General features: G+C 41.8%; 2 protein-coding genes and 1 pseudogene across 7 annotated transcripts; 2 read left to right on the forward strand and 1 right to left on the reverse strand.

Annotated features, from left to right (window-relative positions):
- Window positions 1-180,454: 180,454 nt before the first annotated feature.
- LOC311182429 (small ribosomal subunit protein eS25-like) lies at window positions 180,455-189,456 on the reverse strand (annotated as a pseudogene). Its single transcript has 3 exons — window positions 189,333-189,456; window positions 182,866-182,992; window positions 180,455-180,878 (listed from the first exon to the last, which is right to left on the reverse strand). The product of its transcript is annotated as a small ribosomal subunit protein eS25-like (transcript).
- A 102,306-nt stretch (window positions 189,457-291,762) lies between these two features.
- On the forward strand, window positions 291,763-811,335 carry CNTN5 (contactin 5; the record flags this gene model as incomplete). Of its 3 annotated transcripts, XM_084251216.1 has the most annotated exons (23): window positions 291,763-291,817; window positions 449,588-449,809; window positions 460,722-460,845; window positions 460,971-461,146; window positions 521,090-521,185; window positions 551,859-552,062; window positions 581,965-582,067; window positions 606,709-606,890; window positions 613,441-613,577; window positions 615,682-615,811; window positions 620,519-620,669; window positions 697,139-697,266; window positions 699,799-699,974; window positions 729,265-729,385; window positions 755,038-755,196; window positions 761,211-761,360; window positions 771,934-772,004; window positions 773,434-773,668; window positions 782,944-783,053; window positions 800,648-800,834; window positions 801,248-801,360; window positions 806,232-806,400; window positions 811,232-811,335. In XM_084251216.1, the coding sequence occupies 23 exons, from the start codon at window positions 291,763-291,765 to the stop codon at window positions 811,333-811,335; spliced, it is 3,303 nt and encodes a 1,100-aa protein (XP_084107342.1). The 3 variants fall into 3 exon arrangements, with proteins under 3 accessions (XP_084107342.1, XP_084107343.1, XP_084107344.1); XM_084251217.1 differs by lacking the exon at window positions 449,588-449,809; XM_084251218.1 differs by lacking the exons at window positions 449,588-449,809; window positions 460,722-460,845; window positions 460,971-461,146; window positions 521,090-521,185.
- Window positions 811,336-928,843: 117,508 nt separating this feature from the next.
- On the forward strand, window positions 928,844-1,071,631 carry ARHGAP42 (Rho GTPase activating protein 42; the record flags this gene model as incomplete). 3 transcript variants are annotated; one of them, XM_084251457.1, is made up of 24 exons in its annotated part: window positions 928,844-929,132; window positions 964,577-964,672; window positions 989,868-989,929; window positions 1,023,685-1,023,756; window positions 1,038,748-1,038,849; window positions 1,041,775-1,041,885; window positions 1,044,221-1,044,325; window positions 1,046,418-1,046,547; window positions 1,051,034-1,051,134; window positions 1,052,576-1,052,685; window positions 1,053,574-1,053,652; window positions 1,054,777-1,054,816; window positions 1,057,638-1,057,700; window positions 1,058,135-1,058,209; window positions 1,058,759-1,058,843; window positions 1,059,333-1,059,391; window positions 1,060,388-1,060,493; window positions 1,061,528-1,061,687; window positions 1,062,951-1,063,095; window positions 1,063,810-1,064,190; window positions 1,064,564-1,064,720; window positions 1,066,324-1,066,386; window positions 1,071,184-1,071,263; window positions 1,071,543-1,071,631. In XM_084251457.1, the coding sequence occupies exons 1-24, from the start codon at window positions 928,979-928,981 to the stop codon at window positions 1,071,629-1,071,631; spliced, it is 2,625 nt and encodes an 874-aa protein (XP_084107583.1). In that variant the 5' UTR covers window positions 928,844-928,978. The 3 variants fall into 3 exon arrangements, with proteins under 3 accessions (XP_084107583.1, XP_084107584.1, XP_084107585.1); XM_084251458.1 differs by lacking the exon at window positions 1,066,324-1,066,386; XM_084251459.1 differs by lacking the exon at window positions 1,038,748-1,038,849.
- Between the last annotated feature and the right edge of the window lie 30,755 nt (window positions 1,071,632-1,102,386).

Below are 1,102,386 nucleotides of genomic sequence, written 5' to 3' on the forward strand. Positions count from 1 at the left end.
CCCCTATGTTTATAGCAGCACTGTTTACAATAGCTAAGCTTTGGAAACAACCCAAATGCCCAAAAATAGATGACTGGATCAAGAAGATGTGGTACATATATACCATGGAATATTACTCAGCATTCAAAAAAGATAAACACATGCAATTTGCTGCAACATGGATGGCGCTGGAAGGGATCATGCTCAGCGAAATAAGCCAAAAAGAAAAAGAAAAATACCGGATGGTCTCACTCATAGCAGGAATCTAGAAAACTTAAATAAGGGACCAGGAAAATGAATAACTATAAGAAAGTGAAAATCAAAATCAACAAAAAACTATGAACCAGAGACACTTTTAGGGGGGCGGGGGCGGGAGGGGAGGGATTGGGGTCAGAATGGGGGGCTGCAATTGTATGGGGAATATAACAATAAAATTTATAAAAAAAAATAAATAAATAAATAAAAAGAAAAAAAAGAAAATATAAATGCAAAGTAAGTCTTGACATAAAAGAGTAGGAAACATACAAGTTAATGGGAAATCTTTAAATTCACAGTGATCATGTGCAAGTCGGCCTATATTAGATGCGGGCAATTTTCTTTATGTATATGTGAGGCAAAAAGACAAGAAGGCAGATTTTCAATGGAAAATCACTCTGGTAGTTATCTTTAAAAGAACAGAGAAAGCAGCTCTCTGCCTGCCTATGATTATGCAGGTGCTTCTCTTTTTCTTTCTCCTTTTCCTAATAAACATGTCCTTTTAACATGTAATAAAATAAAATAAGATAGAGAGACAATACCCCCAAATATAGAATGATGGTGCTCCCCAATATAGAAAGGACCTGTCTTAGAATCAGGGAACAATAATCTGTAAACAACAGTGAGACTTAACAAGTGTGGCAGAGGTAAATTTTAAAACATGACTACATCTCTAGCTACCTCGTTCCTGTTTTAAAAAAAAAAAAGATTTATTTTATTTATCCATGCATACAAGAACTGGGGCACAGGCCAGAGGTGTGGGTGTGAGAGGATTCACCAGAGACAGAGTGGGGAGCAGAACAGGCAGACTGATGAAATACACTGCTAAGGGGAGCAGCAGGTGAGACAGGAGAAGTCTGCTGTGCCATGTGGGTCAGCTCCCTGGCTGGGGATTGAACTCATGCCACAGTGCCTAGTGATAGCTTGATAGCACTGAGACTTTAACCCCTGTGCTAGCAGGGAGACCTGGAAACTCACTAAAAATTTTAAAGTGATCTTGATTGTATTCTTGAAATCTAATCTAGCTTTTCACTCTGCTCATTAATAGTTGTCCATATTTTATAAGTTACTGTAAGGAAAGTGATAAAAAGCTATATAGATATTGTTATTAAAAATATATATAGGACCTCCCTGTGATGCAGCAGGTTGAGCATAGCGCTGTGGAACTGTCCACAGCCTCTGCAGCGCAGGTTCGATCCACAGCTAGCCAGGGAGAAACCCACACTGCGCAGCAGACCTCTCCTTCCTTGCCTTCTGCTCACTCCCCTCAGCAGTGTTCTCTGTCCATCTGCCTGTTCTGCTCCCCACTGTCGTTGGTGATTTATCTCACCCTCCCGAGCCTCTGGCCTGTACCCCAGTTCTTGTATAAATAAATATATCTTTAAAAAAATAAATATGTATACCTACAATATATATAACTTGCTAATACATAATTTAATTGTCATTGTTGCTGATATTAAGTATCTTCAGTTAGTGAGGTTTATGACTAAACAGATAACACGATTTTTTCCATTGAATACATATGAAAATTGTCTACTCCTTTTAACTGCAACTGTTTTTAAGACCTATCTTCAATAGGTAAGGTAAATGCCAAATATAGATAAGAGACACTAATTAGTGTTGCATCAAGAAAATTTCCCAGTGACTTAAATATTGCCAAGTAAAACATGCTGTGACAGCCATGAACATTTACTTCTCAGATCTCACAGAGTGTAGGAGACCACTGGCTTCAGTTTGTACTCTCTGAAGACCATCGTTGCATTTAAGCTAGTGGCTCAGCTCCCACACCGGTCACTGAGCAGCAGATCTGTCGTAGGGAAGCGTGAGGCTCTTCTGATGGTGGCTACGAGTTAGAGCTTCCCTCTTGACTTTGTTAAACTTTCTTCCCCTACATACAGTCTAAGATGTTTCATTCAGACTCACTTATTTCCCTCCCTTCTTTCCAAAGATCAACCCTTATTGCATTCTTCCAGTTCCTTCCCACCTTCTTTTGATTTTCCATCATAAGCATTTTTTTTCCAATAAATAAATCACTTGCACATCTTCGCCTTTGCTTTCCCAAAGATCTTAACAAACATTTTAGTATCTTCGGAATTTCACAAAGGAAAACTCCTTAGAGACTCTAGGGATTTTTATTTTAACACTAAAAAGCATCCTTTTAGTTTTTGAAATACTAATGGCATGCCTAGTCAGAAAATGTATGAGCTGTATTTATGATGATGACCAGATTCTAATGCAGGTATGGGAAAACCCATATTTTTATTTTCCTTATCTTCAAAGAGCTGTTGTTCTCCTAGAATAAATATTGGCGGTTCTGCCAATGGAGAGATGAGCAGAGGAAGCAGGCAATCGATGTTGACTAAACAAAACCTGAAATCTTCCTTAAAACACTGAGAATAGGGAGATCGACTTAACTGTCATCTCTGAGATTGAAATACAAGAATATATATGAGGCATGGAAAAGAGCATCGAGAAGTGCTACCTATAGGAACAAAGAAGCATTGTAGTATAGAAGGGGGAGATTTATAATCAGAAGAGTAAAAGTAAAATAAAAAGAAATGTGAAGGTTTGGCGTGAAAGGCAAACCATATTAGTTAACTCTTGAAAACCATATTTAAAGCTTCAGATTCTACCTCTGTAAAATAATCAAATATCATACTATCTCTAATGTCTAACTATAAAGGGGAACTACAATAATGTTCTATGAATCTTTCATTTAGTTATTTACACAATGTACACTGTATGTCTATTATATGCTGGACACTAAGCTATAGATTACTTACAAGAAATATAGACAGGTAACCAACAATTGCAGTGTATTTTGATAAATATTGTAAAACGTTCTGTCTGGGATGTAGTAACATATAGGATAGAGGTGTTCAATTAAATCTCACCTGAGAGACTGCACAGGAAGTAATAAGACATGAGTTGTTTTTAGACGATCTAGAACAGAAAATTTGCATTCAGACAGTAACTTGTTTAAAAATATTAGAGCATCAAGTGATGCTACCTATTAGGGACACCAGAATAATACACCTGCAAAAAAAGGTGATGGAGCAAAGTGGGTAAAGCAAGAATAGGCAAGCCGATTCTCAAAGGTCTTGGGAAAACAGGGTTTACAACCTGACAGCAATGAAGAACAATGGAAGAGTTTTTATTGAAAGAAGTTACAAGGCACATACTCAGTGTGGGATTTGAGAGATACTACTTTGAATGTAGTAAATTAGAATGAAGACAAGGGATGGAAATCTGTTAAATTTTCTATAAAATAAGGTGGCACATAAGTTAAATATATTCTGGTTGGATAAATGGAAAATTAATGCCAAAAAAAAAAAAAAAAGAAGAAACAGGACTTTAGAGTTCTAGAAGTTGAATAGAATTTTTTTAAAAAAAATCAGTTTTCCCTAAGAAAAAGTATCCCTTAGTAATTAGAAAAAGAAATCTTGCTTGACTCTTTCCCTGGATTCATATACTGTGCTAACCATTGTTTCAACAGAGTACCCTCCTCAGCAGGCATCATCCATGGTAACTAGTAGTGATTCACTTTTATTCTAATATGAAAGCAGCAATAGGAAACTGACATGGTTGAGGGTTACTGCCAGATATAGTGGTAAATCATCAGTGAGGAATCATTTGATAGAAAATTGAGCTTTCCAGTTGATCCTCTAGAAAATGAGGGTTTTCTCCCCCCAAATTGGCTCTTGGATTATAAATGTGCCTCTCCAGGTAATTCCTTAATATATATTCATGTGAAATATTGCTAGAATTATTTATCACTTATATAAAACCTGGGCTTAGGATAATGGAACAGGTGACCCTTAAATGACCTTTAAGTTGGGGTTAAGAAAGAAAAAAACAGTGGGTTAAGGCTGCATTAAATAGAATGTCTGAATGTCAAGATCAAATATACCTTCCTTCATTTTTGTATTCAAAACAGGCAAGTGAATGGTCAGATTGGTGGTACCTTGACACCACATATGTGATTACTTCCCTCCCATGCTTTGCTGTAAATGTCTGTTATGGTGCTTGCCCTGTACTGTGATTATTAGTTTACAATTCAGTTTCTAAAGACCATACATTTAAAAAGAACAGGTACTGGGTGTTTTCTGTACCCATTCCCAGCAGTATGAATAAGTATTTGGCTTATATTACATCAGATAATTAGTAAATATTTGTTTTCAGGGAATATAATTTGATTAGTTATTTTCAAGAATAATTTAGATACCTTGAAATGACCTTATTTATAAGCTTTTTTTTTTTTTAATGTCCTTTGCTGTACTTGGCTTTCAGGAGTTATTCTGCTAAAATTGTAAACCTCACCTTATCCTTTACTTTCTGCAGTGGATTTTAAGATCATTGCTCTTGAAGCATTACTGCTTACTGTTGTGCAATGGGGGTTAAAGCCTCGCCCTCAGGCTTGCTTCCTGGTGTCAGCAGGGAAGGATTTAATTAGGCACTTAACTTCCTCAGGTAGAGGGGACAGATCTCCCTCTTTGGCTAATGAGGTCTGAGCTGCCAGCCAGCCACACTGGTTTCTCTCTTCAGGTTGAATCTCTCCCACACAGCTAGCAAGCTGGCTTCCTGATGACCACTTAGTCCCCACTGGCATGAAAATGTCTCTGTCAAAAGCTGTCCTGGCTATACTCTAGGTATTATCTTACCCCTGCTAACTTCAGACTGTTTTTTAACTCCAAAATCTATTTCCTGTGGCTGATTATTCTACTTTACTGAATGGTGAATCTTAATCTTTCTCCTCTTTTAGTTCAAGGAGATTTGCACGCAACCCGAGTTTTGGTTTGGCTTTTTGGAGGTGTTTTTTTTTTTTTTTTTAATTGTATGTGTGCTCAAGAATAATAATAAAAAATATTTATTATTTATTGTTGTTTTATTATTGGTGAGAGGATTCACCAGAGACAGAGTAGGTTGCTGAACAGGCAAATCTACTGAAATCCACTGCTGAGCGGAGCAACGGGGAGACAGGAGTGGTCTGCTGCACCATGTAGTTCAGCTCCCTGGCTGGGGATCGAACTCAGGTCATGGTGGTGATAATGTTGATACTTAACCCTTATGCCACCAAGAAGGCCCCAAGACAAATATTCTTTGACAATAAATATGATCTCTATATGTTTGCTTCTAATTAAGTGAAAGTTCATTTTATTTATCTTATTTTCTATATTAGACACCTTTTAAAACAGGGTGGCCAGGTTTTAATCCTTAAATGCATTTTTAAAATATAAGTCAAATGTTTTCAATAGTGTTTGAAAATGCTATTTTCAAAATCATCCTAGTGATATAGAAGGAACATACTTCAAAATAATGATGGCCATTTATGACAAATACAGTCATTATCAATAACAACACACTGAAAACTTTAAAATGAGGAACAATACAAATTTGGACATGCATTACTGTTGTTCAGTATAGTGTTGGATGGAATTCCATGCAAAAACTATTGGGCAAGAAATGGATATCCAAATTGAAAAAGAAATAAAACTACTGTTTGCAGATGATGTGATAATAATTATATATATATATACAGACTATATAAGACTCCAGTGACGATATATTATAAATAATGAATATAGTAAAGTGGCAGGCTACAAATATAAATATACACAAATATGTTGTGTTACTATACAAATATGGTGAATAGTAGAAAGTGAAATCAGGGAAAAAATCACATTTACTTCACTTCAAAAATAATTGAATGTGTTGGAATAAATTTAATCAGAGAATTACACACTAAATCTATGAGACATTGTTTAAAGAGACACAAAGATACAGAAGGGAATCCCATGCTCACTGATTATATGGCCGTATTACCTAAAGAAATGTACAAACTCAGTTCAATATTTTCAAATTCTCTATGGTTTTTTTTGCAGGTATAGAACAAAAAATCATGACATTTCTCTGGAACCATAGGGGACCCTGAATAGCATAAACAACTCCTGAGAATAAACAAAAGTAGAAGCATCATATTCTCTCACTTCAAACTATGTTATAAAACTATAATAATTAAAATATATCAATACTGAGAAACAAACACATCAATACAGAGTTGAAAACCCAGAGAAAAGATCAGGCAGACGCCATTAATTTATGACAAAGGAAAGCAGCCTAGAGTTTAAAATGGAGCATGGAAGTCTCTACAATAAATGCTGTTGAGAAAAATGGACATCCATTTGTAAAAGGACAAAACTAGACTACTATCTAATACAAATTCAAAATGGGTGCTTTGGTAGTGGGCAATGCTGTGGCAACATACAGATTTAAGGTGTGACCCTGCACCTTTAAATCTTTTATAATGTTATGAACACATGTGACCTCAATAAATAATAATGAAATATAAATGGATTAAAGATTTGGATCTAATATGTGAAACTATAAAATTCATAGAAGAAAATGGTCAAATAATTGATCTTGTTTATATACCCAGATTTCATATTGAAGAACTTTTCATTATATCTAAAACAAACTGACTTTAAGGGTTGAATTTGGAGTCATTGCAACATAGAGAAAATGGAAACTTCCTTGAAAAACACAAATAATTGGCACAAGAAAAATGATATCTGAATATCCCTGAATCTATGAAACATGTTACATTTGCTATTAAAAAAAAAACAACAAAATATATTTTTAATTTTTTTTTTATAGAGGCATGTTTATTTCTTTATTTATTTGTTTTTTTTTTTGTTTGTTTGTTTTTTGTTCTGTTTACACATGCACTGGGTACAGTCAGAAGCGCGGGAGGGTGAGAGAATTCACCAGAGCCAGAGCGGGGAGCAGAACAGCCAGAAGGACCGAAGTACACTGCTGAGGGGAGCAGCGGGCGGCAGGAGAGGTCTGCGCGCCATGTGGGACCCTCCTCAGGTGGCCGGGGAGCAGCCGGGGATCGAACCGGCGCCGCAGAGGCCGCGGGTAGCTTCGCAACCCAGCGCTCAACCGCTGCGCCACCGGGGAGGCCCCAACAAAATATATTTTTACAAAGAAAACTTTGGGTTAAGTTGTTTTCACTAAGTTGTTTCAAATTTTGAAACAAAACCACAATTACACAAACTCTATCTGAATGTATTTGACAAATGAGCAAAGGAAGCCAGCATATATACAATATACTCCTGCTCACATAAAATTGAAAAAAAAACTGGCTAATCCAATCAGTGATGATAGGAATCAGAGCAATTAGGAAATAGGTCCAACGATGGCCTGCGAGTGTCTTGGAATTAATGTGAAGGAGCCGTGAGGGAACTCTTGAAAAGGAGTATATCCATTTTCTGGAATCCAAGAAATTGTGCATTTCTTTAAAGGGAATTTAATTTCTTTTAAGAAAAAAGGGAGAGAAAGTATTTAAAAGTGTCTCTGGTTCTCAAACCAGTCCTTATGCTTAGTTAATTAATAAATGACCCTGTGTTTTGTGAACATATGCTGTCCCTGAGTGTATTCAATCTAATATTATCGAAACAGGAGTTAAAAATATTTTGAATGTGGAAATTGCTATTAGCATTAGGTAGTTTTTTAAAAGGATCACTTTTTGAAAGAGAATGCATTTGATTGTAAATGTGCCCTTACATACTTAATAGGTGTGTTATTCTGTAATTGTGGCTCATGCTGTATTTTTCATTATTCTGTAGTTTTACCATTACTAGGAATTTGTCTTCTTCGCCCAAATGTTAATTGTTCCAGTGTGGAGTTAACTTTTTCATATTGCATGCTTATTAAGTTTTTAAAATTAAAACTAGATATTACTGAAGTTTTATGTCTGCTTTCCATAATGTACTTTTAATAAAGAACCTAGTCTAATCCTCAGAGGCTGGTGTACTTAAAAAACAACACAGCAATTTTTCAAGTGTGTTTTCTAGTTCCTTTCTTCCAGTAAGCATATCTTTAGTGTCTACTGTGTCCCAGGAAACGCTCAGTGGATTCAAAGGGAAAAAAAAAAATCAAGAAAACAAGACACATGCCTCAAGGCATAATATCCTTAAATTAGAATGTACACCAGCCATTATATGATGTTTCTATGAACTAAGATAATCGGGATGGTCTGAAACACATGTCATTGAAAAACACACAAAGACAATGCAATCCCTTTGCTATGTAACATGATGTTACATAAAAATGAAGAACCAGACCCTCTCATTTATGTTCAAGCCAGATATCCAGATGAAAACCAGAACAAAATTTATAATTGGTTATAGATTCTCCACTTTCATGAATTATTCATTGTTTTTACATCTCTGGTAACACATCAATATACTATAAGTACTTGTTTTAAGTTTCTCCAACAACCTCGAAAATATATTTTGTTTTTGTAACCAAATAAATCATAATATTTTAAATTAGTATATGAAGTGTTCAAAAATGGTTTGCATATTTTTCTGATATGTCAGCTGAAGGAAAAGTAGCACTATTTTTAATAACAGTAAGCAGGGATTTCTGATGGAATAGATGGAACTATTAGAAAGATTGATTGGCTCTAAATACATACTCAATAACTGACTAAAATACGAATTGTGTGGACATTCCTTTTATTTTAGATCTGTTTTAAGTAAAATAATTATGTTTGAGTTTGGCTGGTTACCATCAAAACTTGGACATAAATGTTGATAAAACAAATAAAAAGAAAGGGAAGATTCTACACAACTGTTTAAGCCAGAGGGTAGTGCAGTCATGAACATATAAAAGGAAAAAAATGCAATAATCTTCCTTCTTCCATTACCCAGGGGATCTTTCTTGTTTTTTTTCCTATATATAATATTTATTTATTATAAATAAATATTATTTATAATAGGGGGTGAGAGGATCCACCAAAGACAGAGTGGAGAACAGAACAGGCGGACATACTGAAATCCACTGCTGAGGGGAGTAGCGGGGAGACAGGAGAGTTCTGCTGTACCATGTGGGTTTCTCCCTGGCCAGCCAGGGATCAAACTCGTGCTGGTTCTCAAACCAGTCCTTATGCTTAGTTAATTAATAAATGATCCTGTGTTTTGTGAACATATGCTGCTTGGATTGCTTGGATTGCTTCAAAGTGCAGTGCTTAACCCCTTGCGCCACCAGGGAGGCCCTTATTTAATGTCTTTATTGCCCTTTTTTTTTTTTTTTTTTCCACTTAATGCCTACTGACAACTGTTCAGAGAACTTTCATTAAATACTGTATGATCAGATCACTGAATTTTGGTTCAGGAATGGAAGTGAGTTATGGTGGCATCCCTGTGCTAGCCATTCTTCACAAGTTAATCATTAATGCTATGTACATGTAATTGTTGCTAAAAGTCTTCGGCATTCCCTTCAATAAGTAAAATAGATACAATTGTTAAGAATTTTGTCTCAACAAAAACACAAACTTACTACTAATATAAGGTAGCACTTAAAGTTATCTAAGATGTCATTTGGTGAAATATTACCACCATGCACTTTACTTTTGTAATTTGGCATATTGTATTTTTTTTTTTCCAATTAGAAATGCTGTTTTTTAGGAGTTTTCCATTGATAAAGAGAGCTTACTTACTAACATTCCCAAATGCAGATAGATAATTGCAAGTGCACATGTCTAAAGGACTCTGAATGTGCTAAGAAGTGAAATATGAGAATTCCAGATAATGATCTCAGTTTACCCCAATTCTCAGGCATTTAATAGAACACAATACAAACCATTGAGTTTTTATTGAAATAGATGAATTGGTAACTACCCCAATTCTTATCATACTGCAGGTACATTGTAAAGTAAATTGGAATTCTTTGTCTGCTTTAGTATGATGTGACTTGGAAAAGTATTCTGATATTTTCCTTAGAAAGTGCAGCATCTCTTTTCCTTTGGTATTTGGAAATTGAATCTTATCTAGATGAAGTTTTTCACAGGGCACGTAGGATATTAAAGGAAAGAGTCTGATGGAAAAGCATCAGGGGAAATAGTCCTGTGTTTTCCAGTGAAAGAAAATTGTAACTCGTTGTGTACTTTCGTTTCTTTGCATTGCCTATAATTTTGCCTCCTCTCAAAGGATTGCTTATTTTATTATTCTCTGCTTCCAACTGATCAAATCATGCATTGTTTTTTACCCATTATCTATAAGAATTGAGTAGCACTATGGTTTTTGAAGTCCCATGTGCAGTTCGTTTTCTTTGGTACTCAGGAGACAGGGTAAACTCTGATAGTATATTGCATTTTATGAAACTAAGTGATGGTCTGGACTTTATGGGACCTTCTGTGGCATATGTAGACTTCAAATTCATATAGTTAGAAGGAGAAGGAGTTTGGATATTTTGATATTCTTAACACTGTTACAGAATACAAGGTTTAATAAATGATCAAAATTTAAGATAAATGTTAGTGATATATTGTTCCAGGGGTAGAAAAATTGCAAACCCAATGCTGCTGCTATTTATGTAGTAATAGGGATGATGATCATATTTGATAGAATCACTGCAAACAAATAATTACATATGGTGATAATCACTAAAGGTTCAACACAACTTATGTATTATATATACAGATTGTGTATTATCTATCTCAGTGGTAATATATGTTTAAATGTCTGAATTTATTTTGGAGACACAAAATAACTGAATTCTTATTTTTTTAATTGCCGGCATTATTATGATGACTCTTTCTTCCATATCACCATCACTTATAGTTCCTTTACCCTTTCTTTATCTCCCCTCCCCCTTAACCTTAGAAACCTCATTTTGTTAACTGGTACCTATTAGTTTTATGAATGTTTTGTGGTTGAATAATCCACTATGTCTGTGGTCCAATAATTGCCTTTGTCTTTCTGTCTTGCTTTACTACACTTAATTCCTTTGAATTCTTTCCATTGTGCTGTATATGGAAGCATTTTGTCTTCCTTTATGTCTGAATTATATTCTGTTGTGTGTATATACCGCATCCTATTGATCCAGTCCCCCATCATATGTTTTTTTTGAGTTGATGGTTTTGCATTCTTTGGATACATGCCCAATAGCAGGATTGCTCAGGCATATGGTGCTTCCATTTTTAGTTTTTTTGAATACTAAATTTCTATTATATTTGTGCTAATCTTTATTATTTAATTAATATACGATCTCCTTCTGAACTATATAAGAAACGTAGAAAAAATTTGCTCTCGTAAACTCATTTTTATTATTACCAGTTTATTTTTCTAATTTAAACTTTCTGGTGTTCATGGAATATTACTCAGCATTCAAAAAAAGATAAACACATGCAATTTGCAGCAACATGGATGGCGTGGGAAGGGATCATGCTCAGCGAAATAAGCCAAAAAGAAAAAGAAAAATACCGGATGGTCTCTCTCATAGCAGGAATCTAGAAAATTTAAATAAGGGACCAGGAAAATGAATATAAGAAAGTGAAAATCAAAATCAACAAAAAACTATGAACCAGAGACACTTTTTGGGGGGTGGGTTGCGGGAGGGGGTGATTGGGGTCAGAATGAGGCATTTGCAATTGTATGGGGGAATATAAAAATAAAATTTATTATTTAAATTTTAAAAAAATAAACTTTCTGTTGTTTTCTGTTTGTTTTTAATTTATTTTTCTCTGCCATCATCCTTTTTATAGTCTACTTCTTTCCCTACCTACCTCCCTCTAAACCTAGGACCTGCATTAATTTTACTAATATCCACTAGTTTTTGTAAATATTTAACTTTGTCAAATTGTCCCTTTTGTCAATGTCCTCTTTTTTTTTTTTTTGTTATTCTGAGTTGCTTTGCTGCACATATTTCCCTCAAATTCTCATCTATTTTGCTGTAAATGGCTGCATTTCATCTTTCATTATGACAGAACAGTATTCTACAGTGCGGATATGCTACATCTTGATTCTGTCATCTACTGATGAGCATTTAGGCTGTGTCCATGTTCAGTCTATTGCAAATAGTGCTGCAATAAACATATTAGTACAGATAGTTTTCTGCATTGATGTCTTTATGTTCTCTGAATAGATGCCCAAGAGTAGAATTGCTGGATCTGACAGTATTTCTAATTTTAGTTTTTTAAGATAGCTTAAAATTGATTTCCATATGGCTGGCCCAGTTTACAGTTCCATCAACAGTGTAATTGGGTTCCACTTTTTCTCCAGCATCCTCTCCAGCACCTGTTTGTGTTCTTTTTAATAAGTGCTATTATCATAGCTGTGAGATGGCATCTCATTGTAGTTTTATCCTACAACTTTCACGTTGAAAGGAAGATGATTTTTTCATATGTTTATTGGTCTTCAGATATCCTTCTTGTTTAATTGTTCATATCTGCTGCCCCTTTGTTAATGTTTATTTTTTAATTGTTTAAGCTTTTTATATCTTGTATATTAACTGCTTAAGGATTAAAAAACTATGGAATTTTTTGTATGTTGATTTTATAACCTTCCAGCCGGTTGGATTCATTTGTTGTTTCCAATAAGTTTTTGGTGGAGTCTTTTGGGTTTTCTATGTATATTTTCTGCAATAATGCGAGTTTCCCGCTTGAATCCTCTTTATTCCCTATTGTCTGATTGCTCTAACTGAAACCTGTAATGTTAAACTAAACAGAAGTGATAACAGTGGACATCTTTTTCTTATTCCTTATCTAAATGAGAAAACTTTGAGTTTTTTCACTATCAAGTATTATATTAGCTATTGGTTTGTAATATTAGATTATTATATAGAGGTAGCTCCCTTCTATTTCCATCTTGATTAGGGATTTTCATCAGAAAGGGGTACTGAATCTAGCCAAATTCTGTCTTTTCATATTTTTTATTTTACATGATTTTTTCTGTTTAACTGATATGTCATATTACGTGATGTATAGCAAACTATTCTTGTTTTTCTGAGATAAATCCCACCTGATCATGAGAAAATGACTGAATGCTTAACTTTGATTTTACTGATACGTAATCCCGGTTACACTTTGGTAACAAAGTATTAACAGAATTAACTCAATATTGTATTCCTATATTCTTATTAGTAATTTGACATAAAGTATTTCTGCAGACACATACTTTTTCTTCTTTACTGCAAAAGGTAATTTTTCTAAGTAACTAAATGTAAATCTTGAATTTCATCTGATTCTGTATATACTATTTCAGGAATAAAATGTTAAATAGATATGTATGGTTGATTAATAATAATCTATATTTCTGCAAACGTAGATAAAAAAGACTCAATTGAAGGAGAACTTTTGGTGGCTCTGTTGGGGAATTTTATGGTACATATCCAGGTATAACAAAACAGTTTTTATGAGGCAGATGTACAAGATAGAATCCCAAAAGTTAATCTGACAAAATAAAATTAAATCACAAGTAAAGAGGAAATTCTGTATTAAGACTTTCCTGAAAGATTTTTTTTCAGTTCTGTCCATATAACCAACATGAGAAATCCATAAAGAAGTAGAATGCTTGCAATATCTACTGCAGTTTTTAGGTGCTATTCTTAAAAAAGTGAAGTAGCATATAATGCCTTGCTATCCATCCCAAGAATCAATATGCACTGTCAGACAAGTTCAAGTAAATCTATTGGCCAAAGATGCAGGAAGTTTGAAATCAATATTTTCTTGCAAATTCTAGAATATGTGCAGCAAAAACATAAGTGACCTCACAATTTAACTGGAGAACAAATATGGAATACAAATATTATATGATATATTCATTGCCTACATTTCCAGGTTAATTTATGAGCCCTTTCATCCTTGCAGTTTATTCTCAAACCAAAACAAATTAACTTCATGTCCTTGAAGGTGTCATACTGTTTCACACTTCTTGCCTTTGTGCATCCTATCTTTTCTCACTATAAAGCCTTTAATCACCCATGTCAACCTGGTGAACTCTAACTCATCCTTTAAGACATAGATCAGAGTGCTGACTGCCCCCAGGTAGATCAGATTATTATCTCTTTTCTGTCACTACTGTACCTTGAACATACCTGTATTCCAGTCATTGCAGGGACAGACTTTTCATATTTATATTTAGTTTTTCTTCTAGCCTTACACTTGAATATAGGAACAGAGTAGTATTATACTTTTATTGCAAATGTGTAACACTATTCTGCCACATTATACATGCTCAATAAATGCAGATTGCTTAATATCATAAAACAAATACTAAACACTAAAATATTCTTTTGTGCTAAATTTTGTATCACTAACCTTAAGTGCTATGCAGATTTATAGGAATAAGAGAAGAATGAGGACAATTGCATCAAGCATAATTTTATAGAGGAGGTGGTTGTTATGCTATTTCTTGATTTTATTTAGAATATGAATAGGCTTGTATGAATAGGCTTGCAGGAATATGTAGGACAAAGAAAACCAAGTGATAATGGTAGAAATGACAGAGAATCTTTATCAAATCAGTATAAATATAAAGGCAATTATTACTTTATTTAACAATCACTCTCCTAGCTATCATGAAGTGGTGTTGAGTGGAAGAGGGTTTGAAAGCCCTGGTCTATATTTGGCATCAGGTTGAAAGGTACATTCTTTTTGAATTTCCACGCTTAAGAGGTGAACTTGGTCCTCAGCTTGAGTAGATGGCAAGATTTCTGCCATAGTTTGGGGCCACATATTTAGATATGACTTTCGGCCAAAAACAGGAGTGTATTTCCCAATGACCTTGTTTTCGGTGTGAGGAATCATGTTGTCAAATTCTCCTCAGTATACTGCCCCTAATTATCAGAACTAAGTCACAGCCTTCATTGAAATTAGGAATATGATTACCATAACTGACTATTATGTGTGATTTAATTGAATGTCATAATGGGAGGGGGCATACTATTCTGAAAAAGTAAATAAGAAAGATGACTATTGGATAAATAGCAAGACATTTATAAACAGTTTTGGAAAAAAACATTTGGAGGAAATATAAAATGTTTGTAAAAATGATGAGAACAATTTTGGGAGGAATATTGGCTTCATGTAATGGAAAATAAGAATCCACTGAAAGTTTTACATAATGTGCATAACTTCTAGTGAGGCAGAAGATTTTTTAGGAGATAACTGCATTAACTCTTTCTAAAATGTCTTGCAAATGTTTGTACCTCTTGAGAAAAATATCTTCTTTTCTGAAGAACATATATACTGTTGCCAGGAAGCTATGAGGGGACGGTAAAAATGGAAAGTTTTACTTTCTAAATGCTTTGTAGTCTCCTGAAATATAAATGTAAATACATGTAATAGTTTTAAAAATTTTGCTAGCAATACATTTTACTGCATTTTATTTTACAATTACCCTATTATATGTTCTTTTTCATTTCCCAATAGACTGGAAAGACTGACTTCAAAAAAAAATTTCCCCATCTTGCAGTCTCTTCAGCATGTTTGGTCCCTTGTATTGAGTGAAACTCTTCAGAATTAAATGTGAGGTGCAAACTCATTGATTTATAAAGAATAGGTAGGTAAATGGAAAACATTTCTAAAATTTCATTATTTGAAACACAATCTATAATGATATATTTTACATTTGTGCAGAGAAATTTCTCTAGTTAATTTTCAGTATATGAACCTTAAAAAAAATAATCACAGATGCATTTCTCAGAAGTTTTAGTCATCATACCTAAACAATCATCTTAGGATGATATCATGTCTATTTATTGATCCTTATAACACCCACAAATTGAAATAAACCACTGTTAGCTACTGCACTGATTATCTTACTCTGCACCACTTGGCTTAAAATGATCACATTTTAATAAATCAAGATTCCTTAAAAATTTATACTTATGACTTAATGAAGTCAATAAGCATGGACTAGTTTAAATGCATATGACATAGCACTTAGTGTAAAAATATGTACACTGAGTCATTTGTTAAGTTAGCAGGCAGATAGAGATTGTATCAATTATTAATTAGAAGGTTTAGAATATAAGAAAATTAGACTAATAGTTATTGCTTATCAGATCCAGTGTCACCTTTCATATCAAATAATTGTAATATCTACTTTATTATCCTAAAATGAAATTCACAGGTAATATAACCTATTTATTCACACCAATTAAAATCAATAAAATGAATTAACTGTGACATAAAGGATAAATAAAATGAGTGCAATCCTAAACTAACATTCATTTCCGCATACAGCATGCATGAATCATGTTCAGCAGGAATCTGTGAAAAGTCCTGTTAGGGGAGGTGATGCTTGTTCCTACAATGGGGCTACAGGTGTTAGTGCCAGTGGTGCCTAATCATTGTTGCCTCCAATGTCCCCCCAAATCAGATACTCAAAAATGCAACATCCAAGAGAAACACTACCTTATATTGAGATTCTTGTTTCTAGGAATGATGATATAATATGGAAAAAAATAAGTATCTAGAAAGAAAAAGTTCCTATAATTTACACACTGAATTCTTTAGCCTATGGAATTAGGTTTGCTGATCTTTTTTATTTACAATGGAAAATTAAAAAAAATACACACACACACACACATATATATACACATATATATATATACACACACACACACATATATATATACCTCTGAGTATTTTTTTTTCAGAAAAACTAAAAAGGAAATATATTTTAGGGCCTCCCTGGTGGTACGAGGGGTTATGACACAACCTATGACGCTATCCACAGCCTCTGCAGCGTTTTTTCAGAAAAACTAAAAAGGAAATATATTTTAGGGCCTCCCTGGTGGTGCGAGGGGTTATGACACAACCTATGACGCTATCCACAGCCTCTGCAGCATGAGTTCGATCTCTTGGCCAGCCAGGGAGAAACCCACATGGCGCAGCAGACCTCTTCTGTTTCGCCAGCTGCTCCCCTCAGTAGTGTACTTAGGTCAATCTGCCTGTTCTGTTCCCCAATCTGTCTCTGGTGAATCCTCTCACCCCCCACACCTCTGGCCTGTGCCCCAGCTCTTGTATGCATAAAATAAATCTTAAATATATATATATATATATATGTATTAGTGTAGATTATGAAAAAATGCAAATAATTGCCTATTAATAATTTATTATGGAACTAGAGTGGATATTATGTACACATTAAATGTTTTAGAATAGTTTTCATTGAAATAAGTTTATAAAATAACAAAAATCTGAAATTTGACATTAAATATTATGGTATGATTTCATGTCGAGCAAAATTACATTTAAATGCCATGTAGGGAATTATGCCCAAATCTTAATAGATTAATTCTGGGTTTTAGGATTTGGACTGATTATCTGTCTATATTTTCCTGCTATTTTTTTTTATGCTTTCACAAATATCACAACAACAGTTAAAAAATAAAACATTGGATAAAACAAGAGGATGGACATGAGTTTTAGTCCATCAAATTTTTACTTTTTTATGCTTTCAGCCTCCTTAACCTCATCATCTCCTTTTCCTATATAAATGAGTGTGCTCTTACTACTGGGCTTCTTCCCTCTCTCATCTATTATATTTAGATATTTCCCAGTATTCTTTCAATGACTTGCTTCTTCTTTATTCCCCACATTGGCATTATCTCTTCCTGTATCTTCTCTTATCTCTAGAAACCACCATGTCCTTCATGTCTAGTTATTGATTTCTACCTGCTACTTCCCCTTAGTTTATTCATTTTTCTGTATAACACATATGAGTGAAATCATACAGTATTTGTCTTGCCTTGTCTGATTTGTTTTACAAAGCATAATATTCTCAAGGTCCATCTATGTTATTGTAAATGGCAAGATTTCACATTTAAAAAAAAAACAACTTTGTAGTATGCCATTGTGTATATATATAGCACACCTTTATCCATTCAACTGTGATGTGCACTTTGGTTTATTCCCTGTACTGCCTATTTAAATAATGCCTCAATTAAAATATGTGTGTTTACATATACCTTTTTTAATTTGCATTTTTTATATTCTTCAGATAAATAGCCAGAAAGGATAATTGGATCATATGCTTTTTCTGTTCTTAGGTTTTTGAGGAATCTCTGTAATTCTTTCCATAAGGGCTATTTGTTGAAATGGCTATACCAATTCACATTTCCAACAACAGTGAACAAGATTTCCTTTTCTTCAGGAGAGCTTGATTCTCATCTTCATAATAAAAGGTGATGCCCATATTTTCATGTGACTCTTTCATTTTAATTGGGTTTCATTTATTGTTGAATTTACATATTCTTTGAATATTTCGAATAATAACCCCAGCTCCAATTAAAGGCAACAAAGGCAAAAACAAATGTCACTACCTCAAACTAAAAAGCTTCTTCACAGTGAATAAACTTGTTTTGAAAAATTCTACTCATTATGAAAAGAATCTCAAATTTATATGATTCTTCTCTGGACCACTTACTAATAAATTAAAAGTTTGAAATTTTCTTGTCCACAAGATTTGATGTGAGGCCTTGTGATTAATCTAACAAGCAGCACTTGAGGTCTCCAGGGTTACTGATAAGCCCACAAGCAGTTGCAGTGTGCCAGGAGCAACTGAAGGGTCACCTAATATTCATGACTCTGTTGTAGCATTCTCCACAGTCTAATGTTTATTTCAGGTGGTTGTATATGATTTTCTCCATGTACTCTTTGATCTCCATTAGGGCGAGGTGTGTACCTTTTTCTTTTCCAATAATAAATGATTGTGAATTCCTAAACAAAGAAACTGCCCTATAAATATTAGTGGAAGTGAATGCAATTCCGTGAGAGCTCTAAATTTTAAAGACATTAGAGTTTTGTCTGTTATCAATGACTACAGAATAACTAGGTACATTGCAGAGTTAAGAAAATAGAATAGAGGAATTTTTTATTTCCCCCTTGTAGTCCACTGTTCCTCTGACCAGAGTTATCTTCAAGGGCTGTGCAATCTATGCTGTCACATAGGCCTCCATGCTCTAAAAAACTCTAGGCTTGTTTAATGCTGCTCTGCCACCAGCTTGAAACCCTTAATTTTTTACTAGTTGTCCTGCATTTATATTTGACGCTGAGCCTGGAGACTAGGCACTGTCTAGTTCTGCTCCTGATAATTCTTTGCTATCTAAACCATGTGGTTGATAAGAAAACCTTTTTGGAGGGAAGTTGCTGATTACTGATAAAGAAATAGTGAATCCTGGGCTCAAGTGTAACTTCACATGTTAAGAAATTGTTCTTGTGACCTCGAGATCAAAGTTGTGATCTTTAAGAACAATTGAAAGCATGAGACACCCCCCCCCCAAAAAAAAAATAGTGAATCAAGAAGTAATGCTGATTTTGTCAGGTGGTTTCAGCTTGTGATAAATACTCACCAAAGGGTAATGATATGCAGAAGGTGGAAGAGATGCAATAGCAGCAACAGTCGCAGAACTGATGATTAAGAATGACCTTTGATAAAAGAGAAGTAAATGTATAGTGTAAGTAATAATTGTACATTGAGGCAGCTCAGAAGAGTCAGGGGATGTAGGTGCCGAATGATGAGGACTAATGGGAATTCAAGAAAGCACTCTTTTAGTACAAAGAAGACTGAGGAAGAACAGTAGCTTGCCCCTAAATTTAGTCACATTTTTCTATGTAAAATATCTATTATAAATTTAATTGGTCTCTTAGGTAACTCAGATCAGTGTTTATTAATTGTATAGTCTTTCAGTTTCAGAATGTAATACACGAAAGACATATATGACACGGTTATTAGTGTCTATGAAAATAAATCAAGACAAAAACAAAAACTTCGTTTATTCTTTGAGGGAATGATGTTATTCCTAGCTTAACTGATTGTAAACATTGAATTAACATTTTAACCTTAAAACTGATAACATTTGTGAATAATGTCAGCCTACTGATAAGTCGTATAAATCTCATAATAGTAGTAAATTAATGAGATAAATTGGAAATTATATTGAACATAATCATGAGCTCTTTGTTTTAAATCTATAGTTTCATTGAGGGCAACATAAAACTAAGTTATTTCTGCATCTAGTTTTCAAACATTACATAAACATGTCTGTATTACAGTAGATAACCTACCAACTTTCTTTAGTCATTGTAAAAATTATAAATACTACTTGTTTGGTATTTATTATGACCTGGCCAGCACCTTATATATAGTAAATCACCTTATAAAAATATAGGCACTATATGTATCCAGTTATTAACTCTTAGTTAAGTGCTATCATTATGCTCATTGTTTAGTTGAGAAAACAAGTTATAAAGTTCTTCAGGAGTACCTGAGATTTCATTATACCTACACAGAGCCAATATTTAGCCCCAGTCAGCAGAGATCCACATGCTATGCTTTTGTGTTCCTGTGTTTCTAGAGGAAGATTTTTTAGCATCATACAAATGAAGTGGACTATGAATTAGCAACTTGTGTCATCATTAGAAATGTACTTACAATTTTATTTTTTATTTTTATTTTTTAAAGATTTATTGATTGATTGATTTATACAAGCACTGGGTACAGTCAGAAGCGCGGGAGGGTGAGAGAATTCACCAGAGCCAGAGCGGGGAGCAGAGCAGGCAGAAGGACCGAAGTACACTGCTGAGGGGAGCAGCGGGCGGCAGGAGAGGTCTGCGCGCCATGTGGGACCCTCTTTAGGTGGCCGGGGAGCAGCCAGGGATCGAACCGGCGCTGCAGAGGCTGCCGGCAGCCTCGCAACCTGGCGCTCAACCGCTGCGCCACCTGGGAGGCCCTGCACTTGCAATTTTAGAGTAAAGAATTTAAGTGGATCTTTTAACTACAAGACAAAGATAAGCTGAAAACAACACAAATGCGAATAAGTGTACTAAAACATTTGACATGTAACTTTACTTTTTATATTAAATGAATATTTAAAATTTAAATTTGAGATTCTGCCTATGAGCAGAAACTCTCTTAAAGTCATGAAGTGATCTGAATCAGCCTTGTTGTTTGATACAATATGTGTTTGTTTACATGTTATTCTTCCCAGGTGCTTGTTGATAGCAATGATTAAATGCCAGTTTTTCAATGAAGTTCCCCTGTATCCATTCTCTAAGTGGATGGAAATTTACTGTTAAAAATAGAAGATGCTATTTATTAAGTCACTGGAATCTAATTCCTTGGGATACAGTAGGTACTCAATAAATTAACATTTTTGACTATGATAATTATACTCATTAAATTAAACATCAGAACATAAAATATTTTTTCATATTGCAAATTTTCAGTGTTATAGAAAAAATGGGAATAGGGATATTCTTTACATTAAAAACTATTTTTCTTTAAATTCCCAATATAATTTTCTGTTTATATGGATGGCTGTTTATACAGTAACACTAGGCCAGCAATCCCAGGCATCATTGTGTATCTTTTGAGGCTTGTAGAATAGAAAGGTGGGAAGAGACACAGGAAAAGTAGAAAAAGTAGAAGGAAAATATTTATTAGATACTATAATTTTGTCATCACTAACCCTTCAATATTTTCAAGTGTCATATGCAACTTACAAATTATTAATTAATGTCAGCTGAGTGAAATAACTTATGAAACCTCAACAATTTTTATGCATCAGGCAGAGCAGGTTATGAATATAGCCTGTTGGGAGTTCCCTGTATATTAAAGGGTTTAGTTATGGGGGAGAGGGAAAGGTTATAGCATGAAAAGTTCACAAAAGGGCAGACAAATTCCTTGCTACTTAAGGAAGGTTTTTGCTAACTTATTCTGCTGACCAGATAAAAGCTCCAGAATTTTCCTGATTTTATAAGAAACATAGGAAATGAAATAGAGAAAAACTAAAGTAATCTGAAGTGACATTTGTGTGTTCTGTATGAATCTTCTGTTCTTTGTTGAAGAATTTATAGACTGAACAAATACTCCATCCCACTGTGGTCGTGCTGGTATTACTTTGGTCACTCCCATCGTGCGTCTGTGGTTAGCAGTTACATAGGAATCCCTCATGAGAAACTGGAATGACTGTTCGCATTGGGTTCATACAGACCTGGACTTGATTACTTGCTCCATAATTGGATCCAGTTAGGAAAACAGAATCTGTTGTAAAATAGTTGTGTAGTGCTGATTTAATACTGGAAACTAATGATGCAGCTGTTGGAAAACCTGCAAGGAAAAAGGAATTCAGGCAATCCAGACATTCCCGGAGTAGGGAGATGTTACCATCCAAAGGTTGGAGAGTCAGTGAAATGAGGGTTGTGGATGTGCCAAGAGTAAAAATTACTTGGCTTCTCCTTTTTGCTACCCTCCAGTCTCCTGCCTGGCATCTATTTGATTGAAGTCTTGTTGGATATTGACCTTGAATGAGGGGGTTTGCAGGGTCAGCCCTGTGTTGATACACAACAGAGCAGGGAAAGCAGACAGTTAATATGAGATGAAAAAGTCAAATGGCTGACACACCCAACTTGATGATATTGGTCAAGCAGTTTAAACACCTAAGTCTTCATTTCTTCTCTTGGCTGGGCCCATGTTGTCCAAATCACAGCACGTTTATTAACATAACACAAAGTAACATTCATCAAGTATAATATGCCTGAGACAGACTGAATGGTGTATTGATAATAATTTTTCTTTTCCAATTTCATTAACACAAACTGAAACAAATGTATAGTAAAGAAAACGACTTTCAGTTTGTTTTTTTTTTAATTAAGGTAATATTGCTTTGCGATACAGTGTATGCTTCAGAGGTGTAGGAACACACCTCTACCTCACACACTGCCAAGGGACCTGTAGTCCTATACCGTAGTCTACATTGTTTTCCAATTTAAAATTATAAAATTATTTATAGACACAGAATCAAAATGAGATTTAATTCTCCTGAGATGTGGTCATTTTTTAAACTTAGCTTTAATAGATAGTAAAATAAAGAAGTGAGATTTTAATGTTAAGCAGGATATTTCCCTGTGATATCTGTTATAAAGTAGACTGTCAGTGGTCTGGAGGTGTGAGGGAAAAAGTTTCTCATTTTTACTGTAAAGTACATGAGAAGATAAAAATATGTTACTATTCCTTCCCCCCTTGTTTACATTTTTATTTTTTTGTTTTTGTAATTAATATGTGACTTTGTTAAATTTGTAACTGATTGTTATATTTTTCTTTTTAAATGTGATTTATTAGGAAACACTAAATGCCAGCTGAATTTATAGTGCTGAGGTCAGAAAAAGCCCCACACCATGAAAATGACAAATGTAAAAAGATAGATAATGTGAAATGAATCTTTTGTGAAATTAATTGCGATAAAGTAGCAACAATTTATATTAACTACCCCTGATTTTATGGTAATGTGCATTTTATTCAGTATAATATGATATTATATTTTTCTTTTATATCGCCAGGTGAGACAAGTTAGGAAAATGCAGGTCAGGGCAAGCACAATTATCTTTATGAGAAACCCAATGCTCAGATTTAATAACTTATCTAAATCTTTGATTTTGAAATCAGTGTCTTTTTTATTGTGCCTTATGATTTTCATGCTAGAGGGCCACAGTTGATCACTTCATATGAGTATTTATTTAATACACTTGAAGTAATTTAGAAATAACATATTGATAAAAATTAGAGAGCAGATTTCTGACATTCATGGTTGTGCCCAATTAGAAACTGTCAATGCATCTATTTATCTTTTAAAAGTATAGCTTCAAATGAACCCTCCCCCCATTATGAATTTGCATCTATTGTCATAATCTATTGAATACCCTACATGGATAAGTGATTTTGTTGATTATTTTCTCCAACTATTATAAGAGTAATAATAACAATCACAACATTTTGTTGTCATCTTACTGCAATATTGATTAATCTCGTTAATGACATTACTGATAGTAGTACTGTCCATATAAAACTTAAATGAATATGTATCTAAACCATTGATCCAGTCTTAGGGAACTTGGAATTTAAAGCAATCATAAAACCTTAACATCCAGATCCTAGTCTTTCGAGAGAATTCCAGAAAGACTGTGCTATCAATAAACGAATACAATACAACAATCTTTCTTTTTATCAAGAAACTTTTTCTGATCAACTGTCCATTTTAAAATATAAATAAAATACTCTTGATAAAAATGCTGCTCTGTTGAGAAAGATAGAAAGATAGTATTTTTAAAAGACAGTATTTTTTAAGGCAGTTTAAGCAAATGGCACACATGGCAGAAAACAGCCATGACCAAAAAAATTGCAAAAAACACAATATTGATAGCATTATTAATAGCAAAGGGATAGCAATTTGAAGAATGTCATGGTTAGGTGAAAAAATAAGGAGAGATTGTACTAATCCCTCCTTCCAGGAGTTAAAGAAAACATCCCCTTGTTATTATATTGCAGTTGTACGTAATACAGCCATCTTCAGAAAAAGGGGAGTCATAATAAGTAAAAATACTTAGAGTACATTCCATCTTGTGTCGTACATAGTGTCTACAACCAAGCACATCATTAACCTAAGTGTACTCTAGAAGTGTCCTACCTAATTATGATAGTTATTTAGGGTTCTTGTCTTCTACTTCCCTGCTCCCTCAGACAACTTGTGTTGGTCCTTTATTTTTGACTCTATAAAGGGAGTTTGTCTACACCATTGTCAAGTATATAAAAAGGGTATCCAACCAGCAATAATGTAGTTAGATTAAACTTCATTATAATTATTTGTTTATGTGGATGTTATCAATTTTACCAGGGGAATCTTGTAATCCCAGCATGTGTCATGGACCTTGAATAACAATGGATTGTCAATCAAGAAAGTATAAGAGCAAGAAACTCTCGAGAAGATAGACATGGGACATGAGCCATGAAGTGCATTAACATCAGAGGTGTCCAGTAGGCATCTGTGTGGTGGTGGAATCTGGATGCATAGTGTGTTAGTTGTGTAAGAGTGGAGGGGCAGGGATTGACAAGTGAACATGGAACTGTAGTTTGTAGAACAATTTGGATGACAGGATTTTAGACTCTTAAACGTTTAGGAGCCATGAACTCTGTACAGAAGAGTGACTAGAATATGATAACTTTTATTGAAAGCATAACACTTTTACAAAAATATTAAGTATTCATAGTCTTTCAACATAGAAACAGATCTCATTTCCTTTTCATCTATTCTGCTTAAATGCAGTGGTTTTAAATTTAATATAATGATATTCATTCAATTTTATTCAAATAGCATCGATATTTAAATTGTCTTTAATTTACATGAACAGTTAAACAGGGATGTTTTAGTTGAATTAACAACTTGTAATCTTTGGTGGAAATGCTTTTGTTACTTTGAAAAATATCTACTGGTTAAATGAATGTATCCAACTGTAAAAATAATGAGATAAAAATATCTTAATATATGTTAAAGTTCATTGGCTTTGAAAAATAGTTGCTTTTAGATAAAAAGCTATTAGAATTAGTAAAAATGCCTAATTTAGAATAAAATTTGTTCATTCCTATGCAATTACTTTTGCTTAGAATGTACTGGTAATGAAAACAAAAATATTATTTTAGTGACAATAAAGCCTATGTTTTAGGAAAAATAGAATGGTTAAGATTCATAAATTTGATGGATCAGTAATTTAAAAGTATCTAAGATGGGATATATATTTATATAAGTGTTTCCATCAAAAAATGCAATATAACACCATCATATTGTTTAGTATTCTATGGATTTCAAAGTGTTTTTATTGATCTTCAGAGTAATCTTTCAAGGTACAAAAGCAAGAAGTGAAATGTCTTACTACTTTGATGGCTTGCTCTAGATTTCAGGCTTGGAATTAGAATACCATTGTATATTTCTTTTTCACAACTTCTTTACTAGGGTTAGGTTATTAGTAGACTTTTTTTTGACCAAATATATTTCACTTTTAATAAGTTTTTTTTTTTTTTAGTAAGACATTTAAAACTAATTCAGTGAATAAATGTGGATGGATTAACAGGTATTTCTCACTGTCTTAATGCTTGAATAAGCTGTGTGTTTATTTAGTCCTAAATTTATAATGTGGCAAACTTCAGTTTCTTTGATGATACACCTTATAGATTATGATTTCTAAGACTATCTCAAAAGCATTGCTATTTTCAAGCTAAAATTAATTAGAGGGATACTTTGTGGATATTATAAAATTATGAAGTCACAGTTATATGTGTTGTGTATGTGTATGCACTGGTACATTTCATTACATAGCACTGCTTATTTGCATAGCACTGCTTATTTGCTTATTTGCAAGTAGAGTGTCTACAATTAAAACCTTCGCACAGTCTGTAGTAACTTTGATTTTCCATTAATCCACAGAAGTGATTCAAAGAAATGTATAGAGGAAACCATTGGAATATCCTTTCATCTAAATGTCACTTACTGAGCTTTAGTCAAGTATCCCTGGCACATGTACTATAATAATTCTTTAGTCTTAGCCATGAAAATGTGTTGAGCACATTTTCATTTGAATGGTAAGAAATTGAGATGTACTTGGAAATTATATATGTTCCACCAGAAAAGAAACACAAAAGGAGACAAACAAAAAATCACTGTAATTAAATACTTGAGAATAATCTAAGGCTATAATTTCATCTACACTATTACATTTATTTAAATGGTGGCTAAAATCATAAAGAATTTCCATTCTAAGATATTTGTATAGTTTTGAAATCAAATTAGCAACAGAGTTCTAAAGGCAGTGCCATTTTATAATATCTGTCTATTTATATATAGAAAGCACCTTTCTTAATATTTGAGTATCTAAACAGTCCTTCACACTGAGTGAATTCATATGAGAATACCTAGCCTAAACCTTTGTATTCCTCTATTTTTTAAAACTTAAGTCAGTGCCAATACAACTATTATGAGACATGATGCTTAAAACGAACAGTGTTTACTTAGTTTTAGTAATAAGTATCGCCCTACTGTAGAAGCTAATATCTTTCCTACATAAGAAAATCAATACATAATTTAATTGGGGTTTGAAATCTATATAAGCTGAAGATAAAAGATCATTTTACCTATTAAGGAGGTCAGGGAAACAAGGACATTAGATTTAAAAATCAAGGTAACATTAAACTTAAGGGCAACAATTTCTAAGGAATTACACTCATTAGATATTTTCTGAGTGAGAAAGATCTGTCTTTTATGATACAGTAAATTTGATATACATGGATTTTATTAAAAATGAACAATTCTGTGTACCACTTTTACCCTTTTACATACTTATGAGGGAAATAAAGTGGTCCTTTTCTAAGTAAATAATTAAAAAGCATCTGCAGTCTCAATCTATCACATTCATCATTTATGGCTTCAGTGATATCAAGGGAGATAGATTTTTTGATCATAAGAAATATTTACTGGCTTATTTATTGATGAGTGTTTAAACCTGCAATCTGGATTGGAACAGATGAATTTCCATCATGCATATGGTATCATCCCTGCAGAAGCAGGTATTAACCTTGGAGAGTGACATACTTGACAAAGTAGGCCGTGTGAAATAGTATAATCAGAGCAGCACAGGTTGGAAGTCTGCTTTATTTCCTTGAGGTAACCAAAACTAATTTCCCACTTACGTAGACCAGAACACTAGAAGCCTGAAGAGCTGAGACTTTAAGATGGGCTCAGCTACACCACAGGGGACAGCCAGGTGAAAAGGGAAAAACTCAGCTCTGTGCTGTGACATTTTCTAGTCTTTGTGGCAAAATAATTGCTAATAACTACTGTTGTTCTCTGAGGGAAGATTGTTTAATAGAATCCTGGATTTAATAGTCCTGGGTCGTTTAATTGAAAACACTCTTTGACTGGTTCTTGAGTTCAGTCTGTACAACAATGGGTCACTTCTCATCTTGTATGCATATTTTCTTTCAATTATTTCATCCTTATATTCATAGCATACTTAAATTCCCCATAAGTATTTAATAGAAAGTGTTTTATAGGAGCTAAAAGGTTTCCACAACAGATACTAATGGTTTCACACTAGTCACCAACTTGATTTTTTTTCTGCTTATCAGCTGTCTTTAGTTTCACAGTCCAGAGACCATCTGGCTAGACAGGTGTTATCTCACTGGTATCTAAAAGTAGAAACTGAACATCATTATTTTTGAAATCTATTTAGAAACTGCAACTCTAGTTATAACACAGTACTGGTCTGAATTGTGCACTGTTACAATTCTTTTCCTTAGAACAGATGGACTGCAAAATGACTTATTTTGCATGGACCAGCTGTGAACTTTTATGTATAGGAATTGTGGGTACCCATTATATTGCACAAAAAATCAATAAATTTAAATATATATCAAAAGGTATTTGCAGTAATTCAGACATTTATCTATTAGGATTAAAAAAGTGCACTGTCTATAATATAGGGGAAAACAAGTAGAGAAATTATTTGTTCTAAGGCTATGACTATAAAAGTATATTCTGCTAAAAAGTCTTTCAAGACACACAAATTTATAGCCTTATATATCCCATAACTCTGGATCTGAAAGTCATGCTTTTCTTTATTCCAAATTCCAAGTGCCTGGATACTAATTGACACATAAGTCTTTTCCATTGTGTAATACTAACGAACTGACTCATAATTTAAAGGTACTGTTACAAAAGAAAATTTAATTCCATCATAGAGTCACATATCTTCCTAGCAGGGTCCGGTCCTTATAACTAACACATGTGCGTGCACAAACACAGACAACACACACACACACACACACACACACACACTCCCCCTTACAATATCATGCCATTTATATTCCACCACTTCCTAGCTAAGCTATCTTGGGCAAGTTATTAACATCTTGGTGTCTCAATATTTGTTGTTTTCCTATATAAAATAGGGATAAATATATGAAAATCATAAGGTGTGAAGATAAATGACAGTATACATATAAACCAGTAGAAACAATCTGACATTTAATAAACTGACAGTGATCATTAGCAGTTACTGATGTTACTATTTCTGTGTTCTAAGTAGGTTGAGGCATTTTGCAATGTATTACCTGAGCTCCAAATATATATTTCTTGACAGAAAAATAGATGTCAAGTTTCGACAGGTTAGGTGAAGTTGGATTATATTATTTCATTGCTAAGTGTCAAGTTTTTTGCTATCTTGGGAAATTAAATCACCGTTTAAGACTTTTTTTTAATATGAAAGTGTATATTTGAGTTAAAATAATCAAATTTAGTGAATCATTTGCTAACAAAAGTTTATGTCAGTGACAGAAGAGATGAATCAATTTTCTGGTCCATGTATGACCTGCAAACAGGATCTTTAGAGAGGTGACATGGCTTCCTAAGTAAATATATATCTATCTATATCTATATCTATATCTATATCTATATCTATATCTATCTATATATTACTTTGCCTTTCCTCCTTCTCATTCACCTTACTCTCTCCTTTCCCTTTCTTCCTCTTTTTTCTGTTTTCATGCCAGTCTTGCTTCCTAGGAAAACTATGGTTAAGAAGTAGTGTAAATTGAGTCCCTAAGGCTCAGGGAGTTTGAGATATGAAAGAAATGGATTATGTAAGGGTAATGTCCAGAACTTCGTGATCTAACATAAAGATTAAATAAATGACAGCTTATTTTGAAACAGGGGTTTATGCAAACTTTATATACTAAATTTCTTTGGGTTTTGGCTTTCCTTTATTCTCCGTTCTGTGTCTGTTTTCTCTGAGGAAATTGTTTTGTTTAATTAAAAATAATGAAATTAGAGATGTCATAATTGGATATATTTTAGTATGACATATAGTGTATATTGTTAAATTTTACCATGATCTTTGAAGCTGAAGCAAATGGAGAAAAAAGATAAAATCCATCTCTTGGGGTCAAAACTAAATTACATAAGGGAAAAATAAAAAATATGTTGCATAAAGATTTCTTCACAATATATTGTTTATCAACAGTAAAAATTGTTCATGCTAAGTTTAAGCCAAGGGGAAATATGAACCAAAACCTTGCTCATACATATATTTGACAAATATATAAAATATAAACTAAATAACATGCAAAGTAAAATAAACTGTGCTTAGATATTCCAAAATGGAAAACTAATTCTAATCTAAACTGAGTCTAGAATTCTAGAGTGCACTGAAAACCTTATGACTTTTACAAAGGTAATGAAAGTTACTGATACATTTCTATCACTGCCATCAAAGAACAGACTAGTTTATTAACTTAACTGTTGGAATTAGTGGCATTATATATATTCAGAAGAGTGCAGCACACAACTGGTGTTGACCATGCTGTTTCTAACCCCGTGGCATGCTTTTATTGCCTGTCATTTTAATCTTTATAATCTTTTGGATCAGGTTAGAATATTTTAGCTATTTTAATCCTGCAAGAAGTTTCTTACCATCACTCTTATATATACTTGGGATGTTGTTTTTAGATGATTTATAGCATTTCTTTCAATATCACAAGTTAGAATCAATTCCAGATTTTGGGCTCATAGAAAGATGAAGGAATTTTTGCACTCATGAATCTCCTGTTGTAGCAGGCTAAATTGTGTCCCCCAAAGATATGTTCAAGTCTTAGCCCTTAGACCTAGGCTTGTGACTTTATTTGGAAAAAGAGTCTTTATAGTTGTAATTAGGGAAAGATCTCAGATGAAATCATCCTGGGTTAACTGAGTGGGCCCTAAATCCAATGATAAGTATTGTAAAAAGAGAGGACAGAGAAGGAAAAGCAGTCACGCTTGAGGAGAGCTGAGGCAGAGAGGAATTTTCTCTAGGACATTTAGAAAGACTGCTTCTGCTGACACTTTGATTTTGATCTTCAGGCCTGCATAATTATAAGAAAATATAACTATGGTATTTTAATTCCCGATGTTTGTGGCAATTTGGTTTCATAGTTCTAAGAAACAAATACATGCGGTTTGATCTCTAAATGCATAGAAAGAAACATTCAAAATGCACATCACAGCATACTGGAGAGAAGAAGAAAGGACATATAAATTCTTCTATTTGGTAAAATGGAAATAGATATTTTCTTAAATATCATAAGGTCTGATTATTGAATCACCCAAATCAATGATTTTCAAAACCATTTGTAATTAACCAAGTTCATAATAATTATAGATTTCTCAGCAGAGTCCTAGGACCCCAGGGAGACCCTAACCTGAAGTGAATTAATGTATGGTAAGATTAAATAGTGACTTCAAGCCTGTAATTTTTCCAGTTTTAAACAATTGGATTTTATTTTTTATTTTTAAACATTGATTTATTTATGCATACAAGAACCAGGGTACAGTCCAGAGGTCTGGGGGTGAGAAGATTCACCAGAGACAGAGTGGGGAGTGCAACAGGTGGATCTACTGAAATACATTGCTGAGGGGAGCAGCGGGCAAGTCAGGAGAGGTCTGTTGTGCCATGTGGGTCACCTCCCTAGCCTGGGATCGAACTCATGCTGCAGTGACTGAGGATAGCTTCATAGGTTGTGTCTTAACCCCTTGTGCACCAGGGAGGCCCGACAATTGAATTTTAATGCCTGCTATTGTTGAATGCATTGAATATCAGTATTACTGGAGATGTTGCTGCATTTGCATTTTCCCTTTATAGTTGAAAGCAAAGAATATGATAGCACTGAAATCATATCATGACCTTTCTCCTAAAGAACACTGCAATTATCCACTATAATGTGTCAGGTATATACAGACTTTTCAATGACAAAACTTTATCATATGCATATCTTTTGACATCAGCAATGCCGTATTTGTCCTACAAGCTCAAAACAAAACCTCATAAAACTCAGCTAGAGAACAAAAATGTCACCTTAGACAATATCTATCCAAACTGCTATCTGTTATCAAATAAGTGGCGGCTATAAATGTTTCCCATTTTTATTATCCATGTCTTTCTTCTAACTCATAAAACTATATGGATTTTTCATTATATTTGCTAGGAATGCTGGAAAATGATGTCCCTAGCTTATTGAAGAATAATAAAAAAGAAATATGTTATGACCTTGTTTAATAAAACTGACATTGGTGCAAAAATTGATGAAATGTATATACAAACTTAATTGACTCAATTAAAGTGTATCTATAATATGAAAAATATAAGCTAAATTAATATTAATATTACTTTTTAATTTTTACTTAGAACTGGGTGTAAGCCAAAGGTGTGGAGGTGAGAGGATTCACCAAAGATAAAGTGGGGAGAAAACCAGACATATTTAATGAAATACACAGATAAGGGGAGCAGCAGGGAGACAGGAGATGTCTGCTGTGCCATATATGGGTCAGCTCCCTGGCTGGGCATTGAACTCAGCCCATAGCAGTGATAGCACTGAGACTTAACCCCTAGGCCACCAAGGAGGCCCCTTACTTTTTTCTTTCTTTATTTTTTTAAAGACATTTTGCTTATTCACTGCAAATTGCATGTGAATGCTATAGGTTCTTGGCTTTTACAATTTTCTATCCATTTTTTGTTTTAGTTTAGACTTTATGTAGTTAAATGATTATGCTTAGCGATTTTCCATATCTAACAGGCTTTAAGAAAATTAATTTTTGAGTTCCCACAGAATATTATATAAGTAAGAACAGCAGGTATGATCAGCACATTATGGGTCTTGAAGAAGTCACTGTCATGATTAAAAAATAATAATGACATTGGTTTATAACACTGTACATAATTTGGAGATATAGGTTTATGCCCTTCAGGTTTTTATGCAAAAGATATGTGATTGGAGTTTGCATTGCGTGATCACTATATTCCTTCTAATAAGTTTAGTTTCCTTATAATTTTGAATTATAAATGTAGTTCTTCAGTTGTGATTAGCAGTAGATTGCCTGGCAGGAAAGGTAGCAGCAAAAGAGATTAAAATGGACTACATTTCTATAGGATAAAGTTGTTAATGAGATTTTACCTCTCACTTAAAAGCCAACTGACTCTACAATACTATAATGCTACAAGCACAATTTAAAGTTCTGAGCTGGTTAAGATCTGATTCAAAACCTAAAAATACTGACCTTCAGATAAAATAACAGGCTGGCATGACAACAATATGGCTGCTCCTCTTCCTGGTTACTTTTTCAGACACAGCCGCAGAAAGGTGTACAGTTGGTGTGGCCTCAGGCAGCTAGGAGGGAATATAAATTTTCCTAAAATTTAACCTTTTTCTCTGTAATATGTATGAAAGATCATGGAACAGTTCTGGAAATATAGCAACTACTACCTCCCTTAGTTTTATTATTTATTTATTATTTGTTTTTGTTTTTAAAAGATTTTATTTATTTATTTAATTTATTTATTTTGACAAGCCCTGGGTACAGTCAGAAGCATGAGAGGGTAAGAGGATTCATCAGAGCCAGAGCGGGGAACAGAACAGGAAGACTGAGGAAGTACACTGCTGAGGGGAGCAGCGGGCACAGCAGGAGAGGTCTGCGCGCCATGTGGGACCCTCGGTGGCAGCTGGGGATCGAACTGGCGCTGCAGAGGCTGTGGGCAGCTTCGCAGCCCTGTGCTTGACCACTGCGCCACCAGGGGAGGCCCACCTTAGTTTTAAACTATATACCCCATGGCATGCCTGCTTCTTAGCAAACAAATACCTCATAGTTGTATAAACACAATTCCCAAATGTAATATTATAAATAATACAACAATGCCAATTCTTCACATTCACATTATTTTTTATGAAATTAAAAAATGATTTAAGTGAAAATTTTGATTGAATCTTTGAGTTTATGCTTGTTTAAATCATTGATAACCTTTATATAGAAAAGGAAAAAAATAATGTAGATTTTGTGCTGATCTGATTGGAAATGCAGGTTTTCATAAGAAAATTAAATCTGTGTTGCTATTGTATACTTCAATATATTAATACAGTTTTGATGGCAATAGAAATATTTAAGCTTGATAATAGGTAAATAGAACAAGAGTAAGTTTATTACTTAATCATTATCCAAAATAGTTATTAAATATCTAACTACAAAGAACTGACATATATATGTATGTATATTCACATACTATTTGTACTTTTTTTCAGTAAATGCTCTTTCACAGTGTGTGTATATATATGCATATATACACACATAAACACAAATGCATGTATATAAGATATATATGTGTGTATATTTTCCCTCATATATGAACCCAATATTATAAATTTTATACTCCTGGAAATATAGAACTGTTTTTTCCCCAGTGAATAATGCAAGATTGGTAGGCTGTATTTTAGGAAATTTATTTTTAATTGTTTCTCATTTGTATAAAACTCTTGCAGTTTATACACGATGCCCATGCTTAATTTTCTGTGCAGTGCTCATAATATCTCTGTGGTATAGAGATCATTATACTTAGTTTACAGAAAAGGAAACTAAACATGAAGATACATAAGGGACTTTCCAAGGTCACAACAAAGAAAATTTCAAAACTTGCAGTTGTCTTTCTGGACCAGATATGCCACTATACTCATGCATCCCATTCCATCACTCTCGTTTTTAAAATAAGCAAAATCTGTGTGAAAAATTCCAAGTGATTATAGAAAGTTGTAGATCACGTTAGAAGCAGAGGTAATAGAACCATCAACGTTTGAATTATCAGTTTACTTCCAAGCTGCTGCTGGATATTGCTTCCCTAGGCATAATGGCTTCCAGTAAAACATTGTGTGCATTGCATATATGTAATGGACATAAAAATGGTCATAAGCAATTCTTTTTTTCTTTGTAGTTATAGTATAATCCCCCTATAAGTGTGAACACACAGGATTAAATCAGATAATGAATATTATTCTCAGTTATAAATGATTTATTCTATTAAAATTGAGGATCTTTCATAAGCTTATCCATTTAATTAAATAAAAATAATATTCACTGTAATAAATGCTAGATATTTAATGATACAATCAATCTGACACTTGTCTTACACAGTTCATATCCTATTGAACATAAGCATGTAAGCAAATGCTTGTCGACATCAAAAAACACCTGCTATGGTTCGAATAGCTTTCTATAGGATAGCAGCCTGGAGCAGAGGCTCCTTACTGAAAGAAATAACCTTTTAATTGGAACCTGAAAGAATGCAGTATCCAATCCATGAGCAGGGAATGTCTTTCCATTTCTTTGTGTCTTCTTCTGTTTCTTTTAACAGTGTTTTATAGTTTTCTTTGTATAGGCCCTTTACCTCTTTTGTTAGGTTTATTCCCAAGTATTTGATTTTTGTGGTACATATACACAATGGAATATTACTCAGCAATCAAAAAAAATAAATTCATGCAATTTACAGCAACATGGATGAAACTGGAAAGGATCATGCTCAGCAAAATAAGCCAGAAAGAAAAAGAAAAATATCAGATGGTCTCACTCATAGCAAGAATTTAGAAAACCTAAATAAGGGACTAGGAAAAACACTAATTATAATAAAATAAAAATCAAAATCAATAAGCAACTATAAGCGAGAGACACACTACTGGGGGGGTGGGTTAAAACAAGGGTGGTGGGAATTTTATGGGGACTATAACCAAGATGAAAATGCATACATTGTGCAGAAATGATAATGCAAAATATATAAAATTAAAAAAAAAAAAGAATGTGGTATCCACACAAGATGAATGGGTGTGTCAAGAGAAAGGAAAGGGACATACAAGTAGTAAGACAGGAAATAGAATGTGGAAGGCAAAAAGGGCCATAATTCTGAGATAAAAACAGTGTTTAGTGGCTGGATTATTAGCTGAGGAATCATGAAGAGCAGTAAATGAGAAGTCAGGTTAATGACTGATTTAGTGTGGAATATACAACTTTACCAAAGGTTACTGTGTGATATTGACTAATATTCCTATTGGAGATATTGCAAATTATGTTTGCATGTACTTGGGCTGTAATGATTTACAAATAGTCTGTAAGTTAGCATTTTAGACCATCTTCAACAGTAAAGGTTATAAGAGAATATCCCCTCGTTCTTTATTCACTTGTTAGCAAAAATCTGGAATAAAAACTTAGATAAGAGGAAGCTGGTGTTTCTCATTATTGAAAAAGCTAGCCTCCTACCGGCAAGGTGTTCTGATCACTATAACTCTTAATTTCTCTGCTTTCCAAATCCTGTTTACAATTACTTTGAAATGTTTAGAAACAGAAATCAGGAATAATAGGATGATGGGAAACAGAGTCCTCAGGTGACCTGTGAAGGACATGAGTATGACCAAGAAAGCAATTTTTGTTTTTACTATTTTTCTAGGACTGACATTTTATTTTATACCTACTGCTGCATAATGTAGCTCCTTAGCAACATGGATGTTTTCAAATAGCAAAGTCTAATTTGTCTAGATTTTCGTAAGTTTATTAATAAGTTTCATAAGTTTTTATTAATAAAACGAGAGAGAATGAGAGTGAGTGAGAGAGAGATTTTTAAGGACCTCCTACAGAAGTTTCAAGGTCCAGTTCAAAATGAAAAAATGAGGGGCTCCGTGGTAGTGCAAGGGGTTAAGTGTCAGCACTATGAAGCTATCACCTATTGCAGCCTGAGTTTGATCCCAGGCCAGGGAGCTACCCACATGGCACAGCAGACCTCTCCTGACTCCCCACTGTTCCACTCAGTAGTGTATTTCAGTCAATACTCCTGTCAGAGTCAGTCTCCACTCTCTCTGGTGAATCCTCTCACCCCCTGCATCTCTGACTGTACCCCAGTTCTTGTGTGCATAAATAAATCTTTGAAAGAAACCAAAATGAAAAAATGAGAATAGCCTTATTAAAATACTATTGAACACTTCCAGTTGGTGACAGCAGTGTATTAAAATAAGCATGAGTTCTTAACATGTGGCCCTATACAGGCTGCACACCCATCCTGTGTCTATGAGAAGCTGAGTCTTTTTGTATAAGAGGTGTGGGTGAAAATGCCTGTGTACTCACACACACACACACACACGTCATTATGTATGGGGTTATGAATCTAGGGATTGGTTAGCCAAGAAAGAAGTATAATTTCTCTTCTAATTTTGCTTTCTTTTATGAAAAGGAATATTTTAAGGATGTTCTCCCATTTTCTCCCATTTTCCCCATATAGGTGGTGATGATATCTGCTAAACTTTTTTTTTTCTTTTGAGGTGATATTGGTGTTTTGGTGTTAAGTAGTAAGTCACTCGGGGCACCTAACAGCAAGATGAAATTCAGTAATGCAGTCAGGAGTTCTTGTCTTGCATGAGATATACATATTGGATTTTGACTTCTTTTTACACATCAAGTTATAATCATTTTATGTGCTTTGAAAAATTTACTTTGGTGTTTGTAAAGTCCATGTGAAAATCTCTCTCTCCTATCTATCTATCTATCTATCTATCTATCTATCTATCTATCTATCTATCATATATCATTTTTACATAAAATAGGTAAGTGTGCATTAGCCTGCAATACTCATGAATATTCTGTATAGGTTTAATATATTTTATGAAAATCATTTGAATTTCTTAATTTGTACTGTCAATAAGACTTCTGTTCTTGTTGCAGAAACACTTTAATCTAGACCTGCACTTAATAATTATATTAAAAAATTATCAACAAAATTTATTCAGTTACTTCCCTGAGCATATTGCATGCTACTTATCCTTCTTACTAGGAAATTTGTTAATTCTACTTTCTCACACAAGGAAGTAATGAAAATAATTTTAATAATATATTAATATTCCACCTAAATTTTCATTGAATAAAATGTAAAATATTTTCATAGAATCTGTACTATGCATAGCCTACAACTAATGTTGAACAAAATAGAAAAGACATATGTTAACAATAAAGATTTCATTATCATACTGAATTTTATGCTATTCCTTTGAGTTATTGATTCTGTAAATTAGCTTTTCTGCCACATAGAGGTTTTCTCAAGAATTTTGTTTTAATTTGAAATGCTCTTTATAGGAAATGAACAAATTTCCATCAATACAAGTAGTAGAATATTAATCTCACAAGCCATAATTCTGACTAAAAGCAGTATGACCTGAATCTATATCAAAATGAAAATATTTATCAAAATAGAAATAATTTAAATAAGAATGTGTGTGTTGTAGAAAGAATTATCAAGGAAGGCAAGATTCTGGGTGTACGGTCTTCTTTTTTTTTTTTTAAGATTTATTTATGTATTTATACAAGCACCAGGTACAGTCAGAAGCGCGGGAGGGTGAGAGAATTCACCAGAGCCAGAGGAGGGAGCAGAACAGGCAGAAGGACCCAAGTACACTGCTGAGGGGAGCAGCGGGCAGCAGGAGAGGTCTGTGCACCATGTGGGATCCTTGCCGGTGTCTGGGGATCAAACTGGCACTGCAGAGGCTGTGGACAGCTTCCCATCCCATCGCTCAACCGCTGAGCCTCCAGGGGAGGCCCTACAGTCTTCTTTTGTTAGCATAATTATTGACTAAGATCTTTATAGAGATCATGCATTTCCACTTGCCTGAAAGCCTAAAATCTGTGAATGATATTAAGTTTTAAGGGAAATAGTTAACTAAAGTTTTTTAAGTGCCCTTCAGGGATTTAAACCGAGAACTAATCTCAGTATTGTAAAAGAAGAATTAAAGCTACAAACTGGATTGTGCTAGTTTATTTTACTCTGATGCTAAATAAAAAGTCCCTTACCAATGTGCAGCAGATGGGCATCACTGAAAGTTTGTCTAACTAACACTGACTTCCAAGTCAAGTATGGAAACTTGTGCTGACTCTGCATTCTCTTTACTATCCATTTTCCATTGTCTCCCTTTGTAATTTGAAGTGAATTGCACTAGACTTGTACAGTGATATGAGATTTTCAAATGACATTCATAGATCTCTTGTAAATGTCAATGTTAAAGAGTAATCTCAAGTTTGCCTCAAAGTGATATGACAGGCAGCCATATTAATGGATATTTTCACATTCTGGGGGAAAAAAAGTCTATAATAACTGAAACGTAATTGAAATGACTTTTTTTATATTACCCATCACATGTAGAAGCATTGTGTCATCAAACTAACAAATGTGTGTCCTTTTTAGGTCATGATTATGCCTTGTATGTGGTCATACTTGGGATCTATCACATGGTATTCAGTTTTTATGGAGAATATAGGAGTTAGCATCACAATTCATTTATAATCATTTTATTATTTAATTTTTTCTTGAATTTATTTTTAATTCTACACCATCTATCTCTGTTTCATTTGCCTTGGAAACAGGGCTTGAGGAAACATCATGATTAAGACACAGAACACTGCCAGCATCTGAGTGATTCCCTGTGTGTTCCCCTTCTGCACACTACAACTAGGGATACCACTATCCTGACTGATACTGTACTCCTAATACCATAATTTCTATGTCCTGTTTTAGAAGTTTATATAGCTGCAGTTATACTCTGTGTCTATTTTTGAGTCTAGGTGTGTGTGTTTTTTTTTTTTTTTGGTCTAGTATTACACTCATGAGATTTGTCTGATGTTGCCTGTAGCTATAGTTTGTTCATTATAATTTCTGAATATTTTTACCATTATTTGACATTATAATTTAAAAACTTTCTACTACTTTATGTATTGCACTATTAAGAACTTATTTACATTGTTTTTTTTAGGAAATACACACACACAAATATCTGTTAATATATTCATAGGATTGGAAATGGTGGATCATAAAGTGGATGAATATTGAACTTTATTACATTTAGAAACAATATTTTGAACCTAGTTGTACCAATGTATGTGCACATGTCAGTATATGAGTATGACTTGTTTCAAATCATGTGTTATGCACCTCTCTCAATGCTGCTTCCTTAAATTTAGTAGCTCTATTCATTAGTTTACAATGGATGGAGTTTGAGATCACCATATATCACCATGTCACATACCCATTGGGTTTTGGGGGGTTTTTCTTTCTTTGGTCTATCAATTGTGTTTTAAGGGTTCTCCTGAAATTGTGTGTACAGATTCAGCATATATCGGATGATATGTGGAAAACATATAGAATAGCATTTTCTTTTTTTTCAATATTTCTTTCTTTATGCCTAGAAGAATTGGGGTGTAGGCCAGAGGTGTGGGGGGCAGGTGGTGAGATGATTCACCAGAGACAAGTGGGGAACAGAATGGGCAGATCTACTGAAATACACTGCTGAGGGGAGTAGCGGGTGAGTCAGGAGAGGTCTGCTGTGCCATGTGGGTCAGCTCCCTGGCCAGGGATCAAACTCAGGCCACGAAGGTGATAGCATGATGGTGCTGAGACTTAACCCCTTTGCCATCAGGGAGCCTCTAGAATATCATTTTATTAAAAGAACAAAGTTGCAGAAAAATTCACCAAGTGAAAACCTCAGTAAAAGCTCCATAATTGAATCTTACAAAATTATATATTCCTAAAACAGTTATGACATGGAAGTAAATTAAATTGAAAAGCAAATTTGAATAGCAAAGCCCCTCAAATATTCTTTAAATTTTGAATCACCAGAATTTAACCTGATTTCCCAACAGTGTGGAAAAATAGGCATAGCACCACTTAGCTCTTTCTTATAAATGTTATAAAATTATGTTGGATGAATGAATTTACAAATTATTCATTTATATATTAATAGAAACATTTTAAAATAAACATATTAAGGTGTTACAATGAATAATTCATGTTTTAATTTCATTAACTCCACCTGTAACAATCATATTACTAACTAAATAGTCTCTGTGTTGTCAATGTGGTGATAATTAAATTCATCATATGTCCAGACACTGAGAAAGACTGCAAAGCAGAGGCTTACAAATGAGGGGCTTCTGTATCACTACTCCATGTTGGAAAGTTATTTCCGTAACTATTAAATACTTGGATCATTTTTATATATCATTGTTTTGATATAAACTAATACCAAAATTAAAACATATTCTCACTAAATATTTATGTCCTGTTGTCTCTGATAGAACTCCATAGTATAAGCCTTTAATCCAGTAATTATATAAGGCTTAGTAAACTACAATCTGCAATAGTCAGAGTAGTTTATTAGACATTTATTTTTATCACAAAATTTGAGTCAGAGATAGAGACACATAAAATATGGTCAGGCAATTTTCTCAAGGTTTTGAAGGACAGTTTTTGCTTTATTAACAATTTACCAGAAACACATTTTGTGTAATTAATCAGCACTACAAATATATACCCTGAAATGTATCATCTTAATTAGAAATGAAATATTTCAGTCAAAAAATACTTTCCTAACCAGTAAAAGTACACAGTGAAACATTATTATGTTATGTATTGAATAAGCAGTGTGCCTACCTGTGAAAAACACTACTGACTTAATGCTGATGTTTAAGAGTGACCATAATTGTGTAGTATAATCATTATACAAAGCTATCTATACATGGCAAGCAAATTGGCTTGCCATGTGTATTTACTTATTAAGGTTTATAGGAATGGTCCCTAGCAAGACTGTGTACCTATTGTATATTGAAATTCTGTCCATCCTCAATGCTTGATGATACACTAATCATTAATACCTTCTTAGTTGAGAATTCTGACATTTAAATTGAAGCAATGGAAAAGAAGGTAGGTTTTTAAATACTTTTTTTTTTTGTCAAAACAACATTGGTTCACAGCACTGTATGTGAATTACAGGATTATGTTATTATACCACATTCTCTACCGTAGTCCATATTGTCCCCTGCCTAACCTGTTCTACCCCTAGCCCCCTCCTTTGGTAACCTCAATCCTGCAGTCAGATTTCTTGCATCTTCTAAACCAAGATGAACCTCATATACCTCTGTAAATACAAAAAGTCTTCACCTCCATTACAACTATTCCAGCCTATCAAATTTATACTGGTGACATACTTCATAATTCTTTATTACCTCTCTCTCATTGGATACAGTAGTTTACAGACCACTAAAGTAAGAAAATATGGAGAGAATAGTTTTAATTAAGCAGAAGTTAAAAAAAAACATGACAAATCAACAGAAATATTGTAAAATATCATCACATTTCATTAAGTTGATTTCACTTTATTTATTCCTAATCTATTTTTTAAAAAAATAAGAATTGAGCTTATTGCTTATAAGAAAATACATTGTGCCACTAGTTTTCAGTCATCATTTCCATAAGTAGTTTCACCTTAAAATACCCTTACTTGACATTTAAAAATTTGAAGCACTCCAGAGTCTGCCAGATCTAGAACACTAATTTTGTCTGCATTCCCTTTTTAATCCGTAAAAACTTTATGATTATACATAAATCTGCCAGACATGAAGCCTATCAGAGAGAAAAAAAAAAAGGAAGTTCCTTTCCCTCTCTTTTCCTTAAAACTGAGACTGAGTTGTGGACATTCTCTTGGCCTTCAAAGAGAATGAGAGTATTTCACTTGCGCCATTTTTCTTTCTGTATTATAAAACCAGCATTGTGTCTTGCCTTCATTATAAAGCACTTCTTCATATAATCCATTAGTGTAAAAATTATTTCACACTTGTGCTGGCGAAAGTTTTGAAGAGTAACTTATTTATGTCAGGTCGTTTCATTTTATATTGTATTCATGAAAGTGAATCCTTTCTCATTTTATTATCTCAATATATTTCCCAGAAATATTTTAATCAATATGTACACATATGCCACAATTCAACATGATAGGTATTAGATGTTTCCATTTATTATTAGCATTTTTTTCTTTTACACTATTTTTTTTTTTCTTATTGCCTATTCTCTTCTGAATATAAATCTTTTCAAGCCCATCAGGGAGATGGATGACATGTTAAACAGAGGCAAAACACAAAAAGTCCCTATTTGGCAACTTGATGGCATGCACTTACAGTTGTGTTAAATGCAAATGAGTGATCTTTAAAAAAATGTGTATATATAATAACGGGGAAGTAGAAAGCAAATCGGGGAGCGGTACCATGGACTGTAGTGGCGGATTACAGTACATTGAGCTATGATGTGGTAACATACATGTGGAATATGAACTGTCTCTGAATCATAGACAGTATTGTGAATCAATGTTATCTCAACAAAAAATAATACTATGAAAAGTTAAAACCATGTGCAAATCTGCTCTCTCTAATGGCACTTGACTGACAGAGGCTCACATGGTCTTGTCTGACCTCTACTTCCCATGTGGAGGTGATAAGAGGTCCATTTTGAGTGTATTTAGGAACACCTAGCTGGCCCTTTTGGAATGACTGACCCCACACCTTATGAACACAAATCAGAGTTCAAAGGAAAACATTTATTTGATGAACACAGGACACTGATTTTTAAATTTTATCAAATAAGTCATCTCTAATGGTAATTCCAGAAGGTGTCTCTGGTTCAATATTTTATCAAAAGCATTCAAACCTGGGTTTAAGAACGGAGTGAGCAAGATGGTTCATTTTTAGCCATCCATGTAGTTTGGATATTTTGTGAGAACATTTTGTGTTTTTTTTTTGCAGAATTGACTATTGATAAGTGAAAGAAAAATAAAGGGGAGACAAAGCAAAACATTATTTTTAATTAAAATATAGAATATTTCATGATCATTGCCATATTTACTGAGGCCAAATTATATAATGTAAATAGTTTCAGTATATCTGTGACATAAAAAATTGAAATTTTCTTCTTTCTTTACAGAGAAGTAGTAATGATTTTAAAAAGTGAAAATACTGATTTCGAAGAAACAAGGACAACTTAGTTTTAATATGCAGTTGGTTCTAATTTTATTATTTTTAAGTAAGTACATTTATTTTTCTACTTAGTTGCAGATAAATACAATAATAATAAGGCTGCAACTGTGTCATTTTTTTAAATTTTGTTTCTAGTATTTTAAAAATATTTTTTTATTTATAGATTATTTGTGTAGGGACAGAGAGGAAATTTCCCTCACCCCTCTGAGTCTTTCTTGGGCTGATGGAGCAATCCAATGAACATCTAAAAGATTACTTGGAGAAGAGACTAAATTTAATTATGTATTTATGGAGAATCTCCATGACTGTAAATTTTGGAGTAAAGAGGAGAAACCAAGGGTTTTCATCCTGAGCTAAGGGATGGCATGGGGCCCTGGACTTTGAGCAGAGAAATGGATCACTCACGCCAGAAGCCAGATGCCCTGTGACTAGATGTTTGTCTTGCAATATCAATAGGTTTCTCCAACAGAAATGTCATTTCTGGATATTCCCCTAAACTTGGGCAATACCCCTGATCTTCATTCTTTTAGATAGTTAAGATTATGGTAATATTCTATCTCTCCCTCTCCTTCCCCATCCCCATTCCCCTCTTCTTGAGGTAATATTGGGTTAGAACACTACATCACTTAGAGGAATAGGTTCACATCTTGTCAGATGAATGTCACCACATGACATCCATCATCCAAGCACCCTTAGTCCTTTATCATAGACCATTGTTCTTTTGAAGCCTGCAGGACCCTGATTGTCTTTAAAGCAAAATAATTCACATGCCAGTTTGACACTTCTTGGAAGACCTGTGTTGACTATCTTGGTTAGGCCTATCTGTTTATATCATATAAAATGAAGATGAGGGACCTTCTGAAATACCTTTACTGTACATGTACTTTTGTTTTTACAGCCTTTTATATGGTGTTTTAAATATAAAGTTGGTGCCGCTTTTTATGTTTTAAAATCTAACAGTCTTTTTTTTTTTTCCCAATAATGGTATTTTCCTTAGCTTTTATAATTAGGTTTCCCAACTCAGAATTTGATACTTGTTTATTTCTATTAACTTTATATTTAGCACTGTATTCCATTTGGAATCTACTTTGACATATAGTATGAGATATGAGTGCATTCTGGTTTTTGTCCCTAGGCAACAAAACATTTACTAAATAATTCATTCCATGAGTGAGTTTGTGTTATTTACTTCTGCATTTTCAATACCTTTAATATGGCTGACATATAATAAATGCTTTCAAATATTTGCTGAATAAATATTTAATATTTAGGGGAATAAAGAAAAGTCTTTAGTAAGGAAAATCCTGTTTTTCTAAATCCTGCTTTTTATAGTCATCAGAGATTTTCGATGTTTGTACTGTTGCTTCTTGCTGATATAATTCCCATCTAAATATGGGATCATGAAAGAAAGACAGATTTGACTACATATGATAAAACACTTCTTTATTATAAAATATAAGTGACAGACTGAAAACATTCACTGCAAGAAAAGAGATGGCATTAATGATAAAAAAAAAAAAAAACAACTCTACTACAATATGGTAAGAAAAAAGCTTCTAAAACCTTCAAAAACCAATTAAAATAGGCAAGGGACATAAATAAGAAATATATAAGAGAATAAATACAGATGGCTAATTTATATTTGAATAGACTTTAAAACTCAGGTGTGAATCAGAAAATACTAATTAAAACAGCTCAGATTTTTTCACCATTTAGCAAAAAATAAAAGATAAATAACAGCTCATTTTAAGGTATATGCACTGGTACTGGCATTCTTATAGTCTATTGAGCATATCAGTTAATAGTCTTTTTAGAGCATATTATAACTATCAAAATTTTGAAACTACACATATTTACCTAGCAATTCAATCTTTAGGACTTTTTCTGTACAGCTATCTCCATATGTATCCTGAATGAAAGAATAATAAAAATGCTTCAAATAAAATAAATGACACCAAATGCAAAAATACTGAATAATACTGTCTAGTGAGCTCTAAAGAGGAGTTGGGAGGACCCCTTCCAGCTCCATCCATGTTGCTGCTAATTGCATGAGTTTATCTTTTTTTGATTGCTGAATAATATTCCATTGTGTATATGTCCCACATCTTGATCCAGTCATCTATAAAGTAAAAATCAAAATCAACAAGCAACTATAAACCAGAGACACACTACGGCAAGGGTTGGGAGTGGGTAGGAGGGATTAAGATTAAAATAAGGGGGGTGGGAATTGTATGGGGACTATAACCAAGATGAAAACACATACATAGTGCAAAAATGAAAAATGATGTAAAAAGTATATAAAATAAAAAAAAAGTTCTTTAAGATTCACAGAAGTTTTTGAAAAGAAGCCAAAAATGAATGAATGAATGAATGAATGAATGAATGAATGAATAAACAAACAAACAAACAAGGATGTAAAATAGCAATACATCATTATTAAAACAAAAAGAGGGCCTCCCCTGTTGGCACAGTGGTTGAGCACTGGGCTACGAAGCTGCCCGCAGCCTCTTCAGTGCTGGTTCAATCCCTGGCTTCCAGCAAGGGTCCCACATGGCACAAAGACCTCTCCTGCCGCCTGCTGCTCCCCTCAGCAGTGTACTTCGTCAGTCTGCCTGTTCTGTTCCCTGCTCTGTTTCTGGTGAATTCTCTCACCCTCCCGTGCTTCTGACTGTACCCAGTGCTTGATTAAATAAATAAATAAATAAATAAATAAATAAATAAATAAATAAATAAATAAATCTTAAAAAAAAAAAAAGAAAAAAGTTATGTTTTTATATAGAAATTTTAGAAATAAATGGCCAGTGAATCTTATCAGTGGATATAGATAATTTATTTAATCCCAATTCTGCAAGAAATAGCCATGTGATCCTTTGTCAATCTAAATAGCTAGGTTTTACCCTTTATTGTTAGAAACAGAGTGAAGTTGATCAGTTTGTAGATTTCTTTTCATTTTTAAGAGTTCTTATTTTGATACATGAATTCTGCTTTTAGCTTCTCTCTTCACACCAAAAGTTGTCGTTTCAGAAGAAATTCTGTAAATAGGAGAATGAAAATAGGATTTGTTGCATCTGACACATCATTTTATTAACTTCACAGATGTTTCAACAGTCTTTATCACAGTGACTCAGGTAATTTGCAAAATGCAAATTCAGAAATAACAGACATACTCTAATTGAAATGTTTCGTGATTTTGTTTTACTTTTATTGGAATATAACTTTGCAGAAGCACAATAGATTTAGATTATTTTCTAGGATACACTTCATTTGACTTATTTAAAACATAAAACAAAAAAGGTTTTTGGGCTCTTACTCAACCCATCTGCTCTTTTGATTAAATTGAGTTTTAATAAGGAGATTGGTATCGTAGTTTCACTGGAATAAAATTCTTTGAGCATGTGTGGTAATTTGCTCCAATTATTTTGATAATTTTACATTTTCCAGATATCTATCACTTCAATTCAATGAAATGAATTATCATTATCTTTAGACTCTGGATTTTAATAGATTTTTGAGCAATAGCATGGTTTACGTTGTATACTCTCTAATACATTTTATTTTTAATGCTTTCACAAATAGATTTATTTATCCTGGGCTTTTAGGAGAGGTTTGTACTAATTAATCTTTGTTAGATGGAGAGTTATTTTCAGTTTTTTAATTATTTTTATTGAGGTAATAATGATTTGCATCTTTGTGTATTAAAAATATGGGATCTCCATTTCAGGTGCTGTTAGCACACTGCAGCCCCTACCAAGATACCATAGTCCTCCATCATGTTTTTATTTATTTATTTATTTATTTATTTATCTATTTATTTATTTATTTATTTATTTATTTATTTATTTATTTTTATGTAGGCTTTCTTTATATATTTTCCATTTGGATAACACTGAATCCTGTTTTTTCAGGAATGCTATAAAGCTAGCCATAATATGTAGATAGTAATGGAAATTTCAGATTTCAATAGTCTCTAGGAATATACATTTGATATATCTTAAAAATTATTTTCTGATTTGAAGGCAGCATTTGATTTCTGCCTACTTTTTGTTTCCTGCAGAGACTTTCTTGATTGTACCACTTCTTTTTTTGTGTAAGTAATCGATTGTTAGTGCAGCTCTTGTTTGGAAGTGGAATCTGAAACTAGTTGCAAATTGGGCCTTAGCTTGTTGCAAGTTTGTTGTATTCTTGTGTGATATATTAACTTGATTTTACAAATTTTACCTTCTCCAATTAATATCGATAATGAAATCATATTAAGAAAAGTGTTGCACATGATAAAATCAGTTCAAATCTTATTTGCAAACTTCTTTAATAATAATTTTATGTAATAAATCAAGTAGCACAAATAATAAATAAATTAAATCAAGTAGTACAAAGAATAAATTAAGGATTTATAATATATATAAACTTTCAGTTAGTTATTTAATGATTAGAACTTCTCCACTCATTTGTTTATGTAGTATAATTCTGGTCTGCTGAGTAACATTTACTCTTAGTACACTTAAATTAATTGGAAAATTAATTTGAAAAACAAAATCTAGTGTAATTACTAACATATACAAATATGCAAAGTGTCTATTAAACTAAGTAAATATTAGTCTGATAATTTAAAATGAAAACATAAAGTAATAAATACAAATTAGATGATCACTGTTAATTTCAAACATTTAATCTTTTATTATGAAACACAAATTGAATGGGGTTGACATATTTCTGTGTTGGTTTATGTGTGTATATGAAAAAATGCATAATTTTATGCCTGGTATGCATTGCATATATATGTATATATGTAAATTTAAATAAGAATGAAAAATAATTTTCTACATGGGATATGTGTATCTGTATATATCAATGTACATACTTGGAAAAACATGTGGCTTCTCTTTCTTTTTAAAAATTATATAGGCAACATATGAAAAATCATAGGTAATGTTTTTCTTTTTTAGATGTTGTAGAGTAACACATACACATTCTTAAAAGGATTTATCATATCAGTGGTTCAGTGAATTTGTTTTTGCTAGTAGAGTGAAATTTATTGCAGCAAACATATTAACATATATTTACCAACCAGAAGTTAATGCGGTTGTAAATCTAATAGTTGTTGTGATTGTTTCACATCTTGTTAAACCATTAATAAGTATTCAGAAAACATAGTTGGAAGTTAAGCTTTTTTGTTTATAGAGGCTGTCATTCTGAAAACAATCAAGAGTATGTTTATTAAATGCACTAAATAATCAATTTTTCAGAAACAAATTAGTAAATTATAATTATTAGGTAGAATCCAGTAATATTACCATTCAAGAAAATCTAATCTATCATTTCATGCATTTGGTAGCATATTAATTGTCATAGTTAGAATTGGTTATTAATTAGTTTTATTTTAGAAGTCTACAAATGTGCTACTGTATTTCTCAGAGTAGAACGGCAGGACATTGATCTCAAAATGAATATTTATTTTGGCACCAGTCAGGATAATTTTGGTATAAATAGAAAAAAAAATCAAAGTAAAAGTTAATCCCCTTGCATAAAACCACTCCACAGCGAAGAGAGATTTGCTTGACTCCATGTCTCAATGATGTTACACACACCTTTCATTTTTCCACTTTGATTCTGCATTCCCATCTTTGATGTTAGCTTCATTCTCATGTCAGTGAAGAGATCACCTCTAGGAGTGATTCCTCTCTTCTCCGTGAGGAAACTTTCCTTAGGATCTTTCTAATGTATGACCTTCATATCATATTGGACAGATTTGGCTCTGTCTCTCCCTGTAAATATCATTGGATATGGAAATGGAATAGCTGAGGTAGACTCAGATCCATCGTCCGGAGTGAAATGATCATTGAGGATTCAACATTACTATTCAGCATAGTTCACCTTTAAATCTTTCGATATGGATAAAATATGTTGGCTCTCAATCCATTCATGTTGGCATTTTAAAATTGTTATTCTGTGCAGACGGGAAAATAAGAAATAATAAATGGCCAAACCATGATTTCTGGTCTCTTAAAATAAACATAGTGTACAAATGAGGATTTTTTTTTCTGAAGATTCCAAACCAAAAGAAGGGGTTCAGAGCCTACAGTTTGAGCCAAAATAATGAGCATTTTACACTATGGAGAATATAGATAACCTGAATGACATGGTAGTGTATGTAAGACATTTCTAGACTTTCTTTTATTTTCTATCATATATTGATTTTGAAAAAAATAAAATAATTCACAAGCTATGGCAAAGTAGAAAGTGATCTAATCTTACACAACTGACATAACTTTTAATATGTGTGTTATATTTACAGTGGTCACAATTTAGGGTTTTTTTTCTTTGAATTTTTGCCCAGGGTGATCTGCAAATACCTGGATCCATTTAAAAACATATTTCATTGAGTTACATCTTTGTTTAATTCCATAAGTTTTCACTGAAAAATTCTACAATAATCTTAGGTAATTCATTCTTAAATATTTTTGAAAACACTATCTTCCTCATTTTTTTTAATTTTTTTTAAGATTTATTTATTTATACAAGAACTGGGGTACAGGTCAGATGTGTGGGAGGGTGAGAGCATTCACCAGAGACAGAGTGGGGAACAGAACAGGCAGGCTGACGAAATACACTGCTGAGGGGAGCAGCGGGCAAGACAGGAGAGGTCTGCCGCACCATGTGGATATCTCCGCAGCCAGTGGGGATCGGACCCATGCTGCAGAGCCCACGGACAGCTTCACAGCACAGCATTCAACCGCCTGCGCCACCAGGGGAGGCCCTATCTTCCTCATTCTTGCTAACCCGAATTGCTTTAAATGCTTTTCTACCTCTGAAGGAAAATATGTTTTTCTTTTGTATTAGCTAAGAATCATGTGGTAGGTATATGAATCTTTGGATTTTGTTTGTCAGAGATTTAAGGTGGAATCATAACTCTTAGAAAGAAAATTTAATCTTGTGAAATGTGGTTAATACAGTGTTTGTCTCAATCTTATCATTCTCTGTGTTTCAGTTATTTTAGAAGTGTCATTTGATAAATTTTCTTCATAGTGGTTTACATCTTAGTATTAAAAGGTAAGAGACCGAGGTAAATTAACAGGTATGGATAAGAAGGTATCTAATTTATTTTGGGAATTATGTAGATAATTTGATTACTTCTGGGTGGTATGCAAAAAAAGTTGTAGCTACACCAATCTTTACTATTATTATCTGTGGCTAACTCTTCCAGAACTTATGCTGGTCTAACCTGTAACTTTTTATTTGAATTATAATCACAAAACTTACAATTTTATTTAAATTAAATTTTAGTTGATAGTGTACTTGAAATTTAATTACTTCTAGAGTCAGAAACATAAAACTTCACGTTAGTTAAAACCAAAAATTACAATTTCTGTTTCTCAGTGGTGATTCATTATATAATATGTAAATTTATGGATGGGGTTTTATAAGTGACACTGGATATAAAAGAACTTGTCAATTTATTCATTTTATAATTAATACAAAGTAAGTGAATACCTCTAAAGAATATCTACATCAAATCCATTTTTACTGTAATTCTTGACTAAGATTCATCATAAACCTTCTCCATCTCAATAATATTTTGATATAATTATGAGGTGAGCCCTGAACATTAACAGCAATATCTAATGTCAACAGCGTAAGGTTTATTTTATTCACATTTTTTTCTTGTCAAGAATGTGTTTTCCACAGAACTAAATCTGTTTGTGGTGGATAGTGATTCTGACTAAATCATAAACATTTTTGATAAGAAAAGGAGATACAAATGATGCATAGTCTTTTTGAAATATCACAGACAACAAAGATAGTATGAAGAAATAATGATGTAAATAACCAGCAAATCAAAAACATACATGAATTAAAAACAATTAAAATATTTCAGTGATTATTGCTTAAGAAAAAAGCAGTTAGTGGAAGACAAAGAGATAGGTGAAATCTTTAGTAGAATGTCGGAAAGATTTCTAGGCATTATGTGAAGTCTTAGTGGTCCACATTCTTGTGAACGTTGCACTGAATTTTAATTAGCTAATTGAGTTTCAATTTGATTGTGTGCACTCAAGACCGGTGGGCTTTTGTGGAAGTAACCGAAGCTCCCTGAACTTCATACTCACATCTGTAACATCATGTAATCCTCATACAGTTGTTGTAAAGATAAAATATTAAAGAGCTCTGTGAACCAAAACTTTATACTCAGAGTTTTGTTCATTAGCACTAGTGCTAAGGAATCCAATCAAGACAGACAGTAGTCTATCACTTCTACAAACAGCAAACAACACAATCGAAGTGTGGCTGTTGATATCTGAAAACAGCATATCTGTACTTTGCTCTTGTTTTAGAAACTTTCTGTTTTGTACAAATTATATATGATAATATTTATTAGGTCTCCAGAATAATATGTTAATGTGCGCGTGGTGGTAGTTATTAAAAAATTAGGGCTCCTTGAATTTCTGTCCTAATTAGTATTCTTGGCTGCCTATTTTGTATTTGTAGGTGTAAATAAGTAAATGTATAAAAAATGTATGTAATTAGTATATTTTTGCACACACAAAAAATCCCTTCTTGAGATAACTCATAAGAAATGTAAAGAAGAAACAAATGAGGAGCAAGAGCAATAGTATGTCAGTGCCATCTATCTACCATTAATAAGGAAAATAATAAATGTTACATGTATTTAATCCACTAAGGGAAGGAAGGAATAGCAGTCTAGATATCATTATGTCCTGAACTAGCCTCCTACAAGGCAGTGAGGACCTAAATAATACAGTAATAAAGAGTGAGGAAGAGCAAGATAGAGTGTGTGAGAGATTTATTTTGTATATAAATTAGTACATTTATAGTTTTATATATATTGAAGTTTTGTTCTCTTTTACAATGTAAAAAATCATCTCTATATGCTGGGTTTTGTTATATACTATCCTTACCCCAAAGACAACGTAATATATAAAAATATGATGGTATAATGTGCAATGGTAGGAATATAACTTGTCCAAGTATTTAAATAGTTGAAGAAATATCATGTAAATATTTAGGTTAAGTAATTGAATAATCTTTAAATATGATAAACTGTGTTAAGCATAATACCAATTAATAGTAAATGTGATTTTTTTCATAATGTGGTAAAGAATAAAATATTTGTTTCCCCCCAAAATGATCATAATTAACATTATATAGCATTTAATATATGCTAAGCATTGTCCTAAATATTATAGAATATTAACTCAATTAATTATTTCAATAATCAAATAAAGGAAATTCTAATACTGCACTATAACCTTGTATAAGTTTCAGGTGCAGACTTTGTATATACTACATTGAGTTCATCCCTAAAAGACCAGTTCTACTTTCACCATACCATAAGGTGTGTAACCAAGAACAAATTACTTCAGCTCCCAGGGGTTTTACTTCTTGATTTCAAATATGTAACTTAGATGATCTGTAAGAATGCTTCTAGTTCTAAGTTGTCTTGCTATGCCTTAGAATTAATAGATCCCCAATTGTACCAACTTATGCTATTTTTGGAGTTTAAAATTATATACTAAAAATATAATAAATATCTGTATAGAGAAAAGATGAGAGGCACCTCCCCGGTGGTGCAGCGGTTGAGCGCTGGGTTGCGAAGCTGCCCCCGGCCTCTGCGGCGCCAGTTCGATCCCCGGCTGCTCCCCGGCCACCAGAGGAGGGTCCCACATGGTGCACAGACCTCTCCTGCCACCAGCTGCTCCCCTCAGCAGTATACTTCGGTCCTTCTGCCTGCTCTGCTCCCCGCTCTGGCTCTGGTGAATTCTCTCACCCTCCCGCACTTCTGACTGTACCCAGTGCTTGTATAAAGAACTAAATAAATAAATATTAAAAGAAAGTCTAGATTGCAAAATAAAAACAGAACCTTTTTTTTTTTTGCTTTCTATTAAAAGTTATTTATAAGCCATTTAAGTAATACTGAGGAGATGCCATTCGATTTTATTTTATTCCCAAATCCAAAGGAGGCTGCCAGTTGTTGGCAACTGCTGTGTTAGCATTTTGCAGGCACTAATATATGCTTGAACTTCTTTTAAAATCCTGTTTTCTCGGTGCTAAATAGTCAGTGATCATGTAGTCATGGTGTTACCACCAAGCTAAAGTAATAAAGTCATGTCAGTTTACAACCTTTAGAAATATATTTTTAAATTAAATGGAAAAATATGCTAATGCAATATTAAGGCTGCAACTTTAAAAATAGAAAAGTCAAGACCTACAGAAGTTATTGTTTTCATTATCATTATTAACATGACTGCATCCCATATTCCTGTTTATAATAGTTTTTTCCACCTGATTTGTAATCCAAACTATTGCATGAATACAACTTCATTTAGTTTCATTACAGAAATTTTAGCTTGGAGTTCATGAATTTTGCATTTTACATTTGCATCCTTACTTTTACTTAAAATGTATTTCATAAATATCTGTGACATCACTAGTTAATATACCTATAATAAACATGCAACATAATATACTAGTTCATTTGTAACATTTAGATAGAAATTTGTCAAAATTTATATGTATAGGGCCTCCCCGGTGGGGTGGCACAGCGGTTGAGCACTGGGTTGCGAAGCTGCCTGCAGCCTCTGCAGCGCCAGTTCTATCCCCGGGAACTGTGTGAGGGTCCCACATGGCGCACAGACCTCTCCTGCCACCTGCTGCTCCCCTCAGCCGTGTATTTCGTAAGTCTGCCTGCTCTGCTCTCCGCTCTGGCTCTGGTGAATTCTCTCACCCTTCCGCTCTTCTGACTGTACCCAGTGCTTGTATAAATAAATAAATCTTAAATATATATATATATGTACATAAGGAAACATATTTCCATAGTAAAAAAGGTATCAGCTGTCTGATTCAGTTTTGTTAATCTTTATATTCATTTCTTATATCTGTTCTGTCTTCAACACTCTTTCATCTGATCGTTTAGCTCCTCCTCTTTCTTCACTGTTTCCTCGGCCAGTTCCCATTTGTTACTAAGCCCCATATCCATGAGTTTTTACTTAAAAAAATCACCTTTCTCATCAAAACTAACCTGCTCTAAGTCCCCGTTCTTCGTGATTTGTTAGAGGATGAATTCTTCTGTCTGTTGAAGTAGCATTCGATCAGCAAAGTCACTTGAGATGTTTAAAAGAGTAAACATCCAGACGCTCTGCAGACCTATGGTATATCCAAAACTTCAGATACAATTTCCAGTTCTGCTGCAATATCTGTGTGAGTGATACTGGTTGAATCATTGAGAATCGCTATGATTCAATTTCCTTACATACCAAAATATTATCTCTGAGTAACTGCTAAGAAGTTTAGAGACTATTTGAAAATGTTTGCTAAACCTAACACAAGTGGTTTATGCAAATGTTCTTGTCTGTTGGGATACATTTGACTGTACAGAGTCATAGATATAAAATTTTCCTTTTTGCTTAATAAGTTCAATTAACTGAATGAGTCTTTTCTGTATCATCCAAAAATAATATATATATTGTACCTTTCAATATAAGAAGAGGGTGCTTGAGATATTGTATTCAGTCATGGACAAATGAAATAAACTGTGACCCTTGGTCAGAAAACTTTCATTTCTGAGAAGAGAATTTAAGCTGGGCTGTGTGGTATAGTGACTTGCATCTGACGGGGTATGGTTCTATACCTCAGCGTCACATAAAATGTTGTAAACGAGTGTTATTTAATAAAAAAAGTTTATTTTCAATATTTCTCAACTTACCACTGTAATACTTAAAATAGGTCAATTTTGTGAATTTACCAAGTAGAGAAAAAAAAAATTAATCTGTCTCTCGAATGAATATAGCTACAGCAAGCAAGACTTTTGAAGACAATAAGTTGACTACTAAAAGGACATTTAACAGAGATATTTGGCTTTGTTGGAGAATATGGAAGTGCCACTTGAGCCAAAACCTGAAAAATTACGCACTGGTGCACTGTTGTTCAGTGCAGTGGTTTTTTGAATGTAGTATGTTATTTAAACTCCTGGTATGTTTGTCACCGTTAATATCTGTTCCTGTCTCCTTATTTCTTTGTTGGTTTTTGTGGTGTTCATTTCCCTGATTTGCCTCTTATGACCGAATAACCCTGTCTGTCTTCCTTGCTAAATTTTCTTCTTAAGTGCTTTAAGATAGCGGTGTTCTCTAAAGTTCACTCTTTTGTTCTCTTCCCATGATATACTGTTACCTAATGTAACACCATAGACCCTTCATTCCGGGTTTTTTTTCTGTATTTACTGAAGTAACATTATATGTTTTAAGTATACATCTTTAAAACTCAGCCTATTTACAGATGACATTAAATTTGACACTGACAAATTCTAACCCTCACCAAAAAAATTGATTCATTTTGCCCACTGTATGTACCTCTCTACTCCCTTCTATTCTGCTAACTACAAATTGGTCTTGCACTCTTTCTTTTATTTTTTTTTCCTGTAGATATCTACTAGGAGTATCCTTTTATTTATTTTAAGAAGCACAGATCTTACATATAACATGTTACACCCATTATTGTAGTGGATGGAACTGGAGGTGATTATGCTAAGGGAAATAAGTCAGAAAGAGAAATAGAAGTATCAGATGATTTCATTTACATGTGGACTATAGAAACAAAATAAAGGAACTGACATAACTAAAATTAAAAAAAAATGGTCTTGTACTCTTATGTTTTGTTTGATTTATTTTTGTTTGATTTAGTTTATCCATTTGTTATATTTTTTAAACCACATTTGAGTGACATCATAGTGTTTTTCTCCATCTGACTTATTTTACTAAGCATAATACACTCTAGGTCCCTTCAAGTTGATGCAAATGGCACCACCAATATATGGATTACTCTAAAACCGGCTATTCCAACCCAGTTACATAAACTCCAACCCATATAGCTTATTTTTTACTGGCTATTTTTGATTTTGCATAAAATTCCTTGTCTGAAATTGAACCCAATAAATTCAGTTTGAAACTCATTTATTAAATAACTTAACAACTCACACTCTTGCTCAAATCACTTAAAAAATATGTCATTCTTATTCTTACATTTCTGGTAGATGAAGGAAACTTATTAATTTTTCTCCTTTACTATGTATTGAATCTGTCCACTTTATACTCATTCATTGTCTCTGTCATGTCTTTATGGCTTGGTTAGCTTTTAAAGATATCCATTGTTTTCCTAATCTCTGTTGTTTAAAACTTCTAATTTATTATCTTCCCCTTTCCTGTGTTACTACATACCTTCTGAAAGGTAAAACTCATTCCCTAACTAGAATTCAAATTTATCTATTCAAATTTAGAATGACTAAATTTGTCATTCCCTGACTAGAAATCAAGGTAAGTTTCAAATTTTTTCATTTTGGACTTAGGATGGGTCCTTATGTGGTTTGTGCGTTCTCTGTAAGTTCTGCACATGTACTTTAAACATAATACTATGGCTATACTGAACTACTGGCCGAACTTGAACTGAACCTGAAATTTCAGTTTAAACTCCAAAAATTTATAACTTGCTGCCCCTTCTGCTTGAAAAACTTCCTGCTCCCACATTTAACATTATGCACTTCCAATTCTTGAAAATGAACTCAAATTTAACCTCCATTGGAAATATTCTCTAATTTTGCCAACCCTCTTCATTCAGGTAGCTATCTTTCATCACCATTATAGAATCTTATCTTTTTTTTAAAGTTAGAAAATATATTTTATCTTTGAGCTCATTTTTGATAAGTTATTCAGTTAATTTTGTGGAATCTTAACTACTAAGATTTATTTATACTAAGTAACTTTATGATTATCTAAAACTACAAAGTAAATTATTACAAAAAAATATCCTGCCATAAAAATTCAAGTATATTGCTTTACTTGAAAACAAAACAAAAAACAAAAAAAACAAAACATTAGCTACTTAGTGAGTGTAGAATAAGTTACCTGTTTTGAGAAGACATTCTAGTCCTACTAGAGCTATAAAAAACACTAAAATAGAAGTGACTCGATGAAATAACATTTAACACTTTAAATTAAAAGTTACACTTTTTGTAGCACAGAAATAAAAAGACTAGTAATTGGTTTTGGAATTCTATTTGACAGTGTATGTTTAAGTAATTAAACCCAGATTCAGTTAAAATCAATTCCAGGTGATAGAGAAATCTTCTTAAAGGAAGTTAGGAGGAAATTAGTTTAAGTATATCTAAGAAAATACATAAGAAGAAAAGGGAGAAAATGTGAACCCAGAAATCAAATTGCTTCAATCTTGTCTTTGGGAGAATACAAGGAAAAAGTGATCAAAAAATAATAATAAAAGTAAGATATAAATAAATCCAGAAAAGAAAGCACATCTTATTTATGTGGTATTATAAGATACATACATGAATTGACTGATTAGGGTGAATTAATAATTTAAGATCCTTTGATGCCTTCATTCAAATACTTGAAGCACTATGGTAAAAGTGGGTGATAGAAAAATCTAAAACCAAATATGAGCATGGTGAGTTCAAAAGTAATCTTGATAGGGTGTATGGATGATAGTTAAGAAAATGATCACTGAAATGGACAATTTCTTTAAAATAAAATGACTTAATCTCTTGAACTCAAAAGTAATGGCCACTTCTTTCTGAGATGATTGCCTTCAGCCACACAATTTACAGTGAAAATTCCGAAAATAATCTTTTCCTGTGACCTTAATTATGATCATTGTGAAACTCATTGAACTTTTTCCTCACCCTTTGTCTATTAGAATGTGCTCTTAAAGTTGTAAGTGCATTAAATCTGAACTGAAAAACTTCAGTGACTAAACAATATGAGCTAATTATTCAAACTCCGTTCTTCATAGGAGTTAAATACGTGTGCGTTTGTGTGTGTGTGTATATATATCCATTTATATATATATAAATCAATTTATATATGTTTTATAAATATATATATTTACAGATATATAACCCATATATATAATTTATATATATATGGATTATATATATAAATCCATATATGTATTATCCATTTATCCTTGGTAAAGAAATGGGGGAGAAAATATCAAGAGAAATTTATGACTCCAAAACAATCTTTCAAAGCAGATTTATAAATATATCAGAAGATAGGTCGATTCACAAACATAAAGTGATGCATGTCACATAAAACAGAGACAAGGAGAAATTTTAGAAATGTTCTTTAGAGATCATTATTCAAAATTAAAACCTACTTTTCACTTTAAGTACTTATTAATGTAGTAAAATGTACTTATTTTACCATAAACCACAGAAGGAGGAAGTATTTAATCACTCATGGCTCCTAAAAATACAATAAAAATACACTTTTTGCTTTTAATCCACTTTTACATAATTTTTATTAGTCTTAAAGTTTTTATCTGAACAATACTTTCATTGGAATGATAACTCAACATATATGGGCTGAGATATCATTCTTTAAGAGTGAGATTAAACAAATTAAATGTTTGCTGACACTTAGCGATTATTTGTAACATGAGTTTCATGTTTCTCCTATACCTCATTATATCATTATATGAAATGACCACAATCCGTTTAATAATTAGACTGTTTAATTGTGAGGTAATTAGCCAAACATTTAAGCTATGTTTTTCTTTATTTTTTTTCTGTTTTCTTGAGATTTTCTTTTTAATTTAAGTTAAACTTCAAAGCATTGCAAAATAAGGGAAATATAAAAAATAGCATCAATAGATATACCAGCATGTAAATGTTTAATAACATATCTTTATATTATATGGCATAATGTAAATTAAATTATCATTGTGTTATATTACTTTTTAAAAATTGCAAATAAATTGAAACTCAGACTTGAAGTATTATTATGTATATCATGGACTTCTTATATTGAACAGCCTACAAAATATCTAGTTTATGAAGCTCAGCTAAAATATGCTTATTTAAATCTACCACATGGAAATATTATATGTAAAAAGAACATCCTTCATTTGTATAAATACTAAAGATAGAATGGCAGATTTTTTTACTTACCGTTATATTTATTTTCTGGGACTTTAGTTAAAAGTAATTATTAACTTGCATCTGCTATAGACAGATGCACATATAGCAGCACCAAAATGCTAACTCCAACATAAATGACCATCTCCATATGTTCTTGGCATTTATATCTTTTGGCACTTGTATATTGTACATAATTATAAGCTATGTGTAACACTTGAAGAAAGCAGACTGATAATCTGGTCATGAAGAATCAAAGACCTGTTCAATTCCAAGCAGAATTTGTTTTTACATTTTAAAAATGTATCTTATTAGGATATAATCATAAAAATACTTACTATAGGTTTCTATAGACTGAGATTTCCCCTGTGGTTGTAGATGTCTTTCTTTGTCTCTCTGTCCTCACCTTAATATGGAATTAAAGGTTTCTTGTCATCCCACTGTCCCTTGTGTATTATTTGTTCTGCACTTAAAATCATTTGTTTAAGTTTCTGTGTTCCTTCTAATGGTGAAATCAGAAAATATAAGCTTTGTAGTTAACTAAGGAGAGATACAGAATTGTAAGAAAGAATTGTGCCAGGTAAGGACCTTTCACAGAAAGGGTAATAAACGTGTACACTTAAACAATTAAGAAATTCTGAATACATGAGATGAATTTGGCCTTCTCATCATGATAAAAAAAAAAGAAAAAAAGATGTTATAGAATGGTTGTTGTGTTATAACCTTAAGAGAACAACAAATCAAGGGCACGATTACAGGCAAACTAAATGATAAATGAGGCAAAATTCCACATGCGATCTAAATTGTATAACTAAAACTTTCACATAACTTCTAGTTATCATGGTTTTAGAGTCTCTAAACATGCTTACTGGTAATTTAAGGGAAAACTAATCAAACATTGAAAAAGGCATGACTGACAAATATAAAAATCCTGTGCATCTAGACTATATAACATAAGATTTATAATGGTTTGATAATTTTAATTGAATGCGTTGTGTGTCAGAAAATATTTCAGTTTCCCCTAAAAGCTGAAAAAAGAGTCATTTTTTTTTTTTTGTAACTAATATTACCCTGAAAGGAATTTACACTTTCTTGTTCAGCAGAAAGGTTGTTTATTTCTTTTATTTTAATTTTTCTTTGTTGGAACTGTCTTTGTCAGATTTCATCGCAATATGATGCAGTTTTAAAAAAGAAAAAAAATATATTGTTTTAGCTTAAGAATAATCTTGAATATTTAATTTCTATCTCCAGTGCCATCTATGATGCTAATGCATAATACATACTTCATAAATACCTCTGAAAAGTCTGAAATCATATGAAAAAGAGGAATAAGAGAAGGAATAAATGTTATTGAAGGTGATGCCTTTAATGTTTATGAAGAGAGATAAGCTACAGAAAATAGGACCTAAGAGACAAGTTTGCTAATGATGAGAATCTATACCTAGAATGTTGATTTAGAGATTGAGCAGATCAATTTGTTGAATTTCTACTGGTAAATAAATGAAAGGGAAAAGTCAAATTTAGCTACCAGTTTTCAGGTATTAGGGCTATGGTCATGTTTATAGCAGTGATGAAACAAATACACTGATGAGTAAGGTAAAACATGGAGGAGATCTCAAATCTTATAGTCATTTAGCTTCACTAAAACTGAAATGATCATAAAAAGTTTGTGAGAGATAACTTACCTGCCAGCCATTGCTATAACAATGCTGTGTGACAAAACATGAGAAATTGAAACTCCTTAAAAAAATGCTCATGGAATCGTGGGTCATCTGTAGCTGAATTGAGGTCGGCTAATCTCACCTGGAGGTGGCTCAGGGCCATGGATCTTGGTCAGACCTATATTATATCTCTTGTTCCTTTGGGGCCTACAGACCAGCTCAGGCAATTTTTTTTTTTTCCCCATGAAAATAACAAATACAAAAATGCATGTGGAAATACAGTGTCTTTCAAGGCCCCGTCTTATCACTCATCTAATGTCTCTTTCTCCCATTAATAACTTTGCAAGTAAGTTGTTTAACCTAGATAGCATAATACATCGGGTGGAAGAAACTCCATTCAGAGGAACCAACAAAGTCTTTTGAGAAAAAATGTGAATATTGGGAATGATGAAGATTAACAATTTGCCCCAACCTATATTTAGCTTTAAACAAACAACTGGATTTTTAAGGAAAAACCCCAATGCATGCTCTTGAAATAAATATAAAATGTAGGGGATAAAATCAACCATACAAAGTAGTCTCTAATGCAAAGGGTAATAAAGCCAGTATATGACCATTATCATCATCAACAGCAGGTGATACAGGTCTTCTCTTTCATGTTAGCCTATTTGCTTCAGCATTACTAACCCTGCCCTACAGATACCTGGGTTTGCTCAGTCTACTTTGGTTATACTGTCAAACTCCTTTGAGGCCTGAACAATCTTCCTTGTAACTCCAGCTAGCATGGCATTTGCCCAAGTCCCTGCCCTGAACTGACCCCTTACCAGAATCATATTATCATTAACAGTTTGACTTTGAATTATTACAGCTGCCAAACAATAGTCCCCAAAATGGATTTTATTTTCTGTGAATAACAATATTATGATGGATTTTGTCAACAGGGGCATAAATGCCTTCTTAGATATTACTATTATTCATCTCCTGTCCATATACTCCTTTTTTGATAATAGCCAAGTGATGTATTTCAATATCCAAAGTACAGTTTAGACTTACAAACTTTGATTGCACTACCCCAATATATCTTGCTTGATAAGCCTCTCTATGAGTGTACCTAACATCTACTATGCACGACTGAGAAACACAGCTTCCTTCTTATTGCTGTGGCCACATACCTATGTAACCTGTCAGCAACTGGCTGAAGTTGCACAATGTATCTGTAGCTTTTTGGCCCAGTGCTTCTCCTCTGGAATGGAACGGATTTTTGAAAGGAACTGGCTTGCCATTAGCCATTATCATGCAGGGACAGCCATGTGAATGTTAACTGGCTAGCACTGTCAGGAATAGCAGCTGGTGCATAAACTCTACTCTTTTCCATGCCTTGGACAGGCACTTCTGGTGTGCATCTCCCATGGTCTCTTCAAGGATCTCAAGCAAAACTGAGGCCCAGTTGCACATAGTGGTGACCAACTCATTAACACACTCTTGGATTGGTTTTATTTCCTGATCTGCCTCATCTTTTCCGGTCCTCAAATTGTGTTCTTTGGAGTCAGATCTCCCAAAAATTATACAAATGCAAGCCCTTGGTTCAGGCTATGCCTTTTTTTAAATGTTAGGTATTTAATGTAGTTAGGCAGAGTATTGGCTGCCCATCCTAATTCTCAGAATCTACAAATAGTAGATTCTTCCATGTATCATTATGTAATGCCTGTGACTGGTGCAGAATGGAAGATGTTTAAGAGCCAGAACTGAGTGTGTAACTGAAATGTTTCTCTATGATGTCAGATGCTCTGCTCAGGTTCCTAAAGTAAATGACCTGCAGCCGGTCTGGAGAAACCTCTGCAGCAATAGGAATGTAGCTGCATGAAAGCTGTCACGGGGATATTCAGTTATGAACCGACTTTGTTTCAAAATATTCAGCCTTTGGTTGTTTGCAGCTTTATTTCTGAGGCATTTTTGGTTCATTGTGCTGAACAGTTGTACTTTCTCAGCTTGATTAACATTCTGGAAAATATTGACCCAACAGTTGTGAACTTACTTTCTATTAAATAAGTGTTTATCACAAGACATTAGGGTCACTGTGTCCACATTTCAAAGGATTGCATTTTCCTCACTAACTCTTTTTATCTTAAAAGAAAACTTATAATTTAAATCAGAATTCCAAGAGCGATCTGAAGATTTTGCTGTAGAAGTAAGAACTGGACAAACGCAAATGAACAGACTAACAGCTCCCTCCCACCAACTAACCACTCTGGAATGTGTGTATTGTCCTAATTAGTGAAAAGTTCTCGAATTCCCTGAAAAAGAGGGTTCAAATGAATCATGTTTTCTTCTCTGGAAGAGACAGATAGTTACTGTGCAAGTCAGCCCATTCCCTGGTTCTCTCTCTGGAGCCATCTTTATTGCACTAGAGAAGCTATTTCCTCTCAAGGTCCAGGGCTTTGCTGCTGCTTACCTGAGACTTGTCTTAACTCCCAGGATAGCACCTGCTGGTTCAGCAATCCCTTCTTACTCCTTCTTTGTTTTCTGTCTTGCCAGATCAGTTTCAAATTACTGCCAATGAAAAGGTTTATTGAAGAATTAAAGACTTTCTAAATCCTTGCATTTCTAAAATGTTTTATTTTTTATATATTACCATTTGAGTCTTAGTTTATCTGGTTAAAGAATTTTGCACTCAAATCATCTTTGAACCTCAGTTCTGAGTTACTCAGTGCTTTATGAGGGCAAAGCGATTTCTGTCTTGTTTATGTGAGATTAAAAATCAGTGCCCTTATCTATATTGCAAGACGAAACCTTATAAAACTTATGAAATTATTTATTTTATTTGGAACATATAAAAACTTATTTAAAACATATTAAATTACATAGGTAAACACAGATGTACAGTTTAAATGATACGGTAGTTAAAGATACTTTAGTCTCACTACTCAGAGAAAGCATCACTGGTTTGGGCTATTTCTGTTTTTTAGCTCAGATTTTCTTTAAGTTGATTGTTCTATCAATTCCTATATGCATAGGATTAAAATCTTGAAATGAAACACTTTATCTGTTTTTCGTTTTTGTCTTGGATAAAACACTTCACTTTTTTTCTTTGGTTTCTTAATGGGAACTTACAGTATTGTTTTCTAACAAATTTTTGAATGGTAGCGAATCAGGCCTGGGGCTTTTCTTTTTTTATTTAAAGATTTATTTTTATTTTTTCATGCATACAAGAACTGGGGTGTAGGCCAGAGGTGTGGGGGTTGAGAGGACTCACCAAAGACAGAGTGGGGAGCAGAACAGACCAATCTACTGAAATCCATTGCTAAGGGGAGCAGCGGGGAGGCAGGAGAGGTCTGCCATTCCATGCGGGTAGCTCCCTGGCCAGGGATCAAACTCATGTCACAGTGGCTGCAATAGCTTGATAATGCTGTGACTTTAACCCCTGAGCCACCACGGAGGACCCCCAAGTTGGCTCTTCGTGAACCTGTCACAGCAAGGGAAGAATTCAACATTGAGGCCAGAATTAGGTAGAAAAGCAAGAAGTTTATTGTCAGATAAAAAAGGACAGCAAAACTCTATGAGAAGAGAGGGGTCCCAAGTGGTTGATCACTAAGGCCAAGGAATATAAATTTAAATATTTTATTTCAGATAAATTGGCGTATTGTTCTGCCCCTGGGGATTACTACTCTGTGATGTGTCATCTTGGACAGGTTCTCATCTAGTCGATTTTGGTCATCCATGGGGTCCAGGAACCAGGGTCTTCTTAGCCAGAGGCTATCTGTCTTCTGGAAACTGCAGGCAGCTTGGCTTTGACCCACATGTGTTCTTTATGTGCACGGCAGCTCATGGAATGTGTGCTGTTCAGCATGTTTCAGAGTGCTGTCTCAAGGCCAGAGCCTGTGACTCTGACTAACCAGTAGTGCATCTTGCTTACTTCCTCAGTAGTCTAAAACCCCATGGCGATGCATCTAGGTTTTGCTATTTTAATTAATTTTACTCACTTAAGTTTAGAGAACTTTAGTGCTGGTAATGTTCCCTTCCTATTTCTCTTTTAATTATTTGCCTAGTTTTTTTTTTTTTTTTTTTTTTTTTCCACCTTTGCTCATTGGATTCATCTTTTAGGGATTTTTCTTTTATATATGTACTTTTTTCTGTATTATGTATTTTCCATTTTATTATCTAGAGATAGCCTATCATATTGCCTTTATATTTTAGCATTCATTTTATTTTTAGTAGCCTTTTTTGCTGATTCATTTAGTTTTTCAGAATTATGTTTTATTGGTGAAAACACCTTTTAGAATCTGAATATAAATGTCCCTATGATTTTAGTTCTCTTCAAAACCCTGAATTATTTGTTTCCTTTAGGCTCAGTTTATTTTTTATAATCTGCCAGATTATTTTAATATTTCTCTTTGATGTGTCTGCTTTCATTATATGTTTACTGACCTTTTGTTGTCTGTTCATTGATACTAAATTCACCTACTATGGGTTTCCTCTGATATTGCATAATATTTCAGAAAGGTTTCTTTGCAAATGGAAAGTCTTTCTGCCTAGGAACTTTATGCAATTGAGAGGGGTCTATGAGAGGGTTCAATCTATGATGCATGATGAGTCTTCTGTGAGGTAAACCCCAGCTGTAGCTCTAGGGCAGTTTTTCCCAGAGACAAGCTTTTCACTTTCCTCCATGGTTTATTTATTTATTTTTTCAATCAAAATCACTTATTTTGTGTTTTTATTTTTTTTCCTTTGGTTTTGAGTCTGAGGTTAAACACTGAGTAAAGTGTACTCTGTAAGCCAAGATGGGAGGTCCCATTCAACTGTAAATTTCCCTTCCTCTGTCCTACTGTTTATAAAAGATTTTGAAGGAAGGTTTACCTCCTTTTTGTCTTTGTTTGATCTAAGCCTAGTTTCAATCAATAGTTTATTCTAACTTTCAGAGCTTTGGCCTTAACATTCTACCTGGTTTGTGTGGTTTCTGTGACTTTTGAATCTCATTAAAATACCTTTAACAGAGATATACAGACTTTGGATAATACTTTTAAATGCAAAGAATTTAATTCAATATTTTTTTCCAAAAAATTACCTCCATATGTGGCCATATGTGAAGTTATTATCTTTTTCTATGAACCGAGGTCAACTTACAATTGTCAATATGTAAAAACTTAAGAATCGATAAAAAATATATATTGGCAGTTAATCTTATTCAAAGCAATATTATTTGCACCCCTATTATATTTTAAATGCTTTTATGTGCTCACTCTGAAAGTGTTTAAGTGGAGTTTAAATGTCATGACTCATCAAAATCTGAAATGGGGGGTATGTGAAATATTTTCAATTAGTAAATTTGAAATGAATTGGATAAGTTTGACATGAATAAACAATTTGCAATATTGCACGGGAAGAATCTGTAGGTCACACAACATGCAATAATTATTGTAGCAGCTCTCAAAGGATTAAAGCACTAGAAACTGTACTGCACCAGTCTGCAATCAGGTAAATTAATACTCAGAGGATTCATGTACCAGTCTCCAGTAATCAGTAATAATTGTATCATATTGCTGAAGCACACTCCAAGAAAAACAATTTTCCTATCTGCTGAATCTACAATGACTGAAGTTTATTAAGCTGTGACAGAAATTCAGGCCCAGGATCAATAGAAAATCATGAGATCCCAGTTCATAGGTAACATTTCTATTGCTTTCCCTTTTTTTTTCTTATTGTTTTAGGTTAATCTTTTTAATTAGATACATTTTGCTAATAATGTATTTTTGTTTACCATAATAAAATAATTTCAAGTTCTTGAAGAATTAAGAATGTTTAAAAATATGGAAATTGAAAATATAAACATTTTTAGAAGGCGCTTTACTTATCATATTTACACTCTTCTTAACTTTAAATGTCTACATTTTCAAGCAGTCTGACATATGGCTTTGTAACTCTCAGCATTTTGCTAAAAGCATATGTAAACTGTATATAAAATTAGAAGTTGTACTGCAGTAACACTAAAAGCCTGGGCTTATGAATTTAACTCTGGTTTAAATTATTTCAAATGTCTTTGTTAATAATAATGTCCTTTTGAAAGCCATTGAATAATGTTAATTAAATCTCTGCTTAGTTTCAGAGTTGACTTTAATTAGCTCAATCATTTTTTGAAATGCACCACACTATAAAAAGAATGATCTATTGACAGAATGTTAAATCACAAATTGTTAGCTGCCAGACTCGATCCCTGAACGATCATTTGGTGTGTAGAAAAGTGAATGGATCAAAATCACAGCATTTATAAACAGGTTTTGTAGTTTAAGCAGTTAGTGCATGCCATTCAGATGGTGTCCTTTCTATATGGGAAGGGAGAAAGAAGATGATTTTAATGGCATATATTATATACTGAAGCTTTTCAACAAAGGCAGAGGTGATGTTTACAATATTCTTCCTATGGTTATCTAAATTATGCTTTTGCCTAGACAAACCGTAATCTTTGGCGATATAAAAGGTGCCATCAGGTAAATATAGACTGTAATCCTGCTTATGGGAAAATTAAATTAATACCCTAAGGATACACCTGCAGAGTGTCATATTTTTTACTAAGCCATTATAATAATATAATCTTTCTTGAACAAATCTATAATAGGCTTACAAACAAGATTTCAATTAAAGTTCGCTTTCTATAACAGAAGAAAGTAAACTAGTTTTATTGCATTGCTTGTAAAAACAGACTTATTTCCAATTTTTTGGCATGCCATCACAATTTTATTTAATCTAAGAAACCCTCAATTTTTGATTTATCAATTAAGAGATCTTCCAGAAGTGTGAGATTTAAACATGAGAACATTATAATGAAATCAGCCTAAACAATTTAGTTGACTTTTAAAATATTTTGACTTTTAAGATTTTGAGAAAACTCAAGTTTCTTCAAGGATGTTATCTGAAAACATGTGGGTTAAATGCTTGATTTTCATGGATTAAGAGTAACAACGGTGTTTGCATTACATAAATCAAAGTATTACATTGAAATCTTTCTATATGTATCTCAATTTGGAAGTCACAATGTACAATGGTTTATTTGAATAATTTTGAAAATATTATTATATCATTATAAGACTCAGAATTTAAACATTTAATATGTAGAAAGGCAGATTTCTTAAGCCTCAAAATGCTTGTCTTACTGTTCTTGTAATACATAAAATCTGAGAGAACTGTCTATGTTTACTCTATAATAAGGACCTAGCTGTATAGTCTGAACTCTAAAGATAACTAGAGACCTTTTTAGGCTTCAGAAAAAAAAAATAATGAAGTCCTTCTGAATGGTTTCAGATTTGTATTTGTGACTCTCTGGATTATTGAGCTATGCATAGCTGACTATTTTGAAATTTGTGTATAGGTAATTTTAAAGGTTGCCACAAAGGAGCTATTCTTGGAGTAATTTCTGCTTAAAAATGAAAGCTTCGTATCAAGTTATATATAGCATAGGCGACTTCTCACCCTTGCCTTCCGTTGTTCTCCTTTGTACTGCTGTGACTTTCCTTCTCAATGTTTGCTGTATTTTTTACTTATAGGACATTATACTCCACTATTTAAAACATTTCTATAATTATGACCTAAAAACTGATTTTACAGATCAGTTTTGGGGGATGGCATTTGGGGGATGGTAAATGCATACCATTTCATGTGTTTGTTTATATATATATATATATATATATATATATAAAGGTCATACATTATAAAAAAGTTAAATATGTAGAATAAAGTATATAAATATGTAGAATAAATAAAGAATAAATATGTAGAATAAGTTCTGTGCAAAGAACTCCCAAGAAATTAAAACAGCAAAAGAGTAAAAATATATTGACTCTTCCATTGTCGAGCAGGACAATACAACAGGCCACTACCAGAGTCTGCGGGGCAACTTCCATACTTTGCTGTGAACCCTCCCCCTTCCGGTCTGGTGGCCTTCATTCTGCAATAACATTTCTAGAGTGGGCTATTGGATTGGTTATGTCTGACTTTATTTTGCTTCACAAAGCTGTGAGAGAAAGCTATTTCTTATGTCTTTCAGTCCTTATGGCTCTAATTTTCATGACCTGATAGAGTACGAGTAAGTGGAAACTATCATGAAGTGTTATTTTAAGAAGTGGAGATAGAGGATTTCCAGTTCCTGTCCCAGTGTGCGTTTTCTTGACACTTAGAAAATGTTATTGATTATTTACCCTTCAAATACTGGAAGGTACAAATCAAGTTATCCGCCCCCCAATTTAGGCTTATCTTCTCAGTGTGAACCAACCGGAATTTCTGTAATTATGCTCCTCTTTAAAGGGTTTTTAAGTCCACCAAAATCTTGGGCTGTTTTTATTTTTTTTTAAATCAATCTTAAAGTATGGAGAAGTGACTATCAGACTTCAAAAGTGAAAATAGCAATGAGGAGGCTGTTGATATCATCCAAAAGGAGATGTTGATTTGGCTGGAGTGGCAGCTGAAAATAATGAAAGAAATAGGCTTTCTGGTAGATTTTGGAAATAGAGTTTGTAGGACTTTCGAATGAATTAAAGTATATTTGGGATGGAATAAATGGAATCAAATTTGATTCCATGATACTTGAAATGAGCAGTAGCTGGGATTGTGGTGCCTTTTGCTGAGATGGGGAAGACTAGTGTGAGAACAGGCTTTATATTCGACTTGCTAGTCTAAAATGATTAAAAGGCATCTGGGAGGATATATTAATTTGGGTATTTACTGAAGGTAACTAACAGGAAACTTATTCTCCCTTCAAATCATGATCACTAACCTCAGTGAAAGAATTTGTCATTTGAATGATCAAATTACATTTCCCAATTGGTTCTTCTGCTCTTAGACTGGTCTTCTCAAAGTCAACATACAGAAAATCAGTTGCAGATTTTGTTGAAATGTATTTTCAAGAAATCTGATGAGATACCTGAAAATCTGCATTTCTAATAAACTCTTGTCTACACTAATGCTCTTAATCCCCAGATGCACTTTAGTAACTAGGTCGTCTGTTGACAACTTTTTGCCACTTCTGTTTAATTTAACATTTCTTGATGCTTCTTGCTTACTCTCAATGGATGATACTGTGCCTTTTTAAAGGAGAAAATAGAGGAAATATTTCACATGATTTCGTCATTAAATCTATCAACCCATTCATTTATTAGGTGCTCCCTCTTTCAATAGCGACTTTATATATAACAGTCTTCTTGCTTATGTGCTAGATGCTTTCCCTCTCACTTTTCACAAAGGCATCTCCCTCATAATTTTTACCTCCTTTTCAAGCATCGCTCTATTTTCACATTGTACTGATTTGTTCTTTTTAGAAGACTGACATGCTAAATATATCCTTAGTTAATTAAAAAAATAATATTCCATTTTGTATCATTTTGCCCCCCTTTAAAGTAAAGCATTCTACTATAGCATATAGTGCTTTCTTACAATTACATTCTTTCCATTTTGTGGTGATTGTTTTAGTATATATTGTTAAAATACTGTCTTGCCTGCTGCTCCCCTCAGCAGTGTATTTCAGTAGATCTACCTATTCTGCTACCCAATCTGGTGAATCCTCTTAACCCCCCCACCACACACCTCTGGCATATATCCCAGTTTTTGTATGCATGAATAAATAAATCTTTTTAAGAAATAAGATGAAAAACTTTTTTTTTATAAATAAAGATAAATTGACATCAATGCTTTTCATTTGCTGATTATATAAATTTTGCTTCACTAAAGAAACACTAGGAAATAAATGTGGGCACAAATTTACATTGCAAGCTTTAAAAAAAATATTGTGGTAACATTGGTTTACGATGCTGTGATTTATAGGTAGAGGCTCATATCTTATCAGATGTGGGTGACCACACCACACCCGCAGCCCAGGCACTCACAGACACAGCAGTGGCACGGGCTCCCTCCACACTTGGCTCTCCATCCTCTCCCTTTGGTTCTGGGGGCCTTAATTCTACATTCAGGTTCCTAAGGTTTATCAATGATTCAGTTTTAACTGACTGTTTTTTCTCTTTATATTCCACCTGTGAGTGAAACCATGTCATATGTGTCTTTCTCCTTCTGGCTTATTTTTGCTTAGCTTTATCTCCTGTTCCACCCATGCTGTTGAAGATGGGTAAAGGTTCATCTTTTTATCTCCGGGTATATGCCAGTGTGTATATGTGCCACATCTTCTAATCCATTCACATGCCCTTGGGCACTCAGTTGTTTCCATAAATTTGGGTATTGTAATTAGTGCTGCAGTGAGCATAGGAGTGCACACACCCCTTTTAATTTGTCACCACCTCTTATTTGCACTGTACTATTTTCCTGGAGTGTGACATAATAAATCACAATAAAATAATTAAAGATTAAAAAATTCACAATTTCCCATAAACTAGAATGCAACCATTTACCAAAGGTGTATTTTAAAGATTTTATTACTTATGTTAACATTTTCCCAGCACATAGTACAGTAGAAAATTTATATTTGAAAAAGGTTTATATCACTTTGCTGTATTTCTTTTTAAGTGGTATAGATCCAAAAACTTGAATAGGGTCAGATAATACCTAAAGACTCTCTATATGTAAAACATTATTGTATGTTCTCTGAAACTATCTGATTCATTAGAGAGACAGAAAAATGTATAAATAAATCTAAGGGTCTGAAATCACTAAGTTCACAAATGAACTACTAGAATGATTTTCTTCAAATATCAATGTCATAGTTATCAACAATTCAGCACATAAACAGACTAGATAATCACTATTGGGGCTCTTCCTTTGTCCTGAAATGTTTGTAATTTACATTGAACCTAAAAGTTTAGCAGGCTGGAATGATTCCATTAGCTTGAAATTCAAGTAAATCAAATCTAGGTGGTTAAAAAAGAAAACAAAAAGAAATAAGCAAATTAAATACTAGGAAAGATCCAATATTAGATTTCATGCCTGTATAATTCTAGAGTGCGAGTTGATATAACATAGACAATTTTTACTCATTAATAGATCACTTTACATCTTCAAATAGTTTTAATCCATTGGAATTTATTGCTAAATGAAGAACTGATTAAATTTTATTATACTATCTCAGACACAAAGATAACAGACCCAAATATTTCTCTTTAAAGTTCATTCCTTTCTTGTAAAGAAATACCTGAGCATTATTATAATATTTACTTTTATTTAATTTAGTGGATGTTCAGTAAAAACTGCAGGCAAGGTGTCAAAAATAGCAAATGTTTTGCTTTTCTTCCTACAATTAGCTGAGAGGACTTCTGAAACATTCTTTGTAGGAGTTAAAACCCAGAGCTAAGTTTCTGTTCTTTACTGGTATTCAAATATTTCAACATTTTTACAATGTTATGCTAATCTTCAGTGTATCCAATGTAATAAATTATTAGATTATCATGCATTTGACCCTTCCGATACTGAGTGCATGCTGTTTTTTTATTATATAACAGCAGAGGTAGATACCAAAGTACTTATCTATGCCCAAATTGTTAGCTTAGACCTTCAGCTACTTCTCTAAATATGACATAACTCCTATGTGAAAGTAATGAAATTAACTTCTCTGTAACAGCACAAAATTATCTGTTGTTCTAGATGGTATTTATAGTGCCTATATGGATCCAATCCCTTTCAGGATGTTACTGGCATTTAGGTCAAAGATACTTAATCTGAAAAAGTGGAAAGTGGGAAGCGACATTGTAGTAATATTAGCATATAATCCAGTTGGCAGCAAAAGGGAGTCACAAATTTCTTGGTAAAGGTCACAAGACTGGAACACATGTGGGCAAAACCTAGTTCAGAGACTTCCTGACAGTCTTCTGTTTGTACAGAGGGGAAGACCACTTCTCTGCCCCCCTCAAACCTATAGATATTTCAGGACTAGGACTGGCATAGAGTTCATAAGCATCTCAAGCTGTTGTCTTATATTTGGTGCCTCTATTTATAACACTTTTCAGAAGCAAAATATTAAAGACCGTGCATTTATATTGTGCGGGCAGGACCTCTCTCCACAGTCAGGTCGTTGTATTTGCCTTTTGCATGCCTGTTTACATATCATCCCTTCCATAAACATTACAGAATCATTACAGAATCATTACAGTACCAACCAAAATTGAATAGATATGACAATGTCAGAAACAGGTCAATAAAGGTCTGAGAAAAGAGAGAGAGAATGGTTACAATGGAAAAGAGAACAGAAACAAGATTTTTTTTTTTTTATATTTCACAAATCACCTGTGCAACAGATCTCATCTTGTAGCAATGAATTTCTTTGGACAGTTTCAGAAGTTTAGACTTTCACTTCCAAAGCATTCAAGAGGTGGGGTTTGCTTAGCCTTCCTGAAATAATACAGGACCTTCACTTTGTTGGGTAGGCTCCACACATTCTAACTCATGCTTCTTTTGATTTATCAAAACTTAAAATCTGTTAGACACCTTAAATTCTCACTCCCTTGCAAAGCAGCAACAGTCAAAGCATGCTAATGTGGGATTCAGATGAAAAATTGAATTGCTTTTTCATTAATGATTTTAAAGCAATTTACTTCATGAGTTTTTCTTTTCCCATTAAATACCAGAATGTGTTGATGAAAGAATAATTATTACTGATATAGACATTTAACATATAATTTTAACAAAACATTTAATTTATTTTACTTTAAAATATGAAAAGCTGATTGGTATGGCAGGTTAATTGCTCTACAGCGAAACATGTAAAATCATAAATTCATAAGAGATATATTTCACTCAGAATAAATAAGGAAATATTAGAAAGACCACTTAGCCTTGGATTTAATAATCATTTTACTAATGTATATAAAATCATTTGAAGCCATTATGCATATAATTATGTCTTACAAACTCTTCAATAAATTTAACAGTTAATGGTATTTTATCTAAAAAAATAATGAGTAGAATTTCATAAGCGTTTTTAATATATGTCCATAATCTAGTAAATATTCTTCTGGGTCTATAATGAATTCCAGCAAATCTAGCAAAGAAGGTCAATCATTAATGTGAAATTTAAAAGTACACTACCAAACTAAAGGAACACTAATGTGTGCATCTGTAGAATTCCTTTATACATACTTCTGACATACACATGCATATTATAGATGTGACACCTAATAACTCTTAATTCGACATTGATTTTTTAGAAAATTTAGGACAATCCTTCTTCTCTGGACACATAACTTTGAGTGATAGTGACTTCCTCCACAAACAACTGGCCGATCACCTTAGACTTCTGTCTTCCAGCCCTGTACCTGTCCTCATGTTTACCTTGTCCTTCCTTGCATCTCTCCATGAAAATAATCTGCTTGCCAACTGTACCTCCTCCATAACAGGACATCTCTATCACAAAGTCTTTTTTTTTTTTTTTTTGAAATGAAAGTAACACTTCACTTATTTAACACATATGTGGTATTTTTGTTATAGAAAATTCACCCTTCAACTAGTGTAAATATACCTTCTTCCCCTCCAAATATTAGCCCTTGATATACAAGCATAATTCATAGATGGTGTTTTCACATTCTTTCTCCATTTTGTGTCTCAAATCATTTTATAATGCTAGTGATGTTCAACATAGTATGTTAATAAATTAAATTAGTGCCAATTAAATGGGTGCAAAACAGAGCTCTGTTCCAATATACCTACTCTTGCTGTGTGACATTAGGTAAATTAGTTACATTTCTGAGCATTAATTTTCTCATCTATCAGATAAAATTGCTAATACCTACTTAGAATTAGAATACCTACTTCAGGCATTTCATAATGTAATAAAGGATGAAATGATTATTGAAATGCCTAACTTAATGGGGGAAAGTCAAATGTTGAAAAGTGGTCTTGCACTTCTCCAGAAAAGGCATATAGATGACCAACAGGCACATGAAAAAATGTTCAGCATCACTTATCAGGGAAAAGAAAATTGAAACAACAGTAAGACTGACACATATTTAAAAAAAAAAAAAAAACAGAAACAACCCAAAAAAGCAAATGTTGCCAAGTTCATGGAGGAAGGGGAACGCTCACTTGCACATGGTGTGTATATAGAGTGGTCCATCCCCTATGGGAAGTAGTATTGCATTTTCTCTAAATGTTATAAATAGGCTTATCATGTGATCCAGCAATTCCAGTCCTAAATATCTACCCAAATAATACATAATAACTAATACATAGAGATACATGCACTCCTATGTTCATTGCAACACTATTTACAATACCCAAATTATGAAAACAACCTAACTACATATTTGACAGAGGAGCTGATAAAGATGTGATATATATGAATGGAGGACTACTATTCAGCTATGCAAAATAACGAACTCTTTTTATTTTTATTTGTCACTCCATGGATGGAACTGGAAGGGATTGTGCTATGTGAAATAAATGACAAGGGGAAAAGTAAAAACTGGATGATTTCACTGATATGTGTAATATAGAGAGGAGAAAAAGGAAATGAAAAAAAAAATGAAAACAAAGCCTAGAAATATGACTTCAGAATTGAAGCTATTATAGGGAAAGGTAGTATGGGGGTAGCAATAAAGTGGGGGAGGCAACCTGGGCACTATGATGTTGGGGTGGTGTATATAATACAACTGAGGAGGTGTGAACCTGCTCTTCTAAATCATATACAGTGTTGTAACCCACGATACCTCAATAAAGGGAAGGGTTATCTTAATTTCCAACTAAAATAAATATATAAATAGCATCTATATTTTTATTTATTTTTATTTTTTTAAAAGATTTATTTATTTATGCATCCAAGAATGGGGCTACAGGCCAGAGGTGTAGGAGGTGAGAGGATTCATCAGAGACAGTGGAGAACAAAAAGGGGGTTCTGCTGAAATCCACTGCTGAGGGGGCAGTGGGGAGACAGGGGAGGACTGCTGCATCATGTGGACAGCTCCCTGGCCAGGGATTGAACTCTTGCTGCAGTGGCTGCAGATAGCTTCATAGGTTAAGTCTTAATCCCTTGCACCACCAGGGAGACCCCCAAGCCTCTACATTTTTTTTTTAATTTAAATATTTTATTTTATATAATTCTTACATATTTTTTCGTCTTTGCACAATGTATGCATTTTTATTTTGATTATATTCCTCATACAATTTCACCCCCCTTATTTTGACTCTAGTCCTTCCTTTACTCCCTGTGTCCCCCCTACCCCATAGGGCGTCTCTGGTTTATAGTTGCTTGTTGATTTTGATTTTTATTTTGTACTGATTAGTCTTTTTCCTGGTCTCTTATTTAGGTTTTCTAGATTCCTGCTATGACTGAGACCATCCGGTATTTTTCTTTTTCTTTTTGGCTTATTTCGCTGAGCATGTTCCCTCCAGTTCCATCCATGTTGCTGCAAATTGCATGTGTTTATCTTTTTTGATGGCTGAGTAATATTTCATGGTGTATATGGACCACGTCTTTTTGATCCAGTCATCTATTTTTGGGCATTTGGGTTGTTTCCATAGCTTAGCTATTGTAAACAGTGCTGCTATAAACATAGGGGTGCAGGTGCCCTTTGGAATTTATGTTTTGTGTCCTTCGGGTAAATACCTAGGAGTGGAACTGCTGGATCCTATGGAAGCTCTATGTTTAGTAAGTCCAGAAATCTCCACACAGCTCTCCATCGTGGTTGGACCAGTTTGCACTCCCACCAGCAGTGCAGGAGAGTTCCTTTTTCTCCACACCCTCACCAACATTTGTTGTCGCTAGTTTTTTTTAGTATGTGCCATTCTCACTAGTGTGAGATGGTATCTCATGGTAGTTTTGATTCGCATTTCCCTGATTACAAGTGATGTTGAACATTTTTTCATATGCCTGTTGGCCATTTGCATTTCCTCTTCAGAGAAGTTTCTTTTTATCACTTCTGCCCATTTTTTGACTGGATTATTTTCTTTGCTGTTGTTGAGTCTCATCAGCTCTTTGCAGATTTTTGTGATCAGTCCTTTATCATTAGTGTTGGGTGCAAAAATGTTCTCCCAGTTGGTGGGGTTTCTCTTTGTTTTTGTTATTGTCTCTTTTGCTGTGCAGAAGCTCTTTAATTTGATATAGTCCCAGCTGTTTATCTTTGCCTTCACTATCACTGCTTTGGGTGATGTGTCTGTAAAGATGTCTTTGATGTGCATGTCATGTAGTTTTTCACCTATATTTTCTTCTATGTATTTTATCAAGCCTCTATATTTTTAAAAAGACCTCTTAATGGGCCTTCCTATTGGTGCAAGGGTTTAAGTCGCAGCACTATAGAGTTATCGGCAGCCCTGAGTTCAAGCCCCAGCCAGGGAGCTACCCACATGGTGCGGCAGACCTCTCCCCACTGCTTCCCTCAGCAGTGGATTTCAGTGGAGCCATCTGTTCTGCTCCCCACTCTGTCTTGGGTGAGTCCTCTCACCCCCTGTACCTCTGGCCTACACCCCAGCTCTTGTATGCATAAATAAATAAATCTTATAAAAAATAAAAAGAGCTCTTAAATTTTTTTGCTAAATAGAAGTACAATATTATTTGTGTCAATAATATTATATTAATTGTCTGAAGGCCCATCTATTTTCACATTAGTAAAAGAGTCTAAAATACACTAGTATGTAGAAGAATTCTAGTGGTCAGAAAGGAATTCCATTTACCTGTAGGGAAGGTAAAGATTTTGACATGCTGCTAACAGAAATTAACACAATTATTTCTGGAAAATTTCCTATACTGTTTCTTTTGAAAAGTCTTTAACTTGCTGAAAAAACTTTGAACATTGTGCTTAAATTATTAATAACAAAAAAGAAGGGCTTGAGATAAAAATGTATCCTTTGAGTACAAAATTCTATTCTTATTTATTTATATTTTAATTTATAATTTATTTTTGTGTAGATGAACTAGAGTATAGGCCAGAGTTGTGGAGGATGAGAGGATTCACCCGAGACAGAGTGGAAAGCAGAACAGGAAGATTTACTGAAATATGCAGCTGAGGGGAGCAGCAGGGAGACAGGAGAGGTCTGCTGTGCCCTGTGGGTCAGCTCCCTGGCCATGTATTGGACTCAGGCCACTCCCACTTGGGTCACAGTGATGATAGCACTGAGACTTAACCCACAGGCCACCAGGGGGGCCCTATATTCTTTTTAAAAAGCATTTTCTTTTGACTATAAAAATTTCTGACTACTTAAAAAATACAGAAGTAGACACAGAAGCAGAAAATCATGTATCTTTCCACTTGGGGAGGTGAAATGTGGATATTTTATGGTTCTTTCTATCTGGTTTATATATAAACATGACTATGCTCATGTGCATGAGCATATATCTGTAGTATTTAATTGCAGTATTCAACTTCTATCTTAAAATAAAATACAGAATTTTCACATCATTAAAAATTTCCATAAAACAACATTCCTACTTAAGATTTTTCCTATTACTCAACTATTGGATATTTTCTCTTTTCTTTTTTTTTTTGAAATTATGAAGAGAATTGCATTATACATCTTGACCCAGTCCGCATTGGCACAGTCTATTTCTTTTTTTTCTTTGATTTCATGAAATTGAGTGATCTAGATGAATATGTGAACTTTAGAGATACTGTTTTTTACACAGATTTTTATACTGTAAATTCCCATTTATAGGAAGGTGACTTAAATAACCCTTATCAGAATATAATATTACTTTATTTTAAATATTCCTCTAACTTATTTGTTTCCTTGAAGTTAGTTTTTTTCTCATAAATTCATGTGACATTTGTATTTATTTTAATATTGCTATTTTTATTTACTCATAAAATCTCAGAAAATATTTTTAATTATATATGCTAACTTATATCTTGGAAATCATGTTTCTACGTTATTCTTTTTAAGTTAATTTGTATTGAACAAAGTAACACTTACATATTTGCAAATATATTAATTTTATTTTTATGGTTGGTTTGCCTTTGTATTTAGTTCTTGTTGGTATGTTTACACATTTGTGTGTAATAATACCATATCAAAATCATTTTTCCAGTTTTTTATGCATATGTCTATGCATCACAGTATTTTTGACATTATTAGGAACATATTGCATGGGCTCAGTTTACAATTTTTCATATATAGTGAACAGTTTATTTTGCTTTTAAATATTAAAATTAGCTCTTTGGTTTTTGGATGCACAATTCAATGTATTATGTGCAAAAATGAATTCACAAAATTTGTTCATAATAATATTTAATGTTTTATACAATAGCTTTTCTTAGTTTTGAATTTCAAATAAAGTGTGTGTACTATTAATAATGTATATTGGTATACAGATATCTATTGAATATATCCTAAGTTAATGAAATATGTCTGTATCATATTTTTGGTCATTGTAATATCTAGTAGTAGGAATAGTTGTTGTTAAATAATGTATACTTTTTTTCACTATTACTTGTTATTTCCATATCTCAGTCATGAAGTTTAAGAAAGTAACTACTATATTTCAAATCATTATTTTTATCCCTTGAGTGATAAAACTAAATCATCATCTTATAAAAAACAGGACACAGCATGAACCTAATAAGGAGAAAAAAGCATAAAGCACATTTTATTTCCAGGAAAAAGCCAATAATTGTTACTCAGAACACATGAGGAGAACATGATTTTAAACATTTAGAGGAAATCATGAAAGCTTGAAGGACCTTCCTCCAGGGGCACCTTGGAGGAATTCATGTTTCTAAAATAGGAAACATTTATCAAGACTTTGAGTACAGGAGCAGTTTCATGCTACAGTGTCATCATAACTGGAGCAAATGAACTTTCTGGCCGTAGTGATCACTATTCTATATCTGTCAAAATTGTTTGCTTTTCTTAAAAATATATATTATATGCATACTATATATGCAATTTGTATAGAAAAATTGACAGCTTTCATATTAATGGAAATAAGAGAAACATTTCCTCTTGCTACAAGAACACAGACTTGTTTTCAGAAAAAACACAAGCTACAAACTGTAATTAACATGCATATAATTGAAATTTCCAAATGCTAATTTTTTGTTATTGTTTTCTAAAGGAATCAAATTCATGTTCAATGACGATGATTATTATTTGTTGCATAGATGAACTGGGGTATAATAGAAGAAATGGGGTATAGGCTAGAGGTGCAGGGGGTGAAGGATTCACTAGAGACAAAGTGGGGAGCAGAACAGGCAGATCTACTGAAATACACTGCTGAGGGGAACAGCGGGGTGAGACAAGAGAGGTCTGCTGTGCCCTGTGGGATCAAACTCAGGCCACGGAGGTGAAAGAGTATATATATATATATATATATATATATATATATATATATATATGTATATGTATATATATTTATATATTTATATATTTATTTATTTATAAATTCTAGCAAGAACATTCATGCTGACTCTCATATAGCAGGATGTGATAGCAAACATACAGTATTTTTGAAAAAAAAAAAAAACTTTAAAGCACTTCATAATAAAATCAGACCTCTCATTTTGGGGGTATAAATTCACTTCATTGTGGAGAAGTTAAATGCATTTAATTTTGACAAAATGTCAAATTGCAGAAAATATATTTTTAATTTTGAGATAAGAAATCCCATGTTATATGTACTTTGCTCGTTTTCATTTTTGCTGCTTATTATTTTAACATTTAATGAAGAAAGTTCAGGAAAAGGAGACCAAAAATTCAATGATGATATATGAAAAATTTTATCATGTCAATTTAGAGCAGATCAATGATTAACTTTTTGACATTAGAAATATCCTCTTTGCCGGTAATCATTTCCCTTTTTATTTTTAATCTTATAACTTAATGTGGAATGCAGTTGCTTTATTATTTCAACTTTGTATTTATTAATTGCCAAAATGCCAGAGTACTAAGCTGGGGTTAATTAGAACCAATGTGTATTTACCACTGTGATCTAATAACTTTGCTTCCCCTCTAAAATTCCTGGATGATATGTTCATTTTCCAATTCATTTCATCAAAGTGAGCTCCTTTGTGTCTATTTTGGATCTAATATATGGAGCATAGAAAATTTTAAAGAGATGGACCAATGGCAATGTGTTTTCTGTCCAAAACAGAATCTTAAGTTCTGTGTGGCAGCACACATAGACTTTTTGTCCATCCAGGGAGGGAGTGGTAAGAAAATAATTCTTGAAGAAAACCATCTTCTACTATTTTTTTTCCTTAAAATAGTGGTTCAAGTCTTCTCTTACGCATCTACTTGACTAAGTTTAATTTCAGATAATATAGACCTTTTTGATAGTGTTTTCTCACAGCTGAATTGAAGTATCCCAGATAACAGGTTTTCAAACCCAGAGAAATGTACCAATCACTCGCAAGGGAAGACGTATTACACTTTCCTTGTAAACTGTTTTATCTGATGACTGTCTTGAGGTCAATGAAAACTGCATAAGAATATTTACCTAACTTCCTATTTGAAACAAAAACCCTCAACAAATCAAATGAAAACTTTCCCAAACACACACTATATGGGGCATTAATTTTAGGTTGAATACTGACTGATATGCAGGTACAACTAACATCATGATACAAAGTTAGAACAGTGTTTCCAATCTTCTCAATTAACAGCATTCATGTTCATGAGTGGTGATAGTCCATGACTGCATTCTACATTAAAAAGAATAGACATTCATATTGAGAGGGTAAATTGGGATAGTGAGGATACACTCATTTAAATTTTATTCATGTGTGTAGAATAGCTTCCTCCCATGGAAAAAAAAATAAATTGTATGTTGTAATAAAGGGTGGGAATGAAGGTAAGGAATTGTCTAAGACACTGAGGGATCAGTATGAAATGTTTAAATGTAGAAGAGAGACAAAAGAATCCTGTGATTCACAGTGCTCTGCTTGTAGAGCTGTCATGCCTGTATGTAGAGATGCTCAGTAAGCAATTGCTGACTATTTGCAGATACTGCAGAGTTTATTTTTGTAAGTTTATTACTTAATTCCATCAGTAACACCATATGTGATCCCTAGTTCTGTACCCATTACATAATTGGAATGATTTGTGGTGTATGTCTTCACCATTACTCATGGATCAGCTCATAATTGATCTTTATTTGCATTGCCTGTAGAATCCTTGTGTCTTATAGACAATCATGTGCTACATGTCTCAACTGACACAAATACAGTAGGTCATTAATAAGTACCATTATCAACAGAAGCAGTTCTGAGATACACTCAGTTTGCCATATCTACTATATGGGCAAACAAAAATGATGTATTTTGGGCCTCCCCGGGTGGCACAGGAGGTTGAGCGCAGTGCTGTGAAGCTGTTCACAGCCTCCGCAGCGCCGGTTCTATTCCAGCTGGCCGGCGAGGGTCCCACATGGCGGGGCAGATCTCTCCTGCCTCACCCACTGCTCCTCTCAGCAGTGTATTTCGTCAGTCTGCCCGATGTGTTCCCCGCTCTGTCTCTGGTGAATCCTCTCACCCTCCTGCGCCTCTGGCCTGTACCCTGGTTCTTGTATAAATAAATAAATAAATCCTAAAAAAAAAGATGTATTTTACATCTCTGATCTAAAGTTATTTTTCAATTCAATTGGGGAGCAAGGATCAAATACCTAATGGTTTTCTGAGTCATGCTTTTTAATAAGGCAGATAAAACATGCTGATGTTATTCTGAGAATAAGCAAACCAAAATTATATTCGCAATTTTACTTAAATTGATCCCATACATATTTATGCATACATGCACGACAGTAACACTTAGCTTTATTGATTTAGGAAATTTCTTAATTTATTAAATCAATTATCTTGTATAATCTTTCAGAAGAAAAAATTAGGGCGCTTAACAGAGGATATAACATATCAAACTAAAGCATATATTAAAAGGAAGGTGAAAGAAAAACAAAAAGAAAAAAATAAGCATTGCAGGTAAAAGTAATCAAATATAAATATAAATATGCATTATTTGTTTTCACAGATACACAGTGTCATCTATTCAAAAATCACATATTTAAACCAAATATCTCTAATTACTGAGAAGTGAAAAAATATTTTCAATTACATAATTTAATATCTCTAATATTAAAAACAAAAGATCATCGAGTTCTTAATAAAATAACCTCTAGTTAGCTATCTTTGAATTATGTTCAAAAGTCCTTGTAATAATAGAGAAATTTTTCCTTGATAACATCCTTAAGATTGGAATAACTTAGTGAAACAGAGTTTTGTTTTAAAGTTTTTTTTTTTTTTTTTGTGTAGAACAACTGGGGTGTAGGCCAGAGATGTGGGGGGGTGAGAGGATTCACCAGAGACAGAGTGGGGAGCAGAACAAGTGGAGCTACTGAAATACACTGCTGAGGGGAGCAGTGGGCAAAACGGGGGGTTGGCTGTGGATTGAATTTAGGCCCTGATGGTGGTGACGCTGAGACTCAACCCCTAGGCCACCAGGGAGGCCCAAACAGATATTTCTTATAGCAGTCATTAATAAAATGATTGACCACACCACTTTATCCAGATTTGGTTAGATCCAAAAATATTTGAAAAGTTGATTGGACTTAATCACTTTGAGTTATATTCACTTAATTGATTTTATCTCTGCTGAATTTTGAATGTATCGTATGATGAATAGTTAACTGAGGAAGGCAAATATCAGGAATTCCAGAATTTCCTTGAATAAATTTTGAAAGTGTATGTTTCAGACCACTGGGATTAGACTTCGTTCATCCGAGTGACAGAAAGTGCAAGGAGTCTGCCCTGTGGAGTGAGGCAAATGGTTCATGTCATAGACATGACATTCTTTAAAAAAAAAAAAAAGTTATCTATTGCAGTGCACAGTTAATGAGCATAAATATACCACAGCTATAAAGTGGTAAACTGCCCTTTTTTATATTAATTTCTTTTTAACCCCAGACAAGCACAATGTGGATATTGGTAAAAAATGTACCCTTTGTAATAGAGCGCACATCAGTGTGTACTAGAATTCTGGTATACCATCCACACTAGTGCTGAATATTCTCAAATCAGCTAGCTGAGTTAACTTAGTTTACTGTTTTAAATATTTGAGAACTCTGGTTGGCTCTTCCTTTTTTTATCACCTTTGTGTGTTTTTCTTTTGCCTCCTGTCTTCCTCTCCTTTACTGTCCCTACATTCTTTTTTCTTTGGAAATAATATTTGGGTATTTTCTACGTGTGTTGTAGTAATAAATCTAGTTTGTTTTCTTTTCAGGCCATCTTATTTAAGATATTAAAAATACAGCATTTGCGGATAGCAAGAAATATAGTTTTTGGCTCTCTATCTCAAGAGGAAGAATAGCAGTATATACTTTCATCATTTTAATCAGTTAATTAAGAAAAACAAAACAGTAAAATTTCACAGGACTTCTAAACTTTCTTTAAAAAATTTAAAAAAATATTTATTTTTACTATAATTTACAAATTTTAGATGCACTCCCAAGACACACACAAATAGCTGAAATCTGACACATTATTTCCAAATCCAACTGGCTATTCCTCATATAGAAGCATATTTCTTTTGTTTACTTGTTTATTCCTTTCTGTGGAATGGCTCCATGGCGAATTAATATGTATCTCACCTTTTTGTATTTTTCCTCATGTTCCTTTTTAATGTAATATTTATCTATGTAAACTTGCTTTATTATTGTGGAGTGGCCTTTAGTCATCAATATAAGACTTGTATGTTTGCAAAAGATAGAACTGTTTGAAAAGTGAGGCCTCTCTTTCTCATTTGGAAATGCAACTCATGTTTTCATCAGAATGAATATACAATTCTAGAGACTTTTTTTTTCAAATTTCATGTGAAAATCATGAGGCTAATCTTTATCAGCAAAAACAATTGTTGGTCATATTTTGATCTGATTCAATTTGTTCATTACTGATTACTGGCAACAGAACAAAAGCCAAGAAAAAAAATCAGTAAAAGCTGTAAATTGCCACATTTTTCTTGGTGTATATTTCCTAAAGTGGTGCCTTATATAAATAACAGAGTTCTATGGTAGAATAATCAGATCAAAGGCTAGAAAGTTTTTCTTATATAATTTGTAAAATGTGTAAGTTGAAATACTATCTTTTAAGGCATTTCGCACAGGGAAATTATATAGTAATCTATCATAGGGAAAATAGAGCACTCCATCTTTGAAACATATTATATATTCATCAGTGTGGCTAGAGAGCTTGCAAAGAGGAACAAGGTGTTTAAAACTTCCCTAGATTGCCTATAATAGCAAATGAATTCTCACATGGAGGGCATCTTTGGCTTAATGTCTTGTAATGGAGTTAGTCAGATGCCTTAAAAAGGTATTACACCTATAAAAATATGAAGAATTTGACCTTTTTAAATCTGGGAGATCTGATTTTATCAAATATAAATTGGAATCTGAGTCTACATCATCTCAATTACTGGATTCATTCTTAAATGTTCCCCAAACATCTACCATTGCTAGGTCTACAAACCATTTCAGAAACTCACTTACAATTGCAACTTAAGAAATCTATTTAATCAACTCAGTTGAGAAAATCAGTATGGCTTTGTTAAGTGAAAATTTTATAACAAGCATCATACGGTTTGCAAGCGTTATGATTTTTGGAACATTGCCTAACTTGGCAAGAGAAACAGTTTATGAATAAGAATTCTAACTTGTTACTTTGCTAAAATATTTTTTGTCAGATTTGTCACTGTTTTCTCATAAAGATTAATGTGTTTCTTGGATATGTTGTAAGTGATTATAAATATATTATATCTAGAAATAAGTGTGTGATATGTAACTCATATGAACTTTATATAATTGTAAAAGGAATGAGCCTTATAATGAGTGAATTAACCTTAAAATATGACAAATAATAAATATGGAAATGTGTTAAAATCATTTTTACTTTATATAATTTTGTGACTGTGAAATGCAAAAAAGTAATGAAGTAAATTAAAACTACCTATAGTGCTAATTCTGAGGAATACATTTTGCCGACTATTATTATTTCATTGTAGATTTGTGCAGTAGTTTATTTTTCCATTCTCCTATACCTTCTCATTTATTTGAATATTTATTCATAATAGTAGTTCAAGGAAATTATTGTACAAAATATTTGATAATGCAAATGATGGATAAATATGGGATTTTAAAAATAAAATACATTTTCCCATTGAAATCTATGGGTATACATAGGTAAGCAGTTAGAATTATAACTTTAGGCGCATAATAAGCTTTAAATATTTGTCAGACGAATCAATCAAGGAATGAAAATTTATGATGACAAGATGTCATTTGTGAGCTCATAGAACTAAATCCATAAATGAGAACTACATGAAGTTTATATATTTAATCGACACATAAAACATATACATTTTTGATTAATAATGGTTAATCACTTTACTTTTTCGTTTTGCCTCACAGACAAAACCAAACAAAATCCTTGACTAGTTTAACTGAGGGAATCACTTCTTTTTGGGTCTAGATTTCTCTCACTATAGTATCTGGCCCTTAAATCCAAACGCACAAACTGTGTTATTGTAAGAGTTTTTAATATTAGTCACTACTGAAAAACTGTAGCATAAAGATAATATGAAATATACAAATAAAAATGGCCTTATGTAATAATTACTCTAAATCTTTTATGTAACACATTGCTGTATAATATACATAATGCCAGGTGTAATAGATGTTTTTTCATCATGTATTAGTTTTTTACAAATAAAAATCTATCAGGAGTTGAGATTTTTTTCACTTTGTTTCAGAACGTTACTTAAGATTATTTTCCATCTATTCTAAGGTATACACATTATTATCTTTGTTTATGTACATTTAGGATTTTATTTCCTTTAATGTGTTCTCCCTCCAAAATATCCTACAAAATCCAAGGCAATATTTACAAATTTGCCAACAAAAAAATGGCATTCTTTTTTCTGAGTACTCCTTCCTTTGCATGTATTTTTTCCTTTCATACCACTATTTCTACTTCTTTAATGGTAGGGACTATATATGCTCTCTTGGGAAAGGAGATTCACTAAATACCTAAGTCCTAATTTGAAAATGACATCTTTGAGCTGAAATGCAGACACAACAAATCACTAAATTTCAACTCAAAGTACAAGGATTTGTTTGATTAAACTTTTCATATCCAATGAAATGTCATTTATGTAATTATCAATAGTTATATGTGTGTGTATGTGAGTATTTGAGTGTGGAAGGACATCTATATATACACGTGCATAAATGGGAAGAGAAATTTGTTTATTATTTTTGCTATTTATAAATTTATTTTTTGAATTTTATAACACTTTTACTATTACACATTTGGTAGTATAGTAATTGAATGATACCCTAAATATTTCACTATATATTGCTTTTTCTTTTCTTTTTTTCTTTTTTTTTTTTTTGAGAGAGGGATTTTTTAAAAACTGTCAGGTCTTTAAAAATTGTTATCCAGGCTAAGTCTCAGCACTATGAAGCTGTCCACAGCCACTGCAGCATGAGTTCGATTCCTGACCAGGGAGGTGAGCCACATGGCACAGCAGACCTCTCCTGTCTCCCCACTGCTCCCCTCAGCAGTAGATTTCAGTAGATCTGCCTGTTCTGCTCCCCAGTCTCTGGTGAATGCTCTCACTCCCTACACACCTCTGGCCTGTACCCCAGTCCTTGTGTGCATAAATATTTGAATTTCATATTCTAGTTTTTCAATGTTTTCCATTGTATTTTTGTTGATTTAATTACTTTTCAAATTTCTTAAAATTAGTTTTCCAGATAGTTGGGGAATAACATGAAAATAGAAGTGCACGCATTGTATTTTCTTATTGCCATTCTAATCAGAGACAGATTGTATTGTTAGATATCAAGGTAGTAACACCTCATTAAACTACACAAAAAGTTTAATTTTGACAGTATGTGCAATTTTTTAAATATTTATTTATTTATACAAGCACTGGGTATAGTCAGAAGTACGGGGGAGCTGAGAAAATTCACTAGAGCCAGAGGGGAGAGCAGAGCAGGCAGACTGATGAAATACACTTCTGAGAGGAGCAGCAGGCGCGGCAGGAGAGGTCTGCGCACCATGTGGGACCCTCGCCCAGTGGCCTGGGATAGAACTGGCGCTGCAGAGGCTGCAGGCAGCTTTGCAACCCAGCGCTCAACCGCTGTGCCACCGGGGAGGCCCCAGTATGTGCAATTTTAACTTAAGGTATAGTGACAGCAAAAATAAAATATATGTAATACTTTTCACAAATGGAAAACAAAACATGACTTAACATTTGCCAAATTATTACTTATAGTTATTGTGTCAGAGGGGCGACAAGGTTTTTTTTTTTTTCATTTTTAAATATTATTTATTTTTATACAAGAATTGGGGTGCAGGCCAGAGCTGTGGGGGGTGAGAGGATTCACCAGAGTCAGAGTGGGTAACAGAACAGGCAAACTGACCAAAGTACACTGCTGAGGGGAACAGCAGGTGAGACAGAGAGGTCTGTCCCGCCATGTGGGTTTCTCCCTGGCCAGCCAGGAATCAAACTCATGCTGCAGTGGCTGCAGATTGCATCTTAACCCCTGTGCCACCAGGGAGGCCTGCGACAAGGTTTTGAAAACAAGGTGTGCCATTGCTTTGAAGGTAAGCCTTGGCCCATTAACAGGGAGAAGGCACGTAGAAAAGGAATGTAGTTCAAATGAAAACAATTCTTGAATGTTATTCAAGAACTAACTTATAAATTACCCTAAATTATACATATGAAGACAGCTATTCATTGTTTCTTCCTTGTGTTAGCAATACTTTGTTTCCTCCAGTTGGAATATTGACTCCATCTGGGTATATTATGTTTCTCTTTATTTTGTAGCTGTATGTGTCTCAACCATACCTTGCAGATAATAGGTGCTTGTGTAACAATGAATCTTTATTACAAAGTAACTATTTATTGTTTACCTCTAAACTTGTTGAACTTTTCTGCATAATCTTTCCTATTATATCATTCCTTTTTCAAATTGTATTCCTTGGGGACTTAAAGCAGTGCCTAGTGAAGTATAGATTTAAGCTGGTATTTCTGAAGTGATGATCTGAAACCATCTGCATAAAATCACCAGAAGAGTTTTAAAAAGCCTACTTTTGGATCCTAGTTCAAATATACTGTATCAGAATCACTGGTGCTCAGGTTCAAGAATATGAAAAAAAATGTACCCTTAAGTGCTTCTTAGACATGTAAAATTCTAAGAACTACACCCTTCTAAGCTAGAACTTTGAGGAATTTCACTCTGTCCTATTCCTAGGCGTATACTGGATTTCTTTGTACTATCTTGAGCTCCAATAGAAAAATGGAAAAAACTTATTTACTGAGATTTATCAACACTCTATTGTTAATAGACATTTTGGGCCAGTTAGTTTTTGTTGGAGAGTGTAGGAAACTACCTCATGAAGTGCAGAATAGTTGGCATCATGCCCAGCCTCTGCCATGAGGTGCCAGTAGTACCCCTCAAATTGTGACAGTCAAAAATGCTTTCATATGTTCTTAATGCCCTACGGAAGACAAACTCACTCCAGTTATGCAATGCTTATCTAAACGGATCTGACTGCATCTGTGTTACTCCCAGGATATCACCTTGAATGACATTGAAAGAAAAAAAAGGGAGCTTATCACTCATAAACCTGCTAAGTTGAGCCCAAATTATTGGGCATTATTGTGGGTTAGTAATTAATTTACTACGTTCCACCTATTAGGAAAGTTGAGCTCTAAGACCACACCTTCATATCTCAAATGTAACTGGAGATATGGTTGTTACCCAATGAACATATTTTGTACTCTTAGCCAATGTGAGTAATACTGTAAGAACTAGAGCTGTTCATCATCATAAATGTTAGAGTGATCTAAATTATACTTTGCACACATTATTTCATCTAATTATATAATAACTGGCACTGGCAGTGAAGAAAATGGCTGTACGCCAGCAGGCCTTTGGAGAACTGGCATACTAACTATACAGTCGAGTTGGCCTCGGTGCCAGAGGTTTAGAGATGAATGGTAGAAGGGCATTTTTTATATTGTTGTAGGGCAGGAGCCATCATTAAGTAGAAGCGCAGTTTAATACCAGTCACAAGTTCTGGTATGCAGCCATGATACAAGAATTGAAGCTCTGATTGTCCCTATAAATGCTTCCCAAAACTATGTGCAGGATGATTATGTTAGTATATTCCTGCAGCTGCCAAATACTAAACTCAAGTGTGAAATCACTGTACTTCGAAAATATCTTGATGAAATGAGGTTTAGCATAGTAATACTCAGAAAGACTAACCACCCCAATCTGATATTTTTATAAAATAAGTAGTTTTTCTCCTGGTATAAACAATTTTCATATTATGAAGTATCAAAGCAACTAAAAGCAGTATTTGATGCAAAAGCAAAGATAATTGCAAATCATAGCCTTGTCTCTTTATGCATATGATACAAAAAAGTTTATAAAGCACTAGCTTAGAATTAGAGCGTAAGTATAAACATACATAAACTGTTAATTACAATCTATTTTTTTGCTGAAAAATGATTGAATGATGCCCTCACCCAGGATTAATCTTCTTAGAAGTTTATATCTTTACTAAAAAATCATAAAGTCCAAATGAAATTCATTAATCATATAATCAGAAATTTACATAGAAATATATATGTGTCTGGCTGTCTTCTATAATAAAGTAAAAACAATTCAGAAAAATTTTGCACTTTTTATTGTGTTATTAACATTTATTATCACGGTGGATGTTAAAATAAGGTAAAAATACAAGTGTAACAACAAAGCAAGAAACTTAGACTTAATGAAATTGAGATATTTTGATCCATCCCTAATATGTATGTGTATGGATCTATATATTTTTTTCTTGCTTCACTTCTTTATTAGTAAAATTTGTTTGTGGACGAGTAAGTAACATGATACATGTACAGAACCCATCCAAAATATCAGGCGTCATAAGCACACAATCTATGCTAATTCCTTCTCTTCCTTCACTTCATTAAGATAATGTAATTCAAGGATGTCCCGCTACATCTTCAAAATCTGAAAATAAATATGGGAAGTACCTGCTGAGAGTTATAGGTGTCTAGTAGTGTATATGATTCAGTGAAAGTGGTCAGTTAATAAATTAACATATTTTGGTAAAAATGATAAAATTTAATAACCAGAAAGTGTGCTAAAAATTCAGTGCATATAGTTTAATAATGTACCTCATTCAGCACAAACTATATGCTGGTAACATTCTAAGTTGTTTAAAAGGATTATAATATTCAAAAGTAAAACTATTATGTGATGTAGGGATTTTTGTCCTCATTTTTATAGATGAGGAAACTGAGACAAAAACTTGTTTAATATTTACATCTAACATATGGGAACCTGAGATTTAAATTGAGGTATGAGAATTCACATTTTTATTTACTACAGTGGATATACTTCCGGTCTACTCAACATTTTTACAAACATATAAATCCTCCTGGTGCTGGTGAAAGAACATTCCAAACATATTCAATATCAATTCATTTTCCATCAACAGCAAGTCACAAATGGGGTGTCCTTTCCTTCATTCTCAACAAATTTGCATCTTTTATAGGAGATAAAACATCCTGAAAAGGCTCATTTCTGAGATTGTCATTTGATAAGGCAGAACATTAATTTCTCCTACTATTGTAGAATTTGGGAATGGACCCCACTGGAACTGAAAGTTTTGTTTTATTCATTTATTTATTCTGTAGAAGAATTGGGGTGTAAGACAGAGGTGCATGGGGTGAGAGGATTCACCAGACCCAGAATGGGGAGCAGAACAGAGGGATTTACTGAAATACAAGGCTAAGAGGAGCAGCAGGCGAGACAGGAGAGGTCTGCTGCGCCATATGTGAGTTAGCTCCCTGGCCAGGGATCGAACTCAGACTGTAGTGGTGATAGTGCCATATAGACCCGCAGGCAGGTTTTCAATGAAGTTGTTACAAACAATGTTTTATAAGTTTATGATAACCAATGCAAATATCAATATTATCTTGGCATAACTATAGTAATTAGTTGATCAAGTTCTAAGTAGTGTTGTCTCCTGTCTTCCAATGATCAATAAACTTACTTCTGCACTGCCCCACTGCCCTCAGCAGAAATTGCTATGGAACAGGGTCCTTAATTGGGAAGGTATAGTCATTACTATACATTAGGAATGCATTGGCTATTGATTAATGTATGATGCCCAATGTGATACCTTGAAAGATATGAAGGATGATAGATCTTAAAATTTCTTTGGAATAGTAAATTCCTAATTCATTAATAATGGGGAAAGAAACAATAAAAGTTTGACAGCAATGTTCATTCCAAAGACAACAATTGTAATAATATCTTAAAAATCTAAAATGAGGGCCTCCCTGGTGGCGCAGCAGTTGAGCACTGGGTTGCGAAGCTGCCGGCGGCCTCTGCCGCGCAGGTTTGATCCCCAGCTGCTCCCCGGCCACTGGAGGAGGGTCCCACATGGCGCGCAGACCTCTCCTGCCGCCCGCTGCTCCCCTCAGCAGTGTACTTCGGTCCTTCTGCCTGCTCTGCTCCCCGCTCTGGCTCTGGTGAATTCTCTCACCCTCCCGTGCTTCTGACTGTACCCAGTGCTTGTATAAACAAACAAACAAACAAACAAATAAATAAAAATTCATGCCTCTTAAAAAAAATCTAAAATGATGCAAGATATCTGTGCTTATAGTTAGGGTCAGAAATTTAAAAATAAAAAAAAAGTATTTATTATGAGAAAAATAGTTTCTTCCTTTTGTTTTTATCCTAGTTAGAAAAATAGAAGCTAGGTTTTGTGATGGAAAAATTTACCTTTGTATACAAAGAAGCTATTGCTTGGGAGGCTGTTATTTCATTTTCTGCTCTTTTTAAAGATGGTAGGAGAAGTAATAAAATGAACTGTACTTGCTGGAGATTTCTTATTACTGAAGTCAAATTGTTAGGTTGTTACCTTGAATAGCTGTTTTTTTCTGTTCTTATTTTAGTAATCTTAGTTTCATGAACATAAAATTTGTCTCAGAGTATCACTTGTTTCAATCTGATAAGGGACAATTTTAAGCAATAGATTTCTATATGTATAGGGGAACTGCCCTAAAAGTGATATAGAAGTTTCTAATTAGCTACAAATTTGTTCAGCTTATTATTATTATTATTACCACCATGATATATTTTTCTATGATGATATATTATCTGAATATTAATACATAGTAAAATGTCATTAATAAAAAGTAAGAAAAAGCAATATATAAGAAGAATGCAGAGTTCCTATTATTCTTGTTAAAGAAAAATAGAGCATTTGATTTGGCTGAAATTTAATTTTCTTTAAATAATGTGCTACAATGAAGAAGCTGATATTTACTTAATGAGAGTTTGCAGTGTTAAATTACAGGAGAAAAAATAAGATACTAAGCCTAGAAGAAAAAATAAGAAAAGAACGAAGAGTTATATTTGTCAAGAAAATGTTTCTGTAACATATAATACCGTTAGAAAAGTTTATATGGAGAGTCATTCATGCATCACTTGAGAAGAATTAAGCATTTAACTTTTGTTAGTTGAATAATGCAGTGAATATTAATGCCAGAATGAGTCGGATGATTTGGTGGGAAGTATTTTTAAAAATGCAGCCAGATAATGAAACAGTTGATGAAGAGTAATTGAGCATATATGATAGTACTGTGAGTGAATAACAAGAAAAAAGAGTTACCATGGATATTTCCTGTTAATGTTTTACAATGGATAAATTGAGGAAAATTTTCACGCAGTAAAATTTGGTTTTAACATTTGAGAATGACTGATAATATATACTCAACAAATACATTATTGATTGATAGTCTCAACAAATACATTACATAAATATACTAGATTTATGTATTGAGATAAAAGTTGATGTGAATTTAAATGAAAAATATTTTTTTAAGATTTATTTATTTATGCATAAAAGACCTGGTGTGTAGGCCAGAGGTGTGGGGGCGGTGAGAGGACTCACCAGAGACAGAGTGGGGAGCAGAGCAGGCAGATCTACTGAAATCCACCGCTGAAGGGAGCAGCAGAGAGACAGGAGAGGACTGCTGTGCCATGTGGGTAGCTCCCTGGCCTGGGATCAAACTTGTGCTGCAGTGGTTGGTGATAGCTTGATAGTGCTGATTTTAACCCCTGTACCACAGGGAGGCCCAAATTAAAAAGCTTTTTACCATATGAATTAAAAACTGCAAAAAGATATTCAGGAAATTATCAGGTCTCAGCAAAAATTTAAATTCCTTTGTTATTCTGTGAATAAAAAAGAACATGCTACTGAATCTAAAGTCTGTGTAATATGCGTTCACCCCAACAGCTGAATATTTTTACAAAATAAAACTGTGTTCAGTCTCATTTTTTGTTCTTGTGTGATTGATATCCTGTTGGTGGTTCTTGTTTCTCTAGTATATTTAAGGAAATCACTGGTCTATCAGCAACAGTTATTACTGAAAGTAAGCAATTTCATGGTAAACACTCAGAAGTTTTAATTCTTAACATATATGGAATTTCTAGAGTAGAAAATAATTGTCACTCGTCTAGAAATTCTTGTATTCATAAATAACAGCAGTATTTTATTGTTTTATTATTCCTTTAAAGAAAATCTGTGACTAGAAAAATTCACGTATTTTTAACATTTTTACTTTTTTTTTTTTTAAGAATGTAATAGAAAACCAGATTCACTGGAATTTTAATCAATATAGACATTGAGGACCAAGTTATCTGTGACTCAGGTGCATTGTATATTTGGGCATCTGGGTGTCTATAGTGTATATAAATCAAACATTCAAGTCTTTATAAGTAAGCACTTTCTCTGCTTTTACTGTACAATTTCTTAGAGTTTGAGTGTTCTTTAGAAATTGAGTGGTCCCTGCAGCTATATTTGATAGAACTGCCAAAAGCCGTCTCTGAAACTATTAAGAGTGAAGAGTTATTGAATTTGAATTCAGCATTGTGGGAAAGCGCGCACACACACACACACACTTGCACATACATATACACTCATGAAACATAACTGCATATTAGTTTTGCTTATTAGGCGTATGCATTGTATTTTAATTTGATCACAGATGCCATTGAACTATAATGTCTTTGGCTATATATAAACAAAATTATGAGGACCTATTTATCATAATTTTATGTAGTGCTATATCTATGAAGTAATTCTCAGATATGTCACCTCATTGCTTTTTGTCAAGCCTTTGGAAGAGGAATCACTATTGCTTTTACATCTGAAAGACGTTCCCATGGCCCCACGGGGACAGAATATAAATAGGCCAAGCTTTAATCATGTTCTTTTGCCTGTAACATAGTGTCTTTCATCTCATACTGAGAAAACTGAAATTTTCATTGAAATTTGAAAACAAAATCATGTGAATGCAGACAATCTTTATTTATGTTCAGAAGACTCAGTATAATTTATTTATTGACCTATTTAAATAACATTTTGAGGCAATGCTTGTTTACAACACTGTATATAACTTAGGGGAATAAGTTCATAGCGTTTCAGCTGGATGTTATCACACCACACCCAACACACCAAGGCACCTGCAACCCTCCACCTTACACCACTGTACCTCCTCTGCCCTTTTATCCCCACCCCACACTACCATTCTCTTAGCCAATTCTATTGTAAGAGTTACAGGGTTTGTTTTGGTTTAGTTTTGTCTTTTCCTTATTTTTGTTTGTTTCTTTAAGTTTACCTATGAAATAAATCATCTGATATTTGTCTTTTTCCTTCTGACAACACAGTTTAAGGTAGCAATTTATTATTGGAGCAAGTAATACTTATTATTTGTAATACCTGTCATGTTAAAAATCCCTTAATTATGCTTCTTTATCCATAACTATATTATGCATATTCTATTTAATTACACAACTAAGGGGTTTTTATTTATTTTTTTCATTCTCTGGACATCTAGAACATAATATTTAATATTCAATCTGAGCAAGAGTAACAATAACAAATACATTAACTGTTAGGATAACAGTGTTAAATAAAATGCCAAGATTTATTCAGGCTTTTTTCTTGTATCTTTTGCTACTTTGAATTTCAGAGATAAGGAAAAGCAATTATCAATTTTATTGCCTAGGTTGTCAGTAGATGAAGCTATTATTTGGAGAGTAGAAAAAAAAACTTAAAAATGAAATAATTTTAATCACTACAAAGCATGCTAGCATGTATATTTCAGATTTCAAAATGAATCATAGCCAGTGCCTATACTAACTCTTTTTTCCCCCTAACTAATTAATGTCTTTTCATGAATTAAAATATTGATGAATAAAAAGCAAATACTAATAAAAGGACTATATAGTATTATCTTCAACTTACAATATAGCAAGCTGTTTTTGAAAATAATTTATTGGGGCCTCCCTGGTGGCCTAGGGGTCAAGTCTCAGTGCTATTGCCCTGTGGCCTGAGTTCAATCCCTGGACAGGGAGCTGACCCACATGGCGCAGACCTCTCCTGTCTCCCCCCCCTGCTCCCCTCAGCAGTGGATTTACCAGTGGATCTACCTGTTCTGCTCCCCACTCTGTCTCTAGTGAATCCTCTCACTTCCCCTCACACCTCTAGCCTATACCCCAGTTCTTCTTTGCAAAAATAAATAAAATAAATAGAAATAATTTAATCATACACGAGTTAGTGTGCATATATCTTCACATATACCTCATATATTTTATGTGTATATATATATGTATGCAGTAGACATGCTTGGAATATTGCATTGTTATGTAAATGCAATATATTATTATATCACATTGTTATGTATATACAGATCATACAGACTTATTTTCATGAATTTAATAACCACATATCCATGATTTTTTGGGCACATGCCTCTTCTTTTCCATATCAGCAATCTAATGTCTCTCCTCTATGCTTTTACTCCTAAAACTCTATGCATTTTTATGTCAGTATATTCGTACATGAATACTACTACTAATGTACATAGGTTGAGTTTTGGCACATTGATGCTATTTGCTTAAAAATGAGAACATAGTAGTTAGACTTTCTTTGTGCTTTGATTACTCAATACTTACCTGAAGTAGTGAGCTTGTATAGTTTTAATTCACTATTACGTAGCCCAGACAAGTCACGTGTCCTTGCTGATGGGCCATGCATGTTATTTTTACATAGTTTCTCCTAAACTACAGTGTTTTTATTTTCATGTTATCGATTCCAAGGGTAAGGACTCTTGAGTCTGCTTTGAAAGGAATACACCTAGCTCTTGTGTTTGTGTGTTATTATGTACATCGTGATATTTAATAGAGGTTTCTAAAATTGCTTTTGAAAGACTAGCATTTCTAGTAATATTGAATGAAAGTACTCGTCACTCTCCATTTCTGAAAATAATACACTTTGTATAGCTTTTGTTTATTTCTTCCAGACTGGTGGTATAAAATTCTTATTATAATTTCCATTTTCTAGGCTTCCTGTGAAGTTGGTCTCTGAGATTCATGTACACATTTCCATCTCTCAGTATTTCCTTTTAAGGAAGTAATTGTTTTATTTGAAAGCATGACTTATGGAGACCTAGCTCCTAGCGAGGAATGCTGCATCTGACAGTTCTTAAATCCGTGGCCTTAGGAAAGTGACGTAATCTCCACTAATATCCAGGCCTTTGCCCCATTTTTAAAATAGAATAAAATAGACTCTACTTGGAGAGATTTAATAACTTATCGATCCTTAATATAACTCTTGGAATAAACTTAAAGTTTTTTTTCTTTTACTACTGTAATCATGATGATAATAATTATATTCTTATCTTTATTTTTGATTTAGAATCTTCTAAGATTACTTCTTCCCATTACTTTTTCCTTTCTACTTATTTATCAAGGCACAGCTTAACATCATCTTTCTCTATAAAACTACTTCTAATTTTGTCATAACTAACTTTATCTTTGGGCCAAAAATACATTTATTGCTTGTAATTCCCTTCTTTCTTTTTCTTTTGTAGTTCTTCTTCATATCTTGTTCATACATATGAATGAGTACCATAAATGAACAAAAACAGAAAATTATACTTTTTTTTTTAAATTGTGCTAACAATTTATTCCATGGTTTATTGTGATGGGTGTTTTTTGACACATTTTAGTTAAGAAATGTTAGCATTGAATTTTATTGCTTGAAACATTTATTTTTGTATCTCTACATACATTTGGTAGTTGAGGATAACAATACTGGTTTATTCTTCTTTTCTTGCTGCTGCAGTACCTAGCATAGGTCTCCTTTATCATTTTTTAACAAACACTTCTTAAAGTTAAATGCATTACATAAATAAGGGCAGATGGATGGTTTAATATATCAAAACTCCTTTTTCTTTCCCAACTGAAAAATGGATTTTATTGGATGTTTTGGTTTTGATTACATAAAATAAATCAGCTATATTATCCCTAGCTATTAGATCCTATCATCTTAAGAAGATTTTTGAACACTTTCCTAATTTGAGTTTCTGAAATTTGGTGAGTGATTTTGGGAATAAGCATCGGTGTAGGATAACTTTTATGAATCATCTGTTTTCTTTCAATGGAAGTTTTTTCTATGTAATATATATGTCACTAATGAGCATAATTGTTGACACTACCTAGCTTCTCATTCTGTCACATTTATCATGGGAACAGAGGAGTATCTTTCGAAAAGGATGAAAGTCGTTTGATGTCTAAGGTTCTGCAATTTTGTGTGCCAGTAGAACTTTACCGTCTGAATATATTTAAATCAAAAGCAAAATTTATAAATTGTACATTACAGTAATATGTCTAATGTTGTATATAATATTGTTGTACATGGTATGCCTCAGTATCTTCTGAAATAATTGATTTTATCAAATCAGATTTTCCAGAAGTTATTTCTAATCATGATATATATATATATATATATATATATATGTGTGTGTGTGCATACATTGTATTATGAATGTAGGAAATATGTAATTTGATAAAGATCATTTAAAGATTTTACTGTAGAAAAAAGGAAAATTGTTATTTCTTTTCTTAAAATGCTACCTTTTAGTCTTATCTGAAGCAACAATTCTGTAAACATTTAAATTTAACAGAATAAAGTCAGTCACCTAATATTTATTTTTCCTTAATTGATATTCTTTATTAGTTGATGTGTTTTGTGGTTAGATTTGTATAGATCCTTCTTGAAAATGCAGGGATTGTAAAGGCAAAAATATTAGTTAAATATTCAAATAAAATATAACCTGCTTATACTCTAGTTTTAAAATAAGATTAATTCTTACTCTATTTCTATATTATGGGCAATAAAATCTAATGATTATTTTGCATTTTATACAGGAAGGCATTATTTAGTTATTCCTGCTTGTCATCCTATGTATGTTATGTTGAAAGTTATAGGCTAAATAATTTATATGAAAGATTTGTTTGAACATAGCTTGACCATTCAAACTTTATACATTTAAATATTCCTCATTTTATTGAAAATAATTAAATATAATGTTAAAACAAAAGTCATCTATACTATATGAATTTAAAAACATAGATTTTTATGACAAACATGGAGTTAGAGAAGTTTGGTCAACCTTGGGTGGATAATTTTGTGAGGTACTATGTTTTGGGGATGAAGATGAGAATCCATTGCACTCGAGAAGAAAGGATAAATATAGTATTGTCCAAGAACAGTTTCTACAATAAGATGTTTTCCATTCCTATCTTTTTCTGAAAAATGCATATTAATTTAACTAACATGGCCATATAGGTAATACTATTAACCTGAAATATAATCAGTTAATTTTATGTTTCTATGACATCTTAGTTTGGTTAATATTCTTAGGCAAATTTTACTGTAATAATTGTTAGTGTCAACTACTAAAGTAAACAAAGGACACAAAATCCCATGAATAGATGTATTTAATGAACTTAAATAAATTAAGGCAAACGCTTAAAACTTAGAGCATTCTCGGTGAATTCAAATGATACATTGATACTGTCCTTTCCAAAGGAATTAAAAACAAAAATAAATATTTGAAGAGTACTTGAAAGAGAAAACTGTTTAGAATTTAGGAGAAAGGTTAATATTAGAAAAAATGTTTTTCTTTCATGCAACTCTATAAAAATAGGAAAAGCAGTGCATATTGTAGAAAAAAGTCCAAATATGAGTTTTACTGATTCATATATTTAATAGGTATTTAGCAAGAAAGAATATAGATTTATCATTGTTATCATGGCTTTTGCCACTGGCAACAAGATGATAATATTGGAAGTTAATTTGGGACTATGGCCCTATTATTTGGCACTCTAATTACTTGGCTTAGTGCATAATGTAGCCTCGGGGCAACATAATTGGGGAAGACAACAGGTCAGAAAATTGGAATGATTGAAGCTCTAGGCAAAATGATCAGAGGTGTTGCAGTTTGCATGAAAAAAAAATGCTGAAATATTTGGTATCTTTCTTGAAGGACTTTTCCTCCCCGATGTTGAAAATGAATTATGCTTGACTTTGTCTTGTAATTTTTAGCAGAATAGGTGCAACTTTGTTATCACAGTCCCACCACACTAGCACTTGAATTAAAATATATCTTACAAAATGAATCAGGAGAGTGGTACTTCCTGATTTTTCCCTCTCTACTATATTTATATTACTGAATGAAGTAAACTTTGAACATATAGTAAAATCTCTTTACTTTGGAAGGCGTTTGAGTGTCCACTCTACACTAAGCTCTCAGTACGGCATAAGTAATAGAAAGATGAATACAAGGCCTGTTGCATATTGTATATTACTCATTCTGACTTAAACTGATGTAATAAGATGCATAAATAGGTCATAACAATATAGTATAATATTTTTTAACTTACCATTCTTATTTTTTTTTTCCAATTCTATTTATTGAGGTAAAGTGCTACATATTTATATCCGTCTTGGGAGTTACAGGTTTAAACCTCTATAGACATATATTTTCATACCATATAAACTCCAGTAATCCTCCTCCATGTTCCACTTGGCCCCTTCCTTCCACGCAAGGAAAATGGAATATTAGTGACTAACTTTGGATAAAGAGAGATGGAAGAGGGAACTATGGGAATAAACTCAGAAAAGATGGTGTTTGTGCTGTTTCTGTTTCTTGATGAAAGAAAACTACTTGGCTGGACAAATGCAATGGGAGTCATTCTTTCAGCAGAGAAACAAATATGGGCACATACAAATAACAAAAAACAAGAGACATAAAGTAATTTCACAGAACTGAAGTTCAGAGAGCAGTAGGGGCCAAAGGCAGATTGAAAGGGAATTCTACTTAAAGCTGAGGAAAGATTAAGGTGCATTCTGTCAATAGTGGAGGATAATAGAAGGCTTTATAAAGGGGGAAAAGTAATGAATAAGACTAAAAACCTAAACCATCTCATTTATTAGCAATATGGAGAACGGGGAAGATGCCACATTGATGACAAGAAGCCAGATAGACAAGGATTGAAATTGTTCTGGGGATGATGGGGCATTTAAGTAAAGCCCTGACTCTTTGCAGTAGAATTCCCAGGGATAAGGTATTCATAGATAAATGAGATTTCCAAAGTTGTAACACTACAGCAAGTATTTTGGATTTATTAGTTACATTTTAAGATAAAATAATTAAATTGTGGAAATAATTTTGGAAATATAATATGTATAATATAGAGTAGAAAACTTTTTTTTTCATTTTGTTCCTTTAATGTAAAATTGACATATGCTTTCTAAGTTATAATCCATGTGCAATTCAAAAGTATAACAAACACCAGAACCTCTCTTATTATGAAAGAAAAAGAATGGAATTTAATTAAACCCCCTCCTCCGTTCAGTGGTAGAAATGTTGTCAGTTTAATTGATACTTCATCAAAGAAGTATTGATCTGATAAAAGCAAATTTATCTCTAACCCCAACAATTAAAACATTTAAGTGGGTTCCATCTTCTTTTTGATGAAAGGACATAAAATCACTATCAGCCACCCATAAAATCAATGGAAAACATTAATAAATGAATTAGTATCCATTTCATTGGCTCCCATTTGTTTAACATTCTAAGGTACGAATATATTAAAGTGTGTGGACTTAGCTATGAATTCCAGATACTCATTTGCATTCCCTCTCTCTCTCTCCCCCACACACACAAACACACACACACCTGGCCTGTACCCTGGTTCTTGTATAAAATAAATAAATAAATCTTTAAAAAAATTCTATTAAAAAATAATTTTTGCATCAATGTTCATCAGGGATATTGGGCTGTAGTTTTTTCGTGTGATATCTTTGTTTTGGTATCAGAGTAATGTTGGCCTCAAAATCTATTTGGAAGCATTCCCTCTTCTTCAGATTTTTGGAAGACTTTGAGAAGAATAGCTATTAGTATCTCTTTGAAGGTTTGGTAAAACTCACCATTGAAACCATCTGGCCTGGGCTTTTGCCTATTTGTTTCTTTGTTTTTTTCTTTTTCTTTTTTTTTTTTTTTTGAGAGAGAGAGACTTTACATACTACTTTAAATATCCTTATTAATAATTCATCCATTCAGGTTCTCCATTTCGTCCTGATTTATTTTCACAAGATTCTATGTGTCTGTGAATGTGTCCATATTTTTTAGATTATTCCATTTATTTTCATATAGATATTTGTAGCAGTCTCATATTTCTCAGTGTCTGAGATATCTTTTTTACCTCCTCTTCTAGCTATTTGATCTTAGGTAAATTATTTAATTTCTTTGACCTTCAATGTTTTGAACTAAGAGTCATTATGTGATTAAGATATAGCTCATATAATATATTTAAGACATGTAGTTAACCTAGAATAAAAGTAGGTATTAGAGTTAAATGAAGATGCTTAGAAGTCAAAATCTTGGGACTGGGAAGTAGAATTAAGCAGTTGGACAATCCAGGAGGACAAAGCTGGGAATAAAACAAATTAAGAGGTACTACATTATTTCTACTATTTTCAAAGATTTCAGTCAGTTTACTGAGTCTGCTTTCAAGCTAACTGAAAGCTATGTTGACTACTGAAAAGATACTGCAATAGTCCCCTGTATTTTTTGGCATGAAAACAAAGACTCTTGAATGTCTTTCTTCTTGTATTTTTTTTGTAAAGAAGAGAGAAGCTGTGGTATTTTTAATGTGGAAATTAAAAATGTATTTTCTTCTCCATAATCACTGAGGAATGTTTAGATTAATATAATCAAATACATTTTGAACACATATATGTTCAATCTTACTCTCCCTTACCAAAAAAAAAAAAAAAAAAAAAAAAAAAACAAGGAAGAGTATATAGATAAAAAAAAAAAAAAATCAAGACTTTTAGAGAGATGGTTAATTCCTTTGGTAGTTCTGGTTTGTTTTTCTAATTCCTTTTAAACCATACACTTAAACAAGCCATGCCATTTGCTTGTACCTATATTTAACCTGGATAGAGTTTAAGAGAAAACTCTGTTGTGAACAGGATGCTAATCTCCAATGACCCTATAATCAGAGTAGTATGTTGTTCTGCAAAATCAATCTCTTGATGTAAGCATTGGCCAGTTTTATGTTGAGGAGCTGGATCACAGCAATTACAGGCTTGTATTTCCTGGCAGAGAGACAAGCAAGGATAGATTTCCTCTGTTTTATGTTTGTGTTAATTTAACCTGTCAAAGTTAATCATCCTGTCAAAGTGCCAAAGCACCACCATTTGAGCACTGGTGAGCTACCTGGTGTTGTAGCCTCATTTTCGACTCTGTTAGACACTTGCTAAGTGTTCTCTATTAAACCCTTTGTCTTTATGATTTTAGATTTTAATAGAATAATTAATATTCATGCCCTATGTTATATTCATGCTGTTTTATCACTTCAGTATTTTAATGATATAAACCTGAAATATTATTTTCTCTTCTAAGTTTTTTTAATTGTGGAGAAGAAAAATAGCAAACTATTAATACAAGTTACTGGAAAAATAGTGTACTTCAACTATTTGATCTGTAATACTTAGAGAACACAGTTTTCTTCTAAACATACATGTTTTCACAGTGTGTGGCAGGAAAATCATTTTTTAAAACCCATTTTTTTCTTCTGTCTTAATATGGAGAGGGTGCCTTCCTACACATCCAGAGACACATTCATATTAACAAAGATATTGACTGAAGATATATAACTTTCCTTTTGATATTGTAACCTACATTATATCCAAAAAGAATACACTTTAAAATTTAAATATTTCTATGATATAAATATTGGTATATCACAGAATTAATGTATTATAAACTAACTCCTATGAGAGGACTTTTTCATAAATATGTGTCTCTTGCAGGAAAATAATCTTTTAAAAATCAAATATGAAATGATCAATTTGGCATGTTTCCATTTCATAAATAACAATATATGATTGCTAACTTGGTTAATGATTATGCTTTCTGAAATATGAAACCCTTTATATCACAAGAAAAGTGTTAACTTGATAAATTAATGCCTGGCTATTGCAGACCAGGATTACCTAAAACTGATGAAGGTCATCTATCTGTCTCTATCTCTTTTTGCAGTTGCCAATCCTTTATATTATCACTATATATTCATGCCTTTCTGTCTCTTCTAGGCCTCCAAATGACCTACCCCATTATTTTATAAAATAGTTTAAGATTCATTTATTTAGAAAAATATGTTTGTAAATAACTTTAACAACACATCAGCATATTTAACCTATTTTATCAATAAAAGTATACATTTAAAAAATTGATCTGTACAATCATTGAAGCAGGAGCCCTTTCCACTTTCTCAAAAATTGCATATAAAATAATGTTTTTAGCACCTTCTTACCACATGAATTTTTATTGGGAACATAACACTGATGCCTTCAATAACACATTGCCCTTGATTTATCCCTTCCTGCTCCCCTTTTCCTGAGCATTCTAAACAGACTGGGGCTGGTGTTTTCTCTGAATATAAATATAAGTTTACACTAGACTTCTCACATTATTTATCAAGATTCATCTTAATTTTAGAAACACATTTTTTTCCTACTAATAGGATTTCATGAATTAAGGTAGAAATGAAATAATTTATAGGCAGGAGTTTCTCCCAGGATCCCTAATGTTAAACCTATAAGCTGTCTTTCATATATTTATGAAGACATATTACTAAATCCATATCCAATATGAAATCTAGTACCATGCAACCATGGTGTCCTCTGCTGTAGCCAATGAATTAATTTTCTCTGTGAGAATGAACTTTGCAAAGTGCTCATTCATACTTAATATAATGGTAGTGTTTTGATAAACTTTCTATGTATCATTAAAATGAAAATCTGAGCTGTTGCCAACACACTCTTCTGGACTGTAAGGTCAGTACCATTTTCAGTGTGTAGAACTACGTTTGAAACATGATAAATAAATATTTGTGCTTGATAAATGGGTGAATGAGTGTTTAAATTGACTACCTATTTTATAGTGTCCATTTCTAAACTAAGTTGCTGTATAAGAAAAAATAAAGTTCATTAGGTATATGATTATTAAGAAGTCAATTTAATCAGATATGCCTCTTATCTGAGAGTAATTAAGTAGTTACTAAAATGATGTAAACCATTAGTAGAATATACCTTTTTAATTTGTTTTAAATATTTGCTTTGATAAAACACATTTAGTAAATAAAATAGTATAATTTAATTGGTATTATATTAATATTTTTCATTCCAACAAATGTTAGTTCTACTTTTCACTTATTATAAAACACCAGAAATATTTACAGAATGGGAAATTAGTATTAACAAAATTTGTTCATTTTTACAATAATATTTTAAATGCAATGTGGAATCTCTAATAATAATAATAATAACTGATAATTGTATTTGTTGCATAATTTGGGGTAAAAATTATCCCGAAACTTAGCAGCCTGAAACATCTGTTTATTATTTTACACTTTCTGAGTGTATATAATGGGTGGAGACTTCATTTAGGTATTTTCGACAAAGGTTTTTTTTTTTAATTGCTTTCTATTTCATTTCTAAAATATGAATATTTTATTCTATTGTAAAACATTATTATATTTTTAAAATATTGTTGATATCTTATTTTTTATATATTTTTATTGAAGCAACATTGCACTACGTCATTATATGAGTTTAAGGTGTACAAAATTATAAATCAATTTTTTATGTACTAGGTTAAGTTCACCACCAAAATTGTTGCTCAAAAAATTGTATTCAAATATTGACTGGAGGTTCAGTGATATAGAGACTTGACTGGAGCTGAAGATTAACTTCCATGATGGTCATTCCCTTGTCAGCAAATGGTCCCAAGTCCTTATAGACTTGCCAGTAGACTCCCAGGGACCTTTCTGTTTTCTTGCTTTAGTGCCCTATTAGTGTAGCAGATACTTTCCCTAGAGTAAGAGACACAAGATAGAAATATAGACGCTCAATGCCTTTGATGATCTACCCTTGGAAATCAAACTCAGTTGTTTCTACCACGTTCTGCTGGTGGATGCAACTCACCGAGAAACAGCTTACGCTCAAGGGGGAGGGACATCTAAGCTCCATTAAATTAAGAGTATCAATAACTACGGTTGTATTTTAAAACTTCCAGAAAACCCATATTATTTTATATGCTCCAGTCCATCTGCCAAGGTTTATTCATGGGAAACATATTTAATTCTCACTCCAACGTTATTATGTAGGTGTTGTTATTAGTCCATTTACACATAATAAATCTGAAGTTCAAAGAACCTCATTCTCAAAATTTCTCACAGTCACAAAATTAAGTGGGTGTCACGTTTCAAACTCAGGTAAACTGGTTTTGGAATGTACACTTTTAACTCTGCCCTACGCTGCCTCTGTGATTGCATTTGGTATAATCAGTGGAGATCTATTTGCACAAACAATAATTTTACTTTTTAAACTGCAAATCATAGTTCACTGAATTGTTAACCTATTTAAAATGTTGCCATTTAGGACTTAGAAAAAGATAACTAATGCAAACTTTTAATTTCAGAAAAATGCTATTTTTACTGAATAATATTTAATTTTAGTTAAAATATCAATAATTTTTATCTTCATTCAGTGACATTCTCCTACATTTCACTTAAGCTATGATAAACTACTCAAAATCTTAGAAATTAATCTCTGCCATGTGATTTAAAGAAAGCATTCACCTTATTGAGATAAAACAAACACTGTGTCATTACAGTGTGATTGCCAAATGAAATCCATTTTTCTCAATACTTATTTTTAACATAAACTAGATAAAATTTATATTACTATCAGCAGAATAATAGCCTAGTGTATCCTTATCAGTGATTATGCCCTTATGTTGACTTAAGAGGAAGAAATTTGCAACAATATTTGAAGAAGATATTTCTTATAAAATTTCCCATTATGAAGCCTCCCTAATGGTGCAGGGTTTGTTAAGTCTCAGCACTATCAAGCCATCACCAGCCACTGAGTCAGGAATTGGATCCCCGGCCAGGATGCTGACCCACATAGTGAGGCAGACCTCTCCTGTCTCCCCACTTTTCCTCTCAGCAGTATATTTCAGTAGATCCACCTGTTCTGCTCCCTACTCTCACTGGTGAAACCTCTCACCCCCCATACCCCTGGCCTGCACCCCAGTTCTTTTATGCATAAATAAATAAAATAAATCTTTAAAATAATCTCAGTAGGATATGTATATTCAGAGAGTAAATGCATGTTATGTTTCTAAAATAGATATTGAAGTCATGTTTAAATAGTTTTTTAATTAATTCAATATAAGATATTATAACTGGCATTCCTTTATAGATAACGTTTGTGATAAGAAACCTGGCTCCAGGTATAAGGGAACCAGTCATCAGAGAGTGAATCCTGGAATACTGAGGAAGGTTGTCCTAGATGGATTGTGTTAGAAAACCTAAAGCAGGGCCTCCCGGTGCGCAGCAGTTGAGCGCTGGGTTGCGAAGCTGCCCGCAGCCTCTGCGGCGCCGGTTCGATCCCCGGCTGCTCCCCGGCCACCGGAGGAGGGTCCCACATGGCGTGCAGACCTCTCCTGCCGCCTGCTGCTCCCCTCAGCAGTGTCCTTCGGTCCTTCTGCCTGCTCTGCTCCCCGCTCTGGCTCTGGTGAATTCTCTCACCCTCCCATGCTTCTGACTGTACCCAGTGCATGTATAAACAAAAACAAACAAACAAAACAAACAAATAAATAAATAAACAAACATGCCTCTATTAAAAAAAATAAAAAAAGAAAACCTAAAGCAGAAGGAGCTTCTATACTAATTCCAGTTTACAATGTTGTTGAACACTAGACCTATTTTTCTAGTGTGTTCCAAATGGAGAAGTCAACTTTATTGTAGAGGATCATTTTTCTCTTGGAAATGAAAAGTATTGATTTATCCTTTTTCCTGGTGTTTGTCTATCTTCTGTTTCATACTGAAGTGAAAGTAGATCTGAATGAGAAATAAATTCTGTCCTTTCCTAGCTAAGATGTCACACTTTTGTGCTATTGAAATAAATTGTTTTCAAACTTATCTTTTCTTGTTTCAGATTTTCTTTTGATATTGTTTGAGGGAATGTAAGATAACTTCTAATTTGAGGTATCATTTGCTTTATTTATTATTTCATTAATGGTGATTTATTATCATGATTCACTATGAAAAAAAGCCACACCTCATTAAACATCTAATTACAATTACGGAAATAAAAATAGTTGTTTTTGTATGATTTCATAATAATGATGTAGCAATCCTCATCTAGAAATTACTTTATATATAAAAACTATAATATGTAATACATTTGAATATATGTGTGTATATGTCTATATGGTGTGAGTGTGTATGTGTTTGAGAGAGAGGATTATTCTAATGACAGTTCACCACTTCATATCTTTAAGTTCTGGACAAAGTTATTTATTTCTCTAAACTCCATTTTTTCATGTTGATGAATGAATGCAATACCGTCTCCCAATTAATATGAGAAATGACTGAAACATTTAGCACAGTGCCAGCAATGTTCAATAAATACTATGTATTATTATCTATTATCAGTGGTAGTATTGTTAACTATTACAGTCACAAATAAATCATGGCATGCCATAATATTATGAACATTTTATAATAAGGGCTTACACATCATGCTGATATCCAGGGCTTTGTATACTTTTTCTTAAGACATGTAGTTGGGCATGGATGTATATCTTTAGATTTATGTGTATGACATAGTTATAAAAATATTTACAAATGTATCATGGATGGAAAAGTTTTCATTAAGACTCCTAGCTACATAAAATACTATTCCTTCTAATTTACTCTATAGAAAAACTATTTTAGTTGATAACCAAGAACTCAACAAACATATCTTTAATTTGCTTGTGTGATAAAACACTATGCATTTTAATTATATTGTATCCTATAATTAAGCTATATATGATTCTATCTAATCATTCAATGTAATGATAAGTACAGTGCTTGCTCATGTCATATGTAATAATCATTTTTGAATAGGTAGACACATTAATGAGGGTAGTATATGAATTAACTATCTCTCAGTAACAAACACCCAAAACTAAATAACTTAAAATAATAACTATGTGATGTTGCTCATGAGTTTATAGGTAGGCTGGATTCCTTATGCCAGTGTGGGCAGCTGTGGATTGGGTGGGTGGATTTCTCCTCTTGAATAGAATGACATACTTGGGCCTTGATTGTGCTAACTAACTTTATTTGTCTTTAGTCATATGTTCTCATCACCTGGTGGGTTAACATGTGCTTCCGCATGGCTGCCTGCCTGTTCTGTTCCCCGCTCTGGCTCTGGTGAATTCTCTCACCCTCCCGCGCTTCTGACTGTACCCAGTGCTTGTATAAATAAATAAATAAATAAATATTTAAAAAAAAAGTATACTACTTGTTCATGCCAAAGTGCTAATACAGGTATAATGTTTATATTGTTTGAAAGTTAAAATATTTATTGCAACTTATTTAAGAAATTAGCATCTAGTCAAAAATTAACATGACACGATTTTAAATGTTGATTTGGAATTCACAAGTCTTGAAATCACAAAGTATACAGCAAAATACATTTATGTATCAAAATAGTCTAATATTTATTGACAAATATTCAGTATTAATACCTAAAATGGGATCTTACAGATTTTCATTTTGTTGAGTACCTCCATTTTTCCAGAAATAGTTTATGATAATTTAATTCAGTAGATTCAAATCTCAGGTCCATTATTTTTTGTGACACCTGTGATAACTATATTTCCTAATTTACCTAATTGTGCCTCACCTTATAGGTTTGCCATGACACTTATATGCAATATAAAATATAAATTGAAATGTCTGAAAACTTTTAGGTGGTTCACAAGTAATATCTGGTAGTATACCAATAGCGATAGTAGTAATTGTATTAGTGGTAATACTCCCTCAAAAAATGTGTGAGTACGTATGCGTGTATATAGAGGTGTGCTTTTCATAAATATTATTTTTAAGAATGTGTTAACTGTATCAAATTGAATGGTGTAAGGTTTAATGATATACAGTAATCCTTCCATTTTGTATTTTTAAAAAAGCCAGAGATCTATAATTGTCAGAACAAAAATGATACTAAATGTCTTGCGCATGTCTTCCTATTGTTTTACACTTTCATTTACTTGTTAAACACGTATGACTAAAGTATAAAAGACCTACAGAAAGGCGACACAATTTGTTGTCATTTGCTGGTCTTGTAGACAGGATAATGCTCCTTGTATTGTGCAAGTCCATGCAGTCCTTGTACTAAGAAGTCTCATTTTAAAAATGATCTTAGTTAAGATATTTTTTTCCATATACTTCCTAGACAGCTGTGTTTTCTCTATTCAGAAATAACTACTTGCACCGTTTGCTTCTTTGTGTACTGCAGAATTGCATTTGAAAAGTAATACTCTTGCTTCATATTATTTCTCACCTTGATGTCAATATTTTATATAGTCATTTCCTGGGCTTTCTACTCTTTGTAATGCATGCACCCGCACCACGATGCAGACTCGCTGTGCTTTGAATGGTCCTTTCAGAAGACTTGTTCACTATATCATTACCACACTACTATGGAACAACAGTGACAGCCTGTTGTTTTATTTCTTGAATTGTGCTGACACCATTGTTTTCTTTCTAGGACATTGTGTTTGTAGTTCATGACAAGAGAAGACATGTTTCCTTTTTTACCTCATTTTATACATACAGCCTTGCTATTTGCAGTACAGAAATGTATTTATAGCTCCTCTAGTCAACAAGGAAGAACTGCTGTATAACTTAAAGGAGGTTTGACTGCTTTGATTCCTATTTTAAATATCAGTTCCTGAAAACCATCATGCATTACAGTGACTTAGTATGATAAAAAATGAAGTAATTTTAGGATCAATGATGGATGCAAAGCTAAGAGTTGCCTTGTTTCTAACTCATTAGTATTTATAATACCGAAAAAAGGGGTTACTAAAAGTGCCTGGATCATTTCTCTAGAATAAAGTGTTAGGTTAATCCACAGATGATTTAGAAGGAAAAGACGTTAAGAGTCAAGGCACGTGTTTCATAGAGACAGGTGTAGGTTTGAGCGTGGGTTAAAATATGTGATATTCCATGTGAGTTGTGTATACACACAGACAGAAGGCAAAGTGTTGTGCTCAGATTCAGGAATCTAGTTTGCTCCATTATTACCTCACAAATTGTTCATATAGTGTCAGTGTTTTCTTTAGTGTATTGAGAATCTATTGATAAAAGGTGCCATTAAACATAGTATTTATTATGTGTGCACTATTTATTGGCATTGGGCACACATTTTAATGTGATTCATTTACAACAATGTGTCCCTGTAAGTGATGCATATTTAACAATATAGTGATCAAAATATCAGTCTCAAAACAATGAGCATGAAAATCACATTTTCCCTATTCCAAAACTCATTTTTTTCTTAATGTATCACATTTCCTTGAAAGTAAAATACTTCATAGAACTTAAGAGATTTTTATATAAAATATCTCAAAAGTCTTTTCCTTGAGAACGAGTTTGTTATAGAATATAAAGATGGCAGTGGTAATTCTGATGGGGGGAGAGAGAGGAGTATGAAATGAGCAGGAGGAAAAGCAGGAGAGCTCCATTGTCATGGACCTGCTATATCATAGGCACATTAATATGTGTTTTAATTTGTGAAAGTGTTTTGTAACAAAATTATTCTTACATACACTTCACATGATGAACACAAGAGCTCACATGCTCTCTCCAAGGTCATCCTACCAAATGAATATCTCAACCAAAATTAAAATGTATGACTTTATAACTCAAGATCATTAGTAATGTGGCTCTGTATTTAAACTGGTTAAATATATTTCACACATGTATTTGAAAATGTATCACATGGCAAAGAGCATACCACATGTCACTTCCACTATTTCTGCAAATTCTTGATATCAGAGAATTCCTGTCATTGATGGATGGCTCCCTTATAACTTAGATTCCATCTCAAACCTTTCAAAGAAAAAAAATCAGGGCTGTAGGTACAATGGTCAGTGAAGATATCATTATAATGTATTCTAGAGTCCTGGGGATTAGCTATCATTCAAAAATTACCCACCTCTTTAATATAACTAATTCCAAATAATACATTCCACTGAAGGCTTAATGTCTCACATAGCTTAAGACAATCACTTTTTTAAAAAGATTTATTTATTTATTTGTTTGTTTGTTTGTTTATTTATTTATTTATTTATGCAAGCACTGGATATATAGTCACAGGCGCAGGAGGGTGAGAGAATTCACCAGAGCCAGAGCGGAGAGCAGAACAGGCAGACTGACGAAGTACACTGCTGAGGGGAGGAGTGGGCAGCAGGAGAGGTCTGCGCGCCATGCGGAACCCTCGCCCGGCGGCCGGGGATCGAACCCGTGCTGCAGAGGCTGCGGGCAGCTTCGCAACCCAGCGCTCAACCGCTGTGCCACTGGGGAGGCCCCCAAGACAATCACTTTTAAACAAGGACATTACATGATGGAATATTACTCAGCCATCAAAAAAAATAAACTCATGCCATTTGCAGCAACAGGGATGGAGGGTATCATGCTCAGTGAAATAAGCCTGAAAGGGAAGAAAACAAAACAAAACAACAACAACAAAAAAAACAAAAACAAAAAAAACGCACCAGATGGTCTCACTCATGGCAGGAATTTAGAAAACCTAAATAAGGGATCAGGAAAAAGACTAATTAAAATAAAGTAAAAATCAAAATCAACAGGCAGCTATAAACCAGAGACACAGTACGTGGGGGAGAAGGGAGTAGAATCAAAATAAGGGGGGGGTGGGAATTTTATGGGGACTATAACCGAGATGAAAAAGCATACATTGTACAAAAATGAAAAATGATGTAAATATATGTATATATAATAAAAATAAATAAATGTGATTTTATTCAGTTTTTGGAGTTTAATTTGAATCTGGTGAATTTAATGCATATACATTTTTATTTATGAAATTCTGGTCTTTTCATACCATTCTTACTGTAATTGGTAGAGATAGAGATAAGGATGGTCAATAGAAAAGTATTTCATCGAGCCCTTACAACTGTTAATTTCAAAGCCATGGTGAACAGCATGTAGCTATGTAAGCCGACCTCAGGAGATTTACTCTTTTATTGGAATCGGGGGACAGGGAGAAAGATGGGAAGGCAACCAATTTTACTCTAAATAATAATGTGAAATACAAAGGACAGTGACAGAAGCAGCTTTGTAAAGAAAAAATAGCTCTCTCTCGCCTGATGAATTAAAGCAGTGATCAATCAGGTGACTTGGATGTCTGTGAGGACCAGGCAGATATCAGGCAGGGACCAAGGGAAACTGGAAAATACATGAGGAATCTAAGTTGACAACTTCTCCTCATCTCTAGCCAGTTGCTGTCATGAGAGAAAGGGGAGCCGGTGTGGTTAGATTTTATTACTTGGTGAATTGTGGTTTCCAATATTTTGTCTATTTTTAAATTGTGTAGCTTATTTTCTTAAGAGTACTGAGCGCTTTTTATATGTACTGGGTATCACTTATCAGATATGTGCTGTACAAATACTTTCTCCATGTCTGTGGCTTGTCTTTTTTTGTTTCTTGACAATGACTTGGAAGAGAAAAAGTTTTTACTTTTGATAAAAACTCCCTTCTCTCAATGTACTGTTTTCTTACCACTCCTGCATTCAGGAACTCAGTATTTTGTTGTTCAATACTACCTTTTAATGTTTTTTTTTTCTTTAATCTTAGTTATATTTAATTTTCTTGCCGAACCTCTTATATTTACTTCCTCCATTGCTTTTTTATCAAGGTCTTTCCGATGTCATTGAAATCTGGAGTGGAAATACATATGTGTGTCTGGGCAGTGAATCTCAGGTTGCTGAATGGTCGAGACATTCTGGTTCTTATTAGAAACCTAGATAGCTGGAAATGTTTCAGTCTTATCCACCAGAGAAAAAACAGTTGGAGCTTGCTATGCTGCACCGAATTCTAAGGCGGACTAATCAATCTAATTCCGTCTAAACCTATTTACCCTGTCCAGGAGATCTGCTAATGAGGAATGCCAGTAGCTCCTAGTACTTGACACTGCTCTCCAAAAGTCAGTTAATGAACCAATTTAAAGGGACATGCTTGACATTTGCAAATTAGTTTAACTTGCTTGTTGGGGCAGTTTTGTATTGCATTGAACTGATATGGTTGTCATTTAACCACTCCTTCATGTGGGATTTTTACACCTCAGTAAACCTTAAAAGATGTCTTAATAATTGAATAGGTTCATGTTACCAACTAGTATTTTGAAAGTTCTTGATGATTTATGAAACTGAAGATTAGAATTCTGGAAATATTTCTCCTTTCGTCTCTACAATAATGTTGTACAGTTTTTTTGTTAATGCCTGTCCTCAATTGAAGGAAGCACAATGTGCACAAAGATGCATATTGCCAGGAAAGCAGTTCACTGTTTTCAGTAGAAGGCACAGAGGGTGGGCTTACATCTTAAATATTTGTCTCACAGGAATGAAAAGGGAAATATACTCTTATGTTACTAAGCAACAACATAGCACATGTCTATTCTTTAAAATCTGCTCAGAGGGCAGAAAACCTTCAAAATACCTAATAAGTCATTTCTAAAAAGTAACATAGTTTTCTGTAAGTGTAAAATAAACATTCAATTGAAAAAAAATGGAAAGCATTTACAACAGTAGTTGTTGATCCATTTACAAAGCATATTTTGTGCTTGATCTATTTTATACCATCAGCTAAGCTATGGGGATATAAATATGGGAGACAACATTATATCTTCCCTCATGGAGTTTAAATTGGAATAGAGAAAATGAAACCTCAAGAAACAAATTAATAAGGAGTAATTTAATGAGTTCCATATAGGTAAGCCTAGAAGGAGCCATTTGCAATTGAGAAATAGGAGGGACTTATTTTATTTAAGTTTAAAAGGTGTTTAATGTTATCAAAAACACTTAATCAGGCTGTTGTAGCAGACAGCTGTGGATGGGTCTGCCTAAAGTAGAGTGTTAGCACTGGACTATACATGGAGTTAGGAAAATTAAAGGGGTGCATTTAGTGGAAGTGTTGACTAAATACATTCAATCGCCAGCAAGTAAACAACTTGGCTTTCTTAACTTGGGGTCTAGGTAGAAAAACATTTAACAAAGCAAAGTCTCTACCTGAAGTTTTGTAATCATAGATTCACTCCACCATCTTCAGTTTCTTGCTACCCACTATAGACTAAGAAATTCCAAGTTCTTAATTTAAAGTGATTTGAGATTAGAGATACTCTCAGGAGGAATATATCCAGGTCCCATAGAGTTTCCACAGATATGAGCCAGTAAAAATCGAGCTATGAATCCACAATCTAAAATTAATAATAACAATAATAAAGCACCAAAATTAACTATTTATGAATTCAGCAGATAGAAACATAAGGACAAATAAAATTTCCATGTAATGAATGATTTTTAGTTAATAATTAATCATATTGATCGCAGTGTTTAAAAATATAATGTGAAGTTTAGAAGATAGACAAAGACAAAGGGATAGGAAGACTGGAGGAAGAAATCAAGTAGAAAATTTCTCATTACTCACTATAAGTTAAAAATCAGTTTGTTGATCTAATATTACATTAACAGCTCAGGGATAAAAGTGAACATAAATTAACATATCAGAATAAGAGCAGATAAAGAAAAAAACCTCAAAGGTGCATTAGGACACTTGAGGAAATAAAATTAAAAGTTCTGATTAGGAGAGAGACTGACACTAAGAGACAGAGAGAGAAACGCTAAGGGCCATCCATCATTTAAAGTGATGGTGGCTAGAAATTATTTAGAATGAGCAAAGGGGTTGTCCGATAGATTTGGGAAGCACGAATCCCAATCAAGACAAATAAGTAATCCTTGCATTAAAAACAATAAAATGCAATTGCAAAATCACTTTAGAAAAGAATATATCCTGAAAGATACTTTGTAAGGCAGAGGCAAGACTTAGCCAATAAGACTCATTGCTCATAATGTAAGTGCTATAACTCAGAGAGTGACGAATACTATATGATAACACTTACATGTGAAATCCCTGAAGACAGACATAAAAACAGGAGTGGAAGGATAGGACTGATGTTTTAGGGTATGCACTTGGGATGAGTAGTAAATAAATCCTACAGATCTACCGTATAGTATAATGAATATGGCCAATAATATGATGTTGTGTTCATCAAACTTGTTAAGGGGCTAGATCTTAACTTTTCTAACCATAAAAAGAAAAGCTGATATGTAACATAAGAGAGGCATGCATTACCATTGCAATGGCAGTCATTATGTAAATGTGCCCAATCAACTGTTACATGTCTAACAACATACTGTTAAGTCAATGGACTTTTATTTGTGAAAATTAATTTTAACTAAGGGCACACTCTCAACCTCATGTAAATGCAAAGTCAGATGAGGGTGTCTTCACATATGTAGAACCATCTAGTATTTGTGTTTCTCCTTCTGACTTACTTCACTTAGTGGTGATCTGCTTCTGACCCATCCCGTCCATATTGTTGCAAATGGGAAGAGTTCATCAGCTGAGTTGTATTCCATTGTATATATACACCATGTCTTCCTAATCCTCCCATCTGTCTTCCTCCACTTATGTTGCTTCCATCATTTAGCTGTTGTAAATAGTGCTGCAGTGAATGTAGGAGTGCTTATATCCCAGCGACTTAGAGTTTTTGCATTTTTGGGTACATGGAATTTCTACATCGTAGGCATATATCTACTTCGAATATTTTGAGGTGCCTCCATACAGTTTTTAAGGGTCTGGACCAGTCTATTTTCTATACACCCTTGCCAACTGTCATTGTTTCTGGGTTTTTTGATATAAGCCATTGTCACAGGAGAGGAGTGGTATCTCATTGTGTATTTTTTTTAAATGTTTGCATAAAAGAACTGGGGAGTAAGCCAGAGGTGCGGGACATGGGGGTGAGAGGATTCACCAGAGACAGAGTGGGGAGCAGGACAGGCAGGTCTACTGAAATGCGTGGCTGAGGGTAACAGCAGGGAGACAGGAGAGGTCTGCTGCACCCTGTGGGTCAGCTCCCTGCTAGGGATTGAATTCATGCCCCAGTGGCTGGTGATAGCTTGATAAAGAGCTGAGATTTTAACCCCTGCATTATCAGGGAGGCTCTTCTTGTGTTTCTTTCAGCAAGGGCTTGAGTCTTCCTTGAATATCTCTTTCTCTTCCTTTGTTAGGTTTGTTTCTAGATATTTAATAACTTTTGATGCTACTGTTAAATGGGAAGATTTTCTTGATTTATTTCTCTTCTAGTTAGTTACTGGCATTTAGGAATGCAGCACGTTTTTGGATATTGATTTTATTGCCTAACTCTTTAGTGCACTGATTTATTCTTTCTAATGGTTTTCAATGGATTTTTTGAGTTTTCTTATGTATATTGTATGTATATCCACTGCAAATAGTGATAGTTTCACTCTTTTTCAAATTTGGATTCCTCTTACATCTTTCTCTTGCCTGATTGTTCTAGTTGTAACTTCCAATATTACATTGAAGAGTAGAGATGAGAGTGGACATCCTTGCAATGTGTCTGATCTAATGGGAAGCTTTTCAGTTTCTACCAGTGAGTATGATGCTGATTGTGGTTTGACATATATGACATTTGCTATGTTGAGGTATACTCCTCGGCATACAGTTTTTATCATATATGGGTACTGAATCTTATCAAGTGCCTTCTCTACAACTAGTGATATTCTCACCATTTTTGTTTTCCCTTTGGTAAATTTCATGGATCCAGTTGCTTATTTTGAAGCATCCTTGTGTCTCTGGCATAAAAACCACTAGGTTGTGATGTATGATCCTTTTAATGAATTTTTGAATTAGGTTGGCTAAGGTTTTGTTGAACATTTCTGAATCTGTGTTCATCAGATATATTGGACTGTAGTTTTTGATTTTTTGACATCCATGGCTTTATGCATTAATTATTTATTTATTTCAACCTTTGCTGATTTCTGTACGTAATCACATCTTTTTGTAGTTGCTGAGAAAGCAGATGAAGGGGAGGGGCTTTTAGGGATTCAGATGTTGGTATGGATGTGTCGGTCAGAAGCCCACTTACATCTGCGCCACCCCTCATATCTCTCCTCTAGTATTTGGAATGAGAGAAGTTTGCAGTCCTCATGTTCTCAGTGCACCTCACAAGGTAAGCGCCAGTCCCAGGGCAAGGAGGGGTGCAGATCAGAGTGCCTGGTCTGCTTTTACCTTTACCAGGTATCCAGTCTATATGGTGCACCCCAGCTTCTCTACAGGTTTCCCTTCTTCCAAAGGCATGTGCACCCACACAACCTCCATGCCCAGCCCTGCCCAGGGTCCCCAGCTGAAGTAACAACCTTGCCCTGGGCATCATCTTCTCTGTACCACATCCCTCTTGATCCCACTCTAGCCATCTCCTGTTTAATGTAGCTGGAATCTCTGGACAGGTCCTCACTGTCCATGAAATAATCTAGTTCCTCTTCTTTCCAAAGAACTGTCTCTGTGACCACTTTCCCTCTGGCTCGCTGCCCCAGGAGCCACAGCTAGTGGCAATTAGGCCCTGCTGTTGCTTCTGTCATGTTCTGCTACATCTGCACCTCTTGAAAGGAGTTCTCTCCACTGTTTGGCAGGGCCTGCCTCCTCAGGGTGCTTGCTGGTCCTGCCTGGAAGCTACCAAGCACCTGTGCCTGGGCAGTTTGCCAGGTGTGGTCCACCACTTAGAGTTCTGCTGTGGCCTGTAGGGTCAGGCCTCCAGCTGGTTCTGCCCCCAGGCTATTGCTGCCTGCCTGGGCCACCCTGCTGCCTGTTCAGTCATCCTGCTGTTACCTCCTTTTCTCAGCATCATTTTTTAAACTAACTTTAGGAAATATTATACTAAGACCTTTAAGCCATATTTTAATTTATGCTAAATATTAGATAGTCTTGCTGGATATTAGTTACTCAAAATAAGTCAATAAAAGAGTGTAAGCCCCTTGTTCAATATTTTTATGACCCAGTGCCAATACTTGAGAAGGGTCATAAGTTTCCACCCTCAGTGTTCCAGTTACAGAAAAGGGAAAAATTACAGTTAAGCTATAAAATAAATAAGAAAATCTTCCTATCTCACAGTAAAACAAATCAGTGCAGGATGAGAATTATATTGCAATTTCTGAAGACTGAGATGAACAAAATATGAGTATGAAAATATATTCATGAAGAGAATACCAAGGTAGAACAATTAGAATAGTACATATATATGCTATATATATGCCATATATACCATATATGCTATGTATAACATATGTATCACATATACTACACGTGTGTCTGTTTATGTGTGCGTGCGTGCGTATACCTTCTAAAGGAAATTGTAGTCTGAAAAATTATAAGGAAAATGAAAATTTGCATGAGGTACCTTCAGAAATAGAATAAATGTCAGTTTATCTGGAGCCTTATATATCTTCAGAAAGTTTCTTCTTAGTTATATCTAATGCCAGGCACTTAGGTGGGTAGATTGGCCTGACATAAACACACAGACATGTGCCTGCACATTCACCCACATAAATCATTTCAGTTGTTTGATGAAGAGTGGGCTGCAGGGTGACAATTACATAAATTATATGAAGAAGTTAAGTAGATGCCATGACAGAAGGTAAGGTAAAGTTAAATGTAAACTTTGTTATAGTCCTAGCCTTGGCAACAAAGCTAAGTTGTTATGTCTAGTTTTTGTGTATATTTGCTGCTTTTAGAATACTATAATAATTGATTGCCAGAATGTGAGTGGACATCACAGGGAAAGTTGAATAAGAAATATTTGGAAATGTAGATTAAATCAGTGATATGAAATAAAATTGAGTGAACCTTCACAAGCATATTTTAAAAAAAAATGGATAAATGCTTCCCACATACTGTAAGTCTTTGCAGTGGATCTTGACATATTCCTTACCTGGCTAAGAGGCATGCTTATCATTTCTGCCTCAGATGTTCTTTCTTGATATAAAAACAAATAATATAATTATTTACTGTTCATCCTTATTTCAGGATCATTAAATTTAGACCTTCATTTCTAATAAGACAAAAAAAATTGCCTACTGACTGAGTCATAGTTCAAATAGACTTCCTCGATATGCAATAAAACTCTACTGAATTTTTGTAGAATATAAATAATATTTAATGCCAACTCTGCCCTTCCATATGGTAGAATAATTGGCTTTTCTATAAAATTCTAAAGCCAATATTCTTTGTAAAAATCTCCCACATTTGTGTCAAAGATCTTTCTTAAATTTTAGATTTTTAAGCCTTTTAAATAAAAATTAATGCATGCAGTTCAGGTTAAAATATTTAGAATTATAATAAGTGCATCCTTGTTCATATAAAGTATACACCTACTATGCAATATCATATACTTATTTTTATTCTGTCATATTGGTAAATATTATGGTTTTATTGAAAGAAATATGTCCTCTATATGTTGCCCAATTTTAATAGTATTTTTACTATTAATCTTAGCTCATTACTATCATTGCTAAATTCACTTGGAGCATCAGTGTTCTGAATACTTGCAGATACTAAGAATCCTAGGTATTATTTATATTCTGCATAATTTGTCATGTAACTGAATCCAGTTTGAGTCTAAGTATTGTCCTCTTATCTCCCAACTAATAATTTTCTTTGTCACCTTATGTTAATAATTATATATAAATATTGCTCCTTCTGAAGCCTTTTCTGGTGAACTCATCCTTATCAAGATAGCTTAGATAATTCCTTTGAGAACTTGATTCCTTGATGTTTCCTTTTTGTCTCATCTACAGATAAAATGGAGTTTTTTTGTGGGTTTTGCTCTTTTGCAAAACATCATAAGATTTTGTTTACTTCTATATTATATTGTGACCACATCAAGGTAGATTTTTTTCTTAAATATTCTTGGACACGTTATGAATGAAATATTTATTGAAATAAATTCATATAGAATATTACTGTAGGGATGGAAATGCATGTGATTAAAATTATATCATATGGCTCATCCTTCTCAAAGAAATTTTCTAAGGAACTATACTTTACCTGGTTTGCCAATATAAATGGAATATGTTTTGTCAGATGTAAAAATATGTTTTTCCTGTTGCAGAAAAATCTGTAAACTCAGAAAAAAAATTGTCCACCAATATTTCACTGATTTTGTAAATGTATGATGTTCTGCTTATTTTAATTAGAATTATTTTAGGAACATGTGTTTCAGTTTATTATTTGATAAGAAGTTCCTTCATTTATTTTGGGTAAATGTTAACTTGCTTTAATAACTTCAACTGTCGAAATTCAGTCACATGCTACCCTCAAGTAAAGGAAGCACCATTACGAAGTTATCTCGCTCTCTGTGGTGTCTTTAGGAATGGTGTTCTATTAGCTACTTAAATAGGAAGCTGTTAGATTACTTTACATGAGGAAAATCCATGTCACTTATCACTTGTCACCTCTCACCTCCAGTAGCAAGTTTTCCCTAATGGTGTCATGATGGCTTCAATCCTGGGAATCACAGCTCCAGTTACACAGGAAGGATATTAATGATTTTATCCAATTGGCCCAAAAACAAACAAACGTGTCCTCACCTTATCACACATACAGTTTATGTCTTTTATGGCCAGGGATATATCACATGGCCAATTTTGATTTAAGATCCCACAGGGAAAGAAAGACAAAAGCGCCCATTGGAAACAGTTATTTGTTTGGTCAACCTAAGGCACCTGCTGGAGCTGTGTCCTCTGAGTCCTCATGAACGGATTGCTGCTTTTAGAAAGAATGATTCTACCCTTGTTTTAAAGGGTTTACATGATGTTTTCACAGCCAAAAATATTGAGTGTTAACGCAGAAATTGTTAGTTAAATAAGCCTCTGAAGGTGTCAAAAGGTTCTGGTATGTTCCTTGTTCTCTCTTTTCTTGCACACACGTGCTTTTGTTTTCCCCATTTTGCTACTTCCCAGGAGGTGCAAGAAAATAATGTGAGTTGTTTTGGAGAGAGAAAAAAGAAGACCTTTGAGACTTTTTCATTTTTTCTTTTTCTTTTCAATCTTACTGATGCATAACTGACACAATTTTATAATTTTAAAGTGCAGTACGTATGTGATGATTTGATATAAATATACATTGTGAAATAAGTGTCACAATCAAGTTAGTTAACAAAACCATCATCTTATATGTTTATATATATTTTTTTGTTTTGTGTAGAATTTTCTAACTCTCAGCAAATTTCTAGTAGTATTCACTAGTCATTTTAAGTACAGTAAGTCAATCCTCAGAAATTATTCATCTTATAACTGAAAATTGGTCCCCTCTGTGTGGTATTTACCAATTTTTCCCATCCCCAGCCCATTCCACTGTTTAACTTTTCTATTAGATTTATTATTTTTTTTTATTTACTTAAAAAATCACACTTGGAGTAATTGCCTTTTTTTTTTTTTAATTGATTTCACTTGATGTAATCTCCTCTAGGCTCATCCATGTTGTTGCAAATGGCAGCATTTTTTTTAAAAGATTTATTTACTTGTTTGTTTGTTTATTTATTTATTTATACAAGCACTGGGTACAGTCAGAAGCGCGGGAGGGTGAGAGAATCCACCGGAGCCAGAGCGGGAAGCAGAGCAGGCAGACTGGCGAAGTACAGGGGAACAGCATGCAGGGAACAGCATGCGGCAGGAGAGGTCTGCGCGCCATGTGGGACCCTCACCCGGCGGCCTGGGATTGAACCGCGCTGCAGAGGCCATGGGCAGCTTCGCAACCTAGCGCTCAACCGCTGTGCCACCGGGGAGGCCCAGCATTTCTTTTTTTTATGGCTGAATTATTTTCATGTCTGTGTCACATCTCATCTTCTCTGCTCATTCATCTGTTGATGGACACTTAATTGTCTGTCTTTGCAAAATGAAGTGCATTGAAAATGGAAATGCAAATATCTCTTCAGGATTCTTATTTTGTTTTCTTCAGCTCTATATCCAGATGTGGGACTGCTAAATTATATTTTCAGCTATTTTACTCCACATTGAATTCATGCTATGCAAGATAGACTAACTCTAGGGATAGATATCAAAGGGAAAAGCATAAGTCATTTTATAATTGAACACGTTGATTGTCTTGATTTTTGTTTTATATTTCTATAAATTCAACAAGTTAAGATTTTACTAAACAATATACTAAATATTTCTTTCTTGCATGTCTGTATTTACACCCATATTTATTTATTTTTAATGTATAAGCATTTTTATAGGAAAAATATAAAAACTTTTTAGAAAATATAAAATACCCAGCTGTAAAGGATAAGTTCAATCTTTTTTTGAATACTAGCATAACTTGTTCTTGCAGCTATCATATCAAGGCAAGAGGTTTGAGGTTTAAAGTTTAAGGGAGGTTTAAGGCAAATAGAAACTGACAGCTAAGTTACTTAATTTCCTTCAAGTTTTAAAATCTCTCCATGAAATAATTATTATTACTGGGGAAATTATTTATCTCCTTTTCATCTCACTTTTTCCATAAGTCAAGAGGTAACTTGGTGTAGTAGAAAACTTTCAAGGTTTAAGGAGAAGGGAACATTACCTCATATTTGTAAAGGTGTCTTGTTTTGATATCTACCAAAAGAGTAAATCATTAATTTCAATGGTGATTCAAAATGAAAGACCAAATTAATATATCTGGAGGATGTAAACAAAAAAATAATGGAGTGAAGGTATATTCAAGGAACATAAAAAAAAAAAAGTGCAAAGAGATGAGGTTGACTTCATATTGTGGTCTTGAAGAGACATAGAATTTAGGAAATGGTAGGGGTCAGTCTGAATCATATACTGTAGTGGGAAATTGACACAGTGGGGTCTCATTGGGGACCTAATATACATATGGAAAACAGTGAAAATAAGACACCACAATTCATATTTTCCCTTTTATCTTAATATGATCATGGCTTCTCCCCACTTTCCATTATTACTGTCTGAGATTTGGCAAAATCTTCCATAGTTATAAAAAAAAGACAAACTTTTTGTTTCACTTTGGTTCTGCTCTTCTGAATGTGTGTAGCACATACAACTTTTTTCTGCACTTTCTCTATGCAAGATCCTTGTTATCCCATATCTAATTCATCTGTTAATATGACTTGCTAAGGGAATAAAACCCACAGAAATAAAAAAAAAAAATTGTGGAATGAGCAAGACCAGCTTCAGCTCTGTTTGAACTTCACAAACTAGTGCAGCTGTTCGAATGAGAGTTGTCTTATATTTTCAAGATAGGTGAAGAGAATCAAAAATTTATACATCTACCTCATGGGTGCTGTAATGGACTTAAGGTTAAAAATGTGAATTAAATGATTCTAGTCCTTTGGGAAATACTTTAAACTTGATAGGCTATCAATGCTGTCAAAGACCCTAATATCTTAGGTCAATAGATATTTTCAAACATAATAGCAAAATACAAGAGATACTTATCAATCTTTGTTATAAGAATGCTGTAGTGGTTCCTAGGACTAACTTAAACAGTCCATAAAAATAAGAGTTATTTCATAGAACATCTTTATTCACATGTTCAAAAATATTACTGTCTATAGAATTCCAAAAGATTAGATTAGATTATCTAAGATGAAAATTTTCTTTAAAATTATTTTAAAAACAAGTCATTATTAAATATTACACATTTTACAAAGTTATATTCTAATAATTGTGGAACATATGCTACTATTGTATTTTTTAAAAAAATAGAATATGTCCAAAACATCTTCAATAAAATTTTTATGTTTTTTTTTTTTTAATATATGTATTTCCTGGAAGGAGATGCTTTGGAAAGTCATGATAATTGTCTTTAAATATTCCAAGAGCTGAGACAGTAAGCTAAGGAGTTCTCTTTTGTTGGAAACTTTTCACCCCCACCTCCCAATATTTCAAGTAGAAGCTAAGTAAAAGTCCAGGCACTGTAACAGAATTCTCAAGGAGGTGAGTGAACATGTAGAAATTTATATTTCTTTCCATATGCACTCAATTAGAGAATGCATTTTCTCAACGATGAGCAAAATATTATTTGTGCTTCTGGACATTGACCAGAAAAGATAGAGATAGCTGAGTGAGAAGGAATATTCTATCTGGGAAAGATGGTGCCTTCTAGATTCAGTTCTACATCCAAGTCTGTCTCCCATCATTGAAATATATTTCCTTCTCATTATCCACGAAAACCAGCATCTCACTGATAAGCTGAGAAATTGCCGTTCTTAGACCTATTGCTTATCTAAATCATACTGTTCAATTAATTCCTTTTCACAAAAAGTGGATCATATGTGACTAAGAGTGCAATATATGAAAGATTTAATATCATATTAAAGATATTAGTGATTGCATCATTATGTTCTCTGTACTTTGAAAATATGCATTCATGAAAAACTATTGAAAACAGTTTTATAGCAATCATTCATATTAGAAAGTCATTATTCTTTTAATAAACACTTTATTTTTTTTTTTAATTTTCTAGAGGCATGTCTTATTTATTGTTTGTTTGTTTGTTTGTTTGTTTGTTTGGTTTATACATGCACTGGGTACAGTCAGAAGCGCGGGAGGGTGAGAGAATTCACCAGAGCCAGAGCGGGGAGCAGAGCAGGCAGAAGGACCGAAGTACACTGCTGAGGGGAACAGCGGGCGGCAGGAGAGGTCTGCGCACCATGTGGGACCCTCCTCGGGTGGCCGGGGAGCAGCCAGGGATCAAACCGGCACCGCAGAGGCCGCGGGCAGCTTCGCAACCCAGCGCTCAACCGCTGCGCCACCGGGGAGGCCCAATAAACACTTTAATACCACCAACTCATAGGTCTTCAAGACCTAAAGTAAAATATAATTATAACAATAATATTAATTATATATGTGGAGAGAGGAAGAGAGGGGGAAGCTGAGACAGAAAGAAGATAAGGAAGTGGAGAAGCAGATGAGAATTATTTTTCATATATTCCCTTCTAATTTAATAAACAGTCTCCAGGTCCTTTATACCCCTCTTTACTTTAGTATGTTCTGTATTTTGTCAGCACAGTGCTGTAGATGTCTATTCTTGCATGGTGAAATGAACAGGAAAAATCTGTTTTCTTTGTATTTTTCCTTGCTGACATCCAACCATAAGCAAAAATGCACGTAAGCAAATGAGCCAAATAATTATGGGTAATTAGCTAGTGGAATATATTCAAGCAAATTGTTTGCTATATATAAGTAGGTTTTTTTTTTTGTGGTAAGATTATATTATCATTAAAGCATCTACAGACAGCCAATTAGGACACTCACTGAAATTTAGCCAATTAGAAGTCAAATATGTGAGCATTTCTACAGTTAGTTTTCTAGAATGTTAAAGTGGTTTTGAAAACGATATATCATCATGATGTTCATCTGTTGGTATTGAAAGAATGGAGTAATTTAATCTCTTTTAAATGATAACCTTTAGATTAGATCCTTATCACACTATTTGGTATCATTTTGAACTCTACAATGAGGTAATTGATCTCATTGTTATTGTATGTCAATTTCAAGATACATAATTTGCTTGACTGTCATTTATCACACTTTATAATTATCATGGATGATGACTACAGCTTTAATGTAGTTCTGTTTTTGATTAGTATAATGTCTTTTCTAGGTTTCATTATCTACAGAAGATGGAAGAGTCTTATTTCTATGCCTGTCAAGTCATAACACTTTACATGAAAACTAAATTCACTTCAAAGAGTCTATTAAAACAAGTTACATTGAAGCACCCCTGCTTTAAATAAAACAAGCTGTTATTTTGAAATATTATACATAGAATAATAACAATCCTTAATTGGTAGTTTAAAAAGCTTATACAGCTAGGTCAGCTTCATTAGTTTATGAATAGAAAATCAAGAAAAACAAGCAATATTATATCATGTATCCTTATCTGTAATCTCCACAGCACAGAAATATATTTGTTGGTACTTGGAGTTATTTGCTCCCAGATCCTCATGGAGACTTGATGAAACAGTGGCATATACATGGTCAGCTCTAGATTGTGCTCCCAGTTTATCACTTACTACCTTTTTTCTTAGAAATCTTCTTCATTTTCTGATTTCCAATTCCTAATCTATATAGTGGAGATGACATCAAGTTCTTAGAGTCCTGTGGGATGATAGTATACATGAAAGCACCTAACATACTGTCTGATGTAGTAGCAATTGATGTTATCTTATTCAATTGTATCAAGCTATTTCTTTGCCATCTTATGTTAATGATGCTGTTAAAATATTCTCAAAATTCCTCTTAATTAGGATTAACTAGGGGCACATTATTTGGAAGAGATTATCTCCCTTTTTCTTTTTACTGTGCCTGGGATACACGTACACCTTGCATACTGTAAAATTCTTAGAAGGATGATTGCATTATTGAGAGATCAGGGGGTTGACCCTGCTAGTTACCTACTTTATATCATTTCACTCTCCCTCTTTGCTGAAAAACATTTAATTATTTAGGTAAGCAGCCATTGCTCAGCTGGAAATATTTGGATTCCCTTACCTCTCTTTGTAACATTTGAAGTAATCTTGTCTTGTTCCATAAATCCAGCCTTCTCCAAATTATGCCCATTCTGCTTCAATTATCTAGAACTTGTTTTCTTTTAATGCTTCCTGTACGTCATCATAACTTTCTTTGATTTAATGAAAAACTCTCCCTTCCTTTCTTTTAATCTGTGAGAACCAATTCTATTTCTTAATATGTATTTCAAATATAAAAGGTTTTCTCAGCAAATGTCAATCATTAGAATACATATTTAAAATTTACATGTTCATGAATGAACTGATAGAAAACTAGATATGTAAATTGAATGACTGTCTTTTCTCATTATTGTTCACAAAACTGTGATTCATTGTTGTGAATGACCTAGCAGTTCATTTACAGTCATCTTGGTTTGGCAACTAGTATTTTCTCATATGCATGATTGCAGTTTCCTTGTGGAGTTACATCATAAGTATATATAATATAAAGATTCATTTCTAATTGCTATATCACTCCTTTCTTTGCTACACGATAGTGACATTCTGCTATAATTAATAAAATTAACTCTGATGTTTTTCAATGTACTCATACTTACTGTCCTTCATATGTAAAACTAGAAACTCTGTTTACTGGGGAACTTTTAAGTATTTGGCATCATGTATAATCCTCATAAAATTCCAGGGAAAATTGCCATAATTATCCTTGCTTTCAAGTTGAAGACACAATTTCATAAATTTGTATCTAAGAGACCTAATTCAAATGTTTGTTCTTATGACTCTAAAGCATACAATCATCATTATCCTACTTTTTGCTAAAATTGGTGTTGAACATATGACCAGAAAGTTGAACTCTCTCATAATCAAGTAAGCATCAGTGCTCTTCAGTATCATTCATGGTTATGAGAAAATTTCCATAGGTAGTCTTGCCAAAAAAATCTGGAGGTAACAAAAAAAAAATAAATGAAGTTAGGATTTATCTTTTTAACTCTACTTTACCTACAGGGAAGTATCATATCACTTGTATGTTGAGATTGAGAGTTAAGTAGAGTGGACAGGACATTCGATCCCTTTTCTTGCTGCTAGAATCCTTTTCTAAGGAGGAGAAAATGAAAATTCACTTCAAATGTTGTCAGGTAGTTTTATAATCAGTAGAATTGATTGCTACATCTCCATCAGGTTTCCTACAGACTCGCTTCTGTATTATACAGATACTTCTTATATTTGGCATTTTATTTCTTTATTTAAAACTTCTTCTTCCAGTAATCACTGATGAAATGCTGCCTTAATGAAAGTTCTCCAAGTTTTGCTAGTTTCATTAAAGTTCATTATGCATTCAGTAACTTTGATAATTTGATATAAATTTTATATGATATTATTATCATAGTATAACCGTTCTGTTCTTGGCATCCTTTGGAGATAGTCTGTGTTGTCTTATGGAACACTCCATTAAGCTCCTGCTTGCTAATTTTATATACAAACGAAACACAGCTCTCTATACAAATGCTTAACTCTATATTGAACATTACAAAAATAATAGGTCTGAAAATGTGTTTCTGTAATGTATTTAACAAATAGACATGAAAACAGAGATTCTTTTGTAAAAACTAGCATGCTTTCAGTAAAAAGTGGATAAGTCTACCTCATTTATTTTATTTATGTATTTGCTTATTTTGATTTATTTGTTTGTTTGCTTATTTATTTATTTGTTTTTTTGTTTATTTATTTATATAAGCACTGGGTATAGTCAGAAGCGCGGGAGGGTGAGAGAATTCACCAGAGCCAGAGTGGGGAGCAGAGCAGGCAGAAGGACCAAAGCACACTGCTGAGGGGAGCAGCGGGCGGCAGGAGAGGTCTGCGCGCCACGTGGGACCCTCCTCTGGTAGTCTGGGAGCAGCCGGGGATTGAAAGGGTGCTGGAGAGGGTGTGGGCAGCTTCGCAACCCAGCACTCAACCGCTTTGCCACCGGGGAGGCCCATACCTCATTTCTTTTTATGATTTTATTCATTTGCTTAGGAGTTTAGAATGGAGGTATTCAGATGATGATTTTGCAATAGTGTGATTTATTCAAACTAAATTTTTCAGGCACTGGAATCATGAGTTCTGTAAATGCACATTGTGTCTTAGTCTCCTCCCGCTATCATAAAAAGATACCCCCTTCACAGTTATGTAGACTTGGAGGTCCAGGTTCACATTCTTCTTGTAATGCCACTATTCCCATTTCTGAGGGACCTAACCTGGCTTTACTTAACTTCCCAAAACACCACTTCCAGCTATCAGCACATTGGTGGTTAGTAATTTAATATATGAATTTTGGGGGCCATAAGCATTCAACCCATATTATTAAATAGTAAATTTTTAACTAACATTTATCTTGCCGTATCTAATATTAACTGCATCTCCTTTGGTCCAGTTTTTATTATATATTAGTTAGAAATTAATTTCTGATTTTCTTTCATAACTTTACTTTCAAATGCATGAATCTTCATACAAACATGAGAATTATAAATAACATGATTCTTTAAGATAAATATGTCATTAAAATATACAATTGTAGTAGTTATAGTTACAATTGTATAATGTATGGTTTCGTACTGTATTGTACAAGCAGCTATTAGAACATTGAATAACATCTCTATTCTTTAATCCATTAAAAAAACAAATTTATCTGCTTTAACAGAAAGTACGTAAAACAGGAAAGAGTTGTTGTGAATTTTATAAATGAGCAGGTGGCTAAGCAATGCATTTTGACTGAGCATAGTGGATTCACACTGAGACTAACAACGCCTTTTATTGATAATCTTCCACCATCTGTTCTGAAGATTTATTCATACAAAGAAAAAGGCAGGTGAGAAGAAAGAATGCAAATAAGTGGCAACACTTAAATTCTGAATCATGCTGTGATTTTGCCAAGTGGATCAATGCTACTGTTGCTTTCAAAACCATTACAGCGTCTAAACGATAAAAGCTGATGGTTAGCTTCCATTGTTGTTACATTTGCTGAAATGGACAGGAAGGTACTTTCAAAAATATCAGATTCATAAAGTCAAAAAGTTGCTGTAAATAATCCTAAAAAAATGTTACATTTGTATGGGGCTGACACTTTCAGTCTAACAAAAAGTAATAATATACATAGTCACGAGCAACTCAATTAATAGACGTGAATAGGCAAAGTCGCACTGTTTAGAAGAGAAAAATATGAAAACTTTACAAGGTTAGATACAGAGTTACCATATCAACAAGTACTTAATTGTACCGAGTCCTTTAAAGATAATAATCTGTGAAAATACCAAACTAAAAGTAAATATGGAAGGATAAAGGAAGAGGACATTCCCAGTGAACTCAAAGAAAAATGAAATTCTTATGTGTAAGGAATTAAAGAAAAAAATTGAAGGTGAGGAAATGTAGAAATTATGATGTGAAAAGAGATCCAGATTTAGGGACAGGGATAGTAAGATGTTGCACGAGGTGCAAATTACACACAAGTCTGACAAAGAAAATCTACCTAGGATGATCGTTGTTAGGAAAGGAGGTCCTGACTTAGAGTGTCAAATCAAAAGTGAGATGTTGACAGTGACTCTGGAATGGAGGAATCTCTGAACTTGTTACCTCATTGAAAGAGTGAAAACAGAAGGGAAGTTCAGTGACTTCAGAATTCTGGTACTTAGCGTTGCAGAACTATCTGAAAATTATAAAAACAAAAACAATAGAACTTCAGTGAGTCAGAGAGTGGTCTTTTGATTTTCGAATTGGGGCTGTTCCCATGCCACCTCCCTCCCCAGTTCCTTGGCACAGAAACCAAAAGCCACCAGCATTGCAGATGAAGGAGGAATCTAATCACATTTACAGGTCTGTGAGAAGCCCCGTTCACAGAGCGTAGTCAATATTTTTCCAAACTTGAATATCGCTGAGAAATCTCAACCGTCAGAGTGGTGATTGTTTGATTTAATTCAGCTCAGCTGCAGTAGCAGAAGCTACTCTAACAGAGGGCACTGCTGGAAAGAAGAAAATTGTTGGACACACCCATGGCTGTGACTGCGGAGACTGACCTCCATGCCCTCCAGCAATGAGGAAGCAGTCCAGGCCAGAGCCCACTGCCCTCAGAAGTCAGCTCATCCATGTTGACTAGCCAAGTGCAACAGCTACTTGAAACCCCAGAGATGCCATGGCAGAGCCCAGAACCCATTCCTTTAGCCCAAGACCCTAGAGAACACCTGCCCCAGTGTGGACTATTTTGGGAACTGACAACTAATTTGGAAGTCCTGCATATCATTATTGACTGGCTTGATTCAGTCTTGTGGGTTTTCCTGGCTGTTGCCCCCAAATCTGTGGAGTTTCCCGCCACTTGCTGGCCAGAGGAGTGGTAAATGCTTCTCTCATTGTAGGAGCAGCCACTCTGATCGCTGGGGCAAATTGTGCAATTCCTAGGATGAAGGTCAGCTCAGGGCTGAACCTGGTCAGCTCCCTGTGTGCTGGCCTCAGGGTCTGCATCTTTGAGGGGGAACTGGCCTCAAGTACGCCCAAGTCCCTGGGAAGAGATATGTGGCATTACTTGTGTTTTTCACTGTCCTATCGCTGGGCACCATTTTCTCATCCACTTTCCTGGGGTTTCATACCACTTTATGCCACACCTGGCTATACCTGAACCCAACCTGAGATGCGCCCATGACTCCAGCAACCTCTCTCAAACGACCACCACAGCTGCAACTCCCAGTCACCTCCAGAGCCAAGGCACCTTCTTTTTTCCTCATAAATCATTTTTAAAAATCTATATTTGACACAAAAGAAGGTAAGAATCAAGGGATAGTGGAACAAAATACATAAAACATACAGGGAACGAATAGTCAGTAGAAGGCTGTAATCCCTAAATTTGAGCAATTCCATTAAATGTAAAGATGTTAAATGCCCCAATCAAAATCCAGAGACTGACAGAACGGATGAACAAGAAACAAGATTCAATCATATGCTATTTACATAAGAGGCACATTTAGATTCAAAGACATCAGTGAGTTAAAAAAAGTGATGAAAATCATACACCATGTAGATGTAATCAAAGAGGTAGAGTGACTAAACTAATATTAGATTAAACAGAATACAAGACAAAAACTTCTACTGGAGACAAGGTGGGCATTTAATAATAAAACTTTGTCAATCCATTGGGACAATATGGTAACTATACACATATTTTCCTCTCACAACAGACCTCCAAAGTACATGACCTAAAATAGTAGACTCAAAGGGAAAAATAGATAATTGAATAGTAATGATTAGGACTTAGATGGTGGGCTATCGCAGTTACAGTACTGAGCCTTAATCCCTAGGCCACCAGGAAGTCCCCAAGAGAAGAGTTTATTTTAAGTTGCATATAAGTATGCTCAATTGTGGTGCTTATTAGAAAGCATGGTGTGACTAAAGAGCAAGTGTTCAATTCGAAGAAGAGATTATTCAGCGACACGGTTACGTGTCATGTTAGATAGGAAAAATGAAATAAAAATCATAACAAATAAAGCAAAGTAACAAAAGTTTTTTAAAAAGAGCATTAAAAATAGCCTAACTTTTAGCTGAAATGAAGATAAAGTAGAGAAGACACTGTTTAATAAAGTCATGAGTGAAAGAAGAGTTACCATTTCTGATCTCACAGGTATAAATGATAATGAGATAATATTATTAGCAATTAATGTGTATCAGTGTATTAAGTAACTTAGAGGACAGAATGGGATTTAATGCTAAAAATGGTTTCCAATGAAACTGAAAATTTTCTAAAATTAGTGTTTGTTGCAGGACTGTAAATATGCTAAAATGACTGAACTCTGCTCTTAAAATGGATGACTATTAGAGTTATAAAGTGTATCTCAGTTAAGATTTAAAAATACAGTTAATAATCCTGTATTTGAGAAGTGTATCAAAATGTCATTGAAAAGGATCTCATTGGTGATTTGAACTTTTCAAAATGGAATGGAGCACCAGAGTGTATTGTGCTTTTCAAACAGGGATGATGTAGCTATGATGTTGAGAATTAATTTTCTTGCAAATGTTGTTATTAGTGATATTACAGACTTTATTTAATATTCACTGGAATTAAGTAAATTATAACATTTATTGATATTATTAAGTATTATAAATTATAATATTTACTGATATTATTAGACTATTTTATATTTACTGTGCTTTATTTATACTTGAGAAATAGATATATAACACTGCATATGTGCATAAGTCTATATACATAAGTACCTAGTATATATACAGTATTCAAAATATACCTTTGAATATATACAGTATTCAAAATATACCTTTGAATATATTACAATATACACATTTAATGTATTATATGTGTATATTGTAATATACACATAACAGTTGTCAGGATGCTTTATAACTCTTAAAAAAGATGAAGCACAAATGTATATGAATAATAATAATATGCTAATTTTTGCACTGACAGGAACACGTTTTGCATTTTGTATAATTTGTATTTAATTTACATGAACCCCATTGACATCATCTTTTTCTCCTTTTCTTTAAAAATGTGGCTACTATAAAATTTATTTTTAATCAAATTTTACTGATTTACCATTCATCGACAAACATATCATTTTGGGAATAGAATTTTACACCTCAGTATGTGTGTAAGCTTCTAGCGCCATTAATGTCCGAGTGCCAACACACTGTTGTGCCTGTGCCCTTTCTCTCTCTATCCTTCTGCAAGCACCATCTTACCCACAGAATCTAAGCCCTTTTTTTAAATGTGCTTTCCCAGTTTATTTGCTCTAGTTTCACGTTGAGTGAAACCATCTGGTAATTGTCTTGCATTTTCTGACTTATTTCACATGGCACAGTCACCTCAGATTCTAGCCATGTTGCCTATGAACATCCTATTGCAGTCTACGTGTGCTGCAGCGCTTGCTGATTTCACAAGACAGTTCATTTTAGATTTTAATTTTTTAAATAAGAAAATGTATTACTATATATGTGTATATATATATATATATATGTTGAAATAGGTTTTTGTGCTCATAATTTTTGTAAGCACTGGACCCTACTTGTCACAATTTGTAGAATGTCCTAAACTGATAATGTTGCAATATAAAATGCTAAACTTAGAATCAGAACACACAGTTTGGACAGTGGATCACTGTACAGTATTAATTAGTGTTACAAATTTGAAGCACATTTATCTTCAAAGCAATTTAATGCAAATTAGATCAAATGATAAGTAGCAGCATAATTATATCTACCTTGTGACCTATCCAAGATAGGAAATGACACATGAGATTAAAACTGGAGGAAAGAAATGGGAAATCCTGACCCAAATGGTCATCTCTGCATCTCACATGCCACTACATGTCATCTATGACCTCCGCTCTCTTTATGTTGGGGAACTTCAGGGAGATGCTCATTTCAGTCATCGGGTGCTCAAGGTGCTTGAGTAGTGCTGACCCCTAGTCCTGGGGGTGACCACACCGGGGTTGGGACACACATGCTTAGTGATTGTATCAGAATTCCTTGAGGTGTTACTAAAATTTGAAAAAGACAATGAGGTGACTACATTTATGTTGAGGACGTAACCGTGTCGCTGAATAATTTCTTCTTTGAACACTTGCTCTTTAGTCACACCATGCTTTCTAATAAGCACCACAATTGAGCATACTTATATGCAACTTAAAATAAACTCTTCTCTTGGGGACTTCCTGGTGGCCTAGGGATTAAGGCTCAGTGCTGTAACCGCAATGGCCCACCATCTAAGTCCTGAGTTAGATCCCCGACCCGGGAGCTGGCCCAATTATAGCGCAGCAGACCTCTCCTGTGTTGCCGCTGCTCCACTTATCTGTGTATTTTGGTAAATCCAATTGCTCTGCTCCCCACTCTGTCTCTGGTGAATCTTCTCACTCCCCTTACCCCCTGTGCCTCTGGTCTACACCCTAGTTCTTCTACACAAAAATTAAAAACTTAAAAAATTAATTTAAAAAAATAAATAATATCTATTTTTCTAAATGCAGCCTTCATGTGCTTGCTGTCCCTGTAAGTTTCCTCCAGGTTCATTCCTATAGTAACACAAAGTCCCCAATCTCCGTCTGCCTTCTGCTTTGGAAATCACATCTAAAGTGAGTTAAAGCTGAATGAGAGTTGTTGTAAAGTGAGGTCAAGGAAGAAAGAGGAATACTAGGGAACACGTGGCACAAATTACATTTGTCTCTGTAGTGCCTGGACTTCTTTCCAGCACCATTGTTCTCACTGCACCTACCCTCATCAGTCTGATGCTTCACTCAGACATGCACATGAACTGCCCTTCCCACGCCTGACTTGAACATGCTCTGGAGATAGCTCTCCTAACTGCAGCACTTTCATTAAAAAAAAAAAAAAATCTTAGTTTACATTGTATAAGGTTGTAATCCCTTTAAAATCATTCACATGTAAATCAGTTTGTTCACTAGCTGAGGGTAGAAACAATTTCACTTTTTTTTCTAAATAATTTAGGACTGTTTCTCGCAAAATATCTTTCTCTCTGCTGAAAATAATGTGAAAGTTATTCTTCCGTATTTTTCTAGTTCATATTTTCCAGGCACTGTTACAACTCTGACTACGCTTGACTCACAATAAAACCAGAAAACCTCAGACTCACTACTTAGGTTTGGAAACAGCTCGATTATCATTGGAGCAGGATGCTTTGAAATGGGTTTCAGTGTTGTGACTTTGGCCAGATACCTTGCTGACCTCTGAGACAGACAGTTGGCCACCAGTCTTCTGTCAAAGAATCAGTAATTTCAACCCTGAGATGTGGCCACTCCCTTTTGCTGTGATCATGTCTCCACTTGACCCTATCTATTACCTGGGAGTGGGAAAGAAAAGGAAATGATCAGCATTGGGTACTATTAGATCCAATAGTCCATAGATGTCATAAGAATACTGTAGATCCACCCAGCTTCCCCGTGCCCACCCAGTTACCCCTGAAGAATAGCAATTTAAAGAATAGCACTAGAAGGGTTGATTCAAGGGAGGGTTCCAATCAAAATAATTTTAATGAAAGAAGCACATGACTCTAGGAGAAAACACTTACCTTGAGACAAAAGTAAGATAAAATGCAGTGGCCACAACACCGCCTTCCAAGGCTTTGTCTCTCTGAATGAATTATGAAGTAGAAATAAATGAATACATAAATAAATCACTCAGTAACACTTAAAGTGTTAGAAAACAGGTGTCCTCAACTCTTTGTATATTTTCTTAACACAGGACATAATCATTAACATCTGTTAGAGTTTCACAAACAGCAAAAGTTGGCAGTTTATAAAAGTTTAACTAAAGGAATCAAAAATAATTTGGGAATTGGTAAAATATCTGGGTTTATTCATACCTGAAATTTATGGAAATCAGAAAAGAAATTATAGGTCAATTTTTCATCCACGTAATATATTAAACATATCCTGTCTTTAGGCTTCTTAGATACAGTCTTTCAGAAAATTGAGACAAATATTTTGTGTAAAATAAATTGAAAATTTTAAAATTCACAAAGATATTAGTAGTAGTCAGCATTGCTATTAGAGCTTTTAAAATAGGAAATGCATTTGAAAATTATATAGGTTCTGTTTGAAAGGTTTTTATCTTTGGTAGATTTCTAAAAAAAAACAACTATGTTTTGGGGTCTCCCCTGGTTGAGTGCAGTGCTGTGAAGCTGTCTGCAGCCTCTGCAGCACCGGTTCGATCCCAGCCAGCCGGTGAGGGTCCCACATGACGCAGCAGACCTCTCCTGTCTCGCCCGCTGCTCCCCTCAGCAGTGTATTCAGTCAGTCTGCCTGTTCTATTCCCCGCTCTGTCTCTGGTGAATCCTCTCACCCTCCCATGAATCTGGCCTGTGCCCCGGGTTCTTGTATAAATAAATAAATACATCTTAAAAACAAAAATTATGTTTTCGAAAAATCTTTTTTTTTTTTAAGACTTTATTTTTGTTTGTATGGAAGAACTAGGATGTAGGATGGAGGTGAGTGTTGGGGAGGTGGTGAGAGGATTCACCACAGACAAAGTCAGGGAGCAGAACAGACAGATCTATTGAGATACACTGCTGAAGGGAGCAGTGGGGAGACAGGAGAAGTCTGTTGCGCCAGATGGGACATCTCCCTGGCTGGGGATTGAACTCAGGCCATCATGGGCCTTTTCAGTGGTAGTGCTGACACTTAACCCCTAAGCTACCAGGGAGGTCTCAGAAATCAAATTTTATATTAAATTTTATATTAAATATAGATTTAATATAATTTTGGATTTAATGTAGAAATTTAATTCAAAACTCTCACATTTGTCTAGGAAATTATATAACAAGTTATAGGGGAAAATTATAAGTCTTGAAGATAAGCAGCATGGTGTTAAGCTTTTGTAATTGAATTTAGGTGTCAAGGAAGTGATTTAATATCCAAACTATGACATTCATTATCTGAGACACTGAGGGATTTACTATATCAAATAAATTTTAGTTTTCTCATATGTATGAGAGGATGAAAGATAAGAATAGCATTTATCTCTTATGTTTGTTGTGCATCCACAGGACAAAATAAAGTAGCAGATATAATAAATGCATGAGACTTATAAATAGAAGGTAAATAAAGAGTATATATGAAATATATAAATCAAGTAAAGGAAATAAAAGGCCCACACTAGGGTCTCATGATGTGTGGCTACTCAGTGAAATGTCTTTATTGGTGTAGTAATTAGGTAGCAAAATAAGTGATTTTAGGAATCTCTGGTCCCAGTTATATTTTAGAGTATGATTTGGTGATGTGTATTTGTGTAACATTTAGTACAAAATAAACTAAAATCTTTCATTTTTTTCCCTATTAAAACCAAAGGTCAAAAAAAAAAAAAAAAAAAAAAAAAAGATGAACCTTGCAAGCAAACCATAGATTTGAGGCATACAGAAGGGGACAGGTCAAAACAGGAAAAGGAAGAGAACCAGGGATTGTGGTGATGATTCACAGGTGATGAGGTGGTAGGAGGTTTATAGGGACTCATTTATTGCCCAAAAATGAATAATAATATAAGAAAAAACTGTTTCCTCTGTTAAAATACAAAGTTTTAAATGCAGTAACATGGAATTTACCACCTTAACTATTTATTTGTTCATTTATTTATTTATTTATTTTTTGTTTATTTATTTATTTTTAACATCAATGTCCATTTTTAAGCAATGTTTGCTTCCCCCACACCTCAGGTGTAGTCCCCAATTTCCTTCACCAATGCACCTGTGCACCATCACCACAGTCCCCTGTGCTCCTCCCTCCCTCCCTCTGATCCCTCTCCCTCCTCCAAATAAGACATCAGGGGAAAAATACAACAATACAAAACACAACAAAACATAAACAAACAGACAATTAACTATTTGAAAGTCTACAATTTGGTAGTTTCAAAGTACAAAATCTTTAAACTTTTGATAGAACAATGCCATCACAGACCCTCATTTCTGATTTTTTGACTATTTGTGTGTAGTAGGGTAAGAAATCCCTGTAGGTGTGATATTTATTCAAAACTTTGTTAGCATTTAAATTAGAAGCCAAAATAAAATAACCGTACAGACATATTTCAATCACTAATAAAATAGAAAAGTGATTAGCATTTCACTGTTATGTGTTTTCCCCTGAGTTTTAGAATAATGTTTAGCTATCTTTCAAGTTCAAGTTATGACAGGGGAAGAAATCAAGACCTACGTTAGTTAAGCAACAGGAAGTTATCTGGCACTAGAATTGAGAAAAATGATTTCTAGTTAAAACATTGATCTCTAATTTCTTTATAAAACCATAGCACATTTTTATTTAAATAAATAAGAAAGATACTGGGCCTCTGTGGTGGCACAAGAGGTAAGGATGCAACCTATGAAGCTGTCCGCAGCCACTGCAGCATGAGTTCAATCCCCCACCAGGGAGCTACCCACATGGCGCAGCAGACCTCTCCTGCCTCGCCCGCTGCTCTCCTCAGCAGTGTGTTTCAGTTAGTCTGCCTGTTCTGCTCCCCACTCTGTCTCTGGTAAATCCTCTCACCCCCCCACTCCTCTGGTCTGTACCCCAGTTCTTGTATGCATAAATAAATATTAAAAATAAATAAATAAATAAGCAAACAAATAAATTTAAAAAAAAAGACATACTCAAGAGAAACTAATGGATTCTTTCTCTTTTCATGGTAATTCTTTTTCTCTTATTTTCTTATAGATTTCCCTTGTAGCCTTTGGTAATGACAAGGTGACTTTTTTTTTTTTTTTTGCTTTGTTTTGTTTATGAAAGAACCAAGGTAATACTTTAGTTATTTGGTCTCTTACTGAAAAATATAAAGAAATGAATTCTAAATATCTGTCTGTCTGCCTGTCTGTCTGTATGTATGTCTATCTTATCTATCAATCTAAATACCCCCCAAATTTCAGCTATGTAACTGCATTGTTTGGATAATTATATTATGTGTGTGTCATTTATCACAGATTTATCTGCCTTTACTGAAATTAATGTATAAAGCTTCTGTTTGTTGGATCTGAGCTCTGCTATCATGATTCAATCTGTGGGCTGCTCCCCATTTGAATCAATAAAAGGCTGAGAGGTCTTGACAAGCTATATTTTTTCTAATATTGATCTTGATGACCAAGCTGGTGCCCTAGAGTCTAACCATTGATTTTAAAGGGGAGGCCTGTCAAGTTGGAGGCCAATTTTGTACTATTAAACAGATCAGGTCTTGTAATTAAAGAAAATGTCAGACTGTCATATTTTACAAGAGGGCCATGGGAGTATTTTCACGCAGTTTTCAAGCAAATTGGAAAGTATGCAGACCTGCTGGAGCCAAACACATACACCAAATCCAGCTTGAGCTTATGCAGAAACTAAATCAATGTTCAAATGGTATGTGATTCATTGGCTTTCTATTTTCCCAAGACTCAAAGTTTTAAGGGATAATTTATGATTCCTGGTTTTAATAATATGCACCGCTGCATCAACTTAAAATGAATCAAACTCTTCTGAAAGAAAGTAACATCCAAATGAAAAGCTAATTTACTGTTCGGATAATGGAAACATCCAACCCAAACTCTGAAGCATTTGCTTCCTTTTGGTTTCCTTCTAGTACCAACTGAAAATAATTTCTTACTCCACCTTATTAAATATTTCCTTTATGCTATGTTATTTAAAATGTTTTACAGAGACCCACAAGTAAATTCTACTGGAAATCTCTCATTGTAGTATAAGAAATAAACCTATAAACAACAAAAGCATAAAATTTATTGTAAAATAGGTATAGTGCCAGTTTCAGAAGATAAAAAGCAGGAAAAGGTGAACTGTACTAATGAGGGTTAGGGATTTTTTTCATAAACCATACTGAGGTGAGTTTGATTCTACTGTACAAAAATTGGTTTTGAAAATTTTATAAAAAGATCTGATAAGGGGCCTCCTGGTGGCACAGGTGATTGAGCACTGCACTGTGAAGCTGTCCGCAGTCTCTGCAGCGTGGGTTCGATCCCTGTAGGCCTCGGAGCTACCCACATGGTGTGGCAGACCTCTCCTGTCTGGTCCGCTGCTCCCCTCAGCACTGTATTTTGTCAGTCTGGCTGGCTGTTCTGTTCCCCACTCTGTCTCAGGTGAATCCTCTCACCCTCCCCCACATCTGGCCTGTACCCGGTTCTTGTATAAATAAATAAATCTTAAAAAAAAAATCGAATAAGAACTTATTTATGATTTTCTATTGATTTCTGAAGCTAGGTGTACTGTAAAATTGATAATAATGAAATATAGAACTTTGACAAATGGAAAGAAAAAATTAAAATACAGAGGAAGGCAGATCAAATACAAAAATAAAGCATTCTCCTAGGAGGGAGTCCCATTCACAATAATGCTCTTCCATTCCTTTTTAAATATTGATTTTTCCCTCAATCATGTAACTTTCCTTCTGGAATTGATATTAAATTTATGTTAGAATGCTGCCTTCGTGACTACATAATCTCTCTTATGCTTTTATTTTTATTATTCCTGCTCAGCTTATTTGCATATTTTCTACCAACCAGTCTTCAACTAACTAATATTATCGTTGACTGTTAAATCCATTCAGTGAGTTACTAATTCTTGATCTTGTATTTTACCACTCTAAGTTACAGATTTTATTTTTTATATATAATAATTCTCTGCTCACCTTTTGTGTTTTCCCTATTTTTAATTGTATTTGATATGTTTGTCATAATTATCTTGAAATTATTTCCCCCTGACTGCAATATCTCTATCCTTTGGGGGTGCATTGTCAACTACTGAATCACTTTTTATCCATCAGGTGTTGTTCTTGTTTATTTAATTATATAGTTTATTTGTTGTTGCTTTGATGTGTTTGGTTTTGTATGCTGGACATTGTAAACAGTACATATTCTTTGTAGTGATTCTGGTTTAACTGCAGCTCCTCAAAAAATATTGCACTTTGTTCTAGTAGGAAACTTTCTGCTAAAGAGTTCTACTTTTTTTTTTTCCCCTTATGATGGGTCTGCACTCATTTTTTCATTAATCTTAAAACATAGCTCTTATTCTTATGCCATAGTTCATACTCCAACTTGTCTCACCTTTGTGGGATTCCAATGGAAAGGACAGGGTATTCACTACAAACACTACATTCTGACTGGACCAGAAAATAGCATCTTCCAGCACAAGGAGACCCCGATTATTTATTTCCTCTCAGTTTCCCAGGAGCTGCTGTCTCTAAGAATGTCCATAATTTTTCTGAACGTTTGCAATCTAGAAATTGGCCAGAGATCCAAGACGTATTTTCATCCAAATAAATGGGATCCTCTGTACATTGCCTTTAATCACTACCTTATCCCTACATCACAGCTGCTCCCGTAGCGATTCCAACCTGTAAGACAGCCATTACTTATCAAGACCACTGCTCTCGTTTGGAGCCTTATCTTCCTATAGTATATCCCGGAAAATATCTCAAGGCATAGGTCAAGGTGCTACCCATTTTGGGCCCTCACCTTTCTAAGGAATCTGGCACTGACTATTGACCAATGCCAGCAACCGGTATTTTCATTTAATGACACTCAGAAAACGATTGCTTTGTATAGTTTTATTAAGAATTTAATGCATAGATTAATCTCAGAATCATTGTGTTGTGTGAGACAGAAAAATTGTCACAGTACATGATTTTATAATATAAAAGCTATAAAACGCAAAGTAATCTATAGTGACGAAAGTGAATCAGCTGTTACTAGTAATGCTATTAGAAGAACAATTAAAAATTTGAATGAGGAAACTTTTAAAGGCTTTGGGAATGTTCACTAACTTTGAGTTGATGGTTTCATAGCTTTGTACATATATAAAACATGAAATGATATACCTTATTATGTACAGTTTAGTGTTTTTCCATTATACATCAAAAGGTGTAAATGCACATGTATCTGGTATTATATGCATGTTATATATGTATTATATGCATGCTATATGCATGTTATATGTATGTTTTACATATATAAGTTTATATCTTAGAGATAAGTATATATCTTAGATTAAGCATGATGTTCATGAAAATATACAGCAGATCATTATTCTATGTAGAAATTTTCTAAAATAATTATTTTTAAAATATTTATTTATTTAATTTATTTATTTATACAAGCACTGGGTACAGTCAGAAGCGCGGGAGGGTGAGAGAATTCACCAGAGCGAGAGCAGGGAGCAGAGCAGGCAGAAGGACCGAAGTACACTGCTGAGGGGAGCAGCGGGTGGCAGGAGAGGTCTGTGCACCATGTGGGACCCTCGCTGGTGGCCGGGGATCGAACCGGTGCTGCTGAGGCTGAGGGCATCTTCGCAACCCAGCGCTCAACCACTGCACCACTGGGGAGGCCCTAAAATAGTTATTTTTTAAGTTCTTAGAAGGTGACTCCCAAATAAATGAATAAACTCTAAACAAATTTTTTTCCTGAATGACATTTATAACATCATTATTTAAAATCTAAAAAAAATTCTTACAAGATAAGAGTCCAGCAACAGGACACTGTCAAGTAATGACACAGCCATAACTAAACTACAGTGTTAATTTTCACACTAGCAAAAATTCATAATACAATTTACTTTTAATTTTTCCTTCACTTACCCTTTTATTTATATCAAGGCACATCACAATGTAGTTAAATGCATCTGTTATAATTATAGATTTTATTTTATTATTTTATATATATATATTTTACATCATTTTTTTTCATTTTTTGCACAATGTATGTATTTTCATCTTGGTTATAGTCCCCACGTGGAGAAAAAGGAACTCTCCTGCACTGCTAGTGGGAGTGCAAACTGGTCCAGCCACTATGGAGAGCTGTGTGGAGATTTCTCAACCTGCTAAAGATGGAGCTTCCATATGACCCAGCAATTCCACTCCTAGGTATTTACCCAAAGGACACAGAAACATTAATTCCAAAGGGCACATGCACCCCTATGTTTATAGCAGCACTATTTACAATAGCTAAGCTATGGAAACAACCCCAAAGCCCAAAAATAGATGACTGGATCACGACAATATAGTTACAGATTTTAAAGGAGTTTTGGAAAGATATTTCTGTTTAACCATAATTTCAAAGGGAAGAATTTTCCCATAACCTCGGAAGCACCTTGGGTTCATGTCATCTAATTCATCCCGTAATGGGTCACTATTTCCTGATTTACATCACACACATGGATTTTCCTCTTCTAAAAATAACAAATTATATAATGGCATATATGTCATTTCATCTACAAATCTTCCTTAAAATACTGTTTTAGATATTTTTTTCATTTTACATATGTTTAATATTTACTTAATTTTAATTAATTTTCTGAAATTTAATTATTTTTCATTTTTGTTCAATTTTGTCAAACATTGTTTTCTGCATCTCTCAAGATGAAATCCATCTAGTATTCTATCTTAGTGTAAGGACATACTGTTTTTTAAACTATATTGCCTGATTTGCCTTGTTATTTTTTTTTTATCAATGAATGTTGTATCCATATTTAGGAAGAGTATTATTTATATTTTTTAGACTATCTTTTTCAGGGTTTATCTCAAGTTTGAATAGACCTCAAGAAATGAGTTGGGGATGAAATACCTTAGCCATCAAAGACGTGGGATAAAATGAATCCAGTCTTCTTAGTCATCCCCACCAGAGTGGTGTTTTTCATCACATTGGGAAAGACCAAGATGTGACTCATGAACCATAGACTCTGGCACTTCTAGAGATTTAGTAGATTTCCTTGAATAAATCTACTAGACAAAATTTTAATGAGTGTGCTTATTCTCTTCATAGATGGAAATAAAGAATGGTTTTAGTAGAAAGAGAGCAGAAGGAAGAGATAAAAGAAGTGGAACATCCAGTACTATTAGAAGTCATACTATACCCAATATTCTATAGACTGCTTAGTGTTTCTCTTTGCTATCGTCACATGGTTTCAAGGTATTTTTCACACTACTGTTATTTTCTCTAGGATAGTAAACTCAATGAATGGGGATCAGAGATAAAGCAAATAAGATTTAATAATCAACATGTAAAATCATCCCAGCAAAATAATTTCATGAATGTAGGGCATGATTTGAATAAAAGCAAATTAACTTGAAATAGGTAAACCATTGTGACCCATTTTAACTTGAATTGTTTGTAGTTTGACACAGATCTTTACTTTTTTATGATAAACGATGGTCCATTACTCCATTTTTACTTGAATCTTTTAATTTCCAAGAGACACTCACCCTTTCTCTAATTTACTCTAGACTCAAGTCTTCTATGAACAGCTAAAACTGCGCTAAGAATGTGTTAACATTGAAACAGCAGGAAAATTCTCACCTATTGAATGAGAAGACAAAATGATTTATTTAAGATTTTATGAGTGGCACGGGGTTAAGACACAACCTATGAAGCTGCTCTGCAGCATGAGTTCAATCCCAGGCCAGGGAGCTACCCACATGGCACAGCAGACCTCTCCTGTCTCCTGCTGCTCCCCTCAGCAGTGTATTTCAGTGGATCTGCCTATTCTGCTCCCTACTCTCTCTCTGGTGAATCTTCTCATTCCCTGCACCTGTGGCCTGCACCCCAGTTCTTATATGCATAAATAAATCTAAAAAAAAAAAAACACATGACATGTGAAAACCCTTGTGTATAATGAATAAATTTCAAGGTTCAGTTAGTCAACAAATATTTAATAAGTTGAATAATGCCAGTTTTGAAGGCATGCACAGCATCTCAATGGTGGAACATATATGAGGTGTCATGCATGTTTTCTGAATAGCATTCATTGTACAACTAATAGTGATTTTTGCTAGTCTAAGTATAGGGAGTTTACTTGTATGTATTATAAAATATTCTCAGCAGCCAAAATGGTTTAGTGATCTACAAAAGTCTTACGAGTACGTAGACTTAGTTTGATAGGAAGATTTTATCTTGTTATTGTTTCATTCATTTCACTGGATTCTCCAAACCACATGTGGTTGGATATACAGCATCTCATCCCAAGTAACTCATTTCACTGATTCAGTAGTGACTGCATTTACTTTATCATCAAAGAGCAAGAAAGATTTTTTTTTTTTTTAATTTCCAGGAAAAGAGAAAGCTCAGCCTTCACTGGAGCAAGATTGGAAGGAAATTTAGGGTGTAAGGAGAAATCTGAGTAATTTATTGGTACAGCAAAAAATATATATACAATAACTGTTTCGACTTCTGTCATAGATTCACGCTGTCAAATTGAGGAGAGAAGGAAAAGGGAGTAAGAGGTAGGTAGAGAGGAAGGAGGGGTGAAAGGCAGAAGAGAGGAGGGAAGCAAGTGTGCACGTGTAGTTAAAATATCCAGAATACTTTAATACTTTAGAATGGACACAAACTCTGCTGAGAATAGAACACAGTGGGATCATTAAAAAAATGACTTTGTGGAACAGGCATTTATTACAAATAATACCATCTCATACCAGTGAGAGTGGCACATATTAAAAAAAAAAATAAAAAAATAAAAACTAACAACAACAAATGTTGGCGAGGATGTGGAGAAAAAGGAACTCTGCTGCACTGCGGGTGGGAGTGCAAACTGGTCTAGCCACTATGGAGAGCTGTGTGGAGATTTCATGACCTAATAAAGATAGAGCTTCCATATGATCCAGCAATTGCACTGCTAGGTATTTACCCAAAGGACACAGAAACATCAATTCCAAAGAGCACCTGCACCCCTATGTTTATAGCAGCACTACTTACAATAGCTAAGCTTTGGAAACAACCCAAATGCCCAAAAATAGATGACTGGATCAAGAAGATGTGGTCCATATACACCATGGAATGTTACTCAGCATTCAAAAAAGATAAACACATGCCATTTGCAGCAACATGGATGGCGCTGGAAGGGATCAGGCTCAGCAAAATAAGCCAGAAAGATAAAGAAAAATACCGGATGGTCTCACTCAGAGCAGGAATCTAGAAAACCTAAATAAGGGACCAGGAAAATGAATAACTATAAGAAAGAAAAAATTGAAATCAACAAACAACTATGAACCAGAGACACACTATGGGGGCGAGGGGCGGCAGGGAAAGGAGGGATTGGGGTCAAAATAATAGGGTTGCAATTGTATGGAGAATATAAAAATAAAATTTAAAAAATAAAAATAAAAATGGTGTTTTTTTAAGATTTATTTATACATATAAGAGCTGGGGGTGTAGGCCAGAGGGGCGGGGGTGAGAGGATTCACCAGAGACACAGTGGGGAGCAGAACAGGCAGACTCACTGAAATACACTACTGAGGAGAGCGGCAGGGAGACAGGAGAGGTCTGCTGTGCCGTGTGGGGTGCTCCCTGGCCTGGGATCTGATCAAACTCCATGCAGTGCTATTGTCAATGCAGATGACTTCCTAGTGCTGAGACTTAATCCTTTGTGCCACAGGGAGGCCCGGTGTTTGTTTATTTATTTATTTATTTATTTATTTATTTATTTATTTATTTATTTTAAATAGAGATTTCTAGGTCACTCAGTCTAAGGTCCACCTGAGAGTCTGCATTTCTAACTCTCTCTCAGGAAATGCTGCTGCTACTGTTCTGTAGACCACAAACCACTGGGGAGTGAATAAATCTGGGGGATGTTGTTGTCTATTCTAGCCAGGGTGACGAGTACTTTTCTGTCAGGGAAGAATGAAATGAAGAGAATGTTAAATGTAGAACGTAGGGGACTATCAGATAATGAAGTTGGGAACAAAATGTGGATCATAAGTAGCCTCTGGTTAAGTTTATGAACGTTATTTTCTGGGAAAGGGAGTCCTACAGCTAACTTAGTTAACAAGCATGGCCCTGCAAGTTTGCTATTCAGGAAGAAAACTTGTTATAATTTAAAGGACTGGACTGATTGAGACAGTGAGAGCAAGAAGGGCAGGAAAAACCATCAAGAAGCCGATGCCATTGTCAGGAGAAAAAAGCACCAGGCAGAAAATTATTGACAAAGGTGGCAAAGAGGCTGCAGATTAGACACCTATTTCGGGGTTATAATCTCGGGATAGAGTAAGTCTCATGGATATAGTTCAAATTAAAAATGGGCAAGCGTTATATTTTATTTTGTTTAGTTATGCTTTTGCTGACAAACTTCCGGGATGAAGAACCCCTAAGAAAAACGAGTAATGGTGAAAAAGTGAAAGTAATGAAGTAATGTGAAAATAATGAGGATCAGAGCCAGCGCTGCTCATGTGGACATACTGATCAGATGCTGAGGAGCTTAGAAGCTAAATCCTTGAAAAAGACCCCTGATGTTCATAATTAGACAGTGGAGGGGGCCGCACTGACAGACAGTATACTGCAAGGACATGTTCTTTTCAAAATTAGTCTTTTCATATTTATTTATTTCACTTAGAAGGTTGCTTGTAACCTTAATAACAGTTTTGGCAGAATGATAAAATAGTAGGGAAATAAATGGATTTGGGTACCTCATGGGAATGTGTACATATGCATAAAGACGTATGAAATAAGAACTTGAAAAAGCAACATCCATATTTTTTTATTTTAATATGATGATAAAGGAAGTGAGTGTCATTGTTATTCTAGAGGGACCTCAATGTTTTCTGATTGTGTGCTCTGGACACAGTGTCTCCAGTCAGTGTCCACAAGTTTGCTCTAAGGCCCAGGGCATATTCTGTAGATGTTGAAAATTGGTTGGTAAACTACCACATGCAAGATTAAAGCCAGTGATAACTGCAAATCATAGAGCAACTGATGATGCCAAGCTGTCTGCCATATTCAAGCGCTGAAGAATGGCATCTCTGTACCACTCCTTAGTTTTTGTGACATTATAGAAAAATGAAATCAGTGTTACACTAAAGACAAGGTATAATAACATTATCTATTTTACAGCAAGTTCTAGAGTTTCTTAAAACTTCAGTGATAATTTCTACCTAAAATGTTATTTTATTTAATTTCATCTCAGACTCATCAAAATCAAAGTATTAGTTTTTACAGTTCTCACCTATTTGAAGACATTTTCAAATGTACTCTCTTTGCAAAGGTAAACTCTGGATTGGGGATTTGGGGAACACATTATAATTGAACTATTTCTTCCCCAGACACACTTGTTTATGAATTACTGAAAGCTGAACCGTAATATTCTAAGCACTTCAGTTAGTCTTCAAGTTTGAAATTATGCTTTTTAACAAAATCAAAAAATACCCTTTCATTCCATTGATGTGAAACAAATCCCCCTGCTTCAATTAAGAGCAATTGGAGGCAACAGTGATAACAGAAGTCCAGCTCCAAGCAGTGTATAACGAGATGATTACAGGCTCTGGCGGCCAGCCAGACTGCCAGACTGTTTTCCATGGGTGTTACTTTACTGACAGTACCTTCCTGACATTTGTACCTTGACACCAGAAGTGCTAACAGCTGCCGTGCTGGTGGTGGAGAGGCAGGAGAGACCTTTTTCAGCTTTAGTTGCTCTCACAGATTCTCAGTCCCCTAAGAGAATAAGGCCTATAAAAATGAATTTCAGCCTACTTATCCTCTGAAGATTGCGGTGTGGGATCTGACAAACAGTTTTGTTTCATGACAACATTGGACTTAGGGGAGAGAAGAGTTTTTTGAGATGGGAGACCCATGTGGTAAATGTGTGACAAATAGCAGTAACAAGTTTGGTGTGGGAGTTCATGGCTTAGTGAAATGAAATATTTCAACAACCAATTCTGCGCTTGGTTATTTGCTACAAGTGGTCTTTTGACCCTTCATTGAGGGAGCCATAAAGCAAAAAGGAGGAAAATTCAAGTTATCCTGAGGTTGAATGGTATCCTTAACTAATAGTGACAGGTGTATCAGGGTGACTTCTGGCGGCTGCTACTAATGGAGGAGCTGCAGGCTGTCAGGATCTGAGAAAGGTCAGAAGACAAATGCACATATGTGGGAAAGGAGTTAAAACGATAAAAGGTGAGATGCGGTTTTAGAGAAGTTTATTTCTGGAACTCTGCCATTCTGTCTTAGTGCGTGCGGGGCGGTTATTCTTGGCACTTCAGAGACTCTGGAGAACCAAGGTCTTCGTAGGTGTATCTGCTGACTTCCTATCTTGTCACTATGCACTGAGAGCCCCTTTTTAGGTATATTAAGCTGAGTTATTATCATTTTAGTGTCACTTTTATTTTCATCTTAGGAATGGAAAAAATCTTCAGCTAAACATATTTAACTTTGCATACCTGGAAGAGCGTTTAGGAGACATTTTACAATAATTAACTAACTATAAGAAAACTTCCCATACATATTTCATCCCTGACAATTTATAGTAATGAGGACTATTTTGTGAAAAGTCTGTATTTTTAATTGTATGATAACTGAATGTCTCTAGACTTCTCCAAAAACCAACATTTGAAAATCTAAAGATAAATCTTTGTCTTTATTGATATTCAAATCCTCCATTTATGCAATGAAAATATTTAAATATTAAAAAAATCCACAAATATGGGAAGATATTTGATCGGTATAGTATTCTTTTTATAACTCTAAGTATTATAAATAAACCCAAAGGGATCAAAAGAAGGAAACAAAATATAATCAGCATAATTTAATCACTGTGACCTTTTGTTTTCTTCATGTGTAATATATCTAAAGTAGTTAAGAGAACTATGCAATATGTAAATGAATTGATTAAATACGATGGTATCACATTATATTAGTAATTTCAAAAACTTCTGAGAATCAAACGCATACCTTTTTTTCCCTACCAACTCTCAGTTGGACAGAGATAGAGAAGCTTGGGGAAAAAAACTATGCATCATCCAAAGGTCCGCTGGGAGGTTTGCACATTTTTTCCATTTCATTGCTAATGAGTCATTTTCACCTGACTTCTGCTCCCATCACTCCCCCTGAAGAACCAGCTGTCAGCTTCCACATATGAGTGAGTTTGGTACCAAACAGGTGGCAGCAGGCTGGGGGAGAAATCGTGTCAGTGTGATGTAGTTAATCTGGAGTTAGGGTGATCCACCTGCTACCATGAAATATTGACTGCATATCATCAGTAGTTCCCTAAAGCATAATCAACACTTAAAAGTTAAGATTTTAAAGGTCCTTGAAAACACAGATAAGAATATTTGATACTAATTGACTAGTTGATCAGTCTTCCACACTGTACTAGATCAGTGTCTACTTAGAAATGACAGCACTTTTATCACATCTATAGCAAAAATAAATTGGATTGTACTATTCTGCATTCTATTTACTCACTAGTTCTCTGAAAAAAAAAAAGTTTTCATCAGAAAAGCAGTGATGATAAAGATAGAAGTGCTTTGTAAACCATCATACTTAATGTATCTATAAGTCTCCAAACCAATGTTATCATTCTTATTTTTCTCATGGAATCAATTTAATTCTCAGAAAGGGCTGGAAAACAAATTTAAGTTCCGGAATGGAGCAAGAAAAGATACCTTAGCCACATGAGTCAACTCATCACCTTGACCACAACTATGGCTATTCAGACCTGATTCAGTTCTATTTTCTTCAGCCTGGAAGCACTTGCTCCTGAACATTCAGTAATGGGCCGGATGCCTTCCCTGTGATTGCATAGTGCTCGGATGGCCTCATTATAACTCTTTCCATTTAGCTCTGAGATTGGCTGTTCACCAGTTTTGCTCCCTTACTGGAAGAGATTAAGGACGGGTCTTTCTCTTATTCTTAAAATTTACAGTAACTAGCTCCGTGTCTAGCACACAATGGGACAGAAAGTGTACATATCACTGAAGATGGTTTCCTGCATTTATTTCAGGTACAGGAACATAGATATGGGAAAAATCATTCATATTCAGTCATTTTTCTCATTGTCAGTTTGAACTGTCATTCTGGCTTCAGTAAAAAGAACACTTTAAAGTGGATCTGCAGGGCCAATTCAGGGAGACCAAAGTTATAGCAAATATAGAAAATATGCTCATTTTAAGCATGCATGATAATGGAAATATGGAAGGCAAACATCTGAAACATGAATAGAGATTGAATAAATATCATTTGGTAAATAACAGAATTAATCAGTGAGGAAGAATGATATGTCAGAAGTGGATTTAAGACCTGTAGGTGTCTTATTCATTTGGGAAGATGGTGGAATCATTTGCTGAGTATGGGGAAACTTTCTGGGGTTCTTGTACTGTTGTTGGGAAGGTGGATGCAGTTCCTGGTTTCAGTTCTAAACATGCTGATTTTCACCTGACTTTGGGAAATCCATGGGATAAATCCAAAGTGTTACAGATTTGTAATTTGTTTGTGTATAGGTGTTGTATTGAAATCATGGATTTGATAGGAAGAGATTACAGAGTGGAAGTTAAAGATGTCTAGTATCAATTTTTGATGAATCCCATACTGAAGAGTCTAAGAGAGGAATATAATCATGCCGAGAGTCCAGAAAGCAAATGGAATATTGTGAATGAAGGTAGCTATCCCTGGGAAAAAGAGTGAATGGGAGCTGTGAAAATAGAGACAGTCAGAATAGAAATCTCATTAGAAGCATATAGTTTCATTGTGTGAGAGTAAAATAGGGCATAAGTTAAAGGATGATGCGGGGTTAAGAAAATGAAGAATGTGGCCTTGGAGATGCTGCCATGTACCATGTCCCACAGCTCAGTGACTTGCACCATGTTCTGCCACATGGGGCATGGCTGTTGATGATGATCCTTTGGGCCTGTCTCCTTCAAATCTCTTGCAGGCAAAATTCCAAAGACAGCAAATAGGGTCATGCTCTGAGCACTGGATCTGGCTATAAAGGTGCCTGCTTTCACAAAATTATTCCAGGGTTTATGTGTAGGGTGGTGACTCCACATATCTTTAGATGGTGGCACATCCATCTATAGGGAGAAGTGTGGTCAGGAGGATTTCAGCCTAAGGCATACAAGTCCCGATTTTTTGTCCACGGCAAATGTTGGAGCCAACACAAATTATTTCCAACTTTTTCATCTGCACTGCCCAGACTGAGTGGTTGCATGGAAAGCATGTGGTCTTTGGCAAGTTAAAGAGGGCATAGAGGGCCTCCTCTGGTGGCACAGCAGTTGAGCGCTGGGCTACAAAGCTGGCCGCAGCCTCTGCAGTGCTGGTTCGATCCCTGGCCACCAGGGAGGGTCCCGCATGGAGCGCAGACCTCGCCTGCCATGCCCCCTGCTCCCCTCAGCAGTGTACTTCGGTCCTTCTGCCTGCTCTGCTCCCTGTTCTGGCTCTGGTGAATTCTCTCACCCTCCCATGCTTCTGAATGTGCCCAGTGCTTGCATAAATAAATAAATAAATAAACAAACAAACAAACAAATAAATAAATCTTAAAAAAAAATCCTTAAAAAAAAATAAAGAGGGCATAGATATTGTGCTGGAAGCCATAGAGGGCTTTGAGCTTGGGAACAGCAAGACCAGAAGTGTCGACTGAGTTTTTCACATGTACATAAGGATATTTCAAGAGTTAAACAGTCTGAAAGACTAGGTTTGTGACAGTAAGAATATCCTGCTATTGTTTATAGTCATCCCAGACCTGTGAGGTTTGAATCTTCATTAATTACTGCTTTTAAAATTCTCACAAGTGTGTTCCTGTGCCACACAGTTAAATTCTATCTTCCTGTGTGTGTATGTGAGAGAGAGTTTGTGTGTATTTTAATGTGTACTTTAAATTGCATTATAAGAATTCTTACTTTAGATGGCTTAAGGATTCCAGGAAGAGGTGAAAAAAACTGATATATTATTTCCTGCCAGCTAGTACTTCTAATGAGAGAGTGTTAATAAGGTTCCAAAGAAATAAAAGCACAAATTCATTAAATCTTTTTGGAGTTGTCTGTAAAACTTATCTCATGTCTCAATGGGAATTTAATATGAAAATGAGATCTTCGTAGGTGGACAGGGATGGGACAGTCAGAACTGCCTTGGAGTTAATATGCTGTTCACAAAGATTAAACATTAGTTTAAGGTTCAATCAGGGTTTTTTGTTTTTTGTTTGTTTGCTTTCCTAGTCATCAGCATGTTAGAAATACAAAATTAAAAGCTAATTACATTGTAGTCATTCTGCAATAAGGCAAAAAATATAGTCCCCAGCCTGACTAACGAGTCGTTTAGAATTTCTTGTTGAAATTTGCTCTATTTTCAAATGAACTGGAAAGAAAAATATAGGATGATAAAGGCCATCGTCTTTCATAAGTGCATCTTGAGATATACAGGAATAACATAAATGGAAGTAAGTTTAGAAAGAACTTCCTCACCTGTTATTTCTTTAGAGTTTTATTATAATCCTTGGATTAGACAGAGGATTTGGCATCATTATTCCCATTTGAAGGCACCTGCTAGACAAGCTAAATGGCTTGCTCAAGAACAAAGTTAATGGCAGAAGCCTGAGGAAATCTGACTTACTGCAGATGGAGTAGTTTCTTCACCACAACATGCTAGCTTAAGTACACACATGAGCTTACTAAGAACATGAAATTCAAAGGCTTTGCTCCAGAGAAACAAACTTGAGGAAATTTGAAAATAAGAACCATACTACTGCTCATTATAATTTCTTCTTTAGATGTATTAATTGATAATTAAAGTGGGAATCATAATAGCTATTGATATCTATTAATGTTCAAAATATGTTAGTCATGTTGATAAAGTTTTCTATGCATTGTTTCATTTAATTTTCAGTGAGTCTGTAAATTTAAAAAAAGAAGTCACACCACACCATTACTAAGTAATAATGATACTACTGGGATATCTCTTTTGATTTCTTACTTGACTTATTGTTTTTTTCAGAAGTATGTCAGTTAACCTCCACTTTCTTGTGAATTTTCTGGTTTTCTTCTTGCAGTTGGTTTGTAGCTTCACACCATTGTAGCTGCACAACATGCTTGATATGATTTTACTTTTCTTAAGTTTATTAAAACTTGTTTTGTGGGCTGATATTTTATCTCATATGGAGAATGCTCTATGTTCTCTTAGAAGGATGTGCATTTTGCTGCTTTTGGATAGTCTGTTCTGCAAATCCCTGTTAAGTACATCTGGTATAACGTAGTTTAGCACAATATTTTTTGTTGGCTTTGTTTGGATGATATGTTAAGTGACATGCTTAGGTGAGTGACATGATTAGTGAGTGACATGCTTAGGTGTTTCTTAATAAATATAAAATGCAATGGGAAAATAATTGTTAAGAAACAAATTAATTAGAAATGCTACAATTATGTTGATATGAGTTAAGCATAGTCATTTCTTTTCAACTAAATAGAAACTTGATAAAAATGCTTAATATGAAAGGTGGACTTCATTCAAACATTTTTTTTTTCTAAAGCTTTATTTATTTATGCCTACAAGAGCTGGGGTATAGGCCAGAGATACAGGAGGGTGAGAGGATTCACCAGAGACAGGGTTGGGAACAGAACAGGCAGACTGACTGAAATAAACCGCTGAGGGGTGGAGCGGGCGAGACAGGAGAGGTCTGCTGTGCCATGTGGGTTGCTCCCTGGCCGGCTGGGGATCCAACTCATGCTGCAGAGGCAGTGGATTGCTTCATAGTGTGGTGCTTAACCCCTTGTGCCACCAGCAAGGCCCAAGAAAGGTAATATGTAATCACTATCTTGTATATCCTTTTCTTAACAGGTCACCTTATAGGATTGCCATTTAGTGCCATTGAAGATCTACTAAGAATCATTTTTGCATGATTACTGCAAGAGGATATCCTGTCTGAAGTCCTTTTTGAAGTTCGTTATTCAGACCCTGTTTGGTGTAAGTAGTTACAACTCGTCTGTTATTAACCTTCCTTTAAAATTGAAAGGAATGTCAATGGAGCAAAAAACATAAAATCTAGTATCGTTTATGAAGCCATTAAAAATAGCTCAATATGATAAAGCTTAATGTTTATATACTCAAGTAAGTGTTTTATATTTAGATTGAAGATTTACATGGAAGATTTGTGTCAGGAAAGATAGTTTACAATATTCTGTAAATAACATTAAAATTAGATAGTCAAATATTTTGCCCATTAAATTTTTATTTTGGTATAAGCATGACAAGTACACACAAATTGTGTTAAATTGCTAAAGGTGTAAGGGAAAAAAATCCTCTGATACAACCTCTTATTTCATGATATCATTCTCAAAAAATATAAAACAACTGAAACCAGTAATATTAATTGCATCTATTTTGAATCATATTGACCATTACATAATTTGGCAATAGTCATTTAATATTGGTATATTACATATTGTTAAATTCATTAGGTGCATGTTTAATATTCATGACTATGCACACCAAGAGATTATCTCATATAGACTGTGCTACTTTACAATATTTATATGTAATTTTGAATAATCAACCAAGGAGATCGATCTATTTTAGATATAGAATTATTTATCCTTGTTGATTGTTTATGAAATATTGACAATATTATGCTCCATGTAAAAGCTGCCAAATATGTATCTACTTATTTGTAATGTTAATTCAAGTTAATTGATCAAAAATATTGGAAACTATTTTCCTCAACCTACTACATGTTTTCAGTTTCTTTAGGCTTGAATATGTAGTTTAAGAAGGAAAATTTATCTAAATTTGAGAGCAGTTCTGTGGGGAATGAAATAGTGGGAACAGTGTCTATAAGTCATATACAACAGTTCAGTAAGTCATATACAAATACTGGGAGTTTGATGCAGAATATTTTTCATTTCAAGTTCCTTTAATTCACTCCATGAAATAATATCAGTTATTTTTGTCGAATACCCTGACTACACCAGGTATCCTTGAATTAACTTTATGAAAAAAAATTAATTTTACATTTTCCCTAAAACTGGACTATATAGGGGGAGATAACATAAGGGAATAGATAAAAGTCTTTGGCAGTGAAATCCTAAATCATGAATAGCAGTAATTTCTCTGTAAATAATTCCTTTGATATTCTGACATTAGGCAGATTTTCAGCCAAATTTTGCCATCATGGTCTATTAGAACAATAATTATTTCACAATAGGTTACATATACAAAATGTAATTGAAATATCAATTTTCATCTGTCTACAAATGATGTATACTTATGTCAGAGGTAGTTTTCCTCTGTGTAATGACTTTTTCTTTAACTTTTAATGACTATAGCACTTTTAACAAACCAAACTCTGTATTAACTTTCTACCTGTGTAATGTCTGTGAATACCAGAGATAAATATATTTAAGCACTTTAATTGAATTTTTCAATGTTAGAAACAGTTTATTTATGGTTTCTCTGACATTTTCAGAGAAAGACAACTGAGTACAGCATAGCAGCTGTAGGTAAAAGGATTTGGGATCTAATGCTCACTTCCAGATGGATGATGGATATACAATTTGAATTTATGGTAGACATACCAGCAGATGGAAATAGAATGGGGTAAATGTCTGTGCCACCTGTGAAATGGTGCATTCTATCAATTACCAGCTGAATTATATTAAATTTATGTCATTCAACAGAACTCTAATTAATTTTTGAGAAGAGACTTTTGTCAACCTTTTAATCAATCCAGGTTTCAAGTTGAAGATGTAGAGTTAATTTAACTGTACTGGGAACCTATAGGAACAGGTTTGGCAGAGCATGGTTCACTCTTGTTATGCCACTCTTGCTATTGCTCTATCCAGCTAATTGAAAAGCATATTGGTAGAATGGGAAGCAATTGAAACAAATGAGATAGAGTGAGCACTCCAAAAAGACGTAAGTGAATTAGAATTGATGACTCTGATGACAGTGGACTCACAGTGTCACTTTAAATAAAGTCCCATTTCATTCATGTACTATACTTGCACCTAATCTGTCACTACAACTACTAAAAGCATCCAGGGGAGACATTGACAGTTTCATCTTGATACAATCAACTAAATTCCTGCCATAATAAAAGGCAACATATATTAAAAGGGGTCCTGAGTTCAGTCTCTGAGAATGAAATGTTTCACTCAATAACTTCCATAACTCTATCTGGCAAGCACTGGCTCAGTTCCATGACAAAGAGTTTCATTCCATTAGAGAAGAGCTGAGTGACTCTAGGTTTATGGATTTTCAGAATTGGCAGAATTCTTATCAGCTAATGAAGAAAAAAAAAAGTTTTTAGTCCTTGGTATCAATGTGTGCAACTATAGAGTATACAGCTGATAAAAATAGAATGAGATGTCCTGCCAATTTAAAAAAATTAATTTTCATCACTAGTGGTCTTGAAAATTGCAGGGATTTGAAATAAAAGACAACATTTTCATGCACAATAGTTGCAGCGTGTATTGTGTATGTTAACAGCCTTGCAGCTTGTTATATTGACAGCGTGGCCCTTAAAATAATGTCCCCACTTAAAATAATGTGGAAGTTACATGGAGACAGCTCTGGCTGAATATTGGAGATCTTGTTCTAAAAATTTAAGTGCCCACTATGGTCCTTCAGGGGCTTGTGTCTAAATTAATGAAAACATACATTTTCGCAATGTCAGGAAGGAAGGAGGGATGGTTCCCTCCAAAATTATTATTAAATAATAAATCCTAGTTCCTTTTCAGTTGTCTGTTGTGAACTTCTTCATTTTACCATTTGTAAAAACTTATTATTTAATGTTACCATTTGCAATTTGCTATTTTAAAATATTTTATAGGCAAATTTGATTTATGTCTTATACAAAAATACCTGCATAGGTGAACTAAAGAGGAATGACTTCAGTGATTTATCAGTTGGCATGGGTTTTTGTGTAATTTGCAGTTGCATGAATTTCTTAGATGGCATTCATCTCTAGCTTCCAGTTTAAAGGATGGGTTGAAGTGGCTACCAGTGATTATTTTTAATATCAGCTTATTAATGAAGACATGTTGGAAATTAATATTTTTCAAGTTGGATTCCCTAAGAATGTGAGATGAAACTGTTTGCCAAGAGCAAGAGTGGGAGAAAGTAATTATATTCAGTGTGATAATGTGCCACTGCCTACGCTTTATTGAGTTTTACTAGCATGTTACAAGATACTCACACATTGCAAATATTCAGGTATTTAGAATAATGTGAATATATGCAAACGCCTCATATATGACACTTGTCCTGCAGATAGCAACTTCTATTAAATATCCCTATTTCGAGAGTCATAGAAACATTTCAGCTGTGTCAGGCTTTCTGATACCTTTAAATGCCAGGGAAGACTGAACATGGAAAACAAAAACCAAAATTACTTTTCTGCAGCAGTTTTCAAACGTAATAAAGTTTCTGTTGCTTGCATGCCAGCAGTAGAAGCCCTCAGCCTGAATGCTCAGTTGCCTGGATACCTCAAGGCTATCTTGCAAAACATATGAGGGACTCTGTTTCTATCAGTAAGTGGGTCTGAAATTCAGTTAGTCTTTCTGTACTAAGTCTAATATACAGGACGAATCCTAGGCAAATGATTAACAAGAAACAGACTTTTCCCTAAAAACTGTCACATTTGCTAAGTCATTTGAGGTGATTTCAACAAAAGGAAAGATTGCAGGCCTTGGAATAAGGCAGTCCCAGTGTCAAATATATATGCATCCTGGGACTGTTGTGGAATGTAAGGTTAACATAGAAAAATGGTCCAATTTTCTAAGTTATGGAGAATGGAATAATAATAAAATACCTCCCATTCATAATTTATGTATTTATTTTTTTGAAAAAACGACTAAAACTGCACTATGGTTTGTGTTGGCCAAAAGCATTGTTTCCTCTTTCTTGTTTCTCTAGTCATTCAAGGGTCTAGGTGCCAAATAACTGCATTTTTTAGCGAACTTGCCAGAAAGATTCAGAATTAGGAGACACTCAACTAGAAACACAAGATAGCAAAAGAGTTGGAAAATCTGACAGCTTATCATCGCCCTCCCAGCTGCAGTGGCCCTAAATGCTTTTCTTAGTTAGTATCTGATATGTCTGTGCTGAGAGCTAAGATTGGCGCTGCCAGTTTGCTCTGGTTTTTACAGTTTCTAACTCTTGAAAGCTGGCTGTTAGTCTAAGATTTAGTGCTGGTCTTTTCTGACATTTGTTCCGTCAGCCCTTCTAACAGTTTATAGGCACCTAATCTCTTTCTGCTTCAAATACCATGTGTTTTATAATAGTTTGGGGGTCTAAATTTGACAGATAAAAGTGTAAAAGATAAGGTAATAGACACACATGGATAACAGACATTTGTAAAAGTCTAAAGAAATGCATAATACAGGTACAGCATGTTCACATGTGAGAAAACTTAATTTCAAAAACATTTTGATTCTCATCAATTAGTTTCCTTTTGGTGTAACTTCACAAATGATTAAGAGAGTGTGCTAATGGGGTGGGCTGAACTCCTGAGGTAGAACTCTGGCATTGAAAACAGATCACAGGGAGTGTTTATATCTGTAAAATGTTGATAAGTAAATGATGTAATAGTGAAGAGCAATGATGAAAGGATGGGGTATCACATGGATTGTTTCAAGAAGAAAAGATTATCCATAGAAGAATAATCAAAATTACATTTCCCAGCATGCCACTCACAAAATAAATAAATAAATATAGTTAGATTTGAAACCTACATTTAAATGCTAGGACGAAAATGTTAGTAATAATCTTATTACCTCCACAACAGAGAATAGTATTTTTAGACATGGGAGGCAGTTTATGAATGAGCAATATGACAGATGTGACTACAAATTTTTTTAAAGAAAGAAAATTAGATTGTGGTGAAACATCTTGGTACCTGCAATTTTAATAGCTCTCTTTTGCATATAAAATAAAAGACAGATTCTGATGTTGGCAATTGATGCTTTTATGGATCTGCTGTGGAATATCTTTCCAAATGTGTGCTTTACAGTGTAATAGATTGCAATATTGTCTTTATTCTCCTGTTCTTTCTGCATTTGTACTGTTTGGCATAGAATTAGTGATTGCCAAGTAATATCATAAAGGACTGAATTATCTTGTCCTTTGGCTTTGGGCTTAGCCATGTGATTTATTTTCATCAATAGAAAGAGGCTAAGAGTTGAGGCTTTAAGATAAAATGCGTATTTCCACTATTGTTCTTTTTTCATCATCATAAGAAAAAGGAGGAAAAGAAATCTGTGGGGTAGAACCACTATAGAGGAACCATCTTACCCAAGTTTAACTTGAATCATTTGAGTCTCAACCACCCATTTTTGGGATAATAAATATATAATAAATCATTTAAATAATAAAATTAAAACTTTTTTTTAAACCCTGAAATTATGGATGGTGTGTTATTCACCAATGACTAAATGTCATAACTTATCCAGTAAGAAATTTGTGGTTCTCTTATTCTTGACAACTCATTACTCCTAAGTATGCATTAGACTGTCCATCTCTAATTCCGTTGTTGCTGTTAACCCTGTCTGGCTTGTCCTTATCATTAATCCTGTCAGGCAAACCCTGTACCTCCCTTCCCCATTTTCCCTTTCTCAAGTTCAAGATCAAGTGTTACAAATTTTCCACATTATGTCTCAGTCTCTTTCTGTATGAAATGAAATGCCACATTTATTATCTGATATTATCAATATTTGTTCATCTGCTTCTGTTTCCTATGTGATATATTTTGAAGATAGACACTTGACTCTTATACCAAACTGCATCCTCCATAGACTTTTTACACATAGTATGTTCTTAATATTTGCAAAAAAATAGGTAATTACTGATAAAACTGATATTCATCATTCCAAAGAAAGGTTTAATTTAGAGAGGCAAATTTCATTTGCAGATCATTCCTCTATATTTAAGTTTTCCTCTTACTATTCTATGTTGACTATGATTAAGGGAGAGGGATCAAATATATGGGGAGTTCACAGTCATACCTTTACAGAGTTTAAGTAATCTTCAATTGATGATCTATCATCCTCTGTGCTAACTTGTCAAAATTAGAAAAAGCCATACAGTTAACATGTGATATATATTAGCAAATTAAAATACTAGCTGTAATTACACTATGCTTGATTTTCAAGTATTTTGGCTTAGTAAACTTTAAAGAGACTGGTTTTCAAAAGTAGAATGTTATTTCCTGTGAAAATAGGTTTAAGATTTCTATTTTCTTTCATTGTAATTTAGAATTTGGTATCTCTATGTGTGTTTTAGTACTTAGCACATATGTGGAAAACATAATAAATTGTCCATAAGAATTTTCTGATAGTTTTTAAATGGCAGACAGTGAAAATGTATCTTTTGCTAGTCTATTCTGTTATTTCAATTGCAAATGTCATTTAAAAAATTACGCCTTTACTTAAATAGTATTGTGGAAAAGTTAATGTTACTTTACAAACATTTTTTTTCTTAGCTAAGTTGCTTATAATATGTTGAAAAAAATTAAGGAAACATTATTTTCAGTAAAAAGTTTTAAATTATGTGTGATTTAAGTCCACCATCCCCTTACCATCACCCCATGCAAAACTTTACTTAGATTTAAGATGGAATAGACAGGTGTCTAGAAAATGAAGAAGCTAATTTGAGGTTGCCCATATTACTTATTTATAATTACTCATTATTTCTTACACCTTTATGTAATGGTGGAAAACCTGCAAGATTACTTTGATAACCACCTCATAGATTTAGTCTACTAAAACATATATTATTATTCTACAATCTTATACAACCCATCTACTTTTCAAATGGGTCAATCCATAAAATAATCACATTTCATCATCACACCCTAACTGTAACTTTTAATAATATTTTAACATTTGATATTAAGCTAATGTGTGAATTGGAAAGTATTAAAGGGCATCAGGTTTATTTGGAATAAAGAAAGTGAAAACATGATCTTTGTGTTTGTATATCACTAGAGCAAATCATATTGTTCTAAGATTTCAGTGATGCGTAGCAGTGGAAATAACAGAGATGAGTACAATAGACTTGTCCATAGAGTGAGTTTTCCAGGTCATTTAATCCTCTCTGGTGTCTTCGGGACACTCCAACAGAGTTAATGAGAACAGATTGCCACATTATAGTCCTCGTGATGACCTGTTTGGGGAGAAGATAAAAACCCTGTACTCTCAAAGCTATGGGTAAAAATGTAGTTATCATCAACTTATCAGTCTCTCTCTCTCTCTCTCTCTCTCTCTCTCTCTCTCTCTCTCTCTCTCTCTTTCTCAAGCATGTGCACACACATGTCATGTGATTTGGTGTAATGTGGCATTTTTTTGGAAAGTATGAATAATCAAGAACAAAATCAAGAGCTAGGAAATAAACACAAGCAAAAAGTCCAGCCTGTACAAGGCTTGAGCGATAAAAAACTTGTGTCTTAGTCTCTCCACTTCACGAACTCCCATTTACCAGCACACAAACATCTAGTTTGATACCATTGGGATCAAACTTCATTGATGCAGTCTCTGTTGTGCCCAGCAGGATAGAATCTGCTGTGGAATGCTTTAAATAATACCCCCTGCTATTATCTATACAGTGAAAGAAAGGCTATTTTCCTTTTTTTTTTAAATAATGTTATTAATGTTTATGAACTAAACAATTATGAAAGAACAAGAATTAAACTGTTCTGATAAACAATGGGTATAGAAACTGACAATGCCTTAGTAAAAGGAAAATTTCTTAAGGGTGCAGTTTTTTATAAGAATTACTAGAAGGTAAAATCATTGTGTTTTATGTGTTTACGATTATACTTTAAAATTTAGTAGGCTTCTAAAGTTACTTCAATTTAGTACTTAAGGAGAGTAATCTTAAACTCAAATGAGGAAATTTACAGAGCAGTTATTAAAACTTTTTGATGGTTTTTCTCTGTAATTTGTTTTAAGAAGGGAATTTATATTAAATATTTTACTAATATGTATTTGCATGAGAAATTCAAACTTTTAAAATGCATATTATATAGACAAAACTTAAATTTCTTTACAAATATTATAGCAAAGCCCAGCAAGTTATACAATATCTGTTTTCTCTCTTAAGGATTTTTGAAAAATAAAACCAAATATGTGTGAGAAATAATTTCAGGAATATTGAATGTATCATGAAAATAATTATTTCTGTGTTCTAAGAAAGTCAAACTAAAAAGAATAAAAGTGATATGTTTTTCTGTTCCTTACTACTTAAATGGCTGTCTTGTAAAAATGGAGTAGCAAAATGCGGTATTTATATTTCAAATATCACTTGTCATTTTATAGGCTTCAGTTTAATTAAATCCATAAAAGTATCTCTGAAAATTGAAGTGATATCATAGAGAAAATTGTTTTTTCTTTGCTTTTTGTGAAAATAGCCCCTTTGACTTTCATATTAGTATGCATGTTAATTTTACAGTTATCACATTTTCAAAACAATAAGACATAGCAACATATCTAATATATAACATATATCTTCAGTGACTTGAAAATGTTTGACCAAAGTATGCTTAAATTTTCCTACATTCATCCTGATCAGGTAGCTCCATCACTGAATGTCATTTTTTTTCTTTCATAAAATCGCTTGTGTTGATTTGCCTTTTGATGCTTATAATTAATTTGTATTGAAGAATCTTATCAGAATCAGCTATACACAAAATTTAAAGTATTGAGTTGACCATATAGACTACCATATCTGACAGTGTTGCAAGGAATGCCTGTTATGAATTATATATGAATGTGACATTAATTATTTTTAACAATCCCCATTCTTTTTAAATCATCTTTTTAATACAGTGAAAAAGTATGAATGAAAGAGCAAAGGAAAAAAATAAAGTATTTTGAAGTGCCGATACTTTTGGAAGAAATAAATCAGAAATAAAGGACAGAGGATATTGGATTTGGCTGTTATTTTGTTTGTTGATTGGCTTTTTCTAGGAGATCACAGAAGGTTTCTCTCTTGAGGATCTATTTATTCTGAAAAGTGAAGGAAGTAATGGTGCCAGCCAAGATTTTTCTGATGGCAGAAGAGTAGCAGATATAAATGTCCTGAGGCAGAAGTATGTTTGATGTGTCTGGAAAAGAATGAGTAAGAGGAAGAACAGAAAAAATAAATTTAGAGAACTGGTAGGAAAAAAAAAATCAAATATATCAATGTGAGGAACTTTGCTTTTATACTATGAGATGGGTAGGTTTTGAAAGGAGGAATATTATGATTTAATCTAATTTTAAGCATTTGTTGATAGATCTGATGTGAAATAAAGTAAATAAAAATTGTAAAGGATGCTATCAATGTTTGGTGCTTAGGTAACAGGATGGTGGCAGCTGCTAGGGCGTCTATGAGAGGGAGTGTTTATGTACTCAGATTGAGACGGGGGCTGAGGAGTTTATTGGCAGACAAGAGTGTTATGCTTCCTTAACACCCAGGTGAAGATGCAAAATAGGCAACAGGACACATGACTTTGGAGTTTAAGAAAGTTTAGGTTGGAGATATAACATGGGGTGTCTATACTGGTGCTCAACTGCTAATAATTTTAAAGTAGACAGGGAAAAAAATTATTGTATGGACTAAAACAAAAGATGCAGTTGAGGGGACTTAGCACAAGAGCTGGAGAGAGATCAACATAGAAACTTAAAGAAAAACTGAAGACTGGTGATTCAAATGCCTTGTGAGGATAATTTTAAAGAATGAGAAAATGAGCATCCATTAAGAAAGTTGATACAGGCTTGATGGAATGAGAACTTAAGTTTGGCTTTCTCTTTATTTTTATTCCGTTGTTACTTTGCAGAGAGCTTTTGAAATGGGGTCATAGTTATAGTGTGGCTCTAAAATAAATTATCGTTCTGCTTCCAAAAATATTAATGTTAAGAAATTTTTTTTTTAAGATTTATTTATTTATTTGTTTATACAAGCACTGGGTACAGTCAGAAGCGCGGGAGAGTGAGAGAATTCACCAGAGCCAGAGCGGGGAGCAGAGCAGGCAGAAGGACCGAAGGACACTGCTGAGGGGAGCAGCGGGCGGCAGGAGAGGTCTGCGCGCCATGTGGGACCCTCCTCCGGTGGCCGGGGAGCAGCTGGGGATCGAACCAGCGCTGTAGAGGCTGCGGGCAGCTTCGCAACCCAGCGCTCAACCGCTGCGCCACTGGGGAGGCCCTAATGTTAAGAAATTTTAAACTGTAACTTTTTCATGTTATTAAAGAAACAGGCAGATTTAGTCTTTGAACTCAATTAGTTATTATACTATGTATTTTAATTTTTAGGGATGTAACAAGTATGTGTATAAAATAAATTAGAACCAAGGAAGTTTAAATGTTTGTTTTCTCTGTGGTATCAGTCAGTTTATTAAGTCTTTATTGAAAACAGGTCCTCTCGGGACCATCTGTTAACAGAGGAAGAGGAAGCTATATATCAAACCAAAGACAAAATCAAAAATAAAATGAAGAGGGGATATTAGATTGCTATAATTCAGTAGTAATGAAACTCAACTACTAAAAATGTTGGTATCCAGAAAGAAAGGTGATTTTGGATCATCACTTTGTTCTGTTCTGGTCAGAATCTATATTCAAGAAAACACTAGACAATTAGAGTAATTAGGTAAAAAGTTATCACTTGGAAAATGAAGAAAGAAATTGGCAATGTGTAGTCTGGAGAAAGGAGACTGAGAAAGAGACAATATGCATGTTCTCAGCTGTTGAAAAGTATCATCCTGTGGAAGCGGATTGGAACAAATATCCCTTATCTTTAAAGAATAGGACTCTGAACCAAGCTAGCAATCCAAGGAAATATTTTTCAGCTTAACATAGGATAAAATATAATATTTGACAATATTATATGATGTCAGTGAGTGTTTCATTGTAAGAAACATACTGCCCTTTGAAATTAATATTATTCTCAAGGTCAATTCCAAACTAAGAATCTTTAATTTTTGTAAATTAAAGCATATTCAAAATCCCTATTCTAAATTTTAGTAAGAAACTTTCCATATCTTTTTTTTTTTTATTTCATGATGCCATATGTCTCTCTTCCTGTGTTATCTCCATCCATCCATCCATCCATCCATCCATCCATCCATCCATCCATCCACCTCATGTTATCAAACCATCCATGACTTAATCTGTGCAAAAACAAAACACTTTAATAGAACATGTTCTGATAATCTTATAGTCTTAAAATGGAAAAAAAATAAGCAACAGTGATTGATCATTTTTTTTTAAATGGTCACATTTTGACCCAGAAAACCAACACATTTTTATTGTTCAGTCAAATACCGTGAGATAAGTAATGTGTTGAATATGGTAATATTATAAGTCATGAAAATGTTCATTTATTAGTGATTATTTTAAGTGCTACAAGAAAAATGTTTAGTGACATTTGGATAATTAACATTCATGTTTATGAAAGTATTACCTCATAAAAACCCAACATTTAAAAGCTAGAAATTTAAAAGGTAAAGTGTGATTATTATAAAGACAACTTTTCCTATAGAGGTAATTAATGATAAATTCATTTGGACAACTTTTTTAAAAATAATTATTTTATGATTAAGTATACCCTGGACACTTGTTACCTTAACTTCAGAATTATGTTGTAAGCTTTCAGTAGAGTCTGTAGAGTCTGTAGCATGAGAAATCTTCCAATTCTCATGTCTTTTAAGTGTTTCTAAGAAACCATTTTTAAAGAAGAAATGAAAGATAAGTTCAAAGTTTCTTTTACAGGCAGCTAACTGCTTGTTTTCTCAAGATCTCAATATGTTTTAAATCACAGCACTTACAAGGTGAGACATTCTGGACCTCTTATTGGATAGATACAAAAGAATTTTTTTTAAATGTATTTTTCTGTACCTTTAGGATTTGTGATACAGGAGAAAATAGCAGTGGAAACAGTCAGGTCCCATAAATGTGGGTCTTTTTAGTGAATGACATATTGTACTTTTAGTGGAATAAACTGGGCCTGACTACTTACTGGGATAGTGTCTTTTCTTGTGTCCTCTCTGAACTACTCTGTTGTCAATTTTACCTCTCTATGTATACTGTGTCAAAGATGACATAAAAATGTCCATAAAAAAGCATCACTCGTGTGGCTGATTAATATATTGTATTCAATTCTTAAATTTCAATGTAACTAAGTAATGGTGTTATTGCTACAACCGTTTTGTAAATAAGGAATTTGGAGCTAAAAGGAGAAATGTGCACAATCACACAAAATGGCAAAAATTCAAGATTTGATCTTATGTCAAAAGGATGTCAAAGTCTATGCCTTTTTTCACATATCCTATATTGACAGTATAATATACTTAGAAAATATATAAAAGCTTGATTCAAGTATAAATTTAATACATTTGCTGCTGCGCATATGTAAAATATAAAATTATTTAGTATCTATAAACTGTTGTTCATTTTGTCTGTTTTATCCTAACTTCTTTTATATATAAATATTAAAATTGTTTTGCATTGTTTACAAAGGCACTATTAACAGTATAAAACCTCAAGCATTTAAATCACAATTTTGAAAAGATTCAGTAGAAATCCATTGCATATACTAATGTATATATCAAAATATTGAAAGAACAAAATAAAGATGAGAATTTAAATTTACACTTGTTCACATGTTGCCACATAATACATTTTAAATTTTGTGTTTTCCTTTAGTTCTCATCTGTGGCCAAAAATAAGTTCACGAAGCTATAATAATGACATAGAAATAATTCTATATTTTGACTTTATCCTTCATATTATTTATTATTCATGTGAATATTGCCTTTAAATATTGACTTTCTACATTAAATATAGCTTATTAGCTTGACATAGAAGTATGAGAGTCAGGGCAATAACTATTTAATTAATCAAACAGAAAGGGAATTGAGTAAGTTTTGAAGGTATAATGCAAAAGATGTGAACAAATTTTTTTTTTAAATGTCTGTGAAACCATACCTCTTTTCATCATGTGACTTCTGCTTAACATATTTAGTTCAAATTAAATATAGTTTTTCCACTCAGTAAATCACTCTGAGTATAGCCAACTTTTAGAAGGAGAGTGAACATTGATAAAATATTTTATTGTACCCCAGACTCCTAGTGTTTAACAGAAAGAATTAATCAGTGACGTATGGCTCCGCTGTGAGATGGTACCGACTAGATTGTGTGAAGGAAATATCTCCCTTTGCTTTTGTTGAAGACAGTGATGGAATTAGCATATTGTTAATTGCACTATGATTGTCATTTGTGTCTGATAAATGCTTTTATATTTAGCATTGAGAAAAATATAGATGAATCTTAATGCTGGTAGTTGTGGAGTAATTCAGATTGACTCTTGATATTTCTACTTCTCTATTTTTCATAACTTTACAAAATATAGATGCTGTGTTAGTTTGAAAACTAAAGTTTGCCATATGCTGAAAATGCGCTATTAAATACATATTTTCCAAGCCAACATTACTGTAAGCATTGGAATAGATAAAGAAAAATATTAATCATCTTTAAATCACTTTTTTGAATTCTGATACAAATTTTATGATTTACTTGCTTTCTACCATATTTTTGTTTCATTCAATGTTGAATTTATTTGTTTTGAACAAACTTGTACTTCAAATTTAGGTTATTTTATCTCTTCTGTTGACTTGACATTTCATTATTGACAAGCCATGCTGAGGTATAGCTACACATAGATTATCTGAGTATGGTTTTCTTATGAAATGTTTTATACATATTCTAAATTTTAAAAATACAAATTTTGAATAGAACCTTTGTAGGTTCTAGAATCATAACATCTCTGAACTTAAGCTTTCAAATACTATCCAAAATATCCACTCACTGGACTATTAAATAGTCTTCACAATATCCCCAAACTTCAGTGTTTCTCTAAATAAATAAAAATATTGTTCTCATTTTTATGTTAGAAAGTGTTCCTTATATTGAGGTAGAAATTTTATTGCTATAACTTCCATCATTAGCTTTTTATTATATACTGTAAGTGTGAATGAATCAATTCAAATTATACTTTTTTGAAATACAGCATATGGTCAGTAAGAGATTGCTATGTAGATGCCATGTTTTGTGTGCATTTTTTAATTATGCATTATCCAGAGGAAAGCAGTTGCCATATTCTAATAAACTTTTTATGCCGGTTCCTGAATTGGTCCCTTAAAAAATAATCAAGTAATACTGTTTAATAATATAATACAGGTTTCAGTTGTAGATCATTATAATCAACATATATATATATATTACATCAAGTTTACCACTATATATCTAACTCTCTCTTACTATATGGCTTTTATATATTAGTTTTAGCTCTGGGAGACTTTTGAGAGTGTGCTTACAGTGGAATTGATTTATTTTCCTCACTGTGACCCACTTTGTGTCTGAATAAGCTTCACACATTCATTCACTTACATATGTGCTCCACAAGTGTACTCTAAGCACCTTGTACCACAGGCTCAGCAGGTCAGCCAAACAAATAAAATATACAACAAGTATTCCTGCCATCACAAAGTTTTTATCATAGTGTGTGGATTTAGGAAATAAGCAGCATTAATAAATTGCATGATTATAGAAGTTATAAGTAATACAGAGGTAAATGAATGGCTATAGAGTCCTAAATTTCACATGTTGGTTGTGAAGGTAAAGCTTAAAGGAAAGGAAGGATTCCTAATGGTATTTCCCATGCATGCCCTGTGGAAACCTACATCTTTCAGGACTCGCCCATAGTACAACTGAAGACATCTTATTTTACTGGGAGTTCGGAAAAATATCTGACAGATAGATTATAGGTTGGCCACTGTTCTTGCTTCCACTCTGAAAGAGACTGCTATTTGGCTTCCTCATCCACATGACAGTTTTTTTTTCCCCTGCTTTTGATCCATTTACCTGTAAATATTCTAAACCAGTCCTTATATTCCCAATGACAATTGCACATGACATGTTTGGGCACATGGTCTTATTTTTAGAATCTTTCAACCTTTATTAATTGCATATACACCATGAAGAATGGATTATTTCAGGATATTGGACACTTGGAATGGCAATGGATAATCTCTGTTTGATACCATCTAGAGATGTCAAGGAAGGGAATGTCTGGTGGAGCAAGCTTCCTTCCAGAGGGAGTTATATAAAATAACTGGACATTTTGTAATAATCTCATGCTTAAGAATATGCTATTGCAGCATTCCAGATAGATGAATGGAAAAGGGTGGATAGATGTGTAGTTATGTCATAAATCAAATATACCCCTTTACTCTGAATCCTGCATTTTTATAGTAATCCATCAGCTTGCTATCCCTTGTCTCTTAGATTGTGGGAAAGTAGCTATTTTAACATGAGCAAAAGCTTTGTTTTTAAAAATTATTTTTGGATGTGGGCATAAGGATCCCAGAGCCTGTCTGTATTCATAATTGGAATGAAAAGTGATTAAACTTTGAAAAAAAAAGCTAAATGTAGAGTAATGTGTGTATGTGTGTGTGTGTGTGTGTGTGTATATATATATATATATATATATTATACTGCTGAGATACATTTAAATATACTTCATATGTTTTGATGGTGTTTATTTTTTATATCATTAAAAACTTTTATAATGTATTTCAGCCTATATGTGATCTCACATTCTTTCTACTTTTCACTTTCAAAAATTCCTTTGTATAAGGATACCCCAGTGTCTAAAACAAATTCACACCCATACAGAAACATTAAATAGAGATATCAAATATCAGCAAAGAATTTTAGCTGGCAGAGCTCTCATTTCTGTTGGTGGAAGTGTAAAGTAGTTTTCCAATTATTTTGGGAAAAAAAAACCTTGAAATTTCTTATAAAATCAAATATAGTCCTACTCTGTGGTCTAGCCAATCTGTAACTAAATATTTACCCAAGACAAATAAAACATGCATTTATAAAATATGCAAATATAAGAATAGCCACAGCAGGTTCATTCATAATAGCCTAAAACTAGAAATCATTCTGTTACTCATTGAACGTTTAATAGATAAACAAGTTGAAATCCATGTAGCTAGATCCCCACCTTGAATGTAGGTTCCCAGGTTCCCCAGTGAAGTGCTATATAAATCAAGTTTGGAAATATAGAGCTCAGTGTTGCTGAGGCTATCATCTGAGGAGAAAACCAAAAAAAAACTGCTACAATCTCTTTTGTTCTTCTGCCAAATAGACGAAGCATTTGCCAAGGAAGCATGCATCTCCAGTGGAACCTAAGTTTAGTTTGGAAATATAGAGTTAAATATTCATTGAAGCTAGAACCTGATTAGAATGTACCAAGGGCTATAATATTTCTTTTTACTCTCCTGCCACATTCTCTTTATTTCTGCCTAGGAATTGGAATTCAAAAGCAGATGGCATTGACAGGACACATGCCATTAATAGAGAGGGATGCGTGCCATGTTCCACACAGATTGAGACATTAAATGCCCAGCCTTCAGTGACACTAGAAAGTTCACAGTTCTTCAGTGTGTCAGATTTGCCCATGATAGTCATGTGCATATCCAGAAATATGATCAGACCTGATACTCTTGAAAGAGCGTGTTGTGTTGCTATAGTCCCTGCCTTTTTAAAAAGCTGTGCAGTGACCTAATAGCATTAAAAGTCAATCTTGAAGTGATTGTTATCTATTCGTGATGCTTATTATAGCTGAAGTATTTCAATCTTTAAATTGACTGTCTCATGTACAGACAGGAGTTTTCAGAGTATCAGTGCAGTTGAAAAGGCTTTGGTTGCTTCTTTTCTTTTCCATGATACATTGCAAATATTGTTGTGAACATCAGTGTGCATAGTATCTAATTTTCTGCTTGCAGTTCTTCAGCTTGTATAACTAGGAGCAGAATTGCTAAATCACACAGTATTTCAACCTTTAATTTCCTGAGGAACCACGAAGCTCTTTTCCACAATGGCTGTCACATTTTATAGCCCCACCAGCAATGTGTAAAGGTAACAGCTTCCCCATATCCTTGAGAAACTTTCCCCCCATTTTTTGGTAATAGCCATCCTACCAGGTAGGCAGTGGTTAAAGGCTATTAGTATTTGCTGACATTGTCCTTTAAGTGATTTCCCTAAAATTCATGAACATCTTTTCATAACCTTGATGGCAATTGGCATATCTTTGATGGAAAATGGTTTGTTCCAATCCTTTGCCCATTTTTGCTTTAAATATCTTGTTTTATTATTATTATTATTATTATTTTAGTTCTCAAAACAATGCTCTTTATTTATTCACATACATTACTGCAATTGGTGTTTGTTCATTCCATACCCATGAACAGACTAAGCAGAGTATTAATTCCTCCACTTTCCAGGTAAGGATCCCAATAAAGCAATAAATATCTTGTTTAAAACCTTAGACATCTGGCGGCGGAATCAAGGCTATAAGACTGGGAAGTTTTTTTTCACCTTCTGGCTGCCAGCTTCTAAGCAACCGCCTGTGGCCTTGCTTTCTTCCCAGGTTTCATTACCCACCTGTGATAACATGTCTCAGAGGATGCTTGGGGGCGTGAGCGTGGGGCATGTGAACCTGCAATTGCAGACAAGGGGCAGAGAAGGGCAGGGACACCAGAGAGCAGGAGTGTGTGCATATGTAAATATGGACACCTGGGTCTAGAAATAAGGCATGAAAGGGGCCCCTCAGCTCTGGCGTTGACAATGTCACAATGTCACAAGGCTGGAGGCTCAGATGCTGCCTCCCTGCCTGGTGGTCAGCCTGTGTCCCATTCCCTGCTTCAGCATTAAATGCATGTTGGAGATAACAAAGGCTCTAAAATTTTAGTCTGTCCGAATCAACAATAAACCAATCTGGCCTGGGATGGTTGCAAAACAATAGTACAGCAAAGGCACACCACTAGCTATTATTTTAACCATTAATTGAGTTTATATCAGAGTATAAAGATTTTGTTTAAATATACCTAAATTACCTGATTTTAAAGGACTGTATTCTGGTGGTGCTAATCTACTCAGTGGAACAATGTTTATTTGTGTCTGATATATATTTAATCAATTTAAATTGAAATACATTAAAACTCGAAATATCTAAAAAGATGTGAACAATTCAATTCAAATTTGAGCAGAACTCTCCATTTTGTGAGAAGATACCTTCACTTGCCAGGGTGATGAAACTGAGCTCTGTTTGAGGAGGTAGTGAGTTTCCCGTCTATAAAGAATGAGGAAGGTGTGCTGAGAGCAGGAGTTAAGTCAGCCAGGCTGGAGGCAGTATTCTTGCTTCAGAGACCTCCTCTTGAAAGACCCATAGACACTACGGAGAGATTTTACATGGCAGTGGAATATAGTTAGATTTATATTTTATAAAGATTTATTTTTATTTATGCATGCAAGAACTGGGGTACAGGCCAGAGGTGACAGGGGTGAGAGGATTCACCAGAGACAGTGGGGTACGAAACAGGCAGACTGACTGAAATACACTGCAGAAGGGAGCAACAGGCGAAGACAGGTAAGGTCTGCACCATGTGTGTTGCTCCCTGGCCTGCCTGGGTCAACCCTGTGCTGCAGAGGCCGCAGACAGCTTCACAGTGCTGTGCTTAACCCCTTGTGCCACCAGGGAGGCCCCCAGACTTATGTTTTAAATAGACACTCCAGTAGCTGAAGAAAGAGCTTTGAGGGGAGAAAAAAGCTGGAGGTGGAGACACTACTTGCCAAACTGTTTAGTTGAAATGGAAATAAGACATCCATGAGGACCTAAATTACACTAGAGGTGGAATGTGGGTTTTGATGTCAGACTGACCTGACTGTGCCCTGCTTCCCGCGCTGCTACTTAATCCTCAATCACCTATCTCACTTGCAAAATGAGTATGATACCAGTATAGTCCTCATGGGAGATTTGTATAAATTGAACGAGTAAGATACATATGCGTTTAGTATTATGACTAAGATATTTTCAATATTTACTAAATGAGGACAAAATTACCTCAATAGGTAAAATGATTTTCTAGTGTATATTTTTTTAAAAATTTATTTTTATTTATGTGCATGAAAGACCTGGGATGCAGGCCAGAGGGGCAGAGGGTGGTGAGAGGACTCACCAGTGACAGAGTAGGGAGCAAAACAAGCGGAGCTACTAAAATACACTGCTGAGGGGAGCAACGGGGAGACAGGCAAGGTCTGCTGCGCCATGTGGGTAGCTCCCTGGCCTGGGATAAAACTCATGCTGTAGTGGGTGCTGATAGCTTCATAGTGCTGAGGCTTTAACCTCTGCACCGTCAGGGAGGCCCTCTAGTATATACTTTAAGAAAGTGGCGTAGTACAAATCTGCCTCTAGGTCTTCTCACTCCTTTTATGGGTTTTCTTCTTTACCATATTACTCCAGAGAATATTTTGAGAGAAAATAAAACAATTTTAGAAGCTTATAGAGTCAGTCCAGTATTGAAACTGAGGACACAATGACTTTGACACAATCACTTTCACTTCATTTAATTTATTCTGATAAGTGTCTCCTAGAATCCAACATTAATTATGATCTGAGCTCTAACTCTGATATGTCTCTAGATAAATAAGACATGTTATGGAACAACTTTAGCTCCTCAAGTGTACAGAGTAATTTTAGCAACCCTAGTGCCTAGTAGAGTGTCTGCCACATTAGAGCACATCCATAAAGGGTTACTGAATGAAATAATGTTGCTCCTTTTGAGTAACAGCTCATCAAATATAGCTTAATTGATTTGAAATTAAGGGAAAAAAAAACAAATCAGTGCAAATAGCAATGAGTGACTGGTCAGGGAGTATAAGTAATTCTTCTCTATTCTTCTATGGTAAGATATTGTGGATGTTTTTCCTTAAAAAAATTTTTCTGTCAGGTCAGCCTGGGGAAAGGCTATTATAGAAGGTTTTAGAAATAGCATCATGAATGTAAGTTGCCAGAGGAAAGCCCTGAGGTCCAGCATCCATCCACCCTCATTATTAGCGGATCCTCCATACAAACCTGGCTTCGATACAAAGTGGAATTACTGGAAGCAGTAATATTGTTGCTGGTTTGCTCACTAATGATTATTTTTCTTCCTCTGTTTCATAATGCCCTGCCTGGAAAATCTGTTGCTAGTGAGTGTCCGGAATTATAATTCTTCTAAGGAAGTGATTTCCACACATAGTTAATGATTTTGCATCTGCTCAGCCCAAGCTTCACACCCCTCCAATCCTGTCTAACTCATTTGGTTATGGATATTAATCATAATCACGGGACAGGAAATGCTTAACTTTAATGTTTAATAAGTTTACAACTCTTCAAATTGATTCTTGCACTGCGAATGTTGATAATCGTTACACTTTTATGCCCGAGGCATATCAGAAAACACTGGGGAAGGAAGGTATCCAGAGACCAAAGATGAAATAGCAACTATTCATGCAAAAAAAAGAGAAAATGTCCTTTCTTTGACTTTAAAGAAGATTAATAGTTATAATTCAACCCCCCCCCCCCATCAATGTGGATCGACACAGACCTGGCCGGGCTCCGTGAATCCCGCTCACAGGCCGAGTCCAGCTTTGCATGTTGGTAAATGCTCAGTGACGTTGTTGCAGGGAGCTGGCTTCTCTCTGCATTTACAGAAATAAGGCAATAATTAGAAGTGAGTGACAAGGTGCTTTTCATCTTTGATAAGGAAAGATTTTTTTGTGTCAAAATATCTCACCAGAGGAGTAATTTTCTCTGTGTGCATTTCTTGTCCTGAATGTGTTTTGCATGATAATAGAAAAGGGGAAATTGTTTCTGAATGTTGCTTAGTGACAAATAGTAGACACGCTGCCTTGGCAGTTAACAAGTGTCTGAATGCTGTCATATTGTGATATCGACAGATAGGACCTGTAGTAAGCTGGGGATATTTATACTGAAAAAGTAATTTGTTTTTGATAGAGTAAAATCAAATACATTAAAATGCTTTTTATGGTATTATGCCTCTAAAGGTTTAAAATTACCTGACAAGATTTAATCATTCAATTCTAAAATACATTTTAAGACTTTAATCAACTGAAAATTTCAACACAATGAGAAAAATTACCCGTATAATACATTTGTTGTTTTACAGAACCTGCCTTGTCAGTCAACATATGACAGCTATCAGCTCAGACCACTTTCAAACAATTCTTAATTATGCTGGGGAATGGTCTGCATTGACAGCGTTAAACTGGAAAATTTAAACAGATCTATTCATGAAGTCTGAAGCATTAAAAAAATGAAACACTAAAAAGAATCTCTATAGCTTTGTCTGGCATTCTATTCTATGAATGTGAAGAGGTTTGATCTAGAACTTGAAACTGATAATGCTAAGAGAAAATAAGGCTTTCTTCCACATTTTCTAGTGTAGAGAGAATATTTTGTAGAATGTAAATTACCACACAGTGAGTAACTGAATGTAGTGGCATGTGGAAAGAAAGACAGTCCTCATCTGGAAATATGAATCTGATATGCACGTTGCTGTTTGTGTAACACAGGTGCACCATTATGTAGTAAGATTGCATTTTCCCAGGGCCTCCCTGGTGGCACAAGGGAGTAAGTCTCACCATATCAAGCTATAGGCAGCCACTACAGCGCAAGTTAGATCCCTGGCCAGTGGCTTACTCACATGGCACAGCAGACCTCTCCTGTCTCCCCACTGCTCCCCTCAGCAGTGGATTTCAGTGGATCTTTCTGTTCTGCTCCCCACTCTGTCTCTGGTGAATCCTCTCACCCTCCTGCGCATCTGGCCTATACCCCAGTTCTTGTATAAATAAATAAATCTTAAAAAAAAAAAAGAACATCAATACCAAACTGAATATCATGGCCTATAACCCATGTTAGGCAATTAGTGGGAATATGAAGATTTCAAAGTGTCTGTTGTCACAATGCTGAGATAAACAGTATTAGGCTCGGCAGTAAGGTGCTATCCTAATTACTGAATTCAGTTTTCTGAATTTTCTATTAAATTAAAGCTGATGACATACTATGACAGCAGTTTGCAATAGACATGCACTTTATATCTCAAGATCCAGTTCTTCAGTGTGTTTTAATGTGATTACAACTCTTGGAAAAACAACAACAACAAGAAAAACTGGGATCATGAACTTAATGTTTACCCAAATCATATGGCAAAAATAAATATACCCTGGTAATTAATTTTGATTTTTTCTCATTTTACTATTCCCGCAATCCCTGTTATCCATTAACTCAGGATAATTGCAAGAACTTAATATTTATTGAACCATTCAGGAGTACCCCGTGTAGGCTACTCAGAGAGATCAAGCTAAAGAAAAAAATTGGTCTCCAGATTAGTTTTCAGTTAAGTGCCCAAAGTTATTTTAATTTCAAAATATTTTGAGAATGTTAATTTTATCTTGAGATCCTAAAATAATCAAATATCTAACTGAAGACCTTACACTGATAATTTATGTTTTCTTTAATTTGTTAATAATTAACAAGTACTTATGTTACACATCCTTTGTATTGAGGATTTTATATAATTCTCTTTGTAGTGCTAGGTGCATACTTTTCCATTATATCAATCAAAGAGCAGAAAAACTCAGTCTAGGCCTTATGGTTATCAAATTTCTTATATGGCATTTGAGTTGTCAAAGCAAATATTGCATTAGACGGTTACACAGGTGGTGGAAGCTTTATTCAAGGCTATTGCAATAAAGGAGAGAGACCAATCTCACATCTACTGAAACAAAAGACAGGGGTTTAAAGTACTAGTTAAGCTAATGCAAAATTACTAAAGGACATTAGGTAGGATGTTGATTGATGAATGGAATGTGTTGAGCATACTGAGTTTTGTTTTGTTTTTTTTTTTTTTCTGAGTGTGCAAAGATTTTGTGTTGATTAATTGTCACCTGTCAAGGTTAGACTCCTACCTTCCCACAGAGAATGGGAATAGGGATGCTATGGTGCATTCTGTGAGTCATAAAAGTGACAAAAAAGGTAGGAAAAGATTTATGTACATTTCAATTGTGCAGAGAAATAATTTACAATTACAAGTTTTCTAAATTAAATGCTCTAATAAAAGTCAGATTAGGGAGGTGGCTCTAATGAGATAGAAATCTGTTTTACAGTTAGTCATACGGAGTCAACATTAAGGTCTTTTCAATCAAACTCAATGCCTGTCAGCTGCCAAAGCAGGAGCTCCAAACATTGCTTTTATACTAAGTCCTGTTTGTGTTGGTTGGTTTTCCAATATCAATATTGTTTATCCTATAACTTTTCCCATAGAATGGTACTTGATTTGTTGATATATCCCATCAAATTATGGTATAATTATGTAACTGTCAGTTGATATTTATACTCTCAGTTGACATGCATTCTGAATATAAGATATCTTGAAAATATTTTAGTAAATATTTGGGTAAATTATCTCAAAACATAGTTGAGATATTTGAGATTTGCCTGCAAAAACACACTTAAGTAATGGTAGAGAAAAGACAAAATTTTAGTTCCCCAAAATCTCATAGACTGTGTTCCTTATCTCCTCTTATCTAAAGTACATTGGAGTTTATTATTTTATTCAATGAATAATTATTGAATATCTGTCAGGCACTATGTATGTTATGGATATATATCTGTGAACAAGAAAATCAAGATCCCTTACTTTTGGAATTTATGATCTAGAAAGAAACAGATGTAAATTATTTGTTATTCTTGTGACATGTACTATAAAAGAAAATTGAAGAATTCTCTAAGCACATATACCACACATGCCAAGTTTAGACAAGCTAGATTTCCCTAAGGCTGTTCTAAGAGCCTGAAACTTCCAGATAGAGAAAGAATCTGGGAGAGCACCTGTGAAGATCTGAAAGTGTTTGCTGAAAGAAGGAAAGGCATTTAATATTGACAGCAAAATAAACCAAAAAAAAAATTAGATTATTTGGAGAAATCATCAAAACATCTAGTAAACTAAGTAAAACCTGGGAGTCAGGAATCCTAGAGTTAGTTCAATGGTGAATCAAGTTCACATACACAACAAATTATCTTCAGATTAATTTTGGGAATGTCACGGTTGCACTAATATACTCTTGGATTGATGGAGAGATAGGTTTTCAGACCACACAGAAAAAAATTAGAGCCTCTCCTCAGTTTTCACTGAACATAGTGTTTATGAAATTATTTACATGTCTTATTTCCCCCCTTATTTACATGCCTTATTTCCCCCTCTGAAGAAGCATTGAGTACTTACAAAATGCAAATCTACCTTTAAAGGATAAAACTTTGTAACTATTGAGAAATTCAAATGTTTGTGCTATACAATACAATAAAAATCCTATAAAAAGTTACAATATATTTGAAATTGTTTATAAATAAAAATCACATAGTTTTTGACTTAATAAAACTTCATTTTTCAAAATGTACGGTTGATGGAAGCTATCCATGCATCTTCACTGGCAGCCGGCGCGTCTCCATCCTTGGTGTTTCTGGTGTAAGTTACTTGTGCTCTGTGTTTTGAGACTAGTTTGTTAAGTCCTTCACTGAGGCGCTCCTGTAGGGCTGCTTTAGCCAGGAAGCACACATCTCCAGTCTCTCCGATACAGAGGCTGAGGTTCCGACCTTAAGTTGGGAACTTCCTTACAGAGTTTGTCATGTGTGGCTCTGTCAAACAAGACTAGGTTATTGAGCTTGTCCCAAACTTTGCCTTTGAGCCAGCTCTTCTTTTTGACCAAACCCCAGATTTGTTGACTGGGTCTTTGTCTTTCTTGGCTGACTCCCTGCCAGCTTTCTTCTTCCTATCATCCTTGGGTACCGTCTTGAAGCTCTGAGAGCAGCAGCTATCACGGTCACCTCACTGAGATTAAAAGTGACATCTATTACTTCACATACCTGACACATTCCTTGGGTCAGTGAGTTGGCATTAAAGTTCAGAAATGGGATAAATGCCCTCTAGACTTGGTCATGGGTGAGGACAGGGGGTGTTGTCACTGGACCACATTGCAATGTACACACACGTTAACAGGTCCAGTTGGTCACGGCTGGTTTGTGCAAGACTCCTGTTGTAAAGATGAAAAGAGTTGCTGAACTTTTGAAAAGATTGGGATGTTATGAAATGTAAATAATCACAAAGAATCATAGAATAATCACAAAGAATCATAAAAGACTAGTGCTGGTGAGTTTGTTTCCCTACCAACTTGGGCAGTGTTTGGGAGAACAGGCCCCAGGGCATCATTGGTGCTTGATTTCCAGCAGCTGTCAGAGAGGCAGGGCACTGCTCCACATCAGGATTAACTTGCTGTGCTCCCAATAATTGGCTCCACAGCTCTCTGCTGAGGGGAAGCAGTCTGACTCATGAGATTTCTATTCTTGCTCATTTGTTTGTTTTTTCGAGAATGAAAATGCATATTTTTTACACTGCATATGTATTCTTATGTAGTGAAGTAATCTTTGTTGACAGAGATAAGAAAAATAATAATTAGTATTGGGAGTTATCTCAGAATATAATGTGCATCACTCTGTATTGAAATTCTAACCATTTTAAGGATATACAGATATTAAACATTGTGACGATTGTATGAATATGTTCATATATAAATGCATACTTGATCTATGTATGCGGTTGTCTGTGAAATGATTGTGTGTGTGTGTATATATATATATGTGCACAGGTGTATACCCATATACATATATAAACACATATATGCACATATTTATATAATATTTATATAATAACCTATGCACACTTATTGCAATGAATGTATGTTGTGTAATTATTCAGAGTAAGTCAGATCAGATCATAGGGCTATGGAAATATATAAAAATATGCTGTTATGGCTCAATTTTCTTACCTGATTCCAGTGATATTAAGGTGAGAAATAGATTAAGTAATTTCTTAGTGAAAAATTAAAATGAGGTTAAGTAGCTGGTGGAACTTTATTTTGCTATTCAAGATTGAAGGAAAAAAAAAAAGAAAACCAAGAGTGAGATTGTTCTGGGTACAGGAATTCGACCTTCTGTCTCAGATTGTTTCCAAATTTTGTCTTAGGCTTGAGTGTTTTTTATGTTCTATTATAAGCTATATTTAGATTTCCTAATAATGCTTTTAGTTACATACATTTAATGTTAAAAAAAAAACTACCTCTCACCAAAAGAAGGATGTAGAGCAACAGGAAGCATAATTTGTGCAGCCTAATTACTTTCATCTTCCCTTCAGGCACCTTAAGTACAAACAGCCTCTTATCCATTTTCCGTGGTGAGTGCTTATATCTTTGTGTGTGCACGTTTATGTGTTTATGTATGCATATTTCACTGTCAAGTACCAAACCAGAAAGAATGAGACCTCACTGAAAGCGTTAATGATAGTCGACAGGAAGCGAGGCAATGGACGATAAAGTTAGGGGAATTACACGTTAACTGTTAATATGGTAAGTGGCTGAAGGAAGCTCTGCTTTACATGCTTACAGGAAACTCATTTCATTTCGGAGCAGTTCACAGCATGCTCACAAATGTATGCTTGCTTAGAGAGAACAATCCCAAAGTTCTGTTTCAGTTTTGATTTTACATCACTTTGTTGTTTATCGCCCATTTAAAATATTCTGGTTGCCTTATTTTAATAGTTCTTAGATCATCATTACATCATCAGAAAGCATATACTTAGAGGACAAATTGTTGTGGTGCTATATATCCCATTGCGCAAAGAAAATGAGACTAATAGTTTATAGTATAGCACTAATCTCTTTGAACAACAACATATAAAGGTGATGACCACCAACATATATAAATCATTAACACATTCTGAAGACAGAAAATAGATATACCACGTACCTGAGACCATGGAGAAACTCTTGGAGAGCGAAGAGCGAGGATTGTTCTTTATTAAATCCAAAGTCCACCAGTGATGCCAGCAGGCTTTCAATTTTAAAATCCATTTGAATAAATGAAAAAATCTTGGCTAGAAATCAAGGATTAATGAAGTCATAGATCAGGTCAAAGTTCAAACACTCTTTTTTTCATCAAGTAACTTGTGATGCTTTGATGTCAAATGTCCAGTTTGTGGTCTCTACACGCGATTGTTAGATTTAACTCCAAAATCTCTGTAAAACACTTTGACACCTAACATCTCCAAGCCTAAGATCACACAAGGTATAGAGTACTTTTTACCAATCACTTGAAATATAACTAAAAAGATTGGCCATCTTCTATATTTTACTGAGTTCTAAAAATATTAAACAGCTTATCTATGACTAGCTGTGTTTGGATAGATATATTTTATCTTGTAAATTCAGGGGCCTTGTGAAAGAAAGGAGCATAAAGTAATAAGTAGCATATATAGTGCAAGATAATGAATTTTTGTTTGTGCAATTATTCAGTTACTCTTCAGTATCCCTCAGTAATTTGTTTATTTTACTATCATAACAGTTACCAGATCATATTACGCTGTATCTGTTTACATTTATTTCTCCCCACTGGATTATGAGTTTTACCATGTCAGAATATTTATATTGTGCTAATTTTTTTATTGCCAGCATCTACCTTACAAGTAGAGAATCATGGTGACCTTTGTGCATTATTTTCAAGATATTCCGGCATATAATTGACAAAAAGAAATTGTATATATTTAAGGAGTACAGTTTAATGTTTTGATTTATACATGTAAATTTATCTGAGCATCTTAACTAGTTCAATTATGGTGGTCATTTTATAACATGTGTGCATGTGTGTATAGATGCCTATCCTTCCCCAGTGGTTACATTTTTTGATATTTTGGGGGGTGAAAATATTTAAGATCTTCTCTCTTAACGAATTTCAAATATACCACACAGTATTGATAACTGTAGTTGCCATATTGTACATTAGATCTCCAGAATTTACTTGTCACAAAAACATGACTGGTTTTCAAAATTCAATTAGTGAAAATATAATCTCGTGAAAGTGGTGTTTGGGGGTGGTTTGTGTTTGTGGTACTGCTGATGCTCTTCTGCCTGGGCTCCTGTCCTTGCAGTCTGTGGACAGTGCCTCTTGCTTCATAAGATCAGCTTCAGTGCTGAGGGGTGGGGGTGGTGGCGCAATTCTGTGTCCTACCCTCTTCACTAGGGAGCTGGTTCTCCTGTGAGGTGCCAGCAACTTTCAGTTAATGGTTTGCCTGGGCACTGCTCAGTTTCCCTCCTCAGCCCACCAGGCAGACAAAGGGAACACAGCTCTGAGACTTGCACGGGAGGCTTCTGCCTCGGTGCTGTCTGCAGGTGCCTCGCCCCTTCACCTTTCGTTATATGGAGTTGAATTTCCTCAGTGCCCCCTTTGGAGCAGTTAGTATTTATTCAATATCCATGAGGTGCAGTAGTTTCACTCCAAGTCACAACCCCAGGCCCTGGGCCTGACTGACAACGTTTAGATTATCTTCCCAGGAGCGAAGTGTGGGACCTCCTCTGACATCTACTTCTTGAACAATGCAGTTATTTTAACATGAAATAGAATGTCTCTCTCAGTCTTCTATTTCCAACTTTACGCTGTGGGTCTGAAGAGCTTGGGCCACAACTCCTGGAGTAGCTAAGGAAAGAGAATAGAAACCCTCCTCTTACAATACGTTAAGTGATTAATTACAGAGCCTTTTTTTCCTAGTCTATATTCTGTTTCCTACTAAACTTCCTCTGTTGTTTTTTTTTTTTTCTGAAGTTATTCCCTATGAGCAGATCAACCTTAACAGCTACTCTTTTGCCAGTTATCCCATTGATTTCATATTCACCAGATGTATTCCTCTAATGATAGTTCAGTTAGAATTTCCCAACTCTGCACTGGGTCATTTTCCAATCAGCATCAGTGGATGTGTTTATTATTGTGTTCACATGTGTCAGTCTTGCTCATGTGAGGAAATGAAGACACTGAAGAATGGATTATACCGTAGGATACCAGATTTTTTTTTTTTTTTTTAGGATACCAGATTTTAACTCCAACTTTGAGATTCTATGATTCAAAGAGCAGCAATAGAAAAAAAACTTGAGTTTATAATGACCTAAAGTATATTGTTTAGCACCCAATCTTAAGGACCTTTGGCTGATTATCATATGCTAAGTAGCATCCACAGAATAGAAGAATAAAATGTAGTGAATGCAGTTTCTGGTGCAATATGCTAACAAATAAGGAATGTACTGGATAGACATTTAGAATAGCATAGGACTAAGAGAATAAAAATTATACTTACAGGTTCCCTATAATTAATCCAGCCAAACAAAAAGTTTATAATATATATAAAAATTATAATATATACTGAGTACATTAGAATTATCAGTATATTTTTGTTAGTTTGAAGATATGTCTTTATTACATAACTATTTTTTTATTTTTAATTGAGGTAATTCTGGTTTATAGCACCGTACATGATTCAGAGATATAAAAATACACCTCATGTATGCTCTCATGTGAAGATTGATAGATAAGGTGATGGGAAAGGGATTGACAAATAAATAATAAATAATATAAATTACTGATAATAAATACTCAAAATAGAGCAAGGCCTTATTAATGACAATAGTTCTATAGAAACTGAAGGATTTTTTAAATTTTTCCTTTGCACATAATATCCAAAAAAAAATTAATAGGATAGTACTTGTTGCTCTCAATTTCCATTGCCTATTTTATTTTCTTCTTAGTATTTGTGGTCTCCTAATAAAAGAGTTTATTAATTCTTGATTGTAAACCTCTGCCCACCTTCTCTGATTAGGTAATTGCCTTAATAAGGCAAATTATTTTCTTACATTCTTTTGTAAATTTTATTTTATTATGTCCCCAATATTAAGAAAATACCTATCTCTATTTCATACTTAAATATTTTGTATGAGTTAATGAACTAAATACATTTCTCTAATTAAGTTGAGATCATTCAGTAACCCCTCATTTTTTCTATTATGTCTATTGAAAATTAAAAAAAAAATAAAGAATCTGCGATGGGTGTTAATGTTGGCAGTGAGAAGACATTTAAGAAGTTATCAGTGAGTCATTGATTTCTGGTTCAATAAATTTCTCAATTGAGATGTCAATTCAAATTAGTGTTTCACTTCAAGTACCAGTTGAGACTGAAAAGAATATAATCAATGTGACATGAAAAGAGATATCAATGACTTAATGTTACATATAACCCAGAAGAAACACTACCAGCTATGTGCATGTTATTAACCTCAAGCGTGATCTACTCTAAATGTTGTTCATAAAATAATAAAAATATCACCTTACCTCAAAAAATATGGTAACATAGAAAAGATACATGTGTTGTCATATGTATATATAGGCACAGTATGTAGAAGTGTAGTTAGACAGTAAATGCTGCTTTTGAAAACCATCAAAGTCCATTCTTATGAACAAAATGATAAGTTGAATAAACATTTTATCATTGTTACAAAGGAGCTAGTGATATTTCTACATTTTTCAAGGAATAAAATATATCTCAGCAGAAAATCAGCATCTTGCTTCATCTATACCTTTATTTAATTTAAATGTTTGATCTGTCCATAATATTCTCAAAGAAATAGAAACGAAAGTGTTTTGTAATCTATAAAACCCATTCATAAAGCACAGTGATCAGATTTTAACCCTTTTGTTATTCATGCAAAAACATTCTTCAAATCTGCTCATTCCGTACTACTTTCTAGTATTTCTTGAGTACTGTGCGTTTTTTAGACACTGGAGTTACAACAACCAGAATCCTGGTTTGCATCTAGCCCAGCGTTTTTCAAACCTCATTAAATCTTACAAATTTCTGAAGTGTTTAAGAAATAGTAAAACTTGTGCCCCATCCCAGAGTAGGAGTAACACTCAGGCATTTGACATTATAGTGCCCGTACTGACAACAGGCAAATAAGAAATTCCAAATTAGCTTGATAAGGGCTATGTTAATATAAGATTTCATGTAACCAATGGGATTAAGAGGATTGTCAAGAAGGGAGATCAGGAAAGATACTTCTAAAATTATTCCCATAGGAATTATTCCCATAATTAATGCTGAGTTTTGAAGAATTAAAAATGCTCGTGGAAGTCAATGGAGATGATTTAAGCAGAAAAAAAAAAAAAAAAACAATTCATAGCTTATGTCTCTTGTTAAGAAATATGGACCCCATTCTAAGAGCCATGGAGAGATCTTAGCAGATTTTAAGTAGAATGCAGAAAATTTTCTTAATTCTCAAGATTCATCAGATATAAGCTTTTGTGTTTCTAATTTTTTATGTTCAAAGTGTGTTTCCCTGTGTAATGTAAAATTATGCTTTTAATATATGAGGTATGTAGTGTTTCTGATTTTCATAGGGACAAATGCACAGCTAAGCTTCTTGAATAGAATCTTCCTGTGACTACATTATATATGAAAGCTGTGATTTTATTTTATTTTTTAAAAGATTATTTATTTATTTATTTATTTATGGAAGAACTTGGGTACAGGCCAAAGGTGTGGGAGGTGAGAGGATTCACCAGAGATAGTGGGGAACAGAACAGGTGGACTGACTGAAATATACTGCTGAGGGGAGCAGTAGGCCAGATGTGAGAGACCTGCTGTGTCATGTGGGTATCTCCCTGGCTGGTAGGGGGTTGAACTCATGCTACAGAGGCTGCAGACAGCTTCACAGTGCTGCGTTCAACCCCTTGTGCCACCAGGGAGGCCTTGAATTTAATGATTTTCTTTGAACTGATTTCCTGAGCTTTAGGTCAGGGGTTGTCAACTTTTTTTTTTTTTTTTCAAATCCAACATATTTGAAATCATGACTTAGTATAGCAGTTGTTTTCAACAGGGGCAGAAGAAGAGACTAAATAATTCACCTAGGTAATGGTGGATCCTTTACCTGGAAAATGACCCAGCCTCATGTGACATGACCCTATGGGCCAGGGGACGAGTCCCAGTTGCCTAGTGCCATGAGTCTTGGTCTATCCATGAAATATAAAGAGAAACTAAATACATTTGAAGTTAGAAAAAAAAAGTTAATTACTGTCTTCAGAAGTACAGAGACACAAGACATACATCTTTGCTTGAGAGTGCAACCATCATCTAAGATTGACTGAAATACTCTCCCCTTGAAGTATGGCTCAATCCAGGAAAGACCTTAGCTTCTCCCAGAACTTGTTGCAAAACCTGGAAGAGAAGCCAGGATGCAGAGGAATCACAGCACAGCCCTTGAAGATGCTGGGTGCTGAACAACCCTCTTGAATTTTAACTTCTATAGAAACTAATTATTACCTAAAAATTGTATCTGTTAGACAGAAATCTCAAAGTTGAGCTCATAAGAGGCACAGACAGATGAAGATACTGAGGGGAAGGGATGACATAACTCTTGTAAAGTAAAAATTGGCAACTGTCACCATGCTGTAAATTTGACTGGCCCCAATTTAAGATGTGACCTGCTGACACAATGGTTCTGTTTCTTTCCTGTATTCCATACCTTTAGCTCACTTGTTCATTCTTTCCTTTTACACATGCTATGTCTTGTATGATAAAAAGAGCCAAGTGGTTTAATGTTAACTCATGAATGTGTGATGCTGAAGACCATCAGAGACAGGTCATCTAGAAATAACAGTGGATTCTTTGCTGTCCTTTACTGTTTTCTTATTTTGGTGGAGTCTTCAAATTCTAACAGGATTCAGTAATATATTTTATTTTCTCACACAAGGCAAAGGAACCAGGCAAAGCATGTCTCACTAGTTAATGGAAATAAATTTTATTCATTAAAGTTATCTTTTCGAAAATGATTTTTTTTTCATTTTTGTCATTAGTCTCATTTGTATATGAATACTTTAATCTCTCCAAACAGGAAATAAAAGACCTAAAGCCATGATGGATAACTAGCATTCATGTTTTTCTAGATCTGGTCCTATATGTGCTGATCAGGAAAAACATTGAAATGCCAAGTATTTTAGAAATTGAATTTTCTTTTGTGAAAATATTAAGACACAGAATATCATATACCTCTAGTGCTGTTGTTGGCTTTGGCCAGATTTAAAGTCTATGTGATTCTATAGAAGAATGATGATATCAGAGATAGCGAACAAGTTATTCAGGGGAATTATTGCTTGGCCACAGTTGGTACTCACTGAATTCTCATGTGCAGGCTGGGTGCTGTATGTTTGTGTGTGAGTGAGTGAGTGTGTGTGTGTGTGTGTTTTATATTGAGTCTACATGTTTCTATACATTATAATTCTATTTTTCTAGGAGTATCTATAATTTACTTAGAATATTTTTAAAATTTTCCATGATCGCTGTAATGTTTAATGTACAGTGTTTGGAAAAGCTTGCCTTAACAAGGCAGAAGCTGCATTACCCTGGGCTTTTCCACACGGATAATCATCTGATGATAATGACACATTTCCAACAGTAGCAGGGAAGCTAGTAGGGACACAGAAGGACGGCACAGATGTCAGGACTGCTGGGTACTGCACTGCCATGGTCGATGCACCCAGACTCCAAAGTCTCTTTAAATTCCTTTCACATAAAAGAGTAAATTTGAAGTTCAGTCTCCAAGTAAGAGTATTAAAAAGACCAGAAGGGTTTCATGTGAGTTCCATGGGTGATAAAACACATCAATCTGAAACAGTACTAGTAGGTTGCTGATTCCCTAGTCAGCCCCCCATTTGCTGTAGCTGAACAATGATAGTGCTGTTCTATCTAGGGAAAATGAAGCCTCCTCCTCTCAGAAAGCTTTTTACAAGGCAAAGCTATAAAGTGGTAGATTTATTAACAATTTCCATTTCAAGAGAGGCACTGTTTGTGTGGCAGTAAAGCAAGGTTTTAATGCAAATGCAGCACTTCAAACCTGTTTTCCTAATGCCTTCACAACCCCTGTAAATAATGCATCCCTGAGTGGCATCCTTCACTTTTAAACAATTTGGGCAAACTGGTTCAAGTTGTAAAAATACAAATGTGCTCCTTGAACATAATAATAGATCTGCAGACATTCTGGCATATGCCAATATATTTTTCTGAATCCAAGTGATGTTTGATTGCCATAATGGGGACCCAAGTACATTTCAACCGCAACCAATAGACTCAGGACAACAGAAAAGTGCACAGTGGACAATGATAAAACTGATTCGTGGTTTTCAGTTTAGAACTATATCCAAATTTTATAATCTGAAATTATCATGGGAAACATTCCAGTTACTAGTGAGAGATTTCTGAGTTTTTCAATGAACTATTTTAATTATCTTAAACAAAAATAACTGATTCAAATTTATCCTAATCTTGATTTGCCCTCTGCCTTTATTTCATGCTTCTGTCTTACAAAGACACTCTAGTAATGTTATTGGTTAAAAAAACAGTTATAATTCTCAATTAAAATGCTTTTAAAGGGCCGCCCTGGTGGTGCAAGGGTTTAAGCAAAGCACTAGGAAGCAATCCACAGCCTCTGCAGCACGGGTTCTATCCTGGGAGCAGCCCCCATGGCACAGCAGACCACTCCTGCCTCACTGCTCCCCTCAGCAGTGGATTTCAGTCAGTCTGCCTATTCTGTTGCCCGCTCTGTCTCTGGTGAATCCTCTAACCCCCCGCACCTCTGGCCTGTACCCCAGCTCATGTATGCATAAATAAATAAATCTTTAAAAAATGCTTTTTAAGTTAGGAAGTATGGCATTTTTCTTGAACACCTGAGGATTATTTTTAAGGTTTTATTTTTATTAAAATAAGAATTTCAAAATTTGGAAAGTCAATTTCTCCAAAAGTAATCCAACCTACTTTGAGTCAAAACATGCTTATACCTGCTAACTTGGAATTGACTGAGAGAAAATGATAGTTGTGTTTTATTCATAAACCAATCATTTTATTGTAGTGTGTTAGCAAAGGAGAAAAATACTTTGTGTGGTTTGGTAAGAAATTGAGTTACGGCAGTTTACACAGAGAAGTAATCTATAGGGCATGGCCTGGTAGAGAACAGTAATTTGGAAGAAAAGATGTCAGAATATTGAACTCCCTTCCTTTCTTTGATTTCTTAAGTATCATTTTGGGCTATTTTTTGTTGTGACAGACAAAATATTCCAAAATGGCTTGTATTATACAGAGGATCATATAACTGGAAGATCCACAATTAAATGGAACTTTAGCTAAAAAATGTCATCCAAATTTTTGCTCTATGTTCTCAGTCAGCTTAATCCTTACACAGGTTATTTACCATATGTCTTCAAAACGACTATGGCAATTTCAAGTGCATATCCACACAAAAGGCAGGAACATCGCTGGTAAAGTTATTTTACAAGATGTTTATACATACGTACATACATATATTAAGATATATTTTATTTATAAATAGAAGACAAAGTGGGGAGCAGAACAGGCAGACTGACTGAAGTACACTGCTGAGGGGAACAGCGGGGAGACAGGAGAGGTCTGCTGCGCCATGTGGGTAGCTCCCTGGCCAGGGATCACACTCATGCTGCAGTGGCTGCTGATAACTTCATAGTGCTGTGTCACCAGAGAGGCCCCTAGTAATAGAATTTAAAAACTATCACTGTTAAAGTGGCAGTAAGAAAATATTGAACGTTAAGAGGGATGACCCACAACAGTGAGCCCTTGTTGGTTGTTTATCCATCATCTGTTTCCTCTTGGCTGGCTCTTAATAAAGACTGAGATGTGTTTAGCTCTCTGTCTTTTCCCACACTTCCTTGTGCTTCAGAGTACTGCTTTTCCCAAATTTGAGAGATGAGCCGTACTTTACTGAAGATTAACACGGGCAATAAGACTCAGCTCTCCATGCGGAGATTTGGTCAGAGCATCACAGGACCTTCGTCAAAGGGGATTGTGCTGAAGATTCTGCATCATGAAGTTCTGTAAAAATATTCACATCTTGTGGGGGCATCCCTGGTGGGGCGGGGTTAAGTTTCACTTCTCCAGCTATTGCCAGCCACTGTGGCGTGAGTTTGATCCCCAGCCAGGGAGCTGACCCACAGGGCTCAGCAGACCTCTCCTGTCTTGCCTGCTGTTCCCCTCAGCAGTGTATTTCAGTGTATCCACTGGTTCTGTTTCCTACTCTGTCTCTGGTGTATCCTTTCACATCCTGCCCTTCACCTCTGGCCTGTACTCCAGTTCTTGTATGCATAAACATTTTTTTAAAAATATATTACCAAATCATCATTATTTCAAAGTCAAGACCTGAAATTTTCTGCATTCTGTTACCAGTACACATGTCATTGTATAACCAAACTGACATTATTCTATTTTTGCATGAAATATATTGTTAACACACTAGAATAATAAAAAAAAAATAGTCTCAAATCATCTGGGCTTTAATAGATGAATCTTTCATAAATATCTTGTCATAATTAGACTCCGTTTCCATTAGCTATACTTTAACTTTTGAGTGTACTTCAAACCATTTATTATGAGCAATAGTATATAATCATCTATAGAAGTGATTATTAAGTGAGTAGAATTGGTTCTTCTGTGAACTTAACCCCTGATAATCATGAAATGTGCATCCCATCAGCAGAAACACCCCTTCCTTCTGCCTCTTTTTCCTTCTTGGCCTCCTGCTGCTCAGCTGCAGAGCTGCGCCCAGGGCCAAGGATCTCTGGCTCCATCTTCCTGTATCTACCTCTCTTCTCCTGGACTCCATGCGGGGGTATTTTTAGGTACTTCAGCATGTCAACTCCGTCCAACCCTTATCCTTTCTAGGCTGTCACAACTACCTAGAACTTTGGCTGTACTTTGAAATTGCTGAGGGAACTTTGAACAAAATTGGCAGAATAGCAGCCAAGACAAATCATAATATGGAGGCTGAGCCTTCTGTATAAGTATTAAAACAAACAATCAGACAAACAAACAAACAAAAACTCCTCAGGCTTTTCCCACCTGCGGTCAAGATTAAGACCCTCTCTTCCGCTACACAACTCTCAGTTCCCCTTTGTAACTCTGCCTAAATTTTACTTTAGAGAAACTTTCCCTCACATTTCAGATGTGATTCAGTCCTCCCAAAGATTTTCTCACAGCTCCTGAAATTCTCTTTCATATCACTTTGCACGTTTGCAAGTTCCTTGAGAATAGCATGTTATTGATTTTGTCCACAAGTGTGTCTTTGGATCCCAGAAGGATAGAGAAGCCAAGAATATGGACTGGTTTGTTCTACTCACTAGGAGAAGCCTTTTGAAACCAGACTATTGTTTGTAATGCTTTCAATATGGAGGCTACCGCCACATTCTTAGTATGTGCTTAAAGCTCTGAGTGAGAGAAAGAAGTAACAGGAAACATTCACAACCACCACTATAACCTACAGCTTTGTTCATAACACTTAGATCTAAGTGTCCAGTTAGAATTACGTATAAACTCACAAAGTTGAAAGTGCTGAGTCCCTTTTTATGACAGGAAAAGGTTTCCCTCTTAGCTATTATTTATCACACACACACACACACACACACACACACACACACACACATACCCCTGAAGTGTTCTGGGTGTATCTTTTAGTGAAAGGTAGAACAAGTTGCCTAAAACTCAGAGAGATGAAAAAAAAATTCTATTCTTAATCCAGTTTAAAATGCCTATCTTGTCAGTCCTTATTTTCTATCCCTTCTCACTGGGATGGATAGCTGAAATAACCACTGATTGAAGAAAAAATCTATCTGGACTTGTACATGATGAAGGTAACATGGTAACTCAATAGTACCCCTCTCAGGATTATGAAAGCAACTGGGTGATTATTTTTTATTTCCATACTGGAATCAGCCTTGTAAGACACTACGTTCATGAAATTATTTACTTACACACTCAAACATACAAGTGGAATTGTTTATAATATTAAGCATAATAACATTTGGAAAATAAGTAGCAGATTGAGTAATGGACTGTGAAATGTCAAAATATAGGCAGATGCAAATCAGAATCTGGAATTTACCCCAAGAAGTAAGAACAAAATACAATTAGAGATTTAAGTTAATTTGGAAAGTTACAGTGCAGGATTTCATTAAGTTATTCCTTAGTGATTTCTTAATTAATGAAAATCATATTAACCAGAATGGACCTTTTCTTTAATCGAACCTGAAAGTTTGATTACTTTTGGAGTCAAGTTAAAATTTGAAATTTAAGCCAGTTATTATAAAAAATCTTAAGACTTAGGCTGGCCAGACCTAGATATCAGATGCTGAATCATACCTTAATTAAGTAATTAGTGCTATCATATAGCACAGTATATCACATATATAGTATACATCTGATCTACATTGTTGACTCATTTAATGTTTCAACAAAATGAAACCCTTGCTTTCAAATGGAAGAAGAAATAGAATCTCTGTTTTTAAGATGTTGCTTGTAGAAGAAAAATAAATCAATTTTAAAGCAATGAGGGGAGAAACATATGCTAACAGCAAATGAATGATAAGGAATTTCAGTGTTTAAGCCGAATGTTATAAGAATCCAGAAGTAAAACGTTACATTTTTTTTGACTGAAGAAAAGCTTTATCATGAAGGAATATCCACATTGCATCAAAAGAAAAATAGGAATTACCCAGTAATAAAAAAAAATGGAAGGAAACCCAGAAATTATTTTTGCAAAGTTGCAAGCTGATGTAAATGGAAATGTGAAGTTTGATATTGCAGAAGTATACACCGGGAGACTTGGAGGAAGGAGAATGTGTGAAGATAAGACAAACACGGATTAGAGTAAAAGTTAAGTTAGTGTTAAGCTAAAGATTAATCCAAGGGTGGTTGACAGTTGAAATCATGTGCCAGTTGAAATCAGCACTCAGTAGTATCCCATGTCGTTTGGTAATATTCATTCCACAGCTATTTTTTTGTTTATATATGTATATTTTTATTTTTCACGTTTTCATTTGGGCATTTAGTATCGGTGTCCTCTGTCAGTGGAGATACTAGGAGTTTCCTCAGCCACGCCAATCTTAGACCCTAGAGTCCTGGGTGTTATTGGGCCAACCAGCCGTGTTCCTGTCATCTTCCGTGGCGCCTGCATAGTTGTGGGACGCCATCACCTGGTTAAGCTCGAAGGCATACTATTAGGGGCAGAACTATTGTGAGTCCCCTAGTGGCTGTAGATGCTTCTTGGCAGAGGCATTCTTGAGAAAGGCTGAGGCCAGGAGGTGTGGACAAAGAGGGTCCCTCACCTCTTTATAGAGAGAGGAATTGAAGATCAGAGAACTCAGTAAGTCAGGCAGGTCACGCAGCTTATAAATCCTACAGCTAGATACGAACTTTCTGAACATGCTTTGTAACTTCAGTCATGTTACATTTCTCTTCTGTCTTGCACTGTCATTTGCCATTAATCTGTTTTTTTTTCCTTTTACTTCTCTGCCTTATCTGTCTCTTAAATAATGAGGTTCTCTAGAATTCCATGTTTATAGAACTTACGTACATTTCTATAGGAAAAATTATGTGACTTATACAAGCATTTTACTGGAAAACAAAACAGTATACCCAAAATTCTGAATTCCTGAAAAAACTATCATGATTTGATCTGTGGGCACACACTAGTGTGGGATAAAACACACACACACATAACAGGTAAATAGCCTATAGGTACCCATCAAACAATTTAATTAGTGAAAGGATAAAATGATTAAAAATTAAAACTACTTAAGCAAGTTCTCAGGCAAATTCTCATTTCTATTTCTTTCTTAACGAGTCTTTAATTAGCTGAAATTACATTAGGGAAGTTTCATGCCTGGTTCTATATCTTTGCCAATATATGAAATACCCTCTTTGTTCACAAACGATGGGTGTAAGTGGATAATGAAACATATTCCTCTGGAGAAAGGGAAATTGTAGTCAATTTAGTATTATTGAATATCAACTTGTGTATATTTTTGGCTGAACAAAATTAAAGTCAACAACAAGCAAGGGAAAATTTGGTTAGAAATATTTTGTGTTATGTTTGTTTTCCATAATTCCTCTGCAAAATGCTTTAAAGGAAGGAGTGTAAGAACTGTTTCATTATAAAGTTTTTATGTTATTGTGTAACATTACAGCAAACAAAGGAATTACCTATGATTCCCATTAAAATTGAAATCCTCCAAACTGTAAAATAAGCAGTTGAATAAAATTATAGAATAATTTTATCTTTCTCCTATACCAGAATCAAAGTAGAGGTAAACTATCATGAGTTATGAGAAACTTTGATACAAGATAATTTTTAAACTGGTGATAATCTTGCATTAAAGATGGGCACAATAAAGCGGATCAAACTATATAGAAAAACATATATGGAGGACATAAAAATTGTGTGATATCCCTAAGGATATTGAAATCCTTACAGTGATCTGTGTTTCTAAATTAGATATAGGAAAATTCTGATTATCTAAAGTCCAGATGATTCTGATTCTGCCATTTTTCAAATTCAGTAAATATTCAGCTAGATCGGTTGCACCTGTGGTTATAAAACTGCAACCCATCTTTCTAAACCTCAATCTGTATCCTCAAAATTAAAATTTAACATTAAAAGATAAAATATTTCCCTTCTGAATTAATAAATACATTAGATATTTGAAGTATGGGAAAATAAGTTACCATTAGTAGCATTAGAAAATTATGTATCTATATGAACCTATAGAGTAAATAACAAAATAAAACTGTGGAAGTTTCTTAATTAGAGAGCCTTTTTTGGAATGTTACTTCTGTCATAAATTCAATACAGATTTAAGGCTTCAATAGAGAGACAGCCCAGCACTAAAACAATAGGGTACCTTTCATATGTTATTTTAATAAGGGAGAAAAATTATAAATAGCAGCTGGCTATCAGATATCTAATGACATCCTTTAGCACTTTAGAATGGATGAACACTCCGGTGCTGTACTGAAGGAGGTGAAAAAAAGAGTAGCAGAATCTATTTAGTACCTCTAAGCTTTTGCTAAGTTTTTCCATAGGGTATTTCATTTGATTTGAAAACTTCGACTAGGTGTTTTCAGTCCAACTTTACCGATGCCAAAATTGAGTAAGTTAGGCACCTTTCCTAAATCTAAATAACTCAGAAGGTACAATGTCAATATTTAAGCCTAGAATTCTGATGACCAAGGCTAACATCCTCTAGGGTATGACAGTTTCTTCATCTTTCCTTCTTCTTGGTGACCTTAACATTCTTAAGAGTGTTTCATCGGGTCTTTTTTCAAATATCTCCCCACTGAGATTTGTTTGATGTTTCTCTCTTCATGGTAATGGAGTTATGGTTTTGGAGGACAATCATAGAGGTTTTTAATATCTATTTAAAATTTCTAACATATTTGCAGACACCTTTAGATTTTCTGAGTAAACATAGCACTTAAAGTATATGTTTAAATGCCTGGAAGATACTTTTGCCTCTTAAATTTGGAACTGTTATGCACTTTCTTTAATCTACAGAAACATATCATTTTCAATTTCTTTTTTACTTGAAGTATTATTGACATACAACGTTGTATTAGTTTCAGATACACAAGTTAGCGATTCAATATCTGTATCCATTGCAAAAGGATCTCCGTAATATGTCTATTTACCACCTCCTCTTTGCAATTTTCAAGTTTGTGATAGAGTATTATTGACGGTAGTTTCCAGGATGTATGTGATATTGCCATAACTTCATTTATTTTATAGCTGGAAGTTTGTGCCTCTTGTGCCTTCACCCATTTCACCATCCCCCCAAACCCCTCCCCTGTGATAACCACCAATCTCTTCTCTGTTCTGTCATTTTCAAATTCACATATACATGAAATCATATATTGATTCTTTTTTCTGTCTGATATATTTCACTTAGTAAAATACACTCAAAGTCCATCCATATTGCCACAAAGGCAGGAATTCTTTTTTGTTTTTATTTCTTAGTAGTATCCCATAGTGTATCTATATCCTCCCAGCGAAATCAATTTCATTGTAATACATTTTTAATGTTGAAGTCTTGTTCTCTTACCAAACATTTAAAGTTCAGCTGTTATAGAGCAACCCCGATATTAAACGGGTTCCTGGCTGTGGGTCCTCACCCGCGCACTTTAAAGGGACTTATGAATACTCTACTACAGACACACGCAAAAGGGTTAATAAAAGGTTTATTTACAAGAGAAAAAGAAATAAGGAAAATGGACAACTCAGGGAGAAAATAGGGAAATAAAGTCTTTAATGCGTCCTACCCGATCCGCCGACCTGGAAACCCAAAGGCACTCTCCGAGCTGACCGGACGCTGTAAGCTGGTGGAGAGCCCAAAAATGGAGAGCCCCCAAAGCCCACGTGTCTGCCTTTTGTATCCACCTGGCTGCTTAACCCCACCCTCAGGTCCCAGCCACCTTCCCTTGGGTGGTGATGGGATGTGGAGTTCCCAGTGTCTTTGGCTTTGACCTGGGGTGGGGGTGGAGTCCACAAAGCCTATATGGAATTTGCTTTGGGACATCCTTTTCCCCCTAACAATCCCCTGCTTTCACTTGTTGCCACCATTTTCATGGTGATGAAGATCGAATATATGGAGGTTGGGATGCAGTCTCAGATGAACATTTTGTCAGGTTCCAGTGTGAAAGAAAACCAGTCTCTCCAGGTAAGGAGTAATGAGGTGATGGAATATCTTAATTAATAAAAGTATAGCCTTGCTCAAGGTCTAGTTCCCAAAACAAAATTTTAAGCAAACAGTAACAAAAAGAGTGATGAAGAGTGATAAATAGCATGATGAGATCACATACATAGTAAAATCACATTGTAATGGGGGATTAAAGGAATATGCATAGTAACCTCAGGTTGTAACATAGAGTTTCTTGGCAGCAAGCGAGACAGCTAAAATTTAAATTCAATTCACAAATGATGTGGTCTTGTTTTATTTTTCTCAATTTTAAGAACATGTATCATGGGAAATTCCTTTAGCATTTGCAGAGGAACTGACATGGTTAAAGCACTAGGTGAAAACAGCTCTAAGAATGAATTTGTAGGTGAAAAATGAATGTACTTGTTATTTTTTTCATGAAAGACAGGCACACTAGCTTCATATTTCTGGAATCATGGAAGAGTCTGTAACTAATGCAGTAGATACCTGATGTGAGTCCTAACTATGGGATAAGAGCCTTCTAAATATATTTCCCCAATTAATATTTTTCTTGGTGTTTAAAGAGAGGACACTGAGAGAGAGAGAGACAGAGAGAAGTGGACAGGGAGGGAGGGAGTGGGCATAGAAGGGACGAAGCAACTGTAAATCCCCCTAGAAAGTCCTACTCAAAGCCTCCTTAATTTTCCCTGGGCAACAATCAGCAAACTTCTCATTAGAAGCAACTTTAAAGGGTTTGCTGATTTGCGAAACATGGCATGAGTGATGTGTACATTACTTGCATAATTGGTTTTGTGCGTACATATGGCACATGCTATTTTGGAGATGTACCCCCTCTGTGTTCATTATAGCTGTTGCTCACTCTGTTCCCTTATAATCATTTATAGTTACTCGTCACAGTTTATTATTAGAAAAGTAGTGAATCAGCAATTTTATACTTTCTCCTCTAACAACCTAATCTAAGAAGTTTCTGAGGCAGATACATGGTAATAAAAAACAAGCAGATTACGCAAATTTGTTTCTAGAAAGTGAGCTGCACATTTTACAAATATTATTTAAATTTAATGAATAAGTCATCCCTTTCATTACTTTTAAAAAAAATATTTACTTATGCATACAAGAACTGGAGAATAGGCTAGAGGTCGGGGTGGGAGGGTGAGAGGCCTCACCAGAGACACAGTGGGGAACAGAACAGGTGGATTGACTGAAATCCACTGCTGAGGGGAGCAGCGGGGAGACAGGAGAGGTCTGCTGCACCATAAGGGTCAGCTCCCTGGCTGGGCATCAAACTTGTGCTGCAGTGGCTGCGGATAAATTCGTAGTGCTGAGTCTTAACCCCTGGAGCCACCAGGGAGGCCCCCCTTTCATCACTTTTAATGAATTCCGTGTACATTAAAAACAGTTTGGTTCATATAATAATACATGTAAAACTTCCAGAAACTTGTTAGTAATATACATCTTGTCTAATTTTTATTTTTTTTTAACCTTTTTTTTTTTTTTTATAGAGGCATGTTTTCTTTCTTTCGTTCGTTCGTTCTTTCTTTTGTTTATACATGCACTGGGTACAGTCAGAAGCGCGGGAGGGTGAGAGAATTCACCAGAGCCAGAGCGGGGAGCAGAGCAGGCAGAAGGACCGAAGTACACTGCTGAGGGGAGCAGCGGGCGGCAGGAGAGGTCTGCGCGCCATGCGGGACCCTCCTCTGGTGGCCGGGGAGCAGCCGGGGATCGAACCGGCGCCGCAGAGGCCGCGGGCAGCTTCGCAACCCAGCGCTCAACTGCTGCGCCACCATGGAGGCCCTTGTCTAATTTTTAAATAGCTGGGTTTCCCCTTAGCTATTGAGATACATGCAATCTTTTGTGATAATTTTCAGTTGTGGAAGACAAAGACGAGTAGGGAAAAAGGGTTGCCCTCAGACTTCTGTGTGGCACGGAGATGAACCCCAGGAGAAATGCCACCAAAGAGACCCCCTTCATTTGAATGACGCTATTTCAAATTACAACGATTTCCGTAACTTAGAGCCCAAGGAATTGGAGTGTCTGCCCTTTCCTTGCCAGCCTCTAGTTTTTTAGACGAGGATTTTAAGCAATAAATATGTATATAACTCACTATGCTAAAAACCACAGTCATTTTGCAAAACTGTGGAAAACGGTTAACAGTTTAATCTCTTAGAATTTATCTGTAAAACAATTTGTAGATTTCATGTGCATCAGGAGAATTAAAACATCAATTCTATTTTGAATGTTGCCGAGACATTTGTCTCCTAAGTATGGACTCTTAGCTCTGACCTCTGGGCCAGACTCCTGTGTCACTGTGTACTTGTATTTGCTGCATTAAGAAGCATGCCACAGTAAAGACAAAGTTTTGGAAATGAGACTTTTACAATTTATAATTTGTCTCATAATTGTATAACATTTTCTCTGTGATTTTTTATATAGAAGAAAGTCACTATCTGGACCTTTGCAAGAAGGGAAATTTCCCCCAAATTTTCAGACTTCTTAGATCATTATAGTTTAGTTGTAAGTACAGGGCAATGCCTTGTTTACAGGGCAATGCCATTGGTTAGGGGGATGGGCAGAAAATGAAGATGGATGGGCAGTTTCTGATCTCAAAAGGCCGTCCATCATTTACTGAGTATGTTCTGTGTATCAATCACACTCACCAGGGCAATTCTAGGAAACATACAGACATACACTGCCTTCAAGTTACCCAAAATATGAAGTTTTCAATAAGCTTTACTCGAATAGCCAATTATAAAAACTGATTTTAAACAATGAAGACTATTTATCACTGTTATGAATGTCACCATTTGGTTATTACTCCCATTCCCATCAGCATCACCATCAGGTTGTGTGCCAGTTGCTGCTCAAAAAACTGTTAATATTTTTATTTAATCCTCACAGTGATTCTGTGAAATAGATAATATTTTCAGCTTAATTTACAAAGGAAGAAACTGAGCCTTAAAAATGTAATAAAATTCCCAGGCTTACCACTCAGGGTTAGCATAAACATAACCCTTGTCTTCAGCGCAACACCATGTCATATTCTCTATCAAACACTCCCCTTTTAGAATATTTAATATTTTGTAACATTTTACCACATATATTAGACAGCATTATTGTCCCTTTTCTATAGGTATATAGGTGTTAAAATTTGAGTTAGAAAATTATCAAAAAGTAATCAGAGTAGGATGACTATAACAAATTTAATTGTTCTTATTACCTAAATTAAATCAGCAAGCAGACCTGAACAACACATTGCACACTTGACTTTTTGAGTTTTACTTTATTATAAACTGCAGTAGCAGATGGATTCCAGACCGATGACATAGCTTATCTACTTGCACCTTGTTAACCTCTTTCACTATTCTTAAAAGTGTGAGCTCAGAAGTCAGAGAAGCATCTGTGTCTGCTTTCTCTCTGCAGGCAAATTAATCTACATCAAGGCATCCTGAAGAAGATATCTTGAGTCAAATATTAATGGGGAAGGTATAACTTTAAATGGAATGAGGAAAAGAAAGATTAATGCACAGCTGAAAACTAACCCCCAAGCCAGAGACATAGTCACAAAATAACCTGATATGACAAAGGGTAAGTGCCAATAAGACAAGTTATTACTATTGTTTTAGGAAGGATAAAATATCAGTAATCCTATTTTGAAGTCCAATTTTTTACCATAAGCCCTTATTTTACTGACAATTAAATCTCTCTATATACATATATTCATAACTCATACTATACAAAGTTGGTAAAACTAACACAATATGAAATTTCTCCATCTTAATTTCAACTATCCATTTTTTTAAAGATTTATTTATTTATTCATACAAGCACTGGGTAGAGTCAGAAGTGTGGGAGGGGAGATAATTCACCAGAGCCAGAGTGTGGAGCAGAACAGGCAGACTGATGCAATACACTGCTGAGGGGAGCAGCGGGCGGCAGGAGAGGTCTGCGCGACATGTGGGATCCTCGCTGGTGGCCGGGGATCGAACTGGCCCTGCAGAGGCTGTGGGCATCTTCACAGCCCAGTGCTCAACTGCTGCACCACCAGGAGAGGCCCTCAACTATCCATTTTAATTTCAGATATTCTGCCAAAACCAATTTTTCTGTCTAAAATAAATTGATTGTCGGTTATGCATAAATTAAAAGCCAACACATCTCTCACAAATCTACTAATGGGCAAATATCCAGGCTATTGGATTAGAAAATAAATTAATACAAATAACTGCATCTTTTGTTTCCTTAACAAAGAGACATAAAGCAAAAGAAACTTTAATGATCTCAAATGCTTTTGTGAAATGTTTAAGAGAAATTCTGCCTTTTACTCCTTTTCACCATGGGCCAGAAAAGTTGTTATATATTATCTTTCTCTTTAGCTATGTCATAAAATTATTTAACTCAATCTAAACAGACACAAAAGTAATAGATTTTAAAATCTTTTTATAGTATGATATCAGAATCTCTGTGTGAATCCATTCAATTTAATTTTTTTATTTACCAGTGGTTATAGTCAGGGTATGAATTTTTTAAGATTTATTTATTTATGCATACAAGAGCTGGGGAATAAGCCAGAGGTGGGGGGTGAGAGGACTCACCAGACAGAGTGGGGAGCAGAACAGGTGGATCTACTGACATACACTGCTGAGGGGAGCAGTGGGCAAGACAGGAGAGGTCTGTTGCATCATGTGGGTTGTTCTCTGGTAGGCAGGGGGAACAAATTAGTGGCTGGTGATAGCTTCATAGCATGTCTTTAACCCCCGCGCCACCAGGGAGACCCAACCAGGGTATAAATTTTAAGTGTAAAGTAATGGCATGAGTTAATGTCTGTTAATCTACACATACCCTAGGAAACACTATGAGCAAGATTCATGCAACAAGTGGGGCTTTAATGTTAGCTTGTTCCCAGAAATGCATAGGGAATACTTCACTGAGGGGGTAAAGTATATTTTATTTGTAAGTGAGTCTTAAAAGTCTTTATTATGCCTACTATTTAGTTGAAGTGCTCACTTGTTCCTATCACTTTTTAGTGTTTTATTATTATCAAGAAGATAAAAGGATGAGTTGAAGACTCTTGTGTATACACAATTACAAATACTTTGAAGGCAGAGATTCTTCATTTCCATTCTTTTGCAAATTAATTGTAGCATAAGGGGAATTTTCATTTATTACTTTTAATCTTCAACAAAAACAAATTATAAATTGCATTCGTTGAATACTAAAACCATAACTAAGTATTGTTAGGATTCATAGAATTTATTATTCTTATTTTAGTGAAAGGAAGCATCAAATGAGTGCAATAAGATAGACTCAATAGTGGTATCATTAGAAAATCTTTGTGTTTAAACAGTATCTCTGAGAAGTCGCTGGTGTGAATGTTAAGTGTTGCTGGCATCGGCGGGGCAACTATATTTTAGATTCATGAAAATGTAACCTTAGTCACAAAAGCAATTTACAGATTAAACTATTCATGGTTTTTAAAGTATGTGATGTCTTGCTCTTGTATTCTCTCTGGTTACAAAACTGCTTGAAAGTATCAGTCTTGCAAAGGCTAATCTGATATTACACTTTCAATTTCTGGATTTCTACATGGTTTAAACAAAAACATTAGGGAAGAATCTTGAAAGAAGCCTGTCAGAATAAACACTCTACTCAAAAGAAATAGTCTTTAGTCTGAATGAAAAGGCAAAATGTTAAACAAGCAATTCAGAAACAGCTTAAAAATGGAATAAAGCTCAGTGTCATCAACTGTAAAAAGCAAAGATTTTACATGATAATGAATACAGAGTATTATGGGGAGAAAAGATAAGTTTTCCTCTACCCTTCTAGTTTATTGTGTGAGACACTCTTATCATAAAACACAGGTTAACGGGAGAAAGGCAAACAGAAGTTTAACAGTGTGTATAATTCTGACATACCTGGGAAATACCCATGGAAACTGAGTAACCCTCCCAAATGGTCCATGCCATCACCTTAAATACTGTCTTCAGCTAAAGGCAAAAGAAAGATGCTGAGGGGATAGGGAAACAGCTCTGATTCGTTAGCAGGGAAAGCTCAGTAAATGAGAGTATGATTTCTGCGGATTTATGTCCTGCTTTTTCCATCAATAAGAGTTTCTAGGGATTTGATTCAATCTCCTTTTCCAGAATTGAGAGGGAGCTGATGCTACCAATGTAAATGTCTCTTTCAAAAGGGTAACTTCTACTCAGTTTTAAGAAATTCTTGTTCTGCTGTATCATAATTAGCCTAAAATAGTGTCTAATGCAAAACGACAGATTTTGAGGCGGCAACTTCTGCTATCATTCAGCATCTACGTAGCATCGTATCTGCCATTAAGTAAATATCAAAGAGAGGGAACAGCAAAATTTGTTTCTACTTACCCATATCCCCTTTTTGGGAAAAACCTCATCAACTATGCAGAGATTCTCCCCAGGCCACCTTCTATTGCAGAACATCTGTCCTACATGCTCTGGGTGTGTTCTATAAACTCTATGCTTGTTGGTTGGTTTGAAAGATAATTAAATGAACTGAATTTCTCACAAGTTGAAGGATTTGTGTTCATTGAAAGATGTATGTTAAATCATTATATTTTTTAATATTTATTTATTTTTTTTAAATTTATACAAGCACTGGGTACAGTCAGAAGCGCGGGAGGGTGAGAGAATTCACCAGAGCCAGGGTGGGGAGCAGAACAGGCAGACTGAAGAAGTACACTGCTGAGGGGAGCAGCAGGCGGCAGGAGAGGTCTGTGCGCCATGTGGGACCCTCGCTGGCAGCCGGGGATCGAACCGGCGCTGCAGAGGCTGTGGGCAGCTTCGCAGCCCAGCGCTCAACCGCTGCGCCACCACCCTAAATATTTTTAAAATTATTATTATACCTTATTTCTGAGTTAAATAGTTACCTCTGCTTTTATCCTCTAACTGAATGAATGTTGAAACCATGCTGTGCCTAGGAGGGCTAATTGGTTGTTTTAGCCTATTAGGACCGGACGTGTTAAATACAGAGCCTGACAGCAATGAAATTAGGGATGATACTAAGCCAGAGTTATATGGACTGTAGCTAATGAATGGTATGTATCATGCCCAATTTTTAAATAGTACCATTACTTACAGTAGATTGGGTTGTGCAGAGGGGTGGAGAGAGGAGAGTCTGCAGGAAATCATGTTAGTTTCTGGGGAAAGTTAAGTTAGTAGTGGATTGGCAAATGGTGTTTCAAGATCTTTCTATTGTGATGTTTCCTTGACCGTTAAGCAGTTGTATAAATTCTTGTGATATTCCAATGAATTACTTCTCTGTACAGCTTATAGACTTTTCAATTCACTTTATTTATTCGGTGAATTCTGAGAAAATATTATGTAGAAAAATTGTGATCTTTACGAGGTGTGTGCTAACGAACAAGATGGAGGCTTACATCTGCCCATAGGATATGAAGTTTCTAATGAAGAAGACAGGTCATTTTTTCAAAAGCAGGATGAGTGTCGTTGTCTGGGAAAATACTACGTGCTGGAGAAAGGTTTCTAGTGCTTGAAGATTGTTAGAAGCCATTTGATGCAACTCCCTATTTAATTACGTAGGCAAAACCATGATTCCATTCACTGTTTGTCTTGGTTTAGTTTAACCCCCACGACCCTTAGTGAATCTTAATCAGTCATCCAGTCTCCTTTGAGAGAAAGAAATTTACTTCAGTGATAAGTATTTGGGGAAAAAAAAGAAGTTTAAAACATATAGAGAAAATGTGAAAAAAAAAAAGAAGAAGTTTAAAACATAGAGAAAATGTCATCCCCAAAGGATATATCAACTGTGTGTCCATTTAGATACAGGGGTGTTTTTCAGAGTGTGAGCAAATGTTGAGATTTTAGAAATTTTAGCTTGAAGGTATTTTGATGTTAATGGTAAAAATTTTAGCAGTTCACATGCATAAGACTATCCTCATAAAAGAGACCCTAGCATCGCAAGAAAAACAAACTGTGTTCTAGAGCTCAAAACCTGGCAGTTCCGTGACTTGAACATAGAGAATCCTCCAGAGTTTCAGAAGCCATACCTGAGAAGCTGCATAATGATTACATAATTAGTTTGTGGAGAGCATTAAATAAGATAATGATGTAAAAGTACCTTATTGAATACCTGATCAATTCAAAGCAGTCAATTAAAGGCAGCTTAAAAAGAAATTACTACTCTTACAACCATCAGGTCATTACATTAGAAAATATAGGCAAGACAGAGCTGTTCTTCAAAATGCAAGCCCAATAGTATTTTTTTATTTCCTATTTGAATTTTTTTATTTCCTATCCTTGTGAGGACAAGGGCTGGGCATTTCTTAGGACTCTTGCCATCCATGTCTGTAGAAAGGCAGCACTGCCCCCAGTTGTATTGTACCAGAATGTAGTTCAGGGAAGTGTGGACAACAGGATTCTGCTGGCAGATGTCTTGTCAATATTACATCACTTTCTCTTGTATTGACTAAAAATGATAATTTATTCTTTTCATCAGAAATATGCCTTCCATCTGATAGAGCATTCAAAAGCAATATAGGAAGCACTTTCTTTATATTAAAGGCATGATCTCAGCTGATGTTATTCATTGAAATTTTTCTCCTAATATTTAAAGAATGCCTGCTTTCTACAATTTGGGGCTAACAGGGTCAACAAAATAACTATAATGTGATCATATTATAGAGCAGAGTTGAAAGAAATAATCAGAACTTAATTTTAATATTAAAAATAATAAAATATTAGTAGTAAAACATTTTTATAATTATTCAATACAGAATCTCCAATTTCACTTGAAAGAAGCTACCAAGAACTGAGAAGAAGGATATAGTCAGTGTATCCTTATTTTCAAAGGGAGTTATAAGAATAGAAATAGAATCCAAGGACAAAAGCATCTTTTCTGTTTTTTTCTGCTGCAAGTAGCTGTTAGAAACTCCCCAAATAAAAAACATCCCATGTCAAAAAATCCAAGTATATTCAAGATTCTAATTAATATGCTTTACATTGCATGGCAATGAATTTATGACAAACTTGAGGTGTGAAAACAATTTGTCATTTTTCACTGCAGATCTTTTGACTGCATGTTTCAGAATTTTATGAGCTTTGCACATACGTACCTATATAATCTATACATATACATACAGAGTATAGATATGCATATATATACATATAAATTTTGTAAGATTTTCGTAGTCCAGAATGTGTTTTCCTTTTTAAGTTTAATTTAGAAAATTAAGTAAATCTTCTGATTTCTCCAAATCCAACTCCCTTATTTATTTTCTCTTTTAAAAATACACATTTTAATGGAAAAATATAGCTGTCCTGTAAATCTTTAAAATACATCAACAGCTTATCATGGATTTTTACATGCATCACAAATTTCCAGAGTCAAATTTTGTGGTAATAATGTCATCCTGAAAAGAACTGCAGCTGTCTATTCAGGTGTGTTCAATCACTACTTGATAGGAATAATTACCTTCCACTCTCACTAGGTAATTGCCTTTTGATTGAGGTCATCAGAGCAATCAAGGCAGTGAGAGGTGGAAATCTGGAGTAGAAAAGAGACAAAGGGAAGAATCATGTATAGAAATTTTAAGGAAGAACAAGAAAGAAGAGGTTTAATGTGTATCTAGTATTTTACTTTGCAGTAATAATTTAAATAGTAGGAGTCATTAAAATCACCATAATGCACAACCTAGGTTAATTGGTTTGGTACTTCTATTTTTTGAGGTGGAAAACTAAATATGTTTAAGCATTTGATTAGAATCATTAACTGACTCATATGTATGACAACTTACTTCCTAATTTAATGTACAGATATTCCTTTCACACAATGATGTAAAGGGTACAGTTCTAGGTAATGGGATAGAAAGAGATAGGACCAAAATAAAGATTGCTTCTGTTCTATCAAAGTTTACATTCTTATGATTGAAAAACACACCAAAAGGGATGTCTGTAGTTATTTAGAAGCAAAGAGATTACTTCATGTCTGTTCTGTTAATAAATAGAACCATAAAGAAAAAATTTTCAGAGAGTTGATGATTCTTAAGTGAGACTCGTTTGGGGGAGGAGTTTACTTTCAGAGAAACAAAGTTTTCATAATGTTTCAGGACCTTAAAAAACAACAGTGTGGCTAAGAGTAGTGTGAAGGCAAGGAATATGATTTAGATTTTTGCAATTTAATGAGTACACCCCCATAACTTCCCAATTAGGTCTTCTGAATGTGAGGAAATATAATTACCAAAAACGGTCATCTTCTAATCCAGAAATCATCTTCACAGAAGTAGTAGAGAAAGAAAACATGTTGATTATTAAGTGAGCATTGAGCTTGAAGAGCTATGTTTCACAAGGACAGCAGAAAGGAATCTATGACTCCTTATATAATCAAGCAAATAAAGCTCATTATGTAAACTATTTTCCCAGATAAAGAAGTAGCTTTGAAAAAAGTCTTAACAGCATATTTTGTCATAGTACATCCTAACTTTCCCCAGTAATGGGAGTGATCTCCTGTGTTAGTTTATTGGTTTTATACATAGAAAAACCAAATTTCTGTCTTTGTGACAGCAAGCAGTTTTGCAACTTGGAAATTAGGTTCCTATTGTCCCACAGAAATTAAGAGATAAGGACATTATATTTCTTGGTATTTATATTTTAAAGAAATGTATCACAGATACTTGAGGAAGATGTTCCTATGTCAGATAGCTGAAACATCTTCTTTAGTGTCAAAATAGATTCATGTGTGTGTCAAAGAGAGAAAGTACTTACATGATTCAGGTTTCTTAGGTAAATGTCCTAGTGAAAAGGAGAAGAGGAAAATATATCCCCTTATTTTCAACAGGGGAGACTAAACCTCTCATTTTTATTAGGTGTCTGTCCTTACGCGAGTAATACCTTCCTCAATTTTAATGTGCATAACCTTGCCTAATGGTCTTTTAAAACCACAGATTCTGTTTAGTGGATATGTTGTATGGCCTAAACGTCCATATTCTGAACAAACCTCCTGGGATGCCAATGGTACTAGTCAGAGGAATGCACTGAATGACTAGGTGAGATGACAGAGTGTAGAAGTAACATGCAGCAATGACTAGGACCAATATGCAGGGTGGATGGTAAGATCAGAGCTTGTAGCCTCTTAGGGACCATTTATAGGACTTTTGTTTTGAATGAGAAGTGTTTGAACCAAAGGAACACATGTCTTGTTCTTGAGTTTGAAAGGATTGCTCTGACTTCAGCATGGCAAAGAGACTTCAGGCAGAGGGGCCTGGTAAAAGGCCAGTGTAGTTATCCAAATGAAAGTGGGTAATGGCTGGGCCTAGGGCTTTGTGGAGGTGGTGAAATGTAGGCTGGGGCTACATATGATGTGAGATGTGAGAGAGTTGGGAGAGGTGGATACTCCTAAGATTTTGGTCTAACTAAAAATTATATTTTCCATGGGAAAAAATGAACCAGAGGGAGAAAATTTAGAGAAAAAATCAAGAGATATAAATTAGGGAGGTAGATATAGGATTTGGGGGATCTCTATAATTTGTCCCTAGATAGCAATCAACTGCTAAGATACAGAAAGAGTGACTATGTAGAGAATGTGTTTACTTTCCACATTTATTTATTTTTCAATTAAATTGTTTTATTGCAGTGACATTGGAGTACAGCACCGTGTGTGTGTTAGTATAGTTTCACATCTCTCCAAAGTTAAGTGCTTACCACCCACACAGCAATAATACTCCACTGGAGGCCTTTGAGCTCCCTCCCTATTACTGCTGTTGTGTTACTTCTGGTGTCTCTCTCTCTCTTTTTTTAAAAAAAAAGATTTATCTATTTATGCATACAAGAACAGTGGTATAGGCCAGAGGTGCGGGGGGTGAGAAGATTCACCAGAGACAGAGTGGGGAGCAGAACAGGCAGATGTACTGAAATACACTGCTGAGGGGAGCAGTGGGTGAGTCAGGAGAGGTCTGTTGCGCCATGTGGGTTGCTCCCTGGCTGGCTGGGGATGGAACTCGTGCTGCAAAGGCTGTGGATTGCTTCATAGTGCTGTGCTTAACCCCTTGTGCCACCAGGGAGGCCCACCTGGTGTCTCTTTTTAATTAATAATAGCTTTAAGAGTTCTTGATGCTCATTGATCTCTTTTCTATATATTGATGAGTGTTATGTCTTCTTGAGCAATGACCCCTTATTCATTGTACGATATACATTCTTTGCTGTCTCTCGTTACCTTCTTTATCTGGAAGTCTGTTTTATCTGATGTAAGTATGGGTGTCCCTGCTTTTTCAAAAACAATTTACTTACAAGATTATTTTCCAGCCTTCTACTTTGAGCCTAGCTCTATCTTTGGAGCTCCAATGAGTCTCCTGGAGACAGCAGAATGGTGTCTTTTATTTTCTGAAACAAAGTAACTCTGTATCTTCATTGGTGAGTCCACACCACATCATTTAGGGACATTATTGATAGACAGATGTATTGCTGTTTTGCTATTTTCTGTGTGTTTTTGCAATTTGTCTATGTTCTTTTGTTCTATCCAGTTTTACTTTGATAGCTACCTTTTCTGTAGTGATTAGATCCTATTTTTGTCTCTGTTTCTTCTAGATATTTTTGTTCTAAGGTGTTGGGATTTTGGAGGATGGGTCCTGAGAAGTTGGCCAGTAGAGTGTTAAGGACATCAGCCTCCCTGGGTGCTGCAGCTTTAACTGAGGGAAGGATGAGCAGTCACCATCTGGTCCAGGTAGACTTCACCAGATGTGCTGTCCCAGAGGCCCTCAACTGCAACTGACCCATTAGCTGCAACCTAATTTTTTGTGGGCAGAGTCTTTTGCCTGAATCTCAGGCTCAGCAGATGACCAGGGATATGTGGTATTGGGCCACAGGCAGGTCCAGGGAAAATTGCAATCTGCAAAATAGTTAGACAGTCCAGAATCTAGCAGGTCTGGTCAGGAGATAGAGCAAGTGCTTCTTGGGACCCACATGCTAGCCTCAAACAGCCCCTGGTTTCATCTGCACACATCAGTTCAGTAGCCTAAGGTCTCTAGAGGTAATGCTTCTTCTCTTAGGGACAGCAGGCCAGCAAGCCTGGGAAGCCCAGCGTCAAGCAGCCCCTGGAGCGTCCATCTTCAACTCCACACCCATCTGACAGCATTTTCCCTGAGAGCTGTGCTCCTGCCAGATCCACGTCTTTGTCTATGGAAGAAGTGATAAGTCCAGTCCACTACCTTGTCCCACCCTCTCGGAGGTAGGGAATCCAACCAGAGTTGGGGCTCTGCTGTAGGGAATAAAGAAGGGAAATAATGAGAATGTGCAAGGGAGTGTTTGGATAAAGATCTGTAATATCTGGGTATCCCTGGTGGTGCAGCATGTGGAGTGCCACCCTGTGGAGCTGTCCACAGCCTCTGCTGCACGGGGTCAATCTCCACCAGCCGGCAAGATTCCCACATGATGCGGCAGCCCTCTCCTGTCTCACCCGCTTTTCCCCTCAGCAGTTTATTTTGTCAGTCTGCCTGTTCTGTTCCCCGCTCTGCCTCTGTTCCCCTCTCACTCTCCTGCACATCTGGCCTGTACCCCGGTTCTTGTATAAAAATATACAAATCTTAAAAAAAAAAAAAAGAAGATCTGTAATATCTCAGCCAGGCGAGGAGAGGGCGGCTGCAGGCGTGGGGATGGGGAGAGTAGAACGTGAGGTGCTAGGGTCTGTAGATTAGAAGTCGTTGCCTGAATTAGAGTTCTGGAATGCAAGAGACAGAAATCGAAGGTGGAGGCTGGAAAGCGAGGTGTATAAAATTGCTCTGACGAAGGGAATGAGGTCCTGGGTAATGGCATAATTTGGTATATGATAAGGAGTGGTTGACTGAATTCGGTAAGTAGCGGGATTATTAAAGAAGGTTTGTAATTGAGAGGCGAGAGTATTGGGGTGATGACTGCTTTGATAGTGATGTCATCAGGGGTGCACAGATTCCCGTGGGCAGGAGGCCGCAGTGGCTAAGTGAGTCTCCAAAGATTTAGCATTGACTCCAGGCATGAATGTCTGACTGTGCAAGTTTTGTGGGAAGTTTTGTGGGCTGTGTAGATTGATGGGCTGACCTTCAAACCTGAGCTTGCTAGAGAGGATGGAAGTCTCGGGTTCTGGAAGCAGCACCGAGGGATAAGGAGGACATTTACCTCACCTGTCAATCCAGTGTGCTGAGGAGTGTTGTAAAGAGAGCAAGTCCTCTGAGGAAAACCCGATTTTGTTTAGGAAAAGGTGAAGTGGAGGATAAGAAAGATAAATGTAATAGTTGAAAATATAATTTTGCTAATGACTAGCTGATCTTTAAGGTGCACAAGAAAGTCAATAATTGTAATTTTCCTTAGAGCTTATTTGTTAAAATGGAAAATGTGTGTTATAATTTGAATTTTATTATTATAATCATGGTATTTAATGTAAATCAGATTGTGTTCTCATCTACAATGATATGCTTAGTGTTCAAGACGTTTTTCTTTTGATTTAATGCTTGAAGAGTGTAGGTATTCAATTAAAATATTGTTGAGGTTATCAAGTATAATATTTGATCTTTAGTATCATTAAGTGGAATTATACAATAATATTCAAGACAATGAACAGAGAACATTTTGCATTTATGTAATTCTTGTATTTATGTAATCATTAAGATTAGAAAATAGTGTGAAGTGAATTTGATCAATACAGAGGAGTTGACAGATGCTGAGGGAAGTGGTGTATGGAATACTGTTTCCTGAAGTAATTTTTAAAAGGAGGAAACTGGAATGAAACTTCCCCTATGCTTGATGGTGCAGAGATGCTGTAGTTTTGCAATTAACCTAAAATGGGTTGTGTGTTATTAACTGTATTTTTAAAATAAGGCTTGAAAAGCCAGAAGCCAGCTTGCTTCAGAAAACAAGGAAGCTGAGCAAAAAGGATTGTTGGGTGATAGTGTTACCATCTTTATTTTTGTTTGTTGTATATTTAACGCTCCAATGTGCTTATCATCATACCTATTCTAAAGAATATATTTGCAGACACAGACATATACAGTGTTCCAAGAAGTAATAAGATAGTTTGATTTGTTTTATCCTTTAATTAGTTCATTGAAGAAGGTAGTGAATGAAGTGGAATTAGGAGTATATGGTGCATTTTACTCCATTCTTGAGCTCCTCTCTAATGTTAGGAGAAATATTGGGAAAAAAAAGTATATTTTGATACAGTATCAATGTCCATTTGTCATCCAACATATTTCTGAAAAATGCAGTAGATGGCATTCCTACTTTTGGAAATACCTTGCCATTTCTAAAATGATGTACAGAAACTGGCTCTATGCATACTTAAGTTAGTGCAGTAAATCTACTTCAGTGAAGTGAGTAGAGATTTGGAGGTTTTTTGTTTTATGAAACATCATACCACATTATATTCAATATTGCAGGTAAAACTAAATCATTTAAATCATTTTCTCTGTTTCTATGAAACAGAAAGTAAGATATATAACTTTTAATTTTATTTGCTCTGCTCATGAGCCCTTTACAATAATTCAGGTTTTTTCCACACTTTCAAAGTCTATGTTAAGAAATAGCTTAAGGGGAACTTATTCCAACATAGGCCACTTCTCCAAACAAAATCATTTTTAATCCCTTCTTTATTCATAAGAACTTGTACTGCTTGCTGCTGGTAACTAGAGACATAAAGTGATTTGTCCTTAACAGCTGTGTTTGTTTTTATTATTCATTTCCAGAAGCATGCTCCTATATAACAGGTGCCCCAGAATTGCTGAGAAAATGTTGTACATATTTTAAAAGTCCTCATTCTATCAGGCATGTTGTTTTGACAACTTATGAAAAAAATTTTAATTAAAATGTATGCCATGCTTCTTAATTTCTCAGCAAATATATTATTTAAAATTTAATTTCATCTTCAATTTCAACATTATATTTGATATATCTCTTAATAAAGAATATGATCCCAAACATGTAATCAAAATTCTTGAAAATGATATGACTTAAGACTTAAGTCATTGAAAATGAATTTATCAATGCAATTTATTGTAAATTGCCTTTCAGCTTCAATACTCTTTGAAAGTTTGAAGTGCTGCTCATAAATAGAAGATTGTAATGTGCTACTAGAAGGATTAATATGTTTTTCCTTCACTTTTGTAAGACAATTTGAAAATTTTATGACAACTCAAAAATTACATTTTTAATTTAAAATATTCATAATTATATCTTAGCACATTCACTTTGCTAGGCTCTTCATGTGCATTATCTCTATTTTTACAATATCCCCAAAGAGATATAATGTTTTGGAGATAAGAAGTATATTTATCAAGGTAGCATATTTATACAATGTTAAAAAGTAATCTCCTAATTTCTAATATTTCATAATAATAAAAGTTTATTACTTGATCAAATAAATTCTGATGCTGTATCTAGCTGACTCACCACCTTATTATTTTGCATATAAAGTGATTCAAGGATTAAGTTTTCTGGGGATTTTATGTTTTTGCTATTTCAACAATAACTCTCAACAGTAGTGAGGAGAGGGGCTAGAACACAGCTTGCATTGAACCCATTATTTCTGTGTTCAACCTATTATTTCTGTGTTTCAGCCTAGAAATTGCAGGAATCTTGTTACCAACACTATCCACACCTAGTCACATGGATTTACAAAATTACAAATAACACTGGAAGTGTAATAGAAAATTGTGGATACTTGGTGAGTGCTGCCTACTCTGTCAAGTAGTGAAAAAGATTAAATTTCAGATACGTCAAATAACTTGTTTCTAGTGGACAATTAATAAAATGCAACACTTGGCATCAGTGCCAGGTCTTTCTGTGAGCAGGCTTACACTATTTCTTGTGTGTAGATCTGTTACCTTTTATTGGGGAGTGATGTACAAGGAGAAGCTGCAAAATTTTTTTATTCTCATGTTACAGCATATACATATGCACCATGAAATTATACATGAGAACATGACTGCAGAAGACACTTACAAATTCAAAATCTGCATCTGTTACAGCAATATTCAGAATTATAGTGTACAGTTTTATAGCTGTTAGGAAGAGATGCAATATGACTTTGAAACAACTCATTACTGTGAAATTTTCATATACATTTCAGGACTGAAGATGTCCTGGAAGGTCATACTATCCCATTAACTCATGACCTCCTTTTCCAACAAAACTGCCAAAGGTGCTACTGTTCTACATGATTATGAACAGATAATTTAGAACCAGTGACACCTGATTTGAATCTTAATTGACTGTTGTGGAGACAGCACTGTCAATTACCACATATTGAGAGCTGTGACACAGGCTGCAAAAAGCACTGCATGAGTATTACTTTAATTATTCCTACAGAGAACACATGATGTATGTGTTATAATCACTCCCATTTCACTGATGAGCAAATGGAGTCTCAGATTACATTACTTGTACTAGATTCACAAAGATATTGGATGGACATCAGGTCTTGCCTGCAGCTATGCTTTATTATCCCAGTCATTACTAGGTTCCTAACATCTCATATAGTGTCAGCATTCTTGTATGTTAATTTTCACAATATTCTTTCAGAATGTGATGCTAAGGTACAGTGTCCCCATCTTGTGTCTATTGTTGCTTAGTGATGTGTATGTTTTCCATGTTTTCATCATTGATAAATACTACATTATTAAATATAGATCCTGTAAGGGCAGGACTGGACACAGTGCAGGTTCTCTGATCCCATGCAGACCGGGTAAAGGAGGAGTCAGAGTCCTCAGTAGTTTTGCAGGTTTTTTATTTGGAGTTCACCAGGCATATGGCAGGCAGGGGTGCTGGCTTTACTCTATCTGGGCTCTCTGCTTCTGCTTCGGCTTCTCCTTCAGGTTCTGCTGCCGCTGGCTGGGGCTGCTGGCGTCCCCGTGACGCCGCCCTTAAAAGCACAGTCTTAGCTCAGCTGAATCCCATCTACCTCTGCCCACACCCTACTCCAGGTGCCCGCCATCAGGCATGCATTCAGGACAAGGATCCATCATCTATCCTGATGGCGGAAGGGCAGAAAAGCCTGACATTTTCTTTACCCTACAGATCCTGTGACCTGTTATCCAAAAACCTTATCATCACCTCCATATCACTTCTGGCAACATGTCTCTACCTTAATTTATAAAGGCAATAAGTATGTTTTGTGTATATCACTTTACATTTACAAAATACTCTAAAATTCAACATTTTATTATCTCCCCGCAGAAATTCTCATTATACTCCCCATGATCCTAACACTTGTTTTCAGTCTACTTCAATAATCATTCATGTTTTAATGAAAATTCTCCTTCAAGTATTCACCTTCCAGATGTTTGCGTACCTGAAGACTTCATCCTGAGCTCCCTTTTCATCTCTATTCATTACCTCTCCAGAATTGTTCTGTACCTGCATGTGTTACTACCACTGATATGCTAAATCTTCCAGATTTGCACCTTTAGCACTGATTTGACACTAGATTTATCTTTCATCTAGTATGATTGGATATCAATCCAGTTTCTACTCACTTTCATCATTTTTGGAGACCTAAAAGGGTATCTCACACTATTTTTTTTTTCCAAAGATGAAGCCCCAGGTTCCATTCTGAAGCTCTCATCATTTAAGTAAATGGAAGGAAATAAAAAAAAAAATTAAAAAGATATGTAGGGCCAGGAATCTAGTACTTTAGTTAGCAAAGAGTATGCTCACAAAGACTGCCAGATAAATGTTTATGATTGTCAGTGATGAAAATATGTAATTTCCTTAAGGCCAACTGCTAACAATGACAGGCATGGAAATTATAGATGAGTTTCATGCTGTGTATGTCTAAGAATCTTCTTGTTTTACATAATCATCTAAAATGTGATTTCATCTATTCACTCTATAATATTTAGTAAATGTATGTCTTAGTTTAAAGTTAGCATTACTAGTGCAATTCACTAATGTGGAATACTTAAAGAAAATTTTCTTTTTTTTAAGATTTATTTATTTATGTATACAAGAACTGTGATACAGGCCAGAGGTGTGGGGGGGTGAGAAGAATCACCAGAGACAGAAAGGGGAACAGAACAGATGGACTGACTGAAATATACTGCTGAGGAGAGCAGCGGGCGAGTTAGCTGTGCTATGTGGGTATCTCCCTGGCTGGCCTGGGATCAAACTCCTGCTGCAGTGGCTGCAGATAGTGTCATAATGCTGCGTCTTAACCCATTGCACCACCAGGGAGGCCCCTAAACAAAATTTTCATTCTATATGTTTTTCATTTTTATGTGACCATAAAATATATCCAAAGAAATGGATTTAAAATATTAAAACTGCTATAGGAAATTATAAAACCTCCTAAACTTCAATGCTGTGAGACAATCAGCATTATAATGCTAACACATTTCCTATTTATTTCTTCCTATTTTTATTATTTATTTTTATGAATTACATCATGTTCAATATACAATAGAACATTCTATCTTTGTTGCTTAAATAAGAGTTTATGTATCAAATGTCACATTTAACTAACAGGTAAAGGTCTGTTCATGGTAAGAAATTAATAATTATAACACAAAAAGTTTTATTCATGGTAAGAGATTAATAATTAAATGACTTTTTTAGGTGTCCTTAAGATGTGCCTCAACTTCACAAATCCTGGTTGATGGAAAAAAAAAAAACATGTAATATAACACAATGAAAATACTAAATAGGGCCTCCCCGGTGGCACAGCGGTTGAGCGCTGGGTTGCGAAGCTGCCCGTCAGCCTCTACAGCGCCGGTTCGATCCCCGGCTGCTCCCCGGCCACCGGAGGAGGGTCCCACATGGCGCGCAGACCTCTCCTGCCGCCCGCTGCTCCCCTCAGCAGTGTACTTCGGTCCTTCTGCCTGCTCTGCCCCTTGCTCTGGCTCTGGTGAATTCTCTCACCCTCCCGCGCTTCTGACTGTACCCAGTGCTTGTATAAATAAATAAATCTTTAAAAAAAAAAAAAGAAAATACTAAATAATATTTCAGCTAAAATGAAGACTATTGAACAATACATGAAGATTTATCTTTATAGGTTTGAGTCTATTATAAGGAAGATTAATATCTCATCTTCATTTTACCTGTGAAGGTACTGAAATCAAAGGAGAATATGTGACACGCTTAGGGTCTCACTGTCAGTAACTGGGAATTGGGTTCTGACACTCCCCCTGACTTCAACTACTTGAGTCAACCACACCATCCTATGTCCCCTAAACAATCCTCAGATATTTTCTCACCACTTCATTGGTTCCTTTATTTTTTGTTTCACGCTGTTCCTTCTCCCAGTCCCCTACAACCTCTCCATTTCATACCCCCTCTCTTGCTCTCTCTCTCTCTCTCTCTCTCTCTCTCTATATATATATATATATATATATGTATATCTACATAAAACTCTTTTAGAGGTCATTTCATATGTTTAGATTATATTATATATTAGTATGCTTTAAAAACAAAATATCTAAAAAATATACTTTCCTTGAAAACTTTAATTCTTTATCCATTGAGGTCGTCCACCAATGTCAGAATTTAGTTTTGGATACAGGTTCATTTTAGATATGATTATTTTTGTATTGGATATCATTACTTCCATTTTAGCCATCATTAATTGTGAATGTTTATCCCAATATTTTTATGTATATAAATGAAAATGTGTGTATGCTGCTAGAATTTGTTTTATGACAAACCAATGTTACACATTGGCTATTTGGCTTCAGGGTATGTTAACCTTGTGCATAATGTCAAAATAGAGTTTGTGAAGACTGTATCAGAACTCCACAGATCTGATACTAGGTAGTGGAAAGAATAAGAAATAAATATGTATCATAAATTAAGTAACTCATGACAAGTTAAATAACATAACTGCAATAAGCCCTATGGAATGAAAGTGCAAGTGGAAAATGGGACAGACGCTGATAAGTGAGCAGATTGTATTTTCAGTAGAATAACCTACATGATGAGAAGGACTTGACATGTAAAGTTGTCCATGAAGAATATCCAAAGGACAGAAAGAAGCTTGCATTAAAAGATCAAAAGCCATAATCAGGGAGCTTTAAGAATTGGACCAACCACTATGGAGAGCTGTGTGGAGATTCCTCAACCTACTAAACATAGAGCTCCCATAGGATCCAGCAATTCCACTCCTAGGTATTTACCCAAAGGATGCAGAATCATTAATTGAAAAGGGCACCTGCACCCCTATGTTTATAGCAGCACTGTTTACAATAGCTAAGCTTTGGAAACAACACAAATGGCCAAAATTAGATGGCTGGATCAAGAAGATGTGGTACATATACACCGTGGAATATTACTCAGCATTCAAAAAAGATAAACTCATGCCATTTGCAGCAACATGGATGGAGCTAGAAGGGATCATGCTCAGTGAAATAAGCTAGAAAGAAAAAGAAAAATACCGGATGGTCTCACTCATAGCAGGAATCTAGAAAACCTAAATAAGGGACCAGGAAAAAGAATAACTATAAGAAAGAAAAAAATCAAAATCAAAAACCAACTATGAACCAGAGACACACTTTGGGGGGCACAGAGAAAGAATGGATTGGGGTCAAAATAAGGGGGTTGCAATTGTATGGGGAATATAAAAATAAAATTAAAAAAAAAAAAACCCTGCAAGACAATGAACTTGTGATGTTTTAAGTCCCCATGTAATTTATGGTAACTAATTATAGCTGTGGTAGGCAATAAATACAATGAGAAATAAAAAAAAAGGAAGGAGACTATGGCTCTTGCAGACAGTTGTGGGAGAAGAGAGGTGAAAACAGGAGGCAGGGATGAGTTCTTTCCCGTAGATGTGTAGGTCCTCAAAATGAGTGAGAATTCTAGGGACTAGAAAGGCACCTGAAATGCAAAGAAATTTGCAGATTAAATTTAGGGACTCCATTTTTAAATAACCTGATTCAAATGTGCCAAGTCCTATTTAGAAACATTACACATTTGTATCTCAAACAAGATAAATGTATGCATATGTGTGTATAAACATGCATGCATACAGGAGTAGATAAGGTACATGCATCTTGAATAGTTCAACAACTAAGATTCTTAAGTCAGTGGATGCAAGGAAAATTCCTAGCATTTGAAATAGAATTTAAAACACACATCTAGATAAATGAAACATCTAGATACATGTAGATGTAGGTGAAATGAAAAATAAAATATATAGAGCAATGTAGATAATTAAAATATATTAAAAAACAGTGAATGTTAAAGCATTAATATGATTGAAGGTAGCAATGAATACATATTTTTTGTAATTATGCTGAGGATTTAATTCACTCCAACATATTTCCTTCAGTTAAAAAAATGTATCCTTCACATTTTTCCATAACTTTCAGTAAATGAGGATAATTACATCTAGAAGTGATTCATCTTGATAAGTGCTCTTATAAATTACAGCAGCTAATTTTTAGTGAATTAGGTTTATTGGGACACTGCTGAGTTAAAAGGGGTATGTTTTTCTGTTGAAATTTCCTTATTAAGTTAATGACTTCTTGTGCAACAAAATGACAACTGAAATTATCACTAACATTAAAATCTAAAGTGTTTTCTTTGAACATGAAACACCGTTTCTTGTTTACTTAGTTAGGACCCCTGTAATTGAGAAATATCTTTATTTATTTAAAAATGTTATTAATGGAACACAAATCTGTGCCTAAATGCTTACACAGCCTATGTGTTCTGATCCCCTATACTTTCTGCAAAGACTTCCAAATTATTTGCTAGATAGCTATTTAAAATTGTGTCTCACTAGTTAGGATAACTTTTGTAAGTCTATCAATATAACATTCTAGTTGTTTTTTTGTTTTGTTTTTTTCCCCCGCATGTGTTATATTTGGCAAAGTGTGTACCTTGAAAATATGAGTGAAAGAGGAAACAGCATGGAGAGTAAGTTTGGATGTAGAAGAGGACCCAGATCTTAAGGCCTAGACATCACGTTCCATTGACTGGAATTGAATCACAGAATCACCACTCCTATGCAAAGGAGGCTGGGAAATATAGCTAGCTGTGTGCTCAGTGAGACGAGAAAAACACATTTATCATGGCCAACCACTTTCGGCCTCTTCTACTTCTAGACAGTATTATGGCAGAGCAACTTAGACAATAATTTGTATTTAATTACACACTGTAGTAAAGTTAGGTGTTTTCTGTCTAGCATCAGTTTATAAAATGTGTCTTACTGACTCTCAAAAGGACAGAAAGATACTGAAATTAATTTCTGGGTACTATAACTCAATCTAATTCCCTATTCTTATGGTCCTCTAAACAATGATAAATAGGCTTCTTTTCTGTATTTTAACCAGAGATTCATACAAAGAATTAAGTGATCTTTTAATTCATAAGCAAAGATTACTTTGCCCTGATTTTTGTGTGGCTCTTTGCTAGAACTTTCTCACCTATGTCAACTATGAAACTCTTCACACTATTATGCAGCAGCTGATATTGTCTCTCAGTCCTTACATGGAGCATTTGAATAATGTTCAGACGTAGCCCACGATTCCCTCAATGTGAGACTGTCAAATCATTGACTCCTGCTGAAGGGGCAACCCTAAAATAATTTTCCTTCCTGATGATTGGATTCAGGTGAGCGACAGTAACTACTAAGTTACTGTAACTACTAAGAACTTGACGCAGAATATGAATTGAGTCATTCAGGTTGTCTTATCAAAAAATTAAACTATAAAATTTGGACTGAATAAGAATTGGGATATGAGCAGAAGGAATCTATTTCATATCAGTAACTCTGAAACACTGCATAATCATACAACTTGGCTCTGAAGTCTGGTTTTTACTTTTTAATATGCATTTCTAGGAAAATACAAATCTTTAAAATCATATTTCAATGCATTTGATATCTGAATCCCCGTAATCATCTATCAACATCCAGCCAAACCAGACAATTGGTTAGGTATTGGAGACCTTCTTCCTCCCTACCTTTCTTTCTGATTGAAGTAGGGAGTGAATTTCAGAAATACACTCCCTTTAAATATTGAGTCAGTTCCTCTCTCCTTTAAGGTTGGCTCCCTGATCATCCTTATTAGAATTGCTTTCCTACATTTTTATGAAATTCTCACATTTTCTCTATATTGTAGTTACTTCTGTTGTCTGCCTTGCTAGACTTGTTCCATGGCAAGTATTGGACTCTTTGAAGGGTTTATATTAACTATACCTGTGTCATTAAATAACCAACTTTTGTGTATATCATGGGCATAGAACTTCATGGACACTTTCGTCAGCCTGTTTTGTTCGATTCTTTTTTTTTAAGATTTATTTATTTTATTTATACAAACACTGGGTACAGTCAGAAGTGCGGGAGGGTGAGAGAATTCACCAGAGCCAGAGCGGGGAGCAGAACAGGCAGATTGACGAAATACACTGTCGAGGGGAGCAGCAGGCACTGCAGGAGAGGTCTGCACACCATGTGGGACCCTCGCCAGCAGGCGGGGATCGAACCGGTGCTGCAGAGGCTGCGGGCAGCTTCGCAGCCCAGTGCTGAACCGCTGCGCCACCTGGGCAGGCCCTTGTTTGATTCTTTATTAGTTCATGTGACTCTGTGTGTGTATGTGTAGCTAGAATTGAAGTCAGAACAGAGACATTCAAAATCAGTGTTTTGAATTTTTAGTGCTGGACCATAATTTTCTGTCCCCTCACTTATCTTACCCATTGAAAAATTAAAGCATAACTGTATTTCAGAATTTTATAGCAAAGGGCAGAGGTTGCAGGAAGAAGATAATACAACAGTAGTAAGTAATGGGAAATCTATGACCCAGTGTGAGAATCAAGTGATACAATATATGACTTGTGAATGGCCAGAGGTTAAGGTGACAGCAAGGGTAATTCCTGGGAAGGGTTGATGCATGTGGATGGCATTGGGGTTGTCCCGTCTTATTCATGCCTTATGCCTGTGCAAGCTGTTAACGCGTCCCCACATCTTATTCCTTTATGGTATCTAGCTATTAGTTTATAGGTTGAGTAAACTGATAATACAATTTACAAAGAAAACTAATGCACAAGTTTGAAATGTTTTGGAAATAGCAAAAATAGACAAAGATAATTGATGGAAGAAAGTCAAGGATGGAAAGCATTGGTGGCTCATAGTATAAAAGAATGTCTGAATCTGCTCATCAAAATGCTTAAATGAAACCATGAAATATTTTCTTTTCTAACACAGTTAGCTGTGAATTACAAATTATTCAAGAAAAGTTATCTGCTGTCCTTCTCCTTTTTATCTTACGATGTAATTGAGGTACATTATTCAGAAAGTAGCTTCACAGTCTCAAGCAAATTGTTTTTAATAGATGTTTGATTATGTAAATACATCAATATTGATATTTTTAATAGTGGGCAACCTGTGTAAATTTTGATGGCATTTTGGCAAAAATTTTGCAATAAGTGTCACAAGTGAGTTTTTGCTGACAACCAGAAATAGAACTCTAAGAAAAATGCAAATAGACGTCACTTCTCATTTGTGAGAGGTTCGAGAATTATGAATTTATAAATATTTAATAGGGATAGGTCAAACAGAAATTTGTTCTTCCCATAGACTTTATGGTGGCTTCTGCATGGAGTATATATGAAGAAGCTTCTCTGAGACAGTGCTACATGGATTAAAGAGCTAAATACAGGGTGTTATTAGGTGATTTTCCAGGCTGTGGGTCATAGTCTGGTGACCTAAATATATTGTACCATTAGAGTACTTATTTATAAATTGTTATTTTTTTTTCTAGCTGAAGCAGGGAGAACTACTAGTTCAAATTTTATCCAATTTGGAACAAAAAAGAAGCTTATTTGGAGCTTTTTCTATTTAGACCTCAGATAACTTCATGGAAGACTTTAGAAAATTTTACTGGGGACATTTTGTGTATTCATCACAAAGCCATTCCTGTAAAATTATATTGCCCGAAGTATTCTATTTGTCAGAAAACAGTGCTGAAGTGAATTAAAGGGTAAAGGTTTGTTTTGAAGGTTTGGTAGAAATCAGGAGTGGAACTATCTGGTCCTGATCTTTTGTTTTTGGGAGGAGGATTTTGATTACCATTTCAATTCCTTTGCTTGTACTTAGTTGGTTTTTCATTTCTTCCTGATCTAGTCTCAGAAGATTGTGTGTTATTTAGAATCTGCCTGTTTTTCGTGGTTATCAATGTTTTTGGAATGAAGATGTTCATAATAGACTCTTACAATCCTCTATTTCTGAGATATTTCTTACAAATTTTCTGCGTTTGTGTCCAATTCTATTTATTCTACTTGTCTCCTCTTTTTTTTTTTTTTTTAATTAGGCAGACTAGTCAGAGAATTGTCTATTTTGTTTAATTTTTCAAGTAACCAGTTTTTGTTTTCATTTTTTTTTGTTTTTTTTTTATTTTTTTAGTTTTCCTTTAGCTAATGAGGGAGGATGTTATAATACTAGTATCAATAAGTTCTATAAGAAAGCCTAGTTTATATTATGTGGCAATTTTTTAATGTGATGAAGGTTTGTGAAATATAGCTTTCTTTAAAGGTCAGTTTCCTTTGTTTCTTCATAAATATATTTGTTCAAATGGTGGCTTAAGTTTCTTCATATCTTTTTTTTTTTTTTAATTTATTTATTTACACAAGCACTGGGTACAGTCAGAAGCGCGGGAGGGTGGGAGGATTCACCAGAGACAAAGCAGGGAACAGAACAGGCAGACTGACGTAACGCACTGCTGAGGGGAGCAGCAGCGGGCACGGCAGGAGAGGTCTGCACGTCATGTGGGACCCTCACCCACGGCCAGGGATCGAACCGGCACCGCAGAAGCTGTGGACAGCTTCGCAGCCCAGCACTCAACTGCTGCGCCACCAGGGGAGGCCCAAGTTTCTTCATTTCTGTCATATCTTTGGTAGTAAGCACTTATGCATTTATTGCTGGCTTTGTATCTATATTTTCTAATGTAAAAAATCATTTTCTTTGATTCTTTTTATGATATATGTCCCCTCTTATTCTTCTTTCAAAAAATTAGGATGTTGCTGCATAAAGCACCCAAGCTATACAAGATATTTACTCAGGAAATTAATTGTCTTCCATCCTTCATCCATTCTATCCTTATTTCCCATTTTCATAGTGAGTAAAATTAATATTTATATTTAGTTTGAGAAAGTTCCCCTGTCTTTTAAAATACTTCATTGGATTTTGGAACTTCATGTTACTGAGTGTTACTGAGTGCTTTGACCACAGAACAGGCAGACTGACGAAATACACTGCTGCGTGGAGCAGTGGACAAGACAGGAGAGGTCTGCCTCGCCATGTGGGATTCTCGCCAGCTGGCCAGGATCAAACCCGTGCTGCAGAGGCTGCAGACAGCTTCAAAGTATGGCGCTCAACCGCCTGCGCCACCAGGGGAGGCCCCTTTAGTGGCATTTTTTTTAACTTAAAAGTTCAGCTTTAGATGATGTGCTGTTAATCACATTATTTAGGTTCCGTCTACATGCCTGCATGGCCAAATATGCTATGCCTAATTTTCTTTGAGAGATGCGCGTGTGTGTGTGTGTGTGTGTGTGTATTTTAGGTGATCTCAGTATCCCTTCAGTTTCAGTAATTTTAATACCACTTATTCCATTATCACTTTCACCCATTCATTGTTTTGTGCTTTTAGCTTCCTTATTTCACTCCCAGATTGCATATAATGAAGGCTAAAAATTAACCTTGAAATAATCTGTGTTTATGTTTTCTCTTTCATTTTTATATTCAGTCAACCTGTTCTACATACTACATTAATGCACCTTGTAAAAGTGCTTTATATTAGTAAGATTTTGCCATGAGGAATATAAATCATTATGTCTGTATCTTTCTTTACATTTCTATTCCGTCATCAGGACTACTGCCTATTAATTCACTGGACTACAGACTTACAGATGACTTCTCTGCTCAAATATAGTCAGTAATACAGTGTAGCCTACTTTGAAAAATTCAAATTGACCTTTATCCTTTTCTACAAAAATTTTCAGTACGTAGCTCTAAGTCCTTGGCCTGTTTTTCAAAATCAGATTTATCAAGGGTTCTCCCCTCATTTTTCTTTTTTCTTTTTTTTTACTCCTTCACTAGTTTTTTTTTTATATTTTCACATCATTTTTAATTTTTGCACAATATATGCGTGTTCATCTTGGTTATAGTCTCCATACAATTCCCACACCCTCATTTTTCTAGAGTGTACCTCCCTCCCGCTTGAATTCATTGAAAACTTCTCTGTGATTTAAGGTCAATGACAGTTCCAGCCCCTCTTCCTCAGGCCCACTTTTACTCTTGTTCTTCTCTTCTTTGTGCTGAAATAAAAGCAGCCCATACTCACATCCACACAGACACAAGCACAACACATCCCTTACTGCACAGCCCTAAGTAAATTGCTTCAACCATGAACTTCAATTTCTTCACTCATTAAAAGGTGATAATTATATCTACCTCAGAGGATCATGGTAGGGATTAATGCCCATGTATGTAAAAAAAAAAAAAAAAAGCTGAACTTAGTTCTAAAAATAATTTGCTATAATTATTCTCTACCACACAACTTAAGAAACTTAATAATTTATTTTACGTACATAAATCTTAATATTTATTAAGTACTTCTCAGCCATTTGTCTTTCTGACCCTTTTTAACTAAAAGTTTATATCTTGCAATTCTCTTATATCCCTGAACATTTAGCACAATTCTGAAAACAAAAGAAAACAATACAACTCAGTTTGCCTGGATTTGGCTTCTAGCTCTACTAGCTATTCCCAACCCATGCTCTGGACTGCTCTGTCATGCCCATCACATCATTGTATGTGAGAGCTGGACAGCAAGGCATGTGATCACCTTATTTAACCTTAGCCTGGAATGTGCTTGTGGCGTGACTCAGATTTATTGTTCTCGATATGTCTGTCAGTGATTAGGAAAGTACCCTGTATTGGTTTTAGGGTTACAAATACATTTCAGTGAACAGGAAAAATCTCAAAGAATCTGCAAATGATGGCTGACTATATCTAGATAGTAAAGGTTAAACTATCATCGATATACTCACCGGAATAGAGGTAGTAAGTATAAAAGAAACAGTGGGAAGTGGTAAACATTTACTCTCTATGTTTTAGCATCATCTCAGAGAATTTTCCCTGTTTTCCCTTCCTAGTCCCTAAAGTAGCGTTAATTTGTCAAAGGAGTTAACTTGTAGGGTAAGAAGAAAGTATGACCTTTTTCATGAGACCTGAGATCATAGCTTAAACTCAAAGGAAAGCCTAAAATTAAGAAGTTGAGTAAGTAACTATCCAAATGAAATTATGTGTAACCATTCTGTATTGAAATAATTGTGTATCGATTATTCTCACCCCAATATTTTCTTAGAATAGAACTTTACCAGAGTGTAGTGTTTACTTGGAATAAAGTAATTAAGAGTCCATGATAAATTAAATACATATGATATAATTCAGATTTACATGCACTAAGAAATTAAAGAGGGCCTGAAAATGGTCAAATTGTCTATCAAAATATTGAAGATGTAAAATTCGTGGACTGTGCAATGAAAAACAGCTCTATTTAGAAATTTGTCTAAATTCTCAAATCACAAAAATTCAAAATAAAATTTACCAAATGGGAAATATGTATCTGCTGCAAATCAGACTTAATCAAATGCCAGAGAATTTCTCTTCTTAATCAAGAACTTTTTACATATAGGAAAGCAGCAAAATGGCAGACATATTTTGTCAGGAGAACTGGGTGAAAGATATAAGCAACACAATTAGACTTGAATTTGATGTATGAATAATATTTTATTCATCTTTTAGACATGGTGCTGAGATTGAAAAAATATACTTGATATATTGTACATACTCAATTTTTAAATTTGAGTTTTGGAGCCATAAAATTCCTGTGTTTTAATTGTCCCATGTAATGCATTTTGCATGACAAATTTACAATAAATTTGGATGATACATCACCATTTTTTAAAGATTTATTTATTTATGCATACAAGAACGGGGGTACAGGCCAGAGGTGTGGGGGTGAGAGGATTCACTAGAGACAGATTGGGGAACAGAACAGGGGGATTGACTGAAATACACTGCTGAGGGGAGCAGTGGTCGAGTCAGGAGCGGTCTGCTGCGCCTTGTGGGTAGCTCCCTGACTGGCAGGGGATTGAACTCATATGCAGTGGCTGCTGAATGCTTCATAGGTTGCATCCCAACCCCCTGGGCCACCAGGGAGGCCCTATACATCACCATTTTAAGTCACTAGACTATTTCCATTTGCACTGAAGTACTAATTCCATAAATGGCAGCTTTCTGTACAAACAGAATCAGTTTCCTTGTAATTATGCAATTTATTTATTTGCATAATGTGGCCAAAAGTAAAAATTGCTGTGTGCTGTAACTTAGCAGTAATGTTCTAATGCATTTATATAATATTAAGTGCCAATTTTTCAAAGGTCTTAGAATCAGAAGTAATTTTAGAGGGTATATATGTCATAATTCTCTGAATTTTAAACGATTAAGCCAAAGATCAGGAACATTTGTTGACATGTAATTGGTGTAGAGTAGATAAGAAAATCAATTATCATTATGGAATACAATTTAAAACTGATATAATTATTCATTTGAACTCACATAAATAGGCAGTGAGTATAAGAACTGACATAAATTTGTCAACTTTCCATCCAAAGACATTAATCCTAAACCAGTTAGACTCTTCTTTGCTAAAAAAAAAAAAAAAAAAAAAAAATTAAGGTTCATATCCAAAGAGAAGATTTTAAATAATCAACAAATTGTAGTGCTTCTTTAAATATTGTGTTATATTGTTGTAGTAATGGACCCAAATAAGTTTTGACAACACAATAACTGAAACAAGGAAGTGATAATTATGGGATGATTGTCAAGAATTGACTATAAGTGGAAATGTTAAATAATTAGATTTAGCATCAGAAAGTGTTGCTTAAAAAATAGGACATTTTATTATGTAATTTACAAATCAACCCAGAGAAGTAATTATAACATCCCTATTTTTTAAGTAAAAAAAAAGAGATATCTCATGAAACTTTGCACGCATCATAAATCTAAGAAATTGCATGGTCCGTATTTGATTATGTAATGGTGTGCTGTCTCTCCTCCATATGGAACTTCTTATATAATATGTTTTCCTCTGTGTTTTTTTTTTTTCACTTATTTGGATTTGGACATATAAAAGTGGCAAAAAGTAAATTGTGAATGATATGAAAAATGAAAGTGTTAAGGAAATGGCAGAAACTGAGGTAAAAATAAAAACAATGTTTGAGAAAATACTTGAAGCAGTTTGTTTAATTCATCACTGAAATCACTTCATGTAAATTTCCATTGTTACTAGCAACTCATTAAGAAATAAATGTTTGGTTTAAAAAATGGAAGATTGTGAATGGCATGAGTTTATCTTTTTGACAGCTGAATAATATTCCATTGTGTATATATGCTGCATCTTCTTGATCCAGTCATCTATTTTTGGACATTTGTGTTTCCAGGTTTTACCTATTATGAAGAGTGCTGCAATAAACATAGGGGTACAGGTGTTTGCAGCAATGTGGATGGAACTAGAAGGAATGATGCTCAGTGAAATAAGCCAGAAGGAAAAAGAAAAAAAATATATATTGGATGGTTTCACTTATAGCAGGGATATAGGGGAACCAAATAAGACATCAGTGTGAATAAATAAAAACATTACAAAACACAACAAAGCAAAAATGGACAATTATAAACCAGAGACATCCTGCAGGGGAGGAGGAGGGAGAGGGATCAGAGGGAGGGAGGGAGGAGCACAGGGGACTGAGGTGATGGTGCCCGGGTGCCTTGGGGAAGGAAACTCTATGGGGACTACACCTGAGGGGGTGGGGGGAAGCAAATATTGTTTAAAAATGGACAATGATGTAAAAAATAAAAAAATATGATTAAAAGTAAAAAAAGAAATGAAAGATTGAATATTACAAATTCCCTTTTACCCAATAGCTAACAAAAACCAAAAGCTAAAATGAAACAAAATATAAACACACATAAAAGCAAAAATCTTTAATTATATGGGCCTCCCTGGTGGCGCAGCAGTTGAGCTCTGGGTTGTGAAGGTGCCTGCAGGCTCTGCAGCGCGAGTTTGATCCCCGGCCACCGGCGAGGGTCCCACATGGCGCGCAGACCTCTCCTGCCACCGGCTGCTCCCCTCAGCAGTGTACTTCATCGGTCTGCCTGTTATGTTCCCCGCTTTCTCTGGTGAATTCTCTCACCCCCCCCCCGCGCTTCTGACTGTACCCAGTGCTTGTATAAATAAATAAATAAATAAATAAATCATTTAAAAAAATCTTTAATAATAGTACCAAATACAATTTTAAAGTAAAATTAGTGTAAGAAATTTCAAAACTTGTAAGCAGGAAAATAGAAAACCCTTAAGCACAATCTTGAATAGTATATATACTGCCCCAAACCTGGAGAGAATTGTAAGCGTATGTCCTTAGGTCTATTCTGTGTAATGAATAGAAACGGCTGTTGCAAAGAAAGACAGAAAGAACACAGTGAATAGCTTACCGGCTGATAGAAGAGAAGAATGAAAGGTTGCCTAAGGAACTGAGTAAGCCTTGTGACTTCCTCTTCAGGAAGGTGTAAACTGTAGTGTAAGCAATGAGGAACTTCTCAGAAGATATGCTACACCTCAATATAATGCATTTCCTTACTTCTCCAGTAGCCCTACCTTCACTTAGACTATAGATAGATGCACAGATAAAATATGAAATACCCAGATCTAAAACTTAGCTGAAAGGGCTAAAATGTACAGACCACACAAAATTTCCCCTCAGCATATCTGTCCAAATTTGATGTCTCAGCAAAGTTTCTGAGACCCGTAGGTTGAGCATTCAAAATACATTAAGTGGGCCTCCCTGGTGGTGCAGGGGTTAAAGTCTCAGCACTATCAAACTATCACCAGCCATTGTAGGGAGCTGACCCACATGGCACAGCAGACCTCTCTGTCTCCCCTCTGCTGCTCCCCTCAACAGTGTATTTCAGTAGATTCACCTTCTCTGCCCCATCCTCTGTCGCTGATGAATCCTCTTAACACTCCCCACATGTCTGACCTACACCCCAGTTCTTGTGTGCATAAATAAATAAAAATAAATCTTTAAAAAAATAGACCAAATAAAGAGATGAAGAGGAAACTAAAAATAGAATATTAAAAACATGAAGATCCCAAGCTAAAAAACAAGAAAACTACAACTATTACCACAGTTGTTTTCTTATATATATAACTACCTACTGAAAAAAATAGTGTGATACATTTAAGAAGAAAACAAGACTTTGGCACCACAATGGACTGAGTGCTGTGAAGTATACTCTGGAATAATTTATATCTTATACAAAACATAATATATTCATGACCTGATTGACAGGTGAGACTCCTTCTCAGTTGCACACTTAAAGCAACAAGAACAACAACAGGGCCTCCCTGGTGGCGCAAGGGGTTAAGCACCGCACTATCATGCAATGCACAGCCTCTGCAGCATGAGTCGGATCCCCGGCTGGCCAGCGAGCAATGAACATGGTGCAGCAGACCTCTCCTGACTCGCCTGCTGCTCCCCTCAGCAGTGTATTTCAGTCCATCTGCCTGTTCTGTTCCTGCTCTGTCTCTGGTCCCTGGTGAATCCTCTCACCCCCTGCATCGCTGGCCTATACCCCATCTCTTGTATGCATAAATAAATAAATCTTTAAAAAAAGAACAACAACAACAAAGGAAATCATTAACACCATAGGGGAAAGTCACAAACATTAAGAAAACACAAAGGCATTTATTTTGATTTTTGTCTGGTTGGTTTTTGAGGGCAAATGCACTACACACAGAATCTAAACCTTAGTAAATAATGGGTGGATTTGCTGAATCTGAGATGCTTCTCAAATGGTCCATGGTTAAAACTGATCTTTGGCTCAATCCGAAAGGAATGCAAATCCTCTCTAGAGAAAAGTTATTCCAGACTTGGTCCGAAAGATTTTCACAATAAAAATCAATGAAATTGGGCCTCCCCGGTGGCGCAGAAGTTGAGCGCTGGGTTGCGAAGCTGCCCGCAGCCTCTGCAGCGCCAGTTCGATCCCCGGCTGCTCCCCAGCCACCAGAGGAGGGTCCCACATGGCGCGCAGACCTCTCCTGCCCCCCGCTGCTCCCCTCAGCAGTGTACTTTGGTCCTTCTGCCTGCTCTGCTCCCCGCTCTGGCTCTGGGAAATTCTCTCACCCTCCTGCGCTTCTGACTGTACCCAGTGCATATATAAACAAACAAACAAACAAATAAATAAATAAAAACATGCCTCTATTAAAAAAAAAAAAAGTTAAAAAAAAAGATCAATGAAATTATGACCTAAAATCTAAAGTGCCACTCTGTCTTTAACAAGACAATAAGCAAAGGCCAAAACAAGATTCACAAGTTTTAGTTCCCAATCCTGAAGACCTTTAGACAATGATTAACTAAAATATCACTTAAATAACCACTTTCCTAGGCAATTAGAAATTAAAGGCAGTATGCTAGGAGATTGCAAGAGTAGTAAATACATTATTTTCCTGGAAAATATCAAGCATTTAAAGAAAAGTAAAAGACAGAGCTCTCCAAGAAGGGATCAAAAAAAAAAAAAAAACAAGTCGAGCTGGGGCAGAAATTGCAGAAAGAAATAGAGTAAAATCTTGCTGAAATCAGGGGAGGAATTTCAAAAGGGAAGGCTTGGCTAATAATTTCTTGCAACAGGAACTCAAGAACACATGCAGAATGACCACTGGATTTAATACTAAAGTTAACTTAACCTTCCTCTCTTGTCCCAGTGACTTTTGCAGAGACTTCTGCATTTGCCAACAAAAGCAGCCACAAAGGAAAGAGTTGGGGGTGGGGGAAGAGGAGGGAAACATTGAATTAGCCTCTTGAAAATTATTGGTAGTAAGAAAACATTAAAAAAAAATAGAGAGGAGACATCATTCAAATGAACACATTAGCCCAAGCCTCTAGAGGACATTTTGATGCTGTTTATTTTCTGCATCATCATATCACTTTTTAAGCATATGGTTTTGCTCTATTTGTCTTACATCCTCTTTTCAGGACCAGCACTTTCTTCATTCCCAAAGGATAGCTGTGGCTCTGCCCATTTCTCAGAGTAGTTGTCATGACAACCAGGAACTCTGTCAACACAGAGGTCGTTTTGTTTCCCTGGTCCATTTAATGCAAAAAGTCAATTCTATATTTTTCTAAAGACGATTTTCATTGAACTTTCCCATTAGTGACTTTTCTTTTTAACCTCTTTTCATTCAGATAGTTTTCGAAATTCTGGATATTATTTAAATCTCTTGAAACAGTTGTGTTAAGGTGGATGCTAACTTTTCTAAAACTAAAGGGCAAGTGAATATGGACAGACGAATCAACAGAAAGTAGTAGGTTTTAAAGGATCATCGAGACATCTGCTTCTGACCAAAATGTGGTAACTGATTGATTTACTCTTCTACTTAACAATTTAAAAATTTTACAAGACTTATAAATCTGTGTTTCTCAGATACTGGATACCAGACAATTTAGAAGAGACTCCTCCAAAGGGACAAACTGGATTCTCGTCTCTGCTAGTGAGACTATAAAGTGATAGAACTTTGTATTATGTTCCGTGAGAAAATGAAGAAGAAACAATAACAGATTAAAAAGTGAAGATTTCCTCTTCCATTTCTTACTTTGTTAGCAAAAAATTCCAGGGAAATATCTTCAGTTCTTTACCTGACACGAAATAAGCATAATATAGATGTGCCCTGGGAGAAACCCTAGCTTTCCAGGTTTTCTGCTGCTGGAGGTCACTTCTTACTAGTTCCGACTAGTGTTGTGATGAGAACATAAATATTTGAGTGTATTTTTTTTTTTTTGAAGAACAAGATCGTGGTCATATCTTTGTTACTCAGTGAAGAAAATACTAGATTGAACATCATCCAAGGGAACTCAGTAAAATTGAATGTGTCCACCCCTTGCTGCTCCCCGGAATATGTGATTGTCATGCACTGCCTGCTGCCTCATTGGTGAATCACTGATTTGGAGATTGAGATTGCAGAAGTATAGACATAAATTTCAAACACAAAATACATTACAGGGCCTCCCTGTTGGTGCAAGGTGTTAAGCACAGCACTGTGAAGATGTCCACAGCCTCTGCAGCACCAGTCTGATCCCTGATCAGGGAGCTACCCACAGGGCACAGCAGACCTCTCCTGACACCCCACTGCTCCCCTCAGCAGTGCATTTCAGTCACTCTGCCTGCTCTGCTCCCCACTGTCTCTGGTGAATCCTCTCTCACACACACCCATATATCTGGCCTGTTCCCCAGTTCTTGTATGCATACATAAATAAATCTTTTAAAAAAATACAAAATTGTGATATCATAGTAAAATTTTAATACTCCATTTTACTGATTTCTTTAACCAGGTTTGTAATTTTCTCCACATTATAGCAGACAGATGCAGCTATTGATAGAAGACTTAGGGGGAATGTGACTTCCCCCTGCAGAAGTGTGCTAAGCACTCCCTGGCCTCTATTCCCAGTTTCTGTATTCAGTGTATACATCTGGGGGTATGGTATTCTGCCTTTGAACATAATCACAAGTTTTTTTAATTGTGTTGACTTTATGAGACTAAACAGCTGTTCCATCCAGGGGAATTGAGGATAAATGAGCACATTTCAGCACTGGAAGTGGTTAATATAGTTCTGGATATTCATTTTTTCTGATGATGTCAGCTTTCATTTTAAATCACAAACCTACCCATAAAACATTTTAATGATGGTATATTTTCCAGGTATTCACTATGAACACATGGATCAAATACATTTTAATATATTCACAAGTCAAAGTGAGAATTCAGAAAGATAAGTTCTCTATATATTGTAGTTATGAGTTCTTGATTCCTTAAACTACAACAGAGATGATGGCTCTTTCTTTGGGTTACAACCAATAAAATCCAATCAAGAGTTTGGCTTTAGTTATTCAGTTTTATTCTTACTAACATTAACAAATGATATGGAAATCGAAACCATATGAATTTCGAGAAACTAGATTGTATATGGAGTGTTTGACCCACTGAATGAACCAAATAGTGACCTGTGGGAATGTGTCATAGTATTTGTTCAAAAATTATTAATTATATGTTTGGTATTAGAGATCGATCACTCATTCATTCACCTCAAAAGGCACGACCCCTGGCTGACAGTGTGGATGCCAGCCATAGTTTACTACCTACCACAGCTGCCCTGGTATATCCAGTTGTGGTAAAATTCGCATTTTGCTTTATATTTTTTTTTATTTAGAATATTTGGCAATAAATGCAGATCCATGATTAAAACTCTCAGAGGTGTTTTGTTAGGAAAATTTAATAAATCAGGAGCTTGAGGAACAGGGAACATGCAGAAAATATATTCTGTGTGAAGAAAATGTAAGTGCTCATATGTAAGACCAGTCAGATCTTTAGTAAGCTACCCCAAGAGTGTCATTGAGAAGTAGTGGACTCCTGGGCCAAGTTGGAATCTGGTAATAGATGCTTTGTTATTCATCTCACAGCAGGTCTGTGCTCTTCAGTTCATTTCAGTCCCCACAGCTTCCTTTTATCTTTCCAGTGCTGTGGTCAACTTTCATTGTCTTTTGATTGTCTTTTTTTAATTTTTTTTTATTTATGAGATAATACATTATGCATCAAGTAATCACTATTCAGTGTATACAATTTAATGTTTACATAATATTTTGCATACTGTTTTGTTTTACTGTATTTAATTTGAGTCCCAAGTAATGCTTTGATCCCTTATTCCTAGAATCCATGCTTCATGAATTGCATTATTCCACAGATTGCACTCTGTTCATTCAATACTGTTTGTCCAGTTTCTTGTTTTTAAAGATTTATTTATTTATGCATACAAGAACTGGGGTACAGGCCAGAGGTGCATGTGGGGAGTGAGAGGATTCACCAGAGACAGTGGGGAACGGAACAGGCAGACTGACTGAAACACACTGCTGAGGGGAGCAGCAGGTGAGAGAGGAGAGGTCTGCCATGCCATGAGGATCAGCAACCTGGATGGGCATCACACTCGTGCTGCAGTGGCTGTGGATAGCTTCATAGGTTGCATCTTAACCCCTTGTGCTACCAGGGAGCTCCCTGTTTGTTCAGTTTCTATAGTAGTTTTTGGCATATAGTAGAAACTCAGTATATATTTATTAAATAAAATAATCATTTTGGGGGTAACACCATTCCTGGAGCTTTCTGGATATAGATTATCCTGGAAGTTTACTTCACCTCTTTCACATGTTTGAAATTCTTCTTTTCAGAATCCTGTATGGTTTTCTTTGTGATGTGGTCATCATGCCTTCATGTCAGTGCAGTGTGGCTTCTTTTATGATATCCTTACAAAGATTTAAGAGGGAGGCACAATTTTCAGACATTATTCTTTACACAAGACTACCTCAAAATACAATTTAAATCCCAAAATCTTAAAGTATTATAATGAAAGCTAATTGTCTCTGCCATAGTAAAAATGTGTGAATAAGGGCTGCAAGACTCTGTTCCAGCCAATAAGAGCCCTTTGCTCCTCGGTCTGTGTCATTGCAGTCATAACCTCCACAACCACATCAACAGGTAAGAGGGGACTTGGCTGATAACCTAAGGACATTGTTACTATTTTTTAATAGAGGGATTTTATAACTCGGTGATGAAGCCATCCACATGACCACTAAACCATTCCCTGGCCCATGCCCAATTACTTGTCTGTACTGCAAAGAGGAATGAAAAATATAGATTTCCTATAAACCTGGATGGAAATGAATGTTTGTGGAATACATAGCATTATCTCTGCCACAACTTACTCATCTGACAAACAAAATCAAAAGGTAAATGAATATTATGGAAACATATTAAAGATTTGCCTAGAGTTGATTCTTCAGGAAAATCTGTGAAATCAAATATATGTAATGCATACTTCAAACATCCTTCTTATATTTATCACCTGTTGTCATATTACCTCAAATTTAGTGGATTAAGACAGCACATCTTTATTATCCTACTTTCTGTGGGTCGGAAGTCCAGGCATGGTGGAGCCGAACCCTCCCCTTCAGATCTTTCACAAGATTGTAATCCAGGTGTCACCCAGGACAGTGGTCTCAGATGAAGACACAACTTGGAAAGACTACATTCCAAGCCCATCACCAGGTTCAGTTCTTCCAGGCTTATTGGATTTAGGACTATTGGCTGTAGGCCACCCTTACTTTCCTGCCATATGGGTCTACCCAAAATAACTTATTTCATCAGAGTCAGCAACAAGAATCTACTAGCAAAATGAGTTACAGTCTCTTGTAATCTAGTCAGGGAAGAAGCAGCCTCTCCTCCTGTTGTGGGAACAACCAGGGCCTCCCCTGGTGGCGCAGCGGTTAGGCGCTGGGTTGCGAAGCTACCCGCAGCCTCTGCAGCACCGGTTTGATCCCCGGCCGCTGGGCGATGGTCCCACATGGTGCGCAGACCTCTCCTGCCGCCCGCTGCTCCCCTCAGCAGTGTCCTTCGGTCCTTCTGCCTGCTCTGCTCCCCGCTCTGGCTCTGGTGAATTCTCTCACCCTCCCGTGCTTCTGACTGTACCCAGTGCTTGTATAAATAAATAAATCTTAAAAAAAAAAAAACAACAACAACAAAAGGCACAACCAAAAAGAAGATACTAGGCAAGTGCATGAATGTAAACAGGATGGGGTTATTGAGGCCATTTACGGCCAGCCTACTACAGTGTATTTCCTTTGCTTCTTTCTCCAAAATAGGCACTTCTAACAGTGTTTTTTTTTTTTTCTATTTTTTTTCTGTAAAGTTTGTTTAGCCAATACCACTTATGAAATGCTTAGTGAAGGTAGTTAAAATATTCTTTAAACCTAAGATCATGATTAATTTGTTTGAAGATAAGCTATATTTTAAGAAATTTGCGTGGCTTGCATCAAAGAGTGGCATCCCTACTTCAAAAGCTAGAATGTGTCTATTTAATAGAAATCTCTTTATTTCATTGAATGCACATACATACATCATTGTATAGCTAAGCTGAAAAGATTTCCTGTCTACTGTTTCAGATTCCTTTTAGAAGGTTTTGAATTGAGCTTGGGATTTCTTTTAGTCCCTAAACACTAAATTTTTTGCGTGAATAAAGAAAGAAAATAGGATCCATTCATCAAAATGAACCCTACTGTTAATGGCATATAAGAGGTACATATGTTGTTTTAAATAAGAAGTAAAAGAATGGCTAAAATTATTATCAAGATGCATATTTCTAGTTTTCTGAGGAAAGTAGAACATGCGATCAGCTAGTTCATATTCTTCAAGTTTCATTAATCACTCTTTTACAAATTATTTAAGAATATAAATATTGAGAGGAGTGGAACAAATTGCCTTTAATCTATGAGGTTAAGAATCCCTATCACACTTTTTTTTTCTTTTTCAAAATTAAATGTTACCTAGAAGATAGTACCACATAATTTAATACTTTAATTTGTATGAAGTTATTTTTTATCTACTTATACCCCATAACTGGGGTGCAGGCCAGAGGTGTAGGGGTTGAGAGGACTCACCAGAGACAGAGTGGGGAGCAGAACAGGCAGATCCACTGAAATACACTGCAAAGGGGAGCAGCGGGCGAGACAGGAGATGTCTGCTGGGCCAGTGGGTCAGCTCCCTGGCTGGGGATTGAACTTAGACCACTTTGCAGATGGAGGGCCATCCTGGTGGCAGCTCTGAAAGTTAACTCCTAGGCCACCAGGGAGGCCTAGTAAATTTTGTTTTCATTTCATTTTGGGTAACATATAAACAGGGCTTAGAACTTTTTAAACCTGTTGAGTGTAGGAAGATAGATGATATCTTAGGAATCAATTTCAAAGGTAGATACAATTGAATAATATAATCAGAAATAAAAAAAATAACCATAATTTTCTTGACTTAAAATTTTACATCTAGAACTATATATTACTCAGCATACCACTTTAAATAAAGATATAAAAATACCAATTCTAATGTACTTTACATTTCTAAGCTCATTCTTAAAAAGTTTAAGTAATCAGAATGTTTCTCAAAATATGTGTAGTAACACCCTGTCTCATTTGCAAACTGAAATTTTATTCCTTAATCTACATTAACAGATGTATGTATTTTGAGACACAGAAAATTCCATCAATATCCATAGACCATTTTAGTTGTTTGCCTTTTAAGTTTTGCAGTCTTTTGCTCTCTCTCTGTTCACTTCATTTTCCCTTACTTACCAGAACTAGATAAAGGCCTGTTAGATCAAGCTCATTCCCAGACACAAAAAGCTATCTATAAGCCTTTTATTAAAAGAATCAAAACTTCCATTTGTTTACAAAGGAGAAAAACAGACTAAGATATAAAAAATAGGTAACAAATAACATTTTAGATTTGGGATGCATTTGACTCTGACCATAAATTGGAGTTGTGATTTTTCTAGCATACATTAATTAGATGTTGAAATATGAATTGTCTTTGAAACTATGACTGCTGATATAAAATATCTTCTACACAAGTCTGAATACTTTCTCTCTTTTGTTTTTATCTTCTACTTGCCTTTGTTAGGACAATTTTCACTACTAGAAATGAGGAGCCCTTTCTTCTTTAGAACAGCCAATAAGTATTAGCCATTTTGCAGGTAAAGAAAATAGCTATTAGAGTCATATAACAATTTTACTCTTTTTGAGTGCAATCTCTGCCTGGTTAATCATCACTTTCCTCATTTGTAAATAGAGATATGAAAAAGTTCCAGATTATATGATTGTTGTAAAAATTAAATGATTTAATATTGTTAACACACATGCAATAATGCTTGGTATGATTATAAGTATCATGTAAGCATGCACTGTTAGTTGTACTTGAGTTCTGGACTTTTGCTTATTAAAATTCACTATGTGTGATTTTTTTCTGTCCTTGTTTTATGAGTTATTTTCCTAACATCTAATATGTTTCTAACCATTTTTACTATCTAAATTTATAATTTCTAATATATAAAGTACTTTCTTTTCTCTACCTATAAACTGATACCTGGTGACTGACTCATGATCAATAGTGTTAGTGCAATGTCAGGATATCTTTCACTCTGTGAGAGTCTCAAAAAATATTCCATGGAAAGTGTTGGTTTAGTAAGAATTAATCAGGAATATAGTCAAACTAAGGCAACAATGAAATCCATTGGCAAGAATCTTTAAACCTATGAGAAGAATGTCCACTCACCTTCACTCTGTTTACTGTAGTCTGTGATCATGAGACTTGGTTGAGAATCACAATTATATCCTATATTCTCTCCCAGCTCCATATATGCTTGTCATTGTTCCCTACAAATATGTCAGTGATGGCTTTATTTTTATTGGCCATATGCATTCAAAGTGTATTACCAACGGGTCTTCAATAATCATATATCATGGTGCCTTTCTTGGAAAACCACTTTATTGAGGTATGACTGACATACAAAAAATATCTATAAATAATTACTTTATACAGCTTGATGCATTTGGAGATAAGTATACCCTCATTAAACCATTACCACCATGTATACGATAAGTATACCCTTCACCTGAAAATGTTTTCTCTTCCCTCTTTATTTTATCATGATATTTAGTGTAAAATTTACTCTGTTAACAGATTTTTAATTATACAATAGGCAGTATTATTAGCTAAGAGAAAATGTTTTCTCTTCCCTCTTTATTTTATCATGATATTTAGTGTAAAATTTACTCTGTTAGGGCCTCCCCGGTGGCGCAGCGGTTGAGCGCTGGGTTGCGAAACTGCGCGCGGCCTCTGCGGCGCCGGTTCGATCCCCGGCTGCTCCCCGGCCACCGGAGGAGGGTCCCACATGGCGCGCAGACCTCTCCTGCCGCCCGCTGCTCCCCTCAGCAGTGTACTTCGGTCCTTCTGCCTGCTCTGCTCCCCGCTCTGGCTCTGGTGAATTCTCTCACCCTCCCTCCCGCACTTCTGACTGTACCCAGTGCATGTATAAACAAAACAAGCAAACAAACCAGCAAACAAATAAAGCATGCCTCTATTAAAAAAAAAAAAAATTTACTCTGTTAACAGATTTTTAATTATACAATAGGCAGTATTATTAGCTATAGACTCTCTGTATAGTAGAGCTATAGAGTATATTAATCTTGTGTATTTGAAACTTTGTACCCTTTGACTAATGCTTCTCTGTGTCCTCATAGCCCCAGCCACATGACAAGCATCATTTTCCTCTCTATTTCTATTTATTTATTATATTTGATTCCTCAAGTAAGTAGTAAGATGTAGTATCAGCCCTGTGCCTGACTTCTATCATTAAATGCCATAGCCTCTGGTTTCAACCTTATTGTCCTAAATGGCAACGTTGTTGAAGGCTAAGTAATATTCCATTTTATATACTACATTTTCTTTATCCATTCATCTGTTAACGGACATTCAGTTGTTTCCACGTCTTGGCTATTGTGAATAATGTTACAAAAAGGGTGGAAGTGTAACTACCTCTCTGAGATCCTAATTTCATTTTTTTTTTCTGTGTTTACTATTAGTGGGATTGCTGGATATTATGGTAGCTCTACTTTTAATTTCTTGAGGAGCTTCCATACTGTATTCCATAATTATTGTTCCAATTACACACTGTCAGAAACAGTGTGAATCAGTTCCTTTTTCTTTATATCCTTTCTACTTATTATTTATTTTCTTCATAAAACCCACCCTAACAGGTATAAGATAATATTGCACTGTGGGTTTGATTTGCATTTTCCTGATGGTTAGTGATGTTGGAAAACTTTTCTTTCATTCATTTTTCTTTCTTAATTTTTCATGTGGATGTTTACTGTAAACTTCTCTCTTAGGGCTGCTTTTGCTACTTCCCATAATTTGGGTAGGTTATGTTTTCATCCCTGTCTCAATATATATTATAATTTCCATTTTGATTTCTTCTTTTACACCATGGTTGTTTCAGAATGTGTAGTTTATTGTTTGTGAATTTGTGAATTTTTTGTTTTTGTTTCTTAGTTTCTCCTAAACAAGATACACAAGTTTAAAGCTACAAAGAACTGCAAAACAAAACCTATGATTAATGAATTCATATTATCTGAGATAGTTTTCTCTCATTTGAATACCTTACAATGATATGTAATATATACATAGTTTGTGATGCTTTATGTTAACATGAGGACCCATCTAATGTAATAATTATAATATTTGTGGAAAAAGAGATATGCATTCTGTAACATGGAATAAAGAAAGAGATGATACAAGCACAGAAGGAAATCAGGAAAATCCTGATGTCATTTTATACTTGTACTTTTTCCAGAAAGTGTAGGAGTGCTAGAAATGAAATCACAAGAGTGAAAGCAAGAGAGAGAGACAGAAAGTGGGACTGAATTTAAAATAGGAAACCTCAAAAAAGGAAGAGAGACAATTTTGTGTGCTATCAGGGGAATGAAACAGATATCTTGCTCTTAAATGTCAACATTTAACCTTTAAATCTTTTATTATACCTGGACATATTCACTCCAAGAATTTGGACATATTACCTCACCTCAGATTTATTACTTGGTAATATGACATAGCACAGAGTGAGAATTACTAAGTTTTTCTTTCAAAAATGTACTAAGGATTACATTTAGTGTATTTATAACTTTTAAGTCAATGTCATTCTGTGATGTTAAATAATCTCAAAATAATATTACAAAAAATGTAGGTACTAAACGTGGCTATCATTCTAAAAATTTTGATTAATGGAAATAGCATAATTTACTTCCCTACTATTTGGACCTTTAGTTATTAAATAAATTGATAAAATTAGAGACATAAAAATCTATTTACATTTCGAATATTGTTCTGAACATAGGAGTTCATACAATAACATTTGGTAGAGACATATGTGCCATTTCTAGTCACAGTTTTTACATGTTTAAAATGTCACTTACTTTAGAAATATTATACAGTTCAAGAAGCAATTTTTATCTTAGTTTTGGTTGCCCAGAAAACATAGACTGAGGCCAAATGTTAATTGCTCTTACTTTATTTGATAGTATAATCCTAGGAAAAATGTGAGGGATAAAAAAGCACAATAAATTAGAAAGGGGGAATCAATATGAGGGTATTTTAGCAAGTGGGCTGCAGCTAACCGATTGTTTAATCCCTAGGAGTCCCCCTTTGAACTAAAAAATACTGCTTCTCAGTTTATTTTTTTAAGATTTTATTTATTTATACAAGAACTGGGGTACAGGTCAGAGACGCGGGAGGGTGAGAGGATTCACCAGTGACAGTGCGGGAAGCAAAACAGGCAGACTGACAAAATACACTGCTGAGGGGAGCAGCGGGCTGCAGGAGAGGTTTGCATGCCATGTGGGACCCTCTTCCAGCGGCCGGGGATCAAACTGGTGCTACAGAGGCTGCGGGCAGCTTCGTAGCCCAGCACTCAACCGATGCGCCACCGGACAGGCCCTACATGCTATGATTTATGTGTAGATACAATGACCATTCTAGACCACTCCCGATTTCCATTCTTCCAGTCTTAATCTTTTCAGGTCTCTAAACTGGTAGCACGTTCTTCAATGTTCAGGAATTGAGTTGAGCAAATATTTTTTTTTTCTTTCATGAGTAATATAACATACTGAACGTGTATGTGACAATAATCCAGAAAAAGGATGCCACTAAGGGAGGCGATTGATATGATAGAGATGTGATAGAATCCAGATTCTAAGCTTTTTGTTCAGTATGAGTTTATTTTTTTTAAATATATGTTTTTTTTATGGACATAGCAGTAATATACAAGTTGAACAGAGAATAATGGGCAACAGTTAGAAAATAAAGTAGTTTTTAAAATATGATAAAATCCAAAGGTATTTGAAGTCACTGATTCAAAATAATAAAGTTATATCAGTGATAATTATAACAATTAATCTTAGTAATCTCTGGAGCACTGAATAGAGTAATTTCAGTTGTATTTGTTTAATGCAGTAGCAATCCAAGTATGTGACATTCATGAGCATTTTCGTTTTATAGAAAATAATATTGAATTTCAATAATTCTTTACCTATTGAGACTATAACCAGTGTTACCGAATGCTAAATCCAAGCCTTTTGAAAATATATTTTCATGAGTTTATACATTTAGCTAACATTAATTAAGACCTTCAGTGTTAGGAATACAGCAATTACTCAAAGTCTTATTACAGCAAGATTCAGAATAAACAAATAAAGGTATAATATAATATCAGTAAAAATAAAGTGTTGAGGAAAAAACATATCAAGGTAAATGGATAGATAATGAAAGAGGAGGAGGATTGGGTTGTTTCGGGAAGTTTCCACTGGGGAAATTAAATTTGAACAGGTGTTTGACCTATAATTTTATAATAATGAGCTAAAGGATTCACTTTTCTTGCATATGATTTGTACCCCATCATTGCAATCATGGAATATAATATAAACTTAAATGTCTGTAATATTTCAATGAGATTCATTAACTATATTAAGTTTCAAAAGCATTTTTTAGACAACTATATTAAATTTTATATTTATCGTGATCAGTAGCTACAGGTTTATGTAAACTTCCTAGTGGTCATCTAATGTAGGAAAAAGAAATGTTGCAGAAGTTATTTTCCTGGGATAAAAATCTATAGATGGAGAGCTGTGTGGAGATTTCTGGACCTACTAAACATAGAGCTTCCATATGATCCAGCAATTCCACTCCTAGGTATTTACCCAAAGGACACAGAAACATCAATTCCAAAGAGCACCTGCACCCCTATGTTTATAGCAGCACTGTTTACAATAGCTAAGCTTTGGAAACAACCCAAATGCCCAAAAATAGATGACTGGATCAAGAAGATGTGGTACATATACACCATGGAATATGACTCAGCATTCAAAAAAGATAAACACATGCAATTCGCAGCAACATGGATGGCACTGGAAGGGATCATGCTCAGCGAAATAAGCCAAAAAGAAAAAGAAAAATACCGGATGGTCTCACTCATAGCAGGAATCTAGAAAACCTAAATAAGGGACCAGGAAAATGAATAACTATAAGAAAGTGAAAATCAAAATCAACAAAAAACTATGAACCAGAGACACTCTATGGGGGGTAGGGGGCGGGAGAGGAGGGATTGGGGTCAAAGTAAGGGGGTTGTAATTGTTTGGGGAATATAAAAATAAAATTTATTATTAAAAAAATAAAAAAATAAAATCTATAGAAGTACCTACACATCATTTTAATTGTGATGCAGCATCATTCTATGACACTGAAGTGGGAACTCTGAAAGCCACCCCTGGAACTGATCAGACTCACTCTATAAGATTTTATTAAATTTAGAAGTAATCAACTGCATGTGGAAAACCAAGGACTAAATGAAATACTTCTTAATCTTTAGAGGGATGTGGGTGCTCAGTGTGTAAGGTTTAACTCCAAAATAATGGAATTGCAGTGCCCATTTGCTTTCCTGCCACGCTCTATCACACTAATAGGGCTTGAATAGACTTAATCTGTAAATACATCTATTTGTCTAGCATATTTAATGGCAGTGCTAAACCCTTTGCACTGTGCACCTTTTATTTTAATTGGAATAAATAATTGCTTCATGATACACTAACATTCTTTACATCTTGAGTTTAAAGGTGAAGAAAATCTTGTTACTTTCTGATAATGGGGTCCACGTAGCTGATGTAACTTTAATAGCTTGAAGAAAAACACTTCAAGGATTCACGGGGGAAAATGTCTACTGTGGAAAATAGATATTTTACACAATTTTTTCCAGTCTGTTAGTCCAAGGTAGTCTATGAGAATTAGGTTCTATAGATAACTGTGGTGAAGCCACATACGTTCTTTATTAGCTGAACAAATGCAACTAATAGAGTTGATGGGCTTATAATATTTCTGTACTTTTTATTTTTCATTTACTCCAAGGATAATCTTTTTGAACTTCGGAAACTAGGCAGTGTAAGTAAAATCCTATTTTTTTAAGTAAAAGCAAATGTCTGATTTTTTTACACATTTGGAAAGATGTCAGGTGCTGGTTCACGTTTTATCTTATAGCTAACTCTAATTAGTATAAGATAAACATTATGCAATTTAAAATCTTAGTGATGTACTGAATAAAACATTTTCACTTCAAAGTTTTTAAGATATAAAAATCTTATAATTAAAATTTTTATAAAAGTGGTACACATCCTTACCAAATTTACTATATATAAATATTATGTCTTTATTTAAGTCTTACCTTCATATACACTACAAATAAACCATTTGTCATGTACCATCTCATGAACTATACTGCTTTCTTATGCTCCATTTACCCAGAAATTCAGACAGAGAGAGTGAGTGACTACAACACTAATGCTAGCAGAGACTAGGTCCATACCTATGAGAGACCTTTCCAATACCCCAGTTGAGAATGAATTGGAGAAGTGATAGAGTTTTAAATCTGGGGAGCATTTAAGAAGATAGTGTATAAATCTAGTAAAGAGTTAGGAAGGTTTGCTCTATACAAGCTAGAAGTCTGGGGGGACATTTGAGAGATAGTACAAAGAAAACTCTGGTGGAACTGGAGACTGGACTAGGGGGATGAGATATGCTTGGATGTCTCGGTGGACTCTAGCTGGTTACCTGGGGGGAATACATAGGGTGCGCAATGTGGGCGGGAATAGAAGGACTTCTCCTTTTTGTTGTGTTCATTGGAGATGTTTCCGGTGTATCCAGTGTAAATTAGCTTGGATATTAGACTGTAAATGGATTGAGAGAGATTGTGTTGCCATGGATCTTGGGCATTTATTAAAGTATAACAGTGGAAACATCCATGCAGCTTTATTTTGAGAGAAAAGAGGACTAACGTCCAACCCTGTGAATTTAACATTTAATGGATGTGTAGCAGAGTAGGATTAAATGAAAATGATATTTAAGAAGTATCTGAAAGTTGGGATTTGATCTCCAATAAATCAGAGAAAGAAAATGTTTCTTTTTATCTTCTCATTGCTAATATTCGGTATAGTATTTGGTATATTAAAAATTGCCCTATATGTCTTATCATACCCCGCCCCGTGTTAACAGTCAGTAATAGCCAATGATGCTTCCCTATGAAAATAGGAAATAGACAAACATTTGCAAAGGCATAGACATAATTCTACATATCAGACCAATGTCTGATTAACAAAATCCTGAGAAAGTAAAAGGCAAGCAATAACAAATTCCATTTCCCTAGACTCGGTTGTAAAGATGCTACTGAATCCTCTCACCTTCCCGCGCCACTGGTCTGTACCACTGCAATTTTATAAGAATATATGAATAAATCAAAAAAAAAAAAAGAATACTGCCTCCCATGGGTGTTCTGGCTGCCAGGAGCAGTGATTGTAGTACAAGGCATGGAAAAAGCTAGTGAGCACAGACAGAAAGTTACCGTTTCTCTAGGCACTTAGGAGTAGCACCACCCAGAAATTATTTAGTCTTACCTGCAAGGAAATGCAACAATACACAAGCCAGGATGTAAAAACAAAGGCATCTAATGAAGACAGTGGGAGCAAACACTTCTTCAGAATATCTTCGAAGACCTGGCACCATGTGCTTATAATCCAATCCAGTATATAACCATGGGATTGGGGATTTGGAAATATACTCAACTTTTTTTTATGTATTTTATTTTATTTATTTTACCTCATTTTTCATTTTTGCACAATGTATGCTTTTTTATCTCAGTGAAATAAGCCAGAAAGAAAAAGAAAAATACCGGATGGTCTCACTCATAGCAGGAATTTAGAAAACCTAAATAAGGGACCAGGAGAAAGACTAATTATAATAAAGTAAAAATCAAAATCAACAAGTATACTCAACTTTTTATTTGCTGTTTGAATTAGGAGATTTCTTCATACATGTCTAAAAAATGGGATTACTTGGCAGGTTATAACTATAATGAAAATATCTGATAAATTATCCTAAAGTTGATTTTGATTAGAGATTGTGTTTTCTGAAATTCTAGCTGCTGTGCATTAAGGTTCATGGTCTTGGTTATTTTATACCTGCTGCCTTATAAATCTCTCTAGTTAACTGATGAGTTCCCATACATCCATTATGGGCATAGTTAATAGATGATTAATCACATTTTCCTTGTTTTATTTTCCCCCCATTTGCATTGCTTTTCTCTAAGCCTTCTTAAAGTTGTGCTCTCTAAACAGGATCAATTTATATAATAAGGTATAATATATAAAAAATTCACTGTTTTTCTATGTAAATCTCCTTAACATCATTATTGCAGGTCAGGGTAGAGTCAGATGTGCCATTTGTTGTTACAATTTTAGCCCCCCATCGAGTATGATATCTCTTCATTATCACAACTAATATCTTGGTCAAAACTGTATTATCTTGTGCCTGAGTTATTGCAATTGTTTCTTACTATTTGTTCTCAATATAATTTCACCATACAGATAATCTTTCTGAAGCAATTCTACATTAATTGTATTAACTTCCTCCACTGCCTTTCTCCCCTTCTCACAGTCTTCTGTAGAGAACCTGCCCTCTGTGTGCAGAAATAGGGTTGGAATAAAGTTGACTTCCTGAAGCCATCTATATTATCCCTCATACCTCAGCCCCAGTGATGGACATAACAACGAATACATACAACATCAGGAAACCATGAGGTGTCAGGTGTTGATGCTTTAGAATTTCTGAGAGAAAATGTTTCTTCTCCCTTTGGAGGAAAGTAAAAGAAAGATGATTTTCTTCCTTGTAGACATTACAGTGAGTGTGTGTGAGGTCTGAAACCATTGCAGCCATTTTGTTATCAGGGGAACTAATTTTAGGATGAAACTGACACGTTAAAGTAAGAAGAGCTAAGAGATGGAGTTTTGATTGATATAGCAAGCTTCCAATGAAGCCATGATTAAAGTGACTTCATCCTCTGATCTTTGCAATCACACAAACCAATAAATTCCCTTGTTGGCTTAAAACAGTATTGACTTTCTGCCTTCCTTCCTTATCAAAAGCATTTTATCAGATGGAAGATATTTTTGGTCAATATTATCGCATCTAAAATTTCTCAGTGCTGCTTAGAATTCTCTTCTACTAATACAGTTAATAGCTGAAATTTGAACTTGGGCTATTACCTGCAATTCATGTTTCTTTTGAATTTTTAACAAAAGTGTTACAACTACTGGTATCCATGGTGTTTTATTAGATCCTTACATGTGTCTCTGGTAAGTTTTCTCTTATAATAACAGTTAATCGATCCTGTTGAAAAGTTAAGTCAGTTCAGTGCAGATGTTTACTGGACATGCTTCTTTTTGTTGTCATATTTTTTTGTTGATAATGAGTTTTTCCAATTTTATGAGATATAATTGACAAATAGCATAGTTTATAGCATACGACTTAGTTGCTTTATATATGCATATATAGCATATCTATAACACATATATAATCATTTTGCAAATATGCATGTTTATGCAAAATGATTGTCCCAAGTTTAGTCAATATCTATCACCTCAATATAGACATCATTTTCGTCTGTTGAAATTTTTAACGTAGACTTTCTAAGAAACTTTTGAATGTATAATGTGGTATCATTAACAATCTTCATGCTATTTAATAGATCCCCAAAACTTATAAATGATTTCTCCTAAAACCTTCACCCAGTATCCTTTACCCAGCCCTTTACTAACCTGTAATATGCTCTATTTCAATGATTTCATGTTTTTTTTGATTCTGCATAGAAAAAGGTTATGATATTTTTTTTTCTTTCTCTGTTTGACTTCCTTTAGAATAATGTCCTGAAGATTTATCTGTTTTGTCACAAATGAGAAAATTTCCTTCTTTTTATATGGTTGAACAACATCCCACTGCATATATACAGTCACAAATCACTTATCAACAGGGATATGCTCTAAGAAATGTGTTGTTAGATGATTTCATCGTTGTGCAAACATTGCTGAGTGTAATCACAAATCTAAATGGGGTATATTATATTATACTCCTAGGCATATGGTGTAGCCTATTGAGACTGCCACCCTGGGATCCCTTGTTGACTGAAATGTCCCTGTGTGACACATGACTGTATACCAGAATATTCTTTTTAAAAAATAGATTCATTTTTATTTATTTATGCATTCAAGAACTGGGGTATAGGCCAGAGTTGGGAGGGGTGAGGATTCCCCTGAGACACATTGGGGAGCAGAACAGGCAGATCTGCTTTAATCCACTGCTGAGAGGAGCAGCGGGGAGACAGGAGAGGTGTGCTGCACCATGTGGGTGAGCTTCCTGGCTGGAGATCAAACTCAGACCACAGTGGCTGTCACTAGCTTGATAGCACTGAGACTTAACCCCTGTGCCACCAGGGAGGCCCTGTACCAGGATATCCTTGATTCATTACAGTATAATGACATTGGGATTGTTCCTATAACTATGCTATTGTGCATAATGTGAAAATGAACATGGGGGTGCATGTATCTTTTTAAGTTAATGTTTTTGTTTTCTGAAAATACCCAAATGTATAATTACTAGATCATGTGGCAGTTCTGTTTTTAGTTTTTCACATGGTGGACTCACCAACTTATGTCACCACCAGCAGTGCATGATGACTCTGTCTTTGCCACATCCTCCCTGTCGATAATCTTTTTGTATTTTTGATAATAGCTGTTCTAATCTATGTTTTGGTTTTGATTTACACTTCTGTGATGATTATTGATGTCATTATTATTTTATTTTTTAAAGATGTATTTACTTATGCATACAAGAATGGGGTAGAGGCCACAGGTGTGGGAGGCGAGAGGACCCATTGGAGACAGAGTGGGGAGCAGGACAGGTGAATCCACTGAAACACACTGCTGAGGGGAGCAGCAGGGAGACAGGACAGGTCTGCCGCTCCATGTGGATAACTCTCTGGCCGGGAATGGAACTCGAGCTGCAGTGACTGCGGACAGCCTCATAAGTTGTGTCTCAACCCCTTGCACCACCAGGGAGATGCTGGTGTCATTATTTTAAGTAATGGTTCATATTTGAATATCCTCTTTAGCTAAATGTCTGTTAGGTTCTGTGATCCTATTCAGGTTCAGGTTCTATGAACTGGATTTTTTTGTTTGTTTGTTTTTTTACTGCTATTGAGCTGATTGATTTCCTTATTTTTTTTTAATTCTAATCTCTTATCATACAAATAGTTTGCAAATATTTTCAAGTTTCATAGTTTATCTTTTTATTTTGTTGATATTTTATTTTGCTGTGCAGAGGTTTTTCAGTTTGATGAAATCCCACTTGTTCATATTTGCTTTTGTTAGTTGTGTTTTAGGTGAGTTGTGTTTTATCACCAAAAAAAAAATCATTGCCAAGACTAATGCCAGTCTCTATTCTCATGTTTTCTTCTAAAAATCTGTAGCATTTCTATATATGAAAATTATATGCAAAATAAATTAAGAAGAAAGTGGCATATACCATATTATTAAAAATTAAAATACTTAGAAATAATTTAAGTAAATAAACTGAGAGAGATTTGTGCATTGAAAACTATGGGACATTGATGAAAGAAATCAGAGATACAAATAAATGGAAAATGATCTCATTTTCATGGATTTGAAAAATTAATATTGTTAAAATAGTCACAATATGTAAAGTCACCTATAGATTCTCTGCAATCCCTGACAAGACCCCAGTGTTCTATATAAATGATATCCAACAAGATAGGCAGAAGTTAAGTGTATGTGTGACTACTATTTCCTTTAATATGCTTAGATTTACTTTGAGTAAAAATAGCAAAACTGGGGCCTCCCTGGTGGTGCAGGCAGTTGAGCACCCCACTGTGAAGCTGTCTGCAGCCTCTACAGCACGGGTTCCATCCCTGCCAGCTGGCCGGCGAGAATCCCACATGGCACAGCAGACCTCTCCTGTCTCGCCGGCTGCTCCCCTCAGCAGTGTATTTTGTCAGTCTGCCTGTTCTGTTCTCCACTCTGTCTCTGGTGAAACCTCTCACCCTCCCCCACATTTGGCCTGGTTCTTGTATAAATAAGTAAATCTTTAAAAAAAATAGCAAAACTGGGCCTCCCTGGTGGTGCAAGGTGTTAAGCACCACACTTTGAAGCAATCCACAGCCTTTGCAGCACGAGTTCGATCCCCAGCCGGCCAGGGAGATACCCACATGGCACGGCAGACCTCTCCTGTCTCCCCACTGCTCCCCTCAGCAGTTTATTTCAGTCAGTCTGACTGTTCTGCTCCCCACTCTGTCTCCAGTGATTCCTCTCACCTGCCGCATCTCTGTCCTATACCCCAGCTCTTGTATGCGTAAATAAATAAATCTTTAAAAAAAAGAATAGCAAAACTGGCTAGTACTGAATATTTTACCATATCGTATTATAAATTTCATATGGGAATTGATTTTTTTTTGTAATGAAAGAAACACAGGCAAAGTAATTTCAAATATTATCAACTATTCCTGAGTCAAGTTGCTTCATACCTTCATTTGGGAATGCTAACACTAACACTGTAAAAATATGGTTGTCAGATTCACCAAATGAAATTACAGGTCTGTCAGTTATGTTTTCATTTCAGACAAGCAACAAATGATGTTTTGGTTTAAGTATATATCATATAGTACAGATGATTTTATATTTTTTATTCTAATCATGACTGAGCACTTATATTCTAATAAATGTCCCCATAACTATTTTATTTTACTGCATAGTTAATTAGTATTTCTTATGTTACCAGAGGGATGTAAGAAATAAAATTATTAATGAAAATTAAAAATCTGGGAATTAGAAATTTCTGTATTTTCTTATAGGGTACTCCAGTAATAATGAGAAGGTCAAAGATTCAGTTTGTTAAACTTACTCATTTAATGCAAGAGACCCAAACTAGATAGGTTTTTATGGAAGCTAAAGATCTTCTAGGTGGCATAAGGATTGGTGAAGGAAAGTTAAAAGCGGACAAAAACAAAATTGACTTTATCCATGGGTGTTTGTATTTACCCAACAGGAAAGAGTTATTGCATTAAACTATGGGTTTTGTTTGTTTTAATTGGAAGGCCATTAAAGCCAAGCTTTTAGTGAAGAGAGAGAAGAAGGAAAAAGTTTATGACATAATGTTCTGACTGAAATGAAAAACAATATCTTTGTATGTGCATGTTCTTTAAAGAAGATTCAAAGAGATAAAAATAGTATCCCTCGCTATTAAATGTTTCCGTAGGTAAAATTGTCTAGGAGGTTCTTGTTTGTGTTTATATCAAAAGCAGAAAGAAGTTACTTCATATGCAGTGATGATAACTAGAAACATATATAGGGATTTATCTCCCTTTTAATACACCTTAATAGTGACAATGTCTCAAAAATAAAATAAAAACACTTTTGTAAAACTAAAGAATGTTCACTGTAATAAAAAATAAACATATAATTGAAAAGACCTGAACGCTTTAAAATGGAAACAGCATGACCCCTTCTAGCTCCATCCACGTTGCTGCAAACTGCATGTGTTTATCTTTTTTTGATTGCTGAGTAATATTCCATTGTGTATATGTACCACATCTTCTTGATCCAGTCATCTGTTTTTGGGCATTTGGATCATGCTCAGAGAAATAAGCCAGAAAGAAAAAGAAAAATACTGGATGGTCTCACTCATAGCAGGGATTTAGAAAACCTAAATAAGGGACCAGGAAAAAGACTAATTAATACAAAGTAAAAAACAAAATCAACAAGCAACTATAAACCAGAAAAACACGGGCGGGAGGAGAGAAAGGATTAGGGTCAAAATAAGGGGGGTGCAATTGTATGGGGAATATAAGCAAAAGGGAAATGCATACGTTGTGCAAAAATGAAAAATGATGTAAGAATTATATAAAATAAAATATTAAAAAGTAAACGAAATGGAAACAGAAAATTATTTCTTTCAAATACTTTCCAGATTGTGTGAATGTTTTGTCTATACATACACAAAAAGAGCAAGAATAAATGTTGTATTTTTTCCCTTCCTTCCTTCTTTCTTTATTTTCATGTTTTGAAAGGTGAAGAGCTCCAGGAGGAGGCTACTTCAAAGAGTGGACCTTATCTGGGCTCCAGTTCGTGATTATAAGTGCAAGGGTCTTGGTTGTCGCCACCTTTTTCTCTGCCTTGTCTCATTAATTTTTATTTTCTTTGATTGGTCAGACCCACTGGTCACTCTAGCCAATGAATTACCCTTCTCTGGGTTTGTGTTCTTGTGAATTTCTGTCATATGCCTGGAATATGCTCAAAATACACATTCCATCGTCTGATGCCTCCAGGGACAGTCATGATACAGACAGTGCAGTGTGTTTTTGCAAAAACATAAGGGGTGAGGAGTGGTCTAGTGGGGACCTATAACTTCCTTGGCCTGCGGTCTCAGCAGGATGTTCTGGCCTGTTCCACTTACCACAGTCATGCATAACTATGATTGTGGCTGGAGGGGAGCTTTATCATTTCTCCCAGTTAAATTGCTGCCCCCCATTTCATCTACATAGTACATACGTACTGTAATTTACTTTTTATTTAAGCATATTTGTGATATTTCCAGAATTGTATTCATACAAACATAATAGCGATAATTATATTCCAATTTATTAGTGTCTTTTACATTCTATGTGTGTGTAGATTACTGAACTGAAATTGACAAAAGTATGTTTATTTAAATGCTTTAGATATTAACAAATTCCCACCAACATGTTGCATAAAATATAGCAAAATCATGTTTTGGTACTTTTTCTCTACATGCAAATATAGTTGTCTTTTGGAAAAGAAGTACTTTAGAGATTCGTGTGCACTATTAAAATGCATTTTATATGGGTTCTATGTAATCTATTCTGTTTATATGTACTCACAGACATGCATACTGTTTTCTTGTGCTGTTCTTAGAATGGAAAATGGAAAGTAGACATTCCCTCTTGAACCGGTTGTTCACTGCGTTGTAGCTGGAGTGCTCAGTGACAAGGTTCTCCTCAACAATTTGCTACACAAGTAATGATTTTTCTCATGCTCCCTCATGAGATAAATGAGGTCCAGGTCAAGTCAATTATGAAGGCAGAGACATTGAAGTTAATGCAAATCATTCCAAATAGGTTTAAATAACCTTAGATATGTTTAGCTAACACTTAATTTAAAGAATGCTTGAAATTCAACTTCCACAATGAGTCCTTTTCCAAGTAAGTAAACCTGAAATGCAGATGCATTCTTCAGGAAACCACTGACACAGCAAGCTTCTCTTCTGGCATCCAGCAAAATGCTGCAGTTGCAAAATAACTGATTTGCATTTTCAACAGCAATAGGACACATTCTTAAAAAAAAAAAAAAGTTCTGCATTTTAAATAAGATATTCTGATTAACAAGGGAATCAGTGATTCAACCAATCATTCAGTCACCTGCTCAGCAAACACTTTTTAGCATGTTATTTTTATGAGAATGCCATCATCCTTCCTCAGAAATAAGGCACAGCTAGTTGGAAACTAATTTTATCTCTGGCTCTTTGACTTTGTTTATATAATCCAGTTTCTCAAATGCATTTATGAAATGCAGACAAAAATCTCCTCGCTTGCAGGACTTTCAGTATTTGACAGGAAAACATATAGAAGGCCTAATGAATAGGCACTTAGTCGTTTTTTCTGTTCTCTTCTATCATTGATCAATGTTGATGATAGTCCTGATAATCTAGTCATGAGCCAGGTGACAAGAAGTACCCAGTGGTATGTGAAAGTAAATAAGGGGACCAAAAAAGGAATGGAGAACTAGAAGGAATTGGGCAGGGGGGAGCATAATGGACTCTAGTGGAGGACTATGGGTGTTTTGGATGTGATGTGCTAACCTGATTGGGATGATCCTATCCTTCAAGACTCCTTTGATGGGGACTACGGCACTTCTGTTATAGCACATGATGGTTGACGTGCTGCTTACCTTCACTAGACTACTAACTACTCAGGGAGAGAAACTGGATCTTTTGTATTGCTGCCCCCAGGCTCTGCTATTATTGTGTCTGTCATACAAAAGTTGATAGACAGATAACTGTTTACAAATACAGCTATCACAGTGTTATTATATACAGCTATACAGGCTAATGGACTTTAATTATAAATGTGTAGTGAGCAAGAGTTGAACAGAGTCTAATGTGACAAACCAATTTATTTTGGGAAAAAATGGTTACAACATAAGTCAATACATTTGTGATAACTCTAGATCTTGTGGGTTTAGACAAATGCTCTTCCTCTATATGGACAAAAATAAATTAAAAGATGGTCATATGATTTGGGCCCTATTAACCATTCAGTAACCTGCTCCAATATTTCTACTCTTTATATTTTACATGGGCTCTATATTTTTAATAGAACTTTGAATTTTTAAACAGCAAGCTACCGTGAGATCAGATGAATTGAAGGCATTATGCAGGCTCCAAATAAAAGAATCTCTGCTTTGTGAACTCTTCCCTTAGACTCGCTCACTCTCGCTGGATACTCCCTTGACATTGACATTGTTGTCTTTGATGCGACTTCTCTTAATCAACTACGATCTCCTTGAGTACAGGGAGCATAGTTTGTTGCTCCCAACAACAAAATGAAGCAAGGCGAGAATGTAAGAAGCAAGGGAGAAGGCGAAAATGGATAATGGAGTCTCTGAATATTTTCCAGTCTTCTAATTAACTGTTATCTCAGTCCCACGTCTGTTACTCTCTTCTGATTGACTCTGTAACTCCTAGAAAGGCATCTTACTCTAACTTGTTTCTGTTCCAATTTTTTATTTTCTTCTGTCCCATGATATTGCCTGTGAGTTTCTTTTCCAATTCATTTTTCTTCTCTCCTATGGTATTGCCTATTTCCTTCATACAGTTCTATAAACTCACCATTTGTAAGGAAGCCTTTGATTTAATTGCTATTATGAATGGAATAACGGTAAGCGGTTTTCATATAATATCCAATTAAGATGTTAGCGTTTTCTTTCTTTTAAAGATTTATTTATTTATTTACACAAGCACTGGTACAGTCAGAAGTGCGGGAGGGTGAGAGAATTCACCAGAGCCAGAGCGGGGAGCAGAACAGGCAGACTGAGAAAGTACATTGCTGAGGGGAGCAGCGGGCGGCAGGAGAGGTCTGCGCGCCATTAGGGACCCTCGCCCAGCGGCCTGGGATTGAACCAGTGCTGCAGAGGTTGCGGGCAGCTTCGCAGCCCAGCAGTCAACAGCTGCGCCACCAGGGGAGGCCCAAGATGTTAGCATTTTAAAGAAATGTGTGTGAACACAAAGCAGTAGATCTCTGTCTTAGTCCTTTCAGGCTGCTACAACAAAATACCATAGACTGAGTGACTCACAAATAACAGAAATGTAATACAGTCCTGGTACATGGAGTCCAAGATTAGGATGACGGCAAGTAGAGTCCTGGTGCCATCCCTCTTTTGGGCTGCAGGTTGAACACTTCTTATGACCCTCATGTGATGTGGAAGGGGCCAGGAGCAAAGTAGAGTATCTTTTTTTTTTTTTTTTTTTAAAGATTTATTTGTTTATTTATTTATACAAGCACTGGGTACAGTCAGAAGCGCGGGACGGTGAGAGAATTCACCAGAGCCAGAGTGGGGAGCAGAGCAGGCAGAAGGACCGAAGTACATTGCTGAGGGGAGCAGCGGGCGGCAGGAGAGGTCTGCGCGCCATGCGGGACCCTCCTCTGGTGGCCGGGGAGCAGCCGGGGATCGAACTGGCGCTGCAGAGGCTGCGGGCAGCTTTGCAACCCAGCGCTCAACCACTGAGCCACCGGGGAGGCCCCTAGAGTATCTTTTGTAAGGACAGTATTTGCAGTCATGACACTAGGTCCTTAGGACTTATTCACCCCCAAAAGCCCCACTTATACTATCACCTTGAGACTTAGATTTCAACATAAGATCTTTGGGAGACACAGACATTCCGAGCATGCTAATATTTAATTGTAGAAATTATCTCTGCAATTTTGGAGTTGAAGAACATTGATTATCAGTACCTGTCGCCGTGCTGCTGTGATTAATATCAGAAGGGAGAAATTATGCTGGCTAATGTTAGAAGCTAGTGTGATATATAGAGAGAGACCGTGTTTGAGAGCGTCAGGGATTTTTTCAACATAACTTTTGAATAATTCACTCTGGTCATTTAGGCAGCAAGCCCAAATACTGAGGTTAGAAAGCTGGCAAAGAGTTTGCTCTGCAAGTTAAATCCAGCCTTTGGGAGATTTTGTGGTGCTCTTAGCTGCCGATCTGTTTCTTAATATATGCAAGGCTCCTAGGCTGGAAGATAAGAAAATTAGTTATTCCCCTCCTCCCTAAGTAGCACAGAATTCCAAGCTTGGATATTTTACTATAAAATGTATCATAAATGTTAGTATAGTATTAATCTGGTTTGTATTACTGTATGATTATATAGTGTGTGTCTATATGTATGCAGATACATACACACACATATTTGCTTTTCTACAAGTCAGTGAGAGCACAGGGCCCATCACACCGCTGAATGATTTTCCTCTTTTCCTCACTTAGAACTTTCTGAACCTAATCAGCAAGGAACCTTTGGCCAGGCTCCTGGCCATTGGTCCATAAATGAATGACACTGTTCAGGCCAAGAGCTAGATAATGGCAAGTCTGAATCCTGTGTGTGTTTACCCCTGTGTGCTTTTTTCACTTTTCAAAGTCATAACAGATCAGGTACAGTGACTTCTGCTTCCATGTCTGAGCTGCTTGACTAAACAGGAAGTAATCCCTCACCTTAGCCAGCTGCATCATGCATTCCAGCATGTCGCTCTGAGCGTTTCTGACAGCTCAAGCATGTGTTACTGGGGGTTGATCTTGGACTTTTTGATCCATGAATCCCTTTGCCATGGCCTGTCCTCCTGCTCATCATTCCTTGGTTAGCGAAGTAGTCTCGGAGCTTTGTTCAGAAACTGGGCGAAAACGGAACTTTCTTCAAACTAAGTATGTCAATGTTTTTGAATAATTGTTTATGTTTTAATATTTATTTATTTATGCATATAAGAACTGGGGTACAGACCAGAGGTGAAATGGGTGAGAGGATTCACAAGAGACAGAGTGGGGAGCAGAACAGGCAGATTGACTGAAACCCACTGCTGAGGGGAACAGGGGGAAGACAGGAAAGTTCTGCTGCACCATGTAGGTAGCTCCCCAGACTGGTATTGAACTCATGATTCAGTGGCTGCAGATAGCTTCATAGGTTGCATCTTAACCCCTTGAGCCACCAGGGAGGCCCTGGAATAATTGTTTATAAAAGGAAAAATGCTCTCTCTGGATGTGATGGTGTAATATAATTATTGATTTTTGTAGCCATCTTGCCCTCCCTTTAAAAATGTGTGTTATGCAGATTTTTATAAATAAAACCTTTATTATCCTTTTTAAATGAAAGCAGCTTCACGTCTCCTGTCTTCCATCTACTTTTTTAGATTCCGATACTTCCAATATATTCTTCAAATCCCATGCTGCTATTTCTTTAGATAGTTAATGAGTGTTTTAGATAACTGTCACTGAAAAATGTAAGCAAATAAAAAATGAACTAGCGGGAATATTTCTGTAGGGAGATTATGTTTTCTCATCTGTATTTTCTGTAATATGTCATATTTCCTTTATAAAAGTTAGAGTTTTCATATAGTGATTACATGAAAATAATTAAATGAACAAGAGTTATAAATGCCATTTTTCCAATTCACTTCATAATAGTGATCCTAGGAATGTGCTTTAATAATATAAGTGGAAAATCTAAGACACTCACTGGATTCTTCATTGTGGTGAAAATGGTGACACCAGAATACCCCCAAATAGCGTGCTGACAGTGCCTCTCCAGGGCCATGGAACTGTGTCTATTAAAAATATCTGAAAGTGGGGGCCTCCCTGGTAATGCAGGGGTTAAGTCTCAGCACTATCAAACTATCACCAGCCCCTGCAGCATAAGTTCCATCCCTGGCCAGGGAGCTACCCTTATGGTGCAGCAGACCTCTCCTGTCTCCCCGCTGCTCCCCTCAGCAGTGGATCGCAGTGGATCCCAGTGGATCTGCCTGTTCTGCTCCCCACTCTGTGTCTGGGGAATCCTCTCACCTCCCACCTCTGGACTACACCCCAGTTCTTGTATGGATAAATAAATAAAAATAAATCTTAAAAAATCTGAAAGTGTTGTATATATATGAAGACAAAATACAATGTCCAACATATAAGCTGATCTAACTCAGTTATTCAGATGCTTTGAGCATCATATGCATAAAATATATAAATCAAAAATGTTTTTCAAGACAGTACTCATCCTACTACACATGCTTACTGACAATTTCTTATTTTAATTTGTTTAAATTTAATATTTCAAAGAATTAATCTTTTGACCCAGTGAAGTGATTTCTTGACCAGTGAATGACTTGTGACATATGGTTAACCTGACTCCTCTGAACCATGCAAATAATTTGTTTTAAAATTATTGTAGTGAGAAATGTAATCTAATTCTGTTTTTTATATCAGAGCATTTGAATTGAGGGTATTTTAATTTTTCCTTATTCTGTTCTGTTTTTTTAATTGCTGATGATAAAATGTTTAAAAATTACAGTCATTTTTAAGTTGACATTTATTTTGTTGTGTCAATATGTTTTACATTTCAAAATATTTTCTTTTACATTTCTGTTTGTGCTAACGTCAAGCTAGATCTTATATCCCATAGTAATTTCTTAAATTTAAGGTAAATAAATATTGCATAATTGAATGAATGGATAAGTATATGAATGGCTTATAAAATTTAACCCAAATATACTTTCATGAAATAATTCTTAGCTTTGCTTTATATTTTATTCACTTTATTACAAAACAACATGAATTCTAACAAAAACGGGATTAACACAGTCAAATTAAAAGACATTTTCATAGTCAAAACAAACTCTCACCCAGAATGTGTTCATTGTTAAGACAGAGTAAAGTTTTAGAGCTAACGCATCAATGTCCACTGTTGCACTAGGAACAGTTGTTGGTGTCAGGACAGACCATAGAGTGGACCTTGGCATCCAGTGACCTTGGCATCCAGTGACCTAGTATGTCACTGGAAGTTCACTGAACTCACTGAACCTGTGCCTCCTCTGTTGTAAACAGAGGGTAGCATTTGCCTCAAATCATTTTGAATACACATGCAAAATACTTAAGTTCATGCCTAACAAATAGGGTAAGTGCATTCTTTACCTCTCTCCCAGCTAGTTGGCCTTTTGAAATATATTTTTTTTTAATCAGCCTCGCAACCCAGCGCTCAACCGCTGTGCCACCAGGGGAGGCCCTAGAAATTAGGTTTTTATGTTGACCCACCACTTGGTTTTAGGCAGGATGAAATTTTAAATATAATCATATGAACTGTAAAATAGTAAATTGACAAAAGCCAGAAAATAAAAACATAGCCTACTAGAAATACAGGAGGAAACTATCTATTTACACATGTTCTACATACACATATATCTATCATTTACTGGAAAAATAAACTGAAAACATTTTATAATGATTTCTTGGAATAAGTGGGACTATGGCAGGTGGCACCAGCTGTGGCTTAATTTATATAAATTGTTGATTTTGTTTTTCATTAAAGAAGCAATGAAGAAAGTATAACACTGGGTCTAAGAGGGGCCTACTCAGAGAAAAAAAATTAACTGTAGTCGAAGTTCCTGTTATTTACATATTTTTGATAAAATATGTGCAAAATTAAAACTGATACTCAAGCCCTGAATATATTTAGTTGAATTCCTATTGGAGAAAAGTAGCCTTGTTTTCTTGAAAACAAGGGAAGTCATGCTCTGGGATCCAGAAGAAAGCAGCATTTTTATGCAGTATAAGATAAATGCTCCCACAACTGGTGAGAACACTGTGTTTTCACCATTTTATCTCACCCTATGTTGATGTTCATAGTGTATTTCTATAGGAAACAATTAACAGATCATAAGATTCAGTTAGAGAAAACTGATGTAATTCATAATGTTCAAAGTGGAAACATATTTTAAGTGTGAATACTTAACCTTAATCTTCCCCTCAAGTACTGTTTCTATTAGAATTCTGATTTATGTGCTGGGGACCGGCGCTCAATCATAAGTATATACATTTTCTAGATACACTGATGTTTTATTAAAATGTCTACAAAATATTGAATTTTAAAATTCCCTGGTTAGTAAATATTCTTTATATTAACCATTATTTTCCTTGCGCATAATGCATAAATGCTAGCTACACTTTAAACGATATTTTCCTAAGCATGTTGTAGAAAGGCATATGATTGAGTCAACAAAAATGCACATCTGTATAATATTTTTGTAAAACAAACAGCAAAATCATAGCTATTTACCTTGCTAAATTGAAAGTTTTCTGGTCAAGTAGGTTTTTCTGGATACTTTCCCCGTAAGAGAAAGTGACTCACCGGTGACCTATAATGTGGTGAACTCTGTATTTACTACAAAGTATGCAATACGGTAAAGAACAAAATAAAAATAAATTACTAATTGTTCACTTAGCAATGTATAAAATAAAAAGACCAGCTTGTCTTTTATTCTTAGTTAAAATGAGATGTGTCAAAAGCAAGAAATAGCAATGAAAAGTCATTTTACCATTTTTATGGTATAGATTCATATCAATGTTCTAAGATTTTGAAATTTGTCAAATTAACAAATTTTACATTGGAGAGCATTTTCTTTTAGAGCCTTGTCCAATTAAAGTTAATATGTGCCTCAAATTATATGCTAAGAAGCCAGCTCCATACAGTCTCAGTGGTATATCTCTGTGGTAAATAATTTGTTGGATTCTTTTCAGGTTTTTTCTTATTGAAAAGTGGGGTGGCCAACAAAATAAAAATTAAGAATGGCTCACACAGACACAAAACACACGCATGTGTGTGCAGGTACGTACACACAGACACCCCCCTGTCATTCAAATGAATAACCTCGGGTCAATGACAGCAATGAGACAATGATTCAAAAATGTGAATTTCTGGGCCTCCCCGGTGGCGCAGCGGTTGAGCGCTGGGTTGCGAAGCTGCCCGCAGCCTCTGCGGCGCTGGTTCGATCCCCGGCTGCTCCCCGGCCACCGGAGGAGGGTCCCGCATGGCGCGCAGACCTCTCCTGCCGCCCGCTGCTCCCCTCAGCAGTGTCCTTCGGTCCTTCTGCCTGCTCTGCTCCCCGCTCTGGCTCTGGTGAATTCTCTCACCCTCCCGCGCTTCTGACTGTACCCAGTGCTTGTGTAAATAAATAAATAAATCTTAAAAAAAAAATAAAAAATGTGAATTTCTTTTTGTTGCTACTGGTGTACTTCATAGGAGCCTTTTAAATAATAAATATGCTTCTTTTTAACATAGAATGAGGAAAATGGTTTTAGTTTCAACTCACTCCTGATTTTTTTAGATTTGTGGTAGATTATTTTACTTTTGAAAGAATTTATCCCCACATGCACAATGTTTGCATTAAAAGATCTAAGAACCTATATACTGTCTTTTTGTTTTTGCATTTGGAGTATACATAAAAATTTAGTCCTTGAGATATTTATCTTACATGGCATTTTTAAAGGGATTTGTTTTAGTCCTAACAAGTGATATAATTAGCAGTTAATAGAATAAAACATGTTTGATGGTAATTGTGATTGGCATTAAGCATATTTCACTGATTGTTTTAAATTTTCTGTTAAGTTGAAGGAAATGGGGAAGGAAGCTAAATGTGTTTTAGTTTCTTCTATATGACATACCCAGGATAGATATTTTGCAGAAACTATTTCTTACAACCCCCTCTAGATAGTTTTTAATCTCATTCTAAAGACAAAATTATCAAATGCAGAGAGCTTAATACAGAGTCAGAAATATGAGAGGTAGTCACACTCCTCTCTTTACCTGCAAATATAATCACTCACCAAGCTCAATCAAATTTTCCTCCTTAGAGTCTTTTATAGCATCTCCTTTTTTTTCTATATTTCTTTTATTATTGCCATTGACCTCCAACACCTCTAGCCTGAATCCCTGCAATAGTCCCCGCAATAGTCCCCAGAAAATGCAGTAGACCTTCCTCAATGCCTCTCTTTTCCTACAGGGTACAACTAATCATGAGAAGCTTTTGCTTAACATTCTTCAGGGTGTCTCCATTTTTCATAGGATGCAGTCTGAAACTCTTGGCATGCTCCGTAAGATTCTTTGCAATCTGCTCCCTGTTCATCACTCAAGGTTTATTTTCACTGCACTCTCATCTATTTCTCTTCCAGACTTCTTAACCATCTCAAGATAATTGCAGTTCCGTATCTATTTTCTGCTGCTTTACATCGAGTATTTTGTCACTTGTCTTTCTTGGCCCCTCCCTAACGTTGTCCCTTCCCAGTCCTGTTTTCTACCTAATAGTTTTCTGTAAGGTAGTTAAAGCATCACTTTCTAAATAAAGCCTTTCATCACCAGTTATCATGACTCCGATCTCTCTTGTGTGAATTGACAACTCCTGTCACATACATATTTCTACTGAGGCCCCCTAACTTTCTTGTCTAAGTATTAAACTTGCATGTCTTTCTCTGACTGTGAAACTCCCTTGAGGACAGGAACCGTGCAATATTCTGCATGCAATTTGGGTAATAGGCACAGTATTTGGGACATCTTAGGCAGTATTATTTTGGTGTGAAAGTGTATTGTTTCGGATGTGAAGACTAGTGCATTCAATCGATGGAAGGGTTCAGTAGTCACCAACAACCTACAAGGGAGTGAATTAGCAGTATGAATTACCATTTGCAGGCATTTGTCAGTTATGCATCCGCTTTACATTTTGTAATCAATCTGGCTCAGCTCTAATTTCTCTCTCTCTCACAACCCCCTCCCCATCTCTCCTTCACTAGCTCCCTGGGTGTCTTACAGAATTCACATTTCCAGCGGACCTAAGCTGGTTTTCCCGAGTGAGCCAAGCAAAATGAAGTGAATCACTAACAGTAACAGGTTCATGTATTTAAGTGACCAAGCCAAGAAAGGAGAATTTTTGAGAATCCAGTCGCCATTGTTTGAGGTGTCTACTGAGAGTCACTCTGTTAATTTTAGCTGACTTAATAATGCTAACTGGGAAAAGGAGAGCAGACATATGTGCAAATTATTTATCACCAAATGAAGTAACTCCAGCAGGAAAAAACCTGTAATGTTTTTAAGATTTTAGCAGCTAAAAGAACTAGAGAAAACACATCAAAAAGGTTCAAAATCTTGTCAAAATGGTCTTACATTATACATAACTGAACAGATTTCAAGTATATAAATTTTTACTTCCAAATGAAAGTACTAATAATAAAGTTATTATTTCTCATTGTAATAATGTTTATTTTTATAAGCTTACAGTCTTCTTTGTTTCTTTATCAAAATGAATTGAACTGTCTTGCATTTTGTTAGTAATCCAGTAATTTTCAAGTCATTTTTAGTGTTTTCTTTACTCTGACCATCTCATATTGTATTTGTCACCCAAAGCTAGTAATTCTAGGTACATAAGGTCTCTAACAGTTTTTCTCTTGACAACCTCTCCTGCAACTCTACTTCAAATTACCTTATTTTTCATCAGTACTAATGAGGTTAGCTAACCTATAGCTAACTAGTCTAAATTTATACTGTGTTCATTTCCACCTTTTCATTTTTTTCTTCATACTACATCTAAAACTGTTGAAAATGCAAATATAAACATGTTCCTGTCCAGTCCCACACCTTCCAAAGGGGTTTCAAAGGTATTAGAAAAAAACTAGTAGACTAGAACTTTGTATTATCAGCAGAGATGATATGCTTTAATTCTCACCCTAACTAGGCTGCAAGTTTCAGTGTCAGAGACCATGAGTTTAATATGTTTTACCCCCAAACAATCTGCAGAATTCCAGACTCTAAGCAGATAGTCAATAAATAATTTACTCTATATTTCTTACCATGTTCATGCTCCCTTAGTTGCTTTAGATTATCTGCCATTTCTGCAGCAGCCTTTTGTGCCAGTTCATTGAACCAGAATATTTAAATGTTTCTGTGTAGCATTTATTTTATGTCCACCCTGGTTTTTACAGCTTATGAGAATTAAGTACAACCAGAAAAACATTTGGTAAATTGAAAATTAAAGCATTTATGTAGGATTCTCTTGCCGAGTATTTGCATTTGTTTGGGTTTATATACTGTGATTGAAATGCTGTAAATGTGAAGTGTGAGAGTTCTATAGACATTTAAGATTTTAGAAAAAAAAAATCTAAACCAATAGATGAAATAATAGCACTAAATGTATTTTATCTCTTCTGCATAAGTATCTTTAGCAATTATTTCCTTTTCATTCCCTTTCCACCCCTCACCCTCCCCTTGCCCTGCCAGTGATACTAAGGTGAAATTATATGCAAAATCCAAATTCTTACATGAAAGAGATAGGGGCCTTTTTACTAGACTGAGGGAGGAAAACCTTGGGAGAAAGGTGTTGCTAAAACTATATTAAAGTGACTTCATGCTCTGAATCTGCCTCCAGCTTTTTGACAGTCATTGAAGGAGTATTGGGGCAGGATGAGATGGTTTCCAGTTCTTTCCAGGCCATTCACAATTTCTGCTGCTGAGAAGACAGTTCTTCAGCAGCATTCTAATTGCTTGAAAAAGAAAGAGGGTTCGCACTGATAAAGAGATATTATGAGGAAGGCGCATGAAAACACGGAGGTGTTTTATTCTTCTCTTTCTCAGTATATATTTTGAAACCCTAGGGGAAAGCAAAAATATTTACTTTGAATCAAAAAACTGAATTTATGAAGAACAACATGGAGATGTGTAAATGGCTTGAGAAGTTCAAGTATGCCCACTATAAACCTTTGCTTATATGCCTAAAACACCAATAAATATTAATTAAAGTAGGATTCATATAGGAGGTAAATAACACCATGTGATCTGAATAAGAACATTCAATTATATAGTAATATACAATTTATATAGCTCTATCAAATTCATTACACCCTTTAATTTTGTTGCAGCCCAAGATTATGTGATTGAAATCTAAGTGGCAGAGCTAAAATCCAGACTTTCTCATCTAATGCCAGTAAACATTCCATTGTGAGATGTAAAACCAGTTCCTTTTCCTTCTGACAACTATATTTTGATCTCAGAGCATGAATGGAACTCAGGAAAAGATGTGTTTGAGAATAGATGAAAATATTCCTTTAAGGTTCAGTCAGCTTCCCAACTTTAGGCGTGACATTTAACTTGTTTGGTGTGTATCTCTGAGTTTTATAATAATGTTTCCTTACGTAAATATATATATATATATATATTTCCATATATATATACATATATATACATATATATGGAAACATCTCTTTTTCTTAACTCACAGATTTTCTTTTGGGTTTGGCAGGAAACAATTTATGGAAAGCACTTTATGAGTTCTAAAAACTACATTAATTTCAAGTTGCCTATTTTAGTTTTGTCATTTTCAAAGAAAATCATTGCAATACTAATACCATTCAGTATCTAAAAATTTCAAATAATGAGTGAAAAAGTCATTGTTTCTTTCTAGAGAAGAAATATTAAGCTAGCACAAAGCTGCACCTTTCATGAATTAAATTTGCTCTAACTGAGCATGCTAGTTCCAAAATAACTCAGGCACCATGTCCAGAATGTATCTCTGTAGTTGGCCGTGGGTGAATAAGTCTTTCTTAACATATGCAAGAAGTACTCCAGTGTCAGCAATTTCCTCCTTGTGTTTGCTTTCTTTTCCTAGTACCTAACCATTGCTTCACAACAAAATTTATTCAACCATATTTGTATGTGAACTAGCTTGGAATTAGTTTCTGTCTTATAAGAAGAATAAGCAACATGTTCAACTTATAGAAATTTTTGTTCTCTTTTTACCCTTACAATAGATTTCCTTCTGTGAGTAGCCTCATGATCTCAGGCTGTGAAGATTTAGAGTTTGGAGGATGAAGACAAACAATTGAATTTAGCCTTTGATGAGATTGTCAAGAATGAGGTCATAGCAGTTCAGGTCACATCATGAGGTATCACCCTTGAGCAGGTGCACAGTAAAGGAGGCTGCTCCTTGTTTTATCTTAAGAATTGGAGGTGACAAGAGAGGATATTAGCATCTACTGCACAGGGAGGGGACTTTGTCTACTTAAACATGAAGAGTAAGTCTTCTCTTTGAAGTAAGCAATTTTAGAAAATGGCTATGTAGGTGGTCATTATTGTCTTATTTTAAATAAAGCCCCTCTAGTGTTTTCAGACTTGAGTCTCTATGAAGGTTGTTGGGACACAGAGGACATTTCCTTCATCCAATCCAGGTTCTTCAAAGACTGGGCAGATGATTAAGTTAATATTATACAGATTAGTGGGAGAACAGGTAAAAATATAATATCGCATATATGGAGAATTTATATTTACATATGGTTATAAATTCTAAAGAATAATGGAGCAACCATGGCTATGTATTCCATCCTTAAGCACAGCACTTGGGTCATCAAGAAGAAAGAGGGAACAATTCACATGACAGAGAAGGAGGGGATTGATCACCTCATCCTAATCTGAGAGTAAAGATGAGCTTCTCGGATAGAGAGGACATGTCCAATGATAAACTGGTAAGACCCCCCCATCCCAAAGTGCATTCTTCTAGGTCCTAGAAAGGGGGAGCAGTGATTGTTTCTCATATTAAAGAGAAAGGGTGAAGGACTCAGGCAAAGAGAAAGCTTCTGAGCCTCCCAATCCCTTAGTGGTCTCAACACAAAGCTGTGTTGTTCCAGCAATGGCCCTCCTGAGGTTCATAAGGCCTCTGTTGCCCTCCAGTTCCCATTTCAAGGTCACAGGAGGCCTACCTCTGGAACACTGAGAAAAGCCTGTCAGACTCTTTTGGGTGGGAGACCAGCCCCATAGGGTGCTCATAGATTTCATGAAATGGTTGCAAACTGTTTAAAATTAAACTAATAGGAAATAGGTTGTATTGAAAACATCATCTCCTGCTAAGTTATACCTATTACAGACAAGGAGTCAGCAGATATCTTAAAGTGGGTTACTTTAATGGATGAATTTTCATCATTAATTGAGATCACCCAGTGTATTTGAGATATTACAAAATAAGTGATTGTTTTGCCTTATTTCATTTATTTTTAATTGAGTTTAGATTGATTTACAACCAATGTGCTTTGGAGGACTAGGATTACACCTCCTCAGATATACAAGCAGTTATTTTAATAACAAGACTGAGAACAAAATATTAAACTTTTTTTTCAAATATGTTAAGGGTTATTCTTCTGTACCTCTGGGACTCTAATGATATTCTAGGAAAGTTATATTCTATTTACATGAAAAGATTTAGAAAAGGAAGAAAAAGATGCTTGTAAGGAAAGGAATTCTCTAGAGAAATTCACTAAGAAAACTGTGTTATTTAAAAAATGTATGTAGATACTTAGCACTTTATAATGTTATTACCTGTCTTTCCCATTGTTTTGGTTGTCATCATTTAATATATTCAAAGTATCATTTAATTAAATTTAATTACTGATATTAATTCAAAAAGAAGTAATCATGAAAATAAGACTTTTGAGAATCATACTTTGCAGTCAAAAATTTTAGGGACACCCATATATTTAAAAATCATATTTCTACAGAAATTCTAGAGAATTTTCATGAGAAAAACAAGAGAAATTAATCTGCTTTAATTACATTAAAGCAAGATATCTTTTAAAGTTTCATTATTGGAAAAGTCATTGAATTCTTTATTTTCAATGTGAGTAACCATCTTCCTTTTAATGAAGACTTAGTAGAATTCACTGGATTTGCAAATAAAACAAAGGCAATTTCAGATTCTTTTCTGTACTTAACTATAAGGCTACATTAGAGCTTGCTGGGGTTTTAGTACTTAGTAGGGTTTCTGGTTCTCTTATGCAGTAACTTGATTTAATGAGAAGAAATAAAAGTATATGGAAAAGAAGAAATGAGGTAAAAGAAAGAAAGAAATGGTGTGGTTTCCGTCCAACGCTGGAGAATAGAGCTCTTCCCACTGCCTTACATTATCTGACTGTGGAGACAGCCCTGCCTGCCTCCGTGTGTGGTCTTCTTTGACACTTAGATCTGCCCAGAATATCTCATTCAGTTCATTAGATGACTTCATCTTAGAAATCATTCTTTTTACTGAAATCTGAAAGCAGAGAAGTCCGGAACTGGTTTTACAAAGAGATGAAATGGTTTTTGCAAGAATAGCTGCAAAGGAATGCAGAGCTTTCTGGATTGCTTGTGGCTCCAGGCCCCGTGGTGCGTGGACAGTCTGGACTTGTATTTGCTTAGGTTAAAATGAATCAATGAATAAGAAACTTCAGCAAATTGTCTCAAGCCATGATCATTGATTCTTTGATATATAATGATACTTTATTAAGTTATATCACTGAACACTTATTGAGTACCTATTATTTCGTATGTGTACTATATATCAAATGTGGTAAAGTATAGATCTGTGTTAATGGTTGTTTCTGCACAAGACACACACATATTCATCATGATGGCATTATTCTGATTCCAAAGTGAACTTGATGCTGCATGAATTCAGATTTTAATATTCAGTCAACACAGAGAAACACAGTGCTGCTGCAATTTCTACTTACAAAATCAAGAAATTGTTCTGACGTTGTAGTCACAGAGAGAAACCTTTACACCAGACCCACAATTGGGTTTGACTAAACAGATTGTGCATTTGTAATTAAGCATATGCATGAAAATCACAAAGTACCCAATTACCTCTGTGCTCATTGTAAGCCTGTTAACATCTCAAATGTCTCCTGAGATCCAGTGCCCTTTTAACTAAGAGTAAAACCACCTGTGTCCTCTGGGAAAGCTGGTATGTCTGAAATAAGTGATTGTTTGTTTTCAGACTAAATGCCTCTCCTGCTCACTGTTTATCCATTGATTGGGCCTTAGCTTATGACAGATTTGCCCTGAGATTTTCCCCAGGGATTATAATCTTTCTGACGTTTATTCAGCAGAACCAGTGCCCCTAACCCTTAGGGTTTGCTGTCTGGAATTCTGGGTGACCTTGGGTCCCTTTCAAGTAACTCCCAAAGTGTATACACAAGGGATGTGAACTTTATAAGTAGTTTAAATACCCTCCTAATCCCATTTTGCATCGGTTGCCTCAAAATCAATGATGTCATGCCTTGTAAATATATTTTATTTAAAATTATAAACACAAATCTCGATCACCTTCACAACTTCTAGCAATACAAAAGAATGTAGAGAAAAAATCACAAAGCTTCTAATTTGAACATGACCGAAGGACATAGCAACTTCCTCTTTATCTACATACCATACAGACAGGGAAAAACCAAACCAAACCAAAAGTTCTCCCTTTTCGCTGAAGTTTGAAGACAGGCGTCGCTCACAGAGAGCCCGCTTAATACAGATGTGACTCATACACCATTTGCAGTGAAGTGCAGCAAGGGCTAGGGCATCAGCAACTTCTCAGGAACTGCAGGTGAAAATACACTGTCATGGGCCTCCCTGGTGGCACAGCTGATTGAGTGCAGTGCTTGGGCTATCTGCAGCCTTTGCAGCACCGGTTTGATTCCCAGCCAGCCAGGGAGATAACCACATGGCGCGGCAGATATCTCTTTTCATACCTGCTGCTCCCCTCAGCAGTGTACTTTGTCATTCTGCCTGTTCTGTTCCCTGCTGTGTCTCTTTTGAATCTTCTCACCCTCCCATGCCTCTGGCCTGTACCCCAGTTCTTGTATAAAAATAAATAAATATTTAAAAAGAAAATGCATTGTCACGAAGGCATAACACAAATTCAGAATTGGAAATTCCATAGCTTACATGAAACAGGAGCTTCAGGGTCTGGAGGGAGTAGGATCCAGCATCAAGCAAAAGTTGGATAGGAAGAAGTTACAACAGAAAATGACCAAACAACCAGGGGTGCGGATTTCAGAAAAGGGCAAAAAAAAAAAAATACTTAAACACTTTCCTTTGAAGGAAAGTTGCACAAATAACTGGCTCATGAAATCCAACTCATTCTTGGATGTGCACTATAGACGTTGAAAAAGAATCAGTATAAAATTAGTAAAGAAAAACTTTACTAGATTGATGATGCCATACAACAAAATTTAGACCAAACAATTTCGCTCAACCTAAAGTAACAAAATAATTGTTTCAATGAGCGAATTCTAAAAAAAAAAGTGAAATGTAAGAATTCAGGGAAGTGATAGTGAAGCAACTATAGTTAAAATGAAATTGAGAGCAGTAATACTGTCAAAATAGCAAAAACTAACAAGGTAGGATGGACAGGGTGCAAAATACAATTACCATGGATTATAAAAGTAGAAAGGAATATGAGAACGAAAAAGGTAAAGTAGCACTGGATATCGTTATATTCATAAGCAAAAAGCAAAGGGATTCTATAATTGCATAAAAGAAGTTTTCTATAAAACATTCAAATATATGTACAATTGTTAGAGGAGTGTCAAATATTTAATAATGGTGTTATGCTATTTTTTTCTGAACATTTTGTTTTGAGTATTTTCCAGTTTTTGTATAATTTGCAATATGTTGTGGCATTTTTCTCTGACTATATACATACATTTATCATATAAAATATTGTGTACCTAATATTTTGTAATTGCATGTTCTTTTTCTACAGTGGAAACCCAACTTCTTGACTCGCTCCTGTATAGTTATACCCTCTTAAAAGAATAGAAATAGAAAAAGCATATTTTTCATCATCCCCAATCATCTTTTTAAATCAGTCTACAATGGAAAAGCTGCAGGCTACTGACAGTCTAATTTCACAGGGTAAAATGATTTTGTCACTTTAGTATAAATTTCTGAAGGAAAGGCCAGATTTTATGGCTCTGATTATGATTTTCTCTCATTGATTCACATAATAACGTTTATTAAAGATCTGCTTTTTGATACAGCTTTAAGCTAAAAAATGAGCAAGAAAACATGAGCCAAACTAGCCATGGCCCTGAACTTCATGTAACTTCCACTCTGGTAGGAAGTTGGAATCAAAGGAATAATTATACAGATCTGGTATTCAACTGATCCACACACCAATAAGGATAAAGTAGTTGATATTTTTTTATTATTTTTTAAGATGTATTTATTTATAAGAACTGGGGTACAGGCCAGATACACGGGAGGGTGAGAGGATTCACCAGAGACAGAGTGGCGAACAGAACAGGCAGACTGACGAAATACACTGCTGAGGGGAGCAGCGGGCGTGACAGGAGAGGTCTCTGCACCATGTGGGACCCTTGCTGGCCGGCCAGGATCGAACCTGCTCTGCAGAGGCTGCAGACAGCTTCACAGTGCAGTGCTCAACTGCCTGCGCCACGGGGGAGGACCCAATTTTTTAAATTTTTATATTTCAAGTGGTAAAATGGAAGAGTAGCTGCTGCCCCAGAAGTTCTGCCTGCTACTTGCCTGCCTCCTACTACCCAACCACTCAACACATTACTCCTGGCACAGAATCGGTGTCTAGTACCCAGTTCCACTTCTATCCACTTCTATGGTTGGCTGATTTATTGGTTAGGAAACTAACCGCCCATTCTCCCCAGAGTCCATCTCCTTGGCTGGCTGACATCTGATCCAGAGAAGTAAAGGAAGAGTGATAGTTCCCTGGAAAGGCCACAGCAGGGGACAGGCTCATGCTGTCAGCCTGAAACTAACACATCTCCACCCATGCATGGCTTTCACCCAGACCAATGACACAACACATGGCAAGGAAGGTAGCCCTGGCTACTGGGACTCCAGTGGCCAAATATGAGGGGACAATCACTGCCAGCCACACCCTCACCGCTCCTATCATCACCAGGAAAATAGTGCCTACTTAGAATATTAGCTTTGAAAGGACCTGGGAGAGCTCAAGAGAGCAGGGGGCAGGTGTTAATGGGAGCAGCGAAGCATCTAGGAAGTGCCTCAGGCTCTGTGCACACCGGAAAGTTCCCTCCAGCTTGATTTAGAGATTAGCGCCAGAGATGCTGAAAAGTCCCCCTTATCACCATCCCTATTAATTTCTACCTTTTATGTTAGTAGTTTGTTAAAATCAATCAAATGCCTGATTTCTTTGTCAATAACTAAATTAATTTGTAAATATAAATAGGAGTTCACTGTCACACTCTTTTAGCTTAAGGTACTTTACCTTGACCTGAGGATTAGGTTAAACTCAGGTAAATAAGATGTTCCAATAATTGACTCTTGCCAATGATTAAAGATATTGAACATATAAAAAATCTCATAAGTCTTATAAGTGCTAAAATAAATTAAGTGTAATTGATGTTAGTTTGGTATTAGATGACGGAATTCAAGTCCATGCATACCATTGTTGAATTAGACATTCTGTATGGATATTGTCACTTAATGACTATAATTTTAGTGGAATCGTCATTCAAAGAGCTTTATATTATGCCTTATGTCGAATTGTTATTTAGTAAAGAGCTTTACTTAACTCATGACAGCTTGTTTAAACAAAAGATCACAAACATGTTTTCTAAAAATCAGCAAATAATTTGAGCATGGCTGGAATAACTTGATGAACAATTTGTGCTGCAAATGATCACTTAGCAAATGATAGTTTATATACAAAAATGCACATATATGGGTATTAGCTTATTTGGAAATGAGGAACATATTTGAATTTCATGCACATGTGTTGCATATTGTTTGTATTACTGTCTTAAGTTGTTAAGTGGATTATCAAAACATATTTGAAAATCACACTGAACAATGCATTACAGGACTAAATAGATCTGTCATTTGGATGTACCAAAACAGGCCTAATGTAAAAAGATATATATCAGGTGGAATCTGGGCCTGGGGGAGAATGCATGTATGTGAGGGACTGAGACAGAGATTGAGATAACATAAATGAACAATTTTATTCATAAGAATTTAACTAGGAAGATTCTCTGTGATGCAGTCTCAGAATCTAAGTACTTAGAAAGTATCATCTCAAAAAAAAAAAATTGAAGGAAGAAGGAGACAAAACTTGCAACAGTACAAAAATAAAGTGGACTTTAATCAAGTAATAATAGCATTTATCAATTTATTCTCTGCAGTTTGGGGCATTATTTGAATAGATACAATAGTCTATCAACCTTCAAATCATAAACAAATCTCACCGGAGTTAGTAACCAGCTTTGATAGCATTAAATATAAATGTGCCCTTCAGTAAATATTTAAATTATAAAATCTGTAAAAATAAATATATGAATATTAATTATCACATAACTAAATATTCAGGTTTTCATCTTGGAGGTAGTAAGAGATATGTCATATTTTATGTTCTCAGTATCATTAAATGTAAAGAAAGACAAATCAGTGCCAATACATACAAACAACAAATTGTTAAATTTATTTAGAGTGTCATGTAACATGGAAAATTTTTGGATAACCTTGTATGTCCTAGTCTAAGGATGTGAGTCAGAAAAATGCAGCAAGCAGGACCTCATAATTTAGGGAAACTTGCTCTCTCTCCAAAGAGAAGAACCATACACTGAGGATGCTAATAGTTGCTGTTTGTAAGGATTGGAGTAAGTGCTTTGGACACATGCTATCATTAATACCTATATGAAATCTTTGGAGGATATATTTTATAAACCCTGTTTTACAGATGAGGAAAATAAGACTAAAGAAGCACTATCCAATAGAAATATAAAATGAGCTATGAGAGCATGTCTTTCCATTTTCTAGTGATCATATTCAATTTTCTAGTGATCACATTTTCTAAAACATTAAATTAGTTATAGTAAAAAGTAATAAAATCCAAAATATGTAATTCAAAATTCAGTCATCACAAAAGATAATATATGTAAAGACAAATTAGTAAAACTTTTTACATCTCTTTACATTATTTTTTTCATACTGCCTTAGAAATCCAATGTGAATTTTACACTTACAGAAAATCTCAAGAGTCACATACGGTAATCAGTGGCTACCACAACTTAGAAATTTTAAAAATGTTGTCTAAGGTTCAGTTATCGGAAAATAGTTTAAATCCAAGTCTGGGTGGTCTAAACCAGAGTATGAGCTCTTAAGTACTGTCCTGTGATGCTTAGGAAGAGATGGGTTAGATTCATAAATCAACTGGAGGTGATCTCATGAATACTGAAGGTTCAAAAGCATTCAAAGAACTATATGCATTCTTATTGCATAAGAAAAGAAATGATCTCAAATAGGTTAAATAAAATCCTGAAAGTTGCACATTTAGTAGCTAATACAGTTATTGAACCCACATCTGTCAAATAGTTCAACCACATCACAACCATAAATTGAATTCACTGAAGAAGGAATTCAGAAGGAGAGCCAGTTCCCCATGGATATGTAGATCACAGTGATAAACAAAGCAGTCTGTTCTTATCACTGAACTCTCCTGTCCAGCCATAAATGTAACCACTGCTACCTCCAGACACAAACAACACAATAATCAGCGCATAGCTTATCGCTTAAAGTGCTCATGTTGTGCTAGGCTTTCTGTTGGGGAGAGCATCCAGAAGTGTGTAACTGAACATCTAAGAGCCATGTCCAGTATTCAGATTATACATGAGCGTCAGCAACACAGGACCCCCGGGAGTGATGCAGCTGGAGGGACACAGCCTTCTGGGAAATAGCAGAGGCAGCCTCAGGCGACAAGAAGAGGGAGGGTATCCTAATGCTTTATCATTAATGGCTGAGAAGATTTCATGTTATGGTGTCCTGGGTTTTAAATTAAATGTCAAATACAATTTGCCACTGAAAATGTGAAGTGTGGAACTGCCCTTAGAGACTCTGAGAACTCTGTCCTCTAATTCGTGGCTGGCTAATACTGAGGAAAAATAGTTAGAGATCATTATTTGATGAATTGTTACACCAGCCTGCAGAAATGTGGGGAATTTTACCTCTTTCACTTTGTAGTAAATTCTTAAGAGTATTTAAAATGTGAGGTGTTTGGTGTATTAAATACAGTGGAACTGATAAACTCTTTCCTTTGGGATCACACCACCATTTATGTCCTGATTTCTCTGACAGTTAGTCTATAAGGTGAGGGAATTTGTGAAAGATACCAAAGCAGCATATATCGCACATATAGTGGCTTATTTATTTGTTTTTTTCCTCTACTGACAGAGTCTGTATTAATAATAGGACTGATAATAGGATTTCCAATCCACTTTAGTGTGTTAGCATTATATCTTTCTGAACTATCTGTATATTAGTGCTAATTATGAGGTATGTTTAAGTCTAAAAATGCAGGCTTAAACACAAAGACATCATTTTTACTGCCTGTTTTAATTAGAAACCTAAAGAAACACGTACAATTAAATATGCCCATAAAAATAATAGATACATTCCTAAAATACTAGTCAATTTGTTGTACAATTAATATCATTCAGTGTGGCAGTTTTAAAAACATTGGAGTAATTCAAGTGGAAAATGGTTAAGAAGAAAATTACTAGCATTTAAACCACCATAACTGTTTTAGAACAGTGAGTGCTACTGCATCGCTGCAAAAGCTGTTTTGCTTTGCAATCACATTGTAAAGTTAACTGCTGACCTAGTTTATTGTACCCCTTGTTTCTAAGAGCAATTCACTTTGTCCTAAAAGTACCCAGAGTTATCATAAAATTAACTTCAGAAACTTATAGTTGCATACATAATTATTTAAAGATTTATTTATTTATGCATATAAAACTGGGGTACATGCTAGAGGTGCAGAGTTTGAGCGGATTCACCAGAGAGAGAGTGGGGAGCAGAATATGCAGATCTACTGAAATCCACTGCTGAGGGGAGCAGCGGGGAGACAAGAGAGGTCTGCTGTCCTGTGAGGGTTGTTCCCTGGCTGGCAGGTGATCGAACTCGTGCTGCAGTGGTTGTGGATAGCTTCACAGTGCTGTATCTTAGCCCCTTGCCCCACTGGGGAGGCCCTGCAAACATAATTTTTATTTTATTTTTTATTGTTTTAAAGATTTATTTATTTTTATTTATTTATACAAGCACTGGGTACAGTCAGAAGTGCAGGAGGGTGAGAGAATTCACCAGAGCCAGAGCGGGGAGCAGAACAGGCAGAGGGACCGAAGGACACTGCTGAGGGGAGCAGCGGGCGGCAGGAGAGGTCTGTGACCCATGTGGGACCCTCGCCGGGGGTTGGGGATCAAACTGGCACTGTAGAGGCTGCGGGCAGCTTCACAACCCAGCGCTCAACCGCTGCGCCACTGGGGAGACCCTGCAAACATAATTTTTAAAGAAAATATTAATATGTTTAAATTTCCCTGATGCGAAGGAAGTGATACTTTACTTTCAAAAATATACTATTTGGCAAATCTTCTCCTCCACAAAGCAGGCAAACCCAGGTTAACCTGAAAGCATCCTTTTGGGCATCCTATGGGGGGACAGGAAGGCCATAAACGCGAAGGCACAGGCTCCAGGCAGCAAACCTGCCTGATAGGATGTCAGGTGAGGTGCGCAACCTCGAACACATTGCCGCCTCCCTTACCTCCAGCCTCTGAATATAATAAAGCCAAGCTCCGGCAAAGCATTGTCTCATAAATCGTTTTACTTAATTTTGCCAACAACCTTGCCACTTTAGAACTAGGAAAAAAAAAAATGTCTTCTGACTTTCCAGCACCACTGTGCCAATAATAAAGGCACATTAAGATAGATGCCATTGATAGTTTTATTCTTTGATACCTGGAACTTCGTAGCATAAATGGTCTAGATCGATCATAAATTATAAACTGATAAGTCTGAAATTAAGTTTTATCACCATGTAATAGCTCATTACAAAATGAAGCTCAATTTTATGTTGCTAGTTAGCATTTAAACTTTGTTATGAAACTATTTATGACATTATTTTACTATTAAACACCCTTTAGTAAAATTCAAAGAATGGTATTCTAAGTCTATACATTTCTATTATCTGAAACATTGCATTTGAAGTAGAGAGCAAGTTTTTATTATCTCCCTCGTGACTCAAATTATAAGTGCATCATACATTGTTTTGAACTTATTGACCTAAATTCCCTCTAAACATTTATAGCTGTTCTTTTATACTTAGATCTTCAGCTGAAAAACACAAGGGTTATTCGGATCAATAAACAATTATCAAATGCCTTTTATATTGCTGACTTCTTTCATTTATCTCATTTGAGTATCATAATTATATATATATATCATTAACAGTTATTTTTTGTTTATATATGAGGAAGTTAAGTGTCAAAGCAGTTATAAAGTTGTCACAATATCATACAAGTAGCTGAGTTTTGAAACTCATGTCGGTTTTTGCAAAGTCTTATATTTTTCCATACTATTCAAAATACTTCCCATGCTAGAGTCACTTCAGCAAAGGTATTAAAAACTTTCTAAAATTTTATAGGTAATTTGCTGAACAGAGTTTCTATCAAGTTAACATCTATCATTCCATTGTTCTAATCATAACTAAAGCTGTTAATTTAGAAGTTCGATCCAATATGCTCATGTTCATAATATATATGATATCTTAGATTCTTTGTCTTTGATAAATGTGTCTAACTAATCACACCATACATTATCCAAGTTGGAGAATTTGCCTTGATTATAGTACTTAGCTCTCCCAATTCAAATGGGAAAAAAAATGAGTCAGTCCCACAAAAAGTCCTCCTCAGCATGCTTTGCCCTTGAGTGAAGTGCGCTATTTTGATGGATGTTAGGAGAAATAAATTAAAGAGATGAGATGTCTGCACAGTGGAAAGCTTCTGTTGGACAAATCTAAAGAAGGGAGCGTGAGCATACACAGAGATTGTCCAAGGACTAATGATGATTAAGTATGTGCTGAGCTTTCAATACCCAACGTGAGGAAGTGCAGTGCATGTTTGACAATTACAATGACATACAATGCTCGTTTGACATTAGGATGTTTGTTATCGCTTGTTTTGTTAGCAAGTGATGATAATATATCAGATATGAACATTTGTTGAGTGTCTACCTGTGCCACATACTTTTTTGTGTAACTTGAAAGCAAGCACAGATAAGCATGGCTTCTACATCCCAGTAGTCACAAGTTTGCATCAGGAAACAAACTCATAGTTGCTGGAGCATTACAATGTGGGTTGGAATGGCAATAGAAACAAAATGTGACAAAAGCACAATAAACTGTTAGATTAACGTGGAAGTCAAGGGAAAATTTTTGTAAGATTAAAATTTGAAATGTAGAAAAGAAATCATAGGTCTAAGGGGATTTCAAGGCAGCTTAGTCATGGATGGAACATGGACAAAAAAGAATTATTTGTAAGTTTGGAAAGGAAGAAAGGACAAATTGTGCTTATTGGCTTTAAGCAAACTTTGTGTCAGGACAGCATTCATCTTGCTCATACTCAATCAACACTGATTAGCACAGAATCTTGCTATATCATTGATACAGTTTGTCAATGAGGAATGACTGGAAATCTAGGTTGTGTTGGGGAGATGTATAATGTAAGTCTGGAAAGACAAATTGTAGCTAATTAAGGGGGATCTTCATAACACATGAAATGTTATGGCTTTTATTCTGTAATTCAAAGGGTTCCAGTAAATCTATTGTGAAATGACACTTTTTGCTTTAAAGCAAAAGCAATGCCAAATTATGAGCACCACTCTATGGGGCTGCTCCTACTTTTACCCACCCCGCCCCACTCGCACACATGAGCTGCCTGGTCTAACATGAAGAATCATGTCAATCCCATGCTTTAAGAATAACTGTCGTTAGGGGGCACTGAAGCTATCACCAGCCACTGCAGCACGAGTTCCATCCCCAGCCAGGGAGCTGACCCACATGGCGCAGTAGACCTCTCCTGTCTCCCCGCTGCTCCCCTCAGCAGTGGATTTCAATTGCTCTGCCTGTTCTGCTCCCCACTCTGTCTCTGGTGAATCTTCTCATCTCCCACACCTCTGGCCTGCACCCCAGTTCTTGTATGCATAAATAAATAAATAGACATAATCCAAATGTTCTTCAATGGTTGGGTGATTAAGTAATCGTATACTAAATGCACACCATAGGTTGCAATTCAGCAATGGAGGAAATGCATATAACACACAGGAGTCTCAAAGAAAGTGTGCTGGCTGGTAAGCCAGTCTCAAATGGCTACCTGCTCATGATTCTGGTTATACAACATTCTTGAAATAATGTAATTATGGAGCTGGAAAAGGGATGAATGATTCCTGGGGATGAGATGGGGGAAGAAGCTAAAGGTAGCATGAGGAAACCTGTGGTAATGGAGCAGTTCTGAATCTTGATTGAGGTTATGGTTACATGAAACTACACTTGTGATAAAATTGTACAAACTGCACACACACACATGCACACATGCACGCACTGATACACAAATAAGTGCATGCAAAGTGATGAAAACTAAGCCTTGTGAAGGGCTCCCACCCCAGGTTTATGATGTTTATATCATCCTATATTATATATGATGCTGTCATTCAGAGTGGAGAGGTAAGCGTTGCATAAGACTTTTTGCAACTACCTGTGAATCCGTAATTATTTCAAAATGAATATTGTATAAAAATTAGCTGTAATACGTGATCTGATACTTACCTTAGGCTATAAAATCAATCTGTTTAATCCCTGATGTCTTGATTTCATTTATATGAAAATTTAATATAAGGACGTCTTCCTCAAACACTAAGGTGGTATCTTATTGCCTCGTTCAATACAAAATACGGAACAGGCAAGTTATTATCAGACTTGAAGGTGAAAAATTTCTGGATGTAATATATTTTAAGGGTTTAGATGAGTCTAGAGTAATTATAAATGTCTTAAATACTAAGCATTCTTCCTTAATGCTATGAAAATTAAGTTACATGACCCCATGTTACACTTTCTAGCTCTCTCAGTTACCAGACTACAATAAGCCGTTTTACTCATTTGATGGAAACTGAAATTATGTGGGTCCTGGGGACCTCTGTGATTAGAGCGCTGTCCAGACGTGCTCTGAATCTCACAGTGCTGGCAAGTTCTAGAAACTTGTATACCTTCACAGCTGAAGTATTTAGTGGTGACACGTAGAATTAATCAATAAAGATCTTGTCTTTCACAACTTGCTTATATTGGCCATTTTGTGAATGGTTTTGAATACTTGATTCTGAAACAATAGACTGAATTTTAGTAATCCGCAACCCATTCATCTAATAAAAAGAAATAACGTAGGAAACGTATAATGTCCGTTCTAAATTTTTAGACTTTTTTTTCCTGTGAAATGTTAAAAGATTAATAAAATTAAGTAACATGACAATGAGAGAGAGGAAAGACAATGACAAAACACGGATTGAAGACACTGAGCAAATAAACAATTTACAGGAACTTCGCTTTACCCAAAATTCAGTTTCTCTGATTTCCTTCCTAGACCACTCCCCCCTGCCTTGCTTGCATTACTTCTCAGGAGTTCCTGTGTTTAAAAAACAAACAAAAAAATCAATAGTAGTCATTTGTTTTAAAGTTTGCGGTACGAAAACATCCACGCAACACAATTCCGTAGTTTCCCTTTTTCTTTCATGGAGATGCCTTTATAACTCTGTTGTCAACGACATAGACCACATTTATAGATTCTTGTCATATCGCTAGTAAAATTCCACCAGGGAGCGGCCTAATATCTTGCAGTACTATGTCATATGCGTTCCCAAGATTTTGTTTGTTTTGTTCAGTTTTTTCTACTTTATGAGCCCTATTTTCCTTGTCTGTAGGGAATATGAATATTTTAGTCAAAAGGTTTAATATAAAAATGAAGAACAAATATGTACACAGTTCCTGAGGGGATTGCTATTAGCTGTTTCCAACATTGTCTTAGAATTATCAGGTATCCCCAGTGTAGCCATGTGCCTATAACAAGGCATTGTTTAAAGGCAATTTGGCCCTTGTGGTATCAACTGCCAGATGAAGATAACGATTCAAATTGCCTATTGTCTAAGGAGATAGCTTAAATTTTAAATAAATCATTAAAAACTGAATTTAACCAAGACTAAGTGAGCACAATTACTCTTATTTTAACTGCCTTGAAAAGATCCTTATTTCCATATTTAAATGAATTAAAAGAAAATTAAATTCCAGGATGAATAAAGGTTCCACCTTTCTTGCCAGAGACCATGACTCTGGAATCTATTTATAGTGAATTATTTTAGAAAAGTGATTTCAAGGACTCAGTATCCTTTGGAATCAAGTTATTTGACATTCCTCTCAGAAAATAAGTTTAATTCATCAGAAAATAAATTTCGATACACATCATAATCTTTACCACCTCCCATTATCTGGTTATGAAGATTAAATACCTGAAATTATACATTAAAATATTTTAGACAGAATTTAACTTACTTGATTTTGTGCAATCTGGACACCTGTTCTTACTGGTTTGATTTCCAGGATGCAATAACCTAAATCTCCTTTTTCTTTATTCATACATTTTGCCCTTAACTAAGACACTTGGTGTCAAGTGCTCCTTGAATGAACAGTGAGGTTATATAACTGTAAACTAATCATAAATTGAAAATATTGTAAGTTCTAAGTTGACCAGTGTAAGTGTGAACATTTCCTGGAGGATACAAAACAAAAGTTAGGTTTGTAAAAGGAATAGAAGATATGACAAGATGTGTAGTTTGGATCAGACTGTGGGAAATTTCTAATGTTAGGCTGAATAATTTAGATTTCTATTTCATAAGATGTGGTAATATGTACATGTAGTAAATTCTGTGTACAGGGCCTCCCCGGAGGCACAGCGTTTTGAGCGCTGTGCTGTGAAGCTACCCACAGGCTATGCTGCATGGGTTCAATCCCAAACCGGCCAGGGAGTTACCCACCTGGTGCGGCAGACCTCTCCCGTCTCGCCTGCTGCTCCCCTCAGCAGTGCTTTCTGTCAGTCTGCCTGTTCTGTACCCTGCTCTGTCTCTGGTGAATCCTCTCAGCCTGCCGCACATCTGGCCTGTACCCTGGTTCTTGTATAAATAAATCAATCTTAAAAAAATCTGTGTACAGTATTCTTAAATATATATTTTATCTCTGTCACCAAAAAAAAAAAAAATGAGGTAAATATTTGAAATCATCATAGGCTTAGTTTCTGATAAATTTCTATTTTTCAGCATTTAAATTAGAAAATTTAACATGGATATTTTATAAAATTTAAAGTAGTGACTTTATCTGCCTTATGAATCTACATGAATTGCTGAACTATTTACTTGAATCATTATGCTCTGTTTTATATGCTACTATTTTCATGATTTTTAATTTATATTTCCCTTACTTTTTCCCTCATTAATTCATGATTATTGTTATTTTATAAAGTCAGTCATTCCTTAAGTTGGCCCTCATACCTTATTTTTGTTTATTATTTTTTTTAAGATTTACTTATTTATTTATACAAGCACTTGATACAGTCAGAAGCGCGAGGGTGAGAGAATTCACCAGAGCCAGAGCAGGGAACAGAACAGGCAGACTGACGAAGTACACTGCTGAGGGGAGCAGCGGGTGGCAGGAGAGGTCTGTGCACCACCTCACCGGCTGGCCAGGATCGAACTGGCGCTGCAGATGCTGCTGGCAGCTTCACAACCCAGCGCTCAACCTCTGCACCACCAGGAAGGCCCTTTGTTTATTAATTTTTCAGGCATTGACATATCAGGCTGTGGGATTTAAATCAGATTATCTAGATTTCAATCCCAAATTTATTCAAACTCTACAACCTTAAAATCTAAATCTCTTGATACCTTTGATTTGTCACCTTTATCTTTCTTTTATGGTATACAACCTCTGTTCCTGCTAAAATCACTTAAAATAGACAGTAAAATCTGAGAAATTATTTATGGTAATTTAATAACCATCATTTACCTCCTTATCTTCTTTCACATTCTTACAAAATGTACCTTTTTAGTTGGATGTGTGCATATGTTTTTAGTTTTTCTCTGCATCCAACTATACTTTAATAAGCTTCCTTATATATGAACTATATTTATTTTCCATTTCTTCTGCGATAAATAGTTCTTTCTCTGCCTTTTTTTTTTATCTTGTTTCTCTGATTTCTCTTTTTTGCCTTTCTTCTTCCCAATATTTGTCTTATGTTTTTGTTATTTTTAAATTGAAGTAACATTGACTTGCAACACTGTATATGATTCAGAGATATAGGTGTAGTCATCACACCACATGCAACGCCAAGGCCCCCAGAGTCTGACACCACAATCTTTTGTGAAGTCTCCCCACTGTAATTCCCACCCACCTCCTCCCCTTTGGGTAACCTCAATTATACAGATAGATTTATAGGATTTGTCTTGGTTTGGTCTTGTCTCTTCTTTCATTTTTTTCCTCTATATTTGTAACGATAATTGGTTTCTCTCCTCGAGGTTCATGTGCTAAATGAGTTCTCATAGATAAAGCACTTAGAACTGTCCCCAACATAGAGTGGAGACGGGGTGAGTTAGCTTTTGTTATGTTCCCTTTATTCATCTCAGAGCCTCTCTCTGCAATTATTTTCTCCCATCTGTCTGATGAATAACATTCATTATTTTTCTCAACAAAGATTCTTTGACAAATTGTTATTTTCCCCAGCTTTATTAAATATAGTTGACTTGTCAGTTTTTGATTGAGTAGGAATAACTTTATTTTACTCTTTTCCTTAAGATTGATTTTTGACTGGATATAGAATATAGATTCATAGTTGTTTCTTACCAGCACATTATTCCAGTCTTTTTGGCTCCCACAATTGCTAACATCAAGTCATTAGAGCTGATTATCTTACTTTTTTGAGTTATTTCTCTTGTTCTCAATGACTATTTTTTGTTTGTTTTTTGTCATTAGTGTCCAGCATTTTCACTAGGTTTTGACTGGGTATTCCTCTTTTCTTGCTATTTTGCTGCTCTTCCTGAAGGTGAAAAGTCTTAAATATGAATTTATCAGTTGTAGAAAATGTTGGCAATTATTTATTCCTTCACATAGTGTTTCACCCATCCTGCTCATCGTTCTGGGCATCCGATTAAACATATGTGACATTCTTACTATATAATTTCCTTTTTGTTTACCTTCCTTTCACATCTTCCATCTATTTGCCTATGTCTGAAATACTGTTTCTTCTTAATCATAAGCTACATGTTGTTACACATCTTCCAGAGAATGTTGATAATCAGAAGGTCTCATTCTATATGATTATGATTAGCCAGAGTATATAGAGTTAAATCATTAATTTGATGACAACATGTAAGGTATGTGTTTATTATATATTTTTTTAAGATTTATTTTATTTATACAAGAGCTGGGGCACAGTCCAGATGCACGGGAGGGTGAGAGGACTCACCAGAGACAGAGCAGGGAACAGAACAGGCAGACTGACTGAAACACATGGCTGAGGGGAGCAGCGGGCGAGACAGGAGAGGTCTGCCGTGCCATGTGGGTTGCTCCATGGCTGGCGGGGATGGAACCGGCGCGACAGCGGCCACGGACAGCTTCACAGCGCTGCGCTCAACCGCCTGTGCCACCAGGGAGGCCCCTGTTTATTATTTTTAAAATGACTTTTTATTAACTCAGCTCCAATCCCAGATGTATCAGAGATATTATGGAGGGATTCATAGAGATTGCTGTGGAGGTGCTTAAGAGGTGTTTAAAGGTTTACATTAAAGGTCAACATTATTTTTACTCCAGTTCTGCCTTTTATTAGCAGTGATCTCGTGTAAGTTGTCTTCATCAATAAGAGATGCCAAGTTAATAGTGTTTGAGTAGGTAAAATGCATGACTCAGTACCTGGCATGTAGATTGTGATAACTGGTAGCTGTTACTAGTGTTAAGGAAATCTACGAAGAAGTGATGATCAATTTTCCTCTTATAAAATCTTTTGTAAAGTAATTTACTTACCAGAGATTCTAGTTTATTGTTTTTTACTTTTTTTTAGGATTTATTTTTATTTATTTATTTATACAAGCACTGGGCACAGTCAAGCACGGGAGGGTGAGAGAATTCACCAGAGCCAGAGCGGGGAGCAGAGCAGGCAGAAGGACCGAAGTACACTGCTGAGGGGAGCAGCGGGCGGCAGGAGAGGTCTGCGCGCTATGTGGGCCCCTCTGCCGGTGGCCGGGAGCAGCCGGGAATCTAACCAGCACTGCAGAGGATGCAGGCAGCTTCGCAACCCAGCGCTCAACCGCTGCGCCAAAGGGGAGGTCCCAGAGATTCTAGTTTAATCAGTAATATTTTTTTTTTTTAAAATCGTAGTTGAATACCTACTAAAATCAGACAGATATGGCTCTAGATGCTAGATCTACAAAGATGAACAAACAAGAGTTCTTGGATATCACATCTTAGTAGAAGGTAGAGAGAGTTATTTAATAAATTAAATTAATAAAGAGCATAACATCAAGCACTGATGTTTAATAAGAAAACATGATGGCAGTACAGTGTCCGGAAAAGCAGTGACAGGGCTGATGGGAAAAGGAGTCCTGCTATTTTATTTTTTTAAATATTTATTTATTTATTTATTTATTTATTTATTTGTTTGTTTTATACAAGAGCAGGCGTACAGGCCAGATGCGCGGGAGGGTGAGAGGATTCACCAGAGACAGAGCGGGGAACAAAACAGGCAAACTGATGAAATCCACTGCTGAGGGGAGCAGCGGGCGAGACAGGAGAGGTCTTCGCGCCATGTGGGTTGCTCTGAGGCCAGTGGGGATTGAACTGGATCCGTGGACAGCTTCACAGTGCTCCGCTCAACCGCCTGTGCCACCAGGGAGGCCCAGGAGTCCTGTTATTTAAATGAGATCTTTAAGGTCCAAGAAGTAGTGTCTTTAATTATTTAAAATTATCTGGTAGGAAAAGAAATGATTGGAGAACAGTCCAGCCAGAGGGAACAATGATACTTCTCAGATTTCAGTAACAAGAAAGCCAACTTGTTAGAAATGTATTCTAGACTGCTAGCAGATGAAATGAAAAAAGATAGGGACTAAATAATATGTGTTGTATTCTAGATTATATATGGGTTTGCATTTAATTTTAAGAATTAAGTACTAAAACAGAAAAATAATCTAGTGAGATTTATGTTTTAAAATATAATTCTGGGCCTGCCTGGTAGCGCAGCTGGTTGAGTGCCGCACTGTGAAGCTGTCCACAGCTTCTGCGGCGGTGGTTCGATCCAGCCCGCCAGTGAGGATCCCACATGGCGCCACAGACCTCTCCTGTCTCGCCCGCTGCTCCCCTCAGAAGTGTGTTTCGTCAGTCTGCCTGTTCTGTTCCCCACTCTGTCTCTGATGAATCCTCTCACTGTCCCGTGCATCTGGCCTGTACCGCATTTCTTGTATAAATAAATAAATCTTTATAAGAAAAATAAAATAAATATAATTCTGATTGTTGTATGTATAGCTATGGGGGGTCAGATTGTAGGAAATCTTTGCTTTACAACTGGATCGAGAATAAGCTGTGCAGTAATATGATGCATTTATGATGCATTTTCTGTTTCAATACAAATGATAATAAACATACATTCTAGGGGCCTCCCTGTTGGCAGAAGGAGTTAAGTCTAAGCACTATGAATCTGTCCACAGCCGCTGCAGCGTGAGTTCAATCCCCAATCAGGGAGCTGACACACATGGCACAGCAGACCTCTTGTGTCTCGCCCACTGCTTCCCCTCAGCAGTGGATGTCAGTGGATCCACCTGTTTTGCTCCCCACTCTGTCTCTGGTGAATTCCCTCATCCCCCCACCTCTGGACAACATCCAAATCTTGTGTGCATAAATAAATCTATCTTTAAAAATAAAATAAACATACTTTCTAAGCAGTGTAATAAGGTCTATTAAAAATGTTAATAGTTAACATTTCAGTTAGTTACTGAACAACAAATTCTTTGTACAAATATCAATTTTTATAAAAATATTTAAATTACATATCCTGATACATTTTAGTAACATTTATTAGCTGATCATAATATAAACTAGTATGTAGTAGGAACTTGAAATATCTAATTGCATTGTTTTATTATTTTGATAGAGATTTTTTTTATTTTTTTTATTTTCTGTTTTTACAGCATTTTTCATTTTTGTACAATTCCACTCCTTGGTATCTACCCAAAGGACACAAAAACATTAATTCAAAAGGAAACCTGCATGCCTATGTTTATTGCAGCACTAGATACAGAGATTTTCTTAGTCATAGAATGATTGCCTTTATCAAGAAAGTCATATAATAAAATTTTACATATCTCAGAATCCTAAGGATTTTTTTTATTTACTTTTTATGTTATGACAGAGAGAAAAGAAAAACACAATAATGTACTTTAGATATCTTTAAAAGAATGGCTTTTGAGAAAACTATTATTTTATTGCATTTAAACCCCAAGGACCAAGCACTGATGTTTGCAAATGAACATGCACACATGTATGCACTTCTTTTATTTGAAGAAATTTTAACCTAAAAATAGATTATTTTATCAACAAAATTCAGTTTACTATTTATATTTGATAACTGAATAACTGCCTGGAATACGCACATATGGAATATTCCATAATGGAGTGTTGAAAACCCACTGCGCCTAGCGGCTGTCTTATCAGGAATATGTGAATCTGGACTGAAATAGCTCTCTGTCCTCTAGTAATTCACTGTCCTTTAGCTTGTGTTTCTTTTCTTTTTTTTTTTTTTAAGATTTATTTATTTACGATTTAAGAACTGGGGTGTAGACTAGAGGTTCGGGAGGTGAGAGGACTCACCAGAGACAGAGTGGGGAGCAGAACAGGCAGAATGACTGAAATCCACTGCTGAGGGGAGCACCGGACAAGACAGGAGAGGTCTCCTGCGCCATGTGGGTAGCTCGCTGGCCGGCTATCGAACTCGTGCTGCAGTGGCTGTGGGCAGCTTCATAGAGCTGAAGTTTAACCCCTGTGCCACCAGGGAGGCCCCTAGCTTGTGTTTATTTCCTCATAGTGTGTATCACTCTGTGACATTATCTTATTTATCCATTTGCTCGTCAGTCTTCCTGCCCCGCCCCACTCAAAAGTAAAGTATTTGCCTCAGATGAAATATGCAGTTTTCATGAAACGTAATTGTGGTTCTACCAACTTTAAGTCTCTTAATTATTATGTGTGATGTGCTGATTTTTTTTTCTGGTACAAAGCAGTATATAAACAATAAAACATGTTTTGAAATGTAAGAAAAAATGAGGTCATTCTTGTGCATGAGGCTTTATTTATTCCTGATATTTATTGGAAGAAATAAAGATGATGGGGAAAATATATTTTTTTTGAAGGGAGTAGCTGTGAGTAACCATTAACTCTTAAATTTCCTCTCCATTACTGATCCATAACCATGTAATTAAAAATATTATCGAAATGTAGATGGTAAAAATATAAAGAAAATGGAATTCACGTTATTCAGGGATTTCTTCTCCAGCAATGAGTGTACTAAATTATGGCTTAAGTGGGGGAGGAAATGCTTGTTTATATTTTTAAGATGCTTCCTAAAAGGTGGAAATAATCTAAACTGCTAAATCTATAGGGATGAACCAGTTGCCAAGAAGCAATTGTTATTTAAACATCATTAATACACTGTATGATTGTTTCTCAATTTAATCACTTTGGTCAAAGGATGAAGCTGGCTAACTGGTAACTGAGAACTCAGAAGTTGCTTGTCTATTATTGGAAATTCTAATACGCATGTTTCAAGTTCTCACAAGTTTTGTGCTCAAATTTAATTTTTTTACGTTTATCATCAGGAAAAATAAAGGATATTAATGGGCTACACTGGTTATTGCTATAAAATGGCATTAGACAAATATGTTAAATATTCATGAAAATCTTTATTTCCCTTAGGTTCCAGCTAGCAAAAGTTGCTGAGAGAAATAAGTCACCAAAGGAGGGAAATATAACACAGTTCAGATAATCACAGGAGTTATAAACAAAGGCAGTTGACATTAATATTTAAATGAGAAAAATTCCCTGTGGAGGTTTAGATGAGCTACAGGCACAATCTGTAAAATCACTTGGCTAACTGATCATTAGTTATGTTCTAGACCAGGGGAGTATATATTAATGTAACTCCATCCTCTACTCTATTTTTCTAGTCCAATAATTTGTCTAATGTAATAAATACAGCTATTACACATTCCCTGTGAGGAAAAATCATCCCCATTAGAACCTGATGTTTTTATTATCTGTAAGGGAGCATTCAATATAAATAAATGTGATAGGAAAGTTTATCACTTCTTCCAAAATTTTGTGTTGTATATTAAATAAATTCTAATGAAAATTTTATTATTATTATCAATAACCAGGAATATATCCATCTGACCTTTTTACAGATATTCATCCATCAATAATTTTATTATGAGATTTTTGAGTTGGAGTTTACTTGCTTTTTTTGCCGGTCTGCTTTCTCTGCTTTTGAACACTGTTCTTTATGTCAACAGGGCATTCTTTAATGAAGAAACGTCAGAGCTGCTAGACACACCTCGACGCGGGAGCCTAGTGACCAAGGATGGCTTCTGCCTGGAAACTAATTCTGTTCCTGTCAGTCACTGGATGTCTTTCAGGTACGTTCTGTCTTATAGATCAAGTAACAAAAATATATAAAGGTCTTTATTTCAGAATATTCTCATGTGTTCACTTAAATTTAGATCAATATTCATACTTCCCTACAAAAGAAATAGAAAACAATGCTTAAATCTCCATTAGCTTTGCAGAAAGTCATATTCAAGTCAATATAATAAAGTATTCAGAACAATACTATATAAATGTTAATAAAATCAATATCCAATCTAACCATTGTCAGCCTTTAAAAGATTTGTTTTTATATATGCATACATTTGCATAAAATGCAACCAATAACAGAATAACAGGTAACTATAAAACATTTATTTTGATGCTAAAATTCACCATTTAAAAACAGAATGATAGAGACATAGAGTCACATTGTCTTTTTTTAAACACACACACACACGGACACACACACACACACTCATCTCAGACATTTTGTAACATAATATAATTTCCTGGTTATCTCAGCTTTTCTGACTTTGTTTTGAGCAATCTTGTCCATGTCTTGGTTTAAAATGATATTTTTTTACTCTAAACTACGCAAAGTAGTTTGGTCTCTGGAATAACACTATCATAAGGCTAAGAATTATGATTTCAGGGCCTTTTTTTGCTTTAATGTAAGAAATTAAATGGTCATGATGATGCACATGCTTGTAAAGGTAACATTTACACACGATCAGATTCAACCCATGACTATTGCGTAGTCACGTGCCTACCAGCAGTGTGCAGTCAGCCATGCATCATATGTGAATCTTATTTATATGAACAAGGTAATCCTCCACCACTTAGATTGGGCTCAAAAACATCATGTGAATTCAAAGGCATACGTTTATAAACAGATATAGAATCACTATGTCAGTCATGATGTGTTCCAATGTGTAACTCTAATGTATTTACAAAAACAGCATGGAGAAGGCATAGAGTAGGTGTTGATCACAATTGCTTGCAGAAAAAATAGGTTGAAAAAGACATGAAAGGTTGGGAAGAGACCTTTATAAAGTGTTCATAGAAATATTTGTGAAAACCCAAGGGGAGCGAATAGTTTTCAGTTAAATGGAAACCATTGGCCCCTCAATATTATGGCTTACTAAGAACGTTTAAGTAGTCTTCATATATTTTTCCTATCTTATCTTCTTCTTGTGCAGTAGTAAATCTTTCCTGCTGCTCTAACTTGTTCTATTTTAACTTCTCATCGTTCACTTGTACTCGTAAACTGACAGCATAGAAGAAGGGTTGCAAGGTAAAATAAAGGAGGCCCACTTAAATTTATATTTCAAGTGGATAGCGAATAATTGGTTTATGTGTATGTATATAATAGTATGTCCCATGCAATATTTTATTTTATTTTACCTAACTGAATATAAATGTTGCCTTTATATTTAGTTTTTAATTGATAATACTAAGTTGAGGGAGAATGATAGTTTGTAATATCACTCTAAAGTTTTATTTTCTTATACTGGTCAACATGATCATGTCAAATAAAGTCATTAGTCATTTTAAAGGAGATAGTACAATGTGGATGTGAAAAGTTAAAAACACGCAGCTTGAACTGCTATTCATATGGTCAAATTCCCAACTCCTAAGGGAATCAGATGGTCATCTTTCCATGGAGTAAAATGACATACTGGAAGACAGAACTAATGAAGCTGAGTTTGGAAATAAATTGCTGTTCAAATATAATATAAGACAAATCAGAAGGAAAAGTTAAAAACAAGACAGTGCTACATTTTTCGTGGAAATTGATTTTTAATTATCTCCATTTATTATGAAGCACGCATGTTGTTTTTATAAAAATATTCTTTTTACATAAATGTTTAAAATGAAATTGATTAGTACTTGAAATATTTGCTATCAGTGGTAATTCAAAAGTTTTTCTCACCTTCAACTCCTTATTCTATCAAATTATTCAGGAGAGATAAACCCTCTTCTGCTGCTGTTACTTGGTAATACATTCAATATTTATTTCATGATTTTTTTATTTTTTTAGTTTGCTTTGCTTATTACCTTTATTTATAGGACATATTTAGTACAGTGGGTTGATTGCTCATACAAATAATGCAAGTACTTAAGCTAGAAGTCATGAGTCTTTTTAATGCTCTTTCTGCATACTGAAGTCCCCAACTCTTACCCATTATCACATGCAATACTCTCGCCTACTTCTGATTAATTTTTTTCTAATTTATCTCTGCGTAGAATTGGGGTATAGGCCAGAGGTTTTGGGGGTTAGAGGATTCACCACAGAGTGGGGGACTGGCAGATTTACTGAAATACACTGCTGAGGGGAACAGCAGGAGAGACAGGAAAGGTCTGCTGCGCCATGTTGGTCAGCTCCCTGGCCGGGGATCAAACTCAGGCCGTAACAGTAATAGTGCTGAGACTTAGCCCCTAGGCCACCAGGGAAGCCCCCTATAACCTCCAACTCCCAATGTGAGAGCATCCCACCTTTCTCCATTCACTGTCTTAACTGCTCAATTCCATATAGAGTAGTTTCAGCATTCTAACATGGGGGAATGCTGTATGAACTCATGTTTAACTTGATAGAGATATAGATACCTATTGCTATATATACATGTCTAGGTGCACAAACATACATGTGCTTGCTCAGGCATCCGAGATGACTTAAAACAAGGTACTGCAATAGAAACCAAAAAGTGCTAAGATCTTGGTTTTTAATACCATTCTCCAATTCAGGGAATCTGCAATAGGACTGGGGCAGGATACCTATCTGAGTAGTCTAGAGTGCCGTGTAGTATTCAGTATGTAAGGAGGTGCTAAAAGAAATTAGCTAATGGTCACAAACAATCCACAAGAACCACTGAAAGTATTCTCAACAGCACAAACTCGAGCCAGCAAATAAGAAGTATTGTTGTAACCCAAAGAATGAAATAGATGTCCATAAGTTCATATGGATATAAATGTTTGAAAAAAAAAAAGTGAATCAAAATAATATACAAATTTCCCTCATATATGAAAAAAAAAAAACAGAGATATTTTGCTCTAAAGGAGCTGGAATGTAACTTCCCTTCCTGAAGTATGTGCTGTGCATCTTGACTTGTTTCCAAAGAGTACAGAAAAGAGGGGTAAAAAGAGTAACTTTATAGTAAAGGTAAATGATAAACACTACTTCAGCCAGGTAATATTCAAGGTCAGCATCAACAGTGATAGCATTTGTCATTGATGTGATGTGATTTGAATGACACCTCTCTGCCATCCTCTTTATAACTTTTCTTTTATAAAAAGCCTATATATAACCCCTGCAGGGTTCCCATATGCAGCAAGGGAATGGATAAATCCCGATTTTTAAGCACAGTTCAGCCCTCTGGGTTATGTTTGCTAATGTCTTTTGGGTCAAAGCAAATTGCATAAGCAAATAACTTATTTGGGGTATAGGGAAACAGATTCTGCTTCTTGAGGACAGTAGCTGCAGAAGCACATTGTAAATGATTTATTATTAACTATGGGCATGATGGTGCAGACTAGCTCTCCAAGACTGATGCATCTGCTGTAACTGAAACTGTGTCCTTTGACTAGTATAACTGGTTTACACAAATATATGCTAACAGGGTAGATCTTATTTTTAGTGAATTTATTACAAAATAATGATAATAGCAATAATAAGAGGGCTGGAAGAAAGTTTTGGAGATGAAGGATATGTTTTTGGGATCAATTGTGGTGATGGCTTCTTGGATGTTTGTTTACTTATCTCCAGGCTTACTAAGTTCTACATGTTAAGTATGTGCAGCTTATTCTATCTCAGTCATACCTCAATAAAATTATTTAAATGAGGTATGCATACAGCAATAAGAAATATCTGTAACGAGTGTTGAGCTTGAGCTCTATGATATATTTCTGCAGTTTTTTACATGCAAATGACTACAATGCTATTTTAGTTTATACTAAGGAAAATGGAATGTATCTCTATGTCCTCATTTCAGGCACCATGATAGTAAAAGCAGTGTGATCTGAATTCATTAGCTGAGCTTAAAAACATCAACAGTACAAGTCAATAATATTTTTATCAATATGAAATTAATTAACTTCAACGGAATCTAAGCTTTTTAAAATAGAATGTGTGAAGCCAACTGGGGAACGAATCACAATTACTTTAGCCTAGTTATCAATATGTATGTGACAAAATGCATCAACTTTTCAACTTCTGCTTGTCAAAATCTATGCCATTGTTTTCTTTAACAATGATTCTCCAAGGATATATTATCCTCCAAATATGTATGAATATAGCAATTGGGAGGAAACAATATGGTTCAGGATCTATCTTCTTTGAAATTATAAACATCTTTGCTGACATTCCTTGACTTTTTCTAAAATTCTTTCATTCAATCCCCATGTTTAAATAAACAATAGCAACATAAATTAAAAGGTTTAAATTTCTCCATATTCTATTCATTTGGATATTTTTTATTCATCATACTCCTTTTGCAATGTGACTAGTAATTATCCTAACCACTTTAAAATAAAAGTCTTATCTTAACATTAAGTATAATCTTAATTAGAGAAATGTGTTGCAATAATATTTATTACAAACTGGCTTCTACTGAGAAATTCAGTGAACAATCTGATAAGATATTGAGACTAATGATGATAGTACTTGTTAAAATTGTCATACACAGTATTAATTATTAGTATTTATTAGAAGAGGCTTTAAATCAGTCACTACTAGACTCATCAACATATGATGAATTGTATGAATTTTTTTGAAGATTTATTTGTATGAATTTTTTTGAAGATTTATTTTTTTATTTACTTATGCATACAAGAACTGGGGTATAGGCCAGAGGTGCGGGAGTTAAGAGGATTCACCAGGGACAGAGTGGGGGAGCAGAACAGGCAGATTTACTGAAATCCACAGGAGTAGCAGGGAAACAGGAGAGGTCTGTTGCACCATGTGGGTCAGCTTCCTGGCCAGGGATCAAACTCATGCCATAGTGGCTAGAGACAGCTTGATAGCACTGAGAATTTAACCCCTGCACCATCAGGGAGGCCCCTGTTTGTATTAATATTGCATCCCCCATCACCAGCATGCATTTTCCAGTGTCACAATTGCTTATCAATTTCCCAAAGTTATAAACTTAAGGATAATATTTAACTGACTTTATTCAAACTAAAAATATCTATATACCTCCTAAACTAAAAAAAAAAAAAATCCTTCAGTTTACCAATCTCAGAATTGAAAATAATTTAGAGATTGTGCAATCCAATGCTCATACTCGGACAAGTGAAATATTGTTTATTCTTAGTCAGGGTGTGAGGTTCAGGTAGGCTCTGTGAAGTACGAAGATGGTATCTGATGGGAGAATAATGAGGAGACTGTCTCCTCTGGCAATGCTTTCAACATACCAAGTAACAGGAAGAGACAAGTGAGGGAATCCCTTTGCTCAGAAATAAACTGACCTCTTTGCATAAGTCCATCTAGTTATTTTCTCCTGAATGACTTTCATATGCTGTGATGTAAGCTATATTGCTTTAAAAACAATTACAAAAAGGCATTTTCCCCTCTACTCTGACCCCACTCTCCTCCATGGGGTTCAGTCTATTTTAGTGGACAGGTGACAGTTTGTTCTTTCTGCCAAGAGGAGGATAGACTACTGAACAGAGAATGTCTGTCATTGATAAGCTTATACAAATACTGCTCTTCTTCTCAGGGGCAGTATGGTAAATAGCGCAGAACTTTGCCACCGCCAGCTCACGCAGCCTTAGAACTTTAAAAGGAAAATGAAAACAGAAGTGTTAAAGAAAACAGGTGCCTGGCAACATTAAATCTGACTGGCCTACTGCAGCTGAGAAAGAGAAATGGATGATGGCTCCTGCATGATCATTTTGAAATTATGTATGTGCACACTGTATTGGTCCCCCAGGAAGTCATGATGAAAACAGAGCCCACCTCAATGCAGGGACCCATGTTGGCTCTTATCAGCTGTGCACTGGTGATATTGGACGTGCAATTAATCAGAAGACAATTTAATTTCTCCTTGTCAGCGGGAGAGGGGAGTCAACTGATTTAGTGAGTTGCGTTTGTTGTTTTTATCTTAAAGGCTAAGAAAATGCTAAAAGATATCTAAAGTTATAAGCAATTCCTGGAGTAATATAAAATTAAACCACTGACTAAAGACAGCTTGATTGAGCATACTAGGGAAAAAAAGAGTAAATAAGTGTTCTCAATGTTTTGAAAATTATAGAGATAATTAACTAATTTATAGATCAGCTAAATGTTATTTCTCTTAAATAAAAAGTGGTAAAATATTTTGCCACTGCTGTATAATCAAGGAGTAGGCAATATATATAAATATATATCAAAGTGAATATATATACAACAGATATCAATAGATATCATGAAATATGGTAAGTACCATGGTCGTTGTGGCTTTTTTAAATGGACCAAATCTTGCTGGTATTATTAATTTCAATAATGATACATCTTTACTAATTAAAGTTAATCATGTACACTGGTTGTCTTTATTACTATTAAGTAAAACTCAAAGAGTTCACAATATACCATGTGTCCACAAGAACTTGTGAGCAAATGTTCATGATATCACATTTATGCAGTGATAAACACCTACCATAGTAATGCTCCTGTGAAATATGTCTACTTATTGTGGAGATTGTTTTATTGCTTAGTAATTGCTTATGGCTTCAGTTTCTGGGGAGCTGGCCCTATGTTGCAATTTGAGTAATTCAGCAGCAAAAAAAAAAGCAACTATTATTCTGTATCTCATGAGTTCAAATAGTCCTATAAAATGGAGAGACAGTTATCTTTAGTGAGCTTCCAGGCAAGCTGGACATAATTGAAATGCAGAAGAAATGTAGGGAAAAAATATTCTTCTCCTCTTGATTATAAATAGATTTATAAGTTTTTCAGGATCCAGATACTGAAAATATAGCATGCGTAAAAGTATATGTATCTCTGTGTGTGTGTGTGTGTATATATATATATTTATATATATATGTATATATAAAGCTAGCTGTGAAAATCAAAAAGGGTTAACTGTTGTATGTTGTTTTCTGTTTATTTTAGCTCTTTGGGAAAATCTTATTTTGCTAACCATCAATCAAGTTAACTACAGATTTCTTGAGACTTTGTCAGCTTCTATGTTTGGTGATATTTATTTGCTATAGGTGTCAACTACAATAATGTTCTATTCTAGCATTTGGAAAAAAATTGTCAGTCTAATTTTCATTGTAGCTCTATCACTGCAATTTGTCAGAGAACTTTCTTTATTCCCAATGATCCGTTTATCACGCTGGGTGGATTTAGAGTTTGGTAGAACCACCCAAATGGTCCAGATGAGGGATAAATATAGTTTTAATTTATGATCTGCATATTTTGCAGTTATACTTTTTTGTATTCTTAAGTTTAAAAAAAAAAAAAAAAAGAATGGTCTGTAAAAGCAGAAACAGTGCCTGTTCTATGTGATGTTCCATACAGGATCTAGCACAGCACCTTCTAAAAAGCCTGGGTACCTATTTTTTAAGTGAATTAAATTAAATAATTGTTTGATTTGTTTCTTCTGTTAAGAGCAACATAAGCTTTTTCTGTTTATAGCAATTTCTGGTGTGACCATCCAAAAAGGATGAAACTTTTGGATTCCTAATATGAAACATTCCGATGTTTTTCAATACCAAAAACTAATCTGAGCTTTCTTTGCAAGTCCTGGAATTCCGGGCTAAGGGGAGGAGCGGACCCAGTGGATTAGGGTGAAGGCTTATGGGTTATTTAGTGTAGGGCATGAGGCGATAGCATATATCTGCAAAGGTATGAGTCAACACCCCTAAATTATAACTAGCACTGTAAACCAATGACACCTCCATAAAATAATAATGAACATATAAAATAATTTTAAAATGCCAGTTTTCTTAGATTAATTTAGGGGACTGTGAAAATAACCAGTAAAAATGAAATAAAAATAAAATAAAAAGGAAGGAGAGAAGAGGAGATGGAGGATGAGAAATAAATTAAAGAAAAAGAAACAAAAGCTAAACTCTTTGAACAGTCAGCATGTGCTAGTTAGTGCTCAGCCTCATACGCTCATTTCCACTCAGCACAGACCCTGGTAGACTCTGGCTTCAGGAGGCCTGCTGCACATGCCTCTCTACTCGCTCCTCTGTGGTAATTCAAAGAGCTCAGCCAGTGGATAATGACATTAATGGCCTCGAGCTATTTTGGTTTAATGCCTGAAATGAAAGAACGATTTCAACCTGGCTCCTGGATCCATATTTGCTCCCACATGAACCTGAAGGAATGGTTTTTAAAAATGGATTCAGTAGAACTAGAGATGCAACATTTGTTTCATTTATGTTTCAGTCTGTCCTCTGAAGCATGTTATAGCTATGGATAAAAGTTCATGCAGGCACAGTTATATATGCATACATGCATATGTGTATATATTAGTTTATATATTGTGTGTATGTATGTGTGTGTGTGTGTGTGTATAATTTGCCAGAGATATTGTGTATTGGGCATAGAGATTATAGAAACAAAAGACATTTTAAAAGATATTTTCATTCCCAGTATCATTATCCTAATAAATTCCAAGTATCTTTTAGTCCAATCCATCTGTTAATTTAAATAAGATTAATTCAGTGTCTACTATATATAATTCTAGTCACTAAAGATACATCAGTGTACAAAATAGATAAAACATACTTGTGCTTGAGGAACTCAAACTGTAGGGGAAAGGTAGATAACTCAGCAAAAAAGAAATAATATGAGATCTGAGAGGGATCATCCCCATTAAATTTAGGAACGGGAAAGGCATAATAAGTGGTGATGGGGCAGCAAGGTGTTAATTACATAGGATGTTCACAAAAGCTCATTCTAAAGAGTTTTCTGAGTAAAGACCTGCCAAATTTGGAAAAACAAGCAATGTGAATGGAGGAGTGTTTTAAGAGTAGACAAAGGCAAGTGTCAACACCCTCAAGTTGTTTACTTTTTTGCAGAAGAGCCAGTATAGAAAAGACGGAAGTACCTATATTGCCAAAGAGTATATGACAAGAAGAGTAACAAGAAATGAAATGGACAAGCAATGACTAGATCGCACTATAAGCACAGGAGAAATGCAAGTTGACATCATGTTAAAAGATCATGCCAGATACCTTATGGAAGTACATTATAGAGCTGGGATAAGAATGTAAGCAAGGGGAATAGGTGAGATGCTATTGCAGTAGTGTGGGAGACAGATGGCTACAAGGATTTGTTTAGCTGAGGTACCACTGCATTATAACATTATGTAAATTCCAGGTGTTTCGTGTAGAGAACCAGCATGTATGTGCAGCTATTCAGTGTCTATTTACTGGCTTCAGTGGGAGTCAGCTGGCAGGTGCTTACCAGCAAAGAGTTAGCATGATCTCCCACTGTGTTAACAACATGTGGAATAAGGAAGAGGTTAGATCTGGCTTGCAGATGTCATGATGGCCAAAACTGTGTTTTCAGTTCCATGTTGATCATATCTTGGTAATGATAATACTCCATAGAGAGAGAGAGCAAGGTAAGGAAAACATGAAACCATTTTGTAATTGAAGTGACAAAAAGCATGAAGGAATGAGAACTAAATTAAAGCCCAGCAATGTTGAAAGACTCTTTTCACCAAAGGTTCATGTGGGACTTATCTCTTCTTGCAAGGTCTTCCCTGAATTAATAGAATGACTTTTGCTAACCAAAGAGTAAAATATTTAGAACTCCAAGGTATGGATGTTTTAGGAGAAACAGGCAAAAAGGTTTTCTGTGATCTGGGTATATATCCTGGGTCATACTTCATAGATTGCCTCTTTTATATCCAGAGTAGCAGTAATTACTTCTTTTTTTTTTTAAAGATTTATTTATTTATTTATACAAGCACTGAGTACAGTCAGAAGCACGGAAGGGTGAGAGAATTCACCAGAGCCAGAGTGGGAGCAGAGCAGGCAGAAGGACCAAAGTACACTGCTGAGGAGAGCAGCGGGTGGCAGGAGAGGTCTGGGCAACATGTGGGACCCTCCTCCGGTGGCCGGGGAGCAGCCGGGGATTGAACTGGCGCTGCAGAGGCTGTGGGCAGCTTCGCAACCCAGCGCTCAACCGCTGCGCCACCGGGGAGGCCCAGTAATTACTTTTAATTGCAGATACTGAGAGCTGAGCTTTGTACATTCTCTAATAACAAGCAACTATAATTTTATGGAATAAAATAAGATACAAAACTTTGAATAAAGTAACTGCTTTTCTTAATGTACCATACATAGATGTAATTTTCTGTTTCCTACACTCTTGTTCAGATGCATCAGCCTGTTTTTCCCATAGCAAGGAAGGAAATGACATGTGGCAAAAAGGATTCTCAGCTCAAAAGACAGATTTCCTGAAGTTTAATATTACATTCAAAGGCTGTCTTTAAATAGCTAAAAGTTTGTCATATATAAGCAGCTTAATCTTCACATAAAAAAATCCAAAGGGACAAAGCAAGTAAAGTATAGAGAAGTGAGCGGAAGAATTAATTTTCTAAAAAGATCATTCTAAGCAGTCGGAGTTGCTCGATGATAAAACTGACTCTCTCAAGAGAGTCTGTCAGTTCTCTAGAAAGAAAGTTCAAGCGTGAACTAAATGATCATTATGTAAGATGATTTTAGCATCAAAGGGCTTACCCAGTCAGATGATAGAAGTGTTTTTCCCCTAATCCTTAGATCTATGATGTTATATGGTGAACTTTAAGAACACAAGGTTTTTTTTTTAATATATATTTTTAGTAAGAGGGAATGTTTAATAATAGGGGATTACTGAATGAGAGAACTGTAAAGCATCAAAGGTAGAAGAACTGAGAGTCGAAAGCATAGGTGGAGGTTAGAAACAATGCATAAATATATCCATGAACTCACTTATTGGATATGAGGATGAAAAAGGAGAGAATAAAAGATTCTCCTGTCTGTTGTTTTGAGCCAGCATGTGGCTGAAGAGTGGAGCCAACAATACCAATACAGGCAAAAAAGGAGAATAGTTTGAAAATAAAGAAGGCAAAATACCATGTAGTATTGAACTTTAGAAGTAAGTAGTAGTGTCAAATAAAATGAAGTGAATTTGGTAGAAAAATTAATGCATTAGAATATGTTTTTCTTTGTGGAGCATGATGTTGCAAAATTTTATTTTGGATTCCAGCCAAGGAAAATTGTTTTTTAAAGTAGTAAAATGGAACTGATTATAGAATAGCCTTTTAATGAACTCAGATGATTCTGTTCTAAGAATCAATTTTGCTTGTTTGAACATTATTTTAAATACAGGTTTCTAATAAGCATCCAGAAATATTTCCTTTCAGAATGCAAAAGAGCAGTTTTTGGGCAAAATGTTCTCGAATCAGGAGGGCTGTGTTCCAATTTCAACTTTGCCACCAATTGTGGTACATTAAGCAAGTCATCATTTCCTTTTTTTTTTAACGTAGTAGTTTAGGCTACATCATTTTAAATCCTCTCCTATATCCTCATATTGTTTTCCAATCATCAAAATATATTTAATGCTCAAAATTGATAACAAAAACATTAATCATTCCGATATTTGAAAGAATGGTGCTAAACACACCCATGTATTATTTACTAAAATTTGTCCAATATGAACCAGACTAAACAATCAGACACTTGAAAATTTAAAGAAAGTAAGAGAAGTCAAACAAACAAACAAACAAAAACAACTATATAAAGTTGATGGAAGTGATCCAAGTTTCCCCTTCCTATCATTAGGGGAAAGAAAGGTATAGTCACACAAGACAAGAGAACTGTCTGTGGTGACTGGAGTGTCCTCAGGATGAAGAGACTTGCTTTTCACTCCCCAGTTTAATGCTTCCTAACCTGTAGAAATTCAGATGTCCAGCACATGGAGCGTGGTGGAGCAGGGCATGCTGGGAAAATCTTAGGAAATTTCAACATGCCTAGATTTTGAGGGCAGGTTTCTAGGTAGTATAAACCCAGGAAACCAGCCCCTTCTTAAAGTCATGAAGTTGCTAAGAGTAATGCTGGGAGACTGAATGAAATTTAAAGGTCACAGAGGATATACTAAATCATAGCACTTGGAAGAGTAAAGGTTAATGAACTTCTGTGGCACAGAAGTCGATCCTAGGGAGGGAGCCAAGCTTGAGCCATTTTGATGGATTCTGGTTAGTGCTACCTGACAGGAGTAGATGACCTTAGACAAAAGAAAAGGAGAGTAGGCTGCTAGGAGTTCTCTGAGTGTAGACTGGAGAGGGCTACCTGCATAAAACATCAGACAGTAAATTACAACTCTGTGATCTGGGCAACCTGATGGATTAGGGCCGGCTGAGGAAGCATCATGTGTAACCCAGGGGCGAATCAGCATGCACATATCTGCCATGCAGACAGCTGTCGTGACCATATCACGCCAGTGTCACTCACATAAGTCAACTGAGATGCTGTGTTTTTAGCTTTACAACAGTAGTTAAACTATCCACTAGGAGAAGGGAGGAAAATAACAATCACTCCTTTCATTCTATAGCTCTCCTGGCCAGAGGGCAAAACTCAACTCGGGGACGAGGAATGTCAGGTTGAAGTTTGGGTCTAGTCAGAGACAGATATTAATATGAGTCGTATCTTTCAAACATACCTTTTCTAATACCTTAAAAGTGATTGGAAAGCTGGGGACCTGCTGAGAATGGCATCCAGGACTTGAGAAGTGAAATCTGGCAGGAGATGCTTAAAATCAATAATTGGAGAGAAATAAAACTTTTTAGTTCCTGCTATAAACTCATTATATACAGTTGTATATTCCCTCCTTATTGACATATAAGCCTCCTGGTAGCCTTTCATTGGTATCATTCTTTATATAAAAAAGTGTTAAATGCCATTCTGAGTCAGGCGATGTCCTGGACACTATGGATTAAATCAGAGAAATAGGGCATTCCACACAGTGCTCATTCACGGAGGCTGCGGACTTCTGGACTGATGATCAAATCATGAGCCACACTGAGGGAGGGAAAGGACCCTGTCTTTATGGAATCTGGCATTCTTTATATCAATCATAGTTTCATTCGAGGTCATTCTTGGACCTTCTCCTGGCACCTTTCATACCAAAAGACTTCAAGAGACAGGTTTTGAATGGTATTGAGGGTATTAGGATGGTGGCAAGATTAGAGTGGTACATTACAGCAGAGAGAAATGTACTCCCATTTTGTGCACAGCTCCCCAGCTCTGCCTACTTGGTGTCTGTTGTCACATTACTAAGTTCTTGCCCAATTCCCCTCAAGCGCTCACATTCCATAACCATATGTTCTGAATGGACTCTTTACACTTAGGAAAATAAATTGAGAGTCTATGACTTGCAGATGTACAAATGATTAATCTTAATGTTTGGAAAAAGCATGAAATCCAGAATAAATAGATGTTTTTATGAGATTAATGTGCAGAGTTATGACATTTATGTTTCTACTAGGCTTATTGCTGTAACTTATGTCAATACAGTAGTTTGTTATAGAATGTTATGATTTTCCTTTAATTAAAAAACATGAGTGGCAGATTTTTTTTTCTCTTTTAAAAGAGAAAATAAAAAATCTATTCTCAGTGTAATAAATAAAATAAGATTAAATAGAATATTCAACATAGCCCATGGGAGTATCACATGATAATAACTGTAGACATATATTCAAAACAAGGTTTGAACAGTCCCTCAGTTGTTGCTTCTAAAATATTTAAAGATGATTTTTGCATTCCTAAAAACTTTTATAGTGATGAATTAATTCCCAAAGGTTTGCATTATGTTCATTCATTTTTGTTATAAAAAATGGCAATAATCATAGAATTAATCTTGTGAAGTAGGTCAAAGAATTCTTTTTTTTTAAATTTTTTTTTTAATAAAGAGGCATGTGTTTTTATTTATTTATTTGTTTTGTTTATACATGCACTGGGTACAGTCAGAAGTGCAGGAGGGTGAGAGAATTCACCAGAGCCAGAGCAGGGAGCAGAGCAGGCAGAAGGACCGAAGTACACCCTGAAGGGAGCAGCGGGCGGCAGGAGAGGTCTGCGCACCATGTGGGACCCTCATCCGGTGGCCGGGGAGCAGCCGGGGATCGAACCGGCGCCTCAGAGGCTGCAGGCAGCTTCGCAACCCAGCGCTCAACCGCTGCGCCACCAGGGAGGCCCAAATTCTTTACTGGTATTGAAGGCAGTGAAAAAGATACGATTCCTATACCAAGTGTTCTGTACTGAGTTACTCCAATTAGTTTTCAACTGTTAATTCTAAAATTCAATATTGAAATTATTCAGTTTTGTTCTCTTTTACAAAAAAAAATACATGGTGTATCTTCAGGTCATTTACTCTACCCTAAAATTGCCTTAATATTCTTCTACTTGAACAATAACTGAACTCCTTTCCTCCTAGCTTGCCGTGTTTTAGTCATACTGACCTTGGCTACTCCTATATTTCTAGTACTTGACTTCTCAAAGTGAGTCATAGAGAACAGAATCGTAGAGATACTTCAGAGAGTCACGACATCAAAACTATTTTATTATTATATAAATATATTGCTGAGTCCTTTCACTGCATTGGTATTTTTGCAGGTGCAGCAGAAGCAATGAGCAGCACAATGGTGAGCCCTGGCTCAGTATAGAGAGAGGCATCGAATAGTGCTAAGTACTATTTAAAATCTAGTTTCATCAAATACTGGATGTTACCACTTATATGTGGAATATATGGAAATCAAACAAAGAGCTAGATCAAGCCAACCCAAGAACTAGCTCTAGAAAGTTGACTATAGAACTGAGGCTACCAGAGTAAGAACAAAGTGCAGAGGGAGCATAATAGGCTATGATGATGGACTGTAGGTATTTTGGTGGTAGGTGCAGTGTGGTTACAACACCTGAAGCAGGTGTTCCTATAATTCTAACACACAAACAATAGCCTAATCCAATGTTACCTCAACAAAATCAATCAATCAGTCAAGTCTCACTCCTAAGGTCCTTGATGGAACCATACAAATATCAATTGTATTAAATAAACCCTGAATGCCCATCTTTTAATCATTAATATGGCAGAATAGGGCATATGCACAAAGAACTGCTGCAATAAGAGGTAGGATACTTACTTCAGGAAAACTGAAGGATGCTTGCTTCAGGAAATCTTGTGTTTTTGTTGGTGATGTGATTGAGTTCTGAGACAAACTTCATTTTGTCATGGATACATGGTAAAAGGAGCGACAGACAAATTGTGGTTCAACTTCATATACTGACAGATAATTTTTAAAAATGTACTAAGTGGTTTGCCATTTCAAGGGATATAGCTGGCACATATCTGTTGTCATAATAATGCATTGAGGGCTTATTACAGTTTTAAACAAATTAATACGTGTTTTTAAATTTCTTAATTTAATTTTACATGAGTCCTAAAAATCAAAAGATTGAGATCAACTTATTTACTAAAGAATGGAGCACACTGTAGACACTCAAACATACCTGTTCATTGGAAGTAGCAGGATACGGACTGGAAAAGTAGTCAAATGTACACTGAAGAAAATCATATCTGTAAACTCGTGTAACCTATGATAGTAGGTTGTGAAGTAGGTCAGAGAATTTATGAAGAATTGATACAGAAATGATAAAAAATTTGGACTCTATCCCATGTCAATTACTGATATAAGTGAGTTATCAGAATTAAAAATTTCCAGAGTGACAATGGCAAAGGTAAAATAATTGTTCATTTTCTTTATTCCCATATTCTTTCCTGTGAACTCGCTTAGTTATCAAGTTAGTTATATTTTTTCTATTATGTATAACACATCATTTATCCTATCCTTTCTGTTTCTATGTATTTAATTAATTCAGTCTTAAACCATTCAATATCTAGTCTGCTAATTTCTCTCTTTTTTTTTTTTTTTGTGCCATCAGCCCTTATTTGGGCTGTCAATCCATTCTAAAGTCTGTGAAGGGAGTAACCCACTCAACACCAGTCTGGTGACATACTATGAACCCTTAAATCCAATCATATATAAGATAACCTTTAGTGTTAAGCAACATTAGGATGATAAACTTCTCAACATAATGGCCAAAGGTCAATAAAATCTACTTTAACCATGAACTTTTCTTATAACATGCTCTCTAACTGAAATAACCACAGGCCTTGCCTCATCAGTGCCATCATCTTTACTCTCATGTACACACACCCACAAATGTGCATGTATATAGCATACATCTAAGTAGATCTCATGTGTAATTTTAATGGGTGGTGGGAGCATATATATTTGCATGCATGTGTGTGTGTATATATATATGCATGTGTGTATGGATCACATTAATTATTTATAGGTCCTCATTAATACGTCTTGTGTAATGTAAACAAAATAAATGAATGTGTGTGTGAATAGGTAGATCTAAGATGAGGGCAAGAGAGTATACAAAAGGGAAAGGAAGATAAACATTAAGATGTAGTCTCCTGCACAGAAGTCTGACTTAGCATTTCCTCTTACCAACTGTGGGAATACAGTGTAGAGACTAGGCCTTGGAATAAATCCAAACCTCAAAGGGTTGACTGAATTACAAATTGATCTAATTCTGGTGGCCAAGGCAGAATTAGTAGCCCGGGAGAGAAACATTAGAAGCATTACTGAACATTAATCAGGCTCATTGGTTGGAATGTCAGCCCTCAGCAGTGTCACACATGTTCACAAAATATATGCAAAATCTGTGTGGTTGATGACAACAATTACACATTTGTTGACTACCTTTCTTTAAAGTTGGGGAAAAGTAACTCATCCAGCAAAATTTGCCCCCAAAGCCATAAGATTTTAACAAATACACATCAGAATAAAATATAATACTCAAAATCAGAGCATCATAAAATGCTACGCATGTAACTGTCTAGTAAAACTGCATATGTGCATCACCTAGGCAGAGAATCATCAATAAATGTCTAGTAATTTGCAAAGTCTCATTCACCAACTATTTCTAAATAAGCAAAATTCAATCACAGTTCAAATTAGCTACTTTTGAAGTTCACATTATATATTAAGAACTATTTAGTATCAACAAACAAGAAGATTACTGTGGCTATCAAGAAAGTGACCCATAAAGGAGAGGTTTGTAAGGGTAATTCTGATTCTATGCTTCTGGCACTAGAGTGGAGGAACTGTTGAAGAAGTTTATTGAATGCCTCAAGGATCTCCCTGTGGAATACATCTCAGAAACACAACTCCACTTGCTGACATAAGGAGGATAAACATTTTTTGTGAGAAAATATACATGCAAAGGATCTGAACATAGATCCTATGTGGCATAGGCTAACACAGAAGGGGAACTAGCTGAAAGAAACAATGTTTCTCATAAAAGAGGCAGAAAGTCAGTAGCAGATTAGCTGGGGTGTAGGGGGTAGTTCCTTGAAAAGAAGACCCACTGATCAGTTAGTAGATAACATTAAGAAAAACATTTTTATGATATTTGACACCAAAGAGGAGCCTCTCTCTCTGTAATTAGTTTTGGTAATCATATGTATAGTTGCATTAGATGGTGTGCAAGTCATCTCTTTTGAAACACTGCCTGGAGAACTTTCAATCTGCATGTAGGAGAGGTCTTACTGTCTCAAGTTGGCAGTCACTTGCAGGTAATATAAGGATTTTGCTTAAGGAAAAACAATAAAGGAAATAAAAAAACAGTGGTCAGTTTTAAAAATGGCAGGGGAACTCTCTTGACATAATGAAATTGATTTGTAGCAAAACACTTCGATAGACTGTTTTGGTTTTTAAGAATATGTCTAATGCTGGCCAAAATGGGACGTTAAGAGACAGAAAGAGGTGAATGTTTCTGCATAATAAAGTGTAGGCATTTTTTTAATTATCATTTTCTTTCAGACAACCTAGAGAAGGAAAAAGCAGAGAAGCACAATAGAACAATAGGACAAGAACCGAAGGGAGATACTTGGCTAGTGAGGAAGTCTTGGGACTACTAACCTTGCCCCATTGCCAACAATTAAAAGCTAAAGATTATATGCACCATATATAATCACTTTATCTAAGTGATATTTTGTAGATGTCAAGGCAAAAGAGCAGTTTCATATGTGTAGCATCATATTATATATAATATATATGTATATATACATGCATATACATGTATGTATATTTAAAATTATACACCATTTAAAATGATTGTTTCATTTCAGAAGAAATTAAAAATAAAGAACATTGTCATGGATAAATTTAGGGATTTGGTGGAACTAGGACTTTGGAACAAGATGTAATACTATGATACTAACCCCCAGTGAGCAAGCAGAAATTTTCAGAGAGCAGGGGGTGGGGTGCAGCTAGGAGAATTTAAACTTTCTGCTCTGCTTAGGGTGGGTCTTCCAGCCATTTAATTTAACATAAAAAGAAAAAGGAAATTTTGTAAGAGAATGTGTCGATATTCAGGAGTTTACATCTGGACTAGTAGTTGACCTCTGTTTAGTTTTAGAAAATTAGGGAAATCTAAGACTATATAAGCCATACAACATGACAATGAAACAGTCCTCCATGAAGAATAACCTGTAGCGGACCCTGCTTGCGTTGGGAGTTAAGTACTTGGAACAAGTTCTGTAATGTGATTAGACTTTCTTAGAATGAGTAATTGTCACAGTTGCTGTTGTGGAAAAGTAATTAATTATATGAAGTAATTATATATTTTTTCCCTCAAGTATAGTTAGGTTTCACTCTTTTTTCCCCTAGAAATTAAAACAGCAGTATTGTTTGTATCTTGATAAATTATATTTTGTTTGGGGCCAGAATTCCAGAGTAGAAAACGGCATTGACAGAATGTGCATTGCATTAGTGATACTTTAAAAAAAAAAAAAAAAGAAAAGAAAAAAAGAAAGAAGGAAAAGAAAAGAAAGATAGGTAGGAATAGTTACTTGGTATCAAGTTCAAAATTATCTCTGTAAGGACATGTTGCTGATTTAGTATGGAAGAAGAAATGCTGATTTCTTGGGCATTTTTTTCCTGGATACATTTTTTCCTGGCTATCCCCGTTAGATTTTTGCCTTTATCTCTGAATTGTTCCTGATTTTTCTAGTTTTCTTTAGCTTTACCCAAAAGACCGTTTTCAGCCACATTTCTATTCTGCTGCACTGAACACTCCAGTTCACGTCCTTGACATGCAGCTTTCCTACTCGGTCCTACCTATTCAGTCTTTTATTTGTTCTTGAAGAACACTGGCCACCGTGCACTGTAAGTCACTGTGAAAAACCCAGCTTTACCCTGAAGGAAATGTGGATCCATTGCAGATCTCATTCAGAGAAAGGACACAATTAAATTTGATTTAAAAGGAACTGTAGGGGTTTAGTGGGGAAGTATAAGGAGGATAATCTAGTGGCCCAGGTAAAAGGTGATGATAAAAAGTATTTAAAATAATGAAAAAAAAATGTGATGGTGACTTGAAGAGAGGCGATGTACTGTAAATTTGCTGCCACGACATATGGTGTGAGAGATAAGACAACACTACACTGCATGAGAGCATGAGAGGTGAAATAAAAAGGAGGAACAAAATCTAGAACATGACAACATACGCATTCAACAAATACATTTTTAAAAAAGAATGAGCAGATTATGTTTTACCAAGAGTTTTACAACTGATTTAGATATTTCTCGGATTCCTGGCATATTTTTTTCATTCCTCATGAGGAGTACTTTCTCCATAACTACAATGCCAGACCTGAATACGGTTTTGGTATTTATGGCTTAAAAACATAAAGATTTTTTTTTTTATTTTCTTGTGCAGTATCCCCTTGATTTCCGGAATGCCCAAAGGATACATAATCAAAAAACAACTTTATGTTATGGGCCAACAAGGCACGCATAAGACATAAAAAATGAATGTAAACTTTGTTGCCAGTATGAAAGGGCCTGTCAGTTGTGTGCTGATTCTTTAAGTGATTCTGCCACACACGGGGGACCCCATCAGTGCTGCTTCAACCTTTAGCTGCCTTTATTAAAAGCACATATCATCGTGCAGTCACAAGCGGTGGTATAACAGAATACTATTTATTTCTCTTAGATCCGCTGTCTACTTTCTTCCTAGGAAATAGTTGTATTGTTGTGAGTGCAGAAGCTAACTAATTCTATATGAAGTGGCTTTAATAATAGAAACGATGTTTTTGATTTAGACAACACCATGTTTTAACATAGGTTCCTTTGTTATCCCCATGACAGAAAAAAAAAAAATCCATCATCTAAAAGCTGTTCATGTACAGTTGTTTTCAACTTCATGTATTCTTCTCCATTATTTATGTTTACAGAGGATTAGCAATGGATATACAGTTTCTGCCAGATCGCTGCGCTTTGGAATATACTGGTTTCTACTTTCGATTACTTTTCAGTATCTCTTATGCTCAGCTTAAGGCCAAGATGAGGTCAATAAATGTATCATATCAGCATATATATATATATATATATATATATATATATATAGAGAGAGAGAGAGAGAGAGAGAGAGAGAGAGAGCCACGTATACACAGAGTGAAGTTCATCCTCTAATTTTTATATGCCAACATTGTGGGTGACTAGGATTATTTCTCTCCAGTGTCAGAGCATGTTGACCAGAACTTCTTGTAGAAGTATAAGACAATCGTAATTATTACAAAGGCTTGATTGTTGATCTAACTAAAAGTCCCTCATTTGTATGTGCTGCGTACAGTACCATAGCATCTTTTTCACTGGACTCAGCGGACCATTTTACTCCATTGTGAAGAAGCATTTTAGTCTCAAATTTACAGGACCTGGCCTTGTCCAGTCCTCTAGCTCTGTGGAAGCCAGTGTTTATTTTATTTGCTGCAAGTCTTAGACAGAGAACAGCTTTCTGGAGTGGAGTGATTTGGTTGGTAGCTTTTTTTCATTAGTGCAGTAGTGTGAAAAGCTCCAGCTAATACAGACAAGTGAGGCTTGAACACTCTGCCTGTCTAGGGGATGCTGCTGATGTCTGGACAAGCTTGCACTGAAAAGGTAGCCTTGGTTGGTTTATTTGTGTTCATATCCTGTGTGAGCTCAATTCATATCATGTAGTTGTTCTTCACCTGTACACTGTTAGGAAGGGCGCTGCACTTTAGGTCGGACAAAGGTTAGCTAGAGCAAATCTCCCACCATATAATGGGCTCTAGTGAGGTTTTGGGCTTCCCCATACGTGTTCTAACAATGTGAGCTCTGAACTTGGAATGCAACTGTGAAAAGAAGTGCTTTAGTTACAACACTATAGGTAGCATCAATTTTGCCCAGCACAAACCTGTAGGTGGTTAATGATGGCTGGCCGCACTGCTGTTAATGATAGCACTTTAGATCAGCACAAACCTGTAAGTGGTAACATTTAAACTCAGTAAAACAATGTAAAAGGTGATATTTTCGTCTCCTTCAAAAAGACTCTGGCATGGTTATCCTCATTTGCCAGTTGATTTTTGATAGCCACATTGGTGATAATATATATATATATATATATATATAAAAACTGTTTTCTTTACCATTGTCAGCAAGTACGTTAAAGTAATATTAGATGAATAAATTTAATTAAGAGTTTCCTCTCAATACCAGTGTTTCCTTACACATATCGCTCATTCTTTTGTTTTAAAATAAGTAAATCCAATGTAAAAGTAATCTATAGCTCTCAAATATATATTTTTAAAACAAATATTATCATAAAATAATAGGTAGAGTACAGTTTTGGAAAAGGAATGTGTAGAAGAGCAAAACTAACTCTACAGCAAAAATAGGCACATATGATAAGCTGTAGAGTAACTAGTAGATGCATGAATTATCAATGTTTTTCTCCAAAATCATTTTCTAAATAAAGGTTAACTAATTCATAATGTTATGAATGCCCGTTTCTAAAGCTTCACTGAATTCCTTCCTTTTCTTCCAAATATGTACTGCATTACACATGTACTATTAGTTGCAGAAGACGTTGTCGTTCGTATCTGTAAAATCACTAAATCCTGAGCTTTGGTGCGCTGCATTGAGTCCCTGTAAAGGGCCTCGGGTCTTTTGAGATGGTGCTGCTCACTATGGGTCCTGGCACAGTGTTATCTGTTTCTCCTGGCAGGGTGTTAGAAAAGCAGAATTTAAGATCCATCTATTGACACATAATCTGCATTTTTAACAAAACCCCCCACCCCTGCCACCCTACTCAGGTATTCCTTAAATATGAGAAACACTGATTAAATGAATACCATAGTTTTAGGGCTGTGCCTCAGTGAAGTTTCTCTCCAGATGAAGGGTAATTTTCTGGAAATTCTGAAGAAAGTGTAGATTTCTCATGGATGCAATGTGAACAAGAGAGCTACCAAGGTCCATTTCTTCTGTGAATCCTTCATTTTATATATATATATATATATATATATATATATATATATATATAACTAATGTTTTTTAACATTTCATAAATACCAACCAAAATCATGAAATTTTGGGAAATTCATGAATTTTAATAGATATAATACTAAAGAATTCAGAAATGGATTAAAGCAAAGAAAGCATTTTTTGGATGACTTTGATTCAGAAGTCAAATTAACATAGCGTGCTTATTAGTATATTTGGTAACCATGGAGATTGTATTAAATAAACATTCAGGGAAAAAGAAAGACTCCTTTCAATTGGATTTTTTTAATATTAGTAACTAATTCTCTATGAAGAATTCTCTTGCTAAAATGCTAGAGGTTAACTGATTATTTCCATGAATTTATAAAACATAAATTGCTTTTGTATATTGAGGAAGACCCATTTCATCAATAATGCTTTGCCAAACTGTAAAAGTAAACATGCCCATCAGACTAAAAATATTCAAAATTTAATAAATGGGTGAATCATAATAATCACAACTAAATACATTTGGTGGAGTTGTGTATATAAACTAATATAATTGAAAAATTATAGGCCTCCCCTGGTGGTGCAGGCGGTTGAGCACCACACTGTGAAGCTGTCCACATCCTCTGCAGCGCGGGTTCGATCCCGGCTGGCCGCTGAGGGTCCCACAGGGTGAGGCAGACCTCTCCTGTCACTCCCACTGCTCCCCTCAGCAGCATATTTCAGTCAATCTGCCTGTTCTGTTCCACGCTCTGTCTCTGTTGAATCCTCTCACCCTCCTGCACATCTGGCCCATGCCCCGTTTCTTGTATGCATGAATAAATAAAATATTAAAAAAAGAAAAATGATATGCAGGCTCTGATCTAATATTGATCATGTTGTATAGAAGATGTTTCTTGAACTAATTGCAAGGAAAAGTGAAGAGGTCTTAGTTGTTTAGAGACATTTTCCATTTTCTTTTTATTTCTCCAGTTTTAGATGCAATACACAGTAAAGTTTTTCTCTTTAAGACTTCAACTGCATGATGCATTAGCGTTAACAAGACTCTCCTGTTGTTACAAAGGATATATTAAAATATACATATAATAGGAATCATGGGATTAGCAGGTAGAATTGTATAAATACTGTCAGGTTCATTTAAATATAAAACTTGGGTCCCATGACCTCTTCCTGGCTCTGAGGCCTGTCTTCCTATATAGCAAATGATTGGTCCTGAACAAATCAATGAAATTGAGTTTGCCCCAGTAATTTTTCGATTTGAATGATCTCATGTATAATGGTCTCATCTATAACAGAGATTTAAAAAATTCAGCTATTTTTATCTCCCCCCTTCCTGGTGCTGACTGCAAGCTTTCAACCAGCTTCACGTTTATCTAAGGAAGGTGATGGGAAGAAATTGGAGGGAGAAGCTTCTCCCTTCATGCCGATGACTCTCTGAGGCCACATACTTAATGTCTGCTCAGTTTTCTACTGATCGTCAGTTGCCAATTCCAGGGTCCTCACCCAGTCTGTTTTCTAGTTGTTACCAGATGCTTGACTTTCTCAGCTCAAACACCATCTTGTACTAACTACTCTTGCTGGACACAACGTTCCTTAAAACCCAACTGGCCATCCCCTCGACAGCCTTCTAAACAGAAATTCTTTGGAGAAATGACCACCTTTCCCCATATTCCCACTGGGTCATGTGCCCCATTGCTTTGTGAGGAATGCCCCCCTTCTGGATGCCATCTGGGCATGTGGCCAAGACTTCAGGAGTAGGAACTTGTCTTCGTGTTGTTCTCCTGGCTGTGGCAATGAGCCACATCTTGTTGGTATGTACCCAGGTCAGAGCCACGAATCTATATTTGGACTTGTGCTGCTTTCAAGAATCCATGCAGGGACCATGATGCCAGACAGCTCTGCATATTGTGGGGAAATATGTTAAGAATCATAATTTTAGATCAGCCAATTATACTGTTTGCTACAAGTCTCTTTGTGCCACTCCTGTTCTATCTTCGGGCCCTTTTCATGGTGTGTAGGGAGTAGGGGACAGAAGTCTTTCTGCCTCTTTAATACCTTCATGGCAGATTAGGAATGTGTGCCCTTTGGAAAGGCACTTCCTTTTCATTTAGAATCTAAAATATAGCTCATTTTTCTCAAGTGTGAACTAAAACTCTAGCACTTGCTGTTTAGCACTCAGATAGGCAGGGATGCTGGATAACCTAGGGGAGCAGGAAAGGACAAGTCTAGGTGATATTTCACATCAACACATTCTATGTGATCATAAAATATTGCTAATATTGCTATAGAACTTTAAGTCTTCCACAGCAGGGAACAATTTATATTTTAATATACATGTAAAACATCATTTTTACTGACAACCAGTGATATGTTTCATTTTTGTCCATGATAAATGTTAGTTAAAGATAATTTTCAAAATGCTATAAAATTCAGAACTATGCCTATGACAAATATGTCTTGAAGAGTGCCCTTTATTAATCAATAGCATTGGGAAAATTGAATATGAGTCAGTTTTGAGGTAACATTTAAGAAAATTAAAAGTATGGGTCATAGTTGCATTTCTTGGAATGTGTCAGAAATGCTGCACATGGATGGTTAATGGTTCTCAAAGCAGCAAGAACATTGTATTCTCACAGTATAGACTGTCTAAAATAAGTATCTTTAAATCTCAATTGGTCACTTTGATTTTTTTTATATATATAAATAAGACATCTACATTCTGGAGGCTTTGAAAGAATTGGATGCTTTTCAGATACCATAGTAACTCTAATCATTTCAGAGTTGATTTTTAAAAAAATGCCTCCACCTTTCATAGACTGCTTATCGACATAAAATTTTAAAACAGTTCCTTGACAGGTTTTTAACATTGATTTACCCATGTAAGAAATGGATTTTGACCTGTTATTGATTAATCTAGTATTTTACATAGACTATCTGAAGATATTTTGACAAAAACTTAACATGCTTTAAAGATGACACTTGGTTACTAACAAACATTTCAATTTGAGATTTTTTGGTGCTGTTTCCTAAAACAGTATTTTGTCTTAAAACACACAGATGTTATCATTTTAGTTTGAATTAAAGAAAAACGTGTTATGCTAATTATAAAGAAAATATTTTAATCTCTTATTGCATTCCCCCTCCTGCCAAATATTAATGTTAATGTCCTTACACCCACACCAAGTCCTAAGTGCACGTTTCTCATAGTCCTTAGGGAGCCATATTTACTGCCTCAATCAGGCAACAAGAATTTATTGAATGTCTCCAACCTACTTAATGGCATGCTATTTGATTTATTAAGGATAGACACTTTGTCAAAGATTTTTAAATCCATATGGGAAAATGACAGATTTATAAAATATTTGAAAATCAATGAAAAGGATAATATTTAATGTATTGTGCCTAAAAACATTAGACATATAATGAAAGCAAGTTCAATAAAGATAATACCAATTTAAAATTAGGGAGGAAAAAAATCTTCCACATAATGGCAGGATTTAAGATTGACTTTTAAGGACTGATAAAAAAAAAATTCTCTAAATATTAGGACTATTAACAAATTATAAGATCAGAGTAGATGGTTCATGTCCCCTCCTGCAATATTGGCATCTGCTCTGAATCACTTTCCTCTCTCAATGTGAATCAACCATTTGTCAATTATCCAAGCAAAGCTGCATATAATATTTACATCCTTGTGTGAGCATTGCATTTCTACACATAAAATTAATTTTATTTAAGAAGCATATCCTATACCATTTTATTGATATCTTTAAAATGCACAGCTGATATCTTTAAAATGCACAGCTTCTTATCCTGTATACTAATAAATATTTTGAGAATGCCATGTATTATAGATATATATGCATCTATAGTCACTCTGTTACAGAAATCCAAATTTATCAAATGAAATACAAGTTCTCTATTAACAGATACAAATCATGTAGATAAATGAAGAAATGTAAACAAGAAAATTACAATGAGACAGAGACAAATTTTTATTGGAATATATTATACAAAATAAATTTGAAAGTCTCATTTTGCATATTAATCTTATTTCTGTTATGATTATTTAGTCAGTGATATTAATCAAAGTAGTAATATGTATATTTTTTGAAAATAGAAATGGATTTTTTTGTAGAAATAGAAATTTGTGGTTTACTGAACTCAAGGGAGATATTTAAGGGGGAAGTATAGTATTTTACATTCTTAAGATTAAGAATGACAGGGGGCCTCCCTGGTGGCTTAGGGTTTACATCTCTACAATGGCCTGAGTTCTATCCTGGCCGGGGAGCTACCCCCATGACACAGCAGACCTGTCCTGTCTCCCTGCTGCTCCCCTCAGCAGTGTGTTTAAGTGGATCTGCCTGTTCTGCTCCCCACTCTGTCTCTAGTGAATCCCTCTCACCCAATTGCACCTCAGGGCTACCCCCCAGTTCTTCTATGCAAAATAATAAAAAAATAAGAAAACAAAGATTAAGAATTAGGACATCCAGGGCCTCCTTGGTGGCTCAAGGGGTTAATCTCAGCACTACCAAGCTATCCGCAGCCACTGCAGCATTAGTTGCATCCACTGGCCAGGGAGCTGACCCACAGGGCACAGCAGACCTCTCCTGTCTCCCCGCTGCTCCCCTCAGCGATGGATTTCAGTAGATCCGCCTGTTCTGCTCCCCACTCTGTCTCTGGTGAATCCTCTTACCTGCCTCCTTGTACCTCTGGCCCGCACCCCATTTCTTGTATGCATAAATAACAAAATAAATCTTAAAAAAAAAAGAATGAGGTCATCCAAGGACACAACAGGACCAGGAGTTCCATGGAGACTGTGCTGACCTGGTATCGTTTCTAGTTATCCCGGTGGAGGGGTATTTGAATGCTTATTTGAATGGCAGCATTTGAATATAGTCAATTTAGGGAAGAGAAGAATGTAAAAGTGACCTTATATGTATACACATCTATAATATATGTCATATTTTTCCAACAGTTATTAGTATATCGGATAAGGAGCTGTGCATTTTATAGATATTAGCTAGTCTTTAGCATGATATAAATAAAAACATATAGGACATGCTTCTAAAATTAAATTAATTTTCAAGTGTGTATGTGTGAAGCTCACATACAAATGTCAATATCATGTCCATATCATTCAAAAGTGGGCATGAATGCAATATCCTATGCATATTTAAATGACATTATAACAACAAAAATTTCACAAAACAAACTACAGCTGCAGAAGGTAGAGCAATATTTGACCTCGGTGCCACCACCCTATGACAAGGTCTGGGGATGTGTCTGTGTGGTGTCAGGCAAAAATGTCAAAAGATCATAGTGTTAGTGAAATCAAACCATCCTCCCCATCACAAATCTCTTGTAATATTCGCTGAATAGCCTTAACCTTAAATAAAATGCTATAATGAATCTATTTTAGGTACTGGAAGTCTTTTGTGTTAACTGGCAATTGCAGTGAATTGTTGCCTTGGTTTTTTGCCCAGAAAATTACTGTAAGCAAAAAAGACCAGATCTAGTGAAACAATTGGATTATAATAGGAAATGAATCTGGGCGGTGCTCTGGGTTGGATTGTGTCAGCCGAGAAAAGATACGTCAGTAGCTGAATCCTCAGTGTCTCAGACTGTGACCTTACCTTTCCAGGTAAGGTAGTGCCTTTGGAGAGGGAATCAAGTTAAAATGAGATCATTAGGATCGATCTTAGTCCCAGTATGACTGATGTCCTCATCTAAAGGGATATGTGGACATAAAATTAGAAATATATACACGGAAGATGATGTGAAAGCCACAAGGTAAACAGCCATCTGCAAACCAAGGAGTGAAGCCTGGAGTAGACAGCTCTCTCTCAGCTCTTAGAGAAACCAACTGGTTTCTAAGATTCCAGAGGTCTGTCCTCTGGGCCTGTGAGACTTATGTTGTTTAAACCACCCAGTTAGTAGCCGTTTGTACAATAGCCTTGGCAAACTTATACAGACAGTAAAATTTACCAACTACGCTTTCCATTTTTTTTAATGCATATATGACACATTATTTTGACAGGGACAGTGAGCTTCTAGGTAGCTTTGAGTCCCCAGGTAGTAGCAATGAATATTCATTAAGCAGGGCCTATAAACTATAGGAGTACTATGATTTTAAAATGGAGTATTATAGTCTTAAAGTGGGAATAAACTTTGTTATAGAATCTGTTAAAATAATTATCAATAATGTTCTCTGCTCTCCCTGATAAAATGTCCCTGATAAAGTGTCCTAAGCTGATTTCAATTATTTGTTCCTAAATGTCTACCTTTCCTCTTGGGATTGACATTGGTGTGACATATGAATCAAATAACTTAGAATGGAATTTTTGGATCAATCGTTATACTCATGTAATAGTCTGATTCTGGTCCTGATATATCCTGCTTCTTGTCACCAGTATTATTTCTTATCCAGGTAGAAGTTTCGGCCTCAGACCAAAATTTAGAACCAATCTTTTTCATAACAGATACTGTCATGAGGAATCATTAGTTATAAACACTGAGTGTATGGAAAAGGATGTGACTCCTAGACCATATCTTATTTTGTCAGACAGTCCTAGAATAAAATACAAGGACTAAAGACACGGTTAAGCACAGTAGGAGCTTGGGTTTAGAAGTAAAACTGGTATATAAGAGGTGGGGCTTGCATCATTTGGGGAAGTAGATCTTTTTTTTTTTTTTTTTCCCACACCAAAACCAAATCATTTATTTATTTTTTTTCATAGAATTTTTTTTTTTTGGGGGGGAAGTAGATCTTTGTAAGAAAGGACAGTGACACTTGTAAATTGTGAGGTGACAGTGTAGTTTCAATGTGGGGGTGAAAAGAACTACAGGGGGGCACGCACCAGTCCCTGACACTAAGCAAGGCAGGGGTTCCAGTGGCCACACATGAGGGGATAATGGAAACAGAGGGTTTGGTGAAAGCTGCTTCATGTAGATGGTTTTCACTAACGTCCCAGGCAATGGGAACAGCTTAGGAGGTTTGCGCAGGGTGAGTGTTTAGGGCCAATGGGGGAAGCAGTGGGTTAAGAAGCAAAGCAAAAATCGTGGTTAATGAAAGCAGTAGGAAGAGAACCAGCTGCTGGAGTGAAGCAAGGGTTGGGCCTGTAAGTTCACATGATTGAAGCTGCTTGTCACTGTGGCTGAACCTGCGTGGTTACTTAATGGATGATTGAGCAATAAGGTTGTGCACTGCTTTTTCTGAAGTGGTGCTAACGATCTCAAATCTTTATTTTTCTAGGTCTGGTAAACACTATGCAGATGGTCCTTTTCCTGTCGTTTTTACTCTACCTCCCTATATCATAAATTCTATTTGAGTATTTACTTCTCATGATCATTGTGGAAAAAAAAAATAACACCTCTTCATATTCACAGTATATCTTATCACAGGAACCCGTAGTAACTATATAAAAAGAACACCAAACTGTGGTAGATTGCCTTCCAGCAGTGTTGTCAGTTCAGCACCAGACACATTTCAAATGCTGTTTAAACTCACCAGTATTTAGAGATCCTAAATGCAGATATAATTCACCTGAGTAAAATATATACAGCTGTAATTTATCAGGTTGAGTCAGGAAGATAAATCTCAGTAAAGACATAAAATTAATCACAGCACTTCTTGTATTTATCTAGCAGCTAAGAAAAGTTAAATATGAAAGTTGGTTCCTATACTCTAAGCTTGCTATTAATAGGGTCTGTGGTTGAGAGTAAGTAAACAGTGGGTAGTGGGCTAGTGTTCAATTTCTTTGTAAGGATATTGTTAAATCAGTAATTGTCTTCAATAGCAATGACTCTGCCAATTTCAATTCTTTCATGATGCATCTAAAATATAATCTACCTAAGCCGTTGAGAAAGGTGGGAGATGTGCATAGCATTCGCTGTACAGAGATAAGCTGCTTCTTTTATCTACCATTTTTCTGACAGCGCTGTTTGAATAGGAAGCAAAATTATAGGTGAGGAACTTGTATTCGCAGGCAATTGTCTAGGTTAACAGTTGTGTACCTTATGATGCTATAACTTTATAACTCAGAAAGAGATCCCAAAGTCTTTATAAGTATGGGATAAAAGGCTTATTTTGTCAGGTAGAGGGCCTGGTTCATTAACTTTTTCTTATTGTTTTTTTTTTTTTTTTTTTTTTACTTTAGACCTCTAAACTAGTTGACTATTATTATGACTGCAAGTAACATTGTTGTTTTTTAATAGATTTATGATAAAAGCACCAAATTAGAATTTAACCTTGAGTTCAAGTAGCCTAACTCATGTCTTTAAGACCATTTAATTAAACATGTTTAACTAAATGGTTCATTTATTAATAGTGATTTTATGAAAGATCATCCTTTATTTTCCTACCTTTATTTTTAGATTGAATAGTAATATTCCTGTTTCTCAATAATATACTCCAACTATTGAGAGTGACTTGCTTTACTTATTTTTTATTTGTTTTTGAACTTTTTATTTTGAAATGATTATAAATTCACAAGAAGTTGTTGAAAATAATTTGGAGACAACTATAGTACCTTTTATCCAGTTCCCCCTAATGATAACGTAAGTATAGTATATATCACGACCTGGAAGGTAACATTGATAAAATCCATAAACCTTATTCAGATTTCACCTGTTCTACATATATCCATGTATGCATGTGTCTGTGTATTTAGCTGTATGCACTTTGATAAATGTTATAACCACCAGGATCAAGATAAACCATCACCTAAAGGATCCCTCTTGCTAACCTTTCATAGCTTTGTCCTATTCTCCAGCTATTGCCCCTAGCACTTACCAATGACTAATATGCCATACACTAGAGATAAAATGGCAAATTAGACAGACCATTAAGAATAATAAATAATAGGCTCTGAAGTCAGCCCACTTGGTTCTACTCTGTGGCTTTATCATCTGATGTTTAGGTGCCTTTGATATTAACCTTCTTAAATCTCAGTTTCTTCGTTTAAAATGTGGATACATCATAACAAGTCTGCATGGTGTTATGATGATTTAGTCTAGTGGATAAAATTATTAATTATAATTGTATTTGTGTGATTTACTATCTAATAGGAAATACATATACTAGGATATAATAAAGCACTTTAATGGCTAGTAGGAGATTACTATAAGAATACCTATAGAAGAATCTAACCTATAATATAATTGGGGAAAAGAATTGTAGGAACAGAGACTTGAAGACAGTGACAAAATATTGAAATTTAAAGGAACGGGTGATGAAGGCTGATGAAGAGGGTGAAGTGCTTTGTAAGAAGGGTAGAGACCAGAATTAAAGCGCACTGCATAACCTTTTGGATGACTGTCGTTTGATAGGACCGTGACTCCAAGTGTTGTAGTCACCATATGTGTTACCAAGTCTAAGTTTCGTAGTGAAAATATTGGAAGGATTAGGAGAGTAACAAGATTAGATCAGGTTTAAGATTCAGGGTGATCATCCTCAATGCAAGTTATTATTTGAGTGAGGAGTTTGCTTTGATAAGCAAACTTATTTTTAAATGGAATATGATTCTATGGAAGATAATGTTCAATCTTCAATGAATATTCAGAGCAGATAGCCTTTATATGACTTTTGATTTGCAAAGCATACATAATTTATCCACTATCTTCCTGAAGATTTTAAACAAGTGTCCACAAACTGAACTATATAAATGGATAGAAAATTGAATATAAATTTCTGCAAAGACTAATGTCAAGTTCTCCTCTGAAAAAACATTCTCTCTTATTGTCATCAGTGAGAAATTTGGAATTGGAGCTGGGATCTGATAGCTCTAGTATGGATTTTCTGTGTATGTTAAGTGATATTAAGATCAACATATCACCCAAACTTTCGTATTAGCCTTTGGGCATTTGAATAAACTTAACATGTGAAGGTAAACCCAAAGGAATCTTGAATAAGTAAATTTTAAAAATGAAGCCTCTGGGCCTGTTCAGTCTGGTGAAATGAATGCCGATAGGAGTACTGAACGGTGTATCAGATCTAACAGTTCTCCCTAGTACCCTCTGCATAGTTTTATTACAGACTTTGTTATCTACCTGTGTTTAACATTGACTTACTTTTTTGTACCATGTAGTAGAGAACAAGTTACTCAACAATTTAAATCATATTTATCGGTAATGCCATTTAATAGGGTATCTCACACAATAACCTAAACTTGGCAGAGGTCAATTTAGAAGAACAATTTATAATTTAATATTGCAGAAGAAATTGTTATATTGTAAAATAATCGAATAGAGAGGCATAATGTAGAGGCAGTGGTTTCATTTCATTATCTTGAACTACTAAGAAGCGATTTCATGTGCCAGTCATTTCACAACATATTGGCCTTTTGATTCCTCACTCACTTCTTTATGTGTCTAATCTTAATCTGCTCTGTAAACTCTGTGAAGCAGATACTATATTTAACAGTTCTTTGGCAGCTCAGAGCAGAGGAAATGGTAGTATCTTTAAAATCTCTTTCTTCAGCACAAAGTTTTACTGAGCGCATATTGTTGTTACTATTTTTCAATCACACTGATTTATTACGGTAAACTATAGTGGCTTAGCCTGTCACCACCTTCTAAAATACGGTCCATAAATAAGATGTCCATATATTATGGTTTGCCTGAGACTATTCTTGTTTGAATCTCTTATACTTGGGTAATTATTAACAACTACTCCTTTCACTCTCAAAATATCTGGGTTTGAATAGTGAATTATTGGGTTAACCCTGTGTAGTGCATGATGTCAGAGTATGAAATAATCAGTCAGACTTATTGTGCATAATGTGCTGTCTTTTATATTTACATTTTTAAGATAGTTTATATCTTTTCATAGTATTTCTTCATTTTATCTTGAATTGTATCTCAAAATACGCATTGTAAAATATACAATAGCTTATAATTAATTAAACATATATCATTTGCTACTATGCAGTGCCTTATTATAATAGTATAAAAATCACATGCCCTTATTTTGAAATTTTGTCCTCTGAGTCAATGAAAAGTTACTGATTTAAGATTTTTTTAAAGGTTTATTTATTTATTTATACAAGAACCGGGGTATAGGCCAGATGCACGTGAGGGTGAGAGGATTCACCAGAGACAGAGCTGGGAACAGATCAGGTAGACTGACGAAGTACACTGCTGAGGGGAGCAGCAGGCATGACAGGAGAGGTCTGTCGTGCCATGTGGGACCCTTGCTGGCGGCTGGGATCGAACTGGTGCTGCAGAGGCTGCAGGCAGCTTCACATTGCTGCGCTCAACCACCTGCACCACCAGGGGAGGCCCTGATTTAAGATTTTTAAGCTCCTTTATTTCCTTTGAATTTTTGTCACATAAACATTAAGTGAATAAATAAAGCTATTCTTAAAATATTTGATAACATGTCTGGTTTTGAAGATTAATGACCCAGATATTATTTCCAGGAGAAATCAATGGAGGGTCTGGAGCCTTTGAAAAGCTGAGCCATAGAGAACTAGACTCTGGGCCCACAGTCTCAAGGTGCTTTTCATTCTGCAGACCGATGCAGAATCTCCCAATAATCAGAAGACAAATTTCTAAGTATATAAATTCTCAAGTTAGAAAGTTCTGAATTCATCAAAGAGAATACCAAGTGAATGTGAACCAATACAAATAGGGAAAAAAAAAAATCTTAAGAACACAAAAAAATGTAAGCATCTAAATACACTTATTTATATTTCTCTAAATTGTTCCTTTAAATTTTCTTCTAGTGAATTAAATCCAATAAATATTTGAATGCTTTGTTGGTATTAAAGGCTGTTAGGCAAAATAGATACAAATGCCAGAAAAGATATAGTCTCTACCTTTAACAAACAGAGTCTGGGGCCTCCCATGGTGGTGCAGTGGTTGAGAGCTGAGCTGCAAAGCTGCCTGCAGCCTCAGCAGCTCTGGTTCGATCACTGGCCGCTGGCGCGGCAGACCTCTCTCCTGCCACCCCTGCTGCTCCCCTCAGCAGTGTATTTCGTCAGTCTGCCTGTTCTGTTCCCTGCTCTAGCTCTGGTGAATTATCTCACCCTCCTGAGCTTCTGACTGTACCCAGCGCTTGTATAAATCAATAACTCTTAAAAAAACAACCAAGCAGAGTCTGGAGGTTGATATGAGACAATTAGAAAGGCAGCCATTGCAGTATATAAATGTGTCAAACCAAAATATTGTGTACCTTAAAATTACACAATGTTATATGTCAACTCTATCTCAATTTTAAAGAAAGCATATATCAGTGTAAAGATATGGTAAAGAGAAAGCAAACTGTTGAATTAGATAAAACAAAAATAAACATTTGGACTATAAGAACAGTTAATGGTAATGAATTGATGGGAAAGAAGGTGGGTAACCCAGAGGAAAAGGAGAGAAGGACCTGATAAATGATATATTTGGATTCCTGGTGGTGACTTTAATGTCATATTTACACATGCTGATTTTCAGCTTTGAAAACCTGGAACTTACAATACAGTGGTTCTTGAGTTAAAAAGAAAAAAAAAAAAAAAAAAGCAGGTACAGGGTTCCCATTCATAGAATTGGAAGCATGGTTCAATCATGGTTAGTATGGAAAGGCTACCCAGAAGAATTGCGTTTAATGTGAGACCTTATCTTCAGGGTAACCTGGCATCGCAGAAAAGTACAGGCCGGGCAGAGGGAGCATTGTGGAAACGAGTCTAGAATCAAAATACGGAATTTGAGGAAACAAAGGGAGCAAACAAAACAAAACCAAATCCCTAGTTTCTGACAACAGAATACAGTCGGTAGCCAGAAGGCAAGGGGAGGTCATGAATGAAGCAGGTGGAAGGGGTCAATTCATTGCTGGTGGATAGCAACTGGATGTTTAGTGGTGTGCAGGGTGTCTGTAGACATGGTGTGAATGCATGTGTAGTTGTTGGAGTGAGAAACGGTACACCTCAAGCATATACAGTGTTATGAACCGATTTTATTAACTCAGCTCAAAGAGATTTTAATTGTAAATTGTAAGCTGAAGAAGTCGCATTGTAAAATGGAGACTAACAAAATGTTAGTGTAGAAAAACATGCCAAATTTATCTAAATGGTTTCAATTAATGAAGACATGTTTTCATTTCAAAGAACAATGAAAAGCATATTTTAATATTGAAGTATTCTGTGGTCAATAAATGTTTATTGATTTAAATTTTCTTTCCATTTTGGGAGTAATGTTTTTATACTGCAGTATATTCTATTTAGAGATCTTTATTTAATCACTGCCCCTCCCAGGGCATTCATTGAATAAACATCAGTCCTTTCTTATGCATTGTATTGGTTTCATGAAAGAACAAAACCATATTTATAATCACAAATGCACAATTTCCCTATCAGGTATACTTACAGTAGGCAAGTTAGAAAACCTGATGAGTAAGACATTTAAAATCACCAGCCCCTCAGTGTTTATCATGCCCACATGTGTCTAGAAGAAGATATTATAGACCATTTATCAGTGAGCACAGTGTTGTCTGGCACAGTTCTATAGCATGGCTTTCTTAAGGTATGGAAATACTGATAACATTTTCTCTGCTATCTATTCAGCATTTGAGTAGATGAACAGCTGACTGATTTCTCTAACATGATGAATAAAAACTGACTTATTTTATCCGGAGCACTTAGGAAGTACACACAGTTGGATGGTTTATGCCTAATTCAGTACAGGCACTTACACAATGAATCTTTAAAGAGTATTCTGTGTACTTTTCTCCCCTACCAAGGCACTCATTGAACAAATCTGATTTCCGTTGCCTCTTTCCTAGATATTTGGAAATCCTGCTTCATTTACATAACATTTCATTGGCATGCGGGATTTAGCAAGTTAATAACTGTATATTTGCGGCAGCAGGAGGCTTTCCCCCCTAATTTTATTGGATCACATATTCCAAACAGTTAAAATAAAATTTACAACACCCTGCTGTCTTAAATGTAAACGAGCTAGCAATCAATTTGGTTTAATGAAATTAAAGCCATACAGTATGACTAGAGAGAAGAAGGCCTTTGGTTCTCTGCTGAATTCATAATAGAAACAACTGTTCTGGTCTAAATAGATCATGAGAAACATGGCTGTTCCAAAACATTAAAAAAAGATTTATTCTGTATTAATCAACAAAGTAGAAAATTCTAATTATCTTATCTGGGGAAGATTTAGAGGTTGCATTTTCATCTGATGTGTTTTTAGGTACTTTGTAGTCCCTCCTATACATTTAATTGAGCTGTAGAATATCAATCACTCAGTGAAAGCATGAATCAAGAATAGATGCTGACCCACCTTCTCTAAGCTTTGTTTTTAGTGGAATGCTAATTAGCAGGGAGATGGTAATCTAAATTTCGTTGTATTCTTAGGTTTGAGAACAGGTGTTAGAGCATTGATTATTCAATGAAAAGGCCAGTTCCTTGGAAAGGTTATGCACAGGACTTTTGCTAACTTGCTAATTGATTTTTCCTCCCTGGTGTTCTGTTTCACCTTTTTATTGAAAGACTCAGAAAACCAAATGTCAGATGAACCCACATGTGTACAACCTTGGTACTCTCTTTCAAAAATTTGAATGTCTCTGCAAGTATAAACTTTCACCATGGTTGAAGTCCTACCCAGCACTTTGTTGTTGTTGTTTCACCCTCCAACATACCACCCATCTGCCTCCCCCCGCCCCTTTTTCCCTGTGGCAACCGTTATATTCTTTTTGCTGTATCATTTAGATCCCTTAGAATTTACTCCCATTAGCCTTTATAGTATCTCTCCCTCATCTAATCAGAACCACTTGCCCTTAAAGAGGGTCATGATTCCACAACCTCTTCCTTCTGGTAGAAATTGGCTCCATTCTATATAGCATTAAAACCTATTCTTTAATATCCAGCTCAAGTGTTACTTGATCAAACCTTGCCCGATAACCTCCCTCTACAAGGAGTTAGAATGAGTCACAATGTTCTTAATATCTAATATAATTGCCAGTTATAATTAAATGTAAATAAAAATATATTGGAGTTGAGTTAAAGAACTCTAACGTGATAAAAAAAAAAAGGTCACAGAGAGATCTGTTTATACAACAAAGAATAAGGGACATATTGATTATTATATGTGAAGGCCATTTAATTATTTTCAAAAATTTATTTATGGATACAAGGAATAGGGTACTGGCCAGAGGCGCAGGAGGGTGAGAGGACTCACCAGAGACAGAGCGGGGAGCAGAACAGGCAGACTGACTGAAATACACTGCTGAGGGGAGCAGCGGGTGAGGCAGGAGAGGTCTGCTGTGCTAAGTGGGTTGCTCTCTGGCTGGCCAGCTGGCCAATCTCATGCTGCTGTTGCTGGTGACAGCTTGATAGTGCTGTCTTTAGCCCCTGCACCACCAGGGAGGCCTCAAGGAAGGCTGTTGATTAACCATGTCTTTCAGTTGGCTTATTTCCTTAAAGTAAGGTAATCAGCATATTGTATTCGATAATGGGAGCTGGGCGAACCTGCTTACTTGTGCCCCTCAGGGCGCTCAGTGTCTAACTCACACAGAGTAGTTGCTTTAATCCCTTTAATGCATAGATAGGTAAAACTTTAAAAACTGAAAACCAGTGTTACAAAAATGAAATAGATTTTTGAATGTACTATCCCCTTAAAAAAAAATTACTGTTTTCTTTCTGGCTTATTTTGCTGAGCATGATCCCTTCCAGCACCATCCATGTTGCTGCAAATGGCATGTGTTTATCTTTTTTGATGGCTGAGTAATATTCCATGGTGTATATGGACCACATCTTCTTGATCCAGTCATCTGTTTTGGGGCATTTGGGTTGTTTCCAAAGCTTAGCTATTGTAAACAGTGCTGCTCTAAACATAGGGGTGCAGGTGCCCTTTGGAATTCATGTTTCTGTGTCCTTTGGGTAAATACCTAGGAGTGGAATTGCTGGATCATAAGGGACCAGGAAAAACAATAACTATAAGAAAGTAAAAATCAAAATCAACAAACAACTGTGAACCAGAGACACTCTATGGAGGGTGGGGGGCGGGGAGGGGAGGGTTTGGGGTCATAATAAGGGGGTCGCAATTGTATGGGGAATATAAAAATAAAAATATATATATGTTAAAAAAAATCACTGTTTTCCTCTGCCTTAGTCTCCTTTACAACATTTGAGCAGTTCCTCTCTGAAGTTATTCTGACCAGCTAAACAGACATTTCCTGTTTACTTACAATCTGCAGATGCATTTGCTATTGAGCTCACTTCAAATAATGTATATTAATTTCTAGGTGAGCATTAATTTGCCTTGCCAGATAATAAATTGTTATTTTTGCTTGATGGTATTCAGTAAGAATTGATTGACAGTTCACATCAGTTTACATATTTTGAACTTCATGTCCCTTTTCTGAAAATATGTTTATTAAATGCAGTGTCTCATTACTGACAAGATCTTCTCAAGGAAAATTAGTAGATGAGGTCGTGAACTGTGCAGGTGAGACTGTGAGATTCACGAGAAAAAGTAGCCTTTGACCACGTTCCCAGAACAGATGTTTAGCTCTAGATAATGCAGCCAAAATGGCATTAAAGAGTTGCATGGAGTAATAATCAATAATAATAAGTTATTTTCTCATTTTCAACAAACTGTTCTTGACATTCCTTATATATAATGGTGAAGTCCATTTCAGGGAATTTCCTTACTTCAGCCAACAGAGTTTCTGGCTGATGTGATGCTCCTTCTGTGTACACAAACTTTATCCTTAGGTAACGATGGCCTATCATTTCTGGAAATAAAGCCCAAGGAAGAAAATATGGAGGTGGTTTAGAAATCCATCACCCCTAAAAGGGAAATGTTGAAAATCAGCTTACATATAAGCCTGCTGGTGCTGAAACCATAGTGTTATTCTTACTGAACAAGCTAACTCTGCTATTTCAGTTATGCAAGAGCTCTGTTTTGCCACATAATTGCCATTTTTATCTCTGAAGCATCTAGTCCGGTGTCTGACATCAGTAGAATAATTAAGTAATTGTTCCAGCATTAATGAATGGATGCTTATCTGTTAAAACCATCTTGAGGGAAAGGAAATGGACTTCCAAGTGCCTTTTTCTTTTACACTCAACTGTTACTGAATTCCCCAGTGAATCTAATGTTTATTCAAAATGTATTTCTTATTTGACTACTTTACCAAATGATTGGGGTTAGCTTAATGGAAAAGAGCAGGTGGATCCCGTGAGTAAATTAAGTGGAACAGTACTTTTCTTCCTCTTATAGGAACTAAGGTTCAAAGTAATTGTTTTGCAGGAAGAGAACATTCTTTGGAGAGTCATGAAACTATATAGAACAGAGCCATCCCCAGATTCTGTCTTTTGCATAAAGGTTATAATTACTCTTCATATTTTATGCCACATTTAAATGACCATTTAATTTATGATTATTCTGTGACATTCATTATAGAGAATCTGTATTGTACAATTGTAAAGATTGCACCAAACTATTTCTCGATTCATGGCCAAAATACAAAAGTATGGGCATATTTTATCTATTTATTGAGAATCATTTTCATACCCTAAGTGACTTAATAGCTATCAATAATAAATTTATATAGTGATACATAATTATTTTTTTAATATTTTTTATAGAGGCATGCTTTATTTATTTATTTGTTTGTTTGTTTTTATACATGCACTGGGTACAGTCAGAAGCGCGGGAGGGTGAGAGAATTCACCAGAGCCAGAGCGGGGAGCAGAGCAGGCAGAAGGACCGAAGTACACTGCTGAGGGGAGCAGCGGGCGGCAGGAGAGGTCTGCGCGCCATGTGGGACCCTCCTCCGGTGGCCGGGGAGCAGCCGGGGATCGAACCGGCGCCGCAGAGGCTGCGGGCAGCTTCGCAACCCAGCGCTCAACCGCTGCGCCACCGGGGAGGCCCGTGATACATAATTAAATCTGATAAAGGCCTCCCTCTCTGCATATATCCTGTTGCTTTCCTTCAGAAACAGTAAACCATTGACTCCTTTTATGATAAAATATATTTACTCAGAACCTGTTGCATACAAAGTACTTTCTTAGAGGTTGCGTGGTGAGGCGGAAGTACAAAGATGAGTAACATAGGATGTTTTCATAGTATTATATGAGATGATTATAGGAATGAAATATAGACATGAACAAATCTAATAAAAGTCACTATTGATAAGCATAGTCAAAACACAAAGTGTGGAAGAATTCTCAAAACAGACGTGGACACAAAGTGAGACTGCAGCTTGCTGTCTTTATATAGATTAATTCATCATGAAGGAAACAAAATTCCTGTTAAGATATTAACTAGAACTGATTAATGAAGTTTGCTTGTGTCTACATCATGCAGTGCCTCAGATATGCTAAGAAGTTTATGCTAAATGTGTTGGGTATATTTGAAACTATTGAATGTTTTTAACATCAGTGAATGATGTGATCACAGGAAGATTATTTTAACAGCAGCATTAAGACTATTGCCAGGCTTTCACCTTGCTTATTTATTTATTTGTTTGTTTGTTTGTTTGTTTGGTTTTTTTGTGGGACCCTCTCCAGCAGCCGGGGAACAAACCTGAGCTGCAGAGGCTACGGGCAGCCTCGCAGCCCAGTGCTCAACCGCAGTGCCACCAGGGGAGGCCCTTGCTCATTTATTTAATGTGGTTGAAGTGCCTCTTCTTTCCTTCTTTGCCTTCAAACCCTGTCTGTCTTTCAAGTCCAGTACAAATACTTCAAGTCCGGTGTTTACACTTCACTTAAACAAGTCTCCCCTCATCCTTCCAGACTAAAGTAATCACTCCAGCAATCACAGTGCTGGTTTTCTACATTTAATTTTGAAGAAAAAAGAAGTATATTATGCTATTTTCTAGTGTAAAATCACCATATTTGTATTAGGGTTTAAAAAAAAGCTGTGTGTCTATCTATCTATCTATCTATCTATCTATCTATCTGTCTGTCTATCCATCGTATATCTGTGCATATAAAACATTTACATCTTAAGAGACACTTGGGAAGTACTGTGCTATATTAAGCTTTCAAATTTAGAAAACACTTTTATTTAGAAAGGCGCAATAATTCCACAATGCACAAAAGGAAGAAAAAATGATCAATAAAGCTCAGCTCTGGGGCCTCCCTGGTGGCGCAACGGTTGAGCGCTGGGTTGCGAAGCTGACCGCAGCCTATGCCGCGCCGGTTCCATCCCTGGCTGCTCTCCGGCCACTGGAGGAGGGTCCCACATGGCGCGCAGACCTCTCCTGCCGCCCGCTGCTCCCCTCAGCAGTGTACTTCGGTCCTTCTGCCTGCTCTGCTCCCCGCTCTGGCTCTGGTGAATTCTCTCACCCTCCCTCGCTTCTGACTGTACCCAGTGCATGTATAAAAAAAACAAACAAACAAATAAATAAATAAAACATGCTTCTATTAAAAAAAAATTAAAAAAAAAAAAAAAGCTCAGCACTGTTCTGCATTGTCTGTCATCTACCCAGTATCATCATGCCCTATTGTCTCCACAGCACTGAAAGGAATAGTAGTGTTTCAAAGTTTTGGTTCTTATGTTTATGCTGTTAATCCATTTTGAGTTAATTTTTTGTTTAAGGTGTGAGATGATGTAGTTTCATTCTATTGCATGTGACCATCCTGGTTTTCTCAACATCATTTGTTGATAAAAGTTTCCTCTCTCCAGTGTTTACTTTTGGTTCCTTTGTTGTAGATTAACTAACTGCCCATAGATGTGCCATTTATTTTTTTTTTTTTCCTGGAGATGGTATAAGTATCTGTTTTTTTGTTCCAGTACCATGCTGTTTTGATTCCTATATCTTTGTAGCATAGTCTGAAGTTTGGAAGTCCAATATCACTACTTTTCTGCTTTTTTATCAGGATTATTTTGGTTATCTATGATCTTTTGTGGTTCCATATAAATTTCAGTATCATTTGTTATATTTCTTTGAAAAATGTCATTTAAGCCTGAATATGGATTGCAGAGAATGTTGCTTTGGGTAAGATTGTTTTGTAAATTATTTCAATGCAATAGAATACTACTCAACTATTAAAGAGATGAGCTTGTGCCATTTGCTGCAGCACAGGTGGAACTGGAAAGGATAATATGAAATGCAACTGGCTTCATTTATATGTACAATATAGAGACAGTAAAGGGTCAGACAAACCAAGCCAATAAGAAACCCTTGAGACCTTACTGCAAAACTTAGGCAAACAGAAGGGAGTTTGGGGGGGTGAGAGTAGGAGAGGGTGAGGGTCCAGGGAAACATGGTGCGAGGTCAGAGGGGCTTTAGAGTGGGCATGTAATGAAAACACACATTTGTGGAGGTTTGAACCTATAACCCCTAAAACAAACCAACTTCAATAAACAGAATTAGAGAAAAAAAAATTAGAAAGAAAGAAAAAAGAATAGTGAAAATATCTTTACTAGAATCTCTTTCCTCTCAGATAATTATAGGCCAAAATTTGCCAAAGAAAACCACTTGTGGAGGGCCTCCCCGGTGGCAGAATGGTTGAGCGCTGGGTTGTGAAGCTGCCTGCAGCCTCTGTGGCGCCTGTTCAATCCCCAACTGCTCCCTGGCCACCAGGGAGGGTCCCACATGGAGCGCAGACCTCGCCTGCCATGCCCCCTGCTCCCCTCAGCAGTGTCCTTCGGTCCTTCTGCCTGCTCTGCTCCCCGCTCTGGCTCTGGTGAATTCTCTCACCCTCCCGCGCTTCTGACTGTACCCAGTGCTTGTATAAATAAATAAATCAATCTTTAAAAAAAAAAAAAAAGAAAGAAAGAAAGAAAAGAAAACCACTTGTGGAAAATTTGGGAGGCAAAAGAGGACGAAAGATCAGTTTTAGGCATTCATAGGTAAAATAGCTTTCCTCCGATGCTCTCTCTCCTGTGTCATAGAGAGCAGAAAATCAAGTGGCATTTGCTTCCCTGGAATTGCTGAGGTGTGGCGCAGCTCGTGACAGTCTCCCAAATCTAGCAACTGGTGATTTGTGCATAAAAAAATACTTAGAACTGAAATATGACATCATTGAGAGGTTTTTATTATTTTAAAAATTAGTTATTTTTAATTTTATTATAAAATTTTCTTTGGTTTTATAGCTCAATTTTTAAACAACTTAATTTCCATAAGCATAATAGAATGCCATATATTATTGTTTATATTTTCATAAATACATATTTTCCTCAATGTTCTGTAATGTACTTATACAATTTTGTATTTCATGTATGTTAAGTGATTGGATTTACCTATTTCTTTTTGTTTTTTTACCAATTTTCTTTAAAAAAAATTTAGGTTACATATCCCTGCTCTTAAATGTTAGTTCTTCAACAACAATACCTTAGTTTGGCTTCTTCTAAAAGAAGACCCCAACAGGAGAATTTCAGTTTAAATGGTTTAGATAGTTTGTTTGAGAGACGATTTCATATTCCCAATAGGACAAAGTAGATTTAGTACGGTAAAGAAAGGAATCTATAAATATTGGGAAGAAATTCTTATCAAGCATGTTACTATTGTGTGTGCATGAGAATGACCCCACTGGGGAATTTTTGAAAGAAGTTCCTCAACGTTAATTGGAGGGCAAGCTGAGATGGCTGCACACCACTTCCTGTCAGGCCCGGAGGTGACCTTGGGAACACTAATTACCAAGCCCTGCTCACAAGGCAGTCCAAGGCCAGCCAGAGCCTTCAGGCACTTGTTGGTCTTTGACATCTGGGCCAGGTAGGCACTGAAATGGTAAAGCCTCAGAGCATATAAATAGGGCAGTGACAAATCTGGTGCAGCCAAGTTGCATGTTACATTTATCTCAGGATCCCGCATATTTTTCAGATTATTCCCGTCCCCCGGTTCGGTGACCTTTCACAGAAATAAAGTTTTGGACCAGGTGGGTTGCCTTGGCATCTGAATTAGAGAAGCACATTCAGCTACATAACGCAGGTATTTCATTCTTACCTGCACTGAATTGGCTTGACTTAAAGCAAATTTGTTCCAGAGAATCTGCCCTAGCTTTGATCAGAAGTCTTTTCTCTTTCAGTGCTTACACTTCTGCAACCTTAAAAGTGGCAAGCAGGGTATTTACACTTCGCTCAAATTGCAAGCACGTTATGGCCTAATTTATTCTTTCATAATTTGTCAACATTGTAATCATTCACAGTGTATCTAAGAAACTTAATATTAACATTTTTAGGGTAAACATTTGATCCATCAAGAAGGGGCATGGCCTCTGCATTGCGTCTTATTTAAGTTTTTGATATACATTTGCTTGGCATGAAAAATAATTCTAGATTAATACACTATATCTTTAATGAAAACATAACCTTGCTATGTCTGGTACTTGGAAAATCGTGCCACAATTGAAAGTAAATGGTTGTTTAATTAAGATTCAATCAGTATCAATGTTTGTAATATTAAATTGTTCTCCACATTGGGCACACTGCAGCATGTACCAAATGTAAATGTTACTAATTTACCCAAAATGGAAACAAAAGATCTGCATAACAATTTGAGTTTTATTTATCTACATACATTTACATGTGCCAAGATGCAAAAGAGCTAAATACTTTGCAGATATAAAGACATATATATGGAGAGCGAGCAGACCATTTCAGCAATTATATATAACTGCTCAGAAATAATTGTTACAGGTAGGAAAATACCTAGAGAAATAACAGAGGGCATGAAGAAAGGTTAAACTATGTTGGCGTCGGTACTTTTGTTTCATTTTTTTTTTCCTGTGTTGTCAGTGAAATGAAATTGCAGCTGAATAATGGCCCACACTTTCCCTTTAGAAGCAGAGATGTTTACAAAAGCTCAAACAAGTAAAAGCTGTGACCAGTTAATTTGTAGACAGTTTACTGTTAAGATAATTGAGATAGTGGCACTTGCTTGTGACAGCATTATTGGAAAAAATCCATGGGCTCAGCACATATTCACAGTACAAATTGAATACTGAAACAAACAAAAAGTCGACTTCTTACTGCTAGTCACTGCTTCTGAAATACGCCTTACTAAATAATCACAGATTGAATAATACATAGGTTACGACTATGCCAGAAAAGTACAGGCCTATTAATGAAAAGAACAGTCTATTACTATTAGGAGAGTAAGTGGTCCAAATAGTAATCACTCTTAAACTTTTATTTTGACCACCGAATTATAGAAAATAGTAACTAAAGAACAGAGCATTAGAGATTGGATTTATGCAGACATTTGGATTGTTACTTTGCTTGGGGGAATGTAAATAATTTAAGCCATGATATTTTACTACCATGTAGAATGAGATTTTTCCTTTGGTCTCTACTTGAACTAGTCCTATGAACTGAAAAGTTTAATAACAGCATTCCTCTAAATTCTCAAAAAGGATCCCCTGTACAAAACAAAATCACTCTTTGGGGGCAGATATTTCCCCAGGACATATTAAATGGTGTCATTACCCCACCATCATCTCCACACCCTGATCCCCAGCCTACATAGTAAAATATTAACATATCAATGAAATTAGCTGTGAGGAGTCATTAGCAGCAGAGGATTTATGGGAAAGTATATTCAAATGAAGTTACAGAGGTTTCACTGAAAGGAACAGTCATGTTTTTTTAGTCATGCCTGCAAAAGCTGAAGATAACATCACATTCCTATTCCCCTTTTTTATCTATAATTTTGCAACTAGTTTGCATATCATCTCTGTAACTTCAGGCAAGTAGGATTTGCAAAGAAATGGAAAACAGTGATTATGCAGAGAGACATGTCTGTGATGAAGCTCCCGCCATCAGGTGAGGTAGGTGGACATTCAGCAGAAGACCACACAGGAGCCACTGGGCAGGAGGGACTCTCTCTGACAGCGGGTTTGCAAGTGGTGAGCTTCCAGGGGTAGGAGATGAAAGGGGAATGTTGGCAGGCGTCAAGGCAAAGTTAGGAACCAGGCGTTGGGGAAGTCCCCACAAATGTCTCTGAAGAAACTGCGGGGGGACCCCCTGAGACACCCAGGAGCTCTGCCTGCTGGTAGGCGTCCTCATAGCTAGAGAGGGCTCTGTCAGCATCCATCACCTGGAAGCCAGTTGTCATGTTCCCTTCCCCTTCGCCCGCTCAGGAGAATTCCACTCTAGGAGAGACAGGCAGAGGAGAAATAAAGGAAAAGACCCCCCCAGGGTTTCAGGGCGCGTCTTCCGTGGCCCTGGCAATTACAAGATGTCTGTCATACTGGGAGTAGAATTCAGATTTAAAACTTCACCAAACTTTTTATGCTTGAAATATCCCGAATCCCCAGGTGGCAAGGGTGCGTGAGAATGATTGCTCAGGCAATAGCAGCAATTAGAGCCAAGGAATGAATAAATAAATGACCAAACACGGTATCCATTTGCACCCCAATAATTTCAGAATTGCCAGCAGACTGATTGTACCTCAAAATCACACTTTTCTATATTAGGCAGCTGCTTGAAATATTTCCTCTATAACATTTTTCAGAATAACAGCGTAAAGATACAACCAACAGCATCCTCTGTCCCTGGCTCAAGAAAGAGAACCCGACCTCTCCACACCCCAGAGGGCCCCCAGAATTATTGTTCAGGCCACCCCTGTGACAGTGACTACCCTCTTGTAAACTGGCGCATGTGCCTCCTGGACAGCTTCTGAAATCAAGTGGATTGTGCTGCTGGAAAGAATGACGTCTTTCTGGTCCAGCGACTTCAAGCATGGCCCTGAAAGAGCTAGAAGATTCCTCTGCTTGTTTCCCTTAGCGATTGTGCCCTGAGACACCTGCCCCGTCAGTCAGCACATGCTCCTGGTGTCCTGGTGCCTGCTCTTGGCTGGGGAGGAAGAGAGACCAAAACAGGGGCAGGAAGAGCACAAGGGACTGTGGTGATGGTGCCCGGGGGACTAGGTGGTGGGAAATCTACGGGGATGACACCTGAGAGGAGACAGCATGCATGCATGCACGCCACAAAAGCCAACAACGATGTGATACATACATGTTCTATAGATTATAGCATTGAATATACATAACATTGACTATCTATAAATGTTACATATATTATAAGAAGGTTATAATATATAACCTTGTTATAATCTATAGAACATTATGTAACTTACAATATATATAACATTGAATATATAAAATATATATTCAACTATATAAATGTTTAAAAGATGGCTGTTCTTATTACAATTGTGTATATGTTTGATACACAGTATCCAATTTAAATTCAGATTGTTACTACAATTTTCCAATATTTTCAAGTGGTATTTAATGGAAATGAATTGATGATATTTCTACACTGTGGGATATTGGAAAGACATTATTCTAACTCATATTTTCCATTCATGCCTGAAAAACATGAGCAACGCAAATGTAAATCAATAGATACACAATTAATACGTTCTATTACAATAAAATGATTTATTGAAAACACAGTAGTTTTATTGTGATAAAATAAGAATGAACAAAATATTTGGTTGTATTAAAAATTTCAGGGGCCCAGGTTTTAGATGTACATAGATATTTATGCCAAGAATATTGGGGCCTCCCTGGGGCACAAGGGTTAAAGGCAGCACTATCAAGCTATCCTCAGACAATGCAGCATGAGTCCAATCCCCGGCTGACCATGGAGGTGACCCACATGGCGCAGCAGACCTCGCCTGTCTCCCTGCTGCTCCCCTCAGCAGTGGATTTCAATAGATCCGCCTGTTCTGCGCCCCACTCTGTCTCTGCTGAGTCCTCTCACCCCCCACCTCTGGCTTACAGCCCAGTTCTTGTATGCATGAATAAATAAATCTTTAAAAAAAAGAATATTGATGAGAAGGTATGTAAGAAATCACCTACTCTTGGGGAAGAAGTAGTAGGTTATCGGGGTGGCAGGGGCATGTGGAAGACTTTCTGCTGTATCACCTTCATTTTGCTATTGTTTGAGTAGCTCTAATCATGTAAACATGATGTGCCTTAATTTTCTGATTTCCATTAGTGACCCCAATGAGTATGTGAACAGTTTTTTTTTTCACTCCTTACACACAGACACACACACACACACACAAATACACATGCACATATACACACCAGTAAGCCTTACTACCCATTGCATATAAAGTTCATGGTAACAGATGATAGAGAACAGGAATTTTCTGAAGACAAGAATCGTCCTATTTCTTAGTTACTATTCAGCTATGCTGTTAATACATAACTATTAATTCCATGTGTTAGAGTTGGCAGGTAAACAATATAACAGAGTAGCAAATCCCCCATACCCAGAGGTATACTTCGGGGCCTCAGAAATTTAGATTAAACAGTAGAAACTTTATATCAAGTCCTTGACCAATCTCTTAATTATTTACCATGTCAAAGATTCTTTAACATTGTTGTTTTTATTTTACCCTTGTGGACCATTTGCTAAAAAGCTATTTGCTATTTTGAAGATAAATTAGCTTTATTACTTCCTTCTTGTGTACATTGAAAAGCACTGTGGGCTGTTATTTTCTCTACCTCATCTCCCATCCTCAGCATCAATACATCTATTAAATCAGAGAGCCTTTATTTTTCACATCATGAAAAGATAGAGTTGGGTTATCTCTCCTGATTAAAAGCACAAAACATGTTCACTAATTTATCCTGCAGAATCACTGGTTTTACCTCCCATAAAATTAATCATTCAAAACCAGTAGGGGAGAAAACACACCGAGTGTTCTTCAGAACATTGAAATAAAAGTTTAGCTTACTTTTTTATGTTTGTGGAAGATAAGAGCTTGGGATACTAAAGTATAGTAAATATCTAGAGAGATATATGATACATATACTTATTAAAATATTTGATTTCAAAGCTAGCATGAAAGCTATAACTATTCCTCTTACTTTAAATAATGCTGATATGCTTTACCAGCTTATAATGAGGGCACTAAACAAATTGCTTGAGTTAATAAAGATAGATTAAAATTACTATAATAACAATTTGTCAATATAGAATTTTTTAATAATTATATAATTACGGTGTGTAAGGGGGAGTCAACCTATCACTTTATTACAGAGAAGAAAAGCTTAGGTTCTGTCCATATTCATTTCCCTTAACTGTTTTATTTGCTTTGTCATAATTAACGATTTGACATTGCTAGGCGGTATTAAGTTTCTGGCCTATCTAAAAATACAAACTAAGATTTGTCTGTTTGCAAAAATCAACTTTTTATGATCTTCATTGTGTATGTAATTTTAGGACTCAGCATTTAAAATAATGACACATAAATCATATATATATAATTTCATGTCACTAAATAAATATATTAAAATGTAATACAATTGTTTTTTTAAAGATTGATTTATGTATGCATACAAGAACTGGGTGTAAGCCAGAGGGGTTTCACCAGAGAGAGTGGGGAGCAATACGGGCAGATCTACTGAAATCCACTGCTGAGGGGAGCAGCGGGGGCACAGGAGAGGTCTGCTGTGCCATGTGGGTTGCTCCTGGCCCTGGCCGGCTGGGGATAGCGGGGGATAGCAATATCTTAATAGCTGTCTTTAACCCCTGGGCCACCAGGGAGGTCCAAAATGTAATGCAATTATATAATTGTATTTGTTGTTATTATAATCATTAAATTTATGATGGTGGAAGTAACTTTTTAACTTTATTCAACTGAACGGCAACTAGAGTTCTGTCATTTCTCCGAGGTTATATCGTCACCTTCCCCGGGTCATAGTCACGGCACAGGAAGTGGAGCGCTCTGTCGACAGGGAAAGGTGGTGCAGAATGACTCCAAAGGCCCAGAATTACGCCGCCAGATACCCATGGGTGGATCTGCTGAAGGCTTCCTCTGTTCTTTCCACCCTTCTAATATTTTAGTGCCCCAACGAACACCCGAACTTTCAGCTTCCCAAAACTTAAAAACATAAAATTTTTAGCAGTTAATTCTGGGGAAAAATACTTAGATTTGCACAGATATTTAGCAGTGTTATTATTCATAGCCGATTGGAAGCCACGGGTTTTAAGTCTCAGGATTTCATAGTTCTTGATGCTCACATTGAATGCAGGCGAAAGTCGCAGCCACACACTCCATCTTGCTCAGCATTAGATAGATTTTCACATTCAAAAGTTATTAGGTCTTCATGCAATTAAATGTTCTTACATTATAAAGATTTTATTTAGACCATAACTAAAATATATAGCATTTAGGGTCTTTCCTAGGTACCTTAAAAATGTTCATCTTCTTTCAGTTCTGAGGCAGAGCATATTGCAATAACCATTTTTATATTCCTTACCTGAATGGCAATGTAACTGATTGCATTCTAAAAAATGTGCACCACCCAAGTAGTTCAGAATTCGGACTGTGAAGAAGTATGGGCAAACATCGGGTGAATGAGAAATCAGCTACAATTTGAAACCTCTAGAAATCATTCTTCTTCAGTAAATGACTGAATATTCTTTAAAAAGCACAGAGAGGAGACACTTCAATTTCTCGGTGACCATTTGTAAGTGTGTAATGAACCTAACAAGAGTAGTCACCTATTCCTAGCATTGTCAATTTGGCACATTCATGAACACCGAGTGTTCTATTTAAAACTGACTCACACAGACTTTGCTCCTGCTTGTGTCTGCATTGCACAGGAAACGCATGCTTAGAAATATTGTAAAATAGAAATATGCCCCTAACTCTAGACCTAAAGAGGAGGTATTTCTTGATGGAAAGTTACAAGCAGATTTGTGCTACATTTTTTAATCAGAAATTGAAATTTACCCACTGTAGGTTAGTGTTGTAATATGTTTATCGAATAACCTCTGTAAACAAGATCTTCTTGTAGGTACCTGCTACTGAGCGGTGAACAGGACAGCCTTTTCCCCACAATACCAAGCAAATACCTCCTGGAAAAGTAAACCTTTTCATAGACATAGGCCCTTGGTGCTAGAAGCCACAGAGAAGAAACCCAGTGATCCCTTCAAGGTTGGAAAAGGCAGTGGTATGAGTGTGTTTTAGCAGTATTTCATTTCAAATAGGAAGTGTAGATCTTTAGATATACTGAGGAAAAATGGACAAAGCAAAGAAGTTGTAAAGTGTCTAGAATGGGCACAGGTCTGGGAAAGCCAGGCCCTATGGGAGGCAGGTACTTGGCATGCCAGAAGCAGAAGGCCGGTGTGCTGGGGAGGCGACTGGTCAGGTCAAAGAGGGAGGCAGTGAGACTTAGAGCAAGGTCAGGTTTTGACATTGCTCAGGGATTGGCATAAATTTTGTTTCAATCCAAACAACAAAGATCTTTAATTCCAAATGAAGTCATCATATCTATACTGTACAAAGTCAATCAGATAGTGACTTACAGGGAATAGTGGTGCTGGGAGGCTGACCTTGGGCAGTTTAAAGACAAAAGTACGGTTCGAAGGTAGTTGCAGTGGTCCACAAAAGAGTCTGAAGGATTGAAGTCAAAACCTGATGAACATGTCTACTGAAAGGATAATTGGAAGATGAATAGCCACAAAACTAAGCAAAAAAAAATGGCCAGGGAAGAAGAAAGAAGGTGAATAAAGTGAGAAAAATGTACAGAGATGGCGTCTTCACGAGTACAAATACCACTAAGAAGTCAAATAAAATAGAATTAGGAAGGTGCCATTGGATTTGGAAGTTCTGAGGTCTAGAGCTGGTACAACAAGGTACTACAGACTGGTGAGGTAAACATCAATGTATGTTCTTACACCCTAGAGGCTAGAAGTCTGACGACCAGTTTCCTTCGGAAGCCTCCCTACTTGGTGTCTCCATGGCCATCTTCTCCCTGTACCCCCACACCCACAGGCCAAGTGCTCTTCCTTCTCTCCTCATCGTCCTAATACTCTCTACTTCTAAGGACATCATTTACATTAGATAAAGGCCTAAGTTGATGGTGTTATTTCTACCCAGTTCACTCTTTAAAGCCCCTGTCTCCAAACATAGTCATGGGATAAGGTATTAGGGGTTAGAACTGCAGCATGTGAATTTAGGGAGAGACTGTGAGTGGCTAAGACTGCGCGTCTGTTCATAGATTGAATTTCTATACTCTCAACTTCACTCCTCAGTCTGCTGCTCCCCTGGTATCAATACACACCAAAGTCTATTTTCCAAATGTTGAGCTCTCTTTCTCTCTTGAGGGCATATCTAGTCACTCACAATGCTTCCTTGATTCTATTACTGCATTTCACAATCTTCACTTTATCTTTGATACTTCTTAGTTGGTCCGTTTGCTTCCTGTCTGACTTTTCTGTTTCCACTGTCCTTTACTCTGTGTAATGCAGATACCGCTTCTCAGATACAGACCTAAAAGCACCCTCCCTCTGTCAAACACCAGTTTTGGTCAGGAACAGTGAAAAACACTTCCCAAGGGAAAGGTTTTTTGGTGTGAAGTCGCATCTGTCATCATCACTAACTTCGAACATGTACCCACCTCACCGACCTTGAAATCTCATCTCTCACCAAGTAATACATGACTTGGCATTGACACTGCTAATAAGAAATAGATGAGTAGAAATCAGAATATACACATGTCTGTGTAGATTTGGAGAAAAATAGGAAGGTATGTCTGCCACACTATAAATAATGGCTCCTGGATGGAAGGACAGAGGGACATGATTTCCGTTACAAAGTCTTTTATTGTTTATTTGTTCCATTTTGTTTTAAGTATGTGGGGGTCAAGGAACATTTTCCTTTTTTATTTTTCAGTATTTTTCCAATGAGGAACTATTCTACATGTGGTTATATATATTGGTGTGTAATGTGAAAATCATATATTTTATGAGAATTGAAAACAATAAACTCAACAGCCATGGAGAGCAGCATCTTTTATTAAATATTAGATTTAGCTATTTGGCCTTGTGCAAATGACAGATTCTTTGAGGCCCAGCTTCTTCTTTACATCAATATAAAACTATCATAATTCTGTAGTTCTTTTAAGATTCCAGATTATGTATTTTCAGACAGCCTGGACAGCCTAGAATGGGAGCTTAGTAAATGGTAGATGATAAAACTAGAAATCAGAGCAGTAGACAGAGTATAAAAATGGAGCTCACTAGCTGTTATTACCATGCTATCCATTCTTCCACCTGCCAGCTTCTGAGGCTAGGGAATGTCTTTGTTTTTTGAGATGTAACCTCTGCAGGGAATCTGAATCCCAATGATGTGGTAACATTTTTATTTTTACAAATTTATTTATCACTTATGTGTATCGCTATAGAGATAAAGCAAAGGGAAGGAAAAGTGCCCCTTAAATGACAGCATCCCTAGGGGAAATGACACGCTCCAGGTTGGTAAATAAATTATGTTTATATATGTGTGTGTTCATGTCAGTTTTACTATTATTTTCAAGCTGGCACTTGGGGTTTCACAGCTTTCATTTTATTACAGTCACTTTATATATAAAAGTATAAAAACCAGGAAAGAAGAGTGTCCCAAGCGGTGTGCTAAAACCGTGTTTTGAAACAAGGAAAAGCTTGTGTCTGTTTTTTTTGACTGCTTTTCAATAGAAATGTAAATTTAAAAAATTAAAAGCTCTTAAAGTAGATAAAATTCAATTTTATTTTTATTCTCTTGAATATATTTTATCCTTACTTAAGAACTACACTACAAAGCTTTATGTTCCATAAATGGCTGATTCAGGAAATCAGAAACACACATGCATGTACCAATAGAACACCTCATACTTTATCTAAGAATGAAAAAAAAATGAAATTCTATTCTTATTCTTAACTATGTGCACATTTTTAGTTTTGTAGCTGTTTGGAGGATGTTGGTGATCCAACTAAATAAGTATCTAATAAAATTGAAAAAGCCCATTCCCTACTATCTATTTAGATATGTTGGCTTATTTTCTCACTAAGAAAGTTGTTAGAGAAGTGTTTTTTGTTTTTTTATCTGTTCTTCCAGTTCCCCCTCCCAACTGTTCCCAATGTTCTCTATTTGCTCTTTGGTTTCTGTGAAGCTGGGTTTTTGGGGGTACTCCAGAGAACTTTCTCTTCCTCTAGTTTCAAGTTGGAGTGACGCTATCAGACCCACAATAGTAAATCTAGAGTATTAACGCCTCGGTTTCCTCCTGTATTCTCCCAAAGGCCACAGCTCCGTCAGAAACCCTCTTCATAAGCTGCACCTTCTAGCACAGTAACCTGGTAGATTTGAAGGTAAATGACTCCCCAGGCTTGCTGCCTACAAAATATTGCACTGTCTGTAAAATATTGCTTTGATGGGTTCCCTAAACTCCACTCTTTGGCAAATTGTAACATTATTTTAAAGTAACAAAAATTCATTCCAATTTAGCTGTTAATGATCCTATATTACTCTGTCCAAACTATGATGCACTTTATAGTAGAAAAATTTTAGAAACAGGCTAAACCACTATCAGTTAGATAGATAAAATATCATGCAACCACATGAATAATAGCCGTGTAGAATACAGTAAAAGGAATAAAATCAGTCTACAAAAATCAACATGGTTGAGGTTTGTGTTGATGTATATTATGCATGAGCATAATATTGAAGAAAAAGGTAGATTATAGAGAATTTCGAGAGCAGAATAAAACTTACACATGTATATTTAACAAACACAAGGAAGCTGATACCACATGGCAGTTGGGCACATTTACATAATGGCTGAACTAGAAGAACACACACATTGTCTTGTTTTTCCCCAACACACCCGGCTGAAGAATGATCTGCTGTTCATTTTGCTGTGATTTCAAGAACTTCTTAAGCACATTTGAGAGGAAGGAAACTGAACGTTTGTTTTCTTTTCTTCTTTTCTTGCTTTTTTTTTTTTTTATTAGCTGCCTCACAGTTAGCAAGGCATTAGTTTCATTCGTATAATACATTTAGACTGCATAGCCTTGAGAGTTAGGATAAGTTGAGGGAAGGATAGAGACAGATCCTGTCCTATATCACTTTGTAAATCATAATTTAGCAAATAATCTCATCTAATAAGTAATGTGGCATAAATAATTGATCCTTTCTACCGATAATAGTTCAAAAGGATAAACTTTGCCATTATTAGAACTGACTTAAAAAACCTCAAACACAGGTTCCTATCAGTACTGTAAAAGATCTTCAGGAATATGTTATAGGGCCTCCCCTGGTGGTGCATAAGTTGAGCGCTGGGTTGTGAGGCTGCTGCAGCCTCTACAGCGCCAGTTCGATCCCCAGCCACCGGCGAGGGTCCCACAAAAAAAAAAAAAAAAAGTTACAAATATTATGTCAAGATCAGCTAAAATTTGGCACTTATAACAGTTTTGCTTGTTTGTCATTTTAGCCTTTTATTACTGCAAACTTCATTAAACATTCACTAATAAAATGAGTAAAGTACACTGTATATTATATTTAATGCATATTGCATATTAATGTTTATTAGAAGCATTAGAACATTTCCCTTGGTAAGTAGGGTTATCGCTCTAATATGTTCATTGCTATATTATTAATGGGTAGAGACTAAATAAAATTATACAACAGATTTCTTTTTAAAGTCATATTCTTTTATCTAACAATAAATGTACAGTCATGCCTCCTCAGGTTCTTAAATGCAAAATTCTGCTTTATAGTTAGGAATATCCCATAAAGTTTGTCTCAGAAACTTTATTACAAGCAAAATTCCAACAATAAAAACAATTTTGCGTTAAAGGGTTTGGATTTCTGAGACCTCTACTACCTGTAGTTTTACATGTGAAATTTGCTGATAAAGGAACTGGGTAAATGCATAAACTATCCCTTGATTGGATTACTATCACAATAAGGGTTAAACAACAGAAGAACAAAAGTTTGCAGAACAAGTGCAAGTCAGTAGTGCAGTTAATTTGTTTTTGCAGAGTCCATTTCTCAGTATTGATTTTTGATCTGGGCAATTCTTTGCCAGGAGCTGGAGTTATTTGCAGCTGAAAGCATCTGCTCTATGTTGTTTACCTCTTTGGGCAGCTCATGTCTATGTACAATAACTGCCTGATAAAAAATTGGAAAGGTTTGTAAAAAGTGAAGGAGCTTGATAGAAAAGTAGATTAGCATCTATTTTCTATCAAGAGGGCTTACATCTACCTCAGCACGTATATGCAATAAGCCTGATGTCTCATTTTAATATCACTGAATGGGGGAAGCTCATTTTATGTAGCGTGACTCTTTGCAAGTACCTTTAACTAGAGAGACAAATGCCTTCAGAGTAGTATCCAGAATATCGTACACAAGAATCAACCAAAAAGCAACATGCAAAAAATTCAAGGCAGTATTTTCCACATCTGTGTCAGAATATGCAGTGGATCTGCTCACACACCTGTCTAGTGGACTCTTCAGTCTGACTGCTATTTAGGACATAAAACTGTACTTATTTACGTCTTTGTCTGCATATCCTACTATTCAGAGAGCTCTGTGAGGAAGAATACTCTGAGACTACTATCTCTCTAATTCTCCATCAGGTGTGTTTTCCATGACAAAATAGATACTGGAAACACATGTGTTGAATGAATGAAGAATCAATGAAAAACACAGAACTAATAAGTAATTGGGAATACCTATTAAAGTCTAAACAAAAGAATACACATATTTTTATATATCATGAAGCCTCTTATTGGAGTCAATTCTTTTTTCTCCCAAATTATGTTTATTGCAGTAAAATAGATTTATATTTTATGTGCTTGGTATTATAGAGTCAAACTTCTTTTTTCCCACAAAGATTTATTTATGCATACAAGAACTGGGGTACAGGCTAGTGGTGGGGGTGGGGGTGGTGAGAAGATTCACCAGAGAGAGATTGGGGAGCAGAATATGCAGATCTACTGAAATCCACTGCTGAGGGGAGCAGTGGGCGAGACAGGAAAGGTCTGTTGCGCCATGTGGGTTGCTCCCTGGTTAGCTGGGGATCGAACTCATGCTGCAGTGGCTGTGGATTACTTCATAGTGCTTCATAGTGCTGTGCTCCCTTGCACCACCAGGGAGACCCTATAGAGTCAAACTTCTACAAGTGTATACTTTCATACCCTGCCTACCATCAGTGTCCCAAACCATACTCCACCATGTTCCATTGGGCTTCTTACCCCCAACAACCTCCCCCTGTGGTTGCCTCAATTTTGTTGTCAAATGTTAAGTGTTTATTAAAGTCAGTTCTCCTATGAAAGAAGAGATTTGCTGATTCAAATAATTTCCATTCTTTTCATAAAATTATTTTCCAAGTACCATCTATTAATTTAATTAAAAAATCTGGATATTTTTATTCTGTCATTTAGTTTACTCTTGCTCATAATCAATGAGTGTCCCACTGGAATTTTGAAACAACGCAAATATAAATAAGGTGGAGTATTTATTTGTAGAAAATTCAGAATACATGAATATAATGACTGAGTATAAAAAACATAAAATATCAATATTTCAATCTCATTTTCCCAAGAATAAACTTCATGTGTTTTACACTTAGGAGTGGACACAGAAGTATATGAATAATGAACAGAGGGAAGTTGCGAGGACCTAAGGGCTGAGTTAAGCAGCCATTTTCTCTGTTTGTAAATAAAACCAGTCATGTTAGTGGGGTCGGGCACGCTTTGCTCGTGCTCTTGGCCAGGCAGGTTTGGTCCCGGCAGGTCATTTGGGATTCCAGGTCGGCGGAACGGGTAGGACTCATTTAAGACTTTATCTCCCTCTTTTCTCCCTAAATTGTACATTTCCTCATTCCCCTTCCCTTGCAAATAAACCTTTTGTTAACCTTTAAAAAAATAAAAATTGTTCAACCCCCCAAAAAAATTAAAAAAAAAAAATAATGAACCGATACTGAAAGAAACCTATTTCTCTGCAAGCTGTAGAACTAACAAAACTGCAATATGTGTTGTAAATTTACTTTGATTTCATATGAATAGCTAGAACATTATAAGATATTTATTACTTAGAACATATGAAAATATCACATGACAAACATTTTACCTCTATCCTGAAATGAATTGAGTTTCTTTAAAAGGGGTCACTCAAAAAGACAACTCTTTATTTTCTTTCAATTGGTATAAGATTGGTTTGCAACCCTGTGTATGATCTAGAGTATCGGTCACACCCTTCAGGTGCATGTTACCACACCTTGTCCACCACCAGGGACTTCCACAAATTCCTGCACCATCTTCTCTCCTCATTCTGCCTCCCATTCCCACTGCCCCCTGGGAGCCTCAATTCTGGTCAGATTGCTAGGGTTTGTTACTGGTTTGGTTTTTCTGATCTAAAAGACAATTCTTAATGAATAATTAAATCTCTCTTCTATAGAGCAAATAAAGAAATTTTGGAGGGAAAAGTCTGGAAATTTGATCCAATTGATTGTGTTTACTGAGTTATCTGAGGTATCGTTACTTCTTTCCATAGGTTATAACTAGTTGATTGCAAGACTGTATTTTCAGTCTTGCAAGACTGTATTCCTTATAGCAGATGCAAACAATTTTTCATTCCTATAGGAGTGATTTCTAGAATGCATGTGTGTATATCAGAATCCTCTTCTTTATCAAGAAGAGTTGTAACCTACCTGTCTTGCATTATTTCCTTGCCTTTGAAACATGCCTAGAATATTTTTAAAAAGTGTTTTTTTTTTACTAATTAGTAAGTTATATGCCTATTTGAAAAATGAGAGTTAATTTCTGTAATCAAGTCTTCAGTAGGGGGCATTTTTAGTCAAATTGAAACTTAGTATGCCAGGGCTACAAGAGGAGGTTGAAACTGTGGTATTGGAGTTAATTAACAATGAGCAAATAACTATCACATAGATTACTTATGTTCAGGGGCAATGTTTCCCTTCCTGGACAGCAAATGAAGTGGGAACTTAAATATTATTCAGTAGGCTATTGGTAGTGTGGTCTAGTTCATTCAGCTGAACCATTGATAATGCCAAGTCATGGCAGAATGCTCGGTCCTCTATTACACTACCATCTGTGCTACATGCAGAAGACTCAGGCCTTAGTGACTACCCATAAATCCCTGTAAGGACATGTAGATTATTCATTTTCATTGCTTTCACTCATCCCTTAATAAACACAGAGCAATATTCCAAGATCATGTTCTTACTTACAAGAAACAATTTAATTGCTCTTCTCAGATTTTATACAATCTGTCCTTATCTGGCTTTAGGTGGCAGTCATTTGGGATGACTCTTCCCACTCACTCCAAATGAGATAATGCCCAGCAGGGGTTGAATATTTTAGCTTTGAAGTGACATTATAAAGGTCTAAAGTTGTAGGACCTTAGCTAAAAGAGGGATAATCAAACAGTACATTTAAGGAGAATACTTCTAGGCCATGAAAAATGTTTAAAAGTGTCATGTGCTTCTTTTTTTTCACAATTTTCACAATGATGTAGATATTTCCCTCATTTAGCAAATCTATATTTGAGAATATGCATGTGCCATTTGAGAAAATAAATAATGGGCAAAAACTTTTTGACATCTGAAATGTATTATTAGAGGGCTTGCTCAATTACCTCATTGTCAGATAGTTTCTTCTAAGATTATACGAAGGGAAGAGAAGCAAATATATTGTATATTTCTCTTCCCCCACCTCTCTAAGCCAGTGCAGGGAGAATAACAGTGGAGGAGGGAGACACATCCACTCTTTAGCTGCTATGTGCAGAGCAGGGCTAATCCTCAGGAAAGCTCTTCCTGGATCACTGGTCATTGCACCATGAGATGTGACCACGTGAAATGTTACACGTTCACTTGGGAGTATCTGTGGTAACGCCATGGCCTTTCAACCCAAGGGCAAGTCTAGTTCTTCTACTCTCTGGAAACTGTCTTCATGATTTTAGCCAATTCAACTTGGACTGTTTTTACACACTACCTCACTCTCAAGATCTATTCCCAAAAAAATGTTAATAGATGAGAAGAATGGACATTTTTTCCTCAAAATATGCTTTGGGGCGGGGCTAAAATGGCCGCTAACTCCTTGGCCTCACAGTTTCCTTGAGGTATGGCCTCCTCTTATCCACTTCTCATATTGAATTACTATCCAATATAGTCATACTTCTCTGCAGAGAATTTACTAAAATCTGCTCAGAGATCTGGCTTGGACTTTGCCTCAGTGAAACTCATTATGTCACATCTTGGTTAGTGTCTGGCCAGCGTGTCCAGGAGAGTTGTCAGTCCTGCTCTCGGCTGGAGGGAGAAACTATGCTAATAAGGCTCACAGCTCAGTTTAAGTAACAATCTCATGGACACTTCCCTACTTCAGGCTATGAAGGAACCAAGATCTGACTTCAGAGATAATATTAAATGGAGAAAATAAGAAGAGCCTTGTCATTTTTCTTTTTTTTTTTCTCCCTAAAAAGTGTGCTTCAACTTAAAGTAAACTTTTAAATAGTTACTTGTTTTGCAAGTACAATCAAGATGGGATCTGCCCTCCTTTAAAAAAAGTAGCTGCTTAACATAAACTTCTAAGATTATATAGATGAATAAATTGAGCATATATATCTTTGCTAGGAGGGCTGAAATTTGAAAGTGAAACAGATGCCATAAACAACTATCACACATTCAGCAAGTTTTATAAGATAGCTTCTCAGATTATCCTGTTAAATATTGATTACTCCTAGTAATTGGATTGTTCAGAAAGAAGAAAGATTGACGAGTTAAAATATGGAGAGTGGAAAGCTAAAGTGATTTTAAAGAGAACAATATCTCCCCTAAAACCAGTTCACCCTGGAAACTCTGATAGAAATTCTGAGCTGCAGGTAGGCAATTTGATCCAAAGCACATTTAAATTTAATATCGTAGAACAAGCTCTTTTCTTGCCCCTAGTAAGAATTGAAGTGACAGGTATAAAGTGTTTTACCTATTAGACTTTCATGAATGATATTCCAAATTGTAAAATATTGCGTTTTTTTAAAATCAGATTAATGTTTCATCTTTGAAAACACACTTGTTTCCAAAACCCTTCTAGTAAAAGTACAATGAAATGTTTTATAAATTAAAACCGTTACTTCTCTAATATGTTCCAAGAGCTTCCTTAAATAAAAAAAAAAATCACTCTGTATTGCATGTAAACTTTCTCCAAAATGAAAATCAACTCGAATATTAACTTTAAAATCCTTATCAGGATGTGTTTTTTCTTCTAATTTTTTTTATAAGACTGGAACCATGACTTAGGAATTATAAATGTGGGTTAGATTATGGGTGAGCATCTGAAAGAAGCTTTGAATGAGAATTGAAAAAAGAATTCACTAATAGTATTCGTTTTCTCCTGCTGCATAACAAATTAGTACCATTTTTACAGCTTAAGAAGATAACACATATTTTATCTCGCAGTTTGTGTGGATCAGCCATCCAGGCACAAGGCAGCTGGCTCTTCTGCACAGTCTCACCAGGATGGGATTACCTTGCCGGTAGAGGCTGGAGTTTCACTTCTCATCTGAAGCTTGCAGTACTCTGCAAGGCTGCTTTGACTGGTGCCACAGTTCAGTTCCCTGCGCTTGTAGGACTGCTTCTCCATCTTCTTGATAGCTGTCACGCAGGGTGGCCCTCGCTCAGCTGTGAGTCCAACCTTGGGCCCCAGCCACGCATGCTCACTTTATGACAGATGACCTCTTCATAATCAGCAGTACAACCACTCTCCAGGCAACTAGGATAGAGCCTTAAGCAACCTAAAATAATCACAGGAGTGACTGCCTAGCCCCACACTCTTTGTCATTTAACATAATCTTTTTTTAAAGATTTATTTTTATTTATTAATGCATAGAAGAACTGGGTGTAGGCCACAGGTCCAAGGTGTGAGAGGATTCACCAGTAAGAGTGGGGAACAGAACAGGCAGATCTACTGAAACACAGTGCTGAGGGGAGCAGTAGGGAGACAGGAGAGGTCTGCTGTGCCCTGTGGGTCAGCTCCTTGGCCAGGACTCATGCTTCAGTGGCTGCCAATAACTTGAGAGAGCTGAGACTTGAACCCCTATGCTACTAGGGAAGCCCTAACATAATCTTGTCAGAAGTGATATCCAATCTTATTAACAGCTCCTGTGACATCAGGGAGGACGTGTACACCATCAGACAGTCACTTATCCTGAATTGCATAAATACTTAAAAATTGAAACTTTCCTAACTCATTCGGTAACAGTGACAAAAATCCATGCAAAAGTGATATGTAATTTACAGAATTTACTCAATCTATTTAGTAATAGCTATGCATGGTTATTTTCAAAACATTAATGTGTCTGAGTATAAAGGACATTTTGTATATACTATTGCATCAACATATACTACTACATGTATTAGGGGACATGCCTTATTTATGAATATGCTAAATATGTGCAGTATTACTGTCTTTCTAAAATCTAAATAATTGCAAATATTGAAACATACTTGCCCTAAGGATTTCTGATAAGGAACTTTTAGATTTTGGCCAAATATATTGTTTCCCTTTACAAAAGGAGTGGGGGGGGGTAGTTCACTGGGGAAGGGATTGTTTCAAGTTCATAAAATTCAGAACATATTCAACATCTGTTGAATGATATGAACTTTATGAGGATGAGGATGAGAAAGCCAAATAAAAAATCAGTATTGTTTGTTTATACTGCAACTCTGAATTTGCTGATTCCAATTTCATTGATTACCTATATGAAAAACAGGGCAGTATCAGCAGATAAAGATATATATTACATACCAGGTGAGGGAAATTTACTACTCTGTTCAAGTTATTCAGTGAATAACCTCATAAGAAGACAGATAGATCTGTAGTACCAAACTGTAGAACAAAGGAGAATCGGCTCTTTTCTTTTTTCAAAATATATGGTATGTTAAGAGCAAAATTTTTTATAAGCTTATTTATCTCATTTCTTACCCTCAGGTAAAATATCTGACTCTCGGGAGTAAACCTGTTTCACTTAAGAGTCCAATTTATCCATCCAGATTTTTGAGTCAACTAATAAAAATTTTATATGCTTATAACTTCTCCCTTCCCCCCAGATTTCCACCTTATTTGCTGAAGAAGTTTTATTTGCTGAAGAAATTACCATATTTTAAAGGAACAAATATATATCTTGGTGACAATAGCTAGGAAAACAAAAGTGTCCAATCTGTTATCTATCAGTGATAAATATAAAACATGAGAAGCAAAAAGAAAAAAGAATGCTTATACCCAAGAAGGAAATGTAAATTGGACTGTCATCAAATTCTCTGTCCTCTGAAATGCCTTATAATTTACATGTAATATATGTGAATTTACAAGCAACGCATAATGTGCACTTGAAAGCAATGCTTGATTTAATTAAATGAGCTCCTAGGAGAGCACAGATCTCATTAGATCTGTGTTGTAGTCAGGTTGGACTTTGAGAATTTAATTCAGGATATTGGATTCCTTATAATTAGCAAAGCGATCTAACAGAAGTATTTTCTTTAATGTCATTTCTGCAATGGATTGTTACGCAGCTTCTAAACTGCTAGTTGAAATGATATATATCTCTCTGCTAAATAGTGCCAAAGCATTCAGTCAATCAAGTCAGTTCAATCAAACTACTGTTATTTCCATTAAGGAAATAAATCCATCAACCTAAATACAAAACAGAAAATAAGCTGTTAATGGATTTTCACTCTTCAATAGTGATATAATACTTCATTGTCATGTCAACATATCAGGTGAAAGTTATCAGAGCAGGGATTGTGCTTTTGAAACAACCTCCCCACCTCACCAAAAACATGCATTCTGAGTCATTGCTGGATGTTTCAGAAAGCACTCAGCCTGGTGGAAGATAAAGCTTCGTAGTTTTTCCAGTTACAATTGCATGTATCCACACATAATATATTTGATTTTATGGTTTATAGGGAAAAATATATGAGAGACCAAATCTTAGCAAGGAAGCAGTTTGCTAAAGAGCTCATCATCTTCTTACAAATAAATTATTGATGTTCTGCAGAGGATAGCAGGGTAAACTTTGATAACGGTGGAATTCCATTTAGGGGTTCTGAAAAAAGCTAAAAGAGACACTATGTAGGCAATTAGGGAAACCAAATGGCTCCTGGTATCATGTTATAAGAGTGGTATTTGAATATTGGCTTTTTCAAGTGCATCTAATTTTCTGATAGTATTTGCTGGTAGTTACTGGCTCGGATGAGTAATAATGAATTCTTGTGTTTCATATATTAAACTTCTTGTTCTGTGAGCCAGTTTCCTACCTAAAGTAATGACTCTTTTTTTTTTTTTTAGATTTATTTATTTATTCATACAAGCACTGGGTACAGTCAGAAGCATGAGAGGGTGAGAGAGTTCACCAGAGCCAGAGCGGGGAGCAGAACAGGCAGACTGACGAAGTACACTGCTGAGGAGAGCAGTGGGCATGGCAGGCAAGGTCTGCGCTCCATGTGGGACCCTCCCTGGTTGCCAGGGGTTGAACCAGCACTGCAGAGGCTGTGGGCAGCTTCACAACCCAGCGATCAACCACTGCACCACCAGGGGGGCCCCTAAATTAATGACTCTTAAGGATGAAAAGTTCTGAATAATAACAGCATTTTCTACAACGCTTACATGTAATAGAAGAAAATTAATTTTATCAAATGAATTTTCAAGACTGGATTGCTTTAAAAACCTAAGCATTTATTTCTAGGTCTTATAAATAGCCAGATTATTTTTTAATAGCCAGATTCTATAGCTAAAAACTTAATATTTAGACTCTTAGGGAGTCCTTCTTTGCTGGGAAAAATGTCTTGCATACTTCCTTACAGTCTAGTTCTCCAACCCCTCAAGGCCTGGGGATCATAGTCGTCTCATAGAGGTGTGCATTTCTTTGGAAGCAACCAGTGGCGATTTCAATCACTCCCTTAACCTGATCAAGGGCCTGCAGGATTAAAGTAACCGAGGATTCCACTGAATGATCAATCACATTTCATTCGTTAATTTAAAAAGTACAGAAGTTTGTTGTAGGACCCATAGGGGCCACATGAAGTTAAAAAAATTTACATTTTGTCTTCCATCCTTTCTCTTTATCCTGTCATAAGCTTTTCATCATTTAAAAGTGGAAAAATGAAGTTTGAAAAGGAGATAGATAAAAATGAGTATGTCTGGTTAAGCTTTGGGGCTATTAATTTGCATTGTTAGACTACCTCCTTCTTCCCAATTCCAACAGCTAGAACTTTTATATTCCCTTTCCTTTGGAAATTCTAAGAACACAAAATAGAAAATGATAAAAGATAAAAAGTCCCTCAAGTCCATAAAGTTAAGATTGAAGAAAAGATGATGTGAAATGTAGAGGTAAATCTGGGTGACCAGATGAAGAAGAAAATGTGGAGATTGGAAAAAGACAAAATTTGGACAAAGTAGGGACAAAGCTAGACAAAATCTAGCAAGTGGCTAGATGCACCGGGACACATACCTTGGTCTACAGACTGCAAGAGGGAGCTGGGAACATTTCAGAGGGTGTGGTTGCCCAGGATGTCAAGGCGAGCTAGACCTTCTGCTCAGAGAGCCAGAGAATTGTGCCTTGACGGGGACACACACACACACACACACAAAAAAAAAAAAACAGGAGGTCAGCAATAGCCACAATGGGCTAGAGAGCAAAGGCTCTTCCTTAGATTTTCAGGTACCTCAATTCTGTAGAGGGTCCCCAAATACTCAGTATAGTCATTTTTGCCATCTCATAAGGTCAGGGAGTTAATATCTAATTTAATTTTATTTGATTGAAAGACCCTTTTTCAAAATAAATGTTTCTTACACAGTTACGTTTGTGCACTAAAAAAAAAAAATTTCCATCAAAAAAGTCAATGATCAATTGAAGAAATATCCCTAAATAAATATTCAATAAATACCATAAACACCCAACTTGATGAAAACCATAAACACCCAATAAACAAAACCTATATAGAGACTTATAACCTACCTTATAAGATTGTAATTTACAAAAATAACACTCACTATGAGAATTACTAAGTTTTTGGACATTGTGAAGATGTGCCTAGAAATATTGGGGGGGAAACCCTGATATGTATCACGAAAAGCATAATAGATATAACGAATAATACAACATACCTGTGAAAATGTATACCTTTATCTACCTCGTGGTTTGTATATTTGGGATTTTCCATATCTAACACACGGATGGCCAAGGGACTGAAGTAAGTACCTGGCTAGGCTTGGTGAAGGTTCCATGGAAACACATTCTGTGGTCCCCAAAGTTGCTTTATGGAAATGGACAAAATTTCCTTCCAAATCACTATCACTTGAAAATAAGCTTCATGCCACTGCTTAACACTACCCAGTATTGACAATTTCTTTTAGAAAAATAGTCCCAACTTTCCCATGTGTTTTATAGTTGTTTTGCTGTTGTTGTTTTTTGTTTTGTTTTGTTTTGTTTTGTTTTGTTTTGTTTTTTTAAGCCATGAGTTCTCTTAAGAAAGAGCGCTGGAATAGTTTGCAGATACTTGACAAGTTGCATGGTTGTGCTGTCAATTATGAAACACTGTAAAGACGGTAATACAAATGAAACATCTGCCCGAGCGTTCACTCACTACATCTGTTCCGTCACACTTGACACACTGAACAGGAGTATATGAAAAATTCAAGGAAAATTTGTAAATGTGAGTGCTAGATCATTGCTTTTGAAGGATGAGATGAGTTAAGATGACTAGACCCTTTCAGAATGTATCATAAAAGCAGCAGCCCCTCAATTTGGCCTTGTTTCAGTAATTAATCAGACTCTCTCCATAATGGATCCTGTCTTCGCAAATGCATTTATGCACTTTAAAAACAATGCCAAGATCAGATCATAATTTATACTTCATTGCTAAAAAGTTATTTTTGATTATTTGACTCATGCCGACCATTTTTTAAGGGCTGGTGTATATCTGAAGAAAACAGCAAAGCCCAAGCTCTTGTGAAGTTTATATTACAAAATATAAGTGAACAAACACAAAACAAAAGAAAATATATGAAATAATAAATGAATACACCAAGCTGTGATAAATAATCTGAATAAGAACAAAGTAAGGAGATGAGGAGGAAGAATAAGCCAATTTATTTAGGGTTATCAAAGAATATGAGCTCTATGTTAGCCCCTGCAAAACTTTTAATGAAATGAAAGTTAAAAATGAAGTCGTCTACTCTTCTATAGAACAATTGTGTGGAGAAGTGAGCACCAACTGTCTGATTCAGATGGAGAAACATTTTGTATGAATCTCTGGATGATTAGATGGAATTAAAAATTTATATTTTGATTTGATTTTAATGTATCAGGCAAACAGAGTTGATGCTTTCAAGAAGCTGTCAAAACTAGAGCCTTTATAATATAGTATTTACTCTCTATTACTTTAGTAATTTAGCCTATTTAGTACTTATGAAAAAAAATACACTGAATGTCATTTGCCTGTCTAGACCCTGTTCATTTAGCATAAGTCTTATCCAACACACCACCAACATACGGTTCCGGTGTGAACAGATATCTTCTATATTACCTCCCTCTCGGTCACAGTTGACCTAATGATTGACACCTGTCCCAGGTTAGAAGAAACGTGTTCTTGGAATTTCCAGAGTCAGGGATAGAAGAGATTTGTTCAGTCATTCTTTGAAATGTAAAAAATAAAGTAAATTCCAGGGACTATCCAGCTGCCATCATCCTAATGGATTACCAGTATCTATTTGGATATTGCAGCAAAGCAGAGAAAGTTAGACTGAGAGAGGATGAGAGAAAAAGGGAGCTGTGAAAGAAAGCTAATGAAAGGAAGAGTCATTAAAAGTGAAAAGAAAGCCCTGGTAGCTTTTGCATCTTTGTCTCCAGCTGTTCTGAGACCAAATGCATTTTCTGTCTTTGGGCACCATGAGACATAGTAGTGAACATAGCCTTTTTTTTTTTTTTTTTTGCCTCAACTAGTTTACTTAGGTTTTGGTATTTGTAAACAACTTCCTGATAAATATAGAGAGGGTATGTATCATTAACATTAGTCAGATCTGTCTACCTTCCTACCTACCTACCTATTTGATGGACACCTGGGGAGAAGCTGAGGCTGTGTCTCGAGTCTGAAGTTCGTCTGGAGGCAGAATTCTCTCTTTTTTGGTAAACTCAGTCTGTTTTCACTTATGTCGTCAGCTGATCAGATGAACCCTACCCATATTATGGGGAGCAATCAGCCTTAGTCAGAGTCTTCTGATTGACATGTTTAGCTCATAAGAAAAAATAAAATAAAATGCCCTCACAACATTATGCCCCAACACAGGCATTATTCAAAAGAAATATATATTGTATTGGGATTTCCAAAATTGAATCTCTCCTTTTTCAGATGTTCTTAAAGGAGTGAAAAATCTTATGACTGGCAGAGATACTAGGAAAGCAACATCTGATAATTGACTGGAGTTCTCTCATGTCAATTGGAAGAAAAGGAATGGCCCAATATTTTAAAAAGGGATGATGAGAAAAAGATTTGAATACACACTTTCAAAAATACAGATATGACAAACACATTAAAAGAGCCTTAACATCATTTGCCAGTAGAGAAAAAGGCAAAATTACAACCACATTGAAGTCCCTCTAAAAATGATTAAAGTTTAGAATGATTAAAGTTTGAAAGACTGACCATATCAAGTATCTGAGAGAATATGGAGGAACCTTTACTTTCACTTTCTGCTCTGTGGAAAAAAAATACAACTACTCTGGAAAAGAGTTTACCATTTTTGAAAAATGTTAAACATACAACTTGCACAATGTCCAGTGTTTCTACTCCCAACACTTACCAAAGAGAAAAGAAACCATATGTCCATATAAGGATGTACACTTAGACAGTTCATAACAGTCTTATTTATATCACACCCAACCAGGTAACTACCCAAGTGTCCATCAACAGGAGAACAAATATCTGTGGCATCTTCACACAGTAAACCACTACTCTGCAATAAAAATGAATGAGTAATTGCCACACATAATAACATTGAATCTCAAAATAAGCATACTAAGTGCAGGAAGTCAAACTCAAAGAGTATGTACGATTTGACTTGTTTGTGTAAGCTCAAGAGGGTGCCAGCTGTAGTGACGGGGAGTCAGGAAATTCCAAATGGGCTTGAGGAAACTTCTAACACGATGGCGAAGTTCGCTCTCTTCGTGGCGATGACAGTTTCACAGGTACGTACATCGATCAGAACTTGCCAAATTGTCCATTTTGAATATGTGCAGCTTTGTTTTATGTCTATTAAACTTCAATAAATTTGTTACCAAGCAGAGAGACTGTTGTCACAGTCTAAATGATAAATGATGATTACCTGAGATGAGTGGTAACAGGAACCATGGAAAGAATTTAATGGAGTAAAGATTTATTTTTATGGTGGAGCAAGCCAGACTCATTGGAGTAAAGGAGATAATGGTATAAAGGCTGACTCCTAGGTTTAAGTATTGAGAACTAGGTAAATAGTTGTTCCGTGTCTTAAATACTTACTGTATTTGTGGGATTCCAGTTTCTGTAGAAAAGGCTCAATAATAGCTACAGTGGAAATGCAAGCTGAGTGAATAGTCTCACTCATAGGTCTCTTTCTCTATACCCTCCCATGTCGTGTCCCGGTTAGGTCATGTTTTCTCTACTAGTATGCCAGCGGAGGTTTTATTTGGAAAATTAATTTCCCTGCTCACAGATGACCTGAAAGACATTTCAGCGGCATCTTGTAAAATATTTCATTCTTCTTCCATTCTTCCTTGGGAAAATGACAATACTATGGAAATATCGGTTTACTGTTTTCTCAGGACAGATTATTGTGTGTTATTGGTGAACTTTCTTCTCAACTATTTTATTAAATTACACGTTATTTTCATAATCCTGTAGTATGGAGAGTGTCAACGATATCGGCTTCTCCTATTTACGACCTTCATCAGCACCAGATCCCAGGCCCTGTCTGTCTGTGAGAAGGGAAGTCGGGCTGACTTTGTGGAAAGTGTGACCCTGTGTATATTGTGGAAGGGCCGGGTCTTCAGCCACTCAAGGGCAAGCCAGGAAATTCTAGAAGAAATCGGTTTATTACCACCATGTTGCTGAAGGGGTTTGAACCAGGAGAATACTATGTTGCATTCATTTTCATTACTGTATGTTTTTTATATTCTCATTCTATCACTTGATTACTTATTACTTACCAGGTAGCAGTGTTAAGGATAAAAACGAAGATCAAAGTAAATTGCCTCAACTCATTTCATACCGCATACCTCATCATCAACTTTAAAAAGTCCTCAGTAGGTGGGGAAGCTGATTTTCTCCCACCAGAACAATCATGATTTTAGAATGTACATTGCCTTTTTTAATGGAATTTGATACATGTATTTATATATTCTTTTTAAAATTGTTTTTACTATTATGTTGTCTAGTTTTACAGAGCATCTTCAGTTCTGCCAACTTCCACTTTCATGGTTTTGTTATTATCATGACATGGTTTTAAAATGCTTCCATAGTCAATAAAAAGAGACGCATGGAGGTATTTACTTATGCTATAATCAAGGAAATTAAGAGTAGGATGATACATAAGTAGGACAAGTATAAGACATTGAGCCCTAGAATGGAGATGAGAAAATTAACACAGTCCTGTCACTGCGACTTAGGTTATCGTAGCCAACTTAAGATTTCACAACCCTGCAATTTCTCATTCCTACCTAAATAGGGATTGGCCTAAGTTTGCTGTCTGTGACATTTTTTATTTTTACTGGCTCTAGCATTTATATGCCAAATCATATCCATAAGCTTGATAGCGTTCCATGGGGTAAGGGAAATTTATAGACATGGAAAAGGGAGAGGGAAAATGATAGAAGGATAACCTTATTTGATTCATATTTTAAAAGAACAAATGACTGACAGTTCATGATAATTTATTGTTACTAAAGAAATACAACTGTCCCACCACACTTTTATGATTTGGCTTCCCTGGATTATCATCCAGGTATAGAATTCTGTGATTCTCATCTGCCTTTTTTTTTTTTTTTCTTTTAAGATTTTTTTATAGAAGAGCTTGGGTACAGGTCAGAGGCACGGGAGGGTGAGAGAATTCACCAGAGACACAGCGGGGAACAGAACAGGCAGATGGACTGAAAGCACTGCTGTGGGGAGCAGCGGGCAAGACAGGAGAGGTCTGCTGCACCATGTGGTATCTCGTTGGCCGGCTGGGAATCGAACCCGCCCTGCAGAGGCTGCAAACAGCTTCACAGCACTGAGCTCAACCCACTGCACCACCAGGCAGGCCTCATCTGCCTTCTTTTTTTTTTTTTTTTTAAGCTTTATTTATTTATTTATCCAAGCACTGGGTACAGTCAGAAGCTTGGGAGGGTGATAGAATTCACCAGAGCCAGAGCGGGGAGCAGAGCAGGCAGAAGGACCGAAGTACACTGCTGAGGGGAGCAGTGGGCAGCAGGAGAGGTCTGCGCGCCATGTGGGATCCTCGCCGGTGGCCGGGGAGCAGCCGGGGATCGAACTGGCGCTGCAGAGGCTGCGGGCAGCTTCGCAACCCAGCGCTCAACCGCTGCGCCACCGGGGAGGCCCTCATTTGCCTTCTTAACAGAAGGTTTGCACCGAAACCATTTCTTTAAACTCCTCGCTAAATCATTGGCCTAGAGAACGCCATATCCCCTTCAATACCCTGTTCATGTATTTAGTGCATCGATAATAAGCAGTGATGACATAGTTATTTAATTCCAATAAGAGTCTTGGGAATTGCACAAATAAAGTCTATCCATTGTTTTGACAATGTAAGGAGACATTCTTAAATATTAATCTTTCAAATTCTTTAAATACCTCTCTGTGAGGATGAATGTCTCTTTCTATGAACCATGTTTGTGAAAATTAAACTTTTATAAGAATATTCTATAAAAGTCTCCAACCCTTACTCTGGGATTCCAGTTGCCATTTTAAAAAATCACCTAAGGCAGGTATTGTTATTTATCTTTTTCCACCTTACTGCTCCCTACTTACACATTAAATTAGTGGGAATTATTATTTTAAGTCCATGGCATCTACCTATAAGAAGATTCAAGTACATCACCTAACTGGGGCTGCTGTGACCATCATGAGCAGATGCAAGTCTAATTGCCGTTATGCTCTTTAAAGAAATCTCTATAGAAAAATGATAAGCACTTATTTGGTCTCCCTGAAAAGCTAGGTGTCATCTGTTTATCTTCATTGCTTGTTGAGGCCACCAGCATTCCTCACCTCGATTACTGAAGAGAACTCTTAATCGGTGTCCCGGCGCCATCCGGACCGCTCCCAGCCTCGGATATATACTCTGCAGCCTGGAGGTTAGACCACAGGCTCATGAACTTGCTCTGCATGGCAGGCTTGGACGACTGCAGAGAAGGCCACCTCACTGCAGCCCGTTCTTCCTCTGGCTCTGCCGCCTCTGCATTCATTGGCTCCCACCACCGCTGTCCCTCCACTTGCTGAGCTGAGAAAGATCCCACATACTCACACTGGCTCAGGGTTTCAGAAACCTGGGGACAGGGCATTGCAGAGTGGTGAAGAGCTCAGTTCTGAATCCTGCCTTAGGTTGAATCTGGGCTGTGCCTCCTCCTAACTGTGCTACTGGGAAAGTTTTGCTCCCTCTGGCTTTAGTTTCCTACTCCCTAAAGTGGTAATTAAAGGGAAGTTACCTGATAGGGCATGCATGTAAAATGCTTAGAATTCTGCCTTGCATAGATGGGCTACTATGTAATTGTGGTTCCTATTATTTTCCTTTTTCTAGAATACTCTTCCACCCTCCACAGCTTCCTTTCACTTTCATTAAATACCATCCTCTCTTTCTCTCTCTCTCTCTCTCTCTCTCTCTCTCTCACACACACACACAAACACACACACACACACACACACACACACACTTACTTTAAAGTGGCAGGCCACCCCATCTGGACTGAGTTGCCCCATTTTTTACCCTGTCTTACCTTTACTTATCAAACCACTGGGAGAATAAATTTTTATTACCTGTCTTTCCCAAGAAATTGTAAATTTGTGAACACTGGAACAGTTTATCTTGCTCACGGTTGTAGTTCCAGTGCCCAGCACAGTGCCTGACCTGTGTGACAGATAAAAGCAGCTGTGACTAAATGAATAGTGACTTTATTAATAGCAGTTGTTGAACTTATTGAAAAATAACGTGCACATCCAGAGAAACACTCACGTAAACGCCTGTGCCTTTAGTGACACATTAATGAATATGTGGGTGTGTCCATCTGCTAGTGGTCTGGAAGCATACCCTAAGGTCACCTGCCATGTGAAGGCAGGAATTAGCAAAGATTTCTAAAGTCATATCCAAACACACAGAACTGAAGAAACTTACTGCGGGAAAGATTTATATACACTCCTGAATTCTCGTTTTATTGAACACATTAAAAAATGCTGTCAGGAAAGTAACTTGCTGAAAATATTGCTTATTACCTAGCTTTGTCACACCTCTGAGGTGGTCCACATAACTCTTTAGAATTACTGCTTATGTTTTTGGGATAAAAATAAAAATCACTCTTGAGAAATTCAGGTGCTCATTGATAATAGTAATATATTGGGGTGAAGAAGAAATTATTAAGTTTAAAGGAATAAAATTGCTTCTCCAAGTTAAAGAAATACTATATGTGTAATTTATACACGAACATAGATGCACCTGGGTGCCTAAAAATTCTATGTTTTTCATGTGTACACGTGAAAAATGTTTATTTCCTGGTAACCATTTGTTGCATCACTAATATCCCTTTCTTCTTGGTCAGCAATACCTTAAATGGAGATGTAATCAGTTTCTCTCGCTTTTCATCACTTTCTTACTCTAACAATTCCCTTCCGATAATAATGGCTCAGTTGTGTTTTGTCTTTTTTATTTTCATCTCATATCAGACTCAAAACTCGATTCTGCCCTCTCTCAAGCAGCACCAACACCAGTCTGTAGTCTGCACGCAAATGTATTTCTTTCTACACCTTTTAAGTGTGCTGCCACTTCTGGTAGGAGGGCAGGTTGACGGAGAAGAGAAAGACAAGGGTCTCCATTATTAACGGTCATCATTTCCCAGTTAGGCTTGACTAGCCGATTCAGTGCATCGCCTTGCCTGTGGGCTCATCACTGGGGTGCTGGCTGCCTTGCGAGGTGGGGTTCTCCTGGACCCTTTTCATGCAAGAGTCCTAAGCACTCCCACAAGAGCTCAGTGCCTCTTCCCTTTGCTATGTACTCCTGGCATAAATCTTCCAAGCAAAATCTTACTCACAGGCTCACCTTCTCTGCACGTGAACAAGTGTGTCCCAGCTCTGTCTTCTGCTGGGAACTGCAGTTTCCAACAGAATATCCTGGAATCTTGGCTCCTGATCCATCCCTCCTTGTCACCTACCCCCAGGTCTTTCTTTCCTTCCCCAGTGGTATCACAGGGAAGAGTCACCAAGTGCTCTGATTAAGCTAAATTCATTAGAAAAAAATGAAATTCTAGTTTCTTTGAGGCCTGTCAAGTCTATTTTTTTAGGTGGGGAGGGCTGTCCTTCAGCTATGGGGAAGATAAAAACAATCCTCAAAACAAAGAGGAAGGATGACTTCTCTTCATAAATCCTTCACTCTACATTATTTTAGTTCCCTCTTCTTTGATACTGAACTGCCAAGCGGTGGAAGGGGTGGACTCAGGAGCTGGTGGCTTGTGGTTGGGCCAATTCGCTCAAGATTGGCTGCCCAGGAAGCCCCCACAGTGATCCCAGCACTCAGTTGGGAATGGTTCCCTGAGCACAGAATGTGAGACACTTAGAGCTTTCCATCCTAGCTGATAGTTGCAGCTGCAGTTCTAGAATATCAGGTCCCACTCATAGCTTGCTGTGTTTCTAGCTATAACTGCAGCTATCTATCTCAGCAAGATGATGAACATTTGGCCAGCCTTTCAGAGACAGCCCCATCAAAAATGAAAAGACTTCATGAGCGGCATATCATGATGGTTGGGATAACAGATTCTAGAGTCAGATGGCCCCAGAACGTGCCAGCAATCCTGTGCTCCCTTGCAAAGAGAGATAATAAATACAGTGCACAGAGTTGCGGCAACAATTAGTGTAAAGTACAAAGAACAAGTATCTGATACTATTTGGGTATTTCTTTGATTTGCTATTATTGTGCTACTGATTACTAGTCTCTCGCCATGTTTTCCTGGCTCCCAGTACACTGTCCCGTCATGCTGACCTCTGGTTCCATGCCGCCTCTGCAGTGTCCTTTGCTCTGGGTGGTTAGCTCTGTTGCCCATCCTACTAATTAATTGCTGGCGTCAAAATGGCTGCATGCCCTAGCATACTCTGAGAGGTTACCGGCTAACAATTGCTTAACGGATGTGATCTTTTAGGAGACTCATTAAATAGAAATAAAACTCTTAACCTCATGTTAGAATTTTCACCTACTATTGCTAGACTATTGAGGATTATTTTTGGTAGATTCTGGAGGATTTTAGTGTCTTCCCACTACAGCAGTCATCTGTATGAGAGGAATAAAACTAGCACCATGTCACCCTAAGGTCATAAATGGACTTCAGGAGAGTTGAAAACAAACAACAACAAATAAAAATAGAAACAGATTAATTCAAGTGTTAAGTCTTTAAAATAAAGCCTTATAAACCAATGGAAGCAAAAGAAAAGAGGTCTATGGCCTGTGGGTACTCTGCCAACGACTGGCTGTAGAACCTTAAGAAAACATTCCAGGGGCCTCCCTGGCGGCACAGGGGTTTAAAAACAGAGCTGTCAAGCTATCGCCAGCCACTGCAGCATGAGTTCGATCCCCAGCTAGGGAGCTGACACACATGCACAGCAGACCCCTCCGTCTCCCCGCTGCTCCCCTCAGCAGTGGATTTCAGTGGATCTGCCTATTTTGTTCTCCCCACTCTCTCTGGTGAGTCCTCTCACCCCCTCCTCTGGTCTACACCCCAGTTCTCGTATGCATAAATAAAGAAATCTTAAAAAAAAAATTTGAGCTCATGGCATGTGGAAATAATTCCATCTGGTTTCTTAACCACACAGGGCTGTGTAAGATAAAGTGACCTAAGAAAAGATACTCTGAAAAATCTAATGCTTCCTCTAGACACAATTGTTAATAATAATTTCCAGCAGATCATCTCAGAGCTCTGTCAGTGTTTGAGATTCCACTCCTCTCTCATTTCTGCCTCCCAGGGAGCTTGTGATTTTGAATGGAATAATAAATATGCAAAACTCTACAAAGTATCCTGTTGTAATAAACGCTAAATGATTACTTGCCATTAGCATTATTGTGATTTATAATTATTTATTTAATGACCTAATTCCCAAGCTAGACCATGAATTCTTATACAACAGCTACTTTATTTTAATCAGTTTTGTACCCTAGTGCCTGGACTATGGTAAAGACTTAATAGATTGCTGTTGTTTTATGTAACCATCATTAATAATCATATTAATATTTAAAGGGAATAAAGCAAGTATCACAGAGGAACGATAGAAAAGGTAAAATTTCACAAACAGCTGGTGCTGAAAAGCTAAAATGATGCAGAAGTATATTACAAGCTTTTGACAAGTCTCAGGATTTTTCCAAGAAATACATTTGTGTCTCCCAGGCCCTCGGCCAGCCTGTGCAGTCAGTGGAGCCTGTGCTGGCACGTGTGGAGAGCCTGCTGCAATAAAATTACAAGGGCTTCTGCCTATAAAATTTTATATACTGCAGACTTTGAATCTGCATTGCTTTGCAGAAGCAATGGATTTTTCTTCATAACTTGGTGCTTTTTTAAAAAAAGAAACTGAGGGGGAAATAGTAAGTTCTTGTTGCCATTGTGAAAAATGAATCTAGAGACCAGCGTCTTAAACACAAATCATTGCAAAGGAAAATTTATCACTTATATAAAAGTGTGATAAATAAAGGAATTCTGCAGTAAATGAATTTTTATGGCCCTGAGATCTTGTTGTATGCTAATCCAGTGTTTAAAGCTCTTAACCAGGATGCTAGAGTGGGACGAGGTCTTTGAAATATGTAGAAGGCAGGTTTAACTCCACTTTTAGAGATTCAGACGCATCCTCAGGCTGAAAATTTGTTTAAATTTCTGTATCTTGGTTAATATTTTCATATTTTAATAAATTGAAATATTAAAAATGCTAGCAGAACAAGTTTTTATGAGATAAAATTATGTCTTACAATGTTGCACAATCAGTTGATACTAAGCCACCTAAAGTATTAGACAAAGATGCATTTATTAAACTCCCAGATCATTGATGTTTTTTCGCTATTGCTCAGACACAATGGTGAGTGCAGTGCACACAGGTTTTTCTGTTGTTGTTGTTCATTGGACATGTTTGTTTATTTATTTATTTATACAAGAACGGGGTACAGGCCAGATGTGTGGGTGAGAGGGTGAGAGGATTCACTAGAGACAGAGCGGGGAACAGAACAGGCAGACTGACTGAAGTTCACTGCTGAGGGGAGCAGCAGGCCAGTCAGGAGAAGTCTGCTTCGCCATGTGGTTTCTCCCTGGCCGGCCGGGGATCGAACTCGTGCTGCAGAGGCTGTGGACAGCTTCATAGTTCGGTGCTTAACCCCTTGTGCTGCCACCAGGGAGGGCTCTTCCCTAATGCATTTAAGCATACATTTTCATGTAGCATCATTTACATATTCTAGCAAATATTTGTGTCAGACTTCATTTTCATTCGATCTAATATATGGTGGGTGGTTGCTTTTTATTTTATTTTATTTTTTTTTTAGTTTCCATTATGATAGCTTTTTTTTGGCCTTGCTTAATTTATATTCAGTTTCTATTCAGTTCTATTTTTTAATTTTACTTATTTTAATTCAAGGCTTAGTTAACTTTGTTTAGATATTTATTTTAACCCCTTCTGACTGAGTATAAGAAAAAAATTGTAAATATTTCATATGCATATAGAATATGCAACATTGTTCTCCAAATTTATTTCATGCTGACACAACATTGTATATAACATGAGCCTCAGGTGTACAGCACTGTGATGTTACAACTGCCGAAACCTCGTCATGATCTCCATCAAAGTCTGGTGTCTACCCGTTCCAGGACATTTGGCCCCTTAACACTTTTCACCCACGCGGAGCCCCCTCACTCTCTGGTAACCACTAACTCTATATCTATCTAAGAGTTTGCTTTTGTTTTGTGTGTTTACTTTGTTTCTTTTTTATTCAAATGAGAGTGAAATCATGGTATTTGTGAAGTCTTCTTAAAAGCAATAAAAATGTTTTGAAGAACTCTTCCGGATAGTTAAGTTGCTTCTTATCCAACTGTAGTATCATAGTTCTGTCTGATGGCACATCTTAAAGGTCAAGACAAGAAAGCACACACTGAATTTTCAAAATGCCCACTTAGCTATATGTTATGGGCTATAGCTCATTCTAATCGCTCAAGTGACATAGTAGTTACTTCATGGTATTCTTCCTGGGGCTTCCTGGAAAAGAATACTAGGTCTTCTTAGGTAACTCAGTGATAATTGACACCATCAGAGACACACATTATAGGGAATGTAAGATTCTGCTGTCTTCACGCACATGTACATTTTTCACAAGATGTATTTAGATGCTTGCAAAAGTCTTAAAAATGTCTTGATATTGCATATTACATTTCAGCAAAAGTCCTGCGGTGTAACAGGAATCAAGTTATATTTCTAGTCTATGTCTGTATTCAATATCCATAAGAATGCCCTTGGTCAGCAGCAGTGTTCTAAAATACAGCTTTAAGTAATATTCTGGCAACTGGAGTTCTTTCAGGATTACCAAGAGTTTATGGATTAAAGTGATATTTTGATTGTTATTAAACTCTATTTGTTTTATAAATCATCAGTGGATTCAGGTTGTAAAATCATCACCATGGTTTTTCTTTCCTGACTTGAAGAACCTATAATTTACATGGGTATGAAAGGAGAAACACAATAGTAAAACAAAATAATAAGAAAACTAATATAAATTTATTTTGAAAATATCCTGAACCTTTTCAATTCAACTGAAGTTTGCAACATTTATCTGAAGATGAATTATTTATAAAGTCCTGAAACAAGGATAAATAAAGGAGAGTAATCCTATTTTCAAGCAATTTAATGTTAAGTAAGAAGTCAGTTATGAAAACGATAGTCATAAAGATAAAAGTCCTGAATAGATGGGCGGTCAATAAAATGTTTCCAAGGTCAGATAAGTTTGGGAAATACGACTGTTTTTGGGAAATACGACTGTTTTTATGACAATTCAGGAGAAAACTTTTGGCTCTTTTGGAAGGGAAAATCTTTTACCTTATTTAACACTGAACTTTATTGACTACGGAATCCTCATCTTGACTTAGTATTTATTCCAAAACACCTACTAATGTCTCTTAAAACTACACTTTTGTGTAACACTTAGTTGGGTAATTATTACATATAGGAAAACTAATTATACTCTAATGAATATTGATGGTGTCAACCACAGGCAACATAACATTCAGTGGTTTTGGACAAGAAAAGAGTAAGAAGGATAGTTTGATAAGTAGTCTATAAATAAGAGCTGCATATAACATGTGAAGAATATAAATGTTTCAAATTTTAATCACATAAGCAAGCATATAAAGAAAAAATCCTAAAATAAGAGATAAGTGTGTGCTTTTAGCTATTTTTAAAAAGTGGTCATCAGAACAAAAAAATATTAGTTATGTACATAATTAAAAACAAATACATTTGAGAATTGCATTTGACATTGAAGAGGAAAGAACAACCTCTAGATAATATTGCTACCTGAAAAATGAAAAATAGCTGAATTATTTTGATTTAAAAATATATGATAAAAGTATAGCAAAGCTAAATTGAGTCATTGATTTATTTATTCAAGATATGTATTGAACATTTAAATGCCAAGTAAATTTTCAGGTTTTAGAGATACCCAAGTGAATCAAAATGAAAATTTAAAAAACTTTAGTTCATCTTTTAAGATTTATTTATTTATGCATACAAAAGCTGGGGTATAAGCCAGAGGTGGGCAGAGTTGAGAGGATTCATCAGAGACAGAGTAGGGAGCAGGACAGGAAGACCTACTGAAATCCACTGCTGAGGGGAGCAGCGGGGAGACAGGAGAGGTCTGCTGCACCCTGTGGGTCAGCTCCCTGGCCAGGAATCTAACTCATGGCTGCCAAAAGCTTCATAGTGCTCAGATTTAACCCTTTGTGCCACCAGGGAGGTCCCCAGTTCAACTTAATCAAATAACTATAGTTATAAATGTAAAAGTGTGATGCATGGTACAATAGATACAACCTATGATATTTGTATTTAAAGAATGGGGTCTTGAGTTGAGATTGAAGATGGGCAGGAGTTAACAAGGGGAAGGTTGTAGAATCAGGGATTCCATGCTCCCGGCAGAGGCCTGCTGGAGGGTGAAACAGGTGCCCTAGAACAGCAGGTAAAGTCCGGTGAGACTGGTGCAGCAGAGCAGGGAGAAAACGAACTCTGCACATACCACATCCCAACTCAGTAGCTGACAAGAAAATAATTGATTGTCAATATATAGTAACATTTTGGCAGATTAGATTGTTATTTTGATTTTAAGAACTGTGACATGATATTTGGTATTTTAATAGATAATATCAGATAATGTGAAAGTTTTGTTTAGATCACAAATATTTACTGATTCAGGTTCTACAGGTAGGAAAATAAATATGATACAGTCCCTCGTGCATAAAGAGAAAGATAGACAGAAATCCTCATGTACCTAAGATTTTAGAAAGGCTTTTTGAGTGAGATCAAACCTAATTTAATGATGAAGAATAAACACACAGGACTGAAATCTGAGACATGAAGGGCTGCCGTGATGGAAGGAACCCCGTGAGCTGTCATGTGAGCCATGGGAAACCAGTGTCCCAGAGAACCGCAGTAGGTTAGCCCTGCTGACTGTTAATGTGAACAGGGAAAAAGCAAAGAGAGGAAGCCATAGGGGCAGCATGCAAAAAGCATGTATATCACATAAAGCTCTAAAAAGCCATTCTAAGTGACTTGGATTTTATAGATCAGGGATTAGCAAGCCAGCCAGGGGGCTAAATCTGGCTTATCGCCATTATTAGGTAAATAAAGTGTTAACGGAACACAACTGCACCCATTTCCGTGGGCTTGTCTCTGACTGTCTTTCCCCTGGAATGATCGTGTTGAGTAGTTTTTGAAAGAAATATCATACCCCGCAAAGGCAAAGATTATTATGTAGTATTTCACAGAAGAAGTTTGCTGACCCCTTCTATAAATAATGTGCTCTATACAGTTTTTCAACCAAAATAGTGTTAATTCTAGATTTCATTTTATCTGAAATGCATGCCTTTTGTGTCTCTAATGTCTTAGGCACCAGGTTAGATGATCTGTGCATACGAATTATGCCTCAAAACTACCATCATAGGTAGATTTTAAAATCTCCAATTTTACTGATGTGAATATTGAGAGTTAGGAAGTAACTTGCTAACACCCAATAATTTTGACATCTTGAGGTCAGATTTAGACACTGGGTCTGACTCTAGACACTGGGTCTGACTGAAGGACGAATCCTCTCCCCAGTTTGGGAGCATGTTGGAAAAAAACAAGGACAAGACTTACATAAAGTCTAGTTCCAAATCCCGTCAGGTTGTAATCTGGATCTGAATGAGGTAGAAGAATGATAAAAATAAATTCAGGGATTTAATATGAAAAGTAAGTTGACCTTTCAGACTGAATTATTGATTATTGATTGATTTGGTGAAGGAAGGGAGAAAAGCATAATACCTTTTCCAGATTTTCTGCTTTGGGTGGCAGGAGGGATGTTGCATTCATTTATAGGTACAGAGAATGCAAGACAGAAAGCAGATCCATAGGTGACATTTGGTGCCTTGTGTATGTTTTCAAGTGCCCAAAATAGGTTTAAGTTAAGTAGGACACCAGGTTGTTGACGATAAAAGGCTGAAACTCAGAAGCGACACAGGGCCTGTGCAAGACATTTATTCAATTTTAGAAAGAAATACATGAGTACAGCAGTCTCCTTTTATATAATTTCATGTTCTACTTATTTTTGAAAGCTCATTATAAAAGACACTGCATTGTAGTGTCTCTGAGCATTCTGGCAGCATATTGTCCAAGCTCAAATCTTGTCTTTCCCAATTCCTAATGCAAGTTACTTTAGTTTTCTGTGCTTCATTTTTATCTTCTGTAAAATGACTGTTAGCAGCAAGGCTTATCAGAATGCTGTGAAGACTAAGTAAGTTAATACATGTAAGGGTTTAAAAATAAAGTTTGCATTTGGTAAGCATCACATTGACTTATTTACTGAACAGTAATTTCCTTAATACAATATATATTCAAATAGGAGCTTTCTACATAACTTAATTTGCTCACTATCCCATGCATTGATGTTTGTTCTAAGTTGAAAAAATGATGAGCAGGTGCTGAAAATGAGGCTGACGTTAAAATCCAGCATTTTCTACCTGTGAGTATATCTCAGCTGTTTGCATCTTGCTCTTTTAAGAAAGCAATCCATGCTTAAAAAAAAAAAAAATCATCTGTTACCTTGGAGCATTGTATAATATCAGGGTGAAGTAGTGCCCCCTCCTGTGAGTTGTGCTCCCCTGGGATTGCTGTCAACACAGTTGAATTCTTTTTTCTTACCCCTTTCTAGTTGACCATGGTTCCTGATGTGTGCTGTGACAGTCGGTCTTCTTTCAGGGTTTATTGACTTTGTTCTGCTGCAATTTAGCTGAGAATTTAGGGAGAGCCCAGCATCTTCACTGTGCTGCCATCTTGTGCAATTCCTTCTAGAAACTTTTGTAAAGCTAACTATACATCAGGTCAGTCAAAGCCAAATAGAAATCTGAAGGAAATTCCCGGTCTACTCCATCAGGCAAACGAAACATTTATTTAAAAATCAGACCTTGACACAAATACTGCAAATGAATTTCATGAGTGGAAATAGTAGAGAGCAAAGGAGAAAAGATGTAACCTTTGCAATCATCTCATAGAGTTGAGCTATGAGATGTTTTAGAGAAAAAATTACAGTTCATTTTTTTTACTGTGTACAGATTGTTGACATAACCATCTGTTTTTCATTAGATAATAAAAATAAGCTGCTTTTGCAGAGAAAGAAGAGCAGAATTAATTAATTCTCTTGGTCTGTCTCAATCCCAAATAGCCAACTCTTTCCAAAGTGCTACACATGGTAGGTACTTTTAACAACACGAAGTACAACCAGTTTTATGTACAAGGAAAAAGGCACCCCGAAATCATACTATAAATTATGTATGTAATCTATGATCCCATTTTGTGTACAAACGATATATTTAAAGTACACATGGGTTACCTACATTAAAAAGAAATGGAAAATGTTTAATATTTATTTAGTTTTTATCTTCATTGTCTAGAACCGTTCTCTGAATATCATCAACAGAGTTTGCTAGACAGAGTAACTGTAAAGATGACTAATGGAATCAGTTGCCTTTGTTTCTTTTTGACTTGGATTTTGCAGTTGCTTTGTTCATATTGCTCTATTTCACTCCTGATTTCTTCATCCAGTTCTCTCTAAATTTACTGTTAAGAATCATTCCGTAGTTACTGGATACCAATTAATTTATGATATAAACACAGAACCTCGACCAAGTTATCATCCCCATTTACTTACAGTATTTTTGTGATTTGGGTTTTTTTCAGTTATAGAGATGTGGCTATTAATAACAGAAAAAATAATGGGCTCCCATTAATTCCTCATCTTATGAAAGTTCACAAAAATGTGATCTTTTAAAAATATTATGCAAATGCAGGTGATAATTCTAATTATCCATTTTTATCTTGCAAAACTTGTTTGCTGTCCCACTGCATTATAAAAGAAGCTACAATCACCCAACTGTATTTTTTAAGATACATATTTCAGATGGGTAGCCAAGACTAGCAACAATTAAAAATTCAGGAATATGAATTACCACTTTCTATTACTATTTTTGCCACCAAAGCACCTAGCCTTGTATCTCAGTTTCCCATTTCTAGCTAATTTGCAATGTGCTATAAGACGTTAAAATGAATGAAAAGTAATAAATTATTCTAATGTAAAATATTCTGTATATTTAAAAAATGACCTGCCCAATAATATCATTACAAAATCATTATGGAATTGCCATATAATTATCAGTTTCAAAATGATTTTGTTATAATGTTTTTGATTGTCATTCTCTAATTCAAAACTAGACTAAAACCAAAATGAAAATGCATACATTATTCAAAAATGAAAAATGATGTAAAAATATATAAAAAAGTAAAATAAAATAAAATTCTGTTCTAAAACATGCCCTATATAAATGTCAATAATAAAGATACTTACAAAAAATTGTAATCATATCAGAAAGATGTTAATATGGCTCATGACAAAATGAAATATGCCATATACAAAAAAGAAAACTAGATATACTCGTTCTCTCGATATTTGTAATCTTTAACAACAATTAGTTGAAAATTCAAGGCAGCAGAATGTAATCATAATTTATCAATATGTTTCAGAATATTTAAGTATTCAAAATCCATCCTGTGTCTTCATATCCAAGTTGTTTGGTTTGTTAACTTTTAGGCTAAGTCGTGGATTCTCAAGAAGATCCAGCTGTTTCCTGTTCAAGTGTTGAAACACTGGCTTGAAAAAGCTGTTTGCTGAGGCTCAGAGTAGGCACCATCTGTGCACTAAGGAAGAGATACTTTTGCTCATTTTTGTTTGTGCAATGACCTTAGGAAATAATATTGAATCAATGAGGTGTAAGGATGAAGTGTGCAGTATCTGTCCTTTCCTTTTTGAATAAGGAAACTTCAGTGCACTTAAGCCATACATAAATGAGTGCAGAGACGGAGGTTCTTTAAAAGGACACTGTACCGAATTTTTCTTCTACACTAAAAGAAAATTTCACTTTTTTAAGGCCTCTGGCTCATTTTTAAATCCTTTCCTTTTGTGTTTTCTAATCTTTATTTGATATTTAAATTTTAATACATTGATGGGTTTCATACAAAACTACATGTCAAAAAGATCAGATTGTATTTTCTGACCAAGATAAGGGCAATTAAATGATTATTTTACAAATTTAGAGGATTAATTTATATATTTATATATGGAGAGGATTTTGTTTAGTACTTTAGTGCTTTCATAAACTAGTGTTATATTTATATATAGCGATTACATAGATGTATTGATTAATATATATCTATAATCTATATACATGTATTATCTAATTTATCATATACTTAGATATAAAAAATCTGCCTTTTTCTATCCATTTACACATATATTTAATTCATTTATTTATTCATTTGTGTAGAAAGTCTTTTTTATTCTATTTTGCTTTTTTTTTAAATTGCGGTAATAGCAGGACTCCCCCATCAGGTATCACCGCCATCGTGCAAACCACCATCAACCCACCCATATTCCACCACCAGGGATCACTGTGCTCCTTCCCTCTTGTTCTTAGATCCCCATCTCCCCCACCCCTCCCACCTTGGCACTTTGGTTCTGTAGTCAGCTATCAAAGGTTAGGTTTTAACTTGTCTTTATCCATATTGCCACAAATGGCATGTGTTCATCTTACTGATTGCCAAGTCATACTCCACTGTGTATTGATGCACGCATCTGTTCTGGGCATTTGGTTATTTCCATTGTTTAGCTACAGTAAATGGCACCGCAATAAATATCGCAGTGTAAGTTTTCTTTTGAATTAGTATTTTTGAATTCTTTCAGGTCGATGCCTAGGAGTAGAATAACTGGGTCCTATGGCAGATCCATGTTTAATGTTTTCAGACACCTCTGTGCTGCTTTCAATAAGGGCTGGACCAGCTTGCATTCCCACCAGCAGTAAGGAGGGTCCTTTTTTTCTGTGGGTTGCTGTAAATGACTTTTATTGTGTTAAAGTAGGTTCCATTTATTACCAATTTTTTAAGGGTTCTCATCATAAATGGATGTTGGATCTTATCAAATGCTTTCTCAGCATCTATTTATAGGATTATATGTTTTTATCTTTTTTTTTTGTTGATGTTGTGAATGACATTGATTGGTTTTCAGATGTTGAACCATCCTTGTGTTCCTGGTATGAATCCCACTTGGTCTTGATGTGATTCTTTTAGTGCATTGTTGAATTCTGTTTGCTGGGATTTTATTAACGATAAATTAGAGTAATAGAAATACCAAACCACAGTAAAGTATTTGGAAAGCTTGGCCAGATTACCTTAGTGTGTCGAGAGAGATGCCATAAAAGCTTTCCCACAGAAGAGGTTTGAGAGAAACATATAAATCACTCATTAAATAATAATTGAGCTCTGCCGAGTATAGGAGTCAAAATAAAGAAAGACATGGAAAGCACACCTGAGTATACAGAACTGTGTATAATGGGAAAAATAAAATTGATAGAAAAGAATAATAGCAATAGAGAATAAGTGAAATAATTACTGTATGTATATGTATGTGTGTGCAATTATGTGTACTATGTAGAATTTTATGATAGACCATATTGGAAGATGTTTTTGTTGTAAGTATTATATTCAATAAAATATGTATCCCTTTCGTATTGCACGTGAAATAGTCTTAACTTGTGCATTTTTGATCATTAAAAATAAATATGTAATTGTAATAATCTAGTAAGAGTTAAAGACTCATAGATAGTGATGAGTAGTTTTTCTTGATATTTTACTTATTATTCAATGTTTGGAAATACCCATTCTTTAGTGGTAAATAAATACCCCTAACCAATTTTGGAAAATAACAGCAACCAAAAATTTATTTTGTCATTAATTAAACTTCTTTATTTAAAATCCGCATTTCCTAAATTTGTGTGTTGATGTGAGAAACTATTTCCTCTCCTAAAATTCTAAGTAATTTATGTAGTGGTGGAGTGAGATTCAAAAATTGTATGAAATTTATTTATTGATCTATGTTATTCATTGATCTATTTTATTTATTGATCTATTTTATTATAAATGTATTTATTGATCTTATTGATCTATATCAATTTATCAGTCAGTCTACTTACCTATTTATCTATCACTATAAATCTTTCTGCCTACAGTTTTTAAAATTATTCCTAACTTTTAAAGTTTTTAGCCCTCCACTTACCTGACCTGTTTTGATGACCCAAGGAAACAAGAATTCTCCTTCTTGTCATAAAGGAATATTGATTTATTTGTTTTTCTTAACTATAAGGGTACAGCATTAACTATGCAAACTTTAGCATAATCAGGGCAGCTTGAAATTCACGCGATGTAGCCATGCACTATATATCTCAATTAATCTTGCAGGCTGTGCCTAATCACATTCCCACCAGGCGGGATCACACAACTCATAGAGCCAGGATTATTAAAATCCATATTTCACGTTAACAGCCATGTGGATGAGATTAGTTCCTAAGTAGTAATGCACCTGCCATAAATTCCCCCTTTCTGTTATCTTCTGAAATACTGTTCTGCCAGAAGATGAAAACTACATGATGTGCATTCAGAGCCAGTTTACAGTCATTTTTTTTCTATTGGTCAAGTGAAATTTATCTTTATCCCTCACTGATTTTAAATGCACTGGAGAACATAAGTGATATTTAAGCCTTCAATGTGAAATGTGATAAAGGCCAAAATGATCAAGTTTTCCTATAAAGCATAAGTGTGTTCACTTTAACATATTGTTAAATGAACCTAAACTAAAATAATAATTAAGGGTTACAACTTCCAAAACCATTGCCCATTTAAGTATCTAAATTAATTTCCCTTTCAATTTTATTAAAAATTAAAGACTCCTGAATAACCTGTACATTTAGTTGTGCATGAATGCTGGATGAAAATGAAACACACTACAGTGAAGATAATGACTTAACTCTATTATTAAGTGAGTAATTTAGAGCTAGTCACATAGGCTCTCTGTTTTTTATAGGACTGGGGTAAAATTTACATTTAGCTTCCTTGTCTTCTTCAATCTTAAAGCTAATCACCTCAATGAAAATGAAGAATAAAGTTCAATTTTTATTAACCTGAGTGTGAAATATGTCTTTGTGAAAGATGCCAAGAAACATTTATTCTCCTTGTTAACACTTAATGTATTTCCTTATGATCCCTCAGCAATCTTGTCTAAAATATTCTGTATGATGATATAATATTCAATGAATATTAAAGAAAGTTCCAGAAATTTCCCCATTTTGACCAAAATGGAAAACTTACTATTTTACCATTGTTAATAAAATAATGGCATAGATAAGTACTTTAAGAGACATAAAAAATTTCCATGAGACCTTTTAAGAGAATCCTTGAAGTGTTTACCCTATATAGGTCTAGAGCTATTATTAATATATTTGGTTTGCCACCAAACCTTTCTGTACCCTTTTTAAAAATGAACTTTAACTGTGGAAGTGAGCAACTTCAGAGAGCAACCTTTAAAAAGCTAGAGAATAAATTATAACCTCCACCAATGTCTTTGATGAATAACTATAGGGTGATGTTCCTTGACTTGGTATAAAATTCACATTTCTTCTACTATATGAAGTATAAGGAAAATATTAGCTATGAAAAAAGAATATTCTGCACAACTTAGATTTTCAGACTTTTTAATAAAATAGATGTTAACCCTTCAGTTGAGTTACTACCGTCTTCACATGCAAATACTTAGAGATACCTTAAATAAATGTATCTGTTTAATAATTTAAATGCTTTAAATTCTTACATTTGACATTTGTATGACATATACAAACACATCCATACCACTTAGTGATATCACAGTCAATCAATCAACATTAAACTAGAAGATTAAAAGATCAAAGTAAATAATAATATAGAAGGTGACAGATACATTAACTTTCCCTTCTGTGTATATTGTTTTTAATAAGGTGCTTTCATGATTTTAATTAGTTATCAGAAAAATATCCAGTCTCATCTTTGTTAGGGCTTAAGCAGTCTGGCATTTTAACATAATGAAACATTGTTTCATTCTTTATTTTTCTCATAAACTTGCTTTTCTTTCCTACTCTTTGTGATTTGAAGCTACACTGTTCTGGATTATTAAAGGGATAATAGATTTGTTCAACAAAGGAGAAGAGAGTGAAAGTCAGGAACTCATAGTTTTGAATAAGTGAAAAATCAATTTAAAGTAAATTTTGCTGGGCTTCCCCTGGTGGCACAGTGGTTGAGCACTGGGCTGTGAAGCTGCCTGCAGCCTCTGCAGTGCCTGTTTTATCCCCGGCCACCCACGAGGGTCCCACATAATGTGCAGACCTCTCCTGCCACGCCCACTACTCCCCTCAGCTGTGTGTTTCGTCAGTCTGCCTGTTCTGTTCCCCACTCTGGCTCTGGTGAATCCTCTCACCCTCCTGTGCTTCTCACTGTACCCAGTGCTTGTATAAATAAACCTTAAAAAATAAATAAATAAAATTTGCTTATATTGATAAATTATTAAAAACATACTTAGAATACTACTAAAAGGTAAGTTTGAATTTAGGTTTGTCTGAAATATATTACACCCAGTTAACTTTGAATTTCTATAAAGGATTTTTTAATTTGTTTCCTGTGTATTGCTTGTGACTTATCTATATGAAGAAGTCCTTTATTTGTTAATACTGAAAATACTAGCTGAATAAACCCTGTCTAACTTCTAAAATTCCTAATAGGGTCTTCGAAAACTGCCTTAATTGTTCTTCCATCTTAAAACAATGTATTTTTTTAAAAAATCAGCTTTCATATAGTTTTATATAAAATTAAATGTAGTATATTGATAGACCAGAAAAACTATATGGAGATAAATACTGATATGATAGATCTCATCTGACCTTTTAAAATTCTTATAGTATATTTGGTTTTTTTTAATTTATATATATATATTAAAGTAATACATTCAAGAGATAGAGATGATTTTGGTGGTTGCCTTGTTATTCCATGCTTCAACCCCACTATAACTCATTATATATTCACATGTTCTAAAATTTCAGCAAGACATACAAGTGAGTTACTGTCATACAAGACATTCTTTAGAAAATGTATATTCTATATTCTCTTATTAATCTTTTCGATATACTTTTTGAATCCATCCTCCATGCCAAAACAGGGCTAGAGTAAACTGCTGAACAAATTGTTGGGGTGGAAATTGCTTTCTCTATCTTTAATGTGTCTGTGTCCACAGATGGAATATGGAACCCAGTGTACTGTTAACTGTTAAGATTTCATCTTTTTCATTCAAGAATATAAACTACACACTTTCACAACTAGTAAGACAATTCAAATACTTGTACTTTTACTGTGAGTTCAGCCAAACCCAGGGAGTTTTATGGTGGAAAGTAAACAATCCACCGCTCCCCTCAGTGTTAGAGGATGCATTAGTGAAAGAAGGTATCACTGTCTATGTACATTGAAAGGGAACAAGGCTAGACAATTGAGTGAACTGCACAGCTGAGCAAAGAATTGCTATTCTCTGCTTGATTATGAGTCAACTCTTAAAAACAGAATGCTGGTATTTTATCAGCAGAATTAGCACCATGCATGACACTGAAATTTCCTAGACACAAAATAGCATGTACTACAACCGACCCAATACACTTTTTACAACATGTTCCCTTTTAATCTTAGAGTTTAAGAATGAGGCACTATCTAGGCAAATAAATCAAAAGAAAGACAAATGCCAGATGTTTTATTTCATATATGGAATATAAAGAACAAAGCACAGGCACAGGCAAAAGTAAACCAAAATAAACCCTAGAAATCATACCACAGTGTCAAAGGCAGAATTTGGAGCCCCCACTCAAGAGAGAGTGCATGGACATGATGCACTCTGTAATTTTGAGGATCGATTTTAACACAGTGTAAAATTAAACCTTTAGGTTAAGAATATCTAATACTGGTGGATTATAATGTTAATATTATTTATATATGTGATATCACAATAAAGAGATAATCACAATCTCTGCATTCTGTCTGATCATGGATTAGTCCCATCCCCCTCAAAATAAAACCACCATCTAATGTGTTGGGAAAGTGTATTTTGTCAAGCAAAGTTAAAATTAAATGACTTGCATTGACTTCCACATTTATGTGTGATTGTTACAAGTGAAGAGAAACAATAAATCATTCACAGGAACATAGAGCTTGATTTCCAGGTAGTCACACCATTATTCTACACATGGCTTTAGTCACCTGATTGCAGAGAGAGATACTGCTTTGAAGATTTTCTTAACAAATTGACCCTGAGAAGATAGGTTAGCATTTATTCTCTTTATCTTAGCATATTGCAATCACTAAAATTTGGTATTTTTGCCTTCGATCTTCCAATTGTGAACTGTCTTGGGTCTGTAAATACTTCGTTAACCTCTTGGAAGTCCCTAACAGTCCTTAGTGAAACAATAGGCCCTTGGAAAGTGAAATGTCCACTGAAGTGATGATTTAAAATCTCTGGAAACTGTAATATTTCGTCTGTTTATATAGTTTGGAGTTGAAAGCAATTAATTGGCTGTTCCCTTCACTCTTCAAGATATTCTATGTAAACATGAATGTATTCAAGCAGAATTTTTTGTAGGACTTTTTAAACTTTGGCTACTTTTCTTTCCGTAACAAGTCAGCATCAGCCAAGCAGAAATTACAAGTAGAATGTGATATTTGAAAAAATATAAAAGTTCGATTCTGGAATATTTTCAATGTACAGAGTTAAGTTTGAACTGTTAATTTTTCATTTTAATTAAAAGTAAATTTTATTTTGTTCTGTTCCCTTTTAGGAATGCTCAATATGGCAATTTGAAATCTTTTGGTTACTTTTCAGAAAGAAAAAAAATAAAACTGAAATGAAACACATACAAAGAAAAGAAATGAAAGATTTTGGTAAATAAAAAATACATTCAATATCATTAGGTGAATGAGATACTATCCAGTTTTCTGCCCTCTTCTTACTGAACCTTACTGTGACATTTTAAATTGATGACTTCTGAAAATTTTCTCCTCTTTGGAAGCCTCCTGTGGCTTCAATGATATTAGGCTCCTTCTTTGCCTCCTGCTGGTTCGCAATTTCTCCTCAGCATCCAGAGTGATACCTTTATCTCCAGTTAGGCCCTTGTCTGGATGCTGGCATCTGTCATCTGTCTTCCAGACTACTCCCGTGCAAGCCGCATAAGCCATTTAATCTCAACATGTCCGGCTGGACTCATCAGCTCCAGCCTCTTCCTTGTTCTTCTTAAACATTCTCCATTTATGCAGCCCTTACAGACTGCGGAAAGCCTCCCACCCACAGCGTTCACAGCATTAATATTGCAACTGACTTGTGTAAAGAGGATAGGGTTGGACTCAATAATTTAGGAAATGTGTTTCAAATGGTTTATGTTTCCTAACTCTAAAGGGAGGGTATATCCCAAGAATGTGTTAGTCTATAATAAAAATTACCTTTTGGATATTCACTCAACAGCCTTTTAAATAGAAATATTGTATGTCCAAGCCATTACTTTAAATGAAATGTATGTTGAAGTGAAATTGAAAATATCTAAGATGTGGCTCCACACGAGCAAAATGCCAGGGGAGCCGCTTAGTGAATCCACTATGCTTTTATTTGTGTGACTTGTTTTTTTATTTAGTAGCATTGGTGAAATTAGAGGTGAGCATTCTTTCTTCCAAGTGTTTCAGTTGTTTTTCCCTTTGCTTATCAACCTATAGAATTTGAACCTACAAATTATATATCTGTATTTGTTATTTTTACGTGGCTTGCCAATTATTTTTCTGCTCTTATGTAATAACACTTGTAGGCCTGAACCATTTGTAGTTTTACTCTGTAAACTTGCTATATCTGTTGAACTTTCTAGAGCAAGAATAAATCCAAGATAGTCACTGGACTCCTGAACATACATATGGGTGTGGAACACATTGATGATAATCACACCCATATTTTTTTGTTTTTAAATATTTAAAATTTCATACTAAAGTTGCAGTAGAGATATAGCTGTGTGTGCGTGTGTGTATTTGCACTACCAATATAGTGCTCTTAGAAATTAAAAAAAAAAAAGAAAAATGACATAGAAAATGTGAGTACATTTTTTCCATTGTGTCCTTTGGATGAGGATGAGAAGTGTGTGTTTGTTTCATGTTTGATTTGTATTTTTTTTTAATTTAACATGTGTTCGAAATCAAACTTTTTAATATACGCTTTTATAGAACATTTATTCAATTAAATGCAAATGAATTAGAAGTAACATATGGATGTGTCTACAATCTGGCTTCAAAAATAATGATAGCAAGATGATGGAATAATGTGTAAGTCCAAAATCTAGGTGTTCTTCAAATGCATACCAAGGAGAAAAACTATCATAATTTACACGGGTGTGAGTACTTTACATATTATTCTGACAGGAACGCTTCTGGAAAATATCAAAATGGTCCTGAAATTTGAACACCTTATTATTCAAAGCAGAATATAGTTGGGGAGATCTGAGTTGTGTGGCTCCAACATGACTTCAAGCCAGGAGAAGTCAACACTCAGAATCATTGAGGATTTCTTTCCCTTCTTCTTCCCTTGTTGTTCCTCATTGTTAACTCACAGCTTTTTGCTTTCTTGTTTGCATTTTATTAATTTCCTCATTGTGAAAAGCCAGATTTTACTGAAGAATATCCTCTGGCTATCTCAATGGACTACTATTTGGTTACGCCAGCAAATCATCTTCAGGCGTCAACATGATTCTGCAGGAATCATGTCTCTTATTTCCTGTTAAACCCTCATTCTTCATGATCATTCTTCTAAGTCTTTAATGTCATCTTATATATTCTATTTAATAATTCTTTTATTTAGCCAATAAATATTTTTTTAAGCACTTGCTATGTACCAGGTTGATGTAGGGCAGTGGACAAAAACAAAAACAAAAAATGTGTACTTTTTTTTAAAGATTTATTTATGCATACAAGAACTGGGGTACACTCCAGAGGTATGGGGGGAGAGGATTCACCAGAGACAGAGTGGGGAGCAGAACAGGCAGATCTACTGAAACACACTGCTGAGGGGAGCAGCGGGGAGACAGGAGAGGTCTGCTGCATCATGTGGGTAGCTCCTTGGATGGGGATCCAAGTCATGCTGCAGTGGCTGCGGACAGCTTCATAGGTTGTGTCTTAACACCTAGCGCCACCAACAAGGCCCCCAAAATGTGCACTTTTTGACAAACTGCTTTGTTCATAACATAGAGCTAGTTTCCAAATCTGCCTTAGCATTAATATAACAGATCTTTTTCTCAAAGATTCTGTGCTGGGAAAGCATCCAGCATATTTAGATTTCCTTAGTGATTTTGTTATACAAAATCCAGTTTGGGAACCAAATGTAGATGAGTAGAATGTGTTTGTAACATGGAAGAGGAATCGGGGAATCATCGGCTTAGCGATGCTTCTTATAGCTGCATGTGTGTAAAGCCGAGAGGGAGAGAAAGTGTGAAGAGAAAATAGGCAAGACTGAAGAATGTAGCTTGTCTGTACTGGTCAGAGGCCAGCGAGGGATGGACTAGGAGGACAGTGACCTGATGCATCAAATGCTGTAGAGTCAGCACAGTGAGCCAAGATGATTTTAATCTCTGAGATGTCACTTAGCCAAATACAGACACGGACATCTTCAACTTTACAACTGTGGGAAACTCAAGTTCAGGTGCATTAAGTAACATGTCCATTGTCCTAGAGTAATAAGATCAGGATTCAGCCCCCTCACTGCCAAAGTGTTAGTTTTTCAGACACTACTCTCCTCATGGACTTCTAGCCACAATAGAGATGAATAGGTTTATACTTGAGAAAAAAAAGAAACAATTGACAGAGTGCAGTTCCAAGAAAGAGAGAAGGGAATTGTAGTGAGATAGAATAGAAAATCATATTTAAGTTACTTTTTCCTGAAGAGTTTGCATGAAGATGTATTGAAAGTGTGTGTGGAAATGTGTTTTTAGAGGTAAAATATATACCGATGTGAAATATGTTTCTTTTTTATGTAACCAAAGTGGGTTGGAGAGAAAATACAAATATGAAGCAAGATTTGGAGGCAAAGGGTCTGAAATGTATTTCTTTTAATTTTTATTATTTTTTATTATAGGGGTCTGAAATTTAAAGAGGTTCGAGTCAGCGCTCATCATTTTAAAGTATGAGGAAGACTGAAGTGCTAACACAAGCAGAATTAGGTTTTGGCCAGAGAATCACAGAATCACAGGCGTTCTTAGTAAGAAAGACCATGTCCTCCACTCTCCCGGTGCTCAGAGCTCTGCACCCCCACACGCCTCCCCATGTCCCTGGAGTCTAGCCGCCTTCCTGATCATGCGGTGCCCTTGCACTCCTGTCCCCATGTAGACTGCGCTGCTTCCCGCCTGTGCACACTCAGGAAGCCCTTTGACCCATGGAGCTCAGAGTGAGCAGCAAAGCCCTAAATCGCCAACCTCTTTCCTAAATATCCCCTTAACCTCCCTGCTCTAGCCGAACGCTTGTCTCCTGAGGACACATTTCCCCCCACAGCCCTGAATTGTTTTAACTACCCTTATCATCATTATAATTATTAATCTTTTGTCTCATTTGCTAACAGAGGCAGCCCCGAACATGATGACATAAAAGTAGAGGGAGTGTCGTCTTCACCTCCATCACGTCTCTTAGCTGCTTCCGTAGCCTTCTCATTCTCATAACAAATAAAGATTTGGGGGTGATGACATCATGCAACACTAGTCATTACTCCTGTTGCAATCAAATTCCAGCTCCCCACGTGGGCCTACCTTAGAGGTCTAAGCCTCTGGTTTCCTACATTTTTCCAGCAACGCCCCTGTCATAATTCTGAGTGAGCTCAGTGTCCACACACTGTTCTTCCCGACTCTTAAGCCTGTTAAGTGTGTGCCCCATGAAGTCAAAACCATTAGTTCTGATGCTCTGAATTCATGATGCTTGTGCCTCAAAATATCTTTCCAGGTTTATATTATTCTAACTTTTTACACATACCCTACTCTTCATTCAACCTAAGTAACTTCTTCTCTTTCAAGGTGTCTTAAACTGCACAGCTCTTCATGTATTCAGGCAGCCCTTTAGCACTTGGAATGTGTTCTTCCTTCTGTTTATTGCATCCTCAGGACCAGTATGTGTTCTCTCTCTCTCTCTCTCTCTCTCTCTCTCTCTCTCTCTCTCTCTCTCTCTCTTTCTCTCTCTCTCTTCCTTCCTCTCTCTCCTCTCTCCCTCCATGTCTGTCTTTCCTCCTAACTCATTCTTTAGTTGGCTTTCTCTTCACTTAACAATGTCAGATTCTACCTTATAATACCTATTTAAAGCACAGAGCAAAGAAAGACATCCATGGTCTCTGGGTCTCAATCTCAAGTTCCTCTGGATTCCCTCACAGATGCAATTTCTTCAAATTCTTAATCATTCTATGTTTTCCCAGAGCAACATCACTGCGTAATTTTCGCCTGACAATTATAACGAACACTTTCAATGGTTACTGCCAAGCACTGCCCCTAAGTCGTTGCACACAATAATCAATGCTGTTATCACAATCCTGCAACAACAGGTACCGATGCCCATTTTCTTTAGTTTTCAAATGAGAAAGGCACAGTGAACTTTTCAGAATCTCATAACCTGTAATTATTTGATTTGCCATTTGAATCTTGGAGCTCTGATTCCCGAGGAGTTGCACTTAAGCATGAAGAGATGCTGTCTCTCAGCTACTAATTGATAACTGCATCATAAATATTAGTTGAATTCAATAGGTCGAATAACAACATCTTTATAAGATCACAAAAAAAACAAAAAAGGAGACAGTGGGATTAGATGTCATTTTGTGGTATCTTATCTGACTATTGGCTGACAAAAGTAGGTCATTGTAATTACAGGCCTTATATATGTCGCCTATTAGTAGAGATCATAAAGGGCTCATTAAAGCTAATTATATTGAATTAAGATGGAATTTGCGTTGTATATCAAGTCATAAAATACTGCCTGCATTAGGCAAGTCTCAATTTTTTTAAAGTATGCATTCAAAATAAAGATATATTTTTTTTTAATAGAGGCATGTTTTTTATTCATTTGTTTGTTTGTTTGTTTATACAAGCACTGGGTAGTCAGAAGTGCGGGAGGGTGAGAGAATTCACCAGAGCCAGAGCAAGGAGCAGAGCAGGCAGAAGGACCGAAGTACACTACTGAGGGGAGCAGCGGGCGGCAGGAGAGGTCTGCGCGCCATGTGGGACCCTCCTCTGGTGGCCGGGGAGCAGCCGGGGATCGAACCGGCGCCGCAGAGGCCGCGGGCAGCTTTGCAACCCAGCGCTCAACCGCTGCGCCACCGGAGAGGCCCCTGCATTCAAAATAAAGCAGAATATGAGATCATGTAGAAATAAGCGGGGGATCTATTGTAGTCTCAAAGTGGACCAGAGGGCGAGAGGGAACTTTGGTTTTCTGAATGCTTTATTGCTGGTGTAAATTCATATGAAACTTGCCTTTTACGATCATTTGGCATCCTCTGCCAGGCACCAGAAAACAGCATGGCCCGGTGCCCTCCGCACCTGACTCCAGAAGCTCTGAGATTTGTTTGTATAAGAGACACTGTTCCAGCTGCAGAGAGTGAAAAGCAAAAATGAAGTAAAGGCATGTGCTGATTTTTGTTTTAAAGGAGAAAGTAGATCATCATTGGAAAACTATGCTCGAGAGTCCTTTCCAAAGAAACTGCGCTAGGGTGTCATTTTCAAAGTATCTCTGTTTAAACATTATTTTCATATTTCACTGAAATGGATTATATTAAACTTAGCTTTTTGAAAAATAAATTTGGATTCTGTATACATGGTTAGTACTGGGATCTAAAACAAGAGTGTTCTGGGCCTCCCTGGTGGCGCAAGGGGTGAAGTCTCAACACTATGAAGCATCGGCAGCCACTACAGCATGAGATTAATCCCCGGCCAGGGAGCTGACCCACACGGCACAGCAGACCTCTCCTGTCTTCCCGCTGCTCCCCTCAGCAGTGGATGTCTGTGGACCCGCCTGTTCTCTCTCTGGTGAATCCTCACCTCTCCACACGTCTGGCCTATGCCCCAGTTCTTAGATGCATAAATAAAATAAATATTTTTTTTAAATAATAAAACAAGAGTGTTCTACACTATCACAGTAAGTCACTACTCACCTTTTTAATCTCATGCTTTAAAAGTTTTCTTCCCTTAATTACTTAGAAAAATAAAGAGGAAAGGAATACATCTATTTAAAACACTATGGCCAAATAAATATTAATTCATTAATTTTTTAAAGATTTATTTATTTATGCATACAAGAACTGGGGTGCAGGCCAGAGGTGCAGGGAGGTGAGAGGATTCCCCAGACAGAGTTGGGAACAGAACAGGCAGATGTACCGAAATACACTGCTGAGGGGAGCAGCGGGCGAGGCAGGAGAGGTCTGCTGTGCCATGTGGGTTTCTCCCTGGCCAGCCTGGGATCGAACTCGTGCTGCAGTGGCTGGTGATAGCTTGATGGCCCCATCTTTAACCCCTGTGCCACCAGGGAGGCCCAATCCATTACTTTTTTAATGCTGAATATTTCTTGTATTTCAGAAACATGCATTGTGTGACATAAGTCCCCTTCATCTATGCATGTGTCCTTCAGGCCCCACTGTTTAACAATTTCCTTGCAGGTCATTAGCTGTGCCCTGCTCTTCTGCTGCTCTGAATGCTCCAGCAGCAAATCTGCACAAGCTTTATTAAACACAACACATGGTGCAAATTTTGATGACCAGATCTTCTGTAATGGTCCAGTCTTTCAGATCTGACGATGGGAGGTTCTGAAACCCTCCTTCTTGGCTATTTTTAAAGATATGGGCTACTTCGAAGAGCCTCATAAATAAATCCAGGGCACACTGTGAGGTGAAGGAATGTGAAGCTTCTTTGAGGTATTATTTCCTCTTGGACGTGATGTCAGTGACACCTCGGGCTTCCCTGCTCATCTCCGGGGCCTCTGCTTCTACTGCCTATTTAATCAATTCTGAGTACAGTATGAGGTAAATTGAAAAGGATTTCACCTCCTCCCCAAGGATTCCTAACACAGTTGAAGGAAATAGAAGCAAGACAGGAAATTACTTTCCTAGGAGCTCTGATGTATAGGCTTGTTTGTGTATGTGCCAGAGTTAACAGACAAAGCAGAATAGTTAAAATATTAATTTTTGTTCTTACCCTCTGTGAACTGTGTTATGTTTACCCCAGGGTTGTTTTTGATTTTATTTAAAATACCACCAGGGGCTATTATTTTAGACATTTAGGAGCATACAAAGCAGAGTGGGCAGAACATGAACCACTGTGAACACTGCCCGCCCCCCTACTCTAAGTATATAGTTTTTCCATTAATCTAAAAATTACTTGTGACAGGATTATGTGAATTGTATAGCATGAAATATAGCATTAAAAGTAAGAGGAGTGCAAATTTGTTTTGGAAACAAATTTGAAGAAAGAATTTACATTAAAAATGGACATTGTTGGGCGTCCCTGGTGGTGCAGGCGGTTGAGCGCCATACTATCAGTTCAGTCATTTTATACATTCACAATCAATGGCATCTGAAGTTAAAACATTTAAGAACTTGATCTCCTATAGATTAGAATCAGTGGGGGGAAAGAGAAATTTTTAGAAAAGAGTACATTTGCAAATACCGTGACAAAATGAAAATATCTTTTTATATATTATAGTAAGAGGCACACAGTGGAGTATGATTATATACTAAAGTGGAGGTGAAGATAAGAGAGAGAGAGAGAGTAAAATTGCCCCACCTCTGACAATGAGACTCAAGCCACTGTGCAGTTGGCCCGATGGTGTTTGTAACTTCTGAAAACTGAATAATTAATGAAAGGCTATACAAAAACCTTAGCTCGGGAAATTTTTGGAGAGCTGATAAACTGTCTGTGGACACAGATGATGACCATGAATAAGAAAAATCAGCAAGTTGGTGTTCTGGTACATTCTGTAAATGTTTCCTAAGTAAAAAATCCTGAATTGATTTAACTCATGAATACAAATATTACATTGTAATGTTTTTAATTCATGCATATGTATGCAAGGTATTATGTACAAACAATGTATGAATTATTTCTCAGGCTTTTGAGGGATTCCAAGCATAAATTTTATCTAAGGTTTTGATTTAGAACCCAAGCCCTAAAAATACTGCCACTCCAAGTGAAATTCAGGTCAATTAACCAAATGTACTGTATTCTGAGAGGATTATAAAATCAGTAGCAAAGACACAAGAAACTTTTGTTTTTAGTAGTAATGAATTATAACATACAAATCTATGTTGCTGTTTCTAAATTTGGGTCAATTTTAGAGAAAACAGGTGTCTTTAAGGAACCCATAGATCACACTCAGCTGCCACAGACACTCCTCGTGGCGCTGCAGAGAAAGCTGTCAGGACAGGAGGCTGCTGGGTGGTGTGAGTTTTTCAGATCATCACCCGAGGAGGGGAAAAGAGACATTCAACCCTTAAAGAGGGTAGCAGTGGGCACGCCACTTCCATCCGAGTAGATGTGAGTTGCATTTGGGTGGAATCCTTGAACAATTGCAGAGGAGAGGGAAAAGTTTGAGGCCCTGTAGTGCTTAATGGAATCCACTGTTGGCAGGTGAGCGTGCAAAGACAAACGTGAGCACACAGAGGCCCAGGAGTGCGCTTGGAGACAGGCTTAGCGACATCCAGCTGGCGTATGTTTAGGAGAAACATAGCTTCATATTTTGGCTCAGGGGTTCTTCAGCCCGAGCACCAGGCTCTTCAGGGAACAGTTTCTCTCTCATCGGAGCACCTCCATGGTGACTAAGGGAGGGAAGTTCATTGTGAGCAAGATGCCCTCCTCACCCACAGACAGCAGCCACTGCATGGGCAGACGCTTTCATAGTTTTGTATAAAACATATATGAAAGGGTAACATGTAAGAATTAAACTTTCATGTGGGTAATACGGAAAGTAAGACCAGTTTTAGGGTAGGGTAGAGCGCATGAGAGGCTTCAGAAAGCATTGGAATTGTACAGGTGAACGGCAACTATGGAAGCTTTGAAAGAGAGAAGCCTGCCTGGCAAGGCCTCAGCGCAGGACCACTGGCAGGGCAGATCAACAAGCAGCTGTGGCTTCTGTGTGGCTCATGGGTGGGTACCCTGGCCTTGGTCCCTGTGGCTTCCTGAATGTTGGCTAATTTGAATAATTTTGGCAGAAGTATAGAAGCTATTTCTAGTTGTAAAGTTCTTGGCCCTGAGGAGTTCAGGGCTGGTGCATAGTGACCTGGAATATAAAACCTGTACAGTCTGGGCTCAGTCAGCTGCTCTCGACAGTGAACTGACTGGCTTGTAGCCAGGACCTGAAACCTGAGTCAAGATAGTATTAAAAATAATAATAAAAAAGGCTATAGTGCGCGAGTGTACCACATGTGCTTGACAGGGCTATGGAAGGTACAGTGTTCTTTCACCCACGGTGTAGCAATGTAGCGGGGGTAAATTTATTGTTCACTTCAAGCTCAAGGAACCACATCAGCTAACCATACATAATTCTTACAGCACAAAAGCAATACAAGAGGAGGGTTACATTGAGAGTGAAATCCATCATTATATATTTTGGTTTTCTTACATACATTGGACATTTGTGTGTGTGTGTGTGTGTGTGTGTGTGTGTGTAGTCTTACTTAATCCTTAAATAATTCTATTGAGTAGATATCTCCATCTTACATACAAGAACGCTGAAGCCGAGATGCTTTGTAACTTACACAAGTCAACGCAGTGAGTGGCATAGTTGAGGCTTCCTGATGTATAGCCCATGTTCTTGGCTACTCTCTGTGAAGATATGGCCTTCATTTATTCCAAAAACATATTGGGTAAACTGTTGTAGCTGATGGGAATTAAGTGGTCAACAAGATAGGCAGATTCCTGTCCTCAAGCATCTTACATTCTAATGAATTCTTTGGAGACAGCAAGGTCAGTAGACAACAGATCTTTGAGAGCTGTTTGATGCCATGTTTTTCCTACCTGTGTCTCATCTGCTAAGTCTCCTAACTCAGTAATCTAAGCCACATGTAATTTTAAATTTCCTAATAACCACATAGAAGATAGAAATAAATGAATTAAATTAATTTAGTAATTTAACCCATTGTATCAAAAATATTATTTCAGCATGTAATCAATGGAAACATTAACAACATGTTTTAATGATTTTTATCTGACCAAATCCTTTAAATCTGATGAAGATTTTACACTTAATATGCATTTCAATTCAGCTTAGTCACATTTCAAGTACTCTGTTGCTGTTATGACTACTGTCTACTGTATTTTACAACACATTTCTGGATGATAATAACTGCTGCTACCAAGCCTTCCAATTCTAGTAGAAATGCAAATAATTACCCAATCTTCTAATTCTTCCAGCACCATCTTCAATAAACAAATGCATCGTCTATGGGGAATTACAAAGTTTGTCATCACTGCTGCCAAATATATAACAAAATCATAGAACTTTGTGAAATGAAGAAATTCTACAATATCTCAAGCAGAGTTATCACAGTAAGCCTCATATTTTGACAAATAATGCCTCCTGTTTTCAAGTTTCAGTATAATCTTCACATTTTGTATTCCTACACTATGTTTTTGTCAAAGAGGAAAAGCTTCTCAACTATCTCCAACACTTCAACACACACACACACACTCATCCATTCACTTACTGTCCTAGACACATATGCTTGCAGACATACACATTCCTCCAATGGAGCCTTCAAAATCTAACTCAAGTTCTGTTCCGACCATGAATTCCTTCATCATCTGCTCAGTCAACTCACTACAAATGACTTACAGTACCATATTTTGAGATCTCCTGGAACTACTGTAGTCATCCTCTATTTGAATGGTAATTATAACTCCAAGTGGAATATATGTTACGGTAGTGATGCGTCAAAAATATATTAGAACCAAGAAGTAAGTCGTCTACTGCTTTACTCCTTAGCAGTGAATTCAAGGAAGGGAGAGCATGAACAACATTTCCAAGTAGCTTAATAAAGTGGCCAGATCTCTACACTCAGAATTGGAACTCTTTATTTCTGGCCTCTGTTCTACTATTTATTAGCTCTGAAATATTGGAAAAGTGTCATAGTCCACTGAGGCTTCTATAACACATAACGGTAGATTATAAAACAGAAATTTATGTCTCACACTCTCGAGGTTGGAAGTCTAAGGTTAAGGTGCTAAAATAGACAGATGAGGACCCTCTCCTGGGTCACAGATTTCTAGCATTTTCCTTTCTGTGGTAGAGGTTAGGGAGCTCTGTGGGCTCCCTTTAGAAGAATACTAATCCCTTTCATGATAACTTCACCCCATTATGTAATCATCTCTCAAAGGCTGTACCTACTGAACCATCAACTTTGGGGTCAGAATTTCAACATATGAATTATAAAGGGAGGGAAAACATACATTTACAGTAATGCAAAATGCAAGCCGAAAAAATAAATTACTGGGTTCTGAATTTTGGATCCTTTTCAATTGTGTAAATTGAATACATATCTTTCATGAAACATGATTTAGATTATCTGAAGTTGATATAATTCCAAATTCCCCAGTTTGTGTGTTATAAATATAATCTTTGCATTCAAAAACCATTTTCCTGATCCCCTAATAGAGATTAGCCACTCAAGTAGGTTTTGAAGATAGAACAATAAATGTAATATTTTATCAGTTTATCCATATTTTTGCATTTAAATAACTGTCATCAAATATCTTATCATCAGTGATGTGCTATGACTAGCAACAGTTGTATCTTTAGGTTAAAATTTCTGAACTTGTGATGCATAGTGAAATACGGTAATGCATATTGTTTGCCTTCTAGTTTAGTTATTAAACAAAGTTCACAGAACTAATAAAAATGTCTGTGTAACCTTATAAAAATATAGGACATGTTATAAGATCAAAAATTCAATTTAGGTGATGTCGAGGACTAAATCATATCCCTTGAAATTTGTATGTTGAAATCCTCACCTTCAGTGTCTTAAATGTGACTGTATTTGGAGATAAGACGTTTAAAGAGGTAATAATTTAAATGAGGGCATTAGGATGACCTTAATCTAGTACAATGATGTCCTTGTAAGAACAGGGAATCTGGACACACAGAGCTACATCAGGGATTGGCCAGGCATGCACACAGAGGAAAGACCATTTAATGAAACGGGAAGTCAGCCATCTGCAAGTCAAGGGGAGCGATCTCAGAAGAAACCCAACTTGCTGACCCTTTTTTCTTGGATTGTCGGCCTCCAGAACTTGAAAAAATGTGATTCTATTATTGAATTGCACCCAGTGCATAGCATTTTGTCATGATAGCCCTAGCTGACTAATGCCAGGGACCCAGGAGAGCTCCTAGACAGGTGATGTCTCACGGGAGACCTGGAGAGTAGACTGGGATGAGCGCAACGTCAATATTGTTGAGATAAGGATTCAAAGCAGGTAGCAGTAATCCCTGTGGGGCAGGCTCTGAGGGAAAATGGTGCATTCACAGCTCAGCAACATCGACACACAGATGCACACTGTAATCTGGGGCACAGAAATTGTGGGGTAGCAAGGAAGAGAAGGAAGTGCTAAGTGAGAAATGAAACCGGAGAGGCAGACAAGTGCTGATGAGAAATGGCCTCAGCAAAGGCATTAAGGTAAAGACATCTGACTCTGTCTCCTGGGCAGTAGAGAAATTCAGGTAATGGAGTTTACACTGTCATAGGCAACAGCACATTTCAGGCATGTAGAAGTAATTTCACTAAGAAGGTATGTGTGGTTTTGTCCAAAACGCATCTGAAGGTGGCCGCCTTCTGTGGCCATGAAGCAAGTTATTAAATTATAGAATCTTCTCTAGTCCACAACATTTGGCACATCAGGGAATAAATAATAAATTTGTGTGTGTGTGTGTGTGTGTGTGTGTGTAAGGAACTGGCTGATTTGCAAGGTTCAGATATAATAAGAACAGATATGTTAAGAGTGCAAACATTTTTAGTCTCCTGGAGTCCACGAAACATCCGTCTTTTGATTTTGCCACCTTCTTCTGTGATGTTCACTCTCATTTAGATGTCACTGTCATTACAGGTCCTTCCCTTCCCTTTTCTTACCGCTCCTCTCACACATTACATAATTGTTATTCCTTCCCTGGCTTTAAAGATTCATTTAAGAGAATACAAATTTGTGAGTGCACATAATTCATCTAAAGTTTAAAGCTACCTCTCTTGGAAATCAGAGACATAGACAGTGTCTTTATCAGTACACTTCACATTATTAATAGTGAAAAAAGGGATGCAACAATTATTAACCACATATGTGCTTAATGACTAAATATCTATTATTTACATATATACACTAATATTTTATGTATGTGATGTACAACATATGTTATAATGAGTATGTATTGTGTTACATATAGTATTTAAATATAGAAAATGTATTTTATAAAAGATATAGCGCTCTCTATATATTAGATAAAATGTATCTACTTTGAAAAAGTACATGTTAGGGGAAGTGTGGGTAGTTACATAAAAGTTCACTTTTTAAAACACTTTTACCTCAATAAACATACTTGGAAGAAATTGTCACTTCAAAACACTATCAGGGAATCTTTCACACCTCAGATTTACATTATCTTAGCAGAGATCAGGAAACTATAGCTTGGAAGACATAAATATTAAAATATTTATAGATTTTGAATGAGAGCCTTCCTGGTGGTGCAGCGGGTTGAGCGCTGCGCTGTGAAGCTGTCCACAGCCTCTGCAGTGCGGGTTCGATTCCCAGCCGGCCAGGGAGCTGCCCACATGGTGCGCCAGACCTCTCCTGTCTCGCCCGCTGCTCCTCTCAGCAGTGTCTTCGGTCTGTCTGCCTGTTCTGCTCCCTGCTCTGTCTCTGGGAATCCTCACCCTCTCGCGCCTCTGGCCTATACCCCAGCTCTTGTATAAATAAATTAATAAATAAAAATCTAGGGGAAAAAAAAACGATTTTGAATGAAAAACAAATAAAGCACGTCTCCCACCAAAGGATGCTGGGGATTCACGCCTGTTCATGCCTGACCTGAACATAGATCTATTGTTGGGAAGGTGGAGAGTGGAAGCAGGGACCCTGCCCTCAGCGCCCTCTGACAGAGAGACCCGCATCTCTGGGAACATCCAGCCTGCACCTGCTCACCAGTCAAGGCTGCATGGCTTTGTCTTCATTGTTGCTTCTGTTCTGGATTTTTGTGGGCATGAATCAGCTCTTCTTTAGAATAAGAGGGAACACATAAGTAAGCATGCAATGTGTAGATTATTACGATGGAAGCATTAAGTCTAAGCAAAAAGCTCTTACAAACTTCAGCAGTCATAAGCAACTGGGTGTGGTAAATAACTGTGATCGTAACTTTGATGTGTTGTCTGAAGGCTAAAATATATTGATCTTTATATTGTTTGCATTTGACAAAGGTAATTCCACTTACTATTTTTCTCACACTTAGTGATTAAAAAAATCTATCCAATCCCCAAATATGTGAAATACTCATAGATTGTTTAAAAATAATATCATTTGATGTTTGATGTCCTTGATAAAGAAAAATTCTAATCATAAAGCAAAAATTAAATAATAGATGCAAAACAAAAGTTTTATTTTTTGTTCTTAACCAGACATGCATATATATATGAAATTCTGTTTTTGAGATTTGTTTATTTATGCATACAAGAACTGGTGTACAGGCCAGAGGTGCAGGGGGTGAGAGGACTCACCAGAGACACAGCGGGGAACAGAACAGGCAGACTAACCGAAACACGCTGCTGAGGGGTGCAGCAGGTGAACCAGGAGATGTCCGCTGCCCCATGTGGGTTGCTCCCTGGCTGGCCGGGGATCAAACTGTGCTGCAGAGGCTACGGACAGCTTCTTAGTGTTGTGCTCAACCCCTGGCGCCACCAGGAAGGCCCTATATGAATTTCACGAACTGAAGAGTTTCCTTTTCTAAAGGGGTATAAGAATAGTGTATAAAGGGAACTGAAAAATCTAGAGAAATTAGTATACTGAGTAGTTACATGGATCGAATTTATTCATGCTATGGTCTGAATGTTTGTGGCCATTGTTTTGCCAAGTTCATATGTCGTTTTCCAATCATTCCAGCTGTCATCTCGCTGACACACATAACAAAATAATCTCGCCCTTTTCCAGGTATCTGAATTGCCACTTTATTTGCCCAACAAGCTTGGTCACAAAGGAGACAAATTTTCCCTAAACCTAAATTACCAGGAGAGTCCAAATTACACTTAATTTGTAGCTTAAAAATAAGCCCTTCTTAAGCTCTTTACTTCTCATTTTACCCAATTTAGAAAATGTTATTAAACGGGAATTTCACAAATTTTACCTACCTGAAGTCAGGTTAAGTATTTTCTTTTTTATGATACTTAAATAGAGTATCCTGCTGACATGTTACTGTCTGCCACTAGGAACTGTTATACAGTCTATTGAATGAATTTTGAAAAACCATGTCTGATAAGACTGAACCATTTCTTCTATTTATGAATTCCCCACGGTAGCTGCCACTGAAGGTGCAGCATTTTACTAACTTGGAGAAGAACAGCTTAATTTCAAGTAAGGGAAGTGAATACTTTCAGTAGCAAACCATAGTATCTATAAAAGGAAAAAAAAAACAAACGTAACTGCTAAATATTATGAGAAACAATGTAAAGATTAATCTTTCATTGCAGCATAACCCCACCATGGGATTCAGCAGGTCCTGAGACAGCTATCAAAGCAGAACAAAGCGTAAAGAAAGGGTGGCGACTTCAATGCGAGCTCTGCCCCTTGTAAATTGTGCAGCTTTGACTAAGTGATTCTAAGGTTATTATATAAAATGTGGGAATAGCATTGTCTGTTTTATAGGATGATTGACAATCATGCATTTTTGTAAGTCCTAGATTATTTTCCAGATATGATGTGCATCATATTGTAATTATTAACATGTATTTTTTAATAGGATACTACAGTAAATATAGAGATGGGATGGAAAGCATAATTTTCTCTATTTTGTTAACTCAGTATTTTTGTTTGACAGCTTTAAATGGAATTCTGAGAGTGGGAAGAAATCTTTTTGGGCTTTTTTCCTAGACCTAGAAGACTAATACTATTACTTAGCTTCATTTTAAATGATGAGACAGAGATTTTTATATTTATTTTATAGATCAATAAAAACAATTTCAAGAAATTATTTGTGACTTGGTCAAGTTTCCATAGCAAATCAGCAAGTGTGTTAAGATAAATTTAGACTGGTGCCCAGAATCTGTCACTCCTGACTAGACCCTTCTACTGAAGTTTTCTGTCTTGGTAATAATGCCGCTAGTTACTGGAATCTAATTGATTATGGTCACAAAAATCGTTATGTGAAATAGTGATATGTTGAGCACACTTCCATTCGATGTTTCAGGCCCTGTCCTGGTATATTGCAACAAGCAGGAACATAAGGTACAGCTTTTGACTTCAGGAGACTCAGTTTCCTGGCAGAAGAACTATCCTTCTGCCATTACTCTGTTGGGTTGTGTAGTGGCATACGGCGTGCTTTGGGCAGTTAGAAATGGGTGGCTGCCTTCGACATCGTCAACAGGAAGGCAAGGTTTGCTCTCTGACCCTATGGTGGGGAAAGAAATACAACATCCTGAGAGAACAACAGGGCATCCCAATTACATAGGAATTTGCATAGTGACTGTTTTAAATACTATGCCTGATTATGTGCATTTATAAGAAGTAGAAATCATTCTCTTTATCCATATTTTCATTTGATCTTGATAACAAACCTGTGGAATAGATTTATTCTAATATAAATGATAATGTTAACGTTCATACATCAGGGCATATAATTTTGCTATTTGTCTTTTTCATTAAATTGTAAATTCTGGGGAAGAACAGATAATAGTGGACACAACTTGGTCCACTGAATTATCCTGAATTATCTGTCCCATGAATGTTGTATGTATCCGAGCAAATTACATAGCCTCTCTAAATCTCAGGGGTATTTTTGCCTATGAAGCCAAATTATACAAAGAGCTTTTAAAAATCGTGGTAGGATATGTAACATTATAGTTAGGTAACGGATGCTTCCTGCGTGTCAGACATGACTGTGTCTAGCAAAGAGCCGTGAATAACCTCTTACTAATTGTGTGTGGCGAGATGCAGACAGTGTTATCCTCATGGGGGCTTAATCTGCAACTGGCTGCTTAGCTCTAGAAATGTGAAGCCCGCTTATTAGCTATTTGTAAAATCATAAATTAAGGTATAAATAACTTACAGAAGATAGAGATATATTTTAATGAGTCAAAGAAAGCTTAAGAGATTCTAACCTAAATCCAGGTAAATGATAAAGTTTTCCACTTCAGCCACTAATTTCTTCTAATTCTTCTACAAACATGTAGAGCATAGTAATACAGAAATGGCTACTGTTGAATAGAATATAAACAAAAGCATGCAAATGACCTTTTTTTTCATCCGACTTTAGTACCTTTGTCAACTTTAGCAGGTAAAGTGAGAACTGTGACCTATAAAAAAGAAAAAGTCCCCATGCTGTAATACAGAGGGGAGTAGACCTCCATATTCATAAAAGTGATTGTCAGGTTAACGCCTGTATACTAGAACGTTCAGTCACTACTGGAACCAGACTGACTAATTGTCATTTTAGCTGTGTGAAGCCAACTAACCCCTTTTTTACAGAGACACAAGCTTTATCCACTCTTCAAAACTACTTTTCAAAGTTACTCTGGTTTATAAAGATGATGAACCTGTAACAAACACAAACAACAGACTAAGAGCAACACATTCCTGTTCAGGCAGCAGACAGTGGCTTGTTTGACAGCATCAGGGGTGTCTCGCTGCTGGGTGAGACAGTAGACAGGGGTGTCTACTGAATTGTAGAGATGCCAGCCCTGCACTCAGACCGAGGCTCTTTAAGCACAAAATCACTAAGGTGAATACTGCCCCTCTGCCTGGGATAGTTCGGATTTGACTTAACTGCCGAGCAAAGGCTAAATTCCAAAACTTTAAAGGAGACCTTATTTTTACCCTTCTATTTCTTCATTCCCCTTACTATTCAATTTCACAATTACAAAGATCAGTGCTTCAAGTAGTTGATTGATTGCCATTATTGATTTTGTACACAGAAGTTGGGAAAAAACACACATAAGTCTTGCTCGGCATTTCAGCAGATTTCCTTCATTAAGTGTTTGCATTGGCAGGCCTAAAATGTATGAGCTTAGCTTGGAAATGCTCCCTTGATGGGCATAGATTGTGCATCATCCCTCTGCTCATCCTTATAAATTTCTTAGTTAGGACAGTGGTGAAATAGAATTGACGAGTCATGCAACTTTCTGAATGCCAGAGGGAGAAACACGGAACTTCATTCATATCCATGTTCACTGCCTCTGAACTTCCGTAACCCTCCTAGAGAGACCAGCAAAAAACACTTTTATCCCAAATTTACTTTTTATTCCTTCCAAAGATCTCAATATTCTGTTTTCTTTTTTTTTAATTTTCTTTTATATACTTTTACATCATTTTTCATTTTTGCACAAGGTATGCTTTTTTCATCTTGGTTATAGTCAATATTGTGTTTTCTACAGAGCTTCTTACCAGGTACATTGGTGTTCTTAGCTTGAATTGAACGCCTTTGGCTAAGGAAGGAAATGCATACCTGCATGCTTAGCAGAGCAGGGTTTTGAGTACTGACCTCTGTGGCTGCCCTGCGAAAGTGCTTTCATTTTATGTCAGCTTCTATTGACAGACAACACCTACCTGTGTGAGAAAAGATTCTCTGGGCTTAGCTAAAAGAAAAAAAACCATGAAAGTTCTTTTATGTCTACTACTGTGAGTACCACAAGAGAACAGCACCACACATTTCAAGTTTTTGCTCTGCTTCCTTGTGCTGACCTCAGCCAACTCTCCTATATGTCATGGAGACACTTCAATTCCACAAACAATTCATTGGGAAAGTTCAGTACTTTATTAGGCTCAGGCAGCACAAAATAAAAAGACCTGAGTTCTGTTTTTAAGGAGCTTAGAATCGATTAAGGAAGGTAGTTATGTAAAAGGAATGCAATCAAGTGTGCTAGGTGAAGGAGTTATAGATGCACGAGAGAAGAAGCGATGGTTGAAGGTGTTTATAGGTGGAAGTGAGAGGTGGCAGGAAAGCATTGTAAGAAAGCAGCACAAGGTGAATTCAGAAAGATTAGAGGACTTGACTTTTTTAAGATCAAAAGAGCTGTCCCATCAAGATTTCCTGGAAATGCTCAAGTTTTAACAACTATTGTGGGCTAATCTTTGGAACTTACCTCTCTTGAAGAGTAATTATGACTCCACTCTGCCCTTTGCCTTGTTAACTCCTTTTACTGCTAGTGGGTAGATTCTCTCTTCAACTTCTCAGCCAGCCCTCCTATATACTATATTCTGTTTGGGTTTTTGTAAAGTCTCCTACACTACACAGGAATCTTTTGTATGATTATCCCATGGTCACATTTTTCTTTTATTAATGTTGCCTCAGAATTAACAGATTTTATTATTATTTATTTCATCAACTTCACTTATTAGATGTTTTATCTGAAACTATCTTCTCCCTCCATCTTGTAATTTCTTAATCTCTCCTTTCTAATCTTATTGCAGCAGTATCTGCCTCAAAGGATTCCTGTGAGGATTAAGGTAGTTACTCTGTAGTTACTTTAAGGAAGTGTATTGTACATACTCAATAAATATTAGCAAGTATAAAATATTCAAAAGCACCTGACACTTCAGTGACCCAAACTTACCATTTAAGCTTCTAGTTTGTGACTTATTCTTTCAAAACTCAGAGAGTAATTTGAAATAACGTAAAAAGTTGTTTGGATCATGTACCGTTCTTCTAAGTTCAACAGAACTTTCTCAAAACTAAGAGTATATGTGCAGTTGTCTTTCTATATGGCATGCTGTTGTTGTGTTGTTTTTTTTTAATCTAAAGTAAGTGTTATTAGTTATTACTATTTTATGATGACCCCCAGTGGCAGTGAATAGGGAGGGTCTTAGAAGCTGTCACCAAACTCAGCCATCCCACTGACAAATGTAGTCCTGTAACTGTGTCTGCCTATGGGGTGTGCATATCGCTGCTGGTTCTTGACCTTAAAAGCACAGGATGTTGACTTCTCTGATCCCTTTCTCCTTCCTACTGGACTGCAGATGGTGAAACCTGGACCAACTGCCATGGATGGATGTACAATCAAAGTCAGAAGTTAAGAATAGCATACCCATGTACTCTCAAAAATCTTGCCCCACTCTTGGTATTGATATATAAATAAAAAATAAGCTTCAGTTCTGACTTCATAATTGTAGTAGTTTAGCCTATTTGTGGTTAAACACAAATCTTTAATTTGTGCAGAAAAAAATTCAATGTCTACAGTAAGTATAAATTTACCTTGAATTAGTATAATTTGAGATAGTTACCTCCCTATATTAATATTCTGAGTTTCTTCAAAATAAACTATAGGGAACTTTTAACATTTTATTTATTATCTGTCCTACTTGTGAATAAGAAATGTTTGAGGAGCCTCCCCAGTGGCGCAGTGGTTGAGCGCTGGGTTGTGAAGCTGCTCGCAGCCTCTGCAGCGCTGGTTCAATCTCCCGCTGCAGCGAGGGTCCCACACAATGCGCAGACTTCTCCTGCCGCCCGCTGCTCCCCTCAGCAGTGTACTTTGGTCCTTCTGCCTGTTCTGCTCTCCGCTCTGGCTCTGGTGAATTATTTCACCCTCCCGCGCTTCTGATTGTACCCAGTGCTTATATAAATAAATAAATCTTAAAAAAAAAAAAAAAGAAATGTTTGAGATTGGATGAAAATAATTTCAGTCAGTAGAGTCTTTACACCTTAAGTATGTTATGCCTTAACTGCTATTTCACTTTACTAACAAAGTACAAACCTAAAAGCAGCCATTTTAACAATATCATAATTATGTAAAATTTCCATAATCTAATATACACAATCTAATACAGGCTCCAGGAATTATGTGACTGAAGTATGAGAGGCTTGAAGGTGTTGATTCTGCCAGGTAGCTGAGACACTGTTATGTTTTCTGTCAGTGAAAAAAGAAATCAACACTGATATTATATGACATTATATTTTCCCCAAAAGAAAGACTACATATTGCTCAAATCAAAGTAAATATACTTTATCACTATTTCTTGAGAGACAAGAAATAGAAATGCACTTTCAATAAGTGAAATTAAGTGTGAATATTTTTGCTAATCACAGAACAATATCGTTCTAGACATAATCTGTGAGAAAATTCCCTCTTAAAGCATCAGAGATAAGGTGCAATTTATATTCACACTTTTTCACCTCATTACAATCTTTTGTGAGCAAGCTTTAGCCTGGAGCATCCGCCTGTGCTTCTGGTGAGGCAGTTAGAAAGCAAAATTGGGCTATTTGTGCTATCAAAGTTTGCTTTAAAGCTGTTCTACACAAACTTCATGTGACCTCTCAATTAGTTAACCAACCTCCCCTCTTACAATATTAAAGAAGTGAGATGTTTGTCTCTTACAGTTATAACTTAAAACTTGCTTAAGACAGGTTCATAATTTTCGTCATCAATTTAATGTACTGTTTCCAAAAGAGAAATGTACATCTAAATGGAAAATATGGGTGTATCCAATTTAATATAATTTCTCTTGGGTTTTTCAATAACTTCTACTTTCACCCAAAGGGGAATTTATCCACCTCTACCTTTGTAAAGCAGGTGGTAAACCATTTCTTGTACAACACCATTTAAAATCCCTGCACCCTGTGCATTTTTACTGCAGCATAATAAGTTATTACTATCTAAACACTTTCCATACTACATAATGATACAGGCTGCATTTCATTTACAGGCAAAAATATTTTCCAGCTTTTCCTATAACAAAATGCAGTTGCCATATGAATAAAACTGCCCCTCTGTGCTCACAGAACTAAATAAAAAATTCCTACTTCATGTAGGCAAAGATGATCCTAATGACAGTCTTTACTGAGGAGTTGCTTCAAGTTCTTTGCCAGGGAATTGTTTAAGGCTGATTCGTTAGAATTATCTTATACTTCTGTGCAGTTACTTAAGACCTACCTAGGCCATCATTGAACTGACCTTTTCTCTCATCCTCACTAGAGAGATTTAAAGTTAAACATCATTAACAATCTAATCTGAATATCTGGATGAATAATTTAATGAGTTAACAGATAAACTGATGAATAGTTCAATAGGCAGCTAAGCATAGTTTAAGTTATAAACACAATGTCAGACTTTCTTGTAATGTCAGGTTCTTGGATTATAACATTCTCTGAATATTAGAGACTAAAATAAATGATCTAACAAGCCATAAATGAGTCAACGCCACAATTTGACTTTTAATTCCTGCCTTGACACTAAACATATTAAATATATTAGTATTATTAACATTATTTTAAATCCATGATTTGGGTTGCTATTTTATTTTCTTATATTATTAAATAACTTTTTCTTAAGGACTTCTTAAACTTCATTTCTTGTAGTGAATTACACCTACAAAAACAAGTCTTATGTTATTGTAAAATATTTGCCATTTCAGAGTTTTTAAATAGCATCATGTTGCAAAATACCTGCTGCATCTGAACAAAATTAAGACTATTGGAATCAAATTTTAGTCATGCCATAAGCCACAAGTAACTGTGGGGTTAATATGAGGAGAGTTTGTAGTTGTCAGGATTAGGGGAAATTGCCTTCACATGCGCTCGCGCTCTCTCTCTCTCTCTCTCTCTCTCTCTCTCTCTCTCTCTTCCCACCCCCACTTTCTCCCTCTCTCCCTCTCCTGTAATCTGGAGGAAACCAGGAGCTGTGCAAAACACCCTGTAATTGCCTTGTCTGCTGTAGAGTCTCAAGAAAAAGAAAGAGCCAATGAATGTGCAGATTCGGAGATCCTCGGAGAGATTTATAACAAAGCGGTATTTCTCTTGATATTTATTTTTTGGTAATAATTCTTTTTTTGCAGACACTGAGAAAGCAAGCATTCACGATATGGACTTTGAATATGCTCAAAATGTCAGCTAACTCTTGTTTCTTAAAATTTCAAAAAGATAAACTTGGAAGTCCAGTTTCCTTGTCCGTAGACAAAAGAAGGGATTGGAGGATGAGGTCCAGGGAAAAGTGGGGAAAGATCTTTCGCGTCTGGACATACGCAGATTCTTTGTTGATGTTGTTGGCATTCCACCTTATGCTCACCCTGCCACAAAGACTCTCTTCTCCTCACCCCTAATTTCTAATGTCGCAGCTATAATTATACTTTATAATATCGAACAGTTTAGCCATCTCTTTCTTTCATGTCTTGATTTTCCTTAACACATGCTTCAGGGTCAAACTTCTCTCAAATAGGTAGGGAGTGTTAATTTCCTACACAGGGATATTTGCCTCCTTTAGAATAATTAGAATATCAGTTATAAGGATCATAATTTCTTTGTTTGTTTAACAGACTTAATATGTTTAGAAGAGCTTTATGATGTCAGAAAATTCATCTAAATAAAAATACAGCGATATTCCATCAACCCCGTACACCTCCCTGTTGCCAGGCTGAGCCTCCACCGTTATCAATATATATAATCTGGATTTTGATAGAAACAATCCATGACTACAAATGTGACAACAAGGCAAAAAGCAGTCTATAATACAAAGGGATAGTGACAGGTATTTGTTGTGTTGCTTTAAGAGGCCGATATTCATATGTACTTAGTGTCAATTTGAAATAATTTTCTGAAATGACCATATAGATAATTTCCTCATAGCACATGGTCTTCAACTACTTTCTTATGCACCTCTAAGAAAAGGACTTCAGATTAGTTGTGATGCTTCAGGAACACAGGGCACAGGAAGGAATTTTGTTTATTTCAAATACACTGTTTCTTTTAACCAATCCTTAAGAAAAGTAAATAAAACTTCTACTGTCACTTCAAATCACCCATTTATTTACAACTAATCCTCTATTTTAGCATTTCTAACTTTTGGAAAAATGGTCTGAGAAAAAAAGGAGACACAATCACATTTTCTACTCTTGGAAAAATGATCTGAAGAACAAAGGAGACAATCAGATTTTCAAGTCTTGGAAAAATGATCTGAAGAAAAAGAAGAGACACAATTACAAGTGCATTTTTTTCTCTCACTACTCCAAGTTCACATTATTAATGTATTCTGATTCATATGCAATATCTAGATACTCCCGGAGATGGTATTTGGATATTTCACTGTCATCTCAAACTCAGGATATCTAAAATTGAATATATAAATTCTCTGGCCTCTGTAAGGCTCACTAAATCAGATTCCCCCAGGAAAGTTCCTATCCCTGCCCCTTACACCCCACCCCTATTCTTTAGTCCTACCTTTCTTGAAATATTTTAATATTTCATGTTCCAATAGCCAGCCAATTTTTTTAAAATGAGATTTTTTTTTCAATGTTTAGACCTTTTTTTCTGGAAAAAAAAATCCCATTTTAGTCCAATTGCCAAGTTTTCTACCCATACCACTTCTGATGTGATCCCAGATTTGGGGTCATCACTTCAATCCTGAGTTGGTCCATAATGACCTCCTTACTAAATGTTAGTGTTCTCTTATCTCAGTCAAACAGAACTGAGCTAAAATCTATATTAATAGCATCACTGCCTGTAACAAATCTTCAGCATTCTCAATTTTCACTCTCTCCAGATCTGTGTCCAGGTTTTTGCATGTACGCGCCATAATATGATGGTAGTTATGTAAACACAGATTAATATCTATTGTTTATTGCATGGAATAACGTACATCAAAGCCCCTTGCATCTACATAAGGTGTGGAATCACTACATTTTCATTTCCTCAGTCCTTTATCTTCACGAAAATCTCTTGGAACTCTGTTGCAGTTTGGTTTATCCACAAAGATAATACAAAATCAAATCTTAATTTATTGAAAATAATTTAAGATCTTGTCCTAACTTTTTTGCTCAAAAGGGCATTGACTGGTTTAATAGTTCCTTCTTTTATTAGTTGTTATCATTACTATTAATATAACTAGTACTGAGGTAATGCTGGTTTACAACGCTGTATATGTTTTAGAAATATACATTCACAGCTCTTCAAATGTGTTTGGCCACACCACACCCACCACCCCAGTGTCATTAATCCTCTCCCCAAGTCCACTGATTCCCCTCCACCCTCTCCTCTCTGTCTCCCTCTGGTAGCCTCAGTGCTGCTCTTAGATTCAAGGGTTTGTTTCGGTTCTTATTGGGTCTGTTCTTTTCATTTGCTTCCTTATATTTCATCTATGAGTGAAATAATTTGGAATTTGTTTTTTCTTTCTGGTTTATTTTACTTAGCATCATCCCCTCTAGTTCCATCCATGTTGGTGCAAATGTCAAAATTTCAGCTTTTAAAACAATAGCTGATCAGTATTCCATTGTGTTCAGACTGGATGATCTTTATCCACTCATAGGTCATTGGAAACTCAGTAGTGCTACAATGCACGTAAGGATACAGGTATCCCTTCAATTAGTGTTTTTGCTTTCTTCATGGGAGTGGAATTACTGGATCATATGGTAGATCAATTTTTAATATTTTGAGAAACCTCTGTATTATTTTCCATAGGGTCTGGATCATTAGACATTCCCACCATCAAGATACACGACTTCCCTTTTCCTCACACCCTTGTCAACTCTTGTTGTTGCTGGACTTTTTGATATGAGCCATCCTTTGGGGTGTGATGTGGCATCTCACTGTTGTTTCGATTTGCATTTCCTTGACAGTAAACCATAATGAACATCTTCTCATGTGTCTCTTGGTCATCCTTATGTCTTTTTTGGAGAATTACCTATTTAACTCTTATGCCCATTTTTGATTGCATTTTTGTGTTTCATATTGTTGAGTTTTATGAGTCTTTGTAGATTTCAGACATCAGCCCCTCCCTTGTCAGATGTATGATGTGCAAATAATCTCTGCCATTCAGTAGTCCTTCTGTTTTAATTATAGATTTGTTCACCATGCAGAAGCTTTTTAATTTGATGTAGTCCTGCTTGTTTATTTTTTTTACATCCTCTTTATTTCTACCAGGTATTTTTTTTGTTCTGAAGATACCGTGCGGTGATATATAGCGTTCTATACTTATATCCTATCTTACATTGACAGCACGTTAATCTTGAGTTCCTTCTATCATTCCACATTTTTTCCTCTTTTCCCCTCCACAATATTTTATGCTTTTGGTGTCTTATTGCTTCCAAGTGAGGGTTCTTTTCCTTTTATAGAAATTCCATTAATTTCTCTTGCAAGGCCATTTTAGAGAAGATTAATTCTTTCAACTGTTATTTGTCTGTAAACCTCTTTATCACTCCTGTAAGTCTGAGAAGAGGGTTCTTAGTTGAAGGTTTTTACCTTTCAGCACTTTGAGTATGTAATGCTATTCCCTGTCTCTCATAAAGTTTCTCGTAGTGTCTTTCAATTCTACCAATCTGATCTGCAGATAACTTCAAAATGCTTGCAATTTTTTTTGCCCCTGTGCATTTTCTCACAAATGCAATTATCTCTTTCTCAAAATTTCTTATCCTGTCTTCTGTTTCTTTCTCTGATGCACTCTACCATTACTCATCCAATAATCAATTCAATGTCATCTCTCAGAAGTATATTTCTAGCAAAGCTGAAGAAAAAAATTGTTATATTTAACATCAAATTACTAATATATCTGCATTTTTATGAAATGTTCCCTATGTTTAGGTAGAGATGTGCATTTCCTTTCTAAATTTCTGCTCTTACAATTAAGTATTTACACTTACAATACACAGTATGTACTGCTGTGATTCTGTGTGCCAATAACCATAAAAATAATTGCAGCTAACATTTTTAGAAACTTCTGTGTATGTGGCATATACTTATTTGACAGTCTACAAATATAATTTCTAAACTTTACAACAACCTGGTGAAGTAGGTATTTACCATCCTTTTTAAATAGAGACTGGGTTATAATAAGAAAGACCAAAATACTTGTTTGAGATCACACAGCTCTTCATAGTGTCAATACTCAATTTTATTGTGGGCCGTGTTGAGTGATATTCCCCCAAGGTTCTTGCCATTGGAATATCAGAATGTGACCTTATTTGGAAATAGGATCTTTGCAAATGTTATCATGTAAAGATGAAATTATGCCCAATTCAGGTGGGACCTAATCCAGTATGATCCATGGCCTTAAAATGAGAGAAAGTAGAGACATAATGCTAAAGTGTTATGGTGGAGGAAGAGATTTCAGTGTTTATCTACAAGCCAAGGAACATCAAAGACCTTGGCAACACCAGAATTAAGAGAAAGACATGGGATCCATTCTGTGGTAAAGACTTCAGGGAGAACATGGCCTGTGACTCCTCGATTGGAGACTTTTTATACAAACCAATGTGTGGTAACTTGTTACTGCCATCCCAGGAAACTAAAACACAGGGTGGGAAGTAATAAAAAAAGAATACAGTTAAGAAAGTTTGATATTAAATGTTGTTTGTAACAGAGGAATCTACCAAAAGGGGAGGTTCCATGTTCCTGCCCCGCCTAATGAGGGGCAGAGCTGAGCAACCAGGTGTGTATATAGAACACTCAGAGAAACACTTGCAGAACGAGACACGTGAAGGAAGGTCACTTGCTTCTGGACTTCGGACTCGTACCAGGGACTTGGGGGCACGGCAGGAAAGACATGGGGAACTGAAACAAGGAAAGACCCTCGGGAGAGCCGTAGGTGAGAAACACATGGGGAGGCTGACTTGGCAGCGTTTGTCTTGACTTGCACTCTTGTTTCCCCCTTCCACACTCACCTGGCCATTCTGCCTCCTCCCACTGGTTCCCTGCCAGAAGGTGCCTTAGACTTGTTGCAAGTTTTCAGACCTCAGAAGCCTCACTTTTGGCTGGGCATTCACCCATAGGGAAATGTGTGCCATTGGCTGCTTTACTGGGAAACTATACTTTAGCCTTTCTCTTCTTCCCTCTCTATACACAACAGTTCCGTTAAAGATCTTCCGCATTCAGAGTAAGCTTTGTCTTTATATGGCAGATGGCAGAATCTCTTCAGCACATCCAAGTTTTGGGTTCCTGGGTTACCCCTCAGTCATCCCACTAACAATTTCAATCATATACAACTTAGGAAAACACTATTGTTTCCCACTTTATTTTTGGCTACATCAATTTAAAAGTATCAGGTGTAAGTCATTCCTTTTGCATAAGCCATTGCATAAATAATGCCAAACACCTCTTTCATCAGTAAAAATAATCATACTTTCACAATTGATGATTTGAGCATTTTCTTTCTTACATAAAGTATATCCTTGAAGGAGTTAATGATACTACTTCTATAAGAGCTGCAAAATTGTAAAGTTTAAATACCTTGAGAGGGGGGACAATGCTGAAATTTACCTAAGCTGCTGTGTAAATGTTCAAAAGTCTTAACCACAGCAAGACTGGTGAACAGAACATTCTTTGTGTGTTTATTTAATGGGACAACTCATCCTAGCAGACAGAAATATCTTCATTTCACTCTTTGTGCTTCAACTTGTGACAAAATGCAAACTGACTTCCCTTACAATTCTTATTCTCTGCTATTTATATTAGCAGGAAAATAATAGAAAATTGCCTGTGAAGAGGGAATGCTAAACTATTCAAATAATACATAATTGAAGTAACTACCCATATAGTGCTTAATCGTATGCTTAGATGGGACAGGTGAAAATATGCAGGTAGATATTTTGCTTAGAAAGAGGAAACTATTGAATATAACCATTATACTAATCTCTCTTTAATAAGTTACTTTTATAAGTTCCACCCTATGGTTCTTAGAAGATTCAGTACTTCCTCACTGAGACAGAAATTAAATAGGACAGTCTGATTTTATCCATAGTATTCTTGTCCTGTACTACTAACCTGAAAAATTAATGAGCTCTCAACCATAGACTTCCTTTAGCCTAGAACATTCTTGCTGGTTAATTTTAGTTTCCTGTAGTTAACTGCATGCTTGTATGTGATTAAATATTACTATATGGGTGAGGGATGTTTGTTTTCATTTTTTTCCCTACCAGATTAAAACAAAATCTCGAAAATCTGAATAGGTTGTTGAAGGTTTACCTATGTCTATGAGTTGCTATCTTTTATTCATATTAGCATATTAACACCTTGTGACAAATTATGATGTCTAAATGTCCTTGGAAATACATGCTTCTTAAGGTGTTAAGAGTAGAAGGCAGTTTAGAAATAATCTAGTAAACTTTTCTTAAGAATTCTAACTTCCATACCAGGTATCTCAATGCAACTGTAACAATATGGGGGGAAATAGAGCCACCCTTATGGCCTACAAGTTAAGTCTCAGCTCTACCACCGCATAGACTGAGTTCGATTCCCAGCCAGGGAGCTGACCCACATGGTGCAGCAAACCTCCCCTGTCTTGCACATTACTCCCCTCAGCAGTGTGTTTCAGTATATCTGCCTGTTCTACTCCCCATTCTGTCTCTAACTCTAATGAATCCTCTCACCCCCCCACACCTCTGGTCTACACCCCAGTTGTACTATGCAAAAATACATAAAATCTTTTTAAAAATATAGAAAATATGACAGACAGTGAAGATAGATGGAGGATAAAACTGAGATAATAAAAAATGTTTTCAAAACAATATCTAATAAATGATTTTTACCCAAAATATGCAAAGAACTTCTAAAAATCAGTAAGAAAATCATTTAATTTGCTAATTAACAAATTAATGAGAGACATGCATAGATACCCCACCAAAGAAGATAAAAAGATGGCAAACTAGAATATGAAAATATGCTCAACATTATAAGTCATCAGTGAGTTACACATTAAAACAATGAGATACACGACATACCTCTTACAATGGTAAAACCCCAAGCAATGAAAATACCAAATGCTGGTTAGAATGTGCAGTAACAAGAACTCTCATCCACTGCTGAGGGGAGTGTAAAATGGCACAGCCACATTAAAAGACAGTTTCGCAATTTCTCAGAAAACTAATATGGGAACTCCCTGCTAGCACAAGGGGTTAAGATGCAGCACTATGAAGCTGTGTGCAGCCACTGCAGCACCAGTTCAATCCCCGGCCGGGGAGGTGACCCACAGGGCACAGCAGACCTTGCCTGTCTCCCTGCTGCTCCCCTCAGCAGTGGATTTCAGTAGATTTGCCTGTTCTGTTCCCCACTCTGTTTCTGGTAAATCCTCTCACCCCCCCCACACCGCACCTCTGGCCTGTACCCCAGTTCTTGTGTGTGCAAATAAAAAAAAAAAGAAAACTACCATACCCCTTCCATATGATCCAGCGGTGGTAATTCTTTGCATGTTCCCAAATGAGTTGAAAACTTACACTCTCTCAACAGTCTGCATATGAGTATTTATTGCAGCTTTAGTAATAATTGTCACAACTTGGAAGCAACCAAAATGCCCTTCAGTAGGTGAATGGATTAAATAAAACTGTGGCACATTTAGACACTCACATATCATTCAGCAATAAAGGCAGTGAGCTAGCAAGGCTGAGAAAAAAGACATAGAATAGGCTCAATTGCATAATATTGAATGAAAAAAGCAAATCTTTAGAGACTACATGTTGTATGATTCCAAATATGTGACTTTCTAGAAAAGGCAAATCTATGGAGATCGTTAAAAGGTCAGTGATTACCAGGAGTTGGGGAGGAGGCGGAATGAAATGCCAGAACACGGGAGATGTTTAGTGCAGGGAAACTTTTATGTACAATGCTGGAATGTTGGCTACGGGGTGTTATGCACGGCTCAAGGCCACAGCTACACAACACCTACACAGCGTCCCGGGGTAAACTATGGACCTTGGGTGTCAGTGGACATTTGTTGATTGTAACAAGCAGTCTGCTCGGGTGTGGGGTGATAGGAGAAGTAATAATGCACTTTGGTTCTGCGTGTTAACCACAACTGAGAACAGGCATCTAGTAAATATCACTATATGTGTTTCTGCCTCGGTTTCAAATCTGATTTCAAAAGAGAAAATAAATGTTTCTGAATGATCTGTTTTTGTTTTATTGTAAAATGTTCACCTATTATTTCAATTAATTCTTGAATTCATGAAGAAGTTATTGTATTATGATCTGATGAAAGACGGAGGAATTACAAACCCATATCCTTAGGGAGGGTTCTTATAGTTCAGGGAAAATGTGTATTTGAAAAGAAATATTAGCTGGGTTAAAGTGGTAGATGTACAAAGAATTCTATAGATAAAAGATTAAAGGTGTTCAGAGCTGAACACACTTTAGGTGTGTGAATCAAGTTAAGTTTAATGCACAGATTTCATGTGCATTAGCAATAAAGGCAAGAGGGAGTGTTCTCCCCCGCCCCCCGCCGTCTCATCCCTTCACTGACTGAATGATATGGGAAGGAAACCATTCTAGAGCCTAGAGCCGGGAGCTCCCGACTGGAGTGTCTGTGCACAATCACTTTCCAAGTGGAAGGAAAGCAGAGCAAGTTTTAAAGGCAATAATTTTCTAGATATTTTAAATCCCTCAGGAGCTTTTTCTTAAAGTTCATCTTCTTGGGGTCACTTCTGATGTGAAAACTTCATGCGTGGTTTTCCTGTGACAGTGTCCCGTGAAACTCCTCACCAAATATAAAATCCATCCAGAGCCTGTTCTTTACTTTACAAAGGTGTGGAGAACCCAACATGCCGAACGAAAGGACAAGACTCTACTGCGTTTGCATTTGTGAGTCACTTAGCTTCCTATCAATTATGTTTTAACAAAATTAAAGAGGGATCAGACTAGTTTTAGATTGTGTATGAATTAATGTATTATAAATTAATATAAATTAACATGAATACTCAATTATTAATGATAATATGAATCATTTTGATTACTGATGACTGCTATTCTAATATAACTTGGATGAAGCTTAAAATATTAAATAACACTGTTAAACAAAAGACTATTTTATTCCCATCCACTTAATATGTAAGCAAGATTTTTATGTATATATTTAAAAAGTGAAATATGAAAGAACCATGTTTATCTCATTCAGAGATATTTTCAATGACATTTTGTTTCATTTAAATATATTTGTTGCATATTTATTTTTGTTTTACCAGCTGTGTATGAATAGTCAGCTTTATGAAAATTGAATCAATAAGAAAAAGATTTTTACACTTAAAGAGTTTTATGATCTGTAAATTTAAAATAGTTTGCTTTGCACACACTTTTTTTTTATCAGACAAATATAATAGGGTAGTCATAGAAGACTGTCAAGCATAGTTACATATCACATTTAAAAAAAAATCTATAGGCTAAGTAAAAGGGAAATACAAGTTCAGTAAGGCACAGGGACAATGTAAAACCCCTGCTTCTACAAAATAACTTTTGTAGAATTATGGAAGACTCAAATATCCATGATATTTACATTCTGTTTTTTCAAAAAAGTAATTAAATAGTGTATTGGAAACTTCGCATTAACAATTATTTAAATCTGCTGAAAATTTTCATATATCAAATTAACAACATATGATAACATAAGTGATTATTATTTTTTCTTTTTGGATTATATGAATTAAATAACTTAAAGACCAATGCTCAGAATAAAGGCCTAATTAAAGAAGGATGGCGATCTGGAAGTTGAATTGTTTGATGAGTGAGACAAAACAAGTGAAACGAAATCTTGAAAAGTTGTGATATTCCTGGAAAGCTCCAGTGAAAACACAAAATGGGTCTCTTGAGTAACTTGATGTTTTCTTATAGTCAACTATATTAAAACAAACAAGCAGATGAAATCAATTTTGATAAAATGCACTTTAATGCAATGTACTAAAAATATACCATGTAATCAATATCAAAATTATGTCTGAATTCGAGTGGGTTTTGTACTCAGTTTAGAGAAGCCATTCTCAGTTTAGAGAAGCCACGTTCTCTGGCCAGTGTTTCCTGAATTTTAGTCATTCATGTACCACGCTTTCATTTTCCATCTCTGTGCCAGAGAAAATCGCATTTCCTTTTTGCCAGTTTTTCATATTAAATGGCCTATATTGATGTTATTTTTTACTGAACCATTGTATTAGTTTTGCTTGAATTTATTCTTACTAGTTTTAAAAGATGCATCAATTTTTCACCTGCCAACATAGCAGGCAACCATAAAAACAAATACAACTTAAAATGGTGTCATATTCAGGTGGATATTTTCACCTAGCCAACCAAACCGAAGCCAGCTTTTGTGCTAAAAAGACGGAGGGGATCATCAGTTGTTTCAAGAATGTATAATGCACTAGGGTCAAAATAAGGGGGGGTGCAATTGTATGGGGAATATAACCAAAATGAAAATGCATACATTGTGCAAAAATGAAAAATGATGTAAGAATTATATAAAATAAAATATTTAAAAAATAAAAAAAAAGAATGTATAATGCAGCAAACTTTTCCGTTGAAGTACTCAGGATTAAAGACGAAACAAGGTGCTCCTGCCAGCATTGCTTCAAAGTGCCAGGGCCAGCTGCAGCCCTAGTGGCTCGGTGGGCAGAGGTCCCTCCCAGGCCAAAACCCTAGGAAAGCTTGGCAGGTGCTGAGCAGGAGTCGTAGGGCACAGTATATTTTATAACTCAGGTGACTGTCATTTAAATTCCAGGATTGCTGCGTAATATTCCATTGTGTTATGTACCTAATCTTCTTGATCCAGTCATCTATTTTTGGGTTGTTTCCATAGCTTAGCTATTGTGAATAGTGCTGCTAGAAACAGGGGTGTGGGTGCCCTTTTGAATTAATGTTTCCATGACTTTGGGGAATTGTATGGGGACTATAACCAAGATGAAAATGTATACATTGTGCAAAAATGAAAAAAAATGATGTAAAAATATATAAAATAAAAAATTTAAAAATAAGAAGCTCAAAAAAAGAAAATGGCCCTTTGACTTCCCCAACTTGAGGGACATTCCTCTGATTTCTCTTACTCTGTGTCTCCCAGATTCCTTTCCTGCTCAGGCCAGTTCTTGATTCTTTATGCTTTTGTCTCTCACTTTTTGCTGGCAACCTCTCCCAAAAGTTAAAAAAAAAAAATAAATCCCAGGATTGGATTTGATGTAGAGGATTTAAAACTCACAACTGTTTCAAGTCTGTGGTATTTCTACGTTTCTCTGTGTTCGTGGGCTTTATCATATTTTATTGGGATCTGTCAGGCTTTTCTAACTTTTTGGTCTCTGATTTCTTAAGATAATGTTACAAAGAGAAGATCTAAGGGATTCTGACTATTTTTATGTCAGTGATGTCTATAGAAGAATCTGTTTTTTTTTTTTTTAAGGAGGTGTATGAGTCATAGAGGAACTTCCAGAAAGATGTGGAATAATAGATTTTGAAATGACTGATCTCCACTTCCCTGTAGGTAATCAGACATCAAGGATCTAGACTTGTGTTTTTTTCTAGTTGCCTTACATGAGCGAAGCACATAACTTAAGGTAAAGTAGGTAAAGTCCATAGTATCTGTCAAATACAACCTCTAGATTCTTATGTTTTCATTACTCTGAACATTTTACTAGCATCTTGGCTATCATCTGTGATTAGAGACATGAATATTTCCCCTAGAAATCAAATGTTATTGCAAAAGATACAGTGCTTCCCTCTGACAGTGTATCATTCTATTATGATTTGCCTGTTTGGCACATATGTTTTTAGAAATTTGTAATCTCACAGCTTGATGTCAGATGATAAATAATTATTTTATTAAAACTAGAGGCAGTTCCCCAAGATAGTTTAGGAAATTGACTTCTCTGTAATGCAAATACATTTTCTCCATTGTCCTTAGAACAGAGAGAACTACCAAAAATGTATTTTGAATGAACAATTCCATTCCCATTAGAAGACCTTTCAAATAAAATGCTTACAATGCCAGATCACAATAATTGTGTGTGTATGATTCCCTAAGTAAAATAAATGCAGGGTTGAATTGTGTAAGACGATAGCAGTAGTGTTGTGAGTATGGAAGGCTTGTGGACAACTCTTTTATTTCCCACTTTCCTGAAATGAAATCATATCATCTTTTATTGAAATATATCAATAATATACAGCTTGAGTTACTTATTTCAAGAGTCTGTGACCATGTTGTTTCCCAAACATCATCTGCTTTGCCATAAGTCATTCTTTAATAGTCCAATCACTATCATGTAACTTCCTTCTTCATGGTTTTTCTGTCAGATTTATTTCTTGTATTGAGCTTCACATACTTTAACTCAGATGTTCTTTATGCCAATTTATGTCTCTTATAACTGAGTTGTTTTTAAAATCTGCATTAATTAATTCTTTCTGTGAATCAGCAATGACTCATTTGTAGTCAAGAACAACTCAGATACCTGAAAAGAACAAACACTAGAGCTTTAAGTCTATCTCAGATTGAACTATTTCTCTTTAAAAAAAAAAAAAACTTTTAGGTATCCTAATTCTTTGGATCTTTGCTTCTCTTATACTGTCCCCATGTGACTCTAGTATTGTTCAGTGACTTGAAATCACCCAAATCCTTTTCCATAGTCCCCCACCATTCTGACAAATGTGGCTGTTCTCTTAGAAGTTATTCAAGGATTTTGTAAATTAGTAATACTGCTTGATTGTAGCTCTACCTCTACTTCTGTGTCTATCTCCATCTATCTGTGCATCCATCTATCATCATTTTGCTAGCATCATCCATGTGTAATCTACCTAATCTGTCTAATTGCACATACATATTTACAGTGGATTTCAGTAGATCTGCATATTCTGCTTTCCATTCTCTCTCTAGTGGATCCTCTCATCCCCACACTTCTGGCCTGTACCCAGTTCTTATATGCATAAATAAATAAATCTTAAAAAAAGACAAGAAAATGAAAAATCACTTGCAAAACTACAACCAAGAAATAGTCACTAAATCAGAGAGACAGTATTGGTTATCCAGCCAGAATTTGTTTTGTGTTATTTTCAATCACACACATTAAGGCAATTTAATTTCAAAGAGTCTATAGGAGAAAGCGGAAGTTGATAAGGGATATATAGTAAAGTGTTAAGTATCACAAGGTTAGTGACTTCACATACAGTCTAATTGATAAAGGTGAGTTTTCTTTTTCTATACATTTGATGAAATTTAGTGTTTAAAATTGTACATATGTTAATATTCAATAATAATATATCTCTGGAAAGATTGTTATTGTCTATTACTGCTAATATTCAGATTTTAAACGAAAAAAATCAGCATCAGGGAATGTGAAAAATATCTTTAGAGGTGTCTGTTCTCCCTGGTAATGGTGTTTTCGGTTTGTTTCCTACTAAAATATTAAAAGAACAAAAAGTGCTTTCCTCGTCCCCATGCTTTCTTTATTTTTACAAGCTATTATCGTGAACTCCTGATTTTTTATGTGCTCATGTGAGATTATACATTAATTGACATTTTTTTGGTAATTAAATTGTACCAAATTAGTTATTGGAAACCTTTTCAGAAGACACTGTTGTCCATTTGTCTTTTTTATTCACTTGTTATTCTTTGAATTCTGAGACAACACAAATATTTTAGGCCTAACATTTTAATTCCTTTGCTCCAAACTTGGTGTCTGCCATTCCTTCAAGTTTTGGTAGGAAGGGAATTTACACCCCAATATCTGGTTTGCCAACTATTACTGGATATTTATAAATACAAACTTAGTTACATAATTGTAGTTATTTTTTATTAATAATAAATTATTACTTCTAAGTTGAACCCAATAGTATATGGTTAATCCTCATTGTCTCCCATTCAAAACTTTCATCTACACTTTCTTAAATTGACTCTCAGAAAGTCAATATTTATTTATTATTTTAAGGTACCTTACTAGACAAATTTTTTTAAAGATTTATTTATTTATTTATACAAGCACTGGATACAGTCAGAAGCATGGGAGGGTGAGAGAATTCACCAGAGCCAGAGCAGGGAACAGAACAGGCAGACTGACAAAATACACTGCTGAGGGGAGCAGCGGGCGGCAGGAGAGTTCTGTCTCACCATGTGGGACCCTCGCCCAGCCGCTGGGGATCGAACCAGCACTACAGAGGCTGTGGGCAGCTTTGCAGTCCAGTGCTCAATTGCTGTGCCACCAGGGAGGGCCAAAATAGACAAATTTTGAATCATTGTATCAGTACCACTTCCAAAACCAAATTATTCAGTAAAGTTCAAAGTTTCTTTTACATCTGTTTTTGTTCATGAAACATGTTGCAGAGTATTGGCAATCTAACAGCCTCACAGCTCTTTCAAAAGCGGCAGGCGTAGCGTGATGCCATACATCTGAGAAGTTGTGAACCTCTTCCCCTACATCATGTACAGTGTTATAAGCCAATGTTTCCTCAATAAAAAAATAAAATAAATAAAAATTTTAAAAGATGAACCAATGAAAAATAAGTTACTTAAAACCATTCGTTACTTTCTCTACACTATACTGTGTGTTGCATTGTATTTTTTGTTGGTATACAATGTTAGGGTTTGTTATATTAATTAAAAAATTAATTTTACCCTTTTTTGTGCTATAAAATGTTTATGTGCTTCAAAAGTCAAAAACAGAAAAATAGGCTCCTAAGGAGTCTCATATCCATTCCTAACATCTTATTCACACATCCTCAGATGTGAAAGTTTTTAATAGTTCATGATGTATTATTCTGCCTTTATGTAAAAATAGCATATTTTAAATGTACTTCATCTTAATTTATCACTTAAAAAGATATCTTGGAAATAACTCCATATTTGCTCATAGAGAATTTTCTTTACTCTTATTTTTTTTTCCAGTTACACAAAACTCAAATGTTTGGATGGACCATAGTCTATTCACCATCATTTCCATAAGTGGGCATTTAGGTCATTTCCAACATTTGCTGTCATAAATAATGGTGCAGCAATTAAAGTAGTAGAATGTATTCTATGTCAGACTTATGGAGTTATAGATTTCAAATAAATTCTTAAAAGAAACTCTACATGATCACCAAAGTATATGTTTTCTTAGGTTTTGTCATATTTCTCTCCATATCATTTATTCATTTGAAATCTGATGTTCCATACATAAGAATGTCCAGTTGTCCACAACTTCACCACTGCATTGTTAAGTTTTTAAATTGTCAATTTAGGTGAGTAGCATTATCTTAGTCTTGTTATAGGTAAACTTCAGCATCTTTTCAAATAGTAAAGAACATTTTATTTATTTATATTTTTTATTTAAGAATAATGTACAGGGCCTCCCCTAGTGGCGCAGCGTTTGAGCACTCGGCTGCGAAAGTGCCTGCAGCCTCTGCAGCGCCAGTTTGATCCCCGGCCACCAGCAAGGGTCCCACATGGTGTGCAGACCACTCCTGCCGCCCGCTGCTCCCCTCAGCAGTGTATTTCGTCAGTCTGCCTGCTCTGTTCCCCGCTCTAGCTCTGGTGAATTCTCTTACCCTTCCGCGCTTCTGACTGTACCCAGTGCTTGTATAAATAAATAAATCTTAAAAAAAAAAGAATACTGTATATATACACATATATGTGTGTAGTAAGGTATACAAATTTCAACTGTACAGCTTTTGGATATTAACAACAGTGCCCAATTCACTAGAAGTACTTTATTTTAGATTCCTTAAGATTTGTTTTTTGCAAACTAGCATAGCATCCATACATAGTGAAAGTTTTACTTCTTATTGACAACTTGTATAGATTTTATCATCTTTCATTTCCCTATGAAAATGAATCAATTCCCATTCAATACTTCAGCATTAAATATGATGTCAACATTTTGTGAGATCTAGCTGTTTTTGTTTCTATGTTTCAATTTAGATTGGTAATCTTTTTCACTTAGTTCATGTGATTAATGAAATGTAACAAATAATTCTGCCATCTGCGTAGCTGTTTTTCCTTTATTCCTACTCTCTTGCATTATTTTTTAGTGAAGCTTTTATAACATTACTCCAATTTCTACTCTACTAGCTTTGAGTTGTATATATATATATATATATATATTTATATATATATTAAACATTCCTTTGAATTTTCCATTTGGTGGTTAATTTATAAATTACAATACACATTTCTATTTCTTTACTGCAGCCTTAAATGATTTATTTCATAACTTCATAAACAATGAAAGAAATGTACAGTATCTTAAATCTGTCTTCTTTGTCCTTTCACTGTGTTTGTAATATGTATTTAGATACATATTTCAACATTTTAGCTTCATAAAACAGCATTACTATAGCTAATGTTATTTTATTTGTGTTCATATTTACTTTTTCTAGTGTTTTCATCCCTTTCTTCAATTCCAGGTTTTCACCAAGGATACTGTACCTTCATCTTGAAAAAATTCTTACTCTGTTTCTTGGACTACTATTTTGCCTGCAATACATTTGCTTGGTTTGTTTGTTTATTGCCTAGAAACATGTTTATTTTGCCTTCATTATTGACAGTTGTTTTGAAGAATATAGAATGCTGTCCCAGCTTTGTTCTTTCAATACTCCACTGAAGCCATTGCTCCTCTCTTATTCTGTGCCTTTTGAAACATTAGCTACCAGTTTCATGTCAACTCTTTGAAGGTCAGGTTGCCTTTGTTTCTGGCTGTTGTTTCAATATTTGCTTGGCTTTTTTAACAGTAGTCTCACTATGATAAGTAACTTATTATTTTTCTCTGTATTTGAGCACTTTAGTTTTATGAGCTACTTGAATCTGCAAGATATCTTTCTTTAGTTTTTGACATTTTTCAGGCATGTTTTCCTCAATGGTTCTTCTCTGCCGTTCACTTTTTTGTCTCTTGAAGACTCCATATTTATCTATCTAAACTCCTTTATTATGATACACATTGATGTTATGCTTCATTTCTTTCTTTTGTTGTCTTATTTTCTTTTTTTTTAAAGATTTATTTATTCATACAAGAACTGGAGTACAGGCCAGAGGTGTGGGAGTGAGAGGATTCACCAGAGACAGAGTGGGGAGCAGAACAGGCAGATTGACCAAAACACACTGCTGAGGGGAGCAGTGGGCAAGTCAGGAGAGGTCTGCCACACCACGTGGGAATCTCCCTGGCCAGCCAGGAATCGAACTGGTGCTGCAGTGGCTGCAAGTAGCTTCATAGGTTGCATCTTAATCCCTTGCACCACCAGGGAGGCCCCGTTGTCATATTTTCAAGTTTAATAACATGTCTGCTGTTGTCCAGTGTGCTGTTGAGTTATCCAACTTGCTTTTAATTTCAGATATCTCATGGAATGTTTTGGTATTGAACAACAATTTGTTTATTTATTATAGATTCTGGTTTTCTATATAGCTTCTCTGATATTCCACCTGTTTGTAAAAGTCTTTGCCTCCATTTAATATAAATATTTTTTAAATTATTTTAAAGTCCTGGGAGATAACTCCAATACCTAGATTTTGGTGGACTTGCTTTTATTTTCTGTTGTATCTCTTGAACAAAGATCACATTTTTTCTTTCACTGAATATTCCTTATAATGTTAAGATTGCAACAGGATGTGTGGTAGTTGATTTTATTTTCCTAGGAATAGTTCTTCCTTTCTTCTGCTAGGCACAGGGAGTAAGAGGATGATCACTTTCAAATCAGTCCTGGGTTTAGCAGTATTTGGGAAGGGGTGCAGTTTTAATGACTCACCTTTACTTCACATCTGTTCCTCACTCATGAACCTACTGAGCTTTTGCTTAAAACTTGAAGTCTCTTGTCTCTTCACCTTTAAAACACTTAAGATATTCAATTATGCCCACTATTTGCTTTCAACTTGCTTCTTTATCTTCCTACCAGCTTTGGTTGATAGTAGCAATTCTAAGAAGTAAATCAGGAACTTTAAAAACAAGCTTTATTAGGAGAATATGGGATTATCATAGAAGCCAAGAAAAACTCTGCATTAGAACCCTGGGAAAATGTGAGCCAGGCAACTGTGACAAAGAGCTGAAGTCTGTTGCTCTTACTTTCCATAAGACAAGAGCACTGTACCAATTTCTAATTTCTATATTTCTTTGTTCAAGTTTGCTGTTCTCAGGAAAAAGAACCTGACTGGTCTAGCTTGGTGTAGACCACACTCTTGAGCCACATTTTCTATCCACAGACATGCCACCAGGGAGCTCTGGAAACAGTATGTTGGGAAATAGCCCCCCAAAAGAAAAGTGATTGTGAAATCACATATCTACAGTATCCTCATATTTTATACATTTGTATTGTGTCCATGAATGCATGGGAAAAAATTCCCTGAAAAAAAATCTTTAATAAAAATTATGGGCTCCCAGGGAGTTTCCTAAGAAAGGACAAAGGGTTTGTGGTAACTGAGTCTTAGAAACTTCTTAGAAATGTTTTTACTAACAAAGAGAATGGTTCTCTTGAACAATCACCTGAACATTTTAAGAAATGTTCTGCTACACTGATCACTTTATTTTTTTTTCCTTCAACAAACACTGGGAATAGGTGATTCTAGGATCATTCACCTTAATCAGCCAAGGTTAATGAATTGTATTCAGCCAGTCACATCAACTATTGCAATGTTGGGTAATATAGGTAAGCTAGATTTAACAAAGCCTATGCCTTGTTTTGTGCTTTTCCTTGTTTTAATTTCTAGAGGAAAGATACCTAATTGTCATGAAAAACTATCTAAATATTTTCTTGTGTTAAAATAAGTTCTTTCGGATTTGCTCCTGACATATTCCTCTCAAATTCTCCATTGAGTTCCAGGGTTGATTCAGCTGATCTGGCTGGAAGGCTATGCATATCCTTCTGTTTTCACTGATCCTGAAGCTACACTTGGCCAAAGCAAACACTGTGCCTATTAATAGGAACTATCCTCCTAACCAAGTCTCAGGGGACTCTTGAAGGTGAACTTGGTTTGCTTATAGGAATGGATTATTTTATTTTTCACTTCAACATACAATAAAACATTTCAAATAATAGATTTTCACTGAAGTTGAACATAGTGTTTTATTCCCTAATCATCAAACCTGTAAAGATTTAATAATTGTTTACTAAGAGAGTGGGATAAAATGGATGCTGATTTATGCCCCATCCCTGATACAAAACACAGACCCAGGGAGACAGGAAGCTGAATGAGAATGATGAGTCTATAATTTGTTCCATTATTTTGATGTGTTGTCAGGATTTGAAATTTTGTATTTATAAATAAGCAGCACTACCAGAACACCTTAAACATATAAAAAAAAAATAAGTGCCCAGATCTTCAGTATAGCTTGGTGAATTGTCACAAATTACAAATTAACATAATCATGGAAGCTGTGAACAGATCAGGGAATGGATTATTTTCAGTATTCAAGAAAGACGTTCTTGTGCCCCTCAGACTCTGGCTCGAATCACTCAGGGAAACCACTATAGTCAATCAATCTGAATTTTAATTTACACTCAAAGAGTGCATAGCTTCCAATATTTATCAAAGATGATATGAATCTTAAAAGTTAAAACACCCCAAAAGTGAGGGAAAATACTAGGCAGCCATGACTGAACATCAATTCAAATCTCCAAAGAAATTATCTCTTTTTTTATAGAGACCCTAACGGTATTGATTAGAACATTTCCAATTAGTGTTTAGTTATATATCACCTACATTTTATAAGCTTAAAGATTTTGCAAATAAAATATTCTCTGTGCTTTTCCTTTTATAAATTTATAGGTGTTATTAGTAATCCTATCCTGAGCATCAGCAATTTTTTTTTTTTACTTTATAAGATCATTTGTACTGTGCAGCTCTGTGTATCTTAATAGCTCTGTGTATTATTCTAAGATATTTTAGAATGGAAATTAATTCTTGAAGGATTAGTATTGAAATGATATTCAAGCTCACTTAACCTTACACATAAGAAAATAAATGATCATTTCCATGTATGACTCTATTGACATTATACAATGAGAGTCTTCTGTTCATATTTTAATTGGGCTGTTTTGTTGTTGCTATTGAGTTGCATGAGTTCACTGTATAATCTATCTGACTTAGTCCCATTTGAGAACATTTGGTTTTGTTTCCTCTGCTGTTGGAGTTGAGGCTCTAAACTCAGCTCTAAGGCTGATGATGTCAAGGAGTGTATCACCTATGTTTTCTCCCATGTACTTTTTGGTTTCAGGGATTACATTGAAGTCTATAATCAATTTTAAATTAATTTTTTTGTGTATGGTGTTAGATAGTTGTCTAGTTTATTTTTTTTTTTAATGTACGTTCAAGTTTTCCCAACAACATGTAGTGAGCAGACTTTTCTTGCTCCAGAGTATGTGGTGGACTCCTTTGTTATGAGTTAATTGCCCATAGATGTGTGGTTATATTTATGGGCACTCATTTCTACTGCATTGATTTAATGTCTGTTTTTGTTATAAGACCATGCCATTTTAATTATTTTCACTTTGTACTTCACTTTGAATCAGGGGCTATGATATCTATGTTTTTGTTCAAAATTTTCCAAGAGTGTTTTTACTATTTGGGGGTATTTCATAGTTCCAAATGAATTTCATATTTTTGTTCTATTTCTGTGAATAATGCCACTGAGATTTTGATGGTGATTGTATTGAATCTTTATATTGATTTATAGGAGATGATCACTTGATTTTTGTCCTTTTGTTGATGTGGTGTATCACATTTATTGATTTGCATATGTTGAACAATCAATTATTGCATCCTGGTGATAAATTCCATTTGATATTGGTGTATGATACCCTTGATATATATAGATTAATTAGGTTTGCTAGTATTTTGTTGAGAATTTTTCATCTATGTTCATCAGAGATACCCTTCCGTATAGCCTATACTTTTCTTTTGTGTATTGTCTTCCCCTGGCTCCAGAATCAAAGTAATAGTAATGTTGACTTCATCAATTGCGTTTGGAAGTTTGTCCTCCATTTCCCAATTGAGTTAACAATGATAACTTCTGAGTCACCCCTACATGATTATGTACTTCTAAGGAACAAGGAGTATTTCTTATTACCTTTGCCTGGTACATTGTTTATCACATATTTGTTTAAGTATGAATAAATCTCCATGGTATTTATCACAATGGCAGGGAAAAAGCAAGACAGCTTGTAATTTTAATTGGTTAGTTTTGAAGAACTTCAGGCTCTTTGGGGTATTAAAACTAAATTTGGTTTGCCCCCATAATTTGATTCTGATTTTTCCCCTTTTGTTTCTTAATGTTTCCATATTTCATGAAATCTTTAGTGTTACTATAAATCTTAGTGATCCAGGACAAAACCTTCATCAGATTGATCACAGAAGTAAGGGAATTTGTTCTTTGTTATATATAGAAATCCTTGGTTCTATATGGAAGTGCTCTTGTATTCCTTACATGGGAAATGTGAAGCCTTAATAGTGTCCCTGATTGTCCCAAAAGAAATTTAGGAGAGGCAGTCCTTGAAATCATCATTTCTGTCCTTTTGTTCCATGCATTTATTTCTTTGCTTTACTTCCCTATACCATGCTTTCTAATAGTGTTGTCTTATATAGGTGAGCAAGATTTCAGTTCCATGAGAAACATGCATCTATTATGACTACCCATGACAAATCTGGTTTCCAGATGTGATCTCTTCTGCATTAAACCCAGTGTAATCAAATATCATCTAAACAAAGTAACTATTTTTTAAAATGTTCAAAATCCAGGTATTTATTGGTAATCTGTCTGCATTTTTAGGGAATTCTATTTCAGAATGTATTTTACAGTCACTTGAAATATCTCTTTAGCTCAGATCATGTCTATAGACTTGAAATAAATTGACCATGCTTTGGCAAGCCATGGGAAGGGAATTTTGGCCGATCCCTTAAATAACTGCAGATGCCCTGTGACTAAATCAATCCAAACTGGTTGTTATTGAGGCAACACTGAGTGGTTTAACTGTGCCACTGGTCTGATAGTTGGCTCCACAAAGCCTTGTCCTTAAGTGTTAATACTGTTGTATTTTTTGCCAGCATCATCTTCCATTTCCAGTGACATTAGGAAATAAAAGATCTCACTTTTTAATATGGTCATTTTCATTTATGATTTTGTTTATTGTCTTTTAACAACAGGAAGTCATTCAGAATTTATATATACATATATATATATATGAAATGCATATTTCCTGGAAATAACTGATTGAGTTGATTAAAAATCTGTTTGTCATACTATTCAGAATGATTCTTCGTGTCATGTGGAAAGGAAGGTTAATATCTAACTAAAAAACAAAATTACCTAGTGATTAATATTTTATCTATCCAAGAATTTTTAGTAAATAATGATAAAAAAAACTTTAAAAGCATAACCAAATCATTTGACAGAAACTGGGAAATAATTATTTTAAAAATTAATTATATTTTATTTTTTTTATATTTTATACACTAATGTGTTTTAAAGTAGTTTTCCTTTGGGATATATATATAATTATGGTATATGATTGATGGATGGATGGATGGACAGATGGATAGATAAAGTTTGGTATATATCATTTCAGATGTGAGTATATATTACATATGTGTGTACTTACAAGAAGAATATTGAATTGCTTCTTTGCATAATGACAGTTAATAAGGCAAAGTATTGACAAATTTTAAATTAAATTTTCACTGTAGAGATGCCCTCGATTGTCTCGTAATTATTTTTTCTTCGTCATTTTCAATTTTTTTTTTAAATCCAGAAAGAAGGAAAGGAAGCGTACCTTTAAAATCCTAAATCAAGAATAATAAATAAAGATTACATAATGCAGTTTGATGGTAAATCATTTACATGTATCTGTTTTGAAGGTAACATGGAAATAATTCAGCAGCTCTCTTAGTCATAGCAACCTAAGAATTTAGATTTTTATTGCTAATTTGAAATTCTAAGTAATAACCTTCTCTGCTCTTGAAATGATTTTCTGTTTCCTTAGTTAGCCATTTGTTCACTTATTTAATACATATTTATTGAAAAACACTCTATGCCAAACCTTGGTAGAACAATGAGACGAGCTCTCACTTCATAAAGTCCATATTAGTAAAGCCCAGGGCCTGTGACTAACTACTTAAAACTAAAATGCACACTCATACAGCATCCTACAGGAGCACAGAAGGAAGAAATTACCTTTCTTACAAGAGGTAAAAATAGCAAAGAAAGATTTACAGTAAATTGAAATATTTAATTTAAATTTTAAAGAATCCAGGGCCTCCCCTGGTGGCGCAGAGGTTGAGGGCTGGGCTGCAAAGCTGCCCATGGCTCTGCAGTGCCTGTTCGGTCCCCGGCTGCTGGTGAGGGTCCCAAATGGCGTGACAGACCTCTCCTGCTGCCCGCTGCTCCCCTCAGCAGTGTGCTTTGTCAGTCTGCCTGTTCTGCTCCCCACTCTGTCTCTGGTGAATTCTTTCACCCTCCCGCGCTTCTGACTGTACCCAGTGCTTGTATAAATAAATAAATAAATAAATCTTAAAAAAATAAATAAATTTTAAAGAATACAGTTTAAAAATTAACACCCAGTTTTTACAAGCTATTTAAAAGGGGGGAAAATTCCTGTAAAATCAATATTCCCTATAGATTTCAAATGTGTTTTAATTCTTCCAGACCATTTGTTGGAATAAGAAATTAACTAGTAATTATTTTTATACAATTTGCACTGAGATTAATGTCTGTTAATATTGTTGTTTAAAAGTAAATTGTTATTATCAACGGAATTCACTTTCCTCTCCATACTAATTCTTCTAGGATTCCAGGGTTTGTTTGTTTTGTTTTTTTTTTTTTAATAATCTAAAAAACACTGTCCTGTTAACTTTTATTTTCATTCAAGTTTTAATGTCCAAGAGGAGCGTGGATAGATATGCAGCAGCGCCCTCTACTGGACAGAAGCCAGTCAGCCCTGCTTCTTTGTATAGGGTAGAAGGGCATGAGAGGTTTATCATATTACAGGAAATTCGGTGGCCAATAAAATATATCAGAAGGGCCTACTAAAAATAATATTCTTTGAACTCTCTGTTTTTACAAGAAAACTCCAGGGCCTCCTAGGAACTGAAAATAGTTTGTGCTCTAACATGAAGTTGGGGCAAAAGAGAGGTCCACTTTCTCCAGCAAGTTGAATTCTTTTGGAAATGTAGCCTTCTTTTTCAACAAAAATATTATGTTGAATATTTTCATTTTCTTTACCTTTAGAATGTTCTTCGATGGAACAACTACCATTCTATTTCCACTAGCCAAATTTTGGTGATTGTCACAATAATTTTAATGTTAAATTAAGCAGACTTTTATCACATTGACTATTTGATTCACTGCAATATTTATAATATTTGACAATTTTATATTCAAGAGAGGCTTACAGTAAGACAAGAATATATTTTGAAGTTCACAATGTTCTTTAAATAGTTCATTTACATGTTGTACCTGTATATTTATTTTTTTTATTCACTGTTAAAACCATCTACATCATTTTTTCGTGGAAATAAAAGCCCAATTCTTACATTCTGGCTTTTTAAAAATCTTTAGGCCTGACAAGTCATACTAAATGAACTAGTCTGACAAAATAAATCATGAATGTATAAATACAAAATCAAGGAAATAAATGATGCCACACCAAGATCTCAATTTCAAAAATGACACGTTTAGAATTTATACATTGCCACTGAACTTTTTCACTATTAAAAACTACTTCTTAGAGATTTGATGGTAATTTTTGTACAAGTTCAGTCAAAAAGTGTTAATTCTCAAAAGAAAAGACAAAAATCCTTGTTCTTGACAGTTTTGTTCTATTACAGTAGTAAATGTGTGGTTGCCGAGGGTATGCTTCTAAATTGAGAATTTCAAATGTCTCTTCTTTGAATGCCGAGGAAACCTCATGTGTAGGAGAATTGATTTTTACTGCCAACACATTTCAAACTGAGTAATAATAGTGCTAATTATACATCTTACATTTACACGGCATTTGAAAGTTCATGGATTGCTTTCCCATACGTGTAAGCATGTATACATGACCACTTCATACACAGCTGTCATACATATTATATGTCATATTGGATGATGTGAAAGCAGTTTGCTGACTGACAGCACCATCACACAAGAAGAAGAGACAGTAGCTGGGATTTCTGTGACATGGGTGAGCGCCCTGGAATGCCCCTTATCTTGGCTCTAGGCCTGCTACCTTAAGTTGTGCAGCCATATACGTGGCTTTATTGTCTAATTCAGCCAGAGTTGCAACTGTTTCTTCCCTGCAAGCCAAATCCATGTCAGTGTTCGATCAATTTGATCCTCTTGTAGAACAATCTCTATGATAAAATTCTTGCTCTTCAAGCTGAGAACCTTCAGCGGTGATGGCCTCCTGGGAGCAGTCTTTGGATGTGTTGGAAAGAATGCACCATGCAAGATTTCAGATTGCTTTAGCTGAATCTTTCAAATACTAAGGAGTTTTCTTTTCTTCAACTTGAGCCTTGATCAGGTGTACATTCACAACTGTTTTATAAAAAAAATGCATTTAATTCAACTATTCTGTGATGTTCTTCATGTTTATTGATGAGTGTCCAATAGACTCGTCTTTGTTTTTTTCCCTTTGTTCTTGTTTTATATTATCCTTTTTTTTTTTTTTGAGGCAATCTTGGTTTACAATGCTGTGTATGATTTAGGGGATCAGGTTCATACCTCTTTAGATGCATGTCACCACACTGCACCCACCATCAGTGCACCCATAGTCCTTCACCGTAGCCCACTGGGCCCCTCACCCTTTGTTTCTTATCGCAAGCCCCCACCCATCTAGGAGCCTCGATTCTGCAGTCATATTTCTAGGGTTGGTTTTGGTTTCATTTTGTCTGCTCCTTTGTTTTGTTTCTCTATATTTCACCTATCAGTGTATTCATTCCGATATTTAACAGCCTCTTCTTAACAAGCACATTGCTTAAAAAAATAATACCCGTTGGATTAGATAGATAAAAGCTTTGTGTCTGCTCTGGGAGTTGCTTGATCTTATCATGCACTGTTAAATTGTGGAGACAAAGAATCATTCTGTTGAGCACTATTTAAATGCATTGAACTCCCCCTCATATTCACAGCTACTGTAATTATGTGCCAGAAAAAGGCAACCAAACACAAGTTCACTATAGGTTAAGGGTCTAATTGGAAAAGCAACTTATTGTTGTATTAGGTAACCTGAGAACTTCCACAAGAGCAGGTATTAAGTTAGAAATTGATTAAATTTATAATTATAGTTATTAGTTTGTGTGGTATTGACTAAGAATGTGTTCAAAAACAACTAAAGTAATAAAAATTTCACTGTTTTAAACTTCATTGAAATTAATATCAATGGTTTTAATTCTCTGATAAATTCAGAAAGGGGTTTGAAAATGAATTTTTATTACTTTGTTTTGGTTAACTATCAAAGCATTCTGGATGGGTAGTTGTGTCATGTTCCTATATATTTAAGTGAACAGGAGAGACTATAAATATGTTTTTTTTAAGATTTATTTATGCACACAAAAACTGGCCGGTAGACCATAGGTGTGGGGGGTGAGAAGACTCACCAGAGACAAAGTGGGGAGCAGAACAGGTGGATCCACTGAAATCCACTGCTGAGGGGAGCAGCGGGGAGACAGGAGAGGTCTGCTGTGCCCTGTGGCTCAGCTCCCTGGCCAAGGATTGAACTTGTGAAGCAGTGGCTGATGATAGCTTCATAGTGCTGAGACTTAACCCCTTTTGCCACCAGCAGCCCCTATAAATGTGTTTTCTAACAGATAAAATAAAGCAAATGAAAACTGATTCCATTGCCTATTACCTTCTAATCACTTAATCCAACTCTTAAAGCATTTCATTAATCTATATTCATTATTGTGTTGTGAATTCTATAAAAAATACATATTTTGAAGAAAAATACAGTTTTGTTTTATAAATACTTCCTGTATTTTTTAATCTGCAAATTATAGGCCACAGAAGAAATAAAATAATTGAGTTTATCACTCTGACTAAGATATTTGTTCAATTCTTCTCTAATTCAGACTGAATTTAGATATGAGAGGCAAAGATTTGGGGTGGATTTCAGTTATAGTAATGACAAATTAAATTGTCTCATGAATATAAACGAGGTCTACAAATTCCCCTTCTTGATGAACCAAATAAAATTGCCATCACTTTTTTGTCACATTTACTTAGAATGTGTGATTCAAACTTTGATTCAGTTTACTTTTCAGTAGCCTAGAAATTTGAAGCTTTTTTTAGAATAATGTTAGCTGAGATTTATTGTCTGTTTTCCATATGCCAAGCGTTATTTCTGGTTTAAATGTTTTACATGTATTATATTTTCATACTCTCACAGCAACTTTTGAAAGAATAGTTATCATCTCTACTGTACAAATCATCAAAATGAGGAATAGAAAGGATAAATAATTTATACTTTAGATTACCTTTATGTTTTAAGGTTTTTTTTTTAGATTTATTTATTTATTTATAAAAGAACTGGGGTACAAGCCAGATGTGTGGGAGGGTGAGAGGATTCACCAGAGACAGAGCAGGGAGCAGAACAGGCAGACTGACGAAATACACTGCTGAGGGGAGAAGCAGGCGAGACAGGAGAGATATGCTGCGCCACATGGGACCTTCGCCGGCTGGCCAGGATCGAACCCACGCTGCAGAGGCTGTGGACAGCTTCACAGTACGGTGCTCAACAGCCTGTGCCACCAGGGGAGGCCCTATGCTTTAAGTTTTAAGTGAAATTTATGTTCCTTGAAGATGTAGGGGTTTTGATTGCTTATTAGTTTTGTTATATAAACACACTCAACCATATTGTAGTAGTTGAGTACAAAAGTACAACTTCAAGAAATATGCCTTAAAGAACACAAAACCTTCCACAACTCTGCCTTCCTTCCCAGATCTCTCTCCATTTCTGAGACTGTCTCTTTCTGTACATTCATTCAATGAATAGTATCCACTCACTAATTTTCTCTGCTTTTATTATTTATTTTATTATTTATTATTATAAATAGAACTGCTTTTTAATAATGTCTGGCTAGTAACTCATAAGACTCAAAAGAGATGTTCAAAGACTGACTATAAAAGCCAGTGAATGCTTGGAAAGAGGACATACTTGGATATATAAATTTTATTAAAACTGTAGTAATATCTCTTTAATTCATTGTAATGCTCATGAGCAAGTTGTCTTTTTTTTATTATTCCCTTTTGTAATGAGAAATTATAAAAAAAATCATTCTTTTAGCTGTTAGATTTCATTCTATTCAATATTTTCTCAGTACTGACCACATGCAAGGCGCAGTGGAGGCCCTGTGGGGGGTTAATTCAACTTTTTACATTATTGCAGCAGAGGAGAACTCTGTTTATGCAGATTCTTCTAAAGACTCCTGCGAGAAAACACATATGATGACTATCACTAGGAAATGTAGTTATTAAAATTTTATTCAACCACCTCTTGACGATATTAAATTTCCCCTCAATAGAAATAGAAAATAGTTCACTTCTGCCATGTTATTTTGTTTTGTTTTGTTTTGTTTTGTCTTTTGTCTTTTAGTTCTGAAAACCCTGCTCCTTTACATGTGGGAAACACTTTTACTTTAGGAGCACAATTTCAGATTCCATCAGCAGATAACTTGTAATAGTATATTTAAGATCAGTCTCTGACTATAAATTCAATTAACCATCCCATAACATCTGGTGGCTTAATATTTTCTTTCAAAGCCTTTTCTTTAGCATTATGTTATAAAATAGCATCTAACCTTCCAAAATGCTAGCTAACACAAGAATCTCTGGGTCCTCAGAAAGCAAAAGTAATTTAAGAATTAGTTAAGCAGCCCTCCCTGGTGGCACAAGCAGTTGAGCACCGCACTGTGAAGCTGTCCACAGCCCGACCGGCGAGAATCCCACATGGTGAAACAGACCTCTCCTGTCTCGCCCGCTGCTCCCCTCAGCAATGTGTTTCTTCAGTCTGCTTGTTCTGTTCCCCGCTCTGTCTCTGGTGAATCCTCTCACCCTCCCGCGCATCTAGCCTGTACCTGGGTTCTTGTATAAAAATAAATAAATCTTTAAAAAAAAAAAAAGAATTAGTCAAGATAAAGCCAAAACTAGCAAGCTCACCATAGATCTGAGGCCTGCAGCACAGGCGGGGAATCAAAACAGAAGAGGGAAGATCACAAAGAAATATGGTGATGGTTTGTGGGTGATATGGTGTTGGGAGAATTATGGGAACTATAGTGATATGAGAAAAAAATAAAAATAATAGTTTCATATTAGTTCAAAGAGTCAGAAGATGTATACCATTTTGATTTCAAGCAACTATAGTACCCATAGGTTTAGTAACAATTACATTTGTAATGCTATTTATAATGATAAATAATGATAATGATACCATGTGTAGACTTCCTATTTTGTACCAGACAATATGCTTAACAATTCATACATGTTATCTCAGTCTTTAGAATAGCCACTATGGTGTAAGTAATATTATCCTGATTTTAGCAGATAATGATGTCAAAGTAGGAATTTGATCTTGAGAAGAGTAGGCTCTAGGAGTTGGAAGCGAAGTCTTTAGAAATGTCTTTATATTCAGCAGTATAGCTTACAAAATACAACAGTAAAATAAGAAAATTGTCGTTAAAATATTATACATTTTACTGTAAAAATAATGGGCATAACCATCATTTAATTTATTTTGTTTCCAAAAAACTGTGTAAGATTTGATGGAAGGTTTTTTTGTTTTTTTTTTTTTTCGTTGTTTGAAATGTTTTAAATCTACTATCCTCCACCCATCAGGTTTACCAGGTAATTCCTCAACTTCAGAGTAACAGTTTCCCTACATTGAGCTAAGAAACTGAGAAAACCCTTTGAAATCCTTTTCCTTCACCCAAGAAAATTTCATGCCAGCACATATCAGGAAAACTTTGAGTAAAAAGTAGCCCAAAACTTCTGCTTGTGTAGAAATACTGAAAAACTGGCAGCCTTTACTAACTAAAAGAATAATTAACAAGATTAAATATAACTAAGAATTTAATTTTGTCTACAATATTGTAAATGCATTCACTTGGGAAAATATATTTGATAAATCTACCAAAGAAAGTTAATTGACTAAATGTGGGCTCTAGTTTGCAATATGTCTAGTGAAAATTTTTATCTTGGCTCTGCTGTTTTACTAAACAATAGCGTGACATTTATAAATAGCACAGCAATCACAAGAAGTTAGGTTGTTAAACCATTTTCCTGTTCTTCAAAAATATATTTTAAACTCTAAAATTTTACCTAATAGGTCAATTTTCCCATCTTTATGTGTTCACTTAAGGCATTAATATTATAAGTTGCAGAAAATTCTGTGAAGCATACACTTTGATATACTGATGTATTTAATTCCATGTTTATAATCGTATAATTCCACACAGATTTTTCAGTAGAATAAAGTCCTTTAGATTGGGCAATTAAATATTTTAAAATAATGTAATAAAAATAAATGTATTTATTAAATATTTTTATTTTAAAATTGCAGTTATGTTTTATAAACTTCAATAATATGCTTTATGAATATTCAGTTCTATAAAAATCACTGATCTGCTATTTATAAGTGGAACATACCAGAAATTACATTTTATCTTTTTATATTTTATAAAATATTCACTGCTTCATAATTAACACATAAAAGCATTAGGGAAATAGCCAAGTGCAAAGGATATGCGGGATCTGATTGATTTGGAAGCTGTAGGTAATTCATTATGGACTGATTAACGTTTGCAAGAAGGACAGAACAAAGAGATATGCTTTGGGGCAAAAAATAAGAAGGACCTTGTCTTTCAGAAAAAAATTTGTTTTGCCTTGCACTTTCAAGGTGTGGTGGCAGTAACTTGGACAGGCAGGTATCATGATCAGATTTCCCTGTGAGAAATATTACTTTTATGGGATTGTGAAGCATTGACTGGGGAGAATTTAGGATAGGGGGAGTTAACTAAAGTGGTGCACATGGGTGTGGAGAAAGTAGTACTTGGAAAGTACGGAGTTCGGATGAAAGTTGTAAGTATCTGTGGGACATCAGAAAGAGATTCCATCCAAGCGCTTAGCTATAAAGATCTGAAGATCAGAGGAGGGATCTAGGCTATTTTTACAGAAAACCAAAACATTTGCGCCCACATCTATAAATCCCTCATTTGTACAGAGAAAAACAAATCAGAGCTATTGTTTGGCATCGTGAAGGAGCACCAACTCGTTAATTGAATGAATTTTCACTTTTCAGCTAGTTGTGTTGGCAGCTTGTAGACACAGCCTTGCAATTAGGGTATTGGAGTTCTAGTGCTCCGGTCTCCGGGGAGGCAGTGTGATTTCATAAACCATGGCAACTGAAGAATGAATACTTACAATATGAAATAATGAAACATTATGGGAAAGAATGGATTAGGGTACTTTGTGACATTTGGCTAAACATGCTAGCTAGCAAAAATACACAAATGAAGGTCACATTTGCAATTATTATAAAAGTGTCTACATTTTAATTAGGTAGCTGATAAATGTCATTGAGCCTGAGCCACTGACCAACTGTCATTTAAAAAAAGAAGAAAAATGTCACCTCAAAACTCAGATTTTTTGCTTTGTCATGAAATTAAAATTCGTAACCACAATAAAGTATGTTCAACGCTAAGATGTTCAGGGTGCTGAGGGATAATGTCAAAAAAATTATAAAGATAATTGACAGCATGTAAGAGGCCACTAGCAATACAGATTTTTGAGGATTCTTCTGTAAAACAGATTGAAACACAGAGCCTCACTTGCTCTTACAGGCCCTTCTAAGAACAGCCCAGCGGGCCGCTCTCTGCCCCTAGAGAGACGCAGTGTCAATATTTTCGAGGAAAGGAAGCACCTCACATAAAGGGGTAGAAAAACAAGACTGTCAGGACTGTCTATTAAAAAAAAAAAAGGGGGGCTTCTCTGGTGGCGCTGCGGTTGAGCGCTGGGTTGTGAAGCTGCTCGAAGCCTCTGCAGCGCCGGTTCGATCCCCGGCTGCTCCCCGGCCACCGGAGGAGGGTCCCACATGGTGCACAGACCTCTCCTGCCGCCCGCTGCTCCCCTCAGCAGTGTACTTCGGTCCTTCTGCCTTCTCTGCTCCCCGCTCTGGCTCTGGTGAATTCGCTCACCCTCCTGCGCTTCTGACTGTACCCAGTGCTTGTATAAATAAATAAATAAATCTTAAAAAAAAAAAAAAAAACAGTTTAAGTAGCATTTTTTAGCATGTGGGTTTGGCTTACATTCATTATTTATAAATTTGAATTAAATGTTCAATGACTTTCTCCTTCCCCTGGCAAATCAATCTTCTTAACCTCAGGTAAATCTGTACCTGTCATGAGAATAAAATAAATTGATACCATTTCTTATATAGTCTAAAAATATTTTAAACTTTACAGCAATATTTCAAAATTGTTTGCCATCTTCCCTGAAAAATAAATAAAACTTGCCTCATTTTAGGTTAATATAAATTTTATTTTAAATTGACATTTAAAGTGACACAGGAAATGGTGTTAGATATCTCACTAATGTTTCTAAATCTAGATGTTGAAAGTGGTTATAAGTAATTTAAAAATAAATTAAAAGGCAAAATAAACAATTGAAGGAAACCATATATAAAATGATTGATAAATTTACCTACACAAAAATGTAAATTTTCTATGGCATATGATCATCAAATTTTAATTGCTATTATATATAATTATATCATAATTAATAAGATCATTAATGGTCATAGTGTACTAAGTACTTTTAAGAATCAAGAAAAATAAATCACAATTCAAAAAAAGTGTTATGTATTATTCAATGAGGAAATATGTACACAGCAGAAAATGAGTCATGTCACTAATAATCGACATGCAAATCCAAGTAATGATGAAATAGCATTTTCACTGTCAGAAGTAAAAGGATAATTAACATTAACAATCATCTGCTTTAAATGGTGTACAAAATATAATGAAATCTTAAAATGTTATTCCTCTCATGATGCCAGCAGAAACATAATTAAGGCAAAATTCCTAGAAGACTTTATCAAGTTGCATTTTCATATGCAGAAATTCTACTTCTGTGATGTTCTTCTAAGGAAATGATTACCCACACAGACAAAATTACATGCATAATGATATCCCTGCTACATTGTACACAACAAATAATCAAAATGACATGATTAAATAAATTATGACAAAACACATCTTCGAATATCCAGTAATCAATAAAGTGTTTTGGAAGAACATTTATAATAGGATTGAATTATCACAATATAATATTAAATAAAAATTAGAGATTACATCTAAACAGTGATCCTAGATTCCTTCAACTAAAGCAAACTAACAAAATATGTCTCTTTTTCTGTTGGTATAGCTGTCTGTAAATCAAATGAAAAATCATCAGAGTTTGTTTTTGTTAAAGGTGCTACTTCTGGATAGCAAGATCAAAGATATCTTTGGTTCTGCAACGAGCATTCATTTGTTTTACCATCAGAAGACACAGAATGAGAAGTCAGGGGCAACTTAAGACATCAGTTGAATCTGAACACCTGGCTTATTTTGTCAGGGGAAGGGTTAAGAGAAGGAAGCCCCTACCCATGAAGGCAGATGTAAAAAGTCCCAGATACCTGTGTCTTTGAAACAATCCAGATGTGAGGCTTTCGATTTGGGAAGTAGTAAGTGGAGTTTGTGACTTCTGTGCACCTGAGAAGTAACAGTTCCACATCTGGAGTTGCTTTGTGGACATAGAATCTGCTAACTATTGAGTAATTGGCACAGATGAAGCAGAAATAGAGGTACTGAAGGTGAAAGTGACATTCTAAATCAGGCTGCAGCATTTTAGCTGCTCGATTTCTTTATGGTCATTTAACTAAGTAACTAGACCCAATGAGCTGTCAGTTTAGGCTCGAATACCGCAGCCACAACATGTGAGAGAATTTGGATGGTTTGGAGGTATTTCTAAAGCTAAATGAGAATTCATGTAACTTAGCTGAAATGTCATGGAGAAATTACCTTCTGATGTCTTCTCTGAAGAAATTGTTAGTTGACAGTTTCCAATTATTCCAGCATATGGCTCACTGGCATATATTTACTAGTGTCAAAACTGTGAGACCACCTTTGAAGAAAGATTGTCTAATCATGAGGTCATTTGGGGACTTTAATAGCAATCCCACGTGAAGGGATTGCTGAGCAACTTCTCAAATGCTAAGTAGCAAAATAAAAGTCAAAATGTTTTTTTTTTTCCATTTGTTTGATATGACAAAACCTCAATTGAAATACATCTCTTGCACCACATCTTTTTCTTTTTTTTTTAAAGATTTTTTTTTTAATTTATGCATACAAGAGCTGGGGTGTAGGCCAGAGGTGTGGTGGGTGAGAGGATTCACCACAGAGTGGAGAGCAGAACCGGCAGATCTACTGAAATACACTGTTGAGGGGAGCAGTGGGCACAACAGGAGAGGTCTGCTGCGCCCTGTGGGTCACCTCCCTGGCTGGGGATCGAACTCATGTCGCAGGGTCTGGCAATAGCTTGATAATGCTGAGTCTTTAACCACTGTGCCACCAGGGAGGCCACCAAATCCTCTTTGTTTGGTTTCAATTAGTCCTTCTAGATGTTCTCAGGCAAGTTAGACTGAAGAGCCATCCTATTATCCAATATTCCCATTCCTTTTTAATATGGCGGTCTGTGGTTTGGTGATCACACTGACATTTTCACCAAGGAAAGAGAGTAACCAGAAGCTAAAGAAAATGAACATGAAATTACTTCAATGGCAAAATATAAAGCTACTGATTTGTTCAGAGCAGGTGCTCAGAGCAGCTGTCCGCACAGCAGCCCAGTGTCAACTCTATTTGATTTATTATCAAATACTATCTGACCTATCTTAAATACAGAGAGACCAGGAAGGCAAAAGGTAATATGATCATTTCAGACATAAAATTTCACTGAAACCTTTAATTATCCAAAACAAGAGGGAATTCTTTAATCACTAAATTAATTTGGTTACAGTTCACAACTAACTTCTGTCCTTACTAATTTCCTCAGTGATTAGCAAACAATATATGGGAATATCAATTTTAAAAAATCCTACATGCTTTTGTTTAGAGAGATAGCACCTAAAGATTTTTTTAAAGTTTTAAAGTGGTGAAAAACATACAATACAGGAGAACAGGAAGCTCTTTTTGCAACAGAAGCATATATAATACCCAGCTTAAGGTGCAATGACTTTCATAATCTCTCTATGCAAACAACTAAGCATTTCTACTTAGCAAAGCAGGCAAAGCTCTCCACATCTTAAATTATGGAGACTTCAGATGTAAACTGTGTGCCTGAAAAGGAGCGATAGAAACAATTTAGATCTGTTTCTTTTTACCCTTTAAATATGTAAGGTTTTCAGTTTTACACGAAGAACACTAGAAATGCAGTGCTGTTATTTTTTTTTTTTTTCGTATATCTTAGAGGCTTTCCAGTTTCTATGCCTGTTTGGGTGCTTTAAAAACAGTGAATTTCATCCTCTGCACATCCTTTCTCACTCCTGTGGCTAAAACACTGTAAAGTCTACCTATAAAATGTTTCTTGAAGAAAATGCTGAGTAGAGGCATAGCCAGCATGCGTCTGATTTGTACTCCTCTGCCATAGATGCAGACAACCCAACTAAAATGATGCACATTATTTATAAATTATTAACTATTTCTAAATATGCTTCACGCGACTGGCTTTGCTGAGGTGTTGCATCCATCCTTGCAAGCTTCATAAAACAGTAGCAGGCTAAAGTTGCACAGTTAACATTAATTTTCATCAAAGAGAAGACAGCCTTAGCAATTACAATTACCCTGCAAAAGGTCAGATATCAAATTTCTTTATGCTGACTTTGATGCCAAATTGAGTCACACTGCAGGCTTGGATATTGTATGACTTCTGCTTTTTCTGTGCACGCGGTCATCAATATGTGGTGGCACTTTCTGCTCCCCTGACTTATGAGTCAGTGATTAAGCATTAATATTCTTCACGGCATCACATATCATTTGGTGCTAGAGCTTATTTATTTTTATATATAAGAGCTTACATAAATATTTTAAATTAATCTAGACCTAAATGGAATGCATTAATTTATTCAAAGATTTGTTGCTTAATGAATTGTTGGTGTTGCTCATCTCCTGGCTGTTAAAGCTAATGTCATTGTATAGGGAATTGACAGAAAAGATTCAAATACAGGATCCAATAGTGTTCTAGTCTCATCAGCAGCATTTTAAGAACTCTAAAGATACTTGTAAACATGAATTTCACATTTAGGGGCAGAGAGAGAATTCTGGGGTTTCCTTGGTATCAGAAAATTCAGGAAATTTTAAATACAGTAATGGATTAAATATTTTAAGATGTATCCTTTACCACATTGACATTTTTATCTTTCTTCATAAATATCGCCATGAAATATCCCAGCTCTTCTAATTCTAATCCATTATTTCATGAATATTATTTATATTCAATGGCAATGGTATATCTATAAAGTGACCTTTTAAGAAATGAAAAAGCAATGCTATTATTTCCAAAACTGCAAGTGGTGGCAATGTCATTCTGACTTAATAGACTACAATTTTATTAAATAATATAAGTTCACTGGTCCCAGGTCATTTGATTAGGAAATATTTAATGAAGGCATTAATATTTACTCCTACCCAACCTCCAGCTGGAATTTCATAGTGTGAGAGCACCAGGTTAATTGAGTTTTATCACAAAATCTCTAGACCACTTTAGAAATAACTGTAATGCATGTTCCCTAAGGTCTGATCTATGAGAAGTAAGAAAATAGAAGAAAAAATGATTAATGTATAACTAGATTTTGCTGACATCTTTAGCACAGATATTCATTTAAAGTTGGAGCAACTGATGATTTTTCTGAAAAGGAATTATGAGTCACTTTTCCTTCTAAATCCTGGATAGGGATATGGAGAAAAGGTGGGTAGGTCTTGCTTTAGCCAAGAATATGTAGGCACCGAGGTTTCTGTAGTGAGTAACTTCTGTGAATGGCCAACATTTCTTCTTAAGAATTTACTTATGGGAATATGTCCATCAGGGAAATAAAAATGTAAATATTCCCTTTCCACTTTCTATACATTTAATTCCTTGGCATAAGTATTCAAATTTGGCACTTATATTTTCATTTTCTAATCCAATCAAATCCTCTGCAGACAAGCCTGGTGTTCAATCGTGTCCACCAGAGAGCTACACAGGGCAGTGGCTACAGTGCAGATAACAATAAAAATCAATATTATTATTTGTGGCATTATATTTATTGCGTTTCTCCTGTGAAATGGACAACCTTCTGCGTGTTTTATGTGTACTTCAATTTATTTGATCTCACAAGACCTATGAGAGGGTACTGTTGTTAATCCCATTCTAAAGGCACAGAAAATAAATCACAGGGCTGTTCATATTTTGGCAAAAATCACAAAGCTGCTCTGAGATAGGCGCCATCCAGGCCACCTGACTTTGAACCTATGTTGTCAACAGATTAACTGATGGAGCTGTTTTCATTCAAAATTCTCAATCAATATAATGAGTAGCCAAGTTGTAAGAGGAAGATGCAGGTACCAGAGGTAAGAGAAGAATTTTTATTTCCAGTAACTGGAAATATTTTTGTATAAGGCTTGAAATGAGATAATAAGGAGACCAAAGTGGATGCTGAAGGGGAAGTAGAGGGGGTTCTCTAGAAAGATGTCATTGAACATCAAGATGAAATGGAATGGGATTCAGTGCATATCAGTAAGGCTTTGCCCTTTGAAAGCTGCACATTGTGTTCGTAACTTATCAGTGAAAACAGCAGAGAACACATGTGCTGGGAGCACGTGAGGGACCCTCTTTTCTGGCTGCTTCCACCTTCTCAATGACAAAGAAAGCAGCAGCATCAAGAAGATCAAGAAGGGGTGGAGCTTGAGGCCAGAGGATCGGGTGTAAACTATCTTTCTGGGTTGGTGAGATAATACACTGGCTGGAGGAATGCAGCAGTACTGCTGGGAGGATTGGCGATCACATTTGTGGTCCATGGCCTGAGGACCTTTGAACATGCTTGTTTACTTCTCCAGCTGCATCCGTGGAGAGGGTACTTAGAAAGACAGTGGATGAGCCTGTGAAAGCAATAGAGGGTAAGGGGAAAATGAGGTTGAAGGTACATAGACGGTTGTGAGTGAAGGACCGAACAACAAACTCTAAACTGGACAGAGATGGAATTGAGGAAATGAGAGGCGTGCAGGTCAGTGCAAGGATATCAGTAAGTCTTTTTTTAAAGATGTATTTATTTGCGCTTAGAAGAACTGGGGTACAGGCCAGAGGTACCGGGGTGAGCGGATTCACCAGAGACAGCATGAGTGGCAGAAGAGATGGATCTATGGAAATCCACTGCTGAGGGGAGCAGCGGGTGAGTCAGGAGAGGTCCGCTGCTCCCTGTGGGTCAGCTCCCTGGCTGGGGATCGAACTCAGGCAATTCCAGTTCTAGTGCTGAAACTTAACCCCCAGCCACCAGGGAGGCCCCTCAGTAAGTCTTAAAGGGGATTGAGACCCTAGAAAGACAGAGGTGAAATAGGAAGAAGAGATGGAAACGTAAATACTTGAATTTAAATTTAGAAAGAGAAGACAGTTAATTTTCACCCTCAGCAGAGTCTTACCTATGTCATCCAGCCTCCCCGATTTGGGGCTAAACAATGTCCTATGATCAAAACACCTTTTCCCCACTGACTTACGCTAATATAGCTAATTTCCAAAGCAAAAGATCCCCAGACCTAGGCCTAAGACCTGGTGTAGGGTAAAGAAAAATGTCAGGCTTTCCTGCCCTCCCGCCATCAGGACAGAGGATGGATCCCTGCGGTCCTGAACGCAGGCCTGATGGCGGCACCTGGAGTAGGGTGTGGGCATAGGTAGATGGGATTCACCTGGGCTGAGACTGGGCTTTTAAGGGCGGCCTCACAGGGATGCCAGCAGAAGCTGAAAGAGAAGCCGAGAGAAGCGGGGCGGGGGGGGGGGGCAGAGTGAAGACTTGCTGGGGCTGGGAGGCCTGCCAGCCTCCCGACCCCCCAGCACCCCTGCCAGCCGTGTACCTGGTCATCCCAATAAAAACCTGCAAAACCACTGAGGACTCTGCCTCCTCCTTTACCTGGTCTGCTGGATCAGGAAACCTGCTCAGTGGCCCATTCCTGACCCTACAGGTGGGGAATGTAGAAAGGTCAGGAAAGGGACCTGGACAGCAAGGAGGCCTCGGTAGATGTGTTAAAAAATCCCAAGAGAAACCGAGCTCAGGGAACTGACAGTAACACTCAGACTAGGAGATGAGGCCACGGGCCGGGCCAGGGTATATTCCTTTAAAGCCATGACCTGGCAGTGGGCTCCTGTGCTTGGAAAGTCATCTTCACCCCCGGGCCTGACTGCACTTCGGTCCTGCGCTGTCTGCGGCTCAGGGGGCGGCTTCCACCCCGCTGGGGGCCCCTCAGGCAGGGCCGGCCTCTGGCCCCAGCTCCACATTGGCCCTGCACAGGGCCCACTGCCCCCTGCCTGCATGCAGAGCCCTCCCTTCAAGTCCAGGAGCGCTCTCTTGCCTGCTCGCCCTCTTGTCAGTCCAGGTCTCGCCACCTCTGCATTTCTCTTCCACACCAGGGTTCCTCCAGCTGCTTCCCGTGGTTACAGATGTCCTGCAAACGCAGCCGTTTCGTCAGTTTAATAACCATCGATTTGATGATCATTTAATAATCTCCCTCACGGGCCTGCTCCCCTTGTGTTACAGGATTTTACAATCAGCATGGACGCCCAGGCGGCGCCTCACGCTCTCCACCTGCAGGAATCCCAGGCCACCAGCCCTCCCGGAGCACGGGAGGTTCCTGTCACCTCATGCGTCCCCCCCGGGTCCCCCGGGCACAGAGCAGCCTCGACTCGCTCCCCGCCCGTGACCCCGCTCTCATCAGCCCCAATCCTGCTGATCTCGTCTCCACTCAGACCACCGCCTTCTCATTCCTCACTCATCTCGGCCTCTAGAAAGCTTCTGACTCTTCTGCCCAGGCGTCTTGTTCTCCTGTGACAGGCTGAGAGGGGTGATCTTTCTACAACGCACCGTGTTTTACTCCCTCAAGCTTACACCGTGTCAGCGTGACCGCCCGGCATCTCGTCTGCGGTCCCTGGCTTGTCTCGCCAGGCTCCCCGCTCCTCTCACCCTCTCTCTCCAGCCTCGCTCCTCATTATTTTCATCTACCCAGGCTGCAGTCCCGCCTTCCCTGCTCAGGCCCTATTACAATGCCTTCCCTTCATCGACAATATCTTCTCTGTCCTACTCAGAGCTTGGCTGAGCGAATCACTAATGGCTTTTCAGGACTCAGTTTAGATAGAATTTCACCTGAAAAGCACTTTCTGATTGTCCCAGACTGAATGAGAGGATCCCCTGGCCCCCTCCCGGCCCCATCTATAGAAGGAGCCCCTAGTCCCTTGAATTTGCTTTTGTATCCCATTGAATTAAAATCACATGTATCTTTTATCGCTTCTCCACTCGAACGTGAGCTCCTTGAAGGCTAGTGCAGCGTCTTCGTTACCTTTGTACCCACAGCCTTTAGCCCATACTAAGTTATCATTACATATTTGTCAGATACATAAATGATGGATAAATTGTCAGTTTTCTAGTCACAGCGTTGGGTTTACTTTAATTAATGAAAAGGGAATCTCCAATGCAACCGATTGCATAACCGACGAAGCCAGTGTGGAGCCCTCAGCTCATCAGCGGTCGGCTCCTGTTTATGCAGAGAGGCATAAACCAGTCTCCACGCTGCTTGGACAGCACATATGTGTGTGTCCATGTATTTGTATATGTAAGATTTGAAACCGTGATGATGCTCCAGGCTTTTTTCAGCCTCAACATGGTCCTTCAGATTTTCCACTAATTTTACTAAACTAGCTTTTCAGACCTAAATACCATCTTCTCACAGCTCATGGTCCTTTCTCCCATGAGTGTGGAGTAGGGTACGTGGATCCATCAGGCTGTTTGTGCCACAGCCTCTGTGGCTATCACCTGCAGCCTTGACTGCGCTAGTACAGGAGGCACTGGGGAGCGTGGGCGCAGGCACGAGTGCCTGATTGTGAACACCTGGAGTGGGGGTGTAGGCATGCATAAGTGGGCACGCCTGTGCCCCGAGGCCGAGGCTATAAGGACAACTATGGCTGCAGGAGGACATGCTGAGGAGACACACAGTTGGCCACAGAAAAGGCGAGACCACAGAGGATGCCAGAGAGAGCCCAGAGAAAAAGTAAAGATTTGCTGAGGGCTGGAGGCTTGGTTGCTGCCGGCCTCCCGGCCCGGGCCCCCCGCCTCTCCTGGCCTGTCTGCTCCACTCCACACGGGGAAGTTCTATTTGTTCTTTTCCTGTCTGAGCAGGTGAGGTGGCTGGAACACCGCAGTGCATCGCCATGAGAAATGAGTAGGTTCAGAGCTCCAGCTACAAACCACCTTAAAGGAAAACTCATTCTCTTTTCATTACTTTACACCTCCAGGTACCAAAACTTGCATTTAATTCCAGGTTTTAAAGGAGATTTTATGTCTACCTATAATCTCTTCTCATATAGTTTGCCCAGGAGAGGTTAGCTATTTTCAGTTAAAATTGATCCACCATCACCAGACCTGTGGTTGAACAGCAAAGACTAAAGTCATGAATCTCTTAACAGCTCCTGATGGGTTTGGACTGCACATATCATGCACATTTTAAATGTGGATAACCTCTAAAAGCATGCTTTTTTCCAGGTTTCAGAGAAATAGTATTTACAGTAAAATGGTGTATGTAATTTGGCATTTAACACCTAATGTATTATCTTGAAATCACAGAAACGCTTCTTGCATTTGAAAGCATCTGTATCAGGCAGCATAATGACTCAAAATAATTATTATGGGAACACTTGCAAATATAAATTATTTTTACCTAAATTTAAGCAGGGGCCTATTAGGGTCCAATATCAGATCTATCGAGCAGAAATGTCTAGTTCTTACAAAGTGTTTCCCAAATGATTGAATTGGCAGATTCAACTGATACTCAACAAAGAAAAAATTACAATTCCTAATTGTCTTCGAATTCACCTTAGTTTGCATTTTTAAGAATTTGACCTATGTGCTAAAGGTATGCTCCACTGTAGACATAAAGGAGAATTCTTACAAGCTATCGCAGGCACCGTGCATATCGTTTTACATGAAAAATATCAAGAATTAAAGTAATTTACTGCATAGACAATAATCAGTAAAATTAGTGATTTCATAATAGTATCCTCACTTGAAAACATCAACTTATATAGATGATATAACAAACACTACAAAACAAAATGTTTCCAAATTTTATGTTCCAGGGTGAATTTCATAACTTTTCAAGAACATGAATCATAACTTACTGCCTTGTCAAAATATATTTCTTGCATTACATGCATTTCCTACCACATGATAAATTGTAGGTGATAAAATCCAATGCCCATTGTAGACAGAGTTGAGTGTATTGTTTTTCTCCTTTTTCTCATTTTTTTTAAAATACAGACGTGATCTAATGTATGAGAGTAGATATTTTAATATTAAGGCAAGTTCAACAAAGTTAACTCTAAATATTCTTGATAAAAAATGGCTTGAATTTTTGTATGTCTTCTTTCCTTTTTCTCTTCCTTTATTCTTCCACCCTAGCTTCCCCCCTTTCTGTTCCTTTATGTCTTTCCTTTTCCTATCCCTTCCCTTTTTCCCTGCTTTTCTTCCTTCATGCTTATTTTTTGTTTCTTGTGGAACCCCAATATCATAACAAATAAAACTACAGAACATATTTAAATTATAAATAAAACATTTCTGTTTCCCTGCTCTCCCTACAGTTTGCATTTGGATGTAGCTTCAAGGAAGATTTCAACAATGTCTTCAGAAGAGACAATTTTTATAGGGAAAATTAAACCAGTCTCCTCAGAATTCAGTTTTTATCATTGTTGTTCTTTTACAGAATATTCTGGAGCTCTTCCAAGTCTGCCTACTTCATATGCTGCTTTGCTAAGGATTAAGAAGAGTTCATCTTCGTCCCTCTTTGGCTCAAAAACGAGATCACGATATAACAACCCCTCGTTAGGAACTCTGAGTGTTTCTTCACCCAGCTGGCGAGGGGCAGCCCAGCAATACTCTTCCCCAGTGAATCTCTATCATTCTTCAGATGCCTTCAAACAAGATGGTAAGTGCCAAGGAAAACTGCATCTGTTGGAGTTGAACAGGCAAAGACTTTATTCCAGGAAGGGTCAAGACTATTGTAATAGGGGAGAGAAATTAATGTCAACTTCTTCAACTAGAAAGTGGGAGAGATTTTATGAACTAGAAAAGTGAGAGTGTTAAGGGAGAAGTTGGTCAATAAGGTTAGGCAGTCTGTGTTTAATACCTGGTGCTGGGAAGAAAAGGTTCTTACTTGTCTTGTAGAGACTGGAAGATAGGCACTCTTTCTTGATGGCTGCTTTTCAAAGGAATGTCTCTCAGGTTGTTGAAGAAAGCATTTTAGGGTTGTAAAATGAGTGGAGACTGGGAGAAGATTTAAATCTAAAGGGACAGAGAAGGAATTAACCACTACAGCTTTTCTAAAGTAAATGTTCTAAGACAAGGGAGAGTAAAGAACTGAAGTCAGGAAGAAACCTATCTAAAGTTTAGCTCAGCAGAAGGAAACATTCAGCCATCTTGTCATAAGTGAGTTTTCTGCCCTATACATCTTCCAAGATGTTTTATCAATACAATTATTATTTAATTTTACCTGATACCCCTAACAGCCATCCTGATTCAGGGTTATGATTAAATCATAAGCTGAAAGAAAAAAAATATTAAATTTTATTGACGAGAAATGTGATAGTGTGAATTTTGAGAGTTTTATATCTATACTCATTCTCATGGTTTGATTTCTAGAAATGTTCTTTGAGTGAGAAAATAGAAAATAGTACACAAAGATACGTTATATATAGCATTATTTAGGAGTAGAAAATAAGAAATAAATGACCAACACTAAGAAATCAGTAATGAGGACTACTGGGCAACTTATAACATTATACTTTAAACAACATTTTCTAGATATCCCATAACTATGTCATTTTGGGATATATAGAAAAAAAAGAAAGGGTTAACTAACTGAGAGACATATTAGCACCTGACTAGTAAAAGATTCTGCATCAGCCTCTTTTATACAGATGATCTCAATAATTCTCCCAACACATATATGAGGTGTGGGAGTTGTCACTGCCCTCCACAGAAATGGAAACTCAGTGGCCAAGTATCTGTCACAAGGTCACACTGCTAGTCAGTACTATGGCCCATTCTCTTAACCTATCTACTGATTAGAAGTACCATACACCTTAGGCTGCATTTCAGTTACAATTGGTAGAGGATTAAATATTCAAAGATGTGTTCTGTAAACGCCAAATTCTGAAAAGATTTTAGAAATATTGAATTAGGTTGAGGTGGCAAGAGCAGGCAAATGCACGCCTCATGATTGTGCCAGTTGTAGCCATGCAGAGCATCATTTCAGTGTTGGCATTTCCATTTTATTTAATCAGAGAGTTAGCTTCCCAAAATGTTTTATTTTTACAAGATACTTATAATTTTTTGTGTATGAATATGCAGTTCTTACTATGTCATTTACTTTTTAAAACATTTTTGTTTACTTTCATATCATTTAATTTCTCCCCTCAGGTGTGACCACCCTGGTCTTCCCACCACCAAAGTGCCTATAGGCCTATAGCCTTTTGCTGCACTCCACCATGCTCCCCTCCCTCCTGCCCCCCGAGTATCTCAGATCCGCGGTCATCTTTCAAGGATCAGTCTTTATCTGATCCTTTGTTTATTTTCTCTAGATTCCACATAAACATAAAATAATCCAGTATTTATCTTATTATAAAGTATAAAAGTCCCAAAGTCCCTTTGGTAGTCAAAGACAAAAATCAAGAAAATTAGATAGCAAGTGAAAGAACAGAACAAAATATTTTCAAAAGACACATCTAATAAAGGATTGTTATCAAATGTGAACAGAGCACTCTTAAACCTCAGCGTAAGAACAATCGACCTGATTAAAAAATGGGCCAAAGACCTTAACATACACTTCACCAAACAAGTTATATAAACAGCAAATGGTGATTTGAAAACATGATTCACATCATATTCCATCAGGGAAATGCAAATTAAAGCAACAATGAGCTACCACTACACACCTATTAGAATGGCCAAAATCGGTTAACACTGGTAGCACCGAATTCTGGAGAGAATGTGGAGTAGCAGGAATTCTCATTTGTTGCTGCTGGGAATGCAACTTTGAAGGACAGTTTGGCAGCTTCTTACAAAGCAAGCTGTACTCTTATGATGTGATCTAATAATTAAATTCCTCAGTATTATCCAAATAAACTGAAAACTTACATCTACATAAGCTCCTGCACATAGGAGCTTTATTCATAACTGCCAAGCCTGGGAAGCCACCAAGATGTCTTTCAGTAGGTGGATGGATAACTAAACTGTGGTACATTAGACAATGGGATGATACTCAGTGCTAAAGGGAAGAGAGCTATCAAGCCGCAAAAGACGTGGAGGAAACTTAAATGCATATGATCAAGTAGAGGAAGCCTATCTGGACAGACTAAACTCTACACGTATGACATTATGGAAAAGGCAGAACTATGGAGACAACAAAAAGATCAGTGGTCACTAGAGATAGTCGGGAGGAGATGAATAGGGAGAACACGGAGCCTTTTAAGGGTATTAAAAATATACTGAATGTTACTATGTCATTATACATTTGTCCAAGTCTATAGAATGTGAAACTCAAGAGAGAACTCTAAGGTAGACTATGGACTCTCAGTGACTGTGGGGTGTCAGGGTAGCTTGACCTGTGGTAAAAAATATACCATTCTGGTTAGTGATTTGATAACAGTGGAGTGTGTGCAAGTATGGGAGCAAGGGGCATATGAGAATTCTCCATCTTATTCTCAATGCTTTTGTAAATATAAAACTGATCAAAAAAGTCTTTTTAAATATTAATAATTCCCATCCGACCAGCTGTAATGCCAAGCTAAATCAGGCAGGGGTCATGGGACTTGTGTTGTTTAAGCATCATTAGTTATGGAATGCATCGAAGTGAATGTTTTGAGTGATCGGAACTATGGGATACTGTTGTATTTTGCATAATTTGGCAGCAACTAGTGTTCTGTGTGTGTTAACTTATCTCACTATGATAGATAACATACAGCTAGAAAATATTGCTTAAAACACATGAAAATGATGAAAAGAATAAATTTGGGGATATCAAATAGAGCCAGACGAGGCTAATCTGAAGTGTCTGCGATAGTTGCTTATATACCTGCTGTAGGTTGGTCCCATCTGGGGTAATTAGCAGTCAAGGAAAGAGAAAATCTGCTTGGTTACATATTTCCCAGTGTTTTGAAGATTAAAATTAATTATTCAGTAGAAACTCAGCTATTCCTGACATCAACAAGAGATGAACTATCTCGGAGGGTCCTAACTATGAGTTCATTGTTTGATGTGATGATCAGAAACCTGAACATTACTCTTGCTGTACAAAGTGCTTATTTATTTATATTTATTTTTCTACCACCACCTCTTCTACACTTATGACCCTTTCTCCCTCCCTCTCAACTTCAGAAACCTTACTTCCTTTGTTAGTGCCCACTGGCTTTCTATTTATTTTGCTTCGTCGAATCATCTGCTCTTTGGTTTTGTAATTTTGACTTGCTTTACTACACGTAATTCCCTTGAACTCCTTCCATTTTGTGGCAAACAGCAACATTTCATATTTCATCAAGAGCGAGTAGTAAGCCAACTCTTCACCTAAAATGTCTCTTCCAGTCTTGTGCCAGCTGAAATGACTAGGCTACAGTTAACACTAGGTCAACACTGTCGTCAAGATAGGGCCACCGACCAGGAGTTGTTCTCTTTGCTATTCAAGTATGGTACCTGCTTCTGTTAAGATGCACATGCTTAAGTCTGGTTAGTTAGAGCATTCAGCTATGGTCTAGGTTTTGGCGCTGGGTGGGGATAAGGCTGGTGTTTTATATACCCCATCCTCAGGCTGCAGATGGTAGCCTCCTCTATGCTGAGACACAGGTGATCACATCGAACTCTCCCATCTAGTTTGGATCCAACTATTGTAGTTTAGGAGCCTTACGCTCAAGTCAGTAGCCCTCACTGTGGACACTTAACACAGTAGCTCTCTGGTGACGCACCCTCTGCCCTGCACTCCAACCAAGTGCAACCCTTCTCCCATGTAGCACCTGGTTTTTAATTTCCTGATGTTAGTGTGTGCCCTTGAGTCAACAATACCAGAGGGGTTCCATACAACAGCTGTCCCTCCTTCTCATAGGTTCTGCTGCCCCTTTATTACTCTAAACATAGCTCAATTACAGTTTTTCCTACCCCCACCCCCTCTAGCCACTAAATTGCTCCCAAAGTACGCCGTTTATCTTTCACCATTATCTTTATCATGTTGGAATTGATAATGAATATACAGAGGAGGTGAGCATCTTAACTCTGTCGCCATCTTGCCAGACTCCTATTGTGTGTTATGTTTTAAAGTGTCAATGGAAAGACAGACGCAATCCAAACATCAAAAAAAAGAGAAGTGATCCTCTAGAATAGTGTTCCCTAGTTGTTACTAAACATTCAAGTCATTTGGGAATCTGTTGAAATAGATCCCTTTTCACAAGGAGTGGCCAGATGATCTGCTTTTGTATGAAGTTTTCAGGCCAAGCTGATGCTGCTGATCTGTGGCAAGGCTCTAGACTGAGAGACAGTTTGATATTCTTTAAGTCCTCTGCTGATCTAGTTTAATCCATATTTAGAGTATCTGGAGGAACAGACAGTCTGGGTGTTTTCCAAGTAATCTTCCATAACTACTGTTTTCTCATATGAACATTTGATAGATCTTGGCTAGATGTGACTTTGAGTTTGTTCTCTCTGACAAGAGCCTGACATATGGTTTTTGTCAGGTAATTCCCTTTAGCCTTAATAGAGAGTAAAGCTGGAGTTGAACATGCTGTTGTGAAAAATGAGAAACCTAACAGAGCTTGAATAGAAAGCCATCCCGCTTCTGCTGAGATTTAAACCCAAAAGTACCCTAGATAGAGCTAAGATTTTTCTGAGAAATATAAAATTTCAGTTTGCAAAACAATTTGGAAAGCAGTTCCACTTCACACACATCCTGGTGAAACTCTCTCCACACACGTCTAAGGAAATACAGAAGTATGTACAGCACAGTATCTGGTTAATAGCAAAAAATTGGAAACAACTCAGTTGTCCATCAGAAGGGGAGTTTATACATAAATTGTAGTTCTTCATTCATGGAAAATTTAAGACTATTAAAGTGAATTAACTATATCTGTGAAACAAAATGGTTACACTTTATGGTATGCTGGTTAGGGAACAAGGAAAATTATATTACATATAACATATCATTTATATAAAGTACTTAAAATACTATATACTATTTTAAAATTACACAATTTTGAAAATATGGATTTGAGACTGCAAATTGACTATAGTATGGCCCTCGGAAGACAAAGGGAGAATGAGGACATGGACAGGGAAGCTCTTTGACCCCACCTGTGTGGTATTTTATTTACTTAAAAAAATCTGAAATTAATGAGGATACAAGTAGTGGGTAGAATCTAAAATGACTCAGAGATTCGTACCTCCTGGTATTTATACTGTAGTATAAATACGATAGTGTGGACTGAGCAAGTGAACTGATTCTGGAGAACAGATCTCGGCAAAAGTAATTGAACATGACGACTTTCATCAAAAGCTCTGACTTCTGTGTGATTTCCAATCCAAATCATAATCAGGTCCTAAATAAAAAAAAAATCTTGGCTAACTGAAGGAACCAACTTCCTAGAAAAGAATGCCAAACATTTGAGTGCCCCAGTTCCTCTTAGGCTGTTGACGAGGGCCCATTCTCATTGGATATCTTCATAGGGTAGCTCACACATTAGCTGACCTCAACCACAGGAGCAATCCAGAGCAAGAGAGCCATGCCTAGTGTCTTCAGGAAGAACGTGACTGTCAGCCACTGACACTTGACTTAAGAAATGGAGACAGTGAATGATAAAACATTTTGAGAAGGATTCATAAAGGGAGAAGAGATGTGGGGGTAATACCAGGAAAGTGAATGTTGCTTATTTGACTATAGCAATGAGAGAAGTCCTCAAAGTGATTTTTCCTTCAACCTGATATTATTATCTTGGTTAATGACTATGATCGTTTCAGATTGTATCAGTGCAAATTCCATGAGCTGAAAGGCATTACTTAATTTTTAAAAATTTGAGATGTTAATAATTACTCTAAAGAAGTCAATTGAAATCAAGGAGTGCCATTTAACAGATTTAAAAAAAAAATTGACTATGGCTTAAATTGTAAATTCACATCATCATATAGGTTAATTGAAAACCCTTTGGAGTCAGCACTTGAGCACCAGTAGAACATATGTACTGTTTTTGGATTTTGCCATGTAGACAAGGCTTATTACTTATTACTACTGCTGACGTTATACCTGTTTTTCCTTTATAAATGAAAAGCCAATGAAGAAGTCTTTGTCTTTGGGCCCCCCTGGTGGTGCAGGAGGTTGAGCACTGCACTGTGAATCTGTCCGCAGCCTCTGCAGCACCAGTTCAATCCCAGCCGGCTGGGGAGAATCCCACATGGCGTGGCAGACCTCTCCTGTCTCGCCCACTGCTCCCCTCAGCAGTGTATTCAGTCAGTCTGCCTGTTCTGTTCCCCGCTTTGTCCCTGGTGAATCCTCTCACCCTCCCACGCATCTGGCCTGTGCCCCGGTTCTTGTATAAATGGATAAATCTTAAAAAAAAAAAAAAAAAAGAAGTCTTTGGCTTCATTTCTTTTTGTTGTGGTGAAATTTTTAGTGGTGTAAGCTTAATTAAATGCAGGGTGCATTGAATTCCTCCATTTGTGTTGAGATGGTAAGAATCATTTATCTTCCTTGCACAGAGATAGTCTGGATTGGGAGTGGTTCTGACTCGAAAATTCAGCCAGATGGCCTGTCCCTGAGATACAGAGACTACAAATGGTCAGGTGGATAAAGGTGGCTCTTAGAGTCAGTTGAAGTAAATTACTTCCAACTAGGTTTAGCGTATGCTTTTGGATCTCTTGAACATCCTCATAAGCACAGTCTTCAACCCTCTGAATCAACTCAGGTTCTGAAGATCCGTCCACTGGCTTATGACACTCGGAAGATTCCTGCAACCTACCAGATTTGTCGCCTCAGATCCTCCTCTTTTTGGCTGAGTTTTGTTGTTGACATGGCTCATTTCCAGCTTTGACTTGGCTTGTGGGCAGTAGCATCATGATTCACAGCCATCTCTGTATTGACAGTTATCTGTTGTTTTCTCAAAATAGTGTTTGCTAGTAAATTGTTTTTTAGGCTGTAGTACAAAATGCAAATGGTCTTTTATGAGACCAACTTTTCTCTCCGAGGTGGGGGGAGGGGAGAAGGGTGTTACATAAGCCAGATCACTCCAGTATCTCTCAGTTTTTCAATAGAAGCCATAGTCTAATAGAAGCCATACAAGATCGTGAGCATTCATAGAAAGCTTGTGATTCTATTCTTTTATTGTATTCTTAAGTTGTAGAGGTAATGTTAATGTTTTACGTTTGTCTACTCTTTGACATAACTATATGTTATAAACCAGTATCTTTAAATACACTCCCCCCACCCCTGCCCTCCCTCAGCCAAGCAGTGCATGCTTACTGGGGCTGAACAAATGCTTTTAACTAAAGAGGCATCTACTCTAAGGCACACCCCTCTGGTTCTTGAAATCTGAATGTAGGTTGACGTTTTAAACCATGATCAAATATTTATTTTTTCACTAGACTTGGTATTTTACGTAATAAGGAGCAATGTCTTCCCTCTGTTGACAAGCTGGCCCTACTGGTTTGGCATCGTATGAGTGTTATATGGGGTTGGCACACTCGGTCATCCTCATAAGTGATAACATCTAGGAGTCATTTCACCTCTCTTTAGAGCTACATTAGAAAAGGATCCCCAAAAATCTATTAAGATCCTCAATTTATATTATATGTACAACATAATTCCACTATCATGAAACATTCATCACAATGCTTTTAATAAATAATGCTCTTCAATTCTTAGGAATCCTTGCAAGTTTTATAATGACAGTTTATACCTGTTTCTTTTACAAAGAAATTACTTCAGGGCCTCCCTAGTGGCTCAAGGGGTTAAAGTGCAACTTATGAAGGTATCTGCAGCCACTGCAACACAAGTTCTATCCCCGGCCAGGGAGCTACCCACATGGTGCAGCAGACCTCTCCTGTCTCCCCACGCCTCCCCTCAGCAGTGGATTTCAGTCATTCCTCCTGTTCTGCTCCCCACTCTGTCTCTGGTGAATCCTCTCACCCCCTGCACCTCTGGCCTGTGCCCCAGTTCTTGGATACATAAATAAATCTTTAAAAAAAACACAAAGAAATGATTTTAATGTTGAAAGGCAACTTAAAGTTAAAAAAAAAGGTTTAGATGTTTTAAAAATTCATCTTAGATGTTCTCATGGTGTGTAGTATTTTTTCTCACATGGTAATTGTGAATGTCATAAAATATAATTTCTCATTAAACAGCTCAAAATTTCTAGGAATTATATAAATTATGCTAATTCTCATTAAAAGATAATTTCTTGAAATTATATTGGACATAATAGGTTGATACTTCCTCTACATTATATGAGTGATAAAGCTAGGTTGCATTAGTGAATAGATTAGATAAGTATATAAATTAGATCTAGCCAGCAAGGTTTAGGGTCCAGAATTAGACCCGATCTTGAGAAAAATGAGTACAGAAGTAAAGAGGTAATTCTTTTGTATTCTTTATTGAATTACTATTGATTTTCATCACTGCTTGCTTTACAGGAGTGTAGGATCCCGGAAGGTGTTCTGCCATAGTGCACCTACCACCATCTTTGCCTCCCCCTCTCCCTGCCCCTTCACTCCAGTCACCCCCACTTCACAGTCAGCATTCAAGGGTTAGTTTATTAGTTTGGCTTTAACTGACCTTTTGTTTCATTTTCCAATATTCTACTCACAAGAAACACTTCAGTATTTGTTTTTCTACTTCTGACTAATTTTCTTTAGCATAATTCCTTCCAGCTCCATCCATGTTGCTCAGAAGAGCAGACATTTATTTTTTTTTTTTTTGATAGCTGAGTAACAGTCCACTGTATAAACACCACATCTTCTTGGTCCACTCATCTGTTTTGGGGAAATTAGGTTGTTTCCCTATCTTGGTGATTGTAAACACGCCATAATGAACATGAAAGGGCAATTTTCCTTTTGAATGGGTGTTTTTGTGTTTTGGGGGAGATACCTAGCATTGGAATTGCAGGAACATGGGACATATTCATCTGTAATCTTTTGAGAAACCTCCATTCAGTTTCCACAAGGGCTGGATGAGTCTACATCCCCAAACACAGTATTATTTCTGGTCTTTTTAATTTGGGCCATTCTCACCAGTGTGAGATGGTATCAACCAACAGAGGTATGAAAAGGATTTCCATCTGGAAAGCAGATCCAAGTACCAATGGAAAATACAATTCACCACCAAGAAGCTAGACTTCATTAGAGAATCTAGCTACAGGAGTCTCCAGAGAGGCGACACTTTGAACATCTTGGCAGGAAGAAAGTTGGTATATGTATTTGGGTATTTTATCAGAAAGTGTCAGCACCTTTGAAACAAGCTAGAGAAAAACAGATACCAGCTTGATCCTAGGATATAATTCTTCAGGGAAAGTCAGTGGTTTTATAAACAAAATAGCACTCCAGTGACTCAATAATCTCACCTGAGAGAAAGAGCCCACAATGATTTCTCAGCAGAGCTTGATATTCCTGGTCAGGTATCAGTCATGGAAGGCTACTGCCAACACCTGGCTAACTCTTGGCAGCCCTTGCTTTTGGTTTATTGCTGGAGTCTAATGATTCTGAGAGCCGTTAGCAGTCAAAGAGCAAAAATGGAACCTGACTCTTGATCGTATGACAGTCTAGTGAAAATCAACCGTTTGAGTTGCCAGATAAGTAGCCCAGCATCCACATAACATAAATGCCAACAAACAGCTCTAGATCTTCTGCAAGGACTAAAAATAATAGAATTTAGGAGTAGAGATGGAGGATGTGATGAAGAAGTGTTGCTCTAGGATTAAAAAGAAAACCAATTATGAAAACTGAAACACTATACAGGTGCCCCCTTTTTTCAGAAGTTCATTTTTCACACTGCTTTTATAAAGGACCTATGTTACTACCTGTTTTTCAGCAACTGAAAGAAATAGGATGAGGATTTTCACTCATACACGAAAGGTTAAAAGAGAAAATAGCATTCAGTACTTGCTTTGGGGCAGTCTTTCTGGAGTCAAGAATAAACTGAAGCAAAGCCTGCAGCAACAGCCCACCCAGGATAAAAAATCAAGCAATCACAGCTTGACACACCCTTCACCCAACTTGCCTATTATTGTACCAATAGGTATTTTTCCAGCATCTAGCCTGGTCTTTGTAGTGGACCTTAGTGTGAAGAATGCAACCTCCTCTTTGTGTCTCCAACCCCGCCTCAGCAGGCAGTGCAGAGACAGCCAAGTGTTTCTTGAGCCCACACCGCTCAGGCTGAAGCAGGAAACCCCAACATGTGCTTTGTTCAGCTCCAGCAGGCTTCCATTCCGTGTCTAACAATTGTGTGTTATCTTTAACATTCTAAGAGTTGTATAAACTTTTTTGGTTTTTAAATAAAGTTCTCATTTAGTATTCTTTTCCTTAACTCTGCTTTAGATGAATACCAAGATCTCTTATTGTACCACACTAATGTTTAAGATGTTTTTCCATTACATATATCCTTTTTAAAGCATCAGTAAATTATAAAAAAAAATTATATTAATGTATCTGCAATGTATGAAAGCAATATGATTTGTTAGCTAAATCTTTCTTTTGGTAATAAATAAATGTTTATTGATTATAAGCAAAGAACAAGAATTCTGAATATGAATTTTATAGAAAAAAATGTCTTGGAATTTCAGGAAAGTTTAAAGTGTTTTCCTCTTTGCTCCTTACAGAAAGTGTGGATTATGGGCCAATATTTGTGCAAGAACCAGATGATATAATTTTCCCAACTGATTCTGATGAAAAGAAAGTAGCACTGACTTGTGAAGTTCGTGGCAACCCGGCTCCCAATTACAGGTAGAAATTCACTAGTAATCATTTTCTTGTCTTAAAAATTCCTTTCATTGAGATTCAGGCACTGCCAGGGAGTATTAAAATGTCTGAAGTAATTCTTACATGTTTGTCTTCTGATTTTTCCTAAGATGGCTTCGCAATGGAACAGTAATAGATTTGGAAAGTGATTATCGATACAGTTTGATAGATGGGAACTTCATTATAAACAATCCGAGTGAAGCAAAGGATTCCGGTCATTACCAATGTTTAGCAGCCAACACTTTTGGAAGTATTCTTAGCAGAGAAGCCATCCTGCAGTTTGCCTGTGAGTAAACTATATGCTTTTTCCCATGTGCATGTGTATAATGTGTGTATGTATAAAATTTGTATTAGGCAACAGCGTAAGGCCTCAAGTTTAAAAATAGTGGTAAAACCTAGGTAAGAGTTAAAACTATGTAAACAATCCATTTGTTCCCAAGAGACTGAAAATTCCCTACAAGCTTGTCCTCTTCAAATAACTGTTCTTGCCTGAGAAGTTGATAATTCTTCATAAAAGCAAATAACGTTTTAGAATCTTAAGTATTTTTGTAATGTGTTTTAAAAAAAGATTTGTAATTATTCATCTGCTTTTAAAACGTATCTACTTGCCTGCTTTTATACTATTCACTCTTACAGTGTTTGCTATAGACTGTTCTGAACATTAGATAATATATTCTAAAAATTCTTCTTATAATCATTAACTAAAGAAACGTCCTTGAAAGTCTATTTCCAATTTTATCACTTTCCTCCTTGATATCTCCATTTTTATTAGAAAAAAAAACCACATGTAATCATGCATATCTACTAGAATATATAAATTTCCTAAAACATCTCGTGTCTAATTAACTAAATATATTGGTTTCTTAAAACTCTTGAAATTATTTCACTGTGAGAGCTCAAACCAAAATCGAGGATAGGTACTAGGTGAAAATCTTGCTATTATCTCTAATAAGCAATAGTACGTGAATTTAAATTCTTGTTTTTTTTTTCATTTTTAAATGTAAATGACTTTTTAATTTTTTTCTTTAAATTTTTGAGGATTACAATCTCTAAAAAACAGATAGAAGGGCCAGGAATCTTTATGTGAATAATTCATATGTAACTATATTGGCTCCATAATTTTTCACAAAATGATTTTTAAGTTAAAATTACACCCTGAAGAATGGGATAATTGATTTTCTCAGTATAACCTTCCTCACATATTATTTCTAATTAACCCAGAATCCAGACTCCCTATTATAGGAGTGTAAAGGAAAAAATAAAGAATAAAGGAATGATAATGGAATCATTTTGGAGAATATTGAGCTAGGTCCTCAAAAATCTAAATATTGTTTTTTAATCAGATTCAGCTAAGAAGTTCAGATAGGTACTCTGCATACCAAGATTGTTATGTGGGTATCGTAGAACTTACACTTTTCTATATTCTCTTAAAAATAACCTAATAAAATAAATAACCCTCCCTAATCACTCCTCTGTCCAATGGAGCAGTCTTTTCAAGACAGATACAGCAAATCCAGAGAACCTGGTATACAAATATTACACCTTTCTCTTCAGACTATACTATATGACAAAAGTACACTAATGGCAAGAGGCTATGTACCCATGATTTCCCAAGTCAGACGTGGAGGAAAAAAAAATGCAAAGTTTTTTGCATGCTTTACAGCAGAAATCTATTTCCTGGAAGACTGCCTTCCTAGAATCCCTGCAGATACCAGTCACAGCTATTAAATACGCAAGCCTTCCTGGTGTGGACACATTGACAGAGCACTGATGGCTCAATGATTAGACTAGGGTATCTGTCTACCTATCTACCTGTCTGTCTGTCTTTCTATTTGTCAGTCAATCTGTCATCTACTGTCTGTCTTACCTATTTAGCATCTAGCTGCCCTGAAGTTAGTTTAGAGAACTATTCGCTTTGTTTTTAACTTAAGCATTACTGGTAGACATGTGTGTGATGCGTTCATTGATAGTGTCTTCTGCTCTGACCCTTCCTCTGCCCCACTCCCCGCGCTCCAAGGCGCGGGGAGTCTATATTGTTATAAAACAATTGTTATAAAACAATTAAGTCCTATTGGTTTAGTTCTATCATTTTGCCCAGGTTATCTTTGGGAAAAAATTACCAGTGTAATTAATATATTTGAAGTTTAGATCAACTTGCTTTCTAGTCTACCTGAGTGGAAGTCTGGGTACTCTCAGATTCTAGAATCAAGATATTTTGGGAATTAGTGGGAGAAAATGAGGTAGCAAGGTGAGGAGAAAAAAGGAGAACTTCTGAAAGAAAATAAAGGGATACAAATATCAAGTGAGATTTAAAAGTTGGTGGGAATTTTCCTTTACATCATGATTTTCTGTGTTCAATTCTAATAGCTACTACAGAATGATCTGATTTATTGTTAATCAAATGTTTACTATCTGAAGGATTTTTGTGGGTAGAGAAATGCTGATTACTCTTTATACATTTTAAGGCTAACATCATGAATCCTTTATATCCATCTGTCACTATTTGAAAATTTTAATATTCATTTCACAACTAATATTTCAAAACTAGTATATTTTGTAAATGCAGATAATTATTAAGACCTGTTTAATCAAATTAAATATTCAAGTCTAGCATTCAAGTCTCTTAAATATTTTATGTCTTAATACTAAATAACGTTACAAATTATTAAAATGATTACAGAACTTTTTAATGATATTTTTAACTAAACTCTGTCTATTCCGGAGGCATACATTTATGCTTTACGTAGTTTACAATATTTTTATATAAATATTTTTCTTGTATACATTAATTTTATCATATAGTTTTCAACCACTTTATCGGATATATTTTGCTACACTGTGTTGTGATCTTTTGAAATTGAATATAAAGGAGGATCATATTACCCATTCCAGGCTTAGTTCCTGCGTAATCAACCAATTGCCTTGTTCTTCCTTTCAAATATGAGACCCATTTTACAGACTTAGTCTCTTATTTTTTAATATCAATGATGTCATTTTTGTTATATCAATGACATGTTGGATCTATAGTTTTTACGTTGGTTTTGCCTTTCACAGTATTAAATCTTTGTTTAAAATGATGAGATTCAAAGATTTATTGGACAGTGCTAAGTAAACATCAAATGGGTCTCCCCTAATTGTATTCACAGAAAAAAAAAGCACTTATGCATATTTTATAAACAGATAAATCTTTAAAGAATCAAGATAGCCATATACTATCAATCTCATATTTATTAGAGATAATGAAATTTAAACATACCCTATTAGATTTAACATCTGTTTGCATGACATTAAATTATACATGTTATTACTTTTAAATATAATTATATTATGTAATGCAATTTTATTATATTTTAATATTATATGATTAATATAATTACATTATATTAAACTGTGAATGTAATATAATTACATTATATTAAGCTTTCTGACTTTGAGTCTCATTAGGCGCATGAGTTTTTTGCAGATCCAACTTATTTTCACGCATATACAAATGTCACCATTTGGCTATGGGGACTTCTTTAGTGCTATATTATTTTTCTCCTTAGTAACTGTAAATATACCTTGAGCCATTTTAGTTTTTCTCTAATAATGTCTTGATCTCCTGCCACACTCTCTAGCCAAGCATATGATTAATGACTTTTCACTGATTATAATACATAATGCTATAGAGACTAAAATCTAGGGCCTAGAGATACAAATATGATTGTCCCAGATAAATTCTGGTGGTGCGAGGATGACACTGTTACTAAACTAGTTCACTGAAAGAGATTTTTTAGAAACAATGTGTTTTATGGCCTCCCCTGGTGGTGCAGCGGTTGAGCGCTGGGTTGTGAAGCTGCCTGCAGCCTCTGCAGCACCAGTTCTATCCCTGCTGGCTGGGCGAGGGTCCTACATGGGAGACCTCTCCTGCCCCGTCCGCTGCTCCCCTCAGCAGTGTATTTCGGTCCTTCTGCCTGCTCTGCTCTCCCCTCTGGCTCTGGTGAATTCTCTCACCCTCCCTCGCTTCTGACTGTGCCCAGTGCATGTATAAATAAATAAAAAACAATTTTAAAAAAATTTAAAAAAAAGATAAATAAGTGAATAACTCTACAACACCTTCGGAGGGGGGAATACATATCTTAAAGTCTGAGAGGTTGTGATATTACAGGGCAGAAAGTCTCACAATTATTGTAGAGACATGAATATGACCTCGGAACCCTAGTGGTTACAGTACTAGGAGAAACACATTTAAGAAACACTGGGTTTTTAAAGAGCAGAATTCCCTTAAAAATTCCCTTAAACATTTCTAATTTGATTTCAGCAACATCGATCCAATAGCAAGTTTAGTTAGCTGGACACAAAACCAAACCAATTCCTTAAGTGTAACTATAATTTAGTCACGGGTTATTCATTTCATTCATTTATAAACCCTTTTTGCATTTTGATTTGATCAGTGGGTGCATTGGGGAGGCCCATCTTTTCCTTCGAACCTGCCCCTCACGTCTCTAGATGTCTGCTCATCAGAGCTTTCATTTTAACTTCTTTCTAAATGAGTATTTATAAGCATGGCTCAGCTTGATGTTAATAATGCACTTTACCATTAATAAACTAGGTACCGCGTGAGGACAGAGTTAGCATTAATGAGGTGGAGGAATCCCATCTCTCAACTGACTTTCCACTTTGGCAAGAAAGACATAAATAATTGGAGTATTATTGGAGTGGTGATTGGAATAATATTGGAGACATAAATAATTGGAGTATTATTGCTAGTGGCGATTGTTACTGGTTATCGATAAGCTTATTTTTGACAAAGTATATTTTATTCCTGTAGCTTATGTTCATGACAAAGACAATTTCCTCACCTCGTATAGTGATTTCTCTTCAGTGACAAGCAAGAATCCACCGCATAAAGCTATCACTCTATTAGCTTATTACCATGCTGATGAGGATTTGGATTGATAATGTGACACTGTACACTTTTCACACATCCTTCAGAAACCCAGCACTCATAGCAATTCCTTTAAAGTTTGGATTCTGAGAAATAACTCATACCAGCAAGTCAAACATAAAATGAATCAAGAATAAAATCTCCTCATGCTTCAAAAATATCTTTATACACCATCCCTGGGAAATTGATAGTTCATATCTAAATTCAAACATACTGCTTTTCAAGGCATTTAGATGATTTAGATGCAGAATGTTCCATTAGTTTTCCTTGAAGCAGTTGATTAAAATAACCTCTTTAACTCTTTAGGAGATTATATGATTTTTTATAGACTTTGCATTTAAGCCCTTTAATTTAACCTTTCATTTCCATATAAAACTAAAAAATTACTTCTCTGAGCTTTTTCATAACTTTTTCTCCTTAAGTAAAATTGACCTTGCTTTAAAACCACACATTAATAACTAATGAAATTATTTAAATAATGGTGTGTCCAAAACTTTATTTCATTGGTTTATGAAACTTTGGCATGATAACTGTATGAAATAATTTCAATTTTATTCTGAATGAGTCACATAAGCATGGGTAATTGGGTAATATTTGTTGTTTATAATTTTTCAGGTTTTATTACAATATAAATTACTATTGGTTCATATTATTGCCTTCTATAAATAAGAACATTTTTTTCTTTGATAAAACCTTTGCTCAAAGAATATGGGTTTAAGGCTTTCTTTAAAACGACAATCATTTTGATCCTCATAGAATAGTAACTATGATCACGTGACCTTTTGATAAGTTACATGATGGATTCTTAAGTTAGTCATATGAAGATTAAACAATAGTGATTTTTTTCTGTGACTGAGGTCACAGAAAAAATATATTTTAATTAAAAATAGATAATTTTAGGGCCTCCCTTGTGGCGCAGGCGGTTGAGCACAGCACTGTGAAGCTGTCCACAGCCTCTGCAGTGCGGGTTTGATCCCGGCCGGTTGACGAGAATCCCACATGGCACGGCAGATCTCTCCTGTCTCGCCTGCTGCTCCTCTCAGCAGCGTATTTCGTCATTCTGCCTGTTCTGTTCCCCACTCTGTCTCTGGGGAATCATCTCACCCTCCTGCGCATCTGGCCTGTACCCCAGTTCTTGTAAAAATAAATAAATCTTTAAAAAATTTAAAAAACACCTAATTTCATCCTTTAAGGGAAAGCAATTGAATAAATCAGATTTGAAGTGTATGGCAGAATGCCCTCATAATCTTATTACAAAACATTATGTAAATTAAATTATACTTTATAATCCCATTATAAACTTGCAACAATTTATACTTTATTTATTAAAATTCATCCAAACACATGCTTTCACTTTTTTTGGAAATCATGAATAATTCTGCATGTGATATGGGGCTAACCCAAAGTGCACTTGATTTCAAGGGTCCTCCTCTTGTTTTTAGAACAAGGGAAGGTAATTCTGCTCTCCTGTGAAACACCCTGGAAAGACCTTGACTGAGAGCATGCAAATGCTCTGGCCATCAGAGCTCAGAACACTTGCCTAGCCATGGACCCTAAGGCCTGTCAAGATGTCTCTAGAAACCTTTCCCCAGCACACTAAGAACTCTAAGACATAAAAGTGCAATGGAATTTTGAGTGTGATTCCTATGCATTACTTGATAAAATGCAGTTTCTTCTCAGGACAGAATTTATAATCCTAGTGAATATAAAGATACTAATGTAAAACAAAAAACAAAGAGACAGATGTAGACTATGAGTACTTTCTAAGAAGGGAATAAGTGTTACCTACCCAGCCTGTGCTTCTTATATTTTGAAGGCATTTTCACAACAATTGGTAAATTTTGCTACTTATTCATGTCTATGGATGGATGGATGGATGGATGGATGGATGGATGGATGGATAAATGATAGAGAGATAGAGATGAAGATATATGTAAATGTGGACATATAGATATGTATATGTGTATATTTATAACATATGTATGCATGAGTATACATGTATGCATGGGAGTTTAATAACAATTAAACAAGAATAATAGTTATAAGACCTTAAAATTCTAGTAGACTATTGAATATATTTATTGTATCCTAACCCCCTTTAATCCTTACATCAACCTTATAAAAGAGGTTATATTGTTTGACCTAATTAGTAAATGAAAAAAAAAAATGAAACTCAAAAGCGACAAGTCATTTTCCCAAGGTCAGATAGTAACTAAATAAAAAAAATATATAACCTAGATCTAACTTCAGACAATGCTTATAATCTGTGTTTTGCTAACCAGACTCTATGATTGCATAGAGTCTAATTTAGCATGTGGGTAGTTTCCTATTCATAGAACATGTGTTCCTCTTTCTTGTAAATTATTCTGGATGTTAGGGGGTCTACAATAAGCACAGAGCTTGAGACTAGCAGAGCTTGAGACTAGCAAAATTAGTACAAATCCCTCTATTGTATATCAGTTTCCTCAGTTTGTAAGTATATTATTTTTCCCCCTGAATTACCAGATGAATAATCTACATGGAAATCCTGTCCTAAATTAACATCTCTCTTCTTTACTCTACCCCAGCCTCACTAAAATACCTCTGTATTGTTTTCTGAAATTACCTATGGAAAATATAATTCTGACCATGTTGTCCCTGTGCAGTTACTCATTGCTGACTTCGCCCTGTAAGTGTGCAGGGGCAGAGTTAATCAGAGGTTCTGCTCTAGGCATGTGGATCCAAAAGAACTCTATATGGAAAGTCAAATTTAGAGGCCATCTAACTAATCTGAGTAAAGAGGACTTGAATTGTTTATTGTATTGGGTATAATAAAAATATAAAATAAAAATAATATTGGGTATTGATAAGTATGGGAGGCTCCAAAATGAATGAAAATGTTCAGATGATGGAATGAATATGTGTGGAAGTGTAAAAAAAAAAAAAAAGAGTGAGGATGATACTGAGCCTTGATCGATTCTGTTGAACAGTCACCAAGATTTTACATAATAGAGTCTAGGCAAAGCGTAGACTACCGAAGCAAGTTTCTGGAACAGTAACATAAGTTTGAGAGAGTTTTATTCTCACTTCAGGAGAAAATTAACCAACCTTTAAAAATATTGCTTAATCCTCAGGGAAGACAAACGGTAGGGATATATCCTGGAGAGATTTTGTGCTGGAAAGGAAAGGACTTCAGACTAGTCTTTAGAAATATGCACATTTCTCTGGTAGAAACACAGGGAGAGGCAGAAAGAAAGGAGTTAAAGGAGACAGAATAGAAAAAAAGAAAAAGAATGTGCTGAAAGGTACAGGAGAGAGCCGAGACAGAGTGAAATACAAATGACATTCAGAGTTTTAAGGTAGAAACTCATTCCAGTCAAATGCTATAAATAACACTCAGGAAAAAGCCATTGGATTTTGAGACCTTTAAAAACCAATTTCACTAAAGATAGAGACAAATCAGAATCCATGGCACTTAAATAAAAGATATTATAGCAGATTTTTTTATTTTGGCCATAAGGGGAAAGGGTGTATAACGGAGTCTTGTTGACAAGACATGACAGTGGGACATGTCGGTATTTGACGGTAGGATGAAGGGAATCAGGGGAGAGGAAGATGCTGAGAATATAAAATAGAAACAGCCTAATTAGTAAAATGAATTCATGCTTTCCAAGGAAGGAATAGGTATCCTCTATATTGTAATCTGCATCTAAGAAAATAATCAACGTTGTAAATATGTTGAACTAGTAAAAATTTAGGGTACAATCTACTACATCTTGACCTACAAACTTTAAGTAAGGGAAAAGTTTGAAACCACCTAGGGAGCTATAAGATCCTTAAATATTTTCCGGATGCGTTCAACAGTAATGTTTACATTCCAAACACACTAAAATCTTGCATTTATCTTGAGAAGTAGAAACCACTTTGCTTCCGCCATACTTTATAACACCCATTGGAAGAATCACATAATGGTGCAGTTAAACTGGTATTTATTTCCCTACCCCACAAAAAAAAATAATAATAATAAAATAAAGAGGGCAGGAATGAAGGAGGAGAACTCTTAACTGAGAACATCTAATCTGTTGTGTGTTACTCAGAAGGATCTCAGCACCTGTGAGTTCACTGTCCTGCTTTCTGTAGGATCTTTCGTTTTCACTTGTATGTTGTTTTTGTTTTGAGCCAAAGAATAACCAAAGCAATATCAAACCCTTGACATCAGACTTCAAAACTGAGCAAACAGAAGGGAAGTGTCATGGGGGGTGGAGAGCCCGGCAGGAAGGCGGCCCCGTGGCGTACGGTGGAGGTTTATGGGGACTCAGGTGGTCTGGAACCATCCATTTGTAGAGGTTTGAGCCTATCACCCCTAAAACAAATAGAATCATGCCAGCCAACTTTATCTCAATTAAAAAGAAATTTCATTCTTTGGATAGATTCTGGATGCACATAGATTTCTCAGTATAGACCACAGAAAGTATATCCGTGTATGTGAAATGGGAACAGTTTTTAAGTAAAGGTCCCTATACTTCAGGGCCACAGAGCCTTGTTTAAACTGCAGATGATGCTGTTATGGAGCTCCACAGGAGGCTCAGATGAAAACCCCCTGATGGCCTTTCACAGCTTGATGGGCATTTTACCTCGTCTGCAGACAGGCTAACATGTCTGCGCTGAGGTCATTTCTGCTCCAAGTTTACAGTAAGGTGGGGCAAGCATGACTCAGCTCTATCGCGGCGATGTATGTCCTATCTTCGGAACTTGAGGGGTAAGCAGGGAGCTCACTGGTGCATGCTGAGCACCCCATGAGCCTTTAAGCCTGTCCCTATAGCCCTGGATGTATTTAGACAAAGAATTATTATTCTCTAGCATTATTTCTCCTCCTGCCCAGGGAACACTAATCTGATCAGTCTGTCTTCCCTCTTAAAACATTAAAAGTCTTCAATCCTTTCCAGACTAAAGGGCAAACTCCCGCAAAAGACCTCAAGGGCATTTATTATTTAAACTCTGCTTGCTTTTCCAGCTTTCGGAGACTCAGACTGTATTGAGCTATATACAGTCTCAAAGCATTTTATTCTTGTTTGGGATATGTCTTTATGTGTGATGCTTTCCCTTACTTTATTTCTGACTTCCATTTGGGTCCCTCTGTTTGTTTCTTGTTAAATGATCGTGCAGTTACTTTGGATAATTACTCTTGGCTCCCAAGAACCATTCCAAGCTTGGGCAATTCATTGAAGGCAGATTGTATGCCTCGTACATTTTTTTTTACTTCATTTATTTAAAAAAAAAAAAAGATTTACTTATGCTACAAGAACTGGGGTGCAGGCCAGGGTGCAGGGGGTTGAGAGAGTTCACCAGAGACAGAACAGACAGATCTACTGAAATCCACTGCTGAGGGGAGCAGCAGGGAGACAAGAGAGGTCTGCTGTGCCATGTGGGTCAACTCCTGGCCGGGGATCAAACTCAGGCCACGGTGGCTGGCAATAGCTTGAAAGTACTGAGACTTTAACCCCTGTGCCTCCAGGGAGGCCCCAATTTTCTTTTTAGTTTAAACCCAGTCTAACATGCAGGGGAACACTCAATGAATATTTGCAAGGTAGATAAAGTGACTGAATCCTCCAGCACCACAGAAGCCACAGCCCTGAAAAAGAATCCCCTTCTGATTGCTATGACAATAGTGGTTCTCTGGGCAGTACATGCACAGTTGTCTCTAGCAGTTATAATGGAAAATTAAAATAAACAAGCAATTTATGCACAGACATTTGATAATTACAAAGCTCCACATAGTTGTTAGAGAAATTATTATTAAATTTACAATGGATATTAATACATGTGATGGAATTAATGTTTATAATTAGCATTAATATCAAAACAGGTGTTTGCAGTTTAAAGCTACTAATAACACCTTTACCTATTATTTCAACACTGCACTTTTATGACACTGTTTAAGACGAAGGGAGGTATCCCCCCAAAATATGGAAAAATTACTTTTTAATTTTAGATCCATACTTGACTGCAGACAGAACTCTCTCTAGCTCTCCCTTTCAAACTTAATTCTAGAATTCTATCAACATTGCTCTATTGACCCCGGTAGCAATGAAAGTTTTCTGTTCATTTTGTTGCCTCCATGGATTGCAAACCTAGAGTCAGGATATAGAATTTGTCAAACTTGGTAACAGACCTTGTTCTTAAGTTCTTTGAGATATTTGTACAAATGTTTTCTGTTTCACATGTGGACACTTAAGTCGTCTATCCAGTGCCGCTGCTATGAGTCATGTCAACAGATGCAGAAATAATAGTCTACTTTGAGTCAGTTATTTTGAAATTTTGTTTTTCAGTCCACCATTAAAAATATATATATTTACTTTCTAACTCTAATAGGTAGGTGAATTTAGAGAATTGTTCTTCCCTAAGTAGTTCACGTTTTTAAAGAATCACTTCTATCACAAGAAAATAACCAAAAATATGTCTACAAATTGTCAGTAAAGAACATCAAATGAGGTCATTAATATCAATTCTGTTTTCATAAACATAGTAAATCATCCACCTAAGAAATCACAACTGTAACAGACTTATTTAAATTATAATTCATGAAATTTCATCAACAGTCATTAAATTCACAAAATAATAAATAATACAATTGCTAGGATGGAACTAGCTTGTTTATTTAACAAAATTCCTGATTCCCTGGGCATCAAAGTGCAAGCACATCTAGAAAGCTTTACTTACAATTATAATTTTTTGAAAATTTCATTGCAAAACAGCTAAAAAAAATATGTCTTGTGCTTTTTAAAGACTCTCTTGTCACATAAATCGTAGTATGTCCTTTCCAGTAAAGAACAATCTATGGCCATGTTTTTAATTAAATTTTGTATTTTGGAGATTTTTTCCGAAGTTATTTCTTAAAACTTTCTCTAAACATGTCTGATCTCAATTGAATCAGTCACTTTTAGTCATTAAAAGAAACACCAGTTTTTAAATAAAATAAATACTATAAAGAAAGTAACTAGATTTACCAATTTGGACAATCAATTTCTTTTAGTGTTAGAAATTTATATTGTATTTATGTTTCATGACATAAACACTGATAATATTTAACTTCAATGCTAATAATACCAGCTAAGGATTAGTATGTGATTGTTATCTTCTAAACCCTGGGGTACACATTTTGTAGTTTAATCATAATTATAAACCCCTTGATTGTAAATTGGGAAACTTGTCTTGGGAGGTAATGCACCTACCCAAGGTGACATGACTGAAGTTCAGATCTTGTTCTGTCTGACTCTAGACAAGATCTCGTAATAAAATAAAGGGAATAGTGTTCTCCAAATGTTTTGGACTTTTCACATGAGGTATCTCATGATATCGCCTGAACACTCCTGAGGTTATGCTGATAGGTTTTGCAACCTCTAATTCTGAGATCAGAAAGTTGAAATAAAATTTACCCACCCACTTCTGCACACACAGTCAGATTAAAGATGTGAGCTCTACCTGTGAGATACACCTGCTACACTTCAGCACTTTCATATCACGCTGGCTTTTACTTTATACTCCAGTGATTCACATGACTGCTCCTTGGTCTGCTATACCTAGGTGTGTTAGACAGAGCCACAGAGTCTGCATGTCAGCTGCTATCCCATTGCTGTTATTTTTTCCAATAATCAGTGATACATAGTCTTGTATTATATTGAGGACTTTACATTGGTTTTCACTAATGTGCAGGTGAGACTCAGAATAGCCCTAATTATAATTATAAAGGAGGTAAAATTATAAAATAGATGAAGTAAATTAAATTCATGCAATTCAACTATTAGTATCATCAGGTCACTCTTGATTCAGGAGATTCGTGGAAACTCTGGAGATCTGGGTCATGCACATTGCCAAGATTTAGCTCCCCAAATAAGCTCAATTTGGCCTATTTTACTGGTTCTCACCTTGCAAGTAGGCCTATCCTTAGAAATTAGGGATGTCCAGATAATCTACTTTATTTCAAACTATTTGATAGCACCTAAAGCTTATAGCTACTGTTACTATTGTAGACCTAAACCAAAATCAGTTGAATAGCTAATAATATCAAGATTTGTTTCTTGATACTATCTGGGGAGTCTTGATATTATTTGGGGAGTCTTGTGTGATACCACCACACCAGCAGCTCACCTTCAACTTAATGTTTTGGAAGCAAGCTTCAAATTTTATGCAGTTCAAACTTTATGGTTTGAGTTTCTGTGTTTTGAAAGTACTAGTAATATAACATTTATGGTATTCACCTAATTGAATATTGTACATATTCCCCTAACATAATCTGGATGCAATCATAAATATGGATAAGGCTAAATAAGTATTTAAGATGAAGCATAAAAATTAGCTGCCAAACTAATCTTGTTTACCTTTGCAACTCCACATCATTTTGAATATGAAGTTTTCTTTGATGTTGCCATAGGCACTTTGGCATAACTGGCTAAGCACCAATAAAATATTTCAGAACATGCATTCTACATGGTCTTTTGAACTAGAAATACTTGTCCTTGCACAGGGTCCGTTGAAAATCCTCTGTCACAAAATGGTATCCTTCATCTTTGTTATAACAGATGTTATTTTTTCCCCCTGGCCTCTGCCATGGAGACAAATGACCATCTCCCTATAAAACTGTAGAGCAGAATTGCTTTACTTTATTCATAGATTATACAGACTTATAAGCCTCTCTTCTTCCCTAAAATTTACAATCTTGTACAGAGGGAAAGAAAAAGAAAAACAACAAAAAACTTACGTACTTGTTTACACAAACCTTTTCTAAAGTTTAACTTACCAAATTATCTCTTCCTTTTAAAATGAAATTAAAATATATTCCATTGTGTAATATTTGAATAATTATTGATCACATTGATTATTTTCAAGTTTTCAAGTCGGGGTTGAGTCACTGATAAATGGTGATGACAGGAAACGCAAGGCAAGAATGACAAGCCCAGTGGTGAGTTTTGGGAGGATCTTGGAGTAAAGCATCCCTGCACATGCCACCCTTCCGTCCATGCAACAGCTTGTTCAAGACTCGTGCCTCCTAATACCTTATGTAATAAGCGAGTAGTTTGTCCTGGGGGCCTCATAAAGGCAAACAACCAGATGATGCACTTTACCTTAATAATAAATTCTGAAGTTTGATGTGAATATGTGAGTGTTTGGTTAAGAAATGGCTGTGCTTATATTAAAAGGACTGCGTATCCATCTACAACTACTGTTATATATTAATTCTGATGAAAATTAGGAATCAACTTCAGAAGATTGAGGGTGAGGTTCGCTAGAGGCCCTTTGCTGTGCTGGAGACAATCTCTTTAGCCCGCGTAGCCCCTCATGTTGCTGGCAGCACTGCCCTGATATCTCTTTCTGTAGGATACTTAAATATTGAATACTTCAGCCCTCGGTCAGCGTTACACCTCTGGGCCTCTGGACATTTCACATGCCTAGGGTCATCCTCCCTAGTGCCCCAGACCCCTTATCTTCGGATCTGTTCTGCCCATTTTCACAATGCGTGTCGCTATTCCCTCCCCTCGCCTCTTCTCCCCACCCATAAATTATCTCATAAACTGTCTCATTCTCTATTTTTCTTACGTAAGAAAAATCCACATGTCCTCAATCATGTCCTTATTTCTATTTTAGACTAGAAAACTTGGAATCATCACTGAATGTTCACCATTATATTTTATTTCTCTCTGTAGCCAGTCAATTTAAAATAATTTTCACACTTGCAACCTTTCCCTCCAAGGCATGGCCACCTCGCTGAAGTCTCTAACGTACCTTCCCATCATTGCACACCCCCTTGTGGTCCTTGGCCTCACCTCTTTTTTATTCCCAGATGATTTCATTTATATGTAGCATCTACAGAAACAAGAGTTCTGACAGAAACAAACGTCTAACAGGCCTTTAAGTCTGTAGAATTAAGGCCGCAACAGAGGGAAGGGGCGGGCGCCTGGTGGGGGGCGGTGGGTGACTGCAGGTGTCTTGGTTGTGGATGTAGGGTGGTGACATGTGTCTGACGGGGTGAGAGCCTGTACCTCTGAATTGTATTTCTTTAAATTTCCTTTAAAAATATTTTCTTTTTTAATGGCATTATTGTTTTTATTTTTTTTAATTTATTACTGACCTCGCTTCTTATCAGGATGCCTCTCTTGTTCCACTGCATATGAATGAAAAGTGAGGGCCAGCACATTCGACACTGTCTCGCCAACACCCTCCCCACTTCCCGCGCGCTGACACCTGCAGCCCACACTGTCCTGCCCGCGTCATGCGGTGATGCCACCTGTGGGCCTTCCTTTCTCTGTGGCTATTGCTGCCACATCACTGTATATTGACATAATACCTCAAGTTTAAGCCTCGGGATGTGCATTCCATAAAGCCTGACCTGTGTTTCCTTGGAAGAGCGCGCCCTCTATAATGTCAAATTCTTTCTCACTGTTGATAGGAGTTGCAGTCCGAAACTGCATTTGAGTACAAGTTCCTAGAGGAATGTTTTGGGCAAGATAAAGATTGTCTTCACATCTGTAAAATAGGGGTAATTCTAGCATTGCTTTCACAACATCAATTTCACACACACACACACACACACACACACACACAAACACACAAATAGAGGGAAACGCTTAGAGGAAAATGTGAGGTTGTTTCTTGATACCCATGACATCAGTGCTTTTGCTTTGGCCCACTCATGTACCCCAAGTGCTTCAAAGTGTGTCTGGCATAGCCTGGTAAATAAGTGATCCGTAAAATAGTATAAACATGTTAAATACACTTGATGTTAATATAATCTTCAGTTTATTGGCGATTTATACTTGTTTTGTTTCCTTTACTAGAGAAATAAATCTGTTTATCTTCCTGCTAGATACTCAGTACCTGCCAGTACCTGCCGTGAAATAGATACTGTTGTGCTCTCTTACTGCTCTCAGCCCGGTGCCTTCTCTTCTGGCCCCTGCGTCTCTGCTATGCTCTCGCATGAGTCAGCTTTTAATATTCCATCCGTAGCCTTCTGCTGACCTAATTCTGTGAAGTCCCCTTGAGTGGCGTTACTGCACTTGGCTCCCACATGGTGCTGTGTTCCAGCCACACTGAGTCTGTCCTGAGCACCACACAGCCATTTGCCTCGAGGCAGTCTTGTCATCTTCGCTGCCTACAACACTCTTTCCTTGGATCTCCCCAACTCTCCCTCTCTCGTCATTGCATATTGTCATTGCATCTCTGATGTCATTCTCCCTAGAGAGAGCTACCCTGAATACCCCGATCGCTTACTTCCTGTTCATATATATCACAATGAAGCTATGTGCCTCAAAGGTTTTAGGGACAAAGAATAATAAAATGCTGTGCTTATAATGATTCACACACAAACATGAAATTGTGCACTTTTGACTGAATCAATTTCATTTACCATAAAATATTGCATGTCTCAACTAAGAGAAAAAAATACATGTTTGTGAACACTTAAGCATGCACACAGTCATTGGCATGATAAAATAGGCATTAAATTAATATCAGTTACAGGGAAAGAATCAGTTGTTTTGCCTTGATCTGTGTGGCAAACAATAACAATTTTGCATCAGGTGTTGTAGTCGGCATAGTCCAGTTCTTCGTCTGTCCAGAGAACTTTCATTTAAGGTTTGCTACAAAGGTCACCTTATTTCCATACCCTCTCTAACTCCTCCTCGACTCCTCTTTATATGTCAGTAACATGCATTCCCATATTGCAAGTTTCCTTTAGTCCCATTATAATATGTCGCCATTATAAGAGTATAAATGCCTTAAAAGTTGAGACAGATTCTTTGAAGCTTTAGGAATGAAGACTAGTCAGTAACTAGATATAATAAGTATATATGTATTAGCAAAGATTGTGAGAAACTAAAAGAGGAACGCAAATAACTTCTCATAATATTTATGTGAAAATTATAGCACCTAATCAGATTATTTCATTTTACCTTGAAAAAAAATCTTTATGGCTTAATATGTGGATATAACATTTACATCTAAAAATGAACATGTGGGGGGCCTCCCCGGTGGCACAGCGGTTGAGCGCTGGGTTGCGAAGCTGCCCGCAGCCTCTGCGGCGCCGGTTCGATCCCCGGCTGCTCCCCGGCCACCGGAGGAGGGTCCCGAATGGCGTGCAGACCTCTCCTGCCGCCCGCTGCTCCCCTCAGCAGTGTACTTCGGTCCCTCTGCCTGCTCTGCTCCCCGCTCTGGCTCTGGTGAATTCTCTCACCCTCCCGCGCTTCTGACTGTACCCAGTGCTTGTATAAATAAATAAATAGATAGATAGATAAATAAATAAATAAATAAAATCTTTAAAAAAAATAAAAATAAAAATGAACATGTGAATATAATTTCATAAAAGGAGCTGAGAAAATACATATTTTAAATAATCTGAATTATCATTTATGGTGAAGCAGGAATGTCAGAATTTTTAAATAATTAGTAGCTAAGATAAATTATCTTTATCTCATAATTACCAAAAACTTTCCTTCTAAAGTATAAAATAAAAATCATTTGCCTAAGCCACCTGGAAGTCTTTTACAGCCCATTAATTAATGGTAATATGTGATTTGTTTAGTTTATTGCATTTTCCACAACTCATTAAATATGGGATTATATGTAGTTGTAGCCTGCTTTGGTTTCACTTGTTTTAATTATTTTTTGATGATTTAAGACTATAGCCATATGGGTTCAAGTTTGTTTTTATTTTCTTTTTCCAGCAACACACCGTAGTGGAGCTATTACTAGTATCTCTGTTCCTATTTATGTATATCTTTAAGGCAATAGTTTTTCTTTAGAATTTGCTACTGGCTTTTTATTTTATGCTGTCATAGTTCAGCAATTTCACACATCAGCACCATCCAGGGATGTGTGAGGGCGGGTACTCTATCTGGCTTCTGGATTGTCTGATGATGGAATTTGTAATAAGAAGCAATGTGATCTTGCAGACTATCTGGGTGGTTTCCAAGTTCCTTGTCGGGACTGGTCTTGCTCAGAAGTGCACCTTTGAGTACAGAAAACCAATAAGCTCTACTTTCTTCAGGCACTCAAAGAATTTAGGGAATGATGTAGCTTAACAATTTCCTTTTTTACCTTTTAGAAGAGCACAGAAAGAGTGGTATCTTCTCCTGGGTTATTAGTATTGACTTTATCTGAAATAAAAGTTGATCTTTTATTAATTACTTACATCGGGCTTGGCACCTTTTTAGGTGCTTTCTATATAATTTTCATTCTCAGCATGACCTTGTAGGAAGGTCATTTTTATTATAGATTCCTGCTGAGAAAACTAAGGCTCAACAATGTCTAGGTTCTTTCTCAGTCTGTTTAAAGTCTTCCAAAACTCAGGGCTCCTGCCTCCCTGGTGGTATAAATTTCTTGACTCCTTGGCACTGACACATGCATCTGCGCCTCTCTGCTACTGGAAGCCAGCAGAGGTGAGGTCCAGCACTAGTGCTAAAGTGAGTCAAGTAATGGGTCAGCCTAGCTGGGACCTGCTGGGCTCACCCCTGGGTACTAAGGTCAAGTTATTTCAGCTGCTGGGGCCCTTCCTCAGCAGACATTGCTTTATGCCACACTGTCCTCTAACATCTGTGTAAAGGAATATGGCTGCTTGGGAGACAGATTAATAGACTGCAGGGAAGCATACGGATATTTGGAGATTTTTACCATTTATGTGGGTAGAAAATAGATAAGGTGAAAAATAAATTTAAGAAGGCTCCAAGCCCAAAGGATCATACAGATATTTAGAAGTAAACCTGGGATTTGAAACCTCAGTGGCGCCATGACTTGTGTCCTTCCAACTGATTCTCTTTTCAAAATAGTTTTCAACAAGCACATTACATCACACTGAGATCAGGATCTCTGTTTCTAGATTAAGAGCTGCAGAGCTGCTCCTCTTGTCTTTATCACCCTCATTACGCCTTTATTTTTATTGAATATTGAATTAGAACATCATCTAACTTTCAGGCGTTCCATGTTGAAAATCAACAGCTGTATATACTACATTAAGTTGATCACTAGAATTCTAGTTCTATCCTCCACCATGCAGTTTTCCTTTTTACCCAACTTACCAACTCTTTTACCCCTGCCCTCTGGTGACCACTAGTTGGTGTGATAGTCAAAGAGTTTATTTTAGTTTTTCAGCTCAACATTTTTTCTATATGAGTGAAATCATATGATATGTCTCTTCTCTGGTTTATTCACTAACTCTCTAGTTTCATCCTGTTTTTGAAAATGGCAGGATTTCATCCTTTTTGTTCTTAATGTTCTAGAGTGTGTATGTGTGTGCGTGTATCATTTGTGTGTTTATCATGCATGTGTGTGTGTATCATGCCTTTATTCATCAGTCAATGGGCACTTCCAATGGTTGTTTTCCAGATTTTGCTATTGTCAACAGTTCTGTAATAAACATGGGGTACATACACCTCTTCGAATTAGTGTTTCTGTATATTCAGGTAAATGCCCAGAAGTGAGAAAACTAGATTTATGGAATTTCTATCTCTCATTTTTGGGGGGCTCTCCATGGTGCTTTCCATAATAAATTTATCAATTTATATTCCTACTAACGGTGTATAAGGGCCTGCTTCTCTCACATGCTCTCCGGTGCCTGTATTTTCTTGTCTTTGAGATAATGGCCATCCTCACAAGGGAGATCTAACTGTTTATTAAGTATGTTGGCATATCGTACCTGTGAACTCAATGAGACCCACATTCCTCCTCAGATTGTAGAGAAGAAACTGAAACTCTGAAATGTCAAAATCCATAGTAATCATCTCACTTCTGACCTTATTGCAGAGACTTCGCCTTTTCTTGCATAGTTCTTGTGTTGTCCATAAATAATAAACAAATAATATTTTAACATATCCTATTGGAAGAGATCCTAAGTATTTTTGTTTGTTTGTTTCTTATGACATTGGTATAATCTTAAATGTGGATTCTTTATGTAAGAATTGCAGCTACGCAAAAAAATGACCTCTTCCACCATCCATTCCCTAAGTCTCCCTTCCATCTGCCATAGCTGCTCTCTCTTTTACTTCCCTAAAACAACATCATTCATTTTAAGTACACAACTGAGCTCTACTCATTTCTTCAAACTGCACACCAGCACACAGGCTCGCCAGCTGCAGCTCCCTGACACACACAATGTCAGATGCTGATAATACATGCCCGGCTGACCTGGATGGAGAGCGAGTCAGGGACACTATAACATGTTGATTTTCTTCGACTTTATCTCTGTTCAGTTGCCTTCTGCATTGAAAGTATTAAATTCAGATCTGTGTGGCAAAGATGATTAGGAAAGGGTAGCAGCTCCCTTAGGGAGCTGTTTTAAAATGTCACAATTAAAATTTTCCAGGAAGTTTCAAGCAATTTTAGCCTCCTGGCTGCTGCAGAGAATCGAGTAGCACTGCTAGCTGAAGGATGCTATCTGGAAAAGTTGCTGCTGATTTCCCTTTGCCTCCTACCATGCCACCTAATTGGAAGACACCACGCTCAGTGGTAGACACACCGATACGTGATTTTGCCAGAGGAACTGGGAATAAATAAATGGCTTTGTGATTGGGGTATATGCTGTGCCTATATTTGGAAGAAGGAAAATGTTTAATTGCTCTCTAAATAAATTTGATTGCACAAATGTAGCAAGAAGAAAAGTGGGATTTTCTTTTCAACTCATAGCAAAATGTGTAATCATTTATCCTCATGCTTCATCACTCAGCTGTGAGAGATAACCTTGTTCAAGGGAAAATAAATAATAACCTGTAAGCCACCACAGTCACTGGCTCCTTACTGCTTAACCCCCTCAACCCTAGCCTTCAATATGAGTTTGACAATAGCAGTGAAAGCAGAATAATAGACAAGAAACTCTTCTGTTACAGGAGGGCGTGTTTGAATGTTATAATTGTTGTTTGTGTTTTAAAGGCTAGACATAATAAAAGATGACTAAATTACAAAGGAATCGTATTTACACATAATGACAAAATCCAATATATTGTTAGTGTCTGCCATTCAAACTAGTAAGTTCAATCACTAGGTTTAGTGAGAAGTAAACACTCTACATTCTACCTTTAAGTATTTAGACATAGCCCTCTGGGTCAGAAATTCAAATTTACATTTCAGTTAGGAATTTTTCCCACCTTTTCTTTGTAAATTCACATAAATTAAAAACTGCATTTGGAGGAGGAAACAAACAAACAAACAAACAAAAAACCTCTTCATTATATCTCCCAGCAAGTGTGAAAGCTGGAATGACTTAAGTGGTGACCTCATGTCCCTTTTGAAGAAATCCAATGCCTTTACTATATTTAACAAGTGTTACCTGATTTTTCAAGCGTAGTATCACAGCAGTAGTGCACACACTGAAGGCAATGTGTTTGCAATGATGACTTAGTTTTTAGACCCAACTCCCTGCTTTCCTTCTTTGGGATCTGACCTAACTATAGTTAGAATAGTCTGGGGTTATTCCTTTAAAACATAGAAACATCAATTGTCATGTCTAATTTCTTTGTAAGTAGCAATTAGCTAATAGGATCAAGGGTCCTATAAATAGGATCCAGGAAATCTTAAAATTCCTAAGTTAAAGAAAGCACCAAAGCAAAATTCAATAGATATGCCTAAACTTATAAATGAGTAAATATTTTAAAAACCTAGGAACATTTAAAGTTATCTTTATAAAATAATTGCAGTTGAAAAAGATGACTATGTACTAAAGAGTATTCCACAAAATTGAAAGTAGAATTGTGAAAATGACCTATGATAAGTGCATTTCTACTGGCGTATTTACCCCATTTATATCGGAACAGCAACAAAAGAAATAGTGGAGCACGTCATAGATTGAAAACTTTTCAATTTTTAGTTTTAGCATTGTGAACTTAATTGTTGCAATAAAAATTTAGTAGGACCAAAAAAATAATAAACTACAAAGAATTTAGCAAATAGATGCCATTAACATTGACCCTTCAAGACCAGAACTAAGGAGAATAATACCTGGAGACCCTAATAACAGGTCAAGAGCTGAAGAAAATTGAGTACAAATAGTAGTTTTCAGTGTTTACAATACTGTTAACCTTCTAAATGTGTAACTAGTAGAGATTTTAAAAACCAGAGCTCTCAAGTTCTTTAATGAGCAATGTAGGTTGATTACAGTACAAAGCCTGATTAATATAATTGTTATTCAGATGATCTTCACATTAGCTAGCTTGGATTGGGGTGGCATAGATTACAAATAATTACTGAACTTAAGTGCCATTAACTTAGGAAAAAGATATTTTTCCTTCAAAATTGATTAGAATTTAGCTCTTGGTGATAACAAACAGTTATCACCTTTATAGTTACAACCATCCAGCATGTGTTCAATGTCAGGGAAACATGTTGAGTATACATTTATGGTCCAAAAAACATCAAGAGGATTTATAGATAAAATTGAAAGGAGAGGCTATAAAGGTTATCGTGGACTCACTGTTTTATCTGGAATAAGGTGGAAAAATTTCCTTATCAACACATTTATGTCTGAATACCTGGTATTTGCTTCTGACTAAACTCAGGGGCTCAATTATTAGTTTGGTTAACTTGCATAGTAGATATATTTCTGTTCCTGCCATACTATTTTTCACATATTTAATACAGATATAATTTTATGAGAGATGATAAACATCACTAAACAAATTATTTAATGTGTACTTTAATTAAAATAGATATAGTACTTAGACACAAAATTGAGACCATGGTTATACCCAATAAAACAAAAGTTTTGAAAGACATTCTACTTTTATGTCCCATTGGTCTGTCATTTTTAGGGTCACAGAAATAGCAATACTTTTGAAATCCATGAAAGAATTTTGTTAGTGCCAAAGTCTCCACCCATCTCTATAGCACTTCATTTTACTATTTGCCAATAAAACAGTACACTATAGAATGAAAAAAATATCTTGGAACTTAGCCTTTGTTTCTTTGCTTTTATGTTTGTTGATTGAATTTACCCATTGAAGTTATTTTTCATTTCCAATAAAACATTGGAAAATCAAACAAATATATGTTTGATTTATAAATTTCTGTCCTGATTGTAAAGGCACATTTAATGAAAATATGAAAACAAGCAGAGCCTTGACCTTAATATTGAAATATTAAACACCTATTTGAAAGGAAGTTTCCTGTTCCCTAGTAGAGTTTGCTAAACAAGTGTAATCAAAATATATCACAATCAAAGTTATCTTACAGAGAAACAAAAAGGCCTGCTGCCCCTCAGTTTTCTGAAGATGGTATCTGTAACCTACCATCAGTAGACTTTATTCTGGAAATAATGCACAGAGCCTGGCCTTTCTGGTGGGATTGTGGTTTTGTTTATAGGTCATCTTCCAGTTATAAGCAGGTTGGGTTTGGGAAAACTCTATGTCCAGGGTGGCATTATACAAAGAACATGTACAGTTTCTCAAAACTTTCAACTTAAAATATGATCTCTGAAAATGCATACATTGTGCAAAAATTAAAAATGATGTATAAAATAAAAAAATTAATTAACAGAAAGGATATGATCTCTGAGAGGGACAGGGTGGTGGCAGAGAGAAGCTCATTTGCAGCTAAATTGCAGCAGAAAAAACCATCACTCCTGAAGGAGAAACAAACGATTACTGCACACATGAGGAGTAAGAGGATGTGGACTCAGGGAGCCATGGAACAGGCCAAGCAGGTAGCCCACTAAGGCAAACAAGGGGAACCCTGGTAGTCTGACAAATCTGCAAAGCAGCAGAGCAGAACTGACAAGCAGCCACAGTAGATTCCGGAAGACCCCAAGGAACCCAGAAAGGACCTGGAAGCAGTTCCACTGGCACTAGCCTGCAGCAGACCTAGCAAATCCTGGGAAGGACTTGGAAACAGACCCAGCACATTGCCCAAGCCTCACCCCACTCCCCAGTGAGCCAGTAGGGGAAATGGAGAGATATTGGTCAAAGAATACAGGTTTCTGGTTATAAGATGAATAAGTTCTTGAGCCTCCCTGATGGTGCAAGGGATTCAGACACAACCTATGAAGCTGTCCGCAGTCACTGCAGCACGAGTTCGATCCCCAGCCAGGGAGCTACCCACATGGTGCAACAGACCTCTTCTGACTTGCCTGCTGCTCCCCTCAGCAGTGTGTTTCAGTAGATCTGCCTGTTCTGCTCCCCACTCTGTCTCTGGTGAATCCTCTCACCCCCCACACACACCCCTCAAGCATGTACCCCAGTTCTTGTATACATAAATAAATAAATCTTAAAAAAAATAAATAAATTCAGACCAAAAACCATTACAAATACAGATAGAATAAAATATAGGCAAAATGCTCCATGACATTGACTACAGTGATGTCTTTGGGGACTTGACTTCACCAGCATGAAAAACAAAAGCAAAATTAAACAAATGGGACTACATCAAACTAAAAAGTTATTCTACAGTGAAAGAAGCTATCATTAAAACAAAAGAATACCCACTGAATAGGGAAAATAATAGCAAATCATACATCTGGAAGAAACTCCTATTATAGATCTTCAAAGCACTCATACAACTCAACAAAACTAAACCATAGAACCCAATCAAGTAAATGGGCAGAAGAGCTAAATAGACACTTCTCCAAAGAAGACATACAGATGGTCACAGGCACATGACAAAATGTTCAACATCAGTGTAATGCAAATCGTAACCACTCTGAGATTCTACCACACACCTGAGAAAGTAGCCCGGGACATAAGAAGCAACAACTGTTGGTGAGGGTAGCGAGAAAAAGGAACCCTTATACACCACTATGAATTTAGACTTGCTCAGCCCATATGGAGAACAGCATGGAGATTCCTTGACATGATAAAAATAGATATACCATCTATCCAAAGAGTACAAAGCCACTAATTCAAAAGGATACCTGCACTCTGTTCATTGCACTATTTTTTTAAATAATTCACTTTTTTTAAGATTTATTTATTTATTTATACAAGCACTGGGTACAGTCAGAAGCGCGGGAGGGTGAGAGGATTCATCAGAGCCAGAGCAGGGAACAGAACAAGCAGACTGACGAAATACACTGCTGAGGGGAGCAGCGGGTGCGGCAGGAGAGGTCTGTCACGCCATGTGGGACCCTCTCCGGGGACCAGGGATCGAACTGGTGCTGCAGAGGCTGCGGGCAGCTTCGCAGCCCAGCGCTCAACTGTTAAGCCACCAGGGGAGGCCCTGTTCATTGCACTATTTACAACAGTGAAGATATGGAAACAACCCAAGTGCCCCATGCTAGAGCAGTGAATGAAGATGTGTGGCGTATGGACATGATGGAATACTCAGCTACAAAAATAGATGAGTTCTTACCATTTGCAATGACATTAATGGAACTGGAGAGGATGATGCTAAGTGAACCTGTCAGGAGGATGAAGACAAATGTTGGTGATTACCCTCATGTGGAATATAGAGAATTTTGAAAAAGGAACTGAAAAGATTAAGTCAAAACAAAGGCTAGATATATGGTTGTGGGACTGAGACAACTAGCAATGGCTCAGTTTACCGTCTGCCAAAATTTACCAAGTTTACAAATTCCTGTCCATTGCCTCACAGATTTGATTCCTTCAATGATGGTAGGCCATTCTCTCTTCAGAAGGTAGACTGTGTTTGACGTCTTTAATTTTGTGATGTTAGTAACTATTGCTGGACAGTGTCTATCTCCTTCAATATACTTGTTTTTCAAAGTGATAACACTCTCAGAAAATCACTTGTCTTTTATTTGCTAGTTGCAATACTTCCTCCTTATCTGCTATTAGTTTCCAAGTGGTAGAATTCAGACTGGGAAAAAAAAATACGATAAATCTTGATTCTTCTTCTTTGGCTACTTTGCAAGTTAGCAAATTGGTTCTCTTTTATTCTTTGAAGATGCACAATTTTTTTTTCAATAATAGAGGAATCCATAGTTTGAAATTTATTGATGAAGTTCAACCATTTGCAATTATTATCTTTTCTGAAGCTCAAATTTCCCTGTTTTGACTATTTTGATTTTACTTCAAGTTGATTCCTTCAAGTTGACCAGAAACTCTGGTTTCTTTTAGTGGTAAATAATATTTGGAGCGCACAGATTATTACAAGTGCTCATTGCTACATTGCTACTAAGAATAAAAGATCTCAGGAGTGGATTATACTGATACAATCCCAATCCAGGATTACCATGTTTTCCATTTAACCATTTCTGAATGTTGGTGTCTCCTTTCTTCCCCATTGGACTTCAGGCGCTCCCTGTGCTGCTACCTGGAATTGCTAGAATAAGAGTTTCTCCTAATTACTCACACAAGAGCCTCAGAATAGCAATACTCCTACTCAAAAGTAATTACCGAGAGTTTTTTTTATCATCTGTTGGTTTGATTTTGACTTAGTCCATAGACTTGTTTAAATCTAGGTTTATTCATATACTGAAAGTTGATTATTTGTGGTTCTACATTTGAAGTGGAGCAAAGTAGCGATCCAATTAACAATTTTCTTCCATTTGATTATTTGTTTCTTTTATATATACAGAGTAATAAAGATGTCATAAATTTTCTCATTTTAATCCCAGTAAAAGATTAAAAACTATAAAACATGATTAAAATGTCTCATGTTTTAAGTTCTACATTATTCATTTATTTTTTGTTTTTTGAGTTTATATATTTTTACATCATTTTTCATTTCTGAACAATGTGTGCATTTTCATCTTGGTTATAGTCCCATACAATTCCCACCACCCTTGTTTTGATCCTACTCCCTCCCCCGTCCCCCCACCCCCCGTAGTGTGTCTCTGGTTTACAGTTGCTTGTTGATTTTGATTTTTACTTTATTATAATTAGTCTTTTTCCTGATCCCTTATTTGGGTCTTCTGAATTCCTGCTATAAGTTGGACCATCTGGTATTTTTCTTTTTCTTTCTGGCTTATTTCACTGAGCCTGATCCTTTCCAGCTCCATCCATGTTGCTGCAAATTGCATGAGTTTATCTTTTTTGATATAAAGACAGTCTCTACTATATATCTACTAGATTCTATGCTTACTATATTTACTCTATGTTTATATTCTATATGCTCTTTCAGCTCAGAAAAATAAATAGTATAGTTGAACATATTTTTATTGTAATTCTGTTTTTATTGTAATTCTTTGCCTGAATGGCCACTGATAACATAATGCTTTCACAAAATTATGAGTAGTCAAAGACTGCATCTCACTCCTCATTTAAAAAAAAAAAAGTAACAAGTTTTCACATCCATCTCTGGTTTTATGGTGCAGAGCCCTATTGTCTGGGTCTTCTTATACCTTGAACTGAGCATAGGTATCTGCTCTTCAGCTATCATCTATTAAAACCTCTTGACCTCTTAAGTGGTTCAGAGCCAACATCTACAGCCCCATCGCTTCAGCTTATTTTCGTTTTGTTGTTGTCATTTTTTAGAGGAATAATTTATTTAATGGGAAATCATTCCATTGGGCTAGAAAAGCCATAAATACTTTCCTAAAATCTTCCTCCATAACTTATTTTTAAGAATATTTTTATTAAATTAATGTTGGTTTACATTGTTTCCATTATGGAGCTTGTTTTATATGCTTTCCTAACCTACTGGTACTGTCGGGTCCTGAACTCTTGCTCTGTTCCTTACAATGTCTTTCTACTTGACCTGATGACTTACTTCATTCTAACCCTACTCCTTGATCCTCCTCGGTGATTGTGAAGCACATAGCAGTTATTTACCAATGCCACAGTGAACCCTGACTACCCTAGGAGTGCATTAACTTGGTGTGCATTAACTCAACCGACTGAGTCTCACTACCGTTCTGGGCATCACATAAGCCCTGTTCAGCTACAGCCTCAGGATCCAACCACACTATTCTTAATACTGGGATCCAGATGCAGTAGGAAATGATGGGAAATGATATAAATGCATTTGCATTTAAATCATGCCATAATAAGCATGAGACATCCAAGTGTCTCTATCCAGGTATCAAAATGTATAACTGACCCTTTTTAAGAAACCAGGATGAGAATTAAGAATAATATATTTTATAAATGAAAAATTAGCAAACCTTATATTTATAATTCCAATGCCCCTGAACCTTGCAGCAACCCTGAACAAGAAAGCTTATTCAGTTTTTCAGAGAATTAATGAGGCTCAGAAACGGTAAGTAATTTCTCAAGATTACACAGAATTTAAGTGAAAGAACATGCTTGAACCCCATCACCTCATTCCTACACAAAGAAATAGATTGCATTCCTTTATCATCAGTTTCATTCTAGTGACCCAACTTCATAACTTCTCTGTGCCTCAGTTTCTTTTATGCTGTTAAATGACTTTCTCTGTCAAAGTGAGTTAACTATGTAAATTACTTTTAACTCCTAGGGAAAAAAAAAAGAGAGCTGTAGGAGTGATAATTAGATGCCATGGTATTATAGATGTTTTTAAATGGAGTTGAAAGGTTCATGGAATAAAATTCTTTCCATATTTTCATTAATATGGATTTTTAATACCCTTTGGAAGTTAACCTGAAAAGTGTTTTCCCTCTTTTATAGTGCGAAAAAAGAACTTTATTCTCATTTCCTCTGAAATTCTAACAGAAAATGTTCATTTCATGAAACCCAAAAGGATAAGCAAGAACTTAAACAGACCACTTTGCCAGTGGACTTGCCTATCTCAAATGGCACCACTCAGCCATACTTCCTCAGGAATAAATAGTCGTTTTCAAGCTATTGGAAATTTTGTTTCTGCATTCCAGTCCATTGGATCAACAATGTGTGCCCCAGTGGAAAGTCATCCTTCTGCTCATGTACTCTGTCTCTAAACGTACCACATACAAGTTTTCTGTTCCCAAATGATAAGCAAATTCCTTTTTGTGGATTTCACAGCATTTAAAAATATCTAAACACAAGGTGAATTCATATTTGTCTTTCAAAATATGAATTATCTTTATGCTGATTTTTAATGATCTTTACTTATTTTTAAATGGGGGCAATGGTAGTTTACCAATGCAAGGACAGGGTACTTTTTGCATCACTGAATCTTGCCTAATTGCTCAAAATGGCATGTTGTAATAGTGCAGGGCTCCGTGCAGCCTTATGCAACACAGATCCTGCATTTGCATTTCAAATTTTCACTCCGCCTATTTATTAGACTTGTCTCGGGTCTATTAAATCTGTTCCTATTGCCTATTGACTTTATAAATAATGTGTACCTTTTCCGTGTCAGTAAAATATGAATTTATTTCACCATCAAGAGTTTCCAGAATATTCACAAAATTCTCATCTTCCGTTTTATTACTTTGAAGGGTAGCATTCTGTGACCCTGCATGGTAATGAACTTCTTATTGAGCAGTCGACTTCAATGCATCTACCTTAATAATTACTTGCTAAGAAGTTTCGCAAGTTCCACATCAGTCATTTCCTGTTAAATAAGTAGCATACATTATAACTGCACCAAAATATGATCCGATTTAGAATCATAGAGTGGAAAGGAACTTTGAGATTATTTCTTCCAACCTCCTATTTCAGAGGTAAACAGCCTTAGAGATAAGAAATTAAGTCTTTTCTAAGATATCAGACCCAACTGTGAAGAATGCTGAGATCAGTGAATTCTCCTGGCCCCTATTCTAGTCTTTTTGCTTTTCTTGACACAGCTTCCCCTGTATATTTTGTTGTAAAAGAGGGATGAGCTGATTATACTTTGATTAAGAGAAAACTGCTCATTTTACCAAAACTGAGGGTGAATCGCATCGCACAACTTAGAATGTTTGAGATTCTAAACAACAATAGCATGACAACTTTATTCACGGTGAGAGGGTGCATCGGGTGCATCGCAAAAGTGCAAGGAACAAGCAGAGCGAAAAACCTCAACACAGTTAAAGAAACATGTTTCTGCCAAAAAACAATATTTTGGTTCTGATTAGTTGAGGAAATACTTCCAAATGGTGGTGCTGATGATGATTTTGATAAAGCAGCAGGAAAAAGTATAACTAAATGGAAAAGTCTTCATAAGCAGAAAGTTAAAAAATATTGTGTGAAGGCTCTTCTGGCCTGTCATTATAAAATTCGATTTCCGTGGTACTGGTGAAACATGTCCCAGGCCAGATAGCACACTCTGGTGGCTGTTAGGGGAGCTACCATATTGGTGGCTCTCAATATGATGTAGGATTTTTTTCCTCGAAAGATACAAGAACAATTGTACTTTTAATAAAGCTAAATACAATTGTGATTCAGTCACTTATCCTATGAAACAACATTCTAAGATAAATCTTGATGCATATATAAGAAAAAATGTAAAATATCTTCCTTAGTTAGCTCTAAGAGCTGCAGACCAGTGCATTACATACCCATGATGGGGCCAGGTTGGTTTTGATGTCAGTTCCTCACTGACCAGTTCTCTCCTTTCTCTTTTCACTGTTTTATTTTTTTTAATATTTATTTTTATTTTTTTATGCATACAAGAGCTGGGGTGTAGGCCAGAGGAGGATTCACCAGAGACAGAGTGGGGAGCAGAACAGGGGCATCCACTGAAATACACTGCTGAGAGGAGCAGTGGGGAGACAGGAGAGGTCTGTTGTGCCATGTGGGTAGCTCCCTGGCTGGGGATCAAAGTCATGCTGAAGAGGCTGCGGACAGCTTGATAGCGCTAAGGCTTAACTCCTGCACCACCAGGGAGGCCCAACTCTCTTCACTGTTTTAAATTAAGGTCCATACCCAGTTGAATAAGTAATTGTACTTTATTATACATGGCATTTCCCCACATGGGTGTGGAATGAGTTTATTCAGCCCCATATATGATTTGTGAAGTCATTGAAAAGGCTTCTATAACAAGGGAAACTATTAAAATATAATAAATGAGGTAAGACTATAGCATGTTTACTGCTGTATTGGCTCTTTTCCTCTCACAAAAAAAAACTTTAGAGATACACAGAGCTACCAGGTGTCTCAGCAATAATGCTCATGTAATGAGAATATTAAATGTAAATCCTGGGGCCTCCTTGGTGCTGCAGGGGTTAAAGACAGCGCTATCAAGCTATCTCCAGCCACTGAAGCAAGAGTTCAATCCCCAGACAGCCAGGAAGCTACCCACATGGCGCAGCAGACCTCTCCTGTCTCCCTGCTGTTCCTCTCAGCAGTGGTTTTCAGTGGATCTGCCTGTTCTGTTCCCCACTCTGTCTCTGGTGAATCTTCTCAACCCCACACCTCTGGCCTGCACCCCAGCTCTTATATGCATGAATAAATAAATCTTTTTTAAAAAAGTAAATACTGAAAAGAATCAGTATGTTCCACTCATTCATATTCTTTTGCACTCATGACAAAGCACAACAAAATCAGACAGACATGACAGATGATCTACCACAATTAGAATAAGGCTCAAGATTCCTCAGTTGATGAAATCCTTATGTCAGAAATGTGTGGAAGAGAATTATCTAAACTGTTTGCTCAATTTCACAAAAGTTCTTGAAATTAAGGCCTTAAAAAAAACCCTGTAGGCAGCAAATGGAAATTGGATTTGAACTTTGTGAAATGTTGTTATTTTACAGATAGTAAAAAACTGCATCTACCACTTCAGCCATCTATTTGTGAGGGAGCACGGGGAGACTCAATGACTTTTTAATATTAAAGAGAACAAATGTCACTCTTTAAAACAAATCTTACAAAGTACTCAAAAATTTCCCCTTCATTAGAAGCTACTCAGTGAGAAAATTAAGGCCAACTATGAAGATATTAATTGAGTTGAAGAGTTGCAAGCTAGTTTTAATTAAAACCTGCAGTAATTATTTAGCACACATCTGTGACTTCTCTGAAATTCTGACAGATTGTACAGCAGCAGGAATATGGCTGTGATCTTGGAATTTGTAGGTATGATGAGTGAGTTTCCTTTGTGCCAAAGGCAGTCCAGAAACCAGAGTGACTAGAAGACCCGGATGTGATCTACACCACACAGATACTGTAAAATAGCAGGTATGAGATATGAAACCGTTTTTCAGCTTCAACAGTTGAAATATAATGATTGCACAGAACAAAATTCCTGCTCCTAACTTTTAAAAATTATGGCCAGGAAGGAGAATGTTTTTTAGGTCCTTATGAAATGATTTGTGTAAGTATTGTTCACAGTTTTTACATGGGGAATACGTGGGGCATTTCCTGGGGAAAGTCACGTTGATTCTACATTAGTTATGCTTTTTAAAAATTCATTGAAATCCGTTGTTATGAATTACAACATCATTGTTCTCATATCAAAAGTGTGCATTATGTCAAAGGGATTTAAGTACTGCAGAAAAAGAAAGGCTTGACTCCTCAGGTAGGGTATAGTGATTACGATGCCTTTATTTTTTAAAGAAAATAAAGGGGAAAGCTTGCCTGGTAAGTGCTGTGTATAAACTAAATCTACCCTGAGGCAATGATATTTTACGGGTACAGAAGCTGCTGGTAGTAGGTTTTCGGTCATTACTGTGATTTGTAGCAAAGGCAGATCCCCCTCCAGCCATGCGTTGCAGAGTTAGCAGTTTGTTCAGCAGACTGTGGTCTAAGAGATGCTCAGTCTTGTCTGGTAACATCCCGCAGCTCCCCAGCAAGTCCACAGTGGACCACAGCCCTAGCTGTCCACTGTGAGCAAACAGAGCACCCAGTTCATCACCTCTCTGACCAGCCAGAATGGGACAAAAAGAACCCTGCCATGTAAACACGTGCAGTACCATTTAGCACAAAACTTTAAACCTCACAAAAAGCCATCAAGACACTTCTAAATGAAAAATTGCTATTAATGTTGAATGCTGAGGTCATTTTAACTGCAGAGGATGTCATTCTCACATCACACGCTTAGTGGTCGTTGTTATTTTAATTAGGAGTTTCATCAGGCCATGTCCTAGACTCTCCTGTGTGCTCTCCCACTAGAAGCCCCTGTTCTCTTATAAAATACCAATATGGTGGACTTGCATGCACTGGGATAACCCACTTCCCCCTCCAAAATAAAAGGAGGAAGGAAAACTGCTAAAAAACAAGAGCTATGAGCAATAAGCACCCAGTGATGGAGATTTGGCTGGAAGGCACATGCTGCACTGGGTGATATGTTCAGGATGCCAACTTTGGCCCAGCAGCAAGACTTTCTGAATAGATCTGGAAATAGCTTTGCTAATGAGCAGCCCGTAATTCACTCATTCCTGCACAAGGAGATCCTAGAGGGAATGACTGGCCTGGTCCCAGCTTCCTTGTAAACAAGCTCCTGGTGTTTACTAGCACAAAAGTAATGGAGGGTCCCTATCAAAAAAAAGAAAGAAAGAAAGAAAGAGAAAAACAAACCCAAAAAATTAAAAAGTCACTATTCTGTCAGGCTACACCTGTGCTTTCTAGGTTACTTATTACAAATCAACCTGGAATGTGTGCCTTTATGAAGTATAGCTGGGTGGGGAATGAAGAAAGTCTATCTGAGTAATTGAATATACTTCCAGAATGAATCAACTTCCAGAATGAATCAACTTCCTTAAAGAACGACATTTCCACACACTTTCCAGATTCACTGTCTGTTATCAGAAAGCGAATACATCTTCTAGCAGGAAAAAAAAAAGGAATTATAGGTAGGAAATTGTGTCTTATACACTCATTCTTTTCAAAAAAGAAGAGCTAATTCTCTGCAGGATATTGCTTGTATCTTTTGAATTATTAGTAGAGGTTGGTATTGGGTGAGATCTATAACTTGAGTGACTCTAATTTAACCCATCGTGTTAAAACAACTTGGAAGGGGACGGAAATGGCCCCAAAACAGGAGTATCTTTTGGCTCTTGACAGAAGCAAAAAAGCTTATTGGAGGTTAGCATCTTTGATAGAGTTCTTCAGATTTGAAAAATTTAACATAAACTATATATGAATTAAAAAACAAGTGTGACCGATCATAGTGGGAAATGTTACAATGAATAAAAAGTCCAATTAGGAAAATATCTGATTTTTTACACTTAATATTTAAAATAATATCATTTACAGAATATAAAACAACTACGGATGAGCTGTTCAAAGAGTATAGTAATATAATAATAAGAACCAAAAACGCTATCTAAATTGTGCAAAAATATTTGAAAAATAAGCAAACAACTTTTCACATGAAATATATTAAGTGCATTGGTTAAAGTGTAAAATAGCTATTATTAAAGCATAACAGAATAGCAATAATAAGAAGAGAACAAATATTTGGAAATACAATGGCTGAGAATTTCCCAAAACTCATTAAAATAAAGATTCCACAATGCCAGAGCTGTTGTCTATAGTCTGAGTGTGAATAAGAAAGAAATCCACCGGTAGGCCTGCTGTCATGGAACAGCAGAACATGCATTACAAAGATCTTAAAAATGGAAAGACGAAGTACTTTATAGAGGATGACAACTAGACTCTTTAACAGTGACAATAGAAACTTGAAAACAGAGGGGTAAAATCCTCAAAGTACTGAACAAAAAATATCTGTCAACTTGGAATTGTGTGCTCAGAAAAATTAGCTGTCAAGAATAGCAGTTGTAAAAGTACTTTGCAACTAAACAAAAACTGTTTACCACCATGGTTTTACACTAAAAGAAGGATTAAAGTGTGTATTTCCAGGTCCCCCTGGTGGTGCAGGTGTTAAGTCTCAGTGCTATCAAGCTGTCTGCAGGCACTGTAGGCTGAGTTCAGTCCTCAGCCAGGGACCTAACCCACATGGCACAGCAGACCTGTCCTGTCTCCCCGCTGCTCCCCTCAGCAGTGGATTTCAGTGGATCCACCTGTTCTGCTCCCCATTCTGTCTCTGGTGAGTCCTTTCACCTCCTGCACTACTGGCCCACACCCCAGTGTGTGTATGCATAAATAAATACAATAATCTTTTCCAAAAAATGAAATTTATATTTCCAAAAAGAGAGTACATAATCGTAGAAGGAAGATCAAAGATGCCAGAAGAGATGGTGCTCAAGATTGCGGCAAACTGACATGTTTTGCATATTTCTCTATGAAATAATCATAACAATTTTCAATTAATAAAGTAGATAAACATCTAGCAAGGCAGGTGAATAAAAAGATGAAACAAAAGCTATGATCTGGAGACACATGAATGAACACGCTACCACCCGTCCATGGGCTGCCCTGATCTGGAGCCCTGAAAATATCGAATACTGTGGCATGTGGTGCCACGGAGCTCTCGCTCCTTGCCGGTGAGAACACAGTCTTGCTGTCACTTTGGAAGACAGTTTGGCAGTTTCTCCCCAAAACAAACATGCTTACCATTTGAGGCAGCAATCATGCTCTTTAGTGTTTAGTCAAAGAAGATGAAAACTTGGGTCCACACAAAAAATCCTGCAGCTTTATGGGGATTATAGCAGCTGTATTCACAATGGCCAATTCTTGAAGCAACCATCATGTACTTCACTAGTTGAATGGTTTGTAAGCTGTGGTGCAATCCGGACAATGGAATACTATTCACTGCTAAAATAGTGACCTTTTGAGACATGGAAGAAGTCTTAAAGGCATATGATTAAGTGAAAGAAAGCGATCTAAAAACACTACACACTACAGGACGGCTACTCTATGACACTCTGGGAAAGGCAAAGCTATGGAGTGTGTGCAGGGTAGTGGGGGGTAAACAGGCTGAGCCGAGAGGACACACAGGCCACTGAAAATATTCTGTGTGATATTATAGTAGTGGATATAGGTTATTATACATTTGTCTAAACCCATATTTAATGCTTAACACCAAGAGTGACTCCTAATGTAAACTATGAACTTAGGTGATTATAATGCATTCATGTATATTCATCCTTACAGGAACAAACAAACAGAAGAGGGCATTCTGGTGAGGGAGTTTGCTAATGGGGAAACCATGTGTGGTAGGGGCCAGGGGATGTTAGGCATTTGTAACGTCCTTGATTTCTTTTTGAAGTTTTATTTATGTATGCATACAAGAACTGAGGTATGGAGCAGATGTGTGTGGGGGGTGTGAGAGAATTCACCAGAGACAGAGTGGGGAGCAGAACAGCCAGATCTACTGAAACCCACTGCTGAGGGGAGCAGCTGGGAGACAGGAGAGGTCTGCTGTGCCATGTGGGTTGCTCCCAAGCCAGGGAATAAACTCATGCCACAGTGGCTGGCAATAGCTTGCTAGCTGTGTCTTTAACCCCTGCACCACCAGGGAGGCCCAACTTCCTTGATTGTATTGCTAAAGTAAAACTGTTCTAAGAAATTGATCATGCTCAGTGAAATAAGCCAGAAAGAAAAATAAAAATACCAGATGGTTTCACTTATAGGGGGAATGTAGCTGATCCAAATAAGGAATCAGGAAAAAAAATAATTATATGTAACCTCAGATTGATTAGTGAACTAAACACTAAAAAGAAGATATGACAAGCAAAGGGGTTACCAAAACTAAAAATTTTGTATAAATTTCTAGACTAGCTGAAGTCTCTAAAACATAATCAGGGAGATATGAAGGCTTAAGAAATGATGGCTTAAGTAGAATTATGAACATTAAAAATCAATCATTAGTTTTCAATGTCCCTACAAAGAAAATATTGGGTGATTTTGATTCTAAATCAGTTCTACCAAACTTGCAAAGAATTGATCACTAGGACAATAAATAGATGAATTAAAAAATGAACATCTTTATGTACAAAAAAACCTGTGATAAATTTAAGAATTCAATGTGAATATCAAAAGTAGAAAACTTTTAGAATCTATGTAGAGAAATAGCTTTATTACCTTTATTACCTGCAAAATGTTACTGACTGTCACTTAAAATGTTGAAATAGACAAATCTTTTCCCTTTGCCAAGCAGGCATGGCAGCTCCCCTGCCTACCTGTGACTATGCAATATCTTCTCTTTTTCCTTTTCCTTTTTCTAATAAACCTGTCCTGTTAAAAAATATAAACATTAAAATAAAATATTGGTATTACCAGTTGATTAATTTTTTCAATTGTTATTCAAAATTCAACCTAAGGGATTTAAGCCAAAACCGGAGCAAATATAACTGAAAAATGATTAGAAATCAGGATATATGTGATATGTAATGTATATAATCTACAAAATACTTGTATGATTAAAGATGTAAATGTTTACACTCCTATAATTTATGACATAGTTAAAATATTAAACATTAGTAGATATTCACTTAAGAGCAATGTGCATAGTAAAATTCAAAGATGCTCAAGCAATAGTAGATTCTAATTAAATCCATATTGCATGGGGCCTCCCCGGTGGCGCAGCGGTTGAGCGCTGGGTTGCGAAACTGCGCGCGGCCTCGGCGGCGCCGGTTCGATCCCCGGCTGCTCCCCGGCCACCAGAGGAGGGTCCCACACGGCACACAGACCTCTCCTGCCGCCCGCTGCTCCCCTCAGCAGTGTACTTCGGTCCTTCTGCCTGCTCTGCTCCCCGCTCTGGCTCTGGTGAATTCTCTCACCCTCCCGCGCTTCTGACTGTACCCAGTGCATGTATAAACAAAACAAACAAACAAACCAGCAAACAAATAAATAAAGCATGCCTCTATAAAAAAAAAAAATCCATATTGCATGTTCTTTGTGCCCAAATAGTCAAAAATTTAGAAGCCCGAGAGCATACAATACTAGAGATGAGTGGTTATTAAGAACTCTTAGGCAATCGTTGGTTATGTCATCGAGGAAAAGAGTTTAGTTTTCTAACTAAATTGCAAACTTAAAATTTGGAGAGCCTGCAGCCCAGCATTTTACTCCTGAAGATGTACTCCAAGTAATATCTAAATCTTACATGTATTCACAGCAGCGCTGGTTGTATTAATAATAAAACAGCAATGACAAAAATGTCCACCAACAGAAAAAAGTAGGGCTTATTCAAAAAATGCGATATTTTACACCACTGAAAATTAATAACCTCAAGTAACAGAAACAGTGAGGATGGCTTTACAGACTGTTGGGCAAGCAAGTGGCAACTGGCTTCCTATCATGTCCTCTAGATTAAAAGTGCAAGAATATATCTTACGATAAGCTTGTGAGGAGATTTCTCATGCACAACATTGAAAATGTTTATTACGGTGGGGCAGGAGAGTTACTACGGAACAGGGAGTGAAAAGAAGAAAATATCCCAGCCATGCTGGTCAAGTGAAGCTTCTTAAAAGAGAGTTGCTGGTTCCTGGGTTCTATGTTCTGCACATATATATGATTTTATTATTATACTTATCGCAAGTTAAGTTGATTAAAACATCAACACTTTGGTTTCTGTAGACATGACTATGAATCAGCAGCGGCTCCACAGTCTCTCCTCCTGTCTTCGTGGAGGCTGTCGATAGATAACACCACTGCCAGCATTTCTACCCTGGGTGTGACCAATGCTGTGGTCTCGGCTAATAGGACCAGAGAGAGAATCATTTATGAAGATTGGCAGAGATGGAAATTCTCCAAATATGAGCTGAGATTTATCAGCCCTTTTAAACCGTTACTCTGCCAGTGAGAGTGTGTGGCTCACTCATTAGCAGTGTGGACAAGGGTCCAATAAATTAGATCGGCATCCCCATTCTGTAACTCAGTGGCAGGGCATCCTAGGGGATGCCATTTACTTTCCTAAGGCTCAGTTTTCTCTTTACGATGAGGCTCCCAGCAGTTCCTCCATGCAGGGCTACTCTTGGGCTAAAGGAGACAGTGTCCACGAGGTGCTGAGAGCAGGGCCGGGCACACAGTCAGGCTCAGTGGCCGCATCAGCATCGCTGTCCCAGGCAGGCACAGGCATCAGCATCGCTGTCCCAGGCAGGCACAGGCATCAGCATCGCTGTCCCAGGCAGGCACAGGCATCAGCATTGCTGTCCCAGGCAGGCATCGGCCATTGCACAAGGGGACAGATGCCTGCTCCTCTTCCTGACTTGCTAAGCGTAAGGAATGCACAGCTGCAGTGTTTTCATTTTTCTTTTCAATTAACACTCCTTGACAAGGTGGCAGTTGTGATGTTTCTGTAACAATATGTTCACTTAGATACCTTGAAAGAGCCCAGAGACAGAGAAGTTAAAAAAGATGGGCAGTCGACTGCCACCGGCCTGGCCACAGAGGGGCAGGACACCTCCAGGAGACACCTGGGGCTCATGGGATTGCTCAGCTGGCTTATTTTTATTTCTAAGATCAAAGGGCTTGAGGCTGAGCACTTTTGTTAGACTTTGATTCATCCTTAGTTGTGAGCTGTCCACCATGGGCAACATCCCAGGAAGGAAAACCTTGGAGAGAACAGTGAGAAGAAAAGGGGCATCAAAGTGTAGATGTGCTCCAGAATGGTCGGGGGAGGGCCGTGGCTGGGTGAGCACACGTGCTCCACAGTCAGGACACCACAGACTGAGTTTGAATCCTGTTTGTACAAGGAGCTGCACGACATAGAAACATGGCTGTTTCCATTTTGTCATTTATTAAATGAGGGAGGGAACTTTCCTGACCAGCTTCTCAACTTCTATGAAACCTCAAACTTCTCTGAAAGTAGAGGTTTCTATAAAATAAACCTTCACTATTTCATATTAATGTAAATTTAATATAAATGCTAAATATATGGGATGGGCATTAAATGCTGCATTCAGAAGGAGAGCAAGATCTTTAGAGCGGGCAGGCTTGCCCAAGGTTATCAGAGGTCGTGAGGATGGCACTCAACGTTGGATGAAAATTAACGACTTCTCAGAGGCTTTTGTTTGGAGAGACAGACTTGGTGGTCGGAAGACTGCCACTCTTTCATGGTGAAATCTACATGAGCAAGAAATACCAAAGTGCTATTTTTCTGCTCTAATGACATATAAAGTCACCTTTATGAAAAGTAGTAGCCCCCCCCCCCTTATTTGGTAATAAGATGAGTGTAAGACTGAAACTCAAAACTTAAATAAATGTGAAGTAAAAACCAGAAAGTGGACAGCAAGTAAAAGTATTTAAAATTTGTTCTCTCTCCTCTGACTGAACCTTAAGAAAATTTAACAACAATATTTACTTTGTTTATTAGTAACATCACATTACTACTTTATTCAACCAGCAATATTACATCCCACTCAGTGCCTGATGGGGTTGGAGACCAGTTTAGAAACCACCACGATAACTAATGAATCAGTTTCTCTCAAGCTAGTGTTCTTCCATGGCCATGAGGGCATTGCAGTAGGACACAGGAAGAGGTAGACAAACACTAGATTATTTTTGGCTCACAAGAGTTTAAATAGGATGATTTGTCTCCACTAAAATAACAGTGTGCCGGTATGCATTCTGAGAATAAAATTAGCACCGTTCTCGCCTGCACATTAAGCGATCTGACATCACATTGTTTTTTTCATATCTCTGTGTGTAAACATATAGATGTACATTTTGTCATTTACTTGGCTAGAGCAGATAATACCTTTTAATTTTTTTGTCTGGCTTTACATAGTTTAAACATGTGGGGCTGGGATCAAAAGAGATAGCACTTCCTTCATTTTCTGGTGTTTGTGCAGCTGTTGCTATTGCTTTGCCAGCATTTGGTATCTTTAATGCCAGCCAGTGGCATTCTGTTATTAAGTGAGATGAAAACAAAATTACCTCTTCCTGCTGCTGTTGCTATGGTGACTGTTGTACCTACCATTTCCACCCACCTCCTACTAGATGGGATGTAGGTTTTCCCAGACTCCAAATTTAGTCCTCAGGGTGACATAGTTCACATTTCACACAAATGCTTCATTTGTCAGTCAATTCTTCAGGGTTGACAAAGAAGGTGCTCTTTCTTTTCTTTCAAAAAAATAAAGTTTTAGACTCAGAACTATCAATCATCAAAATACTCAAGTGTAATTTCAATATCGTTTATCCCCATTCATGCCAGAGGACCTTGAAGTTTCCAGAGATATGATGTGGAGTGGATCGCTCTGGCTACCCCAAACCAAAGAGCCAGCTAGGGAGTTTCAACTGTTAGAGGCCGTTTTCTTTGTGTTTATGAACTGCAAAAATGTAACTAAATCTGGAGAAAATAAAAGAATTCCCAGTGTATTGTGACAGATATTAGCAGGAAGAAAAAGATGAATTCACAGCAGTTGGATCAATAACTCTTGAAAATTGAACATTTATAAACACACCAATGTTGACAAGACTGTTTACTAGCTGTTCTTTTAAAAGCCTTTCCCACCTTCCTGGTAAAATAGCAATGATTTTTTTTAAAGATTTATTTATTTATTTATACAAGCACTGGGTACAGTCAGAAGTGCAGGAGGGTGAGAGAATTCACCAGAGCCAGAGCGGGGAGCAGAACAGGCAGAAGGACCGAAGTACACTGCTGAGGGGAGCAGCGGGCATGGCAGGAGAGGTCTGCACGCCATGTGGGACCCTCGCCGGTGGCCGGGGATCGAACCAGCACTGCAGAGGTTGAGGGCAGCTTCGCAGCCCAGCGCTCAACCGCTGCGCCACTGGAGAGGCCCAAAGTAGTAGTGATTATGCAAAAACAAAACCCACAAGTGCTGGCTGTAAGTCTAATACCTTAATATCTGAAAACCAAGTTTCATTCCCATGAAATACAAGCATCACGGTGCTACTTTGTTTGTTTGTTTGTTTGTTTTTTTTTGAAGATTTATTTATTTTTTGAAGATTTATTTTTTTAATTTTATATATTTTTACATCATTTTTTCATTTTTGCACAATGTATACATTTTCATCTTGGTTATGATCCCCATACAATTCCCACCCCCATTGTTTTGATCCTACTCCCTCCTCCCCTCCAAAAAAAAAGCTCAGTCTTAAAAAAGATTGATCTATTTATGCATACAAGAACTGGGGTACAGCTCAGATGTGTGGGGGGTGAGAGGACTCATCAGCGACAGAGCGGGGAGCAGAAGAGGCAGACTGAATGAAATACTCTGCTAAGGGGAGCAGTGGGAGAGCAGGAGAGGTCTGCTGTGCCGTGTGGGTAGCTCCCTGGCTAGTTAGGGAGGGAACTCATGCTGCAGAGGCTGAGGACAGCTTCACTGGGCTGCGCTTAAACCCCTTGTGCCACCAGGGAGGCCTTTGAAATGCCTGAGACTCACTTCACGGAGTGGTCCTGCTTACTAAAGACAGAACAGGAGAATGTGCTGTACCTTTGCCAAGGGATAATGTTACTGCGTCACTACTGCTGTCCGACATGCCCAGAGTGTTTATTATTGCATGCCCAAGAGTTTGCATTAATTTGTAGACTTCATCTTCTATAAATCTATAAAAAGTATAAAATAGAAGGAGGCCTAGAGGGGGATCACTACATCTAAATTATATAATCCTGTGGAAAAAGAATGTATTGTTGGTGGGACATACAGATGTTAAGAAACTTGACATTATTAAATATGTTTGCTGCTCCCATCAGCTCAATATCAGAATCAGGCAGCTAAGGAAAGAGTGTAGATTTCATCTCCATTCTATGAAGCAACCCTAGACGAAAGTCTGCTAGACCCGAGAATTGGGGAAAGACTTGTAAACATCAGCTTGCCCTATAGGGAGGGCAACCTGAGAGGAAGGCTGATTCTGAACAGCAAGTGGAATGAAAAATTAATGCACTCTATCGGCATGCAAATATCAAGTGTGAAGATAGCTCTTCCAGAAAGAATAGAGAATTGAAATTTTTGACAGTACAGGACTTAATAAGAAACAAACTATCACAAAAAAAGGATAAAATGAATATGAATTTTCTGAAGAGGAAATAAAGAAAATGAGTTTAATTATTCAGTATTTCTCTTTCTCCTTCTGATTTATTTCACTTAGCATCTTCCCCTCTACGTTTTAATAAAATGGCCTGGCAGTCACAATAGAATGCCACAACAGGCCATCTGTGAAAAAGGAGGGAAATCGTGAGGAATGAAGAGGATAATCGAAGGTACAGGCTGAAGAAAACAAGCAAATGAAAATGAAGATTCCGTATATGTTAATGGTTTGAGATGCCATTTGAAATATTAAGCTGCTAAAATAACCACAGTATGTCTGAAAACTAGTATTGATCCTATCTTCTCTCTTCAAGAATACAGAAGAGCTTGTTTTTCAAGTTCTAAATGCAGCCCACTGCGCAGGCTTTATTCATGCAACATTTAAGTACCTAGTGTAGTGCCAGTGAATATTTGGAAAGAAGTTCATCGATTTTTAAAAGCCTGAACTGCTATGTAGTAAACATGGTACTAGATGCTAAATACCAGGGCATGTATGCGCCTCTTCATTAAAATAGCTAACATTTATTGAGGCTTCATTGTAAACTCAGGCCTATTGTTAGATAAATTATAAACATTGTTCCTCTGGTTATAATTTCGAAATATTATCATTCCTGTAACACAGGGAAGGAACTGAGTCTCAAAGAAGCTTGTCCACAGTTACATGAAGCTTGTCCACAGTGACATGAAGCTTGTCCACAATTACTGTCCACAGTGAAAAAGACAGAATCAAATCCATGCCTTTCTGATTTTGGAGGTTCACATTTCCTGTTTTATAAATAATCCTTCTTCTCTAAAATGGCTTGGACAGCTATATTGAAAAGTCACTGACTCTCCAGCAGTGGATATTAGCTATTTAACCATCCAGTTTCCCCTTCCTTCAGTAAACCAGGGGTCAGCAAATTGTGGTCCAAAAACTAAATTACTCTTTGTACAGCCCACAAGCAAAGTATTTATTTTCTCTTTTTTTCTCCCCCACTGAGGTAACATGGGTTTCCTTCATCATTTGTGTTTCGGAGTCTGGGATCTCCATTCAGACATTGTCAGTACGTACCACGCCCACAGCCAAAGCGTCTACTGTCCCTCCTCATGGTCCACTGCACTCCCCCCACTCTGGAGCCTCAGTTTATAGTCAGTTTTCTAAGGTTTGTTGTTATTTTTGCTTTATCTGACCCTTTGGTTGGTTTCTCTGCATACTACATATAGGTGACACCAGCTGGTAGAATTTCACCATTTTAATGGCTGAAAAATTAAAAAGAATAATACTCAGAGACATGAAAATTTTATGGCAAAACCTATACAGTGTCTTCAATTTGGCCTCTTGCCCTGCAAATATTTACTATCTGACCTTTTTCAGAAAATGTCTTCCTCTCCTTGAGCTAAATTATGTTGGATGACATTCAGCAATGTGGGCAATGTGCCACAGCTAACATACAGAAAGATGTGCCACTAGCAAATAGACATATCAGCCCTGTAAAATGTCTGGGGACTGTTGTTGTTTTATTTAGGTGCAAAAGAACTAGAGCAACTACAAAACAAAAAGAAAAAATAATCAAAAAGAAAAATCAAAAGAATACTAGGATATTGAACTGATGCTTATTGTGAAAACCAATTAAATTCTCTGAAGAATTTTGCATCCAATTACTGAAATTTCCACCCTCAAGTAATGTTTTCAGCCAATGACTTCATGTGTATTCAGCCTTTAAAAAAAAAAAAAAACAAAAACTCATCTCTAGTTTCATGGAGATAAATCATGTAGGAAGAGAATAGCTCTCAAGATTTCTATAGTTCAGGGTGTAACAATGACCTTTTTAGATGTGTGCCATTCACTCAACCGGCCAGCCATGGTGTGACATCAGACACTGGACTGGACGAAGCATAGGTGATATGCTGCCGATGACCTACTTTCTGACATGAAGGAAGTTGCTATTGACTTTTTTTCACATCGGCATGCTCTGCAATATGTGAGCTTTTGCCCGTAACAACACACTGAATCCTCCAAAAAAATTGGCTATTGTCCGAAGACCACTTATATATTAGTTCAGCCTAAACTTTCACAAATTAATATTTTCTGAGATAACTGAGCACTTGGAAAAAGAAAAATTGCCAGCAGGGCAGAGGGGAGATATTTACTGTGAAAGTAAGGTTTAAAACTGAGGCCTGAAACAGGTTGAAAATTGATTACTAGTCAGCTGAGTTATGAAATAAAGCAGCTTCCTAAGTTTTTTTTTAATTAAGTAGGGTGTAATTTATTCAGATAGAATTGTTGAGGTTATAGTTGTAAAAAAAAAAAGTGAATCTGTGGTAGTTGATTTAACTGTACAACAGCAAATGAGCTAAGGGAATAAAGAAAGCAAGTAATTTACATCTTAAAGTATTTGATCAGGGAGCTAGGCCTGTTCTGAGTGTTCTGAAATACATAAAGTAGTTGAAAGCAAATTTGGCAGCGCAAAACACTCAAACACACACATTAGCTAATTATGGAAGGTAGTGGTGTCACTAAGATAGAAATCAAGAGACCAGCACAGAATTGCTCATGTTATTTGGAAATGGGTTGGGTTTAGGGGAAAAAGCTTACTGCTTTGATAAAATATACAATGCACAGACGGATAAGTATCATTTTATACTCAAAGCCAAAGAAATTGTTTAAAAAATAGACTCACCAGTTAATAATATATCAACTTATTATGTATGGAAAATAAATAATTGTATTGTCCAGCGGTATTGCTCTAAGTAGGGGTTAGAGGAGCTGAAAATTGCCTTGGAGGAACAGCCAGACGTATAGCACAGGGTAGTTTTCTATAAAAACGTGGCAGTATTCCAGAGGTCCATGTACTAATAGAAATAAATTACATTTCGTAAATCAGATGGAGCCACCTTGGAGTCACATGTAATAGAAAAGCAGACATCTTTTGTGAAGCATGACTTCCGCTATAGTTCTTTAAACTACTAGAACGATCTGGTGGCTTGGAGGTGTTATTGCACTCTAGTCATCTCCACATTTTGCAAATGAGGAGGATATGATCTCCAACTGCTTATTTCCCAAAGTAGAAATGGAATTATCCCTCTGATTCATTTTATTCTTATGTCCTATAATACAAATGTTGGAGTTGGGGGTTTATATGCGTGCACATGTGCAGATAGATAGATAGTCACATGTCACTTAGCAATAGGAATATGTTCTGAGAAAAGCATCGCTGGGTGATTCTGCTGCTCAAATGTCATGCATTGTACTTACACCAACCTAAGTGTATAGCCTATGTAGTCTCTCTATAGGGACTGTGTTAGTATATGCGGTCCATTGTCGTCTAAAACATAACTGTGGGGAGCATGACTGTATGTGTGTGTGTGTTCATTTTACAAAACCAGCACTATGGCACCTGAGCTAAGAAGCCAATATGTTTTCTTTTAAAACACATCTGTTTATTATGTCAGACACTATGTAAAAGATTTTAACATATAATTCATTATGACTTGAATATAAAGTCCTGTCATGTATAATTTAGCAGATCAGTGTGACACATTCTCCATAATTGTGATAAGAGAATATTCATTTCAGCAACTTTTTCCTATGTTCCTTTCCCTTAGATCAATTTTCATAAAACTACAGAAAAATGTAGTCTTATAAGTGTATTATATATATTCTTATCCCGATAAGAATGTTTTCCTATTCAGTTTATCATTAATTATTAAACTATAAATATAAAATGTTTCATTTTCTATTCATTATAGTAATGGGTATTAGGAATATTCTTTTGGGGGTATTTTATTATATATTATATTATATATATATATGTGCAGAATTAAATAGTTTGAGTGATAGGTAATATAAAATTACATATTAAAAATAAGTCCTGAATGATAGTTTGCAGTAAAAAAAAAAATAGGCTGTGAATTTAAAATCATGAAATTGTAATATTTTAGAAATCATCTTGTCCATGTTTGAAATACTATTCTACTTTTGGCTCAATCTGTCTACATAAGTATTTCCACTGGCCTGAATAATATTTATTAAAACAGATGTAAATGCCTTCATGTGAGACACATACTCTCCAATTTACCTTAGTTTCCAACATGACAGTTATCTTATACTTGCAAATCCACAGGCATCTGGATTCGTTTCTCTTCATTGACCAAAATCCCTGATATATAGATGAAAAAGCAAAATCAAAAGGTTAAATTTTGCCACAAATTGTATGGCTAACTAGTAGTAAAGTTATGCTTCAAAATGGCATCTCATGGTTCCCACAGTGTTATTTCATGTTATTAATAACAATAATGATGATGATACTGGCTTGCATTGTGTTGCACTATGTGTTGTACTAACTGTTATATCTCCATTATTGTATTTACATCTTATACTTCCTAGCATAGATACTGTTCTCATGATTTTACAGGTATGGCAGTGGAGATGTAAAAGGTGAAGCAGCCTGCCTAACTTTGCTGCTCGGCTTGTAATGGCCTCACTCAGCTGCCTCTCCCACTGAGTGAGGTTGTCTCAATGAGTGCTGTATATTCTCTTAAATTTGTATAACCTTATAGATGTTCCCCAAGCAAAGTATTTTGAGAAGCTTTCACTCTATATGCTCAAACTATTTCGAAAACAGTTTAAGTTATTGGGGCTTATAAGTAGAAATTGATAGGCCACACCTCTCTGAAATCTTCAGATATATATACTTTATTAAATATATATCATTTATTGTATATAATAAATACATCCCATATTAAATTATATATACTAAATATATCCTTTATTAAATAGAGAAGCTAGAATTTGAACCAAGATCTTTTGCATTCAAAGCCCTTATTTTTCTTAGCAATCTTTGTAAGCACAGTAGAATTTTAAGATTATCTGTTTAATTAGTAACATAAGTAATTTATTATGAGAAACCATAGAAATTCAATATTTATCTTAAAATAATTCAAGCAAATTAATCGAACGTTCTTCAGAACTTATCTCTTTCATCATAACCTGTAGTAAGAACAATTTCCAGAATTTGGTTATATGGACTCCTCCGTGTAAACAAGATTGTTGGGAATATGTTCAGATATCATTTACAGAAATATTATAATCCTGTGTACTTAGAAATATTGTATTTTAGAATTACTATACCCCAAAATATAAATTACCTTTCTAAAAAATTTTCAGCCATCCACCTTCCATTTCAGCAAAAGGTTGAAATGGCACACACCTTGCTCCTTCACTGTTGGAAAGTTTCATCTTGTGTAGAAATTCTCTTAAGGACATAGTATTATAATGCATATATGTTTCAGTTTTATTTGTCAGGCTCACTATTTACCAGAAATTTTGAATCTCAAAGTATTCTCATTTTAGAAGATATAAAGCCATAATATTTGGAAAATTTCTCAATATACAGAAATTTCAAAACTAAAATCCCTCAATTATAAAAAAAATATGAAGATAAATATGTAATTGTTTTATTGCCAGTTATGCATTAGCTCTTTTTTAGGCACCTGTAACTTAATGCACTAGGTATGATCATAAGCAGTGGCAAAACAGAGTATTTTCTAGATTGCATTCTAGTAGGTTGGGGGAGATAGGCACAGAAGCAAGTCATTAAGCATTATTTGTGGAATCGCTTATCCAGAGTATAGACAATTAAGCTAAATGTATAGAACCTCTGCCAGAGTTCATAGACCATGTTCACATTAGTTAAACAAATTTATACAGTTTTTGCACTTGAGATTATTTTGCATTTGAGATTATTCCACCATACATATTATTTGCTGTTGGAGTAACATTTTATAACAGATGTCAAGATTCCAAAAAAAAGATCTAGGATAAAAAACTTTTTTCTCATACTGTTTGGATAATTTATCTTTCTATAAAAGCAATTACAATGTACTGTCCCACTTATAGTTAAAATTGTTTCTTTCAAAGTGAACATGAACTGGTTTGATTTGGTTTCCTCTTAATCGGTGCACACTTTGGGTTAGACAGGTATGATAATATATAAAGTGAAAATGGCAAATGATAGCATAATTTATTATATATAACCAAGGAAGAAATGGTACTGAAAAAAGTTTCATAATAATGAGGCCTTATCCTGTAGATTTTCTTTACCCAACTCTATTTGTATGTTGTTTTAGTTCTTTTCCTCTTATAATAGAGAGTGGGTTTTTTGAGGAACTTCTAATTAGCTCAACTTATAGTCTCTAAAGACTAATTTCATTAAATACCTAACATTTTAAAGGGGGATATGCTCTCCCTCTCACAGATGACATATAACAAATATTTTATTTTTTTTTAATTAATAAATTTTATTTTTATATTCCCCATACAATTGCAATCCCCCCATTCTGAACCCAATCCCGCCCCTCCCTCCCCCCACCCCCCAAAAAGTGTCTCTGGTTCATAGTTTTTGTTGATTTTGATTTTCACTTTCTTATAGTTATTCATTTTCCTGGTCCCTTATTTAAGTTTTCTAGATCCCTGCTATGAGTGAGACCATCCGGTATTTTTCTTTTTCTTTTTGGCTTATTTCACTGAGCATGATCCCTTCCAGCGTCATCCATGTTGCTGCAAATTGCATGTGTTTATCTTTTTTGATGGCTGAGTAATATTCCATGGTGTATATTTACCACATCTTCTTGATCCAGTCATCTATTTTTGGGCATTTGGGTTGTTTCCAAAGCTTAGCTATTGTAAACAGTGCTGCTATAAACATAGGGGTGCAGGTGCTCTTTGGAATTGATGTTTCTGTGTCCTTTGGGTAAATACCTAGGAGTGGAATTGCTGGATCCTGTGGAAGCTCTATGTTTAGTAGGTCCAGAAATCTCCACACAGCTCTCCATAGTGGTTGGACCAGTTTGCACTCCCACCAACAGTGCAGGAGAGTTCCTTTTTCTCCACACCCTCGCCAGCATTTGTTGTTGCTAGTTTTTTTAATATGTGCCATTCTCACTGGTGTAAGATGGTATCTCATGGTAGTTTTGATTTGCATTTCCCTGATTGCAAGTGATGTTGAACATTTTTTCATATGCCTGTTGGCCATTCGCATTTCCTCTTCAGAGAAGTTTCTTTTTAGTTCCTCTGTCCATTTTTTGACTGGATTATTTTCTTTGTTGTTGTTGAGTCTCATCAGCTCTTTGCAGATTTTTGTGATCAGTCCTTTATCATTAGTGTTGTGTGCAAAAATTTTCTCCCAGTTGGTGGGGTTTCTCTTTGTTTTTGTTATTGTCTCTTTTGCTGTGCAGAAGCTCTTTAATTTGATGTAGTCCCAGCTGTTTATCTTTGCCTTCACTATCACTGCTTTGGGTGATGTGTCTGTAAAGATGTCTTTGATGTGCAAATCACGTAGTGTTTCGCCTATATTTCCTTCTATATATTTTATGGTTTCAGGTCTTATGTCTAGTTCTTTAATCCATTTTGAGTTGATTTTTGTATATGGTGTGAGGTAGTGGTCAAGCTTCATTCTTTTGCATGTAGCGACCCAGTTTTCCCAGCACCATTTATTGAACAAACTTTCTTTGCTCCAATGCATAGTCTTTGCTCCTTTGTCAAAGATTAGTTGACCATAAATCTGTGGGTTTATTTCTGGATTTTCTATTCAATTCCATTGGTCTGTATGTCTGTTCTTGTTCCAATACCATGCAGTTTTGATGATTATGGCTTTGTAGTATAGTTTGAAATCTGGGAGTGTGATGCCTCCATTCCCTTCTTTTTTTTTCAGGAGAGCTTTGGCTATTCGGGGTTGTTTGTGATTCCATATGAATTTCATCAATAATTGTTCTATTTCTTTGAAGAATGACATTGAAATTTTGATTGGAATAGCATTGAATCTGTATATTGCTTTTGGTAGGATGGCCATTTTAATAATGTTTATTCTCCCAATCCATGAGCAGGGGATGTCTTTCCATTTCTTTGTGTCTTCTTCTATTTCTTTTAACAGTGTTTTATAGTTTTCTTTGTATAGGTCCTTTACCTCTTTTGTTAGATTTATTCCCAAATATTTGATTTTTTTTGTTTCGATAATAAAAGGGATCTTTTTTTTGATTTCTTCTTCTTCAGATTTATTGTTTGTATATAGGAAGGCTACTGACTTTTGCGTGTTGATTTTGCATCCTGCCACTTTACTGAACTGATTGATGAGTTGAATTAGTTTTTCTGTGGAGTTTTTGGGGTTCTCTATGTATATTATCATATCATCTGCAAAGAGTGATAGTTTGACTTCTTCTTTTCCATTTGGATTCCTTGGATGTCTTTCTCTTGTCTTATTGCTCTGGCTAGGACTTCCAGTATTATATTGAAAAGCAGTGGTGAAAGTGGACATCCTTGTCTTGTTCCAGATCTTAATGGAATTGCTTTCAGCTTTTCACCATTGAGAATGATACTGGCTGTTGGCTTGTCATAGATGGCCTTTATGATGTTGAGGTACGTTCCTTGTATCCCAAGAATTTCAAGGGCTTTTATCATGAATGGGTGTTGCACTTTGTCGAAAGCTTTCTCAGCATCTATTGATATTATCATATGGTTTTTATATTTCTTTTTGTTGATGTGTTGGATAACGTTGATTGATTTTCGGATGTTAAACCATCCTTGTGTCCCTGGAATGAATCCTACTTGGTCGTGGTGAATTACCTTATGGATACACTGTTGGATTCTGATAGCTAAAATTTTATTGAGGATTTTTGCATCAGTGTTCATTAGGGAGATTGGCCTATAGTTTTCTTTTTTTGTGTTGTCCTTGTTCGGTTTTGGTATTAGTGTAATGTTGGCTTCATAGAACGTGTTAGGTATTATACCTTCCTTCTCAATTTTTTGGAAGAGTTTGTGAAGGATAGGTACCAATTCCTCTCTGAATGTTTGGTAGAATTCATTTGTAAATCCATCAGGTCCTGGGCTTTTGTTTTTGGGGAGGTTTTTGATTACCATTTCAATTTCGCTAATTGTAATTGGTCTGTTTAGGTGTTCTATTTCTTCTTTATCTAGCTTTGGGTGATTGTAGAGTTGTAGGAATTTGTCCATCTCCTCTAGATTGTTAAACTTGTTTCCATATAACTGTTCATAGTAGTTATTAATAATTCTTTTGATTTCTGCTGTGTCCCTTGTGATTTCTCCTCTTTCATTTATTATCCTATTTATTTGTGCTTTCTCCCTTTTTGCCCTTGTGAGCCTGGCAAGGGGTTTATCTATTTTATTTATTTTTTCGAAGAACCAGCTCTTGGTTTCATTGATCTTTTGGATTGTTTTTTTAGTTTCGATTTCATTTATTTCTGCTTTGGTTTTTATTATTTCTTTTCTTCTACTGGTTTTGGGGCTTTTTTGTTGTTCTTTTTCTAGATCTTTGAGTTTTGAGATTAGGTTGTTTCTTTGAGTTCTTTCTTGTTTCTTGATGTGAGCATCTATTGCTATATATTTTCCTCTTATTACTGCTTTTGCTGCATCCCATACATTTAGGAAATTGGTGTCCTCCTTGTCATTCAATTCAAAGAATTTTTTAATTTCTTCTTTTATCTCCTCGTTAGTCCAGTGGACTTCCAGTAGTGTGGGTTTCAATCTCCACGAGGTAGGAGAATACCTTGCCTTCTCTTTATGGTTTATTTCTAGTTTGATGCCTTCATGGTCAGAAAAGATGGTTGGTATGATTTCAATCTTGGTGTATCTGTTGATGTTTGTCTTGTGCCCCAGTATATGATCGATCCTAGAGAATGATCCGTGTGCGCTTGAGAAAAATGTATACTCAGATTTTTTTGGGTTTAGTGTTCTATATATGTCTGTTAAGCCTAAGCACTCTCGATCCTTATTTAGAGCTTTAGTGTCTTTACTTATTTTTTGTCTTGTTGATCTATCCATTATTGATAGTGGTGTGTTGAAGTCTCCCACTACGTATGTGTTTTCTCTGATGTCTGTTTTCAGGGATGCCAATAGTTGTCTGATATATTTTGGTGCTCCTTCGTTTGGTGAATATATGTTAATGAGTGTTATTTCTTCTTGAAGTATTATCCCCTTGATCATAATGTAATGACCACTGGGGTCTCTTTTTATCTTTTTAAGTTTGAAATCTGTTTTATCTGATATGAGTATAGCTGTTCCTGCCTTCTTTCTTGGTCCATTTGCTTGTAGAATTGTTTTCCATCCTTTAACTTTGAGTCTATTTTTATCTTTTGCAGCTAAATGTGTTTCCTGGAGACAGCAAAAGGTTGGGTTTTGTTTCTTAATCCAGCCTGCAACTCTGTGTCTTTTTATTGGAGAGTTTAGTCCATTTACATTTAGAATTAGTATTGATATGTTAGCATCTGTATTTGCCATTGTGTTTGTCTTTCCTTTGATTTTATTTATTTATTCTTTTAATAACTTTCTTTGGCCTTCTTTTGTTGTTATTCGTCCCTCTGAGGTTCTGGCTTTAGGACCCCTTGTAGTATTTTTTGGAGTGGGGGTTTAGTTGCAATGAAATTCCGGAGTTTCTGTTTGTCTGGGAAGGTCCATATTCTTTCTTCAAAGAGGAAGGAGAGCTTTGCGGGATAGAGTATTCTTGGTTGGCATCTGTTTTCTTGGAGTCTGTTGACTATGTCCCTCCACTCTCTCCTTGCCCGTAGTGTTTCTTCAGAGAAGTCTGATGTCAGCCTGATTGGTTTCCCTTTGAATGTTATCTGTTTCTTCCCTCTTGTTAGTTTCATTATTTTTTCTTTGTCTTGGATTCTTGGGAGCTTTACTATTATGTGTCTTGCTGTATTTTTCCTTTTGTCATGGAAGTTTGGTGTTCTTCTTGCTTCTTGTATATCAATTTTCAGATTCTTCTTAGCGTTTGGGAAGTTCTCTTCAATTATATCCATGAATATTTTCTCTGTTCCTACATCTCTCTCCTCTCCTTCTGGGATTCCTATAACTCTTATATTTCCTTTCCTCATGGAGTCAGATAGTTCCCGAAGTCTTTCTTCGGTCTTTTTCCTTCGTACTTCTCCTTCCTTTTCTGTTTTAGTTCTTTTTATTTCTGTGTCTTCAAGAGTACTTATTCGTTCTTCCATTTCATCTATTCTGCTTTCACTGCTTTTCCCAGAGTTCTTTAGCGTCTCCATTAATTCTTTGATCTCCTGCATTTCTTTTACTTCCCTCTTTAGGGACTCAATTTCATTCTTCTGGTCATTAATTATTTTCCCCTTATCATTGTTTTCCTTTATGACTTCTGTCAGTTTTTTAATCACAGCAATTTTAAATTCTCTATCTGGAAGGCTCAGAAGTTCTTCCAAGTTACTGTCGTTGCAATCTGGTAGATGGTTTTCTTTTTGTGGTGTGCTATTTTGCTGAGGAGTTGCTGGGTTGCATGTTGTTTTTCTACTCCCTACTGCCTGTTTTCTAATTTGCCGTATTCCTTTTGACACTGTGTTGCTGGTACTGGCCGGCATCTTGGGCGACCTTCCCAGCTCACCACTGGCTCCTCTGGGGAACTTCTGCTGGGTTCACAAGTCTCCAGCAAAGACAGGTCCCTGCTCTGTCTCCTCGGTGAGCCTTCTGCTGGGTTCACACAGTCTCCAGCAAGAAGGGTCCCTGCTGCAAAATGCCAGAGCCGGGGACGCGCTCCCCTGCACGCCCGGTCTGCCCCAGCGGTGGGTGCTGCTCCCCTCTGGGCTGGAACTGCAGGCTAGAAGGTGCCCGGTGTGGGCAAGCCTCCCAGCTTAACCTCTGTCTCCTCGGTGAGCCTTCTGCTGGGTTCACACAGTCTCCAGCAAGAAGGGTCCCTGCTGCAAAATGCCGGTGCCGGCGACGCCCATATAACAAATATTTTAAAGAAGTGTAGCATTACCACATATGATATAATAGGAATATGTTCAAAGAAATCATTAATTGTAACATTTTTAAACTAAGAATAACAAATAAATCTACAATAAAAGCATGTTTATTCCAAAACTAAATTCATAATCTTAAATCTCCATGAATGTATTATCTTGAAGGTTCAAATCCTACTGAGGTTTGTTTTTTTTTTTTTTTTTTAGTTATTTATCTCCTTATTGCAGTAACATTGATTTACAATTTTGTTTGTATTTTAGAGGTACAGGCTCCCCCTCCCGGAGATGTTACCATGGTGGGCACAGTCAGCCCTGGCACGTTTGCTTACAAGTCGATCACATCTCATGAGCTCACGTGTGCCATCAAGAGCTACAAAGTTCACGTCTATGTGACTTTCAGACATGCCCAACAATTACTTTAAAAAAAAAAACTTATTATTTAGGATATTTCTTAGGATATTTCTTGTACAATGTCTCTAGAAGGCTCTATGTGCAAACAACTACAGACTGAAAAATGTTAATTTAATTTTCTTTCAAATTAAATAAGAATTTTTTTTCATTCACACCTCACTCTTTCATCTGTCAAAAATGATTATTAATAAGCAATCTTTATGAATATTATTTCAAAAAAATTTATCTCACTTCCACATAGTGAATTGCTATTGTCCTAAAATCTTTTTAAATAACCACACTGAGTTTAGTTTGCCAGCTCACTACTTGAGTGACCATAGCCAAGTCTTTATTTTTTTTTCCTTGCTTTTCAAACATTTAGTAACCTTTAAAATGGTGGCACTCATTTTTAATTTCCAGAATGCTTGGCATAGAGTAGGTATGACAATAGCTCTGTGATTATCTTCATCCATTTACTTTCATTAACTCTTTTTTTTAATAATTTTTCCTCTTTAGTTTTCAGTCTTTGATTTTTATTTTTATTTTATTTTATTTTTAAGATTGATTTATTTATTTGTACAAGCACTGGGTACAGTCAGAAGCGCGGGAGGGTGAGAGAATTCACCAGAGCCAGAGCGGGGAGCAGAGCAGGCAGAAGGACCGAAGTACACTGCTGAGGGGAGCAGTGGGCGGCAGGAGAGGTCTGCGCGCCATGTGGGACCCTCCGCTGCCAGTGGCCGGGGAGCAGCCGGGGATCGAACCGGCGCTGCAGAGGCTGCGGGCAGCTTTGCAACCCAGCGCTCAACCGCTGTGCCAGCGGGGAGGCCCTATTTTCATTAACTCTTAATTATTGTTGAACATTTCAGAATGTCAAAGATCATTTCTGAATGTGGTCTGAACAATTTGCATTACAGAATATTTGCATGGAACTCAAAAAATATAACAATCGTGTGAATAATTCTGATGTTAATAATAATCATAACAGCAACAGTAACACTCTAGCACGAGTGTTAGAAAACCTGCCAATTGCTTTTTAGAAATCACAGACGTTGGAGACATGAGGTCACTAAGAATGAGCTTCCCGTGTAGCTCCTCATTCTTACAATCTTATGTAGTCATCCGACACCCACATATTAATAATTAACAAAACTTCAGTCTCCGACACTAAATGCTTTTATCTTTTTCAGTGGTTTTGCTTTTTGTAAATACTCAAACCCAATTTTATGAAAAAGTTTAGAATTCTTAACAAATTAAGTCTGTATTCATAGCATTTTTTAAAGTTTCAAGAATTAAGAAAGCCTGGAGCATGGACAGTCTAAAACTTGCTAGCACCATCTGCAGGATAAATGTGTAACCCAGCGCCACTCTAAGCCAGCACCTGGCAAACACAGCTCCCGTACGCAAACATCTCCACTTCGTCAGGGCAGAATTAAGAGTAGGGAATTAAAACCAGGAGACAGATGATCACAGGCTTTCATTCCTAATTCTGCACCATGTATCCTCTGCTCTGGCCAGTTCCCTTTATGTCCCCCAAAATATTATATTGAACATAAATAAAATGAGTATCCGGGACCCCTTAAGCACTTTCCTTCTCACTGGTTTTTTATAATCCTGCCTCTCTCTCCAACACTTCAAAACAAGTCATCTTTCTAGGAAATGGTATTTGATTTTTTGTCGTGTGTGTGTGTGTGTGTGTGTGTGTGTGTGTGTGTGACAGGGAGAGAGAGAGAGAGAGAGAGAGAGAGAGAGAGAGTATGTATGTCTTGGGATTTACACTCCATCCACTAAAATGTCTCAAGGGGTGAAAAATCTTCCTAACTGGTCTGCCAAGTTGCTTAACTCATTCCACCACCCAGTGTGAGCTTTATGAAGTGTTCCAGAAGCAATGGCTTTAGACCACATTATCCAGTAACACTGCGCTCCTCCTGAGGCCCGGAAGGTTTTCATTTCACAATAACCATGAATCCTAACTCTGGGGACAAATCCATCTTCAATTTGGCCCTCTTACATTTTTTTAAAGATTTATTTTATTTGTTTATGCATATAAGAGCTGGGGTGCAGGCCAGAGGTGCGGGGGGTGAGAGGATTCCCCAGAGACAGAGTGGGGAGCAGAACAGGCAGAGCGACTGAAATCCACTGCTGAGGGGAGCAGCAGGGAGACAGGAGAGGGCTGCTGTGCCATGTGGGTCAGCTCCCTGGCCAGGGATTGAACTCATGTTGCTGTGGCCTGCGGATAGCTTGATGGCGCTGAGACTTTAACCCCTGTACAACGAGGGAGGCTCCGGCCCTATATTTTGAGTAAAATTTGTGTCCAACTTCCAGTAATTTACGAAAGTGTATGACATACTTTTAAGTGCTTATCTTGACTTATAGGATTCTTACCATATCCATTTTTACCTTCACCTGGAATTTGTTAGCTGTTTGTTTTACCATTTCATATTATATATGTATGTACACGCACTCACACGCACACACACACTCACATGTAAGCTGCCTCAAATCCTCTGTGAAAAATGCAGGGGGGCGATGATTAAAGTCTCAGCGGTGAAGCAAAGAAGAAAGGAGAGAGAGAGCATGAGGGGGAGAGAGGGAGGGAGGAAGAGAGGAAGGAACTCAGCATGCGTGTAACTCATAGGGCAATAACTTGAAGCCCTACATGGAAATGCATACAGTAAATTCTGGTAGTTAATGAGTGTGGCTGTGACCAGCTGGAGTTATGTTGATTTGGTGGCCCAGACTCCCCTGTGCCAGGTCTATGAAGAGTTGAACCAAGTATGTAGGATGAGTTCATACAACTACATCATTTCTTCACAGCGTTTCTCTGTCCCCAGCACCTGGTGTAGTGTCTGACGTACAGTATGCATGGAAGAAATATTCGCTAAATGAATTAACAATTGACTGTATTCTATTTCACCATTTCTTTAAATCGCATCAGACATGCACATCCCGTTGTGTTAGGCTCTCATCACATTTAGTATGCACCTGCTTCTTCTCATGGTTGATCTGGAATGAATAGGTGTGATGATTTTGTAAGCTGCCATTCTAGTGACAGCTCATTACTAAGTTCTGTACGAGCTTCTTAACACAGAAAAAGGGTCAGAGCAAAGACAAGGCCTGAGTCCTCTGACCAGCTTTACTGGCTGTTCATGGTACTTCTCGTCTGCTCCTTATGGGCCCATGAGCTTTGTAGGACGTGCAGAGAGAGACACTGTAGTTCTCAATTTGAACGTGAATTTTGGAATACTTGTATTAAGATTTTTATTTCTATTTGTTTACTCATTTGTTCCTTCAATGACAAAAGTAGAGCATTTCTAGATAGATAGATTTGCCTTATGTAAGTGGCAATAAAATAATCAAATCCTCATTCATAAAAGTTGCTCTTTTTTATTTCTCTCTTCAATATATAGAACGTGTAATTTTTTGAAATGATGCAGTAAGCATTGAAACTTGGAGTCATGTCCACGGAAAGGTTTCTGAGTTTTCAGATGGGTCCTTCCGAGGAAATTAATGCTTTCTGCGCACAATGAAATATAAATAACTTTCATTCAGACTATTCAGCTAGTTGCCATCCTCAATTCAACCATGAATTTTTTCACATAAAACATACCTCAGACCAGCAAGAGCCTTGTCTGACAATTACCACTTTTACTTTATAAACAATGTGTCCCTTTTTTTCCCTTGAAGGAGGATGTAAATGAGCAAAGTATGCCCTCCATGAGAGTGGGGACTCTCTTTAGAATTTCTCTGTTTGTAGGACAGAAAAGCTATCTATTCACAACTGGGAAGAAATCCATTTATCTTTGTGCTTCTGGTGTTATAGTTCCTTGGAAATAATCCATGGGTACAATTCCATGAGGAAGTGTTGGATTGTACCTGTCTCAACAGTTGACACAAAATAAAACAATTATAGCTAAGTGTTATCTTTTGGGTCATTGTGATTTCAAAACACAATTCAGGTCATAATAATTCTATAATTTTCTTTTTTGTATCTAATTTCTAGGCCATTCTTTCAATTTCTCAGAAACAGGCATTAATTCAGAACATTTCCTATTAAATTATTCTTAAAACTACAATAGGTTGATTCAAAATGTCATAATAAACATAAAATAAGCTTGTAGTACTTATATTATGAGCTACGCATATACTTTTCAGAAAACATTTAAAAATTCAGTAAAAATTATGTCCAAAGGGTTTTCTAGAATTTATAAATTCCATGAGTCATACATATTTGAAAATTATGAAACTTGATTTTTGCTAGAAGTTAATGTTTTTAAACTAAAAAAACTCAAAGTAGAACAATATTTTCTATTTAGTCTTGCTACTTTGCAAAACATTTTCTTTGCAATGACACAGAATTGTGTAAAATCGTAAACATTTTTTCCAATAATGAAGGCTTCTCTATCTCTTTGAAAGTATGCTTTCATCATTTATTTTGAATGCATTTAAGATTTTCTTGTGAATTTAGCAAATAAATAAATTTGTGTTAATCTCTTTAAAAAGGTAAATTTTGGGATCCCTTGTGGGATATAAAAGTTAGTCATTCATCTTCAATCTATTTAAAATACTTCCTTGATGACATCAATTCAATTGTCAGGTCAACAGACGTTACACTGGAGAGTGTCCATTGTATTACTATGCAGCATGGAATTTTACCATGAAATATATATTTTTTTTAATTTTAAGAAACCTCTTTTAGTAAATAATGGAAGGGAAGGCAGAACAATTTCAGGTAGAATTTCTCACCATAAGAACTTGATTTCACAGACTGAAAATTCTGGATTAATGCATATTTATAAAAATATGGAACTGCTACCAGTTAGAAGAGACTAATGTGAAAATCATGCCTTTGATCACCCGGCCCAAGAAAGGGCACAGGGTAGGTGTGCAGGACGGTGTAGATTGGTTAACAATGATAGCTGACTTTTTAAAGCTATGTTGTTTTTAGGGAAGTCTTTTCAATTTGCACAAGTGCAACGTAATTTAAGGGAAGATGACTGGACCCAACCAAGTTTGCCACCCTCCCAAAGTCATAAGCACAGTGATATAATTAACTCACGCAGGCCAGTCCCGGCTCCTATAAAATGAAAGTAACATGACTTTCTCATCCACATTTGTAGAATAAAAACACTTTAAATATTCATTTTTTGTTCAGGCATAAGTCTCTGTAACACAACAAATCCGTGCCTGTTTTTCACCCCCCCAAGCATGACAGATGAGGCAGTAGTCGGACACTAGTACCCCAAACCACCTCTGTTTCTCTTCTCACTGTGCATGAATTGTTTTCATTAATAATAGGAGAATCACCATGCAGAAAATATTGTAAAGAAATTCAAGAACTATTGAATATGTGCTAAATACTGTATTGTGTAATTTATTCCTACACTGGCAACAGTTTGCACTATGAATAGAAACAAAGACTGTGCATATAATCGGAAAAGCATGGCGTTTAAAACTGGATGGTATGAATTTATTTTTAAAAGGCCCTCCTATCACCACTTAACAAACAAAAGAAATTTATAATGTGAGAAAAGTAAGTTAAAGTTATAAAAGTAGTGCTTCTTTCAACTCCATTTGCCTTGCATCTGAATGCTGTGTTGTGTTGACAGATCTGGGAAATTTTAGTGGCCGGACGAGAAGCGCAGTCTCTGTGAGGGAAGGCCAGGGGGTTGTTCTGATGTGCTCGCCTCCGCATCATTCACCAGGTACGGTAGTGTCCATTCTCTATTGCTGCTGCTGTCTTTGACTCTGTGCTCATGCTTTTGGCGGGGGAACATTCCAGGTGAAACATGCATGGATTTCTCGACGTGTGTCAGAGCATGATGGAAGATCACGTATGCTGAATCCTGCTGGACAGGGGCATTAGCGCCTGTGGTGAGATGGCTTGAACGCCATTCTGACTGTGGGCGCTGTGCTTGGATTTCCTCCTGCCACCAGTGAGGAATCTGCTCCCTGCAGCACCAGGGAAAAGACAAGCTAAGACCTGAAAACTTCTCGAAATGATCTGGCTTGTCAGGGTTGAGTTCACTGAATGCCAGTGGGCCACTTGCTTCCTTAGATAAACCGGGAGCTGGGTAGTTTACGGTGCTATTTGTCACGCTGGAGAAAAACTAAGAAATAGTTATTTTTATTTTCCAAGAAAACAGTAATTTATTTATTATTTTTGGCTACTTGAATTGTTGTGTGTGTAAGTGCTGGTAATAGGTAAGTACTTGATGGTGGTTGAAGTAACAGAACAGTAAACTATTCAGATTAATTATATTCCCTTTTGTCAACTCATAGCTAATTACACTAATTTTGTTTGAGTCCTATAATTTGAGATAAGGAGCTCTTTGTACCTCAGTATAGTTTTCCTGTAATACAATCTGGAAAGTAGGTTAGAGAGAGATCTCAAGTAGAGAGAGAAATTAAGAGAGAGAGGTCTGTTTCTATCTGAGAAATAAGGAAGACTTAGAGGTAAAATTGATACAAAATGAGTGTCCTGCGAGCTCATCAATATTTCTACTTTGCTTATTGTGAAACCATATTTGTCTCTAGGCTGTATAGCCAGTATAGTAAGGGACCCACTTGGGTTCTGCCATAGACGATTCTTTCCCTACGTTACAGAAGAACAACAATCAGTTGTCCTAGTTTCTCACCTTTCTCTCACCTTCCTTTGAACTTTTATTTTTTAGTTGAAAGAAAAAGTAAACTAACATTTCAATAGGAATTTTTTAAATATTTATTTATTTTATGGACAAACTAGGGTGTAGTCAGAGGTTTGGGGGGGGTGAGAGGATTCAGCAGAGACAGAGTGGGGAGCAGAATAGGCAGATCCACTGAAATCCACTGCTGAGGGGAGCAGCGGGGAGACAGGAGAGGTCTGCTGTGCCCTGTGGGTCAGACCCCTGGCCAGGGATGGACTTCAGGCCACTCAGGTGGCAGTGGTGATAGCTCTAGGACTTAACCCCTAGGCCACCAGGGAGGCCCAGGAAAATATTTTGGAAAATGCTTAGTTTTGAAATCTGAATGATAATCACTCTTAGGAATAATTTCTGACTGTACGCTCCTAATTTCTATGTATCAATTCAGTCATTCTAGTCCTGTGAGAGACTTGGGACTTCTCAGCAAATATATCTGATCTTACCTGCGTGTGAGTCATGATTTAGATCCCTTCAAATAAATGTGTTTCAACTTTTTTATGGATAACACAAAAATATTTTACTGGGTTTAGGAAAAGGTCATAGCATGTGTATGTGGTTATACAGATTGAATTTGAAGAGCAATATCAGAGGAATATTTGTTAGATATTAAGATAAAAAAGGAGGAAAGCAGCCGGGAGCTCCACAGAAGAGGCATGTTCCTCATCAGATACAGGCATTCACAATGGGACTGGTCCCTCGGGGGGAAAAGCAAGATTTTCTGAGAAACAATCTGTATTGCAGGCTGTCGTTGAGATGTAAATAAAATGAAATGGGAGACATACCATAAAAGATTATACGTAAACAAGTTACTCAGTGGAAAGCTCTCTAAGATTTCTGATAGGTAGAAAATAGTGTAATGAATTGTGCACTTGAAGAGCATGAGATAAGAATATTTATTAATAGTTGATTAATAATGTGATTGCTGAGATCAGTAAGAGCAGAAGTAATTGCTTTTGTATATTTATATGTTATAAGAAATATTAGACCAATGCTATATTTTAGGCCTGTAAGAGAGCGTGTATGTGACAAGATGCTCATTTTGCAGTTTTATGCTAAATTATTCACTCAAACACCAGAGCTAACACCGTAAAGATTTAGGGGACCATGTTTGGCCCCAAATGACAGGAACAGCTCAGTATCCAAGCCAAAGTCTAACGCAAACCAGTTGGGCAGTCATCACTTGATCAGCCAAATCCTCTGCATCTCCAGCATCTTTGAACATTCCTTCTGTATTCCTGCCTCACCGAAACTTGCCTCCCCACTAACGACATGACTTCTTTAGAGTTATGGTTGTTTATTCTCCCAAGTTAGAATAACATTGGAGCACCCAGCCTCCTTTCTCCTCACTGCCCATTGTCTCTTCCTTACCCCCAGTTTTGAATTTCAAGCCAGCAGACACTACTACAGTGTTTGTTTTGTTTTGTTTTGTTCTGTTTTGTTTTGTTTGTTTTCTTTTTCCCCAAGCCATTAGCACACTGCCAGCTCATCGCCCTTCCTCCCTGAAGGTCTGCTCTCCTGGGTCACTGTCAGGTGTGGCCAGCACTAACACCAGTCTCAATATTAGGTGATTTCAGCTGGTCTCAGACAACAGCCTCTCCTCTCCATTCCTTTCAGCTTTGTATTCTGAAGGACCTTGTTTAACAACCAGCCTTGGCCCCTTGATCTGTTATCACCAATAACTGCAGCCTCTCAAGTACCACTCGTAGAATCACCCCATCCCCTCAACAGAATCATTCCATTCTCTGAAAAGCGTTCACTATCTTCTGCTCACACAGGAATTAACTTTGTAACCTCATTGAAACCTATGATCACTGATTCCTTTTTGTAGGAAAGGGCAGAGAGACCTCATTTTGTTTAAAGATTTAAGATTTGGGGCCTCCCCTGGTGGCGCAGTGGTTGAGCGCTGGGCTGCGAAGCTGCCCGCAACCTCTGCAGCACCGGTTCAATCCCCAGCCACCAGCGAGGGTCCCACATGGCGCGCAGACCTCTCCTGCCGCCCGCTGCTCCCCTCAGCAGTGTACTTCGTCAGTCTGCCTGTTCTGTTCCCCGCTCTGGCTCTGGTGAATCCTCTCACCCTCGTGCTTCTGACTGTACCCAGTGCTTGTATAAATAAATAAATCTTAAAAAAGAAGATTTAAGATTGTTTTATTTATTTTTTTCCTCAAATTTTATTAGTCACTCATTTACATATCTATATAACTTGGGAGTCCATTTGCACATCGCCATCTGTGTAGATGCTTCTGTCTTCCAAAATGCCCTTATCAACGCCTTACCTCCTCCCTTCCCTGTCTCCTCATTCCTCCTAGTAAGCAGTGCATTTTTCACAAAGTCTAAGATTTTTTTTGTTTTTGTGCCTTGCCGGTCTGTGCTCGTTGGTTATTTATGGTCCATAAATAAGTGAAACCATCTGTCTTTTACTTTCTGACTTATTTCATTTAGCATCATCACCTTAGGATGCATCAATTTGTCTCAAAATACCCCATTTCATCTTTTTTTTTTTTAATAGCTGAGTAGTAGTCCACTGAGTACATGCATTCCACAGTCCCTCTATCTCATCACCTACTGTTGGGAACTTACGTTGGTTCCATGTCTTGAATCTTTTGGATAATGCTGCTATGAACATAGGAGTGCATCAGTCTTTTCCTATGAGTGTTTCCAGGTTGGTTGGTATTGCTGAATCATATGGTATTTCCTTTTTATTTTTGGGTATCTGCATACCTTTTTCCATAAAAGCTGCACTAAATTATATTCCCACCACCAATGACAGTTGTTCCTTTTTCTCTGCATCCTCACCAACATTTGTTCTTTCCATTCTTATTAGATATGGGCCATTCTCGCAGGCGTGGTGGGTTATCTTATGGTGATTTTGATTTGTGTTTCCCATATAAGAAGGGAGGTCATCTAAATGTCTTCTGTGGAAATGTCTTTTTAGGTCTTTTGCCCATTTGTCTACCGGGTTGTTTGGTTTTTGTTGCTGAGTGCAAATGATTGATGCCTCTACATTGTCACCCTTCTTACTCTCCTTTTATTCTCATGTTTCTCTCCGGTGATGATCATTTTCTTGCATACAGTCTCAATTTATCATCCCTGTTTTCCTTCATTGAATTGTCAGTTGGCAAAATTATTATCTTACTGTAAATCCAACTTCAATCTACTGCTTGCCTGACCCTATTCAGCTTAATGCCATGAGGACAGGATTCTTGTAGTTTTTGTTCAGTGTTGTATTCCATGCCTAAAACAGTGTCTGAGCAGAAGAGTAGCCGAGAAATACTTGTTGAGTGGATCTATGCATAATATGTATTAATAAATAAAACCTGTTTAGCCTATAAATAACAATCAGAGATATTAAGAGAGAAATAATAAACAAGAACAGTTTATGTAGTAAGAGAAGTTTTCTTACCTCTTTCTCAGAATGATGTGAACAAAAATAATAGTAGCCTAGATAAATGAAATATGCTTTTGAACATTAATACATAATAATAAAATGTGGTACTTTTGTATTTTGGTACTTTTATATTTTATATTTATAAAATGTAAATATTTTATATTTTAACCGAATTATCTAAGTCTCAAGGATTGGAATATTAGTTGAAGTCAAAATTGTATTTAGAAGTAGTAATTTAATTCTAGTGCCTTGCTTGACTAATTAAAGGGAGAACTTTAAAAATTCTCAGGAAAGTCAAGTCAAAATTCTTGCTGGAAAGCAAAGATAATTGTAGAAAAATAAGCCAGAGCTGTTTAATGAGAGACCTTGGGTCTTCGATCTTATTCAAGCATCTTCTAGACATGACCTCAACTTAGTTTTGTTGCAATGAGATTTCATATTGTAAAAGGAATTTAAAGAAACCTGATACATGCTAGAAATCTCAGATCCAAATTACTGTCTCATCCAAACAGTCATATAGCTCCCAAAACACACCTATTTTAACTGATTATTGTGTTCTCCACTTTATTTCCTTCTTTCAAGTCATAATTAATTGTTCTGGCTTATTAGGATAATTTTGATTAAAGTATTAGAAATAAATGTTTACTAATATGTTTGTCCCCTCCCCAGGTAGAATTATATCTTCCTCAAGGGCATGAAACTTGTCATATTCCTATTTATTCCTAGTGCTTGGCACAGTATATGACTCTTAGTAGGTATTCATAAAATGCATGCTAAATAGATTTGCTGATTTTAATAGTTGAGATGTACAGAGCTTTAGACAGTTTCTGTCAGCCTCCTGTTATTAGTTACCATAATCCATATTCATGACATATATTTGTGTGACCTGATATCAGCTTCACATATTACTATTTTAAAAGATAGCAGCCACAATGACTCAATAGTAACTGTATGAACTGATGAGCAGGTTAGATACCAGAGAAGATTAAGTCATGTTCAGAAATACCCCAAAGATCCATTTTCTCATTACCTCAAATGGAAGTGTAATGCACATTTTTTCCTAAGAATAAAAGCAAAAGCTCAGATCAACTTATGTACTAACTTTCCCTATTTGCTTCCCAAGAGATCAATATTAATTCCTGTCAGTAGCCAATGTGAATGACAACATCTAGATTGGATACTTAAGTAGTTATCCATCTACGAGGAAATAAATATATATTTTAGCACATTTGGCCAAAATGAATTTAGTTGCCAAAAAGTAATTCAGTAATTTTGAAATTCAGGATTATGCTATAAAGAAAAGTTCTGTGAAAATGTAGAAATTAATCTTTATAAAGCATATAACTATATAGACTTATTTTTGGTTAAGAGGTTAATAAATGTCAGTAATTACTGTTTTGCTTTAAATATATTTCAGTTGGTCCCATTATGTGCAAAAACTTTATCTCAGATGCGTCCATAGAAACGGGACTTAGAATTTTTGTACAAAATGTCAGTCTATGGAGCAATATATAGACAACTTTACAATATGACAATCACATTTTTACATTTACTGTGCCATGTAATACTTTTTTAAAGATTTATTTATGTATGCATACAAGAACTGGGGTATAGGCCAAAGGTGGGGAGTAAGAGGATTCACCAGAGACAGAGTAGGGAACAGAACACACAGACTGACCGAAATACACTGCTGAGGGGAGCAGCTGGCGAGACAGGAGAGGTCTGCTGCGCCATGTGGGTAGCTCCCTGGCTGGCCAGGTGATAAAACTTGTGCTGCAGAGGCTGTGAACAGCTTCACAGGCTGCATCCCAACCCCTGCACCACCATAGGGAGGCCCCTATGCCATGTAATACTTATTAAATATCTAGGTGTGACAAATTATTGTCATCTCTGCTATGTTAATGAGGAATCTAAGCTTCAGAAAGATTAAATGAAATACTTAAGTTCTTAGTAAATGATGAAACCAGGATTCCAATTGACACATTTTATACCATATGATGTACATTTTGGTTAAAGCCATACTGAAATCTTTATATCATGAATACAAACAAGACTTTTGAACAATGGAATTGCCACCTTCTTGACAATAATGCTAAGTTTACTATATCAAGTATTGTACTTCTGTTTTCATTCACCAAGTGGTTGCCTTTAATGAGTTGAATTTAAACTAATGAATTGAGTCTGTATTTATTTCTGTCATTTTGCATACACTAGTTACCTTGCTTTTTCCATGATGCATTTGCATCCTTTTCAGTTTCATTGACATTTTAAAATTATTAGTGGAGGGATTTTAAATGTATTTTCTTGTCATTTCAAATTTTTGTTATTTTAGTTCTAATTTAAAAATGATATATAAGACCTTAAAATGCCTATATAAAATCATTTTGATCATTTTGAATATGGTTGTCCTTGGTAGTTGAATGATCATTTATTAGTCAATCTGAGGGATAAACAGAACTCAAATTTACTGCTCTGTTTCCAATCAAATAAGAAATAAAGTTGATTTGGGACCAAGTAATATTAGTTGAGTTGTGTAGAAACCAAGTGGTAGGTATAACAGAGTGCTGGGTCTGTAAGTCTGAAGTCTGAGAAAGGGGCCTAGTAGGAGGAGAAGACAGTTTTGTAGGAGAAGATAGTAGGAGAAGATAGTTTTGTGCATAATCAGCAGAGTTAATCTGCGGAGTAATTAGAAGATTGGCTGGGATCTCAGGGAGAGTGTTTACAGTGTGAACATCAAATATTTCCTTTTCAATAGCAAGCACTGTGGGGGGAAAAAAGAAATGAGAATTTGTTTCTGTGATACCAACTAGTTTAAATTGCTTCCAATTACTGATAAATATCTGCATTTAGTGGCACAGTTTGAGCAGATCTCATCTCTACGTTAAAATTAATAAAATCCTTAGTTTTCATTTTTTACTTCTAAATGGTTTTAAGGATTAAGATGCAAAAGTGTCTCCGACTCATCAGGGCTGTTCTGCTTTAGTTCTCAAAGGTTCAAGTCCTGGAGTCCTCGAAGTTAAGTGCAGCTTCCAGGAACACCAGGAGTTCTCTGCTTGTCAAGGAGAGGAGCGTCTCTCCTCAGGAGAAGGAGCCAGAATCATTATTTGTCATCTCATTATTTCTGGAGAATTCTAATGGGCCCTGAGTTGTGGTGGAAAAGAGTATAATAGGTGCAAACTATGTCCTAACAACCAGAACATTCAATAGGATAAACTCTGGGGTACTTAAACGCGCCCATCCAGAGAAACGACATACATGTAAGAATTTATTTCCAAAACTTTCATCATTGTCCTTATTCCACTGCCTACACTCCTAGCTTATTCTCAGTTCTGCTGGCCTAATATCGATTTGCCTTTGTGATCTTGTGGCATTATGTGGCATTGAGCCCCAGGCAAAATAAATCCTCAGTCGTTGATATACCTGGTTCCTACAAATTCAAACCACAGATCCAGATCCCTCAAAATTTCTGCGCTCTTCAAGGCAATGAGTCTCTGTACCCGCACTCCATCAACCACAAAACTGTGGTGAGACTCATTTTACTATGGGGAACACTGTTGCTAAATATAAACTGGATCTCAAATTGAAGGCAAATAAAGCCGTAATAATTGCTTTTATAGAAGCACGGAAGAATCTGGAGTCAGGACATTACATGAAGATTTACAAACTAAATTTGTTTTATAGCTCCATATATGTTTTGAGCTATCATAGAATATAGCTGAATTTATGAAATAATGAGCTATAACAAAGCTGATTCCTGAACACAGAGCAAACATATGAGCAATAGACATTTGTTCCTCTGACAGTTTCTCACTAGAAACTATAATACATCATTTATTCCATTTGGAAAAATATTTAAGTGGCTAGAGGACTAACAGCCTGCTCCTGGCCCTGATGCTAAGTGTGAGCATCCAATTCATTCCCCCTGGCCTGAGATGCCTCTTCTGTGAATCACTGGTTGGAATGGAGCTAAGGAGGCCTTTAGTCCTTGTGTCTGAGATGTAATGCTCTGATTGAGATGTTTGCTATTAAAGAAAAAAAATAAAAGAATGTGTTTTCTATAGATTGAGAAATTTTGACCTCAACTTAATTTATTACCTAATTTTAGCAGGTAATAAACAGGTTTGCCAGCCTGAAGCTCATTATGGAACCAAATGCTAGATAAGTATGAATTTCTAGAGGTTGCAAATAGGTGGCCTCTTAAACAGTGCAGTGAGGAGTACGAGCTGATTTTTTTCTATATTCCACTGAATATTTCACTTGGGATTTGAATACAGACTCTGGACACGGAAGTGGACTGGGCTCTGACACTTGCCACTGACTCTAGTAACCTCTGGCATTTATCATCATCTATGTTTGTTAAATTAAACCATATCTCACCTGTAAAGGGGGCATCATAAAAACTACCTCAGGATTATTGCGAGAATTAAGAGATAGATAATGTGAAATAATTAGCTCAAGGCTGGTGAGATAGTAGACATTGAATTCAATTTTGTCTTGAAGCTTTGTCTTCAGGAATCTGCTTTAAAATGCAAATGCTTATGAGAGAGGTGATGCCTTAAATCATTACATCTAGCAGTAATTACCAGTTGGCTGGATTAGTTGACAAGAAAGTGATAGCAAAGTACCTGGAAGGTGAGTGGCATTTGGAAATGTGAATCTGAGGGCTTGAGAGAACGGATCAATGAGCAGAAACATGAGCCTGACGGTGAAGGGACAGACACAGGTGTCTTAGCTATTTTCAGGGCATGGTTTCTCCTACGATAGTTGCTACCAAAAATCATTAGCTTAGAGGAAATCAATATTTTGTTTGTATTTTTCCTAAAAAATGAATTGACATTATAAAATCTAGGTCTCAACTTAAAATTCTGTCATAATTATAAAATAGTAAGACAGCATAGCATGTAAATCAAGGCTTCCTATTTAACTTTCGTACAAGATCACAAAAAGTCATTGTCCCAAAAATATTTGACAGCATAGCTGTTTTCCTAAGTCCTCTGTTATTTGATTTCAGATCACAGGGTATTGAATCAGGTAAGATTCAACGTTCTTGCACTTTCTGGCTACTCAATAGATCTTCGTTTGTTTGTAATTATACTCTAAGGATTGAATCCACTTTCCAAATGTCCCTTTATTAACTTCGTGAATTCCACAACTTTTCTTGCAATACGTGCAATATATGACTGTGCATTCTTATTTGTTAGAGGTAACTGACCCAAAGAGATTGGGAAAGATGTAGATTTTAGCCCTGCAAAAGGAATAGTATTTACATTTTGCAATCAATACTCTGCAAAAGGAAGAGTATTAATTTTGTAATCAATTAATTTACCATAGTTGTCATTATGATTTTTCTTCCTCAAAAATATCTGGTATCAGGGCCTCCCCTGGTGGCAGAGGCGGTTGAGCACAGCGCTGTGAAGCTGTCCACAGCCTCTGCAGCACCAGTTCAATCCCGGCCGGCTGGCGAGGGTCCCACATGGCGCAGCAGACCTCTCCTGCCAAGGCCGCTGCTCCCCTCAGCAGTGTATTTCGTCAGTCTGCCTGTTCTGTTCCCTGCTCTGTCTCTGGTGAGTCCTCTCACCCTCCCAGGCATCTGGCCTATACCCCAGTTCTTGTATAAATGAATAAATAAATCTTAAAAAAAAAGTCTGGTATCAAGGTAAGTTGAGTTACATTATTTGGACCCAAGAACTCTATTGTTAAGTTTTAACTAGGATAAAGAAAAGGGAAGTAAAACAGTATTTTACATTTTCCATGTAGTATCTTATTTCATCTTTATCCCTGCTTTATAAGTTTATTTTGTAAATGGAAATTTTGAAACTCAAAGAGAAACTTGTCTAAAGACCTATATCTAATAAACAAATGACAGACTGAAGACTGTGTAATTCCAACCCCATTATCCTTTGACTATATCATATCATCTTCCCACAACATCATTCGGAAATGTTATTGAAAATTCCTATTTTGTGTATGTGTAGGTCAACATGTTTGTTCTACTTAAGTGAACAAGTAATTTCATTATTTTTATTAACTTGACAAAGGTGTTAACTGAACTGAGCATTCATTGCTGCCAAAACCAAGTATCTAGACAGTATATTAAATAGTGTTTATGAAATTTTCCTTTTTAGCAAGTAGATAAATGAATGCATAGTCATGTTTCTACCTCAATAATTATTAATATATAGAAGCTAGAGCAGATAGGTGAGAATACAAGTACATTGAATATAATGATAGAAGAATAAATGTTATTTTTTATTATGCATGTTTTCCTATGTGACTAAAAGAATACAAGGGTTATACCCTTTAATTACACAGTAAGGCTATTTCAACCTAAATTGTGCTCTCTACTGAAATATTTGTAACATGAACTTGAACTGGCTGTTTGATAGTTTCTAAACTTGTTTGTCAACAAATACATTTTACTTTCTTTTAAAACGTGTGCCTTTATTATTTTCTTGCTTGAGTTGCACTTTGTGAGAGTGTGTTCTCTACGTAGCACTAGAAAGGAGAGCTCAACGTGTTTTGGAGTATTAGGTTTTTAACTGTAGCTGACTAAATTTACACTTGGAAAGCTAATTATCACAAAACAAACACTTCAGCTCCGGGTTGTTTTAGAGTATTTAGACACCGCAGAAGAGAAATGATTTAGAATGTTGCAATAATTTCTCTTTTGCTTCGTATATTTCTTTGAAATTTCTACGTAGAGCAGTTCCAGTGTATTCAATTATGTTTGTCTTTTAGTTGAATATGGCCATTTTTCTCAAACTCCTTTAACATAGTCTATCATCCCCTCTTATGAGTGATCTCCTCTAAACAGAAGGGCATGAGAACTAAAGGCCGGCGAACAAGCTGCTTACACCTCGGTTATCGGTCACATTACTTGCAGTAACTATTGTTTTTATGGTGTGTTGCTGTGAATTCCCATTTTCATGTAGTTTGGGCGAAGCAGTTGGACAACTAGTCAAATTAGTGTGATGAAGTACAGCCAAGTTAGAGTTAATTAATGAGCTTATAAATTAAAAGACCTCGCATTTTCTGAAAGTTGTAATGTTTCTTTCTCCTCATGTGCTATGACATACCAAAGAAACCACACATTCTCCGTGAGTGACCCAATAAGGAAAAGCGATGAAGAGATAGGCTGAGTGGGGTCAGACTGTTGAGTGTGAGCTCTGCTTACACTAATCTGCCGGACTGGAGGTTGGAAGGCGAAGGAGCAAAATTCCCTCTAGTCTTAGCGTCTGCCATGACAAATGGGGCTTCCAAGCACCCTGAACTGATTATAATATTTTGAAGTATTATTTGGTATTATTTTACTCCAAGTTCTAGGTAAATCTGTAGCACAAAGGGTCTTTAAGAAGAACAGACAGCAATCACATTGATTCAAAAAAGAAATTCCAAAACAAGAAAATAGTAGATGCTGGTTTTAAATGAAGATTTATCAGCCCAGAAAATAATAGGCAATAATGCCAGAGTCCAGGTCTCTGCTTTCTTGTGTGAGAGATCTGACTATTGTTTGTTCATCTTGTAACTAACTCATAAACTAAGCACAGTTTCATCAGAATAAATTCTCAATAGTGGTCAAGCAACAAGTCTGTAAATCCAAATACAAAATAGTTTTGGCTCTGTGGGACATGCAGTCTTTGTCAAGCTACTCAACTCTGCCTCTGTCGCATAAAAGCAGCCCCAGTCATTGCAAAGTGAATGAAGGTGCCTGCGTTTCAATGAAGTGTTTGTGGACACTGGCATTTGTATCCCATACACTTTGCATTCATCCTTTGAATTTTTTTCAATTATTTAAAAATATCCATTTCTAGCCCACAGTTTATTAAGAAGCAAGCAAACTTCAGATCTGATCCATGACTAGGGTACGCCAATACCTGACCTAAACAAATTCTATTCCTGGGTCTATTTCTTCTTTATGAGGATCTCTGACAAGGTCATTTTCTCCCTGATTCTTCATGTATCTTCCTTTTTTTTTTTTTTTTACAATATTCATTGTAAAACTGTTGGGATGTGAGTAGAGAAGAAGCATGCATTATTTCACACTCTTTGAAACCCAGAAACCCAACTCAGGATAGTTTACATTTAATCCAACAGGGAATGTATTGCTCTTATGCACTGGGGTCAGGGTGACCTTGGAGAAGGTATGTACCCAGGTCTCACAGTAGTTACTCATTTTTAAAACTCCACACATGTCTATGGTTGTTGAAAGAATACAATGAGATCATATATGTAAAGTGCCTGCTGCACAGTAAATATTTCAAGCATCACGTTATCTTTTTTTAACCTCAACTTCACTTTATCCCTTTCACCTTTTGTTTTGCTTAGTAAGAAAGGATTCATTCTTCCCTACTCAGGAGTCTCTGTTCAGCAGTCCTTCTGCCTTCTCTTATGTAATTCCTGGAATCCATCCCACTACATAGCAGTCATTTCTGACATGCCATTTCCCTTGCTTCATCTCCACAGCTGAGGCAGACCTTGCATCTTTGGATCTCATGGCTTCTGACATAGGATTAAATGCAAAGCTGCTCTTCTCCATAGATTCTGTTAATTAATTATTTTCTCCTACCTACACATAAATTTGGTTCAATAAACCCGAACCATCTTAAATCGCTCATTTCTGTATCTTTCAGAAGATAATATTATCATCCTTTATTATTTTCAAGAAAATAATAGAGCGAAATAGTTATTTAATCATAATGTAAATTTTACTATCGAGATATAGAAATAAATAGGAAATATTACCTTCATTTAGGAATTTTAATTAATACTTTCAACTGGAAAATTAACGTTTGAGTCATTAGTACATGTACCCTTTATTTTATATCACTTATTAAATATGGATTGTTTTTATTAGTTTCATTAAAACATAATGAACATTAGCAATTTTCTGTCTAATTCGATGAACTTTGGGGGGAAAAAAACAGAGCCATGTAACCACAATCATAATCAACGCGTAGAAAATTATTTTCAGAACCACAATATATTCCCCAATGTCTCTGTCCCTCAAATTCCTCCCCAAGAGATCTACTTTCTGTTCTTAAATTTTGTCTTCTTCAGATGTGATTTTAAAGGAAATCATAAAAACGTCATCTCTCGAGACTGGTTTCTTTCAATTAGAATGTTTATGTGACTCACCCATGATACTGAGTCAGTAATTATTATACCACTATTACATTATTTATTATATTATGTTGCATTACATTAGTATCCCATTGTCTTGTGCACTAGGCTTATCATTCACTAGTTGGTGATGGTGGGATGTTCTGTACCTTAGGCTATCGTAAGTAAATCTTCCAAGAGCCCTGGAGTATGAATATTTAAGTGAAGAATATATGTCTGATAGTGCAGGTAGATACATAAGCTTTGTTTTTCCCATGAATGTAACTTGCTTGTACATTTCCATGAAGTTATCTGGAAGTCTTCCTTTTTTTATGTTATCATTCTATGCTTAAAAAATATACACAACTTTAACACTAGTCTCTATAGTTTGTTTACCTCCTAGAATGACATGCACATCCTTCTTTTCTGAAGAGTTTTTTTTAACATACATTTTCTTCATTTCAGAGTTAAGATTTCGTCCATTTCCACTTGAAAACAAAATACAGGATGACTAATACTGATGAAAGATTCATGCAAAAAACACTGGTTATATTTCTTTTCTCTTTTTATTCATTTGAAAAATTTTTTTTCAACCCAGAGAGATAAGCTACGTCTATGTAGTGTCTAGTCAGAATCACTCGAAATTTTTCAAATTTGTTAGATTTGAAAATTTAACAAACTGACATCTTTCAGGTGACAATTGGTGTAAATCTTGATTTGTATGAGAGGATCATGCACATATACTATAAGCCATCATGATATAATTGTTATATTTGTCCATATAATCACTATCAAAATTATTAACACTTTTCCCCTATTCCTCTCAAAGGGGTAGAAGAAATAATTGTTATATATATATATATATATATATATACAATCATTGAAATAGAATTGACATTAATTATGAGGAAATTGAAAAATAAACTATGGCTATATATATCGTTAATGATGAAGAATGCGCTTTTTGTGTGGCTAAAGCAATGATATCAAGAAAAGAGGAACAGAGTCTCCAATCTTATTTGTCTATCCATGCATGCATATATGCATGTAAACACATATGTATGTGCATATGTAAGTATATGCAAGATAAGTAAGTATATACTTGTAATTATCTTATAAGACAGAAGGAGATTAATAAATCAATAAAAGATTGCTAGTCTCCAGATTCATGTAAATGTGATCTGGAAGTAGTATACAGAGCTGACCTTTCTCAACCAAAATTCTACAAGGAAATTAAGCACTATAACGATTTGAGTGGTGATTTTTTTTTTCAGAGCTTCCGAACATAGTGAGAACTGTTCTAAATGAGTAGAGAACAAGTTAATTCCTTGCAGTATATACAATATACGCATTAGGGCAGTAAGGATTAGGTCTTTTATAATAACCAATATATTGAAAATATCATTGCATCTCAAAAATGTTTAATCTCCAATTTTATTTTAAGGACTACATACTATTCTAGAATAACATAATTACCTTAACCCCTACCTGATGTTTGATGTTTAAACTAATAAAATTTCATTGGTATTTTCAATATCCTTGCAATGAACATTAGTAGATAGACGTGTGTGTGTATTCTAAATTATCATCTTTGCACTAACGTTTCCTTAGGAATCAGTCGGAATAGCTTTGATAACTGTTGTTAAAATGCCCTCCAAAAAATGCGTGATCACGTGCGCTAGTCTCATATCATCTGAGCACTCGTCGTGAAGCTGTCTTCTTAGACTAGTTGTGCCCTCTTTGGTGTCAATGGCCCTTTGCCAGACTTCTGAACTTCCAGTCACTGGACTTGCAGCTAATGCTCTGTGGAGAAGGTATAGGTGGATCAGGAAGAGCAGGTATATTCCCTGGTCTGTCTTTCTTCCTCCATGGAGTCTGGTTCTCTTTTAGTTTTTGTAAAGGACATTCACTCTTTCCCTACCTGCGTTGTGGCTGCTCTTCTCAAATGCCGTCTGCCCTTCCATCAGGAATAGCATTCTTAATCCTCCATCTAACCTACCGCAGGAAAGTACGTTGCAAAGTAGAAGGGCTCCAGCTTCCCAGCTCCTGTCTCCTTCAATGTTCGTGAGGCACAGTCATTATTTTTACCTCCTGCTGAAGACATTTGCAGAGGTCGAAAAAAAAATCTTTACCAAACGATGATAAATAGCAGGGTGTGCAGAAATACACATCCACCTGCTCATTGGCTGATTCACTTAAAATGCAATTAACATGTTGCCTAAACAAATATCCAGTTCATTTTCTTTCAGAGGTTTCAACTTAGCAAGTTGTAAGACTACACACCGTTTGCTATTTTTTTTTATTATTATTTTTCTGGGAGTAATAGGAATGAGTCATGCATTATCCAATTAATCCTCCAAATGGTTTCACCTTTTTCGTTTCTTTTTTGCAAAAGGACACTGCCTGCTGTTAAGTGCTTAACTGCAAGAAGCATTTTTGCACTAAGGGAACAATTCAGACTTTCCCATCATTGTGAAAGTGTTACTATGTGAACCTTATTAAAAAGGCAAAGCAGTATCAAATATCACAGCCTTATCTTTCTCTAGTCTGCTGTTGAGTTACTATCCCAGCAAGGCTCAAGACACAGGGGTGGTCACGGTCTCTGAGGCTCAAGCAGCCAGATCTGGCTAATGGTGAAGAAAGCAGAACAGCCACCTCCGCTGCGGGCATTGTCTCACCAGAGAAGTCAGCAAAATGTCCCACTGGAATGGAAGCCCCTTGTCTTAGATGTGGGGTTCTCCTTAAATATCACACAGAGGTGTATGTTATGGACCCTCTTCTTTCAACAACTAATGAACAAGATTCAAGGGAAACAGCATTTACAGAGCTCCATCATGACATGAGCAGAGCTACATTCATGCATGGATTGCTCAAGCTAACACAGTAGACATCCAAGATGCCTTCATGTTATTGTGTTTTTCAGATGAAACCGCCAATGGGAAAGGGAAGATGAGGATTCTGTAGCTAGCTCTGTGCTCTTTCTGATTGCATTTGTGTAGTTAAGATGGCCTTTTCAAATGTGGGTTTTTTTGTTTTTGTTTTTGTTTTTTTTTAACATCTTGTTAGGTAGAAATGTCTGGACACATAATAACGTAATAAGCAAAGAGACTGTGATTAGAATGTGCCCTGTCTGCTGGGGAGAAGACAAGTCAGCTGCTGGGATCTGCAGCCCCTAAGTTGTGCTGCCTGGGCCTGGAGGTCCGCATAGAAATGCTTTCTCTTACGCTCTTCTTACATGTAGCAGAAAAGGTCTGGCGCTAACAAGCATCGAGAATGAGCGCCCTTAGACGTGGCGGATCAGTCACTGGAACTGCTGTGGCCCTGGGGAGAGTGAGTTTGCAGCAGAGAGCTGGCTGACCTCGCCCAATTAACACAGCTCGAGGCAGGCAGGGCTGCGCTCGGGGCTGCGTTCCGGGCTGCGGTCCAGGTTATGTCAACAGCATCGCTCCGGGTCCTCTCAGCGCCTCTGTATTGGACACAAGAGAAAGAGGGGGAAATAAGGGGAAAGTTCGGGCTATTTCTTCTCAGTACTGGAGAACTTGGCTTTTCCCTTCGGGTGTGCACTCTTTCTGAGCCTGTGCACGGCGCCAGGAGCTTGACAAACAGACCGGCAAGATGGGGCAGTGCTGTCATCGCCACACTAGCTTTCCAGGGGAGGCTGATACTCCTAAATGTCACAGCACTCCAGTCTGAAGTGTAGCTAATAGAACGTCTTTAATCTAGGAGTTGAACCAGGCGGCGGCACACTGAGAAAGTTCTGCATGCATTGAAAATATACTCCATTACATTTTATATCTTTCTTTGTGTTTAATAAAAGAAAATGAAAATTTCCCAAAGCCTGCTATTCAGGATGCAGAATTCTGCTGTCTGGCTTTAGGTGGCATTTGTATCTTGTAAATGGGCTCCACAGAGTTTAAACTAAAAACAGCCTTTTTTTTTTTTTCTCAGAATGATATTCAACAAATCAACAAAGAACCCAGGAGATGTTTGTTCTCTGTGATTTGTGATTTGTGCTGGTATAGTCTCTGCAGTGAAAAGCTTCCAAGTCTCCAGTGGCATGGCCAGGTGGCTCCCTGTGCCAGACAACCCTTCACAGCTCAAGGACACACACCCCAGGGTTCTGGGTGATTCTGATGCCCCTTTTGCTGGGTCTTGTGACAGAAAAAGCTGCCCAACCTTAAGAATCTTAGTTTCAGTTCTATAAAACTGGGATAACCACTTATATTATTACAAATAATGGAGAGTATTTAGCAAAATTCTGACACAGAAAATTGCCTAATGTTTGTACAGCTACTAAAACACTATGTGACATGAGGAAATGTCATTCTTTGCAGCCGTCAAGGCATTTCTCTCCTTAGGGAATCAAGGCGTATGATGGAAAGTGAAAGAAGCAAGCAGTAGCCCGGAATTGTTTTAAGCCTTTCCGAATGGGAAGAACAGATTATTAGCTCAATACCGGTTCAGTTATATAACCTTGGAATTTTCATCCCATCTATAGATTCGTTTTACTCTAAAAAAACTTCTTTGGCTAAAAGATAATATAAATTAATATCTTAAATTTATTTGGGGAATGCTTCCAAGGCACCATACATAAAGCTCTGATCTTTAAGTCACTTCTAATCTTTACAAACAACGTGAAGGAAAGTGTATCTTCATTTTCAAAATAGGGCAGCTGAGATTGAGGTGCATTCAGTAACTTCCCCAAGGTTGTAGATAAGAACTGGTGAAGCCAAGGTTTAAAAAATTAAAATGAACTCGAGCTGAAGGAAATTGTATCTGCTTCGTGTCTGAATTAGTGTGTATATGATTCGACTCACCTAAGATTGTGAGTTCTTATAATTTATTACTCTTAATAAACACGGAGTTTTGTGTGGCTTTGGGAGAAACAGTCTATATCTTTTTTTTTTTTTAATTGAGGCAACATTGGTTTATAACTGATTTGGGGGTACCTGTTCACACCTCTTCAAATGAGCATTTGAATACATACCCACAACCCAAGCACCCATTGATCTCCATTGTCCACTGGCCTCATCCTCCCTCTACTTCCCAACCCTGCCCTCTGCCTTCAGATCCTTGGTGCTATCGTCAGATTCCTAAGGTTTGTTTTTGATTTAGTTTTATCAATTCCTTTGTTTTGCATTACTGTCTTCTATGTGCAAGTGAAATTATCCAGTACTTGTCTTTCTTCTTCTAATTTATTTCCCTTAGCGTAAAGCCCTCCAGTTCCATCCATGTTGTTGCAAATAGCAAGGGTTCATCTTCTTTTGTAACTGACTAGCACCCCTTGTGTACATGTTACCACATCTTCTTAATGCGCGCATTTGTCCTTGGGCGGGTAGGTTGCTTCTATAACTTGGCTACTTTAAAGGTGCTGCAATGAACAAAGGAAAGTATAGGTCCCTTTGAACTAGTGTTTTTGCATTCTTCAGGTGGATATCTTGGAATGATACATTTGATTCCTTAGATCAAAAGTAAACAATGTCCCTTTAGCTTTTTTTTATATATATTTGGGCAATAATTATAATTCAATTCAGTGAACTATACTCAGTACCTATTAGTATATATGTATGTTGTAGAAATAAAACCATAAAAGATACATATTATTCTGTCTTAAAAAAGACAAACACTAGCTTTCATCTACCTACCTACCTACCCTGATTATTTATAAAGGAAATATAAAGAAACACACTAATCACCTAATAATTCAAGTAGTTGGTTAACCAGAATATGTTACTTCTAGATTAATCCTCATCACAGGAATATAGGTGAATATTAATATAGGTGAATATAGGTGAATATAGGTGAATTAATATAGGTGAATATAGGTGAATTAATATAGGTGAATATAGGTGAATTAATATAGGTGAATATAGGTGAATATTAATCCTCATCACAGGAATATAGGTGAATATAGGTGACCTTCCCAGGGTACATTTGTCAATGTCTAGAGATATTTATAATTGCCATAACTAGGTGGGGAAGGGGAAAGAAGGAGAAATACCCTAAAGGGTAGATGTCAGGGAAACATCCTACAAAGGATTCTCTCACACCTCAGATGTGAATAGTGCTGAGATTTAGAAACCTTGATCTGGATAAAAGAAAGATAACTGCATTAAGATAATACTTTACATCAGCCATAAGTTCATATAATTTGTACTTTTTAGTTTTTAGATCCTTGAAATATTAATATTACTGGAGAGAACTCACTCCCAGAAATGAAGATCCCGAATAACCTAATGAACTACACTTTGGCAAATGGTAAAATTGGAAAAGAAAGCCATAGGAGATAAGCAAAGAAGAGTATGGTGCTTGGAAGTTATTAAAACTGGAATGGCCCCATATAGGCCAGCACCCTCGTGTTCTCATAAAGACACTCTACACCATCTAATCATAATGTGTTCATTTAGGCCTAGTGTAGCGACAGTGTCAACATTATTAGAATCTCCTTGGTCACCTTTCACGTATGCATTTTCATGTTTTCCCCTGATGCAATAATTGATAGAAATACTGGTGTAGAAGATTACTTGTCCACTTGGAAGGAACAGCTGCCCTGCTGTGTTTTAAAACTGTAGCAGTTGTATCTGAGGAGTTCATTAGATAGTAAATAAAACCAATACTCTGTTGCTGCCTTTGTCCAGCAAAGATCCACCACTGAATGATATGTGCTTTCCCCCCACCAGATAGATTAAAGTGTTTGTTTTGATAGCATTTTTTTGTAACTAAAGTAAAAGTTCAGTAAAAGTAATAATGCAAAAATTACACAAATAGGCAAAACCTCAAAATGATGGTCTGAAAGCAAAGAACTAGTAAAAACAAACAAACAAACAAGGATGACATGGTTTTTATTAACAAGTCTTCATGACTAACTTTGAATCAGTAGTCTCAAATGAAATAAATAAGACGAAAGAAATGTTACTGTGCTTATAGGTTCTTAAGTCATTATTTAATTTTTTGTTTCATTAATTTTCTCACCCACTTTCAACATGTTTGAAAGCAATTAATAATCAATTGTTACTTCATTAAATTCTGTTTATTTGATATCAACTTAATTGACCCTATAAAACCCAGATAACTGGCTGGAATTTGCTCAAGTTGTATGTCCTTCTCACAGCATATCTACTTACATGACACAAAAATGCATTCTCAGGAGTGCTGGGGAAAAAAACCTTCATATAAATCATTTTATTTGTTTTATTTTTATTGCCATGTAAAGGGGAAAACTTTATCTTATATATTATTTCCAAAAAATATGTTATATATATATACATATATATATATCTCATCATGACATTCATTCTCTATTTACTCAACGATTGTGATAGTCTTTTTTCACAATACCAAGAGTATAATGGTGAATGAAATACCATTAGAAGGTTTCCACCATAAGAAAATGCACATTGTTATACAGAAGGAAACCAATAAGAAGATAACCAGATATATATCTCGATAGTGGGAGAGAAAGGCAGAGTATTGACAGGGTTGGCTTAGGGTTGGTTGATCAGAAATGACCTCCCAGAGGGCGTCATTGGAGCAGCAATTTGAAAGAAGTTAAATTAGGGATCCATGCAAGTGTCTGGGGGAAGCATATCTTAGGCTAATACGAAAATGAGCACGTCTTAAATTGAAAAATAGCAGCAAGAAGATCGATGTGGCTGGGTGGATTAGAGAAAGGTAAGACAGCGTTAAAATTGAAGAGCCAGCCAGGGGCAAAATCATGTTGAGCCTTAGAGGATTTATAAAATTCTAGTCTATTACTTACTAAGAGTTGAGGATGTAAGAAAACATTTCATTTCAGTAATGATGAAACAACAAAACACTGCATTTATCATCAGAAAGATTAAACACTCCCTTTACGCTGCAGTGAGTTGGAAATGACAAGACAGTGATGTGCATTTGGCACTTTCATGCAACTTAAGATATCTTCAACTGGCTTCAGTGCTAATATTTCTTTTTAAAGTTTCCTAAAGTTACATTAACTTGATTTTTTTTGTTTTGTTTTTAAGTGGATTCCACACCCGTAATGTAAGCCTAGATTCCAGCCCCTGCTTTCTATGAATATATAATTGGGTAGGGGAGATTATTCATTACATATAGAGCCAAAAACCATGAGAGAACTGAGCGCCTGCAGAAGAGAAGTGAGGGTTGGGTGATGAGTAGGGAATAGGAAGAACAAGGCATTGACTTAAACCGGGACATTTTTGAAAGTGAAAGTAAATAATCAAAAAATGGTATACATTGTCATTGCGCTAAGCAAATTCTGACACAAGTTAATGATATGTCTATAGAATTTCAAAAAAAATAGTTAATTATAAATTGAGGCGACTCTGAAAACTTCTCAGGAAAATGGAAAAATTGCCGTTGGCTTGAGTCTAGGCACGTGACTGGGCAGATGAAGAGAAGGGATGTGTTCTAGCGCTAGACCCAATAACTAATCATAACTAACGTTACAAGAGAAATTACTTTGACCATCATCCTAAGATAGAGCACTGATGACTGAAGAGTGAAGATGATGTTGAACGATTAAGGAAGAGATGGAAGGAGATACAAGAGCAGAGAACACTGTAGAGATTTTAAATCGCATGAAAAAGGGTCTCATGCAAAAGAATTACTTAAGGTCCATCGGAAGGCATATGATATAAATAATGTAAAACTGCTCTCAATTGGAATTTGATAGGAGTTGTAAATACTAAGGAACAATATTCAGTATAAAATGCACCAGTATTTTAATTCTGTGTAATCTGTATGTTGCTCAAACAAGAATATCATACGAGTATACTGCTGACATGGAAGGTCATGGGTAATTGTGTTTTTAAGTAAGAAACAGTGTTTATGTGGTCTTTAGATGATTACTAGATGGATTCTTCAAAGAAGCAAAAGACAAAAATTACATATGTGTGTAATCAAAAATAGGCACACACATATACATACATATGTGAGAATTTTAGATAAAAATGACCTCTTATGAACATTTACTGTAGTCCTGGCATTATGTTAGCACTTCTGAAATTCCCTAAATCTTGAGTTAGGTGTTTTTGTGATTATTTTACAGGTGAGTAATCAGAACTGAAGAAGTTTTACAATTAACTGAATTCTTCATAGCTACGAGGTGATGCTACAAAGATCCAAACACGTGTTTGCCCCAATATAAAACCCATGGATCTTTCCACTGCTGTGTTACTGTGTGCACCTATACCTGTGCCCAGCGCGGTGAACCCATGTGGGTCAGTTCTTGCACAGAGGAGTTAACTGGAACTGGGAGCTAGGATATTACACTCCACTATAATATGATTCATGTCTGTACCAGCAATGTTTTAAGCTTTCCCTTCCACTAAAAGGATAAGTGGTAGCATTAAGACAGTCTCTACCTTCCTGCTCTGCCCATGGTCTGCAATGGTGTGTTTGGATATTTATTGGTATCTATTTAAGCAGCTTGCATGTAGTGAGATTTTCTCCAGATTATCCATGTAAGTCTGACTCTCTCATTTTCACCTGTAACAGTCAGCTCCTCCATCAGTGGTTTCTGAATTAGTACAAACCTAATAACCAGTTTGCATTCTTGAAATTTGTAGCAATCCCCACAGATGTAGTTTCCCTAGTTCTGAAGCTATATTATTATTTAACCCTCTTGGGTTCCGAGACAATTATAGTATTTTTATTTCACCTATAACTGTTTCTAGTAATTGTGTGACTTTGGAAAATATCACAGAGTAATTACCAGAATTATTAATTAAGCCAACAAACTAGGAACAGAAGCTTAAGAGAAAAATATATCATAGAATCCGCACTTGTGAAGCATACATAGAATACATCCAAGTAATCGTACTCAACAAAGAAGTCTGAACAGGTTTGCTTTTAGAAGTAAATCCCTTCGATTATGGTCAGTGAAATAAGTCAGAAGGAAAAAGAAAAAAAAATATTGGATGGTTTCACTTATAGGAAGAATGTAGGGATTAGGAAAAATAAGGGATCAGGAAAAAATAATAATAATAAATAAAGTTAGCAGGCAACCATAAATTGGAGCCATTCAACAGGGGAGGTGGAGGGAGAGGGATCAAAACAGGGTCGGGAAGAGCACAAAGGACTGTGGTGACGGTCACGGGTGACTGGGTGGTGGGAATTCTATGGGGACGATACCTGAGAGGAGAAAGCAAACATTGTACAAAAGTGAACAATGCTGTAATATAATCAATATAAGCCTTACGTGTGTAGACAAAGTGCTTAGGGATTAAAGCAGAAAGGGAACTGATCAAGGAAAAGTCAGCTTAGAAAACTGAGTCTGGAAAACTATTGAGTCAATAAAAATGAAGAGGAAATATTTGGCAAACTAATTGACTTTGAGAGAATCAAGATATTTTCCTTTCAAACATTTTATTTCCATGATAAATGTGTGGCATGTGTATCTGAATAGTATCATTCATATTTATTATGAACATTAGGAGCAGTATAATGGCCATTTTTAATCACTTTAAATTATAAATTTTTAAAGGCACATTTTTTCTTTTCTATATATTCTCTAATTGCTCAAAAGCTCCATATTATTCAGCATTGGACTTTGTCATAAAGTCTAGTTCACAAATATATTTTAATAATTAGAAGTTATTACCTATTTCCAGGCTGTGATACAATTACAAAATTCTAAATCAGTCTGATTTTTGCAGAAAAATTCATCGTATTATTAGAAAATAAATGCTAAGTAGTTCTTGTGTCATTTATATTATTAGTGTAGATCAAGCCAACTTTCCTGTATTTTCAAAGAAATTCACTAACAAAGGTCTAGCCAAAATGTCACTCTATGTGAATTAATATGAATAAGAAGTTGAAGATTTATTACAGTAATTACATATCAACAGAGATAAATATGTATTTTATTATTAGGATTTTTTTTTCTGATGCAGGTGAGCCATAGGGACAAATCCCCAGAGCAGAAAATAAGCCATTTCATTGCCTTTTTTGATAAATAGACAATATCCACTGTTACTATATGGAGCATAGCAATGTGACAAGTAAATTACCTTCATTAAAGATTTGCGTGAAGGATTAATGAGCATTAGTTAAGCCGTAAAAGCACAAAGAACGTTTATGAAAAATTACATGAATATAAGAAGTCGGACGGCAGAGATTCTCGTTATAATAATTTATCTTACCTGAAGATTCTCCACTGCACTTATATGATAAATGTGACCCAAAAGCAACCGAAGTTCCAAATTTAACATATAAAATTCAGACAAATCATAACTCTAGAGTGCTTTGTTCTCTGTGACTCACCTACTTAGAAGGGGGATAATTTATAAAACTCATGTTTGTTTCTATTAATATTTACCCTGCAATAAACCTTCAAATTTACACCATAAAATTTGCATCACATGAAATTCAAAGGAGATACTGGGTCTATCCCCTCCGGTGAGTCCCTGTAGTCCTCGCACCACCCCCCCAGTGATCCATCTCCAGAGTCCCGTGTGCTCTTCCCTGCCCTGTTTTGAATCCTACTGAAACATTAACAAAGATGTAAGAAAATAAGTAATTTAATAAAATAAGATACTTTTTTAAGTTTTCAGTAAATAAAAAATGTTGAGCCTTTTAACGATTTACCGTGTGAATTTTTCTTTGGCTTTCAAAACATAGATCAAGATTAAAATTTAATTATTGCATATAAAAAGTCTACTGGCTAAAGATAACATTTTGCTAAAGAAAACCTAGAAAAATGACAATACTTAAATTTACTAACCAAGGTTTGCTGTGCTGTGGTTAATCTAATGTTCTAATGTGAACGGACAAACTTTTAGGTGACCTTGGTCATGTCCCAGGGCTGGACTGCAGTTTCCCAGCAGGTCTCCCTGCATATCTTGTTTGTAGGTCATGTTCTTCATCACTGTGTCCAGCTCACTGAGGACACATTGCCTGGGAAGATCGTGGGGCACAGAAATGCTGTTGTTGAGAAAGGGCTGGGATCTGTGGGCTTCAACAACGAGCTGTGCGCAGGTTGTAGTGAATGTATCTTAAAGCGAGTTCAAGGCCTAAGTTGAATTTGTCTGCTGACCACCACCCAGGCTGCAGTAAATGCTGTCGCTGCCCTGATGAAGTTTCCGATTCAATAAGTTAATTTTAAAACCCCTGAGCAAAGCAAGAAATTTAGGTTGCATTTTGAAAAGAGTTAGCAGTGACCTTTATATCTAGACACAGGACTCCTGGGAGGGGTGAGTGTGTGTGTGTGTGTGTGTGTGTGCGCGCGCGCGCGCTCGCATGTGTGCGCGTGTTCTGCAGTGGGAAATGTTCCTCAGACAAAATAAAAAGAGCGACCATCACCCAGGTGGTGTAAGCACTTGAACTCTAGACCTTGGATTTCACTTACTTGGAGTATGCGAGTAGTAGATCACGAGCGAATACCAGTTTACTAGTTTCTGTTATAAATATTCTTTATTTTTTTGTCTTGCTAAGGCACTTTGAATTATATGCACATAAAATTTTATTTTGTCTTGGTGACATAATTTTGAAGCAGAACTCTGCTGCTTCTGATGCCAGGTAACAAACAATGAAAATACATCTCTCAAAAGCATAAAAAATAAGAGAATTAGTACTTTGTTTTGTTCTACTAAGATAACTGAAACTTAATGTATAATACAACCTGCCGTGGTCGTCAGGCAATGTCATTTTTAAAACAGAACAGACACTCTCAGCTGCATTCTTCACACCACTTTAAAAATACCTTGATTCTCTCAGCACCAAGTGTCAGTGAGACAGCTTTGTTCTCTTGCTGTTCTCAGGATCCCTGTTTCTGACTATGTTTTACAGGTGAAAATCGTGACACTTGTAGAAATTAAATCCAGTGGTACACGGTTCTAGGTGAATCTGTGTTGTGCCACATCTGGCGTTATCCAAGGTCATTTGTCGTGAGCCTACGGTTAGCCTTGCTGAGAAGCTCCCGTGGGTTGAACAGTCTCCTCTTAAGTGGCAAGTGTGTTCCCAGCACCACTTTTTAATTAGCCCATTTCATGGATACTAAATTTGAGACCTGAAAAAATCGAATATAATACTGAAGCAATGTGATATAATTCCTGATAAACTTAATAGAGAAAGTAGACAAATTTGAATTTTTTTCTGGACATGGATTAGCTATAATTTTGCATCAGTTCCTTCAACTGTTTGAGCCTCAGACCTTTGATGTACAAAATAATTATAATGATTGTAGTTACTACATCTGGTTCTATTCTATGAGCCTTACATTGAATATCTCATGCAACATACAATTTCCTCTATTAACTGCGTTTTATAAAGGACAAAGCCAATGATTTATAAAAGTTAAATAGCTTGCCCAAAGGTACGTGGTCTGTAGATACTTAGTCCTGTGACTCATGGCAAATTCCCATGTTAGTTCCTTTCCCAGAAAACCCTACATCTACATAATACCCTTAAATAGTATTTTGCATGCAATAATTTATCAGTACTCATTGATACTCCCAGTTGTCTTGATCTCTATCCACATCTTAAATCTAGCAGGGAAAATTATCTTTATTTAATAACTTGAGCTGCCAAAATCAGCTCCTGTGAAGTGTCAGTGACCACATTTAAGCAAAAGCAAAATGACTGGCTCGCTCGCGGAGGCTGCTAACCTGAGGAGGAGGTTGGGTCACCTTAAAACTTAATGCCCCTTCGACCTCAGTCTAATTTGCTTAGCAGAATAAATCATGAAGATACTTCATCATAACTTTGTAGATATGACCTTTCTCTTGCACTCATTGGCAGTACAAGAGATTCTTAAAACTGCCTACATTATTTCTCAGTGTCTGTATTTAAGCCATCTTCAAACATCATCTTCGATGATGTGGATCTTAGATATTTTGCAATAAATTTGCAATAAAGTTTAAAAAGTGAGGAAAAAACTCCACTCACATTCTTATAATTTTGAGAGATTTATGAACACATATGCATATTTTATCATAATCATTCATTTATTCATCAAACATTTATTAAGCAACGATATGCCAGCAATCTGTTAGTTGTGTTTTTGTTTTGTTTTGTTTTGTTTTTGTGAGACCCTCGCGGGTGGCCGGGGATTGAACTGGTGCTGCAGAGGCTGCGGGCAGCCTACCAACCCAGCACTCAACCACTGCGCCACCAGGGGAGGCCCAGCAATCTGTTAGTTTTTAAGGATAAGGTGGTGAAGAAAATAGATTTGGCTCTGCCCTGCCAAGAATATCTGATGAGCAATAGTGACATTTTCTATCACACAGGAGATATCAAAACAATAAAGTGAAAAAAAAATCCTACTAATTTCAGGTTGTATCACATTATGCTGTTTTTTTTTATTCTGATGTTCCTAATTTCAAAAAAAAAAACAATATTATAGTATCAGCTAAGACTTTCTGAAAACAGAATGATTGCAGTGTCAATTTTTTTTTAAGATTTATTTATGCATACAAGAACGGGGATACAGGCCAGAGGTGTGGGAGGGTGAGAGGATTCACCAGAGACAGAGTGGGGAGCAGAACAGGTGGATCCACTGAAATCCACTGCTGAGGGGAGCAGCAGAGAGACAGGAGAGGTCTGTGCGCCATGTGGGTATCTCCCTGGCTGGGGATCGAACTCATGCTGCAGAGGCTGCAGATAGCTTCACGGTGCTGTGCTTAACCCCCTGGGAGGCCATGTAGTGTAAATTCTTAAAGTCATTTGGTTTTAACCAAGAGGCTCCTAAAGGAAAGTGGGAGTCACAGTGGGCCAGGATAGAGGACCGGGGTGGCGTGGTGACACACACCTGCAGGGTGTGATTCTGTATCTCGAAATCGTACACAGTGTTGTAAGCCAGTGTGTCCTCAATATAAGTGAATACACATGACTAGTGTTACTAAAGAAATAACTCAGGGGAAGGGGACCTTGGAATCTGCTCTTTCAACTATAACATAATTATTATAATGCTACTGAGATTCGGTGAGATTAGTGAGGGTCAGTGCAGTGGGTCTGCTGCTCCTCTTCTGTGAGCTCAGCTGTGTCTGGTATGAAGTTGCCCTTCAGTGATCTCCCACTGGCCAATCTTCAACAGTAGTTTTCCTTATTTTACCTGGTGCTCTGCCCTATTTGAAGTCACCAGTATTGGAATGCTTAAGCCTTTATGTCTATGACTCTATTTTATTTATTTCACTTGAGTCTCTCCAGTAAGTTTCTTCCTCTCACCCTGTGAATTTTTTATCATCTTTAGATGTTTGTCGTTCTTAGAGCTCTTTATTTCCCTGATTAATATCATATACTTACATGTACTCAATTATTCCAGTAAACTGACAGCTCTCAAATTTAATAGTCCTCAATTTCAGACGCATTTTGTCAAATGTGAAACTCCTGTTGAGTGTGAGGATTCGCCTCACACACCTACAGTGAAACCAAGTAGTCTCTCCTACAATGAAACCAAGTGCTAAACTTTCCTGATATTTGATTCTTCTCAAAATGTGAGAACAATGAGACAATCATCTTTCTCATTAAACCTACTTGATTCCGTGTGCTTCCATCTTGCACATCCTGCACCATCCGCTTCCCAGTCACTCAAGTGAGAGTTTCCTGCTGCTTGTCTCTTACCACCGACATACTTCTTTGACCAAAAACTTCTCCTTATAATCATGGTTCTGACTCAGATTTCTTCAACCCTCCTCTTCAGTATTCAATAGTGTTCTGTGGTTGCCTCCTGCAACCTTGTCCTTATTAAATCTAATCTCTGTTCAGTCTCCAGAGTAACGTACTACTGCACACAGCTCTGTCAACCCCCTGCTGGAAAACAGCCAATGGTGTCCCCCGCATGCTCCTTCATATCACACACACGTGATGGTAATTTAAGGGTAGTCATCTGAATTTGTCTGCAGTCTCTACAGCCGCCTCCTCTCTCACCGCTTCCATCCCTGGATTTTTCTAATTGCACCAAACTGTTGCTGTGCTCCATTCAGACTGTCCAACTCCTTATCTAAAGAGCCTCATCCTTTGCCTTCTCTGACTAGAGGGCCTTCACTACCCATATACTCTACATCTGGTGAATTCCAGCTGTTGTTTTAACACCCCCATGTTTATAACAACACAATGACTCCCCGGGCCACCATATCAGATATACAAAAGCCTTCCCAGTTTCTCCGACTGAATGCCAAAGAGTGTGTCGAATTTAATCTGACAAAACTAAACTCCTGGTTTTATTCAACTCACATCTCAGAAGACCTGTCTTTCCAGAGTTTTCCCATTTCACTGAAGGCAAATATATTCTTCTAGCTTTTTGCTCAGACCCCAAGCATTCACCCTTGATGCCTCTTTTTTTCTTCACATAATCAGCAGTTTCTGTAGACTCTACTATTTTTACCAGAACCTGTCACTTCTCACTATTTCACCACAACTGTCACTACCATTCTAGTGCAAATCGTTTATGTTATTCAGTTCATGGCTATTTTGAAACACCACTGAGGCTAGTGCACATTATTCTATTCCCCCTACGTGCCCTCCCCCTCCCTGCGTTGTCATCTCTACCCAGCAGAAAGAGAGAGCTTTTAAAATAAGAATTCACATTTTCTTCTCATCCCTGTCATCTCTAGCTCTCTTAACATGCTTTAGTTTTCTTCACAGCACTTATCACTGCTTGACACATACTTGTGTGTTCTTGGCTTTTTCCCACTATAATAAAGCTCCTTGAAAGTGCAGACATTTTTTTTTCCACTTAGGACAAGGCCTGGCCAATCGTGATCCTCTGCCAATATTTGGTGACCAAACGAGTAAAAAAATGTAGCTCCGTGTCTCCTCTTATTCATAATTTTCGTGGGTTAACCTGATTGCCAGCATGTCCCTCCCCTATGTTTTCTCGATACAGAGTGCAGCTTTCCATCTCTTCCACATTCCTTCATAAGTTTAGGTAAATCTTTCCCATTAGATTGATTTTCAAGAATGGGAAAAAATATCTTCTCTTTAATTTCTGTGTTAGTAAAGCATCAATCATCTAATGCACATTCTACACCCATTGCAATTAAGTGAAAGCATGAAGGGATAAAACCAAGCATCCCTAAGTTTGTTTCAGATGGTCCGTAGTCATTAGTGATAACAGTCCTTTGAATATAAAATACTAAAATTGTAGAGATATTTGTATCAGATAGGTATGGTCTTGCAATATTGAAATACTTGTTAAAGTCTCTGTTGTTTGACCTTTAACTGTTAGTAAAATAATGTGTCTTTCAACAATTGAATTTTGTGTTTTTTCAGAGATCATCTATAGCTGGGTGTTTAATGAATTCCCATCCTTTGTGGCGGAAGACAGCCGGCGGTTCATTTCCCAGGAGACAGGCAACCTTTATATTTCTAAAGTCCAAACATCAGATGTTGGCAGCTATATTTGTCTGGTGAAAAACACAGTGACGAATGCGCGAGTACTTAGTCCTCCAACACCACTTACGCTGCGTAATGATGGTAAGTGGAATGGTCAGTCGCCTCGAATGTGAAGAATAAACAAGTGTTAGTGTGTTTAGACCTAGTATGGATAAAATACAAAGTCATTTATCATATTTAGAAATGCCACATTTTAAGTCAGATTTTGCATACCTTAGAATAAAAATTTTGACATGGGCAAGTGATATTCTATGAATGAGAAATATTAACCATAAATGGTACTGTAATGTGTAAAAAGAAGGATGAACTGTAATAAAGACTCCACAGTTCTTTTCTTTGATCCTTACTGCCTCCATCTAGCATATGTGTATGAATTGTAAGCATTTTATAGATTCACTTTTCATTACGTTTTTATTTTAGCCAGCTTCAAATTGAATGTTCAGTCTTCAATACTTCATGTTATAATTGTTATTATTACTTTTCCAATGATAGAAGCAGTTAGAGCTCTAACTTTTAAGTGCAATTCAGGCAGAAATGATGATTCTATAATTATAGGTATCACCATCTATCTAAAGTATCTTCAAATTTAAATACCTCATTTGTAGTTATAGACATTTACAGTTAAGCATTGCATTAAAAAAGTCAAGTGCTACAGCACAGTTGATATATGATATGTGTCTTGCTCTGTCATGCAATAAAAAATCTATGAAGACATTATTAAGAAGTGAGCTTGAGACTCTTGATTGATTATATAGCTTAAAAAATGATCTATTTCAACTCTACTCTTTCATATGCTTAGTTTGAGAGTATATGCTACTGGAATGTATAGCCAGAGTTACAGCTTAAGAATTTTGCTGACTATTTTGTTTCTCATGTATTTAGACTTTATAGTGTGTGTGTGTATTACATATGTATGCATGTGTGTGTGTCTGTCAAAGGTCGCACAGCTGGATAATGGAATGGAGCAAGAGGCGGGAAATACAAATGGAAACTGGGAGAACAATTCAGGGGCTATTGAAACTAAATAACAAGCTAATGCAAGACCAATGAAAGCAGCGGTAATAACCTTGGAAGGCATTAATCATGCCTGGGATATTAAGAATACAGAATTATCAAGATATGATGATCAGTTAAATGCAGGACTGTAGAGTGGGAGGAAGAATTGATATAGTTCATGGAAGGGGAAATGTTTCTCTTCAGGAGAAGAGATAACACAGGTGAAGAACTAGATTGAAATGTCAATGAACATGTGGTGTTCAGTTGGGGATATGATGCAATGAAATGTCCAAGAGAAAGCCATATCAGAATATTTCGAGGTATTTAGATAGGTATGCCTCAAATGCAAAGGAGAGGGGTAGATTAAAGAAAGAGATTTAAAGGTCATCACTGTGTATTACATAACTGTAGTTACAGCTATGTGTGTGTATATTTTATGCGAACTTTAACTTTACCTAAGAATGTCCATAGAGTGGAATGCAAAAGTGAAAAGATATATGCATATTTAAGATTACTCTATGCTCATCATTTTTTTTTAATTTTTTGGAGTTTTTTTTTTCAGTTTCTCTTCTCTAAATTTGTTTTCAATCAAAAGAATAACAGCATATTAGGAATGGAATCAGAATACCAATTAATCCCAAACAAGTTCTTCATGTCCATATATCAGAAATATTTTAAATGATTTCCTGATATTAAACTTTTACTCTTTTACTATTAATCACCATGAAGAAGAAAACACATTGATGGTGTTTAGATAGAGACTCTGATAAAACTGTATTAATAACTCTAAACTGATAAATGTTGGTCTCAGAACAAAATCATTTCCCATGTTAATTAATCATCAAAATTGATACCTAGTATGAAATGCCAATAAATGTAAGCAGAGGTGATATCAATTTTGTTACAAAATAAGTTTATAAAATTTAACTGTCAAATTTTACAAGACTTGTATCAGGCTAAAGAACATCGTCCAAAATCATTAAGAGATGTATTTTGGTAAAAGACACAGAAAGTGTCATTTTATTTTTTATTATTATTTTTTAAATAATAAATTTTATTTTTATATTCCCCATACAATTGCAACCCCCTTATTTTGACCCCAATCCCTCCCCTCCCGCCCCCTACCCCCCATAGAGTGTCTCTGGTTCATAGTTTTTTGTTGATTTTGATTTTCAGAAAGTGTCATTTTAAATGTCAGAGTGTGAAGTTATTTATCCTTTCCAAAAATAGTTGCAGTGTTTGGAGAAAAACCATTGCTAACTTTTTTTCTATTTAAGTCAACTATCACTACAAAAGAGACTTCCTCATAAGCTGCTTCTGTTCAGCTGTTTTATATTTATATAATATTTTCTGCTGCTTACCTTTTCAAAGTTGATAATTCATTTAAATCCGTAACCTTCTCTTAATTACTAAAAATAATTCTTGACTTTCTGTTATATAAAATAAAGATACTCTATCCCTACTTTTTCCTCACCTTCCTCACTTTGGTCTAACTCCTTTCCTCAGGATATTCCTCACGATAGTCTCTCCTGCAATGAAACCAAGTGCTAAACTATCCTGTAGACTAACGGGAAAGGCTGAAAATCAACAGATATTCATATTATGTTTATTATTATCACTATATTGTGGTAGACTTTAAAACCATTTTTAGACAGATGTGTTTTTCATTAAGGGAAAGTTAGAAATGAATAGAATAAAGCTAATAACATGAATAACACTCTGATATACTTTAGACATCTTTTTCTTAAAATTTTTATGTAGAAATACAATTAATAGTTTTAATAATAGTGTTTAAATAGAAACATTAGTCATCACAATGAAAATGGTAAATAAAATTGTTAGTGTGGTTAAGAAAGTTCATGAAAAAATTATGAGATAAAGAAAAGTGAGTTTAGGACCAAGCCTTGCATGATCCAAATTGTCTTGCAAGGGTAAAGATGATGAGACGTGAGAAAGATGATGTGAAAAGCAGAGATGGTTAGTGTCGAGGAAGCCAAGTGTGGAAGTGAGGTCCACAAGAAGTGAGCACTCACTCACGATAGGGGCTGCGTGGGTGTATTTGTCACCTGTCTCCCTTCTGAGACCCTCCAAGAAGAAATCCATATCCTTAGTGACTACACAGAAGGAGAGAAGCACATTGCTAACAAATGAGCCATTTTGATACGTTTCTGGAAGAATAAGAAAAGATGTGAGGTAAAGAATTAAGAGGACAGAAAAAACTAAAACCCCAAATCAAGTTTAAGGGATCTAAAGAGGGGGTCAATGACCATGTTCCCAAAGGAAGAAGTTCTGAAATCAGACGAGCTAAGGGGGGGAAACATAGATTAGGGTCAAAATAAGGGGGGTGGGAATTGTACAGGGACTATAACCACGAAGAAAATACATACATTGTGCAAAAATGAAAAATGATGTAAAAAGTATATAAAATAAAATATAAAAATACTACTAAAGAAAAGGAAATTGCAAAGTATATATATAGAGAGAGAGAGAGAAAGAGAGAGAACAACTCTTTCACTTCTTTTTAAGCTTCTGTGACTTAGCATTTATATGCAATTCTAAGTTAACAGTTTCTATTAAAAAAATCACTGAGCTTATATTGAATGCTTATAGAATTCATACCAGGATAATGAGTGAAAAAAACAGGAGCTTTTAATATTATTCCAAGAAAAGAATAGAGTAGAATAACGTTTAATTCAAAAACTTTCATATCACTATTTGATCTCTCTTCAAAAAATGTAATTGGAAAGTGTGTTCATCAGAAGGACATATCCCTGAATGTTTTCTCAAGCAGGTGGCATATATTGAACATTTCATCTGCAAATGAAAATAGAATATGATTGTGGGTGAATCCATCTATTGCACCATAGTCAGCAACAGTTCCTGCTGAGTTTTACAAACCTCTCAATGCAGACACAGGCATTACAATGGATATTTCTGCAAACTTAGCAAGCATCTCTGCAGGGGTTTGAACATAAAAATTACCATTAATCTGCTGTGACCATAGAGTAAGCTATAAAAATCATTTCAAGAGCACTGTGTTTTTATACATTTGGAGGAAAAAATGTACTTCTGGGGAAAAAAATAATAGAGAACATGTACATAAGCAAGATATTTCTTCAAGTAAAAATTAAATTTTACTTAATAAACAATTGTGGAATGTACATTCTGCAGCTCCTAAAGCAACGCTCAAAATAAATTCTGTTTGTGGGTAGATTTCTAGAAATTCATCCACAGAGTGGGGTAGAGGAGTGGGAGGGGCTTGAGGATTGATACCATGGAAAGAGCTTTGCATCACGGAGATCACCACTCCCACAGGCAGCTGGACACGGATTCTGCAGCACCACAGCCTTATGAAAGGCCTCAGAGTCGTGCCCTTGAGGGGGGCAGCAGTGGGCTTCTCCCTCCTGTTCCCAGGGTTTGTCCCCAGGCAGTGAAGCTCTGTGGACTTGCAGGTTGCCCTCAGCTTGCAACTGTGTGAAGCTGGTGGCATGTGCATAGACCTGTTTGCAGTGGCAGTTGTGGGAATAAACATTCCGGCCAGGATCGTTTGAGCCAGCACACAGCAGTGTCTGACGCCTTGGGAACTTTTGCTTACAGATAGGAACTCTATCTAATACTTATATAAATGCAAGTGCCCTAATGTTGAATATTTGTTTTTCTTATAATTCAAGACTGTGCTATTGATTTACTATTTAGCAAATATTTTGCATCCATTGCGAAATATTGTATTAGGTTCTATGACCTATAAACAGATACATATATAGGATTTTTGAAAAGTTTGCAGACTAGTGAGAATGACAGATAATTACAGTGCAGTGCTGTGATAGATATGGAGGCCTGTATTGTTGTGGTTACACCCATAGGAAGATCTACTCTTATAACTCATCAGGGAATGCTTCCTGGAGGAGGTAATATCTGAGCTGCATTTTGAAGATAAACTGGCAGTTTATCAGTTGGCTAGGACTGAAATGTGAGCAATGAGGAGATATGAATGTGGAGAGGAGCAAAGTTTGCATCAGCCAGACCATGTTACCAAGGCACTGGCGAAGCTTTGGAAGATACGGAGTGCTAGAGTGCCATGAGCCGATTTTCCTCTGCTGGCACTGGAAGAACGAGACTCATGTGTTCACAAATGTGTCCTGCAGACCTACGATGCCTCAGATACTTTGTTAGGATACAATGGATGGCAAATCAAGCACTTAAGTAGTTTAAAACCTGATGAAGTATGGATAGAATCTCAATACTGTCTGTGATTGCTCCTTCTAGGGTCTACCTGCCCTGTGTTAGTGCCCCATGAGGGTGTCAGTTATTGCATTGAAAACCAAATGAGCAGGGCCTCCCTGGTGGTGCAAGGAGTTAAGACACAGCACTATGATGCCATTCACAGCCTCTGCAGCACGAGTTTGATCCCTAGCCAGGAAGCTGACACACATGGCCCAGCAGACCTCTCCTGTCCCCCCGCTGCTCCCCTCAGCAAATGGATTTCAGTCTCTCTACCTGTTCTGCTCCCCACTGTGTCTCACCATCACCCCCCACCACATCTCTGGCCTGCACCCCAGCTCTTGTATGCATAAATAAGTAAATCTTTAAAAAATTAAACAAAAAACAAACAAATCTAACCCCAGACATTCGTGAGTAATACACGTCTCCCCGGTGGGCCAGTGGGTAAAGAATGAGGTGTTGGGATTCCACATAACACAGAAAAATTAACACCCCTTCTCGCCCACATCTTTCTCTTGTCAGACTTTCAACTCTACAACAGTCACGTCACACCCTCAGCCCCCCTCTGTCCCCCACAGAGCAGCCTCTTCCCTCCCTTCACAGTCTCACTGTCTCTGTCTTACATTGACAATGTCATATTTTAATTCTCCTCTCGAGTTAGACCAATTCTGAAGAGTTCAATTTTCATTTCATTTTTATGTAGTCAGCATTTACAGGTAATTACTACATGTGAGGCATTATTGTAAAAATTTTACGAGTATTAAAGTGAAAAGATTGAGAACACATACAAGTAAATAGTAATGAAAAAGAACTTGAGGGTTTTTAATTAATATTATACAAGTTATTGGGTGCACTTCTAGGCTAGGTAGAGAGGGTCACCAGGAGAGGGTCAGTGCTTGAAGGAGACAGCAGAGCTCTGCCCATAGTCCTGTGTGCAAAACCAGACTTCTCGCTCCTCCTCCAGGGCAGATGGAGTTTCTCCTACAAGACAGTCTCCTCCCAGGGTATCCTGCCCCCAGCCCCCTCCATGAGGGGGTAATGACGGCTTAGGGGGTAATGAAATAAAGAAAAGAGAGAAATTTGTCCATTGCTGGAGTTGAATAGTGCAGTAGAGAGAAGACTGGAGGAAGCAACTTCAGAAAGTGGGTGGGGCTAGACCCAGAGTGCGTGCATGAAGACCGCCCTTTGATGGAGAACTCATCAGTGGACAGTGCTGGGAGAAGTAAAAGACTCCCAGGGCAGAGAGCCTACTGTTTGGTGGTGGGAAGTCTGATGGCTTTTCAGTGACCTACAGGTAATGTCACCAGTCAGGAATGTATCTACAGACAACACGTTTATTTTTAAGGCAAGAACTGTGTCCACATGGATTTTATGCAGAGAATTACTTCATTACATAATCCACGAATCAACCCCATTAATCTACTACTGAATAATCCAGGCCCTAGAAGCAGTGGAAAATTTTAAATATAGAATGCCTCCGAAGGCTGTAATATACTGAACAATGACCCCCACAATATCCACATCCTGATTTCCGGGATCTTCGAAGTTACCGCATATAGTGTAAAACATAAAGATGTGATTAGGTTAAGAGTTTTAACCTGGCGCACTACCCTGGCTTACCCCGCCTGGCTGAGGAGGGTAAGCATGAAATGTAGTTACACGTGTCTTTACAAGAGAGAGGCAGAAGATCTGACAGGAGAGGAGAAGATGTGAGATGGAAAGAAAAATGAGTGATGTGCTTGGAAGAAGGACGGAGGGACATTGCCTAAAGTCCTCTGCTCTAGAAGCTGAAAACAGTAGGGGCCTGGAGTCTGGTGAGTTGCTCTAGTGGGGCAGAGTCCGCCCTAAAGGGAGGACACCTTGATTTAGGCCAAGTGAAACTGATTTGAACTTCTGCCCTCCAGCACCGTAAGAGAAGGAGTTTGTGTTAAGCTACCTAGTTTGTGGGTTTTTAGGTTGTTTTGTTTGTTTGTTTTTGTTACAGTAACCGCAAAAGTCTGATACAAAGACCAAACAGAAATCTCCAGCAAGGGTTTGGTTTTGTGTGTTAATTGAGGCAACTGTCCGTGATTCCGAGGCATAGGATCGCACTCTTCAGATGATGTCCTCTCACTACACCCACACCCGGACCTGCGGTCTTGCCTTGTGGGGTACTTGTGACTTTTCTTGTACTGTGTTGGAGTAACTTGTTGCTATTTGCAGTTACTGACATGCATCCCCTTCCTTCCTGGTAGCTAGAGCTCAATCCTCATGCAGTTATTCCAGGAAAAGTAGCAAAGGCGGCATATCAGGGCTCCTATGCCCACAACCTCAGAGAGCGGCTGCTGAACAGCATTCCACCGCTAATTCAGCACCTGCCTCGCGGCCATTGAATCAGAAATAACAACAGTTGATGGGATAAACATAAATGTAATGCACCCATCTCCCCTCAGTCCTACTTGCTTCTCCCTGTCAATGCACAGACAGATGGATCCTTTGTTGTGCTCACTCTGATGGCGGAGGTTTGGCTTGGCACTCGGAGAGAGGTGGCGAAGTCAACGCTGTTTCCTGATCAGTCTGTTACAAAGGGATATGACGATTGGGATGGCTCTGGGTGTTCTAAATTTGCTTCTTGAGCATTGAAAGTCCTACCCTAAACCCAGGAGATGTTTTCTTCTTCTAATCTTTGTGCATATTTTCAGCTTATGGATGGTTCTAGAGGCTTGGAAACGTGTAACAATAACACTCCTACTGGGGTGTTATTATTCATCTCTGTTTAAGATGAATAATGTTAAAGCTTTGTGTCCAACTGTACAAGATTACAGAACATTACTTGACTTTTATTAATCTTCTATTTCTTTTGCTGTGTGTCTCTCTGGAAAGCTTGTCATCTTGAAATGATACAACCTAAATAAACACATTCCGAAATCATCAGATCATTTTTGAATACACTGAAAACTCAGTTTGCTTGTTGGCTTTGAAAATCAGTCTTTCCATATAATGCACTTTCTCTTAAGCAGATTTATAGGAACAACTTGAACTCCCATCTGTGGATCTAAGAACTTTTGATCAAGAAAATAATGTGTATCATTTCATTAGCTCTCTTAATAAATATACCTTAGAAACTTTGAAAAAATATTTAATAACAGATACATCTGATATATATGTAATCTAACTGAGATCTTGTCCTGATTTCCTACATGAAAAATTGTGATATTTCAGGAAATAAAATCCTGAAGGATTGTAAATTTTTTTATCATTGGCTTTGTAACATTCTTAAGCATAGAAAGGAAAGTGAATTTTGAGTTGATTTTTGTCAGAGAGCAAAATGTTATGTTCCTGTAAGTTGACTGACTGCCTGTGTTGCTGCCGGACCCCATGTTCTTGCTGCCTGCACTGCTGAGCTCCCTCTCTCTGTTTACTGCCCTGCACCCTGGCATTAGCCCACCCACCCCACTCAAGGCGTTTTCTCAAAAGCACTCAAGTATCTGTTAGTCAAATGCATCAGAGTTTTCTCAGCTTCATCATTCTTGACCTCTTTGCAGTCTGTGCTTAAGCCAGAGTATATTTCTATTTCTTGGCTCACCTGGAGGTAGAATTTCCCCAACAGCTTCATCTGTACCTCTCACTTTTTCTTCTCCATCTACCTCCCAAGTCAGTCACTCTACTTAGCTATCCATCTGCATGTGTCCACTCACCATGTCACTTGTTTGCACTTCACTTTGTTCCAGGAAGGATTTAAGGAGACATGTCCTTCAAATGTAGGTCGTCCAGGATCCTGCTCCTTAGCCCAGCTCTATTTTCTTTCTCTCTTGATTGACGTACTGCTGGTTTACAACACTGTATGTGATTTAGCGGAAGAAGTTCACCCCTCCTCTGATGCATGACACCACACCACACCTCCATCAAAGCACCCATAATCCTTTACCCTACACCATTGTCTGTGCATAAATATTATTCTTCAGTGAGCACTTCTGTTTCTGTTTCCAACTTAGCATCTCCCCACCAATTGACTTCATCAGCTGCTATCTGTGTTGTTAGTGAGATCGCCTTTCTCCCAAACATGTAATATAAACATTTTGGGTGAGTTAGAATCTGCCTGATCTCATACCCCGTAGATGTGACAAGCACTGTGAAATCTATGTCTGCGGTGTCGTGCTCATTTTCATCCACCCCACCCCACCTATTACTGGCACTCTTTACCTTTGGCCCAGATCAGTGGCTTTCAATGGCCTTTTTTCTCAGTTCATAAACAGTTTTCTTACTCAAAACTCACTTTGAAGACCATCGTCACATTCTAGGCTGCGGAAAAGAGAGGTTGCCCATGCAAGGACAGTTAGCTAGCTGAAGTGCTGTCTCTTTGCCATCAGTGAAAGCAAGCAGAAAGCAAGCTCATGAGAAATTTAAACTAAAACCTATTTTGATTGACTTTGTTTGAAGTAAATTTATCAAAAACTTGTGTTTGGTATAGCACCTCCACCTACTTTATCCTTAGCCAGAGGACTTACCCTGTCTGTGTTTCAATGTATTCATCTACACACAGGGATAGTGGCATGAATACTTGTCTCATGGAGCTATTGTGAGGTATAAATACTTTAATACATAGAAAGTGATTGTAACAGTCCTAGTTCTATACAATAATATCCGTTGTGGTTGTTTACTGTATAAATTCAAGCCCCTTTGTCTAGAAATTGAAGTAGAATTGAGGAGGGGTGGGTAATAGCATTGGGAAACCATCACTTGTCTTTGGTCACTCTTTATTGAAGACCTTCTCCAGATATTTCTGACTATTTCTTGTCATTTTTTTCTTTTCTGGAGATACCCTCTAAACAACCAACTTTGACTGCAAGTACTTGAATGACTTGCATAAGATCGTGCAATAACTAGGAATAAAATCTATCACATAATAAAGGCAGTTTGGATGTTATTCCAAAAGCATCCCCTTATGTTTGTCCATATTGAAAATCTTCTGGTACTTTCATAATTCCCACCCACACAGCCTTATGGTACCTTCATGCAAATCATGTCTGCCAGCTTGATATTTCACCACACAGTAGAGCTCAGTATCACCTGAAAGATTGGAGATGTTATTATTCCCATATTAAGATATTTCTCATACTAAGAAACTGCAAAATAACTGCAGCTCAGCCTCAACTCACGCCCGGAGGACTATGTCATTTGCCAACATAAGGTGTTTCACTATCCAACAAGACATGATTCCTCCATAGTCTGACTCAGTTTGGTTTCAAATACATTAATAATAAAATTTCTCAAAAGCTTTTGAAAGTCTGTAAACCACATCTAATAGGTCATCATTTAGTAGTATCATCCTCTAAAACTTGCATCAAAATAATCTATGGTGTTTGCGGATAATATAGATATTGGACCATAGATAAGATCTACCCAGTCAGAATTCTGGAGTGTTCCTGGAAATCAGTTGAACAAATGATCCATAAACACTTGTCTCTAGAGACACAGGAAGTGTCTTTGACTACTCCCTCCCCAGAAGACTTCAATAGCTCTTGCCAACTGAATGTACTAGAAATAATTAAATCCCAGTGATGCCTCTCCCTAAGGTACAAGAGTGCTGCCTATCACAGTGCCCTTGAGAATGTGTGTCTGTCTCAAAAGGCCACATCCTTTAGGGCAATTCCAAAAAAAATGAATAAATAAAGCTAGATCTTCTCTTTCTTTGGGAGGTCTCAGGAGATCCTGGGGCCACCAATAGGTCCACCCTGTTCTGGTGTTCCTTCAGAGAAAGGACTGGAAGAAAGAGGTATTTAAAGTCTTCATCTGTTATCTTCATCTGGAAATTGGCATTTCCACTGACACTTCCCAGATATTTCATATATTCAGTAGAGCTGAGAACCTCTCTGCTAATCAGTACTTGTCAAGTTCCTTTTTAGCATTAACATGCCTCTTCACACCAGACAGGATTTCCAACAAAAGGTAGACAAAATTCATGACAGAATAGTGCTTGGAGAGTTTTGCCAACATTTAAATTCTGTCTCTTCCTCAGATATTCTAATTCAATGGGCCCAAAATGGAGATTAGAGGTATTTATTTGTGACCAGCATCACTAAGAATTTTTATGTTCAGTCAGGTTGGGACTGCCTGGCATTTTATTTATCTCAATAAGTGACTGTGATGTTAGAGAGATTGTCAAGCAGTTACCATATTTCTGTCATTGTCTACTGCCTCTGAAATATTTTAAAGGATATTTAATTTGTAGTTTTATGTAACTTTTTAAGGTAATTATTGAAATTAAGATTAATACTTTTTTGAAGGAGTGTACTTATAATTGAGCTGTCATAGGTATCAGGTCTTTCTACTTTATTTAGACAATCTTCCTGTTATTATTATGATGCCTGTTTTCCTAAGGTTTCCAGTTTTCCTTATCTTCCCTTGCACTGCCATCCTTAATATGATCTACTTGACTTTTATCTTGTGTATCAAATATTTAAATATAAACTTAAGCATTCATATGAAATTTTTAAATGATTTCCTCCCAATTTTTTCTCCTGAACTTATTCTGTATTTTGTCTCAGTTTACTTGTCTAAAATTTAGTAAGCCTATAGTAAGTATTTAAAGGTCCCCTTATCCTAAAAGGGTATTGAATTTATATCCTTACTTAGCTCCATCTTTGTTGAATTACGTTCTTATTTTGTGATCACTCATTATTTAATACTAAGGATCACATTTAGGGCCTCAAGGTCTTTTGGAAACTAATTTACAACATTTGAAAGCATTTCTTTCACAGTTCACCCCAAGATATTTTGAAAATTTATCATAAAATAACAAGAGCGGTTTTTGAAACAAATTTACTAGAAATCCATTGAAATGAGAGCTGCGTTCTTCGAAGTAGACATCCTGGAAGGCAATTTACTCAGAGCAGTATAATCTCGCCATTATCCAAAGTATTTTAGAACACAATGATTCATCTCACTGTTTTCTAACTCTTGTCTCAGCACTGTGGAGGGAGGTAGCAGCTGCGTAAGTGGCTTGATAACAATTCACACTTTTCTTGGGCACCAGGCATGGAGCCGAAAGCATTTTATAATTCATTCTGCCCTCAACAAAATAGCACTAGCTTATCTTTCCTTTATAGATGAAGAGTCTGCTCTTTAGACATGTCCACTTACCTCAGTTTGTCTTACTCGCCAGAGTACAGCCCTAAGTGTTACACGTTATTATTGCTAAGTCACCGGCTAGTTGAGGGACTCACCCAAGGTTATAGTGGGAGATGTGCATCCATAGCTGTCATTCACAGTGTTTCCCCACTTCGTGCTTCCCTTACAGTATCAATGCCCAAAATTGCTATCATATTGATAGATTACCTAAAATCAAATTTCAAGGGTATAGCTAGAGATGACACAGGGTATAAATACATGCCCATCATAGAAGCAATATTTATATCTCCCATTCAGTTTCACTGGAATAGATAAGAAGGATGTTTTTCTCAATCCATCAAGAAAGCTAGACTCCATCAAATTTATGAAATTAGATAGTGTGTATGAAGTAACCCACATAAGTAAAATTGAGGTTATGCTGATCTTTGGGAATGACAGAATTCATCTATAGAGAAAATAAGGCTGCCTGCTGTATAGTGTGTTAATTATCTGTCAAAATATCTGTCAGGAGAATACATAGCCTAATTTTCTTAATAATTAGTAGGATCTACTTAATATTACAGCACACATTTTTCTTTAAATGTCGGGTTTCCTTTTAAATGTCAGAGTGTTAAAAATTTAATTATAAAGAAAGAGAAAAGGAAAGTGTGCCAAACCCAGGATACTAAAAAATATTTCTGTCACTCACAGGTTTAATAAATAAGTGGAAGCCAACATAGGGAAATACTTTGCTGTCGCCCTGACATCGTGATGATCGATGCATTCAATAGCGATCGTACGGGTGGTCAGTTCACCAGTGATTCTTGTACATGACTAGCAGCCCTACCTACGTTGGTCACCACCACCGGTCACCTGCCCCTCACACTTGGCCGTTGTTTCACTGAAAGGCATAGCCTCAAGAAGCTCTTAGAGAATTTTAAATACATAAGTGAAAACAGAAAACTAGATTTCGAGGAGAAAAGGGGCACCTTAGAGTGTCTAACCTGGGAGTGCACTCTAGTACATCTGGCCTGTCGGAGCAAATCCAATGGCTAAAACCATTCCCTCCCCTGCAGCATGATACTTATGCCACTGAGGCAAAAAGTCCACCAGTTGAGCAGTCATTGAATAAATAAGCATTTATATGTATATATATTTATATATTTTTTAAATAAGATGCCAGGGCCTCCCTGGTGGTGCAAGGGGTTAAGCATCAGCACTAGGAAGCTATCTGCAGCTACTGCAGCACAAGTTTGATCCCTAGCCGGGGAGCTACCCACATGGCGCAGCAGACCTCTCCTGTCTCACCCACCTCAGCAGTTTGTTTCAGTAGATCCTCCTGTTCTGCTCCCCACTCTGCCTCTGGTGAATCCTTTCACCCCCCACCTCTGGCCTGTACCCCATTTCTTGTATGCATAAATAAATAAATCTTTAAAATAAAATAAGATGCCACAGAGAGACTTAGAGATCAGTAACTTTTGCTTTGGTGTATATTAGTTAAATTATATCATTTTACTTTTAGCATCTTACTGGGATAACTTTCCAAAGCAAAAGGATACAGGTTATGTGTGTAGTAAGAGAGGTAGAATAGTATTGTGAAGGATAACAGAAAAAAAAATTGGCATCAATTTTTAGATATGTGTATATTTAGTAAAGCAAAAGCATTTGGAGCCGACTTGCTTAGACTGTAATAGCAGTTCTGCCTCATGTTAACTGTGAGCCACCATTTTATTACCTTGGTTTCATGATTCATGCAATGGTGATTATGTTTGCCGTGAGATTGCCGCACCCAGTAGTATATTACACATGGAAAGAATCTGGTTCTTTTACTACTGAGATACAAGAGGAATATCCTGATGTCAAAGAACTAGTAGGAGAGCTAGCAAAGGTGAGAGTCTTAATAAAATAAGCCACATTACAGTGTGCAAAGAGTCAAATAAGAGGGGTCATATGTTGAGGGTACAAAGAAAACAGGGCTAACTCCAAGACACCATCAGGAGCATTTGCACAGGGAAGTTGACAATTGAGGGCAGAGTTGAAAAAGAAAAGGAGCTGCTTTGTTGCCCCAATTCTGGCCTGGCATTATAGACAGAAGGAAAAAAAACATATGAAGAACCTAGAAAAGAAAGATAAATAAAAAGAATTGGAATATGAAAAAAAAAAACCTTTATCTTTCAAGTTTTTATCTGTATCTGTGACGAAAACATGCAGGGAGAAGTGATTTATTTTCTTTTTTCTTCTCAACCAGAAGGACCCTTCCTTCCAGGATCCACAGCCACAAATGTCAGTGATGTAGATAACTTGTTATGATCTAGGTAGTATTTTGTGTTAAATAGCAACCAAATAATTATTTAACAGTTTTCTATGGGCAGATGGCTTTGGCTGCAGAGCAATGATTTATTGCCGCCCACAGGGAATATAATCCATTCATTGTTTAGTGTCATCGAGAAAAGCACAGATGTGGGGGCCAGACTTCCTGAATGAAACCCTAACTCTAGTGTGAGTCTAGACAAGTCTTCAACCTTTCTAAGTCGGTTTCCTCCAAGGGAAATAGGGATAACTGTTAGACCAATTCAAAGGGTTGTGAAGGTTAGAGGTGATAGATCTCATGTTCTTAAATGGGTACCTGGTAGACATGTAACAATGCTTAGTGCATGATCTGAAATTCACACTAGACCTTTCATTGTCATTTTAAACTTTTATTTATCTCCATAATCTTAGAAACCTTTTTTAAGGGTAACCTGAAAACAAGAATGAAGTGGTTTAATACCTACAAGAATCATTCACAAATTGAATTACCAGCAATATAAAAAATATCATCACACAACTAGAAGAAATAAGACTTGACAGACATTTGCATTTTTCATAAGCTCAAATTTGATTTTATTTATACTATTTTTATTTATACTATTTAAGCAAGAAGATATGTGGAACTGGGGTAAGGTGATGTGTAACTTAAAAAGAGAACAGATCTCCAGACTTCCAGTATTAAGAATTTAGCATTCATATAGCCAGTGTATTTGCAGTGAACACTTACTATGGCTACAATCCAGCTTTGGACTTTCTTCTGAAACCATTTACTCACCCCCAAAGAGAACAAAGTTTATAAAGTGATCCCCCCATTGCCATTAGTGTTGCTTTTTAATATGGTTAGATTCAATATTTATTTAATGGTCAAATTCTTTTTTGTCCTTTATTTTGGCTTAATATTAGGTAAATATGTTCAACAAAGAAGGATTATAAGGAAGCATTATTTTAGTCCTTCTGTTATATATAGCCGTAGGAATTTATAGGATGGTTCCATCGTTGTGGGCTACAATGGTTACAGAAGTTATTCCTGAAGAAAATGAATTTAATCAAGTCTTATAATGGAGAACATTTCACTGGACATATAGGTTGATAACCTCATTATAATAAGTGAATAAATGAGCGTCATTTCAGAGGACAGTCTTACATACTAAACAGTTGGCCCACGGGCCTCCCCAGTGGCGCAGCGGGTTGAGCACTGGACTGCGAAGCTGCCCGCAGCCTGTGCAGCTCCTGTTCAATCTCTGGCCGCAGGAGAGGGTCCCACATGGCGCACAGACCTCTCCTGTCTCGCCCGCTGCTCCCCTCAGCAGTGTATTTCGTCAGTCTGCCTGTGCTGTTTCCCATTCTGGCTCTGGTGAATTCTCTCACCCTCCTGCACTTCTGACTGTACCCAGTGCTTGTATGAATAAATAAATAAATCTTTAAAAAAAAAAAAAAAACAGTGGGCCTAGTATACTCGAGTAGAAATAAGCATTGTAAAGTTATTTGGGGGTAATATTTTAGATCTTTATTTATATCCCCAAAATAAGTTTTTGGGTTTCATCAATAAGGCAATGGGAGACTCACTAATTTTTTTTAAGAGTGGCAAATAATTATGCGATTTTACAATCAAATGGAAATGAATGGGGTGAGATGAATTGAATGAAAAAACAACAGAATCAGGGCAAGTATACCAGTGATCAAAATCAAGTACAGACAGTTTGAATTAAAAGTATGTATATAGGGCCTCCCTGGTGGCGCAGGCGGTTGATGGCTGCACTGTGAAGCTGTTTGCAGCCTCTGCAGCGCAGGTTCAATCCCAGCCAGCTGGCGAGGGTCCCACATGACGCAGCAGACCTCTCCTGTCTCGCCCGCTGCTCCACTCAGCAGTGTATTTCATCAGTCTGCCTGTTCTGTTCCCCACTCTGTCTCTGGTGAATCCTCTCACCCTCCCGCACATCTGCCCTGTACCCCAGTTCTTACATAAATAAATAAATAAATCTTTAAAAAAAAACTATCATTTAATAATAAGTATGTCTATAGAAAAAAATAGGAAGAAACGTATAAAAAATAATAGGAAGAATATTATGAACTTTTGGGAGTTGCTCTTGAAACAATCTCAAAATTCAGATGAGATGTAAGAAAAAATATTTATCAGAGCCAATGGAAGTTAGTGTATTAAGAGGAAAATTAAGTCAAATATTTAAAGGGAGAAACATATAGACCATGGAGCCCAGGCTGACCCAAAGAGTTACATGTAGTCAGATACAAGTTAACACAAAAATGTTCAGACACTGCACGTAGGAAGAATAAATTTCATTTCCTCATTGCCAGAAACCACAATGCAATGAGGAATATAAAGAAGTAAATATCATTAAAGTGCTACAAGATATGCACTAAAATAATAGTTTGAGTTGTGTATGATGAAAACAAAGAGTAGAGTGAAATTAACACTTCTCAAGATGAAATGTGAATATAATTTTGATATCTGAATGCTATTTTACTAAATAGACACAAATTTTGAAAGAATTATAGAGAGAAGTAAAATCATGTGATTGTAAAGTGGCAGAGTTCATTTGGGAAGTGAGTGAAAGTATTGTGTGGGTACATGGTGAGATTGTGAGGAAAGTAGTACCTGAATATAAGATTAACCAGAGGACAGTGTCCGAATTGTGAATAGCTTTGAATGTAAGGTTGGGACTTCAGACTTTATTTTAGAAAAAATAAAACATCTTACCTGTGCATGCATCTTTTTATGATGTCTAGCCTCTTATTATAACTGATTACCTGTTCCTAGGGAGGTGTTAATTTCTGCAATTAGTCCTACTCTCCTATGAGCTCCATATGTTTCTTCTGTAATGCTCATCCTCGTCAGTAATCATTCTAGGACATTTGCTGTCTGAAAGGCAATCCTTTCTTGTACCTAACCTTTCTGTTTTCTTGTACCTAAGCTTTCTGTTTTTCACCATTGAGTGTGATTATAGTTGTGGATGTTTCATGTATATCTTTACTATATTGAGGTATGTCCCTTCTATCACCATTTTTTGAGAGTTTTTCTCATGAATAGATATTGAACCTTTTAAAATGCTTTCTTTGCATCTATTTTTATAATGAGCTCCATATGTTTCTTCTGTAATGCTCATCCTCGTCAGTAATCATTCTAGGACATTTGCTGTCTGAAAGGCAATCCTTTCTTGTACCTAACCTTTCTGTTTTCTTGTACCTAAGCTTTCTGTTTTTCACCATTGAGTGTGATTATAGCTGTGGATGTTTCATGTATATCTTTACTATATTGAGGTATGTCCCTTCTATCACCATTTTTTGAGAGTTTTTCTCATGAATAGATATTGAACCTTTTAAAATGCTTTCTTTGCATCTATTTTTATATGGTCATAAGATTTAGTTTCCTTTTGTTGATTTGGTGAACTATATGTGTGGAATTTGAACCATCCTTGCATCCCTGAATCAATCCATTTAGCCATGTGCCCATATTCATACTACTGTTCAATATATTTTGAAAGTCCTAACTAGAGCATTTAGGCGAGAGAAATATACAAAAGGAATCCAAATTTTGACAGAAATAATAAGACATCACTATTTGCAGATGACATGATAATAACCATAGAACTCCATAAAGACTTCCCTAAAAGCTATTAGAAAAAAATAAATCAGTACAATGAAGTGGCATTCTACAAAATAAATGTGCAAAATCTACAAATATTTGGTGTGTTCTTATATGGAAACAACAGTCTAGTAGAGAAAGAAATCAAGAAAACAGTACCGTATTCTGTTTTCTCTGCTCTTCTAATAACAAGACTTCTCCAAAGTTGTCTAAACTATATCTCAATTTCCTCTCCTATTTTTTTTCTTATATCTACTACTAGGAGCCTTTAACGGTTGCCACTCAGCAAAATAAGTCAGAAAGAAAAAGAAAAATACCGGATGGTCTCACTCATAGCAGGAATCTAGAGAACTTAAATAAGGGACCAGGAAAATGAATAACTATAAGAAAGTGAAAATCATAATCAACAAACAACTATGAACCAGAGACACTTTATGAGGGGAGGGGGGCGGGGGGAGGGATTGGTGTCAAAATAAAGGGGTTGCAATTGCTTGGGGAATATAAAAATAAAAAAAATTAAATTAAAAAAGGAAAACATTTGAATATTAAAACAATAAAAAGTATGCATTTCAAAAAAAATAAATAAATTTATAATAACTTGCAAACTGTAAACTATTATTCTTCCAATAATCACTTCCACAAGCACCTGTGACCCTACCCTGTTTTTCCATACAGACTCATTTTTTTCTTCTTTGTATAATTTCACATGGTGCAATAATTTGTAGAAATGTATGTTGTATTTAGCAGAACTGAGAACAAGTAAAATACTTAACCTAAAACAGATGACCTACCTACCTCATATTTGGTAATTGTAATAACTAGATAATAAAATAAGTGCTTTGAAATTTTAGTATTACAATCCTCTGCTAGTACCCTATCTCACTTGAAATGTTTGCCAGTATTTGTAATTGTCATTATTTATGGTAGATATTGTAAAGTGCTTGCCTAGTACTTCTTGTACCCTTCTTAACACTACATCATTTTTCTGTTCGTATAAGGGAATAGAAAATCACCACAAAATTAGCAGTTTGAAAAAAAAAAAAAGAATGTCCACAATGCCAAAGCTAATGGACTATATAAAAGGGAATCCAAAGTAATGACCATCATAATGGAAGGAAAGGAATGGATAACAAAGATTTTATAGGGTTCAAACTGACAGAATTTGATGATTGACTGTGGAGGGGCTTTATCAGTTTATTCACCCACAAACCTTTTCATTGTCACATGACCATATTCCAATAATTTAAAACAAAGTATAGATTTTTATAATTCCAGATGAGATAATTACCTGATTATAATTGTGATTAAGTTTACAAAAAAAAGAAAAAGTACAGTAAACTATATATATACATGAGTGTGCATATAGAAGGACTATGTGCGTACAAACACATATATATATATTTTAGAGAGATTAATAGATTAACCTGTTTGGCAGGGAAGGGTGAGAGCAGAGAGGGGTAGGAGATTAGCAGCAGGAAAGACTTATCTGCAAAGGTAATATTTGAGGTAGAACTTAGTTGTTTACAGAATTGGACATGACTCAATGAATTCTGCTTTGCAGACAAGAAGAACTTTTCCTGGGGAACAACATAGAGTAATGGGGGAAATTGGTTTCATAATTAATGTAGTCCTATGTTTGAACCACTTACCTACCTGTCAGGTGATAGCTCAGTGATGTTGGGTAAATTTTAAGCTCTCTGATACCCCATCCTCTTATTTAAAATAGGGGTATCTACCTTGTTCGATTTAAATGAGTTTAGTCGCACACACCTGACACAGCACCTAGCTTAAAACAGGTGTTGAGCTTGTGTTTACTCTCTCGCTCTCACATGTAGAGTCTTTAACGAGCAGAAAGCCCTGTGGTGAGGCTGTGATAATTGAATTCCCCCTCTGGAAAAATGTATCTTTTGAACCATATCATCCATAGAACATCTGAAATCAGTAAGAGTTCATAAAATAAAATACGTGGTGAAATTGTTTACAGAGCAAATCAGGGCCTGGTAAGTTCAGTATTTTAAATGCGAGTGCTAACAGCAGGAAAGCTGGCATTCTCAGTAACAAGACTGCAGTGAGAAAACAATCTGTGCCGATTAAAGTGCAAAAATAAACTTTTAACAATACTTTAAAACAACTCATTTGTCACGTTTTCTCCCAGAGTTATGCAATCAGACATCTGATCAACTGAGCTGGCAGAACTTATTCCCGCAGGATATTTTAAGTCCCTTGACTTATTGGCGATTATTGTGTGAATAGACAGACAGCTTTGGGTAAGCAACTTTTCTGGAAAGAGCTGTTTCTCTGGTGAATGTTAAAAATTTAGAAATTAAAGGCAAGGCGGATGACTGTTGTAGGTAGTTGCAAGGAACAAAAGCTCACTCAAGTAAGCGGATAAGAGATTAATATTTTCAGGGCATACATGGTGTGATAAAAGAAAGGCGACATCAGAGAAATCCCAGAGTAAGGTCTGTAATTTGGCGTGACTTCATAGGGATGGATACTGGAAGGTCAATGATTCCAAATAGTTCTAAGAATCTTAGCCACAGGAGTGTATGACTTTTCCCTTTACTTCCTCCCCAGTGATGCGAGTCAGCTGTTATCCACAGCTTCTTACTCTCCACTTGGCTGAGTTTTAGCCCCCTGCCTTCCAGATGGTGTATTTGTGGAAATTGCTTCATCATAACTCACGGGTACTTGCCCCTCCTTTATCTTATGTATAGCTCATTGTATCTCTCTGAATGATAATAAAGCATTTAAATAAGTGTTGGGGAACCTGATTGCCCAACTAGGGCTACTTAGAGAGATGGGAACAGAGAAAGCAAAGTGGAGAGAGAAACCAGTAGACTGTGGGGAAAGATTCCTGAGGCTTTGGGGGTGGGCTTTGGGTGGTAACATGTGTTCGTGGGGCTGTGAGCCTAAACCCTGAACCATTGTAAACCAATGTTATCTCAATAAACATAATTTTTTAAAAATGCTAGATTGGGGCCTCCCCAGTGGCCCAGCGGTTGAGTGCTGGGTTACGAAGCTGCGCGCAGCCTCTGCAGCGCCGGTTCGATCCCCGGCTGCTCCCAGGCCACCGGAGGAGGGTCCCACATGGCGCGCAGACCTCTCCTGCCGCCCGCTGCTCCCCTCAGCAGTGTACTTCGGTCCTTCTGCCTGCTCTGCTCCCCGCTCTGGCTCTGGTGAATTCTCTCACCCTCCCACGCTTCTGACTGTACCCAGTGCATGTATAAACAAAACAAACAAACAAATAAAATAAATAAATAAAGCATGCCTCTAATAAAAAAAAAAATTAAAAAAAAAAATGCTAGATTGGTCAAACAAAATCTTGTACTTAAATAACTTACACTGTCAACTCCAAAACATAAATACATGCATCAATAAATGCCTGATTAAGCATTGATATGTTATTCAGAACATATTATTTTACATCTTATATTCAGAACGTATGTTTTTATTCAGTTTTCATGCTGAGTCTATGTGCTTGTTCACCCAGTACCCCTCGGCCCAGTCAAACTAGCTTACAAGAGTCACCCTGGGTTGTATCCATGAGGTCTCCAGTTAATTCTACGGCCGATCTGTCGTTCTGCTCACATGAATCTCAGGGTCATCTCAGAAAAGGTAAAGTTTCAAAATTATTGCAAGTGCCAAAAATGTCTTTTCCTTTCCATGTTGGAAAGGCACACATGGAAACTCACAGGCACGTGCCCTTCACAGAGTCAAAGAAAATGTAAGTTAAAAACTCACCCATGAGAAGGGAGTAGCATCAAAACAGGGCTGGGAAGAGCACAAGGGACTATAGTGATGGGACGCGGGTGAACTGGTGGTGGGAATTTCATGGGGACTATAACTGAGAGCAGAAAGCATACATTGTACAAAAAGATGGAAAATTATGTAAAATATATTAAAATATATTATGTAAAATATATTTAAAAATAAAATAATAAGTTCACCCATAAGAATTTTATGAATTGACGCCTTTGATTGTGGTAACCATGTTTTAGAACAGTGTATGATTTAGGGGACTAGGATCACACCTCTGCAGATGTACCTCAGCAGACCCAGCCACCTCCAAAGCACCCACAGCCCCCCACACAGACACTGGCCCCTCACAGCCTCTCCTCACAGTCTCACTTCAGCTGTCAGATTTCTACGATTTGTTTTCGTTTAGTTTGTCTGTTTCTCTGTTTCGTTTCTTTGTATTCCACATACACGTGAAAAAAAAAATGAACTTACAATAAATCATGTATTTTTTATTATGTGTATCTACTTACAAAGAAGTTTCTATAATTTTATTTGCAAATAGAAATTTATGAAAATAGCAATCATATTTACTTTTCTAAAAAAGGAAAAATTTTCCAAATACTTCTCATCCAAAGTGACTATCCAACCCTTCATTATACATTTTTTCAAATTTGCTTTTTCTGGCCTACTTAATGCTAGAGGGCTGTTGTGCTTGTTTGGAAGAAATACATAAATTTTTTAACTGTACTTTCTGTAAGTTATTTTTCTAAGCCGTTGATGTGCATGGATGGCATGGATGGTGGAAAGAGATGGGTCCCTTTCTTTAAATCATAGTGGCAAGAACAAGAGAAGAAAATAAAAATTCAGTAATCAAAGGAAAGTAATTACATTGTGAAACAACCCCTTGATCTATTTATTCTTGATACTTAGGGACAAGGGAACAACTATTGGTTTCTCAGATTTTCAAGATATATATAATAGTGATGAAAAACAACTCCTAATAATAAAGCTCTCTAGCGCTTCTCAACCTCCCAGGATAAATATTACTCATAGTGGCGCATTTATTTGAAGATAACATAAGTCATTTGTTTCCTCTTGTCAGGATATTCTCTAATCCCTTTATTTATATAACGATGACTCATATCAAGAAAGTACGATTCAGGATAATATACACTTTTTCAGGTGAGAAAGTAGTATATTGTCTCTTTACCCAAGCTCCTGAAGTTGGTTCTTAACAGTAGCTCATAAGGGCATTGAAAAGGAAGAACTTAGACACATTTCTAAGTGTGTAAAATTTCCAGAGATCATAAATCCTCATTTATTCCGATATAGTAAGCAAACAGCGCTTTGCTATAGTGATGCACAATATAGATTCCCTAACAGACCTTGAAATTTCTGAACCCACTATCAATGGCATCAACATTCTCATGATACAAGAGAAAACTGGGGTCCCGGAGGTTCTGTGGTTGCCTCCGTGTTTCAGCAAAGCGAGGGCTGGGGTTGGGATGTGCGTCCCTTCTCTCTGAGTCACAGGTGGGTACTTAGCGTGTCCTGGAAGGACAAGGACACACGTTTCACACAGTCAGGTGCCTCTGATGTGCCAGGCGCCACTCAGTCATCCCGTCTCACCTGCTCTCTTTTTTAACATTAGCATAATGATCATTATCGTCTGTTGTTTGGGCTTTCATTTCCTCATGGCGGGTTTTCTTAGCAAAATAACTACATATTTACGCTTTCTTTAAAAATAGTAACAACATAATTAAAAGTGGACCATCTTCTGCCCATTTTTTGACTGGGTTGTTTACTTTGTTTTTTTTTTGTTGTTGTTGTTATTGAGTCTCGTCAGCTCTTTGTAGATTTTTCTGAGAAGCCCTTCATCATGAGTGTTGTGTGCAAAAGTTTTCTCCCAGTCGGTGGGGTTTCTCTTTGTTTTGGTTACTGTCTCTTTTGCTGCACAGAAGCGCTTTAATTTGTTGTAGTCCCAGCTGTTTATCTTTGCTGTCACTATCACCGCTTTGGGTGATGTGTCTGTAAAGATGTTACTGAGTGTACGTCATGTAGTGTTTCGACATAGCAGGAATTTAGAAAACCTAAATAAGGGACCAGGAAAAAGACTAATTATAATAAAGTAAAAATCAAAATCAACCAGCAACTATAAACCAGAGACACACTATAGGGCGGGAGGAGGGAATAGGATCAAAACAAGGGGGGGGTGGGAATTGTACAGGGGCTATAACCAAGATGAAAATGCATACACTGTGCAACAATGAAAAATGATGTAATATATATAGAATAAAATTAAAATAAAAATTAAATAGAAATAGAAACTGTAAAACAAAAAAAAATAAAAAAGTGGACCATCTATGGATATTCAAGTGCTATAAAATAAAAATAATATTGCAAAAAGACATCACATATATTTTTGGTGGAAATGAAATCATCAAGACATGTCACTAGGAAATTTTAATGCATCTTAAAATTTGCAGCTCAGGTAGCATGCTAACTGTAGTTCAGTTCTTAGGGCCTTTGTTTTGATATTTATCCCAGGTGCACCTTCATTACACATATTGTGTGTTCGGTTTGCCATGTAGTGACTCACCACAATGGGTCTGTGTAATGTTATCTCCAGTTTCTCTAAATAAAATCAGATGCCTATCGGCTGTTGAAATTGTATCTCCAAACGAGCACTCCTACGAAGCTATCAAGCCACTGTTGAAGGTATCTTAATATATAAGTAATGGAATATAATATCCCTAGATATTATTTAGCCTCTCACCCATACTTAGATTTGAAGTTTCTCTCTTAGTATTCCTTTACAGTCAGTGGAGTAAAATTAAATTCCTGATAAAATTCCAGAGAGAAGATCATGTCCATGTTTTTGAACACTCTACTTCCCACCCGAGAGGTGCTTAACTTCCACATTTACATCTTCCAATCCAGTCCCCTCTCACAATCCACTGGAAGCAGTTCCCCCATTTCCTAATCAAAGAATCCTTTCTTTTCCTCAACTCCCATAGTGCTTTATCTGTATTTTTATATTTTCACTATCCTCTTTTTTTAAGATCTATATATCCATAGATTAAAATATATAATGTTTTATATCCTCTTTTAGAATTTACAATGCCTACTAAAATGACAATCTTTAAAATTAGGGCAAATCTTATTTATTGATCTGTGATGGCCCCTATATCACTACTACTGTGTCTTGTCGTTTGCCTTGTACCTTCAATATGCTTGACTTGAAATTCATATGAGTTTTGAGAGCGAAGCTGACACTGGGTCACCACTGGTAAGCTTGAACCCAGTGATCGATCAGTTAGAACTCTTATGATTGCACTGAGAAGCCTCTACTTGAACTATTTACAAGATAGGGTATTTCTTTTATTGAACTGAAGTAGCTTTCAGCTATTCAAGATGAAGCAAGAAGCTAAATCCCAGGTAACACTGACATGTTACCAGCCCTGTCTCTCTCTCTTCTCCACCTATATTGACTAGATTCTAGAAGCTCGCAAAACTCTCTTCAGGGGCAGCTCACCTCTTTACACATAATGGAGACTCCAGCAGCTCCAGGATTGGCAGGATCTTTTTGCTACCATGGATGAGCTAAGACTTAGACTCCCTCATACCTTCTTCAGAAATCCCAAACTCAACTCAAACATTGTATCCAAGACAGTCAGGAAATCTAACTGGCCAACCTTGGGCCAAGTTAGTGACTACAGCCAGGAAAACAGAACTGTGGGGAAATAGTGACCCCTACTCAACTCACGTGGTCAGAGCTGCTGTTATAATTGGAAAAAAAAAAAAAAAAACCCAGATAGTGAATGAAACTTGTCAAAGATGTTAAAAGTAAAAATGTAAATGCCCATTATTTGGATGTAAGAAAATGATCAATCAAGAATCTTTTTAACTTATTAGCTAATACAAAATGTTAAGGTTTATTGGACATGAATTTTTAACCTTATAAATGAGTATTATTACTATGAGTATTTGACAGAAATGTTATTTGAAATATTCAGTGGCTGCCATCACATGAACATTGACCAGTCAGAACTGATGGCCAGGTAATCAGAAAATAATCCCAGCCCTAGCGTGAGCATCAGCACATACAAGTGGAATATCATTTGCCCAAGTGCTAGGACGAGTCACCAGTGAGTGCAATATGATTACGGACCCCCAGATATTTCAGTCGACTTGGTAAAATCAAGAATCAAGACAGGTCCAACCTTCATTTTCTTTAATGTACCTAAAATTTCCTGGAGAATTTTTTAAATTTTAAGCTGTCGCCCCACCTTTAAAGACTACTTATCACCAGGCATTTGACTGGTGAAATTTTAATGACTAGGAAATTTTAATGCATCTTAAATCCTAAATTTTAGTAGTGTATACTGACTTTCCTGGTGCAGAGGATCTCTGTTCTCTTGGAGAAAGGCTGCTCTAAATTTCCTTCCACTTAGGGAAAAGCACCCTAGCTCTCTGTAAGTAATTGGAATAAATAAGAAAATCAACAACGATAAAGACATAGAAGGAGCGTAATGCAGTGTGAGCTTCAAGGTTTCTGTTTATTAGGAATTAGGTAATTTGGGCTCATCCTCTAATGGCATGTATTTCCAAAGTAGGGCAACCAAGGGAACCAGAAGAGACAGGTGTGAGGAAAAAGAGGAAGTCCTTTGAGCAATATTTAATTCAATACTAGGGGCTGTCAAAAAAGAGCTTCCTTGACGGAGGGGATAAACCTATTATTTTGATCTTTAATTGTGTGTTTTATAAGGCAGTTTCCCTTTGCTTTCATCACCAAACCCTAGCCAACAAAAAATGGCAAGCTAAGCTGCATTGACTTGAGGTATTAGAAACAGCAGCTGAAATAAGCCAAGTAACCATGGCAGACAATCAATGATTGATGCAGTACATGCAGTTCACCCGGGCTCTTATACTCTGTGATTGAAATTCCTCAACAGAGAGATGTCAAGAAAACAGCCGTGAGTTTAAGGCCAGGAAATTTGTCCTTTTGGCCAATTTCAACCAACAGCTTTGTATAGAACTTGGGGCCAATGACCTGACCCTTTCGACTAAGTGCTATACACTGACGTGAACTGCAGCTCTAAAATAGCTATCCCACGAGATGTAAAACAATTTTTTTTTTTTTTGCTGAAAGTACTCAATTGTTAGAAAGCAACACGTGTCTAAAGAAAGAGCTTTCTTGTTTGTCAGTGTTCATCACTCTCAGAGTAAATTAAAAAGAACCAGTTATTTCAAATTAGGTAATAAAGCGGTGAAGCTGCCTTATCAGGACTTTCAATCTTATGTTTAAAGTCTAGTTTGGATATTAAATCTCTTGGACCCTCGGGTGAGGCTGAATGACATCTTTGGCCAAATGGGACTCATTTGAGAAGCACCAGAAGGTCTATCTGGACAAAATAACTTCCCAAATACTCCACGAGTGTCCATCCTTCTGGTTATGCTATGGATTGAAGATACAAAATAATGTTTAACCATTAATGTCAGAATGCTTTGTTGTTAGTAAGAGACATACCAAGGTTTTGAAACGTATAATTATGGGGTTGTCTTTGATAAAAAGAAACATAAAAATAAATAAATGAAAAGAACACAAAGGTGTTAGTGTAAAATCCTAAAGGGAATGCTTATTTAGGGTAAGGAAAGAAATCAAAACTTTTAAGATTTCTTTAAACAATTCACTAAAAGAATTTTTGTAAAATAATTTCTAAATTCAGTCTGACTTCCGTGCCTTCTGCAATACTCCACAGAGCTCACCAACGACTGGCTCTCACCAGGAACTATGCAGGTGAGGGCCTCGGGCTTAATAGGGATGCATTCAGTAAGTGCCATGTTCAGTTATATAGTACTAAAGCTTCAGGTAAACAGGCAAGCAAGGAACAAGAACAACACAGGATCAAGTTCACGGGCAGATGGAGAGAGAAGAAACTGACTTTGGGAACAGTTTCAAGTAAGCTGTGAAAACAGCCCCCAAACAGGATGTCTGCAAGCCTGCACGAGAGGGCTCAGAGGAAAGGCATTAACATAAATCCAGCCTCAGTGGAAGCACTACACTGAACTTACAGTGTCATTATAGGCCAGTTCCTGCTGTGGAGGAGAAACGGGAAACAAAGAAGACATAAGGAGAAAATAAAAGAGAGTTTGAAAGTGTGAGGGGAGAGGAAAAATATTAAAAAAGTAGAAGAAAAACTTTATTGAGAAAGAGAAAATATGAGTTCAAACATCTGTGTTTACTGTATAGCAGCACTGAGCTCTCAGTTCTCTTGCTCTCTGTCAGGTTCTTGGTGCTCAAGAGCATAATCCCTTCCAGCTCCATCCATGTTGCTGTGAATGGCATGTTTATCTTTTTCATTGCTGAGTAATATTCCATTGTGTATATAGACCAGATCTTCTTGGTCCAGTCATCTTTTCTTGGGTATTTGGATTGTTTTCATAGCTTACCTATTGTAAATTATTAATTAATGCATTTGGGCAGATTCCTAAATTATTCCTAAATTATTAATTAATGCATTTGGGTAGATTCCTAAGAGTAGAATTGCTGGGTCATTTTTAAACATATACACAAGCTCTTCAAAGAAGCATATGTGCTAAATCATAACTGTGTCCTTCTAAAATTATTTTTGGGAGAAAATTAGCTGCAGGACTACCTAAGGTTATTAGCTGTGAAATTCACCTGACCTGACCTAGTACATTCATTGTATTTTGATGTGTAAAACTCTACCCAAACTGGTGTCTTCAAATGCACCATGTCTTTATTACACTGAGTACTTCTCAAATGAAAATCATCAGCTTTCCCGTTTTAGTTATTTTTTTTTTTCTTCCAGTGACATCAGCTACCCCCAAAGTTGGAAATCTTAGTGTCATTCTTACAAGACCCAATGCCTAATCTCTAGCCACCCCCACCACCCATGTGCGCCAGACTCAGTTCTCTCTCTGGTATTTTTCCATCTAGTGTCTTTTATCTCTTCTTACTACAGCAATTCCTTCCCAGCTCTTTAATACCTTTAACTTGCCTATTGAAACTTTTAACTTGCCTATTGAAATAAAGTCATCAATTTACCAGCTACTGCACACATCTCAACATGGCAGTGCCCTTGTCAAAATCCCAGTGGCTCCAGGTTACTTATAGATTCAAGTTTGAATGTCCTACTTTGATTATCAAGACCATCTTAATCTTTGGACTCCATTTGCACTTCAGAATTTTCTTTATTTCCCTTTACATGCCAGCATGCCAGAAAAACAGATATTCTCATTTCTGGTGACTTCCATCTCTTTTTCTTTGTCCCACATTTTCATTCACTTTCTTCCCTATATTTCCCACGTATCCCTGATAATTGTAATCTACCCATATGCACATAATAGTTTAAAGATTCCTCACTCATGCACTCATCACTTCCTGTCTTGCATCACAGGTATTCTGACATATAACTCCCTTGCTATCCTTGAGTTTGTATTGTTTCTCTCTTTAAGTACAGACCAGGTGAGAGATTGAGAGCATGGTCCATAGCTGGTTTATCTACATTAAATGTTATTTAATATTTTAATATTGAATAATAAAACATTGTTATTCCTACAATGCCTAGCAAAATACCTTGCAAATTACAGATATCCACTAACTATATGTTAATTTAATAGGTAAGTATTTATTTCTTTGGTAAACATAAAGTTCTGATTTCTTAAGAAAATCAACACAATTATTAACTATGGAGAATGTCTATATTTATTTCCTCTGGTGCATCATCAGTGAGTGAAATACCAGTGTTAATTGACACTTTTGATAATTATTATTTTAGATAGTACTGAACATACAGCCAATGCAGTTTTTAAAGAAGGACTAGAATTTTATCGTAATGATTGAGTCTAAGGGTACTTCTTATTTCAATGCATCAAAAATTTAGCAGTCATCAAATAGACATTAACAACCAAGCCGTAGTGGAGCAGTGTAACATCTTCGGTACTGGAAATAAATTGTGTCATTCATTTTATGCTTAAAGACTATTCTTTATTTCCCAGGTGTGATGGGAGAATATGAGCCGAAAATTGAGGTCCATTTTCCATTCACGCTTACAGCTGCTAAGGGAACAACTGTTAAGATGGAGTGCTTTGCACTTGGCAAGTAAGTACATATTCTTTCATAATTAGACACAATTGTTTATTAAAATGTGACATATCTTATTTTTGAATCACTTATTTTGTTAGGTTTCATTTTCCCAGAAGCTCCTTAGTGGCTATTCGTTTTTTAAAAAAAGCAAATGGGAATTGATGAAGTAGCCAATTAGAATTATCTTTCTAGTCATTTCTATGAACAATAAAGCACAAAATTAGGCTATTTTCACAGAGAGAAAACTTCTTCATATAAAAGTGGAGCTTCGTATCTCTTTATCGACTTGCTTAAAATTTCAGGATCACTCATCTATTGCATTCAGCATGATGTAAATAAAAGGACGATAAAAGGAAAAGGTGATGTATGGTCCTCGTGTATAAGGTTTAGATTCTGATAAGATATAACAAAGCAATAAAAATTATAAGACAGGCCTCCCTGGTGGCGCAAGGGGTCAAGCGTCAGCACTATGAAGCAATCCACAGCCACTGCAGCACAAGTTCAATACACGACCAGGGAGCTGACCCACATGGCGCAGCAGACCTCTCCTGTCTCGCCCACTGCTCCGCTCAGCAGTGGATTTCAGTCCATCTGCCTGTTCTGCTCCCCACTTTGTCTCTGGTGAATCCTCCCACCCCCCACACCTCTGGCCTGCACCCCAGCTCTTGTATGCATAAATAAATAAATCTTTAAAAAAATTATAAGACAACTGGTTACAGTGAACCAATTGATTATTCGAATATCTCCTGAAATAGTGACATAATAGCAACACCAGCTGTCAATAAGTACAACCTGTAATCACTCCCAAATCAGAAGGATGATTTACACCACTCTCTAATGCCAGCTATTCAGATTCAATTTCTGAGGGTTTAAATCCCCTGATATATAATCACTTGTCAATGATGTTTATAATATAAGCATTGGGCATACAGGCCAGAGTGGGATTTTGATTATATTTGATTAGTGTATTATGATTCATTTTAAATGGTGTTGTTATTTTGGCTTTTAAGGTGATAAGACATCAGGGTCCTTTCTAGACTCTATAATTATAATTTGCATAAATGCATCTCTATCAGTTACTAATCACTTAGCTTCAGTTGCGGTGATCTAACTCCCACAGCTTCACCACAAAATACTTGAAGATAGAACATGCTATATAAATGTGCTTATTAAAGTAGATTTAGCCTGTGGGTGAGAGAAATGTTAGTAAGTATGAAAAATTCATGGGCGAGTTTCAAGACTGGTTGAAACAGCACATATGAGCAACTCCATTTAAATGTAAGTAGAAGCAGCATTATAAGAGACCAAAATCAAAATAAATTGTTGTGTAGCTCATATTTCAAGCCAAAGATGCTTCAAGTAAAAATATATTTTAAGAACTTCAAATTCAACAAGGAATTATTTGGGCAGCTACCTGAGGAGGCCTTCCAAACCAAAAGTATTAGTTATCTAGATTATCTGGATTACATAATCTCTTAAATGTTTTCTTTTTCACCATTTGCCCATGCCATGTTGTCAAGTATGCCTGAAAATGTCCCTACTAAGAAACTGAATTCTGATAAATACAAAAATAATATATGTGTGTGTGTGTATATGTATATATAGCCTTGATGCCAATGATTTTAGTATATCCTACAGTTAAATAATTCTTAACTGCCAGAGTTTGCACTAACAAAGGGAAGTCGTATTGTAAAACAAATTAGAGAACTAGATTTATAGAGAAAAAAAAAATATGGGATATTTCCCCAGGCAGCCTTATTTAATAAGATAGATGTGTTTGCTTTTGGAAGGCTTGAAATATGCTTAGTAAATTGATCCTTAAAATCCCTTTCATTCTAGGTAGGATCGAATAATCAAATTACATTCTTTTAATACTCTGTTTTCTCCATTTTCTCCACTCCGTCTCTGCGACTCCTTCACCCAACCCATAAAAAAAATAAGATAGAAACACATAAATAAATATAATAAAGAAAAACCACAGCCTCTCAAAAAAGTTTCTGTTGCTCCTTTACTGTCCTTTCTGTGAAGTGTCACAATCATTGGGGACAAACACTTATCATGAAGCATGTGATGAAGACACCTCCCTCTGCCTCTACTAAAGATGGGCCTTCCATCCTGACGGCAGTAAAAAGATCAAAGAGCTAACATCCTCGCTTGAGTCCATGCCTCTCAGCACATTACCCCATGGAGCAGACCAGCACTGAGTCCTGACACCACCACAGCGATTCCGAATGGATACGTGGTACCTGCTCCGTTTCCAGGGCTCGCCTGAGCTGCTCCCATTCTAACAACTGGTGATTCTTGGGTGGGTTTTATCTAGCCAAGCACCCCAGCTCCTGCCCCTAGGCATACACCAGATGTGGCCAATCAAACTGATTTGTCCCCTCATCTCTGCACATGCCGTGTTTTAAGCCAACATTCCTCGTAGAGGGCCCTGGCCAGGTTTCGGCATGGCGCCTGCAAGCATTTTTCTGTCTTGTGACGTTTGCACTTTCTGTTCCCTCTAGTAGGCACGCTCTTCCCTGCACTTCCCATGCTGCCTTGCATTTCTCCCCTGCCCTCAACATAAATGTCACCTCTAAAGCAGCCAACTGGGGCTGCTCTATCCGGCTCACAGCCATTACGTTCTCTCTAAGCCCTGCGTGCTTTACACCGTGACCCTTTCCACAGATCTAGCTGATTTGCACATGCGGGTTCTCACCTGTAGTTTCCCCTGTATCATTTAGGAATTCAGCTGCACATAGGCTGCACCTCGCATGGTTCAAAAGAGTTCAGGAAAGGGACAGTTCAGTGTCACTCTGTGAGGATGAAACGAACCACAGAAAGAAATGGAGGTGCTTGTAGCCTAGTGAGGGTGGGAAGTCACTCCCTCCCTGAAGCCTGGGGGTCAGGAGAAGGAAGTCCTGGCAGCAGCACCGGGGCGCCCGGAGAGACGGGGGCAGCCGGCCGCACACAGGAGCTGCGGTCCTGCTGGGGCAGAGTGGAGCTGGCGGCACAGCTGAGGACAGGGCCAGGCATCCGTGTCCTGCGTCCACTTGCTTTTGCCCTTGGACCTCCGGTGGTTTCCACTGCTGAGGGCAACTAGAAGCCAGAAGGGGGTTTGCAAGTCTAGAGGATGCAGTTGACAGTCGGTGAAGCGAAGCAGAGAATCTGGGGGGCAGGGGAGGGTGGGTGGTGCTGGGGCGGGAGTGAGGAACAGGCAAGGGAGGCCCGTGGAAGAGCCAGGAGTCCCCGTGGCTGTTTGAAGCCCCAGGAAGGCAGCATCAGGACCGCACTCTGCAAATGCACAATCCCAGTGCCTGCCACGCACACCGCCCTCAGGAAATGATTGTTGACAAAACGAATGACTCAGAATATTCTCGTGTCTGCTCAATCCAAGCAGCATTGTATAATTAACAAGTAATGAACAATAGCTTATTTGTGCCTAAAACCTCTTTCTTTCCCAAGATTTATTTATTTATGCATACAAGAGCTGGAGTACAGGCCAGAGGTGTGGGAGTGAGAGGACTCACCAGAGACAGAGGGGGGAGCAGAACAGGTGGATCTACTGAAATCCACTGCTGAGGGGAGCAGCGGGGAGTCAGGAGAGGTCTGCTGCGCCATGTGGGTAGATCCCTGACCGGCCCAGGGATCGAACTTGTGCTGCAGAGGCTGCAGACAGCTTCATTGCATCTTAACCCCTGCGCCACCAGGGAGGCCTATGCCTAAAACCTCTGAACTCGTAATTCCTGTTCTTCCGAACAAATCCACCAATGTCCAGTCCATACCTCTGTCTCTTGCTGTTACCCTTTTCTCTTTATGTCCAATTTTACAATTTGTATAGTTGCCCCCACCTTTTCTTGACTATTCCTTTTTTAAAATTTTATTTATTTATATTTTTTGACATAGAAGAACTGGGTTACAGGCCCGAGGTGTGGGGGGTGAGAGCCAAGCGTGGTCATCACAGCAGCGCCCCCAGGCCAGGTCCTCGCACAAGTGTCTTCTGGAGACATTTACTGCCTTTTTTTTTTTTTGTTCCAACTTTAAAAACTGACAGTAAAGAACAATAATGGCCAATTTTCTTCCCCCTGAATTTTCTCTCACCCGTGGCATGATCTCGTGAACCTTTGATAAGCCAAAATGAGAAAGGCCTTTGATTGTTAAAGACTCATTCTTTCAAAACACACCAGACTATGGCTCCACTGCTCACAAACTCTGTTTTTACTCCTCTTTAAAAGCACATTCTCTCTATAGGACTGTCAGAGAGGTGCTCAGTTTCTTAGAGGAAGTAATTGAATGCGGTTTTGGTTGCACAGATAGATCAAAGACACCTAAGTTGGCACTTTTTCTATAGTCTTAAAGGAAATTGGCAGAAGATAAATAATTTTAGGGTATCGAATTTCACTATCTCGTGATAGTATCCAAGCTCACCCACCTGCCCAGTTTGAAGTTAAGTGAAAATCCAATAGGGAAGCTATACGCTGCAAGCTTCCTTGTAAAGAGACCTCTACCTAGATCTGAATTTAGCAAAAATCAGGTGGTCTCTTCCAGGCTGCCGCAGGCCTGGGACACGGGAGGGGACTGTTTGTACATTGGAAGTCTCCGTGCCCATGGCGTTGGCAAGACTGGGCACAGAGCTGACACATGAAGCAACCTGATGTGCTGCCGGGTGTTGGTCAATTCTCCAAAAGTATCATTTCCCAGAAAAATGAGAGATGCTTGAAGAGGACCCACAGGGGAAACAAGGTGTACAAAGGCTTCAGAAATACAGTAAAGTGCAAAAAGTACGATGGGAATGAATTACTTTGGGAGGAAAATGCTGTTCTAGACATATGGAAGGTGATTGTCGAGAGATTGCTCTCAAGCTGTTCTCCAGTTTCAGCACGATGGGGGGAGTGAGATTCCAGCAGAATGGGATTAAACTAGCAGAATTAGATTGGGTATAATATAGAAGTTCTCGATGAAAAAAGTTGTTACAAGGAAAATGGGTCATCAGCAGAAGCAGGAGCAGCTCTTCCCCGCGCGCTGGAAGGATGTAATAATCCCATTTATCTTCTGATAATTTAGACGTAATATTTCCTGAAAGGAGAAAAATGGTCTGGGTCAGGGTTGGAAATGAAAATTTTAAACATTCTTATTTGGCTGGCTACTCATGCACCCACTCGGACTGAATATTAAAAGTGGGAGACGAAAGGCAGGCTGACTTAATTAGCTGCCTCTCGGCAACTCCATTATTATGTAACATCTTTCTTCAAGCGGAGGGTGGCCTGTGCAGGACGTGGACGTGAGGAGCGTCGCCTGTTCTTGCTCAGCTTTTCCCCGGGAGACCTTGCTCAGGGAAGAAGGGGCGTCTGCTGTTTCCCCGCTCTGCTTTTAGACACTGAACACAATACCCTTGATGGGAAATGAGGCCCAGAGGTGAAAGGACAGTGCAAGGAAGGAATCCCCCAGGGCCCTAATAAAGATCTCGCTCCATTGGTTCTCCCCAGCGTACGTCATTGGAAACGGGTGATGTTTTCAGTTGTTTGTGCTCAGTTTTTAAGTCTAGTTGGTAGAATTTGTTAACTAAGCAAAGCAGAGGAAAGCGAAATCTTGAATGTGTTGAAGTAGTAACTGCAGGAAGCAGCTACTATCTCTAGGCCCGGGATGGGAGGAGATGAGCTGAAATTATTAAAAAATTGGAAGCTCAGAGGAATCCCTTAAGGTTCTGGACCTCTGAAGAGACACCAGCCAGGAGGCTCTGCAGGGCTTCTGAGGCGGGCCACAATGGAGCTGTCCTACTGTGTGCAAGAAACTTTCATGGTTGCTTCGGGAGGAAGCCTTGCTGAGGAGCCGTTCACGGAACAGAAATCTCAAGCGTAACGTGAACAACTGTGCCTTCACCCTTCCGACGCTGAGTAAGGGTGGAGCTGAGAGATGGGAATGTAATACTAGCACAGGCTTCACTTTACATTTTCACACTCATGTCTTCATCAGACACACCCCTCCCTGTACTTCGTCCACGCGTGTTCTGTTCCTGTGGTTCTATAACCTGAAGACCTCAGTCTGAAATATCTAGCCCTTGCAGTCCTAGCCTGCTTTTAAGGCCGCAATCAAAGGGCACATCTCCATAAAATCCTTCTGGCTTGCCTTGCGATTGTCTCTGCCCTTGGGAACTATATGCTCACCCATATTTCTCTTAGGCCTACCCTAGTGAGCCAGCTGTCCCTACTCTCCTTCCCTCACCTTCCCTACCCTACTAAAGTTTTTGATCCCGAGGGTAGTCTTATATGCAGCAAGGTAGTCAATCTACATGGCGTGTTGAATCAGTCTCCTGCACTGAATTCAGGTATCAGTAATGTGGCCAATCCTTTGTCTTGCTTTGGTCAGACAGAAATCTACAGATGCCTTTCACGTGCCTTGGCCCTGAAAATTTTGACCACATTATATAAGTTACAGTTTTCTGGCAGTTTTCATTTCACCATATAACCTTTTGCAGACCCCAGTAAGATCACCAGATATGTCACATAGCCACCAACAACAAAGAAGTAAAATTTAGTCACTGAGGCTAAATGACCCCGTGCACAAGGGCAAACTTGGGGTCATTCTGTAATAAAAAAAGCCATATACTATAAAGCAACATCGGTTTATCTACTATGACAATCCCGCGAGCTAGTAGTGGTGCAGGCAGATTTTTTTCCTTCACTTTACATGTCCCTTATCTTGCTTCTGCAGCCATTAATACACAATCAGATCAGCTGTGTTCAAAAGGCCCTGAACCAGTTACTGTAATAATTATGTGAATGACCTTTCCAGATTCATCTGAAACCTGGTGCTGAGGTGGGAGGGAAGAACACATTCAATTTCCTGCCCTTTTTTGTTCCTGCTTATCTCTCTTTCTGATAGCATTTACAAATCATCCTTTGTTACACTCCATCAAATGCCTATTAGGGTACCAGAACATTAAGTCATTTTTTTTTCTCTTTTTATATGTTTATTGCAAATAAGAAAGTGCCAGTTATCAATTCATAAAGTCATTTTTCCTGTAGTTTATGTTTTCTTTTCCCCAGTCCGTAGCCAAACTGTCTCAGATGGCTGCTCTTATGTCCCATTGTAACTGTGAGAATGACAAATATTCCTCTGAGACTTCCCAGAGTCTGCAACTGCAAATGTTCCTGAAAGAACCTGCTCTTTAGTTACAGATTGATGATTTATTAATACTGTTTATTTGGAACTGCCAGTCACTGAGGGCTGTAGGAATTAAAAATAAATTGGACTTGTGTGGTGTTTGTCTATCAAACCAAAAATCGAATTACTTAATCGTTAGATTGACAGAAGATCTGGGCATAGGAGTCAGTCAGTGGGTTGAGGAATCAATAAGTGTGCAGCTCTCACCGGAAAGTGGTACATTATGGAGTCGAGAAAATTACCCTTGTGAGATATTAGTTGCTTTAATATTGTGGAGATCAAGGATGCATCTTCATTTCAGCTGGCACCCATGGGAGAGAGACACCAAGAGAATTTTAAATAAAGGTCACATAGCCTGATGCTAATTTATAGATGAGAATGAACACTGTGCAGGAAAGAGCTAGACCCAGACTTGGGGCCTGCTGGCCAGGCTGCTCCATCAGTGCTTGTCCTTCTGGTGCTCTTTGTATTTTCGATGTTCTGCTATATGCCCATGATAGAGGGAGCATCTTATTTACTTTGGCACTTGAAAGCATTGTCCGTTTCTAGGGAAACAGGACTAATTTATTATTCACTTGGAGTCACTTCACTCTACCTACATTTCCAACTTTTCCAGGACTGTTTTAGGATTTCTTAATCTACGTCGCTGGAAAAATGACACACTTTCACAGGCCTCACAGTTAGCAGCTATAGAGGCAGAACCAAGGCCCCTGATTTCAAAAATCACCACACTACTTTTCTTTCGCTAATAATAATTTCTGCTCTCAATTTTTTTTTTCTGAATGCCCTTAAGTATTTTGATGATGCAGAATTAGGTATATTATACAGAAAAGAAAGCACCAAGGGCATAAAGCAAGAGATAATCCCAAACTCGCTGATATTTTTGCTAGGATTAGTTTAAACTCATCCAATAGCTTCATTCTGAGTCAATCTCCCTGGAGTTTTCACAGACTAACTGGATGTCGATTGTAGGATCAGGAACTGGTTGTAAAAAATCAGTATTTCTAACACCATCCTATCCCACACCCCATAAAAATCCAGCAGATACATAATCTTAATATCCAAGTGAGACTTCAGGAGAGCAAAAGAAAACATTTTAGCCAAAATGTTGCCAACAATCTCAGAATACTTCCTCCTAGTACTTGATGATTTCTATGTCTCACTTACGTTCTAGCCAATCTCATGTTATTTCTCAATGGGTTAAAACCCAGAGTGAATTTAGGTACATCCTTTATCCTTCTGACTTTAGTCAGAAGGATAAAGGATTTCTATAAGTTGGATTTCTTGGATTTCTATAAGTTGTATGTAATTAATCAGTCTTGGATTTCTATAAGTTGTATGTAATTAATCACCCTCAAGCCTGCTTGGATGTTCTACTAGGAATTTAGATATTATACCCAATGGGAATCTCTTCTAACAGTGATTTGATAGCCATGTTATTGCTTTCAAAGTTTGTATATGTGACAGTAAATATGCCGGGGCCGTCTTTATCTTAAGTCTCATTCTGGCTGATATATTTGATGACAACACTAGTTTTTTATTTTTTTATATATTTTTATTTTATTTAAATTTTAATTTAGTTATTTTCTTACATCATTGATTTTTGTACAGTACTTTATTTTCTCCTTTAGATGTAGTCCTCATAGTTCCACCACCGTAGCACCCATGATCCATCTTAATTTCAAAGCTATCACAGAGAAGAAACTCTTGAAAGGGGCATGTATCCTACTGATTCAGTCTACTGTGAATTAAGCCACTTATCTTATGTCATTCTTACCATACAGCTGGTAATATATATATATATATATATATATATATATATATATATACACCTTGCCAGAAGATTGAAATCATCTCTGTTAGTGTTAAGGAAAAATTGAGTCTATTTTTTTATCATTATTATTAGTCTCTACTTTTCTAATATACTTCATCAATAATAAAAATAATTTATATCAACTTTCATAATACAAAAGTTTTTGGCATATTTAACATCATGATTACATATAATAGTTTCCAAAAACATAGTGTTTTTTATGAATTACATGTTTAAGTTGGTGATTTCCTTTAGGTTTTTAGCAGGCAGGTGCTTTAGCCTCTAGTCACATATTTAGAAACCCTCTCCTAGGCTCTGCTGTAAGAAGCACTGCCTTTGATTCACTGGTGACATGGTGGTGGGAATTTACAGGGAAATCAAACATTGTATTAAAATGAACAATGATTTAATATATATATATGTTTAAGACACATCACTTCTAAATAGCTAATGCCATCAATACTAGTGTAAGTCTGATTCTTCTCAATTCAGAATTTATCCTGGAATACAGACAATGCATTTTATATATGTCCTTAGTCTTTTTTGCCAAATATTTGCTATAGCAACAGACTTTCCCTTACATCTCTGAGGCCTGCCACACACAGCACACAGATGACTACCTGTAAAGTTTACTTCTTCATTCTCATGTGCTCAGGAAATGACTAACCAGAGACGTAGTTTTCATCTTTGATTTCAGAATCTCTCTCTCAGGGCATCATAAAACTTAAAAAGTGCCCTATGAGATGGAGGGAAGGGAGGGCAAAATCACAGGGAAACCTGCTAATTGAATTATATTTTTCAAAAGTATCTGCATGACTCTGTCGTACCAGTAATATTAACTACCTATTACTAATTCCTGCAGTAGTATTTATGGTAAAAACCATAAAAGTTAAAATGTTGTAACTTCATATTCTTCTCTTGTATGTTGTGGATTTTAATGTACCTTTCAATTGTGCAACCAAATGAAATGCCTCTGCATATGCAATGGCAATCAAAATGGCCTTAAATTTTCTTATAATCCATACATTGTTCCCTTTGATAAATCATTTCATGATTTCTCTCTAAGTATTTTTTCAGCATTGCATATGACAGTGAAATAGAGGGCTTCATTCTTTCTTGACTTGGTAGCTTTGCATCCATTGTCCCCACCTGTCTGCTTGTCTTCGATGGTAGAATCCCATGCACAAGCAACGCCACTGCAGTCAGACTTGATGTGTCGCCCATACAAGTTAAAGTGATGTATGTTCCTCTACATGTGAACAAGTGGCTAAATGCACAGAAAGAAAGCTGGATGGAAAATGCTAAGACATAGACTAAACATCTGCCATCCTATTTTTTTCTTTATTATTTTTATTTACAACATAATAAAGCAACACCTACCTTCTGTTCCTGTCACTGTTTTTGCTGATAGCTATATGGCGTAGAATAATTTTCGTGTCAAATCTTTATAATAATGTTTTTTTTGGCCTGTAGAATAATTTTACCTGATAGGAAATAGATACAAAAATGATACTCAATAGGAACCTGTGTTTTGTTGTACAAATGGCAAATGGTAGGCACTTTGGTCCTTTTCTATTCTGTTTTTTTCTTGTGGGAGCAAATCAGTCAGGGTACAACTTTTAGAATGTCTTATTTTCTCTAAGGAAGGTACATTATGAAATCAGGTCACTTGTTTTATACATCCCTACAGAGAAATGTAGCCATGTCAACATTTCTGAAAGAAGAGCACACGCCAGTCCTTCGTCCGCTGACACATAGGGGAAGACCATCTTCCTGTCTCCACCTTCATGTGATCCAGTACATTGAGGTGCAGTCTATAAGAGAAAGCTTAGATAAAATATATCCCAGTGCGCACATTTTTTTGTTTATTTCACATCTGTGAAATCAAGCGTTATGCTATCATTGATCATGTGTCATAGCTTAATTGGTAATGATTTGTTCCTTAGCGATCCTTAAGATGATAGTGTGATAATAGTAGGTCTTACAATAAGAGTTATATATTATGAATTCGAGTAATTAAAGCTAAAGTGGAATATGGTTATTAACCCCCTGTCAGACATTTGATGTGCCAATGTTTTCTCCCACTCAGTAGGATGTAATTTCGTTTTGACAATGGGTCCTTTTACTGTGCAGAAGATTTTTAATGTGATGTAGTCCCATATTTTTATTTTTGTTTGTGTTTCACTTGCCACTGGAGTCGAGTCACCAGACATATCTAAGGCCAGTGTCGTGGAGTCAATTGCCTTTGTTTTCTGTGTTGTGGTCTCAAGTTTTACATCTAAGTCTTTAATCAACTTTTAATTAATTTTGTGTATGGCTTGAGATAATGGTCCAGTTTCGTTCTATTGTTTGTAATTGAACAGTTTTCCCAACACAATTTGTTTCAGATACGTTCTTTTCTTCACTGTATGCTCTTGACTCTTTTATCCTAAGCTCATTGTCTGTAAGTGTGGGTTTATGTCTGCACTCTCAATTGTGTTGCATTGATATATGTCTCTTTTTTATTCTAATGACACCTGTTTTCTTTATTTTATTTATTTTTTACATCATTGTTTATTTTTAAACAATATTTGCTCCCCCCAGGCGTAGTCCCCATAGAACTTCCTTCCCCATTGCACTCATGTGCCATCACTACAGTAGGTTTGAAGTACAGTGACATCGGGGGATGTGATACCTCCATTCTTTTTTGTCAGGATTGCTTTGGCTATTTAGGGTCTTTTGTATGTCTGTAAAAATTTTAGTAATGTTTGTTTCATTTCCTTGTAGAATGCCGTTGGAATTCTGACAGGGATAATATTGAATCTGTATTTTGCTTTGCATAAGCTGCACATTTTAATAACATTAATTCTTCCAATCCATGAGCAGGGACTATCTTTCCATTTCTTTGTGTCTTTGTTCTTTTTTTCTAAAACAATGTCTTAGTAGTCATTGTACATGTATTTCACCTCCTTTGTGAGCTTTATTTCTAGAGGCTTAAAGTTTTGATGCAATAATAAATGGATCATTTTCTTGATTTAATTCTCTTCTAGTTTTTTGTTCATATTTAGAAATACCACAGAGTTTTGTATAGTGATTTTGTAGTCTGAGACTTTTTTTTAAAAGATTTATTTATTTATTTATACAAGAACCAGGGTACAGGCCAGATGCACGGGAGAGTGAGAGGACTCACCAGAGACAGAGCAGGGAACAGAACAGGCAGACTGACGAAATACACTGCTGAGGGGAGCAGTGGGCGAGACAGGAGAGGTCTGCTGCGCCATGTGGGACCCTCACCAGCTGGCAGGGATCGAAGTGGTGCTGGAGAGGCTGCAGACGGCTTCACAGTGTGGCGCTCAATCGCCTGTGCCACCAGGGAAGGCCCTGTAGTCTGAGACTTTACTGTACTGATGTATTGTTTCTAATCGTGTTTTAGTGGAGTTTTTATTTATATATAAACTCCTATGTGTGTCATCCCGTACAAATACTTCTTTTCCAGTTTAGATTACTTCTCTTTCTTTTTCTTTCCTAATTGCTCTGATTAGAATTTCTAATACTTCATTGAATAGTAGTGGTGAGGTTGGACACCAATTGTCTCTTTCCTGATCCTAGAGGAAGACCTTTCAGTTTTTCACCATTGAGTATGATGAAACAAGAGCCAAGAAAGGCATACTTCCCAAACACAATCTTTACAAATTAAGGTCTAGATTGGAATTAAAGAGTCTTTGGTTAATTTTCCAAGCTAGTCTAGATTCCCTGTGTCAGTATCATGTACCAATTATGCTTGTCATGCATAGTATACAGATACAAGCTTTAAATAAAACGCTGCTGTCTGCCAACATCAGTGTCGATGTGTCTTTAACTTATCAATGAAAAGATACACTGGAGAATTTGCTGACAAAATCCATGGGGTCAACCATTAACATAAGAGTTATATACTTAAATATCATCTAATTTCTAATTCATCTAATCATATACTCAAATCAACTTGTAATAATGCATTGAGAACCTGCAGGATGGTTTATTTTGATATATTTGCCCCATGAAATACCTGAGAGGATAGTCTTTCTAAGAAGTCACTGTAATAACATCATTCGATACAGCAAATCAGGTTATCTATATGAGTGTTCTAAACTATTTCTTCTGCTATGGCATTTAGTTATTATGTTGATGTAGTTCTAGTGTTATTATATTAAGGAATTTTATTTTACTATGGACTATTTCAATATTATTATCAACTTCAGTCTTATCCCTTAACACAGCCAAAACAAGAAATGACTCAAGATGACAGGATTATAAATACAGATAAATTGAAATGTTCTAGAGAGAAAGACATTACATTTCTTATACCTTTGTAAATTTAATTAGCAAAGAAAATATATTAAGTAGCTTCAGGTTTCATAGTAAGTAATGCACTGCTTGGAATAACCATTACTAAGAATCTTATCACAAGGATAAGTCTAATCCTATGGATTTATTGTGATTATATATTTATGAAAAATGAAACTTTAAAGAGTGTTAAGAAAGGACTGTCTGCGAATGTTTTGTTATGCCAGCATTGCTGCAGCAAAACAGAATTCTTGCATTAATTTATCATAGAAACTTGCGATGATACTCATTTGCCTCTGAATGTTGTTTTTAAACACTGATTGTGTTTTCTTATTCTTGACCATATTAAGGGGGAAGATGTTTCCAAATAGATTTATTAAACTGCATATTTTTTTTCATTTGACCCATACATATTCCCTGTAAAAGAATAGGTATAATCAGTATAAAAGAATGACATTTCTTTCTCACATTAATCTACAAATATGAATTTTTAATGAGTGAATATTTTTGGTCTGTATTCAGCTTCAACTTTATTATTTTGATAGCAGAATATAGCTCTTAAATTATGTCTAACCTTTTGTTTCAATAAAATGTTTATTGCTTTGCCGTAACTTAAAAGGCTATTGTACTTTAATAAAACCTGGTGCAGATGAAAATAAAATTAAACATTAGTATGGAAAATTAATGATCACAAGCTTTTTTGTACAACAGACCCTTTTTCCACGTAAATTTCAATCAACTTACGCACTTTCTACAAAGCACAAACACAATTTTAAAGCTAATGTATTGTGATGGACCTAGACAAGCAGACTTTGCAATGTTCCAAAGTAGAAACATCAAATTGGGGAAAGATACTGGATAACAAGTCAACTTTTCTAACAGAAACTGGAAAATTATAGTAGAAGATGATAACAAAATAAAGGGTGATATAAACAGAAGGTTTATGACCAAGATATATTTTCATATGTGGAATTACATTGCATCTGAAATATTAAAATCGATAACACTCTCTGACTATGCCTTCCCCTGCTTACAAATATCTGACTACATTATTCGCAACCCCATTCAGTCTTCAGCTGCATCTACTTACCTTATCCGAAATCTCTATATTCTTCCTTTTTATTAGGACCTCTGTGATCTCCTCTTACTTTTATGAATTAGAGCATCTGGTTCACTTCTTTAAGCATTTCCTCTCTGTCTGTAGCTCCTTTGCCTCAGTGTTCTTTCATTATGCACACTTTTCAAATCCTCTCTGCATCTAATCAGCCCGTGTCTGTCTGCCTCTTCTCTGCTCTGCTCCAAAGAAAGCAGAGAAATCGACAGGATGATCCCACCATAGCTGCGTGTCTCTCACCTTCCGCGGGCCCTTGAGACTGCTCACCAAGAGACATAAATTGACATAAGGACACACAGAGACTGAACATGCAGGAACGGGGAAGATATTCCATAAAACTGGGTATGACACCAGGGATGTGTTCTGAGACAGGTGCAGTTCCGGATTTCAGCCATTGTGAGACGCCACAGAGTGTAGTTACACAGACGTGGATGGTGAGGCCTCCCTCACATCAGGCCATGGCTCACAGCCTTTGAGCATGCGCTCTGATATTGACTGAGGGTGAGGCAGCAGCACATGACAGTACTTACCTCCCTCGTGGGCTAGGGGTTGAGTCTCAGGGCTATCACTGTGAAGGCATGAGTTCGATCCCTGGCCAGAGAGCTGACCCACATGCCACAGCAGACCTCTCCTGTCTCCCCGCTGCTCCCCTCAGCAGTGGATTTCAGTAGATCCACCTGTTCTGCTCCCCACTCTCTCTGGTGAATCCTCTTACCCCCCATACCTCTGGCCTGCACCCCAGTTCTTCTATGAAAATATAAATTAAAAAAATCAAAGCCCAAAGCAGTGATAGTGAAGGCAAAGATAAACAGCTGGGACTACATCAAATTAAAGAGCTTCTGCACAGCAAAAGAGACAATAACAAAGACAAAGAGAAACCCCACCAACTGGGAGAACATTTTTGCACCCAACACTAATGATAAAGGACTGATCACAAAAATCTGCAAAGAGCTGATGAGACTCAACAACAACAAAGAAAATAATCCAGTCAAAAAATGGGCAGAAGAGCTAAAAAGAAACTTCTCTGAAGAGGAAATGCAAATGGCCAACAGGCATATGAAAAAATGTTCAACATCACTTGCCATCAGGGAAATGCAAATCAAAACTACCATGAGATACCATCTTACACCAGTGAGAATGGCACATATTAAAAAAACTAGCAACAACAAATGTTGGCGAGGGTGTGGAGAAAAAGGAACTCTCCTGCACTGCTGGTGGGAGTGCAAACTGGTCCAACCACGATGGAGAGCTGTGTGGAGATTTCTGGACCTACTAAACATAGAGCTTCCATAGGATCCAGCAATTGCACTCCTAGGTATTTACCCAAAGGACACAGAAACATCAATTCCAAAGAACACCTGCACCCCTATGTTTATAGCAGCACTGTTTACAATAGCTAAGCTTTGGAAACAACCCAAATGCCCCAAAATAGATGACTGGTCAAGAAGATGTGGTACATATATACCATGGAATATTACTCAGCATTCAAAAAAGATAAACACATGCCATTTGCAGCAACATGGATGGCGCTGGAAGGGATCATGCTCAGCGAAATAAGCCAAAAAGAAAAAGAAAAATACCGGATGGTCTCACTCATAGCAGGAATCTAGAAAACCTAAATAAGGGACCAGGAAAATGAATAACTATAAAAAAGTGAAAATCAAAATCAACAAAAAACTATGAACCAGAGACACTTTTAGGGGGGCGGGGGCAGGAGGGGAGGGATTGGGGTCAGAATGGGGGGGCTGCAATTGTATGGGGAATATAACAATAAAATTTATTATTTAAAAAAAAAAATCAAAGCCAAGGTCATCTGGTCTGTGAGTCTACATTATTTAATACACTCTTGAAAAGAAGTTTGTGGAGTCCTGTCCTAAAATCAAATGTGATCATTCTGTTCCTGCTTAAAATACTTCAAAGGTTTTCAGTATCTAGTAAGAAATATCCATGTACTTTAAAATGACATCTTATCTTTTTTATGGAACTTCATTATACTGCGTTCATATATATGGCACTCACCCCTGCCTGCTGCTTCAGCCTTGTCACTAACCACTGCTAAGCAAGCACCACCATACTTAATTTCTTTTAGTTCCTTAAATATACCATTTTCTGTTTATCCCTATGAGACAATACTTGTTATTAACTCTTCCTTGAAGATTTTTATTTCTGCCTGAGTAACTCTTAGCCATTCTTCGAATGTGAACTTAATGTCCCTTGCTTAAGAAAACAGGCGCTGCCCTATGCCACACCAGGTGGGAGCCATACACTATACTTCCTCTCAATCATGCCTGTTACTCTTTAAGTCATTAACTAATTGTATGAAAGCCCCACGTCTTTCGTCGAGTCAACCATTATAATCCCAAAAGAAGGGTATATCGTGTTAATTGTTTAGTGAATGAGTGAATGTAACATGGTTCCAGAAACTTTCTTCGGCTATCTACAAACTTGGCTTTCTTGGTAAAAATAGTCGGTATGTGACTCTTCTGAGTCCTTTCCTTTGACTAGATTCTGGGGGTCCCTCTGTTTTTAGGATAAGAAACACCTGGACAGAAGTATGTGGAAAAGGAAGGCATCTGGTTGCTTATCTTTAGAACACAGGCTAGACTTAGAATTGCTCTCACTATTCCATTTCTTTAAATAGAACTAAAATTAGTAGATTTTATAAACAGTGTTATAACATAGAAGCCATAAGAGGCTGTAATCTCACAGAGACTACCAAGACTTACTTAAATTTGATTCTTAGCCTAAGATAATCAAAGGTGATGGGACATATTCTCAGCTCTTGACACTTAGGTCCTATGCAGAGATAAAACCATGGGAAGGCTCTGAGTTAATATATCAATCAAGAATCAGAAAGCAGAGAGGCTTGAAATTTATAACTGGTCCTCAAATAATGACATTTCTTTTTTTTTAAAAGATTATTTATTTATGCATACAAGAACTGGGGTGTAAGCAAGAGACGTGGGGGGTGAGAGGATTCACCAGAGAGAGTGGGGAGCAGAACAGGCAGATCTACTGAAATCCACTGCTGAGGGGAGCAGCAGGCAAGGCAGGAGAGGTCTGCTGCACCATGTGGGTTGCTCCCCGGCCAGGCATCGAACTTGTGCTGCAGTGGCTGACGAGAGCTTGATAGCGCTGTCTTTAATTCTCTGCCACCAGGGAAACCCAAATAATGACATTTCACTTAATATTGTTTTGTCAAAACATTGATGAGGAAAAACAATCCCAGCAGACATTGAACGGGTGATATTTGAAGACCAGCTTTCCGTCCATGTTGTTTTACTCAAGACACAGTTTCTCAGACCTGTCAGTGTCATTGAGGATTTTTTTACTCAGGTTATATGCAGCTAATATCTCCTCCCTAATGATGATCAGGCCAATGACTTGGTGGCTTTGACAAGTCTCCTTCCTCAAGCATGAGACCCTCTAAGAAAAGTCCAGGCACACTCACTGCCCTTCAAAGTTTCAAACATTTACCAAAAGAAAAAACTTTTGCCTTGAAATTGTGCTTATTATGTGCCAAGTAGTAATCACCCACATTAGTGGTTGAGTTTTCTTATTTTTATTTTTTTTTTGAGATACAGGATCATAAAAGAAAAAAAGAATACCTTTGGCTCAGTAGTTTTTTTATGATGGATTTTTATGTGCTTTCTTAGAGAAAAGTTATAAAACTTGGTTCTTTCACTTTCTATCAAAGATATACAATGTTTCCTTCCTTTTTTGTGCAAGTCACAAAGGAACCATAACTGTATATATTTTCACATCAGATGTAAAATTCATATCTCACTTGTGACTTATGCAAGAAAAATAGGAAGCTCCATTAGAAAGACCTACAATTTGTCTATGAATGGTGATTTGCGGTTGGGGAGTACTTTCCTTTGAAATCATTAAATCTTTATAGCTAAGTATTCCTTCTGCCTTGACAGATTCTACATATGACTTTATCATTTGTATAAAAATGATCTTAAAAAATACCTTTAATGACTTCAACAATGGCCAAAGTTCATCCAACACTTTCCTCACTTCCTAGAATTACATTTGGAGGTACTTTTTATCCTGTCACTTTGACAGCACCTAACAAAAAGCTTATGTCAGAATTTCAATGTGGCTTCACATAGCCTTTTACTTTTATTAACAGAGATATTTTTTGAGCCAAATGAATAGTGCCATCCTCCATGTAACATTAACCAGGAAAAAAACAACCCTTTATCTTCTTTAGTTGCATTGCTTATTCTACATGGAAATCAAATGTGTAGTTGAACAGATATAATTTCAGCAGACTAAAATAGGGGAAAATACAACTGTGCTGTGCTTTCCTGTCAAAGCTGACATTATTGCTCATCCTTTCAGTATCGCTAAAATCCGTCTTCTTTTTAAGCCACAACCCCATTTTTAGATGGTTATTGAAAAGAAATTCCCCTTGAATAATTACATTAATGAGATTGAAATCTTTCTCTACTCTCAGATATTTTTTAAACCCACATGGCTGCAAAATAGGAATAAAAAAATCCTTGATTACAAATAAGTCATACAAATAAGTGAACAACAAAAATTATTTGATGTCTCCTATTCATGGACAACATAAATGAATATGGTGTATTAAATATGCCTGTAAACAGTTAGTTCAGCCAGTAGGCTGAGGACTTCTGCTATTTAATAATAGCTCGTCTGTCACTGCACACAGCAGTCTCGTTACACAGTCTTCAGTGACTCCATCAGTGCTTTGCAAAATTCCAAACAATGTAAAGGAAAAAAAAAATAGCAAGAAAAAAAAAATGAGAGTAACCAATATTAAAATTTTCATCATTTGAAGATATCTTTGTTATAGAAGGAAAGACACTACTTTCCAGAAACTTGCCAGGGCCTTCCTGTGCAAATCTTGCAGTGACACTCCAAGCTACTGAGAGTTCCACAAGCCATCCATGCTACCCTCTGCTCTTTCATGTTCACATCCATGGATGTCACTGCCAAAGGATATACTTTTGCTGGTGGGTAAATTCCTTCATCCTTCAAGGCTGCTTTATCTGTCAACTCTTCTGGGTGGCGTTCCTGCTCCTCTGGGTCTGTAAATGTATTCCTCACTTCATTCCCCTAACCCACCTCCTTCTGTACTTGAATCATCCGGTTCATTTTTTTGTATTTCTAAGTAAGTCATAAATACCTTAAGGTATTATTCATTTCATAGATGTTCACTTCAAATACAGGTCTGGTGTATAGTGAGGTCACAGGAAAGTTTTCCTTGAGGAGTTAATAAATGTACTTGACACAGCTGATCCTACCACTTCATCATAATCATGCTCACTACTGAAGTGTCCTTGATGTTTTGTTTCTTTGATTTCGTTTCTTCTTATGCCATCAAAGTGCGGTTTTGTCTTCCCTTCAGCAGAAGAGTTCCTCACGCCCCCTGCAACCTCATATCCCCGACCTACTCTTTATACCTCACAGTTTTGCCCTCCGCTTTACACTTTTTTCTCTTCATACTTAGATCCCTTTACATGGAAGATTGAATGATGGGGTACATGGGAATTGACATTTTATTATGACTAAGTAGCTTAAAATGATTCAATCAGGAGTCAGAATGTCAGTGGACATACCACTGAAAATTAAGACATTAAAGAATAGGGGGTGGATGGGCCTCCCCAGTGGCGCAGAGGTTGAGCACTGGGTTGGAGGCTGCCTGCAGCCTCTGCAGCACCGGTTTGATCCCTGGCTGCTCCCCGGCCACCGGAGGAGGGTCCCACATGGCGCGCAGACCTCTCCTGCCGCCCGCTGCTCCCCTCAGCAGTGTACTTCGGTCCTTCTGCCTGCTCTGCTCCTTGCTCTGGCTCTGGTGAATTCTCTCGCCCTCCCGCCCTTCTGATTGTACCCAGTGCTTGTATAAATAAATAAATAAAATCTTTAAAAAAAAAAGAATAGGGGGTGGAGAATAGCCATTTTAACTTTGCTCACGACTATTTGAGGGGTGCGTTGTTAATTAATAATTGAAGGTTAGCAAAAATTACATTTAGTAAGCTCCAACACCCAAAATAACACAAATTATGTGAAGATTAGAGACAGAAGAAAAATATATCATGTAAAATAAGTGTTTGGCTCAATAACTTTGTGTATCTTGTAATTTATTGAAGGGAAAATATAACTATAGATGCCATAAAGTGATGTCACCTAGTGATTATTTTCATGTAAAAAAAGTTTACTGTTCTGTGGGTCTTCTCCACTGCATTAAATATATTTTTGTGTCAATTAAATAACTGGTAGAGTGTAAAGATGAAGAAACTTAATGTAAAGTCAGAAATCATTTGCTCTTAATACCAAATTAAAAACCATGATTTTCATATAGGTCAGTGGGAAATATGGATGACTACCTAAATTCTTTTAAAGATACACCTATCATTTAAAAAGCAAAAATCAGAGGCCTACTGGAGATCACCACCACAAAAACAAGTAGAGATTATAAAACCCCATGTAGAAAAATGAATGTGAAAGAAATTGAAATATTAAAATAAGGTTTGTTTTATTTATAAAATTCACATTTGGTAAAGATGGCCATTAGCTCAATATATGAGTGAGGAATATAGACATTAAACACATTCTGGTCTCTATAATTTTAATGTAATATATGGTTAATTCAGAATAGTTCTTGTGAACCCAGGAATCAACTTAAAAATCAAAACAGTACAATGATAATAATTTTGAAATTACTGCAATCTCCTCCATCCACCTGCTTCCCACCCAAGAGGGATCCAGCAGCCTGAAGTGTGAGCTTATCAGGTGATTTTTTTTTTAAAAACAAAATTATTTCCTGACATGTGGATATATCTTTTTAAATAAACTCTTAATTTTGCTTGATATTTGGACATTACTAAAAAATTACAGTTAATGTACTCATTGTAGCTTTTTTGTTCCTTCAACCTTTGTTTCTTGGAGTTTGTCCATGATGTCAAAGTTGTTCTATTGTAAATAAATAGTAAGCTAATGTATAAATACAAAAAGTACAAAAAGCACATTCTTCTGTTAGGGAGATTAGATTATTACCCATTTTTTTTCCCCTTATTAAAATTAATTTGGACTTCCAATACCATGGAAGAGCATGTGATGCATGTTAAAATAATTGATATCACACTAGACTTTGCCTCTAAAGAATGAAAATCATGAACAAAATTTAAGGGACAATTCTTTACATTTATTTGATAACGGAGCAGAAATGTAGTCCCTCAGAGAATGAAAAGTAACAGGGTAACTTGCTCATCATTCCAGCTTTCTGCCAGGAAACATTTGCCTCCCCTGATCTCTGTGTGAGGAGCCTAAGGACACAATAGTCTCAGTAAGATGAACAAGGCAGAAGGGCTAAGGGAACCCCATGTACGGGGAGGAATAACAGACAGGAGAATAGTAGAGAGAATGACCTCCTGAAACCTGCACTGGGGTCTCCTTGAGCATATGACCACTGAATGGGCTCTGTGTGTGTTGGGTGAGATTTCATACCCTTAGAAGGACTACTAGGGGAAAAAAAATCAGGAGCTAAAAAAATAATAATATTGTATACACAAGGTCAAGAGCAATTCAAACTCCAACCAACCAGAGTGGTAAAACCTTGTTCAATAAATAGGCCATTCAACAAAGACCCTACGAAAGGACAAGGCCTTAGGAGTAGTGTTAATCTAGATTACAGCCAAGCCTCAGAGGGATTGAACTGAACTACAAGTAAATTAGCTGCATATCAGAACAAAATATTAAAAAAAACTAATTGGTAGAAAATAAATCTTTTGGTTTTTTCCTTTCATCACTTCTGTCTAATTTTTAAAGGGCTCTTAGTAAAGTAAGAGACAAAACAGAATAAATTGACTTAGAGATGAACAGGGAAGAAGAAAAACTGTCTCTGCAGATGCCATAGACAGTGCGTGTGAGCTATTTTATGGACTCTACCAAAATTAATCTTATATTTAGGAATAAACTAAACAAAATATGCATAAGACCTATACACCGAAGATCACATAACACTACTGAGAAAATGAGCCAATATCTAAATAAATCAGGATATTCTGCATGAAAATGCAGTGACGTTCATTTGTCTAATCCCCTTGAACTGATGAATGAAGTTAATATAATCCAGTCAAAACTGAAGGAGACTTATTTTTAAAGGAATTAGCAAGTTACTTCTACAATTTACATTAAAATTCAAAGAACATAGATCATAGAATAAACAAAAGGATTTGTACACTTAATTTCAAACTTTTCTCTGAAAATAGCAATAAAAAGGTAAGGAATTGAGATGACAGGCTGAAAGATTAATGGACAGAAGGCAGTTCAGAAATAGACCCACATTTCTAAGGCCAATTAGTTTGTCATAAAAATGGCAAATAAGTCAAAGGGCTAGAGTAATATTTGGAACAAATAGTGCAGTAACATGTCGATATTCATCTTCAGTAAAATTGAAAAGACTGACAATATTTTCAAGGATATATTTTCAAGGATGTAGAACAGCTGGAAATTTCATACATTGTTGGTAGAAATATGAAGTTAGATTATAAATTAGTCTCGCAGTTTCTGCTAGTCAAACATTTTTTTCTTATCATATAACTCAGAGATTCTACTTCAAATTATTTACCTAGGAGAAGTAAAAACTTGTGTCCACAAAATCTTGCACCTGTATATTCAATTATATTCAAAGAAATTTTGGCTATAATAGCTAAAAGCTAAAAGCCTACGTTCAACAATAGGTCAACATATGCTTAGATAAAGACATGGTAGCTTATTTGAGTATCATGCTACTGCTCAACAATTCATGAGCTGTTGCTCCCACACAACATAGATGAGTCTTACAAATCTCATGCTGAGAGAAAGAAGCCAAATTAAAAGAGTATGATTCAATGTATATGACAGTCCATAAAAGGACAGAGTACTCTTAAATCAAAGAAGTCAGATCACCTGGGCATTAGGGAACTCTCTGAGGTTAAAAAAAAAAAAAAAAAGAAAGCATTATCCTAATCAAGATGATGGTTCTGTAGGCATGTATGTTTGTCGAGACTCTTAGAGTATGCACTGAAAGTGGTTTCATTTTACTTTATCTAAGTCATGTCTCCAAGGAGAGTTTATTTTAAAATATTTTTATAAAAATCTTAGTCCCATACATACACAAACCAGTATACTAATAACCTACTATCTGACCTTTGGATGCATACCCTAAAATTTTTAAATTTCAGGAGGCGGGGCCTCTATGGTGTATGGTAGAGAACTCTGGGTGCCTTGGTGGCGGACACGGTCTGATAGCATACGTCTGAAGAGGTGTGAAGTTATTTCCCTAAATCATATACAGTGTTGAAAACAAATATTACTAAAAAGTAAATAATTTCTTTTAAATCACAAGTCCGTTCTGGCACATATTAAAAGAACGATACGAGATGCCAAAGTCAGGGTTCCAAAATGTAAATTTCAGTCTTCCCGATGTTGTTTGGATGTAAACAAACATGCAAAAGGTGCCAACTCTTTGATCCAGCAATTTTCAATTCATTCCAAGGGAACATTCAGAAAATCAAAAGCATACAAGGGTGTTTATCCTGCCGTTGTTTGTAACAGTGAACATCGCTGTCACTCCTATTAGATAATTAGTGGGAAAATAGCCTGCGGTTGCAGTGGTGATGCCTGGTAGATTGTTATAAGCAATGCAAGAAGGACACAGAACACTTTGTCATTTAAAAGAAAAAAAAAATCCTAGCAGACTACACAAATAAGGAAAGACTGCTGAGGAGGAGGCATTTAGGACAGGTCTCGAAGGATTAGCAGGATTTTAGCAGATATGATTGGAAACACGGGGAAATGTGTTTCTGGGTCAGGGGCTATGAAAGGAAGTAGTGAGAAAGCAAATGGAAAAAGTAGATGGGATAGGAGCGTCAAGTGCATTAAATATAGATAATAATGAATAAATCAGTGGAACAGAGCTGATACTCTTGAAACACACTCGAGTATGCAAGCACCAATTATGACAAAGACAGCCTCCCCAATATTGTGGGGAGAGGAGAAAAAATAAAGTATAATGTGTTAAAATGTGTAACAGACCGCCTCTCGATTGCTTTCCTGAAATACGAGAAAGAATCTGTCTTCCCTGGAATCTACTTACCAGGCAATCCTCATGGAAAGGGAGTCTGTCAACCCGTGCCTGGGCCTTAATTGTGATTACTCTTTATTGCACTCAGCCTATTAAGTGCTTAAATTACCACATACCAGAATCGATGTCCCTAATAGTGGAAAGCGTATTAATGATATTTTTGCTCTCCTCTGTAGTCCAGTTCCAACCATCACATGGCTGAAGGTGAACGGCTACATCCCTAGCAAGGCACGTCTGCGGAAGTCTCAGGCGGTGCTGGAAATACCCAACGTGCAGCTGGATGACACAGGCATTTACGAATGCAGAGCAGAAAACACACGTGGAAAAAACTCCTTTCGGGGACTACTGCAAGTGTACAGTAAGTGTCCTCAACCAGCGCTGTGCCCCTGTCCTAAAGATCAAAGAGAAGATGCAAATTAATTTCCACTAAATATCGTTTGTTAAGTGCATAGAAAGCTAACGATAATTCATCATCTTACTTCTTTTGCATGGTAAAGCATCGTGTAAAATTAGCCTATGCACAGAAATGCTTTAAATTAAACATGAATGGGATATCATCAGGCTCTTTGGACAGTGCAGAGAGTTGATAGCCTTAAAAATGAGGTCATTCCCTAGCACCAAAGCCATTCTCTGAAAAGTTAAAAATCTTGTGACTTTATTAACTTCTTACTCCCCTTCGCCTGAATCAGGAATCACAGTGTATTACTCATGAGCCAACTCCCACCCAGCTGTCTTTTTTGGTCAATACAATTTTACTGGCACACCGCCACGCCCATTTGTTTACATATGGTCTTTGTCAGCTTTTTGCATTGCTGGGGCAGAATTAAGTTACCTGAAACAAGAGACCAGCTGACTTGCAAAGCTTAAAATATTTGCTCTGTGCTCTACAGAAAAATTTGCTGACCGCTGGCCTAAATTAATGTATCTGTATGGCAAGTAACCTTTCCAGCCTGCAGGTGTTTATATTGCCTCAAATGCCAAAAGCCCCAGAGGTTGTATGTAAATATTCAGAACGTGGACTACTTCAGAAATAGCTACCATTTCATTGTTGCTTCTGAGGATCCCAGATGTGTCTGCTTTTCATATTTGCTTTTGTCACCTACATTATAAACAATGATAAGTGATAGTTTTCTTATCTCCCAGTACAGTCTTATGTTTCTGGACGCTAGTCATCCAGAGCATGGATGGAAGCAACTGCTGTTGCTTTCCTATGAACCTTTCCAAATCACAGATTCAACGGATCCCACCAAGCCACTATGTGACTGTATCTCCTGCTCGGTTCCGAAGAGCATACGGACCCTTACAGAGTATTTTTGAAATATTACTATCTGAATTCAACCCGTTTTTCTTTCTTTATCTCTAATAACTCCTTTAGGAATTCAGCACTTCAGCCAAATTGACCAAGCCAGGCACATTCGATTCATTCATTTACTGATTCAGTTAATGTGCGATAAGCACCTATTACTGCTCTGCTGGCTGGCAGGAGAGCTTGGCGGGCACTCGTGGTCAGCTGGTGGCCAGGGCCAGCCCCAAGAGCTAAGCTGTGATGCGGGCAGGAGCAGAGGCCTGTGGGAGGCTGAGCTCCGCGTTACAGTGAAAGCTTTACATAGAATGTGCCCGTGACATCTGACGGGGAGCGCATCCTGGAAGGGAGGGGCCAGAGTCACTTGAAAATTTGTAAGATGGAAACACTAGCACCAGTTTGGTGTTTTATAGGCCATGAATATAATATTTGAATCCAATGCCCAAAGCCAACTGCTCAATCTCGTATGCCATGTAGCTCACACTCTTGCCTTAGGAAAAAGTGGTTGTTTTTGTGCCCCTGTGAGTGGGAATTAACACTCAAGCACAAGTACATGGTATCGGGTTATCCTCATGGTCATAATGTGAAGTGTTGGGCCTCCCTGGCAACACAGAAGGTAAGTCTCATTGCTATAAAGCTATCAGCAGCCACTGCAGCCTGAGTTCGATCCCCTGCCAGTGAGCTACACTCATGGAACAGCAGACCTCTCCTGTCTCCCTGCTGCTCCCCTCAGCAGTGTGCTTCAGTCAGTCTGCCTGTTCTGCTCCCCACTCTGTCTCTGGTGAATCCTCTCACCCCCGCACCTCTGGCCTGTACCCCTGCTCTTGTCTGCATAAATTTAGAAAATATATAATAATGTAAAATGTTATATTCTCTCTTTACAGATAAATACCTGATACTGAGAGAGACAATGTTTACAGAACTTGGCTACTAAAACCACACACACACACACACACACACACAAAATGCCAGGAATGCCTGTCACTCTTCAGGCCATTATACAGTCTCTGTGTGGTGAGAATGGCCCACACCTAAGAAAGAGGCAGATTACATGGTCTGAGACAGAAACCCCACAGCACTGACCCACTTGCCACTATCCACACCCAGCGACACAATTCACAGGCAGTAGCAACGTGGTCTGGAAATTAGACAACAGTTGCTTTCACACAGTGTTCCTGGCGCCCTGTGCTGAGAAGGCCTGAAGCACTCTGAGGGCCCCCGTCACGCACAGCTGGGTGTGCGCCCCGGGCAGCTGGGTGAGGACAAACCTGCCCCAAACACCCCTTGCTGTGCATTGAAAATCATCGTGACTGTCGTCCAGAAAGGAAACTGGGCCGGCTTGCTCCTTGGCGCGTGTTTCTTAAAGTCTGGGGAGGTCTTCAGAAGAAAGTGTCCTTTTCATGGTAGCCCTGATTTAGGGTTTTTTCCTGATTTGTCCTGACTAGCCCCAGTTTGAGTCTGGCACACTGAGATGATTATAAACCGTGGCTCCCTTCACTCCCAGAAGTGTGCTGTTTCTTACAAATGCATCCAATTTTTGACACTTAAAACTGTTGTGTTTGACATGAGGTCTTTGCTACCTGCCCTAAAATGTCGAAAGAGTCTCAGCTTCCATTTCTGTCTGACTGGCATAAATACAGGGTAGCGTCATGCATGAATATTCCACTGTATCCAGGGCATGTATTTAGAATCTTCTCTCAGTCGAATGGACTCTGTTGGTCGCTCAGTGACCTGAGCTTCACCTGCTGGAGGAAGTAGAAGCTGACCTTTTTAATCCCAATGGTCAGTGTTTGCAGAGTACTGCAACCCGGGTCTTTCGGTGACTCACCTTCTTCTGGAAACAGTAGTTATGGCAAAGGTGTACATGCTAAGTTAGAGACTCAAAAGGTGACTCTAAGGCAACCTTTCTAGTTTCGTGTTTTTTGTCAAATCATTACAAAATGAGTATTCTTACAAACGTTAGTGGCTTCCAATAACTGCAATTTGATTACAAGCATATTCAAGATAAAGACTTTTTTAATTGTGCTATGCTTCCTATCTTTTTTCCCAAACTGAAGTTTATGCACGGATTTTTAGTCTTTGCCATTTGTTCTAATTTCCTATTTCTTTTCTCAAAATTGTATTTATATTAGGAAAGATTTTAAAGATATTTTAACTATTAAAATACAGTAAAGATTTACTAAAGAATATAATATAAAATTATAGATTCCTAATTTATAATTTTCTACATAGAGAAAAATTTTTCAGTGTTATTTCCTTGGAGAAAATTTCTCAGATTCAGTGGTTAAGAAAATGGTGCCAGATACATAAATATAGGTGTGAGAGAGAGATCATAATTGTTAAATATGACATTCAAGTAATGCATGAGCAATGGATTTAGGGGGGCATAATATTTATTAAGTATAAGTATTAAGTATAATATATAAGTGTTAATATTAAGTATAATATTTATTGTAATTAATCATCCTAGTAGTCTAAAGGAATTAGCATCTAAAACTCACAGATGAGACTCACTATGTAGCTCAGTCCTGAACACTTATTAGACCAAGGGCAAGGTAGCACTGGGATTGAAGTACACACCCCCAGCTTTATGATTTTTCTAATAACCCATGTTCCCTCCCAGTGGTCCACAAATTAGAGTCTTGACATTGAAAATGATCTATGGGGATAAAATATGTTGACTGTTCGATACTTCCCAGTACAGGAGCAATGAAGAAGGCCTATAACAACTCACATTTATCAGTCATTTGCAAAATTTCTAATGATGAGAGATAATAATCAAGTGTTTCTTTAGTACATCTGCTTAATATTTTAACAATATAACCTAGAGATGTAACTCAGAAGCTCAAGTGTCTCCCCTATGTAGTTGGGGATTTATATCTGGTGAGAGCAGAGCTGTTTCTGGGCTTACATGCTAGAAGCCTCTTCAGTTTTCCACACCCTAAAATAGGTGGCCTGACAAAGTTTAGATAATAAAATCTACTAGCTATTTTTTTTTTTTACATATGGGGAGCAATGTAGTAGGCCATTTTTATTTGCAGAATTGTTGTTAAAGGAAATTTGAATATTTCAATATTTCAATTACATATCTGTCACACCCACCAGAGATTAAGCTGACAGCAAACACATTGCAGTATGTTTATCTTTGTATTCTCATTGCTAAGCGGTGACAATTATAGTGCCCAACAAATATTTGAAGAAAGAGCAGCAAGAATAATTCATTTTAATTTCATTGATAACTTGATTCCTATGACAAATTCATTCTGGAACCGAGACTCTAATTAGGTTCTTTTATAGATAACCCAAATTATGTTTGGAGAAACATTACTTCATTTTCCAAATTGTTTTCCAGGTGACACAACCTCTTTTTGTTTTAATAGATCTTTCTTTCCTACCTTTTCATTTTAGTGACTTTTTAAAATTTATTTTCAATTTGTTTTTAACTCCCACAAACTGCACATCCCAGCACTGGCTGTGATACATTAAGAAACATGCAGATAGAACCAGCCAATATTTTCAGATCAACATAACATGCTGTTCATGTTTCACCTAAAGCTAATGTAGCTGTTGTATCAGATTTGCTTCTCTGATCGCCTGTCTAACTGGCGCGTGAAGCCATAGCCAATTAAAAATTTCAGTGGCAGTCTAATTCAGCATCACAGGGAGGAACAAGCTACTGCATGTGTCTTCCAAGTGATTAAGAACTATGTGTCCAGAAAGGTGCAAATGACTCCCCTTTGAGGTTGGATTAATAAACCTTATGTAATTTAGACTATACCTTGACGTACAAGAACTAAGAGGAACAGAGAAGCAGAATATTCCGAATGAGTGAACAATTTGGAGGAGAAGCAATACAGGCTTGGGAGTCAGCAAACCCTCTGGCTTCAATTACAGGGACCTTGAACGGGTTGAGGTGATCTGGCAGTGGAGAGTAGGCAGCGGAAGCCCAATGTGCAAGTCAAGTATCAGATTGCTCTTAAATATCACCAATTCTTATCAGTAGCTTTTGAATATATGAGTTCTAATTAAAAAGACACTGAATTCAGGAGCCAGGCACAACACTCAGGATCAGTGTGTGAAGATCACCATTGTAAGATTTTTGAATGACTACCTAGAGGCGTAGAAGTGAATGGACAGAATGTATGCAAATGTATGCAAATCCCAATTATACCTTGGTCAGGCTGCTTAAAGACCAGACTGCATTGCCTGGAAGACAATGAGTTCCTAAAAACAAAATTCTCATTTAGCAACAGTAGAACATGCAACATCCTAAAAACAAAATTCGCATTTAGCAACAGTAGAACATGCAGCACGCTACGAATAATGCAAATGCGATCAATTTTTTTTTTTTTGATCTGTCTGAGCAGAGTGGGACAGAGCCTCCTTACAGTGAAAGATACCTGGTTTTGAAAGTCATCTCTAGCTCTTAGACTGTGTGACACTGGGTATAGTCCCTGAACCTCTCTGAGGCAATGTTTTCTGATTCATAAAATGAAAAGTGTTTCCTTTGGCTCGATGTTACAAGGATTCATTGATGATTCAGCTTGGTGTCAAAGACAAGCAATTCAGAAATGGGAGTTCTTTCTTGCTTTTTCTCCAGGCTTCTTAACTGGCTTAGCTCTGGGACATCTGTGAACCCAGAGAGTGAGGCTCTGATGTTCATGGGCTATTTTCATGTAGCACATCTTTTCTCTTCTTACCCTTAGTAAGACTTAGACCTCTTCTACCACAGCACAAACTTCTTAGCTATAGGACTTAGGTGTTGCTGTATCCCAGTGAGCAAAGACTAAATAGTATGAAATGAATGAATGAATGATCAAAGTCTTCGTACACGAAGCAGAAGCAAACTGTTTTATAGTTCTGTGCCCAAAATGTTGCCAGAGGGGTACAATCAGTTTAGTTCAGATTTCTTTTAATATTCACTTCAACTGTTTCAAACAGTATTTGTGGACAAAGAGTGACTCGTTTTCAAGTTTTTTATTTTACCAATCAGTCAATGAAAAACAGACACTTTAACCTGCATCTTAATAGATTTTGTGCAATTACAATATAAGGTCTCTCAATAAAGCAATTTTTCTCTTGTAATTTTGAAATATCTTCTAAAGATATATTTGAAAAGTACCGGCTAATATAGAAAAAATTCACACCAAGTAAAATTTGAACATACAAATTATTTTTCCAAAGTCATTCATCTTACATTGGGAGAAAACAGCAAAGCAGTTATTCAATAAGTGGGCATATTGTATTACTTCAACCTGTGCTAACACTGCCCCAATGCTTTGAAAAAGCAATGCCTCTTAAATCTATGAGCTCTTTAACAAGATCTCTTGCCTTGGGGAGAAACTAACCACTTGTGAACAGTGGGTAAAAAAAAAAATAGGGTTTACTTAGTTCACAAAGGTGTTTTCAATTACAAAAATAGTTTTACTGATGAATTTTTTACATAGAAAATAGTGTTTTATGTAACGCAGCCCCACACTGCTTCCAAATCTGACAGTTATGTGAATGATTAAAAAAAAAAAAATACACTGACTGTTTCTGTGTGATGTTGGAACTTGGTAAAGAGAAATTAAATCACCCTTCCTCGATGCTTAACTCCCTCCAGCTTACCCGCACTGGGTGGAGAAGCTGAACGACACTCAGCTGGACAGCGGGAGTCCTCTCCGCTGGGAATGTAAAGCTACGGGGAAACCCAGACCCACCTACCGTTGGCTGAAAAATGGAGGCCCCCTCTTGCCTCAGGTACTGTGGGAATTCTCCACCTGTTCTGTGTCACCACAGAAGAATTCCACGGGGGACAGACACTTCTCTTCCGTCTTACTGAAGCCTTTTCTTACTGATGCCTCATAATGTAATGGAGGGAGAAAGGAAGCAAACATACGATCCAAATTTTCTTTTTATTTAATTCATTACCTTTTCAGTAATATATTGTTTCTTTAAATTATGTTCAATCCTATAAATTCATAGGAAAACATCAGTGATTTTTGCCAGCTCACTGCTATTTCTAGCCGACGTTGGGATATAATCTGGCTTGTGGTGTCACTTCGCGATAACAATGAACCCTCAGAAGTGAAGTGACTGGTCCAAGGTCACGTATGTGTCAAAAGGTGAAGCAGAAATGGAATTCCGACCTCTCCCCTTCTGGGCAGAGTCCTGTGCGTGACAGCCCGCTGGCCATGGACATGAATGTCCTTTCAGCAAATCCACCCCATGTTTCTGAGACAATAGGTGCTGCAGTAGAAAACAAACCAATTCTATTTCGTTTCCAAATAATAGATCATAATTTTAACTAACTACTTGCCTTGTTGTGGTCTTTGCAAAACGGAGGGCAGAGAGGGAACAGCTCACTCTGACCAAAATGTAGGGGAAGTTTATAAGGTTGAGTAGTAGCTGCACAGGTTCCAAGTAGTATCTGCACAGGTTCTGACTCTGCCGCTTGTCCGTCACTTAACCTCTTTGGGTTTCAGTTTGCTCCTTTGTGAAATGCGGAGATTGGAGCCTGTCGCCCCCACAGTTCTACCCAGCCCAGCATCCCCTTATTCTGAGGCAAGTGAGGCTAAGACAAAACACAGTTACTTAGAGAGACAGACACAAAGGAGAACTATTGAGCTGCTGAAGATAACTGAGAGGGAGCGGATGGGGATCCAGAGACATTGATTCATTGGCTCTGCCTCCAGTTCTCCCGCGGATACCAGATAAACCCTGAGCAGGGACGACGCTAGTCCTATTCTCTACTCCCAGCACCCAAGTAAGGTAAATTCCACTGGCAGCTAATACATCTGCTAAGTGAATTTTACTTGGAAAATGATGTCCAATCACTGGGCATCTCTGTTGAAAGATAATTAGAGCACTGCTCACTAACATGAATAGAATCGGGGCCTCCCTGGTGGCGTGAGGGTTAAAGACACAGGGCTATCAAGCCATTGGCAGCCACTATGGCCTGAGTTCACCCCAGGCCAGGGAGCTACCCACATGGCGCAGCAGACCTCTCCTGTCTCCCCACTGCTCCGCTCAGCAGTGGATTTCAGTAGAGCTGCCTGCCCTGCTCCCCACTCTGTCTCTGGTAAATCTTCTCACCCCCTGACCGCTGGCCTACCCCCCAGTTCTTGTATGTGTAAATAAATAAATCTTTAAAAATATAAAAATAAAAGTAAATAAATAAATAAAATTAAGAGAATGATTTGCTTGGCCTGAAGTACACAAGACAACGAGTTGTTTAACGGCTTTTAAACTTTAAATTCCGCTTTGGAAATGTGCTCTGGGTCTCAGTTTACCTCACTTTGCACATCCTCAATTTTCTGTCTTGTACATTACTTTGTCTCCTCATGAAGTTTACATTTTCTGATCAATAATTGTATACGGAATTCACTTACAGACTCGTTTTTGTGTGGGTTTGTTGGAAGAAAGAGAAAAGGCAAACTCGTGACTGATCAATATAGAAAAGGGACTCTTGTTCTGACCCGGGCTATTTTTAACCTTGATTCTGTGCATTTACCCCCTTGGTGCTTTCTACCAGGGGAACACCTGCTTCTCCTTTGTAAAATTTTTGTAAAATTCATATGAAAGCTCTATCTGCTATTGTACTTCAGAGGCGCCGCTAGTCTACACAACAAAAGCTGAGCCTCAAACAAAACTGAAAATAAAACGCAGAACTGCAGAAAAATATTTCATAATTTTTTTCTAAGAAATAGTTATAATTTATAAGATAACTGTTATAATACAATAGTGAACAGTAAATTTGTGTTGCTAAATTGTCAAATCATTTTCAGTTGCATTAATAAGAATTTGTTGTTGTTGTTTTTGATTTGTTCACTTTTTACATCTAATTTTTGAAATTCCATTACAGAGTAGAGTTGAGATGGTTAATGGAGTATTGGTGATCCACAATGTGAATCAATCCGATGCTGGGATGTATCAGTGTGTGGCTGAAAATAAACATGGAGCCATTTATGCAAGTGCTGAGCTGAAGATTCTAGGTAAGCAATTTCTAAGTGAATAAACAGAAAAATAGGGCTGCTTCTTTCCATGCTCTAAGTCTTACTACACTGAAAGTTTTATGATGTGATTGTAAAAACCTATTTTATGTCTTGAAAAGAAGAAATGTCTTGCTGATATACTTTTTTGTAAGCTTTAAGGGACAAGTTTATATTGTGGATAGCTTGTCCCACAACTTTTTTATAAGGTTTTTCTAACTTTAGGTTTAGTCTTAAAAGATGTGCACACTCTGTCTTTTCTCTGACATTTAAAAAATCTGTAGGGAATATATGTGAGCTTTCAAGGTAGAACGTCTTGAGGATAGCAGATAAGAATGTGCATTTCCCAGCCTCTCCTGCTTCCCTACTTCCAGAGCAAAACTTACTATTTCCCCCAAGCAGCCACTACCTACCAGTCACTGCAACTCCTGCCAGACAAGACTCCAGGGTCAAGCACCCTTCCACTGTGGGGGGTCAACCATGATAGTCCTCACACACCAGGGAAAGCCTCTGAGGCCAGTCCAACATGATCCCAGTTTACACTCGATATACCTGCAGCAACCGACCAAGTAATGCAGCAAAGACCCAAGCAGTGGAGTAGACTACCCAGACTAACCATAATCTTGGAACATAAGAATGGATTTTCCATTTTCCTTCTGGAGATTTCCTCAACTTTGGGACTTGGGATACAAAAAAAAAACTTTTAAAAACACGATGCTGTTTGTACTCTCGAGGTCTGGGATCGTCCCTTCAAGAGTTGTAACTACACCACACCCATCACCCAAGCACCCGAGTTCACCCCATAGTCCAAGGTCCTCCCTCCCCCACCCCTTCCAGTAGCCTCAGTTCCACAGTTAGATTTCTAGGGTTTGTGATTAGTTTGGCTTTAGCTGACCCTTTGTTTTGTTTTTCTGTACCCCACATTTAAGTGACCTCATTTGGGGTTTGTCTTTCTCCTTTTTACATATTTCACTTGTGATAATCTCCTCCAGGTAGTCACAAATGACAAGAGTTTGTCTTTTTTGTAGCTGTGTTTGGGCACTGTAAGGAGCCGGAATGGCCACAGTGCAGGTTTTCTGATCCCATGCAGACCGGGTAAAGGAGGAGTCAGAGTCCTCAGTGGTTTTTTGCAGGTCTTTTATTGGGGTTCACCAGGCATATGGAAGGCAGGGGTGCTGGGGGGCCAGGAGGCTGGCAGGCCTCCCAGCCCCCAGCAAGTCTTCACTCTGTCTCTCCGGCCTTCTCTCTGCTTCTCTTTCAGCTTCTACTGCTGCTGGTGTCCCCGTGACACCCCCCGTTAAAAAGCCCAGTCTCAGCCCAGGTGAATCCCATCTACCTAGGCCCACACCCCACTCCAGGTGCCCGCCATCATGCATGCATTCAGGACCGCAAGGATCCATCCTCTATCCTGATGGCGGGAGGGCAGACAAGCCTGACATTTTTCCGTACCCTACAGGCACTTAGCTTGTTTCCATGGGTTGGCTGCTATCAACAGAGCTACGGTGAACACAGGAGTGTATATTCCATTCAAATAGCTGTTTTTATGCCCTTCAGGTATATGCCTCGTAGAATTGCTGGGTCATATGGCGGGTCTATTTGTAGTGTTTTGAGAACCCTCCATACTGTCTAGCATAGATCGTTTACAGTCCCATCAACAGTGTGAGAAGGTTCTTGTTTTTCTCTCTCTTTTTTTCTGTGCATCTTCCCAGCACTTGCGGTTTCTGGTCTTTTGGATGCTGTCCATGGCCACAGGCGCCAGGCGGTAGCTCATTGTCATTTTGATTTGCATTTTGCTCAGGTTTCAGGTGAATCTGGAAAGGTCATTCACATAATTGCTACAGTAACCAGCGCAGGGCCTTCCGAGCACCGCGGATCTGACTGGGTAGTGATGGGCTTGTCGGAGGCGATACACCGGTGTTGCTTTAGACTCTACGGCCTTGCGCACGGGGTCGTCTAGCCCGCGTTGGTGCACAAAGCACGCGGGAATGTGAGCACGGGGCGTGAGCCCGGGGCACACTCCCCCACAGGTGTGGACAGCCGGGCGGAGAACCAGGGGGGCCGAGAGGACGCCTGGGAGCGGAGGGAGAGAGGAGGATCCGGGAGGTGGGGCGGGGCTGGCCGCCCGCCTTCCCCGCGCTCACACCTTCCTCGTGCCCGCCCCGCCCGCCTCTGCCCACCCCGGGCACCCCCGAAGGCGCAGCGGCTCCGAGACTCGGTGTCCTGCGCCCAAAGCGCGTGGACCCGCCGCGCCTCTCATGGCCCCGCGCCGTGGGAGGAGCGCGCGGTCCTTGGCGCCGAGGCCAGGGCCGTGGGCAGAAGCGCTGGGCGGCGGCTGCGCGGGCGCGTGGGCAGCAGCTGGGCGGCCGAAGTGAGCCGGCGGGGTGCGGGAGAGACCCCGAGCTGAGGCCGGGAGAGCCCAGAAAGGTAAATATTTGTGGGGGCCTGCACCCTCCTGGCGCCCGGCCTCCCCGCCCGCCCCGAGGCCGGTTGCGCGCTGCAGGCGGCGCCGAAAGATGGTCCAAAGCCTGGACGAGCCGCGCGGGCGCCAGGACCCTCCTTTACTCGTCGGCCCGAGTGGACGGCGCTGCTGCCCGGCCGCCGGCACCCACCCCGCAGCCCTGGCTGTCCCTGCAGACGCCCCCGGAGGGTGAGGAAGAAGAGTCAGGCTCTCTGCCCTCCCGCCGTTAGGACAGGTGCGGAGCCCTGCAGGCCCGGGTGCAGCCTGAGGGCCCACCTGGAGCGGGCGCACCCGGGCCGGGAGGCTGAGTTTGCAAGGGCGGAGGCGCCGAGTTCATGCGGGACACGCCCTGGCCCTCGCTGCGGCCTGGCTCGCCAAGGCAGGCGTGGGGTGACGGGCACCCCCGACCTTTGCCAGCCCCGGGGCAGGAGGCAGAGGCAAGAGGAGAGGCCACGTCTGTGCGGGAGCCGGCCAGGCCTGAGCCCCTCCGCAGGTCCCGCCTGGAGGTGCCAGGGCCCCTGGTGCCACCCCACGCGCCCTCAGGCCACCACGGGAGCGCGGGAGGGGGCCCTGCAGAGGCCGGGCCCTGAGGGCACCTGAAGAGCAGGCAGCAGGTGCCCGGACACGAGCGGTCCTTCAGGGGAAATGCTGAGAACCGAGAGAGGAGGTGAAAGCCAGAAATTAGCCTCGGGGTTCCGGCAGCTGGACCAGCTGGCAGAAGAAGAGCAAGAGGAGGCCGGGCAGAAACTGAGTGAGCATCAGGGGTCGTTCCCACCGCACAGGGCGCAGAGCGACACCGGGCAGAGGTGCCACGGGGTGTGCAGCTGCTGTGGACAGGCCCGCGGGGCCCCCGGACTCCCCCATCCAGCTGAGGAAGGAGGTTGTGTGCAGGGGGAGGCCAGCACCACAGCGCTGGGCTCCACAGACAGTGACAGAAATTTAAAGAGAACGTTGGACATTCCTCGGGTTCCCAAACAGCGCATCCCAGCCTGCTTGTCTGCCAGGACAGAAGTTAACTCTGGTGAAGACAAAGCAACAGTTGGTGGTCATCCCCTGCGACATCCAGGTGCTCCCGCTGGCCTGGGCTCTGACGGGCTCCAGCGGGTGTTGGCATTTATGGGAAAGGAAGGACAGGTCTGCTTGCGCCGGGACGCAGTGTCGCATGTGAAGAGAAAACAACCAGGGAGAAGCCGCCTCCCATTCACTGGGCCGTGCAAGTGTGTGGCCAACCTGTGGCTGGCGGGTGTGGAAAAGACCCTTTTGCGGGAAGGGAGGAGAGGATCGGCCTGTCCAGCTGCAGAGAGGTGGCTGTCTGGCTGCCACGCGGCTGTTCCACCTTCAGGAGCGGACAGAAGAAGTCCAGAGGGGCCGGCACTTGCCTGTCCTGGGAGCTGGGAGAGATTGCTCTTGCAGCTGGATGCAGCCTCCCCAGCTGGATGTGTTTCCCGAGTCCCGAATCCTGATTTCTGTGTGGGAGAGACTCTGTCCCTCACACAGTCTTTGCAGTCACAGTCTCAAAGGGCAACCTGTGACTTGCTTTGTTTTCTTCCTCAAGTTGTAGACAATGTTGTAGGACTCCCAGTAAATGTAGTGGTTGTTTTTTTGTTTGTTTGTTTGTTTGTTTGTTTGTTTTGGGAAATGCTTATCTGACTTTAACTTATAGATCTTTTCATTTTTTTTTTAGTCCTTTGTTTCAAGTGGAAACTTACAGACGTGGGGATTAAATATACAATATTGCTGGAATTCTAACATTGGAGTAGCTAACATGGTTATTTCACAACTTCATAGACTCAAACATCTACATTAAAAAAGTGAGAAATATCCATGAATTGGTATAAATGAATGTCTCAGAGTAGAATTATAGATGCTGTGCTTTTCAGATTCACGCGTAGGCTGGAGAGTCTTGCTAAAAGTATAATAAAACAATTGGAATGTTAATATATGGTTGGAACTAGTGAGTAACTGCAATCAATGAAATAAAATTTTGATAGAATTTTCATTACAATTGAAGTTGATAATCACAATTGAAGCATTTTTTTTTTTTGAAACAGCCTTTGTCTGTGAACCCACTTTGAAATAATAGCCAGTGGAATATGTTGTTACTAAGATGCTAAGTTTTAAGCTGTAGTGCCTTTGCCATGGATACATACACTATGATTTTATGAAATGTGTCCCAAAAGAAAACATGAAATCGTGATGAATCATCCATTAGACCTTGGTCATTACTTATGTAAAACTTTCTCTTTTAACAGCTTCAGCTCCCACTTTTGCATTAAATCAACTGAAGAAGACAATCATTGTTACCAAAGGCCGAGAAGTCTCCATAGAATGCAAACCCCAAGGTTCTCCAAAACCAACCATTTCTTGGAAGAAAGGAGACAAAGCCATTAGAGAGAACAAAAGGTTAGAAATTTCTTTCATAATTTGATTTGTAAAGCATGTAAGAATCTTGAGAGATATTTCAGGAATTGATTGAAATACAGTTTTGTCTTGATTTCAGAAGAGCCCAAAGTTCTGCTTCAGTATGGTCAGACTTCCTTGCCTCCTCGGTGTTCCAGCACCAGCTGGGAGTTTCAAGGGGTTACAAAGAAAGCAAATACTTCCATTAAGCTAGTTATTTTCGGTTTTCATTTAGGTGTACATATTTGGGCATCGGTCCACAAGTTATCTATGATCGTTTTTAAGAGTTACATTTTCATTTCAACATTAATTTTGTAAATAATATAAACATACCCTGGGGTTTTCTGGTAACCACTTTATCATGAAGTATGTCCAAGTGCTATCCGTGCCTATGTCGCCTTCTTGTTTTTAATCATGTTGATGCAAAATAGTATAGGATTGTTTTTATTGCCACAGGAAAATGAGAAATGTTCAGGGAAATAGTTAATGTGTAAATATTTGTCTTTGGCAAGTAAAGCCAAAAGAATCACAAGTGTAGAAATGATGAAAAGTGATTGAAGAATCCAGTCATAACCAAGTCTTTGTAGGCCAAATTTGAAAAGTCTGTGCTCCACCAATCACTGACCATATTGGTGCTGCAAATAATGATTCTACTTTGACAAAATAACGTCCTCCAGTATGTTAAAATAATGTTGCATATTATTTTTTAGAGGATTTTTTTCCTTGGATCTACATGGATATGGAATTTATACCTTGTCATGTATTTGTCGTGTTATCATAGACATATATTTATCCGTTATGTTACTTATATATAATTAGATAGCTAAAATGATTTAAGAATGATTTAAGTCAGCATCGGGGGTCTGTTTGAACAGTTCTCTGGGTAACTGTGGGATATTATGAAATATTTGAAAATTTTCTTTTGAATATTTTTGTTTCCCAGTCAAGTCTGAGAAACACTGATTTAAATGACTTTTTGCAGATGAAATAATTTGTGGAATAATTGGGTTCATTTCAGGCCAAAGTATATATGCTACCTGGATAAGGTGATCATGTAGAATTACATGGTCATGCTAGACATTTATTTTCAAAGAATTCTCTTTCTTGCCGAGGGTGGGAGCGCAAATCACAAGTGAGATCAGTGTTGCATGTGGTTGAATTGCGATATTTTGAATTACCATTCTTAGAAATATGAAGGAGAAAAGAAAAACCTGTTACAAATCTTATTAAAGTAGAAAAAATTTGTATAGTGAACAACAAAAAAAAGTTATATTGCTTGGTTATTGTTTTCCTAGAATGTATTGAAAAATTTTATATCATCAAAATGCATATCCAGACCAGCACAAGCCATTCCTCTTTTAAGTACATTACACTGCACTGTGCTTATGGGGAGCATGCGAGCCTTGTCCTATTTCTTTCAGCTCAAGAGAGAATGTTCTCCATCAATTATTCATAGTTACCACATTATAAGTTAAAATAAATCGGCGATATCTCTTTTGTCATAGCAAAAGTATTGAGAGAAAGCAAGATTATGAGTCTACTATTACAACAAAGATGAGCGTGATAAACCTTTTGTTTTCTAGAAGTTGAAAAAACAGAGTTTGTGAATTTTCTAGTTTTCTTGTCCCCCTTACTCCTCAGTGCTAATCTCTTTCCAGATGTAAATATTCTGGTCAAAGTGTCAGTCAAGAAAGAGGTTAAAGTGTGAAGTATTTGTATTTTCATTTTATTCAAGCAAAAGCAAACTAGTCCACATTTACTTAGCATTTTGCCTATCCTTATCTCTATGTTTAGGTCTGTAAACTGGTTTATTTGCTAACAAAGTCCAAAAACTTTTTTATTAGAAAAAGTTTTTTTATTAAAAAAATATTAAATTTTTATTATTAAAATGACACACACATTTGCCAAAAAAAAAAAAAAAAACATTATTTGTGGTGTATGATTTGTTGCCATACTGGACAGGCCAGGTTTCACAAAGAGAACAATCTTGTTGAATTAAAAAAAATGAGATTAAGATTTATGTAACAATGAAAAGAATTCCACAAAGCATTATAAGAAGACATAGAAAGCTATTTGGAAACTCTGCATTCTAAAAATATAAATGGAAACTTAAGTTTCCAATAAATCTTTGAAATTCCTTAAAATCGATCTCAATTGCACTTGACAACTAATTTTTTATAGAAATTTTAGATTTACTTTCTGCTGTGAAGCACACCAATCATTGTAAATTCAAATGAAAAGGGAGTTGTCAAAAACCTGGTAAGGCTTTGCAAATTGTTATCATGTATATTGCACAATGGAGCTACAGATTTAAATCATGGTTTATTTTATTGAAATTACATATAATCATATGTTCCCCATTCTCTCAACCTACAACTGGGAAAAAATGTTAAATGAATTAGCCTTCTCTTTTCACAATCTTCACAATTACTTTCAATTCTTTCCAAATTAAAGATTGAAACACTAAGTGACAGCTCCCTATATGGGCAAATAAAGACTAGTATTATATAAAATTGTATCCAGCATAAAATTAGATCCAGAGCAATGGCATAAAATGCAATAGACAATTTTAATTCTAGAATGAGTCTTGTAGTCACCTAAAAACATGCCACAAACTCAGAAAAAAATAAATTTCTATCTAGAATTAACCACAATTTGACACTACAGCACAAAGGCATTGTTATAACTGATGGGTGATAGACAATCAGCTGAAAGCCAAGGAACTCATTGGCTCACACTTTTCAGCCAAAGTTTGACTGAATCATCCAGGTTTGGTTTTGTTTATTTGGGATGAGATCTGTAAACACAGTGTCTTTGGTATTTTTCACGAAGTACATAAATCACTATCCTACAGTTTAAAGTTTGATAAGTAATAACTAGAACATAATAGGACTTTTAATTAAAAAATCTAACAAATGAGTTGACTGCTTATATATTACAAAAGATTACAACCATTTGGCCCAAAATGGTACACCTAAAGCCTGTATGAATATGGATTATACTGGAACTTGGTTTGTGGTCGCTTGTTACTCATCTTACAGGATGAGTTGTTTCTATCAGAGAATGGTCAGCGTGACTGCTGCTCAAACAGTAAACCATGTTATTGTTAATGATCATGGCTGCTTTTATGTCTACAGAATTTATTGTTTACAGAGCACTTAAAAGATTTTGAGTTACATTCTAACCCAGTATATAAAATAGGACCTGACTGCCTGCTTATCCTGTAGACTAAGGGATATGAACAAGTTACTTAATTTGTTTTCTTGTAAAATTGAAATTCAACGGAGCAACCTCCTCAGGTTGTAAGGACTGAATGAAATTCTATATGTAAATCACATTGACTGATGTTGCTACTTAGTGGTGATCAGTGACTATCACCTGGATGACAGTGTAGCTACTGTGGCGGAGTAATATGGTGGCGGATGGTGGTATGATGGTGGCATTATTGCAACCCCTAAGTCTTCGAATACTGGCTTCAATTTCAAAACATTTTTGCCAATCCTCTTTGCCTCTCCAGGAGGCAAAGAGAAAGAAGAGGTGAAAGAGGTTAAAGAGAAAGATACTTAAGATTTAAATTATTATTTGGTATTAAAGCAATCTCTAGGTTTGCTGTGTGATACACTTGTTATTTATTAATCTTTGTCCCTCAATTGACATTGTTTTGGTCCCTCAGAGCCCCAAACGTCCACTTGCCATTTTTCCCTAGCATGTCTGTTCTCTCAGCCTTACCTCCTCCCAGTTCATTATCTTCAGGATCGTTTCTGTACTAGGAAGTTGGATATTTACTTGTTCCATGATCAGCATCATAGATCATGCACAGATTGCTCTCTTATTTTTTTCTTTTAAGAGTCTCTGGATTTTGCCTCATCATTTGTAAAGATCAACAGCATGTTTCCATTTGGTTTCCTTTATCTGTCATGCCCATTTTTGTACTAAAACTAACAAGTTTCAGGAGAACTAAGATGTGAAATGTTCCTTAGGGATTTTCTCCTCTAGTCTGCTTTCTTTCTCAACGTTCTGCTCATCAAATGCATATTGGATTTTCACTTCAGCTCATTATTTCCATTACTTGGCCATTAACTTTTGTTAAAATATAATCACCCAGAAGCACTCCAGCAGTGCACAAATATTAAGCCTTCATTAGTGATGTTCAATTTCCTGCACTTTCTGTGGACAATCTTGGCTAAAATGAAGAATATGTGATTTTCAGCAAAGGCATAGTTTATTTTTTTTTCCTTTCTAGCTGCACATATATAACTGTTATTGAGCCACACAAAATAGCCATGTATGTTTAAAAATTATGCATGATTATTGAAATTTCGAAGTAGTTTAAATACCAGTTTGCATTGCTTGATGGAGGGGGTACCAGTTACAGGGATAATGGACTGTAACTCAAATGGGCGCTGAAGAAACCCTGCATTCAAAAAATAAAAATGATCCTATGGCAGGGCAGTATTATAGCACAATTTTTTCTTTTATGGAACTATAATCTACATTAAGACTTGTCCAAAGTCCCTTCTAATATTCCCTTGCTCACCAAGGAGCTTCACAACAGCGAAGTTTTCAACTTACTCATTTAACACGCACAGAAAATTGCACTTGAAGTACCCATTAGTCGACTTCTAATGGGAATTCATGTTGTGTTTATTAGGCAACAATGATCAGGCTCACACACTGACTCACAGACATATGGAAAAATATATTCTCAGCACAAGCCCTGAAGGACACTATTACTGAAGGGAAAAGTCTTCTTGCTTTTTCTAAGGAAGAGGAATTCATGGGTATAATTAGGGTCTTGTTTCTGTCCCTCTGCTTCCACCTCCATGCTGCGTTAGCTAATGAACAAGCTGTTCTGTTGTTTCCTTTGTGACAATGTCTTTTACATATTAAGAACATAAAACAATGTAAACCCTAGGTATCTTGTTTGCTTTTTTCCCCTGTACTAGGAAATTGTGTAATGAGGGGAAATAAGCATGCATAAATCAGGAATTTATCAGCTGACTTTCTTTGTAAGTTAAAGTCTAAGCTTTCAAAGGAAGTGAAATGATCAAAACGACATTCAGCTAAGGGAAGAGGAGGCTAATCACTAACTTCATACGGTTTAATGCCTATGAACTGCTGACAGGGCGCCATGCGCTAGGGCTTCTGGTGGCCACCTGTGCTCCCAGCCATCCACAGCTCGCAGAGATGAGAGGGAAGCAGCCTTACTCGTTACAGTGGGGTTAGGGTGCAGGCTCCCCTGAAAACTGTGCTCGGCTCTGCCTGACTAGCCACCACCACCTTCCCTTTAAAATGCTGTGCTCAGGGAGACAAATGCAGAGTCACAGACTCATTGGAAATTGATGAAGATAGATGGACAAATTGTCAGCCTCTAGGAGGAAGTGTCCCTTGGGGTAAAAATGGGCTCAACTAAGAAATGATCAGTGGCTTGCTGAAGCCTAGACCTCTGAGACTGTAACAAAGTAAGATAAGAAGCTGGATCTCCCTGGTGGCCTAGGGGTTACATCCCAGCACCGTCACCACTACCAGCTGAGTTTGATCCCCAGCCAGGAAGCTACCCACATGGTGCAGCAGACCTCTCCTCTCTCTCCGCTGCTCCCCTCAGCAGTGGATTTCAGTGGATCCGCCTGTTCTGCTCCCCACTCTGTCTCAGGTGAATCCTCTCACCCCCCACACCTCTGGCCTACACCCCAGTTCTCCTATGCAAAAAAAAAAAATTAAGAAAAATAAGCCAACAGGGGGAATTCCCCACTAACCTCTACTCTATGGTAGACCAACCAAGTTAAAAAATTGGACCTCTTTAAAAAAAGGTGACTGGAATCCCTCTACCACACAGAAGCCACCCTTTAAGGGGGAAGGTGTCACTCTCTGCTCTTCCCCGTCAACACTAATACAAAGTGAGTTTGGAAATTATTAATCCAATAGTTGTGTGAGAAAAGATATAAATCCTAGGATTTGAAACCATTTATAAATAAATATTGCCAATAAAAAGTAACATAGAAGAATAGTAAAATCCACAAATTCTAAAAATTAAATAATTCTGTCTAGTGCTTCCAGCAAAAAAAAGATTAAAGTCTATTTCAAATTTCCCAAGAGCGGCCATCCCGCTATACACCCACAGGGGAGGGTGCAGTTCCACAAATGCTCCTCTCGGTCAGTCCATCTGGGAGCAGCGCATGGGGCGCAGGACATTGGAGTTCAGGCTGTGCCCCTGACTGACCTCTGACTGGCGTGGAGATTGATGTCTGAGCAAGGGAATCTAGGAAATGTAAATGGTTTAGCTGAAACATAAGTATGATAATAATTACATATGCACATATGTGTATGTGTGTATAAATGAGTAAATATTTTGTGGAGCTCCCAAATTAGCCACAGATTATCTCTAAAAGACGGCCGGTGGATAATTTTAATTCTGTGTTTTTTTTTTCAGTTTTACAAACTATAGTTATTATATACTCTTTATAATCAGTAAAAAAAAGTTCAGGTAAACATTAAGTTTGTAGAAGGAATTTTCTTAAGACAAAATCACTTATATTTGTAATATAATTCATTTAATAGAGACTCATCGTGTACATAGACAAGGTGGGACACGCCTCACTGTCTAGGTTACATCTTCAAGGAGAGAAACTACTGGTTTTGAAAACAATTCCAATTGTTTGTCCGAGTCCTTCAGAGATGAATTATAGAAAAAAGTTACTGATCCTAGAGATTCAGTTTTAGTTTACTTGATCTCTCTCTTATTCTACCATCTTTTCAATCAACAGGCCAATTGAACAAACCTTCAAACAACAATTATTTTTTAATTAATTAGAACATATAGTTCATCTTTCTTCCCTGAATTAACTTTACCTTTCTTTTTCTTCTTCCCAGTACCTGAGATTAAGCACTTAAAGTCTCTTGAGGTGCAAACATCCTGAATGGTGCTTTTCAGTCACCTCCATTTGCTCTCCCTGTACACATCATGTCCCCTCCATAGCCAAAGGAATCTTCCCAAAGCTCAACTGTAACTGTGTCATCTCCTTGCCGAAACTACTAATCTGAATTTTCTTTTTTTTAAAAGATTTATTTATTTATACAAGAACCAGGGTACAGGCCAGATGTGCGGGGAGGGGCGGGGGTGAGAGGATTCACCAGAGACAGAGTGAGGAACAGAACAGGCAGGCTGACAAAATACACTGCTGAGGGGAGCAGCAGGCAAGACAGGAGAGGTCTGCTGGCCATGTGGGTTGCTGCACAGCTGGCAGGCATCGCACCAGCACTGCAGAGGCTGTGAACAGCTTCACAGCGCTGCACTTAACCACCTGTGCCACCAGGGAGGACCATGAATTTTCTTCTGAATATGACCATAATCCGTGAGTGTATTTAAAGGTTCCCCTTATTTTTCTCCGCATTTATTAATTCATTCAACAAATATTAAGCTCAATTAAATGAAATTGCCATTTTTGTGTTAAAAATAAGTGAGTCACCTCTAGCTGCTGGTGGTTGTGCTACAGTGGTAATTAATAGCTGATGGGGGTATCCAAATATTACTTCAATTAAAAATTAATTAAAAATAAATGAATAGTATGAATTTTACTTGGGCCTATCTAATATTTGTAAGTGTCTCAGTGCTGCAATGCTTGCTGCCAGGAATGGAGTTGTGAATAAATATACAAGGTACTTAACAGGGGATTAAAGTCCACACCTGCCTGCTTAACTGTTCAGCTATCTTTCTCTCTCCATGTATCTCATTCCCTGAAAGCACGCACATACACACACACACACACACACACATAATCATCCCCCAAAGTATTCTGACTCCAAACTACATTGGACAAACAATTCCCCAAAACCAGTCCTTTGTTTTCTCACCTTGTAACCTTCTTCCAAATTTTGTATCTTCTCTACTTCCCAGGAGCATACTGGTCAACCTCAATAACATAGGAAATTCCTACTCAAATGAAAGACTCTTCTTAAGTTCTCTCAATTATTAAGAAGCTATAGTGGAAGTTAGAGGAATGATATAAATCAACTTCTAACTTTAAATTTAGTTTCTAGCACATGTCAACGCACAACTCTGTATTGTCAACTATACTATAAAAATTTTGAAATTTAGAAGGATTAACAGATTTGTCCAAGGTTATCCATCAGGAAGCCAAGCTTTAAAATCAAGTCTAGCGCCAGTCAATGATTCTGTGATGATCTTAATAGTAAAGTTAGTGGTGCTGTCGAATTTCAGTCTGCATGGAGGATAGTGGTGGAATTCCTTCTGGGTGCCTGTGATATACATGATAAGGATTCACAGTTCTTCAGTCTATATTCAAAAACTGCATGGCCAACTTTATATTCTGTGCACCCCCCCCTCTTTTTCACACACACATATACACTTCACAAATGTTCAGAAAAACCCTTCAACCAAACAACTAAATTCTTGTTTCCCCTCCCAAGGAAGCCTTGGAGCATAACTGAAAACCAAGAGACACAGAAATCATCTTGCCTTTATTCTTCTTTCTCCATCTGTATGATAAGTTGGACCACATTCGTGTTGATTGAAAATCCAACCATAAAAAATATTTACTGTTTTTTTTTTGTTTTCAGCGACATACTGATCAACTGATCAAACATTATAAACAATTGCAAAGATGGCGTCATCATGATGCTTCTGGGCTATGCTATAACTTTGTTCCCTTCATCGAGCCACATTACTTTGAGGGGTAGTCAGTGTTTCCAAACTTGGACAATGAGTAACCCCCAAATAATATGTGCCTGAGTGACAGTGTGCTCACACCATGCCAACTAGTTGCATGGGAGTAGGAAAACAGAGCATTCTCACATTTTAAATGGTTCCGTTTATGATCACAAATCTTCACATTAATGACTTCCAGTTAAACACAAAACACAAAGATCATCAAACTTTTGTTCCTCTCATTTCCACTCTTTGAAAAATTCTTAAATAGAGCAAAACAGGCCTGAACTCCCAGTGGGGAGATAATACCAAGGAAGTCAGTTAATTTAAGCTGTAAATGACAACAAGATAACTCTGGTTCTGTTGTGCTGTGAGCACCTTCAGCTTGTGGCTTTACACTCTAATCACCAGCTTAGCAAACAGTTCATAAATTCTACTTCTAACTATGGTTCATTTACCCCAGTTACTATAAATCGCTGCACGAGTTGCCTGGTTACGTTCTCCGCATAGGCACAACTCGAACAAGTCATTAATTGCTTAAAGGCTTTTCTTTTCCAAAAGCCCCCCAGACTACAACTTTCAGCTTAATTTGTCCTTAATACAAACAACATCTAAAGTACTGGGGAATTCAAGCATCTAAGTACATGCTACTGACTGATCCTGCTACCTCCCCAAGTGACTCTTCAGTGAATATAAAATAGAAGATTCTGAAGATGATTAGAAAAGAAGTATTTTACGACAGTTTTTTAGTTTACTCCGAGAGTTACTTAGTCACTCCTTTTCAGTTTTGTGTGTGTATCGTGATGTAATTTAACTATGGCTGATTTATAATGGCAATCAGTGGACTGGTTACAAACTAGGGCATAGATATTATAACCTTGATGACAGTGAAAAGCAATCTGTAGATTATTTCCATAAAAGCCTAAACAAATTTTATTACTAGCTTACTGATGTATGTTACTCAACTGACAGGGTAATTTAAGAAAAGGTAGACAGGGCATCCCCTGGTGGCGCAGTGGTTGAGCGCTGGGCTATGAAGCTGCCCGCAGCCTTTGCAGCGCCGGTTCGATCCCCGAGGGTCCCTCATGGCACACAGACCTCTCTTGCCGTGCCCGCTGCTCCCCTCAGCAGTGTATTTCGTCAGTCTGCCTGTTCTGGTCCCCACTCTGGCTCTGGTGAATTCTCTCACCCTCTTACCCAGTGCTTGTATAAATAAATAAATAAATCTTAAAAAAAAAAGAAAAGAAAAGGTAGGCAGATAGGTACGTAGATAAATAGATGAAAACATATCTAAGATGGTCCCTATATTTTTGGCTGCATTTGCCTGTTTCAGGGAACCAGTTTCATTTTGTTTCTGTTTGCAAATGGTAGCGCTACTGCTCCTGTCCCTAATGCTATTTCATCTAGAGTGTTCTAGTCTATGCAGTTTATTTCAAGCTAACAAAACTTTATTCAACATATACTGAATGGCAGCCGCTATGCCAGTTGATTCCAGGACCAGTAAGAGAAAACCCCATTCCTCAGGGAAGCACCTACCTCATGGGCAATAAAACTAACCCTGTCTGTAACTAAAACACAGATATTTATGGCAGTCGTTAACACAGGCTGCCTGCTAGATATTCTGGTGTTACAACAGGCTAGTTAAGAAAACAACAAAAATAACTGCCATTATTGCGGATTGGCTTTGTTATATATGTATTACTTTATTCCAGTCCTCAAAATAATGTAAATAGCATAAGCGGATATCATCATCCCTGTTTTAAATATCATCATCCCTGAGTCACCAGGGAGATTGCCTAAGGTCACACACGTAGCATGTTAGATTCAGAATGAGTCCGTTCTCTGGATCCCCAACCAGTGTTTGATCTGTTTCACATACAGACAAACTTTGAGAATTAAGAAAAGACGTAACTAAAATCTAGATGGAAGATGAGGGAAAACTTGTGGGATGAGATGCCTTCTGGCACGATCCTTGGATAGAATTTTCACAAGTGGAGGAAGAATACAGTTTAGAGAGCAACTTCAGAGCTTACAGAAACCCAGTCATGAGTCCAGGACACGTCACTGTAACTTGGGCGTGGTACAGATTAGATATAGGAATGGAAATAAACCTGGAAAGAGTGAAATTGAGAAGAATTTTCAGAGATTTGAGCTTCTGCTTAATTTAGTAGCCAATAGTTATATTTGAAAGACTCAATTCACATCTGTTTAGGCATCTATTTTGTTATATAACCTTAAGAACCATGTTAGAGTAGGCTACGCATGTAATTGAAAAAATTTACACTAAATATTGCACCAATTTCCCCCCCCAAAAAAGATGAAGACTTAAATATAAAATATATAAATAAACATTATTTAATTTTTTTTTTTATTTATCAATGAGCTGGCAAAAATTCAGGAGATGCCACCACTGAGATCTAGCTTACCCTGAAGGTTAAATCAGAAACCACCTCTCATCTCAAGGACATTTCCTAAAGCTATTGACACAGAGGCTCTAGCGTGCACAGGAAGACAAGAAAAAGTTAAGAGAACTGGGGAAAAAAATAAAACTGATTATTGGCAAAAGATTTCATTGTGTATGTAGAAAGTCCAAAATAATCCATTAAAAAAATTTGAATTGTTAGAGAACTTATGTAGGTTTCTAAATACAAAACAGAACTAAAAAAAAAAATTGTATCTCCGCATATTGAAACAAAAATCACGTCAAAATTACTAACAGTGAGGTCGGAAGTTACTTGTGAATGGGATGCCTTGAACTGTTCACTATTTAGGGAGAGATGAGTGCACACTCTGGGATAGTAATGCTCTAATTTTAGAATCCACATTTAGTTAAAATACATAGTTGAGTTCGCCCTCACCTGAGACCCCATGTTCTACAAGGCGCTTGCTCATTCCTCTTCTGAGGCCGGGAGGGCATGTAAGGGTCAGGGTCTCAAAGACTTTTGGAAAGAAACTCCTTATTGGGATTCCATACAAGCGAGTACAGTGACAGGTGACTGCACTGGGGTTTGCCGGTGGGTTGGTAGAAATTCTGCGCTGTCCATCAGCGGCACCTGCAGAGTCCCTGCACTGAGGCAGCCGCTAACAGAGATGGTTCTCCACTGAAAACCAGTGTGCTGGCGGCGTGAGCTCACACACCAGGGGTTATTTCTTCTACTGGCATTGTCTGTGCGCTGTGTGGGGGTGGGTGTGTGAGTGTGAGTGTGCATATAAAAGTGAGTGGAAACTTAGTACAAGAAGACAGTGAGCATGTCAAGGTATAGATCTGATTATGGTATTTGTGCTTTTCTAGAAAAATACGTAAATCTTAATCGCGTATCTATAATTTTGTTCTCTGCACTACCAGTTCCTCTGTTGGAATTAATCATTTCTCGTGTGTATTTCGAAACATAGCTTCTAACATCTTTCCAAAACACCTGTTGACCTATACGCCTTCAAATTCACTAGCACAAAAACTAAGAAAGAATCAAAATGGCGCTTAGGAAACCATTGGCCTCCGCTTTGCTGGTAGTTATTGATAAGTAAATAAATGTGAAAACAACTATGTGTTTATTTGTGAGGTGTTGGTTGGATTCCAGCTTTTTCATTTGTTATTTGTTGGTGTAATTGGTACTGAAAACACAAGACTCAGCGGAAGTAAACATCGACATGTACTGGCTGTGTGATTTGAGCCGCAATGATACGAGGTAGTGCTGGCTGCAGGCGTGGAGCAACGCAGGGCCATCTGGAAACAACGTGCGGGCTCCTCTGAGCCCCAGCGTGACTTGGAAACAGCTGGGGGCTGGAGGATCTGAGAGGTGGCTCTGGTGGGGCCAGGGCTTCCCATCAGGACCCCCCACAGCTCTGTCTGATGCACAGGCTGAAGACGTGCTGCTGTCTCTCTCCCCCTGGAGCTGCCCCACAATCTCTTTGAAACTCGATTTTCTAATGTGAAGGCGAGGTCTGTGATAACCCCAGGAGGACACTAAGATTTTGCATGTTGTCCTAAGCTGTGTGTGTCCTGCGGGGCAGCCTCAGGAGTCAGCAGCCCCCCTGGCTGTCGGCGTGAAGATAACCCCGAGTCAGCCCGCTGCCGGAGGGCACGGCTCCTCCTCTTCACCTTCGAGTCACAGCCTTAAAAACAGGAGAAATCAGCTCCTTTTATTTTGCCCAGATGTTATCATCTACTATTTATTTACACTGTGTGCACAGCCAATCATTAATCATTTTATGCCGCAGAGATTAAAAAATAAAATTTAATTGCTTGAAGTGGTTCTGTCTCCCCAGCTGCCCCCAGAATCCACATTCATTGCCCAGCCTCTGCCTCGTCCCCAGACAGGACTCTCTCTCCGGCAGGCAGAATGTTCACTTCAAACAGGTCAGTTTACTTTTTGAAACTTTCCAGTGGTTTCCTCCTCTATTTAGAATAAAGCAACGCCCCACCCCATGGCAGGTGCAGCCCAGGTGAGCTGACCACCACCTTCTTCCTCCCTGTCTTCTTCATAAAGGCCCAGCACCCCACACCCTCCCGCCCCATTCCCTGCCCATATTCTGCTCCTCCCTGCTCAGAGTGTGGCTGCTGCCCACTCCCCCCAGCCCTATGCCCGCTGCCCCAGCCCTGATCTCATCTCTGTCCATGTGGGATTGATTCCTGACCCTCGGCCTGCACTGGAGACCCACCCCAGCTCCCCCTCACATCTCCCCACCTTGTGCTCCTCACAGCATCCATCCCACGGGAAGGTTCTTCATTTTTCCTTCACTGTTCCATTATTTCCGCCTGGAGCATGGCCTCCACGCACCAGGGCCTCGCTGGCTTGTGGCGTAACCCCAGAGCCGGGCGTGGTGTCCTGCAGGGACTAAAACGCACTTCAGATGCATCTGTTGAAAAAATGGGTGCCCCCAGGCCCTCTGCAGCGCTTACCTTTGTGTTTCCAAGATTCAGACGCCCACATGTGAGTGAGGATGGTAACAGTTCAGGCTAAATTATTCAGGATATTCTGAGGACTGGAGGAGAGCGCGTGAGATGCCCCCGTACATGTCTTTGAAGAAAGATGTTCCCATAAACGCGCTGAAAGCACTACTTCTCGCAGGCTAGGCGTGTAAAGATCAGAGGCTTCCCTCTCACAGGGTACAATTAACATAACTTGGAATTGAGTCGGGAAGTTGCATGGGGAAGGAGGGCGTGGTCCGTTTATGAAGGAAATGGCTCACCGGAGCTGGGTTTCCCAGAGAGCTCCTTGTGTGCTGGCTTGAATCTGATTCTCTGGTCAACCCAGTGTTCAGGACTCGCACTCCATGGAAAGCACCCTGGGAGGTGAGCTTCCCCCTCCCTCCTTCACCCTGTGAAGCATCTGCAAAGCCTCTGGGGGGGGGGGGGCGTTAAATGTGAATATTCCAAAAGGCAGCCATGGATGCAAATGCCCCGCTGTACTTAAGGCTGCATTTTCTTGGTGAATGTGTCTCTCGGGGTGCACCTTTCTGGTGCCCAGACTTTTAAGCACCATCCATATTAGGCGCAAATCAGAACCCTTTTCACAAACCACTTAATGCTGTTTAAAACCCACAAGTAAATCATTTTAACTAAACCCTTTGATGTAGTTTTCCTCTCCAAACTGTCCCTATCTGGTTTTAAATGCTATTATAAAGTTGTTTTAAAAATTTAGAGGGTGGCACACCACATTTGAGAGGCTTTCTCTGTATAAATCATATGTGTGGAATAGGGCTATGTTCTTCCCCCATACTGAGACCAGCACTTAAAATTTTATTATTGTCCTGTGCAGGTCCGTGTGTGTGTGTGTGTGTGTGTGTGTGTGTGTGTGTGTGTGTGAAAGAGAGAGCGAGTGTGCATGTCGGGAAGAAGAGACAGGGGGGCCGGTATGCCTGCATGCACCTGTGTGTCCAATTTTTTTAAAAGATTTATTTATGCATACAAGAGCTGGGGCACAGGCCAGAGGTGTGGGAGGTGAGAGGATTCACCAGAGACAGAGTGGGGAGCAGAACAGGCAGATTGACTGAGATACACTGCTGAGGGGAGCAGCCAGCGAGTCAAGAGAGGTCTTCCTCGCCATGTGGGTAGCTCCCTGGCCAACCGGGGATTGAACTCCTGCTGCAGCCTAGGTTAGGATTGAACTACTAACCCCTTGCACCACCAGGGAGGCCTAGTGTGTGTCCAATTTTAATGCAGTGATTTACAACTTGCTGTCTCTTCAAGTTGCATAGGGGCCCTGAAGCTTATGAAATTGAAACATGATGTGTCATCTAGCCTGTAGGCTTTAAACGACATGATTTCTGGATTTCTCAGGACCTCCACTCGGTTCTTTCATCATGTGGAGTTTTGGGGGGTCCACAGTTATGTTTAACATAAAAGTCTAAATGCACCCTCCTGCCTCACTTATGGGGCATTCTCTGGGAGCCTCTCCAGCAGTGATGGACAGGAGCTGTATCCTGCACCCCTTCCCTGCACGGCAGCCCCAGAGGATCCCAGTGGGGTGCTCCTTCCCCAGGCACCTGGCCTAGCCCCTGGCAGCAGGTCCTGGTCCAGGTGCTCCCCAAGCAGAGCTTTTTGCTCCTTGCTACTGAAAGACATGGGCTTCTGAGTCCACGAAACACTTCATTTGGTGCCTTTTATGACAGGTGAGACAATCAGACAGATCTGGATGTTCTCATGAGTTCTGCAGTCTGTGCAGCCTTTAGCTGAATTTGGGGGGCGACCATGACATCACGGTCATTGTGCAATAATTTTTCTGAAAGTGGTTCGATCATAAGAGCCTTAAATGGATCTTACTAGGAGTGTAGACAGACAGACACTCCCCCTGGAAAGTCTGACGCAGCAGAATGGGGCGGCCCATTATCCAGAATCATGCGAGTGCCCAGGAGGCCTTTCCGAGCGGCGGGGTGTAGGGCACAGCTCTTCAGGATCAGCATGTCCCTCACCAAGGGTGACTGGACAGGGCTTCACTCTCCTGATTTGTATCAATTAACTCCAATGATGCAGTTCGCACATGACTTGTGACAAGCCCTTCCTTTTACACTGGGGGGGGGTGGGGGCTGGTGAGTCTTTCTCGCATAGTGGCGGTTGGCTGCGTGGTTACAGCCAGCCTTGAGCTGCTAAGCAGAGCGAAATCTGTTCCTTTTCTCACTGTCCTTGATTTTTAAAGAATCCGTGTATTTTGAAACACTTTACAACTTAAACTAAGCTTTAAATCACAGCCGTTCTCCCGGTCACCGGGTGGGGTGCGCGGGGCGATCTATCTGGGGGTGCGTGGAGAGCCACGCTGAGCAAGGCTCGTGCTGCGTTCCTCTTTTGCTGTCGCCGAATGGAGACTTTCAGCATTATGAACAAGGACCCTTGTTCAGTGTTTCCTGGGCCTCCCAAATTATGCGTGCAGTTCAGTCCCTAGCCTGTTCACTTGTGTGGGGTCCCGAGCAGGTTATTTCATCTCCGCGAGCTTCATTCCCTGCACAAGGGAGCTGGTCTCTCGCATGCTGGGTGTAGCTCACGCTCAACACCTGCTCGCAGCACAGCGACCGACACCGCCCACGGGGACGGGCTTCTCCTTGGTTGCTCCTGCCCTTGTCTGCCGCGCAGGCCTGTCCTCGCATTGCCCCGAAGCCCGTCTCTGCACAGCCTGGAGCTCTGTGCCTGTGCCACGTCATGCCTTTCGCAGGCTCGACACGGTGGTCCTGGGGGCCGAGTGTCCTGGGCCTCACTGGTCATCACCGTCTGTAAATCCTGACCACTACGCCCTTTTTGGACTCTCTCAGCCATTGACTTCAGTTCCAAGTCCCCTTACTAAGATGTGAGGGGCACAGGACCCCGTGCCAAGGGAACCTACTTAGGAAGTCAGGTCTGTCAGGAGTCGGTCTCCTCTGGAACTTGGCTGGTCTCCCAGAGCAGTAATCCCCACCACTCGACGGGTCCCTCTTCACGGCCACGTGGAGAAAGATGGGAAATGGCCCTTGCAGCCCCAAGCTGGTTTAGGCTAAGTCCCAGCAGATGGGAAAAGCCTCTTTCGTTGCTAAAATGAATACAAGGGAGGGAGGGGGCACAGCGGTGTCCAGATGCTGGGGATTTTCAGCAGGAAAACCCAGCTTTCCCCTAGGTTCTGCTCTCACCTCATTCCTATTTCAACACTGCCGCATCCTTAGGGAAATGAAAGAAAGCAATTTTTTTTTTAAGATTCATTTATTTATGCATCCAAGAACTGGGGTACAGGGCAGAGGTGCGGGGTTGGGGGTGTTGAGAGGATTCACCAGAGACAGAGTGGGGAGCAAAACAGGCAGATCTACTGAGATACACTGCTGAGGGGAGCAGCGGGCGAGGCAGGAGAGGTCTCCTGCGCCATGTGGGCAGCTCCCTGGCCAGATGGGGATCAAACTCATGCTGTAGTGGCTGCGGACAGCATCATAGGTTGCATCTTAACCCCTTGTGCCACCAGGGAGGCCCAAAAGAAAGCATTTTTAACTAAAAAAAAAAATAATAATTAAATGAAGACATGGTAGATTAGAATCCCTCAACCACTAAGATATGGTAGAAGTGCAATTTTTCTTAAACCACTCTGGGGCAGGAAATACCTATGCATTATAAAACGTAACCCCCATCAGTGCCCCCCAAAATATTGATAAAGCCGATTCTCTTCAAGGTGGAAGAAATCTTAGCGATCATTCACGCCAACAGCCTCGGTTTATAGATAATAAAACTGAAGATCAGAGAAATAAAACAGATTGCCCAAATTCATGAGCCTGCCTTTCCTAAATTTCAGCCAAATGTCTTCCCAAAATCTGAATACCCTTGGATAATGAGAATTCGGTTTATGTCCCATGAGGACAAAGGAAGCTGGAGATGAATGAGAAGAGGTTTTCTGGGTTGCATTAGTCAGTTTGCTTTTGGAGAGGTGTGTTTGTGAAAATGGAGAAAGAAAACCACACACAGCATAAAAGAAGCTATTCCCAGCAATTGACTGAAAGAAGAGAAATCATAAAAGGCTTGAATGCCAGGTAAATGAATAATGTGATGAGATAAATTTGGGTACTTCTGAGATCAAAAGGAAGTGTGGGATATAAGGAATGAAAGATGATATTGAGATTCAGCATTCACTTGGAAATCGCTTAGAAAACTTGAGATAAAAAGCTCTCCAGGAATAATAAATGTGGTGTTACTTAAATGTTTAGGGATGGAGACATGCAGGCATTGTCACAAGATGTCATTAAAAAATAGCTATTCATTTTTCATATAATGAGACAAAAAATGCACATTTTATATTGAAGGCAAAATTAAATCCTCAGTTGTTCCTATGCATTTTCTGTCAATGTGAGGTCAGCTGAAATTGTGAGTGAATGCCAAAGGACAGATTTGAGCCTTGCAGAAGAAATTTAATTGGAGAAGATTTGTAAAGGTTTCCATTTGTCCCATTTTCAGAATGACCAATATTCTGTTAGGTGAGCTGGTGGACAGGTTAGCTCTATAAGCTAAAAGTCTTCTTCTAAGAATGCATGTGCATCCTTTCTGCTCTGTGAGCTTTCGTTTTTTCTTTAGAGGGACTACTGCAGGATTTTAAAGCTTCTGTCCAATTATACAGGAGCACCCCAGCATGAATTACAGCTGTTATAAGCTGAGAGGTTATGTGTCATGAGATTATGAAATGAGTGTAATATGATTCATGTTTTAGTACTCGCAGATGACATCAGGAGTTAGTGATTATTTGTATTATAGAGGGATAAATGCGTATCATTAGTCCTGACTTACAGTATATAGGCCAAATATGAGTACCAGTAGGAGCCCAAAGCCATGGTTTTCTCAGATAGAGAAACTTCTTCTGACTAGGATTCCCAAATTCAGCAGAAGTTTTTGTGTTGGGTTTTGTTTGTCGGTTATTTGGTATTTCAGATTTTCTCTTTGTAAGAAACAGTCTCAACCCTCTGTCCCCACGATTTTCCTTGCTGGAATATCACCTACTTGGTAGCACATTAATGTTCATTGGCACCTATTCACCTTGAATTTGGAAGTTCCTTTTAAGACTATCTGTGTGACAAACCACCCTGAAATACGGTCCCATGGCTTTGAATTGGTCATTGTTATTACTCAGTGGTTTTGGGGGTCAGCAGGGCAGCTGTTCTCCAGCCTCCCTCTTTGTCTCCTCTCAGCTGCAGAATGAGTTGGAAGTGACTCTGCTCTTAGCTGGTTTCTTATACATCCCTCATCCCATCTGCGACATCTGTCCTGCAGAGCTGGGCTGCCTTGACTCTGGCCCACATTTTCCATCGTTTTCTAGCAGATGAGCGGGCTTGCCTGTCTGGCCATGGGCAGGGATCCAAAGAATGAGCGGAAATCTAGTAAGGTTTCTCATGTCAGAACCGATTCACTTCTGCTGCTTTCTCTTGGTTAAAACAGGCCATAGAACCAGCCCAGCTTCAAAGAGAGTGGAGTCGAGGAGTGGGAGGGACTGAAAAACAACAGTGCAAAAGGGAATGGAGAAAGAGGGACTGGTCAGCCAGTTTTGAATATAATTTATTACAGATCTGGAAGAGAATTTCCACAGAAAAAAATAATTTTGCAAACAAAAGCCTATGATGCCCAAAGGGGTTGGGTGACTGCAATAGGTTGATGATGCAGTCAAGGTGACCTACCACCTGGTTTTCCCAGCTCAGTGCCAGTTTCAGAATTGAAAATCCTATTCCCAGGCATGCAGGGAGGAACAGACACCCCAGAGAAGGTCGAGGATTCCCTGGCGCCTGGTCCAGCACTCTTTCAGCAACCAACATTGGCCTTGACACTTGATCTGTGTGACTGTCGACTAGCATAAGATCAGCCTACCATCCTATTTGTGTCCACTAGCTTACTTGCATATTTAGTGAGCTGGCTCATTGCTTATGTCATGCAATATTCCAAAAAGTTGAAGACATCTTATAAAATACCAAAGCCTGCATTGCCATTCTTCAAATATCCCATATACTTTAATGTTTTGAAATTGTATTCTTAAATGCATCAAGTCAAAAATACAGTTTCACAGGAAAACATTATCTAAAGAGAATATTTCAAACTTTGTCTTGGCTTGTGTTACTTGCTTAATAACATTTGCATATTCAGAACAGCCTATGTCTGCCCTGGCACGTGGTGGGCACGCGTGCTTACCAAACTTGGCATGTGAACAGAGGAAACATCCAGCTACTGGCTTGCTAATCTCTCTAATTTGCTTACCTAAATAGTGCAACTTAAATTCAGACATCTCCCTGAAGGAGATTGAATCTAAATTACAAGCAGGATGGATTTTCCACTTTGATTAGAGCAACACTGCTAAGACATCAACACATCGTTAAAAAAGATGCCATGGAAGATGTGGCACTTTTGCCCACCCAGGAATGAGAGGTAGGACTTGGTTTTGGCAGAGGAAAAGGAGAAAACACTTCAGATAAGAGGGAGAAATAATCTAATGCGTGAAATGGAAACAATACAAGGTGTTCCTGTAACAGGGATGCTATGCCACAGGGTTTATTGCATCCTCGGACTCCACTGTCTGTGTCCATGTGGCCTCCTCGGATCCGTACGCTTCTCTCCACTGACCATTTGTGATCCACATCCCCCAGCCCATCTCCAGACTGCTTCAAGGGCCATCACAGTGTCTCTCTCACTGTGTTTATAACCAGGACCACAGAAGTGGCTGCAATTCACTCACTGCCTCTGACTAATAAGAGAAATCAGAGTCGTAGAGGAAATTAAATAGATGTGTTCTGCTCTGTTCAAAGAGCACAATCGGAAAGCGTGTTGTTTGGCTAGAGAATGTGACGAGTTTCCCAGGATATTGGGGAGAAGCTGGGAGCAAAAACTGCATCTTGAGATTTCTGGTCAAAAGCCAGAAATCCCAAGCAGAACCTCTGGGTAAGTGCTGACTTTCCCGCCTTGGCCACTGCCAGCCGTCGTCCCAGCATCAGCCCAGACACACCGTGATGCCTTAGGGGACAGGGATTCTATCTCCAACTAGTGGCGTGATTTTTGAACAAAACATAGAACAATCGAATTTTAAGTGTAAAGGTCATTTTACTCTCACCCAGTGTAAGAATTCCCCTAGAACCTCCTGGACAATTAATTTGCTTCTCCTTCCTAGAGGGCATCCCCTTGTGTCTGCAATAATGCACTTGACCTGCCTGCTCTAACTCCTGATGAAATGAGTGAAAAAACGAACTCACAGAGTCAGAGACTCCAGCGCACGTTCGGTGTGCACGCTGCGCTGTTGTAATCCGCATCTTATTTTTAAAGTTAAATATTTGTTAAAGGTTTTTAAATGCAAAGTCAGTAGACAGTAATTAGCATGGGTACTTTCTTATTGCCCTTTTAGACTTTACTTAATACTAATATTTTTATTGACACTTCAATAGTTGCAAATGAGTCCTTGCCAGGCTGCCTCCTGATTCCAGCGTTTTGCCTAATTCTGATTTCACGCCTGGGCGAGCTCTGAACAATCCGCGTCTTGGAGCTCATCGCATACTAATTCTGCTCTGACAACCTTGTAATGGGAATCTGAACACTTATTACGTTTTTCTTGTTAAAACCAGAAAAAAAAAGTGTTCCAAGTGTTTACAGCTCTATAACCTTGGCTCGATGAGGTGAAGTTTGATGTCGCCGTTTTCTTTTACTTTGAAATCTCATTTTTAACTGCACAGTTTTACACTGGGGCGGCGTGTTCCATCTGTGAACTCACTCACCTTTGCGGGGAGCAGCCACCATCCTGCAGCCCCCACTGGGGCGCGGGGCCCTGCCAGTGCAAGCTCTGTTAACTACCTCTGTGCTCCAGGCAGTGCTCGCAGGTGCTTCCAGGGACCAGGTAGCTGTTATGAAAACGCCCTAGTGGCCTAAGGGTTAAGTCTCAGGCTATCACCAGGACAGCCTGAGTTCAATCCCCGCCAGGAAGCTGACCCTCATGGTGCAGCAGACCTCTCCTGTCTCCCCGCTGCTCCCCTCAGCAGCGTATTTCAGTAGATCCTCCTGTTCAGCTCCCCACTCTCACTGGTGAATTCTCTCACCCTCGAACCTCAGGCCTACATCCCCGTTCTTCTGTGCAAAAATAAAAATTAAAAAAGCCTCTTCAGTGTAGGGAAAATTTCTACTGGAAAGGCATTGCACCCTGAGGAGCCCTCGCTCACCCTTTGCAATTCTCTAGGCTGATCATGATTTTCTCCGACATATCTGCAAGATATTACAGAGATCTTTGACTGATAGCAAATGCATATGAAGGTTACGATTGTGAAGAAAATAGACATGTGAAACTTTTTGCAAAGTCACAGAATTTATATTTTATCCTACTTTGTCAGATAGAATTGGAGCTTGTCAAATCATTAGCTTCTCATCCATGATTTTAAAATAAAACACGTGAGAGGTACGTTGGAAAGTGTCATGTTTAAAAAATATAGTTTGCAGGGCTTCTAGCATGGCCACACACAACAAGTCTGCACCACGATCTCTTGAGGGGGAACACGTAGAAAGCCAGGGCGGTGTGGACTAGTCGTGCGTCATCCGCTGTTACGCGACCTCACTGAGGAGTGTGAGGAATGGTTATAACTGTCTTACACATAAGGAAACTGAGATGAAATTAAATAACTGGAACTAATTAGTGAGACTAGTTAATGAGAAAACTCAAAATGCAGTCCCAGTTGCCTCTTTGGAGGACATCACCAGTCCCTGATGAGCAGGAACGCACCAGACACGCCGGGGGAGAAAGTATTTCAGTCAGAAGCTCACACAGAATCTGCAGAGGTCCAGATGCTTGAGGGAGGCAGCAGAATAGGATGTGAGGGGGTGAGTTTGGGGTAAGGAGACCAAGGGCTTCAAAGTCGGAACTTATTTTGACTGCTAGGATAAATCCTGAGAAAATAGTTACCCTAAAGATGTAGAAAGTTTTCACAAATTGAAATCGCTCACACCTTGGAAGAAAAACAAATAAAGCACTCAAAAGAGACGAATTATAAAAATCATGACTAAACCTAAAAACAATTCTCATCCTCGTTATCATTCAGAGACAAAATAAGTACCCCCTTACATCTATGAAATAAGCAAAGCGGTTTGGAAGCGTCAGCGCTTCATTACTGGAGCGAGAACAGGCTGGAGGCAGCTCCCTCTCGCCGTGCTAGTGGGACCCCCTGTCACGAGGGGGACTTCAGGAAGCCAGTGCTCGTGGCAGACACGCGTGACCTTAGACTGTGACGGGCCTTAGTCTCCCCATGTTCCATGTGCAGGCGAGGGCCAGGGCCCGGTGTTGCGGCATGGTGAGTGACCCCCGTCGCTTGTCTGCCCGTCTGCTGGGGCCACTCGCCTCCCACACTGCAGGATCAGTGTCACGTTGTCTTCTGTGTCTCCTCAAATATGTCCACAATACCTGGAGGCCTTCTGTAAACCTTTTCCAAAAAGAAAAGGGTCAAACTACAGGATGTAGTTGTCCTGGGCATTGTCCTGGGAATCGCCTGGCCTTCTGAGTCTGCCCGCGATGAGTCCCCATGAGTCTGTCTCCACCTGGCCCTGCTGTCGCCTTCCTGCCTCCACTGTCCTCATCCACCACACTCAGCCTTTTCAGACTTCTAGGGCTCAGCTGGTTCCAATTCAAGACAAAAGTCCCCTCCGCCGGGCCTCCCTGCCTCCAGGCAGTGCCAGGGAGCCGCACACAAGCAGATCCTGGAGTTTATGACACGTGCCATAGACATGCGCTTCTGCAAAGGGAAACTTCTCTTGCCAAGCAAGCCTTCCTCTCACAGCACTGCCCCTTTAGAGCGGAACTCTGATGCTCCAATATGCTCACAAGGCAGAGCATTTAATGGGACATTTGCTACAACAGAGGCTGGCCCTCACATCACAAGGTTTGCCACAAATGAACATGATTTCGGCTCATATACAATTCAAACCATTGTTGCTGATGAGAACATGGATGTGCCGTAAATGGTGATTCGGGGACTCGGAGCCCTTGCAAGCTGTGCCTGCCATCTTCACGCAAGCTGCACAGCAGAAATGGCTGGGAAGTTTGAATGGGCTACAGCTGTCCTGTCCACCGCAGGTCACTGGCCAGACCTCCCTGCCAGGAAATCAGAGAATAAGGTCTACCAACTGGCACAGCATGGTATAAAATGTATTCAGCATATGCCATCTTACTGGGCGTCCAGGATGAAACGGCGAGAGATTTGCTAAGAATGACAGTGGGATGCAAATTTTGCTTCTCTCTAAAGCCTTACCTTTCTCTCTGAAGCCTTACTCCTTCAATTTGGAGCCTTTACAATGGTGGGGAGGGCTATCTGGAGGTAAAGATGGAGAAGAAAGAAAAAACGAGGAACGAAGAAGACACTTCAATATTGAAATAAATGCTGGAATCGCTTTTGAAAGTAAACTTTCAGTTTAAATTGTGCATTGTGTGGATAAATCCATCCTGTAACACAGAAATAATGGGGGCCATCACTGCCTGGAAAATGTAGAAAGATGATGCATTTGGAACATGCTCAGACCGTCTAGATTTGACAATATGTTATTTGTCTACTTGCCTATGAAATTGCCTTAATTGTCTGTTTCTGGGGACAAGAAGAGGAAATGATAATGGCCCCCTCGCTCTAGTAAAGAATATTACAAAGTGGTATGGCAGTTATAAAATGCTGCCCAACTAGACAACCTAAAATCAAATATCCACTGTTGTCTTCGCCCCCGGAAATAGTCCACATAGCTTCGTACTTTCAAGGGAGTTCTTCAGCCACCTTGAAGGCCAGTCAACTCTGAAAGCAATTGAGTGTTTTGGCAGTTGGAGGACACGCTACCCACCGTCACCCCCATTTATGCCTAAGTCTAAACGTTCAACAACTAAATAAATTCCCTCAGATTTAGTTGACTTTAAAAGTAGATTTAATAGATTTGGATTTACCTCTTTTCTGAACATAGCTTAGATATTAATAAAGTAGACTACTAATAAACATAGACTAATAAAAGTATCCCCAAGACCATGTTTCCCTCACTCCTGCCTTGCCCACACACTTGTCAGTAAATTAGGGTTTAATTTCTTTCACGTCAGGTATCCTGCAGATTTTGAGGAAAATAAAAGCCTCTGGTGTAAAATACAAGAGTTTCTGACAACTAGTAGATAAATTCTTATTTATTAAAAATAATTTCTTTCTTAGCATGAGGTCAATAGACTTAATGAAAAAATTTCATGGTATAAACAATATTAAAATATACTAATTATGACAATCCCAGCAAAATCCCAGAATGCACTGGATTATAGCGGAAAGACTTGTTTTCCAGATGCTTCGACTCTAGTTTCATCCTTTTTTCCTAAACATCTCTCGGTGGTTGCTAAAATCAGTTCAAAGTGCAACAGAATCAGAGGCTTAAGAGCAATATCGACAAATAGTTTTAAGAACCGAATGGAAGGCTAAAAAGTGACATTATCACATTGATAATTTACTTCTTTTCCTCCCTGCTATCAAAAATTAATCAATTAACAAATAAATACTTATGAAAAACCTTAGGTGTAAAACCATAGAGGACATAAAATTGTAAAATAAGGTCTTCATTTTCAAACAACTAGTAATTTAGGGAGATACATGTAGAGAAAGAGGGAGAGAGACAGACAGACAGACAGACATGTAAGCTTATGGATGCATGCGTGTATATGACTGCAGTGTGTATGTGCTTTTAGTATCATTCTTTTAAAAATCAATGCTGCATCATTTATAAGAGGCAAAGTTTGGGGTGAAATCTGGAAGGCTGAGTAGAACTCACCTAAACAGAGAAGACGTTTCCTTGTTAGAAAATATTTTAAGTGAAGTCACAAAAGGACAGTCCGAAAAGGTCGGCTTGACTGTGGTGGAATGAGGGTGTAGAAAGTTTAGAAAAAGAGGGTGAGCCCACAGCGGGGGGGACCCTAAAGACCACGTTCAGCACTGCACTTGCTCTCACTGAGAACAGGAGGATGTCACAGGATTTTCAGCACTGTCTAGCAGGTTTCGTGGAGCTTGGAAAGAAGCCATGAATTAGTGCTGCAGAGGAAAAGATCACATAAAAGCATAAAAGTGTTATAGGACAAGGAGAGGGGCCGCCCAAACCCCGCAAACCTGCCTATTCTAAATGGGTTCTGCCATCCGCCGCATCAACACAAAGCATGAGACTTTTTAATGGGAAGGAACTTTAATACAACTAGGAAACAAAACAGGTAAGGCAAAGAGTCTAGTTTCTAAATGAAGCACCCACAGTCACCCGTCCCCTCGTGGGTAAAAGTCCATCCATATGGGATTGGCCCAGAGCAAGGCCCCAAAGCCTGCCCCAAGTCTAAAGCACCTTCCAGTGGGGACCCACAGAAAAGGGTCAGAAACAACCAGACAAGCCTGGAAGGAAAAGAGCAAAATCAACATCAAGATAAAAGCTGCCATGGTCACCTCCCCACGGGTCTCACCCACATCTGTGTCACCCCGTCCACGACCAAAAGACAAGCGCAGTTTCTTCACGTGTCTCTAGGCTCCACGCGCCTCCTCCAGGTCTCCTGGCTCCATCCTGCTTCCTTCCTCAGTCTCTTCTGCTGCTTCTCCTCTTCCTGCTCAGCTCCACCCTCCCTTGGGTGGGGCAGGGAACCTCCCCCTTTCCTGGGGACCACCCTGTTACAGTCCCCCCTTTTAATTTTTATTCCACCATATCTATGGTGGCACAGATCTCATGGTGTAATATGGATTTCTGAGGCTCTCACCAGTCAGACACGTGCGGGAAACCGACACAGTAACTCGGGGGTGTGGTGGGAAGAGTCGTTGGCAGGGGAAGTAAACGGAGGGTCAGGTGGGCGAGACGCATTTCCCTCACAAAGCTCCAGCGAGCAAGCAACCCATCTTTATTTATCACAGCTCCTTCCACACCTCGTGACCCTCTCAGCTGTGGCCAGCCCCTTGGGGGCAGTGCCCCTTGTGTCCCCACGGTGTGCTCCATGCGCACAGACCCACTCTCCCAGCACCGGGTGCTTCTGGGGATAGCGTAGTATTTTCAGTGCAGCTTAAGGAACTCTATCCAAAAGGATATTTTGAATAAAGTAAGATTACTGTCTTTCCTGCTCAGTACTTAAGATATTTCCTGAAATCTGAAAGAGCAAAATGTCTTCCAGTTCACAATGTAAAGGTGAGTTTAGCTATGGATTTCCTCACAATCTGTTTATAAACCATGGGATGTGCAATGAGATATTTTTAATCTACTTTGCAACCCATAATGGAGACTAATTTTCTATAGACACAGAAAAATGACTTATACTTGTTTATAAATATTACCTTCAAGGACTCTGTATTTAAGTAAACGTCCAAGGTTGGCATGAGGGTTGCCATGATGGCGTCTTCAGCTTCAGAGATGGACAGAGGAACTGGGTCAGGGCAGCGAGTTCCACCCAGAGAGCCGAGTGTGGGGTGGACATCTCTTCAGTCCGGGAGGGTTTATATGAAAATGCTTCACCACTGGCGACATCTCGGCGTCGTCTTAGGATCCCCCGGCCCTTGTGCATTTGCTCCCAGGAGTGAGGCAGCCCCTGGGGTGTTGAATGTCACGGGGGCTGAAGCTCTGACCTTCACCAGAGCGTAGACCTTCCCAGAGCGTCACTGTGATCAACGCAACACCATAGTGTACTGGTCCCCAGATTCCTCCATAAGGGAACCTATCTGTGTCCCCAGGGAGAAGGAGAGAGAAACCTGTGAGATTTAGTGCAAGACCTGTTCCTGCCAGGACCAGTTATAAATACTCCCCAGGGTCAGCCATCTCAGCTCTCAGTGAGCTGAGAAGGAAAACGGTTGGCCCAGTCTTTTCCCAGCTTCCTGACGTCTGCAGGCCTTGCAGATCTGGTCTCAAAACTGGGGCCATTTTTAGTTTCAGTTCAATTATCCAGTTAGCAGTTCACTTCAGAAAGTGACAGAATTGCAAGGACAGGGAGGCTGAATGAAACGGGCCGATAAGGCAACCTCTCAGAGAGACAGGACGGAGCAAGGGAAGGCGTGCAGCAGCCCACCGCGGCGAGGCTCTTGGAGACCCCGAGGCGAGGCGGAGAGACACGTAGCTGTCCCCGAGCCCATCCTTAAAAAGAAAAGTTTGACTCCTAGTTAAAGAGAACTTAGCACCCCCACCTCCTTCTAGGGTTCATTGAACGGGAGATGCGATAACATTTCTGTTCACCTCCTGCAAGTTACTTCATGACCCTCCTTTCTCCCCCAGTGCCTGTCTAGGGGGGAGCTCCTTTCTTCCTCTCACTGTTATGCAAACTTCTGTAAAGCGGTGCAGCCCATCAGTGATGGGTTCCCTGCAGCGGTCGTTCTGGGGGAACCCCTCTCTGCTGGCCTGGCAGGAGGCGGGCCCGGGCCAGCTGGGAGCAGGGCGGGGCAGGGTGCTGTGTTCCTGTCACCACGGGGCCAAGCTGCAGAGAGGCAGCCGCTTTGCCTCGTCCCCTTGGCTGCCAGAGTAGACGGCAGCTGCCTGGCGGCCGGGGCGGGAGGTGAAGGGCACGGAGGGCAGGAGCCTCCAGCTGACCGTCGACGAGCATTTCAGGAGCAGGGAGGGAAAAGCCCGGTGTGGTTCTCGGACGCCGAGGCTCCGAGCTGGCGCCGCAGCCTGGGCGCGTTGGTGACCAGCAGGGCGTGACAGCAGCAGAGGAACCCCAGGCCTCGGCCCACCCTCAGCCGCCCGCGCCCCGGGCCGTCCTGGTGACTTCTGGCGCCGGCCCGCGTGGGCCCTGACCTCGCCGGAGCTGTGCAGGCTGCGTCCCGCATGGAGGGAAATGGGGCGTCACACTCCCTTGGGAGCCAGGGTCTTAGAAGCGCGAGAGGCTGGAGGCCAGGCAGGCTGTGTCCTCCTGTGCCGGACACCACCCAGCTCGCCGTGAGACGGAGTAAATGGCCACGGCAGCCCGAGGGTGGAGTTTGAAATTTATGGCTATGGCGTAACTTTAAGCTGAGTGAAAAATAATATAATTAAGGGGGTAAGAATGCTTGTGTGCACAGGGGATCCCCCAGCACCGCCACTCAGTGACACTTGAGCTGAAAAATTAAAAGCACTTCAGTGCTCAAGTGGTAAATAGATCTTTTTTAAAAAAAGTGTCGGGTGCAGGAGAAAATTCCTCCACCCCTCTGGGTGGTTCTGGGGCTAGACAAACGAACAAAGTAACATCAAACAGAAAAAGGGTCCCAATTTAATAGCATGTATGAAGAATGTGGCTCCAAATGGCTACAAATTCTAAAATGGGGACAACCGAGGCTATCGATCCTGTGCGGGGTGCTGGGGTGTCAGGTAGAAAGGAGGGGAGACGTCACAAGAAGGGGGTGGCTTTGCGTTTTGCTCCAAGGGGAAAAAGATGGTTCCTCAGCTGGAGAGCACGTGTCCACAGGTCAACCTGTACCTGGATCACTCCCCCCTCGGCTACTCTCTCCTGCATCATAAAGAGGAAAGTGGCTGCTGCTCTGCTTCGGGAAGGACAGAGGAGCGGAGACAAGGGCAGAAGCTTCCCCTGCGCCTGCCCTGCCCCTCGGCTCAAACTGATCTTTCCTCAAGTGATGACATAGACTTCGGTCACTCCTCGGGCCCCGACTGACCCTTCAGCTCCCACACCCAGGCAACATGGGGGAGCCCATCTGCGAGTCCCAAGAACAACCTATGACCCTTTGGGGAGACCAGGCCCAGCAGTAAATCTGAAGAGCCCCCTAACAACGTGTGGATCCGCCTCCAAGTTCATCAGCAGAGACGCATCGGAGGGCCTTAGTCTTTATTTAACCTGATTTGAGTTATTTTGTGTTAAAGTCTGGTCCTGTCCCCACAACACACCCTTCTGTGGGCAGCGCCGTGTCCTCGGCCTGCGGCTGCTTGCAAGCACTTGGATGTGGTCAGTGCCGCCGAGAAGCTCAGATGTTCGCTCTACTGAAATTTTAACATGCTTTTGCTTTTAAAACTCAGATGGGGGGGGCTGCAATTGTATGGGGAATATAACAATAAAATTTATTTAAAAAAGAAAAAAAAAAAAAAAAAAAAAAAAACTCAGAAGCCAAGGAATCTGTTCTTAAGTGGTCCACTGTGATTTGCATAGAGAAAAATCTAGTTCTAAATTCCTCTACAGCCTCAAATCGTTCACGTGAAAGTGTCAGGCCAGTGGCCACGAGACATGAGGATGAGACGGTGACGGATGGGTCAGTCCAAAGCCATTACCACTTTAGAGAGAACAATGCCCCCCCTTCTCCAGCACCCTCAGGCAGTGGCCCAGAGCATGCAAGGAGCCCCCCCTGGCTCTGGACCCCAGGCGGGTGGCTCAGGACCAAGAGCAGACACAGCATGAGAGCTTTAGTCCCCTGGAATCCCGGTCAGCAGAGCCCCCATCATGCAGTCACCAACAGCATTTTTGAGTAAAGGAGAAAGCACAGTCTGGATCACCTTGCTGAGAATAAAACTGAAGTTATCGATGAACCAGTTGAACAAAGAGAAGCCATTCACTGTATTCACGAGATGCCATTGCTACCGTGAGACACCCCGTGACGCGTGGGGGAGTCCCCCCTTCTGGTGAAACATTAATGGCTACAGATTGGACGGGGTGGGTGCAAACATCATTTATTCAGGCATCACTGGTCGCTGTCTGGAGCGCCAAAGGGAATTTAAAAAAAAAAAAAAAGAATTGTTAGGAATCGGGTTACCTGAACAAAGACGAGAGTGATTTTGTTTTCCAAGTAGGAAGAAAAAGTATCTTCCGAGAGCCAAGTGGAAAGTATAATTGCTGCTACAACCTTTTTCTCTCTACAGTAGGAAAGGGATATCATGTTATTTTTATTCCTCTCCTATAATTCTTGATGAGTCTCATCCCTGGCAGGCAGGCCCTACATTGTTTTACATGTGGATTTTGCACATTTCTTCCTGCAAGTTTGGCTGGTTGATAGAAACTGGAATAGAAGATTGAAAGTCACTTGAGAGCGCGCACTGGCACACAGCAAAGTGCTGAAATCCTGGGTGAGAGCTTCCCAGGCTCTTTTGGATAATGGAGCAAATTGAATTGCCTGCCTTGAAAGCACATCACGGGTGGCAGGTGAAGAGATTCTCAGCCTCCTTGACTTTTTTCCAGCCCGTAAATGTGTCCATCAAAGTCACAGGGTCCACACTACTCGCTTGGCTGAAGTTGTATTCAGGGGGAAGGCGAAATAAGAGGATTCTGAGATAAGCACCTGCTTGTTTTCTCTTGGCAGAGAGAACTGCCGTCTTACTTCTGGAGAGATTTCAGGCAAGAGCATAGTGTACCTCTCGGAATCACTGTGCACAGCATCTTAGACATTTTGCAGGGGAGGCCGGAATTTTCATAGGTCCTGCTCTGGCCTGAGCACCGGTGTGCTTTGTTGCGGAAAATCACGTCTGGGGCCTTCCCTTACTTGTCCTGCAAAATGAAGGAAATCAATAATGTTCTTCCCACCTGCCACGAGTGATGGGTCCCCTGTCCTATTTATGTGATAGAATTCTGCTGTGAGAAGCAAAACACCAAAACCCTCGCCTGAGCAGCCCCCGAGCGGATGGGATCTGTACCCAGCAGCGTTCCCGAGGGCTGGCGTGGCGTGACAGTTACATGTCAGCACAGAGCGCGTGCTCAGCCAGTGTCAGTCTCTTTGACCCAAGATCACGCCCAGTGTCTTCCTCTAGCAAAATCTCTTCTACCTTCTGAAAATCTCTCTGTGCGAGATGTAGCAGCTCCATTATGATTGCTAGGGTTGAAATTGCAGGATTATGAGTACCCAGAACCTACAAGTATTGTTGAAAAGTGAGGTCACTGACTCTGATGGGACGTTTTAGTGTAAACATGGCTTCTTTTACAGCAGAGTGCTGCATGGCAGGTGTCCTTAGAACAGCATCTACACAGTATGAATAGTGAGCCTTATTCACTTGGCTAAGAGACGAAAAGAGTGGATTGAATAGAGGTCTCTCCTTGCAAGCAATAACATGCAGCATCCCTCAGGCTGCATAATTAGTAAGACTACCTGTGACACCCCACACCTCTCCAACACTGTTCTTGGCTATTAACAAAATCCTATTTGAATTCACTTACCTAAAGTGTTGAGCCTCAGGGGTCTCCCCCTCTGTGTAATGGGCATAATAATACCTAACTTACATGGGTTTGGCAACATCGAAGATAATATCTAATGTGCTGTAAGGCAGGACAGGGTCACTGAGCAGGTTTTCTATGATCCAGCAGACCGGGTAAAGGAGGAGACAGGGTCCTCAGTGGCTTTTGCAGTTTTTTTATTTAGATTTACCGGGCACATGGCAGGCAGGGGTGCTGGGGTGCCAGGAGGCTGGCAGGCCTCCCGGCCCCCAGCAAGTCTTCACTCTATCTGGGTTCTCCGGCCTTCTCTCGTATTCTCCCTGCTTCTCTGTTCTGCTTCCGTTCATTCTTGGCTTCTGCTGGCATCCCCATGATGCCGCCCTTATAAACTCAGTCTCTCAGCCCAGGTGTACCCACTTCAGGTGCCGCCATCAGGCGTGCATTCAGGACCACAGGGTTCCCTCATCAATCCTAATGGCAGGAGGACAGAAAAGCCTGATACTTTTTACCTTACCCTACATGTGCCAAGCTATGGGATGAGATAACATGTAGCCCACCTCTACAATTTGCATTGCTTTTGATGATACCGTGTGCTTTTCAGAATAATCGTTTTGAATTGTGGAATTGCTTATGTAATAACATTTGGGAGAGTCCTTCACTACCATGGAACCAGGCTGACAGTAACACAGAATGAAAGCTACTCACCTCCACTGTGGTTCCAAATTTCTCATGTCAGCACAAAACAGGATGGAACTTGCACCATAATAACTGGCGTAAGGCAGTACTGCTCATTGGACTGTGGTATCTTGTGACCATGCCTATCTGTTATTATTTGGTCATAGTCATTAGGAAATGCCATTGATATAAGATGCAAACGACTCTGAGCCAATAATAAATTACTGGATGCGAACTGTTCAATAACAGGGAATTGATTTGAAAGCAGGCCGCGTTTTAGACTTATCTATTGTCTTCAGCTGTGCTGAGTTAATGAGGATTTGTAATTGCTTTGAATTTTAACTAATACATCTTTTTCATTTGGAAATTTATTTTATATTAGTGTCATATTTTAGAGTTTGCAAAATTACCTACCATACAAACTTTGACAGAATTGACCCTAATCAAAAGCTTTGGAATACAATAGCCACTTTAATGGATAGAATGTGTTTTCTCTCTTCCAGAATATTCATCTTGTCTTTAAATGTTTCTTATGTATAATTGTTAAGCACGTCTGTTTGAAAATTGTAAAAAGGACATGAAAATGGCTTTCAGTAACTAGAAAGCATTCTTCGTGAATGCTATTATATTTTTCAAATTATATTGTTTACCTAGAGAAAAGTTGAAAACCTGTGACTAGCATTTAAAATTTTTATTTCATCAACCACAGACATTTTCTTCATTAAATACATCAGACTGGGTGAGCTTTCCCTCTTGTTTTGAAATAAGTGCTTCCAAAAAGAAAATGATTTCAAACATTCACTGAATTTCACTCCCTAAGGAATACGTGTGCCTACCTGGTGATCTCTTGTGTAAAACAAAAGGCACCGGGACATCCTCTGTAGAAATTATTTTAAACTCCTACTTGGAACTGTCCAGTTACCTAAACACAATATCGCTCTATTCTCTGCTGGAAACAGGTTAAGTTAGGAACACATATTAATCCAGCAAAAGAAAATAGATCGATTTGTCCATGGTTATTCATTTACATTTCTCCCTGGGGGTCCCTAAGAAGCAAATGATATGCAAACAGCTGCAAGATTATTGTTACGCTCTTGTTGCTATTTGGTGATTGCTATTTACATGTAAATTACTACTTAGAAAAGTACAAGTTCTCTTCACCAGTGACCAGACAACAACACAGTTCCGAGTAAGCTCTCCGAGATTGATTACTCAAAAATACTTCCTAAAGGAATCATTCTTTACAGTATTTTTCTGCATTTCCTATGCAAGTAATCTTGGAATGAATAAAATATAAGAGAAAAACTTCCCTTATCACCCTGACTCTGAGACAGTATCTCTATAACAGACAATTTCAGGGGAATTTGTGGAAGGACATGTGGGAGGAGACTTCTTGCTGTGAGAACTGATTGGAAAGAATGCAAAGGCAAAAGGAAAAAAAAAAAAAAAAAACCCAAAAGAAAACAAGAAGCCAGAGAAGATACTTAAAGACAGATGATGAGATCAAAGATTAAGTTGATTTATTTCCAAATTTTATCTCTGGGTCAGACTCTGAAATTGCCTTATGTGCTCCCGCAGGAAGAGTGCCGTGAGAGCAGTGATCACAAAGCTGCCACGACCGTGCATAAAATAAATCAATGTGAACGAGTCAATTAATACTGATGCTGCTTTCTTAGGAAGGTAATTTTTAAAAGATATGAATATTGATATATTTAGTTTTTTGCCTAGCATATCAAGGGCCATTTTCCATAGTATTATTAGAGCTAAATTAAGAATGTATGTTCTTTTTCACTACATAGGCCATTTTAAAGTGGAAATACTTAACAAATACATCTTTACCTCACTTGTTCAGTTACTTCCCTGGAGTCTGAACTCTGCAGGGGACATACACATGTGACCAAGGGTTTTTATGACAAGTTGATCTGCAGGGGATGGATAAACCTACAGCCCAGGATAAGTGTGACACAGTATCCGCTAGTTCACTTGATTCCATTTAAACTGATCAGAGTGTCAATATTCTACCTAAATAATGGCTCTTTTTCTTCTTCCAATGTATGTTCCAAGGGATTTTTATCAACCCAAAAACATTCACGCTGAATTAGTGTAGTCAGGAAAAGGTGGGGAATGTAAGGTACCTGACTCAACGGAAGAGTCAACCTGTTTAATCCAGGAATCTATCTGACTTTTCAATACTGGGCTGCCAAGGATTGTAAACTGTAGATCTGGAGTAAAGGAAATCAAAGTTTATGAACACTTGAAACAACGTAACATCAAAGTTTATTTTCAAATATACTTTCTAGATTTTGTAGATTATATGTGAATAGTTTGGAAGTAATGACTTGGACTTATGTTTACTTTATTCAAGTTAAATACAGCCAATTCTATATTCGCCAGAATAATGAGGAACAAAGAAAGGTATAGATATCCTCAAATTACTATTTTTAAAAAGGCATTAATCAGAGTATAATATAAAATATATTTTTTTATTTTTGTAATGATAGCATTTAGTATTTAGTATTTTTAACTGAGACCCAAGACTAGAGTGTGTCCATGTGTTTCAGAGCCAACAAAGGGGCTGTTCTACTAGGGTATTCTGGGGGAAGGTGGAAGGACTGTGGAGAAGCTCAAGTCCAAGAGGCATGTTAGGAATACATGGAGGGCCTTGTTGTTGAGGTAACAAAATGACTTTGGATTTTTTGCTCATTGTGTTTGAAGGTTGGACATTTTACTCGTATTAAGATATTAAGGGCCTCCCTGGAGGTCTAGGAGTTAAGTCTCACACTATCACCACTGTAGCCTGAGTTTGATCCCTGGTCAGGGAGCTACCCACATGGCAAGGCAGACCTCTCCGGTCTCCCCGCTGCTCCCCTCAGCAGTGTCTCCAGTCAGTTTGCCTGTTGTGTTCCCTGTTCTGTCTCCGGTGAAGCCTCTCAGCCCCGTTCCCTGTACCTCTGCCCTGCACCCCAGTTCTTGTATGTGAAAAAAAAAATAAAAAAGATATTAAGTCACCCTATTTTGTGGAGAAAAATTCTAGGAAATGATGTTAGAAGTAAGCAATCAATTCAGAGGCTTTTGCAATATCCCAGGGGAAATTATATTTATATTTAATATAATGTTGAGTGATTTGCTGTTAGCTTGGATAGGGAGTAGGAGAAAAATAAAGTGCGATGTTCAAATATAAACATTTTCAAGATAATAGTTTAAGGACCAAAACATCGTATGAGTATACTAGATGCACATTCCTTTTACTAATATTTATATATTATATCTTATATATTTATATTCTTACACTCACTTTTTTTTGGCATTTTAACATTTCTGAAATGGACTGTTTCCTCCTACTTGTTCTACCCTACACCTTGTATAAAAAAAAAAATACATATTTGCTTAAAATAGACCACTGTTGGCTTCCATCAGCTCTTCCCCCACCATCCCTAAGCCCAATATTAGGTGAGCCAGGCAGAGATATAGTCATATCTTGCGATTCTTTACTTTTCTTCCCCTTCTCCACCTACTTGCTTGCGCTTCCTGGTGCTGCATGGTCTGTGTCCAGTGGAAGGATCCTTGCACAGAGACAGGGTCCTGATTCACTGAGCAAATCTGATAGTCAAAAAAAGACTGGTACCCCTGCACTGCAGTCCATATGGTGTGGTGCCCAGAGACTTTCAGTAGACGCTTTGCTTGTTTTTCTCTATTTGGTCATTTTTTAAACCTAATATGTTATTTGTTGCTCTACTTAATTCACAAACAAGTTAATGCACTCCCAGGTAGTCAGGGTTCACTGTGGCATTGGTAAATAACCGCTATGAGCTTCACCCCTAAGTCAGCTTTTGGCATAAAGAATGACTGTGTAATCGCCACCTCTTGCCTTGGGTTGTTTTTTCCTGACAACAGTCTTATTTTTGTCTCATATTTTTGAAGTTTGACAGAATTACTTATCCGGCTTTAAAATTTATGAAAGAGGGCCCTCCCTGGTGGCGCGAGGGGTTGAGTCTCAGCACTATGAAACTATCAGCAGCCACTGCAGCACGAGTTCGATCCCTGGCCAGGGAGCTACCCACATGGCGCAGCAGACCTCTCCTGTTTCCCTGCTGCTCCCCTCAGAAGTTTGTTTCAGTCAGCCTGCCTGTTCTGCTCCCCACTCTGCCTCTGGTGAATCCTCTCACCCCCCCACACTTCTGGCCTACACCCCAGCTCTTATATGCATAAATAAATAAAAATCAATCTTAAAAAAATAAAGTTTATGAAATACTTTTTATATATCAGTTCATCACAATTTCTACCCCTTAAACATGAAATATTTTAGTCACTAGGATTTCCTATTACTGTTAGATGAAAATCAGCACTTGCCTTTATTTTATATATATGTATATGTCTTGCCTTGCCTTTAAATAGATATAGATATCCTGTCTCTGCATAAAATATTAAGGTGATATATATATGTATGTATGTATATATGTATATATATTCTTAATATTTCATGCAGAGACAGGAATCAAATTCATAAATAATACATGTTAACCTCCTAGGTGGAATAAATAATATAGTGAGTTGTCATGCTAATCACAAATGTAGTGTAGCTTTAGTATCAAACACTCTTTGATGACATTTAACTGATTAAAGTACCAGTAGTTCATTTAAATATTGAAATTAATCATCATTGCTAGTTTCAAAATTCTTCCCCAAAGTTTGTATTTTTCTATTAGTCAAATTCCTAAGGCAAACAGAGATCATTTCTGCACTCTAATCTAGACAGGATAATCGAAACGAATTATGCAACACAAGATGCTTTAGGGGACAGAAAAAATATTAGGCAGAGAAATGTATTCCTCTTTAAGAGTATTAATACTCAAAGTTAACAACAAGGAGTGATTGAAATGCAATTAAAGAGGTTCAGTAGATTGCAAACTGAACAGATTAGAAAAGTATTTGTGAATAAGCTTTAGTCAGTATTTATTAGCATCCACTAGGTTTAAGGTAGTTGTTGCTGTGATGCCATATGGCAGGAAAAAAATTAAAATCTGCCAATTACTATGTTAGCCCCAATTTAATTTGAATCAGCAGTGAAGTGCTATTAAGTAATAAAGGAGAATGTCTTTAGGAGAAATCAAAGTAAGCTTATAAACTGCTGTAGTCTGAGTGTTTGTATGTCCCCCAAATTCATGCCTTGAATACCTAGTACCCAGAGTGATGATATCGGGTCTTTGGAGCTGGCGCCTTTGGGGGTTGATTAGCTCTAGAGGGCTGAGTCCTTGTGAATAAGATTAGTGCCCTTATGAAAGAAAACCCAGAGAGCCCTCCCCGCTTCATAGTGTGAGGACAGAGTGGGTGCTCTGTAGCCCATAAGAGCGCCCTCACCTGTCCACACGGGAGCCTGATCTCAGCTTCCCACCCCCTTAAAGTGTTTCTTATTTGCCTGTATCACATAATGTGCTAAGTCCTTTACACATAATACCTTCTTTAATACTCTCAGAAACCCTCTGAAGTCTGGACTATTATTGTCCCCATATTAAAGATACAGAAAGTGAGGTCTGGAATTGTTAAATAGGTGATTTAAGGTCCCACATCAAGTGGCAGAATTTAAGCCCAAATATCCTGCTTCTCGATCCCAACTCTTAAAAATTGAGCAGTTAAAAATTGGCAAATGTATGGGCCTCCCTGGTGGCGCAAGGGGTTGAGACAGCGCTGTGAAGCTGTCTGCAGCCTCTGCAGCACGAGTTCCATCCCAGGCCAGGGATCTACACAGTTGGCAGCAGACCTCTCCTGTCTCACCCGCTGCTCCCCTCAGCAGTGTACTTCGGTCTATCTGCCTGTTCTGTTCCCTGTTCTGTCCCTCTTGAATCCTCTCACCCCCCACACCTCTGACCTGCACCCCAGCTCATGTATGCATAAGTATATAAATCTTTTAAAAAATTGGCAAATGTAGAATTGATACCCCTTGTTTCCTTTCACATTCAAAACCCCCGTTATCCATTCTTTTTTGTAGATAAGAATAGCCTTACCTGAATATGAAAAGGAAAGTGTCGTAAATATGTGTCAAGAAAATTGTTATAGAAATTGGCAAAGAAGTCAGAGGAAGGAGACAGGTAACCATTATTAAAGGAAAAAAAAAATCTGAAAGAAAGATGAGAGCAAGGGGAGCACACCAGGGAGAGTCTTACAGGACTAGCTGACAGCTGGTGCTTCAGAAAGCCCCACTCTCAGCCCTGGGAGGAGAAGGAACTCCAGGGAGCACAGGACACAGTACACTGTGTTGTGACTTAGCAGGATGCAGCAACAGTGCTTGTGATGCTACCCAAAAAGGACTTGATATCCTCACTCCTCAAGAGTCCTGAAAGAAATGGTAATTAAGTTGAGAATCTGATAGCAGAGAGTGGGGTCATGTGAAGAAACCCATGTCCAGCAAGAGATGTGTCGGTGAGAAATGACCTTGTGGACTCGCTTGAATATATTTTATAATCCAAGGTCCTTCACATGCTAATAAAGTGAGTTTTAAAATCTAAACCAGCGTTTCTCACACTTTACTGTACCCAGGAATCACCTGGGCACCCCCCACCCCAGAGTTTCACACCCTGTAGGGTTGGTGTGTGCCCAAGAATTGGCTTTTTCAAAAATGCCTAGTTAATCTGGGCAACTACTGCTTCTAAGAGTTTACTGTGCTGCTGAGAATTCAAGGCAAAATGTGACAGAGACCAAAGTGGAAAATGTTCCACCCACCCACCTCCTCTGTGCAGACTTCCTGGTAGATTCCGGAAATGGTGAAGTCCTTCTTGAAAGAAATCAGAGCTTCCTGCTCGGTGACCCCCTGGTGCTCACCATGGTTTTCTATGTTGCCCTGCTTGGAAGATGAAATTGCCCGCCTTACATGAAAGGTTAGTCATGTGGGTGTTTAGCAGAACAGAACCGTGTTCACGCGCAGAAGTCTCACTCCCTGGAATTACTAAGATCAAGATGAGTAACCATTTTTCTGAAGACTTTACCTGAAATCCTACCAGGAGTCAAGCAAGCAGAAAGCTAGATGAATCTTAGTGGCCAGCAAATAGACTTCCTTCAGGTTGGGTAGTGACCACCGCCAGTCCTAGCTCTCCTCTCTCCTACCCGCCCTGCAGGGGACCTCTTTCATCAATTATCATCTATGTCCCTGTCGCTCAAAATGTGTAACTTCAATCTAAACATCTACTCTGACCTCCAGACCCATAGGTCCAAACACCTGCTAACTCCCTCCACTGCACTGGCTGTCTCACTTTACCAAGCCCAAACCTGACTCATAATCTTAGAATCATTCCTTGACTGACTTTGCTTCCATTCTCGTTATGCTAGCGAGTGAAGCCACCATATTTCCTTATGTGTATCCTAAGACATCTTCCATACTTCCCTCTTTATCTTTCACCATATCTAACCAATCGGTCATTGCACTTGAATCTTCTTTCTATAGATGTTTCATGGTTGTGGTAGCCAGGACTTGGTCCTAATCCCTGGAATCGGTGGCCATGTTACCTTACATGGCAAAAACTTGCAGATGGAAATAAGGCTGCAGCCAGTTGACCTTGAATTAGGGAAAATTTTTCTTCGTTTATCCTTGTGGACCCAGTGTTATCACAAGTGTCATTAAAAGTAGGAGAGACTGATCGAATGGGAGAGCTAGGAGAAATGTACAGGAGATAAACTTCACAGCCTTAGGAGAGGGTGGAGGAAACCTGGAGCCATTAAATATGGGTGTAGTCTCTAGAAGCTTAAAAGGAAAGGACACCATGAGGCTGCCATGCCCCTCCTGACTCGAAGAGATGTTGGGTGTGCTGTCCTGTCTTCTGGAGTGCACCTTCTCCACCTCTCCACCCCTCCACCTCTCCACCGCCTTTACCTAGCTGATTCCTCCTGGACTGCCCAGGATCATGGAAAATATTCTTGCCCAGGGAAAATTTCTTTGAATTTGCATCAGGCCAGGTTGGGTCTCGCTCCCCATCATACATGCCAGTGGGGCTCTCCAGTTATCTGTTATGCCATTTGCTCCGTTTTGAGTTGATTAATATTTATGTAACAATTTAAGATTTATGCTTTTCCCAGTAGCCTGTGAGCACCAGGGAAACTGAAGCCAAGAAATATGTTTTTCTTACTTGTTATTGTAATGTGGTAACTTGTATATCTCTGGAATAGCATAGGTTCTATTCGCAGAGAATATCTGTGAGTGATCAAATAATTAAATGTCTGTCCATCTGGGTGGGTGCGTGGGTGGGTGGATGGATGGATGGATGGTGGGTGGATGGATGGGTGGGTGTATGGATGGGTGGGTGGGTGGGTGGATGGATGGATGGATGATGGATGGATGAAGTTAAAAAATAGGCAGGTGGAGAGTCCTTGCCATTTTAATGTGGCTGTACCCTGTTGGATTGTCTCTTTTCTACTCACAGCTAGAAATTTGACAGAAACTTAAAAAATGTTTCTTCAAGTTACATTTGTCTTAATTGTGGCCAATAGATCAGTAAATGCCCAATCCATGAGCCTCATTTGCCATTCTATGGCCATTTTCTGTGCTTCCGTTTTTGCGCTTATGCACAGGCACTCATCAAATCAAAATTCCTTTGAAGACTGATACAGATTGCAATCACAGAGAAAACTGCAGTTGCTCAGAAGTGTTACTAAGGCCCATTTTCATCAGGACTTTCCGAAGAGTGGCATAAAAACGTAGCTCTCTAAACATGAATATTTTCTGATTTTCTTGGGAGCTACAGAGTTATTTTGGTCCCTCTCCAGGCATTTAAATCACCCAATGAAAAAGTCTTCCCCAAAAAATAAGCTGTTAAAGACCACAAAAGTTGCATATCACAGAGGATTATTACATTACTGAAGAAAATACCACAATTCAGATCCGTGCTCTCTTCCCACAATCATGAATGACACCTACAATTAGAATGTAACAGAGAATCCTCCTTCCAGCTCTGCAACTTCCCAAAACAAGAATCTGGAAATTATGAATTGAATATCTATCTAATTTTCCCAGATGCTGCCCCATTGGCTCAGACAGGGCGATGGATATACACAAGTAGAACAAGTGACATTTCTTCAGAGGAAGGAAAGAGGAAGGCAGAAGAGAAAGAAGTACATGCGACATAACACTTTCCCATTGATACTTGCATTTTCCTTAAGGCAGATAATTCAAAATAAAGTTAGTTTGGTGAACTAAGTTGTTTCTGGAGGAGCCATGGAGTTGACCTTCTTGAGTTTATGGCAGAGGCATGTTTCTAGGTATGATTTTAAAGTGTGAGTTGGAGTGCAGAAGAAACCTGGAGAGGCTGGGGAAAAGTTACTGTGTAGGGTTTGGAGAGAGAAAGGGATAACATCCTCTGTAGGAAGGAGTTTTGGTTGAGAAAACTGGACAATGTATGTACTTTTAAAACATTGTTAACAGATTTGGTATGGGCAGTTTGTCTCCCATGTCCCGTATAATATGTAAAAACAATCCCTTTGGAGTTCGAATTGGGTGGTGTTAGCCATTTGCAGTGTGCTGTGGGTATCAAGATAAGAACAGGTCAGAGGGACTGCACTTAAATTCAAATATGGATGTGAAATGACTTTACTTTGATCCCAAGGGCAACAGCAAGAGAAATAAGTATGGAGTCACCTGGTCTTATTTACAATTTAAGCATCGTCATCGCTTCTCGGCCTTTTGGCTAAGATCAAGTGTACAATTTAAGCATCGTGTGAAATGAGTGGGAAAGAAGGTAAAGCCTACACAGAATCACTAACCAAAAGGCTAGCGTAGCAGGTGGTGATGTGAACTGAAGTGCTGCTGGTGGCATAAAAGAAAGAAGGATTTGAGGTCAATGCCAGAGGCAAACACCACAGGGCTGGACGCAGACTTGGCGTGTGAGGAATGGAAGGCCTCGGGGGGATGTGCCCTCCACTGACGTGAGGAGATGCGATGATGATGGACTCCTGGGAGGGCTGGGAAGAAGGCTCAGTAGTGAAGGGCTGGACTTGCTACTGTCGAGACACAGCAAGTTATCCAAATGGCTTGGTAGGGGGCAGCCGTCACGGCTGGCTGATGGGTTTGGCATGTGGACAGTCGTTGAAGCAAAACAGGTGGGAAAGATTGCCCAGTGGAGAGTAGAGATGAGAAGGGAATAAAACTGAAAGACTAAAAAGGAAACAGAACAGGGATTAGCAGACAAAAGGAATTTTCACAAGAAAACCAAAGGATAAGAATGTTTCAAGAAATGAACATGTCATCTATGAGAATGTTCTCCGCAGTGGGGATCTGAAAATCTAAAAATTTAGATCCCTGTCTCATTCCAGACAGAGTGGCTGGATAAAGGGAGAAGGAGCAAATTTCAACACGAGAGTAACACGTCAGTCCATAGACAGTATCCCGGTGACCTTAGAGGGAGCGTTGACTTCGACCTGGAAAGTGGTGCGGCAGAGAAAGGGAGGGTCCCCAGGCAGGGGGACTAGCATGTCCAGGTCCACAGGCACTGAGTGTGGAGGCCAATATCAACAGACTCTTTCCTGAGAGGAGGCCTGGAGACAGTACCCTGATCATCTGAGGGTGCTGAGGAGAGGAAAAGCCAAATCTTTTGGAGTAAATTTGACTTGCCGGCTGAGTTCTGCTTGGCAACATTGGACAAGTTCACCCAATACACTGAGAACCCTTTGAGAGCCAAGAGCAGAGCTTACTCAGCTTTCTGTTGACTCTAGGCACGTGCCTTGTCAACCACTTCACGGACCTCCTTGCTCACCTCTGAAAATAATACCCATTGCTGTGGTCTGGATGTCTGCGTCCCTCCAAAATTCACGTGTTGAAAACCTCATGCCCAGCCTTTTAGTACTAAGAAGGTGCTGCTTTGGGGAGGGGGTTAGATCTTGAGCACAGAGCCCCCTCGAATGGGATTAGTGCCCTTGTAAAAGAGACCCTAACAGCTCCTCACCCTTCTGCCACGTGGGGACACAGTAAGAAGGCAGCCTCTTGTAACTGGAAGGTGACAGGGAGCTGGAACTGACCTCACAGTCAAGGAGGCTTGATTCCATGAAGACAGAACAGCGAGCATGCATTTGTACTATTTCTAGTCACTCCGTTTGCGATATTTTCTTACAAAGAAGGTTAAATGAACCAGGACACCCATTTAATAGAATAACTGTGAGAATTAAATACCAAATATGATATTGGATGTAGCCCACCTCATGCCCACCTGCCTGGCACCTACTGACAGCACAGTGTGTGCCAGGATGGCGTGGTGGGGGAGGGGCCATGTGGGGCAGTGGGAGTGGTAACTGGGTAACTGTGCTCCTAGCTGAGAATATAGAATCAGCTGCTCCTGCCTGTTTCATAATGCTTTCTCTGAAATGCTGGAGTTTTTAAATATGCTTCTCGGCTCTAGTAGTTTATTTTTACATATAGATTTTATGGATTGGTCCATTACGCTCACTCTAAAAATAAACTTGCTAGTGAAGACATTTTAGCAATTTGGATGACTCGTACATCTCTTTTGAGAATACCATGCAATGATCTGCTTAAATTTTGAGTCACTAAGCAATAAAATCCCCAAATATTAAGTGTGCACTCTTTTACATCTGAAACCAAGTGAGGCATTATCGTTAATAATGAGAGATCCTAATGCTGAGGAAAGAGGACCACTTTTCAAAGAAAGTATTTTCCTTGAAAATAATCTGCTTGATAAACCTATTATATAGAGATACACCAAATTTTACTTTCAATGTGGTATAAAACTGGTGTTTATATTTGCAAATACAGAAACAACTCAAATTATCTTATTTCAGCATTTATTTTTCTTTATGGTTATTATGGACATAAATTACATGGTATAAATTATTTAATCACCTTTATAAAATAATATAACAGTGCAGGGGTTAAAGTCTCTGAACTATGAAGCTATTGGTCCCCAATGTAGCCTTAGTTCGATCCTGGGCCAGGAAGCTACCCACATGGCGCAGCAGACCTCACCCATTGTTCCCCTCAGCAGTGTATTTCAGTGGATCTGCTATTCTGTTCCCCACTCTGTCTCTGGTAAATGCTCTCAACCCCTGCACCTTTGGCTTGTACCCCAGCTCTTATATGCATAACTGAATAAAAAATAAATCTTAAAAAAACATAGCAGCATATTTTATAATTAAATTTAACTATATTACAAAATGGATGACATAAATGAAAGATATTTGGAAATCCTTCAGTGATTTCCCAAAGATAACCACACAGATAGGAAGAAATTGTATACACTGAGCTTCATGGGTAGTCACTGGCCGTGACTGAGTGATGAATAGCCATGTGCATGTGCCATAAATGGCCTGTCCAGCCACCGCCACCCTTCTCACAGGCAGTCTGCTTTTACATATTCCCTGCACAAAATGGACTGTCACCAGCAGAAATGGAAAGAATCGCCAACATCAGAGGATTAACTGTTCCATTCAGGAGGTCCAGCTGGCGAATGGGACGTACTGTGATTTGTTGTCCAGATTCAGTCTAGCATGTTTAATCTTTCTTCCCTTGAAAATATAGTTTTTCATAGAGATTCTATTCACATAATGCCAATGAAAACGGTCCAGTGAAAAGTTGACGGACCCATAGTCTGTTTAGCCCTAGTAGCACAGATCGCTACGAAGAAAATAGAGTTCTACTTTGACATAGGAAATGTATTTACAAGGGCATATTGGAGCCCGGATGGATCATGTCACCCTGATACAGTTCACCAATAACCACGCTAAGTCAAAAATCCTGCCACGATGTGTCTCCTCCGTACATTCCCCATGCACACATTTTCTAAGCTATACCTCTTTCTCAACAGCAATGAGCATGACCTCATTGCTCCACCTAACCCAGGAGGAGCAATGGTTTGGCCTTTTCTTACTGATTTTAGTTCCCCTGGGAGTGTGTAATCAGCTGTTTGCTGGTAACTGGAGTTAAAAATTGAACAAGACAATTTTGTATCTAATTTCAAAGATGGCTCGCCCTCACATTCAATTTATAATGTCATTTGATGTCGATTATTTTTTAATGATAGCAAAATTGGATTCACATATGGGAGGACCACCAAAAGCAAAAGCTGGTGAAGTGGGTGAAATGTCAGAAAATAACTAAGGATTTTCTGGATGGAAATCATAGCAGCTAAATAGAAAAAAGGAGATAAAACCTGCAAAAGACAGAAATAATAGATAAGTTTAAGCTCCTACCAGCAGAAGAGATACAGGAGATGTGTCTTCTCATGGTGGGAAGAGAAGAGGGGTCATCTCTGCTTCCAGCTAGCCAATCACATGCAAAAGGAACTTACTGAGCATGACTTTTCCCTTTAAACTCAGTTTGCACCACAATAAATGAAATGTCAACTTGGAAGGGCAGGCTCTCGGCCCTTCATGATCTGCTCAGAATATCTCTTTTTCTGGTGTTCCCAAGTCGTCTCCATATCCTATTGGGTCTTTGTCCTTGAGTAAGTTAACTTTCCCAAGCCTCAGGTAAACAAATTATGAAGATGGTGGTGGGTGTGTAAGTGGCACGGTGAGTAGAGTATCTTTGCCAGCACCTGCATACAGCTAATATTTTGGAAAGGATAAATTGTAGTTTTATCATTAAATACATCTGGTTTAGAGCATCTGGTATTTTTCTTTTTCTTTCTGACTTATTTGAACTGTTATATTATTTTATTACATTATATTATTTGTCATATTATTTTATTATATTATTTCTTTCTGACTTTTTTGAAGGGATCTGAACATGATCCCTTCCAGCTCCATCTATGTTACTGCAAACTGCATGAGTTTATCTTTTTTGATTGCTGTGTAATATTCCATGGTGTATATGTACCGCATCTTCTTGATCCAGTCATCTATTTTTGGGTATTTGGGTTGTTTCCATAGCTTAGTCATTGGAAATAGTGCTGCTATAAACATAGGGGTGCAGGTGCCCTTTTGAATTAATGTTTCTGTGTCCTTTGGGTAAATACCTGGGAGTGGAATTGCTAGATCATATGGAAGTTCCATCTTTAGCAGGTTGAGGTCTCACTCATAGCAGGAATTTAGAAAACCTAAATAAGGGACCAGGAAAAAGACTAATTATAATAAAGTAAAAATCAAAATCAAAAGCAACTATAAACCAGAGATACACTATGGGGGGGGTGGGAGAGGAGGGAGTAGGATCAAAACAAGGGGGGAGGGAATTGTATGGGGACTATAACCCAGATGAAAATGCATACATTGTGCAAAAATTAAAAATGATGTAAAAAAATATAAATTTTAAAAATAAATAAATAAAAATAAATACATGTGTTTTTTTTTTAATATTTATTTATTTATTTATACATGCACTGGGTACAGTCAGAAGCGCGGGAGGGTGAGAGGATTCACCAGAGCCAGAGCGGGGAGCAGAGCAGGCAGAGGGACCAAAGTACACTGCTGACAGGAGCAAAGGGCGGCAGGAGAGGTCTGCGCGCCATGTGGGACCCTCACCCAGTGGCCGGGGATCAAACCAGTGCTGCAGAGGCTGCGGGCAGTTTCGCAATCCAGCACTCAACTGCTGCGCCACCGAGGAGGCCCATAAATACATGTGTTTAGTAGTCAATTGATTTCACTGGACTAGAAAGTTCTGTAAGTCAGGCACCATCTGTCATCCATGGTGCTCCATGCATGGTGGATGTTCAGCGCAATTCTGACCCTTATTAGGCTGGCGTGCCCCTACGAACACCTGCGGATTTGCCTGGCTTTGACTTAACTTTTGAAACACGGCCTACATGACCATTCCTCAGGAAAGGTTTGTCAGCCTCCAGTACACGTGCCCAAAACAAGCAAAGCCAATTGCTTCCGCTATATCTAAATTCTATTTCATCGTCTGCTACACTGTTCCAGGTAGGAGGACATTGTAATTAAGTGTTTGTTTTTCCTTCAATCAATCCATCTCTTTATAGTTAATACTTGTTTATACTGTGTCTGACAAGCAGAGAATTGTCAGTTGGTTTACTTAATTGTTGATTGGTTAATTGATTCATTTTTATCAGAAGTTAATTACTGTATTTTCTCAATAGATACTAAAGACGTAAAGAGACAGCATGGTTCAAGTTGTAATAAGGAATATTTATGTTCTCATGTTGGATGTAAGATCTCTTATCATATTAGGTGTGAGATAACAAGGAATTACATGTAAATCTCCCAGATGAAACAAATGTGCCTTTACCAAAAAATTGTGAGAACTACCTTGATCATTTTTGTAAGTTCCTTCTATCACTAATCTTCTGTATTAAAAAAGTAACATTTACTAAACATCTACTATTTGACCAATCCAGGCAAATATGAGTAAAATTGCCCAAGACTGTTATCCTTTTTACTGGTGTCTAATATTGGTTAAAATTGCACTGGGCTATTTGCTTAATAATAAATATGGCTATGCACTTGCTGTGATTATTTTATAATTTTCATCTCCCATTTGCATTTATGATATCTTGTTTCCATTTGACTTCAATCATCGCTTATCAGCTGGTTCTAAATAGTAGTTCATCAGCCACTTTGTTAGATTATCGCTGCTGTCATCCAGGTTAGGTCTGGATTCATTCCTGTTTGTAATGCATTGAATGCTAGTGACATTATTTGTCACTATTATCTGCTATGTTCAGAGCATATAAAAACAATACTCTGCATCTATAGATCACTCGGTATTGTCTTAACTTTAGTGTTTTGTTACGTTAGGAAAAGACATGTGGCTAAATTATCCACATCTTAATAAAGAAAAGATGAAACCCAGAATTATCCAAGTAAAGGTACAAAACAACCGTCATCAATGATAATACTAGCTTTGGGAATTCGAGACACCTTGCCCTTGAATATAGTATTCAAGATTTGCCATTTCAATTCCTCTATTCCATATAAGTGGAAATAAAATTTCTTCATACATCACTCCTTATGACAGTGTCATTTTCCCATCTTTTTAAAAAATAACATATTCATCTGTATTTGAACTTAGAGCCTGCCAAAAGTCTGATTTATGCCAGTCCTTTTGCTTTTCTCCTAATTCACTTTGAAAATAACAAAATGAACTTTGTCCTACTTCTGTTGAGGTTTATATCTTCAATTCTGGAGGAAAAATAATGAATTTAGATGCATATTCTTCTTTTCATTTTTTCTCAGCTATCTTTACCATCATGAATCAACCTCATAGTAAATCATATCAAAAACACTTTTTTAATACCTGGCTAGTCACAGGTATGTTTTCAGCGCTTTTAGAGTTTTTCCTAAACACAGTTATGAGGGTGGCCACTTGTTTGAACAAGTAAATGTGCGTTCTTTAAACCAGAAGGATTTATACCAGCACCTTACAGTTATAAAGGGCATGAAAAGAAATACAAGCCTAGTTCCCTAATCTCAAAGAGAAAGAGAGCAACATAGGAAACCAAGAAATGGGGGGAAAAGGAGAAAAATTAGATTTTTTTCATGTTTGTGTTCTCTCTTAACTTGCACACCAAGAAGGGCCTATAATGATGCAACTCCATATATATATTATAAATGAATATGGATATTTTGATCAAATTGAGCATTTATTACTGAAGTATATTTATTTAATATATATATGCATGTGCCTATATTATACACTTTAAAATATATTCCAGATGCAATGAAATATATGCATATGGTATGTCACATTAGGGATGGAGGAACTTCATATTTTACAAAGTATCTTCCTTATTCTCCAATTTACTTCCATAGAGGAAAAGTATCTTGACTATGAAACACTATCTCAATCCATATGTGTAGCAGGAAAGTTATGTAAAACAGAATTTAAATCTCCATTTGAGTATCCAAGCTGTTGTTCCTGTATGGGAGGCTTAGAATGTGCAAGTCCTAGAGTGAACCTAAAATGAATCTCTAGAACTCACAGGTCCCAAGTGTGACGTTTATTTAAAACTGGAAACATATTAAAAACCTATTCTCTCATTATTCATTCAGTAGCAACCACAAACCTTGACCCTGGTCACTTACTGGGGACTTTAGCAAGTCATTTTGTCACTCTGAGCTTCAACTCCCTGATGAATTACCAGGCATTATCAGGTTGATGGGAAAATGAAATCGGGAAACAATTAATTGAAATATGCTGTCAAAAGTCATTTAACGAAAGTATGCCAAGGATGATATGGGAGCAAAGAGAGCAAAGAAGTGGCTGTATTTATAATTGCCATTCTGCCAACAGGGTGAAGGATGGATTTGAAATAGTTGGGAGGGAGCCAGGGATCCCACTTGAAAGGGTATTATAAATAACGAGGCAAGAAATAATAGGTCTCTAAGCACTAACCCTGGCTGTGAACTTGCAGAGTAAAAGACTGATGCGAGGGATATTGAAGTGCTGAAATTGACAGAACTGAGGTGATAAACTAGATGCCAGCAAGTGAGATGAGAGTGTGTCGTGCAGGTTCAGCTTGGATCAGGTGCTATTAACTAAGGAGGAAACAGAAAAGAAAATTAGAGACATAAGAAAATGAGAAAACTAGGAAGGGATTTGATTTATGAGTGACACCGGAATATCCACCTGTAAAAATTCGGTAGGCAATTCGTTAGCTCTAGGTGTCTAATTAGGTCTAGATCAGAGAAGAGAGAATGAAACTTATAATAATAAACACTTTGTGGTATTATCCATATATATATCCGACAAATTCTTCTGGAGTTCCTACTCTAGGCAGGCACTTTTCTCAGTTCTGGGAAGTCAGTAGTGAAGAAAACAAAGTCTTGGCCTCAAATACTTTATATTTATTGGGGGAATCCAGACAAAGAAGTTTTTGAAATATGCAATTTGTCAAATTGTGTTAAGTGCAGTAAAGAGAAAATGAAACAGACCAGAAAAAAGCGTGCCAGAAAATAGGGATCAGCATTTCTCATTTATATAAAGTCATGAGAAGAGCTCTCCATGAGAGAAACAGCAGCGAGATCTGTGTGGCTGAGGTGGCGTGAGAATGGAGGCATGAAGGGAGATGTGGCTTCAAGATGTTAAGAGCTCAGAATATGGCGCGTCTGACAGGTTGTTGAAGTATTTTGGTTGTGACTCCGAAGTGAGATTCAAAGCCTTTGGAGACGATGAAAAGAATGATGATTTTTTTAATTGATTGGTCTGGCTCCTGTGTAAAGAATGAACTATAGGTGTGCGGTGGTAGAAGCCGGGAGACCAGTTAAATGCTAGTGTATAAAGCCAAAGAGTGGCGTGGACCAGTGTCTGTGAGACGTGTAGAGGTGGTAAAAAGTGGTGTGAATCTAGACATGCTTTGCTAGTAAAAATGGCAGGATTTTCTGATTGATTTGGAGTTTGAGAGAAAGAAGGAAATACAGGATGACTTTAAGCTGAAAAATTGGAAGAACTGGAAGAACAGAATTGACTTTGCCAAATGGCAAAATGTGCAGCGAAAGTAGGCTTGGGAGCCTCAGGGTTTAAACGAGAGCTCCCCACAAATGAGACTACCTGAGACTGTTCAGTGTGAAAGAGGAACAGGAATGAAGTCTAAGGCTAGAGATTTAGGGTCATCGATATATAAATCGTCATCAAAATCATGAGACTGGATTAGCTCAGCATGGAGTTAGCAGTGCAGGTGGAAAAGAGTTTGTAATAGAAACTCAAAATTTGGAGGTAGAGGGAATTTTAAAAAATCAGACCAAGAAATCAGGCCTAATCACTTAAATATGTGAAAAGTAAAGCAGCAGAAGTCAAGAAAAGAGAAGACATGATCCCCTGTATCAGGGATGCTGGTAAGTCAAGTAAGATGTGGACATGACTTGAACATAAAGTTATTTACATGAAATTCAGTGATGACCTTGACAGGGGCAGTCTTGAGAAAGGATGAGAGGAGAGTTTTTAGAGAAAGCACGTGAAAGGAGGAGGAGGTAAGAGAGGGAGTTACAGGATGAGAAGTAACTAAGAAATGGCCAGGTAATTCCCGCCAGGTGAATGGCCAGGCAAGGACAGTGCTATGGTCTGAATACATGTCCCTGGTAAGCTGCTATGGTGAAATCCCAGTGCCCAGTGTGATGGCATTAGGAGGCGGGGTCTGGGAGCGATGGTTGGCTCATGTGGGCAGAGCCCTCAGAAACCAGGTTGACCCCCTTACAAGAGACCCAAGGGAGCACCCTCACCCCTTGAACCACGTGAATGTGCAAGTGTGTGAACTGGAGGGAGCTCTCACCCAATCCTGGAGAACTTGGCTTCCACACTCCCAAACTGTGAGAAAGACATTTCTGCTGTTTATAAGCTACCCCGGTTTATTGTATCAACAAGAGGAGAACGGGAGGCAGGGAAAAAAGAACCATCACTAAGACACACTGGATTAATAAATGAATCACTGGTCCAGGTGAGATTCCAGTCTTGCTGGAGTTGGGGTGATGAGGAGGGTGAGCAGTCAGCTGGGGGGCCGGAGCTGAGATTCCTGAGCGGGATATCTGCAGTTGAGATTGGGGGGTGCTTGGGTCATTCGTGATGAGCAGGTCCATCCCATGCAGGTCAGTAGCTGAGGGACAAGACGCCAAGCTCAGTGGCACAGAGAAGTGTCCTCAGGGGTTAAATATAAATATAAAAACGCCCGAGTAGCAGTGCTACAAAGCGTGCTGAACCAGGAGCTGACGTGTTCAAGAGATGAGCACGACTGAGCGGAGACGCCACCGTGTGACTGAAACAGGGGTCCCTGGAGATACGAGGTGTTCTGGAGTGCCCTTCCCCAGCCCACCGCCCAGGGGACATGAGTGTGGGTCTGGGGAAACCACCTCCAAGCAGGGGCTGCCAGGGAAGTGGTGTCGAGGCGGAGCCAACTTTCTGTTGGAACGAAACGTCAAGGGAGAAGTGGGGAGATGGGAGATTCAGGCAGGCGCGCGGTGATGGCTGCTCACTTCCATGGGCGCGTGTCAGGGGTTTCGGAATTGCAGAGAGGGGGACTGAGGGGCCGAAAGGGCAGTGTCTGGAGCTATGTGGGGGTGGGGGAGAGACCAAGGGATAAGACCTGGGAACCTTGGGGTTGTAGGGGGCAAAATGAGATGAGCCTCCAGGGGAAGGCAGAAGGAGCCGGGGTGGTGGGCGTGTCGTCCCGTGAAGCACCTGAGAGCAAGCGTGTCTGTTCCTGTTGCCTCCCCAGTGCTTGCCGAAGTGTCTGGCGTAGCTTATCCCCTAAAACAATTTTTATTGCATAAGGGAATAAAGTGCAGCAAACATGCCAGCCTGCCAGGTTATTGGATTATGCAGTTAGATGGTGTATGTGTGATTTCTGGGCACTGGCCATGGCTTGAGGTATGCGCTGCAGTGTTGCCTGCGAGTGATTCCAGCCTAGTTCTCTGCTTTTCCTACGTGTGTTTGAAAATGGAGGCATGTTTCCTTGACAACATCTGTAAGAAAACATCACCCCCCTCCTCTTTCTTATCTGAGTGTTCAACATATTCCAAGAGTATTCTGGTCATTAACGCTGATTAAAACCTGGAAAGGCTAAACTCCAGCCCTAAATAAAAGTCAGGCGCTTCCTCCGAGCCAGTTGTACCACTGGTAGGTAAGAACTAAAAGTAGAAACGAGAACGCACAGGGCAGAAGGCTGGCAAGGCAAGGAAAGGGAGCAGCTGGGTCTCCCCGACAGACGGAGGCCACGCTAGACCCGCCCCTGGAGAAGGGGGGGTCCAGTGTCTGGGAACCCAGACTTCACTGTGTTTCTGCACCGATTGCCAGGGGTCTGGCAGCCATCCTCTGAATGTATTTTGCTTTTGTCCTTTACATATGTTTTTAACATTTGAACCTGTCTCTACTGATGCAAAAAGAATCAGCGAGAGGCATGATTGCCCAGGCGGGAGTCAGAGCTTCCAAGGGAGAGGGATCCGCGAAGTCGGGGCATCATAGGGGAAAGGTCAGGTGTGTGATTCTAGCTTTTGTTCCTCAGCAAGGCTTGATCTCAGTCTACAAATCATCCAAAGACTTTTATTATCTGGCCGATTCTCATCTTCATGTCTGTTTTGTGTATTTCTGGTTTTATCTTATTTAGAAAATTAGCATTTCTTTGTACGTTATTCTCCCTACGGCTTCTCTGTGGGCATTGCCTACTAAATTTTAAGGACAGCATGTTTCTAAATGATGTTCACTTATGACTCTTGCTCAATCATGAATGAGTAAGGGATTTTCTTAAATTCTGTTGTGGCATCTCCCTAGATCTGTGCTCCCTCGGCCCTTTCGCAGAGTGTTGGTATGTGTGCTGGTAAAACAAACTGATTTCATGGTTAAACACATTTAAAACACTGAGTTAAACAGACTTTGACATCAGAACTTCTTGGAACATTTAATAAATGCATTTGCTCTAAAACTCTCAAGAGAAAGATATGGCATGCATTTCTAATATTCACTTAACTAATACTTACCTAGTAATTTATTTAAGCCCAGAATATCCTTTCTTGAAATGCTTGTTAACAATCTGGATGTCATATGTCACATCGATTTGGAAAATGCTCATCTATTGAAGTGGGGACTTACAAGTCACCTTATTCTTGTATTTCATAGCAGAGTCTTCTATTTGGTGATGTTTCAAAACATTGATTATTCTTCAGAACTCAATTTGCTGGTAACATGTCTGTATGCATGCATGTAAATACGTATGTATCGATCCATTTATCTGCCTATTATTTTTCTATTTCTTTTTATTTATCATCTACCTAGCTCTCTAAAATTGATCCTCAGGCACTAAAATTGATCTTCATGCTGTCTTTGTCAAGTTTGGGTGTTAAGGCATTTTTGTTGTCGGCTTCACGTGGTGAATTGGGGGCCGTCCCGCTGTAGCCATCATTTCAAACTCCATTTTATCGCCAACATTGTCAGTCCTTTGATTTATTAACTCGCTGTGTCATCGTGGCCAAGTAATGACCTCATTGTTGTAAAATAAGCATAATAGTTCCTATTTCATAGAAGTCTTATAACAACTAAATGAAATTATGCCCATTAAGCACTTTGCACATAATACGGCATTATTAGTTGTAGTGTTGTTACCACCCTCCCCATTGAATGCCAGTGCTCGGTACCACATCCCTGCTAGTTCCTGTCACCTGTCAGCAATCACATACGTCCTTATTGAAGAAAGTCTTATTTGGGGTGTGCTCTGGGGTGGCATTTTCACACCTCTGCCCCATCTACTCATTGACCACTGGTCTTGGCTCAGCAAATGCTGATGAGTTTCAGCTTCTGAAGAGTCACTCTTAGCCTGAGAGGTGTTGGTGTCACACATAAGCAGCATGCATGAACACGCGACTTGTATGTAGTTGGAAAGTGTGACTTGACAGGACCCTCCAGGGACTCATCACTGCCTAATAGGCATCCTTAATGGCCAGTCAATTAAGAGCTTGTGTTTGCAAAGTGCTTTGCCATCACTGTTTTTCTTTTGGTTCTCTGAGTCATTGCTATCATCTTATTGATGAAATAGAGATACAGGAAGGTTTATTGACTTGCTTTTGACTCCATGGTTTGAAATTCCAGACTCTCTTGAGATTTGCGTCTCAAGGATCCTGTCACTCTAAGCAAACAGGGTAAGGCTCTCTCAGTAGATGCACTTTGGGAATGAGGAGGCTGGCCACAAACCTTGAGGGCCTCAGGGCTCTGGGGCTGTGAATTAGCTCTGTGATGGTCCCCAAATCACTCCATTAATAGCTTTTCTGGAATGATTTGCTCATTAAATTATTCACCTCCACCAGAATCAGGCACCACGGAGAAGATGACTCATTTTAATCCGTGAGATATTCTAGCACAAGCATTATAAGATTGAATCCTTCATAGAGAAAGACATTTTTAGCCTCTCCATAAACACTGTTAATATGGAATCAGAGTGAAGTTAGAAACATGGACATTTTACAGCCTACTAAAGGAATTTTTGCTCCTTGTGAAGGAAACTAAACTTAAAGTTTTTTTTTAATTCTGAACTTAGTTAAGAATGACTCTATGACTATATAATCTATTTCTTCATAAAATTATCTTTTACTAAATACTGGAAGATAGTAGTCTGAAGTATAGACATTGATTGAATCTAGAGGGGAGATTATAGAAACTCTTATTTAATCTATACATTTTAATTTCTGTATATATTATAATGAACATCAATTACTTGCAAATTTTGTAGGGAACACACACACCATTTTTAAATATGCTGTATTTTTTAGCTATTGCTTTTATTTCAAGGAGAGCTGAAACTATAATTATAGAAACCATTTGCTAGCTTCTTTTAGGAAGCATTCTCGCCATTAAACTTTGTTTTAAATCATAAATCTCAGGTTTTTAATGATAGGTGAAACACGATTTTATGTCAGTTTGCAACAAATTTTGCAGTGTCAAATAAACATGTCCCAGACTATGTAATTACTATCCTCAATAAACAGATCGTGTCCATGGTTTAAAATATCAACTGAGTTAGAAAGGCTCATTTTACATACAAGATAAATTCACTTTTTCCTATTATAGTTTTACCCTTAGGCTAATGTAAAGGAATATAGATGATTAGACAAGTTGAGGTTTAAGTGTGTGCACTACATTCAAAAATATTGGAGTAACACATATTGATGGGAAATCTTCAAGTGCCCGCCCTGAACAAGGTGCTGCACTAAACAACATGCAGAGTTATAGATGCTAGATTCTGCGTCCTCACGGTCGGTCACCTGTAACCCAGACCCTCCTCGCCTAGCCTCACCTGGGCCGGTAGCTCTGGTCGGCCCGGCTGCTAGCCAGGAGCTATTGTGAACGTAAATGTGGTCAGATCTCTCAAAATCGCCTCATCTCTCCTGTCCCACAGGATACCATCCAGACACCCCGGCAGGCAACAAGATCCCCTCTGATTCACCCTTTTTTGATTTTCACCTTTGCCAGCCTCTCTGGAGATTTCCTCAGGAGGAAGGCAAAAGGCGAACTGACGGCAACTTGCTCTGACAGGCAGGCCCGCATCTCTGTGCAGCTGGCTTCTCCTGGCTCAGGATGTAATTTAATACCCTTCCCACGCATGAGGGGGAGGGCTGAGCCCCTCTGGTCCCTTTTCTACCCCCTTCAGAAGGTGGTTTTGAGACGAATGCACGCCAGACACGCCCGGGCTTAGTGTGTTAGGGTCGCTGGTCTAAGCGACTTCCCTTGTCTCCCGGTGACTGGCCTCCCCGTTCTGCGCCCTTGATGGAGTGAGCTTTCGGTCAACGTCATGCCCCTGAGTTGAACCTGAGTCAGCGGGACCTCAGCTTAGCCTGTAACTGGGTCATTCTCCTGAGATGCCCTGCTTGGTACTCCTGTCACCCCCCTCCTGCCCAACCCAGTTCTACTAGCAAATTTCACAGTTTCTGTAGAAAAAATATATAGAGAAAGAGCGTGAAGATACGTGTGTGTGTGTGTCGGTGTGTGTAAAATCGTTTCACTCTTTATCTTTGGACCTTTTTACCAAGGTAAGCCTGCTGTGTGAGGCGCACTCCTCCTGAGGGCCTATGTCACCACTGCACAACCCTGCCAGCCCCCACAACTCCTCCACCAGCACCCCCTGGGCCCCTCCCCCCCGCTCCACCCCCACGTCTGCCGCTGGAGCCTCAGTTCCTAAGCCAGATTTCTAGGGTTGGTTTCCATCCAGTGCTGTCTGGTTTTTACCCTCAGTTTCTTTATCTTCCACATATGAGTGAGATCACAGATGACAACCTCACATGTGAAGCTGCTAAATGCATTTGCATCTCAGTCTTTGAGCATCTCTTTCATTTGGATAAACGTCTGTTTTTCTGAATTAATTTTGCTCATTTGCTGTTCCACGTTTTCTTGTGCAAGCATAAAAGTTTAAGCGATAGCTGTGTCCTAGAAATTGAATCAAATATATGAATATGTACCCAGAATTATTATTCTGCTTGTTATCTTTAAATTTCCATAAAGTCATTATTTTTTGAACATCGATATAAGATATATGGTCATAGCCTACGTTTGATGTGTGAAAGAATTTCATTTTGTAAATGGCCTTCAAATAGAATTATTTTATAGGCATACCAATATAAGAAAAAACAATGTGCTAGTTAATCCATCAATGTTTCAAAAGTTCTGTAACTTTCATCATTTTCATGTCTTTCCTCTCTCTCAAAACTGTTGTAATTTAAACTCTAAATTATTTGGTTATCTCCCCACTTGTGGGATACTCAAAATCATGAGCATGAACTCAACCCAAGAATAATTAGCAAATCAACGTAATTCCCTGGTTGCAGCTGACTAAGGCTTTGCGCCTACCCTTGGCAGGTGATGAATAACAGAATTGCATTACCATGCCCTGAACATGTGTGTCTGCTGCCCCCACCCTCCCACCCCCCAGGTAGTATGTTGAAGCTCTGGGAGGGGGGTTCTGGGGAGGGATCCCCCCCTTACCTCCTTGGCTTCCTTCAGCTGGCCCAGTAATAAATTGGCATGAGAAAGATCAGCAAGAGAAAAAATTCATTTAACGTCATGCTCGCAGAGGTCCACAAGCTATGAAACTAGGGAGCGACAGAAACAAGCAGTTTATGGTCTGTACAGCGCCCGCCACGGGACCGGTGTCCTTAGAGGGAGAGAAGAGGCCCTGGAGCTCTGTCTCTTCCTCCCTTGAGAGGACGCAGCGGGGGAGCCTCCTGCGATGCGGGACGTGCCCTCACCCTGCACCAGATCTGCAGGCGCCTGATCCTTCCCAGCCTCCAGAGCGTGAGAGGTTTAGTCTGCCGTGGAAGCCTCCCAGCGTCCGCGCTCTCTTCTAGCAGTCCTGACTGGCCAAGACGTGCAGTTATGCTAAATACGGCTGCTGCGTGTAATTACGTGACTGTGGAAATGCACATTATTCTTATGTGGCCTGTAAATGGATCCACGATGCATGTGTTATGGTAGCGAACCAGAGACGAAAATGCCAACCCTCCCGAGTCTCTCCCTGGCGCCTCCCTCCAGTCTCGTCTGTGAAAGGGCTGAGGGGGGCAGATCATCACCAAAACAAGAGTCAGTAGAGAGCACGTCTAGTACAATGCAAACCATGGAAAACATAAAATAGGGAAGCCTGGGGATGGTGTGTATAGACAGATCGGCAGGGGAAGTTGGGGCTGAGGCGCCAACTGACCAGACTTAAAGGAGAAAAGGAGGGTGTCCTTCTTCTCTCTGGAGGAGAGAGACCCCAGCAGACAGAACAAATACAAAGGCCTTGAGGCAGAATGTGCTGTGCTTGAAGAATACAGAGAACCCGCGGAGCAGGCGTGGAGCTGCTGAGGAGAGAGGAGAAGGCATTGCCCGGTGGCCGGGGGGCCGAGTGGCGTCTGGGCAGGACTTGATCATGCACGTGCGTGAGGCTGCAACCATGGCAGGCCTTGGACGGAAGGGGTGATATTGTCAAATTTCCAGTCCAAGCGGATAAACTGAGGGGACAAGGGCTAAAGCAGAAAGACCCGGGAAGACACTCTTAGAAGCATCTGAAGACTGTGGTGGTTTTAACGGCAGCAGAGGTGAAGAGAAGTAATCAGCTTCCAGATTTGCTTCTAATCTACAATCAGCCGGTAGGATCTGCCCGTGGGTTTCCTACGGAACAACAGAGTAGAGGTTCACACCCACTTGAGCTGAGAAAGTAGGTGGATGGTACTGACATGTCACTGAAATAAACAAGGCAGCAGGAGGCACAGGTGTGACAAGAATCAAGCTCAGTGTTGACAAGTGACAACGGTGAGGTCCGCCGGCCAGGCAAGTGGAGAGGTCCGGCCACCACATGGGCAGACGACACTGGGTTCAGGGGGGAAGGTCCAGTCTGCAGATGCAAATTCAGGGTTTGTGCACGGTTGTCTCTAGACAGTGGCCAAGTTCAGGGTTTGTGCATGGTTGTCCCTAGACAATGCCCTAGACAAACTCGTGCAAGGATGTAGATAGAAAGGAATCAAACACTGAGCCGTGAGGGATTCCAACAGAGTTCAGAGAGATGAGCAGAAACCAGTAGAAGGGACTGAAAGAGTCAGAATCAAACAGGCTTGCAGGCCCTGGCAGCGCAGAGAAGGAACCGTGTCACCGCGCGGGGTAATCACCGTGTCCAACGACAGCACAGCAAGCGGGATGAGGAAGGAGTCTCGCGCTTCAGATTTAATAATGTGGGATTCATTAGTGACCTTGCCGGCAGCATTTTTACTGGTAGACTGGCAGGAAAGACTCATTTTAATGAGTTTCAGAGAAGGGGAGGAAAGAAATAGGAGCCCGGAAAGGACAGGAAACTAATTTGAGGAGTTTTGTTACAAAGAGAGGCAGGAAAATAGAGCAGTAACAGAAGGACCAAGTGGAATTGAGAAGAGATTTTTGGCATTTTTTTTTAATTGGAGAAATAACAATGTTTATAGACTGATAAGAAAGAGCCCATAGAGGGGAGAGAACTAAGGGTGCGAGAGGGAAGGAGGTCAGAGTCCTGTCCTTGGTTTGGGGAAAGGGGTGACTTGAAGGCGCAGGCACAGGGCCCGCCCTTGAGCGAGAGCTGGGACGGTGCAGCCAGGGCCCAGGAAGGAAGGCAGAAGCGGGGAGGGATATGAAATAAGAAGCAAGTTCATCAGATTAGAGTGAGGCTATAAAGTGATGTTTTAGACTATTGCGAACTTTTCAAGTGACCGGTTACTAACCTTACTAAAAGTAAGGACATGGAAACAGTAATTCCAAAGGGCGCCTACACCCCTATGTTTATAGCAGCACTGTTTACAATAGCTAAGCTTTGGAAACAACCCAAATGCCCGAAAATAGATGACTGGATCAAGAAGATGTGGTCCATATACACCATGGAATATGACTCAGCATTCAAAAAAGATAAACACATGCAATTTGCAGCAACATGGATGGCGCTGGAAGGGATCATGCTCAGCGAAATAAGCCAGAAAGAAAAAGAAAAATACCGGATGGTCTCACTCATAGCAGGAATCTAGAAAACCTAAATAAGGGACCGGAAAAAACCTAATTATAATAAAGTAAAAATCAAAATCAACAAGCAACTATAAACCAGACACACATACGGGGGGGAGGAGGGGGTAGGATCAACACAAGGGGGGTGGGAATTGTATGGGGACTATAACCAAGATGATAATGCATACATTGTGCAAAAATGAAAAATGATGTAAAAAAAATGTATATAAAAAAGTAGGGACCAGATAGGGTTTTTTTTTTTTTAAGATTATTTATTTGTTTGTTTGTTTATTTATTTATACAAGAACCACGGTACAGGCCAGATGCGCGGGAGGGTGAGAGGATTCACCAGAGGCAGAGCAGGGAGCAGAACAGGCAGACTGACTGAATACACTGCTGAGGGGAGCAGCGGGCGAGACAGGAGAGGGCTGCCGTGCCTTGTGGGACCCTCGCTGGCCAGCTGGGATAGAACCGGAGCTGCAGAGGCTGCGGACAGCTTCACAGCACTGCACTCAACTGCCTGAGCCACCAGGGGAGGCCTGGGACCAGATGGTTTTAAGGACCCACTTAAAAGAGGGCGTTATGGATTCAAGGTGACATCAGGTGGCAAATGGGTGTGTTTGATGCCAGTTATGCTCAGTTTGGCGGGCAAAGAGTTACTGGATTTAACCAGAAGCTGGATGGGTATATGCAGCATAATAAAATGAGAGGGACTTAGTGGGTTTCTGCAAAACTGATTATAAAAATTGATCATAATATTTGAGTTGGGCGAGAAAGGGCTGTGAAGAAAGAAGTGGCAGAGACAGTGGCAGGTTGGTCGGATGTACGTAGCGTAGAAATCTCTGCGTGCAGTGGAGAGAATAGAGGAATTTAGAGAGATTGAGCTGGAAGGAAAAATGGTGGACGGAGGGCTGTTTGCTTGAAACTGGGGGACCATGGCCCCTAACTGAGTTTTGTAGTGAAGATTTTTAACCCCAAAATGCAAGGCATGTAACGAAAACCCCCTTTCAATAAAGCTTCTGGAAGTAAATTCCCCACCGACTGGGCAAGCTTCCTGCTACAGTGTCTGTAGACTTTTCAATGGTTTTCCTACATTAATTTGCACAGATGTTAGCCACACAGTTTCTTCACTTTTATTTTCACACTAGGCCCTGCAATCCGTTCCAGCCATGCCTTTTGCCCAGATTTTATTAAACAGGCTTGTGCAATTTAGATAAAAATGCTTTTCCTCAACTCAAAGTTACATGAATATATATATATATATATATATATTGCCAGAACAGATTGACTGTTGCTTATATTTTTGTGCACCTAAAGGATTTTGAAATATCTTCAGCCACGTTATAATAGGCTCGGGTGTCTCTTGGCTTCCTGGGCATAGTATGTCTTTATTCCTCTGTGAAAAGCTCTTGGCAGGTGGTGAAAGCCGGTCCTCTGGCCTCAGCGCTGTTTAATAATATCTTTCAGTCAGAATTGTCTCCTGGTCCTGTCTGCTAGTTTTTCGGAAACTCTTAACCCTTCACAATGTGACACTAATCACATCTCCTTTAGCCACAATTTTATCCCTGGAGGAAATGAACAATGTTTTGTCTTGACCCTCTAAGTGAAATCACCCATCAGGCTCCTCCCGCCCTACGGCCTGGCTGTCTCGCTGCCCACCTGAGTGTCATTTCTGTAGCTGTTCATTTGTCTCCCTCTCCTCCTTAACCCCAACGGCGGCTTCTTTTCATCTGGTGCTTGCTTTCAGGAAGGCTCTTCCAACAGGCTCCCAGTATTCTGGGAAGGTGCAGGAAGCATTTTAGCAGCAGCCATGCTGGGGCGTCGTCCGCTTAAAGTGGGTTGACTCACTGCTGGCAGAGGCAGACCTGGCACTCAGCCCCCTGACCCCCTCCCTGCTCCAAGCATTTTCTGCATTATTTACTTCCAAAAATGGAAACATATAACAAATAAAACCCATCAAAAGAACCCGGTAAATTAAAAGCATGTCTCCATAGAAACAAACCAGCAGCCTGAGGCCATACGCACCTGAACTTGTGCAGCCCCGTCGGGCTGATGCGCCAAGAAAGGCGTCGACTGTGCGGTCACTGTGTATTTCCTGATGGACTTTGTGGTTCGCCCCCAGTATAAATGGTAGTTTTTGGTCCCTCCTCCTAAATGCATGTGAAATCGTCAGTTCTTATGAATAACTGGCAGAAAGTTGGTAATGCTATTATAAATCAATATCTACTCATTGTTATTATCGCAATGATTGAGCCGTGATTATTCTGAAGTGACTATGCCGTGTGAGTGAGGAATGTCCTCTGCCATGCAAACCCCTTCAGGGAGGTTATCAGACCCCTATTTTACAAATAAACGCAAGTTCAGAAGCTCAGTGATTTGCTGCACCAGTCACATCCCCCCTACCGTGTGAGGCCTCCTCTTGGCCACATCCTGTCCAGCATGGCTCTGAGAAGCACACCCCTTGTTAGAAGCGATGATGACTATGTTTCCGTGTGTCTGTTGGCCTTCTGTATGTCCCCTTTGAGAACTGTCTGTGCAGATTGGCTGCCCATGTTTTGCATTGGGTTGGCCTGTTACTAATTGTGTTAGTTTTCGTCTGCTTTAGACATTGACCCCTTGTTGGCCGTGTGATGTGTGAACAGCTTCCCCCTTTAATAGCGCGTGTTTTCAGTCTGCTACTACTTTCTCTTGCTGTGTAAAAGGTTTTGAATTTGAGGTACTCCCAAGTGTTTATTTCCCTGTGGTTGGGTCCGCAAGACGTCTCCATCATCGCTGTCGTGAAGCGCACCTGGTGCTTGCTTCTGTGTTTATTGTTCTGGGTCTTCTAGCTAAGGCTTCCATCCACTTTGAACTTATTTTTGTGTCTGGATCACACTGTAAACTACTGAACAAAACTGAACAAAATGGGCAACACTGAACCATGATGCTGAGGAACATAGACTCGATGCCAGGGCTACAAGAACAAGCAGCACGATCCTCACCGACTCCAGAACAGGCGTGCACTGGCGCTCAGGGTGGCAGCTCCCGCCCTGCGTGAGGGTGACAGATGCCTCCACTTCTTCGTGCGTCCCTGAAGTGTATGCATGTGATCACTGCATGATGCGGTGACAAAACAGGACTGGCTTTTACTTATTATTTGAATTATCTACCTGCCATGAGGAGCGCGCTGGCTTTGCGAGCTCGCTCCCCTGTGTGCGGTGTACGATGAGAATGGGTTTCCACCTGCTGCTGCTGTTCAGCTCTTTGATTCCTTTTGAATTTTTGTGTTATTGCAGAAGAAACCAAGGTGACAAAGGTCATTTGGTTTCCTTTCCAGAGAGATAATGGGTTGACAGTAGAGCATAGGCCAGTTACTGCTTTTTCCAGTGAACTTGCTGAAAATATGCAGGATTCTTTGGGTTCAGAAGACTCTAAGCCAATGGCCATGGGCACTGTTACTTTGGGCAGTGTTTTTAATACTGTACATGGACCTGCCTCATCCCATCATGCATATTGCTGCCTTATGGAGAAAGATGGTTGTGCAGGACTTCCAGGAGGAGCATAGTCTCACGAGGACACACACACACACACACACATACTTAGGACAATCACAAACACAACCATCAACTTCAGAAATGACCTCCCTGGTGACACAAGGGGTTAAGTCTCAGCACTTTCGAGTTATCCCAGCCACTGCAGCATGAGTTCGATCCCCAGCCAGTGAGCTGACCCACAGGTCACAGCAGACCTCTCCTGTCTCCCCGCTGCTCCCCTCAGCTGTGTGTTTCAGTAGATCCACCTTTTCTGCTCCCCACTCTGTCTCTTATGAATCCCCTCACCCCCTACCCCACACCTCTGGCTTGCACCCAGCTCTTATATGCGTAAATAAATAAATCTTTTTTTAAAAAAAAAGAGCGGAACATGCTGTGCATTTCTTGTTTGCTAGTGTGCCTCATGCCTTTCACCCTTAATATTAATAGTTATAAGATGTTTGAATATAATGCATGTTACTTAGTAACTATCTTTTTTTCCAGTTGCTAAGTAACATTTCACCTTTCATGGAAGAGAAAGATAGATGGTACTTAATCTGCTTTGCAAGTCAGGGTATCAGATAACTCAGTTCCTTTCTAGAATGCCAGATGAGGTTTTATTCACACTCAAGGCAGCCAAGGGAATGTAAATAAGACACTAGTTCACTATTGCTTTCATGCCTCCTACAGCCTTAGAAATGTGTTAGTGTATTAAGTTTTAAAAAACATTATTTGTAGCTCATGTGGCAAAAATTATCTTTCCAAACATGTGTGCCATTTCATTATTTTGACAGGTTGAAAACAATACAAAAAATAGATTTCTATGTTAAGAGTTTAACTAGACGCATCCTTTGTTAAAATTAACTTGAAGACACTCACATTGCGATATAATAGCTCATAAAAATAAGGAATTGGTATACAATCCACGCTCATTATAAAGATTATTTTGTTAATTTATAGTTGATGATTATTTAAAACCATTTATATTTTTTTATGTTGTGCCACCCAGAGCAGATACTTTTCTTGCATTGTCAGTGGTTTAAATGAATGTTTAATATCACAAAGCAATTTATCTACAGATGTAAACAATCTGGATAGATAAAAGTTTAGAGGCATATGAAAATATTTCTTGCAGTAAAAATTCCCCTAGATGTTGTCGCTACTAATACCTACCAAGCCACCATGCCCTTGAAGTCAACAAATATGGTGTACAACTCCCTGCATTGCTGCTTTAGAATTGACTTTAAAACCAACAGTCCTGGGGCCTCCCTGCTGGTGCAGGTGGTTGAGCACTGCACTGTGAAGCTGTCTGCAGCCTCTGCAGCACGAGCTACCCACATGGCACAGCAGACCTCTCCTTTCTCCCCGCTGCTCCCCTCAGCAGTGTATTTCGTCAGTCTCCCTGTTCTGCTCCCCATTCTGTCTCTGGTGAATCCTCTCACCCTCCTGCACATCTGGCCTGTACCCCGGTTCTTGTATAAATAAATAAATCTTAAAAAAAAAAAAAACAACAGTCCTACAATCAATCTTCCTGACCTACTGCCTACTCCAAACTTTCTATTTCTCCTGGCCTTGTTGCTTAACCCAAGTTAATCTACTCACCCTCTGACTAAGAATCTCCTCCCAGCTCACTGATTGTCCCACTGTCTCTGATTTAGTCTTCCCTGCATGGAATATTTGCCTCTCTAGAACTTCCCATTATCTTGAAGGACTTTTCCCAGTGAAAACAGCCATAATAACAGCTGCTTATTGTTATTCACCAGCCACTGCAAAAAGCATTTCATATGCTTTATTTCATTTATCTCCACTCAATGAAATGAGAGCTTTATTATTATTCTTATTTTACAGATGAAGAGCGAAGGCTCTCTAAAGTTGAATAAGTCACCCAAGGTCACATGTGCCTGACTTAAATCAACACTCTTAAGCACAAGTCTAAGTTTGGAAAATTCTTGAGGGCGAGAACGCGCCTATTTCTGTCAACCTACTCTCATAGGTCGCTGTGCTCATTGCTGTAAATAGTCATTGATCTTAATTTAAATCATGAGTCTGAAAGATTCAGTTCGGATGGTTCTCAACGTTCAGCTCTTGGCATTCATGACAAACAGTCTAAAAACTTATTCTGATAACAAAAGGTGACTATCAGGATACAAGGATAAGACAAAGTCTCTATTATGCATATTGTAGATTATTGCATATCTATTACGAGCTTGGATTGTATACCAAGGACTGTAGTTCTCAGTTCTTTGATACTTATTTAGCCATTAAGTTGCTCTTTGATGCATCTTTGCTTTAAATTAAAATGCAGTCTTGTTAAAAGCGGTAGCTAGGACTTCTTTTTTCTCTTTTCCAAACCTCATACCATACTGGGTAAATATCATGAAAATATCAATTAAATGGGAAAAAATCCATATTTTCTAATAACTAGAGGAAGTTGAGAAACATGCATCAGTTTTGCAGTCAGATGTCACAGGCTTATTTTTGGGTTTTTTTGACTGATCCTTTGTTTTGTTTTTCTATATTCCACATATAGTGGAAACCATTTGGTATTTGTCTTCCTCCTTCTGACTTATTTCTCTCAACTAATCCCCTCCATTCCATCCACATTGTAGCAAATGGCAAGTGTTCATCTTTTTTTCATAGCTGAGTATATAGCTCTGTGTGTGTATATGTGTGTGTGTGTGTGTGTGTCAGTGTAAGATTCTATATATCTCACATTTTTCTGATCCACTTCTCTGCCCCTGGTCACCTAGGCTATTTCCATGACAGGCTATTATAAATAGGGCTGTATCTTATTAGTTTTTAATGTTAAAAAACAAGTGCCACAAACTGCATGAGTGTGTCTTTTTTGATGGCTGAGTAATAGTCCATGGTGTATATGGACCACATCTTCTTGATCCAGTCATTATTTTTGGGCATTTGGGTTGCTTCCATAGCTTAGCTGTTGTAAATAGTGCTGCTATAAACATAGGGGTGCAGGTGCCCTTTGGAATTAATGTTTCAGTAGCAGGAATTTAGAAGATCTAAATAAGGAACCAGGAAAAAGACTAATTATAATAAAGTAAAAATCAAAATCAACAAGCAACTATGAACCAGAGACAGACTACGGGGTGAAGGGTGGAGGGAAAGAGGGATTAGTGTCAAAATAAGGAGGGTGGGAGTTGTACAGGGACTACAACCAAGATGAAAATTCATACATTGTGCAAAATTGATAAATGCTGTAAAAATATATAAAGTAAAAAAAAAATAATTCAGGGGAAAAAATGCCGATTGATGCCTTCTGTTAACAATGGCACGGTGGTAGCCACTTTATACATTTGTAAATCTTACCGCTACCAGATAAATATCATGATGCTTCATTTTACAAATGGATTAGTTAGAGGCTACATTTCTTGCCCAAAACCATGCAGCCCATAAGAAGCAGAGTTTGTCTAAAATAAAAACGACCTGTGTGTGATTTTTTGGCAGCATATACTTCTTCATTACAAGAGCAGGTGAGCAAACAGTGCAGTGAGATGGGGCTGACACCTAAACAATTAAGCTGTTGGGCTAATGTAGTTTTTGATTGACATCCCAACAGTAGCTTTGCTTTTCTCCAGAGCTTTCTATGTGGCACCGCTTTAGTCCTGAAGGCAACTGAAATTTTAAGTTATCCTTGATTTTTTTCCTATGCTCTAGGCAGTCCTGACTGAGAATTCCTCAAATACTTCTTTGCCACCACCCAAATAAATTCTTGAGCCCTGTCCTAGTCAGGCGGTTTTGCCTACGTGCATAGGGGCCAGTGTGGGTCTCGGGATCTCAGGATCTGAGCCTTGCTGCCAACATGTGCCATCCGAGAGGGAGGCCAGTGCCCTGGAGACCGTGTCCAGTGCACATTGGAAGTCACAGATGGGGAATCTGTCTTCTTCTGAGACACATCTTTTTTTTTTTTTTTTTTAGCCTTATGCCTGTGCTCCTTAGTGTGTCTAGTCATTTGCACACATTGTGCACTGCTGCTATTCATACTTTTTTGCATAAGACTATACACAAAATCGTATTATTAGACTTTATGATCAAGTCAAACAAGTCTGTCTGAGACAATCTTGAAGGAAAAATAAGCTCAAGGCAGTTTCCAAAAGTAAAACAAAATGCAGGGAAAAAATTATACACTGAGAGATTGTCTGGAACTTACTGTAAGATAGAAAGGAAATTATGGAATACAAAATAGTAAGAAAAATTTTGGAACTATGGGTAAGTAGGTGAAGAGTGTCTGGGAAATCTAGCTATTACTCTTCATTTGGTGGATGAGGGAGATGAGGTGTAGAATTAAAATCAAGGTTGATTAACAAGAGGCATGAGGGGTGGGGTTTTGCACTTACTGCTGAAGTTAAGTCACCTTACCCTAGAAGGCCATCCAAAATCACTGATGTGGATTGACTCTGTCCAAAAAGTAACTTCAGCTAAACAGTGGAAGATCTGCTCATGAAGCAGAACTAATAAAAAAAAATGAAGTGCATTCTTTTAATATTCAAGAGCTTTGCCGCCGTCAGGCTTTCTAATTAGGTCAGTATAATTTAAAATGGACCACGATCCATCCCAGGTGGGCATATCACAAATTCATAATTTTGCCCTGGATGCTATCTCGGTGACCTTAGAGGTTTCAGAAGAGCAATAATTTATCCCCACCTCCTATGAGGTTTAGATATTTACACAAGCAGATGACTGAAAAGAAAATGCAAAACCTCAGACAAATTCACAAGTAATGAAGATTTCAATTCTTTATAAATATCTGTCCTTTTTCTTTTTAGTCCGAATTAAATACTGACAGATTTTATGCCCAACTTAACATGAAATGACAGATTATTCCATTCAGAACACTGTGAAAAGCTACAGGGTAAGTGATTCAATGCCACCTCATCTGTGCTTTCTATAAAAAAAGGCTTCACTCTGGGGCTGTATCCAATTCCGCAGCATCTTTCAGGTTTAGAAGCAACTCAGTGGAAAAGTTTAAAGTCCAGGGAACAGTCACTCTGAAAGCATTTACCAAGCTTTATTGTGTTTGGTTTTAATTTCTCCCTCTTTGTAAGATCAATTTCTCATTAGTGCTAAGCCAGATGCTTCCAGGGGAAAGCGGAGAATTGCAGTTAGTTGAGACAGCCTTCGCCTAACTATTTGGGAGCCTATGATGAAGAAATGACTTTAATATATAATAGAGAGACAATGTTATAAATGCACGGGTTTTTATCTGGCTAATAAATTGCGTTTTTCAAAGTATGGTTCAAGGGAAGAACAGCCATTACATTTTTAATAGCTTTGTATCACCAGTAAGGAGAAACGGACACATTCGGGCTAATAGACAGACAGTAGCACGTGAAAAGGCCCCAGACCAGGGAGGATGGAAAACATTTTAACAGTGAAAACAAGATCGGAATCGCAATCCTGTCTAGTAGAGTTAACTCCTAGTGCCTTCTGCTGGCTCTCACCTATGGATTTACTCTTTACCTCCACAGCCATTAGGTAGCCAGAGCTCTCATCAGGACTCATGAGAACAGTGTGGCTTGATAAATTAATTTACACTCATGTAGAATTGAGTGCTGTTTAACCACCATTTGCTGACTCGTTATTGTGTTGTGATGCTCCTTTCCTTCCTCAAGGAAATTTCCAGCTCGGGAAAACACAACATCCTAACTATGCTGGAATCTGGGATACTGAGGAATGTTCTAGAAGTAAAAGAGGACAGAGCAGTGATGGTGTTTGGGTGAAAAGATACTAAGTGAGGATCAGAGAACATTGCCCAGTCGTGACCAGAGAAACAAAGGTCAAAAAGTTAGAGAATGATAAGAAATCTCCAGAAACTATGAGACTGGTTAATTTGCTCACTATTGAAGGAAACTGCAGAGACTGAAGATCCTGGGGAAATGGACTCTCCAGAGAGAGACACGGGGCTCATTGTGAATGGGAGGCGCGTCGGGGATAGATGTGAGAAGCAGCTGGGAGCTTGGATGGCATTGGAAAGGCAGAGCAGGACTATGGTGGGGAAGCGCATCATGTGTCCTGTCGGATGCAATGGGGAGACGTCATCCACACGGCGATGTCATCCACACCGCGTTGCCATCCACATGGTGATGTCATCCACATGGTGATGTCATCCACATGGCGATGTCATCCACTGTGGGGAGGTGGGCCCCGTGTGCTAGAATAGGCCATGCCCTGACTGAAAGTCGAGGTAGCAAAATTGCAACAGCCCAGGGGAATTTGGGGAGTGGTAAAGAGCAAGTGGTAACTACATGTTCAGTCTGAGAATGAAGCGGAGAACAAAGCTACATCGTTCTCTGCTCGTAGAGGTCATCTTATTCTTCCATCAAGCATTTGCTTAGGTAGCAGACTTGCTGACTGGACGGCGGCGTTTCCTGGAGAGAGGCGCTGTGACAGGAAGGCGTGGCGGGAAGGAAAGCTGCCCGGAGACAGCAGGCGTGTGGGGCCCGTCGGGGCTGGACAGGCTCAGGCGCAGGTCAGCGGCCTGGGCTCTGGGCTCCTGAGCAGGCTGCGGGGGGCGATGCTGGACGAGGGCTGAGGACGCAGTAGCTGGGAAGAGGTTCATCAGGGCCTCTCAGAGTCTCCCTGATAGTTTCCCTGCCACCCGCGCTCCCAGCCAGGGGGTCTGCAGGGGCTGGGTGGGCACCAGCGGCACCAAGGGGCAGCCAGAGCCCAGAAGAGTCCCCGGGAGTCGGGTAGTAAGAGACACTGGTCTCGCCAGCTCTCTCCGGTGTTCTCTGCCACGCGGAGCGGAAGACCTGGCAAGAGGGAAGAGAAGAGGTGTGAGGAGAGGCCGCTCTCCTGGCAGCTGCCCGCTCCGAGGTGACTTGTCAGCACTGCGCTGAGGGAGGGAGAAGAGGAGGAACTCGGGGATGAAGTTCACCTTGGCAACAGCTGGAACTTCTCTAAAGGCTCCTTCTTGGATGGCCGCGGGAGGGAGGGAAACGAGTTAGAACACGGGTAAGGCAGGGATGAGGAAAAGTGAAGTGGCGTCATGTCATGTTGGCCACACACTGCACTCCGTCTTCTGCGGTGAGGCTCGCCACGGGCCAGACACGCGGTGACTGACGTGGAGATACTTGAAAGGCACGCGGGGCCCAGTGTGGCCAGCCGCTGTGCGGAGAGGTAAATGGGTAAATGACGACTCCCGGGTTACTGGTCTGAGTTATGTCCTGAGCTTTGAAAAAGAAATACTCAAGCCATTCCTCCTCCTCCTCCGGTGCTGTTACCTCATCTGTGAAGCAAAGGACTCTAGGGTGGTTCTTCTTAACCCTTTGTCGCAGACTCCCTGGAGAAGCCGAGGAAAGTTACGAGCTGCCTCCCCACAGAGATAGGGGCACACAGGGAGATGTGCCAATAAACTCATGCAAAACAGGCCCTTGCAGTGAGAGGTGACTCCAGGGGGAAGGGGGGCGTTTGCTGTCCAGCCGCGTGCACCCTGGTGGGGAGGCCCTCAGAAGGGGGCGCTTGTTCTGCTGTGTGGTTTAATCACGTGCATCTTCTGATTCCCTGACGATGCTCAGGGCTGGAGGGGAGGCCCATTCGTTGAGGCAGCCTCTGCACGTGAGCGTTCCCTCTCGCTTTCTCCAGGCTGCAGGCGGGGCTTTCTGGGTCACCTCACTCCTCCAGCTCAGCGCATCTAATGGGACGGGAAGAGCGTGGGGACCGCAGCGCCTCCCGGAGAGCGTGTTGCCCTGGGCTTTTGAAAAATGTTACTGATCAAGTTTAGGAAAATGAACTCTCATTTCCATCATCTGTTGGATGCGTCTTCTCTTCTTACTCTAGATTCCCCCTCTGTCAGCTCCCATGGCTGTCGGGGCTCCCCCACCCCCCCACGCACACACTCTTGGGCTCCCCAAGCTTCTTTCACATTTCCTTTGGGTCTCCTAAAGCAGCTGAAAGCGCAGCCCAAGCCTGGGCTAAAGTCCTGGGAGTTATATCAACTCCGTGCCTCATTTTCCTCTTCTTCGTTTATCAATGTAATAATGTTTCCTGGCGTCTTTGTAAGAATTAAAATAAGGTAATTTATTGAAAGAGTTTTGTGTAGGGCTCGGCAAATAGTAGGGGCTTGCTAAGCGTTAGCAAAACTGTGACTGGAATGACTGGGTCGCCACTTCTGCATCTGTAAAATAAGATGCTTAAAGTATATTCGGTTTAATTCAGCCCCCGTTTGCTGAGGACAAGTTATGGTGGAGTTTACAGGACAGTGCACGACGGAGGTCACAGGTTAGTCAGGAAGATACCGACAGAGAAGCCAGTAGCCAGTCACGGCGCCTGGCGGCAGTTGGGGCTGTGCCGCTTGCTGACTTGCCTGGCATCGAGTGGCAAATGATGATGAACCAGTCTTCTCGTCTGCAAATAAGACTAACAAAATTCAGCTCACAGAGGAACGAGAAGCGTTGCATGAATGAAGTGTGCAAGAAGATTAGTGCAACGCCTGATACATCATACATGATCAAGGCGTGTTTATCATTAGCAGAACCATTGTGAGGCCCTCACACATCCCAGCATCTCTTATTTTTAAAAGATCTCATCCCAGATTTTATCAAGAATCATGAGCTTGGGCCTCCCCGGTGGCACAGCAGTTGAGCGCTGGGCTGCAAAGCTACCCACAGCCTCTGCAGTGCTGGTTCGAACCCTGGCCACCGGCGAGGGTCCCACATGGCGCGCAGACCTCTCCTGCCACCCGCTGCTCCCCTCAGCAGTGTACTTCGTCAGTCTGCCTGTTCTGCTCCCCACTCTGGCTCTGGTGAATTCTCTCACCCTCCCGCGCTTCTGACTGTACCCAGTGCTTGTATAAATAAATAAATAAATCTTTAAAAAAAAAAATCATGAGCTTACCTGTAGCCATATGGAAGATACTTTTGCTATAAACTGTTTTAAAGTAATGTGTATAACAATCACTGAAGTTAATCTAATAGTAAAATGTTTATCCTATTGTTATGATGGTAATTAATGTTCTCCTACAGTGAAGGAAGAGATAACTCGAGCTTGGCTAATTGTTACAATATTACATTGTGTTATTTTCAACATTGGTTATTTTTTGATTGTTGGATCGATAATTTTGCTCAGGCCTTAGATCTTTATGTACTCTCTTGAAAATGATGGAGTTATATGCTCAGTGGATAAAATGCCTGTTCATTGAATGATAAGGAAAAATATGGCGAATACTATGACAGTTTTGAAGAAGCAAAAAATATGAAGATAGAAATAAATCTAACTTCAGAGGATCAACAAGGGGTTCAGGTAGATCTGAGCAATGATAAATAGGTAGGTGGCGATTAGTGGAAGATACATGATTTTATAAGACTAAAGCACTGGCCTCCAAATAGATGTCTGAATAATTCAATCCCACTCAGAGGTGGGAGGAAGAAAAAAATGGTATAATTCATTGACTTTTCCTTCTAATTTGTAGTTATCATCTGTTTAGAATGTACCTGCTATATCAGTATAGATTTCTGTGTGTGATGCCTTTGTAAATTACAAATGAAATAAAATACAGACTGAGAATGCAATATAAGGTTGGAGACCTGCAGAGCCAGTTTCTTAAAATGTTAAACGTAAACATAAACCAGATGATTCAGTCATCACTATCTTAGTATTTACGCAAAAGGTAAACCGTAGTTACTCTCTCACCCCTGGTCCTTGGCCCAAATGTTACTGCCCAGAACAGACTTAGCAAATGCCCTAAATAGCAGAGGTTTGTGTAGGAAGAATATCCTTTGATGCTCTACTTTTTCCTTCTTAAAATTTGTCACAAATTATATTTTAAATAGTTTATATAATTTATGACAGTTTTGCAAAAGTAGAAAAGAGATTTAGTAACTTTGCTTATGATCACACACATTCTGATTAATGGCAGTGACTGGAACTCGGTCCTCTCTGACTTCAAAGCATGTAGCGTGAGTGACTGATGATTCTGTGATGTGATAGTCACCATGGTATGATGCCAGGAATAAATCTCATGTGGAAGTCAGAGCATGATCTCTAATCATGGCAGGAGGAGGAAAGTTGGTACTCCCAGGCAAGGCGTCTGCTTGAAAAGGTCTGAGCTGGTTATGTGGTGTCTCGCAGATAAACCGAACATGAAAACGGGAAGTGAAGGAAATGGCCCTGAAGTTTGTAACTCAGGCTGGGTACCAAGAATTTAGCGATGGGGCCTCCCTGGTGGCATAAGGGTTAAGTCTCAGTGCTGTCAAGCTATCCGCAGCTGCTGCGTTCGATCTCCATCCAGGGACATGACCCACAGGATGCAGCAGACCTCTCCTGTCTCCCTGCTGCTCCCCTCAGCAGTGGATTTCAGTGGATCCGCCTTTTCTGCTCCCCACTCTGTCTCTGGGGATTCCTCTCAACCCCTGCACCTCTGGCCTGCACCCCAGTTCTTGTATGCATAAATAAATAAAAATAAATCTTAAAAAAAAGAATTTAGTGATAAATCCTTCCAAGATAGAGCTAAGCACAGTGTTACTATAGGCAAACTGTGGTACCGGGCAGATTTACAGGGTTGCAGCCCAGTAGTTAGGTCCAAGGTGAGAACTAAGACTTCTCCAGGTCTAGGCGGAGACCCCTAGAAAAGTTGAGGAGCCAGAATAAAGTAGGCATGACTTGGTGCTGACGGCTAGATACTAGTTGATGATTGTAAACTCTCTCCCTAAACTCAACGCAGCTTAACCTCTCCATTCACGAAAGTCATAGCATAATTAACCCCAAAATTTGAGAGTTCACGTGGTAATGGTAAAAGAAAAATAAAGAAACTGGAAACTGCAAGGAAAAATTAATCATTATTCAGTTATTCAAGTAATTATGTGTGCAATAACCAAGCATTATAATGTGTGTCATTCATGATCTAACCTGTTTTTCTTTACTAAATTGAAAAAAAAAAAAGACTCACTTGATCAGGATTTTCAATTTGAATCTGTAGACAGGCTTTTGGTCAAACGACTCCACCACTCAACAGATAAAAACACCACAGTATTCACAGTTCTTCACCCCCAGTGGACGGGTGGCCGAAAGCAAGAGGGCTTTTATAAACTATATTAAAAAGGGAATATAAAATGTGGGTCCCCGTCGGCAAGAACAGACCTATCTTAAAACATGAGCAAAATTACTGTCAGTGTCTAAGAGCTATTTATTCTTTTGAAACAAATTTCTTACCTGCTAGATTTGCCAGTCAGTAAAATTCAAATATTTAACTAAATTTCAATAAGGTTTGTAATCCTCATAAGAGAATGCCTGTTTGTTTATAACAAAGATAATTATTTTCTTTCAAATGTGTCTTTGCAGTGGGTGTGTCTTTGGGATTGAAATGGAACAGATAGTCCGATTCTGTAGAACATGCACACTTCTAAATAACGAGCAAAATTTTTCATTGACCATCTCGCATGGATTTTATATCTTCTGAGGGCTCTGTGTTCTCCAAACATCTTAAGTCAGTGTCTCTTCCTGACATGCATTACAAAATCAAATTATCTATCCCAGTTTGGCTTGTTTCTAAATTCGCCCCCCTCACTCACTGTAAATCAAATTTGATCCATATTGAAAACTCAATGATGTTTTCAAACTGGCATCTTTATTGATGGTGATATGTACATACAGATTCATACACGGCGCTCGGCCGCACAGCAGCTAATCCAGTTGTCACCTGGTCCAGGCCTCTCAATAACCATCAGTCCTGGGCAGCTGGCACAATTGGATCTGCATTCTCAAATCACATGAAGCCTATTGACTAAACAGATTTAACTCTTGTATCTTCAGTGGTTCAATATATTGCCGTGGGATAAAGGTTTATTTTCAGGACTGGGAGAATCCACTGTAAGGTTTTAAGTTCGTGGGGCGACTGCTCCGTCTCACTCCCTCATCCCTAAAAACAGTCAGTCCAAACTCAAGGGGCGGCCACATCACCCCAAGACAGCTGCTCTGTGTGATTCAGGCTGCGCTGGTCAAATAGCAGGTTATATTTCAGAAGCACAGAAGAGAAAAAAGGACCAAAGTATTAATTAAATGTGAAACCCATATACTTCTGGAAAGATGAATACACAGAGAATGTGGTATAATCCCAAATGTCAACCTCATTTGCACTGAACTTCTAAAATTTCTTAATAATGCTTTAATTTTTCTCCTTCATAGAAGACTCAAGGTGCACTTTTTTAAAAGGTCTCGAAAAAGCTCACGTGCAAACTCAGCTACCACAGGCACATGCTGAACAAGTGCAGTGAGAACAGCCCCGCTTCGGGCACCCGGCCTCATTTCTGTACCTTCTGTACTGCGCCCTGGGAAGGAACCTCCATAAATCATCTCATGGCTGTGCACAATTCATCTCGTGCTGCCTCCGTGTCCTCCTCTGCGTGTGTGCTGTTGCTTTTTATATTTGATTGTTGAGGTCACTCTTGGATTGTGGTGCAATACCCAAGCTTTATATTCAAATCGCTCTCGGCGACAGTAGAGTCTAAGTTTTAGTAACCAAATTCAGGGTCACCTTCCACCACAAGTTCGAAAAATAACTGTCAAAAAAGTGTCAAAAGAAAAACAACCTGTAACTCCCTAGCCCTTTTTACATAGAAGAAGATATTAAGTGGGTGTATCGGATAATTTCCTGAAGGGTAAAACATTCCTGCTACCAATGCATATGTTCACAGTGATCCTTCGTCTTATGTATTATTACCTCGGAACTGGTTTCAGAGTTCATGGGTTTCTTACCACTTACTGATTTGCTGTAAAACAGGAAAAAAAAACAACTTTTTAATAATTTTCAGAATAGCTATTCTTCCAGACGGGAGTCTACGGATCCTAAATGCTTCTAAATCAGATGAGGGGAAGTATGTTTGCCAAGGGGAAAATGTCTTTGGTTCTGCAGAAATCATAGCTTCAGTGTCTGTAAAAGGTAAGAAAATGCGGCTAAATGTCGTGTGAGCGTAGTTTCGTGGTCTCATCAGAAAGCGAGTAACTGCCATGTGCATCTATGTGTGTTTGCACGCGTGTGTGCATGCTCCTGCTGGTGACAGCTTTGCAGACAGAGAGCTAACACGGCCTAGCCGACTCTTGCCATTGCTCAGGGGCAAGAAAGAAAGCTCCCCTGGCTGGTAGACATTTAAATATTACATTTGGAACAAAATATGTGAGGAAAAAGGCAACTTTCTCAAGTTTTAGCTGGTGTCTCAAAATTTAAAAGTATGTCCACAGTATTAAGATTTTTTTTTTTCCAATTGGGCCTCCCTGGTGGGGCAGGGGTTAAAGTCTCAGCACTATGAAGCTATCACCAGCCACTGAGACATTAGTTTGATCCCCAGGCAGGGAGCTGACCCACATGGCGTGGCAGACCTCTCCTGTCTTGTCCGCTACTCCCCTCAGCAGTGCATTTCAGTTGATCTGCCTGCTCTGCTCCCCACTCTGTCTCTGGTGAATCCTCTCACCCCCTGCTCCTCTGGCCTGCAACCCAGTTTTTGTATGCAAAATAAATAAATATTTGGGAAAAAAGATTGTTTTTCCCTTTACCAAGATTAATTTTAGCATTAAGTCAGTAATACTTCTTTGCTGTCACCTCAGCTAGGGTTGGGCAGGAAGCAGTCACGAAGGGGGACATGAATGAGTGAGGCTGGAGTGTGCATCGGACAGGCGGAGGCCAGAGCTGCCCTTGATGTTTTCATCAGTGGGTGCCTTATATGCTTTAGTATGAGAATTATCACTGCTTAAATGTTACTGGTAGTTTTCTAGTTCCAAAGTGAACTAGATTTCAAGCCTAGAGCCTTCTTTGGAGATTACATGTCATTGGCTCTTACGAAGAAAATCTCATATGTTCAGTGCCAAAATCTCTTCAGTTGGTAAAGGATTATTTTTTTGCCATGGAGTTATATCCTTAATGATTTGCTTTCCATTTGTGCATGCATTACAGAGTGAATCAAACCTTAGCCATAAAAATATAGAAATGTTCGTTTTCCTTTTCTTTAGAAGTAGAAATGTAACTAAATAATCAGCACTCTGATACCTCTAGAAAAGAAACAAACTTCAGTGGGAGGAACGTAATTTGAAAGACGTCTTCATTTAATAGCATAGATAGCTGAGCTCCAACTCAGTCCTCTAGACTGTGTCTGATCCCTTCTGTGGCTAAATTTTCTATGAAAAACTGAGGAAGGATGTAATGCACAGGCATTTTTTTCAAACACCAACAAAGATGGTGTCTGTCCATGATGAGTTCAGTGGAATATTTAGTTACTCAGCATTGCAATCGGACCAAGCGTAAGGATAGTGAACTGTCACCACTTGTCTGCACTGAGGACACTGGAACTCCGGGGGCCACCGAAAGGCTGACTCTAAATTGTTGCTACTTGCAGTGACATTCCTTTCCTGGCGTTGCCCCTCCTCTCAGGGGGTGCTAAGAAGGAAGGTGCATATTTAAGGGTCTTATTGGGGTTAAGAATGTGCTTCATCAGACTGTTATTACCAACAGCAGAGCTAGAATAAGAACATTAAGCTAATTTTTAATCATTTCTGTCAGTCTTACTGAGGTATCTACGATCAGGAATCTCATTAGGAAAAAAAGATTAACTCAACATGCTATCTCCATCTCCTCCCTACTTGATTCAAAAACACATCGTATTACAGTTGCTTGATTATTGCTCAAATGACCCTTAAATGTGCCACTGGCATTAGCCTTTGTTAGTTTAGAGTTGTCTAAATCCAGTAAAAATGTATAATTTTTTACTTAACTGAATCACTGTCATTAAACATTAACATTTTTTTCAAAAAAAAAAATCCATGCAATATTTTTCTTTTCTTTTTAGATCTCAATTACATCATCCACAATTTATCAAAAGTGCTATTTTATAATTAGCCAGAAGGAGCCTCTTCTACTCCTTTCTACTCATGAGAGGTTCTGTAGAGTATGAAGCAGATACCAGGTTTCGTTTTTTTGTCTCTATTAAGATGGTAATTTGAGGCAGGTGCCTCCCAAGAGCCCTAAAGAAGTAAACTCACCTGAATGCTTCCTCCTTAGATGTGAAGCATATTTTAATTGTAGAAAAAGATCCTTTTATTTATATGTGATGCTTCTTGAAGGTAGACAGGGAGGCTACGACCTCTTCTTTATAACTTTCCCTCTCCAGAATGCCAAATGTTTTCCCAGTTGTACAGGACCTCATCTTTTTAGACCAAGTTAACGCCTTAGTAGGAACAGCAACTTTTAAATCATTGGTCCCCACAAAAAAAGAAAGAAAAAAAAAAATAGTGACATGCCCAGCATCCAAAGAGTTAATATTTCATAGTTTATCTCAACATGTGGAAAATCTAATCCATGTATCTGAAACAATTGTACTGCATGGATCCCTTATTTAATTTCTTCTTTGATTATTTAAGATAATGCAGACTGAAAGGAAATACTTGGTGCTGGTTGTTAATTAACATATTTTAATTTCTACAGAACCTACGAGGATAGAACTTACTCCTAAAAGAACAGAGTTAACAGTAGGAGAAAGTATCGTCCTAAATTGCAAAGCCATTCACGATGCTAGTCTGGATGTCACTTTCTACTGGACACTGAAAGGCCAACCTATCGATTTTGAGAAAGAAGGTGGACATTTTGAAAGCATCAGGGCCGTAAGTTAATACACTTTTACTTTTTAAGTAATAATATAGAATTTATATTCAAGTATAAAAATGTTCTTACCTATAAAATGATAAGAAAAATAGGGAAAATTTTAATTCCAAAAATCACTTTCCCCCATTATTTTATATTATGTCAATGATAGCAATTATGTTTAAAACCCCAGTGAGAAATTGGACAAATCTGATTGCTTTGCAGCTTTTATTTGCTTAATTTTATCAATATTTGCACTTTACATGTCGTTATGTTGCTACATAAAGTGCATATTGTTTTACTTCAAGCATTCTTAACAGTAATTATAATACAATAAATAAATAAGCTGATTTGTCCAACTCAGGAAATACTAATAGTGGGAAATTCTTTAATTATAGTTTTAATTATATTTTCTCAAAAATCTCTAAAGCTTAGACATGTAGCCATGGTTAGAAATACATATCAGCCTTCGATCAACTCCATAGACCTACCCGTTTCATGCCCACCAGATGTTTTCTTTTCAGCATATTCTTTTATGTACATATCTGTATGGGAAATCAGCTGAATGGAGCAGGAAAGCTTTTGAATCAAATCCTATAAATCATCATATTGTCTTAATCAAGAAGTGAAAAAAAAAAAAAAAACCTTCTCCTCTTATTTAAACTGAAAGGTGAAAAGTGTACTGGAATCAAGAGAGGAAAATATGGGCGGAATAAAGGTGGCAGAGAAAAAGGAACAATTGCACTTCATGGATTGGCTGGACGATCCCTCCAGATTGGCTAATGAGACAGATCCAAAATCAATTTATGGCTGCAAATCCAATTTAAGATGCTGCCACACAAGTATCGATATCAGTTTATCCTTTTAAACACGGGAACACCCCAGCTGTAATGAGCCCAACATAATACTCACTTGGGGCCGAATTTCATCTTAAAGGTCATGTGACACAGTAAAAAATGTTCTAGATCCAAAGTCAGAAATGTCCCTGATCAGGTCCCCGCTCAGACCCTAACCAGCTGTGCAACCTAAGGCCAGTCAGCTTGATTTGCTAGGGCGCTAATCTCACAGAGAAGTCAACTGAAAGAGTTAAGATAATTTCTAAGATTCCTTCTCACTTTATCATCTGATAAGTTTACATTACTAGAATAGTAAAAATGAGTTTTCTATATTGCTCTTGCCAATGTAGGCAAAACTTTAATTTCCTCCAAATCATTCCTTTTATCCTGGTTTTCTTTGCAATTAATGGGAGAGACTATATACATATGAAATAATTACCAACTGCCTTATTCTCATCTCATTAAATAAATTTATTTTTCATTATTAATGGTTATGTTATATGCAAAATATTTAGATCACATTAAACTCATTTTCCTCTAATTTGTGACTTTCCTGTTTCCTTTACCTTGACTTGATAATTCCTTCAACACTGTGAGCCAATTTTATGACAGGAATGCCATAAAACACAATTAAATAAACATGATGCACAAGTGTCACATTTGAATACAAACAATATATCCAAAATTATCTTCTTAGGATTAGCTATAAACATTCATTTTGAGTGATCAGCTATGTAAGGTAAAAAAGTGTCTAAAATTAATGTTGGTTTTTCTTCGTATAAGAAAGCCCCTCTTTGTTTTTAATGTACCAATAGAGAAATTAATGGCCCTGGTAAAATTATATGAATTCTTGTTTTTATCTTTTAGACATTGCCACGTTAGGTTGATTTCAATCATTTCTATCAATAAAGACCTATAATCCTTTTCGTAAGCTTGGCAGTTAATGATACCTGCTGTCTCCCTCTTTGCATATAAGCTGCTTTTGCCCTTGAGAAGTACAGCATTGACCCCTTTCTCCATGCAAACCCCTATTTTTCAAGTCATGTAAAATTGGGCTGTGGATTGTAGATGCTGCTAAAAAACCCAGACATAGAAGAATAAAGCCAGTTATTATACTGAGAAGAGAGAAAAATACTTAGCTCTAAGGTAATGTAGGACTTACCAATTTCAGTATGTTTAGAATAATTCACAGAAATGCATCTGACTTTAAAATATTTGGAAGCTTCAAAGCTACAAAGTGTAAAAGAAATTATCTTTTCACCTCTCTCTCAATTACCTCCAACACTGAGCGGGTCCTGGCGGACCTGAAGACATACAGTGATGAGAATCCTTCATGACGGTGAAAAGGTGGAGGGGAGAAAACCTTCTGTTCCCTTCTCTTGTGAAATAGCGTATCTGAGAAAGATGTTTTAGGAATAAATAAATTGTGTAAAGAAGGGAGACTTAGGAGAGCTTCGCTGCTTGTGTGAATGCTTTTTGTTTAAGAGGCCGTGGAAGACCCTGGGAATAGCAGAGGCCGGCTGGGGCTCAGAGTGGAGCCAGTGGTGGTCACCTATGGCCTGCTCTGGGTTTTAAAGCATAGACATGGGAGGCGCTATAAGGGTCTAGGCAGGTCCAGCAGAGTAAGAAACCAAACAGGACTCAGGGACTTAACACAGAATGTGTCTGGGACTGTGTCACGCAGAGGCTGACTGTCCTGGGACCTAACTCACCAGTGGGTGGTTAACAAGGGGGAGTCAGCAGAAGGAGAGCTTGCGCCCCCCCCCCCCCACATGGACACTGCCTTCTGCCAAGCGAGCCACCCAGATCCCTGGGGAAAAAGAAAAGTCACCAATGGTGTTAACATTTAGCATCTTGTAGATTTCAAAATAGCACTTAAAGAAGTTCCCTCCTTTTCAACTAACTTTACAGGTAACTTTTACTCACCACCATTGGTTTATAAATAAAGCTCTAGAAAGCTTTATGTGAAGCTTTTAAAGCATCTATAGACAATGTACATGGTTACATTTTAAATGAAGGAGTGCTTTTGGACTACATCTCAGGGCAGTAAATAGATAAACATATAACCATATCAGGTTAAAAATAACAATAGCTGTGGCTTTGAAATTTACATTAGAACATCAGTAACGATAAAGCTTCTATTTCTCTTGCCCGCTAGACTGAGGCCATGTTTTCCAAACCCATCAATTTGACCAATTTGGATTAAAAAACCATTGTTAAAGGGGTCTAAGCAATCCATTAGCCCATAAACATTTGATCCAGTTCATCCAAATTTATTTTTTTTTAAGCAAGGCTATGAATTAACTGAATGTGCCAAATTGATGTGGCTTTTCTTCAGATATAGTTCAACTCAATTTTATAAGCCAACTGCTACAAGAGCTCCAAATTAGAACACCCCCTTCACCCTTAAGGGGGAGCAGTTTACGGAGGGCTGGTGGTCTGCCCCCGAGAACTCTGCAAAAGGATTGGGGGGGGCTTGGTACTGGAGCTTGAGCTGGGTGGTAGGACCCCAGGTGCTAGGAGCAGAAGCTGCTTTCAGACAGAGCGAACAGGTCAAGCAAAGACAGAAAGGCAGAGAGATGAAAGGAGGTTTCAGGAACAGGGAGGAGGTGCTGGCACTGACAGCACAGTGAAGGCACATAGCAGACAATAAATCAATATTTGTTGAATCAATGTAAAGGAAAACAGCAGAGGCTTCATTGTAAAAGGCACTGATTTCCAAGCCGTGGAATTTGGGCTGATTTCTGATACATCAGGGAGTCGTGTGATTCAGTTTTGCTCTTTAGGAAGATAACTCTGACAGCTGTATAGAACAGGGATTGAATAGCTTGTGGACTTTATATTCACTCTACGCTGATTAAACAGAGGTTACAATGAGGAATCAACCATTATACACTTTGGCTTTAAACAACCATCTGTGATGAAATAAAGCAGTTACAATTGTGTTTTTCCACAACTGCTTGTGTTGGTCAGAGGTCTGCAGGAACCTCTTCAGCCTCTCAGGATGTGTGACCAGCACCTGAGCGGGACCACGTGGCCCCAGAGCCACAGTCCTGATGAATGACCGTGATGATCCCTTGTTTTCCAAACTTGAAACCCCAAATTTGTCACTTCAAGATGTGACCACATATTCATCCTTATAATATATCAAGAACAGCTATACTGATGGCATGGAAGCCTGCAATTTGCTTTGTTTTTTGGCAGAGGAAAAAGAAAAAAAATCAAACATTTGTCCTCAAGATGGTTAACTGAAAAATTGTCTTTTCCACTGTGAACTCACCAAACTTGCTGAAATTCACCTAAATGGGCAGCCCCGTCTGGGCGCTGCGTGGCTGTGCTGTTGGTAGTCACCCTTCCTGCTTCCCTGATTCTCTGGCTTAAAAATGTCCTCAGCAAGGCAGTGTAGGGATATTTGACCCCAGTTTTTTTATGAGGAAACTGAAGCAGAAGACTTTTCCAGGTCACATGATACTAAATCTGGGGATACAGTGAAAGGCGGTGTGAGATTGAAGCTGCCCTATGTCGTTTCTCCCGCTTGGTATTTATTGATCACCTATTATGTGTTCAGCCATTGCCAATCCACTTGGGGGCATCAAAATATAAGGGGATTTAGTGCAGTCTTTAGTAAACATAAGGAAGGCGTACAACACTAAGTAATCCAAGAAAATAGGACCATAAAAAAGTGCTATTTTTTATTATAGTCAAATATTATTGGAGAGCAGAAAAAGATTAATGTAATGGTTAATCATTATGAAGGAAAGCAAGATAAGGACTACAGAGGTATAAATATATATCTATATATTTAGCTGAGTGCTTAGCATATAGCAGGTGCTCAATCCATATATATGTGATAGCTTATCAATTCCTCATAACCGTCATATGAAGTAATATTATTTGGAAAGAAAGGAAGAAAAGAAAAAGGTAGCTTGAGATGGGGCAAGATACTGTATCTTTGCGTTATGAGGGATCTTGGCAATTACCGTGTTTGGTCTAGGTTGATGTATGGATTCTCCTCCCAGAGCATTAGTATCTGCTTTCAGTGATGAGGAACTCACACTCTGAGGTGTCCATCCCATGATCAACTGTATCTGAACGTCAGGAAGCTGGAAAGCAGGAGTCATTATGATAACTCATGGCAAGCATAGGAATCAAGAAAGAATATGTTTATCCTATCCATGGTTTTTGTGCAATGTTAGGAGGAGAAAAGTGGCCAGAATATAAATTCCTCATTGCCTTTGTGTTTTATGTTAGCTGGAAAGTTCTAGCCTATGCCAGTTTCCCTGTCACAACTACAGTTTCTCTTTTTAGGCTTTCGCTTCGATTTCCTAAGGAGTGAAAATCTCAGATAGAAGATAGTAAGTGCTTAATGGGCACCCTTCTCTTTCCTGATGGGCAAATGTTAATGCACTAAAATGCATGAGCTCTTCAGACGCTCGGCCCAGGGGTGCTAAGGCACAGATCTTTCTGGGCTTCATGGGCATCTGTTGCAGCCTCTTCATCTTATAAGCGGGGTCAGCCCTGGGCACACTTCCTGGGCCAGAGGGCAAAGGACCCTTGGCTACACTGAAGTCACGTGTCCTCTTTAGTTCATTCTGCTCACCAGTGTATCCATGCTCTTGAGAAGCATGCACTGTGAGCTCTGAGCCTGCCCTCCCCTGCCTCGCCAAGGGCTCGCCCTCCCACTGACTTGATTTCCTGCCTCCTGGATCTGTGTCTTGCTCTGGATCCTGGCCACCTGATAATGCACCACATTCTCTTCTCTGCTGTGATCTTTGACTGCTGCCTATTTGCTTTATAGCCGTTCTCTCCAGTCCCCCAAGGGACTTAGCAAGAGGAGTCAAGCTTGTGGGCCTACAAAGGAGAGAGGCTGCTCCTGGACACCTTAGAATTTTCTGACCATTCCAGGAAAGTGTCCAGCATCTACTGTTCCTGACTTGGGGTTAGCAAGTGTGCCTGGCCCACTAGCTTCTCCAGTTACTGTAGTTTCCATAACAGAAGTAGAAGTTGCATATTTTCCGGTGTGTTTCACGTAGTCACGTGAATGTGAGCAAAATATGACATTAAATCCACAGTTCACTTCTATAACATTTTGTATATGAATGAGATTAACTAAACCCTGGTTGTCCCTGAAGCGAACTCCCTCCTTTATTCTTTGATTGCTTTGCACTAAGGATGTCCACGGAATAGCCACTCAGTCAGTGTCTGTTGAACACAAAATAAAAACTTGATATAAAGCATTTTTTCAGCTTAGGCAGTGACTGCATTGTTTCAGGGGTTTTAATAGAATTAAAAACTGCACAAATTTCTGTGAAACCTGTTACCGTAACAGAGTTGTTTATTGCCTTGCTCTTTTACTTTTTATATATAGTTGCACTTTCATTTTAGCACAATTTAAAACTGAACGCACGGTGGCTGCATAAGTGCTGTCTAAGACAGACTGAAGCCAGGACTCCCCCCTCCATTCTTGTGAGTCTCTGTGGTCTGGGGCATGTCCGGCGGGAGCTGGGGGGATCATGCTAACTCTTGACCTCCGCTTCTAATCAAATTGGCAAATGGTCCCAAAAAGCAACTCATTTTTTGGACGTTTTCAAATGTAGTAAAATCAGCTAATGCCTGCAGAGTCGTCACGTATCAAACAGGCTTAGCCACTCGAGTCACCAGGCTCACGCTGTTCATTTAAACGCCGTCCACCCAAACAGGCCTCCGGGACAGTGTCGTGGGGAGGCTCACAGCTGCGTGTTCTTTAGTGGCTCCACTTTTGACGGCTCTCTTATTCTTAATGATGCAGTTCCAGAGCAGATGGGTGATATGAAAAGGTACTAGTTTCTCTGCACTGTTTTTGCAGTGCAAACGGCAGGTCTATTTCTAGTTGTTTTTTTTTTTTTGGGGGGGGGCGGGGTTTGGTGTTTTGGGTTTGTTTTTGGTTTTTGTTTTTTTGTTGTTGTTTTTGTTTTTTGTTTTTGTTTTTGTTTTTGTTTTTGTTTTCCTGAGAGAGAAAAGGGAAAAATAAAGCTTCTTTACAGAGAAAGGCATTTTAGTGTAGGCCATGCTGGGAAAAATCTGATCAATAGCCTGTGTTTTGGCATCTCCAAGGGGATGAAAGTCCCACACTGCCAGAGTCTCATCAGAGCCAGCAGGGAGGGTTCACATTATTGGATGGGGAAAAAGTGGGAAATCAGAAGTAGGAAACACATCATACCTTTAAATGGAATTTTCTTTCGCAGATTGTAAACTTGACAAGTTAAATATGCTTTTAGCGAACCAACTCCGAAAATTAAAAATGCTTTTACCACTACGACCCCATGTGTTCCCCTTTCACACATTTTATTTTTCTCCAGAATAATTTTCCCATTTTTTGTCATATATAAACTTACACTGCATTCCTCTAATACTATGTTTTCTTCGGGTTGGTGTTTTTTTTTTTTTTCTTCATGCTCATTTATTAATTATTACACTTTTATTTTTTAACCCCCACTGGATTTTTTATTTATTTATTTTTTAATTTTATATATTTTTACATCATTTTTCACTTTTGCACAATGTATGCATTTTCATCTTGGTTATAGTCCCGCACAATCCCTACCCTCCTTGTTTTGATCCTACTCCCTCCTAAACCCCCCCCCCCCGCCGCCTCCGTAGTGTGTCTCTGGTTTATAGTTGCTTGTTGGGTTGGTGGTTTTTAATGGAACCAAAGATGAGTTTAATCTGGAACGAAGAGCCCGTGTCTGGGAAATGTGGCCTTTGGCGCCCCCGTGAGTGGCTGCAGCGTGGCTGATGCCCTTGACCTGTCACTGCTGTTTTCGGGACAGATTCTGGCCCGATTCTGTCATTTTTTACTTAGACTTATGAATCTTTCTAGTAAGCATAGAAGACTTCGAACATTAACTTCCATGCAAAGTAATATCCCAAATATCCCTGGTCCAGTTCAGAATTTCTGTTATGTCTCTTCGCTGTCCCTAAATTTCTATCCAATATCCTGCAACTGTTCACTGAAGAACCATCAGTGGATACTGATTCTAGAATTACTTCTCTGTCCCAATCTGGCAAAAACTGATTTTTATAAGACAGCAAAACAATTTAGAAATTATATCTGGACTGGAAAGGGTGTAACATGAGTGCGTGTGTAGCAAAATACATGCATAACATCAAACCCACTCTTCAGTTATAAAATTACACTTTTGCACTTATATCAAATGTTCAAGTCATGCTGCTGACATGAGCACCTAAATTATCTTCATAGCCTAATAGTCATCTTCTCACAATACTCCAAATTTGTACGTTACCAGAGTTTGTTTTTATTTCCTTCTTTCAGAGCTGTTATTCAGATTGTACTTTTTTTTTTTTTTAAATACCTCTAGCTCCCTCTTGTTTTCTAGTACTGCTTTCCCCCTCATTATTCATCTTGATTTGTGAGCCTGTTCCAATGAGGTAAATTAGAAGTGAAATCTAATTGCATCAATTTTATCTGAGGCTACAAGGCCACTCGGAGCATTGGCCACTGAGTCCCCCCGGGGAGTGGCCCAAAGCCAAACAAGGACACAGGTTGGGTTGGTTATAGCCAACTCAGGCTGCACCCCAGTCAAGGAGTGATGAATGCCTAAGGGTGATCATAAAGACCGAGGCCCTTAACCCAAAGTCAGACAACTCTGAAGGGCCATCTCAGCTCTGGAGTTCATGGTTGGGACTGGCTAACCCCTCTGTGGCTCCAGCGCAGGTGAACACTTCTTCTTCCTAATTCTCCTTTCTTCGTTGTCCCCACAAATATGGAACCCAAAGGTGGTTCCCAGTAGCCACACCACCGTGGAGTCTGTTTCTCTGAAACCCTGACCTAAATCAGACAGAATGGCAAATCCCACCACTGAGACAGCGCTGGAAAACAGGTGTGAGAAGTAAGAATATCTCCCCTCTGCCGAATGCCTGCTAGATCCCGGGCAATGTGCTGGTCTTTTCAGATACTCTTTCATGTGTTTCCCACAAATACACTCTGATGAAGTTATTGGTATTGTTTTGGGTTTGGATTTTGGTTTTTAAAAAGAGCAAAAGAAATTTAGAAAGAAAAACAACTTTCCCAAATATAGACAGTTGTTGTGAACAGTCATTTGCCCAGGGGGGTCTGAATTCCAGTCCAACACTGCCTCAGAATCCCTTATCAACCCCAGAGTATATCTAGAACTGTTTAAGGATAGCACTTAAGATTTCCTGCATTCTCAATAAGTTTAACATTAAATTATATCATCTTGTGAATAATGTAGATAAGCATCCTTCATCCAAATTTTGAATTTGCGAGCCAATCATTTTTATGACAGGTAAGATTTTCATGTGTTCATATAAAATCACTCATTCCTATAAAGTGTATACTGTGATTATATGGTTATTTACATTCTTCATATATTTCCCCTATTTTTATAAATATATGGTATTTTACTATCATGTAGAAATTCCTGTCCATTTATCGAAAATATATTTTTGGTAAAATATATATATTTTGGTGTGTGTATATATATATATATATATATATATATATATTTAAAGGCAACCCTACAAAGCAGGCTTTTCAAAGTTCAAACATTTCTGAATAAAAATGAAACATTATCTGATTAAGAGCTAAACTAATATGTATAAATAGAATTGTACATAATGAAGAGAACTCCAGCTCTCCCTGTCTCGTCAGTATTGTTCCCTTCGATCCCCACAGTGGCCCAGGCGAGTCAGGCAATTACTTATAAACAGAGCCCCAGGAAGAAAAAGGATTAAGGGCCTCATCTCACAGCTTCTGGGCACCACGGGCTTATTTGTGACAATCACGTCATCACTCACTCTTCCTTGAGCTGAAAACCTCAATACCATGAGTGATACTTCACATCTGGCCAGATGTTTCTAAGTGGAGGTATGGAGAACTAAATTGAAATGTCATTCTTTCCCGTGGCTTTTGAAAACCAAAGACACAGGTTGTGTCTCCACTGCCCAGTGTCATCTCTATAGCTGTACAACTCAGCCCGTGCTCGCCTTGATCACCATGGATGACCTTGATCACTCAGCCCACACTTAACCTTGATCACTATTAACACATTACAATGCTGTGTTCTGTAAGATCAAGTTACCAAATGTTAGAAAATATCCCCCCATAAAACTTTCTGAGCCTGAATCAGAAAACATCTTAAAATACCCTACTACACTTGCCTCTTCAGATGGTCTGTGGGTGTGTTTTCCCATGACTTCAAGCTCATTTCTCTGGCTTATTTCTCCGTAATTGTTTCATTTTCTAGTGTGTGGACCCAGTTTGATCAACTTCCCTTTTTAGTCTTTTGAAGATCCTCTGAATATGGGTATGAGATAAAATATGTTATATTGCTTCTACTGCTGAGGATGAGTCAGAGAAAACGGTTTCCACATTCAAGACATTTAAAGTCCTATCTGTTCTGCCTGCATGAGTACTTAGAGCATCGTTGGTAGCACATGGCTGTTCACCACCAAATCCAGTTTGGAAGTCAGATAACTGCTAGGGCTTCAGATTCTGCTCTGCTCTTCATGCCAGTATCCCCAGAACTCCCACTGAACTCTCCCGTGCCCCCAAAGCGAGAGTCAAAATCTGCTGTCATTGGTGCTTGGCCCTCCCTTTGCCTCTGTGTCTCCTATTAGGATCAGGCTTATTTACTGAGCTCCACCCAGTACCTGGTGCACATTAAAGACTATATAGAAATATAGAGATCTGCTAAAGGGTCAGTAAAATCGAAGTATATGAATTAAAAAACAGTCATTTAGAGCAGGCCCCTTAGAAATAAATGTTGGTTAGAACATCTGAATGTCTTAATGTTTTGTTAACAGGAAAATTTCTAATTTCTGCTGTCATTATAGATCATTTTCTATAATGATCTATAGTTTTATTCATTTTATTTCACATGAAAATTGGAATGTGTTGAAAAATCTGTGCAGAAAATAGTTTTCTCTGGAAATAAGAATCACAGGAGTTCTTAATACAAAAGAAAAATACAATGGATTCTAGTTACCTTATTGAAGCAACACTCATATGTTTCACAGGCTTTTTGTTATTTTAGGAAGAGTGCCCTACATAAATCTATGCATCCAGGGAATATAATTTAACCTACACAGTGATGAAATGCATAGTATAATAAGGTCCTTTATACCAGAATTTTTAACTTGTAAGGATAATATGTAAAAGAGGATTTTTCTTTTTCGTTCTTGAAAGCCTGGATAAATAAAAGGCTGTACTTATTATCCAGCACCACAGAAGATGTAGGATTTGTATAAGCAAACATGGTTCAGTTTTCCATTTTGAACTACTGTTGATATGTAAGTACTGTGTTTTAGACTGACTCATATATTATTTCTCAAAGTGATTTTCAAAGAGTTGACTTTTTGAGAGACTATTATTTTTGAGACATCTTTGAAATTCTGCCTTTATTTCACAATTTCTCTTCATGCATCTGTTTTGTACTCAATTCCAAAGGGTGCCTAAGTGTTATGATGTGTTTGGCTTTTAGCTTTTCAAAATCCTCTAGTTCCTTTCATGCACTATTTTTATTATATTACAACATAAAAGTGAACTTTGAGAGTCTAGAATTAAGAACTCAGTAGGTAGCCTCTCAAAGATGTTTTCTGTCTTAGAAGAGGAGAAAGAGATTTCAGAAATAACTACTAGACTATTATTATTCACTTCCTTCCCTCATCTGATTTTCCTTATACAGGAGCAGAAAAGATCAACATAGAGAAAATGATACTTTTACCTTTATCGAATAATTAATGACGGTACAATACATCAACTCTGAATTTCTCTCAAGTCCCCCAGGATTAGTGGAGCACTTTTACACTAGGCACCAGTTCAGGAACTGGGCATCCTGTAGTAGTTGGTAACAAGCATTCTGAGGGAGGCACAGGAATACAACTGAGGCAGGACGCTGCCCCTTGGAAGCTTAGAGTCTCCCAGAACAGCCAACAAACAGCTGAGAGACAGAGCAGTGAGACATGTGTGGGGTGCTCAGCCCGAGTTCCCCACACCCTGTCCCCCCCCTCAGGAGCTTTGCAGACTCCCTAGCCCACACAATACTGCGCCCGCCCTTAGGAGGAGTTTCCCAGGCAACCCAAGGAGAGCAAACAGAAGGGGAACAGACATTCCAGGTAGAGACTGAGCCAGAGAATAATGTGAAGGATGCTGAGCTGTTGTCTTCCAAATCCCAGTAACAATGATGCTCTTACAGTTCAAGTAAACCTCATTGCCTACATGGCTAGAGTAATTTTATTTTAAAGAAAGCTCATGTCACCTATGAGAGTGAAGTAAGTGGCCATGATTATTCTCGGTTCCCATTATAGCCAGTTACATATTCCTAGCAAAAGCAAAGCTGCCAGATTTTTCTAAATTAAATCCAGGGATAAATTGTGTGTTGTTTAGCATAAGTATATGTGTTTTACATAAATTTACATGTTGCTTGAAGCTTTCTGTGGGGTATATAAAAATGAAATTAAGTATTGCAATGTTAAGATTCAATATTCAGGGTCATTTAGATAATTCCCTGAGAAACATTATGCACTTTTTTTTTTTTCCTTCAGGAGACTGCTTGTTATTCTAGAGACTGTTCGGATAATACAATGCAGTTAAGAAAAACAGAGGCAAAATCAGAGTATCTGCTTCCACAGCCTTCCAAATCTATCCCTTTACAAAATTATCTATTTTTGAGGGCAGAATCATACCTGTCTGTTGACAGCACCAGACATTATGCCCAGCAGTTTATTTTTTAAATTAAGTATCAATTAAAATATCCGTTAAACTAATTATTATATAAACGTACACTTTTATCTTCCTATATATGTCACGTTCTCACCTTCTGGCTCATCTGCTACAATTCCACCCCCCAAAATAGGAATAAGCCAATATCAAGAAAAAAAGTTAAGACATTTAATCACTTCACAAACTTTTTTTTACAATAAGTGTGTGTAGTGTGTGTGGCAATATATTGGGACATAGAATATATGGTTGAGTGAAGCATCATCTCTCTCTTCTAGAATTATTAATCTAGACAGACTTTTGAGCAACTATTGAATGTGATAAGTGTTACAATATTGAGACATTACACTATTCAGAGATATAAGCTCTGGAGGAGAAACTTGAATTATTAATCTCGCCTGTCATTGGCAGAAAGACTTGTTCTCACAATTAATGTTCAACTGAATATAACTAAGTTCATCACTAAATCTTATTCAGTGGCTCCCGTGTTTAGCGTGACCTCAGTTTTACAGATTCGAGCATTTCAATAAAAATGTTTCCATTTGCTTTTAAAATTCATCAGTCAGAAGCAGTTATAAATCATTTTCCCTTAGCTAACTTTCTTAAGGTTTTGCCCACTTTCTGTTTCTAACTACATTTGGTCTCCTACCAAATTCCTACCTGGAATAACCCACTCACTGGTCACTTTCATTTTTGCATTTTAGATGTTGAGATTTAAATATCTTTAGAGAGGAGACAAGTTTAAATATCAATGACTGCCTTTTGCACAGCTCCCTTTACTTCTGATGAAAGCTTAGAGGAAGTAAGGGGCAATTACCCTAAATATGCAGAGGTGGCAATTAAACATTGCAGGAGTTTGTTTTCCCTGCAAAATAAACCACCTGAAAACATTTAATGACTTCAAACCTCCATCTATGTAGTTCGTGCTTCTGTGTGTTAGCAACTCTCTGAGCCCTGCTGGATCATCTGCTGGTCTTAGTGACAACCTGGAGAACCCCCAGTCAGCTGTCAGAGCAGGACAGCAGGACATCTCCCAGGTCAGCGGCTGTTGAGTGGGGCCATGGAGGTCTTGAGTTCTGAGATTCCAGAACAGCAGCAGCAGCAGCAGCAGCAGCAGCAGCACGAGCTCCCAGACCTGGGCTCAGAATTAGCATGTTTTATTGGTTAAAACGCCATCAAGCCACATTATACTCAAAGGGTGGGGAGGAAGCAAAAAGCTGTGGCTGCTTATCTCTCGCCACAGGATTTCTCCAACTAGCAACCAGCCCTTGTCTCAGGATCCACAGAAGTCCAATTTCTGTTTCTGCTAGATTTTGCTGCAAAATTAATGACCTGATTCTTTGAGACAGTATGTTGGTCTGCACTGGGTTTGTTTTTCTGCTGGCCTCAGATGGGCTCATTAAAGCCAATGCCACCTCTGGGGTTCAGTTGCTGTGTGGGTGGGGCAGTTAGACCTGCCCAGAGTGGCCGCCCCTCCAGCAGGCTGGCAAGGCTGGAACAGAGCTGTCAGGGGCTCCACACAGAGGCCCCAGACGCACGCACCTGGCAAGCATTGCTTCTGTGTTTGCTCATGTCTCATTGACCAATGAGTTCGCTGTTTTTATTGAATTGTTCAACCAATGACAGCACTTAGTTTGGCTAGAAAGAGTTATTTTTCCATATATGGTTCGCATTCTTTTTAAAATGTTAAGAAATTTTCCTTGCTTATTAATAGGACATGAGCAGCAGTTAGAAAAAAATTAACAGAGAACTAATTTTTAATTCAAAAATAATGAATTAATTGGTATTTCAGAAAAATTTGAAGACAATTATATTGCTACCACAATTATCCTAAAATAATCCATGTTAATTGTCTCTAACAAAAATTGGCTGTAGTGATTTCTTTGTTTTAGTTATATTGTGATAAGAAAAGTTCTTATCAAATAACTTTTATCAAAGAAAAAACTCATTAATATACTTATTAATGAACAGCTAGAAACAGATTATGGCTATGTCTTAAAGAAAATGAAATACAGTGCAGTTTTCATACCCCAAATGAGTTCCTGGGCTCCTGTCGTCAGCATGGCATGTCCCAGTTGTGAGTGAGTGAATAGTGGTATAATTACTCATGGTACCATTTATTTTGCTGCAGCTTAAACTAATTGAGAGAATAGAAATATTTATAAAGTTGTTCACAAGCTAGAATTAAATTAAAAGTTTATTAGTGAAGCTGTGATGACAGTACACTAATCTAAGAAAAGTAGTAGAGGTGAGAAATTAATCCAAATTTGTATCATTTTCAACTTCTACATTTAATAATTCTGTTTCTAGTATAACATCTCTATGGATTACTGTGCTTGTGACTGTGAATTTAAGTGACAGCAAAGGAATACAGATTGTAGAATGTGGATGTGCTCCTTCAGGAATATTGTGCTTCAGGATTCAAAAGATTTTTGGAGTTTCCAAAAGACATTTGAAGATAAAACAAAGATGTCTTTAGTATATTAAGACATATAAGACTTGACAAGATTATAATGAGTATAGTTCACAAAATTGTAATGAGTATAGTTCACATTAGGCGGTTTCACTGGTGTCCTTGAACTCAGGGGTTAAGCTTCCATGTGTGACCACAATGGCAGAAAATTAATTTTCCATTATGTAGATTTTTAGTTGGCAATACCATGCAATGCCATAAATGTGACCAAAATCCTTCAGGAGACCCTCCCAAGAATATCTTTTCTAGTCATGATTATAACCTCAATTACAAAATTGAAAGAAATTGAAAAATGAACTCAACAGTATGGCTTATACCTAATAGACTGTACACGACCTGGATACCAAGTACAGCCAAGATAAATTTCAAAATACCAAGTACAGCCAAGATAAACTTCAAGGACCATAACTGAGTATTCCTAAGTAGTTGGCATCCAGTACAAAGTGCTTTACTAAATTAAAAATAAAGACTAAGATTATCGGGTTAGAACATTCTAATGAATCAAGAGCTAGTCAAATCAGAGATCTAGAAAGTGATAATAAAATGTCCTCTTCCGTATATCTAGAAGTTCTTGACAAGCCATTGAGGTCTTATCTAGCACCGCAAGCTTTACTTCTACTATGTCATCAATGTCACCCACCAGTCGTTTTTAATTTTAAAAATAAGAGATATGTGTTTGAGGCTTGAAAGGTAGTTGTCAACATTTACAGAATTCTGCTGGATTAGCACGCATGGAGAACAGATAATAGCAAGAGAAAAGATAATAGCAAGAGATAATCGCAGCTCCCCCAAGGTTAACGGAAAGAGAACCTGTGCAAAGAGACTTTGAAAAAATAAAAGCAACAACAACAGTGTATCACATAGAGACTAACAGGTTGCATGTGCAGATTACATAGACAACCACAGTGTTAGCCGAGTCTGACAGTCAGCCAGAGAACATCTGAAGACTCCGTTAGCGTGTGCCTGGAGAAAAACAGAAGTCACAGAGGAAGGACAGGTGTGGATTGTTTTAGCCACAGAAGCTGAATAGTTTATAACTGTACAGTGGACAATAAACACAAAGTTTACTGCTTCTCCATGGTAACCATATCTTTCAGCTCTAAGTCAAAGTCAGCGTTTCCTGGAGTAGCATGAAAGTAGACTGTTTCTAGCTATATAGTAACACAAACCTATGGTGCATCGTTTGAACTATACTAAAACCAGAAAGAGAGACGCTAAGTCACTGGGAATAGCACTACCTTGAGATAATCACCATGAATTTTTCTAATCATGTTTCTATTCCTCTGGCCAAGCGGACACAGATGCATGTTGTGCAGGGAGTTCATATCACCCATGCTGCTTTCTACCAGGGAGCCCAGCTGGGGAGCCTACTTTGATTCTCCCATAACAGCAGGTACCCCGCTCCCAGTCAAGCTTTGTGACATCCCGATACATTTAGGAGAAATATGTTTTTCTCTGCTCTGCTGTGATCCTGGGCACAACAATGGACAGGCATGTTTTTATCACTATTTTAAAAACCTGAAACATGTTTTACATACTTCTTCTGCATCTCATTGTTCTTATTCAGCAATCTTGAAGATTCTTTCATGTCACCTGGTTTAGCTCCAATTCTTTCTTTTCAATGGGTACATAATAGTCCATGGTGTGACTATAATTCAGTTTATTTAGCCATTTCTTTATTAATAAATGTTAACTTTTTTCCTGTTTTGAGAGATTGATGAGCAAAGATACAGAAAATATCTCTAAACATCTGTATCCCTATGCATTAATTAGTTTTTAATGGGATGCATTTCCAGGAAGGGAAGAGACCAAGAATAAAACTATGTTTAACGCCGCCATATTTTTCCCAGAAATATAATTTCAAAGTATGCTACTCAGTGACATCATATATAGTAAAAGGTTACCAGATGCCAGATACCTGGTATCTCCTGGTATCAAGAGTTTAGTGTGCCCAGCACTGTCCCTACTTAGCTGTATGACCTTGAGTGAGTCATATCACTTGAGACCCTATCTTCCAAACCAAGAGGTTAGAATAGATTTAACCTAATTTTTCTGCCTTATTCTTAAATCCTATGATTTTTAAAGATTATATTCAAAGACTAAAACCCAAGGAACTCTCCAGATTTGGCATCCAATAGCCTTAAAATCATTTAAAATATTTTAGTGAACACTAGCTACTTTTAGAAGGGAGCACTATCACCCCAAAGTCACATTTCCCTCTGATTTATACCTCTTTGATTCAGGGAAGATATTTCAAAGTCTCATGATGTCCTTAGAATGAGAAAATTATCAATGGAGTTGTTCTAAACTGGGAAAAATAATCTCAAGTCAGAATTCTTTCCTATGGCAAAGATATCTATACTATCTTAGAAAAGTTAAATAATAAAGACTTCCTTTTAAAGGAAGAATAATTTTATAGAAAGGAACAATGTCCCTTTTTTCTGAGTAAGAATAAAGCATCACTAATTTTGTATAACCAGTGCACACACAAAATTCCACATATAATGAAAAATTGAGAGCCTATCAGTAAGAAATCTAAGAACCAAACATTTGTGCATATATAATCATTGGTTTTGCAGTAAGTTCAAAAATGTGCAGCTTTAAAGATTCCCATAAATTGTAATTGAAATATTGGAAAAGTGAGGAGAGGGGTGGAATATGGCCTCATTGACAGTTTTGTCTCATTCTGAGTGAACTCTGATATTATAAATCTAATCATCAGTAAATTCTCTGTAATAAAAGTGAACGCCCAGGGCCTCCCCGGTGGCGCAGCGGTTGAGCGCTGGGTTGCGAAGCTGCCTGCAGCCTCTGCAGCCGGTTCGATCCCCGGCTGCTCCCCGGCCACCGGAGGAGGGTCCCACATGGCGAGCAGACCTCTCCTGCCACCCGCTGCTCCCCTCAGCAGTGTACTTCGGTCCTTCTGCCTGCTCTGCTCCCCGCTCTGGCTCTGGTGAATTCTCTCACCCTCCCGCGCTTCTGACTGTACCCAGTGCATGTATAAACCAAACAAACAAACAAATAATAAATAAATAAATAAATAAGACATGCCTCTAGAAAAAAAATTAAAAAAAAAAAGTGAACGCCCATTTAAGACTTATTACTAAAAATGGGTTTTCTGTGGAAAGGTGTCTCTACTCACTTGCAAAATATCAGCTAATTTGACTGAGAGTCCTTGACCTTGAACTTTTCATAGTTGACTTATGATTGACTCAGTTGTTCAACTTGACCTTTTCTTGTAACTGAACTATTCTTCCTCCAAGTGAATCTTCACGGATGGTTGCTGTTGCAGTCCAAAAACTAAACAGTGGTTTGAGTGGTTCGTCTTTTCTGACACTGATGTGTTTGAATCCCTAATTCTGACTATTTTGGATATTGATGAAAATCTTCATGACTTCATGATAGTGTTTAATGGAGGCTGTGTCCCAATTTCCTTCTATAGCTTTGAGGTTCTTCTTCATTAGTTCCTACTCATTAATACCAAATCAAATTCGGCTTGACAAGGGAAAACTCAGTATTTGGGCAGGAAGCAGAGAGTTGAAATAATATAAACTACTTGTTAAAATATTTACTAATATTGCAAAAACAACATGAATACCTGAAAAACTTGAATTTTGAAAAAAAAAACTTCAGTCAGATATTTAACTGACAGCTTCATCTTTAGAAATTTTATATAAAATTAATTATTCCATTAGGAATGTTTTGTTCTGGGGAAAAAAAGGTTACGTGTAAAAGTCTTTCCCATTCTTGCTCATCTTTTTCTTCTAAAATGTCTGTCAACACATTTATTCCATAACAAACCAGATTCCTTATAGAGATCAAGAAGCTTCTATGCGCCAGCCTCTGCTAGGCACTGGATAGAGTAGTTAATTGCAGATCCTCTTTCTTTATCATCTTTTTTTATAAGAATGATTCAAATATGGTTGATACATACAAGATTAAAACAGAGTTTAAAACACTTTCAGTGATATTTACCCAGAGAGTATAAAGGTCTTTTCTTTTATTCATTTCTTTTATAACTTAAGAAGACAGAATGTCAAGCAGTCTACTGTTCATCCCAGTAAGTTCTGAGTGGGAAATCCTTCACCTCACCTCCTCCTGGAAGTGAAGGTCCTTTCTGAGCTTGCGTCATCCCTCTCACCGCGAGCACAGACACTGGAAGCAGCCAGTCAGTCGTCAAAACAGTCAGTACTTGGCATCTGCCGCCAACCTCCTTGGTCAGACTCACCTGGGTGCTGGAGCCCTTTCTGTCTTCCTTCCTGCCCCAGGCAGTGTTTGCTGATTCCCAGCAAGTTTACAACTCCCTTTTCTCCAGCCTGCAGCTACAGTCTCCCCACTTTTTCTCCACCCTCTGTTACCAGCTGTTTGCATCTTGGACTGAGAGTCTGGGTCCTGTGGGGGAGTGCCCTTATAAACAAAGGGTCATAGAGCTACTCTGAGCTCTTTACCCGGGGTCACACTTCATTTGTAGCACCCTGGATTTGACCATAAAGCAAAGCACCCACTGCGGGTGACACATTATGAGAGAGCCTCTAAAGGTCAGTGTCAAGTTTAACCACAATCGAGTCTGTGTCTCACCCTTGGCTCTGGACAAATTTCAAATACCTCATAGTGCTATGTTTTGTCACCTTGACAGAAGGGGATGGCATGACTTAGCGGGGAGAATAAACATTAGCTAGGAAAAAGTGAAGAGAATCAGAAGATGTTAAATTTAATTCACATGGACCATTAAAGCTCCGTTCTAGTTATTGGCAGGTATTATACTCCAGAGAGACATTGGGGACCAGAATACAGAGACAGAATCCACGCCCCAGAAGGAGTAATAAGTAAATGGGTCACTAACCAATGACAGAGAAGGAGAGAAATAGAAGCCAGAGAAAAGAACCAGTAGATTTCTTCTAGTCTAGTCTGTTAGACTCAACATTGGCCTCTGTGCCTCATGATGCCAGAGACCCAAGTCACAAACAAATTGCCTGGATCTAAGAGACACAAGGAAGAAAGAGACACACAAACAAATGGCCTCATCCCAGGCTCAGTCTCAGAGCCCTCTGCACAGTCAATGAGGCACTGAGTAATCTACACCCTTCTAAGACTTGGGACTTCACAACCACACCAGACTTTACAACAATACTGACCCTAACTGATACGGAATGTGAGAGCTGCCTATTCCATCCGGCCTGGCTTCTCTGATGTTAGGGAAAAACTAGAAGTTCTATGGCAGGTGTCTGAGCACTCTTCCCATGCTGGGTGGGGTTCCGCAGCTGTGACCATGGCAGAATGAACATGCCATCCTGAGGCGGAGATGATCATGTACTGAGTGCTAACCTTGAATGATCTTTCAAAATGATGGCAAGGATGTGAAAGACAGAGAAGGGAAACACTGGGGTCAGTAAAATATTGGCCCATATAAAGTATTCACTGAGGTTACTAAGTCTGGCTTGTTCACCTCCGTGCCTGAAGCTGTTTTGTTATGAAGTGCATGTGGCTAAATGACCTGTCAGCTGAGGGTCTCGCGTGAGCCTTCTCTTTATCCTGGATAAACAGCCACAGGAAGGTGAAGGATGGCACAAACACAGTAGGTTAATGGGCCACGTGGTTATCAGGACAGTTTAGTCCAGCATTTCAGAGCAAGAGGCGGCATCTCATGCCTCAACCTGGCTGATGAGCCCGAGCTCTCCAAATAACCTTGTGCTCACTTAGATGTCTCATTTCTAATGATATTTTCATGATTTCCTACTGGACAGGGAAACCATTTTATCTTTATACATGTCAAATTTTGCTTTAATAAGTGCTCATGGATCTAATTACCTACAAGTTTAGGCAGGACAAGGTTTGGCGTCTAGAAGATTAGGATGGTAAGAGCTGTTGGCTCCACCGCCAAGGCCTAACTACCTCCTGAACTCGCTCTCAATTGGCCACCTTCCCTCTTGAGTCCTCAGTGTTCTCAACTGCTGCAGGAATTAAGCCAGATGGTTTGTTCTTTCTCTCTCCACATTAAAACAAACATTTTCTGCAGCGATTTTCTGTGCTCTTACCTGTTTTGGCACAACACATTGCATCGTAGCTAGCTGGCCATCTGCACCGCGTGGTGATTTTCTCATGGCATGATTTACCTTCTATCTTGTAGTTAAATGGGTCTGGGAAGACAAATAGATCTCATTTCTTGTGCCAGCTCTGGTCAGCTGGAGCAATGTGTTGAGGACAGTCCATAGGTTGGGTTGAAGCTCAGCCGTGCTTACTGTGAGCAGAGGAGGAAGACACAACTCCCAAAGTGCCAAATATTTGCCAGTTTCTATTTAGACAGTACAGCTACTCTAACAATGACTGGTGATTAATGAGCAATTCTCTACCTGTGCTGCAAGCTCTCCTAAAATAAAATGTATAGCTACTATAAAATATTATTTTTCTGAAGCTTTCTTAGTGGTCATGCCATTACTAGCTGTTTACAAAGCACAAGTTAATGCATGAGTAAACAAAATTTTTCTAACTGGTTTTTTCCTACATCTTTATGTAATGTCAGTGAGAGGTAATTTAAGAAGCATAGACTAAGGGAGAGGGCGTCACACTCCATTATTAGACAGGGGATCATTCGCTCCAAGGGAAAATGCTCATTGTCTGTCACGATTGCTAACATCTTCTTACCTACCGCTGTTACCTCATTGAGCCAACCGATGAGGCAGGTGTTACTCAGGTTATAAAATATTATTAATGAAGACATCCCATCATGAAGTTGATCCATCCTATAAGCTCTAGAGAGGATTGTCTTATAGCATTCATGATGTGAGTTTAAATACAAATTCTCTTACAACTGATCTGCCACTTTACTTTCAAAACTGTGTCCTCTTAAGTGAGGTGAGAGTCCCCTTCTGGTGTGTCGCTGTCAAATTTGGAATGAGTCCCCATCTCTGTTCTGCAGAGTGTGAGATGTTGTCTCCTTGTTCGTCACCAACAAACCAAGTATAAAGTGAACAGATTAAAGCTGACAGGAATGACAGGGAGCTTTGTGTTTACGTTGGTGATGCAAGAAAAAAAAAGACAATGTGGATGGAATTACACATAAATGTACTAATGTCATAATGTTGTATTAATAAAATATACCTAAGGTACTAATGTCTGGGTAGGCCTGTACCAAATCCTCAGTAGAAAACATGAAGTTAAGCCCTGTTCTTTAACACAATCCTGAAAAGAAGCAATCTACTCTGTTTTTATTTTTTTCATGCCAACAGGCATTGAGGAAAAGATTGTAAGTCAGTAAAGACTAAGAGAGAAGGTATTAACTTTAAGGTAGGAAAGGACAGGTAGGCATTGCACAATTTACAGAGACGGATGCCACTTTTGCAGTGTTTATTCCAGAGAGCGTCATCTCCTAAAGGTGCACGTAGGGAGCACACAGCCAGCACCAGTGGTTATAGTCTGGCCAGAACCAGCTTCACCTGCGTTGCCCACAGGCCCCCCACCTTGGTGGAATGTGTGGCCATCTCCATTTTGAAACTCTTAAGTTTTGGGCCAGGGTCCCCACATTTTCATTTTTTGCTGGTGGTCAGCTAAGCCTTTCCAAAAGAGATCAGACTTGAGTGGGCCTTAACATAAAAGATGGGAATTTGGAGACTTTGGCAGATGGTGGGGAAGCACTTGAAGAAAGATGCAAAGCATATGTTTTCTACTTTTTTTTAGAGATAAAGTAGGTTGAGTCTATCCTCAAATGCAAGATTAAGAAGTTGGACTCCTTGTAGGCAATGGATAAAGAGAGCCAGTGAGGGTTTTTGAGGTTGTAACTAGAGTCAGTTTTAAAGAAAGACTGACTTAGCGGCGGCATATCAGATAGGCAAGAGTTGGAGGCAGAGAGGGGATAATATGGAGGATATAAAAATCTTGACTTAAATTAAAAACATACATTTAGAAGTCAGTGCTGATGAAATGATAGCTAAGACTAAATGAGGTGCACTGAAAGAGAAAACATTTTCTCTGGACCTGACGTGAGCACTGTGCTATCAGATGACGTAGTCAGCTCTCTCCTCATCACCTCCAAACCTAGATGCAGCTGTGAGTAAACCTCCACCACACACCCCCACCTGCGTTTCCTCCATGTAGCCTGGATTAGACCGCACCTCCTTCATTGCTGTATATCATCTGCAATCGGACTCTACCAAGAGTTCGCAATTGGCTACTCCACCATACCCAAAGCTTAGCACAGCACGTTGAAATAAATACCTGCTGGATTAGTGAGTTATATATTGAATAAACAACAAAGAGAGGGTGTGTCAAATATTCTCAGGAATCATGTAGGACAAACCTTTTCCAGCTGGTAGGATGGAGCTAAGACAAAGCTCAAGAAAGCGTAAGTTGATAAAATTTGTGTGCCCTTATCTATCCCATACTTTCTTTACTTAGAAATATGAGGTGAATCTAGATACTTGTGTGCCCTTACAGCCTGTCATTCAGGCTGCGGTAGGAGATTACCATGCATTAGGTGGCTTGAAAATAAGCAAGCAAAGAATACCTATTTCTCATGGTTTTAGAGCTGGGACATCCTAGGTCAAGGCCCTGGGAGATTCCGTGTCAGGTGAGAGCCCACTTCCGGTGGAAGGACAGATTTTCTCACTCTCCTGGCTGAGAAGGGGTGAGAGAATGCTGGGGCGTCTCTTCTGTGAGGGCCCCACCCTCATAACCCAATTACCACCCAGTCACTCTGCCTTTACATGTCCTTGTTCTGGATTTAGCTTCCTTATATCAATTTTGAGGGGAGTCAAGTATTCCGTCTAGAGCAGCAGCTTTTTCTCCTGGCCACTGTGTTCATCTGAGCTAAGGGGGTGCCCTCTACTTATCTTTGGAGAAGAGAGAGTCCTCAAGCATGTGATCAAATCAGAGAAACCTTTAAGAATCAGGGCACACACCCCCTAAGGAGAGCACCCACTGAGTGTGTTAAACATCCACCCAGGCCAGTATGTCTACTTGGGAAGGAGAAGCTCTTGGAGCGCTACCGAAATCAGCTCATCGCTACTACCTAGTCTTGCTTTCACGTTTTTGTGATGCCTCATATTCCTTTTTACCAAGCTCGTGAACTCTTCCAGGAACTCAAGAGTCTGTGTCTCCAGTACTAGCTCACCCAGCATGGAGATCTAGTCCTTCTGACTTCATCATCGAGTCATCGCTTATTTTTCCTCTATAATCTCTGCATTTTGTTTCTGTATTTTTCTTAGTACTTAAAAATACATTCCCCAGGAATGGCATATTAGAGTCATTTTTGCCTATTTTGAGTCTTTAGAGCGTTTTTTGATCCATTTAATATTTTTCCATGGTAGACATATTTTGTCAAATAGTATTTTTCTAGTAATTTCTCCACCAATAGCAATTGTTATCTATTACAGATAATATGTGCAATTATTTGAGCATGTAAGTTAACACCAGCTTTTGTCCGTTAAAGTATGTTTGCCACGTCGTCATGAATGCCAATCCCATCATATAAAGGTTTAAGAAGGAACAGTTATACAAGATATACTGTTAGAGTTGTAACAATCTATGTGTATTATTTCCAGAGCATGATAGAGTGTTCTAAGCAAATTTTTCTCTGGGAGAAAGAGATATTGTTATCAGGAAGGCCCTTTAGCTACCCAAGAGTTTATTGCAGCAACATTAATCATGTTTCATAATCTAGCTCATAGCCGATATATAGATTTTCACTATAGGAAAGAGGTTAAAAAAAATGTGTGTTGAGAATTTCTGTGCCATGTGACTTTGCTTTACACAGAGGGGAGGTGGATGGGTCTTTGCCTGTGATGGCCCCGCGTGGGTCCCTGAAGAGGGTAAATCTCAGGGAGCGCAGCTTCCCTTTCTGGGTCATTCACATGAGTCTACTATTGAACGACAACTCTCGATTTAAGTGATCTTGTTTGGATCATTCATTCCTCAAACACTCTGAGTGAGTTCTGTGAGCCCAGAATTCTGCTCAGTCTTGCTGGAGGGAAAAAATGCCATAGCGCACTTTACACTTTTGCAGCGTTTCCTGAAAAGCTCATTCATGTGTGCACCTTGTTTCATTCACTTTCCCTCAGCTCTCATGAGACCGGGCAGCCTCGGTTAGCCCAAAAAGCCACTTTCCCAGAGTCATGGAGTAGGAAGGTGCAGAGCTAAGGTGGAGTCTGATTTTTTTTTTTTTTTTGAGAGGACAGAAGCTCTCTCTAAGCGAGAAGGAGGCAGGGGGTGAATACATATACCTAACATTAAGCTGGGCACTTACAGAAAACTTGCTGCGGCTGTGGAGAATGTTGATATTCAGTTTGTTGAAGGAGTGAATACCAATTAAAGAAATACTCCTGTTGGCTAAGAACGTAATTTCAGTGCCCTTTAACAGATAACATTTATCAAACACTTACTGTGTGCCAGGCACACTGCTATGGGCTTTCCTTGAATTATCACATTGCAGCTCTGAGACAAGCTCTGAGAATGAGAAAGTAATTTTCCCAAGTTCCAAATTTAATAAATGGTAGACCTGGGTTCACGCAATACTGTGTCATTCCAAAACCTGTAAATGTTTTGTAAGTATTAATTTCTACTGTCTTCCTCCTATTCCTATTTCCCTTACTGATTTCTTTGAGAGGGAGGGAAAAAAAAAAAGGGTAAAGAGAGGTATTGGCCGGCTCAAAGAAGGAAGGAGGTGATGCTTACACTCCTTAGCTCACCCAAAGGTCCCCCCAGGGCAGCTCGACTCTGGGACGCCCACAGTGACCTTGTAGGAGCTGCCCAGAAATGCCAAGTGCTCGTTCAGAGACAGGAGCAACGTCCTGTCGATGCCTGAACAGTAATGGAGCTCGTGAGGCTGAGGGAGAGACCCAGGGAAGGAATGTGCTCTCTGTCTAGAAGGATCTTTCCAGGCAAAGAAGGCAGCACGGCTGCTGGAGCTGGCAGGTGGGCAGCAGCATCCCCCTGGCAGGAAGGTGGGTAGGTGATGCTGAGGCTCGGGGCTCAGGCTTAAGAGTGGGATCCAGCTCTCGGGAGCCTTCTGTGTTGAAATAAGAAGATTGGACTTGATCCTGACACACAAAGAGCCAGTGAACATTTTGAACAGCCATGTGCCATGAGCTTCTGCCTTTCAGAAGTCTCCGCGGGCAGTCTCCGTGGGTGAGCAGGCCTTGTCAGAGTGAAAGCAGGTGAAGAACTATGTTCGTGGAAGTTCTGTTTCATTCCAGAGTCATAAATAAAAAAGGGCAATAATCCAGCCACTGCTCTGTGGAGACAGGGTTACCACAAATGTCAATGAAGCAACCATTTTACTACTCTCACCAAGAGTGGACACCAGCCTGCTTCTTAAAGAGCTCGGTGTTTCCATCCATTAGGCAAATGCTTCCCCGCTCCGGGTGCGGGCACCTTCTGAGCTGGGTGGCGGGCATGGCCTCAGCCTGCTGTGCAGAAGTGCATTGGCAGCAACGTGTAGCCCAGTTTATTCATAAAGCCAATGGAAGCAGCAAAGACAAGATAGGACATAAAGCAAGTGTCAAGAAAGGAGAGAGGGACTCCTAAGAGAGAGAACGTGACAATGAGGTTTAAGCCTAAGAAAGCAAGCATCTGCCCTAAGTAACCATTTCATTAAAAGTGCACTAAATTTTGAAGGTTCTCTCTCAGGAACTGCAGACTGTGGGCTGAGATTAAGTATAATGGTCTCCCACGTGAATTCTCCTCATTACTTCTCTTGAAAGATCAGTAAATCTACTGAAGGGGTAATTTAGGTTTAGTGTTCACAATCCATTCATTTTACTTTTAATCTTCTCTGTTTAGAATTGTAAAAATGGAACGCAGATGTAATCCGAGAGAGGAGGACTGGGCTCGGAAGACCTGGTTTCGGTTCCTTGAATAGTCTTGGTGTTGACAGATACGCAGTAGCCGTGGACACTGATTCCTGGTAGCTGGTGGTGGAGCTCCCGCCCATTTGTAGAGCCCTCCACGTTTGCAGAAAGCAAACGAGGGCAGACAGGAGAGCTAAGCTATCCCTCACCCTCCTGAATTCCTGGGACCTCTATGGGATTTTCAGTGAAGTCTTTTTTTAATTGCATTAAGCATTACTTTCACTATAATTCAACAGAGAGGACAAAGATTTTGAGACGTTTGTCTAGGACAGAAAAGTAAATTCATTGAGAAAAAAAGACTGGGAAATGAGACAATTATTTAATGGCTAATGTGATTTAACCATATTTTTTTTAAATGTGCGTCTGAGACAGGTCTGATAGTCATTACTGTGTCTGCTGTTACACGACACCAATCCGTTTGTGATGGTTCAAAAAAGCAACCAAGTTAAAAAGAGGAAAACAAGCAAAAAACACCAGAAATAGTCTTGCAAAAGTGTTATTTCCAGAAATAGCCAAATCTTCTCTGATTTTCTGGGGTCTCTCCTTGTTTTTCCGTAAGCTATAGGCCCCATTTGAGGGCCCACATGTGCGTATTGGTTCCTGATTAATTTAATTGAAAACCCTGTTAAAAGAGCTCCTTATAAATCCACGGGGAAAGGGAGCTTTTCCCATCTAAGACGGGTCCACATAACAAAGCAGTGGATAAGTGGAAGCTCGTTGATATGGTATTAAATGACATTGATTGAAACTGATTATGGCTTTCATGTCTGTCCTTTGCTTTTGTTTCCCCATATTAAATCATGGTTTTAAAGTGTAAAGTTTCCTTTTCAGATTTGAAAGTATTGAGCAGTTCTAAGTAGAGGTGAGAAAGTGAATTTTGCTAGAATTTAAAGAGTAACAATTTCGCCAAGGAAATTAGCAGTTTAGGACATTCTCGAAACACAATTTCACATGCCTTGAAATAATCGTTATGACATTTTAGTGCATTCTCCCTGGGAAGCATTTCCTTGTAAATGTCTAAACCAGACCATGTCTTAACATTTATATCATGAGAGAAAACTCCAATAGCCTTAGAAGTTTCCATCATAAAACTAAGGAAGAAAAAAAAATAGCAGAAAGAAATGGTCTAAAACCTAGTATATAACTGCATAGAGCTGAGTGATTCAAAGCAGCACAGATCGTTGGAGAGCTAGGAAGCTGCCAATGACTTCACACCCTTCTATGAATGCTAAAAAAATAAAATAAAATAAAATAAAATAAGCATCTGAAGGGTTTCTAGAAATTTGTCTTGCTTTAGTGATTTTGTACAACTGATTGGTCTATTTCAAATTAAAGGCAATCAGCTAAACTCTTAGATGATCATTCATTAAGGGCATTCACCCATTCCATTAAAATAAAAGATCTCTAATCTAGTGTGTGTCCCAGGCTTAAATGTCCTTTCGCCTGTTCAAATACTGTTGGAGAGAAGTTTTGAGTTCCTTGAAGATGCTATTTCAAACCGCATGCTTCTGCTGTCATCCCAGCCCATTGTTTCTGATTACAACATGGAAACTGAAGAGGGTATTGGACTGAAAAAAGTTCCTTATGAGTTGTTGTAAATACCATAGTCACAATAAAGGAAATGTCTCTTTCCTCGTAGAGAAAATGAAAGATAAGAGTCTGTGAGAGAGTTTTGCACCAGCCCCCTGAGGGGCAGGATCACCGTGACCCCATGAACTGATCCACCTAAAAGATAGTCTCCCCGGTGCTCATCAGCCCCCTTAGCTACAGTTGTTCTCAAAGATGCTCTAATCACCTTATTCCCAACAAAAATGGGGTGTTTTGAGCCTCTTTTGTGTTGGTAACTGCATTGATTAACTGAGATGAGGCTGCCCCCCTCCCTGGTGGTGTGGGTGTGGAAGGAATACATCTTCGTTTGGGAACAAGACGAGCTTTCGGACCAGCAGACCACACCCAAGCGCGGCTCATTCTGTTGCCCACAGTGTGCTTTACAGAGGAGCCTTTCAACAAAGCCTCGTGAGAGAATCTTTGACGCTTATCATCTCACCATTAATTTCCACAAGTTGCTAGTCCTTTCAATGCAAAATAGGTCTGTCACTGAAGCAAAGTGATCATCTTTGCTCACTGAATAATTTACCTGTGCTTTTAAAGATGTGAATGTTTGTGCATATGTAAAGATTTTTTTTTAATATTTAGCTGCTAAATCATTATATACAATATTAAATGTTCAAACCCTGTATTAACAACTGTTGAAAACATAACTTCCATGTGTTCTTTAAAATAGGGCATGTTTGATTTCTGAATTGTTGTCATAGAAGTTGTAAGGCCAAAAATGGGTCCTTTGAATATGCAAAGTTCCCCTTAAACCACCTTGAACTAGGCAGATTTGCAACATTTTAAACTGGCACTTCATCCCTCTTTCAGCAAGCATCCTCTGCAGATTTAATGATCAGGAACATCCTTCTGATGCATGCTGGGAGATATGGCTGCAGGGTGCAGACCACAGCAGACAGTGTGTCAGATGAGGCAGAACTTCTTGTTAGGGGTGAGTATGCTAATAGTGCAGTCTGAAGACATGATCACCATAAATTATCATACAAAGGAGTTTAAATGCATGGACTTTGAGCACATGGTGCTGTGCATTTTACTTTCAATTTTACAATATATGTCATTTTTGCTTAACCTTTTGCCTTTGGAAAAATAACATGGAAAACCGCTCCTTAGTAACAGACCAAACCTCCTGATCCGACTTCAGAGTCCAAGTCACCTTGAGCACGAAGTGAGTGTTTCACCACCTTAACACCCAACCGACTTCAACAAGTTGAGCCTCAAGGACACTTGCATGACAGTGATAACTTTGTTTGTATGTGTGTGTTTTTCAAATGCAAAGTTAGTGCAATCCCAAGGCAATTGTCTCCCTCTGCTAACTTCTAGATTCCACTTCCCCAAACAAGAAAACTGCAACTGTTAAGTCACAGAGATTTCCTCATGTTTGAAAATGCCAACCCCATGCACGCAGAAATGACAGGAATGTGGTTTCTGGCTATGACCCAGGCCACCAAATGCTGGGACCCTATGAAGCCACCTCTCATTTGAATGAAGTAAATGGTTATAGCACCAGTTTCTTGGGGCGCACTATTCCCCGGGTGGAGGGGAAATGCAGCTCCTGGCATGTTTGCATTCTTCTCTCCCTGCCTCCCTTTCTTTACTTCTTTTATTTCATTCTTTCTCTCTCTTTTTATTTTTTTGACTTTTTATTCAGATACAGTATGTCTACAGACATTTCCACCCATCGTTAGTGTACAGATGTACAACTCAATGAATAATCACAGAGTGAAAACCTCCCCTTTTACCAGGGCCACCCTGTTACAAAACTGCCATTGAAACCAGAACCAGAACATTGGCGGGACCCCTCTCCCCCCAGCCTCTCCCTTTTTGATCTTAAACAACATTGTTTTGAGTGGTGTGAGCACGTGCACTCAGGCCCCCCACCATCTCCATGAGTAGGATGTCCACAGTGCGTGGCACATGCATATTTTAGAATCTCTTACCCTTTATTCAGTGTTTTCCATCCACAATTTTTAGAACTCATTGCTATAAAAGCCTTGATCGGGAAGGCATATAGTAAGGTCAACCAGCGCCTCTTTATTTTCGTTGTATGTGTCGCCAAAAGTTTGTTGTTTGGGGTGGTGCATCCATCACCGGTCCATGAAAAAAAATGGTGTTAAAACAAGGGTGAGTCATAACATGTTCACTTTCTGCGGTTTGTTTTTGTCCCAAGTTATTTGAATTTTCCCAAGCTGATCTCAAGACTGTGTATCTGTGTTGCCCTGTTATAGAACATCAGCTTTTTTTTTTAAGTGCCCATTTTCTCATGATATTCCATTCAGCTAAAAATTTTCCTTTATGCTTTTCAACGTTATTAGGCTTGTGGAACTGCAAACCCCACACTGCAGTCAAATTTATAGAAAATTGCTTTCTTTTCTGGCTACGGTCTGTTTTAGATTATGTGTATTTATTGTGTAGCACTTGCCAGTAATTTAGAGTGATGCTCCTAAAATGGGAGCTTTCCAAATGAATAATACAATTTAGAGGCTGATAACAAGAAACTAGGTATTTTCACAAGCTTGTGAGGGGCAAATTTAAGTGGCGAGCTAACACTCTGCTTTGTAAGTAAAATTAAACTCAACAGGGTTCAGAACACAATCCCAGTTCAGCTTTTTCATGTTCTCTTTTTAGCCTTTGGCTTCATGCCTAGGAAATGATAAAATGCATAAATTTTGGAATTAGACTCAATAGCAATTTCAAACAGGTTGCTATTCCCTGAATATTCATGTAACATTCAGCTCAAGTTTTCACTTCAAGTGAGTTTGATCAAGTCACCAATTTTCTATTCTGGATTTGCATTACTTTTCTAAAATTAGTGAAAATAGCTTACCTCTTCTATCTGGCTGGTCTTAGATCTAAAAGCTGAACTAAGGATTCTGGCTCTTCCTTATGATTATATATTTTTTTTTATATTAGCAGCTCTTGGTGTTTGAGGATACTTGGAAAATTGCTGTTGTTAAGGTTGACTTATGAAGTAAAACTCAAAGCAGCTTTACTCTGCTATCTTCTTGCTCAAATTCTTCCACCTGTTATTGATTTGTAAACTTGGATCATTGAGATTGCCCAGGCCAGGGGGTGACAGCTGAGTGTTCTAAGTGAGGGTCACTTCAGATGGCTGTGACTCCCAGTAGCTGAACCCCCCACAGGCATCTTCAAGTGTGGCTGCAAAGATCCAAACAGCAAAGATGGTGCCACCGTTTGTCTTGTTAACGAATAGTTTCTTAAAAAGATAGCTTTGTGGTTCACTGTGCTTAATGTTGAGCCTAAGGAACATTTTTGGGTAGCGCGGAATATGTTTTCATAATCCCACAATGCAGATTTATGGGGGAAAAGCATATTCTCCTAGAGTGATGGAACCTCCTTTTTTATCATCTCCTTTCCAGGCAGAAAGTCTATAAAATTCTCTTGTGCATCTCACCAAGTGCTGGGCCCACACACAGGCTGAACTGGAGAGCAGTTGTGTGGCTAACACCTCTCCTCTGCCTCTTTAGACTCTGAGGCGACACCACCTGTTTCTCTTCTCTCTGCTGTGGGGCTGTTCCCCCCCAAATGCCTGTTTCCACTGTTGCTTTTTTTTTTTTTTTTTGGCTTGTGGATGCCAGTGCTATTTTTCACCTCTGTTTCACCATCATTATCATCCTCCAAAAATTGAATTTCTCCATAAATAATCATCTGAAGCATAAAATCACTTGGTCGCACGTCTTTAATATTCAGTGAACTAACATTATAGCAGCACTGTGCATAATTTGGAGAAGGATAATAGAAGTAATGAATATGTTAAAAGAAATGATTTTGCAGAAATATAAAAGGAAATCAAAGCCACACCTGGACATCTGTGCACAATTTAAGTCCCTTAGTCAAGTGCAATGTAGCGAGAGTAGAGAGTGAGGCTAGATGATGCTGCCGCCACCTCTCTAAAGACAACAGAACCATGTACGAGATGAAAGGAGAGAGATGGGCCCTGAAAGGATGAACCTCAAGGTTGGAGGGGGTGGAGAGAGAGCAGAGCGGGGCTCAGCTATTTGTAAAGAACTGATCATCCCAAGCAATAGGACAAGTGATCGAACACAATAAAAGGCTCCAGAGAAAGGGATATTCCCCTCTGTTATTTTATTTTACAAAAATAAATGTTAGAAATATGTTCCCCAAAGCAAATATGAGCGTAGGAAGGTGTCATGGTTTAAAGAATAAAATGTACTTAGCCAAAGCAACGAGGAACCAAGGCATGAGTTTTGCCTATTCTGTCCAGAGACAGAGGAAATAATTTAAAAACCCACTTTTTCATAAGCGTTCTTATATGACTTCGCTTCTTCATGAAAACTGGTAGGTCAAAGCATTCTCGGGACAGTCCAAGAGAAATCGATAATCTCTTGGCTCCTGGGGAATGCACGGTCTTGGACAGGTTTAATTTCCAGAATTCCAGTCTACGAGGTAAAGCTGACATGTATCAAACTGAATTGGAGCCGAAGGAATGCAGGTCAGGAGGTGAGAGTGGAGACACTGAGACTCCTCAGCGTCCTCCGCTGCTCCCACCCGCCAGCGCTTCCCGCGCGTGGAGTTCGAGCTGTCTTGCAGCCTCACTGGCTTCAACTTTCAGTTCAATGCCGTTTATTATTTCCGAGAAAGGTTTTCTCCTTGAACATGTTAACTTTAACCTCTCGCAATCCACCAAGTTGCCACTTTTTACTACCAAACTAAAACTGTTAAAAGCTTTGCGTGTTTTGTCAATTAAATAAGTGAACAGGCATCTGTGATGATTCCGCGGATAGCAACGAGTTTACATTCTCACTAGTGGTGAGACATGAACTTATTTGCTTTGTTTTCTTTTCAAATAGTTGCAAATAATTGAAAGATGCCAGTTACTATCTGATGCAAACCACTTTGGAATGTTTAATTAAATGTTCTCCAACCCGCCCACACTCTCGTTTCCAGAGGCCTCTCTGGCACGAAAGGAAAGGTTGAGAATTTTCTGCCTTTTGTCCTTGGAAGGATCAAATACTACGGCTTTCCCAAATACGAGGGGAAGCTCGCGCTCAACAAGAACCTGGAAGATATTGCTACTCGTGTTGATTTGATCGTGAAAGCAGCACTGACCTGCACTGTCTTCACACCTTGCACACCTTCACGAGCCCTACAGAGTCCACATAGGTGTGAACACCTGTCTTAGGCATCTGGTCACTTCTGACTATTTCAAAGTTTTAAAATGCACAAGTGCTCATCACAGTATCTTTTGGAAGACAGAGTTTGCATAGATTTTTCTTTTCCACTCTTGACATACTCTGCAGTTACCATGTCCATGGGGACTGCACCCACCTTCCACCTTCCTGTGGTGGAATACTACGTCCCACTCAAGAGCCCGGGGAGGAAGAGTAAAGAACCTGTTGTCTCAAAGAACACAGCTGGATTTGTCAGTAGGCTGGTATTTAGATGTCAAAGGGCGATGACAAATGTTTTCATTGCATTTTTATTCTTAATTAATTTTAACATTAAACCCATCAACAAGTAATTTGTTGAGAGCAAAAGTCATTCAGTTAATATATATGCTTTTACAATCGATAAAAAATTGGAGACAGGGGCCTCCCCGCTGGCGCAGCGGTTGAGCGCTGGGTTGCGAAGCTGCCCGCGGCCTCTGCGGCGCCAGTTCGATCCCCGGCTGCTCCCCGGCCATCGGAGGAGGGTCCCACGTGGCGCGCAGACCTCTCCTGCCGCCCGCTGCTCCCCTGAGCAGTGTACTTTGGTCCTTCTGCCTGCTCTGGTCCCTGCTCTGGCTCTGGTGAATTCTCTCACCCTCCCGCACTTCTGACTGTACCTAGTGCTTGTATAAATAAATAAATAAATAAAAATTAATCTTAAAAATAAAAAAAAAAAAAATTGGAGACATAAACAACGTCCTCCCTCTGAAGAAAACCTTCCCCCATCTATGCCGTGTCTTATTCTGATATCCTGCCTCATTACAGAAATTTTAAGTCACAACTATCATTGATTCTGGGTGAGATTTTTAAAATAACTATACTAGCCACTTGTTCCCCAACTTAGACATTTTTATATTTACTTTGATTGACACTATAAAATTTCTTTTAGCCTCTAAATAGCAGTTTAAGTTTCTTTTTCTCATACATTTCCTTGCTCATCCATGGAACTCTTTAATGGCAGACTAAAAAGTGACAATCATGTGTTTGATTCCTCCACCAGTGAGTTTGGGTCATTGCGTGAGAGTTGACTGAAACCCCTTGACTGACGAAATGATTAAAGCTGTCGAAATACATACAAAGAAATGAAATACGAACAAGTGAATTGCCATTGTATACAGAAAACCAATTGACTGAGCCTAAATTTCTTATACTTATTCACTCAACAAAGGCTGAGGCCAGATTGACGCCAAGTTCTCTGTTAGGTGCAGGAATGTCAGTCAGTTAACAGACTGTCTCAGGTTTGTCAGGAAGTGGTTTGCTGTTTTAGAACAAGTGCTCTTGCGCCCCGCTTCCACTGTGACAAAAACTCAAATTGACTGGGTTTTATAACATACATATTTTTGAGTAACAAGCTTTAAGAGGATCACCTTTCACTTTGTGTTTGTTCCAAAAGGCACGCCCACCCTACTATGAAAATGGCATTTGCTATCACTTCACGTCTGTGCAGACTTGTTCTTGGTGTATGAAGTTATGTTTTTTTTTATTTTATTTTTATATTGCATACAATTGCAACCCCCTTATTTTGACCCCAACCCCATCTTTCCCCGCCACCCCATAGTGTGTCTCTGGTTCATAGTTGTTTGTTGATTTTGATTTTTTCTTTCTGACAGTTATTCTTTTCCCTGGCCCCTTATTTAGGTTTTCTAAATTCTTGCTATAAGACCATCTGGTATTTTTCTTTTTCTTTCTGGCTTATTTCACTGAGCATGATCCCTTCCAGCTCCATCCATGTTGCTGCAAATGGCATGTGTTTTTCTTTTTTGAATGCTGAGTAATATTCCATGGTGAATATGGACCACATCTTCTTGAATAGCTAAGCTTTGGAAACAACCCAAATGAAGTTATGTTTTAAATGCCGATTTCACTCGCTGTCCAGCGAGCGCCTACTTCACGCCAGGGCAGTTCCGGAGTGCGAGGGGACCCGCGGGGGCACAGGGCGGGTGTGCCACCTAATGCCATGAGGGGGAGATTAACATTTATGCTGAAAGTCAATGATACCCATCAAAGGGCAAAAGCAGGAAAGAGACATGATTATATGCCCTTCAAGGTCATTTGCAAAGTTGAAAATGGTCGTTTAGAGTAAGACCAGTGGCTTGCCAGCTGACCAAATGGAAGACCATAGCAATAATCCTGACAAGACGTACGTGTCTGGACAAAGGTGATGTTGATACGCGTGTTCAGAAACTAGGAAGGAGGCAGACCCAAAGGAAGTTGGTAGCTCAGGGGCTTTGCAGGATGAGAAAGAGGCAGCCAGGACGAGGAGCCGTGGTCATGTTTGCTGAGTGGGAGGGAGACAGCTCTTCTCGTAGCGCCAGAGCAATTCATTACTCATGAGGCCTTTCACTCTCAAACTTGTAGTTTAGATAAGAAATTACAAGGCCACCTTAATGAAGAATGATCGGGCTTTTCATATCCTCTGGAAATCAGGACAGAGGTGGATTGAGGTTTAAGGAGCAGCACTGAGGACGAGGCTCTCCTGAGAGAATAGCCTACGTGCAGGCAAAGCTGTGGCCGTGGAGTTCAGGAGAGGTACACTGGGAGATGTGGCTTTGTGCAGTCATCAGCCTACTAACGCCACGTGGAGAGGAAACCACAGAGACAGCTGTGGAGAGCGAGAGGGGACAGGCTCAGGGTGCGATGTCCAGGAACACTCATGTAGAAAAAGATGCGGGATCTGCAGATACTGGGAAGGAGAAGGTGCCAAATGCACCTGTCACACCATGCGTTGAGCGATCTAAAATTAATAGCCAACCTGAAAGGGGGCAAACTCAATGGAATGCTGGATGAAATAACCAAATCATGGTAGGTGGAGAGTGTGAAAGGTCGAGTAGCATCTTGAGAAAAACAGGGCCTTGGGAATTGGCTCTTGCACGACTGTACATTCTTCGCCATGCCCTGACTTTGGACAAGCTGCTTCACTGTAACCTTGCTCGCCCTTCATCCCTTCCTTCATACTTACTCACCACACGTTTATAGAGCCGCAGATGTGGCCAGCGCTGTGCTGAGCACCAGCTAAGCAGGAACGACTTCTGTCCCCAGTGTGGAGGACACGTCTTTCTAGAAGGGAGTGTAACGCGAGCAGTCCCGTGTATGAGTGGCACCTCCTGCCCTCCTACCATCAGCTCCATTAGTCATGATAAAAACATTTATTAAGTTTCTCTGTGCTAAAGGCTCCCTGTGAATCATTTTAATTTACCCATCAAGCAAATCATAAAAGGATAAGAGAAGAACAATTTTCAGTTCCTATTGCATAAAAGGAAACTAAGGCTCAGAGTTTAGGATGTGCCAGATGTTACCCTAATAAGTGAGACAGAGTCCAGGCTGATGGACTCTAAAGCCAGCATTTAAAATCACTGCCTTCCATGGTCAATTGCCAGAAGGTTTCCATTTTATCCATCGTTGTATCCTCTGGATCTTTTTAGTTCCTGACACATTATTTGTCATGAAAAAATATTAATAAATGTCTGTGGAGGGAAGGAGACAGGACAGGGAGGTAGTTGAGAGGAGGGAAGGGGAATCCTATAAGAAACCAGACAATTGCAGGACAAGCTCTTCCTGTGAGTCAGGGAAGTTGATGAAGGAGTAGGTCTGGGGCTGAATTAAAAGCCATGATGTCATTTGCTAAACCAGAAGGGAACAGAAGCTTCTCTGTGTCCGTTGGCAAACACAGCACCTTTTCACTCCTCTGCTGTCAGCCCTCATGCTTGCTAATCTTCTGAAGCAGCTAATCTGTGACCACATGACCCGGAGATTTACCATTATTAACCACCAATCTCTATATTACATGTACACCTGAAAGACCACTAAGCTTACAAGTCTGAACTGCTTCTGACTTTCCTGTCTTGTCAGTGACATCAGTATCAAAAGCTGACGACTGTTTTCTCAGGACATCTTGTGCAACTTCTTATCCAGACACTGGATAGAAAGGAATCACTTCTGGACAAAATTCCCTGGATGTATTAAGCATCATGCCCTAGTAGGCCTCTTTCTATATGATCTCTTCGCTTATTTTAAACTTTCTTCCGATGGCCCCAATGATGAACCAAGAACAGAACTCTCAGTTGCTTTAAAAAGTATCTGAAATTTCATTGTAATTGCTGCTACTCTGCTTTCAGCCCTTTGCTATTCCTTGTTCCTTACCTGCTTATGGGTGAATTCATGCCAAGTCATACAGGAAAACAACACAAACCAAATCATGGTCTTTGATATTCAGGAGGAGGTTCTTAAACTCTGCAGTATGACCCAGGCAATGTATTAGGAGGGTATTTTATCTGCCTGTTCCTTTGTTTGAATTGTTAAGAAAAAGCATCCTCCATACTCGCTTTTTGCACACTCTGTGTGGATGTTTCGTAGGCCATCCCCCAATCCTTTCTAAAATCTGACCTTTTGTTTCCCTGGATAGTTGTGTTTCCATGCCTGTAACCCAGGCTGCCCGCGCGTGCCTTGAGCGATGGGAAGTAACGGGTGTTCATGTGAAAGCTGGCATAGTCTTGTAGGGCACATGCGCATACAGACCTTTGTGGTGACCCAGATATGACGACCAGGAACCCACTTCCAAGCAGATGTTCCTGCCGAACATCCACCCAATGGCGGGTCCCATCTCCAAGGAAGACAAAGGAAAAATGGTGAGTTCACTTTAGTCCCTGTCTCAAAATCTTGTTTCACTTTACCCAGTGTCCCCAAATGCTCAAGTCTTAATTATTTTCTTAATTTTGTGAGACACTAAACCCCACCGAGCCTGGTTTCTGAATGATTCTTCATTGAACACCACAAAATCCACGCAGATTGAACAGAGAGCCTGGCGCTGATTGAAAGAAACTTCTGCTGACTTCTATTGAAGATTGGATTTTGTCCTCCCAAACACCTGGCAAAGGTAATGTCTCCGTTACACTAAGTACTTCTTAATTTGAAATTACAAAGGCAATTAGCTCTCTAATGAGTTAGAGCAACTGAGGTGAAAGAGTAGGGAAGAAACGAACACCAGATGATGCCTGTTAATGCCAAGAAAAGAAAAGTGACTAACATGACTCATTCTGGGGGAAAAAAAATCTTTCTAGTAGCTGTCCTTCTTTTTTAAATTTCTTTAAAACTAAAGTGTGTGTAGGCCTTATTGCTCAGGAGTGTGAGGAAAATCTCATTTGACTTATCATTGGCAAACGCTGGCAGTCATGGGTACATAGTGCCCCTTGGCATTGATTATCAGTAGATTTTACCTTTGAATTTGTGAACTACCTAAAAATTGAGGGAGAAAGGGAAAACTTAGAACATTAAATAATTCATTAAATAGAAAATAGTTTACTGACAGTTGATAGATGATTAAAACAGAAAGTAACTTCTATAACTTTCAAAGTGAGTGGGCATGGAAAAGATTGGCCATAGGAATGATAGCTGCAGGGATATTTATTGCAGTGAGAAAGCAAAATTGCATAAATTCAAGGAGTGTGAAAACTAGCGTGGAAAAGCTTGCCCTAAACAAGATCTCAGGGCAACCGGAACACTTAATGCTGGATTAGTTTATAGCCAATGCTCAATAAGCATTAGCTGAATCTCAGTAGCCCAATTAAAAAATGACTGGAGCTGTTTCCGCTGCCTGTGATAGTAGCCAGCTTTACCAGCCTGCACGGCATAGCACAAAATGACCCAGACTGGGGTGAGAATTTCCCTCTGACTCTAGCTGGACAACTGTGGCAAGTCATTTTATTACCTCTTTTGGATTTGGTGACTTCACTTGTAAAATGGGATAATAACCTCTAATTTGTAGGCTTACTCAGAACACGAAATGAGATTTGAAATAGTAGAATGCTTTGTAAATGGCAGACATTGTTGCTTATATTCTTAACAAAGGGAAGAATTTCCATTTCCCTGATTTTTAAGATTAAGGCACTCAGTCCTTTATCTGCGTATGCATGGGCAGGAAAATAGTCTGCATTTGTCCAACAGGTGATTCAATCTACTGTCCATTGAAAAATCCAAATTACGCTTGCTTTGTTCGTTTTGTGCAATTACAATTAGATGATACATTCTGAAGGTGATTTGGAACATTCTGACTGTCTCTTCTTCCTCGGGGTCAAATTGGCATGTTGATAGACATCGTATATCGTGTGCTCTGCCAGCTTACTGTCATAAGGCTGAGCCGTGACACACCATCAGGGCACTCACAGTATGTTCAGTTCACTGAGCCAGCAAATCTTCCAGTGCTGTCCTGGAGTGAGTGGCTTATATTAACACACATTCCTAAGCATTGAGGATCCATTGGGCAAAACGCTACAGCTGTCTTAGTGTGCAAAAGAACTTCCCACCTGTGAAATAAACACTGAAGGGCTTCAAAAACATTATGCAGTCATCAAGAGGATAAGACTGAAGAAAGAAAGCACAAATGACAAAAACTGTATTTCATTCACAATAAGCTGTGTGGATGAGTCTGCTACAGAGGTCATCGTTCTAAGGCAACTGCTTTCATATCAGTGACAGTCATCACACTTGCATGTCCAAGAGTTATAAGCTGTATGTCATATAAAATGAACACCAAATATATATATATATTTCAAATGGATGTAAATCTCATATTACATATTTTAAATCTCGTGTGTGTGTGTATGTGTGTTCTACAGTGTAGACCTAGGACTTTGCCATAATTTCAGTGGAGTTGGCAGAGAGCCCTGCACAAATCAAAGAGTAGAAAGTCTTCCTAGACACTGCCGAGGACACTAGAACCATTGGAAGCACTTGTGAAACAAACACTTCAATTTTTAAAAATTGAAACCAAAGAGTGTGAATGGTCTTCAAGTTCCTCTCTAATTGTGCCTTCGATTTTAAAACATCCTAAGTCAAAAGTACAAAGATTTCAAACAAAGGAAACTTTCTGTAGACCATGTAATTGTCTAGACCGAAGTGTTAGTGTCTCACTTGTCAGAGTTCTGATTTGGTTAATTTAAGTGTTCATTAATTCCAGGAAGCTATGGCGTAAAACAAGTCTGTTTGAATTACATGTTTTGGTCAGGAGGTTATTGCTTCACACAATTATTTCATCCATACCAACTCAAGAGATAGAACTGTTATTAGTAAAAATCATTTGAAATACCTAATCATTGTTGCAAAGATGGTTTATCACCTGATCTGTATGTATCAGTAAACCAAAGCTCACATGTCTGTCTCGCAACCTCCGCTCACAGAATGTTAAGTCAAGCTAATAAGCAGCATCGATCATGCCCCACTGAATGAGATAGTCTGCATTACAGACACTCTCTCGGTGAGCCATCCATTATATGGAACATCTGTTACAAATTACCCAACCTCCAGGACTGCTCTAGTTAAGTGCTTCTGCAAGAGCCCACTGTCTCCATTTCTCCAAATGAGTTAGATGGTGGCATCGAGGTTGTACCAAGTTCACTGTCACCATGTGACAGTAGTCATCCTTCAGTCAGTGCTGAGCTCCTGTGGTACACTGCAGAATGGTGAATGTCTCCTTGCAGTTGGATAGCAAAAAATCCTCAGCGTACGAGCCAACAGCCATCAAGCAACCATTAAGACAGTTCTCTCTCCATTATGTCTCAGCCATCGCCCGATAAGTTAAGCACACAGGGAGTAATGCTCATTCTTTAAGTCTGTTGGGGGCTATTGATTTACTCAGTTAGTTAAAATATAAAATTAATGACTCCAGATACAAGTTTGTCAACGTTTGTTCATTTCCATGACCATGAAACACGTCCTTTATCACAGGTATTTATCTTGTAGAATTTGTCGGTATCCAAATAAATCATGAAAGAAAATCTAAATAAGAACAAATGCAGACTTACACTTAAGGGAAAACAAGCATGTTAACATTCCCTACTTACAATTTCATCCACACTGTTGTCAAATATGCACCTGTCTAAACACAATGGCTGTATAAATGTGTTGCCATAATATATCACTGGAAGTAAGAATTCCAAATTCCCCTCATGGTATATTTGAAAGATAAGTCACAGGGATATCTATAAATTATTCATAGTGAATAGTAAGACTGAACAAATTTGAAAGTCCATATCGTCATACATTATTTTCTTGATCTTAATTTGCATTGCAGAGTTGAAGTGAGTCATACACCATAAACCCAATATTGGATTTATAGAAAGCTTCACAGAAACATGGTACCTTGCATATTTTAGCACCCCATATGGTATTTTCCTACAGGATTTCTTTAACTCATCTGTTCTTAGAATTTATGTAATAGTAGCTTAATAAATTAATTTCAGAATAGCATCTGGTTTGCTTGAGGTTTTAAATAAACAAGTCAATTATTTTTAATTATTCTTGCCAGCTCATACAATAGACCCTCAAATCTCTATCTTCCATTTCAGAGATGGATGGACAGTATTCCTTCGATGGATGGACAGTATTCCTTTTATATTGGAATATATACAGTGTGCACAACTTCAACTCATGTAAACTGCATTAAATATGTATGCCTACTTACCTGCCTGGAATTGCTGGTTAATTTCCCTTTCACCTGAAGTTTGTGAAAATTCACCAAGAAATGTTTGTATTTTTCCAAAAAGGGAACACAAGGCTACTTTAAATAAACATTTTATGCAGCGTGAGATGGAGCATCTCAGATTGGTAATTAAAAGCTTCAGCCACAAATGGCACATATCATTTGACTCACAGCTCACTGTGAGTGAACCAGTCACACAGCCCCATCTAACCCAAAGGCGTCAGCATCCCATTGGCAGCCGCCGGTTCACGCAGTATCACTATCATGAAATTACAATATTGTAAGACTGGTGTGGGGAAGAGGCGGTGGTGCTTTTGGATTTGTTGACAGTAAAGTAGATTGCGAGACCAGTAAACAAGGCATCCTTGGAGACTAGGACTATCACAAAAACCCACACCAGCAGCTACTCACCCACAGAACTACATGAAGACAACATTGGGAAAGTGATTTCCTGAGCCATCACAATTTACATTTGCCACAAAAGAAATCTTATTGCGAAAAAAATACTCAAACATTTTTATAATTTCAATGGATTTTCCCCAATATTTCCTAGAGACTCTGAGGACTTACATTGCATCTAGTTCTCAGCAGCTTCTTTACTTTGATCTTCCTTGTGTGTTTTCCAATGGTTGCCCATCACGCTCAGATTGAAATCCAACTTCATTGCTGCCTTCAAATGCTTCTATTTCTGGCTCCAGCCACTTCTGACATTATCATATTCTTTATGTTGCTTCTACCTACCAGAACCTTTCTGTTCCACAAAATATGCAAACCCATCAACACCGAGGGCTTTTTTCATTGATGTTATCTGGAAAACTCTTGCCCATAATATGTACATGTAGCCTGCTCTCTCCTTACTGTTATTCTTACCTCCCTGTTTCCCATTTCTACTCATGATTTTCACCCCATTTTTTTTCTTCATTGTGCTTTTTACTATCTGAAATTATCTCACTCACTTGTTCATTGACTGTCTTCTTCTCCCTAGAACAAAAATCTCTTTATCTTGTCTACTATCTTATTCTCCAGAGTCTGGCATACAGAAGATATTGCCTCGATATTGTTGAGAAAATTATTGAATGTATGAATTAATTAATTAATTAATTAATGGGTGAGTGGATAGATGGAGATATCATTCTTTTCCCAAAAGAGAGGAATTATAATTATTTGTGTGTGTGTGTATGGGACCCTCGCCGGCAGCCGGGGAACGAACCAGCGGTGCAGAGGCTGCGGGCAGCCCCGCAGCCCAGCGCTCAACAGCTGCGCCACCTGGGGAGGCCCAGAAATTATAATTTTAATCAGATAAATGGGAAAGAACATACAGTAACTGAATAAACAATAATCATAGTTTAGTAGTAAATCTCCATGTCACTTAACTTTCAATAAATCAAAGAGCGATGATAAAATAGAAGGGAAAGATATATTTGGGGATAGGATGGTGGGAAAGTTTTCAGAAATTTCCTGTAGCTGGAATCACAAAATAGGTCTTTAAAGCTTGCCACGCCCATCTCTGTATCCCTCAACATTTTTCATTCCTCCATCCGACCCTCCACCCACTCTATTCTTGTGACTGATTTTCATTCTCTCCCATACACACACACATGAGGAATGTTGATCTAAATATTAAAAACTAAATGCTGATAATAAAGAATAATTCATATGCTTAAGTATAACTACAGAGAATGTATGGGAAATAAATTAACTGGGAAAGCTAAAGAAAAAACCTGTATGTACACTAAGATTTTTATCTCCAAGAGGAAAGAATTACAACTCTTAAGAGCTGATATAACAGTTGAGGATCCAAAACCTTATTATCTCCTATTTGCAACTGTAGGAGCCCCAGCGTGTGTCCTGAAGTCTCCGCCATGTTTATTTTGTCCTATAATGTGGGGGTGACGCCTCTGACACAGCTGCTGTCTGTTGCAGTAGGTGCCTCCCCACATTCACGGGGTCTGCCCTGAGTTTCACAGAGATTGCACTTGCTCTCTGGGGTCACCATCTCTACTTAATACATTTCCTACCAAAAGTCTGTGGCTTCCTTGATACCTACTATGCCAACTTTTAAACTCCATTACCTCTGGTTATGTGCAAACACAGGTCACTTCCAAAATCTAAGAAACCATGTGGATACACCCCCTATACAATCAAATTCTTCTCTCCCTGTAAGCTCTCAAAGCCGGTGAGCAGTACCAGTGTTCATCTGTCACTGGTCCCCACCGCATGCCTCACAATGGCTACTCCTGACCTTCTCAACTCTCTCCATGCTCCAAACTAGCACCTCTGTCTCACCTCTACACTTGGGTGTTGTCTTCAGAACTTATTTCTTTTATTTAAAAGATTTATTTATTTATACATACAAGAGCTGGGGTACAGGCCAGAGGTGCAGAGGGTGAGAGGATTCACCAGAGAGGGAGCAGGGAACAGAACAGACAGACTGACTGAAATGCACTGCTGAAGGGAGCAGCAGGGAGACAGGAGAGGTCTGCTGTGCCATGTGGGTATCTCCCTGGTCGGGGATCGAACTTGTGCTGCAGAGGCTGCGGATAGCTTCATAGGTCGTGTCTTAACACCTTGCACCATCAGGGAGGCCCTATCTTCAGAACTTATTTCAATTGGAATTAATTTCATTAAACTTTAAAAGAAAATTTCTGAGCTCCTCCTGCAGATTTGCTGTTCTTTTGCCATCATTCTTCCAATTTATCCATGCATGAAATTATGGAGTAATGTTCGTTCCCACTCGACTCCTTGATGGTATCTGACGTCAGGCTTCCTCCCACTCAAAGGCATTTACTCACAGCTCTCCTCCACCCACATAGCAAAGCTTGAACTTACTACCCTGGCATCAAGGTTTTCCCTCAGCCTCCCTTTCTCCACTGTTATAAATTCCAGCCACTCTTATGAAGTTTAAACCGTTTGCCTTCTCTCTCTTCAATAATGCCTTAAGTTTCCAGTCTATTGGCATGGTTTTTTATCGCCTCTTACCATAAAAAAAAAAAAAAAGTCACCTGTTCCATCTTTAACTAATACACAAGCGCAAGAGTTTTTTCTTGGAATCCTCAGTGAGAAAACCACCCTTCCAGCTTCAGTGTCTAAAGAACTTGCTGTGTCCAAGAGAAAGAAGTGAATTCTAAGTCACCTGACCAGAGAATGGTAAGAGCTACACCCCATCCCAGGCTTCATGGTCTCTGCTCAGTCGTCATCATTCAGAGCTGTCACCTGGAGCTTGTGTGGTCTTGTCCTCACCTGGCACTTCCTTAATCCTTCCAGGCCTCTTTCTTTTCATCATGAACATGACGATGAGAACATCTCGTGTTTAACCATGGGTTTTTCAAAATGGAATTTTCAGTTTTCCTCTAAAATTCTCTGATATCCATTGATTGCAACAGTACATTTTAACTAAATCCCAAATCTCTGTCCAAAAGTGATGATTCCGTTATCTTATCGGTGAATTTTAAATCATTTAAATAATCGTTGTTTTTTGTGTTTATTGATTTGGCTGTTGGCGTCTAGTCAACCTGCCATCTTCTGTCAGATTTCCCATTGACTTGTCATTGTTCGGTTCCAAGGGATTTATTGGATAATTAGATATTGTTAGCGATCCTCTTTGCGAGTTGCTTATGCAAATGTAGCCAGTCTGAGCACAGATAAGGAAGTATTCCAAGTTTAATCCTTCGTAACCAGAGGTGTTCTCTGTTATCCTTTGTATTCTTAGGATGATTCCAGTTGCAGGTAGCATGAAGCCTGACTCAAATTGGCTTCAGCAATCAGGACACTGACTGACTCTCACGACGGGTCCAACACAGGTGTTTCCATTGCTTCATCCAGTGTCTCGAGCTTTTTCGGGGACCAGGTTGATTCTTTCTCTCCACTGGAATAAGATTCTTCTCATTCTACAAATCTCTCCTCTTTCTATCAGTTTGTCTTGAAATATAGATGACATAAAAATTTCCTATGCATCTTACACAAAATACAATTCTGAGACTGTGGTCAGAAATGGAAATTCAGTAGCTTTTGTCACTTCAGCAATCTACATTTTTTTCCCCAACAAACATGCCGGAGTGTGCGTTGCTCACTGACGTTGAAAGACCCCAGTAGCCTGTTGTTCAGTTGTTTAGAAACACACCGTAAGGTGGATCCTTATAGCACTCAAAAAAGATGAGAACGTAACATATTTAGTTCTGTTTTTAATATATGTTGGGTTTGTTCAGAATAGTGCTGTGATTTTGTAAAGGTATATCACTCTTGTATTTGGATTGGTCAGAAGTGAAATGTGTGCAAAACAGTTCAACAGCTATCCTAGTCTATCAAGTTCATCAAAATCATTCATTCATTCATTACAAATCTATGTGCCACACATTGGACTGGGCTTTGTGCCTGTGACAGCGAGCCAAGCCCAGGCTTCCCGAACCTAAAACTCCAGCAGGGAAGCTGCCATCCACCAGGGCCACAAATAAGGAATAAGTTCCAGCTGATTTCAAATATGATTACGAGGCACACGGTGTGCGTAACAGAGCAGTTGTCACCAAGGCTAGGCAGGCTGAGAAGTCCACCTCAAGAAGTGAAAATTGAAGCCTAAATGGATGTTAATTAAATAAATCAAAGGGCAGCGGTTTCCTGCTGAGGAAAAGGTGAGGCAGAAAACAGGTAACCGTTGTCATCACAAATATCATGATGACAGAGATGGAGGACAGGTTGAATTTTACCAAATAATGGAAAATAAAATTGGTTTTGGAAGAACATGATTAGAATTTTTTTTTTCTTATTCCCAATCTTTACTGCCCCCGGTTTAAAAAAAAAAGGTTCTTCTCATGTGACTGAAAACAGTAGGAGAAAGTTACTTTTTTTCCCAATTTTTTTAACTGTATAATTGCGATTGAGGTGACATTGTAGAACACTGTATATGATTTGGGGGTGCAGGTTCATACCTTTTGAGATGCCCATTACCGTACTTCCCCCAGCCCCAGAGCAACTGTCACCCTCCACCGTGGGCCACTGGCCGCACCCCACTTTATGCTCTAATCCCCACACGCCCCCATCAGTAGCCTCAGTACTGCAGTCATAATTCTAGGGTTTGCTTTGCTCTGCTCTCGCTGTAGCTCACGTGTAAATGACGTCATGTGGTGTTTGTCTTTCTCTTTCTGACTTACTTTTCTTAGCACCCTCCCCTCCAGCTGCACCTAAGTTTTCACAAATGGCAAAGCTCATCCTTTTTTTATAGCTGAATAGCCCATTGTGTGCTCACACCACATCTTCTTCATCCGCTCCCTGTCCTGGGCACGCAGGTGGTTTCCATAGCGTGGCTGATACAAACTGCGGTGTCTCAGGACTGCCCGTGTCCCTTTGGACTAGTGACTTTACATTCTTCAGTCCTAGGAGTGGAATTCCTGGATCATGTGGCGGATCTGGTTTTCATATTTTGAGAAACTTCCATGTTGTTTTCCACAGGGGCTGGACCAGTCTCCTTTCGCACCAACAGTGCATGAGGGTTCCTTTTTCTTCACGCCCTCACTAACACACCTTGTTTCTTGGCTTTTTGATGTGGACTATTCTCACAGGGGTGAGGTGATATCTCACTGTGGTTTCAACTTGCATTTCAGGTGTCACTTCATATTAGCTTAGTAAATTGTAAACAAATCGTAGCATGCCTGTTAGACTTCCTGAGGAACTTAATGATGATAAGGAAGTATCTGAGAAGAGGAAAAGACGTAATTCTACATGAGGTTGGTTTCTGCCAGCCTGGTATGTCAGTGGCATGTCAGGGGACACTTTCTTGTATAAAAATAAAGATAATGTCAGTGACACCATGCTTCCTGAATAAGAGTGTACCTTAGGTCTTTGTATTTTATTCAAAAGGTGCAAATCTCAGCAACCAGTTCTCAGTAGGCATCGGTGTGTTGTACTATAAAGAGTCTGTTCACATTGTTGACTATTTTTAATGAAGTCCTTTGTCATTATTTATCTATAGCCTCAAAGAACTTACAAATTGGGTCTCTGCGAATGGTCCTTTCCGCTGGACAGTTCACTGTGAATGATTAAACTACATGCTAAAAGTAAAAAATATCTTTGCAGCCTGGGTTATTAAGTTCATTTCTCTGCATCAATCTGGTCTTCAGACAGCAGCTAATCCCTATCCCCTCAGCCTCAGAAGGGCGTGTGTCAGCTTTTGCTTCCGCAAATGACTGCCAGGCTCTGTTTCCTGTTTCCAATAACATGTTCCTACGTGTATTTAGAAGTAGGAGGTGTTTATTCCCAAGAATACTTACAGGCTTAAAAATAGCACCAACTCAGTGTACTGTAGCATATTTGATATCAATTTTTTCACCTTAGTTTTAAACAATTTGAAGCAAAGACCTGTTTAATGTTTCAAATCCCAACAAGCTTAATTTTTCATTTATAATTCTGTGTGAGAAAAATTGCAAGAAATCCCCCCCAAAAAATAAATAAAGACAAAAAGAAACTAAATAGATGTATGATGTTTTGAAAAATAATATATACCAACAGGGATATTTGTTGAATCAGTAGGTGTCAGAATTAGGCAGAGAATGTTGCTTTAATGTGACCAGATGCAGGGAGGCACTAGGGAGGTCTTTTTAAGACTGACTTGATGTAAAGGGCTGGACAGTCATGCACAGAAATTCTAAAGTCTGGCTCTACTAGGTACCATCTTCCAGAGAATGGGGAATAACCTCACAAGATTGTGATAGACCTTTAACTTCTTGTCTGTACCACATACTTTGCCATAAGGTGCTTTGAACAGGAAATAGCCCCCCACGAGTTAAGACTAAAATCAATTTTGACTTCAACTCTTTTTCTTGTTAAGGCCGGAGGACTCTTTTGGACTCATTTTGTAGGGAGGAGTTTTCCTGTCTCAAGCACTCCTTCCTCATCTGAAAAAGAATAGGGTTGAACTAGGGGACTTCAACTAGTTAAAAAACCGCAGCTCCATGCCTGACTGTTATATGCCATCTTATGTTCTTGTTTCATGTCACCAACATAACAGAACACCTTTTAAGGTTACCAGATATAGTTTACTTGATTTTTGGCTTTAAAAGTAAGTGGCTTCTCAAGAGTCGAGCATTTTCTTCTTCTTTTTTTTTTTTTTTTGTATTTTTTCTTTTCTTTTCTACTGTGGTAATGTCTGTTTATAACACTGCATGTTTTTTTAGGAGTATGGGTTCATATCTCTTCATAGCACCAAAGACCCCATAATCCTCATTTATTCCCTTTTCTTCCCCAACCCCATTCAATCCTTCTTATGGTCTCAATTCTACAGTTGTATTTCTGGGGTCCATTTCGGTTTTGTTTCTCTGTACACATTTGAGTGAAATCGTGGTATTTGTCTTCTCCTTCTTACTTATTTTGGAGAGCATAATCCCCTCTATTTTCATCCAAGTTGTTGTAAATGGCAAGATTTCAGCCTTTTTCATAGCTGAGTAGTATTCCATTATGTATATATGCCACATCTCCATCCATTCATTTGCCATCGGGCACTTAGGTTATTTCCATCAGTTGTCTGTTGTCAGCAGTGCTGCGATGAACAGAGGAGCACAGATATCCAAGAGAAGAAAGTTTCCTAACTGAACATAAAATCGTGACTTGATCTGACAGCCATGCTGGGGAGGTCTTGACTGAAGATAGATTGCATTCATGAGAACATAACTTCTTGGGACTTTTGTAGTTTATCCTTTGCTTAGCTAGCCTCATTATGAAGAAATGAAGAGTCTATCAACATTTTTCCAAATTGCTTATTTTCAAATAAAATATTTATCTTAATGTTTATACATAATAGCACTATATCCCAGAGAGGGGAGAGCATTCCCAATTCCTGCCCATCTGACACTAAGTCGTTATAGCTAAATATAAAATTGATGAGATTTCTGCTAAATGAGTGGCATCTGTATAACACTTAGACACTGGCTACTGTCACACATTTGTCATATCTAAGGCATTTATCTCGTCAATCTATTTCTCAAAGATGTTGTGAATAAATTACCTGTAAAAACCATTGAAAAGAAAAGTTACTCCCTGATTGAAAAAGTCAAAAGATGGCAACAATACAACCATCGTTAGTTAACAGGACTTAAAAGCAACAGAGTGATTCAATTAATAGACTTACTAATTCACTCCTCAATATAAACAGAAAGAAAACTGAAGCCAACACTCAGGGTGTAATGTCTAAAAATATTTTTTCTCCATAGATAAAGCATTGATAAACCAGTAATAATATAATAGCCATAAATCATGCGTTCACTTTTATTGTGGTTGAGGGTTGTATTTAATCTGACTTAAAAAGATAAATCACATCATTAATTTTAGAATATTTTTACAATAGCATTCTCATCATAAATCTTTGACACAGAGACTTAGAAAAATCATCTGTCTGTAGGTTTTAATGCTCTGTTTCTGATAATGAGGAGCTTTGTTATTCAATCACATGAAAGGTTTATTTTCTTCATCATGAAGCTCTTCTGTCATTTCTGTTATCATCCCACTCCAAGCTTAACTGAAAGGCCCTGCTAATTCAAATGTATTTTGATTTAATAAAAAATAAGAGGCTATCATATTGGATCTTGTCGCATATAATGACCTTATTTTGGAACATTGTTTCATTTGTTATATAACGTTCCAGACTCAAAACTTATCTCCTTCCATCCTTCACCCTCCTCCCTGCTGTCTTCAGCCTTCTTCCTTTCACCTTTAAAGTAAATATTTGTTTTAGATAGACAGACAGACAGATAGATAGATAGATAGATGCCAAGCATCATTTTAGGTATTCAGACAAATGGAAATTACAGAAAAGTAATTATACCCAAAGTCACAAGTCTTCTACTGGGATGTAAAATAGACTCCTAAAGCCCTTGAGCATCACATGATCAGGGACTGGCATTTGTTTGTGTGAAAGCTCTGTCTGTGCCACAATGGGGACTGGAACCCAGCCTTGTCCTAGAACTCACCCCCCGCCCCATCTCCCACCACTCAGACCAGTGCTTTGTGCACACTAGGCATCCGGGAAATGTTTAGTTAAACAGAATAGACTTAGAAGAGTATATACCTGTCACAGTATGGACACTCTCTTTACAATATGGCATTTAAAAATAATTGTAGAAGAAATAGTTATGATACAAAACATCCATACTTCTAAGCAGTAACCACCATGGATACATGAATGCATTTCTTTCCAGCCTTGTCTTTGCATATTTGGCAAATTATTACTTGTATATTTATCTTTATATAATTTTGCATTCCTCTTCTTTCATCTGTTGTAGAAACATTCATTTATTAGTGTTAAATATTAAGCTGTTTAGTGTCTGCCTAATAGTTTATCATGAGATTTTATGCTTTAAACATTACATGATTATTGGACAATTAGTTATTTACAGTGGTTTGTAATTATAAATAATTGCAGAGTAACAATCAGAATCCCGGGTACATAATTTTTTTTTTCTGTCACTGATTATTTTGCTAATGACTAAATCTGAGAAAATAGTTACATATAGGGGGAAATACTTGGGGTTTTGTTCATTGTATTGTTTTCCATTTTTGGCTCCAGATGAAGTCTTGGTTAAAAAAAAATCTAGAAAAATCATTACCTATTATTAAAAGAAATATACCTCTCTTTATAATTTAAGCATTTCCATAGAAAAATACACAGAAAGGCAAATAGTTTTGGTTGAATGAATAGTTGCTTTCCTCAGTGTCTCCCATAAGGCCTCACACTAGAGGCTTTTGAAGAGATAAATGAGCAGATTGGATTACGTGGAACAGTGTAAAGAGCTTCATCAATGACTGTCTTGACAGGTATCCCCTTCGGGCACAGTGGCTGAATTTCCTCTGTATCTTCACAGCATCTTGTAGGGCCCCCGACATAGTCCCTGTCTGTGGCAAGCCCAAGCTATTCTGAGTTTCTCCCTTTACCCACGGCTGCCCCCAAAACTCAGCGGCTTTCAACATCCGTCTGCTGTTTGTTCCCACAGTTTTGGCCCAGCCTGGTCCTGTCCTGGCTGCTCCCCCACACCTGAGCCCCCCGAGGCCTGAAGGGGAGTCATTTGAAGGCTTTATCACTCACCTGTCAGGGGCTGCACTGGGTTGACTGGAGTGTTGAGGGGGGGTTGTGTGGGATCCCCCATCTCCAAAGGGCTTGGAGAAAAGCAGCCTCAGCCTCCTCAGACTTCTGGCTGGGAGCTGGCTCTTCCTGTGTGCCCCTTCGGAGACCTGGGATGAGCCTTCCCTCCAGCCCACGGCGTGTCACAGCCCAGCCCGATTCCAGGAGGGCGAGTCCCTGGGCACGGGAGGGCACGCGGCTGCCAGGTACGGGGAAGCCGAGGTCCCCGCACTTTCTCCAGCCCCATCCCCATCGCTACCCCACGAGTGAATTGCCTTTTCCCAGCACACACTTGCTTTCTTGCCTGCCCAGGCAGTGATGAAAGACAGAGCCGCATGCCTGGCTTCCCCGGAAAGGCTTCAGAGCAGCCTTTCCTCAGGCGAATTCAAATCTCAGGCAAGGTCATTAGAGTAACTTGGGCAAATCGCTTCTCCCTGAGATGGTCTCTCTGATACCCACTGCCTAGCTCCACACCCAACAAATAATGAGATTACTCGTGAAAGTGTTCGATTGTTTTTACTGAACAAGCTCTTAGAAGTGTCAGTCCCTCTATAACATTGGGATCCTATGACGCGCCTCACAGTGACGTAGCAATGAAGGAACAAATTGATATTTGCAGAATGCTGGGTGCAGGGCCTTCATTCGGTGAGGATAGGATTGCTGTTGTTATTATTATTGTTGTTGTTAATATTTTTTATCATTGTGTCCCATACCCCTGTCACAACAGTCTCACGCTTGTGAGGAATCCTCTCAGCACCGGGACAGCATCCGTTCTCTTCACCTGGCAATACCCACTATTCAAATGCTTTGAACATCCCTGCAGACGGTGCAGCAGACCTACTCCCCACGGGCCCTGATCTCATCAACGCCAATAATCATACCTCCGCTCCTCTCCCGATAAACACAACTTCTCCCTCAAAAGCATCTTATACTCACATCACAAACTCTGTACCCCCACCCCACGGGGTCCTAGTCCGCTGTCTTCCCTCACAGTAACCCAGTTTCCTTGAGGATTTGCTTGGAGTCTAGTCAGCCAGCACCATGCTGGCTTCGCTGACCCCTGCTTCTCCCCCGAAGCCGTGACACCCCATGCCCCTGGCCCACGCCGGGGACGCCAACTCCCAACCTGGCCAGACCCTCCTCACGGCCCCCGCTGGCCCTAGGCCTGTTCCTCGGACCTTGCCGAGCCGGTAGGTTCCGATTCAAAATGACGCGTCCACCGGCTGGAGGTCCGGGCTCTTGCAGCACATCTGCTCTTTCCTTTCTTCTCGGCTTTGCTCTTGTGCGCTGTGCTGCTCCGGAGCCTCCCCGCTTCTCTCCAGCTCCCAGGCCCGCCTCATCCAAGAACCTGCACTTTTTGTAGATTTTTGATCACTTCTTCATCTTTTAGCTAAGATCAAGCGCAGATTTTTTTCCTCTTCAGTGAGACAAGGAGAAGCTTCCAGAAGGAGCTCGTCTCAACCTTCCTTCGTGCATTTCAGAAACTCTCTTCGCTTTGTTTCTTCCTTCCCCTTAGAGATGAAGCTGCCAGCGCTTCCCACGAGGCTGAACCCACGTCCCCACCCGGGCCACTGTCCTGACAGACTCCCCACTGTCTCCTAAACCTGCGTCTCCGCCGACCGCCTCTGGTTGTCCTCGGGCCTCGTGAAAGGCTCCTTTCTCGTGTCCTACAAATGGCGTTGGCTCCACAGGCTTTTTTCTTTTCTCCATCTGGTGGCCCCTTCCTGCTCGGGGTTCTGTAGGCAGGGGCCTTTGTGACTGCGCAGACCCCGCCGCGTCTTGTGTCTCAGGACCAGGGCGGCCTTTGGCTCAGGCTTCGGGATCTCCCAGTCCACAGGGCAACCGCCGCCTCGCAGCGAGCTTAGCAAATGGCACCTGAGAGCACTCCAGGGTGTGGGTTTGTGGGTTTTTTTTTTCATTTAACATAAAAGCATCTTTGCAGCATGAGTTGTCCACACTAGAGGACAGAAAAAAAGCCAGTGAGAAAACTGGCGTTTCTTGCGAGCCACTGAAATGTGCACAATTCTGCGTACTTTGAAGGACTCTTACGAAATCATTGTTTTAGAAGTAATGACACAGAGTAGATTTCTCCTCTGACTAGGATATGGCTGTTTCTTGAATCTGGAGCCTGCAGATGTTCTTATACCCACCTTCATGACCCAAAGGGAACAGACACCTCTGTTCGCCTCCCTCCTGCTCCCACTGGGGAAAAAAAAGAATTTAATCACGTCTTGCTTTTAATTCCCCATGAAATATTCCCATGTCTCATACACACCATTCGTTGGCCTCAGCTATTATTATGTTGAGCCTTCCGTGTCCCCCTTTGGAGCGTAGGTTGTTTGATCGTCTTATCACTGTGCTGACACATCGTCGATTTCCCCAGCGCGAGGACGACAGTAAAATGCTCTACACCTGTCACTTCCAGTAAGGACGGGGCTGGTTTCGTTCCCACTGCAGAGCCTCTGCCCCTGTTCCTGCCTCTGGAAGCGATGATTGATTTCCACAGCCATAGCTGATATTGACATTAATATCCTCGTGTGCTTCTAATTGTTTCTTCTTTTCCTGTAGAATAGAGTGCTAATTGGTCACTGCCTCCAAGCACAGGATGTTGGGGGGGGGGGAATCAAATTTATAATTAAGTTACCCCCCAGAAATCATGAAAATCAACTTGCGTCCCTTGACTTTTTACGGTCAATTTTCATTACTAAATATGTATTTCATTAAGACAATTACATAGTTTGATTAGGTCCTTATTGGAAATAGAATTTCTCGTCGCTTCTCCTCATCACTTGTACTTAAGTTTATCTCCCCGCTCTTGCCTCTAGGTCCCCCGGGCCCGCCAGGGATCGTGATCGTCGAGGAGATCACAGACAGCACGGCCACGCTCTCCTGGGGCCCTGCAGCCGATAACCACAGCCCAGTGTCCTCCTACAACCTGCAGGCCCGCAGCCCCTTCTCGCTGGGCTGGCAGACGGTCAGAACAGGTGAGGGGCTCGGAGCCACCTCGGGCACAGGTGCAGGCGGTGTGTGCTGGCTGTGGCACTGGGGTCATTCTGGATTCTGGAAACTTTGTTAGGTTTCACCACCGGGGTATGTTAAATATCGTTTGCTTCTTTTGTCAAAACCCATGGGCCTGCTCCCTAGCTTTCTTTCTATTTCCCTAAGGAGGGACCACATTATTTTTGCTTGCTTGCTTGCTGTTGCTTGTGGAAATAACTTCAAATTCACATAGAGGCTGCCAGAATAGAACCAAGATTTCTGTCTCAGCCCTCAGCTTCCCCCAGTGATAACATGTTACGCAATAATGGTACGATTATCAAATCAGAGCTCTTGCACTGGCACAATATTATTGACTAAACTTCAGAGTTCACCAGTCTGATATGCACTTTGTTAGTATACAGTGCAAGAACATTTTTTTTAAGATGTATTTATTTATGCATACAAGAACTGGGGTGCAGGCCAGACATGCGGGGGTGAGGGGATTCCCCAGAGACAGAGTGGGGAGTAGAACAGGCGGATCCACTGAAATACCCTTTTGAGGGGAGCAGCGGGGAGACAGGAGAGGTCTGCTGCGCCATGTGGGTAGCTCCCTGGCCAGGGATCGAACTCATGTTGTGCTGCAGTGGCTACAGATAGCTTCACAGTGCTGCAACTTAACTCCTTGTGCCACCAGGGAGGCCCAGTGCAATAAAATTCTATGAAATTTATTACTTAAATTCAAGTAATCACCAAGATTATCAGACACTATTCTAGTTCACTACCCAGTTCTTTGTGTTGCCTTTTCGTAGTCACACCTGTGTTATCTATACAAAGAAATCTAAGATAAAATTTTATTATTTTTTAAAAATAATGTGGCAGTAGGTTTTATTTTTTAAAATAATGTGGCAGTTAATATCCATCATTAAGATATCTGTATTAGCATTGTGTTATTTTGAAAACTATTTTCTTTCCTAATGGTTTTCTTTTCATGTTTTAACTAAACCTTCTGTCTCTCCAAGTATGGCTGTGTGCACGGCTGGTGAAATTATAGTCACTTGATAGTTAGTAGTTACTTATTTGACATGCTGGTATTTAAAATGTGCACAATATGTTTATAAAACGTGGTCTTCAGAGCCGTTGTCTATACTTAGCTGGAATTTGTGCTTTTGTTTTATTGTCTGTCTAAATATAAATTTGATTTACCTATTTAGAAGTGAGGTGTAAACTGAGCACAGTAACTCATAAAACTCAAATAATTACACGGTTACAAGGCTGAAGTGCCCATTTTATTGCTTAAGAAATTAAATATGAGTAGAAACTTACTGTTGTATGAAGTTTACAGTTTAGAGGAAGGAAATATATTCACCTCTATCCAAAATATTCAGGTTTTTCTTGACATTTAGGATCCTACATTCATTTGTAGAATTCAATTTGATTACCATGGCACTGTGCTGCGTATGGTGCATATTTATTTTAACCAGAAATTGTAAGCATTACCCTCATGCCTGACTGTTTTAACCTTGCGATACCTCTGCAACCCAAGAAATTGAGGAACCCCTAAGTTCCATGGATAATTCAGGAAAGGACATCTAGCCCTAAACCTACTCTACCCACTGTCCAGTTACTCCTGCCTTGGTCCATCTCTTTCTACTTCTGGAGGGGGGCGTGGAATAGAGAGATTGAATACACAGGTGAGTACATAGATGAAGAGATAGGTGGCAGGTAGGTAGGTAGGTAATATATAAGCATATATACACCGATAGATTTTTAATTAGGAAAAATTGAAAACCATGTGTGTGTTGGTGTGTATGTATAACAGACAGGGCCTAGGCATTTACACTAAATGTTATTTTTGGGGTTTGTTTATTTTTTAAAAGTCTCTGCTATGAAGTTGCAATTTGAGCTTTCTAATATAATTTGAATGCCTGAAACATTTTTAAGTGCGCATTCTTGTTTAATTCAGTTCAGCAAGTACGGTGATTATTTTTTTAAAAAGTCTCTTTGTTGTACTGTATATAAGGAATCAGGGATTTTTCAAAAATACATTTCTGCACTCACCCTTGATAGTAACAGGACTCTAGCAAGAGATCGCCTCACCTGCGGAGGTCCCTCCTTTCTCCAAATCTCAGCACTTCGCGCACCTGCTGGTGGAGGCTGGCGGCCTCCCAAGGACAAAGTCACCTTTGTTTGCTCTTAAAGTAGCTGCCTGGTTTCAGCCCCGGGTGCAATCTGATCTCAACTTCTTTTGAATCTGTGGTATAAAAGAGATCCCTGATTCCTCATCTAAGTCAATTCTGAGATAGTTCTAATGCAGAAATATTTATTAGGAAAAAGAAAAGATGGGCTTATAGTTTAAGCTCTCTGATAAAGGCAATGTAGTTCATAAGCTAGTGATCTAAAAAGCTTAAAATTCCTTTACGTACCAACATGAATTCAAAGAGAGTTCAGGTTTTGTTTTGTTTTGTTTCCTGAATATATCTTATCTTTACGTTAATAGAGAAGAGTGCATACGGGGGACTATGAATAACCCATACCAGTCTGAAAATAATAGCCAATGTATAAAAGCAAAGGATCTAAAGTAACATCCCACTGGTCCAAATTCAAAAACTACATAAAAAAATATGCAAGAGGGTAGATGAACCAAGAGTTCTGAAGAAGATTAATTGCATAGATTCAATCCCTTATTTCTTATTTTTAATTTTTTCACCTTACATGTTTTCAAAAGTGTTAATACTTTCAACTCATGCTTTTACAATTATTTTGCAGCCCTTTTAAGTTTATCAGTGAATCTGAAATTTATAAATCCTTTTTTCCTTTTTGTTTTTTTAAAGATTTATTTATGCATATAAGAGCTGGGGTGCAGGCCAGAGGTGTGGGGGGTGAGAGGATCCACCAGAGACAGAGTGGGGAGCAGAACAGGCAGAATGACTGAAATCCACTGCTGAGGGGAGCAGTGGGGAGACAGGAGAGGTCTGCTGTGTCATATGGGTAGCTCCCTGGCCAGGAATTGAACTTGTGCTGCAGAGGCTGCAGACAGCTTCATAGGTTGCTTCTTAACCCCTTGTGCCACCGGGGAGGCCCCAGGACTTTTCTTTTTTAACATAAAGCCTGAAGTAATTGCATCAAGATGAAAACAGAAGTTAACCATGCCAACTCTGATCACAGCTGGTAATTTGAACTTACGTTACTTTCATTTATTCAATAAAAGTTGATAGAACACCTTCCAGATAGTGTTCTAGGCACCTGGGATAGAACAGTGAACAAACCAGACCGAGCCCTTTACCCTCGTATAGGTTATTAGCTCATGGATTAGGACAAATGACAGAGACCATAATAAACATCTATTAAATTCTCTGTTAGAATTTAATGAATGGAGAATAAAAAGAATTTGTAAGGATATCAGAGCGCAATGGTAGGGGCAGTGTATTAGTCAGCTTGGGTTGCTATAACAAAATACCACACACTTGGTGGTCGAAACAATAAAAATGTTATTTTTTGACAATTCTGGCAACTAGGAATATCGCATCCGGGAGCCAGCAGATTTGATTCCTGGTTAGAGCAGTCCTCCAGCATCGCAGACCAAAGCCTTCTGGTGGGGAGGGAGAGACAGTCCGCTGTCTGGTGTCTCTTCTTTTACAAACACTAATCCCACCACATTATGGCCTTGCCCTTGTGACTTCATCCAACCTTAATTACTTCCTCAGAGACCCACCTCCACATCCAGTCACACACGGACGATGGGGCTTCAGCACATGCATTTAGCGGGCACACAGGTCAGTCCATAACAGGCTGGTGGCATTTCAAAGCAAGAGATCAGGACAAGCTTCATTGAGAGTGCACATCTGAGTGAACACTTAGCGGAAATGTGGATTTTGCACTTCCAGGAGCTGGAGGACCGACAAGGTCTGAAGGCATTGGGAGCATTTGAAGCAGGAGCCGAGGAGACCATCTGGGCAAGAGCAGCATGAGCTTTAGGGAGCACAGTAGGAGATGAGTCTGGAGAGAGGTTGGCTGGACCAAGTCATATTAGATTTAGGCTTCCTGCCAGAGAGCAATGGAGAGACACTGGAGGGTTGGTTCTGAGATTTATCGTTTAATATATTCATTGAAGTTATATTGCAAATAGACTATGGGGGAATCACATAAACTGGTTAGGGAGCTATTATAATGGAGAGACAATGGCATTTCAGAATGACAGAAATGGCAGTGGTAGAAATAGTGAAGGTTTGGAAATATTTGGAAGAAAGAGTCTGCAGGATTTCCTGAAAAATGCATTGAGGAGGGTAAGAGAAAAGTAATTCAAGAATGACTACAAGAATGTTGACCTGATCAACTCCAAGGATAATGTTACTTTCTACTGACACAGAGAAGCCTACATGGTTGGAATCGATATGGGTTGAGAGAGAGATGAGGAGGTCAGTACGGGGCATATTCTGTTAGATGCATATATTAGACATCCCAATGGTGATGTCAAGTAGCTGGACAGAAGGGTCTAGAGTTTAAAAGAGGTTTCGGATAGAGATGTAAATTAAGAAACTGTTGACTTATAAATTCTTTCAAAGTCATGAAACTGCTTGTCATCTCCAAGGAGATATGTCTAAAGAAGGCAAGAGTATAAAAATATAGCCCTGGAGCCTTCCAACATAAAGAGTTGTAGAGAAGAGGAATCATCCAAAGGACACAGAGAAAAAGCAACCATTTTGGTGAAAGGGAAAACCTCAACCATGTGATATCCTGGAAGACAAAAGGATAAAGTATATTACGAAAGAGAATTACCAGTGGGAAGTGCTGCTGAAGTGTCACGTAAGAGAGTGGGTCATGGTGGACCTTGAAAATGGCAGTTGGATTAAAAGAGTGGGCAGAAGCCTGACACAAGGGCTTGAGAGAGGGAGGGAGAAAAGTTAAAATAGACAATTCTTTTAAGAAGTTGTACTACAAAGGGGAAGTGGTAAAAACATAGTACTCTGAAGTAGGAGATGTCATAATGTGGTTTGTAGACTGGAGTGAGACAGAGGAGAAAGGAATTCAAGTTGAATCCAAGATTTGGGCTGCAACATCTGTAAGAATGCAGCCGTCATTCACTGGATGTTAAGCACTGCAGAAGTAGTTTGGGGAATTTAAGATTGAGACGCTGATACCAGGCCATCGAACAGATGAGTCTGGAATCTAGGAAACAGAGTTGTGTCCAAAAATTTTAGCAGCACCAGCATATAAAGGATATGGAAAACCTTGAAAGTGGGTAAAGAACCGTGGCGTAGGAACACAGGAAGGAATCAGCAGAACTGAGATAACCTGGTGATGAAAGGAAGCCAGCCGTGGAGGCTGGACAGGATAGTCAGGCAGGAGGAAAGCAGAAGTTACCTTCTGCAAAGGATTTCAAAGTGAAGGGAATTATTAACGGTGTCAGAGTTAGATCAAGTAGGTTTTAGTAATAAATTACAAAAGAAAAAATCTTTTCTTGCGAGAATTTTGAGATCTGCTCTCTCAGCCACTTTCGAATATGTAATACAGCCTTATAAACAGTCACCACTAGACATTTTATCCCCATGACTTACTTGTTTTATCCATGGATGTTTGCACCTTTGAAACTAGGTCTTTAAATTAGAGGTACACATGCTACAGCTGCTATTTGGAATGGCCAAGGGGCTAAACATGTTCGCCAGAATGGGGATGCAAACTTCCCTAGAAATTTAAGAACTATTTGCTTCAATGAGATCATTTATTGGTTTCTTATCTGAGGCTGAGGGCTGACAAAGTGCTTTTTAGTGTAGCTAATGGCAAATTATGGCAATTATGTCTTAAAAGGACATGAAAAATGCCAAGTAGCTACAACAGACTAAGCCATGTGCAAATGCCTGCTTCCTGTAGGTGGACGTGGATCTTACAGATGAGCCTGGAGGTGACACCACGATGATGCTGTATGAGGAAGTGAGCTTCAGCCTCCTGGACATCCTGACTCCCCTTGGGGACTGCTTTCCGGTCCTCCCGATGATGTGCTATATCTCCTTTCTCTCCCTAGTCCCAGAAGTCATAACCGGGGACATGGAGTCAGCCATGGCCGTGGAGCTGAACCCCTGGGTGGAATATGAGTTCAGGGTGGTGGCCACCAACCCGATCGGGACCGGCGACCCCAGCACCCCCTCACGCCTCATCCGCACCAACGAAGCAGGTGAGAACCAGACCCTGGGCTCACGTTGGCCTGCGCTGAGCACTTGGAAAGGGAATTGAATTAACCACGGTGCTGGCTTCCCTGTAACTTTTCTGATTCATTTACTAGACATCATAAGATGATTTCCTTTTCTATAATTACTTCACTTGCTTTGAGATTCTTTCTCCTTGCTTTCCCATAGATAGGTGTCCACATGCTTCAATTTCCTACTGATTCTTGCACCCTCCTTCAAATTATCATAAAATTGCAGCGCTCCTATACACACTACAGCAATCCCATGAAACTCAAGAGAGATTAGTTCACTTTTTTTAGATTAGTCACCTTCAATTATAGCGCACTGCCTCAGAGGCCTCGTGGAGCCCTCCACAATCTAACCCTGTTACACTTTGCAGAGACGTAGTTTAATTCAGCGACTACCTTCTAGAAGTCTGTGTGCAAAACACAGACCCTTCTGCTTGCTTCCTTAATGTGTCTGTTGTTAGAATGCAGAAGCTCCAGTAACATGTCTCTAATGACTACCTGGAGGAAAGTAATGGTTTTAGTGAAATATGAATTCCAGTGTATCATGCCTATCACCTGGAAGAATAATAAAGGGATTTTTTGTAATCTTTCATTATGTCGGTAAAATTTTTATTGACTAAAATTTTATGTCACTATAAAACTGTATATTAAGAAAGTTTAAGGCACTAGCTTAGGCACACATACAAAGTCAATAAGGATGAGAACAATGTGAAAACAATAAAGAATGGGGCTTGGAGTACACTGCACATATGGGGAGGGGAGAAGACAAATTGCAGTGTCTGTACAGTCAATTATAGCTAACCCCATAATAATAATACCCTTAGAACATAAGTGATCCGATACTGGAATTCTATTTTATGTTTCGCTGTTGTCTTCAACACCTAGAACAACATGTGGTACTAGTTCTACATGTCTTTGTTGAAAGGTTGAAAGGGAATATTCCTTTTGTTTCCTTTCTATGCTCCTGTCCACAAGACCAAGGTCAGAGACACGTGTGTGTAGAGGATTGTGAATTAACTGCGCCCATGTGCTACCACCATTCTAGAAAGGGCAGAAAATGTGACTCGTGGCTTCTTACTTAAGCAAAGGTGATAGTAATTAGAATAAACAATCAGAAGGTTTTTTTTTTTCCTCCTAAACAATATTAGGTCTAATTTTATAAAAGAGAGAGAGAGAGAGAGAATCCCAAGCGGGTCAACTAACTGCCTTAGGTGCTAATAACCATACAAAAGGTGTTAAAATTGTTTCCATATAAAACTGAGCAGCCAAGAAAATGAAAGCTAAAATAGCCTAAATGTGTTGGGAAAGACTCCGTTACAGAAAATCCAACTTCCCTGCTTTTGTGGTTTGCCTCTTACACGTTTCCTGCTACTTTCTCAGTAGTGTGGATTTCAAATTGAACATTGCCTGGTTGTGTTTTCCGGCATTCTTGAAAGCGGCCCCCTCCACGCCGTGTGTGCCCTCTGTGCCCCGCGTGCAGGTGGCCCCTCATTAGGAGCAGCGGCGGCCGGTCAGGTCTCAGCGCGCTCGCTGGGGTGAAGACTTTGCATAGTGTCCATTGTGTTTAAACAAAGGTGAAGTTACGGTCTCCTTCAGAGCCTCTCTATAAAAATTCATTCTGAAAGTAAATAATCCCTTTGGGATGAATAATCCTTTTAAACTTTTTATAGTATACATCTCACGCTATTAAAAAGCATTTAAGCAAACACCTTCTTTTCAAGCTGAATTGGTTCAGCGTTTGAGAGACGTCACCCTCATCTGCTGCTTCAGGCCCTCAGTCCTGCAGCGCCTGAATGAGGTTGTGGGGGTTCTGTGTACATGACAGGCTTCGCTCCATGAGAACCTCGTAGAACACAAGAGGAAAAGCATGGAAATGCTGCCTGCCTCTCATTCTGGAGCTGAGGGATGCTGGGGCTGGAGGCCGTGCTGGGCCCACGTGCTGAAGTCCACGCCTGTCCGTCAGGGGGCCCAGGTTAGAGGACGCACCTGTCCTGAGCGTCTCAGCCCACACACTCGGCTTCCCTTACCTCAGTGTTCTCTGTTTCAGAAGATGACCCGGCTCTGATGGGCCAAGGAAACACAGCTGCTTGCAAAAGAAAAGGGTCTCCTACTTGGGCCAGTGAGTTCAAGCGTTTAGGGCCCTTTAAAAATCTCTTATTTATTAGAATATTCCAAATCCCAAAGCAGCTTTAGTAAAGCATTTTTACCTTAAAAATACTCCTTTCCCAAATGCCAAGAAAAGCTAATTCTTCCTTGAAGTTTCCAGTGACAGAACAGTCTTAGCAGTCAACAAACACAGGTTTAATTGGTTCTGTTTGAGCTGATTGTTCGGATGTCAGAATAGTGAATAAATATGTATTTTATCTTAATATGTACTTTTTATTCATTATGTGTATAGTACAGTTTGTTGCAAGTTTCAGGTGGAGAGCTAGACAGACAGGTAGAAATATTTGTAGATCTAGACCTAAACACACAACCTTGCGTGTAACCTTGGAAATGGTGTCATCCAACCAGTGTGTGGATTTGGGGTAGGATGATAGAAACGTCTCTGCCATTTAAAAAGTCGACTCGCAAAGAGGGACTCATATTAAGGATTTGAATCTGGAATATACTCTGGTAGAAATGGGAAGCTATGGAAGAAGAGATACAGCAATTAATTTATTTAATTGAACTCTGATATTCTCCACGGTCCGTAGTTATGATGCTAATCGCTGAAAGATAAAGGAAAAGGCGAGTCGAGATAACTGCGTAGCTTGTAACTGGGGAGGGTTTGCTGATCTGTTAGCTTTGCTCTGCCTCTGGCCACCAGCGGAAACAGGTATGAGTTAGACTTTGTTCAAAAATGTTTTCTCACCTAAGATAAGACGGAGATATCCGCATTCTGCTCCTCAGGGTCGTTGTAGCAAACGCGGTGGTGCAGGTCAGGCCCGTGCTGGGGTCCGGCCCGCGGCCAGGCTAGTATTACCTCTTCCTTGTCGTGGGGGGTGGGCGGTCCAGGGGCGGTAAATGCCTCATTACTGTATTAAATGGAGATTTAAACCATCTTAATTGTGACTGAGCTGATGGTTCACCCCGAGGAAGGGTTCCAGGTTCCTGGACAGCCGCTGATGCGGTGAGTGGCATCGCGCTGGATGAGCAGCAGCTGGTGCGGGGTCTCGGGGAGGAGGCACGGCCTGGCCCTGCGCCATGGAGCTCTCCTCCAGCCCGCGTGGCTTGGGCTCAAGAGAACCTTTTGGGGTGCAGTGCTCAGTGCAAAGTGTGCATTTCCCCCAAATATGGCCCCCGCTGGCTTCTGGGCTGACCCCTCCGTGCGGCTTCCCTGGCGGCCAGGCCTCGTCCCTAAGAGGACTGGTGACTGCGCCCACCTGCAGCCTTTGCCTGGGCGCTGGGGGCATGGCGGGAAGGGGCAGAAAACATGTGGCCTGGTGGCCCAGGCTGTGCCGAGGGTTCTACGTCCCAGCTGCCGGGAGCGCTGCCGTCTGGCCTGGCAGGACAGTCTCGTGACCCAGGTGGAGACTGTCACCCCTCGCCTGTGGCCACGCAAGCAAATACACATTCCTACATTCAGGAGACGGAGGTCCAGCCGATCCCCTGCTCCTTTCCCCCCATCTCAGCACAGGCTGACCCCAGGGCTGTGACCTGTCCTTGCTTTCTCCACCCCCTGCCTCCCAGCTGCCGCCCGCAGCCTCCCGGGTCACGGTGGCAAGGGTCGTGGCTGTGGCATCGCGTGGACAGCTGTGCCCCTGCGCGATCCCCCTGGCTGGGCCTTCCCAGCGGGCAGCAGCGGCTGTCAGGCCAGCGAGCCCGAGAGGCTGCCTCCCGGGTGTCCAGCAGGCAATGCCCTCCTGTCCGGCTAGCCCTGCACGCGCGGGGTTTCCCCCGCAGCACAGCGTGGGGCTGCCCTGAAGTTCCACCGCCCCCAGTGTCCAGCCCTCGGGAGGCAGGGGCAGTGTCCTAGGTGGTGGCTCCCTGCCCTGGTCACCTGGCTGGAGGAGGAGGTGACGCGCCAGGGGGACCGCAGGCAGGGTTGCAGGAAGCGACAGCCTCATCCTCAAAGGTGCATTCCTGGGCTAAAGTCTGAGGGAACCGCGGGCGTGTCAGCTCGAAATGCGCGCTGCGGGGCCGATAGGCAAGGCCGGGCAGCTGGGGTTCTCTGTGTTCAGCTGTCTTGGGTCCCGGCCGGCCAGCCCCACCTCAGCATGTCCAGGGTGTGGGACTCATCCCCAGCCTAGAGGAAAACGTCTTTGAGGCTCGGTGACGGCCTCCTTCCCTGTGGTTCTCTTCCCCCTGTGAATGGGTCTTGCTTTGCTCACATTTGTATCTTCACAGTCTTTTCCATAATCACCTAGGAATTCCGTTGAGTTCAAAAGTTATGCACGGAGCACAATAAAATACTATTATAACATAAGATGGCACTAAATTAGCTTTCTCTGGGGGTATGTGGTTTGCCTTGAAAATGGTATTTAATGGGGCTTTGAAGGTCACGCCAAATAGGACTCAGGCAGAGTAATTTATAGGGGGATGGATTAGAAAGTCCACCGTGGCCAGACAGTGGGGTGTGCAGAGAAAAGGCAGAAGGTTATAGGGCTTTTAAAGGTCTCTCAGTCTGTGTCTCTAAGAAAATGTTGTGTAGACAATCTGACGCATTCAGCTGAAATAATTGAGAAAATCTAAAAGAAAATACTATTAAATGGACATTACAGCTTTCTTCAACCCAATGAGTAATCTAATTATATTATATAAAAGAAATGGTTCTCGGTAACATTACGAGGGCAGAAATCATGGCAAGCACCAGACCTCTAAGACCAGATCTCAGCAATTAGGAAAAAGAAGATAAGAGCACGGCTCATATCACAGGCAGTATTTTTAAATCATGAGCCTACTTTGGTACAGACAAGTCTTTTCTACAAAGTATATTCAAGAAACAGGCCTTCAGCTTCAGGGCCAGTATACAAGCAGGGATGGTGGTTTTAACAGCTGCTTCTATGAGAGAAACCCGGCTAATCATGAGGTGCGTCGTGTTCTGGGAAGTTGGGAAGAGAGGGAGGAGCAGTAGACAGCACGACCGAGGAAAGGCCACTAAGAGGCTGCCGGCCAGCCAGTAGGTGCGAGGCCTTCAAGGTCTGCCTTGTCTTCTGGTTCCCATAATGTCTTTCACGTGTGACATCGTATGTGACACCCTGAGTGGTCATAAGTCACAAACCAAATAACAGACTCTAAGCACTTGGCTTTTGTTGTGTAATTGTAGAGAACATTTATCACCATGGTAGGGGGGGGGTTATCACCATTGTAGTAAGGGTTTATCACCTTTGTAGGGAGGTTTTATCACCTTTGTAGGGAGAGTTTATCACCATGGTAGGGAGGGTTCATCACCATGTTAGGGAGGGTTCATCACCATGGTAGGGAGGGTTTATCACCATGGTAGGGAGGGTTTATCACCATGGTAGGAAGGGTTTATCACCACTGTGCAGACGAGAAGACAGAATTAGAGCGTTTGTAAAACTGAGGCAGGTCGCCCAGCATGCGAGTGGTAGAGTTGAAATCCTAAGCCAGCTCTTACTGCAAGATGCTGTCTACCACGTTATCTTTCTCCCTCTCTCTTCTTGTCTCCTCAGTCTCCTCTTTTTAACTAAGTACAGCAGTTACTCAATCAAATAGTATTTTATCATCCTCTGCTCTACTTCCTTGAGGGCTCCATCAATGGAGTAAGAGACTGTGAACCCCACTCGCCCATGATCCTCTGCGCTCCTCACTGTTACCATTTATGACAGGACTCATGCCAGGGAAATCTTACATTGCCTAAGAGAGCCTGGAAACATCTGCGACGTCAAAAATCGTATATTCCCTCGACTTCCAAATTAAAACAAATTGAGCCAAAACTGAAATCATCCCCATGGTACTAATCAAAACAGTGTTAGCCAGATTTCCAAAAAGGAAATTCTGTTTCCAGATCAGATGTGTTGGCCCCGTTTATCCTACAACACTTCACCATTTTCTCTTTTTCAAATCGAAGTAGATACTAACAATAGATAATGTTAAATCAGGATAGTTCCAGGCACTGTGATCAATAATCATAAAAATAACCTTCAAACGTAGGTACAGTTATTATCTCCATGAGGCGACCGAAGGACAAATAGGTTTGGGCATATTTTTAGCCAGTCACCTTGGAGGGTAGCAACGATATTCCAGCCCAGGTCTTTCTTCCTCTTAGCCTTTTTACAAACCACTTTATCCATCATACTGATGGGAATAAAAGCATTGCTTGAACTCTTTAGGAAACACCACTACTTTTTTTAAACTCTTTAACTCCTTCTATAAAGTGAGTTTAAATGATCAAATCAGGTAGTTGAGACACTTCTGTGCGATATACTTTGAGTTAAACAGGAAGAAATGATTTCAGAATTTTCCTCCTTACGGTCTAAGCAGCCTCCACCGTCTTCCATTCCTCTGCGCCTCTTTTTCCAAACCAGTTGCTGAATTGCCTCTAGCTCCTAAATTACATGACCTCCCACAGGCCTCTTATACAGCTGTTTTGTTTAATGAGCTATGTAAACATCTACTACAGATGTTGGGAATATTTCTAGGAAAAGAAAAGAGAAGTTGGTAAATGACTTCATCCCGTCTTGTGTAGCCGAACTCTGGGTGAAGCTTGTCGGTGGTGGGGTTGACTTTGCTTGCACTGTTACATGGAAAAAGGGCTCTTGCCATCCACGTGGACAGCCGTGCACGCCCGCACTGAGGCAGAGCACTACAGTGGGTCACGCCACGTGTTTACAGAAGCATTTCCCATGTACGAGGCGAACAGAGACAGGTGTCTCCTTTACAGCATGCCGGCCAAGACCATAAAGCAGCTAGGCATTTTGCAGCTTGTGGCCAAAATATTAATCACATTATCTGTTCTTGAAAGAACATTGTTGAGGAAAATTGGAAGCGCAGAGTTTAACCTGCTCACCATGCGTAGAAGCTTGATTCTCTAAGCTAATAAGCTCATGACATTTATCATTAGCTGACTAAGGGAGAAACGCATGGAGCTGCTTAATTCTAGATCAGGTTTTCATCATTATGCTGAAAATATATTTGGCTTTAAAGTAAATATGTATTTCTGTGAACTCAGTGAAAACATTTATTAGGGGTTTGATCGTATTAATTTTATGCTTTGAACAAGAATTACAGAACTTTTACACCAGAAGGGCTATGAGAAATTAAGTCAAATCCCTACAAATCATGAATAGGTTGTTTTATAAATAAAAGGGTATAATTAAAATCAGCGGACTCCAAAGCTTTGACGGCAAAAATAATAGCTGTGTGCCACCAACTGAAAAGCAAATGAATGAGTGTAAGCCCCTTGATCACCTGCGTGGGGTTCGGAATTTTAAACCAATTAGATCAAATCCTCAGCTCAAACATGGTGACCCCAACTCGGAACACAGTGCCTGAGTCACAGCTGCTCATGTCTTCAGTTACTTGGTTGGTTCTTCCTAGTTTTATTGAGATCATGTTGCCGTAGCACTGAGCTAGTTGACAGCGTATGACTGTGTACACAGACACACCTCATTGTGTTGCTCATTGCTTCTGGCGCTTCACAAATAATGTGTTTTGTAGAAACTTAAGGTTCATGGTGACCTTGTGTCCAGAAGGTCCATCAGCACCATTTCCAGTATGCGCTCACTTTGTGTCTCTGAGCCATATTTTGGTAATTCTCGCAATATTTCAAGTGTCTTCATTCCTTTTATGTTGCACTGATCTGTCATCAGGTATCTTTGTTGTTACTATTGTGGTTGCTTCGGGGTGTCAGGGAATGCACCCATATGGGATGGAGACTGGACAGATAACTGTGTGTGTGTTCTCACCACTCCACAGACTGGCCGTTACCCCATCTCACATTACCCTGGGTCTCCCCTGTTTTGATCCCCCCTTTTCCCTGAGATACACTATTGAAATTAGACCAGTTGATACTAGAGTGGCCTCAAGGTCTTCAAGTAAAAGGAAGAGTCGAGAGTTTCTCTAGAAAAGATTCCGCTTCCTGAGGGAGGCTTGTCAAAGTCACGAGGGCCCGAAAGCTCGGCCTCTTGGGCCGCCAAACACTTAGCCAAGCTGTAAATGTAAACGCAAGGAAATGTTCTTGAGAGAAGGTAAAGTGCTACCCCAGCGAGCTCACAAATGATATGATGGCGAAACAATTTTATTTCTGATGTGGAGAAAGTTTTAGTGAAGGGGAGCTCAAACCCCACATTCCCTTCAACCTCTGTCTGATGCAGAGCAAGACCCTCACTTCAATTCTGTCTCCTACCTGTGAGGTATGACTGCATGTCCTTGAGTGTGATATGCAGCGTAGACCTCTCTGGTAGAGCTTGTTCATCATGTTATTTAACTGTTAGTTGTCAGAGATGCGTGTGAAGCATGGAAATGTATATACACTTGTTTTTAAACAGTCACAAGGTACTAAACAAGCCATAATGGCACAATATCAACAAATTAACTTGTCCCACTACTTGTTTGTCTGTGTATTGATGGTGACAATATTCAGAAGTCTGAAATTAGTCACTGAGGGACTATCCCTGCCTTATACACATTCAGTGGAAGCAGCTCCCCTCTGTGTGCCTTACGCATACCACAGGCCAGGAGATGTGTTCACACTGCCCCACACGGCAGCGGCGTGTGCTGAGGCGCAGCAAGGAGGCCCACCAGGATGTCCCAGGTGGCTCCAGAGCTGCGACTACTAACAAACAGCTCACATTCATAAATGATTTGCTTGCTCTTCATATAAATCGGGACATACTCAGCGTTATTCCTCTAATGCCATTTTTCTCACTTGAATTCCTTGAAATCATCTGAGTGAGAGACAAAGGGACATCCAGTTCCGTGTGATTCTGAGGATGCACGTAACTGTGAGAGAAGAAAGATTGCTAGTACCCTCCACACTTCCTTCTGGGGGTGCCTAAGCGTGAGAACACGTGTTCAGGAAGACACGTACCCCCCGAACACTGAATACGGAGCCTTCCGGGAAAAGACCATTCAATTCAGTAGTCACTGACGTTTCCTCTCCCACCTTTCTGGTTCAAAAAAACTTTTTTTCCTTTCTAGTAATATACATTCCCCATCAGCTTCCTGGTGTTTAAAATGCCGTGTGACTGTCTACCAGTAATTAATAGCCTTTCATCCAAGTAGGTAATATATGGGAGTGAATTTATTGTTTATGAGTATATCAATAGCGTTTAAAAACTCTGTGCTGGGCATGAAGGCGAGGCTGAAGTGTAAAATTGCTAATGCAGGCTCATAGCCTGGAAAATGATTTCTTTTAATAGTTTTCTTCATTTAACAGTTCCTCATTTGAAAATGTTCTCTTTCAACTACTGATTTTGTGATTTGGTGCAGTGAAGGGGAAATTTATTCCTTTGACACATTTATTCTGTTAATAGTTATTCATTCGAAAAAGTTTCGCAGAGTGCCCGTGTTTTGCATTTTGCAGAGAGACTCATTCTTGATAATTTTGTGCTTTGTTGTTTTGTTTTTTTTTTTAATGTTTACTCATTTCTATAGTTTATCACTCTGTGGAAGTGTTTGGTAAGTTTTCTTTGAACTGGAGCTCCTGTGAGTTCCGGTTAAGGCAGTGAGGCCGACGTCCATCCATGGATTTTCCAGGGTCTCTCCTCTTCCTGGGATCACAGAAAAGAGTCTCGAAGAAAAAGAAAACTTGTCAGATGAAATTTAACCAACCATTGCTCGGTCTATAGTGTTAACTCTTATTTAGGCCTTGCTACCTCACTTCCACAGACCAGTTGCCAGAGGCCTGGTTTGGAAGCGCTGACTATGGCCATTATAAGATATTGTGTGTGTGTGTGTGTGTGTGTATTTCATATTTATAGATATTCCATATTTATACACACACACACATATATATGTGTGTGTGTATAAATATGTGTATAAATATATATATATGTGTGTGTGAATGTGTAAATATATGTATAAATATATGTGTGTATGAATATGGAATATCTATAATATATAGAATATATATTCTATAATATATGGAATATATATAATTCCATATATTATATGGAATATATACATGTATAATAAATAATACATGTATAATATATGGAATATATATAATTATATATAATATATATAATATGGAATATATACATATATAATATGTATAATATATGGAATGTGTGTGTGTGTGTGTATAAACTCCATCATAGATTTAAAAGTGGAGAATGTCACAATTTGTTTGAATATTGAATATTGCATTCTAACCTCAAACTTATTTGCTTACTTCAGGATTTTTTTTTTATTTTATATATATTTTTAACATCATTTTTCATTTTTGCACAATGTATACATTTTCATCTTGGTTATAGTCCCCGTACAATTCCCTCCCCCCTTGTTTTGATCCTACCCCCTCCCTCCCCACCCCCGTACCGTGTCTCTGGTTTACAGTTGCTTGTTGATTTTACCCAACCTGAGCACCGTTATGATGTGACTTGTAAGGACACTTAAATCCCACACCTGAGCATCGTCCTCACTCTCAGCTGACTTCCCCCCACAGTTCCCAAGACAGCCCCCACCAACGTGAGTGGAAGAAGCGGAAGAAGACACGAGTTGGTCATCGCCTGGGAGGTAAGAAAGTCTTTGCTCCATGTCAGAATGTGTTGGTTCCGTAAAAAACAAGGCCTCATGTGTGTCCTTGTGCTGTGCAGAGAGACCAACTAGTTCATTTCGGTGGAGTGGGGAGGCATTCACTCTGCCGTCGCCCACACGGGCAAAGGCTGCGACATAAAGAGTCCTCCGTTCACACCAGGCCCTGTCAACTTCTCTGCAAGTCTGAGGGTGTCGTCCCATCACACAGCCTCAGAACAATGTTTGAAGAACTGACATAACCTCTCACAAATTACTTCGGACAGTTGTGTTTGATACTTAGTTATTTCACAGTGAAGTGGCCTGTTTGGAGGCTACGACCACTGGGGAAGCTGAGAAATTTATGCCTTTCTCTGGTAAGCAGCACAACTGGCACCTGGTTGTGAAAGTTGTGTTCTTTTGTCTCCCTCATCACGTGCTCCCCAGAGTTTCCTCTGTCACAGGAAAGGAAGCAGGAGGACATTTATCTTCCTTGACCCTACTTTCCTTTCTTAATGTTTACTTGCCTTATTTTCCAACATACCATGGAGCTCACAGAGCAATGCTTTAGAATTTGGAAATTTAAATGTTTGCGGTAGACAATGGAAGAAATCCCTGACGGTTTTTCAGAAAAATGAAAAAATATACCGGAAAAAACCCTCCCCCAGTAAGAACTACCCCATGAGTCCACACTGGAAGCCAACAAACCACACAGAAGCCCTGGATGCAGTGACTTTGCGCTGATATCTGTTAAATCTTCTGTGCAAAGGCCTTTGTAGCCATGTTACCAGGGGCCAGATTTTCTTCACACCGAGGCCAGGTGCTTCCTCCCCTGCGGGTGAAATTCCTGTGCAGAACTAGACACCTTCACTTTATATATGTGACTAGCTGGAGCAAATCTTTTTCCCTCAAGTTTTCAATATTCTCGATACTTTTCTTGAATACCAACAGATGCTATTTCTCATCATTTACCTTTACAGTTTTTGAAGTTTCCAGGGACTTCTAAGTGACGGGGTATGTTGGCTTCCAGTGTGGTACAAAGATTGAACATGCTTCTGTTCTCTAGTTATTCATACTTTAAAAAAAAAATTATTCATGCATACAAGAGCTGGGGTACAGGCCAGAGGTGTGGGGGTGAGAGGATTCACCAGAGACAGGGTGGGGAACAGAACAGGCAGACTGACTGAAATCCACTGCTGAGGGGAACAGTGGGGAGACAGGAGAGGTCTGCTGCGCCATGTGGGTAGCTCCCTGGCTGGCCAGGGATCGAACTCGTGCTGCAGAGGCTGCGGACAGCTTCATAGGTTGCATCTTAACCCCTTACACAACCAGGGAGGCCCCTAGTTATTCATACTTTTTAAATAAAGGTTTGGAAGCTGTGTCTTTTTAGCCAGTTATTTTTCTGGTAATTAATCGCATCCTTCTCCTTTAGCCAGTATCTGAAGAGTTCCAGAATGGGGAGGGCTTTGGCTACATCGTGGCCTTCAGACCCAACGGAACACGAGGCTGGAAGGAGAAGATGGTGACATCCTCAGAAGCCTCCAAGTTCATTTACCGCGATGAGAGCGTCCCTCCGCTTACGCCCTTTGAGGTGAAGGTCGGCGTCTACAACAACAAAGGGGACGGGCCCTTCAGCCAGATCGTGGTCATCTGCTCAGCAGAAGGAGGTCAGTTTCCTTATCCGCATTATTGTCTTTCGACTTCCAGTGTTTTATAACACAGATATGCCAAAAAGAAAATAAAGCTCAAGGCCCATTACACTTTACACTTTTTCCAAAACATTTTTTATTTAAAAGAATGAATCATTCATGGATGTAGCTTTATGTTCTTCACTCCCTGACCCTGTATGGCAAAATTCCTTTCCATAAGGAGCACAATATTAGTAGTGCCTGCAGAGTGTTCTGTTCTCTGGGTGGACCCCGGCTCAATCCTCTTCTGTTAGAAATTCAGAGAACGTTGTAACATACTACATTTAAATGTGTATCAGATAAATGTGAACAAAAGCTCATTTATGTGACAATAAATGTTGCTTTCTAATCTCATGACCACAACACTGTGCTGATCAAGAAGTAGCAGATAAAGGTTTCCATTGGAAACTTTCATACGTGACATCATTAAATCCTCATGACAATCCTATCTAATAGGCATGTTGTCACCCCCAAGGCAGAGAAAGAAATTCATGTTCAGAGAGTTAAAGAACTTACTCAGTTACACAGCTTGAACTGAGAATTAGCTGTAGGTCCGTCTTGCCATTAAATCCCTGATTTTCCCGTAACATGCTGCCTTCATAGGTGTAACCTTATTCCATTTTAAGATAAAGCTGGCAGGTAGGAAGTCCTCCAGGTAGGATGCCTGTTCTACGTGTGAGTCGACCAGCAGTCAGTGACTCCCTCCTGGTCACAGCCTGTAGGGAGAATGCTAAGTGCAAGCTCCACTTTCTACACCAAAATCCTAAGTGCCTTGAAGTTTTTACTATAGAGATTCAATTTTATGAGCGAGGCAAAGCCCAATAGCTTTTCCTTTTAGAACTTTTTCTCCTCAGTTGCAGAATTTCGATTGGTCTTACAAGTGAAAACAACACTCTGCATTCCCTGAAGCTGGCATGTTCCACCAAAGGCGACTTCTGTAGTAATTATTGTCGATCTAAACTGACCCTTTACTGCCTCTGTGGCCACATGTGTGACTTGAGGAGCTCAAGCGAATGGCTAATATTCTCAGTACTGTGGGAAGGATAAATTAGGTCATTTGAACAATGGACACAGAGGTAGTGACTGATTTCTGTGGGACAGTGCAGCTGCCTCGCATGTCATAAAGTAAGTGTTCGATCTGATGCTTACAACCAACGGACTTAGGGATCCAAGACCTCATTTGCTTTTCCAGAAGCTGGAACTCAAATTCACACCAGTCAGCGCCCTTTGTAAGTAACCATAGTAAGTTACAGAGCTGGGGCTTTAACCCAGATCAGCACCTCCCAGCTCGTGCTTTCACGCACGGCCCTGAACTATCTCAGCAGAATGCATGGAATAATGGTGTTTTGTTGTTATAGTGAATACAATTAATGTATGCCCTAATAGTGATGTTTTCTATTATTTGTTACTCCAAAAATTTATTTATAAGTACATGTTTATTCAGAAAGTACAGATTTTCTCTCTCTCTCTCTCTCTCTCTCTCTCTCTTTCTCTCTCTCTCTTTCTTTCCTTATTTTTCATCAACCTTACTATCAAGTGCCCAGCTCCAGCCATGTGAGGTGAGCTGGAGGACAGTGAGCGTGTCCTGTACGGAGTGCTATGCTGCCTCTGACACCCTGCTGTGTCTGAGCCTCTGAGCTCAGATCATAATGCCTTGTTTGTGCTGCATTTCCTGAAACCTGGAATGGGCTGCTCTTGGGGAGAGGTTCTTTCAGCCGGGCATGCAAGATGCACATCTTCTTTCAAAGACACTGAAGTTGGGCCTCCCTGGTGGCACAAGGGGTTAAGTCTCAGCACTGTGAAGCTTTCTGGAGCCACTGCAACACGAGTTCGATCCCCAGCCAGGGAGCTAGCCACACAGCACAGCAGACCTCTCCTGTCTCCCTGCTGCTCCCCTCAGCAGTGGATTTCAGTAGATCCACCTGTCTTGCTCCCCACTCTCTCTCTGGTGAGTCCTCTCACCCCCTGCCCCTCTGGCCTACACCCCAGCTCTTGTGTACATAAATAAATAAATCTTTAAAAAAAAAAAAAAGACACTGCAGTTGGTGCTATAACATATTTCATACTGACATACGATGATGGTGGATTAAATGTGAAAGCTACCAGGCAGCTTAAATCTGGACCCAGTCTACCTTTGTTCTAGCAATGAGGTCCAAACAGATAGTTCACATTTCCTCACTAAAAAAACATTTCAGCATCGTTACTATACATCAGCCGGGAAAGGCAGGCCGTGGAGAGAAGGACCTTTGCCTGAAGCAGAAGCTGTGTCCTCTGCAGACACTCACGGCGGGACCCGGCTGAGCCTCACCCCTCCGCTGCAAAAATCAAAGTCTCCACTAAAACATCTTTAGAAGCCACTGCAGATCTCACACTGAAATTTTTGTCAGCTCATTCTATGTTGTAAAATACTCTTTTGTAGCTTAATCTTTCCAGGGTAGGCAGGAATAACCGAACCCCTTTTGCTATGTCTTAAACGATGGGACATCAGCATCCCTCTCAGGGGCCCGACAAATTGCTGTGCCTGAAGAAAAGGGAATGTTTTCAAGACTGCAGCATTTTTTGAGAGTCAAGACATGGAATAAACTCAGAAAATAGCTTCCTCCTCCCCTGCAGACCCTCCTCCGTGCCCGTGGGCGCTCGCACAGAGCCGCAGGCCCTCAAAGTCACGCTCTTGCCAGGCCCAGCACATCGGGGTGAGACTGTGTGTGTCCAGGACACACGTTCCACGACTTTGCTCCTGCTCCAGCCTAGCCCACCTGTTGGTCAGGACACCCCTCCGTGTTCTGACGGAGAGTGAAGCAAGAGGCGTGGGCCTGGCTTTCAAGGGCTGTCCTTGGACAACGTTCTTCCTGGTCGTACCCGGAGCACTCAATCCCTGCCTCCTTCTCACAGCTGACGCGGGCCGTGAAGATGTTTTAACCAATGCAGTCCCCAGAACTCATGTCTGCAGGGAAGCCTAGATCACCAGGACCCCAAAGCTCACCCCGCGGTTCTAGCCTATTTCCCCCAGCACCCCATGCACAATGCCCTTCGAGTCCAGAACTCTCTTCCGCAGGGCTGGGCATCCCCCACGCCTTCCTCGCTTTGCTTCTTTTTCTTAAGAAAGCGGTTGGGGCGCAAATGAAAATTGCATTTTCATAGGGAACACCTTATGTGACCTGTTATTGAAGGGCTCATCCTTTATAAATGTTGATACTTGGTATTTCCTTGGGAGAAGGCCTTGGCTTTTGCGAGTCTGAGGCTGACTCCACCCTACAGCATTGTCAGAAAAGCTGCACGTGGTTCTTTTGTGAACACCCTGGAGCCTTTGAAGCCTTTCAAGGTTTCCACAACAGAAGTGGACCTGAATGGCTGTCAGTGCCAAGCAGCGTCTGACGTGACCCGAGAAGGAGAGGTAGTCGCCTGCCAGGACAACCATGCACCTGCACATCTGTCAATCTGTCCCCTTTAAACCAAGCAAGAATCCAAGCATCCTAGCCCTGGTTTGACCTCAGATCTCTGTGGGTAATCCTGTATGGGACTGTCATTTTGGAAACAATCCTAATTTTTTAAGAATAGCGAATTTTCAACACAAGTGATTTTAAAATGCAAATAAAGGGGATGAAATCATTGTTTCTTCAAAATGAATAATCGAGTAGACTTTCACTTACAGATTTCTAGACTACTTATTAGCCAAACGTATATTAATTTTCCACTTAGGTCTCATGACTGTAGCTTTGGAAGGGAAAAGAACCTGAACATTCAATTACATTTAATTGGAAAATGGAGGAAAATTCAATATTGATTCATTAGAAGTTGAATGATATGTTTGTGATTGTGCCTGAGACTTTTCTAAGTTGTTTTTTTTTGGCTTTTGTCTTATATGTAAAAAGAACGCTGCTTTTATTTTTATTAAAACCCAAAAGCCTCTCCTTGTTTGCAGAAAATGATGAGCAATTATCCCCTGGCAAACGAAGCTACCTCAGCTCAAATTAAAACCACACATTCATAAGGTGTTACTCTCCAGATAAGTTCTTAGCTGAAAAAGAACTCAGTGGGAGTTATGTGAACCTGAAAATTAATAAATTGGCATATTAGTTGTAAAATACAAGGAATAATTTCCTGTCTTTGCCAGATGATCCATTTGGATTAGTGCCTATAAAAGTTCAACTACAGCTGCCGTTGCCGAATTTTTAAGTAATGAAGCCATAACCCTTCTCCCAACGAGTTTATTAAACTCTCCTTTGATTAATGCTGCTGCCCACCCCTCCTGGGAAGTCAGATGTATACTCCATATTACAAATTCATCCCCCCACACTACTTGGAGGACTCCAGCTGCTAGCTTGCTGAACACAAGTGTATCGTCTAAATTCATGTGCATGGTAATGTGGCTCAAAAATTTAATCTAAAGACTGAAATCTATTATCAGTCTCTCCACTTCATACCCCAAGATTGGAGGGAAGGAGTTAGCCATGCCCCAATTAATATTATCATAAGGAAAAGAAAAAAGAGATTTTCGTACGTCTTCGAGTCTGGTAGACATAGCTCCAGTACAGTCTCAAACATGGATCCCTGATAACTGGTCAAAATGCTTGAGACACAACCGGGCGTGGCAACCGCGTCCTGTGGTTTGCAGATCAGGAGAAGGCCAGAGACGCCTGCCAGCCCAGGACCTGTGAAGGGCGGTGCGACTGTTTTCAAAATGATCAAAACCTTCATGAAGTAAGAATAAAAGGAGTAGGTCGTATACCTTGGCAGGGTTAAACAGGAGAGGCTGGACATTTAGGTGGTTTCTGGCAAGGCTTGGAGGGCCCAGGTGGGGATCCCAGCATCAGCAGGGTTCTTGGGAGAAGTTGGGGTGGAGATCAAAGAGGAAAAAGAGCTGCCACAGAGAGAACAGCACCGGGTGCGTCTGACACAAACACCTGCCCAGAAGCAGGACATCGTGTGGCCAGGCCTGGACTGTCCACTCAGAGCCGCCTCGCCCTTTCACAGCTGCTAGTTGTTTGTCGCCTCCTTTGCCCCTCAGTCTCCTCATCTGGAAAGTGATGATAGTGATAGTAAGGATGTTGGAAGGCTTGAGCAACATGTATAATGAGTTTTAAATAGAATTTGGCAAAAAAAAAACCATTAAATGGCAATTATTCCTCTTGGTTGTTCCCTCATCTGTTTTGTTTATTCTTTATATTATTATCTCTTTGTTTTTAATCTTGTTTCATCTGTTCCTCTGCCAGTTATTTGTCAATAACAAGAAGATGAATGATATAAGTCCCCTGTAAAATCTCTTTTGTTCCCCAAAACTGACTCTTTTTTTTTCACTTTGTGCCTTTAACGTTAAGACTCAGCCTTGCTAAAGACGTATATTGTTGGTTTCTAAATCACAATCCGTGTGTAATTCAAAAAGATAACAAACATTGAAACTCTGCCCCCTTATTATAAAGAAAGAGAATGAAATTTGATTAAACCCTTCCTTCATTCAGTAGTAGAAACTTTGTCAGTTGACTCGATATTTGGTCAAAGCAGTATCAATCCTATAAGAGCAAATTTATCCGTAACCCCAACAATTAAAGCATTTAAATAGACTCCATCTTCTTTTTGATGAAAGGACATAAAACCACTATCAGCTGCCCATAAAATCAATAGAGAACATGAATGCATTGTATCCACTTGTTTAACATTCTTATTTTAATACTTTAAAAATGTACATTAATTTTTTTCATAATTTATTTTTTATTATTTGTAATTTTTTTTGTTTTTAACTGAGGTAATATTTGGATACCCCCATCATTGCCACCATAATGCACCCACCACCAAATCACCCCTAATCCACCATCGTTGTGCTTCCTTCCCCCAATGCGCCCCACTCTGGACACCTCATTTCTGTAGTCAGCTTTCAAGGGTTAGATTTTAAGTTTGTCTTTATCGGACTCTTTGCTTTATAACACAATATTCCACAAACGGATGACACCACCTGGTATTTATTTTTCTCCTGACTTATTTCATTTAGCTAAATCCCTCCCAGATCCATCCACGTTGCCAAAATGGCAGCATGCTGGCTGAGTAATACTCTGCTGTGTGAACACACCTCATCTTCTTTCCCACTCATCTGTTTGGGGACACTTAGGCTGTTTCCATAATTCAACTATAGTAAACACTGCTGCAATAAGCTTCCTTTCGCATTAATGATTTTGAATATTTCAGGTAAATTCCTAGGGGTAGAATCACTAGGTCATATGGCAGATCCATTTGTAGCATTCCGAGACACTTCCATCCTGATTCCCCAAAGGGCAGACCAGTCTGCATTCCCACCAATGGTGTCAAGGCTCGTTATTTCTGATCTCTCATTGTGGTTTTGATGTGCACTTCCCTGATGATAAGTGATGATGAGAATTTTTTTATGTGCCTGTTTGTAGCTTCTATGTCTTCTTTGCAGTGGTGTCTGTTTAGTTCTTCTGCCAATTTTTTATTAGGCTATTTGTTTTGTTTTTATTGTGTTGTATGAGTTCTTTGTTGATCGTTAATATCAGCCCCCCTGTCAGATATATGGTGTGAAAATGTTTTGTCCCATTCAGTAGTAGGATGTCTTTTTATCCCAAACTGGCTCTTAAGAGATGGAGCAGGAATCAGCTGCTTCCTTGCTGTCAGTTTAATGTTTTAAAGATTTATTTATTTATACATATAAGAACTGGGGTATAGACCAGAGGTGCGGGGGGTGAGAGGATTCACCAGAGAGAGTGGGGAGTAGAACAGGCAGATCTACTGAAATACACTGCTGAGGGGAACAGCGGGCAAGTCAGGAGAGGTCTGCTGTGCCATGTGGGATTCTCCCTGGCTGGGGATCAAACTCAAGCCTTAAGGGTGATAGCCTGAGATTTAACCCCTAGGCCATCAGGAAAGGCCTCCTTTTTCATTTTGATTCATTTACCCTCAGTGAGCTGCAACTGTCATGTACAGTAAGAATGCAAGTATGGAATGTTGGCTTGTGCCTGATGCTGATTTAAAATTCTCAGAGATTTTAAATAGAAATTAGGGCACTTGCTTGGGAATTAGATTTCACAATTTTTTAAACGTATTCCTTTATTTTAATTTTTTAGCTTCCTTACTTCTGTTTAAGAAGTACCTAAACTTGTGTAGTGATACAGAAAGCTGATAAATATTTGTTTTTTCTTTAGAGTTATAGCAAAACTGCTGCCCAACCATTTATTTTGTGCTTTTGCAAGTATTTATCTCCCTGCAGTCTTCTTTGACAGAGATGTAATTGCTTCAACAATGTACAAGCCAAGCTAAGACATTTGGCGCACAAATCTGGGCAATGAATTCATTCAAAAGGTACACAGAGCTGCTTCCAAATAGCAAATGATATCCTGTGTCTGGTCCTTTTCAAATAAGTCAGGTCCCAAACCTGAGGTCAGGTTGTCTCACAATATCAAGAATCTTAACTCCTGCTAACCAGCAGTGAAAAATACATTTGTTTCAAGTCTGTTGATGCAAATTCTAGAATGAAATGGAAGCAGAAACATTTTTTCAGATGCTTTTTGAAAATCAGGTTGATGCACAATAGTAGGAAACTGAAAAGTTTGAGCAAAAGAAAAAAAGCAAAAGAATGAGCATAACAAAAGAGCAAAAGAAAAGCATAACAGATATTCAAAGGGTGACAGTATGAGAAATTATGATTTAGAGCATGGCAGGAATTAACGTCAGCTTCTGTGTAAAGATTAAGGTGAATTTGCCAAAACATTCTGAGTTTACACAATTATAGCATGTGATTTTAATGAAAGCTTAACTAAAAGCAAATGGTTGCTCGGTGCCACATGCACCTTTGAAAAAAAGTCTTTTGTGGATTCTTGAATAGTAATAAGAAAAAATTGGGGGTGGGGTTGATTTTTTTCAATTAATAACATACAAAGTTTTTCTAGATAGATTCGTGACCATCTTCCATTAAAAAGGGAGAGACCCCAGAAAACAGTTACAATTCTTTTAATATTTCTAATACTCTTTTCTCAAATCTTTTTAAAAAGATTTATTTTTATTTATGGATGCCTGCAAGTACTGGGGTGCAGGCCAGAGGTGCGGGGGGCGGGGGGTGTGAAAGGACTCACCCGAGACAGCATTGGGAGCAGAACAGGCAGATCTACTGAAATACTCTGTCTTTGTCATATGGTTCCCTGAATCCAAAAAACCATTTTCAACGGATGAACCTGAACTCTTAGCAGTGATGTGGAATCAGCATCGAGTCTCTACAATATGTGCAGGGTAGGGTTTTTTTAATCGAATTGTTTAGAACTGTTTGAACCAGTGCAGGGTCTTTCTTCTACTGTTTCATTTAACTTGTGCCGGTGACATCAGATTTATGTTTCGGCAATGTCAGAGCTGCGATTTTTTGTTCCTCACACGGAGTGCAACTTCGAACAAAGCGCGCCTCTTGATGGATGCCAGTCAGACACGGTGTCCTGGAGAAAAGGAGTAGGAAAGGTCGCTGAGCAGGGGGCAAATGAAAAGGTGGTTATGAGCAACAGCGCTGAGACCTTCGGGTACATTCCTCTTCGGTCCATACCGTTCTTAAAAGTCAACACGTGCCTTTTAAATATCATATGGTTCGTCACATGGTCCTCGTACATCGGGGAAATGTAGTTCGTGGTAAGAGCGACATAAACAAAACTAATGAAATCGAGACTCTTACCAGCACAAAGTGAAAAGAAAATGCTAGGAAGTGATATTTGTCAGTGAATGTTTAAGTGCCAAGCATGGCGCTAAATGTTTTATATGTATTATTCCAGCTAAAACTAACGTTAAAAATCTACGAAATAAGGACTCTCAGCCTCGTGTGACTGCTGAGAGAACCAGGGCTCAGGGAGCCATGATGTAATTTGCATAAAAGGAAATAAATAAGGAAATAATTTTTTTTAAGAATCAAAATGACAGCTACAAGAAAAAAAAAAAAAGCCAAGCTTGCCTCCATCGTGCAGCCTTTTGACCGTCATGTTAGACTTGCACACGACTTAAATCAGTTTTCTCCGGAACCATCCCAGTTAATCTCAGGGTAACGATCAGCTTTCCTTGCGTGTGATATTTCTCATTTGCTGTTGGCAAGGTGAGCCGAGCAGAGAAGCCCAGAAATATCATCGTTTCATTTTGTTCTGTTTTTCATAACTGCAGAAGTACTTCATTTCAAAAATAAGGCCGAAGGAAATAGCACCTGGCAGATGCAGGCGCGATACTTTGATAGACATAACTTGTTACCTGGCGGTTGATTATTTCCAATTTCCTTCCCACAGAGCCCACCGCTGCCCCCACGGACGTCCGGGCTACAAGCATGTCTGTGTCAGAGATTCTCGTTGCGTGGAAACATATTAAAGAGAGCCTGGGAAGACCACAGGGATTTGAGGTAGGAACAGAATGGTGGAAAACAAGCCTTGTTATTTCTGCTGGCGGTGGGTTCTCCTGGAGAGATGGCTTGGTGACACGCCAAAAGAAGTGCATTCCTTTGAAATGTTGCTTTATAGCAAAGAAAGCAAGAACTTTTCTGTTTTACTGACACGTGTAATGTGGCTCACTAGCTGACTTATTTTTCAGGACAGTGATTGCCATAGCAGCAGGCAAAGATGTTTCGAAAAGATGAAACGTTGCCGGGAATGAATCAAAATCTAGAAAAATCTTCATTACAACCACGTTTTTTCACTAAATCAACACAAACTCTGGAAACTATTTTTATACCTAGAAACAGGACAGAAACCATGGCGTAGCACCATTTGTACTTTTTTATAGTACCCGATAAATTGGCGTTTGAAAAATACAGCCTCTTGTTACCAAAAAAGAAAAATCACTATCTTGTTAATTGGAAAATAAAATGTTTACGTTTTGTAATCAGAAAATAATTAAAACATTATACAATTCAGTGACCAAACATAACTTGGTTATTTTAAGTAAAATACAGTCATCAAAGACTAATTTTAATTTATTGTGTCTCCTAATGAGAGAGTTGCATGGAGATAGTAAATGCTATAAATAAGGCTTGTTAGCAGTTATGCTATATTTATGCTATAAATAAGGCTCTGTTCTCCGCTCAGGAGCTGTCCACCCTGCCCTCCCCTTACCCACCGGAGACTGACAGCTGCCTGCTTCTCCTCAACTTTGTTCTTTTTTTCTGTTTTCTTTTCATCACTGAGTAAAAGTTCTCCCCAAGTCAGTATTAGCAACTCAATTCTCGAGTTTACTGTCTCATGTCCCTGCTCCCTCTCCTCTGTGCCAACCACAGTCCTCGCTATATTTACTGGTGCTATGGTGACAATAAAACAAGATGTTTTGTCACTAAATCCAGCGAGATTAATTTCAAATGCCACGTACTAATCCTGTCGGTCCTGTAGGTCATTTCTGCATTCGTCATTTAACTGTATGTGCTGTGTCGGAAAGAGCTAGTTACTGTGAAGGCACGAGGCGCCATCTTGAAAATAGTGGTGACCGTGTCTCGGCCTCCTCTCTGACCTTCCCTGAATTGAAAATTGTGAATAAGAAAAGTTTCCGCGCTTAGGAATGGTGCCTTCTCCTGAGGTAATGACAGGCTGTGTAGATTATGCAAAGAGTTTGCGTTTTATTTCAAATGCAACAGGAAGCCACCAGGGCAATTTACGGAGAGTGGCATGTCTGATTCACACTGTTTATAACATCACTCTGCTTGCTCTTATGTGAGGAGTGAAAGGGGGGAGTGAGAAAGGTCAGATACAGAAGGTCGGAGGTCATTGCAATAATCCAAGCAAGAAGTGGCGATGACCGAGATAAGATCACAAAGGTGGGCTAGGAGAAATGTAGACATATTTTAGAGACAGAGCAGACAGGATTTGTGACTGATCAGGTGTGGAAACAAGGGGATGGTGACTCCTCCATCGCTGGCTTGGATGATGGGGGTGCCAGTTACCCCAAAAAGGGAATCAATTGCATGAAATCGAGGGTTCTGTTTGGCTCGGTTAACTCTGAGATACCTGCCTGAAAGCTAAGAGGGTAAGTCAGGTCAGATATGGGATTTGTGAGTTTGGAGTCTCATTAAAGACGGACTGAAAGTGCGGGTCACAGAGGCAATGTTTTAAGCTGGGCTCTCTGGTGAAAGCTCCTAAGGTCAGAATTGCCAGGAGGACAGTGGGCTGGGGGGGTGGGGTGGGTTCTGAGGCAGCTAAGCTATGTCCTGTACACTCAGCATCTGGAAGGTAAGCTGAAGGAGAGGAATCAGCAAGATTGGCAAGAAAGATCTGGTAGATTGGTCGAGGAAAAACCAATTATGAGAGATGTCAACGAAACTAAAAGAAATAGGAAATAATCAGTTTCGTTTAAAGCTGTTCAAAGACCAAGTGAGATGGAGGGAGAAAAGTGCCAAGTGCTTACTGGTGACCTTCAGAGACTTCTCAGAATCAAGTAAGTGAGCGGTGTCCCTGATGGCCGTTCAGTCACTACAGGTTGGAGGCTCCTGTGCTGTGGTCTAATGACTAGTACACTCTGAAGGAGTGAATTGGGGATGTCAGGGTGAACTTGTAACAGGAGGGTCCCCAGGAAAGGGGGAGGTTCCAGGTTCCCTGCCCCACCCAAAAGGAGGGTGGAGCTGAGCAGGGAGAGAAGAAGCTGCAGAGGAGACTGAGGAAGGAAGGAAGCAGGATGGAGCCAGAAGGAGACCTGGAGGAGGCGCATGGAGCCAAGAGACGTGTGAAGAAGCTGCGCTTGCCTTTTGGTCGTGGACGGGGTGACACAGATGTGGGGGAGACCCGTTGGGAGGTGACAATGGTGGTTTTTGTCTTGATGTAGATTTTGCTCTTTTCCTTCCGGGCTTGTCTGGTTGTTTCTGACCCTTTTCTGTGGGTCCCCACTGGAAGGTGCTTTAGACTGTGGCAGGCTTCGGGGCCTTGCTCTGGGCCGATCCCATATGGATGGAGTTTTACCCACGAGGGGACGGGTCACTTTGGGTGCTTGATTTAGAAACTAGACTCTTTGCCTTTCCTGTGTTGTTTCCTAGTTTTATTAAAGTTCCTTCCCATTAAAGTCTCCTATGTTTTGTGTTGATGCGGTGGATGGCAGAACCCATTTAGAGCAGGCAGGTTTGCGGGGTTTGGGCTGCCCCTCTCCCTGCCCTGTAACAAACTTAATATAGTAGATGTAGATGCTGATTTTCAATGATGCACACTTTGAACTTCTAAAATCTTATCATGCCATGTTGCTTCAATTTAAACCAAAAAAAAAAAAAAAAAAAAGGAAAGAAACGAATACTAATTAGTGATAACAACTCGGGAAGAGAGAACCTCGACTCAGACCTCACAGCATCACAACACCCTTGTTTGCTGTGGAAATATCTTAAGTCTTTTCTCAGGATGCCAAGTGTTTTGAATACGAGAGAGTCTAGTTCTTCAGTGTGGTCTCAGAAATGATTAAGAGTTAGACTCCTCGAGATATGTTTTCTGCACTAGTCAAAGATTATATAGTACGTGAGACTCCTTAACCACTGCAAAATATTATTTTAGCGCCAGACGAAAACAGTTAAGAGAAGTCAAGATGAGACTGTCACGTGGGAAATTTCCCTTGATGCTCCAAGAATAATAGGGAAGGTAAATGAGGGGAAAAACTCCCTTCTGAAGTCATGTGCACAGAATGATTTCCTTCCAGGATATGTTTCCTCCCAGTACAGTCACCTGCATTTTGGTATTGGTGAATCTGGGTCTCTGGAATGCATCATGTGGTATTAACCAGTGAAAATACCCAACTCATTCTCCTTGCTAAATCATCAAACTTGAACCTATTTGTCGTTCACTTGATGCTGAAATCTTGGTATTTTCTCATCTGCTAATCATGAGGGAATGCCCTTAAGCCAGAGTGTTTTAAAGAGAAGATGTGTCTCATTAGAGCAGTGAAATCCTAAAACTCCCATATCCTTCCCCACCCTCACCCCCCATCATGCTCCCCGTCCCCAGTCCTCACTGCGCCTACACACATCCCCTGTCAGCCGGACTCAGACGGGGGCCCGGATTGCAGTCCAATTCAGATCTCCTGGGGCTCGGATCCCTGCTGTGTTTTCATCTGAATCTCATTTATCATTTATTTGTTTATTTATTCACCTGATATTCGTCGACCGCTTGCTATGCTTTGGTGCAGTGTCTGGGGTTAATAAGTAAAATAGACAAAGCTCTTGCCCTTATGAAGTTCACGGTTGAACACAGGACACTCTATTTCTATTTCTTTCTTTGTTGTTTTGGTTTGGGTTTTTGTCTCTCAGTCCTAACATGAGGTTTGCTCGATCCTTGGACTTGTTGTTTCTGGAAGTGACAGCCCCACAGGGCTGCAGTGAGGACCTCGATAACAGGAATCCCTTCATACAATAGTCTGCTATTTGGTGCACGCATCTTTCACAAGGAAGCCTCCATGATGTCTTCTTTGTTTAACAAATAATAAACCAAGCATTTTGACTCAACTATATGTTCACTTTCAACTAACTCAACACTTTCAAATACATCCGTCATTTAATTCAGATCAGACTAATTTTGTTATTAAATTGATTGATGGCTCTACTAGAATGGCATGGCGGTTGAGGTGGTAGAAATAACTATTCCTGAAGACAGGGTCATCCCCTACCCCACCAGAACGTGACCTCAGTGTTAGCGAGTGTCAAGACATTGTAGTGATATCATCACTTCATTTGTAAGTGAGCCCACCATGGACATTTCTAGATGTCACAAATAAGATGCCATTAAAAAGAAAAAAAGGTGGGTTTTTGTTTTCTGCAAACTTTAAGACTGTCTTGTACCAAACTAGTGCAGCCTTACAAAAATGCCCATTTGAGGAAATAAGAAAGAAGAAGAAATCCCAAAGTAGACATCAACCTATCCAATTGTATTTGACGAATACTTGAACAATTTTGTTGACATTCTACTAGAACCGCACATTCAGGAATTTTCGTCACTTGGAAGGCTACATTTACTGAATGAAGAAAGCTCTGGCTTTGAGATAGGTGACTAGTTTATGACAAGCGGCAGATTAAAAACTGAAGATGGTACATATTCACCAAATGACTTCAATTCATGAGTAACCGTGATAGCTGCATCTGGATTGCCATCCCTGTCATTGGTCCATCTGAGTAAATGATTAGTTTCACATTATTAACCCACCAGCTTTAAGTGCTCTGTGTGGTAATTGCTGAATCCTAGTATATACCCCCTGAAGAACACCAAGATTTTTAGGTGCATAAAATGCTCAGAGCAGGGGCCTGCCTGGTGGTGCAGCAGGTTGAGCGCACCACTGTGAAGCTGTCCACGGCCTCTGCTGCACAGGTTCGATTCCAGCCGGCCAGGGAAAAACCCATATGGAGCAGCAGACCTCTCCTGTCGTGCCCACTGCTCCATCTGCCTGGTTTTTGTTTGTTTGTTTGTTTATTTGTTTTTTGTTTGTTTGTTTTTTTAAAGATTTATTTATTTATTTATACAAGCACTGGGTACAGTCAGAAGCGCGGGAGGGTGAGAGAATTCACCAGAGACAGAGTGGGGAGCAGAACAGGCAGACCGATGAAATACACTGCTGAGGGGAGCAGCGGGCGCAGCAGGAGAGGTCTGATGCACCATGTGGGACCCTCGCCAGTGGCTGGGGATCGAACCAGCGCTGCAGAGGCTGCAGGCAGCTTCATAGCCCAGCGCTCAACCACTGCGCCACCAGGGGAGGCCCTCCATCTGCCTGTTCTGCTCCGCCCTCTGTCTCTGGTGAATTCTCTCACCCTCCTGCGCCTCTGGCCTGTACCCCAGTTCTCATATAAATAAATAAGTCCTAAAAATTCAAAGCAGATGCCAGTCTGGAAAGAAGCAGAAACAAAGAAGGACAAAGCCCAATTTTACCATCCCTTCTCTGATTTTCCCAGATCAGGAAGAATAATGAAGGGAACTCGATAATACAGTGTTGGATAATTCATTTTTAAATTCCTTCATTTCTCAAATATTTGTGCAGTATCAGGCACGGTGCTAGCCAATGGATGTGTAAGAATTACTAAGATCCAGCTCCTGCTCTTACAGAGCTCACCATTGATGGATATTTATGGAAAATTTAAGTAAATAAAAGACAGACTTGAAACAAGACAATTCCCAAATCTGCAGTATTGTAAGGACCTCATAGCATCCTGACACTTTGAAGCCCTATTAGTGAGACTAAACCCCTGCCAATGCCCAAAATACATGCATTGTCTTTGCATAAGTATATACTTCTGCCCATAAAATGTCCTCAATTTTCCTAACTAAAATACTCATTTATTGAATACAATTAAAATTCTTCTTTTCAGTGACATAAATTTAAGAACATGATGTTGCATGTGAATTGTGGGACAAGTCCCCCGTGTTGCCAAGTGTAGGGGGCTTCTATTTCTTGTGACCTTCTTGTAAGGGTTGTATGAATGCAATTTTATCTTTTTAATGGCGGCACTTATTTGGATAATAAGCCACAATATACACTTTTGTAGCAAGCGGCCAAGCACACCGTATCCCAGTTTCAATTCTGAACTTTTTGTCATTATCATTAAGAACAAAAGACAGAAGGACTCGACCCAGTCTACATTTCTCACCGAAAGGCTCCCCTCGCGACTCCTTTTGCTACACCAAGATCCGGGCTGGAATGTGTTTCTCTTAGGCCTTCCAGAGGCCATGTAACTCAGAAGTTCATTTTAGACTTGTCACTAAGGCCATTTCCATTTATTGATTGCGCTGGAAAGACACCAATTGTGTGTTGCTCTATAAAATAAGTTGTAGTGGGAATTTCTTAAGGGAAGACGGGCCGGGATTGTTTGCTGTGCCTTTTATGATCTGACACTAATCATCAGAGCAGGAGACAAAAACAAACGAGAGTCACTGTTTTCTGACAATAAGTCATCCCAGACAGATTGCATTTAATTTGTCGGGGGTGGTATGTGTGAAAAATGGAACTTCAGATATAAATTGAAGGAGGGAAAGAAGCCGAAATGCAGCCAGTCACCAAAAGGCCATCGCCAGGCTGTTTTATTTTCCATATGGTGTGTGGGTAGCAGCTGTTTTACAGATTCTCTTTGCTTTTTTATTATGACTATATAAAAATAAGAAAATAACAAACTGAACAGGAAGAAGAAAATAAAATCCCAATTCTACCCTTTCTTTTCTGAAATTCTGCAGACCCTGATTTAAATCAAATAGCTTTCGTGCCCTGTCATTAGATTTTCTTCCCGGGCTATTTTCATAGACTGGGAAGCTAACTGAAACTATTTATATTTTTCAAAACTCAGCAGACCAAAAGGAAATTGAAGAAGTAACATTTCAGTTGCTTAATTCGTCCCTTCCTCTGTCCTATCAAAAGGCGACTCCTTTCAGAAAGCTATTAATTCCTCTGTTTACTGCGATTGTTTCATTTGCCTTTAGATGCATTGCTTTGTGGAGAAATTTCTCTAACGCCAGCCACTTGCAAAATTTATTCTGCTAAGACTTTTGAATAAATCACTTTATTTTCGAGGTTTTTGAATAAGTCACTTTATTTTCGAGGATATTAGAATATATGCCCCCAAAATATCCTTTTATCCATAAGAGGAACCAAAAGGGCATTGGTGCCATCTTTCATCATTGTCATAAATATTTCCCATTTTTTCACTTGGACACAAATGTGAGTGGATTTACCGCATGACCACTCAACGGGGCTTTGTCCCTCCTCAGCTATAAAACAAGGTGAAATCATGCCTTTTGAGATAATCTGGGTGGCTGTGGCAGTGGGTCCCTAAGTGAGATAAGTGAGAAAGTAAGATTCGAGTACCAGATGGTTGATGCCGCTTATGGGATGTGAGCAGCAAAGAAAACAAACTTGTACAGTGCAGCGAAACAGACTCTGGAAACTACGTGCTTGCTGTTGTGTGGGCTGAAGCCTCCTCCCCAAACGGGGTGACTGACCCCAGAGCCGATGGGAGGGGATGGCCCAGGAGTCCAGGCCATGGGGCAGGCCTTGGAGAGGGAGGAAGCACTGACCCTGCCTCTCTGCACTGCCGTCCTGAGGTGAGGATGGCTCTGCCTTCCCACAGCCCCCACAACGCAGCTGACCCCTTGGTCTCAGTCAGTTACATCATCTCACCACACACAGTTCATAACATCTCCGAAACATACGCTCCTGCCTCTTGGCACTCTCCTCTGAGGACACCCCGGTTGGAAATGCACTCAGCTTTCCAAGCAGCAAACTCAAAGCCTACCCAGTGCTGCTCTTCCAGGATAGATTTCTCTTGGTTGCTGCTGACGTTTTTAGCAACATTCCCCCTGGTCGGCAGAGTTTATCATGCAGCTGAGAAGTTGTTGTTATGTTTTGTTTTGTTTTTTTAAAGATTTATTTATGCATACAAGAGCTGGGGTACAGGCCAGAGGTGTAGGGGTGAGAGGACTCACCAGAGACAGAGTGGGGAGCAGAACAGGCAGACTGACTGAAACACAGTGCTGAGGAGAGCAGCGGGGAGACAGGAGAGGTCTGCTGCGCCATGTGCATCAGCTCCCTGGCCAGGGATCGAACTCAGGCCACAGTGCAGCTTGATAGCACTGAGACTTAACCCCTGCACCACCAGGAAGGCCCAGTTTGAACGGAGCTTGTGTTCAGATTCGGGGCCTTGGCATTGCTGCAGTCCCTGCTTATGTTTCCCTTGGAGCTTTCTAATCATTCTTTCTGCATTAAACCCCAGCCCTTCCTACTCCAGGTGGTGGGAGTGCAGTCTCTGGCACCACGTGTGCATCCTCAAACAAAAAAAGCCCAAACTCGGCCGTTGCAGGTTCCGCTTTCCAAGAGTAAATTCTTCTCCAGCTTCTGCCCATTGGGCCGGCGTCTGCACGACCACTGTCCTCAGCACCGCGTCTGTCACTGTCTGTTTGACACCTCCAAGACCTGCGCTTACTTCCTATCAATAATCTATATGTCCTCTTTCTCGCTCTCCCCCCCTCTCTCTCTCCGTCTTCTGCTCATTCTTCATCAAAGGGGAGCCATCATGTTGGGGTCTTTCCAAAGAAGTAATCCTTTCTCTTCAATTAATCATTTTCTTTATTCTAATATTTGATCTTGAATTCACTAGGTATTGTCCTTTCTTATGATTCGGCTTTGAAATCTACTGCTGTTCTTTTAAATCTCTGAAGATGACTAGGTCACTGATTTTTTGGATATTTTACTTTTCTCATACATTAAGACTGTCTATCTCCCCAACTCTGCGTTCCTAGTATCTTGTGCTCCTGGGAGAGAATCATGTAATACAATGAGGTGCATAGTAAATCTTTTCAATATTAATATTCTTTAACCTCAAACTATCAACTTTCATGGTTTTATTTATTTAATATTGTTATTTAATTAGTATGTATTAAGAATCAATTGTGTTACAGTTCATCTCACAAAACATATTCAAGAAAATTAATTATAATAAAATGCTCTGAGCTGTTTCTCTATCTAGTACACTACAGTTTAGAACATTTCAACAAAGAAGGTGAATAAGGGAAGATAACTAGCACTTGCCAAAGACCTCTATTAGCTATATGGATTAAGGACAAATTCAGCATATTTATAGCCAATCTCCTTTCACATCTTTTCTCTAGATACTAATGACAGCTTCTAGAAGAAAAGAAGTAGAAATCCATTCAGTAAATTATTTCCATTATTATGTTCCTGATGCATTTTAAACTTCCTCACCTAGTATCCGCTAATCACTGTGGAAATGCCTCATAAATATTCAAACGTTTAACTAAACATTGTTTATTTATCTTATTTGATTCATTAAATTGCATCCTTTATGGTAAAATTAACCTCTGGGCACAAAGCAACTAATATGCATGCAGTCTAATAACACTGAGTCTCTGCGTGTCTCAGAGTATTGATTGCCAATAGCTGACTCAATAACGACACCTATTGCTAAACTCCCGGGATCAGAAAGCTGGGATCAGCCAGCCTGGATTTTGAAAGATTCTCGAAGGATGTGGCTGAACTTAGGGGTTACGTAAGAAAAGAGGAACGTGAGAGGCATTTTAGGCCTTGTTAGAGAAAAGAGCGGAGTGTTTCAGTATTTATCTGGAGGTGAGGAATAGCCAGAGAGTGTGGGCTAATATGAATCTGCCTTCCACCCCGCAGTTTATATTAGTTACACCTTTTGAGCATAGGAATGGCAGAGAACTGAGTGGAAGCACATAAAACCAGCTTTTCTCAATTTCCCTTAGCGGTGTCATGAAACCAGAGGGAAAGAGACAGTACTTACTGCAATCACGATGAGAGCTGCAAAACAATGTTATTAGTACTACTTTCTAGTGTTTCTTTCCTTTCATCTTTGTGCGATGACCCAGCCTCAGAATCCCATTTTCTAAGTTCAAGCAAGCAATGAAATCGCCTCTGGCCTCCTTCCCCTTTATCTCTTTCTTCAATGAAATAAACTGCAGTCACATTTGTGAAGCTTCGTCTCTCAGCTGCAGCCTGGGTGTGTTCTTGCGTGGCCTGGAGAATGGGTGGAGGTGCGATCCGAGGGTAACTTCTGCCTAGACAGATGGTCCCTGGCCCCGGAAGCCCAGTCCAGACATGCAGATGGACAGTCCATGCGTTTTTAGAGGACCAGTAAAGATCAGTGAGGTAAGATCTCAGTGTGGTCACACAGGAGAACACTCTGTAAATGAAGAAAACAACTGATAGGAGAAAAATATTAGAAAGAAGATAAAGCTCAGTATAAATATCTTTCCCTACAGATGATTTTCTTGTAAATCAACAGAGAAGCTTTAAATACATAGTTCTGGATCTCAAAGAGAAGTGAAAGAGAATATTTCGTCTATATTTAAAGAACAACCCAGAATGTGAAGTGAATGCAAGAAAATAAAAACTAAAGTAACTAAGATAAAATATTCATTAGAAGCAATGAAATGCACATTTTGATACTACTAAATATTTAAATCAGTGCTTCAGAGTACAAACCTGAGAATTAATACCAGGAGGCAAAGTAAATAAGTAAGGAAGGCTTATTTTCGGATGAGAGAGAAGATGGCAGACGTGAAGGACAAGAGAGATTTGGTCAATAAGCTCTGGCCTTCCGCCAAGACAGGATGCAGGCACCAGCAGCAGGAATGACAACAAAGGAAAAACCCAGTGAAAACAACAGTTGAAAAGCAAAGGAACCAAAAAATATCCCCGTATTTAAGACCGAGAAATCCTATAGTGTTTTGGGAAATATTTAAGTCCTGACAACTCTCTCCTTACCAGCCCTATAACTAACCTATCACCAAAGTCCAGGGATTTTATCTGCAAAATGGTTCCTGACCCCACACTCACACCTCCCTGTCTTGTGTCCTCCACACGAGCCCAGTCCAGGGCCCTGGCTTCCTGCTGGATCCCGCAGTGCCTGAAGCCCCTCCCTCCTCCAGCTGCAGCCCCTGATCTCGAGACAGGGACCTGGTGCCTCGCCATAGTGACATGAAGAGTTGAAGGTCGTTCCACACAGTGATAATTCTTGGGAAGAATAAGAATAATAAAGCTCGGGATCACACAGAGGAGAGGGACTGAGCGAGGGGTGGGTCTTCAGGCAAGTGGGGAGGGAGACTTCTCAGTTCTGCCGAAACTAGGAAGAAAAACATGCAGCCATTTGGACATGAAAGGAGCTTCAGACAGAGGACACCAGAAATAATTCAAAGGCTCCAAGTCAGGTGAGAATGTCTGAGGCCCTTTTTTCTGGAAGGGGCTGACCATGGGGAGGCAGGATGTAATGCAACGTGCTGTTGCAGTTCACAGGGAAGTGATCAGGTGCGGCCTTGTGAGCCAAGGTGAGGCGCTTGGGGTTTATTCTAGTGCGATGCAGGGGAGTTTCAGCAAAGGAATGCTTAGATTTATGTGCTTTAAAAAGAAAAAAACAATTTTTCACTGCTGTGTGAATCTTTTTAGGTTACCATTTTGATCCTGTCACATGCGCACAGACCTCCTCACCCCACTTCAGAGCCTTCCGGGTGTTTACTGGTAGTTGCTCTGCCTCGCTAACGTGGCCAGCTACGGGGTCTGGCTGTGGCCTGTCCTAGCATCTGACTGAGCCGCTCTCACCCTCGGCCTCCAGGCCAGCCTGCCCGGTCTCTGCAGGCCTGTGTGTCCACACCACCCCTCACTCCAGAGGGGCACGCTGCCCCCGGCCTGCCCTCCACCTCCCCCTTCAGCCCGCCTGCCTCTGCCCTGGTCAGGACTCCCCTGTGGCCTCTCTCTGCTCACACTGTCTCTCAGGCCACTCCCCAGCAAGATGTAGATTCTCAGAACTGTGATTTCACACTTGGAGGCTTTTCATTCAAGCTATGCTCACTGTTATTCCTTCAATTAGCAAAGTTTTTAAAACACAGTGTAAGTTCCCAGCAAAACTGAGGAGAAAGTCGAGAGACTGCTCCCCTATCCTGTGTGCCCCCCCACATCACACCCTGCCCCAGTGTCACTGTCCCCAGCCAGACGGGTCGGGTTATTTATTATAACCGATGACCCTGCATGAGGTCACCCTTGCTGTTGTGTGTTCTGTGGGGCTCAGCAAATGTCTGTGGCGTGTGTGCGCCGCTGGGGTGTCTTAGCAAAGAGCCCCAGGGTCCTCCATGCTCCCCCTGCGCCACTGAGTCGTGTTTGGTCACCATTAATCCCAGTAGCCTGAAGCTACGGTGCTTGGTAAATAATACATATTTTAAAAATTTTTGAATGAATAATTGAATTAATAATTTTTAAGATCTCACAGCCTGGTAAAATATTCACATTTTAATATGTAGTCTCATTCTATTTAAAAAAGCTCAAAGTGTCTGGGCTCCCAAGCAGAAAGAATAAGTAACTTTCAAAGGTATAAAAATCAGATTTCTCTTTTGCAACATTAAGTAACAGCAGAAAAGAGAGCTGTGTCTGTGCAGTACCCACTGAATGAGCAGTGTGAGCTGAGAGCAACTGAAGACACAGAAATAAATGAGTGCAGGAGCTGAGAAAAGAGCTGTGCTTTTGTAATCTAAGAGGAAATAAAAATCAAATAGAAGATAAACTAGCGGGAGGATTCCTCAATGACCCGTGTATGAGTGAATGAGGACAGAGAAGGGGTGTGCTCCCCGCTACCCGCCAGCCCCGACTGCAGCAAACATGGGCCAAGGCCCTGTAACTTCTTTTTTAAAAAAGATTTATTTTATTTACTTATGCATGCAAGAGATGGGGTGTAGGCCAGAGATACGGGGTGGTGAGAGGACTCACCAGAGACAGAGTGGGGAGCAGAACAGGAGGATCCACTGAAATCCACTGCAATCCACTGCTGAGGGGAGCAGCGAGGAGACAGGAGAGGTCTGCTGCACCATGTGGGTGGCTCCCTGCCCAGGGATCGAACTCGTGCTGCAGAGGCTGCGGATAGCTTCATAGTACTAAGACTAACTCCTTGAGCCTCCAGGGAGGCCCTATCATAATGATTTTAAATGAAAATGATTTTGAGATAGAAAATCCTAGTAATAAATCGAAATAATAAATAGGAAGAAGAGTTACAAATAATAAAAGAAGTATTGAAATATCAAGGAATAGTAGATTTTAAGTCATCGAGTACAAGAAGGGAGTTATCTAGAAAAGGATTCAAAAAAAGGGCTAAGTAGTGATTTGCCTCCTTCTTAAACAAGGGTAGAGGTTCAGAGGTTGCGTAAGCTCTTCCTTCGGAGGCTGATTGCAAGGGTCAGAGGGAAGATTCCAATGCCGGGCCTCTGGCTTTGAGCCAACAACAGCTGCTACATCTTGCACAGGACCTTGCATCTCCTGGACTCCTTTGTTGAAAATGAAAATTATTAAACACTATTTGAAAATCAATATGGCATTTTTTAATAAAAAAACAGAAAATAGGGGCCTCCCTGGTAGCGCAAGGGGTTGAGCACCATGCTGTGAAGCTGTCCACAGCCTCTGCAGCGTGAGTTTGATCCCCAGCCAGGGAGCTACCCACATGGTGCAGCAGACCTCTCCTGTCTCCCCGCTGCTCCCCTCAGCAGTGTGTTTCAGTCAGTCTGCCTGTTCTGCTCCCTGCTCTGTCTCTGGTGAATCCTCTCACCCCCCTGCACTTCTGGCCTGTACCCCAGCTCTTGATGCATAAATAAATAAATAAATAAATCTTTAAAAACAAACAAACAAAAAAACCCCATAAATATTATATAAATTTGGACCCTATAATTTTCTGGGATCCTATTTGGGGAAATTAGTCCAATGTGTGGAAAATGAAATACATAGTGATATTCATGGCAACTTTTTATTAAAAGAGTGAAAGTTGGAGGCCTCCCTGGTGGCACAAGGTGTTAAGCACCGCACTATGAAGCAATCCACAGCCTCTGCAGCATGAGTTCGATCCCCAGCTGGCCAGAGAGATACCCAGGTGGCGCAGCAGACCTCTCCTGTCTCACCCACTGCTCCCCTCAGCAGTGGATTTCAGTCATTCCTCCTGTTCTGCTCCCCACTCTGTCTCTGGTGAACCCTCTCACCCACACCCCTGCATCCCTGGTCTGTACCCCAGCTCTTGTATGCATAAATAAATAAATCTTAAAAAAAAAAAAAGGAGTGAAAGCTATGCAAATATTCCACCATAGAACCGTGGTTACGTAAGATGTAGCACACCAGCACGTGATAGCATGTTAGTTAAAAAATAGGAAAATACTTCTATGTCATGATACTGTTAGGGAATAAAAGTAGGATGGCAATGTAAAGATACACAATTGTATTATATATATATATATATATATATATATATATATATATATATATATAAAATAAATTTTCAGGAAGGGACAAACCCCAAAATAACAGGGAGATAATTCCAGTGTTGTGCATTTATATCTTTCATAAGGTTTCTAACCTCATTTCAAATGATCTTACAGAGAGTTCAGAGTTTATGGGTTGATAAATCTTTGGGGAAAGAAACTGCGTGAAGAAGTTTCACTTTTGGAAGATTGTTGTGTCTTGTGAACACTATATTTCCTCAGTCCCAATTTAAAGAAGCTCTATGCTAACCTCAAACTTTTGTTTTCCTGTTTTATCATCTCCCACATAAAGAAAGGCTAATAATTTTCACTTCACTGTGAAATAACAGCTTTTCCTATTCTTAATTTTTACAGGCGAGGAAGAGAAATAACGTGTGGATTTTTTAGATTTCCCTCTGGGTTTTAGCTGCTGCAGCTAGAATTTGTTTTTTCTCGTAATCAGTTCCTTAGGAAATATATTTTATCTTTTACTTAGGATGTTTAATTTTGTGCTGATTAGTCGGAACATTAAACATTCAATATTTAGAAGTCCGGAATGTATATTGAAATCTGTATTGTATAGAAATCTGTAATTGGTTTAATTTAATCACACTCAACTCCCTCAAAAAATATATTCAATTATTTTAAAATAATATAACCAATTAAAGAAAATTGAACAGAACCACAGAGCAGATATATCACTGTGTGTGTGTTATGCATCCGTGACTTCTCAGTCTATTTAGTAGCTTGAAATATCTTAGACTTCTGCATGTGAAATGTGCTGGGACGCCCAGCAACATAAGCTGTTCTCAGAAACAGGACTAATAGGGGCAGTGCTCGCCAAAGCAGAGTGTTAGAAGATCCAACTTAATCAGATTTCTGAAGTTCAGCCTCTCTGCTGTGTGTCAGTTCAAATCTGACAAAGAAGAGACAGGGATGAAAAGGAGGAATATGATTATCTTATTAGCTTTTCTAAAATATGTAAATCAGACACCTGTGTGGGTGTGCTGGCAGGGTTCAGTTGCGAAGAACTGAATTACTCTAACTAGTCCAAGTATGAAATATTTTGTTGTAACTATTCAATGATCTACAGAGTTAATGAGCTAAAAAAACAGTCCCAGGCGGCCTCTCAAGAATGACTATTCCAGGGACTCCCTGTTGGTGCAGGGGTTAAGTCTCAGCACTGTCAAGCTATCACCAGCCCCTGCAGCACAAGTTCGATCCCCAACCAGGAGCTACCCACACGGCACAGCAGACCTCTCCTGTCTCCTGCTGCTCCCCTCAGCAGTGTGTTTCAGTAGATCTGCCTGTTCTGCTCCCCACTCTGTCTCTGGTGGATCCTCTCACCCCCCGCACCTCTGGCCTACACCCCAGCTCTTGGATGCATAAATAAATAAATCTTTAAAAAAAAAAAGACTATTACAGTTAAACTCTGGGACCCAGCCACCAAGGAGAGGACCAGTGTCCTCCATGGGCACGCAGCCCCTCCAGGCACCCTCGCCGGCAGCCCCCTCAGCGTCCTGTGTCCTTTGGGGCCCTCAGCGTGGCCCTGTGCGGGAGGTCCGGGGCCTGGCAGGCGGACTTTACCCCTCCTACCAGCTGTGGAATCCCACTGCTGTGCAACCCCACTGCTGTGCAACTTGCACCCACAACCTCACACATGTGTCCTGTGCCTGCTTCCCGACTCCCGGTGCTGGGCACAGTCTGCCATCTCCAGAGGTCGCTTACAGGTGCAGCCACAAGGGGAGGAAACCTATTTTATCTGTTTTTATTGAGAGAACATTGGTTCACAATATTATATATGATTTTTTCCTTTTTTTTCTTTCTTTCTTTATTTTAATTTTGTATATATTTTTAGATCATTTTTCATTCTTCTACAATGTATGCATTTTCATCTTGGTTATAGTCCCCATACAATTCCCACTCCCCCTTTTTATTTTGACCCTACTCCCTCCTACCCCCCCATAGTGTGTCTCTGGTTTATAGTTGCTTGTTGATTTTGATTTTTACTTTATTATAATTAGTCTTTTTCCTGGTCCCTTAGTTAGGTTTTCTAAATTCCTGCTATGAGTGAGACCATCTGATATTTTTCTTTCTCTTTCTGGCTTATTTCGCTGAGCATGATCCCTTCCAGCTCCATCCATGTTGCTGCAAATTGCATGTGTTTATCTTTTTTGATGGCTGAGTAATATTCCATGGTGTATATGGACCCCATCTTCTTGATCCAGTCATCTATTTTTGGGCATTTGGGCTGTTTCCAAAGCTTAGCTATTGTAAACAGTGCTGCTATAAACATAGGGGTGCAGGTGCTCTTTGGAATGGATGTTTCCGTGTCCTTTGGGTAAATACCTAGGAGTGGAATTGCTGGTCCTATGGAAGCTCCATTTTTAGCAGAATGAGGAACCTTCTCTTCTCACTTTTACTTGCAAACGTCAGGCTCTTCCACCCACTGGGGACCCTCATGCATATGCATAGTCTGGACTTCCAGGGAGTGTGAGGGGGCGTGGGGTGTGTCTTTCCTCTCCTTCAGGATGGGAGACACCACGGGGGCAGGGGAGCTGGTGTTAGGCGCTATCAGGCTGCATCCCCTTGGCGACTCAGCATGCATGCACACCCTCTTCTGCATTCAGGATCCTCAGATGCCCCAACTAGCAAAGACGGGGTTGCCTACACAGGCACTGTATGCCTTACAGGAGTGGATGGACACCAGCCTTTCCCTCAGAGGCAGCGCCAAGGGACTTCCATGAGTCAGCCCCTCTGGATGAGAACTTCTCTGCTCCCCTGGTGCCTACGTTAGAAGTCACCCACACCCCCACACACTCATAGAGCCTCGGCAGGAAGGAAGGGGCTGTGTGACACTTACATCCAAACTAGCACAAGGGAGGCACTATGGCTGCTGCAGACCTCCTTCCGTCAGGCTGCAGTTGCCACTTGTAACTTCCTTTCTCCTCTGTTTCTTACCGTCACTGTCCTCGAGAGTCCTGGGGGGCCTTACATTTGGTGCAGTGACTCAAGGCTGTTTTTTCCCCCATAAGAGACAATGACTCCCTGTGGCCACAACTAGAAATGGCCAAAATATCCCAAGTCCCAAAACCTCCCCCCACGTGGCGGTGGGTGTGGGGCGGTGGATGCCTCGGAGGAGGTGGGATCCTCGCCTCAGGGTCGCAGTGTGGGGACCCGATGTGGCCTCCATTAGAAATAAAACAATAATGAGTCAAATAAAAAATAGAATAGAATAAAATTAACCTGTCGTGTGACCATTTGCTGACAGGTTGGTTACTGGAAAGACACGGACCCAGAGGACGCAGCGGAAACCGTCAAAACGAGGGGAAATGAGTCGTCCGTGGTCCTGACGGGCCTGGAGGGAAACACGCTGTACCACGTCACGGTCAGGGCGTACAACGGAGCCGGGTACGGGCCGCCCAGCAGCCAAGTGAGCGCCGCCACCGAGAAATCCCGTGAGTGGCCCGGGCTTTCTGTTTGTCTCACACACGAGGGAGGCAGCCCTCCCGTGTCCGAGCGCCGTCCTGAGAGCGGGCGGAAGGGGGCTCTGATCCCCGCCTTGCTGCGGTGCTCAGATCTGAATTCCGAAGGGGAGCTCAGGAGGCCGCATGCACCGGGAGGAAGACACGAGGCTAAGCGATGCTGACACGGGAGGAGATAAAAGGTTCAGGTTCAGCAGCTCAGCAGAGGAGCTATCAGAGTGACACTCCCGGAGCAAAACCCTCCTTATCTGACTCCAGCTGGAGGCCGGCCTGTGGCTCCGCCAGCTGCTGCACCCGGGGAGCTGAAACTGAGGCTTTCAGGGACGAAACGCCTAGAGGATGCCTCGTCAGCTCACCCCCTTTCCTGTGTCTCTTCTTCTTGGCAGCCCCCAGCCAAGCCCCTGGCAACCTCCGGTGGGAGCAGCAAGGCTCTCAGCTGTCTCTGGGCTGGGAACCTGTCCAGCCGCTGCTCAACGAGTCGGAAGTCCTGGGCTACAAGGTCAGTGCCTCCCCTGCAGAGACAGCCCCTGGGGAGCCCGTACGGCCAGTAAGACATGAGAAGGCTGGAGGCCAACCTGCTTGTCCCCATCACTCTCTCTCTCTTTTTTTTTTTTAAGATTTATTTATTTATGCATCCAAGAGCTGGGGTGCAGGCCAGAGGTGCAGGAGGGTGAGAGGACTCACCAGAGACAGAGTAGGGAACAGAACAGGCAGACTGACGAAATCCACTGCTGAGGGGAGCAGCGGGCGAGACAGGAGAGGTCTGCTGTGCCATGTGGGTAGCTCCCTGGCCAGGGATCAAACTCATGCTTCAGTGGCTGCAGACAGTGTCATAGTGCTGAGACTGAACCCCTTGTACCACCAGGGAAGCCCCCGTCCCTTTCTCCTCGTGTCTCAGAAACAGCCTGCCGTCCTGCAGCCGAAAACCAAGGCAGTCAAAGTTTTTCTCAACTGCACGAGGTACGGGGAGGTGAGAGGTGGGCAAAGCGAGAAAGACAGAAGTCAGCGTGGTGCAGCCTCCGCCACTTGAAGGACAGAGCGGAGTCGGGGTGTTCCTGCCCAGACAAACGGTGCTGGCAGATGGCAGAGGCCAGGCGACCGCGTGTGAGTAGAGCCTCTGTTAGCAAGGGAGCAGGAGGAGAAGGGTCGCAAGTCTGGAGGGAGCAGGCCCCGCCAGCGTAGATGCGCAGCCACATACGGCCTCCCCGCCAGTGCCAGCAGGAGACCTGGAACGTGGAAATGTTTCCATAGCTTGCTTGTGAAAGGCAGCTTTGTCTCCGATGTCAAAAAATACATATGAGTCTATGTATTGAGTTGGCTGAATTTCAAATTTTGTTCCGTAACGACAGATTCTATTTATTGTCTTAAACTCCATACGGTCATTAGTGGAATATTATTTATGGCAGCATTTAAAATATTTCAACGATAATATTTAGACAGAAAAGCATCATTTAGGCGGATCTTCAGCGATCAGAGGTGCTAACACAGCCCTTTGTATATAAAGTGCTAAAATTCTCTGAAGCTAAAAACTGGAAAAGTTATAATTGGAGTACATCTCTCAAGGTTACTCCCACTGAGACTATTTGAATACATGAATGGGAGCACTTTTTTTTTAAAAGATTTATTTATTTATGCATACAAGAGCTGGTGTACAGGCCAGAGATGCAGGGGTGAGATGCTGAGGGGAGCAGCGGGCGAGTCAGGAGAGGTCTGCTGTGCCATGTGGGTATCTCCCTGGCTGGGGATCGAACTCGTGCTGCAGAAGCTGTGGATAGCTTCATAGTGTGGTGCTTAACCCCTGCGCCACCAGGGAGGCCCCGAATGGGAGCACTTCTGACACGCAATGATCAGTGTGAGTCCCAGGCCCTCTGATCTGTCCTCATCTGCGGGGTGTGGAAGCTGACCTTCTGAGAACACAGAGGGGTCACCTCCCTGCCCTGAGTCAGTCCTCTTCCCCTGCACACTCCGCTGTCTCCCAACTGTGCTCCTCGGGCAACGCCCCTTCATGATTAGGGCTGGGCTCGCCCCAAATGGCGCCAGATCACCCAGTGGTCACTGGGGAGGCCAAGTAGGACCCAAGGAAGTTCAACCTGGAAGAACCATCAGGCCTTAGGTCCCCTCTCAGGTGAGCAGGGAAAAGCCACGTGACCAGAGACGGCCTGAGTTTGCCATGGTCCCGGGGCTCACAGCTGCCCCTTTGGTCACTGTCATGGCTCCTCCTCATAAGCACCCCCCTGACCCCCAGACTGTGCGGGGTTGACGGCAAAGACTCCGTCCCATCTGCTCTTCCCCTCATGTGTCTAGAAGAAATGAGTGAGCTCCTAGGCCCCGTGGGTCCCTCCAGGTCATCCACGTCGCACAGGCCCCAGCACGGCCATCAGACCTCACCTCAGATCCCGGCCTGAGCAAGTGGCTTGGCCTGTCTGGGTTTCATTCCTTTGACTTCAAAGATGTCAAAAGCACCCACAGCCGCACCTGCCCTCCGGGATGACGCTAAGGACTACATCCCTTGTGTGAGCTGTGTGGCGTAGAAGGTGCCCGCTGGGTGTTGCCGGGAGAGCGAGCACTGCCCGGGCTGTAGAACACGGTCACGGAAGGGACTGGCCTGTCAGCGCCGCCGGCCGGCCGCCTGGTGGACCCAGCGCCCCGGAGCCCCCGCCCGCAAGGAGGGACAGGCCGGCCCGTCCGAGCTGCATGGTGACGCGGAGGCAAAGGTTGACAGGGGGTTTCTCCTTGCTCCGGGGTGGCTGTGCCCCCTCCTGCCCCTGAGCAGGGAGAGCTGGGCCTCTCCAGACCGTGCCTCGGAGAGTAACAGCACCAGGCTCAGTGTTTCTGTCGAGGGTCGCCGGGCTAAGCCGCTACTTTGCGTTTTGCAAGCAGCATTGGACAACAGTCTCGCCACACCGGGGCCGGTTCCTCCGCGCCCGGAGGCAGCTGTCCCCGCGGCCGCCCGTCTCACCGTGCAGACGCTCGGAGGAGGCCTCGGCCTCCTAACTGCCCATCAGCCTCTCCGGCATGTCTTGACAACTCTTTAACCTCTCCAGTTTCTCATCCACCTTTTCGAATCAGAATTTTAAAATGAGCCCGAAGTCACTCCAGCACCTATGACCAACCATCAGCTGAATAGACCTTTTCTCTCGGTCTCCCCACTTCGCGACTCAACGCAGCTCCTCTCCCTGGATGTGTTGGTCAAAGTCGCACGTCATGGCCGACTCCTCTGCTAACATCCACCGATATTTTTCCTTCCTTTATCTCTCGCGCCTGAATCTCAACTGATCCACAATTTTTTCTTCAAGTCTAGATTTTACAGCAGCATTAGAGATGCGTTGCCGGCTGCATTTTTCTTTGTCACAGAATTGTAATTTATTGAACGATAATAACAATGTCCTCTAAAATAGTCACTCCCCTGCCAGTCCTCACCGATTTACATACTTTCCCGTTGCCATAAATTTGGTTTCTAATTACCTCACGTGGATGACCAGAATCCCAATGAATGGCACAGCTGCCGTCAAACAAGAAGCTTGAACTCCGTCACGATTGTCACGTTTTAAGCCGAAAGAACCTGCTCTAGGCATCCTGCAAGTCCCCCAAATCATGACGCGGTGCACACCCGCCACAGCTCCCGCCACAGCACCTGCCACAGCACACACCACCACGCGTCATCGCAGTTTGCCCGGTAGCGAGACGAGGCCTGAAACCCCTGGTCTTGTTGCCTAATGAACAACAAATATTCATCACTCTTCACTTACATTGAGGCTCTCCCCTCCTGTCCTATAAAAATTTCCGGGTAGAATGATTGCACATTATGGTTCTATCGAGAAGTTCCCGCCTTCCCAAGACCCCGAAGTGATGTAAGTGTGTGAAGTCACAGGAAGACAAAGATCTCGCCAGCACGCAGGGGGGAGGCGTGAGCTCAGGCTTTGATACATGAAAATACTGGTTTTGTAAAGTTCCTTTTTCTTGTCGTAGGCTAGTTCAGGCTCAGAATACATTTCTATAAGAAAAAAGGATGATAAATTTTAGTCTTGCTCCCCAAAACGGTTCATCTTTCGCGAGGCGACGGGAATGCTGACCAGACCGTAGACAGCGCTGGCTACCTGAGAGGCCTTCTCGTGACGCTCGCCAGGCTCGGCGGACCTGCAGCTTGGGCAATTCTCTCTCATTCTCCTAACATGCCCGTGACACGGGTGTTGTTATAGCTCCTCTGCAGCAGGGGGACCTGGAGCTTTAGAGAGTGAGTAGCGTTTCAAATGTGCCACGCAGGAAGGTGTAGGAAATTATATTTTGTAGGAGACTGTTTTGAATCCAGATCTCTATGACTGCAAATCCGTCCCTCTTCCCATTATGCCAAGCAATCATATCCTGATCCCAACGACTGTGGAAAGCAGCGAAACTTAGTAAAAAGGTGTTTAAAATGTCTTAACTACTGCAACTTGACCATTGCACAAAAACAGGTTTGTTGGAGGCAAATGACTAGGAACAGCACAGCTATGTTCAACAGCTCTATCCCAGAACACTCACCTCATGATGTCTACCCTCTCCCTCTCGAGCGCCATAGTCTTGCAGAAATCACATCGCCTTTATACCCGTAGCTTTCTGATATGTAAATACAGGATAATTCCCTGCCCTGTGTGTCGTTCCCAAATTCTGCCGTGAGTATTCATGGCTAATGCCCTGAACAGATGACAACAAGCCTTCACTTGCCACCCTATTGTATCCAAATTCCAGCTCACCAAAAAGTAACCACAAAAGCACAAATAAATAAAATTTTAATAAAATTTTAACTCTTCAGCCATTCCCTACATCATTAAGGTTTTATCATTGAGATATTTAACCCATTTTCTCTCCCTCCTTTCAAGCAACTTTAGATGACAGCTTTGAGTCCTCCCGCGGGATCCTGTTCTTCCCCTAATCAGGACGAGGAACCTGCAACGACCAGCCCCCTCACGACCTGTTTCTCTAGCCCCAGTCCTCACTCTTCCCACATGTCTCCTCTCCATCCCGTACCTTCATGCTGCTGTGTCTTACTGCTTACATGCATGTTGTTTTTTTTTTTAATCTCTCTGCTTGGAATTCTCCTGCTCCCCTTTCTCAACGGGTGAACTCTCAGGTCATATTTAAGCACTTAGCTCAGAGATCACCTCCTCTGAAAACCCCCCCCTAAGCCGCAGACAACATTAAGCTCTGCTTGGGGCTCCGGTCACGCTGAAGGTAGACGGCCACGGCAGACACACGTCGCAGCTGCTTGAGGAGCTGTCTAGGCTGTAAGTTCTCTGGGCTTAGCTTCGCTTCTGACAGTCGAGGCAGTCAGTCCACACGTGTAACCCTCCAGTCAGGAGCAAGTATTTCAACCTCTGTTATTATCCCCAGGTGTTCTACAGGCAAGAGGGTCACAGCAGCAGTCAAGTCATTGAAACTCAGAAACCTCAGGCAGTGGTTCCCCTCCCTGAAGCCGGCGTCTACATCATCGAGGTTCGGGCGTACAGTGAAGGGGGCGATGGGACCGCGAGTTCCCAAATCAGGGTACCATCTTACTCAGGTGAGTTTTGACGTCGTCCGCTTAATTAGATATCAGCAACATCAAGGTGTGTGAGCTTCCGCCCAGTCAGCATGATGGATGGCAAGGTCTGGAGACTCTTAAGGGTCTTTTTCTCACTCTGATTTCCAGATCGTCTCCCGGACGCGACACTTGGTAGTCTGCCCACAGTGGTGGAATCTCTACAAACCTATAAAGGACTTGAGGTTTTCATTAAAGTGTCCTTATTTTTGAAATTCTCTTGCCGCGGCTGGTGTCGTGTGGTGCCTGGCTGGTCATCTGTGCTTTGCAATGTGGTTTTCAACTGATAGTGCGCTAGATTAACACACCTACTTCTCAGCCTTCTGGATCGCCTTTGTTGTTAGATCATCCAGAACGGGGGCGGGAAAGTTTAAAGGGCATGCTCTTTTTAAAAAAAGATTTATTTTTATTTATTTATGCATACAAGAAGCAGGGTACAGGCCAGAGGTACAGGGGGTAAGAGGACTCACCAGAGACAGAGTGGGGAGCAGAACAGGCAGATCTACTGAAATCCACTGCTGAGGGGAGCAGCGGGGAGACAGGAGAGGTCTGCTGCGCCATGTGGGTAGCTCCCTGGCCGGGGCTTGAACTCATGCTGCAGTGGCTGCCCGTAGCTTCATAGTGCTGCAACGTAACCCCTTGGCCACCAGGGGGGCCCTGATAGGTATGCTCTTTATAATTAAAATTTGATCATTTTTATTGACTTCAGAATAAATTGTAAGTCTGTATTATCACTCTTTTCTTTGTTTTTGTCGTATCCAGCTCTGTTGCTATCTCACTGACATAATGTCATGTAATCTAAGAGTCTTGGTTTGCACACTTACCTGCTGCAAAAGTGATTAGCTCCATCGTGTTAGCTGCCACCTCCTTTGTGTCACATAACTGCTCTTCTTTTTTGTGGCGAGGGTGTTCAAAATCTACTGTCTTAGCGACTTTCAAGCATATCCTGCAGTGTGATTAACTTAATCACCACGCTTTGCATTAGAGCTCAGACTTATGCAAGCATCTTTGCTATTAGCAATATTAATAACTTTTAGCTTTCAATGTGTCCTTACTGTGTCAGGCACCACCGTAAGCTATTTATATATGTCATCTCATTTAGTCTTAGTATCTACCTTAGGAGGTGGCTGGTATTATTCCTGTTTCACAGAGAAAATGTCTTTGATTTGCCTAAGATCACACTATTACTAAGTGTATTAACCCAGAATTAAATCCAGGCTGGCTTGTCTCCAAGACCAGGGATCTTCATCACAGCCATCATTACCACACAGCAAGGGAAAACTCATTAAAAGAAGGGAGGTTTTTCAAATTTATTTATTTTAAAGATTTTTTTATTTACTTATGCATTAAAAAACTGGGGTACAGGCCAGAGGTGCGGGGGAAAGAGGATTCACCAGAGACAGAGTAGGGAGCAGAACAGATGGGTCCACTGAAATACACTGCTGAGGGGAGCAGCAGGAAGACAGGAGAGGTCTGCTGTACCCTGTGGGTAGCTCCCTGGCTGGGGATTGAACCCAGGATGCAGTGGCTGGTGATGGCTTGATAGCACTGATACTTAACCCCAGCACCACCAGGGAGGCCCAGATTTTACAAATTTAGAAGAAAATAACCATTTCAGTGAGGTATCCAAAAAGGAAGCTGACATTTAATTAACATGCAAATAGCTCATTAAAAAGTATTTAGGCAACTTTCATTAAAACCTTGTGTAAAAAAATGTTTAATGTGCTTGGAGTTAGTGGGTGATCCTGAGCATGATGTACTGAGCAGCCCGCCCCCCAACCCCCGCGGCACAACTGTCAGCCCTTGGGGGAGAGCCCGGCGAGGTCCTGCACCCCTATGCGGGCTCTCTCGTATCCAGCTGCTTATCAACTTGAGTTAATATCAGAGGCATTGCTTATGGATTACTGTGATGCCGCAAAGTGACACAGAAGACAAATACAGTGGAAAAAAATAGTAAGATGACTGAAAGTTTGAGGGAAAGCTATAATACTTGAGACGGAAATTCTTACATAAAAATACAGGATGAAATAAAGGACATTATTGGGACAGTTCATAAAATTTGAATAATGTCTGTGGAGTAGGCAATATGATATCAACACACATTTCCTGTTTTTAACAGTTGCTCTTTGGTTATATAAGAAAATGTCATATTTTTAGCATTAAAGCATTTAGCGGTAAAGGTACATGATGTCTGCAACTTACTGGCTCAGGAAAATGTATATATATTTTTATAGGAAGAATAATAAAGCAAGAATGATAAAATGTAAACACGTAAGGAATCTGGGCAATTCTTTGTTTTATTCATACAACTTTTTGGTACATAAAAAATCAATTTCAAAAAGAAAAGTTGGAAATTAAAGAGAAACCTAAGATTCAGGAAATCTTTTTCAAAAATTCAGGTGAAAAATCTTAAGAATTTAAAAGCATCATGGACACACAAACACTCACCACATGTATGATTCATCTATAAAAGTAGAGTTCCAAGAAGGACAATAATGTCCCCATACTGATTGTTTCACAATCTCCCTCTTTTGATGTGGCTATTAAATGTTCAAAGGACCAAGAAAGGCCAAAGATTATTTCTGGAAACAGAAAAGATGGCAGCCCTCCTCTTTCCTCGCTTCATAAGACCCAGATTTATAATAACAGCATGTGGCATATTTCCTGAGCACTCATCAGTTTCCACATGCTATTTTATCCTTCTGGAAACCTTGGTGATTCTCTGACGCTGCACGGTCCCCTTCTCTCTGACCCTTTTACTCTAAAAGACCATCTAAATTAACATCAGCCCCAAGCTCGGGAGTCGTACTCAGACAGACATTGATTCTCCCGTTGATACTTTAATTAACTCGAAACTTCTATTCCATGAGGAAAAACATCATGTTTGGTTCTAGGTAGAACTCAGGGGCCAGAGCCACCCATTTTCTGAGTTTCGATAAAGTGAAATCACATCGACCCTCTTAGAGTAACAACTGGTTTCATCCTTATCATTTCCCAAGAACTAAAAGCTGCAAATTTGAATGGCTGCCTGGAGTGAAGCACCGAGTTAATTTTACAGCTGGGATTAGAACTCGCTGTTTTGTTCCACCAACACCGCAGCCTTTGCTTTTTGAATTCTATGTGCAATGTGGGACATGGCCCTACTTACCGTTTTGAAAGTGAGATGTGTTTGTAAAGTTTCACGTGAGTAGATTCGACCCAGACGCCGTCACTCTCAGTTAAGTAGAAAGGACGCGCCTGCAGCTTTACTCACAGAGCTCGTGCGTCCCCCGGCAAGGCTTCCCGCCATGCCTTCCTCTTGCTGCTGGCCATGGTTTTATTAGTTTCATTAGGTTTTATTAGTGCTTTTGCTGTAAAACTTTTTTGTGTGTGTATGTGTGTGTTACCAAACTAATTCTTCAGTTCTTTTTTTTTTTAATCTTAAAGATTTATTTTTATTTATGCAAACAAGAGCTGGGGTGTAGGCCAGAGGTGTGGGGGGGTGAGAGGATCCACCAGAGACAGAGTGGGGAGCAGAACAGGTGGATCGACTGAAACATACTGCTGAGGGGAGCAGCGGGGAGACAGGAGAGGTCTGCTGTGCCCTGTGGGTCAGCTCCCTGGCCAGGGATCGAACTCAGGCTTCAGTGGCTGCTGATAGCTTGATAGTGCTGTGTCTTTAACCCTTTGTGCCACCAGAGAGGCCCCCAATTCTTCAGCTCTTAAGTGGGCATCTGGAAAATAAATTTTGACACTGTTTTTGCAACAAAAAAATCATACTCAGAATCCTGTTATACTCAGTCTGGCCAGAGAAAATAAGAGAAGAATGATTGTAAACATTGGGTGATGATTTTATTATCCATGTATCATTATGGTGTGAACAAAGGCAAATCATTGTTGAAGAGAGACACAATACATAGCCCCTGTCTCTGACATTAATACAAGGCCTGTAATCTCTTTAAGCCCCAGATGCTCATCTGCGACAGGGGAAGAAATAGTGGCACTTACCACTTAGGAATGTCGTGAGGGTCAACAAGATGAGATGTGTCAAGGTCGTAGTATGACGTAACATGGCATGCAGTAAACATCCACTAAATATCAGGCATGTTGCTGCTCCGGAAGACTCCTGGCATGAGGAATTATGCCGGAAGTTACCTAAGGGTAGGGCTGTTTGTGGTTATATAGAGTTATCAAGCTACGTCAGCCTAATCAATATAATCAGTCAGCTTAATCAAGAAAGGATGTAATACGTGAGCTACACACAATGTGTTGGTCTCCAGAAGCAAGACTGAGCATAGCAAGGGCGGTGAAAGGAGGCGCTCCTTTGCAAAATGGGTGTGAGAACCTAGAATTGAAGCCCACTCAACTGAGCAGTCAAACCAATCAAGGACCCTGAAGTAAATTAGAGAAATAGAATATTTTATTAGTAGTAAACGTTTAAAATGACTGAAGTAAAGTGTCAATTCTCATCACCACAAACTTTTGTGAATTATTTGTGCTCAATTTCCTGAACTATGTACCATGGAAATTCTTTTATTTCTCACCCTCGGAAATCGGGATGTTTTCCATCACGCAGCCTTGGTGAGAATTCCTCTGACCGTCCTGATCAGATGTGTTTGTGACACGTGGTGTCTCCTTTTTGACATCACATTCCATATACTCTTGTGCCCTCCGGATAACTTTCGGACACCGCAGAGAACGTCTTGTTGCCTAAACGTGAGGGTCACCGTCATCAGAAACAGAGCCAGGATGTCACTCATGGTCTTCCAGACCTAAATAACCTCCCAGCTCAAACAGATCATTTGCTCCATTTGCTGTTTCTCTTTCCTCACAGGTGGGAAAATCACGAGTGCCCAGTCGTCCCTCCACAGCCTCTCCACGTCCTCCTCTTCAGTGACGCTGCTCTTGGCTCTGGTGATCCCTTCCACCTCGTGGTGAAAACGCAGACTTCATTTGCTTTTCTTTGCTTTAGCTTGATAACAGCAGTGGATAGCGTGTAGTGTCCGTGGAGTTCCAGGACTGAGATGGGTTTTGAAAACTTGTGACGGCCCAGGGCGCGCTCACAGGAGGTCAGCGGGACTCGACTTACCCACCAGGTTTCCCTTTGATTTTTGTAAAAGGAGAAGACACTTCTCGTTCGAATAAAAATATGCAGATTGTATGTAATGCAATTTTGTAAGCACTTGTAATTTCTGTCAAACGTATTCTTTTTCAATATGTTGGTACTTGATACGATGGCCGATGACTCCGCGGGCGCGCCCATTCGTTAGTTAAGGAACTGGTCCTCGCAGATCCGACAAAATACAAAACTGAGAATGAAAAGTCTTCTTAAGGCTCCGAGTCTAGTGTTTCTCATTTGCCTTTCAGCTGACAATTCCAACTGACCGACCAGCAGGAGATAGGAAAAAAAGACATCAGTTGTGTGGTCTGCTGTCGGATAAGTACACAAATTGTCATCACACCGTATGGTACGATTGCATAGTGAAGTAGCAGGATCTGTCAGGATCCTATTCTGTGTGCTCCCCTGATCCAAGGTACTAGAGGGGGTGCTAAGCTATTGACTTGTGTGCACGGTGAATAGAAGGTGAGCCCAAGTGAGTTTAAGTCTGTTGTTTCTTCATCAAGTATGCTTATCCAGCTGCAGATACAGTAAATGTGTATTTTCAATAGTAAAAGAGAGTTAACCGTCAGAAAAATATAATCACTAAAAAATGGAGATTCTGACCTGCTGTCTAGGGTGCTAACTTGACAATTAAATAAATATAGGACCCAGCTTTCCCTTCCCCACCCACAGCCAACACAGATGTCAAAGATCCGGTTTTTGTCCTAATTGCAAATAATGATGCATAGATAGTCTGGGGGTGAAACTGGCTCAAGCATAACAAATAAATTTGGAATCTTGAGCGGCCCCATGTATCACATACCACTTACAAAATCTTACCAAGGATTAAAATAAAGAGGACCTGTTGGGTAAATTGGTAGTTTTTTAATTAAGCTGTGGGAACATGACCTCAGTGCTGGACCCGGCTGGTCTAACACTGCATCCTGCTTGGGAAGTAGCCACGTTGGCCGTGGCGAGGAGCCAATTTGAACCTGAGACAGCTGTTGGAAAGTCAGATGCAAGACTGCTCTGTGATGCTATTTGACAGCAGACCTAGCAAACATGAGAACGTGTCAAAGGTCAAATGACTCCCAAGAAGATGCCTGAAGGGACAGTCATTGCAGTCGCATGCCCCCAAAGCTGGCTACGCCTCGGTTGGGCAGGGGACATTAGCATGGGAACAAAAAGTAGCTTTGTGTCTTTTATAAAATCTAAACCTGTGGATTCTACTTGCTTTTGTAACAACAAGGAAAATGAGGTAAAATGGAGCTCAAACGGTGGGCTCTGGAGGTTAATCCCTATAGAACAGGAGGACAGAGTGGAGTTGCTCTTTGGACATCATGAAGACTGGTTTCAGAGACATGGTACAGCTATTTTTGTTGGCTACTCATTCTTTGTGGGGAGGGGGAAATAAGCAACTAGTGAGTTAACAGATTATTAGAGAAACCTCTGCAGAGTGAATACCGAGCCTCTGGAAAATAATGCCCGTGGGGCCTTCCTCAGCACCTCTAAGCGGGAGAAGCTGGGCAGCAGACTGACTGGCAGACAAAACTGATTTCTCCTGAGTATCATGTAGCCTGCAGGAGCACATCGTGCCTCTGGCAGAAATGCTGCAAGGGTATTAAAAAATGGGCAATAATTTTTATTTCAAATTAGGCGACTCAAACCACTTTCTTAATTTTCCATGGTATTTTATACTAGACTTAGTGAAGCAAACCAACTAGACTTACGAATCAAATTATTACTGATACTCTTAGAAAACAAATCCCAATAAAATAGATGGCAAATTCTAATTAACCAACACTTCGCACTAGCTGATGGAGGGGACGTATCTGACAGAGCAGTTACGGCATGTCTGAGGCTGTATCCTACGGGAAGCCAAGATACGGGGTGTTTTTATTTAACATGCACAGAATATGTATTTTGCATCACAACCCTATTTAAAAAAAAACAGGTTTTCAATGTTTATGTACTTCTGTATTACATACTTGTTACTTTACAGAAAGCTGAACAGCATTCCTGATCAAGGGACATCATTTTTCAGCTGCAGTACTGAGAGAGCTTTTTTCTGGATGGGATAGTGACTGCACAGTCTTAAATCATTAAAGAGACTGTATTTTTGTATAATGTCAATTGCTCTATGAAGAACAAAACACTCCTCATAATTAAAACTTTCATGAAAGTGAATGTTTTGCATACCCCACTGAAGGTACTGTGGACCCCATGTCAAATCATTAAATATATTGTATACAATCTGTATATATACTATATATAATGGGATATACCATGTGAAGGCACAGTCAGATAATAGTTCTGTGTACTGTTCTTGTAACATTAGATCTTTTTAATAAATAATTCTCTTTTTATTGACTTTTATCTTCTGTCCTGTCAACTACATGGGTGACATTATTTCACACGGACCGCAGCATGTTAATGAGTAGGGTAGTTTTCGTGCTAGAAATAGCATCGTGGTAGGGCTCTCCATGTGGCTAAGATTTTAGGTTCAACAATCTGTCAATGTCCATGCTAGCCCCAATGTGGAAACTCAAAACTATGTGAAAGAATAAAGCAAGCAAAGCAGCAAGTGCAAATGGGGTGCATTGAACATTAGATCCATGATTTATTTCTTTTCAGGAAAGGGGCCTCCTGAGTAAATCACATGTCTATGATGGTACGATCTTGTACACAGAGTCGCTCACTTTCTCTGCTCCCCTAGCGCCGATGCATGTCTGTATCAACAGCCGCGTGGAGTTACGCTGCTTTGTTTCTGAATGTTCGGCCTACACTGTCTAGGCTGTGAAATTCTTTAAGAGAGAGGATCCATATGAGTCTTTGGATCTTTCTGACCTGTGCTGACCACAGTATGTAGCAATTATCAAGTGAGCAATTCTTTACATTTCATTTAATGCTGTCCTTTAAAATTCTCTTTAGAGTGGGTTCCCAGAGCACAGTTATTTATCCAAATTGCCTGGGAACACAAGCAAACTGTTTCTTTATTCCATAGTTTTGACTTTAGAACTATCTACATGGTTTGCATTAATTTAAAATTTAAACCTAAAGGAAAAAGCAAAGCAAACTCTAAACACTGAAATAAATGGAAAATAAGTAACCTAACTGTGTATCAACCAGATTGATAAAGTTTTCTTTATTGGAAAATTATAACCACATGGATAAGTCTTTCAAGTCAGTAGTTTTAAAATACATACCTAATGAAACTTACATTACCAAGGACAAAGCACACATATAGCCCCAAAATGTTCTTAAGCTGCATTCATTAGGCTTCTGCTTAGTCATATAACTGGTAGAACATTTTTAAACCAGCCAATATATAAATGTTAAAAGTCTTAAAAATATAAATTGTCAATATTAAAGATATGCATATGTAAATTTTTAACTTAAATATATCCCTTAATCTTTGATTTAGAAATATCAGTATGAAATCATAATTTATTTAAACTCTTTCCTTAAAATTACCTGTTTTTTAGCTCTGTTCACTGGAAAGATCTAGAAGAACAATGAACACCCCTACTGGACAATTAATACAAGTTATGTATTTAGACGTGCAAATTGTGGTCTTCAGATTCCATTTACCACTGAAAGAAATCAGGACTCTCTTGGAGAGATGGCTGATTTAAGGTCTCAGGTAGGAGACGGACAAGGTGAGCCTGGAACTTCTTACTGTACCTATTAAAAACAGCATGGTCATGACAAAGTCCAACAGACATCTCACACTAGCAAAGGTGAGATAACTTCAACTCAAAAAAAAAAAAAAAATGGTAGCCATAGATTAAAACAATGCATGGTTTCATCCGAATCCACACAAATCGATGGATTTCTTTGCAGTTGCAAAATTCATCATCCAGAATAATGTTTTAAAAACATAAAAAGGGACAGAATTAAATATCCTGCCTTTCCTATAAGGAGGGTGTGTCAGGAAAATCAAATTGTTGATGAAGACTAGCACCACTTTATTAAAAAAATCACAACTTATAAATGCAAAAGGAAAAAATGAAAATAATAAATATTTACTCAGGCAACAACTAGCAGTAGAAGTTAAGACCATTAAGTAAAACGCTGATGAAAAACATTTCAGTAAAAATGTCAGACTGCCCCCATCTTGAACCCACTGATTTTAAACCCCTGAGAGAGACACACAGACATTGAGTCCGCCCTGATCATAGAAGTGGGTGTACACAGCACTTCCTCCCTATCATTCTTGCTTTAAAAGTTTTTATCATGAGCCTGAATTTATTAAAACTCTACGACTAACTACCATTGAGCAGAAAATGTTGGGTAGTAGAAGAATTTAAAACCACTGGAAGGAATGAGTGAAATCCCAAGTATAGGGGATCCCGTGGACAAGACTCAGGTCTTCCCAAATGTCTGCAGATTCAAGGTGAGGAAGGGAACAGTGATCCTAAAGTACACTGAGGAGCAGTATCAGCAGAGTGTGATGTGTGGACAGTGTTAGGATCCTGATCCAGGCAAACCAACTGTAAAGAAAATACACATGAGACCATGTGGAAATTTTAATGTGGGTTGGCTATTAGAAAGACATCCAAAGATGAAAGAGGGGTTGAAATGGTAACAATACTAACCCTTATTTTTTTTAATCATTGTCATTTAGAGATTCATACTAAAAAAAAAGTGATATCTGGAATTTGCCTTAAAATATTAAAATAACATTCGAGGAGTAGAATATATGAGACAAAAGTAGGAGATAATTTTCATTGAAACCTAATGATGGGTGAGTAAATATTTATTATCCTATGCTCAACATTGACATAAGTTTAAGTTTAATATTTTCTATAATAAAAGCTTGGAAAGACCTATTTTAGATTCCTTGGCAGAAATAATTACCCATAAAATACTTTAAACAGGGATCATAGATATATTTCTAGGTCTTGATCTATATTACTTATAATGAAATACCAGATAATTTTCTCTTAACATAACATTTAAGAGAAAGGGGAAATCTAAGCCTTTTAGGAAAAGTAAAACCTGTACCAAATCAACCTATTTTAATTTCCTATGCTTTTAAAAAAAAACTTTTGTTTTCAGGGGAAAAAATGTAGCATACCACAATTATAACAAGACACATGTGTTCCCCTCTGAATCCAGCCTTCATCCAGTAGCAATAATACTGAGTCTGATTTTTATAAAATGCATATTGCTAGTGAATCAGAAATACGCAGGAATAAATTTTTGCAGTGAACAATATTAAATGGATCAAAATGAAACTCACTAAATAGCTGGTTGTTCCCACCTTAAAATTGAACTGCAGTTTTAATAAGCAAATTAAGCCTCACTTACATTGCCTCGCCAACGTGACAGGAAACTAGAGCTTTCTTCCTGACCTGACTGTCAGAGGCCCTGTAGTAAGAGAGGTAGCCCCCCACTGTCAGCAGCAGGTGTTCAGTGGCAGCTTCACAAATGTTCTCAGATGACAGATTTCCTATCGCTATTGCTTCATTTATTCTCTAATTTTGAATCAAATCCATAACAGTTACCAGAAAAATCCTACATCTGGCCAAGCATCTGGACCCCTCATCAGTCATCTCTCTGGCATATTACCTATTAACTTCTAACAAGAACCAACTTAAGAGAACATCACCACCATACTTCAGAAATAATCCAGTAGTCGACATTCCCTGTGTGATGGAAACTTGCTCACCACATCCATTTCTTCCTCTCCCCAGGAAGACAGCTAGATGACTTTTCTCAGCCTCTCTTTATCTTGGGTAAGGACAATAATGGCAGTCTAGTTAATAGAGCATGATAAAAGTAATGTCTGCAGTAGCCTGACTCACAGCCTAAGGTTTACTTTCTAAGACTGATCTTCTTGCTAAAAGGTGGATCTTTTCAGATTGAAGGAATAAATCTCCCTTTTTAAAACTGTGTTTTAAAAGTATCATTACCTCCTGTGCAAGCATATGGTATGCACTTCCCCAGCAAAATTGACCTCACCTGTCCCCCAGGATGCTTGCTCCATGTCAGCTGCCAGTCAGCTGACTAACTCCCTGCAGATCCACTCAGGTCCACTGCATGGAACCAGGGGTACCTTAATCTGGAGCCCCAAGTGTGTCCCTTTGGCTGCCGCTCTCCAAGCCAGCCCAACAAAGCATACCTCTATGCCTTGTGAGGTTCTGGTCCCTCTCACTATTTCTGTATGCAGATGAAGTAACAGTGCAGGGGATGTGATCTGTTTTCTCAATGAGCTCTTAAGAGTACCGGATGGTGCAGAACAGAAGTGCAAAAAGCTAATTCCTGGGAGATGGAGTCTGACCAATAGAAAACAAGAGCCATATGGGGCCAGATAGATAAACTCACTCCCCTCTTTCCTTTCCTATAGATGTTCCAAAGCTTGATTGTTTTATATAGTCTATCTAGAGATATTCCACATAGCCAGAGACGTATGTTTGGTAAGGATGTGGTTCCATCAAAGCTTAGCATATAGCAGTAAGCTCAGTACCCATTATCTTACCTTGCTTTACATACTTCCCTGCCTTACTTTCTATTCCCCTTACTTGTGCTGCCTTGAAATTGCACCACAATTTACATACAAGATATCCTGGACTGAGAGAATCCATACCATCCTTTAAAGGGAACCTTGGTTCATTGAAAAATAGTTCATTTGAAGTCTGGGGCAAGAATTGTACAAGATAAGCTTGCATTGTCTAGGAGTTGAGAGGAAGTTAAAATGACAAATGGGGTCATGATGAATGAGCACAGGTTCTATCTTGAAAATGGTTCCAGTGATACATGGAAAATAAATAAGATTTAGATACTCACCATTTTAACTCCCCAATGAAGCGAACAACATTTATCAATGGACACTAAAACAATGCATCACCATCACCTGGATCAACTCACCAGCATCACTCAAAATAGGATAGTGATATGTTTTTGACCACCTGCTATCCAGTATATGATTAAAGTTAAGTTTTTGTCAGTGAAAAATGGACTACTTCCATTGTAGCTATAAGATGTTTTATGTAAGCCTCAAAACAAAAACGTGCAGTAGAGACACAAGTGAGAAAAGAAGGAAATAAATCATGCCATTTTTGAAAATCATCAGTTTACAAAGGAAGACAGCAAGAGAGGAAATAAAAAAGCAAAGGAACTACAAAACACCCAGAAAAAAAAATCTTTACCTATCAATAATCGCTCTAAATTTTTCAATCAGGGGCCACCCCTGGTGGCGCAGCGGTTGAGCGCTGGGCTGCGAAGCTGCCCACAGCCTCTGCAGCGCCGGTTCGATCCCCAGCCCACATGGTGCGCAGGGTCCCACATGGTGCACAGACCTCTCCTGCAGTGCCCGCTGCACCCCTCAGCAGTGTATTTCATCAGTCTGTCTGTTCTGTTCCCCGCTCTGGCTCTGGTGAATTCTCTCACCCTCCTGTGCTTCTGACTGTACCCAGTGCTTGTATAAATAAATAAATAAATAAATATTTTAAAAACATTTTTCAATCAGAATGGCTAAATGGATAAAATAAAAACCTATGAGATGCTGCAAAGTCAGTTGTAAGAGGAAAATTTAAAACAATAAAAAAAGCTTATTTTAAGATAAAGAAAGATCTCAAATAAACAACCTAACTTTATACCTCAAGGAACTAGAAAGAGAAGAACAAATTAAACCCAAAATTAGCAGAAGAAAGGAAATAAAGATCAGAGCTGAAATAAACAAAATAGAGACCAGAGAAATAATAGAAACGATCAGAGAAACCAAGAGCTGGTTTTTCAAAAAGATAAACAAAACTGACAAATATTTAGATAGTCTAAGAAAAAAAAAAAGCACTCAGATAATAAAATCAGAAATAAAAAAAGGAAACATCAAGACAATAAATACAAACAAAATACAAAGGATTGTGTGATAGGCTACTGTGAACAATTATATGACAACACATTGGATAACTAAGAAGAAATTAGTCAACTCCTAGAAACATGCAATCTGTTCAGATTGAATCATGAGGAAATAGAAAATCTGAGCATACTAGTGATGGGTAAGGAGATTAAACCAGTCATCAGAAACATTTCAGCAATGAAAAGCACAGGATCAGATGGCTTCATTGATAATTTTTTTCAAACATTAAAAGGAGAATTAACACTAATCCTCAAGAACTTCAAAAAATTGAAGGGGAGGGAATACCCCCAAACTTTTTTGCAAGGTTTATTTTACCCTGATAGTGAAATCAGATAAAGACATTTACAAGAAAACCAAACTACAGGCCAATATCCCTGAGTATAGACACAAAAATTCTCAACAAAATATTAGAGAAACAAATTCAATAGTTAGTATGATCATACACCTTAACCAATTGAGATTTATCCTTAAGTTAATATATATAAATCAGCTAATATAATATACCACATGGAATAGAATAAAAAGAAAAAAATCTATGATTGCCTCATTGGATACAGAAAAAGTGTTTTACAAATAACCTCCTTTCATGATAAAAACCCTCAATAAATTGGAACTGGAAGTAACAAGCTCCCAGCCAACCTCATACTCAACAGTCAAAGGTCAAAAGCTTTTCCTCTAAGATCAGGAATATGACAAAGGTACCCACTTTCACCACCTACAGGCAACACAGTATGAAAGTCCTACTCAGACCATTTAGTGAAGAAATTAGGCAGCCATATCAGAAATGAAGATGTAAAATCGTTTCTGTTGCCAGAAGACATGCTTTTATTTATTTATTTTTTAAAAACTTATTTATTTATACAAGCACTGGGTACAGTCAGAAGCGCGGGAGGGTGAGAGAATTCACCAGAGCCAGAGCGGGGAGCAGAGCAGGCAGAAGGACCCAAGTACACTGCTGAGGGGAGCAGCGGGCGGCAGGAGAGGTCTGCGCGCCATGTGGGACCCTCCTCCAGTGGCCGGGGAGCAGCCAGGGATCGAACCGGCGCTGCAGAGGCTGCGGGCAGCTTCGCAACCCAGCGCTCAACCGCTGCGCCACCGGGGAGGCCCCTGGTGGACATTTAAATGGATGCAGCCACATGGAGACAATATGGAGGTTCCTCACAAAGAGTAAAAGTAAAATCATGACTCAGCAATATGATTTCCTTCTAAATACCCTAAGGAAGCCAGTGCCTCAGAGATGCCTGCATCACTGTCTTCGTTGCAGAGATGATGTGGAAACAACCTAAGAGCCTGGCAATGGCTAGTGAATACATAACACATGGCATGTGTGTACATGTTCACTGCAGCACTGTGATTTATAGTAGCCATGTTAGGGAAGCTGTTAGGGGGAAAAGGATGTCCCAAAGCAAATTCCATATAGGCTTTGTGGACTCCACCCCCACCCCAGGTCAAAGCCAAAGACACTGGGAACTCCACATCCCATCACCACCAAAGGGAAGGTGGCTGGGACCTGAGGGTGGGGTTCAGCAGCCAGGTGGATACAAAAGGCAGACACGTGGGCTTTGGGGGGCTCTCCATTTTTGGGCTCTCCTCCAGCTCACAGCGTCCGGTCAGCTCTGAGAGTGACTTTGGGTTTCCAGGTCGGCGGATCGGGTAGGACGCATTAAAGACTTTATTTCCCTATTGTCTCCCTGAGTTGTACCTTTTCCTTATTTCTTTTTCTCTTGTAAATAAACCTTTTATTAACCCTTTTGCGTGTGTCTGTAGTAGAGTATTCATAAGTCCCTTTAAAGCGCGCGGGTGAGGGCCCACAGCCAGGAACCCGTTTAATATCGGGGTTGCTCTATAGCAAAACCACCTAATCCTCCCTTCAAAAAAAGGTAATCATATGAGCTGATAGAGGGGTTTTCTCGCCTACAATAGGTGATCATTCATGTAAGTGCATCAAATCATGTTTTGCACCTACAATTTACACAATGCTGTATGTCAGTGACAGGACCAGGCTATTAATTAATTAAGTGAAAATTCTCCTTCATCCTGAGCTGGAGCCTTCCGGAAATGAGGCATCGATGGTCCAAGATGGTTCCCACATCTTCAACCTCCCGGCCTTCTGGACCTAAGCTCTCACCTCTCACCTCCCGCTTTCCGTAACCTCAGCTTCTGATCCTACCTCGTTCAGAAAGTTTGACACAGGAAGGAAAAATCAGAACAAACAAATATCCTACTTAGCTGGCCTAGTGAAAGGTGACTTGGACTCCCTGCGCTTTGAGCTTTGCGCTGTAGAAAGCTGCTTAGTAACTCCGGGGCCCTTGCATGGAGTCTTCAGGGGGCCCACCCGAGTGTGGGGCTCCAGGCCTGTGCTGTGGGAGACGTAGTTTCCTCTGCCTACCTCTTTCCCTTCAGCAGTGCTGTTGGGCAGGAGTTAAAGCATCTGCAGGACGCTCTCGCCTACACAGTCTCCCTCTGAGCCGTGAGAAGCACGCTCGAATCCTTCGTGCCGTTGAGCCTTCTGTGCACAGGCCAGCCCAGCGCAGGGAGCTCAACGCGAGCATCGGTAGTTAGCCTGCCCACTTGAGCCCCTTAAGCTTGTCAGGTGGGAGTAAAACAAGAACCCTCCACCGTTTCACTCACTCTGGAGCCAACTCACATGGAGCTCTGGACAGTCTCCCTGAGGCATCCCCTCTTGGGCACTGGAGGCGGGGCCGCCACAGCAGGTTTCCCTCAGAGCATGTCTTCAAGATTCGCTTCAGTCTTCCTCTTGCCTCAATTAACATTTTCCATTTGACTGTAAGTAAAGCATTTTAGAGTCATGTCCATGCTGCTGACTCGCGAAAACCTAAGGTTGCTCTGTCATCCAACGCCCTTCCCTCTCCGATGGCTGCTGCCTTACGGCCTCAGCCAAAGCCTCCTTTTCTCATCCTGTTTGAGAAAAGGAATGAAAGAGTCAGTTTTGCTCTCAAGGAATGACACTGGTCGGTCCTTAGAAAATAGGTTGTGGGGATGGAAAAAAAGAAAAAAGAAAAAGCTGCTAGAATATAGGCTAGTGCTTGTGTGACATCTGGTCATCAGGGCTGAAAATATGTATTTACTGTAGATGATCGGCATTTAGGAGAGACTGAAAACTAAGACTAAACGGGCTTACCTTGGCATTGAGAGATGAGAGGATTTAGTAGCTTTCAGGCACTAAATTCAAAGGCTCAATGTTTAGAATTCAAAATCAAACTTCAGACATTAGGAAGGTAAGGAGGGCCTGGAGAGTAAGGCTCAATAGAAATGGTCACTTAGAATCACCACAGGGGGTCAAAAAGCAAAGCTAAGTCATAAGGGAGGGCCATCAGGTGAAATGGTGAAAGGCGTCATCTCTAATCTCCACATATAAAAACTTAAAAATACTAACTTTAGGGAGGCAGCACATATACTTATTGGTTCAAAGTATAATATTCCAAGTCCTGCAAGATATAGCTGTTTTCTCGTCAAGGATGCGTTAGAGAAACTGTATAGAATCAAGCTCGCATTTTATAAAGTTGGAAAATCCCTCCCTGCCTGGGTAGTTAGCACAGACCAGTGCTGTTCCATCATTGAAAGAAACAGCACTGTCATCACACAATGTGGGAATGTCTTCATCCAGGCGTCCCTGAGTCGTTATCAGAACACAAGTGTCATTTAAGAAATTAAATTGAGGGCCTCCCCGGTGGCACAGCGGTTGAGCGCTGGGTCGCGAAGCTGCCCGCAGCCTCCGCAGCGCCAGTTCGATCCCCGGCTGCTCCCCGGCCACTGGAGGAGGGTCCCACATGGCGCGCAGACCTCTCCTGCCCCCCGCTGCTCCCCTCAGCAGTGTACTTCGTCAGTCTGCCTGTTCTGCTCCCCGCTCTGGCTCTGGTGAATTCTCTCACCCTCCTGCGTTTCTCACTGTACCCAGTGCTGGTATAAATAAATAAATAAATAAATCTTGTATAAATAAATAAATCTTTAAAAAAAATTAAATTGAGTCCAAAAAGTTAAAATACAAAAGGAAGTAAAGGTTTACAGGTACTCCCGGAACAGCAAGAAGAAAATAATTGAGTTCCTGTAGCTGCAGCCATTGTTCATTTTCAAAGTTGAGGAACCAGATTCCCGCCTTGACATCCTCCCCAATTAATTCGAACAGTGTTTTCAAAAGATGGACTTAGCCTTTGCCCATTGAATGAACAAATCCGATCCGTCACCCTAGTCGTGAAAATGGACACCAGATGTCTTTGAGAACCGTAAATAACTAATTACAGAGGGAACTTGCAAAGCAGAGCGTCATAGAGGCTCTTTAATATTCCATCTCGCAACTGGACTTTTTTTGTGCTGGATTCATAACAGTTTCTCTTTGTCCTCTGATAAACTTCCAGCTCAGACCATCGGGGGGAAAATCCATCACAGGAAATCCTGCTGCCTCTCAGTTAAGCCCTTGGAATCAGATTCCTGAGAAAGTGAGTATCTGTTCAAATTACCTCCACTTGGTGGGGAAGGCAGGTCTCGCTCCCTGCATACGGGATGAATTTCTTGTGTGAAGTGAACTTGAGCTCATTTGAGGTGCTGCTGAATACTAATTCTGAGTGTGTGGAGCTGAATACCCCCCTGTTCTCCAGTTAGTGCAGGAACGTACGTCATCACAGAGTCCCAGGGTCAAGCATGGGTCTCAGGCTGCGACACTGGATCCATCCCATGACTGTTACAGAATCAGATCCAGGCTTTCCCCTAATCCCCCTGGTACCACAACCAGGCAACTTCCGCTGCACACTCCTAAGTCTTTCCACCTTAGTTCAAATCATGACTTGGCTGTGACCTTTCTCCCCTGCTAGTCTTCCCTCTGGGCTTGCACAGATTTACACTCTTTGACGGAGTCTATCCTTTCTGCTGTCCTGTCGGCACCACTTACAAACTGTCCCGGTGATCTGCAAGCTTCATGGCTGCCCCTTCTCCAGAGCACAGGCGAGTCCTGCCACATCAGGGCTCTCTGCTTCTCTCAGGAACGACTGTCTGAACCAGCACACGCGTGATGAGCGCTACGGTTGGTGCTTGCGGAAGCAGCACTTCACCCGCAGCCCCTGGGGAAGCGGCCATTCCCTGGGCATCCTAGCAAAGAACAAGGGGGCACGCACCATCCTCCTGCCCCTGCAAGGCTCGCTGTTGGCACCGTCCAGTCTCGCCCTGTTTGGTGTCCACGTAAGCCCCCAGCCAAGCCCAGGCCTGGGGTGTCCTGGAGATAGTTCATAGCTGGCACCTTCTCCAGAGCAGCCCACCTCACCTGTGTGTGGCCAGGGGCAAAGGGCAAGCAAGGGAACAAAAGCCCAGCCCCTAACTCAAGGCAGGACCACCTCAGGCCACTTGTGCGCCCCGGGCTTCAGGAGGGGTGAGCTGCAGCTGGTCTCCCCTGGAGACTGCACTTTGGCCCCATTTTCTTCTCCCCGACCCTGTTTTGCTCGCTTCTGTTCTCCATGGAGTCACTTGAACAGGATCCAGCTCCGCTTCCCCAAGGCAGTGCAGCCAGCAGCGCCTGTGTCGGGGGAGCTCCACAAAGCCAGCTGTGGTTGGGGTGCTGGTTCAGCACTGACCCCCGACCCGTGCCTGCACTTGGGCTGTTGGGTTGCTGTCGGTACAGGAAGGTGCAGCTGCTAAGACTTTGTCCTGCATGGGCTGAGCTGGGGCACAGGCGGGCGGGAAGGCCTGGCCACGCAGGCTCCGGGTGGAGAGGCCGGGAGGGACGGCAACTCTAAGGACCTGACACTGTTGGCCATTCTGTGCGCCACGGATCCAGGAGAGAGCGAAGAGGCTGGAATCCATCCAGCAACAATTTAAAGCAAAGTGTGAGAATCTGAGAACCTCCTTAGCAGCATTTAGAGAGAACTTGTCTTCTGCAGCCTGCAGGCAAAGAAAGAAAATCAGTCCCAGTACTTAAGAGAAAACAGCAGAACTCAGAGAAAGACGGGGCCTCGGTGCAGGTAAGTCTCCTCTGGCAAAGCAAGAGTCTTGCCGGGCAAAGGCAAGGATACAAGGCTGTGGTGGGAATCTGGGGAGAGGAAGCCGGACTCCCCAGCCAGCAGCCCCAGACCAGGGTTATTGTGAGAATTAAATGTCAGAATCCACGGAAATTACTCACACATGGAAACATGGCTGCTGGCATTTTCCACTTAGACAAATGAGGCCTGATTGTCCTTGAAATCGGCCTCTTTGGGGTAGAAAACTCATTTGGATAAGTGGGCAATTATCTTGATCTAAAACTTTTACGTGCGCTATCTCTGGACCACGCTGTCCAGTAGACTGGCACCCCATGTGGCTGTTTAAAATGAAATTGTAATTAATTTAAATTAAATTAAATGTTAAAGCAGTTTCTGGGCTGCACTAGGTACAGGTCAGTGGCTCCGTGGCCACCTGTGGCTCGTGGCTACTGTGGTGGATGGTCAGAGTCGGGGCGTGTCCATGGCGAGGGAAGTCCCCGCAGACAGCGTGGCCTTGGCTTCAGCAAGCTTAGCCGCTGAGACTGTTGTTCCATGGCGGCGTTTAAAGATAGTAGCTGAAGGCCATCAGGGTGCGTGGGCCTTAATTGCACGGCTTCCTTATTCCTCGCAGACTCAAATTTAAATGAAACAATCCTTGCAGAACTTTGATCTCGCTGAATGTGACAAGACGGGTACGTCTACACAGTTAGCATCATTAATGAGAATATCACTTACAAGATCTCTATACTCATTAAAAACATTTACATTATAGTGAGGCTCTGATTTCCTTTGGGATTTCCCCTAATTATAGCAATGCAGTCCTTCAGCTATAATTTGAATATAGTGACAATGCAGGGGCCAGCTTAAATCATTCTTCATTTATTTTGTAATATCATATTAATCCCTTTTCCATTTAATACTTCCTACCGTTAATTCTGAATCCTGCCAGCAACATCCTCTATATAGTTGGCGCCACTTGCAAATGATCATGTCCTCTGCATGTAGGTGATCATCTCAGACTTAATGTCTTCAAGAATAAAATCTGCCTTTTCTGTCTCTTTTGCTCTTACAGCATCTTCAGCAGTTAATCCCCAAATGCTGATTGGAAAAGGGACTTATTTCCCCGCACACAGGCTCAGTGGCTGGCAACTTGTAAACTGTGGAAATGATGCGAAACTTTGCCTCCTGTGTGGTTGATGGTGAACTTGATCCTGTCTCTAGTCTTTAGCCTAAGCCAGTCGGGTTTGAACAGCTACTCCATAGCCTCATTCTTTATTAACCCTGCAAATTTCTAGAACAGATTTAGCAGAGAAACTTGACCAGTTGGGTTGAATAATAATTGTTTAGCTGAGATGATGTCACATCTACCAATCAGTCCGGGCTGGTTAAATTTTACTTCAGTAACAAATAACCCAATGGTCACACAGGCTTACAGAACCTGGTCTGGTTTCTGGACCAGCCCTGCTCCCCATCACGTCCCTGGGGACCCCGTGGAGTGGCCTGGGTCTGCGGCAGTGAGCAACCGGGTGGCAGAGGAAAGAGTGACGTGGCAAACACACTCTGGCCTGAAAGCTGCCCCAGCCAGGCGCATGTCCTGCCTGCACCACGGCATTGTCAGGGCTGGCCCCACGTCGTTAGCAGAGAGAGCAGACAACAGACACTCTCTGGAGAGTGCAGCACTAGGGAGGGCCAATGAGATACTTGCCTTCAGGCCTGCAACCTGCTGCCACATCACGTGGGTCCATCCCAAAATGTGCACAACCTCCCTGGCCGCCCTGCCTGCCTGTTTCCAGGCCATCGTCTCATCTCTAGACAAGAACTGGGGTACAGGCCATAGGTGTGGGGGTGAGAGGATCCACCAGAGACAGAGTGGGGAACAGAGCAGGCAGATCTACTGCAATACACTGCTGAGGGGAGCAGCAAGGAGACAGGAGAGGTCTGCTACGCCATGTGGGTCAGCTCCCTGGCTGGGGATCGAACTCCTGCCACAGTGGCTGGCGATAGCTTGATAGCACTGGAACTTTAACCCCTGTGCCACTAGAGAGGCCCTCACATAGTTTTCTTAACGTTATAAATTACTTGACTCCTATAGACAAATTATCATAGATGTTTGTACTGAAATTAGAATCTTCTTTTTGTGTGTTTTCTAGTTCCCAACTGAGTTGATTAGCTGCCTTCCCTGCATTTTAAAGAAAATGGCTGTTCTTTGTGCAAGTAAGAGCCCTTGGCCGCCAATATGGTCTTGCAAAGGCAGAGCCTTGGTCTTCAGAAGATGCCTTTTGTAGCAGCACGCATGGTGGATTTCAAATGAACAAGTATTTCCCTACATCCCTGACAGATTTTCCTCTTGGCTATCTTCCTTGGTCCTGGCTATGCCGAGCAGAACTTACACCTCAGCTGCCTCCACATTCAAAATTCTGGTTTGATTTTGGACACTAAGCTTTGACTGCTGCAGGATCATCCCATTTGTCTACTCCCAGCCACCAACACCAACTCTACCCCCATTTTTCCAGCTTTATTTTTTCCCCTATTATCACGGATGCCTCAGGTCTGAGGCCTCCTAACTTTGATTACACACTGCAGACAACAAATATCCAATAATGCCAAAAATTATGTTTCTGCAAAATTCCCTATCAGTAACTTCTCCGTGAGGAAGAACTGGGTGTATTCCCTACACCCAGCTTTCAAAGAGCAAAGAAGAGTCTTAATTTCTCCTTAATTTTCAGAGGACCGTGTCACATTCGGAGGAAGAGAATTGGGCCTCCCTTAGCAAGGCAGGAACTGCACAGCTTAGAGTAACTTTGGAGGGAAGGAGTTGGCGACTCCCTGGAAGACATAGATGGGGTGTGTAAGAGCTTGATTTGCTTTAACAGCCTCTTGTGTCACTGTCTCAACCGGCTTGGAAAAGACAGTTGTTGGGAATGTAGTTTATGATTCACCTGAAAGTATTCACTGAAGCATATGTTTCTCGGTTGCTAATAGTTCAGAAAAAAGAAAGATGTGTGTATTCATTCTTAAAATACTTTACATTCAAGCGTGGTTGTAACTTCTGACTGCACAATCCATTCAATGGAGAAACAAGACAGATAGCAACCATGTCTGTGATTTTTATGGCTTCCTGTTTATTCACCAGGCTCCTAATTCCTTTTCGCCTCCGCAGTTAAGGAGGGGAATTAAGGCTTCTGCTCAATCTGGCATGCAGGAATAACTTCAAATAGGTTTTGCTTTGTGATACTGACAATGCATCACTGGTGTAACTTTTTAATCAAAACTTATTTCCAAAGTCATTTTAAGGCACAAATTAAACCAGCCTAGATAATGGGGCCAATTTTAACATGAGATTGTCTTTCAGAGACACAGTGAAATGAAATGGAAGGCTGAATCTTAGCCCTGAAACATCATTGGTTAAATGAGGCAGCATCTGACAGTGGAGAGGTACACTCGGTATTCCTCAGCAGGGTGAGTGAGGGAATTCTGTCTCCAGAGCTTCCAGCCCAATTTTTAAAAATCAATTTGAAGTAAATTCTGTTTCAGAGACTTGGGAAACCTACCGATATTCATTAAAACCACTTCCTAACGAGAATAGGGCGAGAGCTTGGTTTTATTCTTTAAATAAAGAACGTGAACCTTTGAAGACAAAACCAAAAATTGACTTTTAGTTTTTGAGATCAGCTTTATTGAGACCTGCTGAGTTGATTTTCACTAGCTGATGAGGTGTCAGGCTTTAAGAGATCCTAAGTGGTCGAGGTGAGTGCCTACATCCATCTCAATTCCAGGCACATGCTGGGTTTCCCATTCTCTGTATTAAAGAGGAAAAAAATCTTAGTAAGCTTCAAGCACACAATGACAATGCTAGGCTTAGCCATGAAGCTGAACTGCTGAGCAGAATATTAAGTGCTAAGGGCTAAACCCACCCCAAGGTGATGACTCTTAGTTCATACGGAATTCAATTAGACCAGCTTCGTTTTCATCACTAAATTATTTTGAGGGGAGTCCTAGGGACTAAGGAAGAGTCACACTTCAATATAATTTACAGCTGAAATGGCCTTGTTTCATAAGTCAAGGAATAAGTGGAAGTAGAAGGGACTGCGAGGGTAACACCCCATCTCTCGCTCACCACCCCCCCCCGCCACATCTTGGGTAAATGGATTCCATTATCCCTGAATCATGCTTGACAAATTTATATCAAATGCCTCCTAGAGCATGTCACCTAACAATTGGCTGGCACAAGGGTGTGAAGTAAGCTTGCAGAAAATACAGACGGAGGAATGCCCTGTGGTAATTGATGACCGACATCCAAGAAGCTGAAGCATATTAATATCTAGCCCTGACGAGTTTTTTAGAAACCACCGGGATTTCCCAATGGGCAGGACACCAATCTGGATCGAGGACCACATCAGTGTATTGTGTGTCTGCTGAATGCTTGTGACTTGCCTTTCTCTGTAACCAGTCATCAAAAAAGTAGACAGAGCCCCCCATGGGTGGCCAACATCAAAGAAAAGATGCAAAAATGTCTCGTCAAAGGAGATAGCACCTCATGCTCCATGGAGTCAGGGGAATCGACATCAATACAGATTCACGTAGGCATCTGTACACACTCTGGCTACATGTGCCCGTGTCTACATTCACATCCACGCCCACTTAAAAAATGATTAACATTTACTACATCCCGGTTATTTTAGTCAGATGTCTTGTACGTAATGTCCTACATCAGCTCTCCAGAACCCTGTAATCTTTACTCCCCATCCCTCGGGAGGCAGAGCTGCATGATTTACTCAAAGCCTCATGGTCAGAGAGTGATAAAGCTAGGGTAGACCTCTCACCTCCTGGCTCCACATCTCGCGCTCTTCCTCCTAGAGTTGTGAGTCCAGTTAGGATAGCCTGCTTAATTAAAATTAGCCTTACTATGGGTTGCCAATTTTCCAAGGATTTAAGAAAATATATAACCGAAGGTGCATCCTCTCTGGTGACCTCTTTCAGAGCTCTGTGCTGCATTTGCAACATGGTTTATTCTGCTCCAGTTCCATCAGTGTAGACAGGACAGGAGACTTAACCAAGCATCTAGGTCCCATGACATCCCTAGATTTTTATTGCATTTTCCTTTATTTCAAAACCCAAATGCCCACGCTTATGTACCATTGGGTGAGTCCAGTCACTCCAATGTTCCCATGACCCAGTTGCTGAAGAGGTAGCGGAGCACCTTGAAACTGAGGAACTTGTCTTATTTTTCTTTTTTCCCTTGTTCCTAGCATAGTCTCAGCAATAAAAGATGCTAAAGTAATTTTTTGAATGAGTGAACATGGAATCAGTTACAAAAAGCCTAGTTGGAGTCTCATGAGAGTCTGTGAATGGACAACCAATATTTACATGTGAGGAAAACTCTATCATCCCCTAGCACTTGAACATAATTAAAACTCATTGTAAAATTAATAGCAAACATTTATATAGTGTGCCCTATCTGCCAGGCACTGTTTTAAGCCTTTTAAGTACATCTATTCATTTATTCCTCAAACCTATCTTAGGAAATTTTTGCTTTAATTATATATATCATTTAATCATCTCTCCTTTCTTCTCCTAGATACAAATCTTTTGAATCTTCTAGTTTCAAAAGGAGGAACTGGACCCAGTTCACCTTGTCACTTCAGCTTCTACTACATTGCTTGGCACAAAGTATCTACTGGGTAGGTAAATGATTTAATGAAAAGATTATTTTTCTGTTGGGTCAGGCATGTTGGGAAGACTAGGTTCTGGACACGAAGGCCTTCTACATCCTTCTGATGAAAAGAGTCCCGCAGAACTGCAGCTGCCCCCAAAGGCCTCATACTCTGCCGTCGGTCAAGGGCAGAGTCAATTTAAGTGACTCCCTAACCTGCCGTCACTGCAAGTCCTTGATTGCATGGTCTACACAAGATCAAAAAGCAGGCCAGGCAGCCTCTGCTACCCGTTCAGGCTCAGCCAAGAAAGCAAGAGCTGTGCTGAAACCCTTAGGCGTGGCAGGAAGCACAGAGCTTGGAGTCTAGGCTGATCTGGGGCACGTGGCCAGAGTTTGGCTACTAGGGAGAGAGGTGAGCATCAGTGAATGTTTGAGTTAGCAATTATTAAGAGACAAATCCCTGGGACTGTTTGAAGTTGAAACTGAAGGAACACAACCCGGTGGTGGGATCCTGAGATGAAGCATGAGTAGACTTGGATGCTCTCTGGTGGGAGCGGGACATATGCCAGCGCTCAGTATTGGAAGGGGGCCAGCTGGAGGCAGACATACCAACTAGAAGTCTAGTCCACTGTAGATGTGAAGCGATAGATAAGGAATAGACAAATGAGAAAAAGGATGCTCAGGATAGGGTTAGTGAGTGGAAACACAAATGAAGAATCAAGGGTGCTTCCAGAGAATCTACTAGGAATGTCAGAACTTAGTGATGGGGAAAGTCAGCAGAGTAAGGAATTCTGGATGAAACGTGCTTGACAGGTGAGGCATTAAGCTTCCCTCTAACTGTCCTGGGTGTGAGGTGAGCCAATATCCACAGGCTTATTGAGTGTGAGGTCAGAAGGACAACCTCCCTTGGGGGACACAGGAGAGGGGATAGTTTAGCATCATCTCAGTCAAGGGGAGAGAAATTTCAGAATTTTTAGGTGAGTCCTTACGGGCAATACATTTTGCATATGCCCAGGTGATACCCACTAGTGCATTTGCCAGCAAGGTGTAAAGGTGGACCCCCGCCAACATGGACAAGCCCAAGCCTCCACCTTGCTCCTGACTAAATATACCCATCCTGGGGGCTGGGATCCCACCACATTGATACCACGTAGCGGAACCTAAGCAAATACTTGTTAAGTGAAAAGAAAGGGCTGAGGGCCTCCCTGGTGGTTAAGACACAACCTATGAAGCTGTCCGCAGCCTCTGCAGCATGAGTTCAATCCCCGGCCAGCCAGGGAGCTACCCACATGGCGCTGCAGACCTCTCCAGGCTCACCCGCTGCTCCTCTCAGCAGTGTGTTTCAGTTAGTCTGCCTGTTCTGTTCCCCACTGTGTCTCTGGTGAGTCCTCTCACCCCCTGCACCTCTGGCCTGTACCCCAGTTCTTGTATGCATAAATAAATAAATCTTTAAAAGAAAAGAAAGGCCTGAGAGGGAGAGGAAGATTCCAAAATCTAGATCATGAGAAAGATAAAAAGAATTGCCTCTTCAAAGTTTTCATTTAAAACATCTCTTTATGGTACACCTATTTCTTTGGCAACATCACAGAGAGATAAGATAACATGGCTTCAGAAGCAGAGACTCCTGTTTTCTGCACTTCAGCCTCAAATCCATATTTCTGCAGCTGAAAAACTGCACAAGATGAGAGATGATGGTCAGGCACTTAGGCCATTTAGAGTCACCTTTCTCTTCCCTCATTCAACACACACGCACACGCACACACACATGCACACAAATACCGAACACATTTCATCCCTCAGCTATTTCATCGTACAATGGGGACAACTTAAGGAGACTTAAAGGTGAAAAATGAATTTTATACCATCATAAAATGTTAAAGCCAGCCCAGTCATGGCTAAGGTGATGCAATTGCAGGTAGTAAATATCCTTTTTATTAATCTCTTTAACTGATCTGGAAAGGATCAGTCCCACTGAAAGAAATAATCTTTCCTTTGTTCATTGGATTTTATGATTGCTTCTTTTAGTCACTAGTCATTAAAGTAAATACAGAATCCATCTCATCTTTTTGATAAGGAAGTTATGTCATAGGAGGACAAGGGTTTGTAGAAAACAACCCCTTTGTGCAGTGACCCTTTTCACCTAACGTCCTTCTGTTAAGTGGATATTGTGCTTCCATTTTTGAAGCAGAGTCGACCTGGTGTTTACCAGAATTTAGCGCGAAGTCCCCTCTGTGGTCTGGGAAATTTTGTTTACTCTCAAGCTTCATGCAGAAGAAGCTCAGAGACGCAAACAGATTATTCAGAATCGTGGCAACCAGGGCCCTACCCAGCGGAAAAGCAAAGGGAATTTCAAGAATGACAGCAAAGAGAGGTGGAAGGTGAAAGCAGAGCGGAGACTCGGGAAGCAGTGCCCCTTGACGAGAGAATTGAGGGCTTGGCACAGAGGGAAAAATAAACTAAAACTGATGGTGGATCAGAGTGAACTTTGTGGAAAATTATACCAAGACACTCTTAAAAACTATGAGGAGAATTGTTGAGTACAAAGAAAACCCGGCAAATGAATAAGCAAGGAATGTTCTCGAGCCTCCCGGGGAAAAGAGCAGAAACAAAACACACTTTAGTACTCAACTGCCAGTAGCATTTGCATAAGCCGAATTCAAAGACTTAATCGCTGATTATTAATTTAACCAATAACTGCAACAAAACTTTATTAGAAAACAAGGTTTGCTCTTGCCTATTAGAAAAATCCTTAGATAGCATGGGAAACTATGGCATCAAGATATAGACACACCCCCAGCGCCAGCATGAGGGAGGAGTCCTTACATGGAGAGAATGGAAGGAGGCGTGCACGGTGAGAGGCGGCGTGAGCAAAATACCGGAGGTGAGAGGAAGCCGGTGGTGATGGGATCGTGAGCAGACTGTGGCCTTGTATGAAGGTCTGGCTCAGGGAATTGTGCAGAGGCGTCTGCGGACAAACAGGGAGTTGCAATACCACCCTTTAGGCTCTAGAGTCTCTGAAGAATTGAGTAGCAGAGAAACAGGATGAAACTAGTGTTTTTCTGAATCTGAATTTGACCTCAGTAGGCTAAGTGGCTTGGAAGGGAAGGAAACTAAAGATTGAGAAATCAGTTCAAAGGTGCGGAAATAGCTGAGGTGGTTCGTTTATGCCAGAGGCCTGCTCCCCCGTGAACACACAGCTACAGAGATTTGAGGTTTGAACTACAACTTTATAAAAGGTGATCAACAGCTGAGAGTTTTGTAGTGGAACCCTTGCTTTCCTGCAGCAGCGTAACTGGTAATAAGTAGGACGCTGTTAGTGCAACTATTTCAGCTTGCTCAGGCCCCGGATCGGCAGGTAATGTGCTGCAGAAGAAGAACGAGCTTGTGCGGCAAATCTCGCAGCTGCGCTGGCTGCCGCGCCTGTTATTACAGGTTCTGGTGTGTCCTGCATGGAGTCCTAGACTTTACCTCGATGAAGAGTGAGGAGTTCCTGGGGAGCAGGACCCCACCACAATACCGAGGCCTGGTTGGTAGATTTAGTCACGAGAGACTTAGGCAAGACAAGCTTGTTGGTTCCCCAGTATGAGGATGGGTGTGATTTTTTACTCACTATGAGGATGGGTGTGATTTTGACTAGCCAACTACCCAGAAAGCAGTTTTTAACATTCTTCAAAAATCTTGCTTCCGTTTTAGAGGGCAGGAGCCAAAAACGCAGGCAATAAACTTGCAAAACTGATATTCTGCATGGTAGCGTTCAAAGGTATTTGATCTCTATAAGCCTAACAGTGTAATTTCTGCATTTTTCAGAATAGTCTAGTGTTACAGACTGAAGCTCTGGTGGAGTAAAACCCACCTCAGAAAAACCCAAGTTCTACCTCAGCTAGTACTGGGAAGTTTTTGACAAATTTCTGAATTTCTTTAAGGTCGTTTTTTGGTTGTTGTTTTTTTTTTTTTCATATGTAATGTTAATATTCCCTATCTCAACTATTGGAAAATGTAATTATTTGGGGGGTGGGAGGAGGCACTTCAGTTTTCTATAGACTAAAGGCTTTCAATCTCCTAAATTATCTTGACCTAAAGATAAGCTGGTGCTGGTGGGGTCCAGCACTTCCTTGAGTTCTAGAAACACACTGTGGCTTTGCAAAGGCCGGCACCACTGATAGTGCGTGTCTTACTGGTGCAATGTTGGTAAAGAAAAAGATGACATCAAAAATCATGATCGACTGAATGTGATACCTGAAAGAGGGAGAAGTAGTTGCAGACAGAACCAAGACCTGCACTGAGCTGTGTTCAGCTGGAAATGCTTAGTGAAAGCCCCGCTGTGTTCGCCCTAGAGCTCTGGGTGGAGTAGAGGCTGGAGACTTCATTAGCCTTTGGCCAGGACTGAATCTGTAACACCTGCCTCAGTCGTCAAGGGAAAAGGTCAGGTGACAAGGAGAAAGGATGGAAGACTTAAGAGCAAACATCCGTCCATGCCCTGCCCCCAATACGTAGACCTTAGAGAGAGACTATGAAAAAGAACCAAGAGGAAGGGGCTGTGAAAGCGGCAGGACATCAGGAGGAAGTGTGCGATCGGCTCACCACTACGCTCTCTCACAAGCAGCGTTACCTGTCCCGGCCAGGTAAATCTGACTGATCTCAACGCCTTCGAATGGGCTTCTCCCCAACTATGGTTGCAAAACCAAGGTATCGCTTATTACTCTTGAAAGTAACAGTGTAGGCTCAGACCAAGCAGAAAGTGAGAGATGGTTGGGGGAAAGAGAAACGTGTCAGGTTGTGAAAATCTCCATCCACAAACTACAAGGACCATGCACAATAGTGTGAAGGGTTGATGCAACTAGCAGAGCTATGACCAGAAAATTAAACATTTCTGGGGGGACACAGAAGAGAGAGAAATGAAACATTGACCTGCTCCTTCTCGTTGTAAATCCTTCCCTAAGATTTGATATTTTTTTAATCAAGTGTGGGTTTTATTTTGATGTAAGTAAAAATGTTCATTTTAATAGTGATTCCAGAACCTCAGTTGGAAATGTGTGGTAGGGGAGGAAGAAACCTAAATTAAATTTATAAGGCTAAGATATTCTGACCCAGAAATTCTTCTGGTAATATTCCCTACAGAAACATTCAGAAACGAGGGCAAAGATTTATATACAGAATGTTTGCCGCGGTATTAATTATAATAGTAAGAGGTTGGAAACTACCTACCCAGTAAATATTTGGAGATGATTTAAATAAATTATAATTTATCTATACAAAAGAATATTAAATAGCTAGTAAATCATATTTGAGAGTATTTTGGAGTGGATATAATATTCGTGCGACATTATTATCCTAAGTAACACTACAGGTGGAAAAAAACTATAATTACATGTACTTAGGCACAGAATTGGACATCTAGAAAATATATAGTTCAAGAAGAACCAACATTTCTATAAAAACGGAGGGAATACAATGAATAAAGTTACGCCTGACTGTGTTGTGACTAGAACACTGCCCTCACCCCCCAGAATAATATAGCCAAGTCCTAAACCTGGGCACCGTATTTGGAATTTAGAGGGGTTAACACAAGCTCATCTAGGATTTAGGAGTGGGCTCTAAACCCAGTGACCGGTGTCCTTTGAAGGAAAGGACAGGCCCCCAGTAGCCAGGAGAGAGGCCTGGGATGAAGTCTCCAAAGGAACCAGCGTTTCCCCACCCGGATTCTGGACTCTGACCTCTGGAGCTGGGAGAGAATAAGTAACATAACCTTCCCCCCACCCCAGTTTGCGACGGCTTGTTTCAGCCACTCTGAGCAGCTCACACAGACAGCATTTTATTTATTTATTTGTTTATTTATTTGTTTATTTATTTTTTGCCGGTCTCACAGGGACATTTATTCAAGTCAAGGAGGAGACGGGGCTGGACGAGGGCACAGGGACGTCCCACGCTGCTGGCTCCATCGGCCTGGCGCTGCAGCGGGCCGGTCAGTGGTGGCCGTGGGCAGGTGCGGGACTCGGACCTTTCAAAGCTTTACTTCTTTTATCAGCACTCCTGGTCCTGTAAATGATGATGCACAGACAGCATTTTAAGTAAACCACCCTTGACTGGACATCTGTTCTGCATCCACTAGTATCATGAAAATTGTTATTTATGCCAGAAATCCATATAAACAGTGTTATATGATTGATGAGTTTGTAGACAAGTGTAAAGGACATGGTATTATTAACAAGAATTCATCCCAGTCACCAGGCATCAGCCACCTCGACAGACCTTCTAGGAACTTCTGACGCCCAGTGTCCCTGCAACTTGACTTTGTTTAGTTTCAACCCTGAACCTCTTAAGGCTGAAGGAACACAATGGAAATTGACTTTATGAAGAAAAGGCCTTTTAGAAAAGCAAAAACTGGGAAATGGAGGCGAACAGGCGCCACTGTCGTCTCCCCGGCTCCCAGGCCAGGGTCCCTGCAGAGGGCGGCCCCCAGGAGGGGCCTCAACCTTCCTCTGTGGCCCCTGCTCCCCCTCCAGCTCACCCCCAAGGGCACACTCTCGGCGCACCGGAACGGACTCCACATCGCACCGCTTGGGCAGGCCTGAGGGTGCCGCTGGGCACAGGCAGGTGAGCGCCTGGCACCTGGGCAGGTGAAGCTGAGGCTGTCACGGCACTGGTCCAGAGGAAGGTGGTCGCTGCGAGAAAAGTGATCGTGGGCGACCACTGGCGAGTTTAAAGCTTTGGTCTGTGTCTCGGGCAAGGGAAGAGGTCAGATTTACCAGGAACGGGGTGCACAGAATGGAGGGAATAAGGGTGCTGTGGGGTCACCCAGCTGGGGACAAAGCTGCCAAGTGCCCTCCCGCTAGCCTGCGGCCACCCCTTCCTGCTGCTTTTGTGAAAGTAAACAAACAGGAGAGGGAGATAGATGGGGGCAGGGAATATTTTTGAAATAAAGAATGGATTAGAAGGTGAGGAAGGATTAAAACTGAAGTCAGGTGTGAGTGAAACATGCAAAGCAGACATGAAGGGTGAGACATGAATGCAAATAAAGATAAGAGCTTTTAAATAATAAGATAAAATAGGTGAAATTAAATATAAAGGTCACCAGGATTAGTGGATCAAAAGCCATAAAAGCAAAGAACATAAAAGGTTATTGTTAAAAGTTTAAACCCGCAAAATAGAAAATAAAAATTAACAGAGGAAATTAAGGATTTAAAAATATAAATTATGAGAAAGTAAAACTCTAAGAAAGAGAAAGATTCGAGAGAGAAGTGTGAGGTTAAATGCATACAGAATGCCCGAGGGTGGATGAGCATGTGAGAAAACACAGCGGGAGGGAGGACAGGAGACTCTTCCTGTCCCCTCCTCCCCTCGCTGCCCGGGGCCACATCACCTTGTGCTCCTGCCTGCCCTCCAGGGAAGCCCTCCTACCCCAGGCCACACACACACACACACACACACACACACACACTCACACCTGATCTGAGCAGCATTCTCTGGGGTCACAGACCATCTCTCACCACTCCTGGGCATCTGTCTCCTCCTGATTCAGGTCCAGTGGGCTGGATGTTTCTGGTTCATTCATTTCTTTAAAAAAAATTATTTTTAATACAAGAACTGGGGTACAGACCAGACACACAGGAGGGTGTGAGGATTCACCAGAGACAGAGTAGGGAGCAGAACAGGCAGACTGACTGAAGTACACTGCTGAGGGGAGCAGTGGGCGAGACAGGAGAGGTCTGCCACACCATGTGGGTATCTCCCTGGCCTGCCGGGAATCGAACCCGTGCTGCAGAGGCTGTGGACAGCTTCCCAGCGCTGCACTCAACCACCTGTGCCACTGGGGAGGCCCTGATTCATCCATTTCTTCTAGGTGAACCAAGGTGTGCCATCAAGTATGTGCAGTAGTATCAGATCACCCCGATATCTCTGGGGTATCAGATGGAACGTGTCCTTTCACTTCTGATGATTCGTTTCATTGACTCATCTTCTTTTCTGTAGCTTTTTTTTTATTATTTATTTCTGCTCCCATAGTGCTTCCTTCTGCTGACTTTTGTCTTAGTTCTTATTTCTAGCACCTTTATGTATAGAGTCGGGCTGTTTGTTCAAGATCTTTTTTACCTAATATAAGCTTTTATACTTCCAAACATCCTCCCAAAAATCCCTCTTGATCTCTACTTTGACCCGTTGGTTATTCAGAGGTACGTGGCTTCATTTCTGTGTGTTTGTGAATTTTCAGCTTTGGAAACTCCTGCTACTGACTTCTACTTTGATACCATTGTGAGTAGAAAAGATGAGACGCTGTTTCTGGTGCAGCCGTGTGTCCACAGACAGACCAGGGACGGCTTCCTAGTGAAAGGAACATCTTAGGTCCACAAAACTCATAATGGAGTGAGGGCTCCTGGCGAGCCCTGCTGGAGAGTCTGTGGCTCCTACCGGTGCAAGAAAACTTTACAAATTCCCTTTTTTATAGCCTGCATGTGGCCTGGGAGTCAGAAATTGCCTATGTTAATAGACAGTTATTTTACTCTTCACTACAAGGTCTGTAAGTCAACTAAGGCAATCAAGGAGCAGCAGGGCATCAATCTAAGGAGAGAACGCTCTCCTTGCAGGCATGTCTGCATGTAAATGCACGGCGGCCACGACTGCTCGGATAGCAAAATCCTAACTGCACTCAGCCAGCAACATGAAAATTTCCATTTATGGCTTCTCGAAGGTCATTTCTTTTGTCCAGAGTACCAACCTGTGTAAGTATGTTAAAAATGAAAAGGTTTCTAAACCTTCAGGTACATGTGCGTGTGTGTGCTGTAGAAAATTTATTTAAATCTTTGTGCTTTCCATTAAATTTTTAATGGCAAGGCTACATAGAAATTGATACTGCCATATATTGCTGATGGTGATATAAATTGATTGATGTAACTCATACATACACAGATAGAGACACATATAGCTATATATGTGTGTATGTATCTATATATATATATATATATGCATCCCAAATAAAAGATATATCCTAAAAGATATTTCCTGATCCTACGAGACACGTAATTAAGTTTTAAAACAGAGACAGAGATTATCAGCAGTACAAAGGCCATGGAATCGGGTTTTCTGTAAAGACTGAAATCAGAGATGCAAACCATCTACTAAAAACATTTTGTTTTTCTTCTAGATTTTAAGTCCTGCTTAGAAAGAGTACACGAATAAACATAGCTTTGGAAAAGTTGAGCTCCTCAATTTAATCAAATCATATTTTGTAACAAAATAACCAGTCTGAAAAATTGAGGTAGGTCCAGGCATTGTCTGTCTACATGTTGGCAACATTGTTTTTTTCTTTCTCTTGTATTTTTTCCTCCATTTCACCTGTGTTTATTGAATACCTGCTATATGCCAGGCATCGTGCTAGGAACTGAAAATAATCAAGAATCCAGTGTACCTGTCCTATTAAATATTCACAATATTGGGAACAATACATATAAATAGAAAGTTTTATTTACATCCTTGTGCTTTCCCAACAAATTAAATTTTTAATGGCAAGTCTACAGAGAAATTGACACTTGCATGTATTGCTGATGGGAATATCAATCGATGGACGTAACTCTTTTTGGAATGTATTTTTGAAACATTTATCAAAAGCCTTCACTGTGTGCTTACTCAAGCAATAACATTCTGGGAACTCATCCTAAAAAAATAATCATGAAACTGCACAAGATTCATCGAAAAGGAATTTCATTACACAATTTTTGTAATGGCAAAATATTGGCAACAAGTTAAAAGGCAACAATGGACAATTTGGTCAAATAATTTCCAATTTAGAAGAAGTAGTGTGTGGCCATTTAAAAATCATGTCATTGACGATATGGGAAAACGCTGACGGTGTCGTCAAGTGGCTTATTTCTAAAAGAGGCTGCAAAACATGAACAGCATGTACAATAAATGCTTTTTTTGTTAGGAGGAAAAAAAACCAAGTTTGTATCTGTGGTGGGATGAATTGGCAAGAATCACCCTCGTTGTCCTCGTAAGTGGGAGACCAGAAATCAAAATAATTTAATCATAGTTGGCACCATATTTCCTGGCACCTAAAAGAACAGTTATTGACAACCCGTGTGGTGGTTCTTGTGAATCAGCCAAGTTTCAAGTCTGGGGAATAAGAGCAAAGATGCTCTTCAGCATAATAATGGGCTGGTGGGAGATTCTTAAAGGACAAAGCACAGAAACCCAGGGGTGGGGACAGAGACAGAGAGAGAGAGAGAGAGAGAGACTTTTTCTCCCCTTTTGGTTAAAACAAGTGAGAGACCAGCACTCCCTGCTCTGCAGCGCTGACCTCGGCACCCCCTGTGGTCTGCGTGTCCTACTGCAGTCCCCAGGCTAAGCTCAGTTTGTAGCCTTGTAGGGCCCACAAGCTAAAAGTAGTTTTTGCATTTTAACACAGTTAAAAAAAACTCAGAACAATGAATGTCATGTCATAGAAAATTAGATGTGATTTCGATGTCACATGCCTGTGAAGTTTTACCGCAACTCAGCCGCCCTGTGTCTTCCTGCATCGTCTGTGGCGACTTGCTGTCGTGTCAGCAGAGTCGAGAAGTTGCAACAGAGACCCTGTGGCCCGCGACACCGAAAATGTTCAGTGTTTGGCCAGAGTACCCTGGTCTAGGAGATGCTTCTGGGAGCTTCTCAGCCAAGCCGAGGTGGCGCTCAAGCCGGCACTGCCCTCTTTGGGGTGTGCACTTCCCAGGCAGGCCTGCTGGATGGGCGCATGAGCTCAGGACCCCTCCTTTCTCCCACGCACAGAGCTAAAGGGGACTCTTAATGCTGCGCACAGTAAGTAGAACCTCCTGTAGGTCACCCAGATTCTCTCCTCCGGGACAGAAACACTCTCTTCCCAGATAGCACCCATATAACAGCAGCACTGATGTCCTTCCACAACCCACACACCATCTGAGGGTCAGCTTTCTCCACAATACCCTGAGGAGTGATGCTTTCCTGAGTCTCCCCCACGCTGTCCACACAGGGGTCCAGGGTAGGGACCTGGCTGGGCCGGGGATTATCCACCTGCAGCCACTCTTCACCCGGAACCTGCTCTCCACGGACACTTCCTCCCGCAGGTGCCAGTGTAAGTGCTGACCTGTGTCCTCCACACATCCAGCAGGCGACCTGCAGAGATGCAGGCGATTCTGTCCACAGCTCTTTGCACCTCTCCTAGTGCACCCTTTAGCTAAACTCCCCCATAAATTCTCCTTCTACCTTCAGGAAACTCTCCTTCCAAAGATCGACTTTGCTTTAAGATTCATTTCCTGTCCCCTTCCCCCACCCATGCAAAACTTTTCCCTAGGTCTCTTTAATGAGGCCCCCATACCAATATGGGGGGAGCGGATGCGGGGGAGACCCTTCCATCAGGTTGGTTGGTAAAGCCAGGCCCTCTCAAGCCAGGCAGGCCATGAAAGTGAGGCTTCGAAATTCCAAGTCTGAAGTTGAGTTAGCAGCCCTCTGGTAAGGACTCAACCTGTGTGTCCTTCCAGGACACGGTGTTGAAGCCCTAACCCTAGTGTCATGCTAGTTGGAGGTCGGTCTTTGGCGGTCCCTAGGTCTAGAGGAGACCATGAAGAATGGACCCCCCATCTAGGACTCAGGGCCTTATAAGAAGAGAATGAGGCACCAGAGCTTCCTCCCTCTCCCGTGTGAGGAAACAGCAATAAAGCAAGTTCCTGGGAGCCAGAGTGAGGGCCTCTTCCTGAGACACTGCTCTGCCAGGCCCCAGATCCTGGGCTTCTCAGCTCCCAGGCCCTGAGAGATCAATACCTATTGTTTAAGCCACTAGGCAGATGGCATATTGTTTCAGAAACCCAACCTGACTCAAGTGCTGCAAAGACGAACGAAGTCGCACCTCAAACAGGCTGAAATAATTATGGCATCGAGCAACGCAGCCAAGAGGTGGGCGTCACCTGCCAGGTTGACCAGAAGGTTCAGTCCTGTGGTCAAAGACCCAGGTTCTCTCTTCCTCTCAGGGTCAGCTTCATCCTAAGAATTCTCTCTTAGGATTTCAAGGTGTCCGCTTTAGAATTTCTTGCTTCCTCGTTCATATTGAAGAGGAGAGAAAAAAAGTCCTTGGCCCACACTTGCCTATACATACCTGGTCCTACAGTTTGGTCAAAAAAGTCGTGACGACTCGAGGCCCGAGAGTCTTCGGAGGAAGTCCTTATGCCAAATGGTTAGACTAAGCAACATGTACTTCACCTAAAATAGGCTCAAATTTCCCCTAAGTGGAAGGGGGGGTTGCCCCAAGTAAGGCTCTGCCAGGAAGAGGAAGAGGGGCATAAATACCAGGTTGCGACAACATCATCTACGGCACAGAGGTCTCCGGAACTCTTGGGGCACACTTTCACCTCTGAATTCACACTCTGGGGTTCACGCACAGCCTCCACTTTGCAGATAAAATTAAATAATCTGCCAAAAGAAAAGAATCGCTGCGGATATTTGCATGTATTGATGTATCGATGAAAAGAGCCATCACACCCCCTGTATGACACCACTGAATCTAATTACACGTTCACAGAACTGATTTCCAATCTCAAATAACCTCTAAACAGGAAAGCATTCTCACACAGTCAAGTGCTAAATTGAAAGCCAAAAGAAGACTATTTTTTATAGAAAATTATTTGCTGTTTTCAGCACTTTGACCAGAGTTTTTCAGTTAACTTGCTCCAGGTTATCCCAAAGTCAGTGCATACATTTATTGTCTGTCTTCTTCAGGACAGTCTAACCTTGCTTCTCTCTAACTATAGAGAATATAAAGAGTAACCATTATTAATGGACTCTCAAAATCCCAATCTCAACCCAGAATATGGGGAATTTTATTTATGAGTCCTCCCGTAACCACTGATGACCTCAATCAGAACTTGAACTCAATGAAAGATTTGGTCTCTAGTAGATAGCGCACCTCCACAATGTAAGTCAAAAGATTAAAAATAACCCAGCAAACTGGGCTAAAATATAATGGCAGTCACTTAGCCCGAGCTCTTGAGGCCTATGTTCATTGAAATGATAAGTAGCTAGATAATCCTGGTGTTTTTACTCACCTTTCTGTTTGGACAAGTTCCTCTAATTACAGTGGCTACACCTTTCCCTTCATTCATTATCTTTTTTAAATTTAATTGAAAAAGCAATATCCTTACCATTAATAAATGGTCTTTTGACAGCACTTCACTGCAGTCAAGCGATCTCCTGGCTTTCATTAATGACCAGACTGATATCTTTTTAAAACTGAACAATGGATCTATTAAAATGACTATTCGCCATCTGGGTCTCCTTGAAAGCGGGTTTGAGGCCAAGCTGTTATTTCTGCGGAAGAAGAGATAATGGGTTGGGCTGGAAGCACCCAACAGGCCTATCATACATCCTTATAAAATTCCTTTCAGGTAGGGCTTGCACCTGATTAGCCTCCAGCAGTCAGAAATGAAAGAAATCGAGATAAATACTTCGTGCTTTATAGAGTTAAGGTCTTGGGTAAAGAGCAAAGAGGGCAAATATCATCTGAAAAGTGAATCAAGGTCTAACCGCGTCCGACACAAATCTGTTTAAAAGTCACTTCAGGCCATCCAGGACCAGCATTTTGAACACAACCAGTCACTGCACAGTTGTGTGACTCGACTCCAAGTGGGTGTTTTCAAAGCAGAGTCTGGAGAAGGCTCCCTGCCTGCTCTTGCATCCCAGCGCGGACTCCCAGTTGTTGCATGACCGGGTGACTGCAAACCAGGATAATAGTACCGGGAACACCCTCCTCATGATCACTTGCGGCAGTGAGCAGGGAAATGTGTGCAAAACACGTGTGCAAACACACGTCAGTGTCCCCTCCCATAGTCCCCCATGATGTTCTATTGGAAGGAAGAGCTTTGCTGGTTACACATCAAATGAATTCATTTTCAAATTATCTTTATTTTACAAAGAGTGTCTTAATGTCCATGATTATTTGGAGTATGAACAGGTTCTATTAATAGAAATGAGGGATGTTCCACAAGCTTTTTTTCAACAAATATTTGAGCCGGGTATCAGGCATTATTTTAAGTGCCAGGGATACAACAGTGAAAAAAAGAGAAAAAATTCTGTCATCATAGAGCATATAATCAACCGGTGGGAATAACAGTAAACTGAGAGAATAGGAAGTGAAAATACTAGGTATAAAAATACAGGGATGGGGCCTCTCTGGTGGCGCAAGGGGTTAAGCACAGCTGTGAAGCTGTCCGCAGCCTCTGCAGCACGAGTTCGATCCCCAGGCAGGGAGCTGACCCACATGGCGCAGCAGACCTCTCCTGTCTCCCGCTGCTCCCCTCAGCAGTGGATTTCAGTGGATCTGCCTGTTCTGTTCCCCACTCTGTCTCGGGTGAATCCTCTCACCCCCACACCTCTGGCCTACACCCCAGTTCTTGTATGCATAAGTAAATAAATCTTTAAAAATAAATATGGGGAGGTAGAAAATCAGGAGAAGGGAGAGATTATAGTTTGCAGTAGGGTGGTGAGGAGTGGGGGGGGTCTCACTGAGGAGGGGGCTTTTGAGCAAAGACTTGGAGGTTAGGGAGAAAGCCCCGCCCCGCCCAAGAGACACCACCTCACATGCTCTCGCTCTCCAAGGACAGACTTTTATTTAGAGCAGCTCAGCCCCGAAGTGGAAAAGCTAGCCAGAGGAAGAGCTGGGACTGGCACAGACGCCCGACTCCCGGGATGGCGTTCGTCATTGCTCCTGACATCCTGCACGCGTGTGCCGAGGCCTGTGGTGTGCACTTACCCCGTGACCCGCGACCCTACACCTTACCTAGACGTTGTTCCCAGAACAGCCCAAGGAAGGCCTGATCAGAAATAACCAGCTGGCACCTCCAAAATGCAGGTTCCTGAACTTCCTCCCCTACTCACTGGATCCGCATCCCTGAGGGTCTGGGCGCGCCCAGAAATGCTGACCCAGCGAGCCAAAGACTTGCTCCTCTAGTGAAATACAGCTTTTCCTCCCAGCAAGCCTTCTAAAATATGTATGATTTCAAATTTCCCCACCTTCTGTCCTGGCTGTATTTCATTTGTGGCAATAAAAATCCAGTAGGTGACTTATCCCAACAAATTTTCAATTTTCAATATCCTCTTGCATAACATTTTTTATGACCAAAGACATTTCCCTAGAATAGTAAATCCTACTTGTTTCCATCTGAACTTCTCCATACAAGTTTCCAGGATCTGGGGTGATCTCATAGGTCATAGTTTCCTCTGAGGTGGAGTTTTATTCAAGGGCAACTTCATTAGAAAAGAACCAGCTCTTCAAGCCAAATTGCTGTGTTTAACAGGGTATGAACTTGCGTTTTCAACTCTGAAGATTGGATTCCACTGAAAAGTACTTTTCTGTGAAGGCAAAGGCCCCCCCCCATACATCTGGTCATCTCCATGGACGCTATCGGGGGACGGCCGAGCCTGCCCAGGCAGTCAGCCCCTTGCAGGTGCTGGATCTCTCCGAAGTGTTGAGGAATGTTGGTCTGCTGCACCTATTCAGAGGCGCCTTTATTTTGTACCAGTTCTTAGCTTGCTTTCCAGAAACAGCTGCTCCATCTCCTGTGACACAGGATGTAATAAAATGGAGTAAATGGAGTAGAGTATTTTGATAGATTAATCACTGCAGGATGTGCAACTTTCCCGGCACTGGTGGCGGAAGTGAAGAGATTATACCAGGATGACATCTGTTTTCTTCCATGTAAATGGCTAGACTTTGAATCTGCTGTTATTTAGCAGATGTGTAGATTTAATTATTAGGATTGCATAACCACAGGGGAAGGCAAGGATTTTATTGATTGTTCTCCACCTACGGTAATTGCAGAATAAGTAAAACTGCCTTTGTCTCCTTCGTGGAGTAAAACTCAAGAAGTGAAACCCATAGAGGAGGTGCGATTTCTTAGTCCTAAAGGGCATAGGAGCTGGTTGCGTTAATACCTATGTATTAATAAAATTCTAACAAATGTGTATCACCGTTTGACAATTATTTCCCACCCAGGCTGCAACGAAAGACCCATTTCCGGTAAAATAGCTCTGAGGCGCTTATTGGTTCAGCGTCTGTGAGACCAACAATCTCTGCTGGATTCCTGCGGTTGTTATGGGGCTATCTACCGTTTGGATTAAAAGAAGCCTTGGAGTTTATCTGCTCTTATCCATTCGACACTCGAGGAGGCTAAGGAGGAAGAAATATATCTACCAAGTAAGTGCCAATGTATTCCTCAATCTGCTGGCTCTCATTCCAGTCTCAGAGCAGTCTGTCAGGAGGAAGAGGCTCCAGATCTGTGCAGACGAGCCCTGCCAGTCGGTGCTTGGCCCAGCCCCCTGGCCTCACAGTGGCCGAGTCCACTTCTCCTGGCTCATCCCCTATTTCCCTTATCAGAGAGGCCTCCTCCGGGCAGTCCCAAAAATTACCAGCACCTCCCACAATGCCCCTCTCTCATTGCCGGTCACTTCCAAAGCACACCTGACATGCAGTACCTTCGTGAATCCAGTCTTTTCTTTTAAGTAGAAGATCAGTTGCATCAGAGCCGAGATCAGTGCCTGACGCGGGAGTAGTGATCAGTAGATATTTGTTGAAAATAATTTGGACCCAGTGCAGGCGTTTGGGGGTGGAATTCCCAGAAGTCCTATGTAGCTTTTACATGCTAATTAGTTCTTCAAATGTGAAAGAATTTCAAATGAATCGGGGGAGAACCTAATTCTATCCACTTTGGAAAAGGAATGAATTGACTGCCAGTCCCTAGTATGCACAAAATCCTTAGCCTCCACCAATAAGACCCACATCTGTCTGCACTTGCTAAAAATGCAGGCACTTTAAATCTCATGGAATAATGTAGTTCATGAAACATCAGAGGTGATATCTTGGGTCATCATATAGACAAACTTGTAGAAATAATATCATTTCAACCTGGATGGTGGGAATATATAAATGAAAAATAGGATTCAGTCGGTGGAGGCGACACTAAATTTCTGTCTCTGCCCTGCATAACTTTCCTGTCTTCCAGAAAATAGCATTAGGAGAGGCACAATTCATTTATTCATTTGGGGATTTGCCATATAAAACAGAATATACAGCATGAATTGCAGTAAGGGGTACATTATTCTAAAATTTCCTAACAAGCTGGCCAAGTTTGCCAGGTTCCAAATTAGCATTTAGTCATTTGTCCTATGAGGAAAATACAAAATTATTTATTTATACCTCTTACAACTTTGCTTGGTTAAAGTTGTATCTGCATAATAGGCAGTGAGCTAGAAGGGGAAGGAAATATGCTTATGGCATCTGCCATAAAAAGAAGCTATTAAAATGACAATGTTACTGATTTCTTGAATGTTGAGAATAAGTACTCCATGAAAAAATCATTCTGCAATAACAAGCTAAACTAGAGACTTTTATTAACAGAGCCCTCGCAGTTATTACTCCCTGGACCAGAAGACACTTTACATCTGGCAAAAGGCTTGTCATCTCAAACCTAGGCGTTTGACCCAAAAACTGAGCACACCATCCCGATGAGGTAGGGGAGTCAGCACTTACTGGAACCTTTGCAGCGATTTCTGCTGAAAAGAGAAAAAATGGGCAACAAATTCCAAGGGGGTGGCAAAATCTGAAATCATTTTTTGTGGGAGATTCACATTCTATTTATCAGTTGTATTTTCATTTACAAATGACACCAGACTCATGCTACTGAGAGAAATTAGATAAAAAATATAATCCAGAAAAAATGGTTAAGAAAACATGGTCACACATTGTCATTTACCAATTTTGCCAAGTTAGCGCTGAGTCCTGTTTCTTCATCATGCATTTATACATTTATTTGCTGGGTCTTAGAGAGGCAGCAAAGTCTCCTCAAGTCTCAGCCACATGGGGTCAAGTTGTAACAGGGGGGTCCTCAGGAAAGGGGGAGGTTTCCTGCCCCACCCAAGGGAGGGTGGAGCTGAGCAGGGAGAGAAGAGGCTGCAGAAGAGACTGAGGAAGGAAGCAGGATGGAGCCAGAAGGAGACCTGGAGGAGGCGCATGGGGCCTAGAGACACATGAAGAAACTGCGCTTGCCTTTTGGTCGTGGATGGGGTGACACAGATGTGGGTGAGACCCGTGGGGAGGTGACCATGGCAGCCTTTATGTTGATGTTGATTTTGCTCTTTTCCTTCTGGGCTTGTCTGGTTGTTTCTGACCCTTTTCTGTGGGTCCCCACTGGAAGATGCCCTAGACTTGGGGCAGGCTTTGGGGCCTTGCTCTGGGCCGATCCCATATGGATGGACTTTTACCCATGAGGGGATGGGTCACTTTGGGTGCTTGATTTAGAGACTATATTCTTTGTCTTTCCTGTATTGTTTCCTAATTGTATTAAAGTTCCTTCCCATTAAAGTCTCATATGTTTTGTGTTGATGCAGCGGATGGCAGAACCCTACATAGAATAGGCAGGTTTGTGGGGTTTGGACTGCCCCTCTCCCTGCCCTATAACAAAGTCACATCCCCGAAGGTGGACTATCCCCTGTGAAAGGGAAGAGGAGCTCCATTTTGATCAACCAGACTGACCTCTGGAGCCGGGAGTGGCAGTCAGTGTGCCCCAAAGCATCTGGCTCTGTGCAGCAAGGACAATGATGCCCCAGGGGAAAGTGATCCAAAGAAACAAGGTCACATTGAAAGCCTTGTTTCCCAAGCACAACTCCTCCGTGACTCAGCCCATCCCCACACAGGGTGGAAAAGCTTGGAATTAAATATATATTTAATATATTTATTATATATTATTATTCCAGTCATTATTTTGTCAAACTGAAGGACAAACTGAAGTTTCACTGCAATTATCTCTGCAGTGACATCAGGAACGTCCCCACACTCATCTGCTGGGTCTTGGATCCCACAATTTGCAACGAACCCCAGCTCTGCCAGTTATCAGCTGCATACGTTTGGCCAAGGCATTCATTTCTCTGAGTCTGTGTGATGATCAGTGTAAGATGCCCGCGGTAGTGCCGGCTGCAGGGAGTCGTTAGAAGTTGGAGACAAGGAACTGGAGGACCCTAAACTAGGGCCCCTTACATCATCTGGTGCTTACTGCATTGTAAGTGCTCAACACATCCTGAATATGTAATTAAAAAGAAAATATCTTTAATTAAAGAAATGCGAAGATGGCGGGGAAATCCAAACCCAGTGCTGGCAGGACGGGCTTGGCGATTTTAATGGGATGCAAGTCCCTCAATTATTAATAAACACCATATTAAAGCTCCTCCAAACTAATAACAGTGAAGCCTCTGCCAGAGCCAGGCGGAGCGTGCGCACCTCACAGCGTGTCACATCCATCCCGCCACCCCCCTCTCTACCATGAAGAAACAGCCTAGGAGTGCGGGTGGCTTGCTAAGGTCTCAAGCCCCCCAAAATACAGACTGGGGGTCCAGAATGAGTCTGTGAAGAAGCCACACACACTCTTACCCACCCTAACCACAGCCTTATTCTGCCTCCTAAAATGTCGGTTGTGCATCCCTGCTGCAATTTCAAAATCTGGTCTTCCTTGTGCAAGCAGAGACCATCCCTGTGTTTTTTTCCCTTTCTTTTTTTTCTTTATTTAAGATTTATTTATGTATGCATACAAGAGCTGGGGTACAGGCCAGATATGCCGGGGGGGGGGGTGCGGTGAGCAGATTCACCACAGACAGAGTGGGGAGCAGAACAGGTGGATTGACTGAAATCCACTGCTGAGGGGAGCAGCGGGTGAGGCAGGAGAGGTCTGCTGTGCCCTGTGGGTTGCTCCCTGGTGGGCTGGGGATTGCTTCACAGTGTGGTTCTTAACCCCTTGTGCCACCAGAAGGCCCTATTTTTTTCCTTTAAAATTTAATTTATTTATGCATACAAGAACTGGTGTGTAGGCCAGAGGTGGGGGGGGGGGGTGAGAGAGGACTCTCCAGAGACAGAGTGGGGAGCAGAACAGACAGATCTACTGAAATCCACTGCTGAGGGGAGCAGCCAGGAGACAGGAGAGGTCTGCTGCACCGTGTGGGTAGCTCCCTGGCTAGGCTCAAACTCAGGCCACGGTGGCTGCAGATTGCTCGATAGCGCTGAGACTTAACCCCTGTGCCACGGGGGAGGCCCTTCTCCCATTTTATTGAAGTAACATTCGCTTACATCATGGTAAGGTTTGTGGAGTAAAACTGCCACCTCGGCGATGGTACATATCACCCCAAACTTGACCCACCCACCACCTCCCCGGCACACAGCCCGCGGGGAGGGCAAGCCTGTACAGACTGGAAAATCACCCCGACCGCCTCTGGCTGATGCGGCTCCGGGCAGTCCTGGGCGCCAGGGTGAGCCAGCCTGGCAGGCGCACCGTGCAAGGCGCAGGGGTGAAGGCTCCGGAGCCCGCAGTGGAATTTGCAGCCGTGAGGGCTGAGCCAGGGCACAGGCCTGGCAGCCAAGAGGCAGGCGCCGGCCGCGCGGGCGCTGGGAGGCGGCAGGCTGAGCTTCTGCTGTGGCCTCTCTCCGGGGTGTCCTCTCCCCGTGGTCCCCGTGGTGGCAGTTCCGGCTCAGAATAGCACAACCCCCCACACACACACCGTTAGCCTGGCCTCCCGCACAGGGGTGCGCCTTTGCATCGGCAGCGCCGTGCTTGAGCCAGGCGTGCGCAATCCCAGGCGTGCGCAATCCCAGGCGTGCGCAATCCCAGGCGTGCGCAATCTCAGGTGTGCGCGCCCCGCGCCCATGCCTGGCCCTGGCGCGGGAGAGCTGAGCGCTGGCCGCGCTGCAGAGAGCCACTGGGCCCGGCTTGCCCGCCGCCTTTTCGTGGCGCGCGAATGCTCCAGCCCCACGCGGCCTGGACACGGGTGTCGGGACCCCTCAGCCGGCGCCGCGCGGGCCTCCGGGTGGCCACTCACAGCCAGGTGCGCCCCTCCCCGCGACTCGGACAGGCCGGGCGTCAGCGCCCCAGGCGGGACTTTCGGGGCGTCTGCGCCCCAGGCGGGAATGTCGGGGTGTCTGCACCCCAGGCGGCGGCGTGGAGAGCTGGTGCCAGCTGGACCTGCCCAGGTGTGTCCCGCGGGGCTTTCGTTTTTTGTGTGACTTGCGCTATTCGGTCAGTTATTTGGGGTCTTGGCAAGTGCACGAGGTTTTCCAAGGAGGCAGTGGTCTTGGCCTCTGCCCTTGGGCTTCGGGAAGTTTTCCCAGAAGCCCCACCTTCCCAGGGGGTCCTGTGGCCCCTGTGTGGTGTCTCGCTCTGGGTGGGGGTGTCTGCCTTCTGCGCCCCTCTAGCCCCCCAGAGACCCCGGTACCAAGTAGAAAACAAATAGCAGCTAGAGCTCAGTCTCATATTTGGAAACTACCCCAAAAACGAAATCCAAATTTAATTTTAATGGACTCTGACATGAAATTGTAGGCCATTAAAGGCCTCTCCCCGAGACTGGACAAGGCAAAACAACACTGATGGAGACTCAGCCCCCCAAAAGGCTGAAATCACCGTGAACAGGGGCCTCTTAGGAAAACTGGTTGACGAGACCCCCGCTGTTCCGGAACCATCTAAAGCTCTGATTGCCAAGGCCTCCACCTCCAGCTGTGTCTTTTTCTTTCTCAAAAAGCTAACATTTAGTTTCTTCTTCAAGTCCTGCCTGGAAACCAGATGTTTACTTGCTAGAGACTCTTAAATGTGATTATTGATCTGATCAGAGCGGCCCTGGGCGGCCCCTGGGAGGCGTGGGAGAAGCGGCTCCATGTCTGTCTGCCTTGTGGGCTCAGAGAACAGACTGACAGCTACACTCTGAAAAACTCCTGTGCTCCCCCAGGTTCCTCCAGTCCCTGTGGCCAGAAGGGGCTCATTTGTAATGGAGATTTTGCACAGATTTAGCAAGTTTGCTAATCCCCTCTGCAAGAAAGATAACCTTGGGGCATTCGGTTGACAAGCGGAGTCTCCACCAATTTTGCCAGCGTGTCTCAGGATTTGTTTAAGAAACCGTGAACGGGAGCAGTGAAGTCGAACGGGTCCGAATTATTTTTCAAGGAAAACTCACTGTAGGAGAACAAGATCTTAGAGGATCGAAGTGGATATTTTTAATGAAATACAGGAAGACACGGAGGCAGCAGCCAGTGTTAGCAAGCGGCCCTCCAGTTCTCTCTCTGTTCACCCCGTGTCTTGCCTGCAGGCGACTTTGGAGATGAGGTCACAGACCCCCGGGCTGCGCTCTCAGTACCCAGCTGCTGGGACGGTTCTGGCCGTCAGGTTGCAGTATTTTCTGGGGCCTGCTGGGTGTTGAGAGGACGCGGCTTCTGCGCCCCTGTGCTCTGGTCTTGCAGGCCTGTCCCTTCCGCAGCTGGCCCTGACCCCGCCCTCTCTGGGGAAGGCGATGTTGCGTCAGGTAATGCCACGCCGTCGCAGAAGCGGGAGCCGTGGAGCAGCCTGTTAGGGCAGGATGCTGCCGAGAAGGCAAAACCTGGCCTTGTCATGAGGGATGGAATGATTTACGGAGCCAGTCACTCAGGGCAGGAGAACCAGGAGGATAAAGTTAGGACGCGAATGTCTGCTTAGGGTGTCTAGGGTTTGGGGAGATGACTCTGAGGATGGGATTAGTTTTATGGCCTGTGTTTGAAGATCAAAGTTAAGATTCCACCCTCCACTCGTTAGCAAGGCGTCCGCTGCTCAGCCTCTGCGGCAGGGTTCCGTGCCCGTGGGCGGCTGCCCGGGCGTCCTGGTCATGCCTCCTGCCGGTTACTCCTTGTCCGAGGGGATGAAGCACCTGCTCTGGTTTCACTGAGAGGCGCCTTGGCAGCGCTGGTGTTTGCTTTCTTCACGTTTAGGTCATTGAGTGACTGGGCCAAATGGACTTTGTCCTGGAAAGGCCGGACTGCGTGGCCAGGGTGGCGGCTATAGCGGCCCCTGAAGTCTAGCAGCCCCACAGGCTGCCTGTCCGCTGGGCAGGCTCTTTCCTCCAGTTGGTGTTGGACTCTCACGACAGTGAGGCTTGGCAAGGTAGCCTCTCAACTGGTGAGCCTGGGGTGTCGCTATAACCTGTGAGTGGCCTCTAGGGCCCAAAAGTCCCGCCTGGGCATCCTGTGGCCTGGTCCCTGGCCTGCACCAGTGCTCCACGTGGCCTGCGGGGCTGGGGCTGGGGCCAGGACTCTGCAGGGACCTCCCCCCAGCCACACCGAGTCCCTGCAAGCCTGGGACAGACATGGAGGTGCCTGGGCACTGGGGAGCAGGTACTGGGCACTGGGGAGCAGGTACTGGGCACTGGGGAGCAGGTACTGGGTACTGGGGAGCAGGTACTGGGTACTGAGGCTCTTCCCAGAACCTCTCCCCAGTCTCCACCTCGGAATCTTTAAGTAGGTGGACTTTGGACGCTCACTTCGGTAAAGTCATGGTGTTGAGAACAACAGCTACTGTGAATTAAGCAGTTATCGTGTTTCCGAGTGTAGACTCGCCGTCCACCTGCCACAGGCCGATTGGCCTGCGTGAAGGCGCAATGGAGGGGCTGTGCCTGTCGACCCCGACCGGGTCATGCCAAGTGAACTTGACCTGAGACGTGCTCCCTCACAGGCCCTGCCTGGCCGGCTCACCCTCACCAGACCTACCCCTGAGGCTGCGCCGCGGCTCTGCCTCCCCTGTGGGCCCGGCAGGCAGCTCAGGACAGCGCCCCTCCTGGCAGCCTCCCTGCCCCCCAGGGGTTCTGCCCTCGGCCTCCCCAGCCCCTGCTCCTTCTGTGGAGCAAACCCTCCTGCTTAGCACCTGCCTCCCGTCCACGCACCCGCTCGCCCGCGGCTCCTCCCACCCCAGCCTGAAAATCTCCATCCTCTTTAAGGTGAGAGGGAAACAAAAACCTCAGCAAAGGTTAGACTAAGAGTTTATTAGAAAATCACTTGCGGGTTCAGAGCAGTCCGACAGGCACCCCCATGGCAGCCATCACGAGTTCCGTGCAGTGGATGCGGACGGACTCCTTGATGTCAAAAACGTAATTATTGGGTAGAAGATTTAGTTTTCAGCAAGGATTAGACCTTTGGCTTTCCTTGGGGCCCTAATCCTGCGACGCTCTCTGCGGGCAGAGGAGGCCAATGGAGGGGCCTCGGGGCTCCCCTGGCTGCAGAGGGGCGCACTGTGGGGATGCAGCTGAGTGCAGGGTCTGCGGCCTCGCCGGCTCCCCCCTCAGGGTGGAAAGGCCGCTGAGGCCTGCACGGGCCGCAAGGGGCGCCGGTTAGGACTCGAGGCCCTGCAGGGCCGGGGCGGGTAGCGGGGTGCCCTGGGAGGGGTGAGGCCATCCCCAGCCCGCAGCCTGCACGCACGAAGGCTGCACTGACCGCCACGCCCACCCGCGATCTCGGGCCACCCGGCACAAACAGCGCGGGCTTCGTGCCCATTTCCAGAAGGGCCTGCGGTGTTCGGGGCAGGAGCTTGTCTTCAACAGCCTGAGCGCAGCGCCGGGCACACTTCAGGCCGCAGCACCCCATCTCCGGACGCCTCTGGGGTGACTGGCTTGGGAGCGGTGGGAGGGCCCGGGCAGGATTTGGTGATTAGAAATGGAATAGGAGAAACTTGACAGGAAACGAGATTTTGCAGTAATCCTCTTTCATTCAGTTTTTATCTCCGCTTGCTCAAGAGCTTTCCATATTTATCGTGTTTTCAGCTCTTCCTTTTGAAGCCTGTAATTTAAACAGCTTGGGAGGAATCGCTGGCAAGGCGTGCATATGCATGTGTGGGTCTGTGATGCTGGCCCCGCAGCACCGCGCTGCCTGCCCCGCCCCGGGGCACCCCCTGCACCCCACACCTTGCAATGGGGAGTCCACGTGGAGAGTGTCCAGCAAACGGCTCCCGAGCGAAGGCCATTTTCTTCAAAGGCGGTCTCTAGGGACTGCGTCCTCCGGACACGCGCAGGGAGGCCTTGCCTTGGCCCTGGGCGGGTTAGACCCTGCATGGCCACACTGTCCACGAAGGAACTGGACCTCAACTCTGGGAGCTGCTCAGACCCACCCATGGACCACCCTCCAACTCCTCACCATGCAAAGGTGCATCCGACTCCCACCTCGTTTGCCAGTGTTTTCCCCTTTCTTCTGATCATCGTGGCTCCTGTCTGATGGTCCCTGCCCCGCCCCACGCTCCTCCCAGAGCCAGAGCTGATGGCGCCTGCTCTGTCTCATTTAATCCCACGAGAGTCCAGCAGGTGCTATAACAGGAGTCTCCGCTTGGGCGGCGGCACAGGGATTAAAGACACAGTGCTATTAAGCTATGGCCGGCCACTGCAGCATGAGTTGGATGCCCAGCTGGCCAGGGAGCTACCCACATGGCGCAGCAGACCTCTCCTGTCTCCCCACTGCTCCCCTCGGCAGTGGATTTCAGTGGATCCACCTGTTCCCTGCTCTGTCTCTGGTGAATCCTCTCACCACCCCCCCTACTCTGGTCAACACCCCAGCTCTTGTATGCATAAATAAATCTTAAAAAAAAATAAAACTCTCAGCTCACAAGCAATGCCAGTTCCTGCTAAATTAAGCACAAGTACATTGGGCGGACATTGGCTGGAGTTGTCAGCATGAGTGAGGCGCAGAAAATCAAGCTCAGAACTGAGCAGGAACCACTATCTCCAGAGGCACAGGGAGCAGAAACTGCAGGGCGAATGTGTGGTCAGAAAACTTCAATGATAAGGAAACGCTCACACATCCAGCTTCCACGGGCCCGGCCGTGACAGCACTTACGGCCCAACACCTGCACCTGTCACGGTGCACATAGGATACTCAGTTTCACCTCCTTGGTCTCTGTCTCTGTCAAGTTTCAAGTCCATGTGGGCAGAAGCAATGTGTGTTTTATTCACGATGCATCCTGATGCCAGAACGAGAGCCGGTGCCCGAAGAAACTCCCACATTATTCTCATTTGACCCTGGAGGGGACTGAGGCACAAGGAGGCCCTAACTTCACCTTAGCTTAGGAGTAAACTGCCTTCAGGAACTGCTTTCATGCTGCGGAGTTGAGCTTGGTCCGGGAGGAGAAGACAGAGCTGAGCCCCTGAGCAGGGGCCCGGGACCGAAAGGGGGCGCAGAGGCGCGGGAGGAGAATGAGGAAGGAATCGCTTCATGCTTCATATCTGGGCCAAATTCAAGCTGGAGCCAGGTCCCGCATCTGCCCCGTGGCAGGGTCGGGTCGTACCCAGTCTCCTAACTCGGGGCCTCGGCGGCGACAGGAGACGCAGCCTGTTGCACCTGGTTTCTGCTCTCCAAGAGGGACTTGACCTTCTCACAGTGCCGGCGCCCACTGTCCTTGCTGAAACGTGGGTTTTCTTCCTGTCTCTGTGGCAATGACTTCTCCCTCCTTCCTTTCACCAGCTGCCTCCGAATCACCAAACTCCTGCTCTCGGTTCGCCTGCTCCCGAGGGAGAGCTATGAAGCACAGCTGGACACTTCCAGGCTGGCCGGATGCGGATGCGAGGGGATTGCGTTAAGTGAGCAAGTGATGAACGTTTGGGCGTCCACTAAGAATAGCAATGGCCAGGGCCTCCCTGGTCGTGCAAGGGGTTAAGCACAACACTGTGAAGCTGTCTGCAGCCTCTGCAGCACGAGTTCACTCTCAGCCAGGGAGCTACCCACATGGCACAGCAGACCTCTCCTGTCTACCCACTGCTCCCCTCGGCAGTGGATTTCAGTGGATCCACCTGTTCTGCTCCCCACTCTGTCTCTGTGGATCCACTGACACCCCTGCACCTCTGGCCTGAACCCCAGCTCTTATATGCATAAATAAATAAATCTTAAAAAAAAAACAATAACAATGCCTGACCCTCCAGAAGATAATGGACCTAGTCAAACTTTGAAGCTCCCTTTAGCACATTAATTGATGTGTGTCAATAGAGATTTTACCATATTTGGCCAAACCCTGGTCAGAAATCACTGGATAGTTTCTGATTCCTGCCTAACTAGATTAAGAATTTAAGCATACATTGTACAAGAACAATGTAAAAATACATAAAATAAAATAAAAAATTTAAGCCAATAAATTTCTGGCAACATCTCTCCAGACATTGATTCATAATACAAAGAACCAATGAGCTCCTGCTGCAGACACCCCATATATTATCGGGTTAACTGAATTTCCAGGCAAGCATCTGAATTTTAATCTGCTGTCCAAAGAAAGTTGGTGCCCTGAGCTGCTTAACTTATGACAGGTGCAGAGGAATCTCCACCCAGTGATTCATATGTGTCCATAGATGCCGAGGTTCTCAATAAATTCTTTCCCACCTCTAAGTGTTGCCCTCAGCCTGGCTTTGTGAGCTGTGAATGCCGGCGCGGATGGTATCACCGGGAACGTGCCGATAAATAATGTGGGAAAGGCATGTGAAGAGAATTAACCGGAGTGGAAAGGAGAGAAAGAAGATTAGAAACTGTGTGTGGCCTCAGTCCCTTCGAAGAGCTGCGAGCATAGATAAAGGAGTTTTTTAAATAGCATTTTCGGTCTCGTTTTGACAGCCTGCAATTAAAAGCATGATGTATGCTCACCCTTTCGTATTTCAGTTCTACAGTAGGGGAAGCTCACGTCCTCTCGAACCCAAACATGACCTCGGCCTTTTCCCACATCACACCGGCAATAAGCTGCATCGCTCGCTTTCAGTGGCCAACACAGAGGGCTGGATGGACAGGACTCACTTAGCAAACAATATTTAAACGGGATGACCAATTGGTGAAATCACGGGAATGAAAATAATAGGCTTCCCTTTTCAAAGTAATAAAATCAATTTTCTTACCCTACCCATCTACCCCTTCACAGATGTTAGAAATAATAAAAGGTTGTCAGTCCTTAGCAATAAGCAGTGATAATTCACTTTTAACAAGCAGACTTGCTATTCTTTCTTCACTTCGTCTGACAGGTCTTGACTGCATCAAAGATCTCTGAAGTCATAATTATCTATAAAACAATGCACTAGCTGGTAGGTTAAGTAATTGCCTGACTTAACCTTTAGCAAAGGAAAAATAGATCAGAATAAAGTTGACAATTAGACTTTTTGCCAAATATCATTAGCGTGACCTGATGACTAAATCCACTTTAAAAACCATTACATCGAAAATTATCCCAGAAACATAACTCACGAGAATTGAGGAGAAAGGCTTCGTACCACTTTTATTTCACTGATGAATGTCCAGAAAGTAGAGGTTTTGAACGCCCCACCATTCAAAAGGGGGCGATATCGTAAGTGGGTGAGAAGGCTGGATGGGATGTGGTGTGTTCACCATTTTCTCTTTAGTATCCCGCCTGTGTTGGGCACTAATCATGGCAGGCCACACTCAGGTGGCTACGGAGGAAACTGAGGCAGAAGACAAATGCAACAGGTAGGTGTCGTGGTGGTTAAAGTCTCTTTTTTCTTAGGATGTGTTCTTATTTCTTGCCAGAAGGCGCCTGGCAGGCCTGCCCCTCAGATTTGCCTGAATCCCAGTGGAAAATGCAGGTTAGACTCAAATTGCACAGCCTGTGTACCCCACGTTCTGCGCCCTTGCTGGCTAGCCAGGGAGGCTGCCTGCAGAGCAACCTGCAGCCTGTCAGCCAGTGCTGCGAGAAGTTGGCTACTACTTCTTCAAGTCCTTTGGATTCTGTTGACCTTCCTGCACAGTGCCATCTCGGGGGCTAATATTTCAGCCCTGTGCATGGACATGGTCCACACACACCCGCTTTCCTTGACATCCTGTCCGTCTTCAATTTCAGCTCCCGGATTCCAGTCCGCGTGGCCGCCGCTCACCAGGCCTCTGCCTTGAAGTGCAGCAGAGCCGCAACCCCAGAGGCTCACTGCCGGTAAGCGCCTGGAATTTACATTTTTCTAAAGATTCCTGGGTTAGCCAGACGCCAGCGTGATTTGGGGGCGATTAACAAGGCAGATTCTGCACCCTGAATGCGGGGCCCTCAGGTGGCTTCTCCTTGGAAGCTTCTCTGCAGAGCGCGGCAATGACACCTTGGCCAGAGCCTCTGGCTTCAACTCGTCACTATCTCTCGGGCCTCCTGGAGTCCTCAGGGCACTTTCACTCGTCGATGGACTATCTGTCGAGTCTTCTCTGTCACCCCGCTACCCTGCACCCAAACTGCCAGAACCTCGCACCCCCACCTCACTCACGGCAGGAAGCGCTGCCTCCGAGGTGCCGAGACGACACAGACCAGCAGCTTTCACTGTGGCTGCCCGTGACAGTCTCCTTGGGAGTGTTTAGAAAACACCCAGATCTGGGCTCCCGCCTGGAGGCTGATTTCCTTGGCTACATGTCAGCATTTTTTAAAACTCCCTGAGCGATGCTAATGTGCAGCCGGTGGCGAGATCGAGGCCATTGGGCTCCAGTCTTCCCTCCTACAACAGCCCTTCCCACCCCCACACGCACCCCTTAGCCTCGATTATTACCTGACTTACCTTTCGCGCAGAAGACACGCGCCTGTGTCCACACCACCCCTGCACCCCACACCCTGCACCGCCCGAGACACTTCCCAGGCTCTGTCTTCAATCTCATGCCTACACATGCTGAAGCAGTTTCCCCTGGGATTTCAGACACACATCAGCCCCCTCTGCTTTCTGACAGGGCTGCTCCAGCAACACAGGGATGGCAGCAACAGTGCGTTTTCTTCACTCAGAGTCCAGTGTCCCCAGAATGACGCCTGCCCTTTCACCCCACACTCCCCCGGGCCCCTCTAACCTCCACGCCCATCTCTTCCGCAGTGTCTCGCCCAGACACAACCCACACACTAACTTTCCAAGTGTCTGTCTCACCGCCGCACCCCTTTGTTCCACAGCATCCGCTGTCCACTGAGTGCCGACTACATCGCGGCAGACATTTATGAAAGTCCCGGGCAAAGTGCAGGCCCCGAGAGATCAAATACACGGAGTAAGACACGGACGGTGTCCTCAGAGAGTTGAGAGGAGTAAAGAAATGTCTGCTATGACGAGCATAGGATTAATTGCACTTGCAGACTAGAGTTTAGAGTCTTTGGTCATTTGAAGCCAGGGGTATTGGCTCTGCCTGTCCAACCTGATCTCGTAATGAAGCGCTTGCTGTGAGGATCAGGGGAAGGGTCAGAACTGGCATTTGGATCCAGAGCTGAGTCCAAAGTCTTGCCTCTTAGTACAAAGGAAAGGAAGAAATCAGCAACCGCTCCGAGGTTTCCTTCTAGGTTGACTTGGAGGACAGTGCGCTAGTCATGAAAGCATGAAATGAATGCATGAGTGATGGATCGAAACAGGTAGAAAAACAGGAAAAATCAGAAATAATGAGCTGAAGCAGGGACAAGAGGGTAGATAGGAATAAGAAAATAAAACCAAGAGAGACAGTGAAGTTTCCACCATCATCCACAGCAATACATTTATAGCCAGTTCAGTCATTTCACGTTAAGAAGAATCTCAAGACACTTAAGAGTGTCTGTCCTAAGCAGAGACTATCCACAGGTATTCTAAGAGGTTTTTCATTAAAATAATTTGATGGTGGGCCTCCCTGGTGGCGCAGGGGTTAAAACAGTGCTATCATCACGCTATCTGCAGCCTCTGCAGCGTGAGTTCGATCCCCGGCCAGGGAGATACCCACGTGGCGCAGCAGACCTCTCCTGTCTCCCCGCTGCTCCCCTCAGCAGTGTATCTCAGTAGATCCACCTGTTCTGCTCCCCACTCTGTCTCGGGTGATTCCGCTCACCCCCACACCTCTAGCCTACACCCCAGTTCTTGTAAGCATGAATAAATAAACCTTAAAAAATGTGATGGTGAATAAAAGTTCCGCCAAAGATACGAAGTTGAACACAAGGGAGCTGAAATCACATCACATGCAGGCACCTCTCTCCCACAGACCCTGGGCTGGGTGAGCTAACACGTGCTAAGCAATGTTGGTACTCAGGACAGTTATGTGTTACTCTCCTGAAATGGCTCCTTATGTCCAAAAGACAGGCTGCAGCGAGCAGGCGTGCGTCCTCATCTAAGCCTCCATCGTTAGGGAGGGCACACTGAACCCCAAGTTTTATAACCTCGGCCAATTCTGCAGGGTGGCCTGGGGTCGGGGTGCCCTGCCATGGCTGCCATGAATGGAGATGAGAGAACAGGTCTTAATGCCCCTCACTGACCAGTCTTTGGCTACACGTGACCCCAGGGGGCTCAGTTCCTCTCGAGGCAAGTGCCGAGGAGGGGGCCGCTGAGAGATCAGCCGTGAATAGCCCCGGAGGCTGGAGCAGGACACGCGCCGTCTGGTTCTTGTCCTGGTACAAGGTGACATCTCGTTGCTGTCACATGACCCGCCAAATTCAGGAACAGGTAGGAACTGCAGACCTCCCTGCCGCCCCAACTTCATACAATGGCGAGATTTTTGCAACCTGAACATGTAATGCCAGGTGCATTTTTTCGGTCAGAGCCTGTCTTGGGACAAGCTACGGTCCACAGAGTCACGGGAGCTTTGAGCGGAGAGAACAGCAGATCCCAGCCCGGGACCCTGTGGGAAGGAAGGGCTGAACCAAGAAGCTGCCAGAAATGGGGAGGGTCAGGGCCAGGCTGGGGGCCTGGGTGGAGTCTCTTCAAGTTCAGAAAGCACATCTGTGCCCCGGAGGGCTTTCCTGACTGCCTCTGGCCTAGTGCTCAATAGCCCAAGGCTGGCGAGAAGTTTCTTTCATGCCCGTCTTGACAGACTCGCAGGTCACAGACGCAGAGTCCCTCCTCCCTTCATTTACATTTTTGGAGGAAAAATTCACGTGTTGCAAGGACCATGACACAAAGGAGAGAAAACCAACTTCACAGACCAGAAGTTGCTTTCCATACCGACTTCACGGCTCTCTATTTCAATTTGGTTCCATCTTCTCCAATACGCTTTGCGAGGCTGTGCCGTGATGGGAGAACGGGGCCCTCCCCTCAGACGAGGCGGTCCATGTCTTACTATGTTTTATTTTACATCATTGAACCATCGACAATAGCATTGTTGCAAAAATAAAATAAAGGCAATGATTTAACTTTTTAATTAAGCTTTAACACCCCTAATTAAATGCCTAAATTGCAAAGAAACATTTCAGACGAAATTGTCTCTGGATCGCCCTGGGTGGGTCTTCCTGCTGGGTGGCGACTGCCGGAGAAAGTGACAAAGGGCCGTCAGTCACGTTCGCTCTGTGCAGCTGGACCCTGGACGCGTCTCGCGTTATCCAGCAAGACCAGGGGAGAGGGCAGAGCCGGGCAGGGCACAGGGCCAGGCTCAGCCTTGGGGGTCTTCTGCCCACCCCCGCCCCTGGTCCTCTGTCACTGGGGCCCGGACCCTCAGCAGGACGTGGCCAAATGTCTGCTTGGGATGACTTGGGGCCTCTGACTTCCACGGTGCAAAGGTGTTTCTTTTTCAAATATGTGACTTTGCAAACACTGAATTGGGCCGAGACATGTACCCCGACATTTATTGAATAATATGCACTGGCATCGGTTCCGTCCCGCCCACATACCCTCACTGGGAAACACACCTCAGGCCCGCGGGTCGCGGGACCTGGTCACACGGAAGCCAGAGCTTAGCGAGCCAAGGGACCTATTTGCAGGTGACTTGACTGGAGCAGGGGTCCGGAGCAGAATGGGGGTGCGGTGTTGGAGTCCCTAGTCTAACTGTGTGGGGGAGCGCGTGCCATGGCTTCGTGGTGAGGTCCCACCTGCGTCTCCTAGACGTGGAAAGCGTCAAGTGGTTCTCTGCCGCGCGGGGGCAGCTGGGGTCCCGCACGATGCTGGGCCAGGTGCCACGTGGGGCAGCCGCTCTGGAAAAGAACTGGGCGGGTTTGTGTAAGCCACGTGTACCCTTACTGTCGGACCCGGCGACCCCAGCCCTCGGCGTTACCCACACTTTTGTTCACCCCAAATCCCACACACGAATGTGCAAAGCAGCTTTCCCCATAGTTGCCCACACTGGAAGCACTCTGCTGTCCTCCCGCCGGTGGGCAGGCACCCCGGGGCGCCCCATGTGGTGGGCTGCCCCTCGGGGTGCAGCGCCCGGCTAGTCCCCAAGGTGGTGTGCTGAGCGAGGGGCTCCAGGCGTGGTGGGCTGTGTGTTTATGATTCCTTTTACCTGGCGCTGTAGCCAGGGCGAAGCTGTAGGAGCAGCCAGCAGCCGGGCTGCCAGGGCCTGTGGTGGTGGTGAGGCTGTGAGGAAAGTTGGGGCACAGAACCGTCTTCTCTGTTTTGATGGGGAAGGAGCCCGTGGGGTGTGGACTCTCACTGTGGATTCGGGGTTTGCACTGAGGCAGCAGTTTTCTCCCGGGCTGTCTCCCCACTTTGCTACGTGACCATCAGCTGTGCCCATTGTCACAACTGTGTGCAGCGAATAGCGCTGTAAGGGACTTGGGAATGGCTGGTATTTGTCTGTTGCGTTAGGGGTGGCTCAAAGTGGACTCCAAAATAGCATCTTTCATTTTTGCTCACTTGCCTCTGAAAATTATTTGGCGTGAAATAGAGAAGAATAAAATAAAAAAAAAAAAAGGTGGAGCTATCACGGCTGCCTGTATCCCAGGTGGTGCCGTCTTTGGAGTCATTCTTGAAGTAACTGTTCTTTCCACCCTCATCTCCTAGGACTCTGGCACCATGTCTTTTGTCAAAATCAAAATGATTCTGGGCCTCCCTGGTGGCCTAGGGGTTAAGTCTCAGCATTATAACCTCTACGGCCTGAGTTCGATGCCCAGCCGGGGAGCTACCCACATGGCGCGGCAGACCCCTCCCATCTCCCCGCTGCTCCCCTCAGCAGTGTGTTTCAGTGGATCTGCCTGTTCTGCTCCCCGCTCTGTCTCTGGTGGGTCCTCTCACCCCCCACCTCTGGCCTGCACCCAGTTCACCCTCCGGTCAGTGTAAAGAAGTGCTGTCCCCAGACATCTGCCATCCCTCATCCTCTTTCATGCATTTTCCACATTAGCTATTTGAAGAAGAATAAAAGCTTCTCGTGACTCAAGCACGCAGGGAAGGGAAGGCGTGTTTAGTGAGAAACCCTAGGCATGAGTGCCCACTCGCCAGCATTCATTTCTTAGCACGCTTTCGTCTCTTTCACCAGTTCATTTTAGAAATTAACACAGATTCGACCAAGGAAATCCAAGGCGTGATTTATGGAGATGTCAAGAACACATCGTGTGCAGCACCGCCCCGAACAGAACCTGCGAGGCCAGCATCTCCGCTTGGCCATAAACGTTTTCGGAGGCGAGCGAGCTGCGATGAAGGATGAAGATGAATCAGGTAGCGTGACTCTCCACGCGTGGAGAGAGGCATGCAGCACCCCTACAAATGGCCATTAGCTTTACTTTCTTTGCTACTTTAAGGGACTGGAGGAAATAAATATTTAATGAAAGAAGAAAATGGGGCACTGTAAAACCGAACCGAGAGTCTAGAAGAACTTTATTGAGAAATATGATAGGGTTCGAAAGGCAAAAATGCACCAAAGCAGCCCGGGCACCAGAGGGCGAGCAGCCTGTCCCAGGTCACGGCGCCTCCAGGGCTCTCAGCACCCAGGACAGGGGTGTGCGGGGCCGTCGTCACGGCATGGGCCCTGCCTGCAGTGCAGTGGTGAAATAAGCGTAGAAGGGAAAGAAAACGCTTTCCCTCGACCCTGCCCCTTCTTCCCCCACCAAGAAAACACAGATTAACAAGAAGGGGAAATAACAGATGTTTATTTCGATGCACCAATGCCGATCCAGCAACGTTTGTCACATCTGCATTTACTCTATATTCTGATTTACTTAATATTTTTGTTTAGATTGGTTTTAATTTGTTTTTAAAGGTTTAGATTCAAGGGCCTCCCTGGTGGTGCAGCAGGTTGAGCGCAGCACTGTGGAGCTGTTGGCAGCCTCTGCAGCACAGGTTCGATCCCTGCTGGCCAGGGAGATACCCACATGGCGCGGCAGACCTCTCCTGTCTCCCCGCTGCTCCCCTCAGCAGTGTACTTGGTCAATCTGCCTGTTCTGCTCCCCACCCTGTCTCTGGTGTGTCCTCTCACCCCCCACACCTCTGGTCTGTACCCCAGTTCTTGTATGAATAAATAAATCTTTTTAAAAAATATTTAAAAAAATAAAATAAAGGTTTAGATTCAAAGGAAAATGTTTTTTGAATATAACTAATTATGTTAAAGTCCTAGTTATTTTATTTTCCTAGATAGGAAAAAACAGCCTCCTGACGTTTTTTAATTATTTGCTCACAGTCCACCTGATTGGTTGAACTTGGATTCATTTCTGAAACTAACTAGCAGGATTATCTTCTGGACCCCAGGGCTGCTGGAGTAAGCAGACACTGGGATGCCTGGTCTGTGCACGAAGCCGACGTCAGCTCAGGTGTGACAGACGTGCCCAGGCTCCTGCTCCCAGACCCAGATCACGTGCCTGGGGCACCTCAGAGCAACATGCCCAGATGGCTACAAAATGCCCAGGGTGAGGGCTCAGACCCAGGGAGGAGCTGGACAACAAAACTCAGATAACAGAGCAGTTCCACACACACATGCACCTGTAATTCCTCTACCTGTTGATCCCACAAATGAATCTGGCCCGGTTTCTCCTTGCTGCTCATCCTGAAAAGCTCCTCATGCCAAAGACTCACTCAGCTTGTGTTGTGACTCTCCGTGCCTCTCGTGAGCTGGCATGTAGTTCCTGTTGCTCCAGTGAGCTCCTGCTTTTCCTCACTCTACCCCTGCCCTTCCCCCCCACCCCCCAGCCAGGGCTTACATCTCTCCAAGCATTAGTATCTTAACTTTTGCCACTGGCTCTGTTTATATGAAAAACCCAGATTAAGAAAAATGCACTTAACAACCCATGGGACAAGCCATTCAGCCTCCACTCCGTGACCCCCTCACTACACAAGGCCTGTTGACACACCAATAATCCATTCCGGGGCCTCCCTGGTGGCTCAAGGGGTTAGGTACCACACTATGAAGAAATCCACAACCTCTGCAGCAGGAGTTCAATCCCCAGCCGGCCAGGGAGCAACCCACATAGCACAGCAAACCTCTCTAGTCTCGCCCGCTGCTCCCCTCAGCAGTGTATTTCGTCAGTCTGCCTGTTCTGCTCCCCACTCTGTCTCTGGTGAATCCTCTCACCCTCCACACCTCTGGTCTGTACCCCAGTTCTTGTATGCTTAAATAAATAAATCTTTAAAAAAAAATAATCTGTTCCCTTCCATGCAGCTCATTAGCAGAACATTCTTGTAGTGGACGGCTAGGTCAGCAATCACATCACAGCTGTAATCTTGTTACTCTTACGACCTAACCGAGCCTTCCTCTGAGCCTGGTGCAGAGGGCACCAGCAGGGAGGGGTGGGGCAGGGGGAGAGTGAGGAAAAGCAGGAGGGCTTGCCGGAGCACTGACCCTCGCAAAGCAGCTTACGAAGTCACCACACGTTCCTGAGAAATCACTAAAGAATAGCAGGTAACTGGCGCCCATGTTTGACCACTTGTCCCAGGATGCCTGGAAAATGAGAAAAATAAAGACAGTGTGGGTGTTTTTATAAAAAATCATTTTATTCATTGGTAGAACTGTCCTTTATTCTGAGATTATACCCTGCCTACATTGTTGGTATTTAAATGCCTTTTTTTAAAAAATGCTCTTTTATTAAATAATAAGCACAATAGGTAAAACTATTTTTGAAATGTTCTATCTTACACCATGCCCACACTTTTTTTTTTTTAACATTTTATTCTTTGAAACAGCAACTAGATTGATGAGATTAAATTGAGGTGAAAGTTGAGATTTTAGATCAACCTGATGGGTATCTTACCTTAATATCAATAGCCATGACTGAGATTAGCAATGGATTCTGTGTGTGTTCTGAGAAGTCTCACATGTCTGATCATAAGTTACTGTCCCATGAGTAAACTCAGTCCTCCACGGCTGCTTATGCTGCATCTCACCTTTCTCCTCAGGCCCATTTAGGCTTCGCTGCCATGCGAGTCACCTGTCTTATTAGGTTGTCAATAGCAAATTCACTATCAACCGGGTAATCATTTCCATTCTTTACAAAAGTGCTATTGAATTCCTCCAAGAAGTGATTGATATCTCACGTCATGTTTTGACAGATCATATGAATAATGACAGAAAGAGTGAAGAGCTTTAGTGATGAGTTCTGAAGATGGAAAAGTGTTGCAGGGCACTGGGAAGTGGTCACCAGCAATCTCATTCTCTTAGACTCGGGCACACCAGCAGGCCAGGACTCCCTCCACACCAGCTTCCTTCCTGATGCCAGATGCCCAGACATTTTCTGAGATTGATGAACTTAGTGCTGTTATCAGAAAGTGCATCAACTACAGAAAGCCTGGCCCCACAGACAATGTAGCTGCACCCATTTGCAAACAAAACCACGCATAATAAATAGTAATAATGGTTGTTGAGCATTTGCTGATTTTCTGTTTTGTTCATCCTTTGCCTGATCAAAGTTGGGTGTTGAAGTCCCCAACTACGCTTGTGCTGCTGCCAGTGTCTGTTTTCAAATTTGCCAATATCTTGGTGCTCCTTTGGTGCATAGAGACTGATGAGTGCTAGGTCTTCCTGCTGTGTATTAATCATTATCTGATGCCCATCCCTGTCTCTCATTACCTTTCTTGGCTGGAAGTCTATTTTGTCAGATACAATATGGCTGTCTTTACCTCTTTGGAGATCCCACTTGCTTATAGAGTTGTTTTCCAGCTATTTACTTTGAGACTATGTTTATCTTATGAGCTCAGATGGGTCTCCTAGAGACAGCAGAAAGTTGGGTTTTGTTTTCTGATCCAGTCAGCCATTTATCAAATATAATTTTGAATTACTATGTAATCATACAATTTATGCTAGCTGAGATAAGGTTGGTTTCTACATTATATATCTAGCAAACTGGGTACCTGTGTCAAACAAATTAAAATAATAATAAATTTGACTGATCAATTCTAAACTCATTTGATGAGTTGACATTTTAATTTTTTTTCTAAGAACATTGCCTTCATATCAGCCTAAATTTAGGCTTTCTTAATTCATCTTTGATGTCTGTAGCAAGATTCTTTTTTTGCATTCCTAGAAAATCAAACAGTAAGTGAAATGCACATGGTCGTAACTCATTGTTTCATGGGGCCTTCGTAAAATCTCACCCCTTTGAGGGGTAACTGACTGAAAGTTAAATGAGAAAATAGACATTTAAAGTTACAGCAGATGGAAGTCAGTAGATGGTAGACTTGTTCTCATAGCAGACTATCCTTGATTGCGTGGGACTGTGTTAATAGTCAACACACAACACACACTGTGTTAATAGTCAACACACAACAAAGGGTGTATGTGCTGCATATTTACCAGATATCACACCAGGTGATTATAGAATTACACAGTGATGGCTCTTTGGTTATTTATTCAGGTAACACAGGTAAGCTAAACAAAGAAATTCAAATGAAGTTCTCGAAACATTATCTAAATGAATATTTCATTTTGTAAAAATTAATTTGACCTAGTTTTATACTTTTTTTAGCCTTTTGTTCATGTAAGTCCTTACATTCATTATCCTCAGATTAGCTGTCAGATATTCCTAATTAAAGTCATCCCTAAGTATAATGCAGGTAAAATTTTCAACTCCTAGCATCATGAAAGGAGTGTGGTTTATATTACACACAACTCGGTTCCCTTTTAAGTATACACAGCAAATATTCCCCATTATATTGGGGGTCAGGAAGCATCTGCCATTAGACAGAGGCTGACACCTGTGTATAATTATCTAGCCTGATTAATGAAGAAGGAGATCAAAGTTTCATGCAATTTTAATTTTATGCTCTGGGCTTGATGTGCAAAGGATTTGTACAGGGTAATAAAGGAATATAGGTTCATTCTAATAAGCATGACAAATGAATTTTTTTTTAAATGAGCCTGACTCATTAGCTAGATGTCTATAAACCTATGTGAGCCTCGGTGTCCTGGCAGAATTGGGGATAATCTTAATGCCTAATTACTAGCTGTATGGCGATATTTCAACAAATTAGTTCTTTTATGAAAGGCAAACACACTTGGAAGTATTCATGCTGAGGTATGACAAAGACCAAAAACGCTTATAAAGAAAAGCATCTTGGCTTCAAAGCTAAATCATTTTAACAGTAATTTTCCATAAGACTACCTTTTTAACATCGACGGTGGGCCTCTGTAGACACTTTGACAAGAATGACATTTGGGCAGAATTAACAAACCAGGGAAGGAATGTGTGTTCCGGCCCTGACACGAGTCCCACTGAAATAGAAACACAGACCACGCCAGCCGTGGTGTTCAGCTGCCACCCGCGTCTCTGAGATGTTGCTGATTCAACTTACTCCCGGTGATGTCCATATTAAAACGAGCTGGCCTGGTGCCTCCAGGGAATAATGGGAAACTGCAGGAGCTTAAACTAAGATAAAGTACATGTTCCCTTTTAAATAAGATCCATTGCGTAGATTGCGGTGTGGAGAAGAAAATAAAAAAACAAAAATACAATATGAAGTTCTGAATAATAGAACATGCAGTTAGGAGAAAAGAGAAAACAACTTCTGGAATTTTTTGTGAGAATAACAAGTTGGCACTTTTTAAATATATGGGGTGTGTGTGTGTGTGTGTGTGTGTGTGTATTAAAAAAGCGCATTGTTAAAGGCGTTTTGCCCTGAGATCATGATGAAAGCAGGACTCCGTGATCAGTAAGGTTCTCGGCAGGCTCCAGACCCGCCTTGGCCAAGCCATGGCCTGGGAGTTTCACTCTGCAGTAAACACGCCTTGGGCAAATGCCAGGGGAATCCGCAGGGAACTCAGTACCTCACCTTGAAGGTGAACACCTGGCTGGGGAAAGGAAGTGCCAGCAAGTATAATGCAGGGGGGTGTGAGCGCTGCAGGCAAAGGCCAGCCAAGTGCCCTGAGATTCCCAGAGCAGGGGGTTAATTGCCAGGTATGCCCGAGAAAGTGACGTGGGGGAGGGCGTGGGAAGAATATGCACGCATGCATTCATTCATTCATTCCTCACACACGGATTATCAATGACTCAGGCCTGTATTAAGCCCTGACTTAAGCCCAGAGGGATGAGATACAATCCTTGCCTTTCAGGGTCTCACATTCTCACTTTCATTCCACCAGGGAATATTTCCGCTTGGCCTTAGAGACTCACTCGGACCCCATCGGGAGAGCAGACCTCACGGAGGAGATAACCTAGAAGGACAGACAGGTAAAAGGACAGTCACGAAACTCTGAGATAATAATAACAGCTACCTCATTTTTTATGGGCTTAAATGAATTAGCCCCTTTAGTCCCATAATAGCCCCCGGAGATTTAAGGCCTAGTTTGTTATTTTAAGGGAAAACAGTGCAGAGGGGTCTCCTGTTCACAGTGCAGCATCTGGCACGAAGCAGAGCACAGTTTGACCCAGGCTGTCCGGTGACATTGTGCTCTGGCCACGATGTCTCACCCCCTGAAGTGGGGGGGGTGGCCGGATGTTGGGGTGCAGAGAGGCAAGCAAAACTGGGAGGACGGATGAGACACGCCAGAGGCTACCGGGGAGAGCCACGTGGAAACTGGCTGTAGCCGCAATAAACGCTTTTCAAGCACAGAAGGCGAGAGGACCCCCTCCTTCCCCCAAGCCAAGGCCACGCAGGCAGTGGTGTTTGGGCAGACAGGAAGGGGAGCAGCGCCGCAGGCTGGGGAACCACAGGCTGAGTCGGGGAAGCTCCTCATTTCCTCCCCTTTGGCTGAGCCCTTATACTTGCTCTCCAGTTGGAAAATAACTGAAATTGATTGTCTGATACAAAAAACCCAGATCTTTCTAAAGGCTGCTGCAGGGTGTGTATGTGGACTGTTGACTTTTAAGCTCATCAGGTCAGCAACATTGCTTACGACCCGAAACCGTTGATCCTATTTTTCCTGTGGAAGGTATAGCCACAAATTATCCAATTTTTTTTCAGCTATAAACATAAAAGCTAACAGCTAGTATTTTCTTAAGCATTCACTGCGTGTCCGGCTGGTGGCATGTACTTTAAATGAATTACACATTTACCACGTAGTTGTGGATTAAGTGAGATATGTGTCATTTCTGTTTTGTCTGAATAAGCAGAGTGAAACTTGGGAGGACTGAACAGTTTGCCCAGAGCACAGGGAGCACAGGGCTGTGAGGGGACAGGCGAGGTCGGCCTCTGCTCACCGCGTGCGGGTGAGGCTGAGTTCCTCGCCAAGGGGCTTGCCCAGCATGTAAGTAGACATGTTGAGCAGCAGCTGCCTTCTTTCCTTCTTTTCTTTTTCTGAAAAAATAATGTAGAATGGATCAAGAAGATGTGGTCCATATATACGATGGAATATTACTCAGCCATCAAAAAAGATAAACCCATGCCATTTGCAGCAACATGGATGGAGCTGGAAGGGATCATGCTCAGCGAAATCCGGAAAGAAAAAGAAAAATACTGGATAGTTTCACTCATAGCAGGAATCTAGAAAACTTAAATAAGGGACCAGGAGAAAGAGTAATTGTAATAAAATCAAAATCAACAACAACTATAAGCCAGAGACACACTACGGGGGAGGGGGGGCGCGGAGGGAGTAGGATCAAAACAAGGCAGGTGGGATTGTATGGGGACTATAAGATGAAAATGCATACATTGTGCAACAATGAAAAATGATGTAACAAATATATAAAATAAAATATATAAAATGAAATACAAATGCTCAAAAAAAAAAAAGTTTAAAAAATGTAGAAGAAACAGAAAGAGGGAACCTTGATGGACTCTCAGCTCTACAACTCTCTCCTTGGGCAAAAACTTCACCTCTCTGAGTCCCGGAATCTCATCTTTAAATTGAGAGGATTGAATTCCATGATGTCCAAGGTCCCTTCCGGCCACAAAGAGCTGTGATTTCATGGGTGTTGTAGAAAATTGACAGTGATGCAAATGTTTCCCCAAAAATGCAATTGTATTTTGCATGGCAGGTGTAGAATCAATTTCCACCCTAAAGAAAACATGCTTCAAAACCTTCCTCTCGTGCCCATCCGAGGCTGAGTTGTGCATCTTTTGGCGATTTCACAGCATCCCTTCTGAGGGCCTGTGCAGCTTTCCTCTTCAGATGCGCTTCTGCGTGGGTCCTGGCATTGTCATGGTCACTCACTGGCACATCACGTAAATCTTGGCGTGTGTTCATTTCATACATGCATAACTACTACTATTTTAAAATTTTGTTCTTAGTTTTTAAACAATTTTTTATTGAGGTAACGTTGGTTTCCATTGTTGTTTGTATTTTGAAAGTACAGGCTCCCCCCTCCCGGGGATGTTACCATAGTGTTCCCACCCCAAAGTGCCCACCGTGCTCCACCCCTGTCCACTGTGCCCCTCCCCACTTAGCACCCGCCTTCCCATGCCCCTGTGATGCCTCAGCTCTGTTATTCAACTTTCAAGGGTTAGTTTTTGATTTTAAGCTTATCTGACTGACCCTTTCATGGGTTTCTCTCTATTTCACACAAGAAGCGACACCATCTGGCATTTGTTCTTTCTCCTCCTGACTGGGTTAGCTTAGCACCATCCCTTCCAGCTCCATGCACGTGGTGGCAAATGGCATGAGTACATGTTTTGATCGCCGAGTAGTATTCCATCGTGTGCACAGACCACATCTTGATCCACTTGCCCATTTTGGGCCACGGAGGTTGTTTCTACAACTTGGCTACCATAGACCGTGCTGCAATAGACAGAGGAGTGCAGGCTTCCTTTCGAATCGTGTTTTTGCCTTCTTTATGTGGACACCTAGGAGTGGAATTGCTGGCCCATATGGAAGATCCATTTTTAGTCTTTTGAGAAACCTCCACACAGCTTTCCACCAGGCCCCACCCGCGGAAGAGGCTCCTTTTTCTCCACATCCTCACTAGCACTTGCTTTTGGTCTTTCTGATACGGACCATTTTCACAGGAGTGAGACGGTCTCTCGTTAGGGTTTTGATTTGCATTTTTCCCTGACGATAAGCAATGATATATTTTAAAGACCATAGTTTAACAAAGCTATGATGACAGGATCACAGGATGGTATGAGGAGGGAGAATTGTGCCTCTTTTAACTGTGTTCTGCCGGCTCCCTCGTCAACTACTAGCGTGTTTCAGTCTCAATATCTTACAAAGAATGTTCGCTTGAAAAATATTTTCTCCGTCCACATCCCATTGCTTCTCTGCACGTGCTTGTTCCTAAACATAAAGAAATTGATACCAACTAGATCCTTGTTGAAAGCCTTATCCTGGTGACAGTTAGCCCCGAAAGATAAAAATCAATAGACGGAGCTGAGCAGACAGATGAGTTATAGCTCACATAATGGCAGCTGTCAGAGTAGAGTGGGGGTGTCGGGGGGCGTGTGGAGAACATCGCCGGCGCTACTCAGAAGAGAGGCTGTGCGAGGTAGAGTGGATGCAGTTGAATTATCGTCGAATTGATTGCCCTTCGTGGAAATACCTTCCTTGGCTCTGCCCGCTGCCCGCTTCATCCTAGGCAATATCGAAGTATATCAGACATTAATGATTAAGTAATTTTCAGCAAACCGTAGTCAGCCATGTTAGTGATTATTGTGCATCGACAGCGAAGAACTCTGAATGATAAGCAGCAAATTCCTAATAGGCGTCCTCCACCAGCAGGTTTTCTGGGAGCCACTTTGCTCCCCATTTAATTGACTCTGCTTAAATGATTCGAACCCATCTACTGCTTGTTTCAAACTTTTCAATGGGAGATAATTCGCTATTGAAAGGAAAGCCCTTGCTTTTCAGAACTCCCACTTTGATGCCAGGCAGGGGTTTAATTTGTTCTGAGTTATATAAAATTAAAAGGCATAAATCATATTTCTGTATTGTGCGACCAATCCACCAGACACATCCAGCTGGGCAAGATGGAAGAGAGAGAACCGCATGTTTCCAAATGACTGAGACCCACAGAAATCTATTACAAGTCTTTCCATCAAATAAATAAAACTCTCAAATTAGCTCTCTGTTCTTTATGATCATACCTATTTTAAGTGCCTTTAAAGTGCTCTCTTATTGATTTATAGATCACCAAGAAGTGGCTAATAAAACTGCAAGATGAGTCGGTGCAGTTTAGCACCAAGAAACATAATCCTGTGTCTCTCCGAGGGTGTGAGCCTTTATAAAGGTTGACATTTTTATCCACCTCCCAGCGCTGAGATGGTCTGATCAGGACCAGAAAAGGGGGAGGCAGCACAGTGCGGAGGCAGAGGGGACCGATATAGGGGAAGGGAGAGGGTTGGGGGCGGCACTAGGGTGCCCTGCGAGGACTCGGTGAGTGAGACCCCAACTTTTCAACCACGCTCTTTAAACCCAAATGTGCTTTCGCCTGTAGGGTGACTCACAGATGAGTAAAGCAGGAATATCGCTCTTCCCGTTGTGGGGATAAAGAACTGTGGTAGCTGCTGTCCAGGAGCTGTGGGTGGGCGAGTCTGGCATCTTCCCTACCATGCCCTGTGCCGCCCCCCGCCCTTCCCCTGGCACCCTCTGTAGCCTCTTCATACAAATTGCCAGTGTGGTCAACGGAGGGAGCATAGCAGCAACTTGCACTCCACTTGGCACGCTGATAAATGACCCGGGCACTTCATCGGGCTGCCCGCCAAGGCACAGAGCTAGTGCAGCGCATTTCCAATGGCTCCGAACAGCAGATGAATTGCACATCAATTTATTTAAATAGCAAGCGGCGAGCCTATTCATGGCCATTACCAGGTGTGGACTGATGCCTGCTAGCTTGGCTTTCCCACTGCGAGGCCCTTTAGTCACTCCATGCGGCTTCCCCACTCCATTATCCCTGCTAAATGAATCAATCTTACCTTAATATCATTCTTAAATATTTAATGCCAAGTTACAATGCCGCCTTTTAAAATCAGTTGGTAAAATAAAAGCAAAGATTGTTCAGCAGGCAGCACCCCATCTCTGCAGCCTCTGCTCTCCCCGCGATTACTTACTGGGGCGAGCGGTTTACCCCGGGGGTGGGCCAATTAAAAGGATTTATTTGCTCGAGTAACAATCTAGGCAGTAACAGAAGGAAATGCAGTCACGAAGGAGAGCAAGCGATTTCAGGCTTACTTTTCTGGTTGAGTCCATACTTGTCATGATGCACGACTTGACCCGGAAAATCACTTGCAACCCTCCTGCCAATGTGTGCTGCCTTGTAGGAATAAAGGGGCTTGTGTAGAAGGAAGGGAGACACTCCTTTCCGAGAAGAACTTTCAGTTCTGCTTCTGGCGATGGTCCCCATGCAAAGGGTTAAACCAGGGGGCTCTGTAGACACCCACTGCTCTCCAGTCCAGTCGTCGCGGCAGGTCTGCTGCCTCTGCGAGGACCATGGGATCCCACCCCAGGACGGGAGCTGGGTGTTCGTTCCCTCCTGCCTGGGTCTTGCCGTCTGTCTGCTCTGAGAGCTGTCACCCTGTCTGTCATTTGCCCTGGCATGGCAGAGCGTGCTCTGATGGACAGCCGCCCGTTTCCACCCAGGCCTCTCTTCCCGGCTGTTCTCGCTGGCCCCTGACTCATGTGGGCGTGGACATAAAATAGGGACTTCTGCAGCCCTTGGCGCGCCAATGGTCTCAGTTACGCTGGAGTGACTCACTAGAGCCAAGGGGAAGCTGCCCCTGTCGGGGTTGCTCTGCCAGCAAACCCAAACCTAAGTGGACTCTCGTGTCCCCCTAAATGCTCCACTGGACCAGAAACGCAGCCCCTCTGGCCAGTCCGCCCCGCCCCACGTCAGCTCAAGCCTCTGCCCTTATTTCCTTTTTCCTTCCTACCCCAGACAAGGCTGGCGTGGGCCTAGCCTACCAGATCTTTTCATTTTCCTCTCGTCCTTTATCCTATAAAAACTTCCTGTCTGCCACCCAGTTTTCAGCTTCTCCACATGGAGACTGGCCACTTCGTGAAATGTTAACTGAAGTTCGTTTGCATCGATTAGAGCGGTGCCGTCTTTAATGCTTTTGAACAGTTTTATGGACATGGTCTATCGTTTCTGTTCTCAAACGTTCTTTTACAACGCTTCAAGTTAACCAAGAGACTCTAAAATAATCTAGTACCTTTTTGTTAAGGAAAATAGAAAGACTTGGTTCTACCTTTCAAGGGAAAAAAATGTGGAAGTAAAATTTTCCAATGATTAAAATTCAGACCCTCTGGCATTAAGTAGTAAATTGGATGCCTTTAAAACCAACATATATTAAGACTTAATGATGCTAATTATTGAGGGTGTTAGGAGGGAAGAGAGTGTTACGAAGTGTTTGGCAGAGAGTGCTGAACTAGAAACCAGTCCATCTGCGTATGGGTCCTGGCTCTGTTGCTGTTTCCTGGAGCAGGCAAGGTCTCGACGCCCCCGGCCCCCACCGCCTTGTAGAAGGAGAGGATAACTGGACCTTGGGTATTCCACCTGTGGTCAGCTGGATCCTGCTAGAAATTCTAGACTCAGGCCTCACCTCCTCCCGACTGTGTTGGCATCTAGACATTAGCAGGTCTGACCAGGGCTCAGCACACAGGGCATCTGAGCAGCCAGGCCTCCAAAGACCTCTTCTAGAAGCACAGTGTCCTAGGACAAGCAGCCCAGGGACCTCAGTAGCAGCCTTTTGCTCAGTTCCTGGGATGCAACTTAGTGCCTGATATGAACCTTAGACCATGTACCACCATGAGGAAGGATGGACCTGGGGGGTCCCTTGACTGCCGACCCTGTACTGACCCTTTACTCACATCATATCTGACCATGTACAGCTGCCAGTGCAAACCCACCCGGGACCTTGCAGAAAATGCAGGTGTCTATAAGCCCCTGACTTCCTACAAAGGGGGCTCAGCCTTGGGATGCAAATCCACTGAATCAGCATCGGTGCATTCAGCCTGCTTCTTGTTCGCCCTGGTGTCCGCGTATCCTTCATGCCGTACAACATTCTCAGCCCACCATGCTGGCGTTTCCACACCAACACCTTGACCGCAGTCATAGATCCTCCCCAAACCACTTGCTGGGGTCACTGAAGCACACCCCGGACAAACTGGAGCCTGACCCCAAGAAGCTTGGTGGACCTCCACAGGTTATCAGCCACCTGCTCTGCTCCGGGGGAGGTTTCCCCAGTGGTGGAGCTGGAAAAACTTCTCAAGGAATGCAGCTATGTTACAGCTCCCCCACCCCGAGAGGCTGCCCGGACAACCCCCACCCCTCGGGCGGCCGTAGCCATGGCCACAGGAAGGCAGCAGCCTGATCACCTCTGCTCTCCTCACCACCCACGCGAGAGCAGGCCCCGCCTGGGCCCCAGAGAAGACACAGGCGGGAGGTTCTTCAATTACAGACGGTCAGGATGACATTCTAAACATTTTCAATCAATCAGGAGGGAAGAGACAGGAAGATCAAAAACACACACAGAAGCACTTGCAGATTTGTTCTCCAGGCATGAGCGAGGAAGCCTCGCAGGGAGGACACGATCAAAGCTCCAAGTGAGGATGGAGCGGCTTTGATGGGCAGGGCGAAGGCCAGCCTGCCCCCGAAAGGGGCTCGCAGGAAACAGGCAACTGGTGAAAACAGTGATGATTGAAAGGGGAGTTACTTTTCAGAAATTATTTGCGGACAGGCTTTCCCACCAGTTAGTTCCAAGCCTCAGAGCTCACCCAAAAAGAATATGTGGAGTAACCTCGTAGGATGGTTTCCACCTGTTCTTGCTCCCAAACTTGGTTGCACTTGCTCATTCCGAGACTGTGCAGCGGTGGAGTCTTCTGTTGTCTTGAGAGACTCCAGTGCTCCCCAGGACATGCCAGTGCGCAGCTCCGGGCCTTTTGGTCTCCGCCGCCTTTCTAGGCCCTTCTAATTCACATGCTGTGGCTTTATGCAGATTGCCAATGAATCTGTTAAGATTCTGCTTATTAATGGCGCCTTAAATTTCATTGGGACGCGTCTTCCGTACCTAGTTTGGTTGTAACTGGGTCCCTGTATCCAGAGAGTGAGGTTTTTGTTTGTCTGTTTGCTTTTTTCCTGGCTGAAACAGAAAATAATTAACTCCTGTCTTCCCTGCCTTCTCCCGCGGCACAGAACCTGAAACAGGCACTCAGAGACCCAATTCTTGAAGTGCTTTCCCTTTGCCCAGAGAACCGTGTTTGTGGTTTACACAACGTCGGAGGCCGCGTCTGAAGCAAGACTTTAAATCAGCGTCTCACACATCACAAACAAAACACTGTTATTGCTCATCACGTTGTGAATATTTTTAAGGGCTTTGGGGAAGGAGAATGTCTCAAAGCTGATGAGTTCCTTTTATTTGCAGATTCTCTGACTTTGAAGTCACCCTGAAAGGTCATAATAGTAAATAAGATCTTACAGCTTTGAAAACCCAGGTCAGTAGTTAAACAATTCGGCAACCACAGAGGTTCAGGATCTCGGGTGTCCTCTAGTCCAATTATCTCTTTTTGCAGGAACACAAGTAAGTCCGGAGCAGGAAAGCCGCCCGTGTCACGCAGACGGTCGCGGGTGTGTTTTCATGCGGCGCCTTCTCTGGTCTCTGGACAAGCATCAGGAGGGGTGTTGACACCTCTAGAATTCAATCGCGCGTAAAGTTCGTGACACTTTCCTGTTTGTGAATGGTGGTGAGCAGACTCTAAAATCACCCCCTCGTGACTCTGCATCTCTTGGTTTCACTTTCACTCCCTGAGTGGGACCGATCACTTGTTTCTAACCAATAAAATGGGGCAAAGATAAAGGATCATAATTCTGTGAGTTACGTGAGATTGTAATTTCTGAATTGCTACCAGATTCTCACCGCTGGCTCTCAGGAAATAAGTAGAAGAAGAAACCTTTAATCCTCTACCCTCCTGCATTCTCTGTTGAGGTCCTATTGATTAGAGTGAAAAACACAGATTCACGAGAAAGAGAAAAAACCAGATATTTATTAAGACATTAGCTCCAGGAGGGGGTTGGGGGTGTTAGAACTTGGGCTTACATAGCTAGCATCTTAATAAAAGAACAAATTTTTCGAGAACCGGTGAGACAAGGAGAAAGGACTTTCAGGTTCTAGGGGCGCAGGTTACAGGAGGGTAACTCTATGGGGACGCCCATGGCAGGTGAGATCTAGCCATGACTGCTGTGGTGGGGTGCTCTCTGGCTGATGGGGTCCAGCGCTGTCTTAGGTGATTGACGTCTGTGTTTCTGGTCAAGAAGGGGGGGCCATCTTTGCAAAAGTGTGTCCTGCGTCAGCCGCCAGGGGAGGGCAAAGAACTCTCCTTTATCTGCTGGTTCTCAGTTGCCTGTGGGCAAAACAAGTGCCACGTTTGGAAGCCATATCCAGCTGCCTTCATCAGCCTCTGTCAGGAGGGCCCATGTGGCACGAGCCGAGGGCCCCCCAACCAACGTCCAGAAAGGGGACCGGACAGTCCCGAGGAACTAATCTGTGGCTATTAATTTGCGTCCACAGAGTATTCGCTCAGGCAGACAGCGCTGTGAGCAATTCTAAAGCAACATAGGATATTGGAATAACTGATTGAAGACCTGACACTCGGCACTCTCGAAAGCACCCCATCGCCTTAAAAACCGCTGCAGGACAGGCCCCCCACCATGTCCGGAGCAGACCTCCCATGACAGCACATTTGGGTGTGTGGGTTATTTTCAGCTCAGGGCAGCCCTGGCCCTGCGACTTTCCCACTCCCTGAACCAACTGCAAGAATGGAATTAGGGCTCTTGCCCACACAAGGGTTATTACCCGAAACAACCGTTCTATCTGTAAAGCCTGTCTGCACGAAGAAGTGCACCCCAGAATGTGCTTCGGTCTCCAAGGGCCCACACCACCTACATCTGGGTGAGCGCGTGTGTGACATCCTCATGGCAGTGAAGACACCTCACAATGCGTTTCTCAGAACATGTCCCTGTCATCAGACCAAGGGGGACACTGCATGGCAGGCAAACACCTGACCACAGAACATCTGTTCTTCGTGATGTGACTCCCCCTCTCCTCACCATGGGAGCCCCCCTTCTTTTTCAGTGTACCCCCAGGCCCCTGTCCCGTTCCTTAGCTAAGTAAATGTAGCCCCATTTTGCTTCATTGTCCTTGGAATCCACATGCTCTGTAGACGGCCCATGTATTGGTAATTAAATGTCTTTTTCTCTACTGATCTGTCTGATGTTAATTTGATGGTTCAACCAGTCCATAAAGAATCCAGAATTGGGGGGGGGGGTTCCATTTATCCCTGGCACTCCTTAGGGGTAAGTCTCTGTATTATGCTGCTTTGCTTCCTGGGCACCTAGCAATGTGCTTCTTCAGCACGTGGCAGCTACTAGAGAGTTTTTGACATTCATTTTCTCTTCAGCTCTACCAAGGTGGTTACCCATGGACTGTGGCCCTGGTCCAAGGCTGGTTTCCTTCCCTGGCGCTGGGTCACGGCAGGGGAGGCAGGTCGGGGAAGGTTTGCAGGAGGCAGGAGGCTGCAGATGATTTCAATTTTTAACAACCGGTCGCTGTCCCACGGGGCGAGAAAGCCTCATCTTTGGGTTATTTTTTTTTTCTATTGGAAAGAAAGTATTTACATTTTTACTGGTAAATATCATTTCTGACTTCTCAGTCTTCTAACTATATAAACTTCAAAGCCTAATCAATAGTAACTGGTAAAGTAAGCACAGGAATATTTCCCTAGAGAATTAACTAATCCTTCCACAAACTTAGGAGACGATACTCCTCCTCTTCTGGCCTGATCTCCACGTTGTGATAACTTTTCTTCACAGCCTGCTTTCCCCGGGGCCCGCGGTGGCCGCCCATAGGAAGCCAGGACAGCTGTGGACCCCAAGGCCTCCAGGGCAAACAGTGAGTTCCAGCAGAGACTGAGTTGGTGCCAACTCGCCACCTGTGTCAGAACCAGCCTCATCCAGGGTCCTTTCCTCGCACGGCAGAGGCTTGGGGCACGTGGTCTCTTTACCCAGTTGTATCTGCTTATAAATGTTAGTTCAGTTCCCAACGGGCTCCCCACTTCTTTAACAAAATTAAGTGGAAAAAAAAATATCAAGAAACATGTCACGTCACCTTTGAAGAGCTGAGAGGCTTCTAAGAGTGTCCTTCTGAAGTAACAATAGTAAACTGATTTTTTGTGAGCTTTTTTTTATAGATTTATTTATTTATGCATGCAAGAACTGGGGTATAGGCCAGAGGTGTGGGGGGTGGGTGGATTCACCAGAGACAGAGTGGGGAGCAGAACAGGCAGATCGACTGAAATCCCCTGCTGAGGGGAGCAGCGGGGAGAAAGGAGAGGTCTGCTGTGCCCTGTGGGTAGCTCCCTGGCCGGGGATCGAACTCGTGCTGCAGAGGCTGCGGACAGCATCATAGTGCTGAGACTTAATCCCTCAGACCACCAGGGAGGCCCCTTGTGAGCTTTTAAACTTGAATAAAAAGCATGAAGACAGGGCCTCCTGTTCCGTCCCTGCCTGATCTAGAACACTGCAGAGCACAGGCGCGTTCCTGGGTGAAGACCATCCCTGGGTGGTGGGTCACGAATAACTGACCAGGCATCACCCACCCCAGAGGCCTGGACTCCTGGCCGTGACCGTGACTCCTCCAGGTGGGTTGAGAGGTGAGGGGGTCTTCACAAGCCTCGGGCAAGCCTGGTCTTCCTCTCTGCACCCCCTTCCTGCTGTGGCGAGAGCTGGCTCTTTTCGGGGCATCTCGCTCTGCGTCCTGCTAGCCCATCTTCACGGGTCCTACAGGGCCCCACCCCGTCTCCAGAACTGCACATTGGATCTTGAGATCTGCTGGTTAGTGGTTTTCACGGACAGGGCAGGGGTGAGGATGGGCCTCAGCAGGCACATAAAATTTCACAGCGGCGACCCTGGTCGGAGAACGGTGTGGAGGAGAAACGGTGCAAACAAGCTGCCGGGGCAAGAGTCTCTGTCCCTGCAGGGAGGAAAGGCAGGACGGTGACGCGGCGATGTCCAAGACGGTTCCACCTGCAGAACGCATTTATACACACTGGTATGTGCTGCGAGCTTTAAATGTGGGTCACTGTGAATAGTTTTTTTCTCTTTTTGCTGATCAGAGTCCCCTGGTTTGTGGTTTTTACTTTTCCTTAAACAAACGTGTTATTTTAAATATTAAAAAGATGAAACGATGATCACGGCACGTGGCTACAGGGGGAGGAAGAGAGCAGGTAGACCCCAGCCCCCGCTCTGCTCCTCGGCGCGCCGGAGGATGAAAGTCTTGATACTGATACGGATAAATGTGGTTACAGGAGAACGTAAAGGAAAAATAGTACACACTGTCGCTCTAATCAGGTGCATCGGAAATATAGTAACAGCCGTTGATTAGAGGCAAAAAGCAGAACCTAAACGGAACAGCGAGACGTCCTGTTTGGTTAAAAAGAGCGTCCTCGGTGCTGTTGGCAGGGCAGGCGGAGAGAAGTCACTTTCTTCTTTGTGGTCTCCTGTCCCCTCCTGTTCTCACAGCAGTCGTGTTAGTTTATGATTCCTGATGTTTTCAGGGAGACCGTACCGCCTGCCTCTCCGCAGTCCCCGCAGGGGAAGTGACCACACTCTCCTGGGCCCCCCGCATGCTCCGTTTCATTCGGCCAGAGACACGGCCTTGGCAGGAGCGGGGCCAGTGCAACCCCCCACACACACTTCCTCGGCCTCCCGGCTGCCGCTCGCCCCTCGGAGCTGAGGAAACAACCGAGTTCCTCTTGGGAAGGATGAGGAAGAACCAGTGTGGGGAGGACATGAAGGTCAGGAAACCCTTGCGCACCGTCAGTGGGGTGGAAATCGGGGCAGCTGCTGGAGAACACAGCGTGGAGCTGCCTAGAAACTAAAAATGGAGCTATCACACGCCCGGGGTCCCCTGGGGGACTGTCCAAAGGGAGCAAAATCGGGGTCTGGGGGGCCTCTCTCCCATGCTCTCTGAGCGCTACTCAGAGTGGCCAAGATGGGGAAACAACCTACGTGCTCATTGGAGGGTAAATAAATAGATCCTGATAGACAGACGGACACGCAGATGCAGGCTGATTCGCTCACGACTGAATGTGCCAGTGTGAGATGCGCGTGGAAGCGTGTGTGAGCTCTGGAATATCATTCAGACATGAAGAAGTCCCGCCGTGTGGACAGACGAACCAGGAGGCCGTGACGGTGAGGGAGACAGGAAGACAGACACTGTGTGGAGTCGCCGATCTGTGGGCTCTATGGACAGAAGCAGCTGCACTCTTAGAAGCAAGCGGGGAAGGAGATTGCCGAGGTCTGGGGGTGCAGGGGTGGGGGAGTGTTGGTCAGAGGGTGCAAACGTCCAGTTGTGAGTAAGCTCTGCGGAGCTGATGTGTGATCCTTGGAATGTGCTCCAAGAGCTGTGTGATTCCTCACCCCAAAGGGTAGAAGCTACCCAGGTCAGGCTAGCAAGTCACGAGCGCCAATGCTGATGCCACGCGTCTGCGCCGAGGAATACTACGCAGCCATAAACAGGAGTGAAGGGAGACGCAGAAGGTCACTAGCGAGGGTCCACACATCCAACCTGGCAGAGCAGGCCCATCCAGAGAGACCAGGCTGCCGGGGTTGGGGGAGGGGCTGTAATGCCAGGCTTCTTCCTGTGGGCGTGACATGTTCCCGGGTTACACCAGCAGCGTTTGCACGGCCTCGTGAACACATGGGGAGCCTCCAGAATGAATGCTTCCTTTAAAAAGCAGATCCTCTGTTTATTGAGCCCAAATCCCACTGGGGAGACCACGTCCTCCCCGGGGGTAGAGGAAGAAACTGTTCACGCAGGGTCTCTGGGGAGCAGCTGCACCACCAACCCCTTGTCCCCGGGGGTCCGGCCGTCTTGCACCCCTGCCCCTCAGTCACGCCAGGTGGTTATGCTCTCCCTCTTGGAGCCAGGAATGTCGTCACAAACGCGGGGGGCCCATTTGTCTCTGCAGAAGGGCGGCTGCCCTGTGCCCCCGGCCCCTCGTCCCTGCACGGCGGAGGGGAGGGCGGCTGGGCTGCCTCCCCCAGGCCTCACTCTCTGCCCGCTGTCGCCCGATGTGTGGGGCGTCGGCCCCTCGGTGGGCGATGAGCTGGCCTTTCCTGGTCCACTTCCCTCTGCAGGTGAGCTCATTTCTTCCCTCCACCGCGTGCAGAACCCACCCCTCGCCCGGTCCTGGGGGCACAGGAAACGGTAATGACCCATTAGCAGCAGGAAGGGAACCACCAATTTTAGTTTTGAAAAAAAGGTGGAGCTGAATCATCTAGGCTTGAGCAGAGCACTGGAGAAAGGCATCGCGTTGCAGAGTCTGTCACCCAGGGAAAAACAGGACAGACTTCATGCCAGAGCAACCTTGCTTTTGCAGAGAGGTGTCCGTCCTCCTCCAGCCAGTGCCCAGGGAATAAGTTCCTCCTTTGTGACTTCCTCTGTGCTCTCTTCTAAGTGGCGCGTGTGTGTCTTGCGCAGGTCTTAAAATTCACAAACAGAATGGCACCAACAATGTTTCCTGCCGCTCCGGGCAACACCACCCTGAGCAAGAAACAGGAGGCGTGGGGCAGCCGGCGCCATGATGCAGGATGCTCTGAAGAGCAAGATCCTGGCCTTTGTACTGAGGGAAGGATCGTCCAGCATCGGTTGAGAGGAAGCTGGACAGAGAGAAAAGGGAGGGCGAGCCTAGGAAAGGTGCTCTGTCATCCACGGGGTCAGGGGTCGTGAGTCCGCCCAGCAGGCACGTCTCATCTGCTTGAGGACTCGGTGTTGTCCCGGAGATCAAGCCCTCGTTCTCCAGCCCTGGGTTTAATCTTATCAACAAGGCGTCCCCCGGTCAGCTTCTGGGGTCCCTTGCTGTACGTCGGTCCCCAGCCCCCCGGGGCGTTCCCGGTCATACCTGGGGAGGCACAGCCTGCCCAGCGTGATCCAGCTTTGTGCTCGTGATTGATCTGAAAGGCGCCTTGCAGGGCTGGGCTCCTGGCCCTACCTGACCGGGCCGTTCTGACCTTGCTTAGGATTTAGAGCTGGAGGTAACAAAATGGTGGCTGAACAGGCCGCTTAGGACTAGCAGACCCAGTTTCCCAGACACCTGTAATGGCTACAAACAGATGACTGTAAGCTTCCTAGACAACCTGTCGAGCCTGGAGTGGGTAAACCTTCCAGGGAGGCGCAGGCAGGTGAGCCGAAGGCCTGGGCCCCTGGCTCCTTTGCGAAGCTCCAGGGACATTCACTTTTCCCTCCTCTGTGTGGGAGAGCCCGCCTGGCTGTCCTTCCATGCTGATGCCACGGTGCTTGTTTATTTGCCTTGTTGAAAGAGACCTGAGGCGTGTGGGCCTTTCAGGAGTTTATTTGAGGCAAAGTGAGTCTCTGTGGAGCAGCTCCTAGCTGGGAGTGCCCGGCACCCTGCGGGAGGGAGGAGCCGGGAGCAGAGTGAGGACACTGAGGTTGGCGAGTGCAGGCTCTGGCCCTTTGTGGCGGGTCACCCTGAGGGCAGGGCGCCCCCCTGAGGCTGAGGCGTGTCCAGACGCAGATGCCTCCTGCTCACTCTGGCTGCCCCAGCCACAGCCACCTTGCCTGATGCCCCCCCTTCAGATGAAGTGATGGCGGCAGGTGCTGCCCAGGCTGACAGATCAGGACAGATCAGGACAGGCTCTTTAAAGTAAATCTGGTAGAGGAATAAGACGCAAAGGAAAAGAAATCCCTAAAGACCCCAGTTCCTCCTCCACACTCACCCCCGTCTGCGGGGACCAGTGCGGGGATATTAACACTGATAAGCAAACCTCTGAGGCGCGTTTCTCCACCTGCTCAGGTGGGGCCCTGCAGACCTCCAGGCCAGCCCCTGGAGACCCGCCCGTCCGGCCTCTGCTCCGGGCTGGGTCTGCATTTAGCTTCCTCCGATGCCCAAGATACTCGGATACCCCAATACTGTACACACCCTGGGGTCCTCAGAGGAAATGCCAGCTCCCCAACATGCATTGGGTGGACGAATTTTGTGCAAACTCCATTTTTAAATGACACTGAAGAAGATTTAACATTCGAGGAAACTGGTAATGACTCTTTGTAGACTGTGGAGAATTTTTTTGCTAGCGGACAAATTGTCATCCAACCCCAAGGTACGAATTTTTTCATTCTGAATGAACTGTGGAGGTGTTTGCTCAAAGAGAGGTTGGCCCGGGGCTGGGACGGGCAGAGAGCTGTCTCGGAGGGCCCTGCAAACCCACACGTGCAGTACCGAGGCGGTCTAAGGCGCGCTCTTGGGGTGCAGAATCCAGAAGTGCTTTAGGGGAGGCCATTTGGGGTGTCCCTTTAGAGTATCGTCCGCCTCTGCCAAGGAGCAGCTGCGGTGCGTGCTGTGGGATGTGTGCGTTTTCTCTGTCCGCGGGAGAAGGCATTGGAAACAGGAGGCGGCGTGGGTCCATTATTCACCTCTCATCTCCCCGCTCCTGCCTAACATAAAAATGCAATCCCAAAATGACATTTTCCACACAGATTTCTCTCTGAGCCACCCAGGAACTTCTACATACGCAACCCCCAGGCTAAATTGCTTCCCCACTCGTGGCGTCTCCATCCCTGATGGCTCCAGGACGCGGGCGGAGGCTGTTCTCTGGCAAAGGAAACGCGCTTCCAATGTGGAAGCTGAGAGCTCCAAGAACGTGCAACCCCTGTGACGTGAAAATGAAGTTCAAGGGATCGCAAGATCCTTCTAGACTGCATTGTGGCTAGCACAGCATCACCTGAGCTTCTTGGTATATTTAGACACGAAAAAAGGGATTTTCCAGGAACTTTGCTCCACCCAGGAGGGCTGGTGCCCGTCCCAGAGCCGGCGAAGAGCCGTCTGGAGCCGGAGTGTGCTGGGTCTCTGCGTTGGTTCCCACGCGGGGCTGACACGGCTCAGAGCGAGGTGCCAGCGGGTTGGCCTGCAGCGGCGCAGTCACGGCACAGTGTGGGCCCCGTCCTTACAGACGCCACCATGACAGTGACCCCTTGGGTCTCCCGTGGCTGGTGTTGGGCTGGCTCCCTGGGGCTGACTGTGACGTGGGACCTGACTGGATATGCTGGCTTGTGTCCCGGTGGAAGAATGATGCCCTCCCTTGAGAAGCGGACAGTTGGTCTCTCTGTCCTCCCCACCCCACAGTCCAAGGCGTGCTTCTCCCTGTTCTGCAGCCTGAGCGAGCACATCCTCTCTCCCTGCTGGGCTGACCCCCCCCCCTCCCAGCCTGGGGTGCAGAGGTGCAGGTGGCCCGTCCGCCCCACCCATGCTCTGGGCTGTGCGCTGCAGGCTCCGGGAAACCTTCATAAATGCTCTCGCTTCCTCCAGGCTCTTCCTCCTCTAGCAGGGGATGCCCTTCCCCTTGCTTGATCTTGCTCTTCTCGGTCTCCTCGGGGAGGAGAGAGCGGGCTGGGGGGCTGCCTGAGCCTTCATCTTGCCTCCGCCTTGCTTGCCCCTGGGTGATCGCGCTCCCTTCCTACCAAACCCGAGCTCGCGCTAGCTGGGCGGAGGGGTCATCTTCTCTTCCCCCGTCTCTCTCATCGTTGTCTTAAGTGCTAGTTAAGTCTTTTTTGCTTGCAAGCTAGCAACTCCTCCTTGTATTTTAAGAGGAAGGAGAGACCACGCTAGTAGGTTAGAGCGTGTCCAGGAAAAAACGAACCACCTCAGCCAGCACGGCGAGGAGCCCCGCTCTGGGATCCCAGCGGCAGGTGCTGAGTGCGGCTCGCCCAGGTCCTGGCACCCACCGGGTGGCACTGCTGCAGAAGTAAATTCCAGCCTTTTCCCCAGGCAGGGGAGAACAAGCTGTTCTTTAGGAATCGTGAGGCCAGGAAAGCTTTGTTACTCAGGCATGAGGTCTCAGACCTGGGTAGTCCCGTAAGGTCTGAGCACGGGTCTAGAGACGGAGTCTCTTTTATACACAACCGCTTTGCATCGATGCAGGTGGCGAGTTAGCATACACATCCTTGACGCAGGGAAAGGGGACGATGCAGATCTTCCAGCATGGCCTGGGAGACCAATCAGCCTAGCAGCTGCCAGACCTAGTTTAGATCTGCTTATTAAGGAAAGCAAACGTATTATTTACTTTACATTTCCAGGTCTAGGACTCTTTAACAGGGAAAGATTTCTTTTTCTTAGCAGCTCCCTTTCGGCAGGAACCTCAAGCAAAGGGCTTCATCATTGTGTCTGTGAGGATGAGAAGAGGAAGGGCCCAGACGTGCAACAGTGGCCTCTCCTGGGCAAGTGAAATTATTGCACATATAAGAGTTGGGGTGGGCACCTGGGATGACTCCAGGAGAACCCTAAAATCCAGGGAAAGCTCACGGTAAAACAGACAGTGAAGCGTGATCTGCAGGATGTGTGGTGACTGTGAACTCAGTGCACGGAAGGTGCAAAACTGCAGAATTCAGCTCGCATGTGTGGAGTGGAGGAAGTGTGCGTATTCATGTCTATTTGATTATCCTGAAAATATCTCTTGAAGGATAAAGAATCAGTGAGAGCGGGTATTGCTGGGCTTGCGGGCAGAGCTGAGCACATGGGGTATAGAAATGGGCAAAAGTGTCTTATTAACTTTCTCCTGGTTTTGTTTTTTTTTTTGAGCCCTGTGGCTGCATCGCTTAATCGATATATAAATATGTGTGTGGGGGGGCAGGGGTGGGGGTGCACACAGAGATAGCTGTTCCTTCCACAACTCAAGGCAAAAGAGCAAGTCAAACATTTTGTCTAGTTTTACTTTTAACCAATTCATTGGCAGCAAGGCAAAGTCAAAAAGAAATTCCAAGAAGGGAGAAGAAAACTCTCGTTGGGGCATTTTGAAGAAGATTCAGCCTCTGTGCCAAGGACCGGGTGTGGCCCTCCCTTGGCAAGGGCGGGGCCTGGCAGCACCCCCACCCAGAACTCTCTCCACAGGTTGCAGGCCGCACCGTCCACACTGGTCCCTGGAGAACCTGGTTAAAATGCAGATTCAGAGTCATTAGAACAGCGAGTGGCTGAGTTTCTGGGGTCCGTGGCCGGTGGGTAGGGCAGGGTGGGTGCTACTGGGCGACAGAGAACATTCCAGTAGCAGAGGCCCCTTCACCGGGAGAATCTGGACCTCAGCGCTCACAGGCCAGTTCGCCGGCAGAGGTGCTTAGAGGTGGTGAATTCTTTGTTCTACCCAGTGTCCCATTTAAATGCAGAAATCCAGTTGAGATGAACAGAAGCCACCGACAGAAGGCAGCCCTCTGGCAGCCTCGGGACTCCCCTCGGCCAAAGTCCATGCGGCGGTGGTTGAGCGAGGCCTGTGACGTCCCGCGGACCCAGGATGCTCTGGGTCTTTCGGGCACTTTGTCATCCTGGGAAGGTTCTGAAGAGAAGCTGGGGCTGAGTCTCAGCCCAGTCGCTGGGGGCGGGGCACCACCTGGGCTGGGTGGCGGCCCCCCAAGTTGGTCCTGGCTGTGCCAGCCGGTGGCTGAGCCAGTCTCCAAGGCCGGGCAGCTCCAGCTGATGCCACAATTGGGGAAACTCTGCATATCTGTCGTGTTTCTGTCTTGTTCTCCCAACCCTGGGGAACTACTGAAGGCTTCAAAATAGGAGAACAGAACAATCCCAGGACCAAGGCAGGAGCCCAGGAGGAGCTCAGCAGTTTGCTGACCACTGGCCAGAGGACCGCCAGGCTGAGCACACTGCAGGCCCCATCACCGCAGAAGAGGGTCAGTCCCCAAACGCACGGCCAGACCTCGGCGCACTCACCAAGCAAAACCTTGATTAGACACCAGGCTGGACTAGCAACAATCACAAGCATTTAAATTTTTATAGATAGGCTTGAATTTTATGATGCAAGAGTGCCCCATCTGTGAACCAGACTCTTTCATGTGCTGAGACCTGTGATCAAAGCGTAAAGCATGATTCTAATTAACATTTCCTCTTGAAATTAACAATAGCTACTATTCTAGAGCACATAATCACGTCTGAGCGAGCTGCTCTCTGCAGGCTGTCTCGGGTCGCGTGCGGCGGCCTCAGAGAAGTAGCTGTCACTGCCCCCTTTTATGAATAAGAAAGCAGGACCAGGGCCTCCCTGATGGCGCAAGGTGTTATGACACAACCTATCAAGCTACCCGCAGCCACTGCAGCACGCGTTCGATCCCCAGATGGGATGCTGACCCACATGGTGCAGCAGACCTCTCCTGTCTCCCCGCTGCTCCCCTCAGCAGTGTATTTCATCAGCCTGCCTGTTCTGCTCCCCACTCTGTCTCTGGTGAATCCTCTCACCCCCCACACCTCTGGCCTGCACCCCAGCTCTTGTATGCATAAATAAATATTTAAAAGAAGAAGAAGAAGAAGAAAGCAGGACCAGGGAGGTTAATGGCTGGCTGGAAGCTCTCCAGGTCCTGGAGCTGGATTGTGAACTCTGCTCTGCCTCACCTCTGGACTCTGCACCTCAAGCTCACGTACAGCAGAGAGAAGGAACAGACGGGAACTTGCCAGTTGTTTATCACACAGCATCCGTCCTCCCACCATCACACATGAACCAGGAAGCTCGTCGTGGGTGCCGAGTGCGCATCCTGGTGAGGGAGGGGCATGGCGTGTGCCCTTAGGGTGACCACCTGGGTGAAGGAGGGGAGCGCAATACAGCCCTGGGCGTGCTCGGAGGTGATCAGTTGTGCGGCTCCCGTTGGATGCATGTAATTCAGATTTCAGCGTCCTTCCACGTGAACACGTCCGCGCGCACGTGTAGCCGGCGTTGGACATCAGCGAACCCACTTATTTCCTTTATGTGCTTCATTTCAGGACCGTATGCCTGTGTGTAGATTTTTTTGTTATTGTTTTTAAAATACAAGGCCACAGAGAATCCATGCGGGACCGCGCTTCCTAGGTGCCGTAGTGACATCTTGTGGGGGAAACATGTTATTTGTGTTTGTGTTTTTCTGGGTATTTCCTAACTTTTTCCTACTTGCAGCCTGGAAACAAGCGTCTGACCCCATGTGCACCAGGGAACGAGCGTCTGACCCCATCTGACCCCAGGGAACAAGATTTCCTATCGGTTTCCAAGACGTTGAAAAAGAGAAAATCCTCCCGAGTCACGGGGCGTCTGAACGGACCGGCCGGCGGCGGGCGGCGGAGCTGTCCCTGGCTGTCGCGGCTCCTTGTTTGGTTTTGAACATGAATGAAACAGTTTCCTCTGGTTCTGCTTTTGTAATCATTTGTTTTAGAGGCAGATAGATCATTTCTCCAGTGTAGATGTTCATGCCCCCCACCCCGAGATAGCTTTGCAGAGAGTCACACAGTCAAGACGTAGCAGGGGAGGGTCGTTGACTGAGGGCCAGTAAGCGAAGGATGCTCCTGGCGCCCTCACCGTGCGGGGCCCTGGCCAAGCCTGTTGCCCTCCGGGTACAAACTACAGGGCTGGCCACCAGCAGGAACCTGTGTTCGTGAGGCCGAGAGCTGGTTTTCCCACGTAGGGAGGAGACTTGCTCTGCTTCTTGGAAAGTGGCTCAACACCACTTGTGTTTGACACGCAAACAAAAACGGAGAACGTCTCACCGGTAAATCTCTCTATTTACCTATTTTTGATTTCTTAAGCCAGGCCCCGGGTACACATCCTGGTTTCGTCCGTGTCTATTACATACGTGTGTGTGTGTGTGTGTGTGTGCATTTCTTTTACTCCTATTTTTAAAACTCTGAGATATATTTTAAAGGGTGTTGTACTGACCTGGGAAGAAAAAGCAAATATTCTTTTTTTCAGTAGACTAGCTCTGCATAAAAAGGCAGAACAGATGTGATTGCTGGCTGTGAAAGGGCAGCTGCTGGAGAAATTATTTAACTTCCCGAGTTACTGAGCATGTGTCGCCAGCAGAGGGCATGTGAGGACCGAGCTAAGCACAGTGAACGGCTGTGAGTGAAACCGGCCTCTATTAAAGCCCAGCTACACCTTCCATCAAAAAAAGCTAATTGCGTTTTGTGGCACAGATAGTCAAAAATTACTTGATGATAGTTTTGTAATGAACTGAGTAAATATGCACACAGTTCCTATTAAAATGTTAAATTAAAACACTTCCTTTCCTTTTTGATACAACGCAACAGCTAATTCTGTAATTAGAATGAAATTTGCAAATGCCAAGTATAATAATGGCAATTATGCATCAAGTTGTAGTTTCAACTGCACCTGCCTACGTGTGCATTTGCAAACAAGCTATTGCACATCTGAAAAGATGCAGGAAAGAATGCTAGATGAGACGTGATCTTCCAGGGGGCCTCCCTGGTGGTGCAAGGGGTTAAGCACAGGACTGTGAAGCTATCAGCAGCCTCTGCAGCAGGCGTCCAATCCCCCGCCAGCCAGCCAGGGAGATACCCACATGGTGCGCAGACCTCTCCTGTCTCCCCGCTGCTCCCCTCAGCAGTGGATTTCAGTCAGTCTGCCTGTTCTGCTCCCCGCTCTGTCTCTGGTGAAACCTCTCACCCCCACCCTGCACCTCTCGCCTGTACCCCAGTTCTTATATGCATAAATAAATAAATCTTAAAAAAAAAAAGACATGACCTTCAGGATTCTAAATGCCCAGTGTGTGACCAGCTTTAGCATCCATCACCAGCAGCAGCGCTTCCGGTGCCTGCCGTGTCTGGAGCACTGTTGGGGTGCAGGATGCTTCATCAGGGTCAGTGCAGGAGGCAGACACATGGACGGATGAGGAGACAATGAGGACATGACTGACTCAGTGCACCGGGGGGAACATAGCTGAGGAAACCAGGAGCGACCCAGAAGGCAGGAGGGTGGGCTCCGGGATTCCAGAAGCCCTTTTCCTGGCAGGCAGAGTGTCAGGCTGTGTCCACAGGGGCCAGAAAGTCAGCGCTGACATCCAGCCAGGCATCAAGTCCTGCTTCACCTTCAGGATAGTGCCGGGTCTTCTGGGCCCTCCAAGCTTGGGTTTCCCCTCGGGGCAGCGCTGTGGATGCTCACCCAGCCCGCCCGCAAGGTGCAGAGATGACGCCCGTGATGCAGTCATTGGTGCATCTTCTTATTCCCATGCTGGTGCTGAGACCCGCAGCCCAGGGGCCTGGGCTCGTCCAGAGAGCCGTGCATCCCCGCGTCACTGTGGGTGAGTGAGGTGTGAGGGCGCGCAGGAGGGCCTCTGGGCGGGGAGCGTGCATGGTTCCCCCAAGAACTCGGCTCCATCTCTCGGCCACTCAAACCAATACATTTCTGTGCGTTTCCCCATCGCAGGCCGCCCCCACCCCCGCCCCGTGTCGTCCCAGAGCTTCAGGCTTGCAGAACGTCCCTGGACACGACATCAGAAAGGAAACACGCTCGGGCGTTGGCGTGTGGGCCTCTCGCCTGGCATCGCGCTGTACCCCTCATGTCCTAAAAAATAAATTTATGTCAAGGTTGGGCTGGACGAGACCCACAAGTCCCATCATGTCTTCATTTTCCCGTCCTCTTGTTCTGTTGCCTCTGCTCGGCGCTGGAGAGGCAGCCACCAAACCAAAACCAGATGGGAGAGCTACGCCAGAGGCAAACTGGATGCCGGCTCCTGACGAGCGCTGAGGTCATCCTCGACGCGCCTGTGATTAAGTGAGGATGAACGCACGTTTGATAAGCGGCTCTCGCGGGCCAAGCCTCCCCCGCCAACGTCATGGCTGCCTGTGTTAGGACAGAGGATGAAATAACCCAGCAAACCGCCATGAGCTCTTGGCTGGGGCCCGTCCGGCTCTGGGAGCGGCTGACCTGCGAGGCCCCGTCCTGCCCCTGCTCTCCCGCCGCGCCCCTGCGGGTCCTCTGGCAGAGAGGCCGCGGGGGGAAGGAGCTTTGAGTCCCAGGCTAGCGGGTCTCGGGGTGTTTGGGAAACAGCAAAAAGCTGCAGTGACTTTTGACCTTCAGGCGGAGGGGAAGAGGGCAGGCCTGGCCTCGCTTTGCACGGGAGCGAGGCCTCCCCCCGCCCCTGCAGCGCCGTCCGGGCCCCTCTGCTGTGTGGGAACCAAGCGTCGGGCAGTCCTCTCCTGATCAAACAGATTTGTTTTCAGCTGACATGTTCCAAGTTGATCAAACAGCTTTTGGGGTAAGATAAACTACCCCCGCAGCGGGGCCGGGCCGGGCGCTGCGGGGAAGGAGAGCTGGGTCGGGAAGAAAGGAGAAGAGAGTGTTATTTGATGATTTATTCTCCTGTTTATTTTTGCCTGTAAACACAATTACAGCCGAAGCTATGTCACTGTCTCAGCGTATAAACTGGCTTTTCACAGACAGCTTTACTTTCGTCATCTGCACCAGGAATGTGTTTCTGGTGTGAGCAGAGCAGGTCGCCCACGACGGGCTGCAGAGAAGGCAGCGTGGGGGGCTCGGGCTGGACGTGCCGCTCGAAGCAGCCCGTTCTCTGCTCCTCCGGGGCCTCAGAAGAGCACGCGCGTCACTAAGCTGCTTTCTCGACGGCCGCGATCTAAATGAAAATAATCTCTAGCCTTCCGTGCATGCTCCTGGCCTGGGCAGCTCTCACCTGGCCCCTGCCGTCCCCTCGCCCCTTCGCCAGGACAGCAGTGTGGGCCTCAGGATGGAGCCGCGGCCCTGCAGGTGCGGACGCCACAGGCGAGATGCCTCAGCTCCTGTGCGCCAGAGCGGGTCCCCTGGAGAGGGGCTGGGTCTGCCTCTCTCGCGGAGGGTCGGCACAGGTGCGAGGCAGCAGACACGCTCCCTGGCCTCTGGCGCTAAGGAAGGAACCAGAAGGTGATATGCAGGGGCCACAGCACCCAGGAGACGGGGAGGGAGGCAGGGCGGTGCTGAGACACTTGCCATCCACAGCTCCACGCGCGTCCCAAGTCCACCCTTCCCCGCCCCCATCACCTCCCAAGTGCTGTCAACTGTTAAAAAAAAATTTAAGAAAGGCATCTGACAAAAACAAAACGCCATTTTTATATAAAAGTATTTTTAAAGACGTAATTAAAAGCTCGTGTCGTATTTATGTTTTGTTACGCTTATGTCTGGCAGCTTTTAAAAAGAGGCACCACGGGGCCTCTGCAGCTTGGCCTGCTGGCCTCCATGTTCCGGACGGTCCTGGGCAGCTCCCGTCCCTCCCGGTGCCCGCTCAGGCCCGTCTTCCACTCCTTTCCAGCTCCACAGCCTCCTGGCTCCCCCGCGCTGGCCCTTGCTCCGTGCGCCCGTCGGCCACCCGCGGGGCTCTGCCTTCCCTCAGCTCCGGCCGCTGAGCTCGCTGGAGAAACTCACAGGCTCTCCGGGCAGGATCCTGACACAAGGGTCGTATGTGGATGCGCAGGGAGGCGACTGTCTGCCCGGAGAAAGGGACTCTTGTTCCGACGACCAAAGATGGAATTCAAAAATGGCGTGACCCTGCAGCCCACGCTCCTGTGGCCCAGGCCGGGTTCCCGGCCGGCCTGAATCACCCCATCCTCGGGGCTGGACGTGGGCGCCAAACCAGAGGTCTCCAAGGTGTGGGCTTGAGACGCTGCAGGCGGGAAATCACTCCGGACTGGGGCAAAGCGGGGCGTGGGGAGCAGGGAGACTTTACGACAATTTATTGGGGAGTTGAAAAGCCTCGCTTGAGCATGAAGCCGTTGTTTCGAGGCAAGCGTTTGATGACTTAAGACTAAATAAATCAGACGCATGTGGGTTACATTTTCCTGGAAGCTCACCCTCGTTCCAAAATAAGGAAGAGGCAAAATCCCATCTGCCGCTGCCAAACCTGAAGTGTTTGAAAAATAATCGGAGCGGTTCTGCCAAACCCCAAATGCCACTGTGCTCTCCGCTCCCGCCCGGATTCCGAAAGTGCCGGCTGATGCATGCACCCCACGGGCCGGGGCAGCCAGGGCAGCCGGGGCCACCTGCACCCCACGGGCCGGGGCAGCCAGGGCCGCCTGCACATTCTTTAGCATCCTTGGAGAAATCACTTGTTTGCCCGCGTCCTTTGCTCTGAGCTCTAAATTCTCCATCTCAGAACTCTTTTTTAAACGCCTTATGGGTGGACTGTGGATGACTTCGTGTCTTCAACAGAAAGCATTTTGAGCAGAAAAAATACTTTGAGATAAAATTGACCCCAAATGCAGCCAAGTCTTCCTAGTGGAGGGGTGTGTGTGTGTGTGTGTGTGTGTGTGTGTGTGTGTCTCCTCTGTATGTTTTCATGGTGCTGACAACCTGAACGATCTGTTTTTATACAACTCATCTCTGAACTGAAATTAAATTTGCAACCGGAGCTGCCAACAGGGACCAGAATCAGGTCAAGATTGAACCAGTAAGCACAAGCCTGGAGAGCTCAGCAGCTCGTCTGGACTGCACGTGGGGGACAAGCCTCCGCCTCCGGACTCTGGTGTCAGGAACCAGATGCACCGGTGGGACTTTCTCCCCAGACGGCCAGTCAGCATCTCTCCCACGCGCCCTGCGTTTGCCCCGACCACACCCACTAGCCCCAGGGCCCTGCTGTCGCCTCAGAGACTCGCAGCCCCTTCAGTTCTTGGGGAGCGAGTCACAGGCCTTCTTATCTGGGTTAGAGCAGTTGGTTTTTTGGTTGTTGTTTTCGGGTGTCTCATTTATCCTGAACTGTAGGTTAAGCCCCTCAAACGTTTTAAAGACCCGCCGTATTATCATGTCTCAAATATTTGCCGTTTGTTAAAATTTTCGATGAGAAACCCCAGAGATGTTTTGATGAGTCACAAATGCTTGATAATGTTTCTGGATCATTTTGGGTTGAGATAATTTGTTCCGCTTCCCCCTAATGTAAGACTGCTTAAAATATATATTACTCAAGAGAGAAACATGTTTGCATTTTCTTTAAACTTGGCTATGCACTCACTGTATTCTTCACCTTGGACTTAATGGCCTGATGCCATCCAGAAATAACCTGCTCTAGAACACTCCCTGCCCTGGAACCCCCCTTTTTCTAGAACACCCCTTGCTCTGGAATACCCCCCACTTGGACCACGCCCTGCTCTGGACCACGCCCCACTCTAGAACACCCCCCCCTCTAGAACACCCCCCCTCTAGAGCGCTTCCTGCTCTGGGAATAGCTCCGTGTATGTGGACCATGTTGTGCTGCAAGAACTAATCTTGCTGAAAATGTTGCCCAAGGCCAATTGCTCCTGTCCCCGCTGTGCTCTCAGAGAGTAGAAATAAAGGATCAGCAGCTGCCTCGGCTTCCCCGCGGGCCGCCGGCCTACAGGGGTCATTTGGTGCAAGAACGAGGAAGCTGCTCAAACCAGCTCAGATACGTGGGAGCAGCCAGAGGGCACCGCAGGCTCCCTGAGAACCCAAACACCCAAGACCGTGGGCCTCTGGAAAACTAGGGTCTCCAGTAGGGGGTGTCCCTCCCTCTGAGGGGACAAATCACCTCTTTTCTCCCTCCCTCTGACGGCTCCATTTCCCCCGCTTGTCTCCACAGACACTTCTCACGCTCGCTTGACACACGGACTGTCGTCACTGGTGTGAGCCCAGAGGAGGCCTCAGGGCTTGCCCCATCGGAACCCCACACCGGAGACCAGGCTCCCGAAGCTGCAGAGCCATAGCTGGGGTGCTTGTCCTCATCACCCCACTTTGCTGGGTCTACTTGACTCGCAGCTACTCAGAGGGTGAGTCCAGCCACACTGTGTCTCAGGTTTGGCTAAAGCAAGCCCAGGATTTCACCTCTGGACTGGCACGTGTATTCGCTATCTGTTGCCACACAACAACTTGCTCTAAAATGTAGTGGTTTTAAGAAACTGGAAACACTTAATTTTTCCACTTCTCTGGGTAGGATTTGGGGGTTGCTCAGCTGTGTGGCCCAGGGCACCCCGAGGCTGCCGCTGAAGGTGCCGGTCAGTGCTGCGGGCCCCTGAACGGAGGGTCCCTTTCCCATGTGGCTCCCATGTCCCTGGCCGTTGGCAGGTGCTTGGGCCTCTTGCTCTGGGGCTTCTCCCGAAGGCCGACTCAGGGAGCAGAGGCACGGAGCGGAGCGCAAGAAGGACCTGCTGCCTGTCAGTGAGCGTCCCAAGGAGCACCCACTAGGGAGCTTTTGCAGCAGCGAGGACACGGAGGCAGGAAGCACCAGCAGAGCCGAGGGCCCCTGGCTGGAGGCCGCTCCCCACCGCACAGCCCTTTTCATGATGCAGCACCAGCTTCTTCCTGAGCAAATGATCCAAAAGAGAGAGGTCCCTGCATTTCTTAGGGTCCCACAGGAGCAGGGACTTCCCAATGTGGTCACCGTTTGTGGAGGGCACTGACCAGTCCTGGTGTGTGGGAGCGGAGGCAGCAGAGGGCGGGCGTGTCGGAGCTAGGTCGGCAGGTGTCTGTGCGGTGGGCCTGCTGCCGGTGGGCTCGGTCACCCAGGGGGAGTGACCCATTACACTGACATATTTGGGGTAACAGGAGCCAGAGCTCAGTGTTGTCAAAGGAGTTGCAAATGTGGAAAGGGAGAAAACTAGGTGGGCTCCCATGCGGTTAGTTTGCGATTGGAGATGCCGCTTTGAGCCCCAGTTTTGTGCACGCCTGGGCGCATAAAGGCAGGCGTGGAGGTGTTGTTACCTGTCCTTGGACAGGCCGGGGGCAGCAACACCCAGCGCAGAGAGCACAGCTGCACACTCACGCTGCTACAGAGGCCGGAGGCAGCTCACCGCCAGCACGGGGACACCACCGCAGCCGTGAGAACTGGGGATCCCACAGCAAAGGGGGCGTAGGAGGAGCTGGGAGCAGCGCCTGGTGTCAGAAAGTGAAGAAATGTTCGGACTGGGGAACATTGTGTCCGCCAAATGGACACAAAAGTCAGAATAAAGAGGCCCCGCCTGGAAAATTATGGGCAATTTTCCCAACAAGATAAACAATGACAGTCTGAGTTTGAGCCCAATGGAGAAGTCGGAAGCGGCACTGGCCTGCAGGCGTGTGTGCCCGGGAGGCGTGTGAGCAGCGAGACAGCACCCCCAGCGCCTTCCGGTTCATCCCACGGCAGCGGGACAAGGGGTGACGTGACCACAGAGCAGCCGGCACATGTCACAGCCCCAGAACGGACACTGATTCTGGGCAGATCAAAGTAACATGGCATCTGGGGAGACCAGAGGTAAGACGCAGCAGCCCTTCTGTGATGCTCGCGCCTAATGGAACCTTCACTTCAGCGAGGGGACACACCTGCAAACCCAGAAGGGAGGATTTTCTACAGAAGGGGAAAAAAAAACAAAAAGCTGGCCTGTCTGTCGCCCAAGTGTCGGGCCTTGGAGTCCAGCGCAGGCTGGTGAGCAGCAGCAGGGGATGCAGGTGTGGAGGGACATGGCTGAGCAGCTGCTCCTGGGGTGAAGCTGCTGTGCAACAACCCTCTCTCCATCCCCAGGGGGCCTGAGGATTAGTCTCCAGTTGTGTTCTGTTGGGAAGAGCCCTGTCCTTTGCAATGCATGATGAAGTACTTCAATAATCTATTTGAAAAGAAACTTGACTTACAGAAACCTTGTAAGGGAAACGTAAAGGTTCTTTTCAAGTCCTTTATTTATTTATTTATTAAGATTTATTTTATTTATTTATGCAAGCACTGGGTACAGTCAGAAGCGCGGGAGGGTGAGAGAATTCACCAGAGCCAGAGCGGGGAGCAGAGCAGGCAGAAGGACCGAAGCACACTGCTGAGGGGAGCAGCGGGCGGCAGGAGAGGTCTGCGCGCCATGTGGGACCCTCGCCCGGCGGCCGGGGATCGAACCGGCGCTGCAGAGGCTGTGGGTAGCTTCGCAGCCCAGCACTCAACCGCTGCGCCACCAGGGGCCCACAAGTCCCTTATTTTTAAAGAGTCAAACATTTCCCTGTGGCTTCCCCTCTGAGCTGACTGGTTTCTTCAGTGTCCTCATGGGACGTGGTGTCAACTCTTGGTTTTCTTAGATGCTTTGTCTCCCCGCGAAACAGCACTTAGTGCCTCCGTGTGTTCTAAGCAACTTGCTGAGGCTTCAGCTGTCACCAGGGCCTGGCATCTGCCTCTCAGAAGTCTGAGATAATGAGGAGACAAATAAACAGGTGACAGTCACACCCCCCACGTGACATGCGCCAGGTTTGGGGACATACCAGGTAGTGGGGAGGACGAGGAGGTGTGTGGGGTGTGCTCAGGGGAGGCTTCTGAGAGGAAGTGATGTCAAAGCTGAGGCCTGGGCCTCCCTGGTGGCGCAAGTGCTATGAAGCCTCCCTCAGTGCTATGAAGCTATCCACAGCCTCTGCAGCACAAGTTCAATCCCCGGCCAGGGAGCTACCCACATGGTGCGGCAGACCTCTCCTGCCTCCCCGCTGCTCCCCTCAGCAGTGGATTTCAGTAGGCCCACCTGTTCCGCTCCCTGCTCTGTTTCTGTTGAACCCTCTCACCCCTGCACCTCTGGCCTGTACCCCAGCTCTTGTATGCATAAATAAATAAAATATATCTAAAAAAAAAAAAAGCTAAGGCCTGCAGGGACTCTGGATTTAGCAGGAGGCAATATCATGGGGACAGAGGTCACAGCATGCGGGGGGAAGCAGGGTCGGGGGGCGCTGGAGTCCGTGCAATGGCAGAGGATGGGGGACGAGGTGTGCAGGGAGCCAGGGTGGAGGCTGCCGCGAGGTGGCCTTTGGGAGGAGCCACCAACAGCCCCGGTGCCCGCACCTGCATTGCCCGGGTCATCACCGCCTGGTCCCCCGGCTTGCTGCCCCCCCCGCCTCCACCCAGGCCCCTTGGAAGGGAGAGGCCCTGAGGAGGCCCCGGCCCCGCGGCCCAGACTGTTTGAAATCAGCAAGGACAGGCACCTCGTTCGCAGCAGCTGCCCGACAGCGCTGGCCTCCGGGCCAAGCTTAGACAAGTGTTTGCTGAGGAGAGTTACTGGCCGACGCGTTTGCATATCAGCTTTCTTCCCGGGAAGGGGAGATATTTACAAATGGTGTCTGGCAAAGTGGAATTGGGTATTTTTCACTCTCCCCAAAATACTTGCTCAACAGCCCCTCACGGCACAGTCCGCCCGGCCGCCCCGGGGTCCTGCAGATGCGCGTCCAGTCCCGGCGGCCACTGCTGGACCGAGGCCCGCGCTCACTTGGGTGGCGGCTCCCTCTGACCTCTGCTTGCCCAACGCTCATTCCAGAACTCCTGGGGAGAGGATTCCTCCAGACTACCCACCAGCTCTATTTTGAGTGTGAAAGATGTTTGCTTAATAGCAAGTCGACTCCAATATGTGTGGACATTTGCATGGAAAGAGGCCGTAGCCCTGCCGCCCCGGGGATGCTGCAGGCCTCTCTCCTGTGAGTCTGTCCCTCTCGGGACGCTCCTTCTGCCCGCGCGCGCGGGCCTGTGCAAGCGTCCCTTACCCTCCCTCCCCTTTCACAGTCAACCTGCGCCCAAATGTTAGAAAAAAGAAAAGGAGACAGTGCTTGGCGGCTCCCGCGTCTGCATAGGGCCCGGACCCCCGGCAGGTTGGGCACAGCCGCCTGTGCGCACCGAGGACGTGCCGGGGGTCCGAGTGGTCAGTGGGCACCTGGCCAGTGGCGTCCTGAGCCGTGGGCCAGGGGCACCTGCCGCCCTTGGGGCGCAGCCCTCGGACCGCTGTGGCCAGTTGCTCACAGGCTCACAGGCCAGACAATGAACACGTGTCTTGGGCCTCGGCCTCTTCCAGTTCGGGTGAAGTCCTGCCCGCGGTTTGTCACTGGCCTCTCCTCCCCGTCTAGGTTATACAGGCTACATCTGGCCACGAAGTGCCGCTGCTGCTTCCTAGCCTCCTGTCCACACGTGCTCGCGGTAAAGAGACCAGGAGTCGAGCAGTGACTGTCCGACCGCATGTGGCTGACCTCGGCCGTGGCTGTGAATTGCCTGGGCCCACGGACGGGGCCGCTTTCCTGTCCCTGGATCCCCCTTCACAGTGCTCGTGGGTCAGGGCCGCTCTGAAGCACCTGCGCGTCTGTGGCAGTCCGGGGGGGCGTTGAAACCAATTCCCCCAGTCACCAAAGGGCAGCTGTGGCTAGGCCTGGGGGCGTCAGAACTCATGCAGGAATTCCAGCTGCACGGGGGTCGGTGCCCCAGCCCTTGCTGTTCAAGGGCATGTTCGGCTGCATCTGCGTGCGGCAGGCCGAGCCCCTGCTGGCTGCGACAGTGTCTCTGGCCTTGCTGACAAGGCTGCCAGGGAGCTGCTGCCCCGCTCTGGACTCAGGAAGCAGTGCAGCACGGCCACTCAGCTCCCAGCGGTAATGGGGGACGGCTCTCCCTGGTTTATTGTGTGTCTTTTAAATCTAGGACGGCTGCACATCCCACACAGTGGCCCCAGGACGCATGAGGCTGGTGCTGTGCCGGGACCATGGAGACTCACAGGCAGGAGACACGCAGGGAGCGCTGGCGAGAGGTGGGGGAGCTGCAGCCCCTGAGAGCTGTGCCCACCACCAGGGTCAGGAGGGGAGCGCTGTCCCCCCCTGGGGCTCCGAGGGCTTCCCAGGCCGTGACCTGGGGCCCCATGTTGTGCCCAGAGCGTGGGAAGGACGAGGGTGCGGGTAGGCACCTGCCGGGCTGGGTCCTGGCTCTCTGTGGCTCAACCCTCACGGCGCTGTCCTGTCATCGGGCGCCCACCCGAGCCCAACCTGATGCTCCCGGGAACACAATGGGGGCAGAACCGAGAAACGGGGGTACGCGGGCAGCTGGCAGATGCCGCTCTGGGATTCATTCGTCCTGCAAGTAGCTGAGTGAGGTCGTCTGAATTCGCGCTGACCAGCCAGGCACACAGCTGGCACTCAAGGCTGCGGTCACCGTCACTCAGCCCAGCCGCGCCTGCAGCCGCGTCGTGTCTCCGTGAGCCCCGCGCCCGCCTGAGCTGTCCCCGCAGCCTGGGCCTGGCCAGCTGCGCCCCCGCGGGCCTCTCTGCAGGCGCCTTCTCCTGCCCGGAGAACGTTCCTTCTGTTCTGCTCACCAGAGCGTTCCCTTCCCTCCTTTCCTGGAGGAAGAGGCTCGTGGTCTTCCCACGTCCACAGCCTGCGCCAGCACCTTGACGGCTGCCTCCACCCTCCGGCTCTGCGGCCCGTGGCCCCGACAACTCGCACCCTCCGGGCCCAGCTCCCCTTCTCCGCGGCCGCTCTGTCTGCAAACACGCTGGGAGCCCATTGATCGTGTTGTCAACTTTATGACACTTTCCTTTCTTTACCTGTTATTCTTTCCACCAGCCGCTGCCCGTCGCCTTCTGCTCTCGGCCAAAGTCTAAAAATAAAACTGGCGTAAGCCCCTGTTTTCCGCCCCCTCCGTCCTGCTCGCCCCGGCAGCCCCTATAATTTGGCTGCCGCCCTCCCGGTCACTTGAGGTCACACTCTTGAGGCTCGCCGGCGGCCATCGGGCCAGAGGGCCCCGCGTTCTTGACCTGCCCCCCTGCCGGCCCGGCTAGTCGGGGATGCCTGGTCAGCCAGCTGGTCTCTGGTGGCGGCACCAGCTCCTCAGTTGCCGAAGAGGGAAGGCTGGTGCTGCTCAGTCTCCGTCCTCTCGACCACCGTCCGCTTGAATCATGCCATTGTCTTCTTGCTGACCCACCCTGCAGTTACTCTCTGCTTGTGGTTTCCTGCCTGGACTAGTTCAGAGCCTCCGAATTGTGCTCCGCGCTCCTCCTGGTGGCCTCTAAGGCTCAGGTAAATGCGGGGGTCTTGGGGTCAGAGGGAGAGTGTGGTCACCTGCCCCGGGAAGCCCTTTGCAGGCCTCCCGAGCCTTAGGAGCTCTCGAGCGGGGCCATGCCAGAGCCGGGACACCCAGCCCAGCCCGGGCCAGTCCCACTCGCCCACCTCACGCACCACGCTCTGCATGGGGTCACCGTCCTGGGACAGGGCTGTGCTCGCAACTGTCTCTGAGCCTTCGTGTCTTCTCTTCTCTCCGACTCAGTTCTCCTCCTAACCCCGGTCACTGAGTGACTCGAGCTTGCTCCGTGGGAGCCCATGCGGCTGTCATCGCCTCTGACGCGTCCAGCTTGATCCCCACCCGCTGTCCCGGAGGCTCACGGTGGGTCCAGACCCGGCCAGGTGCGAGCCCATGGATCTCGCTGGACGCCTGCATCCTGTGGCCATCACCCTGGATGCTGACCATCTGCAGAGTGGAAACAAAATGTGAAAAAGTCATGAAGGCCCGTTACAAGTGTCTGGACGCTTCACAAGAGTCCATCAAGATGCAACCAGTTGAGACTGTCCAGGCAGTCTGGCTCATGGCCTTGGCACTATTTACTCACCTGTCCTCAGTGGCTCTTTGTGCCATGCTCTCCACCGGCCATGTGCTGGCCGAAGCCTCGCATTCAAACAAAGCCAGTCCTCCCACGCGGACTCAGCCACCTCCCGTTATGCCTTTACTCCTTGAGCTTCCGTGAACAACCAAGGGGAAAGCTACGTGTGGCTTCTTCCTGGCTCAGACCGTGTGGTCAGCGTCCTGCGTGGACATCACGGTAGAGGCTCTAAGAATGACACACAGAACTTGCACACAGAGCTCTCCTTTGCTAAAATAAACTCCTGCCACACCTCTGTTTCTTTCATGCAATCTCCCTATCTGTGGCTAGTGAATTGCTTTTTCTGTATTCCGACCAAAAGCTTCCAATTTTTAATCGTCAGATGGTTCATTTAGACTGATCTCTGTGGGTTGGCAAATCTTGTAAAAGGCCAAAAGCCTCAGACAAGTCACGGCACTGGTTTATATGGACCGTGCTTGATTGCAGACCCCATGACGCATGCTCTGGACCAAGGAAGAGGAAAAATTGGGGGCAGGAGTCTGGGGAAGCCTTTGTTTACTGGCATTCTGCACATGGAAAGAGAACTCCCAAAAACCTCTTGCACAGTTCCTTGCTGCAATTAAAAGCACCTACCATGTCTGTAGCTCCCTTGATTAGAGTATTTCTTTTTCTCCTAAGATACCAGATTCATGGGATTCCAGATCATCTGGAAGACACTAGATAGAAAAAAGATCTCCAGAGTAAACAAATTACACATCAACAATTCTAGAAGGAAAAGCTCACACAATCGCTCCAACTTTTCCCAAACTTTTGCAGCTTAACTGAGAATAAACACCAATAGATTTCATGTTACACAAGATAGTCACACGTCTGAAGAAAGGCACAATTTACCAACACAGTCCAGAAGGTTCCTGTAAAACTGTCTTCTATTAATGTAGTGGAAACCTATGGATCAAGAATAAAGTTTCTAAAATAGGTAACTTTATGTCTGCATAAAGAAATCTGAAAGGATGGAGAAAAAAAAAAGGTAAGAATGGGAGCAGAGAAGAAATGGGACATTTGCCGGGTGAGAGGGTCCAGCTACCTGGCCCCACCATCGGTGGCACCAGAAACCCTGGGGGTGGGGTTCTGGGCCATATGTGGATTTCTCAGCCCCTGATCTCAACCCCTAAGGATGTCTGAGGTCAGGTCAGACACCCCAACATAGTCCTGCTCCCTCTCAAGTCTGAATCTGTCCTCTACACCTTCTTTTCTCGGAGACCTAGCGGTGAGACTTCAGCGCCATTTTTGTGTCTGTGATCCCGACCTGGCTCCCTCCAGCCTGTATTTTCCGTTCCCCATCAGCTGTGGCCACACGAGGTCACAGGCCCTAACACTGCCCTCATTGCTCCTCTCTGCCTGCCCTGACTTCTGACTGTATTTCTGCTCCTGATCGTTCAGACTTCAGGCTCATTAAGCTGCAGCTGTATTTGTCAAGTAATCACCCTCTTGACCACAGATCCAATTGGGTCCTATTGATTCTTGCTTAATAACTTTTCTAAAATACCCTTTGCTTGTCATGAATGCTATTGCTCTATTTCTACCAGAAATTATATCATACTTTCTTTTAAGAATATTTTCTGGGGTGGGCCTCCTTGGTGGCACACGGGGTTAAGACACAACCTGTGAAGCTGTCCACAACCACTGCAGCACGAGTTCGATCACCAGCCAGGGAGATACCCACATGGTGCAGCAGACCTCTCCTGTCTCCCTGCTGCTCCCCTCAGCAGTGGATTTCAGTGGATCTGCCTGCTCTGTTCCCCACTCTGTCTCTGGTGAATCCTCTCACCCCCCACTTCTGGCCTATACCCCAGTTCTTGTATGCATAAATAAATCTTTAATTATTTTCTGGGGTGACAGTAAGCCTAATGCTAGGATTTTGAGTCAACTGGACCGAGCTGGACTTGGGTATAAATTGTTGAAGCTGGGACTGAAACTCAGGTCTCAGCTGCCCAATCCCAGTTTCTTTGCAGTTAATCCAGGCCCTGCTAGATGTTTGATTTCTACAGAACTGCTCTTGACTCATTATTTGATATAAAACAGAGTCTGCTAGAAAACAGTCTGTGCTGGACCCCATCCACGGAGACTCATTAACTGCAAGACTAGCTTCCTCTCAGCATATTCTCCCCAAGAAACATTCGCACATATCAAGAGGGGCCAGAACAGCCTTAAATCTGCAGCCAGTAGTGCCTGATGATCAAGGGAAAAAACAGCATAAATCACTCCATTGAAAAAAATGTGGGGGGTAGTGGAGAGAAAAACGCCCCATAAACAAGCAGGCTTACTGGGGCGGGTGCATCTGCAGTGCCCCCAAAGTCTGCCAGAGCCTGCCTCGTCCCCGGTGGCTGTTCTGTAATTCTCTCTCCCACAGTGATTACAGTGATGATGTACTGTTTGTCCAGGTCACAAGTGGAAGAGTTAAAGAGGTCACACAAGGTCAACTGTGTCCAACTCCATTTGCAGGAAACAGGACGGGCCAGGCCAGAAGATGGGCCCGCAGGTCTGTGGCCAGCGTCGTGGGAGGCGGCCTCCTGCCCTGGCTGGGCCTCCTCCGCGAGTGGACAGGGACCCGGCACATCAGGGAGGCTGAGGACCCGAGGCAGGGCCAGCAGGAGAAGGTGAGGAAGAGGCAGTGGCGTCGCTTAGGGGAAGCTGAGAACAGAACCAGGGGTGGGTTGGGGGTGCCCTGGCCCAACTGTCAACAGCTCTGGGTTCAGCTCCACACATTAAATAAGGCCACGACCCCGCACCGCTTGCCTGCCTTTTCCTTGACAAACTTTATATGCCATGTCCAGATGTGACTCTAAAATGGCCGACCTGGGCCCGAGGAGGGCAGTGGCGGCCGTGCTGGGCCTTCCGCAGCTGCCCTCCGAGCAGCTGTGGCGGCCATCCAGGAAATATTGTATTTTGTGGAAAGATTATAATGACTGTGTTCTTTGCAAATAATAGGTGCTTTCGAAAGGCCGCCATTATGCCTAGAGTGACATAATGTAATCACTAGATGCTCTGTTTTCCTTTGCCCGTGTGTACGCAAATTTTGTTTTGCAAAGCTCTCTGGATTCCCAAATTAGATCCTAAGTCAACGGCGTTTCTCTTTCTCTGTTTTCTATCAATCTGACAGTACACAGGGACACGGAGACCTTTGCTCCCTGTCTCTCTCCAAACGCTGAAAAAAGCAGAAGATTCAGATTTTTAATATCTGCATGTTCAGTGTCTCACACACACACACACACACACACACACACACACACACACACACACTGATGCCAAGATTTCTTGAGATGAAAGTCTCTCCCGCCTTGTCCTCTTCCACGCGAGCGAAGGCCAAATTCTGGGGCCAGAGGCTGGCGACGGGTCGCTGACCTTGTGTGTGTGAGCCTGCTCTGGTGGGCCCGGGACTGAAGTCCCTGCTTGTCTTCCCACGATTCGGAACAGGCTGTCTGGGGCTAAAAATTTCCATCCTGTTATTGTGAGGAGATTATGAGGGAAAATTTAGAGGCAGGAAATCAGGAGGGATTTCTCATCATTGCTGGGCTAGTCCTGTCCATTCTGCTACCCGGGTCGGAGGCCCAAGGCACAGATCTCCTCAGTCATGTCATTTCTGGGCTCCAGACCTTCCGTGGCTCCCTGACCCTTGCTGGGGAAAACTCCAGCACCCCAGACGCCTTGTAGGGTCTCGTGGCCACATGAGTTGTGCTCACAGAGTCCCTGCAGCCCCCTCGACACACACACTCTGCCCACATGGTCATCTGGCTGCTGCCCACACCTCACACACCCTCCTCACATGTTTCTCGGAGCCGTGTGTGTGTGTTGTGTGTGTGCGTGTGTGTGTGCATGTGCGTGCAAGCCTGGGGACAGTCCTAGGAGGAGATGTGCAGGCCTCTGACATAGGCTGAGATGACACACCTGCCAGGTACCTCACAGGATGGAACCACGAGCAGGGATCAAGCATCACTTTGACTAGCTCGATGATATGTTTTTTTTTTTTTTTTTTTTTTTTTTTATAGAGGCATGCTTTATTTATTTGTTTGCTGGTTTGTTTGTTTTGTTTTTGTTTATACATGCACTAGGTACAGTCAGAAGCGCGGGAGGGTGAGAGAATTCACCAGAGCCAGAGCGGGGAGCAGAGCAGGCAGAAGGACCGAAGTACACTGCTGAGGGGAGCAGCGGGCGGCAGGAGAGGTCTGCGCGCCATGTGGGACCCTCCTCCGGTGGCCGGGGAGCAGCCGGGGATCGAACCGGCGCCGCAGAGGCCGCGCGCAGTTTTGCAACCCAGCGCTCAACCGCTGCGCCACCGGGGAGGCCCCTCGATGATATGTTTTTAACTGCTCAGGCACATGGTATGTGGGCTGCTCACCTGGACCCCAAAGGTCAAGGGCAGGCAAGCCAGACAGAATCCGGAGCTCGGGGGAGAGAGGAAGCCCCTGCTTCTGCCCGTGTTCAAGCCCAGTCAGGCACCCCGGGCTGGGCCCTTTGCTTCCTTCTGGTTATGGCTAAAATGTTTTAAAAATATAACTTCGGGATCATGCTTGGTGAAATAAGCCAGAAGGAAAAAGAAAAATATCAGATGGTTTCGCTTATAGGAGGAATATAGGGGAACCAAATAAGGGAGCAGGAAAAAAATAAAAAATAAATAAAAAACCAAAATTAGCAGGCCGCTAGAAGCCAGAGACATTGTGCAGGGGAGGGGGCGGGAGGAGACGAGGGACAGTGGGCACCTGGAGGGGGGTTTACGGGAACACACCCGAGAGGAGAAAGCAAACATTGCACAAAAACAAACAATGACGTAAAAAATATATAAACAAAGTAATTTAAAAAATAAAAATACAACTTCACGGGGACCTGACCATTTCTTAGGATAAACTGTTTTCCATGTTCACAAAGGAGTGTTTTTAAATAGAGTGAAAATCATGCGGAGACGGTTTTGCTTACGGAGACGTGAGGTCGGGGGCGCTGGAAGCAGGGCTGTGGCCACGGGAATGGAAACCAGCAAGACGCGGGTGAGTCCTCGCGTGCGGAGGGCCGGGGGGCGCCCAGGGCCGCACACATCGAGCCGGGATGGGAGAAACGCTGGACTCGGTTGCGAACTGCTGGTTTGCTTGGCTGGGAGACCCAGAGGCTGCTTAGGACGGGCCCTGGGACGGGGACCCCGGGCATGGCTCCCAGTGCTCGGCCCACACCCTCCCCCAGAGGGCTCAGGCTTCTTCCCTCGGGCAGGAACCCCGACACCAGGAACCCCCACTTCCAACAAGCCCTGCCGCCCAAAACCGCTGCCTTCCTGGGCCCAGCGTGTCCTGAGAGTCAGACCTGACCTGTGTCTTTCTCACCGCAGACGTCCAGGGCGCCCGACGAGCCTTCCTCACAGGGAGCAGCCGCCCCTGGATCCCGCTGTCCCCCCTCCGCCCCCGCTGAGGAGCTACTGGACGAGGTCACGAGGTCGGCGTCACAGCACCCCGAAGTTGCAAATCCGTAAGTCCCCTCGTTGGCGTCTGGCCTGCTCACACCACCCTTCCCCAGAAGCCGGGGGCCCCGAGGCGGCCACACAGGTCGGAGAAACATCAGGGGATATTTTTTTAGATTGTCCCACTACGTAAGTCCTGGGAATGAGCCAGCAGGACACTGACAGGCCTCGCACATGCAGACACGGAGGTGGTCACCCGCTCCTGTGCACTGTAGACCCCCAGGCTGGGGCACACCCCCAGGCTGGTGTTTCCCGAATGAACCCGATGACGGAACTCCACGCACAGATCACCTCAGGAAGCTCCTCTTCTGTGGAGCAAAATTTTGGAGACATTGAGTTACCCAAGTAACACAGGCTCTAGAGACAGAGGGGAGAGCTGTCTGCGGGGGGAGAACGGTTTGTTCTGGGGGGTCGCCACTGGCCTCCTCCTGTGTCTCAAAACCCAGAATTATCCCTGATGGAGGAGGTAAGCCGGCATCACTGTGGAGACCCCCAAACACAGGGGTGCTGCGGTAGCTTGCCCGGGGATGTCTCAGCTTCACTGCGTTTCCTTTGGAGCCTTAACCAGCTGGTGGAGCTGCAGAGGGCGCGGCCGGGCCTCTTGAGCCTTCTCTGCAGTGGGGAGTCTGCAAGGAGCCAGCTCTGCGTGGGGGCGTCCATGTCTGTTCCTTCCAGCGGAGTCCCTCGGTCACCCCCATCCTCGCTGACATTCTCACTTGGTGATTCCGTTTTTATCCGGTAACGTTTATTGGGGTCATGTTGGTTTATGACACCAGGTTTGCTCCAGGGGTCAGAGTTCAAGCCTGTACGGATGTGCTTGTCCCTGCTCGTCCCTGCTGGTGTCTGGCGCCGACAAGGGACACATTAGGCTGCTAGAGCAGGACTTTTATCGCAGTCGGTGGCGTTCTTCTGGCCTCTTGCTGGTATTCAGGGGAGTCTGCAACACCCAGTCGGAGGTCAGATGGGAAAGCCTGGGTGGCACAGATCACGGGGCTGGCAGTGTGGGCCTGGCCAGCTGCACACAGACAGGCTGTGGGGTCTGCCTTGAGGTCAGGGGCTGGGGTGGGACTCAGTGGGATCCCGCAGGTGGGCGCACGGTGGACCCCAGGAGGCACCTTGGGTCTGGTCGCGCGGTCACTGCTGATCTTGGCCAGTGTCTCCCTGGAAGACACTGCTGAAGGCTGAGGCTGCGGTGCCCAAGCCCACCGGGTGCCCAGCGGGGGTGTCTGGCTCTCAGGAGCTGGGGTCGGGGACAGAACACATCACATGGTTCTAAGCACCTGTTGGGTTGAATTCACTCAGCCTCTAGGTGTTTCCACCACCCTGTGGGTACCCAACCAGGCTGCCTGACCTCCATCAGGTCCAGCCTCGCCTGCCCACTCCCGGGCAGCATGGAAGAAAGGGGTGCACTCCTTACGCCCGATCTCCTTGAGAGGTTGCTCTCGGACACTCAGGGACCCGGAATTTGGCCACACGGCCCGGCCAGAGAGTGCCAGCCTGGCCTGCACCTGCTCCCCGCAGCAGTGATGGGGCCAGTGGAGTCGCTGCCGCCCTGGGGCGTGTTTCCCGTCACAGCACTGCTCTGCACTGATGCCCTCCGACCCTGCTTCCCGGCTCTCACACGCCAGTGAACCGCGCTTGGCTTCACAACAAAAACAAAGCAGTGTCATCCCGGCCTCTCCCTGCCTCCACCGCCACCTGCTGCCCCAGGGGCCCAGACCCAGGGGCCCCTCGCTCAAGGGCCCCGCAAGCAGCTGACTACAGCCTTCAAGGCCCAGCAATCACCAGAGGTCCTGGCAACGGGACAGACGCTCGTGCACGTGGGGGTGTTTCCACTCAGAAGTTCCCTGTGCCGGCGAGTTCCTCAAGCACAAGGGGCTGCCAATCGCTTGGGCTTTTAACCTGTGAACCGGGCATGTATTTCTCTGCACCCCTCGAATTGCACCAACAGATGTGTGTGCCAGGCCAGAGGAGCACAGCAGAGGTTGCTCGGCTCCACCTGCACAGACCCAGGACGTCTCCAGGCCCGCCGAGATGTGGGAAGGAGCTGGCCGCTGGCAGCAGAGGCTCAGACAGTCACGTTCAGGAAGAAGAAGAAACGCTAGCACGTCCTGAAGCCGGCAAGTGTGAGCCCTACGCCCGGCGCTTCCGGAGTCCAGGCCGCGTGTCCCCTGTCCTCGAGGGAGGTCCGGCTGTTCGCAGCCCCATTTTATAGATGGGGACGTTGAGGCTCAAAGGAATTTTGTAACTAGCTCAAGGTCGCAAGTGTGATCTCCCGAGTCCAGGGTTCAAACCCAGGCCGTGAGAGGGCCCCCGGCCGCAGGGCAGTTCTTCCTTCTCCGGAAGTCCAGGCTGGGGGGCCAACGCGAGCTGGCTCTGGGCTGGAGTCTCCACGGGGCGTCAGGAGGCAGCTGCGCAGGAGGTTTCGTGCCCACTCTGGGTTGTCTTAGACTTTCCCGTGGACTTCATCTCAATAGTTTAAGAAAAAGAAAGACTGCACTTCGGGCCCTTGCTGATGCCTGGCCTGGCACAGGGCTCCTCCGCAGTGGAGACCAGGCCCAGCTGGCGTCAGAGCGGGGTTGCGGACTCAGAAGACTTGGTGCTGAGACACAGGGCAAGTGCCGGGGCTGGGGCAAAACCCTGAGCTCGCCGGCCTGGCGTGGCCGCAGGCAGGGAGGGTCTCGACTAGCCCAGCAGGTTCCAGGCCCTGGCCGCCTCCTGCTGGCCAGCGCTTGGACCTCTGCCTGCCGCTGCCAGCTGTTTCCCATATCCATACTCCATGCCTCCTCCTCTCCCCCCACTTTATCCCGCCGTCTCCCACTGTTCTGGAACCATCTGGTGTTTTCCTATGTCCTGAGCGCTCAAGAATGTGTTTTCACACGAGAAGTTTCTCCAACATGGAACGAGGCTCTTCCTAAGAACGATGTGTCATTAACAAAAAAAGAGAGACGTCCATCGTGGTATTGTTCTGCCCGTCAAACCCAATTTTCCTTTTTTCTAGTGTTTATGGCATTGGAAATAAGTGCATGTTTATTATAAAGGGTTCGAAATTACACACGAGCAAAAAGAATTGGCACCTATCTCCTAGGCCCAGACGCATTGTCTACTATCTTTTATTTTCAAAGCCCACTTCCTGAGGAATTTGTCAGGACTCGTGTTAATTGCAAGCAGTTGCTTTGAGAAGAGTTAAAAGGAAAACGCAAGCCAACAAGAGAAATGCGTGTAATCTTGGGCAAAATTGTTTCTAAAGAGTGGGAGTCAGAGTTTTGGCCTGAGAAACTCCTCCTTGCTTTAATCCACATCCATTTTAGTCTTGTGAAAAACAAACTGGGCGTGCATTGTGCAGGAAGACCTGGTCCTGCTTCCAGGGAACACTATGCTGGCTCTCGTTAGGTCAAGAACCGTCCTCACCGCCTCTCAGAGCTCCTGTGTGCAGGGCTGCCCCCCTCCAGAGGGGCACCCCAAGCCTGTACACAGCCTAACATTTCATGCCAGTCAGAACTGGAATCTCAAATTCTCTGTTTTGTCCTCTCTCCATTATGAACAAAGCCCTGAGTCTCGGCCTCTCTCTTTGGGGGGAAGTGAGGTCACCCAGCGGCACAACACAGGGGAGATCGCAAGAAGGACCCCAGCCCCACCCCGATCCAGTCTGACAGCTCTCGGGGAGAACAAGGCGTTGCGTTGTGGGGACCATCTCAGTGCAGATTATAATCTGGCTTCAGGGGTTCTACTCCCCTGTTATCACCACCACCGGCATGCCATGTGCTGTCTCCTGGGCTCCATCATTGAAAATAAACTTCTGAACACGCAGAAATGAAAGGATTCCATGAGTGCAAGGAGCCACAATCTCCCACCAGTCTTTGGATGTGCAAAGGCTCCAGATCCCGGTGCCCCACGGGCCAGGTCCCACCCCTCCCCAATCCTGCACTGCTCCCGCTGCTGGGGGTGGTTCCTGGGCACCGAGCACTGGAGCACTGGGGCGCAGTCCGGATTCTCATCAGGCGTCTGCGGCGCTGCTGCCGATGGAGGCTTCAGAATCAGCAAATACAGTGTCAAGTGTGGGCGCGGGTGTTTACGGGGCTAGTTTTGCCAGAACGCTCTTTTCCCGTGCGCTCTCCGCTTGGTGGGCATTTCCCTCAGCAAGAAGACCGGGAATCTTAGCCCCCGATGAACTGACTCTGAAGTATTGGGTTAAATCCACGGCCCCACATAACGCCCCCTCTTCCGCAGGTGCCCCGGCGTGTGCTGAGTTTCCTCAGGTCCCCGAGCGCCTTCTGCGCTGCCGTGCTGTCCCGCGCTGGCCAGGCCCCCCTCCAGCCGGGGCAACAGTGTTGAGAAACAGGAGGACAGGGGTTGTTTTACCGGCACTTTCTAGAGAAAACTAAACTTGAAAGAGGTGACATGGATCCCTCAGCTGGAAGGCCTTTCCCTCTGGATTCGCAGCACGTAGCCGGTCCTAGTATGACGACTGCTCTGCTTTCGATCCAGGATGGATGGTCAAAGAGAGAATTAAAAGTGAGAAGGGATAGAGCTGGGCTCAGGGGGAGTCTGTGAAGTCAGAGGATGCGCTGGTCCACCCCCCAGGGCTGCAGCCTTCCTGCTCCGGAGAAGTCTCCACACCAGGGTCTCGCACTCCCTGGAGACGCGGGCCGCGAGGTGGGTGCCTTCCCACACATCTGAACACACCTGCAGGGGGAGTTTCACCTCCCACTCCAAATCCACTGGTAAGATCTCCTCTGGATCTTTCCAGAAATCATGAATAAAAACTTTACTTGAAAACACTGGGAATAAGATAAAAAGGAGCCTTCTCCAAGCCTCACAGATGGCGCGTGAGTTATTATCACCCGGGAACTGCTCAGACTTCAAAGCCACACTCAGAGAGAGGGTGGGAAGCTAAACTGGCCATTGTGCTGGAGACTTCACAGGGTTTTGTAAATCTCAATTAATGAGTGTTTATCAGCTCCCATGAGATCATTGGATAAATAGAAGATAATAATAATTAAGTGTTATTATGTGAAATGCATTATGCCATTTAAACCCTTGTGAAAATTGCTAAACTGAAAAAAAAAAAAGAATGCAAAAGTAACTTTTAAAGGTGTTTTGCTTCTTTTGTCTGAACCCGCGTTTGGACTTGGTTAAATGCCGTGAAAAGCACAAGTGTTTTTGTGCACGGGGAAATCCAGCACAAAGAGACAGGACAATGACTAGAAACAAGGCATCCTGTTCCTTGATCCTGGTCTTTCCAGCAATCTCAGCGGAGACTCCAGACTCACAGCTGAGGCCAGACCTGCTCACCCAGCCAGACAACACGGAGACAAGCTCATAACTGTCACGGGGTCTAATTGATCGCAATAAGCACGCATTTTCCCTGCAAAAGCTAGCAGGAGCTTGCTCTTAAAATAGCTGCCTCTACTCTAAAGAAGTTGCCTCTCTGTGGGTGTTCACCTAAATCCCCCCCAAGATGGAAACACATACCAATGTCAAGATACTCACGGATGAGCCGTGAGCCTGCCAGGTTTTCCAGTTTCATGAAATGGCATGAACTACCGTTAGCTACCAAGAAGTAAGCTATTTCGGAAATATTTTGAAAAGGCCGATAAAGGATAAAATAACCAAGCTATACCCACGGAGCTTTAGAAAAGGCTTGAAAAGCTTTAAAACAACACATCTGTTATTTATCGTTGAATATAAACTTCAAGACATTGTCAAATCTCTACAGACAACAGGGGCTCACTGTGTTTTCTTCAGCTGATTTTGAAAATAGAGTTTGCTTTAAACATGTGTAGTTGTTTAAAATTCTCACAAGCCTCTTTCCCTTAAAACTGGCATTTGCACAGCGAGAGGCCACGGGACTGTCTTAAGCACCAGCCCGTCTCTGCGAGAACCTCTTAATTACGCAGTTAAGAAGCTTTTATTGCTCATGGGCTGTTTCTAAGTTTTTGGTCTTGTTAGGGGGAAAAGGATGTCCTAAAGCTAATCCCATACAGGCTTCGTGGACGCCACCCCCACCCCAGGCCAAAGCCAAAGACACTGGGAACCCCAAATCCCATCCCCACCCAAGGGAAGGTGGCTGGGACCTGAGGGTGGGGTTAAGCAGCCAGGTGGGTATAAAAGGCAGACACGTGGGCTTTGGGGGTTCCCCATTTTGGCTCTCCGCCAGCTCGCAGCATCCGGCCAGCTCGGAGAGTGCCTTTGGGTTTCCAGGTCGGCGGATCGGGTAGGACGCATGAAAGACTTTGTTTCCCTATTTTCTCCCTGAGTTGTCCATTTTCCTTATTTCCTTTTCCCTTGTCAATAAACCTTTTATGAACCTTTTGTGTGCGCCTGTAGTGGAGTATTCATAAGTCCCTTTTAAGTGTGTGGGTGAGGACCCACAGCCAGGAACCCGTTCAATATCGGGGCTGCTCTATAACAGTCTTTTTTCCTCTCGGTTAGACCTCAAGAGACATGATACACAAATTTGCTTCCCTAAAACGATATGCTTCCCATTTCTCTTGACTTGTTTCTTTAGTAGGTTTTCCGTAAAACCCAACTCACTTTTCTTTATAGTCAGTCCTACAAGCCCAGGACAGGGAATCACACCCCGCCCTTGTGTCCAGTGCAGTATCAGGGTGCTCACCTGTCATTTTCATCACTAAACTGCTATCAGCGACCTTTCCAGTTTTCAGTTTCAGCTTCTTTCTAAGTTTTTGAGGGGATACTGTTGTCACACGTCCGACGTTGCTTTGTAGAATAAGAAAAGCTGCTGGTGAGATTATGCAATAATCAGTGTGTTGCATCTGAGTACTTAAACATTGCTGGAAAATTTGGTTTTGGGCATCAGGATTGGGAAGATTATCTCCTTGAGGAGATGACCCACGTCCAGCGTGGACAGTAGCTTTGGAACCGGACCCAGCGTGACCTCTGAAAACTGCCTCGCTGCCCCAGACCGTGCTGCAACCAGCCTGCACCAGCCTGCGCGGGGCTACCTTTACCCAAAAGGCCACTTTCTTTCCCTCTGTCACTGCCACCCAACTTTCTGCCGCCCCACGCAGATATTTCAGAAGCTTATGCAAAGCTTGATTTTTCTTTTGTTTTGTTTTCTGAGGTAGCTTTGGTGACCAGCACTGCGTTTGATTCTGTTATAGGTTCATACTTTTCCAGATGTGCAAGAGTATTTTTAATAGCACATTATGCTGTGTTTGAGGGAACTTATTTTTAACCAGTAGTTTCCAAATTAATTTTCAAATGATATCAACAGCAAAAGTTGACATTAGGATGGTGTTTCTTTTTACAGAATGTTATTTCCAATAAGTAAAAAAGCTAGAGCAAAATTTTTGTCCACTTTGGTATTCTTTTTTATAATGCTGTACTATATTTTAAACAACCATTTGCTATTGTTTGCAATCACTTACAAAATATGCCACATCTTTTCTTATGGCATGAAGTGCACCAAATTACTCTTTGAGATGGTAATTTATGTGCCTCTCTACCCTGCCCTTTCACGGAGAGGAAATAATTTTGAGTGGTTGATGTGCTCTCTTATCTGAGTATCAGCAAAAGAAACAATAGCGGCCTCATTGTTATTGTAGGGACTCACTGGTTCTGTCAATTTGGCCAATCAATAGCTGCAAAAACAGGGAAACTGGGGCCTCCCTGTTTCAGTGCCCCGGCCAGGGAGCTGACCCACAGGGCACAGCGGAGCGCTCCTGCCTCCCCACTGCTCCCCTCAGCAGTGTATTTCAGAGTATCCACCTGTTCTGCTCCCCACTCTGTCTCTAGGGAATCCTCTCATCCCCCACACTTCTGGCATGTACCCCAGTTCTTGATTGTGCAAAAAAAAATTAAAAGCGGGCCTCCCCTGGTGGCTCAGCGGTTGAGCACTGGGTTGCGAAGCTGCCCGCAACCTCTGCAGCGCCGGTTCGATCCCCGGCCTCCTGCGAGGGTCTCACATGACACAACAGACCTTTCCTGCCACGCCCACTGCTCCCCTCAGCAGTGTATTTCGTCAGTCTGCCTGTTCTGTTCCCCGCTCTGGCTCTGGTGAATCCTCTCACCCTCCCGCTCTTCTGACTGTACCCAGTGCTTCTATAAATAAATAAATCTTTAAAAAAAAATTAAAAGAAATCAATCATTCAGATGTGCTGTCTACCATAGAACTGTTTCTATTGCATTAAATAATGTCATCTGCACATTGTTCTAGAGTTAATGTGAATGTTCGGGACACAAACTGCTGTGACACTTTGCATTTTTAAATTTTTCTATGACGTGGTGACTGTTCCTCTTTCCCCCAAGTTTTAAATTGGGCTGTGACCTTAAAAGGCAAAAATGAGTGACTATATTTGTCCCTGTTGAAACAGGGAATAAACAGTCAGCTGTGGTTAGCGCGTGGGCTTTTAAGATGTTCAGAATGCAGATTGTTGTGGAGATATCGGCCTCCATGACGGGGTTCCCAGGGTAGCGAACAGTCAGAAGTGAACACAGTGTCCAGGTAAAGCAGAGACATCAAGGAGAATAAAGTCTGGGAAACCAGAACACTCTCTTTAAACATACACTTCCAGACAGGGATTTGCAGAGTGGGGCTGAACAATCCTTCCTGCTCTGACATGCGGGCTGGACAATTTTCTGACACATCAGAAAATAAACAGGGCAAATCTGTTTTTAGCCTGCGTTTTCCTCTTTACCGAATGGAAAAGGGGCCGAGATGGTGCGCTGACATCCTGTGTGTGAAACGCAGACGGTATTAGTCTATAATCTAGTCCATAGTCTCTGAGCACACAGACTGTGCCAGAGCCAGGGGGCGAGGGCCAGGCAGGGAAGGGCTCAGGACTGGCCTCCTCTGGCGTGTGGATTATTCTGAGCTGAAGGTAATCCAGGGCTTGCAGGCTCTAGAGGAACTCTTGCCTCTCCCTCAACTCGCCGGAAAACTTTACATAAGGGGCCTGGCCCATAACAAGTGTTATTACCAGGGGTAACTTTTGTGAACTTTCTGGAAACACCTGATTATCAAGCACCTGCTCTTCTCGTCATCCTCCGCATGTCCCTCTCCTGCCTTTGAAGGCCCATCCTCCCTCCTCGGGGGGGGGGGGGGTCTGTCCTCAGACCCCCCATGTCCCTGTGGGTTCCCCATATGGATGAAATTAAATTTGTTTTGGTAAGGGGCCTCTCTCTGCTTTACTCAGGACGCCGATTCAAACGCTAATCTCTTCCAGGAAGACCCAGAGATAAGCTGTCTGGACATCCTCGTGCTGCCCAATTGACCTGAAATTCACCATCACGGACGGGGATGGCCTTCCAGAAAAGGAGTCCAGGAAGAGGTAAGAAGTCCGTGCCGAGTCTGGATACGGTTTGATACTGCCGGAGAGTGAGATAAGTGCCTGAAAGATCTGGAAGAGACGAGGTCTTCTTAGACTGTTCATTCTATTTTAAATGGAGAAATGGTCAATAAAAGCCACACGAGTCCATTCATCCCCAAAACCTCCAGGCTTGTGTGGTTTCTATGGTCAAAAGAATCTTGTTCTGATAATGAAGTGGGAGCAGCTAAGCCCTTAAAAGAAAAATCTAGTTCCACGCTCTGCCGGTTCAACTTTTCCCATCAAAGCTAATCTCTCGGAACAGAATTTGCAAGCCGCCCCTGGCCATGCTGGCTAGAAAGGCCCGAGGCCACACAGGACTTACTGAATCCCACCCCCAGGTAACCGGATCTCCAGTGATGCCCGAGTGCACTCACGTCTGGAAAGCCCAGATTGGAATGACCTAAAATAGGCTTATGTCATTTTGGAAGATAATCCTCAGCGTTAAAAGCTAATATAGAAAGCTTCAGAGGCCTCTTGTCCTCCAGAGGATCCCTCTCGCCAGCCTATTAGGGGAATTTCAAGAAATGCAGCCTGACTGAAGAGCCTCATCCAGGGGCTAAAGACAGAGCAAGCGATACGGTTGGAGAGCTGACACGGACTGATTTGGCAAATACAAGGTTTGGACTCTCTCCGTTAATCATGAAAAGTCACTGAAGGGTCTTAAGCCCTTAAGAGAATGATAAGATTCGCTTTTTCAGAAAGATTGCTCTGGCTGCGCTCGTGGATGAAGAACGCGGTCTGGGGCCCAGGAGACAGGCTCCGGCTTATTGTAATAGCCCGAGCGGGGAGGGCAGACCCGGACAGGAGGGTGTGGGCACAGATGGCAGGGAGGGGGCCCGCCCACTGACTGCCTGTCCAGTTCCCCTCCCAGCCTGAGGGCAGGAAATGCAGCTTGACATGCGCTTGGAAGAGGGATCCTGTAGCAGAGGGCACGCCGCGGGCATGCCCGGATTTGGGGCGGTGAAAGCACTTGCAAGAATCAAGGACTAACTTTAAGGTGAAGACGCCAACACTTAAATCACTGCCTTCCTCTCAAAAGAATCTGGACTTTTAGATGGGTTCTCACTGCCGACGAAATACCTCCTCCAGCTTCACACGCTTGACCAAAATCACAGGATGCGGGAACAGTCGCGTTGCAGAGAAGTGAGTTAGCTGTGGAGTGTTTTTCTCGCTGCAGAGCGCCGTGAGAATGGCCTCCACTGCTACTTCCAAGGCCCTGCTTCTTCTTGACACCCCCCAGGATTGTCCTGAGGGCTGTTCTGCAGCCTTAGCGCGTCTCTGGATGAACCCAGAGCTTGGCCCACCTGCAGGTTTTGATTTTGACGCTGATACTGCCTGGCGGTGTCTAGTATTTCATTCACTTATTTAGTCAAAAAGCATTTAACAGCCACAGCTAATTCGGGGTGCTCCTTGAATAGCCTTTCGTTTCCCAGGATTGGTCCCCTCAGGAAGCCACAGCAAACCCAGGGGCTTGGGGATCTGGGAACACTTCTGCATAATACGATCTTTGCTGCTAATTTGATGAGCAAACATGTTCTCAGGACAAGACCAAAGGAAACTCGTACTAATCTCAATAATTATTCCCCATTCTGATTTAGTGGGGTGACGACTGTGAGTTTCTGGTTTTTGCCCCTGAAGTCGTATTTTACAGCATTATAGGACATAGTTGAAGACTGAGTTTAGAACCTTGAAAAGATCTCATTTTGCTTTTTTTTAGGCTATTGTTTCCAATGGGCAATTTGATTTCTTTAATCATATTTTAATTTACCTAACGTTTAGTTATAGCAGAGAACTCCCTTATTCCTGGTGACATATTTAGAAACATTTAAAGTGTCACCTGTCTAATGTTCAAGTGTTTCAGAAAAATTATAGAGACACTAAAAGAGAGATAATATGGCAAAATGCTGACATTTGTTGAATGTAGGTAGAGAACTCTCTGGCATCCATTGTGTTATTTTTTTCAACTTTTATGTAGGCTTGAAAATTTTTAATAATACAAAATTTGGGGAAAGATGAAGTTTTAAGTGTTACAATAATTAATGAAATACTCATATTGGGGGGGGGCGGGGGGCGGGTGTGACGGCCCCACTGCTACTTTAACAGCCCTTTACTTATCTGTAAACTCAAGTGCAAGCTTGGTGATTCCCTGTCTCACAACAGAGCGAGTAAGCTGGCGGCTGGAGAGAGAAAACAGAAGGTAGCTGCAAATAAAAGAGAAAGTAACTGCTGCTATCATGCTCAGTTTTGCAAAATGTTCTAATCCGTGATCAGATACGGTGTACACAGGCAGAAGGCCAGTGTTATTCATGTTAAGGGAGAACTTGCCTTTTGCTTTCTTTCTCGTAAAAGACATCGCCACCGTGACTCCTGGCTGCAGATTCTTTCGCATTGGGTCTTTTCCCCCACCTGAACGCCCACACCGTGGAGACGGTGGCTCTGCTCAGTTTCGGGGCCCCCTTATCGCGGCCAGGACCGAGCTCCTCTGAGCTGTGGCGGGTCCTGGCGGGCTGTGGAGTTGTTGACCTGATTTCGTTTCCTTCAGCGCCTTTGGGGCCACCTGTTGGTGGATGGGGCGGCAGCTGCCCAGCCCTCACGACCTGCCAGCACAGGCCACCCACCCTCACGCTCGCTCAGAAGGACTCCCGCAGGCCCCACCACAGCCGGGAGCCTCTCCGGCTCCCCTGCAAATCTGCTCCTGTGCCTCTACCCAAGGAGCTGGGATGCAATTTGTAGAAGAGTCTAGATAAGGCTCTCGTGCTTCCAAAGCACGTGCGAGCTGTCTCTGTGGCTGGTGCCGGAGAGAATAGGTGTGGCCCGCAAGCTGAGCGTCTGAAAGCCAAGGAGGTAAATGGAGAAAGGGCTGTGCCAAGAGGAGCTATGAGTGTGTCCGACTGTGCAAAAAGGCGTTTACTCTGGCGTGGCCTTGCAGGCAGCGATAGCTCGCTTATCCCGGAGGCTTTGTCTGCTGTGGGGGCTCTGCGTCCTCATGCCCGCTATAAAACTCTGAGCTGCGCGGTGCGTGAGGCCGGCTAGGCCGGCGGGTGAAGGATACCGGCGGCCCGGCAGGCGTCTGCCCCTTCCCTGGTGCAGTGGAGGCCACGGCTGTAGGGCCTTCAGTTAGAAGTCGGGAGGCCCAGGCTTGCCGCGGGGCCAGCTGCAGGGCTGGAGCACGCGGGGCTCCCGCTGCCGGCGCCGGGTGGACGAGCTCAGGGCTGTGCCCGCGGCCAGCACTCAGCAGTGGCCTTGGCACCGTCGGCCTAGCGAGTGCTCTGCTCGGGCAGCCGGCAAGCCTGGAAGGCAGGCGCCCTCGGTCACGGTCACGGTCACGCAGCTCATGAATGGTCTCAGCGTGGCCACCGCCCGACGTGCCTGCTGCCAGCCGGGAGAGGAGCGTTTCATTCGCGGGGCGCGAGGGGCTCCTGCCCCCCGGCCGCGGCGTTGGGGCTCGCCCAGGGCATCTGCTTTACTCGGCTGGGGCTTTTGCGCTCCATGGCCTGTGGGATCCCGACTTGTCCTGGATGAGCTCAGGCAAGGTGGCCACTGTGGGCCGTGCATCCCCAGCACCAGAGAGGGGCGGAGGCCCTTCCACAGCGCCCGTGGCACAGGCTGGGGCCGAGGAGGCGGCCCCGGGGGCACCTGCAGCAGCCTGCGCCCCAGCCCGTGCACGGAGATGCCCGCCCCTTGGCTTTTGCCCTCTTCTCGGTGAGTCTTTCACTTTCAGTGTCCACAAGGGCAGGTTCATGATCCTAAAAGGGACTGGTCTGTCAAGAGTTGCTACGTGGACACAGGAGGGTCACGGGGCCAGAGCCACCTTCTCCGTGGGCCTGTCGGTCAGCAGACGGCTCGGCCCCCACCAGGGGGCAGTGGACACGGACAGTGAAGTCTGTGCCTGCGAGAAGGCGACAGCTTTCCTACATGAAATCGCCCTCTTTCCCGCCCTCACAGGCAGCTCGTGGCTGAAGGGTCACACCCCCTGGTCCAGTTCCCTTGTCCTGGGACTAAGCCTGCCCCCGAGGGCGCTCTCGAAGCCACGTTGTCCCGGGGCACTGGCGCCTGCCCTCTGCCCTTGGCCCTGCTCCCTCCGTCCCTGTCCCTGGTCCCTCGCCTGCCTGTACCGGACCCCAAGCCCCTCAAGCTGCTGAGCCCACACCCCAGGGCGCTGGTCTGGGTCCCGGAGACGGCCCTCGGGCTGCGTCTCCACCCTGGGGCCTGTGGCTTCCTAACTCCCGGGATCCGTCTTTCCTCATGTCACCTGCTCCTCCCTCCTCTTCCCGTCTGAGCTCTGCCCGTCCCTTCTGCTCCTCTCCGCCATCACAGCGCCGGTCTCGGCCTCTGCTCCTTAGTGCGCACCCCAGGTGGCAGCCGGGCAGCAGGCCCTCGAGGCCGCCACTCCCGCCCTGTCTGTGCTTCTCGGGAAGACCCCGCTCCTACCCCTGCACCCGGTGGTGTTTCTCCTTCCCAGCCGGCTGCGGGCAGCCCTGGTCTGTCTGGGGACAGCAGTGGGGAGGGAGAGGGAGACCGGCAGAGCTCAGAGCACCTAGGGTCACACCCACGAGGGACAGCGGTATTAGCAGCAGGGTGGGGCCAAATTAAAAAAAAAACAAAACTTCTAAAACTTAAAATAAGCCAGAATAAACCCATCCTGCTCCGGACTGGCTTAACCTGCGCTCTCCTGCCGGCTGATGCAGGAATATCTCCGAATCCAAATTTCATGTGGGTTCAAATGTTTCTAAATAGAAGCCTGATTCTTAAGTCTTGTTGCTTTTCCTGTAATAACTAAATGATCTAAGCGGACTGACTCAGCCGGCCAGGAGAAAACACTGCGATTCTGCTTCACTTAGGGCCTAGGAGACGGAGGGTCGGGTGGCAGCGCCTGGGCGGGGCGGCGTTGGCAGCTGTCTCTTTGTGGACAGTGTGGGTCTGTGGGTCGGGACGGTGAGAGGTGGGCCGTGTCCACAGAGTGGCCTCGAGGGCGCTGACGTGTCCACTGGCCGCGGAGCGTGAGTTCTGTTCTCCTGGGGCCGACTCTGTCCTCCTGGGGCGACTCTGTCCTCCTGGGGCCGACTCTGTCGTTGTGGGGCCCACTCTGTTTTCCGCGGCGAGAGGGGAGGCCGCATCGGACGACACACAACCCTTGCACGCCCGCCTCAAGGGGCCAGACCGACCTTGGGCAATGCAGCGAGGAACCAGAGCCGTGACCTGGCCTGGGCGGTCAGGGGGTGAGCCCTTGCCACGCGCGACAGCGTGGGTGGATCTGGGGTGCTTCTACCAGCAAAGTCAGGAGGACAAACCTGGGTGTATCACTTACCTGTGGGCTCTAGAGAGCCAAAGAGTCAGAGGAAACCAAACTTAGAAGTAACGGTGGACTCTGGTGAAGACTGCAGGTGCCTGGGTGTGGGGGAGGGGTGCTAATGGCACCTGGAGGGGCCATGTGTCCCTGTAACACGCCAACAGCCTGACACCCCACCCCAAGAAGGAGAATGATGCTGTGATGCTAATGAAGAAGAGCTGAATGAGCTAAGTCAGCCGGGAAAAGAAATGCCAGGTGATGTCGCTCGTATGTGAACTATAGAGAAGAAGACAGGCATGTGCACAACTAACCCAAAACCAACCCTGACTAGGATGGAGGCTACTACGGGGGGGAGGCAGGAGAGCCTGAAGGGGGAGGGGACCCAGGGGACTCTGGTGGAGGGTGTGGTGACATGCACCCGCCTATGTGGGCGCCCCTAAATTGCAGACGGCGCTCTAAACCGATTCTGCTTCAATAAAACATGCTCAATAAAAAACAAGAGTGTTAAGTCCAAAGAACAAGTACAGGGAACGCCAGAGAGGGCGCTCGCCTGCTTAGGTTTTTCTCTTTCTGTTTAGTCATCTCTCCCCAGGCCCAAACTCGCTTCAGAACATCTGATTCTGGGAGGCCTGAATCTCCAAAATTAATTGAAAAATAATAACCCAGGTACGGACTTTCAGTCACAAAGTCAGTCCTGGGAATGTCACCCACAGGGGCCACGTTTAATGATGCGACCTCGCATATCTGACAGTTGGCAAGGCGGCGATTTTAAAAGCTTCGCCCCAAGAAAAAGGATTTGTAAGTGGCGATGGGCGGGAATGGATTCATCGAGACGTATTGGGGTGGTCGTTTGCAATACGTACGGATACAGAGTCATTATGTCGTGCACCTGGAACTAATACTGGGTCCTCGGTCAGGCATACCTCAATAAATAAACCGTTTTTAAAGGTAAATAATAATCACCCAGCTGTAGCACTCGTCGAGTGTATCAAGAGCCAGGCTTGCGCGTCAGATACAGCCTCGGTCAAGAAACGGCTTTCAGGCAAACCTCACGGGGATGTGGGCACAGGTGGTTCGGCGGAGGGAAAAACAAAACATTGGGGCAGATACACAAATGTCACAGCGTCGTTTACTGTCCCCCAGCTTGCTACTGGCTTTTTAAAATAAATAAACAAACCACACACAGCCACCTCAGCGCTGGGAAAATGAAGCGCGACATCTGTCTGTGCAGGGAGCCGGGGCTGCCGGGGGGAGGTTACAAGTCAGTGCAGTAAAGTTCCCCGTGAAAACAAGCTCGTCGGTGTCCAGGCTCCTGCCCCGGGAGAGTCTGTTCCCTTAGGAGGAATCTGGGTCCATGAATCTGGTGGGAAAATCACGCAGGAAGGCAACCCAGTTCCCCAGTGACCATAAATCCACCTCAAAGCAAAACCCCTTCTGGTGTCTCTCGAGTCTCCGAGCTCATGTCCCAGAGGAAGCCTGACTCGCAGGTATAATTAAGGCGTGAGTCACCGGGGTAAGTCATGAGTAACCCCAAAAACACCTACGGGGAAAAATAAGTTCATGATAGCGCCCTGCACCGTGGGGTTGAGGATGGCGGGTAGGAAGGAAAAGCCCGATCCCCAATCTGTGCAGACGCCCAGGACACGATGCACAGGGCCCGCGTGGCCCTAACGTGTGGCTCCGGAACCGGCAGGTCCTGGTCCCTCTTCTATTCCGAGGACCGCGCGGGGTCAGCTCTGCTTTATTTATCCTTCCGTGTGCATCAGCCCTTGGCCCCGAGCCTCCTAACGCGTGACATCACACGCGTGACGGGGTAAGAGAGCCCAACCTTAGAATCCAGAATAATCCAGAATCTAGAATAATCTGTTCCCACATCGGAGGCTGGAAAAGGAAAATGAAAGTCGACGCCCGGCGTGAGAAGTGCTGCTTATCAGAGACTGTGGGTGCATTTTTAAACATTTACCCACAGGACTTTGGGTTAATGGAAAACAGGACGCGATGGTTGTATTTTATCCTGTTCATATCTCCGCCGCTGGCATCGGGGCGGCTGCTTGGAGCAGCAACAGAAAAGCTGAAAGGAACCTCTGCGTTAGGTGGCACGGCCTTTCAGGTGGTGGCACGGCCTTTCAGGCGGTGCGAGGGCCTTTCAGGCGGTGCGAGGGCCTTTCAGGCGGTGCCACGAGGAGATGTCAAATCGCGTCGGGGCAGGACAGCCTGGCCCGGAGCTGTCACTCCAGGGGTGACTGAGAACACCCCGTCCCCGGGCGCGTGGATGTGCGGGAGTGATGGTGTGAACACGGATGCGGAGTTTTTGTCTCGCCTCCCGGCCCAGCAGCAGTTCAGCCCTCACAGACGCCGCTGGCATCACCTTCCCTGTCTGGAGTGTGGGGTTTCCATGCCCCGCGCCCGCCCGAGGGCTTCCGATGCCGAAAATCCTGACAATCCTAAAACTTAATTGGGAAAAATGTAAAGCACTTTAATGGAATTTTTCCCATGCTCCGTTGAGTTGCTTCAAACAGATGGTGCAGATGGACAAGGCAGTGAAAACAGAGAAATTAAAAGCAGATCCTTGAGAAAATAACTGGGTTCCCTGAGATCCTGCAGAGGCGCGGGGCGTCCTGCACTGCTGTCCTTTCTGCTGCGGGAAACAGGGGTTCCAGAGAACCCAGCTCCTGGGGAACCCCTCCCAGGGCGTCTCCCAGCAGGGGGGCCTGGGCTGAGTCTGGAGGGGCAGCCAACCCGAGTCTGGACTCTCCAGGCTTGCGGGACGGTTCCACCCGGGTCCAGATGACACGCACAACACTGGGCCTGAAACAGAAATTCCTGGGCAGCGGCACCTGAGCCCCAGCCGACTTGGGGGGGGGGGCGCCCTCACACTTTCACCACGACTTGGAAAGCCCTGACTTCCTCAGATCAGAGAAGGGGGGAGAAAGGGACGCGAGATGGTTCCACCTGGAGCTTTGGAGGGGCGCGATCCCCCCCACCCCACGCTCAGAGGGCGGCCCCCCCAGCCCGCGTCGGGGGACATCTGCGCCTCAGGGCTGCGGGCAACCGGGCAGGAGCGCGGGGCGCAGGGGGCGCAGGGGGCGCAGGGGGCGCGGGGCGCAGGGGGCGTAGGGGGCGCGGGGCGCAGGGGGGGCGGAGGGCGCGGGGCGCAGGGGGCGCAGGGGGCGCGGGGCGCAGGGGGCGTAGGGGGCACAGGGGGCGCGGGGCTCTGGGGTGGGGAGAGGGTGTGCGCGCGGGGAGGGGCGCGGGGCGCAGGGGGCGCAGGGGGCGCGGGGCTCTGGGGTGGGGAGAGGGTGTGCGCGCGGGGAGGGGCGCGGGGCGCGAGGCCCGGGGGTCGCGGGGAGCGCGGGTTTCTGGCGTGGGGAGAGGCGGTGCGCGCGGGGCGGGACGGCGAGCGCTGGGCGCAGGGGGCGCGGGGCTCCGGGACGGGGGCGGGGGCGCGGGGCGGGCCGGGGCGGGGGCTCCGGGGAGGGGCGGGGCGCGGGGCGGGCCGGGGCGGGGGCGCCGGGGCGGGGCGGGGGCTCCGGGTCGGGGCGGGGCGCGGGGGGCGGGCCGGGGCGGGGGCGCCGGGGCGGGGCGGGGCGCGGGGCGCGGGGCGGGCCGGGGCGGGGCGCGGGGCGCAGGGGGCGGGGCGGGGCGCAGGGGCCGGGGCGGGGCGGGGGCGCCGGGGCGGGCCGGGGCGCGGGCCGGGGGGGCGGGGCGCGGGCGCCGCCGTGGGTGGGGCGCCGGAGGGGCGGGGGCGCCGCGGGGGGCGCGGCCGCGGGGGGCGGGCCGGGTCCGCCCGCGCTCGGCTGCGTCGCGGGGGGAGGCTGGGCGCGGGGTGGCTCCTGGCGCCTGGGCCCGCGCGCAGCACCGTCCGGGCCCGAGCGCGCAGCTGCGGAGGCGCCGCGAGACCCCCCGCCCGGCCGGCCCGGCCCCGCCATGCGCCCCGGGGCCCGCGCCCCGCGCCGCCCCGCGCCCCTCCCCGCGCGCCCGAGCCCGAGCGCCCCCGCGGCCGCGCGCCGGGAGTTCTGAGCCGCGTCGGGACCGCGCCGCGCCGGGGCCATGGGGCTGCCCACCCTGGAGTTCAGCGACTCCTACCTGGACAGCCCCGACTTCAGGGAGCGCCTGCAGTGCCACGAGGTCGAGCTGGAGCGCACCAACAAGTTCATCAAGGAGCTCATCAAGGACGGCTCGCTGCTCATCGGCGCGCTCCGCAGTGAGTGCCGGGCGGGCGGGCGCGGGCGGGCCCGGGGCGCCTTTTGTCTGAATGGCGGGGCGCGGCGGGCTCCCCTGCTGGCGGCCGGGGGCGCGCGCGGGGCGGGCTCGGGGGGCGAGCGGCCGGGCTGCCCAGGCCGCCTCCGGCGCGGCCCCCGCTGGTGCCGGGGAGAGCGACGGCCTTGCGCGCCCTTGATTGCTTTATTTTTATTTTTTTGCAATTTCTTGGTGCGCGGTTCCGACGCTTTTTAAAAGTCCCGAAGCAGGAGGGAGCCCGAGCTCGTCTTAGGGATCCAGTTCTGCTGGTTTCGCTCCTGCTGTTGCAAGAGCTCGTCCCTCCACAGCCGCCGGCTCTGCACACTCAGCGCTGGGCATTCAGGAGACGGGAGGACAGACAGCTGGGCAGCTGGACAGCTGGACACCGGGGAGTCCCTCTCTTTGCCAGCTCCGCGCTTCTTGATGGCTGACTGTTGTGGCTGGGTGGGTGCGCCTGGCCCGGGGATGAGTGTTCAGTGGCGAAAAGCAGGTCCGAGCCCCCCAGGATCTGCAGAACACACAGCCTGCCCCAGAGGCGGCCCTGCTCCCTTCTCAGGGGGTTCCCTCCTGGGGCACCTCCTCCTGGGGTTCTCTTTCCTCCCTCTGGAGCCCCCCGGATCTTCACTTTCTGTTACTAACAGCAAAGGGTTTCTAGGAGAAGAAGCTCCAGAGTTCCTTTTAGGGGCTGGCATGACTCAGGGTTAAGGCCTGTCCCACCAGGCATTTGCTCCTTAATCGAGGCTTTGAATATTTTAGCCACAGAAACGAAGCCCGGGAAGCTCTTCCCTTGGCTGGGTGAGTGAGCTGTTCCCCAGGGTACGGAGACTTTGGGGGCACTGGCCGTTCCCAGAACCACCTGCCAGGTGCGAGGTCAGCGGCCACAGGGTGGATGGAGGTGCCTGAGATCCTCCCCAGGCGCATCAGGGCGGTGTTCGGAAGCAAGATTCATGATAAGGCGGGAGCTCAGCAAAATGTCCTGGAATTTGTGGGCTACCAAATCCCCCCCTTTTTATTTGAACCACCCCAAGTGCTAAAACATTGGTTTATCACTTGCGTTCCTGAACCAAGGTGAAGAAATTATTTGATTCCCACGTTCACTCATTCCTGCAGTTGCGGCTGCCGCTGATAAGCAGCATGTACTGCTGTGTGGGAAATGTGGTTTATCTGCGTTTCCCCGGCCTCTGTGTACACAAGCGCCGGCGACTTCCTCGAGGCCTGCGGGTCCTGGCCGAGGTCTCCGACCCGCCTGCTTGATTCAGCTCTGATGCCTCTTCAGAAAGAGCTTCCCCATCTCAGTGCCAGATGCCAGATGTTGCGCCAATGAGGCTTCTCCCCCCTCAGCTGGGAGGTCAGTGCCCGTGTCAAACAGCTGGAGAGGCTGCCACCGCCGTGGGGGGGCTGGGAAGTGGACACTTGTGCTGGTAATAAGATTTTACGATGCTGTGTTAATCTAGCCCGGCAAAAATTAGGTGATTCCCATCCTTAGGGTTTTCCCTTCCATTCCAGGAATCTTGAGAGTCAGTTCCCTGGTTTTATGCTCTTCAGCATCCAGCAGAGTCTCTGTGTGGGACTCGGATGTGCTGAGATGCCCGACTTTAACAACCCATCATGACTGTTCTGGTTTCGGAAGGAAAACATTTCATTCCTCGTTAAAAGAATTCCCAGCGCCAGCTGCCAAGGGGAGCGATTTGCAGCACTGACGACCCCCAGGGTGACATGGTGGCACTGATTTTTTTTTTTTCCCACTGAGCCACCTCTGTCCCTGGGGGCCGGGGGTGGGGTGCGCTGGGGAGATGCTGCAGCTGCTGACTGGCTGCTCTCGGAAGCTGCTGATAGGGTAGCAATGTGTCCTGAGCCTGGACGCCTGCTGCTTCTCTGCAGACCACAGGGCACCCCCCAACTCCAGCCCTACCCCTTCCCACGATTTCCTTTCTGCCAGGGAAGCCCTCACCGCCCCTCGCTTCACCGGCCCTCAGTCAGCCCGTGTGTCCTTGTAAATGGAGATATCGATTAGATGGTTACCATTTTGAACACGCATGTCAGACTCAACACTTTTAAATGAATTCTGGCTTTTTCAACATCCGCATGGACGCGGTGAATCACAGTCTCTTAATGACATTGACTTAGACCCGAGTTTAGATTCTGTGCTAATCGGCAAGTCACTTCCGTGAGATGAGGGAACATCCATAAAAATCTTATCGGTAGGATTATTTGTTCACTGGGTCACGCACAATATTGGTATTTTGATATTGGAGAGTGTTTGATATGGTGAATCGGGTTTTAGTTCAAGCTGGATGACTCAGATCCCTACCCTGCTCAGCAAATATTGCGGTGAACTTTGTGCTTTAACAGGTGCCAGCCTTAAAACGCAACTTGTGAACTCACGGCCTCTTTTCACTTTTATTAATTCTTTGCTTTTATGGATTTCAAGGGCCTGTCTTTGAAGGACATTTCAAAATGGCTTTCCTGTGTTTTTTTACTTTCTCTTGTCTTTATGCCTTTGAGTCAGTGAACCTCCTTCGAGTAGAACGAGCTTTGCCTTTGCAGGGATAGACAGACCTTTTCTCTAAAAACAAGAGAACAGAATAGATCTGTGCTCCTTGAGCTGAATGGATGCGGTGGGGAGAGGAGCCCAGCCTGCACCCCGCAGCCCCTGCTTTCTTATCTCTGCTCCTTCCTCTTGGGGCTCAGAGGGAAACTACCAGGTGCTCCCGCTCCTCTGTGGGGAGATGCTGAAGAGAGGGGTGCTAGTGGACTCTAAGCAGATTTCCTGAATTTTTTACGATCATTAAACACATACAAACATGGAGCACTCACTTTCATGCTTATTCGTACAATCTTGAAAGCACATCGGTTGACAGATGAACCCGCAGCAATACTGCGAAACAGATTAAAAACCCGTCTGCGGCGCCTCCCTGACCTCGGTGGATGACAGTTTGCAGAAACGAAGTCTCCTCTCATGTCAAGACTGTGGCCGCGACCTGCGTGCCGTGGGCTCAATTGCTGGCCACGTTTCTCGATGGGCTCTGCAGCTCTTCAAACTCCCCTTGCCCGGTGCCCGCCTCCGCTCTGCCAGTCACCACACGGGCCTGGTGGTGTTGCCTCTGCCCCGGAAGTGTCGCTTCTGCCCCCGGCCCCGGGACACAGGCTCGGAGGCCACGGGTGTGGGTGGTCACAGTCGGTCGCCCCAAGTTGGCGCCGTAGAACCTGCCATTAGTTAATGATAAGCAGGGGGCGCGTCCAGGTGGGGGACGGTGTCTCCTCTGGGGTCCTGACTGCAGTGCGGGACCGGGATGCCCGTGTGATCTGGGGGTTGGGTGGGTGTGCGCGGTAGATGGGAACCCTGCGCTGAATTGTCCTTGACAGCCTGAGGCACCTGCCCCCTTTCTGGCTGCTCTGTTCCCCAAACTCCCCTTAGCCTGGCTCTGCTGGGCTTTTCATGTCCGGGCCAGCCTCAATTTGTGTGTGTTCAGGACCCACTTGCCACCAGAACTTTGGGTGGCACGGGGGAGGTGTCCAGTGCAAGGGAGGGGACTGAAGGCAAGAGCCAGAAATTGGCTACTTTGCTTTTGTCAGCACCAGTCGATTCTGACCGGGGCTGCTGCTCAGTGTGGCGGGACGTGGCATTTCTCGGGGTCATATTGTATTTCTCGAGGGCTTTGTCCTAGCCCCGCCTTCACCCCCAGAGAGTCTCTGAGTTGTCTGCACTCTCCATATTTTCGGATTTGCTCTCCTGGCCCCCTGTGATTTTGCTTGGTGGTTGATCTTTTGTTTTGTTGGAGAACATCCTTTAGTAGCTTTCTGATAAGAGCGCCTGGGAAATGAAATGTTTGAAAATGTCTTTAGCTCGTTGTGATACTAACTACAGGTTTCTCAGGGTGTTCTTGTTTAGGGATATTTTGCTCTCCTGTCGTCTTAGCACTTTATATTGTGAGCTGTATCGTGAGGGTGGCAGAAATGTGGAATTAAATACATCAGCGCAGGCAGTGAGCTAAAAACACGGATGTCAATCAGCCCTCTAGAAAGAGCTGGTCAGTTGCCCTCATCAGGGTTTCCCCTGCAGGGGTGGCCACCCCGAAGTCTCATGAGGAAGCGTAAGCTCAAGGAGCTTATAGTTGCCCCAGTAATTATAATCCCTCATTGGCTCTGAGGCTGTCATTAAAATAAGGGGTTACAGTGGACACAGAGAATGGGCTGGCGGTGGGGAAGCTGGTGGTAGTGGCCAAACATGAATGGGCTGAGATACTTGAGTCACCCAGACTCTAGCACGGACAGGAACCCCTGTGTCCTGCACCTGATCAGGCCTGAGCCTGGAATCCCCCAAATCTGTGCCTGGCCGTTGGTTCAGGAGCATGCATAGCCTCACGATGACAATACTGTCACATGCATCTGGCTTCATAACGAGAGCCTTTCAGGAAAGGCCAGAGTATCTAAAAGGCTCTGGGGCCCGGGGCGCCATCAAAGCTGACTGTTTCTAAAATGTCAAAAAAAAAAAGACATTTGAAAGACTGTCCGTGGGGCTTGCTGGGTTTACTAGGCCGTGCCGCAGCTTTTAGGGAGGACGGCTGTTGTTCAAGCTGTTTGCCCTGTTGGAGCTTGCGGGGCGTTTGCTGGGCTGCACTGGCCCCCGCGGCTTCCGGCTTGCCTGGCTGCCCCCGCAGCAGCTGCTCAGTGCCGGGAGCCTGGTCACCCAGTGAGTGGCCACGACTCCAGCCATTCGGTTCTTATAGTCTTTGGAGTTTGAGTTAAATGAGCAGCCTCCAGCGGCCCTCCCCAGGGAACTGGGATTAATTTTAGGAGCTGGTGGGTCAGGGATGGGGGCTGTCTCCCCTGTGGAGGCAGTTCCGGGTGGAAGCAGCCAGGCCTGTCTGGGCTCCAGTGGGCTCCAGGGGGCCGGAAGTCGGGCTGACCGAGCCCTCCTGTCCGCCGTGCCTCTGGGCGTCGGCACAAGCCCAACGGGTGGCCTCTGCGGTGTCTTCGTCTCTGCTGCTTGTGCTCTCCCAGCAGGCAGAGGCCGGGGCCTGAGCTGTTGCAGGCTGGGCAGTGGCGCTGGGCACGAGGCTGTTCCCTGCCTGGGCTTCAGGGCCGCCCGGCCGCCCCCCTGTGCTGACAGCGATGACAGTGCGTCTCCAGGGAGGGCAGAAAACTCAGCGAGCCCTCAGCTTCGAGTCACCGAAAAGCTGCTTCAGCCAACTTCCTTTTGGCCATCAGCATCTCTTCGAGGGCAGCGGTCACTGTTCTGCTGGCCCGGACACCTCCGCCGATGCAGCCCCAGCGGGAGCGCCGGCCTCCGGTGCGCGGGCGTCGAGTGCAGTTTTAGTCCAGCTGTGGGTAAGTGAAAAGAGTGTCAGGCTCTTCGGCCCGCCCACCATTAGGAAGGACGATGGATCCCTGCGGTCCTGATGGCGGGCACCTGGAGTGGGGTGTGGGCATATGTAAGTGGGCACACCTGGGCCGAGAGACTGGGCCTAGAAGGCAGCGTCACGGGACACCCGCAGAGCAGAGCCAAAGAGAGAGCGAAAGGCGTGGAGCAGCAGCGGCCACGAGCGAAGGCCGGAGAGCCCAGAGTGAAGACTTGCCGGGGGCTGGGAGGCCTGCCAGCCCCCCGGCTCCCCTCCCTGCCGTGCACCTGGTAAATCCCAAGAAAAGCCTGCAAAGCCCCCGAGGGCTCCAGGACGCCTCCTTTACCCCGTCTGCTCGGACCATGGAGATCCTGCTCTGTCCCTTCCTGGCCCTACAGAGGCACGCAGAAATGGGCACATCCTTTCTCCGGCTTTATGAAGAGAAATTAATTTAAAAAAACCCAGACCGCTAAGCCACGTGGGGTAAAGGCGGTGCAGACGGCAACACAGACCGCGGCAGGTGGCACCGGGGAGGGACGGGGCTGTCGTCCGGCTCTCGTTCGTGGGCGCTGGCCTCCCGCAGCCGTGGCGGCCACCTGTGGGCCCAGCGCCCTGCTCCCTGGAGGGTCACTTCCTCCCGCTTCGGTCTCCTGGGCTGGCGCCCGCCTTCCCAGCACCCCGGACGCCCGCCATTTCAGCCGAGGGCTCGGCCGGTCCTCGTCCCACCGGCCGGCCCCGTCCCGGCCTGGGGGTCTCGGAGCAGGTCCGGCAGAGCTGGCCCCACGCGCCAGGGACTGGCCGCTGCGTCTCACTGACATCGCCCTGCAAACGCGGACAGTCGCGGAGAGAGGCCGTCTGGGGCCTGGGATCGGCCTCACCCGTTGCAGCCACCGCGTTCTGCGCGCCAGGGCAGGTGTTCTGTCAGCCCAGCGCCTGTGGGGTGCGTGGCCACGCTGGCGGCCTCGGGAGGGCGGATGTGATTGCTCTGCCAGGTTCGTCTCCGAGCAGGTGGCCGCGCGGTCTGGCCTGGGTTTCCCTGGCATGGGGACCCGTGTCTGTCAGCGCGGGCACCTGCCTCTGGGGTTCTGGAGCTGAGCCCCGGGTACACGTTCCCTCATTGTCATTAAATACTGACTTTCAGGAAGTTGGGTCAGACCAGGGCTTGCAGAAGCGCACGCCCACGGTCACCGCATCGCTCCGTGTCAGAGCCAGTTCTGCCGCGTCGAGGACAAATAGCTCGGTGGATTCACCACAATGAGATTGAGGAGAGAAGGGCCATAAAGGAGCTGATGTTGGGAAAGGGCAGTTCTCGCTCCAGCAGTGACACAAACACAGGAAATACGGCTGAGAGTGTGAGGTGGCACAGGGGATTCGTCGGTCACAAAGCATCGATGTGTTATTGTTAACCTGCTGCGTCTTCCTGTCCCGTCAGCTGACTCACTGGCCTGGGGTCCTCCGGGGGGCCTTTTTGGTGACTAATACCCCGTTGTAGTAGCAGATGCATCTTCTTGAAGGTCCTGTTCTCACTTCCTAGGATCTGATCCAGAAGCGGGCTGCAGGGCCAGATAGTTCTAGATGGTTCTACCTGCATTTTGAGGACTCTGCATGCTGATTTCCGTGGTGGCGGCACCAGTTTCCATTCCGTTTACCCGCAGGGCCCCAGGCTTCCTTGTGCACCCCCGGCCCACCCTTCTTGGCTGCTGTCCTCCACGACAGCCTTGCTGAGAGGTGCGGGGGGACCACGTGGCTGACTTGCGTTTCCCTGATGATGGGTGGATTCAGCCCCTTCTCGAAGCGTCATTCGTGTTCTCTGCCTGTTTTCTCATCAGATTGCTCTTTTTTTTTTTTTTTTTTTTTTTGCTGTTGAGTTGCAGGAGTTCTTTATCTCTCTTGGAACCGCTGTCTGCTCTGAGAATGTTTTCTTGCCCCATGGAAGTTCCATTCCCATTAGCAGCCTCCTCATTCTCTTTCTGTACAATCTCTTTCTCCCTGGCCCCTGCCAACTGTTACATAAGTTCCTTTCTGGTTTGTTTGTTTTCTGTTTTTACGGTTTAGCCTGTTCTGTACTTTTTGTATAAACAGAATCGTACTGTCTGTGGCCTTTTGCGACGGCTTCTTCCCTTAGCATGTTTTCGAGGTTCAGCTCTATTTTAGCACGTGTCGTTACCTGACTCCTTGTCATTGCCAAGCCCCCCGGGGTATGGACACACCACTGCACCTTGTCACTCTGTTCATGAGTCGAAGGCCATTTGAGGTTTTCCTTTTGTAATTATTTTCTGCTAGGAATAAACCTGTGAACAGTTGTGTACCTGTTTTTGTTTGGACGAATGTTTTGATTTCTTTTTAAGAAGGCGTATTTATGTGTACAAGAACTGGGGTGCAGGCCAGAGGTGCAGGAGGGGGTGAGAGGATCCACCAGAGACAGAGTGGGGAGCAGAACAGGTGGATCTACTGAAATCCACTGCTGAGGGGAGCAGCAGGGAGACAGGAGAGGTCTGCTGCGCCCTGTGGGTAGCTCCCTGGCCGGGGATCGAACTCAGGCCGTCAAGGTGACAGCACTGAGATGCAACCCCCAGGCCACCAGGGAGGTTCTGTTTTGCTTCCTTGGCTATAACTCTAGGCGTGGAGTTGCTGGGTCACACGGTCATCTGTGCTGGAGCTCACGTTTGTAACTGAAGACCCCGCAGGTTTGTGAGCACTGACATGGTGCCAGAAGCGCTAAGAGTTAAATGTCTATTTAAAGCAAAGTTAGAGCTTCCCATGACACACTCAGATACACTCTTTGTGTATTTCCTGGAGAAAACAAAATCCTGCAGTAGCTATTTTAGGAGGAAACATTTCTATGTCCTTTGAATTTTCTTTGTAGATGGGTCAGTGATTTTTAAAATACAGCCCAGTAGCAGTTTGTACACACCGGGGAAGCATGGAAGAGAAATGAAGGGGGTAAAAGTAGGAAACAAAATGTGGCGGGAGACAAGTCGGGGAGAAAGGCAGTGGGGCTCGCATGCCCTTGGTGGTTTTATTTAGCGTTTGCTGGATGTCGGATGCCATCGGGCCTGGAAGCTCAGGGCCGGCGGGCCCGCGCCTGGCCTGCACGGCGGAGCTGCTGGGCGAGCTGATGGTGCGCGGGAGCTGGTGCTTGGGGCTGAGGGTCTCCTGGCCTGCCCTCTCCTTCCTTCCCCTGTTCCGTAGAGTGACCCGTAAATGCCCCGCCCTGGCATCAGCACAGCATAGGGAACCCCTGGGGGGCGGTGAGCTCCTGTTCTTCCATCTTCTGGATCTGTAGAGGAAACGCTTAGGGATCAGGCCCCACACTGCAGGCCCTGGACGAGAGAGGGAGCTAGAATTAGACAGACAGACAGACAGACACACAGGGAATATGCTGGGTAACTAGTAAACTGCTCTACCTCCTGCCCTGGTTTCCTTCTTTTGCATGGTGATGACAATAATGCCCACTTTTTCTCATGAGAACTCAGCCCTGTTGTGAGATGCACCAGCACAGCCGTCAGCCAGGGGTTGACACACTCATGCTGAGAATCTGCCAGCAGAGAAGGTGCAGCAACACGCCTGTGAGGCGTGTTTAGAAGGGGGATAGATTTTCTATGATAAATTTCATTTTTCATGGAACCTGCATGTCCTCGTGAACACACTTAATAGAACATACAATAATAATCAGATCTCGGCATCATGTATGTAGAAGTTCATAAAACCCATCAAATATTTTCCCAGCTTCTATGTGTTTTTTATTATTTGCATATTTATGCTGCAAAGCCCCCCCGACGGCGGGCCGGCCTCCTGCGTCAGGAGTTTGAAGCCGTCCATGCAGATGTCAGTGAGTGGGCGCGGATGACCCTGGAGGAGAGAGAAGTCTGCGTGGGCAGCGTTCTCCAAAGGAGATTGGGTCACATCTCAGCGATGGGCTCGCGGGAGACTCATCTTTGAAAGTATTTTCCTGCCGAAAACCTGCGTCATCTGTCATCCGGGAGAGGGTGTGGCCCGGGGAGTTGCAGGGCGGCCTGGGCGGCTGCTGAACTGAAACCAGAAAGAATCTTTTTCAAGCTTCTTGAGGCTGCCTGGTTAGGACGACGCTGCCCTCCCTTCACAGGGACAGCCGGGTCCTCGCTCGCTTCTTTTCAGACCCTGAAGTACTCGTTTTGGGGAACCAGGATTCCCTTCATCTTTCACGCAGTGTCAACATGGTGCCCTTTAAAGGAATTCTGCGCTGCACAGCCAGAGAGGAGAAACCGGCCTTGCAGGGCATCTCCCGCCAGCTGGGGGTCTCGCTGACCAGCTGTTCCGTGCCCCCCAGCCGAGCCTCTGCCCACACGCCCGTCCACTTCCCCTCAGCTCCAGGTGCGTGTCCTTGCCGCATCCAGCACGCTGCATGGGGGTGGTCACTGCCGGTCACTTGCGTCCCTGTTATGTTGGGTTCGTGTTGGAGAGGAGTCCTGTGCGGGGTCTTTTCCAGCTGCAGCCAGCTACGGCGCGTCCACGAGGTCGAAGCTGAGATGACTTCCAGCGTGTCCTTGCACTCCCTTTCTGTCCCCATTTTTTTTTTTTTTAAGATTTATTTATTTATACAAGCACTGGGTAGAGTCAGAAGCGCGGGAAGGTGAGGGAATTCACCAGAGCTAGAGCAGGGAGCAGAGCAGGCAGAAGGACCGAAGGACACTGCTGAGGGGAGCAGCCAGGAGACCGGAGAGGTCTGCGCGCCATGTCGGACTCTCGCTGGCAGCCGGGGATCGAACCGGTGCTGCAGAGGCTGCGGGCAGCTTCGCAACCCAAACCGCCCTGCCCGCCCGTTTCTAGCCAGTTCTGGCTTTCTCTGCTTTCCGCCAGTCGCCCTGTCCTCACGCCGTTCCTCTCTCCGCTCCGCCAGGAAGGGCTTGAGAGGCTGTCATGAAATACTTTGCCATGGGGCTGTGTTTCGTGTGTTAAATACAGGTCATGTCGATACCCCCAAGGGTCGCCTGGAAAACTGATGTAGGTTTGAAGGCTGTTGCATCTCTGTCTCTGCTCGAGATTTCAGCACAGAACCTATGGCGAGTTTGACTATTTCTGTCACATTTTATAAACATCCAGAAGCATATCCAGTTCCCATGAAAATCCTTTGCAGGAAAACCTGGCCTTACTCTCTCTGAGGTGACAGGTTTTGAGGCAGGTGGGTCAGGGTGTAAAGAAGAAGGCTTGAGACTCACACCGTGAGCAAGATTGGCATCTCCCACCCGGGGAGACTGGCTTCTCCAACACCAAGGTCAGGCTGAGCCGACCCCAGGGCCCTGGGTCAGCCCCGAACGAATCCTGAGCTCTCAGAGCCTGTGTCATCTACTTTAGATTTGGGCTAGCCTCGTTCCCACGCAGAGTTATTAGGATAATTAAATCCATTTATTATCAGACAATAATTATTTACCTCCTGTGGATCAAGCATTGCTCCAGGAACACGGCATTCTAAACAGAGATCCGGCATGGGGAGAATTTGGTTTCTGTTTAATCTCTGCTGAAAACACTTGGACCATTTGAAGTATTTATTTGAGAGGAATGTGGGATAATAAAACACCAGCTCTCCATTGGTTATCCTGCAGGAACTTCGCAGAGACGCGCTCCCTGGAAGGACTGTCGTCAGCTGCCTGCTGTCTTCATGCCTCAGAGTTCCATTTGAGCAAAGTGGATGCTTCTGTTTACTTTGGTCATCTCGAGTTTGTGTTTTTAACATGGTTTGAATTTTTATTGTGTTCATTAGTCATCCTTTCCAATCAAATGGTTATGCCTCCATTGCCTTACCTTCTTTTTCTCTTAGTGAAAAAGAATAATCTAAGGCAAGGATTTTGGTTCCCGGGCCCCACCTGGCCTCCTGGAGCAGATTCGCCTTGTAACGTGGTGGCAGCGTCCTGCACGCTCTGTTATTTAAATCATCACTGACCCTAGTGGGCGGGATGAGGCAGAAGTTTCTGACTCTGTTTTTGTGAAAAAGGCAGAATCTCTTTTGCAGAGATCTGATATGCTTTGGAGACTATGAAATGGTTTGCTTAAGAGGAATGAAATATTTCCCTGTGAAGTCCATTTTCTTTTTTTTTTTTAAAGATTTATTTATGCATACAAGAACTGGGGTACAGGCCAGAGGTGTGGGGGGTGAGAGGATTCACCAGAGACAGACTGGGGAGCAGAACAGGCAGACTGACGAAACACACTGCTGAGGGGAGCAGCGGGGAGACAGGAGAGGTCTGCTGTGCCGTGGGGTAGCTCCCTGGCCAGGATCGAACTCATGCTGGGGTGGTGATAGCCTGAGACTCGACCCCTAGGCCACCAGGGAGGCCCTTGATATCTTCTGTTAACTGAGGTGACCAACAGATGAGACCTGGGGAGGTTCTGGGGGACGGGTGCTATGAAGTCTTTGAAAGTTCGGGGGGTCGCGCCCTCTGGCTCTCTGTGACTCACGCGGGCTCCGGTGTCTGAGTAGGCGGCGTGGCGTCCTGCGAGCTCAGCCCGGCGCGGCCAGCGGTGCCTCCTAGTCCCAGCCTGTTTGTTCATTAAGCTTAGGCAATTAAGATACTAGAATTTAATTGTGTAAAATAAATGAAAAAAACGTGGGTGGATCTAAAGCAATGATGGGAGCCATTAGTGGAGATAACGAAATTGAGGACTTAAGAAATAAGCCCACAGAAGCTCTGTCGTTTGCGCTTTTACGAATTCCTGATTTCTGAGGCCTCATTTTCTTTTAACTTACTCGTTCGCCTACGACGGGGTGGTGCACCCTTGGGGCCCGAAGCATCCTTCGCTGGAGGAAGACAGTGGTATTAGAAAGGGGCCCAAGTTTCATCATTAAAATGCATCCAAAAAATCACAAGTTAGCAAATGACTTTATTTTGGTAGGTGGCTCCAAGGACAAAAAACCTTTGTAAGATAAGCCTTGAGGGAAATTTCTGGAAAGAGAGGAAAGCCTTTTTTGTTGTTGTTGCTTTCTTTTTTTTAAACTATCAACTATCTCAAGATTATTTTGAGGCTGGATGTGGTGAGTGGAGCCACAAGAAATACTAAATAAGCAGAGAGAGAGAGAGAGAGAGAGAGAGAGAGGCAGAGGGCCCTGGCCCTGGGGGGACAGAGGCCAGAGAGGAAAATTCCAGGATGGACTCTTGAGGTACTTAAAGCTGCAGAGTTGCGTATTCAACGGGGATTTCGGGACCTAACATCTGTTGAATCACAAATACCACTAAACATTTGTCATCCCGGGATGATGGCGGGTTACGTAGAGGACATGTTTAAAGAAAGAAACCGCGGAAAGCAGCCCTGGTTTTGTTCCACGTGGCCGGGAGGGAACAGAGTTGGAGGCGAGCGGGTCTCCTCAGCCACCACGTCCCCAGCCAGACGTCCTGGTGGTTTGCAGACGGTGGGTGTGATCTCAGGACGTTCTTGAAGTCGATGTTGTGAATTGAGCTAGTGTTAGGAATAAGCAGAGTAAGGAAGCTAGCACGGGCATTGAATTTTGTTCAGTGAAACCTGCTGGGTATGTTCACAGGGTTGAGGAGATCACGCTGGAAGGTAAGATGCACTCCTCGCTGTGAATCGGGCTCAAAAACAGCGCAGGTGCGCTGAGTGAAGGCAGGTCTAGCGTGAGCTGAGCCTGCCGCGGTTGCCTTCAGGAAGGAGGGGGGCAGAGAAGTTCTCCGGTGCCACAGAGATGTCTGTGGTCACAGCTTGTGGCGAGGGGCTCAGGGCAGGCCCCTGGAGCCCCCGAAAGCAGGGCCTGCTCCGTCCCCCTGTAAGCAGCTGTCCAGCAGCCGATGTGAACACCCACAAGAAATTTTCTAGTTCTTGGGCCTCCCCCGTGGCGCAGGGGTTAAGGACAGCGCTGCCAAGTTATTGGCAGCCTCTGCAGCATGAGTTCAATCCTGGGCTGGCCAGGGAGGAACCCACATGGCACAGCAGACCTCTCCTGACTCCCCGCTGCTCCCCTCAGCAGTGGATTTCACTGGATCTGCCTGTTCTGCTCCCCACTCTGTCTCTGGTGAATCCTCTCACCCCCTGCACCTCTGGCCTGTACCCCAACTCTTAAAAAAATAAGAAATTTTCTAGTTCTTGAAAACAATTCTTTTCTGCACAAGCTCATGTGCTTCTGAGAGAAACTGTGTCTTTTTAGCTTGTTCTACTGAGACTATTTCAGTTTGGAGAAGCAGAGCTTGGGTGTCAGCAAAAGGGGTGCTGAAGTGAGCCATTTCCAAGCAGAGAGCGCAAGGCCATCCTGTAAGGTTTTCAGATGAAAACTAATAAACGAGACAAAGTTTCAAACACATGAAGCATGAGAACTAAAGTCGTTGTGGGTCGACTGTTCAAAAGCGGATTTCAAGGAGCCAAATCAAAGCGGGCCCAGTGGGAGCAGGACGGACAAGACTGGGCTGTCTGTGATGTGTGTGGTCAGCGCTCACTCGGGGATGTGCTGACACGGGGAGGGTGGGTCGTCCCAAAACTGAACTGGCAGTGACTCCTCCAGTAAGTGATGGAGCCTTTAAATGAGCTTCTTGTCCAGGCAGAGTGTTTGGTTTGACTTGTTGAAATGTGTTGTGTGTGTGGTGGGTCCTGAGCCCTGTGACTGGAGGTTTGAATTCTTATTCAGCGAACAGTGCTGGGGATGGGCTGATGTCCCACTGCACTTTCCGAATTTTTTGCAGAGAATTCGGGACTTTGTGACATTGTCCATTGCAGCTGTTCCTCAGTAGATTGAAAAGACCAGTCAGCTTTCTTTTCTTTTTTTTTTTAAAGATTTATTTGTTTATGCATACAAGAGCTGGGGTGCAGGCCAGAGATGCCGAGGATGAGAGGATTCACCAGAGACAGAGTGGGGAGCAGAACAGGCAGATCCAGTGAGATCCACTGCTGAGGGGAGCAGGTGATGCTTCATAGAGCTAATGTTTAATCACTTGCACCACCAGGGAGGCCCAAGACCAGTCAGCTTTCAAATAAAACAGAGTTGACTGGGAAAAAGTATTGGAAAGACCCTGAGAGTAATTGAAAAATGAAAAATAAGGATACGGGTGCTGGATAAATTAAAGACCGTCAGGGTTCAGCTCCGGGTGCTCAGATTTCTTGCTGCTTCACCTAGTTCTTCTACCGCTCCTCCTCCTCTTGCTGCTGCAGGTGCGGGCCGCATCGAACACTGTCAGAAACCTCTGGGTGCCCAGGGGTAGTTCCGGTCACACAGGTCTGGGGTTTCTGCAGAGGAGGCCGTGGAGACCGGGTGCAGTGACCTTGAGCTCAGATGGAAGTTTTGGCCTGATACTTACTTAACATCAGTTTCCATGGCAGCAGGGAGACATGTGGAGGAAACAAACAGATGGATGGAGAAGCGAGGGAGGGCATCAGGAGCCAGCAGCTGGGCCTCCTGTTAGTTTTTGCGCTGGTCCCGCAGGCGGGAGATCCGCCAGGCGTGGGCTGCCACAGGCCCTGGTCTGGCTGCGCCCAGCCAGCCTCATCCTTCCTGCCTCGCTTTCTCCTTTTTCTCCTTTCATTCCTCTGAGTGTGAGTGTGAGAGTGTGTGTGTGTGTGTGTGTGTGCACGCACGCACCCCCAGGCTCAGACTAACAGGGTCACGCTGGCAGGAGGAGACCCACGGCACACCCCACGCCTGCTAAGGCTAAGAAGCCACCCCCCTGCGTGGAGACAGGTGCCAGGAAGCAGGAAGAGCAGCAGGAAGGGGATCCTCAGCAAAGCTGTTCGTCGCCTCCGAGCCAGGCATTCTTCCAGGCCCTGCTTCTGCCCAGCTCTGCTCCTGGGACACGTTTGGCTGGGGTGCCCTGGCGTGGCGCCGTCCTGGCACCGGCAGGCCTGGCACCTGGTCAGCGTTCACAGCCTTGGAGCCGGGCTTCTTGTCCCCCCTCCACCCCGACTCTTGGGGGACGGGATCTCTGCTCTGGGGCCAGGGGCTCGGCGGCACAGCTCCCTCGTTGAGGCGTCTGCTGGTGCTGAGTTACCGCCCGGGGACGCCTGGTCTCTGTGACTGGGTGATACGGACACGCTTCTCCCGAGTCCGGTTCACCTGCTCTTGACTGGGGCTCAGAAACCAGTGAGCTGACATAATTTAATGGATTGTTTTGTTGAAGAGCTAAGAGCAGGGAAAACATAGGGTGGGCCTTCAGGGATTCTGTTGAAATTATTTCTGTAGAATGATTGTGGTAAGATTGGGAACATCTTAGATGACTGTGATGGTGAGAAGACAGTTTCTTTTTCCCACCTTGCTCTGACATTTCAGCATTGTTTTTGCAATGATAGCAGTAGTTTTCAATAATAACAGGACCAGTTTTGTTCTCCTGGGGAAAAATATGCCGAAGATGAAAATTCCAGATTTACAAAAGCGAAAACCTGCCTAACTCTTGACCTTGAAGAGGCTCTCAGGATACACGGAGTCCCCAGCACTTACAGATGAGGCCTCTGGGTCACTTGCTCTGGCTCTGTACTTTGAGGTAGTGTTGTTTCTTTTTTAAAAGAAACCTCAGATTGCCATCCGAGAGCATATTTTGCTTTCAAGGCCCTGCTGAAACCTGGACGTGGCGTCTCAGGTAATAAGAACTGAAGTAATCAGCTTTCGGTGCCAGCGCGGTGGGCACGAGGCCAGGGCCAGGGCGTGGCTGGCGTTGGCTGCAGCTAGAGGAGTCACGACTTCAGATCTCTCGAGTGTCCTTGTTTTGTCTCTCCTGTTGCCTTTGGGATAAACAGTGTCGCATGGGATAAAGACTTCCCGAGCCACCTTTGCCATTCAGCGCATTTTGCACAGCACAGGCGCCCAGCGTATTCAGACGGTAGAAGAATTCGCTGGTTTTAAATGCAGACCAGTTCCCTGGGCGGAGAGCGTCTATTTTTATGAGCGCGGCGCACATGCGGGCTTAATTTGCTGCTTCCTTCTATTCCCATCTGTGCATCCAGTCTTGCCTGTGTGCTGTGTATACCCGCCCTCCCGCTGAACAGTGCGGTATCCAGGCGGCAATGGTGGAAGTGCTGCGGGCGGGGCCTCTGCTGGCCGGGCCTCCCTGCCCCAGGCTGCCACAGTGGCAGCTGCGCAAGGAGACAGAGACCTGAGCGGTGCCTCCCAGGCTCAGGCTGGATCCGGGGAGCGGTGCCGCTGGGCGTGAGCGGGCACGTGGGCTGGGGCGAGCAGCCTGTGCTAGAGGCAGCGGAGCTAGTTCCCAAGACAGTGTGCTCAGTGGCGCGGGATTAAAGTCTTAGCGCTGTGAAGCTGTCACCAGCCACTGCGGCCTAAGTTCAATCCCCGGCCAGGGAGCTACCCACAGGGCGCAGCAGACCTCTCCTGTCTCCCCGCTGCTCCCCACTGCAGTGGATTTCAGTGGATTTGCCTGTTCTGCTCCCCACTTTGTCTCTGGGGATTCCTCTCAGCCCCACCCCCCTGGCCTGCACCCCAGGTCTTGTATGCATAAATAAATAAAAAATAGAAAAGCTTAAAAGTAAGTGAAGTAGTGGTGCTAAAGTTGACTTTTGCTCACGGGGTCACTTTTGTTCCCTTCCAAAGAGGAAGGACAGAGCCGGTGTGGAGCCCGCAGCCCGCGGGGGTGGGCGCGCCTGGCCGTGCCGTCAGCGGCTGATCAGAGCGAGCTGCGTGGGCCCCGGCCCGCACGGCCTGCAGGCTGGAGCAGGCGCGGAGGCCGCCGGTGGCAGTGGCCACGGCTCCGGGTGGCTCCGTGACTGAGGGTCTCCGGGGAGAGGCCGGGTGGCCCGAGGGTGACCTGGATGAGCTCAGGGTCGCCGTCTCCAGTTCTGACTGCACCCGCCCGCAGTTTTGCTTCTCGGGTTTGTTTTCCTTTCCTCCCCCTCGAGGGTGAGCTGTGGGCGGGGACGCAGACGGGCCTCGCGGCCTCACTCGCCTGCTGTCTTCCCGGAGGTGCCCCTGGAGCACAGTCTGCCTGCAGGTGGGCCGTGTGCTGGGCATGGCAGGTCTGCCGGAGGTGAAATGATATGAGCGGCTCTTTGCTGTGTTTTCCTGCCCCCAGGAATGGCGTCGGGGAGCAAGTTCTGTTGTTAGAAACATCCCCGCGGGCTCCTGGGTCCCCGAAAGCCGCGTCTGCTGAGTCGGGGCAGGTGGCCCGGGCGCCGCGGGGTTGGGCTGCGTGGGGCCACTTAGACCCAGACTCTGAGGGGAACGCGGGTGGCCCCTGTGCCCGTCCTCACCCGCGGGCTCGCCAGGCAGCTGTGGGCTGAGGAACCGCAGACGCAGGTTGATGAGGAGGGACCTGAGCGTGAGGGAAGTCCTGGAACAGTCCCCCGAGGGTGGCAGGGGCGAGCGTACATGATTTTGGGGGGGAGCGCAGAAGTGGTCCACAGACACCGTTTGCGTTAGGGTGGGCACCCCCCCCCCAGCCGTCCTCTGGGAGAGAGCTGCCTGTCTGCACGCGGCGCCGTGGCCGTCTCGGGGGACACAGCCACGGCCTTGGGAGCATGTGGCAGGACCTGTCCGGCCCGGCCTGCGGGTCCCAGTCTGGTTCCTCCATCCAGTTGCTTCGTTGCTTCCTTTTCTGGGCCTGGAGGCCTCTCTCTTGGCCCCTGAGCTCCAGTCTGACCCCAGACTGCAGACACGGTGAGTATTTTGCTTTTTCTAAGAGCTCCGGTCAAGACGTACTTTACAGACAACATGCAAGGAGTATTTTTTTTTTAAGATTGATTTATTGATGCATACAAGAACTGGGGTGAAGACCAGAGGTGCGGGGGGGGGGTGAGAGTATTCACCAGAGACAGAGTGGGGAGCAGAACAGGTGGATCCACTGAAATGCACTGCTGAGGGGAGCAGCAGGGAGACAGGAGGGGTCTGCCATGCCCTGTGGGTCGTTCCCTGGCCGGGGATGGAACTCGTGCTGCAGCGGCTGGCGATTCCTGGCAGCGCTGTCTTTAACCCTGGCGCCACCAGGGAGGCCCAGCAAGGCATTTTTAATTATGCTGTGGGCTCACGGCGCGCTGCTCTTGAACTTGGCCAAACTGGCTTTGCAGGACGCCTCTGAGGCATGAGGGCCGCCTAGCACTTTGGGCTGCTGCTGCTGCTGCTGCGTCTCTGGACCCGCCGCTGGTGAGAAGAGGATGACCACGGGCGGCTCCCCAACCGTTCACCGGGACGCGATGCTGGTTCTGCTCGGTGACCGTTGTGCCTGCAGTAGGCCCCTATTCAAAGCCTCTGCCCCAGAGGGACCCCTCTGCGGCGTCTTCAACTTAGCAGCTTCCGTGCCCCCCCGCCCTGACAGCCCTTAGCCACCATCTCACTGCGTCCTTAGTCCACACTTCCTGCCACTGGAAGGTCAGCTCGGAGGGCGGGTGGGGGGCAGTTTACCCCACGTGGACTGCATCCCGGCAGCTACTACCGTGCTCGGCCCGTGCTGGCAGAGTGACCGACCAGGCTGGCTGCGGAGGGTCCGGGCCGGCAGCGCCTTTGGTGTTCACCCCTGCACGCGCTTCCCTGGATGCAGCTCAACGCCGACCAGAGCCTGACAAACTGTGAGCCTTCAATGCAGCAAAACACACACAGCCACGTCTGGCTTGGAGAATTCTCTGGGGCGCGGGGACTTGGACTTGTTGGGGAGGCCCTGCGTGTCAGGCAGGTGCGGGGGTGTGCTGGGGGCCTGATGGCGGGTCTGGGATCAGCTCCGCAGCTGCAGCCTCCGAAGCAGACACAGTGGGTGGCTTTGTGTTGAGAACCAGGTGGAGGGGGAGGCGTTCTGTGCCTCATGGGGTCATGCGAGGGGCCCCTCGGGTCTCCAGACACTCAGCTGATCCCCGGTGTCACCGAGGGAAATGCGTTCTAGTCCTTTCTGGGCTCTTCGGCCAGCCGGAGAGTTGTGAGGGTGCCTGGGTGTTCAGATTGGTGATCAAGAGGTTGACTCACTCAGGATACTTGTTCGGTGATCCGCCAGGGCCAGGCACGGGGCCTCATCAACGGTTTCGTGCACGTCGCAGTACTCAGAGCGAAGCATTTCAAGGCGCCCCAAATCCAGCGTGACACTGGGCTGGGCGAGATGGGGGCGTGGCCTGTGCTCAGTTGTCTGCGTCACCTGCTGGATTCCAGTTAGGTGCAGACTCAGGAGCTCAGTGATGTAGGGCCAAGTTATTATGTCCTTACGTTAGGTAAGTTTCCTTATCAATGGAATGGAATGAAAGTGCTTAACTCGTGATTGCCTCGAGGATTTTGTAAGATTTCTTACAAAGCCCTTGGCAAAGTGCTTCGCACTTACTAAGCGCTCAGTAAAAGTCAGCTCAGAAAGTAGACTCACCTGTCCAGGTGTTTAGAGGGTTTGCGGTGCTGCGGAGTTCAAGGAAAGACTTGCGAATCTGAGCTCTGAACACTTAGGGTTGCACAACAAGCTGGTGTTTTGAATGGCTTGCTGGGTGGAGACCAGTGTCAGGGAGCAAGAACAGGCCCTCTTTGTGTCAGGGGAGCTTGATGTATGCAATTTCGATGGGCGCAGTGGCTTCCAGAAAACTGCACGGCAGCGACACTAGTCCAGCCAAGTAAAGACTTTAGAATTGTGTGTTTTTATCAACATTGTCATGAAACGGAAGACCGGTGCAATCTGGAGTGTGAACGATCTGGCTTTTCACCTCTGAGCCTTGGGAGGCAGGATAGACTGAGAGAACACGGATTGTGCTTTCTGGTTTTTAAAGCACGTCTGAGTACGCTTGAAGGTGACAGATGTGGATATAACTTCTGTCCCTCTTTGTCCTTCCTCACGCCCAAACTTAATCAAGGAAGCGTTTCTTTTTTCCTTACATCTGTAGGATATCAAGGATTATTAAACTTGTAGATACTTTCCCTGACTGTATGTGTCTGATCTGATTGCTTATATACGACACCACTACGTCAGACCTGCTAGGCAAGCACAGATTTTTTTAAATGCATCAAATTACACGGGAGCTTTATGCTGCCATGCCAGTGTCTGGACGACTCTGTAACTATTAGCTGAGTGAGGCAATAAGATTTTCACCCAATATGGTAATAATGCATGAGAACAAAATTATAGGACACCTTAATTCTCGGTATTTAAAATCATGATATAGGACTTTCTCATGAACTGTCAATTCAAGGAGAGTTGTAGTGCCTGTGGGGTTAACGATCTGGCATTAATTGTCAAGCAGGCAATTAAAAAACCCTATAGTGAATATGACCTCTTCAGTTTTGCCTGAATCTGATCATGACTCTAATATCCAACATCATTTTTTGTTACACAGATAGCTTATGCTATAGAAAGGAATTTATTGGCTAGCATGGGACTTTTCATAGAAGATAAACTAGACTTCCCAGGAGTGTAGACTTAAAACTGCCCACTGTGCTGTGTCTCATCGACTCCACAAGCTCATTTTAGATCTGATCCAGGGTTGGCCGGTGTGTGACATGGCCTTTGGGATTTATTGGTCTCCTGCCCGCCTTCCCTCCCACTGCTGAGTATGGGAAGGAGTGTTCAGAGTAGGTGGCTTCCAGATTCCTCAAAAGAAGTGAGTTGTTGGCCTCCCCTGTGGCGCAGCGGTTGAGCGCTGGGTTGTGAAGCTGCCCACACCCTCTGCAGCGCCGGTTCGATCCCCTGGTGCTCCCCGGCCACCGGGGGATGGTCCCGCATGGCGCGCAGACCCCTCCTGCCGCCCGCTGCTCCCCTCAGCAGTGTCCTTCGGTCCTTCTGCCTGCTCTGCTCCCCACTCTGGCTCTGGTGAATTTTCTCACCCTCCCGCGCTTCTGACTGTGCCCAGTGCATGTATAAATAAATAAATAAATCTTAAAAAAAAAAAATCTTAGAAAGTATGTAATTGGAGCTGTCCCAATTGCATGTTTAAAAAAAAAAAAGTGAGCTGTGCTTATTTATATAGGATTTTCAGGTCAGCTTGGTGCCTGAAGAGGGGTGCTTCCTGGAGGCGCCATCCATGCTGGGCCAGGAGCACTGTCCGCAGCCCCTGGGGGGTTGAGTGGACGGAGCCCATCGGCCTCGCTGCAGCCTGCAGAATTGGGGGCTGCCTTGCCCAGGTTCCCTGGGGTGACACTAAGGCTCATTAAGGTTTGAGAGTCAGTCTGGTGGTTTGAGAGCCTGGTCAGGCGAGTACGTGGGTGTCCTGCAGATGCCCCGGCATGGGGTGGTCTGTGATGTTTGCACTGGCCGAAGGGTCTGGAGAAACGATGGCCTGTGATGGCTTTGGCTCTCTCTCACAAGTTTTTGCCATAGTGGGAAACGCACATTCTGGAAAAGCTCATCTTCAGACACTGCACACACAGTCACAAACATCGGGGCTTTGCGTCGATAGGGGTAAGGGCAGACCATCGCACGGCTTCTGCGACTTTGGAGCAGGAGAAATTCAACAGTTCTGGCAAAAATAGCAGCAGCGCCCCGTCCTCCAGCACATGAGCCCACCATGGGCCCAGGCAGCATGACCCTGGAGCCCGGCTGCCTCCCGAGCGTCTGCTGCGGAGGTCGGCGTCCTAATCGCTGTGCTTTGATGGAGACGCGGAGTCTGTGCGTGCAGCGTCCCCAGGCAACCCTGGGGACCTCGGCAGCCGTCGAGTCCCCTCCGCCAGCCGTTCTCTGCGCTCCAGGGCTTCCACAGGGCTGCTGACCTTGCTCTTCACATCTGCAATCACAGGTGACACTTTCATTCGGAAAGGCTTGTCCCTCGTGGCTTCCAAACATCCTGCTGGAAGCCTCACCTGACACCCCACCTGTGCCGTCTCCTCAGGTGCGGCCCCTCCAGACTGGTGCCACACGGCATCGCATAAGACCTGGCAGAGCCAGGTTGTTCCCTGGTCCTGACCTGCCAGCTTCCCCAGGGTGCTGCGAACCCCAAGAGAGACGGTCTCCGGAGGCCTCGAGCCTCCTGTGAGGAGGTGGTTGGCACAGCGGCGGCTGGGAGGACGGCGTGAAGTCGCCCTAGCAAGAGCCTTGGGCCGGGCCTGCGCGACCGGGCTCCACCTTCTTGCTGCGCTGTGAGGCCTGAGACCTGTGCGAGCGTCCCAGGCTGCTCTTTGCGCTGGCTGTCCTCTGGTAAATGGTTTTTATGATTCATTTTATGGGTTTTTAGAGTTGAACGCTACTAAGTCAGTGCCAGGCCAGATGGATGCCTGCTCCTCTGCTGTGGCCTGTCCAGTGTGGAATCCCCCTGGTCCCTGGCCGCCTGCGAGGCTGCCCAGCTGGGCAGAGGAAATGCGGAGAGTGACTCCCCTGGCACAGCCGCTCCATGTCCTCTCGCTGCTGCTGCTTCGGGAAGTCTTTGCATCAATTCCAGTCTGGCTGGGGCTTTTAGAGCTGGGCCTCTGCAGGGCTGGGGAGTCAGAGGAACGGGCGTGGGCAGCTTCCACATGGTCTCTCTGAGGCCTCCTGAGTGTGACTTGATGTGTGTCGAGCGAATGCTGCCCCCCCCCAGGTGGTGTGGGGCGCCACGCAGCGTCCAGACATCAAGAGCATAAAGCAAAAAAAAGGTTTACTTGGAGAGCAGGGCGATGAGAAGTCGTGAGGTCCGTCCTGCTGGAACCATCTAGAACTGGGCTCTGGGGGCGGCATCTTGCTTGGTTTGTTGCTCAGGAGCCTGGGGGTGAGCAGGGAGGGAGGGAGAACCCCAGCTCAGGACTCTCAGCCGCTGCAGTTCTCCTGGCTTCTCTGTGGTAGTGTCAGATTTCCCTCTTGGGTCTCCTGGGGGGGCGGGCGAGGGAGGGGGGATCCTTGGATTTCACTGAGGACGGCTCTGCTGAGAGCAGAAGTGCTGGAAACCCCCGGAGCTGCCTTTCTGGGATAAACTTGGCTGGAGAAACCACGGGTCTCTGGGTGCACAGATGATGCCTCCTGGTTCCTGCCGCCCTGTCCCCCCGCCGAGAGCCGGGGCTCGCCAGAGCCCACCAGCCCCGGAAGGGGTGTGAGTGTTTTCCCGTCTGAAGCTGTGTTTTCCCTCTTGATTTTTTTTTTTTTTTTTTAATTCTAGTAGCACCCCTTCTGGGGTGTAGAATTGTAGAATGATTTTGAGCACTTAGGCCCAGATTAATTTTCCCAAAAGCAAGTTCATGTGCTGATTGTGTAAAAAGCAAAGCAGTTTTTCTTCTGAAACAAAGGTCACATTTTGTGGTCAAAGGGCAGGACAGACATTATTCTGGATCCCCCTATGCTTGCTCGAGCCTTTCAACACTCTGACTCCAGACAACACCAGGGACTGGGTGACAAGTTCAAGGACAAGTTCAAGGACACTCTGCGGAAGCCCTGGGCCTGATCCAGAATTCGGGTCCTTCCCCAAACCAACAGCAGCAGTGTAGGCAGCGAGCGAGCGGCTGGAGGGAAGGCAGAGGACAGGTCGGGGGCCTGTTTCTATTCAGATGCCCCTCACAGAGGCCCAGGACACACCAATAAATACCTGGAGTAGACGCTGCCGGGCCCCTTTCTTGTAAACAAGCAGAAAACAGATTATAAAGGTAAGTGGAGAAATGAGGATGGACTTGTTTTACATGATGTTAAAGATTCATTATTAATTTTATTTACAATGATGACAGCCGTGTGGCTCTGTAAGCGTTTTCTCCCCTTCGAGAAACTGCCTCCCAGCCCTCCCCGGCCCAGAGATGGCGAGTCCGGTGACCTCTCTCGGGCCCGGCTTTTCCCCGTGTGGCGTACTGCGTGTGTGCAGGGCCTCTTGGGGTGGTTTGTTGCTGCCATGAGGGGGTGTCGGCCCAGGGTCTGCTCGGGGACTGTCAGGTTTATGGTCGTTGCCATCATTATACAACTACGGTCCTTTCCAACTGTTGTCTGCTTGCTGTTTCCACTGGTGATGACACTGGCTGCCACCAGCCAGCGCTGACAGCCGTCCTGGATGCTCCCGAGAGCACCGCCTTCTGTGCCAGCCTCAGAGCAGCTTATTTGCACGAATGAACACCCTGAAACGTCCAGCACGTTGCAGTGACTCTAGCTAAGCACAGCTATGGGTGCACAAGGACGACAGGCTACATCCCGGCTCCCGGCACGCGCTGAGCTCCATGGTGGCCGTGGGCTTCTGCGTCCTCTGCCACGATTTAGTCCATCCCTAGTTGCCTCCCACTTGGCTCCTTCTTCATCCTCTTCCTCAGAACATGCTCAAGTGGCCATTTCTTTCTCATCCGACTGTCAACTCTTTGTAAGCCAAGGGAGAAATCCTAATCGGAGCCCCATCTGCTGCTTTGCACACAGTAGGCCTTTGCTTGGTGCTAAAAGAAGACTCAGTCTTTGAGAACAGGCCATGTGAGACCTGTTTTTTATTTTTTATTTATTTTTATTATGTTTTTAAATATGCATACAAGAACTGGGGTACAGGCCAGACGTGGGGGGTGAGAGGATTCACCAGAGACAGAGTGGGGGGCAGGACAGGCAGATCCACTGAAATCCACTGCTGAGGGGAGCAGCTGGGAGACAGGAGAGGTCTGCTGCACCATGTGGGTAGCTCCCTGGCCGGGCATAGAACTTGTGCCACAGTGGCTGCCAATAGCGTCATAGTGCTGAGACTTAGCCCCTTGTGCCACCAGGGAGCCCCGAGATTATGATTTTTAGTGGGTAAGAATAGTGTGTGAGCTTATAAGCAATATCTCCTCCTCCATCAGGTGACAAAGTGCACTATAGACGTTCTACTTCTAGAAGAGTCCATGTTGCAAAGACAGCAGCCACATGGAAAGCTGTCTGTTCCTACAACTCAAGTTTGAATGTTTTGTTTTCACTATGAAGAAGCAGGAGGTGGGGGTCGGGGTGGGACTATCTCAGCCAGGAGTTCCTGGCCAAGGTCAGCTCCATGTTTAGCTGTGGGCTTGACTAGCACCCAGCTCAGTGGCCACTATCTCTGTAGTTGGGAAGAGAGCAGGCACTTGAGGGATTCGTGAAGCTGCACCTGGATTAAGATCTTTTTGATGAGCTTATGATTTTCCAGAATTCCAGGGTGAAGACGAGGAAACCCACAGAAACAGATGAATGTGGCCATGGTTGCCTCTTCAGTAGAATCACCTTAGAATTCACCGTCCTGCTTTTTGTTTTTCCTCTTTTTTTAAGGAAAAAATAAAAGCGAGGGGGGTAGCAAGTATTAGTCTTGTCATTTGAGATTTGTTAACTGCCTGTCTTTAGTCCGAGTTTGAGCAAAATGATCTTCACGATAAGGAACGGTTGACCCTCGGTAATGAAAATGCTCTTGGTTTTACATCAAGTGGGAGAAACATTCCTCGTTCTAACATGACGAAGTCAGGATTGGAAAGCTTGAGATCCGAGAAAAATGCTGCGCTGTGACTCTGAAACATAACTTCAAGTTGCATCTTCTCCCTGAGAATGTTAATGGACAGACCGGCTGGCGTGACGGAGTTGGGTAAATGCACTCGCTCGCTGGAGCTGGGAGGATTCGGTGTTCTGCACAGTGAAGGATGCTCTGTCCGCTTATTTTTTCTAGAGCTTTTAAATGTAAAATGCTCAAGTGTGAGCACTGTGCTGGGCGTGCGTGTGAGCGCCCCCCGACCCCAGCCCCTCTAACGAGCCCCTCTTTTCTGGTTTATTCTGTAAACACGAGTCTCTGCTGGCCTGTGTGCTGAAAGGCTGCCAGGAAGTGGGGTGAGCAGAAAGCCTGTTCTCACGCCCCTCACGCTCATGTTGTTGGAGGCTCCCTGCTTAGAAACGCCTCGATAACCTCCTCATTCCTGAGGCAGCCGCCCCCACCCCACCCCACCCCACCCCGTGGGGCTCTCTGCGTCCAGCTGAGGCTCTTCCCTGCGCCGTCTCGGAAAAGACTCTGTGAGAGAGAGAGAGAGAGAGAGAGAGAGAGATCCTGCAGGCTTGAAGTGGTCTTTCGAATAGTCTGGTGTTTTCCCTGCGATTTTGGACTCGTCAGAACTGGAGCATCTTCATCCTGGCTGCGTCGTCTCTGACCGTCAGCTCTGACAGCGAAATCTCAAGTGCGACACATTCTCGAGACGCCCTGGCTCCGTGACTTTTATGCTGAATAAGTTTTCACCAGGGCCACCGCCCACCCCCCCAAACACCCCCCAACCCCCCCACCCCCCTGGTTCTTGGCTCCAAGAAACACTTCTCTTGGGTGAGCCCCAGGGCTCCTGGCGCTGTCCCACCTTCCCAGCGGGGCTGTGAGGGGAGAGGAGTTCTCTCCTGGAGAGAGAAGCCAGCCTGTGAGGAAGCAGTGACGATGGTTCAAGGCAGGGAAGGTTGACGTTCTGGGAACCAGGCTCCTGACCTGTGTGTCTGCAGCCCAAGCGCTTCCCTTTGCCGCTTGATGATAATCCTGTGCAAGCTGTGAGCACTAGAATCCGGGAGTTTTATGTTCTGGGGAAGGGGAAGGAGGCGTAGGGCGGGGGAGAAATGCCTCGAAGGCCAAGTTTATAGGCCGCGGTTCCTGAACGCGGAGGAGCCTGATGCCAGAAAACACGAGAGCGGCGGCAGGCGGCAGGTCGGCCTCTCGTCGCTGCTCTGCTGCCTCCTCCAGGAGAGTCTCCAGCCAGAAGCTCGTCCCAGGGTGGGTGTGGCCTGGAGACTTTATCTGGGTTATTGAAGATAAATGCAGAGCAAGGTGCCAGCTGTGGTTACACTCACTCCCCTGTTCTAAGGAGCCCGATGCTGCTTGGCGTGGGGGAAGCGTGGTTATTCCTGAGCAGGGGCGCGGACAGGGACAGGCCTCCGTCCTGCACCTTGGACTCCCCGGGCGTGCAAGGCCGCCGTGCAGAGAACACGTCGCGAGAGGAGGGAGAGCTGTCATTAGTGAGCTCCGGTGCCTGCTCCCCCCAGGGCTCGAGGGTCCGGTGTGTGAATGGAGGGGTGTGGAAGGAGGCGCCTGAGCCGTCGACCGGACGTGGCCCGGGCTTGGCTCTGGTTCTAGCCTGGATGGACACCTCGCTTCCTGCCCTCTCAGTGACCGGGAACCTGAAGGATGGGTCAGTCAAGCGCGCCAAGTCTCAGCGAAGCTCTAGAGAGGCCCACGTTACTGAGATGCTGCGGGAGGCAGACTTCTTGTGGGACTTTCTCCAGTGTCTCCTGGCGAAAGCAGAGGGTAGTTTTGGTAAAATAACTTAGATGGGAAGTACTGACTTGGATCTGGAAGTTGCCTGTCCTTACCCAAGCCACGCTGTGTGTCTGAGGCTGCTGTCAGGCCTGGGGAAGCCCTGCAGGTGGTCAGCTTTAACCCGAGGCTTCCTGTCTTTGTTTTAATTGTGCTGATTTTTAGGAGATCTTGGTGATCGCGCCAGGAAACAGTGGGGCAGCCATCCCTACCACGGCCATCCAGGGGTCCCTCATTATCCGAAAGTAGACTTTCTATTTGGTGTGACGTAGGTCGTTTTGAGGGGGCCTGGGAATGCTGAGATTTTTCCATGCAAGTGAATGGTCATTGCGTTCCCAGACCCCAAAACTCACCTGCAGAATAGGAGCACCGTGTTTTCAGATAGTGGGGGAAGCCTGTGGTTGGACTGCTCCCCTTTTCTTTCCCTGAACTTGTTCCTGCTCGTGGTTCAAACCATCTCCCGCCTCTTTCTCAGATAGTCAAACGCTGTCCTCACACTGGTGTTCCCCGCCGGGCTGGTGACTCCTGGATGGGCACGGTGCTGTTTTCACTACACTGCAGAGTTAGGCCTTTGTGTTGTGACGTTAACCGATTATCGTAGTACAGCTGGCATCAGACTCTCCCTTTGTCTCCTTGGAAACTTCGAAAGAACATTTCCCAGGGCCGAAATGGCCCCAGAGTCTCATTCAGTGACTGGGGTTCCCCCCTGGATCTTCCTCCCCCGGGACTCAGTGCCTGTGTTTGCAGAGTCGTGAGTAGCTGAGGTTTCAGGCTCGTGACCGTAAGCGGGTGGAGGCAGTCCCTTTGCAGTTCCTGGAGGTCCCTTAGGAAGAAGAATGATTTCTGATTTGAGTCCATAAAGTGCTTTCATTAGTAAACCTATTTAGATCCAGTGGGTCAAAGGGCCAAGGTGGTCTTTTTTTTTTTTTTAAAGATTTATTTATTTATTATACAAGCACTGGGTACAGTCAGAAGCGCGGGAGGGTGAGAGAATTCATGGAGTCAGAGCGGGGAGCAGAGCAGGCAGAAGGACCGAAGTACACTGCTGAGGGGAGCAGCGGGCGGCAGGAGAGGTCTGCGCGCCATGCGGGACCCTCCTCCGGTGGCCGGGGAGCAGCTGTGGATTGAACTGGTGCTGCAGAGGCTGCGGGCAGCTTCGCAACCCAGCGCTCAACCGCTGCGCCACCGGGGAGGCCCCAAGGTGGTCTTTTTGAAAGGACCTCAGATAGCATCTGTGATATCACCTCCTTTGGCCCAGAGGATTAGTCTCTAGTAATTGTCCCATGAGGTCCTGTAGTGAATAAACGCCAGCAGGACCTGGACTACAACCCTTGGCTCCTTCTTTCCAGCTGTGTGTCATGAGCCGAAGTGTCCATTTGTTTAAACCCCATGAGGCACAAAGCTTTGTTATGTAAGACCAGCATCTGAGCTGTGAATGTGGAACATGGAGTTGATTCTCTTTGGAACTAATAACCACATGATAAAATGCGTCTAATTGAAATGTAAACTGGCTCATTTGGGAGACTTTACAAAAAATCTGGATTTCAAAAATTGAGGTCGGAAAAGTGGAATGCTGGCCATTTAAACAAGAGCAGGAAAAGTAATAAAGCCCCGCGTCCCCGAGACCAGCATTTTTCTTGTGGAGCCTTAAAGGTGGGGTGCACAGCGTGGCCTGAGCTTTAAGACGTCCTTTTCCTGAAATCCTCTCAAGTTGCTTTGGTGATGCACAGCGGGCGGGGACGGCAGAAAAGTGACGCCTGTCGATGTGGGCTAACAAGTCAATAGAAAACAACTTGCGGGCTTCCCCTGGTGGTGCAGCGGTTGAGCACTGGGCTGCAAAGCTGCCCACAGCCTCTGCAGCACAGGTTCATTCCCCGGCCACCGGGCGAGGGCCCCACATGGCGCGCAGACCTCTCCTGCCCCCGCTGCTCCCCTCAGCAGTGTATTTCGTCAGTCTGCCTGTTCTGTTCCCCACTCTGTCTCTGGTGGATCCTCTCACCCTCCCACGCTTCTGACCGTACCCAGTGCTTGCATAAATCAATCAATCAATCAATCAATCAATCAATCAATCTATCTTTAAAAAAATTTATTAAAAAAAAGTAAACAACTTGCAAAATCACTGTGTCGATGGAGAACGGTGACCTTTGTGCCTTTAGCTCCCGGCGGCCCAGGCACAACCCTGTTTCGCTGTGTTGTTTTTTCTGTCTCTCTGGAAGAACGAGGCGAGGAGCCAGCATCCTTCCCAGCCCGTCCAGGACGGGGCTCGGCCCCTTGCCTCCCACCACGATTCATGATAGCAGCACCGCGTCACGTCTTGTGGCGTCCCATGTGTGTCACGGTGATACTACCTGGTGCTAGGCTCTCGCGGAAGATCAGTAAAAACACAGGCGTGAAGAGCCCAGTATATTGTCACAGTGAACGCGGCCAGCTGCTAAAGCTGCACCCTCATTCTAAGTTTGTCACGCCGTCTGAAGTCCTGAGGAATTTGGAGATTTTATGTGCTCGCTCCTTTCTTGGCTTGGCTAAACATTTCATTTTGGGGTTCAGAAATTTGGGGGTCAGCATTCTTGAGGAATGCTGGAATGTAGGTACTTACTAACCACTGGGATGATCCTTGGGGGTTTCACGCAGGCATCGCAGGCGGTAGGGTGTTTTATCATAGCAGTCGATGGGACATGCACTCGGCAAACCTACCTGGGAGCAGGGGCGGTTTGATGTCATGAGTGACCCCTTTGGTGCTTCCCTGGATGGGCAGCACTTGGGCGGCGTTGCATTTGCAAGCAGCTGTAAAGCAGAGATGCACCCCGGCGGGGGTAGAGGGAGTAGGATCAAAACAAGGGGGGTGGGAGTCGTGTGGGGACTGTAACCAAGATGAAAATGCATGCATTATGCAAAAATGAAAAATGATGTAAAAAATACATAAAATAAAATTTTAAAAAAAGTTAAAAATAATTGCATCTGAGTTGTGAATCTGGAACGTGGCCTGACGGGATTAGTTTTTCTTGGTTCTGCCAGGTAGGCGCCGTGTGGGGCGGTGGGCGAGAGCCAGGAAGGGCCTGTCTTTCCAGCCGCTGATTTCCTCCTTCATCGTGGAATAACAGTGACTAAAACGATGATGGTCGATCAAGTTCTTACTAGACGTGCAATGCTGGGTCCTGGCATACACGCCCCCCTGGTGCCTCTTTAAAATGAGACTTGGTTGTGTTTGAAGATGATACGAGGAAATAAAACCTCGAATCTCTGATGATTGGAGTTTCTGGGCCGCCAGTACTTAGCTGCGTCCACCCTCCGCCAGGCTCACCCGCGCGGTGTTGAGACTCAGGCGAGGGTGTCAGGAGTCCGGGCCGCGTGGCTCAGAGGCCTCTGTGTTCCTGTGCCGTCCCCCCAGAAGGTCCTGAGACCCTTCCCGCCGTCGTGGCTCCTGAGCGCACCTCTGGCGGGGTTTATGTCCAGCTGCGACCCTGGTTTCCCCTCCTCAGGGCGCTTTCACAGCTGCAAGCATGCCTGGGTCTGGCCGCCTACCTGGTGCGCCCGCGAAGACTCCAGCTTGCCTTTCCCGAGGCAAATCCCTCCGTCGCTTCTGTTCCTCGGCAGTGTCCGAGTTCAGGCTCCTCTGCTGGGTGCAGGGACTATGGGAAGGGCCGGCCTCACCGGGACTCGCTGTGCCGTGACGGCCACGGGTTTGGGCACAAACGGCGGCGCGGCATCGCGCAGAGATGGAGCAAGCTGCCTGCCCGGTACCTGCCGGTTCTCGGCACCGTGGGGATTGCACCAAACTGCTGCCTGATGGAAGGGACGAGATGCAGAAGTCAATCCAAGGGAGCTGCGCTTTACCCACGGAATGTGTGTTTTTTAAATGCAAGATGGTGAAGCTGCCCAGCGTCCTCTGCGCTTTCCCACCGAGAGCTGGGGCGCGGCTGCGACCTGCTCTCTGCTCTCTGCGCCTCAGTGCGCAGTGCTGCGTGCTGAGGGGTGTCGGCGTGTGGCGGCAGGTGTGCTGTCCCCCGCGCATGGCTTTCAACTAAATCTGGAGCCAGGCAGGTCTTAAAGGCGCTTTAAAAGGGGCTTCGTGCTCCCTCCTCGGCCCAGCCAGCTGCTCTGGAGGACCAGGTGTCGACAGCAGCCCCTCCGCTGTGGGGTCCGGCTCACGTGGGGCGCTGAGGACGCCGGGAGACCTTGGAAGGTCACAGTGAAGACAGCGGGCTGTTGTCGTCCAGAGGATGACTTGGCTTTGGACCTTGAGAGAGTTTCACTAAGCTACGGCTGAGACTGGCGGCCTGGCTGGAGGCGGAGGGTGCGCGGGCAGGGCCGGCCGGCGGTGTGCTCCAGCGGCCTCCGGGAGCCATGGTGCTGTGACAGGCGACGTGGGGAACCGTTTTGTAAGCACAGCCGTGCGTGGCCTCCTCAGAGAAGGAGCTGGTGCAAGGAGGTTGGGTACAGAGTCGGCATCGGGCTGAGGTGTGTTGTGGCAGCTGGGGTCCCCCTACGTGCACCCCCAGAGTCCTCATTTGGGCTCAGTAGATACTTCTCGTGGCCAAGAGAATCCTGGCCGCAAGCAACACTTGCCATTACCAAACCTGTTGGTCAGAGCAAGTTGTAGGTTCGGGGCCAAGGGTGGGCGTGGGTGAGTGGACTAGGGAAGAGGCCGTGGGATGGGAGGCCAGGAACCAGGGAGGCCTGCCGGGCCCAGCCCGTGTGGCTGGAAGCTGGGGAGGCGCTCAGGGTCTGCGTGCTGCAGAAGAAGAACCATTTTCTCAGTTGAATCAAAGTAAGGTAAGGGGGCGGTTAGGAAATGTTGCTGGGAGTCCCTCGTCCAGGCTCAAATCGCCGTGTAGGAGTTGGCTGCAGAGAGGTGTGGACAGTACCTGTTCAGAGGCCAGGACGCATCGAGGTAGGACAAGGTGGCCAAAGACAAACTTCAGAAGGGGGGTGTATGAGGGCGAAAAACCCACAGAGGCAGCGGAGAGTGGTGGCTGCAGGAGGAGGCCCGAGAGGCTGCGCTGCCCCTTGTCACCCCTCCGGCCCCTTCAGGTTGCCCCCCAGGCTGGGAAGAAGGGAGGCTTATCTCATCCTCTGCACATCCTATTTTTAACTTGGGGTGTAGTAACCGTGAGGTCTTTGTGGCTTTGGATCGTTCATTTTTACAGAATTTGCAGCTTTATAGAAACGGCGGATAAAATCCGGCCAAGTATTGGTTCCTGTTTGTTGCTTTTAGACTGGAATCGTCTGGAACAGCCTGCCAGACACAGCTCATTTATGGGATTACAAACTGTTTGGTCTTTATTAGAGGTTAGCACTGCTGTTTATTTTCATTGAAGCCCGACCGGAGACAGTAATTTAATACACGGATTAAATGTTATGCCTGCCATGAAAATATTTCACATTCTGTATTTCCCATCATAATAAATAGTGATTTCATAGTGAACACTTATTGATCACCCGAATTTCAAGTTTCTGTTTTGTACCAGGCCTGGTGCTAAGCCAACTTCACATCATGTTCATGCCAGTCTTGGAAGGGATCGGTATCTGGGTGGGTTCGTGAAGAAGCTGCGGGTCGGAAGCCACAGGCTCTGGGATGCGGTGACTGCGGCCCCTGCTTGGGCCTCTGGGCCTGACTCTGGGGATGGACTTCATCCCAGACTCATCACAGGAGACCTGTGTGCACCCTGAGGAAAGGTGCTTTTGTCACACAAAGCATGTTCTGCCATCGTTGCATCAAGACAAAACCTACTGTGTGTGTAAGACCTTTAATGGAAAGGAGCTGTAATACAATTAGTGTGCAGCGAAGAGAAAGGAAAGAATATAGCTTCTTCATCAAGCACCCGAAGGTCCCCATCCCCTCACGGGCAAATGTCCGGCCACACAGGGTGGACCCAAAGCAGGGCCACTGGGCGCGAGAGCTGCCTGGCATCCAAGGCACCTTCCTGTGGGAAGAGCAGCAGGCCCTCTGCGCCCTTGGCGGCGGCGGTGGCGTTGGCCGCTGGAGCACGTACCCGCCGACCTCTGCCCCCATCTATTTGCCAGCCTCGTGCCCTGCTGTGTCGTGCCTTTCGGGGGAAGCCCGGCCCCGCGTTCACCCTTGTGTGTCTTTCTTCGCGCCACCCGTGATCGGCGAGGGTGTGCTTGAGGGTGTCCCTCCCGCGTCGTCCTTAACCTCATCCCCAAACAGCTGGCTGGCAGGAGGCGCTGCCTGGTGCCAGCGGACCAAGTGGTCGTGCCTGTTCCCCAGAAAGGCAGCTTTCTGGAGTCACCCCACAGTTCCTGTGCAGGGCCAGGCGGCCGCAGCTCCCCGGCTTGCGCGTGAGTTATCATAAATATGCCGGCGTGCGCCTTCCTCTCGTGCAGTGGCGCGTTGGTGTTTCATCAGCACCATCTTATACGTGCTCCCGGGTCGTGCTTTCCCGTGAGCCTTGCTGATGAAGTCAAGCCCGGTGGGTTTCTCCCGGGTCCAGCATGAAGACACGTGACTGGGGGTGGCGTGTGGGAGGATGTGTGTGGGTGCTTCTCAGCGTGTCGCACGCCCGGCCTGGCTGGCCCAGAGGACGTGTCACGCCGCCTCCTCTACTCGGCATGCGGCCGCGGGGGCTCGCGTATGGTGGGTGACCGTGGTGAGCTCTGGCTCATGTGTAGGCCCGGGGGGGCACAATGATCCTCTTTAAGACGCTTTTTTCTGACGCGTCGAAGTGATAAGGAGGATTTTATTCCATAGTCTTGGCCGGGGTGTCCAAACTGTCAAAATAGGAAAGAGATAGAAGGGGGTTCAGCTCTGCACCCAACAAGAATACGAGGGGATTTATAGCCAATGAGCAGGTCGTGCTGGGGGGCAGTCATCAGTGGATGGAAAATCGCTGAGGGGATCACTTGGGGGGAGAATTCTTGCTGAAGGCAGGTCAGAGACTTGGAAGTCGAAGTTGGGACAGGCGGGATTTGGTCAGATATCCAGGGGGAGGCAATCTCTTTGAACTAACTTGGTGTGATGCTTGCTAAAACCCGCAAAGATGGGCGTCGAGGTCAAGGAGGAGCCAAGGTCAAGGCTTATTCAAGGGAGGCTCGGAGGAATCTGGCGGAAGGTTGGCCAAGGAGCGCGTCTTTGTCAGGTTGTGTGAATTAAACATTAGGGTTCAGAGATCGGCTTAGCCCATGAGGATGGCTTTAAATGAAGTGTAGTGTGGATTCCAGATAAGAGCACTCTCTTGCTGGCGCAGGCCTCCTGGCAAGGCCAGCCTGAGTGATCAGAGCAGCCCCCTTCTGAACACCTGGCAAATGTCAGCTTTCTCCATCCTGTCAGCTTTCTCCATCCTGAGCCCCGCGAGCTGGTTGTGCCTCCGCAACTCACCTTTACGAAGAAGGAAGCAGGCCCAGTAGAATTCAGCACTTTGCCCAAGGTCACAGGGTCAGAGGGAGGCTGGCTTTCCACCCAGGCAGACTGGCTCCAGAGTGCACTTCTCCATGGCAGGGATTTGCTTCTTATTATCCTGGCTTTTCTTTATTTATGTCCAGGAATTGGGAAGAATCCTTCTTCTGGGGTTACTCAGATGCCAGGCTTTGTTCCGGCTAAAGCCTGAACGGATGCATATGTAGCTCAGTCTCCTGTAAATCACAGGTCACTTGTAAACAGCTGCTCTTTCCAGAATGCGCCTGTTAAGAGAGCGTCCCCTACCTGCTCCGCCTTGTGTGTAGAGTGGCGTGGAGACCCTTTCTAATCAAAGCTTGGCTGTTTTCTTTCTCACTGGCAACCCCGGGGGCATTCCTCCATTTTTATAAGGGCTCCATTTATAAGGAGTGAATGGTAGTTCTTTGATAAAGACTTTGGAAATTGGCTTCCAGATAATCCAAGACCAGCAGCAGAATTCTCTCTTAAAGGGCAAATCCCTCTGCGCAGAGCAGATCCAGCTCCTAAAGCATTTCTTCAGCAGTCCTCTTGAATTCCACTTAGACTTGTCAAACAGGTATTTTAAACACTCTGATTAATGTAGACTTTCAATCCACATCGTAATACCCCATGTAGAAACACTCGAATACTCCACTGGCACCTTCAACTCACGGTTTTGACTTTCAATTGCAGATCTGTCTGTGGCAGTCCAGAAATTCTCCCAGTCTCTGCAAGATTTCCAGTTTGAATGTATCGGTGATGCCGAAACAGATGACGAAATCAGTATTGGTGAGTACTTCTCGGTGACGGTGTCAGAAGTCCTGCTGCCGATACTGACCTCATTGATCTAACTCGTCTACACACGCAAATACCAAACATCTCCAATATCCTCTGCCTTGGCCGAGGTGACCGCGGAAGACTGGGTTAGAAATGGTTTTGTTTTTTTTTTTTTTTTTTTTTTTTTTTTTTAATAGAGGCATGTTTGTTTTTTTTTTTTTTTTTTTTTTTATTTATTTGTTTGTTTTGTTTATACAAGCACTGGGTACAGTCAGAAGCGCGGGAGGGTGAGAGAATTCACCAGAGACAGAGCGGGGAGCAGAGCAGGCAGAAGGACCGAGGTACACTGCTGAGGGGAGCAGCGGGCGGCAGGAGAGGTCTGCGCGCCATGTGGGACCCTCCTCCGGTGGCCGGGGAGCAGCCGGGGATCGAACCAGCGCCGCGGAGGCCGCAGGCAGCTTCGCAACCCAGCGCTCAACCGCTGCGCCACCGGGGAGGCCCCCTAGAAATGGTTTTGAAATTGAGCTCTGTGGGTTTTCCCATCAGGAAATTACTTAATGGTTCTATTACTCAGCTCGGCCCGCTGAGAAGATGGGATAACATCATTTGTTTCTGCCGCAAGTGAATGGTTCAGACAGATGCATTGTGGGCATCCCCTGTCAATACACAGCTGCTGGTTTTAAGAACCATCTGACTTTCACAGCTTGCTACTGATTTCTCTTTTAACGCGACTGTTTATTTATAAAGAACAAAAATGGGTCATTGGGACACTTGAGTCCAAACCTGACGTGGCCTCGGTCACTTAGCGACCTGCTCCCAGCGCGCCCTTCCCGAGTCGGGCGGTTTCAGTTCCCAGAAAGTGCTGAGCCTGGGCCGTGCGTTCCAAGACTTCTCTGTAGCTGAGTTTCTACTGTCTGCAGAGGAGCTTCAAGAAGCATTGTGTTTAGCAGTCCTTATTTTGTAGTCGTGGGTCATTTTAAAGGCTGGACTAGACAGAGTTCACACAATTAGACTGTATGAAATTCAGCCATGCATTTTAGCGAATAATACTGAGCACATCCACCTTCCTGGTATAAAAATACAGCAGTAGGGCCTCCCCGGTGGCGCAGCGGTTGAGCGCTGGGTTGCGAAGCTGCCCGCAGCCTCTGCAGCGCCGGTTCGATCCCCGGCTGCTCCCCGGCCACCCAGAGGAGGGTCCCACATGGCGCACAGACCTCTCCTGCCGCCCGCTGCTCCCCTCAGCAGTGTCCTTCGGTCCTTCTGCCTGCTCTGCTCCCCGCTCTGGCTCTGGTGAATTCTCTCACCCTCCCGCGCTTCTCACTGTACCCAGTGCTTGTATAAACAAACAAACAAACAAACAAATAAATAAATAAAACATGCCTCTATTAAAAAAAAAAAATACAGCAGTAGCAGGCTTAGAACAGGTCCCCAAACTCTCATGTATGTGTGAAGCACAGGAAGCCCTTACTCCAGGCAGGTCCGATCCTGTAGGTCTGGCGTGTGACCCCACGTTCTATCGAGTGTGGGCGGGGTGTCCGTGCTGCTGGCTCAGGGACCACACTTTGAGGAGCAGGGAGTTACCCTCTCCAGCGTGCCTCTCCGACCCACTCCTCTTTATTCTGCTCTTCCTTTTCCTTCTGTGGTTTGGCCTGTGAGCATACTTGTGTGGATTTAAAAACCTTAGCCTCGCTGTGAAAGGAAAAGGCTGTGTCTCACTTAAGCCCACAAGGTGCCTTTTGGGGAGACCGGGGCAGCGAGCAGAGCCTCCGGCAGGCAGTGGGGGGCTGCGTTGAGTGGATCCCACGCGGGACCCTGTTCGCTGGCCGCTTGAGGGGCCTGGTCACTCCCGGGCGGTGGGGCCGGCTGTGTCCTGGGATGCCCATTGGCGCTGGCCTCCCTTCTGGGAGTGAAGGTGGTTGTGCCAGGCTGTCCTCTTCTGGGGTGCAAATGGGGAGCCGGTGGGAGGCGGGAGCCTGAGCAGCTCCTAGTGCCTCCCACGTGGGGAAGGCCAGCACCTGGGATCTCACGGCTTGCATCGGCGCCGTCCCGGGCACGGCCCTCTCCATCCCCTGGCATCCACAGGCTCCTCTCGCCGGAAGCAGCCCCTGCGGCACAGCCAGCCAGGCCAGCCTCGGGCCAGCCTTAGCACCGGGGCGCTAAGGTCTGCTAACTCCTCAGGGACAGGACACCCCGCTCACGTCGCGGCCCTGCGGCCACTGGGGCCGGGCTCTGCGCTCCAGGAAGCAGAGGCCGTTGCTGTCTGGTTTGGGTTCTGTGCCTTTCAGTCCACGTCTGCAGAACCGGGCGGCACCGTCTAGAATCACACATTCAGGAGAACCCAAGAAACCAAGAGTTAAAACTGGCCTCGGCTCTTGCAAAGGAGCAGACCCAGGGTGCCGCGTCTTGCAGTTGGGCAGGGCGTCGGCCGCCAGCCCCCTCGGCAGGTCCGGGGGCTTCTCCGGATGCTCAGGCTGAGAAACATCTTTTCTCCTCTGGAGCCATGAGTCATTTTCTGCTGCTGTGAGCAGTTTTTTCCTCCAAGCTTTGCTCTGGTCAGGCGCTCCCTGGCCACTCCTGGCGGCTGTGTGCTCTGTGCCCAGCCCCCTTCAGCTGCACCCAGCCCAGCCCTGCGAGGGGCACACGCTCACCGGAGCTGCTGTCGAAGACATCGCTCTCCTGGGACTCTGGAAAGGGCTTTCGCTCATGCTTGTGTTTTCCTGGCGCAACAATAACACAGGATTCTGTGCCCTTTGTCACACCACGGGGGAGGCCCTCTAGCAAATGGACTTTAAACTCCTTCCTGAGGCCACAGGGAGGGCCCGGACCGGGGCTCGTGACCCGGGTTCTGCTGCCTCCGAGCAGCGGCAGGCAGGTTCCCCGGCGGCGGAGCCCTTGGTGTTCCAGCATCGCCTGGTTTTTCTCTCCACTGTGGCTTCGGGCATCTTTGTGGCACTAGCAGCTTGGATTTGGAAGGTGCGGGTGGCCGAGTAGCTGGAGGCTTGCTGAGGACCGTCACTACTGGATTGTTCGGAGGGCTCGGGGAGCTGGATGTATGAATGGTTGGAGGACAAGGGATGAAGACTGCGTGGAGGGTCCTAGAAGATTGTTTTGAAGTTAAAAGACATCATCTAATACAGAAGCTCCTCGGCTTTATTATTTTTTTTAAAGATTTATTTATTTATTTATTTATACAAGCACTGGGTACAGTCAGAAGCGCGGGAGGGTAGGAGAATTCACCAGAGCCAGAGCGGGTAGCAGAACAGGCAGACTGATGAAGTACACTGCTGAGGGGAGCAGCGGGCGCAGCAGGAGAGTCTGTCACGCCATATGGGACCCTCACTGGCTGCCGGGGATCGAAGCGGCGCTGCAGAGGCTGCGGGCACCAGGGAGGCCCTCCTCGGCTTTATTGAAAAGATTTGCAAACACGTTATTTCTGGAAAAATCAGTGTAAAATGTTTTCCTGTCCTCCCACCCAACAGTCCCTGTCCTTTAACTGAGCCCCAGAGGCTCGGGAAATAGACTGGATTCCGGGCCGCGCGAGGCAGCAGCTGACGCACAGTGCTCGTCCTTCAGAACACGGGGCCATCACGGGCTGTGTGGGAAGGTGCCGGTCCAAGGCTGTGATCTGAGAAACGTGTCCCCGAGACTGATGGGGAGGCTGGTGTGGGTGGAGTGCAGGAGACACCCTCTCCCGCCCCCACCCCGCCCTCCGCAGCTGCAGGTGCACAGGGCGGGCTCAGCCCCCAGTCCTGTTGCCCGCGGGGCTGTGATCTAATGGCGCAGGAATGAAGTGCGAGTCCTGGCACTCCCAGGCCTCAGACTCTCAGTGATACAACCACTCAAAATCGATGACGTGCATGAAAAGTCCACCTTTTATAAGTGAGCGGTGCCAGTGCAAATACCTGCTCAAAAGGTGAGACCTTTGCGGAGGCCTTCGTGTGAGCTGTGCTGCGGGCGGCTGGCAGAGCCAGTCGGTGACGGGGCTCGGCCCCGCTGTGTTGACTCTGGGCTTGGGTGAAAAGCTGACTTACAGCCCAGTCAGGAGAAGCAGGCGCTGTCCCCGTGTCCACCCCAGGTCCCTGGGCCGTGGGAGCTGGCCCCAAGGCTTGCCCGCCCGTGAGTTCCGGGTCTGACCTGTAAATCCACTCTGCTCTCCGCTGCCCCCTCTCTCCCCACCCGACCTGGCACTCGCGGCTGCTTTTGTTTGTTGGTGTTTCGGTGCCGGTGAGACCTGGCTGGCTTGGAAGGAAGTGGAGTGGGGTTCCTTGTCTGGGCCCCGTGGGGAATTCCAGGGGCACGGGGCAGCTTCAGCACTGGCGTCCCGGGCAGGGCCTTGCTCTCTTGTCTGGCACCCACTTTCCATCCCAGAGCAGCAAGAGGGCTTTGCGCCCCTCTTCTCCATGGGTGCACGAGCTGCCTGGGGGCTCCCCTTTGGCTGCTGGTGAGGGCTGGCCTGGGGGGGACAGCCCATCGGGTCCATGCGACTTAGCACCCCACAGCTCCTCCGGGTGTCCACGCTGACGACTGCGCTGGCTACCTTCAAGTTGGGGTTCGGGAGGCGGGATGCTTCCAAACTGGTGCAAGCGTCAGTCCTCAAGTTCTGCTCTCCTGTGGGCAGCTACATCCCAAGGGGGCCGGTCCCGTACTGTCTTTACAGTCGTGCAGGCGTGAGTACAGCGTCCCCACCTCCGCGAGCGAGGTTGCTGGCAAGCCCTGCCGGCAGGCTGCACTAGCAGGCAGCGCAAGACTCTGCAGAGAAAATCCGTTTACAGCGGTTCCTCCAGGCGAGCGGGGCGCCTCACCTCCCCGCCGGCACCTGCCCGAGAGGCTGGTTGTGCTGCTGAGCATGTCGGACCCCAGGGAGGGTCCGAAAGGCTATAAATCTCAGGCTGTAAATCTCAGAATTTCTGTCCTTTGTGGAGCAGGAACACCAGCGTACGGGGCTGTGTCCCCGAGTTTTGAACCCCCGTGTTCTTAGCTAAGATGCACTTTGAGGCCGCATCTTTGAGGCCCAACAGAAAGGTGTGATTTGACTCCGTTCTCCAAGCAATAAGTAAGAGATAGGCTGTGGAGGAGGCAGAGCAAACAGTTCAGTTTTGGGTGCTGGGAAAGGATTTCTCTGTGGAGAAACACCTTCGATCATCTTTAAACAGCCTTGGAAGTCTAGATTAAAATGTGCTGGATGTTGTCTGTGAAGCCACAGTGCACCCAACAAAGCTTAGTCACTAGCATGCCGAGGATCGCGCTGTGTCATCTGGGAAACCTTTGGAAAGTCCAACTGTGCTTGGAAAGTCCAAATGTGCTTGTGCATAAACACCCCGATACTGGCGCGTGGTACCCGGGGTACCGTGGGCGATGTGACCTTTGCACTTGAGAGATTAAACATTTATGAAGGAGAGCTGTAAATATTTTAGGTGGGGACTTCATTCCTTTAGACACTCCTAAACAGAAAATTCCTGTGGTGGAGACAGGCCACCCTCAGCCCTGTCAGCAGAGGTCACGGCCAGTGTGAGTGGGGAAATGAGGCCATCGGGAAACGCGCTCAGATCAAAACCTATTTCATAAGAACTGCCCAGATCTGTTTTTTAATTGTGTTTTTTAATTTTTTTTATTGGACGCACCATGGGCTGACAACACTATGATCTCCAGGTGCAGGGTCCCCCTCTTCAGATGTAAGTCAGCACCCCACTCCCGCCAGCAGGGCACCCAGAGCCCTCCCCCCGCCCTGCCTGCCCGACCGCGCTGACATAACTAGTCTCTTCCTGTTGGGCTCATCACTCATTTCGAGGGCAGCTCTGCAGACTTCGCAGCGACCATGGCCGGCGCTCCCCGGCTGCTGGGCCAGGAATGCGGAGTCAGCGCCTCTGTGAAGGCTCCGTGCAAAGGGCGTGCGCAAGGCTGCAGGGTGGTGACCCCGGTGCAGCCTGTGTCTCCTGCATGGTGCGGGCTGGAGTGCGCTGTCCGTCCCGGAAGCCTCCCCAGTCTGTCTTTAGGAGAGTAGGTGGAAAGGGGAGCCCCCAGGAGACTCATTTAAAATAGTGTCCTTTCAAGTCGCGGGAGTGTGGTCACTGTTGGAGCCCGGCCTCTGCCCAGGTGTGGGCTTTGTGCTTTGCTGCCCTCCAGGAAGCAGGCTTCACCTCAGGGGGATGCAGCGGCCAGTGACCCCTGGAGCCTGCGGCCACTTTGGTGTGAAGATGCAGGCCAGGAGATGAGTGTCTGCCCAGTGGGTGCCAGGCTGAAGACGGTTTTCAAAGGAATGATGGGGACATTTTGCACAAATCTTTTTTTTTTTTTTTTTTAAAGATTTATTTTATTTTATTTATTTATTTATACAAGCACTGGGTACAGTCAGAAGCGCGGGAGGGTGAGAGAATTCACCAGAGCCAGAGCAGGGAGCAGAACAGGCAGAAGGACCGAGGTGCACTGCTGAGGGGAGCAGCGGGCGGCAGGAGAGGTCTGCGCGCCATGTGGGACCCTCCTGTGGTGGCCGGGGAGCAGCCGGGGATCGAACCGGCGCTGCAGAGGCTGCAGGCAGCTTCGCAACCCAGCACTCAACCGCTGCGCCACCGGGGAGGCCCGCACAAATCTTTTTTTTTAAAGATTTATTTATGTATGCATACAAGAACTGGGGACAGGCCAGAGGTGCAGGGGGTGAGAGGACTCCCCAGAGACAGAGTGGGGAACAGAACAGGCAGACTGACTGAAATGCACTGCTGAGGGAGCAGCGGGCGAGACAGGAGAGGTCTGCTGCACCGTGTGGGTCGCCCCCTGGCTGGCCCGGTAGAGGCTGTGGATAGCTTCACAGTGCTGAGGCTTAACCCCTTGCCCCACCTGGGAGGTCCCACTTTTGCACAAATCTTTTGCTAAATAAGTACACTCACATTAAGGGCGCATCTTTGAGGCCCAACCCAAAGGTGTTATTTGACTCAGTTCTCCAAGCAATAAGTAAGAGGATAGGCTGTGGAGGAGGCAGAGCAAACAGTTCAGTTTGGGGTGCTGAGAAAGGATTTCTCTGTGTAGAAACACCTCGGGAGAGAGGAACCCGTGTTTGAGGTTGGCACTAAGAGTCGTGTTGTTTGCAAGCCCGGGAATGCACTTGCAAGAGTGTAGATTGTTCTTAGCTAAAAACACAACACCCGTTCAGCTTAAGCGAATACAATTCAACTGTTAAACTTACACTATTAAAATATTAAAATTGGCTCCAAAAATTTTCTTCCTGTGGCTCTGACGGAAACTGCGCTTCCACGCGAGTCACGACCCCTTATCTCTGTCCCGTGAGGCCGTGACGCACGCGGCAGGGTCTGGCCACGGAACTCTTGGCCATTTTTCGATGGCAACCCGTAGACAAGACAGTGACCACCCACAACTGAGCTTTTGGAGAAGAGACCAGCGATCTTTATTACATTTTAGGAAACAAATTACTTTCTCTCTTGTGGAATCGAAAGAAAAGTCACCAGTTCTTATAAACCCTTATTACAAGCCACTTAGATGCGGTCACATGAGTCAGGAAGCCCTCTCTTCAAGTGGAACATTCCCAAATGCCTAACTTGTTTATACGAATAACATTTTCTTTTGAACTCAGTGGAGGAAGCATATTTTACTTTTTAATGGCTCTCAGTGGGACAATTGAATAACTGTTCTTTTTTTGTTTTTTGAACCGCCCTTGTTTTTGCACCCACCCAGAAACCACCCACAATCAGGGTGGACACAGCTGGGGGAGGTGCACATTTCAGGTGGCGGCCATCTCTTTAAAAAAACACTTCATTTAAAAGATGTTTTCATCACAATTAGCTTTGTCTTTTTATTATTTTTTTTAAGATTTATTTTTACTTATGCGTACAAGAACTGGGGTGCAGGCCAGAGGTGTGGGGGGTGAGAGGCTTCACCAGAGACAGAGTGGGGAGCAGAACAGGCGGATCCACTGAAATCTACTGCTGAGGGGAGCAGCGGGGAGACAGGAGAGGTCTGCTGTGCCATGTGGGTAGCTCCCTGGCCGGGCATCAAACTCATGCTGCAGTGGCTGCGGAAGGATAGCTTCACAGTGCTGATGCTTAACCCCTTGCACCACCATGATAATTAAATTTATAATTTAAATAATAGTGGAGATAAAGTTACATCTAACATAATAAACATTATAGAGCATATAACAGTTGATGTTTTAAGTTCTTTGGATAGATGCCAGGAGGGGGTTGCTGCGTCACACAGTATTTCCATTTTGCTCTTTCACAGTAAATCCAGACCTTTCCGCAAAATGAACCAGTTTACATCGCCCAGCATTTGCTGTTTGTTTTTACTACATGCCATCCTCAGGGTGTGAGCCGGTACCCCACTGTGGCTTCAACCTACATCTCCCTTATTAAAATCGATGATGAACATTTTTCCGTGTGTCTCTTGCCTTGGAGATTCTCTTTGGTGAGTTGTCTGTTCAGATCTGCTGCCCACTTATAAATTGTTTGTGGGTGTATCATTTTTTATATATTAGCCCCTGGTGATTGACCCCTTATCAGTTGTGTCATGAGTAAATATTTTCCCCCATTCGTTGGGAGGTATATACCTGTATTTTCTTCTAACCTACTTACGTATTTTTTCACTGTGTACAGGTTTTGTGATTTGAGGTCACCCCAACTGTGTGGGTCTCTTCCTGGCTATAGGGGATGAACTGCAAGAACAACTTTAGGATTAATATGGACTGTATCGCCAATGTTTTCTTCTGTGTATTTTATTGTTTTTGGACTTACTTTTATCTTTAGTACACTTGGAATTTACTTTCACGTGGAGTTAGCGAGTGATCCATCTTTATTCTTGTACATGGCACCTTTCAGTTTTCTCAGAACCATTTGTTTGTTAAAGAGACCCTCCTGCCCCAGTGTGTTCATGGCTGCTTCCTCACAAATTCAGTGTTGCTGTGTACGCGGATTTATTTCTGGGCTTTCCGCTCTGTCCCATTGAGTCATGTGTCTTTTTATGCCAACACCACATTCTTCTAATTACTGTTGCTTTATATTAAAACCAGGTAACACAATGCCTGTTTCTCCCCTTTTCTCGCAAGACTGCTCTTGCTATTTGAGGCCTTTCAAACTTCCATAGAAATTTCAGTTTCCGGGCCTCCCTGGTGGCGCAAGGGGGTAAGCACCGCACTATGAAGCAATCTGCAGCCTCTGCAGCACCGAGTTCAATCCCTGGCTGGCCAGGGAGCTACCCACATGGCACAGCAGACCTCTCCTGACTCACCCGCTGCTCCCCTCAGCAGTGGATTTCAGTAGATCTGCCTGTTCTGTTCCCCACTCTGTCTCTGGTGAGTCCTCTCACCCCCTGCATCTCTGGCCTGTACCCCAGCTCTTGTGTGCATAAATTAATAAATCTTTTTTTTTTTTTTTTTAAAGAAATTTCCGTTTCCTTGAGGTCCATGGCCATATTCTGATGAGGACTGTGTTGGGTGCATGTATCCTGTGGGTGGGGGAGTCATCAGGTGTGTTGACTCCTGGCCCACGAGCACGGCTGTCTCTCCATCCCTTGTTTCTCTCTGAGTCCTGTGTTCACACCTGTAGCTCACTCCAGCATCTGATTCTCTGGAGGTGAACATGAGGGAAATTATTTTCTTAATTTCTTTTTGCTCATTGTTTGTATATACACATGCTGCAGGTTTTTTTATGACGACTTTGTAACCCACCAAATAACTTTGTCATAGTCATTTATTTTTCTAGTAGCTTTTTGGTGGCGCCTTCGTGGTTTTCTGTATATAACAGTCTGTGACTAATGGTAGTGTCACTTATTCTCGACTTGGATTCCTTTTGTTTCCTGTTGGCCTGATAGGTTCTTCGCTCTTCGGAACGAGCCGGTGGGTGGGGTGAAGCAGAGGCTGAAGGTCAGAGTCGGAGCTGGCCGGCAGCCTTCCTCCACCTGCTTTCTCACCCGCTCTGGGATTTCCTGTTGGCAAAAACTTGTTGATTTGATACAGACTCAATTGTTAACCAGGTCTGAGGGCGCATCCGTGACTTAAACATTTACATTTCTCTGGGTGGCCTCTGTTAAGCAGCCCCTTATAGCTCAGGCCTGATGGTGTGGAGGGCGACAAAGCGGGCGCTGTGCTAAGGGCCCTCCGCCTGCAGGCGGCTCTGTTGGTGGGAGGTGCTGGGAGGGTCACGCAGGAGGAGTGGCTTTCAGACCAGGCTTGGAGAAATACTAGGTGATGGGGAGGAAGGGAGGAGCATCCAGATCTGGGAAAAGGATCTCGCCTGGAGGCGTGAAGGAGCCGGCCCAAGGGGGGACGCCTGGTCAGGGAGGTGGCAGGAAGACACCACTAGGGATGGGGCAGCCTCACCTGGAGCCGAGGGGCAGCCATTGCCAGTTTACTCAGGGAAGAGACACAGGCCCGTCTCCGTGTCTTAGAGCTTCATCTTGCTGCTCCATGGAAGGTGAGGAAGGCCGCCCACTCGGAGCTATTTTTGTGAACTCTCCTGCTCGACCATTTGTCTGGTTTGTGTGCAGGGAGAAGTGGCACATGAACAGCCTGGCTTTTTTAAATTCACTTTCCACGACCCGCAGAGCACAGTTCGAGCACATCTCTTCTATATTTAATAAATAGCATGATCTCGAGCCCCTTGATAGCGTAGGATGGGTTCATCATTTCAATCCGGAATCATCACGGCATCCCCCTTGGTGACGTTTTCGTCACATTTTTGTGTGTTTTGCCTAAGAACGGAACTATGTTTTGTTGCCTGTTGGGTGACGTGAAGCACTAGACAGCTGGCTGGTGCCTGGGGTGGTGGAAGGTGCGTGATTCGACCTCTGTTTTAAGACAACAGCCAGTGGCCATACGTCATTTCTCCAAGGCCAGTCTTCTGGCCTGTGAGGTTGGCACTTTCCTCGTTGCGTTGCGGTGATTGTCACACCTGCTGAATAGAATGTAAAGGCCGCAAAGCTTTTGCCCAGGGTTTTGTTTGTCACAGCTGTTTTCTTGGTGCAGAGTGGCTTATAGTCTTCTGTCTAGTTTTGGGATAAGTTTTGTTCCGTTTTATGTACGTGTGAGGGTGGGAGGTGAGCAGTTGGCAAGCTATTGGGTTTTTTATTATCAGAAAATGTTACTTCTGTCTTAAACATGTTGACCTGTTTTCTTAGAATCCCACGCTTATATCTGAGAGTAGAGAGAGACCTGGGAGAGCCTGGGGGTTAATGCTGTCATTTTGCTTCCGATGTGGCAAAACAGCTTTCTAAAGCCGCAAATATTAGCACAGGGATGGCCTGCACACGAGGTGATGATCTTGAGTCTGAGTTTACTTGTTCGTTCATTCTGTTCAGGCCTATCGAACACCTACAAGGTGACAGACGCTGCTCGGTGCTGAAGGGCTTTTATTCCTGTCAGCAGCTGGACAAAGAACACGTAAGCTCATCAGCGATCACTGGAATGTGATAAGAGCGATAGAGCAACAACACAAATAAGGAAGAACATTTCATATTTCTGTTCCATATTTTTTTAAAGATTTATTTATTTATTAATAGAAGAACCGGGGTACAGGCCAGATGCGCGGGAGGGTGAGAGGATTCACCAGAGACAGAGTGGGGAACAGAACAGGCTGATGACCGAAATCCACTACTGAGGGGAGCAGCGGGCACAACAGGAGAGGTCTGCTGCGCCATGTGGGTATCTCCCTGGCCGGCCGGGATCGAACCAGCACTGCAGAGGTTGCGGACAGCTTCACAGCACTGCGTTCAACCGCCTGCACCGCCAGGGGAGGCCCTGTTCCATGTTTTTCAATACATAGATAGCGAATGTTAGGATAACAGGATTGCTGCAAACTGCCTATAAAATGCATCCTATAAAATTTATACTCCTTTCCCTGTGTACTCAGTGAGATTTACAGGATGTTGTAAACACTGGCCCATTTCCAGATGTGAAACCGCTGGCTGCGGAAGGAAGAAGGGGTAGGAGCAAACACCTCGGAAACTTGCTGGCTTTAACGAAACTAGATTTCTTTGGAAACGTGGAATGTCGGCGTGTTTCTCGAGTTCTGTGTGAATAGTGGCGCCCCTCTGCTGTAGAGCCGTGGGCCTCTTCCCTCAGTCTGTGACTCTGAAGTCTGCATCGTGTTGATGTGTGTGGTGGTGAAGAAAACTGAGGCATGTTCTCTCCGCGGAGCACGGGACCGAGAGCCAGAGGCCATCACGGAGGCTCTGCCGTGTAGTCGAGGCTGTTTAATTTGAATGTTCTCAGGAGACACTCAAGCCTTCTGATTGAAGTTGCCCATGAGGAGGTTTATTCTGGCGCCAGTCTCTAATCAGCCCCAGCGTGGACGCATTGCCAGATTCAAATGTGTCAAAATCGCTTTCGTCGCCAGCTCTTTGATGGACGAAGACGACACTATTCAGAAGTGACTGAAATAATAAAAGTTTAATTTCAGTTTTGCACCAGAAAACCACTAGTCCTGGAAACTGTGTCTAAAATGAGTGAGTGAGGGGGCAGGACGTGGGCACGCGAGATGAATGGACAGTGGGCGGACAGAGGCCGGGACAAGCCACGAGCAGCGAGGAGACTTGGAAGGGCGGGGAGAAGCAGATGCGGGGGACAGGTTGGGGTGCAGGAAGAGAGCTCAGCGATGGTCCAGAAAGAAAGAAAAAACCTGCCTCACGGAACAATCTAGGAATGTGGGACTGGGGGAAATAGATCAGCCCAGAAGTGGGGGTAGGCACTGACTCGGGGTGCAGGGATCTGTGCAGAGAGGTGCCTTGGGGCCACGCTGGATTCTTGGGCCCGAGCATCTCCTTCCCTCACTACCTGCAGCCGGACACGCAGCTTCTGTGTCCAGGCGCAGGGGAGCCTCCGGGTAGGACAGGCTGATCCGCACGGGTCCTGATGAAACCCACTTTTACCTCTTTTGGTGTCGTTTGCACCCTGATGCTCCCATAGAGCGAGGCTCCCTCTCCTCCCCCAAAGTCAGTAGCTCCCAAGCAGCAGCTCCTCTCTGGGGTCTTGGCCCCTCCCACTGCAGCCTGGGCTGAGGCGGAAACCCCTGAGTTGGGTTCTTCGGATCCTTTAATTTTGTGGAAATCTCTGTGTCTGATCGAGCTTCTGGAAAACCACCGCTGGAAATAGCAGACTCGAGGTGCAGACAGTGGGAGGCGCCAGCTCCAAGAGGCTGCCCTGCGGCCCGGCCTCCCTGGGGCCCCGGGGTGTGCCAGTGGGGCTGCCGAAGCTGTGGGCCCACGAATGTGTAGGGAAGCCTCGTGGCTTCTTGCCACATGGTCCTCCAGAGCCTGAAAGGAGTTTCAGTTTATGGAGAATGAATGGACCCACACCCGCCTCCCTGGGGGGCGCAAGTGGATAAGCACCGCACTAGGATGCAATCTGTAGCCACTGCAGCACGAGTTCGATCCCCGGCCAGGGAGCTACCCACAGGGCACAGCAGCCCTCTCCTGTCTCCCCGCTGCTCCCCTCAGCAGTGGATTTCAGTCAGTTTGCCTGTTCTGCTCCCCGCTCTGTCTCTGGTGAATCCTCTCACCCCCTGCGTCTCTGGTCTGTACCCCAGTTCTTGTATGCATAAATAAATAAAATAAATATTTTTTTGAAAATGGACCCGCGCCCATGGGTGAGAAATGCTGTCCCTGGGTCCAGAAGAGGCTGTGCCAACTCCCAGGGATGAAAACGTCAAGTCGCGATCATAAAATCAGACCAGTTTCAAATGAAACTCACATCCAAAGACAGTTACTGCTGATACAGACTCCAGAGCCTCTAGAACTCTCTACTCCTAACAGCTTCTCACTAACGAACTGAAGGATAATTTCATGCAGACACGAGTAGAATCTTCCATCCTTACTGTGTTAACAAAGTACATGCCCCGCCCCCCCAACTGGGATACTGAGAGTGTGCTGGGCGCTGGCGTGCAGAGCCAGAGACACCGACGGATGTCGCCGGAATCAGAAGATGCTTAAATGCAGTTACCGGGGTTGGGTGGGTTTGCTTGCTGTGCGGTGCGGCTTAGCAGACGCGCGTCAAGGGCCGACCGGGGAGGGGACTGTCCAGGTTGTCTGCTAGTTCGAGTGCCGAGTTCGAGCTTGGCAACGGAGACCTCAGGCTAAGCTATTGGCAAGGCTGCTGAGGGCCCGTCGGGAAGGAATGTGGCGTTCCCTCCCACCCTGGCGTCCAGCTTGTATTTGCCCATCCCAGGTTTGTGAGTTGGCCAGTGCCATCATCAGACACGGAATCACCTCTGGTTATTAGTCCGTCTCATGGTTTGCGCCTAAGCAGCCGGAAGCCGCAGGCTAAACGGTCCTGTGGGTTGGGGGGAGGGGAGAGTTATTCCCAAGGAACAGCCACTATTGGGAATAACTCATCACCAGGTGAGTTACCAGGTGGAGGTGTTAGGAGCCTGTTTTCAGGTTCACACGGGGCCAGGATGCCTGGGGCGGAACAGGGCTAGGAGTTAAATGCTGACACATTAAGTTGGAGGTGCAGCAGAATTCCTAGTCGAGGTTCTCTGCAGGTGATTGTGCTTGTTGCATTTAGACCCGCGGGCTGGGCGGGAAGGGCCTGGAAGGATGGGAGGGGGTGTGCGTCTCCGAGATGCTGATCTGGGTTCAGCATTTCGTTCTGCAGTCGTTGACTCTTGTGAACTTGCATATTGTTTTGTGGCTGCCCTTCAGTTTTCTTGTCTGAAAAATGGGGAGAGCAGTGGGGAGATGGGGTGCTTTCCTGTGATGACCTCATGGGGTGTTGTCAGGACCCAAGAGCCAGGGCTGTGCGGGCCTCTGCTTCTGCGAACCTAACCCCTCCTCGGCGCCCGGCCGTCCCGCTCCGTCAGGCTGGCAGGCACGGGCGGGAGCTGGCCAAGTTCGGGAAGGAGAAACAGCTTGTGAGGTGATGATGGACATCACGGGGAAGAGAAATGCAGCTGCAGATGGCAGCGGGAGAGGAGACCCTTCAGGGAGACTCAGCCCTCGGGAGGTCGGGACCCCTGTTCTGAGACGTGGGCACGCGAGATGAACGGACAGTGGGCGGACAGAGGCCGGGACAAGCCACGAGCAGCCAGGAGACATGGAAGGGCGGGGAGAAGCAGATGCGGGGGACAGGTTGGGGTGCAGGAAGAGAGCTCAGCGATGGTCCAGTAAGAAAGAAAAAACCTGCCGCACGGAACAATCTAGGAATGTGGGACTGGGGGAAATAGATCAGCCCAGAAGTGGGGGTAGGCACTGACTCGGGGTGCAGGAGACAAGGGCGAGAGAATGAATCGAGCCAGTGTTGACCAGAGAGCGCCTTGACATTTTCAGGGCCGGCCGGCCAGGCCATGTGGTGGGGGTGAGGGAAGCCTGGGGCTGGGCTCTTGAGAAAGAAGAACATTCTTTGTAGATAGCCACTGTGGGAAATACGGCTGGGAGTCGATGAGGGCTGAGGGAGAGGATTCCAAGACAGCCAAAGGGAAGGGGTTAGGAGCTTGAACTCCGCGGCCTTGTGGGTGTGTGAATCACAGCAGAGAGATCCTGGAGGGTAAGAGGTTGTGGAAAAGAAGCTGGAGATGGATCAGGAAGCGGATGTGGAGGCTTCCACAGGGTGGTGGCGGGAGGGTGGGGTGCAGGGGGGAGGGAGAGGGGTGGGGCGTTCTGACTGTGGAATGTGAAGACTGCCAGGCGGCCAGTCCCTTGCTGAGGCGGGGCGATGAGATGGCGCTTGGAATACGGTTTGCAGCAACGCGCTGTGGTGGTCATCTGGAAGGCAGGCTGCTGGGCCTGGCCACCCTCATCACACGCAGCTCTGGAACTGGTTGCCTTTAGCCATTAAGCTCTTTCTCGCGCTCTGTGAGGTAGCCGGGAGGTAGGCGGGTGCTGCCTTTTTTATTGACCCCCCTCTTTGCTCTGAGAATAGACTTTGGAACCAAACACTCTGAAAACTTGCTTCCTCCTCCCTGACTGTGGGATCTTGGGGCACATTCCTCCTGCCGACAGAGCCCCCCTTTGTCACTTGCAAATGAAGATAACCCCTCTGTACCTCACCTCCAGCTGTGAGCCCCAAAAGAGATAGTGGTTTCTAATTTGGGGGTTGTTTTGGCTTTGGGAAGCAAGCCAAACACCATTAAAACACAGTAAAAGGGTGAAGCACAATAAAAAAATAAAACACAGCAACATCAGAATCGCACACTTCGTTGCAAAGACAGTACATGTGATCGGAGGCTGGTTTTGCACCTCAGTTCCTGTTGCATTAACAAAGTCTCATAGGGGCCTCCCTGGTGGTGCAGGGGTTTGAGCGCAGCGCCGTGAAGCTGTCCGCGGCCGCTGCAGCGCGGGTTCAATCCCGGCCAGCCAGGGAGCAACCCACGTGGCGCAGCAGGCCTCTCCCGTCTCCCCGCTGCTCCCCTCACCAGTGTTTTTGGTCTGTCTGCCTGTTCTGCTCCCCACTCTGTCTCTGGTGAATCCTCTCTCCCTCCCGCACCTCTGGCCTGTACCCCAGTGCTTGTATGCATAAATAAATCTTTAAAAGAAAACAAAGTTTCATAGTGTCAGGGTCTTGCTGGAAATCCTGTGAAATGCATTTGAAGCAATGAGATTGTGAAACCTGGGACAAAAGCAGCTGGAATGAGGTTTTGCAAGTGTCTGCGATGGCAAGGCCAGCTTGCTGTGTTCTGGTTTTGGTATGCATTCATGTGCCAAAGTTTTGCCTTTTGTGACTTTACCTTGTGTGAACCCCGCGCGTCTGTGAGTGAGTATAGACGCGCGAGCACTCAGACTTCGCAGTTTGGTAGTTTCCAAGCAGGTGCTGTCACTTCAGAGAATATCCCCGGAAAACCATGGCACAGACCGTGGGGTCCTTTCTGTGCCGCCGTTGTGACCCTCCTCTGGGGTCCTGCCGACTCTGTCTCGACAGGTATCACCGTGCCTCCTGGCGAAGGCTCTGGCGTGGACAGTGTCTGTTGTCCTTTGAGACCAGGTGCTTGGTTGGTGGGTGAGGATCAGGGAAGACAGTGTCCAGTGAGACCAGAAAAGAAGCAAAGACGGACAATTGGGCCACAAGCTCTGACACTCAGACACCACGCGGTGGTGGCGGGCAGAGCTGGGGCTCACAGTGACAGGTGTATGAAGGCACCACACGGGCACGTGTCCCTGGGGATCCGTGTGCTGGCAACGCCCTGGTGCTCCCGAGAGACTAGGCAGAGGGTGGGAAGTGGAGGCAGAATGCGGGTCGGCCCCTGTGGAGACTGGCGTACGGCTGGAGGGTGAACTCGGGCAGCAGGGACAGCACTGACTTAGCCAGTGTGACGCCAGAATCCCCGCTCTCAGCTCCCGTAGCCAATAAAAAGGGACAGAGTTTGGAGGAGAAAGAAAGGAATTTGTTGGCAAAGGAGGAGGGCAACAGAGTCTGAAAAACGACAGTCCTGCTCGCCAGCAGAGGAGGTGTGTAACTAATCCATGGAGATAAAGGGCATGAAGGAGGCCGTGGATTAGGGTCCGACGCCTGTTCTTGTAACTGAAGCGTCTGGTGATGTGGTCGGTCTTCTGCCCTCTTAAAGTTGGACCAGGACAAATTTAAAAAGTGTGTCCTGTTATAAAGTTGGTTTGGACCAGTGTGCACTCCCACCAGCAGTGCAGGAGAGTTCCTCTTTCTCCACAACCTCGCCACCATTTGTTGTTGCTTGTTTGTTTAACCTGTGCCATTCTCACAGGTGTGAGGTGGTGTGTCATTGTGGTTTTGGTTTGCATTTCCCTGATTACCAGTGATGTTGATGTATGGAGGCTCCTCAAACTGCTGAAAATGGAGCTTCCGAATGATCCAGCAGTTTCACTCCTAGGGATCTACCCCAAGGACACAGAAACATTAATCCAAAAGGGCACCTGCACCCCTATGTTTACAGCAGCACTGTTTACAATAGCTAAGCTATGGAAACAACCCGAATGCCCAAAAATAGATGACTGGATCGAGAAGATGTGGTCCATATACACCATGGAATATTACTCAGCCATCAAAAAGATAAACACATGCAGTTTGCAGCAACATGGATGGCGCTGGAAGGGATCATGCTCAGCGAAATGAGCCAGAAAGAAAAAGAAAAATACCAGATAATTTCACTTATAGGAGGAATGTAGGGGATCCCAAAAAGGGATCGGGAAATAAAATAATTATAATAATGTAGAAATCAAAATCAACAGGCAACTCTAAACCAGACATTCTGCAGCGGGGGAGGAGATGCTGGACGAGCACAGGGCTGGACGAGCACAAGGGACCGTGGTGCTGGTGCACGGGTGAGTGGGTGGCGGGAATTCCCCGGGGACTGGACCCCAGAGGATAAAGCATACATTGCATAAAAATGAAAAAAGTAAAATAAAGTCACTTGAACGATGAAAAGAGAAAGGCGGTTTGGCCCCTGGGTGCTGTGGGGGCCGAGTAGAGCAGGGCTGATGGCAGCAGAGCGACGCAGCGAGGGGAGCAGGTGTTCCATGCCGTGTGGCCGCCACGTGGTGAGCCTAACGGGCCCGTTCTCTCTCCTGGGCCGCGCGTTCCTCTTGTCTCTTATGCTCACTTAGCAAACCCTCTGTCCTACTCAGTGACTTTTTCTTACTGAAATGTTTCACAAGCTCTTCCAACGTGGTGTGCCCCGCGGGCAGCGCTGCCCGCCCTTGGCGGCGGGTGTTGACCTCAACTCTTCGTTCTCGCCACGTGGCGGGACCTAGAAGGAAGGAGAGGGCTCATTTCCCTGCGCTGGCCTCACCGTCTCGGGCTACGTGTTGATGTTTGGCTCTCTCCTACCCTGTGAGGAGTCAGTCCCACCAGGGTAAGGAGGAGCTTGCGTGAGCCGCGAGTCACAGCCGTGTGAGCGAGTGAATTAGTGGTGGGGGCAGAGGCTGGCCTGCTGGGAGGGGGTCGCGACGGCATTGCTTCGAGGGGGCCTTTATGCTTAGCCTAGTACTGGCTCTCCCTGAAAAAGACTTAATAAAGTCTGAATTCTTTTTTTAAAGATTTATTTATTTATGCATACAAGAGCTGGGGTGCAGGCCAGAGGTGTGGGGGTGAGAGGATTCACCAGAGACAGAGTGGGGGACAGAACAGGCAGACTGACAAAATCCACTGCTGAGGGGAGCAGCGGGCGAGACAGGAGAGGTCTGCTGCACCATGTGGGATTTTCGCCGGCCGGCCGGGGATCAAACTCGTGCTGCAGAGGCTGCGGACAGCTTCATAGTGCTGTGCTTAACCCCTTGCACCACCAGGGAGGCCCTAAAGTCTAAATCCTTACCGCCAGCCCAGGCGCCCCCTGCATCAGCTGATCTGAAGGTCGTCAGCGATTTCTTACTTTCTCACTTCCGTCAGGGGGTGTGTGTTGATGTCATTGTCCCCTGATGCTGAATCTGTGCTTTTGAGTATGTTTATGCCTTTGAGGCTTGAGGCAAGACCGCTGGGGGAATACCTGACACCTCATTGCCTGGTCATGTTCTAAAGACTGGCTGGACGTGAGAGATGTGGTTCCCAGTCTCCTTGCGGGGGTCAGATCTGCAGCACCACCGCCGGCCAGCTCGGGGGGCGTGAGTGCCCACGGGGTGTGCCCGGGCCAGAGGCATCAGGATGGCATCAGAATGGTCAGCGCAGTCTCCCTTATTTTCACTCTTGCTTCCAGACTCGAAACAGGTTTTCCACCTTCCAAAAGGATAGGGTGAGTTTTGCTTTGTTTTTTAAAGATTGATTTACTTATTTTATACAAGAACCAGGGTACAGGTCAGAAGCGCAGGAGGGTGAGAGGATTCACCAGACCCGGAGCAGGGAGCAGAACAGGCAGACTGACGAAGTACACTGCTGAGGGGAGCAGCGGGCGGCAGGAGAGGTCTGCGCGCCATGTGGGTAGCTCCCTGGCCGGGGCTTGCACTCGTGCTGCAGAGACTGTGGACAGCTTCACAGTGCTGTGCTTAACCCCTTGCACCATCAGGGAGGCCCAATTTTAGGCCTGCTGAAAAGGTTGCTGGGAAACAGGTAACTTCAGACAGCTCGGGGTGGTGCAGAATTGACAGGGTTGGGGAATATAGACGAGGGTACAGTGCAGCTGTTATTTTTGTGAACTGGAATCTTGTCATAAATACACTTAAATAATAGATTTCTTTTATTCCAAAATTGTCTCCACCCCGCCCCCCCGCTGTCACATTGTGAAGACTAGAAGGAAACCTATAGCCATCTCCTTGACCTCAGTTTGTTGACAAGTTACAATTTATATGTGAAACTCTATTTTGATGGCTCTCCAGTAATCTTGCGGTCCAGATGTTCAGGAAAGGGAAAGCTTTTGCCTGGAGAAGGCAGCCAGGAAAATTTCATGCAGGTGGGCAAGAATGTGGAGCGCTCACGTCATTTCCCAGAGTATTTGCCTGTCCTTACCATTTATTTTATGAAGTCTGGAATGAGAGCTGGCAGGTTCCTCCGAGCGGAGCAAAGCGGCGCTGGGAACGTATTGTTAACCTCACTCAGCCGTGTGACCATCATCCAGGGACAGCCGCTGCGCGCTAAGTATTGTTCTTGGAACCCTGCTCGCCCTAAATCAGACTCTGCCGTCCAACTGGGTGTGCTCAGGACCTGCAACTGCAGGGCCAGCTGCTCCGTCCCACATCAGCCGGGACCCCCGACATCAGATAATAAAATTGTTGTTTATGTCAGTGTTCCCATCGATAACTACAGCATGGAACATCGCAGATAATTGCGTCGAAAGGAGGAAGCATTTGGAAATGAGGAATTTGCATGCAGTAGACATATTTTCAGATTTGCTTGAGTAACATCTTTGAAGAAAAGACCACGGCTGTTTGCCAGAGCTGAGGGCTGCTCCATGTGACTGGAAGGGGTCCTCAGACCTGGGGTGGACTAAGCTCCCCCCACTTTTCATAGTCAAGGCAGGTGTGGCCCCGGGCTCTGTCTGGTCCCGGCCTCTGTGCCCTACACTGGCAGATATTTCACGGCTCCTGTCCGCCTGCCCGGGGTCCTCCCCAAACCCAGCGTACCAGATGCTGCCCTGAATGATTTCATGTGTTTTATGGGATTGTTAATTCCTGCTTTCTTTCTGTGATCCGTTTTGCTTGTTAGTAAAACTACTCATCACACTCTGGCCGGATGACGCCCCTAAAAAGATTTAGGGGCGAACATTACACCTGGCGTTAGAGAGTTCGGCGGCAGCTGTCACTAATTCATAAAATCCATGCATATTTAGTCTTCCTGGCTGGTGTTCGCTTGTCGCCAGCACAAGTGACGCACATGAATCTCTTCATTTTAGCCAAGAAGTAGCTATTTTGTGGAGCTGAGCTGGTAATAGTAAAAGAGAGAAATCGGAGTATTCTTGTAGTTCGTTCCCTGAAAACTCTGGGCAGGAACAGGAGGGCGCAGGACGTGTGGTCACGCTGAGACAGATGCAGGGAGCTGCCGGAGGGGGCGCGCCCAGCCCCACGATTGCTTCTGCGAGTTCAAATCCTGCCCACGGACATTCTCCTCCTCATTCGCTACTGTGCTTGGTCTAGAAATAGTATTTCTATGGGAAACAGACAGGGAAACCTTTCAAGTCCAGGAGAACATGGCACCGTCAGCTGTGGAGAGGTCGACGGCAGAGTGAGACGGGGAGCTCTCCTGGTGGATGGGAAGCCGCAGCCTGGTCCTGGGGTGGCGGTTACCTTGGGGGAACTCTGGGGCTCCTCTGTTATTGCCTGGACTGCTGGGACTCTCCTGCCGGGCTCTGGTCATCTCTGGGGTGCCACGTGGGAGGTTTGAGGTGGGGGGCTCGTCCCCCCGCCCCATCTAAAAGAAGTAGTTGTCAGTTACTCCACCAATACCTGCCAGCTCTGCTGGGCCAGGTGTTGCTCAGCCCTGAGGCAGTGCAGTGCTTTGCCACCTGCGCCCTCCTGGAATTAGGCTGGTTAGAAAAGAAAGCATTTGGAGTATGTTTTATTTTTTATTATTGGCTTAAAAAAAAGTCACATGTTTTTCCAAGCCGGTCTTCTCTCCCACCTGTGCCCACCGCTTAGGGCCATTTCTCCCACTTTCTGTCAAGCCCACAATTATCTTGCTTCTACTTCTTGACTTCTTTTTTGTCTGTTGGGTCTCATCACTGCATACTGCGGCCCTATGGCGTCTTGAGTTCATTCTGTCTCACTACAGGCCTTTCCCCAGGTGCCTTATTGGTTAAAACTTAATTTTGGAAGCAATTTTTAAATTATTTTTATCATTGTGACTTTGCTTTTTTTAAAGATTTATTTATTTATGCATACAAGAGCTGGGGTAAAGGCCAGAGGTGTGAGGGGTGAGAGGATCCACCAGAGACAGAGTGGGGAACAGAATAGACAGACTGACTGAAATCCACTGCTGAGGGGAGCAGCGGGCGAGACAGGAGACTTCTGCTGCACCATGTGGGTAGCTCCCTGGCCAGGGATTGAACTCGTGCTGCAGAGGCTGCGGATTGCTTCATAGTGCGGTGCTTAATCCCTTGTGACACCAGGGAGGTCCAATTATTATCGTGACTTTGTACAAGTTACCCACAACTTACTTCGATTGTGTTCCTTGTATAGTTCTCCCCGCCCCCAAGAGTTCATCACGGCCTTTGGGTTTTCTTTAAAGAAAGGAGCACCACGGCTCCTCTCACTGCAGCTGGACACATCAGCATGCCGACCAGCTCTGTCTTCTTTTTCTGGAGACTTTGCCTGGAGCCCCTAGCCTCTTGCTCCGACCTCCGCAGGATCCTCTCAGGACTGGGGTGCAGCTGTTGCCTGGGCTTTCTCCTCCTGGGAACCCCCCTGCTGCTTTGCTCCCTGGGGCTCTCCTGGTTCTGGATTCTGTATCTTCTCTCTCCTGGTGAGTCCCTTGTTAGAGAGCATCAGTCGCTAGTTGTGATAAAAGGAAACATCAATGTAAGTTTTTCTCCTTATATTTATTGAACAGTTTGGGAGGCACTGGGTTAGAATCTGAGGGTAGAGGACTTCTCACACAGACTTTGAGCTATTCATTGCTCCTTTCTCTCACCTGCCCTTTCGAGCTCCTGTAGCCAAAATCCACGTACCACTTGGCTTCTTTCTCTGCAGGCTTTTTCATGTTCCCTTCACCCCAAATTCCCTAGATCTTTTCAGCCTCACCAGCAGATGTCTGGCAGCAGCAGAGAGCTACTGGAACTACAACGGACCAAATACAAAAATGCAATCTGCTATTCCATGCCCCAGTTCAAATCTTGTTTCTATTTATAAACTGATTTTCTGTCCAACTTACTGTTGTCAAACTGAGTTGTCTTGTAGCGTCGAGTTATTTTTGGAAGGATTAAAGTCTTTTATAAAAATGAAAGAAAAGGTTTTACTGAGTCTTAGTTGATTAACATGTTCATCGGATTAAGTGACGTCTCCCAGGTAACCCTTTGATTTCTGTGATGGTAACTGATAACTGAATGACAGCGTTTCAGACCAGCTTAGCGTGAACTCAGGGATTCTGAAAAGAAAAAAGATACCAGAATGGGATTTTAAGTTTTTGAGTGAAGATATTCCCTCGCTTCCTTCGTAAGTTTTGTGGATGAGACTCTTGGCTTGTCTGCCTCAATTATTTGCTTTTACTGGATTGCCTTTGTGCTGGTTCCGTCCATTTCTGGCTTCCCAGAACGTTAGAGCCCAGAGAATGTGGTCACAGAGGAGGGTCAAAGCTGGACAGTGTTGCCTCCATCTTGTTTGTCATGTTATTTTGAAGCCCAGCATTCCACCTTGACCTAACCTAATACTTCATAATTCATATTAAATAGAAGGTACGGAAATTGACGTGGGTGAATTACTTTCGCAAATCCCCCTTAGTCCCATGCATTTTTAAAGAATAAGCCACTGTAACTTACCATTTATTCATTTATTTTTAGTTTGCTCTCCCAGCGTTGCTGAATACTTGATCCTTTTCCCAAGCTGTGGCAAAGGGGGCCAGATGATGGGACACTTTCTTCACCAAAAGTATAAAAATATAACACACTATTACATAATCCAGTTTCAGTCTGGTCTGTATTTGTGATATTTTTGCTCAAAACATGCCACAGCATTTCTTCTCAACTTTACTATGCAAATGGATCCCCTGGGGACTTTGTGGAAATGCAGATTCTGGGGTGGGGTCTGAGAACCTGCATTTCTTTCTTTCCTTTTTTTAGAGATTTATTTATTTATGGATGCAAGAACTGGGGTACAGGCCAGAGGTGCAGGGTGGGGGGTGGTGAGAGGATTCACCAGAGACAGAGTGGGGAGTAGAACAAGCAGACTGACTGAAATGCACTGCTGAGGGGAGCAGCAGGCAAGTCAGGAGAGGTCTGCTGCACCATGTGGGTAGCTCTCAGGCTGGGGATTGAACTTGTGCTGCAGAGGCTGCAGACAGCTTTGTAGGTTGCTTCTTAACCCCTTGCACCACCAGGGAGGCCCCAAAACCTGCATTTCTAACAAGCTCCCCAAATATAGGTGCAGCTTGTTATGCTGACCACAGACTAGAAGGTCTAACATACCTTGGCTGTGGGGGTAACATGGGGTTCAGGGTCTAGAAAGACCTCAGTGGGGGACGTGTTTGGCTACTGTGACTGTGCACATATAATTTATATTGGATTTACTGCTCTTGAAGATTTAATATATTTTTCATTATTTGTAGGACACTGCTTGGAAGTGATTCGGTACTATACTCTTATTAATATATGTTTTATATGAAATATATTAACGATACTCCCTTTGATGTCCTTGAAGAAAAAAATACATGGCTATGTTCTGAACTACAGTTTGGAGCACAGAGCAGCACACACCTCTCACCTGTAGCTGTTCGTAAGATCCCGCTGAGGACGGTGTTTTCTGCTTGTACAGACATTAAACCACAGAAGTTCCACCCCCCCTTAAGTGAGGGGCATCCTTTCCAAGACCCCCAGAGAGTGCCCCAAATCCCAGATAGTAGCAGACCCTGTATCTGCAGACTTCTTCCTACTACCCATGGTGAAGGGTAACTTCTAAATCAGTAAGACATTCACGGCAGTGATAAAGCAGAATAATTGTAACCATATACTTAATAAAAGTTACGTGACTGTTATATGTCCCTCTTAAAATAGCTCCTTGTTTCTGATTTTTATTGGTGCTGAGGTAACCAAAACCAAAAAAGAAAACCATGGATGGGGTGGGGGGCTGTTGTGTTCAGATTAATAACTAATTTGTTATGTTCGTGCCTATGCAGGAAGAAATTAGTGCTGAAGAAGGGGCTAATCTTTTTTCCTATAATTTATCTTCTGAACAGCTCAGTCATTGAAGGAATTTGCACGACTCCTCATTGCAGTGGAAGAAGAAAGGAGAAGGCTGGTGAGTGATTCTTTGGAATATTGCTCTGTGTGGACGTGTGAGAGGGATGACCAGGCCTTCCGAGAGAGACCTCGCTGTCCCAGATGCTTAATGTTTGATCCATGTACCAAGGGCTGCAAACACAGGTTCATGAGTATGTGGAGAGCGTTTGCAGCAGCACCTGGCACGTGAGGAATAAATGTAGTGGTGGCGACGTGGTGAGCGCCAGTTGCAGAGGTGCCAGCTGTTTCCAGCATCCTCTCCAGTGCTGCTGGCACCGTCTTGTTGGGAATGATACACGCAAATATCACCTAAAGAAAATGTGTGCAGACAGGGCTCCAGAAATAGAACATGTTTCGGGGCTTTGTGCTGAGGGATGTAGGGGAGCAATCTGAGGAGGGTGCTTTGCAGGTAACTTGACTCCGAGGGAGCCCAGTCTGAGCCGGGGCTCACGTCGGTGACCTTGCGCAGACGCCCACGGCCGGAGAAGGTACCGGAGCATTTGCTGAAGGAGCAGGAGCTTCTAGCGGGAGGCGTGCTCAGCTGGCTGGTCGTTTGGCCGCGTCCGGGGGTCTAGAGCGGGGCTGACAAGTTTCGGTGTTTGTTACAGGCAGCTGGAAAATGGCTGCAAGTTTTTGGAGAAGTGTCTGTTCTTCTGCCCATTTTTTGATTGGGTTATTTGTTTTCTGTTTAGCCGTAGGAGTTTTTTATAGATCCTAGATATCAGTTCCTTGTCAGATGTAAGGTGGGCAGATAGTTTTTATGGTTTCTTCCCTTGTGCGGAAGCTTTTTAGTTTCATAGTCCCAGCTGCATGTGTTCCTTTGTTTTCCTTGTTGGGGACACTGGGGACTCACAAAGCACAGGGGAGAGTTGCTCTGGAGTGGCTGCTGCACCTTGCTGACCTTGGCCCTGGGGCCATGCAGGTAGTGAAGTGAAGATCCATGGAGAAGAGATGGAAAGACTGAGCCCAGAGCCTGTGAGGCCCTCCTATGCCAGGGAGGGTGTCAGGCCAGCACCGGGGAGCAGCAAGGACAGGAGTGAGCAGGGGTGTCCTCAGCAGCGGAGCTGGAGCGAGGACCCCTGCACTTAGTGCCTCTGAGACCCCCATCTCTGCCTCGCCTGTTCTTCGTGTCGGGACAAGGAAGAAATTTTGCTTTTGCAAGTGAATTCATAGTGCGGGTTTTCACTGCTGAACCTGTTTCCGAGAAGGTCTGAAAAAAAAAGTATGAGGACAATTATGAAAACCGGTGACAAGACAGCTGGTTGTGGCTCCACAAAGATGACAAAAAGATAATCATTAAACACACGTAAACCTTGGAGCAATGCAGCAACCCTTGTAGCGTGGTCTCACACTCCCAGAAGAGCTGGTGCGGATTTTGTCCAAAGGCGGGCTGGAGAACTTGTATTTTAAAACCCAGCGCTTCACGTAGGATGAAGACAGTGTTAGGAGCCCGGGAAAGTGGAAAGGAATTCTGTAGTTGATCGTAACACTGTGGAGTCACCGTGTCTTTATTCAGCGATAAGCCGTGACTTGTTTTATTAATTGCATTTGCCTGAAGCTACATGTGTCACAATAGTGACCGGAGTCAAAAATCTCGAGAAGATGAAAAAAAGGAGGCATCTAACAGTTCAAACAAATTCTCTTTTGCTTCCAATGATTAGCATGCTCAGTGAGAGGACTGCTTCCCTCGCATGCCCTCCTCGGTATTTGCAGAAAATGCCCCAGGGAGCAGTGATTTTCTCTTCAGCCGCACCATCTCCTCTTAGATCCACACTAACTTCCTCTGAGATTTTTTTAAATTTCTCCTAAAGCCGCCTAAAATTGCACGGTCACTCAGAAAAGTAGGAAATCCCCAATTCAGGGAGTTTTGAAGGCATAAGCTAGCCTGTCTCCTACTGAAAACCCATCTTCCCGACGTAGCAGCTTCTGCGGTGGTGACTACCCCCTGCGTCACCTGCGTCACCTGCATCACCCCCTGCGTCACCATCACCCCCTGCGTCACCTGCATCACCCCCTGCATCACCTGCATCACCCCCTGCATCACTTGCATCACCCCCTGCGTCACCTGCATCACCCCCTGCGTCACCTGCATCACCCCCTGCGTCACCTGGCTGTGTTGCGAATGGCCGTTAGTGACAAACAGAAGCCATGGCGCGCGCCGTGTGGGGCCGTGGTAACGCAGGGGGTGCTTTTCCCGGGATCTGGTGCTGAGGAGAGACGCTGGCTTTTGATTTTTTTAAGTGCGTCTTTTTTTGGGTACATTGGCATCGCCCCGGCGGAACGCAGCAAGCTGCTGACTCGGTGAGAGGTGTCCTAGGTCAGGGCTACGGTGGCAAGAAAGGGCCTGTCCCTGCCGCAAAGTCGGGCGTCCGGGCCCTGGCGCCGGTGCGGCCCTCTCTTCTGTCTCGGCCGCACGGGAAGCTCTTCTCATCACTGCTGACTCAGCACTGCCAGCGCCCCTGTTTTAGCCCAGGCTGTTGGAAACCAGCTCACAAAGTACCTGCACCCCAGGAGCCCCGGGAAGCAGGCCGTGCTCAGTGGGGGTCCTCGGAAAGGGAGCACGGCCTCCTCCTCCGCGTGGTCATCTGTATGACATGCTACATTTGTCTCTTCGGCCTCTAGGCTTTCGGACTTGACATCCTTCTCTCTGCATTGGGGGGCCCCTATCCGTGCCCCCCACCCCATTCCCTCCTTCTCGGTGCCCTCAGCTCACTCCCCGTTCTCCAAGCGTGGCCTTTCTCTCTCGTCCCGTGAGTCTCCACGAGCTTTTTGGGCCTGCGGCGCTCGCCCTGCGCTCCGCCTGCTCTTCCAGATGCTCGCGGGCTCGGCCTCACCTTCATCCAGACCCCAGCCCAGGTGTCTCCCTTGCCCGTCCCGCTCCCTTACGGCCCCGGCTGCTCTTCTGCGCTGAAGCAGAGGTGGTTGCTCTCATCACACCGTCTGCGTTCAGCGGTGCAGAGACAGCAGGAAACAGAGCACCCAGGCCCCGCGGCTGCTGTGTCCGCCGGGAGGAGGGCGGAGGAGACTGTCCACGTTGAAACCTGGGTGCCTGCTGGGCGCCCGGGCAGCCCTGACCCCGCAGCAGCTGGGTGCGTGCATCCATCTGTCCGTCTGTCAGAGTACGGGGAGGCTTTGGGACTGGGGGTACGTTTAGAAGCCGTCCACATGCAGAGGGGGTGTCCAGCTCTGGAGGCACGAGACCACCCATCTGCCTGGGCAAGGGTGGGAGGCCTGAGCCCCGGCGGGACCCGAGTGCAGAGCTTGGTCAGAGGAGCCGAGTCGACAAAGGAGACTGGGGTCAGCCGGGGAAGGTTCTGGGCAACCTGCTCGAGGCCCTCTCTCCTCTGGCCTGGCTGCAGAGGGAGGCAGCATCTGGAAATGGGAGCCAGGCTCAGGGGACAGGGTTCTGAGGCTTAACCTTAAGTTATGGGGCTGCGGAGCCGCCACGTCATGCATCATGTGGCAGATGAGGACCGTGTGCTGCTCCACGACGGCAGCGGCGTGCTCTGTGTCGTGACGGCAGCCGGCGTGTGGAGGCAGCATCGCACACACCGTCAGAAGGGCGTGAGCTGGGTTTCAGGATCTTAAAGAACTTAAGGAAATATGTGGGCACTAAAGGCTGTGAAATGCGGCCCATTTCCAACCCTCCTCCTGTTTGAAGAGGCGCGTCTCACGCCAGGAAGCTCAGTCCCGCCACCCCCGGCCACGCCTGCCTCCCGGCGGCTCAGTCAGCTCCGTGAACCTGCGTGTGGCCCTTCCCCCCTTCATGACAGAATCTGTGAAATTGGAGAATGTTGTAGATGCTGGACAGTCTCCCGAGGAGAGGTTTCCCTTTGTCCTTTGCCGTGGATTCTCGCGGGCTGCCTCGTCGGCGTCTGCGCTAATCCGCGGCCCGGGCGTGGTGCTGTCCCTCCGTCACGCCGGGCGCCTGGGAAGTAATCCGATTTCTTTTATTGTGTCGGTAACTAACACGCACACCACCAGCATTCCATGTGCAGGAGGGTGGATTATCCTTGTTCTGTTGTGAGTTGACTTTTATTAGAAAGTAAGTTCAGGTGTGGGGTGGCTTCGCCTGAAATTTAAAAACCGTGATGCTCCACGCACGGTGTTCTGGGGGTCACACGATTGAATGTGACCACACGCGTCTACTCATGAGTCCTCCGGCCTCCGGTGACCTGGTGGAATATTGAAAGAGTTGAGAGGTGACATTCTCTCATGACCAAAACAAGAGTGGCTTTTATATTTCATTGGAAATAGTCCCAGCACTTATTGGTGTATTTTGAAGTGTACAAGTTGCTTTAGGTAACATTTTTTATTTGATCTGCAGAATAAGCTGAAGCTGAGCTCAGGCCCAATGGGAGTCACGGGTTTGAGGTCCAGATACCAGAGCCCAGCAGGGAGCTCTGGTCTCGGCACCCCCAGCTCACTGTTCTGGTTCTGTCACGTGCTGTGTCTTCCCTCTTTTTTTTTTTAAATATTTATTTATTCACCTGCACCCCTGTGTTTATAGCAGCACTATTTACAATAGCTAAGCTTTGGAAACAACCCAAATGCCCAAAAATAGATGACTGGATCAAGAAGATGTGGTACATATACACCATGGAATATTACTCAGTCATCAAAAAGATAAACACATGCAATTTGCAGCAACATGGATGGCGCTGGAAGGGATCATGCTCAGTGAAATAAGCCAGAAAGAAAAAGAAAAATACCGGATGGTCTCACTCATAGCAGGAATCTAGAAAACCTAAATAAGGGACCAGAAAAATGAATAACTATAAGAAAGCAAAAATCAAAATCAACAAAAAGCTATGAACCAGAGACACTCTATGAGGGGTGGGGGGGCGGGGAAAGAAGAGGTTGGGGTCAAAATAAGGGGATTGTAATTGTATGGGAAATATAAAAATAACAGTTAAATAAATAAATTAATTAAAAAAAGATTTATTTATTTATGCATATAAGAACTGGGGTACGGGCCAGAGATGCAGGGGTGGGGTATGGTGAGAGGATCCACCAGAGGCAGAGTGGGGAGCAGAACAGGAGGATCCACTGAAATCCACTGCTGAGGGGAGCAGCGGGGAGACAGGAGAGGTCTGCTGCGCCATGTGGGTAGCTCCCTGGCCAGGGATTGAACTCGTGACGCAGTAGCTGTGGATAGCTTCTCAGTGCTGACGCCTAACCCCTTGCGCCACCGGGGAGGCCCTCTTACTGAGTTTTTAAATCCCTTAAGTTCAGAAGCCTGGTGCCTGTTGTACTCTCTTTCCGCACATATATTAGATGTTCTATCTGTACATATACTGGTGCTTTGGTCACCCCAAAATGTAGCATAGTGTGGAGAAGCTCACACCCAGATGCTCAGCATTTCTCAGGGTGCTTGACCTGGTTATCGCAAGCCTGATAGACGTGGCCTTTGAGCAACAGTCATTTGTTTAGGGTGAAGGGCTTGAACGGGTGCGTGGTGAGGACTTCAGAAAATACTTGAAAGGTTCATATTTGTGAGTTCTGTCTTTCGATTCTGTAACTGACAAAGCCTCAGGACACTCAATGGGAATTAGAAATGTCTGTCCCAGCTCTTGACCATCGGCGAGAGGTGGCTCAGTGCCGGCCCAAAGCTGAGCGAGACCAGCTCGTACACTTCTGCCCGAGGTTCTTCAGAGGAGCAGTACCTGGGGAAAGCAGACTGGGGGTCTTGCTCCTTAGTAGCCCTTGCTCGAGAACATTTAGGGAAAAGCTGGTAATTCTGTTGTAGGGCAGCCCCGATATTGAGCGGGTTCCTGGCTGTGGGTCCTCACCCGCGCACTTACAAGGGACTTATGAATACTCCACTGCAGGCGCACACAGAAGGTTCATAAAAGGTTTATTTACAAGGGAAAAGGAAATAAGGAAAATGGACAACTCAGGGAGAAAATAGGGAAATAAAGTCTTTCATGCGTCCTACCCGATCCGCCGACCTGGAAACCCAAAGGCACTCCCAGAGCTGGCCGGACGCTGCGAGCTGGCGGGGAGTCAAAATAGGGGACCCTCCAAAGCCCACGTGTCTGGCTTTATCCCCACCTGGCTGCTGAACCCCACCCTCAGGTCCCAGCCCCCTTCCCTTGGGTGGTGATGGGATTTGTCTCTCCCAGTGTCTTTGGCTTTGGCCTGGGGTGGGGGTGGAGTCCACAGAGCCTGTATGGGATTGGCTTTAGGACAGCCTTTTCCCCCTAACAATTCCATGAGTACAATTAAGGTCTCTCTGCTATTATTAGAGGTTCTGCAGTCAGCAGAGAGAGCTGAGCTGGCACAGTTTTCAAAAGAAATTGACATTTCGGTCCACCAATTTCGAAAACATTTATTTTTCCCTGTGACCAGGCTCAGAGCAGACGCTTCGTGGGCCTCTATCAAATCGCCAGACTTGAAGCCTGGTGAAAGGATACGTGACAATAAGCATCTATTCTTTGTATTTTCCTGTTTCCCAAGACCCTTCTATTTTTTCAAGGTTAACCCTGACTGTATGGAAGTATTTAAAGGGAGCTTTTCCACCAGAGAGTGCTATTTTAAAAGCAATCCATTTTAAAAAGTATTCTCCGAATAAAGAACTTCCACATTCTTTGCATTTTCTTGCTGTCAAGATATAAACTACTCAAAAGTCCCTTTTCCACGTTGCTTCCCCGGCGTGAGGCTTTGGATGTTGCAGCGTCCGTGTCTCAGGGCTGAGCCCGCGTGGGCCGGGGCGGCCGCTGCGGGGCGCCGGTGCTCTCTCTCCGCCTCTGTGTCACTGTCCTGCTTGGCCGCGTGTCCCCGTCCTTAGACGTTCCTCGGAGCGTCTCAGTTGCACAACGTACTGAAATCCTTCCGTTTTTACTTTTGGGTTTTCCAAAATACGTCTACTCTGGTGTTGACCAGCAGTTTTCACTGGTTGGGTTCGCGCTAGAGTTTCCTGTGTGTATGAACCTGGTTTGGTGTGTGTGTTTGTGTGTATGTGTGCGCACGCGTGTGTGTGTGCGTGTGTCTGGCTGCTTCTGGGTGGTGGGTGACAATGCAGGGGGCCTAGCTGGGTCCCTGTTCTGAGTTTTTTTTTAAGGGGAGAGACTTCAAGAGCACCCTGGGGGGCCCGCACAGGCTCGCCCAAAGCCCCTTGGCCACTCGCCCAAGGCCAGGAGGGCAGAGGCTGCTGAAAGCACCCCTACCGGGACACTCTTCAGGGCTACGAGAATGTTGGGGTCTGTCACCCCGCCTCTGGTCTCGCACGCACGGTGGTATCTTCGCAGAACATCTGCAGAGCCCTCTGGCCTGGGCTGACTTCTGGACAGTGAGCCGTGCAACTTTGGGGTGTTTGTTTGCTTCTGGGGGTGGTTGGGGTAGGTGAGGTGTGTGCTGGCAGCCGTGTGTTTACCGGGCGGGCGTCCTGGAGCCCCAGGAAGCCGAGGCCGGGCAGGGGCGCAGGTGCCTAGAGCCTGGCTGGGGTCTGGGCAGGCCCTGCCCGAACGCCAGTGTCTTCCTGTGTCTCGGACCTGGATGATCAGGAGCAGCGATGACCGTGGAGTCAGGCGTCTACACTGTGTTTGTGCAACGGATAGTTCAGTCATTGAAGCTTCGTTTTTTTAATTGGCCACAGTAATAGCCGTTACCTTTTATTCCTTCCAAGCAAAGTTTTAGAGGGTTTTCCTGCCAGCTGCAGACATGCAGCCTATAAAAATGAGAAGCGTTGGACATTTCCGCGCACACCCTTCTTGGAGGTGGCGCCCGGAGCTGGAGCACCTGTGGGTCCCACCGTCCGGTTAGAGGCCTGGACTGTTCCACTCGCCGGCAGGGGTGGCTCACTCTGCCTTCACAGCACTTAGCAAGCACCTCAGCTGATGAACACATCCTGCAGGGGTCCATCTTACTGGTGGCGTTTAGAACAGACCAGCCAGTCGTAAGACTGTTCACGTGAGAGGACCCGAGGCCCGGAATGCTGGTCTCCTGGGGACATGCAGGGGAGGGGCGCACGCAAGTCCCGGCGGGAACAGAGCGCCAGGGCAGGACACAGCAGGGGGCAGAGGCAGCAGGGATGGAGTTGGGGGCCTGGCAGCTCCTGGCATGAGGAGGATCAGCTTGGAGAGGACAGGCGAAGAGCTGAGTCAGTTGGGGTGTTTCAGGAGAGGCTGCATAACAGGGCGGGGGTGGGTGAAGAGCACAGAATAGGAACTGTGGGTTAGGGACCTATGGCCGGTCAGCCGTGGGAGACCTGGGCATGGCTCCCGGCGTCTGTGCCTGCGCTCTCGGGCTGTGGTCAGCCGTCTGAGAGAAGGAAGCACCGGCTGGGCTGCCGTGGGGATTATTAACTGGATTCTTATTCGCCAAGCTCGTGGCGGGGTGTCCGCTGCATCTGGGCTCGATAACTTGTTAAATCAAATCAAATCAGTCTGGAGCTTTTCAAACATGCATCCAAATATAGATAGAGGGAAGGGGCTGAGGCCTAGAATACAGTGTGCAGCTTAAGTTTTAAGCTAGTGAGCTATTTGTTGTCCTGATATTAGGGAACTCTTTTTTAAAAAGATTTATTGATGCATACAAGAACCGGGGTACAGGCCAGATGTGCGGGGGGGCGAGAGGATTCACCAGAGCCAGAGTGGGGAACAGAACAGGCAGACTGACTGAAACACACTGCTGAGGGGAGCAGCGGGCGACAGGAGAGGTCTGCTGCGCCATGTGGGTATCTCCACGGCCGGTGGGATCGAACCGGCGCTGCAGAGGCTGCGGGCAGCTTCACAGCTCTGCACTCACCCCGCTGCGCCACCGGGGAGGCCCCAGTGGATTGTTGTCCTAAGACCATCATCCAGGGTCTCCCTGCTGAGTAGACCATTCCTCTTGGGTCTGACTGGGGATTTATTTTTGGGATCTGGGAATTCTATGGTAATAGAATTAACTTATATGAAATTTTTTTGAGTATTCCCGACCCCAAAACATAACCTGCCCAGTTACTCCCAACGGGAACATCCCGCGTTGCGGAAGTGAGCACAGCTGGAATGCTCTTCTAGCCTCAGCGTTTCCCGTTTCTTTGTGAATATTTGATTTCTTTTTTCAAATTTTCATTCGATTATTTTCCTTCCTCTAAGCAGCTCTCGCAGTGGAGTAGCCAGACTGTAGAGGGCCGGCCAGGTGGGGCTTTGCTTTGCCCAGGGCTGCTTGGTTCTGGGCTGGGTCAGCGGGGGGAGCCGAGCCCCACGGAAGCAGAGAACTGGCTGATTTGCTGCCCGCGGTGAAGCATGGGGCAGGGGCTGGGAAGGCAGGCGTGGGGCAAGGCTTCTTTGTAGTTTGATCTCCCAGTTTCCAGAACATCAGGTGCTCGAGCAGGGAGACTTGGGGGCGGGGAGTGGAGGGAGCGTGGTTTGGAGGCTGTTCAAAACAATAGAAGAATCGTCCCATTGTTCTATCAGAGGAGGGGAGCCTGGCTTTCTGCTCGCATGCCCAGGCGGGTGGCTTTCCTCCTCCTGCCCTCCTCCTGCCCAGCATGAAAAGCAAAATAAAACCACAGCAGCAGACATTTCTCGCCCTGCGAGCCCGCTTGGTTCTCGCCTCCTCCCTGGAGATGCAGCCCGAAGCGGGTCTTCGCCTTGCAGGGGGACATCATGAGCCGTGCCTGAGTCCAGGCGCTTCTTCAGTGGTGAACGGGCCTCTTCTGGCGCCTCTAGGTTTTCAGCCTTTGCAGACGAGGAATTGGGGTTTTCTCCCCACTTCTTCATCCAGGCGGAGGCCGCCACTGAGAGGCGTGTAGGGGTGGAGCCTCCGTTCCCGTGAAGGTCCCCCCCCCACCGCCGGAGCCCCACGGGGTCCTGAGCTCTGCCGAGAGGGGGGTCCTGGCGCCCTGAGTTGAGTCCACACACTTTGCCAGAACGCAGATCTCTGGAGTCATTTGGTTCCAGAAACAAATTGGGAATTTCTTCACCATCCAACCTTTATTCATTCTGAATTCACTTAAAATTTCAGGGCGTGTTTATAGAAAACTTCAGAACTTCTGAGAGTTGAGTACTTTGTGACGTCTCTGAGTCCTTCCGTCTGTCATCCAGACACAGACCTGCCCGCTGCCGGGATCGCGGGGGCGGGCTCATTCATTGTCCAGGCCTCCTTTATGACAGGAATGCAGGAGGGGTTCCTGCAGGGCGACCCGCTGTGAGATGGTGCCTGACTGGGTCCTCACGTGCGCTTAAAAGGGACTTGTCATAAGACTCCACTGCAGGTGCACCAAAAGGTTGAGAAAAGGTCTATTTACAAAAGAAGAGGCGATAAGGAAATGAGTAAGTCAGGGAGAAAGAGGGGGTGATCCATCCGTGGCTGCGTCCTGCCTGTTCCGCCGAGCTGGAACCCCAGTAGCTCGCTGAGAGCCGGCGAAATGTCCAGACGCCCCCAAGACCCACGTGTCTGGTTACACCAAGCCCTGTTGCCCGACCCCCCCCCCCCACCCCACTCCCGGTGATGACACTGTGGGATTTGCCGTCCTTGTGTCTGGCTCTGGTCTGGGGTTGGGGGGGGGCCATGAAACCTGTGCTTCTGGGGTTCGTTCAGGGCGGCCTCTCCCCACGACGGGGTACCCTTCACCTCAGTGTCGTCTCCCCGTCCCCACTGCTTTTGTGTTTAAAGAGCGTGAGTGTGTTGGGTCTGACTCTCAAGCTCCCCCTGAGCCCTCGGCACCCCTCCGCGTCCTCAGCTGTGGCCCGGAGACCGGCGACCCAGGCCGCTGGAGCGGGAAGGCTCGGGGCATGGAGCTGTCCCGCGTGTCGCTCTCCCAGCACCAGGCCGTGGGGTCCCCTACACGACACCCCATCTTCTTGTCTCCAGCAGTGTCGTGGGGAAGAACCAGGGTGTAGGCCAGAGGCAGGGGGCGAAGGGATTCGCCAGCGATGGGGTGGAGAGCAGAGAAGGGGGGTGATGGGGAGACACTGCCAAGGGAAGCAGCGGCGAGACGCGAGAGGTCCGCGCACGGGGGGCTTGGGGATCCCGCTCCTGACCTGTTTTGGGCTGAGGCCTTTCATGACTGGGGAGTCGGTTTGGGCCAGCTAGTGCCTGGGTGTCCGGTCCTGGGTGTTGGTCTTGGACACAGGACCTGGCCTGGCCCTGCTGCCGCCCTCGGGGTCAATGTGCTCCATGTGCTCCATCTGCGGGCTGGTTCCCATGGCAACCTTATCAAGGCCCTTTATTCAGCCTCCCAAACCTTCCCCCCAGGCTAAAGGTGGGGGCATAGTTTTGACCTTATTGAGTGATTCCCCAACAGACAGGGCAGAGGGTCAGGTCCGCAGTTCCCCAACCGCTGGCAGGGGCGGGGCAGCAGACCCTGGAGCGGCCACGGAAGACGCCGCAGGAGCAGGTGGACCCGTGGCCCGGTGCCCGGCAGGCTGCTGTCCCAGAGCGGAGGATCTGCTTGGTCGCTGCAAACGAGTGGGGGTCAGCGATGATTTCCGAGTGTCAATTGCTGGAGGAGGAATCCAGCATCAGAGCCACGCGGGGCCCCGAGCCCCCCGGCCCCAGCTCTGACTGCAGCCAGCCGGGTCGTCTTCCCCGGTCCCAGCTGGTCCCAGCTCCGGTTCCCTTCCCCAGCAGACGGTACGCAGCAAGTTCAGTTTAGAAATCAAAGCCGGTGGCCCCGACAGTGAGTGGGTCACACGGAAATCCTTTGGGTGAAGGAAGCAGCAGAAACCACCGTAGACCTTTGAGGTCAAGGAGCCACGTTTGCTTCATCTACTGGGTTTGTTTTCCTGCAAGACTTGCACAAGCGCTTTCCCGGAAAGGCGACTTGCTTGCAGGGCAGGATCCCCGGGGCCCCCTGCTGCTGTGTGGATGCCCCCCACCTCCACCGCTCCCGCTCCCCGCAGAGGGCTGGCTCACAGCAGCCTCTGTCACTGCAGCGCGGGAGCCGGCGTGACCGTGGTCTTCGTCCTGGCTGCCCTCCACGCGTTCCTGGGAAGGAGAAACTGCGCAGCGTAAGGCTCAGCTTTGAGTTCCAGAGGCCGCGTCTGGTTGGGGCCTGACATTCCCTTGTGCCTTAATTGACCCAAACACCCAAGTCACCAGTTTCATCCAAGTCTTGCCAGAGGGAATATTTTCTGTGGCAAGTTCTGCAAGGAAGTCACTGAACTGAGCCACAGCCGGGAAGTCTGAGATGTTTTTCTAACTGCAGAAGGCCTCTGTTTTATTAACCCTTAACTGGGAGTCCTGCAGGCTGCCAACTGGAAATCCTGAGAGGCGGCGCCGACTGACCACGCACCATCGTGTGTGCTGCTGCCGACCGTTCTGCTTGGAGAGGCTCTGTGTGTGCAGCGGTCAGAGAAGGACTTACTGTCCATAAGAGTCATTTTTCCATGGCCACACCCACATTTCAGGGTTACAAACGTCACCTTGAGGCCCTTTGGGAGAGTGTGTTATTCTGATGGTGATCGCAGAAGGCCAGTTAGTTCTGAAGCAGGTTTTTTTTTTTTTAAAGATTTATTTTTATTTATTTATACAAGCACTGGGTACAGTCAGAAGCGCGGGAGGGTGAGAGAATTCACCAGAGCCAGAGCAGGGAGCAGAGCAGGCAGAAGGACCGAAGTACACTGCTGAGGGGAGCAGCGGGTGGCAGGAGAGGTCTGCGCGCCACGTGGGACCCTCGCGCTGGCGGCTGGGGATTGAACTGGCGCTGCAGAGGCTGCGGGCAGCTTCGCAACCCAGCGCTCAACTGCTGCGCCACCGGGGAGGCCCTGAAGCAGGTTTTCAATAACGTGTTATTTAGGCCATGGATGTAGCCAGCACCTGCTGGAATTAGCACGTCGCCATTTCCGTGCCAGTGTATTTGAAGGCAGGCCTGTCCATGCTGCTGGCGAGAAGCGGGCGCCCTCACTACAGCAAAAGGGTCAGACTCTGCAGGGCAGCCGAGCGTTTCCCGTGGAGTGCTCAGAAATGGCCGCTCCAAAGCCGTTCAGTGAGCCCCTCCGTTCCCCGAGAGGAAACAATGGAATCTTTATCGTCTCGGGGAGAGCTCTGGGACCTTCACCTCGGTGCCGGATTGGGCCGCGGGGAGAGGATCTTGGCAGCTGCCTTGTGCAGCCCCGGGGAGAGCATCTTCCTGGCGCCCCTCCTGGCTCGCCTGCCTGTGGGGTCCGAGGCCTGCGGCTGTGCCTGCTGTGCCTGCTGTGCCTGCTGTGCCTGCTGTGCCTGCTGTGCCTGCTGTGCTGCGCTCCCTCCGGCTGTGGGGACGTGCCCTCCGGGCGCCCAGTTCCGCATTCTTGCCGCCCCACAAGCCCTGCCTGTGTGGGCACCGCCCACGTTAAGGCCTCTGCGGGGCGACGCTCACCCAGGCAGCTGGTTTTCAGCATCCGGGCTTTGGTGTTTGTTCAGTTGCTTATTTTGAAATGCTCGGCATTGCTAGAGAGCCCGGCCCCCGGCGGGAGGAGGGCGCGTCCGCGGGCCCAGGTCACCCATCCCTGGCCAGGGTTTCACGGCCCTGCAGTCTTCGGGCTCTACCTTGGAAGTGTTCAGCGATGGTTAGAGGCCAAGGCGTGCAGGAGTCCCGTGCATCGAGTTAGGAGACGATTTTTCTTTTCCCTTCTCCTGCCAGCCCTGCCCCCTCCCTCTCTCTCGCACCCTCGCTGGAGGGTGTCACGCGGGGGCTTCACGATTCTGTACACAGCGTTTTAAGGAAATATTTTTTTGTGGCGGGGCGAGGAATACACCCACCCCACCGTCGCCGGCGGGGAAACACGCGTGATGACTGGCCGGGCGTGTGATCGCTGTGTGCACTTTCTAGAGTGTGATTGTGAACTCTGAACCGAGGACCCTGCCTCTCGGGTTATATTTCTCCTCTGAATTTATTGCCTCTCCTCTCTCATCTGCTGCCCAGCGCCCAGAGCAACAGGCGGGGTGGTCTTCATGGGATCCGCGGGCGATCCCGCTAGAAGGTAACTGATAATTACACGGAATCACCTCAGCCTCCCGGGAGGTGGGTCGTCTGTGGCAGGCGCTGAGCTGCATCGCTGGGAACTCACTGCGCTTCTGTGGCAGAAACTGGCATTTGCGCGGGCCGTGCCAGGCTCGTGTCTCCATGAGTTGTAGAACCAGGAGCAGCTCGTGTTGGCTCTCGGCCCCGATACGCCGAGACAGTTTGTGAGACGGGTTCTTGGGGCGAGTGTCCCCGGGGAGGGGGCCTCCTGGGAAGTCCCGAATCTTGGCGTGATTTCCCGGCTTTTGTGGGGCCGCGGTGCTCTGAGCCCAGCTCCTGCCTTCGCAGTTTGCCAGAGCAGCCCGTGGCCCGCGGGGCGGTCGAGCCAGCCCCAAGGGGGGGCCTGCGTTCTCCTGGGGCGCGCCCGGGGCTCCGTTGCTGAGATCGTGGGGGAGGGAATGTTTCCCTGGGGTCACCGGGTAGGGTCCGGCGGAGAGAGTAGGGCCCAGCCGTAGAGGCTGTGAAGCCGGGGAGGGGGGGGGTCAGCGACGGCGGCCAGAGGAGCTGCCCCCGCGTGGAGCCGGCTCTGGGAACGCGTGGGGAGGCCCCGGGGCTGCCGCCCGCCCTTCCGGAGAACAGGCCTCCCGCTTGCTAAGCGTCACGCCGGGACGCGCCCACCCAGTGCCCGCAGCAGCCCCCGTCGGTTGCCAACAAAGAAGTGAGTGGGAAACAGGATGTGTGGGGAGGAGGCAGCCGGCGGCCCCCCTTTCTGGAACGCCGGCTCCCCCACGGGCCGGGCGAGGGCGGGAGGGGGTGAGGCTCGCGTCACTGCGTCCACAGCAGCCTCAGCAGCCCGAGAGGACTCTCTCCACGAGCCGACGCACAGGGACATGTTTATCCCTCTTCAGAACACCCCGTGGGTGGCGAAGGGAACGGAGGAGGGGTGATAGTCCCAGAAGTTCTGGAACGTGCCAGTCAGGAAGCCAGAGTCTTCCGCACCCGCCCCTGGGGTCCCACACCCCTGCTTTCGGTAGCGTGACCCCGCCACAGGCAGAGCCCCGAGCCGTGTTGCAGGCGTGGCTCGCAGCCAGGAAGGGCACCGCTGAGGCCCTGCTGCCCCCCGGGATGCTCAGGGCCTTCTCACCTGTGCGGCCAGGACGGCTGCATCACCTGGATCTCCCTGTCCCCCCTCCCCCACCTGAGGAGCCCAGCGGAGCAGGACGTGCTTAGAACTGTCCACAGAGGCACCAACTTCATTCCAAGACCCCGTCCCCTGGCCGGGCTGTGGAAGCATCGTGCTCAGCAAAGCTGCCAAAAGCAGAGGCCGTAGAGTCAAGAAAATAGCTGGTGAAACACCTCTCCCCGCCAAGTGTTCCTAGGATGAGGCCATCTTGCAAGCCCTAAATCCGCTTCCTCCCGGTCATGTGATCTTCCAGAAAACGCCTGAGTCCTTCTTCCATACGTGACCTGCACTTTGTCAGCGGGAGTGATGACCGGCCCAGCAGCAGGCCTGAGGAAGGGAGGGGCTGGCATTTGAGGACAGAGACTCTGCCTGACAAAACTGATGCCCCAGTGTCCACAAACGCACGGAGGAGACCCTGGTGTTGGAAAGTCCTGCCGTGAGTTAGCTGCGGTCCTGACTGGCCACCATGGGCATGAAGCCAGGCTGACCACGTCCCGCAGCCCCTGCTGAGAGCCACCCGCTGCTCGCAGTTGACGCCAGTCACAGGCATGGACGCTTGTTGGGGGCTTGGCAGCCCACGGTGTGGGTGTGGCGCCATGTGGGTGAGATCCCAGGCAAGCACAGCGTTGCCAGGTGTAATGTTTGAAGCTGTTCTTCAATATTTTTTTAAAAGATGTATTTATTTATGCACACAAGAGCTGGGGTGCAGGGCAGAGCTGCGGGGGGTGAGAGGATTCACCAGAGACAGAGCGGGGAGCAGACCAGGCAGACTGACTGAAACACACTGCTGAGGGGAGCAGCGGGAGAGTCAGGAGAGGTCTGCTGCACCGTGGGGGTAGCTCCTGCCCTGGGATCGAACCCGTGCTGCAGTGGCTGCGGACAGCCTCACAGCGCTGAGACTTACTTAACCCCTACGCCACCAGGGCTCATGATCGTCAACATTTTGTTACAGCTGTTTTATTACCTGAGTGCCTGTTGACCAGGTAGGGTCAGACGGGTATTTGAATAAAATAAAATCATCAAAAAAATTATAAATGACTGTAAGTGACTTTGGCCACAGCGTTCGGGGGTTGTCTTTCTCTGGCTAGTTGTAATGAACATGCTGTCACTTCCTTTGCCCAACGGGACAGACACACGCTCGCCAGCATCTGCTCGGAAGGAAATAGAAGGACTGACTTGATGTTCGGGATGAGGCTCTGAGCTGGCGCAGGCCAGAAGCCCGTTGTCCAAGGACCGAGTGGAGGCTGGTGAGCTGGTCCCTGTGAGAGTGACCGAGGAGTGTTCAGTTTCACATGAAACCATCCATGGGTCTTTTTTTTTTTTTTTTAAAGATTTATTTATTTATTTACACAAGCACTGGGTACAGTCAGAAGCACGGGAGGGTGAGAGAATTCACCAGAGCCAGAGCGGGGAGCAGAGCAGGCAGAAGGACCGAAGGACACTGCTGAGGGGAGCAGCGGGCGGCAGGAGAGGTCTGCGCGCCATGCGGGACCCTCCTCCGGTGGCCGGGGAGCAGCCGGGGATCGAACCGGCGCCACAGAGGCCGCGGGCAGCTTCGCAACCCAGCGCTCAACCGCTGCGCCACCGGGGAGGCCCCATCCATGGATCTTAAACATGGAGCAAACCAGGGAGTAGAGTGACTTCCCAGGCTTCACCTAGAGAGAGAATATATAGAAAGAGGCCTCTTGGGGCTCAGTCTCCTCCTGGAAGGGACATTGTTAGGAGCGATCACCTCAGTGCCCCCCACTTCTAGAATGTTTTCCATCTAGATCACTGTCAACATGTGAAAAATAGATTCTACTTGTCGATATGCCATAAAGTACAGTCTCCTCAAAGATCAAGGCGTGTGTAAACAGAGCTTACTCTGTAATTACGTGACGTCGAATGTGATTGATGGAGGTCCCCCCTCGGGTCAGTTAAGATACAGAAATCCCCTCTCTCTTACCCTACGACGCAGTTGCTTGAAGCTTGTAAACTCTCGTTTCTGTGGAACCATAGATAAAAGATAGGCGTATTTGGGTTTATTTGATGGGAAGTTCTTGGCAGTTAATACCGAAGGGTTTTTCCGTAGCTCTTCAAATGGCTGCTGTGTTTTGGTTTGTGCAGGGGTTGAGTTCAATTTAGGGGCAGAACTTCCCTCCAGCTTCCGTGGATTTCGCTCCGCTGTGCAGTGAGGGTGGCTGGGGTGGCCCTGAGAGGAGCCGCCGTCACGAGCAGAGAGGGCGCAGGAGGAGTCTGCGTAGGCCAGGGTTTCCGTTTCTTTGTCATTACGCTCACTCTGCATTGATTTCTGTGATAAAGTAGAAAAATATCTAAATTTTACACCATGCTTTTCAAGGTCACGCATTCCCTGGAGTCTCCCTTCATGTCTGACCATTCTTTCTCCTGCATGGAGTGGAGTTTGGGGAGAACAAGATCTTAGTTCCAAGAAGCCTCTTCATCTGCCCCTTCACCCACCACCCAAATTAAACTGTCCCTGTTGCTGCTATGTTTTTCCTTTTTATTTTTATTTTTTTAATTTAAGATATATTTATTTATATAAGAGCTGGGCCAGATGAGCGGGAGGGTGAGAGGACTCACCAGAGACAGAGCGGGGAACAGAACAGGCAGACTGATGCAATACACTGCTGAGGGGAGCAGCGGGCAGCAGGAGAGGTCTGCGCGCCATGTGGCCCCTTGCCAAGGGCCGGGGATCGAACTGGCGCTGCAGAGGCTGTGGACAGCTTCACAGCACGGCACTCAACCGCTGCGCCACCGGGGAGGCCCCTGTTGTTGCTCTTTTCTGTCCCATCACCTTGCTTTGGTCTCTTCGTGGCTCCTATTAATGGAGATGGCCTTGTCTGCGTTTGTTTATTTGTGTTGCCGAATCATATCCAAGCACCACGAAAGCAGGGTCTTCATGTTCCACACAAGTGTTGGCATGAAAACCATTTGAATTGGAGGCATTGATGCTTGGTGATAATGGCATGGTGGTTCAGGTGTTAGGGAGTAATTCACTGGAAACTCTGGCTTTGGGTGACGAGTACTGCATTTTTGAGGAGTGTTTCATTCTCCCCTGGGGAGTTTGAGGGAGTCTCTGCAGTGACTGGCTGGACAGCGGCCTTCCTGGACTACACACCAGCGCACGTCCACTGTCTTCCGTGTGTGTGAACCAAGAGGGGAGGCGTTATCACCACGTAATCTTGATTTGAGCCTGGTCTACAATAAAGTTGTCAGTGGCTCAAATAAAAACCTATCAGCCTTGGCTCCCTGTGCAAATACAGCAGGCAGTTTTCTCTCCTGAAGCCTGATTCTCCGGCTCATTCGACCCCCCGGGGCCCTGAAACCCCGCCGCTGGGCTGGGTCGCCCTGCCGGCCCGAGTGTCCGAAGGGACATGGCTTCAGGGTGCAGGCAGCAGAGGAGCACCTGCCATAAATCACCCGTACTTGTTCGGCAGCGTGGAGAAAGGTCTTGAAGAAAGAAGCCACCGGAGGGATGAGATTTCCTCATTGGGCCTGGAGAGCGATACGGGTTGGGACTATTTAGGACTCAGTTGCCTGGAATCCTAGTCCTTGTTGAGAGGCCCCCAGGGCTCAGGAGGAAGATGGTGGTGAAAGGTCTGCATGAACATTCTAGAAGGAAGGCCAAACAAAGTCCCCTTAGGGGTAACTTAGGAGGTGGAAGTTTCTGAAAACAGATCTTACACGTCTCTGTGACTCGGGCTTGCTCTTGTTTTCCCGGGGTATCCCCTGTCACTGAAACACAGGAATGTAATTTAGTACCTTGCCGGTGCAGATAGCCTGCCCTCTGGCTGGGCAGCTCCGAGGCCACGGGGACGCTGTGCTGTTGATTCGCCATTCTTTCCAGGCTGTTTATAATCTTAATTGCAGTTTTGGCAGCGGGACGCGGCCATCGTCCACGAGAAGACAGCAGGCCATCGCTTACTCATCCCTCGTAAACATCCAGGCGGGGCTCTCTTGCCAAGTGTCACGTCGCTGGTCTGTTCTCCCTCCTCCCCAGGGTATAATGATCCACTTCCAAAATGGTAACCGAGCTGATGCAGCGTCAGAGTTAATGCGAGACGTTAATCTCATCCGCTCACCTTTCAAAAGTAGAAGCAAAAAGTTACGGACGTGCTTAACCTTTTATCTGGCTGTAGAGTGAGGAAAATCCGTAACTTGTAAAATCCCGATTACCAGGTGCTCTTCATGTATCAACTTATTAAAATCCTCCCCCCCCCCAAAAAATGAGATCAAGAGCGTGAAAGGAGTCGTAATACTGAAATCAACACGCATGATTTTTCCCTTCCCGTGGTAGTTCCAGAATGCGTCGAAGCCTGCACACGGCGAGGCTGTTTGGCTCGTGCGGGCGCCACGTGCTGCGTGGTCGGTCTGTCTTGTTGAAGCCTGATTCTGGCATCCCCTGTTCTCTCAGTCTCGCCACCCACCCACCCCGTCCCTCAGCCGGGGAGTGGGAGGGGGTATCACGAGATGCCATGCCTGTGCCTGTCACCTGCTGCTTTTGGCCCTGGAGTCGCCCAGGGGAAGGCGTCTCCCCAGAAATCCCCATGTCGGGCGGTGCAGACAGCCTGGCACCTGCACCTGCAGCGTGGGGTTTCCCGGGACCATGGCGTGTTCAGATCCCAGTGGGAATGAGTTTGGAGAATGACGTGGAAGCGTCACTGGGCTGAGAGAGCCCTGAGCAGGGAGGTGATCCTTGGGCTGAGGCTTAAGGAGACGTGAGGGAGACATAGCTGGGGGTGGAGCCAGTGGCCAGGACGGCGCGCTCTGGGAGGCCCCCGTGTGCTTTCAGGCGTGTGAGCAGAGACACCCCGTGAGGGGGAGCCCCCTGGGCGGGGCTGCGGGGCTCCTAGCAGGTAGGGAGGGGTCCCTGGGTCAAAGGCCTCGAGATGCTGGGGCAGGGGAAGGTCTTTCATGTTGGACGTTGTGGAGAGATGATGAAAGCAGGGAAGCGATAAAACGTTTTTTATAGAGACATTCTGGCAGTTGTGTTGAACATTAAATACGTGGGTTGCGAAACTGGGTGCGGAGATGTTTAAAGCAGAGGCTGCTGTAATCCCGGGGAGAGGAAGGGGGTGCACGCCAAGGCCGGGGGGGTGGGTCACGGGTTGGCTGTGGAATGTGAGGGAAGGTCACGGTTTTATGTGACGGGGCAGCTGGCTGGGTTTGGCGCCCAGTGAGGCCTGAGACCCGATCTGCGATGTGCAGGCAGTGGGGAGAGGACGCCACACCAGCAAATAATGCTCCAGGGGCTGCTCTCCCCGGCACCCTGTAATTGAGCTCAGTCCTGGCACCGTCTGCCCCTGGACACCGTCAGGTTGCTCAGGGTCAGAGTTCAGGCCCACAAAGCCGCTCCTCTCCCCTCCTGCCCGCCCCTCCCTTGAGTCCAGGCGTCCGTGCCAGCCCAGGTTCTTACCTGTCCTCCTCCCGATGCATCGGCTGCAGATCAGAGGCCCCACAGGCCCCTCCTTGGACTTCAGACGCCGAGGAGGTCACACACCCAGGTGACCACCTGCTCTCCAGAGGTTTGCTGCAGCAGCTCAGATAACGTGAAACATTTTCCTTCCCAGATTGTGTGTTTGTCCTAGAAGGGCGTGACTCGGGAAGGGCCAGGAGGAAGAGGAGCAAGGACAAGGTCCAGGGAAAGGCCTGGGGTGTCGGCCGCTCCAGGGGCCCCACCCCATGCTCCCCGTGTGCTCGAGCTGGGGGCTGTCCCAGCGCCATCCTTTGGTCCTGCTGCAACTCCAAGACGTGGGCGAGCTTGATTTTGTCACTTGACATGGGTGGTTGGTGGAATCCCAGCTCCCAGCCCCTCTTCTCTGCGGGAGGTCACGGGGTCAGGCTGGAGAGTCCAGCCTCCCACCACATGGTCAAGCCAGGGCTCCTCCTAAGGGGGCCCCAAAATCACCTACCTCATTCGCATAACAAGACACACCCTGTTGCTCTCATTCCTGAGCTGTCCCAAGGGTTTTAGGAGCCAGAAACAGGGATAAATCCTGTCACGGGGGCCCCCTGCTGGGAGACCCCCAAGGCTGGCCCATCCCGGGGTGTGCCTCCAGGGTGCCCGTGGGGCCAGCTCAGACATGGCTTACCGCCGGGGAACATCACAGAAACTTCCGTCCCGTGGCCTGTGATGCACGCAGCTGCCCCAGCTCACACTCGGACAGGCTGTCGATGTTTATCTTGAAATGCAGGATAAATAGAAGGAAGCAGCATCTGATTTGAAGCTGTGAGGTCAGGCGCCACCGCAGACGGCCGAGCCTCACCTCCACGGGCTCCCAGGCCTGCGGCCGGGCGGGGCGGCGGGCCTGGCCCTCCCCTGTTCCCTGGGCCTCCGTCCCCCTGCGTCCCTGCACGGCGCGGAAGGCTGCATCATCCGGCGTTCCCGGACTGAGGAGTTGTTGGACGGTGTCGACGTGACTTCACGAGAGCCCGAGATGTTGGGGTGACGGGAGGCCTGTTCCGGCAGGAGAGCGGGGCTGCCTGCCCAGGAGCAGTGGCCGCCCGCAGCCCCTTCCACCGGTGCTGGGGCTGCTGCTTGTGTTTGCCGGGCCTGGAGCTGCGTCTCCTCCCCCGGCAGTGGCTCTTCACGGCATTGAGGAAGCACAAAGCAGGCCGCGTCTGTGTCTGCCACCGGCAGGGCCCGGGTCTGGCCTGTCGGCTGTCGCCAGCCCCATTCCCTGAAGCAGCAGCAGCTCACACACCCGGTTCATAGCTCCTGTGAACAAAGTAACTCAAGCCGTGGCCCAGGGGCACGACCCAAAGAGATTGGGGGTTGATGATGCATGAGGTGGCGGGGTTTTCTCTCGGGGCCTCCTGTTCCCACATAGGAAGGGGCTTATCCGCCACGTTTGTGGGGACTGAGTAGGACGGACAGTCCTGGGTTGGCGCCTGGTGACGGCCCCACGCCAAGGGCTGGAAGAGGGACTTGCCTGCTGGGTGAGGCGAGCTTCGGACACCTGTTCTGTGGGACGCTTATGACCAGGTCGGATTCTGGAGAAGACCAGGACAGAAGCCCTGACATGGAACTTGTTTGGGAAGTGATTCTTGGCTGTGACGAAGTGCCCACGCCCTGTGCCTGGGAAGTTTAAAAGCAAATCTTTGCAGAACAAATCCCATCTCTCGTCGCCATATTGTCGGGCTTAGAGAACGCCGGGGTGCTCGTGGATTTGTGTCATTCCATATCGAAGCTCTGACGTTTTTCTCAATGTTTCCTGGTTTGATTTTTTTTAAAGATTTATTTATTTATGCATGCAAGAACTGGGGTGCAGGCCAGAGGTGCAGGAGGGGGTGAGAGGATCCACCAGAGACAGAGTGGGGAGCAGAACAAGCAGATCTACTGAAATCCACTGCTGAGGGGAGCAGCGGGGAGTCAGGAGAGGTCTGCTGTGCCCTGTGGGTAGCTCCCTGGCCGGGGATCGAACTCATGCTGCAGTGGCTGCAGACAGCTTCACAGGCTGCGTCTTAACCCCTTGCACCACCAGGGAGGCCCCTGCTGGTTTGATTTTTAACAACAGTGTGATTCACTTTGTGGCTTATTGAACTGAGGATTTATTGCAGAAGATTTTCTCTCCTGCCCCCACCCTCATCCCCCAGAGACCCTCAAAATAGTCCCATCCAGGCCGTCCTTACAGGGGTCGTTTATAGGGAAGACGTGTGTGTGTCTGAGCTGCTGCTGCTGCCTCGTCTTAAACTAACAAGCCCCAATCACAGCGTTTCCTGTGTTTGTTTATATCAAGATAGTGCGTGACATAAACACCCCAAGTGAGTGTCGTACCCGGGAGCGTGGACCACGAGAAGGGGCGTGACTGTGACTCTCTTCCTGACCACCCCTTCGTCTCGCCCCCCAGGGCAGGCGGAAGCGTCCACTGTACATTCACTGTTGCAGGAATGGCTCCCTGATCGCCCCCGTGACCGGGCGGATTCTCACCTCAGCATCAAATTATCACGACTCAGCATTTCGTCAGCCAAGAAAACCCGCTAGCGTTTCCCCTCCGCGTGGCGCTTCATCACACGCGTGCATGGGGCGTCCACACAGCAGGGGAAGCAGTAGACACTGCGTCTCGCTTCTCACACTTCTGTGATGGGGACCGAGGTGGGCACATTGCAGGCTCTGGAAGCACCAGGAGAGGCCAGGGAGAGGCGTCTCCTCGCTCTCAGGCTGCAGCTCTCCCTCGGCTTTAGCTCTTTTTGCTCAGCCGCGCCCATGTCCATGTGACTTGCCTGGGGGCGAGGCCTGTTTTGCTCCTGTCCAGGCTATTATGAAGCCCAGTGGGGTGGACGGTGACGGCCCGGCCACCTGGCCCGGTTTCCAGCCCCGGCTCCGCCCCTCCGGCCGTCTGCGACCCCTGCGGTGACGCTGGCACTTGGCCCATGTCCTGATGGGCGGGCCCTGGCGCTGTCCTCACTGGGGGTGTGCGGGCCTGGGAGGCACCTGGCCCCGGGGGAGGTGCTGCTGCTTTGTTGTCCCGTGTGGCCCCCAGGGTCAGTTTCCACTCCCGGGCGGGGGGCCCTAGTGACTAGTCTCTTCCCCGCCTTCGTCATGCTGCCCCTTACTCCCCTGCCCGGTCGGCTGCCCGGTGCCCAGCTGAGAGCAACAGCCGGTCTTCAGGAGAGCCCTGGGTGCGATCACCCTCCAGGAAGGAGCAGAGAGAACCGAGAAGTGACGGTGTTTGTTACATTTGAGGGTCACGGCTCTTTGCTTTCTCATGTTCTGCCCCCTGTGACGTTTTGAGCCAAAGTGTGGAATTTTTTTTTCCAGAACCAACTCACCAGAACCATGTCTGATGACCACAGGTCACTGCAAATTAGTGCTGTTTTTTTTTTTTTTTTTTGGGGGGGGGGGGGTTTGGCCTGTGACTGAATTTTCTCCTGAAGATAAAACCCATGAGCTTAGCCAGAGCGCGCGGCCTTTTCACGCAGGATCTGCCAGAGCGCATGTGATGGAAACACTTGTTTACTTTCAAAAACAGTCGTGTAGAGGCAGGTGGCCGTCCTCAGGGCTGTCATGAGGCGTGGAAGTTGCTCGTTGGAGGTACCCGGTGCCTCGGGAATAGCTTTGCTTGTGGACGGAGCCCTGGCGTGTGTTTCCACGCCGGCCGGGCGCCCGGCTGACAGTGACATTCAATGTTGCGTCGGCAGCACCACACGGGGCGCCGGGCGTCATGGAGGCGGCGGCGCAAGGCAGGGCGCTGCTGAACAAGCAAGGTCCTGGCCTTTTTACCGATAGAATCATCACCCAGCATCATTCCGTGGGGCAGGAGGACGGGGAGAAAAGACTGGTGACGCTAAGGAGCGTGTTTTGTCCTCTAGGACCTCGGGGGGACATGAGTCTGCGGACGAGATAATTCTTACCTGCTGGACGACCAAGTGTTGACATCAGAACCAGACCCCAGGCCCCGGCCGTGGCTCCAAGCTTATCAACAAGGCGTCCACTGAGCAGCTTCTGGGGTCCCCTGTCATACCTGGGTCCTCGCCCCCCAACCCCGCCCCGGGCATTCCCGGTCACACCTCCTGGGGCTCGCCCCTCCCAGGGTGATCAAGCTTTCTGCTCTTGGTTGATTTGAAGGGCACCTTGTGAGGTTTGGCTCCTCTGACTGCTTGACCAGGCCGTCCTGACCGTCGTGTAGGGACTCGGAGCTGCAGGTGACAATAGTGGTGGCCAAACTGGCCGCTTAAGTCTTGGAGACTCACAATTAAGAGCCCTTTGCAGCCTGCCTCGCCCCCTCCTCGGGCTGGTTGGGAGCTGCCTCACGCGTGACGTGCATGTGAGTGTCTGGTTCGCGAGAGCTGTCCGTAGGCAACGCTTGACGTAGCTCCTAGCATCAGGTTCACCTCCAGCATCCTCCGCAGTCCACATCACTGGAACCTGCTGTCTGCAGACGCGTGAAGCTAAACCTTTGTTGTCTGTGCTAGTGAAGAACTCTGCGCGGGGTATGGCTGTGGCGCTCGGAAGTCCAAAGCCCAGGTTTTGTATCGAGTGTAAGGAGTTTACTCATTTTCGGGTGTTGGAAAGACGTGCTAATTGGACATGTCACAAGCTCAGAGATGCTTAAAGAGATGCTTTAATAAGCAGATCAGGGGACGCTGGCATAGTTCCCCCTCTTGACAGTCATTTGTAGTTTACTGTTGGTGCCTTCCACGTGCCCCTTTGGTTGTAGGCAGTCACGGTGGAAGAGCTAACCTCCGGCACTCTGGGGTCTCTGTGAGCATGCACATGTGTGTGCGGTGTGTGTGCGAGGCATGTGTGTGTACGCCTGTTGGACATGCGCAGCCGTGATTTGTTGGACGTGTGCAGCCGTGATTTGTGATGCCTGCTGCTCCGGGGTGTGAAGCCTCCCGTCGGCTGAGCTCAGCCACAGCTCGCTGAAGGCAAGGGGCTGAGCCGCTCTCGGGGTGTCTCTTCCAGCAGACCCCCCCACTGTCCCCGCCTGTCTCCCCGGTCCACGCCTGCTCCCTGTGCTAGTCAGGCCATGCTCGCCTGCGTCTCTGCCCTGCACAATTCCTCCTTCTATCCTCTTCTATCCAGTTCCCTTCTCTTCCCACCCGATTATTGCAAAACTGCAATAAGCCATTTAGGAAAAGGCGTTGTCTTTGGGTTGTTTCTAATCTTCCCTAAGGTTTTAACAATCTGCCATTGTGTAAATACAGAACAATTTTGATGAGAAGACATTAACACGTGGCTGCTAAAATGTAGTTGCCGTCACAGGACGGACTCTGGGAGTTCATTTACTGAGTCTCCTTTTCTTTGGTAAACTCATAAGGAGTATTCGCAGTCTGCTTGAATTCACAAAGGAAGACTTGGGAATAGATGAAATGATTTAAATTTTTCTCTCCAAAAATCCAGTGGCCAAGAGCACGTCGTGACCAAGATCAAGACGAGGAAGCTTGACACCAGCAGAAGTCGCTGTAGCAGAGGGCGTGGGAGGACGCGAGCAATGAATCACGTCAGCTGTCAGCTTGCGGCAGCTCCCTCCCCGGCCCCTCACACAGGCCACGCTGACCCTTTAGTCCTGGGGAGGCGGCTGGGGAGGGGGAATCTGGAGGTCACAGTGAACTCAGCTGGGATCCACAGTGGTTTTGAGGTGGATGCAAGGAGAGGGGTCTGTTTTCATCACCAGAAAGCACTGGTAGAGCAGACAGCTGGGGCACAGGAATCTCTTTGATTCCTCCTGCCTGTGGCTTCACTGATGTGAGCCTTCTCGGAACCTTCTGGGGGTCCCAGAGGTGCCCAAGTCCAGCAGGTCATTCCTGAGAATGACCAGCGGGGAGGAGCTGCTGAGCTCCCCTGTGCGGGACCGGCTGTGCCAGCGTGTCCTTGGCGTGTGACCTGGGAGGGGATCCAGCTGTTTGCGTGACACGCCCCTCGATGCTGCGTCTTGGCCACCAGCAACGGTATTTGTCATGGTGAACATCTGTGCTCTCTGGGCGATTGTTCTAAGGAACTTTTGAGATGTCCGTTCCAAGCGGACCCTTCACCGATCCCGTTATTGACGGTTGAGAACCCGTCTGAACTCCTCATGTGCCCTCACCTTAGCCCCACTACTTAGGGGTGCAGAGGAACTGGCGGTCATCAGGCCGGCAGTGAGCCTCCAGCGTGGAGGGGGCGCCGGGTTCTGGTGTTGAAAATGCCGCCCAGGTACCCCAGTGCCTTCAGATCCACATGCTCACGGCGCCGCCTGTGACCGCGCGCCGGGAAGAAGGAGCCAAAGGAGCTTTAAGTACAACGCGAGGCTCCTAAGATGGACAACTTTCCTCTCTGGTTCAAACAACGCTGTCTTCAGAGCATTTCATTTGGTACAAGCCGGAGTTAGGGCTGTTAGAGGAGAGCGGATCGTATGAGATTGGACGTTTACGCTCTCCCCACGCTCTCCGCGGGCCCGTGAAGCAGTCAGAGGCTCCTTGCTTGAATGGTTTTCCCTCCCTCATCTTGGGAGTGGAGGTGGTTTTATTTTCAAAGAACAGACATTCTGGTTTCATTTAAAAAGAACAGACCTCACTTTGAGGGGGATTCGGTGCAGCCAGAGGTTCTAGCAGAGAGGATCGCTTGCTGGTTTTGCACTTAAGAAGCCTTGATATTCGGTGTGTGGGGGTGAGATTTTACTCTGAGCACTCCAGTAGCAACTTCCTAGTCATTTGAAAAATAATCTAGGCATTAAAATTGCTCTGCTCCGAAGAACGGATTTCACAGGAAGCACGCTCACTTGATGTCTCTTAGCAAACTCCTAGCAATAAACAAAATATGAATTTCATCTTTATAGACAGGCTGTGAGGCAAAGCGTTTTATCATATTCATTATACAGAAAGGAAAACTGGGTCTTGGGGGGTTTGAATAGCTTGGCCAGGATCCTGCTGCTGCCCGGGGAGAAGCCTGCAACAGGGCACAAGGATTTATTTGGCTACTCGGAAACACAAGGTGGGGGTTTCGTGTGGCACCATTCTCCAGAAGCTTCGGTTCCTTCTCCTGGTACGTTGCTACAGGAAAAGGATGCCTGTCGGGAAGAGCAGCAGAAGGAGAAAGTCATGCTGACTTTCGGGGTGTTGGAGCTCAGCACGTGAGGGTCGGGGAGGCCTGGAGGGAGCACTGGTTTTACAGACAGGCGCAAAGAGCACACTGTTGAAGCCGCCAGGAAGAGTCAGCGGGAATCCGCAAGGCTCTGCCCTGCCGGGTCACCCTCCACAGCTCTGACTTTCTGGATAAAGAAAGGATTTTTCGGCATCATGTGCCCACGCTGAGATCAAGTGCTGCGCGCTGAGTCTTTGATTTAGGAGGCAAAGGTCCTGTCTGTCCTCCACCCCCGTGCGCTCTGACCTTGGGCTGCTCCGAAGTGCTGTGGGTGGGCCGTGATGACGGAGAGAACGGTCTCCTAGGCGACGGGGGAGCTGACTGACCGGTACCCAGAGGAAGCGCCTTGCCCGTCACCCCAGGTTAGAACTCTGGCCTCGTGTTCCCAGTTGCAAGCACCAATGGGAAGTAACCCCTTCGTACCCGGGTCCGCGTAGAGGGGCCTTCTGCACCAGGTACGCTCCGTCCGCTCTGCCCCAGCTACGCTCCGTCCGCTCTGCCCCGGCTACGCTCCGTCCACTGTCTAGCGCCTGCCTTGGTGATCTTCCCTCTCGGCGGGGCTTGGCCCTGCTGGCATCTCAGCGTGGTGTTCCAGACTCGCCGCCTGCTGCTCCAGATCGTTGCGAATGCCCCAGCTCCTCTCTTGGAAGCCGGGCCTTCTCATGCTCTCCGAACGCTTGAGGCGGAGCACGGCCACCCCATGTCCCGGAGCCGTCCAGTAAACTGAGGGTGACGGGGCGTTACCATCCTGATGGCGACACGCTGTGACTGGCACCGGCAGCCCTGGACTTCCATCCACGCCTCGACAGGGGAGAGTGAAAGTTTCCGGACGCTCCCCTTTCTGAAGACTCGCGCTCCATCCCTGGGCTGGGCACGTGCTGAGGAGGCTCTCAGCAGTGAAAAGCAGGCGCTGGAATCTGCAGGAGAGTCTGAAGCCCCCGGCCCGCAGGACGTCCTGGGTCATGCTTCTCTGAAGAAGAAAACCCAAACAGGCCCGAGAGTCATTCTTCTAACCACATGAAAATGCTTCTCACCATCACTTGTGCGTGATTTACGAGCACTCCCTTGTGGCTGTTTATTCCAACTACTTGAACGAGCAAAAGCACAGCGGCAGGAAGCTCCATCCGCCGCTCGATGTCATGTGCCCCGTGGTGAGCGTCTGGCCGGCAACGCCGGGTCCCGGAGCCGCCTCCAGCACCAGATCGGCCTCTGCTCCAGGAGACACGTGAGGTCGTTGGTGCTCTTGACATTTTAATAGGAACCAACCTGAAAAAAATAAGTTTTTTCAATGCAAGCTCTAGGTATGGTTTAAGATTCATTCCACAGTTGATGGCGTCTTCCTCCCTCCACAAGACATCTCCAGGAATTGATGTCGTCATCAGTATCGAGGAGAGAAGATTCAAATTGCTTTAGTCGTTTTCCTAAAACCTCTTAGCGAGGTCATGCGACATAACACATCCCACAGATATGAGCTCTGCACCCCCCTGAACTCTGTGACTTGCTCTTTTTCCCCTGGCACCTTCCGGAAAGAGTTTCATCAGCCTCTTGTGTAAGTCTGGGGCCAGAGAGCTGTGCTGGAGCCAAAACTGCATTTCCCTAGATTTTTGGTAACTCACAGGGTCTGTCCCCAGAGGGGCCCTGGAATCACATCTCAGGCACTTTCCACCACCTCTGACATCCTTTTCTTTCCTTTTTTTAAAAGATTTCCTTTTTATTTATTTATGCATATAAGAGCTGGGGTGCAGGCCAGAGGTATGGGGTGGGGGGCAGCTGAGAGGATTCACCAGAGACAGAGTGGGGAGCAGAACAGGCTGCTGAGGGGAGCAGCGGGGAGACAGGAGGGGTCTGCTGTGCCATGTGGGTAGTTCCCTGGCTGGGGATCGAACTTGTGCTGCAGAGTCTGCGGACAGCTTCGTAGTGCTGAGACTAACCCCTGCGCCATCGGGAGGCCTCCGACATCCTTTTCTTTGATTGTGCCACAGCCATGGTAACGCTTTCCAGCCTGCCACGGATTTAACACCTTCTGACCGTCACACTTGGATTATTTCAGAATTTAATAATGTCATCATGTGCTGGCCCTGCGTGGGGCTGAAAGGCCCTCATCCCCCGGAGACGGTGCAACAATGAGGGCCCAAAGCAGGTCAGCGGACGTGGGTGGCCTCCGTGCCCTCGACGTGCGGGTGTTTCCATTTTGACCTCAAAAGTGAAGCTCACCTGCTGTCCGCCGAGCACACGGGAGGGCGTGACACTCCAGCCGTGAAACCACACGGAGGTGATAGTGGCCTTTGGAAAGATTGAGCTTCGATGTAGTCTCGGTGGGAGGTGGCGCCGTAGGTGGGCGAGTCTGTTGGATGAATTTGGATCTAATTTCCAGCACCGAGGAGCTGCATCCCAAGTCCTCTCTCTCAGGACCGCGTCGCCGGTGCTGTGTTGAGCGAACATTGATGGAGAGCCTGCCACGCGCCACATGTGTTCTATTTGTTTTCATAAATGCATATTCCTCTTCCAATTTTGATAAAAACCCGAAGAGCTAAGGGAGGCACTCTGAGTCCCGGCAGCCTCGGTGCCAGCAGCCGAAGGGACTCGGGCAGCTTCACTGTAACACACTCGCCTAATACGTTCCAGATGACTTTCAGATGCTGAACCTCATTACTCATCTAAAATAAACTTTAGCCTCAATATTGTGAAGAGCTTAGCATGGTGCGGGGCCCAGAGCAACACCCGCCACATCACATGATGGCCGCGTCTGTGTTGTTATCTCTCGCCTCCTGGCATGACCCCCCACACCCCACCCCGTCTTGTCTGTGCAGTGCTGACCGCTGGGACGTGCCCCCCCCCATTTCACCATGATAGAATGAGAGGAAAGGGGAAAAAAAGATTAAAAGATTGAAAAAATCTCCAAACCAAAGAAAAGTGAGGGAACGTGGGGAAGGAACTAGCGCGGGCCCCAGGGGTAACTGGCACGCCGCTGGCCACCCGGACTCTGCTCCCCTCGCTGGCCGTGCCCAGTCGGGCTGCGTTAGGGAACTGGCCGAGCCTGGAGCTTCTGGAACCCCGTTGGATCCCGGGGCCCCACCTGTCCGCTACCTTTCTCAGGCCTTTCCTTCCTAATTAAAACTTCTTCCCCGCTCATTTTGGCTAGTCCTGCCATTTTGAGGCCAGGTGCTGTGACAGACGGTCCCTTTGCGCCTTCCCACGGCACCGGGTGTAATAGGTCCCGAGGGAAAGTCACTGCCCAAGCCCTCCCTGCTCCTCCCCCTGCTCTCACCGTGACGCCGAAGGGTCAGCGCCTCGGGGGGGACCCCGGTGTCACTCTGGCTTCTTCCCGGGCTCCTCTAAGTTTGCCGTAGAACTGCCTCGGCCCTTTCCTGGACTCGCCCCTGGACGCTTATTGAGTCCCTGTGGCTTCAAGCTCGAGCTGCTTTCTCGGCCCCTGATCCGGCTTGGCTTGTCTGCATCTCTCGATTCTTAACATCCCCGCAGCCCCTGGCTCGGGACGCGTGGCCTCGGCTCGGGACGCGTGGCCTCGGCTCGGGAGGAAGCCGCCCTGCTCAGCTCAGGAGCCGGCAGTGAGTCATGTTGCGGCTGCTCTGGCTGCATTTGGGGGGCCATCCGGCCGTCCCTTACTCTAGCGGAATGAGTCTGACCACGTAGACGCTTGTCCGGGCAGATAATGTCCTTGTGAGTTGAGAAACGGCGCAGATTTGATGGCACCTGCTACGTGCCAGCCGGTCTGGAGCGTTTGACGAGCGCTTTCTTCCCCTGCCGTGTCCTCGCCTCTCCACGGGCCGGGCTGACGTTTATTCCGGCAGTGCCCTGTTCCCGGGGCAGTCACTTTCCGCTGTGTGTCCGGGTCACCCCCACGATCCAGAGGCTGCCGTAACTTCTGCGGTTCTCATAGCTCCTCCCTCTTGTCAGAATCCTGTTGTGCTTCTCAGGGGTTCTGCGGAAGTTACCACGTAAACTCTTCTCGGAGGAGTCGGTTTCAGCGTCACCCTTTCCCCAGTGTTACCTGCTCCTCACGAGTGCTTCTGATTAGGGTTAGGGTTAGGGTTAGGGTTAGGGTTAGGGTTAGGGCACGTGAGCACGTCCCCACCCTCGCTCCCTCTTCAAGCAGACATTCTGGAGAGCGTAACCCGTGCCCTCAGCCCCCCGGCTCACAGGTCCACGGCGTGCCTGGCACGTGTGGCAACGCCCAGTGACCGGCGTGGGGCCAGGCCAGCTCCTTCAGGGCCCTTGTGGGGAAAGGCCATTGCCGACCCTGCACCCGCACGGACTTGGACAGATGCCCACTGTGGTGGATCCAGGCAGAGAGGCCGGCAGGTGAGAACAGAATGGGAAAAAAACTAAAAACATAGAATATTTAGAAAGTGCAGGATGTGATTCTTGGTTTATTTGGCAAGAGCCAAAGCACTTACTCCGTGGAGGGCACTGAGCAGTTCACCTTGGCCGCTTCAGTGCTGAGATCGTGGTCGGGGTAGAGGCCGCAGCTGACGTGGGTCGGTGGCCGCCCAGAAGCTGCCTTAGAGCAGATGCCCGAGCTCAGTGCCTGGGCCTCCCTGGGCAGCACCGCGTCCACCGCAGCGGTGCTGACCCTCCCCGTCTTGAGGACGTCCTCCTTGTTTAAGGTGGGCCCGGTGCGCAGCGTGTGCCCCTGGGCAGAGCGCGTGCCCGGCAGAGGACAGGCGCCCTGGCCTTGGCTGTTGTCCCCAGGCAGACGCGGCTGTGGGGTCGGAATCGGCAGCTGAGTTCCTCTGGAGCGTCTGGGTCTCTGTGTAGATGTTTGTGGGCTCATGAGCCCCAAGAGGACTTCGAGAGTGGGAATGAAAAGTGGGGCCACTCTGCTGCTGCTGCATCACCTTTTCCAGAAGGGCGGCACACAGTCTCTGCCCGGCTCAGAGAGAGGCCGGGCCCTGGGGGCGGAAGCGTTGACGGGCTGTCTTCGTCGCAGGGCATTTGAGGTCCTCCTTGTAAGACCTGGTGTCTCGCTTTGCTCCCGCTCGGGAGGCCTGGATTGTGGGAATCACCTGCTCTCCAGCTTTGATTCCTGCGTGCATGTAGATGGCGAAGCTTCCGGAGTAAAAGAGGGTTTTGTCTTCATCTTGGCATTTGCTAATTATGTGATAGGTTATGTTAGCGCAGGCAGGGGTGATGTGAACCCCAATTGTGCTAACGAGGCGAGACGTACTCTCCCCCCAGCTGGATTGAGGTGTCTCTCACACACACACACACACACACACACACACACACACACACACACACACACACGGCTGTTCTGGTCGGAAATGTGCACGGGGTTGATTTGATCCATTTATATGTGACACAGTTATTGCCGCCACACCCTCAGCTCAGTCCCCTCACACAGTCACCAGTTCTTTCGCGTGTGGTGAGAATGTTCCGCCTTAGTTCTTTCTAAAAGTCTTTTTTTATCATCAAGATTCCCTTCCCGCTTGATCCTGTCTTTGGAAATGTCGGAGTCCCTGCCTGCAGGCCCTGCCGCCACCCCCCGCTACCCCCCAGGATTCTTACAGATCAGTATGCAAAGATTTACGTGTTTTGCAGTTTCAGTGAATCCCAGTTTGCTGCTGAGGGCTGAGCTGCTGCTCACCGAGCTGAGAGCAGATACTATTTTAGTGGGGTGGAAAGATTATGAGGACATTCAGGCAAACCCCAAGTGTAAGGACTCTAATTCAAGAGGGGGAAAATGAGCCGTATTTTATTTTGCAGCTGGAGAATGATAGCGTTCTAGTGGCAAAACGGAAGCACTTTTAAATGGTTCATTTTTAAAACGACGCTTAACTGACTGCATTCACCAGTGTAATTAAAGGTATTTGTAAATTTAATATCCAATTGCTATTACTTAGTTAAGTCCTAGAATACGACATTTAAATATTCGCACCAAGATCGATCGGATGGCCTGTACTTGTTCTCACATTATTCACATTATTGTTTGCATCAAGAGAGATGATTTGTAACAAGAACTTGAAGTGGAAAAACACTGCGCAGCACACAAGGTGTTTTTATTTCATTTATAGAAGCAAACGAGAACAAAAGCTGTTTATTGGAAAAAGCTGAAAACAGGAGCCATTTCTTGGTCAATGTTGTTGGAATGAAATTATGTGGAATTTAATGTATTTGCATTTTTAATTTCAGATTCAAAACGCTAATGATGTGTTAATTGCACCACTGGAGAAATTTCGGAAAGAGCAGATAGGAGCCGCGAAAGTAAGTGTTGCTTGCGTTTTATTATCCTTCAGATCTCCTCCTGGTGAAGAACTGGGGCATCATTTCAGAAGTGAACATTTGTGAAATGAGAATGACCTTTTAAAAAATTCTGCACGTCATTTTTAACTTTTGCACAGAGCCTGTTACAAAGGCTGGAATTCTGTTCCACATAAAAGATGTTCTTCTACTAGCAGGGGAAGTGCCACCATGTGATCAGCGAGACCCTCCCTCCCGGCAAAGACAGGAAACTATTCTAAAGAGACGGGGAAAGGGTGGCAGAATTCTGAAGCTTGTATACAATAAAAATTAGCCACAGGGCACATGGAAAATTCAGGCAGTAATTGTAGAAGCACATTTATTATCTTTTGCATTTTCTTTTTCTTTTTTTTTTTTAAGATTTATTTATGTATGCACACAAGAGCTGGGTGCAGGCCAGAGGTGTGGGGGTGAGAGGATTCACCAGAGACAGAGCGGGGAACAGAGCAGGCAGACTGACCAAACACACTGCTGAGGGGAGACAGGAGAGGTCTGCTGCGCCATGTGGGCAGCTCCCTGGGCAGCTGGGGATCGAACTCCTGCTGCAGTGGCTGCAGACAGCTTCATAGGTTGCGTCTTAACCCTTGCGCCACCAGGGAGGCCCTTTGCATTTCCTTTTTCATTACCAATGCAAGCATGTGTTTGTGGAAAAGCTTGAGATGATCGATTGTGTATCCAGGACATCTCCCTGGGTTGAATAACTCCTGAGGTTTACTCACATTGTCTTTCTTAGACACACACCTTGGGTACCTGCTCAAGGTCACCATGTGACACCATGGATTTAGGGTTTCTAAAAACAGCCCGTCACCACACAGCTCTCACCGCCCCTCTTCTGTCTGGTTTTCCCTCGGGTCCGCGAGGAGTCCCCTCTCACCTCAGTCTCCCCGGGAGCTGCACTGTGCATTCCTGCTCAGAGCTCGTTCTCTGCCCTCCCCTTGGCCTCAAGCTGAGATAACCTACAAGCCGGGCCGGGTCAACCTGGAGCGTGTTTCCATCTTGAATTGTTGGTCGCCCCATGACGACACCTTCAATGGCTCTTGAGACGGTTTGATCCCAAAATGCAGACGTTGCACAGCGCGGCCTTTGCTCTGTGTCCCCACCACAGCCCTCCCTCGCCGGGCGCCGGGGAGCCCGCCTTTCTGTAGATCCCGGCCCTCGCCCTGCCTCCGTCCACACGCTCCCCGCTGCGGAGACATCTCTTGCTGCTGGCCTGTTGCGGCCTCACCAGCTCCCCGCGGCTGTGTCTTACCCAGTGCCGGGAAGACGCCTTCCTCATCCGTTCCCCTTCCAGAGTTAGTTTTTCTTTCCCTTCTTGCAGATGCAGGTGGTCTGCATCTTACTTTCTGTAAAAAGCTACCACTAGCTCGAGCCAGAGGCTTGCGTGCATTTCTCCAGCAACTGTGCGCGATGATCAGGGCAGAGGCTAAATCAGGACCACTTTGTGTTAGTGAATTTGGTCAGCACTTGTCACGGCCGTGGCTGGCCGCGCGTGGCCAGTGGGGGTGAGCGAGACGACGGGGAGTGGACGTAACAGACACACGGAGCCTGGCCGTCCCTGTCAGCCCGTGGAGCACAGGCCCCGCGCGCAGGCCGGTGGGGGAGGAAGCCAGGCAGCCGCCTTGAGGAGACACTGGCCGACAGGGACCAAGAGGACGGGGAGAATGTGGCTAGAAGTAGGGGTGCAGGGCTGGGAAGGGGTGAACCCTCCATCCTTCAGGACGGGAGGATGGATGCGGGAGGACGGAGCCTGGCGTTTCAGGGCCGGGGGCCAGCGGCGTGCGGTGCTTGCTTCTTCCCAAAAGGGCCCCGAGGGGCCAGAGAGAAGCTGTAACTGGAGAGCAACACGTTGGGTTTTCGGGAGTTGCTCTAACTCCCCCTTGTGCAGGGCGGGGAGGAGGCCCCGCTGGGGGACCAGGCCTGGAGGCGGGTGGTGATAGCCCGGCCTGGAGACCAGGGCGCGGCCGGGGAGTGGGCTGGAGACGGAGGCTGTGGCAGACCCGGTGGTTAGGAGCCCCTCCTGAGGTCCGTGACGTCTCTGCCCAGACAGCAGCAACAGCAGGCCCCGCGCCTGGACGTGTAGGGGTTCAGGGTCCCCAGACACCGCTCGCGGAGATGCCAGGCTGGCGACGGCGTTCGGCTCTGAATCGGGGACAGGCGTGGGGGAGCTGCTGGCTCCGGTCGTGCTCAGGCTCATTCGGTCCCGTTTCTGCCCTGCGGACAAGCGGCTCATCAAGATGGGGAAACATCTTGGGCTTGGGGGATTGTGCAGATAAGACAACTCATTTGTCCACCCAAATCCCGGGCCTCTGTGAGCGTGTCCGCGTGGACTCAGGGCTGGGCTGCAAGCCGTGGCTGTAACTGGATGGAAACCCGGCCCGGCCTGCCGAGTTTAGTCCCAGCAGTAAAGCGCGGGCTTTCCTCTCGCGGGCTTGCTCCCGGCTCTGCCCCGGCAGCTCCTCAGGCAGGCTCTGCGTCTCTCGTCTCGGCACGGACACAGGCAGCACGAAGCCAAACCAGAAAGGTCTCCCGAGGGCCTGCAGTTTGCATGGAGCCTGGTGATTTACTGGCTCAGCTGGGGCCGTGACCTCCGCGCTTACTGCAGAGACCGGGAGGAGTGAGCTCACTGGAGAAAGATTCCAGCCTTGAAAAAAACTTGCCTTATTTGGTAAATGTGGTTAACTGGTCCCAGCTGGTTGTGCTGGTGAGCTCACTGCGAGCCGGATTGTGTCTGTGAGCCAAATGCTGGTATTTCTTATTAGAATTAGCGTGGTAAACCGTATTCGGGTGGTGTTCTTGATGTGCCATCAAAAACATCAAAAGCGAAAGGAGGGGTTTGCGCTTGGAAAGTTGGGGCTCATGTGCGTGGACAAGGTGTCATTTTTCTATTTGTGTTTTCTGGCCTGTTACGCTGCTTACCTTCCTAGTTCCTGGGTGAGAATTTCGGATTTACTGTGGGCCTGGAAGGAGAGTGCTCTGGAGACAAGTCTGTGAACACATCTGGACTTTCTTTTGTTATACGCCCGTGTGTGTTTCCTCTGAACATTAGAATTTTCGGGGGCCATCTGGGAGACTTCTTCGCATTACCAAGTAGCCCCTCACATTCAGAAAACCACGGCTGTAGCTTCTGGGGCCTTCTCCGCAGCATCCCTGCCTCTGGTCTGGCCACTTGCTGACACTTGCTTGCCAGTCACTTGGCTTAGAGACGAAAGTGCTGGCTCTTGAGTCCTGGAGACCTTGGCTTGATCCTGCTCTGCCGTGCGTGGACTGGATGACTGAGGACAGTCCCTTAGCTCCGCGACAGTGCAGCCTGCTGTCCTTCCCTGGGGAGAGGAGAGCTCACGTGTGTGGAGGCGCCATGCAGAGTCGCTGCACGGGAAATCTCAGTTCCTCTTTGGAGCGGCAGGAAGGCACAGAGCAGGAGCTCCATGATCCCAGCAGATGGGTAAAGGAGAGTCATGGAGCCCTCGGTGGCTTTTTCAGGCTTTTATTGAGCTTTTTTACGTGCAGTGTGGCACCCAGGTACACGGCAGGCGGAGGGGCGGGGGGGCAGGAGCCTGCAGCCTCCGGTTCCTGCGAGTCTTCACTCTCTCCGGGCCCTCGGGCGTCTCTTGTGACCTCTGCTTCTCTGCTCGTCCCTTGCTCAAGCTGCCGCTCTGCTGGCGGCCCCATGACGCCGCCCTTATAAGCCAGTCTCCGCCCAGGTGCGCCCACCTGTGCGTGCCCAGACGCACTCCAGGTGCCGCCATCAGGCGTGCGTGCAGGCCCGCAGGGAGCCCTCATCCGTGCTGATGGCGGGAGGGCGGAGAAGCCTGATGGTTCCTCACTTGCCCACATACCTTCTGTGCCAGCCGCGGGCTTCCCGGCGTGGCTCTTGCTCAGCCTCACCTGCGGCTGCTCCTGTGGGCCTGGAGGCGTTGCTGTAACATGGTCGGGCCCGATGTGCCGCCCCCCAGCATCGTCCATTTCGCAGGGGAGCAGGCGAGAAAGGCTTCTCCGCGGCCTCAGCGTGCGCGAGGCAGCCCCACCGCAGAGAGAGCGTTGGCCGGCACGCGAGAGCTCCCGTTCTGCGCTGGACTTGCCCGAGGAGCAGCTTCGGTTTCTCAGGCTCGCTCTGCGCGATTCACGCCCAGAAGCGCGCCGTGTCCCTTCTCGGAGTCCCAGTTCAGGCGGAGCGCGGCCCGCACTCTCGGGGTGTTTCTGATCTGGAGTCTGATCTGACCGGCTCAGAGAAGTGAGAAAGGCCTCACCCCTCTGTGCCCGCTGCCCCGCCTGTCTGCACAGACCACCCTTTGCGGGACCCCGATGGCACCCGCCTTGCGAGGGGCCTGTCTTCTGCGTTTGCTTTGGGTGGGCGGAGAGAGCGGGCGCCCAGCAGCGGAGGCTTGGTCTTCTTGGGACAGGATCCCCGGCTTGGCCTCACCCTCCCCTTTCGCCTGAATCTTCCACCCGCCGGCCCTGATTTATAGCAGCTTGGCCCCGCGCAGGCCCCACTGGGCGCCCCCCCAGCCGCTGCCCCCCGACTTTGTGTGTCCCGGGCTCGCCCTCCCGTGCTGGCTTTGGGGCTCCTTCCTCTGGGCTCCTTCCTCTCGGCCTCTTTATGGTTTTCAGGTGAGAAAGTCATCTGGAAAAATAATCAGCGTCCACGACAAGACCTTTTGGGCTCGAATGCTGACAGGCCGCTTAGCCCGGACAGGGGCCCCTCGCGGCCTCTCCCCGGCCAGCTCGGCCCCCGCGCTGGCTGCCACCTCTCTCTCCAGGCCCACTCCACCTCCCCCGGCCCGGAGCACGGGGTCTGTGCCTGGCACACGGCAGCACCGTAAGCTGTTGGTACCGGACAGATCACGGCTGCTTGATCAGGGGCAAAATTGTGGAGCTCAAAGGAATCAGAGGCTTGATTTGGCCAACCGCGTGGATTGTTGAAAATACTTGTTAAGACCAGAAAAACACACTGGCTTATCCTCCAGAAGGAAGGCCGGGCCCCTGCGCATCGCGGTGGGGTCCCTGAACAGCCCAAGAGGCGAGTGAGGGTCTCAGACGGCCGTGGGTTTGCGGAAGACAAAACTCAGGGGGACGCAGCGTGTGTGGAGAACACTGGCCATTGGGTGCTGGTCACGTGACACCTTGAGTGGGTGGATGGTTTCCTTCCTCCACATTCCTCTTAGAAGCGATGCCCCCTTAGGCAAAATGAGAACAGGATCGAGACAGGGGCGTCTCCGCCGCTGCGCCCCAACTGTAGGGGCAGGATGGGGCAGAGCAGGTTCTCTATGATTTGAGCACACGAGTGAAGGAGAGTCCTGGAGCCCTCGGGGGCTTTTGCAGCTTCTATTGGGATTTACCGGGTACATGGCTGCAGGGGTGCCGGGGGGCCGGCAGGCTGGCAGGCTCCCAGCCCCCAGCAAGTCTTCACTCTTTCTGGGCTCTCCGGCCTTCGCTCGTGGCCTCTGCTTCTCTGCTCTCATGGTTCTGCTGGCATCCCCGTGACGCCGCCTTATAAGCCCAGTCTCTGAGCACAGGTGTACCCACCTGCGCATGCCCACACCCCGCCGCAGGTGCCGCCATCAGGCCTGCGTTCAGGACCGCAGGGATCCATCATCCATCCTGATGGCGGGAGGGCAGAAAAGCCTGGTGCTTTTTCACTTACCCGACACCGACCTTCCGCCGTAGTGACCGTGCGTGGTCCTCCCACTGTGTCCGCACCGTGGAGTGTGGTGTGTCCCGCCAGCTGCCCGTCACCCGCTCCAGCCTACCTGGGCTGGGTGTCAGCTGGATTCTGCAGCTGTTATAAATCACCAAACTTACTCTTTCAGCAAATTTTTTATTTTATTTCATGTAATTCTCACATCATGTTTCATTTTCACACAATGTGTGCATTTTCATTTTGGTTATAGTCCCTGTACAATTCCCACCCCCCTTGTTTTGACCCTACTCCCTCCTCTCCTACCCCACCCCCAGGAGTGGGTCTCTGGTCTACAGCCGCTTGTTGATCTCTGATTTTTTCTTTAATATAATTAGTCTTTCAGCAAAATCGATACCCACAGTTGTAATGAGGATTGGAATGTGCCGTGGCAGCCGTCAGCCGCGTCCGTGGGTGGTGGCGCTTCCAAGTGAGACCCCATCCTCTGCTCCTGCCCCCGAGGCCCTCCCGGGCCCGCGGCCTGCTTCCTCTCCCTCTGACGTATTCATTTTCAGGGGACCCGTATTCAGTAATGAGGAATTTGTTTTCATAAACAATCCTGTAAATCTCCTAAACTCAGAAGCTGTTGAAAGGAACCGTTCAATACGCGCTAGCAGATCGGCACAAAAATGCCAGAGAGGGCCCGGCCGGGAATCGCTGGCTGATGAAGTCACACGAGCTTGGCGGGCGCTGGTCGAGCAGCCGCCCCAGCCTCCCCCCGGCTTGCACTCCAGCATCTGTCCTCCCCGGCTCCATCCGCAACCCTCCGTGGCTTGACCGGAGCGAAACCTACTGTGCATGTTTCAGGGTGCGCCCGAGTCCTTCCCGGGCGCGCCCCACCCGAGTGCGGTCATCAGACGGAGCTCTTCTGGCCTCAGGTCTGGGGGGCGTCTCCTCGCGATGCTCCTGGCGACAAGGGCAGGACCGCAGGAGGACACAGGCCTTTCAGAGAGGGAGGCGGGTGTGGCCGCGGGGCCCAGTGCCCCAAGGCCACGGAGGGCTTCATTCAGGGGCATGAAAAGCAGCCTTTGCTTTTTCAGTGTGTTTCCATGATTTACCTCCCAGCCCTGGAACAAACCCCTGTCAGTAAATGATCGTGAGGATCTAGACTTTCACTTCAGAGAAAAGCGGGTATTTTCGGAGACCGCCGCCCGCAGAAGAACAGAGTCGCGGGCTTCAAACGAGTGACTAAAACCAGGGTCTCTGGTCAGTTCTAGATGCATTTTAAGTGCCTGTGGGAAATTTAAGTGACTGTTCGTCTCGAGGCGTTTCAGAAGGCTCTTTTGACCCAAACACACCAATTTCCTGTTTTTATCATAAAAATGTTTAAAATAACAACCTATTGCGAGTGATTCACCATTTTGGAATCGTAAAAGTAATTGATTCTGGTTCACTTCACAGACGAGAGGGCGTCAGTGCGGGCCTGGGGCTGCGGCTCCTGCCAGCGCGCTGGAGTCTGAGGGCGGCTCTTCCCCCTTGTGTGCTCTGCGTGTGTTTTTCCTGCGAGGCCTCAGCCTCGCCGCAGCACCAGCCAGGCCTCCTCCTCTGGGCTGCCAAGTGCTTTACGGAACCGCATCTTCCCGTCTTCTGTAGTGGTTCCCTGGCGTGGCTGTCACGGCTGCAGCGTCTCCTCTGCTTACACACAAGTTCTTTGAATGAAAAGCCCTGCCTTCCAGGGTGCAGAGCACATAGTAGGTGCTCAGTTAATAGTTCACGAGTGACTGAGGAGGCGGAAGGTGCTGGACAGAATAGTCACAAATGGGGCCTCCCTGGTCTCAGGCTGTCGCCACTGCTGTGTGAGTTCGATCCCCAGCCAGGGAGCTACCCACAGGGCACAGCCGACCTCTCCTGTCTCCCCGCTGCTCCCCTCAGCAGTGGATTTCAGTGGATCCGCTTGTTCTGTTCCCCACTCTGTCTCTGGTGAGTCCTCTCACCCCCCACACCTCTGGCCTGCACCCCAGTTCTTCTCTGCATAAATAAATTATAGAAAAAACAAAGACAATCACAGATGAGGAAAATGCAGGAGGCCCCACAGCTCTCCCCAGCCCAGCCGCGCTCCTGTAGCCTGGTCTGTGCCGGGTTTCTGGCCCCTGCAGCCTCGGGTCCTGTGAGCATGAAGGTGTTTAACGATGAGAAACAAGTTTTCTCTTCAGGACACACCGCAGCTGACCGGCCGACTCCCCTCCCCTGCAGACACCCACGCCGTCCATTCCGTGCTCAGATGCCTCTGTTCCGGGCCCGGATTCCAGGGGCCGCCTCCACTTTCCAGTCCTGAGGATGCTTCCCAGCCCGCTCTGGGGACCTGGTCGGGTGGCCGATGGCCAGGCCGGGGCTGGGGACGGGGAAGTGCAGGTGTGAAGGCTCCACGGGGAGGCCCACGGCGGCCCAGGCCACAGGTCATCCCAGGCCACAGGTCAGGGCCTGTACTTGACTCCACGGACGCCAGCCGGGTTGTTAAGGTGAATCGCTACACGGAGCGCGGTGTCACCTGGGGGAAACCCCTCAGCCCTGCCCCCCTTGAACGAGACCTGAGCCATCTGGAAAGTTCTCTGGTGTCTGTTTCCTTTCGTGGTGTCTTGGTTTCGAGTGAGTTTCCGTGTGGACTGTTTGTGTGCCCAGCGCTGTGACCCCTGAGTGAGAAGCTCCTCACTTCTCCGACGGGCTTTTGCGAGCCCCGCCGGGGAGGAGGGTCTCCCTGGCAGGAGAACAGCTTGGACAGGACGGGCAGGAGCTGGCGATGACGATGCGGAGGGCCCGGGGCTGGGGGTGTCAGGGGCCACGAAGGACACAGGCCGAAGCTTCCTGACCCAGAGCCTGTTTGCTCTGCTGAGAGGCTTGAACTCTGACCTGCTGCTCTGGGGATTCGTTGCCGGAGGCAGCGCGAGAGGAAGAGCTGCATGTTAGAGGAATGTTCTAACTAGGATGTGGGTAACACGGGGCAGAGCGCCTCCCCGGGAGGCCAGGAGGTGCTCATTAAAGTCCTTTAGCCGGGGGACATCAGAGCCCTAAGTGACCGCAGTGATTTTGAACGACAGACATGGAAGAAAGTTGTGAAATACATCTTGAAGGTGAAAACCACAAGGTGGGCGCTCGCGGGCCGTACCCCTCGTCGGGGAGGGAGAAGTCACAGAGCATGGCCACGTCCCGGCTCCTCCAGCGAGGGGCCCTGTCAGCTGGGGTCTGTGCAGGCACCAAGCCTTGCGGGGCTTTCTGGAGCAGAGCCTTTGTGCTGATGGTCTTACCTCCTGCCTGTCGCTGCCCCCTCACATCCTCCTGCGTTGGCTGCCAGAGGCCGCTCCCTGACATACACCTGGGCTTTCGCTGACCGTCAGCTTCCTTCCCAGTGACCGTCTCCAGGGACCTATATGGGAAGTCCAGGCCCAGGAGCTGCACCTTTTCAGGGTGGACGGTGATGTCATTACACGCCGAGCGCAGGTTTTCTCCCTGTGGCCTGTTGGCCTGGAGTTGCGCCCGCCCTGTGGGTCCCGGCCCGCTGTCCCCATCCACCTTCATCCCTGCGGGTCGCCGCTGCCCGCTGCATTTTCTTGTGTTTGTTCAGCTTCGTCTGTTTCCCACTGGGCGACGAGGGCCCAAGCGCAGGCAGCGAGTCTTGTTGAAGCCGGTGCCCTCGTGTTCAGGGCGCTCGGTACCGCTGCAGGGATGCGCGAGGCGCTGGGAGCGAAGGGTCGCCCATCCCTGATCATCCCAGGGAGAAGCTCTGAAGACACCCAGGAGAATGCCCTGAGCCCAGAGGCCCGTGTGGACACACTGGATACGCCTTCCCCGTGTGTGTTTTGCAAGGAGCAGTGTTTGGGGTGAAGGGGAGCACCCAGCCTAGTCCTGGGGGCGGCCTCGCTCTGGACACGGTGCTTTGATGGGTCCTGATCTGTGGTGGGCAGTTTGACGGTAGCTCTTGGCTGTTCCGACGACTCCGTGCTCAGCGGCCTGCCTGGCAGGAGGGCTGGGGCCCCGGGGCATCTGGTGTTTGAGGCCCGTCTCGCCACTACCATGAAGAGAAGCCGTCCTCAGGGGTGTATCAGGCCCGACTGTGTGTCTCTGTCTCAACCCAGTGGAAAAGAAAATTCCTCCACAAGGGAGGCCGTAGAGATGCTTCTGGAAAAGGCCCCCAGAGTCGGGGGTCTGGTCAGTCGCTGTCATTCCCAGCTCTGCCAAGCCAGCTGTTGTGCTCGTTCTGCCCTTGAAGCAGAAGCGCCTGTGACCTCTGGTTTTGCATGTTTTCCCCTGGACCCAGTGCCTAGAAAGGCCCCGGTGCGCATGGCCTCCGGCACATCGGGTGTGCCAGTGGCTTAGGAATTCTCCGTGAGGACCCGGGCGGCCTTCGAGTCCCTGTTTGCTTCTGTTGTTTCCCTGCGGGGAGCAGGGGCTCCCCACGGAACATGCTTCCACTTTACCAGGAGCTGAAGTGCCTGGGGGTTGCGCCTTCACCTGGGGTACCCTCCTGCGTCTCGGGGTGCTGGGCCTTGGGACAGGTGACCTCCACGGAGGGTTGAGGGATCATTTTATGAGAAATGACAGGATCCTTGTTCAGGCAGCCCTGCTCTTAGACAGGATTCTGGAGGGTGCATGTGCCTGTTTATGGGATCAACTTGTGAGTCTTGGGTTTGACATTTCACCTCCAAGTTATTGTGAATTAACTTCTCTCAGATGCTCCTCGTTTGGGGCTGGTAGAATATTTGACTCGAGGATCGAACAAGTGACACTTATTCTTAGCCACTGCATTAAAATGGACCTGCTAATTGGCTTTCAAGTATTGCTGGCAATATAGAAAATAGAGACTTTGGGATAAAACTTTCCAGGTTTTTTTTTTTTTTTTTTTTTTTTTTTGACCACAGGAAATAAGCAAAAGGCCAAAAAAGAATGGTGAGGAAGAACTTTGACTCACACATCACTTCTTGGCCTTTTGGCTAAGATCAAGTGTAGAACTTTGATTCACAATTGACAAATAGGACAGATGGTTACTTTATTCAGTTTGATTAACTGCACGGAAACTTAATCCTTTCATGTGAAATTGAACTTCCTTTGAGAAGTCGGTCTTTGAAGATTAATTTACTTTTTTTTTAAAGATTTATTTATTTATACAAGAACTGGGGTATAGGTCAAAGGTACGGGAGGTTTAGAGACTCACCAGAGACAGAGCAGGGAACAGAACGGGCAGACGGATCGAAGACACTGCTGAGGGGAGCAGTGGGCGAGACAGGAGAGGTCTGCTGCACCATGTGGGTAGCTCCCTGGCTGGCTGGGAATCGAACCGGTGCTGCAGTGGCTGTGGACAGCTTCACAGTGCGGCGCTCAACCCGCTGCACCACCGGGGAGGCCCTGGAGATTAATTTAAAATGAAAATCACAGTCCCTGAAGATTTATTTATACCAATTGGTATGTTACTAGCGGAAGCGCCAGTGCTGTGAACTACTGCAGGTGACCAGCCTTTGCGGATTGTTTTTGTTAATTCTAGTCGGTTAATTCCCTGGTAAAGAACTGTTTGCCTTAAGCTGAGCAGCGTAGCCCTTGGCAAAAAAAGTTGTTTCTCTCCACTGTGATTTCACAAGTTGGTTGTTTTTCGTCTCCAAACTGGATTAATAAGCTTGTCATCACGGTTAACTATTTTTGAGGATTAGAGCCCGCCCCCACGTGGCGCCTCGGCAAGGTCTGGTTGGTTTTCCCTGGTGTTCTGGCACAATGTGCAGAGGGTGAAGCCGGGTTTCAGAGCGATTGCTTTGAATTTTAGGAGCGGATTGCCGTAAAGACAGGCGATTTCTCCGTCACCCACTCCGCTTCTCCTGCGCTCTGAAGCTGTTAAGTGATTCAGGCTGAGGGCTTCGCAGGCTCTGGGCTTTTAAAGGGTTAGGTGTGGCCCGGCCCGGCTGGCAAGACTATAAACCCCGTCTGGGCCTCCGTGGGCGGCCAGGCTGCGCCCTCGCAAGAGACAAGCCGCCACTCTCGACAACAAGGTGACATTTCACAAGTGTCCCATGTTTGTTGATAGAACAAAGAAATGTCTGTGCGATGAGGCAGTGGGGAGGTGCAGCTGTTTAAACCTCAGACGGGCACAGCACTTGCTTGGGAGAATGAAATCTTTTGAAAAATTAAGTGGATTTTTTCTACAAAGAGCTGATGAGACTCAACAAAAACAAAGATAATAATCCCATCAAAAAATGGGCAGAAGAGCTAAAAAGAAACTTCTCTGAAGAGGAAATGCAAATGGCCAACAGGCATATGAAAAAATGCTCAACATCACTTGTCATCAGGGAAATGCAAATCAAAACTACCATGAGATACCATCTCACACCAGTGAGAATGGCACATATTAAAAAAACTAGCAACAACAAATGTTGGCGAGGGTGTGGAGAAAAAGGAACTCTCCTGCACTGCTGGTGGGAGTGCAAACTGGTCCAGCCACTGTGGAAAGCTGTGTGGAGATTTCTGGACCTACTAAACATAGAGCTTCCACAGGATCCAGCAATTCCACTCCTAGGTATTTACCCAAAGGACACAGAAACATCAATTCCAAAGAGCACCTGTACCCCTATGTTTATAGCAGCACTGTTTACAATAGCTAAGCTTTGGAAACAACCCAAATGCCCCAAAATAGATGCCTGGATCAAGAAGATGTGGTACATAGACACCATGGAATATTACTCAGCATTCAAAAAAGATAAACACATGCCATTTGCAGCAACATGGATGGCGCTGGAAGGGATCATGCTCAGCGAAATAAGCCAAAAAGAAAAAGAAAAATACCGGATGGTCTCACTCATAGCAGGAATCTAGAAAACCTAAATAAGGGACCAGGAAAAAGAATAACTATAAGAAAGAAAAAAATCAAAATCAACAAACATCTATGAACCAGAGACACACTTTGGGGGTGGCGGGGAAAGGAAGGATTGGGGTCAAAATCAGGGGGTTGCAATTGTATGGGGAATATCAAAATAAAATAAATTAATTAAAAAAATTAAGTGGATTTTGTGAATAAAACTTGCCATTTCTTTACTCCGTGGCTTACGTGAGCTGCACCACCACGCGTCACGGCCGCGGTGACACCTCCCGGGGCCACATCCCCTCCTAAAGGTCTCATGGGTGAGGATGGGGTTTGGTGGAGGGAGCGTGACGGCGTCCAGGCTAAGTCAGCCCCGGGTGCCACCTGTCAGGCCTTCCGACCTCCAGCTGCCCCTGCTTGTTGAATGTGTTCGTTTTATTGGGTGTTTCTCTCCTGGAGACCCGCCGGCTGCTGCCTCCCCAGCTCTGCGGGTGGCGGTCCAGCAAGTGGGTGCTGCAGGGCTGGGGGCGGGGGCTGTCCCTGCATCCTGACCCCCTTCTCTCTGGTCGGTGACGTGTCTGGAAGACCCTCCCTGTGCCTGCCGCCCGCGTGGCTTTTACCTGGACCCACCTTCACACGTATTCTGTTCTCCTGACTGGCCAGTTTGCGGGGGTTCACTGCAGACCCCAGTTGGACACCAGGGCTTGCTCTGCATCTTACTGCTGGTGGTGGTAGTGGGGGCACCACTGGGGATTGGTGGGTGCAGGCAAGTGCAGGTGCTACCACCCTGCAGCAGCCCTTTGGAAATGGCCATGACAACGACTGAGAAGGGAGGGGCTTGGTGGGGAGTGGATTGGGGTGCCTGGGAGTAGCTGAGCGTAGTCACCCCCAGGAGGGCCTTGCTGTGTAGACCACCCGTCCAATCCCGACAGCTGGCTTCTGGACACCAGGAGGCTCCTGGGCCTCGGGAGGTCCCAGACAGCCTGTGGCTGGGGTGTCCAGGCGCCTGGGGTTCTGGGGCTGGGGTGGCCGTGTCTCCGGGTGCCCTGGGGGCAGGTCCTGCCCTGCGCGGGCAGCCCAGCCGGGGGCATGCGTGGCGCCAGGCTGAAGAGTAACACCCACCGAGCGAGAGGAACTTTTCCCAGGTCTCTGTCACAGCAGCAGGGAGACAAGCCCCTCTGTCCGCACCCCTGCTTCCTCCTGAGCCGCCGCTCCCGCTTCTTGCGTGATGCCTCAGCCACGCGCCTGAGGAGCTGGCCGCCCTCTCTTTTCCAGCCGTGTTGCTCCTGGCAGGGACAGTTTTTTCTCTAGATGGCAAAAATCCTTGGGGGCTTCTGCCTTGCACCCCTGCTTTCTGGTACAAAACCCTCATGTGCACACACGCCGGTGCTTCTCAGCCGTCTCAAAGCGACCACGTTTCTCCGGCTCTTCCCCCAGGGCTCGGTCAGGTTCTGTGCGCGGAGCTGGGTGGGGACGGCTTCCTGGACACACAGCCCAGGGCGTCAGCGCTCAGCGCGGGGCGCACCGAGGCAGTGACCTGGCTGCATCGGCCTGGACCCGACACCCTCACCCCAGGGCCAGGCACCCCACCCCTCTGCCCTCCACCCACCGAATGGCGCTTTCCCAGCACTCGTGCAGACAACTCAGCAGAGCGTGATGCGCGGTGGTCACGGAGGTGTTTGAAAGCAGCAGTGCCCGGGCCTCTGGGTGAGGGAACTGGAAACCTGCATTTTGGATGGGCTTAGAAATGCTTGACGCTGAAGTGCTACCGAGACGGCGCTTCCAGAAGCACTAGAAGAAGAGACGGAATCGTGCAGGGGTAGCGCCGCCTGGTGTTTATTTACGTGGACTCGTAAATGCAAAAAGCGTGTCCGGTGGGCCCCTTGATTACGGCTGGAGCGGGTGGTGTGCCCAGGGACACACTCCTCCCTTGGGGACCTGACCCTGTGTGCTCCCCTCCGCAGGGAAGACGCTTCACGGAAAGCGGCCTGCGCACAGCTGCCCCGGCAAACTAGCCCGTCGGGGACACCGAGCGGCTGCTCCGGAGGGTCGGGGCTGGTGCGGGTGCTGCTGGCCTGTGTTTGGACTTTGCATGGTCTCTAGTTGCTCAAGCCGACAGCACTTCAGTGTCTCCTCCTTGTCCAGAGCTAGTTCTGGAAACACCAGCCGCCTTCACGGCTCGTGTTTATGTATTTATGTGTTGACTCACCTGAATCCCCAGAACCCCTAAGAAGTCCTTCCCTTCAGCCTCTCCTGACCCTGCAGATCAGAATCTCTTGCTGGGACCCTTTAGAGCTTTCTTGGGGAGCCCCTGAAGCTCCCCGCTCTGGTTCTGGACTCCCCCCGAGATCACCTGCCTCCCGCGAGGCTGCTCCCACCTCCCCCGTCCCGCGTGGTTTCCTCGATTCACCTTTATTAAATAACTTCGCTGGCTTGTGGTGGAGATGGGGAAAACCCAAGTCTTCTCGATGCTGTGACTCAAATCTGGCTTTTTTGTTCTCCCCAGGATGGGAAGAAGAAATTTGACAAGGAGAGTGAAAAATACTACTCCATTCTCGACAAGCATTTAAATTTGTCCGCAAAGAAGAAGGAGTCGCATTTGCAAGAGGTAAGTTTTCCGGCTGGAAGGCGGGGCGGGCCTTCCGCCTGCGAGGTGGCGCTGCCTCGGGATCCCACGGCTTGGGTCAGGCAGCTTCCTGGGGCACCTGTGCGCGCACGTGCCAGCCGTGCCTGCGCGCCTGGAGAGCAGGGCAGGCCTCTCCTCCTCGCTGGGAGTGTTGTCCACGGCAGGAAGCTCCAAAGTGCATCTGATGTGATGGCGCATAGTTGACTGTTACTAGATCGTGACATATTTTACATTAAACATGAAATGTACAATCGTTTCAGCAGCAGCTGCATAATTTTATAACTAGTCGTCTTTCCTCCCGTCTTTCTAGAAGGTTCTGCCACGACCAGAACATGGTGTGTGTGTTCCGTGACTTCACTTACTCTCTCTGCTCCTTCCCTTCGGGTTTGGTAAACCACAGCCGGGAGGGCGCAAAGCAGAGTGCTCCTTGTGTCGTTTATTTGATGCTCAGTGAAGAAAGGCGCCCTCGTCCTTTGGGGCTGCAGGGCGGACAGGCGGACCCCAAGGTCCACCTCCGCTAAGAGCTTTAGGAAAAAGACAGCCTGTTGCTCAGGCTCTGCCCGCCAGGGGAGCGGTGTTGTGGCTAAAGTGAAGTGGAGCCGAGTGTTTGTTTACGGAAAACGGGGCTGCAGCTTTGTTTCTCCCGGGTGCGGTGCTGTCACCGTGTCACGTCCCAGCTCCCCGCGCCTCAGAGGCGCTGGCTGCTCTTCAAGCGCTGCCCGGAATAACCCTCCGGGAGGGTGCGGGGTGAGACCAGGGCTCCTGGGGTGTGAGGCCTCCTGCGTCCAGCAGCGCCAGGCCCTCTCGATGCCCCTCCCGTTGGGCGAGTTGAGTCTCCAGAGGGAGCTTGAGCCGGCAGGGGAGCACGCCGGACGAGGCGCCCTGCCTCACAGGGCACGGTGTCCCAGGTGCATAGTCCTGGCCCAGGGCACCCCGGCCATGCGCTTCACTTACCCTGCTGCCAGCTGGCGCGGAGTCCAGGCGTACTCATGTCCCTGCACCCCGCTGCGGGCAGGGCGCCCCTTTTGGCTCTGCGTTGGGTGGAGGCTGTAAAAACCTGAAACATGGTAAAATCCTGCACGTGCCCACACTCACGCACGCTTATCCACACACGCATGCACACACACACACACACACACACCCCTATTCCAGGAGCCACAGCTCACAGCACAGCACACACAGTGGCCCCTCAGAGCAGAAGAAGGAACGCGTGACGGGTCCTTTCTCACCACCCTCCTAGGAACCCCACCCCTGGCAGGGAGCTGCCCCCACACAGCAGCTCCGTGACGAGACACTGACCCGTCCTTCCTGCCCCTGCAGCCCTGGCAGCACCTGCACAGCTGCTCCTTGCTCGCTGCTCGTGGGAAGGACGAGGCCGCCCTTACAGGGACGGAATTGGGGTCAGTTTATGCTGCCAAAACTCAGGGAGTCAGCTAGTTGGAGACTCACTTTCGGGGTGACAGGCTCTACGGTAGATGGGGAGAGGCGGCTGATTGATATGTGAGGGCCCATCTCTGCCTGAGCATAAAACAGAAGGACAGGATCACACAGGAGGTGCAGGAAGCCGGCGCGCATGAGAATCATCGATTTCAAAAGACATTAACTCCAATTAAAAGGTGCGAAGTGTTAGGGAATTAATATCAACTATGACACGGGATTAGCATTTCTTACATACAAGGTGAGCTCAGTGGGAAAAGATAAAGGCGTCCGTGGAAAAAAACGTGGGCCAGGAAGGCCTCCCGTCAGAGAAGAAATAGACCATAATGGATTTTCTAAGTTTCAAAGTCACAGTCGTTTAAAAACAATGGAAATCAATAATAGCAACGGGATGCCACTTTAATTTATTGAAAGATAAGAATCCGGCCTTGGCGAGGGTGGGGGACACTCAGCGTTCCTTGGCTTTCCTGGCAAAGGGCGGATCATTCTGAAAGTACATTTGCCACATCCTAACAAGCCTTAATGTGCAAGACGGTTGAAGTGACTTGCGTTGGCAGGAGTTTACCCAAAAGAAATCATTAGACATGAGCCTGGAAATAAATTGCATGAACGTGTAGACCCAAGAGTCATCCACCATGCAGGAGGTTAGAAATAAAGATTTATTTCTTTATGCATACAAGACCTGGGGTGCAGGCCAGAGGTGCGGGGGTTGAGAGGACTCACCAGAGACAGAGTAGGTTGCTGAACAGGCGAATCTACTGAAACCCACTGCTGAGGGGAGCAGCGGGGAGACGGGACAGGTCTGCTGCGCCATGTGGGTAGCTCCCTGGCTGGCTGGGGATCGAACTCGTGCTGCAGTGGCTGCAGGTAGCTCTATAGGTTGCGTCTTAACCCCTTGCGCCCCCGAGGAGGCCCCGAGAGTTGTTTTAAAGTAAGACTGTGTGCGTCTCCCACATCAAAATGGTAAGGGTAGGATCGCAACTATCTTGGTGTTTCTTTGGCACACTGATGAGTAAACTCACAGCGATCCGCATGTGCTACTTTTACAATTAGAAAGAAAGTGAAGGGGGAAAAGAATTTCCTTTGGAAACTCCGATGTTGGTTTCCCAGTGAGGAGTGGCGAGGACACGCCCCCTCTGCTGCGGGACAGAGCTGATCCGCGTCAGGTGTGTCGGGGAAGTGAACGGCTTTGACTACATGTATATGGCGACTCCACATGGATGTAAACTCTAAAGTAAACAGGGTGTTGGTGGGCCCCGGGGCTCCAGGAGAGCGAGGGGCTCCCCTGACTGCCGCCTGGGCTGGGAGCTGGCCACACGCGCCGGCCCGGCCCCTTCCTGTCTGTTCCGGGGCGCCGAGGCCGCGGTGGGTGGACACCAGCAGGAGGCGCAGTCCGTGAGGGTGTCGGGGCTGGGGCCGTCTGTCCCCGGGAGCCTCGGCCAGCGATGACGTGTCCTCTTTGCTCTTAAGGCAGATACGCAGATTGACCGAGAACATCAGAACTTCTATGAAGCATCCCTCGAATATGTCTTCAAAATTCAAGAGGTTCAAGAGAAAAAGAAGTTTGAGTTCGTGGAGCCGGTGAGTGTTAGTTTCCCTGAAAAGAGCGGGGCCAAGGCGTCCTCTGGAGGGACAGGCAGTGTGTTCCTGATGGCTGTTCAGAAGCAAAGGGGGGGACCCGGGGCACCTCAGGGCAGTGAGGTCCCCCCAGGCCCCTGGGGCCGGGCTGCGGGTCACCATGCATGTATGTGGGCCCCGCGGGAGCCCCCTGGACCCTGGGCTGCCTGACCCGGGTCATTGCTGGCCTGGTTGTGGCACCGGCTGCGCTAAGGCCAGAGGTGACAGGAGGGATGGGGGTGGAGAAGGTACGTGGGGAGACTAAGATCTGCCCGGTTTTTCAGGTTGTCCTTTAAGTCTCCTTAATTTACTATCACAGACTCTGCGCAAGATAAAATGTACATGTGCGCGTAGGCCCCAAACCTAAGCAATGCTTTCACTTTGCTGCCCTCCCGAGACGTGACCCGCACGCGCCTCCCCAAAAGCTGCCTCGAAAGCCCGTGTGAGAAGAAGGGAAAAGGGGGGGCTCTTTGAAGTGTGTGGTTTTTCTGTTCCGGAGACTTGCACGCCCCTGGCGGGCGCTCAGCACACACTGTGAGATTAAAACATTTATCTTCCACTAAGTGAGTCTGGATTCTGCTGTATAGATTTATTTATTTACATGGGCCTTGGGAACTGGATGTTTTATAGGGAGATTTATTGCAGGTATTCTTAAAGTCTCCTTTTCATAACGCTTAATTAAATTCTTTGTACTTAGGATGATATGAGAACAGCATCTTCCTCCAGTGGCACTGAGCGCACAATTAGACACTTTAATTGGGGACTAGTGATAGACATTAAAACATGAAACAGTGCTCCAAAGAACTTCAGGGGCGCTTGTTCGACTATTCAGAAGACTCGCGCTGTCTGTAAACTTCAAAGTGTTTTCTTAGTTTGTCTCTGAAAAGCTCTGGAGCTTCATGTTCAAGCCTGACCATGCAATGTCAATTGAAGATATTTTTAAATTGATGTTAGTCCCGTCTCAAGTATTTTCTGGCTTCATTATAGGAGCAGATCAAATTGGAGGGCCCGTCCGTGGAGTAAGACCTCAGCAAGTAAAGAATTTTGTGTCAGTTACTTTCAGTTGTAGCTTATTCCATATCAAAAACTGCCCGATAGCTTTACTTTCTAGTAAGAACATAACAAATTGTATGTGAATTGGGGACGCATATAAATTGGGGTGTTTTAAAGATTTTACTGGTTTATTTATTTTTTTTTAAAGATTTATTTATTTACTCATAAAAGCACTGGGCACAGTCAGAAGCACGGGAGGGTGAGAGAATTCACCAGAGCATGAGCAGAGCAGGCAGAAGGACCGAAGGACACTGCTGAGGGGAGCAGCGGGCGGCAGGAGAGGTCTGCGCGCCATGTGGGACCCTCGCCGGTGGCCGGGAATCGAACCGGCGCTGCAGAGGCTGCGGGCAGCTTTGCAAGCCATTGCTTAACTGCTGCGCCACCGGGGAGGCCCAAGATTTTACTGGTTTATACGAAAGATCTGCATCTAGCTTCGGGTTTTGCTCTCAATCTTCCTGGTTTTGTCCCCTTCCCAGCACTTGCTAGAAGGATGCCTGTAATTCCCGGATCAGCGCTGCCACCTTCTGGCACTCTCAATTTCCTTTGGCTGAATCTTCTCTCTCAGCCAGATGATGCTCAAGAGAAGCCGAGACTCAGGCCGAGATCAGAATTTTCTACTCAAACTTCCTTTTTTTTTAACAAACTGATTTGCAAGTGGGCCTGACTTCAGACATCTCAGTAGGCCGGCCTCGGCTGTTTATAGAGGCAGGGAGAGTCATTCCTGGCATTATTACTTTATAAATTTAATCTTCCAGTAGCATCTGGACCATCTTTCACTTCTTGTCTGGCGATAATGACATCATTAAAACATGTACCAAAACCCTTTTTGCTTCTCTCTGTGCCGTTTGGAACATACGTGAATAAACTGAGCACCACTTGAAAAAAAAATCTCTCGAGCGCTTTGATCTGGGATTTACTGTGCCCGGCTTAGCGTCTGTGGTGACGAGGAACTCTACGAGGGCAGGACCTTGTCACTTGGGCCTTTATCCCCGCGAGTGATCTCTCCTGCACGTGTCTCTGAATATCAGGGTAGGTGATAGCGCAGCTGCCCACGCCAGGACTCGAAAATTAAATCACTGCGGAGGACTGTCCCCCTGTGGGGTTTTCGGTTTCACCCCCAGAACGCTGGTGCTTCTGGGCCTCACAAAGCCATCGAAACTGCAGCAGTTTGTAGAATTAGAATGTGGTAATTTCTCCAATTAATGGACATGACCCTTGCTCATGGCCTCTGTCTTTGCTTTTGCAGCTGCTGTCATTCCTGCAGGGACTCTTTACTTTCTACCACGAAGGCTATGAGCTCGCCCAGGAGTTTGCACCCTACAAGCAGCAGCTGCAGTTCAACCTGCAAAACGTAAGGCTGCACCCGTCACCCTGTCTCTCCTCAGCGACTCGTAGGGCCCTGGGGCTTGGGCTGAGGCCAGGACGCGCGTGGTGCTTTCAGCCCCAGGCTGGCAGCGGACAGGCTCGCTCATTTTGAGAAAAGCCATTTCAGAGACGTATTTAAAAGTCTCTTCTAGCAGCTGGTTGAAGGGACACGGGAGGGAGCTAATCGTACCCTCAGACCGTGTAGCCAGCTTCATGCAGGATCCCTGCGCTGGAGCCAGCGCTGAGACCTCGCCCTGGCTGCAGCTCCCCTGCCCCGCGGGCCGGCCTCGAGCCGTCCGTGTCCATGCCGGGGCTGGCCCGGTGGAGGCCAAGGCCCCGCACATCGCGTCTGGTGTTTACTTTGAAATAATACACTTAAACGTGGTGTGGAAGCATCCGGAGTGACTCTTCAGCGATCGTCGGCCACAAACATCGGTTCTGTCAGGCTTGGCTTGTGGAGCTGATTCAGCAGTGCCTGGACTCTCGCGTGCCCAGGCCACTGTGCAGGGCAGGCGCCACGCACACGACGGACTTCTAAATTACACGAGGTTTCATTTATATTTCTCACAGATATCACATATATTCTAATACATGAATTACAAAGACAACGTGGCCGGTCGCTTTCCGCCGGGTCCCGCGGCGGGTCGTGCGGCCTTGGCTGGGACGTCTGTCTGTAAATGAACGTGTTTGCCTGCTGAGCGCTCTCCAGAGTAGCAGCTTTGTCTTCTCAAAGCTTGTCCCGGCGCTTACCTGCCTGGTGGTACTGGGGGTGTTTGTATGTGGAGCTCTGCGGTTGGAGAATCCCCGGAGAAATGCAATGCATTGGATTTTTTTCTCCGTGTGTTTTGAGTTTGAGCTTTGTGCTTAGCCTCGAGTCCCTGGCAGAATCGATTTCACATGCAGCCGGGCCATTGCTTTTCAATGTGGAGTGCAGCTGGGCTTTTTCAGGAAATATTAACAGGAAATTTACAAGAGCCAAAATATTTTTATGATTTATTTCCATATGAAATGCAATTATGTTAAGATTCCTAGGACTTAGGAGAGAGGAGTAAAATCAGAAAAAGTTCTGGTAGTCGTGTTTAAAAGGGAAAATTTAGCCAAAGTGGCCATTGGAAAGATTTTCCTAACCGACTCTGAGATCACAAAAGATCTGCGTCTTTTGTGTATGGCCTCTGAGAAGATCTTAGCGTGAGGGGTGGGGTGCGTTGTCTGTTTCCAAACATGTCGCTGAGATGATGTGGCCTGAATGCAAATGAAAATTTCCTAGGGAACAACCTCAGGTTTCCACGTCCTTACCTGCTCTAAACTCACTGTCAGGTGAGTCACATTTTTTTTTTTAAATATTCACCTTTTTTAAAATGATTTATTTATTCATGCATACAAGAGCTGGGGTACAGGCCAGAGGTGTGGGGGGTGAGAGGACTCACCAGAGACAGAGTGGGGAGCAGAACAGGCAGACTGACTGAAATACACTGCTGAGGGGAGCAGCGGGGAGACAGGAGAGGTCTGCTGTGCCGTGTGGGTAGCTCCCTGGCCGGCTGGGGATCAAACTCATGCTGCAGAGGCCGCGGACAGCTTCATAGTTTGCGTCTTAACCCCTTGTGCCACCAGGGAGACCCTCAACTCCTTTTTGCCATAGAAGAAGTTAGAACGCGGGGCCTGTTCATTTTTCTCACTGTCACGCTCACCCCTTGGTTCTGTTAGGATTTCTGGAATCCAAGCTTCAAAAAGTGCTTGGAATGAGGGTAACGAGTGTTTTTTATTTGTGCCACAGGAAGAAAAGTGTGTGAATAATTTGTTTTGATTCCCCAAAGAACTACAGGCCCTGTGCTTTTTTGACCTTAGTGAGGAATATTAAATTCGATTGAGCTCTATGTATTTCGTGAAATGCCGTCTTCTGCCACCGGAATTGTATTCCTTGGGGAGCAGATGGGCTCAGGGGTGTCCCCGAGGCAGCCCGAGACCCTTGGGCCCACTGGGGTCGCGGCAGGTGCACCCGCAGAAGGTGCCCCGCACGGTGGACACGCCCTGGGGGGCTGGAGGGGGCTCCGGGTGAATGAGGCTTCTCTCCACCGCAGACGAGGAATAATTTTGAAAGCACGCGGCAGGAGGTGGAGCGGCTCATGCAGCGCATGAAGGCGGCCAACCCTGACTACCGGCCGCCCAGCCAGTGGACCATGGAGGGCTACCTGTACGTCCAGGAGCGACGTGAGTACGCGGTGGGCCACAGGAGCCAGGGGCGTCCATGCAGGGGGAGGCCCAGCCTCCCGGGCTCGCTGGTGCCGGCTGCTCCCCGCACCCCCAGGGCAGCTCGGCCATCGGGGCCCGCAGTCCGTGGAGAGCCGGGCCGGCAGTGCGCGCTCAGTTTCAGGGTCACCTGTGATGCGGGAGCCACCTCAGGTGGGGCGTGCCTGCACCCCTGTGCTGTGCATCCTGAGGCTCCTCTGAGCTCCGGGAGCAGCGTGAGGCCAGCCGTGCCCCCAAAACTAGGAAGGGCCCCCCAACCTGTTGAGGATGGAGCTCTCCACACTGTCCTTGTCGTGGAGGGGGCCGGTTGGACTCCGATAATGGTCCCGCCCAACGCGCCCCCAGCGCATCCCGTCGAGGGGCCCCCAGTGGCCGCGCCCTGGCGGGTCTGGGGGACGCACAGCGCCTGCCCCGGCCACGGTCTCCAGGGCCTGATGCTGCTGCGGGGCGCCCAGCGCCCATGGGACCTGATGTCAGGGCTCGAGGCAGGAGGGGGCAGTGGGCTTGCCTGGTCCGAGACCCCGCCTGAGGGTGCTGGCGGGGGCTCCCCTGGAGACCCGGGCTGGGGGCCTTCTCACGCGAGGAGCTCCACCTCCCCGCCTGCAGGTGTCCTTGGAAGGACAGATGCTGCCCCGGCCGGTCACTGGGGTCAGGCCCGGGGGAAGCTGCAGGGCCGTGGCTGTTGGACTCAGGTGATGAGGGAGGAGTCGGCACCCGGGGCCTGACAGTATTGGGGTCCCCAGGGCCCCAGGCAGGCTGCGGCGTGGGGGCCACTGCTGGCGAGGCTGCTCAAGCTGGGGATCCTCCAGCCTGGAGACTGTTGTATTCACTGTAACTCAGAAATATTTCCCTTCCTGGGTCTTTTCCCCCCATAATGCTGCACAGCTACTAAATTTTATGGGTCTACGGTGTGTTGCAACAAGGAGGTTTATCTTGTGGAGTCTTTACATCCGTCATCTTTAGGCTCAGGGTACAGTGCTCCCCGGCGGCCCAGCCCGCGGACGGCCCGGGTTTGCCAAGCGTGTCCCAGCTCTGGTGCATTTGGGGCAATGTCCAAGCCCGGGGCCTCCGATCACTTGGTGGGGGGCGTGTGGGGGCAACCGTGGGGCGCCGTGGGCCCCTGCCTGGTGCTGGTGCCTTTTGTCCTAATGGACCTGACTTCTGCGGCTCAGTCTGCACGGACCATAAAGCCCTGGTGCTGCGGGCCCTGCCGCGCCCCCCTCCCTAAGCGCCCCCTCCCCCACTCGCCAGGCTGTAACCCCAGCAAGCCCCGCTGGGCCCGCTTGTCTCCTGGCTCAAGCTGAGCCCACCCGCTCTGTGCAGCGGTCACTGCTTATTTTCTGCTTTCCTGTCGCCGGGCTCCCCACCCAAGCTGCCGCCCGTGGGCAGATCTCATCCCCTTCCCCGCGTCTGCCTGCCCGGCTCCCAGGCCTCGGCCAGGCGTGTCAGCGATGGCACGTGTGCAAGCTGCGCGGCTGGGGGCTGCCGGGCGTGCACCTGCCGGCCCCAGACAGCCCCGCCTCCCGCCTCTGTCCTCCCGCGCCCTGTCTGCGCCTTCCCCGGGCCTGGGGAGTTTTGTGTGTGTGCTTGGGCTCTTTAATTGGATTATAAAGCTTAATTGGAAATTTTGTTTTAATTTTATATATTTTTTACATCAGTCTTCATTTTTGCACAATGCATGCATTTTCATCTTGGCCGTAGTCCCCATACAATTCCCACCCCCCTTGTTTTGATCCTACTCCCTCCCCCCCAGCCCGTAGTGTGTCTCTGGATTATAGCTAAAACTCAGTGGATTCTCGCCCTTTGGAGTTACTTTACACGGGGGCTGCTCTCACAGCCCTTTCTGCTGCCGTCATTTAAAAGCATCGGTAGGGCCACCTGCCCCGCCCCCTGCGGCGTAGCGTGGCGCTCGGGCTGCACCGAGCGGGCACGTCCCTGAGAAGCTGCAGATGAGATCTAGGCTGCGGCCCCAGGCTTGATCCGTTGTGGAGGCAGGAGAGAGGCCACGCAGTTAGCGACCAGCGATGGCGTCTGTGGGCACGGTGGTGGGTGCAGGTGGCCTGTCCAGGCAGGAGCCCACGGCTCGGCCCCCGGTCAGGGATGGACTTTCCACGGGACTCGCCTGGACAACACTGAGACTCCAGTCAACCCAGAGAGCCCGGCCCCGGGGGAGACAGTTTTTTGGGAGACAGTTTACGGGGGATCCTGCTAACAGGCTGGCGTCCACAGCCCCCGGGGACGGCGTTGCAGGAATGGGAGGGCCGGGACCTGAGTGAGATGCCTCGACCAGCAGCAGCTCCAGCTGCCCTGCTTTCCTGGCAACTCCCTGTTTGCACAAGTCTCGTCTCTTAACTCTTCCAACATCTCTTGAGAGTTGTCCCTCTAAGAGCCGCCCAGCCCACGCCCGGTGCTGCCCGCTGCAGCCCCAGCGCCTGTCTTCCACGTAAAAATGCTCTTTATAATGCCTCACTCGGAAACCCCTCGATGAAATGTTGGCACTTAGTAGGAATTCAGAAAATGTTCATTTCCTCCCGTGCTGCAAACATCCTCTCAGCAGCCTCCGCTGGTTTCTGGGGAAGACCAATAAACTTGCTTTATTTTGCAACTTTAGAGCTGCAATAAATTTTGCTTTTCCCAGAGTTTGCCCCGGGACTCCCAAAGCGCTTGCCTGAGGACGTCTGCCCTGGCCCCGTGCCCGGCACTTTAGAGAAAGCATCACGGGCGGGCGGCGGCCGTGGCGGTCAGAGGCAGGAGGCCCCGCAGCGAGGGGGGCAGGCGAAGGCATCGTGGGGCTGGAATGTCATCGGAGCATCCGGCAGCTTTATTTGAAAATGTTTGCCAGCGTTGCTTTCTCAATGGCTGCCGGAGTAATAAAGCCGCTGCCAGGATTTCCATCCGGCCACTTCCCGTTCCTCAGCTCCGCGTCCTAAAGCACGTCACACCGTGCGGGAGGGCATCACCGGCGCGCGCCGGGCGGCAGGACAGCGGAGGGCCCCGGGTGCCCTGAAGTCAAGGCAGCAAAGCTTGGCAGTGCCAAAGATCTAGGTGTCCCCCAGGACTGTGGTGGGGGTGCTGTTGGAGCTGGGTGTCACACCAGGGGAGCCGTTGCTCCAGAGAATAACGTGGACGGTTCGTGCAATGCTGGGCTCCAGGCCCGCATCCACGCTCAGCGCTGGTGCTGAGCCAGGCGCAGTCACGGCGCGCACGGCTGTTGCTGGGGGTTGGGGTGTTCGGCAGGTGGGACCCCCAAGGAGAGAGAACTAGCCCCATCTTCAACCCTCTCCGCACCCGGGTGCAGGCTCGGTGGCTCCCCTGGGGGAACCGAAGGTCTCTGCCGGGCCCAGGGTCCCGAACTCCCGCCATAGCCCAGCCCCGGGCTGCCCGGACAGGAGCGTGTGCCGGAGGGCGCGGCATCAGGGGAAGGCGAGCGTTCCTCGCATTTCTTCTGCCTTCGATGGTGGAAATTTTCCCATTTTAAGGAGTGATTTTGATCACTTTTCTGCCGAGCAGAGCTAAGAGGAGATCACTGCAGAGCCTTAGAGGAAAATGAGCGGCTCCTTCCATCCTTCATCCCTCACATACGTGTCGCCAGCTGCGAACAGCTGAGCGTTGCGCTTGCACTGGTCGGCCATCGAGCGCGGGTCAGGGTCCTGCCTCTCGCGGCCTTGGCGTCTGCGGTGCGCTCGACGTGCGCTGAGCGGGGTGAGGGGTGCAGTACACCGTGTTTGAGAGCGTGGTGACTGCAAAGCATAGGAGATCCAGGTGAGGGGGCGGCGATGCGAGGCTTGCGCTCGGGAGAGGCACGTTGCAAAGGTAACGTTGAGGGAAGCACCTGAAGGAAGCGTCACGGGGCATATGTTTATCTCTGAAGGCGGGGGGTGGGGTGACAAGTGCAAATGCCCTGTGGCGCAGACACAGTCCCGCTGCTCAGGACCCAGGACCGGGAGGGCCATGCAGGGCTGCTGTGCGTTCGAGGCAGAAGGCAGTAGGATGTGAAGTGGGAGAGGGAACAGGGCCGTGGGGGTGGCAGGTGCATGGGCTTTCGCCCCGCGGGATGTGGGAGCCGCCACAGGGGCTTGAACGGGGTGACCTGATCTGGCTAAACCGCGTGGAGGGCATCTCCAGCAGAGCAAGAAGAGCCGTGAGGAAGTGCGCCGCGTTACACGCCCCTTAATTCAAGCCAGATCGGAAGGGATTCTCGATTTTGCAGAGCGTGTGTTGAAGTTGCAATGCAGCCTGTCGTTTGCTCCCGATGCTCGCCTGTGCCCCCTCCTCCTGCACCCCTCCTCCTGCACCCCTCCTCCTGCACCCCCTCCCTGTCTCGCGGCAGACCCTCAGCCCGCAGGCGCCAAGACAGAGCGGTGGTGTCAAAGCGCAGCAGCCGCGGGGCCAGCGCCCCACAGTCCCCCCCGCTAACAGCCCCTGTGCGGTCTCTTCTCTGCGTCAGGGCCGCTCGGCTTCACGTGGATCAAGCACTACTGCACGTATGACAAAGGAAGTAAAACCTTCACGATGAGTGTTTCAGAAATGAAATCAAGCGGGAAAATGGTGAGTTATTTGGGGGGACGTTTATTTATTCTGAGGTCGCACGGCATCGCCCCATCCTACTAGTTTCAGGTGTTGACTGTGAAAATGCCATGCCAAGGTCACCACCAAAATCGCTGCTTAAGTGGAGCTTGTTTACTGAAAGGAAACCGAAAAAATCACGAGCTTCCTTTTCCCATAAACGTGCACAACTCTGAAAAATTGAAAAGTTGCCCTGCGTGACCTCGGTGACTTGCAGGACTCGCCAGGGTCGCCCTCCACCTTGGCCGGGGGTTGGAGCGGGTGAGTCAGGTGTAGGGGCCTCGCCTGGGACGACTGGCCGCGGGGACGGGGGTGGCTGTCCTGGGCCAGCAGCCCCAGCGGTCAGGGGTCTCGCCCCTGCACAGGGGGCCTCCGGAGCCCGCCCCCCCGTGCTGCTGCCCCATCAGCATCGGTCCCTGTGGCTGAAATGCTGACCAGTGGTTTCTCAGAAGGCGCGCGTCCGCTGAGCGCCTCTGGTCGCTGACCGTCTTGCGTGGCCGGTGACCAAGATGCATTGAAGTGGGAGGCGCGGCCGTCCGAACAGCTCCTGTGCAGGGGGTGGTGCTTTTACACAACGTGACTGCGGCACATGGTTGAACTTATGGGTTAAGTAATTTGGGCCGTCGCCGAAGATCCCCCGAGCTGGGAGCACCTGAAGCCGGGTTGGCCCGCCCCTCCCTTAACAGACCAGACGGTAACCGGGCAGCGGTGGCCTCCCAGGCGCGTCCTCACACGGGCGTTGGCTGTCCCCGTGCTGGGCGTCCTCCAGCATCCCGTCAGAGGGAGACACGCAGGACCCTCCGAGACGGAGCAACCGCTGTGTCTCTGCTCGGGATTCCCTACAGACACCCACACTCAGCTCCGGGACAGTGTGAGCCGACGGCAGGCGGATCTGAATAATCTATGAGATTTGCAACCGACGAGAAGCGAATTGGCCAGACAGTAGATCAGTGCAGACCCTTAAGGTCGACGGCCTTCGATACAGAAGCGTGTCCTGTGGCCTGAGCCCGGGGTGGGCACCCCCAGACAGCTCTAGTCCTAGTAGCAGAACAGCAGCTGGGGGCCAGCCAAGCAGGGGTTCAGTGAGGGGTGCAGCGGGGGGGTGGGCAGAATCCCAGCAGGTAGACACGGCGTGGGTGGCTCTGGCGGGTCGCTGGAGACCTGGAGGCAGGTGTCACGCCTACCGAGTGACTGATACGGGGACCGCAGGCACATCGCAGCGAGCGACTACAACGGGTTTATGTGATTGTTTCATAAACAGCTTGAGGTGTTGACAACTGAGCAGTGACGGTTGGGGGGCCTCTGTTCACCGGGCGGGAGCACCCCCTCTGCGAGTGCCCAGGACCCAAGCTCTGGGGGAGGCTGGGGGTCCGCTCAGCTCACCTGGTCGTCACAGCCGTAGTCCGTCCCCTTCTCGTTGCAGAACGGCCTGGTCACCAGCTCCCCCGAAATGTTTAAGTTGAAATCCTGCATCCGCCGAAAGACAGACTCGATTGACAAACGGTTCTGCTTTGACATAGAAGTCGTCGAAAGGTTTGAGCCTGGCTTTTCTCTTTTATCTGGTCTTGAGCTAAGAGATCTTTCCTCTTGTTGGATTCAGATAGGGAAGCGTGTGCGAGCGCCTGCCCCTCGTCCCTTTCAAAGCTTCTATTCTCACACACTTTTCCCTCATGAGTATTTAGCACGTGGTGTTTTCAGAAATAACTGGGTGCACAGTGCTAAAAAGCAAATTCAAAGAGGAATCTGGGGATACCCCATATGGAGGTGCTGCGTTAGGGGTGTCTCGGCACAGGGCCCACCGCAGAGAGGAGCGGGTGTGTGGCCGTGGCCTCTTCGGCCTTCAGGGGCTCGGGAGCGGGTCGGCCTGGCTCCGCAGCTAGCACGTGTATCAGCTGGAGGGATCAGCTCTTGTCTTTGATTGTATTTTACATCAAGTGGAATCACGTTCTCAGGTTCCACCCTGCAGTCCGCGTGGGACGGTGTGAAAAGGTCGTGTCTGCACCTCTGCCCTGTCCCGTGACCCACTGTCCTCCCACATCACTGCCAGGCTACCCTGAGTAGGCCCTGTGTGTGTGCGCGTGTGTGTGTGCATGTGTGTGTGTGACAGGCACGGAAACTGTACCTCAGGGCGGAGCCCCTGTCCTTTGGGATCTGTAGCTGGCGTCGCATCCATGTTATCAGTTGATGGGGAGTTGACCTGCCTTTGAAGATTTTATGTATCTTTTCCTTTAGATTTATTTTTGGGTGCCTGCTCTTTATAAGGTCTTTGAATAGAGCCGTTGTCACCTGTAGAGGTTTGTCACCTGTAGAGGTTCTCCGGAGCGCGCTGCGTGCTCCCTGGAAAGGCTGTTGGTGCGCGTGTCGGCCTGTGGCCGGCGCGCCTGGCAGGAGCCTGTCTAAAGCAGGACGCCTTCCGCACAGGCACGGCATCATCACGCTGCAGGCCTTCTCGGAAGCCAACCGCAAGCTCTGGCTGGAAGCCATGGACGGGAAGGAGCCGGTAAGAGGGGGCGCTGCGGGACGCGGCTCCCGTGCTCTGATCGCTGCTCGCCTCCGACTGCGTTTGCATGTTTGAGCAGGAGTGACAGCCCCGCAGTAGCCGATCTGGGAGGCTGTGCTGTTGTCCCGGGGTTCGCTCCCCCGCTGGACGGGACACCGGCTCTCTCACACCCAGGGCTGCCCTAAGACCCTCAACTCGCTCAGCGATGCGCTGAGCTAGGCGGGCGGCAGCACACCCCACCTCTCTGCGGGGCCGTGCTGTGCTTCCTGAGGAGTCGGTGGCTGCGGCTAAGAGCCAGCCCTGGACTGTGCCCAGGCCCCTGCCCGAGGTGCCCTCGCAGGCGGAGGCCGCCTGTGGCCTGACACCCTCCCTCCACCAGAGCCCTGGTTTTCCAGCCCTGACTTTGAGGCCGGCTTGGTCACTCGCCCACGTCGTCAGGAGGGCCCTGAATGCACAGTCGGGGATCGGTCTGTCCTCAGGGGGGACGCGGCATGGAGCAGAGCCGGGGTGCGGGGGGCTCCCCTCACAGCTGTGACCTCGAGTGAAGGACGTGGCTGACAGGGTGTGGCCCTGGGTGCTGAGGCCTCGCCTGACCGCCCGTGTTTCGTGCGAGGAGAGCGGGAGTCACGGGGAGGGCGCCAGAGAACTCTGACAGCAGCTCGAGGGAGCCCCATTCCACGTGGTCCAAGACATTTGGATGCTGCTTTATTAATATTATTTTTAACTTCATTGTATTTTACAAAAATGTCAAGCAATGATAGGTTAAGAATCAAAAACAGAGCAGCCTGGCTCTTCACCCCAGATCAGAGGCCACCCTGACCCGAGGGGGCGCGAAGACGGCTCGGGGAGGCGGTGGGTTGATGTGGGGTGGGCTGAGATCGGAGAACAGACGGCGAGCAGGTGCTCTGAGGAAGGAGCCGCCGGGGCGGGATTCACACGGCCCTTCCTGAAGGGCCAGCAGGCACCTTGGTGTGGTGGCGCGAGATGGGGAGGCGCAGACCTCGCCCGGGGCCGGGCCGGGAGCCGGGCCGCGACCTGCCTGTGCACCCCCACTCGCCCCGAGCCCCCGCCTCTGTGCTGGCGGGGACCGCAAGTAACTGGGGACGCCTTTTGTTCTTTTTTAGATTTACACCCTCCCTGCCATTATCAGCAAGAAAGAAGAAAGTAAGTGGTTTTAATGATTCTTTTAAATTTCATTACGGTGGTTATTGTGACCACAAAGGGAATCGTGATCGGAAGAGCTCCCGCTGGGCACGCCACGGGGACCAACCGTCGACGTGGTGACCGGCAGGCCTGAAATCGTCAGCGGAGGCGGCTCTCTGCAGGGCCGGGGTGTGTGGTGAGAGCCGGGGCGGGCCGGAGCTGCCGGCCCCTGGGCTGACTTCTGGCTCCGTGGTGTTCGCCTCACTAACGGGCACCTTGTGCCCGAAAGACCCGAGGCTGCCGAGGCTTAGTTTGATTTTTTTATGGCAGTGGCGGGCATCTGCGCCGATTTATTAGACTGAAAACACGAGCCCTTCGCGCTGGTCTTAGAAGACCGTGCCGAGAACGTAAGGGTAAGGACGCGCCCCGACACGGAGGGCGGGTGGGGAACCTGTTTCCCCTAAAATCCTTAGCATCACGGCACTTTCAGTAAACCCAGCCGTGTGTTTCCAGCACATGCTGAGTCTCCGCTTCTCACCGCCCTCTGCTTTCTGTGCCTCGTTTTTGGCATTTCGCCAGGTACTGTCTGAGCAGATGGCGTGCGCTTAGGGTAGTCGGTGTGTTTGTTTCGAGGGCTCTTATCTGTCTCCTTCTAAAGCAATCTCAAGTTTCTTTAACTTGATTTACTTTCTTTCATGATGCTTAAAATCATTCTTTTTTTTTAAGATTTATTTACTTATGATTTACTTATGCATACAAGAGCTGGGGTACAGGCCAGAGGTGACAGGGGTGAGAGGACTCACCAGAGACAGAGTGGGGAACAGAACAGGCAGACTGACAGAATACACTGCTGAGGGGAGCAGCGGGGAGACAGGAGAGGGCTGCTGCGCCCTGTGGGTTGCTCCCTGGCTGGCTGGGGATCGAACTCATGCTGCAGAGGTTGCGGACAGCTTCACAGATTGTGCTGTCAGCCCCGCAGGTTACATCTGTGCGGACCCGCTGGGTTTTTAATTACTAGGAAATTGAAGGTACAAGGACTTTCGCTTTGTTAGCTGAATGGAAGACTCTTCTTGTGCTTTTCCCCATGGCTGTTTGAATTCTGTGGAGATTAATAGCTTTCGTGCTGCTAAACTGCCTTATGGAAACTTTATTTGGGTGTCAATTAAAGCGCTAGCCCTGAATAGCTTCCGGGGGGGAGGTGTCAACACTGAGCTTTTGATTGACTAAGTTCCTGAGCTTTCTTCCTCTGCCTCTACTCCTGAAGGCCAAGTACTGCTCTGCGTGGTTCCACAGGGCTCCTGGGCCCTCCAGCTGTCCGTCCTGTCCCCGGGTACAGGGCTGGGTGGGAGAGGAGCCGACAGGAGTAGCTCCTGGGTGGGAGAGGAGCTGACAGGAGGAGCTCCTGGGTGGGAGAGGAGCTGACAGGAGGAGCTCCTGGGTGGGAGAGGAGCTGACAGGAGGAGCTCCTGCTAGCTGCTGAGCTCTGGACCTTGGAGAAGCCACGGAGGACAAGCAGGCCAGCCAGCAGGAGAGGCAAGTAGCCGTCCTCCGTGCACCGCTTGGCTGCCTGCTCTAGCCCCAGCCAGTGCCCATGCGGCAGCTTCTTCTCAAGGGCCGAGGGCTGTTCTCGCTCAGCCCCTGCCGCGGGGTACCCCGTCCTCCTCTTGATCACTCCACTTGCCGAGCCCTCCCAAGCGGGACGCTGGCTGCAGGGACCGAGGCTGCTTCTCTTCACCTTCCTTCAAGGACTGTGTCCGCCGCCCTCCCTGGGCCCCCCTGCATCAGTCTCCAAACCTACAGAGACGTCCCGAACACCTGGCGAAGGCAGGCCAGGGGCTTGCTGTTTCATAGGATGAGGCCTTCGGGGGATGTGCGCTGCACATACTTGGAATTATTTCAAATGGGGTACAAAATGCAAAGGAAAAAACTGGGCTACTCTGAGAACCGAGTTAGAACCTGGCTCTAGTTCTTATGAAAAAAGGCAAGTGAAGCTGTCAGCAACCTCGGGCATCAGCTCAGCAAAGCGCTTTCTCCGCCTCCTAACATGGTTTTGAGAATCCCCTGGGGCCGGGTATGTGAAGAGCTTTTGGACACAGTAAGGGCTTGTTCCAGTGGCATTTGCTTCTGTCACTCTGGGAAAACACCTGTTACTCGGGACGGTACTGGGATCACTGTAACCACGACTCTTGTGAGATATTTGTAAGCTTGAGACTGAGGGGCACGCAGGGCCCCCAAACTATTAAGGGGTGCATGCTTGAAAAGGGCCCAGCCACCCACATGTACGAAAGCAAAGAGCAGAATCTTATTGTGAAAGATTTTTAATAGACGTGGTGTGCAGAGAGAGGGTGGAAAGGATTTTAGATTCCCAGGAAAACTCCAAAATCACCAACCCCCCCCCCCCCCCGCCGCCTTGGGCACACACCCAGCCAAGGGCTTGGCCTGATGTCGGGGCTGAGGCCTGAAAGCTGCCGCAAGTCTAGGGCACCTTCTGGTGGGGACCCTCCCAGACGCCCAGGGCTCAGGAGTGGCGCCTCTGAGGGTCTCTGTGCACCCTCCGTGCCCCGCTGGGGTGTCTGCACCTTGCTCCGCTCCCAGCTGCAGCTCCCTGTTCAGGACTCCATGAGTGACCCAGGAATAGCCTCAGTGCGGGCAGGGAAGCCGGTGCTCGTGGGGATCCCCCCGACCCGTGCCCAGACGCGTGACACTCCCAAGGGAGTCCATGTGCTGGGACAGCACCGGTGGGTGTGAGCCGCTGCCTGGATCGCATGGAGGTGGGGCTGCCTGGGGAGCCGCCGGCAAGGGGGGGGCCGGGGCCCCGCAGTGACCGCCCGTCCCCCTGCAGTGTACCTGAACGAGGCCGGCTTCAACTTCGTGAGGAAATGCATCCACGCGGTGGAGACGAGAGGTAGGCGCGGCCACGCGGCCCCACGTGGGCCCAGGCGCAGAGGAGCGTGGTCGAGTATCAAGGTGTGAGCTGTCATAAAAGGCTACATTTTATTTGTTTCTGCCCTGCCCAGCTACATTTTAAGCTTCAGTTTACCAAAAACTGTACTAGAAGCCTCTGTGAGAAACGATGTCTGCGCACGACCCCTCGGACTGCTGCGGGGCTGGTTATTCTCTGCCCCTCCGGTGCTCCCGGGCCGTGGGGGGGCGGCGGGCCGGTGTGAAGCCCCGCAGAGCCCCGCAGAGCCCCGCAGGGCACCCCGGGAGTGCGTGTCCGCGGGCGTCGGGCGGGCCTGCCGCAGGGAGAGGAAACCGGGGCCGGGCCGGGCCTCCGTCTGGGCTCGGCGTCCTGCCCTTGAAGCGGCTCACGCCGCTCTGCGCCTCTGCTCCCCGCAGGCATCACCATCTTAGGCCTCTACCGCATCGGGGGTGTGAACTCCAAGGTCCAGAAGCTCATGAACACCACGTTTTGTAAGTCTGGGGTGGAGCCGGCGCCTTCGCTCAGGGTCGTCTTCTCGCAGATGACCCAAACCCGGGTTCCGGGGAGATACAGGCCGCGCCTGTCTACAATACAACGTTGTTTTCGAATAACGTTTAAGCCCCGCGCTGTGTGGGTGCAGGAGCTGCGGCGGGGGGCGGCCCTCGGCGACGCGGGCAGCGCCTCTTGCTGTCTCGGTCTCGGTGGCTGGAGGGACGGGCGTGCGGCTGAGCGCGCCCCGGGACCAGCCTCTGCGCTCCGCCCATCCGCGGGGCGGGGTGACGACAGGACCCGCTCTCACAGGACGGGGGCACCCTTAGTGACACCCCCTGTGGGTGCAGCGGCCCCTGCACCTGCACCCAATTCAGGGAGCCAGAAGCCGGGGCCCGGCAGACCCTGCGCGTCAGCCCTCCGTGTGCCCCCCACGCCCCGAGGGACAGCGCGCTCTCGCACACCCACACCCACCTGTGTCCGAGCCCGGCATGCAGAAGTGTGAGCGATGGTTTGAATTCCACGTTTGAACAGCTTTTTATTCTTTCCAGCTCCCAAATCCCCTCCCGACATCGACATCGACATCGAGCTGTGGGACAACAAGACCATAACGAGTGGCCTGAAAAACTACCTCCGGTGAGGCGGCCCCCGATGCCCCCCGCCCCGCCCCGCCCCGCCCCGCGCCCTCCCACGGCCGTGTCAGGGCCCGGCCAGGCCTCCCCCGCGCGGCCCACTCTGCGGCCGGCGTCCTGGCTTCTCGCGCAGGGAGAGGCTGCGCCGTGTTACTAACACCAGACCCGCGTCGTCCCACGTGAAGGCGGGGTTGTCGTGAGCTTTTGAGGAGTGACTTGGAACGGAGACACGTCTCCTTGACTCGCCCCCCTCTGGGGGAACTTCGGCCCCGGCCCTGGCCTCACAGGCTGGAAACCTGCCTCCCGGCGCCTGGACAGGGTCGGGCTCCAGCGCTAGAGGCACCCGAGTCTCCCGCCGGCGGGCGCCCCTCACGGGCCCTCTCCCGCGGGTCCAGGCCCTCGCCCGCCCTCACAGCGGTGCAGGCGCTCCGGGGAATGCGAAGACACTGTTGCTCTGACTGTTGCTCTGAACGCGCCCCGTTCTCCATTGCAGGTGCCTGGCGGAACCGCTGATGACGTACAAGTTACACAAAGACTTCATCATCGCCGTCAGTAAGTGCCTTCCCCTGCACACGTCGTGGGCGCGGCCGCGCGTGCTGTGTCTTGGCGGGACACGGTGTAGACCGGCCGAGGTCTCCGTATCCACGCCCCTGCAGCTGTGGCAGCGCGACACGCGCTGGCTCGCAGTGCGGTTTATGAGTAAATGAGAGAGAAACTGCGGGGTGAGCCCGGGAGCGTTCCGTCACCGACGACCCGGCCGGCGGGACAGCGGGGGGTGACGAGAGCTGTGAGGAGCCCTGCTTTACTGGACGGGAGACCGTCCGTTTCTCACAAGGCAACTTTTTGGTTCCGCAGCTGAGACTGTGGGCCTGACCCTAAATCTGCAGCCGCACGTCCAGGGAGGCGGCGGGCAGCCTCACTCCAGCCCCCTGGCCAGGGACTGTCTGTGCTCTGGGCACAGCCGGGCCTCGGCCGAGACTGTCCCTGCTGTCTTGTCACGTGCCCAGCGGCCGGGTCAGTCAGGCGCTTCCTCGGCTGCTTGCTGGAGGGCGGAGAGCTCGTGGGCGCAAGTGTCACACAGCTCTGTGACCGGCCCGTCAGCCCCGGCTGACAGAAGTGGGCATTTCCCCTTCAGACTGCCCCCGGTCAGCATGGGCTGCAGTCTGCTAGGCCTCTGCAAGCAGCCCTGACACCGGGAAAAGTAGCTCTGGGTCGTCCAATCTGTCCAACGTGGCTGGCACCGCCTGCTTCCTCTGGTGTGTGTGGGGCAGTGTCTGGCGCGCTGGAGACAGGCTGCAGCAGCTGGTGGTTGTTGACGGGTCCCGAGCCCGGGTGCTGCTCCTGCAGGGGCTCCGCGGACCCGGAGTCTGGCATGGGGGTGCTGAGTGCGCGCGTCTGGACGGGAAGGAATTGGGCTTGTCTCACTTCCCTGGGGACGTGGCGACTGCCCCCTCCCCTAGGCCTGAGGGTGCCAGCAGCACTCACGCTGAGCAGCGCACACGCACACGTCTGAGCGCTCACAGGCACCGCCTGCGCCTTCTGTTCCAGAGTCCGACGACCAGAACTACCGGGTGGAGGCCGTGCACGCGCTGGTGCACAAGCTGCCGGAGAGGAACCGGGAGATGCTGGACATCCTGATGAAGCACTTGGTCAAGTAATCCTCTCGTGCCCGCTCTGCTGCCGCCAGGGTTACGCTTGTGCCTGCCGTCCCGAGGGGCTGGGGGTGCTGGGGCGCTGTCGTGTGCCCCCAATACCTTTCAAGCAGGCGGCACCGCATGTGTCAGCCACATGTGTGCGCCTGCATGGCTGATGCCATCACATAACTAGACCCTCTGCCCGCTAAGCCCACAGCCTCCCATGTCAGCTTAGGGACGGGTGAAGGAGTAGGTGGTTTCCCTCCAGGTGCTCTGTAAGCACGCGTCTGGCAGAGGGAAACAGGCGCCCGAAGGCCATGAAGGGGCTGGTGGCACCCAGCTTCCCGGTCAGATGGGCCCACGCCGGGTGCCAGCACACCTGCTCTCTGGTAGCATCCAGTGTGCAGAGTCTGTCCTGTTTGGCCGTCTGCAAGGACATTGGGGATGAAACGCTTCTGATTCTGACCGGGGCCTTCTCAGCTCCCGTGGGTGCAAGGGGAAGCAGCCGTGAACCAGGCTGATTCTAGTTTGAGCTAGAAGCGGCATGGATAATCCCAGAGCCTTGAGTCCCTGTATCATTTCATTTTTGGCTCTGGAAGAGTGAGCATCGCTCACTCAGATACGAGCACAACCTCGCGTCGTGCTGCAGACGCCAGGCGGGGTAAGGTAGGGAAGGCGCGGCCACTGAGGTGAGGCTCCGCCTAAGTGTCTCCAGTTTCCAAATCAGGCGAGCGAGTGGGTGGTTTTGATCGTTCCTGGGATTACTGCGCCCAGGTCGGCCCCGAGCGGCCCCCGAGGCCACACATTCTCAAGTCAGCACGGAGGCTGCCGTCGCCCGGTCACTGCCGACTGGCGCAGGGCGCAGGTGAGGCGGCCGCTGCATCCACGAAGTACCGCTCAGTGGCGCTAGTGAAGTGATGGACGGCCCCAGATGTGACCAGAACCACTGGGCCGCGACCTGCCCTGCGCGGCACAGCGCCGGGTCGGCACCCCTGCCCCTGCGCCGGCGCCGCGCGACTCTGAGCGCCTGACGCGGCGCCCCTGTGCCCCGCAGGGTGTCGCTGCACAGCCAGCAGAACCTCATGACCGTCTCCAACCTCGGTGTCATCTTCGGCCCGACCCTCATGCGCGCCCAGGAGGAGACGGTGGCCGCCATGATGAATATCAAGTTTCAGAACATCGTGGTGGAGATTCTCATAGAACACTACGAAAAGGTAGGCCGCGCTTCCCGCACGCGGGGGTTCAACCTCGCGTCTGACGGAGGCTCCCGTGTGCGGCACGGGCGGCATCGTGCGGGCCTCCGTCCTGGGACGCGTCCGTCTCGGCAGCTTTCTTCCTCGGCGGGACCCTCCCTGGCTCAGGGTCTCAGTGCGTGCAGAGTGGACCGTGTCCTTCTGCATCATTTACCTCCCAGGACCTTCTTTAGCACTGGTAGAGCCAGTTCTTGACTCCTGCTCAGAGAGTATTTCACAGTCACTTTACAGGTAAGTCTGGTTTAACCTTTGCGCTTGCTGAATGAAACTCTCAATTTTAAGGAAGAAAAAGATTCAGGTAACGGGGCTTGGCCGCGCTAGCTCTATCCAGTATGAGGTAAATCCTTCAAGACAGTGAAATCCGCCAGCGCCTCTGGCGTACTGGGACTTAGCATCATCCCCCTAGCTCCACCCGTGCTGCACATGGCGAAATTCCATCTCGGGTGGGCACCGTGTGCACGCACGCGGCATCCCTCCCTCCTCGCGCCCGGTCACCGCACGCGTGGGGAACAGCAGAGTCAGAGCAAAGGAACAGGCCAACCCAGCCAAGCCTTGAACGCTGCCTGCAGACGGAGCGTGCCGGCGGTGGGGGGCGGGATGGGGGGTGGAGGGGTCTCGGTGGCGGACGACGGGCTTCGGGCTTTGGTGGGGAGGCGGTGTGGTCACGGCTGTCGAGGTCCACGCCTGCACCCCTGACTCACGCGCGACAGTGCACATCAACACTGTCTCGATCTGTGTGTTTTAAAAACACACGCAGCCTTAGCGCAACTCCGGGCACAGGGGCCTGGGAAAGCCAAACGAGATGACCGAGCCCGTCCAGCGGTGCCCACTCGTGCTGCAAGAAGGGGGACCCTGCGCGCCCCGTCCTTCCTAGCGTCGGGGGAAAGGCCCTCGGGCCCAGCTCAGGCCTGTGATGGCTCCTGCCGCGAGGCAGGCCCTGGCCGGGCCAGCAAGGCGTCCCGGGCTGAGGGGGCGGGTGTCACGCCAGGCAGAACCGGTGTCTCGTGCCGCAGACATCGCTCGTGTTCGAGAGGATCCATGAAATCACTGGGAAATGCGACCTTAACTGTTGCGCAGCGGGGGCGACTGGAAGGAAAACCCAGAGGAAAACCACTCCTCAGCGTGAACCGAAAACGAGCTGCGTTGATTCCCTGCACGGGCGCCGGCCCAGGGCTGGTCCGGCCGCCCCGCCCGCCCGCCCACCCGCGCCTTCCCTCCCTGCAGATCTTCCACACGGCGCCGGACCCCAGCATCCCCCTGCCGCAGCCGCAGTCGCGCTCCGGGTCCCGCAGGACGCGCGCCATCTGCCTCTCCACCGGCTCCAGGAAGCCCCGCGGGCGCTACACCCCGTGCCTGGCGGAGCCCGACAGTAAGTGCTGGCCCGGGGCGACCCGCCGGGCGCCTCTCACGTGTGGGTGCGGGCCCTGGGCCCGCCCGGCGTCCCTCGTCCTGCCGGGAGCCGCGAGCTGCCTGGACGGAGCCGTCACCGCTACGGGGACCAGCTCTGCGGGGGCCGGCGCGGCTCCTGTCCCCGGCGCGCAGGTCTCTCCTCCCGGCACACGGACCGCAGGCAGCGCCGCGGGTTTGGAGTGTCGAGAGGAAAGAGAAAAAGACACGACCCAGGGGGCCTCACCCACCACCATCCTGAGCCGCGTCCCAGAGTCGGCGGCGGGGGCTGGAGCCAGTCAGCCGGCCACGCTGAGCCCCGCAACCTGAATTTGATAGAAAACACCCAATTTTAATTCTGTTGGCAGCTTTCCCGGCCTTTACAAACACGCCCGGCGCGCGTTTCTGACGCGGCCGCGCTCCTGGCGGGCCGGGCGGCCCTGGCGGGAGGCCTGGCCTGACGGCTCCTGGGCACCAGCCGGCTGCAGCGGCAGGAACACCTCGCGCCGCCGCCCCCCCCTTCCCCCCCCCCCCCAGAGCCTCATCCCTCTCGCCTGGGCTCCTGCTCGGCCCCAGGTTTTGTCAGGACTGGAGTCCGTCGGCGGGTGTCGCCTCGCGGGGCAGGTCAGCGGGCCTGGGGGAGGCCGGGGGGCAGGTACGGTGTGGACAAGGCCCCGCTCTCTCCCGCGCCCCGCAGGTGACTCCTACAGCAGCAGCCCCGACAGCACGCCCATGGGGAGCGTCGAGTCGCTCTCGTCACACTCCTCCGAGCAGAACAGCACCACGAAGCCGGCCCCCGGCCAGCCCCGGGAGAAGTCCAGCGGGATCCCGTGGATCGCGGCCCCGTCGTCTGCCAACGGACAGAAAAGCCTGGGTCTCTGGACAACGAGTCCCGAGTCGAGTTCTAGAGAAGATGCGACCAAGACGGACGTGGAATCCGACAGCCAGAGCGTGGCCTCGGTCACCGGCCCGGGCGACGCCTCCCCGCCGGCAGACCTGGTCAAGAAGGGGCCTTACGGGCTGTCCGGCCTGAAGAGGAGCTCCGCCTCCTCCCTGCGCTCCATCCCCGCCGCGGAAGGTGAGCCGGGGCGGAGCTGCGCGGGCTGGGCCTGCCGGCCGGCCCATCAAGAGGGAGAGAGGAACGTGCAGGGACGAGCAGCGCTGCCGCCTTTGCTCCCCCCACCCCCACCCCCGAGCTGGGCATTTTCAAGCTCCTGTGGGCTGCGACGTTTTCCCCGGGCCCTCCCGCCTCCGCGAGGTGCTGTTTCACGGCGGCCGTGGATTGTGGTCGCCCTGCGCGACGGGTCCCCGTGCTCAGGGACGTTCTGTGCCTTCTCACTGTGCTCACAGAGAAACGCTTGCTTTTGTCCCGCGCGTGCTCTGTGTCACCGCGTTCCTGCTGCTGCTTCTGTCTAATAGCACCAGCCTGTCTTCTTGGCCTTTCTTTTCAGGAAACAAGAGCTACAGTGGATCCATTCAAAGCTTAACGTCGATCGGCTCCAAAGAGACGCCCAAAGCCCCACCCAACCCAGACCTGCCTCCAAAGGTGGGCAGGCGGCCGAGGACGGACGCCGCCTCCAGTAACGGCTACCAGCGGCCCGGCTCTGTGTAAGTGACGGTGTCTGCTGTCTCCCGGGGCGCACAGGGTTGGTCAGTGCGAAAGAACCCTCAGGCAGCCCAAGGCTAAATGCAGGTGCAGAGTGAGGCCAGAGCCCGTCCGGAGACTGCGCACGCCGCCGCCGGGGTGCCCGAGAAGCAGAGCATGCTAGGAGTATGGTTTGGTTCAAGGACGTGAGCATGTTCTAGCAGAGCTGGGCTTTGAGGCCAAGAAACTTCCCCGAAGGCCTAGCTGCGCCTCTCAGAGCAGGCTGCCGTGCCAGGCAGGGCCTGTGGGAAATACAGGTGGTCTCCAGCCTGCAGGGCTGTGGGCTCCCCCCACTCCCGCCCACCCCAAGGACTCAGAAGCCCCAGGGAACAAGCAGCAGGAAGGTGAGGTCTTCTCATCAAGAGCTGGGAGACATGGAGAGGAAGTGGGAAGCTGGACTAAGAAAATGCAGAGAGGGAGGCTCGCTCTCCCCTGCGGGCCATGGAGCCAACGCCACCTGAGCCTCCCCCCAGGCATCTTCTGGATGCTCTTCTGGGGCGCGAGTCCTCCCGGGAGCAGGAACCAGCGTGAGAAAACGACTCCGCATGTAACGACCAGTGCACGTGCGCCAGCTCCCGTCAGCGCGGGGCCGGGCTCTGACACGGACCGCGTCTCCGTCCCACAGGCGCCAGGGGCTCTGGCGGCCCTGACAGGTTCACAGCTCAGGGCAGGCCCAGCGGGACACCAAGCCACAGAAACAGCATCTAAAACTCACTTATTCACTCCTCCCTTTGGTAAGAGCCTTCTGGCTCCAGGCAGTGTTCACCCCGCATTCTCCTTCCCGGGAAGAAAGCCGCGCCGGACTGCGGCAGGTGCATCTGTAGCCTGTCCGCTCTCAAGCCGGGATAGTTCTGGCCACTGAGGGAGGTGAGGACAACAGCCCCGGGCCTCGAGAGGAGGAGCCGAGTGTTCTATCAAAGGGTCTGGCTGGGGGGGGGGGGGGGGGGGGATATCAATTAAAATTTTAAAATCTAGTTTAGAACATTTTTCAAGGAATCTGATTTCTTTGCTAGTAAATATACTCTCCTAATTACTCAGGGTGCCTCAGTTTTAATTTTTTTTTTTCTACCCAAGTCTCCCCTCTTCAGCGGAGCATGCCCTCCCCCGTGATCTGAAAACAAGGTTGGGTGCGAGTCACTCACTGCTAGATTCTTAGTTTGAGCTTCACTTTACAGAAACTGCTCAAAAGTAAAAACACAGATAAGCGAGTTTAGAATCGCCTTTGTTTATTGGCATGAGCGGCAATTCTTCGGGCTCCACAAGCGCCAGGAATGCCGCTGCCGCTGGGAGCAGAGTGGGGAGGAGAAGGCCCTTTATGACCAGCTGCTCCCAGTTTTCCGAGACAGGTGGAGGCCAGCAAGCTCCCCGGAGCGCCGGGGGCCGTGCTGGGAGCTGGAACAAGAGCTAAAGATCTTTTCCTGGTGAAAAGTTAAAAACAAAATTCAGGTCACGTTCTGGGGACAGTCTAACTCTTCGCTTTGGCTGCGTTTACCTGGTAACACCGAGTTTCACTTTGAGCTGGATTTTATCGATTTAACAAAGCTGCATTTAAAACTTACTTTGCAGGGTGGCGGCAAAAGCACAACTGTTTGAAAACGTCGGTTCACTCAAGCCAGCTGCTTCTGGGCGGTAAGTTCTCAGAGCCCTTAAACCTGGTTAAAACCACAGCCGTGGAAGGGCCTCCCCTGTGGCCTAGGGGCTAAGGCTCAGCGCTGCCAGCCACAGCAGCCTGAGTTCCGTGCCCCAGCCAGGGAGCTGACCCCGAGACAGGGCGGCGGGCCTCTCTGCCTTGCCCACAGCGCCACCCAGAGGTGCTTGTCTACTCCCCTTCCTTTCCTGATCCTCTGCTCCCCTCCCTTTCCCGCTCCTCCCCCTTCCCCCCACCAAAGGTGTTGGGGGGGCGCTGCCCTAGCCAGACCTCCCTGATGATGAGGGCCGCAGCAGGCAGCGCTCACCACCACCCCCCCATGGGAAGCAACTGACACCAGAACAATCTTGTCAAACTGTCCTACCCTTTGGTCAACGATGACATGCTTAGTTGTTGAAAGAACATATAAATCTTGATTTTTTTTTGACACCCCCCCCCTTCAGGCTGTACCTAAAGCATGTGAGGGCAAGATAGGATAGATAACTGGACATACCGCTCTTACTAGAAGGTCAATAAAAATTCTATGGCTGTCTCTGTGAACTTACTCCAGCCGGCAATGGCCCCTCACAGTTTCCTCCACAACGCCTAGCGGGGGTGGGGGGTGCTCAGAGTGTGTTGCGCCCCCAGAGTACTTGCTTGGGCTCACCTGGAGCCTCCGTGCAAGACCTCGCCTTCCTTCTTCTATTGGTGCCCGTGAGAAGGGGACGCCTGGTGCCCGAGACGCTGGTCTCTGGCCGGCCTGTTGCGGCCGCGTTGCGCCACCAGATGGAGCCTTTTACCAGGGGACACTGAGCTGTCAGTTGCGAGAATACGGTGGGAGTGACGTTCCACAGCCAGCCTCCACAGTTCTACTGTTCCACACTCGACACTCGTGTGTTGTGGATACTCGCAATCAACCCTTGCTGACCTCCTGCATGCCCGACCCCAGGAACGCTCCCCCTCGGCTGTGGGCGGCAAGGGGACATGCACATTTGGTTAATTTGGCTCAAGGAGAGAACGGGGGGATTGCAGGGCCAGTCAGGGAGCAGTGGGGGGAGCAGTCCACCCCCAGGGTGGGAAGGGAGAGACTTTAAAAAAGGCAGCTCCTTGGCGACAGCGTCCCACCCGCCAAGACTGTGGAGAGAGTGATGATGTGACTTCCGGCGTCCGCTTGGGAGGACACGGCAAAGGCAGGCACGGGCCCAGCAGTGGGGAGCCTGGGAGTGCGGACAGGCCCTCAGGACGCGTGGCGGGGCCTCTCAACTGCCCGCCCAGCGGTCACGCTGCCTGGGGAGGGTGCTCCGTGTGGAATGGCTAAGGGTCAGGCCAGGAGGCGGCGGCGGTCACCAGCAGAACCTACAAAAGAAGAGAGGCAGAGGGCTCTGGTTTCAGCCCAAGACAATGACGAGCCCTGCCATGTGCCGCAGACCCAACCAAAGTATCTGATCAAGGCCTGGAAAATGCTTTTTCTTATAAGCCTCCCCCAAGTGATTCTTACGTACAAAAAAAGTTTGAGAACCGCTTAAGAAAATGCCCCGGTGCCTGCCGTGTCCTCAGGAGCTGCTGTTCATTGCAGCCGTTTCCTTGATGCCTTGCGCCTCCAGCCCAGGCGCTCACGCTTGGCAGAAACTCACTGAGCGCAGTTCAGGCAAACTGCAGCAGCCCCTCCAGGTTAAACTGACGAATGCGTGAGAATGAAGAGAACGGAGCCCCGGTCGCCCGTAAGCCAGCAAGCATCTCCACTGTCCGCTTTCCAGCCACTCTGTCTGTGGTTACAAACCACGGGAGCAAAGCGCAGCACAGTAGCTCGTCCAGTGACTGGTGCAAGCGACTGTCAGTCACCAGGAAGCCAGGGCTCGGCACCGCCCGCCAGGCTCCCCTTCCCCGGGAGCACCTTTAAAGATTTTAAAAAATGTTGGCGACGTCTACAGGCCTTTTGTTCATGTGATACTTACCGTATTAGAAATTTAAACTGAGTTTTTATGAAAAATCCATCTGCAACAAGAAGAGAATCGCTTTGCATTTCTGCAGCTCCCCGTCAGGCGCTGCTCCCGAGCTGGGGCTCCGCGGTCCTGCCTGCCCCCACCCTAGAAACACAGGAAACCAGGAAGCTGGTTCGCCGGAATGTTCCTACACCGCTGGCCAGCACGGGAGGTGCTCAGACACCACGTGGAGACACCGCCCCTTCCTCCCTTCGCTGTCAGGGAGTTGCCATCCGCCCGCCTTTCACCGAAGTCCTTTTCACTCCACAAGCTCCAGTGGGGATTTTTCGGCACTGAGGGACTGAAGCCACAAACACCCAGTGTTTGGTCACAGAATCCGAAGAACAAGTGGCCAATGTTAAGAACCCTCCCGCCAGCGACCCGGGAGCAAATGCAGTGTCCCGTGTACACTGTCAGGCCGCCAGGGGACTGGCCAAGGACAAACCTGTGTGAAATTCCTGCTCCCACCTGGCCCGTGCGCTCTGCTCCAGCAGCCCTTGTCAGAGCCGGGCACGTTACTGAACTGGTGTGACTCACCTGTCAAGCCATCTATTGCTTTCAGCTTTTCTATAGGTTGAAGTGGCCTTCTAGAAAGCATGTCCGCTTTGACTGGGTAAGTGATGTCTCCCTCACGATGTGGACAAGTACTGGCACATTCGCACACTGACCTCCGGAAGCCTCTGGAAGGGCCCGCAACTGCGTGGGTGGTGTCGGAGCCAGGCCCGGGGCCTGGAACGGACTGTCCTCCAGGTGACGAGGGCCGGCAGCTCTCAGGAAGGGTGTCGTCATCTACCTCTCATGTAGGAAGCAAGGTTTTCAAAATTCTTTTCAAAGTCTATTAAAATCTTCTGGAGAGAAAATTCAATAGGTAAGAGTATTCTTCTCACATCCTCTTCAGCACACCAAGGCAGCGTTAGCCCCTGGAGAGAAGATTTCACTGCCATAGACGTCTGCACTAAATTGTCAGCGCTCTCGGCCCGTAGCACCTGCGGTTACGTGTCTCAGCAGAAGGAAATTGTACCTGTCTAGTCACAAGCACAGAGAACTGAAAAGCCTATGCTGTGTATTTCTGACACACTGATGATGTGATTATTCTGCACGCCTCCCCCTGCATACCGCCCGAGTTTACTCAAAGGAAAACTCCAGCCTGAAATATTAAAAGAACCTCAGTGGCACCTTCAAGTGTAATTTCAAAAACTGCCTGACGGCAAGGGCTAGGCGTCTCTTGATGACTCAGGCCGGGAAGGCAGTGCTGACTGGAGAAACCGAACACTTGGTCTCAAAAATCTTACAGAAATCTCTAGAGAAATGCTTATGCAACCTTCAGTTAGCGCAAATGACTAGCCGTGACTAACGACGTACAGGAAGACACAGTGCGAGGTAAGTCTGACCTTCCCCGGTGTGCAGAACTTGGTGGCGCCCTCGGCCCAGTGCCCGCCCGGCGGGCTGCTGTGCACCCACACGCCCTGAGCAGCACGCAGCCGGCCCTCCCGGCGCCTCCTGTGCTCTGCTCTTTCCCGTGCTGGGTCACGGGGAGGCGAAACAGGTCCCCTACGAGCTTCCTCTGTCTGCCTGAGACTCGCCTCAAATGAAAGATGGGGCAGGGCGGGAATGACCGTCCCTGCGAGCTCGCCCTCCTCAGCGCACCCTCGGGGCTCCCAGGGCATTCTGGAACTGCAGAGGGAGGCAGTGCAGGGGCTGGTGCTGATCTGCAGCTCACACGTTCCGGGCCTGGGGGAGGAGCAGGAAGGTGCCCCGACTGTCGAGTAGAAACACGGCTCAGCGCGTTTCCCCTTTTCCCCTCAGTTTCAGTGAGTAGTTACTAGCACGGACTGGGCGTTGTTCAGGGAGGTTACGGCTTGTCTGGAGGAGAAACACCATCGCAGAGCAGCAGTTACAAAGGCAGCGGGAGGAAGGCTCTGCGGCTTGTTCCGGCTCGTGGTCAGGAAGGCCCTGGCTTTTGTTGGTTCAGGACATTTACGATGAACTTCTGGAAAGAGGGAGATGCAGATGTCTCACGCAAGGACCCCCCTCTCCTGGAGGCGAGAAAGGGCCCCCCTGACAGGAGAGGGGAGCAGAGGCAGGTACACAGGAAGCCAGAAGAAGCCGGCGCTGGCTGCCAGCGGCGGGAACCAGAGAGGGCTAGAGCTGGCGGGCTCGCCACGGCCATCGCGTGGCCACCACCTTCTCACACTGCCGTCGGGCTGCTCTGCAGGCCAGCAAGGGGCCTGGAGGACCCGGGGGGTAGAAGCCAGGCAGCGCGCCTCTCCAGCCGGGCTGTGACTGAAGAGAACCAGCCACAATCTCCCAAGACAACTGGATGGTCGCCGAGGAGACCTGACCGACAGGGACGTGACTGGCGGCCTCATGGGGGCCTTTTCATGTTGGCTGAAGTGTTGTTAAGCAAAGCGTGGCTGAAATTAAAATTCTGGCTTCTATTAAAAAGCAGAGCCTGATTTCCCATTTGGTGACAGATTCCCATTCAGGAGACGCCCTCCGTCTGTCCGTGTGGCCTCCGGGCAGCGAGACGGGCTGGCCGCCGGGTGGCACCTCAGGCTGTTTGCCACAGGTGCCACTTCCCCTGCGGCCCTTAGCGTCCGGGGCTGCTCTTCAATAAAATGAAAGTCATGACACACACAATGGAAAGTAGTGGCGACATTCCAGCCAACAGCAGCATCCCTCAGACCCAGGGCGGCGGCCCGGGCGGCTGGTGCGGCGGGCTCTTGAGAAACACCCGCGCGCGCGCGGACGACTACGGTTAAGACCGCGGTGAGTGTACGTGTCCTCAAGCTGACCAAAACGTCTCTCCTCTTTCAGCCAAGCCAAGGCCATGTACTCCTGCAAAGCGGAGCACAGCCACGAGCTCTCCTTCCCGCAGGGGGCCGTGTTTTCTAACGGTGAGTGGACGGTCCCCTCCGCTGGCGTCACGGTCCCTGGGAGGCCGCGGGGCTGGCGCAGAGCAGGAGGCTGAGGGAGGCGCCCGAGACGTGTCGCGCCGGGCCCCGCCCGCGTAGCCGCTATCCAGAACACAGCGAGCACCGGGGTCCACCCGGGCCCGTCCTCCCACCGAGGAGGGCACATGACCGCGGTGGCACCGGCCGGGATGGCCGCGATCGCCTGAGCGCGCGCGTGGCCGTCGCCGTCTAAAGCTAACGTTTTTTTGTTTCTTTGGCCAGTGTACCCGTCGGTGGAGCCAGGATGGCTGAAGGCAACCTATGAAGGCAAAACAGGACTAGTCCCAGAAAACTACGTCGTCTTCCTCTAACGCCACTCAGCGGACGGCAGTATCTTCATGGTATCCATGGTGACATAATAAGTGCTACGGCTTTATCTGACACAGACAGGGGATCAGCCCACTAAATGGAAACAGTCCATTCCCATCGAGGTCTATACCAGCAGCCTATGTAGCTCCCAATCCTGGAGAATTGAAAAGCACAAAGTTCTAAGTTGTTCGCCATTTTGACTGTGCTGGGTTCTTATTTAAAAATCCCGCGCATCTGTGCTGTGACACAGTCTTCCCTCTCAGGCCCGAAGGCGCTACCCCAGCTCTGCCCGTCACTGTCTGACGCCCTGAGGAACCTTGAAGTCATTCCTTGATGTAATTTAAATTGTGCATTTTTTTTCTTGAAAATATTCTGCTTTTATACGTGATTGTTTTGCTGGTCCTAAACATTTCAAGATGTTCTCTTCAACTTCATCTGTATTTGGTTACTGAGGAGATAATGTTCAGAAGAGTAACGCGTGAGGTGGCTGTGAAGGGCCCCGGCAGAGGCGCACCGACCCTCCCGTCACGGCCGCCGGCCCCAGGTGGCGCCCCCTGCCCCGCCAGCCCCGCGGGTCTGCGCCTCTGCTGGGCCCCGCTGCAGGGCGGCTGGAGAACGGGCAGGCCGGGCGCGCTGCATCGCTCACGCTGCTCCAACTTCTCGAAGCCTGTTTAAAACTGTACGTGTTCTCAGCGGGGAGCGCTGGGGCCCACGGTCCTGTTCGCCGCCCCGGCAGCGGCAAGGCGCGGACACTGTCACGGGGCTGTAGGGACGGACAGGGCGCGCGGCCCCCGGCTCCTGCAGGACAGGCGGGACCCGTGGCGGGTGCGGCCCCACCGCCTCACGCCCTCCGGCGCTGGCTTCTGAGGAATCCTACAAGGGATGAGCGTGTTTCCCGGCACGAGTCCGGCGGCGCGGCCTTCTCACGTCGGCGCCGAGCTGAAAGAGAATCTACACAGAAGGCCGGGCTGGGCTCCGGGGAAGCATCGGATCCGCTGATTTCCTGTCCTGCCATTCGATTTCCAGCCTTGCCCGGGAATCCCAGGGACCTGAGAAGGCGCAGAAATACGACCTCGCGTCTCTACCATTGGCCTCTGTCGCGCCTCCACCGCTGCTCCTGTTCCAGGAGTCCTGCCCGCGCCTCTGTGTGAGGCGAAAGCCTTGGCACAAGCGCCAAGAGGCCGGTCACCGGCCCGGACAGCGCGCACCGGCCCCCACGCTCCAGGGCCTGAGACGCCGGCGGCAGGCCCGTGCTCAGTCTCTCAGTCTCTCCCCCGCCCCCCGCAGCCCCCCAAGTTCCCGTTTCCAGAGCCACAGGTTAAATTACAAGCACACACCCCTAGGCCTTGGAAACACGCTGTCACGGTTACCGCAGGGGGCCGCGCTTCCCAGGGAAGAGCACGGCGCGGGCGGGCGGCAGGGCCGGGGCTGGGGGCACCAGCGCTTCTCGCCCCCCAGAGCCCGGGGTGACAGCAAGAGCGGCGCTGCCTCCTCAGGACCCTCTGCTGGAACAGAAGGTCGTCTCCCCGTGTACCAGCCCCTGCCTACACCGCACCCACCTCTCTGGCATCCTAACCTCTTAAGGCAAATTAAATTTTCTTTCAAAGGCCATCTTGACTCCAGACAAGATTCAGACTCCTACTTCACCTGCTGCTGCACAAAGAAATCTCAACCTCGTTTTTTTTTTTTTTTAAGCACAGAGTGTTCCCGCCGCCGGGTGTCTGTGAGCTGCGAGCCGGACCCCGCGCCCCAGGAGGAACGGCGGCCCCCGCGTGGGACACGGCGCAGGCCCGTCCCCGTCCTCCTGGCCCGATGCCCGGCGGCCCTGCGGGGTCCCTTTCTCGAAACACGCTGTAAAAGACCTTGTCCTTGGTGCGCCTGAGGTTCAAAGCTTGCAGGGACGGGGCGAGGAAGCTCTCTTCACGCTGTGCCGGCGGCACATGGAGGAGCCGCGGCCTCCCTGGCCCGAGAAGCCGCCTGCCGAGCACCGAGCGCCAGCTGCTCTCCTGTGTGCACCCCGAGGCCGCTGAAACCAGCCCCTGCAGCCTGTTTCCTAGAAATGGCTCAACAATGAAAGGGCTCGCTTCGAGGCCTCTGGCAGGATGCGTGCGGCTGGCTGCCCTGTTCCGGGTCCTGTGGGAGTCTCCGGGCTTCTCAGCCCGGCTCTCCCAGGGAGAGTGGGGGAAACTGCACCTCACAACCCCCAGCTAGCCAGGCTCCCCAGTAAGAGAAGTAAAAACGCCCGTGACTTTCTGTGGCACCAGATGACGTATCTGGCAGGCTTCCAGGACGCCGCTGTACGGGGGGCAGAGCCGGCACCGCAGTGCTGTGGCGAGAACCCCCTGCAGACCCCTCGCTCCAGCCTCTCTACAGGCCCGTGCCCGAGTGAAAGGGCATCCCTGGCACGGACAGAGACACCCGCACAGCCTCGATCTCCACCCCGGGTCGTGCACACAGGATGACTTAATCAGTGCTCAGACCCGCGGCCTCACATTCCTGACCGAGTTAGCAGCAGACCACAGGCTTTGCTCCTTGGCTTTACCACACAGCGTGATCCGCAGCTGTTGCTCTGACCGCTGCGCCCTAACATCACTGGTGAGCACGCCCAGCCCTCTCCCTGCGACGAGAAAAGCAGCCCATTTAGCTTTACCTCCTACCTTTCTGGGGTCCCTCCCAAAGTCCACACACCTCTGCGGAGCGAACAGTCTCAAAGACCCACTGTCAGGTCACCAGCGACTAGTCTCACCCTGAGCACATTATCCACCCCCCGGATCTCCCGCCTCATGTACAGACCCCACTCCGCAGTAACTCGGGGCCTCAGGCTTACGAGCGGCACGAACTCCCAGAGCATCAGATCAACGCGCGGGACTTCTCGGATCCTGTGCGAGCAGCTGCGTCACTCTGAAATGCCCTCACGTGCACGTGCTGCACACTCACGCCCATGGCAGGAAGCCGGCGCACTCACTCTGGACAGTGGCCAGAGGCGGTTGCAGAGTTAGGGGCCCAGCAGTTATCCCTTCTCCCCATTACTCATGAGACAGACCCCAGCTCACGGCTGCACATTTCTGGCACTCCTGGGCGAATGGTGGCTCTGCGCCCCGACAGGGAAGGGGCACACGCAGACAGGGCGGGCAGAGGAGGGCCCCGGGCCTGCGCCCTCCCAGCTCACGAGAGGGTCTGTGGCTCCTAGTGCCTCACCACCCCTGCCTCACGGACGGCACTGCCCACGCGTGACTGATTCTTGAATTCCAAGGTAGCACCACATTCTGAGCTCTGAGCAGAACTTTTACTAATAAATAGGGAGTTTGGCAGGGAAGACTTGACTGCTTTTTGTTTTTTTAATTCAGAGTTCTATTTATATACTGCTAAGATTTGTAAGGTACTATAGTTTATATAAAAGTTGAATATTTAGATGTTATATTTCAGTACCAGGAGTTTCTTTGCAGCCATTAACATGACAAAGTAATAAATATGAAAATGATCGTCAGTAAATTATATTGAATTCTCTGTCTATTTGGTAGTGTTTCTGTATTTATCTGCACTTTGTGTATATATACACAGGCGTACCCCAGCATGTAAATAACTTCATGTTACTTCTAATTCAATTTGCCACAATATCGTTAATGTATGTTTACACTGTACTTTAAATTACTTTTAAAAATAAACTACTTAAGCACATTTTGTCTTAGATTCATAAAGAAAAAAACCAAAGTTTCAAGTACTGGAAGCATGACCTGGGGAATGGCTGAGCTGCACATGGCAGCGGCATTGGCAACCACCTCCTGAGACATCCAAGAGTCACTCCTGCCGCTTCCTACCAGCAGGGGAGGCCACAGGCAGCACCCATGGGCTGCAGGGAGGGCCTCAAGGAGGGCCGCGGGCAAACACCTCCAGGTGTTTCCTAGTTTCATGACCCTTTTGATCACTTTGACTTCTGGCTAAATTTTGCTTCTCTACATCAGAAAAGAACTGTGCATTTGTTCTGCTACTAGAGTATAGCAGATCCCCTGGCAAAGACACAGACAGACTCGTGGGCTTCATTACCTGGTCTGCAACGGGAGGGCAGCCTTCTTCACAGACAAGGAGCATCAGAAATTCATGACACATAAAGATTCATGTGGCGGTGGTTCAGGGTAATTCGGCAGGTAGGAACGTCAGGTGAGGCCACTGGGGTCGGCACCATCTAAGAACGCTGCGTAAAAGGCATAGACCTACATGGATGCTGTTGCGACTGGTAAGTTGGCCAAATAGTCCCATGGCTAAGACTGGAATGATGTGAGCAACAAAGTAAGTATCAGTGTAGGTTAAACCCTCAGACCCACCCTAAAGATACTCTGGGTTTGGTTCCAGACCATAGCAATGAAATGAGTCACATAAAGAAGTTATTTGGGGGACCTCCCTGGTGGCACAAGGAGTTAAGCCCAGCACTGTGAAGCTGTCCTCAGCCACTGCAGTACGAGTTCAATCCCCAGCCGGCCAGGAGCTACCCACATGGTGCAGCAGACCTCTCCTGTCTCGCCCACTGCTCCCCTCAGCAGGTCAGGGGCTGGGGTGAGCTGCCTCTTCCAGGTCCTCATCCTTCCACCTAACACAGGACAGAGCACTGTCCCAGCGGCCACCATTCAGGAAAGAGCTGGACCTGGTCTTTGTTCTCGAGGGATGCATGGCCACTGGGGAGACAAGACACCGGGCTGAAAGCCACACACATGAGCTAAGTGCAACTGAGGCAAAGCGTGCGAGGAGCACGCACCACCGCAGAGTTCAGTGGGGAGCAGAAAGGGTTAGCCGCAGAGGGGACGGTCCTCATTTGTCTGGAAGGTAGACGGTCTCAGGAACGAAAGCCTAGAGATTCGGGGCAGAGTGCGGTTCCCGGGCTGGGGGATGCGGCCCGTGAGGCCGGGCGCTGAGAGCTGTCACGACGCACAGGACGGGCCAACGCGCGCTGGCCCTCTGAGGCGCCTCGCAGGAGAGCGCGGCATCTGCTCTACCTGGGGGAGACTGGCGGAGGGCCCTGCAGAGCAAGGCTGGGGAGGCGACATTGCATCAACCCCAGCGAAGACAAACGAGCAGAACAAGGAAATGACTCACTGCAGAGGTCGCGGTGACATGACATGACCCCTGTTTCCAGTAATTAAGGGGATTCAAATGTGGCTCAGCTCCCTGAGGGCTGCACAGCAAGGATGGCAATGAAGGCAAAGTTATCAGGGGTGACAAGGCGGGCACAGGCAGGGCACGGCGGGGCTGGGGTGGCCCAGCCAGTCCTGTTCTGGCGGAGTCCCACAGGGCTTTAGAGAGGGACCGCTGACACTCCCCAGCATCGGGGCCTTTAACTTGGTCTCCAGGAAGGCCTGGGGTGCGGGACTCGAGTCTCCCAGGGTGTCCGTCCAGTCAGTGTGTGCACATTTACCCGAGGAGGAAGGTCCACTGACAGGACTAAACCCCCAAGAATTTCACTCCTGTGCTGGACCCCAGGGCCTCTACACAGAGCACAGAGCGCCCCAAGACTGCTGAGCACAGAACAGCTCACAGCGGCGGCTGGACGGCTCCGGCAGGGGCAGCCCCGTGAGAGGTGACAGTGGAGGTTCACCTGAGACACCCTGATATCGGGCTGAGGAAGGAGCAGACCCGCTCAAGGCCGCTGCCGCCTGCCCAGCCCTTCGGGGAGGGAGCGTGGGCAGCCAGGGCCCAGGGGAGGAGGGACACCAGACCGCAGTCTTCAACCTGGGCCTGGGGGGACCTAGAAACTGCTTCCTGCTCTGGGAGATCCAAGTGCCAGGGAGGAATCTTCTGGCCTTTGCAGAACAAAAGGCGGCTGCCCCACACAGCCCCCTCTATCCCAACCCCCGGGGTTTTTCTGGGAGTCCCATCTGGGCTGTGCCCAAGACAGTGTGAGTGGCGGGAAGCACAAAGCTCTGGGCTGCAGCAAGTAAAGTAAGGGGGAGAGGGGCTTCTCCCAGCCTCTGCTGCTGCTCACGGCCCCCCTACTGCAGACCCCACTGCTGGATAGATCGCCTTAGTTAACTAGTCAAAGGTGATTCATGACTCAAGAGCTCCACACAGAACTCTGAGGATCACACCAGCAGACAGAGAAAGCGGCTACCACTCCCGGGCTCCAAGGAAGCAGGGACTCAGACCCACCCCAGGGGCTGACAGCTTACAGGAGAGAGTGTGGCTACTACAGAAGGATGCCAGAAGCTGGGTGTGACCAAGCTGGTTGCCTGCAGCTGACCTGTGGGGCAGAGACACTAGCAGGAGGGGAGGCTGGTGGGCAGGACCACTGAGGACCACCCAGGAGAGCGCCGTGGGCTGCCTCCATCTGACCTGCTTCCTGTCCTCCTCCCCTCAACTGACCAAGCCTAAGGCTGCAGAGGAGGCCAGGATGCGCATGTCCTGACCTGGTCTGTCAGAAAGCAGAACCGAGGAGGGTCTCTGCAGCTTAAGGCAGCCGACTGGTAAGGGGCACATCTGTAATGACTGTTGGCCTCAGATCAACAAAGCCGTGTAGCACCAGCACGGGATGGAACAAATACTAGATCCCTACGACTCAATTACAAACCAGATAAAATTTCGATCTTCACTACTCACATCAGAATTGCATGGGGAATTTTTGCAAATACAAAATAATGAAATGATTGGTATATGCCTTGCATAAAAGAAAAGACAACTATTTTCATTTCAGAAAGTAGAACTATATACCTAGAAAACCAAGGCACTCTACCCAAAACCACCTGTTAGCATTGCTAAGAGAATCTGTTAAGGTATTTGGAGATAAGGGAATATAAACGTACGGTTTTCTGTCCTATTCTGGAAATCACATGTGACAGAAGAGTGTAAAATGCACACACATATTTTAAGAAAGTTAAAGGAACTTTATGGAGAGAAATCCAACATTTTATGGAAGTTGAAACAAGTGTTAAATAGGAAAGTCCTAACTGCTAGGATGTTGCGAATTAGCATTTTAGGCGCAGCAGACCTCTCCTGTCTCCCCGCCGCTCCCCTCAGCAGTGGACTTCGGGCAATCCACCTGTTCTGCTCCCCGCTCTGTCTCTGGTGAGTCCTCTCACTCCCCGCACCTCTGGCCCGCACCCCAGCTCTTGTATGTATAAATAAATAAATCTTAAAACTTAAATTTTTACCCAATATCCAGCAACTCAAATCCTCAGGTTGAAGACCGACCTAGTCGCTGTCAGGGCTTTCAGGCCATGAAACTCACGTCACGGAAATCTTACTGTCTTACTATTTTGATACCAATGTCTGGGTTTCTTTGGTTGGTAAAATTTTGTTACTCTGCAGATCATCTCGGGAAAGGGCGCATCCCTGCTGCCTCTGCACTGCAGCAGGGCTGCCACACGCAGGCGGGCTGGAAACGGCTCCTGAAATCCGCAGTCGGCCTCTGGTGAGCGGCTCTGAAGAGCCGCGTCTCCCACAGTGTGGAGCTGTTTGTTCCTGAGTGAGCTGCAGCAGGTCTGGGGAGACAGCAGCCACCTCAAGGAAGGGAGCGGCCAGAGCTCGGGTGTGGCCTCCGGAGGGGCCTGCTCGTCCACCTTCTGGGGCGCCGCTCACGTGCCGCGTCTGGGCCCCTCCGAAGACGCAGAAGAAGAAACTCCGCACGCCGCTGATTCTTTCTCCTTATACAATGATAGGAAAAGGACTTTATATTCAAACAGGAAAAAAAAGGGAAACTTTCTGCTCACGAGGTAACGACTTCCTGCCTTTATGTTTTCGTAGAATTCTTTGGGTTCCCCCCCTTCCAGAGCCCCCCCCCCCCACACCGTTCTGACGGTCTCTGTCAGCTGCCGTCTCGCGGGGGACCAAGCAGAGCTGAGTCGCTGAGGCGGCCCTGCCTGCGTCAAGCCCCGCCTGTCTGCCTCCCGGCCTCCTGACCTGCAGCAGGCGCTTCGAGCAGCCCTCAGTGCAGGCGCAGCGGCTGTCGCTACAGGGGCACTGTCACCTGCTCCTCCTCCCAACCCTGGGAAATGCTCATGCAGATTCCACACATGTGGGAACACCTGGAGGAGCCGCAACAAAGTGAACATGCAGGAATCGTAAAGCCCTCGACTTTCCTTCGGGCCGGGGCCTCCGGGGAGCACGGCCGCCTGCTGCCCGTGCGGCGCGGAAGAGGCCAGCCTGTCCTCCAAGACGACAGCGACTCTCCCGACGGCAAAGGTGAGTAAACACTGCTTCAAGTATCAGACTTTCCACTGCTGCTGGCACGGGAAGCAGCCATCGAGGTGCACTTGTTTGAAGCTATGGCGCTGTTTTCCAAACAATGCAAACAAGACAATTTATCAGTGGCATTTGGCAAACAGCACGCCTGGCGGCCAGTGTTTCCCGCGGTCCAGAGGGAAGGGCGAGGCCAAGCGGAGCAAGGTGGGCTGCGGGGCCAGAGAGGGGCGAGGCGGCGGGCGCCTCCTCCTGCAGCAGCCCCTCGCTCAGCTTCACTTCCTGCACTTGGAAAGCGCGCCCTTCCTACCAGGCCCGCTGCCAAGGTGAGGTAAGGCACGAGAGTGGTTGTGGAAGCCTCCCAGACGGTGAGATCAGACAGGAGTTCCCACCAGCTCAGCTGTCGCCTGAGGAAAGTGAAGGCGGGAGGCTGACGCAGGTGTCTGTTCAACGGTGCAACAGTCCACAGACATCACTTAGGGCGTTAGCTGAATTATTATTTCTATTTCGTTATAACACTTCTATCTAGTTTGCTGCTACTTCTCGTGCTTAAAATCTCAACGGTATCTCCGTGTCGTTTCGGACGAAAGCGAGCCGAGCGTTACTAGCAAGAAACAGCCTGAGTAAGAAGGAGCACCTTCGAATTCGGAATATAAATCTCGCTTCGGTTTTTCAACTCTTACCAAGCTGAGACTCCTGTTTACTCACATCTCTCCGCAGAGCGCACTAGGTGCTTCCTGTGACTGCTCGGCCGTCCGTCTAGCTGAACAGCCCTGACGAGGGAGTGTCCGCCTGCGGTTCTCACAGAGCCGGGTGTGCTCAGTCTTCTGCGCTGACCTTCTGGGCTGCCACAGTAACACGGGCCTTCCCGGCAGGCACGATCATCCTCTCTGAGAGGAGCAGCAGAGTCGTCACTGGAAAGCGGTTTTTGACTAAAGCCTTGAAGGATGAAAACGGGAAAGAGCCAAGCGGGGGAGACACACTCCGCCCGGCCACGGCTGCAGTACGCTCGGCTTCGAAGCACCAGGACTTTTACCGCTGAGGTCACTGTTAAGAACTAGGCCTCTGTACAGCTAACCTGGTCACGAGTATATGCTTGAACTTTCTGGCATGTAGCAGAATACCAGTACACCTCAACTCAGTTACTTTAAAAAAATTATCTTTCTAAGGCACCTCTGTCTGATCTTCAAGAAGAAAGCAAAACCGGAGCTCACCCAGCGCCCCAAGGTCAAGCAGAAGGGCCAGGCCCTTCACTCCAAGACCCTCGGCCCATTCCGCCCCAGCGCCCCACACCCACAGACCTCCCAAGGCCGCAAGACAACAGTTCAGCTTTGGTTTCCTTTGAAATTACCCACCGGTGTGTGTGATTCTTTACTCAAAGGGAAGAGGAGCCGTACCCGTCCTTCCTCGAATTTGTCAGGCACCTGGACACGCCCAAGAATGAACAGCGCACTGCAGACCCTCAACACATGTACTGCCTTCCTTGTCCAGATCTCAGCCAGATACCCAAGACATACTCGGGTTTATCAGAAGCGTCGCCAGGCTGCACCCGCAGATCTGAACGCATCGCGCGTGCAGCTCTCTGAGTCGCGTGGGGGAGAAGGGGGCGTCTTCTCTTGTCTGCAGTGGGAGTCAGCAGACTTTCATCCCTGCAGGCTACTGCTAGCCACTGTCACCGTCAGCTGCAAAAAAAGATGATCCTTTCAAAAACACCTCTTTATTAAACTAAATTCCAAAACCTCTCCCCCAAGAGGCCCATGTCTTTTACCAGAAGTCACACCGTCTCCTAAGATGACACAGATTTTCCTTACTAAGCAGACAGCACAGGAAGGTGTGTGTTATGGGTCACCCTGTAGAGTACTGGCTGGGTGGCTGGCAGGGCATGAATGTGAACAGCACGGACGGACGCACAGCACGGGGCTCGCCCTGCAGGCGCCTGGCACCCCCTCAGTGGGGAAAGCTAACAGCTGCTGTCTGGGCATTTCACAGCTCCCTCTGAGATCACTTCTGATTCTTTGGATGCCATTTATAAATGCATTCTTTAATTTTTCAGGAATAAAGTGAAATCCGCTAGCTTTCCATTGTCTTTTCAATAACCGCCTAAAAAGTCTGGCTAACTAGAGTCACCTTCTTTGCCAAAGTTCACTCTGTACTTTTGATAAAACAGGCAAAGATTCATGGGAATGCTCGCTGACCTTCAGAGGTAGAACACGGAAGTCTTGCGAGTACTGTACATAGGAAGCAGAAACCTTTGTTAATGTAATTGAGCAGCTGATTTGTTAGATTTTCTTTCAACTGCTGTTCCTGGCAGTGAATCAAATATGACCTTGGAAGGGACCACAGTCCAAGGGACTGACCCGCCCGCTCTGTGCAGGCACATTCTCTCGCATTCCCCATCTGGCTCAAATTTATTCATATTCATTCATATTCATTCATTCTCTCTCTCCTCATAAAGTGGGTTGCTGCTGTGTTGATTTACTTCAGTCAGAGTTCCTCAGATGTTGAAATTTTTATTTATAAAGGAAACATAAGAATAAGTTATAACAGAAACAGAGTTTTTGAGAATTAGCTACTAACTAAATACCTAAATGCCCTTCTGTATGACTGCAATGACAAAATGTATTTACTGTGGCGTTTTAATGTAATATTATATGCTTAAATATTTGCAATTTCCTATTCTCATTTAAAATCGCCTTTCCTATTTTTCTTATTGAACATCTTTTAATGACCCTGTCAAATCAAACTTTGACCCTGTCCAAGTTTTTCTACTTAAATCAATGCCTTAAGTCTCTTCTTTCCTGCTAATTTCAGTGCAGTTTTTATAGGGCCTCAAACTGACACTTCAGCACTTTTTCTCCTTCTAACTGGCCCTTCCACTGCCCTTGTTCTCTGGGGCCTTCAAAGAAACCTGCAGCTGTGAGGCGTCTCATGCTGCCGCTCTGACTGGCTGCTCAGTCAGCCTGCCCCACCCCAAGAGACGCAGCTCCACACTCTTGTCCTTTGGTCTACACTTGCCCCTCTCTCCTCTGAACACCAGGGCTGGAACTGAAGCCTAGGAGTTAACGCGTACAACACCGCCCACTTCCAGTAAGATGAAGGTTTAACTGAGGCAGGCACATCCTCCTCCTCAGATGCCCCGCGTTTCTGACTGGCACAAAACAAATGCGACCTGCAGTGCAAGCTGGCTGCTGCCCGGGGCTGGTGGGGCATTCCTTCTGTCATTATTTCCAGCTCATTATTTGATCTGAAGAGACATTTCCTATTCCATTCCTCCCAATCATTTCAGTCAAATTTCGGTCTTCATTAAAACAGGATTCAATTTTGGGCCTCCCCTGGTGGCGCAGACGGTTGAGCGTAGTGCCATGAGGCTGTCCGCAGCCTCTGCAGCGCCAGTTTGATCCCGGCCAGCAGTGAGGGTGCCATATGGTGCGGCAGACCTCTCCTGTCTCCCCCGCTGCTCCCCTCAGCAGTTTACTTTGTCAGTCTGCCTGTTCTGTTCCCCGCTCTCTGTCTCTGGTGAATCCTCTCACCCTCCCGTGCATCTGGCCTGTGCCCCGGTTCTTATATAAATAAATATTTAAAAATAAATAAATAAAATAAAATAAAATAGGACTCAATTTTAATGCTCATTGGAGCAAGCATTTAGATGAATACCTACATTTTTTTTATCATTGTCAATTTTCAGAAGACAATGAGGTTTCATTGTTTCCAGGATACAAAACATGTATTATATATCTTCTGTTTGTTTTATATTTGTGAACACCCCACTCAGTTTTGTGTAAATTACTGATGTAGGATGTAGATAAAATGTGAAGTTCCAAACTGATAGTTTATTTCTTTTGACTGAGAAAAAAGAAACGTCACAAGGTTACCGTGCCCCATAATAACTTCATTTATCTGCAGACACACGAGAAATCAATTTAGAGTTCTCCATAAATCCGTATTTTAAGACACAAAACACAAGCAGTACATTATAATTACAGCAGAGTGTCAGCATAACAACAATGCATCCGAAGTGAAACGGGAGTTTTCCTTCACTACACTTCAATTCTAAGTGAAGAAAACTAACACTCACACTTTACTAGGGAGTGAGTGTGGACAGATATATGCAGATGTGCAACAAGGGACTGGCTGGCTAGACAGCTTCTGTGGGGTCCTGCAGATCACAAGCTCAGAGGCACCCACAGACTCGCCGGGCTCCAGCGCTCACCCCCACACCTGAGCTGGTGAAGGCATGCTCAAGTCTCGGGTTCTCTACTTGTAAGAGAGGTGCTCGAGCGGATTGTTCCTGAGACTGTTTGTTACTGATGGGTCATGAAAGCAATGCACAATACTGGTGTACACAGACACTAAAATCATATCGAGACTATGCTGGGGTTTAAGCAGCCTCAAAGCCAATCCCTGGGCCGCAGATAAAGAACTCAGAGTGCACATGGCTTTTAAAGGCCTGTGACTTTCTGACCGTATTTATGTTTTAATCAGCTAAATAACACACCAAGAGGAAATGAAAAACAAAAGAAACACATTTATAAATATTAACAGATTTCAAATGCAACACACATCTCAGTAAGAGGAATTTTGTTGGGAATGTGGTGCAAATTATGAATCTGATCTGCAGAAATGCATGAAAGACGTCAGCATTAGCAATGCATCTTAACGTTAAGGTTTTAAACGCTTTAGACTGTTAGTTATAAGATGAATGATACATCCTCTAGAGGTACACGGTCTCATGTTGTTCAAAAATTCTATATAGAAAAATATAATGATTCAAAGAACAGATTAAAACATAATGACTTGCAAATTAACAGAAGACTATTAATGTAAAATACGGATTCTAAAGAAAAATTTTAAATAACTCATTTTTATACTTAACATGCACACTATTAAAATCTTCCTTTGAAATTATTTCACAACTTTGGTTTACTCAATAAAATAAACGTCCATAACTCTATTTGAGCAATTTATCCTTGAGGTACGGTTTGAAGCTATTTGTTTATTATTTTAAGCAGTTAAAACAATGGGATTGTCTGGAAATAGCTGGGAAGAATTAAGAGGCAAATTAACACTTTGAATTGTAATGTCAAATTCAATTTTAAGAAAGTACAATGGGAGAAATATGTTTTTCAGAACCAAGGTTTTGCTAAAGGGAATGGGGAGAGAGGAGATTGCCAAAGAAAAGATAAAATTATTTTACTTGTCAAACAAAGATTGCCTTTTAAAACTAGCTAAAATTTACTGAAAACAAAATACTGAAAGAAGCAAGGTTTAAGTAGGCAAAATATATTAGGCTTGACAGGATCAATACTTTGAGATTAGCGTATTGATGTGCTGTAGCTGTCCAATTTTATAACGGATAAAATCATTTGGAAAAATTTTTATAAGTACCACAAATTATATTATTGGTAGATGTGTAGAAAATAAAGACTACATATTTCTTGCATTTTTCAGAAAGTAAACACTCGGGTTCGAAATGATGTTAAAGACAATAAGTACTAAAGATTTATTGATAAAATTAGATTAAAATCTGTTTAAAAAAAAACAGGCCAGGGCCTTCCCTGGTGGCACAGTGGTTGAGCGCTGGGCTGCGAAGCTGCCTGCAGCCTCTGCAGTGCCGGTTTGATCCCTGGCCGCCGCCGGTGAGGGTCCCACATGGCCACATGGTGCGCAGACCTCTCCTGTCTCGCCTGCTGCTCCCCTCAGCAGTGTCCTCGGTCCATCTGCCTGTTCTGCTCCCCGCTCTGGCTCTGGTGAATTCTCTCACACTCCTGCGCTTCTGACTGTACCCAGTGCTTGTATGTATGTACGTATAAATAAATAAATAAATCTTAAAAAAAAAAAAAAAAGACCAAACCACTGTCCAGATTTCAATCCAAGGACAAGGAATATTTAAGGAGTCTAAGTGAAATGTACAATACTGTAATTTTCAAAAATGTGCAGCATCACTCAGCTGCGACAAGAGGGGTGCAGACGGTAGAGACTCGCTGGCTCAACAGCACATGCCAGAGCCGAGTTTAAACTTCCCTTTTCTAGGAACTCTTCTGCACTGTTGGTGGGAGTGCAAACTGGTCCAACCACTGTGGAGAGCTGTGTGGAGATTTCTGGACCTACTAAACATAGAGCTTCCATATGATCCAGCAATTCCACTCCTAGGTATTTACCCAAAGGACACAGAAACATCAATTCCAAAGAACACCTGCACCCCTATGTTTATAGCAGCACTGTTTACAATAGCTAAGCTTTGGAAACAACCCAAATGCCCAAATATAGATGACTGGATCAAGAAGATGTGGTACATATATACCATGGAATATTACTCAGCATTCAAAAAAGATAAACGCATGCCATTTGCAGCAACATGGATGGCGCTGGAAGGGATCATGCTCAGCGAAATAAGCCAAAAAGAAAAAGAAAAATACCGGATGGTCTCACTCATAGCAGGAATCTAGAAAACTTAAATAAGGGACCAGGAAAATGAATAACTATAAGAAAGTGAAAATCAAAATCAACAAAAAACTATGAACCAGAGACACTTTTAGGGGGGCGGGAGGGGAGGGATTGGGGTCAGAATGGGGGGCTGCAATTGTATGGGGAATATAACAATAAAATTTATAAAAAAAAAAAATAAAAAAAAAAATAAAACAGACTACCCATCAAAAAAATAAAATAAATAAATAAAAAAAAAAAATAAACTTCCCTTTTCTAATCCAAGTTTCCAAACTCTTTTCCTTAATTTTAGCCCACAATAACTTCTGTTTCCCTTTGTAAAAGTGACTGCATCATTTTTCTCTAGACTGTGGAGTCCACACTCAGGCATGCACACGAAGAGCGGGCATTCCCTATCCCAGAGGAATTTGAGTGTAAGCCCTTCTTAGGCAGAGATAATTTGGGACAAGTTAAAAAAATATAGCTCCACATGATGAATAAACCTTAATTTAAAAAATTTATTTATGCATACAAAAACTGGGGTGTAGGCCAGAGGTACAGGGGTTGAGTGGTTTCACCAGCGACAGAGCGGGGGACAGAACAGACAGATCTACTGAAATCCACTGCTGAGGGGAGCAGCGGGGAGACAGGAAAGGTCTGCTGTGCCCTGCGGGTAGCTCCTTGGCCGGGGATGGAACTCGTGCTGCAGAAGCTGCTGATAGCTTGATAGCACTGAGATTTTAACCCCTGTGCCACAAGGGAGGCCCCATAAGGCTTAATTCTATGCAAGTTTTTTAAAACAAGAAAATGATGTGAAATATGAATAGCTTCTAACATAAATTCACATATTTCTTAGTACATATTTTATAGCTACATGACAAAAGTGAAATCAATGCCCAGATAAGAATCTGTGAATCCAGCTCAGTCTAGACAGCCAACTCAGATAATCCAGAACAAACAACCTCTGGCTGTCCCCAGATCACCTCTCTCTAGGTCCGTCTCCTGCAAACACTTGTTGCTCAGAAGAAAACTCTATTAACTGAGTGCTCAGACATATTTTTGAAGTCTATTTGAACTTTAAATATAAAATGTTTTTATTTTCATAAAATTTGCTTTAAAATGACAGTCCCTTGAATAATTGTCACGATGATTCTCTGTTGGAGGGAGTCAATAAAATTCAGGGGCCTGTGTAAACAACCACTTTCCACATCCTGTCCTCCTCTTAAGCAGCAGCTGCCAGGAGCTCCCTCTGCAGGCACGTGTCCGCATGGATCGCGACCCAGCCAGCTGGCCAGGGGCGTGAGCTGGTGGACTGTCCACAGAGATGGTCAGGATCCTCCCCCTAAATGGGCTTCAGCAGAACCACCTTTCCTCAGGCGCCGCTGCTTTGCCAGAATAGCACTCTTGTGGGGAGGTGCGGGGAGCTAAGAGGTTTTTAGGACTTTTCAGTGGATAGTTATGTCAACATTTAGTTTGGCTTATTAAAAACCATGTATTTGTCTGGCGATGCTTTACCTATTTATCAGTGCCATCTCCCTACAGAGAACAATATTGTAACTATTAAGGATTTTTAGCATGTACTTATTAGAAAAATTGTTCAGTGTTATAGTGTGCAAAGAAATAGCAGGCACTTTCCCATCCAATGCAAAGCCTGCTGTTAAACAGTCATTCCCTAATGGGTGAAGATACCGAGGCTCCGTGACCTGAAGACGCTGCTCAGGTCATAAAGCTTTATGGGACATGACAAGTCTACCTTGCCCAACTCTGAGTGGGGTTCTGCCCTTTGGTTCACGCCCAGTCTCTGGGTGCTCAGGTGTTCACCATCCCTAACCTGCCTCCACCCTTACCTATATCCCTTAACCCACTGCTAACCAGGTGGTAGTGCTTATGAATGCCCAGAAAAACTCAATAATTGTTCTTGACTGGATCAACAGCACTCACAGAGGTGAGCCAACCCCGGGGAGATGCGCATGACTCCCCTGGGAAGGACAGCGCACAGCAGCCCCCTCAGTTGAATTCTGTTGAATTCTGTTGTATCGGTCATAGATTTTTCACCTCAGATATTCTGTATTTTCTCAAGTTTAGTGAGAGTATGGGTGACAAGCTTCTTGATACACATTAGTCCAATAACTGAAAGGTCATTCAGGAACTTCACTAGCTGTATAATAATGGCTTATTGGTATATCATAAAGATTTTCACAAAAATCTATCCAATTCTTGACATGGATCCAAGTTCTTATTCTTTGCTTTGATAAAATTGTTCATGACTTAGTAACACTTCAGTCAGAATACTACCTCTTTTAATAATTGTGGTCACTAGGAAATGTGTAAGATTGGTGAAGCTCTAAAAAAATCTAGCAGTAAAAATGTGTCCTCTGTTCTATATGAGCCAGGATGGTCTGATTTAAATCTTAATAAAGGAAACAATTCTTTAATGCAGTTCTGTGAAGTAAGTTGAAGAATTTCAAATTTTAAATATGAATTCCATGAATTATTTGCTATACTGCTTTTTTTTTCTCTTCATCCAGCACACGGCCCAACTTTAAATGTTTTCTCAACAGAAATACTTAGTTTCTATCTGTTTTATCTTTAAGTAAGGATTATAAGTTATTTATCTTATATTTCAGGTACATGAGGATTAAAGCATAAAGATGAAAAATGGAAGTTTTGAAATAGCACAGGCATCAACTTTACCAGAACTATTTGGTAAATGTAATATTAGAAATATTGAGAATATCAATTTACTCTCAAAATTCCAGTCAAAACACCCCTTGCCAAGCATGTGGAGTCGCCCTGAAAGCTACCAGTCAAGTCACAGTATCTGGGACCCTTAAGGAGAATACATTCACCATAATTCACACAGCATTCTCTCATTTCCTTGTGCGTAGGCTCTGAAGGTGTATTTTCCTTAACACTGTTTTTAATTTATTGACTGCTAGAACTGGAGTGTAGGCTGGGGGTGGGGGGGCGGGAAGGAGGGATGAGAGGAGTCAGTAGGGATACACTGGGGAGCAGAACAGGTAGATCTACTGAAATACACTGCTGAGGGGAGCAGTGGGGAGACAGGAGAGGTCTGCTGTGCCTTGTCAGGTCCCTGGCCAGGGACTGAACTCAGGTGGCAGTGGTAATAGCACTGATGCTTAACCCCTAGGCCACCAAGGAGACGCAAAGGCATATTTTCTTCAAGTGTATTTATTTTTCACAAAGCATAGTATCACGGTAATTTATATTTCTAGGAACCATGCATCAACCTTTTATATTCCAGTGGTATCTGTTAATAGAGACCAATTTCTCCAACTGCACAGGCCATATAATTTAATTATTTGCCCAGAAATGTTCCATCTAGAAATACGATTGGCCACTGAAGAACACAGGTTTGAATGACACGGTCCAGGTACATGGTACCCAGATGACGTTTTCTCTTTATTGAAGTGATGACATCATAACATTATCTAAGTTTCAGGTGTGCGTTAGTATAAGTCAAGATTTGTATATACTACATTAAGTTCACCATGTATCAGAAACAAAGGTACTTTTCAAAATGAAGCCTTTGTTTTGTTTCCATATTTAATTTTGAGATATAAATAATACTGAAGGCCTTTAATGCAAACAGAATAAAAATAAATACATAACTGAAAGTTTATCTTAAATGATTATGTAACTTAAAGTTTACCTTAGCCATTTCACAAATGTTCCAAAATTGTTGTTTTATCAAATACATGTAAATTTAAAAATTCTTGTCTTCTCTTGCATTATCTAAAAACAAACATTTATTGGGGAGAAGGAGAAACGGTACTAGATCTACAAAAATGATACGATTAGTAGTGAATCTATCTTCTGTGACGCCTGTCTCGGGAAGAGGAATGGAGAGTTGTGGCTCCTCCGAGTATTTGTTTTGGTTTTTTTCATTTATATCTGACCACTTTTCACTTCCAACCGTCCATCCTTAATCTTACTTGCTGAAAAAATTTACTTTGGCAAGAACTACACCATTACATTTCACAAGATCAAAAATATTAAAAATTACCGGGTAAGAATCCAATTTGTCATCTGTACCTAGTCATCTACCTATTAAGGCAAAATCACCCCAGGTTTCTTGTTTCTTCTCTAACAGGCAAGAGCTAGAAAGGGCCGACGAGCCCGTCAGTGGGTAACTCAGCCAGGAGGTGGTGCTTACACGTGGACTGCTCAGCTGTGTGTATTTTTAAAAGGGTGAACTCCCTCCATGTGCAGTGACAGAGGATGGGCCTGGGGGTGTGATGCTTAGTGAAATGAGTCGGACAGAAGGACAAACAGCATATGGTTTCACTCGTGTGGTGTCTAGAGAAAACAAAACATGAACTATACACAACAAAAACATTTACACTGGAAGGCCAATTAGTAGTTATCAGTGAGAACGGGTGAAGGGGGTATGGGCAAATACATGCGAAAGGGATTAAGTGCACGGTAAAGGAGAGAACTGGGTTAATTTTAATGGTTAATATGGTTAATTTTAATGGTTAATATCAATGATGCACACATACCTGAAACATGTCATAATGCCATGTTACTTCAATTAAAAAAAAAAAAGGAAACCCCTCTTCTAGGTTTATTGACTATAAGAAAGTCATCAGAAAAAGCAGCTTAAGAAAGAAACTAATACTAAGGGGTTGAACACCGCACTGTGAAGCTGTCTACAGCCTCTGCAGCAGGAGTTTAATCCCTGGCCAGGGAGCTGCTCACATGGTGCAGCAGACCTCTCCTCAGATTAATCCCCACTGCTCCCCTTAGCAGTGAACTTCAGTCGGTCTGCCTGTTCCGCTCCCCACTCTGTCTCTGGTTGAGTCCTCTCACCCCCTGCACCTCTGGCCTGTATCTGAGTTCTTGTACACATAAATAAATAAATCTTAGAAAGAAAAAAAGAAAGAAACTAATACTTCTTTCTCTTGTTGTAAGTGAATGGCTTATCTCTTTGGGCTTGCAAAGTCTGATTTCACACAATTCAGCTGTGAGGAAACACTATCACATGTTACACAGCAGAGCTACTTCAATTAAAAAGTTTCAAGAAGAAGCTTCTTTAGAAAAAGATAGAAAGACACAAGTTGGATGAAACACCCAGGCAGCATGTACTATGCCAAGCACGTGTACAAACTTGTACCCACAGGAACTCCTTAATCCCCCATCAGCCCCTGAAGGCGGTACCGCGGGCATGCCCGCTTACAGCTAAGGGAACTGAGGCACAGCTCGGTGCTGCCTGCAGACAAACCTAGAGGGTCTGACTTGAGAACACGAGCTCCCACGCGGACAGCGCCCCTGCTGCCCTGGAGGACGGGTTCCTGGCCAGGCGACAATTCAGGAAAGAAACTAGTTCACTTTTTCACAGCATCGGTTGTTTATATTGAATGATTTCCAAACTGCTGACGAATCAGTGATCACAACCCTCTGCTCTTCACAAAGCACTCTGTATCTTTGACCTAGATCACTCAGAAGATGAAATGTGAGCTCGCCTCATCAGGTAACTATAACCTCTTACCACTTTAATGAAATTTTGCTTGTAAAAACTAGGTAGAATATTACTCAGCCATCAAAAAAGATAAACTCAAGCCATTTGCAGCAACATGGATGGCGGTGGAAGGGATCATGCTCAGCGAAATAAGCCAGAAAGAAAAAGAAAAATACCGGATGGTCTCACTCATAGCAGGAACTTAGAAAACCTAAATAAGGGACCAGGAAAAAAGACTGATTATAATGAAGTACAAAGCAAAATCAACAAGCAACTATAAACCAGAGACGCACTACGGGGTGGGGGGAGAGAGGAGGGAGTAGGGTCAAAACAAGGGGGGTGGGGATAGTGCGGGAACTGTAACCAAGATGAAAATGCATGCATTGTGCAAAAATGAAAAAATGATGTCAAAATACATAAGATTTAAAAGATAATAATAAATAAAAGAAAGCAGGTGCAACGACACGCATCCTCTTGACTACACCCACCTGCTCGAGGCTCCTCCCGCCAGCACCGAAGCTGAAAACCCGCGGCCGCGCAGCGCTTGGCGACAAGCGACCCCTCAGCGTGGCTCAGGGCCGGCGGGGACCGCGGGGCGTCCAGGCGCAGCCCCACACGGGCATCCCCGCAGGCGGGGGGGGGGGGCGACCCGCCAGGACACGCGGGGCCCCTCACGCGCAGAGCACCCCAAGACACCCCAGAGCGGCCGACCCCAAAGCTCGGGGACGAAGAGCAGACAGGTCGGGGACGAGCAGCGCCGAGGCAGGCGCCCCGCAGCCCAGCCCGCACCGCCCCGGGGCTGCGGGCCTCAAACCCGGGGCGCCCCTGAGGACGCGGCCTCCCCCGGGGCGCGGGGCGCGGCGGCCGCGGGTCACTTGAGGCCACATTCGCGGGCCCGCGTGAAAGCAGGCTCGGAGACCCCACAGCCTGCCCGCGGAGGACGCACCTGCTGACCTGAGGGCGGCAGCGGAGGGCCGGGACCCGCGGGGGCTCTCGGAGGGGCTGGCGGGGGCCATCTTAGCGTCCGCGCTGTCCTCGAGGCCCAGAGTGGCCTCCCTGCGCCTGCGCAGCTGGAATCCCAGCCCGCGTGTCCTCCCTGCGCCTGCGCAGCTGGAATTCCGAGCACGTGTGTCCTCCCTGCGCCTGCGCAGCTGGAATCCCGCGCCCGCGTGGCCTCCCTGCGCCTGCGCAGCTGGACTCCCGAGCACATGTGGCCTCATTGCGCCTGCGCAGCTGGAATCCCGCGCTTGGCCTCACTGCGCCTGCGCAGCTGGAAACCGCGCACCTGTGGCCTCCCTGCGTGTCCTGCGTGCCGCGCTGCACACCTGAGTCCTGCGCGGATGTGCTGCCTTCGCGTGGGCCAGGCCTTGCCCAGGTGTGCCGCCCGGAGCGCTCGCAGAGCCGCGCCCAGACCTGTGCGGGAGGCACCACCGGAGAACCCCGGGAGCAGGGCCGCAGGGGCTGCGGGGCGCCTGCAGCGGAGCGTCCCGGGGCCCTTCCAGACAGGGTGGCGGGGTCCCCACCGCATCGCGGCCTGCGGTCCTGAGGGGCTGCTGTGATCCACGTGCCCCCCCACCCCCCATCGGAGAGCAGATGAGATGGATAAACTCATAGAGGCATAACCTTTCCAGGCTGAATCGTAAGGAAGTGGAAAGTCTGAATAGGCCGAGAAGGAGACTGAAGTAGGAAGCAGTGGCCCCTCAGCAGGCCAGACCCGGGGTGCGTGGCCAGGGCCGGGAGGTGTGACACCTGGCCTTCTCAGACTGGCCCCCAAAGGTGAAGAGGTAGGAACGCTTCTTCTGAGGCCAGCATTGCCCTGATTCCAAACTGACGGGGACATGGCCAAAAAGAAAGTTGGGAGTCACTGTCTTCGTGGACATAGACAGACTGTTAGCCCCTGAGGTCAACAGGACAGGAAAAGGATGACACACCTTGAACAAGTGCCGTTTTTCCCACGGGTGCAGGGATTGCAAGACACCCACACATGGGTCGCCATGATATATTACCACATTAAGAAATAGAAGATTGCAATTTTATGGCCGTCTCAATGCACAAGGCGTTTGACAAGATTCAACATGCATTTATGGTAAAAACTAACACGTGTAAAAAACAACATAATAAAGGCCATACATGACAAATCCGTTGTTTGGTGACATAATGAGCACGTCTTCTCCAAGACCAGGAGTAAGATAAGGATGTCCGCATGTATCACTTTTATCTAACATACTATGGCAAGTCTAGCCAGAAAAATGAAGCAAGAGAGAAAAGTTATCCAATTTAACTGCTTGAGAATCATTCTTTGCTTCATTAAAATGCATATAGCCAAGCACACTGTCTACCTAGTGCTAAATCGTCCAGATGAATGTCCCTTCTATGCTGCATACTATTGTAAAAACTGAAATTTTCGTTGTGAATTTAAAGTGACTAGTAACACATTGATGATTCCATTGTGCCTTGTATATAACTGTATTGAGATTTTGAGTGCTCTAATCCATTAATAAAGAGATACCTAGCAATGAGTTTCACTATTATCACAGAATACTGATAAGAACAATAAGATTATTCGTAAGTTGTTTTAAATTTTTTTCTTATTGAGGCAACATTGATTTACAACATGCGTATGATTAGGAGGTATAGGGTTAGGGTTACCACATCACACCCACTTCCAAGGCAGCCACAGTCCTCCACCATAAAAACCAAACCAACCACAAACCCTAGAAATTTGAGTGTAGATTTGAAGCAATGGGGCCAGGGGAGTGGGTGGAAAAATGAGGTGGGGGGGGGTGCCACAATGAACTGTGATGGTAAATTGTTTTCAATAAAAACACTTTGAAGGTGATTCATTTCAAATCGCCAGCTAATTGAATGCAAGACACCTGGCCAGGGGAGCTGACTGACTCAATTTTCTCAAATGAATCACAAAATATTTCCTCCAAAATCCACCTTTAGTTCAAAAAGAGAGATGGAATCTTGAACATTAGATTGCACGTATGTTTATGGTGGACTTGTGAGGTGCCCAGGTGATGGCTGGATTCCTAACGGCCCAGTTTGTTTCCCAGTCACCTGCACTACCTGCACCTCCTTCCTCATGTCCCCACACTCTGGGAAGGGGATCTGGAAGAAGTCAAGACCCCTCATAGAGTTAAGCATTTTTCAGGTGTGAAAATCATTTTGTAAATATAATGGCTACTGGCACCTGTAGAAGCAGGTACACAAAGGATGTGTTTTTATTAGTTTAACACACAATATTTTCTCTTTTCTTTCCCATTTGCTGAATCATGAGCTGTTCCAACCTTACCTTTATCCACAGAACAAGATCTGGACATTCCATAGACATGCAAAGGTGGACATACTGATAGAGGGTTGGAGGTCATTTGAATAGATAGGATTCCGGACTTGGTAAACTAAGGTCCATTGATTTTCAAAGTCTTTCCTCATGAAACATTTGCAGAATAAAGACATCAGACCTTACATTTGACGAGTTACATAGCACACTTTACCCACTTTCCTAAGTCCTGTCAGTGTTTCTAAGTTATGTTTTTACAAAGCCTCTGGAAAATTAGGCGGATGACATGATTAGCACCAGCTTCTCATATGTATGATAATAATTTTCATGAAACAATGCCACTTTTTCAAAAATGGTCTGGTTCCATGATTAGTCATCTCTAACTCTACTCTCCACATTTTAGTGAGAACAAGCTTTCTTATCAATCAATTTGAGTTATGTTTCTCTCCTACTTGCAACAGAATCAAGACCACACAGCCTTACATGCTGAACCAAACTGCTGACAGTCTGGACTTGCTTTCTGATTTACATTAGTCTGAGTTCTATAAATAAAAATTTCAACACCCGAAAAACTATAAATTTTTATTTATAATTGGAAACATAAAAATAAGTCATAGTAGCAATCGAAGTTTTAGAAAGTATCAGCTATTAAATACTGAAATGGCCTTGCATATGTCTGCAATGACTATATTTATTTATTGTGGCATTTTAATGTAATAGTACCTTTAAGTTTTTGTAAGTTCTAAATGTTCTTTTCTCATTCAATCATATTTCTTAATTTCCTTATTCATTTAACATCTCTTAAGGACCCTGTCTTCTGCCCTCACCATCAGCCCCCAGACACACTCTCTCACCTTGAGATCTGTGTACTGCCTGCTACCTCCTGATGGGGGCGCTCTGCTTCTTTTGTTGCCTGTGGCTTCTTCTGGCTGCACGTTCAATCAATTCCTCAACCCATTTTCGATCATGGCTTCAACTTTTTCCCAGTATAAACTATTTTTAGTGGCAAAATTTTAACCAAAGCTTTCTAGAAATAATTCCTAACAAACCCTCACAGGTAAGAAAACATCATAGAAGCAGAGATGTTAATCTTCACATATAATTGACTAAAGGAAAGTACACGTTTCCTTGAGGGGTGTAGGGTAAATGAAGTAGGTAATCAGATGTGTTACGCACTAGCTTCTGTGGCTATCATCTGTGGCCTTGATGGAGTTAACGCAGAAGGCACATGGGTTTGGGGCAAGCATGCCTGGTGGTGGACACCTGGGGCATGTGTGTGTGTGCATGTACAAGGTACACACCTGTGCCTAGGAGGGAGGGGCTATAAGGCGGTGTCACTCTGGGGCGGGGGCTGAAAGGTGCTGTCTCCCCACTGGCTTGTTCCATGCTTACCATTAAAACCTGTGACAATCATGCCAAGAGCTCCAAAGTTCTCGTTTAAGCTGTTAGAACTGACGACAGTGCACCTACCCCACCTGGCTGGGATGGTTGCAAAACAAGTGGGTTTTATGTGAAATAACTCAGGTTTGCTACATAGGATTTGCTGTCTTAAGAACAATTTCCAAAGTTCATAAAAATAAGCTCAAGTGTCTTGAGAACTAGTTACAATACAATTAAAATATCTTACTCACATATACTTTTTCTTTTCTATTAATGTCTTAAAATATTTTGTTCATGCACAGATTTTCTTGTTTTCATTTCAATTCATCCATTAAACTGGGCGAATGCAGGTCCAGTTAGGGAGGTGTCCTAGCTACATCTGACGCTCATGTCACACCACCAATATCTTCTCAAAGCAGTGGTCGGTGGGCTTTCTTAGCTGCATAATTCTCATTTCTCTGAAAGTGCTTTGTCAGTTAAGCCTTCCAAGTAACTCAAAAGTAATGCTTTCCCATCTCCATGGGCGGAAAGAAAGCAAACAAAAGCATGTTTAACAATAAGGTCAGCATGACATAAAGCAACAAGAGCCAGTAACTGAGAACGAGGTTGACATTCTGGGATGAGTCCAGGGGTGCTCTAGGAGTGTCCCCACTGCACAGCTGCTGGAGGCTTCAGACATGCCTGGCCCCGCTTCTGGCTGTGCCCCCAGCTCTTCTGTGGAATGTGGACAGCTGCGGGGGGGGGGGGCCTCCACACACACACACACCCGCCCTCTTGTGTTCTCTGCTTTGCTTTGGGGTATTCCGAGGATGTCTGTGCTCACTGCTGCTGGTAGGAGCTGCTGCTACTAACTGGTCAGAACTGTCCTTAAGATGTTTCTGTCTTCTCCAGTGACTGGGAGGATACATTGTAAAAGGAAAACTGCTCTTGGTTTCTTATTTTCAAAATGTTAAGCCCATGTTGTTTGGGGCTTAATTCCGGAGACTGGCCTGAAGGTCCACTTCCCCCTGAGCATCAGTAATGAGGTGGTTCAACCTGAGTGCAACAGTCCATGTCCCGGTCCCCCTGTGGGCTCATCACCCGTGTCAAGCAACCCAGGTTGGATGGCATTTTGTAATATGGGCCAGGGAGTCGTTTTGCTGTGCTGTGGTCAATTTTTGGATTTGATAAGAAGCAGGGAGTAACAGCACCTTCAATACATAGAGATGTCAGGTAGAGGAAAACCATCATTTTCAGCAAATCGCAAGCAAGGAACACAGTGAAATCCAAGCAGTATTCTTTGCATTAAAAGCATTCCATGACTTGGTATTGTGACGATAAACAATTAGGACTTGGCAAGCTTCTGCTAGATTATCTGCCTATGTATTGCCTATAACAGTCAAGAGATGTGAAAATTCCCCATGTCTTATGTCTATTTAAAACACATGCATTGAAAGGGAAAGTTAAGTCCTTTGGGGTGGCAGCTTGTCCATTTCACTTTGTCTTAGTAGTTGACTTCTTGAAGCAAATGAGAAATATTTTTAAAACGTAAGAAAAAAAAATTTCGACTTTTGTGTGCTTCTATAAAAAATGCTCTCAAGAGCCCAAAGATGTGCAAAGGGTTAGTGTTGCAGGAAATGGCTCGGGTATTCACAGTGGAAATGAAATTTTTAATAGCTACCTTGCCCAAGCCACGCGGGGGGACAGGTCAAGGCAGACACGGAGTTCTGGTGGGCATTTTGTCTCGGGATCTTCTGCAGCATGAGAATGTTATTTTGGGGGTTGAGTTCATCATGATTCCATTGGCCCCACTGTTCCCTTTTGTGGAAGTTTTACCTAAATAAAAATGTTCTCAGCATGTAATATATATATAATATATATACCTATATATATAATATATACACCTATATATAGGTATATATAATATATATTCCAAATATATATATAAATATATGTAATTTTGGAAGGGCTATGTTCTTATTGAGTTCTCTATACTTTAGGGAAATAGTCCCATTCGGTCCCATTAAGAAAATAGAATAATATATTTATAATTAAAAGATGATAAGCTCTTTAGACTTTTGATGAAACAAGCCCAAGACTCAAAAGACTGTCTTTCCAGGGGAAACAAATGAATGGAATTCTTGCAGCTCCAATTTCCAATCAAATCCATCATATATTCAAATATACACAGAGATAGCATTAAAGAAAATACATTTTGTAGATTCCATGGGTTAACTATAGAGTATTCTGTATTAATCTCAGAAAACCATAGCCAGAATGATGGCTTCATGAAAACATAATAACAACAGTTACTATTTCTGAACACTTGTATGTTTTTTGAAAAATTCCGTTTCTATTTTTTATTATATTTTTATTTTGTATATTTTTTACATAATTTTTCATAAAAATTCCATGTCTATTATTCACAAAGCAATTTGGCAAATGCTGGTTTAATCCAAGATATTAAATAACTTATTCAAGGTCATCCAACTGGTAAGTGGCAGAGGTCATTGACAGGCCTAGGCCAGCCCTCTGCATAGCAGCCACCATCAACTCTCACCGTAGCTGTCACAACTCAGCAGTCACAGGCTGACACTCTTGGTTACTTGAAATTCGTTGTCTTTGCAGAAAATATATTGCCTAGCATATTTGCATATTATCTATGTAGCAATAGATGCTTTTAATGTTGAATATGAAAAATAATATCACTGCCTAATTAAACAGTGCAATGTTTTTAATGAAAACACAAGAAATTTTGTGATACAGCAACTGATATTGATGGTGTAATTGCTTCAGATGGAAATGACTTGTCCAACCTTTCTGGGAGCTATAGAACCTTCAAGAATTTCCTGTTCTATAACCTGTCTTCTCATGATGGAAGCTTACTTTCGAGCTACCAGAAAGAACACTATCTTTATAAAATAAAGATAATGGTGAGGATGACTAATAGAAATGGAGACATATATATAGCATAGGAAACTCTGCTGTACGCTGCATGCTCAGATAATTTTTACAATGGTACGAATTCCACAAAAGGGAACAATGGATCCTGAAATCATAATGAACTCGACACCAAAAATAAAATTAATAGGCAGGGATTTGTGGAGAAAAAGAGAGATTAGATATTTTCCATTTGATGATGTCAAGATCTTTTCCAAAAGCTTTTGTTCTTTTTTTTTTAAACTAACCCTGAACTATTAAATTGTTGTATTTACAGATCTACATTGTGAATCAAGATAAACATGAAGAATATCAAATATTCTTATGAGGTTGCAAAACCACCGCTACAACAAATACAATCTCTCGGCCACCATATTCTGTTGCCCGGTAGTTGGGCAAAATAAAGAAATTTAGAAATGTTAGAAATTGAATCTGTACTGGTGGGAAAGGATTTGTGTCATCAAAATATGGTCTTCATTCAAAGTAACAAGAATCGGATAATAAAAAGATGATGTCATCACCATCCTCTGGGTTCAGTCCTCGACTGTGAAAGGCTAATGACATGGTTTTATTTTCTTGAGCATACCTACATTCACCGACTTGTGTCACATAACCCATTCTGAGAGAAACCATTTGTACAGCGATCGATTTAATAATTGTAAATGAGAAGAAATTCAAAATGCATTTATTGGAGTCACATTTGTAGGGGAAAAAAGATAAAGCTTTTTTCAATAAACAAGTGTACATACAGATTAAATGCAAAGGAGTTACATGAATAAATGGAGTTAGTTGAGATTCATTTTACAGTTAGTATCTTTGTGCTGCGTTTATCTCAGAAGTGTTACATGAAATAACGCTTTGCATCTATCAAATCTAAATTGCATCTTCATTTGTGTGTTCAACAAATATTTGAGTGCTGGCTATTTTGTATTCACTGTGACCTATACCTACCACTCAATCGCGACTTTCTAGAGTCTATATTTCCTTCAGCTTCCACTTCTCACGATGCTAATCTCGTTAGCACATTTTCTTGTTCTCCTAACAGGTCCTCAATAAATATTTGTTGAATGAAATCAGAAATGAAATGAGGAAAATTTGAAGTTTAACATACAAAACAATTTACTGCTACTGAAATATAAGACACAATTACATTTGTAGACTTTTTCTTAGGGAGATAACATTCCACTTATTCATTTTTTTAAATTCAGAGCAGGGGACAGACATAAAGAATTGTTTTCACTCAATATAAAATGTACTTATTCTCTCCTCTATTATCGTCAGTACAAGGAGAGATCTCGCAAAGTCGGAAGAAAAGGTGACTGAGCTCCACGGGGTGACAGGAACAGCGAGAGCCCATCCCAGTCAACTCTGAGTCAAGAAATGCTTTTTTCGCATCTCCAAGTGGCTCCCAGATTCGTGGGAGAATCAGACTGTAACACAGTGCACTACTCTAACTCACACGTCACACAATAGCTGGTGAACTTAGGAGGAAGCAAATCACTGTCTGAAAGAGGCAGAAAAGACATTAGAGAACGGATGTGTGGCTGAGCCTTGACGGTACAGAGAAGCCTGGGATTGGTGACAAAGGGCAGGATATTGGTGGGAACAAGATTTGCATGACTGGAATGCATGAACGTTTGACAATGGAGATTAGGGTAAACTTACAGAAATTCATGTTTGAACACCATTTCCAAGTACCTACTTGTGCCCACATCCGTAATAATGGGCCAGGGAAAGCCACATCTCAGAGGATAGAGCACTCTTTCTCCCCTTTTTAAAAAAGCTCACATGGAGATTCCAATGTACACACAGCTATATCTAAGAATCACTGCAACTGTTTACTGGAATGAGATAATATTTTAAAGTCAGGAAATGGTAAAATTAGATCTTTTTACGATCCCATTGGCCTGAAGAGCCCATTCTTCTCTCCCTCTGAAGAACTGAATACCAATAGAGTCTATTGTAAAAATATATATTCACAGAAAAATATATGGACAGGGACATTCTAAATAAGAGACCATTTTTATATATTAATGCTAAGATACACGGAGTACTTGGATTAAAGTCCTATTGAATGCTACACCCAGTGTTATCAAATTTGTATATTGTTATTTTGCCATGTAGACCTAATGAATACAAGTCAGGAGCCCTGGTTAGTATTGGCTTAAACCCTATTTCAAATGCCTTATGAGAATTTACTATTTATACGTACTCTAATTGTTCTTGAAGAATAAAGAAGTTGGATTTTGCCATATTTTTTCAGCATTTTTGATCATGCTCCTGTGATTTTTTTATTCTTTAGCATATTGATATAATGGATAACATTAACTGATTTTCAAATGTTTGAATGTCAACCATCATTGCATACTTGTAATAAATTCTACTTGGTTATAGTATATTAAAAAAAAAAGAAGTCGTTAATAAGGAAGTTACAGTCATATTATGAAGCCAATTTTTTAAAATCAGATAAAACCAAGTTTATCCTGTTTAGGGGAAACATGTTAATAATCAGTAAGATTATTCTGTTATTATCCTTTCATAAATTGCAAGCATTTAACAGCTGAAGGGTATGGATAATGAAAATGCAGTAAGAAATCAAAGACTTCAGTAAATGTTTTCTGTACGATTTCAAACTTACTTTGATCTTCTCATTAACAACTATTAATTTGCATAATATGGTATGTTTATTTGTAAGACAATGTTCAATGTTAAGGAATTTTAGACAGGGAATTTGGTCTACTAGTTTCTCTGAGCTGTTAAAAATTACATATGTGTAATATATAATATATGTGTGTGTGTTTCTGTGTGTGCTATGTATGCCTAAAACTGGCATAAATTTTATTGAATTTTATCAGTGGTACAAACTTGGTTCTCTCTCTTATGTTCATATGTATCTACAAAAAAATACAGATCTCCAGTGACTCACCTGAGTGAAAATTTCTTCTGATGGGTTATTTTCAGTTTATAAATCATGTGAATTGTTTTGACTATTGTAATTGGTTGTTTTATCTTGAGCTGCTATCTAGTAGTTCTTAAATTATCTCTTAGAATTAGATCAAAGGCACTCAAAAACTTTCAACCTGAGATTCGCCTATTAAATTCCA

This window comes from Talpa europaea (assembly GCF_964194135.1).
Source record: "Talpa europaea genome assembly, chromosome: 12".
In the NCBI taxonomy this organism is placed as follows: Eukaryota; Metazoa; Chordata; class Mammalia; order Eulipotyphla; family Talpidae; genus Talpa; species Talpa europaea.